Source organism: Nyctibius grandis, chromosome Z (assembly GCF_013368605.1).
Source record: "Nyctibius grandis isolate bNycGra1 chromosome Z, bNycGra1.pri, whole genome shotgun sequence".
NCBI classification, from domain to species: domain Eukaryota; kingdom Metazoa; phylum Chordata; class Aves; order Nyctibiiformes; family Nyctibiidae; genus Nyctibius; species Nyctibius grandis.
In genome coordinates, this window is record NC_090695.1 from 38,586,676 (window position 1) to 39,740,108 (window position 1,153,433).

General features: G+C 40.6%; 8 protein-coding genes, 1 long non-coding RNA gene and 1 other non-coding gene across 23 annotated transcripts; 5 read left to right on the forward strand and 5 right to left on the reverse strand.

Annotated features, from left to right (window-relative positions):
• Positions 1–1,278: 1,278 nt before the first annotated feature.
• On the forward strand, positions 1,279–99,301 carry SH3GL2 (SH3 domain containing GRB2 like 2, endophilin A1). The gene is made up of 9 exons (XM_068423036.1): positions 1,279–1,344; positions 78,319–78,387; positions 81,957–82,029; positions 86,917–87,060; positions 88,906–89,039; positions 90,352–90,510; positions 92,033–92,136; positions 95,533–95,663; positions 97,910–99,301. The coding sequence occupies exons 1-9, from the start codon at positions 1,300–1,302 to the stop codon at positions 98,107–98,109; spliced, it is 1,059 nt and encodes a 352-aa protein (XP_068279137.1). The 5' UTR covers positions 1,279–1,299; the 3' UTR covers positions 98,110–99,301.
• A 65,128-nt stretch (positions 99,302–164,429) lies between these two features.
• ADAMTSL1 (ADAMTS like 1) lies at positions 164,430–682,777 on the forward strand. The gene is given in 32 exon segments (XM_068422922.1): positions 164,430–164,462; positions 164,465–164,709; positions 164,711–165,023; positions 298,758–298,877; positions 492,142–492,269; positions 509,801–509,846; positions 524,918–525,154; positions 540,034–540,160; positions 546,335–546,409; positions 549,419–549,576; positions 566,029–566,140; positions 566,756–566,894; positions 577,365–577,415; positions 581,452–581,656; positions 582,923–583,070; positions 586,236–586,320; positions 597,954–598,255; positions 606,368–606,497; positions 622,765–622,975; positions 630,725–630,904; positions 632,863–633,016; positions 634,327–635,467; positions 641,108–641,235; positions 645,142–645,270; positions 652,471–652,650; positions 654,514–654,648; positions 672,038–672,238; positions 673,298–673,478; positions 676,103–676,310; positions 679,757–679,866; positions 680,864–681,084; positions 682,671–682,777. Coding segments are annotated over 32 exon segments (5,940 nt in total).
• Positions 682,778–693,993: 11,216 nt separating this feature from the next.
• LOC137676952 (stabilizer of axonemal microtubules 1-like) lies at positions 693,994–745,475 on the reverse strand. 9 transcript variants are annotated; one of them, XM_068424132.1, is made up of 18 exons: positions 745,284–745,475; positions 744,660–744,755; positions 743,866–743,944; positions 742,724–742,856; positions 741,999–742,146; positions 738,466–738,531; positions 738,293–738,344; positions 737,912–738,094; positions 737,120–737,301; positions 736,398–736,527; positions 735,726–735,828; positions 733,853–733,940; positions 732,657–732,720; positions 731,791–731,967; positions 730,847–730,982; positions 729,443–730,462; positions 728,334–728,531; positions 727,418–727,690 (listed from the first exon to the last, which is right to left on the reverse strand). In XM_068424132.1, exons 1-17 carry the CDS (start codon positions 745,379–745,381, stop codon positions 728,470–728,472), a joined length of 2,817 nt encoding a protein of 938 aa, XP_068280233.1. In that variant the 5' UTR covers positions 745,382–745,475; the 3' UTR covers positions 727,418–727,690; positions 728,334–728,469. The 9 variants fall into 9 exon arrangements, with proteins under 9 accessions (XP_068280240.1, XP_068280242.1, XP_068280233.1 ...); XM_068424133.1 differs by having other exon boundaries at positions 727,418–727,721; XM_068424137.1 differs by lacking the exons at positions 727,418–727,690; positions 728,334–728,531; positions 729,443–730,462 and adding an exon at positions 730,535–730,621.
• On the reverse strand, positions 732,826–732,955 carry LOC137676965 (small Cajal body-specific RNA 8). Its single transcript, XR_011050196.1, has one exon. It is a non-coding gene; the product is annotated as a small Cajal body-specific RNA 8 (non-coding RNA).
• A 455-nt stretch (positions 745,476–745,930) lies between the features above and the next one.
• PLIN2 (perilipin 2) lies at positions 745,931–760,475 on the reverse strand. Of its 5 annotated transcripts, XM_068424144.1 has the most exons (11): positions 760,007–760,160; positions 759,683–759,881; positions 758,419–758,594; positions 758,042–758,099; positions 757,765–757,960; positions 757,011–757,093; positions 756,214–756,499; positions 755,709–755,893; positions 754,800–754,934; positions 753,803–754,093; positions 745,931–747,243 (listed from the first exon to the last, which is right to left on the reverse strand). In XM_068424144.1, exons 4-11 carry the CDS (start codon positions 758,069–758,071, stop codon positions 747,109–747,111), a joined length of 1,341 nt encoding a protein of 446 aa, XP_068280245.1. In that variant the 5' UTR covers positions 758,072–758,099; positions 758,419–758,594; positions 759,683–759,881; positions 760,007–760,160; the 3' UTR covers positions 745,931–747,108. The 5 variants fall into 5 exon arrangements, with proteins under 5 accessions (XP_068280245.1, XP_068280247.1, XP_068280246.1 ...); XM_068424146.1 differs by lacking the exon at positions 759,683–759,881; XM_068424145.1 differs by lacking the exon at positions 758,419–758,594.
• A 70,370-nt stretch (positions 760,476–830,845) lies between these two features.
• DENND4C (DENN domain containing 4C) lies at positions 830,846–889,009 on the forward strand. The gene is made up of 32 exons (XM_068422037.1): positions 830,846–831,166; positions 837,828–838,080; positions 839,027–839,096; positions 840,254–840,423; positions 842,006–842,247; positions 843,098–843,164; positions 843,840–843,898; positions 845,256–845,400; positions 845,759–845,934; positions 849,855–849,955; positions 852,941–853,159; positions 854,125–854,270; positions 855,499–855,534; positions 855,774–855,904; positions 856,749–856,881; positions 857,380–857,586; positions 858,270–858,398; positions 859,152–859,296; positions 859,628–859,774; positions 862,005–862,130; positions 862,914–863,051; positions 864,994–866,141; positions 867,754–867,934; positions 869,602–869,711; positions 872,640–872,815; positions 873,859–874,041; positions 875,612–875,801; positions 876,695–876,940; positions 877,252–877,369; positions 879,069–879,222; positions 880,318–880,382; positions 884,057–889,009. Exons 1-32 carry the CDS (start codon positions 830,856–830,858, stop codon positions 884,191–884,193), a joined length of 5,859 nt encoding a protein of 1,952 aa, XP_068278138.1. The 5' UTR covers positions 830,846–830,855; the 3' UTR covers positions 884,194–889,009.
• A 6,289-nt stretch (positions 889,010–895,298) lies between these two features.
• On the reverse strand, positions 895,299–900,377 carry RPS6 (ribosomal protein S6). Its single transcript, XM_068422412.1, has 6 exons — positions 900,301–900,377; positions 899,345–899,476; positions 898,144–898,354; positions 897,617–897,763; positions 896,246–896,403; positions 895,299–895,441 (listed from the first exon to the last, which is right to left on the reverse strand). The coding sequence occupies exons 1-6, from the start codon at positions 900,304–900,306 to the stop codon at positions 895,346–895,348; spliced, it is 750 nt and encodes a 249-aa protein (XP_068278513.1). The 5' UTR covers positions 900,307–900,377; the 3' UTR covers positions 895,299–895,345.
• Positions 900,378–901,439: 1,062 nt separating this feature from the next.
• On the forward strand, positions 901,440–925,351 carry ACER2 (alkaline ceramidase 2). Its single transcript, XM_068423006.1, has 6 exons — positions 901,440–901,609; positions 908,026–908,140; positions 911,950–912,091; positions 914,712–914,849; positions 920,972–921,109; positions 921,779–925,351. The coding sequence occupies exons 1-6, from the start codon at positions 901,502–901,504 to the stop codon at positions 921,963–921,965; spliced, it is 828 nt and encodes a 275-aa protein (XP_068279107.1). The 5' UTR covers positions 901,440–901,501; the 3' UTR covers positions 921,966–925,351.
• Positions 925,352–925,972: 621 nt separating this feature from the next.
• LOC137676880 (uncharacterized) lies at positions 925,973–929,212 on the forward strand. The gene is made up of 3 exons (XR_011050177.1): positions 925,973–926,294; positions 927,325–927,628; positions 929,070–929,212. It is a non-coding gene; the product is annotated as an uncharacterized lncRNA (long non-coding RNA).
• Positions 929,213–947,239: 18,027 nt separating this feature from the next.
• On the reverse strand, positions 947,240–1,056,645 carry SLC24A2 (solute carrier family 24 member 2). 2 transcript variants are annotated; one of them, XM_068423381.1, is made up of 10 exons: positions 1,055,713–1,056,645; positions 995,344–995,382; positions 994,176–994,284; positions 981,145–981,195; positions 975,419–975,514; positions 969,218–969,306; positions 956,646–956,774; positions 950,193–950,282; positions 949,580–949,746; positions 947,240–947,489 (listed from the first exon to the last, which is right to left on the reverse strand). In XM_068423381.1, the coding sequence occupies exons 1-10, from the start codon at positions 1,056,643–1,056,645 to the stop codon at positions 947,240–947,242; spliced, it is 1,953 nt and encodes a 650-aa protein (XP_068279482.1). The 2 variants fall into 2 exon arrangements, with proteins under 2 accessions (XP_068279482.1, XP_068279484.1); XM_068423383.1 differs by lacking the exon at positions 981,145–981,195.
• Between the last annotated feature and the right edge of the window lie 96,788 nt (positions 1,056,646–1,153,433).

Below are 1,153,433 nucleotides of genomic sequence, written 5' to 3' on the forward strand. Positions count from 1 at the left end.
TGCGTCAGTGCAGCTTGGCTAGGTGCACCAAGCCTGTGTGGTGCACCACGGCAAGTCCACACACTTTAGAAACAGCTTTAGGCACTTCTGAAAATACTGTTATCATAACTAGCTTGTGTTGAGTGTTTGTTGTGGAGGAATTACAAAACCAACATAGCATGGCTGCTTTTAACCAGCTGGAAGAGCTTTGTGTGAGTGTGCATCTTGGTTGCGCTAATTTGCAGCACACCTACGCAGTGACTGGTCCAGCCTGCAGAGACAGATCATTATGTTTGGATCACATTGCTCATGTTGTTTAGTCTTTTGCTGGCAGAGCCTAATAATTGTTAATTACTGTTCTGCTAGCATTTATAACACTGAACTGCCAAAGTACATGAGTTTTATCTGGGTTCTAGGCTTTTACCTTCAAGCCAACAGCCACACCAGCAGGTTAGATCAGGCAAGCTTTAGATTTGGTTTTCTACGCATCGCTGACATTGTGATGGGAGAAGAAAAAAGCACTTGTTGAGGGACCCCAACTAGCCAGAGTTCGATTGCCATCTGTGGTCCGAGGCAAATCAGGCCCTAAGAAGCCGGTATGACTACAAACGTTTCTACAGGTATCTGGACCAGGCTGATCTTCCCGCTGCCACCGCTTTCCTCTCTTTTCCTCAGTGCTGCTCAGCCAGTTTCTTCCCTGCAGGCTCATTCCCGCGGATGATGTCCTGTAGGGACAGTCGTGCCCCTCCTCAGGCGAGGCCGAGGTCCGCGCAGGGACGGGAGGGCCGAGGAACAGCACGCCTGTGGTCCGGACCGGCGCGGGGAAGCGGGGACGGCCACTGCGGGGGCCCGCACAGGACGAGCGCGTACCCGGGTGCTGGAGAGGCTCCAGGGCGGGCGGACCGACCGTCACGACCAACCGCTTGGACGAGCGTGGGGGGGCGCCGCCCGCGACCTGCGGGGCAGGCGGGGGCGCAGGGCAGGGCTCCCACCCTCCCGGGCTGGCAGCCGTGCAGCGGCGGCGCTGCGGTGGCCCCGAGGGCGCCAAGGCCGCCCCCAGCCCCACAGCGGCTGCCTGCCCTGGCTGCCCTGGCTGCCGGCACCTGCGGGGCGGGCGGGGGCGGTGGCGGTGGCGAGGGGCGGCCCCGCGCGCCCGGTGGAAGGCGGTGCGTCCCGCCCTGACGTCACGGCGCCCCTGCACCGCCGCCGCCGTCTGACAGCCTGCGCCGGGTGCGGGCGGGCCGCGCGGACCGGCTGCGCGGCGGCGGGACCACCGCATCGCCCCTCGGCTCCCCTCGGCTGCAGCGCGCCGCCCTCGCCATGTCGGTGGCCGGGCTCAAGAAGCAGTTCCACAAAGCGACCCAGGTACCGCCCTCCCCGCCCCCCGTGCATGGGGGCACAGGCGTGGGTGCGCGGTGCCCGGCTGCGCGCTGGGATGCTCGGCGGCGCGCTCGGCTGCGCGGTGCTGGGCTGTGTCCGTCGTGCGCCCGTGTTGCGTGGGCATGCACGGGTGTGCGTGGGTATGCACGGGGTTTCATTCCTGTGCACGGGTGTGCAAGGTCAGTGAGTGGGTTTGCATGGATATTGTGAGCGGGTGTCTGTGATGTGTGAGTGTGCACGGGTGTCCGTGATGCACGGGTGAGCCTGGTGCGCGAGTGGTTCACAGGTTTGCATGAACGTGCAGGAGTGTGCACGGTCCGTGAATGTGCGCGGGTGTGGGTGGGTCTGCGCGGGTGTCCACGGGTTTGCGTGAGTGCGTGGGCTGCACGGTGCACGCGTCCGTAGGGCCAGGGAGTTGCCGTCCGGCCGCATCTCCCGCCGGCCCCCCGGCTCCGGCCGCGCTGCGGCAGGCGGGCAGGGGCTCCCGGGGTGCGGGAGCAGGTCCTGGGCTGCCCCCGCGGGACCCGCGCGGACACGGAGGGGGCTTCGAGGCAGCGGGGCTGGCCGCTGGGGCAGATACCCGCCGTGGGCCTCGGACCTTCTTTACCGAGGGCTGTGCACCATGTTCCCATCGGCGTTTGCTTTTCCTGGTTTCGTAAATCGGCAATAAACACGACCTTTTTGTTTTGTTTTCTGGCTCCAGAGTACAGCTGAAATCCGAATAATGAGGTTTGGTCCTGTTGCTTTAGGCGTGGTGTGATATTGCAGGAAGGTCCTGGTGGATGTTTCACCAGTCTCCAAGTTGTTTCGTAATACAAAGTCTGTGTGTTACACTGCGTAAGGGTACAAGTTCTGAATAAGGCTCTGACTCAGCGTGCTTTGGGGATAAATCTAAAATTGTTTCATAGAAGTCTGGGAATTTCTTTGGATTTAGAGATTTGAGACTAAGACCAGAGTAATGTGCGTTCTTTTTTTTTTTGTTTGTTTGCAACTGAATACAAAATGCCCGTTATTGTTTGCTAATTGTCATTGCAGACGTCTTCAGGTAAGTCTTGGTCACTGTAAGCAGTCTGTAGGTGCAGGCATTCAAGATACAGCAGTTGTTACGCTTTTCAGCCTCTGCGTTTTTCTCATCCATCTCGTCTCTTTCATCTCATCTCTTGTTGCACTGTGGGGAAGTGTGCCTGAAAGAATGATCCCTAATACAAGAATTCGTCCAAATTCTGGTTCTCAGTGCCTTGCGATTACAACAATACCCGTTATGACTCTGAATGCCGTGGGATATGTGAAGTCCTGCATGGGCCCATGCAGGCATCAAATGACATTGTGTCTCACCTTTCATACCACATTGTGCTGCATCATTGGTAAAATAAGCTTCACAAGAAACCTGCCATACTGACAGCTGATGCAGTGAGGAGCAGTTAAGGGTGCATGAGCACACGTCTGCTGCTGCTTTGTTATTTCTCTTCCTGCTACCTCCAGTGCTATCAGAAGCCCAGGAATCTTCATTGCTGCACTGAGTTCTGATACTGAAAATAAGAATTATAGTGTCTGTGTGTCATCCACGCTTGAGAAACAGGCGAGCTGAAGTTCACTTTTTAATAATAGAAGTCTCAGTGCTCCGTTATTGTAAGCTAATGGGTGTGCCTCCGCAGCGGCAGAGATAAACGTCTTTTTTGGAGGGAGCACGGTGTGAAAGCTCTGTGCATGCGTGCTGTTCTGTCCTTCGTCACACTGATTGTCAGCAATACTGTCATTTAGAAGGAAGGATGAGTTTTAGCTGGCTGGAACCAAAATATTAAGTTTCTGATGCCAAATTTGGCAGCCTGGCATCAGATGACCCAGGGATTTTTGGGCCCAGCCTTGACTTTCACGGATTGTGTGCAGGCCATGAAGACACATTCATGTGTGAGAATAATTCACAAGTAGGTTGCAAGACTGATCTGTTTATTGGCTTGTTTTGAGTACGAGTGAGAAATCCAGGATTTAGTCGTGCTGACCTTACTCTAGGGGGTAATCCTTTTGACTAGGGATTAATCGCCAGGTGAAATATGGTTTGCCATTACTGGTATGAATGAAGCTTCCCAAATAGGACCAAACAAATTGGAAGTTTTAAAAATTCTGAATTATTCCCTTGGTTCTTATTCACGTAAGAACTTGTACATGATGTGCTGTCATGATAGAGTCCTAAATCATACCAGGAGCAATTTCAAGTTATTTCTCAGGTTGCTGTGTCCTTTAACTCAGTTTAGCATTGTGAAGTCTTGAAGTCTCTGGTTTAGTTTCTTTCTGTCTATAATGCTGTGTAACATTTATACCCCTTACACACAGAGAGTATGATTATGAGCATACAATAATATTAATATCAACTACAGTTCCAGTTAGAAGTATAATTTGTGGCACAATTTAAATGTTATAAAAAAGTTTTTCTTTCATCCAGAAGAAGTCTGCTTTCCATAGCACAACTTAAAATTATGTGACTTCCATGTCTGGATTGTTACATACAATGTAAACATTTTGTTTTCGTTCATCATTTTTTGACTTGTAAAATGTCAAACTAACCTGCATGAAATACTACCATTCTGTTTTCTGCTGGAGGCCATGCTGAAGAACTTAATGCCTGTCAAATTCGAGCACCAACCAGCTGCAACAGCAGTGATTCATTGAAAAGCAGGAGGAAACTTTGCTCCTTCTAGAATGAATGCAGTGTTCACACTTTTGCCTTTCAGAAAAACTTTAACGGTTTTACCTCTGTGCAGCATCATCAAGTTTAGAAGAAATATTCTAGAGTTTGTAAAAGGAGAGTGAGTCTGGAAGTTGTGATATTCATGCAGAATTACAAGCTGTTAGATTGACAAGTATGGAGGAGGCTAGATTATTAATTTACTGCTGTTACCCACAGAGCGCCTAAGAAGGAGAAGTAACCCCATTTGAATATTAACTGTGCTACTGCAAATCTGTCAGACATCCTGGAGCTGAGAAGATTTCTCCAAAGAGTGTTTTTCCAGAAACAGGCAGCTAAGTGCTGTGCCACCAAATAGTCCCTTTTTATTTAGGCATGCAAACTCCTCTGCTGTTAGTGCTATGTCAGTGTGACCGAGAGATTATTTCGTCTTACAGGTTTCTGTACAGATTTAAAACCACCAGAATAATTTTGGGTGATACAGATTTGACAGTCTGGGGCATTTGAACAGAGTTGTTTTAACATAGCCTGAGCATTGTTTCCAAATGACTGCATTGATTGCATTATATGGCTCTTGTGAGGCACAGTCAAAACTAAGTGTTTAGAAAGTAATAATTTCATAGGGAAAGAAATTAACAAAAAGGCTGGGAATGGTCACATCCAAGGTTCCCCTGGGAACCACTGAATAAATGTGACTGACATTTAAATAGCAGTCCGAATGTGGTGGTTTGAACCAAAAGGCCTGTAATATGATTTATTTTCTACCACTGTATTCTGCTTTGATGATACAACATGATTTGTGTCTTAACACCAAGACAGAAGTCACCAGTTTATACAGTTTTATAGAGAAACAGGTTTATGACTGAAAGAAACAGCTGAAGAAAAATCTTCCACTCAGCTCATAGTTGTCAGTAGCTTGTCAGCTGACTTTTAGGTGGAAGGTGCCATGCTTCCCTCTTTAACAAGGCAGCCTGTGAAGTGCACAGTAAGAGACTGACCCTAGTGTTCAATAAGCAAATGAGACTCCTGCCTTGCTATGCTGTTACCCACATGCCAAAAAATCCTGTGGGCTTCGTAGGGGTTCTGCATTGATTCAAATCTGTCTACATATGTTCATTTGCAAAAAAGAGCACATTAGGGTTGAGGCAGAGTTTGAAAACATTGACAATCTGTTTTGAAGTGTCCTGGAAGAGTGTCTGCTTGTTAGCATGGATCCAGCAAACCTTGTGAGTGTGTGCATCACCATGAACTCATGAGCAGTTCCATTGAAATCAGTGGGAATATGAGTATGATGGAAATTAATCTCCTCGTCAAATGATTTTTATGATGTGGTTCATCTAGCTGAATGTTTTCAAAATTCCTTGGTCAGAAGTGAGTAAAATATTTTTCACTGGAATGAGTGAAGCAATCCTTTATACACAACATGTTTTCTACACTCGCTGAACTCTCAAACTGCAACTAACCAATTGTTACCATTCCTTTCATACTGATAGAGAACGTGGACAGTGACGTGTTGATACCAGTATTTTCCTAAATCCCCATGAAGCCCCATATTCATAATATGTTCCTGACTGTCCCTCAAGTGTTCAGTGGGTCCTGTGCGTGCTTGCCACCTAGGCTTTTCCAGTGAAAGCACCTCACCTGTTTTTTCCATCTGACTGTGATTGAAGGTGGACTCACACTGGATCTGCCTATCTCCTTCCATGTTCCCTCTCAGCCTTACCCACCAAATTATGGTCAGTTCCCATGTATGTAAAGGTATGTATGTGAGCAGGTCTGGGAAGTTGGACAATGCTGTATTTTTCGTAGTGTGGCTGCTGCACTGTGTGTTGCTTATGTTGGACTTAAAGAGCTCCCTCCTCCTGTGGGGTGGAAACTTTTTAGCAGGTGGAGGAAAGAGGAAAGACAGCCGTTTGCAAGGTGGTGTGGCTCTGAGGACAGTGCCCAAACTGGCTGCTAGAAACCTCTTTTCAAGAGCCACATACCAGTGGCAGTCTGTTGGTTTCTGTCAGTGTGGAGTGGTACATTTTGGGATAAAGGAAAGGGAGCAAATTTTTGATCTGGGAATAAAGACAATTATTAGAAAAAATATTTACTTATATGTGGAGGGGATTATTTCCACAGCAGGTAGGGAAATTCCTTCTGTTTGTGCACTCTAGCTTGATTGCCGGATACAGTATTCACATTTGGCATCATTCCCATGTGTCCTTTTATTGATATTACATAATTGAAAGGGTGAAAACTAGACCTTAATCTAAATTGCCCTTTAGTTGGATACAGTGTAACCCTTCTGAGTTGTTGCTGGCTTAAACAGTCTGCTGCAGTTTCTAACCCTGCTGCTGCTTTGTGTACGAAAAAGATAATGGCTTGTTTTTTTTGGGGAGGATTTCTCAAGTATCTGTCACTGCAGTATCTTTCCACCTCATACATACAGTTTCCATTTTTATGTGTGTATGTATATATATAAAGCTGGAGCACTGATTGACACCCATCTGCAATTTTTCTCCCAGTGATCTGTGGAGGCAAAGAGTATCTATGGATGCTATGTTCAAAACACAACCTGCATCAGATTTTTGTTTTATATCTCGGCTTTCATCTTTGCTGAAAGTATTACACAGCAAGGAAGAATTGGCTGCTCTTGGTCGTTCATGCAAAATAGTGTCTTTAAGATTTAAATGTGCCCTCATGACTAGCATACTGATTGATAGCATGCTTCATAAAAGTGCTGAAGCAGCTTGAACAGGTTTAACCGAAGCAGATTTTGCAAAGGTTACTCTGCAGAAGATTCTGTAGTTTTATGTAGCTGTCAAGTGCAGATGTAAGGGAGGTGCTGAGGTGGTCTTACACATTTGTTGTGGAGGATGGAGGGTTAAGAATCTTGAACACTGACTGTCATGACCTAGTAGTGTGCCAGTGAAGTCTTTGAGTTATAAAAGCTTGGCAGGAGGGAAGGAGTCGAAAATCTGCTTTGCAGGCCACAAGGAGCTGTTGCCACTCTATGAGTACATCTGAAGAGAAATTGTGAATTGACAGCATTTGGTACGAAGTGCCATGATGAAGCAGGCCCATGGCCCTCTTCTCAGTGAAAGTCTGCAGGTTCCCTCAGGGGCAGCTGAAGCACCCTTCCAACAACCTTTTCTCCTGGAACTAAAAAGTCTTGCTTTGTGCTGCTTTCCGGCAACTTCTGTGACTCTGGTCCTCATTCTCTTCTCACTTAGTGGTCCCCGATGGACAATGGTGGTGCTGATCCTCTCTTAAATATATGGAGGTATGCAGACAAAAAAAAACCTGAGCTATAGCATGGTATTATTGTGATGATCTTTGCCACAGCAGAATTACCTAGCCTTCAGTGCTTAATCTTGGAGATAAAATAGTAGCTTTTTTAAAGCCTGAGGTTATAGAACATGTCACAGGAATCTATCCAACCTATCATAGAAATGATAGGAATTAAAATAACTTTTTTTTTTTTCCTCCTGAAGGGGAGAAAAAAGATGGAAATTCATATTTACTGTGCTAACGTTTTTCACAAGCATTCCCTTTATGGAGGCTCTATAGACCTGCATGGGAGAAAATAAAAAATAAGAACTGGCCATTTGAAGTTCAGCATAATTTCCATTTGTGGATGGAAACCACTGTGGCAGACCTGGACAGAATGATTCATGGATATGTAGTTGTAATTGATGTAATACTAACGATGCTTTTGATGGAGGCCATATCTATATAACTAAATAATGTTTTAAAAAATGTCCTATTATGTAGACTGAAATTGGGCTGAAGTAGTTGTTGCAGCATTGCATGGGTCACACTGAGGGGGTGACAGTTTGCTCTCAACTTCTTTCTTCATCACCATTACCACACCAAAGAAGGGGTGTTACTTGATCCCAGCAAAGGTGCTGCTGAGGCAGCAGCAGTGTAACCTTGCTAGTGGCAGCCTGTAAAGGTGGCTTGGTGTGATGCCTGAGGGCCTTCTGAAAGAGTGAGAAATTCAACCACAGGTTCTGACCTGTAACCAGGGGAGGGCTGGTGAAGTGAATCCATGTCTGTTTCAAAATAGATAGGTGGCACTAGCTGGGTTCATTGTCAGCAAAACAGTAGGTATCATATTGATGTAATTTCCATTGGGCTGTGTTTTGGTCATATGTTCCTTGGGTTTGTTACAACTTTGTCAAATGGGGATACTATGCTGAGTCCTTTGTAAGCAGAACTTCTAAAATAGAGAAAAGTGTTGACTTTTGCCCCCTTTTTTCTCCTACTCTAATGTCAGAAAAGCAGTTTACACTGTTAAAATATTTACGCCCTCCTCTGCCTTCTTAATCTTTTGTGGATTTCAGTTTAATTTCTTAATAATTTCTGTTATTTATTTATTTATCAATTGTTATTTTTTTGATTGCCTAAATTCCAGTTCCTGATGCAAAAGGTCTTTAAGTGTGAAAACAATTTATCTAAACATTTTGAAATACGGCTTGTTTTTCACCTTTGTGTTAAGGAATTTGGTTAGTGTTGTGCAGTAGCACTGAGGACACAATTTGTTTTCCATTTTAAAGTCTCCTTGAGCACTGGACATCACTTCTGTTCTGCTTCTGTGGGGAAGAGCGCCACCACAACAAAGGAGGGTGGTAATAAAACATGCTTCAAAAGTGATGAAGTTGGTTTCCCCCCCCTGCCCAGAAAGAAAATGGTCCTGAAAATTATTCTTGATTTTGTCTTTTATGACTTTCAGTAGACTAAGAAGTCTTGCTCTTTTAAGCAGCACTAGCCAATTAGACATTTTTGCTGAGTTCTTTTCCAGTCTGTACAATTTTCGGCCTTCCAGGTGTGTGCCAAAAATTCATTTTCATGCAAAGTCAATCTAGATGCAGCAAACCTGTTAATAATTCATAAGGTGTAAATGTCAAAAATAGCGTTTGTCTTTCCAGATGAGTCACTTAGAGGTTGTCTGTCTTGCAGAGTTATGGCATCATAATCTAAGGACTGAATTTGAAGTGCTGCAAGTTTACAAGTATAACTCTACAATTGATGGATTTCTTTCTGCCAGTAGAAGAACAGCTTATCAACTTAATTGATTTGGTTTGGCAAGGGATCTGAGGACAGCAGACTAAGCCACATCCTTCTATTGGAATGAGAGTGTTCGCACAGAAATGGCCAAGGCATTAAGAGATGACCAGTTAGTGTATTTTTCTCAACTAATTCACCAGCTGAACTTGTGTTTTGCTAGGAATGCTATCTTTGGCATTGAAACAGAGTTAGTTAAACCTGAGTCTTGCTCCAGTTGAAGTGAAAGGAGTTTTCAGTACTTAGGAGCAGCTCCTTATTGAGTTTTCCGTTGGTTGCTTCATGCCATTTCTTGTGTTGGCCAGGAACGGGTGGAATTTGATTTTACTTCCTACTGTTACGTAAGGAAATAAGAACTTATAAAACAGCTGATGTGTGAGGAAGGTTCAACAATATAAAAATATTTTTAGGAACCAAAACGTTTGAATGTGGAAATGTGCCTTGACATGCAGAATAACCGCACATGTACATGGTTTACTGATTAGACTCCATCATCCGAGGAGCCTTCCACTAGCATTAACAAATGCAATTTTGTCTCTCAGGAAGGATGGCTGGATCTTATGGTACCTCTGTTATTTAGGGTCTAAGTTTGGTTTTTAAAACGTGACCATATTGCTCTGAGGCTGGAGGAGAAATCTCCTTCCTTTTCCACAAAAGTACTGAAAAACATCTTGCCATATATGAGGCAAATCCACTACTGTCAGAAGTGGGTATGACTGTTCTGGACAGTAGGCATAATATGCCATACATCTCGGCTGTCTTAAGTATAGATAGGTAAAATGTGAGTTTCTGGAGCAGAAACTTAAGGAAGACTTAATTGCTGAAAGCGGAGGAAAGCTTAGGTAAATAATGTAGATCTTTAACTTTTTTATGCAGAAAAATATTAAAAATATTATTTCCTTATCAGTTTTGTCCAGTTTGTTTCACCTATGTAAACTGCTACAAAAAGGGCAGATGGCAGCAAAAGTTAAAAGCTTTGCATGGTAGGAATGAGATTCTTTTACTAAAGTAAGAGCCACAAATACCTGATATCAAAGATATGTAACTTCTTTTCTTTGTTTTGCAATGTTGTAATTCAAAAAAATTTAAGTCAGGGTGATTTGGGACCTGTGATTTTCACAGATGTCACATCCTTCCTCAAAGGTCTGGACTGGCACATTTCAGAGTGTCTGCATCTTGATGGCCAAAAAACCTGTCATGCTTGAAATAGACTGTGGAGCTTTTGGTGTTCTCTGGAGAATATTCTGGTTTTCATTTAACTGTAAAGATGGGTGGGAGCAAGATACCCAAAAGGAAGATGAATGAGGATGAAAGAGTGGGGAGATCCAACAGGAATCCTTGAAAACTGAGCAGCGGCAAATTCTGCACTCCAGTATGTGAAGATAACTCTGACCAGAGGCAGAAGAAATGGCAGGCATTAGTGAATGAAGCTTGCTGTTTCCTTCTTCATTAGCCTCCTGTGTCCAGGATCCTCGGCTCCTGATCTGGACACTGTGATACTGTGTATTGTTCGAGCCCAGGAGAAAAGATGACCAGTGTTCCAAAAACACATGCAAGCCTGAACGCCCATGGGTTAAAGAGGTCAGTGTGGATTTAATGGTGTCCGACAGTATACGTGCAATCAAATGTGACTAAGGAGGGGAAAAGACAGCATGGTTTGTAAGATGATGACCCCATCTGTGGCATATTTCCTGTCTCACAGGGAGAAAGAATAAGGAAAAGGAAATACTCCTCCGCTGCTCTGTTTTGGGATAGTCTTTTAACAAAAACTGCTGGACAGTCACTGGAAAATAATCTTTCCATGACTCAGGTGCTTGTTCCTTCCCCTAGGGAGGTTGCTGTCCTGAGCAGGCTGGCAGAGTCTGTGTTCTGCACGTGGAAAGTTTCCCCAGCGCTGACTGCCAAAGATTCTGCCAGGTTTTCACCAGCAAAATGCCTGGTTCAAATTGTTGACTCATTCACACAGTTCAGTGAAGTTCAAAACTGTCCAGGCCAGGAGCTGAGTTTTGTGTTAGTGTGTTCCTGGGGCTCTCTGCAACACCGTGACATCTGCGCTGGGGCCTGAGGTGCCGTCAGTGACTGGAAGTACCTGGCTACGTTGCAAAGGCAAAATGCAATATCAGATTTACTAGCTATACAGAGGTATGGTTTTTCACAATTAAAGGCAAGATTGTCCCAGTTTGTCTTGCTTCTCCATAACCCCGATGCAGAGGGAAGTCTGTGTTACTTTAATGTGAGAAAGCATTGGTGCAGACTCAGAGTTTCACTGTATCTTTAGAAAAGGAGCTATCCTTCTGCGCTGTGCTGCTCAGTGCTTAGCGTAAGTGACTAAATTATATATCCTCCTTCTCCATATCCCTGTTAATCTCTGGACATACGTGTGTCTGTAATGCTTTAAGGTCTAGAAAGCCTCAGCTCCAGGAACTGGAGTTTTGGCTGTTTTGTTTCTCGATGCACATCGTGGATGTACTGGCCAAGAAAGCAGTTGAGCATGCTTGGGTTGAGTTTCTGACTGGGGCCCACTGGTACCACTGCAGGATCCATTTTAATAATAAAATAAGTTCCTAAGATAAAAACAAATTGGAATGTGGATGCACTTAAGTTAGAAAATACCTGCCAAACTATAGGAGAAAATTGAGTGATGTCCAAGGTCTGGCCTTACTCTCATTTCTGTTGCTGTAATTTTGGCTCTGGTAGGGTAATTGCTTGTTTACACCTCCCATCTTGAGAACAAGGCCACTTCCCAGGTCATACTTTTAAATCAGCTATATGGGATTTCTAGCAACTTTTATAAAAAGCAGGCAGTCTTCCTGAGCAGATTTGGAAGGTTCTCTAGAGACATGCAGTCATGGTGCTGTTATATCTTCTTTACTTGCATTCTGTGAAGGGCTTTTTCTCTCTCTTCTTGCACAGCACATATTGGAGCAAGAGAGATGAAAATTTAATGAAGCTGCAATAAAACAAACTATTCTAGTTCCATGTTTTTCTCATTTGTGTTTGCAGATTAACTACACTTGTGTTGAAGGAAACTTTGTGATCTAAAAGAACTTAAACAGATTCACTGCTGTAGACTTTCTTTTTTCCTGATTTCGTCCTGATATTTTTTTTCAAACCTTTATAAAATATTATTACTGAGAATTGCATTTCCTTTAAATGCTATGTGCATTTTCTTGCAATAAAATTGAAGTTGGGAAGGTAAATTAAGCAGCTAGGGGAGAAGCCATGCATGTCAAAGGAGCTTTATGTTCAAGAATGAAGACCAGATCAGGACTAAGTAACAACCCTGTGAATGGCTGAGCCAGAGGTGAAACCTGCTTGAATATTAGGGCTTTTGAGAGCATGTGACAGAGCAGGTAGCAGAGAACCAACAAGAGGGATGAGTGGGACCAGGTGTTGACTATGCATGCTGTTTTGGGAATTTTATTACCACTACACTGAGGACTTAACAGAAGGGCATATGAGGAAGATTATGACTGTTTTATTGTTTTTTCTATTCTCTAATGGAGCATCATGCAGGTAGGCATGGTAGGATAGCAGACTGTGGCTGTGTCACTGTCAGAAGTCAGCAGTTGGTTGGGTATCCATTTTCTGGCTTAGAGTCTCCACTGTTGCCCTTGAGAGTGACTGGGTGTATGGTGATAGATTTAAGATCTGCAGTGTTTAAACTTAGTGGCGTAAATAAACATGGATGAGCTAATGCCAACTGGCTCCTTAGTATTCCCAGGTGAGAGCTGAAAGTGCTTTGAAGTGTTGTTGCCCCATTTTTGCTTGCATGGGATTGCCCTGGAGGTTACCCTCTATACATTGAAGAGGGAGGTGATAGCCATTTCTGGCTGCCCTGTACTAACCTATGGGAAAGCCTCGAGGGAAAGATATAGGAACTCAGCCCTATCCTATCATAGATAAACCTACCTCCCTGACAAAAAAGCCCAGGGATGAGTGGGAGGAGAGGAGAAAAAAAAAAAAAGGAAAAAAAAAGAAATCAAAGCGTAGTTACAGCAACTTCGTTTCCTGCCGCAATCCTCCCCAGCCTGTGCCAACAGCGAAAACTCTGCAGTGCACTCTACTGCGACCATTTCTGTTCCCACGTCTCTGCTGCAACATGACCAGGAGGGAGGAAAAAGCAAGTTTTGCCTCTTTTTCTGTGCCATCCTTTGACACCTGAGGAATTTCTGGCAGGGTTTGTGGTCCTAGTTTCCTCTGCACCATCTCAGTGTCACCAGGGAGCTGGGATTTAAGCCATTAATTCATTGTGACTATGATTGTGACTCCTGGGCTCTACTGAAATAATGTGTTTGGTTTGTGGGCTGGAACGGTTCCGGTTTATTCTGGTACCTTATTTATTCTTAAACAACAAGAGTGCTGTCATTAACAACTGCTCTAAATTATAAAACAGCGTAGTATGGCTCTTAATTCTTAAACATAATATTTAAAAGGTAGATAAATCAGTTCACAAAAGCAGAAAGTGTTCTTGTAATATCAAAGTTCTTGCAAACGAGCAATGCATAACCAAGACTTTCAAAGATTTTCCCAGAATTTTGTCTCCTACTGAGACTTGTTGCGAATGAAGATGGAGGTGACCTCGTTGTTGATAGGAGACGTTCACTAATATATGTGCTATATGCCTTTACTCAGCAGCAAGAAAACATTCTGCAGACTAAATTCTGCTGATTTGGGTTATTTTGCTTATTTATTTAAGTGTTCAGAGGTCATTTTTAACAAAGCTTTTTTTTTTTAAATCAAGTGATTTTGCAGCATATAATCCCAAACATTAAGAAAACATTACAGAATCAAGATGTTTTAAAAATTAATAATGCTGCCTGCTTTTTCTTCTTTTCTGAATTTTCTTGACTTCAGGGTTTAAATTTTTAGTTCTTTTAAGGGTAAAAGCTAATGTTTTCTTATAAGCATGTAATTGTAAGACTTTAGAGTTTTGAGGGGAAAACAACATATAGCAGGAGACTGATGACAGCCATTGCAACGACCTGGCAATAATTCCTCTGAGCCATTTTGTCTCCTTACAACTTACCTCCTTTGGGAGCTGTTCCAGTTTAAAATGTGTGCCAGATCTTTGACAGGTGCATGGTTGTGCCCCTCCCTCTTGCCTTCTTTCAGATTCGGTGATATAGCAGATGACCTGAAGTTCTGAGCCTATGTCTATGTTGGAAGGTCATACAGTGCAAAAGGCATGGGTCTGGAGAACAAAACATTTGGTGCAGAGGATGCAGTGTCCCCCAGTGGAGGTTTATGATTTATTTATGTTTCGATTTTGGACTAACTCTGGTCTGGTCCTGTGGACTGAATGCCTGCTAGTGGTTGAAGCACATCAGGTAAGCTCTTGGAGAGACATTTCTGCTTCAGTTTCATTCAAAAGGAATCCAGTTCACATGCTACAGGACTGCTCTGCAATCTAAATCATAGTGCCGTAAGTGGGGATGACCATGAGATTTATTTTTAAAAGTTAACTCCTGATCTGCACTGAAATGCTAATACACCTGCAATCTGGAAAAGGTACTTGATAGTTGCTAAGCATTTATCTTTCCAGTTTATTTGCGCTACTTAAAATGCTTCACAAGCCAAATACTTGTGAAAACTGCAGGGAATAATCTTAAGACCAGGAGGGCTTTTCTATGTCATATGAATATTTAAAGTCTTGTTTTCACACAGCTGTGAAAAGCTCTCTTTTCAGCTGATGGGTTGACTTGAGTTTTAAATTTAGTAAATTGCTTGGCTACTACTAACTTCCTTTGCAAGCCAGGGTGTAGGCAGGTAAAAGAAGAAAAGTAACATTATCCATAGGGAAAAGAAATCATAAAAATTTATGGACAGAGAAGGCTGTATTTTAAGAAACAGTGTAATAGTGAACAGATGTGGCAGAGCAGGTTTCTTTACCTTGGGTGCATTTTAAAGAACTAGATTGTATCTTCTGAGGCACAGACCTACATGGGAACTGTTACAGAGCCAAGAAATACTAAGAGGCCATTGACTCCTGGAAAGCAAGGTGCCTCACTGTGATGTCCGGTGCTCTGGGTAACACTGCTGTCTTGCCATTGAGGAGTATCATCAGCAGCAGATCTGAGATACTGGGTGCCACACTACAGCACTGATTGTTCACATCTCCAGGGTTTGGATCACGCAAACCGAGGAGGCTGCTGAGGAACTACTTCTGTGCTCTGTTGTGAGCTCTGATACCTGCTTTAGTTGTCCTAAGAAGTAAAGGGTCCTTAACCACTCCTTTTCTGTGCACCCAGATAAAAGCTGGGCAATAACTAAGGGATAGTAACTAAGGGATCCCCACTGGCAGTGCAAGCTTTGCTGTGAATTCCTCTCGCTGTTTTGCACCACTTTGTTCTCACCAATATGCCAAAGCTGTGGCACTGAAAAACCAGCTGCAAACTAATGAGGGAACTGTCAATTCTTGATCTCTTGGTATGCCAAGAAGGACAGCTATTGTCAATGTGGCCCTGAGGGCAAATGTCTATCTATCCTGTTTTTTATTGCTGTCACATATCTCTCTGTTTATTGCTGATGGGAGCCATTGCTGTCATGCAATCAGAGCCCAGTGAGTATAGTGGAGTATGATCTTGCCTTATGCTGGTCTTGCTGCAGAGGCATGCTGTGTAATTCCTGACTTGCTAAATTGCACAAGTGTTCAGCACTGGTGAGTAATGGTACTGTCATACCTGTCTCCTGTCAGTGATTTGAAATCCGTTGTTTTAAAACTACGCTTTTCAGCCAGAGATAGACCTACTATTTCTCCATGAGATACCAGCTGAGATTTTGCCCTTGATCAAGTATTCAGTGGGGCTGGAAGATCTGATGGATTTAAACTACACTCAATAGGCAAAACTCCTTTTAGGAACTGGAACACCTTAGGTGAGTATAGGAAGTTCCTGGACTCTGCGTGCCTCTGAAGAGTCAAGAGCATGATGCCTCCTGGCTTCTGGAGGCTTACTCTTTCCAGATACTTCCAGTTAGCCAATGCACTTCATCAGAGTGACATGGCATGAATTTTAACTACCTTCCCATCCTTCATTTGCACTGCAGGTAATTTGTTGTGTATGGTAGGATAACATCCTGTACATTTATGTTATTTTTAAGTCCTTATATTTAAATCCTTTGTAGATTTGAAGATTTATATGAAGTTTGTTTGGAGAGGTAAATTTTCTGCATTGAAAATGAGTTGATCATAATTCCCTTTCCCAAAGTTCTCACAAAAGCTTGACAAATTGTAATAAACACTGCTTCTAATGAATAATACTCGAATCCATCAGGAAATCTGTAGTTTTGATAATATACGTGGTGCAAACCATTCTCTCTTTAAACAGATTGGTGTACCTCCTATTTAATAATAGTCTGGCTCAAGACATGGAGGTTAAAAGGCTTTTCCACAGGGACACTCCCTGAATTTACTTTTTTGTGTGGACTTTCTTAACATGCTAGACATCATATAGATGGAGCAGACATGGCCCTGAGATGTATGAATGTGACTTTCAGGTTTAAAAACAGAGAAAAAGAGCACTTTAGGGTGTCTTCTATTTTATCCATGCAAAAGGTACATGTCAGCTAGCATGCAAAAGTATGTTCTTTGGTGAAAGAGTGGGACATGCCTCGGAGCACCCCTAGGTGTGTCTGTCAGCTGTGGGACTTGGAGAAGCCGTAGGTAGTCAGGCTGTGGTTTATAGTATTTGCTACAATGAAAGTAAAAATCTTTTCTTGGTGTGTAATCTTTTGTGCCCATCTTGACCTGCACTATCAGGAGGACTGTGCCCACTCATGGAAATGAACTTGTGGGAAGACTATGGGATATTTCTTCTATGTTTGTTCTGGCTGTAGCAGTTCAAGTGCAGAAGTCCTATTGCTAGTACGCAAGTGAAGCCAGTCTGTGCAATTTTAACCATTGTACCTACCCACAAGTATGTTGTTCCTGATCTTTGAACTGAAGTTGTGGATTTCAAAAGGTCTGAAACACCACTGGTAAGAGAGCAGTTTGAACAAACTTAGTATTGTGTGTTTTGAGCATGCAATTTTTAGGAGCCTTTTCTTTTTTGATCATGAATCCTGTTACGAATTTGAAGAAGATAAAATGATTTTTAATGTCGGAACTTCTTCTAATGCATGCAAGGTCTAAATGGTACCCTACAAATAGTCTGAGAACAAAAAAAAGCAGAAATTCAGGAGAAAACCCAATCATTACTTTTTCTTATTTTTTAACACACCATCAACATTCAACACTACACAAGAAGTTAAAGGAAAATTTTTTTTTAAAACCCAATGCCAGTTTGCTACACTGCCCCAAAAGGATTAAAATGAGACACTCCTACTACCAATTCCCTGAATAGTGTTAGAGCCATGCTATTTTTCTTGATCTGTTATCTTTCATACCTGTGCTCCTTAGAGACAGATTTTATTACGTTTTAATTGTGTGGCTTTTGTGGTTTTATTGAGACATGAGAATAGAATGGTATGGTCATGCCAATAAAATATATAGGTAGCTAATACTTTCTGTGGATCAGTTAGATATTTTGTGTTTGGTTTAGCCTGCATTTGCTATAGGTTATGCTGACTACCAGAGCTCAGCAGGCATGGAAGCCTGAACATATTGATGAGTGGGGTGAAGAAACCATTAACAATGCTCTAATTCCTTTTCTTTATGTGATGGGACATTTGTATCCCTGTAATAAGATGATACAGTGTATAGGAGTAATTGCAGCAAATACACTATTTTACAATATATCTCATTATATGTCTCTGCTTCTACAGAGTCATTGTGATCTCTGCAGTCTTGCTTGGTAGGGGCATGTGGATGTCAAAATTTTCAAGGCTGCGTGGATCTTTGAAGTTTTCAGAAAGCCCTTTTTGTTACAGAGTGCATTCAGGTAAAGTGGATAGATACATTGTTTTCTTTAAATCTTTCTAAATCAAATGTCAGCTCCATGGTGTACTTTACTGTTATGCTACAGAAAGGATGCTTATCTGTACTTATGCAAATAGCCTTCATGAGAGCTCTGTTCCTTCCAGGGCCATTATAATTTTCTGTGCATAAGACTTAATGGCATCTCTGAGCAGCATTGCAAGTGATCTTGATTCTTTAATATGAACTAATTACTTGCAAAGAATTGTCCAAGCGGTGGACCTCAACCTGAATAAACTGTGTTGTATTTTTTCAGTGGAATGTTCAAGGGAGCTACACACAGCAAAGGTCCAGAGGGGCATGTGTCTAGGTAACAACACAGAGATTGCTTTGCCCTCAGACTGCTATAGCTCATGTTGCAAATAACTGTAAGGACAGCTGTATCCCAGTGTTGTCCTATGTATACACGCAGTCCCCTACCTGTGTCCTTGCTGCTGTGAGGACAAAACCAGACAAAAACAGAGTGTGACAGACACTTCCTTTGAACACCTTCCCAGACATTTCCTTTATACAACACTATCTTGGTATGCATAGTTTTACAGCTCGATTGCTTGAGTGACATCATGAAAAGTAGCTGTGCCACTGAGACTAACCCAGCTTTGCCTATTTTCAGATGCCTTGGCAGTTTGCTGCTTTTGGGGTGACACTGTATATGGCAATTACTCTTCCTCTGTTCTGGTCCTGTTCCTCTCTCAGGAACTATGAAGCTCTTAGGAGCCATATAAATATTTCACTTGTACTTGCTTTTCTACACTACAAATGTGTTTGTTTTTATAGCAGTTCTTCTGCCCACATAACCCTCATCTTCCCTGCTAATTTCACCTCTGCATGCTCTGTGGAAAAGCCTGTGAGTCACTCTCTGCTTCTCTGCATTTGGAGATGGATTTAAAATTCTTGAATCCAATTAGAGTCTCCCTGTAGACATGCAAGGCTTTTTCATTTTATATTCTTCTGCTCAACTTGTCCTTGTGGAACTAGCAGTGAAATTACTGCAATGCATCCCCTATTCACAGATCTGTATATGATTATGTATCAAGCACTCCCAGCCATGAGGATGTGCACGTTATACTCAGACAAAGGAAATACGTGCTTTTGTGTGTCCATTTTTTTCATGTGTCAGCATAGGAGATATTTAGATGTATACGTCCTACCACGGGTAATCTGCAGTACCTCGTTGGGCGGACTTTAGAATGACGTGGTAGGTCAGAGATATTAACAAGCTACTGCTCCCATCTCACCAGTGCAAAACATCTAAAAAAGGTACTTCCATTGTATATGTGTCCACTGCAAACACAGAATAAGGATACTGGCAGAAAAGACATTAGCAAGCTTTTTGGAGCAGACTTAAGCAGAGCATTATCCTGTTACAAGTCAAGGGGTGAAAGTAGCTTCTGAAGTGGTGATTAACATTTTATATTGCATATCCAAGTTGCAAATTATGTAGTTCAATGAGACAAGCAGTACTATTTTGATATATAGCATAGCCAGCTGTGAACATTTAAAAATCATGAGGTGGGCCATTATGATTCTGAGAGGCTGGATTAAAAGCATGAGTTTAAAAAAAATACTTCTGAACTGGTTTTATATTATTCTTGATTTGAAGCTTTGGTTGTTCATGTTTCCAAATGTTCCAGCAAGTGCAGGGGCCAAATGCTTACTCTAAAAGTCCATGAAGTAGACGTTTTCAAGTAATTATTTACCTCCAAGTTCTGGAGCTTTTAGGAAAATACTAAATAAAATTGCAAGATTTCAGAGTAATAAAAGCTCAGAAATTTCAAAATCAATAAAGTGAATTCCCCCATAGATGAGCATAATATATGGCCTTTTCTTTCCATTGTTGGTGTTGGGATAATAACCTTCCCAACAAGGGACCTCAACCACTCCTCGTAAGTCTTGCCCTTGAGACCACTGCCTGATTTGTCCCGTGGAGGTGCTTCTTGCTAATAAGTAATCACGTGATACAGGAGTAATGCTTTAACACCACCTATAGAATGGAGCATTTTTGCTAAGAACAACAAATTTTCACAAAATTTTTGTCAAGTGTTGATAGACTGCGACGTTTATCCATAGAATGTAGAGGATGTAGATAGGAAGTCCTTATAAGTATTTGATTGGGGCACAGAAGTTTCAGTTTGCATTTGCAAGCATTTTTTAAGCCAGGGTTTCATTGATTGTCTGCTTTTCTTTCTTAAGCAGCTTCAGTTTCTTAGAGTAGAAGGGGTTATTTGGAAGTGAAAGGCTCTGAAAGCAAGGAAGACATCCAGTGACACTGCAAACCACAGTCCACTTGTGAGCAGGTAGGGTATAGCATTGTAAGAGCAAGGGAGCTTACCTAGTGAGAAATTGTGTCCCTCCTTTCATAATGGCAGAGAGGATCACATCCTCTGGGCCTTTCCCTGAAGCCCTGATGCTACCTCAGTCAGCAAAGTCAGTTTTGATTCAGATGGCTAAGTGAGGGGCCCCTCAGCATCAGGGATGCAAGTGGTAGCAGAATTAGTGTTGGGGGAAAAAAAAGAGAAGGCTTTGGTGGCGTATCACTCTGGAAAACACCGTGTTCAGGTGACAAAAACAGGTTGAAGATGAGCACAACAGTGAGGATTAGTGGGCGAGACTGGTAGGTGCAGCCTCACTGGCATTTTAAACCTGATTAAGAGTATTTATTATCCTTCTTCTCAGGACCTCCTGTGGAAGCTCGCTAGTTGTGCAAATATGAGAAGTGGGGATCTAATTTTCCTAAAAAGGGGATTTGAGTAAGGCCTTTCCTATAAATAAGGATGTTTTCATAGGAACAAAAAAAAAAAGACCTCTTGAAAATGTAAGTTTCCATTGTAAGCTCTCTAAAAGGGAGAAACACAAACATTCAAAACACAAATGCTGGGGTTAAAAAATACACATTTTTAGAGTTGGTCTAGGGGAGGAAAAATGCTGATGCAGTCTTTATAGGCAATGTTGACACAACACAATAATCCCCTTCATGTTCACGCAAGTGACTTTAGGAAATGGTGGTAAACAATTAGTTAATAAATGAGTCATGCATGGTAATACACAAATACTTTTGACTGCATAGTCCAAATTACAGCAAGACAACTGGTCTTTCAGTCTTATTTTGTCTTTGTGATGCGATGATGGCTAAAGTTCTGACACATCTCAGGCTCTGACACATTCAGTGAAGCTCAATATCAAAGTTCCACAGCACAGCTAAGCCATGGTTACTGTTGTATTGCAAGCTTTTAGTCTTCAGCAAGCACAAATTCAACTTAATTTAGTAAATAATTTCAGACTGCTTTTGAGCACTAACCTCTGCAGAATTTAGCACTGTCAAAGGGATTATTCATTGTTCAAGGCTTTTATGCTTATTATCTTTTCTCTGCCTTTTCTCCCCCCCAGACTATGTGGAGGCCTACATAGTGAATCTGAAGAAAGTGGATCTGTATGGAAGATTCAAGATAATTGTGTTTTGTAGGAATAGCATATCTGGTTAAGACAGAAAGGGAAATGATTTGCAGGGTATTTTGGAAGTGCAACAGCATCAATAAAATAATAACTTTGTAATTTAACTTTATAAAGAAAAGTCCATTTGACATTTTGGTCATGTTCAAAATACCCAAATCTCAGTGCACATGCTTCCGATTTAGGTACTTGCTATGCCAAGTAGATGAATTATCAGTGAACTAAGGGTTAAATGAGTTCTGATTTATTGCAGTCCATTGGTTGAGGAAAATAAAAAAAGGTTACTCTGTTTGTCAAGGGAGTTTTCAAATGAGGCAATAAAAATAAGTACATTGATTTGTGGGCTTTATGCATGAGACTACATAAATATATTTATTTTGAGCTTTGGCAATTCGGGAATCACAGAAGAAGATAGCTGAAAAGCCAGTACTGACCTGAAATTTGCATCAATATGTTAATGGTGCCTCTCTGTGGGACATTACAAGGTCACATCTCTTCTAGGCTTCCCCAGAACACTGCTAATTTGAAAATTGAGTCTTCCACTGTCCTTTCCTTTGTGCTTACTTGTGCAGAGATCAGTGACATTGGAACAGTGATACCTGTTTTGGCTGGGAGCACTTTCAGTCCAGTCTGTGGTTTCCAGCGTAGTGTGCTATGTGTTGGTGTCCCATAGCATATTGCTCCCGTGACCTCTCCTTAAAGGGAAGCTGCACTTACTCTCAGCTCTGCTTTTGTTTTATTTCAGCCTAAGAAAAAGCTCTCTGTGGAGAAGCTTGACTGTAGTCTACTTTTACCTTTCTTCCAGCAGAACACTATTTAGTTAACGTCCCTCTTTCATTCAGAAATATTTCAAATGTCCCATACAAGACGGGAGACTGAAGGAAATCTTGTATTTCTGTGTTCCATCTTTCCTTTGAACTCTCCTGATACTGGTCTTAACGAGGCATTGAAAAAAATACTTATTTGCAGGAACTAATGACACCTCCTAAGAGAAGAAAAGAAGTTCAGACTTTCTGAGAAGTCCATATTGGCATAATCATGTTGCAGTAAGCTGGTGGAAGACAAATCCAATACTGTTCATGTGTCTGGTTTGGTGATGTATAAAGACAAAAGCATACAGGAAAATACAGAGCATTCGCAGAACTATCAATATGACATCTGCTTTTCTCTAAAAACATGTAATAGTAACCTTGTTGAAATAAGCTGATCATGGTAATAGTATGTAATAGTAGTATTATCATTTAAGATTAATTCTTGCTGTGGTGATGACGTCCAATGAAATTTAATAGGAATTTGAATTCCTTCTGTCAACATGGCATTCACTGTTTGGTTCTTCAGTCTTTTTTATAGTACCTTCTGTAGAGCTCATTTTCGTTTTTGATAAAATCACAGAAATTTCTCATAAGTACACAGAGGAATAGTTTGCTTTTAACAACAAAACAAGAACTTAGCTAATTTGTACTGTTGAGCTAGTGGAAAATAGTCACCATTTTCAGCAGCAAATAAAAGTTTTTTTTTCCCTTACTAAAAAGATTTGTTTTTTTAAAAATAGCACTATTGGTTGCCTACTAGATGAGCAAAATTATCTATATTTCCAATGATGACAAACACTTGTTTCAGTGGGGAAATCCAGAGCTTCAGCCAAGTACTTGTGGGTTTAATTTTTATTAACTTTTACTTTTGCAGACTAAAAGGGGAAAAAAATTGAAACAGAAATTTGCTTAGTTGTTTATCCTCATTTTTTTCATGTCTGGAAGACAACCACAGGGAGATGTGGAAACTGGGAATAGCATTGTCATAGCCAGACTAAAGGCCTGGCAGAGTTCTACTAACAGCGGTGTGGTTTAGCTTTTAGCATCATCTCTCACTAGGGAGGAAGTGAAACTCTGATGTAATAGAAAAGGGAAAAGGCTATTTTGAGTGCTTATGTTATATATACTATCTTGCTTCACTTAGTTATCAGTGCAGAGTCTTGCCAGTAGTTCAAAGGGAACTGAATGGTTCACAACAGCCTGTTCTCTGCCTTGCCACCTTGTGGCAGCTGGCTTATGGGTGAGCTGGAAGCAGAGATGCGTTGGACACGTATCCCAGGGTTTCTTTGCTGAAAGTCTGCAGGGATGTTTAAAGCAAGCTGGGTGATCTCAGTGGTAAGGGTGCCCCTGTCATTCTAGATCCTGCTAAATCTCTTTGACAGAGATAAATTGCCATTAGGGCTTATAAAAATTCATAACCAGTAGTGTTATGCTGCTGAAATGAATTTTAGACTGCTGATGATTGAAGTGGTAGGAGACAGCAGTGAGAATGTCTCACTTGTGGAAGTCCCATACTCATACACACTGTGCAAGGAATCAAACAGGTTTTTGTAGATGGCCCCTAGAAAGGTGCTCACTCTGCTCAGCGTGATCATGTACTCATTTAGGATAATTCAGAGTTAAGCTTGGGCTGTGATTTTGAAAGACTTTGAGCTCTCAGTCCATAAAGTCTTTGTTCAAGATATCAGCGGTATGTCCGCTGTCATTTCAGGACGTTCTTAGAACAAAGTAATCTGGGATCATCAGTCAGTTGACTTCTTGCTTGTCACAAGAGCCAGGAAATGGAAAGACTTTGTTACTGTCATGTCCCTTCTGAAAGAGGTGGGGAAAATTGCAGTTGTCTTCAGTGTTGGGGAGATCAGTCTTAGACTGAGGGTGGACTGGTTAGAAATGAAAGAATTTTTATTTCTTTACCAACTTCCCCAGGCATCTCATGGCATGGTCTGTCTCTGTTGTAATTTGAGAGCCTGGTAGCACAGGCACACAGTGTGGGGATCTGAATATCCACTGGTAGCTGGAAAATGGCTTAGGGACAAAGTTATTTAACTGGCATTTTATTACATTAAAAAATATGTCCTAGTATTTTATGTATTCTCTGTGCTGACTAGAAGAGCAGCTAACACTTTGAATAGTGATGCAAATTGAGACTGCCCGAGGGGAACAGTGACATTGTCATTGTAAGTGTATTGTTCAATATTATTTTCCATTTAAATCTCACGCTTTTGCAAAGGACTAAAAAGGTAATAACAGTTTGCTATTCAGACATGGCATTTTTAGGGTACAGAGAACACAGCTACAATTTCTTATGCTTGCTATTCCTTCACCTTCTCATTATTAACAGATTGGAAGCAGAAGCACTTGGGAATTTGCAGTCAGATGAACACTGGTTCCTGCAAGGATTCGCCAAGGAAAAAGGAGATCTCTGCAATACTTTGCCTCTCTTTGCACTTCTGGCTATAAATGAATAAACTTCACATTCAACACTACATCTTGAAAATTTCACTTTTACAGTGTAATCAATTTGTTTTTATATGCATATAAACGGAGGAAGACTTGTTACAGTCTCAGCCAGAGACCTTAACTCTGGCTCCTGCTTAAATGGTGATTGCTATTGTGGCTGACTGTTGGGTGCTAAATGTGGAACATCCGTGACTAGAAGTACAAGGTGGTTTAGGTTAATCTAGGATCCTGAGGTGCCCTGGCTGTGGTTATGGCTGGTTTACATGCTGCAGAGAGAGAGGATAGGAAGGAGCCGTCATTAGTGGATCAGAGCTGAATCACTCTGTCCATCTCTCTGTTGTTTTTCTAAGAGACACAAGTCATTCAATTCCTGATGAGCTATACTTAGAACATGTTTTTGCTGTAGAGGGTTTGTCACTATCCTCATCTCCAAATAGTCAAATATGCTGTTGAGGCTGTGTCAGTAGTACTAGTTAAAACATTCTCTCCTGATAGGACTTAAAGCAACTATGCTGAACTCTTTTAAACTCATTCTTCAAAGAACTGCATTGGTTGTTTGCATTGGTCTGTTCATAGGGCGTAGAGAAGCATGTCAGCGTAAGAGTTTCAGCAGTTGTTAGGAAAATTATAACGATGGCACCTTTGATGCCTGCATCCCCTGTGCCTGTATGCAGTTTATTATCTCTTGTGTCTTGCGCTGTGAGCACCCCCTTTGCCTGTGTTTGGTGTGATGTAGGATGGCTCAGGGCGGGGGCCTGATCATTGGGAAGCAGTGCTGCATCCCCCACGGAGAAGGCTGCGTCGTGGGAGCCATCGGGGTGGGACCCTGAGCCCTGGGCGGGGCAGCTGGGAGTTGCTTAGTGACTTCAGCGCAGCATCGGGTCAGGTCCTCACCTAACAAATTTCAGTTACCATCAATTGTAAGTGCTGAGGAAGGAGGAAGGCAAGGGAGCAGCGCTTTATCCCATGTATGCCCTTTTCCAGGTGATGTAAGAGTATTACAGTACTTACACAACACCGCTGTTGCGGTGTCCCAGGAGGCACGGTCAGAACATTGTGTGCCACAGGTGGCCTGATCAGAGAAATTACGGCTTATGAGCCCTTGTTGGACAGTCTTGCCCCCTACCCTCCTGAACTGATTTATTGCCAGCTCATAAAGCTCTACAAGGTACTTTTATTCTCTCAATTTGCCTGATAGGAAGTTAAGACCGTATGTAGTCACAGGGTACGATAAGCCGTATGTGGCTTATGCGCAGGTTACATAATGCGCCACAAACACAAGCTGGGGCTCCGCAGGTCTTGGGCTGGCTGTGCCGGGCTCCTGCTGTGACGCTACTGCCATGACCTATATTTGTCCGCTTATTTAGAAACAGCTCTTCCATTTCATATGGCCTTTTATAAAAGATGTTAGGGACAACTGTTAAGAAGCCAAGGCATCTAGAATGAAGTCCTTTTTTTCATTATTATTATTTTTTATTTACAGTGCTGTATGCATTGAGAGTTTCCACTGTCTTGAATTTAATCACCAAGGTGATATTGTGAAATAGTTGTTGTCATTGTTTTGCCATTTCTAAACTTTCATCTACCTTGGTGAGTCTCGGATTTTACCTGACATGTCTCCAGTTCTGTTTGCTTAAATATTAAATATTAATAATATCTATTATAATTTTTAAATATTTAAGAGCTTCATTGTTACCAAAAGCTGACATGATATTCCAGTAACAGACTCTTGAATTCTTGAATGTTTGGCTTAAAGATCATCATTAAAATTTAACCCTGAAAGGATTTTAAAACTGAGCACTGCTGTTTGATGTTTAAAAGTCCTTTTAATAATAGTGAACTTAAATCAGGTAGTGCTGCATTTGTGTATTTGTGAACTTTGTATCTGTTCTGCAATTCATGTATTTTATTTCCTTTATTAAGCACTGGTTTTTAAGGCAACTTCAGTATTTCTTTAAAGTGTTCAAAGGGTGCTTACAAGACTTTTGCTCTTAATTAAAAGAATGTGAACAATCGGAGTTGAAAGATTCTTTCTGGGGAGTATTATACTACTTGGATGCTGTTTAAAGACATTTTTCCTGGAAGAAGCTTGTATATGGAAACTTTTTTTTTCCAAATATATATTTTTTCTCCAACTTTGTATACACTGGCTTATGATTGTCAACTTACTGGCAAAATACTGTGTTTCTGAAGTACGCTTCTTGCAACTACAGCATCTTATGACATAGCACTACTGTGATGACAGTACAAAGCAAGGAGTTATGTTTGAGCTTATCAGCCTTGACAATGTCCCTTTAAATCTGTGGGCTCTTGCTATTCCCTTGAGTCATTTCTCCTGATTCCTAATCTACTAGTAAATGGTGCTTCAGAGACAGATTGTAATACCAGTGTGAATACTGTGAAAGATCAAGGAATCTGAGAAAATACTACTGTAATACAACCAGGTAACCAGTAGTCAGCAAATTACCAGTGTACAGCAAACGTTACTTTCTCCCAGGATTATTTCCATTGCAGTCATAAACAAGGACAGAGCTGTGGCCCTCTTGTAACTACTTATAGATGGTCAATAATGTTTCAAAAAGCTTTCAGATCTTGTAGAAATTCTTTTCATCATGTTTTGATAGATGAACTTTCAATGGCTGTAATAGTAATGTGCATTGGGAAAATACAATATTTAAATAGATATGGATTACTTATCTTTGAAGGCTTACCTGTGAGCTTTCACTGGTGTGAATTTAACTGCTTATTCATGTCATAAATATGGTTGCTTCTGTATGAAAGAGAATGTCCCTGTGTTGAAAAGCTTCTGTTATGAAGATGCTGTTAAACACATTGTGTTTTCCAAGGAAATGCCACTGGAACCTAAACATGAAAAATAAGAACTTATGATAAAAAATCATTAAAATTTAACAGATGCTCAGAGTCAGACCCAGAAACCAGTTCCACTTCTGAACACACGGAAACTTTGCAAGGCATAGTTGCACTGAACTGGTATTCTAACTTGTCATGGATGGACCTATGATACTCTGACTCTTAAGATATTGACCTATTAATTGGTACTTTGAATACAAGTCTTCAGTGTGCAAGCATGAAGGTACATGGTTTACAGATGAGTTATTCCAAAAGTAACTACCATGATCGCATGAAGAAATAAAAGAGGAGTAAGTAGTGAAGACGTGAAAACTCTCAAAGCAGCAGCTCAAGTCACAGAAAGATCTGTCTGTATAGGGAAAGATGCCATCACTTAGGCTTTGATCATGCAAGGAAATTTTTACAAGGCGTGATTCAGGTTTCAGTCAAAAATATTGAAGGTACAGGTGCCCCATTTTTGTGTGGAACTGCTGCTTTAGCCATGGAATAGTTTTAGTCAGTCACTCCAAAATTGGTTAATATGTTCTACAAATAAATAAATCAAACTGCAATAAAGCAGCTGGACACTCTTACAATAGTATTGGTCATTTTCCTCTCTCTGCCTTGTCAAGAGTTTCTGAGGAGTTACCTTTGATAGGATGAGGCCTATACCCTAAAATAGATTCTCGATAAATTAAAACATCTAGTGCAGTTATGTGTTAGGCATGTGGGAAGTGTCTGGAGTCAAATGTGAGTAACTGATGAACACATTCCACCATAAGCTGTCTTTAAGTATTTCAGCAGAATCTGGTATCCCATTTACTGTATTCAGATGGAAAAACAACACCAAAAAAAATCATTAAAATCAGAAATTGGCAAGGGATTACTTTGTACTGAAAACTAGATATTTTGATTTTAAGCTTATATGGAATCATATCAACCCTAGGACTTGTACTTTGAATAAAGATTTCTCCAAATATCCCATGGAAAGTATGATAGAGAATCTTTTAGTGCATTTGTGCAAGTCAATGTATAACCAATTGAGATTTCTGACAGGAAAAGAGTGGATAGAAATTGAAATTGAGACAGCTGGAAGATGAAAGTACATAGATTGAGATACTACACCCACCCTCAAGTTACCCTGCTATTTCCCACTATAAGGCATTTATGAGCTAAATAAGAAAAAATTATACCATTATCTATAACAATAGTCCCTTCCCAAAGTCTTTCCCCCACGTGCAAAGATTTTAGGCAGAAAATGGCAAATCAGTTACAGAATAAAATACAGGAGTTGTATGCAAAATGTTCTCAAAAAAGTTGAAAATGTCAAATTCCTGTGCTTTTAATCTCTTTAATTTATACTAATCTAGAGTTTTAAGAAAAGTAGTTATTTTTGAGAAAGAATCGTCATTGTTTAGAAATTAAATTTGTGCCCTTTTTATTTTTTTCTGGAAGATAGTAGCCTTTTAGAAATATTTCCTTAATGTCCTAAATAGAAAAAATCTGGACATAGCAACTGGGTTCAGTAATAGCAGCAGTGCTGGCTTTCACCAGCCTAACGGTTATCTTTTTGAGTGACTGAGTAATCCACAACCTAAATTGAACCCAGCTGTCTTAGCTTGTTATTTAACTGCTGCAGCTTCTGGAATAAGCATGTGTTCGGCAGAAGCTTCCTGGAGATTATCTGTGCTCGTGAATAGGAAATTGTAAAACTCTGATATGTACCTAACAGTACTGGAAAAATTCATTTGCAGTCTGATGATCTGGGCCAAATACGTAAAGTTGATTCAACTTCCTTCTAATTTTGATTTGTTATGATTATGTCACTAGTCTTGAGTCCTTTTCCTTATGTGTCATCTTTATAGGTTTTTAGGTTTGGGGTTTTTTTTGAGGACATAAACGTTCATGACTCTTTGTGAAGCAGGTGGAAATTGGTAGAAATACCGGTCAGTATTTCTCAGCCTTTAGTAAAGTACATGCAAATATATGCTTCAAAAATTGATGCTTGTTTCTATAAAAAAAAAAGAAGGATAAACTTTGAAATCTCTGTGGCTAGCTGAAAGCAAAATCCCTGGAAAACTGACATGTTAAAGATGCCATTAACTCTCTGGTTCTCTGCGTCAACTTGTGTCAAAATGGAAAGACACCAGTAGTGTCCACTCCAAAGTCTTTCATGATTTGCTTTTAAATTAAAGCATAGATTCTGGGGAACACAGGAAAATGCAGATCTTTGGAACAATTTTACATGCTTTCTAGACTTAAAAAGGTATAAACACTATTTTTATTTTTCATTTGTGAGTCTGTAAAACCTACTGTATGTATACCCAAAACATTTCTCCACCTGTTGGAAGAGATATATGCAATTTAAAACAACTACTTTTGGATGGCTTTTGTAGTCTTCTTAAGCTCTTGCATGTTAATTTCCTGAAAGGATTATTCCCACTGCTCAATCTCCTTTCTAGATTTCTCAATGCGGCTTTATTTTGAAATTATGTTTTATGGCAGGAACTGCATGGATCTTATGTCAATCCCTTATCAGTTAGTGATGACTTCTAGTTAGTGATAAAGTCTTACTCTTCCACTCTCCAATTTAATTTCCAGCCTGCGTATGAATCAGGACCCCAAGAAGATGTTTTCTCTTCTAATTTTCTTGTATTCTGAGTTGATTTTCATCTTAGTTAAAACCACAACCAAAGGAGAAGTTAGTAGAAGGAGACTCATACAGTCTTGTCACTTCAAACTAATACAGTCCTCTGCTTTCTACTGTGATGATAGTTGGCCTTGTTTACTTAATGAGAATATATAATGATCATGCAGCTTGGTATGTATCTCTTGTCCACACAAACAACTGCATCCAAGAAAGACTGATTAATTTTTTTTTCAATATTTGGATAGGGGTTGTAGTTTCCTTTTTTTTGATGAGTTTGGTTTTTTTTTTCCTAGTGCAGGGTCAGTAATGGTCACTGGAAATTAATTCACAGACCACGCAAAACCCATCTTCAGTGGAGCTGAAGTAAACAAGCAGGGTTAAAATGTTTTCAGTAAAACTTCATTTCTGCTTGTGGTTTTTATTTTTCATAAAAATTAAACTTTCACATAAACTTTACTTTCCCAAGAACTATCTGCTCTTTAAGTAAAATTTTAACTTCTTTTATTAAATTTAAAGAAGTAAGATGAGGAAATTTTTCCTCTGCTTGGGAGATGTATTTCAGGTGTATTTTCTGCTTTGTGGACTAAGCTCTCAAGCTGGACTACAGATATGTGAAAAGAGGTATGGTCTGGTATGCTATGAGTTGCTTTTTTATAAAGCCTTCCAAAGAAGGATGGGCTGTAGGAGGCTATTAGATTATAATTCTTAAGGACACCATGATACCTTTTCTGAGTAATATTTTTCTACCTAAGAAAGGGTGCAGCATAGGTAAAGATAATGTATTTTGACTGTATTTTATTTGATGCTATTAAGAACATTTTAAGAAGATTATCCGACAATAAAACTATCTTCATTCAGCAAGTCTACTAGTTCTATTGCATACAAGAGAGGTGAAAATGATACCTTGAAGAATTAATGTATAAATGTTACTTCTTAACGCAGTTCTTTGGGTTATGGTACCAATGAAATGTTTGAATTTCTCTTTGTAGAGTAAATCCTGATGCCTTTATTCAGTCTTTACATAAGAAGTAAATCCATTGGCTTCAGTAAGACTTTGTTTGACTAGTAACTGAGCAAAACTGTGGACATTTTATTCAGTTGAGGGTGGGCAGCTCTGAGTTTAAATCAGCTGGTGAAGTGGTGGAGACACCACTTCTGTGACATAGTATTTTACCTGTATTTCTTTTCCTCCCTGCTGATTTGTTTCTGAACGTATTCAGACAAGCAAGTAATGTTCCTGTTAGCTGTGCTTTCCTACAACATAATGCCTAATGGCTGCTAAAATAGTGTGTCAAGTAGATGTCTTTCAGTGGCTGCCATCCTATTATTTCTGCACTTCACACAGTTAACCTTTTTGGGGTACATAGGAACAGAGACTGAAAAAAAGACTCACTAGCCCGTTTTTTTTTTTCATGGTGATTTTGGTTTTACCAGCAGAAGCCACAAAATCAATTTGTATCATTGTCATCTCAGTGTCTCCATAACTTTGGTCAACTCTATCCCACTACTTGGAAATGTGTTTGATTGTATTTTGAAGGAAAGTAGTGTTATTTTGAGTATAGGATTACTTAAAGTGCCCAAATTTCAGTGCTTTGAAATCCACTTGTATGCCACAAGCTACCTATCTCAGTTGCTTTATGCAGACATATGTAACAGAGAAACACAGAGAAAACCTTCTGTTTAATACTTAATATCAGAATTTATTAATGGCAACCTGCTGACTTTTATGTCCAAGAGCAAACCAAATCATCTGTCTTTTCCCTCAGTTTCCCCACTCGGAAAATTAGTGGGATGTCATTCATCTTGGAATCTGATTTGCACTGATACTTGGATGTCTTCCACCGTGGCTCCAAAATGAGTCTTTTACCACTTTCTGCAGAGAAAACCACAGGCAGAAAAAATACTAATGAAATTCCTCATTACATTCTATAATGTGGTGGTACTGTGAAACCACCAGAGTGTATGCAGTAAGGAGTATCTATCAGGTAAGGTTTTTTTTTTTTTAATTTTTGATTTTTAATTACTTGCTTATACAACTAAGTGTACCCATCATGAGCCTCCTTATAGCTCGTGTGAACTACAGAAGAACCTTTTGTTTTTTTTATATAGAATATTTAAGTTTTGTGATTTGTTTTCAAGAGTCTGTGAAGACATGCTCTTTTCCACAGGCTTTTTATTCAATCATGAATCATAGTTGAAAAGCAAGGCAGAAGTACACGTTTTTATTGCAGTGGTGTGAAGTTCACAGATACATAGCATCCTAGCATTTCCTTCTGATCCAGTCTTTCCTAGGTTCCTCTGAGGTCTGGAATTTCTGCCATCTAAGGACTTGCCTGATGTGTATTTTGAATTAAGGACAGGAGGAATAAGTTTAAAACATTACGGATACTCCAGAACAGATCTCTATGCTCTAGAATAAGAAACCTTTTAGCTACTCTGCTGGTAACATGGCTTACCATGCTTCTAAGTTGTACCAGAAGATCCATCATATGTTATGTAATGGTTAATTTTTTTGTGGACTGAAATAAAGTGCATTTTTTAGACACAAAGTTTTATAAAGCAAAATAAAAATGTGATACAGAAAAAGTGATATGGAGTTTATTGCTCGGCTGATTGCAATATTTCAACAAATGCAAAGTAAATTTAATAAAAAGTTGGAACCCATGATGAATCATTGTCTCACTACAAACTATCAAGTTTTCTTGTTAGCTGGTAAATTAAGCAGGCAACAGCTGCTAGCTGAGATGTGCATAGGTCTGCAGTCATGTGTTCTTAATGACTGATTCTGATTATGCTTACCTTTGTGTTAGCTGAAATAAGTATCTCACCTAGTCATTGCTATATACGACATTCATCTGCTTATTATACCATTTCTTCAGTCTGAATTTCTTGCTAGAAGATACATTATCATAGCCTCTTAGCAGTGAATCCTCTTAAATTGTTATATTTGTCATTTCAAGGGGTAAATGCTTGTAAACCTTTGTCAGATGGTAAAAATTGTACTTCTGAACTGCTTACAGGAGCACACCATCTGCTTAAGCATCAAGTAAAAAGTAAGTAAAAATTTAAGTAAAAATTTAGGATTTCATAGAAATATGATAGACAGTGCTTTATAATGTAAATCCAACATGACCTGAAATGGTAGATACACTAGAAGAGCATAATGTTATGATATTAAGGAATAAGCTGAAAAAAATGTATCTCAATCACTAGGCTGGTTCCCGTATGATTCTTCCTAGTCTGTTTGGATGCAGTTTGCACTGGTCTTGGACAACAAGTCACCACTACTTTTGGGTGGAATCATGTGACTCTTTCTTCCTTCAGACTGAGGAGTCATCCGCAGTTCCGTTAGTTGACTTTAAGTAATTCTGTGGGCCAGCCTTATTTTCTTTGAAGACCTTTGTCTTTCATTGATGGCAATCAAAATCAGTAATGAAACAGCCATCTGTTATTTTTTATTTGGGGCACATCAGGGAAAACAGATCATTAATTTATAAGCCATTTTTATTCCTGCATAGGTTTACCATTCTCTGCGTCTAGGGAAAGATCTTGAAATTCTCTATATAATATGACTTCTTGACTAACAAAGTTTTGTGAAGGTGCTGCATTTCAATGTTAGGAGATGCTTACCATGCAGTTGTGTAGCTTTACTTCAGAAGGTAGCTAAAATTGCCTTTTATGGTTTGTTTTTTTTGGCATCCAAAATGCAATGATTTTTTTACTTAACAAAATGTCAAGCTTCAAACTTAACTTGAGAAATAAAAATTAGACAGATTATTTTCTCCAGTACAAATGGTAATAATGTATGTTTTGCAGGCCATTTGTCCTTGCAGCTGGATCTGAAAGCAAATTGATCCGAAATCTGTCCCTGAAACTCCAAACTTGAAATCCTGAAAAATCCTATTCAGTTTACCCCTTGGCCAGAATGCATCCAAACTTTTACTGGCATTTAAAATCTCTCAGTGACTTTAGTTCTGTTTCTACAGATAATCAGCTGAATTCTAGCCTGCAGACAATTTAGTAGCTGAGCACCTTGCTTATTCTTCGGAAAAACTGGGGTTAAGAAACTTGATGTTCATGTGTCTGAAGCAGTCGATGCCTTCCATGCAGTAAGGTTTGATCTCATACTCACTTTGGGATGGTCATCTCGCTTTTTGTAGTGGATTCATTGTACCACTTCTCTTACCAGGCCTTACAACACTCATTCAGAAAATGGGAGAATTATTCTTGAGGCTTCCAAGATTCAGTGTCTGTGTCTCTGAACAGTCTTTCAGTCACCAGAATGGGGATGTTACCCGTTATTCCTGAAGCAGATCTAACAAATGAACAAGTGATCTTTTGAGTGACTGGGAACATGGCTGTGAGGTGTGATGTTCCCCTACCTGGTTTGACCATATTGGATTTGGAAGATTTCTGTCGAGGGACTGAGGTTTAGGCAGGGAGTCAACATTTGTAACATCTGTTGCTTAAATTATTTTACTGCCATATCATTTTCGTTATACCAAATTGTTATTTAATGCTCACCAAGACTCTCCAAAGAGTCTTAGATGTTAGTGTTGTAATAAAAACCTAACTGAAGCCATAGAAGTATGCAGTTACTGAAAGTATTTTTCTCTACCCTCCTCCTGTAACCATTCTCTGAAGGCTTGGAAAGCCGCTGACAGAACAGAACCCCAGCTATGAACGGAAGGTGGAACACAAGAAGAAGAACAACCAAGACTGAAAATTGAGCTCGCTCTGGTGCATGTGTATGTTAGTGGAACTTTAAATGGTCTCCAGATGGGTGGATTGGTACATTTTCCTTTTCAGTAAAACAATTCATTCCACAGGACACCAGGGCTTGCTGGCATCTGTAGGAGCAAAGCAAGTTTTAGCAGTAACTACAGTAAGAAAAGGAGGAAAAAAAAAAAGGAAGTCTAATGTTTTGGCTTCCTCACAAGATATTTAAATGCCTACTGTGTTCTGGGCCAGCGGGTTACAATTAACCCTGTGCTTTAGAGCAATCGGCTCAAACAGCTTTTGGAGTCATCTCCTGCAGTATAGAAGGAGGGGAGTGGGACTGGGAGGGAAATCAGTTTACAGAACATGCATCAATGTGTCCAGATATTATGACCAAAAAGGTACCTGTCTGTCAAATACAGCCAAGCAAGTATCTCTTCCTATGCTCTTTATCATGGTGGTGTAGCTAGGCCCCACAAAGCAGAACTCAACAGCTGTTCGTCTCTGAGAGGAACGTGTGTAGCATAGCATCTGTTGGGTCTAACTTCACCCATGTTTTGCTTTACATTAAGAAGTTGCCTATAAATTCCACTGCTTCCATGAGTATTTGTGGATGCAGAGTTCTTCTAGAAATCACATGCGATCATTTTTGTAAAAGCTGCTTTCAAAAGGGGAAGAAACATATAGAGAAAATGGCCTCATAGGCGACTGGGAGATTTAGCTGAACAAATCCTCTTTCATACAGCAGTCACAGTTTTCACTTACAGTGCCTCCCATGGCAGCATCTCAGAGATTTATCTGTTTTTCACAGATGAGGAAACTGAGGTAATGGGATAAGCAATTTACGTGAGTCAAATTGTATGACAGCTCTCCTGTGGAAGTATCATTTGTATGGGATGTGCATTTTGCGTTAATAAAACCAAAAGCTGTTTTGTAACTGCTTTCAGGGGGAGAGTGTGTCATGCAGAACTCCCTCAGGATTTTGGATGCAGCATTACTCCAATCTGTTTATATGCAAGTAGAAAAAATCAACCCTAATAAGCACAGTTTGCTTGGCAAAGGTATATCATTGCTACTGATGTGCAGGCAGAGAAAATCCTTCTTACACAGTTGCTGCTCTTACAGCTTCAACCATATAGAGTTAAAAAAGCGGAATAAGTCCATGACATAGAGATTGCTAGCACATTATTTTTAACCTCCTGGACTCGTGAAGGCCTTAACAGAGAAAAAGATGTTGCTACTAATGTTTCAGCCTTCAGTTTTAAGAGATTGTATGTTGAGAAGGAGAGGGAAGGGAAGTACTCTTACTAATTCATTGTTTTGTTAAAAAGTTGAGCTTTTCCATTTTGATACTGTTGTCATGATCACATAGACACCTGCACATTTATTGCTGTTTCAGTTAAACTGCATAGACTTAACACCAGGCAGGATCACTCTAACAGAAGTTTTATTTAAAGAGTGTTGTGGGCATGGTAAAATCTGTTTCTGGAGGAATGAGGCAGAGACATAAGGATAAAAGCAGAGGTGTAATTATCTCACTACTACTTAAATCTGTATTAGTCAAAATCCCTGGTAAACTATCCAAATGCACTTGTTCCCTTCCAGATAAACAGACACTGCATGTAAGCGAACAGCTTGTGTTAATAATGTCAATCTGCTAATTAAACTCTGTATTAGTTTTCACATTTATTTCATTTAATCACTCGGTGAATATAATCCTCATTAAGTATCTTGCAAGAAGGAAATATACTTTGTGAAACTCCAAATCCATGACAGACCCAGAACAATGAATGGCTTTTTGACACCCAGGTATCTCCCTGTCTGGATTAAAAAAAGAAAGTCTGCAAGTACTTGACTTTATATTTATAGATTATTCACCTATCATCCATAACAAATGGAAGCAATAAATCATCTCCAACTCTGATGATCCTTTATAACACTTACAGCTTGAGAAGCAGGTTCCTATCTTAAAACTGTCTAAAAATAACCATTCAACAAGTGACAGAAGGACCTCTGTCTCTTTTCTTTTGTTTTTCCTTTATGATCATCAACTGTATCAGTGAATTTGAAATTAACTAATAGGTGGCACTGAGAACTCATTAAGAAGACAGTGTCTCGGAAGTGGAACATGAGTAATGTTCCCCCTTAAGAGATTGCTTTGTGCCAGTTGAACATGGCAATGACAGATCATGATCATAGGCATTACCTTGTGGTAGAGACACAATGCTATGTAATTAAAAACTGTGTCTAGGTTTCTTCAGATGACTGAACAGTATCAGCACTTGTCAGCAGAAACTAACTTATTTTTACTTGATTTTTAAAGAAACTGAATATTCCAAACCAAGTCTGTCAAGTAACTTTAGCACATGGAATATCGCAGGAGAGTGTGGTGTGTAGCTAACGTTATGCAGATGGGGAACCTTGAAAAGTATTCTGTTTCTTTTGGAGCTGTCTTTAGGAGAAAGAGTGCATCTGTTTCATTTCAAGAGAAAATTAAAATACCTGTCTTCTGAAAAACATTGGGGACTAGTAAGTGGTTCTTTTTCACCTCCTGCTTTCGTGCTGAATGCCCTTAGAAGTGCTTATTTTTCCTCTAGTACACTGTCTTTTGATAATGTTACTCCAGAATAAAATAAAATTTGAACATTTATATGGGAGATTTTAAAAGTGTACTTCCCTCATCCTTTACATGCAAGTGGACAGATGTGGAAAGATCATCTGCTGTTGTGCTGTGTGCACATCTTTGTTTGTATGTATCATATGATTAAGAATTGCATTTTTGTTCTATTGAATTTTTTGGTGATTGTAAAACACAGGAGTGCACTACTTTCTGTGTTATTTTGTAAGTGAATTATATTTGAAGTGCCAGCACTGGCTTCCATTACTGCTGGCTGCTATGGTGTCTGGCATGTTTCCATATGGAGCCACTAAGGAGTAGGTGGCTTCATATTTGGTCATTAATCCTTCAGGGAGGAGGTGATGACCTCAGATATCCTTTTCTTCAAGCTGAGCAAGACGTCCTTGGGAGCTAAATCATACCAGTGTAAGTATAAGGTCCCTCTGCAGCTGCAAGGCACAATGCCCTGGACCTGCAGGCTGCAGATGGCTTACGTGGATGACCAGGAAACATTTTAATATGTATTTCAAATGGCTGACTGTGAAAACTAAGCTAAACGGTAGTCAGCATCCTTGAAGCTGACTCTGGATTTAAATGTGGAGGACAGCAGTTTGCCTGCAGGTTGCTAGACCCTGACCGGCAGCCTCCCTGCTCCTGGCAGTGAGTGACAGCTGCTGTCCCACTTTGCTTTAGGATGACGTTTTTCCTTTAATGAGGAAAGGGACCATGGCGAAAACTATCTCTTTCTGAGACAGTTTGACCTAAGTTGCATTCTTTGGCATTTCTAATGGAAAATACCGTAGTAGTGTATACAGTGTGAAAGTGCATGTGTCTCAGACTAAATACAGACCTGCCCACAGCTTTACAGCAATAATGGCAGGTGTGAACTGGCACAATTTTTGTACTGATTAGTTACATCTGGAAAGAAAAACTATTTTGTTGGTGGTGCCTCCTCCTCAGGACTTCCAGGGCTAATTAAGGCCCAAACTCCTCATATCTGTTATGTGATGATACGTGTCTTGGTTAGCTTCTGGGTCCTGAAGACGTGGGTTTGGCTTTGAGTGCTTTGTTCGTGTTTATACTGGTAGTATCCTGAGAATCCCCATTTCTCTATGTTGATATGTTCTTACCAGCTTTAGAAAGCAGCTAAGATGCTGCAGTAGAACGTTTGGGATAAGACCTAGTACTTGTATAGCACCTTACAGTAGCACCAGGCCAGACAGTCTAATAGGGCTTTTTAATGCAGATACGTTCACTAGAACTAGAGGAAGCTGCATAGTCACATTGCAGGTGCCAAGGGTAACTGCAGTAAAGGCAAATTTGAAGACCAAAATAAGTTCCCATCTCAGTATTCCCATGGGATGTCTGAACCCAGTTTCTCTGCTGTCCTCTTCCTGCTGTAATCTGTCACTCACTTTCTGTGCTGTATTTTCTTAGAGACTAATGCTTAAATTCACTTTTATGCCCTGTCACTGGTATCAATGGGTATTTTGCACCAATGTGAGTAGCAAATGCCAAATGATCATTCAAGATAATGGTTTATCAGCAGTTCCTTCCCTTAAAAATTAGTCATGGAAGTGGGCAGAGTGTTATGGTCTTTAGAGCATGTGTCAATTCATATAGGTCTCTGAAGGTTAAAGGCATTGTCTTGGACTTTATCTGAAAGAATATGGAACTGATGCAGACCATGAAAATAGGTGTCAAGCACCTACCGTAATGTACTCAATTTTTGCACAGGCACTTCAGTAAAAACATGCAATATTCTTTTTTTATTAAGCAGTGCCCCTTTTTTAGTAACAGATGGTACACGCAGCTGTGTAAGTCTTTGGTGTGTGAGCTTCTTTATTTGCCAGGAGCATATAGGTGTAAGGTATTTTCCCACTTGCTGCCATATTGGCCAGATAATAGCGTATTTCTGATAAACCAAGCCCCCATAGGAATTTACATGTACATTGATTTTGTTAAGAAACAGTTAGGCTGTCTCTTTTTAATAATACTGTTCTTCATTTTATATTGATACTGACAAGAATTGTTCTTTAAAGAATTACTTAGACCCCAAAGATTACTTAGAAAATATTAGCCTCTCAATATGCAGAGGAACAGCAGAGTCTTGTCGCTTAGAAAGTCATCTCTTTAGATTACAATTACAATAATGTATCTTTTCTTCTCCTAAAAGGACAAATTTTTGCACGCACATTGAGGAGAAAAGTCCTAAATACTAGAGTTCAGATAGATACCTTCAGAAATAAAGCAGTCTCTTCATTCTTGTTCATGTTAAGGTTTTCAATGATAAGGTTTTGTGTTGATGTCTTTTCTCTTTTTGCCTGTTTTTTCAGGAGCGATTTTTTTTCTTTTTTCTCTGGAGGTTAGTGGGTTACCTGGCAAGGTTGCTGTTGAAATTGTGCAGAACATTAGATGTCAAAATCAGCTTTGCTTTGTACCCTTTGCCTCCATCCAAAGTCAGAAGTGGCAGTTGAAGTTAGCACTTAGGCTTCTCATTTGCTATTAGTATCAGGAGCATTTACAAGGTTAGATTTTATGAAAGCTAATCAATGTGAAGCTAGATGGGTGCTGAACATTTTGCCCTTCTGACATACTCAGTAACTGCATCGTCCTGATCAGAAATGAAAATGTGTAAACATTGCCATTCATTGAGATATAAAATGCTGAAAGTCTTAAACCACTGAAGAAATAGAGCCTTACTGCACCTTTATTTAACGTGTGTCTCTCATTCTGTGCTTTAGGGCATTGTCACCTAAATGTAAAATCACAGAATGAGAAAGGAAACATTGCTGCTGAGTGAAATGGTGTCAAGCCCCTCCAGCTTAAAAAGCAACTAATACGAACATTTTTAAAAAGCATATTGCATCATCAGATTAATCCTTCCATAGTCAGAAGTGTATCTGACCTTTCAGCCCTTTAACTCTGAGGTTAGACAGTTCTGGTAGACCTTCCTGTGAAGTCCAACAAGTATTCTTACTTGTTTGAGAGCCTCCAACTGAAGCTGGCTTTGCCACCACATAAACACAACTGGTCCAAAATGCACCTACCACGTTTTACAAAATCTTGACCCCAGGTGATATGCTTTCACCGTAAAATGTTCATCTTTTTTGAGTGTCTCTCTGATGGTCTGCATGCTACTGTTCAACATCTTCCTAACAAAGATAACGGTTTTATTTCAGATGTCTAGCAGCCGCCATATCCTAATATATTTCTAGGATTGGAGGTTTTGTGCTGTACCTCCATGAAGTGATAATAATTCTTACAATCTTTCTGCGAATTATATTTGATTTTTTTTCTTTTTTGTTTTAAGATTATTTTAAAGCTGTTTTCATAGAACCACAATGTTTCTGGAACACATTCTTGTTTAAGCAATGCTTGTTTCTGTTTGGTTTAAATAATTGTAATAATTGTTGTTTTAAAATCACATTACCTGTTATAAATAGTGCAGCTGCTTATGGTAGACAGACTTGTCTTACAGCTAGATAATCCATTTGATGTTAGTTTGGAAAGCTGACTGCAGACGGGGAAGAAGAGAAGAAGGGTCTTGACCTTTCCTTTCATACTCAAAGAAAACCCCCAAAACTCTCAGAGATGCTTCTGCACAGCCCTTACTCATTGTTCTGCAGGCCACACCTTCAGCAGGTAGGGAGAGAAGTAGCTTCAGCAAGGAACAAGAAAAAATGCAGCATAAATAGTAACCATCCTACCGAAAAAGCGGGTTTAGGTTCTCTCCAGCTGCCAGATTCCAGCTGATGCAGAAATGTTGTAGCTGAATTGGTGTTGCTGGAGATACATTCTCACTGAACTTAGGCTGGGAATTGAACTCTCAGATTCTAAAACCTCTCTTCAATAGCTGTGTATGCCCTATCAATATCATTAAGAGGAAGAAATATGAATTAACAGAAGAGCTGAAGGTAAATTAGGGTCAAATCCTAGGGTAATGTACCTCATTGCTGTAGTGAGTAGCAAGCTTTTACGTACATCATTAAAAACTAATAAAGGCTTTGAAGTTGGCAGTTTCAGCCGGGAGAAGTCCCCATGATTCATCTTGTGTAAGCGGAGCTGAGTCCTTATGCCCAAAATAGAAGAAAATACTTGCATTCCTTGAAGTGAAAGCAACATAGTTATAGAATAATAATCATCTGACTCATTTTTTTTACTTTTGTCCTTTAGATTTATTTCAGTCATGTTTCTGTGGCTCTTAATTAAGCAACACTTTCACAAATTCATAGAGATAAAGTCTCCCTTTCTTTTTCTTCTTTTTCTATTTTTCTTCTCTTTTGTTTTTCTGTTTTCTGCTCATGATCATCCTCTGTACTTAGAACACACTTCATGGATGAAATCAAGTAGGCAATTTTGTGCGTATTGTCTTAAGTCTTGGGGAGAGGGGTGTGAATCACCTGAGGTGGCATTGCTGGCCTCTTGAAGCTGAGACTAATTGAGAATAACATGAAATCAGAAACAGATAAATTTGCTGCAGTTACAACTTGCAAATGTAATTAATACTGCTTTCATATATATAGTGCTGCAGGAGGTAAATATTAAAGATGTGAGTTTTTCAGGTGAATGCCTGTAATGGTAGGTCTTCTAGTTAAAGCCATACAGTAGTTTCTATAGTTTTAATCATATCTGGGAGTCAAAGGAAGAACTTTAATCCATCACTATTAATATTTCAGCTAGTCCTGTGAATTTGAAACTGAAGTCTGGGTGAAAAACAAGCAAATAACCTCTTTTTTTAAACTTATTTGGGAGGGGCACATGATTTTTAATGCCATTTGAGTTGTATTGACCTTTAGCTGCTTAATTGTCACTGTAGTCAGTTGAAATTATTCAGATGTCTTGTGATGCACACCTTTCACTACTTCGTAATTAAAATATGACATATTTTCTGAAGGGACCTGAGGACACATGGGGTTCACCAAAGCTATATTTAGATCAGTGATGTTCTCTTGATCACCTTTGGTAGTCAGCAATGCAGCTAGAAATGGCTGACTAAAACTCTGAAGCCCCTGTTTCTGCTGTAGTGGGAAAAAATATCTTTAGGCGCCGGTTAAGCTTTGTGCATAACCCCAAAGGTGTTTATGATCATATATTCTTGTCACTCTATAAATACTAGATTAAAAGAATGTAAGGAACTGTAATTAGCAAACATAAAAAAGATTAAGGTTTTCCACAGTCTTGTAGAGTTATTATTAAAATAAATTAAACCATGGTTTTGTAGGACTCAGTTTAAGTATTAATGCATATGGTTGGGAAACAACATTATGAAGAATTTAATCTTTATTCAGGATATAGTTTTGTTGTAAGAAAATTATCCACAGATTGCACAGTAGAGCTAAAGCAAAGTAAAAAACAGGTTTTTGTTAAATGCATACTGCCCATTCTGTACAGTGAATGAGAAAATTATAATGAAACTGCAAGTAGCACAAAACCAGTAAAAGTTTATATATCATAATGCATATGTAGAGAGCCAAATTAAAGTTACATAGTAATTTTGTGTCATTTATTGTATTTTTGAATATGTTTCTATACATCCTTCATTATCTTAAAAGTTTTATGCGTGCAGTTTTTATCTCTTTATATCTGTAAAATACAGTTATGTAGACAGTATTTTAGAAATAATTGTGTGTTGTAAAGAACTGATTAGAAAAAAAATTTATTATTATAGATAGAATTAATTATGGTCAGACTATATTATAATCAGTTTATAAATATTAATTCAATTAAAAATTTCATATATATATATACAATCAAAGAATAAATATCTTCAATTTAAGACAATTGCTTGATTACTTCTCTGAAGTTTAAGGAATTTTACTTTTCAGTTGGACAATAAGAGCAAAGCTAACCTGGATTTTTTATAGAGTCATTTGGGAATGAAATAGGAAAAAACTGTATCCAGGCAACACCACTTTAAAAATTTTATATTTTCTTAGGTCCACTTGCTCTGAGTGAAAAAGAACATCTTATATAAACCTCTTGTTTTTTACGCTCTTCATATATCTGTGTTTCTGGTAGATGGGAGAGTTCCTCCTTGTTAATACAGCTAACAGTTAACAAGTTAACAGTTAACAGTTAACTTGTGCCTGTATCTTTAGAGGCGTACACATCAAGCTGCACTGACAGCAGTGTAAAGTACCATGGATTGACAGGCAACGGCCTCTGTACTTGAATGCAGGTATTAGGTACTGGCTTTCAAATGGCAGGAGGAGATTAGTGTAAAACCCATCCTTCCTTTTCTAAGGGTCTGGTGGCATCTGCTTCTGCGGAAACCAGTGCAAAAACCTGCTGTTCTTGCTCTGTTGGGGTAGCAAAGACCTGGGGACTCCCCTTCCCTGAGCCCGTGCGTGATGACCCTGTCTGCTGGGAGGGAGGATGATGGGGTGTTTGCCCTTGTCCCACAGAAATGGGCTTGGAGGGCAGGGGACAGGGTGGCAATGCACTGTGGACCATGACAGTTAATGAAGTTGTGTGTGCTGAGCGAAACGCCTGGGAAATTCCAAGGGGGAGGAAGAATATGGGGAAGAGCAAGGGTCAGTGGGGCATTTCAGATTATCTGGTGTGGGGACAGGCTGGGCATGGCAGCCCTTCCGCAAGGGAAGTAAGGGACAGTCTGGCACTTAGAGTGGTGCTGCCCGAGAGTTGTCAGGACCAGCTTCTCTGTCAGCCAGGTCAAACTGGCCTCCATCGGAGAGACCCGCAGAGGTAACAATCCTGCTTGTGGTCCAGCATCTTCAATTGGAGTTTGCTTTTCCTTTTTGTTCATTTGTACAAAATAAAAGACGAGAGAAATATGGCCCCAGGAGACCTTGTGATCAGCACAGAACATTCTGGTACGGTGCACAGACCAGTTACGTGCTGCATGTTTGTATCTCGCACGACGCTGTGAGAAAGCCAACTGATAAGATGATTATAGTGGCACAGTTCATATATTAGTTATATAATAAGACATTTCTTTACTGAACTTGGACATAATTATGTTTTCCTGTGTGTTTGATTTCACACCTGTATGACAGATCAGTAACTCTTGTATTTGAAGACAATCTTCTCTAAGGTGTTCTAGCATATAGTATGTGAGCATGTGGAAGGTGAGCATGGATGGCGTTACGTTTACTTTAAAGGGTGATGCATGTCTCCGATTTTGCTTTTGAACTGTGGCAAGTGTGACTACTCTTGTTTCTTTCTCTTCGGCATTGGTACATAGCTGCAAGTCCATGACACTCCAAAGCTAAATCGATCCGTGATAGAGCTATCACTTCCAATACTCGTTTTGTCAGGACTACCAGCTTTTGGTGTGGCTTTTCTGAAACGCTTCTGATGAAGTTCTAGTATTTAGTTTTTTCACTTCCAAGACTGTCTTTTGGACTTTGAAGTCTTCTTTTTTTTTAACTATAAACCCAGCTCTACCAGCATAAAAGAAACCTGTCTCATATACTAAGAAAAACATGCATTTGGAGGGCAAAAATAGGGAAAGGATAAGTGCAGGAGTATATTGAGATCCTATGCTTTCTGGTGCTAAAGGTTTCCTTGAAAGCAATAGCTTAGTCTTCTCGAAACTACTGTTTTAGTCTAATTTGTTGAAATAAAATCCACTGACATTTTTCTAAGTATTTCAGAATGGCTCAGGAAGCTCATTAAAGAGCCTATAACCAATGCTAGGGTACAACTGTGGAAAAAAGCCTGCTCATAATTAAGTTATATTTACTGACGGGAAGTCAGTATACTTCTTTGCTAGTGATTCACAGAATCACAGAATCACAGAATGTTAGGGATTGGAAGGGACCTCAAAAGATCATCTAGTCCAGTCCCCCTACCGGAGCAGGATTACCTAGATCATATCACACAGGAACGCGTCCAGGCGGGTTTTGAATGTCTCCAGAGAAGGAGACTCCACAACCTCTCTGGGTAGCCTGTTCCAGTGTTCAGTTACCCTCACCGTAAAGAAGTTTTTCTTCGTATTTATGTGGAACCTCCTGTGTTCCAGCTTGCACCCATTGCCCCTTGTCCTCTCAATGGATGTCACTGAGAAGAGCCTGGCTTCATCCTTGTGACACTTGCCCTTTCCATATTTATAAACATTAATGAGGTCACCCCTCAGTCTCCTCTTCTCCACGCTAAAGAGATCCAGCTCCCGCAGCCTCTCCTCATAAGGGAGATGTTCCACTCCCTTAAAACTTTGTGGCTCTGCGCTGGACTCTCTCTAGCAGTTCCCTGTCCTTCTTGAACTGAGGGACCCAGAACTGGACACAATATTCCAGATGTGGCCTCACCAGGGCAGAGCACTAACATAATAATGCAAAATATCCTGTAGTTCTTAAAGGAGAGTGGAATTTCCATTTTTTTCTTATGTTTTATAGATGCTTGGGAACACCTTATTTTGTAACTTTGGAAGAATTTACCTGTATTTTAACTTTTGTCTGAAATCTTTTTTTCAACTTGTGCCTCATTGAATGCTTATGAGAAAGCCACGCAGTGAATTTTAAATACAGATCATGTATTATTGATCAGGTAATGATCTCTGTTTAAAGGTTGCTAAACTTTTTCCATGGCAAAAGTGATAATGTTGAAGTTGCATATCTTTATAATAGAGTTATGCAGTGTGCTGCACATAGCAATCCCATTTAAATCACACATTATCTGTTCTGAAACATTCAGGCAAAATTGCCTGTGAAAATGATTTCTTTTTAATGTGATTTACCTAAAAATCAGTGGAAAGTTGTTGATAAAATAAGGCTAGCTGAAACTGAAAACTGACTTCTGGTTGTCCCTGCTGCTTTCTCGCAGTTTTGAAGGTATGAAGCATCCATCCTTGGACGGTATTTGCTTCAGAGATTCCTAGTGCCCACCTACCCTCTTTACTTTGTAACTGCATGTGCAGCGCTGTGCTACACTGCATAGGAGGTACATCATAGACTCAAGCCTGGGGTATTTATTTTCAACCTTGGTGGGCCAGGTTCCATTTTTACAATGTACACAGTTCTAGAGCAAGAGCTGTCATAGCTTAATGGGTTCTATATGTTTCTTTGGATAAACTATTTTCTTGCTACGTATGTGACTTCTATGAACCGTGAGAAGTTGTGAGGGAGATCTGGGACCTCCATCACTGATACTCTCACAATACAACAATTTAGTCTTAAAGCTAATTCAAAACTTCAGCAGAAGAGAGAGAACACCGCTGACCTGCTGCTTCTGGGGAGGAACTGATGAGCTGTATTCTGTATAACTGGAGCTTATGGAGGTCACTCTGTGCCTTGCAAGTAATGACTTGGAATAGCAAAGCTGAGAAGTAGCAGACTGTTGAATCACTGTCTCAGGACTTTCCTGCCACATAGGCATCTCAGCTTGAAAGCACTCTGCAATTGATTAAAGTGTTTTGCTCAGTGCTATGTTAGAGAGGCCATGAAAAAGCATTCTTCCAGAATTTCTTCCAGAAAACAAACCAGAATTTAAATCCTCTTCAGGGCTGAGAATCCAGTGTCACCATTATCTAAGTTAGAAAGTTTTTGTAAGGTGAGAACTAGGACTGATACTTTCCTGAAGCAAAATTCTGTTCGGTATAAAGGAAAGAGGATTTAAGACTGAAAGTCTACACTACAAAGAAACAAAGAGAGACTTGTCTGTCTTGGCTTTTATGTCATCAGGTGTTACAGTGAGTATCTGTAGGCAGAGGACTTTCTGCATAAAATGTGATCATGAAGTTATTTCTCTTTTGCAGATAGTGGTAGGAACAAATTTGAGTTGTGTTTTGATTTCCTGCTTTAAGAAAGCACAATGGTTCTAATTCTTACACTGCTACAAAAGCAATGTGAAATAATATAAACTATGTACAGGACAAACAATGGAAAATCAGTCCTCTAAGTTGAACTCATGCTTACATGTTAGAAGAAATTACTTCAGGAAAGCTGTGTTAAAAGGATGATTCTGGATTTTATGAAGCAACAGGTGGACATAAACCAAACCATTTAATGTAGTCTAGGATAGCATAAGATCTGTGAATATGTTTTTACGTGATTTATTAAGGTCATTAAGTGACCTGTCTGAAGGTGGTTAAATAACTCATCAATGGCAATGAGGTTAACAGAGTTTGATGTTTAAGTCACCAGTTTGTATCAAGATGAATTGTGCAGGTGGAGCTAAAAGTAGTGATGCTCTTGGTCTGCTGCAAAGCATTCTGCTGCCCCGCTTATCCTTACTCAGAGAAATTATAAAACAGAACTGACCACATACAGGGAATTAATTAATCTTTTAACTTCCAGAGGCGTTGCTGTGAACACAGAGTGAAATAACAGCTTATAAACAAGCTTCTGCTGTTACCAGTCTGGATGTGTCTAGACTGTTGCAGGGATTTGTCCCCCTGAAAAAGCAGTCTCTGTGACAGTTTATCTGAGTCTTCAATTAAAAAGAACAAAGTGTTATTTCTAATGGGCCTGTTTGGTAGCATCCTTGGGTTTGTGTGTTCTGGTGTGTCAAAAATGTTAGAATTAAGTGCAGGGTTTTGCCTGTGCTGTGTTAGAAACAGAATCTGGTAATGTAGTGTAACTTCCTGGCCCATTTGCTATTTGTGACATGGATTTGTTTGTGTGATATATTAGTGTACAATTATATCAATACCCTGATTCAACACCTAGAGAACGAGAGCACTGTTTTTCAAGTTATGTTCCCTGTGGGCCAGTTTCATAAATTGAAATTGCTTGCTAATGAACTTGGCTTTTTCTGTTTTTTTTTTCAGCAATATTGTTTATAGATTCAAGGTTTCTTTGATATTCAAATGGATTGTTATTGGCAGGAAGCATATTTTAATGTTTTGTTTGCACTGCAGAATTCAGAATATGTTTTTGCATTTTCCACATAGATCTTCTGGTGTTTCTACCTGTTGATAGAATTGACCCTGGCTGAATTAATTGGCATATGAGCCAGCATTTGCTAGACTTTTTCAGGAAAGTGTAAAGAACTGTACTAATTATATTTGTTTGAAACAATTAGTTTCACATTCCTTTTATTTCATTAAGATACACTATTTTAACTTTTGGAGAAGAATCCTGCACTGTTCATTCATCTGTAAAGTTTTTTAAGGTCTTATTCATGGGAATAGCAAATTTGGGGATGAAAAATTCCAGTTTAGTATTTTCAGTTATATAGGAAGCATTCTTGCAACTAGAAAATAAATTCCCAATTAAGCTAATATAATTTAGGAAAATTAATCAACCTGTATATTTAGTTACCTAAATACCCAACCAAGTTTTAACCTTAATGTCTATAAAAATTCATGGAATTCAATACCCGTGAAAATTAAGCTATTCTGCTTTTACTGATGAGATGCCGTTAGAGACTTGCTAAATAGTAAAGAATTGGTCCAGAATGCTAAGATGAGAAAACTGTGAGTTGTGACCTTCTGGTGGCATTGGCAGATATGATGTGTGGAGGCACTGCATCAGTTTGTTACAAAGGCATCTTTTTACCTGTCAGGAGGTAAAGGGAGTGTTTATTGTGACCCTCACTTTCCCATCAATCTTTTGCATTTCTGTAGCGGAGTGGAACCACGATGTTTACTTTCAGAACTGAAACCCTATGGATTTACAAACTGGCCTAGAGTTAGAAGGTGTTTTCTGCAGGACATGTTGTGCAACATGTCCTGCATGTGTGATGTGGAGCATGGTAATGCCCATTGTATAGGTGATGCTTCAGAGTTATCAAGTGGGTTGGCAGTCAGTTGTTTTGGGACACTGGCATTATCTAAAGGTTCTTTCTACGTACTCTAGGATTGAAAATACTCCAAAAACTATAGTGGAGTTGTGAGACTTCAAGTATGTCATGGAGAAAAATGTGGGGAAGGTTTTTTGGACTAGTAACTTTGGATTGGCATTTTTTCAGTTTTACTTACACGCTGTGTGCTGCACTCTTAATTTGGGAGGAAGTATGTATATTCTGATGACCATCTATTGAACTGTTATATGTTAGGCTACCTGGTTAATCACTGATCACAATAAACACAAAAACCCACCAAGGATCAGGGAAAGATCAGAGGAATAATCATGGGCAGAGGAACCCCTGTAACCTAGTGCGACGTACACTGAATCAGAGACTTGGCATCAAAAACCATCAAATAAAGTCAAAGAACATCAGAGGTGAATGGTTGGACCATTGTGGATGATTTAAGGAGAAAAACTCTCACCCCACTAACTAATTGAGGGAGGTCCTCCTTATGGTTTGAACTGACAGCAGAGAAATCCTGTACTTTTTAGGGAGACCTCTTGCACAACTTAGTCCATTATCAGTCTATGTCGCTTCAAAAGTTATAGTTGTTTCTCTGACCCAGAGGCTCATGATCGTCTGCATGCAAGAATAACAAGGACGAGCAAAATAGCTCCTCTTGCAGGAAGTCTGTGAAACAAAACTGATGATAATGTGTTGCTAAGACACAGCCAAGTGCTTGGCTGAAAGTGAGACTGCAGATGTTCAAATGCTCTTCCAGTTCAAGGTCTTGCAAAAATTCAGCTTTCTTTTTGTTGCCAGAAGGATCTCTTCCTCCATAAACACAGCAAACATTTTAGATAGTGGAGAAGAGCTAAATGGATGGTATAAAGAAATGAGTTTGTACTATTTCAGATTTCAAGGGTTACTGTAAATTTCATTTCATACTTAAAGGAAAAATGTCTTATCTAATGATTTGTTTGAATTTACTTCTTGTGCAACTACAGGAAGTACTTTAGTAATTCCTCTTCACAAAAGTCCTAACATTAGTACTGCAGAAAGACTGTTATAATCATGCACATCTTTTCTTGCTGTTACATAGACAGCCAGTGCACAGAGGGATTAATTTGAAACAGAAACAAACGCTGAATCCATTCAGGATATTGGATACTTGCTTCGGATATAATCCTTATCCAGTAGCTTTAGTTATTGCTCGGATAAAAATAATGCTTTGAGTCTGTGTGAGACTGAGGAAAAATAATAACCTGAAACTTGGTTTAGGTGGTTATCAAAGAGAGGGAAAGGGTTCAGTTAAGGGCATTATAAAGTATTTTAACACAGTATTTACTCCTTTTACGTCCAAGTTAAAAAATAAATGATTGCTGCTCTCCGACAAATACTCTCTTGTATGTGAATATTGTAATAACACAAAAAGATCCCGATCCATGTCTAGAGCCCGAGGGTTTTTTAATAATAAAAATCCTTATTCCTGGGTCTGTGGCAACACATCCGTTTCTTATTTAGTTTCTGCTTAATAGAATTATTTTCATTCATCTGGTGCCTATCTGGAAACCTTACCTCAGTCACAAGATGGAAACTGGAATGTGGAGCATGTGAAGGATTCAGCTCTCCAGAAGACTCTTCCATAGCTTTGAGAGTGCTGTGTCAGCATTATTAATCACAAAGACCCTCCTGAAAGTATGAGCAACACATCTTTCTGTTGGCAAGTGTGGCTGGGTTGTGTCCTTGGTGCTGCACATCTCAGGTCAGGCTGCTTAGAGCTAGCACTGTCTTTCAGCTAGCCAAATTGAAACCCATCCTTTCTCACTACCAGAGGCATTTTGATGTCTGTTACAGAGGTGGATTCAGCTTTGTATTGAACTGTAAGTGGAGTATAGACCTTCAGTTTATAAAGGGAGGTAAAATTCACCCCAAGAAGAAATTGGTCCAGCCTCTTTCAAATAAAAGTACTAGAAATTTTCCCATCTATCCAGCTTAGCTGAAATGTAGACCACAGAATAAGGATAATCGTGCATATTCTCTCAGTCTATTAGAGATTTTGCTCATATTGCCTCCTTACCTGAAAACCACCTGTTGGCTGTCATTTTCCACACTCTCTGGGACCCTCCTCCCTCATGTTCAAACCACCTGGGCTGGTATTTTTTTATGCTGGTGAATATGAGCTGCACAGCTCCTTGCTTACACTGCTGTTTCAGGTATCCTTTTCCATTTTAGATTTGTGTAGCTGAAAAATCTCTGCAGGTCTTGGCATTTCTTGTGCTCCATGTAAGTTGTTTTATTCTTGCTTCTGACAATTTCTTTTCAGTTTTCTGTTTCTGCACTGTTTCATTTTCATCATTGATTGGTTTGGTACTAGTTGCTTTTCTTTATCTTTTTTTCTGCAGCTTTGACTATTGTTTTTATTGCCTTTACAGTTTTGTTCTGTGTGGTTTTCACTTGCACTATTCAGTAGGTATCTCCCATTTCAGAAGTCAGAAAAAGTAAAATTTTAACCTGTATTTCTTGGAAACAATAATATTGGCAACTTTACTGACAGTTTGAGATGTGTAAAATGACATTATAGGTTTGAAGAGTATTGTAGAACTGTCCTTGAACCTAGCTCGAGACATTGCTTCAGGAAGTGACAAAGACAATACTTAATCTGAGGTTTTTAGTATCTGAAGAGAGAGAGGTTGTTATAGTGAACTTCTATGAGCTGCTTGTTTTCTCCAGAAGTGGGGCCAAAGTGCAGTCATAACCCATAATGGGGAAAGGAAGGAGAAAGGGAGGAAATAGCAATAAATCCTACACAAAGGAGTATGTGCTTTGTTTCATTATGCATCTTAAGAGCCTGACCTCTCCGATTTCCTGATCATCTCTAGCTCCCTGGCTGGTTTGTACCTCTTGCACCTTCAAGATTACTTCCTGCTTTTCTCTCCTCTTTTTCTCTCTCTCCCCCTATGTTTTCTTTTATTTTTTTGGTTTTATTTATTTTTTCAAAAGGGCTTCCATGTAGGAAAAGCATAGCAATGTCTGGCAGGTCAGCTATTAGTAACAATGACTTGGAAATCTAAGCCTTTGGGCTTTCAGATCACACCACCTCTGCTGTGTCAAGGGCATTGAGAATATTAATCAGCACATGTGAAGTCTTTGCAACGTCATGTGGTTGATAGCACTAGATCATTACTACCAGCAGTCTCTCCATCCAAGCTAATGCACTTCAGCCATTCTGGGACCTTTCCTAGATGGATTATTAACCCTGGATAGTGATTTCATTATATGAGCAGGTGGTCTCTAGAAGTAAGCTTGAAATCAAACACATTTTCCTTTGTAGGGTTAAACAGGATGTGAAATTAAGCATAGAAGTGAAAGAGTAGTGTACACAGCATTATTTCCATGCACAAAGTCTGCAGATGCTCTTTAATTGTCTGTTACAGAATGACATTTAAGCATTTGCTGCTGGTTTTATTTTTTTTTGTAGTTACTCTCTGAAAAGTCTTTATATAGCTTGTACAAAGTTCTAAAATACCTTTTAGTTTAGTAGTGTTAGATGTTAGCAGCATGATGAACTTGCAATAAATCAGTGGCATGTCCAAGAAGAAAAAAAACACCACCAACTGTAACAAGGAGAGAGGGGTGTCCTAGTTATGAAACACCACTCAAAGATAGCTTTCACTGAGTCATAGCTCTGCCACAGTTCATATAGCTGATGTAGGTGAAGCTAAACTGTGTACAGAGATACATCTTACAGTTTTTCAAATGAAGGATTAGCTTGGCTCAGGTACAAATACAGCACCTTGCAAATTGAAGCTGAACAGTCTTCAGACAAACATAGTAACTTTTAACATGTCTGTAATAGCTGCGGCAGACAATAGCATAGTATGTTCTGTATCTTTAACATAATCAATGTTAATTGATTATGAGCTTCACATAATGGTGGTATTCTTCAAGAGAATAAGATCTTCTGTATCATCATGTATGGGAGGTTGTAGTGAAGTGGGAGTTGGCCTCTTCTCCCAGGCAGCTAGCGATAGGACAAGAGGACGTAGCCTCAAGCTTCGGCAGGGGAGGTTCAGGTTGGACATTAGGAAGCATTTCTTTTCAGAAAGGGTCATTAGACATTGGAACGGGCTGCCCAGGGAGGTGGTGGAGTCACCATCTCTGGATGTGTTTAAGAAAAGACTGGACATGGCACTTAGTGCCATGGTCTAGTTGACATGGTGGTGTGAGGGCAACGGTTGGACTCGATGATCCCAGAGGTCTCTTCCAACCTGGTTGATTCTGTGATCATCTTGAATATCCAAGAATAGTTATGATATATAATCATTACGAATATACATTGTGAATGCGCATTGAATATATTTTTCATCTCAAAGTGTAAATAGGGATCCTGAATAAAGGAAGAAACGCACTATAAATACATACATGTTTTACAAAGGAGGGTAGTATTATTACCCTTTCTCTGAGAAACAAATGTACCGGCAGGTGAAATAACGTGCCCAAAGCAATGCAGCACTGGTGACTGGCTGAGATTTGAGACAGGTATTCACATTTTTCACTGTCATTTTACAGTAGCTTTCCTGAATTTCCTCAATGTGCACATTATATATGTAAAGCAAACAACTATAGTGACATAGTATTGTTAACTAAGGTTGCTGGTTACAGTATGTTTGTTGCCTCTTGTACAGGTAAAAGTTTCAGACGTAACATTTTATATATATGTTTGCCTGTTAATTTATTCTTCCTTTTCTGTGCAAGGTCTCTATTGAGTTCAGATTTGGTAAAAAGCATTCTCTCATGTGTCTTTGAAACTCTATATTTGACACAAATAATGTATAAATATGATCAAACTGTGCAGCCAATCTGAGGCTTTCAGTGCATCTTTTCCTTTTGTCTCATCAAAACAGCAAATTACATGTTCTATGTGCAGGAGCTTCAGTGTTTGTGATTTCTCTTTCCTTACTGTCACTCCTGCTGCACATAGATTGTTTACCAGAGGTATAGTTAGTAAAATATTTCAATAGCTGGGATCACTGGCAGATAGTTCATCTGTTTTTTACAGATATTTAAGGGCAAGAGACCTGTGAGAGGCTGGGAGAGAAGGGTCTGCAGTACAGAGAAGCTGGGATTTGAAGAAGGGAAATGCAAGCCTGCGTAATGGCTGAGAAGAGCACTGGGTAACCCGTGGACCGTAAAAAAGCTGCAAAGGAAGCTCATGGGGACGAACAGAGTTCAGCAGTCATTGGACCTTGGATTATTATTTTACCATAGGCTAGTGGTACAGTATAGCCAGATAAGGGAGCTGCCTATAGCTGAAAATTTTTAGGCCTGACCAGGGCTGAATGTCAAATAGTCTTATAGTGCCTGCTGTCTTGCATCTTTTACAGAGACACCTTTTAAAAATAGCCTGCACCTCCTAGTTGGAGTAAGAAGGGGTCGGCAGCAATTGCTTCAACAGTGGGGAAGTTTGTGCACAAAAACCATGTCAGGATCCATTTTGTATCAAGGCTGGGACTGTTCCAAGGTGCTTCAAAAGTTATTCAGAGACACTGAGACTTCTGTTCTTTCTTTCTCCTTGCATCCTGTTATTTTTGTTCATGGCACTGTATAGTGTCCCGTTTGTGACTCATGGCTTATCTGGCATCTTCCTAAACAAAACTGTTTGTTCCTAAAACAATTATGGCTGACCTGATAATAAATTGAACAAGCTAGCAATCAGTGCCACTTGTGTGGTAAGTGAGAGCAAGATTGTTTGTATAAGCCTGAGTTATGATACCTTAGAGAGAATGCCCCTCAAAGTGAAACACTGGGGAGAAAGCCATGTCAGGATGGTTATATGGCTGACAGCATACCTGGGACTTCTCTGCTCCTTAGCTGCCATTGAGAGTGCTTGCAGAAAAACAGAACCAAGTTGTGGTGTGGGTAGCAGTTTTAAACCCTTTTACTGCTATATTGCTAGTATATTTCTTTTCTGAGAGAAAAATTTTTATAAAGCCTAAAATTGGAGAATTGTAATAAAAAAGTGAAACAAATTTTGAATGAAGACACATTTTACTTCTGGATTGTTGCAATAAACGTCTATCTATACTGATTTCTGTGCAGTAATGGTTATTAAAAGCATTGTGCTCATCTCTATATGATGAATACGGTTTCCTCTCTGTGCAATCTTAATTCAGGTCTAACACAGGAGTGGGGTTTTTTGTATGTAAAAATGGTGACAGGTAGATTTTAAAAATAAAGTTCACTCGTCACTGATTTGAGGGACCTGTCTTATCTCCCAGTGTTTTCAACAGGAATCACTATTGAGAGTACAACTTTGAAAAAGGTGGGTGTTTTTTTTTTCTTTGGATCTGCCTAATTTTGGATCCTAGCACTTGATTTTTTTTGGATGCATACTCACAGTTTATAAACCAGTACAAGATGATGTACTGTGCTTCTGAAACTTCATGTTAACCTATGGTGCTTGATGATTACCAGCCTTAAAGCCAGCAGATTTCTTTTTCTGTATGTATTTTGAGATGACGCTTCTGTAGCTCTGCACTGCTGTTGCAGTCTAGTGATGCCCTGCTGTCTTAAAAAATTTTTAATTTGAGCCCAGCTAATTTAGGAAACCCGTGCCACTGGCATTGCTGCTGAAATTGGCCTAATGCGGAAGTCAGCTTAATGAGCCTGAAGACAAGAATTCAGGTCTGGCTTTGCATGCATTACACAGCTGCTTACCTGTCAGGAAATACCTTATATTCAAATCAGTGAGACCTGCCAGTTGCATTGTAGCAAAAAGCAATTAAAGTTAGTTTAGCAATGACCCACACAATGAAAATATTATCTTTCATCTCTTTAACAGTAATTTTTAAATAGAAAAATGGTAGTCAATATGTGCAGTCTAAGGACGTATTTTTGTATTTGCACACTTTGTTTTACGTGCAGATATAAACCAAAAGAAAGTCCTGAGCAATTGCTATATTGATAAGTAATAATTCTATCTCATATTGTAAAAAATGTTATATGATCTTGTATGTTGCATTTCTGTGCATAGTGTTCAGCTGGACCCTTTAATGGAAACAGAGTTTCCAGAGCTTAAATACAGATTTGTGGTATGTTTTCTACAACAATCAGCATGCTTTTCATCAAAAGAGTATCCGTCTGTGCTGCTTGGTATTACCACAGATTACCACAAACTGCTGTTGCCTTCAGAGCTTACAAATTAATCGCATTGGTCAAAATTTTGTTTCCATAGGGGAAAGGCCTGATCTGTTCTCTTAATCGTGATTGATTTAGGAATGCAGATACATTGGTTATGATTTTCAAATGCAAATTTCACTTGACAGTTTCTAACATAAGTTTCAGAGTATTTACATATTCTGCAAGATGATGTGGGCATTTGCTTTCTTTTTTTTGCCCAGAAAATTGGCGATCTAGCCACTGCATTTTCTAATCAAGTAAACTGTTCTTGTGGTAATTTTGCACTAATGATCACTTTAAATTCAGATCAATTTGTTTTCTCTACCAAAAGATTCTTAAACTTCCCTGAGCTTTCTTTTGATGCTGATGCATCCTATTCTTGTTTTAGGTAGAGAACATCTAATACATCCAGTCTGGTAGGGTGTACAAAATTGGTACATTACCATATCTTCTTTATATATACTGATGTTTCCACTGTTTAGTTAGCCAAACAGTTCTTGTATTGCAGAAATTTCAGTAATCCTAAGAACAGGGTTGTAGTCCATAAACACAACTAGAGGCAGAGAAAAACGACATGAGATGGTTATTATGGCTTGGATAGGAGTACTCTTCACTGTGTAAAAAATTGGCTGGATGGCTGGGCCCAAAGAGTTGTGGTGAATGGAGTTAAACCCATCTGGCGGCTGGTCACAAGTGGTGTTCCCCAGGGCTCAGTATTGGGACCAGTTCTGTTCAATATCTTTATCAATGATCTGGACGAGGAGATCGAGTGTACCCTCAATAAGTTCACAGATGACACCAAGCTGGGCAGGAGTGTTGATCTGCTTGAGGGTAGGAAGGCTCTGCAGAGGGATTTGGACACACTGAATCGATGGGCTAGGGTCAACTGTATGAGATTCAACAAGGCCAAGTGCTGGGTCCTACACTTGGGTCACAACAACGCCACGCAACGCTACAGGTTTGGGGAAGAGTGGCTGGAAAGCTGCCCGGTGGAAAAGGACCTGGGGGTGCTGATCAGCAGCTGGCTGAATATGAGCCATCAGTGTGTCCAGGTGGCCAAGACAGCCAACAGCATCCTGGCTTGTATCAGAAATAGTGTGGCCAGCAGGACTAGGGAAGTGATCATACCCCTGTACTCAGAATCACAGAATCACAGAATCAGTCAGGTTGGAAGAGACCTCTGGGATCATCAAGTCCAACCATTGCCCTGACATCACCATGTCAACTAGACCATGGCACTAAGTGCCATGTCCAGTCTTTTCTTAAACACATCCAGAGATGGTGACCCCACCACCTCCCTGGGCAGCCCATTCCAATGTCTAATGACCCTTTCTGAAAAGAAATGCTTCCTAATGTCCAACCTGAACCTCCCCTGCCGAAGCTTGAGGCTATGTCCTCTTGTCCTATCACTAGTTGCCCGGGAGAAGAGGCCGACTCCCACTTCACTACAACCTCCCTTCAGGTACTTGTAGACTGCAATAAGGTCACCTCTGAGCCTCCTCTTCTCCAGGCTAAACAACCCCAGCTCCCTCAGCCGTTCCTCATAGGTCAGACCCTCCAGACCCTTCAGCAGCTTGGTCGCCCTCCTCTGGACTCGCTCTAACACCTCAACATCTTTCTTGAAGTGCGGGGCCCAGAACTGGATACAGTAGTCAAGATGCGGCCTCACCAGTGCCGAGTACAGAGGGACGGTCACTTCCCTAGACCGGCTGGCTACACTATTCTTAATAGAGGCCAGGATGCCATTGGCCTTCTTGGCCACCTGGGCACACTGCTGGCTCATGTTTAGTCGGCTGTCGATCAGCACCCCGAGGTCTCTTTCCACCGGGCCACTGGTGAGGCCGCAACTCGAATACTGTGTTCAGTTTTGGGCCCCTCAGTACAAGAAAGTCGTTGAGGTGCTGGAGAGAGTCCAAAGAAGGGCAACAAAGCTGGTGAAGGATCTAGAGCACATGTCTTACGCGGAGTGTCTGAGGAAAGTGGGGTTGTTTAGTCTGGAGAAAAGGAGGCTCAGGGGAGACTTTATGGCTCTCTACGACTACCAGAAAGAAGGTTGTAGCAAGGTAGGTGTCAGTCTCTTCTCCCAGGTAACAAGCAAGGAAATGGCCTCAAATTGTGTCAGGGGAGGTTTGGATTGGGTATCAGAAAAAATTTCTTCACTGAAGGGGTTATCAAGCACTGGAACAGGCTGCCCAAGGAAGTGGTGGAGTCACCATCCCTGGAGGTGTTTAAAAGACATGTAGATGTGTCACTTAGGGACATGGTTTAGTGGTGGACTTGGCAATGTTAGGTTTACGGCTGGACTTGATGGACTAAAAGGCCTTTTCCAAACTAAATGATTCTATGATTCTGGCCCAAAATTTGAAGCACGGATTTCAGCAGAATTTAAGCACAGTTACACACACTGTACTAAAGCCTGTTTCACTTGGGGAACCTAAATCTTAGCTCCATAAATGACTTCAGCACAAGTCCCAGGAAAACTCAAACTTTTGAAGTCTAGGTTTAAGCAACTCCTGCTCAGAAGGACCAGTTGTCTCTGTCACTGTATTGAAATTGTTATGGCTGCTGAGCGAACTTTTTGTATGATTTTCTTAAGGACTAAAATGAGGCTATGTTTCCCTGGATCTGCCTTCTTGTCCTGTCTGGAGATGGGTGCCATATTTGCACTTCTTCTGCACCAAGGGGTGCAGGCTCTGTGAACTTCCAAAAATTATAGAGCACACCCTTGCTAAGACATTGGCCAGCTTGCTCAGCAGCCATGGATGCAGCCCATCCAGTCACATGGATTCATAGTAACCACAGTTTCCCAAGAGAGCCCTGGCTTCCTCAGTTCTTCAGGAGAGCCCTCTTCCACTCCCAGTTGCTCCTCTCCTCTTTTAACCATGGCATAAAGGATGGAAGCCATTATACTGGTGAACACCAAGGCAATGAATGCACCAAGTATCTTGGCCTTATCTGCACCCCTTGCAATAATTCTTACCTCATTCAGCAAGGGGCCTCCATTTGTCTCATTTATTATTTTAATACAGTGATAGAAGCTCTGCCTGCATCTCTTGGTGGCCCTTGCCAGTTCTGGCTCCAGCTGAGCTTTAAAGATTTCCAACATTGTCCCTGCATACCCAGGCAAGGTTCCTGTAATCCTTCTTTGTAGCCTCTCATTGCTGCTGTCTCCTGTGTACAACACGGAAGCTCAGCTGTGAGTGCCCTGCTTAGCCAAGCTGATCTCCTGATGTGTTTGCTTATTCTCCTGAGTATGGAGACCATACTTGTGCTCAGAGGTGGCTGCCCTTCAAAGGCCTGCCAGGCTTGCTGCGCTCCTTTGCCTTCCTTTACTGTCTCCCGTGGGACCACGTCTGCCATTTCCCTGAACAAGCTGAGGTCACTTGCTCTCCAATGCCCTGTGCTACGGTCTTGTTGAACGCGAGCTTTCCCAGAGGTAGCTGGTTGTCTGTGATGTGGGGCTGCATTATATGGTACAGACAAGCACAAGTGCCTCAGCAGTGTCAAACAAGACATGTTTGATACTAATCACAATTGTGCAGCTTTGTCAACATCCTTAACATCAGCAAATTTTGTTGCCTTTGTTGGTCAAAAGTATTTCCATGACGTAATTAGGGATATAGAATTGAAGATAAAGCATGAGAGCAGGATGTCTAAACACCAAGGCTTCACTTGCTGACTTAGTCCTTAAAAAATTTTACATGTACCACCTGGGGTAAAACTCAGCAGTCCTATGCACTGCATCAGTGCATTTGTCTAAAATGGCCACAACGCAGCAAAACCTGTCTGAAAACCCTTACCATTTTCTCCATTGGAAAGACTGACATAATTAATGGAAAATTACCATTCTGTTATGAATAATTGGCACTTATTTTATCCTTTGTAAAAGCTGGTGATTTAAAAGTAAAACCTTTTATTAGGTGCAGCAGGCTACCATTAAGTAATTCAAACATCTCATTACAGTGCAATCAAAATACATAGTTTATAATTTGTGATTACATACAAAAGAAAGGAAGATTTGCTCTGTCTTAGCAGCAGCAAACTCTGTAATGAGTGCCAGAATGCCTGAGTAAGCACAGTTGATCATTTAACTTCTCAAGAGCTATAGATTAATGAATTTTTAATGGATAATTAAATTAAGAAATGCTATATAATTAAGTTCACATATCATGAATAATTTTCCTTGATACTTTTGCTGTGCAAACAAATTGTTTTTCTCTTGTGTATTTAGTTAGTGTAGCTCTTTCTGATACCTTTATTAATGTGGGAATCACCTGATGAAACCTCACTGATGCCATGGTAAGGCAAATCAGGCCTCGTCGTTTTTGATTTACACATATGGAGGGTTTCACACATTCTGCATTTGTAATGTTATCTTCTACCCTTCTTAGCTTACTCTGTAACCTGCATATATTAACTGCTGAGTTAGTTCTCAGTACTGTCAATATCATGATAGAAAAGGGGTTGGCAAACCAACTTGTCACCAACCTCCAAAGCAAGGTGTCTTCCATAGGGTCTCTTAAAAACACGACATACCTAGAAACTCTGTAAGGTACAAATTCATCAAATGAAGAGGAGCATGATTTTCTTGCCTTGTGCAGCTTTTCGAGATTACAGAAAATTTCGTAACTTGCATGATGCTGAAAACAGTTCTGAGGCAGCAGAGAATTTTTGTGGAAAAAGCTGAGAGCAGCCTAGTTAAATATGTACTGTTCTGTTCATGCAAATTTCTCCTCATAACTGGCTGATCTTAATCTCTCCTTTTGGACCTCCTCCACTTTCTGCGAGTTCCTTCTTCTCCCCTTACCTTGCCTCCAAATGTTAATTCGGCCAAGCACAACTTTTTTACTGAACAGCTAAGGCTGTGAGATGTCCAGTTCTGGGCCCCGCACTTCAAGAAAGATGTTGAGGTGTTAGAGCGAGTCCAGAGGAGGGCGACCAAGCTGCTGAAGGGTCTGGAGGGTCTGACCTACGAGGAACGGCTGAGGGAGCTGGGGTTGTTTAGCCTGGAGAAGAGGAGGCTCAGAGGTGACCTTATTGCAGTCTACAAGTACCTGAAGGGAGGTTGTAGTGAAGTGGGAGTTGGCCTCTTCTCCCAGGCAACTAGCGATAGGACAAGAGGACATAGCCTCAAGCTTCGGCAGGGGAGGTTCAGGTTGGACATTAGGAAGAATTTCTTTTCAGAAAGGGTTATTAGACATTGGAATGGGCTGCCCAGGGAGGTGGTGGAGTCACCATCTCTGGATGTGTTTAAAAAAAGACTGGACATGGCACTTAGTGCCATGGTCTAGTTGACATGGTGGTGTGAGGGCAACGGTTGGACTCGATGATCCCAGAGGTCTCTTCCAACCTGGTTGATTCTGTGATTCTGTGATTCTATGTCAAGAGACCCACATTTTAGTCTCTTTTGTAAAAAAAGACTCCCTGAGTGAGCTTACAGGGTAACTTGTTAATGTACAGTTTTGAACAGAATTTCTATCCTGGCATGGAGAAAACATTTCTGAGGTCATAGTGAAACTTGTAGAATCCTGTCAAGAAAAAGTCTTTTTGGCATTGTCTGTCAAACTGTTTGAGAAATTCCTAAACATCTCTAAATTTACTCTATAGTGTACTGGCAGTTACTGTTTCTGGTTCACATGCCCTGAACTATAAAAATCTTTCTACAGTTGTTAAAGGCGTTGATCTTGTGGGTTCCCAACTGTCTTTACAATGGGCATCTGAATGATCAGAAGCTATTATGTAGAAGCGATTCCAGGGAAGAACAAGACATCGTTATGCTGTATCATTTGAGCTGTTCGTAACAGAGCTCGGATCAGTCTTCTCCTTGATTGTCTTACATGAGATGCCCAGTATCATAATATCTTCAGTTTTACAGCTTTTGTCTGCAGTTTGCAGGAGGCTATAAAGCTCATGTGTAATGAGGAATGTGAGAGATCTATAGTTTTTAGATGTATCCTTGGGAAGTTTGATGCTGGAAAAGTTGCGCTGCATTTTGCTTGCCAAAATGAAGATATACATCTTCTCAGCACTAGTGCCTAGGGAGTGTCAAGCCTATAGTCTTGATAGGTTGAACTAGCATGATGATGTATACTCTGCATAAAAATAGTCTCGGCTTTGCCCAGGCTGACTTACAGCTCAAATACACAAGAGAGAAAAGTTGAGGAAAAAGTAGATACTAGTCTTCACACAAAGAACAGTGACAGAAACATTAGCAGCATCATTTCAAGAAATGGATAGCTCTGTCAGTGTGTATGGATAGTGCATCTGGTCCCAATCCTTCAGTGTTTTAGAGGTAAAATTTCTCTGAATTTTAGATAGGATTTTTTCCTGTGTCAGGACAGCAAAATTGGAACTTTGAACTGTTTTGTGTTGGTTTATTTTTCCAGCTTCAGATTTTATTATGGTTGTAAAATTTATTGTTGATAAGCTATTCACGGCATAATGTCCTTGTCTTAAGCTGTTTTTTTTTAACTAATACTTCCTCAGTGTAAGAAGAGGAAGCACTCATTTGCAATTCTAACTATTCATTTTGCTCTGTTTGACAGAAGCATCTTCATATGTTAAAGGAAAAATGAACTGGGGAAAAACCCAACTTCACAAAAGAACATTATACAGCAAATAAGAATTAGAAACTTATCAGTTACTCCTAAAGATAAGTACAATATTTGTTATAAGAGCAAATTACATGCTTTTTTTCATTAAGCGCAGTAATTCTTTCTTCAGTTTCCTCAGTAATTTAAAGTAGCGTTATCCCTCAGAGTGGCTGTGCTGTGGTAAGATAAGCTTGAGAGTGAAACAGAAACTGTAGAGCAGCAAAGGCTTCTCATCCCCCCCACTTTCTGCTAAATAAAATAGGTCATCAGTCTTGAGAGTGGAGTGGCCTGCCACGTTATCCCAGCAAAGGACTCCAGTTGTACTGATGCTGAAACCGTAAAAATACAAAGTCAGCGTGGCTTGTGGCAGAACTGGTACATGAACAGATTCTAATGTGGTATGTGGTGATCAGAAATGAAAGCAAATGGTTGGGTGGCCACCAGGTCACGAGAGCCTGTAGTGATTTTTCTGGCATCTCCACCACTAGACACTGCCTCGTGTTTGTTGTGAAGAGCAGGAGATGGTGTATGGCTGGGGGTAGCCTTTCTGCCCTTAGAAAGAAGACTTTGGCCTGTGCATTTCTGGCGTCTTTAAAAGGAGATGCTGTTGGCCTTGGTTTTCCTAATCCCCCCCACACGTAGTGGCAGTACCAGTTGTCTTATTGAACATTTCTGTGGTGTTGGAAGGCAGTCTTCTCCAGGCTCCTGTTTCCACAGGCCACAGCTTGCTTTCCCATGTGGCTCTTTTGAAAGTCCTAACACAGACAGGATTCAATGGGTCATGGCTCACCTTGACACGGCCCACACAGTGGTAATGGAGAACATAAGGCTTGAAGAGTAAGAAGTGGATAATAAGTCTTGAGAGTATCTGCCCTGATTTGTCAGATTGTGTATAACAAGCTTATTTTCACAGTATTGCTTGTGTGTGGCATTCTTTTGGCTTTGGAAAAGTGTTGCTAAATTTGTATGTCAAGAATATTCTCTTTTTGTAGCTCTTGTTTAGCATTTGTTCATGCTTATGTTGGCATAGGGTGGCTGGCATATGAGATTATTGGATCATAATCAGCAGGCAGAACATGGCTGATCTGTGGATCCCATCACAGTTCATGTGTACTTTAAGGAGAAGATATAAAAATGGTTTATTCTTCTGGATGTTATCATTTCACACAGTAGCTAAGGAACTGGGACACAGAGAAAATGTTATTCACAGGTTCATGCATATTCACAACACGGCTTATTTATTGTCCAACAGTTACAAAACTTCAAAGTGAGTGACATATTCAGCATAAATGAGGTATGGAAAATGAGGTATTGCAAAAGCCACTATGACTTCTCTGTCTCCATACTCCCTAGCTTCAGTTCTAGATACATTTCAACCACTAAAATCCTTGGTTTTGCATTGTCATTAGCTAATGGTGAAAGAGAGCACTTCCACGTCTACATTTATATATTTCTATATTTTTTATTATTTAAAAAAAAAACTTCACCTGTACTTATATGTATTTTAAGGCCTGTATTAGGATGTGACTATCTGATGAACTTTATTGCAAATTTCACACCAAATTATTGTTGGCAATATCAAAGCTCAAGACACGAATAGTTCTTTATTCTTAAGGAGGAACAAATTTTCTTTTTTTCGATGCTTTAATGCCATTATCCTGTAGAGCTAAGTCTTAAGGATGATTCACCCAGGAAACAGGTAGCATACTGTCATAGTGCTTGCTAGCATTGGATTTTGTGTAAATAATTTCTAACCTTCCATATTTGCATTTAATTTAGAGGATCAAAATGCTTTCATTTGAATATTTAGGTTGTTCATGGTTAAAGTGTAGCTATATTTTCACTCATTCTTTCTTTCCCACCTTCCATGTGCAACGGTAGGTGTAATTCAACATGCTACTCTGCCACTGCTTTTTTTAAATTCTAGCAGCCAATTCAAGTCTAAGTTGTCTTTACTATATCTTTTCTAACAAGAGAGACATGATAAACTGGTTGAGTTACACTTTTGCTGACTGTATTGGGAGTACAAATGTAGGTAGGTCACCTAGCTTTGCATAGTGAAAACCTCTTCTGAGCAGGGTTGGATGCAGCACTGTTCCATTTGGCAGCAGTGTACTTCCAGCATTTGAAGGCTGGCCAAGAAGGCCAATGGCATCCTGGGGTGTGTTAGAAGGGGTGTGGTTAGCAGGTCAAGAGAGGTTCTCCTCCCCCTCTACTCTGCCCTGGTGAGGCCGCATCTGGAATATTGTGTCCAGTTCTGGGCCCCTCAGTTCAAGAAGGACAGGGAACTGCTAGAGAGAGTCCAGCGCAGAGCCACGAAGATGATTAAGGGAGTGGAACATCTCCCTTATGAGGAGAGGCTGCGGGAGCTGGATCTCTTTAGCTTAGACAAAAGGAGACTGAGGGGTGACCTCATTAATGTTTATAAATATGGAAAGGGCAAGTGTCATGAGGATGGAGCCAGGCTCTTCTCAGTGACATCCATTGAGAGGACAAGGGGCAATGGGTGCAAGCTGGAACACAGGAGGTTCCGCATAAATATGAGGAAAAACTTCCTTACAGTGAGGGTGACTGAACACTGGAACAGGCTGCCCCGAGAGGTTGTGGAGTCTCCTTCTCTGGAGACATTCAAAACCCGCCTGGACGCGTTCCTGTGTGATATGATCTAGGTAATCCTGCTGTGGCAGGGGGATTGGACTAGATGATCTTTTGAGGTCCCTTCCAATCCCTAACATTCTGTGATTCTGTGAAGGCCTGCTGGAGCCAGGGTACTTCTAGCCATAAAGGACGTGTTTTTGCAAAAGACTCCCTAGAGTAGGCAAAGCTTTTATGTAATCTTATTAATCAATTAAAGCAGTGCTTAAAGCAAAGAGACTAATGGCTTTAACTGTGGACTACTGCTCTATAGTTGTTAAATACTGATTGTAATACATTTTATCAGACAACAGCTGATAGATACTAATGAAATGCAAAACCATTGCAAGGTTGACATTTCTTTAAAAGTTTCCCTTGTCTAACATTGCTGTTCCCTTTTGGGCTGAACCAGATTTTGAAATCTGGTTCATACAATGTTAATCAACTCTAGTTATTTGTTTGCTAACATAGGAGACTCAAGAACTCAAGGAAGAAGTATTTTAAGGATCAGTTGCTTAAGAGGAGAACCTGGACATTGATAAGACTAACGTAAAAAGTGAGATTACTGATAAGCAGAATGCCACTTTTGGTATAGAATCATAGAATCATTTAGGTTGGAAAAGACCTTTAAGATCATCGAGTCCAACCATAAACCTAACACTGCCTATAAGTCCACCACTAAACCGTGTCCCCAAGTGCCCCATCTACACATCTTTTAAATACTTCCAGGGATGGTGACTCAACCACTTCCCTGGGCAGCCTGTTCCAATGCTTGATAACCCTTTCAGTGAAGAAATTTTTCCTAATATCCAACCTAAACCTCCCCTGGTACAACTTGAGGCCATTTCTTCTTGTTTACACTGCTTTGTAAATTATGTAAAAACCTGGCAAAAGTTTTTCATTTCCCTTTGTCATAGGAGCCTTCTTAGAGCATCAGTCTATTGAATACCAGCTAGAACCGTAGACACATATTATTACTGCATATAAAGCAGTTTGTTGTGTTATGTTGTATTATGATCAGTCCTGACAGTGATCATGAGCCAGTTAGTGAGATCATTGCTATAGTACAATTTGTTTCCAGGGGAATTTTATGGTAATTTTTCTCATTTCTTCGGTACCTCTTAGAATTTCCAAGTAAGTATCGGAGAGCAGGGGGCTCAGCTCTGCTTTTGCTTAACGCGTGTTTGTTTGTGTAAGTGCCTGGACTTCAGGGGTGCTGCTGGTGAACTGCAGTAGTGCTTAGGTCAGAGCTGAGTCCTGGGTCTCTTGTTTGTTTATGCAGGTTTTGTTTCCTTACATTTTAAAATGTCCTTTGTCACTGGTAGCTGGTACACATAGTGGTGAAAGGAGGAAAATTATCATCTTCAAATTTAAATATTAATCCTCTAGGGCTGTGGCTATGCATCCGTTTTGGTAGGAAGGGGCTGCTCCTCCTCCCCACCAGGCACTCTGACAGGATCCCCTTCCTGACCTTGCTGCAGCTGCAGAAGCAGAGCTGCATCTGCTTCTGGCCATTGCGCTATGCAGCGTGCTCATACGCAGTACAGCGTCAGGCTAAGTGGTGCCATCCGTCATTTTTTTCTTATATCTGGATATGTTTCATCTATTCCTAACTCATCCAGTCGCCTTTCTCTTCTCCTTTTTCATTTGCATACATCTCAGAACTCAGAAGCACAAAAAGGCATACCACCATTTCAGTCAATCGAGGGCATCACCCCAGAAATACCCAGAGCGTGTCTGAGCATTACTGTTGTCCTGTAGTGCTCTCCTGCCCCTGATTACAGGCCAGTGCTTTGGCACATATCGCTCTTACACAGTGAGTGTGAGACACAGGACGTCAATTTAAGAAAACAGCATTCAGCTTAACTTATGTAGTGCTCATGTAAAAAACTTAAACCTTAAAGCAGATCTCAGCAATTTCTAAATGTGCTGCTAGCGAACTGAAAGTCGTGGATGGCTTTGGGTTGCTCTGCATGTAGTTAATAAATTATCAACACTGTCAACAGCATAAGAAAATATACAAATAGTTTGGACTGGCACTTTGTTGTGCTGCGCAGACTGCCACGTTTTAGACATTGTGGTAATAGGAACACTAGAAATAAAAAGTGCACCAGTACCAGCAATAGCTTACAGACATGCTTTCCCTCACAAACTCCCTTTAACATCTTGACAGATAACAATTAATTCACTGACAAATTCCAGCAAATGCACTTTCAAATTTAGAAGGGACAAGTTCACAATAGCGCAGTTTGTACAGCTGTTAAATCGATGTATCATATTTAAGCCATGTTTTGTTCTCTTGGCCTCTAGCAGCTTCTGAATATTCCCAGCATTCTTACATTTCCAGATGTTAAGGACTAGGCTGACTTTTACCCAGCAGAAGACATGTAGACTGGTGTACATTATGTAGAGTTATAAAATATGTCTTAAATGGGATTTAATTGCTGTAAATTTCTCATGCTGTTATTTTGCCTTTTTTTTTTTTGTCCTGAGTAGCATAAAATCATAGAATCATTTTGATTGGAAAAGAACTTTAAGATCATCAAATCCAACTGTTAACCTAGCCCTGCCAAGTCCACTACTAAACCATATCCCTAAGCACCACATCTACATTTATGTCCTGTTTATTTCTGCTAAGCTTTAATTCATTCCTGTACTGAGAGGAAGAAATTACAACACCCCCAAAGCTTTAATACTCTGTAAAAATGAGTAGTTGATTTGCCTGACAAAGTCATGTGTAGTAGAGTCTGCTTTACCCATCAACAGTATGTCATTGCATCACTGCTTGTGTGATGCTGATCAGATATTTGGACTCCATGTTTTGTGACGATCTTAGTAAGGTGTATACTGTACCCTAGCACACTTAGAATCATAGAATCTTTTAGGTTGGAAAAGACCTTTAAGATCATCAAGTCCGTCTGTAAACCTAACACTGCCAAGTCCACCACTAAACCGTGTCCCTAAGCGCCACACCTGCTATGCCTGCATGTGAAATACTCTGGTGTTTTTCAAAGCTGACGGTTAGTGCATGTAAGGAGCTGAATCAGTAGCCAAGACTAAACGTTATTCTTCATGAGGAGTGAACATGAACTCTGCCTCCCAGCTGGGAACTTAAACCACTGCTGCAGGAAACACAGTTTTGTGCTGAAATGGAGTAGGTGAGCGCAAGCAGTCCGGTGACGTGGTTTAATAAGCCATGGGACAGTTTAAGCCACCTGTCACTTGTACCCAGATCGGGGCTGCTGCGTGGTGAGGTATGCATGTGCCAAGTGAAGCAGCGGGAAGGAAGAAATCATTGTTTCTGCTGAACTTAGAAGCTACATGGACGGAGCAAGCATGTATTAATGTATGTAGTTGAGATAAGATGGATCATGATCCGTAAGCATGCTGTACCTGGGCTCCAGATTAGGATGCTAACTGGATTGGTGCATGCTCTGTGTTGTCCTTCCCTCCTTTTCACTCTGCGTACTGTCATACACCTCTATATGTGGTTTTAAGATCCACAGCTCACCTGCCTGAAAGTGCAGCAACAAAATTTAAAGCTGCAATTCTACCTACTCAGAGGAAGCATCAGGTGTCCTCTTTCACTGTGGCAATGCAGTGTAGAGCAGGGCTCCCACTACTGCTGTGTGGAGAACTCATAAGGATTGTGGGTCTGAATCCAGATCCCTTTGCACATGAGCAAAAAACTTGTGAGCATTTTATTGCCCACAGGTCCACTAAAGGGACTGGGTATTGTTCTCATCCGAAGTACAAATGCCCTGTGGGAGCAGGTAACATGGGAATAGATTTCTCTGCTCCTTTTTCTGTACTGCAAAAAAAGCAGAGATTGGCACATCTTCCAGCTAATACAGCCACCTTTCCAGTGCCAGTTTCTTCTCTGTTTCTGATTCTGGTGGCCTGCTGGGAACAGAGAGTGTTAAAAAAGCACACAGTATTCTGACTGTTATCAGCTCTCTGGCAGCTTTTGAGCTTTTGTCAGCTTCTCTTTGCCAGTTCCTGAGACCACTCTAAACTGCAGAGGTGCTGGGTTTGTGACCAGCTTTCTGGCTGAACTTAAACCTTGCAGAGAACCGACCTCCTAAAGTGTATGTTTGGTAAACATGCGAAACGTCAGTAATAAGTTTAAATGTGTGAAATGGATTCTCTTGGTTCTCATGGATGCACTGCAGTGTCTCAGCTGTCAGCACACCTCTGTCACAGGAATGCGTAATATTGATTTAAATTTTTGTCTGCTCTAGGGTAGTACTTACCTCATCTGTCATGGTGGATGCCTCTAAGCAGGGAGTTTCCATACAGAGGTACTACGCAGGGCACTATCACACCAGCACTTCCTCAGCAGTTCTCCCCCTGTTCTCACCCTGCTTTATTTCACTTACCAGTGGACAGCCTCCAATGTAATGCGGTGGCATTGCAGCAGAGGCTCTGCAGTAAATCCTCTCAGTGCAGAAGCTTGCGGCATACTTTCATATTGTGTGCTAGTGCTGAATGTGAATTACTCCCCCTGTGATGCTGGAGTTGCAGGAATTCTGCAGTGTGGTCCTTGCTAGCAGCCAGAAAGCAAAATGCTAGATCAGATCGGTCAAAGAAAGGATTGATCCAGACACCCTCTTCCCTCCCCTTTGACAACTTTAGCTGAAAATGAAAAAAAAAAAAAAAAAAGGAAAATTATGGATTGATTCTAAATGAGGAAAGAACACAGGACAGGTTCACAATGCATATTTCTTACACTGCAACAATGCTAGTGGTTGGGATCCTGATCTCTTTTTATCCTTTTTGGGGAGAAATAGTTTCACTGAGTCATTTTGCTTTTGATCCAGACTATCACTGACGTAACTGGAGATCCTATCCCACAAAGAATTTCCTTCATGACTTGACAAGCTTTAGCAATGGCTTGTCTTTAGCATCGCCAGTTCCTGTGTCTTATGTATGTCACATCTGTAGTCAATTTCCCTGGCTTTCTGACCTGCCTTCAGACTATTAGTGGAGCTCTTAACAGGGCTATGTGCCCTACTACTAGCAGTTGTGAGGACTAGCAAAGCCAAGCTATTGTATATATATAAAGGGTACTTAGAAGATGCTTTGTGAGAGATGAAGACAAGCCTTTTAGAGCCCAGTCATAGCCTTCCCTTTTCTTCTTGAGTATCCAAAATGCGGTTCACTGCCTGATCTTTGAATAGTGCACTTTATTGTTGACATTCTGCATCCATCAGCAGAGTCAAGGGAACTTTTAAGGGAGGATTAACCTACCCAGCCTTTGGCTGGTGGGGTGTTCTGGTGGAACAGGACAGAGAACAAAGATTTCTATCAGGGAGAAAGTGATTTCAGTGCTATCAGGGGAGGGAGTATATTACTTCCTGATTAAATGTATCTGCTGAGTGACAGAAGGGAAAAGGACAAGACAATCTCAGGCTTGTCTGGCAGATGCTTACCTTAACTACATCACGAAAGTTTCTGTTAGATATACTCATGATGGCAAGCAGTAGCTGATGCAAATTAATGCTCACAGTTTTCCCATGTGGTAGGCAAGTGTATTTCTTCATTTTGCCAAGGAGAAAGCAAAGTTTCGGTGGCATAATCAAAGTCTCAGTGCAAACAGGAGACAAACAGTGAAGTTCCCTGGAGATTCTTGGATCTCTCATTTTTTCCCTTTTGCTTTTCATGCTGTTTTCATGAACCCTTACAGCTTCTGTGGTAGCAGTGGTGTGACTGTGCTTTACCACTGAAGTGGCTTGTTCTACATTATCATGCCATGTCCTATTGACAGTCCCTATTTTGCACAAGGTATTTACAAAGTAAAAAAAAGGTAGAACAAAATTCAAAGAATTTTAAATGCAAAGGAAAGGATGAGAGACTTTCCTGTCTTGTGAAATCTTTTGTGTTGAATGAAAGTGCGGGTTTTGCTCAGTTTCTGTGAAAAATGAGTGCAATGTAATATAAGGCTAATCAGACACTTCTGGCTTCTGGTGAGATTTATCGCATCTGTTGAGTTTCCTGAAGCTTTCCAAGACTAATGATATTGGATCAGTTGGCTTGTAAATCAGGACTTCCCTCATCTAGATGGCTGTTCTGGAAAAGTTTGAGCAAGATCAGTCTACCTCAGTTGAAATCAGATGTTGATTTCCTTTCCAGTACAGGATAAGTTGCTGTGAACCAACAATGATATTTTCTACAGACTCTTAATGTTTCTGAAGATAAGCTATTTCCAGACTAATCTGGAAAAGGTCCTTCTTTTCTTTTATATTCTGCTGACAATTGGAGAAGGAGGAGAAGTCTAAAATACATCTAATTTACGTGTGCTTTTGAGGTGGGTTTTTTCTTTTATTCCCTATTCTAATTTATCTGAAATCACCAGAAAATATCCTCTCTTGCTTACTGTTGTTGCTGAGAGTGTAATTTGCCACAGGGAACTGTGCTTCATTATCTGCAAAGAACCAGGGCCATGACCATAAATTTGAATTGCAGATGTCACATGTTTTCTGTGGTAACAAGTCTGATAACACAAATGCCAAACAGTGCCTGATCAGACAGAAAAATAGCCTGCAAGTGGCAGTTTTGTTTTACTCTACCATGTGAAGTGACAAAGAGAATTAAAAAAAAAAATCTTGACTAGAGACTGTGCTTTATATAAATGTTCTTTTTCAAATGTCTTCTCCTTCTGAAAAGCCTACAGTGTTGGCAAACCTTTACCATGTGTACACAGACTTCTTCCCATGAAAATGACAGACTTCTTCCCATTAAAATGTGTACTTCTCACTACTTTCTTCTGCAAGTCAGCTATGTTTTCCTTGGGTTTGCAAAGCTAACAAAGCATCACAGCATTTTAGAGCCTGTTTGAAATTCTTTAACAAACCTGAAGATACCTTTGTCAGTATGCTTCCAGAACATGGACCCTTACAGTGACAGGCAAAAGTCAAAAAGGCAAAAACTGCATGGAAGAACTATAGAAATCTGTGGAACAAATACTAAACAATCAGGAATGAGAAGTCAACAGGGTGACTTGCATTTGACAAGTATGAACTACAGAGAGCATTATTTTTCTCCATCATGATTTGTAAGCCTCATTCATTACTGTTTCCTGTAGCTTTCATATTAATAAAGTCTTTGTTCCTGCCACTCCATCCACTGTGTGGCAATTTGATAGGACTGTAGTGTCAATGGCCTTCCTTTTAGGGATAGAGAAGTTACGCTGTGGAAACTGAACTATGTGGTAGATAGGAAACATTGTGGAAGGACAATCTCCAAAACACCTGAATGGAAAAACCAGTCTAGGATGGTGGTAATCATAAAAGGTGTAAAGAAGAAGACCAGAGTTTGCTGTGTGCTTTGGGTAAAAATGTTGCTGTGCTCTGTATTTGGAGCTATGAATGTATGCCATGAATGCATGCCATAAATAGACACCACTGTTACTTTTTCAGTCTTACCATGATGTGACTGCTTTGCAAACAGGTCATCCAATTTGCATCACAGGCAAAGACGGTGTATTGTGGTGGTAGTCTATTCAAAGCTGGTTTTCTATTCCTGTATAGAAGCAAAGCTGCCTTCTATACATGCTGCCAAACTGGTATTTCATGAAATTAATAGAGCTGCAGACTCAGGTAGCTACTATTGTAGTTTAATGCTGACTTTGCTGCATTTTGAAGTTTGGGTAGTGGCATATCATACTGTGCAAGCCTTTCTGTAGCAGCTGTTTGAACTGTGAATTGTTCAGAAGGCACTCTAGTTTGATGCAGTGTCATAGTATTGAAGAACATAATTCTCATGGAATAGCTGTCTAATGCACATTTGATTTATGTTAATATCTTGTGAGTAGCGAAAGATGACAGCGTCAGATTTATGTCATCATTAGTTAGAGGACTGCTGTATGGGATATTGTACAAGTGATCATCAGTGTATTCTATAAAAGGCAACTAGAATTTTCAGCATGTTCATAGTGACTGCACAAACGTTTTTTTGTCCTGTGTGACATGCTGCATCATGACACAATAAAACAAAAAAAAAAAGGTTAATTGCACAACTATATGAAAAATGGAACAAATGGCTCCATAACTAAGACCTAATAAGTTTTATTGTTTCACATGAAATCCATCTACCAAACCATGCTCCTGTCACTATGACTTATATTCTGGATCCTGTCAGCATTTACCAAAAACTGCCTTTTTAATATTATTTGCCAGGAAAAAAAAAAGTTTATTTTTTCCCCTAAGTGTAGGATTCATGCCACTTTTGTTGTCCCTACTGAAACCATTCTGACCAGCAGATGTTAAGTTAATATTCTGCCTGAGTGGAAATGGGATCTTTATAAAATTGGAATTTGCTTTAAGGCACATAGCACTTTTTTCAGTCATATAAAATATGGCGATCCCAACCGTAAAACATGACATTGTTAGGTGTAGAAAAGGTCTGTATATTTTTGATGTACAAAAATGTTTTCATGACATTTTTCCCCCACCCAGATAATGTTTGTATGTTGAATCTGTTATTTTTCATGAAAATATATTGATCTTTTAATGATAATTTTATTGCAAAGGCTTTTTGGAGGCAAGATGGAATAGGTAATCAACATGAGAAGGAGAAGGCACAATCACAAAATAACTGAATAGTGTTGGCTGTGGTATCAGATTAGGTCTTGATTCTTCCGTATGACTGGACTAGGAGGAGATGTAGTATTGCCATTTTAAAAGACAACTTAAAGTGCCTAATTTTCATTCTGTTGTAAAGAAGAACCAAAATGTTGAAACCTTGACACAAATGACATGGCAAAAGAGTCTTTTGTTTTCTGGCTAGCTGTAGTTAGCTGTCGAGTTTCTGACTGTGCATCTTTAGCACAAGAGCAGATTCTCAGCTGATGTAAGCTGGCATAGCTTCATGACCTATGATAATCAAATCCGACAATCTTAAGAGAATGGTGGAGCATAGCCTTAATGAAATGCTTTAACAGTTGATTTGGAGGATGGATAGAAACGGGCTGAAGAATATCTCTAAATTTAGTCAATACAGTGATGACATAGATGTGGGCTCTTTTGCAAATGCTTAGACTGCCTTTCTCTGGCCCAATGCTCCCACCTGGCCACTTTAGATTATGGCCTTGCAAAGGGGGCTTAATATCCTCTTCTGCCCTAAGGGGCAAGAACTTTTGTGGGTTTAATTTTTTAATTTTTTTTCTTAAATTTGAATCCTTAATTTGAGTACTCATCTCTCACTGCTGAGTGGCTGTGGTCTTCAAGAAAAAAAACAGTATTTAAATTTTCAAGTGGAATTTTGGTTCAGCTGCTCTTTTCCTTTAGTCTGTCAATGCTTTTCCAAACCAGATTTTTGTCTGGATAATGGAGGTGAAGGTACTTCTTTGAGGGCCTATGATGTAACTACCCTGAAAGAAGAGTCACCCAGCTCCAGAAGGTCTGAGGACTTCACAGCTCATCTCTCTCCTTTGATTCACCTCCGTTGTCTGTAACAGCACTTGACCCAGAGCTTTGCAAGTCAATTTTCTGCTTGGTACATAGTGTTCTTAGTCACCTTAAATGAGTGACTCATGATGGTGATCATGAGACTAATATTGACAGAGTGACCAGAAATGGAAAGCATGTTTAGAAGAGAGGGATGACCTGCCTTTTTGACTTAGCAGTGACCGCTCCAGCAGAATACAGAGTTGCTCTATTCAGAGTGTCATACATTCCTCAGCTAGAGTAATGATGAATAAGAAGGGATAGAGCAATTGCTATGGTTTGTAGATGGGAGATGGGATCTTTAGGGCATCTGTGGGGTTGATAAGCCATGTGTTTGCAAATCCTCATCAACTATCTCAAAGTGATCAAAAGTAAAGCTACAGCTAAAAAAGGGCTGGAACATTAATTACCTTTGGGTACTTTGTATCCTTAGAGTTGAACTTCAGTTATTCAAAATCTGTTTCGAATATGTAAGTAGTAGCATATTTGCATACTGTTGTTTTCAAGGACCTGAAATCTTTGTGTTAGAAAGCTCCTGTGCAGATTTTACTGTATCATCTGTAGCAGGAGGTCCATTTACAGAAGATTCATTCATGGATTGGCGAAGAAAGCTTCTGGTCTTTTATGCTTCGTCACCATTTTTCACAGAAACTGAAAATGAACAGCACCTTTTAGGATGTTGAATCTATCTCTTGTCCACTGCAGAATTGTTCCTAACAGCAGTGAGTTTGAAATCTGTGATTTTTTTGTGGCACTTTACTAATCTCTGTAAGGCACAAATTCAGTAATATGGACCCTGCAAACTCAGCTGCATTCAGATTAACGACAAGAGAGTATCTGCATGGATTTGCACATCTCTTCTGTATAGAAAAGAAGGGATAAGTAAAGTTCTTTATTTCTTTCAGGATGTTTCATAGTATTGATGTCTCATTAATGCACCATTTTGGTTACTAATTTGCAAGGAGCTGACAGAAAACAAACAGAGCTGATAGCCATGTCCTATTGCACAGATAATTATAGCCTGCATTAGTAAGTGCTTGGCCATGCTGCACTTGCAGCTTGGTTGGAGTGAACTAGAATGAACTTGAAATTAATCATGTCTCGATTTTATTAATGTCTGGATTTTATTAATGGCATGTGAATGGGTCTTTCTCCTCTTTATGCTAAAAGAAAGCTATGGAAGAGTTACCACAGTGGTTGAAGCCAAGAGGAAAAAAAGTGCAGTTTTTGTTTCATTTCTCCTTGTTTATTGCAGGAGTAACTTCACTGAAATCAGTAGTTACACTTAGTTAAAACAGTCTAAAGATGATTCAGAGGCACCTAGGAAAGTTTGTAAAATTAAATGGTGTTCAGTACAAAGAACTAAAAATGAATAGAAAACAGAAAGTCATATGTCTGATTAGTTTCTTATGACAAATACCATCCCAATGAAAGATTAGTACATTCACTGGTTCATATGGGAAGTACACCACTAAGTCACTTTGTGACTGACAATGCAATTGCTAAAATCCATTTTGAATGGTGCTGCATAGCAGTTACCATTCAAATCTGTTCCTGTCACTTTTATAGACAGTAAAGGGAAACTCAGTTCAATGTGTTCCACTAAAAAAGGGAAGTGAAACAGTAGCACAAAATCACTTTCCAATTAGTTTTCAAACTGAGTATTTTACAAAAAACTGGAGTATTTGCTAAAGACATGACACCAAAATTCCCTTTCATTCTTTCTAATTAGATCTGTCAACTGGGTATTCTATATATAACTCATGTGAACCTTAAGCTCTTGCATAGTGTGAATGTAGGGGGTTTTTTTGTACCTATCTATCACTTTTATTTATAAACGTCATTTTTAATGGTGAAAGTCCGGTTGTGGCGTGAGTCAGTATGTTTCTGGGAGTTCTCAGGCATGGGTTTCTATTGCCTTCTGGGTGGCTAGAGTCAGGCCTTGGATGCTGCTTCTTGCTCTGTGCTTAGACATGTTTATGACCCTTGGTGTTGCATTGATACATATTGGACAAAGCAGCTGGGGCCGTTTTTCAACTCTGATGAGAAATTTTTTAGTGCCTTGATTCCTTCCCCAGTTCATTCTATCAAGTCACCTACCTTTTCATCAGCACACAACCATGGATATTTCTGTCTACTGAATAGAGATCTGTCGTTGTTGATTAATTGCTTGATTCCAGATACTGAAACGGTTGGGGGCCCCAAGAACAAGGAGGATGTTGTAAATACCTTAGACATTCGACTAACCTAGTTATATAAATAAACAAAGGGGAGCCTTTTTTTAATTTAGATGGGTATATCTCACTTCAGACGACTTGGCCTTGAAAAGATAGTTTCTAATTAGGATGGCTGTATTTCACTTCAGACAACTTGGCCTTGGGAAAACAGAGGCACAGAAACCTAAAAGATAAGGGAGTTGCAACAGCTGCCTTGAAGGACATAGCTTACATGACCTACGTGATCCATGGGCTGAGTTTGCGCGAAGCAGGGGTCAGTCAGCGAACACAGTGAGGAAGACTACAAGCCTTCATCTGAAGACCCCTGACGACCACCAGAGAAAACGACTGTGCATGCGGAACAGACATTTACATATATTAATGAGTTCTGGGAAATCTCATGACTACGCAAATGAGCTCTTTGGAATCTTATGACTATGTATAACTTTATGGTATATAATCTCTGAAAATCTGCAAAATCTGCGGAGCACTCATGGTGGATAATCCCCAGTGCTGCGCAGCGCTGCAATAAAGAATGCCTGCTTAATAACACACTCTGGTGTTATTGAGTTTTCTTTCGGACTCCTTACCCAGCTGCACCTAGCTTCCCACTTCCGTGAGGAAAGTTAGAAAGCAAGGGGGTTTGGAGATCTCCGATTTTTGTATCAATACAGACATTAATTCAAGATACAATTCCAAGATACAGACATTAATTCAACAGAGAAATAGAGATGTGGTCTTGCAAAGACATTATAGGATGTACTTCTGACGCTAGCAGAAGATTAGGTCTCTGAGACTTATGCAGTAATATATTATTTTCTGAATTTTTAACTTAAAGTGTGTTTGAAATAAGTTTTTCAGAAAGAATATGTCTGAGTGTTGTACCAGCTTACAGAAAAAAAAAACCTCAAACATTTCCTGAGGAAAACAGTGGCTAGATTTTTCAGTTATTGTTGAATCTGTTTTTTATTCTTTTTTTCACTGCAGAAAGTGAGTGAAAAAGTAGGAGGTGCAGAAGGAACCAAGCTAGATGATGACTTCAAAGAAATGGAAAGGGTAAGTCTCAATACAGATGTGTATATTCATTATTACCATTCATTTTTCCTTTCTAGGACAAGAATTTCAAAGCTTTTGTCCCTGAATCACTCAAAGAATTTTAAGGACTTAACTTTTATTCAGCAGGACTGAGCTTTCTGTTTCTTATTGCTTTTTTGTTTTCTAACCAAGGCATACATAATATATGGTGCTCTTTATAATGCCAATATTTCATTCAGAGATTGAGGTTGATGTCAGCTACAAATCAGTTGCAGTTAAACCATTGTAGAGGATTTCTGAAAAGAATCATAGAATCATAGAGTCACAGAATCATAGAATACCAGGTTGAAAGGGACCTCGAGGATGATCTGGTCCAACCTTTCTTGGCAAAAGCACAGTCTAGACAAGATGGCCCAGCACCCTGTCCAGCCGAATCTTAAAAGTGTCCAATGTTGGGGAATCCACCACTTCCCTGGGGAGACTATTCCAATGGCTGATTGTTCTCATTGTGAAAATTTTTCCTCGTGTCCAATAGGAATCTCTCCAGGAGTAAATTGTACCCATTACCCCTGGTCTTTTCCATGTGACTCCTTATAAAAAGGGAGTCTCTGTCTTCATTGTAGCCACTCTTTAAATACTGGCACATGGTTATAAGGTCTCCCCTAAGCCTTCTTTTCTCAACTTTCCCAGGGACTGAAGACTGGTGGGCCTCTAATTTCCTGGATCCTCCTTTAAGCCCTTCTTGTAGATGGAGGTGACATTAGCCTTCTTCCAGTCTTCTAGGACATTCCCCGATCTCCAACACTTCTCAAAGATCACAGAGAGTGGCCTCCCAACGGTGTCAGCAAGCTCTCTTAACACCCTCAAGTGGATATTGTCAGGGCCCATAGATTTGCAGGGGTTAAGCTCCTGTAATAGTTCACATAGTAACTCTTCCTTCACTGACGGTGGGTCTGTCTTTGCATCAACCTGGATTTTTGTGCCCAAGGCCTGGGGTGCAGCAGCGCTGGTAAAGACAGAGGTGAAGAAAGTGTTTAGAACCTCTGCCTTTTCAGCATTGTTGGTGACTAACTCACCTCTCCTGTTTAAGAGCAGGCCAATATTTTCCTTCTCTTTCTGCTTGTTGTTTATGTACCTGAAGAACCCTTTCTTGTAGTTTTTGACATCTCTATCCAATTTCAATTTGAGCTGAGCTTTTGCTTTTCTAACTGCATCTCTGCACGCACTGGCAATTCCCTTGTAGTTCTTAACAGGTATTTGTCTGCTTTTCCATCTATAGTATGCTACTCTTTTAGTTTGAGCGGGCTCAGAAGCTCACAGTTAAGCCAAGGGGATCTCTTGCTCTGCCTACTTCCCTTACCTTTAAAGGAGATGAATTGTTCTTGTGCTACCAGGAGAGCATTCTTGAAGAACTCCCAGCACTCACTAACTCCTTTATCCTTCATGGAAGCTTCCCAGGGAGTCCCTCCCAACTGAGCTCTGAGTGAGCTGAAGTTTGCTCTTCTCAAATCTAAAACCGTTGTCTTAGTACTAACCTTCAGCATGCTCAGCAGGATCCCACACTCCACAATATTGTGATCACTGCAGCTGAGGCTATCACTAACCGAGATATTACAACAGAGAAAGTCCATCTACGAGGTGGTAATTTCAATGGCAAAGGTAGCCTGTAATTCTCAGCTCCTTGAGCATCAGTCAAGAGGAGCAAGAACTGTCTGGTGAAGGGGGTTGACAGTGCACTAGAATATTCATTCATAGGTTTAGAGATCCTGTTAGGCAGCCTCCACTGGCAAAGTGACTTCGGTAGATGGGGCTAATCCCGCCCCTGCTTGGTGAGGCTGGCAGTGGTAGCACTGAGATTGTGTTTCCCCACTGTTTCTATGGGGAGGCGGAGGGGGGTGAAGCACCACAACTATGTGTGGTGGTGATAATATTTCAGTTGGAAGGATCAGTAGGGGCCATTTTTTTTCTGGCTTCAACTTTGAAAGGTACTATCAAATCTTGTAGCACAAGGTGATTTGTAGGGTACGTATCTGATGTATAACTCTGATCAAGAGAAACAGAAGCTATTTATCTGTACGTTTGTACAGTGAGATGAGGAAAAAAATTTGGATGGAAAATAAAGAAGGGCATATCCTTTGTACTTCTTACAGCAGAAGTACTGCAGAGTTGGTTTCTCCCCTTCCACCCAGCTTCCCTTTGAATGTGGCACAAGTATAGGCACTGCCGTCCAAACTGGAAGATGTTAATGAAGATTCAGAAAACTGATGCAAGGTTTAGAGTGGAAAATAGGACATTGCAACAGCCAGGTGTGAGTCCCACGTAATGGTCGTGGGTTGGCAGCCTAGGAAGTAAGAGCACTGAGAGATGAGAAGAGAATGCAGCAAAATCGTCGGATGCCTCCACACTCCCCGCCTGGCCCCATGTCCTTGCCAGCTTTTCTGCAGGCAGTGGATATGTTCCTTCTGCCTATCCCCAGCCTTCTGTTCCCTCGCCCCCACTCTCCTCTGCAGCCTTCTAGCCATTTCTGGGCTCCCTACCAGGCAGTTCAGCTACTTATTCACCCACGGCTGTCAGACCTCGTCTGCTTCTTTGTGTAAAGCATAGACCAAGATGTGGCAGATGGCAGTGGCAACAGGAAACAGGAAAGAGGTCAGTCACAGAGTGCTGCAACCAACTTATCTCAGGTGTTCTTTTTTTAAATAGGAACTTGCCATTATGGTAGAGGAGCTCACTCTGTGGGACACAAGCTACCCTGCAGAGAAATGCAATGTGCCTTCATAAATGCAGAGTACAGGACAGGTTACAGGGATCCCCAAATCTGCCAAAGAAGCATTTTTTTTCTTTGAGGCCTGATCTGAGAGGGAGAGCAGTTGCATACGTTGCCTATGTGCAGCTTAGGAAGCTGATGCAGAGTACTTAAGGAAGCAAGAATTCCTGTTACAGTAGAAGAAAGTGATGCAATTCAGTTCTAAGTATTTTAAATTCCTAAATATAAAATAATTCTTCATGGAGTCAGCCAGGGGAAATAAATGGTCAATGCATCTGTGCTGATAGGTTTCTTGAAATTGGAAACTGAGTGATACCTAGTCTTCCTTACCCCAATTGTACCAGACCTTGTTCTGAAGGAGGAAGACAGCCCATTTTATCATTAGTGGTTGGTTTTGATTGACATCTGCTTTCCCCTCATTTTGTCAGTCACTAGGGGATCAAAGATGGCTAATTCTTCAAATAGTTTTCAGTGACTCTTCTACCAAAAAGTTTTCCCTATTGTGGATGCTTCCCAGGGTGATGTAAAGCATAAGCATGGTACAAGGAGTCATATCGAATTCCTAACACATCCTGAGGTACTGTGTACTAATGGCCTCACTTGAGAATGCATCTGCTATAAACTGAAATGGTGAACTCATGCTTCGGTAGTTTTCCAGCTATTACCACCATTCTGGTACCAGGGCTGTTCTCAGGGGCACAAAAATAAAATTATAAGAAGAGTTAAAAGAATTTATAAGAACAAAAAGAAGAGAGAAAAACAATCTTCCTTTTGTCTAACATATTTTTTTCTTTTTCTTTTTGTTTAACTCTCTGTCCTTTAGAAAGTGGATGTTACCAGCAGGGCAGTTATGGAAATAATGGCAAAGACGATAGAGTATCTTCAGCCCAATCCAGGTAACGTAATTTCACAGTCTCACAGTACTTACAGCACTTTTTGTAAATACTCTTTCTCACCAATATATAGTCTGACAGATCTCATCCTCACTGGTGCAGTTAAGAATAACACAGAATTGGTGAAGTTACCGTGAAGTAAAACACAGACATGAGTACAGGCTTCTCAGGGGGAGTGGAGACTGGCTTTGGGAGGGTTGTTTTCCTTTTGTGTGTTCTTGCTTTAGGTAGGGGGGCAACATACGCAAAGAAACCAGGTGTATTTCCTTGCAAGCATCTGAATGCCAGCACTGTGAGCATGGGGGGCTCCCTGGGAGCTGGCTGTGGACTGCCCAGGGGTGACAGGGCAGGGCCTGGCAGCCAGGGCCCATCCCACTGCTCCAGCCAGGATCAGGGCAGCCAGCCACACTGGGGCAGCAGCAGCCCTGGGCATCAGGCACCTCCCTGGGTATGGGGATGGGCCAAGGCCAGGCAATCAGCCCACAGGTGGGCATCAGAATCAGGCATGGTGAGGGTGTCTGCATGAGACATCTCTTTCTTGTACAGTCCCAGTCATTCACCCTGTGTGAGGGAAAAGGACCAGGCAGTCCTTGCAGACCATGGGAAGAAAGGCAAAGTTCTGAAGCAACTTCCTGCAAGGCACAGGAAGAGACATAACAAAACCTTTCACCTGGTCCTCTGGTGATTTCCCATCCTCATTAGAGTTACTACAAAAGGGAGGGTGCAAAAGAGCTGTCGATGCCAAACTGGACAAAAGGGCAGATAACTGGATGTAATCAGAGATTACTAAATTGAACCTTCAAAACAGAAATAAATGATCGGTTTCCATGGGGAGATGAAAGAAAGTTTTTGTGATTGGGCTGGTGGAGAGCTGCATGCCTCTCTCTTGCCAAAGGATCCTCAGAAGGAAGGGTGATCTGGAGCTGTTATAACCAAGTAAACCATTAAATTCAAGAACTTGAGGATTTCCATAGTGATGTAGGAACGCAAGTGTTTTGATACTCACATAAGTCAATGCCAGCTTCACTGGTGGGGTCAGTGAAGTTATGCCTGTGCAAAATTAGCCTGAAGGTAAAATGAGGCCCTCTACCTACCATAAGTATCTTAGAGTTTCATGGAAGTACAGACCAAATTCACTCATTCACTGTGAGGAATTTGGTTCCTAATAACTGGAAACAAATTCGAGCCGGTGTGAAATATTTTAACTCCAGTGTGGTAGGGTGAGGACTGTTGCTGGTATAGCTTAATCAGTGATATTTTTATGTTAGACCACAGAGGAAAGGAGGATAATTTGATGATGCTGCCAGTGGATTGACAAAAGAAGGAATAATATTTACAAGTTAAAAAACTGCTAGAGAGAAAATAATGATGACTAGAATGGTTTCTATGTCAACAGATAAAATACTGTTTATGACTTGAGTCCACAGCTTCATTGCTCATCGTCAACAAGCACTATTGGATTGACAAACATTATGGGGCTAGTGATAGAATTGTTAACTACTGTCAAGCTACTGTTCTGCAACATCATATAGACTGAGTGGTAAGGTTTGGCTGTTTAGTGCTTCTCTGGCTGCCTTCCTGACACATCTGTGTGATTATGATTGCTGTGAATCATAAAAGAGGCTCACAGCAATGGCAGAGAGCAAAATTTCTGGAAGTAGCTAAGCGTGTGATTTCAGGCATCTCAGGCTGATGTAAGTTTGCAGTGCTGCAGGAAAGAGCAGTTTCCATACTCTAGCTACACATCCCTTCACCTGCTTGTGGCACGTGCAAGTAGGATCGGAAAATTAAAATTGTAATAGGCAGGAGGAAGATTTACTTTCTTGCATATCGAATAAGATATTTGATAAATATTTGATAAATAATTATTCATTCCACAGCTGGGCAGCAGTAGCAGATGGAGTAAGAGGAAAGGAGAACTGACTCTTTTCAGCTCTCACCTGATCTTAGATTGTTTTATGCCAATTGCAAAAGGACCATATAGTGAGAAGAATTGCATGGAAAATTACTTCTTTTTTCAATAAAATGAAAAATTTCCTCTTTAAAAGTCTCCCTACAACTATATTACTATTTACCTGGGGCACCAAAAATGCTGATTTCCAGTATTTCCTGTTTGCTTTCTTATTTTCATAAATAATAGAAACATTACATTGGGAAGAGGGGGTAAATTTAACGAAAATAAAACTCTTTAACAGCAATATTTAACAGAAGATTTTCTTTAAAATTTAACCTGGGTTTGGTAGGGAGAAGAGGGTTTGACATGTAGCACATATTTCCTTAATAACTAAGATGTGCCCTGAAAACATCAATATTCTTGGATAACATAGTACTGCAGTGCTACAGGTCAATTGGCTTCATGGTGTTTTGAAGGATCAATAAATGAACTATGCAGCATTGTCTAACTTCACTAAACAGTTAATTAACTAATGCTGGAAGGAAAAAGGAAAAGAAAAGGGGAAAGGGAAGTGGAAGGGAAGGTAAGGGAAAAGGATATTAAAGACAAAGGTGAATTTATTGAAAGAGATGTTTGGCTGAGGTTAGTGGAAATGAAAAAGATAGCTTTCTAGACTTCCCAATTATGAAAAAAACCTGAAAGACAGATGAAAATAACTAAAATTGGACATGACGAAGACTCAAAGACTTTCCATGCAGGTGTACATGACCGTAATTTCAAGACAAGGAGGTGCAGGTTGAACAAGATTAAAAGTACAAAGAATGAGCAATTGAACCCATTGGTGAAGTTCGTTTTGAACTCTTTTGGCAGTATTCTTATGATTCACCATGGCTCTGTTAACACTTAATATTAAGGTGAATCATGAGTGACACAATGAAAGTCAATGTAAAGGAGAAGGAGTGCAACTGGGAAAAGAATCAAGCATCCAGGTCACTTCCATGTGGTGTTTTGTACATCTGTGCCTGTCCTCACTCAGATTGAAACATAACTTAGAGAAGAAAGCACGTGGCACTAGCACAATAAAGTAATAGAAATGAAAGGGCTCAGGATGGGATTTTGAAATTGACTGAGCACAAACTTACCTCTGATCCTGTGGAAGTTACTGGAATCAACTTTAAAAGAAGAAAAGTGGAATGAGACCACTGGTGGCTGTATTCTAAGATTTCCTACTAAATCAGTATTCAAATCTAATCATTATTAAATGATTAGATGAATCATTGAAGCATTAGTTTTTCATGCTTACCTTTCTTCTCTTTATGATTTATGTCTTACCCTTCCCTTACTGTCCTTTCATCTCTTTCATTCTTTCCTGGGCCTTTTGCTTTCTACTCTTACCTACCTGTCCAGAATATAGCTACTTCTTTTTTTTAATATTCTCTCTTACATTTTTTTTCCTTTTATTTCTGTAAATAGTCCCATTTGTTCCTGTTTTAATTCAGCTTGCCTCCGTTCCCCTGACTAATTTTGTTTGTGCCTTAGTTTCTTTTCTGGTTCTCTATTTTTCCATTGCCACCATCATTTTGATGCCATTTTTAAAGGCCAGACACTTCATTAAAATGCAGTTTCTTACACTAAACAGTCAGCCAGTCTGCTGACTGTATTTTTGTAGTGGATAGAAGCAGAAGGCATCAAGAAATTCAGATGCTGAAAAGCATGATCTGATGGCACTCAAGGGTAGTGAGAAAGCTTACAAAGCCATAATTACTAATGTTAAAAATAAGTTGTCCTTTCATAGCTGCTTCTCAGGCAAAATAAGTACTATGACACTTGCCTGATTTTCCTGTGTCTGTTTCTGAGTCTGTCTGTGTATACATTTGTATGCCACAAAGTGAAACATATTCAGCAACAAGAACCATCTCTTGATATGTACTTTCAACAATAAATAAGAGCAAAACACTTGTTGACTGCAATCTTCTAATGTTTTGTTTTGACCAATGAAATCAGCACACAACAGTGTGAGCTACTAATGTTTTGTAAACAGAAATATTAACTCATAAGAGCAACTAACAAATTCAAGCCTTTGCAAGGAGGAAGGTAGAGGCATTCATAGCTGCCCTCCTGTAGCACACGCAATAATGTAGGTAGAAACACCCACTGAGTCAGCTTTGCTGGCAATAGGCTTTAGCGGGCAAAATTTTAAGTCAAGTGCCATTAATTAATTGACTTTCTGCAGGCCATTCACGTTCTGTAGTTGCAAAAATTCACTAAAGCGCATCATCAAACAAGTTAGTTCTTTTATGTTTGCTGTCTTTATTTTCATCAGTTATGATAAGTGTGTGCTTTCTTCTGATCTGCAGTTGTGTATCTCAAATAAAATACAAGCAAAACTACAGCTGAAAACCGTATGGAAGTAGGAGTTTCCCCAAATCCCCGTAAAAAGCAAAAAGTGTTTCAAAGGTTGTGGACATCATGTTTGGGGACATAGGTTTTATTTAATGTTCTACAACCGAAAAAACGTTCAAACATTTAAAAAATGTGAGGCACCACAGTTTCATCTTGAGTGTACCTAGTCTGGACTTTTCCTTGAGAGGAAGGCTGGCTCAATCTGCTATCCATCTGGTACTTGAGGATTTTAAGATTAAGAATTTGGGGATAGCTTAAAGATTTTTCTACCTGAGTTGTAGCACATGTCAGACATGCTATCTGGGGAGTGTTCCTGGGCTTTTTTCTGTCCAAGTCCTTTCAAGGGAAGCTTTGACTTAAAGTTCAGGACAGAACCTCCTCTCTGGCCTACTAGCAGAAGAAAAAAGTCAGTGACCAACAACATTTCATTCCTTTGCTCTAAAAATAATTGATGAAAAACAGGGCTTAGTCCTAAACTTAGATAATGTCCTTCAAATACATTGTAAGTAGCTCAGATAAATTTAAAGAGTGCATTCCTGTCTGTGTAGTCACACTATTGCACGTCTGTAACCTCTGTCACTTGCCTGCTTCAGCTTCCAGAGCTAAACTCAGCATGATCAACACTATGTCAAAAATTCGAGGCCAGGAGAAGGGACCAGGTTACCCTCAGGCTGAAGCCTTGCTGGCAGATGCAATGCTGAAATTTGGCAGAGAACTTGGAGAAGAATGCAACTTTGGTAACTCAATTACTTCCCTTTCTGTTATAATGCAATAAAAATGGTAGTAAAATTTAATATAGCTTTCATTATTAAAGTGTTTAGCTCTTATAAAGGAAGAACTTCTGCAAGAAGAATTAGAGTTCTGCTTCATCAGACTTCTCCTTTAAGGTCAGTTTAGGCCTGTGAGTATCTTTTGCAGATTTGGACTAGAGATTTTTTTCTTGTGGATGAAGGTCAAATTGTTTCCATTTGGACCCATATCCATATATGCTTTAGGCTCTCTGTCATCGATTATGTTACTGGAGATGTGTGGGAATAAAAGATGTACATGTTCAGAAATTGTATTATTGTCTATGCATATGTACAGTAAAACCCTTTTGTCCTCAGAAGCCTTATAATAAATATTGTCTTCATTACAGGCAAGGAATAAAAGCTAATGTATTTTTAATAGACTTTGACCTTTTTTTCTGACCAAATTCCACATTTTAAGGCACTAGTGAATACTCCTGCTTATCTGTCAACTACTTCTTCCTCCAAGCCTGAAATGAGTTTACAGCTGCCTGAGTTAGAAATGTTAAACTGAGACTTAACATTGTGTTCTTCAACAGTAGAGGTCTAACTAAAAGAGATGACATTCATGACAGCATCCTTTGTCTTTCTGTCCTATTTGTGTGGGTTTCTCTGTGGCCATTTTTATATGGCAACACACAGGACCCTCAAATAGGACTGTGAAAATTCTATTTCCTATTTGAATCTTCATAAAATGTTGTTCCTGGCATAAAGACATCGACAATGGAAAAGGTACTTTCTTGTTTGTTTTATAGAATTTACTAGTTAGCTTGGCAGATGTAGGTTGATTTGTGGTAAAGACTACTGGATTGTTTTTTTGATTGGTTGCCTCTCATTTGCTAAATTTCAAACACATTTTTAAAGGGAAAATGAAGAACTAATAGAATTTAGTTTGTGCAAATCTCTGTGTGTTCCCTGATGAGGGCAGTAGCGTGCAGCAGAACACATATGGCAATTATTTTCACATTCTTAAACAATAGCAGCTATTATGGCTGTTTGTCATCTTTATCTGGGTCTGAGAGGCTCTCTAGTTTTGCAGTGCATTGCTGGCATCCTCTGCTTGGGAGACAAAGCTGCTTCTGATTTCTCACATTTTTAGTTTTTCAGACCCTTTGTATTCTTTGAAAGTGGATTTTTTTCCACCAACCTACATGTCAAACCAGGAGGGTGTTTTTGAGCTTCTTGCTTTTGTTTTTATGCAGGTGAGGTAAACCAGAGTTGTAATTTTTGTGGCCCTCAGGTTAATCTTGGAGGAAATCTCAGAAGGCAGCTAATTCTTACTGAAGTTTATGAGCTTGACTAGGTGTATGAAGTCTATAGTTTCATTAAAAAAATCTTCCATAAAAAAAATTCTGTGAAATTATTAAGAATTTTTGCATTTGATACTGTCACCAATCTCACTGATACAAACAGGGAGACCTAGACTCGCATTAGTGCTATTTTTGTGTGCAGTCTAGTGTCTGGTGATGGCAACACTGGAGCAAATATAGATAATTCTTTTCTAGCATGTTTATTTCACCAGAGTGAGGAATGAACAGACAACGAGGGGTGTGGGGGAGGCTGTCTTGACACAGCGTGGATCCTCAAATTCAGCTGTATTACAAGGCATAAACTCTGGAGGCTGCAGAAGTGTAAAATTCATGTTGCCCTTTCACACAGTGTGTCATACTCTGTTTCTTTCCTAAACTTGAGACTTAAAATGAAATGTTAACTGAAATTTCCATGACTAAGTTTCATTCTACAGTGATTTGGAGCTAAGTTATTTTGAGATAAACTGGACATCTTTTCTTTCAGGACCAGCACTTGCAGATGTGGGAGAAGCTATGAAGGAGCTTTCCGAGGTCAAGGACTCTTTAGACATGGAAGTGAAACAAAACTTCATTGACCCACTTCAGAATCTACATGACAAAGATCTGAGAGAAATACAGGTATTGCCCTCAATGTGGCATTTTAATAATGCCAAATGTGCAGAGTGTGTATATGTTCAAAATTTTTGTTAGTTGTGTAGTTTAAAGTGGGCTTTCAGATTCACAGATGATCTGATTTTAGTCTCTTTTGGCTTGAGTTTTACTTTTCAATTCTCTCTCTCTCGTTGATGATTTAGAAAGGGAAAGATCAAAATTCTAACATTTTTTGACAATAGCATCGTCAAGCTTATGCAGGCATGAACACAGTACTCTAATCCTACCATTTGAAAGCCCTTTCACTAAATAGACAAACAGATGTTTACATTCTTTTTTCTAATGTATGACACGTGAGGGCGCTTTGATAGCTGCCTCTAGACTGGCACTACTCTTTTGTCTATATGAGGACTGTGTCCGAAACATTCCCAGGAACTTTGAACACAAACAGTGTTTGCTTGTATGAATTACATAATTAGTAATCCAAGAACCAGCCAGCATTTACAGAGAAAAATCTGTTTGCACACGTACTTCTGCAGGCACAACATAATTTTATAATTGCGGAAGTAAAAGTGCCTCCCAGTCAGCAAATGCTTGCCTATATAAGTAACTGTTCTTCTGAGCTCAGTAAGGCTTTCATATTGTTAAGTATATGTGGAAGAAAGATGTCTTAGGCAGTTTGATGTAATTGACAAAGTTGACAAAGTTGTAAGTATCGTAACAGATGACAAATGGATTCTTCTGAGGGAAAGCAAACACCTAAAGCAATCATGCTTAGCTGGTAGCATTAACTTTTGGCCAGCTTGATGTGGCAACTGCTAAACAGATTGACGTGAGTGTTACATCAGTTAACAAATTAGAAAATCTTTAATAAGAGATAACATTAAGATCCTTTGGTGGTCTAATGGAAATGACAATATTTTCTGTGTTGCTTTGTCTATGACAACTGTTACACAGGCAAAAATGTACTAACTTGTGCTTTTAATACAGTTTTCTCTTAAACATCTAGGGAAAAACCATAGTGTTCAGGTAATTCTGCATCAGAGTTAAAAAGCTAGAAACTCGTTTATCTTTTATACACGTGGCAATTGCAGTTATCCATTCTGTGTGGCCTTTTTTTAATGTCAAAGGTCTGTCATTTAGACAGCAGCGCACCATGGCTTTTTAAATTATATGTAAAACCACCGGCTTCATTGTTCTGTATTTCTCCTCTTTGGGGAAGAGTTGATATACAGCAAACAGCACACGCTTGCAAATGTACTTGGACTTACAGTGCAGTCTAAGGAGAGCTGGGGAACATCTTTTATTCTGTGCTTGCGTTTGCATTTTTGTTTTTTAGCATCACCTAAAGAAAATGGAAGGTCGTCGCCTGGATTTTGATTACAAAAAGAAAAGACAAGGCAAGCTCCCTGATGAAGAACTTCGCCAAGCTCTGGAGAAATTTGACGAATCAAAAGAAATTGCTGAGTCAAGCATGTTCAACCTTCTGGAGATGGATGTGAGATATGCCTTTTTAATCTTTGAACTGGATCTTAAAAAGAGGAAGATACTGGTTCAGCAGTGAAGGCAGTCTGAAGCAGTCTAAAACTTGAAAGCCTTATTAAATCCATGATGCCACGGATTTTTGTCACTGTACAATGGGGAAGCATTTGCCTCCTTGGTGGACTCAGTGAGAGGCTCAGAAGCTGTAGTAATGTACAGAATGCACATGTCGGAATAATTTTATAAGTATTTTATAGGTAACTGAGCTAAAGAACATAAATCCTCTGTAGCATCGTTGTGCTTCCTAACTGCATAGTGTTACTTAGAAAACCAAAATATCTTCCTTCTTAGAATTATGTAAACATAAGTCATGACTTTTACTTAGCTGTGATTTTAGGATTTGAGCCAAGGATTTTACTCAAGTGTGTGGGCTGCTGAGAGGATTGGTAAAGATCAGAGAAGATGAACTCACAATCCCATGGTCTCTGCTGTATTCAGATGCAATAGTGAATAGGAAAGCCAAAGTTAAGGTGACTGCTCAAATCTGACTCTGCAGCATATTTTTTGCTTACAGACTGGTTTAGGATTGAGCATCTATTAGGCTTTTTTAATCTTCTGTTTATAATTAATGTTGAAACTAAAATCAAGCGAGAAGAAAAATTTGTCTCTTGTGGAGGAAAAAAAAAACATTTCAGCTGAAGTCTGTCTTACATAATATGTGGTCAAAGGAAACTCAGTTTAAATATTTCTATTGAAGTAAATGATTGGATTTATTTAAAATTTAAGTACACACCTAATTTAATTCTTCATTTTGTTACCAGATTGCTGTAGACAGGCAGTAACAAACCTGAAAATATTTGCATGTTAGAAATTAAATACAGCTGTGTTGAAATGAAAGAATTATAACAAGTTTGTAGTTTTAATCCTTGTAGTAACATCCAACCCCGCGTGGCCAGATAGTGCTGGCCTGCATTACACCATTGCAGCATTGTGTATTATGGAAACTGCTAGCAATTGCATTGCCTACACAAGAGCTTTGGATGTTTTTTCCCTCATGAAGTAGAATGCTATCTGTCTTCACTACAAATATTCTGCATCCAAAAGTACATAGTATCTTCCTGTTTTGGTCTGCTTCACAGGCCAGAATAGAACAGAAGCATGACCACAGGGCCTATGGTTTTGTGCCCCTCAAAGGCAGGGAGAGAGAAGGTGTATTAGGCTGTCATTACAATCTCATTTTTACTTTCATAGTGTTTTCTGAATGAGGTAGGTCTGTAGGCTGCTGTTCATGCAAATCAGACATGGAGATGATCAGCGGAGAAGAGTTTCAGTTACTGTTCCAGATCAGGTCATAACCAGACATGGTAATGAATAAAGACTGATATGTATGTAACTATTTATGAACTACAAAGATGAGTCAAGTTTTTAGAGAGAAAGTAAAACTGCCTTTGCAGTGTCAGTGTGACAGTGGTCTTTACTTGTTATTGCTGAGGTGTTAGTACTTCCCTAAAATCTGCTGTTTTAATGTCAATCCTCAGATTGAACAAGTAAGCCAGCTTTCTGCTCTTGTACAAGCCCAGCTGGAGTACCACAAGCAGGCCACACAGATCCTACAGCGAGTTACTTCTAAGCTGGAAGATAGGTAATGCACTTTTTGTAAGTTTGTTGAATTCTTTTTTTGTTTTACAGAGACAGAAAACTTATGAGTAGAATGCAAAGCTGTTACCTTTTGCAACTTGGTAATTGTATGTTTATGAAAACAAAGGCCATTTAATTAGGCAATTGCAAGCTGAGATTTATATGTTTTGAAGATGCATGTACTTCTGAGTATGACTGAATGAGGACTGAGTTCAGGAAAGCATCTTAGGTCAGTGAAGCTGTTAAATGCCATGTAACTGAAAGCAAGTGTTTATAAATATTGGAAGTCAGTGGGACTTAAAACTCTGGATTCCTGCAAGTATTCACAAAGTAGTCTTTCTGAGAGAAGATGTTAATGATTGCTATTGAAAAAGAGTATCTTGTTACATTCTTATCTACCGGAAGATCTTCCTGAGCCAGGTAGTGAGACCCCCACCATTTGCAACCTTATTAAATAGTCATTTTTTCCAGCTTTATTATCATATTAACTTGATAACAAGGATAAAGATTAACTTTATCAACAAGGCTTGACTGAATTTACCTCTTCCATCCCCATTTCTGTAACTGCGAATGCTATCTCAGAATTGATACAATATCTTTTTAATAGAATTTTAGAATTTTTAGTTCAGAATTTTTATTTCTATCAACACAAAACAGATTGTACCCCTTGAAAGGAAGAAAATAATATTTGTGAAAGTTTATCAGCTTCCCATACACACATCCTCCTTCAAGGAAACTTAACATACAGCAAAGATTTCTTTTGTCCACATGGTTCTGGAAGACTCTTCCTAACAGCTGGATGTAATTCCCAAGAGCAGATAATGTTCACTTAGTGTGTGAAGGCAGCTTTTTAACCGTGTGTGATTCTTTGCTGTTTTCTGATGTCATTAGTGTAGATCTAGTTTCTGCTACTACTGTGTCTGCCAATGTTTATTTTCTCAGAGCACACAGTCTGTAAGTGTGTGCTCTGTAAGTATGTCTGTAATAGTGTCTGTAAGTGTGTTCATCCAGTTCTAAGTCTTAAAATTTCTTTGCAATTAGGAGCAGCACTTGTTTTGGTAGGTAGGCTGCCTAGCAGGCTGTTTCTGGGTGCACTTTGCAGTACTGTCTAAACAGCTAACAGAATGATTTTCAGCACTTCCAAATGAGTACTGCAATTCACTTACTTTACAGAAGCATTAAAAAATCCTCACGAGCAGGTGGGTTGTTCTGTAGTCCTTAAGTTAGTCCATGAAGTGAACATACCTCTCTCTGCAGCAGATTTATCTCCCTGCAGCAATTCAGATACTCCTTTGCCCTTTTGAAACTTGTGCTAAACAGTCGGTATCTTTGCTTTAAGTTTCAGATCTGAATGATTTTAGCTTTTCAAGAACCTTGCATCAGACTGCTATTATAGATTAGCTGAAGTAAATCTTTTGCATAAACTTACTGCGCATCCCTAATTGTAGAGTCAGCTGGCTAAATCATGCTTTGTCCACACCACTGGACACAAATTAGAGCACTGTGATATGCTCGTGCCAGGGATTAAGCAGGGATGTAGAGATGTTACAATTTGAACTGCTTGTCTTTTCCTGCTGGTGATATGCAGGTGCCAAAGAATGCATGGCCCTGAGGTTTTGGGGGTTGTTTTTTTGATCATATGGACCAGAAAGTAAATAATGCTTTACTTTTAAGCTGAGCAAATTTGTTACTGTTCAATGTCAGTGATGTCTTCAGCACCTAATGCCTGTTTTTCAGATAGATTGTTCGTGCTGATAGAACTTGTTCGTGCTGTTGTTTGTCATGGACAACATCTTCTAACTGCTAAGACTGTCCTATTTAAAATATTGCCCAAAGAATTTTTAAAAAATATGAGTTAGACTGCAAAAAACATGAAAAATGTAAAAATGCACTTGAATCTTATATTCTTTCTGGGCCCTTTAAATTAAGCTTCAAAACTTCAGGAACTGCAAGTGCAAGAATTTTCATTTTTCTTCTACACATTAACAGAAGGCATAAACTTCCTTAAAATACCATGATTACAGGAACTGGGACTTTAGAAACTTGGCAGACATTGGGAGACTGGCAATAAAATGAATAAAATTTGGAAGGTTAGCAAAGGCTTTTCCTTTTAAACTTTCTTTTTCATCAGACAAAAGGAGGCTGCAGTTTTCAAGACAGAGTATCGCGACAGAGCAGCTGGGAAGCAGGAATGGTTTCCTTGGAGATGTTTCTTTTCTTAAGAAACATGGCTCATGCTGAGCTTTTGGGTAATTTTTAGCAAGCCACTAGAACTGTCACCTTCTAGTTCATAATCTGTAAAAAACTGTTTGTTTCACAGAAGTATTAAGTGTAATAGAACTTGTTTAAGTATTTCTCTCTTCAAAACTTTACTGTTTTGAAAAATTAACTTCTGTTAATGAGTGAAACACAGCAAAGCCTTTTTATTTAAGTTTATTTTGACAACATTAATTTGTGGTTTTAGTATGCTTATTTTTTTTGTCTATGAAGAAGAAAAGCAGTCTCTGCAGACTGACTAATATTGATAATGTTTTGGAATGCGAGGAAACTCTTGTTATCAGGACCACAACTGGTTAAGTTAGAAGCAGGTCTTTTCAACAGATAAATCAAAATGTGCTACCAACAGCAAGTCTGGGGCAGATCTAGAGAAGGTTAAAGAATCCAACTTGTCCTTTAAATATAGAGGTCTTGACTCAAGTATTCTTCCATATGCAGTATTAGAAATATATGTGGCAGTTGTTCTGCATTAGATACTCTGGGTCTGTCATCATCCCTTACATGGATTTTACCCTGGAACCTGCAAATGTACCCTTTCCTAGAAATTCTAGATTTCTCAATTAGAAGAATAAGTTGAAATGAATGATGCATAATATTTTTATTTTGAGAATCAGGAAAACTGGAGTTGTGTGCCTTTGTGAAACAAGTATTCCAAATTACAAATGAACGAAGTCTGCAACTGTACATTCCCACACGGTCTCCTCACAAAATGACAAGAGTTGGCATCAACCAACTGAATAGTGAAGGCTTGCCAGGGGTAGAAGCAAAAATCATGCTAAAAATGAGGGCAGAGACGTTTGTACAGCCCTTGTGTAAGCATTGCTAATCACGTAACAAGTTTTTCTCCATTAGCTCCTCTTTGTTATTGTTAGAGAAAAGGAAGCCAGACAAAATGCTAGGGTCCTAGAGGAAAAAAAAATTAACAAGCTTGGGGCATAGTCACGTCAGGTGGTTTTTGGTAATTTAAACTAATGTTGTAAACAAAAAATGCTCCAAATGGCAAAACTCTTTTAGTCTGGATGGTTGGTAGATGGGAGCTTCAGACATGGAAATAAAGATATTTGGTGCAGCTGATCTGTTAACAAGAAACTAACTCTTGAGATTTAACTTCATGTTTTGGCAGAATAAAAGAGGCATCATCTCAGCCCAGGAGAGAATACCAGCCCAAACCCCGTATGAGCCTGGATTTCACAACAGGTGACAATACTCAGCATAATGGAGGAATATCCCATGCCACCACACCCAAACCATCAGGTAATGGCAGTAGCAATGTGAAAAGAAAAGCCAACTCTGTCTGAAGTTTTGCTGCAATGCAGAAGTTTCATGCTTGCTTCTAGAGATTAGTTCTTCCATAGTGAGGGAAAATGAGAATGAGGATAGTATAGGAGAGAGCTGTTGTTTCTTTGTAAAGTGTTCACATCCCCAGGCAGGAGAACAGGGATGGATCATCCACGGCTTTAAACATGTCTTTGGGTCAAAAATTTCCTTAGTCCTAGAAGCTCAAAGAGATGCTGCTGTACTAAATTCACCTTGAAATATAGATCTTTACAAATCAGGCATTTACAAAACTGAAAGAACAACTGGAAGTTTTCCATGAAAATGCAGAACCCCGAATGCCCAAAAAACATCCATAACCTTATCCTACTTTTTAAAACCCGATATTACAACACAAAGAGCCTGAAAGTAAAAATCACTAAAAAGAAAAACAAAACCATCTGAGTTATTTTCTTTGTCCAACTGGGACCAGCACAAGCAAGATTGCATTTATATGACTGTGAATAATTATTATCTTAAAGAAGTGTTTATTTCATATCAGCATATACTAAGAAAGCCTTGTTATTTGTTTCTCACAGTAATAGTCTGTTATCCCATGTTATGGTGAGGGCTGTCCTCTGTTCAGACCCTGGAGATTCCTTATGCATGAGCGTGGCTTGAGTCTTGCACAGTAAAGCTCTCTTCATGCCACCAGTAATTTTCTTCTTTACTTCTTTTTTGTAGTGTCATGAACACTTGTCTGTGCTAAGGTAGTGCAGACTGATGTTCCTGTGTCTCTTCAGCATTTGTGTTTTCCTCTTCAAAGAGCAGTATTTAGCATTTTCTTCAATAGGGGTTCTTTCTCTTGAAGTGTTTCTCAGTTTCAGAAAAGTGCCTTCTTTTTTGGAAATTATTTAATATATGTTTGTGTTGGTTCATTCAAAGCCCTGGTCTTCCATGGTCATTAGAGTTTATTTGCAAAGTCTTCTAAATTTCAGCTGGTAGCAATGAGGATACCAAACACGTGTCTGTAAGGCTTGTTGATGCCAGCTAAATAGTCTTCATGACAAATAAAGCAAAATACACTGTGAGTGATATGTAAAGAAATGAAAGAAGATTTCACTACAGAATTTAGTAAATTAAATCTGGTTTGAAAAACTTGCTCTATTGACGTATATAGAAATGGAATATTTTTGTCCTAAAATAGCTCTAGCTATAGTGAGTGGTTGAAATGAACATGCAGAAAGTTTGCATGTGAAACTTGTCCGTCCTGAAGCCAGTATACATGAAAATGTGAAATATGTATTCTTAGAAGTGCCATTATGGTGGAGTGGCATGTGTTGGTTCATTCTGACCACTGGAAGTACATGAACTTTTACAATGGAAAGTCAGGTAAGGATATAAGGTTCCTTACAATTTAGTGCTGCTAAATCCAAAATATTTTGACCAGTAATGATTTTGCTTTTGGTAGGCTTGAAGCTATAGAGACTTTGGGGGCAAGGGAGCGGAATACAGGGGATGGGAGGAATATTTATTAATTTCATGTAAAGTACGAAAATCTAATCTAACTACGACTTATAATAATATCCATTAACCATCCTGAAGGGTTTATGGTCAGATGTTTATGAACATTAGAAAGCTTTCAATTTCAATTGAATCTATCCTGGTGGCCCTGCAATCAAGTATTTTGTGGGAATAGGGAGAAAAGGCTTTTGGAAACTTCATATTAAAATTCAGAGGATTAGGAACACATACAATGATATACAGTATAGCTGTACCAGTGAAGTTTCCAAATAAAGGACAAAGACACAGTTGCATCTTCACTGTTGTTTTAAGCTACCCTTACACTACTTACCTGAGGTAAATAGACAAAGCATCTCTATGCCAGTAAATCTGGAAGTCCATTAGGGCTTTTGCTTCATTTTTTTGTGTTTTCTAAACAGGTAAAAATTAGATTCCAAGATGATCGTAGCCATCCTTTTAGGTGTGAGCTTGACTGTAGCTTGGTTCTTTTAGGATTCTCAGACATTTAGCAGCAGTCACATGTGAAAACTGAACGCTGCCAAAAGCTGGTAGCTGTCTTCTAATGAGCTTAGCAGTCCAAATTTAGTTGTTATCAAAGAACTGTCATCAGCATATGAGTGATACCAGAAACAGCAAAATCTGTAGTAGGTACAGTGGTAAAAAGGATACCGTAACTGTTGAGGTTTTTAAGCACATTGTTTCTTTGTGTTTCTTCTCCATAGGTGGTCACATGGATCAGCCATGCTGCCGAGCTCTGTATGACTTTGAACCAGAAAATGAAGGGGAGCTGGGATTTAAAGAGGGTGATATCATTACCCTCACTAACCAGATCGATGAAAACTGGTATGAGGGGATGCTTCATGGCCAGTCAGGTTTCTTCCCCATCAATTATGTCGATATTCTAGTTCCATTACCCAATTAGGGTGGTTGATTGACCACCTCTGACCCAGATAGTTGTGTCAGTACCACTGCTTTCAAAATGCTGCTTCTTACACCTTACAAATGCAAACTGCAGTGGTTAGAGTCATCGATTCCCACTGAGCATCTTTGGTTTACTTATTGTCATACTACGTGGTGGTGATGCGTGGTATCTTCTGAGCCAGCATAGTGTGGGTTAGTTTATTATTGGCCATGCTGGCCTGGTGGTAACCAGAGCCATTACTGAGATGAAGCTGGGAAGATGATGGCAAGCAAAGCAGGTAACTCATAGCGAAGTAGCAGGAAGTGAAGGTGGTATTGGGAAGATAATGCCTGTCACCACTGTATTACTTTTGAGTCTTAGTTCTCTATAAAAAGAGGGAAAAGTTCTTGCCATTCCATCTTTCCCTTCCTAATGATACAGTTCACACCGGTCTAACATTGACTAACCAGAATTGTGTCTTCCAACCAGACTGGCTTGCTCTTCTCACAGAGACGGTGTAAATGTGGACCCTCTGGTTTCTCAGAAAGTGAACCACTGTACTGTGTGTCCTGCTGCTCTCTGCTCATTTTTATATTCTTCATTATTGTTAAAAGGCCTACTTCCATCCAGAGGTAAACTGTAAAACATAAAATGGGGATTCCTATAGTAAAAACCTTAGACCACAAACCACCTGAATTTGCCCTTCAGGAACTTTGAGCATGCTCACGAAAATGCCAGTAAAAGGGCAAGATGGGGAATAAAACTGGCATTTCTTAAGTGGTTTTTGTCAAGTCTTGGCACAAAATCATGCTGCTTAAGCACCAGATATCCTTTGTAACTTCATTCACTGAGGAATACAATAACCAACTAAACACGACCCTCACTTCATTTGCTTCTGTCTACCATGTGTTCTTCAAACATCATTTGTGCATATTCTGCCCTCAATGAGGACTAAATGAAACTTGTTATCTTTTTGTGTTGAGCAATTAAAGACATGTGGCTGTATATGCAAAAACATTTCCCATATGTTCAGTTGGTTCTCTTGTGTTCCTCCTTCCTCCTTCCTGCACTTTGTGTGTACAGTGCTGTGCCTAGCTTCTTGGCATTCTTTTGGTAACAGTTGCAAAAGTTCTGGTAATTTAGTTTAGTTATCCAGAGTTCTATTTATCTAAATTGTACAGACTCTTTCAGAGGTTCAATGTGCTGCTTTGAATGTGCCACTTCAGTACTGGATGATGTGAAATGAAGACAAATCCCTACTGCTTAATATATAAACTATATCATGGAAAGTATTGATATTTCAAATAAATGCTGAGAGAATAACTAGAATAATGTTGTGGATTATTACTTTGTTGCTTTCAAATCTGTTGTGCTAACTTCAGCTAACAATTTTATTTCAGAAAGCATATTCCTCATTTCCTGCAAATGTGAAAAATACTTTTTTTGTCATTATCATACTGCTTCAGTCAATTAAAACTCATGTGTATAATGGCCCTCATAAACAGGATAAACTGAACACTGAGCACATCAAATTAATGTCATGATGACCACCATGCAAACTTGTGGATACAGGTTGTTTCTCATTAAAGAATGCTGGTGTTCACAAACACCCTAGTGAAGCTTAAAGACATGGTAACTTATAATTTATTTTTTCTCTCATATGATACAGCATTTTATTTCATTTTATGTTCTCTATTTTACACATACTGTGGTGCGTTAGCCTTGGCAAAGAGCCAAACACCCACCTAGCTGCTCACTACTGTTCCTCCTCAGAGGGAGGATAAGAAAGCTTATAGGTTGAGATAAAAATGGGGAAATTGCTTACCAGTCACTGTCACAAGTGAAACAGGCTTGACTTGGAAAAAACTAATTTATTACCAATTAAAGTAGATTTGTGTAGTGAGAAACAAAAAAGACAAACATTACAATAGCACTTTTCCTGCCCCTTTTCCCAAGCTCAGATTCACTCCTTCACTCCTGACTCCTCCTCACCAGCAATGCCGGGGGATGTGGAATGGGAGGTTTATGGTCAGTCCATAACAGCTCCTCTCCTCACAGTTTTCCTCTGTTCCAGCAGTAGGTCCCTGCACAGGCTGTGGTGTGGATATCTGCTGGTGTGTCATGGACCACCTCCTCCTCATCCTTCTTTGACCTTGGTGTTCCCTCTGTTTCCCACTCTCTTGTTTTTCCCCTCCTCCTTTCTCTGCTCAGTATGTTTTGCCCTTTCTTAAGGATATTTTCTTTGAGGCGCCACCATTTTTCCTGGGGGGCTAAGCCATGTCCTGTGGTGGGTCCATTGGAACTGGCTGGAACTAGCTGTGTCCAGCACAATGCAGCTCCAGCCTCTCACAGAGGCTGCCCTGCAGCCCCCCACTGCCAGCCTCTTGTCACATAACCCCGCAGACCTGTCTAAGGGATGTCCCTATGCACGTTGACAGAGATTCTGACAGAGTAGAACAAGACAGAGTCTGACAGAGATGGAGCCTCATTCAAGACTCAGTTCAAGGTCAGGTTGGACGGGGCTCTGAGCAACGTGATCTAGTTGAAGATGTCCCTGCTCATTGCAGTGGCGATTGGACTAGATGACCTTTAAAGGTCCCTTCCAACCCAAACTGTTAAAAAAAAAAAAAAAGAAAAAAAAATATATAACTCCTATTACTTTTAATTACAGTTCTGGCCTAAATCCTAGGACTGGCCTCTAAGGAGGTTTCTGTCAGTGATTGGAAGTAATCTGTTTCAAACCTGATGGCTCTGAAACTTTTAACAGATGCATTAATGGTGATGTACTACAGTTAAGAACTATGTTACAGTAAATTAACTATGTTAATATCAAGGCCTAGCAGTCACAGGTAGTGCCGCTGGATCTGAGAGACACGTTTCTGGCCCTGGCACACCCATTTTGTCAGATTATTATTTTGTAGTGTTTGTGAAGGGCATGCAAACATAGGGCAAATATCTTGGAGATAATTTTACATAATTTAGAGCAAAAAGATAATTGCTGTGCAGTGCTGTCCCACCCTGCTGAGGAGGGCTGGTTTTTAAAGTGTAGGGAAATGTTGTGTCTTTCAACAAATGGGCCCAGAAGGAATGCACAGAATAGTCAAAAAAATCTGTTGCACACCATCACTTGATGACAAGGGCCCGGTCTTGACATGTTACACAATTCTTGGCAGCTCCGTATTGCTCTGTTCTCTGTCTCATACAGGTAATCCCTGAAGAACGCTTTATTCCTCAGGTGGTAAAATGAAAATCTGACTTGGCCGAGACAGAGATTACCAGGGCTGACAAAAGTCTGCATCTAAAGCTTCAGTGCTAGAATGAAGGATCTGATCCAGGGATTGGAAGAAGGCAGGAGACTGTTTGCTTTTACATCTCAGGTGGTTCAAAGCTTTGCCTATGGAGCCCTGTGACTCTGTTACCTTCTAGAAGTACAAAAGATATGGTTGATGATGGAGACAACATCCCTTTTTCACTGGCAGACTTACAACTTCTGTCATCCTGCTTCCTAAGGTGTGTATTTTCAGAAACATTTCAGAAATGTGTCATAGTTTCCTGATTACCAAACCTGGCTGTAGGATCGCGGCTCCTCATAGAAGAAATTAGGAAGTCTTCCAGTGCTGAGCTATCAGCTGCCGAATATAGCTAAATGTTTTGTGATCGATGTTGGTTTTTTTTCTGTTGAACCCTAAGGTTTCATGAAGCTTTTACCTTCTCAGACTTTCTTGTTTACTGCAAAGTGAAACTTTGTGAAAAATACAGAAAAAAAAACCCCAACAGTTCGCTGAACAGTTTAAATTTAAACTTAAAGAAGTTATTCAACCAAATGAGGGTGGGTTTTTTTCCTCTTTTAAAATATCCCCTTCCCTCCAGAAAGAAAGAAGATGGTAGTCACACCCAGAATTTTGTATTTGAATCTTGGCTTAGTGATTATACAGGCAAGTCTCCCTTTAGAGATAATCATACTGCTTTTCCCCCATGAACTACATGGACAAGACTTGAAAACTGCTGTGAGTACTTCTTTTCTATGAGTACTTCTTTTCTGGTTTTACATTTTTAGGTCTTTCAAATCTTTATAGCTACCACTACACTGAGCAATAGTTCTGTTCCAGGGTGTGTCCCTAGGCTTGCCATATCTACAGGTTGAGGAAACTGGCTATACTTTCATAAGGGAACTTTCATGAGCAGGGAACAGGGTGTGTGTAGTCAGTGTGCAGATGTGTGTTCTTTTCCAGCATAGGAGTAGGCTGAGTCTGAGATGGGCAAATGAAGCAATGAATTAGGGCACATTCCCAGGTAAAACTGTATAAAACTGAGTGCATTCTGTAGAAATGAACTTGATCTTAATTTTCTGTAAAGCACCAGTAGGTTGTCTTAGACTTAAGCTCAGAATTTCTAGAATGCTCTGTAATTATTATTTTATTATTTTTAAACTCTTAGGACTCTGGTAGTTCAAACATAGACTTGGAATTTCCAGAAAGCTTTGCTGCCTTTCCTTATCATTTTGCCTAAAATGTTGCAGAAGACGGAAACAGCTTTGTGATGCATTCTTGCTGTGCACTGTAAACTACAGATAACTTCTCAGCTATTTACCTTTAATAGTATCTCCTTGGAGATAAAGCACAGGGGAGCAGGTCAAAGAAGCAGCAGCTTCTGCCATGCCTTCCTAGAGCCACTGGTTCTGGAAAGCCGCGGCAGCTCTGGGACTCAAACGGAGAACATTTCCCTTTCAGATGCTGCTGGGGCAGGCCTTGGGGAGCTGAAGTCCTGCAGTAAGAGCCCTCTCCTTGCCCGCAGCTCATTTGGTAGGGTAGTGGCAGCCAGCCTCATGCTATTTGCACTCACTTGCATAGTACTCAGGGATTGTGCCTTTCGCTTTCTCTTCACCTTTTGTGAAACCTGGAGTTGACAAGAAGCACTAACAAAGCAGGGAAAGCAAGGGGGGCTTGAGCTGTGTCTCTGCTGTCTAGGAGCTGGGAGGCTCCAGGAGGGACTGGGCAGCTCTCTGACAAGATCTGCTTTCACTATACCTTCAGAAACACACTGGTGCTTCTTTGGGTCTACCTGAAACTGGAGGATTCAGCCATTTGCCCAGCCACCATCAACAGTGCTCATCTACGGGACTTTCCTGTCCCTCAACAGCCACTGACGTGTGGTACATCCTTTGCTCAGAGCAAAGGCGCTCCATACGGGCAGTGAGGTCCTGAAGTAGGCACCAGCTGTAGTTCATAACACTGAGAGAGTTATTTTACTGGCTTTTCTAATGACCCCCATAGTCACTCTATCTCCTTCCACACCAGTGTGGCGACAGGTTCGCTGAGGACATGGAAAAGTGGTGCAGAGAGAGGGCATGGCTCCAGATGGGGACCCTTTCCCTAGGCCTTGGGGGTCTGCACATCCCTGAGTGTGCATCCTGCACATCCTGCATATCCCTGCACACCCCACAACTACTTCCCATTTCTTCTCCCTGCTTCAGTGAGCACCAACACCAGGCTCCATGAGCTGTGACAGAGACCTCTTGTAGGCCCCTGTTAGCTGTACTCTGGGTGCTGTGCTTCCACCCCACGAAGACCACATATTTTGGTCTGAAACCGTGTACTCATCTAATGCCTACACCCAAATTCAGTGTCATGCATAAACTCTCTCATCACACTTACAGAGCTCTATTGTGACATGTAACCTTCACACTGTCTAATATTTCTCCTCAAGGGTAGGACTAGGCATTTCCCTTTGTTGAAGTTCATGAAGTTCCTGTTAGCCCATTTCTCCAGCCCATCTAGGTCCCTCTGGATGCCAGCACAACCCTCTGTATCAGCCACTCCTCCCTGTTTTGTATCATCTGCAAAGTTTTGGAGGGTGTACTCTGCCTGATCTTCCAGACCATTAATCATAGAATCATAGTGTCATAAAATGGTTGGGGTTGGAAGGAACCTTTGAAGATCACCTAGTTCCAATCCCCCATCCCACCATGGGGAGGGACATCTTTCACTGTATCAGGTTACTCAAAGCTCTGTCCAACCTGAGTTAGAACACTTCCAATGATGAGACATCCACAACTTCTCTGTGCAACCTGTTCCAGTGTCTCACCACCCTTACTGTAAAACAATTTATTTCTTATGTCCAATCTATATCTACCCTCTTTCAGTTTAAAACAGTTGCCCCTTGTCCTGTCACTACAGGCCTTGGTAAAAAGGTCTCTCTCTGTCTTTCATATAAGCCCCTTGAAAGGTTGCAATAAGGTCTCCCTAGAGCCTTCTCTTCTCCAGGCTGAACAACCCCAACTCTCAGCCTGTGTTCATAGGAGAGGTGTTCCATCTCTCTCACCATTTTCATGGCCCTCCTCTGAACACACTTTAATGAAGATATTGAACAAGATTGGACCCACTATTGACCACTGGCGTACACCATTTATGGTTGTCCTGCTGGTCGTCGTGCCACTGAGCACAACCCTCTGGGCCCAGTTGTTCAGTCAGTTTTCAATCTACCTCACTGTCCACTGATCTAACTCCTACTTTTATCAGTTTGTCTATGAGGATGTTGAACCACAGAGAATGTTATACCACAGGACTGTCAAAATACTGAATTGTATGTATTTCTGTAGCACTTGCCTCTATATAGAGCTGACCATAGTCTCCTAAAACATTTGGATTCTTATATAATGGGTAGATTCTTGAATATTGAACACTTTAAGTCTGGCATCTGTTTTCATGTTAGTTTAGTGAAACAAATTTTCATAGAACCAAGGAAAAATATAGATAGGGAGAGTCATTTGTGGAGTCTAGTCCAACCTCTTGCTCAGGGGAGGTATGATTAGATCATGCTGCTCAGGGCAATATCCAGTAAAGTCTTGAACATATCCCATGTGGAGCTGCAAATTCCCCAAACATTTTTTTTTTTTTGCAGAGAAGTAGAACGCCCTTAGTTTCCACTGAAAATAGTGAAGTCACAGCACTGTAAAAGTTAGCTGGTATATGCTATGCATCAGAACACTTGAATACCCACAGGCCTTCAGTGCTTGCTGTAGTGGCTGCCTCGAAAGCTTGTATGTTATGCGTAGTGAGAAGCAGACTAGTTATGACTCTGTGTAACAGTTATGGCTATAATGGTTGACAATGTGAAGTACTTGAGGGGTACTGAGGCATCTAATGGCAGAAGTGACAATACATAGCCTACATAATTACACTGAGTTAATTGCATAAGGAGAATTCAACAAATACCTTGGCTAGGTTTCAAACATTTAACATGCGTTCTGAGTGCCTATGTCTAAGGTTTGGTTTCTCAAAGTGCCCATTAACTTGCCGCTTAGCCCAGTGGTCATTATGGGGTTTGTTTGTAAAGTTCTTCAAGTGTCTGCGTTTCTTACCCAGAAGCCCTGAAGCCTTGGCAAAACTCACCTGTGACCCTTTGCAACTGATGAGCTAGATAACCCTCTGCCAATACTGCAAGCAGAACTCAGTCCAGTATGCAGTCATATTTTCTTAATTCATGTCAAAATTTGCTGGGTGATTTGATCTTTAAAACTCATCAGCAAAAATCGTAGCACTAACTCTAGCTGAACAGTCCCAGTCAAACATTTTATATCCCCATCCACCTGGACCTTCCAGAGAACACTAGAACAGAAAGAAACCCAGAAGCTCCTGTAGTAATGTGGAAAGTATTATATGTCTGAAGTTTGAGCCCATGTATGGGGTTGCACCATGAACAAGGCAACTTCAGAAGAGGCAGAAAGGATGTTCAATCTACTAGTAGGAAGCTTCAGAGCCAGAACTATCCTCTCTTATTGCTGACATTTCAGGTGGTACTGGGAAATGAATACTTTCTAAAGCATGAGAGAATAGCAGACCACTGTAAGAAAAAGAGGAAGGAATTTCATTTATCTTCTCCTATTCTTCTAGAGATGGGACTTGTGTTCCTGGAATTTCTTTGATTTTAGCCTTTAAGTGAAATGCGATCAGAGCTGCTTCTAAAACAAATACTGATACAAAGAGAAAAACAGTCATAAACAGAAAACCTTTCAAGCATACTTTACTTCTTCAGCATGAGAGAAGGAGATGGCTTCTGGTATCCTTTTGCAGTAGGCTGAAGTAGCTTGTTAGCAGCTCACAGTTACCGTAATGCAAACTTGAACCATCAGGAAAAGATATAGTAGGATAATAGACATCAGCACACATCAGTGATGATATCCAAAGGAAACTGCAGATGCATGAGCTTCATCAATCCTACAGCAATCTCCTGATCCAATGTTGTACGCAGTACCTGTGTGATGAGTGGGGTAGAGGAAAGAGTAATGCTAAGGCAGCGGATCAGCTCCTCCAAGTCCTGTAAGCAGGTGATTTAAAGCTTGCTTTTCAAAGAGCAGAATGAATTACAGATATAAAGTAAATAGAAGGCATCCGGACTGTTTATGCCATCATTTTAACAGTTCTAAGCAGGAGGATAAAAAGCCTGGTACACCACATGAAAATAACTTAGACTCACAATGTCCACTACAAAAGAGCAGCAGCTGCTATGGTCAGCTGTGTGTAAAGTTGAGATAGCTGTTTAAAATGAGGAAGCTTCCAGAGGCATGGGACATTATAGATTATTTCACCATGTCCTCAACTTTCCTTTTCCCAGAAACTGCTCCTTGCTTTCACTTTGGAGCATTATGAAGTTACTATTTGCTTTGGCCTGGAAGTCTAGTAGGGTCTCATGGGGTTCCCAAAGTCACCGAGGTCACATCATACCTGATTCCAGATCTGTTTAAGGTCCTAGTATGGAACTCAGCATAGATTTGATTTCCAGTGCTGGCAGAGAATTGTTGCCAGAAACTGGGCAGTGAATTTAGTTTTAATTCTCCAACTGTACAATAGGGCTGATAATAATTCCATATTTCACAGCGTTGTTGAGAATATATATTAATGTGCATAAAGCGCTCAGACTTTACACCGTAGACTTGAGGAAAAATCTGTTCAGTTTGCTCTGTACAACTATGATATTAATCCAGCCAAATCAAAATTTCTGCTTTTACCCAAGGCCAAGTTTTACTTTTGCCGGTTTAAGGATATTTACTAAGCATTAATACTCTAACCTTCAGTTCAGAGTCTGAAAACGGAATTAAGCTGAAGGTATCTTCCACTGAATACTGGGATGATGTTTGGCAACGAGAGGTATGAATGCACTGCAATTTCATAGGTAGATGTGTGGAGGTCACAACTTTGGCACGTCAGTAGACAGTGAAGTTAACTGTTGATGTGCTCCTCCACACCCTCATGTCAGAAAGCCTATCAAGTAACAGTGCAACAAGCATCAGTGCTTCTTTTTCTATTCTTCTTCTCAGCCTACAAAAGTAATAAATAATCCCATTATCTTCTATATTTTTAATTTCTTTACATCTAAAGGAAATTCGTGGAATTCCAAAATTCTCTATAACCCAAGAAAAGCTCTCACTTCCTGCTGTTATCTGCAATATTGCAGTATGAAGAGGTATGAAGAAACAAGTCTGCTGATCTGGCTTGTAGCACTGTATGCACACTTCTAGAGATTACCAGAAGGCAAAACTGGAAGCCCAGACAGGTGTTAAAATGTTCCTCCTGTGTAGGACACCGCTTGCTGAAGTTCAGCAATCACCTGCCACCACCTCTGAGCAAGAATTTCCAGTCTGCACAAGAAGCATCTTGATGTCTGAGGTAAAGAGCTCCCTCTTTATAGTGTGCAACTATCAATCTTGTTTCTAAACTTAACGCAGGCCAACAGCCCACTTTTGTCATAGCTCCTCTGGGGAACTAGGGCAGGGAAGGACTGTGCAACAGCAGGGATTTCACAATCCTGCTGTTGTTGATTTCTACAAGTTCCCTGCTGAACTTGTAGATTCTGATGAGCTGTAGAAAATGTAACATGGCATGCTTTATTTCTATTTTCATATCCTGGAAAGGAATTCTTCAATTCATGATGCATAACATTGCAGCCTCATTGCTGCAATATGAATCTGGTTTGCTCTACCGTGCAGTCAGCAGCCACTGGAGAAGACAGTCAATTTCTTCAAGCCGCATACAGTGTATGCTGCCACCACCTTTTCAAGACGTGGGAGGGACCCAAATCTGTTTTTAACAAGTACAGCATGTTTCAAATTAAATGCAGCTGGCAATCTTCTCCTAGATTTTGGACCATGCTTCCTGCCGGGTTACAGATATTTGATTTTTGTTACTGTTGGGTGTTAATACTATGAGCCAGTAGAGGGCACCCTGGCATTTAATTTTAATATTATTAACTTTTAAATAGATGTGCTTTCTTTCTGAAATTTAAACTTTTAAAAGATACTATTAACAAATGAAGAGATTCCTATAGATAATGGCCATTGTGCAAAGCTGATTGTGAAAACCTGCTTTTTCGATATCACCCAACCCTAAACATTAAAATTTGAAAAACCCAAACAACCCAAAAAAAAGCTCAAGCTGTGGAAATTGCTAAAGCTCACCCTACCTACTTTAATCTATTATATTTTCATAATGTAGGCAGTATTTTTTTTCATGTGGATCTTCAGAATGGGTCAATAAAACACACCTAAGGGTTGAAAAGTCCACTAAAACAGCTGAATAGCACCCACATACTCACATCACACATCTGTCCTCAATAAATATTTTTAGCTGACTCCTAGCTACATATCCTTCCAGCACAAAGGTTTATAATTTCAATCAGGCGCACACATGCTTATTTGTAGTTTTTTCTCCCCTCTCCCCCTTATAATAATAGAATTACAGATACTCACCTTCAGAAAACATAAAATAAAAAAACCTTCAGAATAGCTTCTGAAATTGTTCATTCAAGCACAAACTATTCATCATGAAATGTATCTCTCAGCTTTAGCTGGAAGGAGAGTTATGCTTACTTTGGGTCAAACTGTCTCAAGGACTATTTTAGAATATTAATGTTTTGACAGTTCATAGAACCTTTCATCTGAAGTTCCCCAAATACTTCATGTATATTAGTTGAGGTTCCTTCCTGTAGCAAAATCTTTTTATTATACCCAGTTTACATATGGGCCCTTGAGGCATAAGTGATTAAGACACACTTTTTCCAAACTGTGTCCTGAAGTAGTTGTCTCAGTGCCTGGTTGCTCTTCACTGTAAGATTAGGGTGATTTCAAATATGTTTTGTTTTGTTTCTCTGAAAATGTATTAGGAGTAAGAGGAGGTGTGGGAAAGAGATAAGTATGAGAATAAGGATCAAAAAGTGTTTTCAGGAGTAAAGATGCGTTCTCCAGAGACATTCCGCAAGTTATTCATGTTGGTAAACAGCTAAGCTGAAAGTGACTGTTAAAAGTGCTGAAACAAGTACTCTTCACATGAGATCTTAAAACTATCCTCAAAAACAGGTGGTAAGAATATCAACCTCATGCACATGTGCAAAAAGGGACAGCATGTGGTGCAAGAGGATAATAACTTGAGGCATTATGGGCTTGGTATAGACAAGGCGGAGAGGCCTCAGGATGTTAAAGTTATAGGAGCAATGACTGGCAAGTCATTGCCATGTGTGCCCTGCGTGGCACCACAGAGAGCTGGGCTGATGTCATTAGCAATGCCAGTGCTCTGTAAAATGTGGTTTGCCCAGCAGCACACAGAGACACATTTTTCTGAGACATTTACCATCCCTAGCTACCATTTTGACCCTTTAGAATGAGCAAAAGAGTCTGACCAAAAAAAACTAGGTCTTTTTTTGTCCTCATTGGAATAGAAAAATAAGTAAAGAACGCAAGCATGGGAATAGAGCTCCATGGATACTGGGGATAGAGCTCCATGGATACGGGCTTCTGCTTCCACCTGTACACCACTGTCATAGGAAAGGCTTGCAAGCTGTGCTGAAGGCATGACAGTGTCAGCGCATTCCTTGCAAGTATCTTAAATGTGCAAAGTAGAAATGTTCTGTTGATGAGCTCTGGAAAATCTTTGCTGTCTTTATTCCTGGATCCTTTCAAAGCATCATCAGTGACCCCACTTGCTTCAGCTAGTACTTTGTTCCTAAAGACATAGGGGAATTCCTTACAGTTAAACCCATCAAGATTAGAAAACAAGGGGTTTCCAAGGACTAGCAAGTCCCAGCTCCAAATTATTTGGATATTCTGTGTTGTGATAGACTTCCAAAATTTCTGGACAGTACAGGTGGCAAAAATATCTTATGATGGCTGAGAGCAAATCCTTTTCATGTTTAAACTTTCATTCCTTTCCAAGTATGTAATTTGATATTTTTGTCTCCAAAATCTTCTTTATTTGCTGCAGGAGTATCACAACCTTTGCCCTAATCATAAGTAAGTAGTTAAGCGTAATTAGCCATGGCTGACAGGAAAGCAAGCAAGAACTGAGTGAGATGAGCCATGGTATAGACCATGGATCAAGTGCCAGGAGAACAACACCTGAAACTGCTGGAAAGACCTAGTGTGATATCACTGTGTATTGATTTGAGGCAGCATTTAGCTATAAACCCTCTAGCAACAGGGTTTGGGAAAGCTGGTACGTAGACATCTGGCACTGTGTAGAAGCAGAGGACCCAAGATGCAACTGTTAAAACATTGCCTGCCAAGCCCTCAGTCAGAGGCCATCATGGAGTGGCTGGAGAAAATGTCACTTTTTCTACAGCTTGTACTTTCTGGCATGGGAATGGTGGAGAAATCATGCACATAACTATACGTTAACTCTGTGTATGTTTGTCTGTGTGTGCATGTGCATATGCAATCCTTTACCTGACATAGCCTATTCCACTTTTTTGGTCCACTTAATAAACTCAACTCATCCATGCCATGTTGTTTGGTGTTCCTTTTCCCCCATGACATTATACTATTATCAAAAAATAGAAGTTATCTTGCTTAAAAATATTTTCTCCTTTTTTGTGAGGGACTACAACTTTCTCTTACTTTCAAAAAGTTTTCTGTAAATGTCTCAGCATTGGAGAAACTTTTTTGGGGGTAAGTTCTTTCTTTTGACCCAATATAGAGAGTGAAAAGGTTTAATGTGCTGCTCTCTGTTTTTAAGTGATACGCTTTGAGGTAAAATGACTGCTTCTTTCTCACTCTCATACATTTTATATGCCATGTTTTACACAGTTTTCAGTAGAAAAGCAAGCATGTGAAAAGTAAAAGAAAAAATACAGGAATATTTTTAGCTTTGAAAAAAGTATTTAAAAATTTTACTCTTACACTTTTCAGGTATTCTACTCTGAGTTGATATTCTAAGAAAAATGTGACTGAAACAGTGTAATTAAAAAGTCATAGCATTTTTTCTGACAAAAATAAGCTTTTGGCAAATTTTTGATCAGCTCTTGAGTATCTCTGTAGTTCAGAGATGTCACCTAGCTACAAGGAGACTTCTTAGGCCGAGATTAAGATATACTGGGTGTTATATAAGATGGTATCTACAGCTGCTTTGATATCTAAAATTATTGGACAACTTGCACCATGTCTTTGCCCGTATCCTAGTTTTCCAGTCTACAGAGTGAAGCAACGGCCTCTTGTTTTATATTTTTTTCATGTTTATATGGAGGATAACTTTTGTTTATGTAGAGGATGGACAACTACTTGTTAAGGAGTTTGTCCTGAAGGATATTATTTTGATAAAGACAATACCAACTTCTGAATCTCTGTTATCAAGATTATTCTTCATTTTTACCTGTCATCACCTTTCTCTTGTATATTCACTTTAAACCCTGATGTTCCAGCAGAGACTGAAAATACTTACTCCTTTTCACCTCTTCTGGCTACTGATCAGAGTAAGCTCTGTGACTCTTGCGTTTGACCTTTGTCCTCATCTATTTAACATTCTGTAAAACTTGGTGGAGCTTTTTTTATTTTTGTGTTGGATGCTCAGACAACAGAGATCTAGCTGAAAAGCACGTTTTAAAATCCCTTTATTTGTAACTCCTTCCTGCACTTAGCAGTGTGCTGCCACAGGCTGTGTGCATCTCCCCTGTCTTTCAACTATTTTGGTCCTATGCTGAGGCAATTAGTTACTTGACTTTATTTCTACAACACTTAGTTTAGAAAGAGTAAAAAATTCTCCATACTGATTTTTTAACACTATGCCTGGCATGGTGCAAGTTCTACAGTAATTTTGCATATTATTCCTTAGTAGCTGTAGACAAAATCCTACATAATACCCAGTATATCTTAATCTTGGCCTAAGTAGGTTTTCTGTAAATTTTCTATAACAGTGTATTATTCAGACTTGCTTTTAAAGATCTCCAGTACTAAGCTCTGTAATGACAATGTAGCCTGTAAGGACAACCTTCAGATGCTGCTGGTCAAGCGCACTTACAGAGAAAACAAGTAACAGGTGAAGTGCCTTGCATTAGCAACATTTAGGAACAGCTAACCCTGTGCAGTTGATATCCTTGGGGTTAGCACTCCTGCAAACTGGAAGCAGCTAGCGGGGATGTCTGCACACAGAAGGAAACAGAAAGCGATGCTGAAGGCTAGGAGTCTGATGAATAACTCCAATGATAGGAAAGGGTAATTAGAAATTCCTGGCTGGTTGGTATCAAGCAGGATGCCACCTAAAGTCCCTTTTCAGCTTGACAGAAAGGAAATAAAAGAAACAATAAACTTTTCACTGAATGCTCTCCTCTCAGAGTAATAAGAGGAAAAGCATCAGGATATGTTCTTCTCTTCTCATTAGTTCTGAAGACATCTTCTTGTGTGAGCATCTCATAGTTTCTGCTTTTATTGTTTCCAGTTAAGAGCAAGAAAGCTAAACCTTCACACAAAACGTATCTCCAAAGTGTTGATTTACCAGTCAAAATATTTTGTGTAAGCTTCTATGTTACTATGCCTAACATAGTTTCTGACATCTTGAAAATGACTAAAGCATAGATAACCACAGTGATAAGATATCACGGGTGGTTTTACTCTGTAAAACTTTATATTTAAAAAAGAATGGCTACATTTTATGACCAGCTTCTTTTATGTTACAGCTGCATAAATCCAGAAATCCTTCCTAATAATTCTGTGCAGGTGAACTACTCTTAGAGGAATTAATGCGGACAACCTATGGTTGTTCTTTAAGAAGTGAACAAAATTCCATTCTTCATACCTTCTTAGGCTATCAGAAAGGTCTGAAGATTTGTGAGATTTTTCTTCCCCCATCTTTTAATGTCTGTGCTTATTTTCACCTCTACAGTCTGTCGGATCATGAACAGAGCTGAGGAGATTACCCCATTCAAAACTGGTTTTCATTCTGGGCTGCTGTTAGAGACTGATTAACAGAGATCATAAAAATCAGTGTCAGATGAAAACATGAGTATCAGTACTGAGATACGGGCATGAAAACAAAGGTCACAAACTTTTACACAAGACGACATGGCAAGAAGTAGAATTGGTGTCAGGTGCAATTCCCTCATAAAGTACCACTGGGGAGAAGTGTTCAAAATAAAGCCTGGTCTGTAAGTGCTAGTTTCTAATAGCAGACATATCGACTTGTTCACATATTTGCTATGAATTTGCTACCTTTACAGCTGCTTCCAGCAATTAAAAATAAATATACTTCCATCCTAACAACAATGTGCTGAAATATGTAAATAAGGTAGTAATCAGTAAATGTAGAGAGGCACTTTTTGTGAAACTGGTGCCAGACCACTACATAGAGCTCTAACATCAACACTTACAAAGAACTGAAAAATGGAAATGTAGGAAAACACTTGCTAATTGTTTGAAGGCTGGGGAAACAGCCTGCCAAGAACCAATTCTTGTTTAACTTAATAAGAAACAGAGATAATTTAATTTGGGTAGGAAAATATATTTATTATTATAAATAGGATAAAATACACAACATATTGGGTCTACTAAAGCTCATAAATACAGTAAAGAAAGCCTCTTGGCCAAAACATGAAGGGAAGAGATGCATCCACAGTCTGTCAGTGACTGGGACAGTCACTTCCAAAATGCAGAGCATAATAAGGCACAGTTTACAGGTGTAGTTGCTAAGTGGCAATTGAGTGAAACTCTGGGGCTTGAATAAATTCGTCTATGTGTTTAATAGCCCCTACCAGTCAGAAAGGCAAGAAGTTGACAGTGAAGAAACCCGCCTGGATGCGTTCCTGTGTGATATGGTCTAGGCAATCCTGCTCCGGCAGGGGGATTGGACTAGATGATCTTTCGAGGTCCCTTCCAATCCCTAACGTTCTGTGATTCTGTGATTCTGTGTAATTGGAGGGTAGAGGATGCAATGAACAAGTCATCAAAGATGCAGAGGTAGGTAACAGAAAGGTAGAGCAACATCACAATAAAGACTTTCCCTTGATTAAATAAACAGCACTGATGGTTTGTTAATGAGTTTTGTTTGGAATATGTGAAGAATGTTTAAAGTGATATATTATTCAAGGCCTCGTCTCTAAATTCCTCTCTCTTTTCTTAAAAGGACGCTGAATGGGTCACTATCCCTGACTGCCAACAAGTCAGACCAACAGCAGAGCCTCAGCTGAATGTGCTAATAGGATCTGAAAACCTCATATTTTATCTCTTTGGTATGCTGTCAAAAAGCAGCTAAACATCGTAATCTTTCATTATGATAGCTAGTCTTTAATGGCAATGAAGTCCAAAGAAAATATGGTATATGGAAAGAATGCACAATGGAACTTACAAAAATGTGACATTATTTAATGTATTACTGTAAATTGCAATTCCGGGTGAAAAAAGTGTCAGAAAAAATAGACATGTAGTGGAGTTTTTAACGACATCATTTCTCAGTATGATTTAGTATGACACAATTGCCTATGACAGCCAGTTTTTACTCGAATGCTTCAAAAAAGGGACGAACTTTGGAGAATGACTGAGATGTTGTTAAAATTTAAACTACAAATCTGTGGTTCACAGTAATTATCACAGAATCACAGAATCACCAAATGTTTGGGGTTGGAAGGGACCTCTGGAGATCACCTAGTCCAACCCCCTGCCAAAGCAGATCACCTAGAGCAAGTTGCACAGCGTCACGTCCATGCAGGTTTTGAATATCTCCAGAGAAGGAGACTCCACAACCTCCCTGGGCAGCCTGTTCCAGTGCTCTGTCACCCTCAAAGTAAAAAAGTTTTTCCTCATTTTCAGATGGAACTTCCCATGTTTCAGTTTGTGCCCGTTGCCCCTTGTCCTGTCACTGGGCACCACCGAGACGAGTCTGGGCCCATCCTCTTGACACCCACACTTAAGGTATTTGTAAGTATTGATAAGATCCTTTCTCAGTCTTCTCTTCTCCAGGCTAAACAGACCCAGCTCTCTCAGCCTCTCCTTGTAAGAGAGATGCTCCAGTCCTCTAATAATCTTTGTAGCCCTCCGCTGGACTCTCTCCAGTAGTTCCTTGTCTTTCTTGAACTGGACACAGCACTCCAGGTGGGGCCTCACTAGGGCAGTGTAGAGGGGGAGGATAGCCTCCCTCAGCCTGCTGGCCACACTCTTCCTAATGCACCCCAGGATACCATTGGCCTTCTTGGCCACAAGCGCACATTCCTGGCTCAGGACAACTTGTTGTCCACCAGAACTCCCAGGTCCTTCTCTGCAGAGCTGCTTTCCAGCAGGTCAGCCCCCAGCCTGTACTGGTGCATGGGGTTATTCCTCCCTAGGTGCAGGACCCTACACTTGCCTTTGTTGAACTTCATTAGGTTCCTCTCTGTCCAGCTCTCCAACCTGTCCAGGTCTCGCGGAATGGCAGCACAGCCTTCTGGTGTACCGGCCACTGCTCCCAGTTTTGTGTCATCAGCAAACTTGTTGAGGGTACACTCTGTCCCTTCGTCCAGATCATCGATGGGTAAGTTGAACAACAATTCTGCAACATTCATACCTAAGAAAACTTTGTTGTGATTGAAATGAATAAAAAAAAATGAAAAATAAAAGCTAACTTTCACACAAGATAAACCAGAAATATTTGTATTAAGCACTATTTTTCTTTGGAAATTTACAGCCAGTTCCTCCTCACTCATACTTGGCCTTTTCTAGTGTTCTTCGAAGCTGAAGATTCACACTTCTGTATTTTAAAAAGAGAATATAACACAAGGATCTTTCTAACATGGACAGCTACGTAAATCGTTTCATTTGGCATTATAGACTCAAACCTTTCAGCATTTCACCTCCATAATTCCTCTACTGAAAATTCACCTGACTTAATCCATTTTAGTTTAATGGAATAGGTGTGTTTCTATAGTACCTGAAGAGCAAGGCAATTTATTTATATTCATGATAGGTGATTTTAAAGTTTTTAATGGATGCTTTAGCCCCAGCTAGAACTGAAGAATGTTCTTCTACTGTATTTGGGTACTTGTAACTGCATGCTAGAACTGCACAGTGTAATAGAAGTGTTATCACATTTAAAATCTCTGTCTACCTGGCATACAAGTGCTTTTTCTTTTCTATTTTCTGTTATGGAAAACATTCCTAATGTCAAGCTTTTTTAGCACACCTCTGGATTCTCTGCATATTTTCACTTTACAAAAGAAGCTCCATTGTCCTAGTTCTTTTTTGATGTAACTAGGGAAAGAAATGAATTCCTTGTACAGTAAAAAATAAAATAATTGAGTAACTATTGAAATATGTCAAACAGCTTCTTCAGATAGCATAAGTGGGTAAAGTATACCACATAAGACTCATACAGGCTTTTAGCTAGAGATACGCAAGACAAGCTGATAGATGACAAGAATAAATCTTTTAACAAATGATCTGTGGGCTTTTTTTCATGCAAAACTAGGAGGGCTTTGTCTTACTTTAGGCTCTTCAACAGCTTCGAGCAATCAGCACCAGGCCAAGACAAAAAGAAATGGATACCTGCAAGTACCTTTAATGCAGTGAGAAAGGGTTGCATACCATCCAGGCAAACTGAGAAGAATCTTGGTGATGAAGAGGGAAATGCTGTTTGCATTTGGAAGTGTTCAATATGTTGTTTCATCTTTTTGTTTGGCCTCAGAAAACACCTATTATGGAGTTTTGTTTACTTGATCATTAATACATTGAACTCAGTGCTTCTCTTCCAATGTCTCAAAAGTGGCTCATGAAAAGGTAGATTTGAGTCATAAAAGTTGGAGATAGAGAGCCACCAACAGAGCTGAGGAGGAAAACAATGTCCAGAATCTTTTGTCTGATTTAATGGCTGCACCAACTCTGTGCTAGAGCCTACATTACAGTACCTGGTATCTCTTTATTCAAACTTTCTTTATTGTCTATCTCTTTGAAAGATTTTTAAGTTTTCCCATGTATTCTATGCATCTTAAAATTAGAATTGCTATTCAACAGCATGGATAGTAAACAGTAAAAATCCAAACTGCATGGTATTTTTATGCTTTGAGCTTCTTTTAAAGTAAAATCAATCTCTTCTTTATCTCAATGATTCTAGTACAGTTCACTGCTGCAAAGTACTGAACATTGCCTTTCTATTTGGCTCAATTATTTGATAATTTATGAGGTAGAAGATTTGTGATTTGTACTCAGATTTGATGTGATTCAGTCTGTGTACCTGAGCAAAATGTGTACTCTCTGCATACCCCAATAGCACTTTTTAATCAAATATCATTAATATTACCCAACCTGGTGAAAAACTGCTGCCTATGTGATAGTTACCACAGCATTTATTGACATCATTCTAAGTACCAGTTTGTGGTGCTGTGTATTTTCAGTGGCTGCAAAACCACAGAATCTGTTACAGTGTGCACCAATTTACTCATTTGGATAATAGACAGTGAATTTGAACTATTTAAGGCAAATAGATATACATTTATACTGGCATCACCTAAACTGAAACCTAATGTAGTGTTCCAGTTTGTTCAATGGGTTTTGTTTCAGGACCAAAATCCTGATAGTGACCAAATCGATGACCTCTTCCATCTCCAGAAGCTTTAACAGGAAGAATTGTGTACTGATAGTGAAGTACTTGAAACACACTTAAAACCACCTGAAAAATAATCTCCCAGAATTTGCCAGTAAAAATCCTTTTTAATCTGCTTACAATTTTTCATCTTGGTTAGGCACAAGCACAAATAAGTGAAATAAAATGCCACATGTTTCAGCCACCATATCGAGGAAAAAACTTTTTACTCTCTGTGTTTCTGTTCTGACCTGATAGAAAAATTTTACTCAGTTATTGTGTTTTAGTAGATGATAGGTTATGATGTTCTTTTAATGTTTATTTCTGCTGCTCATCTTCAGCCTAAGATTTTTGCAACCTTCTGCAAATAGTTTAGCTTGCAGATATTCTTCACTTCATTTTTAGTACATTTGTCCTATCTTGTGTTGGAGCTTGCAGGAGCACATGCCAAACAGAGAGGCAGGGGCAAAACTAGGCAATTTTAGCTAATGTCATAACTACAGACTAGAAATTTATCTGATTAGGTTAATAGCCATTTGCTATGTGAAAAGGCCTTGAAATACTACAGAATTAAATTCTGGGTTCTTGCAGTCCTCTTCTTATCAAGGGGCCAGTATTTTTCTCTTTTTTTTTTTCCCCTTATCATCATTTCAAATGGCCTTTCAGCAAGTTTGTATAATAGTAGATAAATACAGGGGTTGAGAGTCTTATTTTGTTCTAACTTTTCATTTGGCCTGGGAGATACTTATGCATAGATCACTGCTTTTCAGCTTTAGCATAAGATTACTAATAAAACTTCTCATACACAAAATGCTTTGCAATCTAAGGATAGCAAGTTCCACTTCACCAGCCTCAGCAAATGTGCTTGTTCCTAGGCAATAATCAGTGTGTACTACACCTAGCGAAAGGGCTCACTTACTAATAATCCCTTTTTTTTGAGTTTCCCATGTCTCCACCAATATAAATAAAAATATAAATATAAAAATAAAATATATATAAAAATATATAAAAATATATATAAATATATAAATATAATAACAATATATATTATATATAATATATATAATATATATAATAATATGTAAATATAATAATATAAATATATATATATAAAATATATATATAAAAAATATATATATAAAAATAAAAATATAAAGTCCCACGTTCATTCAGGTGTACACCCGCATCCCCACCAGACAATACATGCCCAAATATGGTGGGATTTCTGGATCCCTGGGCTCCAAGAACCAACTGTTGGAGCCCAACTGCTCAAAAAAACTTCAGAATTCATAATATGTCCATTTCTCTTTTTCAAGGCACATTTCATTTTAACTCCTGGAAAGGCAGGAATAGAAAATTTACTGCAAAGTAACCTTCCTTAGGGTTCACTGTCAGCTCAGTCTGGAAATGACTTAGAAAGCCTACCAGGCTTCTTGCCAAACTTCTGCCCCTTAGGTCTTAGCTTCTGGGTTGATTCACTAAGGATACGTGAGAGATATCTAGGTAATTTTCAACACATACACACTGTCAAGCTAACTGCTTCTGAAATAAACAGATTGATTTCTAAGAAAAGGTCTTGTTTAAAGAGCTGCCAGTGGGTATCCTACTGTTTGCCTCCTTTCCAACTCCTTTTTCATTTTAGGTTTTGAACTTTTCTTGTGCTTGGTCTGGATTCTGCCTTTTTCAAATCATTAGGAGTTTGTGCCATGGGATGAAGGAGGAATAGGACCTAACTTACAAATTTTTAAAGTTCAAGGACAAATATAGGTACAACCTTGCTAATCATATCTTGAAAGAGTTCTTGCCCTATTCACCTATTACTGCACTTAAAAAGCTTTGTTCTTTTCCAGTTTATAGCATCCTCCAATTTGGTCCAGCACTGTAAGTCATAATAATGCTAGATTTGTGACACTGTGTTCATTTCAACAGCAACAAAATGCTAAATCACAAATACAGGATTATGGCTGTCAGCAAAATTATTCTTATCCAAGCACAGATATGCCAGATAATAAATAGCAAAGGAAATGTAGAAAGTGGTGGTCCAACTAAGTCATTCTGCACAGAAGTGTAAGAGAACGGGTCTTAAGAGGCTACTCAAGAAATCAGCAAAGACTGGTTGCCTAGCATTGGTTGTTTTAATTAGAGGTCAAATAATATTGCATTAGAAAATTTAGGGATGTTTTCAAGTGTCACTAAAGGCAGAAAGTTTCCTGCTGGAAATGGGATCCTTGGTACAAACATTATTATATTCTATTTAGGAGTCTTGTGAAAAAGGCTTCAATAGAAAGACTTCCAGTGGGAATTTTCTGACTTTTTTTGACAAACAATTTATGTCTTGATAGAATCATAGAATGGTTTGGGTTGGAAGGGACCTTTAAAGGTCATCTAGTCCAACCTCCCTGCAATAAGCAGGGACATCTTCAACTAGACCAGGTTGCTCAGAGCCCCGTCCAGCCTGAGCTTAAATGTTTCCCGGGATGGGGCATCTACCACCTTTCTGGGCAACCTGTTTCAGTGTTTCACCACCCTCATTGTAAAAAATTTCTTGTTTTTACCTAGCCTGAATCTACCTTATTTTAGTTTAAAACCATTACCCCTTGAACTATCACAAGAGGCCCTGCTAAAAAGTCTGTCCCCATCTTTCTTATAAGACCCTTTTAACATTGAAAGACTGGAGCCTTCTTTTCTTCAAGCTAAACAACCTGAACCCTCTCAGCCCTTCCTCATAGAATAGATCCAGCCCTCTAATCATTTTTTGCAGCTCTCCTCTGGACCCACTCCAACAGGTTCATGTCTCTCCTGTGCTGAGGACTCCAGAGCTGGACGCAGTACTCAGGTGAGGTCTCACCAGAGCGGAGTAGAGGGGAAGAATCACCTCCCTTGACTTGCTGGTCACAATTCTTTTGATGCAGCCCAGGATACGGTTGGATTTCTGGGCTTCAAGTGCACATTGCTGACTCATGTCCAGTTTTTCAACCACCGGTAGTCCCAAGTCCTTCTCTGTGGGGCTGCTTTCAATCCACTCATCGCCCAGCTTGTATCTAAGTTTGGGATTGCCCTGACCCAGGTGCACGACCTTGCACTTGACCTTGTTGAACCTCATGAGGTTCACATGGGCCTGCTCCTCAAGCTTGTCCAGGTCCCTCTGGATGGCATCCTGTCCCTCAGGCATGTCAACCACACCACTCTTGACTATGGCCAATTGCTGAAGCTGTCCCTTCAAGTGATAACCTCAGAGAAAGCCTAAAATTGTCTTTATTAAATCAGCAAGTTGAAAAAGCACTTGGGAGCACCTAGCTCTGGAATGCACACAGGCTGCATAAAGCCACCTTTTAGATTTTCATGTAGAATTTGTGTAGCGCTGCACAAGTATGTTAAATAAATAATAAGTATTAAATGTTATATTAAATATTTGGTACCAGCTTTGAACAGCCAACACTTGTATATCACATCTAACACCGCCAGCAACCTGGTGGAAAGGCAGAGATGAGAGCCTGATCTCCAAGCCCTACTCAGTCATGCTCTATCATCAAGCTGACTGAAATATCTGAATGAGAGTTGACCCTGGGTTTCCATCTGGAGCTGCATTTCTTTTCTCATTCTTTTATGTTTGCTAGGGCAAATGTACAACAATCAAGGGAGTGCTTGTGATGTTTGTCCCCCAGCGTAGACTAGAAGATGATAATTGCTTCTGTTGACAGTGATGAGAGTGGCATAGAACAAGATTTATTCATGCAAGTATATAACCATGGAATCAGATGCTAGAAACAATGTTATGATATAAGTGGGAAACCAAATAATTGGAGACAGTTGAAGAAGAAAGTGATTACAGTGTTCCGGTCAATAGGAACTTGCTTTTGAGAGGCCAATGTATTGTAGCTGCAAAAAAACTTCACAATTCTATCTACAGATATTTTACAAAGTCAGGGAAGCACAAGTGGTATTTTATATCATGCAGTTGTCATCACTTATGTTGAAGAAAGATGAACTGAAATTGGGACAGGTGCACAGAACACCTACTATGAAAATCTGCAAAATAGAGTGTCTAAGGAAGATGAAATGCTTTTTAACTTAAAGGATAACAAGGGTGCATATTCAAATGGTTACACAGTAGTTACAGATAATTTAATTGTAACTGAACACTAAAATACTAACTCAAATACTGTTGCAATAATATTTCCAACCACCTAAGGAGAAATCCTGTAATTTTCTTTGAAATAAGATAAATGGTCAATAAATTCAAATTGTTTTAATATGAAGCTTGAAAAACTTAGGAGCAGAGTTTTATGTTTAAAATAAGAACATTCCTAGGAGATCAGGAATGAAGTTTTGGATATGTGAGTACATCATATTCCAAAAGGAGTTTGAAAAGAGCCTGGATTTCTGTTTGTTTGCAGTCTGGCTTTGCTGTATTAAGATGTGCTTTGAGTCTTCTGCTAGTTGCTATGGAGGCTTATTTCCTTGCCAAGGAAAGAAGACTCTCCTCTCCTCCCTCCCACTCTTCCTCCCTCCCTTCCCCTCCTCAGTGAGCACTTAAAAGATCAGCTGCTGCGCATTGTCATCTTTCTCTGAAGCACTGGACTGAAAAGAAAGTAAATATAGATAAAGTGTGATTACTGATAGTAATTTTTATCTGGTGTCTGACTGATGTGTCCAATTAATATGCTCAGGATTTAACCAGCTACTGGGTTTGGAATAAATAAGTAATTTTCCTTTAGATCAAATTGGAAGAAAAATTAGATTTTTTTTCTTTCTCTTCAGTAATGTAAGGCATGGTTTCCTGTTGAGGATCAGCTGGGAGTTTCATCCAAGGTGGTCCCTCATAGATCAGGAAGCTATGAGATTTGTGAGACCTTCTGTACTTTCTGCCTACTTCCTATGTTTCTTTATAGTTATGGATATTCTTCATTTAGCTTTAACTTTTCTGTAGGCTATTGAGAAGTGCTGTGGGTTCTATGATGACACACAGAATAGAAATCCTATAGACAGTTATTTAAGCTGAGACTTTTTTGCAATGCTTTTTTCATTGCAGGAATTGGACTTGGGTATCCCTCTGATCCTTTCCAATCTTATTTTTCTACAACAGACTTACTGACTTGCTGCAACCACGGACTCTAGGGTTATACCTAAGAGTATCATTAAATCCTCAGTTACTCATCTTAAATTTCCAGTAAGAGTGTTGATTAATTTTTATTGTTATAATAGCTTCAGAACAGCTCTTTTGTTTAGCTATACAAAACACTGTATCTTATTACTAGGCCTGTGAGATTTAAGTCTTTCATTTGACATGAATTGAAGAATTTATTCCTGCTGCTTTCTTAAAGGTTTCCTATGATTCATTTTAATAGCCTTCATTCTTCTTGTAAATTAAATGGCTGCAGACATGAGAGACATTCACTCCTTCACCATCCTTCTCCTTCCTGTGTCTCCCATGAAGCGAAGCTAGGTAGAACTGTAGGGCAATTTAATGGCTAGTAACTATCTATTTTACATACTGCTTCAGTGGGCAAATGAGAGGTGATCCCTGCCAGTGTAGATGCCCACTGTCATCTTTCTTTGATCATGATTACTGATGATGTGGATTTCACTTATCTAACTAAAGCTCCAAAACAATAAGTACAAGTGATGTCCAGTTTCCATTTCAGTGTGTATATAAACTGGTCTCTTTGTGCTGATTGACTGAAAGTCCTTGAAAGCTAAATAGCTGGTTCGTTTCTCTTTCTTAAGACCTAGGACTGCAATTTCATTTACTTACTTTGGCTTATGCCAAAACTTCAGTCTATATAAGAAGTCTGTGTTCATATGGAACTCCTTAGTGCTGTTTTTAAATACAATTCACAAATGGGTGAGGAAGGATGTATAGAGGTGGAGGAAGACAGTAGTGTGTTTAGGATCTGATTTTGAATCACTGGTCAAGATTTGGTCTCTGTGTAATCACTCTGACAGTAGACACAGAGGAGTGAAAACAATAATTAAATTATATTCGTGGCTCATTACATGGCATTTTTTAGCTGTCTTGACCAGTGCAGTCAAAAAGCAAAGTTCATTATAAGTATTTCTTGCAATATCTCCAGTTTTATTTAAAAAGCTGTAACACATAGACATGACTGGATACATGAGAAACCTTTTAAGTATGTTCCTTGCTCTCATAGAAGTTAAAAATACTTATAAGATTTCCAAATGCTTTCTGGAGTCTCAAAAAAAAAATAGGGAACATCTAAAAAGGGAATTTACAACAACTTGAATCTAATGTTTTTTAAGAACCTTCTATTTTTGAATGGCAATTGTGACTGTAACCTTCATGGTGTTAGAAGTGCAGTTTGATACATGTCTTTCTGAAAAGTCATGGAAGACAAAAATGTATCCTGAAAGAAAATTCTACTTCCCTAGATTCTCCACTGAGAGAAAAATTTTGTGTTTCAAAGGTGGTTTTATTATCCTGCTGCTGTTTTAGCCTTCTGGGTGAAGAGCTCTCTAAAAACACAGCCGCTCCGGGCTTTTAACTGCAGCTGACTAGTCTCTGCAATTGATCTCCTCAGTGAAGGTGTAATGCAGTCCCCTGCAGAACAGTAGATACAGGCGCAGTTTTACTTCTATTTCTGCTAGGCTTTCAGGCATACTACTTCTGAAACCCAGCTTCAGGCTGAGGTGAGATGCTTGTGCGATGTGAGCAGTACCTAAGGAAAAAGGACAGGGATCCTGCAGCCCGGGGGAATACCAAGCGTCTTCCAGAAGACCAGAAGTACTTGGCAGATCTCCGGGTTTTGACGGATTTCTTTTTCTTTTGAGAGACTGAAGCAGGGTAGGCCAGGCAGATTTCTCTGGGGCAGGGGTGGGGGAGGTGGGGGGTGAGGGGGGGGATGCGGAGAAGGAAAGAGGGAGAGAAACAGCAACTACTACTATCAGCAGATGCTGAGCCCCTGTTTTGTGGCAAAAGCTTAATCTTTTCAAACAGTCATTTTCCTGGCCAGATATTTAGGTCAACTCTCTTAACTGTGTGCACCTACAGGTCCCACATTTATTACAGTGGGGCTCAGACTTTGCATATCTCTGGCTTGCAATATTTATTCTCTGAAAAACTGCTTTTTGTCTAAGTATTTCTATCTATCTGTCTCACAGGATATATATGAAATAATTGAAATAAAATCTTTAAAAGCAACAGCATTTGAAGATGATAATTCATCTCTCTGTGGTACAAAATGAATTACCTATGTGATGTCAACAAGGAAATAAGGAAGTGTTATTTACTCATATTTCTATTCAAACAAAAAAAGCTTCTTATCTTGCAAGAGAAAATATTCTGGTGAATACCAAAGATCTTCAAGATTTATAAATGACCTATGAAAAATGTCAAGAATTCTGACTGATTTGTGAGAAACCACGCTATAAAGCAGTGAGCATTTCAATAGATGATGCTTTGTGCTTACCAAGCAAAGTAATACTGTATGCAAACAAAACTGATAAAAAGCATTTAGTTGCCTCTTAAATGTCCAGTACTTGTTTGTGATGTAAAAAGTGGAACCTATGAACACATAATGCAACATACATTCTGTGGGTCTAGTAGGGTGTGCACAGTTAAAATTTTACCTAAATGAATATACGAATAAGTTTTAAATATGAAAATTTAAAATTAATTAATCCAGTTTCTTAATATGGTAAAGCATCTCTCAACACATATTTCAAAATATTTTGGTTTTTACAAAGCTCAATAATTTTAGTGGCTCAGAAACATCTAAAATGCATGTATTGTAACTGGGCCAGAGCTACAAACTAAGGTCCAAATCCAAACATCTTTAAAACTCAGATATGATCGGATCCAAGGTTTTGGTTCAGCTCATTACAAGACAGCTGCAAAATCTGTATTCTGATGCAGTAACTTCCTCAGACTTTGCAGTGTCCAGATGTTTGGTGGGGAGTGTTGCTTGCTTGGGCCATTCTATCTGTTTGGTTTTTGTCTTACTTTCTTACATTTTTATTTTCATCTTATATCTGACATATATCTTTTGAGACAGTAAGCTTTATGCTGACTGTATTTGAAACACTGAAATGCCTTTAATCCTGGTTTGTTTTTTTTTTAGTGCAATAGAAACAGAGGATAAGCATGATACTGTATAGAGTCTATTCTGCATTAATTCATCATGAGGTTCTACTACTGGCCACTATCTCGAATTCAGTTTTGGAGTGATCCAGTGTATCACTTCTGGGGCTGGAAATCTTCAAGACATTGCTACTGCCTTGTACAACCGTTTAAGCTAACCATTGCAGATTAAAAAAAGGAGAAAAAATATTATTCAAAGGTGAGTTTTCAATTAAAAGGTTTATCTCACTAACACAATTGTGTCATGTTCATACTCAGTTACAAAGGTGTAATTTGGGTTAAAAAATCCAAGAAAAGTTCTTTTTAAAAGCAGAACTGTATATATAATTAAGACCACATAGTTTGTAATACACTGGCAGATCTAGCATTTGTTGTTATGAAGTTGTTGTTCCTCCTTTTGGAATTGCTTAACTCCAACATGTCAGCTCTACTCCCCATTTGTTAGTGATCTGTTGCTTCCTTTACACATGATAATCATTCCAATGAGTTGAAAGGTGCCATTGTTCTTGAATGACCGTGCCTTCTCTGAACTGTTCATGGAAATGAACCTGGAAAGGTAATTCTTTATGATTTAAGCTAGTGATATCACTGAAGTAAGTACCTTAACCATAGCAGACTACACTTCAAGAAACTTTGTTTTGGTTTCTCATGAAATTAAGCCCAGAGGCCAAAACCAGGGATAGACTTCTAGGTCAATGTACCTAAATTAGAAAGCAAGTACACTGTGACAGTAAGTACCTTTCACTAAAAATAGTGAATACTGTACTGACTTTGTATTGTGGGCTGTGCAGCGTGCAAACAAAACCTTCATCTAAGAGGGGTTGTGTTTGAAAATAATTTGTTCTGTGGCATCTACACAAAAAAAAAGAAAATTAATTCCCTGCCTCATAAACATATTTCTGTTCTGCAGAAGTGTGCTGCAGGTGGTGACCAGCCGGAGGGAAAGCTGGGAGTACCTCTCAGCAGAGAGCTGGAAGATGTGACACTTCTGCATTCTCTCCCTGTTAGAAAGCCATGGTCTGTAAAATGGTGCGTGTTGAGGCGGGGAGGGCAGGGTCATTCTTTGTGTGTCTCCCGTGCCCTACGATCAGTGTTCACTTGGAGCATGCTACGTTCAGTCAGTGTGACTTCATTAACAGGGGACAGTTTCCATATGTGAGGCAAGGAGGCGCAGTGCCTTCTAAGTCACAGAGATGTTGACAAAGCTGAGCCTGAGCTGCACAGGAACAGTGTGCAGACAAATGTTTGGCACCAGAATTACACTTGGGCTCCAGCAGTTTAGCTGCTCAAGTCCGGTGAGGCTCCGCAGCCAAAATCACAATGCTCTGACTTCTCACTTTATAGAGACCAGTTTTATATTAGGGATCAGTCTCTGCTCAGTTTAACCTACTTCATGGTATATTAGGAGGAACTACTTGCAGCAGCCTGCAAAGGTGTAAATATTTACTTACAAAGACAAGCATAAGGTGTATTTTTTTTGAAAAGGAATGACAAAATTACTGTATCAGGAGCTGAGCAGGACTTCCAGCTTCTGCAACTCAGGATAGTCTGAAAGTATGTATACTGGCTAAACTCCTACTGAGCTGTCTAATAACAAGAATTTTTAAAGGAGGGCTCAGGGGCTATTTTGTGTGTCATCTTTACCAGCAATGGAATACTATTTTATTTCATAAGTAGCCTTATTGATCTCTGAGGGAATACTTGGATAGTAAATTACTGTTTAAAATATGTAAGAAAAGCAAAATTAGATCACGAAGCAGAGCTACCTTTACAGTCTTGGGGAATCCAAAGCAAGTGGCCTTACAGTGGGCCAAGGAATTGCTGGCCTTTTTTTAGAGCTCTGCTCATCTAATCCATCTCAACAAGCAGGGCTCAGTCTCTGGCATTTAGCAACAGTGTCAGGGAGTGTACAGAGTGTACTTCCAACACCAGAGGAGAAGTAGGAGGGTCCTCATTTGCTTTCTTTATGGTTCCCATTTAAAGAGTGCCTCTAGTACATCTGGCAATCTCCGTTCACCTACATGTAGAGGCAGAAGCATGTCATACTTCTTCACGTACTTTTTCCTGGCAACCTGCTCAATAAGAATTTTTGTACTCCTTTTAGCACATAAGCAAGATCAAAGGTGATATTTTTCTTATTTCTTAGATTAACTTTTAACTCTTGTAATAATAAATGTTGAACATTTTGCAGAACAATCAGATATGCATATTAGAGCTATGAAAAGAGGATCCTTCCTTTTCCTGAAACATGATAGTTATGTACAAAGAAAGGATGTAAAATTGCTTTGGGTGGTACCATGGAGTGTAGAGCTGGGACTACTGGAGTCAGATGGTAATAAAGAGAAATCAGCATAGGCTGAGCAATCAGAAAAAGTTCTTAATGAGTTAGCATCCCAAGAGGCATAGGGAAAACCCTGTCATACATAATGCTTAACATTTCATGTTTAACGTTAGACTGCAAAATGCATTGAATGACGGAATAATCCTGCTCTGGCAGAGGAAGGTACTTATAATGCCACTAATAATTACAGGGCCAAATTCTCTGCTAGCATAAACAAGCCAAACTCTGCTGAAGTCAAAGGAGACACACCCTTTCATGCCAACAAAGGATATAGTCTTCCTTGCTACTCTGAATGTGGCACAGTATTGAATGGGGATCATTAACCCCCATGAAGCAGAGGCCTGTGTGAGTACTTGGCTTTCCAGGAGGGTTTCTTTTCTTTTTTTTTCCTTTTTTTTTCACTACAATGAAAGCCTGAATGAGAAAAAGCAAACCGTGGCATGCTTTCTTTAACCTCCAATGTGTGGTGTTTGTTGACCCTCATAGCAGTCTTTGTCCTAGCTGTGTCTCATGAGGCTGTGTGTTTTTTTCAAATCAGGTACTGCCAAAGAGAATTACATTGAACTAAATCTTTAATTTTTTCATGAATATGCTTGATGCAGCTAAGGGCATAAAAACAATGAACAAGCATTCTAACTGCATGCACGTTACTAAACTCCCTTTGGGGTTTTTTGTGGTCCTTCTCCCTTCCTACTTACTACTTAGTTTAAACAGCTAAATCTCTCTTCTCTCTCTCTTTCTTTCCTCTGCTTCCACCAGCTTCATTCCAATAAATAATAGGCTCAAATGTATCCTGGGAGATCATCTAACCTCACACTTTCAGACCTCCAAGTTTCACATGTCTAGCAGCAATTCACAATTTATTTGTTGTTCTTGCTAACTCTTTTGCAAGGCTTGAGGGAATTATCAAGACTTACCAGCAATTGCAGTGTAGAACTTTCCAGCCAGGAATGAAAGTTGCTGTCATCAGGTAAACAAAATCTGATGAGATTTAGTCGGAAATAAAAATTAAGCCAGCATAAACCTGCTGGACTGTGACCCCCGTCCATTCACAACACCCATAGGAATTTAGTTGAGTAGGCCCAGGCAGAACATTGCTTGAAACCCCAAAGGGAAAGAGCTAAGTGTGATTCTGTGCATTATGCAGGCAGAGGCAGCACACAACTTTTACAAGCGTATCAGAGTATCTTTAACTCCAGGTTTGGGATCTGAATGGGCTTGACTTTTCTGTTTCTGTTCACTCTGGGCAGGATCACTGCATGTAAGAAATTAAGAGAAATCTTGCCAGCGACACCAGTAGAAGTAGGTGGAAGTGCCCTGCAGAGATAGATAGCATCCCAGCTGATCTGGTCTGATCCTTATCCTGACTAATTGTATGCTACGCCACTTTGACATGACTAATATTTCTTTATATATTGTAGGGAAAAGTGTTTTGCTGACTCTTCAGTAGGTTTAAGAAAAAACTTTTGCTTTTAGGGAGTGTGTGGAAGAAAGAAAAACTGTAAGTCCATAGTGCTTTCTATCTACCTTATATGCCAAAATTATGCAATGATGCCAAAATGGAAATATATTGAAAGGACGCTTTGCTACAAAGCACTTTGCAACCATTCAACCTATCCAAAACCCACACAGCCTACTAAACTAAAGCTTCCTTTCTGATTTCAGCTTGAGGTTTGATAGACTATATGTTTTACTGCAATTTGGATGAGGGTGGAAGTGCCTTATCTGGTCCTCTCTTTTCAGTAGGCACTGTCATGCTGTGTAGACTTTGATGGAGACATGCCTATGGTAGCCTTGCAGGCAATGGAAGTTTGAAGGACACATTTTTACTACTCAGGCTTTTAATGAATCTGCGAACCTTTTTCAGCATGTGTATCTCTTGGGGTGTTAAGGCAATGCTCCCCTCAATGTAATCTGGGCAATTTCAGAAATGACCTTTATCCGATCATCTGAAGCAGTGCAGAATATTGTTTTCCTTTGCCAGGGGAAGGACCAATCAGCACCTCCATTAGAGACAGACACTGGGACATGGTGTTCCTAAGCCTGCACTGATAGCAATGCAAGATGTCAGTCTAGGTCCTCTCTATTTACTGTTGAACACCAGTTGTCTTTATTTTCAATGTGTAAAGAGCCAACCGCTCTGGGTGGAAAAGACCAGTTCTTAGCCTAAAAGCTTCTGGGGTAGAAGCATTTAAATCAGTAACCAGATACCCATGTGGTACCTATATAAGTTCTTCAAATACTTCCAAAAAGAATAGGGTGTTGCAGGGTACATCTGCCTTGCTAGGGACGTAACCTGGAGGTTGTTTCTGGGATTCTCAAATAACACCATATATTTTGTGCTGAGAGTGACTGTTGAGCTGTTTTTACCCTGGCAAAAAACCTTCAGGACACTGAGATTCCTGTGATGCACATACTTAGTAAAATCTTTCTCAGTTTCATTGCTCTCACAAGCAGTGTTCACCAAATCTTTGATCACAACCATATTTACTTTATTAGCAGGAAATAAATTGTTATCACTAAGACTTTCAGATGAGTCCTCCACAAATTTGATAAAAGAATATTTACAGAGCAGTTCCTGCCAACAACAGTCAGACCATGTATTATTCTCAGGCATAACAGAGACGTAGTTGTTGGCGTTCTCTAAAAGACTTTTTACAAAATAGACTTTCCTACAGTTGCTAGGCCATGCCAGAACAGCAAAAGAGGTGTGCTTCCACCACATGCCTATGACCAAAAACTGTAGAGAAGGCCTTTAAAATTTTGGTCAGTACTCTTTGTTGTAGACTACCTTCTGCATCTTCTGAAGGGTCCTGGTTTCTATTGCCCACTTTTTCTCATTCCTGATGATAGAGCACTGCTCTATCATGCTTTTCTTAAGGTCATCACCTGGATTTATGATACAGTCCAACACAAGACCCCTCAGTGCCTCAAAATTGGTATTTTCTCTCTTGCATTTAGAGTGATACCTTTAACCTTTAATCAACACTTGCCTCAAGACTGCAGGTAGCCATAGGATTTGGGGCCTGATGACACAAACTCCTTAATGTGCTCATCTCATGACAAATCACCTGTCAAGTCACCTAAATAGTCCCTGAGCAGCAGCATCCCGTCCCCCGGGTGACTCACAAATGTCATAGAGTCTGTGTTATGATAAAGCCAACAGTCTTGCAGGGCATGTGAGAGATTGTAAAGTTTGAGGCCCGGGTATGCCGTGGTGAAGCACACTATGAAAATGTTAGTGTTACACACCAGGGTCACACATGCTTTGGCATACTTCCATGAGACAGTGGCCACATCCTTATTGATACAATCACAGGAGGACACATCGTAAGCCAGAGAAAAGAGGTAACCCTACAACTCATCTCGTTCTCTTACAACGGTGATGTTGGGTAGGCTGGATCTCTGTCTCAGTTTTCCCCATGGGGAATTTAAAAATGGTTTTGCAGTTTGGCATTTGGCAGGGTTTTTCTTAATACGTTCAGGCCACAAAATGACATCTTCTTTCTGCCTGTAATCTTCAACATATTAGCTTTTTTTGTCATCATCTGTGCACCAGGCAGGGTAGCATGAAGCTTTCTGCTTCTGGCAGAGGTGGAGTTTTATATAATCTCGGAAAAGACTCCTACCCTCTGTTCAAAATGTCAAATCTCATAAATTTCACAGACGCTGTAGCCCTTCCCTGAAGCATTGTTCAGTTCCAGGGAATACCAGGTACCCACAAGTGCTCTTTCTTCGTTGCTGTGGGTGAATAGGGCCTGGCAGCTTTCTGCACAGGCATGGCACAAGGGAAACAGTATCTCGCCATTACCCTCACGGGAAGCACAGGGACAAAGAGCCCATGAGGTGGTTAGATCTCTGAACATCCCAAAGTAGCCTGTCAGGATGTCAAAACTCTCAAAAATAGCTCAGAGTGTCCAAGAGAGTAATGTTTTGTTTTGTTGATGAAGGGATAGAGGCTAGCAAAATCATAGTAATGTATTTTTCTGTTAGTGGCTGGTTTGTAATATTCACAAATGGCATTTGTCCTGCCACCAAAAAGCACATCTATGGGGACCAGCAGTATGAGCAGTTTGTCTGCAAGCTCCACGTCTGATTTTGTCATAGTGACCCACCCATGCACCCATTTAGATCTGATGTTAAAACCCACTCTCTTCATGTGGTCCATCTTTTGTTGTGTTGTGTAACATACATATCCAAACCTGGCCCCTGCCAGAGGGTGCCCATCATTTTCATGGTAGCACTCGATACAGCCATGGAAAAAGCACCCACTAAATTAAAAAGCTGTTGGCACCCTATGAATGACTGCAGGGCCATCTAAGAAGTAGGATCTTATTTCACATTCACCATCTTGTAACACATGACAAATTTGACTATTTTCTTTTTTGGCCACATACATAAGCCATTGAATAGAAAGGGTTGAATATCTCTTTTTTATCTTATGACAGCTGTCTGGAGGGAGGAGTATAACCGTGCTAGGTTTAAGGAACAGGAACTGGTACATGAACATGCAAGTAGAGCCAGCATAATGTACTGCAAGGGATCTCTACAGCGATAAACATTCACTTTTTCACTGTCCTTTTTCTCAGAATATGTAATGGGTCATTGCTATTATCACATTCTTGTATGAGCTGCATGCTTCCCTCAACATTTTTACATCTTATTTGTTGGCAGTAGTAACTCTGTTTGTTTTGCAAGTCAAAAATCTCCTGATTAGTTTTGTATAATCACAGAATCACAGAATCAACCAGGTTGGAAGAGACCTCTGGGATCATCGAGTCCAACCCTTGCCCTGACACAACCCTGTCAACTAGACCATGGCACTAAGTGCCATGCCCAGTCTTTTCTTAAACACATCCAGAGATGGTGACTCCACCACCTCCCTGGGCAGCCCATTCCAATGTATAATGCCAAAAGCTGATTGTTTTCTTCAAGCATCATGCTGTCCACCCCATAATATTCCAGTGGTGAAAGAGGGCCTACGTAACTTTGATTTTCAGCAGTGTTGGAAAAAATGGGGGAAATAACTTTTACAGATCTTGATAGCCAAAGCCTGGGGAAGGCTGCTTAGTTTCATGGGTAAAATTTTTAAAGAAACTACGAAATGTATACTCAGACTGGGTACTTCTATGCACATGAGCTTACCACCTTGGGTGATTAATCGCACATGCATTTTTTCATTTAGAAGCTGACTAACAATGAAGTAGCCATCATAGCCTTTGGCATTATGTTCTAGGAAAGTGTAGCCCCAAAACTTTCTGTCCATAAACAACTGAATAATGTCCACAAGACCTGTCCCCTTTAAACTCCCATCCTCCTTCAGTTTTCCTTTCTGCCCCTTCTTCTTCATCCCAACGGGCATCCAGTGACAACTCCTTGGCAAAAATGTAGATTGGGATATGTGTTGCGGTCTTCTGCATACATTCCATGTCATAGATCATAGAATCATAGAATCATGGAATGGTTTGGGTTGGAAGGGATCTTAAAGATTGTCTAGTTCCAACTCCCCTGCCACAGGCAGGGACACCTTTCCTCTAGACCAGGTTGCTCAAAGCCTCATCCAACCTGGCCTTATACACTGCCAGGGAGGGGGCATCCACAACTTCTCTGGGCAACCTGTTCCAGTGTCTCACCACCCTCACAGTAAAGAATTTCTTCCTAATATCTAATCTAAATCTAACCTCTTTCAGTTTAAAACCATTCCCCCTCGTCCTGTCACTACTTGCCCTTATAAAAAGCCCCTCTCCCGCTTTCCTATCGGCCCCCTTCAGGTACTGGAAGGCTGCTATGAGGTCTCCCTGGAGCCTTCTCTTCTCCAGGCTGAAGAGCCCCAACTCTCTCAGCCTGTCTTCATAGGAGAGGTGCTCCATCCCTCTGATCATCTTTGTGTCCCTCCTCTGGACTTGCTTCAACAGCTCCATGTCCTTCTTAATAATACAGCCTTGTCTTTCTCCTGGATTTTTGATCATGGGCATTTTGATCATTGGTGCTGGTTTACATTACAGACCCGCATATGGCACATTCGGCACTTCCAGCCTTTACATTCATGCTATTTTTCTACATAGAGATTACACTTTTCACAAAAAATCATAGCCAATCAATCAATTATTTTTTTTAATAGCCAGAGGTTGGTGCCTCACTATAAGCATTCCCAAGAACTGCACAACAAGCTGCAGCTGGGACATCGAATTATTTTCCACAAGATAAATGCATGGTCATCCAAAAAGCAGAGCTGGCAATAAAAATAACAGGTATGGCCATGGGTACACAATGTATAACAAAGCTCACAGAAGTTTCTCACCCCGAATATCTTCCTGACCTCCTTAACACTGTAATAATGTTCATCATGTAAAAGAAGGAAACAGTTCTTGGGGTATTCAAGACTGTTGTTTGGCCTAAATATCCCCCAGCCTTTTAACCCCTCAGATAGAAGGATGATATGTATATTAGCGTGTGGCAGATTCTTGTGCAAGGGTATTTCACTCAACGTGACTTTTCCATGCACAGACCACCACAGTTTGTCACATAGCTCTTTTGCTCTGCTTAACAGTTCTGCATCTGTCAGGTCCCTCTTGGCTGTGAGTGCTGCGAGAGACGCAGAAAAACAGAGATTACTGTCATTGTTACTTAGAGCAATTAAATACTTCTGCTTTTTGTCTGTAATTTTGGATTAGGGGATAGGCTGCAGGGTTCTGTAAACCCTGCCTTCTATGGCTTTCACAATAATGACAGTCAGAATGAGAGTTTGATGAAAATGCAGCTCTGTCTTACTTTGCAGGAGAGTACTGATCCAATCTAAAAATTCTATTGCATTCATATTGCACAGTCATGCATGCTGGCAGCTTCAAGATGGAGCTGAGCATAATTACTGGTTCAAAGAGCTGGCATAAACTATCAAAAATTTGTTTTACACCCTGAACAAAGGTTTCATAAGCTTCAAGTAGCGATACTGGATCTAAAGCAACAAATCTGTATTCTTCTATATATTGCCCAGCTCTGAACCCATTGGGTCTTTTCCATATTGCCACTACGTGCATGTTCTTCTGAAGTCGGTGTTTTGCTCTGGTTTTCCACTTTTGCAGACAGACAGCATCGCCTGTGTCTTGCAGCACTGAGCAAAGCCCTGAGCCTGCCCCAATTGCCCTATGTGGACATCCTCCTGGGCTGAGTGCAGGCTTGGGAGCCTCTTGGTCTGGCTTACGGGATCAGTCTCTTCTTTGCACACAACAGGGTCTGCACCATAGGCCCCTTGGTAGGCCTCCTAGGAAGGGTCCATAGCCCTTGGGCATGTTTCCCCACCCTTTTGGCAACTCTCAGCCCTCTTGAAGTCATCCTGCTTCAATGTGTTGAGCTTGTTCCACAGCCTGGTGTAGTGGGGGCCCCAAACTGGCCTCAGCTCGGCCCCAACTTCTGTTTAATTGTTTTCTATTCACATTTAAATTTTAATTAGTCATCCAATTAGCTGTTAATAAACAATGCTTTACCCGTTTTATACCTGTGCTTTCATGGATTATATATATTTAACCTATATTTTTATAAATGCAGATATATATAATTTTTATATCTATAATACTGTATCTATGTATATATAAATATATATGTATATATACATATTTTTACACTCCTTTGTACATACATGTTTCTATACATGTATATATTGGATATAAATGTATATATTTTTCTATCTATCTGAGCTCTTCCTGGCCCAAAGGACAGAGGCAGCCAATCGCAGGGCTGCCTGAGAACATGTGGGTATGACGGTGACAAGAAATGGCCATCAGCCAATCCTAGTACAGTATGAAAACATGTGGGTTACTGTGTTTAGCTAAAAGTGCCATAAAATGTATGAAAACACATGATTTTCCTGTAACTGTTCCGGTACTGTTGGGTCCCTTTACACTATGTGGTGTCTGTATCCCAGCTCCCTGAATTAGGTGTTGATTTTGTGGAACTTGCCAGATGCGCATATGTCCTCACCTTTTTTTTTCTTCTTTTTTTAAAAAAAAAATTTCTCTTTTCTTTTTTTTTTTTTTTAAAAAAAGTTTGGAAAAAGTAGCAAAAAAGGAAAGGAACTGACCTGAACAAGCAAGTAACATCTCTCTCAAATGTTCTACAGCCTTAGAAAAAATGGGGTGTAGAGGTTGAAACTGCCTCCAGGCAGCTTCAAGTTTTAGGATTGGCACTTACATAACCGATCGTATAGGCCTTCCTGAATTTGGCAGCCATGTAGGGGTTATGCTTTTCACATGAATGAACTGTTCTTGAACAATTTCTCCAATTTCTTAAGCGCAAACAGGCTTTTCTTCAACATCAAGCATGCAGATCTCCTCTCTCTTTCTCACCCTTTCCTCCTTCCTCCCGTCCTCCTAACAACAAATGAAGTTATTGTGGCCACGGTGGCAGTGGAGTGGATTCTGTCTAACAAAAAAAAAAAATATTTCTGATAGCATGGTGCTATGAAGAATGAGGAAATGGAGAGAAGTAAAATCACTTTGGGCTGGGTCGCAACCCACACAATTGTGCCAGAGAGGGAACATACAAGGATATTGCCCCTGCTCTCACACTCTCTGCAGATCAGCAATAACCGCAGTCACTGAGGATTAGCAATGCTCCAGTACAAACAGCTGAAATCCCTGACAGGGCGGAGGGAATATGGTGGGGCCACTGCCTGCTGGGCACCGCACCCGTCCACAGAGAGAATGGAAACTTCTGCTCTGTGCCTGGGAGCAGGGGGCATGTGGCTCTGCCCGCCCTGCCTTCAGAGGGGGATGGAAAACCTTTATTTTCCTTAAGTCCTGGGATCCAACAGGCACAGGAGAGGGGAGGTAAAAAATCCATGATGTATTGTGAGTGGCTGTGTATACTCGACCCACTTTTTGTCCCCCTTCTGTGTTGTTTTCCAAGTAGTTTCTGTAGTTCTCACTATATGAGCAGCTCAGAGATAAACAGCTCAGGCCTTTCTGAAATTCTGAGAAAACGGAAACCATAATTAATGTTACAGTTTGAGAGAGAAATCTTTTGCTAAAAGAAATGCTATATGGCTATTGTAGGAGGAATAGGAAAACTGGTACATTCATTTTCCAAAACAAAGGTATCCAAATAAATATTTCAAAATATATTTCCAGCATTTTTTTTCATTTGAGATACTACCAGGAACACAGATTGGGAGAGCAATGATATATGTTAGTCACTCTTTCTGAATTAGTCTGTGCACCCAGTCGTGCATGAATGAAATTTTGGACCTATGGATGTTTCATTTTGGTTATAGTTGATCTGATTTTTCTCATTTATTAAATTTTTATATTCCCTGCTAGATTTCTTACGGCTGCTTTTGTTAACCTCATAGTTTAATGTAACATCTATTTAAATGTGATGATTTTACTTCCTGCATTCATGCTAACAGCAATACTTACTTTGAAGGCACGTGTTGCCCGTGTTTTCTGATTCTGGGAGATTAAGGCACCAAACTACTTTTTCACATATGGAGAATCTATTTTATTAAACATTGCAACCATTTTACATGACTGGTTTCTCGACTTCCCTAAAATGCTGGAGAGTGGGGACTGCAACTCTTTATTAATTACAGATGAAGTAGGAACTATCTGTGAGGGGGAACATAAATATTGCAGCAAGTCCTACACTGTGTCATCTGCCATTCTAAAATCAGTCTCCAGACAGACATTGAAGTGCTATAGGACCTGGTGCATTCAAACCCCAGCCTGGCTTGCCTTCAAACCTCTGGCTTAGCTCGTGTGCCACCACAAAGATAGCCCTTTAGTAAACTGTATCTTCCAGGCAATCAATATTGTGCTTTAACTCTATGTACCAAAGTAATGGGAGAGATTCAAAAAGTAACAGCAGTGAAACACTGGTGAATTAATTAGTTGACTGTCAGAGATGTTGGGCTAGCCAATCTACTTACAACAAGACCAGCAGGTGTTTCTGTACATTTGGAAATCAGAGTATAAATGGGGAAGAAATGAAGCACAGCAGCTTTAAAGAACATCTGAATGCAAAATGAATGCAGGGAGACACTTCCTAAAAAAAGCCCCAAGCAGTTGTGCTTAAATAAAATTGTTCCTCGTTGCATAGTGGATATTCCCCATACGACATTCTAGCAGGATGATGTAAAGTAGTTCGGGTCTGTGAGGCCATACCATGAAGCACAGGAAATAGTTGAAATCTTTTGATATGTTTATAATGCTAAGTAAATGGGAAATGGCTACAGCTGAGGTTGTCAACCACTTCACAGTCATTTTTTCTGGCACATCGTCACTTTCACTGTCAACATTTCTCTGAAATTGCATACACAAGCAAGGTATGTGGGCACGTTCTGCAGCTAGTGCTCAGGATATGCTCTTAAAGCAAGTTGCTTTCAATTTAAAAGTTTTCCTTTGTTATTCCTTATCTCCTCTGTGAGGCTCCTGAGTACTCCCCACACACTTCAGATGTTTAAATATGGTGGGGTTTAAATGCTCTTTACTGTACAGCACATGCTTTTAAAACAGCCTGCAGCACCAGCTATGACAATCTTGGAGGGCATTTCTGTTCCCTTTTTTTGCTATTGTAAAGCTCATTTCCAAGCCACTGAAAACACAGCAGATTTTTTTTCTTTTCATCCCTTTCTCCTTCCCTCTCTTCCTCCCTCCTTCTTTCCTTCCTTCCTTCCTTCCTTCCTTCCTTCCTTCCTTCCTTCCTTCCTTCCTTCCTTCCTTCCTTCCTTCTCTTTCCTTCTCCCCTGCTCTCCTTCCTTTCTCTCTGTCTCTTCCTTTTTTCTTTTACTTTTCCTGTAAAAAGCCAGCATTCCCCTATAGGATGCCTCAGAGCAGATAGGTTTGTGTCTCACTGTCCTTTATGCCAGATAATCTGGTTGCCAAAGAGGCTCTTTGGAGCTTTGGTGGGGAGAGTAATTCAGAGTTGTTTAGAAAGGCTCAGGATGAGGGGACACTACAACAGAAAATTAAAAGCATTGAGACCCTGATCCAGGAAAATGTCTTCATTCAGTGCGCTGTCATCTACTCCTGAAACCAGTAAGCCTGAATCTAAAGCTTAAAGTTAGAGGTTCAGAATTCACACTTCAAACCGAAGCAAGTATGTTTTGTTTTGTTTTGAAACATTGTGTAATATCACTTCATTATTGACTGATCATAAAGAGGAAAAAAAAAAAACAAACAAAAAGCACTGACCAAAAGGAAAGCCTGATGAAAAAGGAAGGTTTTTTTCCCACTTGTATTTTTTTAGTTTCACTGTTAACATGTACTGTTTTCATATAGGGGACTGACAATTCCTATTCCTGTACTGTATGGGTGGTGTGCTCCACAGTTCTATTCCTCTGAGTTTCCGGAAGTGTGAAACAACCCGTCTTCACCTGCCTCTTCAGCCTTCTTTCTCAGTGAAATGAGGGCAAGCAGGTGGAAGATATGCCGGCTGGTCCTGGCAGCAGCTGGGAAGTGGCCACAGCATGTATGCAGATCTAGGAGCCTTATTCCTTGGTTTAGATGCATTTATTGAGTGCTCTTCAATCACTAGCCAGAACCCAACACTACATCTGTCCTAAGAGCATTAATACATAATAGGCATTAAGGCAACTACATATAAAAAATGTAAATACTAGGAATATCTTTGATAAATGTTAGTTTAAGAGATCTTATACAACACACAATTTAAGCTTAAAACTGTTGTTGAATACACAGGAAGAGTTCTTAGGCTGAATAACATATAACTTCTTTTATATCAAACAAGTATTTTGATATCGCAAATTATCAATATCTGTAAAGGTCTTTGCTTCCTGTAGTTTACCATCTTCCTTGTCCCTTCCTAAATTTAACTTACAAGCAAGCCACTCTTCGTTGCTTCCAACAGATATGACTGTTGTGGTTGAGAGATCAAAATATGGATGTTTTGTGAACAAGAGAAAGAAGTGGTCTATTCACTGAGATTTTGTTCTTTAAACTTGAGGGACTTTAGACCTTGCTTAATCCTACAGCAGGGACAATACAAAAAGCAGTACTGCAAGGCTCACCACAGGGGTATTGGAGCCCTGAACTGGATGCATTGTTCTCGTTTTGCTGTAGTTTTCATTCCATCAGAACTGAAAAATTGGAACAAATTATTGGAATTGGTAAGAATGTTTTCAGCACAATCAGAGCCTTGGCACTACTCCCTTCTGCCTGAAATTTTTACCTGTAATACAATACTTGCTCGTAAGACAGACTGTGAGGAAAGTCTACTTTGGAACTCGAAAATCCAGGAAAAATAGGTGGTTATTCAAAAACTCTCATAGGAAACTGTAAAATGATATACATATATATCTTTAAATCTATGGTGAGTCTTTTTCAAGGCATTAAGGAAACACTACTTACTGCCCACAAAACGTATATTCTTTGGCCCAAAAGCTGGAAATGAAAAAGTTCACTGTTTACTAGAAAAAGCAAACAACAAAACCTGCTTTTCTCCTTTCAGGTAGTTTAATATACATGAATTCATAATCTCATCTAAGGTAGGGTAAATGCCATATATATAATAGAAAATCCCATATAGAGCCTCTTATAACAAGAATGTCTTTCTTGTCATAGAGCTCATAAAATGGCTGTAAGCTTGCCTGTAACACATAGCAGCCTTCAGTATGAGTGTATCAGTCAGTTGCCTATTTAAGCAGTGAAGTTAATTCTTCATTCTGACCTCTGTGGATTACTTACTACCCACGGCACTGTAAGGGGGAGATATAATTCGCATCTGAACGATCATTAGGTATCACAGGTCTTCATTTTGACTAGGTTCTGGCTTTCTGTATCACACACATGTACTGAGATACTAGGTCTGCCTTAGATGAAGGTAGTTCCACTTGACTACACATTATAGAAGAATTATTTATCTGAGAAAATGTACTTATACTTTGGAAGAATGCACATCACAGCTGAAACATATTGTGGCTTAAAAGCGATTTTTTTTTAATAATTAGATCTGACTTGCTCAAAGCAAAACAAAATAAAAAATTTAACTAGCTTACTATTTTATAAACCCACTGTTCCAAAATTTAAAAAATAGAATCCAGGTCCTTCAGAGGTAAAACTATTGTAGTGTTACTGGAATGAAAGCTTTAAAACAGACAGGATCTGGTCTTACAGGTAGCAGTGCTCCATTTTACACTGGCTCATGTTTATCTCCCCTAAACCTATTACTTGTGACAATTTCCACCTTATAAGCAAATTGCTGTATCTCTTAGTGCCTTTCTTTCCCAGTCTATGAAACAAGAGATCTTTATAGTTTGGTTTGCAAAGCATGTTGAAAATTACTAAAGGAAGAACAGTGTCTAAACCAATATTTTGGTTTTGGTCCATACAAATGGATTTTTTACACTTTTTTTTTTTACAACACCTGAGTATTGCCAAATCACTATTAACAAATGCTTATCTTATTACCTGATCTTTTTCTGCTTATTTTTGAAGGGAGGTTATGAATTTGTCAGATCAAGTTATTTTCCTCATCGCAATATGAACAGCCAAACTCGAATCAAGAATACTGTATACTGTTCATGGCAGACGCCACTTCCACAGAACTGGAAGATACCACACCCATGGAGGAACGGGTAGAAGCAGTGCCTACAACCATACTGTTCTTGAACAAAACCGATCTACACACACCACTATCCTCAAAACAGCACATCTTGGCCTCTGTTCCTACTTAGTCTCTTCTAAGACTATGAAAGAGAGATGTCTCTTATAAACTTTTTTTGTAATAGTAGACTCTACTCTCTTAAAACTGTCCCAAACTAAAACAACCTACTGTGCAGCTGTCAGTTGCTGATGTGTTCCATGAGGGACAGATTCAAACATGGTCTTCTGATGTTTCAGAAGTGGAGTCTGAAGTCAGAGTAGTGTATCAGAATAGTTTAGCTTCCTGGTACTATTTCAGTGGTGATATATATCTATACTTTGCTGGAGTGAAACTGTTGTATAATAAATGACAAAAAAAAATTTAACTATTATATCTATAGTCTTTTTTTCTTACTCCACAAGCCTAGCTTTGAATGAAAATTAACTAAAACTGACTATTGCTGTCAGGTTGAAGTGATGATTATTTCAAACTATTGCTGATAGTTTGAAATCTCATGTTCTGCATTTGAGTTGTATCTGGAAAACACTTCAGGAATAAACAGAACTGGCTGCATTTTTTCCCTTTCTTCCCATTTTTTACTATTGGAAAAATCTTCTTATGTTTTCTTCTGTAAGAAATTCAAATTCCTGGGGATATCAAATAAATATTGGTGACTATGTAATACCCAGTACAGCCCAAACACGTAGGACTCTCCTTGTTCCCTTACATGTAAAAAATACATTTTCTGGCAAATAAGTTAGCTGTAACTGGTGAAGTCCAAAGAGAAAAAGACAATTGAGGCTTTCAAATTATTTTCATTTAGACTGATGGGCTGTAGGCTATTAATATATTTTGAAGTTAATATTGCTTGGCAATATAATTAAACATGTCTTTCTTGATTCACTCAGTCTGAATGCTAATGTAGATTTAGCCCCAAAGGGATCAGTTCAGGAAGAAGATATGTACCTTTTGCAATATTCGTAGCCTTTCTTAGGAAAGCGTGGAATGCTGCACAAACAAGTAGAGTCACAAAGACTCCTTATCTATTTTTATTAACCCTCCAAGCAAACTCTGGTCTCATCTCCCCAGCAATAAAATATCACTTAAGGTGGATGATAGTTCCATTGTAGTGAAGTGTGAAATGCTTGTTTTAAGCATATGTTAGCTTTTGTGAATAAATATAAATTCTCTGGGGTAAATTTTTGAAAAAATTTTAATTTGCAAAGGTAACAGAATTTTGCAAAACTGGACCTACCTTATTTGGTTGGTCCAGTTTCATTACCTATCAATGTATTCACATAAAGATTTATGTCTTGTGCTGATGCACAGAGTTTTACAGGGTAGCTTTTGCAGATCCATTGCATGTGTCAATAAATCGTCCGTGACTCTTGTATATATCTTTGTACATGAAGTTGCAGTTTTCTATATGGCATATTTGTAAATAGGAAACTGCAAAGCATTGGTCAATTCCAGCTCTAGAAAGAGTTTGCTTTCCAAATGCAACTCTCATTAATCCTCTTCAGCAACTCTTGTTAGACAGCAGCAGTTAGAAGACAGCATTGTAGGTTGGAAGTGATATCACTAAGAGCAGAGGAAAGCAAAAAAGACCAAATCATTCGTTGTCCTATTGGTCCACTGTCTGAAAGTGCCCTAAATTTAGTATATAACGTCCCTACTTGTCACCCAAGAGTTTGAATTGGGCTGTGTGTGAGTGTGGGTGTATGTGTGGGTGTGGAGTTACTGACCGTGTGTGATTTTTTCTTTCTGCTTAAAAAAGGCAGAGTTCCTGTTTTCCCTATGTAAGGTCCTATTCACTCTTGCTTCACAAAGTAAGTCTGATGTGGGAATTCTGGAAGTCAACAGGTTGTTTCTAAAGGCAAAGGAGCTAATTTATAATTGTGGTTAAGGTTGAAATATTCACATGCCTTTGGTTATTCATGTTAGCCTTAAAGCTCATCTGACACGGATTCCTGGTGTAAATCTTGTTCCAAATGGGCAAATGTCCACATTAGAGAGACTGGCACTATGAACAAATGATCTTAATCAAGAGGCAAAAGGCTACTTTCTTTCTCCAGCAGAAGGCATTTCTTATGTAAAACTGAATACTAGCAGTATCCATGCTTTACTTTATGGTTCAAATTAGAAAGCAGTTTACTGCTATACAAACAAAACAAAATAAAACCAACAAAAAAAACCCCTCTTACATAGAAATCAGCATTGTAGTATGTAACAGATTTTTAATGTTTGATAACACTTTTTTTATTACTTAAAAGAATGAATGTCATGTAGAATGCAAGGATGATGACACTTCCGTAATTTCTAGTGAAGAACTGATTAAAACTCTCCTTTAAGAGACTGGCAATGGCACTAAGATGCAGCCTAACTCTACCTGTGCTTCTGTCTTCCAGACAGGCACGATAAAGGAGTAGATACTATCTCAAAGGAAGGTGATAAGTTGTAATTATTGGATTTCTTTAAAGTCTGATCAAATCAATTTATTTTGATTTTAAATTTTGAACAGGTTTTAAGACAGTTTTTAATTCTTTTGTGAAGCAGTATTCAAAACATACATACATATCACTAAGTAAAGAATTTCTGTAACAAAATCAGGGATTTCCATTTTGGAATCTGATTTTCTGCAGTGTCAGATCTTTGAGTATTTACTTCAGTGAAAGTGGGAATGTTTATTCATTTGAGTGTTCTTTACAGTATTTTCTTCATACTTTTTTTTCAGTAGGCAAATTAGATGACATAAATCAGACCTATGCTCTTATGAACAGCTATTTTAGACAGTGTTCAGACGTCTGTTTGTGGAATGTGCTATATCACAATCTGCAGATTGAGAATAGGTGGTGCCATGGTGCCTCACAACATATTTTCACCTTGGCCTGGAAGGGAATGAAAGAGCACACTACTACTGCTTAGTGTACTGATTCCTTGGCATTTCTGTTAAGAGACAGCTTATGTAATGTGAATCCTCTTAGGCTCAAAACGGCTCAATATAGAGCTCTGAAAACTGGCAGCAATTTTATTTTATTAGCGATGTGTGAAGACTTTTTATAGTTAGTTATTCTTTCTCTCATTTTTTTAACTGCAAGCTGGAAAAAAGGATAGAACCTGCAAAACGCAGATCTAAAGCCACACCTTCCCTAAACTGGGTGATTTACATTTATCTGTATATCTTTATATTTTGGTAGAGAATACAACAGAACCTAGCACCTATGTTCAGGTCCACTAAAACTGAATGCAAATCCCTAGAATCTGGGAGTTCTTGGAAGCATGATTTTAGTCTGTAGTCAGCTGTGATTTGCACCAAGGTAACCAGGATATATTTACCATAAACACTGGAGGTCCTTTTTTTTTTTTTCCTTTTTTTTTTTTTTTTAAACAAATGTTTAACTTCTTATAAACTTTTGATGCTCTGGGTTTCCCAAAGCTTGAGGGGTTTTATTAAAAGATGTAAAATTTAGTCAAATTTCAGTACAAGATGATAAATCAGTAATCAGATTTGACTACTAGTAGCTCTTTGTCTTTATTAAAAAATATAATTTGATAGCATGTAGTACCCAAAAGCTATACTGGATTGTGTATTTCTCATGTTCTGACCTTCCCTTTTCCTCTCCTCTTTGTTATGCATGGATGAACAAAAATCACCCGTGGAGTAATTTTGGAGTAACTGTTGTTACTCCTATTTGCATAATATCAAAGATATCTTGAGAAATTCTAAGGCAAAAGGCAAAATTCAAAATAGTATATAATTGAAGTGCCTCAAAATGTTTGTTAGGGCAGAGTATAGTTTGTAAAGTATAAGTCTTAAACGGAACATATATTCCAGAAATATCTTTTTCTTTTTCCTTTTTTTTTCCTGGTCAAGAAAAGAAAAAAGTTTGTGAAGCATTTATACACGCAGCTAGCAGTCTAGTTCAGTAGTGCTCATGAAAGCAGCAGGCTCTGCAGCCTGGAGAGCACTATTGATCCCTTAGGGAGTCCCTGGTGAGTTATGAAGCAGGCTGCAGAGTGTTGAAATTAGTGCCAACTGTTTAGATGCTGTGCATGGGTATCTTCTACTCTATTTCAAAACAGACATAAATAGGACTGGGAGGTGAGTTCTCACCTTCCTTCATGCTGTGAGATCTTATCCTGACTGATAGGACTCCTGTAGCAGAGGAGGAGAAAAGCTTGGTCCACTGTATATGTTTTCCAGGGCAGGAGTTAGTTCGTCTCCAGAGTTACTGTAATACAAATCTGTGGAGCCCTAGGAAAAGCTACTGCTGAGCTCATCTTTCCTGCTCCTTGTTTTTAACTATTTATGCAGGAGCTGCCATACTAGGTGAAATCAGTAGTCTGCTTGGCCAAGACTCAGTCTGTCAATGTGGGACAGACTGTGGTCATGCATTCTAGAATTTAGTCAACTGTGTGCCAAGACAGTGCATGTTTCTGCCTAGTCCACATCAAATAGCTAGAGAGTGACACATGTAACCTGTCCCTCATACTTTCTGTACACCATGTTTTAGTACTACAGTTATTTTCCTTGCCATATGTCTAGCCCTCTTTGGCTCCTAGTGATTTTTTAGCCTCAGTGACATCTTGTGGCTGTAAGGTGTTCATCTTTCAATTTTCAAAAAGTACACTTTTTCATCTTGTAAGAGTTCTACTTTGAAAACTTTGTGAGAGAAGGTGAAGAGGAAAACTCTTAGTGATATGGAGCTGTAGACTTGCTCCCTAAGTATCAAGAAGTTGAATGAAAGTCTTTAAATAAAAACATTATCTGGGGTTTTAAAATGAGTTTTAGCTTGTGGCAAAATGGAATGAAATGTGGTAAGAGATTTACATGGACATACACAAAAAAATCAACACAAGCTAGGACTCATCACAGCTGGGCATGACTTTTTACATCTCAGATAAGATGGTATTGCTGGCTTTCTCATCAGGCTCTGATTACTTCCCCACCAGTAGGACTGAACTTCTCTGACTTCTGGAGTGATATTTCAGAAGTCTGCTTCTGATCCACAGTTTATCAATAGGCTTCAAGGGCCATGGGATTAGCCTGTTAACATTTATCTTATTTCTTACTTGTTTTCCATCTGAAACATGTTTCTGTTCAGTTCTACCAGTTGCTGGCTTTCCTGTCCCCATTTATGTCAATGTTGTACAGAAGCTGATGTAATTGCAGTGATAGTCTGTTAAAATGCCAGATGACTGATGTTTGTTGACTCTTCCTAGGTGGGAGAACCCTTGCTTTAGGCTATATAGGGAAGGAGAATGCAATCCAAAAGAAACAGCTGTCCTAAAAGAAAAGAAAGGTGAGCTTTTAAACTGTGATGTTTTAAAATACCTCACACTTCAATTACTTGTTCATGAAACAAAATATTGGATAAATGAGTATCAGTCAGTAGAAAGGGAGGTAGATTTGTTTTATGGCTAAGCTGCTGACCAAATGCCTAGTTCAGAACTTGTTCTTCACTGAATCATCTCTGGATTACTGGTGTGGAGCTATTGCTGTGACTCTAAAAAGAGGAGATCAGTCTTTTCCACGCATTGTTCCAGTAAATCCAATGTGCACCTGCTGAATTTTGTAATGTTCTGCTTCAAACTGTCGGAATATAATGTGCATTATTGTTGGCTACTGCTTCTGTTTTATACAGAACACAAAGCGATAACAAGATTTCTGTTTTCACAGAATCACAGAATCACCAAATGTTTGGGGTTGGAAGGGACCTCTGGAGATCACCTAGTCCAACCCCCTGCCAAAGCAGGTTCACCTAGAGCAAGTTGCACAGGGTCACATCCACTCAGGTTTTGAATATCTCCAGAGAAGGAGACTCCACAACCTCCCTGGGCAGCCTGTTCCGGTGCTCTGTCACCCTCAAAGTAAAGAAGATTTTCCTGACACTGAGAAGAGTCTGGCCCCAACCTCTTGACACCCGCCCTTAAGGTATTTGTGAGTATTGATAAGATCCATCCTCAGTCTTCTCTTCTCCAGGTTAAACAGACCCCAACCATTCTGTGATTCTGTGTGATTCTCTTAAGGACAGAAGTGTTTTTCTCAATTCTTACCAAAAAGGCTTTTGTCATAGGCATAGAAGTTATTCAGAATGGTCTCAGTTATTATCCAAGTCTGGAAAAATGTGGTACAGCAGGGAAACAGCCAAGGGATGGCCTACTTTACGCTGACATGCCCTCTCATCAGGGAAGGAGGACTGTCACACGAAAGAACCCAGTCAGTTCAATTCACAATTGTATAATCTGCATTGCCCCTTGTCCTGTCACTGGGCACCACTGAGAAGAGTCTGGCCCCATCCTCTTGACACCTACCCCTCAGGTATTTGTAAGTACTGGTAAGATCCCTCCTCAGTCTTCTCTTCTCCGGGCTAAACAGACCCAGCCCTCTCAGCCTCTCCTCATAAGAGAGATGCTCCAGTCCTCTAATGATCTTTGTAGCCCTCCGCTGGACTCTCTCCAGTAGTTCCTTGTCTTTCTTGAACTGGAGGGCCCAGTACCGGACACAGTACTCCAGGTGGGGCCTCACTAGGGCAGTGTAGAGGGGGAGGATAGCCTCCCTCAACCTGCTGGCCACACTCTTCCTAATGCACCCCAGGATACCATTGGCCTTCTTGGCCACAAGGGCACATTCCTGGCTCATGGTGAGCTTGCTGTCCACCAGGACTCCCAGATCCTTCTCTGCAGAGCTGCTTTCCAGCAGGTCAGCCCCTAGCCTGTACTGGTGCATGGGGTTATTCCTCCCTAGGTGCAGGACCCTACACTTGCCTTTGTTGAATTTCTTGAGGTTCCTCTCTGCTGAACTCTCCAGCCTGTCCAGGTCTCGCGGAATGGCAGCACAGCCTTCTGGTGTACCGGCCACTGCTTCCGATTTTATGTCATCAGTGAACTTGCTGAGGGTACACTCTGTTCCTTCGTCCAGGTCATTGATGGATAAGTTAAACAAGACTGGTCCCAGTACTGACCCCTGGGGAACACCGCTAGCTACAGGCCTTCAACTAGACTCAGCAGCACTGATCACAACCCTCTGAGCTCTGCCATGCATCCAGTTGTCAATCCAACTCACTGTCCACTCATCTAACCCACACTTCCTGAGCTTTCCTATGAGGATGTTGTGGGAGACAGTGTCAAAAGCCATGCTGAAGTCAAGGTAGACAACATCCACTGCTCTCCTCTCATCTACCCAGACGGTCATGCCATCGTAGAAGGCCATCAGATTGGTCAAGCATGATTTCCCCTTGGTGAATCCATGTTGACTACTCCTGATAACTTTTTCCTCCACATCCTTAAAGATGGCATCCAGAATGAGCTGTTCCATCACCTTTCCAGGGATGGAGGTGAGGCTGACTGGCCTGTAGTTGCCTGGGTCCTCCTTCTTGTCCTTTTTAAAGACTGGAGTGACATTGGCCTTCCTCCAGTCCTCAGGAACCTCTGCTGTTCTACATGACCTTTCAAAGATGATGGAGAGTGGCTTGACAATAACATCTGCCAGCTCCCTCAGCACTCATGGGTGCATCCCATCAGGCCCCATAGATTTGTGGGTGTTCAGTTTATCTAAATGATCTCTAGCTTGATCCTCCTCAACCAAGGGAAAGTCTTCCTTGCTCCAGACTTTCTCTCATACCTCCAGGGTCCAGGATTCGTGAGGGCCAGCCATAGCTTTAAAGACTGAGGCAAAGAAGGCATTCAGTAACTCTACCTTTTCTGTATCCTCTATCAACCAGGGCACGCTCCTCATTCAGCAGCTGGCCCACATTTTCCCTAGTCTTCCGTTTGCTGCTAATGTACTTGAAGAAGCCCTTCTTGTTGTCCTTGATGTCCCTTGCCAGATTTAGTTCCAAGCGGGCCTTAGCCTTCCTCATTGCATCCCTGCATAGTCTGACAACCTTCCTGTATTCCTCCCAAGTGGCCTGACCCTTTTTCCAGATTCTGTAGACTTCCTTCTTCCATTTCAGTTTTGCCAGAAGCTCCTTGCTCATTCATGTAGGTCTTCTGCCCCCTTTACTTGATTTCTTACTCATAGGGATGCACCGATCTTGAGCTTGGAGGAAGTGATGCTTGAATATTGACCAGCTCTCCTGGACCACCCTACCTGGTAGAGCCCTAACCCATGGTATACCCCCAAGTAGGTCCTTGAAGAGGTCAAAGTTAGCTCTCCTGAAGTCCAGGGTTGTGATCCTATTTACCAACCTGCTGCCTCCATGCAGGACTGTGAATTCCACCATCTCATGGTCACTGCAGCCAAGGCTACCCCCAACGTTCACATCCCCAACCAGACCTTCATTATTTGTTAGCACAAGGTCCAGCAGTAGTTGTTTATTTTACTGTTGTGCTTTAACACTGAGACATGACATGTTTCTTAGTGACAAAGGAGAGGATAGTTAAGACTGCCTAAACTTTTCAGGTTGCTTTGTCTTTATGAGTACATGGGCCAATCTCTCATCATTGCTAGGAAGGAGAAAAGTTGTTTGGCTATCTGTGCATGCCACTGGTGAATGTAGATGTTTTTACTATGCATACACTCTATATATGTTAGGTTAAAAGAAGATATTCTATGCTGGCAATTTTTCCATACACCAGTTGCCTTCCTTCCATATAGACAGCCTAGGCTTATCAAAGATTTTGGGACTGATTCAGCTGATCAAATATAAATCCACAAAAATTGGTCAAATTGTTCTGGCAGGAAAGAATGTCTGGGCTCATGAGTAGTTCTCACAGGCTCAGTTTTCAAAAAAACCAGATTGTTTATGCGGCCTTTTAACTTGAGGAATGACCGTTGACCGTAACTCTTTGAGTGCGACCATCCAGCTCAATGTCCAAGTGGAGACCACTGACGAGTGGCGTTCCTCAGGAGTTGGTATTGGGACCACTGCTGTTTAACATCTTTGTTGGCGACATGGACAGTGGGATTGAGTGCGCGCTCAGCAAGTTTGCCAATGACACCCACATGTGTGGTGCAGTTGACATGCTGGAGGGAAGGGATGCCATCCAGAAGGACCTTGACAGGCTTGAAAGCTGAGCCTGTGTGAACCTCATGAAGTTCAACAAGGCCAAGTGCAAGGTCCTGCATGTGGGTCAGGGCAATCCCAAGCACAAATACAGGCTGGGTGGAGAATGGATTGAGAGCAGCCCTGAGGAGAAGGACTTGGGGGTGATGGTTGATAAGAAGCTCAACATGAGCCGGCAATGTGCGCTTGCAGCCCAGAAAGCCACCCATATCCTGGGCTGTATCAAAAGAAGCAACCTGGTCTAGTGGAAAGGTGTCCTCACTCATGGCAGCGGGGCTGGAACTAGATGATCTCTAAGGTCCCTTCCAACCCAAACCATTCTATGATTCTATGATATTATGAGATAGAAGACTCTACCTAGGAAACAGGCACTCTGGAAAAGATTTGTAGGTTATAGTTGATACTATGAGCCAGTGATACAGTGGCCAAAAGGTTTTATGCAACCATTGGATGTGTAAAAAATGAAAACTAACTAGTGGTGAATAGCTGATATTACCAGTGTATTTAGCACAGATGCAAGTATTGCTGATTGTTTTTTTACACCCATAATTCATGCAGGAAACTAAACTAGCAAACGCTCTGAGAAGGGCCGAAAGAATGATTAAGGAAAGACTCAGGGAGTCAAATCTACTTGTCAGAGGACAAAATTGATAAGGCTGTAGTTCATGTCAGTTCAGGAAGTCCTATGGCCTGTCTTATATAGTAAGTCAGCAGAGGTGATCAAAACGGTGCCTTTGGCCTTTCAATCTGTGAAAATAAAGTCTTAGAGCAGATCTTTAAATACAGAATTGCTTCAGGTCGCAAGCTTTCAGGCTGATGCAGTAAAAGTGTCATGTGGCTCCAACCTGCAGTTTATCCTCTGATGTGAAGTAAGTAGTGTTTGACACTAAGAATTGCAGTGACAGTGTTGTCCAATAATTTATTGACTGCTGCATGTTTGGTGCTTTGTACCAAACACTGAATGATATTAGCTCAGAAATACTTTTGGCCTGGAGAGTTAAGTGTTTGAAGTGATGTAGGAGCTAGCGACCAGGTTTGGATTAAAGTAAAATGATAGATACTGTACTAAAATTTCAGTAACATAGCGCTTTAATAAGATAATCAGATGGCAATTTACCAGTATTCGAACAGTGCAAATGAAAAAATTGTATGAAATTGCTTATGGATTTTTGTTTTTAATCAAGCCTTTGGAATTGGATGTTTACTTCTTGCATTTTCATTGCCTGCTTTTATAAATCTATCTGTTAGATTATATGTCACAAAAGACTAGATTTTGCTTTAAAATAGGACCAAAGGAGCAGGTTAATAGAAGCCATTGGCATGTTTGGTGCTGCAGAGGAGGTCTGTGAATGACAGTCTAATTTAGAGGGAGAAAGCCTATTTTTATTTTTCTTATAATTAATTTCACTAAGGGTGAAGAGCATCATGAGCAAAAGCTCGTACTGAAAAGCTCCTTTGGAGGCAAATAAGGCTGCTTATTTTTATTATCAGATAAGAGTAGTAAGAAATACTTAAATTCCAAAAGTCATATTGCTAAAACATTATGACAGAATGTAGGAATTGCCATTATTTGTCTTGGAATAAATACCAAACCTCAGGAAAGAGTTTTCCAGGTATGCTGTAAGTACACAAAAGCAACAAAAAATGCTCTGATTCTATGCTGGCATGATGTTTTCAAGAAGGAAAAAAAGCACCATAATATGCAAACAAATACTTTAGCCATGTCAGACACTGTCATTCCACTGCAGCAGAAAATGGTTTCTGGGGCTGGAATGCGTACCTGCCTGACAGCTCCTACATCAACAGAACACTTCCCATGCCACTCCACCTTCCAGTACAGGGTAAATGCACCGTGCTAAAATACTGAAGCCTAGATCAGAAATGGTTGTTTACAGGTAAACAAGAAGGTGAATCTCTTTTTCTACAGCTCCTTACATAGCATAATCAAATGCTGATGACTGTATTCTGCTCCTATCCCATCTTCTGAGTGATTAAATTGCTTGAGAAGAGATGAGGAAGAGGAAGGAAGTGACAGAGTTTTGCTACCACCTATCTCTTTCTCCACCACTTGAGAGGAGGCCAAGGATTACAGGTGCAGGATGAAGAACAGGATTTATCCTAACAGATAGCAAATTTTAAATAGATCTGAAAGGCTTCCTTCCTGGAGATGTAGCAGCACTTTTCCTGGGATGGATTTACCTTGCCCTATGTAAAAGGATACTAGCAAGTAACTTTGAGACCTGCTGGATTCTGTCCACCAATTTGAGTTTACACGATGTCTGACATCACAGACTGCATTCAAAAGTCAAGGTAGTTGCATTTTTTTCACTATTGTCATCCCTTTTCCCTAAATGACAGCTAGAGGAGGCTGTCCTGGAACTGCCCTGAATTGATACACTTCTTACTGTAGACATGACTACATATTTTGGCAGCATTGTTGACTTCCACTTCTGGGGCTTCCTTATTTGGATAAAGGAAATACCTTTAAAAAAACCTATAGATCCTTGAAAAATCATAGTCCTACTAAATGTAGTCTGAAACTAAATTCAGTACATTATATGTGACTGTTCCCTGATTACATTGCAAGTATAGAGACTTCTAAGCTACAGATGAGGTGCTAAGGGAATCAAAAATAACTTCTGCATCAGTCTATCTCTTACACAAATGTTATGTGTCTTAGTATTTTAAGTATCTCCTGCATATCCTTGGGGAACAGCAGATGGTAAGTGATTTGGGAAGGTCTTTAAACACTCTATGACAATTTCAACAGCTTTTTATTGTTATTAATCCTAGATCTTGTATGGCTAGTTAAGCCTCACCCAGAAAGCCTCACCCAACAGAGTTTATATGTGTTATTATACTTTGGAATGTTAAGTGTGTTAGAAGCAGTCTCTGCTGGGAGCTCTTATATAAAGAACAGGTTTTCTTCCATGAAACAAGCAAGTATTCAAAACACACCCCCCCCCCCCATAAAAATCCTGAAGTTCTGCTGTATTGTTTAACTTCATTTTTTTGAGTTAAGAAAAAACAAATGTTGTCACATTCTGCATTTCAAGAGATTAAGTGTTCCAAACACTTAAACATTTCATCCAATTAGTTAGCTCAGTCTGGGTTCTCTGTCTCTGAACTTCCAATAAACTGTGAACTTGAATATAGAAAGATAAACCCATTGATAAGTTTCTACTACTGTACAGATATAATGTTGCTTTTCATACAAAGTAGTTTTAATGTTTAAATTCGCATATGAATTCTTTGTTCTTTTTTTCTACGCTGATTCCTGAATTTCTGTGACTTTTTAAACGAATTCACTATATTCTGTTACTCTGAAACAGATTCTAAAGGGGCCTGATTCTGAAGACTCTGAAAGATCACTTCTGGAATAATCAGGTGTTTGCTGTCTGAGTGACTCCAAAGACAGATCACAATGAGAATTAGAGCAGCTAGAGCTAAATGGTGATTGTCTGCTCAGATGCCAACAGGTGAAATCCAATTGATACACAAACATAGCCAACAAAATAATAGCTTTGTTTGTTTCAGGAAATGGAAAGGTCAAAGGAAAAGGAGAGGAGAGGAGAGGAGAGGAGAGGAGAGGAGAGGAGAGGAGAGGAGAGGAGAGGAGAGGAGAGGAGAGGAGAGGAGAGGAGAGGAGAGGAGAGGAGAGGAGAGGAGAGGAGAGATGGCAGGGCAGGGGTGCGGAGTTGTAGGTGTTCTGCTTGACTGTTCTTATCATCAGTAGTAAAGCGTGTTTCTAGAGGTTGAATCCCCTTCAGCTACACCATCTGGGATGGAACTGCACTATCAAAACTGCATATTCTAAGGAAAATTATTAACTTTCCAAAAATGAGAATTTTAGCTCACTAACATTTAATATTTCAAACATTGCTGTTTTCTGCATAAACGCTTCTTCCACTGGTTATCATTTATTTAACTTCTAAGGTCCAAGTCAAAGTCATGCCAGATATTAACTATAAGGAAAAATCATGTTTGCTACTTATTACTGATTTTGAATAGTGTGTAGTTAAAAATGCAGAAGAAAAAGAATCTGAAGATACTTACTCATACGATATACTTAATCCACTCTGTACCTGAGCTAACTCTACCTATGCAATGGAAACAGTCAAACATTACTGACATACAGTAATGAAGGGCCTGCCTTTTCTGTGAGACACCTGAGGGGTCCTATGTTCAGAACCCACCAACCATCTAAGCAGGACCAAAGCATTCCAACAACTTTATACATTTACAAAAGGATTGTGTACTTACAACACAAGCTTCTGCTCACTGATGCAAGTTCTATTTATGCAGGCACCTAAGTGGAAACTGTAAACACCTAAATGGAAATGCAGCCCCCTTTGTAGCTTCTGAGTTGCTGGAAAACCTGGGGCCCTGGAATTAATCCTGCAGAAATACTGAGAGTGGTGGGACATCACTACAGTAGCACAGAGGAGAATTTGGGCAAACACACTGTGTGTCGGAAAATGCCTAAAGCCTCAGAAGTTTAGTTTAACATCAACCTACCATGTATTATGCCTGCTTGGAAGATCTACCTGGATTTAGAGCTGCAAGTCTGTGTTTAAAAACGCATTGCCATTTCTGTGGGAAATAAAGCAGTTATATACGAAACAGAAAGAGACACAGACAAATCCTGTCTTGTAACACCAAGGCAACGTTGCTGGGAGGCAAAAGTTAGACTTTCTAAGAGCATACCCTGCCTGCATTCTAAATGTGGAGAAAAGCATATCCTTGCTAAGCATATTATTTGCCTTCTGGCTAATGCTAAAAATTACTTCAGAGTTGTTAACCCATCTCTTTTTCTAAATAAAGAGAATCATTCTTTAAGAAATCTCCTTACATACTGTCCTGGTTTGACCCACACCAGGCCAATTAGTCTTAGAGAAACCAAGGTCACTGCTAAATTCCTCACTACTTACAAGTAAAGAGCCGAAGGGGGGTCACACCTGCAGGGAGGGGCAGACAGGGCAGGTGACCCAAGATTGACCAATGAGGTATTCCATCCCATACACGTCATTCTCACTTTCCTATTTATCACTAACCCACTGCCTCCTGGAGGTGGGGCCCAGGAGGGAGGGGCCCTCCTGTCTTCCACTGATTGGTACCAGCTTTGCCAATTCTCCAGTTAAAAGCCTGCAGGTGTGATGGCAGGGGGAGCTACTGCCTTTTCCCCTCTACCTGTGCTGGGGGGAGCAACTCTGCCTGAGGAGGATTTCCAAGCTCTTGATCTTGGTTTTGTGTATATTTGTATATATTTGATTATTTCTATTATTCTTATTATACTCTTTTTCATTACTATAGTTTATTAAAACTGTTTTAACTTTCCAACCCATAAGTCTCTCTCCCTTTTCCCTTTCCCTTAGGGGGGTGGGGGGGGGGAGAGGGTTAACAGAGAGCATCTGCCACAGGTTTAATAGCCAGCCCAGCTTTAAATTGTGACAGATTTATTAGTGCCCAACGTGGGGCTCGAGAGAAGCTCCAACAGGTTGCTCTGATAAGTTGAATCCTTGCTCTGGTGGGAGGAGACCTGGAGAGCTCAGCTGAGAGAGTATCAGATTTCTTCCTTTGAGATTTACAAGGGGTTGGAAATTAAAACAGATAATGAAGATGGTGATGTCACTTTTGAATGCTGTGTTATCTCGTCTTCTTATAGAATTTCTTTCACAATTGAGTATTGCAATGATGCCTTACCTGCCGTGGGCACTGTGTTATTGCTTGCTTCTTATGAATGTTTACATGCAGTTTAGCAGTGGGCGCTGGTCGAAATGTATTGTTTTGGTATGGGGTTTGATACTGATTTATGCTGTGATAAACTGGGCAGTTAATATTCCGATCTCTTATCTCTATGACACGATGATAGGCAGCTTTAATCGCGAATCAGTAGCAGCGACTTCATCTGCACGCTCCAGGTGTCCTTTAGCTGATTCTGTTAATGATTACACTTCCAGTTTTACTTTGGGAAATAGTACCTTCTCCTTTTCTGCCAAGCTGATTCCACTAGATTTTGCAAAATTAGGATAGTGCTGTCTAGGTGGCATGTTTTTATTTTCGGTTGTCCTGAATGTGTCTCTGATGTGGGATAAGATTAAATATCGGTGCAGGGACAGTTGTAGGTGTTCTGCAGCCACCTCAGATCCTACAGCGTGTGCTGCCGCTACAGCCACTAAATCCACTGAAACCTTGGCAGCCTGTACCACAGCTGCTACACCCCCAAGATGGCCCCTGCAGCTACTCAGACTCTAACAAGTCTCAGCACTCCCACAACAGCCACTGCATCTACTCAGACCCCAGCATCTATCGAATCTGTACCAATTGCTCCTGTAACCAGGAAGAAATACCAAAAGAAATCAGCTCGTGAAGAGAAGGATGATGACTCAGAGCCTTCTAAGGCAGAGCCATCATATGACCCAGGTGAGGGCCCTTCTCAGGCAGAGTTAGGGCCTGACACAGATGGGGGTTTCCTCGATCGTCCTTTTAAAGCAGACCCATCACAGAAGAAAGGTCCTTCTAAAGCAGAACTATCACAAGAGGAGGACTCAGATGTAGAGATAACCTACCACTCCTTATCCCTGAAGGACCTGAGAAATATAAGGAAAGACTTCAGCCGTTATGACGGTGAACCTATTATTACCTGGTTGCTCCGATGCTGGGATAATGGGGCAGATAGCATGCAATTAGATGGCAGAGAAGCCAGACAGTTGGGATCCCTGTCCAGAGATGGTGGTATTGATAAGGCGCTTGCAAGAAAGTCAAACACTATCAGTCTCTGGAGGCGACTCTTGTCAGCTGTAAAGAGCAGGTATCCCTATAAAGATGATGTTATGAGCCACCTAAGCAAATGGACCACTATAGAAAAAGGTATTATTAACTACCTTAGAGAACTAGCTGTGCAAGAGATCATTTATGGACACCCACGGGACATTGTAGATCCTGATGAAGTGGCATGCAACCGATCCATGTTCTGGAAGGTTGTGAAGAATGCTCCACTGACATATACCCATACATTGTCAATATTAGTCTGGGGAGAAGATGCTGTGGCACGACCTAGTGTGGGCGAAATGGCTAACTGTATGCGACAGTATGAAGATAGTATTTCTTCCCCACTGCAGGCACGCATCTCGGCTGTGGAAAAACTGACTAAGGAAAACAAGGACTCATTTAAACAACTGTCAGACAAACTGTCCAGGATCGAGAATAAACTTGACCGTCTACCTACAAAGGCCCGCGTTGCAGCTGTTAGGAGAAAACGCTCTCCTACAGGGCCAGCTCAAAGGAAACGGAACACATCACGAGGTATCCTGTGGTTTGCCCTGCGTGGTTATGGGGAGGACATGAGCAGATGGCATGGACAACCTACCAGTACCCTACAAGCACGAGTACATGAGTTGCAAGCTAAAAGAAATACCAGAGAGAATTTTTCTAGGAGGAGGGCTGCTCCAGTTACCAGTGAGCAGGACCCCAGTCAGGGTAGATGGGCCTCAAATTCCTTTTTCCCAAGTGTGAATAGGAGAAATGAAGGTCCAGTCCCTGTGAGCAGCATGAATCCATTTCTTAATTACGGGGGCCCTGCCTCCAGCCAGGTGGAGGAGAGGGACAACCGAGTTTATTGGACTGTGTGGATTCGATGGCCTGGCACATCAAAACCACGAAGGTATCGAGCCTTGGTAGACACTGGTGCACAGTGCACCCTAATGCCATCGGATCATAAAGGGGCAGAATCTATCAGTATTTCAGGAGTAACAGGAGGATCTCAAGTGTTATCTGTATTGGAGGCCGAAGTGAGCCTAACTAAAAATGAATGGAAAAAGCACCCCATTGTGACTGGCCCAGATGCTCCGTGCATCCTTGGCATAGACTACCTCAAGAGAGGGTATTTTAAGGACCCAAAAGGGTATAGATGGGCCTTTGGTATAGCAGCTGTAGAGACTGAGGACATTAAACAGCTGTCTACCTTGCCTGGCCTCTCAGAAGATCCTTCTGTTGTGGGGTTGCTGAAGGTTGAAGAACAACAGGTACCAATTGCTACTACCACGGTGCACTGACGACAATATCGCACCAATCGAGACTCCCTGATGCCCATTCATAAACTGATTAGACAACTGGAAAATCAAGGAGTGATTAGCAAGACTCGCTCACCCTTTAATAGTCCTATATGGCCAGTGCGAAAGTCTGATGGAGAATGGAGATTAACTGTGGACTATCGTGGCCTAAATGAAGTTACGCCACCGCTGAGTGCTGCTGTGCCAGACATGCTAGAACTTCAATACGAACTGAAGTCAAAGGCAGCCAAGTGGTATGCCACCATAGACATTGCTAATGCATTTTTCTCTATTCCTTTGGCACCAAAGTGCAGGCCGCAGTTTGCTTTTACCTGGAGACGTATCCAGTATACCTGGAATCGACTGCCCCAGGGGTGGAAACACAGTCCTACTATTTGCCACGGACTGATCCAGACTGCACTAGAAAAGGGTGGAGCTCCAGAACATTTGCAATACATTGATGACATCATTGTGTGGGGAGATACAGCAGCAGAAGTTTTTGACAAAGGGGAGAAAATAATCCAAATTCTTCTGAAAGCTGGTTTTGCCATAAAAAGAGGCAAGGTCAAGGGACCTGCCCGGGAGATCCAGTTTTTAGGGATTAAATGGCAAGATGGGCGTCGCCAGATCCCGATAGAGGTGATCAACAAAATAACAGCTATGTCCGCACCAACTAACAAAAAGGAAACACAAGCCTTCTTAGGCGTTGTGGGTTTCTGGAGAATGCATATTCCAGATTACAGCCAGATTGTACGCCCTCTTTATCAAGTGACCAGAAAGAAGAATGATTTTCAGTGGGGCCCTGAACAACGACAGGCTTTTGAACAGATTAAACAAGAGATTGTGCATGCAGTAGCCCTTGGACCAGTCCGTATGGGACAAGATGTTAAAAATGTGCTCTACACCTCAGCTGGGGACAATGGTCCTACCTGGAGCCTCTGGCAGAAAGTACCAGGGGAGACTCGAGGTCGACCCCTAGGATTTTGGAGTCGAGGATACAAGGGCTCCGAGGCCAATTACACCCCAACTGAAAAAGAGATACTGGCAGCGTATGAAGGAGTTAGAGCTGCCTCAGAGGTAATTGGTACTGAAGCACAACTTCTCCTGGCACCCTGATTACCAGTAGTAGGCTGGATGTTCAAGGGTAAGGTTCCCACTACCCATCATGCAACTGATGCTACATGGAGTAAATGGATTGCATTAATTACACAGAGGGCTCGAATAGGAAACCCTAATCGCCCAGGAATCTTAGAAGTGATCATGGACTGGCCAGAAGGCAAAGACTTCGGAATGCCACCAGAAAAGGAGGTGACACGTGCTGAAGAAGCCCCACCATATAATGAACTACCAGAGGATGAGAAGCAGTATGCCCTGTTCACCGATGGATCCTGCCATCTTGTAGGAAAGCATCGGAAGTGGAAAGCTGCTGTATGGAGTCCCATACAACGAGTCACAGAAGCCACAGAAGGACAAGGTGAATCAAGTCAATTCGCAGAGGTAAAAGCCATCCAGCTGGCTTTAGACATTGCTGAACGAGAAAAGTGGCCAAGGCTGTATTTTTATACTGACTCATGGATGGTGGCAAATGCCTTGTGGGGGTGGTTAAAGCAGTGGAAGCGAAGCAACTGGCAGCATAAAGGGAAACCTATTTGGGCTGCTGAATTGTGGCAAGATATTGCTGCTCGGCTAGAGAAACTAGTCGTGAAGGTACGTCATGTAGATGCTCACGTACCTAAAACTCGGGCAACTGAGGAACATCGAAACAACCAACAAGCAGATCAAGCTGCTAAAGTGTTCCAAATAGATTTGGACTGGGAACATAAAGGTGAACTATTTTTAGCTCGGTGGGCTCATGACACTTCAGGTCATCAAGGGAGAGATGCAACATACATACAGATGGGCTCGTGACCAAGGGGTGGACTTAACCATGGACTCTATTGCACAGGTTATCCATGATTGTGAAACATGTGCCGCAATTAAGCAAGCCAAACGGTTAAAACCTTTGTGGCATGGGGGGCGGTGGTTGAAATATAAATATGGGGAGGCCTGGCAAATTGACTACCTCACACTCCCTCAAATCCGCCAGGGTAAACGTTATGTACTTACCATGGTGGAGGTGACCACCGGATGGTTGGAAACATACGCTGTGCCCCATGCCACTGCCCGGAACACTATTCTGGGCCTTGAAAAGCAAATCTTGTGGCGACACGGCACGCCAGAGAGAACTGAGTCGGACAATGGGACTCATTTCAAAAACAGTCTCATAGACAACTGGGCCAAAGAGCATGGCATCGAATGGGTATATCACATCCCCTATCATGCACCAGCCTCTGGGAAAATTGAATGGTATAATGGGCTGTTAAAAACTACCCTGAAAGCAATGGGGGGTGGAACCTTTAAAAACTGGGATAAGCATCTGGCACAAGCTACCTGGTTAGTTAACACCAGGGGATCTATCAACCGAGCTGGCCCTGCTCAGTCAGACCTTCTACATACAGTAGAAGGAGATAAAGTCCCTGTGGTGCATGAAAGGAATCTATTGGGAAAAACTGTCTGGGTTCTTCCTTCAACGGGCAAAGGTAAACCCATTCGTGGGATTGCTTTTGCTCAGAGACCTGGATGTACTTGGTGGGTGATGTTGCAAGATGGTGAAGTCCGATGTGTCCCTGAAGGTGATGTGATTCTGGGTGAGACTACTTAATTCTGAACTGTATGTTGTTGCTGCATAAGTGTCTTTCAGGTTAAGACAGTGGTGATGAGACCGGAGCTAGCTGCAAGTGGCATCCAGTAACCTCCTCGAGACTGACATTTTGAACCTGCAACCCGTGGGCATGAACCGTGACAAAACTCATACCATCTCTCCTGCTGTGAGAGACTGCTAGCCAGATGGAAACCCACAATCCTGAACTAAATGAACTTGATGAACTTTTTGCATAAAGATGAATCATAAACTAGTGATATGTGTATATATATTTGAAAATGAAAAGGTAGTGGTGATCTGAGTATGACGTGAATGGTATGGAATAAGGGGTGGAATGTCCTGGTTTGGCCCAAACCAGGCCAATTAGTCTTAAAGAAACTAAGGTCACTGCTAAATTCCTCACTACTTACAAGTAAAGAGCCGAAGGGGGGTCGCACCTGCAGGGAGGAGCAGACAGGGCAGGTGACCCAAGATTGACCAATGAGGTATTCCATCCCATACACGTCATTCTCACTTTCCTATTTATCACTAACCCACTGCCTCCTGGAGGTGGGGCCCAGGAGGGAGGGGCCCTCCTGTCTTCCACTGATTGGTACCAGCTTTGCCAGTTCTCCAGTTAAAAGCCTGCAGGTGTGATGGCAGGGGGAGCTACTGCCTTTTCCCCTCTACCTGTGCTGGGGGGAGCAACTCTGCCTGAGGAGGATTTCCAAGCTCTCGATCTTGGTTTTGTGTATATTTGTATATATTTGATTATTTCTATTATTCTTATTATACTCTTTTTCATTACTATAGTTTATTAAAACTGTTTTAACTTTCCAACCCATAAGTCTCTCTCCCTTTTCCCTTTCCCTTAGGGGGGTGGGGGGGGGGAGAGGGTTAACAGAGAGCATCTGCCACAGGTTTAATAGCCAGCCCAGCTTTAAATTGTGACAATACATTCTCTCCCTACACATGAACCCTTGATCTTTTCTTAGATCTTAAAAGATCTTAAATCTTCCTAAGTCTTCCAGATCCCTGGACTGATGACAATGTAGATTTGATATCTTATGCCTGGCAACATTGTTGTGAGTCTCACAAGAGAGTAAGAAGCATACTTCTGTAAGTTCAGTTAAGTTATTCTCTTGTTAAAAATGGTATTGTCAAATGACTTCATGTCTGTTCAAGGGGGAAGACATTTTCAGAAAGCTATTTTCCCCCCAATCATTAATGTATAACTCTACTGTTCTTCTAGTCACATCTAGAAGAAAGTAACTTTTTTTTTGTTGTTACATTGCTGTTAGAAAACAGTGGTACACTTTCAATATCAAAGGAGTGTAAAATCACCTGTAGCTAGAAAGTCAGAACGTGAGAATAGAGAAATCTTACATTTTATATGCTAATAACACAGAATTTATAATGTAAATAGTAACAATTGTGAATAAAACACTTCCTGACAATTAACATATAGTTTGGTTTTACCTTGAACCCTCAGGCCCTCCAGACAGATGTAGATGCCAGGAAATGTCCTCCTCATTTCTTAAAAGATAAGCATAGTTTGCAACATGAAACTTGCAAACAGCTCGTTCCTGACAAATTGGATGTCATGTTTTGTTCAGCCAAATTGCATTACTTGGATCATGCAGCATTCATGACATATTTCAGACCACATTACTCCATGTATACAGGAGCCTTAACCTCTATAATTACATGCTAATAAAAACAAGAACTGCCGAATGTTTACATCTTTGCCCAACCGTATGTCTTTAGAAAGAAAACAAAAATTCCAGAAGTTCATCTGTCATGCATATTCATAGATTATTCCTGGGTGTACTTGAATAAGCAAGCACTTTTCAATTTAAGCTACTGTGCTTTATGTAGCTGTACTTTTGAAAGAGTTTTTCTAAAATGTTAACCATAGCACTTCTGTTTGTTGTATAAATAAGAGATTGCAGAGAGTTATCAGATGAAATAGGTTATAAATCTCAACATAAAAGAGCTATTATGGTTTCATGTGCAGATCTGAGCCTTAAACCCAACATGCCTTCTCTGTACAGAGCAGAGATTTTCTCAACAACGGCTGACATAAGCATAAAAGATGAAGAGAAATGTGGCAGTCTTCAGTCCATGCACATGCTGCTTCATCAATGTATAGTTTTATTTAGGATTCCCACATAATTTATTTGGCTCTTCAATGGGGTGTGCATTTTCCAGGGATAATCCAAGTATGTAAATACATGTGCCCAGACACTATGGAAGCATTCAAATAGGCTCATGGTGGGAGCTTTAGATATGTGTGTAATAACAATACATATTCTTGTGGTTTTGCAAGAGACTTATAGGAGCTGCCACGAACCTTTCACAAGTGGCCATCACAAATTTGGCCAGGTTGATGTCCTCATTTGATTGCCACAGCTTGCATTTTGACTGTTCTATTAGCAGATGCTGGGGTTGGAGGTACTGGCCAACACCTTCAAGTGAAGGCTTGAAGGCAGCTGAGAGAGCTGTATGAGGGGGCTTTGCTCCCCAGGCCAAGCACCTGCAGCTTTTACCTCCAGGCAAACGTGAGCAGCACGTGTCACGGCACACCAGCATTTCAGCTTATGTGTCCTAGGAACGCTCACAGGCTTAGTAAGCAGGCACATCAAAGAAAGCAGGCCAGTGCAGCACGACGGGAGTGGGTCCCATCCCTGGATCTGCACTCCCAGTGTCTGCATGACTGGCTATGCCTGCCTGCCTTGGGCTTGCTACTGCATTCCGCCCTTGTCCATATGCCCTGTTGCTGCTTTAACCATCCCTGCCTGCATGCCCCATCCCTGTCTGCCTCACCCTGGAAGGCCCATCCCTGCCTGCATGCCCTGTGCCCGCCTGTGCACCCCATCGCTGCCTGCACGCCCCATCCCTGCCCGTGCGCTCGGTCCTTGCTTGAGGGCCCCGGCCCTGCGCACCCCGGTTCTGCCCGTGCACCCGCCCCCCCACGGCCCGCGCCTGACTGCGCGCCACGCACCCTCCGCGGTACCCGCTACATGCAAGCCCCGGGGGAGCCTCAGGGGGAGGTGGCGGCGGGCGGGGGCGGACCGGCAGCGGCGGCGGCTCCCCGCCTCCCTCCCCGCCGCCCGGCAGCGGGGGGCCGCGCCCCCGCGCACCTCCCTGCCCTGCGGGGCCTGGAGGCGCCGCGTACCCCGCGCCGCTCGTAGAGGCGCGCAGAGACGGCCGCGAGGCAGACGCGGAGCGGCGGAGCGGGCGAGCCCCTGTGCACCACGCCGGAGCGCCGCGGGAGGAGGATGGCCGCGGCGGAGGGGCAGCGCCCGGGAACTGCCGCCTCCGTGCTCGCCCTCGCCCTGGGGCTCCTCGCCGCCGCGCAGGTAAGGGGGTCCGGGGGCTCGCCCGCCTCCCCGGGGGGCAGTGCCGGGCCGAGGCTCCCCTGCTGCGGTGGGTGGGTGGGGACGGCGGGAGCTCCGCGGGGCGCGGCGGCGCGCTCCGCACCTGCGGCCGCCGGGATGCTGCTGTCCCTGGGCCGGGGAGCGCTGCCCCGGCCGGCGGCGGGGCTCCTCCTCAGCCGGCAGGTAGCTGCCGCGGCTGCGTGCAGCCGCTGCCCGGCAGGGCGGGCTGGCGGGAGGCTCTGCCCGCAGCTGTGTTTGCCGAGCGGACGTCTCCGGCAGCCTGCGCCAGGCTGGTTTTACAGCCCTCTGGAAGGGAGGGTGGGAGTGTCTTTATTACAAAAGTTACGGTACTGCCGAGCTTTGCCGAGTGTCGGAGGGTGAGGTTCTCAGCCTCCTTCGGGGGACAAATACTCTGCAAGATGCAGAGTGACTTTGGGAGTTCCCCGCCTGCGTTTTTCAGACGGATGTTTCGTTCTGAAAGCAGAGCGCTGAGCGGGGCCGTGTCACTGCATTTCTCTTGGGTGTAATTTACATCCTCTGACATGCTCTGCAGGTAGTTTGCTTTGCTTAGTCATCAATTTGCCATCGCCCAGCTTTTATTACAGACTCTAGCCAAGGCAAAAAAAAGAAAGAAAAAAGAAAAAAAGAAAAATATCCTCTCTGATGATGCCCCAGTCAGCCCTCTGGAGACAATAAATGAACTCACTTTCAGCTTTGTATGTGCCCTCAAGAAAAGCAAGTGTGAACATGGCTTTCCTAAATCATTCCCATTTGTTTTTGTTCTTAAATTTTGAAGATGAGTTTTAAATAAGTAGTAGCACATTTGCAGTAAAGTTGATGATATTTTTGTGTCGAGGACATTAGCTTAATTTAACCCTCTCAAGAACAAAAAAAACTTAAGAATTAAAAAAAAGTACAGAGTCACTTGAAATAAACTTAGAAACATTATTTTTCATGTAACTTCAGGCTGCTGCTGAATGGGACATGTCTGGTCTCCTCCTGTGCTCCTGACCATGTATTTTCTCCTCCCTTGAACCTCTGGAGTAACTACATCCATGAGCAGGTTAACCTAGTGATCTGAGTAAAGTTCTTAATTTTGATGGAGAAACTTTTATGTTAGATTACTTTGCCTTCTGTTGTTGCACCAGTTCTGGATCCCACGCGAAGGAGATGATTCAAAAGTACAGTGGGGGGCCGTGGAGGATGAGATGTGATGTCGACCTACACCTGCAGGCATGTGATCAGGACTGGATCATGACTGTGTCACTGGAAAAGTTGTTGACAAAAGGCTGCAGGGTGCACTGGTAGCACTGGCGTGCCTCAAGACTGCACAGACTGGCCCACAGAGACCTATGTCTAATGGGGTCTGGTATCTGTCTCTGATAAAGGCCACTAGAGCCATAATAGCTGTGATTCTGCAATGGAAGCCTTATCTGTCACATCCTTTAACCCTGCCACCAGTTCTGTTACCAGGATGGAGATTGAGCTGATCTCCCCTGGCACTCAGCTCAGTCCCTGGTTATCCTCGCCCTGTGCACCTACTTGCCTTCTGTCTTGCAAGCAGCACCTCGTGGGGAATTAAAATAGCTCCTTACTTCTTTTTTACGTGCAAACACAGAATATTGAGGCTTACTTTTGAACAAGTATGGAGCTAGTGAGATTCAGTGTAGTGTCTTGGGAGCTGGAACAGACAGGCAGTTTAGTTTCCTTTAGCTTTTATGTTGGATGCTTAATTATACGAATTTCATTTTACAGTTACTGAGATAGCGTTACTCTTGATATAGCAGAGTTTGGCACTGCCTCCTGCCTCTAGTCTCAAATTTACACAGTGATAGTGTGAATAAGATCAGTTTCCTCATGGACAGCATTCCTAGGGCCAAGAACATAATCAGCCCAGAAAGCCTCCTGTTTTTTTTTCTAGCATTTGTAATGCAAGCTAGTGGAATAAGTGAGGATTAAAGTAATGCTCTATTAAGCAGTCACAGGTATGTGCGTGTATTGCAAAGAAGATACTAAAAATGACTGCAATTCTGTAATGCTGTGTTGTATTAATCTAAATTTTACATTAAATTAAGATGAAAAATGATTGTTTTCATGTACTAATTATGACCATGAATTTAGGATTTGGATGATATTTCCATACCATATTATGAGAAAAAGAAGCACACAAAACCCTTTGCCTTTTTTTTGGAAGGAGAGGTAAACTGTTGTTATTATGATTTTATAAGTCCTTCAGGAACTAGACCAAATTGGACCTTTAATTAGTAATAAATAGGATCTATTAATAATTATAGGTCTGAACTCTATTTTCAAGCTGTATCCTGGAATTAAGTGCTAGTTTGCTGGGCATGGCATGCATTCCTACTGCATCCTCAGTTCAGTGTTCTTGTGGAATTTCAGTTTCCTCTTTTTTTTGCATAGTTTTGACAAGGAATGGCTATCACCATTTTTTATAATTTTGTCCTCCTTTAGGTCTATAAACCAATATATTGGGTTTTAGTGGAACTTCTCTTCTTAGAGGATTCTTCTCGCAGTGATTTTTTTTTTTTTAAATTTGCTGTTGCAAATTTAAAGATTGTAGTAGATACCCCAACCTAAACTGGCTTTTTAAATTTCACTGTGACATAATAGTTATTGTAGTAGACTCAGCTTTTAGCTCTGCTTAAGACTTCACATATGAGCTTTGTGGATAAGTGCAGGCATTTTCACATGTGTTTTATGGGCCGACTGGGTATGAGCAAGTTTAACTCTGGAAGGGGTGTAGGGAAATGTAGACCATTGGTAAATTGAATTTTCATGCTTGTCATTGTACTAGAATTTGTGTGCCTCATATATGCTATATCCTATTATATTTTTATATTTAAATGGTGTGGTTGCTACAGTGTTACCTTTTTTAATGTCCATGACGTGTTATAGGGTGAGAGGGAGTGAAGTTGGGGTATTTTGTGTATTGGGAAATAGATCATATGGAGAAGAAAGCATCCGTCTAAGGTACTTGCATGTAGTGACATAATAGTAAATTGTATTAAGCATCTATGTTTATTTTTTCTCCAACAAAATATTTACGAAGTAAAAATTCACTGAGTTGTGTTCTACTGTCCAGAGAAGACTATAACTTTCGCTTCTGTTGAATAAAGTCAGAAACAAAGCTAGTCAAAGCTGCTGAAAATCGAAATACACTCACAATCCCTATATTTGAAAAACTGACCATGTTGCAGTTAGAAGGTCAAAATACTTCAGTCTGGAAGAATTTTAGATGACACTGTGGAAAAAAATGAGATGAGGACAAAATATTTGAATACAAGTAGTAAATTTATATAGTTCAACTAGTCAGCCAGCACTGAAATATCACCATGCTCCTGCTTGTTTCCTGTAGAATCATCTTGAAAGCAGTTTGTACCCATCAAAATATTTTTTTTAGTGTGTTCTTATGAATCTTGGTAGTATTATGACCAAAATTACATTGATGAACATAATTATGGCTCATGGCCAACTTGGTGTCTACCAGCTCTGCCCCTGCCCCATCCTTTTCTGCGGGGCTGCTGCTTGCTTACAAATTTGGTAAAGAGAAGACTTTGGGCTGGCTTTTTACCATGGTAGGCACCTGACTTCTACCAAGTGTTTTTAGGAAAGTTTCATGCAAAATTGTAGAGCTATTTCTGAGAATTCAGGTATATGGGGAAAAATGTAATTTGAAGCAGTTCTAATGACCTTTCTTTCTTGAAAGCCTTAAGCTCCCTTAGTTTGTTTGTGAAGAAGAGTTACCAATTTAGCAACAGTCAGACCTTGCACTGGAGATGTCTTATTGCTAAAATTGTGAAAGCGAGACTAAATTTGCTTAAGTTACACGTCTCTGAGCATTCATAGCCTGCAGCTCACTAGAGATTGAGGCTGTCAGCATTTTCACACGTTTTCACAGGCCATATGTGAATACGTACATATGTCAGGGAAAGAAGCTGTACTTCCTCTTCTCCTGTTGCATGAGGCAAAGTCAGATTATTCACAAACTGATATTATGTCTGGATCCTACAGTCAGGTTTTCATCTGGACAGGTTGTGCAAAGGTGGAGTGAATGAAGGATTTGTGAGATCCATATGCAGATGAAACAAGAGCTACAACAGGTCAAGAGATAAACACAGTGAAAGGGAGTATTTTAGCACTGGTCTGATTGTACAGCTTCTGACAAGTTATGTGATCTTTGACAATGTTACTTGTTGCTCTCTTGTGTGACCCCAATAAACAACCCTGATGTAATAGCTTTTGCCTCCTTAAGATGAAGGGAGAAGAGGGAATCAAACTATACTTTTGTGGCGTCTTATCTGACTGGAAATTTTGTCTCATTCCTCTTTTAGAGTTGCTCGCCAAATTTCACTGACTTAAAAATAGTGCCCTGTTTGTGAGTAATTCCAGCAATAATTGAGTTGATAATGCAATCATACAATTAGGTACAGATATGGAATACTCTGTTATCATTAATGAGTGATGGCAGAATTGATTGATGAACATATGCTTCAAAAAGTGGGGGTATAATTTTTGATAATCTAGGTTAGATTATCATGTTCCAGTGTCCTGTCCCTGTAAATTACTTCTCTTAATAAAACTGTAACCTGTGCATTAAAATGCACCTCTGTTCTTGGTGTAGAAGTTCACATTGAGTGCACGACGTTGACACTATTAGAGCTTTATGGAAATATGAGAGGATGTAAGATATTGCTGCTAGGTGTCCCAAGGATTAAGGAATTCTGTGTGGCTATTAGATAAGCATATGTTTTCTATTAGGAGTTTTGAAAATCTTGGTTAGAAATTGAAACTTTTCCTTAGACTTTGAAGTCACTTAACATGAAAAAGTAAAAAAGAAAACCAAAACCAGCCAAAGTCCAAAAACCTGCAAAGCACGCTTCAGTACTTTTGCTTTCCAGTGCTGTCTTCTAATTTTTTTTTCTCCTACAAAATATAATAAAGTATGCCTTGCCTGTGGTAAAAAAGATTATCAAACATGAAGTTTGTTAATGGGATGGTGTATGGTGAGTAGACTAGCAAGTGATTAGCTGGATTTAGCAACCAAAGTATTCCTTGTATGCTTCTATTTCTGTATTTTAAATCTTCCCATAACAGCTCAAGTACATGGGTACATGTTACCATTGTGCACCTTAAGGCACTTTGCACCCTAAAAATGTAGTTGTGTCCCAGCTGCAAACAAGATGTTTCTGTTTTAGTAAGCAATGTAACAGCAATGTAACATGTTGTTTACAAGACTTGGTGAATAATGCCATGTGCATCTGAGTCATGCCCCTATTAAATCTAATTAAACTCTTTAGACCCTTCTTAAGGGTATGTATTTTGTATGCTTTTTGAGAGAAATGTGCAGTCAGCGTAATTGTTGACAGTGTATGTGCAAGGAAACTTACCAAGAAGGGGAGAAATGGAAAGAAAAGAGGCAATTCAAGGCCTTTGGGAAATATAACAAGTGAAGCTGCACTAGGTACCGTGGAATAAATTATGGGATGAACAGATCACTAGTGTTGTTTGACACACCGATAGTTATGTTTTCTACAAATAGGAAAAAAAAAGAAAGGAGCAAAAAAAGAAATTGCATAATTTGGACTGAACATACAGGGGAAATCAGATTATCACAATGAGCTCTGCTGGATAACAGAAAACCTGGTTCTTTAATCATGTGGTTCTCCTGAGTGGACAAGAGCAGTATTATATGTGCTGCCAATTTGGGACTGGTGTGGGAATGGAGTGGGTGATCTAGCAGGACTGTCCTGTCTCAGCCAATAATATCCATCAGAGGAATTAAACAAAGCCTATTCTTGCATCCGTGCTTCAGTTTGTTCACAGTACTATATGGCGAGGTGCCATAAATAATGACTGCATTACATGAGTTCCAGATACGGCTTGTGGAGTGTTGTTTGATAGTTACTTTTCACTCAACCAAGTGTTTCCAGAATTTTCATCTGTACAAATATATTTTTTTTAAACTGACCCCATATATGTCAGTTCTTTCAAAGAGGCATTTAATAATGGAAGATTGGATTTACACAAAACTGCCCGTAATTGTTTCATTTAGTTTTGTTTTTACTTGCCGATTAAACAGGCATATGCATTGCATTGAATGGAAAGACCTGCTTGTGGATTTTGACATAATAATAATGCCACTCTCCGTGTAGCTCAGGTGGGCTGCAGAAACCAGTTTTTCTTTGGGCTGCACATGTTTTTTGATTCTATGAAGAGTTCATATGAAGGAGAGACTTCATGTATAAGAATGACACTACTATGTAATATAATAGCCAAAAACTAGTCCTGTGCGGTTGCGTGTTTTATTTTCTTTTATTTTACTTCTCTCAGTGTTTTTTTTAGAGGAAATAGAGGGGAGCCAGACTCATCCTGGCTTAGACTAACTCGCAAAGAAATGACTGACTAACTGCTGCACTGAAAAACATCCTTTACTTTTTGCCATGAGCTTGACTGAGCTATGTTGTGATAGGGAAGGGGAAATGAAGAAGGGAAGATTTTTTTTTAACAGATGAATGGTATTTCAAGCTTTCCTTTCAATTTTGGAAAATTTGATATTTAAGTGTTTAAAATTTTTCAGTTGGCTAGAGAATTAAGGAGGCAGCAAAGGTCAGAGCTGAAAGTCTCGGTGATCATTTTGCTTAACTAATGTTTGGGTAAATGGCACATTTGTAAAACTACTCTTTTTTTTTCAAGGAAAGAATAACTGCGTCATTGTAATAGGCAGTGTCAATAATCTCATGGCAATTTACTATGGTAGACTGGTGCATAGAGCAATGCATGGGACCATTTTGAAGTGTAAACAGTTTAATTTTTCTCTGAAATTTTATTAGAAAATTCTGCTTTTGGTATCAGACATTTTAAACAGCTGTATGCTTCAATGAGAGGAAGCTGCCTTTGCAAAATCTCTCAAAGAAAAAAAGGTTTACCAATGTAAAAGAGAGAAATTAATTTCCAAATATTTTTTCTCTTCACCCCTTACTTCTACCTGGCTTTCTGAATCCCCTTGCTACAGCTGGGCTCCTGCTAAAAAGTGTACATGTTGCGTGTTTGTAACCTCGGTTGTAGGTGATCCCAGTGAATCTAGGAAATTAGTCATATGAATCAACTTGTGTGTTTGCAAATTTGGAGACTGTGTCTGAACAGTCCTTAGAAAGGCAACAAGACCTCTACGTTCGGTGTGTTCTCCCCCATTGCCTTTTACTTCTAACCTTTAACTTGCAGATAATGGCACAGGATATTGCATCCAAAGGCTTATTATGAGCACTGTCACTGAAGCATAAGGCTTCACCTGTGATTTGTACAGTGGCTTTTCAAATTCTGTTTAGTGGAAGACTGCTGTCAAGAGGTAAACTCTTGAAATCCACTTGGAGTTCAAATAAAGTACCTACAAGTTTCTGTGCTGTACTGCAATGATTAATTGAAGGTGGTGTTTATCCTGAGGTGAGTGATTTTCAAACTTCGAATATAACCTGTTTTTTTTTTTTAAAGGTGCTTTTCAGGTGTGAGTCAGCATTATATTTAATTACCTGTCTACAAACATATTTTGTAGAAACTATCCTGTTTAGGGTTAAATTCTCTGAGATACTAACCAACCTTTGCCGAGTCTTTATGAAGGAGTATTTCAGAAGATTAAAGAGCAGTTGCTAGATGGGTCAGAACCTTTGGCTTTTATTGGAATATTTATGTTGGTATTTAGGTGCCTACTGAAGTTCATTTTATGTGCAAGTGAGCTCTCTGTTTGTTTTCTAAATTCCGTATTTTCATGTTGCGTAGTTCAGATGTGCTTAAGCATTCTCATTTGCTAACAACATGTACACTTATCCTGTGGTCCCTTACAAGAATAAGCTGTTATTACAGTCTTGCACCAATACACCTGTATATGCATACGTGGGACAAAGGTAGAAGTAATTAAAAAAAGATCCTTTCTACATTTGGAAGATAATTGCCCGTATTACCTTAGCATTCAGTTACAGAGGAGATGTTTTAATGGGTGATTTTGAATATGAATTACGCACTACCAAAAATGTGCTTAATTTGTAGCAAGCAAAACTACAGAACAAATAAAAGTTGCACACAGACAGGAAAGAACCCTATTTTTCTTTTAACCTAGAAGCTTGTGCTTATTAACATTTGTATTAGAAAAATGTTCTGTCCTCTCTGTTTTGTATTCGATCTCTGATACTTTTGGCAACAGTGTCATAACAGTGTTATGATGTTTTGCGTTTAAGAGTAAATGAGCACACGGAAACGAGGACTGTGAAGTTTTGGATTTTGAATCAAAGACCAGGAAATGGATATATCTTTGTGTTGTTTTATTTATGTAATGTTCCTGATTTAAACCAGTTTGAAACAGTATGGTTGTGGAACGCATGCATCTTCAATGGTGAATTTTAAACACATCTGTCCTGGGTTAATCATAGTGTGGTTGTAGGGTAGAAAGGATTTATTATTTGATGACTGGCTTTTTCAAGGAGGTTGAGCACAGGGGTTACCTGGCTTCCATTAACTTTTAATACAACTTGAAAACCTAACTTAATCTTCTTATTACGATAACTGAGAAATCTACTGGACACTGAAGAGCCACACAGTGAAGAATGCTTATCTGCTAGAAAAGACACATAAGGGAAAGAAGCAGGAAAACTTGATGCTTCATTGCTGTTCAGAGGGAGAAGTACAACAGAATTCATTAGACAGGGAGTAGTTTCTGCGCTTCCCTTGACTGACTGACCCGTAGCAACCAGGGCACAGCAAGTTGAAAAGTGATGTGCTTAACATTTCGGATCGATAATATAAAAGTGACTGCACCCTCATGATAGTGGGAAAATGACCTTACTAGATGCGTGTATGAATACGAACTCCACAAAATTGTTAGCCTTGTTGCTAAAAGACAATTTTGCGAAAGGATTTTGAAGCTACAGTTGAACATTTATTAAAGAAATGTCTACTCATCAGAAGAAAGTTCTTCTTAGGCAAAGCCTACTTCTAGAGCTTTTAGAAATTTTTGGAACTATTCTTATTTTTTCTAAAAGCTTTATTTGTACTGTATTTGAAGTGAAAAAAAATTTACTTTGTCAGGCTCAACATTTTTTTTATTTTTCTGTAATTGTCTGAAACTTTGTGCTTCATAGCTGGTCAAAGTGGACCATTCTGACATTAGTTTAACTAGTGAAACATGCAGGCTGTTCAGAGGGTTTTGGTAGGTGGTGGATGGTGTTTGGCTGTACAAAAAGTACAAAAGTACTACTGGCATAGCTGCTTACTGGCATAGCTGCTTACTGGCATAGCTACTGTTATATTTCTTGGTTTGTTTCCTGGTTGGGTGTTTTGGTTTTTTTTTGGAAAAGAGCTCTTGGAATTAATGCAGGAGTTAAAATATTTTTGCATCTTGTGAAACCAGCCTTAGGATGCTTTTTGTGTTCCTGTGGTCAAATTGCATCCCACATACAGTGAATAAATTTCAGTTAAATAAGATGGGATGGAAAGATATATTTTTGCATTTATTTTGTTATCTTTTACTCTCTGAAAGGATTTAATCTGTCCCACAGAAAAACCAAGATCTTTTACATGTGGGGAAGCAATTTTGCAGAAATACAATTTTCAAAATACTTACATTTAGTACTCTGTTATGAAGATGTCCCTGTGATCATGAGGCTGAAAGTTGATGTTTGTATGTTTCATTCCTCTTTTAAGTTTTGCAGTCATGGCCTTCTATGACAGGATTACAACGTTGGTTGGATAAGGGAAGAGCGACTTATGTCATCTACCTGGACTTGTGCAAAGCGTTTGATACTGTCCCGCACGACATCCTTGTCTCTAAAATGGAGAGACATGGATTTGACGAGTGGACCACTCAGTGGATAAGGAATTGGCTGGATGGTCACACTCGAAGAGTTGCAGTCCATGGCTCAATGTCCAGGTGGAGACCAGTGATGAACGGTGTGCCTCAGGGGTCTGTACTGGGACCAGTATTATTTAACATCTTTATCAAGGACATAGACAGTGGGATTGAGTGCACCCTTAGCAATGATGACACCAAGCTGAGTGGTGTGGTTGATACTCTAGAGGGAAGGGATGCCATCCAGAGGGACCTTGACAGGCTAGGAAGGTGGGCCCGTGCAAACCTCAGGAGGTTCAACAAGGCCAAGTGCAAGGTCCTGCACCTGGGTCAGGGCAATCCCAAACATGGATACAGGCTGGGCAATGAGTGGATTGTGAGCAGCCCTGCAGAGAATGACTTGGGGTTATTGGTGGACGCAAAACTGAATATGAGCTGGCAATGTGTGCTCCCAGCCCAGAAAGCCAACTGTATCCTGGGCTGCATCAAAAGAATTGTGACCAGCAGGTCGAGGGAGTTGATTCTGCCCCTCAACTCCGCTATGTCAAGACCCCACCTGGAGTACTGCATCCAGCTCTGGAGTCCTCAGCACAGGAGAGACATGAGCCTGTTGGAGTGAGTCCAGAGGAGGGCCACGAAGATGATCAGAGGGCTAGAACACCTCCCGTATGAAGACATGCTGAGAGAGCTGGGGTTTTTTAGTCTGGAGAAGACAAGGCTCCGGGGAGACTTTCTAGCAGCTTTCCAATGCCTGAAGGGGGCCTACAGGAAAGATGGGGAGGCACTCTTGTAGTGATAAGACAAGGGGTACAGTTTTAAACTAGAAGAGGGTAGATTTAGATTAGATTTTAGGAAGAAATTCTTTACTGTGAGGGTGGTGAGACACTGGAACAGGTTGCCCAGAGAAGTTGTGGATGCCCCCTCCCTGGCAGTGTTCAAGGCCAGGTTGGATGGGACTCTGAGCTACCTGGTCTAGTGGAAAGGTGCCCCTGCCCATGGCAGGGGGGTTGGAACTAGATGATCTTTAAAGTCCCTTCCAACCCAAACCATTCTATGATTCTGTGGGAGCTGCCTATTTAGTCCTTCATGTTGTCCATGACTACTTGTGAAATAAAGACTCTTATACTTTGCTTTGTCATTGGTAACTCAAATGGAACTGCCTTAATAAGCGATTTCAGTCCTGCTAAGTGATATTTTATTGTCGGTTTAATTATTTAAATTATGTGTAAAAGGTTAAGTACTCAATTAAAGTATTTTGTGCACTTATTTTTTATGCTGTCTGAGTGTGTTCAGATTACAGTCTTGCTGGATTCATATGGAATTTTAGGATGTTTCAAGGAAAAATAAGAAAGCAGCGGGCAGGAGGAACCAGCAATCTAATTTGGTGTAATAATTTTTTAGTATCCTAAATTTTAACCATCTCCACTCTCATAGGAGGCAAAATTCTCTGTTCTCCCACAGTATTGAATCCTGGTGTGGAAAAATCTTACCTGACTTCTCAAGGGTAAGGGTAATAGCAAAAGAAATGGTACACCAGTTGTTCCAGTCTGTCTCCTTCCCAAACAATGTGTTAAATACAAGAGGGAGTTAAAGGTGCCCTGAATTTTTGCTTATATGTGGGCAACTACAATGGCTCCCAACACGCTTCATTCTGTTCTAATGTATTACAAGAATTTTAGTCACTGCCCTATGAAGAAGATATTGTCTGTTTGGTCCTATTCTGAAAAGAGAAACAGATAGAACCTCCCAAATCATACCTAATGAATCCATTGTTTGTCATCCGTGTAGATCTCTGCAGCATATATTCCGTTCTTAGTGTTTCCTTTCCTCTAGTAAATGGCATTGGTTTGATCTAAACTGGATGGAGGTGGTATATGGATGCAAACCAGATTGAAAAGAGCAGACTAAAACATTTACAAATACTTGCTTCAGCTTCCTCAGTTGTGAAGGTTGGATTGTGATAAGGACAGCGGGTAATGTAATAACATAAAACCCTGTTTGGATGGAACAAACTGCCTGAATCCATGTTCTGGAAGCCAAACTGACAGGCTTTTTCCCTGTTCCTCCGACATCTTAATAGGAGAAAAAATAAACATAAAACTCTCACTTTGTCCTAACACTCCCATTCCCCTCCACTGGGTGCTGTTACTGCTTTATTTCCTGCTAGAAATGGTGAGACATTGCAGAAAACCTTCAGCCAGGTGTCACTTGCGTTTTCCTTAGCTTTTATCCCCTGGTGAGGCTTGACTTCAGCAGCTTGGAAAGGTGACCCAGCTCCTTCCAGTGGAGAGGGAAGAGGCATGGCTGTCTTTCACCATCCTGATACTCCAGTATAACTCTGACTCATATAGAGCACCAGGTGCAATTGCAATTTTTGCTTATGGAGAAGCACACAAAAATGTTGCTAAACAGATTTGTAAATATCTAAAAAGCATTAAAAAAATTTGAGTTGAAAAATTTTAAGTGTTTGGCAGAATTGTATGAGTATATAAATATTATTTATTGCATCAGGCATATCTGTGCATGAATAGATATCTTCCAAATGTCCATAAGTTCTTGAATGGAAATCAGTTTCCTGCAGTTCAGAAAAAGGGACAACTGTGTATTTAAATGGTAAAAATATCCAGGATTTTAAAATATTAATGAAAATCAGGAAGCAGCAAAGCAGGTAAACAAAGATTTTAGTTTAAATGTTTTTGCTGGGCTGGAGGAAGCCTGTTCTTAGAATCAGTTATTTGAATGCTTTTTTTTCAGATTGTGATACAGGAAGGCAACTGTATTTTCAGTCAGGAAGTTTTACCCAGCTATAAACACACAAATTTACTATTTTGAAAGTCCTCCACACAGTTACCTGATTTTCTTTACCTTTTATTGTGATATAGCCTAGATTTTGAGAGAGAGAAGATGATTTAATATAAGTTAGCATTGCATCCTGTCAAATGTCAAGTTTTTATGTGTATTTTGTATCATAAGAGGGGTGTTGACTGGATGTTCATACTCCCACTACTTTAAAAAAATACACCTGTGAAAATAAAATTGTTTTTTGGACTTGAAAAATAATCAAACCATTTAGAATTAAATATTCAAAAGAAAAAGAATCATTCATATCAATGAATGGTCTGAACATGCAGACCCAGACTCTCTGGATCAGATACATGTATGAACACTGTTAAATACTGTGTACATGCAGCAATCTATAAACATAGGTAATGACTTGCTGTATGCTGTGAACACAAGAAAAACAAATTGGTTTTTCAGGACTCCTTACAATTATTGTCTCTACAGAAAGGAAAAAAAAAAACCTCTAGAGGACACAGATTCAAAACTTTCAATTTCAGAGAGGAGCTAAACAAAAGAAAAAGTTATCCAAATTTTAGTTAAAGCCTCTTTTTTTTTTTTTTTTTTTTTTTTAAAGGGTCCATAGATAAAATTGAGGATAAAATGCTAAAGCTCTGTCCAGAAGTTTGTATAACCTTTGTGGCCTGCAATTGAGCAATGGCAATACTTGAAAACTGAATAGATTTATAAGAGTTCCTGGCTCCCAAGTAAACTGCATCACAGTACTGAGAGGGCAATTATAGCCAATAGAGGCTTTGTAATGAATCACTGCTCTAATTTGTTTTAGTTTTTCTTCCGTAAAGTGTAGAACAAAAATATGTCTTTGAAATTATAAGTTACGTAAAACTGAAAATTGCCTAAGAACTCTAGTTAACTCAACTTAGTTAACTAAGTCAATTTTGAAGGACTGGATTTAAAAACAAAGGTCCAAGAGGGAAGAAACTGAATGCAACTCATGAGCTGACCTAGGCTGATTCACCAAGGCTAACTCTGGGCTGGGTGTCTAGTTTGGGCTCAGGTAAGTGGGTCAGGAAGAGCTGATTTCATCAGTTGATCTCTACATTTGAGAGTTCAGGCAAAGGCTGGTTTGAGACCACATGTGCCTGTTTCTTTACTGCTCTATTGCCAAGTTGCAGGTAGGGTTTAGGGCAAATGGAAGTAACTGGGCTAATCTGATCCATAGGCTTTTCGCAGATAAGTGGAGATGGGGGAATGGGGACTGCACTGGATGGAAGATAACTGGTGTGGGGTTTAGCAGCATATAGAACTGACAAGATATCATTGGGTCTAGGATTTGTGTTTCAGAATGGCTTGAGAACGGGGAGGATTAAAAAGCTGATTTTATCAGTGTTGCAAGAGTCTAGTGTGATTAATTCAGTATGTTGTTTGAAGGAATTTTTTTTGTTAGGAAGGAAGCAGTATATGTTGAAACAAGTAGAATCAGCCACCAAGAGAAGAGTGCTGCTTCTAACACATCTTACTGCAGCTCAATTCTGCACATCAAACCTGAAAAATATTTCTGAAAATATCACTGCAAGTGTGGTTCATTATCAGTGAAACTGCGAAAGTAGAAGAGAGAAACATTTTCCTTTTTTCACCTGTATGATTGCAATAGTGCAGTATATGTAGATTTTGCTATGAGTTGGTTTTTTATTTTTAATTTTGTTTCAGGATTTTTTGCTTCATGATTAAGGGTCCATAGGTGTTGCCAAGTCATATACAAGAAGATGTAAATTGAAATCAGCTGTGGATAGATCAGGTGTATGTGTAAATAGATTACTTACAAAGCAATTTCTCCTGTAGATTGTCCTGTTACAGATTTGTTCTCTTAACTATCTATCTGGAGTATAGTTACTCCAAATAGTATGTGATGTATAGGAGTATAGTATGTATAAAAGTGCATTTCAATATATGCTACTTCTTTCCATCTGTTCTTTACAGGGCATATTTGTGTTTTTATACAAAGTGGATTCCCATTCACTCTTTGGGACTCAAAGTTTTACAGATGGCATATCTGTGATAACATCTATTATCTTCTGCAATCATATGTTATAGTGAGTATATTTATTGCTGATTTTGTTTTCATTGCAGTCAAGACCAATGTTTATTGAAAGGATGTTAATCCACCGTAGGTTATCACTTTGCTTTGAAGTTTATATGCCCTGTTCTATAAGGTAAAAGTAATTCATTAGTATAAATTTGCATGTCTCTGGTTCACGGTTACCTCAGGAAAGGGTCCACTAACATAAAACAGTAGGTTTATCAAAAAAATGACAATGTGTGATCTGAGAAGGAAGGAATGACATTAATATGAAATGAAAATGCTGAGTGCAATCTGCAGACTAATATAGAGAGGAAGAGATAAGAGTCTTGGTTATTTAGCCATTAAAGGACAGGTAATAAAGGCTTGAATTTACTGCCAGCTTCAGCACAAAGCCTCCATGGTCTTTGGCTAGGCCACTTCAGGACTGTGATTGTCTTATGGTGATTATACTTCACCTACCTGAGGAAAAAGACGGTTGGGAGAAGGAACAGATTTGTAAAGTGTATTGCAAATGAAATGTCCTTTCTTTTAAAATTCTCCTGTTAGAAATAAAACACAGTTCTGAAGGGCACACTGGCATTTGAAAGATTGTTTTATTACAGAAGTGTCAGTGATGGAGCAGTGTTATGGAGACGGAATTGGAGAGACCTGGGAGGATGATACTGCCAGTGTTTCAAATAAAGCTGCTTCTTTCAGGTGCTGTACAGTTTCTCAGCCATTATTTCACCATTAATAAAGAAGATGTAATGAAAGTATACTTATGCAGCCAATTACCTGGGGAGGCAGGAATCCCAAACTGTTGATGTAATTTGGATGTTTTTTCCTCTGATCAGTTGTGAGGGAGCAGATGAAATTAATTCTTATTTTTCCTCGGAAAAAAGTTGTCCAGAAGCGCAGAGGTGCCTAGTTATTTTTAAACAAAATTTAAGAGTTAACCGCAAAGACAGCACCAAGTTTTTAAATTATTATACTTACTGGCAATGTTGCTGAAATATAGTAAAAATATTTTGCATATCAGTAAGATAAGTATGTAATAAAGATGGACTAATAAAATTTTGGTATAGCTGTTGCATGGTCAAGCTACAGAATAGACCTACTGGCTGCTATACCAGAAACAAACAGGTCTGTAAGTTTCCAATTTATGGGAAAATTCGCCTTGTATTGTAATAGTAAATTGTCTATTTAAAGTTGTTCTTGAAAAGCCAGAGTTCAATGTTTTGCATGTGTGCCTGTGTTTGATAATGAGGGTGGAGCGAGGCACAGTTACGTATCACATGTAGTAGGGGAAGGCTAAATTTTCCATTTGAACTGGTTGTTTTATTTTTGGGGGGATGAGAAGAGATAGTCACTTGCAGAAAAATCTCATTCTGTGTTGTTTTTAGGCCAACGGGATAGGAGGCAGAGGTTCACTTCTTTGAGTGCTATATCCTGCAACAAGGAGACAGGGTTGATATCGACTATTTAGAAAAGGATACAAGTACCAAAAGAAGTTGAATGTGGCTGAAAAGAGGAAACGGATTAGTATTACCCTTAAATAATAAAATAATATAAGGGAAAAGGAATACAGTACATGTATTTACATCTCAAAGAAAAGAGGCAGGATTTTTTTTTTCATAAACTTAAACTCGGATACCACATTTAAGATTTTATCCTCAACCTAAGATTTTTATCTGTCTGATGAACAAGACAGCATTCTATATATTGCCCATTTCTGTGTCAGGAGGGGGAAACCCTTTTGATAGCAAGACAGGAAAAGCTATTGCCACTTGTCTTGTGTATACCCCTGAAACACTGGTGAATGGAGAAACGTGAGGACACAAGGAGGATGTTGGACCTGCATCTTACTAGCGTTTTCCTTTGGGCTGTGAACTGGAGCTTCTTAAAAACTTTTTGCCTCCAGACTTTTCTTCCTACCCCGTACAACTCTGCACTCAGAGGATGATACTTTGTTCATAGATCCTGCCACAGGATCAAGCTGAAGTCTTGAATTTCTAACATCTCCTAAGTACCCTATATTTTACACTCTTTATACAACTTTCCCAATTGTAAAACAGAGATGAGAATTTGTGTTTTCGTGTGTCTTTATATTTTTGGTTGGTTTCAAAGCAGGGATTTGTATGTTCGTTAGGCAGTGCACAGCACAACACAACCTAGTTCTTTGCAATGTTCTTCAGAAAACATTGCAATTTAAATAACAACTGTGAAATAAATAAGCCTGTGAAAACCACAGGCTTTAATGGCAGAACCTTTGCTGGCTGCATTCTGGCTAGATGAATGTTTTTGGATTACAGGATTAACACCTGAAAATGATGTTTAAAATAGTTGAAGTTAGATTTTTGCTCGTCAGCTCTGAAATTCAGCTTAGGATCTGTGGGGAACATTTTTCTTGTAATAACAAGATTACGTGTCTCCTCCCCAAAGTCTGCATTGTGTAAAGAATCGGTCATGAGCACGTATGCTTCAAATTCCTTCTCAGTGCTCTTTCCATCACTATCCCTGCTTTAGTCATGATATCCAGCTTTTACCAGGATTACAGCTGCTGGTAACTTTGTCTGTAATACTGGGTAAAATCCTGGTCTTAGAAAGCAATTTGTAAAACAGAATTATGAAGAAACAACTTCTTTTTTGATACCATGCTTTAATGCTTTTGTCAACACTTTGTAGCATAGATGAAATACAGGAGATAGAAGCCAAAGAACTGACAGTACATCCTTTCCTCTGGAGACACCACCTTGAAGAAAAATTCCACCTACAATTCTCCATATTGGTGTGTGTGTCTAGCTGATTGTCCTTGTAATGAAGAAACCTTATAGAAAGCAAAATTGTCAGTGGGGTTATTGAACTTGACAGCTCTACTTCATTTCTTGAACATGAGTTTGAGGCACATTTGCAATTCATGCCGTAGGCAGTGTTTGTCTGAACAGTGGCATCTATTATGACCTCGGAATTTAGAATAGATTCTTGATTGCAAAAAAAGCACAGAATATCAAATATCCTAAGGCCAAAATAATGTTTACAGCAATTACTTTTGTCTATTACATCCTATTTTAACAAAGTAGGAGGATTTTTTTTCTTTTTTTTACTTTTTAGGAGTACTTTGGAAGCACTTATTGGAAGCACTTAATGCTGTTTGTATTTAATTTATTTTATAGGGCTTTTACTTCTGTTTGCTCTTTCCAAATATTACAAAATGCCCAGATGAAAGACTGGATTTGTAAAATGGCCTAAGTTAGAAAGGTATGGATGGCTTATGAGATGAAGACAACATGGGACTTAGTTCAACTTGATAGAAGTTTTTGCACTTAATCTGAAATCTAAAACCTAGGGATCCAAAGATTCCTAGTTGCTTAAAAGCTCTGGGGTATGTATTTGTAACTCTGAGAAGGACAAATAACTTATACTAGATTTTAAAATGTGGCAACTTGGATATACTTTCCGTGTCATTGGTAAGACCTGGTTTTGTGTGCCTTTAGTATAAAAGGGTGGATTCTATAATTGTTGAATTTTGAAGGGTTTTTTTTGATTCACGTTTAACAGCAGCTTCTTCACTTAATGCTAAATTTTTGAAGTTGTGAAAGAGTTAGCAAGAGAGTTCTGAAGAACTCTTTTGAAGTTAGGAACTTAACTAGAGCTTTTTTTTCAGTATGTTAGAGGTGAGCCTTGCCCTTATGTTCTCACTATGACTTATTTCTTAGGAATCACAGATCATTAGGTTCAGAAATTCTAAGGATTCTCCCCTATAGCAACAGGGAGAGAATGAAAGTACTGGGATTATAGCTTCAAATCACTTCACCTGGTTTCATGTCACTGAGGAGTGCAGCAAGAGATGTGTTTATGTCAGGGTGGTTGTGGGTTTTTTTTTGTTTGTTTTGGGGTTTTGTTTGTTTGTTTGTTTTTTGTTTTTTTAGTAAAGCTGGGCAAACCATGTATGGAGCCTCAAACAGTAAGTGTTTGGAACTGTTCCTTTCCAGTTGTGTCTGACTGGTTTAGATGAGCATGTCACTGATCTTACTGAAGTCAGCAACAGGTAGAAAATCTCCTTTAACTTTGTCATAGTTTTAACTGAAGGAACATGTCTTTCATCTTTTTAACACAATCTAGAAAGTAGGAAATCACTGCAGGGCATTGAAAGGTGAGGGCTTACAGTGCGTTTGCTGTGGGTTATTGGATGCAAGAATAAAAGTCAGTGAGTTAAAAAAGAAGGAATTATGAATTTTTAAGCAGAATTAATTGGAAGTTTTTAAATAATTAAGTACAATGTAGTCGAACAATATAAAATTTGAGATTGTGTTTGTCTTTAGTAGCAACTAGTAGTTTGACTTCTAGGGTTGTAATGATTAACCATATAGTTACTATTTTTAAGTAGTTAGTCAAAAAGAATAGATTTGCCTTTGGAAAGCTTGTTTAGATAATTCACAGGATTAAATGAGCATAGATGGTACGTGTTTATTATTCTTAACTGCAGTGGTAAAATACTTAACAGAACCAAAACAGCATTGTTCTTTTGTGTTTGAGCACTATGAGAACAAAGAAAGCAAACGAAATAAAAGTTATTCTATGCTATTTCCTGATTAGAGTGTGTAGGTACCGCTTTGAAACAGTTTCCTTAAATATGGCAACTTCTTCACATTATGCCATGATTTTAGTCCTACCACTACCAATTATAAATGCTTCTAAAACCAGGGATCTAGCAAGGTTATCTTCAGACCAGAGTACTTTGGAAAATACTGTTTCATTTCCAAGAAAGAGAAAATTCTAAAAATGAGAAAAGAGATAGTTCAGAGGAAGTTATGAAAACAGAATAGAGGATGACCCTGGATTTTCATTTAATGAATTCCTCCAGCAACATTCACAAGCAGGCGGAGGAATCTCACTGGAAATGTTTTGAATAGTTACATGCAATAATACATTGCACATTAGAAAAGAGTTTAGAGGAAAGTATGGACAGAAACAATTAATTGAGAAGGTAACTAGAACTTCATTATTATAAACACTTAAATAACTCCTTCTGGTGTTCCTTAATCTTTTTGGGTAGGTATTTCCTTTTTTAACAAGCCTTTAGCTAAACGTTATTTGTTCTGATGCAGCCTTTAGACTTGGACTTCTGTTGGCTAACAGTTCGTCCATTAAATTTGAAAAGAAAGAAGGAAATAAGTGATTGGTTTAATGTTGTCAGTAGCTTATTTTCACGAAATTGCTATAACCATTGCATTTTGTATGGACACATGGCTTTTCTCATGTTTCTCTTCTTCCTCTCCTGCCTTTTCAAGTCTACCAGCAAAAATAAACAGGTTTCCCCACAATAACGCACCATGTCTTGTTGAAAGCAAAATTTAATACAAAGATTTAATTATATTAATTATACAAAACCAATGATAATAGAAAAAGGACTTTGTTCCTTCTTAACCTTGAATAACAGGATGACATGTTAGTTGTCTCCAGAATCTTGGAAGAATTATTTACATCCTCTCCTGATGCAGATTATTTGTTTCTCCCTCCCTGTCTTCCCCCACCCACATTCCTGTGAAGCGCTGGATGTTTGCCATGGCTTGGAGGATGTTGAGCTGCGTGTGCAAGTGTTGCTGTTTACTTGAGAAACTTCCCTGGTGTTTGGTTGTATCATTGTGTTCACTCTTAAACCACTTGCCAGATTTTTAGGTCAGCATCCCTATGCTTTTCTCAAGATCATCTGGGAAGTTTCATTTAACAAATTCTTTGTTGTAGGGGTGCCAATGATGTGGTCGATTTTTCCCTTCCTCATGAAGAGCACTGATTTGTGACCTTAGGTACTTTGTACGGAAGAGATGTGTCTAACCATCATTCCCAGGGGCGTTTGGTTGTATGTGTGTGGTAAGCATGCTATGCAGCTTTCTGAAGTTGACCTCTTATGTGAAATTAGTGACCCACGTGATTCTATCCAGCCCTGTTCTCATAGCCCTACAAAAAAAGTACCCCCAAGTGGGTCTCTTCTTTCTGTTAGGTAACTGCTTTTTGTAAACATTTCTCTCTCAGCTTTTGTATGATCCATTGTCGTGGGCTCTCCAAACTGCCTGTCTTGATTATTATGGTAATAAAATCTCACACTGTGATTAATCCTGTTAATGTCTTTTTAATTTTCTTTAGAATGGTTTGGATAATTAGATCTGTGTTCTTTGTTGCTGTATTTTGTTCAATTGAAAGAAACATAAAAAAAAAGCTATTGACAGAAAATGAATCCTTTTTGAATCTTCCATTAAACTTTTTTTCCTAATCAAAGCAAATTGCCAGTGCATGGATCTATATTTGAAAAAATATTGTTGTTGTCTTCATCAGGAACTGTCATAGTGCTGTTCAAGGATTTCAGTGTTTTCTTACTGTGTTAGAAGCTAGAAAATACAAAATATCTAAAGAAAAATGGATTAATAATCATAACCTGGAATACATTAATTGGCATGGAAGAGCTAAGAACCACATTTATTCTTGATTTATCCAGGTATTGATTCAGTGGCATTTTAATGCAATAATGCATAGGCACTGTTGAATTAAAAACTCTGTAATGCTGACATTGCTTTCTCTGCTGACGTTCTTTCCTGTTCTTACCATACCCACCCTCACCCCAAATACTGCACGTGCACTGGCACAATTTCACAGAAAAATTTAGAAGAGTTTGATGGGGTTTTTTTTAGTTTTTTTGTTTGTTTTTTTTTTAATATAGTGTTTTGCCTCGGAGACTTAAAAATTAGGACGTGGTGGCTTGTCTATCTTGTCCCATGACTAGAAGAGGAAAAAGAAGCATGTTGTGGATCAAAGTCACAAGCATGCAAGCAGTAGTGAGGGAAACATAGATATATGCCTGTATATGAAAGGAGCAGTGATGAGCAAATGTGATAGTAGAGCAGAGTACATACAGTAGAATGGCATGTAAGTGAGCCATGAACACAGAAAATCTGGAGTGACAGAAAACAAGAGAGGCAAAAAATAATAAGCAAAATGATACTGCATGACTAGTGTTTTTTTGTGGGTTTTTTTTGCGTGTCTGAAGCAAAATAAATGAAAATTATATTAATACTACTCAGAACTTAACATGCTTTTGTAGACAATTGCTACATATAACGAAAATGGGACTCTGTAATTAGGAACCACACTGTTTTTTTATTATCCTTATTTCACCTTCTGCTTTATCTGCATCATAGAGTTTTACCCAGAGAATCTGTAGCTAAACAGTGACTTGTGCTGAAATTTAAAAGTTAGCTATATATTGACTCAAAATTATTTATTTTTAATTGCATAGTAATAGCATTGTTGCTCAAGACCAGTACTGTCTACCGCTTACAGAAGGCACAACATTTTGACATGGTACAAGAGACGGTTTTTGTTGTACAATATGAACTGGGAGATGGAAGTGGCAGCCTCACTAACTCAGGGTTGTATGGTAAATTCTTCTTGTAGCTGTGAGCCACAAACACATCTCAGACACCTTGGTGAGCAGAGCTCAGAGGCAAGGGAGTGTGTGACTCCTCAGGGACCCTGTTCTGGGACAATGCTGGGACTGGGAGCCTGCTGGATCCTGGGGTTTCTTTGCAGATCCTTCCACTTTATGTGGGAATTTGAATTATATAGTAGCCCCCACGTTTGCAGAGGTCTTCTGTTGCTCATGTGAATTAGCTGGTAGCACTGCAAGAGAGTTGTTCATAAGCCACGTGGCTAAAAACCACATGTGACTAAAAAACACATGTTGATTGCCCATCCATTACATATATGAGCATATAAGGAATTCTGTAGTGCCATTGGTATGATGGTTTGCATCAGCAGGAGATAAATTAAACCACAAAGGGATAAATGCGATAGAACTAATGAAGCACACATTCCAGAATGCCGGCAATTAGCCAAAGATACATATTTTGACTCTGTAAGGTATGTGTTGCCATTTTAAGCAGGTGGGAAAGCAGAAAAGCAGGTTTGCACATGTTGCTTCTGCTTGGGAACCATCCTGTATTGTGTAGGAACACTGTTTAGATCAGATAGTCTAGGAGGTAATATATGGTAAGATCATCACTTCATTCAAGGAAATTCAGACTTTGGAGTCCAGTGCTGCAGCATTGCTCTTCTGTTTTTAGCTGACACTGCGCTGCACGAAATTGAAGAGCACTGAATAATTTGAACAGTAGGAGGCTAGATTAGACCTGGAGTGAATACAACCACTGTAAGAATTTGTTATTTGCATTCTTTAGTTTTTCTTTAACGCTTTGAGCATGCTTAGTTTCATTTTTTGTGAAAAGGTTTTCTATTTATTGGAATGTTAGCTGGGAGCCATGACCTTTGCTTTTCTAAGAGCTGACTGAGCCAACATGCCAAAATCACCATGTATGGTATGGCGGGTACATTCAGTTCCTGAGCAGCATGTACTGCATGTTCTGTGATCTTACTGGTTCAGAATTTAGCACAGATGCCTTTTTCAGGTAAAATAAATAAAACAAACTGCACCCTCCTCATAACAACCCTTTAAAGGAATGTGCATGTGCATATATATGTATATGTAAATTTATGTTTATAGGTATGTGTGTGATTACAAATTCAGATAAGGACGGAGTGAGTCTTAAGAATCTTTTTTATATAGATTTATATATCTGGTGTGCAAAGTTAGAACTAACCATTTTATTTCTATCAAAAATAGCTTGATACTGAAGGCTATGCAGAATAAAGCTTGGTTATAAAAGAGAGGAAGGATTTTTCTGAATAACTTATAGATACAACTTTTGTTTTCCTGCCTCTGGCTAGGGAAAAAGATTACATAATTAATTGACCATTTAGAAATGTTAAACTAAATCATCATTTCGAAGTGTCAAAGTTGTCTAACACTATATAAGTACTCATTTTAATACTAGTTAGTAATATGGTGGCCAGCAGTCACTTTTTTGGAAGACTTAGGGACTAAGGAAATACAAGTTTATTTGAAAACTGGTAAGCAGTGCTTTTAATCAGTCTGACAGTAACAATATGTGATTCTGATATTTTCTTCTTTGGGACATTACAGAGACAATCTATAGAGAGGTGTATCAAGGCTATTTCTTTTTCATATATGCTGTATTCCCAAAAGGATAGGGCTGCTAAAATATTGGTGGATACGATAGTTCTTGTAATACTAGATCTTCCTCAGTTTGTTCTACATGTGCTCTGGACTGCTGCTTTTGAAGAATCCGAAAGACCCTCCTGATCCTCATGTGAACTAAATGGTGTCTAAATACAAAATAGAAAGAAAATAGAGTTATTTGTCCAATGCAAATAGATAGAAGACATGTGACTGGAGCTGGCAGAAGGAAGGAATAATGGTTTAAAACTGACAGACATCAACTGAAAGTCACTATCCAGCTGAACATAAGGGGAGATAAGAGAGGTGTGGTGTTGTCAGTTGACCACATGTAAATTCTTTCCACATATTTGTGGAGAGTTCAGTGAACCATAAGATAGTTTGATGAGGAATGCTTTTGGTGTACGTAAAATGGTGAAGAAGAGCTATTTTAATATCTTCAGGTTTGTGTTCATGTCTGTGTCTTGACAAAGGTGAATAGAAGGCTTTTCAATGAGATCTCCTCCATTGCTTTTCCAATGAAAGCAAAAGATAATTCATTCATGGGTTGTCATAAAGATACAGTAGAATGGATTTGTTCACGGACCAGGTGTGGAAACAGCACCACTGTTTGACTTTTCCCTTTGACTGATGACTGGAATTGAAAACTTGTCTGGGGCAAACATTACCTCATAACATATTTGGCACCAGTGCAACTGGAAAGATTATAAAAGAAAACAGTAACGTGCTAAAATATGAGAAAGAAAACAATATTGTTTCCTCCATCCAAAATTCACAATTTGTCCATTAATGCAGCATGAATTGTCTGTGTGAGAGCAGCTTATTCCACATGTGTATGGAAACAGGTGGTGCTTGCTGGTTAAGGTATGTTTGGACATCTCTAACCATTTGAATGAATGATTTCTTCTTATGTCATGATAGGCAGCCTTATTTATCATGCTTCAGGAAGGTTAACAAGCTGGTCATGCTGTCATTTGGCATACTAGCATACCAAGCTGCCACTTCCTTCCTGTTATCTCAGGCCTAATTACTTGTGAGCTACTAGTGAGCTAGGAGCAAGCTACATTTAGAGTAATTTCTGTAGTAGCACCTGGTAAGAGGGGCACCTACCAGCTCCAAGATCCCTGGCAGTTTAGTCCACCCAGCAATCTGCTTTCAATTTTCTCATAAGCATTCCTGGTTTTGCTTTTTAACCTTTGGGAACTTTGTGGACCAGTTTTCCTTTTCCTCTCTGAAACAAATGTCAGCAGAGTCAAGATCCATAAACTCACTGTTGAAAAGTGAAAACAAAGTGCTGACGCAGCCACAGGGAGTTGAAACCAGGTCGCTCCCATAACAGGTTAGCATGGAAATAGCTGCTGTGATAGTTGGGAGGGTCCTGTAAGTTTGCTTTTATTGGTATTTCCATATGGGGCATCTGGCATTCTGCTTTTGCATCATTGCTTGAATTTGTGGGCCGCACCAACTGTTTTGGGACACCAGAATGGTAACTCTTGTTGAGCCTGTTCACTTATTTGTGTGTTTTTGAATTTGTATTGTCTGGTGTTAATCTGGTATCCCTTTGTTCTGAAATGTGGTGGTGTTTACTTCCGGGAACTGTGCTGATACAGCTACGAACTGGCAGGTGCAGGCAAAGCGTGAATACTTTCTGGCTTGTATTTTGTTTCTCCTGATTACATTCTGAAAGTGAAATCAAAACTATTCTTTGCTTTTGAAGAGTTGTATCTCTGAATTAGGTAGGGTTTGCTCCCTTGAAGACACGCCATGTGCTGCTATCCATTTACATCACCTCTGCAGTGAGAAATAAATCTAGCAAACAAATGGTTTCACTAGCCTTAACTTTATAAATTTTCCACACTAGGCAGTTATCTAGTTAACATATGGATTGTACAATAGATGATCCCAATGTGACTATGCTGTAAGCCATTTGAGGGATTCTGCTGCTGTGATCAATCACGAGCATTTGCTTTAGGGCCATGTGTTATTATTTTTAATGTATACTGTTTATACTTCATAAAACTCCCTTATCACTCCTTATTTCGTAGAATCAATTTATTGAAAGAAAGAGCCAAAAGATTCATCGTTTTTATAATAAAATATCTTACTTCACCTGCCAGAAGTAGCCAAATTGATTTTTAACGTCTGTTAATGATTTAACTTTCCCTTTTTACTGACGTCAGTAAAGGGTGTTACCACTCCCAGTCCTTAGTGAAAGGGTATTTTCAATTTACAGAAAAATATACTGCTTTTCTCTGCATTTATATATGCGTAATGTACACTACACTTTAATTGCTTACCTGTAAAATGTTGAAAACTTATGTAGAGCCTAGGTAACTTGAAAACTAGGGACTCTGAACGTGGTGCTGGGCAAGGGGGCATAGAGAGGGGTTTCTTGATAATTCATATCTTACATTTACTCCTCCTCTTCCTGTTATTATGAATACGTAAAGTAAGAGGTCACTTTGATTTGCTTAATTATCAAAACCCCTGGTTACCATTCAGAGATCTTCAGATCAAGTTAAGCCTCAAGGAGTGTGTGTGTACATGCGTTTTTAGAAAGAAAATCCATTTCAAAAGGAATTAAAGTCATTAAATTAATCAATGCTGTCTTATGCCTTATAGCATATAACATAAACACAGATACTGTTTTCCTTAATTCACAGTAAAAAACATCTTCTTAAAGCCATTATTAGCATCATGTGCTGTGAAAGGCTAGGGTGAATTTCAGCCTTAATTGTGCTTGTGTGATAGATTTTATTTGTTCAAATGGATTTTCCACTCTTATTAAAACGTTGATATAAATTTATAACCTAGATTATAAAGAAATGTGATTACTTTGTATGTAGGATCTTATCAGATAAACAGAATATATCTTTGTTTACAGGTTCTTCCAAAAAACAAGTTAGAGGTTCCTATCTAACATACTTTCAATTGTTGTCTAATGTTTATTTGTCAAAACATTTTGTAGAAATGTAACAATTTCAATTTACCAATACTTTTGTTCTGAGGGTTTTCCACATCCAGGGTGGTTCTCTTCTTGTTTCACAGTAAGAAAAAGAAAAAGAAGGGCACACATTACAGAGTAGCCAGAGAGCAGCTCAATGAAGGGTTTGAATCTGTTTCTCCTGTGCTTTGTTTGTAAGCTGTCATTGATAATAATTATTACTAAGTCTTATGATATGATTCTTCGTTGTTGAAGAAGGAAGCTGGGATGGAAAGGTCATTCACTCTGCTTAATTCTCAAATGGGAAAAATTTTTTAGGCTCCCTGTTCTGTCAAAAGCAGGCAGGTTTATGCACCTTCTAGAAGATGTGAATTGTTTTCTGAAAGTGCCTGTTTTTCTGTCTTCAGTGTATGGTAAGCTTAGGAAGACTGCATTCCTAATTTAGAACATGTACATTAACTTCTGGTATCTTGCTGATTAACCACTCTAAATCTGTGGCCCAGTGACAGCCTGAGAGGCCACAGCCTGATGGAGAGGGTGCTGAGCTGCTTTGTAAGAGTTACAGGAATCTGGATCTGAGTACTCATTCCCATGTGCTTTGTCTCAACTTGCTGTCCTTAAATTTCAAATGATCGTGTTTTGTTTTTTTTTTTTTTTTTTTTCCCTGATAGGAAAGAAAGATTCTGAAGCTTTTGAGATAACTGTTGGTGTGAGCTATAATCATGAATACATTTTACCTGTTATCTTAATTCCTTAGAAGTAAAAGGTTCTTAACTCTCACTCCCTTTGAAGTCTCAAATCAGATCCAGTCATTAAAAAATAAAGAAAATTATTATTTCTATGTTATGAATAATAATTAGTTCTACTAACGCTTATTTAAGAACATATTTTTACCTGTTAAAGTTATATTATCAAAAATAGTAATTTTTAAAGGTGTGTCTAAAGAGTGAGCCTTTTGGCTACTTCGCAACAGTGAAATACTGCATTTTTCTTAAAATCCACTTGCTATGGCTTGAACAGTGGGTAAGCAGAACTGGGTCAAGATAATCTTGATATTCCAAGTTATTCTTTTTTTTTTTTTTAAAGTTATATTCAAATGAAGTATGGCCCTCTTCCCTTTCTTCCTTTTCTTTCCCTTCTCCACCCTCTGAAAAGATCACCCTCCAAAGAGAAGAAATCAGTTTTGAGATCATCATCAGGAGACTGACCATTTCAGTAGTGCATTTATATAGATGGATATGTGTATTAATGCTCATGTTAATTTTTCAGCCTCAGGAGAAGACGACTATTCTTATTTTCTCGAGGTCTTGCTTACACTCAGGTTAGTAACAGCCAAAATAGTTTGTTGCCTACTTTAACAAGAGCATGAATAGTTATAGCTATATAATTGCATTTTACTCTTGACAGAAACCACATTCCGTGGGGTGAGCTATTTTGGACAGCAGAGTATATGACTGACCCTGTGTGTGCTGAAATTACTGACCATGGCAGGAGCTTAATTATACCAGAGGGAAAGAAATTCCAAGTACAGTAGCAGTTCATAAAAACATGGCGTGTAGACCATGTCATAAGAGATTTCAAACCTGGTGGGAAGCACCAAAAGGTAATCGGGAGCCTCTAAATGTGGAAATAGGTCTGACAGATTTATGAAGATATTTTTCTCTTCATTAGCAAGTCAGCTAACTCTGGCAGGGATTAGAGGACAAGGGAAGCTTGGCAAAGACAGGTCACAAGCAGTTTAAATAATTATCAGGCTTTTCCAGTGCTTTGCAGAACACAATAAATTGCAGCAACTTCAACTACTGGGTAGTTCAGTGTAACTGACTGAAACGCCGTTACTTCGGTGAGACACCCAGGAGCCAGTTAACTGTTACCTGGTATGAATGAAAGTGTAGTTCCTGGAGGTTTGTTACTGGTTTCCTGAGAGTAGGGTAGGTCTGTTAAATCTCTTCCCTGAAAAGCCCGGCAATAGCTGGAGACTGTGTTTTGGCTGTATGTGGAGAAGCAACTTCAACTGGCAGGACAAATATCTCTTACAGTGATGAATGCACGGTTCAGTCAAATCAAATGCTGAAGTTTCCTTAACCTTTGGGATTTGTACAGCTCCTTTTTGATTACATAGCTAACATATGCTATTTTTCATCAAGAAGCATCATTGCCCATATGGTGAGCAAATCCATGCAATGTAACTATATAACCCCAGAAAATTAATTTCAAAGCTATCTATAGGTGGGAGAAACACTTTGAAATTATGCTTGGGGACCCACTGAAGCACTGTTGTGAGTATCGGCTAGCAATGTAGCAGCCTCTCCATTTGTTTGCCCAATTGGGTAAATATTCTTTGAGAGAGATAACACAACTGACAACAGGAAGCTTGGCATCGTGTTAAAAAATGCAGAGAAAAAGCACTTGGTTTAATCATTGACACAGGATTAAGAATGCACAGTTCACATTAGTTCATAGTACAAAGCATGCACTGCAACGTGTTATCTGTGAAATAGTTGTATTCCGCTTACAGTAAGTTCTATACATAAAATGACTTTCATAAAAGACAACTAAAATGTAATAATGGACATGAGGAACTTAAGAACAAGATCCTCAAAAAAATTTCTTTGGCAAAAGAAAAAAAAAAGCCAAGGACTGATAATACAAGCTGACAAAATTTGTGATTCAAATCAGAACTGTGCCCTCAGCTTTCTGCTAGCAATTAGCTGTTAGGTAGAATGTGAATGCAGCATCTGTGTAATCCACTGCAAGTGCAAAACTGGGCCTATAAAATAGACTGGCTTGTTGTGTTACTCTTTGTTTAATTTGGTATTTGATTGAAAGTTCTTACAAACGGTACTTACCACTGATAGTGGAAAACTGATTTCACATCCCCTAGCCTTCTGTGGCATGTAAGGTGTACTGTGTGTTGCACTTCAAATGAACAGAGCATGTAATCTCCATTGGCAAAAGAGAGACGAGCCAGTACAAGCAGGAGTCAGAAAGTTACGAAAGTTACGAATGCAGTGATCTTTTAACACAGAGTGGTAATAATACATATTGTGCTTTCTTACCTGAGGTAATTAACCATTTGTTTCAATATTTTGACAGAGGTTCCAATTGTCTTTCGCTGCATGCGTGTCTTTTGTTGGAAATGGAAGCAAAAGTTAAATTAAGCATGGATCTTTTACTTTTTTATGTAGAACTTTTTAACACCCATGTACGCACTGAAATCACAAAAATAGCAATGTAAGAGTGTTTTTTACTCAGGGATTTGATCTGATCTCTGAAAAAGCCTGACTGTTTTGAAGACCTAAGTAGAATTCAACTTCTGATGTAAGTTCTGTAACAACCTACCTTACAAACTGCAATTGATACCCCACACATGCAGTCGGGTAAGCCGGAATAGGCTTGGGATACATGGATGAGACAAAGACTGAAAAGATTAAAAATTTGCAAAATATCTAGATTTTATTTTCAGGGGTGGAAATTTCGTACTACGAATCAATGAGATCTGGGAGCATAGGTGTATGTGAGCATTTTACATAACAACTTTTTGGTTAGGTTAAAGACTTTAAAGCAATATGGAGAGGACTCTGAATCGTTTATATAGTGCAAATATTTTTTTCAAGCTAGTCCCTCTTTTTTATTTTTTCTTTAGAAACTCATCAGTTGTTCCATTGAATCATGCCAAAGTCCTTCTCAATCCAACATTTCCTTAACTTTTCCTCATATTACACCCACTTTGTCCCATTCAGTTCCGTAGCTAACCAAAAATAGTGTGGCAAAGTGCTTGCTGGCAATGTTAAGCTGTGACTGTTTTGTTTTTTCTAATGTAATCTACCAGAGTCATGAATGCCACACTACTTCCCATAAAAATAAAAGTATTTCCTTTTGACTGGAGATAACTGAATTCTTAATTAAAACTTCTTTGCCTTTCAGATGGAAAGGAAAAGGACTTCCATTTATACAGGCAGTTTGCTTAACTTTGAGTTATTGATAGAGGGTTTCCAGCACACTGTTGCATTTCACAAGTGTCTTTAGTTCCTAGTGAGTATTAAAGAGTATGGTGTGACACTGGGTTTGTCCCAGTCAGGTTGGGGTATAACTCAAGCTCAAATAGACATCGAAACAGGAATATATATTTAAAAGATACTAGCCTGTCAAAAGTAAGCAGTTAGTTTATGTCTCTTAACTGACTGCGTCTTATAGAAGTCTGATCTCTTCTGTGTGACCTGACTACTCTGCTTCAGTTCTTAAGCTCTGTACCTTACCATGGGCTTGTTAAACCCTGGTACTTACTCAAAAGGAAAGGTGCTATAGTTAATTTAGGGCAGTAGACAGGATTAAGTCCCAGGCTGACATCGTGGTTTGATGTATGTGCTTTACTTTCCTTTTTCTTTTTATGCACCTTTTAATTTTCATCAAGATCTGTCTGCAGCTGTGGAGTGAAAACACTATTAAGGTTATAGTTTGGAAACATTGTAGACTTTGCAGGCTTAAATGCTTCTAGGTAAAACTGCTACCAAGCATGGTAAAAAATGACTTTGATTTCCGTCTCACTGTGCTGTAGATGAGGATCCTTATATTTTGCAAAATAATTTATAGGAATGGAATAAGCAGAATGAAAAGTTCTTGGGGACTGGGAAGGCATTACTGAGAGCAAATTCTTCAATAGTCAGATGGGAGTGGATGTTTTGACAATATCTTCTCTCGTTCCCTTCATCCTCCTTCGTCTTGGGGCACAGATCAGTGGGATGTGCTGTCTGTCAAATGCTGTAGGACAGAGCACGCATCCTATGAATTCAGCTTTCTTTCAGATCTTTACTTTGACAGCATATGCAGAAAATTCTTCGGAATGAGATAGTTTGGAACAAAGTCAGATAGTTTGTGGAAGCATTACAAACTTCATAAACTGGCTGGTTTGTGTTTGGTATTTTTGTAAGTAGTGGTAGTGACAGGTTGTATGGTACACCTGATAAATTCCATGGACTAATTCCCTTCACAAGACTTGAAAAAGATTATGTCTGAAGTATCAACTGAAAATGGACTTTACTTGATTACCCATGTGGTTTATGAAAATTGCAAAGAATGACTAATATAGAAACTAGGAAATGTAGTATGAAACAGGGGATCCTGCAAAGATTTTGTTTTAAAAAGCTGAGTAATATTAACTCTGTTATTTTTAAAATGAGAGCTGTGGATTTTCAGTGTTTTTTTTAGAAAAGCTTTGTTTAATTAGCTTTGTGATTTCTTCTTAGTCAATGTTGTGACCAGTAACATTAGTGCCAAGATCTAGTCGTTATATTCTAATAAAGGGGCAATATTCACAGCTTAAAATAGCATTGATCCATTGTGACATAGGACTAAAAAATGAACCTGTGACAAACAGAAGATATATTTTCATGACAAACAAAAAAAATCCAGGTCCTGTTTCATACTCTTTTCCCCATTCTTTTACAATTTTAAACCGTATCACTTACCCTGTTGGTTAATTATGATATGATATTCCCATGCTTCAGGAATAACCTTTCACCTTTCTCTATCACCAAGAGAATCACAAGTACTAGAGTTTTTAAAAAGTTAGCTCTCATTTCATAACAGAATACATTGCAGATTAGACTGCTTCTTTGCTCATTTCCAAGGAGCTCCTAGATGAAAGGGGTTGGTGGGCAGTCAAACAGTAACCTTGATTTTGCCAGTTCTGAACCCATTCTGTATCAGTGGAGTTTGCAGGATAAATCACAGCAAGCTGCTGTGAAGCTGGCTGGCTGCCATTTGCTCCAGAGACCTAGTAAGGAATTTGGGGATGAGTAAAACATGTGAAAGCCCCACCTGTACCACTTCTTCCCTGGTTATGCTCACTAGATCAGGAAGCAGGAGGACTATATTGTATTTGACATTACATTGGTTTTGTACCATTTGAAACTCACTTTCATGTTCCATCTTAAAACTGATCTGTACATATTTTAGCAAGATGCATAAAAATTACAGAGGAAAAGAGTAAAACTGACTAGACTGCAGTAGGTATGGTGCCAGAGAACTGTCATTTACACATGTCCCGGGGGTATATTCCTCAATAACCAGATCACACTCAAAATTAAAAAATCATGTGAGACATGTTAAAAAGTGGTTCGTTTCACTAGCTGCAACAAATACAGTCAATCTTCGATGAAGCATTTAGTTTTAGATGTAGAGCACAGTTCTGATGAGCTCCATAATTTACTGTGCACAGCTAGTTCTCTATAATAACAACAGGGCTTTTTAAATGGAATTACACTTTTCAACCAAATAGTAACTGATAGTTTTCTGGTAGTAAGAAAAGGATTCTCCAGCTTCTAAATCAGTGCTGCCAAAATGTATGCATTTATTATGTTCTTCTAATGAGCTAAACATATACAACAGTGAGATTTCAGCTTTTTTTTTGAGAAGATTAATGTAAAAGTAGTTAAGGAAAAGAATATCTCAACAGATTATTGAAAATGAAAATTTGTTCCATTTTGGAATTTTTAAGACTAACTTAAAATTTGCTTTTAGAAAGAGTATACAAAGTATCTAAATGAGCTATGTAAGATTTAGCCTCAAAGTAATTTATAACAAGGGCTGTCTTTAATAAAGGAATATGGGGAAATGCTAGTTCTAGCACTATCATTTAAAAAAAAATGCCATGACCATACATAAGGAATCCTGTCCCTACATTATTATTATGGGCTTATTTTAGACTGTTCAGCAGAATGTTTAACACTTCCATTACCTCTGACCAGCTGCTATTTAATGATTCTTCATCTGTAGAGAGATCCCAGTGATGCAGAGGAAAATGTATTAATTCAAGGAGAGATGAAGTCCCTAATTCATACTCTATCAACCTCATTTTTGAGACTATTTTTTCCTTCTAGTTGAACCCATTTTAGAAATGACCTGTTGTTTCTGCATCCTTTAATGGCTCCTGTATCCAAATATAAATAAGGCCCTATAATGTCTGCGGTATTTTCTTATATTTATGAGTATAAAATAAGTGAGTGAAAAGTTATGAATTTATATTACATAAATATATAAACTGATACTGTAATTTTTTGTATATTCAATCTCCAGTGAAGCAACCATGTAAATATAAATATACTATCTTATCTTAAATTCTATACCTTCTATGCACTACTATTAGTGTTACTTTGGAATTACATAAGCAGAGAAGAGAGTGAAAGAAATACCCTTTGCAATTAGTTGCCTTTGCTGCACATGCCTTAGCATGTCCATTTAAAACATCCAAATTCACAAGTAATTATTTTATTGATTTTCCTTTGAACTGAGGCATACTTGTGCTTGAGCAACCCTAGTACTTTGGGAACAAATTGCCATCTAAAATACCTTTTTTATTTTCTGATCATGTGTTTAAAAAAAGCTAATAGAACATGTGGCATTATCCTTCTTATAACTTACTGTGAGAAAATAGTATGTTTACAGAATCACACAGAATCACAGAATGTTAGGGATTGGAAGGGACCTTGAAAGAAAGATCATCTAGTCCAATCCCCCTGCCACAGCAGGATTACCTAGGCCATATCACACAGGAACGCGTCCAGGCGGGTTTTGAATGTCTCCAGAGAAGGAGACTCCACAACCTCTCTGAGCAGCCTGTTCCAGTGTTCAGTTACCCTCACTGTAAAGAAGTTTGTCCTCATATTTATGTGGAACCTTCTGTGTTCCAGCTTGCACCCGTTGCCCCTTGTCCTGTCAAGGGATGTCACTGAGAAGAGCCTGGCTCCATCCTCATGACACTTGCCCTTTACATATTTCTAAACATTAATGAGGTCACCCCTCAGCCTCCTCCAAGAAGTTGTATTGTTATGTATCCTGCAGTAGTGCTCAGGTGACACTTTATGCTTGACCTTTTTTAAAGAAAAAAACCCTTCAAATCTGAAGAGCATAGTAAAGGTTAATAGCTTTTTCCCCCACAGTTTTTGCTTTACTGGACAGTGACTTCATGTTTGTATTCCAGACTTTCTCCCTCAGGTAAATATGGAGGCCTGAAATTATCGAGTGCGTCAGTAAGGTGGCTGTATAAAGCTTCAGAGGTGGCAATGTTGTACCCAACACAGCAACACCTCTCAACACAAGTTTTGTGGAAGCATTTGCCTGAGAAACAAGCAGTCCTTCAGTGAGACAAGTCACGCCAGGAGGAACAACAGTTGAAGCAGGCTGTGGAGGGTTGGATTTGGACATTGCTGTGCTGAGAGGAGTAACCTAAGTCACTGCAAAAGCATGGATGTCCAACCTCATTGAAGCCAGAGGTCTTGTAGTCTCTAGTCTTTGAAATAAGATGCGAATATGGTGGTGTAATTGTGTTGGAAGTAGACTGATACCCACTTTTTAGGAATGGGTCTTACCTTAAAACTGCTAAAAGGCTGATGAAGTTGCACCTTTGTCTGCAGACCTGGCTGACCTTTGAAAAAGACTCTCTTGAGTAGGATCTAGCCCCTGAACTGGACTCAGGGTCCACCACCAAATGCTGCAGGGACCTTATCCTCACACTGTTGGGAACGGGCAACAGGGGGTAGAAAGGTTGGACTGTAAGTGCCCAGGAAAGGCCTCCTGGTAACTCTGCTGTTGGCAAAATTACAGGATTCAGTGATACAGGAGGACAAACTAAATGGATAGTAAAATTTGCCAATACGAAGCAGGTATTTCACAGTAAATACTAGAGTAGGTGGGTTTCTAAACTATAAAGGTACCATAAAAGGACAGTACCCAGATTGCAGGATGTCCACTAGGTGGACTCAGTAAAAACACTCTACCTGCAGTACAGAACTATACTACCACATGAAGTGTATTATAGACCCCTTTCTACTTATAAGAAAGTCTGTGTTTGCTTACTCTACTGCACCAGGCTTTGTCTATCTGGTATGTCAATTATACCTGTAAACATTTCTGTTTAAGCCTTTAAACCACAAGAAAATATTTTAGGTAAAACCTGTTTTCTTTGGTTTTAGAGGGGGATTTTTCTGTTAGCTCCCTGTAAGTTTCTGTGATATTAATACTTTGACACTTTTGAACAATTATCTCTGGCTTCTTTTCGCTTGTTAATTTAAAAGTTTGAGTTTGTTGTCTCAGTCCCGTGACCTGACAAATGAAACTAAGATTTAATTAAAAAATGAAGCTCTGTACCACAGAGAAATCAAATTGATGTAAAAATTTTCTACTTTCAGTTTTACCTGTGCTACCACAGCAATGTCTAGTGAGGCTGACAATGGTGCTGCTCAGGGGGTGCAGAATTTCATCCTGACAGCCCCTGCAGCTTCAATGGGGTTCACTTATTGCTTTTCCTCTTTTTTTTTTTTTTTTTTTTTTGCAAAGCTGGGTCTTACAGAAGGCCCTTCTTCTGCCCTATAACCCTATCATGAAGAGCAAGATTAATCTGGAATATTCTGAATGTCAGTGTTGAAATACATCTCTCAGACATGCCATGAGACATCAAAGAAAGGTCACAATGTGATATAACATTTGGAAGTGAGAGTCCCATCAGATCTGTTACCAGACACCTATTAAAACTTTTATTTTCAAGGAACTAACGACACTGACATCCAATTTATATTCCCTGTAGTCAGCTTTTCAGTTACCTCCTGAAGTGCTGAATTATAATCCAGCCGTAACCGAGATGTTGATAAGGGAGAATGATGGTGTGAACAAATAGGCTATGCACAGAAGTGAAACATTTTTCAAGTCTGCTGATGTAGCTCACTCTTGCAACACAAAGAAAAACATACTTAGACACTTCATATTCCCTTTACATACATAACGACCTCTTTAAGATAGAGAAATCTTACTGGGCTTTCATCATTGTAATCCATGTTAAAATTGTTGAAATCAGATGGATAGAGAAACCTGAAGCTATCTGTCACACTGAAATTTCCCTGTAAAAAGTAATGATGAGCTTAGAAGCCACGAAGAAGTAATTTTGTCTGTTCATATACACCTGTCATCCTCCACGTACCTTTCAGAAAGTAGTTGACCATAGTCTTGCTTCCTGGTTTAGTTATATCCTCCAAGCATACTTCTCAAAAGGTTCTGTTAAGTATAAAACATAGAAATATGCCCTCTTCAGACAGAGCTGTTGAAAGCTCGATTCAAAAATTCTATATCTAATTCTGAAGTTTTAATATTATTTCAAATGTATTCCATTGTAAACAGTTACTGGTTTTGAGAAAACTGATTCTAGAATGAATATGAGAGTACGAGCAGCTAGGTGATAATGGGTAGCACATGTGGCAATTAAAACCACACTCAGTAACTTACATGCTGGAATGCTTTTCAGTATTAGCTCCACTGTTTTGATAATCAGAATTGGGTCTCCAGCAGATTTACTGAGTAGGAAAACCTAGTTTCTTACTGAAAACAAATAAGCCCTGAGGGTTTGAACTTCTCTGTGAATCAGTGGGTTCTCTTGTCTCCACTCCTTTTCCCAAGCAGTGCCTTTCACTTTAATATCTTGCCCCAGTAACATCCTCTTCTTTTTATCGCACATGGCAGTGATCTAGAAAGACTACATTTTAACAGTTTGTTATTCTTGTCTAGAGTTATTCTGATCATATTCAGCTCTCTTCTCTGAAGAGAGAATTTATATGCTCCTGTATGATTATCAACAGCAATTGGCCTACTAAGGTTGCTCTAGCATTTTTGTGACAGCCTTATCCACAACAGTATGATAGTAAGGCAGATTGCTTTAAATTGTGCTGACAGTGACTTTCTATATAAGGTCCATATTTCACTTTAAATTTGTTGAAAGTTTGAGTAAAATGTGTGAAATATGCTAGTCATCGGGGATATTAGCAGATCTGAATCTTGGTTTTTAGAGATTTAACTCCACTAGTCTTGTAAGCCCACTGTGATGTTCTCAGTCACATAGGTATAGAGGCTAGGTACAGACACAGTTGCTTCTGGGGCTGTTTGTCAGCATAGTGAATGAGGCAAGTATCCTGTAGATAAGCACATAGTCTAACTAAAGACAACATCTTAATGAATTCTCACAAAGTCACAGGTTAAGAATGCATCAACAATTCTAAGTTTTGAGTGACTGGATTTCCCAATTCATGAGACTGTGGCCAGACACCGTCTGTGCTGGGTCTTAGCTTATGACCAGAGACTTTCCTAGGCTAAGCACAGAGTGTGGCCCTTTGGTTTTGCAAAGTTTTCAGGAGAACATTAGCCAAAATGTATCCTACAAATGTAAAATATTAATTCTGTCTTGAGATATTTTGTCTTTGCAGTACCATCCATCACAATTTAAACATCTTGTTTTTATTTTTGAATAATTGCCACCAACGTAGAGGCTTGCTGTCAAATCCCAATGTAAATACCAGTACCATCTAAAAAAAACATTTATGGGGAGTGCACAAAGGATGAAAAGAAGTAAGCTGTCATTTTCAAGTGCTAATGCAGAGTTGAGCTAATCCTTTGTGATGATACGATAGTAAATGATGTGTGTGACAGAATCTGCCAATAAATTGATAGTATCTTTGTGTAACTCAACTGTAATTCTCCTTGTTTCATTACATGCAATGTCATGACGTGGTTGAAGTCCCACTGTGCGCATCATATGTGTGCACCATCCCTGTATTTCACATGTCACCTATGCAAAGTGTGGAGAGCGGGGACAGGCTGGTGTTGTTACATGGACAGGTGTCACTTTGTCTGTATAACTGGTAGATTAAGAACACCTGTTGGCTGATAACCTCTTCAGATATATTTGCAGCAGATGTTGATGAACAAAGTGGTTGTACTAATGGCCACAGTTAGCCTACTAAGCTGTGGTCTTCCTTGTTTGCCAGCCAGGAGGGTACAGAAAGAAGCATTCAGGTACTTGAGAAGCTGGCTTTTTGAGAACACCAGCAATAGGCTCTCTTGAATCTTAGAGCCTTACTTTGCATTTTCCTCAATTTAGCAACCATTAGTACGACGAACTGCAGTATTTTCTGAGATTACATTGTAGATCACATTGTATTGGTTTCATTTTTTCAATATCTTCATTCTGGAACATGTTTGTTAAGGGTTTTTTTAAAAATGATTATTTTATTTTAAGCTTATTTTAATACAATTTTCATCTAAGTAACTGAATTATCCCAATACCTAGGATTATTGTTACAGGTCTAGAACTAATTTAAAGTGTTCTGCTTCAGTGAGAAGTCTTGGAAAGTTGGCTAATTGTAACATCTCCGTGTCTAGGGTATGACAATTAAGTGTCCAAAGCTAAGTAGCCTAAATAGAAATCGTGTGGTATTCTTCAAAGTTATTGAGGAGTCTCACCTTTCATGGTTAGGACAGTGGAATTATAAAGGTACCACAACAGAACAGAGCATATTAACGAGCATATTGGTTTTCAAAAATAGTAATGGCAATTAGAATAATGATCTTCTCAACTGTAAAGTTGGTAAATTTGATGTGGTCCTTGAGGTAAAAACTTTTTATGATGCCATTTTCAATGTCACTTGAACGAATTCAGTGTTGTGTGCTTTTAAAATACCAAAATACCAAAAGCATTATAAAATTTCTCATGTATACGGTCGCCATCCACACATTTTTTAAACTATCTGGTTTTGAATAAAAAAAATCATACAATTTGAGATGAAGTACAATTTCAGGGGTATATAAAAGCTTACTAAAATATGTAAGCTGATATTAAAGAAAAATATATAGGTGGAGATAGTGGTTTTACTGTTTAAAATCCTGGGATCAGAATGGAAATTAGTCCATTCTTATCTCTAACAGAGACTTTCCATGCAGCTTAGGCTTCTTTGTGTTTCCTTCTGTTCTGCCATTTCTCTGTCTGTAAAATCAGGTTGGTAGTTAAAAAAGAGCTTGGCTTTCTGACCTCAAGTGTGTGTATGTACAGTGGAAAGCACCACAGAATCCTGATTCTAAAAGAAAGTCACCATTCTGATGTAGTAATTCTCAAACTTGGAAATGACTGTGAAAGAAAAACATTTAAAAAAAACCCACTACAACTCAGAAGAATTTATGCTGAAAGAACAGCCAATGGCTTAATCAAGGGCATTACCCTTAAAACTGAATTATCTTAACAAAAATTTGTAAATGGTATATATATTCTGCAATAACATATTTTAGATTTTAATTTTTCCTTTTTGTGTGTGTGTTGTTTTTGGCTGATTAGTTTGTATGACATCCTGATCCCACAAACATTTATGACAAAATCCTTGACAATTTGGATGAGAGTAGACTTTCAGTCAGGGTGCCATCTTGCCAGCACATAAGAATCTAAAGACTGGTGAAAACAACAATCCATCAAACCCAGAGTTTTGATCTCTGACATTAGGCAATGATGAGTGCCATGAGATTTTAGGTGTGCAATGCAAGTATACAATGATATTTTTCACTATAAGGCTTCTAGTACTTTGTGGCTATGGATCTCCATGTCTTTTACTGGTGAATTATCTTATGAATATGACTAACAATTCTTTGAATCTGTCTGTGTGTTTGACATCCATAGCATCTCTGTAGTGGTGGTAGCAGCATTTTTAGTTAAGGGTAAAGTAAAAGAAAAATACATGTGCATATGTATACGTACATTTGTTTCCTGAGAATCGATGATTGCTGTAGTCAGTCTTCAGCATGTAGTCCCCTTGCAAGCTTCCAAGATGTGTTAGAAACTCTTAAATCATTCCTAGAAGCTTCAGCTGGTCTGTAGCCAGCCTCCCCTCCTCACTCTCCAAAACAACCGGCAAAGGAGGCGCTCCCCAAAACTTGAACTCACAGAGCACCTTACATATGGCTCACACAAACATGGGAACAAACAATCACACTAAAGGTGTGGAGGGCCATTTATTATAAGTAATGCGTTGATCGTTTACAGTTTGTTCTACATCAGGTTTTTAAAGAAAATCAGGGACATTTACAGGAATTAAAGGCTAAAGAAAAAAAGCAAGCTATATTCTTCTACACAGCTACCCTGGGAGCAGAATTTGAATTCTTTCTGAAATTTATTACCTTCTTGCTTGCTCTGCCTGCACTGTCGATGTGTGGGAATGGTATGTGACAACACCAGCAGAGGTGGATGAGACTTGTGAAATGAGACAATTGAGTGATGGTGAAGTAATTGTCAACCCAAGCCGTTAAGTGTTTTTAATTCTACCCAAGCACCACAGATACTTGATTGTATGACTAACATAGAGGAATTTGATACTTAAACCAGAACATTAATTTTAAAAAATACCTTTTCTTAAATCTTCATGCAATTTTATGGCTGCTGCCTTATGTGTTATTATGTTATTTCCTTGTTATTATGTCATAGTTACACTTCAGTTGTAAGCATACCCGCACAAATTTGCACCTAATCAACAGGGATAGTATCAAAGGTATGTTAGCACATTTTTATCTGCACAGGTCAGAGTAAAGTAAGTGCTGGCAAGATGCTTAAGAAAGCGCATGTTAAATGCATAAAGCTAAAGACTGCAGTGTGGTCTTTTCTGTATCAATATGTATATAGTAGGAAGCATAATTAAGATTGTAGGAGCCTTAGCTTTGGTATATCTCTGACTCCTGAAAGCTTGATAGCATAGTTTTAATGTTTGTTTCATGTATTTTTTTTTCACTTGGGATAGATGGATCACTGGTAGTCTCCATGCAGTCCTCCCAGGAAGGAAAATAAAATGAGGTCATGGTTTAAAAAAATGATAATGACCTCAGTGCAAGGCATTTGGAGAGGAAGGAAGAATTAATGATTACATCATCTGCTAGTGATAATGCAGCATTAGTGAAAAGAATTATTGTTATTTATGGCATTATAACAGAATATCATAGAAAACATCTCTGATAATTCTCTGTCTGAAACTATGTGAATTTTGGTTTGTTTTTAGTTTATGTGGATATGTTCCTTTAATGATCTCAAGGACAGGATAGATGCAAACATTCAAAGCTTTTGAACTTCTCTTCTGCTTTTTATATAAGAAAGACATCATCTGTCTGCTCTGTGGATAGCGATATCTGTTTAACAGTATGTAGTCATGATACTGCAAACAATAAGGAGGTAATCTGTCTTACTGAAAATACACCAATTCTTTTGGGATTTGGTGTTCTTGTTTTACTTTTTTTTTTTTTTAAGCTCCCCCTTGTGGAAGTGTGTGAATGTGAGATTCTCACCTTCCACTTGGAAAAAACTGGTTTTCAGTTGTTCTGGTTATGGAGAAAGTATTGAATATGTGAATTCCAGTGATTTCGATGAAGGTGAGCAAATAAAAAAGAATCTCATAATAATTTTACATCATCACTCCTGGAGACCTGGAGTGTAATTTTGGAAGACTTGGGGTGACTGATACTGAGATCTGGTTCATTGCATCTACCTGCACTGAAAATTGAACAGGATGCTTCTGCTAACCTTGACTTTTGTGTGAAGCGTTAGAGACCTTTCTATGTGTAAAATGTGAGAGCAGATCTCTGCTATTTTTCATAGGCAGGATGGACAAGAGTCATAGGAAAGATATTATAATGCTGAGGGTTTTGTGCGTGAGATAGAAATTGAGGTAAAATACCCAGAATGTCTGGTGGACATCTAGAGACTGCATTTAAGGCTTTCTGAAAACTTTATGGCTATTCCAACTTGCTTAGCTAGACTAAAACTGTCTATGGCCGAATGGTCATTTTATCCTTGGCTCAACTGGCTTTGTGTGTTTATGGAAATTATTATGTATGATTTATTTTTTGAGACTTTTTTTATAGCTTCCTTTAATCAAAAGTCCTAGGAGTGAAAGCATAGATGGGTGTCAAAAAATGTTGCTAGTCTCAAATCAACCCCAATGGCAAAGTCAGAGATTGCCTTGCTGCCAATGGGCAGAGACCCAGTATGAGTGGTGGAACCAACTGCCGATCTTGAGCAAAAAAGACGACTGTATTGTGCCTGAAAGAGACCAGGGAAAACAAAGACATATTTTCTCCTGCAGTGGTGCCAATAGGCAAAGGTATGCATTTTAAAAGTTATCTTAAAAATTTTGACCTATCAGTTCATCTTACTGTCTTACTAGCCCACTTCTCAAAATCTTTTTGTTGGTTTAGATGTTGAGAACTAGATACCTTTATGACTGTTTTTCCTTTTTACCAGTATAGCAGCGATAGATATATGGTGCACCAAGCTTCTCTTGCACTTAATGCTTTTGCACAGTTAGATGCTTCACAAGAGATGAGCCTTACTAGCCTAGTACGTAGGTCTACATGAATATATGAGTAACGCTGTAAATGTTGTTTCCTCCATGGTTCAGTTGAAAATATTTGATAGTTGTTTCAGAAAATACTGATATTTAGTCAGCTTCCTCAAAATATCTTGATCCATAAATATTGTATCAATGAATTGGAATTTTTATTTGCAATCCAGGAACGGGTATATTCGTATTTAAGCTGCCTAGTATTAGGATAAGGTTGGCATACCTTATCATCAGAGAACTGGGTGCATAGCTTTGTTATTGTGTGTCACCGCTTTGAATGAGCTGAACCCTTATCACAGAATCACAGTGTCACAGAATCGTTGAAGTTGGAAGGGACCTCTGGATGTCATCTTGTCTAACCTCCCCCTGCTCAAGCAGGGTTGACCTAGAGCTTGTTACTCAGGACCATGTCCAGATGGCTTTTGCATGTCTTCAAGCTGAGAGACTAGACAACCTCTCTGGGCAACCTGTGCCAGTGCTCAATAACCCTCAAAGTGAAAAAGTGTTTCCTGATGTTCAGACAGAGCCTCTTCTGTTTCAGTTTGTGCCAGTTGCCTCTGGTCCTGTCACTGGGCCCCATGGGAAAGAGCTTCCTTTCAGGTATTTACATACATTGAGATCCCCCATGAGCCTTTTTTTCTCCAAGCTGAGCAGTATCAGCTCTCTCAGCCTTTCCCTCAGTCCCTTCATCATCTTAGTGGCCCATCATTGGACTCTCTTCAGTATGTCCGTATCTCTCTTGTACCCAGAACTGGACACAATACTCTAGGTGTGGCCTCATCAGTGCTGAGGGGAAGGTTCACCTCCCTTGATTTCTGGCAACACTCGTCCTAATGCAGCCTAGGAGACCTCTTGCCTTATTTGCCACAAGGACGCTTTACTGTATTGCGTTTAACTTGGTGTCCACCAGGACCTCCATGTCCTTTTCTGAAAAGCTGGTTTCCAGCCAGTCGTTGTCTGGCATACACTGATGCATGGCATTATTTCTCCCCAGGTGCAGGTCTTTGCACTTCCATTTGTTAAATTGCGTGAAGTTCCTGTCAGCCCATTTCTCCAGTCTGTCGTGGTCCCTCTCATGAGCCATGATTTAAGTATTGTATAAATCATTAGCTCAGTTGACATTGCAATATATTGCTATTCATGTATTAATTGCCATTAAACTCTTGCTTTACCACAAGAGTTACCTAACTGCTACAGCAACAGTACAATGAACCATACTTTAATATAGGATGTATTTTCACTAACTGTTAAACAAGCAGTCAAAGTCCAGTTTAGCTGTTCTGGAGTAGAGTACAAGTTTAGTTTGGCATTGTTTTTTTTTTGTGGCTTTTTTGTTTTGTTTTGGTTTGGTTTTGTTTTTTGGTGCTGTTTGGTTTTGAGGTTCATTTTGCAGGAAAGCAGCATGAATAGTATGACAAAAATCGATAAATAAGTCTGCTTTGTCTGTCTTATAGCTTCTCTTCCTGACTTACCTGACCTTTCTTTAGATTTCCCTATATCCTCTGCATTAGGAAAAGAAGACAGTTGTATAGAATTTCTTCCCCTTTCTTTTGTGATTTCATCTTTGACCAAAATTTCTTCTTGGTCTTCTTACTGTGATCTACATGGTATAACACATAAACAACTAAGCATGCTGGCCTGGATTTCATAGCCTAACAGTAGAATCACTGTCAGTACATGGTTACGGTGTGTGAATAAGTGCCAAGTGAATAATACTATTGTAGGTATCACAGATGTTGAATTTTACAGAAAATGAGTCTTTGGATTTAACTCTTCCATAGTGCTTGCAATCAGTGATAAGCTTGCGAGGACTTTCCTATGCAGAAGACAGGGCTGGCAGGCACCCTTCTGGGAAGCATGTGTGTATATATATGGAAGTACACTGTAGGAGGATGGGAGCTGCTGATATTGAACAACTAGGTTGAAAAAATATTTCCTACCTCAGGAGTTACAGGTGAAATTACAGTATGTAGCGTAAACATATACAGTTTGTCTGAGACTTCTTCCATCAAAGACAACAGCCAGATTTCCACACATTTACTTGGTGTAAAATTGTCCTCCGAGTAGTAAATTTCTGTTAGTTTGTTAAAGAAGGAAAATTTATTCTTACATTTTTTTATGTTAAAGTTGGTACAATCATATCTCAGCAAATACGATAAATGGTGATAAATGGCTAACCTGAAATATGGCTAGCCAATTCCAGGTACATGTCCTGGATAAAAGAAATAACTGGAGACTGGGTTCTTACTTCTTGCAAAAGCAAATTGGAAACTTTTACCTGATAACATATGGGTTTGAGCCGAACTCAAATGTCCAAAGAAATTGTAAGCATGTTCTGAAAAGCTTTACTTTAAAGTATTTTTATTTTTCTTTGAAATTTCAATGGACAGTTTTTGACCAATCATACTTAGATACCTTAAAAGACACTCTATCTGTGCACACAAATATTTTAATGTTTTGTTCCATTTCTGTTCTGTTAAAAAGAGAATCTATGTACTAAAATTGGTCATTTAGTCTCACTTTAATTCTTTCTCATCTAGGAGGTGGAGTGGGTGGGAAGAAATAAGTAAATTAATAGTAGAGTTGGTAATAAAGACATTCATGATAGGGAAATAACTAAATTGGATACTATGCTGCCAATTGTGTCTGTGTCTTACTGCTGTCATTTTGATTCCAATGTTAAGAGTGATATGGTCACCAAGACTATTTAGAAGAGCTAAGAAATACCAGAATTATGACAGCTACAGGATGATCTCTCAAAGGAGGAAGCTAGAAGAGCTTCCCTTGACCATCACTCTTACCTCCCCTTCAGGGAAAGGAAACTCAGTATTGTTTTCCTATATCCTACCAGCAGAAACAATTGGGAGTATTTAATTTCTCACGTTTTTCTACCTATTTCACTCCATTATGGAAAATGCGTTCTTTGTAGGATCAGGTATGTGACTGACGGAGAAAGAGATTTCCTCTGCAAAATTTTACGTTCTGCTTTATAAGTATACATAGGGCAGGGAATGGATTAAAGAAAAAATAAAAGTAAGTGAAGTTTAAATCCCATGCCTTTTAGACCAATGAGCAGAGAGCTAGATGTGTTGTGATAGCACTTAGACTCCAGGACTAAGTCTTCACGTTGATTTGCAATACGATCTGAGCAGTTCTGTTATCTGTTCAGTGTACCTAAGAAATGGAAATCAATGAGCTGATATTGTGATGAGTTAATGAAGAAATACATTGGGCAAATGATCTCATTCTTCAAGAAAAAAACAATAAATGAAATAGCGTGTAAGGGTGTTGTTTCTGTTTCATCTACTGTTAAGATTGACAATTGAAGCCTTGTCCCTCTTTCTTCTGTAGTTAGTCCTAAATCCTGCCGAAATGCCTGCTGGGATCTACATTTGTGTATTTTCAAGGTGGGCTATATCTGTAAGTTAATAATATTTTTTTCCAAAACTATATTAAAAACAGCTATTTAAACCCTCTAAATTTGAGGCAGGCCCAAACATAAGTGGATGGATATGCAGAGAACAACATATTTCTTCTTCATACGAATGGGAGCAAGTCAACTGAAGCAAAAAATATATAGTGCAAAGTGAGAGAATCTTGTTTGCAGAACTGCTGCTTGAACTATCTCTAGCACAGAGAAATCAGAGGAATTAAAGTCTCAGAGGTCATATAATTCTTAGAGAACCTAGGGAAGTATTTGTTGGCAAAGTATTTGTCTCACTATGGAAAACAGTATTCAGCCTCTGTAGCTGGATGATGAGTGTTCTTCTCCAAATAAATAAAAGGACAAGATGGCATGCTCACTGATTAGCATCAGTTCTTTTCTCAAGTGGTGAAATTTCCAGGCATGGGATAAGTATTTTCATTAAAAATGCTAAGACCATCTACATGAAAAATGTAAAAAATCTGACAATGAATCTGTATTCCATGAGAGGGGAGAAAATTACCATTGATATGAAAGATATTTTAAACGAGATTAAATGGGAACAAAGCAGGATGTGAAGTGATGCACTACTCTCAAAAGGGGTCTATCATTGAATAATAATTACTGTATAAGTGTGGTCATTTTGGACCATATTGGCACAACGGAAATCACCAGAGAGTTTTGTTCATGCTTGGATATAGTTTGACTCTTACATGAATGTATGGTTAATACACAATAGTAAAGAAAAAACGTACAGCAGCATTTCATAATCAGTCATTTACAAGTTCCTTGGTTTAAGTAATTTCTTCTGTTTTGCCATCTCCATATGTCTTCTCTGACACAAAGTGCCCAGAAAGACTGAGATTTAAAACACTGATTTATGGAAGTTCTTTTATATATAAAAACCTACAGTGTTTTTTAAAAATCACTTCTCTCCATTGACAGTTCAAAGAATTTCAACAGATTTGTCCGAAAGTTACATTTCTGCATGTGGAAATATGCAATAACTTTAAAGAGCAAAAAGAAACAGTTGTAATACTTATCTTCATAAAGAAGAAACAAGTTTATTGTATGTTGCTTAATTGTTCACTTGAACAACTGCAAGTATAAAGTACTCACCTTTCCAGTGAAGTTCTGCCCTTTGTGTCTTGACACCTTGTTCCCTACACAGCAAAAGATTGCTTTGAAAAGACACTTGATTCTTGATGAAACAGTGTATTTTTGTACACTTACACTTAATAACTATAAACTTAACAAAAACTTTGCATTAATGAAAATGTTTAAGGCTATGGGTTAATACCATGTGATTTCCCAGGATAATGAGTTCAGCAAATGCTTGATGAGGAAACGAAGAGTTAGGTATACAAGCACATAACTTTAACTCTGTTTTCTTGGAACTGGCAGAAGCCACTGGAAATTATTTGTAAGTGCTCCTGTTGCATTCATTATGTTCTTCTTGTGTCCTCCTACTGTGTAACTATGTTTTTCCAAAGTGGGGAACAGGGTGCAGTGGAGTTCGTAGTCCCAGCTTGGAAGCCACTTGTGCTTTCTGTTGACTAACAATTGAAAAGTATTCTAGTAGCGGATGCCTCTACATCCTCATTCTGCCCAACCACTCTGCATGTCCAGGCAAACATATAGATTTGTTCTCAATAAGTCTAAGACATCTGCTAATGCTTATTGCTAATGCCTTAGCAGTATATTTTCTCAAAACAGTGTGCAGCATTTTTAGATACCCACCTTTCTCACATCAGGCATAAATAAAAATGGCTCAAGCACACAACCTTGTGGCAATCCTATATTGTTGTGTGTGTGTGCCTGCTTTTGCAGGTTTTTCTAAGGAATACTATTTTATGAAGAATGTCTGATAGATTGTGGTGTCATACCCCGCTGATAGATTTGGTTTGGAAGACACATGGAATAACAAAAGAGAAAAGCTCTTGTGGTGATATAAGGTGATGTGAAATACATGACTCTCCTCTTCCTCAATTTTTAGAATGATCAAAAGGTAGAGACAGCTTAAAATACCTGGTATACTTCTCCTTAGTGCAACTGAAGATAATGTTTCATTTCATAAATAGAGGAGTCTTAAAGTGAAGTAGAAAAGATTTTCAGGGAGCTAGCTCATTATCTTCATTCTGTTTTTTTTCAACTGAATCAGAAAGCGTAATTTGAAAGGGAACATCTAGGAAAGGAGGATGCCTTAATTCATCACAGTGTCTGTTCTCCTTCTTCTAACCTCTCCCTTCTTGTATCCCTGAGATCTTTGTATCCCTAACTGAGAGCTGTGATGTACATAAAGATGTCCCTTAACAATTCCTCAGCCCTGTGTGCTTGAAGTATTTACCCACCCTAGTACTTCTTAGCTCTTCCTTCAGACAGAGGGCTGGTGTACCCTGTGCGTTCTCTCTGGTGATTAACAGGGGAAAAAATTACATGCAGCCAAGTACACGTCAAGAAAAAAGGTGGAGGAGCTCAGGAGAGCTCAACTCCTTTTGTCTTTGCTTCTGATAGTTACAAGGAGTAAGGTGGGGTAAGTAAGAAAGTAAGAGAGCAGGAGTAAGAAAAAGGTAAGAAAGCCACTTCTGGAGGAGCAGATGCTTTTCAAAACCTGGGCTTCTGGGGTTTAAATTATGGATGCAGAAGAAAATGCATGAGGAGAAGGGCACTTGTGATGGTGGTAAATTGCTGCGATAATTGTAAAATTGGAAGAAACATGCTCATTAAGTCACTCTGTGTTGGAAGGTTTTGAGGGAGTACACCTTTTTGCTGTTCTGTGCACATGAATTGGTTTGTGATGCAGGCACCTGCCTGAAGAGGGATTTTGACTTCGTTGTTACAGCTTTTGGTTTTCACAGAATCACACGGAATCAGTCAGGTTGGAAGAGACCTGGGGGATCATTGAGTCCAACCATTGCCCTGACACCACCATGTCAACTAGACCATGGCACTAAGTGCCATGTCCAGTCTTTTCTTAAACACATCCAGAGATGGTGATTCCACCACCTCCCTGGGCAGCCTGTTCCAATGCCTAATGACCCTTTCTGAGAAGAAATTCTTCCTAATGTCCAACCTGAACCTCCCCTGGTGAAGCTTGAGGCTATGTCCTCTTGTCCTATCACTAGTTGCCTGGGAGAAGAGGCCAACTCCCACTCTGCTACAACCTCCCTTCAGGTAGTTGTAGACTGCAATGAGGTCACCTCTGAGCCTCCTCTTCTCCAGGCTAAACAACCCCATCTCCCTCAGCCGTTCCTCATAGGTCATACCCTCCAGACCCTTCACCAGCTTGGTCGCCCTCCTCTGGACTCGCTCCAACACCTCAACATCTTTCTTGGAAGTGCGGGGTTTTATTCTTCCCAATGAGAAATAAGTGTACTGCAGTATAAGATAACTGTCAAATGAGGCATGCAGATATAGCAAAATGACCAATCACAGTTTGTGCAATGAAAAGAACCTGTTAGAACCTATCAACCACTAAGAAAGGCAGTGGCAACACATTTTGGGGTGGTTTTTTTGGTAAGGAGGTGGGGAGTTGTAGGTTGTATCTCTGCTCATTCCTCTGACAGGCTGATGAAGTTGATGAAATCATTGATAGAATGGAGAGCACAAGAACAGAGAAGAGTTGGTTACTATCCCTTCCAATCCCAGAACTGGAGATCCTCAAATTACAGCAATAGATGTTAAATTAAAAGGGAAAAAAAAGGGCCGTATTTCTTCAAAATGTACATAATTAAGCCATAGGAAGGCACGGAATCAAAGAGCTGATATCATAGCTGAGACGAAAACAGGCTTATACTTGCTCTGTTCTTATACTCTCTCTTAAGTGACTGCTTTGGCCATGGTGGAGGTGGGGCATTGCTAGATGGTTTCATAGAAGTCAATGCAAATTCTCTATCTGAAAAGAAAAATATTAATTTCTATTGAGAGGGAAAAATTAAAAAAACAAACCCTGCAGGCAAACGTCTTCTTTCCTGATGGATCAATTTTAAATAAGCATAATCATAACCAGAAAACATTTCCTATAACAATACTGGTCTTGCCTGACTGAGCCTTGTACGAATATTCTAAAATGATTATCTTAGGTTGTGCACAGCACCTGTTTTTGAAAACGATCTAGAATAACTAAGGAGAAAACTCACTTGACTGAAATATTAGTATTTACCAAAGTTGACTATATCTTAATTTTTAAAGAACAAATTGTGTACAGAAGTGTATTTATGTACAAATAAATTAAAAAAAACATGACCCAAGTAAACCCAAAAGAGGTTTGCCTATACATTTATGGTATTTGTGGTGTTTTGTTTTTATGAATAAGTGAGGGAGGAATGTTTGTATCTCATAATTTTCTTGCAAGAAAAACTCCAGCAGGAAGAATCACAGATGTAACTTCTGTCTTAAGTTTCTAACAAATTACTCTGCCAGTCCCATGTGAACTTCATAACTGAAAAACTCTGTTGTGCTGAAATTTAATGGGAGTGCCTGTGTTTTAGTTCTTTGGATTATTTACTTGCTTAGAGTAAAGTTTTTCATTTTTATTTTACATTTCTGTACTACTTCCTTTCATTTTGAAGATCACAATTTAAAATATCTTCTTCAAATGGTTTCTTTCCATGTCCTGCTCTTTTGTTACTCCAAATATAAAATAGGCTTCACCCTTGCATTTCTATATTACTGTCAAATATAATTAAATGTAGCATGACAGCTACCTGAAAGGATTTGGCTTGCAGGCTCTATACTATATTAACCTGAAGGAATCACAGAATCAACCAGTTTGGAAGAGACCTCTGGGATCATCGAGTCCAACCGTTGCCCTGACACCACCCTGTCAACTAGACCATGGCACTAAGTGCCATGTCCAGTCTTTTCTTAAACACATCCAGAGATGGTGACTCCACCACCTCCCTGGGCAGCCCATTCCAATGTCTAATAACCCTTTCTGAAAAGAAATTCTTCCTGATGTCCAACCTGAACATCCCCTGGTGAAGCTTGAGGCTGTGTCCTCTTGTCCTATCGCTAGCTGCCTGGGAGAAGAGGCCGACTCCCACTTCACTACAACCTCCCTTCAAGTAGTTGTAGACTGCTATAAGGTCACCTCTGAGCCTCCTCTTCTCCAGACTAAACAACCCCATCTCCCTCAGCCGTTCCTCATAGGTCAGACTCCAGACCCTTCATCAGCTTGGTCGCCCTCCTCTGGACTCACTCCAACACCTCAACATCTTTCTTGAAGTGCGGGGCCCAGAACTAGACACAGTATTCAAAGTGCGGCCTCACCAGTGCCGAGTACAGAGGGACGATCACTTCCCTAGACCGGCTGGCTACACTATTCCTAATAGAGGCCAGGATGCCATTGGCCTTCTTGGCCACCTGGGCACACTGCTGGCTCATGTTTAGCCAGCTGTCGATCAGCACCCCCAGGTCTCTTTCCACCAGGCCACTTTCTAACCACTCTTCCCCCAGCCTGTAGAGCTGCATGGGGTTGTTGTGGCCGAAGTGTAAGACCCGGCACTTGTTCTTGTTGAACTCATGCCGTTGGTCTCGGCCCACCTATCTAACCTGTCCAAATCCCTCTGAAGGGCCTTCCTACCCTCCAGCAGATCGACACTCCCACCCAGCTTGGTGTCATCTGCAAATTTGCTGAGGGTGCACTCAATCCCTACGTCTAGATCATCTATAAAGATATTGAACAGGACTGACCCCAGAACTGAGCCCTGGGGAACACCGCTAGTGACCAGCCGCCAGTTGAACTTTGCCCCATTCACCACCACACTCTGAGCTCGGCCATCCAGCCAGTTTTTAACCCATCGAAGAATCCACGCATCCAAGTCCCGGGCAGCTAGTTTTTCTAGGAGGATGCTGTGGGAGACAGTGTCGAATGCCTTACTGAAGTCTAGATAGACTACATCCACAGCCCTGCCCTCATCTACTAAGCGGGTCAGTTGGTCATAGAAGGAGACCAGGTTGGTCAAGCAGGACCTGCCTTTCATGAATCCATGTTGGCTGGCCCCGATGCCCCGATTGTCCTGCATGTGCCGTGTAATGGCACTCAGGATGATCTGTTCCATCACCTTGCCTGGCACCAAGGTCAGGCTGACAGGCCTATAGTTCCCTGGATCATCCTTCCGACCCTTCTTGTAGATGGGCGTTACATTTGCTAATTTCCAGTCAGCTGGAACTTCTCCAGCTAACCAGGACTACCGGTAGATAATAGAGAGTGGTTTGGCAAGTTCATCTGCCAGTTCCTTCATTACTCTGGGGTGAATCCCATCCGGGCCCATAGCCTTGTGGGTGTCCAGCGGGCACAGCACGTCACTAACTGTCTCCTCCTGGATTACGGGGGGTTCATACAGCCCCCTGCTCCTAACTTCAGGCTCTGGGAGCCGAGTCTCCTGAGGACAACCAGTCTTGACATTAAAGACCGAGGCAAAGAAGGCATTGAGCACCTCTGCCTTTTCCTCATCCCCTGACACTACACTACCCTCCTCACTCAGCAAGTGGTGGAGGCTCTCCTTGACCCTCCTTTTGCTGTTGATGTATTTGTAAAAGCTTTTTTTGTTATCTTTGACCGTAGCAGCCAAATCAAGCTCTAATTGAGCTTTGGCCCTTCTAATCTTCTGCCTACATGACCTGGCCACATCCCTATAGACCTCCGAAGTTACCCGACCCTTCTTCCAGAGCAAGTAGGCTCTCTTTTTTTCCTTAAGTTCTAGCCTAAGCTCTCTGTTTAACCAGGTCGGTCTTTTTCCCCGACGGCTTGTCTTCCTACACACCGGGACAGCCTGCTCCTGAATATTTAGCAATTCCCTTTTGAAGCATGTCCAGCCTTTCTGGACTCCTTTGCCATTCAGGATCGACTCCCAAGGGACTCTGTCCACCAACCTCTTAAACAGGCTAAAGTCTGCCTGGCAGAAATCTAAGGCAGAAGTTCTGCTCTTGCCCCTCCTTACTTCCCCCACTATCGAAAACTCTAACATTTCATGGTCACTATTCCCAAGATGGCCACCGACCCTCATATCTCCCACTAGTCCCTCCTTGTTCACAAACAACAGGTCAAGCAGGGTCCCTCCTCTAGTGGGCTCATTTACCACTTACTTGAGGAAGTTGTCCTCCACACATTCGAGGAACCTTCTAGATTGCTTCCTCTCTGCCATGTTGTATTTCCAGCAGATATCGGGCAAGTTGAAGTCGCCCACGAGTACAAGGGCCGTCGACCGGGCGGCTTCTGACAACCGCTTGTAAAACGCCTCGTCTGTCTGCTCATCCTGGTTGGGTGGTCTATAACAGACTCCCACCGTAACGTCCGCCCTGCCAACCTTCCCCCTGATCTTTACCCATAGACATTCAACCTTGTCATCCTCACCATCTTCATCAATTTTGACCCAGTCCAAGCACTCCCTAACATACAGCGCTACCCCACCGCCTCTCCTGCTTCGCCTGTCCCTCTTAAAGAGCTTATAGCCATCCATAGCAGCACTCCAGTCATGAGAGTCATCCCACCACATTTCTGTGATGGCAACCACATCATAACTTTCCTGCTGTACAGTGGCTTCTAGCTCTTCCTGTTTGTTGCCCATACTGCGTGCATTGGTGTAAATGCACTTCAGCTGGGCTAGCGGCCTTGCCCCCGATGCAGGCCTGTTGCCCCTACGTTCATTTGCGGTTGCCCTGGTCTTATCCCCCTCCCCCATCGAACCTATTTTAAAGAGCTCATGATCAGCCCTGCCAGCTTCTGGGCCATAACCCTTTTCCCCTTCTGACTCAGCTGTTCCCCATCTGGCATAAGCAGGCCCGGTGCCATGAAAGCTGCCCCGTGGTCAACGAACCCAAAATCCCACCTACGGCACCAGTCCCTTGGCCACGTATTAATCTGTTGTATTTTCATAGTCCCTTCCCTATTTTCACCTAACACCGAAGGAATTCAGGAGAATATAACCTGCGCACCTACCCCCTTTACCAAACGCCCCAGGGCCCTGAAATCCCTTTTGATTGCCCTGGGACTTCTCCCTTCAATCTCATCCCTACCCACCTGGAATACTAATAGTGGGTAGTAGTCAGAGGGCCTCACCAGTTCGGGAAGCGTCCTGGCAACATCCCTTACCTGAGCCCCAGGGAGGCAGCAGACTTCCCTGTGCATTGCGTCTGGCCTGCATATGGGGCCCTCCGTTCCCCTTAGCAGGGAGTCACCTATAACAATTACTTTTCTTTTCTCCTTTTTGGAGCTGGTTGCAACCCTCCTAGTTGGTTGCTTCTGTTTATGTAGCCCCTTAGAAGGTCTTACACCTAGATTCGTGTCTTCCTGATGCTCAGGAAGACACTCAGGCTCCAGCACCTCATACCTATTTTTCAGGGGGACACGGGGAGGGGAGGATGGGCTTCGCCTGCCACCCCGAGCAGGGACCTCCCTCCATTCACCCCCATCCCCTAGGTCTCCCCCTGCTCCTTGTGGAGGAGGAAGAGGATCCTCCACTACCCGGGGAGCATTAGGCCCGTCCGTTTTCCCCAGGACAGGCAGGGAACAGCACTGCCCGCCAGCCTCTTCCTGGGATGCTCTTGTACTCCTTAACCTTTCCACCTCCTCCTTGAGTTGGGCCACCAAGGAGATCAGGTCTTCGACCTGTTCACACCTCACACGGGCGAGGTCTCTGTTACCCTCGAGTGCCAGGGCCAGGCTCTGGCACTCCCTGCAGCCTGCCACCTGCATCTCCGCATGCTTCCGCGGCAGGTCCGTTTGGGTTGCCATGTCCTTTCTGGCACCTGCAGAGGACTTAGGGCCCCACCGAGTGGAAACCATTCCTGGACTCTCCACTTGCCCCGATGGGAGGGAGACCGCACCTTCCTGCCCGCCTACCCTGCTCACCCTGCCTGTGCGAACTGCGGCACAAACTGCCCCGCTCCTGTTTGCGTGCTCCTCTTCGCCGCGCTCTGAGTCGCTCGCGCTCCCCAGGGGCCCTTCAAAACAGTAGTCTAAATGGAATAATCCCAGTGTTAGCAAAGCTTATGCATTCTTGGCAGAAATGGAGGGAGGGGAAAGAAAGATATTTTGCCACTCTACAGAATAAACTCAGCTGTCTGAATTTCTTGATATTGTAAATCTCTCTCCTGTCCTGCCTGCACATTCCACCACAGTTTTTATTTAGTAGCTAAATACCTAGATTAGGAGTTTGTGCAGTGGTTGCAGCCCTGCTTGTAAATCTCTGTCTGACATTGAGCTCACTTACACTGCTGTTTCAGTGCTGACTGTTCACTTGCAATTTTATTCACTGCTATTAAAAAAGATGGCATATGTCTGCTGCTGTTTCTGGAATACATAAAAAATTGAGCAGAAACACTAATTTCCTTGGGCTCTGCAGGCTTCCGGACTCCTTCACATACAGGTAGAGAGAATGCCTCTTCCCCCACTTCTTTGTCATAAACTCCATGATCCCAATGTGTATCCTGAGTGGTTTCAACTGACGTTAAAGAAATTGTTAAAAGTGTAACTGTGAAAGATGAATATGGAACTAAAATTTAGAGGAACAGTTAAAGCTGATAGTTCAAATGTGCGTAACTGAATGGTAGAGAGATGTACCACTGGCATTTTACCTGAACTCTCTGTAGATCACTCCTTGCAGTTGAAAATAGTTGATATTGAAAGTTCACTAAACAGGAGCTGCTGTTCTGGTCCAAAAATTTTTTTTTTTTGTGTACCTTTGTATAGTGAATTATTCAAGTGCCTCTATAAACTTCAGTGGTGAGATGCCCGCTGTAAAATGTAAAACATGCCATTTCTTATCGCTGTCTACAAGGTATTGAGTTTCAAAGTTAATCTCAATGACATCTCATCGCTAGCGATAAAGGTTTTATATGCCTGGTTGTTGTCTTCAGTAAAATTTGTGCAGTGGTGTTACCCAGAATGTCATTATTTGTTTTATAAGGGAAAATTAGCAAATTGTTTTCTTTCAGCATATGAAAGAAGCAAGAGTCTATTTCCTTTCCACCTTTTTGAGGCTAATGGGAGTAAACAGTAGTAAACAGACATTTGTATGTTAGCTCAGTAGAGCTGACAAAGTGAGGTATCAACTACACATTAATATAACATTTGCCCAGAAAAGAGAAATATTACACTTCTTTGCTGTACTGTACTGAAGTACAGGGTTAATGTCTGATATGTGGTAGAGAAAATTTTAATGGGAAACTTTTCAGTGGAGGTATTAGTGTAGAACCATTGGGCCAAATCCTCAAAGACTACTTGTTTCTACTGTTGTAATACCACTGGAGAGCCTGGCAGGATGTCATGTCAGTATTAACTGGCTCTAAGGACTTCTTTTAGCATCAGTTGTATTTGAATACTGCTTTACAATTAATTTTGTGTTGTAGTTTACTCACAGAAAGGAAAAACTCTCCCTCTTCAGACTGTGTGCTGTAATCATCAGTGTCTTTTGACATAGTATACTTGTCTGTATACTTGCCTGGTTATTTTGCCTAGATTGCATGTGTTTTTATTCTTACATAAACAAATTCAGGAATGTGAGTGATTTTAATTTGTTTCATCATTTGTGTACCTAAAATGAAATAAATTTTCTTTTGGGAAATGCATGTTAATATTTTTAATTAAAACTGTTTTAATATCTTTAACAATTGTTTGGCCTCTTAGAGAAAAGATACTTTCGAATCCTCTCCAGCATGTGATCTTCTTTAAAAGCTGTTTTGCTGGAAAGCCTGGCTGTCACATAACACAAACTCCTCTTTTACAACATGCCTCTTGCTGTTAGGCGGATTATTTGGCTGTTGTAAACCTCTTTTGTCAATTGGGTGTTCTGAGTATGAGCCAGGCTCTACTCTAATTTCTGTCCAAGTTCTGAAAGGCGAAACCAAACTCTTCACATACACTTCTGTTACAGTATCTCCTGGGTTTTGGCTTTTATTTGTTTGGGATTTTTTTGTTTTGTTTTTTTAAAATTATTTTTATTTTCCGAATTTAGTTGACTTTTTGAAAATAAAATGAGATAGGTATTATGTACAAGCACCACATTCATCATCAGCATCTGGAAAAATACCCTTTTCCATTGTATGCTAGGCAAGCCATAAGAAAAATGAAAATAACTATATTGATCTCCATGTTCTTGGGACTGTGCAGCTGGATACAAAACTTTGCTTTCTTAAAAGCAAAGAGAAATGAGGAGAAAAGTGAACTGGCTGCCACATTCTTTTCAAGAGGCAGATCTGTGGATCCTCATTTCATTGCAGACAACTTAACTCATCCCAAGCCAATCTCATAGTCGCCATGGGTTTACAAGCCCTTTGTGAATTTGTTACTTTTAAGAAATTTCAGATGAGGTTTTGGATGATAACTGTATCTGATTTGTTTGGTGATGCTGTTATGCTACCACGTATTGTATCACTTTTATTGAAAAAAAAACCTCTTCTTGGGGAATAATAATTTTGGTGTGATTCTAAATATCTAACTCAAAGATTTACAATATTGTTCTTCATCCATCCCCAGTGAAGACTTGCTCATGAATGCTCTTATTCAGCATAAGAAAATCAGGTAAATTAACTCAGTGACTTCTGATCAGTACCAACACAGTAATATTTGTCCTCTGGGGACAATTACCATGTATACACTACTTCCATCTGCCTTTTCTGTGCATGTGAGTGGTCATACCACTTTCCTTTATTATTTCCTGTACTTTTAGCCCTTTGCTCTCTTTAGCAGTTAGAAGAAGCTGTGTATTGCTCTAGGGAGACATACGTTAAGGGCTTGTGGCCTTTGGCTAAAATTAGCTTCTATAAGGTATAAAGGTTACTATTAGTTGATGGGGAAATCTTGTGGCTGTGCTGAGCTGGCTTTGACTTTCACACCTGGCTTCAAGAGTGAATTATAAACAATTTCTGCAGCCAGCATGCATGTTGGAGAAAAAATGAAATATTATTAAATGTATTTGGAGTGGTTCAATACTTTGGTGGTAGAAGGAGGAATATTTCAAAAGAGTGCTTTTGAACAGCTGGAAAAGCAACTACACGTAAAACTAACTTCCCAGTTTAACCCCCAAAAGGGAAGGTGCTGAATCATGCAGGCTACACTCATGCATCCATTTTTCCTTTGTGCATGCTTTCTCTGCAAAACAGACCAGGAGCTGCCTCAGTTGGTTTTGATGTATTATACTGCTTTGTAGAAAATACACTCTATTATTGCCTTTGGCAAGAAACATATTCAGCTCATCTCATTTTTCTGTAATAATCACTATGGTAAACCAAGTGGTCTTTATCTGTGAACTTGATTTAGTCTGCTAAAGCCAGCTTTGTTGCTGATTTGCATGTGTATGAGATCATCTTGTTGCAGTGGTAGCCTGGTGCTTTTACTTCTTGAGGGGAGTATCACATTTTACCCTCTGTGACTTGCGCATTTAAAAGAGAACAGGTTGAAAGAAAAGTTTGTCTTGTCTGCTATGTGGTCTAGGCAAGCAGGCCTTTGAAGATGGCAGCCAAGGGTGTATTTTCCTCCTCTCTATCTCACTAATCAGTCTGGAGGGAGAGGCAGCCTCCTCAGTGCTAATTTTCATCTGTGAAATGGGTGCTGCAGCAGAACTGGAGCTTGCTACAGAGAAGTAGTTTCCTAGGGTACTGATGAAATTATACGGCTGAACAAGTTAATAGTTCCCCCATGTTAATTTTATATGAAAAGTAAATCCTTTGAGGAGCAGTTCTTTTGGAACAAACAAGGATGGGTTAATTTACTGTAACACAGTTTTAGTGCTCTCTGTACCACCAGAAAAACAAGGGGGCAGAGAGTCTAGTGCTGAAGTGCTCTAAGGGCTGGCTCTTGCCTCCTTTTGTGTTTTGAGCTTCAAGGCTGTAAATTTAACCTGTTTTTCCTTAGCTTAGTTTCCTAGAATATTTTCTATTCCTTGACTGGTAAGCACATGTAAACAGTACATCTGGACTAAAAAATGAGTTTTGGGTATCTACACAAATGTGGAGGTAGCACAGCTGTCTGGTTATTGTTCGTTCAAATCTTTCTGCTTTGAACCCCCTTTTGGAACAGAAAATTATCCCCAGCTGAGTAACAATTTTATTGACACTTGGCAAGGCAGTTTGGCTCTGGACCCATGTTTCTATGACCTTTGCTCATGTCCAGTTTTACCTGAATGCTTTTTTTTTGTTGTTGTTATTTTCTTAAAGTATTCAAAAGTTACTTTTAAACGAGCTCTCCTTTTCCATGTTATTGCAGTTGTTGCCATTAAAAGGTCATCTTTCACTCCCAGTTAACATTTACAGGGTTTGAAATAGGATTTTCCAGGTTTAGAATAGGAAGTTAGTTCAGTTTCGTATAGCAAATACTCTGATATAGAAACTGATGCAAAAGGAATTCCATATTTCAGAGAAAAAAAAGAGGAGAGAGAGAGAAGTGAATGCTTTTGAGTAAATCAAAGATTGTATGCTTGTGGCATTAAAAGAAAAGATTAGGGGATTAGGTAGTATTTGGAAATGGAATATTTTAGGATACTATGTTGCCAACAGCTGTTCTGCATTACCTGTCTAATGAATTGTCAGTGAGACTCATTCAGCGTCTCCACTAACAACGATTGATTTACTCTAGCTCAGCTTACTTTTGAGAGTGACAAATGTTTATGCCTTGATGAAAACATGCAACAAGGAAGAAATACAGAACTGATGGTTATAAAGTCCTCCTAATGGTAGAGTTACAGCTAAACTCCTTAACCTTTATTCATGCCATTTTTTTTTTCCCTCCCACAAGTAATCTCATTAATGGTACTGTTCAGTTTGAATAAATAAGGGAAAACAGACCTTCAGAGTCCCTTTTTATCATATGTTGGTCTTCAAAAATGGATTTCTGGACAGCATTGTAATTCTTACTGCACTAGTGATTTGGACTTTGTTCTCTTGATTTACTGATAAAATACCTGTAATTGCACTCATATCGTCAAAGAACAGCCACTGTCATCTGTGTGATCCATGTTGTACAGCTGTGGCTGTTTGAGGCAGGGATTCCTTGAACAATTTTTATATAAAGGCTTCCAGCTGCTTCCCCATTTCATATTCTTGTCTTTCAAGATCTGGTGGGAATGTGGGAGAGTATGACCTGCTGAATACATGTAGTTTTCCACAGACATTGCTGAATGCTTTGAACTGGAAGCTTGATCTAGTACCTTGAACACTGGAGTGAGAGGGAAAGGATTATATTTCTGTTCACTGTTTTACCAGAGAACTCTTGTATAAGAAGGGAAAAAGGTGTAAATCTGTTGAGGCACTTGTGACATAACGCACTTTTGAAGGTGAAATGAACGTTCAAGTTAGCTAAAATTGGTCTGGTTCTTTCACATTTCTAATTGAATTCTTGCAGAGTTGACTTTGCACACACATAATTTTCATGCCTTTGAACATCTTAACCACTCTTCAGTGAGGACATAAGAATGTTTTTGCTGTGTGAAATTTAGTAAGTTTGGCTGATATTGGTTGTGAACTTAAACATATGATCAAGCTCATTTGCTTTTCCTCAGGTAGTTAGCAATTGTGAGCTCATATGAAAACCAAAACAAACAAAATAAAATAACCCCTTTTGATCTTGATAACTGTCTACAAGCAAAGAGCAGTTTTGTATTCATCAGTAGCCTACAACCACAGCTGCTGATTAACAGTCAGGTTCGCCTATATATTGGAGCATGATACTGGGGAAGGCAGCTTTTAATGAAGAATGTACATTTTCAAATAAATTACTATTATGTTGTCCTGGTTTGGCCCAAACCAGGCCAATTAGTCTTGGAGAAACCAAGGTCACTGCTAAATTCCTCACTGCTTATGAGTGAAGAGCCAAAGGGGGGTCGCACCTGCAGGGAGGAGCAGACAGGGCAGGTGACCCAAGATTGACCAACGAGGTATTCCATCCCATACACGTCATTCTCACTTTCCTATTTATCACTAACCCACTGCCTCCTGGAGGTGGGGCCCAGGAGGGAGGGGCCCTCCTGTCTCCCACTGATTGGTACCAGCTTTGCCAATTCTGCAGTTAAAAGCCTGCAGGTGTGATGGCAGGGGGAGCTACTGCATTTTCCCCTCTACCTGTGCTGGGGGGAACTACTGCATTTTCCCCTCTGCTTGTGCTGGGGGGAGCAACTCTGCCTGAGGAGGATTTCCAAGCTCTCGATCTTGGTTTTGTGTATATTTGTATATATTTGATTATTTCTATTATTACTATTATACTCTTTTTCATTACTATAGTTTATTAAAACTGTTTTAACTTTCCAACCCGTAAGTCTCTCTCCCTTTTCTCTTTCCCTTAGGGTGGGGTGGGGGAAGAGGGTTAACAGAGAGCATCTGCCACTGGGTTAATAGCTGGCCCAGCTTTAAACCGTGACAGATTTATTGGCGCCCAACGTGGGGCTCGAGAGAAGCTCCAACAGGTTGCTCTGATAAGTGTAATCTTGGCTCTGGTGGGAGGAGACCTGGAGAGCTCAGCTGAGAGAGTATCAGATCTCTTCCTCTGAGATTTACAAGGGGTTGGAAATTAAAACAGATAGTGAAGACGGTGATGTCATTTTTGAATGCTGTATTATCTCATCTTTTTATAGAGTTTCTTTCACAGTTGAGTATTGCAATGATGCCTTACCTGCCATGGGCACTGTGTTATTGCTTGCTTCTTATGAATGTTTACATGCAGTTTAGCAGTGGGCGCTGGTCGAAATGTATTGTTTTGGTATGGGGTTTGATACTGATTTATGCTGTGATAAACTGGGCAGTTAATATTCCGATCTCTTATCTCTATGATACAATGATGGGCAGCTTTAATCGCGAATCAGTAGCAGCGACTTCATCTGCACGCTCCAGGTGTCCTTTAGCTGATTCTGTTAATGATTACACTTCCAGTTTTACTTTGGGAAATAGTACCTTCTCCTTTTCTGCCAAGCTGATTCCACTAGATTTTGCAAAATTAGGATGGTGCTGTCTAGGTGGCATGTTTTTATTTTCGGTTGTCCTGAATGTGTCTCTGATGTGGGATAAGATTAAATATCGGTGCAGGGACAGTTGTAGGTGTTATGCAGCCACCTCAAATCCTACAGTGTGTACTGCCGCTACAGCCACTAAACCCACTGAAGCCTCGGCAGCCTGTACCACAGCTGCTACACCCCCCAAGATGGCCACTGCAGCTACTCAGACTCTCAGCACTCCCACGACAGCCACTGCATCTACTCAGACTCCAGCATCTATCGAATCTGTACCAATTGCTCCTGTAACCAGGAAGAAATACCAAAAGAAATCAGCTCGTGAAGTGAAGGATGATGACTCGGAGCCTTCTAAGGCAGAGCCATCATGTGACCCAGGTGAGGGCCCTTCTCAGGCAGAGTTAGGGCCTGACACAGATGGGGGTTTCCTCGATCGTCCTTTTAAAGCAGACCCATCACAGAAGAAAGGTCCTTCTAAAGCAGAACTATCACAAGAGGAGGACTCGGACGTAGAGATAACCTACCACTCTTTATCCCTGAGGGACCTGAGAAATATAAGGAAAGACTTCAGCCGTTATGACGGTGAACCTATTATTACCTGGTTGCTCCGATGCTGGGATAATGGGGCAGACAGCATGCAATTAGATGGCAGAGAAGCCAGACAGTTGGGATCCCTGTCCAGAGATGGTGGTATTGATAAGGCGCTTGCAAGAAAGTCAAACACTATCAGTCTCTGGAGGTGACTCTTGTCAGCTGTAAAGAGCAGGTATCCCTATAAAGATGATGTTATGAGCCACCTAAGCAAATGGACCACTATAGAAAAAGGTATTAACTACCTTAGAGAACTAGCTGTGCAAGAGATCATTTATGGACACCCACGGGACATTGTAGATCCTGTAGATCCTGATGAAGTGGCATGCAACCGATCCATGTTCTGGAAGGTTGTGAAGAATGCTCCACTGACATATACCCATACATTGTCAATATTAGTATGGGGAGAAGATGATATGGCACGATCTAGTGTGGGTGAAATGGCTAACTGTATGCGACAGTATGAAGATAGTATTTCTTCCCCACTGCAGACCCGCATCTCGGCTGTGGAAAAACTGACTAAGGAAAACAAGGACTCATTTAAACAACTGTCAGACAAACTGTCCAGGATCGAGAATAAACTTGACTGTCTACCTACACAGGCGCGCGTTGCAGCTGTTAGGAGAAAACGTTCTCCTACAGGACCAGCTCAAAGGAAACGGAACACATCACGAGGTATCCTGTGGTTTGCCCTGCGTGGTTATGGGGAGGACATGAGCAGATGGCATGGACAACCTACCAGTACCCTACAAGCACGAGTACATGAGTTGCAAGCTAAAAGAAATACCAGAGAGAATTTTTCTAGAAGGATGGCTGCTCCAGTTACCAGTGAGCAGGACCCCAGCCAGGGTAGATGGGCCTCAAATCCCTTTTTCCCAAGTGTGAATAGGAGAAATGAAGGTCCAGTCCCTGTGAGCAGCACGAATCCATTTCTTAATTAGGGGGGCCCTGACTCCAGCCAGGTGGAGGAGAGGGACAACCGAGTTTATTGGACTGTGTGGATTCGATGGCCTGGCACATCAAAACCACGAAGGTATCGAGCCTTGGTAGACACTGGTGCACAGTGCACCCTAATGCCATCGGATCATAAAGGGGCAGAATCTATCAGTATTTCAGGAGTAACAGGAGGATCTCAAGTGTTATCTGTATTGGAGGCCGAAGTGAGCCTAACTAAAAATGAATGGAAAAAGCACCCCATTGTGACTGGCCCAGATGCTCCGTGCATCCTTGGCATAGACTACCTCAAGAGAGGGTATTTTAAGGACCCAAAAGGGTATAGATGGGCCTTTGGTATAGCAGCTGTAGAGACTGAGGACATTAAACAGCTGTCTACCTTGCCTGGCCTCTCAGAAGATCCTTCTGTTGTGGGGTTGCTGAAGGTTGAAGAACAACAGGTGCCAATTGCTACTACCACGGTGCACCGACGACAATATCGCACCAATCGAGACTCCCTGATCCCCATTCATAAACTGATTAGACAATTAGAAAATCAAGGAGTGATTGGCAAGACTCGCTCACCCTTTAATAGTCCTATATGGCCAGTGTGAAAGTTTGATGGAGAATGGAGATTAACTGTGGACTATCGTGGCCTAAATGAAGTTATGCCACCGCTAGTGCTGCTGTGCCAGACATGCTAGAACTTCAATATGCACTGGAGTCAAAGGCAGCCAAGTGGTGCGCCACCATAGACATTGCTAATGCATTTTTCTCTATTCCCTTGGCACCAAAGTGCAGGCCGCAGTTTGCTTTTACCTGGAGACGTATCCAGTATACCTGGAATCGACTGCCCCAGGGGTGGAAACACAGTCCTACTATTTGCCACGGACTGATCCAGACTGCACTAGAAAAGGGTGGAGCTCCAGAACATTTGCAATACATTGATGACATCATTGTGTGGGGTGATACAGCAGCAGAAGTTTTTGACAAAGGGGAGAAAATAATCCAAATTCTTCTGAAAGCTGGTTTTGCCATAAAAAGAGGCAAGGTCAAGGGACCTGCCCGGGAGATCCAGTTTTTAGGGATTAAATGGCAAGATGGGCGTCGCCAGATCCCGATAGAGGTGATCAACAAAATAACAGCTATGTCCGCACCAACTAACAAAAAGGAAACACAAGCCTTCTTAGGCGTTGTGGGTTTCTGGAGAATGCATATTCCAGATTACAGCCAGATTGTACGCTCTCTTTATCAAGAGACCAGAAAGAAGAATGATTTTCAGTGGGGCCCTGAACAACGACAGGCTTTTGAACAGATTAAACAAGAGATTGTGCATGCAGTAGCCCTTGGACCAGTCCGTATGGGACAAGATGTTAAAAATGTGCTCTACACCGCAGCTGGGGACAATGGTCCTACCTGGAGCCTCTGGCAGAAAGTACCAGGGGAGACTCGAGGTCGACCCCTAGGATTTTGGAGTCGAGGATACAAGGGCTCCGAGGCCAATTACACTCCAACTGAAAAAGAGATACTGGCAGCGTATGAAGGAGTTAGAGCTGCTTCAGAGGTAATTGGTACTGAAGCACAACTTCTCCTGGCACCTCGATTACCAGTACTAGGCTGGATGTTCAAGGGTAAGGTTCCCACTACCCATCATGCAACTGATGCGACGTGGAGTAAATGGATTGCATTAATTACACAGAGGGCTCGAATAGGAAACCCTAATCGCCCAGGAATCTTAGAAGTGATCATGGACTGGCCAGAAGGCAAAGACTTCGGAATGCCACCAGAAAAGGAGGTGACACATGCTGAAGAAGCCCCACCATATAATGAACTACCAGAGGATGAGAAGCAGTATGCCCTGTTCACCGATGGATCCTGCCGTCTTGTAGGAAAGCATCGGAAGTGGAAAGCTGCCGTATGGAGTCCCATACAACGAGTCACAGAAGCCACAGAAGGACAAGGTGAATCAAGTCAATTTGCAGTAGTAAAAGCCATCCAGCTGGCTTTAGACATTGCTGAACGAGAAAAGTGGCCAAGGCTGTATTTTTATACTGACTCATGGATGGTAGCAAATGCCTTGTGGGGGTGGTTAAAGCAGTGGAAGCGAAGCAACTGGCAGCGTAAAGGGAAACCTATTTGGGCTGCTGAGTTGTGGCAAGATATTGCTGCTCGGCTAGAGAAACTAGTCGTGAAGGTACGTCATGTAGATGCTCACGTACCTAAAACTCGGGCAACTGAGGAACATCGAAACAACCAACAAGCGGATCAAGCTGCTAAAGTGTTCCAAATAGATTTGGACTGGGAACATAAAGGTGAACTATTTTTAGCTCGGTGGGCTCATGACACTTCAGGTCATCAAGGGAGAGATGCAACATACAGATGGGCTCGTGACCGAGGGGTGGACTTAACTATGGACTCTATTGCACAGGTTATCCATGATTGTGAAACATGCGCCGCAATTAAGCAAGCCAAACGGTTAAAACCTCTGTGGTATGGGGGGCGGTGGTTGAAATATAAATATGGTGGAGGCGACCACCGGATGGCTGGAAACATACGCTGTGCCCCATGCCACTGCCCGGAACACTATCCTGGGCCTCGAAAAGCAAATCTTGTGGCGACACGGCACGCCAGAGAGAATTGAGTCGGACAATGGGACTCATTTCAAAAACAGTCTCATAGACAACTGGGCCAAAGAGCATGGCATCGAATGGGTATATCACATCCCCTATCATGCACCAGCCTCTGGGAAAATTGAATGGTATAATGGGCTGTTAAAAACTACCCTGAAAGCAGTGGGGGGTGGAACCTTTAAAAACTGGGATAAGCATCTGGCACAAGCTACCTGGTTAGTTAATACCAGGGGATCTATCAGTCGAGCTGGCCCTGCTCAGTCAGACCTTCTACATACAGTAGAAGGAGATAAAGTCCCTGTGGTGCATGAAAGGAATCTGTTGGGAAAAACTGTCTGGATTCTTCCTGCAACGGGCAAAGGTAAACCCATTCATGGGATTGCTTTTGCTCAGGGACCTGGATGTACTTGGTGGGTGATGTTGCAAGATGGTGAAGTCCGATGTGTCCCTGAAGGTGATGTGATTCTGGGTGAGACTACTTAATTCTGAACTGTATGTTGTTGCTGCATAAGTGTCTTTCAGGTTAAGACAGTGGTGATGAGACCGGAGCTAGCTTCATCAAGTGGCGTCCAGTAACCTCCTCGAGTCTGACATTTTGAACCTGCAACCCGTGGGCACGAACCATGACAAAAGAGAGACTGCTAGCCAGAGAGACTGCTGAGAGACTGCTAGCCAGATGGAAACCCACAATCCTGAACCAAATGAACTTGATGAACTTTTTGCATAAAGATGAATCATAAACTAGTGATATGTGTATACATATTTGAAAATGAAAAGGTAGTGGTGATCTGAGTATGACGTGAATGGTATGGAATAAGGGGTGGAATGTCCTGGTTTGGCCCAAACCAGGCCAATTAGTCTTGGAGAAACCAAGGTCACTGCTAAATTCCTCACTGCTTATGAGTGAAGAGCCGAACGGGGGTCGCACCTGCAGGGAGGAGCAGACAGGGCAGGTGACCCAAGATTGACCAATGAGGTATTCCATCCCATACACGTCATTCTCACTTTCCTATCTATCACTAACCCACTGCCTCCTGGAGGTGGGGCCCGGGAGGGAGGGGCCCTCCTGTCTCCCACTGATTGGTACCAGCTTTGCCAATTCTGCAGTTAAAAGCCTGCAAGTGTGATGGTAGGGGGAGCTACTGCATTTTCCCCTCTGCCTGTGCTGGGGGGAACTACTGCATTTTCCCCTCTGCTTGTGCTGGGGGGAGCAACTCTGCCTGAGGAGGATTTCCAAGCTCTCGATCTTGGTTTTGTGTATATTTGTATATATTTGATTATTTCTATTATTACTATTATACTCTTTTTCATTACTATAGTTTATTAAAACTGTTTTAACTTTCCAACCCGTAAGTCTCTCTCCCTTTTCCCTTTCCCTTAGGGTGGGGGGGGAAGAGGGTTAACAGAGAGCATCTGCCACTGGGTTAATAGCTGGCCCAGCTTTAAACCGTGACATATGTTTATTTAATTTGTCTTCTCACATGACAGAACTGGAAAGGAACTGTCTAGCCAATCTGTCTCTTATGGAGAAAGAAGGTGATAGAAGTTGTACATCTGCAAAATCATCTCAAGGTAGATGACACAGGAGGTTGTAGAATGGGTTCAGAAGTAAGAGACTGGAAGTCATAGACACATCTCCAAATGACAACACCCATTTTAGGGGGAGTTCCTGAAGCTCCCTGCAAGAGTTGTGCAGTCTTTTTGTCTTTCGAGTAGCAAAACCACAGCCCAGGCAAACTCCATGCATTTTTTTTAAAGTAAGTTTCTCAGAGCTCTTTCTAGTATAGGCTATTTTTGCAACAGTTTGCAGATGTTCAGTTCAGGCTTCCTCTAGAGAATTGTTCACTTAGTACTCTGGAACTGGTGCAAGGGAAACTTAGATCATTTTAAATCATCCCAAGTTTGTATACATAATCTGTAATAAAAACTGAGAAAAAGCAGGAAAGAGAGAAGTCAGTTGGCAAACTAAAAAGTAGGTTCTTTTCTAATCTATAATTTTAGGAGTATATAGACTTTGGTCTTCATTATTATTTTTATTAGGGTATTTTAAAATAAAGAAGCATATTGGTTTTTGGGAGGACAATTAAATCTGTTGTGTAACCAATTAACTTGGCTATTTTCAGACCTCATGGAATTCTTTTGGGAAGGCATTAATGTATGAAGTAGTCGCTTTTTAAAATGTGTTGCCATGGCTCTTTTAAAAGAGTTTTCGACAACTCTTAAAGACCGTGGGCTCAAATTCAGTTTAAAAAATCTTTTCTTCATTGAAAAATAGCCCGAGGTGAAGAAATACAGTGTCTCTGAAACCTGTTGGAGTTCTTTAAGAGAACTCCACTTTCTATCCAAGCATGTGGATACAGAATGTTTGGTTGACATCAGAGAATCACAGAATCACAGAGTGGCTGATGTTGGAAAGGACCTCTGGAGGTCACCTGATCCAATGCCCTTGTCACCTAGAGCTGATTGCCCAGGGCCATGTCCAGATGGCTTTAGAGTATCTCCAGGGAAGGAGACTCCACAACCACTCTGAGCAACCTTTGCCAGTGCTTGATCACCCTCAGAGTAAAAAGTTTCTCCTTATATTCAGAGGGATCCTCCCATGTTTCAATTTATGCCTGTTGCCTCTTGTCCTGTAACTGGGCACCACGAAAAAGAGCCTGGCTCCATCCTCTTTGCATGCTTCCTTCAGGTATTTATATACACTAAGGTGATCCCCCATGCGTCTTCTCTTCTCCAGGCTGAACAGTCCCAGCTCTCTCAGCCTTTCCTCACAGGAGAGATGCTCCAATTCCTTAGAGGCCCTTCATTGGTCTTTCTCCGGTATGTCCATGTCTCTCTTGTACTGGAGAGCCCAGAACTGGACAGGGGACTCCAGACGTGACCTTCCCAGTGCTGAGTAGAGATATATACTCTCTCATTTCAAGAAGTCATTTGACAAGATCCCTCACCACTGAGTTGAGTATTAAAGATAGGTCCTGGAATAGCCAGGTGGTTGGCTGAAAAATAAATAAAACAATGGCCAGATTAAATAGCCAATTTTCACAGCATAGCAAGATCACTCATAGAGTTTGTCAGAGACTCTGCAACTCTCTGCAGGTGCAGGCAGCTCTGTAGATTTACCAATGATCTGGAAAAGGAATATGTATCATTAGGTAAGAAAGTATGTTGGCTATACTGTTATTTCAGGTGGGGGCAGATTGAAGAACTGGAAAAACACCATATGAAACTGAAAGACAGAACAATAAAATGGCAAATGATGTTAAATATGGGTAAATGTGAAGTGACATGTTATGGGAGAAAGGAGGTAACTTAGGACGAAGCCTGTAATTTTGTAAGTGAAGGAGCATCACCAGGAATAATAACTGAAATAGGAGGTTCTATGGAAATGGTAATGCCTAGTAGCAGTCAAAAAATGCTGAAAAGTATTAGGAAAAGAGTAGAGAAAAAAATAGAGAGCATTACTATGGTCCTGTATAGTTCTGTGATGCCTGTTATTTTGATGGATATGCGTAGTGCTGATCTAACCGATTTCAGAAAAGAAAAAAAACCCAGCAACTGAAAAAGCTTCAGAGAAGGCTGACAAGGGTAACCAAAAGTATGAGTGGCTTCCCTCTCAGGAAGAAAGAATAGCATAAATCTATATCTATAAAAAGACCAGTTACAAAGGGAAGGTGTATAGAAAATGGTTTCTTCTTTTTCCACTCAGTATAAGAACCAGGGGGCATCAGATAAAACTAGCCTATGCAAAGCAAACCAAAAGAGATTGTTCTTCACTCAGTGTATAGTGGAGCTATGGAGTTCATTGTTGCAGGCTGATGTGAACACTAAAATTTTGTGTGGATAGTAACTGGATATTCTCATGGAAAAGGAAGTCCAGTAGAGGCTGTCTGAAAAAACCTGTAAAAAATGCCGTTTTTGGCCAAGGAAGTTCTTTCAGTAGAAATTGTTGGATTCAGTGACAGTACTGTAGGGAAAAGCTGTGTTTTTACATTTTTCTAGTGGCACGAACTGTTGGAGACAAGATAGGGGTCAATGGAAGTGTGATTTCACCAAGTATGGTTGCCCTCACGATTTTGTTGCCCTTTGTATATTGTATAAACCAAAGAAACAGTGATATCTGCCATCATTTTCCTGTGGACTTTTGGGTAAAATTAATATTTGCCAAAATTTGAACATCAAGGAAAGTAACTTTAAGCTGATGTCTCCATAGAAGTTAGTTCAAACAGCAGGTGTTTCGTGAGGAAGTTTATGTACAGGTAGAGCGTTCTGTAGCTTCTAGGAAATAGGTCTTCACTGCTTTACTTTTGCAAGACCAGACTGTTGGCAGCTGAAGCTCTATAGTCACAGCTCCAGAGGCTCCTGCAACTACATATGAGCTTATTTGGGTTGAGCATGGGAATGTCTTGGATAAGCAGAGTGAAAAGAGGGAAATAAATGTATAGAGTTTAGAGTGGTAATAGAACTGAAACAGTAATTTTAGTCTCGTGGCACAAGCTCTCTGCCTCGGGAATAATTTTCTTCTGTGATTAATTTTTTGAAATTGTTGTGGCATTAATAATCTTAAATGTGAATTTAAAAAAAAGCAGTCAGGATCTGGGAAATATCTATTGGTTTTTTGTGCACAACTTAAAAATTGATAATGTATTTTCTTTAAAAAGAAGAAAAGTCTTCCCAGACTGAGATATGAAGCCAATAGCAGGAAAAGTTTAATTCTGAGTTTGAAACAAGAATTGGTAACGGAAATGGGACATACTGTGTCTTTAGCTATTACTTTCCGCAAGGCTGTAAAAATAAAAATACTGTATGTTATACATAACTAATATAATAAATGATGTATAACCACGCATAACCACTCATTGATCACCAAATGTTCAAGAGACCCGATGAAAACAAAAGTGGTTGGACACTATATTTTAGTAGGTAAAGGACTTTTTGTCTTGAAAATACAGTTATTGTTCCTTTCATCATACTAGCTAGAAACAAACGTAAACAAAAGCATAAATTAAAAGTTTATTTTTGCAATATCCAAGCTGAAAGAAATGCATGATGTATTAGGAAAAAACACACAGACAACAACTCTTTTTTTTTTTTAAGTTTTAAATTTAAAGTATTTCTAGTTTTTGCTATCTAGGTAACAATTACTAACATACTAGGTAACTTCATTTATATCAAAATTATGACTTTATAAGAAAGAGGGAAAGGAATAAAGAAAATGTCAAGAAACAAAGAATGTGTGCTTAAGAAAATAATAGTTGAACAGTCCTTTAGACTCAATAGTCTTTACTGGTCCTGTCCTTTTACTAGCTGACCTGGTTGGTGAGAACATTCTCCAGTCTGTCAGTCACTGAGACAAAACCTAAAAGTATAGTAAATCCCCCAGCTATTTTTATTCTCCCAGATTGTGCATAATTCCTTTCAGGTCACTGCTCAAATATCAATAACATCCATCGTGTGCTTATAATCAGTCTGTGGTCATGCTTTCCAACAAGTGTGCAGCGCATTGTTTCAGGTAAGCTGGACTTCTGTAGAATAGTTTGTCATGTGGAGCCTGTGAAACCTATCCTCGTCCTAGTTGTCGTCTAGTTACTTCTAGGCCACAGAGTGTCTTAATGCCATGACAAGACAATAAATGCTGCCAGCTCAGCAGAGGGTTGCCTGTACTGGTCTGAGTGTGGCTCATTCCAGTTAGTTGGTCTTCAACTAGTTATAATTACTGGACATTTGTGGTGCATACTCAGGACAGGAGCGGTGAAAAATTGTAGTTGTGGAGTGGCTGAATTTTACTGCAGCAATAAACTAGCTGAAGCATTTAGTATGAATAGTATTTGCTGGGATAAAGCTTTTGGTGCTAACCTTTTGCTCTAGAATATGTAATGTAAAAAACAAGAACAGCAAGATGTCATGTCAGTGCAGAGGCCTGCAGTTTTAAATTTGTTTAGCACACTTATACCAAACACACTAGGCAAGACTGCTTGTTTAAGTGATGGCAAGACAAAATCTAGAACAGTTGTTCACTGAAGACCTTGATAAGTGATCAGAAAACACCAATTTTGATTGGCAACTAGTTATAATCTTACCTGCTTATATAAGGTACTTGGAATACGTGCGGGAAAGGGCTCACTTCAATAGAACTAGATTAACTAAAATAAAGCTCAACTCCTACTGTCTCGAAAAAAAAAAGTGATAAATATAGTAAATGAAAGCAAAAATAGGACATTACAAGAAATACATAAAACAAAGAACTTGGAAAGTTGTTCTGTTACTAAATGATAAAGCAAGCTAACTCACTGCCAGACAGCTCTGCTAAATCCTTGTGATTGTTTTCCCCACCTTTTTATTAATCTTGCTGGAAATTTAAAAGTAGAAAAATAACATTTTTTTCTGCTTGGCTCCTAGTTGCTTAGTAACAGCTTTAAAGCCTGTTGGAAGTTCTTAAAGAGGTTCCCAGTGTCTACTGTGAGACTTTGGTCTGAGTCTCATTTCTCAGTTTCATGCGGTCAAAAGCTCTTTAAACACCTTTTGAGTCATGTAAAAAGACAGTCTTGATGTGCCAGTTAGTTCCGTGCACATTCAGAGTTTATAGTTTGTGTATGCCAAGGTTCATAGGGGTTTATGTTAGCAGTAGCAGTAGCAGAATCTCTGAACTTGCTTACGTGACTTAAAGTGTATTTACACAAGCAGCTGATAGGCAAAATGAAGGTGCCTGAAATAACTAACACTGTAAATTGTTAGGCTGGATCACTGTGCTGCCCTGGTCACGAGACCAGCTTGAGTGTGAATATAGCACTGGAGTTGCCCTGAGGGTAATAGATCACAGGTCTGAATTTCCTAAGTCAAGGAAAGCAGTTAAGGAACTTTTTCGTGCTCTTCAACTTGGAATCTATTAAGGAAACGCTATTAAAAAAAGTAATGTAGATTCTATACCTTTTGGGTTTCTTTGTCGTTTTTGACACTTCTCACTAGTTTGCCTTATGTTAAAATAAGTATCCTTCAAATGGCAAGAATAAAGAATATGTTGGGGAATAAACATCCTCTGCACTCTACCCTCTCCCCTTTTGTATTTTTTTAGGTAGATGTTTTTCTTTTTTCCCCTAGGGGGAAAGAGCCACATAACACGACTGCAAATTGTTGGGACATGCAAGATCCTTCTTTGCTTTCCTGTGGAGTAATTTATAAAAGTCCTGTTTAATATTAAGGGTTGCATAACCAGTTCTATTTTAATTGTTTACCATGGTATTGTTGTAAACCTTTTAAAATGGGGACTGAATATTTTACTTAATGTTAGTCTCACATTTTATCCAGCGCACGTAGGTATAAACACTGATTGGAATAGTATGTCCTATTTTTCAGGATGACAGATTACCTGATTACACTTTCTGAACTTATAATAAAATGATTTTTCTATTACTAGTGTAGTCAAGGAACTTTGTTTGCAATACTTACATCCTTTTTAGCATTGAGAAAGATGAACCATGTTTATAGACCTAAATTATATTGAATAGGCACAAGCAGTCACTTTGATAAATTGAACATGGTATGTACTCATCACTGGTTGCCTGAATGAAAATTTGGACAGAGAATTGCACTTTAATAGCACTTCAATACCACTAACGGGTATCCAGTGACAGCATGCGTGGGAATGATTCAAAGCTGCCTCAAGGGAGGTTCAGACTTGGCATTAGGAAGAATTTCTTTACTGAGAGAGTCGTTAAACACTGGAACAGGCTTTCTAGAGAGGTGTTTGATGCTTCATGCTTGTCAGTGTTTAAGAGGCTTTTGGACAATGTCCTTAATAATATGCTTTAAGTTTTGGTCAACCCTTAAGTGATCAGGCAGTTGGACTAGATCATTGTAGGCTCCTTCCAGCTGAAATATTCTATTCAATTCGATTCGATTCTTCAATATATGTTTGTCTACATAACACTTGCCATCAGTAACTATTTGACAGCACATCAGCCCTTTTTATCAATGTCATCAAACCACAAATGAATGTTGAGCTAAACTTTTCCCATGGCTGATTATTTTCTGATCTTCCATTTGCAAAATGGTTGCTGCTCCTTGACCTTAAAAATGAAATTCCATGCTAGTCTGTCATTTTTTTAATAATGTTAAAATACAAAGAGTTTATATTAAACTTAAGTATATCCTACAACTGCGATAAATATGTGATTCATTTACTAGAGGCCAAGTTTTATTTTCATTAGGAGTAGAATGAACCTGAATGACATTTTGGAATCCCTTAAACTACACCTGAGTAATGAAGTCAGATATGGCTTTAGTCTCATGTTTATCAGCAGAAAAGAACATTGGTGTGGTGGATTGACCTTGGCTGGCTGACAACCAAGATGCTCTATCACTCCCCCTTTATCAACAGGACAGGGGGAGAAAATATGACAAAAAACTCATGTGTTGATATAAGGACAGGGAGATTACTTACCAATTACCATCATGGACAAAACAGACTCGACTTGGGGAAATTGATTTGATTTATTGCCACTTAATTGTAACAGAGTAGGATAGTGAGAAATAAGAACAAAGCTAAAAACACCTTCCCTCCACCCCTCTTTTCCTCCCAGGCTCAACTTCGCTCCTGACTTTTCAACATCCTCCCCCCAGGCAGTGCAGGGGAATGGGGAATGGGGAGTTGGGGTCAGTTCATAATGCTTTGTCTCTGTTAGTCCTTCCTCCTCATGCTCTTCCCCTTTTCTAGTGTGGGGCCCCTCCCATGGGATAGAGTCCTTCATGACCTTCTACAATGTGGGTCCTTCCCACTGGCTGCAGTTCTTCAAGAACTGCACCAGCATGGGTCCTTCCCACATGGTGCAGTCCTTCAGGAATGGACTATGCAGTGTGGCTTCCCCATGGGGTCACAGGTCCTGTCAGAACCTGCTCATGTGTGTTTTCCTGTCCAAAAAGCCGTGGACAAAGATGTGACTTTCTTAGAATCATGACTGCCTAAACTACATTGGCCATTTACTTTTCAGAAGAAGTGAACATGACATTACCTCATTTTCCCACTTTCCTCAGACAGATTGGTCTACATTAATCTCCTGTGAAACTCTATGAAACTTTATGAAATCCTTCAAGGTGACTTGAAGGATTAATTTGTCCCAGGAATAAAAATGAATTGCATTGATATCTAGGAGTGATTCATCTGGACTTTTGATGCAACTAGTGATAGGTTTAGACTATGATATCCGCAGCCTTTCATGATAATAATGTCATCCAATTCCCCATCATTACTGCATAAGTAAAATTACTAGATTCTCTTCACTAACTCTCTTCCTATAACTTCCGAGTTGACAGTGGTCGTGTTTTGGAAAAGAAGGTTTCTTACCAGTAGTGTAAGAAGCTTTTCTTGGATGCAGCTAAGGTAGCAATTTCACCAGGGAAAATGCTTAATCATGCTGCTTTTGATAGGAAGTCTAAGGTGATGGCACATGTAAAGGCATTCCAGGACATGGTTTATGAGGAGAAAAAAGAAAAAAAAAATCCCAAACAAACATGAGAAAAACACGTTTCAAGTTCAAGTGGAACTTGAAACATAGTCGTTGGAACTTGAAGATAATAGACCTGACAAAATAGACCTGACAAAACACATAATGCAATGGGTGAGCAACTGGCTGATGGGTAGGGCTCAAAGAATTATAGTAAATGACATTACATAGGGCTGGCGACCGGTCGCTAGTGGGGTTCCTCAGGGGTCCATCTTGGGGCCAGTGCTCTTCAATATCTTCATTAATGGTTTGGACGCAGGACTTGAAGGACTACTTTCCAAATTTGACGATGACACTAAATTGGGAGGAGCTGTTGACACTCCCGAGGGCAGAGAGGCCCTGCAGAGAGACCTAGATAAATTAGAAAGGTGGGCAATCACCAACCGCATGAAGTTTAACAAGGGAAAGTGCTGGATTTTGCACCTGGGACATGGCAACCCTGGATGTACATACAGACTGGCGAACGAGCGACTGGAGAGCAGCCCTGCAGAAAGGGATCAGGGGGTTCTGGTCGATGGCAAGTTGAACATGAGCCAACAGTGTGCCCTGGCAGCCAAGAGGACCAACTGTGTCCTGGGGTGCATCAAGCTGGTTGAGAGAGGTGATTGTCCCTCTCTACTGTGCGCTGGTGTGGCCTCACCTTGAGTACAGTGTGCAGTTTTGGGCACCACAGTATATGAAGATACTAAGGAGTGTCTGGAAGAGAGCCACAAAGATGGTGAAGGGTTTAGAGGGGAAGCCGTACGAGGAGCAGCTGAAGTCACTAGGTCTGTTCAGCTTGGAGAAGAGAAGACTGAGGGGAGACCTCATTGTGGTCTACAACTTCCTCACAAGGGGAAGTGGAGGAGTAGGTGGTGACCTCTTCACCCTGGCCACCAGTAACAGAACTCGAGGGAATGGCAGGAAGATATGCCAGGGGAGGTTTAGGTTGGATATTAGGAAAAGGTTCTTCACCCAGAGGGTGGTGCAGCACTGGAACTGGCTCCCCACGGCACCAAGCCTGACAGCATTCAAGAAGCATTTGGACAATGCCCTCAGACACATGGTGTGAATTCTGGGGCTGCCCTATGCTGGGACAGGAGTTGGACTCGATGATCCTTATGGGTCCCTTCCAACTCAGGCCATTCTATGATTCTATGAAAATTAAAACTTTTGCAGAATAAGCCCAGAATGCTTTATGCATCCTGCTGCTCTGCTAGAGGTGTATGTTGTTAGACCTACCCTCTGTAAACATCTTGAACACAGTGAGCCGGATGCTTCACTGACCCCCTTCACTACTTCTAAATTGCACAGATAAATTCAATTAAGTTTGACAGCCGCATAAGTTATTTAAAGTGTCACGACCTAGCAAGCTCTGCTTTCAACATGTTTGGATGTCTCCTGGCAAACAGACAGATCTCAGGCTTTTCCTTCGTTCTTGACAGCAAATCTGTTGACTAATCCCGTGGATTTCAAAGGGAGCTGATTACCATCCTGGAGCTGTTCAAGGTGCTAATGCTCACTGTCTTTGACCACTGTGGCCTACCTGTGTTAATCCAAAAATTTTAAGTACTGGTTATTCCTATCAACAGGAAACTGGTGTAGGAAAGATATAGAGAAACAGGATTTCAGAACTTAAAGAAAAAATTACCTTTTGCTCAGCCATTGCTAGACAGAAATGTATGTATATTGTGTTCACATGCTGAGTTAAGACCTACTTATTTTGACCAGATGTAGTCGGTGCTGCTGTAAAATCAGTCCTATTTGGAACAAACATCTGTTTCTTTTTCTCTTAGGGCTGCACTGCCGGTTCCATACAGCAAAGGTCTTGTCTTCATGCTTTGTCTTGTGCTTAGTACTGTGGGTTTCTGTTCTTTGAGTGCCCTAAAATTATACTGAAATCTGTGGAAACAGGAACTTTGAAAGCAAGGCTGAAGGAAGATAGAAAGCAGAACTCAGGAAAAGAATAACTATGAAAAGAATAACTACTCATGCTGGAGGAGAATCATCAATAATTCTAAAAGGAATGGTTTCAGGGCTGCTAAAATAAAAGTGTTGTTATCACAATGGAAATCACAAAAATCAGCAGTTACATGCAAACGTAGAAGTGCGGATATAATCCTTATTACAACATAGGAAGCATGTACTATTTATTGTGTGTGATTTTGCTATAATCTTAGCTTCCAAAATAGTGGTGTAAGAGGAAATTCAAAGCTTTCAGTAAGTTATATAGTGCTGCTAGTGGTGCAAACAAGGACCTCCATGAAAGAAAATAAAAATGTCAGCTTCCGGTGAGGAAGGAAAGGTAGATGGTTACTATCCAAGGGAAAGTCTGCATTCAGCTGACATGCTTTCCCTTAAGATTCCACAAGGGAAATGGAAGTTCATGCTGTAAGACGGTGTGGGAACAAAAGGTGGTAAAAGGTGATGAACTGATCACCTTCTGTCTGAATTGGGTGAGGCATAGGAAAAGATGTTGAAAGAAGTGGAGTAGAGGCACACACCTGCTATAAACCAAAGACCAGACTGTTCAAAAACACAGTAAGAGGAAGCATACAGCACTGACATATGGTGATAATCAGTGGACTGGTAACATTGATAAAAGCATGGGAAAGACAACATGGAGAAAGTAGCAATGATTTAAAAAAATCTTCTCTGTTATAAAGGAAAGCAACTTTCATTGTTGAGGGTTCAGCATGTGGTGCCTCCAGAAAATGTGCCTTTTTTTCAGATGTCTAACCTAGCTTTCATTTTTTTTAGAGGTTCCAGATATAGAAAAGAAGTATCAAAACAGTTCAGCTATTCACCAGCAAGACACAGCTGTCAATCCAGGAAAAAACACACCTAGCATATTTTTGAACTTCTCATTCACTATAAATATATCACTCCAGATAAAGGTTGCATGTTTGGTGCAGTTTACTTCCATTGCGTTTATTTTAAGTATTTTATTTTTTTACCTTCTTGTCTTCCTTTTTTGTTTCTCATTCAGCTAAAGTTAAATGGGATTTCCCGTGTAAATCACTGGTGTCTGTCTGCTACTTTAGATTCTGGTTTTGTACTTGATTATTTTCCAGCTGACATATATTTAATGAGAATATTTGCATTTGAAGAAATCTATAGGACAAATCTTCCCCTGTCACAGAATATGCTTAGTTTGAGAGACAAGTTGGCCATAACTCTCTAGCTCTCAGGTTCTGATGAAGCCTTAGGGCAACTTAAAGTACATGAGAGACCTGATAATTTAAGAAAGCCATTCAGAGTCCATAAGCACACAGAAGCACTGGGAGCAAAGAGAGACAACTTCCTCAGTGTCCTTGTGGGGTGACGGCTGAAAGAATATAAATGTCAGCTCCCTGATCTGAGAATTTTTCAGATGTCTTGTTGGAGAAGAACTGAAATCTGTTTGAAGTTTCAGGATAATACTACTGACATTGAACCCTTACTCTCGGGTATATTTTGAATCACAAGATTCAAACATAAACAGGAGGAGTTAGAAATCCGTGTTCGGTCGGGGGGCTATGATCTAGTGGCAATTACAGAGACTTGGTGGGACACCTCACATGACTGGAATGTGGTCATGGATGGCTATGTCCTGTTCAGGAAAGACAGGCCAGTAAGGAGAGGTGGTGGAGTTGCTCTTTATGTGAGTGAGCAGCTAGAATGTATTGAGTTCTATCCAGGGGCAGATCAGGAGCGAGTTGAGAGTTTGTGGGTACAAATTAAGGGGCAGGCTGGCAAGGGTGATACAGTTGTGGGTGTCTATTACAGGCCACCAGATCAGGATGAGGAGGGTGATGAGGCCTTCTACAGGCAGGTGAGAGCAGTCTCTCAATTACAGGCCCTGGTTGTCATGGGGGATTTCAACTACCCTGATATTTGCTGGGAGGCCTACTCAGCCAGCCATTCTCAGTCCAGGAGGTTCCTCCACTGCATTGATGATAACTTTCTGATGCAAATGGTGGATGAGCCAACTAGGAGAGGAGCGCTGCTGGATCTTGTTCTTGCTAACAAGGAGGGTCTGGTTGAAGTGGTGAATGTTGAGGGCAGCCTTGGTTGTAGTGACCACGAGATGGTAGAGTTCAGGATCTCATGTGGCAGGAACAGAATAGCTAGCAGAATTACAACCCTGGACTTCAGTAGGGCCAACTTTGGCCTTTTCAAGCAATTGCTAGGGGAAATCCCATGGGACAGGGTACTAGAAGGTAAGGGGGCCCAAGATAGTTGGTTAGCATTCAAGGACTGCTTCTTCCGAGCTCAAGATCAGAGCATCCCAACAGGTAGGAAGTCAAGGAAGGGTACCAGGAGACCTGCATGGTTAAGCAGGGAACTGCTGGGCAAACTCAAGTGGAAGAAGAGAGTGTACAGATCATGGAAAGAGGGGCTGGCCACTTGGGAGGAATATAAGTCTGTTGTCAGAGGATGTAGGGAGGCAACTAGGAAAGCTAAGGCTTCCTTGGAATTAAACCTTGCAAGAGAGGTCAAGGACAACAGAAAGGGCTTCTTCAAATACATTGCAGGTAAAACCAACACTAGAGGCAATGTAGGCCCACTGATGAATGAGGTGGGTGCCCTGGAGACAGAGGATAAAAAGAAGGCGGAGTTACTGAATGCCTTCTTTGCCTCTGTCTATACTGCTGGAGGCTGTCCTGAGGAGCCCCGGACCCCTGAGGCCCCAGAAGAAGTCAGGATAGAGGAGGAATCTGTCTTGGTTGATGAGGGCTGGGTCAGGGACCAATTAAGCAACCTGGATGTCCATAAATCCATGGGCCCTGATGGGATGCACCCGTGGGTGCTGAGGGAGCTGGCGGAAGTCATTGCTAGGCCACTCTCCATCATCTTTGCTAAGTCGTGGGCAACGGGAGAGGTGCCTGAGGACTGGAGGAAAGCAAATGTCACTCCAGTCTTCAAAAAGGGCAGGAAGGAGGACCCAGGTAAGTATAGACCAGTCAGCCTCACCTCCATCCCCGGAAAGGTGATGGAACAACTTGTCCTCGGTGCTGTCTCTAGGCACATCAAGGATAGGGGGATCATTAGGGGCACTCAGAATGGCTTCACCAAGGGGAAGTCATGCTTAACCAACTTGATAGCCTTTTATGAGGACATAACCCGGTGGATAGATGATGGTAAAGCTGTGGATGTGGTCTATCTCGATTTCAGTAAAGCGTTTGACATGGTCTCCCACAGCATCCTCGCAGCTAAACTGAGGAAGTGTGGTCTGGATGATCGGGTAGTGAGGTGGATTGTGAACTTGCTGAAGGAAAGAAGCCAGAGAGTGGTGGTCAGTGGGACAGAGTCCAGTTGGAGGCCTGTGTCTAGCGGAGTCCCTCAAGGGTCGGTACTGGGACCAGTACTGTTCAATATATTCATTAATGACTTGGATGAGGGAATAGAGTGCACTGTTAGCAAGTTCACTGATGACACCAAACTGGGAGAAGTGGCTGACACACCGGAAGGCTGCGCAGCCATTCAGAGAGACCTAGACAGGCTGGAGAGTTGGGCGGGGAGAAATTTAATGAAATATAACAAGGGCAAGTGTAGAGTCCTGCATCTGGGCAAGAACAACCCCCTGTATGAGTACAAGTTGGGGACAGACCTGTTGGAGAGCAGCGTAGGGGAAAGGGACCTGGGGGTGCTAGTGGACAGCAGGATGACCATGAGCCAGCAATGTGCCCTTGTGGCCAAGAAGGCCAATGGCATCCTGGGGTGTATTAGAAGGGCTGTGGTTAGCAGGTCAAGAGAGGTTCTCCTCCCCCTCTACTCTGCCCTGGTGAGGCCGCACCTGGAATATTGTGTCCAGTTCTGGGCCCCTCAGTTCAAGAAGGACAGGCAACTGCTAGAGAGAGTCCAGCGCAGAGCCACGAAGATGATTAAGGGAGTGGAACATCTCCCTTATGAGGAGAGGCTGAGGGAGCTGGGTCTCTTTAGCTTAGAGAAGAGGAGACTGAGGGGTGACCTCATTAATGTTTAGAAATATGTAAAGGGCAAGTGTCATGAGGATGGAGCCAGGCTCTTCTCAGTGACATCCCTTGACAGGACAAGGGGCAACGGGTGCAAGCTGGAACACAGGAGGTTCCACATAAATATGAGGAAAAACTTCTTTACGGTGAGGGTAACTGAACACTGGAACAGGCTGCCCCGAGAGGTTGTGGAGTCTCCTTCTCTGGAGACATTCAAAACCCGCCTGGACGCGTTCCTGTGTGATATGATCTAGGTAATCCTGCTCCGGCAGGGGGATTGGACTAGATGATCTTTCGAGGTCCCTTCCAATCCCTAACATTCTGTGATTCTGTGATTTAAACGTTACATAGGTTGTCAAGGTAGGGGAGAAATATTTTCTAACAAAAAAAAAGTTGATTTGTAAACGCTAGTATATTGGCAGTAGGTACTTACTTTATTCAGAACGAACACAGGGCTTGAATGAAGGTAAAATTTTCATACAATACAGGCAGTCACAGCCTGTGACATTTGCACAATAAAATTACCTCATTGAACTGTTCTAATTGTAGGGCAGGTTAAGTGTATTTATCCTGTGTATGAAATCTTCAGGCAAAAGGATCATTCCTGTACTATACAACTGAAGAAATGTTTCAAGGACATTATATGGAAAAACAAACTAATCTTAACTCCCGAGGAAGTAAAAGGCATCCTAGAGATTTAAGCAGATAGTCAAGATTTTGCCATCAGGGTAACAACCACCTGAAGTATTTCTGGCAAAGGTTCCTCTTTCAACCTGAACTAGACTTTATAGACATTATCTTTGTACAAATTAACATTTTACTCAATGGTAGTCTAATGAGTTTTTGATCCTAAATTCCATATACAGACTGAACTTCCAAGATGTTACCCATTTAGTTCAGGAACTACCTCTCTACCTGTGGCCTTCATGGAATGTTCCCATTAAAACTTTCACTGCAGAATTATAGTGAAAGTTTAAAATGCAACTTTTTGATGTTCAATATACTTTCCTATTCCTATCAGCAGGAATTCTGTTTGCAGAGTCTGAAGCACAAGTATGGTAATAGTCCTAATTTAATTCTAAATTGTTTGTAAACTACTTAAAAGGCCTAATTGGAAAAGTCTTAGCCGCTGTTTTTTTGTCAAAGATTCCTACTGAAATGCCTAACTGGGCAAGCCCACCTCTGGAATCTTCACAGCAGCATATGCACATAATTAAGTGGAGTGGACAGGATTGTCTTGTCCATACCTGCTGAAAATCATCTGAACCTTCTGGTGGTTCTTTGTGGATCAGACACACAACATAAAATTACGATGTTTAACATGTGCAGAAATAGGAAGGTGGGCCTTTGTGGGTTTAAAAAGTTGTTCTTGCAAGGATTAGCAAAACGTCAAGGGTATAAATATCAGTCAGACAGGGGTCTGCATCCCAGTAAGATGTTCAGAGTTGTTGAATGATTTGTATTTTCATCTTTAGCATTTGTATCTTTGAGAGAAAGAGTGAGTCAGGCCCAAACACGTGATATTTAAGTCCTTCTCATTGTGTCCACTGCCTCCTGTTACTCTCACTTTGTAAAATGTTCTCAATCTCAAGCTGTTAACAAGCCTACAACTGACTTTATGTATCATGGTGCTCCAAAGTCCTATTAAATAGTGAACAAGCCTTACAAAAATTGCACGCAGGTGGATTATGGTGCACTCAAGATGTGGGCGCATGAACGTTTGTTATAGGAACAAACAGATGACCTTGTCCTCAGTGACCTTCCTGATGAAGCCAAACGTTTTTTTGGCTTCTCAGATGCCCTTGCACTCCAAGCTGATGATTTCGGAGGATGCTTTAACTGGCTCCCCATTGCTAAAAGGACCTCTTCTCCAATCCTGCAGCAATGAAATTTCTTTATAACAATTCATGTGGAGCCTTGTCAAAGGCCATCTGAAAATCCAGGTCAGATTTTATCCACATGGTTATTGTTAGCCTTCTGCAATTCCAACAGTTTAATGAAGCAGGATTTCCCTTTACAGAAGCCTCACTGATGCCAATAAAAATGTGTTCTGTGTGTATTAAGTAATCTTTTCTTTCTCTCCTTTTTTTTTCTTTTTTTTTTTTCTTTTTTAAAGACAGATTGCCATTTTCCCATGGATGGGAGCAGTCAGGCTTACTGGTCTGTAGTTTGCAGGATTCGCTCTGGAGCCGTTTCCATAGATGTGAGTTGTAAGGGCAACCTGCCAGTCCACTGGCATAGTGGCTGTTCATAATGGTAGGTCACATACCTTGGCCAGCAGTTCTGTAATTTCACATTTGAGTGCTGAAGGAACTCTCCAAATTAATCTTAAAAAGTAAGAAAGCTGTCTTTTCCTTCTCAATTTTAATGTAAAACCACTTAATCCTTTGGTAGTACAGTGATTTGTTACAGAGAAGGGAAAGGGTCATTGTATTTCACACTTTGTCACTTTGTTTAGTCATGCGTTTGGTCTGTTTGACTTAAACCAAAATTCCCCAAAACTCCAAAAATCCCTTTCAAATCCTATTTTTTATATTTTGATATGAGTGTATGGACTTACTAGGTTTGCAAAGAGCTACTTAAGAAGGGTTATAAGTAAAAACATTTACAAATAAAGAATTGAAACTAAGAGCTTTGCACTATTATTTTTAGTGATTTTTTTCCATGTAACACTAAGAAGACTGTTATAATTCATAGTGTATTTGAAGATTTTGGATACTTTACAGACATCAAATTGACATGTGAAATTCACAAGTGAGATAAGTATTTCTTTTTTGGTATGGAGTGCATAAGAAATCTCTGGCAGAACTTACATATCTTGACACTCAGCTGTGTGCTTTTTTGTTAAAGATTTCTTCATTGGATAAATAATGTTTATGGAATTTATTGCACTTGTCTAAGAAAAAAAGTCTGTCTCAAATACAGTCATGCAGGAGAGTCAAGGAAATTAGAGTAACAAATCTTACATTTCAGTTTTAGGATAAAACCCTTTGAGTTTCATGGAGATTAGGTCCTCCTTGGAAGAACATGGCTATGACAAGATACTGTAGGTGCTTTCTTTTTGCACCTGTCAAGAGGGATCTTTTAACCAGCAGACTTTTTTTCCTCTGTGCAGACCTCCTGAATTGTGTTGCAGGGGGCTCTGGAAACCTTCACAGGTGTAGGAATAGCATGAGTCTCTGGAAATTTTGGAGGTGGGCAGTTGAGAGAGGGTCAGATGTTGATGACTGTAAGAAAATCTTCTCCCCATGGAGAGACTTCAAGGTTTGTAGTAGGGCTTCCAACGCCTTTCTTCCTATATTTCATGGATTAGGGGGCATCACACATCCCGTTGCTTACAACTGTGCAAACACACATGATCTGCCCTATACTCGTCTACCTGTTTCTTATTTGGGAAGCGGTCTCTTTGTGCATCAAGTAATTGACTATGGCTTATGCCTTGAACATGCTTTTCAGCTTTAAAATTTTTTGTGCACTGTAGGAGACTTAGTGAGACTAAAGATGGGTGCTAACTCGATCTGACAGGTAACTGAAAGATCTTAGTTAAAATGACCACAGAACTTTTAAAAGGTTATGAAGAGGTTAAAGGAACCCTATGAAGAGATGGAAAGAACCCTGTCCTCAGTATATGACCTAACATCTATTCCTACTATTAGCATGAGAAAAAAAACATCTCTCTTGTGGGTTTTCTAACACGCTTTTTGATCCTTGGATAAATAAAGAAAAGTTTTCAACCTTTTACTTTGAAGTAACATGTGAATTTCTATTTCTGTCTGACCTTGCAGCTGCTTAGGTACTCACACACTGCAAATTTGTGCTCTAGGGTGATCCTTGTAGTGATTAGCTCATCTGCTACAGCTTCCTTCCTGGAGCTAGTGCTGCCTCCCACCAGGATAGTCTAGTCAGGATACTTTTGGGCCACCAACAGAATAGGGAGTTGCCAAAATAAATGTTTTCTAGCAAGATTTCACACTCATGCCTGATGAAATAGACATTTTTCTAACTGTTGCTTTAGAGCTTAGATTTTCTTCAAGGTTTGTAATGAAAATATTTCATGACCTGTTGACATATTCATATGGTGATTTTCAAAAGAGAGATTTCATTTACAAAATGGTCTTGGCAACAGGCTGGAATATCTGGGAAGCTGAACAAGACTGTTGACAGGCAAAATTAGGGCTGAATCACAACTGACATTAACTGCGCAGCTGAGCCATTTTTAAAACTGACCAATAGGGTTTGGTCTGGTGTTTTTGCGAGTACAAAAGGACATGGGTAATCAGTGCATACTCACAGTGGTGATTGTGGTTGTGGAGATAGTTACATGAATGGCAGGTTTTGACAGACTTGGCTAGCTCTTAACTACTGTGGCTGTGCACACTACATGAATGGCACAGAAAAAATGCCTGGCTTTTAAGAAGTAACTCATGGTGAGAAAAAGTCTTTTTTCATTGCCAGTAAAACAATAAATAAAATAAAACTTTTAGATTCCCCTCTTCTGTATGTTTTTCCTTTGTATCCTACTTCTATTTTCTTATCACAATGGAGCAAGTCCAGGTTTTGTCTTGTCCAGACTCCCAAGTGCATCAGGAGTTGGTGATTCATTTCCGCTCATTCTAAAGCTTGCAAATACCCCAATAATTCTTCATATTTATTCGAGAAATAAGCACAATGGATTATGTAGAACTGAACTGTAAATTCAGTCCTGTTAGAGGGTCATTTTTTTGTGTGATGGAGAGTACCTTATAAATTCTGAGTTTTTAATTATGGTTGCAGTCATTCGACGTCATATAAATGCAGCCCTTGTCATTTAAGAGACATATCATTCACTGAAAGAGGGTGGAAAATATTCTTTGTATGGTGGAAACCATAGTTCAGCGTTTTAACAGTGTCAGTGTCAGGGAAACAATGCATATTCCATGCAAGCAGTTGCAATGTGAAACTTAGGAATCTATTGATGAATCTAATGCTAATCACTGCAGTGATTTTTTTTTATATTGGAGTATTTCACATAAGTGTGATAACCTTAAGCGTACACTGTGATGTAAACTTGAAAACACAGGTCACTGACAGATGACAATTCAGGGAAAAATGTTGATCCAATACAGTACAATTTTGATTGTTCTAAAATTTAATATAGCATGTAAATTCATTTTACTGAGTCAGTGCAAAACAGAGAGTCATATCTGTGGCAAACATAGAATTTACAAATTGTATCTAATGTAACTGAGCAATTGCTAGGCCTAAAATCTGAATACTTCCTTCAGATAATATAGTGGCACTTTGATAGTACCATCAGGGTAATTGAGGAAGGCTGTAAAGTAGACTTGATAGAAATCGTAGAGTTTATAGAAATGAAAAGCAGTGTCATGTACTAAATATTTTAAATACATATGCATACATATGCATAGAAATTAAATTATATCCATGTATTTTAATTTTCTGATGAAGTTTTAAATTTGCAAAAGTAAAGTTTCCTAACTGAAAATATAATACTATGCTCTGGCAAAGCTCATTTTACCTCATTAGATGTAGTACCTCTGATAAATAAAAGCAAAATATTAGGGTTTGCATTTAATAAAGGGTAAGAACAGAAAATATTTGGCATGGTAAGTGTAATATGCTTATAGAAGAAATGCCAGCCATCTTTTACATCATCCACATTTCTCAAAAAGCAGAGCAGGCTATTTGTTTATAAGGTCTGGACCACCTGAAAAAATTTTTGGCAAATAAAAAAGTTGTATTTAATGGAGAACCTTGACTTTTCACAGATGTAGAGCTTCACTGCTTAACATTTTATTGCTATGTTTTGTGGTACCAGCACTCATCCAAATTTTCTAAACTTTGCTGTGAAGCAAAGGTTTGTAATAAGTTTTTCTACTAGTGAAGCACGCTGTATGTATGATGATTTGCTAAAATAACAAAACCCCATAATGAACCATAAAAACCATACTCTTCAACTTCCCTTCAAACTGTTAAAGAGAGAATTCTCCATGTGAGTGCTGGACTGGTGGAATAGTAAGAGGAGAGCATGATGTTTCTCTGCTGTTGACTTTTAAAGCTTTTTTTCCTGTACCTGGTCTACCTGTCTGTCAGTCCTGTCATGACACGTAATTATGTTTCTCTGAGAAATATTGAACCCTAATGTGAGATTTTTCCTTCAAAACCAAAAAAAAGATGGCAAAGGCCATTGCACAGAGCACCAGTGGGAACAGAATTATGGAAACTCTTGTTATTTGGAGACTGTTACTAGTCCTAGATCTAGTATTATCAATGTTACAAGTGGAAAAAGTGAAAAACGTTAAGGGCTAAAATATTTTGACAAATATAGTTCAAGCTTCTTACTTCCTCAATACGTTTACAACCATATTTTGATACTATCACAGCTCATAAGTTTAAAAATGTTAATTTGTCACTACATAAAGAGAGAAATTTCCTAAAAATGAGTATGTTACATAAAAAGCTGCACGTACTCATTGGTCTGCATTCTTTCATCTGTTCTAAATTAAAGCCAGTCAGGTTGGGTAGAAAAATAACCTTTCATTCCGTTAAGAATTTGATTTTTGCTGAAAGGTAAAATTTCCTATCTTCACAAAACATAGTAGTAAATCTGTCAAAATGCTTTTGATAGAAGTTCAAATATTCTGTTTTTTTTTCATTTTTTGTTTTCACAAACAGAAATTTGAGGAAAATAATTGTTTTGCACTGTTCCAAAGAACAACTGGTTAGGGGAAAGATTAGTCTGGGGAATTTTTCTGAAATGAGCAGGGTGTCTTAATCCAGGGTTATGTAATGCTGCAAAAATAAAGTGATAGTACATATGACGTGCCTTCACTGAACTTGGTAGCATAAAACCAGAGGTAAATATGGTCTGTTTTTTTTGTATTTCTTAGACTGTGATGCCACAGTAACAAAGCAGTATGCTAAACAAACGTTGTAGTGCAGTAACTAGTCTCCCAACCTTTGGTCTGAATCTTATTATGGCTTAAGCATAATAATATTTCTTGCACTCACTTCCGTGTTTTTAAACAGAGGATAATATACTTTAGTTTGGTTAAAGCCATTCCAGCACATTGGAGAAATTACTCCAAGGAAATATTTCATCTTCAGTTAGTTCAATAATATTCAGGTTAATTTAACTAATAATACTCTATTGGCCCTTGCCTGAGTTTATTCCCTTTAATAAGCTGCACGCTGTCATTCTTACAGAATAACATAATGAGTCAGAGGAGAAACAGCAGTGTGTCATGAAAGTTCTTGGTCCGTTTTTGGCAAGTCCACACAAAAAAAGCATGAATTATTCACACTCAGCCTCACAGGATGCACTGATCTGAATTTTTCAGTTTGGGTCTTTTTTATACTGCTAAATTTCTTAGAGCAAGATTAATCTCTTGGTTTTGGTTTGTGTACTGCATAATAGTTCAAGGACACTAAAGATTATCCCCACATAAATACTAAATTGCAAAAAAAGCTTTGAGATAAGTAAAATATTTATTTATAAATCACTGACCAGAGAGACATTTCCCTACTTGATTTTGTATTTGGTGAAAGAGGCACTCCTGGTCAAAATGACACAGCCATCTCCAACCATCTTTTGAGTGCTCCAGGAAGAATGATGTGGTATTAAAATTAATTATTTGTTAATAAGAAAATTAAAAACAGTGAGTATTGAATAAATTGGTCTTATCTTAAAAAAAGCATGCAGATTTTACCTGGTTTAAAAGGGAAAACACCCCTTGTAAGCTCTAAAATAAATTACATGGATAAAGTCAGTGGCATTGTGAAGGGTTTTCTTTTATTGATTATTTTTTAAGTTTCAGTTGTTCAGTAAAAAGGAAGGTATCTAATAGTTGACAAACACTGAATTTTGAATTGTTGGAAACTCCTGAACAGATTTCACTCTGTTTAAAGACATAAGAACTTTTAATTTTTTTTTTAATTTCAGCTAGAGTTCTGGTTATTCATGAAGCCTTATCTGATATATTTTTTGCATTACTTCAGTGGTATTTTAAACTAATGTCAAGGTGATGAAATATACACTAAAGCTTACTTGGCTGTGTTTTGAAGACCTGGAAAACCTCCAACTATTTTGCTTTAGGCAGTCTCTTGGAGTCAAAGCAAGAAGATGCTATACCACTATGATATCGATATAGAATGAACTGAGAGAACACTATTTTTTCTTGTATTTACTGGTCCTGAAGTGTTTTCAAATAACTTCTTTTTTTTTTTTTTTAAAGCATATCATCAGTAAGGGATGATGGAAAGAGAGGAATTGTGACTACACAAGATTATCATGTAGCGTATGTAAAACAGGTTGCTGGATTCAACACGTTTCATGGCAAACAGGTGTGTCTATTACAAAAACAACATTCCTACATCTAATACTAATTGAAACTCATGTTGCTGGGTGTTTAAGAACAAATGCCAAGGATTAAGCTGGCATGAAGCCTAAACTAACCTTTCCCTCTGTTGTAAGTACATACAAAAAGCTGTTCCAGTTTCATGAAAGAGCTGAATTTATTCTTTTTAATAATACTTGTTGAAATACTATATTTATGTGCACACAGAAAGCAAATCAAGAAGCCTAAGTAAATAATTACTTCTCATTGTTTTCTATAAATTCAAGTGTAGGACTTAAGTGTAACTCAAGCTCAGCAGTGCTTTTTAAAAATTAAGTGTTAACTTGTTTTGGAAAATAATTTTCATTTTCCATATGGAAAATTCATTTAGCTGCCTTAGATGATCATGAAACTTTCATGCATACATACCTAAAGGTTTTTAAAGCATGTCTTTGGTAGATAATAAATGTAAATTGTTTTCATTATATAAAATGCAGTGCAGAGAAAGTATTGTTTGAGGTGATTGAAGTTGTCCTTTTCCTTGATTAAAGAAAATAACAAACATCTATTTCTTCCATAAAAGTGAGAAAGAACAGGACTAATGAAGAAACAATTAAATGGCAGTAATGAGATGTGGATTCAGTGAGAGCTTTGAAGCGGATGTGCTTACATTTTCTCCTGTAATTAATTCCCCAAAAGGCTTTTTAAACTTAAAAAATGCAATTAAAAAATAAAACCAATAAACTGAGCTTTTTAAATGGGGAAAAAGAAAACTTAGTATGAAATACTTCAGTAAGAGTAGAAACAAACAAAAGATTTATAATAGCAGTTCTTTCTTTGTTATTTCAGTCCTTACAGTACTTACTTGCTTCCAGCTAACTCAGTGGTAGCAAACTCATACATTTCTCCACGATTCCAAGGAGATGCTTCTTTTTACCACCTCAGAGATACCATGCCATCTCTCGAACTTTCTTCTCTTTCGGCATGCTTAGCCTCTCTCCATATGAAAGAGAAATAATCTGTTTTTCTCTGGGGGGATCTTCCTTACTTTTTCTTTTCAAAATAAGATAAGATCTCCAAAGTGGACACGGCTGAAGCAGAGGTACTCAGTGCCTTCTTTGCCTCAGTCTTCTCCAGTATAGTCTGCCTGATCCACTTGACTGCCTTTTATGAAGGATGAAAAGGCTGGATTTGTGAATGATGTGAGGGCACTGCATGTTATTTACACTGTCTCTAGCAAAGCTTTGGACATTGTCTACTACAATTTTCCTGTATTCATTTTAGGACAATGAAGCTTGCGTAGGTGGATGAGTAAAACACTGTTTGGATGGTCGTCTTGAGAGGGTTGTACTCTGCCTGGAGGCCAGTAACAAGGGGGCATTCAACAGGGTCTTTTCTGTTTCACATCTCAGTATGATCAGGAGGAGGGGATGGAGGGTACACTTGTCAGGTTTGCAGATGACTCCAAACTATGTTGACCACTCCTCCATCAAATTTTGTGTGCTTTACTAGGATATTTCTCATAATTTTTGAAACGCATGTAAGTGAAGAATAGAAAATAGCAATGTTTGTGAGCTCAAAATGCCATAACATCTATTTCTTAACTGTTCCTAATTCAGGGATATAGGTTAGAGTATCAAAAATGAAAATAAGTAAGTTGATTATGTAAAACACATAACGTTTAGCTTGCTGTGTTTGCCTTGGCTTCATCCATTCAGTTTGTGAATTTGTGAGCTACAGCTATCGTAAGTGAAAATTCAGAAAAGCAAGTTGTCTATTGGTTTTGCCCTGACTAATTTTTACATGTTTTTTTCTTTCTTTTTTTCCCCCCTCAACTCCTTTCGACAGGGTAGTGTAAAGCAGTGATGTGATTTCGCCAATGCTTCACATATTGATTAACTCATTCCTTGGGAAACTTTCTTGCCTGCCTCAGAGGAGTTTTTTGAGGAGAATTTAGTATTCGTTAATCCTAAACATGCTAGGATTAAGTTGATTTTAAAATTAATAACCTTATTGTTTCTGGTAATTTGAGAAATCTCATAAACTTGGAAAATCATAGAACTTTCTTTTGGACTTATAATGCTGCTATTTACTGTTCTTGTTGAAGCTTGAATGAAAGAGCAAGAGGGGTTATCAGACCAGCTAGCAGCTGTTATTGAGGAGAAGAAAGTGCAAAATGATTAAAACACTCTCTTTGGAGATGTGCGTTGGAAATCTAGGACACAGTGTTAAAATATATTTCTATTTTTGCTTAAGAATGTTTTAGCAATAAACAGTCTCTTGTGCTAATAACTTTCCAAGGAGACTTGTCTAACATTAAGCTACTGTGTTTTAACATTCAGTTAACAGACACATGGCAGTTGGACAGGGTCCTGTTGTTAGGAACACCCCTAAATGAAATGCCCCTCATTACTCATGATCCAAGTGGTATGTATAAAAAGGCAAAGCAGCCAACTCCCAATCTGTGATTGCCTTTAATGGGGGTGAAGGGGGATACTCTGGAGCCATGGAAGTCGAAAACAGAGACAAACATAGAAACAGCATGGTCAGGGGCTGTTTTAATCATATAATGGGGGCATGATGATTTGATCCAGCTACACTCAACGCTTAGGAATAGATGGGGCTTCTGAAAACTGAGTGTATTCCAAAGTGTAATGGTTTCAGGTTCAAATGAGTTGGACTGCTTTCAACTGAGTAATAAAATATCTTTCTCTCATTCCTGTGTATTTGTTACTCAGATAAAAGAAAGAGTTGAACAGCAAATTATCACAGGCTGCCTTCTAACTATAGTACAAACTATGCTAATAAGGAGAGCTGCAGAAGTTGTCACTACTGTATTTTGGGGATAGGATCTGCATCCTTCTGCACAGTGATGATTAGATGGCATAGATTTAGCATTAGATGTTCCACAGTCTCACAAACAGAGGAGGAATAAATAGTCCTTGTCTGCTGCTTAGCTACTGTTTTCAGAAAACAGAAACAAAATGTCTTCCAAAGTCTTGAACTCATTCTGCTCTTATTTTTGTGGTAGCACTAGTGCAGCCATATCTTGAGAGAGTTCTTCTAAAAATAATTTTTTAGCAGTGTCTTTTCTGGTGATGAATGGCTCATAGTTCTAATGTGAGATGATTACAAGCAAAATGGGTTTTCCTACTCAATGCTACCTGCTGTTATTAAAAGAATGAGTAACTTCCATAAATTCCTTAGCTGTTATTAGAGATTCAGATCTGAATTTCTGATATAATCAACATAAATTTGTGAAATATTAAATTTATTGTGAATATAGGCATACATCTATGCTGTCCTATTAAGGGTTGTATGCTCAGAGAGGATGCCTATCCTATTTCTACTCTTCCCTAAGTGGCTACTGGTGGCCACTGTTTTAGATTATCAACTGGACCACATAAAGCTTTGGCCTGACTGAATATAGTTGTTCTTATGTATACACCACTGTAAGAGAGAACATTTCAGGTTTTACATGCTGCATTGTTGTAGCTTGAATTGCTTATCTTCGATTCATATACTTTTAACTGACTTGAAGCTGAGATGCGGTGGTTTGAGCAAAATACCATATTAGCAGAGAACCTGGTCCAGATGTGAGCAGACTCTCCACAGGGAGGTGGTACAATTTGCTCAGTAAGCTAGGCTTCTGACCAAGTACAAGCATGAAAGATTAGGGTGAAATACGTAGTTTTACACACTCTGAAAATGTGACTTTAAATCTCAGATCTTATTAGTTTGAAGATAATCTTCAGAACATGAACTGTGTTTAGACAAGTCTGTTTGCTTCTACATGAGGCCTTAAAAAGCAGCATTAGGAACCTGACAGCTATCCTAATTTCTTCTGAAGACTTACAGATTCTCTTCTACTAGGTACAGAAGTGTTTTGATTTGCTATATAACGCCGAATTTCCTACATGATTGTTTTCAGCATACTAAACACCTAGGGATTGAGCTGAGGGGCTTGAGTATTGAGCTGAGATAGTGAACAGAGTATCACCATACTTTAAAGTAACCTTAACCCTAAGGAGTGTATGAATACAGTTTCCTATGAAAGTAAAATTTCTTTAAGTAGTATTTGAACAAACTGTTATTCTGGAGCACTGTTTTATCATTCTCATTCACTGTAAATATAAGTTTTAAATGTGAGGAATGCTTCATTTTGCACTGTTTTTACTTCCTGGTTTGATTTCCGTGCACTAGAGATTATCAGCCTTGACTCACGACAGCTGAGGGGATGTTTTGATCTTCCTGCCCATCCTCATGGGAATTACAAGACAAAGACAGAGATGGCCCTAGTTTTACAAAAAAAAAAAAAAAGTATAACTGTGGGAAATAAAGAACAATTATTTTGATAACAGGTTAATAAATGCATGTAATATTTTGTTGTTTGTTAATTACATATACCTAGTGTTTCTATGTTTCTCATACGTGATGGAACCAGCTATGTGCATGAATCACCAGGTTTGGGGCTTCTTTAATATTTACCCAACATGCTGCTGATATTTATTATTAAACAATGGAACTAGTAAAACTTATCTGTGGGAGAAGGAACTTGGCAAAATGGAGTGCAGTTACTTTGAAATGCTACTGTGACTGCAGAATTAAGTACACTGAAACTTTGAGCTAATAACATGTAGCTTCAGCGTACTGATGTTTTTCAAGTAGATGCTCCAACCAATACATTTGATCTACAAAATGCATTGGTATTATGACAACTAAATATTTTGTATTTTTCTTAAAGTGATTTTCCTGTGAAATCTGGTCCATTATCTCCTCTGTGGGATAATCTGAAGGTGCACTAGAGCATGAGCACACCCATGTAGCCAGTGGCAGATGTCCTGGTTACATAGCTGTCAGCTGATACTGTTTGGGCTCAGCTGAAGCTGCTGCTCAGCACTTCACTTAGTTGGCCTGCAGTATATATAGGATTTTAAGCAACCAAATAATATGCTGGTCTGACAAACCGACAGCAAGAAGTAGAATGAAGGTTTGAGTAAATTTCAATCTTAAAAAATCTGTTTTAACACACCACTCATAGAGGTGGCTTGAAATATATAGGAATACTCTAACCTTTAGGCAAACGGTGTCTATAAAAATGTTTGTTTTACTTGCACAGTTTCAATAACCAAGTAGTTAAATCTACATGAGTGGGTGTTGTGCTTGTAATTCACAAGCCTGACTTGGGATGGGGGAGGGATGGGGTGGGGAGGGGAAACCTTAGGCTAAAGCTCCTTTAGTGCTTTGGAGTTTGTTACAGCTGTGTTTTGAAAAGATGTTGGGAGTTCCCAGAGAAGACCGTTGGTTTTTATTGTTTGCTAATACCTCTGTTGCCAGACAAGGGGGCAGGGCTGGTCTCCCAAGCTGTCATTCTTGTAGAATGTGGGGAGTGGAGGCTTCAGAAGAGCAAAATGAAATTTCATCATGTAACCAGGGACTCATTGTTAATGCCGTCAAGCAAATGGCATAGCTGTGAAATTTTTGTGCCAGGCCTGGTGAGCTAGTGGGAAAGTTTGCAAAGCCAAGCAAGCCGTTTGGACCGATGGCGGTGTTAGTAGGAAGAAGCAGATGATAAAACAATTTTATGTAAAAGCTTAGAAAAATAGTTCTGTGATTTATTACCTAAGCCACCAGATGTACCGTACTATACTGTACTACATCACTGAGACAGCATTCTCTGATGTAATAAAGATATAAAATGTGTGTGGGTGTGTGGGGGAGAAAGGAGTAGTGGAATTGAGGGCAAGTTGAATAAACTGTTGGAGATTTGTTGTTGGCTTTTTTTCTGTCATTGCAGAGTGTAAAATCCTAATATGCCCCATAACCAAACAGCTCTTAAAAATAATGGTAGGCTCGTAAGGGCTGATTTTTGCCACAGATAAAATCCCTGGCAAGCCATTCCCTGTGTATGGAAAGATGGTTTAGATTTCGTCATTCTTTTTCAGAGAGTTGTTATTGTCAGTGCTGGGAAGGTTAGTGACCTAGGGATTGGGTGTGGAGAGGGGAGAGGTTCGAGCTACTTTGGCAGACTTCAGATTATTAGCAGGAAGCAGCCAGGAGGAAACATGCTGTTTTTGGAGCCTTGTTTGATGCTCCTGGAGCAATGAGAAACATGCAGTCTTTTTGGTAGCACGAATGGCCATGCTGGACACGGAGTCTGTGCTCTGCTCAGATGGTTCCCTCAGGCCACAAGGTTTTTATGTTACCTCCCAGCCATAATTTGAGAAGTCCTCCCTAGTGGTACATGAAAGGCATTGCCCAAATGGTGGGGCTGGATATATAGGTCAGATGTAGAGAAAGGAGGAAGGGAAGAGAGGTGGTCAGTGCTGGCAGATACCTACTGTGTCAGAAATACATTTGAAACCTGCTAAATGTTAGTTGAATGCTGTAGATGTCACTTGCTTTGCATCATAATTCCACAGGAATCAAAAGCCTTGCAAGAAGTCTGACAAAAGCAATTTAATTTATAAAACTGAAAAGCTGTGTGAGATAGCAGTTTTAAAAAAGAAATCAGAATATTTCAGTGCTGTGCTAAATGTGTTCTTTTCATAGCAAGGATTCAGGCAGTAGAGGTAACTGCAAAAAGGAAAGGATGAGGGAGAATCAGTCTGTATAATTTCCATGAACCTTCACCCAGACAGGTTTTTCTAGATCTAAATTTCTTGATATCATTTGTCTTTTTTTTTTTTTTGTAACAGAGCTAGCAATATACATATGCAGAGAATTTTTTGCCTTCAAAGAAGATAAACTGTGAGATTTCAAATAAATGATTATCAAATGGCAATGGGAAAAGGAAGAGGAAAAGAAAAAAGGATAAGAGATTGATTATTTATCAGATGGGAATGGGAAAAGGAAGGGGAAAAGAAAAAAGGATAAGATTGATTATTTATCAGATGGGAATGGGAAAAGGAAGGGGAAAAGAAAAAAGGATAAGATTGATTATTTATCAAATGGAAATGGGAAAAGGAAGAGGAAAAGAAAAAAGCACTGTTATATCAACAGATTTTTTACTACTTGGATTTTGACTTTGTAGAACAAAATTTCTAATGATTTTTTTCTGTCTCTACAACAGTGCAATTTTACTGCACAAGTTGTACATGCTTGATGCAGAACCAGCAAAAAAAGGTAAAGTTATAAGTGAATATCAATTCAGCAAGGGAAGAAGTGAAGCCATCTCCCTACTCTCCCCTCAGCTCAGAAACTAAGAAGTGTAAGAAATTGTAAGGTATACCTGGGCAAATTTCTCACAAAAATGTGGTTTTGACTGAAAATAAGTAAATTCTTGCATAGGTGAAGTGTTGATTTTGCTGGAAATTTTTATTTAAACACAAATTCAGACTTTATGAAAATATTGCATTCAAATATTTAATTCTGAATGAAGAAATAGTTTGATAAAGCAGAATTTGCTGTTAAAAAAAAAGTTTGTTCCAGCACATTTTTTCCATGACTGGGGGCAACAGCTTGTAAGTGAAAAGTGCAGACCTGTCCATGAAGACAGATACAAATCTGTCTTAAGGAAGTGGTAACAGAGACTTTATCGGAGCAGCAGGAAGGCAAGCATGGATGCGGGCATTTGAGACTGGAATTTAGGTCTTGTAATGTAGCAGAGGCAAAAAGGCTAGTTTTTAACGCTTAAAAGTTACTCTGATCTATTGGACTCATATGTTGATATTTCAGGTTCTGACTTGTGCAATTATTATTACAATTCATTGGTTTCAAGTCAGTTTGACAATACTCCTTCCTAAAATAGCATAAACTTTTTGATGTCTAATTTCTTCTGTAAATTAGAATTCAGTGATGGACCAAGTGTCAATAAGTGTCTGAAGTGTATGAGACAATGTGGGACGTGTAGTCTGTAAAGAGACTCAATTATTACAGAAGAATGCAGGCTAAAGGTTGTTCTAAGACATACAAGTAATTTCAAAACACTTGATTTAAATTATACTTGTAACTGCAAATGTCAAAGTGTATTAGAATTTTTATCTTGGTTTGTTTCCCAGTGCTTTTTTTTTTTTTTTACTGTGTTCTTATTGTGAGACAAAAGGAAATGTTGAAATTCCAATTTTCCAGTCAGTCCTAACAATATTAAAAACCATTATAAAGCCTGTGGAAGAAATTAGTCTTGGCATTTCATGGTATTTGCAGATTTAACATTCTTTTGAGTTTTATTTTCATTGTGTTAAATCTAGGCCATTATCACATGTGATGCCTTCTTTAATTTTGCTAGAAAAAGTACATACCATGAAAAGAAGGTGGCTTACGGTAGTGACTGATGAAGTAATAATTTCTTTCCATTTATATCACAAAAGACAGTTTTGTAAAAGGGAGAAGGCTTACAATGTTTACTCAAAAAAAATATTTTCAGAAGATGCATTGTTTTATTTTCATCTTGTTATATATACAAAACGTCTCTTTGTATTCTCAAATATTTTTGTCTCTTTGAAATGATAGAATATTCTCATAAATCACATCAAATTTGGCACAGCAAAAGGTGCTTTCTTGCTTAGATTATTAATCTTAATTAAATGAAGTGAAATAATTTTCATCATGTCAGGGAAATGGAACATCCTATCCATCAGCACATGATCTCTCTTTTGTGACAACCTAAAGAGAAAGACTGCGTGATGTGCTACGGGTCTAACCTGTGAGGATATTTTCTAGAACATTTTGGCAAAGGAATTTTTGTGCAACTCAGCTACAGGAATTACAGTTTTACTGTGAACCTTTCAATATTTCAGGGGCTGGCCTTTCTTTAAAATTCTCATATATTTCTGATTTATGTATTTTTATGAAATGTTGCCCTAAATCAAAATAAGTTCTACCTCCCTACGCTTTTCAGTAAAAACTCCTTCTTAGTAAAGGCATCCAGGAGCTGTGCATGGACCTCCTTATCTACTTATCTTTACCAAAGCAACCAGACTCTGGCTCTGAAGAATTATCTGACATTTCTATGGAAAGTTTATTGTGTCAAAGGCCAAGCATGAGACAGGAGACTGCAGTGATTTCTGGAAAAGGACTATGTTGCATGCCCATAATTTTTGATTTGCATGCTTTTCAGTCATCAAAGGGGTGCCATGACCTTTCCCTGTCCTGAGACTTACACATTGTTCGGTAGCATTTGCCTTGTCTCCCAGGGACTTGTGCTGAGGGTACTCCTGCATACTGCAGCCTGTATTACAGGCATTCAGGTACTGAGGGCTGGGAGCTTCACATTTTTCTGCATGAGATTTGTTTGGCCTGAAAAGTGGGGAAAACTCCTGGAGAGTAGGAGACCCGTTTGTTTCTATTGACAAAAAAAAAAAAGATGAGGTGATAGAAAACTATGGAGAGAGAAAAAATGACTAGAGCATGAAGCAAGAGCATGAGCTGAAGTTATTGCATAGCTTGTGTAGGTAAGGTGTCAAATAAGCAAAGAAGGGTCTTGGATCTAGGTTGTCTTTTTTCCACAGAGCTGTTTTGTATACAATGTTAGTTACCGTACGGAGTATATGGTTAATCAGAAGGTGAATTCAGTGCAAAGTACGTAGGAAACTTACTGCATAGCTTATTTTTAAGGTTTCAATGAAATAGATGGGGTTTTTTTTAGCCAGCCCTAGGTTTTTGTCATAGAATGCTTGCAAATTGGATTGGGAGAGAGCAGTTGCCTCAGAGTAACAACATATAAATATCTGAGAAGTTAAACAAAACCAAACCTGATAGTTGTTTATAGCACTTCTGTAGCTCTTGATTCTTAAACCGGTCATCAGTGTTTTGGGCCTGACCTAAAGCTCTTGGGCTTTGAAGGTTTCTCCGGATAAGAAGTATCCCATTTAACTATCCCTTTTCTACTATGTCTATGAAGTCTAGGGTTTTGTATTAGCTCTTTTTTTTTGTAGGGTCAGAAGTTCTCATAAGTAGGATTCTACACTGAATTTTGTGGAATAGGATACCTGTGTGTGATTTTCACTTCAGACTACCAATTGTCATTCCTTTTTTATACCTTTGTTTCTTCAGGTCACATAATGCTTCTTTGTGTTGACAATAAGTCATCATCACATTTCGCTGTTTTTTCACCATTTGCTGCAGAAGAACTATTAAATACTGGGCATTTGATGTGATAAATACCAGCTTGTTCTTATCTTCACATGGATCTTATTTACTGTCTCTTCCCTTTCTTACCTTCCCCTTAAAATATTGTAAGTTTTAAAATTGTATTTCAGCATTTGCTATGGCAATTACATTTAAATGTTCTTACTTTATAATACTCATTCTGTGCCTTTCTCCATATGGTCAATGCAACTAATCTTGTTTAAAATTTATATCAAAACTTCATTTGTTTTTCTAGGCTGAAATTCCCTGCCTTCGAGCTTGATTCCAGTTTCACCCAGCAGTATTTCTCATTTTTTCCTATCTCATCATCTTTATTATTTTCTTCCTTGGGGTTATATCCCGTTTGGCTTTTAGTGACTCTTGTTTTAACCTCATTGTGCTAAATCCCAGCTTTCTTTGAAGTACAGTCTTTCTTTTTTTCTTCATTTTTTGCAGGCACACATATTATTACTGATATCCCTTTATATACAATGATTCATTACATTGGTTCTGGGTGCTTTTCTTACTTGTTTGGGATTTGTGTTCCAAGTAGGGCTTTTATGTAGCTTTGACTTGGGGAGATTTAAACCTCTATACTGTTTGAGACTTTGAACTCTTTAGTTTGACTTAATTTGCTTACCAGAGGCCTTAATTCTTCACAGACTGACATTTTTGCAATAAAAGCCTATTCTACCAACTTATTTTTTATCTTCCCATCTGTTTATGTAAATAAATAAACATACAGCTACTTCATCCAAGTATATTTTGCATTATTTCATTCCTGCTTACCAAAACTAGGTCTAAAGTAGTTACTTTTTTTTTTTTTGGTCTGTTGATTACATGTTTTTCATTTATTTTTCAAGTTCTCGTAGCTACCACATCTAGAAATTACTGTGCCTACCATTGTTAGTAGTACTTTCTTTTCCAAAGTGTGCTTGGGATATTAGTTTTCCATAATGACACAATTCTTGCCAGTAGTTTCCTCTCCAATAGTAATACTGAGATCTTCGCCTATATCCAAATGGGACTTGTGATTGGCAGACTTATTCTACAGACCCATTTGGATCTTTTTTTAAAATAATTATTTCCCAAAATAATTTTCTCCCAGATAATTTTCGAATGCATGAGTGCTTACCCAACAGTTTTATTTCCACTCTCCGTGAACAATTCTTTCCTCACAGTACCTGTATTCAGAAGTTTGTTGTTGTTATGTTACACTTAGCTTTACATCTTATACACGTCACTCTAGTTTGTTCAGTGTGTGGATCAGTTTTCTCGCATAATTCTGTGAAAATCTTGCTTATTTATCATTGACTTCATTCATTTTCCAAGCCAAGTTGGTCAGCTTTTTCACCCTCTGTATTTCCTACTTTATTTTTGCTCTCCACTCATTGATGTTTTCTGTAATTTTTGTGGTTTTTCTAACTTTTCCATGGATTTTTAAAATCTATGTTTGTATTGTATTTTACCTGATTTTCTATGTTCTGTGATGTAGAGGTATGAAAACAAGCCTTTCTTCTCTCTATGTTTAACTCCTTTCAGCCTCCCACTGGCCCTGAACTGAGAAAGCTATTATTTTACGTTTTTGGACAACATACATTCAGAGTCCTTTTTCCATTTTTGCCTTTTGACTGCTAAAGGCAGTCTAGAGCACCAGTCCTTGACTTTTGTCATTATATAATATAGTTTTTCTAATAAGCAAAAGAATTCCACTACAAGTCACCTGAATGCCTGTTTCTATGAAACTTCTTCCCCAACATGGCAGATTTATAATTTGCCTGGAAACATCTTTTCTCGATGATGGCTTAGGCTGATCAATGACAATCTCCCACCACCACCACTTTAGGATACTTTTCAGCATTTAGAGTGCACTTTGTAGCATTATTTTGGCAGATAGATGGATATTCTGCCTTTGGTCTCTTTGGTGTCAAGCATGAACCCTCTTTGCAAAGGCCCTGAGTTACTCAGTTATTTAAGCAGTTGGACTAGATGATTATTGTAGTTCTTCCAACTGAACTATTTGATTCTATTCTATGCTATGCTATGCTATGCTAAGCTATGCTGTTCTATGCTATTCTACCTGTTCTTTTTCTTTTGTTGACCTCATTTGAATGTCAGGTCTTTCTCTTCCTTTGCACATAAAATATCCGTATTTGTGAAATACATTTAATGTATTTCTGTTCTCCAGAAGCTTGCTTCTTGTATTTCGTCTGATTGCGGCTACATACGTCGATGGTCACTTTCTTTAGCTATTGCCCTGCTCTTGTACAGACACTCATAGGCGGAAAGTATGTTTAAGAAAAAAGCCCCATTTATTGGGATTGTGACATAGGATAGAGGTCTCATGAATTCTTTCAGACAGGATGATTGCTTACTGTCCAAATAGTGATAGCAAGGGTCCTTACTGTTTTCAGTAGGATCAGGCGAAACTCTCTGCACCACTTTTTACACTCGGTTGATCCTGCATGACCACTCCAGAACATGCATAGTCCTTCACTATTTATTGGCTTGGATTACGTAAAAAAAATCTCCTAACCGTACTAACCATGTACCGAGGACTATTGTATGTAACCATGTCTGGATCTGCAGGAAGAGTTTCTACTGACTATTTATAACTGTCATATTCCTTCAGTCTTTACTGAATTTTCTAGAGCAATCTCCTAGGGAGTATCTGTAAGGAAGGGTGGGATTTCTCCACCCAGGATGTTAATCATCGTATTGAATCATAGAAACTGATCAATGCAATTTGACCACCTTTCAGGAGGCATTTTCAAGACAGTCCAAAATTTCCACCTGAAGCACTCCCAGGCTAAGTAGTCAGATACTTTGTTCTGAAGATGGCTAGGATTTCAGTGAATCACCTTTGTTGTAGTCAACTCACTGTTTCGAATCGATCTATTTTCTCACCTATGCGGATGGCTGTCTGGGGAGTTCCTGGATCATGCAGGGAATTCATGACTTAAGTTCGCTGTGTGCACACACAGGCACATCCCTGATACTAGACTAGACCACATTTATAACTATAGGACAAACTTGAATTTCATCCTTATATCTCAGCTAATAGCTAAGTTCTGTAGCTCTTGCTACACTACTCGTGTGTTGTGCAGGTTTCTGAAATCTCATTTTCTGTGCAGGTTCCTCTATCCTGCCTTCAAATTAATCTGGTTTCCTACTGTATTTCTTGTCAGCTGTCATTTTTTCCATGAGTTCATTTTGGAAACAATTCAGACGTAATTAACTTCTAGAAGATAACCCTTCAACGAAGACAGCGCTTTGCATCTAATAAGGAAACTTTGCTGCATGCTGACGTTTACAACTGAGCGAGAATTTGTTGAAGCCGTATTACTATTACACCATTGAAGAAGAGTCAAAAATACCAGTCACCAACTTCTGCAAGGTTTTTAGCAGTTCTGGGTTTCAGAATGTCTTGCCTTTTCATTTCCAGATGAACTGAAAGGACACGGAGAACATTAGAATCGAAAACAACAACCTGCATCGATGAGAATCAGAGAAACAAGAGGCACAGATTGCATTGCATAGTCATCACTCTGTTAACCTTCAGAGCGGGGACACAAACATGTAGAAGTACAGTCTTAAACTCAGAGGGAGAAAGGAATGAAAAGGAGTGATTAGGACTAGGGTAAAAGAAAGCATGAGTTTATATTTTCCTTTCAAATTTAGTTGACTTTTCCTTAGTTTATTTTTGAAAAAATCCTCCATTTGTTCTTCACTAGAATGTCCCTCAGGAGAATGAGAGACAAAGGGCACGTGCTGAAATGAGAAATCCATTAGCTTTCCTGTGAACTGAGGGGAGCTAGCCAGCGATTTCCTAACATTATTTTTCCAGCATATTTTCACTTATTTGTGATATCTTGTTTTTCTAAATTGCTAGTCCTTTCTTCTGAAGGACTAATGTTGCGCTTTTTGCAGACTTTATGCTTGATTTTACAGTGTAATCTGTTTGTATCACTGCTTAGAAAATGGATTGGAACCTGGAGGCTGGAGACTTTGAACAGCATTTTCAAATATTTTGCTTGTTTTAGAACTTACATTCCTTAAGTTTTCACCTGCGTGTCTTAATACTTTGGGATTACTTTGTTTAATGGCCCTTGTCTCACTGAAGCTGAATGTTTGGCCATACTGGTGACCCATTGCGGTTCTCTCTAATCTCCTCCTTTCCTGTGTCTTCTTTGGGGAAGATGGAAGTAACAGCTACAGGATGCTTTCATGCATGTGGCCAATCTTCTCCTGAGGAAAGGCTGTAGATTGCACAGCTGCAATTCCTTAGTGGAAGCAGATGAACCGTGACCTACTGCCGACAACCACTTTGGGTTACATCATCCCACTAGTCACCACCCACTGCTGCAGCCAGCCAGCCAGAGGGATGCGGTGAACAGGCAGCCTTTCATTGACACTTCATGAATTAACGGCTAGGGGCTGCTCAAGAGGAGCACAGTTGGCATCTCTTCCTCCTCGGAGACCCAGTGTTTGAGATCCCTATGGCAGAAATTCAGGGAACAGAGGATGGATTACAACAAGCATCTCCTCGCTGTTTTGAAATTGTGTTGTCCTTTTGGCAACAGTGCTTTTCTGTCTGGGGTTTCTCCTTCTGTGCTACTAGGTTAGTATATTACCTAAATAGATAACCCTCTTGCAGAATGCTTGAGGGAAAGTGCTGAAGATGAATTCCCATTCTTCTTGCATGACATCCTTTTGGTTCTTATTAAAAGATGACTGCATGTCTGTTTCTTATCATCCGTGTTTTATACTTTAGCTCTCAAAAGGAGTGATGTGCACTGTGGTGAGCAAATGCTTCCTCTGTCTGTCTTGCTGATTTGAGATCTGCTCGTATGATAGGATCTGTCAGTTAGAATGTGGTTTTACTTTCAGATTAGAAATCGAATGGCGGATCAAACAAAAAATAATTAAACAATGGCTTGCTGTTGGACGTCAGACTAGCAAAAACTACTTTTTAATTCCCTGTAAATAAAGTAGTATTCAATATAATGAGACAAAAGCTGTAGAAAAGTCAATACACTCCTGAGTGGCATTTAGCTGCAATCACAGCAAATCTAATGTAATGACCTCTTAATACAGAAGCAAATAAATTCTCCGGGACAAAAGATTTTTCAACCTGAAGCGGGGTCTCTCAAAATTTTTCAGCATCAATGCACTACCTAGAGTGAAGGGTAAAGAACAGGTGTTAGGCAGGCAGGATAATTATATGTAGTTGGTAGCCTTATCCTAGTTACTAGTATGTAGTTTTGCATGACTTACTTTATACAGATGATTTTTCATGTCAGTAAAGATGCATTTAATATTTGAATCCAATTTTGCAATTTTCTGTTCCACAGAGATATTTATGACTGTGAAAAGAAAATGGAGGCTTTGAAAATTCAAAATGTACTGAAAGACGTCAAATCTGACATGTTCTTATTTGAGAGATAACTAATAGCAGCTGCATCTGTGTTGTATCTTAAAAAAGTGATGCAAGTACTTAATAATCTGTGCTCATTTGTTTTGAAGTATAGTAGATGAAGATCTATCCACCTACTTTACTTTTGAAAATGGCTACCGAACTGGATATTTACAAATTTTAATCTGGTAGTAACTACTTCTATGACTTCATTTCCTTATTTATTTTGGTAGAATTATATTTGCAAATTAAATAGGGAAAGGAAATGTGTGGATCAGTAGATTTTGTTTCAAAATTCAGAAGTGCTTCAAGTGAAGTAAAACATGAAAGGTGATAGCTTGAAATAAAATAGATGGTTTTAGTTTATATCGGCTTTAGTTTCTTTTTGTTCAACCACATTTATAGCAGTTTTCTGTATGATATTTGACAGTCTTAGGAGTTAAATAAATAAGCCTATTTCTAAAAGAAAATTCAAATAGTACTGACAATAAAATTAATGCAGCCTCTGTCTGTATTTTATCTAGGAAGTTAGTTCTACAAAGAGCTGCATATTCGTTGTTCAATGAGCCCTGGCTGGGTATGTTTATAAGAGTAAGGAGAAAATCTTGGAAGATATGGATTCTAGATTTAGTTTGCCTAAATCCCTTAAAGATTTCTAACATTTATCTTAAATTTTGTCTGAGCCATCAGAATCTGCAAAATTTATCTGGGTATTGCTTGAAAATTTACAGTAAGACTGCTGGTATATTCTGCCCCTTCTTGATCTAGGATGACTGTAAGAACAGTTGGTCTGTCTTGATGGAGTTTTAGCACTTTTCTCTCCTGGGAGAAATGAAACTGATGGGAAAAACAGGAAACTAAATATCTCAGCATCTTCAAAACAGTTTGCGGTTTTGGTTGTAGAAATATGAAGCTTTTTATAGGTAGAGGCACACATTTATTTTTCTGAAGCAATTTACAAGCCCATAAAAAGTTTATCAGACCAATGACCGCTAGTTACTCCCTTCTTATCCACACATCGTGGTGTTTAGAGTATGTAAGTGTATAGACAGATGTATCTATCTATACAGTAATATAGATAAAAATGATTTGAATAAAACTGAAGTGATCCATTTTCTTGAGAACTAAACATTAAGCAAACAGTTGAACAATCTTTAAAACTTTTCCTGCTGTCACATGAATAAATATAACAACTCTGGAACTGGGTCACTGTCAGGCAAGAGAGAAGTAGAGAAATACGTTTAATGGAACAGTGCAACTGGGAACTGAGTTCTTATTAGAAAACACCTGTTTCTTCCATTATTTCAATAATATGAATATAATCTAGTGATTATATTTCCCATTTTGTAAAATTGAAGTTGTAGGACGAGAGTCCTCTTTTAGTTCTGCTAAAACCTGGAAGAGCACTCACAGATGGCTGAGAGTGTGTAATAGCTGAGAAAATATGTACTGTAGAGAGGACTTATGATTATCTGAGATGAGTCAAGTGGTGATTTCCCTGGTTCATGATATCCTGTAAATTCTTCCTATAGTTTAGATAAAAATACTTCATAGAAACACATTTTAGGGATTATAAGGTTTAATAGTCATGTGCTGGATAAGATGCCTACAGCAAGCCAAGGTGGTTTTTTTTTTTTAAATTATCCTTAAATAAACCTTTTCTAAAGTTTGCCAAAATGTTTTGAGTTTAGTCCTGTTCTTCAAAATTAATAATAAAGGAAAGTAATATATAATAAACTGTACTTTTGAAGTGACTTCTGCTTGTGTCTGATTAAAACATTTACCCGAAGAAGAAAAAAGTATGTCTGAACCAAGGCAATTTCAAGGCCTTGTGTCTCCTAAAAGACTGTGTTTTTTGGCCTTTTTTTCTCAAATAAATGTGATTTGTACGCTGAAGTGCATTTGTCAGAAGCAGGAGATGCCCCAGAATAGGTGTTGAAAAATAAAGATTTTTTTTTCTGCTGTGTGAATCAATATTCCTACATATGAAAATAGAACTAGGAGGAGTTTCCAGGACCATTTAATCCCATCACCAACATTGTACATACCTTAATTTTTTTACAGGTTTATTTTTAAGTTCCATTTTAAAAATTTGGTTGTTTTTTTTTTTGTGCCACCAAACTCACATAGAGAAGCTGTTTCAGAATTACCCCCATCTGATACTAAAATAGGAGTATGAAACATAACTTCCTGTGTCAAGACAAGAACTGTTTTTTCACTTCCCTACTGGAATTAAATTAGTTTCTATCTTTAACGCAACATACACTCAAATGATACAGAAATAAATGTCAATAGGTTATGCATTGTGTTGCACAAAGATTGAACAACTTTGAGAAGTAAGAAAGATCCCAATACCTAATGTGTGTAATGAAAGGTAATAATACATAGAAATAAAAGAGAAGAGGGCAATTGAAATCTAGGGTATAGATTAATTTCCATATCATGTCTGGATTTTCTGTTTGGGCAGATGTATTTACATACTGAATAAACAGCTTTAAATAACTTACCATGACCACTATTCTATTTAAGATTATATTGGTGAAGTTTCAGTGTAAAACCCAAACTCCTCATAATTTACAATTCCAATCATAAGAGCAAGGTGGCTTTATTTTATAGTAGTTAAAAATGCAAAATAATGAGGTCTAATACTAGTATACTCATTCAAACATCTCCTTTATCTGCAGTTCAGAGAAGTATCTAAAAAAATGGGCTGTGTCATGAAATACTGCTCTATCTCTAGTACCACTTAGCCTTAGTCTGACTCATCAGAGAACCAAGTACAACGGTAATTTTTATGATTAGTACCCCTGTTTTTTAGAAACTGCAGTGAGACAAATACTTCATTTTCACAAGTTTCTATAATACACTGTCATTGCTGAGTGAGTTTTTGTGCAGTAAATGATTCACTAAATCTGTAGCTGTCTGTTTGCAGGTTATCCGTAAGCATATCTGTTCACAGAATGACATCCAGAATGTCACCACAGAGTCTCACGCTTGGTGATTTTTTCTCTTGATTTACTGACTTATAAAGTATTGAGGAACAAGACTGAATTCAATGTTTGACTGATATATATTTAGAGATTGTTTAAGATTGTTAACAGATTGTTAAAACTAAATTGAACTTAGTTGGAAGAAGAAAGCAAAGGCCATACATGGCCACTGGAAGTTTAGAGAAAGACTTAGTAATTAACTTTAAACAAAATAATAAAGCACTGCTATGAATGCTAGTAGAGTTAGAATAAACAGGATTGTGAGGATATAAAACCAATTGGCAGAATTTATTTTAGTGCATATATTTTGAGTGTTTGCTCAGCTGTTATAACTACCAGTCAACTGCATTTCAATAGGCAATGTAAAAATGAAATTTTTATCAACCCTTTAAGCCAGTCAGTAACTTTCATATAAATAAAGTTTTGCACTGGGTTTCATTAAGGGGGAAAAAAATGATTCTTTTATTAAATGAGCAGATGAGTAAAAACTGGGAGCAATTTTGAACTTAGTAAGCGGTCTCTTGTAAATTCCCTGCCTACTCTGTGCTTTGTCTACAGCTTTTATGATAAGCATTTGTGCAGAATATTAATTAAAGATATTTTTAGCATAGCACCAGTTTCAGTGGGAGGCAGCTGTGTGTACCTCATGGCAGATGGCTTTGTTTCTTTTAAGTTTACTGACAAAGAAGAAACAATAAACATGTAAAAAAGTAAATTATTTCAAACTGGGAAATCAGCAACAGAGCATAAAGAGATGCATGTTTAAACAAATAACGTTGTGCATAGCATTCAGGCCAAATGGGAAAAACAGTGTGGTGTGTTAGACTTTTAAAGGACTTTTTTGCTATGTCATCAAGACAGTGAATCAAAATTTTTGCCTAGCACTGCCTGTTATTCATTTTCTACCACTAAAATACACTGTTATGTTTAATTCCGTGTGATGCATGTTGTATTCTTCTTTTCCAAAGCTATTGACTGTAATAATACCTTCTAATACTACTATGTTTACTTCCTCTTACTGCCTTCCTGTCCCTCTTTTTCCTTATTCTCTCAATATATGGCACCTATGTCCTAAAGTAAATACTGTTTTTCTGAGTACATAGATTCTATTTATCTTTCTTGTGTTTGAAAAAAATTGTAGAACTGTATTGGTTATTTCTTAGATACTTGCAGTAACTTCATTTGAATTTGTTATATTTTCTTACTCCTGATCTGTTTCAAAAGTTCTGGATTCTGAGCTCAGAAGAGTAAGCTTCTCAGCTCCTGTGGGAATTGCTTATCCATGTGTTCTCATCCATCATTTCCACTGCCATTGCGTGATAGTTCATTTTTCCTGCTTTCCTTGCTGCTGTGTGTTACCAGAGTGCCAAGGAGATGGATGATAGTGGCATTAGACTAAGGCAGTAGTGAGAGCTCTTGTACGTAGTGTCTCAATTTACTGCTCTAAGGTTTGGAGTATATCAGCTCTTACAAAATTTTTCATTGCCATTCATAACATCAGCTGCCTTTTTTTCTGGAGTGTAAACATGGTAGCACAAGATTTCTTTATCCCAGGAATTATTTACATGGAATTTAAAGTCCTTCATCAAGATGCACTTGTGAATGAAATCACTACAGGAGATACTCCTAAGTTTCTTTGGGAAATATTTCCATTTTCTGTGGGCTGTAGACTTTCAAGATGCTCATAGTAGTTCTCTCTCTAGACTTGAAGACTATGAAAAGGATATAAGAAACTGTCTTGTGGGAGCCAGAAAACATGGTCCTGTTTCCGTTCTTGAGACGTGAGAAGAATTGCAAGCTGTGTAGGAAAAAGTAAGTTCAGCTCAGAGAGTTTGCTTTGCTACTAAAGGTATCAGGGCAGGTGATAAATCATATTTCAGCCTGTCAACAGACTCTAAAGTTAGTTTTAAATAATCTTACTGATTGTATACAAAAAATAGATTCCTACATTGTTTCTTGGAAACTGTAGCTTGATGCTGTCTTCCAGGATCATGATGCCTTGGCATGATTAAATCCAATGGTGTAAAGCATCTGACATTTGAAGACATTTTGTTCTTTTTATCATGGTGGCTGTTTGACAGCTGTTGAAACAGCACCTCATTTTCTTTCCAACCTTTCTTGGAATATACTGTGACTCAATGCACTCTGTTGGAGATTTGAGAAAGTAAAGGAGTGAGTGAGTGGAGGCAAGTTTATGGTCGTGGCAAAAGGCGAGCGCCCTCCTTGCCTACCTCACCTCCCCAGGTGCCTCTGAGAAATAGATATGAGGCCCTGGTGGAATACAGCCAGTTCAATGTGGATGTGGTGGATAGGCAACCTATATCAGAGGTCTCACCACAGTCAGAAAAACCTGTCAGGTGTATAGCAACCTCTTCCACAAGGAAGAAGAGAAGAGTTTAGTTGTTGGAGACTTGCTCCTAAAGGGAACTGAGGGCCCAATATGCAGAGCTGAACCTCATCACAGGGAGGTCTGCAGTCTACCTGGAGCCCGAATCAGGGATATCACCAGGGAACTCCCCAGCCTGGTGCAGTCGACAGACTACTACCCCCTGCTGATCTTCCAGACAGGTGGGGAGGAAGCTGCGTCCTGTAGTCTGAGGGGGATGAAGAAAGACTACAAGGCCCTAGGACGGTTGGTGAAAGAGTCTGGGGCGCAAGTTGTTTTCTCCTCCCTCCTCTCATTTTTGGGTGATGACGTGGGATGGAATAGTAGGATACTCTCCATAAATGCCTGGCTACGAGACTGGTGCTACAGGTAGGGCTTTGGCTTCTTTAATAAAAGCTGGTTTTACAGGACACCAGGCATGATGGTAATACATGGGAAAGGTTTATGTCATAGGGGCAAAAGGGTTCTGGGACAGGAATTAGCAGGGCTCATTCAGAGAACTTTAAACTAGATTTGAAGGGGGATGGGGTTGTAGCTGGGCTTGCACCACTGGGGCAATGCTCTAGTATTGATGTAGACCAGGAGGCCTCCCATCCCCCTAGGGTGAAATCGGTGTGCTCAGCTCGCTCCCTGAAATGCCTGTACACCAATGCACGCAGCATGGGGAATAAACAGGAGGAGTTAGAAATCTGTGTTCGGTCGGGGGCTATGATTTAGTGGCAATTACAGAGACTTGGTGGGACGCCTCGCATGACTGGAATGTGGTCATGGATGGCTATGTCCTGTTCAGGAAAGACAGGCCAGTAAGGAGAGGTGGTGGAGTTGCTCTTTATGTGAGTGAGCAACCAGAATGTATTGAGTTCTATCCAGGGGCGGATCAGGAGCGAGTTGAGATTTGCGGGTGCGAATTAAGGGGCAGGCTGGCAAGGGTGATACTGTTGTGGGTGTCTATTACAGGCGACCGGATCAGGATGAGGACGGTGATGAGGCCTTCTACAGGCAGGTGAGAGCAGTCTCTCAGTTACAGGCCCTGGTTGTCATGGGGGATATCAACTACCCTGATATTTGCTGGAAGACCTACTCAGCCAGCCATCCTCAGTCCAGGAGGTTCCTCCAGTGCATTGATGGTACCTTTCTGATGCAAATGGTGGAGGAGCCAACTAGGAGAGGAGCGTTGCTGGATCTTGTTCTCACTAACAAGGAGGGTCTGGTTGAAGCGGTGAAGGTTGAGGGCAGCCTTGGTTGTAGTGACCATGAGATGGTGGAGTTCAGTATCTCATGTGGCAGGAACAGAATAGCTAGCAGAATCACAGCCCTGGACTTCAGGAGGGCCAACTTTGGCCTTTTCAAGCAATTGCTAGGGGAAATCCCATGGGATAGGGTACTAGAAGGTAAGGGGGCCCAAGATAGTTGGTTAGCATTCAAGGACTGCTTCTTCCGAGCTCAAGATCAGAGCATCACAGCAGGTAGGAAGTCAAGAAAGGGTACCAGGAGACCTGCATGGTTAAACAGGGAACTGCTGGGCAAACTCAAGTGGAAGAAGAGAGTGTGCAGATCATGGAAAGAGGGGCTGGCCACTTGGGAGGAATATAAGTCTGTTGTTAGAGGATGTAGGGAGGCAACTAGGAAAGCTAAGGCCTCCTTGGAACTAAACCTTGCAAGAGAGGTCAAGGACAACAGAAAGGGCTTTTTCAAATACATTGCAGGTAAAAATAACACTAGAGGCAATGCAGGCCCACTGATGAATGAGGTGGGTGCCCTGGAGACAGAGGATAAAAAGAAGGCGGAGTTACTGAATGCCTTCTTTGCCTCTGTCTATACTGCTGGAGGCTGTCTTGAGGAGCCCTGGACCCCTGAGGCCCCAGAAGAAGTCAGGATAGAGGAGGAGTCTGTCTTGGTTGATGAGGGCTGGGTCAGGGACCAATTAAGCAATCTGGACGTCCATAAATCCATGGGCCTTGATGGGATGCACCCGTGGGTGCTGAGGGAGCTGGCGGAAGTCATTGCTAGGCCACTCTCCATCATCTTTGCTAAGTCGTGGGCAACGGGAGAGGTGCCTGAGGACTGGAGGAAAGCGAATGTCACTCCAGTCTTCAAAAAGGGCAAGAAGGAGGACCCGGGTAACTATAGACCGGTCAGCCTCACCTCCATCCCTGGAAGGGTAATGGAACAACTTGTCCTTGGTGCTGCCTCTAGGCACATCAAGGATAGGGGGATCATTAGGGGCACTCAGAATGGCTTCACCAAGGGGAAGTCATGCTTAACCAACTTGATAGCCTTTTATGAGGACATAACCCGGTGGATAGATGATGGTAAAACTGTGGATGTGGTCTATCTCGATTTCGGTAAAGCGTTTGACACGGTCTCCCACAGCATCCTCGCAGCTAAACTGAGGAAGCGTGGTCTGGATGATCGGGTAGTGAGGTGGATTGTGAATTGGCTGAAGGAAAGAAGCCGGAGAGTGGTGGTCAATGGGACAGAGTCCAGTTGGAGGCCTGTATCTAGCAGAGTCCCTCAAGGGTCAGTACTGGGACCAGTACTATTCAATATATTCATTAATGAGTTGGATGAGGGAATAGAGTGCACTGTCAGCAAGTTCGCTGATGACAGAAAACTGGGAGGAGTGGCTGACACACGGGAAGGCTGCGCAGCCATTCAGAGGGACCTGGACAGGCTGGAGAGTTGGGTGGGGAGAAATTTAATGAAATATAACAAGGGCAAGTGTAGAGTCCTGCATCTGGGCAAGAACAACCCCATGTATGAGTACAAGTTGGGGACAGACCTGTTGGAGAGCAGCGTAGGGGAAAGGGACCTGGGGGTGCTAGTGGACAGCAGGATGACCATGAGCCAGCAATGTGCCCTTGTGGCCAAGAAGGCCAATGGCATCCTGGGGTGTATTAGAAGGGGTGTGGTCAGCAGGTCAAGAGAGGTTCTCCTCCCCCTCTACTCTGCCCTGGTGAGACCACACCTGGAATACTGTGTCCAGTTCTGGGCCCCTCAGTTCAAGAAGGACAAGGAACTGCTAGAGAGAGTCCAGCGCAGAGCCACGAAGATGATTAAGGGAGTGGAACATCTCCCTTATGAGGAGAGGCTGAGGGAGCTGGGTCTCTTTAGCTTAGAGAAGAGGAGACTGAGGGGTGACCTCATTAATGTTTATAAATATGTAAAGGGCAAGTGTCATGAGGATGGAGCCAGGCTCTTCTCAGTGACATCCATTGAGAGGACAAGGGGCAACGGGTGCAAGCTGGAACACAGGAGGTTCCACATAAATATGAGGACAAACTTCTTTACAGTGAGGGTAACCGAACACTGGAACAGGCTGCCCCGAGAGGTTGTGGAGTCTCCTTCTCTGGAGACATTCAAAACCCGCCTGGACGCTTTCCTGTGTGATATGATCTAGGTAATCCTGCTCCGGCAGGGGGATTGGACTAGATGATCTTTCTTTCAAGGTCCCTGCCAATCCCTAACATTCTGTGATTCTGTGATTCTGTGATTCTGTGAGTTGGGGCTGTTCAGCCTTGAGAAGAGAAGGCTGCAGGGAGACCTTCTAGCACCTTCCATTACCTGAAGGGGCTACAGGAAAGCTGGAAAGGGACTTTTTACAAGGGCATGGAGTCATAGGACGAGGGGGAACCGTTTTAAACTGAAAAAGGGGAGATTTAGATTAGATATTGGGAAGAAATTCTTTACTGTGGGGGTGGTGAGATACTGGCCCAGGTTGCCCAGAGAATCTGGGCATCCTGTCCCTGGCAGTGTTCAAGGCCAGGCTGGATGGGGCTTTGAGCAACCTGGTCTGGTGGAAAGGTGTCCCTGCCTGTGGCAGGGGGGGCTGGAACTAGATGATCTTTAAGGTCCCTTCCAACTCAAACTATTCTGTGATTCTATTCTGTGAAAGAATTTTTCCTTCACTTCTTATAATGGCCTGGATCTGGGCTTCTGAATAGGAGTTGATGCCGTGTTTTGTATACTGTTATTTGTGCCAGATACTCTACTACAAATTGTCACTGAATGTTGATATGCATCTACAACATTTAAGTTCTTTAATAGCTATCTTCAGGAGGTCTACAGCGGAGTGTGATTAAACAAATATGGAAAAGTATATACTCCGCCTGTTCATAGACGACATTCTTCCAGTTTAAACCTCAAAGTTTAAAATCCAGGAGCTTTTAACTTCATGGATTTATCCACTTCTGCTTAGTGATGGAGTCTTCCTGACCTTCATGATGAAGATCATGAGTACATTACTTTGTCGCATCCTTAAATGAAGATACTCAATATAACAACTTATTTCTGAATGAAGGCAGTCTAGTTTCTGTTTCCTTGTTTTGCTAATATAACTGTAAAACTTACAGATTAAAACCCAAAAAATTATCTGCTTGATGTTCAAAACTTCTTGTTAATGTACCAGATGGTTGTCGAAAGACAAATCAGTTTCTTATTAGGAAATATGTCACTTCTATGTGAAACAAGGTCCAGTAAATAGGCTAAATAGAAATAATAGCTTCTAATTTAGAAAAGTACACAATAAATTCTCTAGAATGTATTGTAACAGGAATATCAGATGTCATCAAAAGCTTGTTTTCTAGTATACTAGCAGCGACATCCTGAATGTGATGTACGGTGAGGGTGACCGAACACTGGAACAGGCTGCCCCGAGAGGTTGTGGAGTCTCCTTCTCTGGAGACATTCAAAACCCGCCTGGACGCGTTCCTGTGTGATATGATCTAGGCAATCCTGCTCCAGCAGGGGGATTGAACTAGATGATCTTTCGAGGTCCCTTCCAATCCCTAACATTCTGTGATTCTGTGTGATTCTGTGAATCAGACTAGTGTTCATCTGGTTCTGCGGTACATATCCAGCTTGAGAAATTAGTGACTTCGGTCAAAAGTACAGATACAGTGAGCAGACATAGTATAATCTGCCTTTTTCAAACGGAACATATAGATGTGTCTGCTTTTCTTGTTCCCTGAACCTTAACAGGTACTTACACATTCCAGTGTGTGTTATCATTCACTGTGGTAACCCTGTATGCTTTTCATATTAACTTACATGTCTGGTTCTGTTCTAATCTATTTCCATTTCAATCATACTATATTCAGTTCATCCTGTGCTAGTAAGTTTCACAGCTCGGTTCTCTTGGGTGAGTGAGATCACAACACCAGCCTGTTTCAGCTGTACAGCTTCTGGGCAGCTTGGAGGATTGGACAGTGGCATCTGAATTCTGAGTTGATAGACCCACAGTATTGATGAAATGAGACACTGTGTTTGGCAGGGTACTCAGTTACTTGTATACTAGTGGGATATTCCCTTAAAACTAGCAGAAAATACAGAATTAGCATATTAAAGGTGGTTTGTCTAAAAAGTGCAGCAGTAAGGACTGCTAGTGAAAGCTGACAAGAGGTTTAGGTCAACAGCAAAATTCTTTCCGTCTGGATTTTTGATGTGTTGTGGACTTTTTATCCGGAAACTCCTGTGCATCTTTTGTTTCTTTCAGAGATAATCCCTGCAAGGAGTGATGCATTTTACTCTGGGTTGTGATAGACAGGAGAGTTGAAAGTAAAAAGTGTCTTTTAGAATCCCAGATCAAGGTATTTTACTCTGGGATACAAATGAAACCCTGAACAGACAGGATAAATTTTCCTGTTCTATGTGGATTCCATATCAATGCCAGTAGCTTCAGGCTGGGAAAGAGTCAATTTCAAACTCCTTGAAACCAAGCAGGCCCTCAGAGCAGCCTCATGGCAGGTATTTGGGAGTTTACTGAGAGGCTGTTTGGTTCTCTGCTCTGTCTGCCTCTGTGCAGACTCTCTTGGCTGCTGGATTCTGCCTCTGTCTATGCCTTAACCTTAAATACACGCCGTAATCTTCTAGCAGCTCTGAGTAGCTGCTGGATGTTATACTTTCTATAGTTGGTATTTCTTTCACTCACTCTTGTGGTTTAACCCAGCAGGCAGCTAAAACAACCACACAGCCATTTGTTCACTCCCCTCCCAGTGCGATGGAGGAGAGAATCGGGAAAAAAAAAGGTAAAACTCGTGGGCTGAGATAAAGACAGTTTAGTAGGACAGAAAAGGAAGAGAATAATAGTAGTAGTAATAATAATAATAGTAGTAATAATAATAATAGAATAATGATAAAAGAATATACAAAACAAGTGATGCACAGCACAATTGCGCACCACCCGCTGATTGATGCCCAGCTAGTTCCCAAGCCATGGCACCCCGTGGCCAACTCCCCCCTGTTTATATACTGAGCATGACGTCATATGATATGGAATATCCCTTTGGCCAGTTTGGGTCAGCTGTCCTGGCTGTGCCTCTTCCCAGCTTCTCGCTGGCAGGGCATGAGAAGCTAAAAAGTCCTTGAGTAGCGTAAGCACTACTTAGCAACAACTAAAACATCAGTGTGTTATCAACATTATTCTCAGACTAAATCTAAAACACAGCACTATACCAGCTAGTAGGAAGAAAATTAACTCTACTCCAGCCACAACCAGGACACTCGCATATACCACAATTGGTTTTTAGTTAAGCTGTACATGTTTTAAACAGAGAGGTGTGACAAACTGCACTGAAAAGCATTTTAGGAGGGAATTCTGGTGTAATGACTCTCTCTCTTGTACAATATACTTATGCTAGTACAGGATATTATTGCATGCTCCCTAATCATCAGGTGACCAGATGCATTTTGAGACTGTATGCTTCTCCTAAAAGATGTATTTTCTTTCATCTAAAAGTTATTGATGAGTAATGCAGAGTACATTGATGGCTTAATGCGGGAATTATATGTCTAGAACTGTATAGCCTGATAATGGATGTGGCCTCTGGCCTTCAATACTATGAAACTCTGAAAATGCTGTCAAACACCATCTGATGAGACTAAGAGGTGTATCTAACACAAGACAAGCTTCAAATAACTCTGACACAAAAGGTATGTGACTCATGTTCTAGAAAATTCTCTTATTACTGACTGTAGGAACACAATACAGTGTAAAAGGGGTACTCTGTTATATGCGCAGCTAGGGAGACATCCTGAAATGCAGGTGGTGAAGGGGACCTTGGTTGTGCTTGGGAGAGGCGGTGGGGTTTATCATGAGCTGGGAAGGGCGTGGGAAAGATGTTCTCTGGCTGGATGCACCAGCTCATAGCATTGAGCATCTGCTGCGTCACTGCCCACTGCACTCGGACAACTGGGACTGAAATATTCTGAAAAGTGAATTAGAGACAAAGTATTTTGCTAAACATTACAGCGAGAAAGATGTATGGGAAGATGAATAAACAATTAGAAAGTCCTGCTGTGAATTTACAAAAAGAGTGTTTTTGTTAAAGCAGGTATGATTCTTCAGCTGGTATAAATCAATAGCTTAAATGAAGCCGTGCTAATTTACTCCAGCTGGATATCTGGTCTTTTACTTCCTAGTTTGTGTCAAATACCCAGGCCCCCTATCATCATCCCCAGAAACCATTCAGCTCCTTATTTAGATCTGAGAGAAGTTAGAAATTGTGATTGCAAAAGTGTGACCCAGCTGACTTTATTGATAACACATGTGACAGAGGTTTGGTATACTAAATATGGAAAGATAAAAAGGAAACCTCCAACCCTATAAAGACAAAGCTGCTTTTTTTTTTTCCCCCCAAGGGAAAAAAAAAACCAACTCCTATATCCACATACTGTTCAGAATGAAAAAGACTCTAAAGTTATTGAAACCAGTCTTACCATTGGCAGAAAGCATTACAAATCTCATCAAATGTATTTTTAAACTAAAATACAGGACATAAAATCCAATGTGAAGAAAAAGATTCCTAAGAGTCTATGGATCAAGTCTTCTAATACAAGGACAATCACAGTGGAAAGATTTACACAAAATCTCATGCCATGAAGCTACCCATTCTGATACTTTTCTTACTGGATGTCTTAATATTTCATGAGCATGAGAAAATCCTGGCGTCTATTTAAGCATTGTGCAAGCTGTAACAAAAGCTTATGAATCTGATTGCAAAATACAAACAAAGCCAATCATTGTATTGTTGGAAGCAATGGTAGTTTAGCTACACAGCCAAGAAAAACCATGCTCTCCTGGACTGAATAGAATTTTTCATGCTTTATTATAAAGAAATCTGATTGAATTGCATTATCATTATCATTAAGATAGTGTTGCTACTGTTTTCTAATGTCTATGTTGGCTGTTTATTCAAAGTATCTAGCTTGCTGTAAATATTGTATGATTTGATTAGCGGAAAATAGCATAAATGTAATAAATACCCAACAGTGGTCTGATAGGACATTCCTGAAGTTCTAGTCTGTAATAACGCAGAGAGATGGTCAGAGGCCCAACAATATGACAAGACTAGTGAACAAATTGTGGTTTGCATAAAGAACTCCACCTTGCAAAGAATTATGTTGTGATAATTCCCTTATTTTGCATTAATATGATACAGATACAATAGAATAAACAGGACCTTCAATCACCAGTCTTTGAACTCTGTGTAACTAGGGTATGAGCCAAAGTCCATAACGAATTTTCTGCAGAGTTCATTATTCTGTAACATAATAAAGTTTAGCAGTAAAAAAGAAGCAGAATAAGGGAGAATAAGCACAGGGAGGTCTGCAGCCTGCCTGGAGCCCGAATCAGGGATATCACCAGGCAACTCCCCAACCTGGTGCAGTCGACAGACTACTACCCCCTGCTGATCTTCCAGACAGGTAGGGAAGAAGTTGCATCCCATAGTCTGAGGGGGATGAAGAAAGACTACAAGGCCCTAGGACGGTTGGTGAAAGAGTCTGGGGCGCAAGTTGTTTTCTCCTCCCTCCTTCCATTTTCAGGTGATGACGTGGGATGGAATAGTAGGATTCTCTCTATTAACGCCTGGCTACGAGACTGGTGCTGCAGGCAGGGCTTTGGGTTCTTTGATAATGGCTGGTTTTATGACACCAGGCGTGACGGTAATACATGGGAAAGGTTTATGTCGTAGGGGCAAAAGGGTTCTGGGACAGGAATTAGCAGGGCTCATTCAGAGAGCTTTAAACTAGATTCGAAGGGGAATGGGGTTGTAGCTGGGCTTGCACCACTGGGGCAACGCTCTAGTGTTGAGGTAGACCAGGAGGCCTCCCATCCCCCTAGGGTGAAATCGGTGTGCTCAGCTCGCTCCCTGAAATGCCTGTACACCAATGCACGCAGCATGGGGAATAAACAGGAGGAGTTGGAAATCCGTGTTCGGTCGGGGGGCTATGATCTAGTGGCAATCACAGAGACTTGGTGGGACGCCTCGCATGACTGGAATGTGGTCATGGATGGCTATGTCCTGTTCAGGAAAGACAGGCCAGTAAGGAGAGGTGGTGGAGTTGCTCTTTATGTGAGTGAGCAACCAGAATGTATTGAGTTCTATCCAGGGGCGGATCAGGAGCGAGTTGAGATTTGCGGGTGCGAATTAAGGGGCAGGCTGGCAAGGGTGATACTGTTGTGGGTGTCTATTACAGGCGACCGGATCAGGATGAGGAGGGTGATGAGGCCTTCTACAGGCAGGTGAGAGCAGTCTCTCAATTACAGGCCCTGGTTGTCACAGGGGATTTCAACTACCCTGATATTTGCTGGGAGGCCTACTCAGCCAGCCATCCTCAGTCCAGGAGGTTCCTCCAGTGCATTGATGATAACTTTCTGATGCAAATGGTGGAGGAGCCAACTAGGAGAGGAGCGCTGCTGAATCTTATCCTTACTAACAAGGAGGGTCTGGTTGAAAAGGTGAAGGTTGAGGGCAGCCTTGGTTGTAGTGACCATGAGATGGTAGAGTTCAGGATCTCATGTGGCAGGAACAGAATAGCTAGCAGAATCACAACCCTGGACTTCAGTAGGGCCAACTTTGGCCTTTTCAAGCAATTGCTAGGGGAAATCCCATGGGACAGGGTACTAGAAGGTAAGGGGGCCCAAGATAGTTGGTTAGCATTCAAGGACTGCTTCTTCCGAGCTCAAGATCAGAGCATCCCAGCAGGTAGGAAGTCAAGGAAGGGTACCAGGAGACCTGCATGGTTAAACAGGGAACTGCTGGGCAAACTCAAGTGGAAGAAGAGAGTGTACAGATCATGGAAAGAGGGGCTGGCCACTTGGGAGGAATATAAGTCTGTTGTTAGAGGATGTAGGGAGGCAACTAGGAAAGCTAAGGCCTCCTTGGAACTAAACCTTGCAAGAGAGGTCAAGGACAACAGAAAGGGCTTCTTCAAATACATTGCAGCTAAAACCAACACTAGAGGCAATGCAGGCCCACTGATGAATGAGGTGGGTGCCCTGGAGACAGAGGATAAAAAGAAGGCGGAGTTACTGAATGCCTTCTTTGCCTCTGTCTATACTGCTGGAGGCTGTCCTGAGGAGCCCTGGACCCCTGAGGCCCCAGAAGAAGTCAGGATAGTGGAGGAATCTGTCTTGGTAGATGAGGGCTGGGTCAGGGACCAATTAAGCAATCTGGACGTCCATAAATCCATGGGCCTTGATGGGATGCACCCACGGGTGCTGATGGAGCTGGCGGAAGTCATTGCTAGGCCACTCTCCATCATCTTTGCTAAGTCGTGGGCAACAGGAGAGGTGCCTGAGGACTGCAGGAAAGCGAATGTCACTCCAGTCTTCAAAAAGGGCAAGAAGGAGGACCCGGGTAACTATAGACCGGTCAGCCTCACGTCCATCCCCGGAAAGGTGATGGAAAAACTTGTCCTTGGTGCTGTCTCTAGGCACATCAAGGATAGGGGGATCATTAGGGGCACTCAGAATGGCTTCACCAAGGGGAAGTCATGCTTAACCAACTTGATAGCCTTTTATGAGGACGTAACCCGGTGGATAGATGATGGTAAAGCTGTGGATGTGGTCTATCTCGATTTCGGTAAAGCGTTTGACACGGTCTCCCACAGCATCCTCGCAGCTAAACTGAGGAAGCGTGGTCTGGATGATCGGGTAGTGAGGTGGATTGTGAAGTGGCTGAAGGAAAGAAGCCAGAGAGTGGTGGTCAATGGGACAGAGTCCAGTTGGAGGCCTGTATCTAGCGGAGTCCCTCAAGGGTCGGTACTGGGACCAGTACTATTCAATATATTCATTAATGAGTTGGATGAGGGAATAGAGTGCACTGTCAGCAAGTTCGCTGATGACACAAAACTGGGAGGAGTGGCTGACACAACGGAAGGCTGCGCGGCCATTCAGAGAGCCTGGACAGGCTGGAGAGCTGGGCGGGGAGAAACTTAATGAAATATAACAAGGGCAAGTGTAGAGTCCTGCATCTGGGCAAGAACAACCCCATGTATGAGTACAAGTTGGGGACAGACCTGTTGGAGAGCAGCGTAGGGGAAAGGGACCTGGGGGTGCTAGTGGACAGCAGGATGTCAATGAGCCAGCAATGTGCCCTTGTGGCCAAGAAGGCCAATGGCATCCTGGGGTGTATTAGAAGGGGTGTGGTTAGTAGGTCAAGAGAGGTTCTCCTCCCCCTCTACTCTGCCCTGGTGAGGCCGCATCTGGAATATTGTGTCCAGTTCTGGGCCCCTCAGTTCAAGAAGGACAGGGAACTGCTAGAGAGAGTCCAGCGCAGAGCCACGAAGATGATTAAGGGAGTGGAACATCTCCCTTATGAGGAGAGGCTGAGGGAGCTGGGTCTCTTTAGCTTGGAGAAGAGGAGACCGAGGGGTGACCTCATTAATGTTTAGAAATATGTAAAGGGCAAGTGTCATGAGGATGGAGCCAGGCTCTTCTCAGTGACATCCACTGACAGGACAAGGGGCAATGGGTGCAAGCTGGAACACAGGAGGTTCCACATAAGTATGAGGAAAAACTTCTTTACGGTGAGGGTGACCGAACACTGGAACAGGCTGCCCCGAGAGGTTGTGGAGTCTCCTTCTCTGGAGACATTCAAAACCCACCTGGACGCGTTCCTGTGTGATATGATCTAGGTAATCCTGCTCCGGCAGGGGGATTGGACTAGATGATCTTTCGAAGTCCCTTCCAATCCCTAACATTCTGTGATTCTGTGATTCTGTAATAAGTAGTTTGATTACTTCGCTGAAAAGTTGTTTTGGTGTTCATTGGTCTTGGGTCACAAAAGCCCAAGATTCAAGTCCTGAAGAATATGTGAAAATTATCATTGTGAAATTTTATTTTCATGAGTAAATATTGTTCTTAGAGTGCCCAGAAAGTCTGATGAAATGCTTCTGGAGAACTTGCCAGTTTCCTCTTCCAAAACTCAGTCAAAATAGAAGAAAGAAGCCTAGAGGAAAGGGTATGGATGTTGTCTACCTAGACTTCAGTAAAGCCTTTGACACCGTCTCCCACAGCATTCTCCTGGAGAAGCTGGCTGCTTGTGGCTTGGACGGGTGTACACTTCGCTGGGTAAAAAACTGGCTGGATGGCTGGGCCCAAAGAGTTGTTGTGAATGGAGTTAAATCCAGTTGGTGGCCAGTCACAAGTGGTGTTCCCCAGGGCACAGTACTGGGGCCAGTTCTGTTTAATATCTTTATCAATGATCTAGATGAGGGGATCAAGTGCACCCTCAGTAAATTCACGAACGACACCAAGCTGGGTGGGAGTGTTGATCTGCTGGAGGGTAGGAAGGCCCTACAGAGGGATCTGGGCAGGTTAGATGGATGGGCCGAGACCAATGGCATGAGGTTCAACAGGAACAAGTGCCAGGTCTTACACTTCGGCCACAACAACCCCATGCAGCGCTATAGGCTGGGGGAAGAGTGGTTAGAGAGCGGCCCGGCGGAAAGAGACCTGGGGGTGCTGATTGACAGCTGGCTCAACATGAACCAGCAGTGTGCCCAGGTGGCCAAGGCGGCCAATAGCATCCTGGTTTGTATCAGAAATAGTGTGGCCAGCAGGACTAAGGGAGTGATCATCCCTCTGTACTCGGCACTGGTGAGGCCGCACCTTGAATACTGTGTTCACTTTTGGGCCCCTCACTACAAGACAGACATTGAGGTGCTGGAGTGAGTCCAAAGAAGGGCAACGAAGCTGGTGAAGGGTCTAGAGCACAAGTCTTATGAGGAGTGTCTGAGGCAACTGGGGTTGTTTAGTCTGGAGAAAAGGAGCCTCAGGGGAGACCTTATTGCTGTCTACAAGTACCTGAAAGGAGGTGGTAGTGAGGCGGGTGTCAGTCTCTTCTCCCAGGTAACAAGTGATAGGACAAGAGGAAACGGCCTCATGTTGAGACAATGAAGGTTTAGATTGGACATCAGGAACAATTTATTCACCAAAAAGGCTGTCAAGCAGTGGAACAGGCTACCCAGGGAAGTGGTGGAGTGACCATCCCTGGAGGTATTTAAAAGACAAGTAGATGTGGTGCTTAGGGAAATGGTTTAATGGTGGACTTGGTAGTGTTAGGTTAACAGTTGGACTCGATGATCTTAAAGGTCCTTTCTAACCAAAACGATTCTATGGTTTTGTAGTTCAGCTGAAATAAAAGTCTCTGAGCAATGGGATTCAATGAAGAACAACAAGGACTTCTTTAAATTATTTGATCTCTCGATTAAATCATATTATCTAATGTAATTATTTTCCTGGATGCACATTTGCATTTATTATTTCCTTACTACAGGAAAGTTGTATTAGTAGCATTTCTTCTGTCATGCACAAAAATACCAAGTGCAATAAATTGTAATAGCACAAGTACAGCTAATTATGATATACATTGCAAAACAATGGTAAGTCTTGTTTTCTGCTGTCTTTCATGCTGATGATCATTTGAAATTAAGTAATGCTGATTATATAGCATCTGGAAATGACTGATCTTGCTAATCCAAGATGATTATTTAATCATGAAATTTTCCGTAGTTTGTTGTTAGTTCTGGCCTTTAGGAGGATATTGCAGGTCAGCAACACGGCACATTGATAAATGAACATGCTGAAGCTTGCAGAATAATTTCTGAAGCTGTTTCTTGCTCCACTTTCTCACATGGCACATACTGCTTCTGACCATTTTAAAGCTGATTCATCCTTTGAAAAATTACAGTGGAGTTAACCATTCCTTACCTGTTGCTGGTCAGCCAGGTGAGGCAACAAAACAAGTGGTAGAAAATGAGTTCTCCAACTGTATGTCTTGGTTTCCGTTAATTGTGTGTCACATAGCAATTCATGTGTCTGCTTTCAAGTATTTTGAACACTCTTTGGCATATTTTGGAAAGCAAATCTGTCTTGAGTTGAGACACAATCTTGCTCAAACCACAGTAGTTTGATTTTTTTTTTTAATAACTTGCTTGAGGAACACGTGTCATACCCATCTAAATATCTTTTGTGTATGCAGTAAATGAGAAACTAGATCATGTTCTCAAATATAATTCCAGCTTCGTGAATTCCAGCTCCATTGTTCATGAAGCTTTCTAATGTCTGTGCATTTTATGTTAACTACAGCTAGAAAGAAGGTTCTAATCAGGAGGATTTAAAAGGAATTGTATAACTTTGATTTGTTTGCTTCTATGTGACTTCACCTTTTTTTCCTCACAGTCTCCTCTTTTTTTATTTTCCTTCTTTTTCTTGTTCTTTCTCCACTTCCCCCCTCCCACCTTATTTTTTGGCCAAGGTTGCTTGGCAGCAGGAGAATTGCTGTGTTTTTGTGCATTCTGCATTTTTGCCACTCCATTTAATGGGGTCGTATTGGCTTTCTCCCTTGGTACACTGTGGGTCAAGTGTAGGCGTGTGCATGCTTTACAAATTTATCCCCATCATTGCTGATGTCTGTCCAAGATGTTAGTAGCTGGTGGTTTTGTTTGAGGGACAGTTCATGCTGTAATTCTTGAGTGCAAATCACTTTTTGTTTCTTTTGTTCATTCATAATGAGAGACTGAAATGGAGCTTAAATAATTCCTTCAATTAATACATTAACTAGACTCTTCTGTTGTGGCTGTTTAAGAACTGAACATAATTACCACAAAGCCACATTTCCTTCACAGAGCTTTAAAAGAAGTCAGGACATTACCATTAAGATAATCATGAATTCAGTCTCTGTGGAAAGGCAGGGAGGAAAGAAAAAAAGATTAAATATATTTCAAGACAAGCAAAAAGATTTCTGGTGGGAACATTTCACTGTTGAATAAAACATTCGCTTGGGAAGTAAATTGCTATTTGGATTTGTATTTTGAAGCACTTTGTGGGCACCTTCAGGGAAGCCAAATAAGAACCTCCTTCTCTCTTTAAAAATTCTAAACCTACAAAGCCACTACAAACAGTAGCCAGTTTCCGAAGAGACAGGCTGTTAATTCAGAAACAATAATATCATCACTGTTTGGAAAAAATGGAATCAGAAAGCAATGTTGTTGATATTCAGGTCTCTGGAAAAATTGTTTTCCACAGGGGTAAAGATATGTTTGTTTGTTTGTTTTTGTCATATAACTTATACTTCCCAGGACATTTTGAGATGTCAGAAGAAGATACTGCAGTAGTGAAAAATGCTAGCTTAGGACTCATTTAATTTGTAAATCTAGACAATCCTTTCTTCTATTTAAATGAAAGTTAACAAGCTGAGAATCAAAGCCATAAAATGTAAGGGTTGTAAGGCAAGAAACAGCTACTAACTATCCATGCCAAGTAAAGCTGAGAATCTAACCTCTAAAGGTTACCTTAAAATCCACACGAAAAAAGAGAACTCCCCTTCAAACCAGACTAACAGCAAAGATAGGAAGAAGTTCTGCTGATAGCAGTTAGCTTTGACCTGGAACAGTCTCTTTGACCTTCAGCAGAGATGCTGAACTTCTTCCAAGGGTAATAAAGAATTGAAGGTGAGACGAAATCACAGAGAACATCCTGAGTATCTGACTACTTTCTTATAAGCTTTCTACTTGCTGTGACTGCATGAGTCATGTGTACAATTACCTGAGTTTTCTCCTGCCTTCTCACGTGGTGTTAAATATTTTCTCTACAGTGACAACATTCCAGTAGGTGACTGTCCAGCATGCCAGTAGTGGAGATGCTCATGTATAAGCTATCTACACCCACATGACCACATTTGTCATTGGGTTATGTGGTCACTGGGAACTTAACCTCATCACCCGTTGCAGATTTATTACAATAGCCCACAGTTTCCTTTAATTTTGTTACAGTGGCCTAGAAATGAAACAAATCATCTTGTCTGACCTCCCAAAGATGAAAGGAAAAAAAAAAAGCTATTTTGTTTTGTTCTTGTTGTTGTTTTGGCAAGAAAACCATTTATTTGGACTGAATCCAAACAGAATCAAATTTTATAGAAGGGAAGGGAATTTTCATGGGGAGAACAATCACCTTCACAGCCGTAGTTCTATCTGTGAGGACGCCATGGTAAAAGAGAAAGAAAAATTAAGCTGGAGGTATTACTATCTCTGCCTAAAAATCAGGGTTTTTTTTGGAGCCTAGCTTATCTCTCAATTCACATTAGACATGGATTCTTGTACTCTTCAGTTTAAAGCAAGAGCTGACTTCATGACAGTAAAGTCTTCAAATTATCAACCCTAGTACAAATGAATTGACATAGCCTCTCTGATTACTTGGGCCTGCATGTTTCCCTATGGAGACCTAGAAAATCTGTTTGGAAAATTTTCAGCATTTCTGAAGGACCACTGTATTAATGTGTAATACAGAAACATAGCTTTTGGAGAGTGTTGTCCTTAATTAAATAGGGTAGTATTTCCTTTTGCAGGTATTCCTCTGAAAAGCATAGTGTGCTTATACCCAAGAAATTCCCAGAAGGAAACATACAGAATAGATTTTAAATCTTGCATAGCTTTCTCGCTCTCTGTGGAGGAATGAAAAGTGTTCAGAATGATTAACAGTGGCAGAATCAGGCTGTAAAATCTCTGCATATTTTCAGTTCTTTCATGGACTTTGGTAAAGACAAACAGCTTTCAGAATTCAGACTTGGAGCCTGACTATAATCACTTCTAAATTTGGGACCTCGTATTGAGCTTGTAACCCTGTCTACCCACCCTCATTCCGTTTTGAAGAATAAAGAAATAAAAAAATTGGATCAAAACTGCAGCACATAACCATGGAAGATTAAAGGCAACGATAATAATTTTCTTATTTCAGAACTCCCTATGAGATTTTGTTAGACATTTTCTTGAGGCACCAGTGGTACTAATCAAGTTTATTTGGCAGCTAGGAGCTAGCTGCTTGACACACCTGTGAGTCTTCTAGGATTCCTTTCCTTCTTACATGATTGTGTCTTGCAGGGCTGAGGGATGCAGAAAAGCTCTTGTCACCTATATAAAAGTGTGTCATTCTTTCACTTGGAAGTGTTCAGGCAATAAAGTGGAATGTTAGCTTTGATTGAGAGTAATTCAGAGTTGAAATACATGTGCAAGTTAGTATGCTGTTTAGAGTGGAGTTTAAACCAAAAAGGATGTTTCACAACGTGGCTTGATAAAAGCCTGCATTCCTCATCCCTCACTATAAATGTCATTGTTACCTTTCTGGTATCTAATACTTAATTTCTGTCACATGCTTCATGTTCTAATTTGTTTCTGTCATAAAATCCAAGAGATTCATGCCTAAGAATACTATTAATAAGGAAAAGTAATCCTTATCATTGTCAAGACATTCTAGGCCTCTCAAAAAAACCCAGTAAGCTTAAAGAACCTGATTTTTAAAATCGTTTTGTCAGAAGAAACATTTTTTAATAAACCAGTACATATTTTTTTTGCCTCAAGTTTAGATGCTAGTAATAATTTTCTGTGTGCTTTGGGCTTTGAATATCCAAAATAAGAAGAGCTTCAACTGAGCAACTGTTACCCTGGAAATACTCCTGGGATGTGCCCAAATAGTTAATTATAAATATAAAAGTTTTCTTTGTAAAGTCAGCAGAGCATTTGAATACGCAGATAGCTTCCTCATGCTGAGAAACTTTGGTGCTATGCTGTTGATCTTCATGTATGCATTAGCAAAACCTCATTTCCAATGTTGTTTGCAGGTTCTTGAAAAGATGTGTATTGCTGCAGGTGATCGCTGCTGCGGTCAGATTTCTGCCAGGACAGTCTTTCTTCGTATGGTTTGCTCACTACTTAAGAAGGGGTCAGTTGCCTTGTTTTTGGAGCCGGTTTTCTAAGCTTGTCTGATCTAAACTGAAGGAACAGAGATAAGAGATGTGGTGGCTCTCTTAGAATGATAATAGGTTTACTGAGAGAATGAAGTGGTGATATATATGTAGCCAAGATGTTAAGGAAACTTGAAAAAGGAAAAACAGTCTTTCTGGATATTGATCCAATTTACTGACACTCACCTTAAACCGATTGATTCCAGCTCTCTCAGTAAGGATGGCCATACTGAAAGAGGGTAGATTTAGATTAGATATTAGGAAGAAATTCTTTACTGTGAGGGTGGTGAGACACTGGAACAGGTTGCCCAGAGAAGTTGTGGATGCCCCCTTCCTGGCAGTGTTTAAGGCCAGAATAGATGAGGCTTTGAGCAACCTGGTCTAGTGGAAAGGTGTCCCTGCCCATAGCAGGAGGGTTGGAACAAGATGATCTTTAAGGTCCCTTCCAACCCAAACCATTCTATGATTGTATACTCTACTAGGACTAAGTTTCATCAGCAAATGTGTAAGTTACAGTGAGGAGGAACTCTGAGGAACTACTGCTCAAAGCAGAAAAGTGTACAATATAAATCAAGAGGAGAATAACCTTTTTTAGATGACTGCATGCTTTTTGGTTCTCTCCTTTTTCAAAACTTTATCATTCAGATTTGCTGAGAAAAATCATGCTTTCATTACTGCTTTTCTTTTTTTTTTTTATTTCTCATCTTCTTCCTTCATCCTCAGTTTCCCAATGTCTTTTTTTGACTCTCTTGGTGTGTCTGATCTTTCCAAATAGTGCCTCTGGCATCTGCTTCCCTCCCATGTAATTATCAGCAGTTAAAGCATTAATATGGGTATGGTAAATCACAGAATCACAGAATCACAGAATGTTAGGGATAATAGTTAAGTTTTATAGCTTAGCAGTACTTTATTGAGATTATTGATACTGCGGATGCGTTTTTTATGAAGCCTTAATTTAACCATTGATAACTTAGGAAGATAGCAGTACTTCAGTAGGTTTGGTTTCTTTTTGAAAACCAGTGAGAAATTGTAATAACAGGAAGCTGACTGCTCTTATAAGGAAAAAATTTTGCAGAATCTGGTTATATTTGTATAAGGGCAAAATAAGTGAGGTACAAAGGTGACTCATTGGTGAAGAAGTGACTTTTTTACACTGTTTGTAATTTGACTTCTGAAATTAGAAGCACAAAATTGTAAGAAAACCTAATTAATCATAATTTTATCATTACATTTGCTGACCACAAGTGTTTAAAATCACAAGTAGAGGCTGTTATTTAAAAGTAAAATAAAACTACAGATTTCCTTTCTTGAAATAACTTTTATCGTTCAACATCTTTTGCCACTCCTGGGATAAAACATTTGTATGAAATATGAGCTATTTCAGGGACATTTTTATTTGTAAGATAATGGTTAGTCCATAATTTTTATTACAAAAAGAATATGTGTCAGTAGCGAGGCTTCTTTTTTTTTTGGACACATGCATGTTTCTTCCTCTGACACCCTTGAGGATTCTTCATTGCCATGACATGATAATATAAGAGTAGTATCAATAGGTGTATCTCTCAACGTTATTCAGAAGACGGGAAGCTAAGTATAAATTTTGTAAAACTCTGTTCCTTTTATGAAAAGTGGTCTTTTTTTTTTTAACTTAAGATTTACAGCAGAGGTGCTCAAAGTAACCAAAAGAATTAGGTGCCCTGTATTTTACTACTAGAGACAGGAGGCTTACATCAAAGAAAAAGTCTGCTATGTTACCCAGCATGAAGTTTGGATTCAGGGACTCTTACTTCTTCCCATTACCCACTTCATGTTAAGATATTCCCATCCTCCACTTTAATTTTATTAGCTCATCTCCTTCTAGTAGGCCCGCTGATGAATGAGGTGGGTGCCCTGGAGACAGAGGATAAAAAGAAGGCGGAGTTACTGAATGCCGCCTTTGCCTCTGTCTATACTGCTGGAGACTGTCCTGAGGAGCCCCGGACCCCTGAAGTCTCAGAGGAAGTCAGGATAGAGGAGGAGTCTGTCTTGGTTGATGAGGGCTGGATCAGGGACCGGTTAAGCCATCCGGACATCCATAAATCCATGGGCCTTGATGGGATGCACCCACGGGTGCTGAGGGAGCTGGCGGAAGTCATTGCTAGGCCACTCTCCGTCATCTTTGCTAAGTCCTGGGGAATGGGAGAGGTGCCTGAGGACTGGAGGAAAGCAAATGTCACTCCAGTCTTCAACAAGGGCAAGAAGGAGGACCCGGGTAACTATAGACTGGTCAGCCTCACCTCCATCCCTGGAAGGGTAATGGAACAACTTGTCCTTGGTGCTGTCTCTAGGCACATCAAGGATAGGGGGATCATTAGGGGCAGTCACCATGGCTTCACCAAGGGGAAGTCATGCTTAACCAACTTGGTAGCCTTTTATGAGGACATAACCCGGTGGATAGATGATGGTAAAACTGTGGATGTGGTCTATCTCGATTTCGGTAAAGCGTTTGACACGGTCTCCCACAGCATCCTCGCAGCTAAACTGAGGAAGCGTGGTCTGGATGATCGGGTAGTGAGGTGGATTGTGTACTGGCTGAAGGAAAGAAGCCAGAGAGTGGTGGTCAGTGGGACTGAGTCCAGTTGGAGGCCTGTGTCTAGTGGAGTCCCTCAGGGGCCGGTACTGGGACCAGTACTATTCAATATATTCATTAATGAGTTGGATGAGGGAATAGAGTGCACTGTCAGCAAGTTCGCTGATGACACAAAACTGGGCGGAGTGGCTGACACACCAGAAGGCTGTGCTGCCATTCAGAGAGACCTAGACAGGCTGGAGAGTTGGGTGGGGAGAAATTTAATGAAATATAACAAGGGCAAGTGTAGAGTCCTGCATCTGGGCAAGAACAACCCCCTGTATGAGTACAAGTTGGGGGCAGACCTGTTGGAGACCAGCGTAGGGGAAAGGGACCTGGGGGTGCTAGTGGACAGCAGGATGACCATGAGCCAGCAATGTGCCCTTGTGGCCAAGAAGGCCAATGGCATCCTGGGGTGTATTAGAAGGGGTGTGGTTAGTAGGTCAAGAGAGGTTCTCCTCCCCCTCTACTCTGCCCTGGTGAGGCCGCACCTGGAATATTGTGTCCAGTTCTGGGCCCCTCAGTTCAAGAAGGACAGGCAACTGCTAGAGAGAGTCCAGCGCAGAGCCACGAAGATGATTAAGGGAGTGGAACATCTCCCTTATGAGGAGAGGCTGAGGGAGCTGGGTCTCTTTAGCTTAGAGAAGAGGAGACTGAGGGGTGACCTCATTAATGTTTAGAAATATGTAAAGGGCAAGTGTCATGAGGATGGAGCCAGGCTCTTCTCAGTGACATCCACTGACAGGACAAGGGGCAATGGGTGCAAGCTGGAACACAGGAGATTCCACTTAAATATGAGGACAAACTTCTTTACGGTGAGGGTGACTGAACACTGGAACAGGCTGCCCCGAGAGGTTGTGGAGTCTCCTTCTCTGGAGACATTCAAAACCCGCTTGGACGTGTTCCTGTGTGATATGATCTAGGTAATCCTGCTTCGGCAGGGAGATTGGACTAGATGATCTTTTGAGGTCCCTTCAATCCCTAACATTCTGTGATTCTGTGATTCTAGTCACCCCATTATAACTGCATTAGGTTTACAGCAGCTCTGATCTCACTTCCCAGCTGGCAGGGAGGACTGCCTCCTCCCAAACAGCAATACCAACTCACTTGTAGAGAGTCGCAAGGCAAACCTGTACTTCATCCTCCCCCGGGACACTGCACATCATATTCATGGTGCTCCCAGTCTCTTCTTTTTCTCTGAACTTCTCAGCTAGTGTAAGTAGAGCCAGGGTAACTATGGCATCTGGCTGTGCAAAAGGATAAATACAAGAAATTGTCATAATAACAGCAGCAGAGCATGGACTTTCTTCTTAGTAAAATTTATTTAGTAAAATAAATTTATCAGTACAGCACTTGTGAGTAGAACCACAGTCTATTTGTAAGTCCTGTGCTTATCTTAAATGCATGAGGAAATATTGTATCTACCATTCCTGATTGTAGTATCTTGTCCTTCAGATGGAGAAACAGAAAAAGTTAACCAGAATCTCCGAACTCCACAATTGCCGTGCACGTGTATCTCACATACCTTTATAAGAAGATAAATCAGTATGTCATATAAATAAATTATTTATGATTGTTACACTTACCTGATTCATACTAGAGTTGCAGTCCCTGTTGTCAAATACTAAAGTACAAAGTATTCTTTCTTAGCCATTTTGATAAAACATACTATTCTCTCAAGCTGAGTGACCTTCAAAATATGTTGTGAAGTACTGAAAACTGAAAAAACTGCCTTATAGACCATAGCTGTAAGTAACAACATAGAAACTTATTTTAGAAGAGAATCTCATGTAAATGGACATTATTTATTAACTTACTTTCTTTAAATGCGTGTCTTTGTTTTCATTAATGGCAATGCTGATGGGTTAGAATGTGTTTAGTAATGGAAGGCAAAGGACCATTAATGGACATTTCAATCTTCTAATCTGATTTATCTGGATATTATGATTGTGTCTATGACAGAATTTAGATTTTTCTTTTCCTAATATCGTGTTTTCCTTCTAGGTTTGTGGAGACCAAAATCAAGGAGCAGTTTTCCTACGTGAATTTACATTGATTCGGAGAGAAAGTCTTCATGATGATTTCCTATCTGATTTGCTGAATAACCACAAAACAGAAGATCCGGTAGGAATCTTCTATTATTCTAAAATATTTGATCAGAAATGCTTGCAGAAATGCAGATTTTTGTGATAGGTCTTTCATTCTGCTTCATCAATTTGTGGAAAGTTACAAAATCAGATTTGCTACATAAAAATGTCACGCTAAAAATATTGGAAATTCCATGTAAATAAAGACTTGTTCATAGGATGGGTGTCAAATGCATGTAAGGTTTAATTATTTTAAGGACAGAATTTTTCAAAAGAAGCACAGATTGGTCTTTTGCTTTCTAATGAAAAGTTTTTTCATTCTGAATTTTGACAGTCTAATTTGCTACCACTGTTTGATTCACACATGCAAAAGGAATTTATTCTTTGTTAAATGTGAATGAGTAAAGTTAAATTCACAGGTTATGTAAAAAATAAATAATGCTTTGAAAAGAATAATTTTATAAAATGCACCAAGGAATGTAACAAAAAGGGAAAACAGTTTTATGAAAAATATATTTTCACTCTCTTCTATATATGCCTGGCAAGATACTTGTTTCAGCTTCATGTTTGTCTTGAAGCTAATTCTCTGACGTTTTTGAGAAAAGAATGTGGAAGTAAAGAACTTGGGAGTCATGCTTAATCATGCTTTAATGTGAAATCAAGCAAGCCAGCTGATTTTAAACTGCAGTAAAATTATAAGTCTGATATTTTCAAGGGCTAATATATTATGATGTTCAACACATTGTGGTTTAACAGAAGTGGTGGTGCCTTAGCTTCTGATATTACCATGAACTGGTGATGTATTTTAGGGATTAAAGTTCAAAATAAAGACTATAAGATAGGAAAACAAAAGGAAAGTGATTCTAGAATAATTATGTGTTGGCACAGCCATGCTTACCGCCTTTTAAATCAACTTTTTCTCATAGCCTCAGAGGGCAATGCCTGAAGTTACCTTTCTTAGTGCATGAGTGAAGGTTAGCCAGTTATCATTGGTTGGAGCATGTAGACCAGGACTTTGGAAGGACGGGGTGGATGTCTTTTAATAAGTCTTGTTGCTCAGGTCAGAGAACCCAGTTAACAAAAGGAGTGAAGGCATTAATCCATCTGCTCTCAGACAAGTTATCTGTAGTGCTTTACAACTGCTAAAGATATTTCAGATCAGGCAAAACCAACACTTTTGTTCTACCACTGTGGGTAATTCTATGGCTGTTCAGGATTGTATCAAGCAACTGCTTTACTGCCAGGACAACAAAGATTCATTGAACAGAGAGTGCTGGTTTTCCTTTACCCCCATCAACTCATTGAGGATGTATGGCTGAAACTCTTATTCATGAAAACCATTTATTCTCTGTGGTCCAGAGAAGCAAGTAGCATTTTATTACCGTTTTGTTGGTTCACTAGTGAACTGATTTGTCATTTTTCTGAGTTGTGCTGGTCTTATGCCTGTTTATAAGTGTATTGCAATTGTGTTCACACAAGCAGGAAGTACTCTGCAAATTATTCATAGATTTGGCTTCAAGGTAGTGTTCTTTTTTATTATTATTTCTCAAGGATGCTGTGTCATTCCTGTGATGATCTTTCTGTGCAGCTATGTACTTATGAAAAGACAGCTACACTAAGAGAATATCACAGGTACTATGACTTTGCAATCTTCATTTAGGTATGACTGAAGGAACTTTTTTTCCAACCTAATCTCTTTGTAATATCAGCTTCAACTACAGAAGCACATACTGTTTTTCTCTGCATGACTGATTCAGTAGGGAACAGGTAGTATGGAAGAGCTTGGAGTAACTTTTCTGTATTTTGCCTGAAATATTTTAAATATATGTGTGGTCTCATGACTTGTTTCCTGTGTGCTACACAGACTTTATTTCAAAGACAAGCATTAATTTCAACAAGGATTTTTCTGTGGCACTTATTCTGAATTTCTGTTTCTTAAATAGTGAATTTGTTTTCCTAAATTTCTATGTCATAGACAGGATATTGTTCCTATTTTATGGATATAGACTCAAAGGCTCACAGATATTAACATCAAAAGCATCTACTTTTCTTGAGTGCACTGTCTGAGACACAAGGATCCATTTTTTTCAATTCACCTCACATGACATAGCAATAAGTTCAGAGGGGAACTATTGACCTCAGATGCAATCATGAGCACTCAGCATCTTTGTCTACCAAGCTAAAGACAACAGGTAAGGCATCTGCAAGAACAAAGAGTATGTGATTAACAACATATCAGAAAAAATGCTATGAGTGGCTTGGCTGGAATGATACAAACACTGTTGCAGAAGCAAAGATATGTAATTTTCCAGAACAGAAAGAACAAGCTGTATTTCAGGACCAATCTTTCTCAATTCATAGCACCAATAGTTTTTTCTCCTGAAATTTCCACTGTGATCATGGTGTATCTAACAAGAAAATCTACTGCAAAGATGTTTTTTTTACAAATTAAATACAGAGAAAATAGCATCTTATATCATGCTACCCCAATAAATCTCCCACTTCGGTTCTTTTTAGGAGTCCTTTTGCTAACATAGGGTAGGCTTGTCTGTTTGCAACTTTTCAAAATCAGTGTGTGCACAGAGCCTCAGAGAAAGCTATGCAGCTAGTACTTTAATTGTCATTTATAAAAATCTTTAACGTTTGTATTTTACCCTGACAATGACATGAGCTGGTTTGATGCTTTCTGTGAAAATTCAGGCTGGGGATCTAGATTTAGAAGTTACTGTCTGAAGAATGTGTCTTCAGTCTTCAAAAAAAGACTATGTATTACTATTTCTGTGGGTAGCTGAGAGCATCGGAAAAGGTTGATTCACTTCTGACGTCGAAAAGTAATATCCCCATAACTCCATAACCATTTGGGAGAAGAGATGCATTTCCAGAGCTGCCAGATAAGTCTGTTATGGTATAAATGACAGAATGGCCACAGTCAGCGAGCACACATGTATAGCTTTCTGGGCGTATGCCTTAAAGCTGTTAGAAATGGTGCCTTAATAATACCTTGCAATTCCCAGCAAAAGTTGGAGACATCAAAAGAGCTTTTTTTTTTTTTTGTAACCAATTACTATAGCAAGTATGCTTAATGAGGAAATACACAACATGCTTGCGAGGCAGTTTTAAGCAATTGTTTGCAAGCTTGTGTGTTAAAAAATATGTTAGCCACAATATCTTAGCTTGCGATAGTCAATGTCCGATGAAGAATAGAGAACACTATGTCACCTTTTTTGCTGTACCATACTGGATGCCCGGTTTCTACTATCTGTAGGCTTTATCTTGGTCATTGAAATGTCTCACAAGGATACTTTCCTTATCTTTCAATTATATTTCCATCCATGTAAATAATGTGATTTAGCCTCTTAATACTGTAGCCTTTAGGTCTTAGAGTTTCCATTTCAATATAAGCACTAAAACCTAAGTCTGTTGGTGTATCTCTACCATCATTAACTTCAGGGGAGGAAATTGCTAGAAGCCAGAGGAGGATTTATGTTTTTATCATTTTCTGTCTTGTGCAAAGCTAATAGCCGAGATTAACCAAATTATTCAAAGGAAGCCACTGAGGTATGAAACTCTCAGTTCCTAAATTATGATGTTTTTCTTTCTTTTTCTGGAAAAAAAATATTGAAGATAATTTAAGAACTAGCGCAAAATAATTAAAATCCAATGGAGCACATGAATTTAGAATATTTAGTGGAAATAAAACTTAGGGTTACAGAAATTCATAGTTTAAAGAACATCCCAAAGATTATTCTCCTACAATGTTCTGAAAGTTCCTATTTATCTGTTCCTGAAAGTCAGGGACAATACTGTTCGGGATTCATGAGTTCTGAGGCAACTCTATAAGAAGTAACTGTTGTACTGAGAAATTATTTAAAAACTTAGATAAAAATCCAAAGTTGTCTGTGCTGAGGTCTGATTCTGAGATAAAGTTATTGACTATATTTCTCTACATCATTATGAAGTAAGAATGAAAGCAATGCTTTCATTTTATTCACTTCATTTTTCTTCATACAGTGAAGAAGATCCAAGATGGGTGTCTAAACTTTGGTTTTTCCCTGTGTTACAGTTGATTCTGGTATTTACAGTGTATTGCTTATGCATTCCAGATGGAGGGGATAATTTTCAGAATTTAAATATCATGAACATTTTATTTATGCTATTTTTTGAGCCATGATTTTTTTTCCCCTTGTACTCTGAATTATTTGATGTGTAATGGTAGAGGATACTCAGCCCATTGACCTAGGAATTTCCAAGCTTCTCAGCTAAAGATCACGTATTTCTAAACTGTTATAAAATGGTGCTGCAGAGTCCAGCTTTGAGCTCCTTAGAGATGAGAAACCATAAGACCGCAGGAATTACAGGGTCTGCCCCATGCAACTGCTGACATGACAGATAAAGAAAAATGCTTTCATAATAGAAGGGACTCTTCTCTGACTAGCCTTACCTTGTATTTGCTCTTTATAGAGAATAGATTGCCCTGTTGCAAGTTGAGACAGTCCTATGTGTATTGCTGCCAACCCAATTATTTGAAAATCATGAGTCTGTCCTGGCAAAACCATGAGATTGGCCTCAGTATTTTGGGTGTAAAGCAGAGCTGCCTGATTTTCTACTTGCACACAGAGACCAGGAATTGTTTAAGAGTTCTCTGGAAAATAATGCCCTCAGGGAGATCCAAATCAAACAGAGTCTTTGTTTGGGGTGGTAAGGAAAGCAGTGGGAAAGACTTCTCACAGGCCACCTGTAGCAGCTGCATGACATGGCAGAACATGGTTTGTGAAGCTCACTTTCATGCCATAACCACTTGGTTTCTTTAGAACAACAGGGTGCCCCTAAGCCACAGGTTAAACATCATTGCTGTGGGAGAATCTCCTGTCTTCAGAGGTGAGAGAAGCCTTTTCAGTGAAATGGAAACTTGACTGCAGATAGTGGGATTCTCTTCTTCCATATAACCTGGCTCAATTGTTTCATCAGTTCAGAAAAATCGCTTGACCACCAGCTGATAAATTGTGTTCTAATTTTACTGAGTAACATCATCCTTTGTGTTACTCTTCTCAGAACTGATAATTTTCAAGTTCTTTAATATATCATAGTAATCTTTAAAAAAATTATTTTGTTAAACTTCTGTCTCATGATTTGACCCACATTGATGACTGCTTCTTATCCACTTGCTGTTTTCAGCATGGACTGTTTTCAGTGAAAATAATTCCCTGCCACAAATGTTTTGAAATGTTTTTCAGTCTCTACTTTAAAAAATTGTTACATGTTTCCTCCAGACTAAATTGCTCTAAGTTGATCAAAGTTTTTAGCTTAAAGTTTCACTTGCTGTAAAAAGGGAAAATATTAAATATGTTTAGAGATCTATGGATCATTGAAAACAAAAAAAATAGTATGGATTGTTGGCATTTCCCATTTGCCTTAATCTTAATTGTTTACAAGAACTCAGATACCAAAAGGTTCTGATGCTTTCTTGTCCATTTTCCTGATTGCCTCTTAATGCTATTATTTACATCCCTTTAAAAATAGAATTATGACCATTGAATGTTTTGGATTCCTAACTGTTCCTATATTTTTCTGTTAGAAAGCCAATCAAGACATTACTGCTCAGAAAAAAAAGATTACATTCCAAAGCTTTGAATCCAGGTCCCACAGCTGCCAAAACTGTCCTGATTGCATCTAGTGCTGGAGTTGATGCAGGAGGAAAGGAGGCTGTTTTTAGAAAGACTGAGTTATTAGACTTGCCCACATTAGGAAAATGAAAAATTGAAACACAACTGAGCCATTGTTTGTGTAATCATATAGTACACTGTTTGATCTACCACAGAACTTAAAGAGAGTTAAATTTATTCATATCTGTTCCAGATACCTCTTCCCTACAACTGAAAATGTCCCTAGTTTCCATCAGATTAAGTAGCTTTTCTGTTTGCTTCACTGAAATACTGGAAACTCTTTTTTCATTACACTGTTTCCACTTTACATGAGCTTAATTCAAATAACTAATAGCTTATTTTGCACTAATACAATATGGAGCAGCTCTTTATGTGTGCAAGTCTTGCCTTTGTGTGTTTTAATAAAGGTGTTTTGAAACTGTAAATTGCAACTGTAGTGTAAATAGTTCATGAAGGAAATTAGTTAAGAAGAGTTATTACACTTAAAATACGTATAGTTCTAGCTTTTCAAAGCAAACACTCAACATGACTGTTTTATAAGGTCTTCATTAAAATGAACAATTTCTCTTTTTTATATAACTGTCAAATTTTGTATAATAATTTTTATGGAAATTATTAAGGTACAATGAGTGAAGGGTAAGCATCAAGTAGATGAAAGAATAATATAAAAGGTTTCTAGCAAGGAAGACAGGATACTGACCTGAGGTATTCCAAGCTTCCTCCTCTACCTGTGGTCATGTATTTCACCTCAAATTGTTTTATAGAAGGCAAAGCATGAGTGAAAAGAGCTTTAATCTTTTAACAGCTAGTAGTGATGAAATGAGTAGCTCATTTAAACGTTTTGGAGGAAAGTGCTCCTTTTTGTTGGTCTTAGGTTACATCCGTGACTAAGAATATGTTTTTCTACTGCTAGGCAAATGTTTGCTGATTTTCTATTTTATAAATATTAACTGATCACCCTAGTAAAAGATGTGGTTGCATAGCTTTAGCTGCTTTCAAGTTTACCATTCCTCATACCTTCATATTTCTATGTTAGGCTGGTATATCTTTGAAGTTCTGTTAGTTTTCTTTCCTGCTTTGTTTGTTTATATATAATACATATATGACATATATAGCTAATTGCGTATATAGGTACACACACATACCCCTTTGTAATGTGCATATGCCTATCTAGATGCCGTGTTTGCAACATCAATTTCAGAAGTCTGAAATAATGTAGACATTTTAGCAAATGCTCACTACTAAGTTGTCTGAAACAGACTAGAAGAAGTAGTCACAGTTTATTTTTTCAGTTTTGCTTTTCCGGTAGTTATAAAGAGACTTCTAAACTATGGACTGTGATGCTTTAGGACCACAGACTTTTCAAGAATGCTTCTCTTGCTTCCCAGTTCTACGCAGCTTTCTTAGCTCCACTGAATATAGGCATAGAGACTTTGAGATCAACACTGCCCCTTACAGTTAATAGACGCTCTGTCTGCAGTCCTCCACCAAGGCCTCTCAGCATCACTTCAAATGAAAGGGGGATTATTTTTTTCCATCCCCTGTTCACACGGGCTTAGGCTGCCTCCTGAGGATGAAGGCTGGAGAATCCAGGCTAGGGAGCTTTGACTCTCTAAGGGAGAGGTAGCACATTGGAGGGATTAGAGAATGTTAGAAATGCTTAAACTTTTTCCTTTTTGGGTCACACTAAGTTGTGCCAGGGCACTATTCCTAGAAAAATTATACTACTGAAAAATCACTGGCAGGGTTCAGTGGCTAAATTTAGTTTTCTGACCTAAAAGTGGGTCTGTATGCCTGCATATTTCCCAGCTGTCATGTGTACCGTCATGTCCCGGCCTGGTTTATTGAGTTTCCTCTTGTCTAGGACACTGATGAAGGGTTTTGGAAACTCCTGCTCCTGAACTGTGTTAAGTAGGACACTGCCAATTTCAGTATCAGCAAGAAGCACTGGTAGATGAGTATATAGTTTACACCAACGATCAGAAGGCTTGGGTTCTAACAAACATCTTTACTGTCAGTGTCAGAAAGCCTGTTTCCCTTTCCTTATGTCTCTTTCCTTTTTTTTTTTTTTTTAAAGGATGTTAATATGATTCTCATCTCATGGTCGCCATAAATCTTACAGTGGTGGTTAGAAGTGACTTTGTACAAGCGTACCTAGAGACAAAACTCACACATTTCCATATTCAGATAAAGAAATCAGCAAGTAGGTTTGTAGACCAGGCTAAAGCCTGTCCATGGTCAGAATCACGTGGCTGCTTGCAGAACAGTCTTGCAGCATTTACTCTGCTCCTAATATCTAGATTTAGAATGATAATTACTTGAAAAGCTATGAATGGATGACTACAGAATCAGAATGAATCCTAAATTGCTCATCCTCAATTGCAGTACCATTAAGCACAATGTGGTTTCAAGAATCAGTTGCCACATATCGAATTGTTAAATCATTATGAATGTGCTTAATCTGTTGGCATTTTTAATTAACATTCTATAATTGTCTTATTGAATCCTTGTTTGAAGATTGCATTCAAGTCAGCTTCAGTTTTTTTCTTGTGTGCTTTCCATGCCTTCTATTCCTAAATTGTAGCTTTCAAATTAGTAGTGCAGGCCTGTATCCAAACATATTGGCTGTACTCCATTATGCCTTATAACAAGATGTTTGTCAGTCTGATCATACCAGATTTTTTGCAGACTTTTGAGAAAGCAAGCAGCAAAAGATTATTGGTAGAGTCTGAACAGTGGATTTACCAGAAAAATTCTTCTACAAGATGCAGGACACATAATATCTACCCTTGAAATGACAATCCACTGTAATACTTTTTCTGCTACATAGAGACTGTTTCTGGAGTGTGCTTTCAAAATAAATGCATTGAATTTTTGCATCATCTTGTACAAACTTTTATGTTTGTACAATGTCTTATCCAAAGAGTATTAGTTATTTGTCATTCTACAGAGAGATTACTATTTGAATGGGAAGCTTATTTATGTTCCATGTAGGTTTTTGCTCTGTGTCATTCTTACCTGATTTCCTTCAATAGCAATGATATTTGTTCTTCCCTCTTCCTCAGGTGGAATACTGTGAGCACTGGAACAATCTTTTTTTTTAATATGAATGTACTATGATAGGTATTTATTATCATTCCTATTTATGATGAAGACAGGAATGAATCTACATTAGGACCAGAAGATAGTGAGGTTTAGACCAGAAGGAAGGGTGGGGTATTATCCCTCCAGGAATTCATTTTTCAGTATAGTACTCACCCCTAAGAAAGTTCTTTTTATGCAGAGGTGAGTTTTCCCTGTGCTATAATGGATCACAGAAATAAATCTGTTGACCACTCCCTGTATACTGAATGCAGTTTTCAGATGCTATATACCTTTCCCATCGTGCAACTTCTGGACTAAGACCTGGACCAATAATTTTAGTGAGAATTTATGGGGAACAAAAGATGGGTTTAATGTGGCCTAAGTACTCAGAGCCAGTTCCTTCACTTGCCACTGAAAATTCTACATGCAGTCTTCTACATGATGAGAATTTTTACTTCTTTCCCATCCTGTAGGAAAAAATTCTGTTGCATTTTTGTGTTGCAAGAAAGGTATCGTGTGTCTTTTATTCCTGCATGCATTGCTGACCAGTTGTGTTATCTTCATCAGAGATAAACTTTTTTTGCCTTCAGTTCTCTATGATTTAAACCAGAATTGTGATAAAATAAGTTGTAGAAGGATTTTTCACCTTTTTACATTAATCTTGATGTAGCATTCTGGCTTCCATATATGAATCTAAAATAATCAAATAGATCATTTTTTAAATATATTAAGAAATGTGGCTAAGGACTTGCAAGGTATATTGAATACTCTCTGTCTATTTAGAAACTACAGTGGTTGGTGTATAGTGAAGTTGGATCCACAGAGTTTGGAATATGTGTGTATGAATTTTTCTCTCTTTGGTTTTAACCTACAGAGAAGAAAATATGGGAGTGATTTATTCCAGAAGCAGCTCTGCAAGCTTTTTATTTCTCCATTCCCCTTCTCCTACCCCCAAAATAATCAGCCTATTCTACCTCTTTGTCTTAAGCTGGTGGATTTGTTGGGAGCCTGATATCCAAAGTAGAACTTAGGTATAGTATTGCCAGTAACAGTGAGTGAATTTTTAATGATTAATTCAAAACCACTTGCTTTTTGTGGTTTCAAAATCCAACAAGATGAATTAGTGGTCTGCTTTGATGAAATTCCTTGAAAAGGAGCAAAGAACAGAGAGAGAAAGAAAAATTGTAAGACAAAATACAAAATATAGTACAAAATATTGGGCAGTATTTGTTCTGTCCCCTTGTTGCTGAACTCATCGTCTGCTAAGCTTAGTGCATAGCACAGGCTTTTCTGAACTTCAGAAAACAGAGCTGCATTTTAATTTAAGTTGCTATTTTAACAAAAATTATTAATTTACAGTATAGGAGTATGTCTTTGCTGACTTATGCAGACATATACTTCTTTTTTTTCCAAAAAACCTGTTTTAATTGTGTTAACAAATATGCTTGCTTGGTGTTGTATGTAAGTAAATTCACATTTCAACAGACTGCTGGAAATTCCCACTATTATCATATGCAGATATAGCTCAGTTATAGTTTGCTTCAGTAACTATGTGTGCTTAAATGTCCGTGAGAAATTTTGCAAAATAATGTTAGCAAAATTATTTTGTACTCTATCTTTTGTATCAGCCTTAGCATACAGAATGGAATAAAAATAACTTTAGCAAGCTCCACTGACTTTGCACAATTTATAGCAGAGGGAAAATTTTGTGGTTAAATCCTTATAGACTGTTTCATGAGTGTGAAATTAACTTTATGATACTTCATAGTTGCTCAGTTTGCATTCACTTGGTGGTGTAGATATGAATAATGATACATTAGCAATTGACTTCATGTTGAGGTCTCTTTGGCAGTATCTTCTGGGTCTTCATTTTCTATGTTTTTCTCGGTCTTTGTGATGATGTATGGGCGTTAGGAAATTAGATAGTCACAGGAAATAATAGAGATAGGAGATTGAGAAGGTGTAGGGAACAGGGAAATTCTTTGTAGCAGGAAATAATAAACAAGGCATAATTGATTGAACTGATGAACAGAAAGGCATTAAGGATTGAGCAGAAAGAGGCAGTCAGTCCAATACTACAAAAAAAAAAGCAGGTGAGTATGTGAGGATTTGGGGCAGACACTTGCATCAAGGCAAATGCTGCTGCATGAGGAAAGTGGACAAGTATGTCAAGGAAGATACAGAGGGCCAGGATCACTCTAATTCTAGGTGCTGCAAACCAACCCAAAGCAAGCCCAATTACTGTTTGTTCTCATCAAGAATCAAAGAGCCGTGTACTCACACAGGTTGGCAGGGACCTGGGGAGATCTGCCCAGAGCAGGCTTAGCTGGAGGGCCAAACCGAGCTGCTCAGGGCTTCACACAGTCGTGGAGTGAACCTCCACAGGCAGGAGACATCCCAACTTCCTCGGGCCCCAGCTCCACCACTGGGCTGTCATCCTGGGGAAAAGGCTTCTTATCTCCAGCCTGAGCCTCTCCTGTTTCAGCTTGTGCCACTATGTCTTACCTTCCCTTCACACACTACTGTGAAGAGCCTAGCTATATCTCTTTCCCCCATCCACTCCTGTAGGTGCCAGGGATGCTTTTGGGTTCCCCTGAAGCCATCCCTCTTCCCAGCTGAACCAGCCCTGGTCCTGCAGCCTCTCCTCACAGGGCAAGGGCTCCAGCCCCACTGCCTTGCTGGCGTTGTCTCACCTCCAGCCATCTTGTTGATGTCTTTCCTGCATGCAGGTCTTTCCTGATGTGGTCTGACGAGCACAGTGTAGAGGCGACAATCCCTTCCCTGGCTCTTGAGGCTGTCTTGTGCTCATATCCCCAGGCAATGCTGTCCCTTGTTGCTGCCCAGGTACATGGGTGGGCCCTGCTTAGCTTGCTGCCCACCAGGGCCATCCCCCGGAGCTGCTCCCTGGCCCTGCTGGCCCCATCCTGCACCCCACAGGGTTCTGCCTTCCCGGGGAAGATGTTCCTGTTGGCAAATTTCTGTCAAGGTCCCCCTGGATGGCAGCCATGTCTTCAAGAATATATGTTGTTCAAACAAAATAGTTTTGGAATGTAAATGACAGTGCCCAAGATAGTCACGTGAACGTAACTTTGCTGTCCACAGAAGGTCCAATAGGAACAGATATGAAAGTATAGGCAAGAATAACAGATAATAAATTGTCTAGTTATAAATTGCTTAAAATTACAAGGTTGCGTCATTAATTTAGTCAGTCTCAAAGGCTGTCATTCTGTGTTCATCAGCAGCTACAAATTGAAGACTTCAGTATATTAGTATTTTAGGAAAGTTGCAATATAAGCAAAAGGAATCACTGGCGGTGGTTCCATACTGACTTACTGGTGGAAGTGCTAACACCTATTGCATGCGGAAATGACAAATACATACAAAGTAGGGACTCCAGAATCAGTGAGCAAATAGTTTAGATAAAGAGATATTTTAATCATGAATATGCCTAAGCCCAGGGAACATTACAGTATCATCAACACTGATATGTATCATGTTACATTAATGGAACATTAAAAGAACAGCTGATTAACAAATGTGTTGCTCTCCTGCATTGCTGTTTTCTGTACAGAAACTGGACTTTCTTTTTCATTTCTGCTTCTTTGTTTAGGCCCCAATGGTGGTGTTATTTCTGTTTTTTTTTAAATATTTTTACTTGGATTTGCTTTGAAATTTGATGTGAAAATAAGGCTAAGGTTTCTGGTTTTACTTCTGGTATTGAGGTCTTTGTCTGACGGTAATTTTTCTGCTGCAGAATGTAATCTGTAGACTAAATCAGAGCATACTAAATTCCAACAAATTGCCTTATAGAATTAATACAAAATACACATTAGACTGCAAAGGATCGCAGAAGTACAGGCACATGCTGAAGCCTTTTATTGCTTTTAGTTTTGAGGATAAGAGATGTTGTTTCCTAGAAGAAACAACAACAAGAACTACCTGCCGCTAGGGAAGATGTGCCATTTCTCTTAATTAGAAGATACAGTTCTGACATCTAAAGCCACATTCCCAATATCAAATTTAAATGTAATTTGATAGCTATGGTTCATATCTTTCTATGTTTTCCACACAGATAATCTCCTCTATAGCTGTGTGATCATAGCCTTCTGTTTAAACAGCTAGAAGCATGCGTGTTTTTTTTTAATAGAAAGAGATGAAAGTAAGAAAAGAAATATTTCTGTCTACTTAGCTACACGTTTCTTTGAGATATGTAATATAAATACATGCTCTTAATTATTCTTAGCTCCTTCATTGATTTTATGGTCCTTCATACAGTTAATGTTGGTTATATTAAATTTACAAAGAACAGAGTAATTTTAGATTTCCTAAATGGTTAAACTAATAGTCTAAAAGCATAGATAAAGTTAATCATATTTATATTTATATAAATACCAGTACTATTCAATATATTCATTAATGAGTTGGATGAGGGAATAGAGTGCACTGTCAGCAAGTTCTCTGATGACACCAAACTGGGAGGAGTGGCTGACACAATGGAAGGCTGCGCAGCCATTCAGAGAGACCTGGACAGGCTGGAGAGTTGGGCGGGGAGAAATTTAATGAAATATAACGAGGGCAAGTGTAGAGTCCTGCATCTGGGCAAGAACAACCCCCTGTATGAGTACAAGTTGGGGACAGACCTGTTGGAGAGCAGCGTAGGGGAAAGGGACCTGGGGGTGCTAGTGGACAGCAGGATGACCATGAGCCAGCAATGTGCCCTTGTGGCCAAGAAGGCCAATGGCATCCTGGGGTGTATTAGAAGGGGTGTGGTTAGCAGGTCAAGAGAGGTTCTCTTCCCCCTCTACTCTGCCCTGGTGAGGCCGCATCTGGAATATTGTGTCCAGTTCTGGGCCCCTCAGTTCAAGAAGGACAGGCAACTGCTAGAGAGAGTCCAGCGCAGAGCCACAAAGATGATTAAGGGAGTGGAACATCTCCCTTATGAGGAGAGGCTGAGGGAGCTGGGTCTCTTTAGCTTAGAGAAGAGGAGACTGAGGGGTGACCTCATTAATGTTTAGAAATATGTAAAGGGCAAGTGTCATGAGGATGGAGCCAGGCTCTTCTCAGTGACATCCCTTGACAGGACAAGGGGCAATGGGTGCAAGCTGGAACACAGGAGGTTCCACATAAATATGAGGACAAACTTCTTTACGGTGAGGGTGACTGAACACTGGAACAGGCTGCCCCGAGAGGTTGTGGAGTCTCCTTCTCTGGAGACATTCAAAACCCGCCTGGACGCGTTCCTGTGTGACATGATCTAGGTAATCCTGCTCCGGCAGGGAGATTGGACTAGATGATCTTTCGAGGTCCCTTCCAATCCCTAACATTCTGTGATTCTGTGATATTTGTTGATATTAAGTGTCTATATATAGACTTAAATTTATATAGCTGTAAATATGTTTTTATACTGTTAGACATAAATGTAATATAAAGATAAATATTGCAATTATCTCTCCCTAATCTGTGTTTTCAGATAAATTTTAAGTGTACTTATCTTTCAGCTACAGTACAGATAATATGGAGTTAGAATGCACTAGTGGCTTAGTGAAGCAAATTCTAAACTAAAAAAAATTCCAAAAGCACATGTCTGTTATATTAAGCAATGAATAGATATCCTGGAACTTACCATTATGGATTCTTCAGTATCCCAATTATTTTTTTTAAAAAAAAAAAAAAAAAAAAAGAGATATTTTTTAAAAACATAAATTAAGATCTGCAATGGAAAACTGCTTCACATATCAGTAAAGATTAGCCACCTGCAAAATTTTTTGCCTTCATTAACCAACTAGAAATCAGATTACCATTAACAATAATATTTATGAGCAATCTTTTGCTTTCTTTTTGTTGTAATTTTCATAGATGTAGTTAAGCAGTTTGTGGATCTTTGATTTTTTTTTAATTGAAAGACATTGTTTATGATAACAAGTGCTTCTGATACTGTCCTCATTTAGGCCTACATTAGAATACATTGCCCATTGGCTGGTAAAGGTTACAGAGCACCATCAGGTTGACATCATTCCAGTTGTGTTTGAGGAAGAGGAATTTGTCCTTGACTTTTACCTGAGTTCTGCAGAAAATAAAAGTTATCTTATTCTCTTGTGAAATTCTGTATAAATGTATGGTTATGAACATATTGTTCCTAATAATTACATTAATAATTATACTAAAGTATTGTGAATACAGATAGAAATTATCCCCTCAATTTTTTTATATTGATATTAGTTAGAAACAGGTTGAAATAAATAAACAGTAAAGAAAAACAAGCATTTTATTATTATTTACCTCTCTGTCAATCATTTCTTCTTCCTTATTTTACCCCAATTCTTAAGTCCTTCTTAAAAAATTTCAAATTATTTTATTCTTTCTTTTTTTCCTCTGGATATGCCTGGACTCTCTTTCTCTGCTATTTCTTCTCTTCCCCTTCTTAAGAGATCATCTAGTTCTGTGGGATATAAATAAAGTGGGATCTGTGTTAACCAAGTCTTGCCAGTTTCCACATCTGTTTTTTTCAATCATCATTTCTGTGTTAAATTTTATTTCCTAAATGCCAATCCTATAGTTCATCTCTGAAAAATCTGTGTAGGACCCGAGTAAAGTTAAGGATATTTGAGTATAATATTCTGTGAGGCTTTTGCATGCCAAAAGTAGCTTTCACTTTCTTTTGAGCAAACTAGCTTCATATTTAGTGCGTGAAGATAACAATGAGGAAAGACAGAAAGAAATATATGAATGGAATATACCCCCTGTGGCAGTAATTAATTTTATAAAACTCTCAGGACTCATCAAAATTCTGTTTAAGTTGCTTGTTCTGCTGCTTTTAGTGCAAGGTTATTCCAAAGCCTCATTGCTCTGATAGTTATAAATATTATTTACAGCTTTGCTTATGTTATGTTTTACATTTATCTTACCAAAGTAATCTGGTAAGACTACCCTGCCAGATATTTTTTTTTCTATATTTTTGAAACTTCTTGATGTTGTGGGATGGATGGATACCTTTCTGCCCTCTGACTTGAGTACCTTAAACTACTGACTTCTTCCTTACATAGTTGCTTTCCTTTCCATGTCATGAGTCCTGTTGCCAGTTTTGACTTTGTCCTCATATTCTATATGGGAGAAAAAATCTTTATGTGATTTCCAGCTGTATATAAACATTCTTTCACCTCAATCCCCTCCTCACTGCAGAACTGTCTTTTTTTATCTTGTCTATTTCATTGTATTTATTCACATTATTATATTTATTAGTTATAGGCTGAAGAACCTCTTCAAATTTTGTTCATAAAGCCTAATGGGAAGGGCACAATCGTCTGTTTTTTCATGAGACTATTTTCTATGACAAGTTCTATAATTTCTCTAAGTAAGTTACCAGATTTAAAATAGCACTTCCTCTTACAGATTTAGTGACTCATTGGTGAAGAACTGTCTGAGCTGCTGCATCCAGAAATCCCGGTATCCTGACATTAGTAACTATCCATGTTTGAAAAGATTCCTATTAATATCAGTTCCTCCAGTAACATTGTAGAACTCCATATTCAAAACGAATCCCTCATTGTCCCTACCTGAGAACATTTTGATCTGAGCTAATCTCTTTTTTAAGACTCTATGTTCCTTCTTATTCTTGTACGGGCTATCATGACCAAGTAATGTTATGGATGAACAATCTTAACCAACTGGAACAAATTTTACCAAAAGGGAGTGTTCCAGAGTAAGATTTGTAGATGACAGTGACCTGAAAGTAGGGGAATGCAGTTGGAGATCATTGATAGACTGTGTATATACCTTTGCTTTTGTTCTTGCTCTTGCAGCATGTGTAATACTTTTCAGCAGCTATATTCTAGTCATAATTGCAAATCCCCTGGGTGGGAACCTCCCATTTCAGGGATTTCTCCACCCTTAAAAGTCTGGTTTTCTTGTGCATCAGAAATTATATCCTGTCTATTGTGCTGCCTGGGATCCTTGATGAAGTGCATCCAGGCTACAGTCTTACATGATTGTGTGACTTCTGCTCCCACACGTATTACTAGACTTTTATTCCTTGTTATTCTTTGTCCATTACTAACATTATTGTGTTCCCATTTGCCTATTTTCTTTATCCTCCTCTATACCACAGTCAGACGAGGAAAATGTGTGTCAAATGTCCTATGTCATCATAGAGGTTATCCCTCGATTTGATGTCTGGTTTGCCTTGTGATGAGCACCAAAATAGCGTGACCAATACTATATATCTGTCCAGCACACAGATTCTGTCATCTCTGCAATGGAAATGCTTGGCTTAATGGAAGCAGCAGAAATCAGAAAGCAGGAAAAAATCATGAAGACTTATTTCAACCTCTAAAGTCATATTGCAAACACAAGATTATGTTGATCAAGTTCTGAGTAACTATGGCTGTTTTTCCACGTGTCATCTTTAGTATAAACAATGCAATAAAATCAACCTGTTTCATGTTGTTCACAGTGTTTATTACAATAATTTGTCAGGTTCACAGTGTTTATTTGAATAATTTGTCAGGTGATTTTATAAAGAAGAGAGTGAACAGCACAACATTCATGATTGAAATATCCATTCAAGCGTGTAACTTCTTAATAACACCTATCTGCAATGTTCAATAGGCTTTTTCAGAAATTGCAAAACACAAGATCAAAAAGTACAGTTTCTGTGTCAAAAAGACATTGTCTTTACAACTTTATCAATAGAATATGCATTTTTCCTAATGAGTAGTGTTGTACATAAAATGATGGAAGATATTTAACATTAAAGTTTCAATGGAAAAGCTAGTTTCGGGGTTGCAGAATCGTGCTTGAAAAAAGTTTGAGAGTAATCTTTAAAACAAAAGAAAATGACAATTTTTCCAAAGTTTCATAAAATGACAAGTCCATTTAACATCAGGTATCTTTTTAAAAGATTATATGACACTGGTTTTGTTTTCAACTGTAATTTTATTGTCTTTGTTGTTTTTTTTTTTTCATTTTACATAAAAAATTATACATTTGTGAATACAGTATGTGCAAAGAAGTCCGATTCCCAGATACTGGATTTACTGTCTGCTGGTTGTTGTTGCACATTCAGGAAGGACTACATGTGAAAATCTCACTGCAGTTCGCTTTTGTCCTCTCTTGAGAAATACAATGTCATAAATGACTGTGTGTAATGATATATGTTGTGAATTGCCCTCTGAGCTGCAGAGGATCTGAGTGCGTTAGAGACATATAACTGGATAATAACGGAGATTAATGAAGATAGAAGCAGTAAAAAAGACTGCTGTTAATAGAAGTATTTTAAAAATGTGTCATCAAACTGAGAAATGAATAGTCATAATGTTAAAAAGAAAAAAAATAAAATCGAGCAATGCTGAGAAGCAACTGCCTTAAGGAATGATTTTTAAAGCACTAGTGATCAGGAAGCTATGGATATTGGACAGGGAGATGCTACATTAGATTATTTTATCAATCCCACTTCCACAGCAGGAAATTAAATTCTTTAGTGCTTTATTCAGCATACTGTCAAGTGTTTTACCCAGCCTAGTTTTAAATGGCTTAAGCAATGGATATGGGAAATTCCTTGATATTTTTCTGTCTGATTTATGTGGAACTTAAACACAAATGATGAAATTCCAAAAGATGGTCCTGGATAAGGAGCAATGAATATTGTGTAGATGTGCCTAATGATTAGGCTGGTGTTAAAGGAGTGTGAACGTGCTAATGCATGAAATCAGATCCCTCAGTAATGAATTTAAAAGCCAGCAGAGAATATTACATTTGCAACCTGCAGTTCAGGAGGCAGCCCAGATAAAGAAGTCTTGATGGAACTTGAATCCTCAGTCTTGGGGAACACAGGCATGCTTGTGCGATTGCGTCCTCAGCGTGCAGAAAAAAAGAATCACTCTCTGAATGCGCTTTTGTGAAGAAACCGCAGAATGAGAACTTCATAGATCTACCTGCTTTTATGGACTAGAATAATTGCAGGATAAGTGAAGAAAAAGGTGGCACATATTCTACATACCCAATATATGTCCTTGTATGGAAAGACCATATCAAAAACGTTGGCAGCTCTTTTCTTTGTGCCCTATCTCATTCTCTGTGAAAAGGACAAGAGGAATCTCTCCCATGGTAACTCCTCACTAGAGTGATGAATTTTTCATTTTCAGAGCCTGAGAGAACAGTGATTTCAGTGGAGCCAGCTGATGAAATTACCACAAATCCATTTGCTACCTAGCTATACTGTGGCCCTTCATTTAGGAACAGATTTTCCAGAAGGTAACAGGAATGGGTCTAGCTGGCTTGAGATCTAGAGGTTCCTTTAATGTAGCAGACTAAAGTAGCATGTCCCAAAACTTTCACATTCTACATCATCTATAAATTTGTAGTTTTCCAAAAAGACCATTTACTTGTACACAGAAATAATCATCTGCTTAATTCTTGTAAAATAACACAGTGTCATAAAAGTGTCATAACACTGTTTTTGTTGGAATGGGACCATGACATTATGTGCAGCAAAGGTATTTTATATATTTATTTATTCAGATTTAGACTTTTTTTTTTTCCTCTACAATAAAGATAACCAGATGATACCTTTTTGTTCTCCTGCATTTGCCTTTGCAGTCTTTTTTTCATGTGAGTATTAGACAGGCTGCTTTGTATTTTACTTGTACTAGACATGCAAGACTAGGTGGTATGAAATGTCTTAAACTTTTTTTTGCCTCCAAATGCATGATAAGTGGAGGAGAAAGTAAAGAAAAGTCTATACAGTTGTGTCTTACCAGAATTATCATCATACACCATGACTGAGCCTAGCTACCAGATTTAATCCCAAAAACCTCACTGCTGTTTCATCTAGAGTACTGGATGCTCATTGAACCTTTTTCTCCTACCATCTCAGTTCTTTTCTCAAGAAATGACTTTTTTATTTTCTTTGGATCATGGAATTGGAAAATCCCTTTTGCAACCTCTAGATGACATCTAGAAATAGCATCTTCCCCATAGCATCTTAATCACCATTCTTCAACTTTTATTTATTTCTCTATAGTTGTTTTGACTATTATTTTTTCCATCTGTTCTTCCAAAAATGTCCATTTGATTTAGCTGTATGTAATCATCTGGAATCTACACAGTAAACGGAGGTAGTTTGAATATTATCATTGTTCTCTAAAGACACAATACACCAAATTTACCAAAATTACGTTGGATTGTGGCATCTGTTGATGTCATTGTCTGTAGAAGTAAATTTTGATTACTGAAGTTTTGTGCTTAGGTATAAAAATACACAGATGAAATATTAGGTTTACTTATAGGTAGGAAAATACGATGTTATGAACCATTAACGGATTTCTGCTTTGCAGCATTTGCAAGATACCTGATTTTAAATGAATGTCATAAACCAATTACATGAACTATTCTTGCAAGGTATCTCTTACACTGGGATGTAACAATGATATAGGAAAAAAATCTGGCCGAAATGAAAGTGTAGTTGAGTGTAGAAAGTATTTCGCATTTTTCTGAGGGATAAAATGATGTTTCTTCCTGGAATATTGTCCCCGTTTTTGATTCATCATGTTTATGTGCCTTACATATTAAACATGCTAGGCTAAATTTGTTCCTAACACAGCTCTGCTGACATCAGCTGAATTTACAATGGTAGCTGGATGTATTATTTCTTACAACTTTACTGAATTTAATAAGTCTAAATTTTATGTGGTTATTTTGCTGTGTACTTCTGTTCAACAACTATTTCCCTTCTCCAGCATTACCTTTCTTTCACTTCAGCAAAGAACCCTTAACAAAGGAAAATTTCCGTGAATCCATCCAAATGTATCTTTTTTCAGGAACAGTCCATTCCTTCCTCTTTTATCAGATCAGTTATCAGCTGACTCACCAAACCAAACACCACCAAACATGACTCTTAATATCCGAAACTGGCAAGGTTGGCCTTTATGTGCAGGGAGAGGATTTATGAAAGGGCCTTAGGAGGTGAAGATAAATTGATGTTTCTTAAAAGCACACTCCTTTTTTGTTTAAGTGGAGTTCATCTGAGTTCCTTCTTTCGTCGGGGTGCATTAGCTCAGACTCTTAGTGTTGTTCTCCCATGCCTTCCAGTCATTAACGTTGTGGGCATCTTAAGCACTGATTGCTGTGGGGTTTCATAAAGAACGCCTCAGTTCCTACTTTTGTCCTTCAGATTAATTTCTCTGAATTTCTCTGGTTGTAATTTATCCTAAAAAACAACCAACTAACCCTATCACTGAATAACTTCAGAATTTAGTTGTAATTTCTAAACATTCATTAATTATTTGTTCTTTTGTCCACATTTCCTTCCTATTTTTGCTACCTGATGTGAGTTTTGCAAACTTTAGAGAATATTATCTTCTTTTCCTTTTTCTTCTCTTTCTTTGGTTTATTTTGCTAACATTGATTGTATTTCGATAGGTTATCTTGTCCTTCTGGCTCTGTTTCAGCTTTGTTTTCTTTGTCCCCATCTACACAGTGCAGAATATTTGTTCATAATACTTTTGCAAGTGGTGGTGTAGGCTTTATCTGGAACCCATCCATAACTAAGTGCTTATACTATTCACAAATACACAGCTGATAAACTATTGGTTGACCTATCAGTTTTCTAATAAGTGGGCAAGAGTCTTGATTACTACATTAACTTATATGGTGAAGAAATAAAATGGCATGCAAGTCATACTTTCAGGAACTTTGCAAGTTTGATGTATTTAATATTTTTAATTTTACATAGATATAAATAATTTGCATGTTGTTTACAGGAAGGTCATGTCCAACTGATTGCAGTGCTTAACATGGAACTGTTGAAACAGATTACGATATATTGCAGGACTCAGTTTGAAATCCAGCTCCAAGTAAAAAGAAAGAGTATTGTCATAGTTTGAACACCACATGCTACGCTTAATATTTTATTGCATTTATATTCAATATAATATTCAACATAAAAATATGTCAGCTTCCATGAAAACTGCTTATTTCATATGACTTTTTTGGTACGTCTGTCTTCAAGCTTATCCTCCTTGTTCTTCACCTAGCATATGCTGATGGTGGGAATATTCTTTCTGAACAAATAATGAATCAACAGCCTCTGGTATAACGCAGCAGTTGAGCCACTCTGTTACTGCAACCCTAAGGATGTGATAGTCCTTTTTTTGTGGAGTACCATTGCCTTTGGCCTTGGTCACACATGAGTTCACTGGTTTTCCTACCACCCACATGTACTTCAGCAACATCTAGTTGCTGAAAGGAATTCTGTGGCAGACAGAAATTGCAAATGAGTTTTTCTTCATTTTCTGTCTTAACAGAGTCAGAACTACATTTTTATGATAGCTAAGGCTACCTATGGTTGTCACTGAAAGGCAAAACTTCCTCTTTTTAGATTTTTAAGCAGTGATACAGAGGTGGTGTATGTTTTTTGACTTATTTCACAAGTTGCTTGTCAAAATGTACAAATGTGCAATTTGGAATTGGTTTAAACAACTGTTTTCTACATGTTGTCTTTGGCTTCTAAGCATGGTTAAACAAGTGTACATTTTTCAGATTACAAATCTGTATTTCCTAATGGGTGTGTTCATTCTCAAAAGTTGCATGGCAAGATATTTCTCCAAGACAGACAACTTGACAATATGTTCCAACCTATTAAAAAATTATGGCACAGGTTTGAAAAGGTAGCTTTCTGTCTTCTTGGGTTACCTAGTTACAGATGTACTGCTAAGACACAACTGAACAGTTTATAGTGGCTATTGCTAATTATGTCTTAGCTTGTCTAATTCTCTAGTGAGATTCAATGTGTCATATTACTGTTATGTCATACCTCAGCCCAAGGATCTTTAAACCCTTAAATGCTTTACGTTTTTGTAAGTAAGGGGCTTTGCCTCAGGTGCATATGCTACTGTCTACAGAGCCCACCCATGAGCCTGTGTTGATTTTTTCTGGTGGGCAGGAAGTAAACAGTCAGGAAAAAGAAGCTTTTGAATGTTTTTGTTATAAAGATTTATAAATAAACAGATAAAAAAAACAATACCCCAAAACAATGAGTGGCTGGTGGAAAACAAGATGGTATGGGCTTTCTGTGAAATTATCAGTTCAATGCCAAGTTGAATTCCTTATCTGAGATATGCGCTAAACATTTATTTTGTGAGGTAAATACTTTTTATAAGGTTTGGTTACCTATATGTTTTACTGCCAGGCACTTTAAACCTATTGCAGATTAATGTGGGTCTATTAATTTTTTTTGTGTGATACTGGACTTTCTTATAAGGTCTAGTGTATCTGTCCATACAAATGAAATCAAATTGTGTGTGGTTAATTGATTAGTTTTGGAGAGTGAATCTAGCCTTTATATATAGAAGGAGTGCATAGAAATTTTTTGGTAAATTATTAATCCTCCAATTAAAAATAATTACTATTGTTGGGATTTTAAAAAATTAAATTAGCTTAATATGACTTGGGTTTAGGAAGTGTCAGAAAGCCTTGATGCTTCTTTGTGTTCAACCTTCAGTTAGTAAATTCACAGAATTCAAGGAAAGGAATAGAAATTGATCCTAGTATCTAAATTATTTTCACCTGAATGCTGAATTTGACACTTGGGCTGAGGTCAGCTCTAATATATACTATATCAAGAAGCTTCATACTTCTTTGGGGACTCTGTACATGCTATGTGGAACAAAACTAACTTTTTCGATTTTTTGTTCCCTAAACTGACATAAGTTGAAGTGGCTTGCCTATATTAGTACAGGTGTTAATAGTGAAATATTGGTAATATGCACCCCTCTGGTTACTCTGAGAAAAACTGTCTGTCCTCTACATATCAAGTGATTCTGAGAGAAACAACAGTTTTTAATATTGTTTTCTTAAAAAGCTCACAGGTCACATAGCAGTGGGTGATTACACTTGTGGTGAATTTATGAGAATAAGGAGCACTATATACAAGCAATATCATTTTTCACACTTCTCATTTGTGACTAGTATAGCTGTTGGTTATTAATGAAAAACTTTTTCAAGCTAGCTTGGTTTTCCATTGTTCGTGAATTTTCTGTTACAAATTTCAAACCATGTTCAACTTCTGGGCTTTTAAGAAGGTTGTACTTAGTTTCATGAGCTAAGTGTGCCTCTACTGTGAGCCCTCTGTACCAAGATCCTCCAAGCCTAAGTGAGAGATATGTGGGTTTTTGGATGGCTTTTTTTTTCTCACTTTCAACCAAAGATAACTACTTCTATGTTTTCTCATAATGTGTGGCATATTCTCGACACGGACTCCAAGCTGTTTCTCTCAGTTTGACTTATTTAATAGTGGTAACAACAGTATCATTAGTAGCAGGATTAATAAAAAGTCTTTTAACTGACTTCCAGGTCCCTGACTCTTTGGTCATAAGATTTGGCAGTAGACTTGCATGTGATACAACAATGCTTGTGTATAAGCCACCTATACCATGTGGCTGAAAAATGCGCCTTTCTCTGCTCTCCTTTTCTACCTCCATTTAACGGAATGAGACAGCTTTTTCAGGTCTGGAAAGAGAGTTCATGGCATAAGATCCCTCTGACCTTTTCATAGAAGCCTTGTTATGCTGGTGTGTCTTCCTGCTCAGTGTCGTGGTGGGATATATTACCAAACTCCTCCATGTCACTTCCCTTGAAATTTCCCTCTATGGCTTTTTTTTTTTTTTCCTTTTTCTTTTATTCCCAGGAGTTTCAGGGAAAAGGGAGTTTACCTGCCTGTGCCAGCACATGTTCTGCACAATGATCTGTAGCTGGACCATTTCTTCCAGGTCATTGCGTACTGCTCAATACACTAAACATCCAAACCCGAATGAAGTCTGAGAGGAAGTGGGAAAAAGTGAAAAAGCAATAACATGATACTGGTTTCACAGCACTGCCAATTCTCATGAGATTTTTTTAAAGTCTTAATCTTTTAAGACTTGCCTTTTACACCACTCATTAAATATAGTTGTCCCATTGCAAGTTAATCTAGTGTTTTCACATTTTTTTTTCCCCAAAGCCACAGGTGTAGGAGCACTGGATCACAGAGTAGCAATGTTGAATACTGTGTTCAGTTTTAGGCCCCTTAGTACAAGAAAGAAATTGAGGTGCTGGAGAGAGTCCAAAGAAGGGCAACGAAGCTGATGAAGGGTCTAGAGCAAAAGTCTTATGAGGAGCATCTGAGGGAACTTGGGTTGTTTAGTCTGGAGAAAAGGAGCCTCAGGGGAGACCTTATCGCTCTCTACAGCTACCTGAAAGGAGGTTGTAGAGAGGTGTGTGTTAGCCTCTTCTCCCGGGTAACAAGTGACAGGATGAGAGGAAATGGCCTCAAGTTGCGCCAGGGGAGGTTTAGATTGGATATTAGGAAAAATTTCTTCACTGAAATGGTTATCAAGCAGTGGAACAGGCTGCCCAGGGAAGTGGTGGAGTGACCATCCTTGGAGGTATTTAAAAGATGAATAGATGTGGTGCTTAGGGATATGGTTTAGTGGTAGACTTAGTAGTATTAGGTTAATGGTTGGACTCGATGATCTTAAAGGTCCTTTCCAACCAAAACAATCCTATGATTCTATGATTCTGTAATGCTCCCTGTCCATGTTACAAGGTCCCTGGCTTCTAAAGTTTCACTGGCAGATTGAGTGATGTGTTAACAGCAAAAAAAGCTGTGATAATTATAAAGCCTTCTGTTGTCCTTTCTATTTAAGTCCTTATAGGAGCTTTTGCTCTGCTTACGATTAAAAAAATACTTAGTGTGGTGTTTACTTCATGTTTTTCATCAAGGATGGCTTGAACACAGACATTACCTGAAACAATTCTCAGACATTTCAATGCAGTCTACATGATTTTATATTTACCTGAACTACCCATCAAATATATCTCTATAAATCTGTCATACCTGCTAATGCTTACCACCAATTCTATAACCTTTACCTGAGACTGGACTTTTGCTTTGCTCTCTTTTTCTCCAGACAATATAAAATATTTGAGATTAATATCCAGCTCCAGATAGCATTTGAATTTCTGGAGAAAGGGGAAGAGTTGTTATATGGCTCATGTTTTCAGGGAGTATGTGAAAAGGGAGTGTGTGGTTTGCCTCTTCAACATTCCTAACTAAGATTTGGGAAAGCAATCAACAAAATGGCCAACAACTATGGAAATGAGGAGAACTTGCAAGTTCGTAAAACTGGTGAGACTCATTAGAAAATGAAGTTTTTGGTTACAGAGACACCTGTAGATACATGACATAACCCTAAACACTTCAGCTGAGCCTGAAACTGAGATAGCAACTGTTTACATGCATAGAAATCAAAGATAGTCTTTGCCACAGGGAGCTGACAATCAAAAGTAAATCAGGAAGAGGAATATTGATGCAATGAGTTGAATGACATCTCCAGGTCAGACAGAGTTGACAACAGAACGTCAGTTTTCCAGCTGCTCATCTGAGCCTATAAAGGAGCCTGAAGCCTAATGTGATCTAAAAAAGTTCCTATAAATAATATATCTATAAATATAAATATAAATATAAATATAAATATAAATATAAATATAAATATAAATATAAATCCTTGTGTTTTACTTCATTCATGGTGCTACCACTAGAGACTGTTTCAGGCTTGTGAAGAGAAAACAAATATATTTGTTAATTGCAGTGGTAATAAACTCCTTCAAATGCTCTCCCCGTTACTTGCCAAATGATTGCCAAATGATCTCTGAAAAAGCATGCTGACTTCAGAGTTATTAGGATTAGTTTGCTCAGATGCTTCTTTATTTGTATCCTCTGACCTGTCTCCTGCCAAAAATTTTAAGGAAATCTTGTCTCTCCAGACAGGTCCCCAAGGTCAAATAGAATATTTCAAGATAGTATGAGATGAAGAAAGTGATGTTACTCTCGCCAGCAGAAAAAAAAATACTGGGTTTTTTTCTCCCCTTTATGCTATTTTTTAGCATTGTGTTGAGAAGCATACTTGTATTAACAACTACATTTACTTTTTTTTTTCTAATATGGAACTCCCCAAATTTTCACTTTTTGTTCTAAACATAGGTAGATATTGTTTTAATTTGACATCAAGTTAAACTATTTGTGAATTGCAGTATACTGGACAAGTATGATTTTAATTTGTGATTTCTAAGCCTTGTTTCCTATAAAAGAATAATGGCTATAATATGAAAACAAATCTTGATTTCTTCAATCCATCTTAGAATTTCATTTTGGATTGAACTGAATTTGAGCAACCTGCTGAAAACAAAAGAAAACGGTCTTCCTCCTCAAGTCCCTTCTGAATTTTATGCATGGGAAAAAGAATTTTTTAATACTTCTGTGCCATGTCCTTGTTTCACTCTGTAATTTTATTCTCCCTTGGACTTCAACAAAACACAGCTGAAATTTAACTGTAGAGCAAAGGATGTTGACTTAAAAGGATAATTATCCAGAAGGATTTCCAGCAAAGCAGCATTATCCTGGTAGTTAACAAAAGCTAATGGAAGTTATGAAGTGCTTGTAAGAAAGAACACACAACATCTCCAGAAGTTAGTAAGAAGAGTTCTAACCAGACTGTAAAGAGCGCAAATCCATTTGGTAAATCATAGAGTTCTTGGCTCTGGTAACCTCCTCTAGGGCAAAAATCTCTACATACATCTTGCTCTTAAAACCTTACCCACATTTAATCCCATCATTTTGGAATACTGTGGATTATATTATGAGTCATTCTAACTTCTTAATTAGAACATACTTTGACTTTTATTAGCCGTAGGGTAATGGGTATTTCTGCCTACTGTTTGGTATGCTTTACCTGCAGGGAACAAAAGTCAGCTTTTAAAAACCATGGGACATGCAAACTAAACAATAAGTAAAAGTGCTTACAAGTTGCAGGATGTGAAGCAATTTTAAATTGGTTGTTCAGCTAAAACAACTTATTTATTCATGGCTATGCTACAAAATATTGTAATTTGATTCAGAGCCTGAAACAAGTTGAGGCATAGTTAAAAGGCTCTTATGCCCTGAAGACTCTCCTTTTCCTATTTTGTTTTTCTGTTCCTTTTCCCTCTAATTCTTGTGTAGGTGCTTTGCAACATGTTTTAAAAACAGATGGGTGTAGGGCTAGGATGATGAGATGCTGGATGCTGAAGAATACAGGCTTATCTTCTCCTTTTGTTATTTAAAGCTACAATTGTAACTACCTACAAGTTGAAGTCTGGTATAGAACAGTAACAGATTGTGTTATTTCTCTTTCATTTATGTGCTTCTGTATCTTGGTCAAACTTTTCATTCCCATAAGAGTGTGCTATTTGGAAATATTTTTGGTTTTGACCCCAGAAAACTCAGCAGCGATACTTATTGGATTATTCTCAAAATATCCTCCTCTGTCTCAAAAAGTACAATTTAGAAAAGTTGTTCTGTATCTGAGAGAATAAATTTATTTTGGTAGGACAGAAGAAGTACAAAAAGGAAAATATTACATCTACTTTGCATAAGCAAATATCTGGTCTAGTCATATTTTCATGGAAGATTGCTATCTGCAGAAATGTAATTTGGGTTAAAGATTTAATTTATGCCTAAAAGTGATGTTCTGATTAAAAAAGAAAAAGACAGTCTTTAAGACATGCCTTTCGTTTGCCTCCAAGTATGTCTATAACTGATATTTTCACTGAAGTTTTCTATGTGTTAGTTACTGAAGGAGGCCTGAGCCATTGAATATTTGTTTTTCTCTATTGCTTATGTTTTAAACGTGAATACAAAAGGTAACATTAAAAAAGAGTATAGAAACACCAAGGAGGTATTCCTGATTTCTAGCTGAAAAGACTTCTAAAAATCTAGATAGATGTCTACTGTTCAGGGGTTTTTTGAGTTTTTGCTTTTCTAACTTATTTCAGTTGTATGTTTGTTTTTTTTATTTCTCTCCACACTCTTATCTCTTTTACCAATATAACACAAAAATTCAGGCAGTTACAATTTCTTCATTCACAGCTTTGGGGCAGCAAAATCATTAAGAAAGCCAACTAATTCTTTCTTTTAGAGGGATATCCCCCAAACCTCTGCCTTCAGAAAACAGTGGGAAAGAGTGACTCTTTCTTCAGCCTGAGCTTTTAAAACTTTTAGGGGATTGTCTGGACAAAAAGGGTTCATTCAGAAATATCCAAGGTTTTTTTAACCATATATTTTTCCATCCCAAAGGCAGAAAAGAAACTCAGAATACCCCATTGGTCAGTTTGGGTCAGCTGTCCTAGCCATGTCCCCTCCCAACCTTTGACCCACCCCCAGTCTCCTGGCCTTTGGCGATGCAGGTGGTTGGAGAGAGATCCTTGATGCTGTGCAAGTATTGCTCATCCATAGCAAAAACATTGGTGTGTTATCAACACTGTTTTTTCCACAAATGCAAAGCACAGCACCACACGAGCTGCTGTGAAAAACGTGAACTCCATAGCAACCAGACTCAATACAATGCAGAAATTGCTCAGCCTGTTGGTGTATTGATTATTTTATTAAATTATTGTAGACAGGGTATAGGTGCACCTGTAGGCTGAAAAGTGCAAAGGCACAAGTCAACATCTTTCTCACAGAGAAAGAGAAATAGATCATGTGTTCACAACTGGAATTTAAAGAAATCTGAACCAATTTCACTCATTCGGTCAGAGAGTTGGCCATGTAAGGGTGGTTATGTTCTACTTACCCAAATTAATATTCAGCCATGTGAAGGATTTACTTCCGCTTCCTGCTCGAAGTTCTTTCATTAAATTTCCAAGTGGTATTAAGCATGACCATGTATCAGTGGAAATGTTCAGTGCCACAGGAAGTAGCTGTGTGGGGAAAATTAAATGACAGTATTCTGCTTAATTAAGAATTGTGTATCTGAAGGGAATTCTATGGTGCTTTATCTAATTAGACAGTTGCATTAATCCATTTAACCGCAAATGTTGATGCCAAGTATTAGACTGATTAGAGATCACCAGTCAGGATTCCCAACATATTACAAATAAATAAAATTTTCCTTTTGCACTGTATGAACATGCTCCCACAGCTCTTTTGAAATGTATTATATGTTGTGGGTTACAACCTTAGTTTATACCATGTGAATTGAACTGACTGGGTTCTTTCATGTGACAGTCCTCCTTCCCTGATGAGAGGGCATGTCAGCATAAAGTAGGCCATCCTTCGGCTATTTCCCTGCTGTACCAGGTTTTTCCAGACTTGGATAATAATAACTGAGACTACTCTGAATAACTTCTATGCCTATGACAAAAGCCTTTTTGGTAAGAAGTGTCCTTAAGAGAATCACACAGAATCACAGAATGTTTAGGGTTGGAAGGAACCTCTGGAGATCATCTAGTCCAGTCCCCTGCTAAAGCAGGTTGACCTAGAGCAAGTTGCACAGGGTCACATCCAGGCAGGTTTTGAATACCTCCAGAGGGAGACTCCACAGCCTCTCTGGGCAGCCTGTTCTGTAAAGAAGTTTTTCCTCACTTTCAGATGGAACTTCCCATGTTTCAGTTTGTGCTTGTTGCCCATTGTCCTGTTGGTGGGCACCACTGAGGAGAGACTGGCCCCATACTCTTGACACCTGCCCTTAAGGTATTTGCAAGTATTGATAAGATCCCCTCTCAGTTTTCTCTTCTCCAGGCTAAACAGACCCAGCTCCCTCAGCCTCTCTTTGCAAGAGAGATGCTCCACTCCTCTGATCATCTTCGTAGCCCTCCTCTCCAGTAGTTCCTTGTCTTTCTTGAACTGAGGGGCCAGAAATGGACACAGTACTCCAGGGGTGGCCTCACCAGGGCAGTGTAGAGGGGGTGGATAACTTCCCTTGACCTGCTGGCCACACTCGTCCTAATGCATACCAGGATACCATTGGCCTTCTTGGCCACAAGGGCACATTTCTGGCTCATGGTGAGCTTGTCCACCAGAACTCCCAGGTCTTTCTCTGCAGAGCTGCTTTCCAGCAGGTCAGCCCCCAGCCTGTACTGGTGCATGTGTTTGTTCCTCCCTAGGTGCAGGACCCTGTCCTTGCTTTTGTGGCACTTCATGAGGTTCCCCTCTGCTGAACTCTCCAGCCTGTCCAGGTCTCGCTAATGGCAGCACAGCCTTCTAGTGTATCAGCCAGTCCTCCCAGTTTTATGTCATCAGCAAACTTACTGAGGGTACACTCTGCCCCTTCATCCGGGTCATTGATGAATAAGTTGAATAAGACTGGTCCCAGTACTGACCCCTGGGGAACACTGCTAGCTACAGGCCTCCAGCTAGCCTCAGCACCACTGATCACAACCCTCTGAGCTCTGCCATTTGGCCAGCTCTCATTCCGCCTCAAACACTTTTCAGCTCTTCAGGAAGTTTTGCAAGAATCATCCAGGTTTAACTACCTCACTAAAACTAAAATAATATGGAACAGCTCTTACTCCTTCTCTTCACAGCAATCAAAGTGGACAACACCTTCAGAGAAGGTCCCAGCAGCATCTGGGTGCCTCACAGCTCAGGAAAACCCAGAGACAGTAAAAAGCAGAGAAGCCAGCCCACACCTTCATGTTTTTCCACAGCTAAACAGCTTCTGTGCCTGAATGACATTACCAAGAGCTGTTGTGAGCATCTCTTTGCCAGTCCGCAGGGTAGTCAGGCTCTGCAAGGTCACAAAAACATTGGACACGAAGGGAGAGCTCCTTGCTTCCCCCTGGATCGACCTAGCTGAGACATCTGCTTGCTCCCGCACTTCAGAAGATTGACTAATCAGCAAGTTTTGCAGTATCACGGACTGAGTTTTTCATCTCTCTTCCTGAACTAGTTTCACCTTGTACAAAAACTCAGGCAATTTTTTGCCTGAACGGAGAAATACTACCTGACCTTTCCACATTTACAGAACTATCTTAATGCAGAATCAGTTTCTCTTCTCCTGGACAAAGAAATATTTATTTGTTTAATGTAAGGAGGAGCAACTTCAAAAAGGAAGACACAGAGAGAGAATTTTCTCTTCTCCAGTGACCTAATGGTCTATGATGCCTTGTTGGGGTATGACTTCCAAAGTTCAAGTTCTTGCTGTCAGTTAGGCAGAACAGAGATTCAACAGGCGTCCAAAGTGGCCTTCCCCAAAACACCCTGTTCCCATACTTGTTCTCCTTTCCCAAATTTATTTATTTGCTTAAATTAGTACATTTTTATGAAGTATTATTTTGAAACACTGTTGTACATTCTGGTAGTGAGAAAAGCCTGAGGAATATGAGTGGAATCATGAGCCAGAGGAATTCATAAATCTGAATATAGGTTTTAAATACATTGAGGATCTGTGTGTAACAATACGAGAAAGCAGTGACTCACCTTGAGCTCAGCATTGGGGCACAAGGCCAGCCAGCTTTACTCAGCACCTGAGGCAAGCAGTTACCTTTTAATAACCTTTCATGTTGTTTCACAGATAGAACAGAGATTATTATATTAAACTGAAACACAGTTAAACAATTGTTGGTTGTCAAATGTCTACATCTTCTAAAACATACTTTATCAGTAGATTGCAAAGGGATATAAAAGGAGTTGGAGTATATTTTATATTATATAACTTCATTTTAATCCATCTACAGTTTAATTTTGGAAAATGTTATTGAGTCCTGGATCCTAAAATTTCCAAAGTCAACTTCAGTCCCAGCCATGGTGTCTGCACTTTGAAGCCTTTTAAAGTAGCTTTGGATTGGACCAAAGCTGACGGATAAGTCAAAACTTGGCTGTGAGCAGAGGGATTTTTTTCTCCTTCAAACCACTGGTTCCTCCCTTGAGTTACTGAGGGCAGTGTCAGCCCAATCTGTAGATACTTCAAAGGCTTCAAACAGCAGACACTATGGCTAGGGCTGAAGCTGAAACAGAAACAGACGGTTTGAGGGAACCAAAGGATCGGGGGGCCTCTCAGTGCTTTTCAGTGCATTTTAGAGTAGATTAAAATTGCTATAAAATGGGAAGAAAAGTGTATAAGGCTTTTTCCCTTTTTCTTTGTGTGTGATCTGTATTTTACAAGAAAGAACGTCTGTCTACCTTCAGACCTAAGTGAAGCTCTTCCCCAGTAAAAAGAATTAAAAAATCTGTAGCCAATCAATCAGCTTTACAAAGCCAAATACCCAGTCCCACTGCTCACTTGGTTTTGCCAGTTTTATTGGTTTACTATTCAGGTTTCTGGTGATGGTGGAGAGCTGTTCACTTGAACGCTGAAAGATCTAAATATAAGCAAAAGGAACTGAAAAATTCCTCTGCACATGAAGGAAAAGAATATACAACAAAATAATTATTATATTTATATCTTACATTTCATAACTTCCACCCACAAGCAATTAAAATATTTAAAAATTATTTTCAATGTGTATTTCTGTTTCCCACTCAGATATGGGATGAGGTTGATGACAACTGGAAATTCAACTAGGCCTTGAAAATACTGTGAATTTTAGTTATTGGGCTTTCTTGTCTAATACCTATAGGCTGTAACACCTATACACTTTAGGCTTTATTTCAAAGTATTACTCCTTGCTTACATCTTATAGAGAAGACATGCTGTTTACTCCTAGCTGTGTAGATTTACCTGCACTTTACTCGTGTTAGTAAAAGCTGATTTACATGTTAGTGGAGAAGTTGCATGATTGTCATAATATAAACCTTGACTGAAAAATAACTAGGTAGATATAGAAGAATAATAAGAAAAATATGAGATTGATTTGGTTGGTACAAAGACTTCCATTTTAACTGATTTCCTTAGACACCACAGCGTCTTTCAAAGAGAGTAACTTTTCATCTCCATTAAACTAGTCTATAATTACATTGTTAAACTATAGAAGAAACTCTCAGCAAGTCATTGGCAATATCATGAATTATTTAGTTCTGTGGTAAGTATTACTGCAGTTCATTTGAAATTGATGTTCACTTTTTGGATAGATATGTTTTTTAAACCTGGTTTTGGCCTTTCTTAAGCTTACCCCTGCAAGCCAGGTAAGTCATTCACACAGTGGATGCAGGAGTGCTCTGTCAATAACAGTCCCATGAACACAGGACCTCAAGTTGCAGACCTTTGCCAGTAAGGACAGTCTTTATTTAAAATAAAAGTCATCAAGATCAAGGCAGGGGAGTTTCTCACCTGAGTACCCTGGTAATTTTATATTCACAGTTTTGAGCAATGACTTTCAGTCACAGGGAGTCTGGAGTCTGGAGGGTGGATCTCATGGCATCCCTGCAGAGAGTCTGGAAATGCACTGGACCCTGGGCTCAGCAGCATGAGAACCCAGGCCTGCTTCTGTGGCAGGGTAGCTCCAGGAGGAAAACCTTCCCTCCCGGGAACAGGCACAAATGCAACAGTGCCGAGCCCAGAAGGAACAACACATTGGGCTCTGGCTGGTGCTTGACAGATGCTGTGCTGATGTGAACTGAGCATCAGTGACAGAAGGTAAGGCACTGAAACTCGCTGAGAAAACCGTAACAACAGTCACACTGGTAGCCGGATCCCTCCATGTCTCACAGCAGGAACGCAGCTGAGGGAGCACTCAGTCACCCCCTGGGGCAGCTCTACCTGTCCACTGCTGCTCCAGTGGTGGTTCCTGCAAGCAGCACCAGCTTGTTTCATTAGGCGTGACAAGGTGTCATCGAAAGGGTTGTATTTGTCTACCTGGAAATAGTACCGTTATTACCTTCCAAAGGCCTGATGCAAGGCACTTGGTATTCCATTGACGTCAGTCAACTCTACATTAAATCCTTGTTGCCTGCCAGGCACAGAGATTTCTTGCTTGCTGATTGAACTCTTTGTGTTGTCATGAGTGGATTACCTCAGGCCTGAAAATGATACAGTACACATTGCAAAATATACCAGATTCATTATACAGGAGGGAGTGTATTCAAAGGTGACTTTTCTCGGTTCGATGTGTAGACAGCTGAAGAGCTTGTCCTGTGATCACAGTGCCTGAAACTCACATTTGGATGTCACTGCTGTTCTGAACAAACAGGAGCAGAAAGACCATGTTCTTTAGGACCTCAGAAAGCTAGAAGAAAAGATTACCTTTTTAGTTTAACATGTAAATTAGGGGGCTTACAAAATAAAACATGTCATATATTCTTAAACTTGGGTTTTTACTCACTCCTCTCTTTTATTGCCAAGGTCTACACACATCATAGTGCAAAATCATTCTCTTGCTGAATAATTCTAACAATGCAAATAGACATTTGCTAGTCAAATAGCCAAAATGTAGGTTTTACTAAGTTGCTTAATTTTAAAATATTCTTAATAAGAACAAGTGACTGTTCATTATGCAGAGTGCATGAATCAATGCAGAACAAACATCTTGATAGATGAAAAGTTAAATTAATTTACTTAAATGATTCTGCACTGATACTCAAGAGTGCTGGAAGTTGCTCAAGTTTGTGGGGGAAAATATTAACTAAATCTATTAACTAGATCTTCAGTGCATTGAATTATAGTATTATGATACCTTGATACCAAATAAATTAAAAACATCATTAATTGCATGTATCAGATCTTTGGGCAGGCATGACAATAGACCAAGTAGAGTTGGAAAAATTGAAAGAAAGAAGTACATTCATCATGTAAGCTTAGATAAGAAATAGGCGGATTCAGACATCTGCAAATGATAATTTAGGTCTTTTACTGTTTATTTTTTATACCTTTTGTATCAAAGTATCTGCGTATCAACCTGAACGTTGAAGTTTTGTTATAGTGAAATCTTTTTGCTTCTTGATATTGAACAGCCTTTTGAAATATCAACTAAATGTGGCTTAGATGATAATGTAAAACTTGACCACTGAAAAGGTTTCCAGATATAACTGGATGTCAGATGTACTGGCAAAGACTTTGCACTGGGGAGAAATGCATTGAAAAGTATTGCCAGAGGCAAAAATTCCGCACTAAAGAGGCTTCTGTCTATATGCTGTATTCTCTCATTTTTCTCAGCTTCTGGGCTGGATCAGCATTCAAGAATGAAACATATTTTTGGGCAAGGATAGGTCTTTTCCTTTTATTCTCCATTAAAACAGATACAGGAAACAAGTTCTTAATAGGATATGCTTCACTGTTTACTAAGATGGTTGTATTGCTGATCAGCAGGCTTAAACCAGGGTAACTGGTTGGTGTCACAGACAAGGCTGGTCCGAGCTGCTTGATACAAAGTTTGTGGTGAGATCATACTGCTTATATGGCTTCTAAGCTCCGCGGACAAACAAAAATAGAGAACAGGGGAGCATCATTTTACAGCTGAAAAAGGCAGATTACCGTCTTTCAGGTGTGCCCCTGGTTGTTTATTCACAAAAACAAACCAGAACACTCTTGAGATAGCAGAACTGGCCGTACACATGTGCATGTTACACAAAAGAGGTTTACCCTAAATTTCCCTCTTACCTGTTACCTATCTCTACTTCCACTTAGTTTCCCTGATGCTTATTTCTCTGTCTTTTTTTTTTAAATAAATAAATGGGGATTTGTTTTCAAAGAACAGTACTGCAAAAGGATGCAGGTTATCTGTGTCGGGAGTCATATAGGTGAAGTTACAGTAAATGGCTTGCCCAAGGCCACCAGGTCTGTCTCAGGCATGAGGATGAACTGAATTCTAGGCTTTGTTTTTGTCTGGGACTAAGCTAAAATGCCTCATTTCTCAGGTCCAAGTCACTCTTCCATATTTCACATTTGTGTCCGGCTGTGAGTTCCTCTGAGCTACAAGTAACTGAGGAAAAGCAAACATGGTTGGTGCGAGTCTCTTGGGAAGGACAACAGGCTTCAGGACAGCAGCTGGAGGTAGCAGGGCAGTGTGTCCATCCTCCTGGTATGGTTGCTCCACCCTTGAGGAGCTGCAAGTAAGAGGAGTCGTCATTATATTCCCTGGGGTGCCAGTAACCACACCTCTGCTCATGTAACTGTGCTGGCACTGAGAAACACCATCCAATGAACCATCCATTGTGAAGCGGCAGTGCAAGATGAGATTATTCCGGTTTCAGGGAAGTTCGGGGTAGTTTGCTTTGCTCTAGTTTGACTGGATTCAGCACCAGTGAATGGTGCTCGCAGTCGTTTTTGGGGACAGGCTTGGTTCCAGGTTGCCAGCTCACCTCAGGACACAATCCTCTGGAACTAGTAGAGGAAACAGTGGGTGGTGGAAATTTTGATTGTGCTGACACTGCCAATTTAACCCTTTTCATTAGTCCAAGTTGTCACCTTTTTCCTTTTCCTGAAACAAGAAATAGCTGAATTAGCAGGTATGGTTCCTGTACACTAATGTTTCCTGAGGACAAGATAAATACCTCTTTCTCTTCTCACTTGTTCTTACTAAGAATTTCCACAGATAAATCTATTAAGTGGAAAAACAAAGATTATGAAAATTACATGGCTGCACTGGCTGGTGTGGAGAAAGGGTATCAATAAGCAGAGATGATGGTGTAGAATTACACAATGAAAAATGCACAGAAATAACAAGGAGAAGGCAGCAATATTGCCACTGGGTGGGTGATGAGAGGTGAACTTTTTTCCACCTGCCTATAGCAAACAATATAAATCTTAAAAAAAAAAAAAAAGAGCTTGCACTTCTACTACTTAATAGACTCTAGAGAAACAGCTGTTTTTTGGTGTCTCCCCTTTGCACTGCATTACAAATTTGTTCCACAGTAAACCTTGTAGTGAGCAGTGAGATTAAATTTTAGAGACCAGGAACAGAGAATAATGAATGTTTAACCCAAGTGTTCTGAGTTTTCCTGTTCCCAGGCTGATTTTCTAAGAAAGCACATATGTAGCAGAAAAAGAACCGATTACTGTTCTTACTCAAGGAAAGTCTAGAGGTTGGGCTGAAGTGTTATTAGTCACCAGAGAAACCACATAGGAAAGTGCTAGTATGACCTATCACTACCATGGAAAGAGGATGGGGCAGTATTCAGCCCAATTCAATTCCAAGAGACTCACGAAGACACGAAAGGATACTAGAAACCAAGCTGCAATCATCAACTACACAGAGAATTAATAAGGTGCTCCTTGGCCTGGCACTGAGGAATCTAAAGACCAGTATGTCTTCAGGTAGTCTATATTCCTTTAGAAAAGTGAAGAAGCGTATGACAGAGTTAAGAGAATTAGAACATATATAAAGTATATGTGTTATTTTCTGCACAATATGGGCATATCTGTTTTCACTGGCATTATTTCTCGTTTGGACATGCACCATGCAGTTATTCATATGTTTGCAACTTTAATAAGCACTAAACAAATTAAATAGTGTGTAACAGTTCAGCCTGGGCAATGTGTTGGTGCAAAAAGAACCGACTGCCCTTCTGCTAATCTGTGTGCAGCAAGAAAAAGGTTAAACCTTTTCTCCTCTTCTTCCAGTGCTGCAGGCTGGACAGGAAGCACCAGTCCTCTGCTGAGGTGCGAGACTGATTTTATCTTGCCCTCATCAAGCCCTTAACCTTGTTGAGACAAAAGCTGTGAAGACAGCAAAACATAACATGAGCTTTTGTTGAAACTACAATTCCCAGCAGAATTAATATGAAAGTATAGTTAAACTCTCCACTCAGGGACCTTAGTATTTACAGCTACCAGATTAGAAGAATATTTTACCGAGTGTTACAAATATTATGGGAGAGCTCCATCGATGGCAGACGACTGTTAGGGTTAGTAAATAATGACTTTATTTGAACGTGACTCTTAAATAACAGCATTAAAATGTTCAAGACTGTTTTAGTTCCCTTATTTGGTCCTGTGTTTCTTTGCCTTCTTGACCAAACTGTCAGCTAGGCCTAATGCATGAGGTATCTGGCTTTGCAACGGACAGTCATGGTATGAGCTGCGTTTGTGGCTGATGTTTTATTTCTAAGCAGACATTCAGATGACTGGCACTTTCTGAACACCAGAGAGAGGAATTCTTCCCTTTCCACCATGCTGTACTGCTCGTGCTGCTCCTCCCTCCTGCCTTTTGAGGTCCATCATCATTACTGGTAATAGTGGTTGCAAAGGGTAATTTTCAAAGCCTGTCCAGATTAGTACGACTATTGGCAGAGATGGTCAGAGTGCTCCTTTGAAACTAATACAATGCTCCTTAGCCCACTGACCCATAAACATATGGTGGTGGGGGGAGGGCCGAGATCTGTAAAAGAAATCCAGTAAACTACTGATTACTATCAAGTGTCTTAGGTATTGTCAGGCACACAATTATCTTGATAAATCTTGTACTGCATTTTTGCAGTGTGATACTATAGGCCCTCTGAATACTCTCATCACATCCTGACAACTAAATTACCTGAAGTACAGTATTAATAGCAGTCAAGATATTCTGTAAAAGCCACAGACTGACAGTTCTTTCAGTTATGCCTCAGTAATTTGCTAGAAGTTAGGAATGAACACTCTGAGTGTGACTGGCTCTAGCCAGTAGTGCATTGTTTGACCCCATTTACTTGACCTTGTTTAAGCTTCATTGCCTGCTGCTATTGCTGTGGATTCTCAGATGGAGGAACCAACTGCAGTTAACCGTTTTCTGATTTGAAGCAATACTGGATTTTCTCTTTCACCATTATACTAATTTTATTCACAAGGAATGAAGAGCAGCCTTGAGGAGAAGGACTTGGGCGTGATGGTTGATGAGAAGCTCAACATGAGCCAGCAATGTGCGCTTGCAGCCCAGAAGGCCAACCATATCCTGGGCTGCATCAATAGAAGCATGGCCAGCAGGCTGAGGGAGGTGATTCTGCCCCTCTACTCTGCTCTCGTGACACCCCACCTGGAGTACTGCGTCCAGCTCTGGGGCACCCAACATAAGAAGGACGTGGACCTGTTGGAGCGAGTCCAGAAGAGGACCGCAAAGATGATCAGAGGGCTGGAGCACCTCTCCTATGAAGACAGGCTGAGAGAGTTGGGGTTGTTTAGCCTGGAGAAGAGAAGGCTCTGGGGAGACCTTCTAGCAGCCTTCCAGTACCTGAGGGGGCCTACAAAGCAGCTGGAGAGGGACTTTTTACAAGGGCATGGAGTGATAGGACAAGAGGTAATGGTTTTAAACTGAAAGAGGATAGATTTAGATTAGATATTAGGAAGAAATTCTTTCCTTTGAGGGTGGTGTGACACCAGAACAGGTTGCCCAGCGAAGTTGTGGATGCCCCCTCCCTGGCAGTGTTCAAGGCCAGATTGGATGGGGCTTTGCGCAGCCTGGTCTAGCATAGAGGTGTCCCTGCCCATGGCAGGGGGGGTTGGAACTAGATGATCTTTAAGGTCCCTTCCAACCTAAACCATTCTATGATTCTATGAAATTGTAAAGTTCATATTGTGGTAGCCTTGCCTTCCTCTCTCCCATTCACTGAGTTATTCCTGACAGCATTTGGTTTTGAGCAGAAATTACCTCTTTTCTGAATCAACTTATTTTCCTCAGGTGAAATTTACTCTGTCCTGACTGATGACTGAAGGAATATTACCTGTCCACTTGGGCATGAATTCTCCCATGGAAGCACTGACCTAAGCGTAGGTTGCTGAGATCCCGCCATCCATGCCGCACTGGCACCTGATGTCCCATGCTCTCCCTGGCCAGCACAGGGCTCTCCTGAGCCCAGGGTAAGTTGATTGAGGCAGTTGTGCTGGACAGACACTCATCTTGCCTGGAGTGTTATTGCAGGGTCAGAAAAGTGCCAGCACCAGCACAGGGAAGTGCCACGTGCTTTCATGAAATGCGGTGCATAAGAGTTATTCATACTTATCCAGTGAAAGTCCATTGGCCATTTGTTTGACAAGTTTGATAAGCTGATAACGCTTGACAAGTTGTGTTACTATGAAGGCAACTTAGAATTACATTGAAAGGAAACCAAAAAGATTACAGATATTTGTGCCTTGAGGAGTTAACTTTCTGCTAAATGACATTATTCTTTCATGTGTGCTAATTGTTTTCCTAGTAAGTAATTTTTTTGCTGCCTTTCATCAGATAGTGATAAGTTTGCATAAACTGGTGGCAAAGATCAAATCAGTAGATACTCATTTTCTTAAATGTTTGTGCTGGTAGCTATTGTTACGTTCAAGAGTTTTTTGTTTTCTTTTTAAATTTAGTCTAATGTCTCAAGTATTAGTTTTGTATAAACATATGAGTTCTGAGGGGAATTTAATGTCTGTGCTATATATTTCAAAACTGAAAATACAGTTTGCCAATTATATGCACTACTTAAGGAGTTTTGTCAAATAGGAGTATATTCATATCTCAAGGATTGCCTGGCCAATGACTGACACATCCTGATGGATAAATTACATTTTTGCTAATTAGGGTTTAAAAAGCCTGTAATTACAGAGCACCAACTTTATGTGATTTTTGCAGAAGATACCTTAACTGTACTTGTAAAATGGGAGAAATGTGTGTTGTATACACACTGTATGTTGTTCATTTTATATTCTGTCCCTACAGCAAGACCAGAAGAAACAGTCGTGCAGCTACCTGAATTGCTGGCAGGGACAGAGGGGGAAATATGTCTGATTTCCTGTTCATTGTGAGAATGCTGTGAACCACACTTCTACCTGTTTGTCTGTACTCCTAAACTCAGCTGACCAGATGACATTTGCAACTCAGTCAAACTGTACTTTCATGCTTCAAACAAACAAACAAAGCAGGCCAACATTAAATTCCCCATTAAAACATGCAGTCTATAATGAAGGTCACCTTTTTCATGGCATTAGTAGCAACCTCCATGAGGGAGAAGAATGGGGCTGAGGTGTGCCTCTGAGTCATAGGGTTGACTTTAACTGTTCTCTCACTCAATAAAATGCAACCTTTAATGCAGATTGCCAATCTACAACAAAAATAAAATGTTTGATACAATTAAAAAAATAGTTTAAACAAATAGCACTTTTTAAACTCCATTCTTACAGATATGCTTTCATTAGCATTCATGTCACGTTGGACTTTTTCCAAAGCCTAGGTTAAATTACTTTCATTGTTCAGTTGTAGAATTTGGGGATAATTCCTCTGATTATTGGCTAAATTAAGTTTTAGCACTTCAGAAATGAGGAGAGCTTTGTAGAAACAAGTGTATAATTCGCTAGAGGGATTCATCCTGCAGGAGAGAAGGTGGTGTTATTGCCACCTGGCTTTCCTTATTATTTTGATGGGGTTGGAAAGTTCCCGTTGTCACCAGAGGGTGTGAAGGAACCTCTTCAGGTATGTCTGCTGGATGGATGTGATGAATAATAATCATTAGTGTACAGCCTTTCATCTGTAAACCTCAGAGCACTTCACAGTGTTTGAGTTACATCATGTGTAACTTTATGTTAAGTTATCCTTTATCACATGGTAAGCCAGTGGCAAATTTGGGAGAAAAAAACAGCCAACATCATTTTTAGCTTGCTAGTCCATACTGTTTCTGTCACTGTCTGGTGCATCTTAGTTGAATCTCCCCTCAAAACAACACTGCACATTTTTGTAGTCTGTGCTACTATAGACCACTTTTGTTTTTCTTTCTTGGAGTCTAAATCAATGGAAATTGGGATAATGTCAGTGGTTGTTAGCAAGAAAATTTCTTGTGTATTCTTTGAGCAGTGAAGAACAGAAGCATCACCTACTTCCTGCAATTTAGCTACGAGAGTTTGTCAAGTGTAATTGTCTTACAGTTGTAGTGATTTTTTCATGACGAAGAAAAAAAGAGCATGAAATGTAAAGGGATATGACAGAAATATGTCTGCAACTAATAAACTTCGGGTTTTGAGCATTAGCAACATCAACATATGCCTCTGACAAGTGAGACCCTAGAGCTGCTGGAAAGAAATCCTTCAATTTCTGCAGTTGCAGGTTACAGGTTATATAATGAATCCAGGTGTACAGAAGCAGCGTGTTGGCTTTATCTTGCTTTGACAGTACAGCATGCCATTAAGTATTTCTTTCTCTAAAAGCAAGCGTTTTTCTTCTTCTCCATCTTTTCTCCCCTCCTTTTCTATCTACAGGCACTGAGTAAATGTTGAACAACTTCCAAAACATTTTTCCCTTCCTCTTCTCCCATTAGATCTGTCCCTTCTCATAGCCAGGAGTGAGATTTTGATTTTCTAATAGAGATTTTTTTCTCATGACTGAGATTGTACATGTGTGCATGAGAAATGCCTCAGTTGCATTCCCCATCTATCAACAGTTCCCTTGATTTGTGGCTGCATCACCATTTTAAGCAGAGCTGAAAGCATTGGAAGTTTAGACATCATGTGTCACAGTGATGATATGCTGCAACAGGGAATATAATTCATATGGTGTTGCATCCTGCCTTATTATTACGTTTCACTCCTAATGCTACAGGCGTTCATTTGAATATTCCCTCATTGTTAATCAAGACTCCCAGCTAGAGGTTGCCATTGGGTTTTGTATTTTTCTGCTAGATTTTTCACTTTCTGCTGAGAGCAGCATGGGTTACTGTTACCCCAAGAAATAAGATTTTCACAGAGCATGATGATTTTATTTCAGTGCTACAACATATTCCGTGACTGATGAATGCTAAAGAGAATTTTATTTCCTATCACAAGTGATGGGAACTGAAGTGTACTCGGCATGAGGTCTGACCCCGCTCTTCAGTATGTGCAGTTCTGTTGAATCCGTGGAGCTCTGGGGGCATCCACCAATTTTTAGTGCCAGTTCGCTCTAGGTAGCCTTGTTAACACTTGCCTGCCTTTATTTTTCCATTTCTTTTATAACATTAACACCATATGCTGCTATCTCTCTATTTGCAGAAGACGAAAAAGGAGAGGAGAAAATGCGTTGGCAACATGTATTGCTGTTCCCGTTCTATGTTCACTGTTTCGATTAGAAAGGGTACAGTTGTCTTCTCTTCTAGTCAGCAGGTCAGAAGGCTTTTGAGCCCCGTCTAGGAGCAGACTGGTCTCAAATGCACCATGGAGCTTGTATAAGTTTTTCTTAGTCACCTTAATAACTCTAGATTTAATTTAGGTCAATGAAAGGGATTTAGAACAGAATCCTTCTCCTGCTGCTGCTGGGCAATTGGCATAATATGGTGGTGTTAGAGAATGACTCTCATCCTGTCTTGGCACCTTCTACACGTGATTAGAAGAGTGCCTGCATGATCTTTCAGATATTTTCACTAAGGAGCCTCCCAAACGAGAAAGAATTAACACCTTACTGCTTACTTTTCCATTCTGCTAACATACAGCGTTTACCATTCTCCATGTAAACAGCTGCTTGGGAATTTGGTTTTTGTTTGCTTTGATTGCCCTTTACTGGGTTACTACCATTCCTGTCAGGATGCTCAATAACAGCTGGTCATTTGGAAAACTCTACAGCTTGTGGTAGCGGGAACAGAGATAAGACAAGACCTTTATTTCTTTACTGGCCTGATATTTTTAGAAAGTCTTGAACATCAAGGAGGGAATTCGGCACTTGACAAATACTGCAGGAATCTTCCCAAAACCCCTTCTGAGTTCCCTGTTGGAGGAAATGAGATGATCTGGATTGCCTTTCTGGTATAGGAGCAGGGCCTCACTATCACATTTGTACATGATGTTTGTAATTGGGCTAGTCAGGGTTGGATAGGCCAGACCTCCCTGACACCTGTGTGGGTCACCCGCCAAGCAGCCTGTAGTATAAGATACGCCTCCATGGTCCAACTGCCTACAACCCTGTTCAAAGAGTGATTAGTTCCCATGGTTTTTCTCAGTTGATGCCTGTCTCTCCGCATGGCACTCACTTGTAGTTTTTTTTGTGTTACCTGAGTGCCACAGAATCATGGAGCCATTGCATATTTTTGTGGGTGACCAATACTGCAGTATTTTCTTCCCAAGTAGCAGTGAAAAAAAGAGTCAGGAGAACACTGTAAAGGAACTTCTTAAACAGCTGTTCTTTGCTGGCAGACAAAATATGAAAGAAAGATCTGTGGAAAAGTTACAAAATACTGTACAGAAAACTCTCTCTCCAAGACTCCTGTTCTGCTCCCTAGATACTTCCTTTTTTATCTTCTTACTTAGTCTTGCCTTCTTCTCTGCTTTCTTCTGTCAAAAAGATGGGAGTAGAGTTTTCTTGACAGAAATTCCAGCTTGCTTCTGTCAGTTGACTCCCCTCAATGATTTCATAGAGTAGTTTGCACTCTCTGTGATTATTAAACAAAATGAAATTGTGATTGGATTCAGACAGGCACCAGCATTTCTCTGACTTGGTAGGCCATTAGCAACATCATTTTTTTCCTTGTGAGAAAGAAAGTAGAATAATTGGACAGCTCTACATAGTATAACTGAATTGGTAAAATCTTGTCAATGTAAGGGGTCCTGTTAGTTGTAATGGTGGCAGGAAATTAATGTGATGTTTTCTAGGACTGTGGGAAAGTAAAAACACTTCCACAGAGATCCTTTTCCCATTCAGAGCCTGCTGTTTGTCATCTCTCTTGTGTAATACTGGTATTTTAATGATATCCATCCGCCTCTGAGAGAGTAAAATTAATGTGACAAATCTATTACCCTGAGTATCTTGTAACACTATTAGGTGGCGTGACTCAATCATAACAGTTTCAAAAACCAAATATAGTAGCTGAATTAGCAAATAGAACAAGCAAGCTGAACTTTATTCTTATATTTAATTTCAAAATAAAAGCTTAATTACAGCAAGCAAGTGGGAGATCTGTTGTCTCTGTTAAGAAGAATTCGATGTGTATCTGAGAATATGTAAAATTAATGAAAGAGGGAAACAAAAGAAATAAACTCTATATATTCCCTTGCTCTTTCCTCTGTGTTTCTCAAGTGCTGCCCTGAATAAAGGGAAGCATACAAACTTAAATGTTCTCTCATTGACTCAGAGAAGCATCATCCAACTATTTGATAGTAAGCTAAACAGCCTTTTTTCTGTTCATCCCTTCAGTTCCGTCTCAGAGAAATCCTTCAGTGACCTTAATGAAAGGTTTGCTTTCAGTAGAGGCACATTATACTTGCCTCCTTTTTCTCCTTATTTCACCACCACCTCCTCACACTTTTTTATTGTCAGAAAGAGGAATAAAAAGTACTTCTGATGGGACCCAGATTTCTTGGAACAGAATACATTGCAATTAGAGGAGGACAGTACAGTTGGAATTAAATAAACAGATACTATATAAAAAATTTCTGCTACGCCCTCTGTGACTGACAGAGAGCACCATCCTGAAAACAGTGGCTCTTAGGCTGCAGGGTAGAGGGCAGGTAAAGAAATCTGTTACTGCCCACCATTGGAAATTATGTCTGACTGATTGTCCTAGTTTGGACTAGAACAGAACCAGTCTTCTTTTCAGAGATTTTTCCTTTCAGCTAAGTTTCTTCTAAGTAACTGCACTTTCTGAATCTAACTGCATGTTTTGCAGATAGCGTCCACTTCTGGGATTGATAACGCTTGAATTCTATAGTTGTTACTAAGGTAATGGTAGGAATGGTGTGCAGAAAGGCTCTTGCTTATACTTTTTCCTATATATTGCTGTTTAAGGCTGGGTGGACTGTTAAGCGGACAACAGAGGCTCTCTATTAACCCTTTCCTTCCCCAGAGGGGAAAAGGGAAAGAGAAAGGGGAGAGACACTTATGGGTTGGAAAGTTAAAACAGTTTTAATAAACAATAAATAAAGAAGACTATAATAAATAATGAACTATATAAAGAACTGGTACTGAGCTCCCCCCAATGACAACCATGTCACCACTGATGCTGCAGGGCACGTGCTGGCGAGTCCCTAACCAGATGTGGCAGCAGGCAGGAACTGGATTCAGGATCACGGCAGATGCACAGGCAGGGTCCTCCCAGGATGCTGGCCATAGGGGAAGAGAGTGTATTTTCCTCCTGCCTTCAATCCCAATCTGTGTGTTCCTGAATCCAGTTCCCGTCTGCCTCTGAGTCCAGTCTGGGAGTTACCGGAGCCTGCCCTGCAGTGCCGGTGGTGACATGATCAACGTCAGGGGAGATCGATCTTGATCTTGTATATATTTGTATATATTTAGTTATTTCTATTATTATGATTATTATACTCTTTTTCATTGTTAACTTTCCAACTTGTAAGTCTGTCTCCCTTTTCTCTTTTCCTTCCCTTTCTGAGGGGAGTAAAGGGTTAATGGAGAGCATCCGCCATTGGTTTAATAGCCAGCCCAGCTTTGAACCATGACACTGATGCTTACAGCGTCTCTAAGCCACAGACTGTGTGTTCTTAAGAAGATAAAGGGAAGGGTACATGATCTTCAAATTTGTAAACAACTGCTGTAGAAACAGGGAGAATAGTTTGTACTCTGTGTCAGTAAGACAAGAAGTAGTGAGTTTAAATTATAGCGAGGAAGACCCAGGCTACATATCAAGGAAAAAATTCATTCCAAAAAGGACAGAGAAGTAGTTGATACTTCTGATGAGTCTGTAAAATCTGTGTCAGAGAATGCCTTTATGAATATGTTAGACAAAGGTCCGTCAAAAAGTGTTAAAATTATAATTGTTCCATGTGAGAAAGGTGAAAAGACTGGAACACATCTTTTAATCTTTTCCAGTTTTATGATTCTACCATTTTAGCTACAGTCAATAGAGTTCAGTTTTACAGGACTTAGTCAACTATTTATGGTTTGAAATGTAGAAAGACAGAGAGAGCCACCAGGCTTTATTTGCCTGGCAGTTTCTAAATGTTGGCTGAGAAATAGCTGAGAAAGCCAAGTGACAGCGTACGTTTTGATCAAATTATACCTGGAGAATTTTTCTGAAAAAGAACTATAAATTTTTATATTAAAGAATCAGATTTTTGCTATTATGTTTATTTATTCTGTAATATAAGTACCATGACATCTTGGAAATTTTGTGCAGGTACTGATGCTTTTCATTGATTTTTAAAGTACTTTAATTTTTGAAATATTCCATATGCTTTCTACAGTGGTTGTACATATTATGATATATTTCTGTAGTACTATAGTTTAGCTGTTTTTTACTTTGCATAATGCTTTTACAAAGAGGACTTAAAAGGAAAAAGCTCTGGCTTCTCTTCCAGTGATGATTTGAGGAACTGACCTTAAAAAAACTGGACAGTAAATGCTAGTTGTACATCACTGGCTTTAACAAAAATGTCAGTAGAATCAGCCTCGGGGTGACATATATGTTGCTGATAATTCAATTATGAACAGTCTTTCTCATTTCTTTCTTGTACTTTCATTAGTTGAATACTAAGTGAAAAATACTGAATTTTATGTGTTGCTAGTTGCTACTTTTTTTCTCTGATGACCAGTATGTATTTAGGTTTCTCTGTAAAACTTGAAAAACATCATGAACAGATCAGATAATGTTCTTTGAAAAAGACTAAACAGCTTTCTGAATACTGTTTTGATAGTCTCCTTAAAAAACATTCAAGATTTCCTAGAACTATTTTTTTCTCAAATTAATCTTTTTATTCAGTTGAAACTTTAAGTGAAATGGAAATTTATAAGTTACAGTCTGGCTGGGAAAGCTGGAGAAGGCTCTTTGCCCTCTATTTGCCCCCTTATACAATCACTTACTGTGCCACCAGCAGCTCCTCATTCTTGGCTGCGACTCAGAGCTACACCTCTCCCCATTCCTCCAAAACCAGCTAACGACCTGTCTCATCCCCATCCTGCAGCAGCCCTGCAAAGCGTGGGATGTATTCCTAGCCCTGACTTCCTATATCATCTGCATGTCAAGCTTCATTTGCTCCTCTTGCATTGCAAAAACTGCTAAGCCCAGCAAAAACACAGCAACAAAATTCTCTCATTCCTCATTTCCAAATGAAAAGCTGAATTCATTCAAAAACCGCTGTCAAGCCCAAATGCTTACATTAAGACCTGAGCACTTCCTGCCTTAAGGTCTAAACGTTGTACAAAAGGCTGAGAATGAGACATAAAGATTCCAAAAAACTGCCTGTAATAGTAAGGAAAATTGATTAGCCTTTTTTGGTTGTCCACAGATAAGTAGTCATACTCATATAGTACAGTGCATGATTCAGGTTGAATTCCCTTAGAGGTTTGCAGCACCCAAGGCCTAAGTCAAGAATCACATCTTAAAATTTGTTTATAATCTGTCCTGGGTGTCCATTCTGGCCTATCTTTACTCAGGTTTATTTTGATTCTGCTTCATAGTCAAAGCTCTAAATTTAAATATTATTATCTGCCTTTTTGTCAGCCACTCTCTGTCCTGCTCATGGTATCCAATCTAAGCCATTAAAGGTAAAGGTATTTATCCAGAGTTTTAAAATAAATATTCCAGTTATGTTTGCATGGAATGCAAACATGGAATGACATATTACATATACTCTGAACATGTGGTCAGCACTCTATCCCAGACAAATGTCATCACAGAGCCATCTGGTGCATTTTTCTTGCAACTCCACTGAAAAAGTACTGATGCTGCACAGGGTCAAGAATCCATTACAAAAAAGATGAGTTCTTCACAGCAGTGAATAGCATAGAAAAGAGCTACTTCATGTTGCTGTGGTTAGATGATGAAAGAGAAAAAGTCAAAATTATTTACTGGCTTTCAGATTTTGAGAAACAAAGATATCAAGAATCCTTGCTCCACAAACTCTGACCTATGATTCTTCCCATATGTTTCTCAGCTTTTGGAGCTATTGCTAATCTTAGGGGACTGGGAGCTAATTCAGCTAGTACCACACATTTGTGAGAATTCATGGCACAGGAAGTGTGTAATTCAGGTGGAGGTTGCTTTGTTGTTTTTCTTTAAATAGAGCACCTGGTGCTGAGTGGGAGTGCTTGTGTGTTGGGAAGGCAGGAGAAGACAATATGAGCACAGAGATTAATACAAAGTACTGGTATCAATGTCAGCAATTCTTACTGCCTATTTGTTTCTTTTCTGGATTGTAGTTTGTTGTAAATTCACTATCTTGAGGAAAAGAGTAGAGCACAGAAACAAAACTACAACGGTCAGAGATTCAGAAAACATATAAATCATATAAGCAGTTGTGCAGATGATCCATGCAGTCATTGCAGAGCCACTGTCACTTGTACTATTTCCCTAAATCCACAGAGAGAATGAAATCAGAAAAGGCTGGCAAAAAATATACTCTAGAGAAGAGGGGCTGTCAGGGAAAAGCAGAAAGAAAGATTGTTATGTCATTAACAATGTTTTTTGTTTAAGGCTCTGGTTGCAGTGTAAAATTATGGAAAGAGTATGTTTCTTCTAATACTGTCAGATACCAGCTCTGGACAATTTTGTTACTGTAACAGAAGAAGGGCTGTTTCCCTTTAGTCTAATTGGAGCTGGCTGATGCTGTGCTCAGCTTTAGGAAGTTCATGACATTCAGTACGAACCTCTTTTGCCATCTGCTGAAAATACCAGAGAATATCAGTTGCCTGCAGTTTATTTTTGGATAGGTCATGTTAGGCAAATGGGCTGGTGCTCCTTGTGTGCCAAGGAATGAGTGTTATGCAAAAAACAGGAAAGAGGAATGGGAAGAGTATACCAAAATAACACAGCCCTCGTTGTTTGAGCACTGTGCAATGAAACTGAACCATTTGGACAATGCTTTGTGCTAAGCTACTTCACTGGCAGGGCTGCGGCAGCTAATCTATATCTGGATTTCAGGTTTTGTGCATGTATTCTGGTGTTGGCTGAAGGACACATGTGACTTGTCTGTGACAAAAGTGATGTTACTGTACTTGAATGACATGGAATCTCAAGTGATGTCACTGCATACACCTTTAATTTTTATCAAAGGCTGGAAAGCAAATAATAGGTTATTTTCCACTTATTCTGTACACTCCTCTCCTTTCAAAGGTGAATATAAACTCAGTTCAGCTTAATCTTTCATTTCGTAACCATCTCAGGGACAGGTGAAGAATGAGCAATTTGGCATCTGAAACAGCGGCCAGCTCATTTACTTTAAAATTTCCTGGATTTTCCATTGATGAAATCTATGTCTCTGTCAGTTCCTCCAACACTGTCAATCTTAGCGCTTTCAGAATCTAAAATCACGATTTAAGAAAGGGAGTAGAGATATTTACATGCTTACAATAACAATTTTCAAATGCTCAGTTTTAAGACGAAGATCAAATATCTTTATCAGTCAGGTCTTTTTTCATTGCATTTAAGGTTGGACACTCAAAGTGAATCATCACTTTTGAAAATCCAGCTAGTTGTATAGAAAACTATCTTGAAGCATAGAAGCTAGAAATAATCAGAAGGCTCTAAGTAACCTGTGATTCTAACGCTCATCTAAAATTAGTCCATGCACTTTAGAGAGAAGGATGCACTACTGGGGCTAGAGGCCAAGTGTGACTGGGGTCTATACCTCCTAAATTACTTTTCAGATGTGGGACTTGCATCCCTAAGTCACATACTCCTGAGAGGTTTACGTAACTAGAAAATTGGACTTTTTGTTACTTCCAGCTTCAATTATTTGTCTGCTTAAGCACCATAAGCATTATTATTATTATCATTGTTGTTCTTGTTGTTATTTTCTTTTTTAATTTTTTTTCCCTTTTAAAAATTTCCATATAGCTTAAAATAGATAGATGGGCCGAGACCAACAGCATGAGGTTCAACAAGAACAAGTGCCGGGTCTTACACTTCGGCCACAACAACCCCGTGCAGTGCTACAGGCTCGGGGAAGAGCGGTTAGAAAGCGGCCTGATGGAAAGAGACTTGGGGGTGCTGATCGACAGCCGGCTAAACATGAGCCAGCAGTGTGCCCAGGTGGCCAAGAAGGCCAATGGCATCCTGACCTCTATTAGGAATAGTGTAGCCAGCTGGTCCAGGGAAGTGATCGTCCCTCTCTACTTGGCACTGGTGAGGCCGCACCTTGAGTACTGTGTCCAGTTGTGGGCCCCGCACTTCAAGAAAGATGTTGAGGTGTTGGAGCGAGTCCAGAGGAGGGCAACCAAGCTGGTGAAGGGTCTGGAGGGTCTGACCTATGAGGAACGGCTTAGGGAGCTGGGGTTGTTTAGTCTGGAGAAGAGGAGGCTCAGAGGTGACCCTATTGCAGTCTATAACTACCTGACGGGAGGTTGTAGTGAAGTGGGATTCGGCCTCTTCTCCCGGGCAACTAGCGATAGGACAAGAGGACACAGCCTCAAGCTTCGCCAGGGGAAGTTCACGTTGGACATAGGAAGAATTTCTTCTCAGGAAGGGTTATTAGACATTGGAATGGGCTGCCCAGGGAGGTGGTGGAGTCACCATCTCTGGATGTGTTTAAGAAAAGACTGGACATGGCACTTAGTGCCATGGTCTAGTTGACATGGTTTTGTCAGGGCAACGGTTGGACTCGATGATCCCAGAGGTCTCTTCCAACCTGGTTGATTCTGTGATTCTGTGGAAAGCTCATGAATTAAAAGACATTGGAGAGCTCATAATAGACTGCAGACATTATTGTAGTGACGTATTGGTAAGGATGAACATGATTTATTTTGCATATATATTTTAAATATGTTTAACATTTGTGCCAGATTAACAAACATAAAATATGAAGTAGTCTTATTATCCATGAAACCCATGCAGTATGAACAGCAGCAGTGCAAGTGTCTTCACACCCACCTACCAATGCTCCTCAGTCCTGAACTGGGCCAATTTATTTATGATCATTTATGATATGGGCCATGCGTGTAGGGTGTAATATGCCCTGTGGTAGTGCCTTCTTACTGGCTAAGTAACATGTGACAGCTGTGGAATGCTATTGCTCATATCTAGTTCTCTTTGCTTTCTGAAAAGGAGCAAGCAACTGAGTAGAGAAAACTCACAGGTGAAGCATTGTTAGGAGACCTGCCCAACTTCATACAGTAATAAATTCTGCAAAGGCCTTATCCACTCTTCACAAAGTACAGGAAGAGCAATATCAATAAATCCTTTTGATACTAAATATTGGAAATTCTGATGAAGAAATGATTTTGATCACTGCCATTCTGGACTAGATTTTAGTTGTCAATCTCCAGATGAAAAGCTAGCTAATCTTAAGGAGTAATCAAGTATAGGGAGTATTCCTGTACACTGCAGGATGGACATTCCTTTTTTTTCCCTCTTTTAAAGGAGCTACTTGAAAGTTAACAGAATGATTAAATTTCTTTCCTCACTGTTTTTGTGCAAGCAGAAATGCAAACTAGAGGTGTGCTGTAGCTTTCTGTAGGATTAATCCCTCTGAGAGAAGAAGCACAAGTGCAGAAGGAAAGTTTAAGAAATTAAATATTGATGCTGAGCAACCGAGTGGAAAGATTAATGATTTAGGATAGGTTTGGTTCTCTTCTTTTTTTTTTCCTTTTTCTTTTTGAGTTTGGATTAGGTGACTTACTCAGTTTGTGACTGAAAAATCATCAGATGAATTCCACATTGTATCTCTTCTTCACTTTCTGCTTTCCATATTTCACTTCACTTTGGAAATTAATTCTAATCAATTAAACAAGACTCTTCTCTAGATGGACTGGTAGTGTAGCAGACGAAGTACCAACCTACATGCTTTCACCTGGGAAATGAAAAACCATACTCTGTGCCACAGTATTACTAAAGGACAAAGCACCATCTTCTTTCCATAAAAATACCCCAAATATGGTAGTGAGAAGCACTGGCTAAATGGGCATGAAAGTTTATTTGTCATGACCTTTGCTTGGTAATCTCAGAGAAATGACAAATTCTTCACATTTTCATTCTTCATCTTTCTTGGTGAAGATTCATGTTGCTAGAAAATATTACTCAAATAATTAATTTCAGAGATTTGAACAAGTTTTTGTCAAAAAGCACTCAGAATAGTAAAGACATGATAGAAAAAGAAGGGAGGAAGAAGGAGAACTTGTAGAAGATATGTGCTGCTTATCTTTTTATGTTATTGAGGGGGTTGCAAGTGTAGAATTAGAGAGAAGCTTTGTTTTTGTTGCAGGTTTATCATCCAATTGTATATATTCAGCAACCTGGAGAAAGCCCTGTATTGTTCTCCAACTATAAAATGGAACTATTTCTGAAGTAAAAATTTCCAGGAGATATGGGGGAAAAACTGCTGCAGATAATGCATGCTCTCTAACAGCAATGATTATGTGAAACTGTAAAAACATTCAGGCACAAAAAAGCAATATTTCATATCTTCCCTATCCATCAGATGCCACTGCCAGCTTTTCGACAACTCCAGTATCTTTCAATCTATTGTGACTTCCTTAATGGGACTTACAAGCAAAACAATGCCTTTTGATAGGATCTGGAAAACACTCAATGAAGAATACATTTTAAGAAAGTGCAAAGTTATTCCTTTGTAAAAGCAAGAATGTGATCCAAGTCACACATTCTGTTGCAATAATTTTCTACATGTATTGCAAAAAGGACTGATGTGTTTTTGCAAGAATTGTGAAAAGAACACATCAGTCACTTCTTAACATCTCAAGGCATGCTCATGCTAGTCCTCTTAAATGCATTTACACCACTATTCCAAAATGCTGAGAGATCCAATAAGCTGAGACACACAATACATAGTATTCATCCCCCAGGCTTAAAGGAAACTTGACTCCAGATACAAATTTGGCACCATCATCCTATATTTAAACAGATCTCATTATGGCAAGACCTAGGAAGTGGATTTTGTGTCGTCTAGTTATCAAGCGCTTGCATCAATTTGAGGTGTTTATTCCTGCTAAAAGTTGTGTGAACTCGCTAACAAGAAGATGAGAGTCAGGTGGTGGTTTGCTGTAGGTGCTTAGGCTGCTTCCTCAAGTATTTTCCAGATTTCATTTATCAACATATAAGATTTATAAGATAGCAAAACCACCCCACACAGTATTTAATTTATAGTTGTTTTGAAAACCTAATGAAATATTTTCTAAAAACTCAGCTATTTATGATCTTTTTCCATGAACTTGTGTGCCGAGAAATTCTACCAGAAGAATTTGTACTCTGGCAAATTCTTAGCTATACTGTTGCACAACACAGGGTCCTCCATTAGAGGATCCCATAACACCAGTTTAAGCAGAATATGGTACCACTGGTAAAATTCTGAAAGTGACCATTAAAGTGCAGGCTAAGTATCTGGGATGAACATGGGTTGTAATATATATGAACAGATGTGAAGAAACACACAGACGTTAGAAAGCAATGTAGTGAAGTGACAAAACACAGATCTAAGTTCAAAGTAGTCATGGGCAATCATAAATTATGAAATTTTTCCTTTGTTTTAATGTAGTTGTTTACTTCCTTCTAGCACAAGTTATTGTTCAGCATGTCTTTGAGACTGTAAACTTTGTATCACATCTCCATGTTAATGTCACATCTTTATGGGCCTTTCTATGAGTCTTATAATCTGTATTTCAACATTTTTTTCAGGCCCTGGAATGCCCTCCTCCTCATTCTGTAATATAATCTTGCGTTTTTGGAAAACAGCACTCTTTACACACCTAGTGATCTCTTGTTCTTTATAATATATTTGTTTCCTTTGGGAGTGCTAATACAGTATTATAAAATGCTTCTGCAGTGACTTAAAAATTGATTCAATTTTTGCAATCAAATGACAGCAGAATTCACATAATGCAAGGTAAATTTGTACAATATAGATATATTTTGAATTTGTGCCATGGTTTCACTAAAAAGTAGACCATTGTTAAGCAATTCGTAGTATTCAAATTAGTTCTTATCTTCTCTGTGTTTAGAAGAATTATGGTACTTAAGAGAGGTTAGGTAAGAAATAATATTTTTTATAACTTGTAACTAGATGATGATTTTGCATATTATTAGTAAAACAAAACCTTTTTCTAAGAGTTACACTCTAATGACTGTAATTTCTATGTTTCTATGTTTCAGCAGGGACAGTTTCAATCAGGATAAGTATTTTATCCATAAAATGACTTCAGTGAAAACTTTCACCTGGAAGGTGCCTTGGAAATAATCTCAGGATTAGAAGATTATATTTTCTTTTAGCTTGATGCAAAGACTACTATGAATAGGATTCTGCTATCTACAGTAAGCTTTTGTTCAAGCCATGTAATTCTTAAGGTAGTAAGACCATTACATCACTTTTCCTGTGGAAAGGCAAAAATCCACTTTGATTACTTTTTATGGTCTATCATGCAGCTCTAGGACATATACTTGCTCAATTGTCCATATCTTTTAGAAATGCCATTGTAGCTGAATATTGGTTATATGAGGAAAGGAAATTTTTTGTTTGATTTGTGAATTTAGTTCTTGTAAAGTAAGCATTTATCATTTAGTTGCCAAAACTTTCAGGCACTGGAGTGGGAGAGAGGATACTGTAAAGTCTGCAAGATTTAGAAATCTAATTTCTTGAAAAAAGGAAATGGGAAATTATTATCTATAACTTGAAATTTCCATTGGTCAGGATAAAATGTTCCTACTGGAAGACTCCGTAAGGATTTTTCACTCAAGGTTTTTCAGTGCAACTGGATGAAAAATCAGAAAGCTGTTTCAAAATACATAAGAACCCTAATGTTTTACACTAAACCTAAGTTTCACTGGGCAAAGCCTTAGCAGCAGAACCCCCAAAGCCTCAAACCATCACATTCAAGGGTGTAACTTCTCTCTGTTAAGATAAACTGTAAATTTTGTCTGCCCAGGAGTGTAAGCGTACTAATAGACAATCTGCAGTCTGTACGTGATAAGGACAGACTTGTATTATCTAGTTCAATTTTCAGCATCCTTTCATCACCATTCTTTGTGTTCAGCTGTGCTTCCAATTTCAGGCTATGTATACAGTACTGTTTTCCTATAGTTCTCGAAGTTTGAGAAATAAACATGAGAAATAAACAATTGAAATAAACAGTTTTGCTTCCTTGAAACTTCTGTAGCATCTATTGTTCGTTATCACAGTACTGACCAAATGTTAATCTCTGGAAATATGGGTAAATGAAGCTTTAAAAATTACTATTACATTATATTTCACACATATTTTTTAAAAGATGAATTAAATAGGATTATAGAGGGCTCTAAGAGTTCCAGCTTGAGAAATTTCCTGCCCTTTGTATTTTCAGATATAAAAAAGACGCACAGATGACAGTATACCGCATCTGTAAGTCTTTATATCTAGCGTATAAGTCTTCTAACTACTAAATATCATTGATACTAAGTATCAATGAATAAGGTATGTTGAATAAGGTTACCTGCCTGAATTGCGAGGCAGGAAAGCACGTCTGTAATTATTTATAGTTTCAAATTGCCAATGGAAGTATAGCAAATAGCCTGAAAGCTTGGTCCATGAAAGATTAAAAAAACCCCACACAAGAACAAAGTGAAGACAGTGGAGGATAATGGATAGCCAGCACTTCTGAAAATTCACTCACAATTCTAGATGGTCCATGATACAGGTTTGCAGGTATAACTTTATATATCCACCTTTGAAAGCCTTAGCGTATAGGTACAAGTGATGAACGACTGTTGCTTGAGGACCTTTATCTATCAATCAGCCGTAACTTGGAGTCCTCCCATTAGTGTTCATGCAAAATGTGGGCATGTGCTTTCAGTGATTTGGTGATCACAGCTTTCACCATATTTTCTCTGGTTTTTTTGCATCAGTACAAAATGAATTTATTTTTGAGGAACTGAATAAGTCCAATTGAAAAGGTTTAATTTGAAGGTTTAGGACATTTTCTGTTTATGTAATAATTTGTCAAGTAAGAGGGGAAGATCAACATGTCAAAACACATTTGGCAAAGTCTAGCATTACTAAGGTTTGTGGACTGTTCTGCCAACAAATTCTTATCTTTCATTCTCATTAAATGAATTTTTAAATCTGAGAGAAGGTTCTTCTGCTGCCTTGAAATAGAAAAAATAATTCTGCATGTTTTTCAGATAGATTGTAATCTTTTTCTCTGAGCTTCAACATCTAACCGAGAGCTGAGAAATAAAAAGCTTTTCTGTAAGAAGCACTTTCTTCTCTGTAATAGCTTGAGGCACAACACAACCTTTTACATGGGAGGTATAACCATATCACTCTGAGCTGTAGATTCTGGGGGCACAAAGCGTGCTTGCATACCTGATTGAAATATTGAGATATTCTGAACTTGCAGTTTAGAGTCCATATCATATCAATTAGGTTCAGAGCTGATCATAATATATACCTGTCTGAGACTGAATAATAGCTCTCATAATACGTTTTCAATGGGAGTTCTTTAACCTGTCTAGAGAGCAGTTGCTAGATTAGCACTCTTTAGGATGAAAAAAGAAGTTAAGCATTGCTTTTAAAGCAGAGCTGCTGTGTATCCATTGCTTGAGTATGTCCCTTATTTTGCACTATCTCATTCTGAGTTTGAGAGTAAATGATCTGGTTTTTTTTATAGGCCAGGAAAAAAAAAAATCAATGCCGTTCATGCAGAATCACAGAATCAACCAGGTTGGAAGAGACCTCTGGGATCATCGAGTCCAACCATTGCCCTGACACCACCATGTCAACTAGACCATGGCACTAAGTGCCATGTCCAGTCTTTTCTTAAACACATCCAGAGATGGTGACTCCACCACCTCCCTGGGCAGCCCATTCCAATGTCTAATAACCCTTTCTGAGAAGAAATTCTTCCTATGTCCAACGTGAACTTCCCCTGGCGAAGCTTGAGGCTGTGTCCTCTTGTCCTATCGTTAGTTGCCCGGGAGAAGAGGCCAACTCCCACTTCACTACAACCTCCCTTCAGGTAGTTGTAGACTGCAATAAGGTCACCTCTGAGCCTCCTCTTCTCCAGACTAAACAACCCCAGCTCCCTAAGCTGTTCCTCATAGGACAGACCCTCCAGACCCTTCACCAGCTTGGTTGCCCTCCTCTGGACTCGCTCCAACACCTCAACATCTTTCTTGAAGTGCGGGGCCCAGAACTGGACACAGTATTCAAGGTGCGGCCTCACCAGTGCCAAGTAGAGAGGGACGATCACTTCCCTAGACCGGCTGGCTACGCTATTCTTAATAGAGGCCAGGATGCCATTGGCCTTCTTGGCCACCTGGGCACACTGCTGGCTCATGTTTAGCCGGCTGTCGATCAGCACCCCCAAGTCTCTTTCCATCAGGTCACTTTCTAACCACTCTTCCCCCAGTCTGTAGCACTGCATGGGGTTGTTGTGGCCGAAGTGTAAGACGCGGCACTTGTTCTTGTTGAACCTCATGCCATTGGTCTCGGCCCACCTATCTAACCTGTCCAAATCCCTCTGAAGGGCCTTCCTACCCTCCAGCAGATCGACACTCCCACCCAGCTTGGTGTCATCTGCAAATTTACTGAGGGTGCAATCAATCCCTACGTCTAGATCATCTATAAAGATACTGAGCAGCACCAGCCCCAGAACTGAGCCCTGGGGAACACCGCCAGTGACCGTCCGCAAGTGGGACTTTGCCCCGTTCACCACCACTCTCTGAGCTCGGCCATCCAGCCAGTTTGTAACCCATCGAAGAGTCCACCCATCCAAGCCCCAGGCAGACAGTTTTTCTAGGAGGATGCTGTGGGAGACAGTGTCAAATGCCTTACTGAAGTCTAGATAGACTACATCCACAGCCCTGCCCTCATCTACTAAGCGGGTCAGTTGGTCATAGAAGGAGACCAGGTTGGTCAAGCAGGACCTGCCTTTCATGAATCCATGTTGGCTGGCCCCGATACCCCGATTGTCCTGCATGTGCCGTGTAATGGCACTCAGGATGATCTGTTCCATCACCTTGCCTGGCACCAAGGTCAGGCTGACAGGCCTATAGTTCCCTGGATCATCCTTCCGGCCCTTCTTGCAAATGGGTGTTACATTTGCTAATTTCCAGTCAGCTGGAACTTCTCCAGTTAACCAGGACTGCAGGCAGATAATCGAGAGTGGTTTGGCAAGTTCCTTTGCCAGTTCCTTCATTACTCTGGGGTGAACCCCATCCGGGCCCATAGCCTTGTGGGTGTCCAGCTGGCACAGCAGGTCACTAACCATCTCCTCCTGGATTACGGGGGGTTCATACAGCCCCTCGCTCCTAACTTCAGGCTCTGGGGGCTGAGTCTCCTGAGGACAACCGGTCTTGACATTAAAGACCGAGGCAAAGAACGCATTGAGCACCTCTGCCTTTTCCTCATCCCCTGACACTACACTACCCTCCTCATTCAGCAAGTGGTGGAGGCTCTCCTTGACCCTCCTTTTGCTGTTAATGTATTTTTAGAAGCTTTTTTTGTTATCTTTGACCATAGCAGCCAAATCAAGCTCTAATTGAGCTTTGGCCCTTCTAGTCTTCTGCCTACATGACCTGGCAACATCCCTATAGACCTCCCAAGTTACCCGACCCTTCTTCCAGAGCAAGTAGGCTCTCTTTTTTGCCTTAAGTTCTAGCCTAAGTTCTCTGTTTAACCAGACCGGTCTTTTTCCCCGACGGCTTGTCTTCCTACACACCGGGACAGCCTGCTCCTGAATATTTAGCAATTCCCTTTTGAAGCATGTCCAGCCTTTCTGGACTCCTTTGCCCTTCAGGATCGACTCCCAAGGGACTCTGTCCACCAACCTCTTAAACAGGCTAAAGTCTGCCCGGCAGAAATCTAAGGCAGAAGTTCTACTCTTGCCCCTCCTTACTTCCCCCACTATCGAAAACTCTTAACATTTCATGGTCGCTATTCCCAAGATGGCCACCGACCCTCACATCTCCCGCTAGTCCTTCTCTGTTCACAAACAACAGGTCAAGCAGGGCCCCTCCTCTAATGGGCTCATTTACCACTTGCACGAGGAAGTTGTCCTCCACACATTCGAGGAACCTCCTAGATTGCTTCCTCTCTGCCATGTTGTATTTCCAGCAGACATCGGGCAAGTTGAAGTTGCCCATGAGTACAAGGGCCGTCGACCAGGCAGCTTCTGACAACCGCTTGTAAAACACCTCATCCGCCTGCTCATCCTGGTTGGGTGGTCTATAACAGACTCCCACCGTAATGTCCGCCCTGCCAACCTTCCCCCTGATCTTTACCCATAGACATTCAACTTTGTCATGCTCCTCAATTTCGACACAGTCCAAGCACTCCCTAACATACAATGCTACCCCACCACTTCTCCTGCTTCGTCTGTCCCTCTTAAAGAGCTTATAGCCATCCATAGCAGCACTCCAGTCATGAGAGTCATCCCACCACGTTTCTGTGATGGCAACCACATCATAACCTTCCTGCTGTACAGTGGCTTCTAGCTCTTCCTGTTTGTTGCCCATACTGCATGCATTGGTGTAAAAGCACGTCTGCTGGGCTAGCGGCCTTGCCCCCGATGCAGGCCTGTTGCCCCTAGGTTCATTTGCGGTTGCCCTGGTCTTATCCCCCTCCCCCATCGAACCTAGTTTAAAGACCTCTTGATCAGCCCTGCCAACTTCTGGGCCATAACCCTTTTCCCCTTCTGACTCAGGTGTTCCCCATCCGGCATAAGCAGGCCCAGTGCCACGAAAGCTGCCCCGTGGTCAAAGAACCCAAAATCCCACCTACAGCACCAGTCCCTTGGCCACGTATTAATCTGTTGTATTTTCATAGTCCCTTCCCTATTTTCACCTAACACCGAAGGAATTCAGGAGAATATAACCTGTGCACCTACCCCCTTCACCAAACGCCCCAGGGCCCTGAAGTCCCTTTTGATTGCCCTGGGACTTCTCCCTTCAATCTCATCCCTACCCACCTGGAATACTAATAGAGGGTAGTAGTCAGAGGGCCTCACCAGTTCAGGAAGCGTCCTGGCAACATCCCTTACCCGAGCCCCAGGGAGGCAGCAGACTTCCCTGTGAGTTGCGTCTGGCCTGCATATGGGGCCCTCCGTTCACCTTAGCAGGGAGTCACCTGTAACAATTACTTTTCTTTTCTCCTTTTTGGAGCTGGTTGCAACCCTCCTAGTTGGTTGCTTCTGTTTACGTAGCCCCTTAGAAGGTCCCTCACCTAGATTCGTGTCTTCCTGACGCTCAGGAAGACGCTCAGGCTCCAGCACCTCATACCTATTCTTCAGGGGAGGAAGGTCGGGATGGGCTTCGCCTGCCACCCCAAGCAGGGACCTCCCTCCATTCCGCCCATCCCCTAGGTCTCCTCCTGCTCCTTGTGGAGGAGGAAGAGGATCCTCCACTACCCGGGGAGCATTAGGCCCGTCCATTTTCCCCAGGACAGGCAGGGAACAGCACTGCCCGCCATCCTCTTCCTGGGATGCTCTTGTGCTCCTTAACCTTTCCACCTCCTCCTTGAGTTGTGCCACCAAGGAGATCAGGTCGTTGACCTGTTCACACCTCACACGGGCGAGGTCTCTGTTACCCTCAAGTGCCAGGGCCAGGCTTTGGCACTCCCTGCAGCCTGCCACCTGCATCTCCGCATGCTTCCGCGGCAGGTCCGTTTGGGTTGCCATGTCCTTTCTGGCACCCGCAGAGGACTTAGGGCCCCACCGAGTGGAAACCATTCCTGGACTCTCCACTTGCCCCGATGGGAGGGAGACCGCACCTTCCTGCCTGCCTACCCTGCTCGCCCTGCCTGTGCGAACTGCCGCGCAAACTGCCTCGCCCCTGTTTGCTGTGCTCCGGGTCGCTCGCGCTCCCCAGGGGCCCTTCAAATCTCCCGCGGTGCCTCCGGCTATGGCCCCTCCTTGCCTGATTCGTTGCTGGGAACTTCCGGGTCCAGGCGGGACTCGGGGCTGCTGCTCCAGGGGGGGCCCAGAGTATGGAACCCGCCCGGTACAGCCCGATCTCACCCTCGCCCCGCACTCACTTCAGTCGCTGCCGCTGCTGCCGCTGCTGCTGCCGACTCATGCAGTAAAATGCTCTTGTTACCTTATTTAGTTTTTGTAATTTAGACAGTTACCTCCTTCATTTCATATTTTTATTTGGTGAGAATAAATTCTGAAAGAAACAAACAAAAGCTATTTATATAACAGTGCAATATTGTTGAGATTTTTGTTAGAGCTTACCTTTCAAGACAGAGAACAGAGATCCGAATGAAGGGTCACACGTACCACGTAGATTCCAGAAATAGGAGAGATTAAACTTGACCTCTTTTCCTCTCAGTACTAAAAAGCTCTTATTTGGATTTTTTTTGTGTATTTGTTTTTGCATCCTGAATTAGATCAAAATTCTTTGGAAAAAAGCCTATTCGTTATCATTTTGTGAAGAAATACTTCAACCTTTTTGATGAATAAAGACTTACAGAATCTGATGCAAAAGGTTAATTCAGTAGTATAGGAATCTCAGCAATTATGTTTTGAGGGGTATTGAAACTCTGAATTATGTATGGTTTAAGGCCATCTGAAATAAGGGAACGACAATTCTCAGTATCTTGGGATATACACAGGCTCACATATGCTACAAGTCAGTATTGCATTACTTTCCAAAGGCAGTGCACATTGCAGAACTGCGTTGTGCTAGCTGGTATTAAGAGAAAACCTGTTTTTTTTCAAATGTCACAGGTGATGGTGACAAATAGTTGCATGGAGATGCTAAGTGTAGGAAGAGAATGTAATTTATCCCTGGTCTCAATTTGGTACTTCTGAGAACATTAAATATGGTCTTTTGTATGACGCAAAAAAAAACCCAACCCAACAACAACAACAAAAAAAAAACACACATAAAAAAAACAACCCAAAAAAACAGTACGCCAGAAATATCAGCCAAGATGAATCGTTTCTGAGCTTGGCTATTATTATCTGGTGGTTTTCTGTATACCTGTTAGCTGAAAGCTATGGTAGAACAAAGGTTAACTCTTAGAACTGGAAGCTCGTGAAACCATTTCTTACGTAGCAAGAAGTCCAGCATGCCTCCTTCTCAACATAATCGTATGTATTCTGGGAAGGTGTTTAGTGGGATGATATATTCTCATCCTGATGTGTTCTTCTAGCCCCTCTGTTGCTCTTCCTAGCTGATGCTTTTTGTTCAGTTTGGAAAAAGAGACAGATGCTTTCATGTGCATCTGTGGGCTACTGTCACGCTTGGACTGCAATGGCTTGCTGCTCTTCAGGCTGGGTCCAGTCTGAGTGACATGATAGAAAAAGCAGAACTTCTTTTTCAGGCTGCACAATACCTGCTTATGTCCTTTCATTTCCTTCTGTTTCCATTCCCTACTGCATGAATTTTTCATTCAGTGGCCTAAAGAAGATGCTGAAGAAGTATGTTTTAAGTGTTATATTTTTAAGATCTAGATTAACAGTTAGCATATAGTTTGTGTATCTTAAGTGCTTTCTTGAAAAGGTATATGTTAGGAGGGTCGGAGGCCCAGTGGCCTCAAAGATACATTGAGGAGGAGCCCATGGGAAGAGAACATTTGGCAAGAGGTAGGTAACAAATTTCTATGTTTTGGCCATTAGAAAAATCAGATAGCAATTCTGCTCACAAACTCTGTTTTGTGCAAGTTCTTCCTGCATTTTTATGTTCCTTTGGCATAGTTGTTACTGCACTAATTCTGATACACTTCTCTTATTCTCAGGCAAAAGCATTTGACTGGAATTTTCTATCCTTTAGTTTTGCAGCCTACATTTATGAAAAGATCCTGTTTCAAAAAATGACCTTGTTTGTCAGCCCAAAATAACCAGAATTCAGGAAAAGTCGTTGAAAATGTTCTTTTTCATGTTTGTAAACTTATTTTTAACATTTTACTACCTCTTTTGCTCACTAACTATTAAATTAAATATTTTTTCTGAACATAAATTAGTCTTAAAAGATCTAAGTCTTGATCTTCAAAAATGTAGGTATTATATGCTAATCTGATATTCTTGCTGAGGGCAGAGGAAGCTGATTTTATTCACCGCTTTGAGAATCCAGTCCATAGGAAATAAAAGTCATCTGCTAACTGAGCATCGCAGTCAGGAACATACTTAAAACTAATGTTCATGATGCTAAGATTTGGTCTTTCTACCATCCCTCTTTGGGAAGTAGTCCACAAATAGGTGGAGCTTCTCTGAGAGAAGTTTTCTTTGACGCTAGCCTAAATTGTAAGAAAAGAGCCTTCACCATCATCTGTCTCCTCTGAGAATCTTTTACTTTTCCCTTTGATACTACGGCCCTTTATATAGTCCACTTCTATTTTTCTTAATGTTTTATGGACAACAGCAATGTTCTTTGTGTGTTGTGTAGATCTAGTAGGTATAGTTGAAAAGCTTTCCTACTTTTTTTTCTATGACAGCACTGATTTTAAAGGAAGTCTGTTTTCAGAGGCTTTCATAAATTCAAATCTGCTCATTTTTAAATCTTTTTTTAAATGGTTTTGGTGCAACTGATCCAACTGGACACTAAGGGGTGCTGTTTCATATTCTTGGTGTGCATTCTGTCTCTCGCCTGCGCTAATTTAGCGTCTCTACAAGTTAATCTCCAAGTTAAAAAAGACAACATGAAGTAAAATCAGGTGAACTTTTTGGACCTGATATGTAAAACCTGAGTAGCACAAAGTGAGGAAAATCATCGTTGCTTTCAGCTGTGCAACAGTCATAGTAGCTATGAAGACATTCAGTAAACAAAAAAGGCTAAATAGAGCTCCAGTATAACATGAAGAAGGGGAAAACTGCCTCTGTATACTGATAGGGAGAAAGTATTTGAAATGGGGATTGCTGATCTAAATTCACTTTAAAAACAACTGACTAAACAGGCCATGGAGGAAAGCTTTGATCCTCAATACCTAAAACCTATGTAGAATCAGATCTGTGAAAATAATGTGTCAGCTTGTGGTGGAGCATGTGATTTTCTTCATTGAAAGGGTTATCAAGCATTGGAACAGGCTGCCCAGGGAAGTGGTGGAGTCACCATCCCTGGAGGTTTTTCAAAAACGAGAATATGTGGTGCTTAGGGACATGGTTTAGTGGTGGACTTGGCAGTGCTAGGTTAATGGTTGGACTCGATAATCTTAAAGGTCCTTTCCAACCAAAACGATTGTATGACTGGAGTGGTTGTGGCTAACTTAAATAGACTTAAAAAGCTTCAGCTAACTGAAAAGGATTATTCCTCGTGTACCTTAAGTACCTCTTTTAAATTGTGGGAAAAAAGTATATTGACAATTTTTGACAGAAATCATATGACAATATCCTTTTCTTGAAAAATAGCATAACCAAATTGTTTTCATGCTTTGCACAGTTCCAACAGTCGTTAAGGTAAATGCGCAAACCTATGACTAACAGGATTAGTCAGGTGAGTTAAATTACAGTACAGGAATTTAGTATGAAACTTAAGCGTTGGATGCATTTTAGTAGAAGCAGCACATATTTTGTGTTTCCTATTTGTGTGCTAAAGCTCAAAAAGGCACATGTTTTCCCTATTTTGACATTCTTTACACTAATCACATTCCCTAGCTAACAATACATCATGGGGTTTTGGCTTCACCCAAAGTGAGTCAGGTTTTCTTCTGCAGAAGCATTCTTGGTTTTGAATTTACCACCTCTGAAAAGGGAATGGTGTTGTACACATATGTAGTAATTGATCATCGGAGCATTCTTACTGCCTCCTCCTTTTCTACCCCTTCAGGAAATACTGGCCCTGATTCTAAAACTGACAGTGAATCACAAATTACATATAGGTTTTCCAGCTTGCATCTGACTTGGAATTCTCTAACTAAAATAAATATGTCTTGCCACTCCTTTGAACTTAAATAACCATTCCTGTGATTAACTCAGAATTTCAAACTGACATCCACTTTCTATGCCAGTTTTAAAAAGGAAAAATTGTGCATTTGTACCAAGGAATGATTTAATAAGATACTGAAGCCCAGTCTGATGACCTCACAGTTCCAGCCTGCTTCTGCTCTTGTATTTTATCTTTCCCACAAAGTTTTGCAGTGATGAGCATGGACTTCCAGCCAAAAGAAACAAAGCTTCTGAAGGCATTATGTTCTGCAGGTATGCTCATCAAATTGCCACGTATGACAAGCTGGACAGTAAAGAACAAAGTAAGTCTTACTGGCCAATAATTGTGGCCAGAGGGAAAAGTGACTTCAGTGGTAGTTTCAGAGGTTACTAGTGCTTGACTAGGTATTCAGGTTTTGGTTGCTCAACTTTAAGACAAATGGGTTTGTGTTTGAGCTCATGTCTAGTTTTCTTCTCAAGGAGTCTGGATTTACTAACTGAAAATCAAGTTTCTTCAAGGTGTCTTAAGTGGTGCCCTCAAAAACATTAGTGAAGTTAGAAAAACTTTAACAGAAAAATGTGTATTCTAGTTGCTGTTCATCTTTTAAAGCCAACTAAAGAAGAAGAAGAATGGGATACTGGGATAACAAAGACGACACTGTGAAGGATGAAGTGGAAAAAACAGGTAGTAAGCATATAATTTAGGATGAGGGCTTATTCACAAAGATATCACATGAATAAAAATTGGCCCAGTAAAGTACAGACTGGAAACACGCATATAAAAGCTACCTCTATATGGCAGAAACAAATAAATAAACTGTACAGCTTGCAGTCTTCCTAGAATTTATTTGTCTACCTATGGAATATACTCCTGCAACTTTCTCTTGCAGCCGTGTTTACACTGATATTTCAGCTTTCTTTTAGAAAAGATTAAGAATGTCTTATTCTGAGTAGTCATCATGGAACAAGATATATTAACCAGAGTTCCATGCTCATTTAATGAAATATGAAAACTATACTCAGCCTGTGTTAACAGCTCGCTATCTGAATGCACCTGTATGGTGCGTGCCCTGGTGGTAACTGTTGTATCCAGAAAAGTTGGATGTAATAGCAAATAAGCATCACACGATTCTTTCATTCAGCATCAGTCAGAAAGAATGACAACAATATGTTTATATACGGATCTCCACCATGTTCACACAATCACAGAACCACACAGTGGCTGAAGCTCGCAGGCACCTCTGGAGATCTCGTAGTCCCACCTCTGCTCAAGCAGGGTCAGCTGCAGCAGATTGCTCAGTGCTGTGTCCAGGCTGGTTTCAGTATCTCCAAGGAGGGAGACTCCACAGCCTCTCTGGGCAATCTGTGCCCAGTGTTTGATCACACTCACGGCAGAAATGTTGTGGGGTTTTTTTTCATATGTTTAAATGGAATTGCCAGTATTTCAATTTGTGCCCAGTGCTCGCTGTCCTGCAGCTGGGCACCACCAAGAAGAGTCTGCCTCTGTCTTCTTTCCACACACCCCCATATGACACTAATGAACATTGGTAAAGTCCCTCTGAGCCTTCTCTTCTTGAGGCTAAACACTCCCAGCACTTTCACCCCCTCCTTTTATGACAGATGCTCCAAACCCTTCATCATCTTCATGGCCCTTTGTCCAGTGGTGCTGTCCGATATGTCCATGTTTTGTGTTTTTTTGTGGGGAGCCCAGTACTGGACCCAGCAGCCAGAGGGTCTCACCAGTGCTGAGTGGAGGAGAAGGATCACCTCTCTTGGCCTGCTGGCATTGCTCTGCCTAATGCAGCCTAGGAGGCTGTTGGTCTTTGCCACAGGGGTGCTTTGCTGGTTCATGGTCAACCAGGATCCCTAGAACATTTTCTGACAAGGTGCTCTCCAGCCAGTCAGTCTCCAGCCTGTGCTGGTCCATGGGCTTATTCCTCCCGAGGAGAATGGCTTGCCAGTTCCCTTTTGTTGAACTTCATGAAGTTCCTGTTGGCCGATCACTCCAGTCTGTCCAGGTCCCTCTGGATGGCAGCATATGTATCTGGTGTATCAACCACTCCTTCCAATTTTGTATCACCTGCAAACTTACTGAGAGTGCACTCTGGCCCATGATCTAGGTCATTCAGAAAGATATTGAACACTGTTGTCCCCAGTACCCACCCCTGCGGTACTGCAGTGCAGACTCCAAACTCTAGGTGGACTTTGTGGTGCTGATCACAACCCTTTGAGCCCAGAAATTTAGTAGTTTTCAGTTCACCTCACAGTCCACTTATCTAGTCCACAGTTCATCATTTTTTAATATGAGGATGTTCCAGGAGAAGAATGTGACTGAATTAAAGAGGGGATTTATGCTGCTGGTAGAGATGTGTTTTACTTTAGGCTTGATGAGACTGTGCTATATATCATCTATTTTAGCACCATCTTCTGAAACATGGAGGCTAGAAACAATCACTTTGTCATTTAAACTCTGAATCTGCTAATACAGCAATCCAATTTCTGTACTGTTCAAGAAATTGACTTTCCCATGTTCTTTGATATAGAAAATATGTAAAGTTGACCAGTTAAGTTTAGATAAATTTTCAGTTTCCAGCAAAGTTAAGATATAAAAGCTCTTGGTCCTTCTTAACCACTTGTTTCATCAACAGTTGTTCATTTTCTTTTCTTAAATTATTGGACTGAAACAGCAAGCCAACAGAAGAGTAGGAAAACTCACACTGAAATGGGAAAAGCAATATTTTAAAACAGATGTTTATGGAAGCCACAGTGCCTGTAGGCTCCAGAGATACCTGCAACAAAGAAATCCAGCCTACAGCACAGTTTATCACATGGCACAAGGGGAAATGCTTAAAATATGAGTTGTTTGGCAACCAGTGAGATGAAAAGAGGATTCCATGTATGGCAAAATAGCTTTCAGGATGCAGACTGAATAGACATAAAAATCTATACTCTGCCTTATGTTTCACATGCAAAGATGTTTTGCACAGCTGTCTTAGGTTTCAACAAACACTGTAAAAATATTATTTTCAAGATGTAGAAGTATGTGTCAACCTCCTATCATGTTTGTTATGTTGGTGCTAGGGGAGGAGGTCATCAATGCTCAAAATGCTTCCCTCTGTTATATGATGGCTACTTTACTTTGTCACATCTGCTGGTGGCTGGGCCCTTCTGTCCTGTGGACAGATGAGCCATTTCAGATGCCTACCTTCTCTTCGTCAAGGCCAAGTGCTGGCATGGTGTAATTGCCAGTCTGGTTGCTTTCTTGTTGCCTTTGGTAGGCTGTGCTCTCGCTGCAGCTTTTGCGGTTGTTTCCATCAGGCAGTGTGGTCCCTCTCAGAGGCACAAGCATGCCAGACCAGCCTTTTTGAATCAGTGCCAGCCCTCTTACTTGGGAGGTGAAGCCAAATATCGTATATTTAAAACTGTAATGCTTTGCTTGTCCATCTAGCTCCTGTCTCCTAAAGTCATGAGTTGTGGTTTTACTTCACTGTTAAACTACTCTTCAGTGTTTTTCCCTCTCAGCTCTAGTCATTTTCAACTCTCGGTTTAGCAAGCTGTGCATAGGTAAAATGTAGAGATTCTGTTGTTCTACTTAAGACCTTTTCTTTTTTATTCTTTTTGTGTCCTGAGGAAGTAGAATGTGGTTTTTATTAAATGTGAAATGCTGTTTAAATAATATTTAGGAGCTGTCTTAAATCAACTAAAGCCAGGCTACTGAAACTTATTTTTGACGTTCTATCACTAGCAAGTGACTATACACCACAGTGGACCATGAAAGCTAAACAGTGCTGGTTAAGATATTTCTTTGTATGTTAAATTAATGTTCCTTTCAAGATTTTGATGCTAATTTGGTTACAGTGTCTCCCTAATAAGGTACACATCTTCCCTGATGATCAGGGAAGGCATGGCTTTCCCAAAATCAAAACTGGTCGTGTGAGACCAGAGTTCTGACTCTCAGCACTCACGCTCTAAATCCTCCAAAAGTGCTAGATTCTCACTTACATGGCTTGCTCTAACAAGAGATACTCAGACTCATTGTTAAATACCTACTCAGTTAAAGGTCTTGTTCTTGCTCTTCAAGATTTGCAGTCATAAAGGCTAAATCGTCTTCTCACATGATGGGTATAAAATACTCATGATCAGGTGAGGACAACTCAGAGTGTGTCTCCATTTTCTCTTCAGTCTTTCTGCTCAGCTTGCAATAAATTGTCAGTCAGACTGCAGTGAGATGTTTCTGTTAAATGACGGCAATCCACAGAAAGATAGATTCATTCTGGTCTCATATAGCACACTAGATATCCAGCATGAATAGACTACTTTAGTTTAACTCCAAATATGGTTACTAAAGTAATCTTGATTTTCAAGACTGAAGTATTGAAACAGCTATAGCAGAAAGAATGTGTTCAATTACAGTGAATCAACATTGTTTCTTGCAATACTGTGAAATTATTTTATTTCAGCAAGTCTGCTTGTAGGACAAGAAATGAAATCTCTTACAATCTTCTCAAATCTTCCAGTTACCTTAACAAGGAAATCCGAGATGAGCAAATAATTTATCATGTTTATGTAATAGGTTAATCAGAATAATTTATTTGTTTGTCTTTTGCATGCATACATAATGGCTGTTTTGGTTTGGTTTTTTTTTCTCACATATTTACATGTTGAATAAAAGGAAACAGACTTTTCTGGTGCTATACTGAGTGTGACACAATCAGGCAGTACCAAAGAGTGTCATGATTCATTATCTGACTTTGCTGGTCATAAAGAATGCTGGCAGAAAAATCTGTGTACCAGCAGCACTCTTGGATATTTCATAACATTTGGGCCTAGCTTAATTTATTTTTTTAATTACCAATGTCTTTCTTATTTTAACAAATAAAAAATATTCGCCTACAGTAGCTAGATATTCCCGTGTATACCATATACTCTTGTAGTAAGCTACTATGATAAATTAAAACTAATTGAGGTACTAGATAGACACAGAAGCAAAGACTATTGAAAGGGTCAAGAAAAAGTTAGCATAGCACATTGGTAAAATCATTATATGGGATTTATGTTTCACCATTGGAGAATACACAGAGGTCTGGTATCAAGACTTTTATCAGCATTGAATAATTTGAAATAAGAGAAATGGATGAAGAATAGTCTGTGACTAGGACTGCTATTAAACTAGTGGTGAACAGAAAGGGAAAAAAGAAAGTACTAAATTCACCTCAAATAATTGTTATTGAAAAAAATAACGGTAGACAAATCTGGTGCACAGGATGCCATCAGTGCTATATAATTTAAGACTGAGATGTAACTTACTCATTTCATCTTATGTTTAATGATCAATAAATTTCTGCTTAAAAGGAAGCTAGATTCTTGAATCCTTCTGGAATAGGGCCTGGAAATGCTTTTCTTGTTTTCAAATCTGGACAAAGACAAAAATCACGGACATTTAAAAGAGAAATATTTTCCTAACTACTAGAATTACATGACTTTTGAAAACTCCAGAATAGTATTATGTTATAAGGAGTTTATTTTAACTTGGATGTTTGATTTATACTGGAAATTTATTATATTTTTCTCTTTCATAGCAAAATAAAAATAGAAAACTATTTGTTATAAAACACATTTTGTTATTGTTCAGCAAAAGTTTTGTTAGGAAGCTGAGACATTACAACCTCAAGTCTGTAATTTCTGTCCTTTTTAGCTTCCTCACTAGGTTCTTGGCCCTCACCTGTCTCCAATTCAGAAACTTGAGACATCTAGAAATTGTGTAAGACCTATAGGCTGTTTTTTATACCATGAACTCTCTCTAATTCAATGAGTTTGTGAGAGACTGACCCTTCCAATGATGTCAGAATTACATAGACAGCAAGGGAAAGCAGGACAGTAATAAGCTGTAAACTAAAAAGTTATGCTTTTTTAACCTAGGAAAAGTAATAACCTGCCAGGTTTGTGATAAAATTTGCTGTGTTGGAAAATTTTACTACATCTAGTGTGATAATGGCATCCTCTGTGAACTGAATACTGGCTAAGTGGTATGCCAAATGTATCAGTGATGGCTGTGTTTTGAAAGATAGCAGCAACAAATAGGTGATAGGAACTTTAAGAGCAACACAGGTTAAGAAAATGTGTCCATCAGACAATTAAAAAATTAATAATGTGGAAAAAGATGCCTCAGGCCATTCATATTTTAGAGACTTATAGATTATGTATTACAAGAAGAAAAATAAGAGCAAGACAGTTCCAGCAAGCAGTTGTGAATTTGAACCAATGAAGGAAATTGAGTGAAAACAACTGATATATGAAGTATGACTTTCTTATCAGCTCACATTTCCTCAAATTTGTTCTTTCCACAGCTACACATCCAAATCAATGAAGATTTGTTCCTGTAACAAATTACTTTCTACAGCTTTTAGGCAGCAACACAAGAGAGAGAGATAGGGATGGGATGCAGTTTGCCTACCAATAACTCCTTAAAACATAGCAAAAAAATGTGGTAATGCATAGCCCTACTCCTTAGTAACTTTAGCCTAGCTAATCTCTAGAGAACAACCATTATGAACTGTCTAAGTGAGCTGGAAGTTATCATCAAATTAATTTTACATGTATGTATAAAAAGTCATTATTAATCCTACATTTGCTTTTAAGCAAGGGACTGTCTAGTTTATTCTAAGAGAAATGCCTTTTCTGTACCAATGACCTAAGCCATGAAGCTTGTAAATGACTTGGTTTAGCATACCTACTGCTGTTAATGCTAGCAGCACTTTGAAATCATTAAGATAATAAGTTAAGAATGTTGAGATCAGAAAAAATTAATGATGCTATTTCAGCATGGTGTTATTTTATATTGAACAGTTAAAAATATAGGAGAAAATTTGCTTTGAACATGCAGATCTCACTTTAATGGTGTAACATGACATTTGCTTAGTCTCAAAGAAGAAAAAAAATCCTTGAATTGACAGACAATTAGATAAAGTGTTTACCTTTATGTTTATTTTTATTAAGGAAATTCTATTTCAAAGAGCTAAAGGGTTTAGTCATGCAGTTGCATTTCTTTTGGAGGAAGTGTATAACACTTCTCTAGTCAGTCTTCTGCACTGTCTATTTGAGCAATCAAATTGTTTGTTTTATTGATTTACTCTTAATTTTTCCTGATTTTCATATAGTTGAATTGGTATTTTAAAAGAAAACATTCTTTCCAACTTTACAGTCTAGAACAAAGCTAACAAGTATTTTCAACTTTGTTAATTTTTCTCCTCTGGACATCTGGTTTGAAGGTCTTACACTCAGTGGATCTTTACACTGTTCTCATTTTCTCTTCCTTCTCTCTTAGTATCAGAACTGTTTTTTACAGATGTTGTACATGAGGAAAAGAGAGGAGAAGAAGATAGGTGCAGAGCTGTATTACACTACTTCAAAAGCATTTTTTTTCTAATAATGGGTACTCTTGGCCCCGACTATCAAACATTTGTACAGCATTTACACTAAATTGTTAGTCTGTATTAGTTTGCATTATACTTCTAATGTGTGTAAGGGAAATAAGTGAAAGCTAAGATATGTCACTGTGCTTAGGTGATCTGGTGTACCTCTGAAAAGGCAAGGACTTGACTTTGAAACTCAATGTAGCCTCATAACCAGTGGAGTACTTGTGCCCATTCCAACTTTAAGGAGTCCTCTTTACTGTCTTACACTCTTATGAGACTATATTCTGAGCACAGAGCACTCACCTTAAGGACACTTGCTTATACATGGAAATTTACATTACTTTATACACTTATTATAAGGCAGTTGTACATTTATCAAACCCAGCTGGATGTTAAGTGCTTGCATTGTGATGTTCAATGAAAAAACTTACAGAAAATTAGGAAAGTACTTCAACAACAGAAATAATATATGGTATATTAAACCGCATGGCAAAATGCCCTAGTCAAGAGGTTGGCATCCTTGTGGCTATTTACCATCCTATTTGAACATGTTTCTCATCTTGGGACTATTTACCATCCTATTTGAATGTGTTTATCATCTTCTCGTATCCATGTGGTGATGCTTTTGCAGATACATGACTTGCAAGAACATCAGAGACAAACGTGTTCTTTATTGCATTCATATCAAAGGTCAACCACAGGTCTGAGAGGTCAGACAATCTGCACAATTCATTTTGGGATCATCTGTATAGTCTTTCATATGCAGTTTGGGTAAGATAGACAGATTCTAAGAAATAGAGGCTCTGTTTCTGGGAGGTGATATTTCAGTATTAATCAGGTGTATTTAAGACTGTTGGATACTCCAGGGAGTGGAAAGCAGATTGAAAATTACCAGAGGACACTGATGCTTCTCTGGGGCCATCGTGTGGATTATAGTCAAGACTGCGTTAAAACCAGAGTAAGTGTTCCAGTCTGTAAAGACAAAAGAGATGTATGAACACATATATGCTTCATTTATCAAGTAGTTCCTCCATTTTTGCAGTCCACCGGCTTTTAGTGCCTGATTAGAACTTATTTCATGGTCAGTTGTATTAGACAGAGGCTTCTATGGATCGCCAGGAGCTTTATTCCTCAAAGAGCCTGTATTTGCTAATTTATGTAGCCAGAAAGAAAGAAGGTGTGCGCACCTGTCTGTAATGAAGGCTAGTTTTGTCTATAAACAGAAAGACTTTTTGATGTTAGTCATCAATATCTTCCAAACTACTGTAATTTTTCATGGTGACCATACTGGATCACCTTGGCCTCCTCCGTACCATGGAAGCAGAGCCCTCCATATTTCCCAATTTTTGGAAGCTCTATAATTTTAGCCACCCTACTAACCCTGTCCTCCTTTGACTTTGGGTTTGCTTCTGTAGTTTCCAGTTTCCTTTAAGTGACTGGAAGCTCTGTCCTCTGCCTTCCAGGACTCAGCTCATATGTTTTCCTGGCTTTCAGGTTTTCCATGCTTCTGTACAGGGTAATTTCAAAGACACAGAATAATGAGACTTCTATTAAGTCTTTGACCTTCACATAGGGTTTGTAATTCAATTGTATGTGTTTGGCTACTTAATCTGTAATGAACACTTTAATCTTTCTCCCTAAGTGCTCTGATCATATTAATATTTATTATTTTTTCTTATGAGAATGCTAAGGATATCAGATTCCCATTGTCAAAGGCCCTATAATACTTCAAAATGACCACAGAAATATTTTCTTCCTTTAAATTGCAATGTGAGATTTACCTTTGCAATTATAGTAATACGTGGATTGAGTTAACCTAAATTACCTTTAGAATGGCAACATTTGCCTATTAAAATGCTGTTTAAAGGTTTGTTAAGGAAGGGTTGGAATTCTTATATTTCAGGTCTTTTGAGTAACGTAATAAATTTGATATTAGAAACAGAGCAGTATGCAAGATAACCTCACTCATTCTTACTTGATAAATTCTAAACTATGCCTGAATTATTTTCCTGTATAATGTCTTGTAAAGAAGAAATGATAGCAGTGCATAAAGATTTTATTGTTGCTTCTTTGGGATCACCTACACAGTCAGCTCATGACTTGACTCTTGGGAGTTCTTGTGGGCTTTTCCAACTCGTGCTGTGCCATCATGTGCCTCTCTGTAATATTTATTTTTGGTATTTTATACTTTTGCATAATGAACCTGCCAAAGAAAACCTGACCCACTGCTTTATGGGGTTGCCTAACTGCCATGAATTAGTGTCAATAGCTTCTCCAGGGAGAGCTATCTAACTTTGATGAACATGAAACATTAGCTCGGAATGTGCTTCTGATCTCATCCAGTGTGAACTTTCTGTTATCTGATGTCCCAGCTGCTCCGCAGTCTCTTGCATGCTGACCTGAGCTAAGCTGTAAGAATTTGAGTGTAGCTCTCATACAAGCCTTCCACCAGGTGTGTTTTCATGACCTTGTGGGTAATTCTAGGTCTGAGGCATTCCTGCAGGACTTTGCTTTCCCCAGTTTATGGTGTGCTGTAAACTGGCAGATCACTAAACACAGTTTGAAGCATGTCCTCTGGAAGGCAGCTTTTCATTGTCATTGATTTTTCCATGCTTAAGTGCATGACTTGCAAAATCTCAGTCCCTTTAAACCCAGAGGGGTTCCTGCTTAGGATCCAAATTTGCTCTCCAACACCAAAACCAACGTTCAAGGCTGAAAATACTTTTCTTAAGGCATTGGAGGTCTCTATCCCATCTGAATGAATGTTTTGCTTAATTAAAAAAACAATGGTAACTGTAGCAGAGCACTGAGGAAATAGTATTATGTAGACAGCATTTTTTCAGTGTAGATTTAGTAATCTATTTTTTCCTTTTCCAGAAGGCACAAAAACATTTTAAATTTTGATGAATTTTTCAGTCCTTTTTCTGCCTAGAATCTGAGGAAGACTGGGAGGGAGATGGACAATTTTTTTTGAGTAATGACATCTCTCTGTTAACTTACTATCTTTCTTCCACTCAGCCTGAGTAACATAACTCGTGTTTGCTGCTTTACTTCTATGATCTGCTCATGCTCCTGGGAAGGCCTGTCAGTTGCCTGCCATCTTATGTGTGTTTCAGTGAACAGTTTACCTGGGTAGAAGGGTGTGGGTAGCACAAAGCTGTCTAGCCTGGTATCAAGGCATGCCCTGGTCCACTGGCAGCAGCTCTTTTCTAGGCAGTTCATGTGCAATGTGCAAAGTCAAGTCTCTTGCAACTGCTTACTGAGAATCAACCAGGCCACAAGGTGACCTGCCTTTCTCTAGCATTTTATCCTTTTCCCTTGGTAATGCCTTTTCTGCCTAGGAAGCTTAATTCTTGCATCTAGGCCAGGGTCCTGTCATCTGTACAATCAGACTGCTTGGAACAGGGTCACAGGGGCCTGTCAACAGCAGCTATATGCCAGGCAAGATATCATAACTAAAATCCTGTCGTGTTGGTGCAGATGACAGGAGCATAATTATGTTTGACATGCTACTAAAAGAGGAGGGAGGCAAGCCACAGAACACTACTTTCCCTTCTCTCAGTGCTTTATTCACCCCCTCACTACTGCTAACGTGCTCTATTAACTGATCATTTTAGGTTACTGACATAATGGGAGCCCTGGAGAATTAGTCTGCATGAGATGTAAGAAGCCGCTCCTTGGTAATGTATTAGTCATTTCAAAACACTTTAAGAAGGAAGCAGAAAAAAATGACAAGCTAATTCTCTGATGTATTTCTGAGGTATTCAGGCCCCTGTGAGAACAATACCTCTATTCATGCTCGGCACTGTTGGGAATTCGGTTTTCCTTCGTTCGAGAGAGTGGCCTGACCAGAAACAAAAAGAGAGAAAGAGGCAACGTGCTCTTCCCTAAGCCATGATTTCTGCAACTATCAGAGTGAATGACTGGCAATGTTCATTGACCGTATTAGGAGAGAAAGCCCGAGGATGCATTACCTTTACAAAGTACTCTCTATGCAATCTCCTCTGGAAATTTTCCTTGCCTTGATGTAGTGCATGCAGGAACTGGGCAAATCTGACAGCTTGTTTTCTTCTGATACCTACATTTTTGTATGTAACATAGTAAGTTTATGAGGACTGTATAATATTTGATTTATTGGGAAAGTGTGCATAAAACAGGATCATCTAGCTGCCCATTCTATGAAGGAAATGGCAGTCAAATGAAACAAGCTAAATAATATCATAGCATGCTATGGGTATAAGGGTTGGCTGTTTTCCCAGCACTGTGTTAGCTTGTTCAACTCTAATGGGTATAGGTAAAGTCAATTGTCACGTGATGGAATAGGGCATGATAAATAGAATTGTGAGTGGGTTGGCATTAATTAATTACAATGGTAACCAGTTTCAAAACTAGGAGTTGTGACTTGCTGATAAAAAATTCTGGGAGCGTTAAAATACTTTGTTTCAGTGTATATGATTACTGAACAATGGGAGTGCAATTTTCAACCAGTTGTACCCATGTACAAACCTATTTCAATTTACAACCAATCAGCTTCAAAGAGTAGTAAGCTGTATAAACACCATCTCTATGAATAAGGGTATAGACAAGGCTCTGAAAACTTGGTTTCTTTCAAAACTCAGGCCCTCTAAACCTTTCCCAGACCTTGAAATAAGCTGAATCTCTACCACAAACCGAAGTAGGAAACTCTACTGAGAGATAATTTCCTCTTTTTCTTAGTCTTTTATTATGCAACCCAAGTATATATTTACTTCATTCTATTTTCACATGCTCTGTGTTACATCCCTATCTTGTGACTTGGAAAACTCTTTTGCAAGTGGCAGAGACATTACAGAGTATGCTTTATTGCTTAGTTATGTCTCTTCTGGATGCTACTTCCCAGCTTTGCAAACCAAGGAAGATAATGGAGTTATTAAAAGCTGTAGCTATGTCTTCCCCAGAATTTGTCAAAGTGATTCAATGAAGTATTTAAGCAGTTATCACCAAAAATAAGTGTTCAAGTGCTTTGGTAAGTCTGGATAAAAAAATGTGCCCCTTCTTGAACTGAATCTTCTTCTGGACATAGAAAACTTGCCTGAGAAAATAAGTGCTAAAAAGAAAGCCTATTAAAATGCACATATTCATTAAATAGTTCTAAATCAGCAGCTACAAATAACTAAAATTATATTTCTGAAGACCAAATAATTCAGCGAGTTTTAATGAATTTTGTGAAGAATAGCAGAATCTTTTTCTAGTGACACAGCAAGCATGGCAGGAACAGCAACAGCATAAAACTTACTTGGTGTGAACCTGAATGTGTTCCTTAGAGAAATGAAGCTTGAGTGTGACTTTTGTGATACATGCTAGCAGTGATGTGCTTTGTTTGCACAAATATGTACCTAATAAAAAGGAAAGAAAATGGAAGAAGCAGGGACAGGTGACCCAGGAGGAATACAGAGGCACCCTCTGGGAATGCAGGGATGGGGCTAGGAAAGCCACATCCCACATGGAGTTGGATCAAGTGACGGAAGTGAAGGACAATAGAAAAGATTTCTACAAGTACATCAGCTACAAAAGGAAGACTAAAAAAAATTGGACCTGATGTTGAACGGGGCAGGGGCCCTGGTGGGCCCCTGAGAAGGGCAAGGTACTCTATGCCTTCTTCACATGAGTCTTGTCTTCACACCAGCTTCCAGGAACCCCCCAACCCCTGATACCACTGTGAATATCTGGAGCAAGGAAGACTTAGGCTCACTGGAGGATCAAGTTAGGAAATATTTAAACAAACGGGATACAGACAGGTCCATTGGGCCTGATGGGCTGCACCCATAAGCGCTGAGGGAGCTGGCCCCACATCATTGTGAAGCTACTCTCGGTTATCTTTGAGGGATCATAGCAATCAAAATAAAAAATGTTATTCCTATCTTGAAGAAGTGCAAGAAGGAGGATCTGGAAAACTAGAGGCAGGTCATCCTCACCTCAGTCCCTGAGAAGGTGACGGAACAAATAATCCTGGAAACCATTTCCTAAGACATGAAGGATAAGAAGGTGACTGGGAGTAGACACGGATTTACAAAGGGGAAAGTCATGCCTGACCATATGATACGAAGAAACAAGTGACTCAGTGGATGAGGGGAGAACAATGGATGTTGTCAGGTCAACTTTAGTAAGGCTTTGTACACTGTCTCTCGTTTACAAGCCAATGAAGTACATTCCAAATAATTAGTCAATGAGGCAGACTGTGAACTGGTTGAACTACCGAGCTCAAAGGGTTGTGATCAATACCAGAAAGTCCATCTGGAGGCCAGTATGCAGTGCAGTATCCCAGGGGTGGATACTGAAGCCAACAGTGTTTAATATCTTCCCGAATGACCTAGATCGTGGGCCAGAGTGCACTCTCAGCAAGTTTGCAGGTAATACAAAACTGGGAGAAGTGATTGATATACCAGATGCATTTGCTGCCATCCAGAGGGACCTAGACAGGCTGGAGTAATTGACCAACAGGGACTTCATGAAGTTCAACAAAAGGGAAGTGGCAAGCCCTTCTCCTGGGGAAGAATAAACCCATGGACCAGCACAGTCTGGGGCTGACCAGCTATAAAGCAGTATGTCAGAAAATGCCGTGGGGATCCTGGTGGACACCATGTTGACCATAAGCCAGTCATGTAGTCTTGTGGCAAAGAATGCCAAGAGCCTCCTGGGCTGCATTAGGCAGAGTTTTTAACCTAAAGAAGAGAAGGCTCAGAAGGACTTTAGCAGTGTTTGCTAATTACATACAGGGGGTGTGGAAAGAAGACAAGAGGCAGACTCTTCTTGGTGGTGCCCAGCTGTAGGATACCAGGCAATGAGCACAAATTGAAATACTGGAAATTCCATTTAAACATAAGGGGAAAATCCCAAAACATTTCTACTGTGAGTGTGATCAAACACTGTCACAAGTTGCGCATAGAGGCTGTGGAGTCTCGCTCCTTGGAGATACTGAAACCAGTCTGGTCATGGCCCTGAGAAACCTGCTGCAGCTGACTCTGCTTGAGCAGAGGTGGGACAGGCCTATATCCAGACATGCTGACCAGCCGCAGCCACCCTGTCGTTCTGTGATTCATGATTTGGTGAGAATACTGATATATTCCACTCAATACACTGAAAATCTGTGGGATGTAAAACACCTTTGGTGGCCTTTAAGTTGGACTGATGTTGTATTGCAACATGAAATATGAAAACTTTCAGTCATTTAATTGTGCAGTAATGGATCTTATGCTTCTGCATATGCAGTGTTAGGTATTATTACTGTATAGAAATCATAGTAGAACAAGCAAAGATTACATGATTTTTACAAACCAGAACGCCATACTGGCAGGGTCTGCATGTACTGACTTACATTTGCGGAGCTGTTTACTAGCACATTACAAGAGGTAGGACAGAGCAGAGCACACATCTGTAGTGGCTTTGTTTTTGCAATTTCAAGGTGTCCGCATAGTGCTGTGGTGGTGGAAGTTACAGCAGAATGAGAACTGGCAGAACCAACTTCCAGTTCTAACCACAGAGCTGAAAAACAAGGAAAGGTGAAGGGTTTTTTATAACAACAAAAGTTCAGAGTAATAGGCCAATTTCTATTTCAAATGGCATTTTTGTGATGAAGAATCAGAATTTATATATAATTAATCTTGCTTACTTTCTGTCATGGGACTTTGGAATTTAAAACAAGCAAGTGTGAAAGCCTGTGTATACAGAAATAGTAAATGTGCATTTAAATTCTCATTCATAATTATTTCAGTAGTAGAATCCAGTAGATATCTGTAATGAACTGGGCCCGTGGTGATTCTTTTCTTTTCATAGTCTTATCTCATGTGCAATTTCATGTGTGTTTTTTTTTTTTAACTTGTCTTTTATGTTTTGGTATTTATTTAGGATCTGAAGCAATATTCACTTTTGTTGTTAAAACTAAAAGAAATTAATATTTGACAGTTTCTTGACTTTTTCCATGCATATCATTACTTTCTTGCTTTCTTACTGAAAAATACTAAAGATGTTGCTGGTTTCCTTAACTGTGCTTCCTGAGACGTGAAGCATGCAAGCATCTTTTCCAGCACTGCACATTGACTAGGTTCTTTCCTAGAGTATGTCTCTAACTATTTGGGTATTGTATGGGACCCAGAATGTTAACATTTAAATTGCGCTGTCTGAAGTATTTGCCATGATTGATTTAAAGCATTCTCACCTCAGCCAGTGTGAGACATCCCATTCTGCAGATACCCAAAAGGCACAGAGAGACTGTAAACCAGATCCAACAAAGGACATGGGATTTTCTTGCCTTAAACAGAATCTTAAATTACAGAGCTGCACTGTCTACCCTCTACATGAAAGATCCATCTGGGATCCAAAAATTATGAGTTTACCAGCCAAGGGGATAGGCATCTCCCTAGGCTAAAGGCTTAAAATTAGTATGTTTGGAATATCTGTTGCTAACCACATACAACTACGTAAGAGTATGTTTTCAATCTTGCCTGCATGAAAGGCTGCTATGAGAAACTCCCATCCATTCAAGACAGTTTGCATATCCCATTCCTAAAGGCCAGCGCCTATGCCCTTCTTTTAAGGAGCTGAGGAAAGCCCAGGTGGTTTTTCTTTTTCTTTTATAACTGGGAAATTCAAAGGAATGTAAGCCTCTGTTGCCTGCCACCTGAATGAACATTATAAATATTGACATTTCACCCTATTCAGAGTGGAGATATTTTTAACTTCTATTGTGCTTCAGTGCAGAAAATGAGGATGGGACTCCTTAGCACCAATTTAACACAGAGGCAGACTGGAGTCTTCCTTCAAGGAACATATCAATTATTTTCTCTAATGACTTTAGAATCTAAAAGTCTGCGTAGTTTAAGAGGAGTCACTGAACTCCTAGGTCGCAAGGTTGTGGTGCTGTATGGTATGCTCAGTGCCCATCTTTCCAGTAGCAATTTCTGTCCACACAAAGGGTTGGTTTCAGACACATTCCTTCTGTCTGGTGTGGGAATGTCTTACTGATACCAATATTGTCCTCATGCAGCAGAGGTAATCATACTTGATTTCAGACAACCTTCTCTTCTCATGACTCCACTGGTGGTTTTCATTCTAAAGCAGTGGAAGACACTGAGCACAGGCAGGTAATTTTCATCCATCCCTTTGTACTGAATTTGATGACATTCATACTGAACCCTTGTTTTTGTCTGTTTCTTTTAAATGAACACACACTGATTCTCCAATGTAAGGTATTTTGCCTTTCTTGATGTTTCTTTTTCTCCTGTTCTTTAAGCAATATGATTAGTGATGCTGGCCTGCAGAGAAGTAAGCATTGCAAGAGTGAGAAATTAAGGAGTAAACAAGGAAAGGGGGAGAGAGAGGGGACAGCAGTTTGTCTAGGATCACAGAGCAATTTTAAACCAAAGGTAAGAAAAAAATGTGGCACCATTCCCATAAGGCATTTCGTTTTAAAAAGAGCCAAAGGGTTGAGTGCCTGTGCCTGAAGAGATGAAATTCAGTTAATTTTGCCAGTTTATCTGATCTACGTGTCAAGATTTAATTTTCAGTTCTGTTTGATGAATTAATTTCCACAGTGGACAAGTCAGTGAAGTACGTATCATAAAAAACAAAACCTGAGACATTTTCTCTCCCTTTAACAGGGCTTTTCTGTTAAATACAATCATGGAATACTTAAGAGTATTTAAGTCCTGGAGCTAATAAGTAGTAATAATAAAAATATTTTATTTGAATTATGTAAGTGAGTTCATCCTTATAATGAACAAAAAAAAATATGCATCTCCTACTCAAAATAAGTTCTAAAGTAAGCAGCATTGTACAGGCATAAGGCCCAAGTGTTATGTTGCTCCTGTGGTATGAACTGTGACGTTCATACCCAAAAAAGCCAAAAAAGTGATGTAAAATCAGTGCAAGAGAAACAAGGATCGTTTTTTGTCCAATACTGAGAGAAGCTAAGTGACTAGTTTGATATAGCATAGATAGGGATTTTGACTGTTTATCTGCTTTCCTCTTTCTTTCACATTAATCCTGAGAAACTCTGGAAAAGTTATCTTAGAAATGGAGACTAGACATTTAGTAAGTGGAATGTTTTTAAAATAATGGAGAAAGATTAAAAGGGATTTCTAGTTCTTTGCAGATAATTTCTGTCAACCAGGAAAGTTTCTGTAAATGATCTGTACAAACCCCGCAAAATATTGGAGGAATATTTTCAGAGGCATTCTGTCATCAGGTGGAGTTGCTGAGATCTAAAAAAAGTCTATTTTCTACTGTCCTAAATAATTTTTAAATTTCATGTACAGCCAGCATTGTTTTTTTTGAACAATGTGACTTCATAAAATCATAGAAACATAGAGTGGTTTGGGTTGGAAGGGACCGTAAAGATCATCTAGTTCCAACCCTTCTGCCACAGGCAGGGACACCTTTCCTCTAGACCAGGTTGCTCAAAGCATCATCCAATCTGGCCTTGAACACTGCCAGGGAGGGGGCATCCACAGCTTCTCTGGGCAACCTGTTCCAGTGTCTCACCGCCCTCACAGTAAAGAATTTCTTCCTAATATCTAATCTAAATCTACCCTCTTTCAGTTATAAACTGTTACCCCTCATCCTGTCACTACATACCCTTGTAAAAAGCCCCTCTCCAACTTTTCCTGTAGGCCCCCTTCAGGTACTGGAAGGCTGCTAGAACGTCTACCTGGAGCCTTCTATTCTCCAGGCTGAACAACCCCAACTCTCTCAGCCTGAATCCATAGGAGAGGTGCTCCAGCCCTCTGATCATCTTTGCGGCCCTCCTCTGGAGTTGCTTCAACAGGTCCGTGTCCTTCTTATGTTGGGTGCCCCCAAGCTGGATGCAGTACTCCAGGTGGGGTGTCACGAGAGCAGAGTAGAGGGGCAGAACCACCTCCCTCGACCTGCTGGCCACATTTCTTATACGAAGTTTACTAACAAAGACAATAAATATTACCCATTCTAAGAACAGTGTTTGAAGAACTATACTGATGTCACTCAAACATTGTGGCTTTCTTTTAGGCCTGGACCATTGTATATGCTATACTAATATAGCATCACAGTGAAATTATAACTTTTTTCCATTTAAGCATATTATAAGAAGAAGGAATAATAATTGTTGGATATTACACAGATATATTTTTAGATGCAGGCAAGAAATACTGTGTTTGGACTAGAAAGTTAAATTGCTCTAACTGTAGAGAACAAATAAATGTCTCTGTGGTCCTGAAAACTTGCTAAACATTTTAGAAACACATTAGTGTAAACTCTGTGCTACAAACAAGTAAAATTGTTGGCCTGAGGCTTTACTGATAGTAGGAAGTTTGCCTTTGTTTGCACTGCATATAAATGTGGAACTGCATTTGTTTATTGCAGAGTGTACTTTCTCAATGCATTCATTCTTTGGCCTTTTATTTTATACTCAGTAATATTGCATTTACTGACTAATCAACTAAATAAATTGTATTTTATTTTATAATGAAATGTAATGCCCAGTTCTGATGATGTGCATAGGGGCTGGTTTTGATTTTTCACTGGGAGTAAATCAGACATTATCTTTCACACAGGAAGAAAAACTGAAGTTTTATCTTAGTGAAAGATGTTGTTTTTTGAAGAACTTTAAACAGACTTACAGAACTAAAAAAATGAAAGCCCATGAATACTGCTATCCTGAGACTATAAGTGTCTGAACACTATTCTAGGGAATTAGTCCTTTAAAGACAGGTAAAACATCTGTTTTTAAATAGTAGAAGGATATTGAAAAGCCAAAATTTCTCTAATTAAGCAGATAAATTTTGGAGTAATTTTAAAAAATTATTAAAGAGAAAGATTAATACAATGAACCATTTCTCATGTAATGTGATGTGCTGCATGAAAATAGCAATTACATAATTGTATTTAGTGTTTGTGGGATATTCTGTACTTCAGAAACCCACGGAGCATGGTATTTGCACACTGGTGAGGAGTTTTCTCCAAGTGAGTTAAAGAAATGTGAGAGAAAACAGTACTCTCAGTATTTCATGGTTTCAGAATTCCCATGGATTCACAATTGTCTCTGTGCTCTCTTGTCATTAATGCTTCATAATAGCTATATATGCTCGATAAATAAACCAAGTTTAAATTGTTGGCTGTGACTTTTTTATTGGAATAACAGTAGCTGCAAAGGCACTGAATCTGATGAGGTCTGTAGCATAGATGCCTATAGCATGCCATGCTACTGTGTATATACACACATGCAAAAGCCTTTACTTTGTGCTTTTTCACAAACACACTCTCAGCAATTATTTGCCATTTTAAGGTGTTTTGCTGAAAACCATAATAACTCAGAAATTAATCAGTAACAGTGGGTAGTGATATGACTAAACATGGATGCAATCTGTGATCATAAAGTAAATAAATAAATGCATCTCAAAAACCCTATTCTAGTTTACTTTTATAGTCCTATTCATTTATAATCATGCATGCAGAGCCATCTGTCTCTCTCAGCTGCTCTCTATGAGGCCTTCTTCTATCAAAAAAAACCCCTACGTGTGTTAATACTGTTCATATCTGTACTAAATCAGGTTGTATGAGGGATTTCGGCTTTCCATTTGAAGCTCCTGAAAGTTAGCTCTAAGTTCTTTCAAATGAGAATGGAGTATTCTCATTTGAAAAACACAAACCATAACTCAAAATAAGCTTCATTTGGGCATTTTGGGTTTTTTTGTTTTATGAGGTTTCAGGTGTTATCTCCAGTATGAAGTCCTTTTATATGTTTTAATTCAAATAATTGTAATATCCAATCAGATACAGTCTTTCTGTTTTTTTAAAACTACCTCTGAATGTTCCTGATGTAGCAAGTTTGGCCAAATGCTTCATGAGAGTTTTTTTCATTGACATTTCTATCGTATTCACTGACAAAGGGTGATGCTTTGTAATGTCCTGTTCAGAGAGTGCTGCACTACTGCTGACTTTACAAAAAAGTGAATACTGACACAAAGTGAAATAAGTGATTTACCAAAAGTTGCATGAACAGGAAGAGGGAACAGAACTCCGATGTCAGGATTCTCCTATAAATTATCTATGTCTAAAATAATAACAAGGAATCCTCTGTGCTTCAGTTTAGCTGAAGGAGAGAAGAAGAATGACTGCTGGAAGAAGGAAGCTGGTGTTGTCAAGAATTTGAAAAATGCAATTCTTTTGATTAACGTCATGAGTAACAATCAGCTCTTTCCTGTGTAAGAATATATCAAATGTGGAGAGCATATCCACCCTGTGTATGCAATTTTCTTCATAAACCAGGTTTTCAAAAAATAATTTTTATATGTTCATCTTCAAAGTTTATTGTGCATTTGGTTGCCTGTGGTCTTCCAAACCTTAATTTTCATACACTTTTTACTCAGCTCTTTGTCATCTTAACTAAGAAACTAAAAGGCTTAGAATAGCTTTTGCAGAAGTTAACAGTGTCAAAGATTGTCTTGACAATGTACCATAGAATAGTGTAAATAAGTGTCCTTCTGAACACTGGGGAATCGAGTAACAGCTGAGTAAATTATAACAAAATATAATTCTGTGGTACATTCCTTCCATGAAGCAGTCAGTGTTGAATTTCTTATAAATACATTCAAAATACTATCAATATGGCTTTCAGTCTCAAGCAGGGTAAAAATTAAAAGATGTGACAGTGTGTACAAAGTCCTCTACTGGCCCGTGTATCTTTGTTATTTAGGAATTTGATTTTGGAATAAGCTTTCTAAAGAGCCCTATAAAGTGCGATTCAGCCCAAATTAGCATATATATGATTACTATGCTAATTTATTTATGAGACCTAGAAGCCTAAACTGAGGCTAGAGCCTTGAGGCTGAAAACAATGTGTTTCTACTCAGCTAGATGTTTTGTATAATGGAACTGACACCCTTATCAATTTAGAAATCAAGAAGAAATTATAAGATTTATTCCAACCAAGACATCTGTAGTGAGCTATCAGCTAGGAGTTACTGTGGGGTTAATTATTAAAGGGAACAAGTACAAATTAATGTAACTTTTATTTACAAAAATTCTTTTCTTTGTTAGCTTTAGGCCTAAAGCAGTAATCTCTGGCTAGAGAGCTATGTTATGTTTGCAATGTGAGGGTGTTTACTGCATAAGAAGTAATTGCTTGTTCATGCTGTGAGGCACTTTTTGGTAAGGTACCCCCTACTATCACAGAAAAGGTGAGATGAATAGAGCACGTGTTTAGTTTTATGCTATTCAGAATGGTATAGCCTGTGCATTTTATTCATGGGACTCATTTTACCATTAAATTTCACAGCAACTTGAAATTTCCTAACCCCGTATTTTAATAGCCAGGTTCAACCCAAGTGTACTGTATAAGGTGTTAGAAATATTTCACAACGTCAGTGGAGAAAGAAATCCAGGATGTCTTAACTCATGTTTTCCTTTTGGATATTTTTCTCTTATACTGTAGGTTATAGGGTAAGACAAATGGCTTGAATCTTTTGTCCAAGCTCTTGATTTTCATCTCCTTCTTTCCCTTATTTTGTGTTTTATTGTCCCCTGGGTAATTGAGAAAAGGGCAGGCTGTAATACTGAGAGCAAGAAGGAGAAGAGAGAGTGGGAAATTCTTGCTCCTGTAGTGATGGAGTAAATACAAGGATGACAGTTATTATGAAAAGTTAGAAGGGAAATATGATCTGGACTAGCTCTTTGGAAAATATTGCTCTATCTTTGAAGAAAGTCCCCTTTTCCTAAGCCTCCTAAGTTTTGTTTTCTCTTCTCTTCCAATTGTTCTTAATTTCTAAACCATGAACCGTTCCTGAGAAATCCCAAGAGCAGCCCAATATGCTCCCTTCACACTTCTGCTGTTCTAAACCACTTATTGCCCATCATAGTGGTATTTGAATAACTGCCATCATCAAAATAGTTTCCTTTCCACACTTCGTCTGTTCAGTGTTTCCTCATCTTGTAGAGTGTACACTCAGGGGAAAGACTTGCTTTCCAACAGCTCCTCAGCTGTTCTGGATGGCTGAGCAGGCCCCGAGAACTTTCAATAAAGTTTTAAGTAGTCAAGTAGCATTGAATACACAGTAATTTAAAAAGAAAACTTTGTAAAACAGTTTATTTCTGCCATTTTCTTTAATTATTTCCATCTTTTCATCTGAAATCTGAATAATTATCAGTAGTTGTACTCCACTGTACAGAATACTCCAATCTCTATGATAAAAATGTCTTTTTCTCTTCCAAATTCTTTCAAGTCTTTCCTTTTTTCACCTTCTAAATCATGAACTTTCACTTAGTCCCTACAAAATGGAGCTGCCTGTAAACAAAATATAATTTTTTTTTTCATCTTTTGTTAAATATTATTGTATTCTTGTCTATTGAGCAAATGCCTCTATGCTGAATATATGGCACACCACTGAGAGCCTGAAGTGAGCCCTGAAGGAAGAACTGTTGACTAGAAGGAAATGTGAGATTCCTAACGTTTCCTACCACTGAAGAAAACAATAGAAGCACAATAGAAAAGAAGAGGTGTAAGAAAGTTTACTTCCTCCTATTCTTCCTCCTTGCTGCTGCTTCTGTTACCATACGAGAAAGACAGGTATAAAAACAGATCACGCACATATCATGCAGAGCTCTTTTAAAATTTTAAATCTGAATAGTGTGGGCTTGAATTATCATGAAGAGCACAAAAATAGATTAAGGATGAAAGAATAGAATAGAATGCATTGCCCAACAGGCTTGGTTTAAAATATGGTCTTGGTAAGCTTCCAGTTTGGTCCTTCTTAGTAGGTTTGTCGCTGAGTTGAGCATGGCTCCCACAGAGAAATTCAGAATGGAGGGTTGATTCTCAGCTGACAGCAACAACACAGGGCCGTCAGAGTAGTGTCAACGTTAGGTAAATACCTGCTCAATAAAGGCAATTTCTGGTTATGCTCACACTATAAACCATGCTCTACTCCCCGTTGCCAAGTTTATTACACAGTTAAATAATTTGGCTTCTGGAACTCAGGAGGGCTTCGTAATTGTGAAACTGAAAAAGTATCCTTTTCACCCATCAAATTTGTATACGTGCTGCTGGAAAGGAAAATACTTGAGAAGCATTTGTGCATTACCCAAATTTATCTAGTAATAGGTAAGATGTTGTCACGGTTTAAAGCTGGGCCAGCTATTAACCAGGTGGCAGATGCTCTCTGTTAACCCTCTCCCCCCCCCGCAAGGAAAAGGGAAAGGGAAAGGGAAAAGGGAGAGAGACTTATGGGTTGGAAAGTTAAAACAGTTTTAATAAACTCTAATAATGAAAAAGAATATAATAACAATAATAAGAGAAATAACTAAATATATACAAATATGTACAAAACCAAGATCAAGAGCTTGGAAATCCTCCTCAGGCAGAGTTGCTCCCCCCAGTACAGGCAGAGGGGAAAAGGCAGTACCTCCCCCCAGCACAGGCAGAGGGGAAAAGGCAGTAGCTCTCCCCAGCACGGGCAGAGGGGAAAAGGCAGTAGCTTCCCTGCCATCACACCTGCAGGCTTTTAACTGGAGATTTGGCAAAGCTGGTACCAATCAGTGGGAGACAGGAGGGCCCCTCCCTCCTGGGCCCCACCTCCAGGAGGCAGTGGGTTAGTGATAAGCAGGAAAGTGAGAATGACATGTATGGGATGGAATACCTTGCTGGTCAATCCTGGGTCACCTGCCCTGTCTGCTCCTCCCTGCAGGTGCGACCCCCCTTCGGCTCTTCACTCGTAAGCAGTGAGGAATTTAGCAGTGACCTTGGTTTCTCTAAGACTAATTGGCCTGGTTTGGGCCAAACCAGGACATTCCACCCCTTATTCCATACCATTCATGTCATACTCAGATCACCACTACCTTTTCATTTTCAAATATAGATATACATATCACTAGTTTATGATTCATCTTTATGCAAAAAGTCCATCAAGTTCATTTGGTTCAGGATTGTGGGTTTCCATCTGGTTAGCAGTCTCTCAGTAGTCTTTCTGGCTAGCAGTCTCTCTTTTGTCATGGTTCGTGCCCACGGGTTGCAGGTTAAAGATGTCAGACTCGAGGAGGTTATTGGACGCCACTTGATGAAGCTAGCTCCGGTCTCATCACCACTGCCTTAACCTAAAAGACACTTATGCAGTAACAACATACAGTTCAGAATTAAGTAGTCTCACCCAGAATCACATCCCTTCAGGGACACATCGGACTTCACCATCTTGCAACATCACCCACCAAGTACATCCAGGTCCCTGAGCAAAAGCAATCCCACGAATGGGTTTACCTTTGCCCGTTACAGGAAGAATCCAGACAGTTTTTCCCAATAGATTCCTTTCATGCACCACAGGGACTTTATCTCCTTCTATTGTATGTAGAAGGTCTGACTGAGCAGGGCCAGCTCAATTGATAGATCCCCTGGTGTTAACTAACCAGGTAGCTTGTGCCAGATGCTTATCCCAGTTTTTAAAGGTTCCACCCCCCACTGCTTTCAGGGTAGTTTTTAACAGCCCATTATACCGTTCAATTTTCCCAGATGCTGGTGCATGATAGGGGATGTGATATACCCATTCAATGCCATGCTCTTTGGCCCAGTTGTCTATGAGACTGTTTTTGAAGTGAGTCCCATTGTCCGACTCAATTCTCTCTGGCGTGCCGTGTCGCCACAAGATTTGCTTTTCGAGGCCCAGAATAGTGTTCCGGGCAGTGGCATGGGGCACAGAGTATGTTTCCAACCATCCGGTGGTCGCCTCCACCATGGTAAGCACATAGCGTTTACCCTGGCGGGTTTGAGGGAGTGTGAGGTAGTCAATTTGCCAGGCCTCCCCATATTTATATTTCAACCACCGCCCCCCATACCACAAAGGTTTTAACCGTTTGGCTTGCTTAATTGCGGCACATGTTTCACAATCATGGATAACCTGTGCAATAGAGTCCATGGTTAAGTCCACCCCTCGGTCACGAGCCCATCTGTATGTTGCATCTCTCCCTTGATGACCTGAAGTGTCATGAGCCCACCGAGCTAAAAATAGTTCACCTTTATGTTCCCAGTCCAAATCTATTTGGAACACTTTAGCAGCTTGATCCGCTTGTTGGTTGTTTCGGTGTTCCTCAGTTGCCCGACTTTTAGGTACGTGGGCATCTACATGACGTACCTTCACAACTAGTTTCTCGAGCCGAGCAGCAATATCTTGCCACAATTCAGCAGCCCAAATAGGTTTACCTTTACGCTGCCAGTTGCTTCGCTTCCACTGCTTTAACCACCCCCACAAGGCATTTGCCACCATCCATGAGTCAGTATAAAGATACAGCCTTGGCCATTTTTCTCGTTCAGCAATGCCTAAAGCCAGCTGGATGGCTTTTACCTCTGCGAATTGACTTGATTCACCTTGTCCTTCTGTGGCTTCTGTGACTCGTCGTATGCGACTCCATACAGGAGCTTTCCACTTCCGATGCTTTCCTACAAGACGGCAGGATCCATCGGTGAACAGGGCATACTGCTTCTCATCCTCTGGTAATTCATTATATGGTGGGGCTTCTTCAGCACGTGTCACCTCCTTTTCTGGTGGCATTCCGAAGTCTTTGCCTTCTGGCCAGTCCATGATCACTTCTAAGATTCCTGGGCGATTAGGGTTTCCTATTCGAGCCCTCTGCGTAATTAATGCAATCCATTTACTCCATGTAGCATCAGTTGCATGATGGGTAGTGGGAACCTTACCCTTGAACATCCAGCCTAGTACTGGTAATCGAGGTGCCAGGAGAAGTTGTGCTTCAGTACCAATTACCTCTGAGGCAGCTCTAACTCCTTCATATGCTGCCAGTATCTCTTTTTCAGTTGGGGTGTAATTGGCCTCGGAGCCCTTGTATCCTCGACTCCAAAATCCTAGGGGTCGACCTCGAGTCTCCCCTGGCACTTTCTGCCAGAGGCTCCAGGTAGGACCATTGTCCCCAGCTGCGGTGTAGAGCACATTTTTAACATCTTGTCCCATACGGACTGGTCCAAGGGCTACTGCATGCACAATCTCTTGTTTAATCTGTTCAAAAGCCTGTCGTTGTTCAGGGCCCCACTGAAAATCATTCTTCTTTCTGGTCACTTGATAAAGAGGGCGTACAATCTGGCTGTAATCTGGAATATGCATTCTCCAGAAACCCACAACGCCTAAGAAGGCTTGTGTTTCCTTTTTGTTAGTTGGTGCGGACATAGCTGTTATTTTGTTGATCACCTCTATCGGGATCTGGCGACGCCCATCTTGCCATTTAATCCCTAAAAACTGGATCTCCCGGGCAGGTCCCTTGACCTTGCCTCTTTTTATGGCAAAACCAGCTTTCAGAAGAATTTGGATTATTTTCTCCCCTTTGTCAAAAACTTCTGCTGCTGTATCTCCCCACACAATGATGTCATCAATGTATTGCAAATGTTCTGGAGCTCCACCCTTTTCTAGTGCAGTCTGGATCAGTCCGTGGCAAATAGTAGGACTGTGTTTCCACCCCTGGGGCAGTCGATTCCAGGTGTACTGGATACCTCTCCAGGTAAAAGCAAACTGTGGCCTGCACTTTGGTGCCAAAGGAATAGAGAAAATTGCATTAGCAATGTCTATGGTGGCGTACCACTTGGCTGCCTTTGACTCCAGTTCGTATTGAAGTTCTAGCATGTCTGGCACAGCAGCACTCAGCGGTGGTGTAACTTCATTTAGGCCACGATAGTCCACAGTTAATCTCCATTCTCCATCAGACTTTCGCACTGGCCATATAGGACTATTAAAGGGTGAGCGAGTCTTGCCAATCACTCCTTGATTTTCTAATTGTCTAATCAGTTTATGAATGGGGATCAGGGAGTCTCGATTGGTGCGATATTGTCGTCGGTGCACTGTCGTTGTAGCAATTGGCACCTGTTGTTCTTCAACCTTCAGCAACCCCACAACAGAAGGATCTTCTGAGAGGCCAGGCAAGGTAGACAGCTGTTTAATGTCCTCAGTCTCTACAGCTGCTATACCAAAGGCCCATCTATACCCTTTTGGGTCCTTAAAATACCCTCTCTTGAGGTAGTCTATGCCAAGGATGCACGGAGCATCTGGGCCAGTCACAATGGGGTGCTTTTTCCATTCATTTTTAGTTAGGCTCACTTCGGCCTCCAATACAGATAACACTTGAGATCCTCCTGTTACTCCTGAAATACTGATAGATTCTGCCCCTTTATGATCCGATGGCATTAGGGTGCACTGTGCACCAGTGTCTACCAGGGCTCGATACCTTTGTGGTTTTAATGTGCCAGGCCATCGAATCCACACAGTCCAATAAATCCGGTTGTCCCTCTCCTCCACCTGGCTGGAGTCAGTGCCCCCCTAATTAAGAAATGGATTCATGCTGCTCACAGGGACTGGACCTTCATTTCTCCTATTCACACTTGGGAAAAAGGGATTTGAGGCCCATCTCCCCTGACTGGGGTCCTGCTCACTGGTAACTGGAGCAGCCATCCTCCTAGAAAAATTCTCTCTGGTATTTCTTTTAGCTTGCAACTCACGTACTCGTGCCTGTAGGGTACTGGTAGGTTGTCCATGCCATCTGCTCATGTCCTCCCCATAACCACGCAGGGCAAACCACAGGATACCTCGTGATGTGTTCCGTTTCCTTTGAGCTGGTCCTGTAGGAGAACGTTTTCTCTTAACAGCTGCAACGCGTGCCTGTGTAGGTAGAGAGTCAAGTTTATTCTCGATCATGGACAGTTTGTCTGACAGTTGTTTAAATGAGTCCTTGTTCTCCTTAGTCAGTTTTTCCACAGCCGAGATGCGTGCCTGCAGTGGGGAAGAAATACTATCTTCATACTGTCGCATACAGTTAGCCATTTCGCCCACACTAGATCGTGCCATAGCATCTTCTCCCCATACTAATATTGACAATGTATGGGTATATGTCGGTGGAGCATTCTTCACAACCTTCCAGAACATGGATCGGTTGCATTCCACTTCATCAGGATCTACAGGATCTACAATGTCCCGTGGGTGTCTATAAATGATCTCTTGCACAGCCAGTTCTCTAAGGTAGTTAATACCTTTTTCTATAGTGGTCCATTTGCTTAGGTGGCTCATAACATCATCTTTATAGGGATACCTGCTCTTTACAGCTGACAAGAGTCGCCTCCAGAGACTGACAGTGTTTGACTTTCTTGCGAGCGCTTTATCAATACCACCATCTCTGGACAGGGATCCCAACTGTCTGGCTTCTCTGCCATCTAATTGCATGCTATCTGCCCCATTATCCCAGCATCGGAGCAACCAGGTAATAATAGGTTCACCGTCATAACGGCTGAAGTCTTTCCTTATATTTCTCAGGTCCTTCAGGGATAAGGAGTGGTAGGTTATCTCTACGTCTGAGTCCTCCTCTTGTGATAGTTCTGCTTTAGAAGGACCTTTCTTCTGTGATGGGTCTGTTTTAAAAGGACAATTGAGGAAACCCCCATCTGTGTCAGGCCCTAACTCTGCCTGAGAAGGGCCCTCACCTGGGTCATATGATGGCTCTGCCTTAGAAGGCTCCGAGTCATCATCCTTCTCTTCACGAGCTGATTTCTTTTGGTATTTCTTCCTGGTTACAGGAGCAATTTGTAGAGATTCGATAGATGCTGGAGTCTGAGTAGATGCAGTGGCTGTCGTGGGAGTGCTGAGAGTCTGAGTAGCTGCAGTGGCCATCTTGGGGGGTGTAGCAGCTGTGGTATAGGCTGCCGAGGTGTTAGTGGGTTTAGTGGCTGTAGTGGCAGTACACACTGTAGGATCTGAGGTGGCTGCATGACACCTACAACTGTCCCTGCACTGATATTTAATCTTATCCCACATCAGAAACACATTCAGGACAACCAAAAATAAAAACATGCCACCTAGACAGCACCATCCTAATTTCGCAAAGTCTGGTGGAATCAGCTTGGCAGAAAAGGAGAAGGTGCTATTTCCCGAAGTAAAACTGGAAGTGTAATCATTAACAGAATCAGCTAAAGGACGCCTGGAGCGTGCAGATGAAGTCGCTGCTACTGATTTGCGATTAAAGCTGCCCATCATTGTGTCATAGAGATAAGAGATCGGAATATTAACTGCCCAGTTTATCACAGCATAAATCAGTATCAAACCCCATACCAAAACAATACATTTCGACCAGCGCCCACTGCTAAACTGCATGTAAACATTCATAAGAAGCAAGCAATAACACAGTGCCCACGGCAGGTAAGGCATCATTGCAATACTCAATTGTGAAAGAAACTCCATAAAAAGATGAGATAACACAGCATTCAAAAATGACATCACCATCTTCACTATCTGTTTTAACTTTCCAACCCCTTGTAAATCTCAAAGGAAGAAAACTGATATTCTCTCAGCTGAACTCTCCGGGTCTCCTCCCACCAGAGACAGGATTCAACTTATCAGAGCAACCTGTTGGAGCTTCTCTCGAGCCCCACGTTGGGCGCCAATAAATCTGTCACAATTTAAAGCTGGGCCAGCTATTAACCCAGTGGCAGATGCTCTCTGTTAACCCTCTCCCCCCCCCGCAAGGGAAAGGGAAAGGGAAAGGGAAAAGGGAGAGAGACTTATGGGTTGGAAAGTTAAAACAGTTTTAATAAACTCTAATAATGAAAAAGAATATAATAACAATAATAATAGAAATAACTAAATATATACAAATATGTACAAAACCAAGATCAAGAGCTTGGAAATCCTCCTCAGGCAGAGTTGCTCCCCCCAGTACAGGCAGAGGGGAAAAGGCAGTACCTCCCCCCAGCACAGGCAGAGGGGAAAAGGCAGTAGCTCTCCCCAGCACGGGCAGAGGGGAAAATGCAGTAGCTTCCCTGCCATCACACCTGCAGGCTTTTAACTGGAGATTTGGCAAAGCTGGTACCAATCAGTGGGAGACAGGAGGGCCCCTCCCTCCTGGGCCCCACCTCCAGGAGGCAGTGGGTTAGTGATAAGCAGGAAAGTGAGAATGACATGTATGGGATGGAATACCTTGCTGGTCAATCCTGGGTCACCTGCCCCGTCCACTCCTCCCTGCAGGTACAACCCCCTTCGGCTCTTCACTCGTAAGCAGTGAGGAATTTAGCAGTGACCTTGGTTTCTCTAAGACTAATTGGCCTGGTTTGGGCCAAACCAGGACAGATGTAAACATACTTTTTACAAATTGAATTGTTTGAAAAAGTTAAAGAATTGAGGGAGAAGCAACAGCAAGAGAGTTGTAGCTGAAACTGGGCATAATAATCCTGGACCATACATTTCATGCTCTGAATAACATAGAAGTCACTCAGCTGTGAGTCAGCAATTTCACATCAACGCCCTGGTGCTTGCATAAACTGTTTGGACCTGATTCTTGTGCGTTATGGAGGCATCAGAATCCTGAAATGTTATTACAGCACCATAATTCATATCTGTCTTTTCTTCATTTTTGGTGTATATAGAGTTACATAATTTATTTCTTTAATTTAAACTGTGCAGTAAAATGTAAAGTAAACACAGAAATCATTTGGCAATGTGATTTCTTCTGCTGCATTGGACATTGAATGATTGTGTATGAAAACCATGTAAAAATCTTCCAGTGCAAGCATGACTATCATCAGCTTTAGAGGTGAAGCAAGAAAAGTTGTGTATATACTTAGCCTCAACACAGATGAGTTCTAACATAGGTGAAATAATAATTAACACAGTAACTGTAGTGCAGCTGTGAACCAATGTCAGATAGCCAGTTCCTGCAGCAAACCAATGAGACAACTCAGCCATATTAGTGGAAGCACAGTACTACTGAGGTCTAGTCTCTCCTTATGATGTGCTTACAATTCCCATTGCAAGTAATGAGAGATGCATCTGTTGATGGGAGAATGGGATGCCATTACCTACGGCAGAGCAATTATTTCTGCAAGTTCCCCAGAAAATTTTAGTTAATATTTCCTTTGCATGTTTCCTTATAGATTTCAGGAATGTACAGATGTGTTTATGGCAACACTGAGTATATTTATAGGGATGAAATATTTCCTTTTAATATTTGAATATGAAAGGACAAAGGCCTCTCCTTGCCTCTAGAAATACTGGAATGCAAGGGAGGAGCTGTGGTATCAGAGCTGTAATATTCCTACACTCCTTGAAAGTCCTTGGTAAATGACAATGCCAGCTTAACAAGCTACAAGCAAGTATGCACAGGGAGACACATTCAATTCTGCCATTATGTACAAGAAATGTGTTTAGTTGTCCCCTTTGTAGAAATCACATATCTCTGAGTAAGCACTTCAAATCCAGAACCACTGATTAAAGAGACGTGCCTATTTGCGAATGTTGAACAGTGAAACCAGGGAGGGAAACAGGGAGATATTCTTGCTCTGCACAGTATTTCAAGTCTAGCTGTAATATAATTGTTTTGACCATCTGCTTCATACTTGCAAAGAAAAGCTGTAAAATATACTGTAGACTTTTTTGACTATTATTCTTTATAGCTAGAAGAAGGTTGTTTTTTCTTTTACCTTAGAACAAGACCAGTATAAAACTATCTTTCAGCTAGCCTTGAAGTTGCCATGGGACCTGCTTTCAGTTGTACTTCTCTCCAATATAGTTCACAGTTCACCCCCCATACACCTTCAGCTGTTAGAATTGGACCTTTACACATGGTTACACCTGAAATAATTTTACCAATGATGTAGCAGGACAAAAAGCATAGTTAAATCACAGTAGCTGCTGGGTGTTTTCTTACATTACAGCTATTAATAAGGGTATTTAATAAGAGTATTTGGCGCTGGGTCTCTTTAACTTAGAGAAGAGGAGACTGAGGGGTGACCTCATTAATGTTTATAAATATGGAAAGGGCAAGTGTCATGAGGATGGAGCCAGGCTCTTCTCAGTGACATCCCTTGACAGGACAAGGGGCAATGGGTGCAAGCTGGAACACAGGAGGTTCCACATAAATATGAGGAAAAACTTCTTTACGGTGAGGGTGACCGAACACTGGAACAGGCTGCCCAGAGAGGTTGTGGAGTCTCCTTCTCTGGAGACATTCAAAACCCGCCTGGACGCGTTCCTGGGTGATATGGTCTAGGCAATCCTGCTCCGGCAGGGGGATTGGACTAGATGATCTTTCGAGGTCCCTTCCAATCCCTAACATTCTGTGATTCTGTGATTCTGTGATTATCTATGTGTCTTATAGTAAAAGACAATAGACACCTGCTACCAAAATAAGTCAAGTGCTAATGCCCCTTTCTATGTGCATAATACAGATAATATATAAAATAAAGTACAATAAAGGACCACAATGTATCTTTCCTGTGAGGAAAGGCTGAGAGAGCTGGGACTGTTCAGCCTGGACAAAAGCAGGCTCATGGGGGATTTTATCAATGTATATAAATACCTGAAGGGAGGGTGCAAAGAGCACAGAGACAGTCTCTTTTCAGTGGTGCCCCATGACAGGACAAGAGGCAATGGGCATAAACTGAAACACAGGAGGTTCTCTCTGAACAGCATGAAACACTTTTTCACTGTGAGGATGACTGAGCACTGGCACAGGTTGTCAGGAATGTTGTAGATTCTCCATCCTTGGAGCAAGCAGCTCCAACCCTGCTTGAAAAGGAGACTTGGACAAGATGACTTCCAGAGGTCCCGTGCAACATTAACCATTCTGTGAAATTGTTTATTATCAGTTACAACTTTCATGGGAAATAGAAATAAAATCTTTTTATAGACACATTTTGAATTGATAACTACAGAGCCTAGCAACACAAATAAGTGGAGGAAGAAGGAAATGCAAAGGCAAAATTAACTGCAGAGCCTTTGTTGCTGTCCTATTCCAGACGTAATAGGTCTGTGACAAAACCAGCTTCCTTTACAGGACATTGTACTTCATTAGCTGATAAAATATGCAACTAAATAGTACTAAATCAGATGGCTTTGTGCTAAAGCAGTTGAGTGTCTGTAGTCCCAGCATCACCTGGAGCCCTCAGCAATTCACCAGTTGAACTGAAATGAAAATAAGATTAAAGATTTCATATCTCATAACACTTTTATTATATTAGTTGCCTAGACAGGAGTGTATAATAGCATCAACTTGCAACAGTCTCGCCTCTAATTATGTTTTTTATAAGACACTGGCAAGCAGCCCAACAAAATGTTGATGTGAAATCTGATCTGCCAGCACTGTGGAATTTCTTCTGTGTTGGAATTGAGATGGAAGGTTTGAACGTGTTTGGCAGCTGTTGCAAATTCAGGAGCTGGAGGCAAGGAACAATTCCTCTAGAGCAAACCAGAAGTTAATATATTATATGGCTTTACAAACTGTGCTATCTTCTCCATGTACATGCATGTATGACCAGTATCTTTTCCTCACTGATTCAGGCACACATTCATTTAATTTTGCTACCTTAAGTCAATAAAATTTGCTTTTCTCATGTTAATTTTTAATGAGACTTTGCAGTAATGACATTTAATATCCCAAAATAAAATCATCCAGTAAGAAACAAAATAGTACTGTTAAATCCAATTATTCACTACTTCTCCCAGAGAAGCACATGAGCACAGAGAGATTTACCGTATGTTATAGTCATTAACACCTTCAGTCTCTAGCAAATCACTGAAATATATAACTTACAAAGCATGGGATGCACCTCTGCAGTACTCTGCCAACAGCTTCCTTTTCAGCAAGAGGGACAGTTAGCTTATGTGGTTTATCTTATCTCAACTGTTGTGTTGTCATGTGAAAGAATGACTTCTGAAGCAGAGTTCTCAAAATGTACAACTTCTGAAGTTGTAAAACTTGTATCCTCACTGGCTGGAGGTAGTACTTAGCCTTCAGAAGTGTATAGCATGTTGTCTGCAAGAGCCACTCCATAAGACACAAGTTGCAAAAGCATTGAACACTGCATTTATTTAAAAGGACCCTAAATAAAAGATTGAATACAGAGGAAGTTCAGTCATCCATCAGCACTTGAAGAGACTTCCCCAAAATTAAAAATGTCACCTGATTCTGTTAAATCCAATCCATACTGCCTGACAGCATCTGTACAGTCTAATGGCATTAATCATTGTCTACATAACATCTGGTCTAGATACTAGAATCTAGTAGACCTGAATGAAGTCCAGCACAACTGTCCTATAGACTTTTCTAGTGTAAAGGGAGATTTGAGGTGGAGCAACACATGGTAATACTATCCATGCTCAGAGCAAAAACCTAGCAATAGCTTCCTTATGGAAAGCAGGGACATTGTTTTTCTAGAAAGGGAAATGAGATTTTCATTCAGGCACCAAGATACCAACTTTTATGTATTCTTCCAGTCACGTAAAAAGCCTTGTTTTGTGATGCTCCTTGGATGGGTATTTACCTCTCTAGAAACTTGTCTACTGCTAGCTGCTAAAAACTTGATTTAATCCAAGCAGTTTTATGGTCTATTGTTGAGAAAAGATCATCTGTTACTTGAAGGGTTTATCAGTAGGCCCTTTTCGTAGATGGCGTTACTAAAACTCTGCTTTGATTTCTGAGGAAGAATCAATTAAAATTTCAATTATAATAATACAGGAGGGAAACTACTGATGTTTAGTCACCACCCTCTTAGTGGGATTGTAAGCTTACAATAAGTGAAACCCTCACTAAACTGTAGAAATCTTTGCGGACAAAAAGCAAAAGGATTCCTCTTTTTGTTGTGCTTTTTTCTTTTTTTTCTCTCCATATTTTCTGGAGTTCACTTACTTACATTGGAAACACTACAACTGATCTGGGTGGTAAGGAGTAATGTTTGTACATTCAGTAAAGTCTAATAATGTGCTATGAGTTACCATCAGGAATTGTAATATCTGGGTAATAAATTCTTAAAGATAAGCATTTCATTGCCTGGGGTTCTAGATAAAAAGTATGCTGATCAATAATTTCAGTGTAGAAAGGCAGTACTTTCATTTTTCTGATAATAGCCAAGCATATTCAGCTTGTAAGCATAAAAAAATAAAGTTAATTGCATTAAGTCACACTGATGAATTCATGTTAACAGAAAGGAGTCTATATACTGTCTCCATTGTATCACCAGTTAAATGTGAACTCTGAAAGCATAGCTCTTACAGTACATCTCTGTCCTACTTGTGAATTATCACTAGTATATTCTCTTTCTCTTTCGCTCGGGTTTTTTCTTTTCTACAAAACTGCGTTTCCTGTTTAGCTCCATCTGCCACAGTTTGGTCTCAAAATAGTTATTGTAAAAACTGTGTGGACTCCCCAGCAAACTGACTACAAATAGCTGAAGTCTAGAAGGGTATTTTATAGCATGTAACGAGAGTCTCTGACATACAGGAGATAGTGGAGATGACTGGGAAAAGGTGAGATTTAAATAAAAGAGAGAATGAGACAGAAAACAAAAAGAGAGGGATTTTTTTTTTTTATGAGAGGTGGTCCATTTGTGTTTCATTTTATACACTTAATAAATTTGCTTGGAGTCTTAGCTGTCTCTGTAAAGTGGTGTTCCTGAAATCAAAAAGATGATGCTCTATCGAAGAGACCATGGGAAGAGTTTTGCATTGTGTTCTTGATTATGCTATCCACCTTTTTATCCTCCTGTGTAGTTCAGATAAGATGCAAGCCATATATTAGATTATTCATTCAGCAAATTGTTGATTGATTTTTAGAATTTTCTGTGAAAATTCAAGTTTAAATATATTTTATTGTACTAGCTAGACATTATTAATAGACTAGTTGGGTAATTGTTTTTCTTTTTAAATAATAGTACTTACTTGAGATAATACAGTAGAGCCACTAACTTTTTATCAGAATCTGTTTTAGTCAGAAGTTTTAGTGACATTGTGGATATTGCTTTTAGAATCTTATTCAGTGATTTGCACCTGTCAGTGCAGTTCTTGATTTGGTTGACTCCCTTTAAATGGTGGTACAGTTGACAATGAAAATATTTTAATATATTTGGAGGCCGTAATAAAGTATTTGATCCAAGCATTTCCTCTAGGGTGATGAGCCTCCTGCTTAGATCTACAGAATATATCACAACAGTTTTACCCGCAAAGAAACTTTCTCTGGGTTAACAAAGTGGGCAAATACAGAAAGGTATAGATGTTGTCACTGCTGCCATAGCATGAGATGTTCATGGTATGCTACTTTCAACCTTATGGGTGGTTTTAATGTTCAGTATTAAAGAGCTCTGCCAACCCTAGAAATTCAGTGTGAGATCGGACAGCCTCTTATTAATTATGTTGATCATTCTGTAATAACAATAACTGTAGATAAGAAATGTAATTTGTTGCTAAAAGGAAGGTTATATGGTTCTGAATTTGTCAACAGGTCTGGGGTGTTTTTGTTGCAGTGTTGGGATTGATTGACAGTTTTTTGGGATTGAAGTTTGGTTTTTCAGAATATGGTGGTATTTTAAACTTCACCAGGATTTTGTTTCAGAAAAACATCCAGAAACTCAGCAACTTAAATAAAAATATCTCCACAGGCTCCAATCTGACAGCTAAACACATCACAAAACCTAATAATTTGAGCCTCTTTTGTTTTTGACTGATTTCAAAGCATCAGGGAAGAAAAGCTTTTCAGTGGTATTTTGGTTTTATCAGGAAGCCTAAGGAATACATTTAAAGATTTAATTTTTATTTTAAGAAGTCATTGAATGCTATGTGTAAAAAGGTTGTGCTTTTTTCTAGATTATTAATCATGCAGTGCACTCTTGCAGCAAGAAAGGCCAACAGCCTCCTGGGCATCATTAGTGGAGTGTTGCCGGCAGGGCGATGGAGATGATCCTTCACCTGTGCTCAGCCCTGGTGAGACACGTCAGTGTGCTGGATCTGTTTCCGGGCTCCTCAGTGCAGGAGAGACATGAATATACTTGAGCAAGTCCAGCAAAGGGTGAGATGATAGCACATGGGCACATATTGAAACACATGAAATTCCATCTGAACATTGGAAAACATTTTTTTCCCATGAGGGTTGTTGAACACTGGCACAGGCTGCCCAGAGAGGCTGTGGAGTCTCCACCTGTGGAGACTCTCAAACCCAAATAGACACAATCCTGCTCAATCTGCTCTAGATGATCCTGCTTGCACAGAGGCTGCAATGCTGCTCTAGATGATCTCGGAACGTCCCTTCCAACCTCAACCATTCTATGATTCTGCATTCTGTGCTCTTCCCATGATAGTCCTATGGACTAAATCCTTATTACAACACATTTGCAAATTAGTGACTGAAGATATGCACCCAAATCTTCCTCTAAGTAACATAAAGTTTAATAAAAATTCTTATTTTCATCACCTCTGGTATTTGGCTATCTATTAAAATTTTCTTGATGCAGCTTGTCGTGCTTTAACATTCAGATTCAATCAGAAGTGTAACCTAGCTCATTACCTTTATATGAATGAAAAGGCATGGCAGTATGCATGTGCTGTATTCCCATGTAGGCTACGTGGTATAAGACACATGCAAGCCTGCAGAACTGTGGCTCTGGAGGGGACTGGACTGATATAACTGCTTCAGAAAATCTCATAACTGTAGGTCTAACAGCACTCCTGTTTTTAAAATAATTTAAGAATCTGAATATGCACATAGTGCTGGGCAGCTAAATGTGGATTTCATTTGCCAAAGCAGAGTGCTTGAAAAGTTGCTTGCACTCACTGAGGTTGCCTTGTGATAAACAGAGTATGCATGTTTTGCCATTGTGTTTAGCTTGGTTAAGCAACCAAATTCTCAGATGCCTGTCTCCAAACCGTTATCCAAACAATCAACAGATTTTTGATTAAACAAATATAGAACGGCAACTACACTTTTTACCTTAGACTCTTACCTGGCATGACACATAGCACGAGAACATTTTTGGGAGTCCAGCAGAGTTTAGACACATTTCTAGTATCTGCCTGTGGGCAGCCTGCACAGCAATATTCCAAGTTCTGTCTCACGTGTATTTCAGCATATTTTGCTTTGGCAGCAGGATACCATTTATTCCAAAGCTGTTCTGTAATATTAAAATTTTTTGCCTCTTACCCTAACCAAAACTATGAACTGCAGAAGTGTGCCAAAGTAATGAAACATGTACAAAGTGTTTAGGATTTTTGAAGTGCATTTGGCTTAATCTTTGAACAAAACTTTTGGGTGTTATTTCCGTTTTACCCAAGATGGTTTGTGGGTGGTTAAGCATGTTTTATAGGAAAGTATCAAAGCTTTCTATATGTTTAACATAGCTAGTCATATATGAATATCCATTTGACTTATCTGTAGTTTCTTCAAATTAAGCATCTTACAGCACGACTTTACAATTTCATGTACCATGGCCCAAACCAGTTGGGATGATTATTTAAATGTTATGTAGCTCTTATCTTGAATCAGGAGTGAGCTAACAATTTCCATACATCCCTTATTGCAAGTGCATCCTTTTCTTACCTACATTCCCACCCTGTAGATGAGTTTATGGCTCTTAGCACATAAGGTAATGTATACTATTGCACTGAATGACATGGTCAGTTGTTATTTGATAGGTGTAAGCAATTAGACTATAGAAACTGTTCTTTGTTTGCTGTTCCATAGGCAAGCCCGCATAGAGGCAGTTCAGTCACTTGCAGAATGTAAATCAGTTTTGTTTTCCTTTTGATATCAAATGGTGCAGGATTTTCCCTGTTCTCTCTTCCAATTGCTCTTGTTACGTACCAACAATTTTAATTAGTTTCATGTACAGAGCTTAGAACCATGTTTACAGGAAGTGTGCAAAGAAAATAAGTGTTACCAATGAGTCAGTGGTTTATGAATGCACGTTTATATCTGAATCTATCCATGTAAATTAAATTTGCTTTTTTTACTATTCAGATAAAACTTGCACTGTAAATTATAAAAACTGTGATACACTCACTCAGTTTCATACATAATTGCTTTATTGACTTTAGTGATGTGAATATTACTTTCACTAATACCTGTATTCAAGTATCTTTGTTGTCTAGTACATAGTCATAGTAAAAATCTTTTAAACTGTTTTTCCATTTTATATCCAGTTCTGATTGGTTTAAAGTATTTCACTGGATTCCTTCTATCATCAGGAAGAGTTGGGCGGAGAGAAATTTAATGAAATATAACAAGGGCAAGTGTAGAGTCCTGCATTTGGGCAGGAACAACCCCATGTACCAGTACAAGTTGGGGACAGACCTGTTGGAGAGCAGCGTAGGGGAAAGGGACCTGGGGGTCCAACAGGATGACTATGAGCCAGCAGTGTGCCCTTGTGGCCAAGAAGGCCAATGGCATCCTGGGGTGTATTAGAAGGGCTGTGGTTAGCAGGTCGAGAGAGGTTCTCCTCCCGCTCTACTCTGCCCTGGTGAGGCCGCATCTGGAATATTGTGTCCAGTTCTGGGCCCCTCAGTTCAAGAAGGACAGGGAACTACTAGAGAGAGTCCAGTGCAGAGCCACAAAGATGATTAAGGGAGTGGAACATCTCCCTTATGAGGAGAGGCTGAGGGAGCTGGGTCTCTTTAGCTTAGAGAAGAGGAGACTGAGGGGTGACCTCATTAATGTTTATAAATATGTAAAGGGCAAGTGTCATGAGGATGGAGCCAGGCTCTTCTCAGTGACATCCATTGACAGGACAAGGGGCAATGGGTGCAAGCTGGAACACAGGAGGTTCCACATAAATATGAGGACAAACTTCTTTACAGTGAGGGTGACCGAACACTGGAACAGGCTGCCCAGAGAGGCTGTGGAGTCTCCTTCTCTGGAGACATTCAAAACCCGCCTGGACGCGTTCCTGTGTGATATGATCTAGTTAATCCTGCTCCGGCAGGGGGATTGGACTAGATGATCTCTCGAGGTCCCTTCCAATCCCTAACATTCTGTGATTCTGTGATCAAATCTCTATGCCTGAGAGTTGAAGAAAAACACCTACAAATATGAAAGAGAATCTGATATTTTCAATAAATACGCTTATTCTTAATTTTCAAGATTTTCAAATAAGAGAGAAGTAAAATAAAAGCCATGTTCAACATGATCTTTAAAAAAAAAAAGCCATGAAAAAACTGTTGCTGTGTTGAATATCTGCAGGAGGTTGCACTTACATTGGAAGCTTTGTGAGCTGGTTCATCAACATGGAGGAAGACACCTGTCATGTCCTAGAAATTAAAAAGTGAAAGACATTTTTGTTGTCCTGAAGTTAGTTAGGAAGTGGAAACAAAAGCACATAGGAACACAAATCTTTAGCATACAAATATGAAGCTAGTTCTGTTACGAAAAGTAGCAACTGAGGAAACTATTATGAAAGGAATTCAGGTCTTCATGAATCAGTGACAACCTCAGAGTTTAGCTGTCAAGTGATCTGAATGGTTAACAACTGAAATGCTACAAAGTACGGTTGGATTAAGACTTCTTTAAGGCAGTATTTCAGGAAATCAAATCCAAATGTAGCAAAAAAGCCGAAAGTGAAGCCTTCAAAGAGTTGCAGGGGACAGGTGATCAAACATGTCTTGGTGAAGAAGTAATGAAGAAATGTGATACGATCTAAAGATCTATTCACTACAAAAAGATGAAGCCAAACATTAAGCCAAAGTCAGAAGTGAATACATTAACATTATACTTTGAATTTTGGTAGTTATTAACCTTCATTGTTTCCAATAGTTCATATTAACCCTCGAAGGGTTAATCTGATGCTCGAATTATAAATTTGTTTTATGGAAAAGTAAGTAATAGCTATGAATAACCTCCTGCTTGTTTTCCCCTAATTATAAAGTGGCCTTGCTCTTGATGAAGAAAGGAGAAAAGCATACAAGCTAGACTGTTTAATTTAATCAGGCAATGAATCATAAGTGGTATAAGACAGAAATAAGCACAGAGACAAGAATAATATTCATATTACAAGATATAGAACCAAAACTGTAGTTTAAAGTTTCTGAAATAAAGCCTTTCAATTTGGCATACTGATAGGGCAACAGGTTGGAACTACAAACTGCTTTAGAGGGCTTAGGTTCAGCTTAATATCCGGCATGTATGCATCTTTTGGAGTCTTATCCCACTCCAGTCCCCTTTCCCTAAGTTATTTTGTTAGATTTAAGAACCATTCTTCTCTCACTATCCTTAATTTGCTCTCTCCCCTGCCCCCAATTACACTATATGAAATGATATTTCCTTCTCCTAGATCCCTGCCTGAGTAGTGATAAATGAAGTGAGTATTAATTGTAAGTTGTAGCCCAACAGGAGCCAGTTTGGCTTCAAGTCAAACTCCCTTGGCAAACCAAGGAAATACATAATCCTGACTGATTACTCCCAGAGAATAGTTTTGTCATTTTCATTGCATGTGTTTGAATTTCAACTGTTAATTTTCCCCCAGAGAATAGTTTTGTCATTTTCAGTGCATGTGTTTGAATTTCAACTGTTTATTTTCCCCCAAGGTTTTCTCCCTTAACATTACAAAAGGGAGGGAAAAAGAGGTAGAGATGAAAGCTTGGATTGTAGTCATGTGCAGCAGCAGGAAAACAACACCATCCGGTCTGTGGATGGAGCCGAGCTTTTGTTTTATATGGAGTAATAAGCTGTGATGTATGTCACATGGCAACTTGGCTAAAAGCATTTATGCTTTTTATGCACCAATTGTTTTGATTTTGGGAGGAAGATACTGCTTACTAAATAACCAATGAAAAAATGCTTCTAGTACTGGCAAAACTAGCATTCATCAGGGTCACTGTTCTCTCAGCAAGGAAGAATGAATTTTCATTTTAAAAAATGTTCTCTTTTATGTAAGTTCTATTAATTAATATAATCCCATATAGTAATTATATTAATATTGTATTATATTTTATATAATCCCATATATGAATATAGCCCTATGTAGCTAATGACATAACACAACACAATGTAAATATAGTATAATATAATATAATATAATATAATATAATATAATATAATATAATTAATATAATACAAAATAATAAAATAGCTATTAACGTAATTCTATCCAAAAGTCCATACTGGCTGCTCTGCAGCCTGGAGAGCCTGCCACGCACAAGCGCATCACAAGCAACAGTGGTGCCAGCAGCAATACCAGACTTCAGCCCTTGGATTTGACACACTGCTGCTGACATCTGGTATTTAGGTAAAGAACCGTGTTAAAGAAGTCCTTTTACAATACTTCAGCTAGAGCAAGAGCTAAATACAAGGACTGGATCAGAGTATGATCTTCCTCAAAGCTGAGGCCTGCACTGCAAAGTTCAGGTGAAGGCAATCCCTGTGCAATTTTAAAGTGTCATTAACCAGCATTTGTACCAATCCCTCAATTAAAAATTAGAAAACCAAGAGCATGATGATAAGCAGAATTGGTGTGTGTTTCTTCACGAAATTAAGAAGCCCCCATGCTTACTTCCTTCCAAATATGGAAGAATATTAATGATGTCAGTGAAGTTATTCAAAGGAGGGTTAATGCATGACTCTAGAAGTGCTGTTTCCTTTGTATTCTTTTCCACAAAATCTTTCCTAGCTGCTTTCCCACTATAGGATTTGAAGAAATCTGCCCAGATCTAGATATTTTCCTAAGTAAGAAATGATCCTTTCTTATATTCTTCTCTGTTCTTTTACACAGTTCTAGGATAAAATGTTTCAGAAAAATAAATCAAATACCACAAAACTGAGAATATAGTTAATAAATCACAAAAAAAAAAAAAAAAAGGAGCAAAAAGATAGAAATATTTACAAATACTGATGACTTTTGTGAGGAGAAATGAGAAAAGATTTTTCTCATTCAGGAGAAGTACTACCTTAAAATCAAAAGTAACATTTTACCACTGTCCTGTGCAATATATATCTTCTTCTGGAGCCAAGGGACCATCACCTGCCTACCTTGATGATAATGACATGCCTCAGAAGCTCTCCACAGTTCTTCTCAACATGGAAGTATTTGACCTTATATAAGAATTAAAGATACAGGCACTTTGTAAGTTCTACCAAAAAAATTCCCATGGCTGACTAGGAAATTAACCATTCTTTGCAAATCTCTTATGCTACTACCTGTGTTTACAAGGGGGAAAAGAAAGGTGAAAACAATATTTATTTTCCTTATTTTTGCATCTTATTTAGTCGTTATGACTGAACATGAACAAAACACTTAACATATTGATGCTTTCTGACATTTTTAATAAGGGTATTTTGGCCATTTGATTCACTGTAGTCTGTTAAGTACTTTATTTGAGGGAGAAAAAGGTAAAATATGTATTAAAATCTCAAAAAACATACTTTTTACTTCTGACTGTGAATTGCAGTTTAAGTAAGAAAATTATTTTTGTTATTGAAAACATACTTTTAGGGGAATGTGTGCTTCAAATAGTATCATACTATTCTCTTGTCACAGTGTTTTCTGTATTTTATATGCACCTTTCTTTTATGTCTTTGAGGACTTTTTCATGTTTTTGGCTTTCCACATGTTTCTTTGACAAGAGACGTTGCAGGAATTCTTTCTGTGTTTTGTTTTGTTTGCCAAGACTACTCTATACAGTTTTATTTAGCAGTCATATTGCCCATCCATATAACTGAACATGGGCTCCTCTCTGTGCAGATGGGCATGTGAGCTCCAGACTGTCAATCTGTCTTACTTATAGAAAGGGAAAACTTTTAGCTGTATTAAAAAATTAAATCCTAACTTCTGTTACTGAAGAAACAGTACTGTTCCATTTCTGAACACAGGCAGGTGCTGAGTACGATGCAGTGCACCCTTGTCTAAAAATGGGCAAACCAGCTGTTGGAGAGCAGCTTATGCACGCTACATTCACATTATGGTTTGCTGCCTAATAAACTCATCTTGCAGACAAAACCCTGTTGGTGGCAGGATGACTTATTGTGTGAAAAAGTCATAGAATCATAGGATGGTTTGGGTTGGAAGGGACCTTAAAGATCATCTAGTTCCAACCCCCCCTGCCACGGGCAGGGACACCTCTATGCTAGACCAGGCTGCGCAAAGCCCCATCCGATCTGGCCTTGAACAGTGCCAGGGAGGGGGCATCCACAACTTCTCTGGGCAACCTGTTCTAGTGTCACACCACCCTCAAAGGAAAGAATTTCTTCCTAATATCTAATCTAAATCTATCCTCTTTCAGTTTAAAACCATTCCCCCTCATCCTATCTCAACATGCCCTTGTAAAAAGCCCCTCTCCAGGTTTTCTTTAGGCCCCCTCAGGTACTGGAACGCTGCTAGAAGGTCTCCCCGGATCCTTCTCTTCTCCAGGCTGAACAGCCCCAACTCTCTCAGCCTGAATCCATAGGAGAGGTGCTCCAGCCCTCTGATCATCTTTGCGGCCCTCCTCTGGAGTTGCTTCAACAGGTCCGTGTCCTTCTTATGTTGGGTGCCCCCAAGCTGGATGCAGTACTCCAGGTGGGGTGTCACGAGAGCAGAGTAGAGGGGCAGAATCACCTCCCTCAACCTGCTGGCCACGCTTCTGTTGATGCAGCCCAGGATATGGTGGGCCTTCTGGGCTGCAAGTGCACATTGCTGCCTCATGTTGAGCTTCTCATCCACCGTCACGCCCAAGTCCTTCTCCTCAGGGCTGCTCTCAATCCGTTCTCCTCTCAGCCTGTATTTGTGCTTGGGATTGCCCTGACCCACATGCAGGACCTTGCACTTGGCCTTGTTGAACTTCATGCGGTTCTCATGGGCCCACTTATAAAGCCTGTCAAGGTCCTTCTGGATGGCATCCCTTCCCTCCAGCATGTTGACCACACCACACAGCTTGGTGTCATCGGCAAACTTGCTGAGGACGCACTCAATCCCACTGTCCATGTCACCGACAAAGATGTTAAATAGCGCCAGTCCCAATACCGACCCCTGAGGAATGCCACTCGTCACTGGGCTCCACTTGGACATTGAGCCATTGATTGCAACTCTTGGAGTGCAACCATCCAGCCAATTCCTTATCCACTGAGTGATCCATCCATCAAGTCCACATCTCTCCAATTTAGAGACAAGGATGTTGTGCAGGACAGTCCAGGTAGATGACACCAGTTGCTCTTCCCTTATCCATCAGTGCTGTAACCCCTTCATAGGAGGTCACCAAATTTGTCAGGCAGGATTTGCCCTTAGTGAAGCCATGTTGGCTGTCACCAATCACCTCCTTATTTTCCATGTGCCTTAGCATAGTTTCCAGGAGGATCTGCTCCTTGATCTTGCTGGGCACAGAGGTGAGACTGACTGGCCCGTAGTTCCCCAAGTCTTCCTTTTTTCCCTTTTTAAAAATGGGGGTTATGTTTCCCCTTTTCCAGTCAGTGGGAACTTCACCAGACTGCCACGGCTTCTTGAAAATTATGGGTAGTGGCTTAGCAATTTCATCCGCCAGTTCTCTCAGGACCCATGGATGCACCTCTTCAGGTCCCATGGACTTGTGCAGCTTCAGGTTCCTTAGATGGTCTTGAACCTGATCTTCTCCTGCAGTGGGGGGTTCTTCATTCTTCCAGTCCCTGCCTTTGCCTTCTGTGACTTGGGCAATGTGGCTTGAGCACTTGCTGGTGAAGGCTGAGGCAAAAAAGTCATCGAGTACCTCAGCCTTCTCCATATCCTGGGTAACCAGGTCTCCCGTTTCCTTCTGAAGGGGGCCCACATTTTCCCTAGTCTTCCTTTTATCACTGACATACTTACAGAAACTTTTCTTGTTGCCCTTGACATCCCTGGCCAGACTTAATTCTATCAGGGCTTTAGCTTTCCTAACCTGATCCCCGTCTGCTTGGACAATTTCTCTGTATTCTTCCCAGGCTACCTGCCCTTGATTCCACCCTCTGTAGGCTTCTTTTTGTGTTTGAGTTTATCCAGGATCTCCTTGTTCATCCATGCAGCCTCCTGGCCTTTTTGCCTGACTTCCTCTTTGTTGGGATGCATTGTTGGGATGCATTGTTGGGATGCATTGCTCCTGAGTTTGGAGGAGGTGATCCTTGAATATCCTTGGATATTCAAGGATCACCTTGATCCTTGGAGGGTTATTAGACATTGGAATGGGCTGCCCAGGGAGGTGGTGGAGTCACCATCTCTGGATGTGTTTAAGAAAACACTGGACATGGCACTTAGTGTCATGGTCTAGTCGACAGGGTGGTGTCAGGGCAACGGTTGGACTCGATGATTCCTGAGGTCTCTTCCAACCTGGTTGATTCTGTGATTCTGTGATTCTGTGATTCTGTGATTCTGTAATACTAACCAGCTTTCTTGGGCCCCCTTCCCTCCAGGGCTTTATCCCATGGTACTCTACCAAGCAGGTCCCTGAAGAGGCCAGTCTGCTCTCCTGAAGTCCAGGGTAGTGAGCTTGCTGTGTGTCCTCCTTGCTGCCCTAAGGATCTTGAACTCCACCATTTCATGGTCACTGCAGCCAAGGCTCCTTCACATTCCCCACCAGCCCCTCCTTGTTGGTGAGAAAAAGGTCCAGCATGGCATGTCTCCTTGTTGGCTCCTCTGTCGCTTGGAGAAGGAAGTTATCATTAATGCATTCCAGAAACCTCCTGGATTGCTTATGCCCTGCTATGTTGTCCTTCCAACAGATATTGAGGTAGTTGAAGTCCCCCATGAGGACCAGGGCTTGTGAACGTGAGGCTCCTCCTATCTGTCTGTAGAGAACCTCATCTGCTCGGTCTTTCTGGTCCAGTGACCTGTAGCAGACCCCCACTACAATGTCACCAGTCCCTGCCCTCCCATTAATCCTGACCCGTAAGTTCTCAGTCGGCTCTTCCTCCATCCCAGGGCAGAGCTCCATGCACTTCAGCTGGTCATTGACATAGAGGGCAACACCCCCTCCTCATCTTCCCTGCCAATCCTTCCTAAAGAGCCTGTATCCTTCCGTTCCAACACTCCAGTCATAGGAGCCATCCCACCATGTCTCTGTGATGCCAATAAGGTCATAGCCCTGCAGGCATGGGCACGTCTCTAGGTCCTCTTGTGCATTTGCATAGAGGCATTTAAGTTGGGCCCCTGATGAAGATGACTTACTGGCTGGAATCCCTTTGCGCTGCTCTTCAGTTGCTCTCCTGCTGACCTGCCATCCTTCTCCAGGCTCTGGGCATTTATTGCTGGCCCTGGCATCAGACTGGCAGGATTGGGATGGACTGAGGTTCCCCTCCCCCATCAACTTTAGTGTGCTGACAGCCTCCCAGTGTTGTTGGAGTTCATTGTCATGCTGTAAAGAGAACAGTGTATGTTTCTTAGTGACATCAGGGGGGCTGTTAATAGAAAATACTTCTTTTCAGTATGGATGGACTTCCCTGGACACACAGAGTTCCACTGGCACTATCTTGTGCCACACAATGTGGACAGAAATGTAGACATTTTCATCTTGGTTTTAACACGTATTGTAAAAACAAGAAAGTTCATTTCTTCTTTCTATTTTTTTCTTGTCACATATAAAAGACGACAGAAAGCGGGCAGTTGCTTTAAGAAGCCACTGTTCTCATTCAAGTTTTTAGTTACTAGTCATTTAAGCAGAAGATGTGTAATGGAAATGCCAAAACAAGGGTTCAGCTGCGAAATCAATTAAGAGCCCAGGGGCAGTGCACACTTCCTACTTTCTCACTGAGCACCAAACATCAGGAGAAAAACTCTGGCCTGCTGGAAGCTGCTGGAAGAACTCTTACTGACCTCTGCAGGGCCAGAATTTAATCTTTTGGGACTGTCTTCTCAATGTATAGGCTTTATCCACGGAAAGCTGTGGTAGCTTTGCATAAGCAGGCTGGGTTTTGCCTTGCCATTTTAACAGAAAGCCTAGGCAACACTATCAAATGTTTTCCTTTTGCAGATCACAAAGCATTTTCCAAAAAGACTAAGTATTATTTAGGCATAGACCAGTTAAGTGACTGTTCCATGTTCACAAAGGTAACTTGAAAGAACCAGAAAAAACGTCATCCACTACAGTTTTTCTAAGTGAAAAACCAAACCAAACCAAAACTGAAAACCCCACCCCAAGAAAACCCAACCTCCTGATTGAACCTGTATTTTGTTTCTGCTGAGTCATGCCATAAATTCTGATGTTTTGGGGTTGCCAACCTTTCATCATTCTTAAGTACTATTAATAAATGTTTTGGGGGGGTTGAGGGAAAAAAAAGAAAATAAGTATTAATAAAAATGAAATTAACGCCCTAAATCAGCATTAGAATTCTTAATTGTAACATATCTGGCACGACTGTAATTCTCTGGATTTTGTTATCCAGTTCACAGAGTACTTCTGACTACAGAAAGGCTTGCTGCAGAAAAGATCAGTCATTGATACAGCACTGTTTCACAGAATCACAGCATCACAGAATGTTAGGGATTGGAAGGGACCTCGAGAGATCATCTAGTCCAATCCCCCTGCAGGAGCAGGATTGCCTAGACCATATCACCCAGGAACGCGTCCAGGCGGGTTTTGAATGTCTCCAGAGAAGGAGACTCCACAGCCTCTCTGGGCAGCCTGTTCCAGTGTTCAGTTATCCTCACCGTAAAGAAGTTTTTCCTCATATTTAAGTGGAACCTCCTGTGTTCCAGCTTGCACCCATTGCTCCTTGTCCTGTCAATGGATGTCACTAAGAAGAGCCTGGCTCCATCCTCATGACACTTGCCCTTTCCATATTTATAAACATTAATGAGGTCACCCCTCAGTCTCCTCTTCTCTAAGCTAAAAAGACCCAGCTCCCTCAGCCTCTCCTCATAAGGGAGATGTTCCACCCCCTTAATCATCTTCGTGGCTCTTCACTAGACTCTCTCTAGCAGTTCCCTGTCCTTCTTGAACTGAGGGGCCCAGAACTGGACACAATATTCCAGATGCGGCCTCACCAGGGCAGAGTAGAGGGGGAGGAGAACCTCTCTCGACCTGCTAACCACACCCCTTCTAATACACCCCAGGATGCCATTGGCCTTCTTGGCCACAAGGGCACACTGCTGGCTCATGGTCATCCTGCTGTCCACTAGGACCCCCAGGTCCCTTTCCCCTACGCTGCTCTCCAACAGGTCTGTCCCCAACTTGTACTCATACAGGGGGTTGTTCTTGCCCAAATGCAGGACTCTACACTTGCCCTTGTTATATTTCATTAAATTTCTCCCCGCCCAACTCTCCAGCCTGTCTAGGTCTCTCTGAATGGCAGCACAGCCTTCTGGTGTGTCAGCCAGTCCTCCCAGTTTTGTGTCATCAGTGAACTTGCTGACAGTGCATTCTATTCCCTCATCCAAGTCATTAATGAATATATTGAATAGAACTGGTCCCAGTACCGACCCTTGAGGGACTCCACTAGACACAGACCTCCAACTGGACTCTGTCCCATTGACCACCACTCTCTGGCTTCTTTCCTTCAGCCAATTCACAATCCACCTCACTACCCAATCATCTAGACCACGCTTCCTCAGTTTAGCTGTGAGGATGCTGTGGGAGACCGTGTCAAACGCTTTACTGAAATCAAGATGGACCACATCCACTGCTCTACCATCATCTATCCACCGGGTTATGTCCTCATAAAAGGCCATCAAGTTGGTTAAGCATGACTTCCCCTTGGTGAAGCCATGGTGTCTGCCCCTAATGATCCCCCTATCCTTGATATGTCTAGAGACAGCACCAAGAACAAGTTGTTCCATTAATTTTCCAGGGATGGAGGTGAGGCTGACCTGTCTATAGTTACCCGGGTCCTCCTTCTTGCCCTTTTTGAAGACTGGAGTGACATTCGCTTTCCTCCAGTCCTCAGGCACCTCTCCCATTGCCCAGGACTTAGCAAAGATGATGGAGAGTGGCCTAGCAATGCCTTCCGCCAGCTGCCTCAGCACCCGCGGATGCATCCCATCAGGGCCCATGGATTTATGGACGTCCAGGTTGCTTAATTGGTCCCTGACCCAGCCCTCATCTACCAAGACAGATTCCTCCTCTATCCTGACTTCCTCTGAGGCCTCAGGAGTCCGGGGCTCCTCAGGACAGCCTCCAACAGTATAGACAGAGGCAAAGAAGGCATTCAGTAACTCCGCCTTCTTTTTATCCTCTGTCTCCAGGGCACCCACCTCATTCATCAGTGGGCCTACATTGCCTCTAGTGTTGGTTTTACCTGCAATGTATTTGAAGAAGCCCTTTCTGTTGTCCTTGACCTCTCTTGCAAGGTTTAATTCCAAGGAGGCCTTACCTTTCCTAGTTGCCTCCCTACATCCTCTGACAACAGACTTATATTCCTCCCAAGTGACCAGTCCCTTCTTCCATGATCTGTACACTCTCTTCTTCCACTTGAGTTTGCCCAGCAGTTCCCTGTTTAACCATGCAGGTCTCCTGGTACCCTTTCCTACCTGTTGGGCTGCTCTGATGTTGAGCTCGGAAGAAGCAGTCCTTGAATGCTAACCAACTATCTTGGGCCCCCTTACCTTCTAGTACCCTGTCCCATGGGATTTCCCCTAGCAATTGCTTGAAAAGGCCAAAGTTGGCCCTACTGAAGTCCAGGATTGTGATTCTGCTAGCTATTCTGTTCCTGCCACATGAGATCCTGAACTCTACCATCTCATGGTCACTACAACCAAGGCTGCCCTCAACCTTCACCGCTTCAACCAGACCCTCCTTGTTAGTGAGAACAAGATCCAGCAACGCTCCTCTCCTAGTTGGCTCCTCCACCATTTGCATCAGAAAGGTATCATCAATGCACTGGAGGAACCTCCTGGACTGAGGATGGCTGGCTGAGTAGGCCTCCCAGCAAATATCAGGGTAGTTGAAATCCCCCATGACAACCAGGGCCTGTAATTGAGAGACTGCTCTCAGCTGCCTGTAGAAGGCCTCATCCACCTCCTCATCCTGATCTGGTCGCCTGTAATAGACACCCACAACAGTATCACCCATGCCAGCCTGCCCCTTAATTCGTACCCACAAACTCTCAACTCGCTCCTGATCCGCCCCTGGACAGAACTCAATACATTCTGGTTGCTCACTCACATAAAGAGCAACTCCACCACCTCTCCTTACTGGCCTGTCTTTCCTGAACAGGACATAGCCATCCATGACCACATTCCAGTCATGCGAGGCATCCCACCAAGTCTCTGTAATTGCCACTAGATCATAGCCCCCCGACCGAACACGGATTTCCAACTCCTCCTGCTTATTCCCCATGCTGCGCGCATTGGTGTACAGGCATTTCAGGGAGCGAGCTGGGCACACCGATTTCACCCCAGGGGGATGGGAGGCCTCCTGGTCTACCTCAACACTAGAGCGTTGCCCCAGTGGTGCAAGCCCAGCTACTACCCCATCCCCCTTCGAATCTAGTTTAAAGCTCTCCGAATGAGCCCTGCTAATTCCTGTCCCAGAACCCTTTTGCCCCTACGACATAAACCTTTCCCATGTATTACCATCATGCCTGGTGTCTTATAAAACCAGCCATTATCAAAGAACCCAAAGCCCTGCCTGCAGCACCAGTCTCATAGCCAGGCATTTATGGAGAGAATCCTACTATTCCATACCATGTCATCACCCGAAAATGGAAGGAGGGAGGAGAAAACAACTTGCGCCCCAGACTGTTTCACCAACCGTCCTAAGGCCTTGAAGTCTTTCTTCATCCCCCTCAGACTACGGGATGCAGCTTCCTCCCCACCTGTCTGGAAGATCAGCAGCGGGTAGTAGTCTGTCAACTGCACCAGGTTGGGGAGTTTCCTGGTGATATCCCTGATTTGGGCTCCAGGTAGACTGCAGACCTCCCTGTGATGGGGGTCAGCTCTGCATATTGGGCCCTCAGTTCCCTTTAGGAGCAAGTCTCCAACAACTAGAACTCTTCTCTTCTTCCTTGTGGAAGAGGTTGCTATACGCCTGACAGGTTTTTCTGACTGTGGTGAGACCTCTGATACAGGTTGCCTCTCCACCACATCTTCATTGGACTGGCTGTATTCCATTAGGGCCTCATATCTATTTCTCAGAGGCACCTGTGGAGGCGCGGTAGGCAAGGAGGGCGCTCGCCTTTTGCCACGACCATAAACTTGCCTCCACTCACTCCTTTCGTTTCACTGAAAGGGTTATCATGTATGGGAACAGGCTGCCCAGGGAAGTAGTTGAGTCACCATCCCTGGAGATATATAAAAGACGTGTAGATGTGGTGCTTAGGGACATGGTTTAGTGGTGGGCTTGGCAGTGCTAGGTTAACAGTTGGACTCAGTGATCTTAAAGGTCCTTTCCAACCAAAACGATTCTATGATTCTATGAAAGGGAACAGCCTTCCCAGCCTGTTTGCTGTCATCAGCGTAATTCTGTATTTTCCTATATAAAAGAAACCTGTATTTTCTTTTCTGTCTTTGAAGTTTTTAACTGACTATACTTGTAATTTTTAATTGCTTATGCTGCTGAATCAGCTTGAGGGAGGAAGCCTAGAAGCCTAGCATTTCATACAAATGGGTATTTTGAATTGTCTTTATAACAGATACAGGGGAAACTCCCCAGTAAATAGCACACATGTAACATATGATTCAAGATTTTAGCAGGTTATACTGGAGTTACATGTGGTTTCTGAAAGGACTTTTTCTCCTTTTCCATATTTTGTTCTGCTTTGTGTCTCCTTTTATTCTTTAACTCACCAGAAGAACTTAGGAATCTTTAGTTTGTCAAACCTTCTGTTTTGTTTTTTAAACCATAATCTCTCTTCTTTGGGTTTTTTTGGTTGGTTGTGGGTTTTTTTGGTTTGTTTGTTTGTTTGTTTGTTTGTTTGCTTTTCCCTCAGCCAGCTCCTGATTCAATTTCAGGCTATTTTCAGGTGATCAGTTCACTGCTCTCCACATCAGTTCTCTGTGTGGCTCAGAGTGTGGGTGCAGGTCAGGACCAGACACTTGTCTGCTATTCTCTGCAAAGTAAACTTAGCATTCAGATTTAGTCTTTTCTGCACTGAGAAGTATCAGCCACCTTTTTGTTTTGTTTAAAAATAAAAGTTTGAATATGGAGACTGGTAAAGTTGGAACTTCTAGTTTTCATTTTTAGAATTTGTCTGGGAAAAAGCTATGTTAGGAGAAAGCTTATCAGAGTTGCTTCTGATTTGGTATCCCTGCTGTTCCTAGCACTGAAATGGTCATGGAGGAAGGTACATGCCCCACAGTTTATGCAGTTTAAGGACTCAGTTTTAGAGTTTGGTTTAAGCATTATACTGAGAGAATATATGACTGGGGGCTTTGTGCCCTTGAAGAGTGAAGAAAGGCCTGGGACTCGTTCAAGAAGTGGATAGAGTCCTGACCAGCCACTCTCTCAGTAGGATTTAAAAAGCACTGCTACTTTTTTTCCAGGACTGAGGTACAGGCACTGAGGGCAGTACAAGGCTTCTGCCTGCATTAATGTCTCTCAAACCTGGTGGATCCGAGCTGCTTTTTCCCATGTTTGTGCCCTCTGAAGTGGTGTGGCCTGCATTATTTACTGGGTGAAATGGAGGGAGAAGGAAACAGCTGGCACCAGGGCAGAGAGGGAGCCTTTTTAGCTGGCTTTGCCATCAGATCATGACAAGCATCAGACACTGACACTGAAACATGTGTCCATGGCAAAGTAGTGTAAAGGCTTTCAGCAGCTATAGTAAGTCCCAGGAGGTCTGGGGCAATTCTGTGTTAATCTAGGTGTTTCACATGTCTGCAGCAGCAGTAATCCTCCTCTTACCTTCTCTTCACCAATCACTCCCTCAGAGTAGAGGATGTGCTAGTGCTTTTTAACAGATTGATACTTCCATTAAACATCTGACCGACATTTCCTCACCTGTCCTCAAACTCCTTGCTGCCCTTTTCACTGACTCAGTGTTTTTGTGATACTCGGTCATTTGTATTGCATGATCTCGTAAAAAGCTATGCACCCTTGATAAACTGGTTGTTGCTGTGTCGAACAACTTCAGAGAAACTTACCAAGACTGCTAGTGCTCCAGAATGCAAATGTGACAGTGGTATTAAAGAATCAAAGGCAGTAGCTAACCTTGCAGACTTGGGCAGTTACCCTACAAAACAAGCAGAGGCCAAATGGGTATTGGAAAATAATAATTTACATTTGAACAACCTTCAACCTGAAGCCTTGCTGTCTAGGCTCTTGTTGCTTCTTTTCTGATAGCAACCTAAGTGAATTATCCTGTAGTTCTGTTTTCTGTGATGTAGTTTTCAATATAAATGAAGCAAAAATAAAATGAGTATTACAATAATGTCATCCCCATCCTCCCTGCCCTGCCCCCGCCCCGGATTCTTTCCTAAACAAAAATTTGTCAGTTACTTAGTAATTGCTACTGTGGCATGAAGATAAAGGGAAAAAGAAACAGGTCTGTAACTATAGTTGAATTAAGTAATAGGTTATTTTGTTTTTCTTTGTTCTTCAAAACAGTTTTAGAGGCATGTAGCAATTCATGTTAACCAGACAGATGATGGTGTGATTTCACAGCATATCACAAAACCTTGTCCCACTGAGTGCCCCAAACGGGAGGGACAAAGCAAGAAGCATAAAACTGATTCCATTCATTGTGTGGCATGTTCTGGTTTGGGATTCAGTTGTTTTGATAGTGGGGGAAAAAAAAATCTCCAAAGAGTTTGTAGTTTAGTGAGTAAAGTACTGGACACAAGCCAAACCAAACTTAAAAAAGTATGGTGGTCTCAGCTGAGTTCCTAGCAAACTCCAGCCTGCCCTGCAAATTCATCATGAACAATTATATGTAATTTGGTACAATTGCCAGCCTCTGCTTAGAGGCCCTTTATACTGAGCTACAGAAGAGAATGAATTACTTCGCGTACCTAATGGGAGCATTACTCCTCGCCCAAGGGCGTATAATGAATACAGGCACTTCTGTCAAATCCTCACTGAGCAAATACAAACCCTCATGCTGAATCGCGGGCAGAAAGTCTGTGTTGATATTCAAGAATCAGAGTAGGTTCCTCACAGCAGGCAGATTTTCTTGGCTTTGATGGTTGGCTGTAATGCCCAGATGTAGTCCTAAGAGCATATGTTTAAGATGTATGCATATATACACATTGTCCTTCAAATCTTTGGCATTTCTAGATTGGAGTTTTCAGAGGAGTAAAAGGCAATTAGGTGTCTAAATGTCGATGAAAATCCATTAGACTCTTAGTCTTCATGTTTAAAACCACCCATGTAACAGCCACAATAAAGTGAAGTTAAAGTTGGCATTGGTTGGCATTCCCTGGGAAGACCAGGATTTAGGGAACTTTAAGGCTTTGGAAAGATATGAGTGTGTAATTCTTTCTTCAATATAAGTGTGATATTATGTCAGGAAGCTGGGTGTACTCAGCTGAAACAGAATTTCAACTTTACTTCTTTGAACATCAAGTTCTTATTTTATGAATAGAAGATGTCTTGTGAAGTCTGTCTCTGAGGGCCTTTGATGCTATATAAATGTAATAAGCTTTAAGAGATAAGACAGTAGAATAAATTCCTGAGTGAAATAAGTCCACTGAATTTTGAATAATCCTTTTAGAGAAGTTAAGGCCACAAATTTGAAGCTTACATGTAGCCTGGTTCTTGCTGTCATTTTCTATGCCTTTTTAGCTGGATTGCTATTCCATGCAGATTCATTGTTTTTTGTTCAATGTTTACAATGTTACTCCTTGAAATCCAGGGTATTCTTCTCTGGTTACCTGCCGAGCTGCAGGTAGCAGCAGGCTTGGAAAACTATAGCTTGTATACACATTTATAGTTATTCCCACAAAGAAGAGAGAAGATAGTAAACTTGTAGTCAGATCTTCAAGCTACTGTATGTTTCAAGAAGTACCAGTCTGGTGCAGATATGCACAACATGAATATAAATGCTGACAAGATCCTCTTTAGAATTTGTGAAACATGTAGAGAAGAGAAAAATATGTTGAAATATATTATTAACCATTATTAACCATGAGTGTATTTATTAACTTATAAAAGCACTAAAAAATTCTGCATACTTTGGGAGCCAGACTGCCTCATTCCTCCTGTTTGTTTTTTATTGCAACACTTATAAGGATGAGAAGAATTTGTACTGAGAAAGACAAAATGCATCTTTAAGGTGCCCTGTGCTGACCATGCTGTCAACGCAAACGTTGCCACATCCTGGCTGACAAAATGCTTTTGCAGACTCCCCCTGGTATCTTTCACTGCACCAATAAAAAATGTCTTCATGTCATGAAATAACAGACCAGATCACTGTACTAGGATTTCCTTTGTATCCTACCTCTCTCTTTTCTGCAGCTTTAAGTTATTGGCTGCCCCTCTGTTACTTAAAGGAATGTATATTGTTGTAGTGCCCTAGTAGATGTGGTCATCAAAAGAACTAGGAATTCCTGTGTCACAAAACATTAAGATGTCTCAGAAGTTTATGTTTTGCTGTCACTGAATAGGCTTTTTGATATGGCATGCTTGTGTAATTTCTTTATTTTTGCTCTGTGATGTATCTCACATGACCCTTACCTCTTTACCTTCTGTGTATGCAGTCCAGTACATTCTTCTCTCCTGAATGTGTTAGGTCTGCTTAGAATTTAGAAAGTGCACTGCTCTGCCCATCAGGATTAGGAGGTCTGAAAGCAGATAACTGTAAGATCATCAGAAACACATGATGACAAATCACAGAAGAATAGCAAGACTTACATAATGAGACCAAAGACATTTGAACTGTTTAATGTTGTAGCAGAAAATTTACAAAGGAAGTGGAAAAAGGCTATAAAGTGGCTGCCATAAAAATATGCTGAAGAAAGTAGATTGAGTTAATTTACCACTTGTTACTAGATTTTCAAATAAAACTCTGTCAGTTGTAAATGTGTTTCAAGGCTCTATTAAATACTTCTTTTCCATGGTGTGTAATTAACAAGACAAATGTGCTGTGATAAGGCATAAATATGAATAGACACTGTCAGAAAGCAGCAAACAGTGCTGCCATGAGGGAATCTGAGATGGGAGCTGATGGTGACTCCAGCACAAGCCATGCATACACTGACAGGCACAGTCCTGCAGGGTCACAAAATCACAGAATCACAGAACCAGCTAGGTTGGAAGAGACCTCTGGGATCATCGAGTCCAACCTTTGACCTAACACCACTGTGTCAACTAGACCATGGCACTAAGTGCCACATCCAGTCTTTCTTAAACACCTCCAGGGACAATGACTCCACCACCTCCCTGGGTAGCCCATTCCAATACCTAATAATCCTTTCTGTGAAGAAATTTTTCCTAATGTCTAACCTAAACCTCCCTTGAGGCTATATCCTCTAGTCCTGTCGCTGGTTGCGTGGGAGAAGAGACCGACACCCACCCTGCTACAACCTCCTTTCAGGCAGTTGTAGAGAGCAGTAAGGTCTCCCCTGAGCCTCCTTTTCTCCAGGCTAAACAATTCCAGTACCCTGACTTGCTCCTCATAGGACATACCCTCCAGACCCTTCACCAGCTCTGTTTCCCTCCTCTGGACTCTCTCCAGCACCTCAATGTCTTTCTTGTAGTGAGGGGCCAAGAACTGGACACAGTACTCGAGGTGTGTCCTCTCCAGTGCCGAGTACAGGGGGATGATCACTTCCCTGGTCCTGCTGGCCACACTATTCCTGATACAAGCTAGGATGCTGTTGGCCTTCTTGGCCACCTGGGCACGCTGCTGGCTCGTGTTCAGCTGGCTGTCCACCAGTACCCCCAGGTCCTTTTCCACTGGGCCGCTTTCCAACCACTCTTCCTCCAGCCTGTAACGCTGTGTGGGATTTTTATGGCCAAAGTGTAGGACCTGGCACTTGGCCCTGTTGAACTTCATACCATTGGTCTCGGCCCATCTGTCTAACCTGTCCAGATCCCTCTGCAGAGCCTTCCTACCCTCCAGCCCACCCAACTTGGTGTCGTCCGTGAATTTACTGACGGTGCACTCGATACCTTCATCCAGATCATCAGTAAAGATATTAAACAGGACTGGGCCCAGTAGTGAGCCCTGGGCTGTCCAAGCCATGGGCTGCCAGCTTATCCAGGAGAATGCTGTGAGAGACAGTATCAAAGGCTTTGCTGAAGTCCAAGTATACTACATCCACAGCCTTTCCCTCATCTACTAGGTGGGTCACCTGGTCATAAAAAGAGATCATGTCGGTCAGGCAGGACCTGCCTTTCCTAAACCCATGCTGACTGGGCCTGATCCCTTGGTTGTCCTCTATGTGCTGTGTCATTGCACATTGACCAGTGTGGGCAACTGGGTGTTGATAACAGGGTCCAACACTATCCCAGTCATGGCAAGGGGATGAATCAAGGACATGGCACAAACAGAATCTCCTAGATGTAGCAAAGCTCAAGTCTTAAATAGCAGCTTTGATGTTGCTGTACTGCTAAGTTCAACTCCTGACAGGTAGTAGGAGACCTTTCAATAGCTTGTGATAGGATTACAAGTGTCAATAGATGAGGGGTTTATCGTGTGAATATTTCTGAGTCCTATAAAGATTTATGTAGCACATCTGTGTTGTAGTGACTTCTGCACTGCCATTTTGTAGTTCGAGAAACGCAAGTGAACTCATTTCATTGCTCCATTCAAGCTCCGTCAAGCTCATTGTTATGTCAGCTGTAAAAGTTGAGCCACCATAAGAAATCATTTGGAGGGAATTTGAGAAAATAGTTGTTGGAACAGAACAGTCCATAACATGCCTGATCTAGGAGAAGACAAGGTGCAGAGGTTTCAAACATCAAGCCAACAAAAGGCAAGATGCACTGTTCACCACCTTGTGGTGCAACAAGATCAAATGAACAATGTGAGGTTACCTCAAGTATAGCTGGAAGAATCAATGGAAGCTGTGACAGAAAGGAGGAGCACTCTGGCAGGTAAGGTTCCAGTCTCCTAGTACTCCAGTGACTTGCAGAGCAGCTGAAAAATTATTGCTGGTGAGTTGGGAATCATCAGGTCAGTACAACAGTTTGGCAGCATCCTGCTTCTGCCAGCTCCATTGCCATGAAGAATTGACACTACTTTCTAGATTGTGACTGATATCTGCACATACATAAAACGTGATGGTTATATTCTTTGTACATGATTAACATTAATTTGCCATTGCCATTACAAATAAAAATTTCCCAATAGGAGAAGAAATGTATTCCAACAATGAATCTGACCATTTATGTGCAGCAAAAGCCAGTAACTGCATACTAAATATGCCTCTACCATGTTTCCACTCTGAGCTAAAAACTGGACCTTCAAGACAGAACTATTTGGCAACATCAGGCATAAAAGAGAGGCAAACTAAGCCTCTGTCATTTGTTTTCATGTAACTAATACTGAAGATCATTGCAAACAATTATCTTTTCTTTTGTCCATACTGTTTGGGTTTTATTTTAAATTACAGTGGTAATTATTTAATAAAAGATGGTGAAGTAGGGCAGAAAGCTGAACAATGTACATTTAGTGTTCTATCAAGCAAATGCTTTACATCTGCCCATTCAATCACTTTCAAGCCTTTTCTTACCACGAGGGTTTAGTATTCTTTATTATATCTAGAGGATGTGCTTGTAATTCTAAACTTAAAAACTGAACTTCATTAAACGTGCACTGGCCATTAAATCACACCCTTTATGAATGAAATCAACACAACTTTGCAAAAGCCAGGTTTAGCCTTGCACAGCAGGTCTATCTGACAAGGCTTCTGGTAAAATGTCTGAGGAATGTGGTCTGCAATGACATGAAGTATCTATTTTTTAAACATAGGAAGTACATTAAAAGGTAGATGAGAATTGACAGGCTATGCATGAGCAGGAAACCTGAGCTGTCCAAAAGAAAAAAAAAAGACTTTCGTCATCTCAAGAGGTACAAAGAGATAGATGGAATTTACCAAATTATCCTTTACTTTGGGTTTGTTAAAGCCAGGGAGTTTGAATAAACATGGGGTAATAGAAAGTTGTGCAGTGATCAGCAAGATCAACATGAGCAAACATTTTGTGAGCAGTTTATTAGCTGCTTGTTTTTCCATTGACTGAGCTATAATGACACCTATTGTCCAAGTGTCCAGTTTTTGGAATACAGCACAACACATCAGCATCCTATTAAAAGAAATCCCATTTTCAGATTTTTTTTCTGTTTTTTCATTTCTTCTCCTATTTTTGAGTGTACCGTTACTACTATGCCATGCATAAGTTTTCTGTTCCGTCTTGCCTTCTACTGAATAACAAGGCAAGACTCTCAAAATCCTTGACAAGGTTCCCATGCCCAGTTAGACTTTTAAAATAATGAATCAGATCCTTAGATTCTGTTCTATTTTTGACTTTAACATTTATGTTGTATTTGTCTTCATGGCTTAGGATTATATCATTGGATAAGTAAGGAAAGATGCAAGATCTGGTGTTGAAGTAGTACAGCCATTGTCAGTTCTCCCATATAATTTTGGTATTGGTTATTTGTGCAGTCACTAGCATTTCAGCTGATGCCCGTCTGTTGAAGGGAGGGGGAAGTCTCTCCTGAACTGCTGAAACACAGGACTCGTGGCCCAGTGTCAGGGAAGGTAAGGATGAATTTAATCATTTTATGCCTCCTGATTCTAGATCATGTGTGGAGTGACAAAACTTTGTTAGCTATGCATGTCCTGCAGTCTCTCTCCCAGGATGATCTCCTCCAATTGATGTGGCACACCTCTTAGGTAAAAGTTAATGAAAAACTTCTAGGCTATTCTTGATGTTTAAACTGGGAGTAATTTTTCCTGGCCAAACCCAGAGCTTTTAAGTGCCCTTTATGTGGCTTTACCCTATGTGAAATGTTTGTAAAAAGGGAAAAGTCTTCATGAGTACACATAATATATTATGTTGAAAAACTGTATTGTAATCAACATGCTGAACCTCATTGTTTCCCCTTTGGGAATTGCAACTAGTATCCTGTACTGTCTTCCATAATAGCGCTGGTCCTGTGCTTCTTACATATTTCATGGAGCTGTGGTTTGGTATTACTTTGCCATCTCATCTCATACTTTCATGGTATACCCAGCACAGTGAAAAATGTAGGGTTTCTGCCTTACTGTGTTGTTTGTATACTAAAAGCAGTATTTTTTTTTTATTCAGGCAGGTTTTGATTTGACTGATACACTTGGCTCTTACCTTAATAAAAACATATTAATGTATAAAAATAAGCTCCTTGTTTATGTAGCATGGTTTGTTGTTGACTTAAGCATATTTTAAGAGATGTTTGCATTTTGGGGGTGAGTAGTGTCGCTTCTTTGATCCATGACCAGGCCCAATTTGAGCCATGATGTTTTCCCACTTGCTTTGAAACTGATGCATTTTAGGGATGAAGAAAATAATCTTCCAATGCTTTATTTTCTCCCCTTTAAATTTTGGAGCCAGAGTTAATCTTGGCTTCAGAACCTAAATGAAATGTTCAGATCTTGTTTTCTAAAGCAAGAGCAGCTTTGGTCCAAAGACACATCAGTTCCAAAGTGAACAGAGAAACATTGCAGATCAAGTAAGGCCAACGGCAGGATCAAAAGACCAAGTTTAACTGCACTTCTGTATGCAATCCATTGAAATAGAATGAATTCATTCTGACTACTGTAATTTGCTTCGTTATTTACCGTTATTCCCAGTGATCGATTAACAATACAATTCACAAAAGATAAAATCATAACAAAACAGAACAGCAGCAAATTCATTCACTGTGCATGAGATCAGAAGCAAGAAAATACTCTTACACAGTTTTCCCATTTCCTCAGCTATCCTAAGGAACATCCGTTTTGGTACAAACCTGTGGTCAAACTTGATGTACTCGGAGTTCATAACAGCTTCTGGCTGACTTGTACCTCATTAGCACTGGAGATTTTTCACTTCCCTTCCCCATGTTTTGGCCAGCTGATGGAAAAAATACACCTCTTGGAATATGTAAAACCCTAAACCCAGCTCTGTGTTCAGTGCAGTAAGCATTGCAATGTGTTTGGGCAGTCAACAAGTTCATGGATTGTAGGACAAGAGTGAAAGGAGATTGCCAGATGCAAGGACAAGGATTTCTCCAGGAGAATACCATGCTGTCAGCCCCTTTCCTCTCTACTGAAAGAACCCATGATATGGCATGAAAAGGCTGTGGGCCGTTGGGGTAGAGTTTGTCGTATGTGGCAATATCAGAGAACTTAACTTTTAAATAAATGTAATGAAGTGCTAGAAAATATTCTCCTGAAAGCTACATGCTAGTTATCTGCTCTGCTACTTACAGAATTTTTCTGTGTGGATGCAAGCTGCATTGCTGCAGGCTAGTCCAAATAGCTAAAATATGACTGTTTCTGTCAAGAGAAAGATGATCACATGCTGTTGCTGTAAAAAAATTGATTTATTTTCTTCAGTGGCTGATAATCTATTTAGTCTGAAATTTTTTCACAAATAATAGGTGTGGGGAAACCTTGCAGGATATCAGGTTTTGTGGATTCCCTCACACACTGTAATCACATCAGCCTAGGCTTCAGCCATGTTACTGTCATTTATGTCCCCATATTGCTCAGTCTTTGGACTAGGCAAGTCTCTGATATGCAGTGAGGACCTGAGAACCCAGAACAAGTGAAGCACAGCAGTTTTCCAGAACTGCTTGTTGGCTCTTTGCACATAAAAAGACACGATCACATGTCTCCTAGCATATGAAGCCACATTATGCATGACATCTGTCAAAACTCCTGCTGAGTCCTCTCTTTCCCATAAGGTAGATTAGCTTGTCTTTAAACTGATAATAATAACTTGATTTTTTTACCTAACATACATCAACTGAAAACAGCTCAGATATAATGGCCTGGCATTCTCTAACTACTTCTAAGTTTCAAAACATATTATCTATTTGCCTGGTTCAAAGCCCACAGAAAAAAATTCTTTAATAATGTTTGCTACTTAGAAGTGTAAGACCATGCACTGTCTTCCTTCTTGCTTCATCTGTTATGGGCTATTTTATGGGTTATCTGTATAATTACTGCCATTATAGTAGTTTCTGGTTTGCATTGTATCTGCACTGCAGCTCAACAAACCTAGGAAAAGGGTGAGTTGATACTACTCAAAATTTTTCCTTTCTGTGTTGCATCATTTTTGTACACGGTGAATTCAGCTTTCTCTGGCAATTTCTGCAATGCTTATTTATGCTCTGAGACACCTGATTCTGTGGTGGAAGACAGGCTGAAACAGAGCTTGTTAACAAAGTCAGACAAGATTGGATCTGTAGCTGAGTGTGTTGTAATTTTCAGAAATTCATGTCTATTGTGATGAACTATGATTTTTGGTTTTAATACTACTAAAGCCAAGGAAATAGAAGGACTGGATAGTTTTGTTAAAAAATTTCTAAAAATATAGAAAATCCACAGTCTGGAAGGTTTTGGAGTTTGGGGGGTTTTTTTTGAAAAATAATAACATTCCCATCATTCTGCACTCAGTTCTTTCCAGTTTTCAAATAAAGCTCATTTACAAGCTAATAGTTTGTATAATCTTTCACACATACACATGCTTCCTTCATTGTGAAGCAGTCTCTGTTGGAGTATGCTGTTTGCTGTAAAGCTCCAGTGCACCTATCATACATGCCATCATTAGAAAAATATAGCTCAAAAATGCCTGTTTCCTGAAGCTGGTGTTTTAACAAGGGTGGCATGCATCTGTAATTCGTATCACGTTGCAAACAACTTATTATACCAAATGTTACATGCAAACTACAGCTACTAGATAATTTATTTTGTAATAGAAATGGGTATTTTAGTTGTTCATGTGATCTTAGGTTTGTTTTGTATTGTTTATTAATATATACTTGTTAAAACGAAGCATTCTTGATGTGTTTCAAAAATTCTGCAAATTAAATCTGTGCTTGGATACAAAACAATAAAAAAGAACAGAATACATGTAAGTTTTTATACATCATAGTCAGGATCCACAATCTGAAATTTATTATTCTTTACTGTATGTCAGATTCAAGATTACAGAAGTCCATGCTAATTTGTGATGAAAATTTGCTTATCACAGGTGAAGAATACATCCTTTTGTGTTTGTTGAAACAGATTTGCTTAGCATCAAGACTGAATTTGTCAGGACAAAAATAATGTATACGCTCAGCTTCAGGTAAATGTTCATTGATTGGTTTATGTTAGAACACATAGATAAAACCTAAAGACTGAGAACAGCAATCAAATCACTCCTGCACTTGAAAGGAAGTTTCCTTGAGTATTTTTGGTGGGTTTTTTTTCATGAGGACTTGACAAAACACACTTCACTATTTAAAGCCAAAATTGCTCCTGACATGTTTAAGTGGAGTTAGTTTTTCAGCTACTATCCCACTTCTGGTTCAAAACAGCTGTGAAGGCACCACTGCTTTTTAAAATAAATTAGACATGGAGATAATTTCTAGGCATTTGGATGTCAGCATATTAAGTGTACCTGGATCTGAAAGTTGAAACTCTCTTCGTTTTTGTTGGGTTAGTGAGGAAGACTGAATGTTCATCAGCTTTCAGCCTGGTCTGCAAACACAGAAATCAGTCCTAAATATATAGTGATTTCCCTGTAAAGATTTGTAATGCAAAAAAAAAAAAAATCCATTTCTTTAAAACTTCACTTATGTTTTGCATCAAATTTGTCTCAGTGAAGATTCTCTCCTTATGTCCTTGTTCAACAGAAACTTCAGTCTGAACAGACTGAGCTTTGGAAACTGCTCCAAAGTCTACTGAAATGCCACAGATCAGTCCAGTCTCTGTTAGAGTCCAAATACCCTTTTTGCATTAAAAAAAAATGAGTATATTACCCTTAAAAGTATTACCATTTGTAGGTTAAAATATTCTGTGCCAGAAAGTAATTTTCTTCTGAGAGGCTACTGGAGTAGCCTCAGTTTTATCCTGAGTTTGAAAAAAGCTCTGCTTTCTAGGAGAGAAAAGAATGGTTTAGCTTTCATAATTTTTGACAGATGAGCAGAAAGATGTTTTTAGGGTAGGAAATATGTCAACCTGTAGGCTTGCGGAAGACGTCACACAGCTGTGACCTGATCTCAGGAAAGCTATCTCATTGTCACTGCTCTATGAAGTGAATTCTAAGAACTGAGGCAGATGTAGCAAGTATCATGCTTTTTATTTCTTTGAAAGCAGTATACCAGAGTTGCGGTGGGCCTACAGGATCAAGGGAACAGAGCCTGGGGATTCTGGGAGGATGTGGTGGAAGAGGCAACAAAAAGAACAGGGGTAGTTTGGAAGGCAGATGAGGGGATATCTCTCTTTACCACGTATTTCATTGTTGCTGATGCTTAAGGAGTGTGATACCTATGTCTTGTTTTCTCCTGATATTCTACTATCAGCTCAAGGTACACTGCACGTTTTCCTTTTGCTGGGTGGTTTGCTGGGTGGTTACAGAGACTTGGTGGGACACCTCGCATGACTGGAATGTGGTCATGGATGGCTATGTCCTGTTCAGGAAAGACAGGCCAGTAAGGAGAGGTGGTGGAGTTGCTCTTTATGTGAGTGAGCAGCTAGAATGTATTGAGTTCTGTCCAGGGGCGGATCAGGAGCGAGTTGAGAGTTTGTGGGTGCGAATTAAAGGGCAGGCTGGCATGGGTGATACTGTTGTGGGTGTCTATTACAGGCGACCAGATCAGGATGAGGAGGTGGATGAGGCCTTCTACAGGCAGCTGAGAGCAGTCTCTCAATTACAGGCCCTGGTTGTCATGGGGGATTTCAACTACCCTGATATTTGCTGGGAGGCCTACTCAGCCAGCCATCCTCAGTCCAGGAGGTTCCTCCAGTGCATTGATGATAACTTTCTGATGCAAATGGTGGAGGAGCCAACTAGGAGAGGAGCGCTGCTGGATCTTATCCTCACTAACAAGGAGGGTCTGGTTGAAGCGGTGAAGGTTGAGGGCAGCCTTGGTTGTAGTGACCATGAGATGGTAGAGTTCAGGATCTCATGTGGCAGGAACAGAATAGCTAGCAGAATCACAACCCTGAACTTCAGTAGGGCCAACTTTGGCCTTTTCAAGCAATTGCTAGGGGAAATCCCATGGGACAGGGTACTAGAAGGTAAGGGGGCTCAAGATAGTTGGTTAGCATTCAAGGACTGCTTCTTCCGAGCTCAACATCAGAGCAGCCCAGCAGGTAGGAAGTCAAGAAAGGGTACCAGGAGACCTGCATGGTTAAACAGGGAACTGCTAGGCAAACTCAAGTGGAAGAAGAGAGTGTACAGATCATGGAAGGAGGGGCTGGCCACTTGTGAGGAATATGTCTGTTGTCAGAGGATGTAGGGAGGCAACTAGGAAAGGTAAGGCCTCCTTGGAATTAAACCTTGCAAGAGAGGTCAAGGACAACAGAAAGGGCTTCTTCAAATACATTGCAGGTAAAACCAACACTAGAGGCAATGTAGGCCCACTGATGAATGAGGTGGGTGCCCTGGAGACAGAGGATAAAAAGAAGGCGGAGTTACTGAATGCCTTCTTTGCCTCTGTCTATACTGCTGGAGGCTGTCCTGAGGAGCCCCGGACCCCTGAGGCCCCAGAAGAAGTCAGGATAGAGGAGGAATCTGTCTTGGTAGATGAGGGCTGGGTCAGGGACCAATTAAGCAACCTGGACGTCCATAAATCCATGGGCCCTGATGGGATGCATCCGCGGGTGCTGAGGCAGCTGGCGGAAGGCATTGCTAGGCCACTCTCCATCATCTTTGCTAAGTCGTGGGCAACGGGAGAGGTGCCTGAGGACTGGAGGAAAGCGAATGTCACTCCAGTCTTCAAAAAGGGCAAGAAGGAGGACCCGGGTAACTATAGACAGGTCAGCCTCACCTCCATCCCTGGAAAGGTAATGGAACAACTTGTCCTTGGTGCTGTCTCTAGACACATCAAGGATAGGGGGATCATTAGGGGCAGTCACCATGGCTTCACCAAGGGGAAGTCATGTTTAACCAACTTGATAGCCTTTTATGAGGACATAACCCGGTGGATAGATGATGGTAAACCTGTGGATGTGGTCTGTCTTGATTTCAGTAAAGCGTTTGACACGGTCTCCCACAGCATCCTCACAGCTAAACTGAGGAAGTGTGGTCTGGATGATCGGGTGGTGAGGTGGATTGTGAACTGGCTGAAGGAAAGAAGCCAGAGAGTGGTGGTCAATGGGACAGAGTTCAGCTGGAGGCCTGTATCTAGCGGAGTCCCTCAAGGGTCGGTACTGGGACCAGTTCTGTTCAATATATTCATTAATGAGTTGGATGAGGGAATAGAGTGCACTGTCAGCAAGTTCGCTGATGACACAAAACTGGGAGGACTGGCTGACGCACCGGAAGGCTGCGCAGCCATTCAGAGAGACCTGGACAGACTGGAGAGTTGGGCGGGGAGAAATTTAATGAAATATAACAAGGGCAAGTGTAGAGTCCTGCATCTGGGCAAGAACAACCCCCTGTATGAGTACAAGTTGGGGGCAGACCTGTTGGAGAGCAGCGTAGGGGAAAGGGACCTGGGGGTGCTAGTGGACAGCAGGATGTCAATGAGCCAGCAATGTGCCCTTGTGGCCAAGAAGGCCAATGGCATCCTGGGGTGTATTAGAAGGGGTGTGGTCAGCAGGTCGAGAGAGGTTCTCCTCCCCCTCTACTCTGCCTTGGTGAGGCTGCATCTGGAATATTGTGTCCAGTTCTGGGCCCCTCAGTTCAAGATGGACAGGGAACTGCTAGAGAGAGTCCAGCGCAGAACCACGAAGATGATTAAGGGAGTGGAACATCTCCCTTATGAGGAGAGGCTGAGGGAGCTGGGTCTCTTTAGCTTAGAGAAGAGGAGACTGAGGGGTGACCTCATTAATGTTTATAAATATGTAAAGGGCAAGTGTCATGAGGATGGAGCCAGGCTCTTCTCAGTGACATCCCTTGACAGGACAAGGGGCAATGGGTGCAAGCTGGAACACAGGAGGTTCCGCATAAATATGAGGAAAAACTTCTTTACGGTGAGGGTGACCGAACACTGGAACAGGCTGCCCAGAGAGGTTGTGGAGTCTCCTTCTCTGGAGACATTCAAAACCCACCTGGACGCATTCCTGTGCGATATGATCTAGGCAAGCCTGCTCCGGCAGGGGGATTGGACTAGATGATCTTTCAAGGTCCCTTCCAATCCCTAACATTCTGTGATTCTGTGATTCTGTGATGGCTTAACGTGCAAAGATTTCTGAGTGCTACCATGCCTGATCTTCACAATATTACCTTTCCATTTCATTTTGTACAGGAAATTCCAAGTGTCTAAAGTGTTCTATTTTTCATGTGAGTTTAGGCTGAAATGAGTGTAGGGAAAACATCAGATGAGAATTTACTGCTCAATCAATTCCCCAAGCCAGAAGTATAACATAGGATTATTTTAGTAAAAACATGTGCAACCTCCCATGGATGGAATCACACTCACTGCAGTTGTGTTGTAACAGGGATTGCACAGCAGAAATTATACTACTTACAGTATTTATTATTCAACTGCTGCTTTTCAGTGTAGGTTTGCTTGAGAGACAAGTTCCAGGTCTCTACATCTTTTGTCCTTTGCTCCATAAAAGAAGGAAAATTGGCTGAAACCAAGGATATAACATCACATCAATGATAAGAAGTATGTGGCACAGGGGTGTAGTGGGAATTACAAATTTTTGCTTCCCCAAGGTCTGTGTGTACGTAGTCAAAGACAATGTTTTGCATGCTTTTGGAAGCTGTATAAAGATTTGCTTTCTTTTTTAAGCAGTTTTAATGCATTGACAGTCCTGCTCTGCCATCCTTCAGGATTAATAGAAGTTGCCTGATCAGCTTTTTACAGGAGTGGGGACTGATATGTAGAATGTTTTATCTTAAGGAAATCAGCAGTGAAGATGGATTTCAATATGTGCCATTTTAAATATTATCATTTGAGTTATCACCTACTACCTCTAGTGTTTTCCATCTATTTTAAAGCCTACTGTCTGCTGAAGATCCTGTATTATAAACAGATACAGCAAGACCCTATATGGGGCACGTTGTAGAGAGAACTTTATGTTTTAAACATATCTATTTTGGGGATGAGCCAGAACATCCTTCAGAGATGATGGCTCGATCTCTCCACTTTGACTTTGCTACTTTGCTGTCAAGACAACAATGGTGCTTATAAGCTCATTATTTAGTATCACTGTTCACTGGTCTTTTATGGAATGCACTGGGCTGGAAGAGCATTATATATGTAGCCTTACCATTTGTCAGCTGCCTGCGGTTGCGGTCTGAGTACCTCCAGCTTGGTAGGTTTAACTTTCCTAGAGAAGATTGGAAGATCATTTAATGGGACTTTGCAATAGGGATAGAACAGGTGAAATTTTGTGGCAAAAATAAGGGGACAGAAGAGAAACTATTTTTCACTCTGCTTCTATAAATTTGGTGGTGACTGAAACAGAGCAAAGGCTTCACCTTACTCTGACAGATGGGAGTGCTCAAATGTCGTCCGTATACTGTCCTGTTCTTTGAAGCATTTTTGCCTTTCAGAGCAATACAGGAATAAGCTTTCTGGCTTATTTTAACTCATTAGTTCTCTTTGGAGCTGATGTTCTCCCAGCTTTCTGCAAACTGTATGATGCTTTTTGCAAATTGGAATGATGCTGTCATTGTAGGCTCTCTCCCCTCAGCTATTAGTTGTATGCTATATAAGCTAATGAAGTGTGGCTTGTTTTACTATTTTTTGGTAGCATGTCTACCTCCTTCCTCCACTCTTTTCTTTAAATCCTAATGTGGGTAGTTGTTGATAGTGAGCTCCCAGCTTTCTTCACCATTGGCAGGTGTCAAAGAGTTCGTTCCTCGTCACAGGAGCGGGGGGTGGTTATTGAAAAGTCTGTCATTCAGCAGCTCTGCTGCCAAGACTCAAGAGCTGATCAGTGCTACTTTTAAAAGCCACGGGTACTGTTGTGGCTGTGGGAATGTTTTCTGGGTTATCGTGGATGTAAAGAAGGGCCAGTGATTAGAGGCATGTGAATGCTTAAATGCTGAATAAAGAAAACAGTCACACTGAACTATGAGGTATTAAGAATTCCATTTGCTGAATTGATTGCTACACACTGCATTGAACACACACTCCCTTCATTACCTCCCCCCCCCCATTCTTTTCAATATTAGTATCAATTTTGAAATCTAAATTCCACATTAGGGGTGGGGGATGGAATGGGATCTGCACCCAAAGTTCACACCAGATCTGAATTACTCTATCTTTACCTACCCCTGGGCACTTACAGCTCCGCTGTCCCTTGACTAAAACATATTCAATATGTTTCTACTTGTGATTTTTTTTAAAGTCAACATAAACATATTAGGCAGCTGTTTCCATATTTTTTGCAGGAGGAGAAGGCTCATTTATGAATGCAAGCCTGACTCTTAGTTTCCACTCACACAGAAAAAAAAAAAAATATGTATAAAAATAAGAGACAATCCAGAGCACATGTGCAGCCTTTCAGTTCTGTAATCAATGACAACTGTTTCACTGATTTGAATGGATGCAAGATGAAGTCCCAGAGCAAATGATCCTTCTTTTATGTCAGAGGACCAGTAATTTTCTTTGGTCAATATATCCTATGGAACAAAAGGGTAATTTATGGCACTTCTGAATCAATGTTTCAGTGAGAACAGTTTTGCTTCATATTTATGAAAATATGTCCAAACATTCTTGTACTGTATGTATCTATTGCGGAGTTAAGATCAAGAGGAACAGTTTAAAATGGAAATTAGAACACATGAGTGTCCTCATATCAAGTTCAAACTTATGATAGATTTTTAACAAATGAACCACATAAACAACTTTAATAAAACAAAACAGCATTAATAAACCTGAATTTTTAAAATCTCTTTCTCTTTGTATGAGTTCCTCTTGTTCTTTTGCTTTTTCTTTAACTTACCTTTTTGTTTTGGCATGGATAACAGGATCTCTTAAAAAAATCAGTGTCTAACATCATCTTGGTAGCAATGACTGGGAAAGAGTATTTGAACCAATACCCAGAAGGAAGGACCTTACAGTGTAACAGAGCACATCTTGTTCTGTGGTTCTGATTATGCAAGAACAGTATCACGTTATGTCAGGCCTCCCACATCTTCTTCTATCCCACAAATGCACATACTCCCATGCTGAAATAAAGGCACTCGTATTCTCTGTTGAGTTACAAACAGATGTACAGCATAAGATACCAGAGCACTGATATACTGCCTGATTCTTAATGAGGTAATCAATCTGCTTCCTAGCCCAGGGGAGAACTGATACCTATGTGAAACCCTACCTCACATGGACATGGTGGATCTGAATCAACCCAATTGCAGTGCTGGGACTAGTGCGAATGAACCCCGAATGAAGGACTGAAAGATCAGACTGAAGAAATTATGACTAATCCTACAGATTCAGATATGTTGGATGTGTCTTTGCTGGAAAAAAAGTAGCTTTATTGTCATTTCAGTACTGCTGCCATCTCACAGAATCACAGAATCACCAAATGTTAGGGATTGGAAGGGACCTCGAAAGATCATCTAGTCCAATCCGCCTGCCGGGGCAGGATTGCCTAGACCATATCACACAGGAACGCATCCAGGTGGGTTTTGAATGTCTCCAGAGAAGGAGACTCCACAACCTCTCTGGGCAGCCCGTTCCAGTGTTCGGTCACCCTCACCGTAAAGAAGTTTTTCCTCATATTTAAGTGGAACCTCCTGTGTTCCAGCTTGCACCCATTGCCCCTTGTCCTGTCAAGGGATGTCACTGAGAAGAGCCTGGCTCCATCCTCATGACACTTGCCCTTTACATATTTCTATACATTAATGAGGTCACCCCTCAGTCTCCTCTTCTCTAAGCTAAAGAGACCCAGCTCCCTCAGCCTCTCCTCATAAGGGAGATGTTCCACTCCCTTAATCATCTTCGTGGCTCTGCGCTGGACTCTCTCTAGCAGTTCCCTGTCCTTCTTGAACTGAGGGGCCCAGAACTGGACACAATACTCCAGATGCGGCCTCACCAGGGCAGAGTAGAGGGGGAGGAGAACCTCTCTCGACCTGCTGACCACACCCCTTCTAATACACCCCAGGATGCCATTGGCCTTCTTGGCCACAAGGGCACACTGCTGGCTCATGGTCACCCTGTTGTCCACTAGGACCCCCAGGTCCCTTTCCCCTACGCTGCTCTCCAACAGGTCTGCCCCCAACTTGTACTCATACAGGGGGTTGTTCTTGCCCAGATGCAGGACTCTACACTTGCCCTTGTTATATTTCATTAAATTTCTCCCCGCCCAACTCTCCAGCCTGTCCAGGTCCCTCTGAATGGCTGCGCAGCCTTCTGGCGCGTCAGCCAGTCCTCCCAGTTTTGTGTCATCAGCGAACTTGCTGACAGCGCACTCTAATCCCTCATCCAAGTCATTAATGAATATATTGAATAGAACTGGTCCCAGTACTGACCCTTGAGGGACTCCGCTAGACACAGGCCTCCAACTGGACTCAGTCCCATTGACCACCACTCTCTGGCTTCTTTCCTTCAGCCACTTCACAATCCACCTCACCACCCGATCATCCAGACCACACTTCCTCAGTTTAGCTGTGAGGATGCTGTGGGAGACCGTGTCAAACGCTTTACTGAAATCAAGACAGACCACATCCACAGGTTTACCATCATCTATCCACCGGGTTATGTCCTCATAAAAGGCTATCAAGTTGGTTAAGCATGACTTCCCCTTGGTGAAGCCATGGTGACTGCCCCTAATGATCCCCCTATCCTTGATGTGTCTAGAGACAGCACCAAGGACAAGTTGTTCCATTACCTTTCCAGGGATGGAGGTGAGGCTGACCTGTCTATAGTTACCCGGGTCCTCCTTCTTGCCCTTTTTGAAGACTGGAGTGACATTCGCTTTCCTCCAGTCCTCAGGCACCTCTCCCGTTGCCCACGACTTAGCAAAGATGATGGAGAGTGGCCTAGCAATGACTTCCGCCAGCTCCCTCAGCACCCGCGGGTGCATCCCATCAGGGCCCATGGATTTATGGACGTCCAGGTTGCTTAATTGGTCCCTGACCCAGCCCTCATCTACCAAGACAGATTCCTCCTCTATCCTGACTTCCTCTGAGGCCTCAGGAGTCCGGGGCTCCTCAGGACAGCCTCCAGCAGTATAGACAGAGGCAAAGAAGGCATTCAGTAACTCCGCCTTCTTTTTATCCTCTGTCTCCAGGACCCCCACCTCATTCATCAGTGGGCCTACATTGCCTCTAGTGTTGGCTTTACCTGCAATGTATTTGAAGAAGCCCTTTCTGTTGTCCTTGACCTCTCTTGCAAGGTTTAATTCCAAGGAGGCCTTACCTTTCCTAGTTGCCTCCCTATATCCTCTGACAACAGACATATTCCTCACAAGTGGCCAGCCCCTCCTTCCATGATCTGTACACTCTCTTCTTCCACTTGAGTTTGCCCAGCAGTTCCCTGTTTAACCATGCAGGTCTCCTGGTACCCTTTCTTGACTTCCTACCTGCTGGGCTGCTCTGATGTTGAGCTCGGAAGAAGCAGTCCTTGAATGCTAACCAACTATCTTGAGCCCCCTTACCTTCTAGTACCCTGTCCCATGGGATTTCCCCTAGCAATTGCTTGAAAAGGCCAAAGTTGGCCCTCCTGAAGTTCAGGGTTGCGATTCTGCTAGCTATTCTGTTCCTGCCACATGAGATCCTGAACTCTACCATCTCATGGTCACTACAACCAAGGCTGCCCTCAACCTTCACCTCTTCAACCAGACCCTCCTTGTTATTGAGGATAAGGTCCAGCAGCGCTCCTCTCCTAGTTGGCTCCTCCACCATTTGCATCAGAAAGTTATCATCAATGCACTGGAGGAACCTCCTGGACTGAGGATGGCTGGCTGAGTAGGCCTCCCAGCAAATATCAGGGTAGTTGAAATCCCCTGTGACAACCAGGCCCTGTAATTGAGAGACTGCTCTCAGCTGCCTGTAGAAGGCCTCGTCACCCTCCTCATCCTGATCTGGTGGCCTGTAATAGACACCCACAACAGTATCACCCCTGCCAGCCTGCCCCTTAGTTCGCACCCACAAACTCTCAACTCGCTCCTGATCCGCCCCTGGACAGAACTCAATACATTCTAGCTGCTCACTCACATAAAGAGCAACTCCACCACCTCTCCTTAGTGGCCTGTCTTTCCTGAACAGGACATAGCCATCCATGACCACATTCCAGTCATGCGAGGCATCCCACCAAGTCTCTGTAATTGCCACTAGATCATAGCCCCCCGACCGAACACGGATTTCCAACTCCTCCTGTTTATTCCCCATGCTGCGTGCATTGGTGTACAGGCATTTCAGGGAGCGAGCTGGGCACACCGATTTCACCCCAGGGGGATGGGAGGCCTCCTGGTCTACCTCAACACTAGAGCGTTGCCCCAGTGGTGCAAGCCCAGCTACTACCCCATCCCCCTTTGAATCTAGTTTAAAGCTCTCCGAATGAGCCCTGCTAATTCCTGTCCCAGAACCCTTTTGCCCCTACGACATAAACCTTTCCCATGTATTACCATCATGCCTGGTGTCTTATAAAACCAGCCATTATCAAAGAACCCAAAGCCCTGCCTGTAGCACCAGTCTCGTAGCCAGGCATTAATAGAGAGAATCCTACTATTCCATCCCACGTCATCACCTGAAAATGGAAGGAGGGAGGAGAAAACATCTTGTGCCCCAGACTCTTTCACCAACCGTCCTAGGGCCTTGTAGTCTTTCTTCATCCCCCTCAGACTACGGGATGCAGCTTCTTCCCCACCTGTCTGGAAGATCAGCAGGGGGTAGTAGTCTGTGGCCTTCACCAGGTTGGGGAGTTGCCTGGTGATATCCCTGATTCGGGCTCCAGGCAGGCTGCAGACCTCCCTGTGATGGGGGTCAGCTCTGCATATTGGGCCCTCAGTTCCCTTTAGGAAGGAGTCTCCAACCACTAAAACTCTTCTCTTCTTCCTTGTGGAGGAGGTAGCTACACGCCTGTCAGGTTTTTGTGACTGTGGTGGGACCTCTGATATAGGTTGCCTCTCCACCACATCCCCGTTGGACCGGCTGTATTCCATTAGGGCTTCATATCTATTGCTCAGAGGCACCTGTGGAGGCAAGGTAGGCAAGGAGGGCACTCGCCTTTTGCCACGGCCATAGACTTGCCTCCACTCACTCCTCTCCTCTAGGTTATCGTTTTCCACCTGAGAGGGGCAGAGTACAGGGGTCCCTCGATCCTGGGAGCTCTCCGGCAGGTGCTCCCATTTTTGTTGCATTCTCCTTGCTGTAGTGCCATCCTCTTCTAAATTTTGACAGAAGACACTGGACTTTATTATCAGCATGGTAAATATATCACACAGTTATTCTTAGACATCATTTTTCTTAGCTGTGCTGGAGGAAGAATGCACAAATTTAGGATGACTAAATGTTAGATGGGAGATGAATGTGTTACTTCGGCTAAAGAAGTCATTCACCAAGTTCCTGTCCTTCAGACTCCTTTTGCAAGATGAAAAAGCAAATATTTTTCTGGAGTGTGTCAGCCTTTCAGTGTCTACAAGAAAGCATTTTTGCAGTAAACCCTCTAAAGGGTTCTACTCTGTTTCTCTGAGACGTATGTTGAACTGCAGTTGTTCCCAGGAACCTTGAATATCTGATTTGATATCAGTTAAGTTAGAAGAGGTCTCCCTATTGGTGGGTCTGAAGTATAAAAATACATTTTCTATTTAACACACTACATGTTTTCTTAGACATGGACTTAATTACTCTAGGATGGGTTGCTACTAAATATTAGTTCCTTTTGCTACAAGTTGGAGGCAAAAAAAGGTGCAATCTTGAGGTAATCAAAATATATAATGTAGCCATTATTCCTACTTAACCTGTTTTTTAAATCTGACACTGAGCCAGGCAGCACCAGGAGAATGAAGAACACCAATTCACTTTTAAAGTTATGTTCTCAATGTCACTAATGATTCTCAAACTTTGGTTTATTCCTTGTTTTGTTTACACTAGGTTGGTATTCTTGAAATATAAAACAAAATATTATGTTACAAAATCTTTGAAATATAGCTTTAGTTACACACAATTCTACGTTCTCAAAATGAGAATACATCGTGCCCTTTTTTGAAGCTGACATGGTGAAAGTTAAGGGATAACAGCACCTGTGTACTAGTTGTATAACTTTTTGACTTTATAGGCAGACTCATCTTCCCTTCCGCCACTCAGAGGTTAGTGATGCTACCTGTTTTCTTGGATTCCAAAACCAGTATGCCTCTGTGTAAAAGCTGGTACAGTGAATGTACAGATTACATGGAAGTCAGAAAATAATTGTGTTGTAGGATTTCTGGAAATTGTTAAATCAAACAGAGAAGGAGGGGTCAGTAAATATTACTTTTTGTAAGGTGCTGTAGTGCACTGCATCATAGTGTGTGTTAGGGCAGGATTCATAGTACGAGCATGAAAGAGAGGCAAGAAATTCTACGTATGTGTGTGTTTATGTGTGTGCATGAGTATGCTTGCTGTGTGGCATGTGCAGAAGGTGGAGCGGAACAGGGAAATATTTCTGATTTGCTTGTGCATTTGCCTCATTTCTGTCAGCAATTTACTAAGCTGTTGTGAATGAATACAGAAAACTAACAAATCCATCCTTTCCCCAACTAATTCAAGCAAATGACAGGTTCTCTTGTCTTATCCAGGAGGGAAGAAGGAGCGGAGGTAAGTGGGAAATGAGAAGGAAATCTTCCCATGAAAGATGAGAATTAGAGGATTTCCAGCCTGAACAAACTTTCCATCAGATAGTCATGTTGCCTTTACTAGTAAAAGGCTCTGAAGTTTGGGTAAACCTGAAATCAAGCACCTGCTTCTTCTTCTTCTGTTCCCTCCTGAGATTCTTTTACCTTGAACCTTCATGAATCTTTATTTCAGTGGTCAGTGTTAAAGGGTGGATGGAGAGCTTTGGTCTCTCCATTTTCTTCTCATTGCTCCTACTGAGCATTCCTGGACAGACAAATAACAGGCCTCTCGGAGCTCATTGACTTAGCAGTTCTCAGTTGCTGGGATGATGCCAAGGTACAGGCTTTTTGTGTGGGTGTTCTGTAAATACAGCTACCTTGCTGTGATAATGCATAACCGACTTCTAAATTCTTGGCTCAGAAACACCCTCTTGTTTTTCTGAGGTCAATGTTCAAGTTTGAATGTTTCTGTCTTGTTGGTTTGACACCAAGGCACAGACTCTTTATGAAGTTTTGGCCAAGTAATTATTAACTGGGCTGATGTCACAATCCCTTTCACTCACTGGATCATCAGAGCCTCTTTTTTACAAGTTTGATATCAAGGGACAGGTTGTATAAGCATGGGAACTTGTTTTGCACTGGTATGCTGGTTTGGTGTCAATGGCCAGACTGCTATACAGGTTCCTGTCTCAAAAATGAGCTTAGTGAAATGCTATCAGAACACTTCTGTCGTTTTTTTTCTTTCTTTCTTTTTCTGGGGGTGTGGTGCGTGCACGTGTGTGGGTGGGTGGGTGGGTGGGATTACTGCCTTATCTGCTCAAGCTTCCTGGTTTTGTGTGAGAGCCTAGACTTCGGCAGTGTTACTGGCTCAGCATTTGCAGCATGTCACTTTGATTTCTATGCTCAAGCCTCTCGTAGTATTGCTGGCTCAGTAACTTCATTTTATTCTGTTGGTGTCAAAATCAAGTGAACAAGAAAACTCAGTTGCCGCTAACATGACAGAGCTGCCGTCAAGGCACAAGTTTCTCAGGAGCTATGTGCTCAACACTTCCAGATAACTTTGACTGCCATTTCCAAATTATGTACAGTGTTTGATGTGCTAGGTTAGCACACATGGACACAGCCATCTTCAGCTGCACAGGACAAGACTTGTTCAACTATCCCATAGTTCACCTGTTACAGAGAGCTTATTAGCTCCTGGGGGTGAAACTTGTCCTTCTGGTTAGACCATTGCTTCTAACAACATCTCCAGCACCACCACATAACTGGCTAACTCTGTTATAACACTCGGACAGACAACTGTGTATTTGGAATAAAACTAACAGTTTTCAGTTTCAATACCAATAGATGGACCTTGTATGTAGAGTTAGATCCTTCTTCTGTGTTTTTACAATTTCACATTTTTTGTGACTCTGCAACATGAAGTTCAGTGTTCAAATGCATGTACATGCTCTGACACTAGCTGTACCCACGCTGCATCATATGAGGATGAAAACATGCATGGTATCTGGATGTTGATTCAGGTATCTCAGGCTTTGAGTCACCTTGGTCTTTGTTTCTGTGACTACCTTCTGTGAAAGCAGACATGGGTTTCAAATAAATTGAATTTAAAACAGTGTGATTACTGTGGCAGTGGTTTCTAGGAAATAGGGGATGATAAATCTGGAAGAAGACAGCAGGTAAGATGTTTGGCTCTTACGATATTAATGACCGAAAGGCTTACCTCAGTGTAGCGTAATTACATTATTCAATTTGATTCAATGCAGGTTGTACACATACAAACAAAAGAGTTGACAGAACTCCATTTGGTCAGAAAAGGAACAGGGACCTTGTTTGAGGAAAGCACTCTTTGCATCATGTTATTAAATGGAACACTTAATCAGCTTCTTTGCCAAAATAAAACTTCCCATTATACTTGTTATAAAAACTACAATAGAAGAAAAACAGAAAGGGAAACTGGAGTGTTGTAATGCTGAATATACTCTCCATGGTTCTTCTGTATGCTAGTCTAAGGTACAAAGAGACAACTGAATGTTAATATTAGAAAATCTAGGTTTAGCTAGCGCTATGTGTTCTGGGAGGTTTAAGTTTCAGATTTTGTAAACAGCTCAAGCAATTCCCTGAACAGTTTTCAGTCTGCTTTCTCCCTTACTCTTTTTCTGAGCTTTTTCCAAGTTTAGTATTATTTCATCCAAAATAAATTACATCATGGAAAATAAGAAATACTGTCCTGTGAAGCTGGTTTCAAGAGATAATTCACATTAAGTCTGCATGAATCTACATAAGATTAATATAAATCTGTTATAGAATTTACCATATAAGTTTATTTGGACCTTCCCAAGTCTGCTTTGCTCCAAGGAGGCTGAATGAGTGGGAAAATTGTATATCAGTCTGGTTAGAGCCAACATTTGCCTTTAGAGGCTCACACAGAAAATGAAGTACTGCATGTTAGCCTTTGTTTTATCCAAAAGTGCTTCTACTGTAGTATTATTTTGATATACTTATGCTGAGCAAAAAGTGTTCTTGATTTTCTGTGGCAATCAAATGATAATAAGAGAGACCTTCAACAGTATTAACTAGTATAATTTTGATAAGTGAGTGGAACTTAGACTTACTGGAACTTACTGACTCACCCCAGCCAAGGATCTGACCTTTGGCACCTTGCTACAGACTTTATGCACTAAAGAGAAAACATTCAGGCCATGACAGTTCTGGACCAAGATACCATCAAAAACAAATGGCTAAAGCCATGAAGGCTAAACTCTTTTTGACTTCTGTGGCATACATTTCTTTTCATAGTCTCGCTCCATTTTGTAAGTCATCTTTTAAGAGGAGAACCATCTCCCTAAAAACATCTGTGAAGTTTGTCGTAGCCTTGGGGTAGAAACACACAAGAATTTGGAGTGAATTTGTGAAAAAGATCAACGCTTCTACATAGATCAGAGAGTGTGTGATCATTCTAGGATGGCATGCTGTAACAGAGGTGAGAGGAACCATAAATACAAACTTTGAAATAGCTGAAAAAATAGTTTTTGCAGAAGCAGTGATATCACATCATTTGAGTATAGGTAAAAGAAGTATATCTGTAGTATTTATGTCTAACCTTTCGAATAAATGTATGTTTTTAATGATTATAAATTTTCAGATGTTACTTTTTAGGCATCCTATAAGCACAACATATTAGCATCTGGCACCAAAGGAAATTGTACAGCAATAGTCTACACATGTAAAATACAATCTTCCCCTCCCTTTCCCACAGGAATTAAAGAAACCAATGTTATTCCTCACGTATGGAAGCTGTTAGTGTATTTATGAGTACCCTGTGGGCACACCTTTACCAGCATAAAATCAATCACACTGCTGTCCCATTTGGGAGGTGCAGGTTTTCTGTCATTTCAGAGATGGTGTGGTACGCCAGTGAACTTGTACAGAGCTCAGTCCTTGTGACATTGAATGAGTGTCTGCTTGCTGGTAGCTCATGACAGTTTGGTGCCTAGCATATGATAGGATTGGTTTGGTTTGACTGTTGAGAAAGGAACAAAGCAAGCAGAGGAATTAATAATCTTGCATTTTAAAAAAGGCACTTACAATTTATGCCTCGTAAGACAGATATCGTGATGTAGAAAGAAAAGAACATTTGCCAAAAAACAGGAAATCCTTGATCAGCAGTAGATTGCTCAAAACTTTGAATAGTCGACATAGATTTACATGTAAAGGTAATATAAAGTACCTAAACTCATGTATTCCCCCCCCCCCCCCCCATATATATGTATATATGCAGAACACACATATGCAAATCTTTTTGTATTTTGGAAAGCTCTTAAAGGATCCTGGTCATAATGGGATTTTGTTCACATGTTTCAAATAAAAGCCATCACCTTCAAATCAAACACTCAAGGGCATGTAAAGAACTACTCCTACACTGCTGTTGCAACATGTTTTATTTTCTTTCCTGATTATTCATTTTCCTAAAACTAGTAACCAGCATCCATATATTTCAAGTGAGTAAAAAAAAAGCAAGTGAGGAGTAACTGAAAACTTGTAAGCAAGGAAATATCTGTTAAGCATTATCTGATTCAACAGAAATAATCTTTCCAGTTCTTACAGTATACATGTAATGGTTGAATGCTTTCCTTAAGGCCAGGCAGTATGGATACCGGCTCAATTTTTTTTTTCCTGATCTTGGATATTCAAAGCATAGAGCTAGTGCACATTTGGAACAAGGGTCTAGAATAATCACTGGAGCTGTCAGTCTCATCCCATGTAATTGTAGGCGACTGAACAGAAGATATCTAATGAAAAAAAGATCCATAGAACAGCCATGTGCTAAAAAACATCACGCAGAAGCACCCTGCACCCTTCAAGCAGATAGTGCTGGCCTCATTGCCTCTGCCCTTGTTTCTCCCAATCTTAAATAACTTGTCTAGTTCCTTTACATGTCTACTGTTTCATCTTGCCTCAGTGTGCCTAATGTATTCTTTGTGTTCTTTGTGTACAAATTTAATCTGTATTTGTTGCTCAGGGCACTGAATTGGTAGACTAATATTTTAACTTCTCACAAAAGAAGATGGGTAACTTCATTACTATTTGTAAAAAGAGAAACTGAAGAGAGATTATTTGATGGAGAGATTATATGGTTTGATGCAACATATCAGCTGAAAATCCAGAAATGCTACCCTTTTCTTCAGACTCGAGGCTTAGTGCCTTTCACACTGCTTATACTAGTCTGCATGTTATATTTTATGTAATATTAAACTTGATCTATGTTTCTGATGATCTTTGAGGAAAATACCTTTTTGTATTTGGAGAACAGTCAAGAACATAACAAGGCAAACAACAGCACTCATGTGCTTCATTTCTGAGATTTAAGAGGATAATTATGTGTTCAAGATTGTTCAGTCCTCACTCTTGCTGACAGTTGGAGGTATCGTTACAGGTTAACTACTAGTGACATCACACATCATCAAATTTCAGCCGGTATGAGTCTCCTGACCTTTCAGTGGAGGAGTTACCTTTGATTTTTATCACGTTCTTTAATGTTATCATCCAAAAGCTGGTTGTTGGCACATCTTTTTTCTCATAAACTCCCTGCATTTATTGTAAGAGCTCTTGTTGCCTGTTCCTGAGACTGAAGAATGCATTTGTATTCAGTTTGGCTGACAACTTTAGTGTAATATAGGAAGATTTTTGGATAAGTTGGAATTGTCTTGATTTCTTTCTGTGGTGGCCTTTTTTGGTCATGTTAACATTTAGAAGCTACTGTTACTTTTACCAAAGTTTCCTTCATTTCCCCTAAATTTAGACAATGACCACAATTGTTCAGATCCTATATAAATCAAACCAAAGGGTCTTATGTTACTGACCCTACACACAGAATTCACTTTGAATATATTCTAAAATTTACATATTCTTAACTAAGACAACAAACTCAATGTGAGGCATGCTAAAGCATTTAAAAGGCATCTAGCATCTTAAACACTGACTGAAAATGACTGAAAAATACTGAAAATGACATTTAGATTTGCATCCATTTAGTCAGTTGGCTATCTGCACCTTACATTTGTTGCTCAATATCCTGGTGTGCCCTTCATTCTAAATACAGAATTACTAAGGAAATGCGAGGATTATTCCTGTGTTATCAAGTGGAGTACTTTACCTCTCAGACACAGGGTGAAAATTGATCATAGAACCTTGGACTCACTAGAGTGTGTATAGTACAATGATCCAGTTTAATTAAATGTAGTAATTTACAGAAGAAGATTAAAGGTTTACACAACCAATTATTGACATCAGTGGTTAAAAGTAATTATTCTATAAAGGATAGTTCAGTGGCTCATGACAAAGAAGTTGATGATGGCCTTCCACTACACAATGCTAAGAAGAAAACAAAAAATATAAAATAAAAGGCATCACACTAGTGGGTTTCAACAGAATTTATATTAAGTGTTTGAATTATTCAATAAGGAATGAATTCAGTCTGTAATTTGACTGAGCTTTCGTTTTTTTTCTCAAATATAGACCAGATTTTTTTTAAAAAGACAGCAAAAAAGCCATTTTTCATGATGTATTATGGATTTTTCCCACATATGCCAGTAGTTCTTAGTGACGATAAAATGAGATTTGAAATCAGTCAGCATCCTTGAAAGCAGTCTACACAAAGAGGCCAATAAAGTTTGACTGTAGCCCAACATGCAATGAAATCCTACAGGCAATAATGTCAGTGGGACTTTTTGTGTGGGATTAAGAAGGCAATACCTGATCCATCCTTTCTTCAGGTGAAAGCTATATGACAGAGAATAGTACCTTTATACTTGTGCCACATTTGTTTTATATTCAGAGAACTTTGGTGTCCTATGTTTTGAATGTCTTACTGTTCAGTAATACTAAATTCTCTTAAAAAAACAGGGACAGAAACTCTGTAATACACAGATTTTGAGAGACACGCAATGATACTTCATGAAATAGCAAATCTTCGGATTATTCAGAAGTATGTGTGCAAATGCTAACAAATTTTTAATTGAAAAAACTAACAGAAACCCTCCTACCTGCTATATTTCTTTGAAACTGGCTCATTTTCTAACCACTGTGTTTCATGCTTGAAATATGCAGCTCGGACTTGAAAATATGAAAGTTTCTGCAGCTGCTGCTTGCCCTCTGAATTTTGGAGGTGAGTCTCAGCATTTGTTCTTGGCATGCAAATTGGCATTGCTATGAGCATCTCAACTAACTAAATCCTCAGGGCTTTCATTGGTAGGTAGGATTCATTGGTGACCAAACTGTATTGAAGCGCAGTGTAGACTAGTATGTCATACAAAAACAGAAAAGGAGTTCAGAAAAGGGAGCATGAAATTGCTGCCAGTGTAAAATGAACATTGCTGCTGCGTGACCTGGGCTACCCAAAAGTCTCAAGTTACTTTGGCGCTTAACAATGTATCCCACTGAGAGCTGATGGACATTAGTTACCTATGTTTTGAAAAGACGAGTTATGTGCTTGAGTAAGGTGGATTTAATATTAGTATGGTGTGACTTTGCTAAGTGTTAAACTTCTTGCTTGCACTCTGTAATGATGTGCTCATGTCAGTGTACGCAAAGACGAGTTAATCTGTGTGCGCATGTGGTTAATAAAAATGCTGTACTTTGTCTCCTAAAAAGCCTGCTTCACATGTAACTGTCTTTTGGAGCAGACAGTAATTAAGGATCAAGAATGAGAGCCAATGTTCAGCTAGTGTAATCCTGCACCCATTTGCAGAGCAACTAGATTGATTTACATCAGCTGAGAGTTGGGCATTGAGGTTTTCTTTTACAGCTATGTTGTTTTAGCCCCAGGCCACTTAAAACACAATCTACTAGCTTTCCCCTAAAAATTAGCTATGGATCAGCCCTTAGATAGGTTGGCAGCTGCCATTTAAGAGTTGCTTCCCCTCATGAGCAAAGATATATGGTGATTAAAGGCTTTCAACTCTTTGCTTTATGCTGAGAAATAAAATGCATTTCTTTCATATACCACATCCATAGGAACTATATTAAAATGGGACAACACTGTCAAACATCTAATTAAATATGTAATTCAAAATGTGCAAGTTCTTTTTTGTGTTTCTTTCAGCTTTTGCATTTGTAAATAATTACTGGCATTTCCATAGGCATTTTGAGAAGTCTTCTGGATTGTAACATCTGAAGGAATAAATTAAAAATATAGAGAAGCAGAGAGCAGGATATCAGATGCAAAATGTCAGGGAATTCTGATTCAAAACCAAATTAAATGAGTTGGTCATGTCTACAGTAGATGTGTTCAAACTCATATCCTAGTTTTTGCTGTCTCTTCAAAAAGTCCCAAATTTGAATCTTCTACCAAGCCCTGTGTCTGTTCTCTAGATTAGATCTGGTCTGGAAATTAGTGTGTTTTAATTTTATGTTTCTGAGGACAATTACAAAAATTAAATTATTGATGAAAAATTGAAATACTGATATTCATAATCAATATTGATTATGAGTACTGATTATACTCATATCATGCTTGGGTAAAGAATCTATACATTTGTTCCCGTGTTTATCTTCCTTTCTTGACATCAGCTATTGGCTACTTTTGGAGGCAGGATAGTGAAGAAGACCTTTGTTCCAATCCAGAACATCTTTTAATATGTTCCTACAGGAACAAGTCTGCTGAGAAAATACTGTATGTCTAAGCAGACTTTTTTTTTTTAATTTGTCAATCATATTTTGAAGGTAAAGACAGGCAGACAAATGCACATGTATTGCAAATGGGCTGATGACTTCCTATCTGCGTGATTAACTATACTTTCAGAAAAAATACCCTCAAGAGTTCTGGACTGTTTTACAAGATAAACAGTTAATTGCAGCTTCCTCCCCTTTGGAGAAGTATGATCAGGATGTCAAAGCAAGATTATAGCCGAGGCAAAAAGAGAAAAGGTTTTCAAATTGAACCATCTTGACCCTTTTGGGTAATTTTGATTCAACTTTCTTCACATGCTGATCTATATCTGATGAGGTGTGTTGGAGTGACGTAAGAAAAATGCAGGGCTTTGCTTCCTTCTTCCAGCTCTCTCTCCGTCACTCTCCCTCTATGAACCCAGTTAATAGCTGTCCTGCTTTTAGCTGCCTCTCTGAATAGAACAGTGATTTTCCCAGTAAAATGAAGATTGCAGTCTCCCTGTATAACCAGTATCATCTTAGCTGATCTGTGTTTGTCAAGAGCCCTGCATTTCCACTGCCTCCAGCTTAATGACAGTGCTAATCCACAACTGAAGAGCTTCCTTAAAATAACATTTATTAAAAGCAGAAAGCAGTTTCAAAAGAAGTCACAGTCAAAAAAAAAAAAAAAAAAGAAAGAAAAAGATGTGTGCATGCCTGACTTCCAGGAGAAAACCATCCTTTTCACAGACAGCCTGATTACAACTCCACAGGATCCCCAGGTGCAGTAAAGGTGACCTGGTGGTGGGGATATGCTACGGACCTCCTGGTTGGGGTGAGGAAGTCAGCAAAATCTTCTTGAAGTAACCTGAGGGAAGTCTGCAGGTCACAGTCTCTGGGCAAGGTGAGCCTATCAGGGTGACCTGAATTTTGGTGCCCAGGAACACAGCTGAAGATGGGCAGGGGTGCAATGTGGCTTGGTTGCAGCAGACGTGGAGTGGATCCTGAGACGGGTGAGGAAGATGAATAGCAGGATATGAATCCTACACTCAAGGGGAGCAGTTCTGGACTTACTCTGGAAGCAAGGTGGGTTCCCATGCAATGCAGCTCTGAAGAGCAGGAGAGCTCAGGAAAGCTGGCAGGGATTTAAGGACAGCCTCCTGCAAGCACAAGAACATTCTGTTGCAGTACACAGATGTATTGGGAGACCAGCTTGGCTAAGCAGGGAACTCGTGTCAGAGCTACAATGCCAAAATGCAGTGTGCAGGGTGGGGACATGGGGAAAAGCTACAGAAGAGGGCTAGCAAAGCACTGCCTAGGCATGCAACTTACCAGTTGGCTTTGCTGGGGAAAGGCCAACTCCACAGGAAAAAACTTCGCAGCCTCTGAAGGGACAACATTCGAGATCTCGGAAGCAACTCAATGCACCATTGTATTGTTCTATCTGTGTAACTATTACATAGTTACATATAACTGTACAGTCATCATATCACTTGTGACATCTTTCCACAGCTTCCCGCTACCCTACCTAGCAGTTTAATAAAATTGTTATAACTCAGGGTTTAGGACAATCCTATAGCAACTTCTTTGGGAAGAGTGGCTGGGAAGCTGCCTGGCGGAAAAAGACCTGGGGGTGTTGATCGATGGCCGGATAAATATGAGCCAGCAGTGTGCCCAGGTGGCCAAGAAGGCCAACAGCATCCTGGCTTGTATCAGAAATAGTGTGGCCAGCAGGACTAGGGAAGTGATCGTCCCCCTGTACTCGGCACTGGTGAGGCCACATCTCGAATACTGTGTTCAGTTTTTGGGCTCCTCGCTACATTGAGGTGCTTGAGCATGTCCAAAGAAGGGCAACAAAGCTGGTGAAGGGTCTAGAGAACGAGCCCTTGAGGAGCAGCTGAGGGAACCGGGGTTGTTTAGTCTGGAGAAAAGGACGCTCAGGGGAGACCTTATCGCTCTCTACACCTACCTGAAAGGAGGTTGTAGTGAGGTGGGTGTTGGTCTCTTCTCCCAGGTAATAAGTGATAGGATGAGAGGAAATGGCCTCAAGTTGCACCAGAGGAGGTTTAGAATGGATATTAGGAAAAATTTCTTCACTGAAGGGGTTGTCGAGCATCGGAACAGGCTCCCCAGGGAAGTGGTGAAGTGACCGTCCCTGGAGATATTTAAAAGACGTGTAGATGTGGTGCTTAGGTTCACAGTTTAGTGGTGGACTTGGTAGTGTCAGCTTAACAGTTGGACTTGATGATCTTAAGGGTCTTTTCCACTCTAAATGATTCTATGATTCTATTATTCTATGATTCTCTTCTCCTACAGATAAATGCTTAGTTAAAATTTTGTAATTTTCCTAAAACCTGAGGATCCCCTGGCTGTCAAGAACTAATCCATATTGCCCTGTTTTATTAATTCTCCCTTACACTGCATGTAGTATTTGAGTCTCCTCTGAGTACCTCATTGTTTTTTCTAACTTTTTCTTCTAGAATTGGTGAGAAATAGAGGGTAACAAGAAATCTACATCAGCCTAGCTGTTTCAGAAGTTTTGGTCCCAGTTCAAAAGGTTTCAGTAGGATCATGTTTAACCGATGGCAAGTCAAGTTCAGAATCACACAATACTTCTCTGTGAGTTGCTTTTTAGCATTTGGGGCTGTGGAAACTGTATGCATCTATAATACGTGAACGCAAACCTGCTGTGCTTTTCAGGTACAGTATACTTATTTTAAAATTATTTTGCCTATTCAGCTGAGTTATTTTTAAATATGCAGTGAATGAACATATCTTTAAAAAAATGTTCGGCTGCATAGGACTGACATTTTAAAGCAAACATTATACCTGTTACACAATCGGGTAGGCATTTGTGACTTCAGGGAACCACAAAAAAAAACCAAAAAGAACATTTGAATGCAGAGAAATTATATTAATTTAATTTCTTTGAAAAGAAGTGGATAACAGTCTTCTGTCAGGACAATATTTACTTCTTTTTCTCACTATAGGTAGATGATTTGATACACAGTATCATGCTGTTATGGGGTTTCCCACTATGCTGCATCTCAATGGTTTTTAACATTCATATCAGTTTAGCTTCAGGTCAGTATAGACAAGGATTACTGAAGTAGATGGGACTAGTATGGAAGAAAGCACATCAAACTCCATTATAGTATTTGCAAGAGGAAACATGATCTCAAATTAATGGCTGAACTAATATAAATGTGAAAAAATAACCTGAACTAATCAGCATATGTGTATATAAGAGACAGTTATTTGTCTTTTCACATCTGCAAGCTGAATCATGGGACCAAACATAAAACACAGCATGTAGAAGCATTATCCATATTTGTGACACTCCTTGGAGGACTTTAGACCTATGAATGTGAATGGATTACCTGGAGACATGAATATAGCATTTTCCTCTGTGACAGATATAACTTGGTCTTATTATGTCAAAGAAAACCGTATTCAGTTTCCTCAAAAGACAAACACTTCTTTATTTCAAGTGATAGAAGGTACTTCAAAGCAGACATAAACTAAGAACTATTCATGACGCTTAATCTGTCGTAATCTTTTAAAGCTTTCAGGAAGAGCAGAATGGGTGCTGTTTTCTATTTACAATTTCACAGCATCATGTGTGGGCAAAAAATGTAGGAACGGATTTACTTATTGACAGTAGGAAATGGATTTCCCAAATGTTATGGCACGTCTTGTGTGTAACCTACATATTAGAGATTATATGTCACAATGCAGTAACTGGTATCCACAAAATTGTACATCAAGGGAGAATAATTTGCCAAAATTATTAGGCAATAGTCTTTTCCCTCAGCACCACGTGTCTGAGTTCACTGCTGTTCAGAATTATGTGATGAGGCAATTAGAACATCCTCAGGAAACTCTAATTTTTTTACCTAACTTTTCTGTTACCCTGGTCGGCTGGGGCTGCCAGTGCACAGGCAGAAGCCTGCAGGCCACTCTGGGGCAGGTGAGAAATCCCCATCTGGGGACATCATGTGTGGCAGGGCTGCCCTGGGATGCCAGGTTTTCACAAACCTACAATCTTCAGTGCTCAGGTCTGGATGGCAGGACTCTCTCTAAGGCAGAATTTCAGGAACCCAAGCTCCTGACCAGTTCATGAGATATGCTGGCAGAAGCAAAGTTTCAGCTGGCCATTATTGGAATGACTGTGTACAACGTTTCTGATGAAGATACATTTCATTGAGATATTCTTGTGTTTTCTTGCTGATATATTTCCATATATGAGTATATGCATTTCTCCCCATACTGGCGTTGTAGGGTCCTTCATAACAGCATGTTATTTTGTATTATGTTATGGTGAATTATATTTAGATCTGTTTTCTTGTACTTAATTGCATATAATATGTGAAATCTCACTGTGCCTGCTGTTAGTCCTCTAAATACAAATGAAAATATAGCTACACTAGTTCAAAGAATTCATAGTTCAGCTACTGCTTTTCTCTGTTAGCTCTGTAATATGCATTTCTTTGAGTCTTAAAACTCTGTCACAATATATCAAAAGCAATGTACTGACTTCAGTGGTTTGCAAATATTTTTTCCCTGGAATATGTTGCACATCGAGTTCTGATCTCACAAAGTTGCATAGAAGTTTACTGAAATAAATTTTCCTTATGCATATAAGTAAATAAATTTTGTGTCCGTTCCTGCTTGAGTGCTGGAACTATTTTGGGCGATATTACACAACTGTGCTTGGAATTCACAAGTTTAGACTTTCTAAATTTGACTTAATGTCTTTTGCAGCTTCCACCACATATTGTATTACTTTTTGCAAAAACTTTGTTTTTCCTTGCTTGATAAATGACTGCATTGTGGTATAATGGAAATCTCCACCATTTTCAAAAAAGCACTTTACATTCTTTCTTGGGAGGAATTTTTATGTGGTTGGGGTAGGAAAAATGAATGTTGGATGCGGGGGGGGGGGGGTGCTCTATTTAAATTAAGTTACATTTCTGCTTTCCTAGTTCTCTAGCCACTATTTTGATTAAAGTTGAATCACACTTACAGAAGCCTTCAGGGTAGCTCTCTCTGTTCTATGAAGAAAGGAAGGTAAATGCTTCAGGTTCCACATGAAAAAAAAATCTTTACTGGTTTTACATATCCTTTTGGATTTGCTTGTGTGAGCCTTTCATATACTGAACTCCAACTGACGTGGATGGAAATTCCACATATGGAGGGCCTGGAGAGTCAAACCCTTTGCTTTTCAGATGTTTTTCCCTCTCTTTCAAATATGCAGGAATGCATGCATTGTACTGGTGTTTTATAAATTTTATGACTATTTCCAGAGCCAGCTCCAGACTTCTCAGCAATGAGAGCAAAACCCTATCTTCCCTCCCCCTATCCCTCATGGATAAAAGCAGAATGACTTTGTTCTCATTCTTAGGTCAGCAAAATTTTATTATCTCATGGCATCTGAGTGGTTTCTGGAAGAGGCAAGAGGAGGAGAGCCAGCCTGGGTCAGGCAGGGGCAAGGGGCTGTGAAGGGTCAGTGGGTCCGGTCATGCCTTCCTGTCTGCCTTTTTCTCTCTCCACCTCACACTCTCCCCCAGCTGCAACACTCTTTCCTTCTCAAACCCCTTAATTCTACTGTATTTGAAAAAAAATTATGGGAAATCTTTGTAACTTAAGACACAATAAAAGGTAGAAGGAAAATAAAGTCATAAGAAAAGCCATCTAATGACAGATACATACAGAACAAAATTTTTTTCTTTTTAAAAATTTTTTTTCAGAAGACCAGTGGGGAAATCTCTGGAACTGTGTCAAAGGGAAAAACTACAGAGTCTAGCTTTGGAGATTTATTTTGAGTGGTCACAAGAGGGGAAAACCTGCAGGTATTGAGAAAGGATGTTCAACTTAAAATCTGTATTCAAACAAAAATATTGGAGTTATGATTTCATAATGCTGGTGTGTAGCAGTCATAAATCAACACTATTGATGACTTGCGTATCACTGAAGTTCTGGACATTCTTTAATTTTTTAACATTTTTTCGGGATATTTCCACATTTTTTCTCACACTTCTCAATGACAAAGTATTTAGATAGTCAGTATAAATGTCCCTTGTTTGCTTTTATTAAGACATATGTTTTGCAATAATGCCTCTGTAACTGACATTTCGAGGCATTTTTAGGAAGACTCCTACAAAATTTTCTCATAAGTATGTGGTCAAACAGAATTTTCCTTTAGAAAGGGAGAGAGATTAAATTATGAATATTCCTTGAGGTGCATATCATGCCAGTTCAACACATCGACTGTCTTTTAAAATAAATCTGAAATAAAAGGATTTGAGCAGTCATGGGATGGGAAAGTTCCCGTTCATTTAAACAGGCTATGCGTACACTAATTCCTACCGGATCTCCAGAGCAGGACCGTAGCCAACTAGCTTCTGAATGGCACTGCCAACTTTTAACTACATCGGAGGGAGCAATATGTCACAAACAGATGTCTTTGAAACAGCTGGAAAGTACTAGGATTGTAAAGAATTGCATTCATGCAGAAGCTTGGAAAAGAAATGGCTTACCTGTCTCTCCACTCTGAGTTTTAAAACTTTTCCTCCTTGTTCCTTTTCTTCTTTCCTTCCTGGGCTCCTCAGGAAGACAAAATGAAAGTCTGGAGAAATGTGACAATTGCTTTGGAGAGACCTCCTGCTTTGGTTAACACCTGAGTAATAACCTGTAAAATATTTTCAGCTAACTTGGAACCAGTGATCAGGAATTATAGCATCTAGACTATTAAATTAATGTTGATCTAATAGAGGCATAAGAATATCCCATTGTCCCTACCTGTTACAAGCCACTCTGGTAAGGTTAATATTTATCCATCATGACAGATGATTAATTTAATTTTTGCACTTTCCTCATAGTTGTAAAGAGCAGAACCACCTCATAGATTATTTTATACAATAGGTACTTTTGGACCCCCAATGTTCTGCATTATACACTGAAAGCACAATAAAGAAAAGGCACATCCCATAAACCGTTATTTTGTAGGCTTTAAAATGAAGAATACACCCAGGAACTGCAGATTCTGTGGGCAGTAAATATCTCATTTCTATTAAAACCAGTTGCATACTGTGAACAGGATCTCATTTCCTGAGTGCATACTCTTGGAGCTCCATTCTGCCGGACAGTGAGCAGCACTGGCTCCCTGGGCTCCCGTCAGATTCTGCAGGAGCCGATGAATTTATGTCAATGTCAGCCAAGAGGAGAATCAGACTCTTTCTTCGAGGGTCTCGTGAGCTTAACAAAATATGCAGAAAAGTAGAATAATATTTGCAATAAGTTTATACTACTTATTTCTTTTTTGAAAATCTCTGCTTTGATCTAAGCAGCAACAGCAGGCAAGCCATCTGTATCTAACTATCCAGTTATAAAAGAATGGGGCAATCTCCTGTCAGTTTCCCATATTTTTGCGGTGACTTTTTTAGTTATTTTTCATTGTCAAGTATTTTTTTCTCTGGGACTTCAGCTGAGTTTGTCTGTAACAGCACGACCATTAGAAACCATTAGAAACTACATAGGAGATTCTGTCTCTGGTTGCTGCTTACAAAAAATTATTGTAACCTTTGCCTTTAGACTGGAGCCTCAGGCCTCCTGCTTTGTGCTGTGATTCCCATTTCGCCTGCTGCTCGGTCACTGGCTCTAAATGTTTATCAGCCATATTTTTTTTTATTGTGAGAGGCCAACCTTCTCCACTGCAGGCTGTTTTGTCTTTTATGGAGAGGTCCTGCAGCAGAGCCCTCTTTCTAGTCCTCTCCAGCCAGATGATGGTCTCTGGTGTTCACTGGGCCTCCTTGCTCCATCATTTCCACCTTGCCTATCTGTCTAGAGGACAGTGAGGAGAAGCTAAGAGCCAGTTCAAGCGCGATCAGTTTGTCGAAACAGCTAGACTAGGCAAAGTCCTATCTTCTGAAAATTTTGGTTACCATCATTTGCTTGCCAACAGACGACCTACACTTGCAAAGAGCTAAGATACTAGCAATGCCTTTGATCTCTCATTCTCATGTCTGATGTCTGAGGTTTTCGCCATTTTGCTGAACATAATATGACAGAGAAGCATGAGAATATCCTACATGTGTATACTTCAGTACCTTAGTAGCCAAAATTCTTTTAGTCAACTTTTTAGGCCAGAGACTCCTCCTTAGTTCCCAAAGCTGACACAGATTTGTGTATTCAATAGCTAGAGACCAGGTATGTCTTCTATGGTCTCTGACACTGGTGAGGATCTTGTTTCTGTTTAGGGCCATTGAAAAACATGAGCTTGCCATATTGTATTGAAATGATTCCACTGCAGAGGTGGTCTGAGATGATGACAGGAGATGGAGTTGTGCTGGGATGTTAAAGCAAACTTTCCTGTGCTTATGAAAAAAAGCCATAAAATGTGAAGTCTCCAGCATGGGTGTTATGGGAATATTGTGCAATGCAATATTTGTAAGGCATGACAAACTGACACATAAAACCAATAAAATCTATAAAGCATGCACATGTGTTCTACTGCAAGCTAACAAACAAAAATAGGGGAAATAAAAATAATAAATGGCAATTTGAACTCTATCTTAGTTTTCATTGTAATTGAATATCATTGGCAACACCAGAAAAGATGATCTTTGAAAGTTTTTTCCTCCCCCAAAAGGCATGATGTTCCTCGTTGTTTAGAGACAGTGAGAAATGGTGGTATCATTGACTATATGTCATCATGGAAAACCTTGTGAGTTTGGACTAGATTCTAGGATATTTTTGTGAAATGGGAACTGTTTTGTTTCTGCAGAGATACTACCTTGTATGAATTAATTTTAAAATTGCTAATTCTTTTAAGTAGTTTCTGATTTTCACCACATAGCTACGTATTGAACAATTGTCAATCACTTATGTGCACAGCAAAAGTCCATTTTGAATCAGTTGCCTGTCTTGTAAGTTTAAAAGGCACTAAATTAAAATAAAGTTATTTTCCCATCTGAGCTTTTGATTTGAACTGAGATTATATTCTGAAAAAACACATAAGACTAAACATATAGAAAGAATTTCTTCTTTCAGACAAAGAGTATACACAGCATTATTTTTCTGTTTCTTACTACCATTTTGTCTATTGTTTCTGACTTCTTGTTAGAGAATGAAAATGTGAGTGACTCCCCTCTCCTGCTTTTCCTTCTCCTTTCACACAAAAAAAACCAAAAGGTATTAGAGAATTTCTTGTCTGGTTTGTGAGTAGAAAAAATTCTAAGCCTCAAGCACAATAACAGAAATAACTAAGGGAGATGGAACAAGACCCAGAGACAAAAATTTTTTCCAGTAACTTTAAAAAAATTTTTTGTCATTGGTCGCACACTTTTTGTACAAATATTATTAAATTAAATTTTCAATGTATTTATTTTCATAGTTCAGTTATGTCTGATCATTTAGTACCACACGAAATTTTAATTTGTTAAAATTATAAAAATATTATTATAAATAAAATAACATAGATATTATAAAATCTGAGATGCAAAATGCCTTTTCTCTCCAGATAATAAAGCAATCGAGCTGGTGCTTACAGTTCAAACTTGATTTGGTCTCAGGAACCTTTAGGATAAACACTAAAATGTGTTTATAGCTTATGTATCAAAACAAGCATTATAATCAACACAAAAAGGGATTCTAGATGGCATCAGCTGTGGGATTTTGCGGATCTAGATAAGGCATGTGTCCCTTGTGGCTGAAAAATGGGGCAAAGGAGAATATCGTCATGCTGGTGAAAACAGAGAGCCCCGGCCAAAGCCATGTTTTTAGCAATGCTCCCCTTGCCCCTTGCTGGTGCCATCCCTGTGCACACAGGGGTAAGATTCCTCTCAGTCCTCATAGTCTCCTACCTACCTGCTGTCACCCACGCGTGTGCCGCATGGTCCTGAAGGCCATTAGAAACCAGTCATAGTAAAAATTACTCTCTCTGCAGTATATCAACACCAACAACACGTGACACGAACGGCTCGCCTGCATCTGTTGTATGATTAAAAACAGTGTTATTTTAATTGATCACTGTCACAAGACCTTTGTCTTCTGCTGTGCAGATAAACATGTCTGTCCTACTACAACACTAACCAAGCAGCAGGAAACCATTACCTTATGACAGTATTCCTGCAGATTGACTTTATTTCATAATTAACTGTGAAGTTTTTTTTTTAAATGAGCCGATAGGGTTCTACTGAGTTTTCTCTGTTTATATTTATTTTAGGTTTGCTTTTTGTTTTTTGTTCTTCTGAACAAGGAAGAGAAAAAGCATAAGAGAAAGCAAAAGACTTTTTAGTTGAACGTTCAAACAAAGTTGTATCAGTATAACTATTGCTTGCAGTTAATGCCTACAATCTGTAAACTTGCAGTCTATGTGCTTGGCATTGCAGGCAGAGAACAAAACATGCTCTGCTCTGGAGAGCTTTTGATACGCAGTGCCTCACCTCTCAAGTGGATTGCAGTACGTAAGTCATCAGAGCTGACAAAATGTCTGTGAGAAAGGCTTTTCCTGCTTTTACAAGCATTTTTGAACTCTTAAGTCTTCCACAAAGGAGAGTGTCTAAGGAGGAAAACCACTTCTGTTGACTAGGACAAAATCTGTGTGTAAGATCCCTATGCATATTGACTTCATTTAGGTTCATCTGGCGGCAAAATCTGGCCCATTGCATATTACAGCATTAAATAGCATTGTGTTGCTGAAGAATGAGAGTTATAATATGTGTCCTATACAGCCTTTGAATAAATTTAAAGTACACCTAAATGAATTCTTTCACTTGTATTGATGTGAATTTGTGTGAGCACCTTGCTTATTCGGTTTTTAAAAGCAAACTGAATTCAAGTATCATCCAATTGAAGACGTATAATCAGTAGGGCTATACTGAGAATCTGACCCAGTTATCCTTGGATACTGACAAGTTTTGTGAACAAAAGTGAATAGCCTATGTTGAAAGGTTAGTAAGGTGGCACATAGTACTATTTCCCATTGTTATTCACAGAAGCAATCTTTTAATTAGAATTTTTTTTTTTTTAATTTTCAGCCACCTACCTAACAATGTAATGAGAGGCATGTTAAAAAATACCAGAGGACCATGTGACATTTCTGTTGCTCAGTGCTGCTTAGAAAGCAGCAGTCATGTGAAACACGGGCTAATCTGAGGACTGAAAATTGCCATTGAAAATTACATGCTCCCAGCTGTTATTTTTGCTACTGTCTCAGAGAAGGGGACAGATGTCATCTCCAGTGTACTTCACCACTTCCTCTGGATTCTTGAATCCTTTGAGAAAGCACAAAGATGGGAGAAAAAGGCTCATTAGGGAGCCCATTATAACAGCTTTACTGTCCACTTTGTAACTTGAGCACTTTTGCTGTTTTCACCTGGGGAAACCAATGTGCTAACCTTACAGAGACAGTCACCTGGGCTAGCACAGCAGCTTGCTACTAATTTCAAACAGCTGGGACTAACCCAGTTGAGTAAAATTAAATTAATACAACTATTTTCACATTCTTGATGGTGGGGATACTTTCATCTACTGCCTGTTGTCCTTCTGCTCTCCAGTCTGGAGGAGATCTTGTTTTCACTCTGTAACAAACCTGTCCCTTCCTGGGGTACCAAGGGGATGTTTCAGGGTGGTGGTGGTGCTTGACTGCCAATGTACCTGGGGGTGCACCCCTTCACAGAGGTGAGTTTTTCTTTCTGTCCAGTAGGATTTTGGCGGTTCATTCTTGGGTGGTTCTTTAGTTTTCCTCCCTGCCATCCTCTCCAAGTTGTTTCCCATCTTGCTGCTATTCTCTGCCTGATCTTTTCAGCATACCCTAGAGGGGGCTGCCGCACTGCTGGTCTCTCTGCAGCAGTCTGGGTACAGAGCCAGTCAATCAGCATCGTCTGACTCTTACTCTTTCCTCTGGTACATGCTTCATATGTACACCTGCACGCAGAGGTGCAGTGTTCATCCCTGGATGGCTTCTAGTGGCCTGTTTTGGGACCATTTTGGGAATGAGGGGATGTAAGACAAAGCACAGTGACTTCATCATTCAAAATTTACACAGATACACTGCTCCTTATAAACCAGTGATTATGCCTAGAAGAGCACATAGTCTGTATGAGAGAACATGCATTAACATTATATGGGGCTCCAACAGTAATTCCTAGCTAAGAAACAGAATAAATACTGTAAAAAGTATGAAAGCAATCGCCATGATGATTCCTTGCTACAACTGTGCCCCATGCTCTGGGCCCCTCACTGTCAATGAGGAATGTTGTTTCTCACAGGCATGCCATTAAATATCCTGCCTGTGTTTAAACAGTTCTGCCCACAGAACTTAATATGTAGACCTGATGGCACTAAAAATACTGATGATTTGGTTTGCAGATTACTGGTTATTGTGGTTGTAAATCTGTTGTCATGCAAATGCCTAGTTCATCCTGTTTGTGAAAGCAGCTACTCTTTCACTGATCTCTGGGGCTGTATTTTGAAGATGAGGCATTCTTTCCAAAGAAGCTTATAAATGGAAATACTTAGCAGGGGTATAGCAAGCATATAAATCCTGATCCTACGCTGTTCAGTGGGTTTTCAGAAGAGCTCAGTATCTCATATGTAGGCTTTTAGACAGACATGTCAGGTCAATGTGAAGAACTAACTATGCAAACACAGGTCACTGTGTCTTAAAAAATCTGCTTTCTGCAGAAGCACTCCAATGCCAATGAATATACCTTTGCAAATCCGCTGGGTCAGGCACCAACACGTCATTAGTTACATGAGTGCCTGATATCTTTAGCTCAGGACCTTTTTGAGAAATACAGCTATTTACGTTCCCTGAAACTATATTAGTTGTTCCAGTCATGATACATAGGAAAGAAGCGATAAATCACAGCAAGCCATGACACACACACACACATTGAGGGAGCATGTATTCACGGGCTTTCAAAAAAATAATGAAATGTTTTCAGTCACACAAGGCACTTCAAAAATCTTGTGATGTAGAAGCCAGTAACTGTGTGTCTAATGCGGGAAAAGCTGGCACTATTTATTCCAAGATGCATTGTTTTATGATTACCAAGTAGATGTAACTGAATCCTCTCTATACTGTTCTGACTCCTGTGTCATCTTCATGAGACTAGTGAGATCAAGAACAGGTCAGTCAACATTACTTGAACTGCAGTTTTCAGTTGATTATTCTTGACATAGAGTCTTATGTCTTTTTCTTACTATGGATCAAGAAATGATTCTCTGAAATGCAATCAACCATCCATGTTCCTGAACCACAGATTCAGTGCGAATGACTGTTTGGAAAATGTTCATTGTAAAGGAAACAGAAAGAAATTTTAAGAGATGGGAAATAAAAGTATTAAAACTTTGTGGAAAATATTATTTGGAATCCAAATATATGCTGTTTAATTAAACTCATAATTAGTTCTCCCTAATAAAGCTTCGCTTTAATTGCTTCACTTCTGGCAATAGCCTTGAACAATGTGTAAGATTTTTTCATGTGCCGTGCATGAGTGTATAAACCGGGTAAATGGCAAGCTCTCCACGCAGGTCCAACCCAGTGTTTTGCAGAACAGTGGCAGTGTAGTCGACATGTTACATGGTGATACCGTAGTAAAACATTCAGACTCAGTGTTTCCCAGAAGAATAAAAGAAAACATACAATGAGCAGAAGAAAAACATAGGTGGAAAAGGATATTTTTTCCTCAAGTACTGAATCTCAGCTGCAGAGTTTGACTCTGCCCTGACCAACCCCCACTCCATTCTTACTGGAATCACTGGGCTATTTGTCAGGTCAGAGTGAGCCGCTGTTTTTTATTATGTAGTAAAAAGTGCTTATTTTTCCTTTTGAACTCCTTTTAAAACATTAAAATGCAGAGGGGAGCTTTAACTCAGCTCTGTCTCTCTCACAGCTTAAGTGGTGGAGTTACTGCTATATTCATGCTTTGGAAGAGTAAAATAAAGCCAAGGCTGAGAAAACTCAAACCAGTAACTTAAGTAGTGTTTTATTAAATGCTGTCCTTGGATGGATGCACCAGCTTTCTAAAGGGAGCTCTAGGTACCCCTTCAACAGCAAAAATTGTATCTTGATGTTACACACATTTAAAATTAGTTTGTTTTATTTTATCCCACTCCACCCAATCACTGTAGAAGGTGGAATGGTGGATTATTTTACCTTCCTGGGTATCAGATAATCAATGATCAAAGCTGCTGTTTAATTAAAGGAGCCTTGAGCAGCCAATGAATAGCCTATGAATTGCAAAACCTCAGTTTAATGTGACTCACACTGCAGAAACTGGCTAATTTTGTAGTTTGTCAGATACTTGTCACAGTGATGCTAAAACATGCATTATATTCACCAGGTGAGCCTCATTTGTATGTGGCATCTTCTTCATTGAGGTGGATGTTTTGGAAGGACTGCCCCTAACGGTGAATATTAGCAGGACAGTGGGATGAATGGCATACAGCTCACTTCTCAGCCTGCATTTTAAAGACTCCAAAACAAGACTACCTGTCAGCTAATGGAAACAAAGCTCTATTGGAAAGGCCTTAGAAATGTAAAGCCTAATGATTATAGATGGCACTGTAGGAGTTGTATTAAAGACATGTAAAACTCCTGGTGTTACAGCCTTGCTGCTAAGTGATACTTCAAAACTACTATTCTTTAACCTTATCCATTGCTATTGCACAGCACTTCTAAGCAGTTTTCCTCTCCCCACCACACAGAGGTTTTTAGTTAGCATATATCTTTCTGAATGTCCAGCTACATATAGGTTTGAGAAAGCTGAGCCTTTGATGTACTTCATATAGATAAGGAAATATATATTATAGTATACTGTATTAGGCGTATAGTGTTGTCTTGCTGTGTCAGTATGAAAGCTGTTATTTTATCTCTAGCTTCTTCCATTAGCTTTTCAATTGATGATGGCATCACAGGAAGCTATTGATGAGCTGACAGTATTTTATGATGCAGTGACATGTCATTTACTTTTTCTCTCTCTGTGTAGTGAAGGTCTGTGCTCATAAATGTTAAAGAATTACCAACAAAAGAAACCAAACCTCCCTTCCAATTCACAGAGAAGATACAATGCAGCCCTGCAATACAAACATGTCTGTTCTGCTTTATCTTTTACTCTGAACTTTGACAGAAGACCAAGTCCACACATGTGTGGTCAAAGCCAGGAGGGGAGAGGGGAGAAGGCAGAAGTAACACATAGGAGGGAAATGTAAAGCTTTACATATAAATAATGCTGTAAAACCACAGTAAACAATTAGGATTGCCTAGGTAATCTGCTCCGTAGTCTTTCATGATTTAGATACAGTTCTTTCTCATTACATCAAAGGTTTTTGCAGAAGCATGACTTTTAGCCAGTCGTCCCGTTATATTTTTTCGCTGAACAAAAAGTGCAAGAATATTTCTTATCAGCTCCAATGCTGTTGTGCAGGCAAATAAAATTACAAACCTAAATGGTCGAAACAATTGTTAATGTCAAAGATACATGAAAGCAAATTTTATAAATCAGGACTCAAATAAAGGAATGAAGATAAAGCCAAAAACTGCATTAAGATAGCTCCATAAAAGTCTTTATAAGTTAAATGTAGAACAGATTATGCGGTGCATCATGAAGAAGTAGCTTTTGGAAACAAGTACGTATGAAATACAATGCCTATTTCAGTGGATAAATTGCTTAAATAAAGCAAATGACACCTGGAGACAAAGAAATTATAATGATGGTTCCAAAAGGTTTTTTTTTTAAAGATATATGAAGATATTTTTGTTACTGCTATGTCTTTAGGTGAGATGCTAGATGTTGCAAAAATAAAGGTCACTGTCATAGACTGTCATATGAAGTAGCTAAAAAGCCACTGTAAAAAGCTCTCAGAGAATCTGTGACGTACAAAGATGATGGGACTATAAGCTTCTCTTGCACAGATAAAGGAAACCCATTTGTTTTCTTACGTTTCTCATAATTATTTTGCGCTTCAGGATTCAGACATGCATGATGCAACAGGATTCCTGACAATAGTAGATTCTCATGAGAATTCATCTGGTAAATGGCATTTGAGATTAAAGCTCTGAATTATAGTAGGATGCAGGACTCAGTCTTATGTGCTTTTCCCATGAAAAAAATGTTGGCACAGCAGGCTTTGAACCATTGAGTGTGTGAATAAATGACAGTTCTAAATAGTCTAGTCCTGAAATTCAGCTAAAGAACAATTGTTCCCTTATTTGCTGACAAAGTTACTGGAAATCAGAAGTGCAATAGAACCAACTCATTTGGCTTCTGACTCTGAGTAACTTCAGCTTACCCAGCATTAACTGCTCTCCTCTCAACATGTCCTTTAGTACAAACCGTGCATGGAGTTTAGGGGCAGATATTAAGTTCTTGTATGACTGAGGGGTTTAGTGTTTACTGATTAAAGCTGGTGAGGTTTATTTGTGAATGCTCCATATCTTCCATTGCTAAGAAATTTGTGTCTACTGCAGTAACTGATTTGATTGGCAAATCACATCATTCTCATTTGAGGGGAAGGCTTAATGCTCTGTCTTCGTTTAGCCCACACCAGGGGCTAAACAATAACAGTTTTTCTCTCACCCAATGTCCCTTCCCCAACTGAGGAAGGAAGTTCAGAAAAAGAGGGAGACTCATGGGTTAAAATTTGACAGATTTAATAAAATAAAGAAACCAATATAAATGATAACATAAAACACACAAAGTATACTTAGCTACAGTTGCAGCTGGTTCCAGGAATACCAATCATTGGCAATGAGAAAAAGGGAAGCCAGAATAGAGGAGAGCAAAAAGAGCACCCCTCTCTCCAGCAAGCCCTTCCTTTTATAGTGAACTTGATGTTAATGATATAGAACACACCTGTGAGCCAGCCTGGGTCGGCTGCTCTGGATTTAACTGCTAATGGCCCTGATCACCATGGCTGGCCACAAACTGAAATGAAACCCCAATGAAACTGGGACATGCTCTTAGTCAAGATAGTTTTTTTCAGTTCCTCAGTGAGTATTTGTCACACTTAGTGCCATGTGTTATCTTTGATTGCCACATGAGTGGCTTTTGTTTTTGAAATTCAGATTATATGAGCACACATTGAATTGCATGATAAAACAAATTATAATGCAGATTAAATGTCATACAAATTAAGATTTTGCTCCAATATTCACCTGTTTTAGTTTGTAAAAGACCCTACTGATCCCACCAGATGTAAACACAGGAAATAAAAACTTTCATTTTTTCACCTGCTTCTCTGATAATAAGAATATTTTCTGCTTAGCTCGGAAGGGGAATACTATCTGTCTTGTTTCACTGCTTCCTGTATTTCTGCCATTTTGAAACTGTTTAATCCATCAAGTAGAAACTGCTGCTCTTTGCATAGTGAGCTGCAGTGCTGAGAAATTTAATATGGAACACAATAGCCTCCTAGTTATTAACATTATAATTTCTTCCAGTATTTTACTGGTTGCTTATAAATACCTTTTTGTTACAACATAACAGTGCATTCATGGTCACAATTGTATACAGGTAGGAGTTGTTCACTTTTCTCAAATATTTGCAAGAAACATAAACAAAAACCATATGTTTCAAATATTTCACTGAATACCTTTTTCCACTTCTGTGCATGTGTTACAGCCATTTGAGCCCTGTGCTGTTTCAAAATCCTACCACTTACCCTCATGTTTTATGACATATTCTTTATCTTTCTCTATTTTTAATGTGATTGTGCTCTAAACAGAAGATTTTTTTCCTCAGCTCTTCTCCATCACTGTGATTGTCACAAGAACAATATTGATTCCAGCTTTGAAACAGGTCATTAGGTGGTTTTGTGCTATAATCCTCACTGTTTGTCTACATTGTTAATCTTTATTAACTTGGCCAACTTGGGGATAAGTGCTCTGTCTTTTGCATGGAGAACCCCTTTGTGACTGAGAGGGTGTTCCATCCACGTGGCATCTTCACTAGTGTTTTGATATTCAAAGCTCTCTAGCTAAGAAAGGAAGGTTTCTCCAATGCTTAAATATCTTCCTGGCTCAACATTTCAAAGTATGCTTTGTGCTGACCAGGCATTCTCATTAATTGCTAGCACAAGAGATGGGACAAAACCCAAAAACTTTGAATCCAACTCCTCTTCTTCCTCCACACCCCTCGTCTTTTGGAAACTTTGGAAAGCTGAATCCAGACACAGAGCCGAGTATCGAAAATTGGCCAAGCCCCAATCCCACCTCCCCCACTGTAGGGGTTTCCAAATCCTGATCCAAAATGTACTCCCTGGTCTTCTTTTCTTCCTTGTTTCTTTGTAAGAATCTTAAAACTTGCATATTCTTTCCTTGATGATACTTTAGCAGTTTCATGTACTTAATTTTAGGTTTGCTCACGATCATCTAAGCCTGCCTGTAGAATCTGAACTTTGATAAGAAGAAAACGAAAGTGGAATCAAATCCCATTTACATTACAAAAGCTAAAAGCCATATAAAGAATTACCTATGCTCTACTGCCATAGAAGGAAAATAAGCCTTGTAAATTAGAGATCCAAAGAGGTTTAAAACTGTGTGAGGATTTTGTTTGGTTTGATTTTATTTCTTCAGTAAAGTAATTTATAACTCATAAAGCTCCAACTGACTTCCAGCTGGGGTGGTTTACAAAAATATAGGCTCTGTTCCTGCAATATTCAAAAGCAATATCATCAACCCCAAGTGTTGCTGTGTAATATCTCTAAAATCACAAGCTTGATAGCTTGAATGATGAGACTTCCAATAATTGCATGCAAACTTTTTTGTATCTGCTGTTGATATCCGAGCCTTTAAAGATCTTGTTTCTGGTTATTTTTTGCCAACAATGAGCCTAGAAACTTTTATGAGAAGTGAAACTGACATATTGACCTGAGATCTGAAGCTGGGCCTGTAAGTTACAAACCCAGTAATGACTATGAAATTGGTCATGGATTTGCAAGAGTTGTCAGCACAGAACAGGTCTCTTGCTTGAGGTTCTGTGCAAGATCTGGATGTGTTCTGTAAGGTAACGGAAGTGCTCTGCAGTTAACGTCAGTTTACTGACATACTGCTCACAGTGTATTTCTTATTGCATAGATAGTTAAATGAGATTTACTTTGTTGTGATTTCTCACGGAACTAACCAACATATCGGTCCATGTAGCTAAGGCTGCTAGTTTGCATCATCAGAAATCTTTTACAAGTCTCTGCTCTGTCAGTGATTTCACATAAAATCATGGGCAAGCTAGTTAATCTCCCTGGCAAGTTAGGTAATCTCCCTGTACCTACAGTACCTTGTTTGTAAAACATAAAAAAGGTATTTTCTATATTTCTGTGTATTTTCTGGTATTTCTGTGCCAGAGAGCATGGCATGTAAACAACTGTTAGAGCAAGCTGAGATATGGTGCTAGCTGGGAGGTAAGAGGCATGGAAAGACTGGAGGTAAATAAATTGCACAGGCTTCTGAAAGTAGGCTTGAAACGGAGCATGCAGCAGTGCAACAATAGGGGAAACAATCTTGTGTGAGGAAAAAAAATTGGGAGGTAAGAGGCTCACTTTCCAGAAGGAGAGTGTAAGGGGCCCAGAGTCGTGTGTGCATCCACTCACAGACAGACACTGGGGTGACTCTAAAAACAGGAATCCATTGGAATCTGCCCACAACAAGCATGTCCAAAAGTTGAGGAGAGATATTAAGGGTAGGTAAGTGGCACCCTGGGAAAGGAATATGTCTGAGAGAGAAACAGTGTTGGAAGAAAGATGGATACATGCATGTCTGTCTTACCTGGGGTTCTCCATCAAAACAGGAGGAGGAAGCAATTTTGCATCTGCTGTTGCAAAATTCCCCTATTTTGCTGTTGTAGTTCAGATCTCAGGCATGTCAGGTCAAGATGGTTGGCTCATCTGCTAAATTACCACACCCTTCCAATGAAAAAATGTGAGTAGTGTTAAATTGTTGTGAAAAACACTGCAAGAGTCTATAAACTTTTTGATATTTTGGTGAGATTTTGGTTCAGATTTTTCTGCTGCCAAAGTCTAAGGGCTGCTACTGAAGCACAACAGGTATCTTAATTCATAAGGTAAATGCTGACAGTCTAACATGGGCAGGGGAGGAGTCTTTGTAGCTCATGACTTCAATGAGCACAGTTAAATTTCTAGAAAGAAGCAGTCCTCACGTATTAATTCACTCCCTCTGTTCTCACAATTCCCGCAGAGTAAGCAACTCTTCAGCTTCAGTGTTGAAAGCTCAAAAGGTTTCTTGTGAAAGCATCTTATCAGCCTGATTTTTCTCCAGTTAAACAAAATGGATTAAGCAGTGTTACGCATTATCTCTTTCTCAAGACTTCTCCTCACCTTAGATGTAGAGGTTCATGTGGGTGCCGAAGACAGAGAGGTCACAGCACACGGGTTCCGAGGTGACCTCACTGCACCCCAGTGCTCATGGCAACCAGTCTCTCATACACGGCAAAGATGGGATGAGTCTGAAAGCTGAACTATCTATCTATTCCCCTGCTAGGTGTGAATGAGGATGTTCATACTCCTCAGAGCTATATTGTTGCTGCTATTATACATTTGAATTTATCTCAAGTCAGAGGTCTAGGTAGAGGGATGTATGTAGCAGCACCGTAACCTTTGAGGAAAGTGCTTTCATAATCACGTCATGTACATCTGGGTGAGCTTCACCTAGGCAGCCCGGAATATTGCAGTCCTTACAACTTTCATTCTACTTGCTTTCACACCTGAAGGCACACATGTGCACACACATATGTAAATGCAAATCCTATCTCAAACTCCTTATAAAAAGCACTGGCTCCCTCCTACTTCTCACTTTCCATACTTGCGTAACCTTTCAGGTTCTTAGAAATAATCCAGGATTATGAGAGAAAAAAATCTAAGAATAACTGTTAACTGAAAAAGTAAAAAAGAAATAAAAAATCCTGATTGCTACAGACCTGATGGCAAAAAAGAGGTCCAACCTCCAGGAAGAGGCAGGTGGCTTCTGAGTGAAAACGGTAACGTATTCTCCCCAGGGAGATCAGCTCCAAAGTTGAGTTCACTCTTTCCTGCTATAAAGCACATTGATGTTAACAGTTTTCTTCTGCCTGAATGTGTGTTTTTCAAATTAAGTATTGTTAAATCTGTAGAGCTTAAAATACTGCTTCAGACACCCTCCTTTGCTTCTACTTCCATTTCATATAATCTGCCAGAGGTGTACCGTGCAGATAACCAGCTCTGCCTCTCAGAAACAGATGCAAACCAATTTAATTTAGACACCTGGCAGAGGTGAAGGAGAACTGGAAATAATGACCAGTTCAGAAAGTGTAAGGTGGAATTTTCAGGACATGGTGTAGTGTGTATTTGTGCATTCACTCTACCCTAGGATGGTAAAGGGCTTATGTTTGTAATGTCAGGGTTTGGAGGTGACATATTTGCATACGTGTATTCAGAAAGTGAAAATGAATGCAATCCTGGACTCACCAATTGCCAGTATTGATTTTACAAGTGATCTTAAAGGACTCAGGACTTCATCTGTAGCATTAAGATTTTGCTGACAGCAGCCTCTTTCTTACTGGTGAGACAAAGTGCTGGGCACAGTAGGCGCCATCCATATGGGCTAACACATCCCTTGAGATTTCGGCTGTTACTTCTGCTGAAGGCAGAAGTCTTTTATTGCTCTGAATTCTTGCATTCATTTGGGGTGCACGACAGAGTTTGCTGATGAACAGGGCCTGAGGCTTTGCACCTTTCAGGCAATGTTACCTTGCTTAGGGCACATATTCCTTCTTACTATAGGCTTTGTTTTTGAGTATATATGCAACCCAAAAAGAAATGCCCCCACCCCAAACTAGTGTTCCATATCCAGAATGACCTTTCAGTAAGATAAATAAATTACCTCCATACAAAATGCATATATGCAGTATAACAAAACCCTGGACCTGAACAGCAGGATATGGAGATGTTCAGCTCTATAACACTTTCAGGCACTTCATGGCTTAAAGTAATTTTCCAGTAAATCTACACTTCTTTTTCAGTTCATTTTTTTAAGATAGGAATAATCCAAATGAGCCTGTAGGTAGACGCAACACTGCTCTGTAGAAATTGGCAGATATTGGGCATGACTCCTCATTAAAGCTGTACGCAAGAATTTGTGCAGACCTTTCCTTTGGACTTGATTCATGTAAGTTTCCATTCCTTGAATTTCACTTTGATTTCTAGGTTCAAATATGTGCAGAAAACTGAAAGCCAAACCGTTGGAAGTATGATATTTATGTGGTTTCATGAAGAAATTATGAGGTTTGTATGAGTTTATTGTGAAAACAAAATTCAAGCTGCATTTTAGAATTTGGTCTGAATTTTAAATGTGCAACAAAATATCAGGTCTGGTGAATTTCATACAACTTACAATGTTGTTATGAGCACCTTGCTGCTCTGCTACTCATTAAATACATATCTTAAATAAACAAAGCTCTTGATAGCTAAATCCTTTTAGACATGTCTGAACATTGCAGGCCATATAATTTGGTAACATTACTACAAGATCTTCAAATTGCTACAAAAAAGACAGTGAAGTGCTGGAGTGCATCCAAAGAGCTGGTGAAGGGTCTAGAGAACAAGTCTTATGAGGAGTGGCTAGGTGAACTGGGGTTGTTTAGTCTGGAGAAAAGGAGACTCAGACCTTATCGTTCTCTAGAACTACCAGGAAGGAGATTGTAATAAGGTGGGTGTCGGTGTCTTCTCCCAAGTAACAAGTGCTAGGACAAGAGGAAATAGGCTCAAGTTGCACCAGGGGAGGTTTAGATTGGGTATTAGGAAAAATTTTTTCACCAAAAGGGTTGTCAAGTATTGGAACAAGCGACCCAGGAAGTGATTGAGTGACCATCCCTGGAGATCTTTAAAAGACGTAGATGTGGCACTTAGGGGCATGGTTTAATGGTGAACTTGGCAGTGTTATGTTAACGGTTGGACTCAATGATATTAAGGGTCTTTTCCACCCTAAATGATTCTATGATTCTATTCTATGATTAACTTCCTTCTCTTGCCGTCATTCTCCACACAAAATTCCCATCAGCTGCAATTGGAGGTCCATGAGCAGAACAATGGCAGGATACATGGAATCCAAGTATAATCTGGTTATTCCAGCTTAGATGATTTAGTTGCCTATTGAAACTTCTGTACTGACAAGAAGAATCTCCAAAATTTTCTTTCAAAAACCCCACCTTTTCCAAAGTTGAACAAGAAATGTCCAGAATCAAGAATTCTGAAATGGGCTTATGTTGTTTTAGTGCAACATCTGCAATTTAAAGGTAGGCTAAGAGAAAGAAAAAAAAGAAAAAGAAAAGCATATGATTATGAAAACATCTTTCTCAGTTGTTTCATCCATTGTAAGCCATGTAATCATAATTGCAGCAGTTTGGTTCTTAAAAATAATGCAGTCATCATTTCATCTATTTGATATTACAAACATTGCTGTTTAACGTAAAAATTTGGCCTTGAGAATTTCATGTACAGAAATTCCAGGAGCTATCTGTAAGTACTTCTCCTATGATGTTAGTCTTCTTGGGGCAAAGGAACAGAGTACTGGAGAAAACAGACAGCAATGGCCAGGAGATGTATGGAAAAAATCGTTTTGTGCAACTCTCAGGTGTGTGTTGACACTGGTAGAGCAAAGGGTTTGGGGGATTTGTGTGTTAGTTGTGGTGGTGTTATTTATAAAAGGTACACTAGACTTTTAGTAGATTTATATGTTTAGTTTCCTGAGTTTTCAAGGGCAATATGAGAAGTTGTAAATTCTGCCATGGTGTCATCCTATGGTGGTTTCCCCACTTCTGAGCCAGAGGGTGTTGCAAAGTGGTCCATCTCTCCCCTCTCCTGCAGGAAGTAGTCTCTGAAGTTGCTTTGTAAGGGGGTTTGGACACATAAAGGACTCACTGGTGATAGAGGAATTTAGTACCCATTTTAGGCCTTTTCTCACCCCTGCTACATTCAGTCCACCTTGCTGGTTTTCTATCATAGCCCCTTGCCACTGACCCTTTTCAGTCTTCCTGGCTCTGTTTCCTTGCCTGCCAAGTCCAAAGGTCCCCAGCCAAGCTACTGCTGGCCAGGGCAAGCTGAAATCTGTTTCTCCCACTGTTTCTAATTACTTTTGTTTCTTGTTCCAAATTTTTCTCTTCAGCCTAATTTCCCAAGCTCAGCTCCGTCTAGTTTATCTCTTTTCTATTTTGGCCTTCAGATGTCTTCAGCGTTTATGTTCCTGCTCCTGTTATGCCAAGCCAAACCCTCTTCTTTACTCCTATCTGACTTCTCAACATCTGTAACTCTTTTTTTTCCCCTCAGTTCCTTCCCTCTTGCAAACTCTGTATCACTCTCCATCTGCTTGTCCAGCTTTTCCTCTAGGCTGTTTTTAATTTACACTGATGTGCAGTTCTTTTAAATGGTCTGTGGTCTAAACTTGCTCCTTTTTCCTTTCTGTCCCCAGTCCTGGTGCCCTTGGCAGAGTTTTCATTTCCTCTTCTAGATTCCGACTTCATGCTCATTGCTAGCATACAGTTCTCCACCCCTAACACACATGTACCTTACTTTTCTCCTTCATTGTCTGAGCTTACTGAGGTACCACAGTCAAGAGCTTACGGAAGACAGGGCTTTCTACATGCCCATCTGGACATAGCGTGCCCTGCAGCGCCATGATGTTGCGACTGCAAGAGACGTCCGGCTCAGCCCCATGTGGGAGAATGCCTACTGCACTGAGGAAGAGTTCTTGGATCCAGTTTGCAATTTCTGCTTCAGAAATTAAAGCAAACAGATAGACAAGAAAAAAAGAGCTGGAGACTTCAGGCGATGCAGGGACATAAGCATGCAAACTGGATGAACCCTGAACAGAGTGAGAGCAGTGATTTGAAACTCCTATCTGTCAAATTAATACTTAAAAGGCAGAGTTCCTGGCTTTGCTGAGGTGTGTGGATCTTTGCCCTTCTGTGCAAAATTCTTCCTCCCATAAGCTCACTTTCCTTCTAATGTAGAATAAGGCAGTTTTTAAATTTCCCCCCAAAAGAAAAAAGTAGTGACAGAAAGACTGTCACTCAGTGCTGTTAGAAGCATTCTTGCTTTACAATTTGGAGCAGAGTCAGACTCCTTTATTGCTGAACAAATGGTGTAGAAGGGTTCCAGAGAGCATTCTTCTGTAGAGAATACAAGGCTTTAGTAAAACATACATTCTCCCTGGAGGATTTCAGCATTTTCTGATTGGTGCCTCTTATGGCATACGTTATGTATTGACACAGATTAAGTTTCCCTCCTGTCTGGAACAATGCAGTCTCAGGAGGAGAGCTACTGACCTAGCAATAAGCGTGAACAGCTCATGGCAAGTGGTGGAGCAGAGCTCCTGGAAGACGGCTAGCTGAAGGCAGAGCGCTCCCTTCAGCTGTGCCATTCTGCCTCTCTCCTCCTTCTCCTCCTCCTCTCTCTGTCTCTTTTTTCTTCCCCTCTGTCTTTCACTGTTACACTTTCCCCAGACCCCTTGGCTTTGTTGTGCTGCATGACTGACTAGCAGGAGGGGGATTGGCTGCTCGCCGGCTCAGAGAGCGCTTCCCCGCAGCTCACCCCAACCCACCCACCCACCCACGCCTGGGTCAGGAAATGTGAGCAGAGCTGATGGAAGCGGAGAAGCAGGGCTGGAGGTTCACACCAGCGCTGGATGTGACAGCAGGCAGCTGAGTGCTTCGCAGCTTGCGCAGTGTCCGACCCCCGGTCCGGTGCAGACCCCACTATGGAGGGCTGCTGCTGGACAACTGCTGGCGCCCTGCTGCTGGCTTCCCTCATCCTGGTAAATGTCATTTCTTTCTACAAATACTTGTCTCTTGTACCTGGTACTGTAGCTGTGTGTATATGTGCGGGTGGGTATGTTTTTAATCTTTAAGGTTGCAGTTAGAGTTTGTTTTGAACAAATCATGTAAATCTTATCCTTTCTAAAGTATTGAAGGCTTGGAGCCTTGATATTGTGGGTTGTTGCAGGTAGAACCAAGAAGTTGATGCTGGCATCATTTTTATAAACTTGGAGAGCAATGACCTGTGAATGGTGATTTAACTGCATCGGATTTGGAGAAGAGCTGTTTCTCTCCTCTTTAAATCAAACTATATCACTCTGTAATATTCCTGGGATTTTCTTCCTTTCTAAAAAAACAGAAAAGAAAAAATATTTTTCAGTTGTGCACATGCAGAGAAAGCAGGTACAGCATGTACTGAACTTTTTCCTGCAGCCAGCTTAAATGAGATCTCATTAGTGCTGTAACTCGTTACAGAGACAAGTTTATACCAACTTTTGGAAGATATGTTGTGTGATATCTGGTATACTTCAGGGCTGTAAAGCTGATCGTTACTGTATGATTTTCTTGCTTACTTCCCTTGATTATCCTGATAGGATGCTGAACAGCTGAGCACTGTAGCTCTGCTGTTGGAGATTAAATGTTCCATTTTGACCCATACTTAATTTTATAAGTATGAGCAGTATGTTTGCTATCAGAAAATCTGCAGTAAGAATATTAATATGCACACACTTTTGATACCATAGTCGTCTTGGCATACATATATGTTGTGTTTTTCTGAAGATTTGACTGAATGTAGTAATTCACATAGCAAAGAATCTTAAAGGAATATATGAACTTTATAGCAGCTTGCACCTTCTTATTTATCAGTATAAAACAATCTATGGTAATCATTGTAAACTAATCTTAACACATTTTTAGTAGCCACATGGGGATCTAAACAGTGGGATGACCCTATTTGAAATGCTTATTAAAAATTTTTATATGGTTTTTTAAAAAGCTTTTTGAATGCTAATTAATCACTAGAAATAAGAATGCTATCTGGACCGATCTAAAAGTCTTATTTCTTTTAAAGGTTTATGTTTCCACTTAAAGTACTGAATTCACACAAAACAGGATAAAGTCAGCATAGATTCTCTTTCATTTATGAAAATGAGAGTTTATAACCTGATGACTGTAATATATTATGAGCCAATTCTGATTTAGGGAAGATCAACAGGAGATACGACTCAACAAGACTGCATAAGGACTGTAGAATTTGGCCCCATGTTAAGCTCATACTCATAACATTTGTACTTTGCTGCTTGTGAATTAAGTTCTCAGTCCTTAATTCATTAAAATAAATAGTGCATTCTGCTGCCAACTATTATGCATTATATTCCATACTACAGTAGTTTGTATTTGTGTGACTTACCCTGCCTCAAGAGATTTCCCCCCCCACCTCCCATCAAATCTCTTTGTGCCTTAAGAATAGTGATGTGAAGCAAGTTTAACTTTCTTTTTTGAATCAGGTCATTCTTTTGCTCCTTCACACTAAGGAAAATCTCTCGCTTTCAGCAGGAGATTAGGTAAACATGGAAGAATTTAACTTATAGCTTGGGTAGTGATAGAGATAAGTTGTAGGATACCTTAGTGTACATGTTACTACTGTAGTTTATTTCAGTATGAGTTCACACAGGGCATGGTAGAAAGCTCAAGGATGTTTTTAAGAAAAAAAAAAAGGCATTGGATCAGGCCTATGACCTGGCTATTAACCTCATAGGTATCAGCCTTTAATCAAGTAGGTGGAATGAGTTTGAAAACTATGTCAATCAGCATTTGGATTTATGTGTTTCAACTTCTATCTCTCTAAAATCCCTCCCTTGCCCACACTGAGCAACACAAACAGCCTCTAGCCATGCAGCACTCTAGTAACATCAGCAAAAGTCCATGGTTATAAGCACTAAGGCTAAGTAACAAATGCTTCCAAGATTAGTCTTACAATAACATATCACACGTTCCTATATTTTCAGTAAGACACTGTAGAGCAAAGCAGGACCTAAAGTCTTTGTTTAGTATCCTTGCCTCAGTAATGAGGTTGCATAGTCCAGACACACGCACAGTGCATGCGCACATGATGCTAAGGGGATGGACAAGCCCACAGGCAGTATCAGCAATAACCTCTCCTGTTCCTCTCGTTAGCCAGCAGATATAGTCTACTTCAGGGCAGACCGCATGGAGCCGTGCGGTAGTGAGTGTAACTCACTACTCCATCACAGTTCTTAACCTTCTTCAGAAGAAACTCTATTCATTTTCATTTGAGCAGTGCTTGAGTAAGGTCTGTGGGGGTCAGTAGTTGATTTCTTAACTGCCTGAGAACTTGCTCCATACTCTGATATACAGTTTCGCAGGCATAAATGGGAGCTAGGTAATTTCATAGATACTTTTGAGAATCTGAGGCATAACACTAGACACCTATCTTGAAAAAAACAATATTAGACTGAAAGTAACCTGAAAAGACAGTTTCTCTCTTTCCAGCTAAGACTAGGTATTTGGAGAATTTTTCTCATTGCTTTGTGAACTTTTGCATGCTAAGGAAATATTAGCACACCACTTTTAAGAGAAATAAAAGAAAGCAGGCATTTTGTTCCGAAGATTTCCCTTTGTATTGGTTTAAAAATAACAGCCTAACACAAGCAAATCACAGCTGTCTAACTCAAAGGATATGTGGCCAAAACCATAACCAGCCATTGACATGTGTTCATGCTAACTTGAAGTCAAATCTCTTCATGTCAGAAGGGCATTTAATTTGCATTTGTTGTTTGCATCTTTTCAGCAGCTTTTTTTAGCTCTCTTTGTTGCTGTTGTGGTCTTATGGAAGTAACACTAGGAACTGTACATGTGTTTTTCTGCAGGATTTCTTTCTTTGGCTGTGCTAATTTGTGCATGGAAAATAGTCAAATACAATAGTCCATTCCTTCCAGGCTCTTTGGCATTACATTCCCCTATTATCTAACTGGGTCTGTCTTGGATGACCGCAAGCCAGCGGAATGAATATAATGTTTCTTGTTTACATCTGAATGTACAAAGCTTGACAGTTTTTCCTTTCATGTGTAGATAGGTCTACCTAGTGTTGTATGTATGCTCCTCTGTTTCTATAATTGTAGCTGTATAGAGAAGGATTTTTCAAGTACAGGGTCCAAAATGTGCACGTATACTTTCACGTGTAGTCATGTATATGTACAGACTGGCATTTGATCACACCAGGTGGGTAAAGATGCACTGAAATACAGAGTTCAGCTATACAAAGCTAAGATTTATTCATGTGAAGGAGTGCAAAACTTGTCCCCATTGTTATTTGTGGCCAGTGCTGCTGTACTCCAAATGTCTCATGTCTATAAAGCAAAACACTTTCTTGTGTAAAGGTCTGGATGCTACCAAGTGTATATACACTCATCACTTTCCTCCTACATTACTCTAGAATTTTGTGTTTAGACTTATTTTATTGACCTCTTCCTTCAGATTTTTATTGAAGTGTATAATTTATTTACTCTTTCTCTACCAAGTGTAAAGGCTTGCATGAGCTGACTGAAGGTTGTGCAATGGAATTTTTTTCTTTTGGACTTTAGTGAATGGGAGTCAGTACTTAATGTAGGCTGTTGAGCTATTGGTCTGCTTCACCAGTGTCAGTAAAGTTAAACACATTTTGTTTTAATGACTTTTGCTAGATTCATAGCTCTGGCAAAGAATAATAAAAGAAACTACGAAACTGAACACTGTGGAGAGTCTGAAGACTGGAATATGGTCACCTGTAGTCATGGATCTGTCAGCTGGACAGGCTTATTATTTTGCCTTTCTTTTTGAAAGTGGAAAATAACGTTCTCAGAATAATAACTCTTAATACAAATATAATGGTTCATAAGCATAGTATTAGCTGAGATTTGAGAGCAAGCTTGTAATCTACATAAATTGATTTAATTCTGTTAACTGCAATAGAGCTATATTGAATTCCACCTGCTTAGACTATGTACCAAGGTCTTTTCATTTAATAACTGTTTTTATTTTGAGCTTTTACATGTGGTGTTTAGGTGTCATGCACAGGAGCAATTAAAATACCTCCAAAAAGTATTGCTCGTGACTCTCTTCCTGTGAAATCTCTGAGTGGCCAATTTAGCTTCTTTTCAACAGAACACCTTTGCTGGGTTTTGTGGGTTTGTTATGGCCTGAATCTAAGTGTGCACATTGAAGACTACTGTAAGGCCAGGACCTTCTCTCTACTTCACTGACAGTGAGATGTTACCATATCAGAGATTACTGACTCCAGATGCATCTCCAGCTTTTTTCTTTTTTTGTCCCTTTAAGTATCCTGATTAGAATTTCATTTTACATATGAGTGTTTTTTTTCTTCTTGCTGCCAGAACCCAACTTTTCCAAATTTCTTATAAAAGTAGCTGAAGTTGTGGTGAAATTGGAATGCAATACAGATAGGTGACTGGGGGAGGGAAAGCAGTGTGTGTGCATGTGAGATTTAATCTGCTTCCAAGGCAAGCATATGTAGAAATCTTAATAGTTTTGCTGCCTGTGAATTATTTGGACACTGCTTATACAAGCAGTCCTTCTTCTAGTTGTATAGAGAAATAAGTGGTATGTTCACCAATTCCACAGTACATTAATTTTCACATTGTTTCCATTTTCATCTTCACTGCCTTTATGGAATTTCTTCCAAAGCTTCAACCCTTTAGAGGTTGCCCTGAGATTTCTGCCTTTCAGAGACTTCTTGCAGAGCAAGTTCAGCAGAGGGGGTGTCAGGGCAGAGGGAAGGGGGTGTGTGATAACGTAAGACATCCTGAAATAAATTCCAAGAGTGCTCAAGAAATGAGACAGGAAATTATATGCAACTTATAATAAATTCAAACTGTCCCATAAAGTAAATATAACTCATTTTGTTTCCACACGAATGTACTGTAGGGGTGTCGAATTTCCCCTTCTAGCTTTGTTGAATATAATCTCAGTCCCTGTTTGAAGTTTGCTAGTGTATTGTTCAGGTCCTGCGCTATATCAACAGACCCAGAAATTAAAGGGAATAAAGGAAGCAATAATGTCTCCTACCGTTCTGGTGCTCGCATCAGATTGGTGGATTATTTATTTACTAGCTTATTTAAATCCCTGTATTTCTTTCAGCCTGGACTGTTAAAAGCATCTGTTGTTGAGGGCAAATATAACTGCCCTTAACAAGCCCAGAGCTGTCTTTTCTTTTTTCATTTTGGTATGTGGATGGATTATGATTGTAAATGTGTTTTGGATATGACATTTTCATAGTTCCTGTACCTTTTAAAAAAGAGAGTGGGGGATTTTCAAGTTACTGTGATACTGCCAATATGTTCCTTAAAGAGCTAGCCAGAGCCGTGTTTTAAAGATGAAAGATCTGAATTAGCTGAACGGGAGAGGGAAGTAATTCAATAGAAATCTCTGAAACTCAAAATTGCTTGAATTGTCAGACTCTGCTTTGCTAACCCAAACATTAGCACTCTTGTCATTCTCTGATGGGCTCAGCCACCCATCAGTGCTGGTGAGCACCAGGGCAAGTGGGACTGCGTTATTACTTCTTACCAGAGTTGAAGACTGGCATAGAGAGGACTGCACACCCTTTCTGTGCAGCATACTGTCTCCAAAGTGTGGATGTGTCTTGTCTTTTATTTGGTGAGAGCAATGGAAATACAAATATTTTCATCATGTGCGATATTAGAGGGCAATGTGAGAGTAGCATCAGCTTATATCCTGACAGTGTTTAGGTCCTTCCATTTTTGTAATTCCATGTAAAATCATGAAAAAAATCTGGTACTCCTGGAAAACTCCTCCACCTTGGTACTGCAAACTCTCAACAATTGAGTGTATTTTCCATTAAAGAAATGTATTCATTAATTTGTGATCCATTACTTGGTGATTAAGGGGGGAATAAATATGTTAGATAAACTCTGAGGTATATAGGTAATTCCTAAGGGTCCCATGAGCATTTGTTTTCCTGTCTTGCCTTTATTTTTTGTTATGACATGGGATCTTGAGCTTTCTCCATGATTTCACTTCTTTACTTCTCTCTTCCCTTCCTCCCCTTTTCTTCCTTTCTTTCTTTCTTCCTTCCTTCCTCCCTCCCTTTCTCTCTTCCACTCTTTCTCTCTCTTCCCCCTGTATTTTTTTTACATAAATATTTCCCTTTCAGTTTTCCTGCCTCCACCAAGGCTCAATGTTTCAACCCTTTATACGGCCCCTTGTTCTTAAAATAAACACATACACGGCTCCATGAGGTAACTCAGGGAGATGGCAGACCATCAGAAGAATAGGAGGGTTCATTTATTTTGAATAAACCTCATGATTGAGAATGTTTATCTGAAATTACATCAGTCTTTGGAGAGCTCTCCTCCCTTCTCTGGAACACCTGACCAGAGAGTGCCATCTTCCTGTTGCAACCTGTGGCACCTTGTCTTAATGCTCTGACCTGCTCCAGAGGAGGCTGAGCCTCCTAGGACTGACGAGCCCGTTAAAATCTATGCTGATGTGACAAGGTCTTCTAGCTCAGACTTTCAGAACCAGAGTTTCTAAATCCAGTCCACATGGGGTTTGGTGCACATAAGAGGACTCACTGTCGGATGTCGTGACCTGTACGGAGAGTTAGGCTAGGCGAATATCTGAAGCTTAAGGTCAGTTTGCTAAATCAAGGGAAAATGTCTAATACACACTTCTTCAGTGTATTACCCTGCCTCTTTGGGGGAGACAGTGGCTCACCTGTGAAGCTGGGAGTGTCAGCCATATGTTGGACATTTTTTCTTGAAGCTGACAAACACAGCCCAACCCCACACAGCTTTCACTTTTTGTCCCTTAGAAAACACTTGGTGTGCAATAGGCCTTGTCACGGATAACAATTTTACTTTTCTCTCTTTTCCTTTCTGCTTGCCTCTGTGGGCTCTTTCCCCACCCACAGTTCTTGCTACTTGGAAGGCAAACCCGAAGTCCTCGAATGCAAGATGCACTTTTGAACCCATGCTGTTGGGTGGGTTCTGAATTCTGGAAAGTGTTTTCACTCATCCTGCATCTGAACCAGTCCTTGCCTCGAAAACCCTTCTGAACCAAGTAGGCGACAAGTCTGAGTCTGAGCCAGCTTGGACCTACTCTGTATTGGATCACCCATGCCTGGTGTTTACACCAGCACAGCAGGGTTTAAATAAAACAGGGTATTGTAACTTGGGTCTGTGAGAGCAAGAGAGAAAGCTCTTGTATTCACATTGCTCTCCTGGTGTATATTTTCATGTGGGTAAGTAGAGTGAGAGATAGGACTGATCTGAGTTTTATAAGGCACTGTTATGAAACGTTATAGGGAGTGCAGCGTGCAGCGTGTTGAAGTGATATGGTGTCAGCTCTATCCTCTGCCAGCAACACCCCCCCCCCCATCTGGCTGCTTCCCTTTTAGGAGAAGAAATGAGCTCACATTTGGCACATTTCTCCTGGGATACAACTTACAGTCCAGGTTTGGGAATGGCTGTTTAGCTCCTAAAGTCCTGAAATGGCTGTTTATCGTTTCTTCCCTGTTTTGTTGCAGACTAGAAGCTGTGTACTCCCTATTACAAGTTTTAAGAGACTGTATATACAGCTATGTGACTTGCTTCATGGCAGGAGGAATCCTGTGAGACTATGGGGACAGCACTGGCAATGTTTTTATCATTGGGAGAGCACTTGATGTGTGGAGATAATGACTGTCAGAGGGTATAAATGTGTACAACACTGAGACTACAGACATTCTGTTTTCAGGATGACAAAGTTCTGTGTGATACTTCGTCCTTATTACTTTTGCAATAACCATATCAGGTCATATATGGCTAGAAGGGAAGAGGGGCTATTTCCTCCTCGAAGAACCTTTGCTTTCCTGTGCAAAAGGAAAAGTTGCCATAATTTCCCTTTTTCTGTTTCCTTAGTAATGAGCCTGTCTTGCATGACTGTGCTGTTAAGAGTAAAAGAAGACAAAAAGGAGCACAGCGCTGAAAAGAACTACCACAGCAAACTTTTACTTATGTCCCTGGGAACAGAGCTAGGTGTATCTGTTATCAGGTGTCTTCCTTCAGGGTAAAGTAAATTGTCCACCTATTGCTCTTCCCCTTGTCTGTGTTCACAGGAGCAGAACAAGCATTGAAAAACTGCAAAAGGATCTCAGTGAGGTTTCCTCTTCTCTCCTTCTCATCAAGGTGTCTTTCCCTGTTTCTTCTAAGTGACAGATGATTTTGATCCTGAAGAAAAAGTACCTTAAAAACTACCCAGAAGGAGATTTGGACTTTTTTGTTTATTCCTTTTTAAGAGGCTGAAATGAAAAAAAATAAATCCTGGGCCCTTTATCTGCAGTACCAAAGTCTGAGCATAAAGTAGTTACCCAATGTACAGTATATACCCTCACATGTGTACCAGTACATTCCTTGGGGCGTGGATCCTTGGGAACCCTCAGATCAAGGGTTCCCTGTGCCAGGGGTTTTCCACAGGAAATACTCTCTTGATCCCCTCACAGGTCTTTTACCTGGTTTTGCAAGTGCAAAGGAGGCGAAAATTCCTCAGTTAATTTCCAAGACCGTGGAAACCTGGGGCAAGTGGGCTGGTACTGTTCAGCTCACAGCCCCACACCCAGTACAAGGGAGCTGTTGCCCTCCAGGGAGCAGGGGAGCCAGTGTACAAGGTATAGCCACTTCCACCTCAAGACGTCTGATGCTCATTGCAGCTACTTTTCTTTCCAGGTTATTTGCCAGAGAAAACAGTGTTTTAGCGGTAGCTCAAACAGTCCTGCAGGCATCCTTTTGATTTTGCCATATGGAATAGCATGCAATTAATTATGGGAGCAGTTCCACCTGTGGTCACTCAGCATCTCAGGTGCAGTAAACAGCTCTGGCAGCTTGGGCACCAGGGCATTTTCTCTCTTTATCTTCTTTTAACTTCTGTGAGAGCAGAACTCACATTACTTTGGTAAGAATGCCAGGTAGGCAGTTTTTTTCTGGCTTGTGTGGTGCTTCTGGAGGGTGGCTGGGTGGCAGGTCTGATAGCTGAAGTCCTCTCTTCATCTTCACATGGGATACAGTCAGGATGATGGGAAGATAAGCTGTCTACCACACCAGCTAAACAGTATTCATCCATCCTGACCCTGAGGCAGACTCCCTGGGAAAAGAAAATAAGTTGTTGTTCATTCCCCTTAAGTCGTTGGATATGTTGTTAGGGCTGACTTGGGGACCTCTGCTTTCATGAGGTGCATGAAATGGGCCGATACCTGCTCGGAGCTGGAGGACAGCTATTGCCATAGGGAATCCTAGTGCTTCCAGGGAATTATGCTCCTCACAAGGATAAGGCTTACTTTAACAAGCCCTTTCTTCGGTACAGTTATTCTGGAAGAGTGCATGTGCTTCAGTCATTCAGTACTGCTTAAAATGATGTGCAACTCTTTGCCTAGACACATTAAACGTTTTTTGTGCACTGCAAACTGGAAGTGTCAGAATATTTTACTTATAATGTTTCCAAGATAATTGCTCTGAAATGTTTCAACAGCTCTTCAGGAATGTCTTGCATGTTAATATTTTGTTTGACAGTAATTACCATATTAATTCAACTGGCTGTGATTTTGTTCTGCCTTGCCTTCCAAGCAGTTTCCCATCTGATCTGTAATCCAGCTGTTACCTTGGATGGAATGCAACACAGATACACAATATTGTGCAAATGAAATCTTACAAAACCATGTATTAACATTGGTTGAAATTTTGAAATGTATGTTTCTTAAAAAGAGATGAGGTCACTGGCCTTGTCTCCTGCTGTTATGCACCTAGATAAATGCTGAGAGCAGTTTCTTCCTGGTTCACTACAGACAGCATTTCAGTACTGTGTGAAGTATATATTTGACCTCAGTGACAAACTAATATCAAAGGATGATCAAGGATTACTGAAAGAAGGAGAATGAATGGCTTGGGAAGAATTCATGTAGGGATACGCTTGGACGTATCTGAAAAGGGAGGGCAGAAAGACCATATAATAGGGAAAAATACTGGTTTTCTAACCCTAATATAATTTTCACAGTAGCAAAAGACAAGTTTAGGCAATGGCCTCAGAGGAGTCTTGCATATTATCACTGACAGTTCATCATACCCCTAAACAGTGGGGATATGATAAGAACCAGATGATTTCAATTTCTTAACCAAATCCAGCGGTGCATATCATCTGGGAAATAAGTGTGGCTTAAAGTCTGCATCAGTGCCTTAGTCCACCAAGAGGTTAACTGCATTTTTCACTATCTGTATTGCTGTTAATCTAGGGAACAGCACTGGGTGCTTGAAAAATATGACTTCAGCAGCATTTTACTGAACAAGGAGGATGACTGGAACCCTCGGAAACTGAGGAACTATTAAACAACAGGATCTGTATTTATACTCACTCTTTGCTGTGTGACAGTGGCAAATAGTTGGATTCTGTAGGGATAGTGCAGTTCCAAACAAAATTTTGAATTCAATTCCAGTAGGCGACTAAGATTTATTTTCTTAAGGCTGAACTTTTATAGGTCTCAGGATATGAACAGAGATCTTGCTGCTTTTCATGTTTCTCCCTCTGTGCACCCACACACACGTGTATACACATGCTCTTAGAAGAAACATGGTTCTCTCATCAGGGATGCAGCTCCTGGATGGCCACAGGGCTGTTGTGATTTAAGGATGTGTGACATTTGTTGTGTTTTTTACATACTATACGAGATAGTTTAAGTGATTTCTGTGTACTCTTTGTTACTGGAGAGGGTAGAAAAGACCTGTTATTCATCTCAGTCTGAATATAACTAGAATGCCCAACAACTCTTTAATAAATTCAGAAATTACTGTTAAACACTGAAGCTGGATTTTTTAAAGAATAAAATTGGATACCTAGCTCTTTCAGTCTTACTTGATTATGTCAGATAAGTTTTGTTTACATTATAAGTCCTTTGTTCAGCTCATAGTTTAAAACTTTTTTTTCTTTTGGAAACATCTTCACCTGAGTGCCTTAACCACTGACTCTTGATTTAATTTTGTAGACATGATTCTTCTTGCTTTCTTGCCCAAAAGCACAAAGCGTTCCTTCTCTTTCTCATTACAGAACTCTTTGGAAGTCCTCATGCCCGTTTCCTCTCAAGCTGTTGTGTTGGGTGGTAGCTGCAGGATCACCCTCAGATTATTAGAGTAATGAGGGATAAAGAAAGAGCTGGTTTTGATTAGCGCTTGCGGCCTTTTTTTTGTTTTAATGTAGGCCACTGATAAGCAAATTTTTTGCAGGTGACGTTTCTGCTGTTGAATCTGTAGATGTCAGGACATCATGAGTTTTGTGTGGACAAAGCAGTGGGTGTTTCCTGGGAAGCTCAGGTCAAGACCCACCTAGAATGGACAGAAGGAGGAAGGAAGCTCTTCTGATACCAGCAGCAGGGCATAATGAGCCTTGATGACTGTCTGCATTTTGCTCCTTTGGCATGTACTGGCATTTCAAAAAGCACCAATCTGGGGTACTTCTGGCAGAGATAAAAGATTTTTTCTAAGAAGGAAGTGTTACTAAAGGAAGCTTTAAGTGGTAGCAGCTTTACTCCTTGTAGCTTTAAAGGCATGTACCCTAGCTCTGTTGGTTTTTTCTTTTTTTCTTTTTTCTTTTTTCTTTTTTCTTTTTTCTTTTTTCTTTTTTCTTTTTTCTTTTTTCTTTTTTCTTTTTTCTTTTTTCTTTTTTCTTTTTTCTTTTTTCTTTTTTCTTTTTTCTTTTTTCTTCTTTCTTCTTTCTTTTTTCTTCTTTCTTCTTTCTTCTTTCTTTTTTCTTTTTCCTTTTTCCTTTTTCCTTTTTCCTTTTTCCTTTTTCCTTTTTCCTTTTTCCTTTTTCCTTTTTTCCTTTTTCTTTCTTCTCTGTCCTCTCTTTCCTCTCTTTCTTCTCTGTCCTCTCTGTCCTCTCTTCCTCTCTTTCATCTCTCCTCTCTTTCCTCTCTTTCCTCTCTTTCCTCTCTTTCCTCTCTTTCCTCTCTTCTCTCTCTTCTCTCTCTTTCTCTCTCTTTCTCTCTCTTTCTCTCTCTTTCTCTCTCTTTCTCTCTCTTTCTCTCTCTTTCTCTCCCTTCTCCCTTCTCCCTTCTCCCTTCTCCCTTCTCCCTTCTCTCCATTGTCCTTCTCCCTTCTCCCTTCTCCCTTCTCCCCTTCTCCCCTTCTCCCTTCTCCCTTCTCCCTTCTCTCCCTTCTCTCCCTTCTCTCCCTTCTCTCCCTTCTCTCCCTTCTCTCCCTTCTCTCCCTTCTCTCTCCCTTTCTCTCTCCCTTTCTCTCTCCCTTTCTCTCTCCCTTTCTCTCTCCCTTTCTCTCTCCCTTTCTCTCTCTTTCTCTCTCTTTCTCTCTCTTTCTCTCTCTTTCTCTCTCTTTCTCTCTCGTTCTCCCTCTTTCTCTCTCGTTCTCTCTCTCTCTTTCTCTCTCTTTCTCTCTCTTTCTCTCTCTTTCTCTCTCTTTCTCTCTCTTTCTCTCTCTTTCTCTCTCTTCTCTCTCTTCTCTCTCTCCTCTCTCTCCTCTCTCTTCTCTCTCTCTCCTCTCTCTTCTCTCTCTCTCCTCTCTCTCTTCTCTCTCTCTTCTCTCTCTCTTCTCTCTCTCTTCTCTCTCTCTTCTCTCTCTTCTCTCTCTTCTCTCTCTTCTCTCTCTTCTCTCTCTTTTCTCTCTCTCTTCTCTCTCTCTTCTCTCTCTCTTCTCTCTCTTTTCTCCTTTTTCTTCTTTTTTTTCTTTTTTTCTTATGTGTACTTTTTATGGCAGGAACTTTAGGACTTTAAAGGAGTACTGTAGGAATTTTTGTATTGCAGAACACTGTGAAGTTCTTGACTTACCAGGAATATTTTAATGCAGGTTCTTCAGTTTATTTCACTTTGTTGAAAGTGCGTAGAAATTATTAATTAGTGATATAAGCTACTTTTGAAAAATGTGTGCTGAACAATGTATTCTTAGCTAGTAATGGTATATATCCTTTGAAGCTGCAATAGACCTGCAATAGACAATCTTTTTCAGATTTAAAATGGCTTTTCGGGAATTGCTAGAATTTCAAGCTCAATCTTAACTGCATAGTTCACAGGAGGGAAAACCACTCTATTTTCTTTAACATTAAACATGGATGGAGTTGAAATGAATTATGTTTATTCCACTTGCTAAAAGAAAAGTTGGAGCCTGTTCCAGCTTGAGATCACATGCTTTCTGGGAATATATAGGTCTTGTAACAAATCTTGGAATGCAAATAACAGGCACATGGCTCTCCTCTGGGTGGGAGTACAATTTATTTCAGAAAAATTTGGGCCCTTAGAATGTCTAGCTGTGCTGAAGCTTATAATTTGTGATGAGGTAAGAGTACTTGGTTCACGTGACTTGACTTTGCAACCCTTTTTAATTATGTCTTTGGGCTTGGCTTTCAACAGTGGTGAATGATCAGGACAAGCACCCATTTACAATTCGAAGATATTTGTTTCCTTTTAAACGAAAATCACAGACACACATTTTCTTTTTAGCAGACTAAAAGTGCAAACACACATTTTCATTTTATAAAAAACACCCTTCAGAAAGCAGTCAGCTGAAATAACCTCAGTAAATTGGTGTGTCACTCCTCTTATCTCACATGTAAATATTAATGAGATTGTATCTAGAGGATGGATCACATCTGGCCTTAGTCAGAATTGGATCACTTCTGTTACTTTAAAACCTTTTGCATTTTAATAAAGGTAAGATAAACTGAGAGTGTCAAATTCTAGAAGAAAGTTTGCCTTCTACCTGCTTAGTTTAGCTTCCTTCTCATTCAGAAGACTTATTTGATTAATTAAAAAAAATAATATTTACAAATTGTGTTGGATCCTTTTTTCAGCCTATCTTAATGTTCTGCTCCTGAACCCCTCTAATTTGATGGAGTTTTCATTTGACCTCAGCATGCTTTGGACCAGATTCTAAAGTTTTTCCAAAAGGGTTGGCCACCTTTGTGTCAGAAGGCCAAACAGACTCAACTCTATTTAAGTGACATTTGTGTATTTGCCTTGTAAAATATTCCGGTTTAAAAAAGGAGCCCTCATGCCCTTGAAGGTCCATGAGCAGCAGCACGAGGAATGCCGTAGGTGACCATTGTGAAACGCTGGGGAGCCGCAGCTGGGTGGACAGTCTGGTGTGTCACTGCGCTGGTCCTGCACCTGACCCTTGCCACTCACTGAGCTCTTCCTTTCAAAAGAAATAACCATATTTGGTGTGTTTACAGAGAGGAAAATGCTTTCTGTTTTAACCCATTCTGCCCAAACAGACTGACTCATTCTTCAAGATCAGGTTTGGACTGTACCTTGATAAAAGCAATAATAGAAAGAGAGGGAAAGAAGAGAAAATGGCTGGCCATTTGTCCTGCAAATCTTATTTTTTTTTCCTTTAAGCAATATCTCCATAGACACTTGTCAATTTGGCATGCAGTCTGAGCTCACTTAAGCAGGTTTAACATGAAGAACTTTAATTTAGTTACCACTAATTTATTGTGCCAGTGTATCTCAGAGTAGTATCAGGCTTTTGGAAGGAATATAACAATACAATTACTCTGTCAACCTGAGTGAGCTAAGTACTGATCCATGAGCTAATGATTCACTTCAGGGCAGGAAGACTCCCTTGGGACCGTGGGAACAGCACTGGCAATGTTTTCATCCTTCAGATGCATGGAGCTAATGACTGTCAGAGGGTGCGAATGTGTACAACACTGAGATTACAGGCTTTCTGTTTTCAGGAGAACAGAGTTCAGTGTGAGACTTTGGCCTTATTACTGAGCTGAGTATAGAGACAGATAATAAAAGACATGGGCTTTCACTTCAGCTAATCTTATACCTGGCTGTTTATTCAGCGTCATAGATGAAACTAGTGGGTGAACTACAATCCCCTCACAGAATTTTATAGGACTAAATCATTTCCATATTGGAAAATTCTATCATTATTAATGGTTAGCATATATAATGCATTCCTATCTCCTTAAAGTACACTGAATAGTTAACTTCTTACCTTGATAAATCCCCATTAACACACATTTCATATCTTAACATGCCAGACTTAGTCCTTTGCTCTACACAGACTGTTCAGTTTAGGATCTAGGTTATGTGTGACAAATTCACTATCTCCCTTAAACAGATGAATACTGAAACTGTTCACAGCCCTAAACCATTGAAAACTTTTTCTTTTTTTGCCTGTGAGTGACAATACTCAAGACTGGTATATTTCACCAGGTTTCTGATTTCATGACAAAGCTTTTACACACCTGCAGTGAAGATAAAATGATTTCAGTGTTGAGCTATCACTGTGTCTCAAATGATCTGTCAATCATTTGAAAGCTAACGTTGATTCATCTAACATGGGCTAGCAACAATGCTTGCTGATGTTTCTCTGATGAAGATGTACCATCAAAGTCTCCCTCCCAGTTCTCTTGCCTTCTCATTTATTCCAAATACAGTTAGAAATGTTATTCACCAGGTGTTGGTCCACAGCACAAGTCAAGCTTTGAAGGAGAACGCTGCCTGGTCTCCATCAGACACAGGCATTTTCCATGCACCTTTGCCTGCTTCAGTAGGTTGTTCTTCCAGCAAAACCACATAGTCCATGAGGGACAATATCTATGTAAATGGTTAAATTATTTGTGTTCCTACAGATCTATGTTTCTGAGGTGCATTTGCATGAAAGAAAATGAAATGCTGGATACATGCATGGCTGCATATTTGAGGCAGGTACTGCTATATATTTATGAGTTAATTCTAGAAGAGCTAAGCATCTCTGAGTCCATCAGTGCTACTACTCTACAAAGTTGTTTGCGCCCAACCACTGGCCTTAACAACAGCACTGCCTGGGTCTGTGCCCGGCCTTGGAGAACTCCAGATCTTCAGGTAGTACGCACTTGCTTTTTTAAGTTAGCAAATAGTAGGGATAAAAAAGTTCGGGAATCTTTGTCCAGAAAGCTTTACAGGAGATGTTTGGACAGAGAAGAAGTGACAATAGTTCCGGTTCCTTATGGCGAGTGCATGGAAATGGTTACATTGAATGTCTTTGTATCACTATGTTGTGATTCTTTTTTTCCTCAAGAGCATCTTGGAAGGCACTTTTTAATATGCCCTTTCGTAGTTTCTAACACAGTAACAAAACTTCAAAGCACGATTTCTAATGTCTATAATACTCCACCTCTTCCTTTTAATCAGGAAAAATCCCTTGCCTCACTATTGTCCAAAGTGCTCTTCTACAATAGTCATCACCAGTCTCAAACTGAGACAGATTATGATACTCAAAGGGTGACAGCAAGTTCATGCAGCAACCCCCACTGCAAGAACTGGCTGCCAATCAGTAGGAATGTCAGAGAATAACAGATCTATTCAGTGCTTTCAATGACCAAGGTGGTATCCAGTAAAAAGAACGGTTAAGCTAGCAACTATATTTTTATCCTTTACATGATTTTTCCTGATGTTTTTCCTTCTCCCTCTCCTCAGAGCTCCAGAACAGCTCGTTCAGAGGAAGACCGAGGCTCACTGTGGGATGCCTGGGGCTCCTGGAGTGAATGTTCACGCACTTGTGGAGGAGGGGCTTCGTATTCACTGAGGCGCTGCCTGGGCAGCAAGTAAGTGGGTGAACGCTTTTTACTTTACTGATGGGAGAATTCAATCTACTCATATGTGTCAGATCACAAGAAGTAATCAGTAGAGGTCTTGAACTGCACTGAAATTTCCAACTCAGTGTCAAAACGTTGTGGTGTGGTGTGTTTTTTAATTCAGGCAAGCAGCCAACTTGTTTGATAAGGCAACACCCTTCTAAAATATAGTGAGAACCTATGGAGATACAAAAGTTGCCTGGACAGCTTGCTAGGCTGCCAGCTACTGAAAAGTGAAACCTGCCTCCACTTTCACCATTTAAGCATTAAGACTTTTCATGCACTTGTACCAGACTACAGCTAATTCACTAGGTTTAGCACCCCACAGCCTCAGCCACACTGAGACTTGTCACGGTTTAAAGCTGGGCCGGCTATTAACCCGGTGGCAGATGCTCTCTGTTAACCCTCTCCCCCCCCACCCTAAGGGAAAGGGAAAAGGGAGAGAGACTTACGGGTTGGAAAGTTAAAACAGTTTTAATAAACTATAGTAATGAAAAAGAGTATAATAAGAATAATAGAAATAATCAAATATATACAAAACCAAGATCGAGAGCTTGGAAATCCTCCTCAGGCAGAGTTGCTCCCCCCAGCACAGGTAGAGGGGAAAAGGCAGTAGCTCCCCCTGCCATCACACCTGCAGGCTTTTAACTGGAGAACTGGCAAAGCTGGTACCAATCAGTGGGAGACAGGAGGGCCCCTCCCTCCTGGGCCCCACCTCCAGGAGGCAGTGGGTTAGTGATAAATAGGAAAGTGAGAATGACATGTATGGGATGGAATACCTCATTGGTCAATCTTGGGTCACCTGCCCTGTCTGCTCCTCCCTGCAGGTGCGACCCCCCTTCGGCTCTTCACTCATAAGCAGTGAGGAATTTAGCAGTGACCTTGGTTTCTCTAAGACTAATTGGCCTGGTTTGGGCCAAACCAGGACATTCCACCCCTTATTCCATACCATTCACGTCATACTCAGATCACCACTACCTTTTCATTTTCAAATATAGATATACATATCACTAGTTTATGATTCATCTTTATGCAAAAAATTCATCAAGTTCATTTAGTTCAGAATTGTGGGTTTCCATCTGGCTAGCAGTCTCTCAGGGCGGGAGACATGGTATGAGTTTTGTCACGGTTCATGCCCACGGGTTGCAGGTTCAAAATGTCAGTCTCGAGGAGGTTACTGGACGCCACTTGCAGCTAGCTCTGGTCTCATCACCACTGTCTTAACCTGTGCAATAGAGTCCATGGTTAAGTCCACCCCTCGGTCACTAGCCCGTCTGTATGTTGCATCTCTCCCTTGATGACCTGAAGTGTCATGAGCCCACCGAGCTAAAAATAGTTCACCTTTATGTTCCCAGTCCAAATCTATTTGGAACACTTTAGCAGCTTGATCCGCTTGTTGGTTGTTTCGATGTTCCTCAGTTGCCCGACTTTTAGGTATGTGAGCATCTGGGCCAGTCACAATGGGGTGCTTTTTCCATTCATTTTTAGTTAGGCTCACTTCGGCCTCCAATACAGATAACACTTGAGATCCTCCTGTTACTCCTGAAATACTGATAGATTCTGCCCCTTTATGATCCGATGGCATTAGGGTGCACTGTGCACCAGTGTCTACCAAGGCTCGATACCTTCGTGGTTTTGATGTGCCAGGCCATCGAATCCACACAGTCCAATAAACTCGGTTGTCCCTCTCCTCCACCTGGCTGGAGTCAGTGCCCCCCTAATTAAGAAATGGATTCGTGCTGCTCACAGGGACTAGACCTTCATTTCTCCTATTCACACTTGGGAAAAAGGGATTTGAGGCCCATCTCCCCTGACTGGGGTCCTGCTCACTGGTAACTGGAGCAGCCATCCTTCTAGAAAAATTCTCTCTGGTATTTCTTTTAGCTTGCAACTCATGTACTCGTGCCTGTAGGGTACTGGTAGGTTGTCCATGCCATCTGCTCATGTCCTCCCCATAACCACGCAGGGCAAACCACAGGATACCTCGTGATGTGTTCCGTTTCCTTTGAGCTGGTCCTGTGGGAGAGCGTTTTCTCCTAACAGCTGCAAAGCGCACCTGTGTAGGTAGAGAGTCAAGTTTATTCTCGATCCTGGACAGTTTGTCTGACAGTTGTTTAAATGAGTCCTTGTTTTCCTTAGTCAGTTTTTCCACAGCCGAGATGCGTGCCTGCAGTGGGGAAGAAATACTATCTTCATACTGTCGCATACAGTTAGCCATTTTACCCACAGTAGAACGTGCCATATCATCTTCTCCCCATACTAATATTGACAATGTATGGGTATATGTCAGTGGAGCATTCTTCACAACCTTCCAGAACATGGATCGGTTGCATTCCACTTCATCAGGATCTACAGGATCTCCAACTTCCCATGGGTGTCTATAAATAATCTGTTGCACAGCTAGTTCTCTAAGGTAGTTAATACCTTTTTCTATAGTGGTCCATTTGCTTAGGTGGCTCATAACATCATCTTTATAGGGATACCTGCTCTTTACAGCTGACAAGAGTCACCTCCAGAGACTGATAGTGTTTGACTTTCTTGCAAGCGTCTTATCAATACCACCATCTCTGGACAGGGATCCCAACTGTCTGGCTTCTCTGCCATCCAATTGCATGCTGTCTGCCCCATTATCCCAACATCGGAGCAACCAGGTAATAATAGGTTCACCGTCATAACGGCTGAAGTCTTTCCTTATATTTCTCAGGTCCTTCAGGGATAAGGAGTGGTAGGTTATCTCTACGTCTGAGTCCTCCTCTTGTGATAGTTCTGCTTTAGAAGGACCTTTCTTCTGTGATGGGTCTGCTTTAAAAGGACAATTGAGGAAACCCCCATCTGTGTCAGGCCCTAACTCTGCCTGAGAAGGGCCCTCACCTGGGTCATATGATGGCTCTGCCTTAGAAGGCTCTGAGTCATCATCCTTCACTTCACGAGCTGATTTCTTTTGGTATTTCTTCCTGGTTACAGGAGCAATTGGTACAGATTCGATAGATGCTGGGGTCTGAGTAGATGCAGTGGCTGTCGTGGGAGTGCTGAGACTTGTTAGAGTCTGAGTAGCTGCAGTGGCCATCTTGGGGGGTGTAGCAGCTGTGGTACAGGCTGCCAAGGTTTCAGTGGATTTAGTGGCTGTAGCGGCAGCACACGCTGTAGGATCTGAGGTGGCTGCAGAACACCTACAACTCTCCCTGCACCGATATTTAATCTTATCCCACATCAGAAACACATTCAGGACAACCAAAAATAAAAACATGCCACCTAGACAGCACTATCCTAATTTTGCAAAATCTAGTGGAATCAGCTTGGCAGAAAAGGAGAAGGTACTATTTCCCAAAGTAAAACTGGAAGTGTAATCATTAACAGAATCAGCTAAAGGACACCTGGAGCGTGCAGATGAAGTCGCTGCTACTGATTTGCGATTAAAGCTGCCCATCATTGTGTCATAGAGATAAGAGATCGGAATATTAACTGCCCAGTTTATCACAGCATAAATCAGTATCAAACCCCATACCAAAACAATACATTTCGACCAGCGCCCACTGCTAAACTGCATGTAAACATTCATAAGAAGCAAGCAATAACACAGTGCCCACGGCAGGTAAGGCATCATTGCAATACTCAACTGTGAAAGAAACTCTATAAAAAGACGAGATAACACAGCATTCAAAAATGACATCACCATCTTCACTATCTGTTTTAATTTCCAACCCCTCATAAATCTCAAAGGAAGAAATCTGATACTCTCTCAGCTGAGCTCTCTGGGTCTCCTCCCTCCAGAGCCAGGATTCAACTTATCAGAGCAACCTGTTGGAGCTTCTCTCGAGCCCCACGTTGGGCACTGATAAATCTGTCACAGTTTAAAGCTGGGCCAGCTATTAACCCAGTGGCAGATGCTCTCTGTTAACCCTCTCCCCCCCCACCCTAAGGGAAAGGGAAAAGGAAGAGAGACTTATGGGTTGGAAAGTTAAAACAGTTTTAATAAACTATAGTAATGAAAAAGAGTATAATAAGAATAATAGAAATAATCAAATATATACAAAACCAAGATCAAGAGCTTGGAAATCCTCCTCAGGCAGAGTTGCTCCCCCCAGCACGGGAAGAGGGGAAAATGCAGTAGCTCCCCTTGCCATCACACCTGCAGGCTTTTAACTGGAGAACTGGCAAAGCTGGTACCAATCAGTGGGAGACAGGAAGACCCCTCCCTCCTGGGCCCCACCTCCAGGAGGCAGTGGGTTAGTGATAAATAGGAAAGTGAGAATGACGTGTATGGGATGGAATACCTCATTGGTCAATCTTGGGTCACCTGCTCCTCCCTGCTCCTCCCTGCTCCTCCCTGCAGGTGCGACCCCCCTTCGGCTCTTCACTCGTAAGCAGTGAGGAATTTAGCAGTGACCTTGGTTTCTCTAAGACTAATTGGCCTGGTTTGGCCCAAACCAGGCCAAGACTGTACAAGCATCAGATTGACCCAACATGGCATCCTGAGCAATATAAGAAAGAATGATAATTCTGCTGAGGATATGTTATGAATTAAATTTCAGGTAGGAAGTCTTCCATGCTAGCAAACCCTCCCCAACAGGTAGAAGAAGAATGGCCCAGTGCGAAGGTAAAGTCTGGATACCCAATTAGGCATCTGAGATTTTATTCCTCCTCAGTTACTAGCTTGCAACGGAACATGGACAAGTCATTTGACATCATTTCCACTCTATAGTATATGTAAGTTTTACCTGCAAAATATTTCTAGCAAATATTATTTCTGTCTACTTTAGGAAAAAGTTTACCTGCAGTAAAGATGGTATATGTGATAAATATTAACAGATTTCTGATAAAGGACATGAAGGAAAACTCCAGACCCAAATTTTTTGCCTTACTGCCCTCTCTGATACCTTATATATTGTAGTATAAAAAATGTAATACAATTTTCCACCCTGCATATGTTTCTTTTGTATTTTCTTTGATGTGCTTATAAAACTGATGCTAGTAAAGCAAACTGCGACAATACACTCCAAATCATTTTGTACAGCTGACATTTTAATACATGATGGTGTTTAGCGAGGACAAGAAACAGCACAAGGCATTGAACCATAAGATCAGAATAGAATATTATGTATTTTAGCTTTATCTGTAGACAGTTTGATTTCCTAGTTCCAGCAATTATTGAGTTGACAGTGTGCAAAAGTCTGCTGGAAGGAGAAAAGATAGGCAAAGGCATCTACTGAAACCAGTGGAAAGACGGTACTTTTTTATTCCAGTCCCATGAAAAAAAAATAGAATAATTTGTTTTTTAAACATGGAGCCAAATTCTCACCTCTTGTCAGTTCCATAGCAAATAGTGGTTCTGCAAACACCTCGAAATCAGGAATTGTAGAGACAGGAACTTATTTTCAATCACAGCGTATCCTTTTCAGACTTAGGAAAATAAGTGCTCTTCTCTATGTTCCTTTAATGTAAACAGGAAATCAGGTACATCAGGAGATCTGGGGAATCTGAGCAGTATAAGGTCTTGCTGGCTACACCTCTGCTCCCTCACTGAGAACTGCCTCAGTAGTTTCTAGAGGGTAAAAGTCTTGGAGCTCCATGACAGCAGTGATAGTAGTCATAGTGCTCTATAGTATGTGCGTATAAACCACTCCTTCTGGGCAGGTTCTCCCCATCTGCTTCTCTTTGATTCTTGTACTATTCAGGACATCTCTGAAGCTACCCCAGTGGAACAGGGAATAAACTCATAAATCACACAGTACTTGTTTTTCATACAGTACCTTACTACTGTACCATCAGCACATAAGGAATGCTTCCTGCCTTAAGAAACCAACTGCAAACTTTTGCCCATTCAGATGTGGAAGCCCCCTGTTTCCAGGATAGGATGCAGGGGTTTAATTAGGTGCACAACTATAGCTAGCCAGTAGCAATAAATCATAAATAATAACATTTTACCTGGAATTAGCACAGTATCAATGTGCGACAGTTTTTCCTTTTTCCTGGTCTGTGTGCGACTGCTAATGAAATAAAGGGTTTAAATGATTACTTTTTGTGCTAGGCAAGCATTTTAAGTCGCTAAGAAAGATGCAGAGGGAGAGCGGGGGAAAGAAACTCGTCCAGACTTTGAAGGTTTGGAAATAACTTGTGCGCATGAGTATTTCAAACCTGGCAAGGCTAGAACAAAATGTCCACCTCTCTGGGACAATTTCTTGGTTAGTACAGTTTATCTCATGTATTTGCTCTGTGTAATTTCATGGCAGCATGAAGGAAGATACTAGATGCTTCTGGCCAATGAAAACTGGCAACACATTTATATGTTTTGGAACAAATTAATCCTAAATATTTCTTGCCATTGGAGGAATGTTCATAATGCCTTATGTCTTTTAGTCCTGTATGCGATGACTTTCAGAGCATTACATGAAAAGAGAGAGCCCAGTGCATCTGCTTTGAAGAAATGGAAAGACTAATTGCCCATTCCCAAAAAACATTAATATATGCAGCTAAATAAAGGAAACCAGTTTTCTTTCCAGCTTTTGTTTGCCAAAGTTATGTTAGTGCTTGTGTTGTTTGTTTTGGAAATGTGTTTTGTGTTAGGCCTTTGCAGCTGTGATGAAAGAATGGAAAGTGTTAGTGAGGAATTCTGTTTTCTAGTGTTTTGGATGGCAAACATTTCAGGGTAGGGGCAGTTTAACGGTACATTTCATTAGAACAACTGGTCCTGATTATGCTAAGGACATTTAGTATGATAGTGATATAAATAAATATGCCAGTCACACAATCAGACAGGAGTTGTCAGCCCAGGTCAACCACGTGTCCTGGTAACCTGTGCTGACAGCAAGCAGCACTGGGTCACGCCAGTGGCAGAATAAACCCCAGGAAAATAACATTTTGATAATTAGTAGTTAAAAACTGGGCTAAACCTCAATGCATGACACTTTTCATGGACTTTGTAGGAATTAACTCTTTACAACTTCAGATATTCTTATTTACACAAAAGGACAGACCCCCTTTTAACATTACAGTTGTTTGCCTCAGCTCACTTGAATGTGAAATTTCCAGCCTAATGATATATTGGGTAAAGAAGCAATTATTTTTATCATTGCACAGTGTTTCATCCTTCAGTTTCAGTCTCTCTCTCTCTCTCCTTTTTTTTTACAAAGCTTAGGAAAGAGAAACTCCTCATCTTCTCCTCTCCCTTATGAACAGTCATGCAGCACTGCTGGTCAAAACCCGTAGAGAGAACCACAGACCACTCCTGTTTTTCTTGAGGGCCAAACTAGCAACTGTTGTGCTTCTACAGAGAACCAAGTTTTATTAGCTATTGGATTCTTTGGCTACAGGGACACTGGAATACATAGGCAGAGCAGGTGGAGAGACATTGCCATATGGTCTTTGCCCTCTTCCTCGGAATCTGGCTATTATTTCTTGCAGTCTGTCTACTGCACAGCACATCTGGAGTTTGTCATCTAGCATAGTGATTGATAGTACCTACATACCTTCAATCCAGGTGTTAAATGTGCATGTTCATTCAAGCAGACTCAAACAGAGTAATAAACGGCTGAATATTCTTCAGATATCTGAAATTCATGTGCATTTATTTAATTTCCTTGTGTCAGAATACGTTTTCAAATTGTAAAAGAAATTACAATTTCTTTTGTGCTAAGTTCTGGTCCTAAACATATTCTGTGTGTTCTGGCATTGTACTTTACATATTGACAAGTATTGCAATAATATCAATAGTGTTCTACTGTTCCTAGGGTTGGCAGGAAAATAATTGTGATTTTTTTTTCCTATATCTTCCAAATTCATCATCACTTTCTAGTAAAGTAAGGTTATAGGTTGCAGAAGAGCAGGATGTCCTAGAGTTTTGGGAATGATTTTAGCAGATAATAGATATCTAGTGTTTTTTTCAGTCTGCTTAGAAGCCCTACCTGTTCCTGTTGCTGTTTTTTCCAGCTAAAGCATTAAGCAGGGAACAGTCTGTATGAGTGTGTAGCAGAGTGCTAAGCTGGTTATGGAGTCCCATGGATACTGAAACTGGGTTTAAGAGGTCAAAATTTGAGATCATCACTCTTACCTTTGGGAAATAATGTGTAAACTGCTGAATAGAGTGGAGGTTTTCCACCATTAGATGAGGGATGTATGTTTAGTAGCAGAAGAAAGTAAATATTAACATCTTCCTGTCTCAAGTTTCCCTCAGTAATAAAAGTGACAGAGATTTTAAAAAAGAAAAAACAAATAGAAAACAACAACAAAAAAAGAGGGAACACATATGAGAGAGTCACAATCCCAGCTTTGTTTAGATGCTTCATACTGGTTCAGTTACTTCCTGGAATATTTTTTTTTTCCCCTTTTCAAATGCCTCCCTTCCTTCCTTCAGCTGATAGCTGCCTTTTGGTAATGGAAGAGAACCATCAGTATGAAATACCCTTTCCACCAGCTCTGCTTGCTAAATTAGCTGGCCCACTGCCATTGCATTCTGCATGATGAAAACAGTAGATCTGCATAAATTACTCTCAGTTTTATGCAGTTTGACTTGGTTGATCAGTAAAATAGCCACCGAGACATACCTTTGGAGGTTAGGTTTAATAAACTAGCTTAATTAGCTAAAATTACGTCAGTTTTATGCTGTGTGACATTTTTCAGAAGACAGAAGAAGCCCAAAATAAATTGGATTTATTTCATTAAGGAGTAATATTTTCTCATTTTGATCACACAGATTATCAGTTCACAAATCAAGCACCAAACGGTCTGATCCTTGTCAGACTCCGGACCCTCCCTCCGTTTCAGGCTACAGTCACAGACTCATCTGTCTCAGGGGCTTAGATTGCAAAAGAATCTGAAGTTTTTCACATCTAACATTGATGAAAGGTCCTTTAAACTTTCTGAGTGAAAATTACAATGAAACAGTTTTTCTACTTTTTGGGTTGCTGCTTTATCGGATAGAAGCTAACACAAATTACTGCAACTATTGTGCAATGATATAAATGCAGTCTGCTTTAATCCTGGCACTACTAAATAAGACAAATTATGCCACTTTATGAAATGTTCCTATGAAAGTCAGAATGATAATTTTAAATATTGTGGTTTTTTATGACTTCCAGGATAAGCCCTTTGCTCTCTTAAGGTCTGTAGAATAAAGAGCAAAACATTTTTGCACAAATGCTGTCATACTTGCTGAATACATCTACTAAAGTAAATAGCATACTGATGAAGCATACCATGTCACTCAATGGGAGTACAGTCGATGTCATAAAATTCTTAGGTCAGCTGTGCTACCAAATGATTTTGGAGGATGCTTCTTATTACTCTGATAAAAACTGTATCTGTATGCTACCTTAGTGTACAACTTCCTGCGAATGACCTTCAGTATACCTCAATAGCTGGCTTGTTTTCTGCTTCAGTTGATAACTGTAGTTGATTTACTCTATAAAGGACATGCTCAATGCTATATTGGGTGATTTTAAACTTCTGGAAGAAATTTTGAGTATATTTAGTTTGTAGATGCTTCTTGTTAAAGCTGTGCCATCTAGCAGCATTTTAAAATGGAAATTTTTATTCTATTTACCCTGGGGTTAGTCAAATCTGTAATTATGAGAACATTTCCTGCTTTCATTTGATGGAGAAGAATTTCCATTTTTCGAGAAGGATTACAGTTCTAACTCTTCCTAACAGCAGAAACAGCAAGCAACAGCCTTAAATTTGAGTCAATACTATAAAAAGCTGCAATTTTCACACAATATAGATCAATGCTGTAATCTGTGGAGTGATTGCTGGTGGTCTTTGGAGAACCAGTTACTCACATTGTGCAGGCTGTCCTCATTTCCGGTTTCTGTGCCTCAGTGAAGTAGCTAAAACAATGTCAAATGCTTTCCTAGTGTTGTTTTCACATGTAATCCATTGCTAGAGTTGCCACAGGGATGTTACATGTCGGTGTTTGGGGTGAGAAACTGATCTGTGTTAGAATGAACTGTAGTCAGCATTGTACCTACGGATGAGTGATGGATATGGTCTCCATAAGTATGTTTCTCTGTTGAGAAGTAGCCTACATAACAAAAATGTCTGTGAAGCCTTCATTTGGATGGTACACTGTTCGTAAATCCAGGTTCACTGGAAGAGCTCTTGTGTATTCATAATCCTTTCAATAAATCTGCTCTGGGATATAAATGAAAAGGAATTAAGTCAGACAGGGCTTTGCATGATGTGGCATTTTTATAAGCCTTACTACCTATGAAAAAATGTTAAGATGTGATTCTCTAAAGCCCCAAGCAATGGATTGTGCATGAGAAAGCATAAACATTTCAGTGGAGCTGAGCTAACACACATGATTCAGACCCAGGTTCAAACTTCCTCGAAGCATGGGGAACTTGGGTTCCTGTTCAGCACATTTGTTTTGTAAAGACCAGCTGCAAAATTTGGATCCAGATCCAAGCTCAGGCATGTTCAGATTTGGGGTATTAGTTCTTCTGGGCCTGTAATATGTTCTAGATGGTATCTTTGTCATACAGCAGGCCAGGTGAGATTTAGTATTGTATTTTCTTTCCACTTGGACTGTGAAGAGACCTCTTGCCATTGTTTTGCTGAAAGACACTTCTTTAATTCCTGCTTTATTCCTACCATTCTTGGCTAGCGAGCAACTGAAAAACATTTGCAACTGTAATTGCTTTCTGTATATCTGCAATACGTGTTGTATGTGCGAATCTAAAGCTGAAGACACTTTTTAAAAATTCTTAAGAAAATAAAAAATACTGCAGTGACAAACAAACGTGAGAGACTAAATGCACAAAAATAAGAAGTAGTCTGAAAGCACTTTGACAAATTTTTCTCCTTCTTTTCCTTTATTTTTCTCAGATTTGATTCTTATTATTTTAATTGGACTAGCCAGTCATATTTTACTAGAGTTTAGGGAGTGTCATTTAATGCCAGCTATTACTTAGAAAATAACATTCAGTGGCTCTGAATAATGCAAAGAAGAATATGAAAGTAAAAATTGGAACAAACTCTATTCTGTTCAGCAATTTGTACAGCAAAAGTGCAAGGTTTGCCTTACTTTTGAGTAAATATAATGCCAACCTTAAACTCCAAGGGTAGCAGAAGCTACCCAGAGTAAGAGCTTTGTGTAGGTTGGAGCACTACTGGAGTTGCAGTTGATCATTGTTATACAACATTCCCAACAAAATTCTCAAATCTGAACTGATCCCTTCGTCAAACTTCCAGAATTTAAAATGAAATTCTGACATGAGATTAATCGTACCTTTAGAAGGAAAGGCTTATCTCTGTGAGACCAGCCTTCTCTGGGCTCTATGCTATTTTGGCTAGACTGCTAGAAATAGCCAACTTGGTATATCAGTAGCTGGGCTAGTTACCTTTAGGTTACTTTGGTTATTTCTTGCACTATAGCCTACAGTAGAAACAAAACTTTAGAAGACATTGGATGACATTCTGTAAGCAGCATTCAACACAACTTCAACAAACATCAGGTAGCCAGAAGCAAGTAGTTGCTTTGTACTAGTATCAACTTGAAATGGACTTCGTCTTTGAGAAACACTATTTACTTGTCCTTCAAATTCCTAAACAGTCAGTCAGATCTTGGTTCAGGCTAAGTATTAAATAAAGACATTTTTTCTTTTTTTTCTTTTTTCTAACACCATCTCTTTATATAATGTATAGTCATATTCTGTATGTGTATAGCCATATTTCATCCTTTTGATTCCAATGAATTTACTCTAGATATACAGTAGAGTTTCACGGAGTAAAGCCCAGAATGATGGCTTTTTTGTTAATTCCATACTCATCTCCTTCACATACATGAGGGTCAATGTTTATTTAATCCTAGAATCATAGAATGCTTCGGGTTGCAAAGGACCTTTAAAGATCATCTAGTCCAACACCCCTGCCATGGACAGGGACATCTTTCACTAGATCAGGTTGCTCAAAGCCCTATCCAACCTGACCTTGAACACTTCCAGTGACGGGGCATCCACAACTTCCCTGGGCAACCTGTTCCAGTGTCTTATCATCTGCATCGTAAAAAAATTCTTCCTTATGTCCAATCTAAATCTGTCCTCTTTCAGTTTAAAATCATTGCCCCATGTCCTCTCGCTACTGGCCTTGGTAAAAAGTCTTTCTCTGTCTTTCATATAAGCCCCCTTTATGTATTAAATGGCTGCAGTAAGGCCTCCTGGAGCCTTCTTTTCTTCAGGCTGAACATAGAATCACAGAATCACAGAATCCTCGAGTTGAAAAGGACCCATAAGGATCATCAAGTTCAACTCCCACCTCCTTGCAGGACAAAGTAAAACTAAACCATATGACTAAGAGCATTGTCCAGGCATTCCTTGAACTCCGACAGGCTTGGTGCCATGACCACTTCCCTCGGGAGCCTGTTCCAGTGACCGACCACCCTCTCAGTGAAGAACCTTTTCCTAATGTCCAATCTGAACTTCCCCTGCTGCAGCTTCATTCCAGTTCCTTGTGTCCTATCACTGGACACCAGAGAGAGGAGATCAGCGCTTCCCCCTCCACTCTCCGCCTTGAGGAATGTGTAGATTGCAATGAGGGCACCCCTCAGCCTTCCCAAGCTGAAAAAATCCAAGTGACCTCAGCTGCCCCTCATAAGCCTTGCCCTCAAGGCCTTTCAACATCTTGGTCGCCTTCCTCTGGACACTCTCTAATAGTTTAATGTCATTCTTATACTGAGGTGCCCAAAACTGCACACAGTACCCGAGGTGGGGCTGCATCAGTGCAGTGTAGAGTGGGACAATCACCTCCCTCAATGGGCTTGCTATGCTGTGCTTGATGCACCCCAGGACATGGTTGGCCCTTTTGGCTGCCAGGGCACACTGTTGACTCATATTCAACTTGCCACCAACCCGAACTCCCAGATCTCTTTCTATGAGGCTGCTTTCCAGGCTCTCATCCCCAATTTGTTTGTATAACCAGGATTACCCTGTCCCAGGTGGAGAATCTTGCACTTGCTTTTGTTAGGTTTCATATGGCTGATGATTGCCCAGTTCTCTAGTCTATCCAGATCTTTCTGTAAGCCTTCTACCCTTGAGGGAGTCCACAGCTCCTCCTAGTTTAGTATCATCAGCAAACTTACTTAATGAACATTTGAATCCCGCGTCTAGGTGTTTTATAAAAACATTAAAGGGCACTGGCCCTAAAATTGAGCCCTGGGGAACCCCACTAGTGACTGGCTGCCAGCCTGATGTGGCCCCATTTGCCATAACCCTTTGAGCCTGACCCATCAGCCAGTTGCTCACCCAATGTATTATGGACTTGTCTAGCTGTATGCTGGACATTTTGTCCAGAAGGATACTGTGACAGACAGTATCAAAAGCTTTGCTAAAATCCAAAAAAAACCCACATCTGCTGGCTTCCATTGGTCAACTAAATTGGTGACCTTGTCGTGAAAGGAAATTAAGTTAGTTAAACAGAACTTTCCCCTCATGAACCCATCTTCAACCTCAACTCTTTCAGCCTTTCTTCATAGGAGAGGTGTTCCAGCCCTCTGATCATTTTTGTGTCCTCTGGATCTGCTCTAATAGGTCAATGTCTGTCTTGTACTGAGGGTCCCAGAGCTGGATGCAGTACTTCAGGTGAGGTCTCACGAGAGTGGAGTAGAGGAGGAGGATCACCTCCCTTGCCCTGCTGGCCACACTTCTTTTTATGCAGCCCAGGATAGAATTGGCTTTCTGGGCTGCAAGCACATGTTGCCGGCTCATGTCTAATTTTTCATCCACCAGTATCCCCAAGTCCATCTCTGCAGGGCTGCTCTCAGTCAATTCATCACTCAGTCTGTATTGATATTGGGGATTACCTCAACCCAGGTGCAGGACCTTGTACTTGGCCTTGTTGAACTTCATGAGGTTCACATTGCCCCATTCATGCTAAGTATGATACATTATTTACATCAGAATAATTGATTCCCTAATAACAAGTTTGTGAAAAACCTTATTTATGCAAAAAGTAGCCACAGGTCAGTAAGCATGTTTTATTTGCCTAGCCAGCTTCATATGTGTAGTGACTCAAGTTGGTATTTTGCTTCCTGGTTGTTTATTTTTTTACTCCTGCAGAAAGAATATTCGTAAGATCTGTAACTAAATTAACCAGGGAAAGTTGGCTTGTCTATCCATGCCCACTTTTCTTGTCTCAAGGTTAACTATTCCTTCAACGTTTCTGGTATTTCATTATTTCAACAAGGTGCGGAAGTGTATAGGAGACAGTCTTCTAAACATAAAGAATGGAAGATTTTTACAGTTGAAACACCAAGCTGCATGGCAAAACATGCCAGTGCATCTGCACAACCCATTGTGGCAGGCAAGGTGCTTATTAACAAAAGGATATGGAAATATTTTTACACATCTTTTCAATTTATTGTCAACTGAATCATTTGGACATGAAGTTGGGCAGACCTGACCAGGCAGTTTGAAAAAGTGAACTCATAAAGTCAATGCAGTCCCAATGCTTCTTCCTTTTTCATAACAATTTGGTGTCCGTGGCCTTCCCTCACATTTTCTTTATGGGAAAAGGGATATGCTGAAAGAATAAAAGAGACTCTTTTTTCCCCAGAGAAGGACAAACACAGAAATTGTATTGAGGGTGAGAGGGGGTTGTAATACTGTGCAACATTTGGGCAAGAGGTAAGAGCAAAAGGGTGAGGAAAGAGAGATGCAAGATGGTGTTACTGTGTGTGTAGCATGGCCTCATGCCTGCTGGCACCAGGGGAAGGGGAGGGCTGACACAGCCTGCCTAAGATCCCGTGGGAGGAGAAAGGCCCACAGCATACTTTTCTCACAGGTACAGTGCAGAAACCAGAATCTGTACCAGAAGACTGGATGTGAAGGGGTGTGGAAATAAAGGAGAGGGAAGATTGGCCAACATTACATCACTTTCAAACCTCTGTAGAGAACAGTTGCATCAAAATTCAGATCCACAAAAATAACCCACCTCTGGCTCATAGTTGCTTGCTTATGTGGAGACTTGTTTCTTAAGAAAAGCATTTCAAACTTTTATGACTGCTGAGAGTGGCAGGAGTTGATGAAGTCTTCCTCTGCAAATCTCTTTCATCATCTTTGGTAATTAACAGATAACGGCAAATTTGCCATGTGTTTGCTGTTCTTTCTGGCATGGATTATTTCAAGGCTTCTAACTCTAGCTGAGCAAATACACTTCTACTTTAGACCTTTGAGGGGAGGGACTTGAACTAAGTCACTGTACAAACTGGAGCCTGGAGAAATAAATACCAGGGTTTCAGGTTGTTTACTTTAAGAGAAGTGAATATTTTAATATATTAAAAGTTGTTAACCCCTTTGAGAAACTTTACCGGAAACAAGTGACTAGGCTTGAAGAATGAAACATGATTCCCAATAGTTTGCTTTGCTTTTCTTTCATATTTACATGATGATAATTACCTGTCAAGCCAAAGCCTCAGCTACCTCTTTCCTCTGCAAAATCCCCTGCAGTGTATAGGTAACAGAGAAAGACTGCAGAAGTACTTCTTACTGCTCCCACTCTGTGTGCTCTCCAAGATGAACTTGCCATTTTGGGTGACTTCTGACTTTTCCAAGTGGCTGTGTGTATTCCTTGTTAATGTGAGTTCTCATTTATACCTGGCAGAGGTCAGAGGATGTGTGGTGACTGTATCTCATAACATGGTCTCACTAATCTGCTGTGATCCTTCCTTGCATGAGAAATGCTCTGTGCTGTGGCATTCTGCAAAGCATCCATGCTGAGATATGGGACTCATACCATTAATTTGAACCCTGCATAGAGGAGAAAAGCTAGTCTGGCCTGGTGTCATGCAAGAAGCTGTGTATTTCACTCTAGTAAGATTAAGTTCACTAGATGGTTTCAGCTTCCCTATTTTAAGCACAGACAGGGTCAGAAACAGAACTTACTTACTTTTAAAAGTAAAAATTTATACCCCTGAAAAGCTACTAGTTTTTTATCAAAGTCTTTTTAATTATCTGGTTTTTTTTCTGCAAATCCTATGATTTTGAATCCAAAAGTAGATACTTGAGCTGAAGAGATTCTATAATACTGTCCTGAAGCAGTGTAGATCTGAAACACAAACTACTCTGCAATTAGTGGTATTTCTATTATGCTTTTAAGAGCGTTCTTTATATGCCAAATGCTACACAACAGAATATGTTACCTTTCTGCTTATGTTTCTTCTGAAAAAGAGATAGGGTTTATTTATTTACTTGTTTATTTTCTCTTGTGGTCATTTACACCACTGTGATATGTTTACAAAACTTTGTTTTGCCCTGATTTTGTACTCACATATGTGTAAATGACTATTGGAGGAATTTCACAATTCAGTAGTGTGGAGAAAGGTGGGAGGAAGGATGAGTTCAATAATTTAAAGGAAATCTATTCAGTTTATTTTAGAGTTAACTCAGTATGGAAAAAGTTTTTCTGTTTTTAAAAAAAATGAAGGAAAAAGGAACGACACAAATACATGCAGATGCTGTCCTTTCTCTTGGATAATTCAAAATGGTTTGGATTTAAAAATTCAGTCTTGGCAGGCATTTAGTCATCAAGGAATGTGTGCTTGTTAAATCCTGGCCAAAAAAAAAAGAAAGGGGGAAAAAAAAGTTGTGAAATTAAGAAATTAAAAATGTAAGGAATTCTATTCTGTTGAAGGATAATCTTTAAAAGCCAAACCCTGCATTCTGATTTTTGCTGAGGACCTCCACAGAGTATGCTGTCTGAACTCATGAAACACATGAATCTTCACCTAAGGTCAAATACTCGGAATACATGTTGCTGAGTGCTAAAATGATATCTGGGTGTTGACCTTTCTTCTGGGAGCCCTGCCAGCACCAGAGCTGGTATGGGTCTGCTGTGGGGGAAAAGGAGGAGAGCCATGGAGAGCACACATCAGGGCACATGCTCTCCTTGACCTCTGCTGGGCCCAGCTGCTCTTTGGATGCTGTTCTGCAGCAGGAATCTGGGAGTAGTGAGGGGCTGGTGGGTTGTGGGGGGAAGTTTCATGCTCTCCTTCTGCCCTCATAGCAAATTGGGAAAAAGCTGTGTCCTGCTAGCCTGTCATTTCGTACCACTGCAGGCAGGTTTCCTTCCTCCCAGTGCACAGTTTGCTCCCCAGCAGAAAAAGCCCAGCTCCTCAGACTGTGTCAGTGCTAAGGTTTGTGCCTGGGTAGGTGTAGACCTGTGCCCTTGTGAAACTGTTGTGGATAGCTGGGAGACACGGGGCATTATTAATGTGATTCAGACATAGATTTCCAGCTAAGTTCTGTACTCTGACCTCCAACCTCATTTATGAACTGAAGCCACCTTCTAGAAACTCATTTTTAAAGCAAAGGTAGAAAACTGAGGAGCTGTAGAATTCATACCTCAATAGCCGTATAGGGACAGAGAGCCCTTTACTTTGTGGAGGAGGGTTGGTGGGGGATTAGGTGATTACACATCTTTGTAGGAAAGATGATGACACAGTAACATTATGTTTTTGCTTTTTATATTCAGCTATTAATGTTTTGGGGTTTGTTTTTAATTTTTGGACACAGGACCTGTGAAGGGCGAAACATCCGGTACAGGACGTGCAGCAATGTGGTAAGTGAAGTATAGCTTTGATACGATGATACAAATCATCACATACAACAGTCACATCCATATTGCATAAAATAATTTGGTAATGTGATAGTGAGAATACTGTAGCTATCTAAACTGCCTTCATACTACAGGACCACGGGCAAACCTTTGCCAGTTCCTTGAAAAGCTGGAGAGATTATGGCATAGTATGATGCTAAAACTGTTTGGAAAGGATTGCAGTCACAGCCTTTCCAAATAAGAGTGTCAGTGAAACTTCAGAGTTGCTCTTTACAATCCCCTTGGCAGAATCAAGACCACTCATGTTCCCAGTATTACTTTGGTAACCAGATGGTTCACACTGGGCAGTCTGTCAGGCTGGAGGATTAGGCTGTTAATGTTTGAAGACAAGTTAGTAAAAGATACATGTTTCTGTTCACCTGTGCCCTCCCAGCACTGGAATTCTGTTGCATGTCTTAGAGAAGCAGTTTTAGATAGCCTGCACCAGTGTTTTGGCCTTTCCAAAGCTTCTTGCTTGTTTTTTTTATGTATGGTGAATATAGTTTTCAATACAATAAAATAAGAAACTGCAACTTCTGTGCGCACCAAAGTGGAAGTGTGTTTCCACTGGTAAAAATGGAAATAAAGACTTTCATATGGAAAGTTTTATTGGGTGCCAAGAATAGTAAAAGCTCTCAAATTACATGAAGAAATGTCAGTTTTACCAGTAAAGACGGAAAATGAAATCAAATGTGCATTGGGCCAAGCTTTCTCATGCCTGATAGGGACACATTCAAAAGCCTTTCAATAGGTGCTTTGTCTAAAAAAAGTTTAAAAGTTTAAGTTAAAAAAATGAATATGTTCCCTCATATTTAGCTTATATTTTCTTCAGTTAACCACAGTTCATAATGAAAGAAACTGCTTCTATCTGAGTTTTAGTCTCCCATACAGTAAGTTTTCTAACACTTCTTCTTCTGAAATTTGTTCTGGGTGTATCCTTTGGCTTCCTGAAATCTCTCATCGGTCTAGACATCTGCTTCACTATCTGACAAAAACTAGAGTGGTCAATAAACATATTGGCTAGCTGATTAACTGTCCAATTTTCATCTCTGAGTCACTTAGGCTACATCATGACTGTGGAGGGAATGGGAAGGTTGATTTGTGTCAGTCAAGTTACATGCTGTAGCTCTGTGGAATATGACACAAAAATAAAAAAAAAAAGAGAGATACTGTTATAGGCTAATTGGACTACAATTAGACCCATCCATTTTGTTTTGGTTTGTGAATGCATGCACATTGCGACAGTCCCCTTTTCCTTCCCCTTCTGACCTGCCCTTGTGTATGCTAAGAGCAGAGAGACAAACTAGCATCCTGCTCTGCTGCCGTTAGCTGTTCCTGGATCACCCTGATAAGAGGCTGGGGTTTTGCCAGGGTTGCAACCCTTATTTTGGAATCATTGAGCTTAACTTTCCAAGATAAGGAATAATTTTTTAAATGTTATCTTTAGCTTAGGTTCTGTTTTGGAAATGTACACCTGAACAGTTTTCCTTCAAAATAAAACCTTGCACAGTTTCGTCAGGCAATTCCTTTACATACCTTGTATTGAGTAATACTGGCTCCAGACTATACAAGACAATCCAAACTGAAACTTTCAAAGTGCTTTGCTACGCTGAAATCAGGGACAGTTTTGCCTTTGAATTATGAAGACCCAAGGACTGCATTTATAATTTTAAACCCTGTTTTTGGAGAAGGTAAAGAACAGATTTTACTACATTGCTCTTTTTGTTAATAAAAGCATTAAATGAGTTTTCATTTGTTTATTTTTGGTAAACTTGCAAAACTAGCAATAAATCAAACTATTCTCAAGCTTCTGAAGGCATCATACTTTGACCAGGCCCTCCAAATACAGCTTTATGTCATAAGGAAAGTACTTGGCAATATTCATTTTGCAGACATTTGATTTCAGGGGAAAGTATTTTCTATTTTTAAAGTATGTTGAGTCTTTGATTCAGATGTTGTGCCCTTCTGCTTATGATCTTCACTAATCTGAGATACTGTGCACCAGTATTCACAACATCAGTCATTGCAAGGGCACTGCCTCTATGATCAGCATCAGAACTCATGGTGGGATCCTGCCACAGCCTGTACCTAGCCCTGTGTTTCTGGGCCTACGTACAACTTTGAAATACCAAAATCCAAGGATACATAACACAAACTGGGTCTTGGAAACAATTCATTAACCCCACGGCTTGTCGTGGAACTCTGCACTGGAAAAGGCACACAATATTGTGTATATTTTTATTAACTCAGACTTTGCCTTCTAATACTTCATCCACAAAGACACTGAAAATCAGGAGGATGGAACTTTCAGGTTCAATGAGACCGGTATTTTCATCTGTTAGATAACAGTCTATTGCTTTAAATGAAAATGAGGGCAATTCCCCCCATTCCACCCCTGCAGATGAAGCTAGCTGTCATGCATTGTGGAAAATTCCTTTTTGATTCTTGCGGAAATCAGTGAGACCTGAAATACAAGCTTTCATTACCATTAGCTTGTGCACTACTTGAGACTGATGTTATTGTTCATAAAACAACCAGTCTTTTTATTTTCTGCAAACTGTCTTTCTGTGAACTAACATGTTTTTGTTTATATGTCTGTCTTCTTACAGGAAAGGATGGGTAGTGACATATAATAAAAGCAAACTCTTTATTTCAAGGTGAAATTGGAGAAAGGGAAGAACACTTCTTGGAGTCTGGCAATGAATACGTTTTCATAGGCACTATTATTTGCAAGATTTTGCTACATCTGGTTTTAATTCATCCTGAAATTAAATTACAGGGGGGAAAAAAAAGAATGAGATAAAGAAAAAGAGAGGCAAGGGGAGAGAGTAGTGTGTCTGTTTCTTCAGTGACCTGTATTGTTCTAGGGATGCTGAACCATTTTACCTTACAGTCTATAAGAGATTGATACTGCTGTCTATAAAGCTTCTGAGCAGCCCTTAAAAGAACAAATCCAGTCCAGTATTTTCACCACTTGCATTGCCTGGTGTTGATCAGAAACTGGAAAGATTATGGATATGAAGCCACATGTGTAAATAGTAAAAGAAGGAATGAGGGAATCTGAAGATCACAGAATCACAGAATGTTAGGGATTGGAAGGGACCTCGAAAGATCATCTAGTCCAATCCCCCTGCCGGAGCAGGATTGCCTAGACCATATCACACAGGAACGCGTCCAGGCGGGTTTTGAATGTCTCCAGAGAAGGAGACTCCACAACCTCTCTGGGCAGCCTGTTCCAGTGTTCGGTCACCCTCACACTGTAAAGAAGTTTTTCCTCATATTTATGCAGAACCTCCTGTGTTCCAGCTTGCACCCATTGCCCCTTGTCCTGTCAAGAGATGTCACTGAGAAGAGCCTGGCTCCATCCTCATGACACTTGCCCTTTACATATTTCTATACATTAATGAGGTCACCCCTCAGTCTCCTCTTCTCTAAGCTAAAGAGACCCAGCTCCCTCAGCCTCTCCTCATAAGGGAGATGTTCCACTCCCTTAATCATCTTCGTGGCTCTGCGCTGGACTCTCTCTAGCAGTTTCCTGTCCTTCTTGAACGGAGGGACCCAGAACTGGACACAATATTCCAGATGCGGCCTCACCAGGGCAGAGTAGAGGGGGAGGAGAACCTCTCTCAACCTGCTAACCACACCCCTTCTAATACACCCCAGGATGCCATTGGCCTTCTTGGCCACAAGGGCACACTGCTGTCTCATGGTCATCCTGCTGTCCACTAGGACCCCCAGGTCCCTTTCCCCTACGCTGCTCTCCAACAGGTCTGTCCCCAACTTGTACTTGTACATGGGGTTGTTCTTGCCCAAATGCAGGACGCTACACTTGCCCTTGTTATATTTCATTAAATTTCTCCCCGCCCAACTCTCCAGCCTGTCCAGGTCTCTCTGAATGGCTGCGCAGCCTTCCGTTGTGTCAGCCACTCCTCCCAGTTTTCTGTCATCAGCGAACTTGCTGACAGTGCACTCTATTCCCTCATCCAAGTCATTAATGAATATATTGAATAGTACTGGTCCTAGTACCGACCCTTGAGGGACTTCGCTAGACACAGGCCTCCAACTGGACTCTGTCCTATTGACCACCACTCTCTGGCTTCTTTCCTTCAGCCAGTTCACAATCCACCTCACTACCCGATCATCCAGACCACACTTCCTCAGTTTAGCTGCGAGGATGCTGTGGGAGACCGTGTCAAACGCCTTACTGAAATCGAGATAGACCACATCCACAGCTTTACCATCATCTATCCACCGGGTTATGTCCTCATAAAAGGCTATCAAGTTGGTTAAGCATGACTTCCCCTTGGTGAAGCCATGCTGAGTGCCCCTAATGATCCCCCTATCCTTGATGTGCCTAGAGACAGCACCAAGAACAAGTTGTTCCATCACCTTTCCGAGGATGGAGGTGAGGCTGACCGGTCTATAGTTACCCAGGTCCTCCTTCTTGCCCTTTTTGAATACTGGAGTGACATTCGCTTTCCTTCAGTCCTCAGGCACCTCTCCCGTTGCCCACGACTTAGCAAAGATGATGGAGAGTGGCCTAGCAATGCCTTCCGCCAACTCCCTCAGCACCCGCGGATGCATCCCATCAGGGCCCATGGATTTATGGACGTCCAGGTTGCTTAATTGGTCCCTGACCCAGCCCTCATCTACCAAGAGAGATTCCTTCTCTATCCTGACTTCTTCTGGGGCCTCAGGGGTCCGGGGCTCCTCAGGACAGCCTCCAGCAGTATAGACAGAGGCAAAGAAGGCATTCAGTAACTCCGCCTTCTTTTTATCCTCTGTCTCCAGGACCCCCACCTCATTCATCAGTGGGCCTACATTGCCTCTAGTGTTGGCTTTACCTGCAATGTATTTGAAGAAGCCCTTTCTGTTGTCCTTGACCTCTCTTGCAAGGTTTAATTCCAAGGAGGCCTTAGCTTTCCTAGTTGCCTCCCTACATCCTCTGACAACAGACTTATATTCCTCCCAAGTGGCCAGCCCCTCCTTCCACGATCTGTACACCCTCTTCTTCCACTTGAGTTTGCCCAGCAGTTCCCTGTTTAACCATGCAGGTCTCCTGGTACCCTCCCTTGACTTCCTACCTGCTGGGCTGCTCTGATGTTGAGCTCGGAAGAAGCAGTCCTTGAATGCTAACCAACTATCTTGAGCCCCCTTACCTTCTAGTACCCTGTCCCATGGGATTTCCCCTAGCAATTGCTTGAAAAGGCCAAAGTTGGCCCTCCTGAAGTCCAGGGCTGCGATTCTGCTAGCTATTCTGTTCCTGCCACATGAGATCCTGAACTCTACCATCTCATGGTCACTACAACCAAGGCTGCCCTCAACCTTTACTGCTTCAACCAGACCCTCCTTGTTAGTGAGGATAAGATCCAGCAATGCTCCTCTCCTAGTTGGCTCCTCCACCATTTGCATCAGAAAGTTATCATCAATGCACTGGAGGAACCTCCTGGACTGGGGATGGCTGGCTGAGTAGGCCTCCCAGCAAATATCAGGGTAGTTGAAATCCCCCATGACAACCAGGCCCTGTAATTGAGAGACTGCTCTCAGCTGCCTGTAGAAGGCCTCATCCACCTCCTCATCCTGATCTGGTGGCCCGTAATAGACACCCACAACAGTATCACCCCTGCCAGCCTGCCCCTTAATTCGCACCCACAAACTCTCAACTCGCTCCTGATCTGCCCCTGGACAGAACTCAATACATTCTAGCTGCTCACTCCCATAAAGAGCAACTCCACCACCTCTCCTTAGTGGCCTGTCTTTCCTGAACAAGACATAGCCATCCATGACCACATTCCAGTCATGCGAGGCGTCCCACCAAGTCTCTGTAATTGCCACTAGATCATAGCCCCCCGACCGAACACGGATTTCCAACTCCTCCTGTTTATTCCCCATGCTGCGGGCATTGGTGTACAGGCATTTCAGGGAGCGAGCTGAGCACACCGATTTCACCCCAGGGGGATGGGGGGCCTCCTGGTCTACCTCAACACTAGAGCATTGCCCCAGTGGTACAAGCCCAGCTACCACCCCATCCCCCTTCGAATCTAGTTTAAAGCTCTCCGAATGAGCCCTGCTAATTCCTGTCCCAGAACCCTTTTGCCCCTACGACATAAACCTTTCCCATGTATTACCGTCATGCCTGGTGTCTTATAAAACCAGCCATTATCAAAGAACCCAAAGCCCTGCCTGTAGCACCAATCTCGTAGCCAGGCATTAATAGAGACAATCCTACTATTCCATCCCACGTCATCACCTGAAAATGGAAGGAGGGAGGAGAAAACAACTTGCGCCCCAGACTCTTTCACCAACCGTCCTAGGGCCTTGTAGTCTTTCTTCATCCCCCTCAGACTACGGGATGCAGCTTCTTCCCCACCTGTCTGGAAGATCAGCAGGGGGTAGTAGTCTGTGGCCTTCACCAGGTTGGGGAGTTGCCTGGTGATATCCCTGATTCGGGCTCCAGGCAGGCTGCAGACCTCCCTGTGATGGGGGTCAGCTCTGCATATTGGGCCCTCAGTTCCCTTTAGGAAGGAGTCTCCAACCACTAAAACTCTTCTCTTCTTCCTTGTGGAGGAGGTAGCTATACGCCTGTCAGGTTTTTCTGACTGTGGTGGGACCTCTGATATAGGTTGCCTCTCCACCACATCTTCATTGGACCGGCTGTATTCCACTGGGGCTTCATATCTATTTCTCAGAGGCACCTGAGGAGGCAAGGTAGGCAAGGAGGGCGCTCGCCTTTTGCCACGGCCATAAACTTGCCTCCACCCACTCCTTTCCTCTAGGTTATTGTTTTCCACCTGAGAGGGGCAGAGTACAGGGGTCCCTCGATCCTGGGAGCTCTCCGGCAGGTGCTCCCATTTTTGTTGCAGGGAGGGCAGAGCCTGGCTCCACCAGTCTATCTTCATTTCAGCCTCCCGAATGCTCCTAAGCCTTTCTACTTCGACTTGAAGCCTTTCAGCCTGGCTTTGCAGCTGTGCCGCTCGGCCGAGCAGATCATCTACCTGCTCACAGCGCACACAGCCCCCTGACACCACAGAGACGCTGTAGCATTCCCTGCAGCCTGTGACCTGCACCATCGCCTCCTTCCGTGGGAGCTCTGTCTGGGTTCCCACATCCATTCTGGTCTTCTTCCGCCGGGTGGAGACCATTGTTCTTTCACTGAGTTGGGAAATACCTGTTGGTGACACCCCTGGTTCACAGCCCCTTGGCGCCTTCGTCGCCTTGTGCACTGGAAGGGAGTCAGCGCCCTCCCCAACGAGCTGCAAATGGCTGCGGCCTCCCCCGCCCTGGGACACACCCAGTCACTGCTGACTCTCCCTCTCCCCTCTGGGCAGGGACTAGTCCCTGTCCTCCAGGAGGCTTTTTATCACCCGATCACAGGGGGTGGTGCTACGCCCCCTCCTCTCCTGATTCGTTGCCGGGAACTTCCGGGTCCAGGCTGGGGGGGGAGCAGCTCGGGGCTGCTGCTCGGGGGGCCCAGAGTATGAAAACCACCCGGTACAGCCCGATCTCACCCTCGCCCCGCACTCACCTCAGTCGCTGCCGCCGCTGCCGCTGCTGCCGCTGCTGTTGACTCACTGATGATTTAGGGTTGAATTGCATCCCCTTTTTGTCTTTTTACTATTCATATTGACTCCAAGTATGTTTCCAGCCATTTTCGAATACAGTCATGGGGGGAGAGAGGGAGTCATTTGTTTTTCTTTAGAAAATGACTCTGAATGCAATGAAAATATGTTTTTGTATATCTAGCTGGGTTGTTATACTAAACATTATGCAAAATAAACAAAAATATTTCCAAACCGTGAGTAGGATTTTTTTACTAGTTCTGGGTTTTTTTTCAGGCTATCACGCTCTCTTTTCCTTCTTCTAGGCACATTCTTAGTTACCACGTTCTCTCCAGCTTTTGTACCAGACTGTCATACCACCTCATTTACCCTTTTTCTTTTTCAGTCCTTCTGCCACTGTGCTGTTTTTTGCTTTCTCTTCTCCCATTTACATGAAAATCTGTCTGGAGGATGTTTGTTGCAATGTGCACTGTCTTTATGCCTTCTCTCCTCATTCTCCTCAATTATGAAACCCCTTTTTGTGAGTGAAAACATTTTTATTTTTCCTTTTATTGCACTGCTTTCTGAATCAGGCTGGAAAAAAAAAATGAGATGCAGAAGACTGGCACTTCATTCCCAAAGGAGTTTGCTTTTCATATTTACTTGCTTATACCTGCCAGCATGATGATGAACACTACATATAAAGCTGCTCTTGAGATTTTGCCATTTGACGTGAAAATAGAGAATGCTGGAAGCTGCACAACGTTACTAGCTCTTTCAACAAGGTTTAGAGCAGTTCCATTAAGCCTAAGATAAAATTTGTAGAAGGTAGATCCCATTAATCAGATACCAAAACTTGTAAACACCACCTGCAGCTCTTTTTTATATATACCTCACTTTCTTCGCTTGGCTGCAATACCAACTGTAATGACATCTCCCATTTTTTGGCTTGCATTCAGACAAGCTACTTCCGTCCCTGTTTCTTACCAGCTCATGCGGCATTTTGTACACACTAACACCGATATTGTCCATCTTACTTTCAATAAAATGACACTATCTTCTTTCCATGCACCAAAGCCCAGCCTGTTGGAAAGTGTCAAACCTAAAGTTCCGTATAAGTGCATAACTCTCAGAAGCATTGGCTTGTGTGCATGAGAAGCATCATCACCAGGTAGAATTTTTTCAGAGCTATAAAAATGATTAGCAAGATTTAATTTTTCTACCCTCTGGTGGCTAGAAATGCCATGTGAATACTTTTGTAATCAAACCTCCCAGACTGCATTTTGCAGTAAAATAAAAAAATATTTTTTTAAAAAAAAATATAAGCACTACACATATCTCCTTACTAACACCAGATTTACTTAATGTCAGTTTACTTTTTAAGTGGAAATTCTTCCAAACTCAGATCATTTATTGTGACTACAGTCTGTTCTTCAAAATGATGGATGTTAATAACTACCATCTTATTCCTAAATAGGTGCATTTTAAAACTTCAGTGTGTTGTCTACGAATTTTTTCTTTGTACTTGGAAACAAGTGCTTTTAGCATGTTGGTAATGGTAGCAGCTTTGACTTATGGATTTGCCATCTTCTCAGCAAGCAGACCTGTGAATCTATTAAAAAACAGAACAAAAAAACTCCATTGCTGCCATTCTATGTAAATGCACCAACAATCTTTGTAGACCAAACAACCTGGATCACTTCTATAACAGCGGCATTTCGGGACTCTTTTCAGAACTTTGGGACTCTGGACGATTCATAGATTTAAATTCAATATTTCTGATAATAATTCTTTTTTAATTTGACTATCTCTTTTTGATCTGCCAGTGTGGCACCCGTGGTGCTTTTAGGAAAGTGTATTCTAATATTATGTATTTGTATTAGTTTTTGAATTAAATATTTGAAAGTTTTTCAAGCTGAAATACAAGTTACTGTATCTAGTTTAAATGCTTCACTTTAATATTTAAAAGGTATGAACAAACAAAAGTTTTAAAATGGCATTAAAAGGTTCATATTGAATTATTTGCCAAAAATGGAAACATACTTTTAAAAAAAAAGGCGTTTTTTTGTCAAAAATTGATTTTATAAATATTTCTAATGACAAATACTCAGGAAGGTTTAGATTTATACTTCACTGACTATTTTAGCCCTCATCTCCACTCCATGTTTATTTAATACAGAGTAGAAGCATTTGCTGATATTCCCCCATTTACTTTATTCATATTACTTATCTCACGCTGCTCTCTCTCCAATATTGCAGTGCCTTGGCGTTGTCAGAGAAAGCTATTAATATGAGCCTCTCTTGATATAAGCAGATAGGCATGATCCTAACCTATTTAGTTCACAGGACTAGACTAGTGAAAAATCTGGCAAGAAAAATCAAGCAGAGCACTCAACAAGGCTTCAAGGCTGAGTGGAGCTTCTGTTAAATCCCTAGATCTCCTAAGTCTCTGTACTTTTACATAAAGTTCTTATTTAGTCTTGGGCAAGCCCCTGCTTGCGGACCTCAGGCTTTCTTTCTCAGTAGGGAAATTGGTGCAACTGAAACGCCGTGCGTACTTCATGGAACTGGTTCAATAAGCTGTTCTGTCAGATGCTTCACAGAGTAGTCCAGTTGTTAGTCATTTTTTGCACAGAGGAAAAGCTCCAGTTATAGTAAATCATTCTTGGCCTCTGCAAATATACAAGCACATATATTGTAAACTGTTTTAAGGTTCCTCAACTGTTTCCACCTATCGCAGCTTAGATATGATCTTCCACATTTCACCCACCAAGTAAACTTTAAAAAGCCTGACCCTCTTTTGTCCCATGAAATCTGATCTACCTATCACCATCAAGGGACATCTGGGATTCATCTTATCTTTTCCACTGGTTTGTTGATTAATAGAAATTGTTTTGAATGGGATTCAAACATGGCAAAACTCCATGGACCTTATGAATTACAATAGCGTCAAATAGAAGGTTAAGTTAAAAAAAAAATTTTGGATGTGAGAAAGAGAATGAAGCCATAATAATATGGCCAGCATTAGGTGCCTAAGAGGTGAAGATGAAACTCCTGTGTTTATTTTAAAATAGGTTTCATACATCAAAGGTGTTTCTGATCATCTTTAAAATGATACATTTTTTCCTTGCAGTGGAGGAAATCTTGACCTGATAGGATGAATGGAGATTATAGGTATCCAGCACAGGCTCAGTGTTTTAGGAATATCTCATGAGCCTTCACAAGCTAAAGGTCATGAAACAGCCTTCTAGGACTCACAGAGTTAGAGGAGGAACAGTTGTTTCCCATTCACTGGAAATTTTCTTCCCTAAAAAGTCTTAATGAATAGGAAGCTTGAAGATAAATGGACTTAGATGAGACTTTCAAGTTTATTAGTTCTTTCTCATTCTTCAAGGAGTGCAATGGCAGCGGTTCCTCATGTTTGCAGGGGCCCCCAGATAATTTCCAAAAGAAAACAAAACTGGTAAGATTCGAGTATAACACCAAAGCTGGAGTGACCTGAAGCAGGACTGTAGTGCTGTTTCAGCCAGATACCAGTGCTGCCGCATGCTCCAAGCCAAACACAGGCCATGCAGATGTGGTTAGCAAAATACCTCACAGAATTACATAACCCATGCAAAGATATGCTACCTTGGGTTCACTGCTATGCTGACTCATCCCGTCACTTCTGTCTGTCTCAAAGTGTGAGCACCCTTGTCTGTCACCCTGTTGTGCAGGTAGACAAACTGCATACTGTTAGATAGCTTCCAGGATCAGACCCTTAGGTGGAGTAAGACATAACTTTACTCAGACCAATGAAGCAGTGTTAGCTGGCAGCTGTATAGGATCCCCTTCCACCAAGCCCCTGTGCACATACTAAAGCAGGCTGAATTCTTTTAAAAGGGGAAAAGACTTTGTAGATTCAGAGTGTATAGTTTTGCCTCCCCAGGAGCCAGCACTGCAGAAATGAGGCACAGGAAGACTGCCTCAAAACAGCAGATGTTCTTATCTAAAGGTGTGCAAACTGTTTAGAATAAAATAGCTATTTACTGCTTGAACAAATATGCCACAAACACTGACTTTTCCTTACCTGTTATTTCAGCAACTAGAATACTCATTTATAGGCTGTGAGCTTACTGTCTTTCCTTATGTGATTGCACAAAGCCCAGCACAAAAAGGCTCTGATCCCCACTGACATATAGTGCAAATCATAAATAGTAAGTTTAAAAAGCAAAAAAAACCCCATAGACAAGAGATTAATAACCATGCCAAGCTCTATACAGTTCCTACTTTTTCAGTCTCAGTGACCTGTGTCTAATGATGGGTAATATTTGGACCACTACTTTTTTTAATATTGTCCGTTTTGGTATAAAAAACATTACACAGGTTATGCAGGTGTTAAGTGTGTAGGTGCAAATACATGTGCTTTCCTAACTGGAAGAAAAGTTCCCCACCGAGGGAAGGGGATCTTTAAGGCCTTCAGGTAGATTTAGGATTCAGGATTTCAGTAGGAGAAAAGTGGTGGGCCAGACTGTGATCCTTTTTCATATCTGTGTGCCAAGATAAGTATGCATGTCTGCATTTTTGACTGCTTGAATGTATTTTTTGAATGGCTTCAAGTTTCACATGAAAACTTTTTTAAACACAAGCTCTACTGTTTAAATCCATTGTTTTATTTTGATCATGATATCAAAGACTGGAACTATTTAACGTTGGTCCTGGTCACCTGCCGTGTCCCAAAAGCTTGTTATGTTGACTGTACATTTTTTCTTTCTTTGATTTAAAAATAAAATCCAACACAACAAACATGGTATTGAATACTGTACAAAGCAGGATTATGAGCTCTGTATGTTGTGTGCTTTATTGGGCCTTTCTGTCTTTGTAAAAATAAAGCTATTGCAAGCCAGGAGGTTTGAAGGTAGAGCCAAGCTTGAACCAAACAAGAGAGCTAGCCTGAATCTCTGCAACAAGCCTAAGACAAGTCAATAGACCTGACTGTATTCATTTATGGACAGAAAAATTCAGAGAAGGGTATGCACCAGAAGATTTTGTGGCAGGAAATAAGGCCACAGTGTTCCTCTTTGCTTGTCTCTTCTCTATTAGAAAATAGAGCTAAACCAGGTCTTGGGTCAAGCTGTAACTGTTTTGTTCATCCTCTGTTTAAAAGCAGAACATAAAGACCACTTTTTCTCTGATTACAGAGCTATAGAGGAATAATGAATTTCCCACATATTTTTCTGCTCTCTTCACTCTGTGGTACTGTCCAGACTTTGTCCTGTATCAACAGTTTGCCCAGATTACAAAAAGAGCCTCTAAGTTTTTCAGGAGATTTTAAAATCAAAGGGAAATACTTCCAACATTTTACTTTTTTTTTAATCTTCCATAACATATGAATAGAAAAACTGTCTGCTGTCTAAGTCCTCCAGCAGTAAAATTCCAGTTACGAGCTTGGATTTTCAGCCTCCGCTTTCAAAAAGGATGAATGAGCTCTGGATTATTTCTCTCTGATACATATTTTTCTAGAGCAAGACTTAGCCCAAATCCTTTTTTTCTCTTATGCCTTAATCCATTTAACCTTTTGTAGCAGGAACACTATTCCCTTGTAGTTAGACAGCAGAACTTTTCACTGGAGCTTGACCCATTGCTTTTGGATTGCACCACACTCAAATACAAAGCAAATTAACTGAAAACTTGCTCTCATGGTACAAAGCAAATTAGCTCAAGATCTGTGGCTTAAGGCCATGGCTCATATGTGCATATATTTCACTATAAGAAATGTTTGGAGTGGCATGATCCAACATCATTCAACATTCAAACGAAATGGGCATAACCACATTGCCACAACACAGTGAATGCGACACCAGATTGGTTATCCTGGTTTTGAGCCAAGGGTATACAAATGACAAATTTATAGCCAAGATTCTGCCAATTTGCTTCAAGAGGAGATTTGAAAGCTTGATTTTTAAGACAGGTTTTATTTTAGACCTTAATAATAAACAATGATCCTTTAATGTCATAAAGTGACATGCAGCCCCCATGCCATTCGTATTGAAAGCTGTAGTAATCTGCCCTACTTAAAAGAAGCAGAAAAGTGTTAGTGAACGAAGGTGTAGAAAAAGGTCTGAGAAACAGAGGTGACTATTTAAACCTCAGAAGAGATATTTTGCCTCAGTAGCACCAAGACTTTCCTACTTGGGAGGATAAGAAGTCTGTGAATAAGGTTGTCATTAATGGTACTTGAATTTCTATGGGATTAAGTAGTTTGAGGACAAACAGAGAATACAGGCATCTTATAAAGATATTGTCTAGTTATGTGGTTGTATATACACCAAAAGCCTTCCTTATCAAGAATATAATCGACATTTATGGTTCTCTCTAAAAAAAAGTTATAGTCCTCAAGCAAAGGGTATAACAGGTATTCATTTCACCTGGTATTTGACCAGGTATCATTGAGGAGCAAATTTCTACAGCAGCAAGGTGGAGGACTATGGGACCTTAATAATCTGAGGTAGCCATATTGCCAACATTTGGGTTTTTGTTACAGTTCTCATGATGTTTAATGTTTTTCCTAAAGCTTAGCTCCTGTATTCCCATAATTATGTGAGAAATTCAGGTTACTTCTAAAAAAAAAAATAAATCTCTAGCCATTGTGGTTGCTTGCACAGGAAAACTTCAAGGATCAAAAACTGGAAAGGAAATAAAAAGAACTCATGTTTATTTTGCCTGAAATCTCATGATTTTGAAGCTCTTCTTGCTCTCTTGAGAACTTGGCTCATGGTTTTCAGTGCTAAATGATGGCAAGAAAGTATATGTGAGTAAAAAAAGCCTCACATTCTCATCAACAAATGCCTTTAAGTAGTATGAGTGATCTTTGTTTTTTATATCAGGTGTACTGGGTTCAGAGTAGGGTTTATATGTCTCACAAACCTCCTGAAGCTTTAACAAAAGGTCTTTTTAAAGGTCTTCCCAGTGAAATAGCAGTAAGTTTCTTATTATGTGAGTTATGAAATCTTAGGTTAAAGAAATGCAAAGATGTATCACATTTTTCTGATTCTTGTTGCCCTACCAACTGATTTAAGTCACTGAGGAAAAAAAAAGCTAGTGAGGAGAGCTTAAATAAACAAACAATTAAATAATGTAATTCTTCTTTCTCTTCAAACAAAGGGGAAAATTTGGCTGGAAGAGGGTGGCTGTGCACACACTTCTCCACATATGTGCACAAGTGAAAAGAGATTCAACAGCATTTCAGGGCTGTGGTTAAGACATGTACAGTGCATTTCTTATGTCTTAAGCATATTTACATAGGGTCTTGATGTTCTTTCAATACTTTTGCAGAAAGAAGAAAGAAAGGTATAATATCCAGTTGAATTATGTGTAGCTGTAGCTATTTCAATCAGAATTCTTTGTCTAAACAAAAACTATCTACATCTGGCAGCTGTGGAATGCAGCCGGCTGCATGATACTGCCAATGGCTGTCCCGAATAGACCCACTGACCTTTTCCTCTTTCTTTTCTGCAGGACTGCCCACCAGAAGCAGGTGATTTTCGTGCCCAGCAGTGCTCTGCTCACAATGACGTCAAGTACCAAGGACAGTTTTATGAGTGGCTTCCTGTGTCTAATGACCCCGACAACCCATGCTCGCTGAAGTGTCAGGCCAGAGGAGCAGCTCTGGTTGTGGAGCTGGCACCAAAGGTTCTGGATGGGACTCGGTGCTACACTGAATCCCTGGACATGTGCATCAGTGGCTTGTGCCAAGTAAGTAGAGAAGCGCTACCCTAATGCCTTTCTTCATGACTCCTCCCCTCACATCTCTCTCATGCACTCACTCTCTCTCCTCCTCCATACTTATATCATTTTAGGTCTTCATTTTAATCACCTGTTTTCATTCTCTTAAGTTGACTTCTTCTGTCTTGTTTGGAAGAGATGCACAAATTCAAAGATTATTTTCTCACTTTATGCAGTTTCCTTGGATTTATTGGGGAGGTATGTATTCTCAGTTTTTGAACTGGTTTGTATAGTTAGCTGCAGTAGCAGATCTCATTTGAAAGCATTATAAGAAAATAATGATTTAGCTTTTAACTTGGATATACCAAAGTTTTCCAAGTCTATGAAATTACATTATCTTTGAGGATTATTGCTCCCTGTAAATCACAAATCACATAGCATTAGATGAGGTACTAAACTGGAAAATCTGACATTGATTTGCTACAGGACTAAGCAAGCTGCTACATCTCTTTGGGCCTCAGCTATCCTGTTTGTTAAAAGTGAGATATCGGGAGTTTGTAACCCTTCACTTCACAGTGCATGGAGATCTATTGATCATTCACCCAATTTATTGGCGTCTTAATTTGTTTTTATGACACCTTTGTGCTTTTACTTATATATAGCTACCCTTTTGAACCTATCTGCATCAGACTTTAGTGTCCTGAACTACATGTAGGCTACATGCTGTTGGAGGGGAGGACATTTGTGCCATGTCTGTTAAGTACATGTCTATTAAGAACACACCTGAATCTCAGAAAAGGTTCAGTCTAGATTCATGTTCCAGTGCACAGTCTCCTTCAAATCTGTCTAGACTTGATGTATTGTTGGCTCTCTAGTGTATTTTCAGCCACTTTACATGCCTTTGAAAGCTTTCCTCCCTGTTTCCTTTCTCTTTGATTTTCTGTTCTGAGCCAGAAGCAGTCCTGCAGTAAATGAAACAGAGTAGGCAGTTATTGGGCTAATCTCATTTGTGATTTGAAGAAGGCAATCATCTAGACCTCTTGACCTCAGCCAAGTGCACAAGTTTCTCAAAATCCCAGATTGCCTAATGAGACAGACTAATTTCGTTCTTCTTTTGTGCTTTTTAATCTTTTAAGAACTTAATTGGAGGCACAGGAATCTGGATGGGAAAATAATTCAAAGTATTTTGCCTATAGTAGCCTGGAAATTAGGAGCAGTGCATTCAGGCTCTGTGTCAGGCTGATTACTCTTTTGGTCCAAATATGAAGCATATCTTTCTCAGAAGACCTTCCCTTAGGAACAGAGCTCATAAGCATCCACTACTAAAACAAACTCATTTGTATGTCATGACACTTGTTACTCCTGGAAGGCTGAAGGTAGCTGCTCTAGTACAACTATGAAGATTCATGTTATAACTTAACAGTCTGTGTGGTTAAGGTAAGTTTTGAAAATAGACAAGTACACTAGCAGTAGTGTCTCTGAGGAATTTCAGTTAAACTAACCCTTCCCTTATATACCCTAAAATGGTAGAATAATTTTTAATGCATAAACACAATTACTATATTTTCCATGATCTTCAGCATTCAGTTTCTTCATCAACATTTTCCATATACTTTACAATTACTGCATGATTTTTGAGGATGGCTGAAAGAAGGTGTTAAAGTACAAATGCTCATGCTGCATTCCTCATAGTGACTAATTTTATATTTTTGAGTGTGTTAAATTTAAAGCAACTAAAAGTATTCTTGTCACAGTACATCCCTGCTAGCCCATCATATCTTTACAACACTAGATGTACTGCATTAGAAAGTTCATAACTAGATTTGTCCTAATTGTGTACTTTAAGACAGCGCTGCTTTACTATCTATCACAGTGATACCTAATACTACCTAAGCAGTCCAGAAAGGTGAACAGTATGAAATTTGCCAAAACTAATGGTGAACTTGCTTTGAAAGCAACGTGCTTCCATGGGCTCTATAAAGGATCTTTTAAAAGAATGGAAAACTGTAGTATTATGGAAGAACAAAGTGGAGAATTCTTTCTCTGTAACATTTGTGTGAATAAGCTTTCTTCTGTAAGCATAGTTAATGTATGTAAATTTCTGAGGAGACAAAATATGATCTTAGAAGTTATTTCTATGCATTTGCAGTAGTAGCTGCAGGCTACCACTTACCTAAAATGGTTAACACACTTTAAACATAACAGTCATAGGTCTCAGTAGTTTCTGAGAGTTCATAATGATCCTGGGAGTTCAACAATATTTTCATGAGATGTCTCTGGAACTGCATAATTTGGGGCAGTGCAGCAGACAGCTGTAATAATATGAAGGCATGGTTTGTCACAACTGCAAAAAATGCAGTCTCCTGAGATTTGTATTCAGTCTAAGATCCTGAAGATTAAAAAGTGGAATTATGTTTGTTAACAGGTTCTTTGCAAGAAGTAATTACACTGTCTCAGGGATGAAGAGGGATATTTTCTGGATTGCTTAGAGCAAAACTACTGAAAGCAACTTTAAGTTTGCCATCCTAGTTCGCTTGCCTTGATCCAAGTGTTATTTGACTGGGCCTTTATTGCAGAGAAGTATATGGACTTTTATAATATATTCTTGTCACAGCCCTAGATATGACTTTTTTACAGTGTAGTTGGCAACCAAGAAGGAATTGCATGTCCTTCAGCTAGAACATTTTATAAAACATATAAACATGTGTATTCAATTACAGTTTGTGCAAGAATCCTGAATTAGTGAAAGTGACATTAAGATCGGTGTATGCATATGTAGACATAGTGCATTTTCCCCAGTGAATGAAACAATTGTGTCAGCTCTCTGAACTAACCACAGGGGTATTTCTTAGCATGCGAGATTTGGGCCATCCCATGGCCTGTTGTGTTCCTGAGGTTATTAATGGCAGAAATGAAGAGTTAGTTGTATTGCCTTCTGTGTGCCTCAGTACTCTTTCCTGATTAAAAGGTGCTGGTTTTCACTCTCATTGGCAAATATGCATTTGTTGAAAAGATGCAACATTTGGAAATTACAAGATCCCTCTCCTATATTTATTTCTCCATTTTTTGTGTTGTTTGGAGGTTTAGAATTACCGATAGCTTAGTGGCATATTTATGAGCCTTTGTTTAAATACTAGTTATTGAGCTGAAGTCTTTGTTTTATGTTTAATTTTCCCTGTTCTAAAAATAAATTCCTGTACTTTAAATCCATTATTGGGTTTTTGAGGGTATAACCAATTCCTGCATATGGCATTTGGAATTACAAAGTTGGAGTTACTGAGCTCACTTTGCCAGTGACCCTTAGTTGCACCTGTGAAACTCAGAAGAAATTGTTTATACTTTGCGGAAGCAGCATTTCTGACTCACTGTTGACTGTTCACACTGAAGTTAAACCAAGAGTTTCCTGCTCACGTTCACAATCACTGAGGGCAACAGCTTTAAAAAACTTCTGTCCCTATTATTAGCAGTAAAAATTCATTGTTTATAGTATTGCATATTGACTATCTTAATGATACATTTCTACATCAGAAAAATTGACAGTTCTGTTTCTTTTAAAATAACTCATATTATGCTTTTATTTGAAATCAAGGTTGTCCTTTCTTGTCACACTTTGTATCATCATGGCAACAAAAAAAGGGAATCACTGCACTGAGCATATGTGTTAGAACATTGATTTCTCCACTCTGCTTCTTCCAGCTCACACCTGATGTTTAATCTCTCTGAAAAGGAAAGAACATGGATCTTTTCTGGATTTTTCCTCCTTTCCTTTCCTTTCCTTTCCTTTCCTTTCCTTTCCTTTCCTTTCCTTTCCTTTCCTTTCCTTTCCTTTCCTTTCCTTTCCTTTCCTTTCCTTTCCTTTCCTTTCCTTTCCTTTCCTTTCCTTTCCTTTCCTTTCCTTTCCTTTCCTTTCCTTTCCTTTCCTTTTCCTTTTCCTTTTCCTTTTCCTTTCCTTTCCTTTCCTTTCCTTTCCTTTCCTTTCCTTTCCTTTCCTTTCCTTTCCTTTCCTTTCCTTTCCTTTCTTCCTTTCCTTTCTTCCTTTTTTCCTTTCTTTCCTTTCTTTCTCTCCCCTCCTTTCTGCCTTTCCTTCTCTCTTTTTTTTCTCTCCTTCTTGCTCTGTTTCTTTCTCTTTTTCTTTACCTCTTTCTTTTTAGTCAGCTTGAAAGAGCTGAAGCTTTTGTGCCTGTCCTAGCTCTCTTCTCCATTTTTTTGCAGGTTTGAAAGTTGTTGAGTTTTGCCTTTTTTTCTTGTATGAGAAGGCTGCACAAGCAGAAGGAAGTGGCTGGCTCTTCAGAAGGAATGAAAATTGCTGTCACATGCTTACAGGAACTAAACTGAGTAGCAGTAGATTTCCCCCCCTCCCTCTAGTTTCTTTCTGTTCTAATAAGTTCTACTAAAACTTCTAGCAAGTTTAAAATAAGGTGGATGTTTTCAGGCAAAAATGTGATAGTTAAATTGAATGCCTTTGCTTCTGACAAGGATTTGGTCTAATTTCTGGAGCATCCATTTCTCAGTCATCTGAGTGGTCAGATTGAGAGGCAGTTGCCGCCACTCTCTGTTTTCCAAGGGGCTCCTGCTCCAGAGGGGTTATTCCTGACCATAGTACTATCAGTGGATTGTTGGAAATTCAGGAATTCTTCAGGAAAACCTGAAGAAAATTTCTATCATATTTCATCACATAACATTCTAATGAAGAACCAGCCTTATACGGTGCTCACCAAAATCATACTGTAATTTGGTAAATGTGTGGACTTCTCCATATCTGTGATTGTCAATTCATCTGATTTTTTTCCTTTGTCAGCACACATTTTTTATCCTCTCTGACCTGATGACTTCACTTGGTTGCGGACTGTGACCTTTCCTGACATGTCCAGGTCAAGCCTGCCGTATCTCTAATTGGGTGTTCTCCCTTGCTTGTTCACTCAAGCAGCTGCTTATTAGTGCATCTCTTTCTTCCCTCACACTTTGGGTTCTAGACAAATGCTGACCAGGTTACAGCACTAGGTAGAGGAGCATGGCCCCTCATGCTCCGGACGGCCTGTGCCCCAAACAACAGTAATCCATGAAACCTACTGGGACTTTCACTAATGAAAACAAAAACTCCTTCCTGTTATCTGGTTTCCCTGCCACAATCAAAAAAATCTTGGATTTCTCTCTCTGTTTCTGCTGAAGGTGAAATATTCTATTTTCATTTTTGACTTTTTCTATTTTTGTTATCCCTTTCACTTGTTCTTCCTGTTACCATAGTCTTCATACTTGGTTCCCTCGCAACTTAATTTTTGTCTTCTGCTCGTGTAAATTCCACAAGCGTTCCTTTTGTTAGCTCTGGCAAGGAAGAACAAGAAAATCAGTCTTTGCTTTCTCAGATGGGTGATCAAGGATTATCCAAGGCTTCTATCTCCAGTACTAATGGCAGAATCTGCTTGTTGCTGTATGGTATCAGATTAGGATTTTTTTTTAAGTAACTGTTATGTTTTTTATTAAATGTGTGGCCAGACAGTAAGATGCTGTGCAGTGTTTCCAAAAAGTAGGTCCCATCAATATAGCCAAATCCTTATCTGATGTAAATGAGTATTGCTTTCCTGAAGTCACATTCATGGACGAGATGCTTGCGGTCTGGGCAGTCTCTTTTACTTGCACATGAGGAATGGCCCTTCTCCTCTGCTATCATTTCTTCGTCCCCAGGCCAGGAATCCCAGCTTCACAGGAAGCAGGAAAGTGAAAACATGACAGTTTCCTTCTCCATGCAGAATCGCTGCCTCCCCTCTATTCTCACAGGCATTTACTCTTTTCATGTACTTTTCTGGGGGTCTTGCTTCAAAAGTTTCAGCCACAGCACAGGACAATGTGAGTCCCTTCTCTGTGAAAAATCGTGACAGCCTCTAAAAAGCTTATGTTATTTTCATATTAAAAGGTTAGACATTGAAAATGTCCATAACCAGAACACTTCCTTTTAGCTAACTGCTGAAAGTGTGCAACTATGTAAGGTCTGCCATCAAAGGCAAAAAGTGTAGCCACTGTCTCTGAAAGATAGTATAAATTTTATTGCAAAAACCTGAAAAAAAGAATGATGAAAAAAAGAATTAATAGCAACATTTAGTTGAATGGTGCCTATTAAAGAGTCAAAAACAGTCTTACTAGCCCAAGAAATTTATGAGGTGTGTGTCTGGGATGTGTTAAACACCGACTGGTTTCTTATACATGCAGGTATATAAGACCTATTGACTCTTTTAAATTTCTCCAAAGAACCAAGGCAAAAGAGGTTTACTTTTGCTTTCTCTTATTCCAGCATAAACCTGGAATAATTTTACAGCAGTCTCAGACTGTTCTGCTGTTGAAAAACTAACTTTGATCCTAATTGTATGAGTATTATTGTTATTACCACTACTACTATTGCTGTTGTTATTGTTTTTATTAAAGACCATGAAATTATTTCATGTATATGGTGGGATAACAGAATGAATCATATTACAGCTCTAACAGCAGGATTAGATCCAATGATAAAAAAGGTGGTCATTTCTAAGAAGACCTTTAAGTAAGTTTGTTACTACAAAAAAGTTGTCCAGGATTGGAAAAAGCACTTTTGTTTCTTGTCCCAAAACTGTCAGTCTTTCTCTATTACATTCTTTCAATTTTACGGGTTGTTAGTTAAAGAGAGCTACATCCCAGAAATGCCTATCTTAATGTTTGCTATTTGTGATAGTATTAAATTGTTCTTTACAGATCTACTACCAAATACTACTAGAGGTATTTTTTAACTTTTCTGATTATTGATTCCTAAGACTATTTCCTGCTGAGCTGCATAGTGAATTCAAGTCAGCTGACAACAAGCTTGGTTTCCTTAGTTACCTTTCAGACAGAGAAAAGTACCTGTAACAAAAGTGGTCAGTCTATGGACCTCAGTGGACTATGGATGCAGGCTGAAAACTGCTGATTTTAAAAAACATTAGAAAGGATTATTTGATAAAGTGCAATGGCTTGCTACGGCTTGTTTATTTTTGAAGTCAGTATCGCAATAAAATTGTAGCCAACAAAACTCAGTTGAATTTCCAAAGCTATTGTTCATCTCAAACTGAGGCAGTGAATACACTGGGTTAAGAATATTTTGCCAGAAGTGTATTGAGGATAGTTTCATACAGCTTCTTCACAAATGAAACATATTTGTTTCAAATATTAGCATTAAGTATTATTGCTAACTATTTTGATGTTACTTATTTGCTGTTATAAATCTGTGATAGGCAAAGAAATTGATTGTGAATTCAGTTTCACTAATTCTAAAAACATTGTTAATGTAAGGAAAAACTTACCTTCTGGGTGGTCATATGCTTCTTTGTTTGGTAGGGTTTAGAGATTTAATGGGTGAAATAATAACATATAAATACAAAAATGTGATAAATGGAAACATCTGTCATTATACAGGGGTTTGAAACATACCCACCTGATCTTTTCCTGTATCCTACTTCGCAGAATTTTTTGCAGACTTCTCTGCAATGAAGATAGATTTTGTTAAATAGTTTTTCCCACTGTATAGTTACCAAATTATTATGTTCTATATGCACACCTACTTAAATGGCTATGTATATACATGTTTGTGCTTCTGTTTTTTTCGTCAGAGATAGAGGCTACACTGGCTGGTGCATCATGTCAGAAGAGTGGAAAAATCTGCTCTCCTTTAAGTAGATGACTGTACTATATTGCCTGTCTATCATGATTTCAGGATGGACAGTTTCTGAATCTCCCTTCCATTTACAAAGTGTTGTAGTGTGAATCCTTTCCTGTTTCCAGCTCAGCCCAAAATACAGAGCTAATCAGGGTAACAGCGTCACTTAACACTGTTCACTGTGTTTGGTGCATGGATTTGTACTCACTGACACAGTAAACCTTGTCGATAGAGGTAAAATATGGATTTTATAGAACATGGATTAGTTGGTCACCTCAGCAGGCTCTTGAAGGTTCATGAAACTGCCTCGGGGCCCAAAGCCCCTGTGGGACGTGCCTGGGGCACTGTGGAGAAATTGGAACCTGCCCTCCTGAGGCCCTTCAAATCAACTCCAGTTTTGAGGAAGCAGAAGGCCAGGACTCTTTCCCACCCTGTTTGAAGCCCTAAAAGAAAATGGCCTGCGATTTTGCACCCGGCAACACTCATTGCTCTAGTATTAGAGACTATGCTCATCCATGCTTGCTACCAGTAACACTGGGTGTCATGTGCTTATTTTGACAAGATTCCATTTTTCTGCAGTTTAATTTGGCATGTTAATTTGAAAACTCTGAGAGACATAATTTCCAGAAAGAGATTTTTACCTGTGTTGCTATTTTACATTCACATGAGAGGACTGAAAGTGCCTGTCATTTGTCCGTTTGATGGCAAAGTAGAGAAATGAATGGCCTTTGTTCCATTAATTCTCTACAAACAGGCATCAGTTGTGTTTCTACCACTGTGTATTCATTTTTAGAGGCATTCAGTCCCCCATGACAGCTTCCAGTAATGATCTTTTTCTTCTGCCAATCCTATGACAGAAATCAGGTTAAAACAAAAGAGAGCATTGGTGAAAAAAAAGTCTAGGTATTTACATGTTGCTGGGATTTCAGTCTCCTGTAGCTCAGCTATTTCTGGCTCCTGTTTGTAGCTGTCTTTTTTTTTTTTTTTTTTCTGAGCTATAAAACACCAGAAGAAAAATGCAGAAGGTGTAATAATTACTGTATTATTTAGGCAAGAGGGTGGCTGTTTTTCCTCAGACATGTAGAAGGCATTATAACAGGATCGGTTCTAAGCTGTCTTTCAATTTAGTCCAGCATTTTGACATTATGATTATAATGGATTTTCAGTTTCTGATGTCTGAACCAAACTCCTAGGACTAAATGCTCAAAATGAATCCATCTTTTTTTTAGAGTGTATTGAAACCTAGATGCCTTCTGGGGAGATAACATTTCAGAAAGTACTGAATTCTCGATTTCTGATGGTCAGGTGCTTTTGAACTGTGTCAGACTGAACAGCTGAACTGCTGTTTGAACGTTTTGTCTAATACTCTCCGTCCTCATCAACATCATGTTCTGTGGATAACAAATCTTGATTTTTTTTTACTTGTTGATGAGTATCATTGTTCTGAGATTAAAGAAACAGCTTTTCCTCCATCATGACATCTTTCCAGCACACAGAAAGGAGTGAGGTGGAGAACCTAATGACTCATAAGTGTAATAATCAAATGCTTAAATTTCTATCTGCATGCCAGGTAACAACATTTTCGTGGCAGAGAGTGGCAAGGAAATGGGGATACGTTTGCTGTGTGAAAGAATCTGCATTTGCATTTTTAGAACTCCACTCCTCTGCCCTGAGCTATCAGTTTTCCACTTTATGGTCCAACAGAGCTTGGCACCACTGCAGAGATACTTTGTTCTAGTCTTTCAGCAGAAACAATACCTGCTGTTACTCCCAAGCAGGCAAACTGTCTGCTGTGCATATGTCTTTGACCAGCAGCACAGTTACAAATTGCCTTGCCGTTGTGAAGGTCATCTTATGGTCTTCAACTATAGCTGCTGATTGTGGTGTGGTTGCACCTAAATTCCTTGGGACATAGGAGGATCCTGCCTGGTGCTTGGTACAGCACAAGACTGCCTGTCACAGGATGATGTCAGCAGGCTGTGCCAGAAAAATGCTGAGGCTGCGAACTGTCATCATGAAGGGCAGATATCACTTCATCAGGTATTTAAAGTCCCTGTATCACAGACACCAGTCCAGTTCCAGTTTGCTGTACAACCTGGAGCTTGTTCTCTCCACAATAATTTAAAGAGTACAACAGGTCTTCATCCTGATTGTAAAACAGGATTTTGGATCCAGTTGAAACAGTGGCTGTGATCCAAAACTTTCTTCAGCTGAGCAGTGACAATCAACACAAGCCCCAGATTGAGCCCCACATTAGTATCCGTGTGAAGGGCAACTTTGTTTTTCTCGGATTCTCAGAACTTCTTGTGTTTGAACTGCAGACATGCCCTTTGAAAAACAGAGAGATTTATTTATAATTGGCTAGATTTGCAAGCTTGCTGTATTACATTATTTCCTGCCCAAAGTTTCTTAATACTGAATAGAAATTATTATGAAAACTTCTTACTTCAGGGCATTTCCAGGCTTTCAGGGCTGAAGCAGAACCTGTCATTGCTGGTCCAGTTTTATTTCTGGAAAAATCTGCTAAACTGAGCCAGAGTTCAAGTCCACAAGGGGAACACTAACACACATAACATTCGTGCACGCACTGAGTGAGTTAGTTCCAACTCCTGTTGTGGGACTTTCAGCCTGATGCCTTTAAACTATACATGAGCAGTTGCTCTGCTAACTTGATGACCATCTTTTTTCTTGCAGTGTCCTGTAAAAATTATTTTGTGTATGTATCTCAGAGTCAGGAATATCCCTATTTTTCTGTTTTGCCAACTCACTGGCTGTCAGTGGAGTAAAAGTTGGAGTGAGGGGGAGAATCAAACTCAGCATGAAGTATGGGACTTCAGCCTAAAATGTAATATGGAATCTTTACCTCTGAGCAGAACTGTGGTATCTTAGACCAGAAAACAATACAGACTCAGCCAACTAGGGATTAGCTGTTATTATTCTGGCTTTTTGTTGCTAATTTTTTTATGCTAAACCCATAAGGAAATAAAAAATCATCCCACTTTAGAGGTGGTAAAGAACTGGGCAGGGAGTTGGTACTCATCGGTGATTTCCTCACTCTGGTACTGCACGGCTGACATCTTCCATATACTGAGAGACCTCCAGAGCTCTGAATGATCTGCCTTTACTCCTATAAGGGCATTTAAGCACAATAGCAATGAGCTTCATAGGAACACCCTTAGAAACATTGAAAGGCTTCACCCAAAGTCTATTGAACTTATAAGTGCATTTTCTTGATTTTAATGGGGTTTGGATTAGATTGTCAGAGAACTGAATGGAGCTGCTTCTGACATTTTGTGCAGTAACAATCTGCAGTTCAAGCCTCTGACCGCACTTCAGCAATTTGAACCTCAAAAGATTTCAGTGCGGGAAGTCTGTGCTTCATTACCCTGCTTTAAGGAGAGGAAGCTTAACATGTAATAGAAATGAGTATGAAAACTGCTTACTTCAGAACATTTCCAGGCACAACTTGTTGCAGTAATCCATTTTTGTTCCTAGTGGGGTCTTCCTTCACAGCCCTTTATGGATTGAAAAAGACTTCATCTCCCTAAACCCCCCAGGATATATTAAGATCAGGACTAGAATGCATTGGAAAAGGAAGTTTCCATCCCACAGAAATGTCAGTATTTCAACATTGGTTCTAGTTTCAAACGAAGATGAAGAGTTGACATTTCAAAGCTTTTCAGAGTGTGAAATATTCCCCAGAAATATTTCCCAGAAATATTCTGATTCAAAAATATCAGTATTTTGTTTCAAACTGTGTCCACCAAACCATTACTCTGAGGTGTAGATTAGAGGTACAATATCCCTGTTAGATCCTTTGCCTACCAAGCTGATCAAGTAGTATCTTCCATGGTGCTCATTTTCATGACGAGTCCTTAACCACCCCTAGTTAGATGAGTATGCCCATAGGTCAGTGTCTCGGCAGGCTTTTCTAGCTCCACAGCCTAAGTGAAACTGCTTTTCCTGAGTCTCTCCTAGTGTGTTGCATCTTTGGCATCCCTGATAGCAATCATTCCAAAACCTCTGCTCTGTGTTTTGTTCCTGTTATGGGTGGATGCTGAAAGAAACAATTCTGCCTTACTAACTCTCTGCATATTTCTGGGGGATGGTGACATATTTTCACCCATACCTTCATCTTTTGCAGTGAGTTCTCTGCAGCCTTGACAGAGAGTGAAAATTATGTTACGGAAATGACATTCTGATCTCAACTCAGCCAAACCTATGTATCTTCTGCTCACAGAGACAAAAGTTATTATTCTCATGAACTGTGTACTTTTTCAGCAGCACTTTAATATTTCCTTGTCTGATGTTTTACTTTCATAAGAGTCTAACCTATATAACATTTTCACGTTAGAGATACTAAAAAGTAATATAAAAGTTCTGGAGCAGTGTTTTTCACTTTAAAACATCGGTGACTTTATTGTGAACAATACCAACCTTACTGAGTGTAATTACCTCCAAAAGGTCGAAGAAGGATTTCCCTAGGTAGTGAAGGGGAAAAAAAAAAGAAAAAAGCAGTGAACTTGGGAATATTTTTTATTTCAGGCATTAGTTAATCACTCATAAGGGTTTTTAACAAAAATTTCATACATATTCCCAGAGCTCTGAATATCTGTTAAGACAGATAATCTAACAGAGTAAAGAAAAAAGCTCTGCATAACTCTTGGGGAGAAATAGGAAATTCATTTCATTTCATCAAAATTTCTAATAGCATAAAATTTTCTACCAAGTATGGGAAGATTGAAACACATTTCGTACATACCACATAAGTTTTGGTGTTCACAATAAGTTTCCATTTTGCTCATACTTCCATTTGCAATACAGCATTTCAGCAAAAGAATTATCTTTATGCTATACATTGGCAATAGCTGTCCATCTCAAAAAGAGCAACGAATCTCAATATAACTTCCCTTCACACCTGAAATTTTCCTGGTGTTTTCCTCTACAAGTTGTGACCTAGCTTCAAATTGCTCAATTTATAAATTAACTTTAATCAGAATATAGCCCATGGCAATGTGTGAGCTGATGATTCATAAAGTTAAAAAGGCTTTAAAGTAGTAAAGGCTGGTTTTGAAATTGGTTGCCTCCTACCTGGATATAAGATCCAGCCCTTTTCACATCCAGGCAGTTCAGATGTTCTTTTCAAAATAGGTGAAGGCGTGCAGATTTTGATACCACTCTAGACCAAACCATTGAGAGAATATAAAATACGTTATGAGCAGATATGAAAGGGAATTCTGGCCTTTCCTCTGATATCTGGGTTCTTCAGCAGAACCCTTCTCACCATGGGTGCTAGTGAGCTATAATGGACCTGAAGGAAATTAATCTGCTTTGTAGGCATTATGTCATACAGTTTTCAGATCATACAAGTGACTTTTTTCACATCTTGTCTATACAGAGACATTCATGAAAATTAAAGCAAACCAGTCTGTGTATATCAAAGGTGGTTCAGCTCCTGTAGGGATATTCTTATTCAGAAAAAATTAGACCTAAATCTTACATGGTATCACTGATAAAATTTATATATCTGTACTTGGAAGCTCTGTATGGAGTAGTCACAGTCAAGATAATCTTAACTTTGCTTCAGCTATCTAACCATTATTTGTCATGATTTTTCTAATGTGATAAAATGTCTCTTGCAGTCTTGGTATGACTAGATTTTCAAGGAAATGTATCATTTATGCTTGACTCTTACTTCATTAGCCCTCATTAATTCCCCTGGAGACATCATAATATAATGCAGAATCATAGGAGACTGACCCAGCTCTGATGCAGTAGAAGTGGGTAAAGTCAAAGAAATTTGGTGATAGCTTTCATCAAGCCTGAATCTAAACCTATAATGATTTAAATTAAATTAATTATGCTATCAATTTTACAGATGACCAAGGAAATTGCTAGTGTGACACTAGTAAAATAATGATGTTAGAAATGGGAATTAAATTGCTAAAAGAAAATACTGGATATTAATCAAAGCCTGCATTTTCACAGGCAAGTGAAGAGAAAGTGTCAAATCCAGAAGTACATCTCACCCTAGCAGAGATCTGCAATTCTGCACACACAGCCTTGCACAAATCAGGATTAGTCTGAATGTTTAGGTAGGCAAGTTACACATGCAGCTTTTATGGGCCTGGATGATAACTGCCTTATTTTCTCTTACCAGTTTCTGGGATGCAGCTCTCTGATTTAACTGAAACTCACAGATGCAGGAAAATTTAAAGCTGAAATGAGCACTTTATTTAAAATTCTCTGTGTTTATATATATTCTCTGTTTGGCTATGAGTCTTAGCACAAACTCCTTAGAAGTAGAATTTATACACAAACATTTTTTCATTGCTTACTTTGCACGCCAGAATGCTAGAAGGCCTTTCATTTTCTTGTATGTGTAGAGATAATTATAACATTATATGGACTTGCTTAATTTCTTGGATTTCAATTATTGAAAAAATTCATACCTTGGATGCAGAATTCAAAGTTCAAACAAAGGATTACATTAGCACTGTGCTAAATAAATTTATATTCCATTTATTTAATTTTAAATGTATTTAATTATAAATTTATATTTGATTCTCCTGGGAATGATAGGCTTTTTGCAAACTGAGAAGCCTAGTTTATCTATTGAAGTTTTAAAATTTTAAACCAAATAATTTGCACATAAGCATAAAGCCAGTTTCAGAGCAGGTAATTGCATTTCTGACTCTCAGTTCTTTTGTTTTAACCATTCCCTCCTTCTTCATCAGTTCTTTAATAATGTCTGAACACAGGCATTGATAATGTGGAATGGGATTATTATCAAACATAATTAATCCACATGGTTTTCCCAACTGTGTAGCAGGTAAAATTTCACTGAGATCTCAGCCATGTTGCTATTTATCTGTGCTGCTCTTTTTATCTGTCTGCTTCCTGTCTGTCTTCTTATTGATTTCAGGCATTTTTCTTTGTGAAACTCTAAGAAGTGTAATTTATGATAGGACTCTGACCAAGAAATGTTCACAATGCCCTAAAAAACCAACCTCCAACAATACTCTTTTCTTTCTCTGGACTGCAAAAGCCATTGAGTACTAACCTGCTCACTATCTCACGTTTGAATTCAGTTCAAACTCCCAGCCTGATTTGCTCAGCTTCTTTCATTGCTGACGTACTTTATGGCCCTCTAGAGATGCTCAGAGAGAAATTTGGTGGTAATCAGTTGCAGAGATGGATTGAGCAGGCAATAGGTGCTCATGTTGAACTGCACATCTTTCTTTCTTGCCAGATCATTGGCTGTGACCGCCAGCTGGGAAGCACTGTCAAGGAAGATAACTGTGGGGTCTGCAATGGCGATGGGTCCACCTGCCGGCTTGTTCGAGGCCAGTATAAGTCCCAGCACTCAGCAAATAAACGTAAGCTGTCCCTTCTGATAAAATGGCATCTTCCCCTCTTAGTGAAACATGCGTTACTTGCAAGCTAGATTTCACCCTACTCTTTCCTAGGAAGTTGAGTGATCATAGTCTGGCTGTCCCCACAGTTTCTTTGCTCTTGGTTTAAATCAGACTTGCTCAGGCTACAGCTCTGGCTGTGGGGGTGGACAGAGGACTGTGGAAAGATGTCACCAGTATATTCCTCATCTCAGCTAAGTAGTTGCTTGGGAGGAGCGGGAGAACGAGAAGAGCTGGTTCTACCCGCACTTCCCTGGCTGTATTACCTGGCTAGGCATAGGAGTCAGTCCACGCTGCTCTGAACAGAGTGATTTATGCTGCTCTACAGCAACGGGGAACCCTGGGGGGATGACAGTACCAACCTGGCACAGTGCTCCCTCTCAGACCTACGCCCACAGCATGTCTGCCTGCATGCTGAGCATGGGGTCTCAATCCTAGGGTGGAGTGAGGTTACCTAAGTCCTCAGGAGGTGCCTACATGGATGGTTATGGACAGACGTGTGCTTTCCCACACACTGAGTCACCTTCAACTCAGAGTGGCAAAGTAGCATCAGTGTGCCCTGGTGATAGAGTTAGTTTATCCTCAACCCCAGGCAGGCTTTTCAACCTGGTTACAGCACCATAGATGGAGCTACAAAAGTTTTGGGATGAGAGATGAGGCATGTCTGGTCAGTTTGAAGGAAGGGTAAATAAGAAGGTGTACTGTCATCCTTATATAAAGACACCTAAGGAATCATGTGTGCTAGCCTGCAAACCTGCCTGCAGCCCTACTCAGTGGCATTAAAATTTAATCAGACCAGCTGATTCTGGAGCACTTTTTTCTAGTTCTGAATAGCACATGATCTAAAAGATTCAAATAGCAGTGTAGTATCTGCTGAAGACTGTGTGTGTACACTTGTGGATTGCTATATACATAACATTCAGTTTCTGTGAGGAGCAGTGAGGGGTGCTTTTACAAAAGTTTCTCTCTCTCAGGGAATAACTGCTTGGGTATGGAGCACAGCACACAGAGCAGTTGTTAGCACAGTGCCCCTCTGGGTCTGTGTTGGCTAACTGAGAGGGAGAGAGTGGGAGAAAGAAAAAGAGAGAAGGAAGGAAGGAAGGAAGGAAGGAAGGAAGGAAGGAAGGAAGGAAGGAAGGAAGGAAGGAAGGAAGGAAGGAAGGAAGGAAGGGAAAAGGGAGAAAGAAAGAGAGAAAGAATGAATGAAAGAGGGAGATAAAGAAAGGAGGAAGGAAAGGAGGAAACAAATGAAAGAACAAACTGAGGAGCAAAGGGAGAAAGAAAGAAAAGGAAAGAGAAAGAAAAGAAAGAAATAAAAGAAAGGAAGAAAGAAAAACTATTTTGTGTGAAGGAAGGAAAGGAATAATCTTCATAAGAGTTCTATTGCTGAGGCAGAACTGCACGTTAGAGAGCAAAGGAAGTAATTCACAAAGATTTAGAAATGGAATTTCACCTCCTTGTTACTGTTTCTGCAGTGCACATGAACAGATTCGGAAATCTCCAGGCTGCTTCAGACATGATAGTATTTGTCACCGTTTTTGGCAAATGTCTTTTCCTGTAGGAATAATTCATTGTTTTTCAGTTGCTTTGTGGTAAAAAGATGCTCCGCTCTTTTCCACTGAGGATAAAGGCACTAATATATTATGCACAGTACTAAAATGTTAATAAAATAGAGTCCCTACTCCCAATGGTTTGCTATTAAATATAAAGAATGCTGTATAGCTAGAAGAGCAGATAGCAGACAGCATAGTCTCAGAGTGAGACAAATGTGAAAAAAATGTTATAGAATGGATTGTTCAGAGATATTTTCATGCCAATAATTGTAATACAGAATTGAAGTAGATAATCAGATTTTGTATGCACTCTGTGTAAACCACATGGCATTTTTCTCTCTCTTGGTGTAGACATACATATTGTTATGCAATACAGTATGAATTTTAAATATATCAAAAGTAAGTGCTCCTTTAAATTGGCTTTTTACTGTTGTAAAGGCACGCTTATGGATCTCCTTCACATGTGTGAATTAATATACATTCTTTTTGAGGTTTCCTTCCAAACAGTTTATGTACATGCTGTGGAAATTTGAGATTTTAAATGTTGAAAAGCTTTTAAAAATCCACTCTGTGTTTGCTTTCTGCTTTTATTATTCCTCAGCACTGTTTAAATACTTGTCACTTTGTCACTTTGACTTTGTCAGCATCTTGCTTATTTGTCACTGTAAACGTATCTATATAAGCATATCTGGATCAGGGCCTGATTTATTTGTTGGAATGACTGGATTATGTTTAGCTAGTCAGTAGCTTAATTCCAAGTTATCTCCATAAAAAATCCTTGTTTCTCAAGAATTTTGTTTATTTTGGCCATGTTATGAACAAAGCATTAAAAGCCTATGTGAACCAGACTGCTATGCGATGTAAGAAAATCGGAACAGACACGTGCAGCAGTGACCAGATATCAGCAGAGGTGTTCTGTGGACTCATTTGGGATTTTTATTTCCCTAACATAGCACAACAATCAATTTTGAGGACTGTGCTAGGGAAATTGGACAGTGACCTTTATTTCAGTACTGTCCCAATATTTTCTGAAGTTGTTTATGTCTCAAAACGACCCCAGACGCAGTCTTGAGCTCATCATACTGAATTAATTTTCTCTTGCTGCTCATATCCAGTTCCCTACTCCATGCTGTATCATGCAAAGGCATAGGACAACAATAGTACTAGAAAAATATTCATAGAGCTTTTAAACACTTAACACTTGCTACAGGAACTGCTTTCTCAATATTTACAGGGGTAGTATACATCTCCCAGTGGCCTCAGAAACAGAAGCATAGCAGGGCAGGAGGCAATGTGATGTTGAATTACCTATCTCCTACATTTTTATGAAAAAGGAAGCACCTGTGTCTATGCTTTTGTTTGTATTTTAAAAAAACAAACAAACAAACAAACAAACCTACAAAATACTTTGTTCATTCCAGAAATATCCTTTTCTTTTAATCCTGAACTTGGTTAATTCAATGTTTCTAAGTCTACAGAAAGTTAATCTGTCTTTCTTTTATAATATCTCCTTTTGGAAAGAGGATGTTTATGGAGATGAGCTGTATTTAAGCAGGCTTCTTTGTATTCACCAAGGAGCTAGAGAATTGATCCTATAAGTGGTGAGTGTGTTCTGCTGATCACCTTGTGCGTAGTATTTCTCTAAAAAGGGATTGACATCTACCAGTGAAGTAGATTACTTTTAAAAGAGAATTGTAGAAATTGTGATGCTGAGGCAGAATATTTATCTGATTACTCTTGCCATGGTAGTCAAAAATAGATGCAGTTCCAGTTTTCCATTGAATTTCAGTAGTAATGGGGAAATAGAAACAACTCCATTTTTCATCATGAGAGTGAGCAGTTAGACCATTTGAACAAAATACCAATTCAAAATCCAAAACCAGAAGAAACTGATCTCTCACGGGAATCTTATGTATGTACCTGACATAAAACCATTGCCTAAATCCTTGCACTTTCTTCACAGCCATGGGCCACTGTCCTCTCAGTTATCTGAACTCTCCCTTGCCTCCCTATACATCTTCTCTGGAGGAAACCAACCACCAACCGGCTTTTCTTCAGAGTGCTCCACATGGCTGCTCTACAATCTGCCTCTCTGCTTATTGTTGGAGGGAGCTGTGACTAAATATTACCATACTTACTTTCACATGTCCCTTTGCAGGAAATGTCTCCTTCTTATCACTGTTAACCTCAGGAAATTATCCTTCAGTCCCTACTGCTTCTGCTTTGTGAAAGCAGGAAGCATTGTGATAAGCATAAATCCCACTGAGCTTTGCATTTCAGATAAAGTGTGCTAGGATTTCAAATGGAGAGAAATTACAAGATCAGGTGAAATATGCTCCTAGCAATACTCTGGGGCAGAAGAGACATGTTAAAAATATATGATATATAAGCTTGCACGATCTTCAAACTGTTTTCTGTGATGTATCAGTGAGTTGTTAACTCTCCAGCACAAAGCTCGTAACTGAGAGACAGTCAAATATAATAATGACATGGACAGTCTTTAAATAAGACTTGTAAAAAGACCATTAATACTGTCCTGAAAAATGGAAGTTATTGTTTTCCCAGACTCACTCCAATAAATGTAATATATATACAGCAAAATAATATGTTGTACTCATGGATTTTTTTCCCCAAAATGGATAAAATGTATTTATCCTACTGGGTATCTTGAATATGAGTGCCAGAATGGTACCAATAAAATCAGCATTAGAATATCAATATTTAATGAATCTTGTGAGGCTTGAATATTTGTCTTTTCAAACAGAAAATTTGAATTCTATGTAGAAATGAAAGATGTCTATCTTTGCTAATTAATGTGATATCAGAGATGTGTATGAGCAGAGTGTGTGTTGAATAGAGTTTAACCCCAGTGTTACAGAAGTCTTAGGAGACACCGAAGTTTCTGGATTTGAAACTTCAAAGGTTTGAGGTTGAGGAAACATATCAAATCAGATTTTGAAAACAGAGACAAGGTTCAGAACAGCCTGGGCGCATGAACAGGCTTTACCTCCACGCAACTCCTCTGACACTCACATTTATCAGACTGCCTACATTTGCCCCCTCACTTCTGGGATATTAAGAGGCCACAAAAGTATGGATATTTCATCTCATAAAGCTCTCCAATATAAGAGTGTCAGGAATTCCTATGTCATGTGACGGAATTTAAAATTTAAAAGGGTTCTAGTTCACATTTTTGAGATATTATCGTTTTGCATGAATGAATGTGTTGTTTAAAGTCCCTGTTTCTTGTGGTATTCCCTCTTTCTGTTGCCTCTCTTCACTTTTTGACATAAAATGACAATATTAATAACTATTTTGCTCCTAACTGAGAATCCTGATTTAGCTAGGCTGGAACAGTTTTTCCAGTTTGGTCGGTCAGAAACTTAAGGCCCCAGCTCATATGTTTGGATGAAAGATAATATGCTTTTATTGGCTGAGTTAGCCTTACCTGACAAAGCAACACATTGCTTTCAGAGCAAAGCTATAGTTCTTGCTAGCAGGCATGACATGACACAGATGTGAGCAGTTCTATTCAACAGATAGTGAAAGGGGCTTCATTCTTCTCATGTCTGCCACCTCCCCCCAAAAAAATCCTGTTAGGCACACATCCTTCTTCTTTCCTGACTTCTAGTTATAGGAGAAGGAGGCAGAAAGGACAGAGAAAGGTGAATGAAGAACCTAGGCATGTGGGTTAGTCCACGTCAGCATTCTCTGGGCACCCACTCCCCAGGCATAGAGTTGGATGCATTTTCTAGCATCTTTCTGCACCTTTTCTTCCTGTCTTCGTTCAGGACATTACTGAGGTTGCTGCCTCTTTAGAAATGCTGACCTAACTAACTTTCACAGCAGCATGTGACCTACATGCTAATTCATACCTCAGTTTAAATACAGTTGGCATAGCTCCCAAAGGCTTCATAAGTGGAAGATCCTGCTCTAAGACCTATTCACATGACAGTCTAATGGGCTTCTGTTTTTCCGGGGCTTTCTGTTAGTGTGGAAAAACACACTAAAAAAAAAAACAAAACAAAACACAACTTTCTGTTGATGTGGAAAGGGAAGCAGAATTATAGCACTTCTAGTCACTTAAAGAAAAGGTGTGAAAGGGAAGGCATGCCTGAGGGCAGTGGGAGATCATTACATAGCATGAGCATAGTCATGGAGAAGCTGTAGGGTTCAAATGGGAGAGAGTGAAGTGAAGGAATGGGCTGTTCTGGTTTAAACATTAGTATAGTCTTGTGCTTCTCTACTTCATCACAAACACCAATCCAAAAGACTTGGAAGAGGTTTAAGTGGAGTCATGGTGAAATAGAAAGATATCAGTTACTCTTGAAATCCAGAAATAGTTGTGAACGGGTTGAGAATAAACAAAATCAACAGGTTTGGGTTCTTTTAAGTAGAAGGTTCTTACCACATTTAACAAATTCTTTTTTCAGATTTTTAGTGTTCTCTCATAATTCATAGGGTTGTTTAATTGGTCCAAAAACTTTTATTTTGACGGCCTCGTAAGCACCTATTTCACTGCTTATTTGAAAACAGATGGGAATTTCTTTGCTTATTTACTCCATGCATCTTTGCCTTCCCGCAGTGGATGATACGGTGGTTGCTATTCCTTACGGAAGCAGGCAAGTTCGCCTCGTGCTGAAAGGACCCCATCATTTATGTAAGTAGAAAAAGTTAGTGTACATTTGTTTAAGAAAGCCTTGCGAACCCACAGTGCTCTGTTTACACTGTGGTGTCTGGTTTCCCTCTCTCAGATCACTGCTTTCGACACAGGGATGAGTCCTGTCCTCAGAAGCTCTCTTAGACTCAGTTACATCAGTGATACATGCTCTTTTCAGAGCAGAACTTGGCCAATATCGCAGAATCCTTTGCCTCACCATAATTTTTCAGTCATTTCTGTTTGCTTATCCTTTGGCTGGCTCACTTGGTGCCAAGTGCTTTTGTTTAAAATTAATAAAATATATCCCACTGAGTGAAGAAATATTGAGGACAGTAAAGTATAAGCTTCCCTACAGCTGAGCTTAGCCATCAAGCTGCTTATGACTTTAACACGTTTCTGTTATGATAATCTCTCTCAGTCCTGTAGATGCACACACACGCTCGCATGCACAACCACACAAAATCACAGTCTAAAAATCAGAAACAGCATGCAGAAGTCAAACCATGCTCTTTAGTAGTGATATTGCTCCAAGGAGTTAAGCCCACTGAGTGCTGCTAGCCCATCACTTGGTGGCAATAACACTTCCCTCCTTCGTCTGACAGGGAGCTGTGTATCCTAGCAGCTGTGTATCCTTCTCTGGGAGAAGAGTCAGGATTTGAGAATACGCTGGGAAAGCTGGAGGCAAATCTATTCTTCCATTGTTAGAAACTCCTTGCATCCCTCTTTCTATCTTCCAATGCAATAGCTACTCACAAGCTGCTCCTTTTTTCGTCAGCAGTAAATGAACACTAGAATGTTAGTAAATTTACTGTCAGAAAAAAACACAGAGTCTATTGCATCGCGTCTCAGAAGTGCAAATTGTTGTAAGATAAGTAGGGCTCCCCTTCTCCTTTTCCAAAAGGTAACAGGACTTGCCTGCAGCACAGATCAGTTAGAGTCCTCTGTGCTTGTCAGTGTAAATACAAACATCAGTGTCAGCAAGGAGGTGAAACACCAAATCATTCCCACTCACTCCAGATTTCTTTCGCCCAAAGAACTTATACTGAGTGGCAAAATAAGGGGTGGTTTATCAGTCCTTTTCTGTAGCTTAATGCTTGTGTTGAGAAAGCAGTGGGTATGCCATAACTTTTTAGTGGTTCTTTAGATTTATATCTGTGAACAAAGTCCAGCAAATTACAGGTTATAAGCTAAGAAAAAATATATTATGTTTTTCTTAAAAGTTCAGATGCTGCCTGTACTTCAGCTTTAAGTGGCTCTTTGGGTATTCCTCAGCTGCTCCAGTATGGTTGTTATTACTTTCCCAGTAAATGATTTGCACTCTTCCTTTCTCTCTTGTCTCTTCTTTTGCAGTATAGATGTTCTCTTCCAAGGTAAAAAAATGTCATACTTTTATTATTTTTTCAGTGCAATTGAGCTATAAGACAGCTTAGAGAGTAATGAGATTTTAGCAGGAGAGATTCATCTAAAGCTGTCTTCACTCGGGCTATATCACATTTCAGGACAAAAAGATTTGAATCAGTGAGGTCTGCCTGAGTCACTAGTTGAGTTTTAGATTAACTGCTCCATGTAAACATGAATAAGTCGAAATACATCTCTTTCTTATTTCAGACATTTCCATGAATCTTTCTGTTCACCCATCAAAGGATTTTATATATGTATGAGCTACAGTGAGTTGGGGGGAGGAGAGAGTATTTTGCCCTGTGAACTTTAGTTGTGGGAGAAGTCAACAGGAGGCCGATTATATATACACAAGTCTTAAAACCATTTTTATCCCTGATGCATGCAGCCTTGTCCAGAAATAAATATATGGCCTAGTGCATCACAAAGGAAGGGACTAGTCTCACTGAAAACCAAAGAATTCATTAATACAGAGCAAATTCTTAGCGTACTGCCTCAGCAACTTCCTTCATGAATTAATTCCCATGACCCATCCTGAAAAGCAGTCTAATTACTGCAATTATCTTTGTTCCCCTAATTAATAACTTAATACATGCTAATAAAAACATTTCTCCCATTTACTGCTTCTGAAAATATGATTCCATCACAGTTTAATAGTATGTCCCCATCTAATTAAGATTTTGCCTTAGCTGCCTCTCCCTGTGGGTGAAGATTGGTGCATAATTTTACAAATACACATGAAAGGATTACAGCTTTGCAATCCTTCGTGATGAAATGTGTTGTCACTTTGAAATAACTACAAGAAACTGTTTATTGTGAATGTGCTGTAAAGCATAATCTGGAGTTGCTGCAGAGGCTAGGTAGGTGATGGAAGAGATCTACTTTCCGACTGTTGATTTCCATTTCATAAATGATTTAATATGTTTGTTACGATTTAACAATCAGAAGTAACTGCCACCAAACAGCATCTGAATTAATGCCCACTTTTTGGGAGCTGTGAATGCTGAGAGAGCCAGAGAGAGAGGTCAGGAGGGTTCAGCACTCGTCTTCCCTTACTACTCCCCTAGAATGGATCAGAGCACTTCTGGAGAGGAGGCGGGATTGCTGTCACACTGATCTTTCTTTCCTGGATGTCTTGCTTTCAGTTAATTATCTACCACAGCAACATGTGGTTAGTGACCCACCTATGAACTCAAAGAGGGAACAGTGACTTAACAAAGCCAGCACTCATGGGGGAAGGTCTAAGTCATGCTCTGCATAGGAGCATGACTTACTGAGAGTCAGTTAAACAACAGCAAATATGCCTAACTAGGAATGAATTAATATCTCTGGAAGAGAGTGAAAACATGACCTACGGGTGAGGAGGTGAATGTGGAGCTAGAAATCTAGGGGTTGAACAAAGCCAAAATGCAGATGGAGGAGAAAAAAGAAAAGGATGGTATGGGAATATGAATAAACTGTGGAAAAGAACAAAAAAGTTGTATTATCACTAATTTAGGAAGCAAATCTGCACCACCACTGTTTTGTATTGGTTTCCTTTTTCTGCTCTCACTTACTCTTAGTTAAAATTGTAATGCTCAAGTTTTCTATTAATTTGTTTGTATTTGTCAGATTTGGAAACTAAGACTCTCCAAGGTATGAAGAGTGAAAACAGCCTCAGCTCCACAGGCTCCTTCCTCGTGGACAATTCTAGCATCGACTTCCAAAAGTTTCCTGACAAGGAGATATTAAGAATAGCTGGGCCTCTCACTGCAGATTTCACGATCAAGGTGAGGGTCATTGGTCATTGACCTCTTTGAGCAACATAAAGTAAGACTACATGCATTAGAAAGATGATAGAGATTTTTCTAGATCTCAATTTTCCAGTAGACATTTACCACAAAGCCTACTCTAGTCTAGCTCTTGAATTCTATGTGAAATTCTTTATAGTTAAATATCTGATGAAAGCCTCATTTGAGACTCCTTGGGAAAGAAGCTGAGTTTATGCCGAGGAAACCATACCCAGTGTGTGTCCTAAAGAGAAAAGATGAACTCACTACAAGAAAAGGCCGATTACTTTCTGTGTGTCCTGCTAAGGTAAGAATAAATCAAGGACACGCAGCTTTCTTTGTCTGTGACAAGCAAAAAGAAAGAAAGTCTGTATCTTTGGCCCATAATTTGTGGGGTTTATACTAGTGTAATTGCACAGAAGACTGTAAGGGAGTGGAGAATGAGGTCCCCAAGCTCCAAAATAAATGGGATGACTTTGCTTGAGAAGTCATGGTGTCATTTTGAAGTTCTGTTTTGTGTTGCACTGGCAATAAGAATAAAATTGTTTCCTCCCATTAGAGCATTTCTATTCTTCCAGGTAATATAAAACACATTGCTGGAAGCAATGCACACATTCTGTAGGAAAACACACATATAAAAATGAACATTTGGGAATTACAATAAAATAAATCCTTCTCCAGTAGGTCCAAGGAACTTGAAGAATTTCAGCTGTAAAACTGTAAAACCTGTATCATGTCCAGGATTACATAAATTTTTCACCATGGGCCCCGGAGGTAGACGACATTTGCTTTAACCTAGAGCTCATGGCAGCTAGAAATCTGAACAGTGAACTGAAAAATGCGATAAGTGATTGGGCTGGGTTAAGCTGGGCTGGGCTTGAATGGGTTAGCTTGGGAAGTAGCAGAGCCCTGTAGACTGTCCCCTACCCATCTTGGTATGTTAGCAGCACAAAAAGCAAGCTGAAATTGTCAGGACTGGTTCACAAGGAGAAGCCTGACCCAAAGAACGCATTCCTTCCTCTTTGAACATCAGAATGAAAATGCCTTAATAAAATAGATGCTGGTCAATTGAAAATGTCTAAAACACTTTTACCTGTATTGCAGATGATATTCAGATGATGAACATCAGTGCGATATAAATGGTATTGCTCCCCTTGCCTTATTTGTGCTGTCTATGGATTTAAGGCAGCCTGGTTAGTTAGAACATACCTGTTGGGGACAACTGGTCATGCAGAGCAATGGCCCTGAAATGGTAACAGGAGGGTTGGACTGTGTTCCTGGTATTTCCACTGTTACCTTGTATGACAGGGGAAATGCCTTTATCTCTTGGTGCTTGCATTTCCTTCTCTATCAAAGCAAGGTAAGAAGCACTGGTTAAATCAAAGGCAGTACCCTGCTTGTGTGATGACTGTCTGGCCAATATGAGTGTACAAGCTGGCTAGGCATGGGCAGAACAGACACTGCTGAGTTGAGATTAAACTATTTTAACAGTTCTGCTCTGTGTTTGCAGCTTTTGAAAGTCAGAGTAGCATGGCTCAGCAGGTGTTAATTTATTGACATATCCATTGTCTTAAACGGATACAGAAAAATGCACAAACTAAACCCCTGTTCACAGTTGTAGGATCTTTTCTAAGGTTAACGTTAGATTTTCCTTGGATCAGGCACTTAAAAATTCCTTGCATTTGAACCACAGTTAGTTTTTTAATAAATAGCTATAGAAGATACTTTAGATATTACTTTATGCAACAAGGATATTATTCTATGCTATTTAATTATTTTTCTAACAAAATTTTTTAGCTTCTTGATATTTCATTTGTTAGATTTTGCTGGATATAGGAGTGTACATACAAATAAGGCTAATATAGGAGTACCAAAATGCATGCATACCTCTCACTTACGTCAGACTTGGCAGCTGCTTTCCCTGCGTACTATAGCCATGACTATTTTGTCTTCAGCTTGTGAAGGTAAGGAACTTTTCTTTAAAAACTCAGAGAAAGGCTTCTCTGTGGTATTAGCAAGTTTTCCTTACAAAGTGGGATCTCTTTGGGTGTCAAGATTTACTTTCCTGGGACCAGGCAGTTTTTATGGAAACAGATCTAAATGAAGTTGTAGATGTAGCAGAACTCTAGTTTTAGGATCATTGTTTCCAGAATGACTGTTACAATCCATTTCAATTGGCCGTGAATGCTCTTATTCAGAGAGGTCAAATTAGACACCTGGATATAATTCAGAAGTAGAAATTCAATGTGGGAGCTGACTAAGTTTCTTTATTGGTGACATAGAATGCTTCAAAATTGCAAGAAGAAACCTCCTGCTGTTCCTGTAGGAGCTGAATTGTATAATTGCTAGATTTCTTGACTTTGTAATAGTCAGTGGTACATTCCTTGTGTGATAAATTCTTGGCAATCTTTTCACAAGATATGTAAATGGTAAAAATAATTCAGTAAAACAGCTGTCTTTTTTAAAAATAAAGTTGTTATCACAAAATGGGAGAAGAACTGGAGTTTTTCATGTTCTTAGTTTTTATATTCATAGTTTGAGAATTATAAATCTCCATTATAAACTTTTAATGTTTGAAAGGCAGAAGGTCTGGAAAAGATGCCAGCAAACTTAAATTCCACTTGAATTTTGTTCCTAAATTCTGAGGATTTCCCTGTTTTGATGTTTTTAATACAAAATTCTGATTCATGTGAATAGAAATGCCTTTTTCCTAAGAGAAGTGTCGTGTTTGATAATATCCTGGTGAAATTAAGGTCAGTTTCACTGCGAAATCTTTCTGGCTGACACCATGATCTACAGAACAGAGCAGTAATATCACATAGGGGAACTTGTCCTTTTTTGGCAGAGCTGCCACTGATCTGCTGTGTTGCCAAGGTCATTCACCTGTTTGTGTTAAGCCATCTCCTCTGTCAATATTGTCCGTTTAAGACACAAAATAGAGAAACTTGGAGTGACCGTTCCATGTCACACATCTGCACTCCTTTGAGCAGGATGAATCAATACTGTCAGATGGGGTCTACAGCTAATAATGTTGTCACTGGTTGACTATTTAAAGCAATCGGCACTGCAAATATGAACCACCTGAGTTATAGGCTTACTGAAACAGCCAATAGGGATTGCCAGGGAAGGGTCAGGGCTGGAAAAGCACAGCCTCTTAGGCTTTGTTTTACAGGCTGTGGTTTTTGCATAGGTAAGGCCCTAGCCCTGTGGCTCAGGTGTGAGGCAGCAAAGACCAGTGGGTTTAAAACAAGGTCTAGTGAGGCCTGCTGTCCAGGCTTGGGGCTGGTTTGGAGGAGAAACCACTGTTGGCCTAGATCTAGACTAGACTAGGTTTATATTGGTTTTCAATCCCTGGTATCAAGATGAAGGTTTGTTCATAAGGCCTGCATGGACCAACAGCTTTGCATCAGGGATGTATAGGGTTGGATCAGATAAATGTTTGTCTGGAGGCTGTCAGCGGTATTTGGATTAGGATTGGATTTGTATTGATGTTGTCTTTTGCAGTGCTAAGGCTGACAATCTTTGGTTAAGGGCTGCTGCCAGAAGAGACTGCCTGGCTATTTTTTTGTGTTTGTGGGTGGGGTTACTGCTGGCTTATTTAGAAATGGTGCGGACTGGGTTCCCTTGAGCAGAGTTACTGCTGAGATTAGGATTTTGGGCACCAATTGTCCAAAAAGTCATAAAATAGAGCTCAAAACTGGATGCTGAGTTACACAGAGCACTAAAGCTAGCTGGACAATTCGTACCTCAGTTGTAATCTGGCACTGGCAGAAACTGCTGGTGAGAGAAATGCATTTGATTAGAGCCCAGGTTAACAAAAGACAAGAAGGCTGAGGTTTAGCCTAGACTTCAAAGGACTTGCAAGGGCATGCAGGAGATAATGCATGTACAGGCAGCCAGATGGCAGAGTGGTTGATGTGCCTTGTCAGGCTAGGACCAGAACCGGATTAAATAACCACTTTTGAACCAGGAGCATACAGTGATTTACCTTGTGGAATGAAATACGAAATTACTTCAATACTCTCTTTAGAGCAGAGGCCAAAAGATGCAAATCTGCTCTAGCAGGAAGGACGTAATGTTTATGGCTGACTTATTTGTGGATTTTAGAGATATTACCCTATGAGGATTTGGGGTGATGACAGTAAGGGTCTTCTGTGTAATTTAGTTCTGATGCTGGCAAAGGTTTCCAGAGGAGATTATGCCTCATACTTGGGAGAAGGCTGCAAGTCAGGTAGGAAGTGGTAAGGATCTAGTCTTGGAAGCACTGGTAGATCAGGGTTAGGATGGTGCTGCTGGGAGTAGAAGAGCTAGAATTAAGTCTGAGCACACAGAAATAGTAAGAGTTAAAGTTTAGTTATGACTCAGTCAAGTTTTGCGTTATTAAGGTCAAATGACTGAAGCACTTAATCTAGAATAGATCATTGGAATATAGTCCCTTCATCATAAAACAATACTACCTCTTGAGATATATGTCTTCCTGAGGTCACTTCTGTAGAGTGCAGATTGGACTTAGCTGGAAGCAATTCTGTAACATGGTCTGTATCGCTGGCTCTTATCAACCTATGTTTGCATGCAATACTTTTTTTTTAGCAATACTCATAAAAATCACCCATTCTGATTTCCTGATTTCTAAAAAATATACAGTTGTTGTAATAATTTCTAGGTCAAGCTCACAAGTAATGCTCAGCCTGAAAAGAGACCTAATCGTTATTTATCTTGACCAGGTTTTGTGACAAGTTTAGAAAAATTCTGCCCTTTTTCTCCTATTTTGGCAAATGTGGTACAATTTATGGAATGTCATGTAGCAGCCGTTTTGAAAACAACATACAGATTCTATTTCATATCTACCTTTTTTTTTCTGTGCAATATAAATTATTTCAATTAATAATACTTAGAACACGATCATTCTCCTAATCGACATATTCCATCTATAAGTACGTTGGAACTGCCATACTAGGTCAAGCAAAAAGTCTGCTTCACTCAGGTTTCTGATTCAGAGAGGAACTGGCTTCACATACTGAAAGAAAGAGTACAAGAAACGATTAAGGTAACTCTCCTTCTTGACCCTAACATTGCATTTGGACTGTTATGTCTAATGACTCAAACGAGCCAGTCTTCAGGAATTTCTATAGGCCCTTGTGCAATATTTGCCCTTTTGACAACATTTATCTCATGGGATGAGTTCCGCAATGAACTCATTAACACTCCACTGTGTTAAATAAGGAATACATCTCATTTTTAAACCCTTGGTGCAGTATTTTTATTGGTTGCTTCTGGTTTTCCCACTCTGAGAAACAGGCAATTATTACTACTGTTGGCGCCCTTTCTTTGTTACTTCTATATTTGAGACCTTTGTCATCATCATTTGCCTCTTTCTTATTGTCCTACTCTATTTAATCTTTACTTTTATCAAAGATAATCCATACAAGGGTTATCCTCGTTTCCTTTCTCTGTCCTTTTTCTAGTTCCACTGTGGTTATATTCATAATTTTTTATAATATGCATAAATATGTAATTAGTGACTGGTATTTACATATATAAATGTACATTTTGGAAATACCCATTTCCTATAAATAAATGTGTAGTTTAATAAAATGTAATAAAATTATTTAATATTTATCTAGTAAAAATTGATTAATTATGTATAAATATATATGTTGAGAAAGAGCAAACTACACATAATGATCAGGACACAAATGTATTCTACTTGGCTGTGTAATGTTTTCTTCTTTTTCCTTCCTCACCATAATATTCTGTTGATCTTAACTGTTGCTGCACACTGAGCTGATTGAAATATTCAGAGGAATGCCTATGACAACCCTACTACCATTCTGAATAGTGATAGCTAATGTGGAAGACATTTTCATATATAATTAGTATATATATTCTTTTTCTCCAATAAGCATTATTTCTTTTTTACTGAACTTTAAATTAGTCTGCCAAAGCTTCGAGTGCTTTCACAGACAGTTTCATTTTTAGCTACCATTCAAAATTTTTTTCATTAGCAAATTTTGTTTGCTCATGGTTGACCCTTTATCCTGTTCATCTGGGGGTCTGGCTAGTGCTTATGCCCTAGCACACATCCCTGAGGGATTCCACAGGTCCTTAGTCCATTGCAAGAATAGGTTATATGACTGTTCTCTGTTACCCAGTCACCAGTCCATGGGAGGATCTTCTTAACTTATGTGAACTTTGTGTACAACCTTCAGTGAGAGACCTAGAAGAAAACTGGTACCTAAGCTCCCTTTATCAGTGTCCCTCATGAATCTTTGGCAAAGCAAACCACAATACATGGAAAGCATCACCCTTCTCAGGGACTTATCTTTGAGTTCTGTTCTTTATTTTCAGACTATCTACTGACCCCTTAACAGAGGTGGAGATTATTGGTCTGCAGTTCCATGAATTACTCATGAAGCCCTTTCTAAAAAAATGTTACAATTTTCTGTCTATTTTCTGGTGGTTTAAACAATAGCTTGTTCATGAAAACAGGCTAAATGTGATCATGTGTGATTTGCATTCCTGTGCTCTTCAGAGAGTACATGATTTGAAACTACTGGGTGGATGCTCTTTGGATCTGGAGATGTGTTACCATTAATCTTATATACTTCTTTAAAATACTGCTGACCTGAAATCTATTGTCAGGTTTTAATTTGAGGCAATAGAAACACTTTCTTAGTCATGTTATTTTCTATTCCTCTGACAAACTGTTCCTTGTAATTTTTCCTTTTCTTTTTCTGTAACTTTTTTCTGGTATCCTGTGTAAATTCCCCAAGTCTATCTATTTCAAAAATCAGCCAGTTTTAAGTACTATGAAGCTTTGGTGCCAGCCTTGTTCAGTTTTCATCATTTTAACATTTTCCTTTTTTTTGTGGCAAACATTGCCTTTTTACTTTGTTAATTTCATTTTTATACAGTATCTATCACAATAGGTTCCTACTTTTTTACATTAATTTCTTAGGTATTGCCATGATTAAAGTAAGGTTAAAAATATTCTGCAGTGTGGATTAAGGCGGCTTGCTCAAAGGTGAATTCTCTTACCCTGAGAGCATGTTGTTGGTGGTGAAATGGCCTTTCTATAGATAAGTGGGATGTTATGGGTGGTATCCACAGAAGAGATGCAGCAGGGCTGGTTTTGGCATATTTGGGGTTGCCCTTGGTTCTCTGGAATAACTTTAGTCTTCTCATTTGAGAAGCTTCTGCTTTTGTTGCACTTAGTAGTGGATTCTGTACAGATTATCATAACTGTTATAGCTGATAAAGCAGGCTCTGTTGCTGCCAGCTGTCCTAGCCAGTCCATTGCACTGGTTTGCTATTTTGTTCTTCTGTTGGGGAGAGTAATGGATTTTGAGAAAGGATTTGAACCTTCTAGCTTTCTGTTTCGGCTTCGTGAGAGGTTTAGTCTAAAGGCTTTTTAACAGTCATCCTAATCACCTGAAGGAACACAGCTTAATCCAAGATTGGAGCATGGTGAGCAGAGCACGGTGAGCAAGTTCAATTCAGAGATGCTTTGTAAAGCATGTAAATTGGTGATAATGTAATTTCACAGTGATTTTTCTGGCTGATTTAGAGACTGAATTGAGAAGCAACAGAGGGAGCTGTCTTCCATATAAAGACAACCCCAAAAACAAGCTGATCCAACACTGTACTATCACAATCAAGGGACAGGAATGCAGAAGTGGACAGTAGACATGTTCCCTGGAGCTCAAAGGCAGAGGTCTTTTCGTCATTCCAAGGGAATTAAAAGGCAAGCTCAGAGGAAGCATGGTGTTGTCCTGTGTTAGTATCCTTGAAAGCCTTCAGCATCTCTCATGATTTGCATTTTTTGTCCTTTTTATGTTATTTTAAACAAGTTTGTAAAATTATTTTCCCATGACAATGTCTCGCTCCTATTTCTGCTTCATGAACAAGTTATGAACAGCATAATAAGTCTCTTGCACATCCTCCTTTTTCAGTGTAAGGTATCACTACATACAAACAGGAATATTAAAGCACTCTAAGTAGACAAAGGAAAGCATCATACAAAACCTTTGTTTTCACTGACATGGAAAGCACAAAATTACATGTGCCACATAAGGATAGTTCTTCACACTCTCATCCCCAGTGTCTTTGTACGTTACTTAGAAGACTTTGCCATTGAACTTCTCATTAATAAATCAAACCCATTGATTTGGAATTTGGCACTTGCAGAAAGCATTTGTAATAATAATGTGGAAAAATCCATTAGAACTTTTTCAATAAGCATGGTGCATGGAGCTAGATCACAATATGCCAGGTCAAATTTCATAAGAAAAAAGGTGATATGCAATAATAATTCCCTTTCCCTGTCCCCAGTCTGGGACACACACATATACGTAAGAAAGAAATGGTGTCTTTCCTCCTCCCCCAACACACACAATTTCATAAAATGAGAACATCTCATTGAATACACTTTTCATTGTTTAACCTAAAATTAACATTGATAATTGCATGGTTATCACAGCTGGTTGTAAACTGCTGATTAAATTTCTCAATGCCCTGAGTAAACTTAGTGCAGTTTCGTAGGCTAGGCCATGTGTTCTTCAGTGAACATAAACAAACCGTTCAGGCCTGTGCTACCAAAATCAGGCATGAAAGGGTTGTGCTTTGAGAGACTTTCCATGTTTGTTTAGGTTTTTTAATGTGAGTTAATCAAATTTGGCGGCTATAGGAGAAACAACACAATACAAAGGTGAAGTCAGATATTGCAGTCTCTTGGTCACGGGACAGATCAGAATAATTCAAAAAGATTATGCTGCTTTTGTATTCAAATTATGAGGTCTATTGTTTTCATTCACCTTTCTGTGGATATCTCCAAAATCAATAATGCATTTTATCAATTCCAAACTTGACCTGAGCAGCAGCTTGTGCCTCTGTTGTATCATCCCAGGCAGCCATTTACAAAATCAATTTAAAAAAGTAGGGTACAAGTGACGATCTTTTTTCAAGGTCTTTCTACAAGAAAAAAGATATCTTTGTTGCTAGTGACTGGAGGCCAGACAGTTAATTGATGGTGGATAATTCGAGGACTCTAATTTTAACCAACTCTTTATAAGACTGGTGATATCATATTGGGTATTACAAAGTGGTGAGGACTGCTCTGATGTTCGGAATGCTCCAAACTCCCCTGAAACATAAAGGAAGCTGAGGATGATCTTTAGGGGGTTGCAATGCACAAATACAGGGCCAAATGGTCTGAAAGATCTGAGTACTTCTGCTGTCTGTTATTAATAAATTTAGATAGGCTTTTATTTGTAAACATAATGAACAATTGCCATTTTTTCTGGTTCATTGCCCTAAGGATGCAAAACTCACTGTTAGTTAGAGGACTAACTAAAGATTCTCAAGTACCAGCCATCTCTTTTTGAAGCTCTGTCATTTCTCATAGCTAGCAGAGTGTTGCAAATACTGCAAGGGTAAAAAATTTCACCATACTCCAGAGCCGAGTATTTCAATGTGTGGAAGTTGGCCCTGTGCAGCAAAACCAGGACATTTCTTAAAGCATTTAGCTGTCAAGTCTCACTTTGATTTTTGCAAGGCTCATGCAGCCGCTGATGTTTTCTCCTGGGTCAAGATCTTAGCTTTAACAAACTGTCAAACAAAATCAAAAAGAAATTTTTGCCATGTGGAATCACTATGTACTGTTCCTCTTCTGCTTACAGTACTCCTTAAAAAAGAAATGATACTGTGCCTGCTTCTTTCATTTTCTTGTTTTGTATCATTTTAGCTTATGGCTATGGCTCATTGGAATTCTTTCCCACCTGTGTTGCTATCATGGCTGTATGAGTGAATTACACATTAGGCTCGAAAAGATGTAAATCTGTCGAAACAGATAATTCTGCAGACATGCAGGAATAGTCTTCAGGAAGAGGAACTCTTCCGTCTTTGTGGTTTTTTTTTTTAATGTTAACTCTTTTTCCTCCCCTTCCTTTTATAGTAGGCTCTGTGTGAGCTCTTGGTCTGTTCTTCGTGATTCACTGAAGACCATACTGCTGAGTAGGTCTTCTGAGTTTAAGAACCACTGATGATCCTTAAAAAACAAAGAGTAAGAACATAATTCTCCCCAGTGAATGCTTTTTCTGCACATTCAGATCAGAGACCTCCCCAAATGGCTTCCAGCACAATAGAACATTTTTCCCAGGAGTGTATGAGGCTTTCATGAGCCCAGAAGAACCCTTCTGAAGTGTATGATTAATACATCAACCCTGCACAAGGAATAAGATATCCTATTTCTGACACACAGACTCAGATGATACTAATCCATGCAAAAGGCCTCCCATTTGCTGAAGAAGCTGTATTGCTACAGCTGTATTTTTTTTTACTGTTGGGAATTTACATCACTTGAGGTTAGTGCGGGGGCGAGGGCGACATCGGGCTTAACCGGGCGGTTTTTCGTGCTCTGGGCCCCCCCTGAGCCCCCCGCGAGCATCAGCCCCGAGCTGCTTCCCTCTGACCCCGGACCCGGACCCGGAGGTTCCCGGCAACGAATCAGGAGAGGAGGGGGCGTAGCCGGAGGCACCGCGGGCGATTTAAACGCTCCACCCCCTGTTATCGTTGATAAAGAGCCCCCTGGAGGGCAGGGACTAGTCCCTGGCCAGAAGGGAGAGACTCAGCAGTGCCTGGGTGAGTCAGCAGTGACTGGATGTGTCCCAGGGCGGGAGAGGCTGCAGTTGTTTGCAGCTCGTTGGGGAGGGCACTGACTCCCTCCCAGTGCACAAGGCGAGGAAGGTGCCAAGGAGCTGTGAACCAGGGGTGGCACCAACAGGTATTTCCCAGTTCAGTGAAAGAACAATGGTATCTACCCGGTGGAAGAAGACCAAAATGGATGTGGGAACCCAGACAGAGCTCCCACGGAAGGAGGCGATGGTGCAGGTTGCCGGCTGCAGGGAATGCTACAGCGTCTCTGTGGTGTCAGGGGGCTGTGTGCGCTGTGAGCAAGTAGATGATCTGCTCGGCCGAGCGGCACAGCTGCAAAGCCAGGCTGAAAGGCTTCAAGCCGAAGTAGAAAGGCTTAGGAGCATTCGGGAGGCTGAAATGGAGATAGACTGGTGGAGCCAGGCTCTGCCCTCCCTGCAACAAAAATGGGAGCACCTGCCGGAGAGCTCCCAGGATCGAGGGACCCCTGTACTCTGCCCTTCTCAGGTGGAAAACAATAACCTAGAGGAGAAGAGTGAGTGGAGACAAGTCTATGGCGGTGGCAAAAGGCGAGTGCCCTCCTTGCCTACCTTGCCTCCACAGGTGCCTCTGAGCAATAGATATGAAGCCCTAGTGGAATACAGCCGGTCCAATGGGGATGTGGTGGAGAGGCAACCTATATCAGAGGTCCCACCACAGTCAGAAAAACCTGACGGGCGTATAGCTACCTCCTCCACAAGGAAGAAGAGAAGAGTTTTAGTGGTTGGAGACTCCTTTCTAAAGGGATCTGAGGGCCCAATATGCAGAGCTGACCCCCATCACAGGGAGGTCTGCAGCCTGCCTGGAGCCCGAATCAGGGATATCACCAGGCAACTCCCCAACCTGGTGAAGGCCACAGACTACTACCCCCTGCTGATCTTCCAGACAGGTGGGGAAGAAGCTGCATCCCGTAGTCTGAGGGGGATGAAGAAAGACTACAAGGCCCTAGGACGGTTGGTGAAAGAGTCTGGGGCGCAAGTTGTTTTCTCCTCCCTCCTTCCATTTTCAGGTGATGATGTGGGATGGAACAGTAGGATTCTCTCTATTAACGCCTGGCTACGAGACTGGTGCTACAGGCAGGGCTTTGGGTTCTTTGATAATGGCTGGTTTTATAAGGCAACAGGCGTGACAGTGATACATGGGAAAGGTTTATGTCGTAGGGGCAAAAGGGTTCTGGGACAGGAATTAGCAGGGCTCATTCGGAGAGCTTTAAATTAGATTCGAAGGGGGATGGGGTGGTAGCTGGGCTTGCACCACTGGGGCAATGCTCTAGTGTTGAGGTAGACCAGGAGGCCCCCCATCCCCCTGGGGTGAAGTCAGGGGGTGAATCTGGGATGAAATCGGTGTGCCCAGCTCGCTCCCTGAAATGCCTGTACACCAATGCACGCAGCATGGGGAATAAGCAGGAGGAGTTGGAAATCCGTGTTCGGTCGGGGGGCTATGATCTAGTGGCAATTACACAGACTTGGTGGGACGCCTCGCATGACTGGAATGTGGTCATGGATGGCTATGTCCTGTTCAGGAAAGACAGGCCGCTAAGGAGAGGTGGTGGAGTTGCTCTTTATGTGAGTGAGCAGCTAGAATGTATTGAGTTCTGTCCAGAGGCAGATCAGGAGCGAGTTGAGAGTTTGTGGGTGCGAATTAAGGGGCAGGCTGGCAGGGGTGATACTGTTGTGGGTGTCTATTACAGGCCACCAGATCAGGATGAGGAGGGTGATGAGGCCTTCTACAGGCAGCTGAGAGCAGTCTCTCAATTACAGGGCCTGGTTGTCATGGGGGATTTCAACTACCCTGATATTTGCTGGGAGGCCTACTCAGCCAGCCATCCCCAGTCCAGGAGGTTCCTCCAGTGCATTGATGATAACTTTCTGATGCAAATGGTGGATGAGCCAACTAGGAGAGGACCACTGCTGGATCTGATCCTCACTAACAAGGAGGGTCTGGTTGAAGAGGTGAAGGTTGAGGGCAGCCTTGGTTGTAGCGACCATGAGATGGTAGAGTTCAGGATCTCATGTGGCAGGAACAGAATAGCTAGCAGAATCACAACCCTGAACTTCAGTAGGGCCAACTTTGGCCTTTTCAAGCAATTGCTAGGGGAAATCCCATGGGACAGGGTACTAGAAGGTAAGGGGGCCCAAGATAGTTGGTTAGCGTTCAAGGACTGCTTCTTCCGAGCTCAAGATCAGAGCATCCCAACAAGTAGGAAGTCAAGGAAGGGGACCAAGAGACCTGCATGGTTGAACAGGGAACTGCTGGGCAAACTCAAGTGGAAGAAGAAGGTGTACAGATCATGGAAGGAGGGGCTGGCCACTTGGGAGGAATATAAGTCTGTTGTCAGAGGATGTAGGGAGGCAACTAGGAAAGGTAAGGCCTCCTTGGAATTAAACCTTGCAAGAGAGGTCAAGGACAACAGAAAGGGCTTCTTCAAATACATTGCAGGTAAAGCCAACACTAGAGGCAATGTAGGCCCACTGATGAATGAGGTGGGGGTCCTGGAGACAGAGGATAAAAAGAAGGCGGAGTTACTGAATGCCTTCTTTGCCTCTGTCTATACTGCTGGAGGCTGTCCTGAGGAGCCCTGGACACCTGCGGCCTCAGAAGAAGTCAAGATAGAGGAGGAATCTGTCTTGGTTGATGAGGGCTGGGTCAGGGACCAATTAAGCAACCTGGACGTCCATAAATCCATGGGCCCTGATGGGATGCACCCGCGGGTGCTGAGGGAGCTGGCGGAAGTCATTGCTAGGCCACTCTCCATCATCTTTGCTAAGTCGTGGGCAACGGGAGAGGTGCCTGAGGACTGGAGGAAAGCGAATGTCACTCCAGTCTTCAAAAAGGGCAGGAAGGAGGACCCGGGTAACTATAGACCGGTCAGCCTCACCTCCATCCCCGGAAAGGTGATGGAGCAACTTGTCCTTGGTGCTGTCTCTAGGCACATCAAGGATAGGGGGATCATTAGGGGCACTCAGCATGGCTTCACCAAGGGGAAGTCTTGCTCAACCAACTTGATAGCCTTTTATGAGGATGTTACACGGTGGATAGATGATGGTAAAGCTGTGGATGTGGTCTATCTCGATTTCAGTAAAGCGTTTGACACGGTCTCCCACAGCATCCTTGCAGCTAAACTGAGGAAGTGTGGTCTGGATGATCGGGTAGTGAGGTGGATTGTAAACTGGCTGAAGGAAAGAAGCCAGAGAGTAGTGGTCAGCGGGACAGAGTCCAGTTGGAGGTCTGTGTCTAGCGGAGTTCCGCAAGGGTCGGTTCTGGGACCAGTTCTATTCAATATATTCATTAATGACTTGGATGAGGGATTAGAGTGCGCTGTCAGCAAGTTCGCTGATGACAGAACTGGGAGGAGTGGCTGACACACCGGAAGGCTGCGCAGCCATTCAGAGAGACCTGGACAGGCTGGAGAGTTGGGCGGGGAGAAATTTAATGAAATATAACAAGGGCAAGTGTAGAGTCCTGCATCTGGGCAAGAACAACCCCATGTACCAGTACAAGTTGGGGACAGAGCTGTTGGAGACCAGCGTAGGGGAAAGGGAGCTGGGGGTCCTAGTGGACAACAGGATGACCATGAGCCAGCAGTGTGCCCTTGTGGCCAAGAAGGCCAATGGCATCCTGGGGTGTATTAGAAGGGGTGTGGTTAGCAGGTCGAGAGAGGTTCTCCTCCCCCTCTACTCTGCCCTGGTGAGGCCGCATCTGGAGTATTGTGTCCAGTTCTGGGCCCCTCAGTTCAAGAAGGACAGGGAACTGCTAGAGAGAGTCCAGCGCAGAGCCACGAAGATGATTAAGGGAGTGGAACATCTCCCTTATGAGGAGAGGCTGAGGGAGCTGGGTCTCTTTAGCTTAGAGAAGAGGAGACTGAGGGGTGACCTCATTAATGTTTATAAATATGTAAAGGGCAAGTGTCATGAGGATGGAGCCAGGCTCTTCTCAGTGACATCCCTTGACAGGACAAGGGGCAATGGGTGCAAGCTGGAGCACAGGAGGTTCCACTTAAATTTGAGGAAAAACTTCTTTACTGTAAGGGTGACTGAACACTGGAACAGGCTGCCCAGAGAGGTTGTGGAGTCTCCTTCTCTGGAGACATTCAAAACCCGCCTGGACGCGTTCCTGTGTGATATGGTCTAGGCAATCCTGCCCCGGCAGGGGGATTGGACTAGATGATCTTTTGAGGTCCCTTCCAATCCCTAACATTCTGTGATTCTGTGATTCTGTGATTCTGTGATTCTGTGATCACTGTTTATTCTAATTAGAAAAGGGCAGCCTTAGGCTCGGTGGACCAGATCTCTTACAGCCATCAACATACCCTGCAGTATTTTTGCCTTCCTTCTTCTTTTCAAGATATGCTTTGATTTGTAATCATGTTTCTGTCCATCTACAGGGGAAAACAAAACAAACAACCCAGATTACACTGTTCAGCTCAGTTTGTCATTTTTTTGCTTCTGTTTCACAGTCTAATCTTTGACGGTGTCTCTTGGTATTTGGAAAGAGAAAAAAGGAAAGGCACATTGAAAAATGGTGTTTCCAAAACAGGGCAACTTGTTCAAAATGTGATAAAAGAAAAAGAAGTCAATGCTGAAACATTTTAAGCTGTCTGAAAAATAAAAGAACAGGGAGGATTGCTCCTGAGAGCAGGAGTACTGACCTGGAGAAAGGTCCATCTTTTCTGGTTGTGATGTGGCAGTTTTGTCTCCTGCGATAGCATCATGCCACTGATGCAGAGATGCCCAAGGAACACTGGTACATTACGTCCTAGGAAAAATAATCAACCAGGAGAGGCTTGTAGTAGCAGCATTGTTGCTTTTCCCTTGCCAGCTGTTCATCAAAGGCTTAGAGGTAAAGACAAGGGATGCCCTGCAGTGATTTGGAAGTCCCCATAACTGTATTAATCAGCACAGCTGTCAAACAGGAAGGATTTTTTCCTGGGCCAGGTGAAAGTGGTGCTGCTTTAACTGTGTGAAGGTCTCTTTTCTTATTGCAGTCCTTGTCCTACAAACTCTTTTTTATATGGGAAATCCATTCAGCACACACAATACTAGAAGCATAGTGAAGCTCAGGTGGCTTAAAAGTTGGCAGTACTTGTAGGATCAAAAGAGTGTTTTACAAACATGCACTTAGTTCCAGTCAAGAGTCCACGTCGATAGGTGAAAGGAGCATTTTTTCAGCCAAAATAAAGTAAGCAGAAGGATGGCCTTATAATAATCACAGTACCGTAAAGAGGAACGAAAAACAGACCTCACCTCAAAAAACAAAAAAATCTTTAATTAGAATTTTTATACTTTTGTATTTCTCACAGCACAGCCTCCCATTTTTTACTCTGAACTATCTAATATAGTATACATGATCTGAGAAGGGGTTTGGGAAATATTAAAGATCTAAAATACATGTCAATGTGGTAGGGACAGCAGGTAGTAGTAGGTGATCTTCTGACTGAATAAAGATCAGTCCGTGTCCTCTGTCCCCATAAAATTATTCAGTAGCACTAACTATGCATTTACCATGCATTCATTATTTCAGAACATGGTCTCGGAATAGTCAGAAATGCCATTGACAATACCTGGAAATTTATTTGCTGTGTTTTGCAGCCAAGATTTTGTCACCAACCTATACTCTGTTTTGTGCATTTCATTTTCCTATTGCAAAATATCTCTGGTATTTCATGTAGCTGCAAAATGTCTCAAAGCTGCAAGGTGCATGTGGCAGAATGCTTCTTCCCAGTATTTATGTCAGGTTCACTCTTTGGCGTTACATCTTTTTCAGATCCGCTATGCTGGTGCTGCTGACAGTTCAGTTCAGTTTATCTTCTATCAGCCTATCATTCACAGATGGAGGGAAACTGATTTTTTTCCTTGTTCAGCATCCTGTGGAGGAGGTAATGAGTTACTACTGTATTCCAGAAATAGTCATCTGCATACAGGATCAGTCCTAGCTGCTGCACTGAGATCTGGACCTTTAAAATGGGCAAAATCTGAAAATTAAAGCAGTTACATCTAAATGGGGGAGGGATGTAGCAACAGTGTTAGTAGCCTGTAGATTTTTTAGCATCATACCAGGCTCTGTACATAGAGTGCATTTTGATATCCACGTGACTGCATTTAATGCCACAGCTGTCAAACATAAGGGCTGGTGGGATTTGGGCCCACTTTGGAATCACAAGTGGAATCTCCATTTGCCCCTGTCCCCACCAGAAGCTTTACCCTCTGAACTGAAACTGAGTGTATGAGTCTTGGCGACCAAGAAACCTCGGCCTTTGGTTTTTCTTTTTGGTCTAGGCTTCTGAGTTTTTATTTGACCATATTGGTTAACTTTTGTTTCCTACTACATGTTATTTAAGTTGTTTTCAATCTGGTCTGTAAAACAGCAGCTGTTACGTCCAACAGCGCTGATATTTTCAGTTTGCTTTTTACAAACCAGAACTTAGATGCACTTCAGAGAGACATAAGAAGAACACCACATCACATATTATTTCTTCCACTGTGTATTGCAGGTTATCAGCTGACATCCGCTGAGTGTTTTGATCTGAGAAGCAACCGGGTAGTAGCAGATCAATACTGTCACTATTATCCTGAAAATACCAAGCCAAAGCCAAAACTTCAAGAGTGTAATCTGGATCCTTGTCCTGCAAGGTCAGTCACCTCTAATTTTAAAAAAAGACTGGTCTCTAAAAGGGTAAAATGAAGTAGGAAAATATTCTGTTTCTATTGCTTAGAGTGTCATTTAGCCTATGTCCTTCTCATCCTGAGGATGTACTGTGTAGAAAAAGACTTCTGTTAGCACCTCCTCATTCCAAGGACTGACTTGAAATGGTTGTTTCTTCCCCTCAGATTGTGTTTTGCCTCATTAAATGTTGTAAAGTGTGAGAAAACAAATTTTCCATAATACCATCTCGTAATCAACACGTTTCCTAAGTATTAGTGAGATGGGAAAAATTCTCTTGGGCAAAAAATTTTGTTGGAAAATGGTTGTCATCACAATTAGAGGCATTGTTTTTATGCTTTTTTACATTTTCTCCTTAATAAAAAGCTTACGTGCAGTCACGGCAGCTTGTAAGAATGTAACATGGGAATTTGTTCTAATTGTCAATACCCTTTGGCCCACACAAAACACTCCTCTCTGCTCTCCTGCCAAGCATTCCTCCTCAGAAGACTAATAGTAAAAATAGTAAGATCACAGGAGTCAGATTCCCATGTATAAGAAAAGGAACAAAACCACAAAAAGGACCAGTCCTTTGTTGCACTGATTCCCCTGAACTTCAGTGGAAGTCGGTATGCAGCTGCTCATGAGCAGCAAGCATTTATTTGCGTAATCTAAACCTTTTGGTCCTCTTGCCTGGCTTTGCTAAAAGGTGGTTAAGCGCATCCCAGCAGGCATGCATGCAAGGATGCCTTAAAGCCATTTATTTACCTGTTCCTTTCCCTCTAGACTAGTTTTGTGCCAAGTTTGATAAAGTGAGTTCAAGCAAGTGTCACCTAAAAAGTTGCTATGGCCCTTCAGATTGCTGGATGTTGCCATAGAAAAAAAGACATCCTAGCCAGGAGAGGAAGGATGCTTTAGGAACCTATGGGACTATGTATCCACCCGGCTGAGGATGATTGCTTCCCAAACCAGGTATACCAGCTTTAGACTAGCTAGGTGTTAACAGAGCAGAACAAATCACTCCAAGCCCAAGATTATAGTTTTTACCTCTTCTAGAAAGTTTTCATTGAAGTTTATTGACTTTTCATAGCTGGAGTTAACATTCAGGTTTCTTTGTCACTGAATACACATTTACCTGGAGTGTATGGCAGTCTATATTCCTTTGTTCTAGTAAACACATTTTTTAATGGTAATTCTGTTTGTAAATAATTAAAAGGCAGAAATGTTCTCATACATTTTTAAATTTGAAGTGAAGATCTCCCAGAATTAAAAAGTGGAAATATCAAATCTTGAAATCCAACTTTATCTCAGGTGTATTGTACATTCTTTAAGTTACATACTTTATCATGTTTTTCATTAGGATGTATTAAGGATATAGTATTAAGAATGGAGCTTCAGTAGGGCTTTGTGAAAAGTATTTCCCGTTGAGCAAGTACTCAGAAGTGATTTTTCAACTTGGAGATTACTTTCCCACAATGCAGCAAGACCCTTTTTTTCCTTTAATAATATTCTGTCAAGTTCAGTATCTGGCTTCTCTTGTCCTAGTACTTTTCACAAGAAAAAAAATATTTAATTTCTCAGGTTGCTTAAATATATTAACAGTTGCAACTAGAAACCTTACTGTTATAAAGTTCTTGTATATTTTCCTCAGTGATTTTCTCAGATCAAAAACTGTTTCTTTCAATTCTCCTTTGAATAGTTTGAGACAAATGTCAGTAAAGTAGAGGCCAGGGATGATCATATAAGAGACTTAAATATGAACGTCTCAGAAAAAGGATTGCTGAAAGGTGTAAAACAAAATGGAACCTGTCTTTTAGATTCACCTCTCACAGTACGAATGAGAAAGTAATTTTATGCAGCTGCTTTTCTTTTTTTTTTAAAACCTAAGCTGCTATTTTTTAAAAATACAGTTCTGAGTCAAGTATGTAATTTGCCTCTGGAATTTGTACTATGGATATTTTCCATACTTTCCCCCGTAATTCTAAATAACATATTCTCAAATGGTAAGACAGACGACTGCATGGTACATGGGAGGAAAGAGAGGAAAAAAAAATAACAGCTGGGCAGATGTCAGGAAGCAATTTTTGTTTTATATAGGACATAACAAGGCAAAGTTGTTGATATAAAGACCCTGAAGGCAGGGAGAGTCATGTAGAAGTACAGCTATGCTGTCCCAGGGTACAGGCAGTAATAGAAAGGAACTGGCTTTTTCGAAACATACTCATGGAATGCCAAATTGCAAATTATTATTTTCAAGAGTGCCTCTGTAAAGAATTCAAGAATCAACAACCCAGACAGAAACCAGAGGAAATCTGTGGTAACTTCTGGAATCCTGACACTTTCTTACGGTCAGGAAGAGGATAGGTGAAGCAGAACGACGGGATCAGGAGCATGAGCGAGGAGGGCGTCTTGGCTCTGCAGAGTCTTTGCTGTGTGGGAGCCACTCTGCTCCGCCAGTATAAAACTAAGATGTTAATTTTTCCTGGCAAACCCAGTTCCAGTGAGGCATAGTTGAGTAGTGGTTGCTGACTGTTCCTATGGTGTGTCAATGAATGCCACAGAAAATAATCGTGGAAGACCACAGTGGCGCTGAATAAAGTAACTAAGAGGGTTACTGTAGGAGAGTTTACATTAAAATTTTCAGCAAAGGGCAGGCTGAAAGAAAAGTTTAGACTAATACCAGGAGTATCGTGTGGGCCTGCAATTAGTTGCCTCTTTAGGCTTAATGCATAGAAACGTTTTACTTTATTGTGCTTATTATGGCAATAATTAGAAGTATAGCCGGCATCAAGAGTAGCAAAAAAAGCTTAGACTGAACGGATGTGGAAAATGAATCAACTTCAACTTCTCTTTCTACAAACCCCGTTTCCCACATACTCAGAGGAGAATCAGTGTGTGGAAGGTTATTTATCAAACATATATAATTTATACATTTTACTTTTCTGGGTTAAGTAAAAGTGGCCCATCCACCTAAGTGAGAACAGTAAATAGTGTCTTGCGGGATAGATGATACATCATGACACTGAGTCCCTTTTCATCCCTACATACTATCCAGCCTCTCTTGTCGACCCTCTTTGGGATCTGGCTCCCACCCTAGAAAGATAGAAGGAAAAGGTCTGTTTATTTACAGTCCATTAAGATTTTACAACAGTCCATGCTTGGCTGGCAAATATATGTATAATGTCTACAGATGTAAATAGTGTCCAGTTCGATCTAGTCCACTCCCCTCTATATGGCAAAATCCAACATTAAGATTCCACATAATTAATTAATTGCAAGTCTTTTAACTATCAGAAACTTCACAGACTGGAGGGTTTAGGGGAGGTTTTTTAGCTGTCATCAGTATCCTTCTGTCTGTTATCATCTAATGAAAGGTGAATGGATTTTTTTTCTGCTTTGAGAAAAAGTGTTTAGATCTGACTTAACTGTGTGTGCTAAACACTTCCCTAGGACAACTCTGAGGTGCTATAAGCTGAAGATACCATTTCTTTCACAGTTCAAAGGCATTCCTCCAAAAAGCTATTTTTACAAATATGAAAAAGGCTTTTACCCCACTCATCATTCACCTACTCACCAGGATACTCTCTAGAGTACAGCACATCAGTGCTGCTTCTAGATTTCATCTTCAGCTTTTTAAGTGGCATTCCCAGCTGCACTGTTCTGCATTTTTACCAATATCTTACCTATTTTTTGCCTGTCTCCGCTACATGTTAATGTGGGGTTTTCTGGCTCACAAAAGCTTTACTGGTGCTTTTACCGAGAGATTTCAATGCTGTATAAAGATCTCTAAGGGCATCTTCAGGAAAGATTCTAACTTCATATTAACAAGCCTCTAACATGTGGGATTCTTTTTATTACTTTGCCAATAATGCCAGTCTGACCTGCATGGGCAAAAATCCTAGAATTTGCCTAGAGCATTATCTGTAAGCCTGCCACCAGAAATAATGTTAGCACCTGTGGAAAGTTTGGGGGAAAATCTCTAGTTCAAGCAAGACTGTCAACATTCAGAGACCTAAAGGAATTCTCAGATATCCACAGTTTATGAAGTCCTCCAGTAAAATTGCAAACTCCTCTTCCTATTCATCAAAGTTTTTCTTTTGACATTCTCACTTAACTATCCATACTGGGTGGAGGCAGGCATCAGCAAAAAGAAACTTGAATTTAAATAAAATTGTACTTTTCAGTTGTTAATTTTTAGCTAGTCTAACAAAAGCAATGAAGTACAAGTAAAAGCACACAAAAGAGTGCTAGGATATCATGGCCATTCAGAGTTACCCTGAGTAGCAAGAAGTCCCCAATATACTTTGTGATGTGAAACTGTATACAATTTCCTGGGTGACAGTGCAAGACACGCATGATAACTTCTATATATTTCCTTCAAAAGATAAGGAGGTAGTAATGAGTAAATATTCATGATTAAAAGGGCAACACAGAGCATCCTCTTCATCAGTAACAGAGGTCTCCTCACTTCATTACAAGTTGGCAGCTGAAGCAGGAAATTGCCAAACGCATTTTTGCTTGTTATCAGCTTCCCTAAAGGTATTATATTAGACAGCAATTCTAAGCCAAGTGTCACAGCAGTGCAGTGTTCCCATTTTCACTATATTCTTTCTGGAAGATGAACAAAATGGAGTGCTGGTATGTTCCTCAAAAGACAAGCTGCTGTTTCCGATTTAAACAGTAGCAGCCATAGGTCTGCAGTGATGAGAGGGGTCTGAGACACAATGACTCATTTATTGTTATTGCCCTCAACTGGGACATATGAGAGATTTAAACTTTGTTTTGAATACTCTTTCACGTAAAATAGCCCATAGTTACTGCAGATACTGGGCTTTTTGACAACACCCCACCATGGATGTGGGACACTGGTCATGACAATGCCCTTTCCTGATTTCTGCCTTAGGCAAATGGTCATTTCTGTAGATTTGCATTTTTGCTTAAGTTCTTAATTTGTTACAAGGGGGTTGAGAAAGCCTTTCTGCCTTGCAGTGATCTCTGAACGTTGATTGACTCTGATTGCTGGGTCTGGTCTCAATTTCGACAGCCAATCATATGCATATGAATGACCCTAAAGACAGCAAGAGATGGCCATTCCAGGGGAAGATGAGACATGAAGATTTTAGCTGTCTAAGCAGAAGGGAGAACAAGCCTTTTCCACCAGCATGGTTGAGGTTGCATGTGCTGGAAAAGTGAGACTGGTATTAGCAAAAAGTACACTGCCTGCGAATGAGAGAGCACAGTCAACAAACATCAGTCATTCCAACTGTGTATTTATGGAGGGTGATTTTTGAATAGTTCAGAATTTACCGAGGAACTACCAAGTTTGCTGGGGTTGCTGGAGAAGTGAGCCAAAGTGAAACATTATGTATGAAAAAAGCAGAGGAGAAGTTTAGGAGGCCAAAACCAATTCAGAGCAGCAGGAAAGGAACCACTGCATAAGTTTTCAGGAAGGCTGAATTGGAAATAGTGATACGTTCGAGTAGAAATCGTAGTACGTATGTCTCCATATGTCTCCAACAGGAGTTATAGATGGAGAAGGAGCTGATAGCAGTGGCGATGTTCTGGTAGTCATAATTGGAGTCACCTGAGTTCAAGAGCAGGAAAAAGATGAGCTACAGATACTCCTAATGCCTAAAGAGACAATTTTCTTCTCAAGACAAATAGACAAAACCTTGATTTTTTTGGGCAGGGTAAAAGGCATTTAAACTAAGCTAGAAAATTATTTTCTCAGAACAGGCAGGGAGGGTGGGCCAGGAAGCGTTCATCAAAGTGTTAAAAGATGTGAATAGCAGAGCAAATTCAGCTCTAAGGAGAAAGAAAGAAAGGCAGAAAGGAGCTGTCAGGATGCATCGGATAACAAACTATAAGGTGGGAAAGTAGTTCTTTTACTGCTATAAGCATCAAATACAGATATCTGTCTGCCCGAGATGAAGTTACAGGAAATGTAGTCTATATTTCAGTCACAGAAGAGACAAAAACTGCAGCAAGCAGTTAGATGGTAACTTACAGAGATTTTCACTGGATGTTTGGATTTTAACATTTAGTAGTGGAAAATAACAGCAAATTCCCATCTTTGTATCAAACACTCCTCATCCAGACCACCATAAAATATTAAACTGAATAACAAAAGGAGAAGATTTTTAGAAGCATTACAGTCATGCTACAGGAAGGAAGTACTTTTGCTGCTTCCAGTTGATGACATCCACTTCAAGCCCTGTAAAGAGTTTTTAGCAGTCTATGGCAATGATAAGTAAAGCGTATGTTTCTTAGAATGTGAAATGTGTACGCCATGAACAAGTCATTTATTTTAAAGGTGAGATACTGTTGTGCTGAACAGATGTGCTGTCTAAAGTATGAGACTTTTCTGGAGGTTGACACAGAAGGATAGCTTTCTCAGAAGTCCTTTGCATTTTTAAGTAGGTTTTTTAACTGCCCAATGACATTCCATTTAAAAATGTTTAGGTGAGGGTCATTGGCTTTTACCAATCCATAAAGTACTAAGACTATATAAAAGGATATATGAATACAAAATACATGGTAGTACTTCAAGTTCCACACTAATGATAGTTTTACAGAGTAACACATGGGAAACTTTAACAGATACTGTCTATTTGAGGACCTTGATACCTGTTTCTCAGGGCAGCAAGCATTCTTGTAGCACGAGATGATGTCGCACTGTGGCAACTTCATGGAGCACTGTAAGGGGAGGGTACAGTATCACACACTGCCTTAATGTCAGGATTTGTAGTGTTAAACTGGAGACCTTTTCACAAGCCTGTCATCCGTCCAGTGATAATCACAGCTCTCAGGGAGATGCTGGCTCAGATGCTAAACTGTTGTCTTTTGTGATAAACTTTTTCAAGTCTTCCAAGTGTTTCCTTTCACTTAATGAATTAACTGTCCACAGCCAACTTAAGACGCTTCAACTTTTTATTATTATTTGCTGATCACTATTAATGTCTCAGATGATACACTTTGGACCATTGCTTAGATGACATAGTCCCTGCCATGCAGATCGTTTACTCTCAAGTCTGAGAGATTTCAGTGAAGGTCTAAATCTTTGCTGTGCAAGTCCCCGTCAGGAAAGAAGTGTAACAGCTCCAGCCACTGGGACTGTGGGCAGCCCTGCAGCTGCAGCACTGCGGGTAGGAAACCCCCAGGAAAACAGAACCCACAGCAGAAGTAAAAGCTGTGAGCCATAGGCTTGCAAGTGTCCTGCAGAGCCTGGGCACTGTCACGGCAAGGTGTGGGAGCATCAGTGCAGGAGCGGCAGGCACCTCTACCCACTCCCAGCCTCGGCACATCATCCCCATGCAGGGTCACACAACACTGAGGCATCTTTGGGGAAGATGCCCTTTCTCTCTGCTGGCTCTCTTCTCTTAGCTGTAGATCCTGTGCCTCTGCTCAGCTCAGCAGGTGCCCAACCCAAGAGCCATGGGCATGCAGGATAGGGAGGTGGGAAGGGCTGGCACCTTGTTGGAGACAGAGTCATTGGGGAGCTACAGGAGAAAGGCATTCATGCCTACCATTTCTGCTAAGGGGGTGGCTTAAGGAGGAAAAGGAGCTACCAGGGAAGATGACACACCACATGTGACTTTCAGGAAACGTGGCTGCGGGCACCCATCCCAGGGGAAAGCCAAACATTTGCAGAGATGACAGGCCTGGCTGTGGCCCACCCACCTCTGGCCTGTGTAGCTCCTGTTCCAGCTGGACATGTGCCTTGGAAGAGCAACTGTGCTGAAGCTGCCAGCACTCAGGAGGAAAACAAACCAATCTGCAGAGTATATGACACAACTTGTTCATCTGAAAGGCATGGGAGATTTCAGACATATGAGATACAACTGATCTTCAAAATAAGAGTATGATGGACTGATAGATTCATGGAATTTAAACCACTTTGTCCAGTCAAGAAGTACAGGATTCACCAAAGTAATCACTAAGATGTTTCTTAAATAGTTCACTTACTTAGGCTTGTTTTTTTTTTTGTGGAACACACACGCAGCTAGGAAAGATGCAGTTGCCATTAATGGTACAATGATATCTGCTGTTCTGTTGTATCTTCATGATGATTTTTAAAATCATAAATTAAGCCATTGTGTAATATAGTGGGGGTCTTTTTCCTCACTGTGTCATGGGACTTATGTTGTTGGGGATCATTATCTTGTAGTAACAGAATGAGAACTTTTGGCAATGGCTCACATATATGCAAGGACAGTGTCAGTAATTCTCTGGAGCTCTACACCATTTACAGAAATGCAACTTATATATGCAAAATTCTTTGAGAGTCAAACCTTTCCAATGACAATATTAATCTAGTGCTTTGTAAATGTTATTTGATCTTCATAACAGTGTTTGCATGTGGTATGGTTATTTCCATTGGAATGGCCTTGGATATTATGCATTCTACTGCATGTAGACCTGGATTATGCATACAGACCATGTTTGTTAAAAAGAAAACATTTCTCACTGCAATGAGTGAGAAATGTTTTGAAATCTCTTTCTTTCTTAGGCAGTAGATGTTTTTATGGTATAATTATTCCATTTCTGAACTTGATATATTAATCTTTTTTTCCAACTGCTCTTTTGCAAGCTGATGAGCTGGAAAGTGCAAAAGCCTTCAGAATGGAACTTCAGCAACAGTGGTAGAAGAGTCAGGAAAAAAACAGAGATTCCTGAAAGCTTGAGCAAAAAAAACTCAGAAAAAATCCCCTTCCATCTTCTTAAAATACTAGTACACAATTTCTCAAACTTCTCCAGGCATTTACCCACCAAGATAAGTCTGAAAAGACTTGTTCATTGGCCATACTCTAAATGACCCATTTGTCTTTTCCAGATTGGAGTTTCTCAGTGCCAGAACTGCCTCTCCTAGATGTTTAGATTTTTGTGGAGGCAGGCAGCTCTCTGAAGATGCAAATATGCACGCTCACGCAGAGGGCTCCTGTGGCTGCAGAGGCTGGTAATCTTAGAGGGAGCTGTCTAGTCCCCATCACACACTTCCAAGGCTCCACTGTCTTCCCGTGTTTTAGCTGGAAAATTCCAGCATGCTGACCTGGCACTGACTCCTCGCTGTGAAAACACAATGGGATCCATTCTCCTATCGTGGACAAGTTATGCACATAAAAACCCTGTTAACTGAAAGGAGAATAGACCCCTTTAGCCGTAGCATGACAAGACTCCTTTGAATGCTTACAGCATTTTTCAGTGAACTGTGTTGAGGATGGACAATAGTTTTTCCCTTCCCCCTCCTTTGCTCCTTCCCCCTTGCAGAAATCCATAGCAGCATACTTAGCACTTCTCATCTGTATAAGGCTCTCAAAAAACTTCTTCATTCTTTTTAGTCAGTTTCCTCTCTCCATGACTTGGGTAGGGACACACCTTTTATTTTAATGCCACTAGCATTCACTCATTGATGGTTCTGCCCACCTGCCTCATCCAAGTCCCCTGTTGCACAGTGGCTTTGACAAAACTGATAGATGAGGTGTTCTGGGATCATCTATTTGACGTTAATAGTTATGCCTGATAATTGGGAGACAACATGGGTAGTGATTCTCTGAGTCAGAATCTATAAAAAGTGCAGATAAAAGATGAAATTCCAGACTAGCAATTCAGTGAGACCCTGTAGTTGCCAACACATCAAGTGACATCCATCTCACACATAACTGGCATGATAATGGTTCAGATAATTACCAATTTTGATCTACACTATTGCCTTCTATAATCTTTAGATGTTATATTATTTAGGTATTATACCAATAACACTACAGCAAACCAAGGCAAACAGTCACGACAACACCAAAATCAAAAAACTAACCTGACATGTTACTCTCCTCTCCAGCTCCTTCTTTCTTCCAGAAAAACACAAATAAAAAGGCAGGTTCTGAAGATGAATGAAATTGGACCGATTTAAGGTGGAGAGACAAGAATTGTAGATTTGAATTCTTACGCTGGGATTCCCCAAATTTCTAATCCTGGCCCCTGTAAAAGCAAATGTTTTATCCGAAGGGCAGAAACAACCATATAATAATTTTAAAAGGGGTTTGAGCTAGAGCTCTCTAAAGCAGATAGAAGTTCCCCTGTTGTCTTTGGTTACTTTGGATCTAAGCTCCAAGAAAGTATTAAGTGTAGAATTTTTTTTTTTAATGGCAGATAGTAACCTAATAAATTTAAATAATGTTTGGACAACTCATTTGAATCACTTTTGGTAATGGATTGCTTCTTAGTCAAATAGTAATATATTAATAAGTATAAAGTAGTAATTGGTGGTTTATACTTTGAATGACTCAGAAACGTTAGGATGGGAATGTAAGTTTTGTTTTAAATGTGATAGCAACTTAGGTAAAATGTTTGTTTGGGGATTTTTTGTAATATTTTGTGAAAAAGGCTGTATAATGTAATCATTTAGTGTTTATTTTATTATGTGTACCTTCTACTCAGAGGGTTGGCATTATTGTTCCTAACAGTGATGGATACAAGCAGATCATGCCCTATGACCTCTACCATCCCCTTCCTCGGTACGTAAAAGTCAATCAGATGCTAGGATTAACAAATACATTTACTTATTTTTTCTTGTTTCTACATTTTTGCTTTTCTCTCAAACTAAGTTAACAGATGCTGCTTTTCTCTTGCTCTGAACTCCTGCAGATTAAATGTTCAAGTGCTAACCTGTTACAAATTCTGTTGATGCAGAACTGAAACAATACTATAACTGAAGTAGAAATGTGGACTTAAGTGTGTGGTCCCTTTCTTTCTCTCTTTCCTCACCCCCCCACCCACCTCCCCTTTTCTCTCACATCTTTCCTTTTTCTTCCCTTTTTTAATTTCTGAACAGGACTGTAGCCAGTGGCTTTGTGATGAACCATCAGACTATCTCTCCAGCAGTGCTGCTTCTTTCATGCTTATAAATTGTGAGATTTTGGGTTTAGACAGTATTACTGATGTGTTCTGATCTCCAAACCCATGCTAATGCCTTCCCCAAGGGCATTAATCCATTGGCTTTTCTAAGAAATCAGAGACTGGGGCAGGAGTAGGATCAAGGCCTGATTAGTATTATTAATTATCTCACAATTAAAATCTCTTTCATGTAAGACCTGAGATTCTCATGAAAATATTCACATGAGTAATTACTCTTAAAGCAGTGAATAAGACTGGTGCTGATAAAAATGTTTGGTAGCTGAAGGATAATAACCTTTTGGTTTTGAAATACTGCCTGGACATGCAATAGTATTGTGCTATGTTTCCTTCTTCATTAATTAATTGTGTCATGGAGTATGAAATCACAGAAAGAACCCCCTAGGCAACTTGTTAGTCTCATCCTGGTCAGGAAACGACCTCCCTCAAACCGTGATGAGGCCTAACACAGAGAGCTTTCAGTATCAGCGTGCAAACGCAGTTCATTCACATTCAACAGAGTCTCCAGCCAAATCATGGACCCACCCCAAGCTGCAAGTAAGAAGGCAAGGAGGAGAGCAGCTTACTTGCCAAGTATGGTGGCTGCCGTTCATGTTGACACCCTTTATCAATGATCTGTGTCATTTGGATTAAGCTTTTCTCTTCCTAGCTAAGTGCTTATGGTTAGGTACACACAGTCATTATCACCAAATATTTCTGAGATACACTTATAAAATATATCTCTGCATCTAAATCTTTTTTCTGGAAAAGACTTTTTTCTGTTTATTTTTAAAAAACCCACATAGATACCTCCTAACCTCGAAAATTAAACCTCTGCTAGTAAGGAATACAGAAACCAGAATATTAATACAGGGTTTGTCACTCTAGTTTTGAATAAAACAGATTTTATTTAAATTGTGTACCAAGGGCATGTTCATTGACAAAAGATGGAGAACAAATTTATGTCAGAGGATGATTCAGCAGTACTTAACAGTGGAGGGACTGTATTTAAGGAAAAAGCATCCTAGGCTGGCAGCTAGACAGAGGCTTTTTTACTGCTGAAGAAAATCCAAAATAAAGGATCAAAATGCCCTGAGGTATTTGGCTTTCAGTAACGTTGAAAGCAGAAAAAAAGATCATTCACTGAAAAAGATCAAAAGGCTGAGACTGTTTCTCAAGCTGTTCTGGATTATGGTCTCACCCCGTAACAGTCCCTTTACATCTACTCTCCCAGCCACACTATTCTCCTTTAACCCTCCCCATCAATTGCTCAGGCTGCAACTGCTGGCTGACACCTCTGCCCCGCTTTTTCCCTCAGCTGTTTCACTTCTGTGTCCCCTCTTCTCCCTCTCTCCCACTACCACATGTACTCCTGTGAACCCATGAACAGGGCTCAGGTCTTCCTCCCTCACCCCAAGAGGGAAGACATAACCACATGTCTCTTCTCCAGACCTCAGAGGCAGCAGAAACTGAACAAACCACGAGGCTGGCATGAGACAGGGCCAAGTCTGGGGGATAAAAATTTCTTTCCTCTGAACCTGCAGAGTTTAGGCAGCAAAAACACAAACCAAAACAAACTCAACCAAACCAGAGAGGCCCTGATTGCATTACCTGTCTGAGACTAGCCCCTAATACCAGGGACAGAGGACAGTGACAAACACTTCAGGAGAAGTGGAGAGCAAATATGGGAAGGCATCTTTGCAAGATTTCCCTACTGCAGTCCCTCAGCCTTGAATTTTATCACGAAGAGGGGAAGGTATAGTTCAGCAGATATAGTGCTTACTTTTAATGCACCACCAATTCCTTTCACATATTCTCAGTCAATGTCGCACCCATTTTACCTCAAAAAAGAGCTGTGCTACCCGCTTTAAGAACAGTGCAACAGAGAAACCTCACCTTCCTGTCTTACACATACAAAAGCTGGGGATCAAACTGCTTGCTTAGATTTAAGCTGCTTGGTATTGCTGAGGTTGCCTAAGGCATCTTGAAACTTGTCCCAAAGACTCCAGGGAATTCCCTGGTGCCACATTGCTTTTATGCATGGGAAAAGCTGGCTCAGGCTGGCTGCGGCAGTTTCTGCTGTTCATGAGTTTCAGTTTGAGGCCTCTTCATTTAGATTTGTGGTAGTGAGAAACCTTAACTGTATACTGGGAAACTTGCTCAGCAGAGCCACAGGTAACACAGTTGAACTAAAAACATTGCTAAAATTACCCGTTCGTGACATATGTGGCTTATGCTGAGCACATGATGATGGATATGGCATGGTGTAAACATCGTTTCACCACTTCTGAGTGATAAGTCATAGAATTAATCAGTGGCTTTACCATTCCTAATCAACTATTCGCATAAGCCATTTCACGTTGAGTTTTACGGCACTTTTAGTCAGTAGCCAAGTGTGGGTAGTGCTTACATGTACTGGAGCTGATGGGAAAGAGATGGGTTGATATGATGAAAACTCAGAGGGAAAGATAAGCATTTTTCGTATTGCTTAATAGTCTTGGTGATACTGTGACTGTTACTTAATAAAATTAATCCCTTTGTTTTAAGCAAGAGGAAAAAATCCTCACCTTTTGCTTTTTTTCATTCTTGCCTGAAAGAGGAAACAGGTGGGTTTTTTTCCACAAAAAAAAAAAAAAGTCAAAAACCAAAAACTGATGACCAAAATCATTGTCTGAAATATTATTTCTAATATGCTTATCAAAAGGACATTTGCCTTTGGGGGAAAAAAAAAAAACAACAACACATTTTGTGAAATGTTTCCAGGTACGTAGAACAAGCACACTTTTATACTTTTATACCATCAGGCATGCATAGGATTATAGAGGAATAGCCACGTTGGATCATGACAATGGTCCTGGATACTGTCTATGACAATGGCTTGAATATAAGAGAGGAAGTATCAGACTGGTTTATGTGGACAGACATGTACACATATAAAACAATACATACATTATTGTATATACATCACTGTAAAAGAAGGATTATTCTCATAAGTATGCATAGCTTTACAGAACATACACGTTGTTCTGTGGATTTGTCATTACATTCTCAAATGACACCTGTAGAGAAAAGATGGTTTCTGAGTTCCTCTCACTGCCTCGACTGTAAGGAAACAAGGCCCATGTGTTTTATCCATCAGAGGCCACATATCCTGTCAGTATAGTCACATCTTCTTTTCTGTAATTTCCTCCCATCTTCTTTTTTTTCTCAAGTCAGTTGTTTCCCTGGAAAGAAACACTGCCATTTCCCAGTATGTTCTTGCAAAATGAGCATCAGCTTCAGAGCACAATGAGCTTCCAGTGATTTGTGACAAAGATTCCTCAGAACATGACAAATTGTGAAGATGTGATAATCCTACCAATTAAATAAAAGGAATTAAGTTAAAAGTATTTAGAGTTTCTGTGGTAGTAGTCACTGGATTAGTGGGAGAAAGGAGGTTTCATACTACTAATCTGTGACGTAAAGACAGCAGCCATGAGTGTGCTTTTCTGTTATGGCCATTTATGAAAATATAGATACGATTAATATTTACTGATGTTAATGAGAAAAAAAGCCCTCATGCACATAGCAGTTTATGCGTTTGGGGGATGCAGGTGGGGGTGGGTGCAGCAGGGCTTCCTTTTCCTGATGCCTCTCTGTTTTGTTTTTTTTTTTCCCCAGGTGGGAAAGTACACCCTGGACTGCCTGTTCCTCCTCTTGTGGAGGGGGCATTCAAAGCCGCAGCATCTCATGTGTGGAAGAAGACATTCAGGGGCATATCAGCCCCGTGGAAGAATGGAAATGCATGTATACTCCAAAGATGCCTGTTGTCCAGCCTTGCAATATATTTGACTGCCCAAACTGGCTTGCTCAGGAATGGTCTCCGGTAATCAGTTTAGCTTTGTTGGTTTTCTATCTATCACACTAGGAATATATCTTAAATTATAGTTTAGTGAGCTTGTGGAAGTAGGAACTTTTACTACTTTCTTTCCTTATTACCATGACCTCTGTTTTAAATTATGCTATTTGTCTACCTGCAAAGTAAATACTCAGGAGCAAGGTATTAGGATTAACGTGATTAAGGATAATGATGGAAAAACAAATCAGATCTGTAACGTTAATTAGTGATCTTCTACTAATAAGAGACTGGGAACATAAATGAAATGCACAGAACAAAACCAGTAAGCATGTAATGGTATATCTTATTCACAACTTTTCAGCCACAAATTGAATATCATGAATTGCTGAGAAATTTCCAGAAATATGTAAAGCTGTAAATGACTCTGCTCTTTGATGCTTGTAGTGGTCTGTTCCTGACTCACCTTTCCTTCTGTAGACAAGTAAATGTCTTTGAAATATCGTTCTACAAAAGTAGAAAAGTACTTCGATTTTGTACCTAAAGTCTTAGTCTTGGATGTAGCTTCTCACCACCCCAGTTTCTCAGCAACAAAAATGGGTTTTAGAAGCTGAGCTCGCTCACCCACAGGTGAGGTGTTCTTGACTGATTGCAAAGTGTTTAGTGATTTCCAGATGAAAGCTGCTATCCAAGAGCAAAGTAATATTGGTAGTATCCATAGCCGTCCCCACTGGTTGGTAGGTTTGATCCTCTCCCATGGAGCCACTTCTGAAACAATCTGTACAGGGGGAAAAATTGATGTACCTTATCAAAAATAAATGAAAAAGGCTTTAAAAAGTGTCTGAGGGAAAAAGCCCAAATAGTTTCCCGTTCTGTTTGGTGCCATGTTCCAAAATAGCTCAGTGTCACCCCTGTTAACCCATAAGCCCCAGTACTTTGTCCAAGAAAAGCGGAGTGGCTTCAGATGAAACTGACAGGGTGTTACCGAACATATCCAATATGGGACGATGGCCACAAGCCAAGCAGCCAGTGCTGAGAGAGTGACACTGCAAGAGAAATCCAGCAGCAAAATGTCCAAACCAATTAAATGTGCAGAGCAAAAAGGCAACAATTTCTGTCAACTTTATACGTTATCCATAGCTTCCAAATATCATGAACTATTTATGTTCAGACTTGGGTGTTTCTGCATCATGTTTTGCTCTCTGGTGTACACATACTTCTATTGCACATTCCCCTTTTATTTGTCACTCCTGTGATGTATCACACACACCTTTTGGTTTTCTTTTTTTTCCCCAGTGCACTGTGACGTGTGGACAAGGACTCAGATACCGTGTGGTCCTTTGCATTGATCACAGAGGGATGCATACAGGAGGCTGTAGCCCTAAAACAAAGCCACACATAAAAGAAGAATGCATCGTACCCACTCCTTGCTACAAACCCAAAGGTAGTAAGGCAGAAGGATTCTCATAAATTTTTCAGAGCTCTTCCACATTGAGCAGTTTTGTTTTGTTGCTGGTAGCACTGTTTCCACCTGCACTGAGTTGTGCATTTGCACCTTTAAGGCCTGCCATTCCTATTCCAGTCTGCCTGCCTGCAACTTGGAGTGAATTCTGGCCCCTCCCTCTTTCTTACAAGCTCTGGGGTTTTCACTGTTAATTTGTGATCCAGCAGACCAAGCAATATAAATGTAAATTTGACCACAGTATAAGCAGGTTTAACCTCACTGATGGTCTCTGGTTAAATTTGCCCTGTATTTTAAAAGGAATTAAATATATAAATAACATTCCTGGTAGATAAATGAAACCAAGATTTTAACTTGCCTATTCATAACTTGGAGCTTGAAACAGGTCTGAAGCAAGCATTGGATATCCCAACACGAAGTTCCTCTTACTAGCAAGGCTGCAAAATTTAGCAGGCTGTTAGACTTGAAGCATCTTATAGCAAGGAGTACTCACGATTTGTATAAAAATGTTTCTTGACTTGGTCCACAGACAGAGAGTAATACTGGGGCAAATACCCCACATTTTGTTGAGAGGAGAAAATATTTCTGCAGCTTTTTGGAGGTTCTTATGGGGTGGGAATGTTAGAAAAAGTCCTGGAGACTGGGTTGGATTAATGGGCAGTGGTGAGGTGCAGCAGACACTGGTATTTGACCATTTCCACAGGTATATGAGTGTGCATGTGTTTGTGCGTGTATATAGCTCTATCAATACAACCTGTGCCTGTATGCTGATTAACTTATAGAAACTTCTGGGCTACAGTAATGCAGGTGAACTTAATTTCCCTAAACTGGGGACTTAAAAGTCCTATGCAAAGCATACTGTGTTGCTTGGGTTTAACGTTACTCCTTATCTTAGTTCTGCAATGATCTCACAGTTCTCCCTCCGTAATGCAAATGGTAATGTTTGAAGACCCATGTACCTGAAGGCTAAATCATGCTTTTAGGACAGAGCTGGACCAGATGATATCCAGAGGTCTGTTCCAATCCAGATTATTCCTTTTATGTGCTAGAAGTTTGTCCTTTTTATTTCACAAGTCTAGAGTTAGAAATTTAGAGCAGTAGGGGTAGCAAAGTACCTGTCCTCTTTTGAACATTTTAGTGCTAGCCTGCTTTTTCCTTCTGGAGCTGGATTAACATAAAGCAGAAAAACAATCTTCCTAGCTGACTGAAGCAACAAGACAGAAAATGTAGAATTCCCTCTTCTTTTAACACGCTGTGCTAAACAGAAATAGAATGCAAATAGTTCATGTAATTTATTTTGTTTTAGTTTATTCAAGCACTGAGGCACTTTATCTTACACCAATAATGGGAAAAAAATAGGATATCCCTGGATTGAGTAATGAGTTTCAGTTTTAATAGAGAAGGTGTATGCATCTAATACAACTTTATGTATAATACAGGATTTAAGTGGTTTTATTGGAACTGTTTTATAAAAGGAGCGATTTTACTTTAATCTCCAAAGGTAAAAATTCCTCCTTAGCTTATGCTAGGAGTGCTTTTTGTTCATTTTTATTGTCAAAACGCACTGTACAATGTCAACATTTCTAATCCTCTAACTCATTGTACAGTGTAGATGATAATTAACTACAGCTCTAAAAAAGAAAAGTTATTTAAAAAGTCACATAACAGGCAATGGTACACAAGAGCTTTTGCTTTTTACAAGCACTTGCATCCAAGCGAAAATACACAGAAGTAAGGTCTGGCTTTCCAAAAACCATAAAACAAGCTGCAGAACATATAAATAGAAATATCTCCTACATATTTTGTATAACTAATGCAGTAAAGTATAGATTAAACTAAGAGCCATGCTGGCAAATATTCACCTTTAACTGGCACTAAAAAATATGTTAGAGTAAGAGCTTGGCAAGCTGTTTCTAAGAAAGAGGCATAGTAACTCTGTTACTGTCCCTTTTTACCTCAGTTAATAACTTGCTCCAAGGAAATTTGCTTGACTAAAGTTGCAGTAGCTATGAAATCAAGTTGTAAGTTGTTCCTCTATGATACAACTGACAGATGGGAAATTTTGTGTGCATATGTGGAAGGTTCACTGTTGTGCACAACAGAGTCACAGAAAATTCCTGACTGTTCTGAATGACATTAATCTGCTCCCGTTGGCCAGTACAAATCTGTGCATTACATAAACCCAAAAGGCTTAGGTGATTTGTGAGTGGCAAATAGGTCTGGCCCTCATTCTCCTCAGTGGTCTGAGTCTCACTCCCTTTTATTTGTGTTTTTTCCCCTGATACTAGCCCAGAACGTTTTGTTGAAATGCAGAGCTCCTTCTCAAATTATAGTGACAAATTTGCTCTTGGTTTATACCCCTGTAGAGCTAAAACAGCTCCACTGCCTTCAGCTCAAATACTCCACTTTGACACCGCATGAAAGCGGAGTTTGGCTTACGAAGTGGAGTGGCCCTGCGCTCCCCAGAGCAGAGCGGCTCATTGCGCTGCACGCACATCCTGGAGGGGAAGAAAAGCAGCTCTACTGTTTTCCATCAGAAATGACAGAAAAAGTATCAAGCTCGGTTTTTTAAATCCACATAGCTGATGAACTGATAAACTTAAAGTTGAAAAGTATAGCTGTGCCATTTTATTACAGTTTCTCTGTTTTTCGGTGGTATCACTCATCAAATCAGGGTTTTCTTCCTTTTAGTAATCTATCAAAAACAAGCTTAATGTGTCTTCTGAAGTTCTAAAATTTAAGGGTAAACACAGGGATTTTATACATTTTGCCTTTTCAGTGTCAATGGAGGCTTGTTAGACTTGCAACACTCCCTCCAAAAAATGTTTTCCAAAATGCCTTTTACAGCCCAGTTGCATAGTCTGAAAAGTGACTTAGTTTGCATTTCTGTCTTTAGAATGCCATAGCCCTTCTAGCTGCAACAGTGAACTGTCTGGCCATATAACCTTGTAAGCGTTGTAGTCCAGGTGACAGAGAAGTTTCACTCTCTCCTGCTCTCCTTCTCTTTCTTTCTTCTTTGTGCTCAGCCTTCATGTGGATGAAGGCCCACATGCATCACAAGCATGCTCAGCAAGAGAGGGGAGCCTGACACACATAGCGGCGTTACAGCATGCTTCCTATTTTCACATGCTTGTGTTTGTTTCTTAGAGAAACTTCCCGTGGAAGCAAAGTTGCCATGGTATAAGCAGGCTCAAGAGCTGGAGGAAGGAGCAGTGGTGTCTGAAGAACCATCGTAAGTCTTAAAAATTTGGTTAGAACCTGTTCTCATGATGTGGGGATCTGGGGCTTGTACTGAACTAACACAGTCTCTTGAAATTGTATTTGGCTTTCATTAGAGCGTAAAGGCTAAACCCAGCCCTGTGGAAATCAATGGGCTTAAGGCTGTGTCACACTTAGGTACAGAATTCAAGAGGGCAAATGCAGATTCAACTTGAACAAATATATACATGTTTTATTTAAGGTCACTTACAATAATAACTACAGTGAGAGTCTGTCTACCTACATTGTTGTATGTTCCCCACTACCACTGTATCTCCGCAGCTCAGCACCATTATTTATTCCCACAATACCCCTGCGAAGTAAGAGGTAAAATATAGTGATGATTGCCCCTTGCCTCTTCCCCCAGGAAGAGTGTAGTAGCAGCAAATAAAACAAATTAACTTTAGCAGGAAATAAACTAGAAACCTCAGCGCTGTAGTTTGCATTGCCTTGTCATCACTTATCTCATCATTTCAGGGATTTTCCCCTCCCTGTTTTTCTTGCCACTTCATGGTCTTTGCCCAGCCACCTTTGCAAGATGGATCTCAGTCAGTACCTTGCACCCCCTTAATAGCTCTTCATCCTGCTGTAGATGCTCTTGGATGGCAGGTTGGCCTACGTACATACATAGACAGTCCCCTTACATTAGGGCTGCCTGAAATGATGGAAACTGTACATTTTCTTCCTAAATACATAAAATTAACTCATTATGTCCCTTAACTTTTTCTTTTTTCTTTTCCAAATCATTTTTCTTCTGTTTTGTGAAAAAATTACCATTGAGTTAGAAAGAGGTGGAGGGCATAAAATAGTTACAGGTAGTGCTGAAGGAAAAAATATTGCAATGAAAAGTGGGACAAGGACACTTCCATTTAGGGTTGATACCTGCCTTTTCAATATATCAATAAGAAAATCTGACTGGGTGAATCTGACCTGGTGTAGCCAGGTTCTTCACACAGTCCTACTGAAAATACAGTTTAGCAGTTTCTGCATGTGCTCCATTTCATTAATAGCAGGACTGCAAAAGAAGTTAGAAGAATTAAGTGGTTTAAAAAAACCCTCAGAATTTCATTCAGAATTGAGGGGTTTTTTTTGTCATTTATGGATAATCAATCTTCCTTAGTCCAATAAAACTGCAATGAAAGGGAAGCTGCAGTAAAACGGGTGTACCATATAAACTTTTAGCAATGAGGTTGAGAAATTAAAAATACTGTCATGATTATGTTTTGGATTTTTTATGCTGGAACTGTGATAAATGCATGCTGTAATTGTAACCTCTGCACACAGATTTAATCAGTATTCAGTTCCTCATGGCTGAGCACATGGCATTTTTTATTGCAACTGCAGTTGTGTATTAGACTAAAAAAAATTGTTCATTATGCAATATAATTGCCATTTTGGCATGGTTAATCTGAATTGAGGTCATCTGAAATTGGAACATTGAAATAGAGCTAGAGACATATATAATAAAATATATTATTTAAATATAATAATAATAATAGATTTTAATACAAATTATTTTAAACCAGCTGCCATATATATATACATAAACACATAAATATACACACATACATGTACGCAACTGCACATATTTGTATGTATATATGTATATTAGTAGCAGCTATCACATGTAATATAACGAGATTTTAACTGTTTCCAGAGTTACATAGATTTTGTAGGTTGATTCATTCAGTGTCAAAGTCTAGAAAATTCGGTATTTGTGAACATATTCCTCTTTCGTTTGTAAAGTGCAGTTTATTTTCTTGTGTCTTTTCTTGTGACTATACTAAATCACTTAGCTAAATGTGCATTTGTCAAACTGTAAAGAATCCCTGGAAGCATACATAAAAGAAGATGTAGTATCAGGAAGTTTATCAAAAGGAATCATACTGATGTGTGGTCATATCTGGAACAATTTGTTACATTAAGAATTTTTTTAGATAAATTTTGTGAAAAATGTTGATAGTAGTGTAGAAAAAGAGTATAGTAATAAATATATGAGTATATGTAGCTTTAAATATTGACAAGAGGTTTGTAGAAAATAGGCATAACCTGCAGGGAAAGATGAAGAGGCTTTTGCTTATCATGACGTATATTTTAGTAAAATATTCTGGAAAATCTTATGTGTATATTACCTGTGATATTAAAACAGCCCTTGAGAGATATAAAGGGCAAGGCATTTAAGAACTTTAAAATGTTTTAAGTGCAGTTATGACACCTCCTTACTTTACAGCTTCACCGCTCTGCTGCAACAAAGGCCCTGTTCTGCAAAGACATCCTCATCTTTTTACCCCATCCCACTTCAGTGATACCAGTGGGATACTAACATACCAATACAGTGGGACACAGTCCAGACTAGGTTCATTCTGCCATGGGGTGATATTTTGTAGTTTTTTCTCACTGCAAAGCACAGCTCTGGGAGTATGTATAATCTTTGTCTTAGGCTGATGAGAAATCAACATGACGTTGAATTAAATTCAAGTATAGATTTTTATATGTGTTGACTAACAGCTAAAATAAAGGGCACAAAGCCAGGGTCTTTATGCAAACTTTCCCAAAGTTTGGGCATATCCATGCCTTGTGTTTAGTTTGGAACAATTTTTAGTGGTAAGGCATGAGACAGAAAGACCAAATAAAAACTTAGAAAACTTGTGCTGAAGGGGTCATCCATGCAATCTCCATCTGTAAACTGTAACAGCCATCTGCATATTGTTCCAGAATATCTAATCTGTTGACAGCGACCTTGAGCTGTGAACTTCCACATAAAATTGGTTTGGGTGCCTCACTATTAATAGTGTTTTTCATTAATGTCTAAACAGTTACTCATTTCAGGTCCTGGTTATTAGATTGAAAAACTGTATGCAGTGACATCAAAAAGGAGACACAACATTCAGAACTCAGCAAGATACAATCAACAATCAACTCTGATGCCAGTTTTATAGCATCACTTGTCCTCATTCAGCAATGTTGGGATTTCAAATACACCAACTAGTTGAAAAGCAAGGTGTGTTACATGATAATGCACCTTTTGGCCTGTGTTTCTGCAGCTACGCAGAGATACAACATTAACACTCCACAGCCTACCATGCTGGCACATGTCAGGCTATCACCCACATTGGATGATGAATGATCAGTCCAGAGTGTAGGTGCATGCTAATTTGAGGGTTGGAATAGCCGAGAGTTTTTAAATGTTGGATCAAGCACTAGCTGGTGTAAGACAGTGTGTGATGTGGCCAGCTATTTTGCTGACTGTGAATTTGAGTAACTAGAACATGACCATCAGTTTCTTACTGTCTTTTGCCTAACCGTGTTGTAGTGTGTTACTTTGCTGTAAATATTTTCAGAAAACATACCAGGGGTTGTAAAAAACAATTCTAATTGCTTGTTTCCCCTTCTCCAAGGAAGCCATTTCTTTTCTCTGATTCAGCAGAATGCAGCTGGCTGAGCAGGGTTTGAGGGTGGGAGTCGAGCTGGGCAGCCAGGACAGGCTTTCTCTGAGACCCCACTTCTCCACTCAGCAGAGAGGGAATGATGGGCAGAGGAGAGGCAGTGTGGAGGGGAAGGGGAGCAGTCGTAGAGCAGGAGGAGCAACAGAAGGCCTCCAGTGGCACAGTAAGCCAGGTGCTGAAAACGCAGCGTCATGTGTTCATGAGCATGTTTGCTTGAAGTTGGAGTGATGGAAGTTTCTTCAGACAAGATATGCTTATGTGATTTTCCTATTCACTCTGTATTGGTGCAATAATTACCAATTTCATGACTGCACTTGGGCAGATGTCAGTAAGGACTCATTCTTTTCCTACACTTCATATGAGGCTCTTCCCAAGCTTTCTTATGCTACCAAGGTCACTGTCCCCATTCTCCTGTACAGATAGGGTCATTCTTTGTAGCCAGCAGACCATTCTTCCCCTACCACTGTCACCCTTTCCTCTTTATCATTCTTCAGGCAGAGAAAGCAAACCCCATCTATAAGCAACTCTATTGTCCTTCTCAAAGTTTATTTTTGATTGGAAGTTTAAGAGCTAAAGCTGAAAAATTTCAGCAGATTTCTTCTATGCATTGAGGTATCATATTTGTGAGTCTCTGTATTGTGACTTTTGTGACTTTCTATTGAATAAGATTTTTGTTATGAAATTGCATACTGTGTCATGAAGTTACACTTTTTTTTTTTACGTTGTCCTTCCACCTGTAATTTGTGATCATTCTCTAACGTGCTGCTAGAGCAGCAGATGCCTCATTTTTATTCCATCTGTGTGTAGTACCTTCCATTATTTATTTCTTCAGGAATTTCTAAAGGAAGCAAGTCTTACAGTTTAATTTTGTCTGTATATGCATATCTGTCAGTTGCCTTCTTCTTCTCTCAGTAATGTCTGAATTTATTCCTATTAACTGAATTTGACAGAGGCATAAATTTATCACAGAGAATTTTACCCCTCTGTCAGATTTGGTTGATATTCACCAGGAAATTCAGTGGTAGTATTTTCCACATGTCTCACTGAACTAAATGACTAGGTAGAAAACTGATACCCTACAATTCCCCAGTTGAAGGAAAGGTTTCTAAAGGAGTTCAGTCCGTAAGAGATACCAGAGAAACTACTTGGGCACTCAGCCTTCAAATGTAAACCCATGTTAAATCAGTCTTCATCGGTTCTGCTGCTCAAAGAATTACTCATAACCAGTTCAGACGCTTGAAGGCTAGGGGGGATAGTTCCGTTCGCATTGTCTGACCTGCTGCACCCCCAGATAGGGTCAACTAAATATTAATTGCTGAAAGAACTACTATGAAATACTCTAGGTTGGTAAAAAAGTATTGTACTCTTAGGACAAAAGTTTAAGCTGAGAAGTCCTTGCTGTCCTGTGTTGTCATACATATTGTTCTCCTATTGCTGTCCACCTCTGAAGTGACCATTCATGAGTCCTTAGAAATATGTTATCTGAGGGAGAAGCCACATAAGCTTTCTGTCTGACCTCTTTCACTGGAGCTCATTACACCAGCACAGCATGACAGCCAGAGTCAGAAAGAGCAGCAGTCATGATTAAAAAAGCATGGGTTTTTCTATGTATAATGAGATTGGGTTTATGGGTGGTAGAGGGGTTGTTTAAAAGATTTCTCTGTCTAACTCTTGAAAAATTCTTTTTTGTGTTAACACCATACCCAGCTTTTAATGTACTGCCGTAAATAACCCCGGTGCTAGCCATAAAAAGAAGCGGGGGGAGGGGAGGTAGAGGGCAAGGGCAAACAATAATATCTGAATGCCAGATGGCACCATCGTAGTGATGGAGCCGGTTCAGTAAAAAACAAAAAGAAATTCCTGACGTGCATCAGTGGTGGGGACAAAGCCCTCAGGGAAATGGACATGGACAGAGAGGCCAGTGCGGCAGAGTCACCCAATATCTCTTTCTTACTTTTCAGTAGGTATTTATGTTTCCAAAGACACGTAAGCTATTTCATTTTGTTTTTCTCTGTTAAATAGTTTCCATCATGATGTTTGTACCTGATCCACAGGTTAATAAATAACTTTAAAACTTCCTACAAATGTTTTACTTTAAAAATAAAGCACGTTATGACTATTGGATTGCCAAAAAAAGTAGTGAGGACATACACAGATACTATCAACTGCTAGGCTGTTGCTTATCCGCTACAGTGTCATGCAGTGAAAATGAAGAAGGAAGTTTAGGGAAACTGATCCATATTAGGATCTAATGGAAAAAAAATTAAACTATATATGTGGTTGGTCATAGGGAAGATCAGCAGTGCAGCAGCCTAACGTTAGGTAATGATTTCTGTCTGTTTATTCAAGGAGCCCCTTTAGACAGTCACCACTACTTAGGATTTATGTGTAATATCTATACAGGGCAGAAGCAGTTATCTTTCCCTGGGGAGAAAGGCAGTGATGAATTTATGCAGAGCACCAACAGTAGAGAAAGGTTTGAGACTAAACTGAAGGATAAGATCATATTCAAACTAAACTGAAGATAGACTATAGAGGGACAGATTGTAATCATTCAGATTGGAATTGGACCTATGCAGCTGGCTCTGGTGCCATTACTCTTACAGATGGAGCCCTGAGATTTTATTGACAAGTGGTCATGACCTCTGTTTTACTTCTCTGAACAATGGCACCAGCAGCTACCCAGTGAGTGGTGTGTGTGAGCACCCTGTGGTGTTACCCATACCTTAAAACCTATGGAAAGATGGGCCTTCCTGGAGGAAAAGGACAGGTTTGCATTTCAACTCAAGACAGGGAGTCTGGAAGTCTGAGCTCAGATTCCAGTTCTATCACAGAAAATTTCTAAGCCCTTCAACAAGTCACTGAGTATTTTATTTCACCAGCAGTATCCGATTTTAGATGCCTTAATAGATGGTTGTTTGTGCTTTTGAACACTCAGTCTTAGTGGTATGCGCAGTTCTCAAAACCTCAGACTTTGTCTGAACCATGGATTTACCCAACGACGGATTAAAAAAAAAAGCATTAAGCAACAAAAATTAAGGCCAATATGTAATTAAGTAGTAGTGAAGAAAATAAGATTTTTTTCTCCATAGTTCAAAGGACATCAGCCTGTATACACACTTTTTTTTTTTCTTCGTAACACACATTGTTGGAACCCAAATCATAGACAGAAGACGCTGTGGCTATGTGCATCAAGTGTTCTGGAGATCTTCACAAAACTTGGCAGGGCTCTCCATGGGTCTCACCCTGAACTCACTATGACCTGCTGTGGAAGGTCTCCCATTACTGAGCATTGACTCTGTCTTTGCGTTTCACTTCTTCTGACTTCCCCAGTTACATATATGTTGCTGTATGGAGGGGAATATACACCAGTCCTTAGCTGTGCCTAGAGTTTGAAGGAAAAATTATCATTATCCCAAGACTAAGTACTGCCATTGTCATTGTTGTCCTCAAATTTTGACATCACTTTTGCTGCCTTTATATGCAAGTGATCATTGCATAGCACATTTTAGTCTATAAAAGATGGATTTTTAAATACATTTTCTTTATATAATTTAAAGAGAGGAAGTTTTTTTAAAAACACTAGACACACTGTTGTCTGAAAGGGGCATTCTCATCTGTGAATGTGAAGAATAACATCTACAAATGCAAATAGTTCTTGCAAAATTCAGCTGGGCAAGAGGTATCTACCCAGTGTTCATGTGTGGATGAAATTCTGTGGACAACTGCAATTCACTTGTACTTGCAGGTCCATTGGATGTGCAGCCTGAAGGCTGGACTGCTGTGCATTTCACATTTTGACCAATATTTTGTATGAAGTGCTTTACATACAAACATGGTAAGTTGTCATATTAAAATTTCCTTAAAATATATTTTCAGTGATTGTAGTACACTACAAAAGCAATGGACCAACACCAGCTCAGTACCACACCTGAATGACCCCTGCAGAAGTCCATCAATGTCAGTGGCATTACATTTCTTTTCCTCCATTCCTAGAACACATTATGCAGCCGAGTGCAGGCTAATGTGCATACAACAAATGACACAAATGTCCCTTCACCTGAACGCAATGCGGTGCAAATTGTGAAACCTCAACAGCTAACAAAAAGCACTGAAAAATACAATGCCTCTGTTATATCCAGAACTCGCTATTTTGCAAAGGTGTTCATATAATGTGAAAAGGTTGCTGATCCATTGCCATAAAAGTGCCCACAGGTCCAGGAAAAAAGTACAGGTGTTTGTACAAGCACCATCAATTTTTAACCCCCCATTTTCTTTGGATAGTTTTCCACCTTTCATTCCAACCCTTTTCGTTTTCCAGCTTGAGAGCACTGCTAGCCACGGAGATGTCCATTTAGGGGGAGGTAGGGATCCTTCAGCCATCCCACAGCTGGGTGCTGTAATGTAGGCAGCGCTCCAGCAGTTGAGTAGCAGCAGACACAGTTAAGTCAGTCATAACAAAGCCAGGTCATGAACGATTTTCCCTCCTTCCAGCTTTCACTTCTCCACCTAGTAGTGATCTCACTAAAACAGGAGCAAAAGACTCCTCTTTAAAATATTCATCAGAGCTCTCAGAACACACTCACTGCTGCATTTTTCCTTTGGGGAAGAAGCATTGTCATCTCTGCTGTGCAGAGGGATAAAAAGAGATTATCTTTGATGCAATGGCAACATGCTAATCACTACGAAGTGTGCTAAGACCTATGAAATACTCAATGTAATCTCTTTGAGGCAAGAGTTATCTTTTTATTTTTCATTTGTACAGCTATTAGTACAACCGGGTTCTGGCTGACAGCTACTGCTGCCACATTACTAGAACTAGTATTGCCTTTGTCTTATTTATTAGGGTTGTTATCATAGGGACTATTATTACAGTGGGATTTAATTGAACAACATACAATGACAACTAAAAGACCTCCATCGTTTCCTGTTTTCTAAAAACCCTACATTTCAGTAAATCTATTCCACTACTTCCATTTTCAAAGAAGACCCAGATGTTAGCATACAGAAAAGCACAATGCTGTGCAGTGGAAGGTAGACCATATGCAGAACAAATAACTTTAAACCCATGGAACTGCCTGCTTATTATTCACGTACTTTTTGTGTTTTGTGCTCACCATTTGGCAACATTTATCATTAACGACCACACAAAGATATCTGAAAGTCTTTGTAATTTCCCGGGTTTAGGATGATGGAAAATTCAGAAACAATGTATATTTATATTATGCATTCACATTACATAAATATTCAGCATCTAATGACAAGTCCTATATGGAGATTTTGTTTGCAAGGTTCTCTTGGTTTCACCCCTCCTTTTTGTCTGCTTTGGACTCTTTGATTCTACCAATACCCTCTTTAACAGACAATAGTTATATTAGAATTACACTACACTTCCAAATTTATCACTTAAAATGTAGAAATTGAGCTTAAAAAGCTGACTAAAATATAATTTCCTGAAGGTATTCCAGTGTTTTCATTATGAGTTGCTGACTAGGGTAAAATAATATAATATGTGGCTTTTATAAATCAAGCCTCATTTCAAAAAGGATCCAGTCTGCTTTAGTAATGTTCTTACTTCCCTTTTGTGTCCTCTCTCTTTTCTTCCTGTGTGTGTAAATATTCTCAGTATATGAAGTATCTCCTTTTGTCTAAATGAGCAATTTTAATATCTGGGAAAATATCATGCCTTTTGGTTTGGAATACAGCAGGTCTTCAACAAAGCAAAGTTACACAACAATTCACAATGTTAAAAAATATAAGGAAGGCAGCTTCTGATTAAGACCAGTGGCTTTTTTTTGTAACCTGATTAGGTTTTCTACCTCTTAGTTTGTCAGGTCAAGAAGCTATACCTTCAAACTAATCAAAATATCTAAGTCACAGTGGCTAACATGCACTGTCTAATCTGTGACAGCACATTTTCCAGAATAATATCACAGCGGTTGCACAGTCTTAGAGAAAACAAGATGAGTGGTCTACCTGTACTGTTAGACTATAATCCTTTCAAAATGAAAGATATCATCTTTGAAACAACACTGATCTTTTAAGATGAAATGTCTGAGAGTAGGGAAATGGAGTTACTTTTCATCACTAGTTTCCCAAGGGCTTTGCTCCAGAAAGAAATCTTGCAGTCTTTGTAGCTGCATTATAAACAGTTTCAAATGTTCCAATAATATATACAATCCATTTCTTTCCTTTCTATTACTTCCTGTATATAGTGCTGGCAGGGCATGTCAGGTTTATAACAAGATGTTATAAACACTCACAAAAAGTGGGTAAAAAGATGCACACTCGCTGCTCTAGGAGGCTATGCTGTTCTGGTCAGGGATCCTGGTACATACACGCTGGCGGGGCACCAAGTTCCTTTCTTGGTTTTGGATTCTTTTTTTAACACCAGAGTAAAGGGAAAGTCCTTTTTGTCAACTAAAGAAAGGAGCGTAAAAATACTTTCAAAGATGCTGATCACAAAACTAAATTTCCCTTTTCTTCCTATCAGACTGTTCATGGGATTGTCAAGGTGAAAAATGACTTTTCTGTAGCCCCGAGTAGCCCTAGACCATAGAAGAGACAGACATGTATATTGCCTTCAGCCCAGCGCAAAGCTGTCCAAGTCTGGTGTGGCCTATCCAAAAAAAAGACCAAAAGGAAAGGAATACTGTCAGTGGCAGCCATGTTTTAATCAAAGATACATCACATAAATGCTGATTTATTTGATAAATTTAGCCAATGCGTATGATTAGGTGCTGAGAGACCTAAATTTCTGCCAGGCAGCTGACCCTATCACAAAAAGTTTTCAGCTCATTAGAGCAGCACTCAAAAATATCAGTAAAGAAAAACTTGTTGAGTTTGAAGGAGCTGACAGATCCCAAACACTTACTGTTAATGGGAGAGTGTTATCAATAGGGATTGTTCCTGTGAGGTTCTTAAGGGATCAGTGCCAGATCCAACTACTCACTCTTCTGCTCCAGCCCTTGAAGTATATCTACAACCACTGTCTTAGAATTTGCCCATGGCAGAAAGTTTGGCAGAATGGACAACAGAGAAGACAAGACAATCAGACAAAGCTATCATCTGAATCACCCTGTAACCTGGAGTCATTACTGCAGTGCTTTAATACCACCAATATCAGGTATCTAAGCATAAGTAATGCAGGTCATGGAGTACCCTGGAACCATTTTTTCCAGAAAGATTTAGGAATCAGCAGAGATCCACATGATCTCAGCAAAACCAGGTGTGTTACATTTAAACAAGGTGGTAATGATGTGGTATGGAGTTGAATGTGACCCTTCTGCTTGATGTTACTTTGAGTAAAATGCTAGGCCAATTTCCAGCACTGATTTTTTTTTTAAGATGTTGAGAAAGTGGTGACAACACAGAAAAATTGAGAAATTATTCTGTTATTGAGCAAAAAAAAAAAAGGGAATTCAGTCATTCAGTGTCTTTCTCTTATTGTAGTGATGGCTGCAAGGTGCTTTTATTAAAGTATGTATGGACTTTCAGAGGCAAAAATTCTGAGCATCTCAGGGTTGCTAATCAGTGAGACAAGAGCAACAGCCAGAGAAATCCAGAATAGAAATGGAACACTGTTTTTTTAATGAGAAGGGAAATTAAATGTGCTAGGGGGAAAAAAAGGCAACTAAAAAAATGGTGGGTTCTTTATCTTTTTTATGGCTTCAAATTAAGGCTTAAAAATGCTTACTGAAGTACAGGAACAACGGTTGAAATTATTTTCCCTGTAATACTGCAACCTAGCTGATAACAGATAGTTCAATACTTACTAGTGAAGTAATTATGATATCAACTAAGGCAAAGGTGATCTAGGTTGAATACTAGCAAAAAGTAGCTAGCGGGATCAAGATGCACATTGGGAGATTGCAGAATGCCTTGCACTAAAAGGTTTCAGGATCAATGCAGGTGCTTTAAGCATGCAACTTTCTTCCTGAATATAAGGAGACATGCCACATGAGTACTTGAGAGCCCTTTCACTATTGCCATCGAGTTGTCTACAAAATGTCATGGCTCTTATGCATATTTCATAATAGCCCTATGATGAGGTGAAGCATTTGTTTTTCATTGAACAGAATTTGGCCTGGACAGGACTATACTGCTTTTCCTTGTCTGGCTGTTTGTGAACATAACTTCCCTTTCTCTCTTCCTCTCACAGGTTTATTCCCGGGGCTTGGTCCACCTGTAGTGTCACCTGTGGAGTGGGCAGGCAGGTGCGGCTTGTGAAATGTCAAGTGCTCCTCTCTTTCTCTCAATCTGTGGCTGACTTGCCCATCGATGAATGTGAAGGTCCCAAACCTGTGTCTCAGAGAGCCTGTTACAGTGGTCCCTGCAGTGGGGAGGCAACTGAACATACCCCAGAGGAAACTGAGCTGCTGTATGGCAGCTTACAGGAGTTTGATGAGCTCTATGACTGGGAATATGAGGGCTTTACAGAGTGTTCAGAGTCCTGTGGAGGAGGTAAGTGCAAAATGTTTCTGTGCTGGATTTGCTTTCCCTTTTCAAGTGTGTGCTTTGCAGTTAACACCCGTGGTCTTGCTGCTTTGCTACAGCTATTTAGAATCATAAAACCATCTGGGTTGGAAAAGACCTTTAAGATTATCGAGTCCAACCGTACTTGAAAAGGCATGGATGAATACTGTGAAAAAAAACATGTGCATGACATATTTTAGCCCAGGACTTGCAGGCTCCATGCTCAAGCTGTCACCAAGAGTAATCAATGTATCGCATATTTCTGTTTCCTTGTATCAGCTGATCACTCAAAAGGCACTCACGCAAAAAAGCCAAATGTTAAAGTGATCTTGTGATACAGGCTAAGAATCACATGTCATTTTTAGTTTTTATCTCTTGATTTGCACTGTGCAAGTATGAACATGTGGAAGTTAATTGTCCTCCCATAGCAGATGCATTGAATTATTGATATTCTAGGGACTCAGCCAGTTCCCTAGCTCCTATCACTAAGTGACATCAGCTCCGATCCCAGTGCAAAAGAAAACATATGGTTTTCTTTTGGCTCCCTGAATGCCTGTACACCAATGCACGCAGCATGGGGAATAAGCAGGAGGAGTTAGAAATCCGTGTTCGGTCGGGGGGCTATGATCTAGTGGCAATTACAGAGACTTGGTGGGATGCCTCGCATGACTGGAATGTGGTCATGGATGGCTATGTCTTGTTCAGGAAAGACAGGCCACTAAGGAGAGGTGGTGGAGTTGCTCTTTATGGGAGTGAGCAGCTAGAATGTATTGAGTTCTGTCCAGAGGCAGATCAGGAGCGAGTTGAGAGTTTGTGGGTGCGAATTAAGGGGCAGGCTGGCAGGGGTGATACTGTTGTGGGTGTCTATTACGGGCCACCGGATCAGGATGAGGAGGGTGATGAGGCCTTCTACAGGCAGGTGAGAGCAGTCTCTCAATTACAGGGCCTGGTTGTCATGGGGGATTTCAACTACCCTGATATTTGCTGGGAGGCCTACTCAGCCAGCCATCCCCAGTCCAGGAGGTTCCTCCAGTGCATTGATGATAACTTTCTGATGCAAATGGTGGAGGAGCCAACTAGGAGAGGAGCGCTGCTGGATCTGATCCTCACTAACAAGGAGGGTCTGGTTGAAGAGGTGAAGGTTGAGGGCAGCCTTGGTTGTAGTGACCATGAGATGGTAGAGTTCAGGATCTCATGTGGCAGGAACAGAATAGCTAGCAGAATCACAACCCTGAACTTCAGTAGGGCCAACTTTGGCCTTTTCAAGCAATTGCTAGGGGAAATCCCATGGGACAGGGTACTAGAAGGTAAGGGGGCCCAAGATAGTTGGTTAGCGTTCAAGGACTGCTTCTTCCGAGCTCAAGATCAGAGCATCTCAGCAGGTAGGAAGTCAAGGAAGGGTACCAGGAGACCTGCATGGTTGAACAGGGAACTGCTGGGCAAACTCAAGTGGAAGAAGAAGGTGTCCAGATCGTGGAAGGAGGGGCTGGCCACTTGGGAGGAATATAAGTCTGTTGTCAGAGGATGTAGGGAGGCAACTAGGAAAGCTAAGGCCTCCTTGGAATTAAACCTTGCAAGAGAGGTCAAGGACAACAGAAAGGGCTTCTTCAAATACATTGCAGGTAAAGCCAACACTAGAGGCAATGTAGGCCCACTGATGAATGAGGTGGGGGTCCTGGAGACAGAGGATAAAAAGAAGGCGGAGTTACTGAATGCCTTCTTTGCCTCTGTCTATACTGTTGGAGGCTGTCCTGAGGAGCCCTGGACCCCTGCGGCCTCAGAAGAAGTCAGGATAGAGGAGGAATCTGTCTTGGTTGATGAGGGCTGGGTCAGGGACCAATTAAGCAACCTGGATGTCCATAAATCCATGGGCCCTGATGGGATGCACCCGCGGGTGCTGAGGGAGCTGGCGGAAGTCATTGCTAGGCCACTCTCCATCATCTTTGCTAAGTCATGGGCAACAGGAGAGGTGCCTGAGGACTGGAGGAAAGCGAATGTCACTCCAGTCTTCAAAAAGGGCAGGAAGGAGGACCCGGGTAACTATAGACCAGTCAGCCTCACCTCCATCCCTGGAAAGGTGATGGAGCAACTTGTTCTTGGTGCTGTCTCTAGGCACATCAAGGATAGGGGGATCATTAGGGGCACTCAGCATGGCTTCACCAAGGGGAAGTCTTGCTCAACCAACTTGATAGCCTTTTATGAGGATGTTACCCAGTGGACAGATGATGGTAAAGCTGTGGATGTGGTCTATCTCGATTTCAGTAAGGCGTTTGACACGGTCTCCCACAGCATCCTCGCAGCTAAACTGGGGAAGTGTGGTCTGGATGATCGGGTAGTGAGGTGGATTGTAAACTGGCTGAAGGAAAGAAGCCAGAGAGTAGTGGTCAGCGGGACAGAGTCCAGTTGGAGGTCTGTGTCTAGCGGAGTTCCGCAAGGGTCGGTTCTGGGACCAGTTCTATTCGATATATTCATTAATGACTTGGATGAGGGATTAGAGTGCGCTGTCAGCAAGTTCGCTGATGACACAAAACTGGGAGGAGTGGCTGAGATGCCGGAAGGCTGCGCAGCCATTCAGAGAGACCTGGACAGGCTGGAGAGTTGGGCGGGGAGAAATTTAATGAAATATAACAAGGGCAAGTGTAGAGTCCTGCATCTGGGCAAGAACAACCCCATGTACCAGTACAAGTTGGGGACAGAGCTGTTGGAGACCAGCGTAGGGGAAAGGGAGCTGGGGGTCCTAGTGGACAACAGGATGACCATGAGCCAGCAGTGTGCCCTTGTGGCCAAGAAGGCCAATGGCATCCTGGGGTGTATTAGAAGGGGTGTGGTCAGCAGGTCGAGAGAGGTTCTCCTCCCCCTCTACTCTGCCCTGGTGAGGCCGCATCTGGAGTATTGTGTCCAGTTCTGGGCCCCTCAGTTCAAGAAGGACAGGGAACTGCTAGAGAGAGTCCAGCGCAGAGCCACGAAGATGATTAAGGGAGTGGAACATCTCCCTTATGAGGAGAGGCTGAGGGAGCTGGGTCTCTTTAGCTTAGAGAAGAGGAGACTGAGGGGTGACCTCATTAATGTTTATAAATATGTAAAGGGCAAGTGTCAAGAGGATGGAGCCAGGCTCTTCTCAGTGACATCCCTTGACAGGACAAGGGGCAATGGGTGCAAGCTGGAGCACAGGAGGTTCCACTTAAATTTGAGGAAAAACTTCTTTACTGTAAGGGTGACTGAACACTGGAACAGGCTGCCCAGAGAGGTTGTGGAGTCTCCTTCTCTGGAGACATTCAAAACCCGCCTGGACGCGTTCCTGTGTGATATGGTCTAGGCAATCCTGCCCTGGCAGGGGGATTGGACTAGATGATCTTTCGAGGTCCCTTCCAATCCCTAACATTCTGTGATTCTGTGATTCTGTAAAAAAGCACTAATGCTGTGATTGTCTGATGCTAGCAGGCTTGGCACTTGGAGTGTCTCAAAGTTAATCAAGGTCTCAGGTTCCACGTGTTATAGACTGTTAATGCAGAGTTCTCTGCTATGCTTTTTTTCCCTCATTTTGTCTAGCTAGTTCTGAGAAATATGTCCACTACAGTATTTTTTTAATCAAACCTAGACTTACCCAGCTGCTGTCTTTTTACATTACAAGTTTCAGGTTATTTAAAAAGGGTTTACTATAGATAAATACAGAATAGATGGTGTAGTACTGGAAACCACTCAGCGCTTTATGAATGGTTAATAGCATGATCTGGACAAATTCACCAGTAATCAGCTACAAACTTAAAAAAAAAACAGTTAGTAGAAAATACTGCAAATGTTTTCTATGCTTACTTTTAGCTTGCTGACAGTAGTCAGTGTTTAGAGCAGTTCACAGAGAGTTATCAGACCATTGCCACTGTTGCTTTGTTTCCTGCATAAAAGATATGACACTAATGTATACTAAGTGGTGACAAACACTGACTTTACAGGAATATCTGTCATACATTGAGGCTAGTCGCGAGCAGTAACAATTTGTCAGACTCACACTGTGAATATTGAAACCTGAGTAACTTCTAGAAATATCCTCTTGAAATGAAGTAATTTCTTTGAACATAGTGACTATGTGTGTATTTTTCAACTGTAACTCACAGAGGCTGATATGACAGAGACATTTTGCTTTATAAATTTAATCTCTTTCAATTGTCAGCAAAAATTGTTAGCCCAGATTTCTTTTTCCCTGACGTCAACTCCAAATTTTTCAGATTAGCAGATGCTGAGTCAGATATTTTTGTAGCCACAGATGCAAGACTGATCAAACTAATTTTATTGGGTTTGGAGTCTCAAGAGAAGAAATTGGATAGATGCAGAAGTAACCTTTCACCTCCCAGAAGTAGCAACCAGAAGGAATTAGTTAGTCATTTAGTCTGCTGTTAGTGGCTGCATTTCCCAGAGCTGTCATCAAATATCATGTAACAATTATTCTATTCTGGTAGATATAAACACAGAAGATCTCATTTGATGGTATTTTGAAAGTGAACTTAAACTGCCTAGATTCATGTCCCACCCTTACACCCTTTTGTATCATGATTTTCTATTGAGAACTGATTTCTGTTTTTCAGGGAAAGCAATTTTAAAGCAGACAGCTTTTTGTTCTGGTAACATTGTGCAGTAAATTATGTATAGAATTCAGTTACTTGGAAAATAAACTTCCTGAAGTTCATATACTTTTTAAAATTATCTCTGTACCATGGAACTTCTGATGGATAATCAAAGGTCTTTATATTCTCTAAACGTTCAATGATCCATCCTTGATTTAAAGCTTATAACTATTTGCCACATTGACCTATTAAAAACAGAGGGACAGATGTTATCAGTATGCTGAGACACACTCGGTGCGAGATTCAAGGAGAAGCTGAAGAAAGTTGTTCTGAGCACATTTGTTTGCTGCTGTAGAAAGACAGATTTTTTTTTTTTTTTTTAGTTGCTGGCAGAAGCTATTTGAGCCAGAAACTTCTGTCAATACATAGTGTAGCAACCACAGACTGGTTAGATTCAGACAGGAGCCTTTTTCTTCAATACCCATGCTGTCAGGCAAGATTACTGGTCCTACCAGTACCTTTAAAAGTTAAAAAGTTATAAAAAATGTCTGAAAGGAAATTATAATGAGCAGAGTAGAATGCTGGTAGGATAGACTAAAATTATTGTGAATACAATTGGAGATGACTTAGGTGACAGGAATAAGCATGGAGAATGAACTCAGTGGCAGGTCTGGGACAGGTTGAATACTAAAAAGTGAAGTACAGTATTATCAGAGCTTGGCTATACAAATTTGACAAAACAAAACCCTCAGTCAGAAACAGAGAAAAGGCTGAATTCAAGACCTCACAGTCAATCACTTTTGGATAGTCAGCACTGAAACAGACATGCAAAAGTGTTAAGGTAATTGATAAATCATTGGTCAAGGGCTCATTAGTGACACACTTCAGAGAGAAGAAATTGAAAGTGTGGAAGTACGCTCAGTTCGCAAAATATCGATCTGAAAAGAACGTCCAGCACATACAGATGGTGAGTGATCTGTATCTCTGGCATACAGAATGATGTCATCAGCATGTGGCAAGACTCGGTGGTTTCTTTCCAAAGAGTTAAGAAGAGTACTTTCCTGTTTCCATGCTTCTGGATTAGCAGCCCTTCTCTCCTGGCTTCATCAGATTGGTCTTGCTGTCAGGCCTGCACAAGTGATCAATTCAAAGTAGAGACCAGTAGCTTCAACATGGTGCCATTTCCCATCAGGTAGAGAACCTCCTCTGTTCTGCAGCCAGGAGCAGTCTGTCCTGGGGAATCCATATGCCTATGTTGGCTGTACAAAATATGATAACATGCTCAACAGAAAAATGGTTGAGCTGGAAAGACTGAACGTGACAGGGTAGAGAGCATATTGTTTATGTATAGAAATTTAATTTGTTTCCTTTCCTAGAAATAAATCACTACTATTTGTTTTATTCTTTTAATGGGCTATCCTTTTTACAATTTTTTTAAGTCTTTTTACTTGAATAGCAAAATGACTTGAAAATATGGGGCCACCTTGTACAGAAGGAAACCCACAACAATGTTGGCTGACTTCAGGGACTTTGGTAATTTTAATGTTGATGTCCATGTCCAAAAATGTCAAATTTCTTTCTTCTCTTCAGCCCCTTGAGTGCAGTGGAGATACTGCCTATCCTTGAATCATAGGCATGCCCTGAATAGGCTTTTACACATAGGAGCCAAATAAATTGCTCAACATGCCACTTTGCTATGAGCCTCTCCTCAGCCTGTACTGAGAATAAGGGGAATGAATCCATGAATAATTTCAGGAGCACAAGAACTACAATGAGTTGCAGCACTTTGCTCCTGTTGAATGATATGATACCATTGTTTGCCTAAGGACATGTGATCTGGCAATAGAAATAGCAAAAGGTATTGTCAGTTCTGTTACACTGCTCTTGGAGCTGTTCAAGCTCTTCCAACATTATTTTTTTTTGAAACATTGGTGTCTTCAAAAGATTGTGAGATATTTTGGAAAACTAATTGTTGGTTTCGAGAAGATGATGCAATTGTTATTAGTTCTTTTCCTAACTCAGGAAGTAAGGATGAATGTAAAAAGCATACTGCCAGTTTGCTTGAACCACTGTGGATTAGATTTTCAGGAAGTTCAGGCCAATTATTATCCTCAGACCCCCTGGTGACAAGTAGATCCTCTATCACTAAGTACTCTTTCCTATGGCATGTGGTGTCGCAATCTCTGATTTTCTAGCTTTCTAACCTTGTAGTCTAAAAAAGCCTGTAACATTCCTATCTTACTCATAGGAAATGTGAGAAAGAGTAACTGGTATGCTGGAGAGTACACAAGGAATTTGGTATCACCAAGGATTTCCTAAATTAAAACGTAATCACCAAATCTCCAGCTTCTCTCTTAGTCCCAACAGCTACCCTTATTCTGTCCTAGCTTTCAGATACACCCTGCAGGTTTGCATCTTTAGTTTAGGTGCAAGTCTGTGGATGCAGAAGAGTAACTGAGAGCAGCTGAATTGTCTGACCTTGTTTTACTTTACTTTTGCACATATAGCAGTCATATGTAGCAATCATACATACAGCAATCTCTACAACTACCTGAAAGGAGATTGTCACGAGGTGGGTGTTAGTCTCTTCTCCCAGGTAGCAAGTGATAGGATGAGAGAAAACACCCTCAAGTTGTGCCAGGGGAGGTTTAGACTGGATATCAGGAAAAATTTCTTCACTGGAAGGGTTATCAAGTATTGGAACAGGCTGCCCAGGGAAGCGGTGGAGTGACCATCCCTGGAGGTATGTAAAAGATGTGTAGATGTGGTGCTTAGGGACACAGTTTAGTGGTTGACTTGGCAGTGCTGGGTTAACAGTTGGATTCAACGGTCTTAAAGGTCCTTTCCAATCAAAACAATTCCATGATTCTATGATTCTATACTGCTGCTTAAAATATAGCATGCCGAAGCCAAGGCCATCTTCACATCTTAGCCTGCTTGACTGACAAATAAACAATCTCGTTGCACTCATAGTGAAAGGATGAGTCACTAGACAGCACTGGACAATTTTCTGTCCGGGGAACGTAAGTGGTGAATGAAACTAGGAACTTTTCATTGCAGTTGAGACACCTAGTGAGAGACTGAAAGCAAGGGCAAGTAAAAGCCCAGCATCCCACGTGGTGTTTTGATCAGGTCATCTCCCAGCTGGCTGGGGCACAGGATACAAAAGGTGCAGTAAGCAATGTATGACTGTGTCTGGAAAATTGCAAGAGTTACAGGTGAAGGCTTTTCCCAATAGAAGGAAGAAAAGGAACTGCAGTTTTCCCTACTCAGTCATGTACGCTGTGCCAAGAAACATCCCCCTTTGGTAGACATTCCTATCGTACTCCTCAAAGACTGTCAGGCAGAGAGCTTGGATGTGGACAGGAAACACCTCACCACTGTGCGGGAAGTAGCCTCCTCACTCGCTGCAGCCCCTGAGCTGGCATCCCTGGCTGTGAGGCTGTGCTGCAGCCCCACTGGCCCTGCTGGGCCCATCTCTGCCCTCGACTACACCTCCGAGTATGGGTAGCTGGCTATGACCACGCGTTGTTGTGTGCAGGCGTCCAGGAGGCTGTGGTGACCTGCCTGAACAAACAAACCAGGGAGACTGCGGATGAGACACTGTGTGTAACCAGCCGCCGCCCTCCACAGCTGCTGAAAGCCTGTAGCCTGGACCCCTGCCCCGCCAGGTAGGCTTCTTATGTCTTCTTCTGTCTTATCACCAGACATACTTTTTTTTCCAGATTTAAGAGAGATATGATCACTGATGAAGTTGAGAAACTAATCTTTAAGCTCCCCATGAATCTGAGACGTTCGGGGCCAGGGATGCTGGGATCTGGGCATTACTGAAATGACTCCTGAAGTACGAGAGTAGAACACACAGACGAGAGCCTGAGATGGCTCTCCAGGTTGCAGCACCACAGACTCAGCTGTCTGGACTCAGCAGATCTGTGTCACTCCCCTTGGGACTCCTTTTAATTGACGTGAAGTGAGCAGAAGTGATGTGAGTGAGTACAACTCTGCTGTTGTGTAAGGCAGCAGATCGGCACAGCCGGGTCAGTGTTGTTATCACAGGTGAGGACACCCAGGCCAGGGCTCTTCGGTCTTGTCGAGACATCGTTTAATGGATTTTGGGGAATCCATGACAAAAGCAAAAGAAATACACAAGTGTGTGTGATTGTAGTCCAGTATGTTGCCCAGAGTCATTTAAATAACACCAGTAGTATGAAAAAAATAATTTTAAATAACTTGTGACCCCAGACTCAATGGGCTTTTGGTCTGGAGGCACGCACTGCCTGACACATGCCTTTCTCAGACTTCAGGAGCTTACAGCCTCTTCACACCACAGTCATATTGACCAGGAAGTGCAAAGTGGTGGTAAAACCAAAGGGCAAACTTCAGACCGCTTGCCTATTCAGGTCCTGCAGGCAGACGATTTATGGATTGTCTTAACTTTGCCCAGAGTTGTGTCAAGTTTAAGGAGACTTCTCCAACCTCTCATCTCACAAAATGTTTTGCAGAACCTGTTCCTCCTTGGCCTCAGGCAGTTTCCACAATCCTGACCCTAAAAATAGCAGATCTTTGTCTGCAGAGATTCACATCTGTACCCTCTATGACAGAAAAAAGCTGTCATGAGGTTACCATGGTTTATTTGAATAGACCTGGGCCTGTCAAGTCTTCAGGATCTACTGTATACATATTGTCTGTATTCCCAGCTGTACACAGGTGCATTTACTCTCTTCTGGTTGTGTGGCAGATTTAAAATACATTGGTTTATAACTTTGAACTATTTAAAACACTCAGTGCTGTCCAGGTGGTACATATTCCTTAGAGTGTATATTGGTAGGTCTATGTATGCTTCATATGACAGCAGGCTATACAGAGTATATCATTACGAATATTAGTAGATTTTGGGTACACAGAGAAGGTTCACATTAAAAATTAATTACATCATCAAATATGGCCAGCATCCCAGAATCATAAGGACAGAAATAACGGTTTGATTGGATGATCAGGATTTTGAGCCTATGACAAGCAGAGTGAAATAGTCTGACATGTTTCACCAAAGCATTACAAGAATTGCTTAGGAGGATATTGACTTTGTTAAATTGTCTGTATTGCTGGCAATAACACACAAATATTATATTAATGCTTGAAAAGAATTTTGTAGGTGGAAATCTCGCTGTAATTGATGGATAGCAGCATCACTGAGCTGCCGCTGAGAGTGCATGGTAGGAGATTCTGACATAGAAAATAAATATTCACTGGCCAAGAAAAAATAAGGTACACTCATGTAGGCCAGTATTTATGTGGGTTCTGTTCCAAAAGTAGTCTGAGAGTTTGGGTGAATACTTTTTGAATTAGTCTAGGGCTGCAATTGAGAAAAGGGGAAATTACTCCCTTCCCTGTACATACATCTCCTCTCCCTCCAGCCCGCTCAGTCTGGAGGAAATTGCCTATCTGCAGAGATTTAAGTGGCACGGGATGAAGATCAGCACATGTTCTGCAAAATGACTCCTCCAGTAAGGGCAAGGAGGCCTAAAACTCAAGGCTGCAGACAGTAGGCAGCATGGCTAATGGAAAGAGAGGCAAGAAGGAAAGCTGATGTGTCTCCCAGGCAGGCTGTGACACAATAACTTTGTTATTTCCTGCAAGTTTTTGAAGTACTATGTCTACTAATGCCACTGTATTAAATACAATGGTATATTAATTGAACTGATAGTATTTAGTGTATAAAGATTATTGTTTTATAATTATTACTTACAACAGTCTTAAGACTTTCAAAGAGAACGCATGAAAAAAAAAAGAAAAAATAATAAAGGCTTTAGGGTTTCCTCTTTGTTTTAATCGTAAGATGCTTCAGGATTCTAATTCATGAAATCTTGATCCAGGAATCTGATGGAAATTTAGGCTAAAATCCTATCCTTATGAATATTGATGAAGGCATTGCTGTTGACTGACAAGTCCAAAACTTGTAATACACTGTGGCTGTGAACTTAGATCCCTGTTACAGAAGTTCCCAAAATGCAATCTATCTGTGAACCACTGATACTTCCCAGAGCTTCTGCTGACGGTTTTTAGAGACAGCTGGCTGGTCTCATAGTGTTGGCTTTTCTTTCTGTTTTCAAGCTGCTAAAATGCATTAACAGAAGCTAAAAATATAAAAAACACTTTCCTAAAATGTCCTTGATGTGTGACTGTTGGAACACGCAGTTGTGGTGGGTAGAGGAGGTAGCCTGCTGAAATGGCAACTGAGACAGTGACGAGTAGACAAGGGAATGTTGTCCACAGCTTGAAGAAAAAGCTCAGAAGTCTTGCCCAAGAGAATGAAAATTCCATCCTAATACATTTAGAGAAATTATTCCAGTGATGTTTCTTGAACCGAAACAGCCCAGCGTGCTTAGAATTTAATGCATATGTTTAGAATTTAATAAAGTTCAAGATCTTTTTTAGCTTAACAAGGAGAACATTTAAAAATTAGAACTTCCAAGCTTAATGTTGCTTCTGCTGCAGGCACTTTTGGTTATATGTGACATTCTCCATAGCCTCTCAAAGGGTTAGTCGTGTAAGCCTCTCCTTGTCAACAATCAGAGAATCACAGAATCACAGAATGTTAGGGATTGGAAGGGACCTCGAAAGATCATCTAGTCTAATCCCCCTGCCGAAGCAGGATTATCTAGATCATGTCACACAGGAATGCGTCCAGACGGGTTTTGAATGTCTCCAGAGAAGGAGACTCCACAACCTCTCTGGGCAGCCTGTTCCAGTGTTCGGTCACCCTCACTGTAAAGAAGTTTGTCCTTATATTTATGTGGAACCTCCTGTGTTCCAGCTTGCACCCATTGCCCCTTGTCCTGTCAGTGGATGTCACTGAGAAGAGCCTGGCTCCATCCTCATGACACTTGCCCTTTACATATTTATAAACATTAATGAGGTCACCCCTCAGTCTCCTCTTCTCCAGGCTAAAGAGACCCAGCTCCCTCAGCCTCTCCTCATAAGGGAGATGTTCCACTCCCTTAATCATCTTCGTGGCTCTGCGCTGGGCTCTCTCTAGCAGTTGCCTGTCCTTCTTGAACTGAGGGACCCAGAACTGGACACAATATTCCAGATGCGGCCTCACCAGGGCAGAGTAGAGGGGGAGGAGAACCTCTCTTGACCTACTAACTACAGCCCTTCTAATACACCCCAGGATGCCATTGGCCTTCTTGGCCACAAGGGCACACTGCTGTCTCATGGTCATCCTGTTGTCCACTAGGACCCCCAGGTCCCTTTCCCCTACACTGCTCTCCAACAGCTCTGTCCCCAACTAGTACTGGTACATGGGGTTGTTCTTGCCCAGATGCAGGACTCTACACTTGCCCTTGTTATATTTCATTAAATTTCTCCCCGCCCAACTCTCCAGCCTGTCTAGGTCCCTCTGAATGGCAGCACAGCCTTCTGGTGTGTCAGCCAGTCCTCCCAGTTTTGTGTCATCAGTGAGCTTGCTGACAGTGCACTCTATTCCCTCATCCAAGTCATTAATGAATATATTGAATAGTACTGGTCCTAGTACCGACCCTTGAGAGACTCCACTAGATACAGGCCTCCAACTAGACTCTGTCCCATTGACCACCACTCTCTGGCTTCTTTCCTTCAGCCAACTGGCTCACTACCCGATCATCCAGACCACGCTTCCTCAGTTTAGCTGAGAGGATGTGTGGGAGACCGTGTCAAACGCTTTACTGAAATCAAGACAGACCACATCCACAGCTTTACCATCATCTATCCACCGGGTTATGTCCTCATAAAAGGCTATCAAGTTGGCTAAGCATGACTTCCCCTTGGTGAAGCCATGGTGACTGCCCCTAATGATCCTCTTATCCTTGATGTGCCTAGAGACAGCACCAAGGACAAGGTGTTCCATTACCTTTCCAGAGATGGAGGTGAGGCTGACTGGTCTATAGTTTCCTGGGTCCTCCTTCTTGCCCTTTTTGAAGACTGGAGTGACATTTGCTTTCCTCCAGTCTTCAGGCACCTCTCCTGTTGCCCACGACTTAGCAAAGATGATGGAGAGTGGCGTAGCAATGACTTCCGCCAGCTCCCTCAGCACCCGCGGGTGCATCCCATCAGGGCCCATGGATTTATGGACATCCAGGTTGCTTAATTGGTCCCTGACCAATTGGTTTAGCTGGTTTCATACACGTAAGCAAAAGCATTGAACCACAGAATCTAGTCAGCCTTTCTGGAGGGTCAGAAGACATACACCTCAAGACAGATACTGTAGGAGTAGTCAGTGAAGAGTAATTTCATTCTGGTTTTGTTTCATCATTCTTTTTGGATGCTTAAGAAGAACAATGCTAAAGGGATCTTCACTGTTCCTTTTCTTTTTGCTCCATAGTGAGAATAAATGTGGATAGACTAGGAGACTTCATTAGTCACTGAATGCTTCACTTTGAAATTAGTCTGTGGTACCATCACACTCTTCAGTTGCTTTGGTCTCTCCTGGAACAAAATATGGTAAAAGCTTGAATATACTGGCAATACCTCAGATTTATGAAAACACTGAAAGGTGATGGTGATTGTATAGCAGCTGAGAGAGCTTTATAATTTCCATTGAAATTTTGGCTTAATATTTTAGCATGTTACTATTCTTAGTGCATTGAAAACAGATAGAAAAACTGAACTACAGAAATCTGTCTTCAAATATTCACAGCTGTATGGAGTCAGCAAATTCTCATGCTTAAAATTCTTACAGAAGAAAGAAGAAGAACCAGGAAGAGTTGTACACAAAAACTGGAAGATTTCATCCATATTCAAATCCCAAAGCAGCTGAGTTCCCTGTGGTTTCAGACTTTGTTGAGAATTTTTTGCTTATTGCTTCAAGAACAACAGCAGAAAAAGAGCCCAGTCCCTTTTCTCCTGGAAAACAATATAACAAAATTTCCCATTTTGCACTGAACTAAGAAATAGTGAAACACTGTGGAGCAGATTGCTAAGTTGGGAGCCCATAACTGATTTTCAGCACAGTAGGTACAGAGCAAAATATGATATCATTAACTGGGAATACCCTTGTTTGATATTTCTATAGAAAGGATATAGCCAGTTTTGATGTACTGGGAGACTCAGCATTCTTTCTCCAGGAAAGAGAGGAATGAAGAACATGACGATTTTAATTCAGTCATTCAGTTACTTAATTTGTGTCAATCAAGCTACATCACTTCCAGAATTACATACCAGTACTTGAGCAGAGCACAGTCTTCACAGAAGTAGGTGCAGAATAGATGTTCAATGTCTAGAAGTTTCTTCTCTAAGCTCAAAAAATGAAAGGGCAGATCACTCAATTTTGCTAATTGCTATGTTTGTACTCTAAATTACTCCAAAAACAATCAGAAAAATTCTGTTTCAATGTTGGCTTTACTGTTTTCAACAACAAAATGACTCACATCCAAAATGGGCCTATTCCTCAGCCTCCACAACCCAAAATATAGAGGCAGTCATCATCTAATCAGATATAATTGCTCTTGTTTATAACAGCAACAGCATGAGCACCTCGTGGTGAGCCAACAAACTCTACCAAAGGAGTGAAAGAGAATGTTGTAACTGTGTTATTAATTATAACTGCTCAATAGCTTGGTCAATGCTTGTTGAAAAGATTTGGTAAACGTGTATGGAGGAGTGGAGAGAGAAGGAAAGCAATGAAAGCCAGATGGCTGAAAATTGAGGAAATTCCAAGCAATCTCCACAGCTTTGTTCTTGCATATTTTCAAAACTGAACTTTTATTCCTGTACAACAAAGAACAGCTGAATGCTACAAAACCAAAAAAAAAAAATTAAGAAAAAGCAGACAGTTCTAGGAATAACACACAATTTCACCCTAACGCTCTCCCTGTACTCCTTCAAGCCTCTGTTGTTAGCAAGAAGAGATAGGAAACTATCTGAGTGACCCTGATACCTGACTGAAGGGTCAAGATAGCCTGAGTTAGGCTGGGCTCTCACTCATTGCACAGTATCTTCTTTTTCTCTTCCTTTTCTTCTTTTTTTCCCCTGCATCTGCTTGTTTTGTGTTTGTGCAATAAATTACCTATTATTATTTTAATGTTTATTTGATGAATGCAGTATTGTCCATCTGTTTTGCTCTATTCATTTCCCAGATGAAGTCAAACTATAAAGGAAAAAAAAATCAACATGTTTTTCGATTCATTTGGAGATGTGAGGCATTAGGTTGCTGGTAGGTCAGACTTAGTTTAAGATGTGCTCCCATTGACAATCTGAAATTAATTCAATATGTGTGGAAGGGCCAGAGCTTTCTCTAATCCATTAAAGGTGACCTCTGTGTGTGGGAGGGTGTCAATGCATATGTGTTTTGCATCACTCAGGTGAAATATTAGAGCATCTCTGTCTAGTTCATGAAGAAGGTTAAAAGGTTTGCAAGTCATTATGTCTACAGATACTGTAGTATAGCCTTACTGGTGGGAGATACCAGTTGTTGTTTTGTTGCGGTCTTTTCTCAGAGGTGTAAGTTAGAATTAGCATTAATGAGGCAATGCTGGTGTTACTGTCTCTTTGTGCCACAGAAAGATTTTCAACCCCTCACAAACCCCTGACATTTTTTTTTTTAAGTGGGGTGTATTTAAGTCTATTTTGAACTGAAGTACACTGAGAATGTCTTTGACAGCCTTTTAAGATGTAATCCACAGAGCCTCCTGGGATCACAGGCCACGTCTTGAACCATTGATGGAGTAGGTTGGAGAATTAGACATTAGAAGGAATATGCTGTCAGAAAGGGTAGGTTCATCCTTATTTGAAGCCTTAAGTCGAGAAAGAGCTTTAAGAGAAGTCATGGTCTAAGTGAGAGAATCATAATCCCATTTTTTTTCTAGGTTTACCTGGCTAAAGATGGGACTGTACAAAGATGTCTAAACAGGCAGCTGTCCTCCACTGATGGAGTAGAGTTTGTGGCATGCAGTTACCCATTAGAAATATTACTAAACTGATGTACTCTACACTGTAACCAGCTCTTAGTAGATCTTAGTCATTCACAGCTTTGGAGAGACTTGAACCAGTCAGACAGAGGTGAACAGCAATGCATCTAATTACCACCTGATGGATCCACAGATTTGTATTGTTATAACCATATTGGATGGAGGTTTGGGATTTGTTTTTTTTCTTTTTTTAATTATAATAGTTACACTGTCATGTTCCTGATCTGAACAAAGGTGTTCAGATAGGTCAGACAAGTTCATTCCCCTTCCTGTGAGGAAGCAAACTATACTGTCTAAAGTCATTATTTTCTCCAAGATCTAAGAAGCCAGTTTCCCATTCAGGGAAAGTTAGGGGAGAAGTGTATTAAGTTGCCACTCTGTAGTCTGTGGATTCTGCACACGAACCTATATTGATTTAACTAGATGGATGGAGATATGAAGTGTTTTAGTACAAGTTTGGCTATATACATATTAACTTTTCTGACACCATCACTTTGAATATAGTAACTTTTCCTTCCATGCAGTTTTTGAGTCAGATCTTGGTTGGTACTTCCATGAACCTGAATACTTTACCACGGTTGTTTTGGTTATTGATGGGTGTAACACAAGTTGTGAGGAGCTTTTATTGTAGAAGAGTGAATGAGTTATGAAACACATTATCAATCACAGTTTCAGGATCTCAAAGGGGAAAGTAAGAAGGAAATATTGGATCTGCATGTGTCCTTGGCACAAAATTCTTGCACTGCCTTACTAACTGCATGTTGCAAGAAGGGCATTGAATGGCACTCAAACATAAGCACGCATTGGGAGTTTCCCAAGGTCAGTCACAGTACCATATAGATACATGTACCTAAGTTCAACTGTTCTCCCCTCCCCCTACTAAAAAACTAGAGAAAAACCTTGTGTGCCTAATTTTGAGAGACAGCCTGTTTGTACCTTCTGCACTGGTGAAATAGTTCAAGAACAGTTCATCTTAATGAAAATATTATCCCTGTAATGCTGCCAGCCAGGTCAGCAAGAAGCTCATGTTATCTGCTGTTTTTGTGGCAGTACTGCTCATAAAACTTGGACTTGCTAGAGAATTACTTAAGCCCACTCACTGTTATCTGAACACTGTTTCATTCATGAGTCTGCTTTCTTTGTCCATTCAATCCAGTCACATCTCCTTTACTTCTTTCCTGCACTGATCATTCCAGCAAAGGCATCCTTAGATTTTAGAAGAGTCTTGTTACTCTGTGTTCGTTAATCTTACAGGTTGTGAAGTCAGGCTTCTTGTATATTTTTTCCATGTAATTTTCAACTATCTCATTTTAAAATGCTTCATTTTAGATGGTATTTCATATTACTAATAATCAATTCATTGCACATCTTTCTCACCTGCTGATCTTTTTCTTTCTTTGTTTTCTGGTGTCTGTAAGCTTGTTGATTTCTCCTTCAGCAACAGCTGGTTTTTAACATTTTCCATATGGCATAAAGTTAGGCCTAAGAAAAGGTGTTGGTTTATGAGACAGTCCAGTGTGGAGAGCACCAGTGTGAAAAAAGCCAGGGAGTCTTTGATGTAAAGCAGCTCTGTCTTGGGCAGCAGGGTGTTAAACTGTCCCTCTGCTTCTCTGGAGAAGAACCATGTGAAACTGCCTCATAAACCAATCTGCGTAATTTACTTCATAAATTAGCGCTTCTTGTGTTTTTGCATTACTTCCATGTAGGTTTAGGGCAAGGGGTATTATCCTGCTCCACTGTAGTTCCCAAACTGTGTGGTCCTCCCTGCACTTCTCATTCAGTTTCTGCCATCTGCCATTGCAAGGGCAACTCATGCAATTTCTGTCCTATTCCTCAAACCTCCCTATATCACTTCTTAACCAGCTTTCCACCTTTACACTAATTTACTCTGTCCCTCACTGTTTCCTATCTTCGTTTTTGAAAGGTGCTACAAAGGACCTGTTTTCATTGTATCTCACATAAAATATTGAACAACCTCCTTATAAGAAGTGGCTGCTTTAAGCATGAGCCCAAATCTAAACTTGAGACAAAAACTGGTACTCATTTGTCTGTCAAGCCTAACCTGATCTAATGGTTGATGTTCTCTGCCTTCAACTCAAGGGGCAGCAAGACTTTTTTACTGTAAGGAACCTTATATATATTGCTTGAGGCATGTCAGAAGGTTACTCCAGCAACCAAAATTGCCATTTGTAGAGTTGTTGCGTAGTCTGTTTACCCTCTGTTCTTCACTGACTTTTGAGTTCCTCCTCTATTTTCCTCTATTTGGCTCTGTTATATAAATATTGTCTCCCCGCCACATTCAGCTATAATGAGCTGCAATATGCATTGATACCGATAAGTCTACAGTGTGAATGCAGGCCAGTTCTGTCAGCTCCCAGAGCACTCTCATTGAGCCTTTGATCTGCTTGTATGTGTTGGCTGCATAGGCATCTCTTTAATGGATTCCCTTCACTTGCAAGGAAGATGCTTTTTGAAGAAACCTCACTCTCCCTTGTGCATAACAATCCCCTGAAACCTTCCCTGCCTGTTCAGCTCCCTTGTCACATTCGTGACACTGAATAACAGAGTTTGTCAGGCTGGCATTGAACAACAGCTAAGCACGAATTATTTTCCTGTTGCTGCTGCTGCTAATTTAGTAGTACTTTGCCTTTTCATTTTTATTTCTTAATTGATTATTAACTTTTTCAAAGCTTAGTTAAATCTCATTTTTCCTCTGAGGTGTGTGTATACTGTATTTATATTTGTAATGTTTCCTCTAACATGAACTGAAACAGAGCAGCAGGGAGATCACTTCCTAGAGACTCAGATCCATGTTTAAACATCTAGGTGGAGGTCTTAGCTCTCACACTTCATTGCAAAGGAGCAGTCTGATTTTACTGTGAGTGACTTAACAGCTGAATTAAAAATTAGTTGTAGTTAAATTCTTACCTTTCATGCCCCTTTCTTTGAGACTAGGTTGATTGTAAAGTCAGGAAGTGACCTGATAATCCTCATCTCAATCCTGTAGCTTCACTGCAGGAAAATATGCTACCCAAACAGGATTGACAATAACTTTCTCTGCTGTCCAAAGTTTAAGATCACATTCTACATGGTATCTAAGACCTGACACTGAGGATACTGACTCAACTCAATATAAATCTGTTAAAGGAGCCTGAAGAAAGCCTTTCCCATCTATGAAACAGGAAAATTTGCCACAAACACAGCTCCAGATCAGTCACAGAAAAGGAAGAGAGAAGATGAATGGGCTCTGAGTAGACTTCTCAGCCTGCAAAGTCTGATAGAGGACACACAGGTTGACAGAGGACAAGAGGAAGCCAGTATTGACATAGTATGTGATTTGGTCTGTTGCATGCGCATATACACAGCTGCCACTCAGTCCTTGTGCACTAAGGAATGTCTCTATGCAGGCAGGTGTCAGACGTTAAGTAAGACGCTTCCAGGCAAACTTCTCTCCACATTGATGAATGTTTATTTTAGAAATAAGAGGAGTTCTTTTGTATCACTTTCATATGGTTTAACCACATAAAAATGACAATAATTTCATTTTTTTAGAACTAGTTTGGGAGGTCTTTGTGTAGAAGGGTGTTTACTTTTCCTGTGCAGCGTTCAATTTTCTTGGCAGTGCTTGAAGGGATTCTGTCAGGATGAAATCATATATCTCTAGAATATATTCTTTACTTATAACACCTAGCAGCTTAGAATGCTTTGGTTTTTACCATATATACTGTGCATCTAGGGATTGATTCAAAGCTGTTGGCTCCATAGTGCTTTGGCTCAAGACTACACATTTTTCAAGTTCTACCTATATCATTTACTTTTTCCAGACTGACTATGGGGGTGCGAGAGTGCTTTGTTCTAAAGGCTCATGGCTCCACTAGGGCAACAACTCTAATTCTAGAAGCTTCTCCTTGCATGAGTAGTTGCTTACTTGCTGGTGCCACTTTCTGGTCTACCTAGCTAGCAGAATTATTATGTGGGCTACAGTTCTTGTAGCAATGAGCGGGATATTTCAAAACTGAGCCAACAGTGCATTGTTGCCCCTGTTGCTATTCATAACACACTAATTCCTAGAAGATCATGTCAAGCTGAGGGTCCCGTGTGCTAGGCAGTAGACAGAGATGGATCATCCCTGCTGTAGGACCACAACTTAAGCAGACAACATGGATGAAGTTCAAGAGAAAAGAACACTATGATTTTGCAAATGTGAAGTTGAGACACAAGTGGGAGAAGAGTATGATCCAGTCCAGCACTTGAGTCCTTCCTTTCAACTCAAAGGGTACATTCACATAGTCGCAGGCCAGCCCATGTTTCAGTAGTTCTGGTCTCAGTCACCTCTGGAGTTCAGCAAAGAGCCAGGAACAAGGTCCTGCTCACTTGATCCTTCAGTTCTTCACCTGAACTGCTTGGGCACGATATGACGTTTATACTTTTTGTTCTGTCATGAGAAAAAAGGAAAATTCATTTCTAATTAAAATTAAATGTATAAAACTATTTAGAAGTTCACACTCATGTTATGTTAGAAGCTTTTTTTTTTTCTTTTCCTTTTAAACAACTTGAAGTTGATAACAAATGTCCAGACTATATTCTAGTTGAATATATGGGCCCTCACAAAACTTGAAACTCATTAAAGTATATCATGATAAAGTTTAATTTAGAGTTCACAGGCAAGATTTTTGTTAAGCGTGTCAAGATCAGTTCCCTTATTAGAAATATCATGGTTAAGCTGGTTTTCTTGAGAGCATCTCTAATGTTTTTAGCCTTATATTAATGATACAGAATAATTGTGCCTTGATTGAAATAAAGATTTTCAGATTATTGGGCCTTTTTTGGCAACTGGAGCTTCACAATTGTTCTCTTTCTTTTATTCAAGGGAGCTGCAAATATTCACATTTTAAAACATACTGACCACGATTAATTGTGGAAACTACTTTTTTACCTGAAGTTAAGTACATGCGTAAGCACTGCTTAGTTAAACCTACTTTATTTAATGAGAATGTTCCAGAAAATTACAGTTTCTCACTGGCGCCTTAGAAAGGAGAATTTTAATTTGTAAAATTAGTAGTATATTACAGATTATTAGTCTAATTCATAATATGAACTGACTGTTAGATTTCCTAACTGGTGTTCTTCTGTTCATAAAATCTGTGATTACTAATTCACTTTGTTAGTTTATAGTTCCTGGAAGTGCAAGAAATTTAGCGCTCCAGTTGGTTGGGCTTTTCATGAATTTATGTACAGTTTTTAGACCACACCCTTAGCATTGTGTATAAGAAAACTAAAGGAAAACCATTGCCTTGAGCAGTCAGATCAGGTTCACTACTTAGTTTGCTTATCTTCATGTGAGTTGTATGTCTCCATACACTTCACCAACTCTAAAAAAACTACTAAGGCATCACAACAGTCTGCTGGAAGCAGGAGATTGTTCATTTGGAAAATGAAAGGTTTCTGTGATCAGTTTTGTATTTTGAATTTGTGATAATACTTGAAATAAGCTGTATTTTGGAACCATCCTCTGCTCCCTATACATTTCCAGTTGAAATTTGTTTTCATTTATGTTCCTCTGAAAAACATACACATATGTGTATTCTGATACATGTAGCACTAATATACACATATCCATTTCAGCACATTCAGCCCTATGAATTGCCTTTTTCCTATTACATTCCTCTCTATTAGCCATCTCTAAATGTCTCTGTGGTATTTATTAATATAATTTTCCTTCAATCAGTTCAAATATTCAACGTATCATATTTATGTCAGCCTCTACAGAGGATGAAAACCTTTTGAATTCTGTTTTTTCTGAAGTACAGTAACTGAAATATCTTAAAAGTCTAGTTTGTACTTAAATACATAACCACTACTTAGGCATTTAGGAGATGGAGACAGACAACTGATGAACTGATAGACCTAGAATAAGGACAAGCCAGGAGTTTAGGGGCAGAGATGTGCCAAGGTCATGCTGTAAAAAAGGCTTAAAAGACATTGTTTCTCTGTTGCTACATATTAGTATAGCTTTGGACACTAGTGCAGGAGAAAGGAGGGATAAAAACAATGTTTCGGACCAAAACCATGCAATCTCTTTACTGGGCTCTGGGAAGCAAAGCAGGAAGTACCAAACCATGACTTTCAGCTGGGCTATAAACTAGCAAGTATGCAGATTTTGCCAAAAGTCTGTGCCTTAACAACAACTATGGTCAGCTCATGAAGATTCCAGTTCCACTTGCACAAGGTTCCCTTAGCTTGATCCTGTAACTACCATATTCACCTTTTTAAGTATAGGATTATTTCCTACTTGAATTTTAATTCTGGTGTTGTCAGATGCATGCAGGACATGATAGCATTATTCTTTTGTGTACGGCATATGGATTGGAAGAGTCAGTTCAGTATGGCCAAAACACCCAAAAGCAAAAAAGAGACAGAGGAACGCACAGATAAGGACCATAAGAAATAAGACAGGAATTATTTCACTTGGCATCACATAACACTCTACAGTAAGGGTAAAACTCTGTTACTACAGAAAAAAATGGTATTTTTTTAAAAAAAAAAAAAAAAGAATCATTATCTCCAACAGTACAAGTAGTTTAAAAACTAAATTTAAATTTGGTAGGATAATATTAGTTCAAAGTGTTGCAAGCACCTTTAGCTGTTATAAAATAATGTTACAGCCCTGTGATTCTATTCTATAAGGTTATCATTGATCTTCTCTGTGTTTTTTAAGACTTTGAAATTCTGCCAATCATGTATATCATTTATGGTTTTGGTTACTTGTGCATCCCTAGCCACTTTTTATGTCTCTGCTCTACTCTACATTCTTTACTTCGTATCTGTGAAAGCCCATAAAAGTCACTGGGGACTATGAAAGTACAAGGGTAAGAGAGAATTTGACCTTATATTTCCTGAGGACCTCTAAGGAATCTCCTGTTTAAAGCAGCTGGAAAGAATTGTGAACAAACCGATGTTATGGGTAGGGCAACAGATGCAACCTGCAACAGAAATTTCAAACACTGGAAAAACAAATCCTTTCTCTTTACTGAAACACAGCATTTCTTTCTGGAAGAAGAAACAGACACCCTCTTCTGCAGAAGCCAAGATCTCCAAAGAGTTTATGTGGCCTGCTAGCCACTGAGATGTGAACTGCCAACAGAAACATCGTGCACTTATACCAATAACAAACAGTGAGTTGCTGGAGGCAACAGCTATTACCATCACTTGAATAAAAGAAACTCTGGCAACTAACCATGTTTCAAAATAGATTCTGAAATAAGAAAATGCCTTCTTTTCAGCACCTACTCAAATATCTTATTTTAGGTTGTGCCAAAACTGAAGGGTAGCTGATATCCCCACTACTTCTGACTAACAGTTTTATGGGAAAATCTGGGAAGACCTCTCCCCCTAGAACATTCGTATGGAGAACATACTCCAGCTTAGCTTAACTGGCTGCCAGATGTCACTCCTATTCCACTGCTAAATAGCTCCCGGTACACGTACCAGGCTTTAGTGGCCTTCAGTGTATTATGGCCTGGAAAGTGACCATGGAAACCTCTAACTCAGTATGCTAGATGTGTTCGTTGTTAGAAAGGGTTAAACACATTTTTGTCATTGCTACTAGCAGAACCAAGGCTGTTGTCTAAAAGCATACTACAGTGTTGTTAGTGCTTACGGTGGTGGTCAGGACATATCCTGTCCTGTTATAAAATCAGAGAATGTCATCAGCAGATGGAGCACAGAAGGGGAGCAATGTGGCTTTTTGGTCCATCAGCATTATCATCTAGGGAGGTAAAAATATTTCTTACCTACTAGCTCTTTCAATTTTATATCGGTGTTACTGAGGGGGAGGGAACGAATGCTCAAAACAACTTTATAAAATAGACAAATTAGAGTTGTTCTGTGACTGTAGGATGGCACAACCTTGAGTGATTATTTCCATAATGTGTTTACCAAGATGATGCGTATTAAACGTGCTGAGCAGTTTCCATTGACTGCTGATCTCAGACCGTCAGAGTGGTTTTCCTCTGCTTCTTCCACAAATTATGCTTCATGCTGCTGACATATTTCATAACTTTCCTTCATTGTCTGCCTCTATCCTGCTTGGAGCCTGAGGGTGTCTTTCTTCATAATCAGTCTCTTTAGTTTCTTGCTGGCTTTGCTTTCTTCAAGGGCAGGTTCTCTGAGCCTTCCTTGTCCTGAATGTTTAATTTACTCCCCCAACAATCAGTTTCAGTAACGTCATGCAGGAAAGGAAGCTGTTCTTCAGGATTAGAAAAAGTGGCAGTATTTGGCTCTCATACTTTTATTTTGGATGTGGGAGTATGTCCAGGTCAGTGTAAGGTTTTGCATGAAGTGGACTGGAAGATTGTTTTCTTATTTTCTTATTCTGAATATAGAACTTTTTGTGTACACATTTCTGCTTATGTCTGAAGTGCCTTCTAGTAAAGTATAAGAGCAGAAGACCTAATATTTTAAGCAATTTTCTGTGTACAGCTGACAGAATTAGGGGTTGTATTCAGTACAGCTCAAACAGCAGAAATCTTGTTTTAATGTGATGAATACTGAAATTCAGTCATCATCTGGAAGAAATTCCTGCTCAGCAATTCACTGATACATTCCTTTGGTAGGCTTTGTTAATATCTTCATTTTTTTTTTTTGTTTAAAGACAGAAAAAAAATAGCTAATTAAATCCATTCAGTGTTGAAATACATTAGCCAGGCTCCTGCACACCAAAAACTTTTGATTTAAGATACAAAACTCTTCCTGTGATATTGCAGGAGTCCCAAAGACTTGAAGTCCAAGAGCTTTTGACAAGAACTGAAAATGCAGAGGAACAGTAAATATTCTTTTTAGCCTCATTCTGCAGCTACAGGAAGGATGACAGTGATCAGAGAAGGAGAATTCCCTTTCATTTACTGTTTCTTCACTCCATCTGTCATTATAAAAAGAGAAAAATCAAGGTGACTTTATTCTGTGCTTAAGGTTTTCTCTCCTGACCCCTTCACAGCTGGGAGATTGGGAAATGGAGCACCTGTAGTCTTACCTGTGGGGTAGGATTGCAGACACGAGATGTCTTCTGTTCTCATCTACTATCAAGAGAGACTAATGAGACCGTGATTTTGGCAGATGAACTGTGCTATAAACCTAAGCCATCTCTCGTGCAAGCCTGTAATCGCTTTGACTGCCCACCCTCCTGGTATCCTACGGAATGGCAAGAGGTAAGAATCTATGTGCAATCTCATTTTATGACTGCTAAAAGTAGTCATTACATGCATTATCGATTGTCCTGGTTTGGCCTAAACCAGGCCGATTTTCCTTTCAGTGATTTTTGCTTTCAGCTAAGTCTCCTCTAAGTAACTGCACTTTCTGAAACTAACTGCATGTTTGCAGACAGTGTCTGCCTCCAGGACTGATAACGCCCGAAGTTTGTAGTTATCGCTGAGGCACCGGTAGGGATGTTGTGCAGTAAGGCTCTTGCTGTACTTATTCTTAGAGAAACCAAGGTCACTGCTGAATTCCTCACTGCTTACGAGTGAAGAGTCGAAGGGGGGTTGCAGCTGCAGTGGGGAGCAGACAGGGCAGGTGACCCAAAATTGACCAACGAGGGTATTCCATCCCATACACGTCATTCTCGGTATAAAGCGGGGGGATCACGAGGGTCTCGCCCCTTTGTGCTATGGCCGGTGTCCAAGGAGGACTCCGTCTGTTTTCCTGCTGCCCCCGATCCCGATCTGTGCATCCCTGAATCCAGCTCTCGACCGTTGCTAGGCCCAGCCTGGGCCTTCCCGGAGCCTGCCCTGCAGTGCCGGTGGTGACGTGGCTGACTTCAGGGGAGCTCAGTCTTGGTTTTGTATATATATTTGTATATATTTGATTATTTCTATTATTATTATTATACTCTTTTTCATTATTATAGTTTATTAAAACTGTTTTAACTTTCCAACCCGTAAGTCTCTCTCCCTTTTCCCTTTCCCTTGCCCTCTGGGGGAAGGGGGGGGGGTAACAGAGGGCATCTGCCACAGGTTTAATAACTGGCCCAGCTTTAAACCGTGACATCGATGCATCATTTTGCTTTAGCCCATCAAGAGGATTCATTAATCATTCTGATGAGCCATTAAAAAAATGAAAAAGTGTGCCTTTTTGTTCTTTAAAAAAATGCGTCAGCATTTTCAGAGGCAAATAATGACTATAGCTACTTCTAATGCAAAATTACTGGAAACTCTTAACAGCTGGCTATAGATTCCAGACAAAAATATCAGGAATATGATGGTCAGCAGCAGTGAGTGGATTTGGGTAGCAATGCCAAGGTTTCTACGAATACAAAGCTATAAGGATCAAAGACGAGAGAATCTCTGAAGCGTGTTGGGTATTCCCTATATTCTCAAATAACAATTTAGTTTAGGACAAGAAACACTCCTCATCCTTCAGTGTCACAAATGAGTGTCAGGCACTTCCCTTTGCAAGATAGGTGCCTTATTACACTAACACTGAAAATTGCTGTCTACACAATGGATCTGCACAAGGCTTTCCATCTTTGGAAAGCAACCTGAAATGAGTTTATTTGCTGCCATCTGGTTGCAAATGAAAACACTTGTGCAATTTAAAAGATTTAAAGATGCTTCTGTTGGATGTCATACTGCACAGGAAGAAAGGATCCTGCCCTGCTGTCAAGAGTAAAGGAAAAATTTGCTGTGTGGTGAAGGTGCAAGCAAAAGGTCTGTTTAAATCTTCACTTCTGCTGGGTGCAAGGATTCATTCCATCCTATGAGAAAACTGTGAGCACTTGGCACGGTGCTTACATATGCCTACCCAGTCTCCATCCATAAAATCTGCTCTTTACTTAACAGCCAGGGAGATGTTAATGTACTCATAAGTCTGTGAAGCTGTACTTCATGGGAGAGCTCTGGGTCCGGGCAGCCATCCCAGCAACAAAAATTTATGCCAGCCTGATGTTTTGTCAAAGCTATATAACTAGCCTGTGGCATTGATCCTATGTGTAAAACAATTCAGTAATACTTCATGCTTTAATTTGTCTACTGATATTCACATAGACATATTTGCTTAGTTGTACTTTTGAATATTTCTAGGCTATAGTCATACATAAATGCTGTACTTGTAAATAGCAAATAGTATTCTACTAGCACATAACATAATAAAGTCAAGCATTTCTAAGTTAGGATATGCTAGAAGGAGTGCCTCTGCTCATTAAAATTCTATAATTGGCCACAGTCTTTACAAAAAGCAATTTTCTATAAGTTTATTTGAACAGTCAAAAGAGACATACATTACAGTATGCTGAAAAATTGACTTTCTGCTAACAATGACCATTAGCTATAGGCCACCTTAGAATGGTACCAAAACAGTTTCTGCAATTTCCAAACAGATTATTTACAAGATTTTAACATCTTCCTCAACAGTGTAATCGTGTATTTCCACCTGTCTAAAGTAATGTTTTAGACATTTTTGTATCTGCTCAGGGGCTCTCAGATGTGCTGTCTTTTTGAGAGGTGTAGCAGCTCATAGGGAGGGGGGAGATCAACTAAGTAAAAACACTTTAACAAGCATATTAATCAGGAATTAAAACAAACTGCTCAGTTCACACCTTTTGTGTTAGCTGCTGCCTTCTCTAGGCTGGGTGGAGAGAGAGAACTTGTGCTGCAATTCATTGCTGCAGCTTAACGAAGGTCATGTTATAGCTGTTCTGTGCTTCCACGGGCTTTGCAGGCTGGCCAGCTGTGTACACAGCTCCTCACTACATGGTCACTGAATATTTCCTGTGCTTACCTTTCACCATGAGAAAACAGCACAAAAAATGTACTCCTCTATCTACCGTCTTCTGCCTCTGTTTAGATGAGTTTAGTACAAGAAAAAAAGCCTAATCCATCAAAATGAATTTCCATTCTCTCATTTTTTAAAGATCTCTCTTCCTTCTTTGCACCACCAACTTCTGTGCAGTTCTTTCCACCCTGTAGGAAAGCCAAGACTCTCAGCTCAGTCTCACGCAGGTTTCCCATGGATGACCTCTATGTGAAAACCTGCACCATCAATCCAGTGCGTTGCACTTAGAGATTATTACAGCTGTTGGCTCCTGGGATGTGTGAGAGAAAAGACCATTTGGACAGGATGTGAGTGGCTGAGACTTCTCCTGGAGGTGAGCTCCAACCATGCAGCAGACATGCCATGGAGCCCTCCAGCAGAAGAAATCCTGCAGGAGGATTTCTTTCCTTGCGTTAAGCGACCCACAGCACCTTCCCTCTCCCCAAATACCTGAAAGGGTTCCCTACGTACAGGGAGACAGAGGGGCCTGCAAGAGGGTGCCTTTCTCACTCTAAGGAAGGTCCTTTAAAGCTTCACCAAGAGTAGAGGGTAACATCTGTTCTCCATACAGCCTGTTTTGAAGCCATTTCTTTGGTCTCATCTGTGGAGTTTGTCGTGCTTTTCAGAGCACTCTTTCACAATAGTTTCAAGCAAACAAACAAACAAAATATTTAAGCTGCAATGAGCAATGTTTTCTTTTCTAAGATCTTTTATGCTTGTTAAGGAAGGGTTGTCTGAATTAAATGCTGTTAGAAGCCTCAGTGTTCCTGGCAGGTAAACACACTATAATTACCAGTGTTGTAACATTCCAAGCGATTTTTAAAAATATCTGTTTACAGATTCAAGACCATTTATTTTTAAATGGTTCTGTTTCTTAGCTAAATCCATTAGGTTGTTTATCTTATTTTCAGTAGTGTGCTTCTGGAGGAAAGTGGATATGAGCTTTCATTTTTACAAGGCCCTATAAATATCTACTCTGCAGATCTCAAACGGGAGACATATATGACTAAATCTTCATCCTCAGAATCACAGAATCAATCAGGTTGGAAGAGACCTCTGGGATCATCGAGTCCAACCATTGCCCTGACACCACCATGTCAAATAGACCATGGCACTAAGTGCCATGTCCAGTCTTTTCTTAAACGCATCCAGAGATGGTGACTCCACCATCTCCCTGGGCAGCCCATTCCAATGTCTAATGACCCTTTCTGAGAAGAAATTCTTCCTAGTGTCCAACCTGAACCTCCCCTGGCGAAGCTTGAGGCTATGTCCTCTTGTCCTATCACTAGTTGCCTGGGAGAAGAGGCCGACTCCCACTTCACTACAACCTCCCTTCAAGTAGTTGTAGACTGCAATAAGGTCACCTCTGAGCCTCCTCTTCTCCAGGCTAAACAACCCCATCTCCCTCAGCCGTTCCTCATAGGTCAGACCCTCCAGACCCTTCAGCAGCTTGGTCGCCCTCCTCTGGACTCGCTCCAACACCTCAACATCTTTCTTGAAGTGCGGGGCCCAGAACTGAACACAGTATTCAAGGTGTGGCCTCACCAGTGCCAAGTACAGACCTCCTTTGTTTTATTACTGAATAAGCACCATAGTCTCAGTCTCAGCATTCTCTTTTAGCTGCTCAGTGCTATCTTTGCTCCAAAGTTAACTAGAACAATGGCTTGACAACAGAGTCAGCACTGGAAAATTGGTAACATTTTCAGATATTTTCCTAGCTATTTTTTCTCTATATTGTAAAAACTCCTTTCTAAATCTTCAAGTGTCAGGCCTTAGAAAGCAACTAAAAGACCTGCTGGGAGAAAAATGTTTACTCCCTTTGCAGATGCTTTATCTTACTGTAGAGTCATAGCAGAGAATTCATTTTTGAGAATAAGGCCAAAACTTGTACTGCTGTAGTCCAACCACCTTGAATATAGGGTAGTGCAAAATTAAACCACTTGGGAGAGCTGAGGGGTAGAACAACCGCTTCCTCGACTGTCCCTGTAAGCAGGACTGACCGTAAAATGGCATCCTTTCAAACATTCAGCTACTGCCCCAAACTGGTAGGAGTTACAATGCTGAGTGACAGTTGCCCAGCCCTTTATTTTTCATTAATAACTGCCTTTTTTTTACAAGTTTGAGAAGAGACTATCTTGCCTGCCTCCCAAACAGCGGAAATGGTGGTTTTGCCTGAATCCTGTGCATTGTGTGCATGTGAGTAGATCCTCATAGTCATGTGCTGAGGCAGAAAGACATCCTGCTTTCCCCCTCTGCTTTCAACGGTGTCCATCAATTCTTTGTGTTAATTATCATTTATGGATTTTGCATGAGCAGAAACAGATACCAAAGCAATGACTGCTGTGAGAGAGGCCAAGGCCACAGTTCCACCAGCAGTTTAGGATGACATACACCAGCACTTCTACCAAAGCAGAAAATAGCTGCTGCAGGGATGTATTTCTTGCCCTTATAGCACCTACTCCTTTATATCTCCAGAAGTGCTGTGCAATCACACAGTGGTCCTGGTTAAAGCTAACCAGAAATAAAATTAGCTTTAGCCTAGATTAATTTTCCACTCTGGTTCACTATGCAGCCACACAAATGCCTACGCCAGCCCATGGGAAAAGGCCGCACAAAACCAGGAATAACTGGCTGGCAGAATTGGGTGCGTAGGTTGTCTTCTTTGGTGTCAACCTTGCCTCATGTTTGCTTAAGCTGATTGTTGAACTAGGCATAATCAGGCAGCAGATGTGGGGAGATGCCACTCTGGAAGTTGGTACCTTGGCAAAGTCCCAGATCCCCTGTAAAGGAATGTCAGGGGATATCAGGCTTGGCTCTGCTCAGAAGCTGAGGGGAGCAGAAATATCAGGAGAGATGGTTCAAACAGCCACGTTTTACCTACTTGGGTGGGTGATGGGAAACCACCCTATGATAAAAGTGCCTTTCTCTGTTGTAACGGTGCTGTGAGAGCTTTCTGAACAGCAGAGAGAAACAGCACATTATTCAGACGGGATACGTCCAAATGAGAATCCTCCAAAAATTACTGCTTCATATTGCCTGTAAATACAACCAGATGTTGCTGTCATTGATTACCTTTTTTCTTGGAAAAATGTGATGGCTGGAAGCTTCCACTAGAGAAAAATCAGCAAAGACCCGAGCGCAGTGAAGGCTCCAGAGGTGAAATACAGGTACAGGCAGAGCTCCAGTGCAGTAATCTGGGACTGTCTTAGAAGAGCATTCCTGCAGACAAGGAGGAATTTCATTACTGCATTTGGCTCTCTCTGGCACTTAGAAATAGAGTTTGGTGTTGAGTAGCAAGTTATTCTTCATGGAACAAAGCTATGTAAGTGACTGAAGGGCAAGAAGCAAGAAAAGATCTGTTTTGTTTTATTCTTTTATCTGGTAGTGATGGAAGGGCAGGGAAACTTCCTGGGATTTGATTGATTGACAGAAGGAACATGCTTTTGTTGTATTCATACAGTGCCTAACCCGTTTTGGCTCTGGTATACGATGACAGTCCTTAGGCAATCTTGAAATAAGACTTTTAATCATATTTTTCTTGATCTACTCTCTCCTCAGGAATGAATTGTCCTCGAATGAAAGGTTGATAAATATTTTCTTTTGTCGAAAAATAAAGTATTGTTTTACTTGTTTAATTTTTTGGAAGCCTTTGGGCTTTGTAGCATTCTAAGTAAGTAGGACAAAAGCTATTTTTACTCATTAGAGAGCAAACCAAACTGAATATAAATATGTTTTTCTGCACTTCCTTTCTGTCTTTCAGGGAAAATGTATATCCTAAATAATCAGGCTAGCATTAAAGCTTATGCAGCGCTCTCTAAGAGAGAAGGGCCTTTCACGACTGCAAGATTTTCTAAAACAGTCCCTTTTTAACTGCTTGAGTATAAGTTTTAATACTTCTTCATATGGTTTTCTGCTTCTCAGGCATAATTCACATGTTGTAAGCTATAAGCAACTCCTGGTCATGTCAGCATAGTGCACGCTCCCGCTTCTTCTTTGCTAGGAGAAGGGACAAAAGGAGTTGAGCTGGCTGGACTGAGCAGAAGAACTGGGAGCCTGTTACCAGCCTCAGGAAAAAGATCCTCAGGAAAACGGGCTGAGCAACTGAGTTTGCAAAAAAGATTCAGGAAAGCTATTAAATCTGCTTGTTCAAAATTTCCTGCCCTGCTTGAGTAGAAAATGGATACAGAAAGGGATATTTACATTAAAGAGAGAGGGGAGGTGGGTTCTCTGGGTATTAATCATCCCAATTTACTTTGATTCAAATAAACCATCCTCCTTACCTTTTAGAAAGACTACACACTGCTGTCATGACAGCCATAAATATAAAAGGGCTGCATGGATATTTAATGGTTTATTATACTAACCTTATAAACCAGTTACTGAGACTAACAGTAGATTGCAGCTGATATACAGCTTTTGCATGAATTAAAAATCAAAAAAATGCCATAATGCAAGAAGTCTTCAACGATAGAAAATTACAAAAGGAAGAAAAAGCAAAGTGATAAACTGGGGAGATTTTTGTTTATCACACTCTCAAATGTCCATTTGTTTTTCTTGCTAATGTAAACATTCATTTAACAAGCTAAATTTGAGTATTTACTTCAAGCTAACTATTTAGTTCATAGTGCTGTTATCTAATATGTATAATCAAATCCTGGAAATGAAGGTCTTGAATCATCTACTGCTGGAGAAGACTTTTCCACTCTCTCTCGCACCATCAGGAGCACAGTCAGAGATCAGGCAGAGATATTAGGATGTAGGTCCTTCACATCATGTGCAAGCATCTCATTTTCCAGTTGGTGGAAAATGGAGAGGACTGGAAAGGACTTACAGGAAAGGACAATTTTTCCGCCTCCATACTTCAATTCTGACCCATTGTTTCCATGTCTTTTGTACAAATGCCTGAAAACAGAATATTTCAGAAATACTGAAGAAGGTTTTCTAAATATTAGCAAAATAAGCTGCTTCCACTTTCCAAAATATTTCTGACATTTTTGAAATAAGTCTGCTTTGACGTCTCTGAAATTTTTTTATATTTTCTATTTGGCCAAAACTGAGTGTTAATTTCTACCCAAATTCACAAGTAATTTTTGCTGCAAGTTGCCATGGTGGAAGTGTGATGTAAGATGGCTGACTCTCATCTCCCACAGTGTTCGCAGACATGTGGCGGTGGTGTCCAGAAGCGAGATACACTTTGTAAGCAGCGCCTGGCAGATGGAAGCTTGTTAGAGCTGCCAGAAACCTTCTGCTCCATGCCAAAGCCAGTTACCCAACAAGCTTGCAAAAACAAGGATTGTCCCAATGAGTGGCTTCTCTCTGACTGGACACAGGTATGTTATTTGTATGCATGAGTGTTGTGCTGTTCTTGGTGATGAAGTTCCTCGATCACTTGGGATAAAGGAGCTAAGTGAGCTTAGACTGCATAAAGTGTGTTATGCCCAGTTTTGTCCTGTAATCTGTCCTTATCATCCTGGTAGGGGATGTGATCACTAGCTCAACGTTCCTCTTTGGAGATTGCCTCCACAGATGTGGCTTAGCCATCCAGCCAGACCATTAAAACCTCCCTTCTGGCATAAACACAAGTCATGCTGAAAACAATAAATCCCTGCCTCTGTTCACTCCTATGCTTATGTTCATCCAAGGCATCAATGAAGAGTAATCTTTACTCCCCCAAGCTGAATGCTTTTTCTTCTCAAAGTCTGGCTGTTCTCATATCAATAGTCTTTTCCTCTTGGGGCCACTCCAAACTTTCCCTACAAGGCAGAGAAGAGAAGGGAGGAATTCCTGCAGTCTGCTGTAGGCACATCATTACAGACACCAATCCTCTTTCATTCTAGGACACTGCTTTTGTGATGTTAGCTAGCTACTTCCTTCCTTCAGTTTAGGGATGGCAAAACAAACTCACTCTACTGAAGTCTCTTGTATTTTCCCAGGCTCCCTTTCTGGCCCCATATGGCTTAAGAAAAATTCCCTTTGTATTTATGTCAGTATAACTGAAAATATAATTTGACCTTTTAAAGCCAGTAAGCATGAAACTCATTCCCCATCTTGCACTCTCTGCCACCACTCTCCCAGTTCTCTTTCATGGATGGAGGTGGAAATGGTCTTAATAGTGAAAAAACCACCAGTCACCTCATGGAGCTGTCCCACCTGCACCCTTCATATGTTGATCTATCTTGACATTTTACTCAAATAAGCGCATGCTCTCATGAAGTCTGCTGCCAGGAGACACATAGCCATTCTGGCAGTGAAGATGGTAATCTTATTCCCAATCTGTCCTCCTTCACAAGAAGTTGCTACATGGTTTATGTTGACATCTGTACAACTCATGTTTCTGTGCATTAGGACTTATTAAAATCAAATCTGACTTCACTCTCTCCTCCCCATTTCACTTGAAGGCTGCCATGTTTTTGCTCTTCTTACCCTTACTATGTTTTCTCCCCCTCACTTCATCTACAATTCCCATTACCACATGTGTGCACCTACATGTAACAGAAGTGCACGTGTATCTTTCTGCTACCAACTTTCTAGCACTCAAACCACTTTCCAGCACCTTCACAGACTGCTGCCTGAGTCCCAATGCAATGGCACTGCCTGTATCTTGCTTTCTGTGATGCTGTATACATGAATGTGAAATAAAATAGGCATGCTGATTTCCATCAAACAATGCCCAGCTGTGCATTGAGCACCATAGTCTGGCATTAGAGGGTTTATACTCTTTTGTGTAAGCCATGTGTGGTAACTTCCAAGCTGAGATAACTCATTGGTGTCTGAAACACTCATCCATGTATTATTTCTAAAAGATCTGCAATAGTAAAGCTCAAAGATTAAGTTTAGGCCAAATTTTAGCAGAACAGGATGTATCTGTGAAGTGCAACTCGATGTGGTCTGTTCTTGGCTATGAGAAGGAGATTTTCCAGCCAGCAAACACAGACGTACAGAAACAAAGTGCAAAGACAAGCTTTGTACTGTAGCACAGTACCATTAAAACAAGAGAGAGCATGTGAGAGAAAAAAGTGCTAAAGGGAGCATGGGAAGATTCAAAGCTTCAAAGGACAGAAAATACCTGATATTTCATCTCCCTGCTGTGCCTGCATGCACTGTTTGTAACTGAATGGCCAGGTGCTGCTCTGCTTTATTCCACTGTGATATTTTGAAAGCTGTAACTGATCTGCACCATGGTATGAGTACGCAACGTGGATATGTGAGATGAGGGGGTGTGTGTGACAAGGAGCACCCTTTTGCTTTTAATACACATTGTTCCTAATGTTTCTCATTCTGTTCCTAGTGTTCAGTGAGCTGCGGAGAGGGTACCCAGAGTCGAAATGCCATTTGCAGAAAGATGCTGAAAACTGGGAGTTCTATCATCATCGATTCCTCACTGTGCCCACCTTTGCCATTCTCATCCTTGATCAGGCCCTGTGCACTAGGCACCTGTGCTAGTAAGTGGAAAAGATACTTGTGAATGTATGGGGAAAGGGATCTTGGATTTCCATCACTAAGAAAACCCATGCTGTCACCTGCACCATAACCTCTTGTGCCAGTGTTACTCGGTCTTGCAGAGTGGCTGCTGCTGCTGAGTTGTTCTGTCTGTGAACAAGTATGCTTTGTTTAGCAATAAGGCAAGTCAGTGGATGAGAGCTATAAATTTTACTGTTGGAGCTGGGTCTGAGCCAATGCACTGGAAGGGAGCTACTAGTTTCTGGAAGAAATGGCTCAAAATTCTGACCGAAATCTAGATCTAAATTTCACAGCTGGAATGTAGAGGCTCAGAGATACAGCACAGAAGCCTGAGGGCAGCTGCAAATAAACCCTCTGCTAGAACAGCTGCAAAGAAAATGATTGGTAAGGGATTTTGTTGAAGATCATTTAAAACACACTATTGTGTCGCTCAGAACCCTCTATGACTTGGGATTTCTAATGAACCATGCAACATAAGTTAGATGTATTTTATGTTGGTATTTCATACATTTGTTGTTGCCCTTCATAAGAGCAGTAGTCTCCCTGTATGCCCTGCCCTTACTTGCGGTAAGCCAACTGGATATGCAGAAGTTCAAAAGTCAGTCTACCTTCAGCTTAAGCTGACTATAAACTCTGAAACTGCTAAACGTTGGGTACATTAGGGAGAAAAGAAGATCTGACATTCAGAACCAAAGCTGGGACCAAATGTTGCATGCTATTTACTAATAATATACCTATGCTGCTTTATTTAGTGCTTCATAACAAAGATCTCTGTCATAGCGATCTGGAAACTGGAAGAACACACTAAACTAGTGCATTTTAATAGTATTTACTGTGTTTTCAAGCCTAGTCCAGACAGTTTTGTTCTGTTCAATGCTACTCCCTGAGCTAGAAGCACTTTCACTCTTCCTTACTGCTGTGGGCTGCAAGATTGTGTTGTCTTTGAGGGTTTGGATGGTATACACTTGTCTTTTCAGTGTATTTATTAAGCAACAATCTTCAATTCAATACTTTAATAAGAAGAACTAAATTTCTACTCGAGTTTTCTCCATCCCATAAAGCTTTTGTCCCTGGCTCTTTGGCTTCTGCCTGTATCCTGGCTGGGACTACTTTTGCATTCCTAAAGTGCGCATCGTTATTCCTCTTATTTTGATTACTCCAACTTAATGTTTGGGAGCTGGAGGGCAGTTTTTCCCATTACTGGCTAATGGGTCAAATGCTGCCAGCACCAAAGTAAACTGCTTGTTTTGTTTCATGGTATCACATACTAATTGTGATAATGATATTTCAGGGCACAACCGGCCAGCTCATAAGCAAAACCCCCACATTATGGCCATAAAGAAAGTTTACATCCAGACAAGGAAGAAGAAGAAGCTGCACTTCGTTGTGGGTGGGTATGCCTACCTGCTGCCCAAAACCTCCATTATTCTCCGATGCCCCACAAGGAGGTTCCAAAAATCAATGATCACTTGGGAGAAAGATGACAAGAGGCTCATCAGCTCAGCTCACATCACCATTGCACCCTACGGGTATATGAAAATCCATCGTCTGAAGCCTTCAGACACCGGGACATACACCTGCACAGCAGGGCCAGCCCAGGAGCATTTTGTAATTAAACTAATTGGAAGCAACAAGAAGATCATTGCTGGGCAGCCTACTGGTATTAGGGAGGAAGAGGCCATGAGAAAGGCCAGCTTAAATGAAGCCTTGCGAACACAGGAGAAACATATCAATGGGATTCTCTTCAATGGGAGCAAGGCTGAAAAGCGAGGGCACCTTGCTGACCTCAGCAACTGGTATGATGATATTGTCTCAAGGCTGCTACAGCACAGGGGCTGGCCAGGGGAAAATCTGGAGTCCTGGGAAGCCCAGGAGTCCGTGGAGAGAAACACATCCTCAGAGGAGGACCAGAGCCGGGAGTATAGCCTGCCATTTACTATGGTTACAGAGCAGAAATGCTTGGATGATATCATAAGGAACTTGTCTCAACAGCCTGAAGAGCTTAAAAATGTCTACGCTGAGCAGCTTGTTGTGCAGCTGGCTCACGAGGTTTTCAAGAGCCACTTGGAGCACCAGGAATCTGTCCTCAAAGCATCAAGGCGAAGAGTAGATTCAGCCTCGGTGGAGTACCCTCTCCACAGACACGTTTCTGGATTTACCAGCTCCCTGAGGACATCATCTGCTGGAGCATTTCTTCCCACCTCTGTAGACCTGGCAAATGGCTTACGCAGACCTCATCAAAAGCCTGCCATCCTCCGAAAGATTTCAGCAGCACAACAGCTTTCTGCTTCAGAGGTTGTCACCCACCTGGGACAGACAGTGGTCCTAGCCAGTGGCACACTGAGTGTTCTGCTTCACTGCGAAGCGGTGGGAAACCCAAAGCCTACCATCAGCTGGGCTAAGAATGGAGAGGAGGTGAAATACAATGATAGGTAAAACATATTATTTAACTTTTAAGAAAATAATTGATGTTTTACTGCCTGTCAGCCCTATCGACAAAACCATATTTTGCTGTAGTCTGATTTCATAGTGGAAAGAAAGGCTAAAACATGTGAAGTGGTAAACAGGGCACTGTCTGGATACTGGGTCAATCTGGGGTGGCAAACAGGAGCTTTACTTCTGTTTCTGTAGGTAAAAGGAAGAGTTTGTAAAGTACTGAAGTAGGTGAGTGCCTAATGCAGTCAACAGAGCATTCCACATCTGGAGGCTGGGAGCCTTAGTGTATTTTCCCATCTGAAGGTGGAGGTTTCTGCCATGAAGATTGGTTTTGAGATATGAACATTGACTATTGATTATTACTATTACTATTATCCTCTGTTGGAGATATGAATTGCATTTCTCACAGTGCTCCAGCAGGATCTGTCTGACACGGTTGTGGTAGCAGAAGATGAAGGAAGTGAGGCTTCTGCCTTCCACACATGTATCTGTGTGTAAAACTGCCCCAGGATAAACCTCAGAGGGCATTACAATCACCATTCCCTGTGCATGTTCTCGCAGAGGCTGGAAACTGTGGAACCATACTTCATGGCTATTTGCAGATATGCTGTCATCTCAACACACTGACTTCTAAGCACTAGTCTTCTGGTGTGAGTTGGTGCATCCTCATCTGTTCAAACTCCAGTGTGCTGGCCCCAGGTGTAGCCTGAGAACTTGAGTAACAAAATGCTTTTATCAGTGTACCACAGAAATGATACTGTTTTTCCTTCGGGTAGCCTTTACACACCCATCACTCCACATTATTTGTTTGTGTGTAAGACCACACAAAAGATATTATTTTCCATCTAGGTATATGTTGATAACATAATTTTTTCTCACATGTGTACTTGAGATTTTACGTTTTGGTTCTGTTCTGTGAGAAAGTGGTATGTAAGGATAGGCAGAGAGTGTAAGAGGCAGTTATATTGACCAACATGGTACAACAAAGCAGTCCAGGGATCTGCTAGCAGCTCTTTCTGTGCAAGATAGTGACCTCAGTTAAGACATCTGAATTTAGTCATAAGGTAAGCTTGGGAAATGAGAAAAGATGTAGTCAAGGCAAAAATTAATTTCCAGTGTGATGCCTGTGGATCATCCAGTAACGTCTGGATTTAGGTACAATTGCTCCTTCTGCATAGTTATACGATTAGTTTATTAGCTCCTTTCTCACTTTCGCAACTGAATCACTCCAAAATAATGGTTTTCTTTAACATACTGAAACTCCTTGTTCTTGTCTCTCTTTCTGTGTCTGAAGGCTAGTAAGCATATTAGGTTTCACACAAAAAATGGTAATTTTTGCAAGGGGAGGGGCCACTAAGAGCAAGAATGTATCTCTTGTGGAAATCCCATGCAGTCTTAATCAGGGCTTGGGCCTATAGTATCCCTTTATTTGGCCATATTCCTGTGCAAATATCTTCATGGCCCCCCCAAAAGTTTCGTATATAGATTTTCATTGCCAGTGGTTACATCCTGTTGGAATTGTGCCATTAAGGGATTTTTTTTTTCTCTACTTGGAATTACTGTGATTTCTGTGGTATGCTTGAAAGGGAATGGAGGTTACATAAAGTCCATGTGTGGTTAATGCTGGACACTACACTCATGAGAAAGTTACAGATTTATCTCACACTATATAAGCAGCCATGGTGTAGCAATAGGCAGATTCATTTAGCTGACAATAAAACAATATTATGATTTCTGAAATTTTAGTTTGGAATTTTTTTTTTAATTATACAATGCCTTTCAACTTTTTTTTTTCCTATTCAGTTTGGCTGAAATAGCATTAAATTGTGTGTTGTATTTCTGAATTATCAGGCAACTATGTGTGCTCAAAATTTCTATCAGAAAGACTCAGGGAATTACAGTTTATTTGCCAGTTAGTAGCATTATTCATTGACAACTCTTCTGTGAATGTTGAGGCAGTTTCCACTTTATGAAATTCCTTCTGTACTCATCACTTATGCTGCCTCCAGGTTGGTGGGTGGGGAAGGAAATGAGTATTGCTTTCGGCTTCAGAGATACTTAGCATCTGTAACTTTGGAGTTAATGGAAGTTTAGAAAATATGGTACATATAAAAATTGAGTTGTGGATGTTTTTCTGGGTTCTTAACAGGAGTGTTCTGGTTTTTGGCTCAGAACGCTCTTGCTGGCTGCCAGTGAGCTGTGTAAATGAAAGCCGCAATTTAAGCAGTCTCATAGAGTACTGCTGTAAACTGCAAGGCCATCTGCTTGCAGTGGTGTTTGGTATGCTTCAGCTGTCTGTCAGCTCCACAGCTTGTCTTCTTCATGCTTTGCCAGCCACTGAATGGAGAAGAGAAACCAGTTTTCCAGCCCACCTCTGCCTTAATGGAAATAAGAAAATTAATACAGATGGGCCTTCCTGTACCAATATCAAAGAGAGACACTTCTGGTGAGGAAGGTCAGAGAGTTGTGCTGAAGTCCCTCAGTTCATGCCCTACTGAGATTCCGGTTGTATCTGGTTTGTATTGTGGTTTATAGAGTGTAGGCTGCTGGGTTTAGGTTGGGTGACAGCTATCTGTGTTGTGTATTACCAAACACTGAGACAAAGGCACTCACTTTCATGCATTGTGGCCGTGGATTTTGTCTGGACTAGTGACGTAGCAACAAATGGCTCTGTTCCCATTGCTTCCTTTCATGAGCTGTGCCATCCACCTAAAAGTATTTATGACTCCTACTACATAGTTCCACTTGCAAAAATTAATTTCTTTAGCTTTAATCTAGATACTGTCCCAAAAAAGATATAACACAGGCCCCCAAAAAAGTGTCGGTTTTCAGTTACTCAATAGAATGAAAACATATGATAAAAAGCTGCAGCAGTTGAAAATATCTGTGTGGTTCTGGTAAAAGATCCTTGACTTGAGTCAGCATATTCAGCCTGAGTGCATATTTGACATGAGCATCCATACTCTCTCCTAAGCTTAAAGTATCACGTCAATACCAGCATGTGTTCTGAGTGCAGTTTCAGAGCCTGCTACTATCTATACCAAAGCCTGGAGACTTCTGTAAATGATGAAAAATGTTTTATTTCAAAGAAAATTCAGACTAACTTCCTGAGGAATCAATTTTTAAAGTGACAAATCTTCAATAGATTTATGTGTTGTTTAGTAAGCCTTCCAAGTATGCTGTAATTTCCATCACTGGGAACCCATTGGTACTTGATAATTCAACTTTTCTAAAACAGAAATGTGTTTTATAAATGGACATGAAGCAGAATGTAAACAGTAGGTGATACAGAGTTAGGTGTTTGTGAGGTGCCATCTGATTAATGATTGATATAGGTCCTGTAAAATATATTTTTTGTGTGTGAAGCAAGTGAGATGAGACTGATTAAACATTAAGCTGTATTATTTTAAGTCATATGAAGACATGCTGCTGACAGAAAGAATTGTTACAGCTGGTATTTTTTTCACCACTGACAAGCAACTCAATACCTAACAAAAACAGCAATCTACGAGCAAATAGGGAATCCAGCCAGAATCATTCTATACAAAGAGGGATAATAAAAGATCCGCTTTCAAGAAAAGCAGCTATGACAAATTGTGACACACAAATAACAGAAAGAATTATTGAAAATAAGAGGACATTAGCTGTGTTTGTAGAGAAGGACATTAAAACTTGGGCTGAAAAAACAGGAAGATTGGAGCTGCATTGGAATTTTTTTTTTAAAGGCAGGTACCTACCTGGCCTGTTTCTATTTCTAAAAATATTTGTACTGGATCTTGAGGTGACTTAAACTGACAAAGAGAGATTTACATCAGCAGACTTGATTAAGAACAAACAAATTATGTTCCCATGTGTTTTACAAGATGCAATATTAAGCAAGCTCTTCCCTCAACCTGAAGGTGACAGAAACATTTCTAAAAACTTTTTTTTAGGGCATTGTAGGTGTTTGTTAGTTTGATGCAGGACTGACTGATCAGCCTACATACTATATTTGCATATATGCAAGCAGAATACACACACCTTTTAACTGTTATACACTAGTATAATTTGGGACATATTCTGAAGCTCTAATGAATTCCGTGTAGAGGTTGAACCAGTCAGTGTTAAACTAAAAAATTTACATGTGAGATACTGATGCATGCTAACACTAGTTTTGTAAGTAAAGAAATTTGTTAGCTGCTGGCACTGTTAGCAGGGGCTAACTAGAAGTCTGCCCTGTTTATGACTAAGTAGTAAGAAAGCAAAGACCCTTGAACGTAGAAGTGGGGAGGTAATTATTTCTACCACTGGGGTTCTTTTGCTGTGCAAGCAAAGATACAATTTAAAAATGATTAATGTTTGTTTTACAAATGTGTGTTTTTCCAGGCACTTGCAAAACTTGGTTGACAAAAGGCAGCTCTTTCCTTTTATTAATAATAATAATTATTATTACTCAAAAAAGAGTCAAAAAGGAATTTTAACTCTGGATTTTTTCCTATAATAGATTTTGATGGGTGGCCCTAATCTGGTTTGGTTTAGAGATCTACCACCCACAGTGTTGTGCAAGATCAAGTATCTGCTGCTTTTTGGTCCATGAGACAACAGTTTTCATTGCGTGGGTGGGAGTGGAAAGAAACTCATCAATTCCAGGATCTGTGAGCAGATTTTTATTGTGTGTGTTTTACAGGCGTATCCCTTCCCCACATTTACCCTTGTCACTGTCAATCACAGCCTCAACTAAGAGTTTACGTACAACAGCTGCTGAAATTTGCTAATGAGAAAAGTAATTTATCATTGGTTTTATCAACAGTTTCAGCTAAAAAAATAAGAGAAAGAAACAATAGTTGTGAAATACACTGTGCTGAAAATAAGGGAATATAAGCATTGACAAGAGCCCATGGACTGAATTCTTGCTTAAACATGTGTATGTCAGGACCTGCTAGAGTTATACCACTGCAAAACCAGACTGTGTGAAAAGAAGCAACTCATAAGAGCTCTAAGGCCGTACTGGTCCCATTTAACCATGGGCAATACACTGAGACCACAGCAGGCTTCTCTTACTGGCAGAGGAAAGGAACAGTTGGTTCAGCCCGAGGAGGAGCTGAGTATTCCTCTCTGTCTTCACAGACTATTAGGGGAGCAATGAGACTGCTGGGTTTGTACAAACTGCCCAGCAATCAAAGAATTTGGAGCCTATTTCAGGTTTTGACACTGAGCCTGTGGTTCACTTCATTTCTTTCTGCCTAGCTTCAGCAGGTTTCATGATTTTTTCCCTTGCAATAATTTGGCTTTTTCTTTACTATTGCTACTCCGACTTTGCAGAACTGGGAAGCAGGGAGGCTAGACAACTCATTCAACATCATACAGAAAGTGACACAGCAGAAAAGGAGGTTTCACAAACCAAGGGCAGATGTCCTAAGTACTCAGCAATCTTTCTCTAATGCACCTATCAGCAGTAGAAGAACTGGGAATGAGACTAAAATTTAAGTAATCACAGCTCACAGTCTCAACGTAAGACTTTACATTTCTTAATAGATTTTTAAATATAACCTAAAGGCCTGAACTGTAAAAAATTAGCCTGAAAAAAATCCCAGAAAATGTATTCATGCTCACACAAACTAAGAGGGTATTACAGCTTTCTTTCTGCTTTACTTCAGGATGCTACTTCAGCCTGATGACTCCTTGCAGATTCTAGCACCTGTGGAAGCTGATGTGGGTTTCTATGCTTGCAATGCATCCAATGCCCTGGGATCTGACTCTGTCTCCATTGCTGTCACTCTAGCAGGTAATAGTTCACTCTCTGTGATTGCAGGATGGTCCCTGCCACTTGTGTGATTCTGGACAGAAATCATTTGTTGGGGAACAGATGGATGTGGATGCTGGGTGGGCCAGGTGGGGCAACAAAGGTACACTGGTGGAAACACAGGGTGTGAACTCCGGAAAACCATGAGGCGTAGTCTAGCTTTCACAGACAGTTCGTGAGATTTGTGGATTTCTGCAAGAGATCAATGCTTTTTCTCGCTTGCTGCATCTGATGTGCTCTCAAGACAGTGCTCATCCTGGTTATTCACAGCCTATATGGGCAGTGAAGTCCAGTCCGAGCCTCCCAATTTGTATGCTTCATTTTAAAGCTATCGCTGATCTCTTCAAGTCTAACAGAGTGATTAAAGGACTTATTCAGATGTAGATAGGTAAGCCTGAAAAATACCAGAGCTGAAGAGCTAGCCCCTTGCAGGATCAAGCCCTGTATCATATTTGATCCATTGTGGCAAGAGCATGTCTGACACTGTTTCAATTGCTGGCAAATAGAGGTTCGCAAAAAAAATAACTTCTATGTTTATATTTCTCTAGTAACGGTTGAGTTCTAAAGCAGACTAAATATCCTTTGTTAGTTTAGATTTCATTTCTAAAGAAAACTCACCCAAATAAAAGCCAAGGGAAATGGGAAGTAGTGCATGAATCCAGCTTCTTCAGGGTTCGTTGGCAGGCAATGTCAGCAGGCTCACAACCACGTCAGGACTAGTAGAAGGACCGAGCAGCAAATGTGAATGAGGAGCTGTTGAGTAAGGGACAGAAGAGACAGCTAAGCACTGTGATGAGGCAGAGAGGTCTTAGAGAAGGAGGAGCCTATTTATCAAAAAGGTGAATGGAAACACATTAGGAATGCTGGAAAGCTTACTGATTTTTCAGACCTCTCTGTTTCACTGCTCCGGGATGTGGAAGCATTTGGAGGCCTCCAATGTGTGGGCAGTGACCATCAGCTGCCAATGTATCCATGTGTGATTAGCGGAAGGAATAGCTGTTGTCGAGCTTGAGTTGTTTACCCCAAACACAGAGAAAATTTCACGTAAGAGGAGCATAAAGAAAATCTAAGAATGCAGCAATGGCCAGCAGTGAAGCTCTGGAAACCAACTGGAAAGAGACCTTGTCTGTCCCTTTGAAGGAGAACAGCTGAATCCTCCAGGGTGGAAAAGGAGGATCTGCATCAGAGCTACATATTACATGTAGGCGAAAATGAAGAGACTGATCCCTTTTACACTACTGCAGATTAGGAATATCTTTGTGGAATCCTGGGCAGCAGGGCAGTGGTGCTGCTGCTAAGACAGTATAGTGTTTTATAAGGAGCAACTCCACAGTAAACCTCTTGTGTTGCACCAGCAAGAAGCTGAACTTGAGGTCAAAAAAATCACCAGTCAAAACTGCTGTTCTGTCCATATTGCTCCAGTGAGTTTAAAAGCCATAGTCTTTATACAACATAATTTGTGGAGACAATTTTGTGTGAAGCTATATAAAAACAAACTGAGCATTAGGTGTACATGTGGCACAGGAAGCCTATTAGCATTTTTATCATAAATAATTATCAAGGCTGTAGTTTAATCTTTTTAGATTAATTAACATTCATACATCCTGGACTCAAGCTGAACTCTGCTTAGGAACTGGTATACATTTCCATCTCACATGGCAAAGAGATGAACATCTTATAAAATGAGGCCATAAGATACTGAGATACTGAGCTGTTTTTGGAACAAAGCAATAACCTTTTTGGCATAATGGAAGTACTTTCTCCAAAAAAACTGGAAAGCTGAGACCATCTTTAGAGCAATCAAGAGTGGAGCTGAAAGCTTATTTCATTGAAGAATTTTCTGATTCGTTTAACACATGCATGGAAAAAAAGACAGTGGAATATGCTTCCATTTTTCTCAATGGTTTGCTACTCATTTATGGGTTGAACAGCTAATAGGATTTTAATCTGATGAGATTGTGGAAATTGATCAGGAAAATAAAAGGCTGATGGATAGCTGAAGAATTTTTCTTTCTTTTCTTTAGGCTTTGCCACAAAGCATCAAAACTTTTGGAGATATTTCAACAATAAAATGTAGTATTTTACTTTGTTATTCTTAGGCATTAAAAGCACTGACAGAAAAATTTTTAAAAAACACAACAAAAAAAACCCCAAACCTTTACGACAGGAATTCCAGATGAAAGGCATCTTTTAAAAGCCCTGGAAATATAGCTGTATGGAGCAAATTATAGTCAGGGCTGAATTAAATTTTCAGGACTCTCCAAGAGCTCAATGAAACCAAATTCTTTTTCTCACCTCCATCTTTTCTTCCTTAGTCACCTCCATCTTAACACACAAATGAAGCCAGTGGTAGACATTAGCCTAAAACTGCAGCTTCTGGAGGCAAATGATGATACCTTCATCTGTTTTGTATCTGACCATTTATTTAAACGGGGAAAAACGTGTTTATAGATCTTTAGATAAAGGTGAGTTTGAAAATACAACTCTGAGTCAAAAACACCTAAGTCACATACCATTTAAAGCAATGCTGTCATGTTCTGCCCCTCCTGTCAACATTGTGCCTGCAGAGCATTTTGACTGGGACACGGGGCTGCCTTTACCCAGCACTGTCAGCTCTGCTGCTTCACTCCACTCTCTCAGAGCCAAGCCTGAGTATCTCCAAACTGGTTTATGTCACAGAATCACAGAATCAATCAGGTTGGAAGAGACCTCTGGGATCATCGAGTCCAACCGTTGCCCTGGCACCACCATGTCAACTAGACCATGGCACTATGTGCCATGTCCAGTCTTTTCTTAAACACATCCAGAGATGGTGACTCCACCACCTCCCTGGGCAGCACATTCCAATGTCTAATGACCCTTTCTGAGAAGAAATTCTTCCTAGTGTCCAACCTGAACCTCCCCTGGCGAAGCTTGAGGCTGTGTCCTCTTGTCCTATCACTAGTTGCCTGGGAGAAGAGGCCGACTCCCACTTCACTACAACCTCCCTTCAAGTAGTTGTAGACTGCAATAACGTCACCTCTGAGCCTCCTCTTCTCCAGGCTAAACAATCCCAGTCATGTAGGCATGCCTTTGCAGTGCATCTGCAAAAGGAGTTGCAGAAGGTTCCTCGAGCCCCTGATGGTGGATAACTCCATAGCTAATCCCCCATAGACCGGCACAACAGCAAGGAAACACCATGACACGCTTGCTCACTGTCACCTATGTTGGAAGCACACTGAAAACAATTTGAAAAGTTTGTTGCAGGCAAAGCAGTTATCTTTGTTAGAGATAAATAATGCTAATGCATAACACTGTTACTGCAGGCTTTAGATAAAACAAAAGAAGTTATCTAACGGAAAGGAGCTTGTTTATGTCCCTCATCTTCTTATGCTAGCTATTACGAGAAAACTTTCTGGTTACGGCCTGGTCTTCCCAATCCCAGTGTTTCCAGTGTAGGTTAAAGAAAAATGATCGATGTGTAGAAACAGCTTGCATGTTGCTCTAAACCTGCACTAATAATGTCCCCGTAGCCATCACTCAGGCTTCTTTTTCCTATGTTTGGTCTTTGGCAAAGGGTGGTATTTTGGTTGCAGTACCAGGCAAACATCTTGCTGCAGCTCCAGTTGTACTGGTGTTTATTGATTCAGCTGGTTCTCATGTATGTCCATATGGCTTTAATGCTATTCTGCCTCTGCTCTAAGTATGCTTTTTCTTTTTCCAAGACAGCTTTTCCCATGGAATTTGGTGACACTGTAATATTTTAAAGAGCAGGTGGCCTCACACTCCAGCATTTTCCCTTTATCCACCTGTCCTGCGTAGGTACTTTCACACAGAGTGTCTCGGCCATCTGTCCCATGTGAGTCCAGTGTCCTTGGTCTGATAAACTATGGTGTTTCTTTTACACAGGAAAGCCGCTGATAAAGGCATCAAGAGCTACTGTGATCAACACTGAATCACCTGCTGTCATTGTTGATATTGGAAGCACAGTGAAAACAATCCAGAGAGCAAATGTTACAATAAGCTGCCAGGTCGCAGGTGAGAAATTACTTGGTCTCCCATGCAGGTGCCTTCCACTACAAATTTCTGTGTGGCTCTTTGCTGAATTGGTGTCTCTGGGTGCATCTGGGTGAAACTGCAAGGTTTTCCTAAGACTCGGGCAAACTTCATTGGTTCCATTAATTCTTAGCATAGAAATTGTCCTCCTTTTATTAATACCAACAAGAAAAGTGTAGTGACATAAGAAAATTGGTGTGGGGCAATATGACAGGCATTTTTGTTAGACATGCACAGTATGATGTGGATATAACAAAACTGATACACATTCCTACCTGTTGGGGATGTTTGGTGAGAACATACAAGCATGGACTGACTCATTTCCTCATTGATGGGGTTTTCAAAGACCACTCTGGTTAGTTCCTTCTTTTCCTGCCAAACTCCATTTTTAAGGGCATGTTAGCACACTCTTTCTCTGATTTTTCACTTTTCATCTTGGTACTGCAGGAGTTCAGAGGACTTCTACTCTGGGTTCAGGGACTTCAGGACTTCTACAGGGTTCTCTCTGAAACTGTTTTCCGGACAGCGACTGAATGTCCCTCAGTCTTACAACAGCAGTTTGCCTCTTACCAATGGTCACCAAAAAAGGTTGACCTTATCTGCGTGTTGCAGTCCTACAGCTGTTGGTGGGAATGGTGTTGGTATGGGGAGGAGGGGTGGGAGAAGAGAGAGAGCTGAGAAATCTCTAAGGACCCAGGGCCAGACCTTTGATTCATTACACTTTCGTGCATAGTGTGAGGGGGAATGGGAGGGGAAAGAAGCAGCTTATAAAACACAAAGTGAGCCACACTCAGTGTTACACACAAATATCTGCAGTGGAGACTTGTTTGAAGTCCCTTAGACCCTTGCTTTAGCTTCTTGTCCCTAGCAGCTACTTCAGATGACTCTGAATAAACATCTGCACTGCAAATATACAAATGTCCTGCTTTTTTGACACTTCCTGCTCACATCAAGCACTTAGTGGTTGTCAGTTTTCCTTCTTCAAGTGCTGCCAACCTCACCCCTATGCAAATTCCAAAGTAAAAAGAGTATTTGGCTCAAGTTTCACTATTTGGTCATCTGTCCTTTAGCAAAGCACACACGTTAGCTGTGCAAACACTAGGCTGGGATCCCAATTTATTAATTACTCTTAGTGGGATTAATGAAAGAAAAATACAGTTTCATTTTTCCTACTGGTTCATGAAGGAGTAAATTCAGTAATTCTGTTGCCCATTCAACACAGACACTAGACACTCCCTTGCAATCAAACTGATGTCCAGTGTCTTTCAAGGAAGAAGGAGATGAAAGCTGTACTCTTTTTCCCCAGGCCTCTGCATGGCCACCTGCACTGACAGTGTGTGAAAGAGACTAAGTATTATATGAACATAAATTATTTTGGATTTCTCTCTCTGGATTCTCTCAGCTGCAGATGGGGAGGCCCCACAGATGTAGAAAGTGATTGCTGATTTAAGAAGTGCAGCCATTTCCCTTCAGAATAAAGACATCATGAAAAGAACAGGACGCGGCTGAGCAAAGTTGCCACAATTCTTATGGCATCAGAAAACTACAGGAGTGGAACACAGCATGGTCAGGGGCATGGAATTAATGCCTTTTGTGAGAGGAAAATAATCTCTAGCAATTTTATGAAGCCTACCTACTATGACAATGCTCATCCACAGTGGAAAATTTTAGCAGTGTCACAGCAGAATCACTGTCTTCTCTCCCAGAAGGGTGCTTTTTGCTATCTAGTAGCATTACTGTATATTGAATTCTTATGTGATACAGAAGAAATTTGCTTAAATCATAATTTTCTTCATGGGTGTTTATCTCCTGCTACTGGCTCTGCAGAAAATGTCAGCTATGTTTGACACCAGAGATTAACACAGTTGAAATTACGATAAAGTCATAAACCACAAGCTGTGGTGTTACACAGGGAGTAGAGCGTGAGTAATGAGGGCAGAAATATTTTATAGGCACTAGAATCCTATTTTCATACAAATAGTGTTAATAATTCAATAGCAATTAAAACAAAGCTCCATATGGGAAGAGATCCAGGAACAGAGTGATTTCTACCAGCTGTCTCACCTATGCCTGGAAAATATACCATCTCATAAAACCTGTTAAAGAACATGACAAAAAAAATCCTTCTAATATAAGCATAAATTTTTTCTTTTAGAATCAGGGTTGTGATTATCCAACCTTTTAATACATTTTTGATCATTCTACTTAGAACGATCAATTCTAAGAAGAGTAACATGCGCTATTGCATCAGTTAGCAAACGTGTCGTATCCTAGTGACTTCTTCAGAGTAGATAAACTTTACAGCTATGTAGTTTGGCAAAGTTCCCCAGAAGGCATTCATAATGAAATGGCCATGAAATCATATGAAGTTAATGTGCAACAGTTAATGCAGTAGCAGCTGATAATAAAAGAGAAATTAGAGTGTGAGAATTAAGTGAATACAGTTAGAAAATAAACTAACATATCCAGAAATTTTGTGGAGACTTACCTAGATTAAAAAACTCTTCACACAGTTTTGTAAAGCTACAGTCTTTTTACGTCTAGTACTTTTCCTTTAGTCATTTCAGGATGCCCTGAGCCAGCACAGCAATTGTGAGTTGTTCTGGATCAGAATTTGATGCCTGTTAATCTCATTGTTACAAACTGTGTTGTTATCACTGTGCTGTATAGTCTGTAGTATAGGACCATGCATGTATTGGATCTTGGTGTCTTGGCTCATATAAGGACACATCTTTACTGAGAGTCAGCAGGACACCAGAATAAATATTTATGAGAGAAATATGAAGTATGAGGATCACTCATGACATTTTCTAAAGCTGCTCTTGGTGTCAAGGGACAGAAATATACACTTGCTGCTGACAGGTGTTGATAAGCCTGGAGAAGTTTTCTTAAAAGCAAGAGATAATGAAAAAGAACATTACCAGAGCCTAGGGAGTAATTTTATATTACTCTTTAACTTCTTATGAAAGGCATAAGCACTGTCAAAATCCATGTTCTGAGCTGAAATCTATAGATATTACCTGTATGACAAGGGAAAACAAAATCATCCTAGATGCATTAGAGTTTAATTGGCCCCTGATATGAATTATGTCAGGATGAAACTCTATTTTGTTTATACCACAAAGGTGGTGGTGTGGTTTTGTTCAAGCTTGAAAATCAGCCTTATTTCACTTGACATAACTTCACCACTTTGTGTATAGAGGTGAAAGGATATTTTTTAAATGTAGTTAGGTGATTGTTGTCAATCCCAGACTTCTCCAAAACTAATCCTAAGGGAACTCCCACCCAAAAGTCACTCAGGAGTCTTGCAGATGCCTGTGACTTCCAGCTGGAGGATTTTCTCATAGCTTCAGAAAGCCAGCGGCATTTCTGGTGCAGGCAATTTTATTGCTGTGGGCAATTTCACTTCGAAATGGAATGTGGGAGCTATTGGGATCCCATTAGTATCACTAGGAAGCTTTCTGTTGACTAAAGCACTTAAATTGTGCAGATACAAATTCGAATACCAGAAGCCTCAATCAATCTGGCCCAAGCTGTTATTGAAAATACAGTTGGACATGAAAGGAAGAACCAATTTTAAAAATCTAGTTCTTTGGGCATTTCTCCATGGCATCCTTCAGACCATAAGACTTCTAACAGAGGCACCTGACTGCAAAGTGTCATGTGCCATCAGTCACTGTTGAGTCAGAACAGGTTTGGAAAAGTGACTTACTGTATATTACCATCCTGCCCTGTTTATCCTTCTCTCTCTGATAGTTCAGCTTGCAGCTTTTTTGACTCTCCTAAACATTCCTTTCCATTGTATTTCATCTGTATGCTGGAGGTTGTATTTTTCTAGTTCGTACCTTGCTTTATGACCCATATTTGTTCATCAGCTAAACCAGATTCTGACGTGCAAGTCACGTCACAATATTTCAAGAATATTGAAATATTCACGTCAGAATTTCAAGAATATTGTGGCACTGGAAACAAGTCACCACTGCTAGATCCTTGTATTGCTATGCTTCCTTTCCCCAAAAGCTCCTGATTTAGCAAAATTAGTGTGATTGGCCTGCACAATTCTGCTTGCTACATATCCCAGGTAGCCTTTTTGTGTTGGATACATGCACACTGATGGGTGGGAAAGCTGAAGAAGAATAGACTTGGGTAACTATTCAGTACCTGAAGTCTTACCTGCCCAGCAAAGTGAGTTTTGTTTCCAGCTGGCACCTCTCAGACTTTCAGTCTCTGTGATTGTCTCTGCAAGTCAAACACACTCAGCCCTCTGTCCTCTGTCATTCACCGTTCCCCAACAAAACTGATTTAAATGCTCTTGCTACCCCTTGTGGCAATGCTGCGCAATGCTCTCTTTGCTCATCCCTGTGCTGGCTGCCTCCCATTCTTGTCTTGAGGTTTGTATGTGTCGCTACAGGTGGAAGTAGAAAAGAAAATGAAGCTGCCGCTCACCGACATATACTGCTTATCTCTCCTAAACCAAACTGTAGGAACAGCTGTACAGGTTAGTTTCAAATAATCTCCTGTTAGTGTGGAAACTTCACATTAAAGATAGAGGAAGAACACACTTTGTAGAGTAGCAGTCATAAAAAAGTTTTTGTAGAGCTGTTTTTGTAGGTACAGCGCACCTTTCCTAGACTCAACAGTAATACCTCAACAGTAAGGGGTCTTACTTTTAACCCCTTGTTGCTGCTTGTGCTAGTGAAGTGTATATACGAGGGGAATCTGACTTTCTGGACTAAGACTACCTGAGCAGCTGTCTACAAGAAGCAAATTAGTTTGTCTGTCTCTATTTATTTATTTATTTTATTTGAGTCCCTGCTCTTGAGGACTGTGGTCATATGAAATCCTTATTGTCTCTTTCCCTTCTTCTTTACCCTTCTCAGCACTCCTCATCCCTTCCTCTTCTCCCAATATTTGCACTTATCTTCCTTTATTTTCAAGAAAAACTTGAAAGCTCTACCCAATTTTAGTCTTCAAAACAAGGAGAGAAGACAAGCCTTGATCGGAATTGGAGAAAACTTTATAATTTTATAATCCTGTGATTGCTTATTTCTGAGGTACATTTTTTGATACTTCCATGCCTACGTTCAGCAACAGCCATAATGTGAAAACCTGTGCACTCTAAGCAGCTTATGCTGCAAGAGAGAGCGGATCATCCCTTCACTAGGGTGGCATTGGGAGGACAAGTGCTGGGATGTGAGTCTTTTTCCATCTCAGGGACTGTAGAACTGGAAGAGTCTCCATTTTCTCTCCTTTGCTCTGCAGAGCTCCACTCTCAGACTTCCTTTCCCTGCAATGAAAACACAATAAACACACAGGACCTGAATAAACTCAAGGGCTGGGGTTGTTTGGTATGCACTGGTTGTCTGAACTCCCCTGAGGACTCTGCCTGGATGCTCTGGAAAAAATCAGAATGAGGTTTTAAGTGGTGGTCAGCCCACACATGCCACATAGAGGTCAAAGAGTAGCAACCACATGGAGAGCTGTGTACTGGTCCTATCCCAACAGGGGGTCAGAAACAGGCCAACAGCCCATCCTTTTAAAAAAGCTGAGTTGTAGCAACACAAACAAGGGTAAGCCTTTGGAAAACAGCATCCTAGACAAGAATGATTAGTTCTTTGGTATGCCATGAAGGGTCCAGATTAGCATATGCTATTTACCCTCAGACAAAGGTGAGAAAAACCCTGCAGTCTTTTACAGCCTGCTTCCTGCTACTTTGTGAATGTGGATGAGACCCTCTGCCCTTGCACAGCTTCAGCTTTCCTTCCTGGCTGTCAATCTCAGACATACTCAGTCCAGGTGTCTTAGAAAAGTCACCAGGTGACTCTGGGAGAGGTGGAAAAAAGGCCACAATTCTTTGATGTGGAAGAATAGAGAAATCTCCCTTTCCCACTTCCATCTGCATATGCTTAGCGAGGCACCTGCAATCAGGCAGTCACTACGAATACAGACAAATGAGTGGTCATGCTCAGTAAGCACGGCCCGAGTGAGGTATTTCTGATGCCAGGGCCACAGAACTGACAAACAGAATGGGTTTTGGTTTTTGACATGGAGGTACAACCAGAAAGATGGTGGCAATGGGCAGAGGAACATGTTGCTGTGACATAAAGCAGGGAAGGATTTAGGTGAGCAGGAGATACTTAAGAATAACTGCCTGTACGCATGCCCTTAATTTGCAGTCAACACACGGAAACTGCATGTTCATGTGAAAGAGATTAACTACCTCCCACATACAGAGGGTACAGCAAATGGGAGAGCATGTGCACTAGCAGTTACCAGGATTAGTGATGTGCTGCTACTCCTTACAGCCATGGGTCCACACAGTATAATTTCCTGCCAGGCACAGCTCCATAGATCTATCCCATCTATTGAGATTTTCAGTACCATTTCACATAAACCAATTGTATAGTAGTGAGTGACACTAAATTACCTGATCTGGTATGCATTTAAATCAAGCTAGAAATCCCTATGCCAAGGAGATACTATCTACTGTAAGACCAGAGGTCTTGCCAGATACACATCAGAACCCATTCCTACAAGAGGGTACCCAACAGAGATGGATGGACCTTAGATTCAAGCATGGAAAAGGAGGCAATTCTTCCTATAGTGGGTTATGAATCTGTAACAATGTGTTGTTGGAAGACTCCTGGTGAGACCAGTGAAACTGCTTTTCTGAAGGTGTAAATGCTAATTGTTTGCATAATTTCAAAAAGGAAGATTGGATTAATTAATAGAAGTCCATGGAGGGCTCCTAACTGAACAGAAACTACTTCTGACTCAGAAAGTTCCTGAGCTGAAACTAGTGGGAGGCTGAGAGAAGCACCAGTTTATGGCTTCTTCTAGAGCAGGATACTAGGCTAGATTAACCTTTGTTCTGATCAAACAGAGGCTTGCATTTATAAGTGATGAGTTCAGAGTTCACTTGTGTAATTCTGGGACACTAAAAGGGAAGACTTCAATTTGGTTTTAACTCTTCCGCTCTGTCTCAGAGGGATCTAAGAAACATAAAGGCAGACAATGTGAAAGAGTTGACTAAACACATCTGAACTGCAAAAAAATGTCTCTTGGAAGTCATGTTAAAACCTTGTTTTAATTATTCTATCTTAACTTTGTCTGTAGCAACCATAACACTATTTAGCAACTACTAGATCTTACTTGTGTTATGTTTTGTCAATGTTTTTCCAGGTGTTCCTGAAGCAGAAGTTACTTGGTTTAAGAACAAGGTCAAGCTATCCTCTGCTCACCACCTGCATGATGGGTTGCTGCTAATTGCAAATGTTTCTCTGTCAGATCAGGGGTTGTACTCCTGCAAGGCAGCCAATCTTCGTGGGGAGGTAACTGAAAGCTCCCAGCTGTTGGTTCTTGGTAAGTCCAGGGTACTTTGCACGTGCCGCAAAAGTAACGTGGCTGCTGGCACATCTACCTTGCAGAACTAATCAAAGGATGTGGAAAGAGGGAATGGCATACAGGCAGCCCTGTTCTAAGAAAAGAATCAGTCTGCATTTGTTCTCTGGGCAGCATCACCTGAAACAAGGTGGTGGTAAAAGGAAGATGGGTAAGGAGAAAATGTCTAAGCACAGGAACTGCACCTCCCAGTCCTGGGATATTTAGTTTCACTCTTTCAGACTTACTAGCTAAGAAGAGCATTTATTAACCATTTCTTAAAGTGTCTGTCTTGAAATGAGAATGATGCCACTTTTTCCCCGTGAAGTGCTCTGCCTCTGCTGAGCAGCCTTTCCATACATGGCTGTGTGATACTGACCCGTTTCACAGCTAACAGGTGCATAAACCCAGTGTGCTTTTAAAAAGCACGTCCCAAGTTCAGTGAAGGGCAAAGTTTACTTTTTCATGCATTTCTAAACAACAGACAGAAAGCCCAGATGGGTGATTTGAAAAGACAATGTATGTCAGCTGTGAAGTATGGATGGAAGTGTTACCTGCTGGTAATTGGATGTGTGGGAAAGGGGTTTCCTTTCCCAGTAACTCATCTTCTGTCATTTCTCCATGCCTGGCAGATGAATGAGCCAGCCAGACTTTGTAAGTGCTTCTGTGCATTTGATAGTGAAGTGTCAAATTTTGAAACCTAGACCCTGTTATTTGTGCAACACCATTAAAGTATCGGTTACAGCTCTCACCTTTCATGATAAGAGTGAGCATGGGTCCCATGGATGATGCAGCTTCCAGAGGAGGTTTTAAAGTGTAATTTCTCAGTTTCACAGACAACACTAAAACTGCTTTCTGAATGTTCACATAATTTCCCTGTGAATCCGGACTGGCTCTAGAAACTCAGTCTAAAAAAATCTGGGGGAAAAAAAAAGAGCTGGATTTCAGCCTATAAATAAAATCTCCCACATGATCTTTAAGTCCTTTTCTGATCTTTAAAAATGGCTCCTTTTTTAAAGATGGAAAGTTACTGTGAGTTATGCAAGGTGCTTATGTTTGTAGGCAAATGACCTTTTTAGTTCCTTGATAGAAAGAAACAGTTCAAGCATCCATGACTTGTACTTCTGGTGCTGAATGTGACCAGCAATGGAAAGCTTGCGTAGTGTATGCTGTGATCTCATTGAAAGCAGATGAAGCCACCATTCACTTAAATGAAGTATCTCACTACCTCCATGACAAAAAGAATTGGGAATGATAGGAAACACAATTGATTTTTAAAATAGCATTATGGTTAGAAAGAACTAAATCCTGTAGTTCTCAGCATAGACTGATCATCTTGAGCTCTGAACTATTAGTCCTTTGGAGCTCTACCTAAGTATATCACAGGATTTTGCAGAGTTATAACCATATTTAATCAGGGCTTGATCTAGGTTGTAGCAAACGTTAAAATGTTTTCCACTGTCTGCCGTGGACCTTTGATTCAGCTTCTATGCTATATAAATTTGCTCTTTCATCCAACCTGCTTTGTCTCCTGATACTGTGTACCTTCATCACATATGAAGAGGGCCAACCATAATGCCACGGTAGCCTTCAGACAGAATTTCTTTTATTTTGTGGTCATACTGGTCCAGACGTTCTTTTAATAATTTCTCTAGTGCCTTACCTAACATGAGGCAAAGTACACCTTTAGTAGTTGCCCAGAGTTGCTTAGCTTGCCCCTCTGAAATGGTAATATCTCAGCACAGCAAATAATGCAGCAATAGCTGCTGGTGATTTTTTTGATGTCCCTGAGATGTTTCCTGCTATAGTGTTGCTCATCACTTCAGTCTCCCAATCTGTTACCAGAGCCTCCACGACCTCTTCCTCACCTAGAAGACTTAACAGCAGTGCTTTCCAGTGCTGGGGCCAGCACGCGTTCAGTGCTGACCTCTCCTTCAGGAACAAAAATGACCATCAGTCCAGGGAGCTCTGCTCTCATAGGTAAGTCAAGTGCTTTAAGATTTTTTTAGATTAAAAAGGGTTTAGAGTTTAGATTACGGTTATGCATCTGGTTATCCATTACAGTTACGCATCCAGTTACACAGCCATGGAGCACTGAGACAAAAGACATCAAACCAACGGTGCATTGTCAGTCATAATCACTGCCAAATTGTTCTCAGAACTCAGAAACTCATGTTAAAAAAGAAGGTCATCTTATTAGTGTAATGCCCCAAAGCTGCATGCAGAATAAGGGCTCCATTGTGCCACACTTTCTAACACCCTGTAAGAAGCAGTCCCTTCTCTGAGGGGCTGACAATGTCATTCAATGCAAGACATGGCAAACTGGTGTGCCAGTTGAGCTAAAAGAAGAAACGCTTGTGGTTCTGTTTTTCTTTTTCTTCTGCATTTGTGTACTAGTCTTTCCATATATCTGCTGTTCATCTTGTATATCCTTCTTCAGAGCCTTTTCTAGAGTTTTGCCTATCCCTCTAGACATGTTTTTTCTCTTGCAAGCTCTCTGTTTCATTCTGTTCATTTTGTTCCTCTTTGTTACATCACACAACCAAAGCCGTATATCAACTGCACAAAGCTGTATAAGGAAATAATCCCCAATGAAATGCTTTTCTCATTTTCATCCTTTTCTGCCTTCCATATAGTTTCTCCTCTTTACACTGCAAGCTCTGTTATATGCTGTAAACTCCTTTCAGATCTGTGGGCATGATTCATTTGCAAAGATAATCTCATCCTTTTCTAAATTTCAGGGTATGTTTATTTTAAAATCTCATTTCTCACGCTGATCTTGAGCCTCTACTAACTGTCAGGCTCGGATAGGCAAACAGCTTCTCTAATGGCTTTGTTACTACCTTCCCAAACATTCTTTGCTTACATTTAGTAGCAATTTTAAGATATTCTTTTCATAGTGGAGGCTTTCTATTTATGTTTTTAGTTTTGTATGGTTTACTTTTCCCCAGTGCTGACGTCTGCATACATTTGCAATGGCTTTTAGTGTGCAGCTCTGGATTACATTTCTGCTTGCACAAAAACTGCACTGAAATAGTCATTGGATGGGGAATATCTGAAGGTATTTATTAGCATTGAATAAATCATTTTGAGTATGGTTTTATTATACTCACTGTTGGAACACTGGGTCACACTCCTGTTTGTCCATTTCCTCTCAGGTTTCCAAAAAGAGGTCTTTAGTAGTTGTAGGGATTTTTTTATTGTTTGAAAGCAGTAATTGTACCACAAAGGGTGTTCTGCACTGCCTGTATATAAGCACCTCTAAATTAATTTCATTTGGCCATGTCACCCTGTACCCTGCCGTTCTACTTCAGGGGCAGGGAAACTCCATGAGTCTTAATAGCAAAATAGCAAGCCAGTTTCATACTTGAGGCAATTCCCTCAACTTCACTGAAGTTTTACTGACCTGAATTTGAGGCATGTATTATTAAAACCTAAGGAAACCTCCTGAGAGATTTTTTTCTAATGAAAAATCAGCATGGAATGGGCTATCCGACCAATTAGAAAGCTGCAGTCCTGCGTGCTGCTTCATGTTGTATCACTGAAACAAATACACAAAGCATTCAGCTTCCATGTATGTTACTTAAATGTCATTTGTGCTTGTACCAAAGAATTTGGATTCATCCACTATGAGAATACCCATTACTGAGAAAAAAAGAAAAAGGACTTACTCCTCAAATTTTTTTTAATCTACATCTAGTTTACTCTGTACACTAATATCATTATGAGTTCCTAGAAAAGACTCTGTATTTACTCCCAAGTTTAGTCTCCCCACAGTCTTCCAGTGCAGTGGTTAAGTTTATCATGGACTACTGTGATACCTTCATAATCAACCTTTGCTTGAAATATTGCTACATGGGAAAGAAAATCTGCATATGTTTCTAAGCACCAGCTGCTAAGACAAATTTGGGAACAACTTGTGAACTTGTAAACCTGTGACCCATGTCTGTGTCCCCTGTCCACAACATCCCTTACAAGCTGTCCAGTAATGCTTTCTATTCTGCCACTCAGCCAACTGACTTTATTCCTTTCAGGTCTTTCATCATTCATTATGCTGGGGTGTTCACTCTACATACTCTGGATGCCCCATATAAGAACTTTAGGTATAAAAATTACTATGTATAGGGTCCCTTGTCTGTGCTACTGCTGACAGGCATCAGCATCTCTTGGGACTCAGAAGGCATTGAATTAGACCTGATATTTGAAAATCTAAGAGAAGGAAAATAGGACATGTGCAAAGGAACAGGCTGAAATGCGAAGAAAAGGAGTGATAAGTAAGCTTTGGGGAAACTATATTTTAAAGGAGTTAAAAGACACCAAAGATGAAAAATTATGTTAGAAACCTGGATTAATTCAGGTATGGCTTTGCCAGGGTTTAAGAAAAATGGGAATCAAAACTTCATTAAACACTGTTTTTGTGCCTTGAAAAAAAAACCAGAATATTTTAGCACAGCAACAGAAGATTTGGACAGTGAGTTGGATTGACAGCTGGATGCATGGCAGAGTTCAGAGGGTTGTGATCAGCGGTGCTGAGTCTGGTTGGAGGCCTGTAGCTAGCAGTGTTCCCCAGGGGTCAGTACTGGGACCAGTCTTGTTCAACTTATTCATCAATGACCCGGATGAAGGGGCAGAGTGTACCCTCAGCAAGTTTGCTGATGACACAAAACTGGGAGCAGTGGCTGGTACACCAGAAGGCTGTGCTGCCATTAGCGAGACCTGGGCAGGCTGGAGAGTTCAGCAGAGAGGAACCTAATGAAGTTCAACAAAGGCAAGTGTAGGGTCCTGCACCTAGGCAGGAATAACCCTATGCACCAGTATAGGCTGGGAGTTGACCTGCTGGAAAGCAGCTCTGCAGAGAAGGACCTGGGAGTTCTGGTGGCTAACAAGTTCACCATGAGCCAGCAATGTGCCCTTGTGGCCAAAAAGGCCAGTGGTATCCTGGGATGCATTAGGAAGAGAGTGGCCAGCAGGTCGAGTGAGGATATCGTCCCCTCTACACTGCCCTGGTGAGGCCACACCTGGAGTACTGTGTCCAGTTCTGGGCCCCCCAGTTCAAGAAAGACAAGGAACTACTGGAGAGATTCCAGTGAAGGGCTACACAGATGATAAGAGAACTGGAGCATCTCTCTTATGAGGAGAGGCTGAAGGAGCTGGGTCTGTTTAGCCTGGAGAAGAGAAGACTGAGGGGGGATCTTATCAATATTTTAAAATACCTTAGGGGTGGGTGTCAAGAGGATGGGGCCAGGCTCTTCTCAGTGGTGCCCAGTGACAGGACAAGGGGCAAGGGGCACAAACTGAAACATGGGAAGTTCCATCTGCATATGAGGAAAATCTTCTTTACTTTGAGGGTGACAGAGCACTGGAACAGGCTGCCCAGAGAGGTTGTGGAGTCTCCTTCTCTGGAGATACTCAAAACCAGACTGGATGCAACCCTGTGCAACATGCTGTAGGTGAACCTGCTTTAGCAGGGGGTTGGACTAGACAATCTCCAGAGGTCCCTTCCAATCCTTACCATTCTGTGATTAAAGTTGCAAATGAGAATTTGTTTGGAAATTAACAACTGTATAAAATATAACAACAATTAACAAGCTGAGTTGAAAGGAGAGAACTGGAGCCTCCAGATTATCATACATGCTAAGCACTTTCTTTTTCAAAGTGAAATTGTGCAAAGCTTCCACCATCATTTGAACCATTTGAAACAAAGAACTTGCTCTCTGGCATCAGCTCCTATGCGTTACTTCTACATAAATTTCAGGGTGTTTGCAGGTCAGGGCCATAACACAAATATCTGGTTTGGAGGTCTTCTCATTGTTAAGGGTTGTTCAGCAATTGTTTGCATGCCTTCAATACAGAAGTAGAGGAAAAGATCTGTTGAAGAACCATGCCCTGCCCAATGGAGTCAGCAACCCTCCCATTAAGATCTAATGTAAAATACCATTTTGCATGAGCTTACAGGAACATTTTTCTTATATACTTCTTACTTTTATGAATAAAGTGTTGAGATTTCAGTTAGCTTTCTAGGCCCAACTCATCATCCAGTTATAGAGCATGATGTAGATAGTGGCTTACACAGATGGATGCTTATCCTGCTCCTTCGCAACTGTTGGAAGTATGTTTAGAGTACTGCAGTCCTCCGCAGCCCTCACGTTCATTGGCAGGTTGTGTAGTAGACACTTCTGTGTTATCTGCAGATCACACATCTGAAGGACAGAACTTCCCTCAAAGCAGAAGCTAGAGCACCCATGAGCTTGGGAATATTTCTGGATTTTATAATAGCACAAACTGACAATCACAAACTGATGAGCAACAGACTGTCATGTACTTTCTGATGTGCTTGGTTCATGGCAGGCATACAAGGAGACTTTATATCATACAAAACATAGAACAGAGTAAATTTCTGAAGTGACACCAATTTGTATTTCATTGGAAAGCTTTCACTAGACCTTAATCTTATTAAAGTTTCTGTCTTTGAGACTTTTTCAATTCTGAATACAGTTTTCCTGAATGTTGGTAGTGGAAGTATTATAAGAAACTCTGCCCTTTTGCTCAGAAATTCCTTTGTTTGTCACCTAATAAGAACTTCGGGGTTTAGCACTATTCATGACCATTTGAATTCTATAAGCCCTGATTACTTTGTGAAATTATCTTTTTGAATTAAAGAAACATCATAAATTCATGTATTTTCAGTAGAGTTTCCTTATCTATGTGTCACAGTTAAAGGCTGGGCCAGCTATTAAACAGGTGGCAGATGCTCTCTATTAACCCTCCTCCCCCCACCAGAAGGGGAAGGAAAAGAGGAAAGGGAGAGAGACTTATGGGTTGTAAAGTTAAAACAGTTTTAATTAACTATAATAATGAAAATTAGTATAATAATAATAATAGAAATAATTAAATATATACAAATATATACAAACCCAAGACCGAGCTCCCCCGATCTCGGTCACGTCACCACCGGCACTGCAGGGCAGGTTCCGGGAAGGCCCAGGCTGGGCCCAGCAACGAACGGGAGCTGGATTCAGGGATGCACGGATCGGGATCGGGGGCAGCAGGAAAACGGACAGAGTCCTGTTTGGACACCGGCCATACCAGAAGGGGAAGGAGTGAGACCCTCGTGATCCCCCCGCTTTGTACTGAGAATGACGTGTATGGGACGGAATACCTTCGTTGGTCAATTTTGGGTCACCTGTCCTGTCTGCTCCTCCCTGGAGGTGCGACCCTTCTCCGGCTCTACACTCGTAAGCAGTGAGGAATTTAGCAGTGATCTTGGTTTCTCTGAGAGTAAGTACAGCAAGAGCCTTTCTGCATAACATCCTTACTGGTGCCTCAGTGATAACTACAAACTTCGAGCGTTATCAGTCCTGGAAGCAGACACTGTCTGCAAAACATGCAGTTAGTTTCAGAAAGTGCAGTTGTTTAGAAGAGACTTAGCTGAAAGTAAAAATCACTGAAAGGAAAATTGGTTCTGTTTTAGGCCAAACCAGAACACTATGCTACCAGTATCACTGAATTTTTTTACACAGCTCTCTGGACACATTTACATGGATCTTGAGCTTTGTAAATGTTAATTTTGGCAAAACTCAGGTTGTAGGACCCGGTGTTCCTGACTTCTAACACTCCTGCAGAAAAGGCTTTGGGCCTATCAAGAATATCTGTTTTAATTTGGGTTCAAGCTTGTTGTTTCCTGTCTTTGAAGACATTTCCGTGAGAGTCTGAGGATCTTACAAATCTTGGTGGGGATTCACTGTAATTTCTCAAATTTATTGTGACCTTATTGTAAACCTCAGCAGACTTGTCAAAAGATACAAGATATGGTATAAAAATGTCTCCTTACAGAAGAATACTGTATTTATTGCAGTCATGTGGCAGAATGAAAGCTGAAGCTTTAATGACTTTGACTCATATACGTGAATTATATTTAAGTGAGGATTCTTGCAGGAACATTGGAAGGTAGGTCAGAAATGAATACTTCTAGGAATAGAGAAATGTAGGAGTACCTATAAAATGTCACAGTGAAGGAAAAAATGTTGGAAGAGAATGTACTTTGCTTGTAAGAGCACAGTGTTTCTTGGCATCTGTTGCTTTGTTTAAATATTTTGTTGCAGATGAGCTCTTTGAGTTGCACAGAAAATGTCTGTGAACACATACGATTAATTTTTCCCCAAAGCTTCAGTTTCATGTCCCACATGTTTTCAGAAATCTCCATCACATGTGATGATTCCTGAAAACATAATGTGCACTTGAGGATATGCGTATTGAAAGAAGGGGGTTTGCCACATTGCCCATTGTATATAATTAAATAAAGGTTTTGGACTGCATTTATGAGGCAGCCAAGGGAAGGGATGCATCTTTATTTTGGAATGCAACACAGACTCATGAATTTAAAGAGAAATGGGAGCATAAACAGTTAAGATAGCTAGGATCTGAAAAGAACAGAAAATCTAGCTCTTAGTTGGCACAGTGCAAGACTTAAGCAATGTCTTTAAAAAGAGAAGACATCCAAGAAAAATTAAATATTGAGATAATGGTAGCTAGTCCATATGTTCTGTATAGCTGCAATGTATAACTTTAAGGCTCACTGTATCCTGATCACATTTTGGAAAAAAAAAAAAAGGCAGCAATTTTTTTTCATTGAAAGAGGAGATGCCATCATTATGTGAGTTCTTGGCCTTTATTCTGTTTTTATTTCTTTGGGTGAAATGAACACAAGGCAAATCCTGGAGCATAATGGTTATTCCAGGGAATATGAAGATATGAGTGAACCTATGGGGCAAAGCCTAGGCAACTATTGGAATCTGTTTCCCATCCCCTTTTATCTCTCGAACTACATGTTCTCCAGTCTGTTCACTGGGAATCTGCTGTTTTCCCCAGCTTAGGACATCTATCTAATTTTGTGTATTTAGCAAAAAAAAAAGTCATCCCTATTTGTAGGAAATACTGAAAATAACAGTAAAGTTAGATGATAAAGTGTACTTTTTTATGACCAGAAAGGTACAGTCAATTGTAAAAAAAGGAAATACTGCTGCTCCACATTTATTGTGTTCTCCCTGATGACTTCCATATCAAATTTACTCACTTCACAAGTCAGAACAAAATTTTACTAACTGCCAGCACTGCAAACGCAGTCCTAGAAAGCAGATTTCTTCATGTTTTTGTACATTATCCCCCATGACCACAGAGTTAGAGCAGCTTAGCTGCCAATTTCACTGCTGCTTCAGAAGATGAAGAGCTGGACTACAAATTCCTATTCTGCAAACACCTATGCTATTTAGCAATGAAGCTGTTTTTAAAACAAAGCAATAACAAAAACCTTTCACTTAAAAGATGCAAAGGATTCCCCTTACCAAAAACAGTATTTCTCTCTCATTTTTCTTTTGCTGGCAATAGTATATCCCCCTCATTTTCCAGTAGAGTCACTTAGGTGCCCAGAAGAGGCCCCAGAAAGCAGAATGGAAAAATATAATTATGGCATCCACCTTGCTTGCAATGGCCAGTCTTTTGAGTATGAGTAAATTACTTGTTCTGAAAGGGCCGACTGCATTAGAGCCAAGGCCTGAAGTTCAGAGAGTTTTCAGTCTTTTTTTTTTTTTCCAAGGGGACCATTTCAAGTCTGTAGCTAGTATTTGCCTACCTGCAGATTTAAGGGTTACCTAGATGTGGCACTGAACAGAAAAATTAACCTAGAACTTTTTGAATGTTCTGGGGTGCATTGTAGTAAGTCAAATGCTGTGCCGCTGACTGCTTTAGGAGAAGAAACAGATCATATAGACAAACTGATGCCATGATGAGGACCAAACTCTTTCAGCCGAGCCAGAGAAGTTAGTGCTGCAATTGCTTGCTATGTATCTTGCTTTTGAGCTGTAACATCTGTAAACATAGGATGGATACTTGTTCAAAATCAGTGTGAAAAGCAATAAATAATCCAGATGAATACAACTGATCTCACCAGAACAAATCTCTTGCAATGTTTGGTGATATGTTCAAGAGCAAGAGCAGATCTTCTTGAAGCATAAGAAGTTTTCCTTTACTCCCTTTTGCCTTTCCCCTCTGCTGCATTAAAATTGGAAGCAGAAATACAAAATACAAAATAATTTACAATCTGCATAGAGTCAGCAAAGAGAAAACTCATGATTAAACCAATGTCTGTGATTCCCTAAGGAAAAAGAAAGCTGCAGAAATTGTGCAGTAGGAGTCAGATAAAATCATGACTATCTGAGAAGTTATTTTGCACAACATCTTTTTTTTCTCCTCACTCTCTGCAATAAATTGGACATCATGTTTGGAAAATAGTTCTAATGTTAAAGAATATTTTTTCAGCAACTTTATTTTACACTAATAATATTTCTGCTGTGATGAGGATAAAGCACCAGGTGCATTCATGGGATAATCTGTGCTGTTAATTATGTTTTCCATTCCCTTCCATTTTTGCCTTGGTGAAAATTCTGCCTTGTCACACTATTTATGAGAATTCACATGTAAGTGGTAATTCTCTACAAAGATGAGAATTAAAATTAATATCAAGAGTATGCTATTATCATTGCAATTAATTCCCAATCAGACTCTATCACATTGATTACATTCTAAATATTGTATAAAGTTCATACAGCATCGCAGTATCTTCATTCTACATCAGACTACACTAGCATTTCATTGAAATGTGTGGCTTTTCATTTGCATATGCATACTGTGTACATTTCAGTGTATACAGTACATGATGATACCTCTGCTTGGTCGAACATTTTGACCACACTGATATAGTTGGATTTTTCTAGGCAATTAGACCCTAGTCCTGCCGCTGCCAAACTCTGAAAGCAGAGTCAAAAGAGCAAGGTCCTCAAGGCAATCTGCTGCCTTGGGTTTTTTTCCTGCCTGCTGTTTGGTGCCATGAATGAGCTAATCTGAGAACCACTGATCTACAGCAGTGGTCCAAAATGCTGCCACATAAAATAATATCACTGGCCTCTAGGGCAACATCTGTTTAATTTTGGTTTTGTGGTAAGAGCTCCAGCCCTTGAACTTGTGTCTCTAAGCTTTTCCTGGATCACTAGCCTAGATTCTGTTCTAACACAGATATAAATGACACAGAGCTCCACTGAGGCAAGTTATGGTGAAAAACTAGGGTTATCAGACTTGCCACAGGTACCCCAGTCTGGAGACCTGTCATTCTGCCAGCTCTTTCACATAAAAGATCTTTTAGCCTCTTGCACAACTTAAGCTTTGCTCTAGAATAAGTGTTAAGGGAGTTTTCAACACTCTGGAATTTCTGACCTGTTGCCTAAAGGACTAATCAATTCTAAGTTTTGAAGCACCCTTTCCCCCCATATTGGTTCTCAAAACCTCTCCCAAACAGCTAAAGCACTTTGTTAATAGGACAGAAGTTACAGCCTCTCTAGAGCAAGTAGCACTGGCTTTCCTGCAGCTTTCTGCCCTCCACCTCCCCTGCTCTGCATTTGTTATTTTCCTTGTGCCACAGAAGTTTCTTGAGCTGCTAATGTCTCAGGATTTAGCAGGTTTATATTGGCCTAAGAAATACAGGAAGGCTTCTATAGCAGCACCTTTGCAACTTGGGCTGGTAATCGCATTATGTGCAAGCTCTTGCTCTGTCTTGTGTTGAGTCCTTGTGCTGTATTGTTGTTCAGTGCTTCCTCCATGTGCCTCTTTTGAGTGTTATTTTTCCCCCATAAATGTACAGTTAACCTGGAGCTGTAGCAATGGTGCAGAAGTTTATACTGAAGGGTACTCCTTTTCCATCTTTGTCATGCACTGAATAAACTCATCAGAGTTAGCTCAGGAGGTCATTTCAGCATGCTGTACCCATTCTCGTAAGCTTTGGTTTCATGATTTGCCATTAGTGATTGTTTTCAGTTCAATCCTTATTAATACAAGATTCTGAGTGTATAGGATTCCTGTTGTCAGAGCTTGAAAATTCCCTTGCTTTTTTAATGGGCCCACCATGTAGCTGTATATTTGGGAACATTTTTTACAACCTCTGTGGGACCAGGAATGGGCCTAACTCAATTTTTGTGGAATACAGTGTAAATTTACAATGCTATGTAAATGATATCTAATAACAACAACATGCGTGGCATTGGGTAACCAGTTTAGGTGTTTTGAGAACTTTTTAAAAACCATGTCATATGCTAGGTATAGTAAGCTTCAACTGCTCCTTTGGAGCCATAAATAGTTATTTAAAATACCTTCTTCTTTTAAAATGCTACTGTCACAAGCTGAATTGGCCTGTTTCAAGAATTCCTAAATACGTAGCTTTCCTTGTCTATCATAAATTCATGTTCATTTGACCTCCTTTAAACTATTAAAAATAAAGGTTATACTTACATTAAAATTAATTCTTTCTTTTGGGGTTTTTCAGGATCACATTACCTTTTATAAGTTTTATTTCATTAAGTGTATGAAAGCACTGAGAAGTAATTTGCATAACACCCTGAGTTAAGTGTCTGTTTAAATTTACACTTTGTACTATATTGAAAAATCTTTCCCCATAAGACAAACTGTAAAGACTTGCCTCAGTTTTGCCACTTCAGCAAAACAGGTTTTACATACGTATGACTTTCAGACACGATCTTACCTACCTTCGTTTGGTTTGATAGCATTTTAAAAAGTTGAATACATCCTGTCAAATTTTCTTCTTTATGTTAGATACAGGATGGAATTAAATTTAACTCTGTTTTAGTTTAATATGCATTTCTTATTTCAGTCACCTAAGGAGCAAATCGGGTATGACAGGAAATTGGGGAAGTATTTCTCTGTGCCAGTCTGATCTCACCTACATAGCGTGAACACAGTAGCACAGTGTGAACTACAACATAGTAGTTCAGCACCAAGCTTGTATGTATTCAGATCAATCTGTGGCTTCTCTACACTTTTTCCCAAGCATTTTGTTCTTCAGTTCATCCTTAATCTTGTTTCTGTTTTGAAAGTATACTTTAACTCTTTGAATATAGAGATTAGAGTGGAAATACTGTCAGGTTTCAAATCCTGTAGCTGCATTATATTTACCACTTTGACACAGTGTATTGTGACTTTTCTCTCAGAGTTCAGTAAAATATATACAGAATCACAGAAAGTTTTTTTAGCTTGCTTTATTTCAGTTTTAATATAATTTATAATTCTGCTGCCAATTCCCTTCTTTCCTCCTTTGCCAAGCATTTCAGATGGCAGTCAGCAATCATCTTTCATCTCCCAATTTTATGTTTGGATAGGTACATGTCTGTGACTTGCAGAGGCAGGGCAATAGGCCTCCTGGTTTTTAAGTCTAGCTGAAGTTTTCTGTGAACTTTCTGTGCTACATTTATTGTACTTTGTGATGTCCTGAAGCGCTGTCACGGTTTAAGGCTGGGCCAGCTATTAAACAGGTGGCAGATGCTCTCTATTAACCCTCCTCCCCCCACCAGAAGGGGAAGGAAAAGAGAAAAGGGAGAGAGACTTACGGGTTGGAAAGTTAAAACAGTTTTAATGAACTATAATAATGAAAACGAGTATAATAATAATAACAGAAATAATCAAGTATATACAAACCCAAGACCGAGCTCCCCCGATCTCGGTCACGTCACCACCGGCACTGCAGGGCAGGCTCCGGGAAGGCCCAGGCTGGGCCCAGCAACGGACGGGAGCTGGATTCAGGGATGCACAGATCGGGTTCGGGGGCAGCAGGAAAACGGACAGAGTCCTCTTTGGACACTGGCCATACCAGAAAGAGAGCGAGACCCTCGTGATCCCCCTGCTTTATACTGAGAATGACGTGTATGGGACGGAATACCTTCGTTGGTCAATTTTGGGTCACCTGTCCTGTCTGCTCCTCCCTGGAGGTGCGACCCTTCTCCAGCTCTACACTCGTAAGCAGTGAGGAATTTAGCAGTGACCTTGGTTTCTCTAAGGATAAGTACAGCAAGAGCCCTTCTGCATAACATCCTTATCAGTGCCTCAGTGATGACTATAAACGTGGAGCATTATCAGTCCTGGAAGCAGACACTGTCTGCAAAACATGCAGTTAGTTTCAGAAAGTGCAGTTACTTAGAAGAGACTTAGCTGAAAGTAAAAATCACTGAAAGGAAAATTGGCCTGGTTTAGGCCAAACCAGGACAGACAAGCAGTCCCTAACCAAGTGGGATTCTTACTTTTTTTCAAGTTCAGGCTTTTTTTTTTTTGTTGATTCAAAGTATTTTGAACTAATGCAGCACAAACATTTGTCTATTTTGCAAGTAGTGATCACTGATGAATAGCAAGGGTGTAAAAATGAACTTTAAGGTACAAGCATGGAGCTGAACATTGATACAAATGGATCCAAGCTGCATACCACAACGTGTGTTTATATCCAGGCTATGCCACCTAGACCTATCTCTTAAGTAGGAAATAATTTCCAAAGACGAAAGTGTTGGCCTGAGACTAAGAAGGCAAGAGTCTGATTTCCACCTCCACTGCTGGCACATGGCTCAGCCTCAGGTAAGACAGCATCCACATCCATGTTCCTTGGTTAGCTGCTGGGAGAATGGAAAAGGTGAGCTCACCTCCCACAGCACAGAAGCTTCAGGGCTGCAGTTGGAAAACCAAGGACTTTGTTGAGCTCAGACTGTAGGACTGTTTTGTTTAAAGAAATTTCAAAGAAACTGCCTCATCTTGACCTGAAGTCTTCACTCAGATTCCATCTTTCATAAGTATTAGAAATACTGCCTGGGATTAATCAGCAGGTCAATAGTAAATTAGAGAGCTGTTTGTTAGACAAATATGAATGCATTAAAATAATCTATATTTTAAGATAGACAGCCTTTTTAAAGGCAATGCTGTATTTTTTTTTACTTGTATTACAAACTGTATTTAGTACTTGCAAAATTTGTTTGATGTTTTCATCATTGCTTCCCACACAGTTCTGCTGATTTAAGGTATCAGGCTGCTAAAAAAAGGAATCCTAAAATCGATAGCCTTTGCGCTTGTTTTTTCTGTCATGCAAATCTACAAGTGAAAAAAACTGATGCATGCTTTGTATTTTGTTCTCTTAGCATTAGCACAGCAGCCCAGAGTCTTTCTGCAGCTACAGTCATACAGAAAATGTTGCAGAGGTATAATGGGGAGCTGAATTTGGCCTGCATTGTGCATTTATTCTTTCCTCTCAAGAAATTACTAGAACTGTTGTGAAATATTGGTCTTCCCTCTCCAAATACACCCTTGTTATCCTTGAAATATTAACATTTTCCCTACTGAAAGATGTAATTTGTATTAGATTTTTGTTTGTGTCTCCAGCTTTTGTACATCAGTGACTCATCCTGGCTTTGAATGAATTCAGAGTCACAGTAGACTTTAGAAGGGAGGCTGAAGGCAGTATTTTCTTTCTCTACTTAAGAAGGACTGAAGGAGAAGGGCTTTCTCATGCCAGCAATTTCACTGCTCAGAAACAGTCCCAAAAAAATGTTCCCTCCTTGCCTTCCCAAGGGATCTGATGCACTAAAGCTCTGCAATAGCTGTGCTGTCTGGAAACAAAGCCAGTTTTTCCTTTTCAGGCATTACAGGGACAGGTGTTGAGCTTTGGAAGGATAAAGCAGTCAATGTCCACAGGGATGGGAGGAAATAGAGAATAAGTGTCGGTGATCTGCATTAAATGGTATTAAAATTATTCCTGGGAGATGAGAAGGCGATATTAATGCAACATGGTTTTTTATTGTACTCTGGTTCTCACTTAATACGCATAAACATTATCCCACAGCTTATGTATCCATACACATGAGAAACGTGTAGGAAATGTCACTTGTGAAATGTGATTGATGCTTGTTCTGCATACACAAATGAGGAGTATCTATTACATATGAGTCTTACAGGTGTTAGTAAAGTTTTATTGTTAAATGTTAAAAAAAGTAATAATTACTCACTGGTAGAACATATCTAGGGAATAACATTTGGGATTCCCCCCCCATATTATCGATTACTGGCTGTTCCTTTAGCTGATATTTTACATATACATTTTGGAAGAAGAAATAATACATAAGGCAAGTAAAATAGTCAGTACTAGGAAGACTACATTGTTTTGCCTGACAATAACATTTTTAAAAAAAAACAGGCATGAACTAGGACTACTTGCACACTGAAGTCAGTTTCAGTTCCTCAGTGTTTAGCATCAAACTGACCTTTCTGCTTTCTTCATTTATCTTGTTCAGTGTGTTTGCAAATGCAAATGGTAAAACTAAGCTCACAGCATGTCTTTGTCAATTGTCACAGCTATATGCTGACCTGTGGAAATCCGTGCAATTATCTTAAAAGACAAGCAGACTATAAAAAATTGGAATACTGTAGGCAAAAGTCGTACAGCCACTCACTGTTAAGTTTGTCCATTTCCTGGATAATCCTTTGTTTTCCATTGGTTTTAACTTAGGCAGCCTTAAACCTGTGAGACTGAAGTCTTTCATGTCCCTCATTTACTTGAGAATGAGTATCTTGGAAATTGGATGAGTTGTTTTTCAGCACAAGAGTGGGAAAAAACACGTCAGTACTCAGGTCAAAAGGAGTAACATAAAATGAAGCACAGCAGGAATAAATAGAGGGCTTACAGAAATAGGAAAAAGGACTCAGAATCAAAGAAAGCTGTGTCTTGTTGGGAAGTGAGCACTGGGGAGAAAACTGCCAAGGGTAAAACTGCATTAGAACTTGCTGAAGAAATTAAAACAAATAGCAAAGATTCTTTACCCTTATAAATAAAAGTGAAAAAAAGGGAAGAGGAGAGACCACTGTGAGCAGTGTGCACTCTCTCATTCTGCCTTTTTCTTCCCTTTTTTCCTTCTTTTTTAATATTTACCTGCATTAACGAGTTCTTTGCCAGTGAAACATTGTCATTGCAACTGCAGAGCCTATTGTGTCACCCACCTATCGCCAGGGAGCCCTTGCTCTCTGTAATACCCATTTCACACAGAATGAACCGGTCCTGAAGGGCAGCTTCATCCAGCCCACACCCTTTTGCGCTGTGGATGCAGGCAGGGCTTGCCAGCAACATGGGACACAGGAAAGACCCATGTGGCCACTGCATCAGTGAGAGGCCCAGTATTTATCCCCCCACGCATCAGGTGGAGTCTCCCCCGTGCCTGGATCTACTTCTCAGCATGAAAATGGCTGGGATGTGCCACCCGTCACCACTGGCTTTTTCCATCTTGTATGAGTTCTGCTTTGTGTGAGCAAGAAAGCTTCAGTTCTCATGGGCAAGGCAGCATCTTCTGCCATAGGCATAGCGTAATTGGAGGTATGATTAGTGGCAAAAGCAGATAAGTAAAGACTACAGTAGCCCAGTCCCTCGTGTCACTTTAGGGGTGTCACCAAAGTCCAAAGAAGGTCAGTAAGGGTTCCTAAACAAAGTAATGTGCTCGTCAATCAAAATGACATGGAGATGACATATCAGCTGATGGAATTATTCCTTCATCTTAGAACAGTCTTCCACCTTTTAGTATTTTAAATTTGTACTCTTCCTTTTTTTATCCCATTCATTTTGAACAGTGCTAGTGTGAATGTTCATGTATATATGTTATGTTTGTTTATATAGTACACTTCTTTCAGGAGATTTTGTATACAATAAAGTCATTCATTACACATACATACCAATATAAACAAAACAGTGTAAAGCTGCAGTATAACAAACTAACAATCAGTGTAGATTGCATTCACAAAAACTTCACCAAACCTTTCATGTATCAGTGAGATGCATGGAAATGCAGGAATAGTCTAAGCCACAACCAGTCCAAGCAATACATGCCATCCCTTGTGCTTGGCTTTTCTGGCTCCCACCCCCTGCAGTTGGTGCGGATGTGTTGCATCATGGAAACTGCCTAGTTCTTTCTTTTTCCCCAGGAAATATGTAAGGCAACTTAGCTATCTTTCCCAGGATATGCAAGTCCCACAAATCTGCAATTTGTCATGAAACTGGCAAAGCAGGCAGCTGGTATGAGGACCACCACTCAGTTCAACAGGCAAAGAATTCACTGGGCATCACTCCATGGGCACACCCGTACAGTGCTTCAGAATAGCAGGTTTTTTTCAGTTGCTGGTTTTGGTTGTGTCACGGTTTAAAGCTGGGCTGGCTATTCAACGGATGGCAGATGCTCTCTATTAACCCTTTCCTTCCCCAGAAAGAGAAGGAAAAGAGAGAAGGGAGAGAGACTTACAGGTTGGAAAGTTAAAACAGTTTTAATAAACAATAACAATGAAAAAGAGTATAATAATAATAATAATAAAAAAATAAAAATACACAAATATATACAAACCCAAGATCAAGCTCTCCCGATGTCAGCCATGTCACCTCCGGCACTGCAGGGCAGGCCCCAGGAAGGTCCAGGCTGGGCCCAGCGACGGTCGAGAGCTGGATTCAGGAACGCATGGATCGGGATCGGGGGCAGCAGGAAAACGGAGAGAGTCCTCTTCGGATGCCAGCCATAAAAGAAGAGAGGGCGACACTGATGATCGCTGAACTTTAAACTGACATGTATGGGATGGAATACTTCATTAGTCAATTTTAGGTCACCTGTCCTGTCTGCTACTCACTGGAGGTGCAACCCTTCTCCGGCTCTTCACTTGTAATCAGTGAGGAATTTAGCAGTGACCTTGGTTTCTCTAGGAATAAGTACAAGCGGGAGCCTTTCTGCATAACATCCCTACAGTTACCTCAGTGATAACTATAAACTTGGAGCTTTATCAATCCTAAGAAGCGGAGACTGTCTGCAAAACATGCAGTTAGCTTCAGAAAGTGCAGTTACTTAGAAGAAGCTTAGCTGAAAGAAAAAATCACTGACAGGAGAATTGGTTCTGTCCTAGTCTAAACTGGGACAGGTTGGTTGTTGCTTCAAGAATGGCCCATTGCTGTGACAGAAAGACTCAATTTTATCTCTTTGTTTTTTTCAACAGTTTTTTGTGTAACAAAAAATTTGTGTAAACTTTTGTGTAACAAAAACTTCTGATTTTTAATATAAAAAACAAGAGAGGAAGGTGACCCTGTGGTTTCAATGGGAGGTTTGGAGACCAGGTTCTTTCTGTATTGCTTGTTCAACCGTGCTCCTTGAGCTTTTGCTAGATGTGTAACCTCCCTGTCCCACTCTCCTCAATATTAAAATGAGGATGATCCAAAATAATGGGAACGTTAGGAGGCTTGATATAAATATTTCCAAACTGATCTGAGATTTTCATATGGCCAATTGACTGGGTTTTGGATAATTTTTTTCAGCTGATGAGAAGGTATTCATTACAACAGTATTCCTATTTTTCATTACGAGAAAATGAGGAGGAAATGGGATGGAATCGACCTTTTCGCCTAATTTTGACCACTTCAAAGCATGTAATTTTGCAGCAAGTTCAGTACTCCGCAGCTTTCTTTCATGTCCCTGTTTTTTAGGTTGTGCTGTGGATGGTCATCCAACCCCGAATATCACCTGGCTTTACTCTGGTGAGCCTCTCAGTCTGCAGCATCGCCTCCTGGCAGCAGGCCAGATTCTTCAGATACTCAACATCAGTGATGCTCCTGATGGTGAATTCAGCTGCCTTGCTCAGAATGAGGCTGGCTCACTCACACAAAAAACGTCCCTAGCTATACAAGGTAACTTTCCTGTTTCAATCCTGCTGCCCAGTGAAGCTCTTGCCGTGGACTTCACTGCACTGCCTTTCTCATCCTGGATTTCTCCTCTATGAAGCCCAGACTGTCATGTGCAGCAGAAAATAGATGTTTTGGTGTTTTACTGCGATGGATATAGATTTGCAGGACTACCAGGTACCTTGCAGTGTCTTAGGTTTTACTTTACCAAAATGACACCTGATATTTCTGGCCTGCTGAGCGTAAAACACACCTTACTGATTCAAGCTGTACTTATGCTTTTTGAGTCTGGACAATTTTCTTGTCCAGAAATTCAATACAGAAGTGTCACAGTTTGAACCCCTAAAATTAGAAGCCCCTCTGTTAATCTGCTAGAGTCAGTGTTTCACAGTCTCTTCTTGCTTGAAAACCCTTCACTTTTAAAAATGCTGCAACTGTTGTATTTACCCTAGAAATAAGCTGAAGGTAATAAAGCCACAGAACAGAGCACTGCGGATGGGTTGAACAGAATACGCAGTTTTCATTGCACCAATTGTCAGGGACGGAGTGGAGAAGAATTTAGTGTTTCCTTAAATTTTGCCATAAAATTTTAAGTGTGTTGCAACTCCCCCATTCATCTTCAGGATGGATGATCTGTATGATCTGTCTGGTGAGAAATACACTGTTGTAAGATCATAGAATCATTGATACTGCTGGTAAGTGCAGTTAACCACATTTTCACTAAATCACACCCCTTTAAAAATATAGATGCAATGTCCTACATCACTGGCATTTGGCTTCACTTAACTGCTCTACCATGTCATTCACTTTCCATGCCTGACGCTTCTAAGAACCAAAAAACTGCATTTGTTACACCAAAGACAGTCAGTGGCTTACATGAGCTGGAATCCTGTTCCATCTCTTTGTTCATTGTCTGGTGCCTTGTAGGCCTAGGTAGTTCCCCTTCACATGAGACACCAAGTCCAAATATTTCATCCTGGAGAACATCTCTGACTCTTACTTTTCTGAAGGTCTCCTGCTGGCACTTTTTGAGTGTTAATGTGTCTCTCCCATGCTTTTTGGCAGAATACCAGTGGTCAGTGGACAAGCTGATGGCTTGTTCGGCTTCTTGCGGCCACAAAGGGGTGCAGCTGCCCCAGCTAAGGTGCTTACTGGATGGGGACGAAGTCAACATATCTCACTGCAAAGAGAAGCCCAAGCCAGCCCTGCAGCCCATCACATGCAACAGGAGAGACTGCCCTTCACGGTTTGTCTGTCTCATGTTAATATGTCATACATGCTTTTAAGATGTGCTTGAAGAGTTCTGTGCACTGGACATCATGCCATTGCAGCCTCCCTGGTGCCTGTCTGGAGAAAAGTCATGGCTAGGAGGGAATTTATGAGTGCTTAACCTAGACAGCTGGGAATTTGTAGCAAGATTTGTGGGAAACATTGACAGTACGTGGTAGAAAGAAAGTTTACTCCTTCAGTAATTAGGTTAGAAAATAATAGAGAGGCTATTGTCTGCTCTTTATTAGCAAAGTTCACAGCTTGAGTTGTCTTGGGTGATTCCAGCCTCACCCTATATTGGATGTAAATATCATGCCGGTTCTGAACTCTGTACATACGGAAATTTCGTCACCCAAGAACTGTAGGGTCGTATCTTTTTTGTGTTCCGCATGGCTTCATATAAGTTTATCCCAACAATATAACAGACAAGAAGGTGGGTCTAGCAGACTTTTGGGGTTTTATTCTGAGTTCCTGTGTTGCCTGAACATCAATACGGGCAGGACTGTAGCTGCAGCTGCAAAGAATTCCCTTAGCAGAGTGGAAATCTTTTGTAAAATGGGCACATCCCATCAGATCTACACAGTATGAAGGAGGGCCTCCTTTTGGAGATTGTTAGCTTGTGGTTTCCTTGCAATTGTGACTCACTGCCCCTGTAATCCCTTTTTTTTTTCAGTTACTGTTAAACTCAATGGAGCAAGGACAGCTTGAAAGATTTCTGACTACACTTAGGTCTTCCTCTGCTGCTTCCTCCCCACACAAAACACTTTTCTGCTTTGACAACCTTTGGTGCAAAGAATACATACCGAGTGCCTATCCAGACTGTCAACATAGTGTTATACTCCCTCCTTGTTAAAAATGTCCTACTTCTGCAATAACTGGCTCAGCTGTGATGTGTAAACATATTTTCCATATTTTTCTGGGTTTTTACTCACTCATCTCCCTTATTTCCACCATGGACATGGTGTGTTTCAGTACACAAGCACTTAAAAGTAGTCAGGATGTCAAGAGATATTTCGTACAACTTCCCTCATTCAACAGTGATTTGGGACTTGTATTAAAAAAGAGAGTCTAAGCTGAGTCAAAGAGAGGTGCTAAGCAACCTGATGAGAAGTAAGCGGCCAGATTTATCACTCTTGCTGTTTCTTGGGTATATGGCCAGGTTCTGTTTAATTACCTTTTAAAATATATTTCTAATCCTCTTTGCAGGCAAATTTTTTCTGAGTTGCCAGCTGAGTTGTAAGAAGGAAACCAAAAGAGATTTGCTGAAATATGAAACATGCTCATTAGCAGAAGTTTTCCTTGGTGATGGCAGTAAATTCTGTGGGAATGGTTTATGTCTTTTTATATATTTAAACTGTAATGCAACCCACAATCCACCCTCAGGTCCTGAGCAACTGCTGAGATGTAAGCTTGGAAATACAAGTTGATTGAAATGCAGAGCAGATCTTTACGAGAGGTGCAGAAACGTCAAATTCAACCTCACCAAACTGCATGAAAAAAAGTAGCAGTGTTTTTGTTTTCTTTGTTGGGAGTGTGTTTGTTTATATACTTGTTTCTGTGACCCTGAGAGTTAATCACCTGCAGAAGACTGAGGAATAGCAATGGATGCGTCTACATGGGACTGGAGAATGCTTATTGCCCATTTTGTAAAGTAATCGTAAACACTGATAGTGAGGAACATGGTAGGCACTATTTTCCTTCCAATAAAACACAAATCCTGATGAGTATACTGAAACTTAATGAAGCAAACTGCTGACTTGACCATAAAACTCTTCAGGAAACTAGTAATCAGTCTCATCCTTCCTGTTCCTACCTACCTTCTTCCCAAGCCTGATTGTATGAGTGTCTCACTTAATGATCCTTAAAGGACAAAAAATGCTTTGTCCATCTTGTTAAGAGTTTGGACATGGACTATTATTTTCTGTTGTTACAGGCTTTTTACTAGTTAGACCGGATTTTTTAAGCCCTCATGTATGGTCTGAGCTCAAGAGGAAAGAAGAAAGGTGTCCTTTGTCCCTGGGCTGATTATGCACTGGCCCCATCATCCCTGAGCAACCTTCAGGCTTTTCTGGATTATCCCAGCTGTCAGGGGCATAACAGAGCAGGCAGACACCAGCAGGACCCAGCAGGCTTATGGCTATTCTGTCAGCAGCAGGTTCAAAGTAGCCTGTGAGCTACTCTAGCAAATTTATGGAGATAGTTTTCCCTACTAAGGGGTGTAAATGGGCTAGTCATTGCTGGCGTTGTGACTGTAGCCTGTGACCGAGGCCTCCATGCCCGACTGCTGTGCCTGGGCTAGAAATATTTACTAAGCCCCTAAAAACAGCCTTAAGGGCTAGAAAATGAATTCTGGGCCCAAAGAGCCTTGAGAAAGATAATATAGTGAAAAAATGCGCTCTTTTCTCAGCTTTTATCCTCTGAGCAGTTTTCAGTGACTACTATGGGAGGCTGAGGCACTCAGCACCTTCCAGCATCACACCCTAAATGAACCAAGCCATTGTTGCCTTCCTTTGGTCCAATACATAAAGATCTGTTGACACCAGTGTTCCTGCAGATGGTGGCACGTATCTGCTCCCTGACCTGTTCGCCTTTCTCCCACAGATGGATGGTAACGTCATGGTCTCCTTGCACACAGAACTGCGGTGGAGGCATCCAGATGCGGCGAGTGACATGTCAGCGCCTGACAGCGAAAGGAAGCTCTGTCCCAATGTCGAATGAGGCTTGTGCCCAGGTGTCCAAGCGCCCTGTGGACACACAGAACTGTAATAGGCAGCCCTGTGTTGAGTGGGTGGCCTCCTCCTGGGGTCAGGTAAGGAACAAGCCAGTAGTCGAAGGACAGCCTCATAGTGTGGGCTAGAAAAAAGCAATAGAAAATGACAGGAGTCATTTTGCACCCTGGTATCTTTAGGTTATGGCCTGCAGGCTTTTGCGGAGGCAACTAATTTGCTCAGCTCTTTCAATTCTATATTTGATGCACTGCATGCTTGGATTTCTGTAGCTTCCCATGATCCCTAGAAATGCTGCTTGTGAACAGGACTTTTACTGCAGACTCCTGTATCGTTCCCAGTGGAAAGGCTGCAGCTCCTCTTTATAGTGACAGGTGACACATCTGGGAAATAGCCTTCTCCAAGTCTTAATTCCTTTTACCACCCAGTGAGTGTGTTTCAGTTTTGGCTGGCAGGAGTCAGGACTGATGATTGTGATAGGTTTGGCAGCAGGGGCGGGATTGTACAATAACCCAGTTTTACAAAGGTGCTGATGTTGCCTGAGAACACCAAAAAGTAAGAGCTTTCTTGATTTGCTTCATGAAGAAAAGCAGAATGGAGACTCCTTATTGCAGTCTACAACTACTTGAAGGGAGGTTGTAGTGGAGTGGGAGTCAGCCTCTTCTCCCAGGCAACTAGCGATAGGACAAGAGGACACAGCCTCAAGCTTCGCCAGGGGAGGTTCACGTTGGACATTAGGAAGAATTTCTTTTCAGAAAGGGTTATTGGACATTGGAATGGGCTGCCCAGGGAGGTGGTGGAGTCACCATCTCTGGATGTGTTTAAGAAAAGACTGGACATGGCACTTAGTGCCATGGTCTAGTTGACATGGCGGTGTCAGGGCAACAGTTGGACTCGATGATCCCAGAGGTCTCTTCCAACCTGATTGATTCTGTGATTCTGTGAAAAACATTTTCAGACTACTTGCTGTTTTGCAGATCTTCAAATTGTCTCATTGCAGCTTCATACAATGATCAGATGTTAAAAAGCTTCACTCTTAAATACCAAATGTTCCAAGTATATAGAATTAAATTGCTTTATTGTGGGAATCCACAGAAGAGTTTTGTCTTTGCCTCTCTATGAGCTATGAGATTTCCTGAAAAGACACTTGTCAATATTGTCAGTTATAACCTGGGACCACTCGTTACTATGTGCTTTCCTCCCTCTTCTCTCCACTCCAGCTTGACTGAGCCATATGTGAGGTTGACGAGTTCACTACAGTCCAGACTTAGGGCTAGAAATTCACAGATTTTAGCCTAAAGATCTCCAGAGTGGTGATTCACATGGCGGTATATCATTCCAAGGTGAATGAAAGACAGGGTTAAAACCACAGAGGCCAATTTTGCTAGAGGTTAAAGCCAGATACCAATACTACTTTAGCATCACTTTTCATAAAATAAACATTTTGAAAGGGAAAAAGAAAAAGCAGTTTGACAAAACCAAAGTAGTCATACATCTAATCGAAATTATGAGGCAGGTAAAGGTATAGAAGTGAGGCTTCTTACCATGCAAGAAGAGGCTAAGAAAACAGTTACCCAGATTAATAACTATCAGTCTTGACATATAGTGAGCTATCATGAAATATTTTGCCTCCTTTTCTAATTAGTGTGTGGTAAGTCAGTTTGAAAAGAATGGCAAATGCCATCTCATTGTATTAGAGGTTAGAGTAATATGATAGTTTGTTACTAATAACCGCATGCATTCTGTATTTGTTTGGGGTAATACGCACAATACATTGTGCTGCATCAGGTTTTTTTACCATGTTGGTAGTAAAAAGTGTCTTTAGCTACTAGAAGTTGTTATTGTTCATTACTTGAAAACAACTGCATTTAACTCTCACCTGTGTATTTTTGAAATTTCTTTCATGAAAGGTGATTGAGTTATTGTATTACATCTATGAGTAAAGGTTGGAATTATCCTTTTATATGAAAGAATAAAATTTTCATTACCTTTGGAATTCCAGGTAAGGGACTGGATTACCTTTTCAAAAAGTCAATTACCTGATCCTTATTTTGTAGATCATTATGGGCTATATTGTTCCCCGTGACATCATACGCAGCTGAAACAATCAGAGGTCTGAATCAATTTGTTACACCTAATCTCTGTGCATTATAATATAATATTTCTTCTACCTAGCTTAAAAAAAAATCAAGTCCCACATGACTCTATACAGCTTAGTCTCCAAGCCAGAAAACTGTTATCTAATTACAGTTAGGAACATATTGCTGGCTCAGTGGCTCAGTGGATCAATGACCTTCTCAGTAGTATCATGGGGTATCAGGTCCCTGTTGCCCAGATGTAGTGACAAACTTTCCCAACTCACACAGAAAATAAGCAGACTAACTACTCTACATCCACCTCTAGGAATTCCTTTCCTTTATTTAATGTTAGTGGCATTTTGATCTCCACTATGTAATCTCACAGCATTTTAAAACTAGCAACTCAGACTTGCTGGTGATGAGGCCTGCTAGCCCCTGCAGATATCACAGAAGTGCTCCACATACTCCAAAAAGAATGACATTTCCATCCACCTTGCTCAATGAGGGGGTTACCTGGGAGCAACTGGAAACGTGACAGTCACTGCTTCGCTCTCCCAGTTGTCAGGGAGGGAAGAAATAGCAGCAGGAAGGGAGTATTATGTGAGGCGTGCATGGTAGTGTGAAATAAGGCTCCTGGTGATGGTGGGGTGGAGGGGATAGAGGGATTGGTCAGCAGTCCTCCCCTGGCAAAAATTCCTCCCTCACACTAAGGTCCCTTTCTTCAACCCTCAATCTGTTCTTGAATATAATTTCCAGATACTTAGAAAAACAAACTGTTTCTTAACAGTTGATACAGTTCTAAAAGAACACAAATACATGCTTTATACCTATAGTTAATTACGATTTAATCAAAGGAGAGGATTAGAAGAGTTAAACAGTAAGCATATGATTGGTAAGATTGAATATGTTAGGATAACCTCAGTATTGGAGCAAGCTTGCAGATCTGCTGTGTTCATCATGCTTGCTGCTTTTGTTTATTGTCCTGCAATGTTTTTAAATTATTAAATGTAGTGGAAAATGTTCTTGGTTCAATGTGTTCTTGGTTATTAACTGTTTGGCCATAAATTGTGATAGTACAAGCTGCAAAATGCACAAAAAAAAAAAAAAAAGGAATGTATTGAGATTTCCTGTATGGATCATAGGCTCTGGGCTAATGACACGAGAGCATTTTATTTGCCCTAACAGATGTATTTAAGATTGAACCATTGAAGAGCAGAGGTAATAAATCTACAGAGCAGATATAGAAATGCAGTTTTAATGCTGCTGGAGGAGAGAGAGGTAGGGCAGAAGATGACTGCGCGCTCAGCCTTCAAAGCCTGCAGAGCTGCAGGAAGTGCTTGACAGCTCAACAGTCACTGCACAGCAGTATGCACTTTATTCACCAGCAGTCTTAGAAAAGGGGAACGTGTCCTGTCTTTTACCTCCCTTAAGTGATTTTTCTGTGTTCACAGTGTAAGGGGCCTTGCATTGGACCACGACTAGCTGTACAGCACAGACAGGTATTTTGCCAGACCAAAGATGGGACTTCTGTGTCATCAGATCAATGCAGTGCCTTACCAAGGTAGGACAGGAACCTCTTATGTCTGAAACCACCACCCTTTGCAGAGATGTTGAATGGACTGGTGACTTAACTGACAACTTTTGTGTTTCCCCTATGTAACAAAGAGGTCATGCTGCAACCCATACAGACACGTGGTACAAATCCCACCAGGCTTAAGCCTAGGCTTCACTATTTATTCCTATGAGCCCCCCCCAAAAAAAACACTAGATATCCAACAACTGGAAAGTCTTCTAGGCATGCCAAATCCTGACTGAAAGGCTGTGCTGTCTCTTCTTAAGCTGCCAGTCTCCTTCTCTCTTACTTAAACACAAGCTCCAACTAGAGAAAAAAAAGGGACTCCACAGCTTTTGTTCTCCTGCAGATAAACTACACTGTCAATATTGTAAAGACATATTTACTTTACATGAGACTTAGGTATGTAAATCATGTCTGATCATGACTGAAAATGAATATAATGGGCTCCTCAGCTCTCACTCATGTATTTTCATTATCTGTGTGACTAACAGGTGGGAACCAAGTGTGCCTATGCATCTGCTGTGAGACTGTATTGAAGGGAAAAGGAGGGTTTCAGAGAATCGGTTTCGTTCCCACTGGCTGTAAAGCCGTAAGAAAGTTACAAAGCCCTGCTGGGTCTTACTGGCTGTCGCTTCACTCACTGCATCTTTTCAGTTGACCTCTGGTTTGGCACTTCACGAAGAGGACATTTCGGCCAAATCCTCAAAGCATTCAAATGGTCATTTAGCTTGAGTAGTGCTATGCCAGCGTGCACGTGCTGAGGGTCTGGCCCTTGAGTGCAGTTACAAACTGCCTTTCAGTGCACTGGAGTTACCCCTACTTGCACCCATTGAAGACCTGACCCACATGGTACTCTGAGCGAATTAAATTTGGGATATGCAAGGCCTGCTGTCCCCACAGCTTGCATGACACCTAGAGCAGCGTGCACTTGCTCCCTGGGCAGCATGGTGACAGGTCACCCCTCCCTCCCTCCTGCCTGCAGGCCTTTGAGCACCCAGAACTGCTGGACTGATGTCTGCGGCGTGCACTGGAGGGTCAGCCTGTGGACTGTCTGCACAGCTACGTGCGGAAACTACGGCTTCCAGTCCCGGCACGTGGACTGCATGCACATGCGCACCAACAAGCCCGTGCTGGATCATCACTGCTCCTGGAGGCCACGGCCAGCGAACTGGCAGCGCTGCAACATCACCCCCTGTGAAAACGGTACGTTGCAGAGGAGAGGGGAGGCAGTGCGGCGCGAGGGGAGGAAAGAAGGCAGAGCCATCTCTCAGAAATGCAGCACTCGACCTTGCAGCTGGGCGTCCTGGGGAACCTCCAGCCTGAACACGTGCAAAATGCGGTGTCCAAAACTCAGCACCCCAGGGGGAATGGTGCCCGTTGCAGTTTGCTGGCAGTGGTGTTAGTGCTGGTGTCCCCTTGCTAGCAGCATGTGAAATGCCGGGTACAGTCTTAACTTTCTATTAATGGTACAGACAGAAAGAAAAAACACGAGTCATAGACTGCTGGCTACAGTTAAAATACAGTAAGTCTAAATCTAGTGGGTAGGTTGATGATGGGAATTCCTAGAGGGGAGGCTGTTGCTTTCAGGCACCAAGCAACTAATTGGGTGTGCCAAAGGAGTAGAAAAGTTACAAATATTAAAAAAAAAAAAAAAACAGATTATATGCCTCTGTGGAAACGATGCCCCACTATGGCAATGTCCCCTTGGGAAACACTAGGCAGCACAAGTTTAAATCACTACCTTTTCATTTGCCCTGGCTCCCACTTCACGCCTGATTTTGATGAGCAGATCCCATCCTCTAGCATGCAAGCCAGTTGGTGTGCAATCATCGCAGAAGCAGCAGCAGAACCTCCCTGCTCTTGCCTATGGCCATGCCAGCTCTGACACTCCCTCTCAGTAAAGGCAAAGTGGACTTCACACATCCAAACCCATGAGCTGAATTTGAGGTGCCCTAACGGAAGTTGAAGGGTCGAAGGAGCTTCGAGGTACCAAGCAAGACCTTTGCTATCCCTCCAGTCTCTTCCTGCTATATAAAAATGTCTCATACCTAGACAACAGTGGAGTTATTTGGCACAGACGTTACTGGAGAGGCCTGTACAACTGCTCTGTGATGATCTCCTTTCCAGCCTTAGCATGGGAAGTGGGTGTCCCTCAGGCAACAACACACCCAAAGTCTTGCAGGGATACTGCACAGTTTTCCAGTCTGGAGCTCAAAAGCAGGAGGCTGCGGGCCTTAAAACCCATCCAAATTATACCAGGACCTAAGTCCTAGGGGAGTTCAAAAAGTGTCTTCACATCTTCCCCCCAGACTGCATTCTGAAACACATGTGAAAAGCACAACACAACACCCGGTCAGCTGGGGTGGGACTCCCACACACCGTTTCTTCAACTGCAAAAGGTTGGCCACGGTGCCTTTAAGCTACTCTGTTAAAATAAGTTTCCAGTTTTATTTACTACTTTATCTTTGGTTTAACAACTGTTATGAAACTCCTAGTGCATCCCTAAACTGCTGGTAGATGACAAATTGACAGAGTGTTGGAGCAGCCTTAGAAGCCCTCTCTCTAGTCTCTGAAAGCAAAGGCTGCCCACCACATTCTCCTTTGCGCCTTTGGCTGCTTGAAGTTCCCGCTCACTCTTTTCAGCAAGTCAAGCTCACGCTCATAGTGAGACCTCCCAACACAAAGCTGTTTTGGTCTCTCTCTTGGCCACCCCATGAAATGTTCTCAGGTAAGAAATCCTTCTTTCATTGCTTCAACACCATTTCTCCTTTTTGTTTTCCCTTCGGCAGTGGAGTGCAGAGACACCACAAGGTACTGTGAGAAAGTCAAGCAGCTCAAACTCTGCCAGCTCACCCAGTTCAAGTCACGCTGCTGTGGCACTTGTGGAAAAGCTTGAAGACAAAAGCAATGAAAATGGAGGAACAAGGGGATCACAGCCTTTGCTTCACTGAGGCAAGGACTTTTACAGAAAATATAAATGGAATGGAATTCTTTTTTTCATTTTATTTATTTATTTCCCTTTTTTTTAAAAAAAAAAGAAAACCTTTTACCAAATCTTTGTTGTAAAGCAACTTGACAAGTTTTCCCCTCTATGAATCTGGGAGACAGAATGCAACAAAACATGGTCATGACAGTAGACCACAAAGAGTCAGGGAGCCCCATGGCGCCAGTAATGAGCCTGAGAGGAGTGGGGCTGCCCCGTAATCCATGTACATGCCCAGGGATACAACAACAGACAGATGGGGAAGCAGATCAGAGCAAAAACCTAGCATCGCATTGGACCACCACAATATCAAACAAATAATCAAACAGTTTGACAGGTCATGGGGTACTGGAGTTAAAAAAAAAAAAGGCTAAACTAAACATTCAGCTATGCAGTATACAGATACTTCATCTATCTTAGACTACTTTGAGAATATAAGCATAAGATTTTGCTTTATAAACCTATTTGTTACATCCAGGATTGGATTCCTTTTTTTTGCTTTCTAAACCCCTCTCTCCTTCTTATGTCAGGCCTTCAAATTACTTCAGTGGGAGATCCTCAGGATCTTTGAGGATCTGGTGTCTGGGGAAGTTTAACAATGGTGTGTAACGTGACTGAGTCTAAAACACACCTGAAAAAGTTCCCAGGTTGTGCTTGTGAGCGAAGATTGGGGGTAGGAGAGTTGCGCTCAGCACAGAGGTGAGGTGATGAAATTAATTATTATCCAGGAGATGAAGAGTAAGTATGATCTGCTATTGACAGTACAAACCTGCAAATGCTGTCCTGTAGCGAGCACAGACAGGAAACATAGAAATTGTCTGTAGTAACAGGAGCCATTTCACGTACTCCATCCTACTAACAATTAGTTGGAAAAGAGAGGAGTACCAGTTCCCAGAGTTCAGGTGCTTTCCAACCTGGGGTTTTGCAAAGAAACTTGGGGAAGTGGGTTTTCCTATCCTGCTAATGTGAAATTTCTCTCTCCTGGCAGCCAAGCCTTTTGGACAAGTAGTAGAAAAGAGCTGTATTCTGATTTCCTGTGGTTATTCCTACTCAGTAGAAACAGAATGGATTCAGCATCAGTCCCAGAGGACTAATGCCAATAATTTTTAACGAACTTGCTTCTCTTCAGCTGCCTCCCACAACCAAACAGGTGCTATAAAGCAGCACATTTTAAGCCCATGTGTAACACCCTGAAGATATGATCTAAGAAGTGAGGCTCAAACACCACACCCACAGCATGACTTTGCATACTGTCTGTGAGTCTTTCCCCCTGGCCAGCTGCAGTGGTTATTCAGACAGTGAAGTGCTTCACCATTTTAGGTCCTGGGAACTCTCTGCTCTGCTCAGAATAGGGCCTAAAACTAGAGGAATTATGTAAAGTAGGGGGTTTGAGCATTGTGAACTTTAAAGGAGAGCTATCTGGATCTGAGGCTTTGGTTCAAGACCTCTCTAAATTAAAGGTTTGGCTGTGCCTCTCCTGTCACCCTCAGTGGGGCTCATGCCTTGTAGTATGTTAATGAAATGCTGTTCAAGGACTGCTGTGTTACAGCTTCCATGACAAGTGGATTTTTCAGCAAAACTGGGAGTCCGCTTCTGAGGTCAGTGCCAGGTTCATGACATTAAACTGTCTCAAGTTGGGTTACTTCAAAACACAGCTGGCAATGAACGCTCTTACTACAAATGGGTCTTCAAGAAATAGTGTTGCTAAGCATCAGTGTAACGTTTTATTTAAAAAAAAAACAAGAATGTCTTTCTGTGTATGTAAATGTATATCTTTTCTGTATATTTATTAGGGTTTCTTGTACAAAAAGTGCAATATTAATAATTGTACATTATTTTGTCCAGATAAAAATATTTTGTTTTTTTTTTTTAAATCTCCCCAGAATTTTGTTCCTCTAAAATCAACAGTAATATTGTATTTCTCTTTATTTTAATAGCATTTGCATTTAATTTGGGATCTGCTTCACTGTGCACAGAGTGCTTTATAAACTATGACAAGAGGGAGGAATGATGTTTTTAACTTGTGAAATGATAATTATGCATGGAATGAAGGACAATTCCTTAACAACAATAATAATAATAATGATGATGACGATGTGATAGATATTTCTAGTACAGTAGTTAACAAAAAGCAGTACAGGAAAGTATTTTCGTTTGTTTAATAGCAAAACATTTTAAGATGATCACATGTTAAATAGTAGCTGTGTAACTGTGCATAGGATAAACATGAAGGATCAGATCTGGAGGGGCCACTGTGTTGTCCCTGCACAGTGTGGATTTAATTTCACATGTCTGTCCTCTGAGTTGTGACTTGGCGGCATCTCAGCTAAGATAAGGATCGCTGGATATTTTACGAAAGGACGCTTTCCTTATTTAAAAAGAAAACAAAACAGCAAACTTGTATTTATATAACTTTTTGTACAAGTAATGCAGGTTACTTATTTATCATCTACTGCTGTCTGTGTTGTTTATTAATCTTAAAAACAAAAGCCAAACAAAGCAGCAAAGCTGTTGGAGTAATCTGTCCTTATTCTGTATTACGATAACAGCACACAGCTGTTACACAAAGTACACATGATCTACCTGCTTTGGGGAAAGAGGATGTCTTAACTTGTTTTTAAAAGTCTCCAGCCATTAAGATTCTGCACCCTGTCTTGGAGATCTGTTTTAATTATTCATTTGCCTTGCTTTATTCTTTTTTGCTAATGTCTTGCCTCTATTGCTCTTGCAGAAGTATAAAGCCATCAGTGCTGGTCCTAGGCTCATGGAAATCAGTAAAAGTATACTCCTTTTTTCTTATGCAGCAATGGTTAAAGACATTTTGTGACTTTCTGCAGCAACCTATGGTACGAAGCAACACCTATTACTTCAGTCTTTCCTTACAGGTCACTGCTGTCTTCAGTAATGGAGCTTGTAACTCCTTGAAGCCTCAAGTGTATATGTAGAAGGAATCCTGGTAATGACCAGAATTACAGGGGCGAGGGGAAAGAAGAAAAAAATTAGTAAAGCGAAAGGATTTTCTCTTAACAAAGACAAAATCAAGTTTTGAAAACTAAGCTGGCTCTGCTGTTGCCTTTTTCCAACAACTGATACAATGTCTTTTCTAAAAGGGAAGGGTGATTTTGCTCTGATTTACTGACAATTTCTCTAGTATGATGTAAGCTTTTTAGACACCTACACTGTGGGTAAATAACACCTCACACATACATAAACACTCAGAGATGTAAGCCAAAGTCCAGGTGTAAGACTTCCAAGCAACTGTACTGAAGACAATGGGAATTTGGTCATTCATTTTGAGTAAAACAAGTATAGAAGTTGGTGTTGATGTAAAATGAACAGCAGGCCAGCTTATGTTCTCAAGAGAATAATTATTCTCTTTTTATGCATATGGCTCTAGTTACCAGTCAAGTCAAAAAGCCTTCAAAACCTTCAAAGTAAGCTTCCAGTTTTGTTCTTCCTACTAATTTTCCTCGGGGAAGAAAAACAGTTCTGCAACAAGCAGAAGAATGCAGTGCTGAAAGGTTCCCCACGGGAGACCTACTCCTGCTCCCTGTTATGTGGCAAGGCAAGCACAGCTAAACTACTCCGGGCATGTATGTCTGCATACGTGCTCTTAAAACCATAGAAGCCATAGGCAGAGCTTTCCAAAGCAACCTTTAGCTGGAAATTTTTTTCCTACTATCTGTCCATAGTTATATGGACTGCAATAGAAGCTTTTTTTCTTTTTAAGTTATGATCCTTTTTGCAAGTTACCCTATCAAACAAAAAGCTAATGATCACCTTACTGTCTGTTTGGTGTCCCAACAGTGATTCATAAATAAATTTGATTATTCTACACAGGCATAAGCTGACACCTCTATTTGTAGAAAAAGGTGAACCAAGTTCTTACTCTCTTCCAGATTTTCAGTACCGTAGAAGTCTTTGTAAGTTCTTAATGGCAGCTGTCAGTGAATCACTGATCATTTCAGCTAGTAATTGAATGAATTAACTTCATTCATTCAATTATCCAATTTTTAACACAGAAGCTTTCAAACTGTTTCGAATGTGAGATTTTCTCACAGACTACCAGTGTACACAGATGGGAAGCTCAGAACTGCTAATGCTAACTATGGCTCTGCATATTAGCTGCAGACCACAGTTTGGGAATCATCGATTTAACCATTCCCTTCATCCTCTTGTTTAAAGGTGTATGTATATTTATCAATAGTGTTATGTATTAACTCTCACACTCAGCTTTTATTTGTGTAAACTAAACAAAAGAAGATGTCAAATACTTTAGTTTGCAAAAAATTGAGGGGACAATCAGATATCCTTTTTCTACTGGTCTTACACATTTTTCATGCTAAAAGCATATTGGTTAATCACTATATTCACTTACATTGCTTTTCATCATCTCCACCCAACATCTCCCTTCCAGTCAATCAGAATCAAAGCTAAAACCTGGTCATATACATAGTCATTTTAATCAAATTTTTATATAAAGTTCTCACTAAGGCTTTTCAATAATATGCAACCCAACATGTTATTTATCCAGATTTATAAGGGGAAAAGCCACATCTCAGCATCTCCTCTTCTGATTACAATACTTATTTCTATCCTCCCCTGCCTTTTTACTGAGATACAATTCACTTGCTCCCATTCTCAACTTCACACGTGAAGACAGGAACTCAACAACACGTTATTCCCCATCTGTTCCTCTGAGAAGCAAATACAGTGCTTAGCCTCATCTTTCAATCAGTGATCACCGATGAAGACTGACACTAGAAAGTCTATGAAATCACACGCTCCAGCCCTTCTTTTTTGCCAGAACAGTTAGAAAACCTGAAACAGCCTCTACTGAGCCATCCAATGCATCTTGGGTGGCTGAGGCAGCAAGGCTGAGAGTATACAAGTGCCTTAGCATTAGAGAAGTATCACAGCAGGGTCCACCTGGAAGAGTTTTTTCAAATGAAAAAAATTAAACTGACAAAACAGAGCACAAAGTAGCTCATTAAATACATTTAAAACAGGATCACCAACAGTGACTGCTCACTGATCTGAGTTTGTGTACCAGCTTATGCTCATATAAAGAAGGCTTTACTCAGGGAGAAACAAGGTCAGCACAGCAAAAAAATGGCTTCTGACCAATAAAAAAACAATTGACCAAAAGAACGAAAACAAGATGACACAGTATCAGCTTGTAAGTATTATTGCTAGAGCTACTGAGGGCAAAGCATGTACCTGTCACTGACATGGAAAATAGCTGAGAGAATAAAGTAATAAGTAGAAGTGTGAAGGCTGAAATATTTGCTGCCAATATCACCAAGTATAACCACAATCAGATGCAATTCATTCTCATGAGAGTCTTGCCAGTGGTTTTTGTTTTGCTTTTAATGCAGGAAGCCCACTGAAGGTGCTTTGCCCTTCACGCACACCAGCTTTACACGGGTGCCTGCCTTTGGCACCATAACTGATGTGCACACATGTTGGGAGACCCGCACATGCTTACTTCACACAGAAGCAAGGGATAGCGTGTGAATGTCTTTAATGCTCCTCTCTGAGTCTATATCAGTCTGTACCATGTGCAAGTTATACTGCCTCGGGCTGCTCTGAATTGCACATGTTGATTGTCCATGAAGTGTGGGAGATGGGAAGCAGCGATGCAGCACCACGTCACCCATCGCACACCCATTTCTCCTTGGCACCTCACTGTGCCAGTGACAAGAGGTCAGAGCCACTCCTCCCCCTCTCACTTGATTACATAGTTCCAAAGAGCTCTGCAGGTCTTTGACTCTGACAGCTGATTTAATTGCTAAATTTAATTACTAAACAGTACTTCTTTCCGAGGAGATACTCCATCCTACTATGCTGCTTCCACATTCCCTTCAAAACGACTGCCTCTGTCAGAAAGCAATAGTTTTTGAGGAAGACGGGCACCATATTTCTAAAGGCCAGATTCCTCTGCACAGCATGTCAGTGAAGCTACTGCAGCATCACCACTAAGCTCACACAACAAAAGCGACCCTGATACCACAAAATGCTCGTCCTTCACCAGAGGCAGGATTCTTGTCTTGCAGGGTGCCTCGGTGCTTGCCCAGACACACAGATTTCCTGGGTACTGGCTGAAAGACCAGGCATTTGGCTAAGTCCCTGAGACTATAGGAGGGCTGCAGCACAGCAAGCAGGACTGTACCAGCGGAGGTCCCAGAACAACAGAGTCCGGGCAGGAGACTACTCTCTGCAAGCTGACCAAGTGCTCTGCAACCAGGGAGGAGTGGGGAGGCAATTCAGCTGGCTTGGGCAAGGGATAGGGTTTATGAGACTCTGACAACTAGAGCTTACAAGCCAAAACAATGAACAAAAGGTGTATTGCTTGTTCGGGTTGCAGTTCTCTATCCTTCCTGCTAACACACAGCTTACCTCTTAGGAGAGGGGAAAAAAAGAGAAAATACAAGAATGTTGCCTAAGCCTTTAAGCCCTTTTCAAAGAAAAGCTTTATATTTGTGTAGATATAAATAAAAGTATGCAGTTTTATGTGGCTAAAAGGAAAGGAGACACCAGAGGGTTGTACTCTGGCTACGTATAAATACTGTTTGCTTAAGCAGGAGCAGAATCTGAACAATTGCATAGTAAGCACACAGTTATCCACACATGCTTAGGATGACATGGGCATGGGAAACCACTCCCTACTACTACTCTGTTTAATACTATAAAGTAGTCTGCTGCTTCTAGGTCTCGCATGAGGTCTGAGCCTAGTTCATTTACAAACTCCCTAGGGCCAGTGGTAAAGCACAATAAAAAAACCTGAACCACAAAGATCACACCAGACAGGCTGTGAACAGCTTGCTCTCCAAGTGAGGAGACAGGATGGGTTTCTTTTCTCTTAAGGAAGTGCTTAACGGTTGGGCTGAGGAGTAATTTGGTTTGGGCTATATGGGGACTTCCCCCCTACCCTCTTCAACATGCTGCTTTTTTAAAAAAGCATAAATTACAGGTTTAAATAAATAGCCCATGAGGTTGGTGGATGCTTGTTAAAACAGTTCACCTACTGAAACACTGATCAGTTTTCAACTAATAGCATACAACCTAGCAATTTTATTACCAAAAAAGAAAAACCTCACTGTTAACCCACTACATACAAATCACAGCAAATCAAATCCAGCTGTGCAGGGAGGATCCCACAGGCTTTTTATTTTTTAGCAGAAAGCAGAGCAGGGGCCTGCTCGCCCAGCAAAGCAGCACCCTTGAGCCCATGTGATGGCACGCAGCAGTGCCGCATGAGCACTCTCACCTGTCTGGGGACAGTTGTCTGCACCAGCAAGCACAGCAGGGAATATAGAGCCAAGTACACCACTGCCTCTTTAAGAGTCACCCTGTTCCTTCCCTGCTGAATGCAGCCCAAAACATCTGTGGGACAGATATGCAGCCAGAAGAGGAAGTGAAAATCAGGTTGCCCTAAAGCAGTATTTCCCCACAAAAGCAAGAAGAGAGGCACAAATCATCAAACTAGTGCTTCCAATGTGGGAAAGAGGCAGAGAGAGACACTAGTACTGTGGGGGGAAGAGGGATTTGTAACAGGATCAGCCAAAAGCAAACTCTGCTCAAAAAAATCGTTACGGATGTTTCCCATCCTGGTGAACCCAGACCACAGTTCTCTGCCCAAATGTCTCTTTCCAACGGAAATGACATGGCTCCCTCGGGAAGATCCTATTCATGCCCTAGGAAAGCCCTTTTTTTGTCTTGCAAAGAAAGGGTTTGCTTTTTCATATATTAAGTTCAGCTGCCTCCTGCCTCCGGAGTACCACGCCCAGGATCGATGTCACTTCCCTCAGTGATATGAATGTCCTCAGTCCTTGCTGAAGCATACCATTTATCTTTCAACACTTTCTTCATTGTTCTGGAACGCTTGAGGTGCTGACAATTTGCTCTCTCTAGCAATCTATAGCATTGGGTAAAGCCCTTTTTAGAGCTTGTAGTGGTACACTTTTCACAAATTTACTGCCTGTTCATATTTCTAGACTGTAAGTATATAACTGATTTTTTTGACCTCTCACCTATTGCCGACTGCAAATCTTCTCCAGATGGAATAACTGTCTCCTGTAGATGTGAGACAGTGGGGTTTGCAGTCTTTGCAGGTACAGGTGGTTGAAAGGCTGACATCATACAAGTCAAAACTGAACTGATTAGTTATCATCTCCCCCATTATTCCAGATAACTTGGTTTCTTTTGGGGTTGTTTTATTTTGTCTCCCGCTGAGGACAGGGGAATTAAGTATTTTTCCTCAGCCTTTCCACAGGCAGGAACTGCAGTGCTGCCTGCCTCCTGGCTGAGCAGACATTCAGGACCTTCCAGGAAGATCCTACCCTTCTAAAATTTAGTTTGGATCTGTCTCCTTAATTCAGTTTTTGTGCTTAAGACTTGCCTAACAGATTGTGCCTTGCCCTGGAGATCAGTAATGCTGGTGAGTTCTCCTCTTCTGTGTTTTCAGGGACACAGGAAGAAGCTATCCCTCCAAATAGGCTCTGCAGTGTATGTACAGGGGACTGTTCCTGTGCACAGCTGATGTCTATTGGCATTGATTACAGTAATTAATACCAGTGTAGTAACCTGCTCTGGCAGTGACAGTTTTCATCTATTATTGTTTAGCGCAATTCTCCTTGGTGTTTTTTGCATGCTTCACAGTACCACTCCCCTGGATGCCTTTCTCAACCATGCCAAGGACAAAGCCCTTCGCTTTCATCCTTGCATTTTGGCTTTTTCAGAGACAGGGTTAAACAAACCCTTCATCCAGGGGAGGTCAGGCAGCACACAAAGGCTTTGCTTCAGGGCAACACCAAATTAGGATGCATTGAACAACTTGTTTGGGAAGGGGAGATGCACTTCCACATCAGTTCCAGCCAAGCCAAGTCTGGACTACTTGAGCCACATCTTTCTTTCTGCACTGACCTCCTGCACTGAAGTTGGTAACTGTGCAACCATGTGGTGCACTGGTTCAGGGAAATGAAGTAAATGGGTCTTAACTTTACTAAAACACTTATTTGCCTTCAGCCAGGTCAGTCTTCTGATCTAGCCCACCATGCAGTCAGACAGCGCTAATGTTGTTACTAGAGAGACAACGGGGGAAACATGCAACTGCAGGCAGAGAGAAGGGTGAGACCGCAGTGGCCCAAGCTTTAATCAGCTTTAATTTCTGTGGAACCACACCTTTAGTCATTTAAGTGAACTCACATTGTTCCTTAGTGTTATCATATATGCTTTTAATAAGTATTTTATACATTTAGGTACAAGTCAGTACCTGCGTCTCATGCTGTGAAAGTGTTTGAGTTAAACCAGTCATGTCTGCTTGATGCTGCTGTGAGCTGGTCCACTGTTTGCAAAATCAAGACTCCGGTTGTTAATGTTCAAAATCCAGCAATTACTAATGCTAAGTAGCATACTGCATTGCTATCCATTTTGATAAGACTAACTTCCACACAGCAAAAAAAACCCCACAAACCTGTAACAGAGATAGATGTACACAAGAGACTCTACTGGCTCTGCATTCACTGCCAGTCTCAATTCAAAGAATTGAAAGAACAGTCAGGGAGCTTTCCTGCATAAAAGAACAATCTCTTCTGCAGTCACAAGCCCTGGCTGTTTCTTTCATATAAACTCTGTTTCAGAATTGACAGAATTACAGGCTGATAAATAAAATCAGAAAAATAAAATAATAAAAAGAGATGGGGAAGAAAAAACACTTTCCTGTCAAAGCTCAACTTTAGAGACATGAAGGTTCAAGAAGGGTGGTAAGACTGCAGGAGATGAAAAAAATGCCGAACATACTCTAGGTCAATACCTCACTACAGGTGAGTGAAAATTTTACATATTCCTGAATTTCTGAAGGCTGTGTGGAGCCATCAATGACTACACATTTTGGCCCTTTTGTATAGTGTAATATGTAGAGATTTGCCTAGTTGTTCCTGCTGCAAGCACATAATTTTTCATTGAACTAGAGCATATGTTTAGAAAAGGCCTCTAGGACTGATTTAAGGACTTCAAGTGATGCAGAACTGCTGCGCCTCTAGGGTGATTGTTCCAGTGGCTTCCCAGCCTCAGGGTTAAGCATTCACATTTCCCGCTGGAATGTGTTTGGCTTTAGCTTGCAAGCAGTTATGGAAAACTTCTATCCCAATGGGTTTCAAATCTTTTCAAGAGTCTTAAAATACATTTATACAGAAAATTGTCTTCCACTGCCTGTTTAAATGCAGCCACTTTGATGGTGAGACACAAGCCTTTCCTCCAGCATGCAACAGCTCTGCCTGGCACTTGAGCTAAATACTCAGCTAACAGCCAGAGCTGCCAGGAGGAAGAGGGAGGAGGATTTAGGAAAGCAGAATGCACTTAAGAAGCCAGTAAGTTTCATAGTGCTAATGTAACACTCGTAAGCCTACAGAAAAGCACCTTGGACACAGAAATTAACAGTTCTGGTCAGAAGCTTAATATTGGCCTTATCCAAAAGATAATACGGCTCCTGGCTGAACTGTAGCAATACGTGACAATTTCAACCCTTTGACGTTTCTGGTACCCTCACTGCATCCTTCAGTGAAGAGCTTTTACTGAAAAGCTTACTTTGCAAGTTGTCAGCCTAGGGTGGCATCTTTGGCATGACAACCTCACATCTGATAGCTTAGCTCTGGGCAGCACAGTGACACAATTAATAGAGGTGCAATCTTCACAGAATCAACTAGGTTGGAAGAGACCCCTGGGATCATAGAGTCCAACCTTTGACCTAACACCACTGTGTCAACTAGACTATGGCACTAAGTGCCATCTTCAATATTATTTATCCAGTAATTGTACATTTTGTAAATGTCTTTGATGGGAGTGACTAGTAAGGCCAGATCTTAGACTTTGTTATCCAGCCATGACTTTTAAGTGTGACTTCACAGCACATAATTCATCTGAAGAGGCTGTTCTACCACTGTCAGCATGGATGCAGCTGAACTTCCGTTACACCAATAATAATGTATGTTACTATGAGGTCTCTCTTTTAGTGTCTCAGGAGGAGGTTGTCTCTCTCAATTAAAGAGCAAGAGTTAGGTGGTAAAAAGAAAAAAAAAATAAACAAGAATGTGTCTTTTCCCTGGATGTTATATTTTTCGTTTGTGCAAATGATCTAGAAAAAGCCAATGCCTGGGAATTAAGTTTATTTTAAGAGCTCTCCAAATATGAAATCAGTGGCTGGCTTGAAAGAAGGTTACAAACAAAATCAAGCTGTCATTTGTAGCTCACTGAGGCCCTGCTCTTTGAATCCATTTCCAAGAAGGCTGCATCCACTCTTGTTTTCTTACAGTGTCCACTTTGCAGGCACTCACTCTTGGAAGCAGGGAGATAGAGACTGTGACCATCAGCATCAGTTCCCTCAAAGACGTAACCGGGTGGGTCTTTGTAAGAGGCCAAGCATCTAACAATGCGCTTTGGTGTGTAGCTGGTGCCGTAGGTGGTTTTAGCATCTAGCAGAGTGTGCTGGTTTGGGCCTGACCAGCCAGGTTTGTAGTTCTTCATAACTGTGAGTGGATGAGGCACATAATGGGCCTGAAAGGTAGTCAAGCAATCCATTGGTTTTGCTGGGAAAGTCAGCTCTGGAGCATGAGTGATAGGTTTTAGTCTCTTGCACAGCCAAGGCTTGTAGTCTTCCTTCATTATAGAAGAGCTATTGAATGGCTCAGTACTTTTTTTAAGCTGGGGCAAAGATCGACAGATCTTGGCTGGTTTGCCATTTGGGTGCTTGTAATGTATCTGAGTAGTGGTGTGAAGGTCCATTTTCTCCAGAGAAGGAAGATATACATCGGGTTTTTTGGTGAATACAAGAGGCCGTGGCCAGGCTTGGTATTTTTCCTGAAACTCGGTTGTAGAGGAAAACGGAAGATCATGGAGACGCTTCGTCTGGTATGGTTTTGCCAGCTTGGCTGGCTGACCAGCCAGTCCCTTGTAAGAAATTTTGTGGGTAGTGAGGCCATCGAATGGGATCTCATTGACCTTGTATTTCTCATATTTATGGATATAACGTTTCTTAAGAGGATGTGGCACATAATTCACTCTATAATTGGTTGTATTCTCAAAGGGAACCTTGTTTTTCTGGACCAGATTCAGAGGTTTGCAGCTTTGAGTGGCAACCGGCCCCCTGTAGAGATAGTCGTCCTGGACAATGGTTTTGTGGTCAAACTTTTCTTCTGACGGGCAAAACCTGTTGTTTGGTCGGATCATCTCTGTCTTTGGTTCATTCCATAGCACGTAGTCACCTGAAATGTAAGAGGAATCCCATCTAAGTACTCAGCTGAAGTTCTTTGGTGAGTTTAGGCATATACCATATTATGTTTTGATTATTGCATTTTCTACTGTAATAAATATTCGTTGATGTTGCAATGATTGACAAATCCTACTAAAAGAGCACACATTATATACTAGTGTGCTAACCCCTGGAAATGCTTAGCAGAAAATAGAATGAAAATAGTCCTGTACCCACCCATACCTACAGACATGGTAAAATACAATGTGGGAAGACTAAATTACATTCTCGGTCTTGCAGAGACATTTTCTGCAGGTGACTGAGTGGGTGCTGTCCTCATGCTCAGTCAACCAAAAATCATGAAAGTGGAGTATCATGACACTGACTTCAACCCCCTTCATTTACCTTCATGCAGCTGTGTTGTGGCTGCCTCAGGGCACAGGCAGAGTATGCCTATGCCTGCAGAAGGCTGTTCAGGTGTCTCCCACAGTATCCCTGGGGCAAGGAGAACTGGATGTCCACCATTCCACTCTAAAGGCCAGGTCGCAGAGCTACCCTTCCTCTTTGTACCTTCTCATTTGGGGATGACCTGATTTCTCAGCTGCACAGATGCGCTGCTGCCTACTGTTTGCTGAGTTCAGGGTTTTGCAGCTCATCTTGGTGTCAGCAAGCTGTGCTGTGTGGCATCTCATCAGCTCTTGACTTTGCTCTCTGTGGTACTCCTGCTGTCAGTTCAAGCAGGAACTAAGAAGGAGCATGTAAGTCTGTCTTCATTTCTTCCATATTAGAAAAACTGTGCTGAAGTTTGCAGACCAAGCCTACACTGATCTGAAGCACTGAGTCATAGTGCAGAGATGGTCCATACTCCAGAAATCTTGCTATCCAAATTCATGACTAAGAAAACATTTTGCGTGGCATTTTAGAGATATTCATATCTTCCTTCATCAGCAGGATATCAGGAAAAAAAATGAAGTACTGGAACTTAAAAAGGTTTGCACTCAGTCACACTAGAAATCTATTGTAAAGCTGCCTAACTCTCCGACCAGTGCTCCAGCCACAAGACCATCATTTTTTCTGTTCCTAGTAATCTTGTGCAACTTCCCCTAGAGAGCATTATGGTTACTGGTGGGAAGTTGCAGTGAAATAGTCTTGGAGCTAACCCAGGTCTTTTTTATTTTTTTAATTCTCCCTCCTTTCAAACCACATTGAGAGTCATGAGACAAATAAGCTTCCAGCTGACTCTGTGCAGGAAGGAAGTCTGGATTTCAAAGTACTAGAGAGTAAATAATGCAATTAGGTATCAGGATTTTTGAACTCTCCAATCCAAACAGAGTTACTCCTTCTGAATGGCAGTGGCTATTGTACTGCACAAACAAAATTACACAAAGGATGTGTTCATTACAACGTGAAGTTGACAAAAAAAAAAATGTTACTTTTTGGCCCAATTAGGTGTCCATTTAAAGTCCTTCTGGTTCAAATCAATTTGCTCTGCCCTGGCACAAGAGAGGAAGCAGCAGCCACAAGCACCGTGCTGCTCCCAGCGAGCACCCTCATCCTTGGGTACAGAGCTGCCCTCATGCCAGTAATTAGTGTAGTCAACTGAGAACAGGGGCCTGCCTGTGTGCACCAGCATAGACATTCATTTGCCACTGCTGGTGCCACTGAATCACAGGCTGTGTGCTCAGCTAGTGTTCAGCTAGTGCCAGGGGTGTTTAAATGCCCTCTGTGTTCCTGTTTCTCTGGGGAACAGGAGGTGTCCAGGCACCACGGCATTGGTGGGCTGCTAACCTTGTGCTGACCTGTGCCTAGGGTACATCATTTTCCTGGAGAGATGGTCCAGCAGGGTGAACCACAAGCACACACGGACACGTGCCATTACAGGGAATGCATTAGTAAAGCGTCAAAAAGTGAGAAGCTAATGAAATTCAGCCCATCTCTAAGCAAGGCTCATTCAAAGATCTGACATTTCATATGCCAACTAAGAGTTACCAAAAAACTTTTTACATTCTCCCATCATCTTTGCTGGAAAATAATCTGTGCATTTTGGACAAAACCACAGCTTTTGCAAAATATTCAAAATATGACAAGCAAATCCATCTGTCTTCAATTTTAAAAATTTACAAGCTCTACACTTTTGGAGACCTCATAGGCATTATGAATTTATTTTACTTAGTGTAAGCCAGCAGTGCTACTATTCCTTCAAAATATGTTACAATTTTACTGTAACTCTAATTCTTCTCCCATAGATATTAATAGTTTCCCATGTAGCACAATCTTGAAAACTTTAGGGGGTACAGGAGGGAACGGAGGATATGAACAATGTGTTATTGGAGGGTTAGGCACATCTACCCTCCAATAAGGCAGGTCTGCTTGACCAACCTGGTCTCCTTCTATGACACAGTGACCCGCTTAGTAGATGAGGGCAGGGCTGTGGATGTAGTCTATCTAGACTTCAGTAAGGCACTCGACACTGTCTCCCACAGCATCCTCCTAGACAAACTGGCTGCCCGGGGCTTGGATGGGTGGACTCTTCGATGGGTTAAAAACTGGCCGGATGGCTGTGCCCAGAGAGTGGTGGTGAATGGGGCAAAGTCCAACTGGTGGCCGGTCACTAGCGGTGTTCCCCAGGGCTCAGTTCTGGGGCCAGTGCTGTTCAATATCTTTTTAGATGATCTAGACGTAGGGATTGAGTGCACCCTCAGCAAATTTGCAGATGACACCAAGCTGGGTGGCAGTGTCGATCTGCTGGAGGGTAGGAAGGCCCTACAGAGGGATCTGGACAGGTTAGATAGATGGGCCGAGACCAATGGCATGAGGTTCAACAACAACAAGTGCCGCGTCTTACACTTCAGCCACAACAACCCCATGCAGCACTACAGGCTGGGGGAAGAGTGGTTAGAAAGCGGCCCCGCGGAAAGAGACCTTGGGGTGCTGATCAACAGGCAGCTAAACATGAGCCATCAGTGTGCCCAGGTGGCCAAGAAGGCCAATGGCATCCTGACCTCTATTAGGAATAGTGTAGCCAGCCGGTCTAGGGAAGTGATCGTCCCTCTGTACTTGGCACTGGTGAGGCCGCACCTTGAGTACTGTGTTCAGTTCTGGGCCCTGCACTTCAAGAAGGATGTTGAGGTGCCGGAGTGAGTCCAGAGGAGGGCGACCAAGCTGGTGAAGGGTCTGGAGGGTCTGACCTACGAGGAATGGCTGAGGGAGCTGGGGTTGTTTAGCCTGGAGAAGAGGAGGCTCAGAGGTGACCTTATTGCAGTCTACAACTACCTGAAGGGAGGTTGTAGCGGAGTGGGAGTCGGCCTCTTCTCCCAGGCAACTAGCAATAGGACAAGAGGACATAGCCTCAAGCTTTGCCAGGGGAGATTCAGGTTGGACATTAGGAAGAATTTCTTTTCAGAAAGGGTCATTAGACATTGGAACGGGCTGCCCAGGGAGGTGGTGGAGTCACCATCTCTGGATGTGTTTAAGAAAAGACTGGACATGGCACATAGTGCCATGGTCTAGTTGACATGGTGGTGTCCGGGCAATGGTTGGACTCGATGATCCCAAAGGTCTCTTCCAACCTGGTTGATTCTGTGATTCTGTGATCTCACTATAACCAAGCAAGACAAAACTAAAATTAGATTACGTACCTGCAGATGGATAGAAACAGCTACGTGTGTAGTTTGGAGAAGATGAGCATTCTGAAACCTTAAGTTGCAAAGTCACCTGACATTAATTGTGATATGCAATAGCACCTTCTTAAACCTACAGTGTCATTTGGGATACAGTGTGTTTAGTGCAAAGGAGTATGCTAATACAGTAGGAAAGGTAATTCAATACCAATGCACCACTGTTTTATATGCTGCTTAAATATTTGAATTATGATAATTAATTCAATAGCATGTTTCAAAATTTCACACTGAGCAGTGATCAGTAAAACCTAGCAATGCTTAGAGAATAGCACAACGAAAACTTGTATTTTTTGTGAACCTGAGTCTTTAAAAGGGAATTAATTCAGTATGCAACTTGATCTTTGAGGGGGTTTGGATGAAGATTTACATTTGCAGTGTTTTGAAAAATACTGCAAATTATAACCAAATGTCATTGTGATACATTTTATTAGAGCTCTGGAGTAACAGTTAAGGTGCTGACCTAAACACTGATAAAAGACAAAGATATACATCTGGTTCAGATACAGAGAAGTTAAGGATATCTAAACACAGAAGGAAAGATCCTCCACTTGTGCAAAGCAGCCTTTTTTTTATTGTCTTCACTGAAGCTATTCCAATGAATACCATCTGGTGACATTGCCTATGCAAAACAGCGTGTTCAAAATTGTGTAAACATGGGTATTTTGCACCTGCAGGTTATAGTCTTCACAACTCAAGTCACTCTAAATGGATAGTATTTCCTGTGCGCTCAATGTAAAAATTCCAGTGTATGCCGTTGCAAACATGCAGCTGCACTGAAGTCTGAATTTTAGTCATTTCAGCTGGGTAATCTTGACACTGTGTTCACATACCTTTTATTTCCTTACTTCCTTTATCATTTTGAGTTTTAAGAAAAAAATTGTTTCTGTACATTGGGACAAATCTCAATGCCAGCACCAATCATAAGCTTTTATATTTGCACAGCGTAATAAAAATAAAGTGAAAGAATTAAAAAATAGCTTAAGAAATACATAAATGCTATCTGCCTAGCAATGTTACCTAGCTGGAAGTTGTGCAGAGGGGAGTCAAAATCCTCTGATTTTCTGCTTAGAACTTACTACCAAAACTAGCACAGTTACTGCAACTGTGTAACTGAAAGTTTTCTCACAGTGCATGCAGAAAAGAATTCATGTTGGTGGAGAGGAAGGAACAAAGGTCCCACAAAGACAAACCACCTACACCAAGTTACTGCTACTGAGAAACAAGGGCATAGTTAGATGCACAGTTCACCTGTTTTACCGGGAGTAAAGCTTGAGTGCTTTGGACATTTGTGTGGAACTTGTGTGTCCCCATAATTCCCATATACGTCTCTTGCACACCCACAGGTTAACTCTGCAGTGCACACAAAAACGGTCCTATGCTTCATGACCTGCTCAGACCTAGCAAATTCTACATATTTTAGATGTGTATGATCCACTGAATGTGTGGACTAGCCCTGCAGTATACCAAGAGTATGTTCAGTATATCCTAAAGATGATGCTGCTGGACACACTTGCAGGAGTTCATATGGCCCTTCTTCTACCTAGGATGCCTGTAGGCTTGTCAGACATGCAAAGGAGGTGAATTCAGGGAGATCTCAATGCTACCATTAATGCGGGGCTGTATTCCCAACAATTTGTGTCTCTGTGGTTCCTGCATAGCTTGTTGGCATACACAGACAGAAGGAATAACAACTGCACATTGTTTTGATCTGTCTTCTTAAAAAATGAAGATACTGGTGAAGTCCCGAAAGAAGCTGCAAGGGCACATACCTTTGTAAGTGGTGTTTGTATCCATCTTGGCACTGGGGACGCATCTCGTCGCACGGGGGAGGCATGAAGGTACTTGAGAGACTTGAGGGTAGGAGTTATAATCTTGTTTATAAGTGGAGGTCAAGTCCATACTCTCATCACTCTTGACATGCTTTTCAGGTGGTTTACGTTTCTGTGGCAACACTTCATGAGCTATGTAATCTCCCCTGTGAAGAATAATTTCATTATGTCTTTTGTCTTAAGGAAAAAATGATGTTCGTTTTTCTGGACACACAAAGAAATTAATACTTCCTCTTATCTCCACAGCCTTAGAAAGCCTGGATAGGATACAAGCAGTTAATGAAACACACAAGCCTTTCACATTTGGAAACCTGGACTCTGAAAACTGAGGCAGCTCTGGACAACCTCAGGCAGTCCAGGTTCCCCTTTCTCTCCACCAAGTGAGGTTAATGGCCTTACACAAAGCTACCTCTGTTCTACAGTGGAGTTACACAAGAAGACATAACTCCTTTTAAAAGCCCAATAATTATAGCAGGCTATCTAGTATGTATGGGAAACACGAGAGAGGTAACAATAGCCTTCCCAGACAACACACTGTACAGCAGCTCAGCCCAGGATAGGGAGGTAACAACAAAACAGTTTTACAGCAAAACCAGTTGAGGAAAGAAATATCAGCATGGTCAGTCAGTCAGCTTTTTCTCCAGTACCATTGCAAAACAGCTATTTTAAGATACTGGAGTAGTGTTCCTTAACTCCAACAAAACATTACAGAAACAAGATGGAGAAGAAAACATTACCATCCAACATTCACTAACCTGAACCTATTTCACTGCCCACATCCCTTGGTACATGGCAGAGAGTCTGCTAGCTGGCACAAGCAAATTCAGTCTCTAATGTCAAGAGTGCTTTTCCACTGGTGTGCAGATCTGTTTACACCATCGGCAGCCAGCCAGGAGAAACAGTCAGTACAGGAGCTATTCTAATATTAATATTGCGCTTTGCATCTGGAGTGATGCTGGGGGGGCAAGAGCCTGAGCCTCTGAATATACTGTATTGGTTACGTATCTTAGCAAATAAACAAGGTTCTCAAAAGTCTGGAGCAGAAGGCAAAAGAGTTCACATTGCAAAGTATTAGGTATAAGGGTAAAAATATAATTGCAGAAGTGAAAAAAAAATCCAAGAGCATCAAGAGGTACTTATGTAGATGTCACACATGTTGTAGCCCCTTGGCATACTTTTGTCAGCAATTTAAAGCCAATGTGTTTTTTAAGAGGGACCAAGAAAAGACAAGCAGGAACACAACAGGCATGCAGCATCCTCAGTAGCAGGGAGGGCTCAGTAACAGAGAGGGTCTTTCCCAAGCCACTCACATTATGCTGCACAATCCCACGTTTGAAACAGCTGAGCCTGTACCAGATGCAAGGAGCAGGTCACAGGCAGGCTATTCTTCACCAGTGTGATAAGGGTTTTCTGGCAGTGGGAGTACCTTGTCCCACTCTGACTGTTGCGATACAACAGAACCTGCAGTGGAGATTACAGAGGAGACTGATCTGCTGATAAACTGGTGGCAACCTGCATTCAAGACGCCATGAAAAATGGTACTGTCTGCAACTCCCAGGCTTTATCAAGGGGGCGTGCTGTTGCAGTGTGACATATAACACTCAGCAAAGTGTTATTAGAGGAGACTGGTGAAAACTCAGTGTTTGATGGCCTCACAGTCCCTGCAGTCATTCCGTTACACTCCGTCAATTCATTCTCTCTTGAGTTTAGCCACAAAGAATCAGAGCTTTTAGCAGCACTCTAATAGGTGGTGGTACTTTTGCACTAGGCCTTGGTACTTTCACGCTGGCTGTATTTTCTTACCAGTGTTGCCCAGAGGACTACAAGACTTGCAATCCAATGGCTAACTGTCCAGGCTCTGTGTTTTCTTCTGTTACAAAGGTAGGCAAGTTTTATGTATTTGGTAGAGTGTATGCTCTGGAAAAGCAAATATAAGTAGTTTCTGTGCTTTCTTATTAGTCTGCTTTTCCGAAGTTGTTCTAAATTCCAGCAGTAACAGTTACTGTGGGAATCACTAGCCTTATCTGAGCAAGGATAGTTTTGCTGATTGAACAGGAAGTTTCTAACAACTCCTTGACAGACCCCATATGGTGTCTGCCCCTCCTCGCCTGGCTTAAGCGGATACCAGTGAGCCCAGGATTTAGTTATAGGTAGACACAAAGATGTCTAGCTGCTTCATCTCACACTGGAGATGGAAGGCATATAAAGAAGTGAAGTCTGCTCTTTGAAACCCTCTGACCCTTTCAGTTGTTGCTGAAAACTCCCATGTAGACAGAGGCATCCCAAATGTAAGTCGGGCATTTCAGACTTCATCAGCAACATTTGTGATTTAAATTGACAACTCTTAAAAAGGCATAGGTAGGGGAAGGAGTTGGTAGAGATTCCATGTCAGGATGAGGACAAATGGGTGGTTTTAGCTGTTAAGACTTTATTAATAGCCATCGGCATCTCCTAGGTGTCTAATTTGGTTCAGCAAAGGCAAAAGTGATATTGCTCACCACTGTGCCTCTGATGACAAAGGAAGTAAACATCAAGATCAGGTAGCAGCCGCTGTTTGAGGAAAGGTAAGTTCTCAGATTCATATTAAAGGACAAGGTTCCTATTTTTTATGAGTTTCTTCTGGAGACAAGTGCTTGGCACATCACTCTACCAGCAGCGGGGAAGAGTCTTAGAAGTTACTTCCATCAGGGAAATGGGCACAGTGCAAGTGTGACGACTTCTGCCGAACACCAACACTGAGCAACAACATAGCTGAGAAGCAGAAACAGCTCAGCAATCTACAATGATTGCCTTGAGGAAAACACCCACACCCCTTTTCCAATTATCAAGCTCTACCATATTCAGGAAACCAGTCACTCACGTTACAGTGTACAAAGTGCCACACAAAACAGAGAACAAAAGAAAAATACTCCTCCAATATCATCCATATTTTCCCAGACAACATTTCTGCTGGTTTCCCAGAAGCTTTTCCAAAACATAAAGCGAGCAAAAGCCAAGACCATGACTGTGCTTCTACAGCCCATGTATTCTCTGATCAGATCACATCTCAGCCTCCAAGAAGTGCAAGAAAAATAGCTGCTTGCCTCCACTACAACAGCTGGCCTCAGACCTTCAGCCCTCCCTTCACAGAACCCTCATGAATGTTTGTACAACTTCAACATTGTTCTTTTCAGGCTCCCCTTGTGAAAACCAACCATTTTTCTTTTCTCTGTTACCCATCTCTCGCACACACATTATCTAAGTCAAAGTTCTCACTCTCTTTCACTATTTTTCATACTTTGTAGTAGAGATGCCTTCCATGGATATCTGTGCCATCTTGTATGCTTCCTTTGGCTTAAAGGAGCCTCTGGGAAGAGTGATAGGATAAAGGTGGTATTGGTCCGTGTACTCCGACAGCATGCATGGCTTCTCACACTTCTTATAGGGCCAGGTGGGCAGGTGTGGACAACGGTGACATCTGCAAGGGAGAAAATCAGCACAGGAGTTAGTGACTCACAGGTAGCTGATTAACACTGCCTCCACTACAAAATAGTGGATAAGCGAGCATTGCAATGGCTTCTACAGCCTTGATTACTTAAAGTGCAGAAGTATAAGCTGCACAAAGAAAGGGTTGTTTCTGTCTACTAGTATAGCCTGCAGTCAAAAAAGTCTGTGAAGCCAACAAAAACAGCCTAACAAAAGCAAGTTCACCTAGATGAAGAAAAAAGCAAGTTAATCTGAGATACAGCCAAGTGAGCCATATTGTGTTGGGCTAGAAACTCTATTTAATGTCCCTTTTGTTCCATTTCTCGTAATTTATTTTCCTACTTTGCCCACATATTGAGCTCATTTGTGTAGACAAGTGAGCAAAAGGGTAACAGTTCAGGAGTCTCTATTCACTCACACTTGGGCAGCACTGCTCTGCCCATCTCTCCTTCTGAAAGCAATTCAGTCTGGGTACAGCAAGACCTCTCCATAATGTGCACCAAAACGAGGACAGTGAGAACAAATGATTTTCTGAGGAAGCCCTCTCCTGACTGAAACTAAAACACCACCATGGATCGTCCACCGCTGGTGACCACCTCCTTTCCACACTGGGACCAGGCCAGAGCAGGGTGGGCAAGGCTCACCCTGTCAAAAACAGGTTTGGGATCCCACCCTCAGATTTCTTCCCAGGGACATCCCTTTCTCGTTTGAGTCAAACCCGCTAGAGTCAATGTTCGCATTGGCTGCTGATTAAGGACTTCAGGAACCAGCCCACAGGAATTACAGCGGAAGGAAGAGGCCTCTGGTTTTATGTTTCATACATCATTCCTGCCACAGTCAGCGTGTTCCCCAGTGGAGGTATGTTTTCCAGTGCTGCATCCAATCCAGAGCTGAATTACTCATTTGAAAGGGCTTTTATACTTAACAAAGTCCCCATTAAATTGAATGTTGAGCAATGCAGGATCAGCAGATGTCTGATTACCTAAATTCACATAGATAACCTCTGGTCTACATTCAAGGGTACACCTTCATATACTCAATCATTTTCCAAGCTAGCACAAGAGAGGAAGCAGGGCCCAGAGGGCTCAAATAAAATTCAGCATCTTTTTGACAAGCTAGTTTCTCACTCAGATTACAAATCCTTCTGTGAAATCATAAATCAAGAGGAGTCCTAGTAGATTCATTTTTGCCTCAGAGAAGTTTTGAGTTCAGACCCAAAGGGAGCTCTTACAGGGAGTAAGGCAGACTATCCCTGTCAGTTAAGATATTAGAAGAAAATGCTTCAGGGTGGAAATATCAAAAAAAAAAAAAAAAAGTGCCACTCTCTTAGGAACGATATAAAATTCCAGCTTTCACCTAACTGGAGGAGAGGCAAACAGGAAAATGAAAAAAAGATGAATATGCACGCTCTTGCTGGTCCACATGACCTTGCTGGAATGGATCTTGTGACAAAAACCTTCCAAATACAGGCTGCACTGACATTTTCTGGCCACACTTGTGGTCTTCCAGAGTTCCTAGGAATTATTCCTCATTCTCCAAGGGAAAATGACCTGCCTATTCTTTCTGCTTCAAATCCGCTGGCTTCACACCACTCCTAAGTGCACTTTCATCCCCCTACTCTCTTAAAGTCTGTAATGCAGCAAGATAGTCTCCAGCTTGGCTTTGGAGTGTTTTGACAAGGCCCTTATGTTTGCTTTTTATGCTAAAACTGCACTCAGACCAGAGTGGGGGAAATAGCTATACTACCTAGTTCATCATGGCCCTGCATACGGTGCAGACACTGGCCAGCAGTAGCGTTTTGCAAATAAGGAATGGCCTATCTGGAGCAAATCAACGACACTTCACTAATACCATCAGTTAGTATCCCACTACAGCTCAGCTGCATGCACAGGGCTTACAGGGGCTCACTTGCAACACTGGGCTTCCCAAGTGGTCCAGAGCAGAGGCTTTGTCTCGCTCCCTGCCCGTACCAGGCAGGCTCTCTGCTGCAGACACGCTATCCTACATCCTGATGGACATTTGCGAGACAGAGTCCTGCACCTGCCCAGTAGTACCATTGGCACTGGAAAAGGTGAGGGGTCCTGTACATCAGCAGGACAAGGGTGGGTAATGCAGGTACCCCTCCAAAGACCCCACAGGAGCAGGCAGGGAACAACAGCTTGTGGAAACTATGTTTTTCCCCTTGCAGACATTGCTGGCAGTGTGAATGCTGGGAGACTTCTCAACAGCCCAGGATAGGTAAAAAGCTAGGATCTCCTGCAGACAGCAGCAGCCCAGGATAGGTAAAAAGCTAGGATCTCCTGCAGACAGCAACAGCCCCAGGCTGACAAGCTCTTTGCCCTAGGATGAAGTTAAGCCTTCAGCATGACCCAGCAGCACAGCTGGCTTTACACCTCAAGTATTCACCTACTCTTCATGTGTACAATTCTGCTTTCTTTATTGAACTTCAGAGCACACAACAATAACAGAATGAGATATTTCAGAGTAAGCTCTTGGGAAAAGCACTTTCCCACAAATAAATCCTTCCTGGCAGGGCAGAGAAGTAAACCTCAATGTTTTGTCTCCCATTATTTTGCACTAAACACTAAACTGTGATGTATGCCCACAGATTTTACATTAACACTCACTGTATTACAGACTATGAGCAGAAAATGATCACCAGTGATAGTTCACCACCAATATAGGATACTATAAAAGCTTTTCTTTTGCATCCTGAAAATTTTTTTTACTGGAGACTAATGTAAAAAACAGAGCAAGACTCCTAACAACAGGGAGTGGAACAATGCTAGACTTTGAGGCTTGCTACACTTCACTACTCCTTCTAGCACAATAAATATTTATAAAACAATGACATGATTCTTCAGTAGTGAAGTTACTGCTATGTGACTGCAGCTAGTTGGCACATTAATGTCGGAGCTAAACAGTTAAAATTACCATATAAACATTTTGATATTGAAGTTGTCAAACTGTACCCTATTTTCTAAAAACTGATGAGACCTAAAATTTGACATTTGTTATGTTTGCCTGCTTAGATATTGGGGGGGTTTGGCCTATTCTACTCTGATTTTCACTTGTGCAAATTACACTTTACTTAACTGAGGTCTATCAAGTTAGCTTGGCCAATATTACCAATAAAATATAACAACAAGGAAGCACACAGGTTTACTAAGAATTATGGAAGAATAGCAGACTCCTTGAGAGTAAAAAGAATGCATGTCCCCTGCCTTCAAAGGAATTGGGTTCATCTAAACAGGAGCTGAGATGAAACGTGCACAATTTATCAGCCTACATTAAATACTTGTTTAAACCAGGAAGGACAACCTGGAGCCCTGGCTCAGGACCAGAATTCAGGATGTCTGAATTCAATTTCTGATCAGCACAGCTCTCTGCCAACTAAAGATAAAATATAGCCTTCTCCGGAGGAGAAAGAGGAGGAATCCTGTAAGATTTATGAATTTCTCAAGATAAGCCTCTCAGACTTATCTGAATTTTTAAAAGTCTGTGATTAATAATAAAAGATTTTCACAGTGGGCTAAGATGCAGGTGGAATGGTAAGAAAGTTGTACTATTAAAATCCTAACTTATCCCAGTTATGTGGATTATTACTGGTAATTACTGTCCGTAGAGGTCATGGATGCCATGGTATTACTGCTTGACAGAAAAAACATGAGGCTCAGAAATGGCTGAACTGTCATTCAGGAGAATTTAGTTTTGCCTTGTAAAAAACACTGGTCCTCAGATCAGCCCTCACAGGGAAAAGCAACATCTCCTTGACCACATAATCTACTTCTTGTACCATCTCTAATTTCCATGAGTGGTCAGATCAAGCCAATATTATAGAAATCCCTAGTTTAGGTGGAATGACGATGTTGTGCAAAGAAAGACAGGGATGTAAAAATGTGCCAAAGAACTGGGGCAGGCTCTAATAGCAGGAACTGATTGCCAACAGTCAGGCTGCAAAGAAAATCACTGAAGGTGAGTAGTTATTTGTGCGAATCTCTTCTCTTCCAAGCAATAGAGATGCAATCGGAGGCCCAGCTACCTGATTGCGTTACAAAAGGATGGATGTTTGTGAAGGAAAGAAGAGCATCCATGTGCAAAGTATCAAAGTATATCACATATCAATATTGAATATGGTAATAATATCAGGAAAATGAAAACACATTGAGAACAGGGGCATATGGAAAGCACAAAGTTCTGCTTTTAGATAGTGAATGGTTTTGAAACAAAAAGTAAATGCACAATAAAAGCAAGAGATCCCTTGAGAGAAGTTTGAAGTCCTTATGATCATAACAGTACAACAAATATTAATCTGAAACCTTTGGAAGGTTAACTGTAATTCCCACACAGCTCAGAAGCTTTTTTCTTTATGTCATATCAGAATGCTGAACTCTGGATGCCCAACGACACTTTTTCCCCAACACATACATTGACCAAATGTTAGAACAGATGGATCAGTAGTCACCTTAAAATGAACAAAAGTGACAGTGGAGAAAGAGAGGTTTGACATATTTGCAAGCACACAGTCTTCACTGTGATTTCAGGCAAAAGTTTAGCAAAAGAGAAACATATATTTGTAGATGTATAGTGCTCATCAGTGACAAAAGAATGAAATATTTTACAGCTTGGTCTTCCAAATTCACCCTCATTAGAATACCACCACTGGGAATCCAGGACAGCTGTAAGGAGGATGGTACCCTGGAAGAGGACAAAACCCTGGGGGTTTGCTATTACATGTCATTGTGGTTGTGTCCCTTTCAAAAGCTGCACAAAGTCATCACAGTAATCCTTTTTTAGTGACCTAGTGAACTCTGAGCAAGACTCTGTATTAAGCTCACCATACTCCTCATGGCCACTCTTACCTTTATTCACACTTTTTATCTTGCTTTCCACGTGTGCAAACAAGAAAATAAAATCTTTGATATAATCTTCCTACTAATCTCATCTCAAATAACCTTCAATGAAAAAGAACTGTACTGTTCCTTCACATTGTCATTAATATGATTTTGGGTACTATCAATACAGTTCAGAGGGCTTTGTACTTCAGTATCTGAAGGTTCACAAGAGATAATTTGTAGAAATAAACACTATCATCCTACCTCTTTCATACATGTCCTCTTTGAAATAACATAAGCAAAGATTAATATTGACTCAATTGAAACAGAAAGTATAGCAAGTAGAAAGGAAGCCTTAAAGATCCCGACTGTCATTAACCCAAACAACAACTGTGCAAAACCAGGCAATTGTGCAGATTGAGTAACTCTCTTACGTTGTCAGAGTTCACTCATCCTAGCTAAATGGAGCAAACAATGGAGAAACTGATACCAAAACTCAGTTTCAGGGGAGCAGTCATGGCGCAACCACACACTAAACATTTGTGGCTGCATTAATTTTGGCAGCTGACCCAAGACAATAACAAAAGGAAGGCCCGAACAGTCCAATAACTTTAGTAAATTATTTGTGGAAACAGTATCCTTTGAAATTGAAATATGCTCTTAACGGGAAACAGGTAGGTATCTATGTCCAGGAATACTAACTTTGGGTGGTAAAGGGTTTAACTTTCACAAAATGAATACAGCGATTTACCTGTGCCCTCCAACTGAGAGCAAAGTTTCATACCCCGCCTCTCCCAACAGAGCAGTCAAAGTGTAATTAGACCTGTCATGAAGTACTATAATGTCATCCTCACTGCAAGCCTGAGAGCTCTCAGATTTCAGCACATTAACACAATCACTGCAGATCACATTTTACACAAACTCATTATGATGGATTTTGTGACTTACTACAGCAAGATCTAGTCAGGTCTGCCCTTGTGTGTGCATACCCACTGCACCTAACCAGCAATGATGGAGCAAATATCAGTTTCTTTTACATCTTAGTTTGTAAAGCACTACCATAGATCAAATAGAGGTGCACAACTGATATTTGTCTGAGATGGGACAAAAAGCTAGAAAGGTATTTCAGGTAACTAAAAAACTAACAGATTTACATATCAGTCCTCAGAGAATTCATCTGTAAGGCACAAAGATTAACAAGTTTGAGCAGACAATGTTGTTTCTGTATGTGAAACAAGGTGTTTGAACTTTTAATGTCAATAATGTTACTGCAGACAGATGCCAATGAGCTCTGCCTGTGCTTAGGATGCAGATGAGGTCAGTGAACCCTGACTGGGATGAAGGGGGCAGTGACAACTTACCCACTCTAGTGCTGAGTGGCTCAACTGCATTATAGGCTTGGAGGGCTACTACATACTGGAAACCAACACTTGTAAAGAATGATCACTCCATAGGGAGGCATTGAATTAAGGCAACATCCCTTCTAGACTGATGACTATCAAGAGCTGATTGTATGCATGACATGCATTATTAGATGTTATGTTTTCTGCTTGCACAGCCACACTATAGAGGAACAAACTTCATGCCAATAACTACATTAGAAGCTTGGAGAAATTCAGAAAAACTTGTTGATTTAGATCCTGCCTAGGCTGCAAGACTGGTGGCCAAAAGAAAGACTGCAATTAAGGGCATCAGAGAAAGAAATGAGGGAATGAATGAAGACATCATGGTATGTCTGGTGTGCCTGCTGAAATGCTAGGGAATGGATTATACAGATTAATCATGCCATCCTTCCTCACTCTGAAATATATGGATCATATAATATCTCAGGTGTTAGTAACACAGTACATCTAGACTGAAGAATGATTCAGTGCAAAACCATCATCAAGTTCTTCTGGACAGATGGCTACCAGTCCTCGGAGAGAGGCTGGAGGGTTAAAAAAAAGTAACACACATCTGAGTGAATTAATTGCCTTCTGGCTGCAGACAGGAAACAAAGACAGGCACCCATTCCCCTATACTGCCTATTCCTTGTTTGTTCAAAACTCCAGGATACGGCAATGCTATACCAAAAAATGCAAAACATGCATTCCCATGAAGGAGCTGTTGAACCAAAGTTTATTCTGTGTCAGTACTCATAAACATGTGAGATCTTAAACGGAGAGATTGTTCTTTTACAAATGTAAAGCAAAAGCAATCCCTCAATTCAAGCTCCCCAATTCTGAACTCCCCTGGACTTTCACTTTGGATAGAGATGTCATGTTTGGCCTCTACGTAATAGGGAGCTGAGGCAAAATCTTGGCTATCTAAGCATCACACAGATTTAAGAGAATTTGGATTTAATTCAAGTTTTGATGACTTCAGTTCTAAATAGAAAAATCTGTTAGACTTTTACTAATTGCTCCTATTCCAGGTAACAGTTTGCTGTATATACTCAGATGAAGGGAAGTACAGTCCAGCTGAGTGATGGGGAGAAAAAAGTAGAGAAATAATGGAGAGAGCTGAAACATCCATGAAAACTGAAAAGAACCTAAGCTATCTAACCAAGTGCACAAGTTGCTCAATAATGAGGTTCAAAGTTGCTCTCCTTCACACCATTGCAAAGTGTGGGTAAGTCCAGAAAGCCATTTGAGGCATGAAAGCAGCATAGAAACTATCATAAATTAGATGTAAATTAGCTCAACTCTCATTAAAGAAAATGGTGAAATAGATACACAAGTACTCAGGAAAAACAGGCAGAGAAGGGCTTGAGAATAAAATTGCATGCTTAATTAATAAGCTTTTTAATAATTTTTGAGATGTGAATTCATCAATTTCAAACCTTTTCCCATGGGTTTGTGCTAAATTAACAGCTGCTGCCATTACCTCCGCTGAGACAGAGCATGATGGAAAACGAGAACAGGTGGTGTTGTTCAGAGCTGCAATGGTATGCCTCCCATATGGTCTTGAGAAGCTCCCATGTATCTAGTGCAAGCTACTCAACAAGGTTCCTCTTAAGGAAAAAAATGAAAATATTATACCACTGCTCACAAGTTTTCCACCAGCGAATCTCACTTAACTTACACCCCCACCACAAAAATAAGAATTAGCATTGTCTTATTTCTCCTAGTGGAGGCAAAACCAAGACTAAGTGACTCTGCAGAGGCTGCCAAAGGAGGTTGTACTCAACCCAGTAGCTGCTGAATTCTGGCTCCGTTAGTTATCTGGGCCATGTGCCCTGCAGGTTGTGCTTCCTGCCCAAGCACTACACCAGAAGAGTGCAGCAATACAGACTTTTTACCAATAACTGAGTATAATAAGAGGGACCCAAAAGAAGGAGTCAAGCTCAGTTACCATTTGTCCAGTAGGCAAAGGACACTGATGTGAATGACAGCACGCTCCTGCTGTCTTACCCTCTGCCACCAAACCGGCTAAAGAAGTGCTGTGCTCTCCTTCCAATCAGAAGGGGTAACAGTCCAATCATAACAATGATGTGGCCATTGCTACTCGAAGGACTCACAAGTCTAAACCAGAAAACATGCTGTATAACCATGCTTTAATGGGAGGTATCTCTCTCAAAGGTTAGAGCCAGGACAAAAACCTCTGCAAAATGAGAGGTGGGATTCTCAGACAGGATTTTCTATGAAAGCTTATGGCCTTGTTTTCATTTTGAGTTAGGGCTACTTTACATCTACACAAAGAAGGAAGAAAACTTTTCTGAGCAGAAGACTGAATTTCCCATGTCTGAAATAATAGAATGTCTGCACTGAACTATATTTTCAAGTGTTTCTTTTCTACAAATACAAGAAAACTGTGCCACACATGGAGACTTCTTTGATACCTGTATCAGAGCCTTTCAAGCCCAGTGTGGGAAACTACTTTGTATTTCATAAGAGACTGTCAGTTGCTGCCACAGCAAATAGGATATAGCAGACAAGCAATAGTCTTTGAAAACCTTTCATCTGAAGACATGTATTGATAGAAATCACTGTGAACAGCAGTTTTGGACTGGAACTGCTGGAACTGACCTCAGAATTGATGCAGAAATTTACTTCTACGTACACAACACTTCAACTGACATTAAAAACACCAAAATGATGACCTGGCCTTCTGGATGCTGGAGAAAAACCCAGCACCAAAGCAGAAGAAAACAGCCCAATTTTCAGGAAGGGTAAGAAGGAAGACCCTGCTAATTACTGGCCTGTCAGTCTCACTTCAGTGCCTGGTAAAATTATGGAGGAGGTTATTCTGGGAGTTATTGAGCAACATTTGTGAGACAATGCAGTCATTGGTCATAGCCAACATGGGTTCATGAGGGGAAAGTCATGTTTAACTAACTTAATTTCCTTTTATGACAAAGTCATCACCAACCTAGCTCACCAAGGGAAGCCAGTATATGTGGGTTTTTTGGATCTTAGCAAAGCTTTTGATACTGTCTCTCTCAATATTCTTCTGGACAAAACATCCAGCACACAGCTAGACAAGTCCATAATATGATGAGTGAGCAACTGGCTGAAGGCTCGAGCTCAGAGTTATAGTAAATGGGGTCATATCAGGCTGGTGGCCAGTCACCAGTGGGGTAGCCCAGGGGTCAATTTTAGGGCCAGTGCTCTTTAATGTTTTCATAAATCATCTGGACACAGGATTCAAATGTACATTAAGTAAGTTTGCAAATAATACTAAACCAGTTGTGGACCCCCTTGAGGGCAGAGAGGCCTTAGAGAGATATGGATAGGCTGGACAGCTGGGTAATCACCAACTTTATGAAATTTTACAAGAGCAGGTGTTGGATTCTCCACCTGAGAAGGGGTTATCCTGGTTATAAGTACAAACTGGGGGATGAGAGGCTGGAGAGCAGCCTCACGGAAAGAGATCTGGCGGTTTGGGTTGGTGGCAAGTTGAATATGAGTCAACAGTGTGCCCTGGCAGCCAAAAGGGCCAACTGTGTCCTGGGGTGCATGAAGCACAGAATAGCCAGCCAGTTGAGGGAGGTGACTGTCCCACTCTACACTGCACTGGTGTGGCCCCACCTCGAGTACTGTGTGCAGTTTTGAGCGCCTCAATACAAGGACATCAAACAATTAGAGTGTATCCAGAGGAGGGTGACCAAGATGGTGAAAGGCCTTAAGGGCAAGGCTTATAAGGAGCGGCTGAGGTCACTTGGTTTGTTCAGCTTGGAGAAGAGAAGGCTGAGGGGTGCCCTCATGGCAGTCTACAACTTCCTCAAGGTGGGCAGCAGAGAGGGAGGTGCTGATCTCCTCTCTCTGGTGACCAGCGATAGGACATGAGGAAAGGGGATGAAGGTGCATCAGGGGAAGTTCAGATTGGACATTAGGAAAAGGTTCTTCACTGAGAGGGTGGTCAGTCACTGGAACAGGCTCCCCAGGGAAGTGGTCGTGGCACCAAGCTTGTCAGAGTTCACGGAGCATCTGGATGACGCTCTTAGTCATATATAGTTTAGTTTTAGGTAGTCCCACGAGGAGCAGGGAGTTGGACTCAATGATCCTTACGGGTCCCTTCCAACTTGAGATATTCTATGATCCTGTGATTCCAGAGTTCCTCTACATCATGGTGGTAGCCCGAGTCCCTTCCCTCTGCTCACACACCCCACTCTTTCCTCTCTCACAGTGACCTTTAGAAAGGAGACATTGTCTGCCCAGTAATCTCTGATTCATCCCAGAATCTCACCTGTTTTTTCAAACCTTGCCTCAAAACCTGCAGGCCACATGCATTTGCAGAATCCTGGCCTGGAGCCGATGGAAATCCCTAAGGCAGGTGGAGTGGACATCCAACCCCACAGTTTGCTCAGTTTGCCTATGCCCTTGTTTTGCCTTCAGATTTGTTACCGCTTTAGAATGTTCTGTAAGCTTGGATTCACCTGACACAGCACTGGGATGCTGTGCAATCTGTAAACATATGGACCACAGCCCAATGTCCTCAAATTCAAGTAAAACTTAGAAAATTTATTTTTTGTAAAATAACTCCACCAATTAATTTCTGTGTTATAAAAAATGGGAACTGATTTCCATTGATTTTAGGCCAAAACAGTAATTTTGTTTAAGAGACAGATGAAGAGGAATTTAAAAACTGCTATAGATTCAGAGAACCTGGAGCAATACCTTCCACAGATAATTTTATTTCACACCAGTAAAATGAGGAGATGTTCCTTTGTAGTCAGTAGATTTAAACTGGTGTACAACAGGAGTACCTGAGAGGGAAATGAGGTCCTATGTTCTTTTAACAGGACCTGAGACTGGTGCTGTAGTAAAAATGAAGGCTTCTGCAAAACAATTTCCAAAAGCACGTTTTCACCAACTGCTCCAGCTTTCAGGAAGCATAAGACAAGTGCTGATAAAACTTTGCCAGAAGGTCTCCAACATCTGCTTGCTGTGAGTGTCATTTCTAATACAGTCTCATAATGCAAGCCAAGAAAGGAGGGGGGTGGGGGAGAAATTTACAAACAACTCCCTCACTCCTACATTAAATTTGCCCCTTCCCATGCAAAAGGAAAGGCAGTTTTCCACTATTTCTACTTTTGTATTAAATTTACAACCTGAAGTACTATAGCAACATGGCAATACAGTCTGACAATATAGAGCATGGAAAGATCATAAGCTGCTCTAGGAGTCCATCTAGCTCAGAGAATGGCAGGCAAATTTTGGCTAACTGTTAAAAGAGACAGTCACCTTGCTTTGCCAGGACAGAAGTTCTTAAGCCATAAAAAACCTTTTTATGGGAAAAAAGTCAAAAAAGTTATACATCAGGAAAAAATTAAGTTTCCTGTTGAACTCTTCCCTGTATAAAAGAATTTCAGCCATGAGGAAGCTGTCAAAAATCCTGAAATTCTTACCAGCTTTCCATTTCTGGAAATGGAAAAATTGACAATCAGTCATTTTTCACTGCTGATAGGTGATGGGCCTCCATATGTCCAGAGTTACAATCAGCCCTTTTGCGGAGAGATTAATTTCCTAGCCCATCCTTCCCTGTAGTAAAATGCCTTTTGCATTTTCATTTCTGTTTTTTCAGACTTTCACCAGTTTTAAGTTTGAACTGGATCCTGAATTATGGACAGCTTTTCTTGGTCAACATTGTGTCATCCTAGCAAAACAATAACTAACAACTAACAATGTCTATACCGCAGATGGGTTCTGTTAACTGTGGAAAAAGCACACACTTCTAGTGAAAACTTTGAGCAGTCTCATTTCCTGCAAACAGATACACATACTTGACATCAAAGTGGATCTATTAATAGTGGGTTCATCATACGGCCCTCTAAGCAACAGACAATGTTGTAGCTACCATCTCCTTTCTTTTTTTTTCATTGAATTGACTTTTTTTAAAGTGTGGGAATGGCAAGAGAAAAAAACAGAGATATATAAACCTCACGTGTAAGTATATGACTTGGTTTCTACCACGATGCTTACATTGGATATCTATATTACTGTTGCATGTGGCTATTTATCTACTTATGCTCTAATGCTAAAAGCACACGTAACAGTTAATAGTCACTGTTACTATGCTCTTTATCATGAACATTTCTATAAATCTCCCTGAGGTCTCTTTTTAAATGTTAATGAACTATTAAAATATGTTTCATGAGGCACAATTAACAACCAGAACTTCAGGAAGTCTTTGCATGCATCTCATCAAGCAAATATGGAAATGGATATGGAATTTAAGAAAAACTATTTCTTTTGGTAAGATAATTAGCTAGCGTACAAGCTACCATTTTATCCATTATTAGAAATGGAGGGCAGCAAGCTTAGAACTCACAAAATACATTAAGACTATGTGTCCTTCAATTACAAACCATTACTTCTAACGCAGGTACCGCACAAAAGTCATTGCATTATGAAAGAGGTCACACTAGGTAATCACATGTCCTTCTAGGCTTGAAATTTATTTACAAAACTACTTAAGGGATGTAGATATCTATCTCCCCTTTGAAAACTGTTACCACAGATTATTTGCCTTCGATATTTAGAGGCTCTTTAAAAGACAGTGTATTTCTTGCAGACATGCCAATGCACTAGCACAACCATTCATTCACAAGGGACACCAGCCTCCAGAGTATGCTCCCTTCGCTTTGTTTCAGTACCAGCAATACTACTCTTTCTGCCAACCTGTACCAGGCTGCAGCATGTCAAACTATTCAGTCATGAAACAGTTGTTGGAACATTTAAATAAAGAGTAGTAAGAATTATGGAAGGATCAGTGACATTTGACACATAAAATTTGCCTGAAATACTTTCTATTGTAGCCAAAACGTTACTAAAGGGCCATTTACATAGTTAAATGTTTCTGGTTCTGCCTTTGGCCACCTCCGTCCAAGCATGGTGTGATATCTAAATTTTGCAGACTTGGGTGCTAGAATTTATTAAGGTCTTTCGCTCATCTTTCTTTCCTAAAAACTTTAGAGAAACCTAAGATACTTCCAGGTTACGCAACTTCTAATGAGGGTAAACTTGCACAGAGTGAATTTCAGAATACTTCTCAATAGCCATCTGTAACAAACTGAATACTAGAGCCCTTTTGGCAGAAAAAAATGAGGCCCTCTGAGATTGTAAACCAGGAATTTGTAAGAATAAAAAATAGATTTCAACTCTCATAAGCTTTACGTATGTTTTTAAATACCAGCTTTTACTAGAATCAAGTTAACTAAATCAGCAAGTACTGTTAGGTTTCAGAGGGAAAAAATATATTCTTTTAATTCAAACTGCCATACTATTTTTTGGGTTTTCTTTCCTGAAACCTGCAACTTGTGTACTTCTTACAAGGCATTAACTTGTCAATCTTTTTCTTTAGGAAACTATGTATGCATAAGCACAGTATAGCTAGAACAAAAGCCAAAGCATTCAAGGCAAAGCACCTGGCACCAAGTGGCTAAGTCAGAGCAGCCAGAGCATCACACAGCACTGCATTCAATAGCAAACGTCCCACTGTAGAGAAAGCTGGAAATGCAGGTGCAGCAGCACCACCTATGAGGAAGTCACAGCTGTTGGTGACTTGTGACTATGCATGGCCACTGGCAGCACGACAGACAATCCAGTACAGAAGGTAACAGATGGTGAAGAGAACAACCCCTCGAGAAGCAATAAAACATCACATCAATGGACGTTCTCTGCCGTGCACAAGGCCACCATCCAGGGCTCAAATTCAACAGGAGATCAGAGTGAGTGTCCTCTGCCCTGAGGTCTGTGCTGTCACTCTGCACTAGACTGGAGGGACAGGATCCTTGGATGCAGTACCAAGCATGCCTGTGTCAAGCAAGAGAAATCTCAGAAATCAGTATCCACCTGCTACGCCTATCCTGCATGGTAAATTAGTTCTAGATTGTATGTCATTGAGCAGTGTGGTTCTGTCCTGGCAGCTAGCCCACCCAGTTCTCCCAACTGCCTTTACATGGCCAGCAGGTTGAGGGAGGTGATTCTCGCCCTCCACTCCACTCTCATGAGACCCCACCTGGAGTACTGCATTTAGCTCTGGGGCCCCCACCACAAGAAGGACATGGACTAGTTGGAGCAAGTTCGAAGGAGGGACACAAAGACAATCAGAGGGCTGGAGCACCTCTCCTATGAAGACAGGCTGAGAGAGTTGGGGCTGTTCAGCATGAAGAAGAGAAGGCTCCGGGGAGACCTTACAGCAGCCTGCCAGTACCTGAAGGGGGCCTACAGGAAAGCTGAAGAGGGACTTTTTACAAGGGCATGGAGTGATAGGACAAGAGGTAATGGTTTTAAACTGAAAGAGGGTAGATTTAGATTAGATATGAGGAAGAAATTCTTTACTGTGAGGGTGGTGAGACACTGGAACAGGTTGCCCAGCGAAGTTGTGGATGCCCCCCTCCCTGGCAGTGTTCAAGGCCAGGCTGGAAGGGGCTCTGAGCAACCTGGTCTAGTGGAAAGGTGTCCCTGCCCGTGGCAAGGGGGTTAGAACTAGGTGATCTTTAAAGTCCCTTCCAACCCAAACCATTCTATGGTTCTATGAAAATTACCAATGTTTTTTACTTAAGACTGGTGGATTGGCTGGATTGTGCCTACCCAGGTAAAGCCACACTCACCATTCTTTCATTTTCTCTTAACAGCCGGATTGACTGGCTTTCTGAAATGCACGAGACCTTGTTAAAATGGTCATACAGTTTTGTGTTCTTTCTTATTTTTATGTGCATCCATCGAACTTTCCAAATTCTTGGCGTATCCTACTGATCGGAATTTTAATTGCTGCATTTTCCTTTTCCATAATCTATACATTTGCTGCCTATATGGTCATTTCTATGCAGAAAAATTCTGGAAATTCGAATTCAGGAAGTCTTTAATCACTGATATCTTCTTAGGCAGTTCACATGCATTCCTGATCAAATCCCTAGGCTGACTCCAGAGTGTAGAATACCTTTTTGTTGACACAATGCTTTATACACAGTGTTGCTAAACACTGTGACTGATAAAGCACACAGATTTTCAAAACAGTTTGTGGAAACTCTAGGAAACATGAAGGGGCTTTTCTCCAGGATTTTTCCATTTTGAAGAAGCAAGCCGTGAGCACGTAAATAATTTGTGAGCACAGTAAGGACCCCCTGCAGCCCTTTTGACAGCCAACTAGGATCTCAGAGGCTACACCTTGTTCATGAACATTGAAAACACAGTTCGGGCAGATTCCCCATCAGAAAAGTCTCTACAGGAGTCAGATACGTGGAGGGAAAAAAGCTGCAAGCTGAGAGCAGATGCTCTTAGATGTATAAAGAGATACGAGAAAGATGCTGAGGGCTGGAAGCAGCAAAAAGAAACACTTGAAACTAGAAGGAGGAAATATGCTTAAAGGAAGGATGGGGAGAAACCATGCAGGAAGACAACAAAGGCACTGTCTGTCCTTAGACAAGAGGACAGACAACATAGAGGGATATCAATGGACTGGAGGAATGAATGAATTTCTGCCATCCTGCATAGTGAAAGAGCTATGTAAATAATGGCAGTGATTATTTTTTCATAAATATGCCTGGAAAGGCTGATCTCAAATTCTGGATTTTTTTTAAGTTTTCTGATGTAATATTCCTCTTAAGCACTACACACAATAGTTAGATCTTATAAGAGTTAATGGAACCAAAGGTGCAAAATTAAGTATTCGAAAGTGAGGAAACACTGGAATTACCTTTGCCTGTAGCAGATCAGTCCATCCCTGTTGTCAATGTGCAGTATGGTATCGTTTAACTCACAAAACCACCACATTTTCCACAGGTAAAGACTCACTTGAGAGCTACAGTTTCAAAGAATTTGGATCTCTTTACTCTTGCTTGTTTGTTTTGGAACTGTTAGCTTGTTTTGCTGTAAACAGGTCATTAAAAACACCTGCAGACACATCATTGTTATGAATGTGCATTAGGAATCAGCATGTGGGAATAAGTGGCAACAGCACACAATATTTAGACTGTGGCATCTTGAACTCAGTCCGTAGTTTGTCTCTGTTAGCTGACAACTGGGACTAGGCAAGCCCAAGTGACCTTAGGCCAGGTAACCCCTTCTTATGTGTCTGCCCATATTGAACACCTTAAAGGAACTCAGCCTCAGGGTTTGGCACTAAGTTTTATCAAGCCATGGTGCAATGGATTACACTGGCTGGATTTGGTGTTTTACTTCTCATCTAAGAAAAAAGCCTGCATTTTCCTCTCCTTACACGGGTTGGTATTGGGACCAGTCCTGTTTTAACATCTTTGTTGGTGACACAGACATCGGGATTGAGTGCACCCTCAGCAAGTTTGCCGACGACACCAAGCTGTGTGGTCGACAACGCTGGAGGGAAGGGATGCCATCCAGAGGGACCTTGACAGGCTTGAGAGCTGGGCCTGTCTGAACTGCATGAAGTTCAACAAGGTCAAGTACAAGGTCCTGCACCTGGGTCAGGGCAATCCCAAGCACAAATACAGGCTGGGCAGAGAATGGATCGAGAGCAGCCCTGAGGAGAAGGACTTGGAGTTGATGGTTGACGAGAAGATCAACATGACCTGGCAATGTGTACTTGCAGCCCAGAAGACCAACCGTATCCTGGGCTGCAACAAAAGAAGCATGGCCAGCAGGCCAAGGGAAGTGATTCTGCCCTTCTACTCTGCTCTTCTGACACCCCACCTAGAGTACTGCGTCCAGCTCTGGGGCCCCCAACAGAAGAAGGACATGGACTAGTTGGAGCGAGTCCAGAGGAGGGCCACGAAGATGATCAGAGGGCTGGAACACCGCTCCCATGAAGACAGGCTGAGAGAGTTGGGGCTCTTCAGCCTGGACAACAGAAGACGCCAGGGAGACCTTACAGCAGCCTGCCAGTACCTGAAGGGGGCCTACAGGAAAGCTGAAGAGGGACTTTTTACAAGGGCATGGAGTGATAGGACAAGAGGTAATGGTTTTAAACTGAAAGAGGGTAGATTTAGATTAGATATTAGGAAGAAATTCTTTACTGTGAGGGTGGTGAGACACTGGAACAGGTTGCCCAGCGAAGTTGTGGATGCCCCCTCCCTGGCAGTGTTTAAGGCCAGACTAGACGGGCCTTTGAGCAACCTGGTCTAGTGGAAATCTGTCCCTGCCCGTGGCAACGGGGTTAGAACTAGGTGATCTTTAAAGTCCCTTCCAACCCAAACCATTCTATGATTCTACATTCTTCAGAAGAAGGTTTTTGCCAGTGGTGAAGTTATTCTGCAATATTTCAATGCACTGAAAACAGAAAATTCATAAATGTATCTAACTCACATTTTGTGCTTGTTAACACACTAAACATTTACTATGGTGAAGATTAATTTATGGCTACAGGGTAAAAACCATCTTTGTTTCTCTGGCTAACATAGCTTATTTTCCATTAAAGATACCACAAAATATCTGCAAGAGCTGTTGAACTCCACATCTTTTAATCACTATTTACATAGGCTTTTCATTGAAAAAAAAAAAAAAGAATTATTTCTGCATCATGCAGTATCAGTTCCAGTCCTTTCCCTGCTTTTGCTGTCTGTGTCACAGAAAACGTGCATTCACATTTAACTGAAGTTCATTGCCAGGAAAATTAATTCTAGGAACAGAATGAAACATTTTCCTGAACTGAAAGGCAATATGCAACAAATGCAAACTTATTTAAGCAACAACTCTACCTGCTTCTATTTTTCTTCCAAAATAAATGTTATTGAAAGACTGTCAAATGAAAACACATCACTGAACAATGGCGAGGACTTGCAGGCCAGCTGCCAGCCAGACCTACAAACCCACAAAACTGCTTGACACGCAATGCTTTACAATGCCCCATTTCTCACTGTGAGCTATGTTAAACTATTCAATTCAAAGTACTTAGCAAAGTTTCTCCACAGTCATCCAACAGTAAGCAGTAGAAATATTTGTGACTAACATCAGCCTGCTGCCATCTTCTGGTGAAAAGTTCAGGACATTAAACAACCCCAAATACAATCAATTCTTGCTTGCTGCCATTATCTTTGACTTTTATCTCACAATAAGGCAATGCAATATTACTTGTGCAGTACTATTACTTAGAAACAAACAAGCAGGTTAGTGATCTCACAGGAAGTAAGGATGCTTTTCACAAATCCCCTTTCACTGACCCTTTACAATACCTGCAATAATTTGGATAGTGGCTGTAGGAGGAACAAAGTGGCTTCAGTATTAAGTAGTAGCTATTATTTTACTTGGAAAAAAGATACCAATCCAGCAACAATAAAATAATATTTCCGAAGCCATCTGTTTGCATGCACTGTAAATAGGAGAGACAAAACACAACTAAAGTCAGGAAAGGCAGAATTTGCTACCAAATAGGCAAAACAAGGTTACAATAACGAAGCCAGAACTGCAAAAGTATACACGGATGCCACTCCACTCACTTCTACCAGCTATTCTTGACTCTTGCCTGTTCTTTGCACTAAGTGTGTGCAGCTGGGAAGCGTTGCTCACAAAGTGATACGTCTTGGCACATGAGAAACCAGCACATGATAATTCTAAAGGGAGATAGAGGATTCACATGCCCATCACTTCATCCCTTATTCGCAAGGAAGTGCGGCAAATTCTTCACCACAACATACCCAAACTAATGGCAAGGATAAGGAATACAGATGAGAAAACTATCATAAGTGCACTGTGGTACTAGTTTTGATGCTTAGAATATCCAGCAGAAAGATGACAGCAATTTGCAATCCTTTAGCCCATTTAATCCAATCATAACTAGCTCTTGATGAACTGAGGCTGACTCACATGAAAAATTATTATTGAGAGTGCCACTATTTCAAACATTTAGATGAACATGCTCTCGGTAAGATTACTCAGAAGGCAGTGCTGCCATAGTTTAACTGGGCATCAAACGTTGCTAGGGGTACAACACGCAGGTCTGTAAATTACTCTGGCAGAGCAAGCAACAAAAAGACAGATGCACAATTTCCAAAATGCTTTACAAGGCTGAAAAAAAATAATACAGTACACATATGCAGTACAGTCTTTCCTTTCCTTAGGGAACAGGAAAGACAGATCTCCTGGTGCGCTCAAACATAAGTTTCACCATAGCCTGAAAAGCAGAGGCTCTAGGAAGGAATCTGAAAATGGACTGAAGGTCACAAGTTCCCAGCTGACTTCAGAAACCCAACATCTATAGCAGTATCTGTCTTCAAAACCCTGCCAAGAGCAACTATCTGTGCCATTGTAACACCAGCCCAAGTTGTAACAGAAAGAGACAGCCATTTTTGACAGCTGTTTCCCATCAGAAGGTAGGATTATTAGGAAATAATCCATGAAAATAGGCTGATTTTTAGGAAACTTAATGGAATTATTTTTGTTTGATTTTAAAAACAGGTGTGTTTTCCTGTTAATCTGTCTTCAAATTTGTAGTTACCCTTTACTGGCCCATCTCTGCCCAATTTTTTAATTTTTCAAGCCAAGGCCAGAAGAATAATACCCTATCATTCCCAACATCACAAAGAATCAACTACTCACTTTACAGTCTTTAAGCTGAGGGAAGATGTTTCATAAAAGGACGAGACACATTCTGCATGGGTCCACTAAGAGTTAAGTACATGAAGAGACTTCTTTTTTCCCCCTCCTGCCTTTGAAGTCTCTCCTTTGACTACTTAATGTGAAGTATACTTTGAACATTTGCTGTGTTGAATAATATCACAGGAATCTGGAAAATACTTCTAAATCTTGCTTTTGCTTCTCCACTCACCCCTACAATCATTTAAACATTATACAGACTGAATACTGCGAGTCAACAGCATATAGCCAGTGGAGATACATCAACTTACACCAGTACTGCAAAGACCTAATGGAGTAATGCCATCTAATGACCTGATGCCATGATCTCTTCCTGCAATCTGGAGATGAGATCAGTCCAAATGCTACATTTTCTCAACTGAAAGTATTTTATAAAAAACCCACATTTTCTATGAATACTGCATGGAAAGAGAAAAAGAAGGGTTAAAACACAGTCTTGAAAAAACAAAGGATCTCTGTTTTTGCAATGCTAAAGGACTGTAATATCTATAATAGGGGTTTAATTCTATTGCACTTTACTCGTGCATAGTAAAAATAGATTGAACTGTTAATAGGTAGTTGTAATAAGTAGTAATGTGTGAAAGTAATAGGTAGGAAATTGCCAGTCACTATCAGAAGGACTGACAGAACTGAAATCAAAGAATTTAGAATCTCGAGCACTGGCTTTGCATTTATGTATTTATTTTTAGAATCAATTTGGTTCTTCTTTAGGAATACAGAAAATTTTTCTGTTAGGGTTGTAAGAACTGTTTTACTTTAATTGAATCCAACTCTGGCCTTTACTAAAGCTCTTTCTAGACATGCATTTGCTAGTTCGTTAAACTATTTCCAATATAGCAAAAATGATGAAGCCTTAAGCATCTTTAGTATCTGCTAAAAGAAATCCCACTCAGTTTTTCAAAACTTGGCTTAAACTTAAAGCCAGAATTTCATTAAAACTAATAAAAGAAACAGAGCTCTATGGAAAGAATTTCACTCAGTTCTTGCTCAGTCATTCCTGAGTTTAGCAATGTTTGGTCTGTGTGAAAACTAACACTCTACACTGTGAAAATGACATCACAAACTGCCAACAGTTATCTGTTAACCTGCAAAAGTTATAGCAATCTATGTTTTGTTATAGCTACACATTATTTGATATGCTACTACCAAACATTGTACGACATGGTATTATACTTGGAGAAAAGATATTCCAGACACTTCATCACATCTTTATGAGCAACGTGCATATGCTTTGATAAGAAGAGAATGTTAGTATAATCTTCCAAAGCAAAAAAAGAGACCAAGCACTATAGAAGTTCGTAAACCTGTCCTTTTGGAACTCAGCTGGTAAGGATGGGCAAATCTAAACTGCGACATGCTGACTGCTCTGCAGTGCTGCACTAACTTATGGCATAGTCTCCTCTGCAGAGGAAAGTGAGGTATTTGCACTGTGTACTTCAGCTAATGATTATCCAGCACACGTAACTTCAGGAGTCCAAATTCCTTTTTCTTAGGAAGTTAAATGGAGGAATCTGCTGATTAGGAAGTTAATGAGAAAATTAATTTCCCAAGCTTAATGGGCAAGTACTTCTGAATGGTATTTCAGGATAGGTATGTTAGACCCCGAACATTGTACATTATGAGTACTGTACTCCTCTTCAGCAAATATACAGTTTTAAAGAAGTCACAAAAATATATATAAAGTTGTATTTGCAGCTGCTGACAATACCCTGCTGTTTTCCCAACTTCCTCTCACTAATCAGTAAACTACTGCTCTACAAGAGGACTTTAACCTAAAATTCAACATAATTATGATGGCCGTCTAATATAAGCCTAACCAAAATTTCCTAACTATCTGCCACAAACCAGTGGACAGGTGAGCCACTACTTGTAACACAGAAACCATAGTGTTGCACTTAATTGCAAACACTAAAGATCCCTAAGGTGTACAGGTATATAATTTCTGCTTTCATATATATTACTTGGAATCTGAGGCCAGGTCTTCACAGGAAACTCAAAATTCTTAGCTGTCACTTCTTCATCCAGAACTGTCAATGTAGTAGCAATGCAAAATCCAGTTTAATTTTTCTTAAGACGGGCCACGATCAAGGTATTATCCACATCCTTAGACTGAACTACCGTACTAGCTCATCTGGCATCTGAAAGACTACTGCAAGCCTCAAAGACAGAACTATACTTCGGTACTTAGTTAGAACCAGAGGATCCTTCTCAATCCAGATCTCCATGCTACATGTTTAGGTCTTTGATAGCACAGTCCTTTAATAAAACAATTAAATCACTGTTACTTCTCTCTGGAATACATTTCCCAAAGTCAAATATAAATACTGATTTAAAAAAAAAGGAATGATACATATAGAATGAGGAATGGAGGGAACAGATGCACTTGTACCTTACTAATAAGGAGTTTGATAAAAGTACTGAAAAATACAGCTTATAATCTGCTCAGTATCAACATTTTTATTGGGGATTTTTTTTTGGAGTACATGTACTTGGTACTCATGATGAATAACAACAATGCATACTAGCCTGATACAGACTTTGGGTAGGAATTTTGTACTTCTAAATTCTCTTCATAATTATTTAGTAGCTTTAAAACAAACTAAAGCATGTAATCTGAATGAGTCAGAAAGGTATTTTTTTCCCCTAATAATCATTTTATTCTTTATCTGCAAATATGGGAGAATGGATGTTATGCTGAAGGGCCTAAAGTTAATCACTGCTTTCAAGAAAAGTTTGTGTACATTCACCACTGACACTAACAAAACGAATAATGAACCCCGGTATTTTCAGTTGTCTCTTCCATTTGCAAAGCTCTACCCCTCTATCTTTTCCATAATTAGCATGTTTACAGAGGAAGTATCACTTTGTATTATACTAAAACACAGACTCAAAGGCAGCAACACCTATTTGAAAGCAAGTTGGTGGCCAAAAAAATGAAAAGTTCTCCTCTTATAGATGCAATCCACCTACACAGGAAAAATGGGAAGTCTCCCTGCCATTTTTTGACTCCTGTGGCAAAAACAAGAACCATGTGGTTGAATAGGAAGAATACGTGAAAAATACTTCCTGTTTTAAAGCTTTAAAACTGCTCTAAGATATCTTTATTTATAATTTTTCATATGCAACTTATAGCAGTGAATAACAGTGCAGCCCTGAAAAGCAGTGCAGCCTTCTAGCCAAATAACCACTACTCTAAGCCCCTTCTCCTAGTCTCTTTTACATACCCACAGGAACACAGCTGACAAACACACTTCTTCAAGGATGGACCAACATGCAAAGGCACAGTCGATGATATAAGAGACATGCTTGCTAAGAAAACCAGTTACGGTTCAGGTCTTTCCCAGCAGATGCTCTCCTGACTCCTTCCCTGGAGCAGCATGCCCAGACTCCTCTGGTGGTGTTCCAACCAGAGCTCTGCAGTTCTGCTTTCAAGCCTCTCCTGACCAGAGCATGAAAGCCTTGACACTCACCTGGACAACCTTTGTGACGTCATCAGAAGCAAGCTCCAGAGCCCAGGTCTGCAAGGAACATGGCTGGGTCTGTTCCAGACAGCCGATAGCTAAGGTCAGACCTTCCAGTTCTAGCTCTTTGACCGTGATTACATCAACATGTAAATGGGCTATTAAGAAGCACTTCCCTCTTAGCTGTTAACATGTTAGCAGCCACATTATAGCTTCCACAACCAGCCACATAAATCTCTTTTCATAAAGCTTGTCAAATTCTGCTTTATAAGGAAGATGTCAAATACAGGTGGATATTCTTCTTAAAACCTATTTGCAACTGTTGTGGAAGAACAAAGGAGAAAGATATACTGGAACAGAAAAACAACTTCAGTTAGCAATGCTTCAAAACTCTGTAAACACTTTGGGTTAGGGGTCAGTACTTGTACAGAATCTGCTGGAACCTCAACTTTTACATTCCCACCCCACCATAAGCTGTATTACCAGCTACTTACATCACAGTGCCATAAATACATATCAACTATTTGAAAATAAAGGTTTTATTTTAAGAGTTTTAAAACTTCACCGTAAAAACCTTTATTCAGTAATACGCCAAAAGAAACAGGCACTTCAGTGGAAGTTTATAAAAAGTGAACAGCCTCTATCAACAGGTAGAACTGAAGGCAGTATCAAACAGAAGTCTCAATAAGAGAGAAGAATCCAGTGAATGTAGAGCAGCAAGTAAAATTTGGGTGGGTTTTTTTTTGGGGGAGGGGAGGGGGAGTTAGGGGCAAGACAAAGATTTCAGTATTTCTCATTTCAGACTTTGTTTTTCCATTTTCTAGGATTATGCTACCTACCTAACATCTGCTATTTTTAAGAATATGCTTAAAAAGGTATAGTTCCGTACATAAATGATGGGCTGTACATAGAATGCTACTATGGATGACATGAAATTGGAAGAACGAGACCAGGCAACTGACCCTCTTAAACAAGGAGACTGGAATACACTCTCTGCAAAAAATAGAAAGGAGTGTAACTTCTCCATCTAGGCAGTGCTTGGAGAAGATGCTACACACAAGTGAACCATAACTGCGCTATTGTGGTTATGCTTCTGCTTTACAAACTCTGTCCTGATGGTGGTTCCTCCGTGTCCAGCTTCTCATTCAACTGCTCTTTATCTGGAAGAAAAAGTGTATTCGTTAGCACTCTATAATATTCAATTAATTGACAGAAATACTGCTCCAAAAGTGTTTGGCATATATTAAAAAAAGCATATATGAAATAGTACTTCTAGTTTTGATAACTATTGCAAGTAAGGTAAAATCATCGTCTTCTATCAGTACAGCCACAATTTTAAGCTAAGTTGCAGCAAGCCTTTGCACAAAGTATAAATCTCACTACTCCTTGAGACTAGCCTGCGGCATTAAATTCCTAGTATTCCATTAAATACCACCTGTTTTGGTGAAAGTCTTCTGTATAACCATTAATGGCTCTTTTTTATTAATGCATTTCAAAAATTGACCTCACTTGTAACTAAACACTGCACCACTGGTTAAACAAAGTTGACGCTTCTGTTGGAAATGGGGTGAGGGGGCTGGCAGGCAGGATAATTCATAATAAAAAGTATATTAATAAAAAGTATATTAATAAAGTATTATAGACTATGAACACCTGCCTGACCTCGCAAAAGTTCCAGTTACATTCCAATTACCTATAACACATTTCTAAATAGCCAAATTTGTTCAGAATAAACACACTATTTCAAACTAACTTTTGTGAATTCTCAAAATTTAACTTCAGATTACTCCACTTCTAAAGCACCTTAAGGCCTTTTTTTTAAAAATAGTTGCAGATTACCTCAGAAAGTCAGATAAGCACATTTCCTCCTACTTGCAAGATTTTGATACAACTAAAGGAAGCATGTCTCCTTTGCTTTTGTGTCTCATCTTCCATGAGGAATAAGCACACAAATAATTTGTCTCTCTACACTTTCACAGCAGGGTTCAGCTACTCAGGGTAGGTTATTTATGGTAGTATACACAGTGGCAGAATGGACAAAATCTTTTTGCTAAAGTACCTGGACACTTACCCTTCAATTTATGTATTACGTCTAATGGCATTTCATGTACCGTTGATGCCATTTCCTCCAGATTTTGACAGGATACCAGGAAAGATGACAGGGGATATTTTCTTTCATTAAGAGATATTGGCAATAGCATCTTGGTAAATTCTTCATCCAAGCAGAACAGTTCTAGAGGACCACACAATTCATCTCTCTCTCTTTTTTCTGGTGCAAAACTTAGGCTTGATCTACAACTTACAGATTCACTTTCATTACGTGTTTGATGCAGCTCCTCTTCACTTCTACATGCAGTCTTTTTCAGACCTTTTTGTGTGTTAAACGGGAACTGTAGATCCAGCTTTGATTTTTTAATATCCCCCTTATTTTCTGAAACATCTGTTATATATGTGCTGTCTGTTACATCAAAATCAGACTCTGAGCTTGCAGATTTGTTGGATTCTATGTTACCAAGTTCTTCTGGAAGTGTCTCATCCGATATCCCCAAGTGGGAAGCTTCACAACTGGCAGAACTTAGCAATGGAGATACATTCCAGTGCCGCATCCCATCCATTAAGGAACCTCGAAAGTGGTCTGAAGGTAGAACATCTGTTCTACTATTATTTTCAGAACAATTACCTGCAGTATTAGTGCTCTTCTTTACATACTGAAAAGTCTGTTCTTCCGGATCTTCTACAGAACTTTTTTTCAAAACAATACATTTTAATTCCTGTTTTTCAGTTCTCTCACTCTCTTGCATTCCACATGTTTCCAAAACTGGAGACTCAATGATATGACTTACCCTCATCTGCTCTTGAAGTCTAAATTCTGCAGAACTTAATTGGGACTTCCTTTCTGACAAGGAAGGATCAAAGTCAGGTACAGGAGATGCAGGGATAGAGCATATGAATCTAGAGTCTGCTGCCTCCTGCATCATAGGTGTAGCATCCATTGGAGCTCCTTCTGTGATTACTTCAGTTGGGGCCAGCTCTATGTCTGATGAACCCTCAGTCTGAATAGCTTTTCTCCATGAGCTTCTAATTTCAGTAACTAAATGGAACAAACCAAGGTAAAATTTTAGTACTTTCATACTCTCAACCAATCTGTTTTTCTTCTGTCCATTCAGTAACATAAGCAATCCATGAAGGAAGATGTATAGCTGCTTTGTATTGTTTATGCTTAGTTTTCTTCCTCAACACAAAGGGAATTCTACACAGGAAAAAAAATCTACGTTAAATCAAATTCACAGTATTCACATCTCATCAGGCCTACATCTTATTAGCCTACTATGTTGTGTTACAGAGTGAGCCATTAGGATAACCTACAGCTTCACTGAAATAATTATCTTTTTCTTCTTGTGTGACATGTACAATGTCAATGAATTAATCAGATTTCTCATCAATGAGTATTACAAAAACAGATTTTTAGACTTACGCAGATTTTCTGGAGTTCGGGGAATTTGTTTCCTTGTTAAAAATGGGTCAAAAGCCAGTGAGCTAATGAGATCCTCTAATGCCATTCCTTTTCCTTCATCACTCTGAGGTGATTCAGATATCACTGCTTTTGCAACCTGCAGGATGTTAGAGAAGGGCAAATCCTGAGAAACCAAAATTATAACCTCTTTCTGTCAGTTATGGCTCAAAATAAATCCCATTCTCCAAATGATCTGATGAGTCTGGAATCTCCTGACTCTTCTTCTGTCATTTACTACTTAGGCTCTGAAATCAGAATTCAGTTCTAAGTTCCCTCATCATCTATGAATCTATCTTTAAAATAAGAAAATGGGCTCAGTTAGAATATATTTAACACACTAGTCAAGAACTGTGTAAGCTATTTTTACATAAGTAGAACATTTTAGCAGATGAAAAAATAACTGTACCATTTCAGTAAAAGACGGAACATACCCTCCAGATCAAGCTGTGGCACATTTCACAGTAACTCCTGCGAAGGAGTTCCTCAATAAAATACCTAAAATAGGAAATATTTCAATTCCTGCTTAAAATTCCCAAGCCCCTGTTAAATATTTAACCTGCATAACTTAAGAAACAAAAAGGACTGTTGAATTCTTAATATATGCAGTGGTTCATAGATAAAAGTATGAGAGATGATAAAAATCATACCATGATACTACTGAAAGTGCTATTCATGTCACCATGGTTTGTAAGTATGATAACTGCGCAAGTTCCATGCTTTCAGGGTGTACTTAATTGGGCAGTCACCCCTAAAACTTACTGACAGTGACTACTATCTAGCAGAAAAAAGTAATTTTTGATGCGTGTGGATTACAAGAGGCATTTTATGATATAATTAGTAATTTTTCTCTGAACTTAATGACCGTTTATTTAAAAACAAACAATTTAAAAATAACTTTTCCTAACCTCTTCCGCGAGTTCATCTCTGGCTTTGTTAAGAGGATCTTCTTTTCTGACAGGTGACTTAACACGGTCACCTGCATTCTCCCACATTTCTGAAATGGCGGACTCATCCTTTCCATTTTTTAAGATCTCTGGAGGCACAGGCTTTTTTTTCTGCTCGCAAGTTTCAATATGCAAGTTCTAGAGGAATACACAGGAATTATTAGACGTTTTAAACTGAAGTGTCAGAAAATTAGCATGAAGAAACTGCTGTACAAATTCTGAACAGCAATGGCCTTAGTGTTTAGTCAATAACAATATTTCAGTCTTAAATTCTAACTAAACACAAAATATTTTTACAATCTTATCCGAAGTAGGACATAAGTAGTGGCTAGGACAGGGTGTTGCATAGAACACAGATGACTCATCTGCAACTACCTTGAACATACTACAGTGAACAATTGTGCAATGGACAACTGTACACCCCAATTGCTTTTAGGCCTTATTATAACCCTTAAGTTCACACACAGCTTAAAGAAACATCAAAGTCTGACCACTGCTCACACCAAAAAGACTGATTCAGCAAGCAGAGAATCAGTGACACACTGTACATTGTACTGGAAGTCAGGTGCGAGTGCACCTACTTCCTACTGTCCTTTCCTAAAGCTTAGTGAAGTCCCTGGCAGTTAGCTTTTACAGTTTCACAGGACTGATTCAGATGTCTAAAAACACTACTTTCAAATAAAAAAAAAAAAAACAAACCAAAAACAAACCACAAATCACACAACCCTCCCCCCCGCCCCAATACTAAGTCTACGCTTCGATCAATGTAAAAAGCAAATATCATAACTTTAACTTGTTTGACAGGTAGGAAATTACTGAAGAGTAACCTTTTCATTTAACATGTCTCGGTTTTCAGATGCTTTTGAAAACTCCAAAGGCACTGAAGAGATCCTTGGGGACGTGGGGGAGAGGAGAGGGGTGGGAAGGAAGGGAAAAAAAAGTTTTAGAGACAAATTAAATAAGTGGCATGCAAGTCTTAATAGAAGGCCATTACACAATTGTGTGCCCCGTATCTGTCCGTTACGATTTCCCTCAATTCGTCCCGGTCATCAGAAGGCAATTTTACTATAGGGAGAACACATGACAATTAGAGCAGATTTAGCCCTAGTTGTGTATCAGCCTCCCAAAATTAACACATTATGAAACATTTCCCTCTATTACAAACAGGAAAAGAAGGAATTTTTGTGATACATTTTGTAAACAAGTCTTCTATATGTTACAATCAAAGATAACTGGAAAGTCTTCTGCAGAATTGATAATGTTCTTTTCCCTAGATATTCTTCCTCTGAATAGCTTCTGGCATCCACAGGTCTGTTCCTGTATCAACTTACTTATATTTAATAATCACCTGGCTACCAAAAACTTTAGTCTTATCACCTCTGATGAGCATAGTGCTAATTGCACAGCTCTCTAAAATGTAAGGTACGGTCCTCACTTGTTAGTAAGAACACACGTTAAAATGTTAACACTTGCTGTTACGTCTTTAGAATTGAAACAGACAAAAATCCATCCTGTATGAAGTCATGATTCATGAGAAAAGCCTTATTGAGAAGGTTTAGCACAGTAATTCTGCTTGGGAGTCAGGGTTTTTTGCTTTAGTTTGGTTTTAGTTGGTTTTTTTTTTAAACACAAAAGAAGGGCTCTGGTGAATGTCTGTTCTTTTATTCTCAGGCTGCACTGAACATATATGCCTACCTCACTCCAGCCTAAGAAACAGAATTCTCTGTTTTCCCCACCTGCCTCTTGAAACTTGAAAGAATGTAGTTAACAAGTGAGACAAAAACCTTGCAACTTGGCTGCTGCACATCCTATTCAGCAGCAAGCAGCTGATCAATTGATCACCAGCTGGAGAAAGCAGCAGTTACTTTAGGACTATCTTGCTAAATCAGGTGTATGTGACATGTAAGGAGTAGGCTACTGAAATGTTCCACTAAGGATCAAGAGATGCAATATATTCTACTCGAACAAGGAAATTTCTGTCTTTTTCCACTGCTTTTTTATCAATTTCTTATTAACATCATACCATGTTAGTGATGGTGACTTATCCATCATAGTTTCCAACGCTCCATCATCTTTCTCATAACATACTTCTTGAATAGAGTCATAAACACCTAGAAAAGCACGACAAGAGTTTTATTAGTGCTTTCATTTTTTTTTTTGCTCGGGCTTCCCAGGTGACATAAGTGACTCAGATCACTTCTGTAGATTATTCACAGGATGGACTTTATGAACACTTCAAGAAAAATAAATATATAAACAGGACAGTGAAATCAATCCTTCTGCTCAGGTACCACCTGCAGCTACAGATGCCACTAGCAGACAGCACTTATTTGTGTTGTTCCTGAACACATGTTCAAGAGGCATGGTCCTATCTGCCACCCTGCACATATCATACATTACACCTTCCTCCAAACTACAATCCCAGCCACGTCATCGTTATCCCCTCCTTTCCACATACGCATCAATTGTGTGGCACACCAATTCCACAAAGCAAAATTCCACCCATGTTTTCTCCACCATCTTCACCTGCATTTATCACTAAATTATCTCTGTGGACATACTCATCCCTCTGATCAGCGCTGCCTCAGTCCAAGCAAGGCAAGGCACACTAGAAGGAAATGTTTTGCACATTATCAGAGAGACACATACCTCTGCTCAGGACTCTCTAGAACAATAAGTATCCATCATTTAGATTAACCTCAGTAGTTCTCTACTAACCCTAAATTTCAGCTTCTGCAAACATAAATGGCATTTGCCTTCACCTCAACAACTCCTCCAAAATCCAAGCTCACTTCAAGAAGTTAGGCAAGGTTAATTTTTTTTTAAAGCTTATCATGTTAACAGGCAATAAGTTAGTTTTCTTAGTGTCTGGATTCTCAGATCTAGCATCTTAACCAGAGAGTAGAGAGAATGCCAGACACCAGTTTGTCTCAAGCTTTCTGATATTACCAGGAGCTCATAGCATTATTGCCCAGTGCTTTAATCTTTGAAAATTTTAAGGTAAATGACCTTCCATTTGCAATTCTGTAACCTTTCCTTTGCAGCTTCTAGCCTTACACCTACATAACCTCAGACTGCTGAAGCAGCGCTTTCACCTTTCTAACCAAAAGGATCTTCTTCCTACTGCTTTGCACCTTGAAATTCCAATACACACCTGCTATGCCATTTTTCCTAAAAGGGACTGCAAATTACATATGATTCAAGCTGTCTTCCCCCTCCTTTCCCACCCTTGCTTTGTAACTTCTCATTTATAACTCTATACTACAGACAGTCAACACTTGGTCAGTAAGGACTACTGAGTAAAATACAATCAGCTCATCAACTGATGAGCATGTGCAACACCCGTGTCTGATCAAAGGGAGCTCTGATCAGCACTATTAACCTACTGACTGAAAGCAACCAACATAGAGATCAAGTAAGGTCCTGATCAAATGGCAGAGTTACAGTGGAGTAAGTATTTCAAAATGCACCAGGGAAAAATGCTTACCTGGGAGGACACCTTCAATTTCTTTTCCCAGCTGGCTAATGGGAAAAGTTTTATCTTGTTTCTTTCTTATTGTTCCTCCATCCTGAAGCAACTGTTACTGTTAGAGTGAATGTATTCTCTAGAACCCCTGAATGAACCTTTGTACACGGAAATGTGTCTCAACATCCTTCGTGCAAGAACAACAAAATAACAAACAGCTCCATTGTTTTATTGCCATATCTAAAGCTTCCAAGATACAACAAAGTTGAAAAATGTAAGGCAATTGTGGCAAGGAGTCCTTCAGAATCAGATTATCACACACTATCAAAGATACTTGCAAATGCAAGCAGGGAGTCTTTTTAACTCCAAGTAACTTTTAACAATTGTGGCAGGGGAAGAGAAGGAAAAGCAGCATCTCCTATTCACCCACCTGAAACTGATACTAGATGTTGACAAAAGACACCATCCTCCTCATCATCATCTTCTGCAAGATTCAAAGAATGGGGTGGTGATGCTCTTAACAAATCAAGTTCCTTTCAAAAGAAAAAATATACAAAAGCAGGCTGAAACAAATCTGCATATCAACACCAATTAACAGACAACTGTTTACAACAGCTTTTCTGCAAACCAGCTATCAAACTCAACATGGAACTTTTTCTCTCGCTGCTGGGTAGCAAGGCAAGGGTATAACCTAAGATCCCTGTATCAATGTGAGTGTCAGATTGGAAATCATTGTTCATTCATCAAGCAGATCACTAAAAGGGAAAACCAGAACTCACTGGATGTTCAAATAGATAGCACACGAAAGCTCAATTTCCACAGGGGTAAGGACACAGACAAAACTCTTATGCTGATCTAGTGTTTTGACAAGATGGTTCCATCCCCCATCTCAAATGAAGACACCAGCTGTCATTAAGTCAAGTGTGTCTTCTTTAAGAAAGACTGCTTCATAAAGCAATTTCTGCTATATTGTGCTACCCGATTCCCTAATCTTACATATAAAGCTTAAGTGTTGCAGTGGAACACACCAGCTTAGATGTACATCCTCCATCATCTTCATACTTCTTCTTTCCCAGAATCAGATAAATTGAACACTACTTACTGTATCCTGATCTAAGATTAAATCAAAAGAACACAGGCCAAGAAAGCTTTTCCATTTCACTTCCCAGTCTTCCTGTGTTCTAGAAATAGGTCCACTCGTTGACACACTATGCTGTTGCTCTATTTCTAGCCTGCAACATATGAACACGGAAAATGAACATAACACATCTATTGGAGATAATTCTGCAGAAAAATTGAGAGTATTGTGTTCCCTTTATCCTGCAAAATCTTTGATATGTATCAACTTATTCATGCATTTGTGCACGCACTAAGAACTGAAATTCGCAACCTAAAAAGCAGCTGCTAAGGCAGTCTTCATGTTTCTTACAAGCAGAATTGAAAGAACCATACTAAAATATATACACACAATGAGATACACACTTAAACTTTCCCTAAGCCAGTTTCAGATAAAGTTTTAAAATCCCAGAACTGATTAACATAAGAAAAAAAAAAATCAGATCAGCTAGCAAACAAGGTCCCCAGGAACAAAGCCTAAAATATTAATGAAGCAAGAGCAAAAAGCTGAAGTTACCTAGACAAGAGTCTCAGTTAAAAGTTATATAGTTAATCAAGACAAATGTGAATTTCCCAGAGGCAAAGGAAAAAGACTGAAACAACATGTTCTCACTATAAATGGTATTATTTTAGAAAAGACTCCAAGGTAGGAAGACATGATCCTTAAGACTAAAGAAAAGGAACCAGAAAAAATTTCCAGACAACTACCTCTTTGCTTTCAAATCCTGTAGTGCTTTATTGCAGAGTGTAATCCTGTTCTCAATGTCCTGAAGTCGTTTTAATTCAGGTTGACAACGTTCATCTCTCAATGTCCTCAGGACTTCATTTAATAACTGAATGACTGTTAAGAAATTCAGTTTTTTGCCTTCATATACATTTCCTGTACAAAGCTTGAAGTATAGCAAGCAAGAGCATCAATATCAGCAAGTTATGTCTTCTGTAGTCAGAGCAGAGATACAAAGTTCAACTTTGTGTTTTGATTCAGTTCCTGATTGTTTCATTTTTCAAAAAATACACTCTAGATTTAAGTCTCAGGTTTGTTTTCTAGAATCAGCTGCTTGAAAGCAGCCTGTAAAACACTACAAACTAAGCAAACTTCAACTAATGAGCTATTCTGTTTAACCACTGCCCCAAAAGATGTGGCAGGCCTAAACAGCACCATATACTACACACTGGAAACAAAAGTCCATTAGTGAAAGCAGCAGTTAAACTGGTCAACCTAGTTTAATGTCTAAACAAAAATGAAGTACTAAGTAGGCAGACTTACCAACGCAGTTACTGAACTTAAAAAGTTAGTGGTTGAAACATAACCAATACAAAACAGCAGCATAATCATAACAAATTTTTACATACAAGTTAGACATATTTTCTCCATCCTTGAGTAATCATCTCATTATCTGTGAAGTACTTCTTTTTCTTTTTAAAGGAATCTAATTACAGTCCTGGGGACTAAAAAAAAAAAAAAAGAGATACATTTTAGCAAGGACAAAAATTACTTACTTGCTGTACGTCACTTTCAACTCTGTGAGCCAACAGCGGCGGAACACTGATAACAACATTAGTTCCATCTAAAATGCACTGACCAACACGATCTTCAAGTACATCAAGTACAGAATCCACAACTTCCTTTTCTTTTTTCAGAGGTGTAAGTATTTCCATTATAAGTGTCCACATACTGCGGACCTTAATAGGCAAGGACAAAAATGCTACGTTAAAACATTTACCACCTATCATGACAGAGTATGAAAACAGCATAAAGGAAGATGAAGGGGCTAGCATAATCACAGGTAGACAAGCGGATATAGCAGTATCTGAGAGGAAGGGTTGCAGAAATGTAAGAAGAAATACACTACGCTGCCACAGCAGGAAAAAAATGCTCACCTTTTGAATTCTCTCAGTTTTGTCACCTGTGTTTTGGTCATTTTGTTTCATCCTATGTGCACATGCAAAACAAAAGTTCAGGTGGACTACAATGAAATTATAGTTCATTTCATAAAATTGAGTAAGAAATCGATTTTATATATGCTAACTTAGTTACAAGGAAAAACACTTACTTGCAAGACTGTATATGCAGGGCTGCATATTCAGACTCTATCTGTTTTATTTCTTTGATTAAAAGCCTAGGGAAAAAGTTAACAGTTACCAGAGATTTTTTAAAAATTCAAGTTTCTACTCTGCTATTCTCAGAATTCCTTACAATCACTAACCAATCATGCTCACTATTTCCAAATCCGGATACTGAGGCAGTTTTGGAACGATGCAAGAAAAAAAAACAACCCCACAAACTTATCCTTGACTTCCTCACCATGACTTTGTGCAGAAAGACAGCCAGGAAAGCCACTAAGACACTTGTAAATCAAGCAACTGAGCTGTTGTTTATTCTATTGCAATCAAACAGCTTTTATTACACGCAAGAACAATAATGAAGTTACTAGAAATGTACTTTATCAATATAAACCTCCAAATATATTCAGCAATTGTACAGTACCCAAATCCCTCAGTTTCAAAAAAAAAAAAACAGAGAACAGAATACTCGAGTACAAGCAGTTGGACCACAAAAGCTCTTCTGCCAAAGCCAAAGCACATTTATAAAATTTTTAAGCACGTAAAACACAGTGGCTGGATTTTCAGAAACACTGGGTGCCTGAATCATGCTGAATTCTAAAGGATCTTCAAAGTTCTGACACCTTGCTGAGAATAAAAAAACTATAGAGAATCATGTTTTTGAAGGGTACTCCTCACAAGGTAAGCAAGAGCACTAACTTCCCAAGCAGAGAGGAGACAGAATTATAGAAATCAGAGAAGTTTAAGAGACTTTGACCTCTGGATATTATATTGTTGAGCCTTCCACTGAAAGCACAGCCTTCAACGATGTTACTCATGGTCTTGTCAAGCCAAGTCTTGAACGTTTCCAGGAAGGGAGATTCCACCACTTTTCTGGGCAACCTACTCCAGTGTTTAATTGTTCCCACATTAGATTTTTTTTTTTTCATCCAGATGGAGTTTTCCCTTAAGCACATTGGCCTGTTGCCTCTTGTCCTGTCACCATACATCCTTGTGAAGAGAGTGCCTCCAGCTTCCTTACAACTACTTTTTAGATACTGGAAGACTGTGATTAAACTCCCTCAGTTTTGTCTTCCTAAGGCTAAACAAACCCAGTTTCTATAGTTTTTATTCATACGTGTCAAGTTCTCCAATCATTGTGGTCCTCTGCTAGAATCTCTCCTATATTTCAATCTCTCTCCTCAACTGGGGGGACCAAAAATGAACACAGTATTCCAGGTGTGGCCTTTGAATTGCCAGGTAGAGTGAAATACATCTCTTGATCTGATGGCTGTGCTCCTTTTCATACAGCCTAGGAGGCTGCTGGTCTTCTTGGCTACCAGGGCACACTGCTGACCCGTGCTCAGCTTCTGGCCCAACAATACTCTCATCTCTGGTTCTTCTTAGCAGAGCTGCTCCCCAGCCAATCACCTGCAAGCCTGTGCTGCTGTTGCAGATTATTCTATCCCAGATTATTCACACTGATCTTTGTTAAACCTCACACAGCTCCCATTGGGCATGTCTGCAAACACAGCAAGATCTCTCTGTGTAATGGCTTTTCACTCCAGTATATCTGCCTTTCCTCACAGTCTGGCAATCATCTGCAAGTTTGGTGGGTTTGCATTCAATCTTGTCATCCATATCCCTTAGGAAGACAAGGAATAGTATAAGAGCCAGTATCAACCCCAGAAGAACTCCACTCACTATCAGCTACCAGTTAGACTTTGAGGCACTACCACCCTTTGGGCTCATCCCTTCAGCTAGTCTTCTATCTTTCCAAAGATGACAGAGCAGTTCTGAAATGATCCCAGGTAAGTATCCCTGCACCCTTGGATGCATTCCATCAGGTAGCAAAGGTTTGTGTATGTCCAGTTTGTACACATGAACCTCTGCTTTACCCTCTTCTACTATCAGTGGTTTGCAGCTTCTTTCATTATTGCTTCTTGGCACAGAGACTGGGCTACTGACCCTACCCATGAAGACTGAGGCAAAGGTGGCATTCAGGATTTCAGCCTGTGAAACCTGTAACTTACAATTTCATTCAGAAGCAGATCCAAATCCTCCATGTACTTTCACTTCCTAATAACATACCTGTGGAAGCCTTTTTTCAGGTTTTTACCAGGCTCTTGGAGCTTTAGCTGAACTTTGGCCTTCGTAACTACATCATTGCACACCTGAGAAATATTTCTGCATTTATGTCTGGGAGTCAGTCCCTTTTTCCATATTCCACATGCCGCTTCTTTGGTTTCCGAGCTCTATCACTAGCTCATTGTTCTAGCCAGTCTGGTTTCTTGTTATGCCTGCTTCTTTTTCCACTTAAGGGGATGGACCACACTTGAGCTTCAGCAAGGATCTCTGAAAATATCCTTAGCATTCCTGAGCCCTTCTGCTTTCCACAGGACACCTCCTAGCAGTTCCCTGGGCAAGTGGAAATCCGGTCTTTTAAGTCCAGTGTCATTATTCTTCCACTTGTCTTCCTCACGTTCCTTAGGATTTTAAGTTCTACAGTCTTGGCCACAGTGACCATAAGGCTCCTGTTGGCAGTTATGTCTGCAGAAAAGTTTCTCTTATTTGTAAGCGGTGAGTTCAGAAGAGCACCACTCCTACTCAGCACACCCAATGACTGCATTACAAAGTCATCCTCAATGCACTCCAGTCTCCCAGATTACTAATGCACCACCGTACTGCTTTCCCAGCAAATACCAGGATAAGCTGAAGTCCTCTATAAGAATCAAGGCCTGCAAGTCTGAGGTGTGCTCAATGGGTCTGTGCTTGATTCATATACCTTCCCCGGTATAGAGGAAGAGGTGTATAGCAGACATCCACCACGAGGTCTCCCTTGATGCTGAACCCTCTGATCTTGATACAAAGGCATGCAACAGACCAGTCCTCTTGTACGGAGCTACACTACATGCACTGAAACTGCTCTTTTACCTACAGTGCAACTCCTCCTCCTTTTCTGCCATTTGCTGAACAGCTTGCAACCATCCACGACAGTGCTCCAGTCACGTAAACTATCCCACATAAATTCTGTAAATTCCAATGATATATAACTCTGTGCCTGCACAGAAAGTTCCAATTATTCTTCTTTCTCAAACTAGACATGTTTTCCATATGCAAGAATAAAGAATAGCATTATTTTGGTGAAATAATTAAGGATTATGTAAAAAAAATGTCTCCCACAGTGATTAAGCAAAGACCAAATCTTTCATCCTGAGACAGTTATATTCTTAGACACGACCCTTCAAATGTTAAGAAATTATAGTGCTACACATGCAGAATTCCCTGATCGTTTTTAATGCCTGAGTAATCCTATCTTCCAAAACACAGTATCTTCTAACTGAAGAACTAATTTCTTCAGACTAGTATGCTTCATAAAACACCCTACAAACAGTAGAACTGTCAATTAAAGGAGGTAAGGGGGGAAAAATGGGCAGAGACTCAACAGAACTCATGATGCAGATGCAGCCTCCTCAAATCCTTTTAAAAACACACAAAGTCAGCTTTTATGAAAAGACTCCATTTCTTTAAATGCAGTACTTACTGTGCTTTTTTCTCATATTCTTGAATAACAAAATCTTCCTTTTGAAAAATTTGCAGAAGTTTATTGTACGCGACTCTACATCTTGCATTTGCCATGTACATATCCTCAGGTCTCAAATTTATAGCTTTGGCAAAAGGTATATCAGTGCCTAAATGAAAGTTAATGTTTGGATTACATCATTCACTTTTAGCAAACAGACAACTTCCTAATCTACCTCATTTAATTTGAAAGAATCACAAATCAAGATGCCCATTTTACCTGTACTGAAATAGAGTATACAGTGTACTGGTTTTTTTGCCAGTTCTTTCTATTGTATAGAATTTCGTACCCTCACTCCCACTCCCTTTCCCTATTCTTTAGGTCAACAAAATAATACAAGATGCCTAGAATAGACAATTCTGATCCTCCAGAATTCTTCAACTTGTGAGAAAGAGTACAGTATAGTGGTCCAATACTTTTGGACCAAACCATTGCTTGTGTAGGGAATGGTGTACAGCATTACACAGATGAACCTTGGAGCAAGACCCATAAAGCAACAGAAGGAAAACAATCTGCGCTGTTCTATCAGCAGTAGCTCTATGCAAGTGCACAGAATCCTGTGAAAGATTTTGAACTGAGGAGGCAACTCAAAACTACTTAAAGCTCTTGGCATGTATTAAAGACTTGACAGATTCACGGTCAACCACAACAAATGAGGCATTCCTATTGCTCCAATTACAGCTTACCTACGGAGTTAATTTTGATGTCCTCAACCATTACATGTCTTGCAAACTGATAAAAGAGGTGAATGAATTTAGTACCAGAAGGAGAAATAAATGCAGAAGGTGTAACATGTGGAAGACAGCTCTCGTCTTCATTCTAGAAAAGTTAAATTGGTTTTAAACACAAAACTAATCTAAGAAATAAAGCCTAAACAACAGCCATTAAACATTTAGCTGAGTATCAAAACACTGCAGCCTACTTGCTAGCAAGCCTGATGCAACGCTAAACTACTTTGCCTCCACAGCTGACATCTACTCTAGTCAGCAGAAGAGACTAAAACTTTTTCAATGTTCCCTCCACCATCCCCAGTTCTCTAAGCGAAAGAAAGCTTCAACACAAAGACTGAAATCGGTATTGGGTAAACGTTAGAAATCTCTGCCCTCCTCACTCCTAACTGGTAATCCTACCTTTGAAAAGACATTCACGTTTTCTTTCATATTTTCTACTGAAATCATTAATCAATGTACTTTGTTCTGGTTTTATCTTACTGAAAGATATTGCATTGCTGGCTTTCACCTTGTCTATTACTACTAAAAAATAAAACTGTTTCAGTACATAAAGACCTGATTTCTAGAACTATCACTAAAACAAAGGCAGCATGAGAAGATAACATAATAACCAATGATACCTGAAGAAATCAATTTTGGCTTTTCTCTTTTCCTTTAGAAAGCTTGCCTTAAACTTTATTCCCTTTCCCTATATATGTTAAAAAAGTTTTTCATACATCTGAAACCGCTTTGAATAATAAACACCTTCCCAGGCAAATTAAGCAAACATCTCTCAAGTTGAAGACAATTATTCTCACTCAGAGCTGAGAAACCCTCTAGACTTCTGTTTAATCAAATACTGCTATTCAGAAGCAAGCCACAGCAGTTTTACGACCCAAGATTAACTCCCTGTCATCTAAATTCCACCATGCCACAATTTTTTCCTCAAATAAGTCTAAGATAAACTATGTGAAATAAGACACAAGGTAAAACTGAATTCTTTGGTAAAACAACCTTATTTAAAACTCTTATTTAAAAGTACTACATATTCTCTCAAGAAGAAGAATGAGGTCACAGAAACCAGTAGAGCATCAATTTCCATTCTTCATAATACTCACTCCAATATCTTTTAGCCACATACAGCACTTCTTCCTAAATTCACCATCTGTGTAGTTTGCTATTGGAAAGGAACAGTCTCTTTCCGTTTAAAAAGGATGGGGAAAAAGAAGAAAAAAAAAAAAGCAATTTCAAAACATGTTCAAATATTCAGCTACTTAATTAACCATTACAAGAACAAGACTAATACAAAGATTTCTTAGTGATGCCGCCTGGAGGAGTCAGAAAATGAAGAAGACCAAGAACAGTGAAAAGTTTGTTAAATGGCACGGTTTTCTTGTCATAATAAGTACAGACTATTTCAGAGACAGATTTAACTGCAGCTCTTTTTAACTCAGAAGGGAAGAGGAAAAAAAAAGGGGTCAGAATGCCGACAATCTTCATATCACTGGTCTTCCTCCATCCACTTCTTTAATATGTAAGCTAAAATAGCTCAGCTATATGAGGAAAAACATTTAGGAAGATGAGGTTCTTGCCATGTTGAAGATCCTGGCAGAAATCCATAACTGGGAAATGTTACTCACTGTTTGGTCAGGGAAATGAACGGGAAAGGCAGATTACTCTTATTAAAGTTTTTACCAAAGTCTCCAAGTTACAGATACTATCAGAAACAACTTTAATTAAGGCAAGTTTTCTAATACATTACGGAGTTGTGATCAAGAGGAAATAAGTTCTCTGACTGTATGTTCTTTTTCCACAGCATCCCTCAAGAAACCACTTCCCCTCGCCCCCGCAACTGCATAAACCATATTCTTGATTATGTGCAAAGTACTAACCTCACAAGCCAAACACTTACTTGAAAGTTTCTTCTGCACGGGCCTCATCCAGGTTAGCAAACAAGAAGAGGGCAACGTCATGAAATGCAGTACTGTTTGGGTTATCAAACATGTCCCTAATACACAAATAAACAGATACATCAGAAGTAGTTAGGGCGCCGAATTAACACAGTATTTTTACTGGCCGCTTAAGACTAAAAATACTACTTCATATGAAAGTGTAACAAGCCATTGAATGCTTTTTTTCCTGCATAGTTAATAGACATCCTCCAGCCTATTTAACAAAGCTGAAATAATTTCGGTGAGGGCGTTTTCTCTCAAAGAAGTTTTCAAATCAAGAGGTACGGAGCCCACCATACGACTGTGCGGGACGCCTCAATCGGAGAGCAAGCGTTGTTACTATCTCTGGGTTTCATTTCTTTCGACACAGGTAACACGGGTCCTACAGCAACTCAGGCATTTCCTCTGTATTACGCATCGCCAAGGGCACCAGGCCCCTCGGTGGCCATGGCGAGGGCCCCTCTCCTCTTGAGGCCTGCGCTCCTGGGTGAAACCCAGGGCCCCGCTCAGGGGCCGGCAGCCGCACGAGGGCCCCCCCTTCACCTCCTCTTCCTCCCCCTCCCCCGGCTCTCCCTCGCACTTACGCTCCCAGTACCAAGCCGCCGCCGCCGCTGCCATTCTGGTCGAAGCCCAGGGCCAGCAAGTAGAGCCAGAGATGCTCCCTTTCCCAATCAGCGTCCATAGCGCCAAGCAGCTCACGGAGCACCCGCCGACGAAACCAGGCGGAGAGCGCGCCTGCCTAAGGGCCACCTCATGGCCGTCACACCGCCGCCATCTTCCCCCGCCCGCCTAAACCTCCCGCGCGCCGCCGCGCCCGCCCACACCGGGCCCTAACACCGCGAGAGCTCCCGCCGGGCCCACCCTCCAGCGATGAGGGCGCGCAAGGCAAGCCGGGGCCTTGGCGCCGGCCCGGCGCGCTGCCTGCCGGGAGGTGTAGTCCGGGCGGCGGCACGCCACGGAGGAGGTGGGGAAGTCGCCGTGCCGGGAGCCCCCGGAGAGGCCGGGCTGCGAGGAGACGGGCGGCAGCAGCAGCGGCGGCGCCGGCCTGTCGCTCGAAACCCGCCCCGTGGAGGCCCCGAGCAGCCTGAGCTGATCGTAGAGGGCGTCGCGCTTTGGGCAGCGGCCCGACTAGATGGCCTCCCGCGGGCCCTTCCAGTTTAAATTATTGTTTATGATCGGATTACCAAATTTAACATGAAAACCAAGTAAAACTCACACCGGCAGCAGGCTGTGAGGTTCAAACTTTTATTGCAAGGCATTTCAGTGACTAGACTTCAAAGCTTTCACAACAGCCAGGTGTTACATGACGAGAGAGCTGCGGTGCCAACCTCACAGCAGCACCCGCTGCCGAGGAGCGTTTCCACGGCTGTACGAAAGTAGTACCGTGCAACGTCTCCAGACTTGCTGCAGTCACCGCGACGACACCGAGGAGATCTCTGCGGGAGGAGCTCAGCCTGATCCTCGGGAAGAAATGTAACAAGCCTGCCTCCAGCCCAGTTCCCACTCTCCCCGACTCCTACAGCAATCACTGTGTGCAAGCAAATGCGGATTCGACATTCCTTAGCAAATACTTAATTGAGATTTTATTTAAACATAAGAAGATCATCACTGTCACCAGAAGTGCCCCTACCTTCAATTCTCTTTCTTTTTTTTTTTCAGTTTTCTTTTTCCCCACATCTGTTTGTATCTCTTTGCCTTCCATTTTTCCTTTTTACAATCTCTTCCCCTTTATTTTTAACTGTCATCCTTATTCCTGGAAAACTTTACTTCTTAAGCATTTATCCTCTTTTAGTCTCAGGCCCCACAGCTGATAGCATCAGGATGGCCAAAATTTTTGCACACAGAAGGCATGTAGAGAGATAGGGAATGCTTTTGTGCATAAAGCACTTCTACCAAAGCGAAGCTCTAAGCTTCTAAGCTCTGTAGGTACAGAGCCTAACAGAAATAACCTGAGAGAATCTGAGACAGACAAAGTCTCTTACCCCTTCCAGCAGCAAAGAGGTAGATGCATAAGTGCTTTTCATGTAGACTGAAAGGGGAAATTTTGTGGGCAAATCCTCATCAACTCCTTTTGTTGGCAGCCCTTTATGCAAAGCACTCGAGTGTTCTCATGGCTGCTGCCAGCACAAGAACAAATCATTAACAAAAATTAGATCAGTTGGATACACTGGTGAGGCTATACCTGGCTTGTAGAATGGGAGCTTGACACCCATGCTAATGAATTAATGTAGCATGCATTCCTTAAGTGGAAAAAAAACCCAGAATTTTGATGCAGCTAAGTGAAACAGTAGCAATGAAAAAAAATATCCCCAAATACCTAAGCTAGGCAGGTTAATCTTTAGAAAGGAGAAATGTAAGTTAAACATGGCAAAAGTACATTGTATCAAAAAGACATTTTTATGCTTCTCTTTAGTCAGCTCTTTGCCCTGTATTGTACGGGCCATTTGTGCGTGAAAAGTCTTGTTGATCATCTTCATCCAAATCCAAAATGTCTGGGATATCATCCGACTCTGAAGACAGGTCTGTAATAGCGAAATCTGGAACCTGCATAGGAATGAAATTTCAATCAATTTAAAAGTAAACTAAATAAATCTGTGCAGCACTCCTCACTGAACCCAGGAGACAAAGATGCTCAGCATCTCTGGAAATCAGACCCCAAATACTGAATACAGAGTGAAATATGCTCAGTCATGTATGAAACATGTAGCATTAAGACAGACCAAGTCCTGTGCAAGATGTAGACCAGTTGCTTAGAAGGCAGGATTTTATATTAGGGATGGAACAGAGCTGAACTTAGAGGTGTGTATTTAGTGAAACTAGTGACTGGAAAATTAAGAAAGGAAGTTTTTAAACTTACTTTGCCTTTCTTCTTTTCTTGGGAGCAATGGGCTATACAAAGTAACCTGACTTGAGGAGCTGGATACAGATTGCTCTGTACTGGTCTGCCTGCCTACCACATCAAACCTTTCCTGAGGAAACAAATTTCTGGAACTGCAATCCCACCTTGGCCTTTGTTTTAACTGTATGTATACTATTCTGTACTGTTAAGCAGCACCAGGTTTCAGGAATTGCCAGAGACATTAATGGGTACATGGATGTTACACAATTCTAAAAATGTTGGCTAAGACACTTAGGAGCTTAAGTCCCAACCCTTAAGTCCCCTTAGTAGGACTTAGATTACTTAGGGACTTCTGAAAAAATGGGATATAATTAAGCAGTTTGCTCATAACCAAAAGGTTTTTGCCCCAATGAAAAATACTTATATCTATAGTTTGATTCGTGGTTAGCTTTAACGTTGGTGATGTGACATACTTGGAGCCAGGCACAGCATCAGCACATAGGGATTGCTGCATGCTGACAGGCTTTGCTTCTGCATATACGAAGAATCAGCAACTTGAGGCTTCTAGACATTTGTGTGACTTAAGCTCAATGCTGACTGGAGAAGCAGTTTTCATCCATTCCCTAACTGTAAAACACCTTGCTTATGACTTACTTTTATGAAAGAGAGTATGCAAGACAAATCTATGCTTTGCCTGCCATGGACATATGTCAGAAGAACAGAGAACACATCAAAGGATAAAGGGATTATTGTTTCAGCTATCAGGTTGTAGATAGCACTGAAGCACTGAACATGAATCACTCGGTTCCTTAGAGAGTAGGTAGCCATAGGGCACCAGGGACTTATAAATATTAATTAAAATATTAACGAAAACTGAGGAGCAGCAAGTCACTTATCAGGCACTAGTGTGACTGCAATGAAATGCATAGACCACTTTGAGAACCTAAGCTTAATCAAAATGAGATCAGTAATCTTTGTCTCCTAAAAAATAATATGGCACTAGGAAGGGGGGAAACACATCTTTCTACCAGCAAAAATTATCTTGCATCTTTCTGCTTATGGTAGTTTACCTAAAACTCTAATTACTGCACTTTGGGAAATCAACAAGTTTTGCCATTATCAGCACATGACCCTGTATTTCATATTGCAGTATAAATGGGGATAAACTCATTTGAAAATGTGACCAAATGGATGGTTTAAACAAGTTGTTTTATTCTGTATTCACACTGAGCAGGGCACATGACCATGTTCATTAACTATGCCTGACCAGTGATAATTTTCACTATATCCTAGGTTTAATACACTTTTATTACTTATATCCCTGTTGTTCTTACTGAGAACAGGATAATCCCTCGAATTTAAGTTTGTGCTGTCTTCGTCTCCTTAATGCACACATTATAAGCAGCTGATTCCTTTAACACACTAGTAAGATGTTCATAGCCATGAAAGAATTCCAGATTGGACTGTATCTGTCAGCATTGGAGTAAAACAGGTTTGACGTCAGTCTGATTTACCTCAGTTCTGAACGTGCTAAATTGTATTGGTATAACATATTATGACACCTGCACCAGTCTTAACTAAAACAATGCAAAGCCCTTGGTGTTATGGGCTTGCTTAGGTAAAGGACCTTCAGTTCCACATGACTTTTCACAGTAGATAGGAAGTTGAAACAAAGCAGTAAGTCAATTCTTGCAACAAAGAATAAGGCCAGATATGACTCCTCTTCGTGCCATTTCTCCGGAAGATGCAGTTAGATCATTTACATAGAATAGTGAAAAACTTGCTAAATCCTTGCATGAAATAGTGCAAAACTTACTTCTGTGTTTTGCTGTGTTCATACACAAATGTTAATGTCAATACCACTTAGCTTTAAATCAATCCATTTTTTCTTGCTTAATATATTTTCAGAACTGAGCCACTAGCAGTTTGGGAGATGGTTCTTATTTTGTGCACTTTCAGAACAAGCACTTATTTTTAGTCATCAGAGACTGTGTTATACAAAAGAAATAAAATTTCCATTTTAGTATGAAAAGAAATATATTTAACAAAACACTGTGTTTTCTCCAGCAAGCTGTTGCATATGTAAGACTTTTTGATCATGCAAATGACCAACAGATCATGCTTTAAAACTAAGTTAGGTTCCATTTTCTCTTTTTAATTAGATGGCTTAGATTAAGTTCTTCAGTGTTTTTTTTGTGGCTTTTGGTTGTTTGGTTTTGGTTTTTTTTAAATAAATAATTCATCCGTTGTTTCCAAATCCTTTCACCTATTTTACTAGGTATATAGTATTACTGTAAGTTGCAGTTTGGAAAAGATTGTTGCAAAAAAGTCACCTGAAGGAATGGGAGAGCTTTCAAAAGCTTTCCACCTTTGTTTAGTTTGAGGCAAACTAGCTATATCCCTGCAACTCCAGTCATTATACAAATCTTGTAATTTGGATTTGACCAATGGGTATGCCTCTATAAATATGACATTTGCAAAACTTTTATACCATATGGAGCTATTTACGAACGCCTATATTTAAAACTTTCGTAGCAAAGGATTATCAGCAATGATAGAATAATAGTTCTCTGTTAAATGAGCCTGGAAAGGGGAAGTTTCAACTAGCATGATGATTTTTTGAGTGATTTTTTTTTGCTCTCTCTTACAAGAGAGCAATCATTTTCTGAATTCTAAATAAACCCTAAATAACCTCACCAGTGATAATTACTTTGTTAGTATTCTAACCTTTACCATGCCAGTTTTTGTGTGACTAGTAGCAATAGACACTGTGTTACATTTCATCTAGTTTATCTGCCTTGCTACAAATAGGATCAACTATTTCCTGTAATTTTCAACATATCTGGTCTTATCTTTTTTAAAAGGTTCCAGAAAGACTTCACAGCTTTCTAGCCCAAGCTATATCCTCAAAAGTGGTTTTGGACTAAGAGCAAGAAAGTTTCTGTGCAGTGTAGCTGAGCTGAGTGATACACGCAATTATAAACAGGTAAGATGGCAGGAAAAAATTATGAGCAGGCTCTGCTCTGTTAATATCTTAGGTTTTCCTCCTTCTATTTGAGAGTTTTCAGCAGTTATTAGCATGCACATCAGCTTCAGTCCACTGTGGCAAAAAAACCAAACATGGCTTTGCAACGCATCCACATCATTCTTGCCTCCAGTGGGCGTTTTAATAGTCACTCGCTCTAACCGTGCTAGAGAAAAATACGAAGCTTTGTCTGTAGACTTGTAATTAAGATAGTCTAGGGACGTGCTGTACTAGATTACCAGCAAGAAGATACCCATGCAAGCTCCAGTTGCAATTCAGTTTAAACATCCAGTGCTGTCCTTATTAGCAGAGTCTAGTTAAATTTCAATCTCGAGACTTTTATTCAATATAATAAGCCAGGAACATACTGATTTGCTGTTATTCAGCCCTCTTCTCCTCCAATGAAGGGTTCCTAATTCTATTGGAGAGGTGGATAGAAACTTATACACTTGGCGAGGGGCGGGTAGGATCTAACGAAACAACCACACACCACAATAGCATGATACAGGAACCTGGGTACAGCATTTTGGTGTTACAGGCTATTTGCCCAACCATTAGGTAGCCATTTCACCAGGCATTCCTCTGTTTGCAGCCACCAATTGCAGGTCAGCTGTCAGAAGTCAAAGTAACTTTTACACAGAAGCCACCTGACACTGCATGATGAGGGAGAAATACGATTTGAAGGTCTAGGCTGGTAACATTTTTTCTTGCTTTCTACTTCATCTGCTTGCTTTCATTTAGTAAACCTGGACTGCCATCTAAGAGGGTACAAAACAGTAGTGCAACTTAAGGCAGAACAGAGAGATGTATTGCTCTGGCATTGATATTAGATGGTGCTGTTTATTTCTCAGTCCTCAAAAGACTGTGAACAGTTTGAATATCTTATTTGATTCATCACAGCAGAATGCAGGCCCACTGCCTTCAGATTTTGAAACACATGTAAGAATGGGAATTCCCTTCTTTGAACTGCCAGCTGCTCCCAGACCTGATCAGTCCCATTTTCTTCCTGAGCACCTCTAGAAGAGTGGATGCACTCTACAAATTCCATTACAAATTAAGATAAAAAAGGATATTCTCTGGCTGGACTCATTCAATACTTAAACAAAATTAATTGCTGAAAGAATTCCAGAAGTCTTAGCTCAGACCCTAGCTGGAAAGGAATATCTCACCCTCTCATGTTAATTTCATGTTAAACAGTCCCTTTACAAAAAGCAGGTATTTAAAGCTGGAAGTTACAGAATCTTTATCTGTAATCCTCTGTTACATTTTTATTTAATATTGTGCTTAAAACAGTCTTCCTAACACTTCTAGACCAACCCTGGCTTAACAGCTAAGCAAGCCCTCTCACATTAGAAGGCTAGACTACATGTAATTTACTTTAGTGCCCACATTGTACTAGGTGGAGGCATTGTTCCAGGTAGCAACATGTCACTAGGTGACAAGCTTCCTTCAAACACCATTTTTGCTTCATGCTATTTGGTGACCTCTTTGAAAATGGTGGCCAGCATTGCTACACTAAATGATTGCAACTCAAAGTTGCATGAAGCATGCATTACGAACACAGACACGACTTACCTGGACAGCCCTAAACCAAAAAAGCTTATTTCTTAGTGATTGTAATTCTCTTCCAGGGGAGGGATTCACAGGATTTATTGAGGAACAATTGCACCCAAGTAGCTGAGTGTTAATGTACATTAGTCACTCAAATTCAAAAGAGGGTAAATAAAGTTAAACAGGTTAAAAGTGGTATATGCAGCTGAGGAGTATATACTGTTTATAGGGAGCCAGCACCCAAAGCAGGTAGCCATCAGCCTCATGCACACAGAACACCTACTGCAAAGGCAGGACAGGGTTTTTTTTGTCTATATCTTTCTCACTATTAGAACATCCATCAGCTCACAGCTTAGGTCATCACTAAAGGCAGGCAACAGCAAGCACCAAAAAAAGCAGCAGTAAAGCTAAGACTGAATGGAAAGATGCACAGGAACTCAAAGGGAAGAAGGAAATGCTGCAGCAATCTTACCTATCTATACACACACACAAATACATTTTCAATGTGTCTACTTCATTTGCATTTCAAGCTTGCTTTCTGCTGGACCCAGTTTGACGGAGTCACAGAACAGCAAGTTACATTTGTTTTCAACACCACTGAAATGGAGACAGACTTTGGCTACTGAAGCATTTATTACTAACATATAAAATGAATTACAAAAAGACAGCTACAAAAAAAAAAAACAACAACCCACAACAGCAGGCACCTGCGTACAAACAGCATGAATCTTTTCTTTATACTGCTTATTAAAAAAATGTATTGATAATGATTTGGTTGGTGACTGGAACAGGTTCCCCAGGGAAGTGGTCACGGCACCAAGCCTGTCAGAGTTCAAGGAACATCTGCACATCACTCTTAGTTATACGGTTTAGTTTTAGGTAGTCCTGCGAGGAGCAGGGAGTTGGACTCGATGATCTTTATAGGTCCCTTCCAACTTGAGATATTCTATGATTCTGTGGTCAGGTTACTGTGTTATACAATAGTTAAGTTTATAGTTAATGTTAGCACTGTCACAGCATTTAAGTAACTCCAGCTGACTCCTTCAGAAACCTCACTTTCAGCTTTGGAATTCCGCACTCACAGAAATTTTATAATAATTGTGTAGCAGTAGAATTGAGACAGTCAGATCCATAATAATAAAATGTGTGATCTGCAGCAAACATGGAATTTAAGCTTACCTAGCTAGACTGCAGGGCTTTTAAATGTGTTTCATAGTATGTAATGCTTTTATATCACTCTGGTACAAATTAAGCAACAAATCAAATGCTTTTAGCTATGCTAGGTTTCATTTAGACTAATGGTATTAATAACATTAATAAGCATGGTGAGGTTTCTTAACTTGACAGACAAACAAGGCATCTTGACAACTGTAAGCTGCCAATATTTAGGCATTCAAGACAGTTTTTAGAGCGGCTTAACGACACAGGACAATACAGCCCATGTGTGAGAGTGTCTTTTCTCTGTATCGTTCCCCTACTCCTATGTTTATGGATTTTTCTCCAAGGGTTTTTTGACAGCTACACTTGCTAAGGCCACTTGTTTGGTCAGTCAGCAGAGTACATGCATGCTATGCAGTTGATTCAGTAGTGTTTTCAGGCTGTTTGTCTTTCTGGCTGGAATTTTTCTCCCCTTCACCTTTGCTCTCAGCATGCTGAATGCCAGGCAGTTGTGGGTAAAAGGGACCTACCAGCCAGTTGAGTGGCGTGTTGTTAACAAGATAATCCATCACATCATCCAGAGACTCCTTCATTTTCTTCAGCTGTGCTTTGCTAGTGGTAAGAAAGCTGTCTGATAATTCTTGGAAGGAGGATGCTGACCAAAAGCTCTGGTAGACATCACCTGCCATTGACCCAACACTGTAAACCTTATCCTGCACATTCTGTGGCAGGCCCTGTAGGCTTGAGACCAGTGTAAGACAGGTGGTCTGAAGCTGCTGAGTGAGGCTCCGTGCAATAGCTAGAGTTCTTGACTCAATGTGCTGGAAACAAAAAGCATAACAGCACATCAGTATCTTTTTATGACTGTAGCAGCTTTATGTTGCTCAAGATACATAAAGAGGCAAAGTAAAGGTGATGTAAGTAAAATAAAGCTATAGCAGATAATAAACCAGGTGTTAAGTCTGAAGAGTCAGAGACTTGAAAGTACTTGACATTTCTTCAATGCTCAAGCACTTTGCGGAACAGAAACATTGGTAGCTTCTACCCAGTGACAGATAAGCAAGCTTTTGCTTCAACTCTGGATAAGAAGTCACAGCAGGTAAGCATATTCTAATCGATGAACCACTGTTCAAAGCTACATATAAGACTCAGTGAGTCTGTGCCTAAGACTGCTGTATGCTGAGAAATTGTTATTTCTGGTCTGGCCATATCAGATAAGCGAGTCCTAGCTGATCTACATATGGATATCCCAGCACAGGTTCACATGCTAAACAGGATGAGCATTCTCTTGAAAGGAGAACAAACCCCAGAGCACTTGCAGGAAGTAGGCTCATTGAAGAGTTTGGGTGTCCCCTGCTCTTCATAGCAGTCACTAGTCAGCTGCCCTGAGCTTCAGCATTCGGATTCCACATTTGCACATAAGCTTCTGTGCTGTTAAGATGCTGTGCCCTTTGGGGACTGTTAGTTTGCTATTACCTTGACAGTATACAATCCATTTATTTCTGGTTTACATTTACATCTATTTACCTCAGCGCTACGCGGTTCATCACCATCATTTTGGCCTGTATTTTTCTTCCATTCTACCCAGGATTGATAAAGCTTTTCCTGAGCATCAAGAAGTTTCTGATTGGCACTATTCATGTTCTTTCTGGCATACTCGATCTGAAATACAGCCAAATAAGGAAGTAAAGCAAAGAATCCAAACAGTTCCATTAGGGCTACCCTACCTTACCTGCTTTGTAACCTCCTTTTTAAATACTTTAAAAGTTCAGTATAAAAGACTTTGGGTAATATAAGTGTGTTCTTTCTCTTCAAAGACAAGAAAACTGGAAGCAGTTTTGAGATGTTATGTGGTGTATCCCTCTGCCTCAACTATTTCCCCCTCCCCCACTAGCATCCTACACAAGGATTTGAAAGTGTATAGAAGGCCAAGACTCTATGCACAGTTTGACCTGTACATAAAAGTATGTTTGTTAGGGTAAGACTACTGAAGTAGGAAGTAGAAGACTACTGAAGTAGGAAAGCTCAGAGATACCCACAGCAAGAAGAGCAAACCCATAAAGAATGCAACATTTTATTAACAAAAAAGGACTTAAAGGACTAACGTGTTTCTAAATTGCAAGACACTTTCCTCACTGAATGAAATCTGTGTCAAACCCAGGTCTCCAAAACAGGAATACCATTTTAAACATGTCACTTCTATTTCTGCAGTGCTTAAAATTACAAGCAATGCTGGTTAGTTTACAGCTCAGCATGATTTAGGACCTCTCCTGAATGGTGGTGAAAAGCTCTGAATGGGAAATGCTTTATATTTACAAGATGCATTTAGTCTGAGAAAGCAATTCCAGTTTTTCTATGCCTCTTTTGGCTGGTTTCTACACTCTGAAACTATGACAACATTTGCTTTTTATACCTCAAGTGAAAGCTGAAACTTACCAGACTGACAGTGTGGTGGAGCTGAGAGATTGTCTCCTGGCTTTTCTGTTTAGCATCTCTAACTTTGTTTAAGGCTTGTTGGTAGGCACGTGTGCGGACCTTTGAAGACAGGGATCCTAGTCTAACATAGTAGCTTGGCTTTTGAACTCCAACTTCAAAACCTTCAACTTTTGCAGCTTCTTTCTCTAGATATGTAGAAAGGAAGCAAATTGACTACTGGAAGAAAAAACTTAAGGTCTGAAGAAATTTTATTTGCTTAGTAATGGCTGAATACCAGACTTGTTTAGTAGTCCTTTAGCATGAGGGTAGGTTGATAGACCACCATACTGGAAATCCTTACTTTCACTGTGCTTCTCTGTGAAGATGCTATTACAACCAGCAAGGCAACATGCAGTTTGGGAAGCACGTGCCCGCCTCCCCACTATGAGTAAATAATAAATGGGTGATTGCTTGCTTCTGTCCAGTGCAAGCATTCCAACAAAATCAAACCTTGAATTGGTCTTACCTAGTTCTGCTTCTGTAAGTGGGAGATACTGGTCTACAAGGGTCTCTGATTTAGTGAGAGCACTGTCCACTCCACTGCTCATCATTTGCACCACACGACTTCCCAGGACAGTGTTAATGCTGCCATTGACAACTGACTTGGTCATTTCTACGCTGTCTTGCACTGCTTCTTTAGTCTTGCCCACAACTCCAGTGATTGTGTGAGCAACAGTTTCCTTGGCACCAGTCACAGTGGTTGTTACAGCTTCTCTGGCTCCAACAACTACATCCTTGGCGTTGGCAACAACCTGCCACAGGAAACATGTTGATTCACTAGAAACATTTTCTAGGGAGAGCTACTTAATCCAGGAAATATAAGTTTATGCTAAAGCTTGTACAAGTATTGGTTATCTAGGAGAAATTCTGCCCTGAAAACATATGTACAAGACAAAATATGATTGCCATGCAGCCTTCAGGTCAAACATTTCAGTGACTGTAATTCAGGCACTATTTGCTTCACATTGAGCAGGAAAGAGACAGGGACACAAATTTTAAATAAGATGCTCACCAGTGAACAGCAGCTATAAACAGATGTGTCAAACGGTGGGCAAATTTAAAAAAAAAAAAAAGAAATAGGCCTAATGGTTTCCCAAAGGCAACAAACAATTCTACAGAAACACCTTTTACTTTCTCATTGCTTCTAAGCCGTGCTTCAGGCATGGTTTATTGAAATCTCTCTCCCTGTATTTTTAGTGATAACAGAAAAGAGGAAGGGTGGATAGTTCTTCTGCTTAGCATAGGTACATGGAAAGAACTTACCTTGTCAGTGGGTTGATTCAGTATAGGCAGTCTCTCTTCAATTTTGTCTAGACCTATACACGCATAGTTGTTGGCAACTACAACTATAAAAGAAATTACAATAGTTGGTTTTAATTTTTGTTTTCTTTTCCCTTAATACAAGTAACTCCCAACTGAGAATTCCTCTTGAAACAGAGCTCATAGAACAATGCTCTTGAAGTAGTTTCCTCCCCTTTTCAGTGAGATTTGAGGCAGCAAAGCCCAAGAACAAGGCAGGTTTACAGCACCAGGAAAAAAAGCTCACTTGTAGGCAGAGAAAATCCATTCCATACTTTACAAGCAACTGTTAGAACAAGCTTAAGCACCTGGCCTTATGCCACTTCCTGAAACCAGGCTCTTGGTTACAACAACCTTGTGACACAGTTGCCAAATTTAACCACAAGTTGTTCTCCCTGACAGAAAGTACAAAGTAGCATTTGAAACCAGGTGAAAGGTGAGGAAGGTGTTGAGCAAGAGGCTACCTAACCATCTCACAGAGCAAGAAGAGTTAGTCAGTTTAGTATTACAAAAGCTGGAACATGCTTTGGCTCTGGATTTTTTTTTTTTTGTTAAATCATACCCATCTGTAATCAGTTACTCAACAAGCCAGGCAACAGGTTCAGTCAGCCACCTGAAACAGCACTCCAGACCAGCATGACCATGCTAAACTGTAAGTGCATCTGGATATATAAAGTAATCAGTTGAATTAAAGTTAACAGCTCCATCTTTGCCTTACTTTGTGGTTCCAGTTTCTGGATGATAGGCATAGCACTTGTCATGGCTACTGAAGTAATCGTCTTCACTCCTTTCTCTGCTATCTCACATACTGACTTCAGATAAGGATGGTTGTCCTTTGTGGTGATGTAAGCTGTGGACACCATATCATATGTGGAGCTCACCAAGGGAAGGTTGACAACCCTCGATACAATGTTCTGTTTAAAAGAGAAAGAGGTTAGTTGACTCCTGTTTTTCTGAACTACTCACAAAAAACTATGGGGCTAACTCAGATGTACCTGCTGTGGATCAATTGCTGTCAATGCCATTTTTTTCAGGTCTTGAATCTTACACAGTCTGTGAAAGAAGCATATCTGAGTTACGGCATCCTCATATCCACTTCATCTAATCACAGGCTTTGAAACCAACAACCCTTTTGTAATCAAACCCATTGTTCAAGGTATTAGGATGTTCACATTCTTGCATACAGGAATTACATTTTATTGTAACAATGTAGAAATCCAAAACTTTGTTTCCTGATTACTTTGTTTGGTTTAGGCAACACAAGCAAGGCACATCCAAGAGACAGGCTTTGAGATAGAGCAGTTCATCAAAGAATTACCAAAGAGTTACAGACTGGTGGATTAATTTATTTTTCTAGAAGAAATAGACTCACTTGGTCTTATCTGTTGAGCCAGGACAAAGAAACGCCAGCCAACAAGTCACTAAAACTCTAGTTTAGGATGCCTAAGTCAGATGAAGAATCCACCACCAATGTCTTTAATCGGATTAGATCTTCTGTTAGCATAAGGGAGTCAAGTTTGAAAATTGAGTCATCGCTGCTGTCCAAATCTTGAAAACACGTGAAAGAGTGAGGTGAAGTACTCATTTCAGTAACCTTAGCTCAATTCTCATGAGTTCATCATCTCTAGTGCCATGCCTGATGCCCACACAGGGCTCCACCTGCTCAGCTTGCTCAAAAGTTAGCGTTCCTGTAACTCACAAAACACAGGACTTTCCCCACTGCAGAAAATAACTCTCCTTTATGCAAATTTAATTAGACTTAATTATTACCCATCCCACACTGAAACAGGCTGCAGACACTAGTCATTCAACAAGCCTATGCTACTCAATTATTTTCCGACATGTCTTCCCATGGAGAAAATACTAACAGCTCTTCCCATGTGAGACCTATAAAAGGAGAGGGGAATTGCAGTACCACATAAGGAGAGCGCACAGAAGTGCACTGTCATCCTATGCACGCATGCAGGCTGAACTGAATCTGCAAGAAGCACTTTTTGCATTGATGGTTTCATATGACACTTAAGTTCCAGAAGAACAGGCATACATGAAGGCAACAGAAAGGCAAGCTAAAAAAAGTCAGTCCTTGAACATACTGTGGTTTTCAAGGCTTTCTGCTAGGCTTGTCAAAGTGCCAACGGCAGTTTTCTCTCATATGTATGACAATATCAAAAGGAGTATGTTAGTATTCTGCCTTAGGTCAAGTAAAACTTTTCTCCATTACATAATGGGGAACAAGGACAAAGGCATGCTGTTAACATTTTACAGGCATATTTGTACATATTAGCACACACGTGCCATAAAGTAACGCCTGTAATGAGATTAACCACTGTGCATGGAACATACAAGCAGGTAACAGATGGGTTACAGCAGTGACAGAGAAGTTTTCCTTCCATCAAGTACTGAAATACCTCCCGAAACATGTTTTGTTTCTCACATAGCATTACAAGTCAGATTACTTAGAGTACAACTGAAGTTCACTTTGAACTGCAAAGCATGCTGTAGAACAGTAGAAGAGGCTAATAGCGCAGAATCTGGCCTCTGAAGGAAGAGGGACCCTTACTTTAAGGATTATTCAGTATTTGTAATGTGTACCAAAAGATCCAGCCACACATAGTGTGGACTTAAATTTTACTCACTAAAATAGAACAGTTAGACTGTGAACTTATTCCTGCTCTTAAAGACAAGAAGGACAGCTAGGATCTTGCCCAGTTTTGCAGATTCCTTGAATAGTTTCAGCTCCGGCAAAAGTCAGATCCGCTTCACTGGAGCAGGTGAGCAAGATGCCTGAATCAAAGTCCACAGTACAAAAGCGTATTTTGGAGACAGCAAAAGATCCTGAACAGGAAAACGAACAAAATGAGGCACAAATTTAATTTCTACTTTTCCCCCCTCGCTATGGAAATAAGTTAAAGACAAGGAAGCAGCAGAATGAGCTATGCAGAAGAGGTAAGAAGCTTGACCTGGCTGACCGCGGTGCCCAAGGAAGGAAGGCGCCCCAGTTTCCAGGTGTCACCAGGGTCCTCTCCAGGGGCGGGCAGCCCAGTGCCTCTCCCAGGAGCGGACTAGCGTCTCGGGACTCTCTGGTCCCGGGAGTGCCTTAAGCAGCCTACCGAAATACACCGGGATTTGGGGCGGGAGGACCGCACGGGCGATGACGGAGGCAGCGGGGGCGGCCTCCGCGTAAGGCGCAGACGGAGCCGGAGCCGCAGCCCCCGCCCGCTCCGCCGCCGGGCTCCACCATATTGTGCAGTCAGGCCGGCGGGGCGAGCGCTCCCGCCGCTCCGCTCACCCCCGCGGCCGACGAGAGCCGTGCCGGAGCGCGGCGGGCGGCCGTACTCACCCCGGCAGGGAACTGCCGCCGCCTGAAGCCCGGGTGCTGCCGCCACTGAGTGAAGAAGCCGGGCCTCGCCCCGCTATTTATGGGGTGCGGCCGCCGCCGGCGCCGCGCTACCCGCGCTCTCGCGAGAGGAGTGCGCGTCAGCGGCGGGCGCGGGCAGGGCGGGGGGGGGCGGTAGAAGTGTGCGCTCCTCAGTGGCAGTCACGCATCAGAACAGGAGGGTAGAGCCTCGTCCGAAACAAAGAAGTCTTGGTAAAGGAAAGCCTTGCCCGACTGACCTTTCGGCAGGACCAGGAAGCGCGGTTGATCTGACCCGGGCTTTCGGGCGAGGTGTGCGGGCCCGCAAGTAGCCCAGCCGGGGACAGACAGGTTACAAACACAGTGCACTCTCTCTTCGCTCAGGCAGATCTTTAAGCTCATCTAGGTGGGGAAAAAACGAGGCAAGAGATTTGGCTGTGTTGGTCTTAAATTAGTCACCTCTCTTCCTTCACCCAGCACCTCTTAACCAGGACTTGTCCCTCATGCGGCTGGAACACGGGGTGAACTGAAACCGGGGCCTGTCTCAAACTGTGTCTGAGACCGCCAGGCAGCCACGCATCCCTAAGTGAGCCTCCTGCTCAGAAAGGCAGATGTCTTTTCCTCCAGTGCAGCAGATTCGGTTAAGCACACTCACAGATGGTATTCCCAGCAGATTTAAACACACATTTGGTACACTGTAACTTTCATAACTCCAAAGGTGCAGTTCACTTTTAATCTATAAACAAATGGGATGCACATCACAGCTACGGATATCAAACCGGCAGGGAAAAATAGTTGTGGGTGAAGGTCCAAATTCATGTTTACAATTAAAGTTGTATTTAGCTCGTTCTTGTTGTAGTGACAGGGTGTCAGAAGAGAACAGCCTGAGAAGATTCAGGCCTGAAGGGTAATCGTGCCTAGAAGCATGTGCAAACAAATTCTACTTGGGCCAGTCATTTTTGCACAAATATTTTTCCTAACGGAAATTTCAACTTCCTTCCCAGAAAACTGTAATTGTTTTAATGGTTAAAATTGACAACAAACCACCTTATCTCAAAGCCACAGAGTACAAAGACTCCTTTATGCTGTTTCTGCTCCCTAAACAAAAGTTGTCCATACAGATTCTGTTTTAACTTCTACTGCTTAAAACAAATAGACCTCTTTTTTCTGCTGAGCAATGTGACTGGACAACAAATTCCATCAATACAGAGCTGTACAGTAAGAAATATCATTATCTGTCCAGGACAGGAGAAGAAGATACCTTTCCTCATTGAACTGACAAAGAAGAGTCTGAGGTCTACCTATAAGGAAGAGAAGACTTTTTGCAAAACCTTAGCAGCAAAATATACAACCCATCTATTCTTATTATTTACTTATTGTGTATATTCACATGTTACGGTATTATAAAATGTCCTTTGCTTACTGCTAGAGAGATTCTGACCTTGTTCCCACAGAACACTATCTTCCTGGGGTGGGGGAGAGGGCATCTTTTTCTTCCAGCTCATTTCAAGAAGACCTTCCCAATACTGTCATTCAGTTTGCTTCTGCAAAGTAGTCACTTCTCTCTTCTTGTTCCAGAGTAGAACAGATAGAAGACTACTCTGGAATAAAACAGGAATTTTCACTTCTCTGAACTACTTTATTATGCCTCTATTGGGATGTATACCACACACTTTACAGGCACTTCACTGTTTTCCTTCCCTTGTTGCTGTCTGAAACCTCCAGTTGTTTCTCATTCACACAAACATGGCAAACATTCAACACACTCAGTGCATGCACAAAATTAATTAACCCCTTTTGGCAGGTGTGCCTGTCTTGGGAATTCTAGATTATTCCAGGGATTTTAGTTACTAGTCACCATTATTTGTAGTACAGGAACATCTGTGAGTCACACAGCCCAGGGACACACTCTGCCAGAATGCAGTAATTAGAGATAGTATCAACACCTCGACAGTTCTTGGCAGGCTAAGAATCCGGATTCTGGACATGTTTTTCTTCACAACCAGGTCCCCTTCTGCATTCAATGAACTCAGAGGGGCTTATCCAAAATTCTGAAAAACTAGGAACTTGCTTCCTGAGAACCGTGTCTTGGCAACAAGGCAGGGGGAAGGAGCAGGGGTAGGGAGGGTGGGAGTGGGTGGGAGTGTTACCTCTTGGATGGACCAAATTCCTCAAATATCTTAAAACAGAGATAGGTGTGGTCCCAGTCAAGAGGGAAGACGAAGGCAGGACAGCATCAAGTAAAGCAGTAGTAACAGATAACACAAAAGCATGCCACACCAGCCACTGCTAAAAGAGGAAGGCAATAATAGCATACCCTACCCTACTCTTCCATGGGGCAAAGGCAGATGTTTAGTCACATAATGCATCTAACAAAAGAACATTCTGTTAATATTTGTTCTTTCAATCTGAGTAACACATTAGCACATTCATCCATCCAAGTCCATTTAATTAACATTTTAGAACAGAAGTCAACCTACTTATCCTTAACTTCAGAAAAAAATCTAAAAGGTATGAAATTATGGGTCAGACAATAAACATATCTATCCTCTGGTGCATCGCTTCTAAACTCACTATAACACCCTCTGTGAAAGGGAATAGCTCAGGTTTTAGCCTCACAAGATTTGTCGTATATCTCTGCCAGAGACAGACACAACAGATAGAATTCAGGTCGTCCAGCTTTTCTTACAACCTTAGTAGAGCAAAGAGGAGGGGCTGCGCTCTACTTGCTACAGCGTCAGGGCCCAGTGTGGGCTGGTGGCTTCCCAGCAGCTGGGAGCCATGGGGACTCCCTGTGGGGGCAGCAGGGTTGGGCTGGGGTCCCACCGCCCCAGGCAGGAGCAGGGCAGCCGGGGTGGGGCATGGGCAGCTGGGGACAGCCCCAGCCCCGCGGCTTGGGACCCTGGTGGGGATGGGATGGGCCGAGGCCCGGCTGGGACATCAGCCCCAGGGCCCGGCACGGCTGAGAGGAGGCGGAAACTGGTCCTGCAGTGGTGCCGCTGGGGCAGGGGCTGGTGGCCCCGGGGGGCTGACATGTCAGGATGGGGGAGGCCCTGGGGGAGGCTGGGCAGGGCCGGTAAGCCCTATCAGTGCCATTGGGGCCCTGACAGCTCCAGCTGGTTGCGGGTACTTTCACTTCAGCCATGAACCTCGTGAGACCAGGGTATCAGCTGTTCACTAACAAAGTGACAGAAAGGCCAAGGGGGAGAGCAGTGATAATGTCTGTAGGGACCCGAGTGGGCTGATACTTTTCCTTTAGGAATAGGTATAGTTTAATATGCCGAGCCAGAGTCAACTGACAGCTAGAGCACTAGTGTATTGGCAAGATCTGATACAAGGATCTTCACTTGGCCTCACAGCCAGTGGATGGAGGGATATCCTGGGGAGTCAAAAATGGGGGAGTGAGAGCTCTCCCTGTCACTGAAATTGGGAATAAAACTCCTTAACGCTGGGTTTGTTATTAACGAGCAAGCATTACTTTATTCTGCTGAGGCATGTGGGGGAATCACTCCATCTAACATGTCCACCTAGGGACAAAAGCACACTCATTATATACATTATAGAAAAATGAATATTCATACAATTCCCTAGAAAAGCCCACCTATTCCAAGAAACCTTATGCATATGCTAATATATCATGTAACTGTCTTTGCGCATGCGTACTAAATTGGGCAAGGGGTTGTTGGTGGTCTCTGGTGGTTGTAATCCCCCCATAGTGATGCTGTCAGCTGTATGACCCTGCTTCTGCACAAGCGTGGGTGATGCCTTTCTGTTGACACTTGCAGGTGGCTCCAAGGAGAAGATCCTGTTCTGATTCTTACAGGATTTATCTCTTCTCCTGGTGCCAGGGCTGTGAATCAAGTCATTTAAGACACTACAAAGATGTTGTTCGCAGTCTTGTTTGTCTTTTGCCCTTCTTTGTTATTAGTGAGGAATTTAACAGAGACCTTGGATTCTCTAAGAATAAGCACAAGCAAGAGTGTTTCTGCATACCATTACCTCAGTGACTGAGGAGAAGAAACAGGACTCCACACAATCCAATGTGAATCAAAGTGAAGACGCTTTATTAAGCATAGGCTGTCTCTTTTATACATTTGTACTTTCCCTGGCTGCAAGCATGTGCATTGCTATTGGTTAATATTACTGTCCACACTTCAAGCACACTCTTCTTTGATGTGTTTGATTGGTTACTGCTCTGCCACTGATCCTTTTTTGATTGGCTCCATCAGTTCCTCTTTCTTCTCCTCCATGTTCAGCTCCCCTCAGCTACTCCCTCAATTCTTGTTTGCTCAACTGCTGTTTTTCCTCATCTCTTCTTTCCACGGTCAGCTTATTGACACTAACTACATGACTCTTGTCACGCAGCTAGGCCCTCACTCCATACTCTCATACATCTGGCTCATTACATGACCATTCTCCTCCAGAAACCCCTCTACAATTCCCCCTTTCTTTTCTTGAGTCAGAAAGGCCGTGGTTATCATCCGCTGCAGGGCCCTTTGCAAGCAGGAGAATAAACACAGCAATACAAGCATGATAATACAAATAATGAACAATCCCATCAATAGCATTTTAATCAATCCGACCAGCCACCCTCCAATTCCCAGATCACCCAACCAATCATCCAGAAACTCATGCTGTTCCCGTATTTTCTGTGTGGCATCCATGAGCTCTTTGATCTGCTTATGAATTGACTTGGAGCGATTGTTCAGATCCATGCAACACATCCCATCAAAATCCTGACATCCATGACCATGCGCTAATAATAAAAAGTCTATAGCAGCTCTATTTTGTAAGGTAGCGTGTCGAATACTATCTACATCGTTGGCTAATGCTTCTAAAATTCTAGAAGTTTGGTTGGCTCTTTTTGCAACCTCGCAAGCTAAATTTTGCCTGGCCTTATGTAGGTTAGTATGACTTTTTGCGTAGGCATTAGTAGACTTAATTTGCTTATGGTACACGGACCTCCCAGTTTCTTACTGGGCAACCGTGGCCAAGCCCTATCCCCACAGATTAGGAATAAACCCTTTGGTACTTTTTGCTTTCAGATCCGTTTAAATGGACCCCCACTAGACATGTATGAAAGGGTTGTTCAGGCTGAGTTAAGGAGGCACAAAACTGCGTCTGGTTCAGGCTCCGCATCAGAGTCACCCAAACATTGTGACTTCCCTCCCAAGGTGTCGGTGGAAGGACTATTGGTTGATGACCTTTTGTCAGGTCCAGGATCCAAAGCAGGCTTAACACAGAAAAAACAACCCCTTGCTTCATCATGACTGCGCCTTTTGCTCCCTTTTCTATACCTCCCACGCAAACCTTTTTTCACACTTCCCGCAGTCAGGACACTGGATCTCTCGAGAGGTTAGTGTTCAGAGGCAGATCCGGAGTTGGCTCATGTAGTTCGGGTTGTTTTTGTAGCCACGGCTTCACCCACTTAGCTGGTACCCATTTGGCTCCTGTATCTGTAACAACACATGCATACCCTCGACCCAAGGTTATTAATTTCATTGGACCTTCCCACACACCAGTCACCCCATTTTTTACCATCACTTTGGCTTGTTCTTGTTCTTTTTGAATATTCTCCATACCTCCCTTTAACCCCGCACCATGTTTTACCGCTGGAGGTACAGAGTAGTCCTGCAGCAAGCGTAAAAAAGTTTAGTACGCTTTACACAACCTGTCAGGAGGAGATAGGCCTGGCTCTCTCCCTTTTTGTTTTTGTAAAAGGTGTTTCAGAGTTTGGTGCACTCGTTCCACAATGGCCTGGCCTGTAGTATGTGTGTTATGTCTGTTTGCCACAGGTCCAAGACTTGGCAGCCGCACGGGTTAACCCCGCACGGAAACACCCGTCCAGGTCCTAGGCGTTGACACTCCGGACAAGCGGCGGTGATAGATTTCGCGTCTGCAAAAGAGATCTTGAATTGACGGACTAACGCCTGAGCCCCTTGATGAAAAAACTGGTGAGACAGAAACGCTTGACGAACTAGGTCTGGCACTGGAGGGGTCCAAGCGGGGGCTGCGAGGGCGTTGGCACACGCGTTCCCTTCACATATGAATCCTGGCAGACCAGGGTGGCTGCGAATATGCAAGATATAATACCTGTGCATACATTGGTTCACTACAGTCCATAGCATTTTTAGCAACGAAAATAATTGTTCTGAGTTTACCTCTTTGAGCAGCGCATGACCAACACGCTGCGCAATATCTGCTGCATAAGCAGAGTCTGTAACAATGTTTACAGCACAATGCGAAAATGTTTGAAAAGCAACAATGGCAGCATAAGTTCAACCAATTGAGGTGATCCCTGTACTAAATACACCAATTCCTGCCATTGCCTTCCATCATACCAGGTAACTACTGCTTTTCCCAATTTTCCAGAGCCGTCAGTAAAGACCGTGGGGCCTTGTACTGGGCTATCCGCTGCCAGCGGCTTTTGAATCACTTGTAACTCTGAATGAACTTGTAATAATTTGCGACTGGGAAGATGATAAGATACCTGCCCTTCAAATCCTTCCAGGGCCAATTGAAATGGTAAACTGTTTGCCATACACCAGCTTAAATAATCGCGTTCAATGGGAATCATCAGTTGACTGGGGTCTCGGCCCATGAATTGAACGCATTGTGTGCGTCCTTTCGTGATTGTTTTCGATATCAGCTCAATCTGACTGCTCACTGTTTTTTGTGGTTGAACGGATAAAAACAGCCACTCTAGAACTTGTAGCGGATCCTGCCAGCTCTCATTCCACTGGCCCAGTAATCCCATGGGATGATAGTTGGCAATGGCTACATATAAACTTACTGGTGTCTCTAATTCCACGTGATGTACCTTTTTCTGCCGCATGCCATTGACATATTGTGGGACTGTTTTTCATGCCTTGCAGTAATACCGTCCACTGATGTCGTTGACAAGGTGCCGTGTTGTTCCTACTAGGTATTGAAAAAGCTAATTAGCATTTGTCAGTTTCATGTAAAGGGATGGTGAAAAAAAAAACAATCTTTCAGATCAATAACCGAAATGTATAGTCTGCATCAATAACTCCTGGTAAAACAAACAGACCTTGCAAGGTTACACTAGGACGTCCGAGTAATAGTGCACTTAACCCGTTTCCAGTGGGTCCCACGACATTCAGTGGTACCTTATGCACTCTGCTATTCTCTGTTGTGATTGCGGTTGCTGTGGTAACATCCAGTCCGGCGCTCCCTGCGGCTCGGGCTGCGAGTTGACTGCTTAGGCCTGGAACTGGTTGGGAAGATTTATTTGTGTCAGCACACGGTTCCTCCCCACGTTCTTTCTCCAGTTTCCCTGCACTCTGCAGCTGGTTGTTATCAGCTGACCTTGAGCATTATACTTAGACCTGCACAGCTTCACAAAATGCCCTAGCTTCCCACAGCGATGACACATCAAAACAGTTACCTCTCCCACTCAGCTTCAACTTCTTAAGGCAGTTTTTCTTAAAGTGACCTTCTTGCCCGCATGTATAACAACGATGATCTACCTTAACTGCTGCCGCAAATGTTTTTGCTAAATGCTCCATCTGAAATGTGGTGGTTCCTACTTTCCCACAAGCATCCATTAGTTCGGTTAAGGTGGGGTTACAATTTGCCATCCCTGCAATAGTTTTCCTGCAATCCTCGGTTGCCTTGTCCTTCGCTAACTGTAGTAACAACGCTTCTTTAGCAGCCCCGTTTTGTATTTGTTTGTCTAAGGCAAATCACTCCCCAATTGAATGGCTCCCATTCGGGTGGGCTGTTTCCATCCCCTCGATATACTGGGCAAGCCAATACCCTGCCACCCATAGCAGCCGTGGCCACGAAATCACCGTCCGCAAGTGCGTGCTCTCTTAATCTTCTCCAGAACCTGGCCGGGTCCGGGCCAGACACAGTAACCTGGACTGGCTGCAGCGTGAATAACTCCTCCACGCTACCGCCTGGCTTTCACGACCCTCGGGCTCTGCAGCAATTATGTCCCACTTCCATCTCTTCAGAAAGGTCTTTTAAGGGTGGCTCAGTCTCAGATTCGGGTAACGGGACGGTAGAAGGATCAATCTTCCGCTGCTGTTCTCTGGGGGGTGAGGGGGGCTCTGGCGGCGTGGAGGGTGGGGGGGGCGGCTCTGGCGGCATGGAGGGCGAAGTCACTGTGAAAGGAGCTGTAGCCACCTCAGCCGCTGCCTTTGCCTCTCTGTCCACCTTCATTTGCTCCAGTGAGTCTATAACTAATCTCCACGTTGTCAACGATGCAGTGGCGATCTTGTCCCCCCTTGTGGCAGCCTCAAAGAGAGATGTTCCAGCGCTTTGCCACGTACTAACTTCGAAAGCAGTCTGCGCCGTAGCTGGCAAGTTATTCTTTTTACATCATATCAATAGTCTCCAGAGCAAATGGTCATCGTATTTTACCCCTCTCTTTGAGAGGATATGTAGGAGAAGCCTTACTATCACACTTTCTTCTTTAGAAATATTTTGGCCCATTTCCTTTTCGCCGGCTGCTCACCTCACTGGGTGTCCCATTGCAACGTACTTTTCTTTTCTTACAGGTTGTCCTCCGGCCCGCCCCCGTCTTCAGTCCCGCTGAGATGTACTCCAGCTGGTGTACCTCCTTCTGGGCTGTTCCCCGAACTTGCCGTCGATTTACTACTAAATCAGTATCATGTCGGGGTCACCATCTGAGGAGAAGAAACTGGACTCCACACAATCTAAGGTGAATCAAAGTGAAGATGCTTTATTAAGCATAGGCTGTCTCTTTTATACATTTGTACTTTCCCTGGCTGCAAGCATGTGCATTGCTATTGGTTAACATCACTGTCCACACTTCAAGCACACTCTTCTTTGATGTGTTTGATTGGTTACTGCTCTGCCACTGGTCCTTTCTTAATTGGCTCCATCAGTTCTTGTTTCTTCTCTTCCGTGTTCAGCTCCCCTCAGCTACTCCCTCAATTCTTGTTTGCTCAACTGCTGTTTTTCCTCATCTCTTCTCTCCAAGGTCAGCTTGTTGACACTAACTACATGACTCTTGTCATGCAGCTAGGCCCTCACTCCATACTCTCATACATCTGGCTCATTACATGACCATTCTCTTCCAGAAACACCTCTACAAGTGATAACTATAACTTTAAGCATTATCAGTCCTAGAAGCAGACACTGTCTGCAAAGCACGCAGTTAGCTTCAGAAAGTGCAGTTATTTTAGCTGAAAGGAAAATTACTGAAAGGAAAATTGGTTCTGTTACAGGTTACACCTTTACTAAACCACCTGGTATCATCACAACAGATTACAGCTACTTTTATTTAAAAGTAGGCATGCTTCCACACCAAGATATCTAACCAGAGTCTTTACTCAGTCTTTAGGATGACTGTTCAAAGCAGTGAAGTGGTGACATACTCTTAGCCACGTTAGGAGAATCTATTCATGTTCTTGTCCTGCAAAACAGAGATCACAGAAGGGTGGCCTGTGGAGTTGCCAAGAAAGTGTGTTCAGTCACAGCCTTAGGAAGCTGGCAGGCTTTAAAGGACTGCCTCCAGCCACAGTCTGAGGCTGTCTAAAGTGAGCTGGAAGCACAAGAAAACTCTGACATGCCTTCTGTGCCTCAGGTTCTTATCGGTAGCACCAGCACTGCAGTAGTTCTCAGCAGTCAGGATTGCCGTGGGGACACAAAGAAAAACGATGTGTTCAGAGCTGTGAAAGATAGATGGTTCAGGGTCCATAACATAAATAATCAAGTCAATTGATTACAACAGTTCCTCTGGCCTTGAAGATTTATAACATTCAAAGCACATTTTTCTTTTCCATGTTTATAAAAGTTGCTTTGTCATGTGAGATGAAAGTGATTCTACTGAACTGGTAATCAACATACCTGTGTTGGACACCATGAGTCATAGAATCATACAATCATAGAATGGTTTGGGTTGGAAGGGACCTTAAAGATCATCTAGTTCCAACCCCCCTGCCACAGGCAGGAACACCTTTCCTCTAGACCAGGTTGCTCAAAGCCTCATCCAACCTGGCCTTAAACACTGCCAAGGAGGGGGCATCCACAACTTCTCTGGGCAACCTGTTCCAGTGTCTCACCACCCTCACAGGAAAGAATTTTTCCTAATATCTAATCTAAATCTACCCTCTTTCAGTTTAAAACCATTACCTCTTGTCCTATCACTCCATGCCCTTGTAAAAAACCCCTCTCCCGCTTTCCTGTAGGCCCCCTTCAGATACTGAAAGGCTGCTATGAGGTCTCCCCGGAGCCTTCTCCAGGCTGAAGAGCCCCAACTCTCTCAGCCTGTCTTCACAGGAGAGGTGCTACAGCCCTCTGATCATCTTCATGGCCCTCCTCTGGACTCACTTCAACAGCTCCATGTCCTTCTTATGAGATTGTTATCTGTGAAATAACACAACTGTCAGGGCTCAGCTCTCTCACTTTTCCCCTTTCTTTCCAATCCCACAGTAACCCATTTCTAGGCTTTGCAATCCTACCTTGCACTATCCTGTCTTTGGACTTGAAACTAACTCTTTATCCACTTAAGCTGTCTACCTACCTTACTCCTTGGTTTTGGGGTTAAGCCTTTTGTATGTTCCTGTATGAAAAGCTTTCCCCTGGTCTTGGTTAGTCAATTGTTTCCCTGCTGTGACTCACTTGGTTTTTCCTTCTCCATGAGAGGATATCAGATTTGTGAGGCATGATCCTTCTTTTGTGAGTCCACACTAATTGTCTTTACAAAGAATAGCATCTTTATTCTGCTCTGCCCAAAAGTAAAGCACTCCCACATTTGTTGCTGAGCAGCTTGATCTGCAGGTTTTCTCTATTACATGCTCCATTTCCTCTGGAATGTACTTATCTTCTGTCATCTTCTTTCTTGTCTTATCTTGTGTTAGCTGTCCAAAGATCATTACCTCTTGAGCTGTAACTGAGTTAACCTGACATCTGATTCAAAAGAGAGGAACTGGGTAAAAGGTAGTTCTCCTCTAAACACTTGAAGAAAGGCAAAAGCAAAAAATAACATCAGTTATAGGCAGATAGGTACTATTGCCCAGGTAGTGAGTATGAATGACCCACATAACAGACAGGACATGTTCAATTAAGACAGAAGAAAAAGGAAAGGGACTGACTCACGCTGGTTGAGAACTAGGTTATCTCTGAAGGCAATGGCTTTAAGTGTCAGGGATCAAAAAGAGTCAGACTGCTATTTAAGGGGAAAAAAAGCCATGAGTCAAGGGTGACCCCAGCACAGGCAGTGCCCTCAGTGACAGGGTACAGTCCCACTGGGTCTGTCTGAACAGGGTACCCAGGTAGGCTCAGGTTGGTGATGATAACAGGTCCCATCAACAGTCTAGTAATCATCAGATGAGGCAAAGTAATGCATCAAGTTCTAGGTGAAGCCAGGAAATCCAAACAGTTCAGGAGCAACAGAAGACAGGAAAGGAGAAAGGTACACGTACAACACAGCTCAGGTCAGGACAAGATGCTTAGGCCCGGACTTAAATGGGACTCCTGGGCCACGGGCAGAGGGTGCATGGGTGATGATCCCTGGAGAGACTAAGTAAGGCAATTAAGGCTTATAAGTGCACTCATGGCCCTGACAAAGTTGCAATTTGTGCCCTTAAGAAGTGCTGTGGATGCAGAGATTTGTATATTCTCCTCCGTACACTTCTAGGTGATGATAATGACTGTAGATCAGCTGATGGGATAACAGTTGTCCTAGAAACAGAGGGCTAGAAGACACATTAATAGATCACTATTTTACTCCCCTGCCTGAAACTAAGAGCAATAGTATCTGTCATTTCTGACAGAAACCTGTTCAACCTGTTTTTAAGTCCCTCTGACAATGAAAGTTTCACATCACACACAGGCAATCTGTGTCCTACCATTTATAAGGTTTCCCTAATGTTTATGCCGGGTCTTTCCCCATGCATTTCAAGCACATTGGTGGCTCTTCTGTCCTTTACAAAGACAGAGACCAAGTGTTCCTCTTCTCTTCTTTAGGTTGAAGAACTTAGTTCATCCAGCCCTTCTTTGGTCGCATTTGTTAGCCTGATGGTACTCATTCTCATCAATTACCTCAGCTTTTTCTCAAGTAGAAGTACTATGCTCAAACTGAAACCCTCCTAGTCAATCCATATTACCAGGATCTCACTACAATATTGGCCTCTGTCCTAGTATTAAAGCAATATTAACCACATAGAGCTAGCCTGCAGTCTGTTGTAATTCTTAGAGTCTTCCCTGAAGAACACCTGCCTGACAGATTGTTTGTTGTCCAGTGCCTGTGTAGATATATTGATATCACACAGCATCCTGCATTCAACTTTAGTAAATTTCATCCCATCTTTTTATTTAGACCATATCTTCCATATCTCCAATAAGCCAAGCTCATTTTGAAATCTGATGCTTTCCTTAGTATTTCAGGTTATTTATAGTGGAGTATATTTCCTTGTTTCAAGAGGACGACCATCAATGTAACATAATACTTCAGTTAGAGTAACATTCAGATGCCTTTCATAAGTGTACGATGACTTACTGGGGTTTTCCATAAGACCTGTTACTATTAATCATATAACTCCCGGCCTTAGCAGCATGACAAGGTGTGACTGAGATTACTCATTACATTATCTACTCTATTTCTTAAAAGAAAATAAAACTTTTTTGTTGTTCAGTAGCACTGCAAGTGCCTAACTATTTTCTAGGAACACAGTGCTTAACAAGATGCAAAGCTATGTAATGGCCATACAGCTGGGCAGGATGCAGGAATGAAAGAAGTTGCTGTATTATTTACTGGTAATGCAGAGGGCCTCCCCTAAATTTCATACTGGCAAAAACAAAACTGGTGATCCAGAAGTGATCCAGTTTCTCAGCTCCATTGAGAAATGGAGTTTCCTCTCCATTGAGAGGCAGAACTTAGGCATTCCATTTCATTAACAGGGTTATAAGGCTTCCAGACTGCAGATGCTTGTCTCTCAGTCAGTCTAGAGCATAAGGCTGTGGAACTGGAATCCATATGTGTTGACCTACCCTAACTTAAAGAATTTTGAACTAGCTACTTCATTTCTGCATATCTTCTCTAAAAATGCTCCACAGGTGTCACGGTTTAAAGCTGGGCTGACTATTAAACCTGCAGCAGATGCCCTCTGTTATCCCCCCCCCCTCCCCCCAGAGGGAAAGGGAAAGGGAAAAGGGAGAGAGACTTCTGGGTTGGAAAATTAAAACAGTTTTAATAAACTATAATAATGAAAAAAAAAAAAGTATAATAATAATAATAGAAATAATCAAATATATACAAATATATATACAAAACCAAGATTGAGCTCCCCTGAAGTCAGCCACGTCACCACCGGCACTGCAGGGCAGGCTCCGGGAAGGCCCAGCCTGGGCCTAGCGATGGTCGAGAGCTGGATTCAGGAACGCACGGATCGGGATCGGGGGCAGCAGGAAAACAGACGGAGTCCTCCCTGGACACCGGCCATAGCAGAAAGAGAGCGAGACCCTCGTGATCCCCCCGTTTTATACTGAGAATGATGTGTGTGGGATGGAATACCCTCGTTGGTCAATTTTGGGTCACCTGCCCTGTCCGCTCCCCCCTGCAGCTGCGACCCCCCTTCGGCTCTTCACTCGTAAGCAGTGAGGAATTCAGCAGTGACCTTGGTTTCTCTCAAGAACAAGTACAGCAAGAGCCTTTCTGCACAACATCCCTACCGGTGCCTCAGTGATAACTACAAACTTCGAGTGTTATCAGTCCTGGAAGCAGACACTGTCCGCAAAAACATGCAGTTAGTTTCAGAAAGTGCAGTTACTTAGAGGACACTTAGCTGAAAGTAAAAATCACTGAAAGGAAAATCGGCCTGGTTTAGGCCAAACCAGGACAACAGGGATGCTGTGAGGTTTAACTGGTTGCTTACTTTTGAATGCTTTTCTCAAATTCAGAAACAGAGCCCCTCACCCACAGTGCTCAAGAACAGCAGTAAAGCCAACTTAATAAACCAATAATGCTAATATAACTGTTTTTAGATTAATATCCTACTGTGCTTTATAATGTAATCTTGTCCTTTTTCAAATTGGAAAGTCTGGGCAGGTAGCTAACAAGACTTTGCATAAGGGCAAACTTTTCCTCGGCCCCAACTGGAGTTCCTGGATACTCAATGCCTCTGAAAGGCATGCTCAAGTCAGACATTCAGTATCAGACTGCCTTAGAAGCTGAGTTCTATCTCTCAGTGCTTCAGTTTTCCCAACTGTAAAATAAAAATGTGGAGTTCACTTTGTTATTAATAACCAAATATGAGATGCACTCAGTGACCTTCGGTCTCTGGGGAAGTTTTGATCTACAGTCCTCCATAGATATGTCTGTCCAACAAATTCATAATAGAGGCTCAGGAATGTCAATAAGCCAAAGAAGAAAACACTTTATAAACCAGATTCTTGTCTTAGACAGCATCTCAGATGGAGCAGGAGTGACTGAAAAGAGGAGGAGGAGTAAGGGGACAACCGGACAACTGACAGCCAAAAGGGCTGAACCTTAGGCTTACCAACCACAGGCAACTTGTCAATGAGTTCTCCTGACTGAAGAAACAGGATTCATCCAAGAATGACTCATATTTATTGTAAACAGATCTGTTTAATCACCATGGAGCTCATCCATGTCAATTCCCTTTTGTCCCATGGGATTTCCTGGCTCTGTACATTAGGGGTAACATGTTTGCATACGGAACAGAGCACACAGACTGCCAAGGGATATAACAGTGCAGCTGGAGTACAACCGTGGGGCTGCCTGAAATATCTGTCAGAGGAATACTGGACTTCCTGTAATCCGGCTGTTAAAAAAATGTTTTTCTCAAGTCATTTGGTTTATTAAAGGACAGTAAACAACAGCTGCTTTGTCAATGATTTTAAATTCCACTTTGATATTTTAATCCAGGATTTAATAGTCCTAAGTCCTAAATTTCTCTTTGATTGAAGTCTTGCCAACAGAATACAATCCAAACATCTGCTATGCTCTTGTGGGGTTGAGAAGGGCTAATGAATTGCAGAAGAGCTGCTTTGGAGTGGCAGTTTCATCACTGGGATTGAATACTGTACTGTTCAATTTTTAAGTACTTCAAAATGCTTGTGAATGATGATGCCACGGTCATTCTATCACACACAGCTTCCATGTGCAAAGATATACATGGAAAGCCTTCAGGCAGACTTAACAGTACCTGTATATGCTCTGAAATGTTGCTATTCTGGGCATTAGAACCATATTGATTCTGTTGTAAAGGACTTCTATAACGGTGGGTGGTGAGTTACAGAGCTTTGCACATAAATTGATTTTTGACCTATTGGTCATTCCTGAGTTTACATTTTTGTTTAACATTTCACAAGAGACCTTATTTCATCCACAGCAAACATCTGAATAACTCTGTGCTTAGAAATTGAATAAATGCCTATGGAAATCAGTGGAAAAGCTCCTACTAGTTTAGAGGCATCTGTATCTAATCTAGCACTTTTACAGCTTTGTCTTTGCTACAGAAGGGGGAAAAGTTTTCTTAATCTGAGCAAGAAAGTATTCTTCATCTGAACTAACTAAATAAAAATGGATCCTAATGAAGGAAAAGTATTTGTAGGTTTCATATCAGTGAGAGGGTGTAGGAAGCCTCGTATTTAATCTGTTAGCTTGTGTGAAACCTATACCTTCACTGACTGTACATTCAGTAAGCTAATTTAAGAATTTTTTTTTTTTTTAAGAGAAGGCTAAGAGACTTTAGCCAGCATCTTCTCTTCCAGATCCACCTTTTCAAGTGCAAGAGGTTATTTTCCCAAGCTGCTTGTCTTCCTTCTGCTGTATGAAATTGCTTTTTCCTTAGATTTATTGGCAAAGGACTTCCTGGAAGTGTTTTTTAATTTACTTCTGGCAAGATCAGGTAAGCTTATTTAGACAGATTCAAGGCAGACAACAAGCAACTTGTGTTAGGCTGTGGGAGGATGTTTGTCAATGTTCTATCCCCTGAAGTTCAAGGAAAGCTAGTAAAACAGGCACTGAAGCTTGTTCCTTCCCAACTCCTGTTTCCACTTAAAGCAACAGGAGTACAGACATCAGCAAGTCCATGAGAGTCCAAGCCTGTGACAGCAATTGAAATGGAGACCAAAATGAGAAGAAAATGCACTTACAACAGAATAAAAAATAATATCTCTGTAAGCTTAGCCGAATTTCTGAAAGTGGAAGAAGTTCAGCTCTTACACTGTATTTTCTTAAGTTTATTTTAAAGGTTTAAAGAAACTGGTCTTCTTTCCCACTTGCCTTGCTATTATTCCATCTTCTAGGCAGTCTATACCACCAGGGCAAGATTCCATTGGTCATGAACCTTCACAGCTTTTCTGGATAGCTCAGTAATTACCCACCTTAATGTATCCACTTGTGTCAAGTTCACACATAATTAATGGATCAACTGTATTAATCTCCCATTTATTATGGAGGGGAGCAACCACATTTGTTTAAGGATATTATGACCCAGTATTCTGAAAGCTGTACAAAATTCAATGAAGAGGAGCTGAAAAGGCATTTGGCAACAAAATCACCAAGTTCATATTTCTCTGATGTCCCTGCAAACAGATTAAATGCAAATACAAAATGATTCAAAGAAATGGAGAAGAAATTCCTACCCCAACCTGTTCGCAGATATCTATTCTTCTATACCACATGATATGTCAATGCCCTCTCAGATCTGCCAAATGAGCCAATTTTGTAATACTCCCCAACCCATGTCCATCAAAATAGACTTGGCTATTTCAGATAGCTTAAATAACATTGTTAACTCATCTCACATTGCCTTACGTGGGTTAATTAATGAATAATTCAAACAAGCAGCCTAACAGCTAGATCTGAAACTCTGGTAACCCTTAGTAAGAGATAATCTGTTCCATCAGCAGTGGTGAAACGAAAAGTTTTGTCTCCCTTGTACAACACTGTAGTCATGCAGTAAGATCATCATAGAACAAAACTTGGTAGAATTACATTTTCACCAAAGTAAAATTTCATATGCAAGTAGTCTTTCCTAGGATTTCACTTTGAAACTGTTTGAATGAGGGCTTGGCATAGTACCCTTATATTCTATTTGTAAAGCCCTGTTCTGTAATCAAATGAACAATAGGTGTTAAACCTATGCAAATCTCTACAGTAAGCCAGTGAAACTGTGCTTGTAAGAGGTTTCAGGTCAAAGGTAAAACCAACTTGAATTACATGTACAGAGCAAGAACAAAGCTCATTTGTTGGAACTGCATATTCCCGTCATATGACGGATCACGTAAGGAACAGAGCAGCTTGACTACAGAAGGGAAAGATGCAATGGAACGCTCAAGGTGATCAGTCTCTTTTGGGGAATGCATCAACACCAGCTGAAGCTGCAATGGGATTTTGTTTGTAAATTTTCTTCAGATATACTCCTGGACAGCATATGCATCATGTGTACCTGTTACAGACTGGTGTAGTTCCCCTCTTTGGTCAGCAGTTTTCTATAAGCAGACTTAATTCTGTTTTCTAAGCTCCTAATTTCCTGGGTCTGTACAGTCATTGTTCATTGTTCTGACTCTGATAGGCATGTTCACAGGTGCAATTTCTCCCAGGATGCCTAGCAGTATGATTGCTTCAAACACCAAAATAAGCTCCAAACATTTACACATATATGTATACTAATATATACAAAATTAGCAACAACTCTGTTTAATCCTCTATCCTGTAAAGCAAGATAGCAGAAAAGTATTATCCCTTAGTAAATGTAAGTACTGTGAGTGCACCCCTCCTCCCAGAGGTCTGCCTGTCTGAGCAGAGGACTCAAGAAGGCCTGAGCTAACTGTCACCATGCAGCACAGGCTGGCTACTAAGGGAGGGGAACTGAGGGAGACCCCAAAAGCTTGCCAGCACAGTCCTGTCTCACATCCTCCGAGCAAGACGAGTAAGACCTGCTCAGATGTACTGGGTTTGGCTGGGATAGGGTTAATCTTCTTCATAGTAGCTCTATGGTGCTGTGTCTTGGACTTGTGACCAAAACAACATTGATAGCACACCGAAGTTTTAGTTATTGCTGAGCAGTGCTTATAAAGCATCAAGGCCTTTTCTGTTTCTCACACTGCCCTACCAGTAAGTGGGTGGGCAAGAAGTTGAGAGGGGACAAAGCCAGGACAGCTGACCCCAACTGACCAAAGGGATATCCCAGACCATATGACATCAAGCTGAGCAATAAAAGCTGGGGGAAAAAGGAGGAAGGGGGAAACTTTTGGAGTTATAGTGTTTGTCTTCCCAAGTAACTGTTACATGTGATGAAGCCCTGCTTTCCTGGAAATGGCTACTTGTCCATAGGAAGTAATGAGTCAATTCCTTATTTTTGCTTTGCTTTCATGTGCAGCTTTTGCTTTAAACTGTCTTTATCTCAACCCACGAGTTTTCTCACTTTTACCCTTCTGATACTTTCCCTCATGCCACTGGAGGGGAATAAGCAAATGGGAGTGTGGGGCTGAGCTGCTTGATGGGGTTGGGTAAAACCACAACACCAGAAACAGCAGCCAGAGTCAGCCTAGAGCCCAGGACATCAGGCAAGTTCAAGGAGATGAGACAGGGTCAGGGTGAAGCCAGGAATGCAAGTCAGAGTTAGGATCACATCCTGTGAGGGTAACAAGTGATCGCTAGGCAGGTCCATACGGATGAGGAATGTCCAAGGTCAGGCTGGGACTTCGTCCTGTAGGTCAGGGTCTGTGCCCAGATTAGGCCCATGGCGAGGCATAAGCAGGGCTGCGATGCAGTAGCAGCTGTAGCTCAGGTGGGATCCAAGCACTAGAGCAGCATCTTAGACCAGTTCCCACAGGAAGCTGAGGACTTCCTGCAGTGCTGTCAGGAAGGGATGTCTTTGGGAAGGATCTCTCCAAGGTCACTGGAGGGAGAGGACAGTCCTCAATTGTTTTAAATTGGCCCCGAGCAGAGGCAGCCAAACCTCCAGAAGGAGAGGTGGTCTCAGGGCCATTAAAGCAAGTATATTTCATAGCCCCAGAAACCAACAGCTGCTGAGAGGAGAAAACAACTCACTCAAGACCCTCCTCACACCCTGTCAGACCAACTTCTTTCTCCTTCCAGCCTTCTTTGGCTCTATCCTTCTTCTACCAGATACTTAACATTTCTATACTTAAGCTTAAAAGCAGAAGGATGATACAAAAAGGACGCAGAAGGAAATGCTTACCGCATGGCTAGCTAAAAAGAGGCAACATCATGTCTCTTCCTTAAAGAGGTTAGGCTAATAGATTCAGAAATTCATCCAAGTTTAGCTGCATGGTAAGTAAATTGCATTAAGGTTGTGACTGATCTTTCAAACAAGCATTAAGACAGACATCCACTAATAATTATTTAATTGATGAAATTGCTGATAATATCACATAAGAACGAACCCCCAGAATCCTCTGTGAGTGACTTTTCACCCAAATCCCAGGAAGCAGGCACTAAGCCCACAGGTACACACCAATCCATTCAAATATCCATGTCCTTCCTACCCCAGCAAGGTGAGGATCCCAGAGGGCTTACTTTCTGAAGACCTGTTTTCTGAACATCTGCAAAATACTATCTGGGAGGCATCTCTGCTTACTATCTTAAGTAGGTGAAACCTACCTGTAACCATTACTTACAAGAATATCACTAGTCTTTCTTCCTGACCTCTAAGAAAAAATAAGCTTTTCTTATTTTTGTCACAATCAGGTTTTATTGCAGGTATGCTTTTAGCTCAGTCAATAATCCTGTTCTAGCTAAATTGCCATTAAAATTTAAAAAAAATCACGTCATGTAAAGTTAAAACCCATTCCTTTACTGCTGCTTACACTTAGAAAAATCAGGGTTTTTTCCTTGACTTTCTGAAGTCCTCTTCTCCTGAGGAACCACTTTTTTTGGATATGAAGTAATAGTGAGTCAGCAGACAACAAGCTTCCTGAGTGAAGTCAGCAGACCCTATTTCCCAACTATTCTGTAATATGGTAGGATGTGTCAGACAAACATTGCCAGATTGCTATGTATATTTACCAGGACTGCCTCATACTTCATCTTTGACCTTTCCCCTAGTTTCTCTTTTTTTCTTTTTGTACTTCCTAGTCTTTCATGTCTAAATCAACACCCTTTATTTAAAAAAAAAGGAAAGCAAACATTCACAAATTAGGGTATCTTCTCCCTCATCCTTTTTTACTTGATCAGCCCTCTGATCAGTAACTACATTTACACATATATTAAGGGCAGAACTAGTCAGGTAACAGACATAAAATAATCTATTCCACTAAATAGTTTATGTCAGTTACTAATTTTTTGCTAAATCCCTTCAGTGGGGCTGCTTACAAAGGTCTTTCTGATAAAGCTGTAAGATTATGGAGCTTCTGGCACAAAACAAACACCAGGGATTCCTTTACAGGCATGTAATGTTTCTCAGACCAGCTGCAACTAAAAAAAGCAAAGCAAAAAAATCCAGCTTAGTGCTATTGTTTCATAAGAACCTCCAAGTTTTAGAACCACTAACAGTGACATCTGTAAATGTCATTCCAAAGAAAAAATATTAACTTTCCAAAACTACAAGGGTCTTCTCAAAATGTAGTATACACTATTTGGAGCACCAAACATCCTCATGGAAATTATGCTAATAACAGTAAGTAATAACTATACTTAGTATGATTTTGCACCGATAATCGATGAAGGATATAAGTACCTAATTAGAAGAGGAAGAATGTTTTTTCTTAAACAGCCACTCCACCTCTGACAGTCCTAATTCTCAGACTTAAATACATTAAAAACTTGCTCTTGGCAAAATTCTTAACTTCACTCAACTTTGGATTGTACTCCAAGTGATCTGTCTAACATTCCTCAAGGAGCAGGCAGAGATTCCAACAGGTATTGCATGAATCTCTCAGGATTTGGAGGCCACTCTTCTATGACAGTTATTCTGAGGAAAAAGGTTATATTTCTTAAGTTATTGGCAGCTAATGGTTCATTTAGATCTGATTCAAAACAAAAATATATCATTGTGCTGTAAAATGGCTGGTATTCATAAGGTGAGACACTTTAAACCATGAAAGTACATATTTAATATTTTTGATGCAAAGGCTCTGTTCCCCCAGGCAAAATGGCCTCACAGTCTTGTATTTGCTTTTGCAGAATGACTTAATTTCCATGCTCATTTTCACACACCTCATCCAAAAGACAACCCTTATGAACTTACTCAAGCTGCTTGAGTTTGTTGGCTTCCAGGCAAACTCTAGTGCAGCCTATATTTGAATAAAAAATGAGTAGACGTGACCTATAGACTGTTACAGTGAATAAGCAGACAATTCATAAGCCTACTAATCTTCTTCCTTCTTAGCAACTATGGCTTTAGCAGCTTTTCAGCATTTTTCTTCCGATACTCTTAACCCAGCACTGACCTTCCTAGCTTTTCTCACAAAGCTTCAATCAAAGTACATAAATAACTTAAAACAAGTAAATTTATTTTCTTGCTCTTTGATGTGGATTATTGTGTGGGAATCTATTTTAATTGTTTCATAACAGCATTTAAGTTTTAGCTCCACCCATGTGGTACTAAAATTCTTTGCATATCCACATATTGCTTATCAGTATCAGTGAACTGTGGAAACTTTTGTAGCTGTATCACAGTTAGACCACACTTAATGCTCCACAGTGAAATGAACCATTCATAAAATAACTATTCAAAAATCTTGACATTTTTTACAAAACTGATGTTTCTTTTCTTGTGAGAAGAAAGGTACAGTATCGTGAATGGTAATCAATTTTCAGATTATATCACCTGCTACTTAGTATGATAGGTACCTGCTACAATATGCTCATACATGTGTTCTACATGCTCACAATCTCTTATGTTAAGTATATTATCTCTTTGAACTTTTGTGTCAAAGTTCCTTCTGCTCAGCTGTATGATTTTAAGAATAATTTCAATTATTTATTTAGGAAAACCCGTTTCCTATTTCTCTTTACTGACATCTTAGAGAGATACATATATAGTAGCAAACTAATCTTCTGGTAGTTTCTAGATATCATTTTGATATCGTCTTGCAACTCTTACATGATTTTGTAACAACATTGAAAATAATATATTTTGATCATGTGTACTTACTGATATTGTCTCTCCTTTTCCAGCAACTATGGAAGTTACAAGAAATTATGACTTTTAGTTCATTACAGCTTCTACTGTTGTTAATAAAAAGTTTACTGCAGATATCAATTATAATAAGTCTTTTGAGGAAAAAAATTAATGAAGACAAGATAGTGAAAATACGCTCAGCCTTCTTTGTAATATTTGTATGTTGATTACTAAAGGAAAACTCATTGTGAATACATTTGTTTCCTCTTACGTAAGTTGTATCATACATTATCTGCACTTGAAAAGAGTACTGCACATTCTAGTCATGCCTGTTCTGCAACATATACATAAATAACAGTAAGAAATATAATAGGCAATATGATTTTTGTGACAATACTAAGTACTGTGGGTACCTAATGACTTGTTTCCATTCACCATGCATTCCACTTCATAGAATCACAGAAGCACTGAGCCTGGAAGACACCTTGGGAGGTCTCTAGTCCCACTCCATGCTCAGAGCAGGGTCAGCTATAACAGGTTGTCAAAGACTGTATCCACGTGAGTTCTGAATATTTCAAGGGTGGACAGTCCACAGCTCTTCTGGGCAACTTGGTCCAGTGTTTGACCACCATCACAATAACAAAAGTTTTTTGCTGTGTTTAAGTGGACTTTCCTATATTTCAGATTGGGCTCATTGTCTCACATTATCTACTTGCACCTCTCATCAGGTGTTTATATTTAGCCTTCTCTTCTCAAGGGTAAATAGTCCCAGCTCTCTCAGCCTCCCCTTGTATAACAGACACTCCAAGACCTTCATTATCTTTTTGGCTTTTCTCAGGACTCGCTCCAGGATGTCAACGTCTCTCTTATACCAGGGAGCCTGGTACAAGCCAGACTTAGACACAGAACCCAGGCATGTCAGAGCAGCACTGAGTAGAGGGGAAGGAACATCTCCTTCATCCTGCTGGCAATACTCCGCCTAGTGTGCCCCATGACACCATTGGCTTGCTGTGCTTCAAGGGCACACTGCTGGCTCATGGTCAGCTTGGTGTCCACCTAGACCCCCAGGGCTTTTTCTACCAAGCTGCTCTTCAGCTGGTCAGTCCCCAGCATGTGATGGTGCATAGGGTTATGGCCAGGCACAGAGCTTGGCACTTCCCTTTGTTGAACTTCATGAGGTTCTTATCAGCCCATTTCTCCAGCCTGTTAAGATCTCCATATAACAGCACAGCCTTGATGTGTACATTTAAGAGCATGCACCCTAGAGTTCCAAAAGTAAAAGAAAATTATCTGAGCTGGCATGTCCATTAAAAGAGATGGTCTTGACTTCTCCCTGCCATTGACTTTTTGTGTCTACCTGCTTGATTAATTAATTTTCAGAATTAATTATTGTGTTTCTAAATTAAATGTTACTGTCAGGATAAAATCATCATGACCTATATGAAGACCTGCACTAACACTAAGGATCAAGGCAGCTGGGACAGAAGCAAGCTGCAGGGAATAAAAATAGTGGTATCCACCTTTTTCTGTGGCAGTTCTAGTGTGACTCAGCTTAGAGCACTCATGGAATTTCAGCAATTCTTGCCTTTAAAATTTTAAGATAACAAATTAAAGAATGTCCAAAAAGCCTGTGGTTCCAATTCAGCAAAGCTTTTAGGAACTCAACAGCATAACTTCCACATCAAATGAAGTGCAATATTTGATTCTACATAAAAAGATACATTACACACAAGAAGAATGTCAGTACTGTACACATAGTTACATAACAGGGGCAAGATTTCAGTATATTGCTATGATTTGTTGATTAGTGGCAAAACTGGTATATATGTATGTGAAATATACATTGGGAACCCGAGTACAATGACAGGCTTTAATTGCCCTGACCAGCCCTGTAACCATAATTCTCTGTGTTTTTCTTCTGAAACCTCTTTCCCCAGTGAACTAGGGGTTTAGCTGTCTTTGGCCAAGATGTCACCTAATGATGCCACTGTGCAGCTTTGAATGAGACTACTGTGAGAACATCTGTTGGGAGAAAGAGCTGTGAAAAGCATCATCTGGGGCCTGCACTCATTCACCATCTGTCCATTGGCTCAGGAACTGCATTTAAACTCAGTCTCTTGCTTTTGATCCTTACTGAATCAAGCCATGATATAAGTGTTCTTGGTGCTGTCTCTAGGCACATCAAGGATAGGAGGATCATTAGGGGCACTCAGCATGGCTTCACCAAGGGGAAGTCATGCTTAACCAACTTGATAGCCTTTTATGAGGACGTAACCCAGTGGATAGATGATGGTAAAGCTGTGGATGTGGTCTATCTCGATTTCAGTAAAGCGTTTGACACGGTCTCCCACAGCATCCTCACAGCTAAACTGAGGAAGTGTGGTCTGGATGATCGGGTAGTGAGGTGGATTGTGAACTGGCTGAAGGAAAGCAGCCAGAGAGTGGTGGTCAGTGGGACAGAGTCCAGTTGGAGGCCTGTGTCTAGCAGAGTCCCTCAAGGGTCGGTACTGGGACCAGTACTATTCAATATATTCATTAATGACTTGGATGAGGGAATAGAGTGCACTGTCAGCAAGTTCGCTGATGACACAAAACTGGGAGGAGTGGCCGACACAACGGAAGGCTGCGCAGCCCTTCAGAGAGACCTGGACAGGCTGGAGAGTTGGGCGGGGAGAAATTTAATGAAATATAACAAGGGCAAGTGTAGAGTCCTGCATCTGGGCAAGATCAACCCCATGTACCAGTACAAGTTGGGGGCAGACCTGTTGGAGAGCAGCGTAGGGGAAAGGGACCTGGGGGTCCTAGTGGACAACAGGATGACCATGAGCCAGCAGTGTGCCCTTGTGGCCAAGAAGGCCAATGGCATCCTGGGGTGTATTAGAAGGGGTGTGGTTAGCAGGTCAAGAGAGGTTCTCCTCCCCCTCTACTCTGCCCTGGTGAGGCCGCATCTGGAATATTGTGTCCAGTTCTGGGCCCCTCAGTTCGAGAAGGACAGGCAACTGCTAGAGAGAGTCCAGCGCAGAGCCACGAAGATGATTAAGGGAGTGGAACATCTCCCTTATGAGGAGAGGCTGAGGGAGCTGGGTCTCTTTAGCTTAGAGAAGAGGAGACTGAGGGGTGACCTCATTAATGTTTATAAATATGTAAAGGGCAAGTGTCATGAGGATGGAGCCAGGCTCTTCTCAGTGACATCCATTGAGAGGACAAGGGGCAATGGGTACAAGCTGGAACACAGGAGGTTCCACATAAATATGAGGACAAACTTCTTTATGGTGAGGGTGACCGAACACTGGAACAGGCTGCCCAGAGAGGTTGTGGAGTCTCCTTCTCTGGAGACATTCAAAACCCGCCTGGACGCGTTCCTGTGTGATATGGTCTAGGCAATCCTGCTCCGGCAGGGGGATTGGACTAGATGATCTTTCGAGGTCCCTTCCAATCCCTAACATTCTGTGATTCTGTGATTCTGTGTTCTGCCTGGACTTGTACCTAATTGATCCAGAACCTGCCTTGCAAAATAAAATTCATAGAATCATTTAGGCTGGAAGAGATCCTTAAGATTATCACGTCCAACCATAAACCTAACACTGCCAAGTCCACCACTAAACCATGTCCCTAAGCACCACATCTACACGTCTTTTAAAGACCTCCAGAGATGGTGACTCCACCACTTCCCCGGGCAGCCTCTTCCAATGCTTGACAGCCCTTTCAGTGAATAAATCTTTCCTAATATCCAATCTAAACCTCCCCTGGCGCAACTTGAGGGCATTTCCTCTTGTCCTATCATTTGTTACTTGGGAGAAGAGACCAACACCCACCTCACTACAACCTCCTTTCAGGTAGTTGTAGAGAGCAATAAAGTCTCTCCTCAGCCTCCTTTTCTCCAGACTAAACAACCCCAGTTCCCTCAGCCGCTCCTCAAGACTTGTGCTCCAGACCCTTCACCAGCTTCATTGCCCTTCTTTGGACTCACTCCAGCACCTCAATGTCTTTCTTGTAGCGAGGGGCCCAAAACTGAACACAGTATTTGAGGTGCGGCCTCACCAGTGATGAGTACAGGGGGACGATCACTTCCCTAGTCCTGCTTGCCACGCTATTTCTGATACAAGCCAGGATGCTATTGGCCGTCTTGGCCACCTGGGTACACTGCTGGCTCATATTCACATCATTGTCATGTTTATGTTCATTTAAGCTACTGTATTCAGAAAATATTGGGTAGCCCATCCAAGACTAACAAAGCAAACTAAAACCAAAGAGTCAATTTTGCCTTTAAAATTCTAGAATGAATGCTGTTGCAGACAGCAATGCTTAAGAATTCCTTTGCAGACTGAGTAAATAATACAGAATCGACACGGTTGCAGTGGTATCCTTTACATTTTTCTAAGAATAGCTATACAATCCTATCTTTCCTTAATTGTAATTCTAAGGGAATTTTTGATTGGAAATGCTTTCCTAGGTCTGTCCTGGTGTTATGCTGTGACACAGCAGGCATTACCAGTAATTCCAGTGCATTATCCTTCGGTTAAAGTCTACAGAAGATATACAGCATAAAGCCTGTCACTATGACAAGTCTGACCAAAGTTTCATACGAGAGTAACAATTCTGTTGTGCAATTCCACATATATCGGCATAAAAACTATCCGTACAAGAGTCAATGGTTCAAGAAGAAATTATTCAGAAGTAAGCATATTATGTTGCGTAAGACATACATGAAACCTCTAACCATACCAGCATGACAAAAGTGCTGCCCAGTTCAGCACACAAATAATTGTTGAAGGGAAAAAGTTAGTTCCTGTTACATTAATATTGATACAGGTGTGCTTAGCAGTAAGATTAACCATACTAATTCCAAAAAACTTCTGTCCTTCCCTGGGTACCTATTTACTTGTTCTCATCTAAGAATCTTTGTTACTCTTACAAAATAGTGAGGGATGGACAACTCTAGTCACATGGCTACTGTGACGCCCCATTCTTAGAGGGCAAGGAGCACCAACCTAAACCACAGGAAATTCCTCTTGACTTTTCAAGACTTCTCAAATAGACTAGATTTCACTGTGCCAAGGGGCAGGAAGAGACTCTTTTCTAGCGGGTAAGAGCCTTCAATGGACTGAGACAACTAATCAGGACAGTTTCACTTCAGGAGAAAATATTCTCTGAATCAAACTCCAAAACAGTGACAACCAGTGCAGGTGGTAATTATCACAGAGATTGGAAGGGACCTCAAAAGATCATCTAGTCCAATCCCCCTGCCAGAGCAGGATTACCTAATTATCATCTCAGTGAAAACAGTATTAGGCACTACTACAGCAAACAATGGTTTACAATTTCTGTCCCTCAAATACCACAGAATGAGTTACTTGAGAGAAACATTGTTTTTTCCTAAAGTAGAGCTTTCTTCTAAATAAAACCATTTGGAAGATTTGTTTCTGCCTTGCAGGTGTCATCTAGCCAATTCAACAATATTTTATGGCTTACAGTTTACAGGCTTTTTCTTAAAAAAAGTAATGAATTAAAAGAATGCTGGCTTCTACATTTTTATGTCACATGGAAAGAAGCGTGTCACAGCAGGAAGGAAAGTTTAGATAATTAAACACAATTTTAAATACCTTCTTATGAAGGCCGTACACATCACTAAAGAAGTGATCTTTACAAAATCTTTATTTTTTATATTTTACAAAATCTTTACAAAATCTTTATTTTTACAAAATCAGAATCTTTACAAAAGGCTATAGTATGAAGGGTGGTGGGAGGAAACAGCCAAGAATTCTTCAAATTATCTCCATGGAATATGAACAAAATAGAAACTTAAACAGAAGCTTTGTCTATGTATTTTCCCTTTTTCTACAAAAATCATACTATTGTTAACACATTTAGAACCTGTTGTTCTTCTACCACATGGAAGACTAAATCCTGTAAACCACAAATCATCCCCTTCTCCCCTGCTTGAGTACAGTTGTATATTCTGTGAATTACAAATAAAACTAGGACATTTACATTTCAAATTACAGCCTGCTATTGTAACTGTATCTGTGTGCAGTAACACTCTGCCTACACAAAGCCAATGCAACATCAATGTGACACAATGCATTTAAATTCATTCGAAGTGTCAAGACCTCCCAGACCATCAATTTTAGCTTGTTTTCACAATTAAAAAATCTACATCAGAAATGCAGGTATGTAGATAGGTATTAAGGTCCATGTGATAAGAAGCTTTACCTCAACAGGTATTTTAGTGCAGCAATCCAGACATATGAGGAATACATAAGATCCAAACCAGGAAAGTGCTTAAACATTCATTTAACTTAAATAATACAAGTAAACACACTGATTTTGGGGATTTCACTATGGTACAAACGTGCTTAAATCCTCTGTGCCCCTGTGTTTTGCTTCATTTAGAAAAGGTGATGGTCATAAGGATTCACTAAGGACTAGAACAAAGTACTAAAACAGTGATACACATTTCATGTTCTGTAGAAGATACAACTTGACAACATCCATAATTAGAGAATCCTCCACTCTTACAATGTTATTGCTGAACTTTTGAAAACATTTTCCACTTTTTAGGTAACTGTCTACATTTAACCCGCACCCAGGGCTAAAAAATAACCCCTTCTTCTATCACCCAAGACCCCTCCCCAGCTGAGAAAGGGAATTGGGAAAAGGAGGTAGACTCATAGGCTGAAATTTAAACAGATTTAATAAAATATGAGAACCAATATCAATGCTAATACAAAAGACACAAAATTATACTTAGCTCATAGACTGGTGGCAAGTCCCTCCAGGGATGTTAACCCTTGAGAACTGAAGGAGAAAAAGCAAGAAGAGCAAAGCAAAAAGTACCACCAAAGCCCTCCTAGCTCTCCCATTTATAGTGAAAGTGATGTTAATGTTACAGAATACACCTGTGGGCCAGCCTGCGTCAGATGCCCTGCATTTAACTGCTAATGTCCTTGATCGCCATACCACAGCTGGCCACAGACTGAAACAAAATCTAACAGAAAAGCAATTTATAAATTTTATCCCTGCAAAACCAGGACAGTGACATAGAAACCGATTTCAGTGTCTGAAGTTTCCTGAGAGCAGCTTATAAAAAAGGCCACACTCTGTCAGGGAAAACTGAAAGCACACCAAAACCATATAGAGGCAGATATAACCTGATGGAAAGAAATAAAATCAATTTTTCCATTTACAGGATTTTTAGCTCCACCTAATGGTCAAAAAGGAAAAGATTTTCCTGTCCACCTCCTATTTGCTATATAATCACTGCTCGAAGACACACCTGAATAGGGTGCATCGAAGCATGCAACAGACATCGTTATACCAAAATAACATTAAGAACAGGACTTACAGCAACAATAACCAAGAAACACCAGCATACATTTACATCATACAATCAACAGCTAATGGACATTTGCTATCTTTGGAGCTATTATCAATGTTTAGCATGGCAATGTTCCAAAGAACAGGGCATACTGACTGTAACTGCATGTGTACATTAAATAATAGGAAAGATCCTTAGCGGGCAAAGATTGATATCACTTGAGGGAACTACATGAACTTATATTGGTGAAGATCTGGTCATTATGTTCTGCTTTATCTGCTGAAGCTTTGTTCCATATGGTACCAGTTACTTGTGTAACATGCATTCTCTGGATAAAAATAAAGTCCTTCACGCATGCCAATCAAAGATCTATGTACCAATTCATTATGTACTTGCAGGTGGTTTTTTCACCAGGCATGAACTTGGAGCATAGACCATCAGGCCAAGTCAGTAATATGCTGTGGATCTTTTTTTAATGTAGATATGCACAAATTCTGTATTTACTCCAATGCATGTAATGAAAAACATCTTTCTTATAAGTTTTGAGAAAAAACAATGGAAAGGTACCCAGGGTTGCATAAGCTGAATTCTTATAGTAATTCAGTTTGAATATTCCTGTGAACACTGCAATATGTAACCTAAAAAATATTCTCCCAAAATGCCATAAATTACTAAGGAAGGTTTGAAATACTTTGTCCTTTTCCAAAAAATAATGCTGTTATTACATATATAATATCTGAATCCATATGCACTGTATCTTTACTAAGGTATATAGAATACCTTCAACAGAAGTAGATCTGTATGGAAAATCTTCCCCTCCGTGGGGACGAGTGCTACAGAATCACACAGAATCACAGAATCACAGAATGTTAGGGATTGGCAGGGACCTCGAAAGTTCATCTAGTCCAATCCCCCTGCCGGAGCAGGATTAACTAGACCATATCACACAGGAACGCGTCCAGGCGGGTTTTGAATGTCTCCAGAGAAGGAGACTCCACAACCTCTCTGGGCAGCCTGTTCTGGTGTTCAGTTACTCACACTGTAAAGAAGTTTGTCCTCATATTTATGTGGAACCTCCTGTGTTCCAGCTTGCACCCATTGCCCCTTGTCCTGTCAAGGGATGTCACTGAGAAGAGCCTGGCTCCATCCTCATGACACTTGCCCTTTACATATTTATAAACATTAATGAGGTCACCCCTCAGTCTCCTCTTCTCCAAGCTAAAGAGATCCAGCTCCCTCAGCCTCTCCTCATAAGGGAGATGTTCCACCCCCTTAATCATCTTTGTGGCTCTGCGCTGGACTCTCTCTAGCAGTTCCCTGTCCTTCTTGAACTGAGGGGCCCAGAACTGGACACAATATTCCAGATGCGGCCTCACCAGGGCAGAGTAGAGGGGGAGGAGAATCTCTCTTGACCTGCTAACCACACCCCTTCTAATACACCCCAGGATGCCATTGGCCTTCTTGGCCACAAGGGCACACTGCTGGCTCATGGTCATCCTGTTGTCCACTAGGACCCCCAGGTCCCTTTCCCCTACGCTGCTCTCCAACAGGTCTGCCCCCAACTTGTACTGGTACATGGGGTTGTTCTTGCCCAGATGCAGGACTCTACACTTGCCCTTGTTATATTTCATTAAATTTCTCCCCGCCCAACTCTCCAGCCTGTCCAGGTCTCTCTGAATGGCTGCGCAGCCTTCCGTTGTGTCAGCCACTCCTCCCAGTTTTGTGTCATCAGCGAACTTGCTGACAGTGCACTCTATTCCCTCATCCAAGTCATTAATGAATATATTGAATAGTACTGGTCCCAGTACTAACCCTTTAGTGACTATGTCCTGCAGCAATGTAGCTTCTACCGCTCCACACCTCTGGTCGGACACAGGTGGAACACTTTTGGACATATAAGGGATTTTTTTGTAATGTAATCCATCTTGTAATGTGCCTCTGGCTTTAGGTACCAAGTCACTAAGAATGGCCAGATTTGGGCTTAGTTACAAATTATCTACGAAGGACCTGTATACAGCTGAAATGTGATCTGAAATGCCCTGAGGCATTTGCTCCAGGGAGGGGTAATTCTGTCCCAGACTGTATGCAAATGCAGGTAACCTCTCCATGTTTTCCTACTTGGTAATTTGATGGGAAATGAACATAAGTGACACAATTAAGATTGCTCTTGCTCTGCTATCTAATAAGAGAATATCAAGAAAAACTAATAACATACCATAAGATACTTCAGAAAGCATTTTATACCCTATTCTGTTAGATAGTATTATGGCTTAATGTTCATTCTATCTGCAAATACCACTACTTTCTTTCCTTGGGAATTTATATGCACTTTCTATTTAAAAACGGAAAAAAAGACAAGAGGAGAAAAACAGGATTAGGTAGACAAGAGGAATGAGAAGACCCTAGAAACAGATTAATATGTGCTAACAGAAATACTTTTAATAAGCTGGAAAAATACATAAAATAATGTTTTAAAAATTCTTAGTTTGTTCAGAATTAAGAAAGCTTACTGTACCTAAATCATAGCTACTCCAACTAACTTTTTGTTAGAATGCATTGTTACTAACTTTGCTTTAAAGATAGGCTGTTCTGCAAAATTTTGTAGGTGTTTAAAAGAAAACCGGTAAACTCATGATGGAAATGCATGAAAGTATGGAATATACAATACCAGTTTCTCATTAAGATACTTAGTGATACAGATTCTAATCACACTAAAGCTGCTACATGTCTTTTTTAGCAGTGTAAGGAACCCTTCTATTTCTAGAGTTCTGCAAATAGGAAAACATTATTTTGGAAGTGTACATATTTTAGTGTACAAATAAGTAAGTTTAGACTTCAAGCTACAGTACAGAGCTATCCTGAAATTGATTAAAATTACTATACATGTAGTAAACTGTCCATACATGCTCGTAATATAAAACACCAAAAAAAGCAGCTTCTGCTGGTGTACAAAGTATCCAATTACGAACCTATAAAGCTCTTTATCAAATATTAATCACTCTATCATTTTTAATATACTCAAAATAACAACAATTAATGTACAATTAATGGTTTATACCTTTCATGTTTTGGAAGTGCCAAAGAATACTAGATTTATATAAAGATTAATCTCTCAACATGCATACGTTAAAAAGAACACATGAATATCACCGTACTGCAATAAGAACCTTAGAAGTCCTATATTCACAGAATCTCCTAGAGCACATGACATCAGTCCGTGCTCTCAGTTAAATCTAGTTACTCTAAGCCTGTTGTGCTTGGGCAACACATAGGCTGACTACCTTACCAGGCAACTATTTCTGAACTAATTTATATCAGTGTATTTCACCCAGTGCTATTCATACATTTATTCTTGCTCTTACTCATTTTATTTGTAAAATAACATTTGCTTTCAGACAATTCAAGGAAAATCCATTGTTTGTATGTGTTGGGATTATCTCAGATTAAAACAATGTCTTAGCAGGGGTTTGCAGTGTTTCATATATAAACCCACATAACAGTTAAATGAAGTCTGAAAACATTGTTTTAGCAGAGAAATATTTTTGTATTTGAGTCCTAAGTTTTCTAGTTAGTCAATAGTAATGTAAAATTCTAACAATCCTTTGCACGTTTGATGTGTTTTTATCCCGATATCTCACAATGTTACAGAAAATATTATTTATACAATATTATAATTAGCATAGAGTGATTAAGGAATTTATACAAGCTAGTTTAAAAGCTCAGGCGAAGAAGTAGAAATACAGTAGCTGTGTGTATTCTTGTGTCTTTTGGACATGCTTTGGCTACTAGATTTTGTTGTTTCCTGAAAAGATATAAATGAACAGCATGCATCTGGAACATAGCTGCACATTTCACCACCAAATAGCATGGATTTGATCATATACCTAGGATGTCTCTTAGTTATGCGATACATAACAAAACTGGGAAATAAGTGAAAATCTGTAACAAAGGTTCAGCAAAAAAGCACAATGAGCAGTTGCTCTTCTTAAAAGAGCAAAGAGAAATACATGGAGCAAAGAGACCACAAATTTCTAAGGTCATGACCGAAACCACCACCCATGGTAAACTGCAGAGAACTCTATTTATTTACTTCGGAAAGATGAAAGGCTGACTCACTCCTGAACCTATGACATAAACCTTGGGTAGGGAGATATCCTACCTCATTCCTCACTCATCTGGTGCCAGAAATATGTTACAAGGTCATTCCCCCCAGATTTTTCACGCAGGAGATGCAAAACTTGAACAGAGAGGCCTCTGGAAATGCTGCAGGCTTTTGTGTTCAAATGAAAACACCATTAGCTGAGAAAATAAAAGGGCTAGGCAGCATTCATCTAGCTAACTGTTTACCTGTGGAGCCCCGAAAGACAATCACTTCTGTACTCTAGGACTCTCCAACAGGATCAAATATTCTATTTCTACATACAATCCAGCCTCTGCACCCTGTCTATTCTTACATCTGACTTTCCACCCTTTTCCCTGTAAAGCACTTCATAAATGAAAAAGGAACTGTGAAAGTTAAAAAAAACCCAAACACATACACACCCATTTGCTGTATTTATATATGGTCTGGAACATAGGACCAAACTCCATTATTCTCCCTGAGTGATTATTTTTCCTCTTGAGGGAAGGATCTCAGGTAGGTGCTTCAGAGATTAAAACTGTAACAGTGGACTTCACTTCTAAGTCCATTTATCTTCTAAGTTCACTTACCCCAAATGTAAATCATTAGGATTTTTTATAGAAGCCTGAACTGTCTGGATGAGGCAGCTCTACCTTCTGTCCCATACCTCCAACAGTACTTACCTGCTTCCACAGTAACTAGGCCTGCTACAAGTATGCAATTACTTTTCAAAAGTACTTTCTGAAGGACTCCTTAAGCTGACTGACTACCTTGGGAAAGGAATGCCCTTGCTGATGCCTTTCTTTTGCTAGCAAAGGCATTTGCGAAGCCACAAGAAAACTAAACCTGTGCTTTTTTTTTTTTTAAAGATGTTAGTTGCCTGGCTTTATTTGCTCCACAAGAACATGAACTATCTTGCCAGCATAAAAAAAGGTAAGAAGAGAGCTAAGAACTAGTCACTGGTATGTGACAGAGGCCTCCTGCATTGGCTTGAAGTGTTTGTGGAATCACAACCTGAGTTAATGGATCTCAGATTGTATTAAGACATCTGTCTCTGGAGCCATACTAAACCTAATCTTCATTAGTATGTAGCCAAAGATCTTAGCATGAGAACTGCTTAATAAGAAGCTTTCCCCCTCATATGTATCCTCACAGACTGGGATGGCTGAGGACACATGGCTGCCATTGAGATTATATAATGGGGGGTAACAGGGAAGAAGTAGCTAGAGGATTGTAGTAAGGGGAAAACCGGGGGAGGCGCGCTCGCGGGTGCTGGGGAACAGACCGGCGTAAACTTCGTGATCTCAATGTGAGTATGGAAGCTTCTCGTTTATTAACAAAGAAAGCAGTGGTTATATAGACTATGCATATGTTAATCACGCGCCCCGATCGCACTTGTGATTGGTCCATAGGTTTACATATTCAGAGCCGTGACCGCCCCCCCTCCCAGACGTAGTTTTGCTTCCCGCGAAGCAGGCACCACGGGGTTCTTTGTTCTGCACCGTGCAAGGGGAGTCCAAGGTCGCTAGCTCTGGGCTTAACCCTTGCTCAAAGCCTGGGTTGCTCAGACTGCTCAGTGACTGACACAGGATCGTGCCCCTTCTCACTCAACCAAACCTCTACAGAGGAGGGGTAGAGTCAGAGGAGAAAAAAGCTACAGTGAAGCAGCAGAGGCCTGTGGTTAACTCTCAGGGAGAACCCTCCCAACTCCCAGTGAGGAGTAACTGATGCTATGCTGTTCCCAGATGCCTGGGTTCATAATCGAAGACCCTCACAATCTCTCTTGTCCCCAGCCACCTCCTTGCTCCCTTCTCAGAAAGCATTTTGCACTTCCCTAGTGTAAGAATTGTTGCTACTCTACTTCTTAAATGAAAACAGGAATAGAATGATAATGTTTATGTTTACTTGCCCCCATTTCCTTTTCTGTTTTGTTCAGTTTTCTAGGACCATGCCCATTTCCAACAATATCTGTGAGACTTAATATGGGACATACTATTAATATGGACAAAGCTTTCTGCATCTACCTTTTCTCTTTCTGTTAAGGACATATGAAATAACAAATGAATTTTGCTCAGTGTTATGCACTTCCAATTAGTCTTCACAGAATCAACGAAAGGCTAGTTGGGTGGGCTCTATTTTTAAAATGAATGAGCTAAATTTTGGAGTTAATCATAGATGTTGAAACCAAGAAAAATCATTAGCTCATATTGCCGTCTTCAGACTACACAGGAGTAAACAATGCTTCCCAGAAAAGCAGGCAGAAATTAAATATCTGCCATTTTTCAGGTTCTATTGATTATTATTACATGGTAAGTAACTATGTCTTATTTCATTTCTGAGTTTGTATGGCATTATATTCCAGCCATTATTTCTTGTGATTTTCTCTAAATTAAAAAGTCTTATTTACTCTTTGTGAAGGTACTTACTTATTCTAATCAAGTCAACCCAGATTTTTTGATAAACTGAGTAAGTCACAATCTTTTAGTCCCTTTGTAAGACATCTCTTCCAGGTATTTTCAATATATTCAGCTGAAATCATAGCATCTCTAAACTAAACTATGTATCTATTTTCTCTAACACTGCCCTTTTCATTATAGAACACTAATAGATATCTTGGCAACACAGTATTCCCCAAGGACTGGTAACCATTTCTGCCCCAGACTATCAACATCTTCTGTTTAATATGAATCACTAGGATATTCTCCTTCACAGAATCACAGAATCAATCAGGTTGGAAGAGACCTCAGGGATCATCGAGTCCAACCGTTGCCCTGACACCACCCTGTCAACTAGACCATGGCACTAAGTGCCATGTCCAGTCTTTTCTTAAATACATCCAGAGATGGTGACTCCACCACCTCCCTGGGCAGCCCATTCCAATGTCTAATAACCCTTTCTGTAAAGAAATTCTTCCTAATGTCCAACCTGAACCTCCCCTGGTGAAGCTTGAGGCTGTATCCTCTTGTCCTATCGCTAGTTGCCCGGGAGAAGAGGCCAACTCCCACTTCACTACAACCTCCCTTCAGGTAGTTGTAGACTGCAATAAGGTCACCTCTGAGCCTCCTCTTCTCCAGGCTAAACAACCCCAGCTCCCTCAGCCATTCCTCATAGGTCAGACCCTCCAGACCCTTCACCAGCTTGGTCGCCCTCCTCTGGACTTGCTCCAACACCTCAACATTTTTCTTGAAGTGCGGGGCCCAGAACTGAACACAGTACTCAAGATGTGGCCTCACCAGTGCCGAGTACAGAGGGACGATCACTTCCCTAGACCGGCTGGCTACACTATTCCTAATAGAGGCCAGGATGCCATTGGCCTTCTTGGCCACCTAGGCACACTGCTGGCTCATGTTTAGCCGGCTGTTGATCAGCACCCCCGGGTCTCTTTCCACCGGGCTGCTTTCTAACCACTCTTCCCCCAGCCTGTAGAGCTGCATGGGGTTGTTGTGGCCAAAGTGTAAGACGCGGCACTTGTTCTTGTTGAACCTCATGCCGTTGGTCTCGGCCCATCTATGTAACTTGTCCAGATCCCTCTGTAGGGCCTTCCTACCCTCCAGCAGATTGACACTCCCACCCAGCTTGGTGTCATCTGCTGGGTTGATGACACCTTACCTTGACTGTTATTTTATGTATCTGTTACACACATTATATAATATGATTACAAGTGAAAGAGAAACCAAATCAAGTTCACAGTCACTTTGCTGTCATCATTGTATTGAGAAAGTCTAAGTGGAACAAAAATAGTTACTCATGATGATTATTATGACAAAAACATTGAAGAGTTAAGATAATGAGAGTTTCAGGGTCTATGGTACGGAACTGGTTACAAGAAATGAGTTTTCTTGGAGAGGAAATTAAAAATGAGGTTATGTTACTAAACACAGCCAATAAGACCTAGGTAAGTACCTACAGGTCATAAGTCAGGTTAGACAGGCGAGGGACAGAGAGAGTCAGCATAAACTGGCCCGAACCAAAATGTATGTTCAGAGATATTCCTCCTAGGATAGGATTAATTATCTCAGCAATCACAGGCAGATCAAAAATCACATAAATCACCGATCTGTGTGTACTTACAAAACGACTGTCTTTGGTGCGTTTTCGCTTGTGTGGGCTGACCAGTCAGATTCAACACGCAGCAGGATATCACAGAATCACAGAATCACAGAATGTTAGGGATTGGAAGGGACCTCGAAAGTTCATCTAGTCCAATCCCCCTGCCGGAGCAGGATTGCCTAGACCATATCACACAGGAACGCGTCCAGGCGGGTTTTGAATGTCTCCAGAGAAGGAGACTCCACAACCTCTCTGGGCAGCCTGTTCCAGTGTTCAGTCACCCTCACCGTAAAGAAGTTTTTCCTCATATTTATGTGGAACCTCCTGTGTTCCAGCTTGCACCCATTGCCCCTTGTCCTGTCAAGGGATGTCACTGAGAAGAGCCTGGCTCCATCCTCTTGACACTTGCCCTTTACATATTTATATACATTAATGAGGTCACCCCTCAGTCTCCTCTTCTCCAAGCTAAAGAGATCCAGCTCCCTCAGCCTCTCCTCATAAGGGAGATGTTCCACTCCCTTAATCATCTTCGTGGCTCTGCGCTGGACTCTCTCTAGCAGTTCCCTGTCCTTCTTGAACTGAGGGGCCCAGAACTGGACACAATATTCCAGATGCGGCCTCACCAGGGCAGAGTAGAGGGGGAGGAGAACCTCTCTTGACCTGCTAACCACACCCCTTCTAATACACCCCAGGATGCCATTGGCCTTCTTGGCCACAAGGGCACACTGCTGGCTCATGGTCATCCTGTTGTCCACTAGGACCCCCAGGTCCCTTTCCCCTACGCTGCTCTCCAACAGGTCTGCCCCCAACTTGTACTGGTACATGGGGTTGTTCTTGCCCAGATGCAGGACTCTACACTTGCCCTTGTTATATTTCATTAAATTTCTCCCCGCCCAACTCTCCAGCCTGTCCAGGTCTCTCTGAATGGCTGCGCAGCCTTCCATTGTGTCAGCCACTCCTCCCAGTTTTGTGTCATCAGCGAACTTGCTGACAGTGCACTCTATTCCCTCATCCAAGTCATTAATGAATATATTGAATAGTACTGGTCCCAGTACCGACCCTTGAGGGACTCTGCTAGACACAGGCTATACACAGATATGTAACGTTCAGTTGAGTAGAGAGAAGTGGCTGTTGTGTAACAGCAAGCCCAGGAACAGGCTAAAAAAAAACAAAGCAAAAGCTAACAGCAAAGACCAGACAACAGAGAGTCCTAGCAGAAACAGACATGGGAAGCACAAGAATCTTGTGCTTATTTAAAACACCATTTTCTATGGGTTGCCAAAACCAAGAGGTACCATGATCAATCATTTTTAGCAGGAGTAACTTCTCTTTTTCAGCTGCTGAGGGCTCATAAAAGAAATAATACTCGAGGGAATCATATGCATTTTGAAAACAATTCTAAGACCCATTATCTTCTAAGCTGGACATAGAAAGACTGTAACTGAAAGCTTTTAAAGGGAAAGGGAAGATAATGTTTCCAGAAAAATAAACAGAGAAAGCCATGGGAAGATAAATATTTAAAAAAATCCTGCCATGTTTTATACAGAGAAGATCAAAATAACTTGATTTTTTAAATTAATAATTTCAAAATATTCCTGAATTTAGTCCAGTATTTTAAGCAACATATGTTAATTCATTAAAGAAGATTGTATAAGGAAAGGGATCCTTCTGCTCTCCTGCTGGTATTTATGAAGACCAGAGAAAACTTACAAGACCGGATTGAAATTCTGACACTTTCAGACAAAATTGTGGTTTTCAGATAGATGGGTTTGCTGAAATAGAGTTGTCAATTACAGTTGCATTTTTAATTAAAGGGAATCAGAGACATGTTTTAAGCTGAAGCTATGTATGACAACGACTGTATGTTTATCCTGTCTCTGTATCTCACTGATTAGATTATTAAAGCCAAAAAGAGCTTGTGAATCTTCAGTTTCCATCTCACAGAATCACAGAATATTAGGGATTGGAAGGGACCTCGAAAGTTCATCTAGTCCAATCCCCCTGCCGGAGCAGGTTTACCTAGATCATATCACACAGGAACGCATCCAGGCGGGTTTTGAATGTCTCCAGAGAAGGAGACTCCACAACCTCTCTGGGCAGCCTGTTCCAGTGTTCGGTTACCCTCACCATAAAGAAGTTTTTCCTCATATTTGTGTGGAACCTCCTGTGTTCCAGCTTGCACCCATTGCCCCTTGTCCTCTCAATGGATGTCACTGAGAAGAGCCTGGCTCCATCCTCATGACACTTGCCCTTTACATATTTATAAACATTAATGAGGTCACCCCTCAGTCTCCTCTTCTCTAAGCTAAAGAGACCCAGCTCCCTCAGCCTCTCCTCATAAGGGAGATGTTCCACTCCCTTAATCATCTTCGTGGCTCTGCGCTGGACTCTCTCTAGCAGTTCCCTGTCCTTCTTGAACTGAGGGGCCCAGAACTGGACACAATATTCCAGATGCGGCCTCACCAGGGCAGAGTAGAGGGGGAGGAGAATCTCTCTTGACCTGCTAACCACAGCCCTTCTAATACACCCCAGGATGCCATTGGCCTTCTTGGCCACAAGGGCATACTGCTCATATCATATCATACAGTCTGAGAGAATAAATTGTGAAATCATAATGAGCTGTACAATAAGATGAAATACTTGGACTCAGAGCTTTCTGTCTTATACAGCTATTCAAAAGTAAACAACGACCAGGATCTTCCACATACTACAGCAACAGCACTAGTTTAAGCAATTTTTAACAGATCACGATTAGCAGAACTCCTTGGGACAGCAGGCAACCATCCCTTTATTCTTTTTCATTATCCACTTTCTGGACAAAACTCCTACTCCATATGTAAATTCCAAAAGCCAGAGAAGATGAAGTGATCTCTGATGTCATGCCTGTAATTCATATGGCAGTGGAGGCAACTACAGGATTAAGGAATGAAATCTTCCAGCAGTCATGAAGAAATTATCAAGTGCTCAGTCAGACACCTGTAAAGGGAAGGTGTTTTTATTCACAAGGACTCAAAGTAAGCTTATCACAGACTCAATCTTCATAAATCCTCACTTTGGTCAGAGGCACCCAAAGTAAACAAATTATTTCCTCCGATGAGGCTAACGGATCAGGCCTTCCCAGAGCTGTAGATTTGGCAATTGGTGACAAATGAAAGTCAAGACAATTCTCGAAAACTATCTGAACCGGCCTTGTCACCAGCTTTGTTGCCCTCCTCTGGAGGCATTCAAGGACCTTCACATCCTTCTTAGATTGTGAGGCTCAGAGCTGCACACAGTACTCAAGGTGAGGCCACACAATGCTAAATACAGTGGGATAATCCCCTCTTTTGACCGGCTGGTTCTGCTGTGTTTGTTGCATCCGAGGATGCGGGTTGCTCCCTTGGCTGCCAGGGCACACTGCTGCCTCACATTGAGCTTAATGTCGACCAGTCCCCAGACCCCTTTCTGCAGGGCTGCTCTCCAGCCACTCCTCTCTCAGTCTGTACTTGTGTGTGGCATTCCTCCATCCCAGATGCAGGTTGCCAAATGCTCCAATATATTGAGATCCCTCTGCAAGACCTCTTATCACTTGAGAGAGTCAACAGCACCTCCCAGTTTAGCATCATCAGCAATCTTACTAATGGTGCATCCAACTCCTGCCTCCAGATCATTGATAAAAATGTTGAACAGAACTGGCCCTAGAATCGAACCCTGAGAAACACCACTGGTGGCTGGACACCAGCCAGATGTAGTCCCATTCACTACAACCACTTGAGCCATGCCGTTCAGCCAGTTCTTCACCCAGAGCACAGTGCACTTGCTCATCTCACAGTTGGGCTCCTTGTCCAGAAGGATGCTGTGAGGGACAGTATCAAAAGCCTTACTAAAATCCAGAAAAACTACATCTACCGCCTTCTCTGCACCCACTAGGCTGATGACTTTATCATAGAAGGGTATCAGATTAGTTAGACAGGGCTTTCCCTTTGTGAATCCATGTTGACTGTGACTGATGATTGCATTGTCCTTGAAAGGTCTTTCAGTAGCACCCAGTAGGACCTTCTCCATAACTTTCCCAGGTACTAAGGTTAGACTAACAGGTCTGTACTTTCTGGGTCTTCCCTCATGCCCTCTTGGTAAACTGGAATAACATTGGCTAGCTTCCAGTCAGCAGGGACCTTCCCAGACCTCCAAGGCCTTTGGTAGATGATTGAGAGGGGTCCTACTGTAACATCCACTACCTCCTGCAGTACTCTGGGATGAATCCCACCAAGCCCCATGGACTTATGAACATTCAATGGGTACAACTGGCCCCTTACAATTCCAAAGCCCACAAATGGTAAGTCACTCCTGCCACAGTTGTGGTCCTCCAACTCAAGAGGATTGGGTAGCCCATTGTCTATCTTTAGGATTAAAGACAGAGGCACAAAAAGCATTGAACGCCTCCGCTTTTTCTGCATGCCTGTTTGCCAGGTGACCGACTTCATCAAGTATCAGCCCAATGTTTTCCTTAGACCTCCTCTTGCTATTAATGTACTTTAAAAATCCTTTCTTGTTGTCTGGCACAACACTGGCCAGTTTCAACTCGAGTTGAGCTTTGTCCTTTCATGCCATTGGGACTTGGGTCTTCCTTTGGGGCCTGGCAGCAGCTCTTGGTGCCGAAACCAGCAGCCGCCTTCTGTCCCTCCCTTTATCTTGCATGGCCAGCTTGGCTGCAGAAGGGGTCATGGAGTGGAGTGTGAGAGGTCCTTTCCAAGCGGAGGAGAAGAAATGCCAGCACAGAGGCTGGATCTGGAGGAGCAGGAAGAAAGCCTGTGCTTGATGGCAGCAGCATGTCCATCTTTCTTGGCTCATGTCCCGTAGCACTTGAATGAAGGGAAAGAGGGCCCAGCAAGACCAAACAACCCAACTCAATGGTGCACCGATCAGCAGAAAGAGGCCCTTCAGGTCCATAGGGCCAGGTCTTATGGCGCTCAAACCAAGGGAAAGGGCTCTTGCAAGAGCGGAGCACCTCCGCCATGGCACTTTGCTCACGGGAAAGGGGCCCTGAAAGAGCAGAGGGCCACGGGTCTTGACCCGTGGTGCTGTGCCCTGGGGAGAGATGCACTCCGACAGCACAGGTCCAGCCCCACGACAGTCAAAGCAGGGCAACGAGGCTGTACAAGAGCAGAGGGAGAAAGCGCCATGGTGCTCTGCTATGGACAAGAGGAAACAGTGGGCATAGCCCTAGGAAAAGGGGAAGAAAGCAGCATGGGTGGGGATAGCAATGCCACCTGCACTGTTAGTAACAACGAGACTTTTTTTGCAGTTTTCAGGCCTTTATTTCTTTTACTGCCTGATAATTAGACTAAGAGGGCTGGGAGTGCTTGAGGGCTGGCGCATGCCCCAGCTGCTGGTCCAGACCTGGTTTTGGCAGCACCTGGGGTGTTCTTCTAGTGCTGCCAGCGAGGTGGCCTCTTCTTGCCTGGAGAAGAGGCCTCAGGGCTGCTGGCCCTCCTCTTCGAGGGTCACCGTAGCTCCACAGGGGTGTGGTCACTGCCCCGGCTGGAAGCAGATGGATGTGCCGTGGCCTCCTCCTGGGGCTCTTCTTGCTCCCTGGGGATAGGAACAGGGCCAGAGGGAGGGCTGCCGGGACCCCCATGGTCAGCTGCTGAGGTGCTGGGGCGGTTGTCCACATTGATCCCTTTAGGGCTCACAGAGAGGGCTGGGCCAGGTGTGGGAGACCCTCCTCGGCAGGCAGCAGGGCTGGGGAAAGACGTGGGGCTGCCCTCCCACCCACCAGCAGCATGGCCATCCTCCAGACCCAGCAGACGGTGGGCCTCCCCGCTGCACCACTGCATGGCGATGTCAATAAGCTGGTGCACAAATGTCACCGTGAGGTTTTGGAGGGAGGCCCCCAGCAGCTGAACCAATAGATCTTCATTCAGCCTGAACAGAACCAGGGGGGGCACAACGAGGTCCTCCTCTATGGCTGCCCGTGAATGCCAGTTCCCAAAGATCAGTCCCAGCTCCTCATGCACCCAGGTCAGAAGGGGCCGGAGAAGAGCTGGGTGGTCCTGGAAAAGGGATGCCCAGGTGTTGGGCTGGAGGCCACCCAGAGGAGCCCTGGGCAACAGCCCAGGAGGTGGTTGTGTTGCTACAGGGCGACGGAGGCTGTGGGCAGCTGGATGGCCAGGAGCTCCTCCTTCCTAGTGGCCATAGACTGATGATGCCGCAGATGGTGTGATGACATGCTCCTCAAAGTTGTCGTCTGCCCGCACCGAGTGCATGATGGAGAGGATCCTCCTCCTGCAGAGGGGGCACTCGGGCTTGATCTCAGCCCACCGCGAGATGCATGGGTAGCAGAATTGGTGGAGGCATGGCATCACGTAGCTGGCCTCCTCCCAGCTGTCCAGGCGTATTGGACAGCAGTTGTCCAGCTCCATGGCCATGCTCTCCATGCGCTGCATTGTGCTGGGGGGAGCTGGGGATGTCAAGTCACCCCCTCTCTCCAGCGCTGCAGCAGTGGGTGTCACACTAGGAAAGGAAGAGAGCCCACAGTCATTGGCTGGCCCAGGGAAGCGTGGAAGAACTGCCAAGGTCCCTCAAGAAGGAAGCCCTCCCAGGTCCCCAGGGTGACATGTCCCCTCCCAGCTCACCTCTGCTACTGTGAGCGTGCCTTCTGGGTGCCCCAGCTGCCTGAACCTGGCAGGTCCGGGGAAAATCCTTCAATGCCTCTGGGGCTGTGCACTGGGAGCTGCAACAAACAACTCCCCGAGCATGACACCAGCACCGAAGGCCTTGCACAGCACTCCAAACCTTGCGACCTTGCTCAGCTGGAGTGTGGGCACAAGCCGGCTGGGAGACACTCAGCGCCCAGATATAAGCAGCAAGGGATGCATGGTCACAATCCATTGCTCAGGGATGTCATAGTCCATAGCTTGGAAACGTTGCAGTTCCTCCCTTGGTGACATCAGAATCCATCGTCTAGGGACTCCGTGACAACATAACCCATCGTTCAGGGACTCAGTGACATCAGAACCCATTGCTCAGGGACATCACCACTTGGGGATGTCACAATGAGTCATCCTTGCCCACAGTGCTCGCCCCGGCAGGGCTGCGGCCCCAGCATATGCATCTGGGGTTACTGCAACGCCACTGCCCACTCCATCTCCACATCTCTTGTCTTGTGCTCGGCATCAGTGTTTCACTCCCGTCCCTGAGGCCATGGCCATGTCTTTCCAGGGCCCCGTCAGGTCGCTCTGGCTGTGGCAGACATCTCTAGGCACATATGGCAAGGGGGTTCATCGGACTACACCTTGTGCCTCCCTTGCAGGCTGCAGGACAAAATCACTGATACAACGATCATCCAGTCTTGACTGCCTGACCACTCCAGGGCTGAATTTAATGATGGCATAAGCAATATAATGACTCACTGCTACCAAAAGGATGGTCATCTCATGTTTTGTGACAGTTCTGGTGCTCAGCGACTTTTTGAGATACCTTATTCAGCTCACAAATTCAGAAAAAAATGAACCCATTAAGATACCCCTTCAGTTTCCTAGTGGATTAGTGAATTGAACTGACTTAGTGGAATGTCTGGTGGTTGTCAGAGCTGCTGTGAGGTGGTGGAAATGTGCAGCCAGAAGGGAAGACACTGTCCTTATTTAGAATAGAATAGAATAGAATAGAATAGAATAGAATAGAATAGAATAGAATAGAATAGAATAGAATATTTCAGTTGGAAGGGACCTATGTCGATCATCTAGTCTGACTGCCTAATCACTCCAGGGCTCACCAAACGTTAAAGCCCATAATTTTTCAGCTACTAAGGTTAGACTAACAGGTGTGTAGTTTCCTGGGTCTTCCCTCAGCCTTTCTTGTGAGTTGGCTACCTTCCAGTCAGCAAGGTCCTCCCCAGACTCCCAAGGCCTTTGGTAGATGATTGAGAGGGGTCCTGCTGTAACATCTGCTAACTCCCCACACTGGGATGAACCCCATCAGGCCCCATGCACTTACAGACATCTAACTGACACAACTACTCCCTCACAACTTCAATGAAATTCGCTCCTAGGCCAGTCACGCCTGCTCCTCTGAACCTGTCCATAGGGCGACAGCTTCCCACCTTACAGAAAGTGCACCAAGCACTGTTTGGGTAAGGAGAATCACGTACAAAGCCAGCAGCCTTGTCTGGGCAGATGGCTGAAACGACCTGCCCAGGTCCCTTTCTGACATTTTTTTTTTCGGTACAAACCAGCACCTCACAGAACCCCGGCGGGGGCACGGGCCAGCGCCAGCTGCGGACGTCAGCCGGCCCGAGCCGCCGGGCACCGCTCGGCGCAGCCCCACGGGTCCCAGCGGCCGCCGCCCGCAGGCGCCCCCTGGCCGCTGCGCGCCCGCTCGCCTGCCCGGCCGCCGCCACCGCCTCCTTTCGGGGCGGGCCCTGGACCCGCCTGTAGGCGTTTGCGGGGGAGAAAGTAACATGGTGGCCGCTTCCTCCCCAAACAGGAGTGGCGGCGGGCCCGGCGGCTCCTGAGAAGGCGGCGGGCGCGGGGAGAAACTCCGGGCCGGGAGCGTCGCGACCGCAGGGGAGGACAAGGGGCGCCCGGTGACTGCTGTCGGCGGGCGAGCCGGCGGCAGGTGAGCGGCCACGGGAGGGAGGCAGGGAGGGGGCCTGACAGGCGAGGAGCGGGCGCTGGACCTGGCGCCTCGTCCGCCTTCCACCGCCTCCTCCTGGGGGCGCGGCAGGAAGCCGGCACGCTGGCGGGGCACCCCTCTCCTCACCCGGCGCCTTCCCTCTCCTCTTCCACCGCTGGAGGAAACTTCCCTCCTCGCCGGAGAGGGAAGGAGGTTCGGGGTGTTCCCTGGCGCCGAGTCGGTCCTTGGGAAGGACTCCTGTTTCTCCTGCTTCCTTCCCTGCCCCGGCAGAGCTTCCGCGCTGGGGCGAGCCCTTATCCCCGCACCGCGCGGGGCCGGGAAGGCGGAGGCGCTTTCTGGCCTTTTTTATTTTAATTGTTGTCATGATTATTGTTACATTCCCTGCTCTCGTCCGCCGCGGCCGTTCCTCGGGGAGCGCTGGGCTCTCCCTGCGGCCCTCGGCCTGCGGCGGGGGGCGGCGCAGGTGGCAGGCGCTGCAGGTGAGTCCCCGGGCAGCTGCCTTCTTTATTTCTCCATTTTTCTCTCCCTTTCCATGCCGGGCTCCTCCCCTGCGCTCCCGCGTCAGCTCATTTAACCCTTGCGGGGGGCGGCGGCGAGGCGCGCTCCTGGGCAGCGCTGGGGCGGCAGCGGGGCCCGCGGGCGCTCAGCGCGCCGGGACCGCAGCGAAGCGTTGGCCCTTCTGGGCTGTCGGCGCTTGCGTTTATCTGTGCCGAAATGGACTCATGTTGGAAGGATGTTTGAATAGCAGGGGTCGTCCCTTCCTCCCCTCCCCGTCCCGCAACCCAGTGATACAAGCACCATCACTAATAGTCATGCCATGGTTTGGAAAGCCGATCCTATCAGTAATGTGTTATAAAACTTAAGTTGAGTTCTGCAGATTTAAAAACAAAAAAGTAAACCCATAACTTTTAATCGACCTATACTATTATGTGGGAATATCTGATGTGTCTTTGCTGCATAACCAGATAATCTGCGTAGCAGCAGGATCTGGTGATACGCTAGGGCCTTCGTATGTCAAATAGGGAAAAAATACTTACGGAAGCTGTCAAACTTTAAAGGTGATGTAAGCTGATTAACTGTGCTGTTAATGCCAAAAATGATCTTCCAGAGTGTCCAGGCAGAACTTAACATATTGCTGATGCTGCAATCTGAGAAAGGATGCAAAAACTGAACTAAATTCTATTAAACCTAAATTAAATGCCTGTTCTATATCAGTCTTTTTAATGCAATTTTCTCTTTTGCTGTTAAGATCAAGCATGTTGCAAACATGGACTGTTGTGCTGATTTCAAACAATGCTTGTGGCTAAACTTTTAGATCTCAGTGAGAGCTTAGCTTGTAAACAAACAGGATGTTTGATCTTTCTTTTTTTTCTGTAAGCTGTGTTAGTATGACATGTGGTGACTTCTGTAGTATTTTCTTGCCTTATTATGATGTTTTTAACCAGGCTAAATTTGACCCTGTATGTGGACATGTTAGTAAAAAGAAAATTCTTTGCTTTTAGTTGCTTTTGTGGGCTATTTTCTTGTGTACACTAAACACAAAGTTAGTAAAAGTTTTTGCATCACTCTTTAAGGTAGTATGTTAGAAGTTAAGGCAGTAAACATTCTCTGTGTTCTTGGGGGAAAAAATAATGATGGAATGCAAATTACTTCATACCTGTTTGGAAAATGATTTTTATCTGTATTTTTTTGTGAAAAACAGTCATGACCAAACTTAAATGACTAACCAGACTACTAACCAGACTAGCATATATATTTCAAATGCTTGGCACAAAGGACACAAACTAAAAAGAATCAAAACTGTGAGATAGCTTGAGAATGCTTTTATTAGAAATGTGACTGTAAGTCTTTTTAAAGAATTTTTTATAATAATTGGCTGACAGGCTGCTTTTTACCATTCCAATGGATACAAAATGCTAATAGTGCATTCTGTCTTGAGTCATGTAATGAAAGAGTTCAGTAGAAACCAGCTATGTAAACATTATCTTGCCTACATGACTTATGACTTCTATGTTAAAACAGTTACTAGTACACATAGACACTTACTACTGCTAAAATATCAAAAATTGGTTTTTTAAAAAAAAATCTTATAAGTTAAGATGGGCATTTTCTTAAATACTTATGGATAGGTATAATGTTACATTTGGCTGTTCCTTCTTAGGTTAAGGTTGGGCTCTCTGTAGCCCAAAGTCAACGTAATGAGATCTTCTTGGACCATGTCTTACATGTTTGTTTTCTTGTTTGAAGATTGTGTGTGGAATTTCTTCCTGATCAACTTCTGTATTTTTTTGAATGAAAACCATCTAACTTGAGCAAAATCGGGATACCCAAATGGTGGTATGGGTAACATCCCTATGATTCAACCTGTATGAATTTTCATTTGGAGTAGCAGTGCTCCATATTGTTGAAATATAGTGCTTGAAATGGTATCTTTTTAAGCTTGGTTCTTTCTTAGGTCTGCCTTTGACCAGTGGAGAATTGGGTTTGGAATTCAACCTCTATATGCTTTAAGGAAAAATAAGTTCCAGTTTTATCCTTGATGCACATGTCTGGGTCTGCTTAAAAATACAATAGGAAAAAAGTCTTGGTAGAATGAGGTAGGAAAGGTATATTGCCAAAGGTGTAAGAGGAGTGTAAGGTAGTCTTTTGACTGTTATGTAAGATCATACGTCTTATGTGTTAAGCTTTCAGATAAATTTCAATGGCAGCCATAGTCATAGAGCAGTATGCGTAAAGGCTAGTGTGTTTGGTGGTCTTCTTACTGGTTTCATGTAGCAGTGTCTCCTTTTCTGACTGAATTTGCCTTCTGACTGAAATAACAAGAAAAAGCACCTGTAACCTCTAAATCTGGCATCTTTTTGTTTAAAGGCAGCTTGCACTGTAGAAAACTATCTGGCAGAACTTTTTTTTTCCTGTGCTTGCTAGTCTTCCCAAGGCATGGATTACCCACCTTCAGCATGCCGCTTTCTTCAATAATATTCAAGATACTGAAGATCTTGGTGTAGGTGACCTCTAAAATAATTTGTTGGCATCATAGTCATAGTTATTAAATTGCTTCCCATGTGACTTGCCAGGTAGTTGTCCATTACTGCTTATTCAAATCTGTAAAATGAGAAATCAGTTTGCTCCACTGTGCAGCATGAGACCTGCTTTCCTTCTGTAGTGCTCAGACTGTAAACTGAAGTCTTTAGATTTTTTTATCTGCTTCTGAGCTTCTGTCTTGCTACAGAAATGATCCCTTTCTCAAAATTGTTGCCCTTGGTTATGCAGAAATGTGATGCTGCTTCTTTCCCGTTGGATGAAAAAGTAGTATTGTTGGAAATATTCCACACCCATGATGATAATGCAAGTGCTTTCTTTCTGCAAATTTGTGGAGATAAAGGCTCACAACTCTAACTTCTGTGCAAATGGTTGTTAGGAGCGAAGTGAGTGAGTTCAAGACTGTTTCTGGACTACAACATAGGTTCTGGTGGAGTGTGACTGTTTCACGTTCACTTATTCTTGTGACTGCATCTGTCAAAATGTGCACATACAGGCTTACTTATTCTAAAGTTCCAGGAACATGGCTGTGCTGTGCTATGCATTCCAAGCTGGAATAGAGCAGAAAGTTTGTCTTGGGTAATAACTCGCTCTTGTCCTTTTTATCTGCTTACAGGCTCTTCAAGGATATAAATGTGGTCCTGTTGTTTACTGTTTGCTTTGGCAGGCAGGAGACTTGAAAACAGTTTTCAGAATAGCAAGGATTATAATGGTGTTCTCTGTTTATGTGTATATAACTCTTTGTTTTCACTTCTTTTTTGAAGAGCAGCAAACTCAAGGTTGTTGATACAGAGAACAGTAGAAAAGTACCCATGATTTCTTGCTTGAAGGTTGGCTTGTATGTCACTAAACGTTCTATTTGCTTTGTTCCAGTTAAAAGCAGTGAGCCAGTTTTGCCTTATTCTGCTTTCATCTTCACATTTTGTGACACTTCAGTTCCTTTCCTTTACTCTCAAAAACCTCTCTAAAGAGACTTGATGCTTTTCAAGGATCAACCAAGAGCCTGTGTTTTTCTGTCTAAAAGATCTTAAAAATAGTGTAGATCAGGGATTGACTTGCAAATTAAGTTGTGCAGTTCTGGCAGCAAAAGCTGAGTTTGCAATGACAAGTCTCCAAAGTAGTAGAAGCTTTCTTCCTCTTGAAATTAAAGTGTTTTCCAGTTGTGAACAAATTGCAGTTCTACTACAAAACGTAGCCATTTTTCACCAGAGAGGCAAAGAACCCCATGTTTTTGCTTTCTCTCCGAACCTACACATTTCAGAGATAGCTTTTGCCTTTATAATTAATTACAGCCTTTGATCAGTAATGCTTAAACTGAAGTCTAGCCACTGATGCATTCTTCAGTGCTCCTCTTCCCTTTTGCAAGTCTTTCCTGTTGAGGCTTTGTGTGACTGGTGAAAGCAAGACTTTTTTTTTACTTTTTTTTTTTTCCCTGCTTCCTCTGTTGGGCAACCCAGTGCTGCCATTCCCGGTGTCATGTAATGTGGCTCCAGCCTTCTTTATTATTCTCTGGGGGAGAAACTATACTCTCACCCAGATCAGAAACCTGACCTAGGCAGAAGTCTTGCAAGTATCCTCCAGCCCTGTCTATATAATGTGTACACTATGTCTTTCTGCTTTAAGAAAGGATAAAAGTGTGGTTGAAGTTGGGAGAAAGAGAATCACGACTAGCGAGCGGCTACCTAGGAGCAACATATGAAGAAAAAGAAGTTCAAGCACTTAATTAATGTTTCAGAAAAAGTAATAAATCAAGGCATCTATAGCTATATAGTTAAGCCCTGATACTCTACAGGATATCCATCTCGGTCTAAGAGAAAGTTATTGAAAGGAAAAATAAGGTAAACTGCTGAGTCACTGCAACAGGTTCTTCAGTCTGTTACTCTAATTATTGAATGAGACTATTGCAAAATATGAAAACCGGTGTGGCCAGTACTCAACAGTTGATCAGCCAGACGTCCTTGGAAATAACAGCAGCAGCTCGCCTAGATTAGGGAGTCATTTGTACCTATGCCATCATTGTTTTCTTGACACTTGAGTTCTCCCATTTTAAGTAATAAATGACCCTAATGAGAATATGAACTGCTGGGTATCTAGGTGTAAGTGGCAGAAAATTATTGTATTTGAAGGTAATATGAGCTTAAGTACACTGAGGGGTTTTTTTTTTGAAGGCATAGACAGTGTATTTTGCAGGTTTCCTTAAAACAAATAATAAAAAATAAGCTGTGTGTTTGCCAGGGGAAATACTTTCAAGGATGTGGATGCCTGAGAAATGTTTAATATATGTAAAACATATGTGTCTTGTACCTGTTAAGCTTCTGAAACCATCAAAGATGTTACTGAAGAGGGATATTGACAGAAGTTAATTTTAGCCTAGAGAGAGCCACCTTTCTCGGCTTTCTCGGCTCCCTTCTTCCCCTGTTACCCACCACTTACTTTTTAGGAGGTAATTCCCAATGAAAGCCTGGCCTTAGGTGCCCTCAATTATCATTTGAAGCTCTTCTCCCACTTCCTGTAAAAGAAACCTAGGAAAGCAAACTGTGTGAAGTTATGTTTAATTTTCTGAATAGGTCCCACAGACATCTATGAATAAAATTTGGATTTGGCAGGAGAGGAAGAGAACAAGTCATTTTCTTGTAAGCTTTCTAAATCATGAACCACTGATGTATAAATGTGGTTTGGTAATGAATGGGAGCAGTATGCCTCTTATTGGTCACATCCAGGTTTGTTTTCAGTTCTGAATATTAAAGGAAAGCAGGACATATAAGAGGAAACTTCCTTACTGCATAAACATGTCACTGTTTTCTCAAAGTTGTGATGAAACCAGAAAAAAGCAAGTCTGCATATCTCCTGTACAACATTTGCTTGACTTGAAGTGAATTCTTGCAGTTAGAATCATCAGTGAAAGACTTGAATTTCTTCTGACCTTAAGTTCTTGCAAAAACTTGGGGATGCATCCTTACTTAGCTTTTTTTCTTTTTTTTTTTTCCTTTTAATTATGCCTTAGGCTTTAAGTAGTAATTCTCCCTATATAGCACTGTTCATGTTTTGTTATGTGGATTAAAGTATAAGCATATCACTAAAATTTTCCAATACTAATAAACTATGTAGGCAAACTTGAAGTTGCACTGGTCTGAGAAAATCACAATTCATAAATGGAACAGACTTTGCAAACGAAAAATTGGTTTTGCTGGTGGTGATGTACTTACAGGGGCTTACACCAGAATACCTGTATGTCTCTGAAGAGCAGAATTCTTTTGTGCACTCCTGGCTATGCTGGTACAGTTTTTCTAGGAATAAATCAAAGACACATTATGCATCATAAAAGAAGGAGTATGTTGTTCAGGATTGGGTAGACCAAGTAGAAAGTTTACCTTTGAAAAGAGGCACAGTATGTGACCCATGCTTTCTTAAAAAGGCAGCATCATTTCAAACTCTGATGTATATGCTTTGTTGCATTTCTGCTTTGAACATTTTTGTAGACATCTTCTTGTAAGATAATTACATGTGAAAGCCTTAAGTTCCTTTGGGTTATGATGACTCATTCACCGTGAATGTAATGACTAATGTGACATTTCAGTTTATTCTAAAGAAAACAGAACAAATACTGCACAAAGACATTTATAGCTATTCTTCTTTCTTCTGTGAGATTCTTGTTCAATATCTTTATACATGATCTAGATGTAGGGATTGAGTGCACCCTCAGCAAATTTGCAGATGACACCAAGCTGGGTGGGAGTGTCGATCTGCTGGAGGGTAGGAAGGCCCTACAGAGGGATCTGGACAGGTTACATAGATGGGCCGAGACCAACGGCATGAGGTTCAACAAGAACAAGTGCCGGGTCTTACACTTCGGCCACAACAACCCCATGCAGCGCTACAGGCTGGGGGAAGAGTGGTTAGAAAGCGGCCCGGTGGAAAGAGACCTTGGGGTGCTGATCGACAGCCGGCTAAACATGAGCCAGCAGTGTGCCCAGGTGGCCAAGAAGGCCAATGGCATCCTGACCTCTATTAGGAATAGTGTAGCCAGCCGGTCTAGGGAAGTGATCGTCCCTCTGTACTCGGCACTGGTGAGGCCGCATCTTGAGTACTGTGTTCAGTTCTGGGCCCCACACTTCAAGAAAGATGTTGAGGTGTTGGAGCAAGTCCAGAGGAGGGCGACCAAGCTGGTGAAGGGTCTGGAGGGTGTGACCTATGAGGAACGGCTGAGGGAGCTGGGGTAGTTTAGCCTGGAGAAGAGGAGGCTCCGAGGTGACCTTATTGCAGTCTACAACTAGCTGAAGGGAGGTTGTAGTGCAGTGGGAGTTGGCCTCTTCTCCCGGGCAACTAGCGATAGGACAAGAGGACACAGCCTCAAGCTTCGCCAGGGGAGGTTCAGGTTGGACATTAGGAAGAATTTCTTTACAGAAAGGGTTATTAGACATTGGAATGGGCTGCCCAGGGAGGTGGTGGAGTCACCATCTCTGGATGTATTTAAGAAAAGACTGGACATGGCACTTAGTGCCATGGTCTAGTTGACAGGGTGGTGTCAGGGCAACGGTTGGACTCGATGATCCCTGAGGTCTCTTCCAACCTGATTGATTCTGTGATTCTGATGTACAGTGTGTGCACTGTTAATATCAAAACCTCTCCTTAGTCTCTTTGATCTAGCTGATTCTGCTAGGGAAAAAAAGTCTTATTAAATAAGTCACTCCTCTAATGTTAAACTGTTTTCCTAGCCATATTAATAGCCAAATGATGCACAAATCACACAGAATCACACAGAATCACAGAATCAACCAGGCTGGAAGAGACCTCTGGGATCATTGAGTCCAACCGTTAAAATCTGAGAAGGGAAACTGCTTTGAGCCTCAAGTGCCTAATTGTCTCTTGTAACTTTTAAAAATCTCATCCTTAACTGGTATGCTTGCTGGATTGAATGTCTGAGTTGAAATACTTTGCATTTGAGTTGTCCAGGTTGGTAAGTGCAAAATTACATCTCTCCAGTTGTATCCTTAGTCTTTTTGTCTGCATGAAGGATTGATACTGCCTTAGACCTTTTAAAAAATGACAGAGGAAGAAGGGGGGGGGGCGGGGGGGAAGAGTATAAAGCATTAAAACTGTGTTATAGAGGACTGTGTAGTGCCCTTTCTTTTGAGCAGGGACTGAAATGCTGGTAGGCCACCTCGCAGGTAAATCCTCTGACTACGTAACTGTCATCCCATCTGCCTCTTCCCAGAGCCAGTAATATGTTAAAGGGTACAATGGAGCGGTTTCAGTGGAGGAGAATGAGGGTGTTCCACTACTGTATACTTGGGAGCAGATTGTGAGGGCTGGCACGCTTTTTTTGTGCAGAGGGAGAAGTTGTGAATTCTACTCTACCCTGTGCAGAGTAATGAACGTAGGGGTCTCAAATGTTTTGTACATGCCACAGCAACTGAGCATTGGGTAGCGTGACGGGACTGTGCTGTTGTGTAAGTTGTGTGTGAACAAATCTTGGAAAAGGATGTCTGTTTGAATTTCCGAACAATTTGGAAAAAGGTGAGATCAGTCCTCTAAGTAAATTGAATTAATCCATTCCTAGGTGGTTAAATTGGAAATAGGAGTGCTAACAATTGTGAGTTATGTCCACAATAGTCATAGCCTGCTTTAAGAAACCAGGTTTTTAATTTCTAATGTATTACTAAATCAATAAAAACATTATGTATCAAAACATTATGTAACAAAAAAATATATAAAAACACACATGAAGAGTATTTTAGATAGGAAGACAAGTGCATGTGTTAAATTATGACAGAAATGGATTTTGCAAGTAATAAACGGTAATGACAATAACATGAAGGGCACAACAATATAAAACAGTAACTTGACATTGCTTTTTGCATTGCTTTCTTTTTGTGCAAGAGAGAATATGAATTAAATTTGCTTTCAGAATCCTACCATAGGTAAGTTTTAGGCTCTCTGAAAGTAAATTTCTCCAGATTTTTAGGCAAGTATGTTGGAGGCTGCTAGTAATGTTGGCTGAAATTTTAAAAAAGATAACCTTTTCTTCCCTTCTCTCTGTTTGTATTGTAACTAAGCAGGTACAGTCTTAGCAATTATCTGACTTAAGCACTTCTTTTACTCTTTAAAATCTCTATAGTTCATGCCAGAAAATCAAGTTTCCTGTAGGTGTTTTGTCTGAGAACTCTACCAGTGTGTTGAGTAATAGATATTTTGAATGTTAGATGGTAATATTATGAGAAGGATCAAAATATGTGTAATGTCAAACTTCACATTTACTCACCATCTGGTGAGTGATAAGGCTTCACGACAGAGAATCTCACGCTCGCTATCCTTTGACAGCTTTTTTTAGTGTCTGAGGAAAATGTTTATTGATACATTTATCTGTGTAACTAATACCTTTCTAATATGTTATCTTTCATTATTTTTTTCTTCAGAAGTTCATATAATACACAACATCATTTTAATATTCTAATGATCTCACATTTGATGTATGTTCAGAAGACTGAAATATGGGCTTTAATGGATTCAGACGCTCAGTTCTCCTGAATATATAAATTGAGGAATATAAGTGAGCACAGCAAGAAGCGAAGGTTCATAACCAAGGGCTTTTAAGGGGTGGAAACATAAGTTTCTTCACACATATTGCAGAATTCAGAGGGAAAAAATATTTCTTGGTTTTGTGATGAGTTTCTGTGTCTAATTCAGATGTTCTGGTTGTCTCTGAAGTGACTGAAGAAAATTTTAACAGAAAAGAAGCAAGAAAATACAAGTCAGATTTTCCACAGAATAACAAAATTTTCTTGTCTGTGGATAAAAATTAACTTTGTCAGAACAAACTTAAGCAATATTTTTCTGTTTATTCTGGAGCAAGGGTTGTAGTCATAATGAAGAGTTTGAATCACTTTACATGTATGCTTTTTGCAGATACACAGTCCAGTTGATGACTTTTATTTGTGAATGCTTTTCCATTTCTGTACTTTTAATATTAAGATAGCTTTACTATCCTTTAGGTGGCTTTGGTCCATTTTGTTCTGGCTTTTGGAATTGTGACTGGACTGGAGTGTGGTTGCAGGGGTCCTCTTGTGAATGTTCTCTAAAATAAATTGAAAGAGACATGGGAGGGAATTGTTGACAGTCATTGCACTTTCTTAGATTGCTAGGATCCATTTTCTATTAGGCTTTATCTAGGCATGGGAAGAGTAGCTTAGATACTAAGCAAAGAGCTTATCTTTAGAAAGTTTTGCTCAAACATTTGACAATACAGAAAACACGAATGTTGAGGGCACAAGTTTTCAGGAACCATGCTCTTGCCTAAGCTTTTTACACATGATTTATATTTGTAGTAACTTCATTGCAAGGTGATCTGTGAAGTGAGTGATGTAGGGGGGTTACTCAGAGGCCTAGCCTACACTGTTTCCCCATTTGCTGCAGATGTGCTTGTGCAAACCCTCACTTCAGAAATGTGCTGAAGATCAGGATTGTGGTACGCCTGGTACAGCATAAAGAGCAAAAGGACAGTCGCTCCTGTAAGATTCTCATTGCTGCAGCGTAAGATCAAAAGTGTGAATATTCTAACTGCTGTCAAGCGTGTGGTTTGGACTTTTTTAAGCCATCTTGGCAAAAGAGAGTTGCTTAATGAGGAGTTGGCAAGAGGATTAAAAGACAGACTTCTGGAGTGTTAATAAGCTCCTGCCAAGTTTGAAAAGCAGCCGAGAAAGAATGAAAATGCTGACATGAAACCGAGTGATTTGAGGCTGGTGTCGTAGGCCAACCAGAAATGGGAGTCATCCTCTTGACATCCAGGAAAGGTGTTCAGTGGGGTGGGGATAGGCTGTGGGGCTCTGAATGCGTCGATGAAGCAGCCTGTGCTTGATGTGATAAAGCTGTCAGTGGAGAGACCTGCAGACAAGAATGATGTCTTCCTACAGTGTTTTTTTCCCCAAAAGATAAAAATTAGGAAAATCATGTTCCTCAAAACCAGTGAATGGGTTTTTCACTCTGGATTTGTGGAGCCCTTGGGAGACGATTACAAGCGGCAAATGGCTGATTGTATTGTAGGCAGCTAACAAAAATGAAATCAAAGCATTATTCTGTGATCTGGCAAATCTCTGTCACTGGAGATTCTGGCAAAATAATTTCAGTGCCAGTACTTAACTATTTCAGTGCTTAGTGGAGCGTAACAAGAAAGAGAATATCTCAAACTCTTACAGCTTACTTTGAGTAACCCCTCAGGTGGATTTGAAACAGAACATCTTTTCTTCTCTCCTTTGACCTCTCAAAACGAAAACATAGTCCAGCCTCACCCCAACCAAAAAAGGGCTCCGAAAAACTTAGGAAAAACAATCTAGGAGATTTGGGCTCCCAGCAAGCACTTAACCACTGACTGGACTATTGTGTCTTGACTTTTTCTTCACTGTTTTATTTTTGTTTCAGGCTACTGTATTTGGCTTTGTTCCAATGGAGTTTCCAATTACAGAAAGAATTCTCTAACAAAGAATGTTTCCAGGGCTGCAGATGTTTTACTCATTACATAATACTGAGCATGGCTAACCTTTAAAGCTTGCAACTGGGGCAGCAAGTGTATTTTATAAAGTATTTCCCTTGCTCTGAGAACTGTTATTATTATTTAATCATCTCTCTTGGACTGTTTTCTCTCCAGCCTCTGGAGTAGTTGCCATCTTCTGTTACATGAAAAAACAGTTTGAGTACAACACTGATGAAACAAGATTAAACTGGTTTATTAAGTGAATCTACCTGGACTGCTTACTGATTATCATTCTTCCCTTCTCACATCTTTTGCATTTATGTTTTCTGTCCTTGGCAATAGAACTTAATTTACTGGTACCAAACTTGCCTTCATTGATTCCAGCTGCTTCTCCTCTAGAACTCTGTAGATCACTTCAGAATTTGTTTTTTGGCCTCACATGTGTGTAACCGCTCCAATTTGTATACCATTGGACAACCTGAAATTTCTGTACAGTAGCAAGACTTGAACTGTTGCATACGGTAGAGATAGTGTGGATAGTCTGGAGTCGAGTTTTTATTTTTTTCCTTTTATTTTTTTCTCCACTTAGGATTTTTTCAGGGGCATTTTCATACTCCTAAGCATCCTGGATCACCAGGTCCATTAACCTAGTGATATTTTCAGTCATTTCTAATTAATAAGTATCTGTTCAAATCGCTATTGCAAAACTTTGCTTCTGAAAACTTTGCTATGTTTGATACAAGCTTTTATATCATAACATCATTGCCCCACTGTTTTGTAGCAATGGTAACTGGTTTTGCTGACAATCGGAAAAAATCAGACTAAAAGCACAGTTCTGCTTCCTAAGACAGAATCTTAAATTGTTAGTAGTTTGTGTCTTTTCTGAGTAATTCAAATTTATTAAATATAAAGCTGGAAATTTGTGACTAGTTTCTTCCCTTCCTTTGATAATTTTTGCTCCAGCAATCCAAGGAATTGTATACCGGACAGGAAAACATAGAAAATACAAAGAAAATTCAGAGTAATGGAGAACAAGAATATATTTTGTTTAAGGGAAAAATTGTTTTAAAATGTTCTCCTTTTTGTTTCTAAAACAGGTCTGAAAAGCTGTAAGACTTCTCAGTAACAAAATTGATGCTTAAGTGGCAAACTGTATATGCCTTACAAAACTAGAGAATTATTGCTACGTAATTATCAATTATTACGATACTAGATTTGCAAAAGTCAGTTCATTTCCTCACCACTCCTACTTCATATGAAGCACATTATTGCATCATTTCAAAGCCCATAGTTTGAAATTGAAAAGGAAAACTACGTTGGAAGAATACAGATACTTGTTTCCCATTATATGAATGGTGTATTTCTTAGTGGCCCTCATGAAAATATCAGTAACAAATCCCCAGAGAGATACCAAATATCTGTCCTAGTCAAGTTTTAAAGAATTATGGATGTCTTTAGCCATCATAGAAGTTATAGTTAAAAGTGTGAAAAAGATCTTTTCATTTCACATCTGTGGTGTTTTAGCCTTTGGTCTTTGGGTTTTAAGTATGTTTGCTAATTTGATGTCAAAATTTTTTTATTTAATCAATTTATAAAGTACAGTTTGTTATTCAGCATTATCTGTAGAGCTGGTTTTGACGTTTCAGGAGCTTAAAGCAGAAGTTATTTTGTTCTCAAACATTCATGGTTTGCAGAACTCGGGTGCTCTGAGAACTGTTTTTTTTGTACAGGTGGAAAAAAAAAAAAGGCAACTGTTTCATCGAGTTGTTTCTGGGCTTGGTGCCTTTGCTTCCGTAGGAATTTCTTACCTGAAGTGATTTGATGTGATATTTATGCTCCTTTCCTACTGTAAGTGCCCTGATCTATTAGGAAGGCTTTAGAAAACTTTCCTACCAAGCTACCTTCATTTTATGCCTGGTTTTTGTGTTTGGATGCTGTCAGAAAACAGTCTGGTACACAAACAGCTAGTACAGAGTCAACGTTTTTTCTTTGAATATATGCAAATTTGCAATAATTTAGCTATCTGACACAAAAAGCCAGTTTAGATCATTGCAGTACTGGACCTTGATACAATTTGTTTTCTGGATGAAGTTCAATTAACTGGTAAAAGCTATCCTATAGGAATACTTAATTAAATGTAATTGGCAGGGCTTTTATTCTTCACCTTGTCCTTGAGTTTGTTTTTCACAATGTTATAGGCCTCTATAAGATAATCAGCTTGTAGCTTGTAACCTATTTCAATTGTGCAACCATTACATTCTCGAGTGTTTACCTGAAAACTGCTACGAAGGAATGGTCCTGTATTTGCATAAGTGCATGTTCAGACCCAGTCGCGGGTGACATCCAACCATTCTTGTTCCACAGCTGGTTGTGTTAAGACAGGTAGAAGGTGGGCATTGCGTGTCTGTGAAGTTATTTTTGCAACTCTAGTTTTTCTAATACTCGTGTGATTTAGTCAAGTGACTGTAACTGTTATTTCCTTTCATAATTTGTGACAATGTGATATGCATTCCAAAAAATAAAGTCTTTAAATGCACGTCTAGGAATTCTTTTTCTCCTATTACTGACTGTTTCTGGCTAATAATCTGTGGACTACTTTTTTTTTTCTGTTTTAATCCTGTTCAGGGCTGCTTGAAGTAATGTTGCCTTACCTTGTCTTTTGTTGTGGTGTGTATATACATATATATGTGTGTATATATTCATGGTATATTCTTACACATAGTAAACTGTGCTTCGTAGAGCTCATATATAGACATGTTCATGTAACTTCCCTATGTGTTGCTAATGTCATCTTAAGTGTTGGATAATGTCCTTGGTTCACCTGAACTCGTTTAACATTGTTTTAGTCTAGCTTATAATGTTCCATTCTGTAGTAATTTTAAGTCATCTGTGATGCATACGCAAGGTCTGATTTCTGATGTCCTACATGCACCAAACTGAAGTGCATAAGCTGGAGTTGCACACTTACCTGAGCTTGCTTAAAAGCTTAAAAGTGGACAAGCTTGCTTAAAGTGACTATGATGTGGACAAGCATGCTGATGTGAGCAATGAGAGTGAAGATATGCTGGAATGGACAAGCAATGGGGTGCAAGCTCTTTGGGAACCCTGTGTGTATATTCCAGTATGTTCTGGTTGTTAAATGGTAATATTGGTGACTGTCTTTGCATATGCTGCTTACATTTAAGCATGTGGGGGTATATATGTGTGCTAGAATCATGTCAGTATTTTGTGTTTTAAAAAAACAGTCCAAAGTTTTGATTGCCAGGTATAGTCCATGATTTCATTGCTCATTGCTTTTCAAAGTGATGACTTCAAGTATTAGCTTCCATGTCTTGAAATCCAGTTAAACAAAGACAAAAATTAAGGCAATTAGAACAAAAGCAATCATTCTGGTTTATTGAATACAGTTAACATAGAGAACCACCTTCACTGTGTTCTTTCTGTTGCTATGGAATGCAAGTAGGAAATAGTTTAAAAAAAAAAAAACAAAGCATTCTTGTGGATGCATTTCCACTAATGCGAGGTTTTAAAAAATAGTATTCTTAGTATTAGTGCTAACCATTACATCCAATAGTAGTTTCACTCCTTTAGCACTTGTATTTAGATTCGATTTTTATTTTTATAAACAGTCCTAGACACAAAACTCTTTAAGTGTCCAAATCCTCACTGCTTGTCAAACTTGATAAGTTCAGGCCTTCAGGTTCGACCTTCTGCTGTCTCAACTGACTGAACTTTATTGTTCTGATTTAAGATCACCTGTTTCTGCAAAAAAATTGTCTATTTCAGTGTCATCAGTTTCTTCACACCAACTTTGTCATGCCTTTATCTTTACCACTGTTGTGAAATACTATATAAAGACTTTTTTACCAAGGCCTGTAGGGACAGGATAAGGTGCAACAGTTTTAAACTGAAAGAGGGTAGGTTTAGATTGGACACAAGGAAGACATTTATTACAATTAGGGTGGTGAGACACAGGAACGGGTTGCCCACAGAACTTGTGGATGTCCCATCCCTGGAAATGTTTAAGGTCAGGTTGGACAGGGCTTTGAGCGACCTGCTCTAGTGAAAAGGTGTCCTTGCCCATGGCAGGGGGGTTGGAACTAGATGATCTTTAACATCCTTTCCAACCCAAACAGTTCTATGATTCTGGTATTCGAAATGTGTGCAGAAAGCAGAAGGGCAAGGTGGAGGCTTAATGCAGCCTAGCTGTATCTCTTCGTGTATGACAATGATTTAGCTTCTTCAAACACGTCTTTAAAGGCATTTACAAATCTTGTTTTAATTTCTTCCCATTTTCAGTTTTAACAAATAGCTGATACTGCTTTGTGTCCAGAAGTATACTATCTTGCCGTTTACTTATTTTAACCAACGTATATGCATGTTACATAATGCTTCTATTGTGAATCAGGGACATTTCCAAAGTCACTCATTAAAAGAAATTCTGCACTGGTTGCTGTGGTATAAAATTAAGATTTAACAAGCACCAATAAAGATTTTTTTTATACAAAGGGAAAACTAAATTGTTCTTCCCATCCCTTTGTGAATAATGTTATTTAATATCAGCAAAAGATAAAAGAATGGTCTATGTGAATAAAGAATCGGATCTCTCCCTTCCTTACCCCAGCAAGGAAAGTTTCTTTTTGAATTTTCAGAAAGGTGAACAAACATTGCCTACCCTTTCTGTCTTCTGATTAGTTCATTGGAAATAGTAGGGAAATTGCATGTACAAAGACTTGGTCATGTAGCTTATTAAGTTCTGTATTGGGGAGTGAGGTGCCTGTGGTAGTCCTTGAGTTGTCTATGAAGTTTTGCCTAGCACAGTGGTTGAAAAACACAGTAATGCTTCTTACTCAGATTGTAGACAGTAAATTTTCTAGGTGTTGCAGATGAGCTCCTGACACGCTGTCTTGTATCCATTGAACAGGGTCTTTGTCTTTTAAATTAGTTTAGCAAAACCAGTGTCTTCCCTGATCTCTAGGCCAGTTTATTTTAGGAATAAATCTCGGAGCGGAATGCATATACAATTTTCTTTTAACATCTTTACTGGCAACGGCCAAGTATAATTCACTTGCAAACCCAACCATTTGTGCAGCAGTCCCGAGTTGTGTTTAACATCTAACTTGCTTAAAAATTTTAACTGTGCAAGCTGTTTACAAAATAGATGTTTCAAGCCACAGTGCACAAAAAGTGCTGAAGTTATTCTTCAGTCTGGAATAAAATTTATTTCCTATGCAGTCTGGTTACAAAAATATTTTCAGTTATGAGGAAAGTATCCCATCTTGTCTAAGTTCTTCAGTCATCTGTGTGTGCATGCTGTAGGCTTCCACACAGCAAGTACTTTTTAAGTAGTAGTTTCCACACATGGTAGTTTTTGGGCACTGTCAGTATCTGAAAGAAGATGCAAGTGAGTTTAATAAATTGCAAAGTCATGTGTTAGCCATTATTCACTTGCAAAAATACCTTTGTAATTTCAGTTCTTTGACCATCAGTTTACCAGTATTTTCAGTTAAATAGATTTCTGGGCTTTGATTATGTTGAAAATAGACTGAAAAAGCTCTTTATGGCTTTATTTTTATTTGTGATTTAGGGTGAAGAATATCTCAGGTCTGAGTCTTCATGTGGGTAGTGAAGGAAAAGGTCACTGTTCATAAGAAAGAGTTGGTCTTTCTTACAAAGTATCATTAAAAAGCCATATACTTATTCAAGGGAGCATTGTATAAGATAATACAGTTACTTCACTGCTACTTACTGCAGTGTATGTTTCTTCAGTTGCAGGAAGATTGTGTTTTGTCTGTAAAACTGGTTGCCATCTCTTTGATGTTAGGGTTTTACTGATCTGATTTCATTCCTTTCTAGTGGACACTTGCTTAGAGCAGAATTTTGAAACTAGTGAGATTTTTATAAACAAAGTTCAACTCTATTTCATAGACTTTTGCTATGTAAAAAATAAACTTGAGAAGAACTTTTTACATTCAATTTCTCTGTAGTATGTCATGAGTTTTCTTTGCAGGTAGTAGACTGCTCAGAGATGAGGAAGTAAGAGGTTTTTTAAGACCAACTTGATTTTTCCCTGTAAAGTTATGCTAGTTGGCCTCCTGAGCCTTATGTTGAATTTTTTTTGAGAAGATGTAAAATCAGCACTCCAGTTAGGGGTGAACTGAAAAAACCTTTGATATAAATGTATCAAAGATTAGATATAAGGCTAGATATAACCTTGACATAAATTTATTTTATTCTTCGTGTGCCTTGAGATACCAGCATTTGTGTTACTTCTTTTCAGAAGTTGAAAAGTTGAAAGGAACAAGCAAGGATTTGCCTGCGCACATAAGCCTTAAAAGCAACTACCTCTGAACCCACTCTGTGGGTGGTTATTCATACTCTGGAGTGAGTACGTACACACAGGTTTCCAAGAATACCTTCTCCTTATAGTAGTATCAGATGTATGGCATTTGTATGTAAATTATCAGATTGGTGTTTGTGACAAACCCTTTTCCTTGGTTGCTGCTGTATGCAGTTTTATAAAGCTTATGTTCCGTTTTCTTTAAGTCCACTTGGCAAAAACTGCACTTACCTGTACCGTTTGTTTCTAGACATACGCTGGCTTTCCAGTCTAATTTTAGAGGATAATTCAACACTTAACGTATTTTTAGAATTAGGACAGACCTATACTTAGAATTCTAGACTTCCGTCATTTTATCACAGGTTCAAAGGGAGAGAGCATAAATGATGTCGTGACTTTTTAGGAATGAAAGACTTTAATTAATGAAAAGCTCTTCTGCAAAAATGGCCTCTTGTCTCTACTAGGTTGAAAGTTCCCGGAAAGTAGAGGACAATGTTTTATTTTCTCCACTACTTTTTTTTTGAGCAGGTCTAAACTGTGCGTTAGAGGTTGGTTCAGAAGTGCCCAAGTTTCTTTGATTCGTCATGGTAGGCCCATGTGGTATTGGGACAGTGTTGTGTAATGTTACCAGTTTGGTTCTGAAGATAAGATGGCTGCAAAAGTTCTGCTGATAGGCCAAAAGGGGGACTGTAGTTGGAGTAGCGTGTAGACTTACATGGCTGTGTTGCTTGTGGTTTCTGAGTTGGTGCTCTGTCTCCTGTGCACAACATTATTTGGCATATTAGTTATGCTGATGTGCAAAGTGTGTTTAAAATACTTTCTGAAATACTCGAAAACTTTTAAGACTATACACGCTACCTGCCAGATCACCCTCCTAGTGTCATTTCCAAGAGCTTTTCTCAGAAATGGAGGTGGCCTAAACATTCAACAAGGTTAGTGGATCTTGCATCTGAGATACTATTTTCAGAACAGATTTTTCTCTCAAAGAATACCATCTTCAAATAAAACACTGAAATGAAAGGCTGAAATCGTACCCTCTGACTTTCTAAAAAAGATTTAAAAAATGCACGTCATGCATATTTTCTCATAGCAAATTTCTAACATTTAATAGTATTAGAAAATAAATGAAAATTCCTAGCCTATTAAGGTTTTAGCATACTAATTTTGCTGGTATTTCTTTCTGCTGCATCTGTGTCTTGTCTTTAGATGAGCAGACAAGCACTTTCCAGTAATTCCACACTTGAGAAATGAAGTACTGCTCACTGTACCTAAGTTGTGGAGAATTCTAAGCAAATGTTACTTGACTGCAAACAGCCTGTGTAGCGGTAAAGCGAATGATGTCATTAATGAATTTAAATGGAGGAACCTTGGGGAAATAGTTGTGGATCTGTCAATGTTAAGATAAACATTTGCTATTTACTTGGAGTACGACAGGTAGCTGAAGCAGACTTCTGCAAATGAATATGTGTTAGAGAAGTCTCCTTTTTCTGTGTTTTGCAGGTAATGCAGAAGAAAAACTTTTTTTTTATATTGAAAGAATAGGAGTCCTCAGCTGTGGCAATCTCTGTAAATGAAGACTGAGAACTTTAAAGTAATGATCTCCGTTGTGGAATTGAAAAGCTTGTAACTATGTGATAAAAGCAACGTAGCTATGAAATAAAATACAAATACAGCACTTACTTGCATTGTGATCTTTACTTCATTGTGGCTGCTTGTAACTTGCTCTCACAAATTTTTATCTTTCCAATAACAACTGTTGTGGTTCTGTTAACTGTAAATACAGGAAATTGCAGTCTACCTATATTGAAAGAAAAATCTAACTGGTGTTTTAGACAGCAGTCAATAGACTGAAGCAGTTTCTAATAATGCAGTATTTTTTTCATAATTGTTCAAAATTCATAAAAGTGATCTTTAGAATGGAAACCTTTTCCCCAAGGGAATTTCAGTGTGAAATCTCTGCTTAAGAAAGGTCTGTGTCATATATGAAGCTAATAGTTGAGTTGTTATATTTTTGATAGAACATTATGGAAGAATTGTAAAATTACATTGTGGTTGTGAGAAGGGCTGTTGTCTTTTTAGAGAGGTCAATCTTAAATGGACTGTGGGAGAGGAGAACACTTTGCCATATTTCTGGCATTTAGCAGTAAAAATAATTTTTTTTTTTTGCTCCTGCATACTTTTGCTAAACAGATCTCTTGACTTAGACTAGTCATACTGAGTGCCTTTAAGTGTTGTCTGTGCAGGCTGGTTTTGTTTTTCATCTACAAAACCAACTACTTCCAGTGGGAATTCCTTTTAGAAAAGCATGGGGATTTTAAAAGTACATCTTTTATTCTGAAGACTTTTTTTTTTCTTTTATTTAAAAAATATTTTTTTTTAATTTTTGAGCAGTCCTAAACAGCGCATAGCAAACTTTTCTATTGTGGCCTATAAATGAATTGGAAAACTAACTTCACTGAAATAATTTCTCCATAGCCCTTATGGATCTATATGGACTTGGAGGTTGTAATTCCTTAAACAGTATTGCTCGTGTTCTTAAAAGAGAATTCCCAATTTTTGTTTCCAGTTTATTTGTCTGAAACTGAAGTATCTTTTAGACTCAAAAAAAAAAAAGATCTTTCATGGGACTTGTATGTTGGCTTTTTTTTCAATATAGCCTGCATTTTCATCATCCAACACCAACGCAACAGTTTTTATTTTTAGAATTTTTTTATATTTGGGTTTTGTCCTGCAAGGGAATGGGGTGTTACAATAAAAATCCCAGTATTTTCTAAATGTTGAGTTTTTCTGTTAGTCTTGTGATGAACAGAAACCCACTTATAGAAAACTGACAGAGGACAGAATCTCTTGAAATTATGGTGGGAAAACGTTGCCGTGATAAAACTTACGATAGAATGTCTCCTAGAAGAGTCTTTGTTCCCTTGTCTATTAAGCAGAGCAGTGTGCATACTTACTCTTGTGTAAAGTATCACAAGAATAGTGGAAAATGACAGTGGCTTCATCTTGTTCCCCCACAAATCATATGTTTATTTTTTCCTGCAGTTCAGAAGTTCCTTGGACTAACTGAATTCTGCTGTTTCTGTTTGTTTTGGTGGCTATCTGCTAGTTTATAGTTTAGTGTCTATTTATATTTATAGAGCTATTGCATTAAAGAAGATAACCATGCCTTAATTAAGAGCTACTTAAGGTCTCTTTTGAGAGATCCTGTTGCTTTAAATCTTTCTGAAATTGGAGGAAAAAAAGTCCTGAAGAGCTGAGTTGTAGTGCTTACTTGAAACCTTACTTCTCTTATCCTTGTGGAAAAGGAAGGGAAGTATTTTGAGAGACTCAGAACATTTTGAAAAACTTGCTAAATGTTGTGCTGACACTTGAGGCTTATGTGCCGAGTTTCTCAGCTGAATTGTCTGGTGACTCTGACTTTTGCCTGCCACACATTACACATAGTTTCTGTGAAGTAAAACATAGCCATAGCTAAGAGAAAAATATAAAATCATAGATAAAAGTGTATGCTCCCTAGCAACCAATTGCTACAGTTTTATTGATCCTCACTGGTAAAAATTTGGGAATGAATTATCTTCATTTGCATTCTAACCTTCCGAATCTTAGCATTTAATTTTTGAGGTCCTTTTAAATTTTTATCCCTCCATTTACACAGGAAAGCTAAATTTTCACTTTAAAAAACATTTGAGGATAACATTAGCACAATTCCAGGAGCTACAGCTGTGATTAAAAATACAAACTGTTGTGAGATTTTTGGCGTTCTCTGTTGTTACCATTACTGTTTTATTTCCTACTCCGTGTGCTAAAAGTAAATGTGGGCAACAGTTTTAATGTTGCGTTGAGAGGACATGATACTGAGCTGTGTGAACATGTAGCAGGTAGTAAAAGGCTGTATCATTTAACAAAGGTTGTTTTGTTTTTTTTAAAAAAATTATGTGATGGCAACCATTTTGCTATTTTTAGGAGCTTGTTCCAGTAATTTGGTTTCACATACGTCAAGTGCAAACAGTTCTTTCCAGGTTACAAGATATTCTGGCTCAGGACTTTCCTATCTTTTAAGGGGAGCAGGGAGAGGTTGGTTTATGTATTTCTTTCTTTACTTTTATAATTCTGTGAACAAGTCCAAGCATCTAAGAGGCAAACTGAAACATCTTAGCCTTCACGGTTTTATGATTAATCCAGTGCAAGTCAGTGCTGCAGCTGAAAGGGGCGTGCTGCTGCTGCGTTTGTGCTGACATGGTGAATCGTTACGAGAGCTGCTCTGGTTGAACACTAGCGTTCAGCCAGACCAATTCCTTGTTCCGGTTCATTACATGGTTGCACAACCATAGTTCTGTACAAAAGTGAAGGTGGGAGCGAGGAGTGGCACTGTGAGGAGGGACCTTTTAATGAAAGCACCAATTTATATGAGGTTAACTTGAAGCCATTACCCCTGCATTTCATGCTGACTTGCCTGTAAAGGGCTTTATCACTAATTTCGTGTTGTTTATGACAGTAAAAAGGGTAAGCTGCTGCAAGTTCTGTAGCTGAAAGTGATTCAGAAGTTTCACAAGTAGCTATGGCTTTGGAGTAATTTTCTTGTTCTTCAGGAGACCTAGGCACTGAACACCTGACAAATTCAAAAAACCTTTTATTGTTCCTGTTGGTATGGCATCCATGTATTTTAGGCCTAAAACTCAGTCATGTGAGTAGCTGTCCCATGGCGTCCCCTTTTCAGGGGAGCCAAACACTTCTGTGTCTTCCTAGGAACTGTTTATGGATTGCCCTACAAAAGCTGTTAGCCAAAGTGTTTAGAGAACACTGAAGTGATGTTGTGAAAAGCATTGTGGAAAAATACTGCAGAAGAGAAGAGTCTTTTAAAGGGCGTAAGTACTCTTCTTTCAGATTGGAAGGATTTGAAAAGTTGTCGTTTCAGTGTTAGAAAATAAAAAATTGAGTTAGTTGGAGTATAGAGGTACTATAAATTCACATGAAGTTATTTTCCTTCCCCTCCCTACTTTCATCTCATGCTACAGTACCTTGCAATATAGTGGTTGGCGCCTAAGTTGCATAACCTTATGCTAAGATTTCTTAGTAAGCATGCAGGATGAATGACTGATTTTTCCTTCAGCTGAGTACTCATAGCACTTTTGGTAAGTTTTACAAGTCTTGTAAAGTGTGAAGATGGAAAATACCTTTTCAGTATCATTTCAGTAAGAAAGAGCAGGATAAGAACGGGAGGAGAAACCAGGTTGCAGGGAACAGGATTATACTGTCTCTGCCAAACCACCTTTCTGTTAGCAGAGGTCCATGTTTCTGCATTTATCAGGCTAGGACATTCTAAATACAAGAAACTTTTCAATTTTGATGCAGTTATTATTTGGAAATATCCATGGACCACCACTCCTTAGTAGGTGGGAGCTTGGCAGTGGTGGCAGTCTTGTTTTCAAAGATGGCAACCAGACTTCCATTCTTGGTTAACTTTCTAGATGGGATCCTCAGAGATCTGGTGATGGAAACATGGGGATCTAAAAGAAGGGGGTCCCTAGCTCCCTGAAGGGGTGTAACAGTATTCAGGTTTATTGCCTGGCAAGTACTGCTTAAATATTTCTCACTCAACTTTTAAAAAGGTAGGTATTTCATGAGATCGGTACTTGAAATTGTGATACGTGAGCATAGTCTGTCAGATAGTTTTGCTCTTAGTAGGAACTTGCGTTTCACCACTTTAAAATCATATGCTTAGTGAACATTGCTGGCGTTGGGAGAGCAACTCTTTCCAGATGTGGAATGTGCAGCTGAGCAGTGATGTGTACTGCCTGACCAGCTGGTGAAATGTGGGTTTGGATGTGTGATTTTTGTAAATGACTTCCAGATGTTACAGTTGCCAGCTGAGTGTCTCAAGACTGCACTGTTAGGTCTAGATTGTGAAACAAAATGGATGGAATGTGCAGAAGATAAAGTAGTGAGCCTATACTTGGAATTGTTCTCTCAAAAAAAAAAAAAAAAAAAAAAAAAGGGAGGAAAAAACCCAGCACGATTCTGTGGTCAAATTACGCACTAAGCAATGGCAAAAAAATATAGATGCTTTTAGTTAGGGGTACCTGCATTAATTTATAGTCCGTGAAGAGCTTGAATGGTCTGATAGCTAATGCCAAGCAATTTTCTGTGTAGCTGCTGTGTTAGGAGCTTTGAGTTCTTTAATTCGCTTAAATTTCCTTGTGCTAAAACATGACTGTTACAGTGCTAGAACTGAAGTCCAATTACTGACAATACCATCTTTCTGAGCAGCAGAAATCAAAGTTTATTTTGGAGTTCGCCTAGAATTTTCAGGAAATCTCTATATAGGATTTTTTTTATTTGCAAAAATTTCTTCAAAGGTTTTAAACGTTCATAGTTGTTGAGGGAAGGAGTTTAGCTCAAAAGCAGAGTGTTTGATTTCCCTTTCTTTATTTTCCCCAGGAGGTACTGATATAACCATGATAGAAGACAAAGGTCCTCGAGTGGCTGACTATTTTGTAGTGGCAGGGCTCACTGATACAGATACTGCAACCCTCCTGGACCAAGAAACAAGCCGACATGAAACGAAGTCAACTGGTCCAAAGGCTCCAATTACTGACATTGCTGTGATAATTAAATCAGCTGGTGAAACTGTCCCAGAGGGATACACCTGTGTTGAAGCCACCCCTACAGCCCTTCAAGCCAACTTAAACTATGGAAGTCTAAAGAGTCCTGAACTTTTTCTTTGCTACAAGAGAGGCCGGGACAAACCACCTCTTACTGACATCGGGTGAGATTTCTGTAGCAGTTCAGTTCCTCCTTCAATAATGATTAAATCTTACTCTTCATAGATGATGAAAACAGATGTGAGAGAACTTTTAAAAACATACTGTCTTTGAATCAATGTTGCTTATTGTGTGTATCTGTAGTATTTTCTTTCTGAAGTTGAAAAAAGTATCATTCTTCCAGTGAACTTGTCTTTTTGAAATGAATTATAATGTTTTGACTTAAAAAGATATTTTAGAGAGAGAGAGAGAGAGAGAGAGAGAGGTGGAGCAAATCAAATGTGAGAAATGGAGTTCTTTGCTGCAGTTTTATGAAAGGTGAGAGAATAGGACAAAATTAATTTGTAGAAATTATGTAGAGCAAATTCAAAAATATAACATGCTCAATCTGAAACTGATGACTTCAGAAGACAAAAATTATCACTTTATGGAATTCACTTTAATGCTGAAGGTAAAAGATATCACTTAAAAATGGTAGGACACTGAAACATAGATCTTAAAATTATACAGCTGCCTAGAATCTTGTAGCTGTCAGATCAGGTATTTGTGAGGTTGCTTACAAGTTCTGACACGATTGGCTACGGACACTGGATTATGTAGTCTCTTGGTAGGTCTAATCATGCTTGTATTTCAAAAACCATGCTTTTTGATGTCTGAAGCATAAGTTCCTAAAGACTTACTAGTACTGTGTTTAAAAGCCTTAGATGTAGTCAATGCTTGGAGTTCAATGCTTAATAAATGCAAGGGGCAGCCTGGCAGGGAAGCTCTGAACTATTTTTGTTAGTTAATAGGATACTGAGTTTAATGTAAGTATTCAGGACCAAGATCACAAAATCCCCCAAGATCTTGAGATGGTGAATATTGTAATCTGTGCTACTAGCATATTGAGGTAATGCTCAATCTGTAATAACTCATGCAGCTCTACAGTATTGTCTAAATTGCTCTATATAGCACTTCTGCTTCTCTGGTTTGGGTAAGGACATTGTAAAATTACTGGGGATATAATGAGAAAGAGAAAATGGAGCATGGGTGGGGGGAACTGTTACAATGATGGCAAAATAAGGGATGTGTGTGTTTTTCCTTATTTAGTTATTAAATAAATAGTAAAGAGTAAAGTAAAAAAGTGTCCATATGTAAGCTATAATAAGTTTAGTTAATTTCTTTTATAAGTTTAAGCACATCAGGCATAATGCCTACATACCCTGCTTTTGACCTACAGTTTGAGTGCCAACTGACAAGTAGAGTCTGGTCAGAAAGAAACTGATAGTGAAATCTTAGTAATGAAATTAGTTACGTGGCAAGATCTCCTCTCTAAGGATTATAGTTCAAATTGTATAATTGACCTGGTACATTCTAATTGCAGTTCATCTCCATCATCTAAATATGTTCTAATAATGTTCAGTGAAACTGTGATTTTTAAAATAGAATCATAAAATCATAGAATGGTTTCGGTTGGAAGGGACCTTAAAGATCATCTAGTTCCACCCCCCCTGCCATGGGCAGGGGCACCTTCCACTAGACCAGGTTACTCAAAAGCCCCATCCAATCTGGCCTTAAACACTTCCAGGGAGGGGGCATCCACAACTTCCCTGGGTAACCTGTTCCAGTGTCTCACTACCCTCACAGTAAAGAATTTCTTCCCAATAGTCTTTTCCTGTGTGTGTGACTGACACTGCAAGATGAGATAATTGTTACAATGAGATTTGACTGTGTAGAATTGCAGTATGAAGTTACTCTTTGAATGATATGTCAAACTTCAGTAAGTTTTAGCAGAAGGAAGAATTTCTAGACCAATCGATTCCTCAAAGGGATTCCTAAACCACCAGTCTTCAGCATGTGCCTTTATGGAAGTGACTCTGCTAGCACATGTTTATTTTCATGTCTCCCACAGCTTTAGGAACTTGAATGCTTGGGTAGATTTCATATGGAATACCCAATAAGCGAAATAGGCAAATAATTGTTTGACTAAGGGCTTCTGTAACATGGACGCTTTTAAACTATTGATGGAAAACTGTGGTATTTGGCAAGTAGTGTTTATTCTATATTTTGTTTTCACAGGTCTGGTTAGGGCGTCAGACCTAACAAATGGTGGCAGGCTTTTCTCTATGAGCAATGATGCATATGACTTTTTCCCTGCTGTTCCTGTTGTTTTGCAACTACGTGCAAGAGATGGTTAGAGCAAGCTGCCTTTTTTTTTTTTGTGAATTTTAGTGTGTTCAAATGAATGTGGAGTTTGGGCAATAGGTGTATGTACAGTCTGAATGCTACTTTATGCTGTTCTCTGCTCTTTAAATGAAAGAATCAAGTGTGAAAGAATATTTTATCTTTGAGCCTTAAATATCTGTTAAGTGAGCTGAGAAGCTGAGTGGGCTTAGAAGGTAGAGGAAGAGTATATCCCTTGAAAAGGTCAAATCCATAGTCTTGTGTCAAGGTTGTTAATATATGTATATAAAGTTATTTTGTAATCTGAGCATTCAGATGATTCTTGATAAATGTCTGTGTGTGTGTATTTCTTTCAGGGCTATTTTTAGGGAAACCAATTAAATGATGTTTGGAGGAAGGGGGAGGTGAGGGTATGCCCTGCTGATTCTCTGCTATTGTCCTTGTGTTCTGTATTTCTGTGCCCTCCATCCTCTTTTCTTCCTATTCTTCCACTGGTTCTTCAGTTGAAGTGTCTGTAAGCTGCTAAAGTAACTTGCTGCTGCAGGTGCTCACTTGCATATAGTTAGGCCATGTGCTGTGCCTCAGGATGTTGCATTTGCTATGGCTGGTTTTAGTTGGAAGAATAAAGGTTTTATCCTAGGACAAGAGATCTCTAAGGTCCTTTTCCTACATATAGCTGCAAAATTTGGTATCTTAAGCTTATATAAGTAGTTCAGCTACTAGTCAATCTGTTGCTTTCCTAACCAGTATTTTTGCTAATGTTCCAGAAATAGACAAGAACTGAGATTTGAGATTTGTTTTGGTCTAGGTGCAGTGGGACTTTGAAACAAGATCTCACCTCTCTCTGTTTTACACCTGAGTTAAAAACATGGGAGAGCTCCACCACTTGTTTCTTAGATGGAAGAAAACCTGACAGAAAAATGCTTTTTAAATGTAAGTGCAATTTGTAACGCTTACTGTAGAAAGGACCAAGGAAAGAATATCAGACTCCTCGTCTGAAGCAGAAGTTCTGGTATTACTGAGTAATGCAAAAGTAAGGTAACTTGCATTGTGTAAGTAAAGAAATACTGATTTTTTTTTTTTTTTTTTTTTTTTTTTTAATTAATACAGGAAGCTTTAGTTTGGTTAGTGGTTCTGTGCCAAGGACCTGTCTCATTCTGCATACCTGGTTTCTGAAAATATCTGCAGGAGTATAATTTGAACAAATGTTTTTCTTTACTAGAGATGTATTTCAAAAATGAAAGTGAATTCAAATTTCAAGAAGCATAATAGAAACTGGAAGATGTTAACAGCCATCACCTTCCATTGTTCCTTAAATCCCACCAGGGTGACAACTGCAGTTGGGTGTTTGGAACAGCTTCGGATAATAATAATGAAACTAATCACTTGTATATTTAGACAAATAATAATAGTGGTGACAGCAGAAATAAAACATAAGTCAATCTTTTCCCTCTGCTTGACCCAACACTTCTCCTCTGACCCTCCTACTGTCTAGTATATTTATTTTAGTTCCTTTATTATTCAGTACTTGCATACTGCCTTCACTTAAATTAGATAGGAAGAGGTGTTACAAAGAGTTATTTTGCATAAGGACTGTGAGAGGCAAAAATGTGGTTCAACCTAGAGAAGAAGTCAGGCTGGAGAGCAGCCCCACACGGATGCAATTTGCAACAGTCCACCTATTTTGAAATGGTTTTACAGAAGCAGAGTTTTCTGTGGTTTAAGGTTTTTAACTGAACAGCTGCAAGAAGGTAGTATTTATCTTTTCTAAATTCTATTATCTGATGTATTGAAGTGTACCTTTAAATCAGTAAAGCCGGTCATGAGAGAACTTCCATGTACAATGTGAAACAGCCTAACAAAGAGATAACAAGATTTTTTGGTCTTTCTTAAAAAGAAAGGACCTAACATCTAGAGGAAACTGTAGGTTGCATTTTGTTTGAAGTGAAACTTTATTGAAGTTCATAGAACAATGTAGCAATACTTAGGATTGAGGCCAAAGTATAAGCTCATAGAAGCAGGAAACAAGTCTTATCCTGATCAGTACTAATTAATTGATGGCAGACACTGGGAAGTTGAAACAAGCAGGACTAACCTTACTCTCTCAGGGAGGACTTTGTATATACAGGGTGTGATGTTAAATATTGCATGCATCACTTTTGGCTGAATCATTAAAATCATTGTTTAATTTGAGTGATCCATAGGTGGTGATTTTCTTCTGTTTGCTTGTTTTCTTAAATTCAATACTATGCATGAGGTCAGGAAATGGTGTGGTTTTAATAATACTTCTGCTGATATATGTGTATGGGTGAGAATTGCTTTCATTTTCTTTTTGCTTTTGATGGGAGGTGACCCCACTGTTACAGTCTTGAACACTGGTCAGCCCCTTACCTCAGTCTTTTAAGTGTCTTTCTGAGAATACTTGTAAACCATTTAAATTGAACTGCTGGAATTCTCTGATTAATATGGTTTTCCTTCTCAAAAGCTGTCAGCTGACAAATGTTTCTGGATTAACTTTGAATTCTTGAATTTTATTTAAAATACATGAAATTGCAATAAAACTGAACTGAAACTTCCAATGGAGACTGCTCTGTTAATAGTCTCTTCTAATTAAGGCAGTGATGTGAAGAGTTCGTGTAAACTCTTTATGCACAATGAAGGTGGCCCGAGAGCTGCTGCAATTGTAGTTGTTGGTTTTGTGTTTGTTTTTTGTTGGTTTTTATTTTAACTTTATGAATGAGGTAACCCAATAAAAAGAGCAAAATACATGTTCTTCCAGGAGACTTCAGTTTAGAAGTAATTTGAATATCATGTACTTTCTCTATGTGTGTCTTGAACCAGTAGGTAGTATATTAAAACTAGTGTTGCAACTTGGAAATACTGGTATTAGGCTGGTTTTGAACCTGAGATTACACATTGTTTTAAATGTAGCAAAAGTGTGATCATCCGACTCTTTACAACTGAAACCATTATTGAAGGCAAGAATATTGTCCTCCGTGAACTAGCTGAATAAATTTATATGGCAGCCTGGCAGCTACATCAATATACTCCCAAATCATGTGATTTCTTTGCTTTATTGAAGTATTCTAGGACTGTAGTTCACACATATCCTCAATAGTATGACAAGATACACATTTGTTCTGTGGAATCAGAATAAACAGTAATATTGTCATATTCCAGTTTAAAGATGGACAGTAGTATTTAAGTAATTTTGGAAGTTTAATGGTATATTTTTTTTTTGAAAGTTCTGAGAACTGTTGGATCTGGAAAAAGACTTTTATTCTTTTTTTTTAGCTTATACACATGACTTTTTGAAATTTTCAGATACATACTAGTAGTCTGTCAAAAATTTAACCAAGGGTATTTTGGGGCAGTAAAAGATGTATTGCCTGGTTATTTTTTATTTTAAAGTAAAGTTGTGATGGACTACATATGGGAAGCTGCAGGTCACAAAATACAAAGTTTTAATGTGTTACCTTTATCCTAAATCTTGCCATGTATTGTAAAGATGAAAACTCATTTGAAGGTGGAAAGTATTCTGTACATGCTGCAGAGAATCAAGCAAATGGAACCATTGCTTATTTGGGTGTGGAATGGGAGATAAAGCTTGCCCTGTCATAGCATCTGTACAGTAAAAATATGCAGTGATGTATGGTTTGACTTCCACATTTCTTCTCATGGTCACTTCCTAATAGTGTTACGTTTGGGAAAGATCAGAGTGTAAAGTTTTAGCTCATTTAGCTGCTCTGAAGCTGTGAAGGCTCTTTCTTTTTTTGCGAAGAATATGGTGATCTAAACTAGTGATCTGGCTAAAAAATCCAGGTACTATGTGAATGTTGCTGTATGGCCACATAAGACATATTCTGCTTGCTAGGAGTACAGTCAACTGTAGTTATGACTTCTTCCTTTTCTGTGGAACGGAGTATTATTTTGTCTTCCCCTAGCCCCCCCCCCCCCTTCCCTTAAGGAATATTATTCAAACTATGAATGTAAATCATTACAGGGTTTGTTTTTTTTTTTCTGTAAAAATTCATCTAGGAAGCAGTCTTCTGTCTTCTGTTGTTCTTTTCCAACAACATTCCTTAAAGAAAAAAAAAAGACAAGCTTGAAATTACTTTCCAGACATTTTAGTGGTGGAAATAATTTCTAGGAAATCATCAGGTATCATATGTGCAAGCAATTTAAAGCTTTCTTTGTATTTAATTTTCATTGATAGCGCAGCATTCCTACTAATTCTATAACTAAATGCTTTTCAGTGTGGCTTGATTTTATTTTTCCATAACTATGATTTGTTCCTACAGAGATTTCTTATAATATTTAAATATTTCTGGACAGTTTCTTTGCCTCAAATTGTGTATGACGGAAGACGATATATAAAATGCACATTAGAACGTTGCAGTGATGACACGGGGTGCTAAAGGATGGATAATTTCTATGAATTTGTCTAAGTAACTTCATATATATTTAAATGCATGTAATATTTTGTTTCCTTCCTGTCTGCAGAGTTCTATATGAAGGGAAGGAACGCATCATTTCAGGCTGCGAGGTGATTCAAGCTACTCCTTATGGTCGTTGCGCTAATGTTAACAACAGTTCAGCTCCTTCTCAACGGATCTTTATCACGTATCGAAGGGCTCCTCCAATACGACCTCAAAATTCATTGGCAGTGACGGATATCTGTGTTATTGTTACGAGCAAAGGAGAAACCCCTCCTCATACATTCTGCAAAGTTGATAAGAATTTAAATTGTGGTATGGTGAGTATTTAAAAGCTTGAAGCTTTTTTTTTTCTTTTCTTGTTTTAAAACCTGACAAACAAACCCAAAGGAGTTGCTCTTTGAACTCTTCTTAGCACTGTTATAATTGTGCTCTATCACGACATCATAATTCTTTCGTTCTATATACCATGTGTGAGACTTCAGTTTTCTAGGTTTTGTTGTTCTGAATTCCTTTGGTGTTAGGAATTACTTCTTCATACTGATTACTCACTACTACAGTTTGCATATTCATATCTAGGTGCTATTTAGGAGTAGTGTTTTGGATTTTTTTTTTAATCCTCCCCAACCTCTTTGGTGATACTTGGGATGAATCACAAACAGTTTTTTCTTAGTTATTAATATTGTCTATGTTACTAAGACATGTATGAATGATAATTACTACTTACAGTTTCTTAATGTACTTTTTTTCAGTCAGTTTGCTTTTATTTAGTCTGTTTTGCATTTAGTTTACTCAGGCTGAAATAAGTAATTTTTTTCAAATGGTAGAGTGTATTTAGACAAACTGCAAAAAAACTATGTAAATAACCACTTTACAGAAGTATAATAAAAGCTTTAAGTGATGATATTTAGAATTTCACTTTCACTGATCAGGTTCCTGTCAGAGTCTCCTTTTAAATAAACAAGAAAATGTGAAGCTGCAAATTATCTGCTTCACTTCTTCCTGTTCTGTTGGAATAAGTCAAGGAGTAGTGTGGTGGTGTGGTTATTTTATGTAAATCCTGTCATCTCTAAAAAATGTTAGAAGGGTGAATTGTCGATTTCATGATTTATATGCACCCAGCAGCCAACCAGTCATTTTATTCTGTAATGCTCTTTGTTTAAATGCCTGCTTTGTTTTTAAGTGGGAGTACATTCGAACGCTTATACTTTATTTCTTTGCTGCCGTCAACTTTGCTGGTTCTAAGATGAAACTTGTGTCTTCTAGTGGGGTTCCAGTGTGTACCTTTGTTACAAGAAGTCTGTGCCAGCTTCTAACTCTTTAGCATATAAAGCTGGTAAGTAATTTTAGAAGTAGACTGTCTAAACATGCTAACAGAAGGATTCAAATGCCATGTTGAAATAAATAATAATTTTAAAAGCTTAAGTACTGTCTGTCAGAATTCTGTTCCTAGAGCATGTCAGTTGAAATGAACTCATATAATGCCTTATTTGCTCTACTCACTTTTTACCAGGGAAAAAAAAGAAAAAACAACCCTTAATAGGAATAGCATTGTTCCATATTAATCTGGTTCTTATCATGACAGGTTTGGTAGCTTAGGAGCGTTAGCGGAAAGCTTAGGAAGCATTTCATATCTATCAAAAGACTTTGTATTTCTTGTGTTGGTGATGATGGAGAAGGAGTAATTAAAAATTCCATTCAACCTTACTCATATCTCACAGCTAATGCAACATCTTTCATTTAATTTGAAAGTTAAATGTGTTTCTTCCCTTCAGTTCCACAACTATTCACTTGTTTCTGATTAGAGGAGAGTGAAAAATACTCTGAACAGTAAATGGCAAAAAGTCTCATTCTTTTAAGTCTGGCTTTTATAAGTTTTTTAATGCATTGCTGTAGATCATTAATTTTTTTCTGAAGAAGTCCAAAAAAACTTTAAAGAGTTTCTGATGAGCACTAAGTGTACCAAATTCCTTTGAAAGAAGTAAACTACCAAGTAGAAGTGGAAAGCATAGATAATCAAGTCAGTGTACCATAAAATAAGCTAGATGAACAGCAATAGTGAACCAATGCTTGTGTGCCTATTTTCCACCAGCAAGAGTTAGATATATTTCTGAAAACTGAATAAATTATTTGTTTAGATTGAACATACTGACTGATTAGCAGAAAATGTGAACAGTCAGCTAGTCCTGTCTGTTTTAAATAGCACAGGTAATTCCCAACTGGTTTAAAGTAAAAATCTTCACTAATTAGTTTTTACTATGTACTGTTTTTTGAGCAGTTACCAAAAGGGAGTGCTTCAGTATTCATACGCAATTTTTAAATGATTGTTACTTGGATCACTTAGTCTTACTGTGAAATGAGAGACTTTCTTCTTCTGCAGATGTAATCTTCAGTTATAAAATCCAGATAACCAACAGAGTTTGCTGTATATTGCTTACATTATTTTGGGCTTGCAGAGCAAATGTGCTTACTTTTCCTTCTCCCATTCTGAAGGCTTAATTTTCAGATATCCTCAAGAGAACTATGAGTCATTCCCACTGTCGGAATCTGTACCTCTCTTCTGCCTTCCTATGGGAGCTACTATTGAGTGCTGGGACCCTCAAACCAAATATCCACTACCAGTGTTCTCAACATTTGTACTGACCTGCTCTTCTGCAGAAAAGGTATGGCTCCATACTGTGACTAGTTTTTGTTTTTAATTCAAATGGCTGCTATGGAGATAAATAGGCATTGTTTCTTCTGTAATTGAGAAGTACTACAAAATAAATTGTTAAATATTTCTCTTATAAAATTGTATTTCTTAACCCCTCATATAAGACAGAAGTAAACCAAAACAGGAAATAGCTGGAAGAGTATGTGCTGTTTAGTCACATGTAAGCTGAACCATACACTTAACAAAACCAAAACTCACAGTGCATGGATTTCCCTGTTCGTTCAAGTAAGAAGTTTCTGGGAATGGAAGTGTAGCCTACGTGTCAAAAGAGATGTTCACTTACCACATGTTAGCAATGTTTAAGTTGTTATGGTTTTCCTATGGTTACCTTAAAAGCCACTTCTGTGTGGATTTGTGTAATTGGGCTCTGTAGGTATCTATGTGTGTGAATAGGAAAACAGTTACCAGAAAACAGCAGGGTAGGGAGAGGAAAAGTATGTGCTGAGGGGTAGCACGTGAAGGGCTCTGAAGAACTGATGAGCTCCCGAGACCAGTGATCCCTTTGAATTCATATGGAGTGATAGATTTAGAACACCAGCCATCTGCTGAATCTGTATAAGGCCACCAGGACACACAGGCACCAAAAATGTGTTGCATGAATCAGCCCACATGTGAGAAGGCAGTGTCTGCTATACACAGACAGATAGTACAGGATTATAGGTACACCTGATGAAGCAAGGGAGCCCTTGTTTGGAGTTTGTCTCCCGGCTGTTGCTTCAGCATGTCAACTGTGCCACTGTGTGTGTGTGAACTGCATGAGGGAATAAATGATTGTAATGTGTGATTAGCTCTCTGTGACTAATAAAGTGCAGTTTGGCTCTATTAGTGATAACAGCTCAACTTCCACCCTGCCTCAGTCCCTTATCAGGGAAATTTATACTTCTCCATTTTTGAACAACAAAAAAAGTTTTTCTCCAATATATTAATACTTCTTTCGCAAGGAGGAATGCAGTAGCTGCCAACATCTTTCTCAGAGAGAATGTATACTGTGGTATCCATCTTTCCCTGTTTTCCTTTTGCTAAGCTTGCCAGAATAATTGAGTTGATTGTGAAACTCTGCAAATAGCAAAGGAATGTTAGAAAAGGTTGGTAGCTGTTTAGCTTCAAACAGTGAGTGAAGTCAAAGCTAAAATAATTTTATTGTTTAGTTTGGTAATAATGATAGGGAAATTTACTGAACACAAGCATTTCATGAGGGTTTGGTGGTTTAGTTGTTTTTTTTTTTTTACCCTAACAGTTAATGGATAGGGTTTTGTCACAGCATGCAGTTTGGTTCCTTCCCTTTCAGTTTACTGAGTATGAATACTTTGTTGAGAATAGTGCAGTGAAAAAGAGGAAGAGGCACAAGAGTCCAAAGCATTTCATTTATAAGGATACTTTGTGTGTGGTACATAAATGAAAAGTTTCACAAACTACCAGCAAAAGCACTATAGTGTGTGTACAAACACCAAAGACTTAAGGATGCTTCAAAGTTCTAACCCAGTCTCCTGTTAAATACTGGGTCTGCTCAGCTGTTTTTCTTCATCTTTTAGGTTTATGGTGCTGCTATTCAGTTTTATGAGCCTTATCCCCGGGAGCTGCTAACAGAAAGACAGCAATCACAGCTGGGTCTCCTGACAGCTGTGGAGAGGAAAGTGGTTACTTCCAAGTCCATCAATTCCAACAAATGCATCTGCCTTCTCTCACACTGGCCTTTCTTTGAAGCATTTAGAAAATTTCTTATGTTCATCTACAAACTCTCTGTCTCTGGACCTCATCCTCTTCCCATTGAAAAGTATGTAAAACATTTTTCAAGTTAATGTGGGAAGGTAGTTGTATCAGCTCAAGAAGTCATGTGATTTATACATGTCACACTTACTTAGTTGATACATTTGCTCCATCCTCTTGCCTGCACTGTGTAGCTTATGTTGTACTGATAGAAACTGTTGCTGCTTCTGTTTAATGGTAGTGGCTCTTGCAGTGCCAGGAAAGTGAACTGGATTTTACTGTGGCTTTTCTGTTAGAATATGTCAAGCCTGTTTACCTTTCTCTTAGCTACATCAAACACAGAAAATGGCTGAGCTGTAAGATACATGCTAAAGTTTGCAGTCCTGCATTTTAGGTTAATAAATATAAGATCAGGGACTCTGTGCATTAGCAATGAATATCTGTGTCTGTTTCAAAGCACTGCAACTAACACAGATTGTGTGTGTGTGTGTAAACTGTAGAGGATGCTTTTCATGGTCCTAAAAGTTTGCTGAAATATGATGTTACCTTCAAAACTGGATGAGATGTCTGGCGGTGAAATATATAGTTTCTCATAGCTGAGCCTCATTAGAAACTCTGTAGAGTGGGGCGGGGCTGCCTGGGATTTTAAATGGCTTGCCTAAATGCCAGTGTGTTCTTACCTTTTGCATACATATCTGAAGCTGACAGTATTAATTTTCACACATGAAATGTGAGTGAATGGAGCTTCTTTGCTTCAGTTTGCATAAATAGGCTCTTAAACTTATCAAAACAGTAAATAAATCTTAACAGGCTTTCTAAAGCATGATACCATAGTAATTCGAAAATGTGATTAACATTGTTTTCAGCCCCTGATTAGTCCCCGGTGCTGGTTTTCTAATATCTTGTCTTCTTTTCAGGCACATATCCCATTTTATGCACAATATACCTTTCCCTTCACCACAAAGGCCAAGAATTCTTGTGCAGGTAAGCAAAACATTTGCTTCCATTTTTAGTTATAGTAATGGCAAACCCTGTCTTGCTTTTGAGAGCCTGGTTTCTTCCTTTAGGCTTTTTACTCAGCTTTGAATACCGATGTGCTGGAAGGGAGAGGGAAGGGGAGAGGGTTGGGTTGGCCTTCTCTTTCATTGATATAAACCTGGGGTAACTTAGCAAAGGAAACTGTTTCAGACTTCAGGTGTTGCGGATGGCAGCAGCGTCCTACTTGCGCTTTTGAATGTTCTGCCATGTGTTACCCTTTCATTTTATAGGCACCATTTACATTACCTCAGTGGGGGGGTTGTTTTTTTTCTGTCTTTCTCTTACTTGTCCACCCACTACTGTGGGTCAAAGGTTAGTCCCCTGGGGCACTGTGTCTTGTGTTTCTCTGTTTAATCACCTAGCAGCAGTTACATGTTCAACACTGAGTCACAGACAGTTTCCTGTAACTTCTGAGAATTGTTTCAGTGACTAATACAAGCTCTGTAGACCTAGTGAACAAAAGTCCCAAACACTGTCTCTGATTTGTGTCTCTCGCATGACAGTGTGACCCTGTCTGACAGGCATTTTATAAGACTATGGATATACATTTATATTGGAATATTATACTGTATTGACTTTGGAGTTGTCCGTATCAATCATATACCACTTTATGTGTTTCAGCTTTCTGCCCATGATGCATTAATATTGTCTCAGCCAGTTTCTACACCATTACCATTAAGGTATCATTGTTAATGCTTTAAATGTATGCTACTTGAAAAAATCAGAGGCAAATAGGAATAAGTTACAGAAGGAAGCCAAACTTTACAGCAATTTTATTAGATCTTATAAACAAAAAGCTCAATATGCATTTATAATATTATACAGTGTTGTCTTTTTGACATAGAACTGTCCCTTGTGGAAGAATAATTTCATTAATTATCCTGAAATAATGATGAATTGCCAGATTATTGTAGGAACTCTCAAGAAAGAAGCAGCAGGCTGTGAGGAAAAAAAATACACATATTTAAATATCTTGTATTTTGAGAACCTGTGTAGTAAGCAAAATTTTTTTTTTAATACCATAGATAGACTGTTATCTGTTTTTTTCCTTTTTCGGATCCAAGAGAGACATTTACATCAAGCAGTTATGTGAAATCAATGAAAAAGTGTGCAAACATTTTGGGAATTCAAAATTATACCTAAAATTTGGTATTTGTGCTTGAAGGTTGATGCAATCTCTGTGGATACTGCCTGCATCTTCTGGGCTGGAGCTCCCTGTTATTGTGGCATGGAGTTTTGTTTGAATGGTTTTGTTGATATTTGGTTTGGTTTGAAGTTAAAAACTAAAATATTCCCCCTTTTTTATTCCCCTTCCCCCCCTTAAACATTACCATATAATATTCTGTATGCAGAAGAATCCCATGTTTAATCACATCTGTTACACAGCCTCTTAAGTGAAAAATTGCAGCCAGCCACCAAACTACAAAGCAACATGTAAGCACTTTTCTAAGGACAGAATTTACATCGATGTGCTCTTACAGATGTAATTACAATTCCTGAATGCGTACAGTCCAAACAAATGAAATGGAGTCTAAACTGTAGAAACTAAAGGCATGTTGCTATCAGAATGATGGATTGATTTTACTTGATTAGTACTAGAATTTGATACTGTGATTCTAAGATCAAATGGATACTCTAGTTCATCATTTTTGCCTGAGGCAACCCGTCATATGAAACTACTGGTGTTAATTGTGCTTGGATTAGTTGTTAACCAGTTAGATCTGTTTTACTGTTACGAAGACAAGATTCCTGTGCATATATGAGAGAGAGCACTATAAACTACACAGACTCAGCAGTAGCATATGTTTCTTTAGCAATAGAATTTGAATTTATGTTTCTTGGTGGCAGTACAAGTCTCATGTTGAGGTGATAGCTATTAGATAGATAGGTAGATATTTGGTGTGTGGTAATATTAGCACCATTCAACTAGTTGGTCCCAAACAGTTGTCAGAAGTTTGATAGTAGTGATTTTTTTTTTTTTTTTTTTTTAATCCTATAACATTCTTATTCTCTTCTCCCTTCCCACGCACCCCTTAGTGGAGCAAACTTTAGCACTCTGCTCATGAATCTTGGACCAGAAAACTGTGCCACTCTGTTGCTCTTTGTGTTACTAGAAGGCAAGATCCTTCTCCATTCTCTTAGACCAGCTGTGTTGACAGGAGTTGCTGAAGCTGTAGTAGCTGTAAGTACAAAGTGTTCTGTACAGCAGTGAGAGAAATCAGTTCAAACTCCACAGTTGTTACAAGGCTTTTTTAAGTTAAAATGATTGATGCACTAAATGATCATTTTTCCCAGCAATATCATTTAGTTAAAATGCTCTCGCATGTCTTATAATAATAACTATTAGAATGATCAACATTTTTGTATAGATAACTGGGAAATGTGCTCTAAATAAATGGTCAAACTTGAAGACTCTTTTCTGACAGTGTTACATGGCTTTTAGCAATTTCATTTCAACTTGCATGTAACTTCTTGGTTTTTACTGCACGGTATCTGTTGTCTTGTTTTAATGCCTTGATTTCATTTAATTTTTCCTTCAGATGATATTTCCATTTCAGTGGCAATGTCCATATATCCCCCTCTGTCCTTTGTCTCTGGCCACCGTACTCAGTGCACCTCTTCCATTTATTGTTGGAGTTGATTCACGATACTTTGATCTGTACGATCCACCACAGGATATTGTGTGCATTGACTTAGACACAAACATGGTGTACATGTAAGTTCTATGGAGTTTTTGCATTTATCTGTAGATGGAGAGATTGCTGAAATGCTCAGGAGATAAAACTATTAAACACCATTTTATCCAATATGGTTAATTTCTTATGTCCTCTGTTCTTTTTCTCATTTCTAATGTTTCATAGCAAATTAAAATTTACTAAGTCAAGGGTCAACACTTGGCACTGCCTATAAAAACATGATGCCAGTGTTGCTATAAATTTAGTAACAATTGTAGCGTGTTCTGGTTTGTTTTTCCACTTCTAGTACAGCTTATTAGGGAAATGGGACAAAAGCTAGAAAAGAGGAAGAAGAGTTGTTGGGGTTTTTTTTCTGCCCCACCATTTCTTACATTTTCACCTTGACCTGCCACTTCTGAATTTGTTTTCCATGTGTTCAGTGACTGCTCGTATGAACAGGAGCACTTCAGGACCCTTCATAACAGCTTTTGATGCTGTCGTGCACTTGAGGCACTTTATGTTAGTGTTAATAAAGAAATTTTTCTCAAGTTACAAGGGCCAAATTCTTGGTGAGATCAGTCAAGCAAAATTTGGTGTCTTGACTACATTCAACTAAAATATTTTCACTTAATTATTATGTTTTAATGCTTTTCTTAAATTGAAGGTGTTGCACGCACGGTTTCTTTGCACCTTCTTGAGGAGAGGTTAATTCAGAGTTAACTCTTCTGTTTTTCTGTAATATATCTAAATGAGAGTACAAATAACTGAATTGAAAATGCAGTTGTTTCAGGTGTTTAATTTAGTAACTTTATGAATTACCTTTCCATTTTAAATTAATCAGATCATAAATAGAAAGAGGCATCTAAGCTAGTTTAAGATGGGGGTCAACATCACTAAATAAAGTGCACATCTTTTCTCTGTGAAAATATAGTTTTACTTCATTTCATGTCACTTTTTAACTCTTGACTTTTGTTTTCACTAGCTTGAGTTAGAATTAGTCATTTGATCTATGGGTCAGTTGAATGCTTTCTTGATTTTCATTGTGTGAAAAGGGCCCTTCCTCTACTGAAGCGAATGTTTCCTTTACATTACTGAAATGCTTTGTTTTATTAGTAGCATCAAAGGAAATAGTAAACAATGGAGTAGATTGTGTTTATTTTTTTGTTTTTTTCTCCTTCCCCTAGGTCCCCATTAAAAACACTGCAAAAAGCATTTTCATCACTGTATATCAAAGTTTTATGCCACCAAAAGAATAATTGTAATAGGTATTGTAAAAGAAGAATGTACTGAAGAAACTCAAGGAAGATAACTTTTTTATATGAAGATATTTGCAGTGAAAAATACCTGAATATTTTTGTTCATAGGTAGAATGGAAGTTGAAGACTGGGTTGCAGAAAAATGAAGGAGGTAGAAAGAGGGGATTTAGCAGGGAGATAAGGATGTCCACATTCTGTTGGGATGACTGCTAGAAAGACCAAGTACCAACCTTAATTGAATTGGTTACTGAACTAAAAATCTACCAGTGGCTGACCTCTTATGAGGCGCTCAACTGGAAAGGTTTTTGCACCATTTCTTTTACTGTCTCGTAAGTCCATTTCTCTTTCAATAGTCAACTGATCTTTTTCTTTTTTTGCTGCCCATTTTGTGTATATCTCACCTGTACCACTTATTTGACTTCCAGAGGTATTTGACATCTGTAACATTTGACTTAGGTAAATGTGAGATGTTGGTACCTCTATTATGAAACTTTTTTAACCTGGAAATGAAGATATTTTTCAATTTTGGAGACATGTAGGTAAAACCAAATCTCCATAAAGCACTTTGTGTTGAAGATCCTACAAAATTCCAAAATATTACTTTATTAGTGAGTAAAGATTAATGTTCTGTTTTATTTTATCCACACCTGTTTCTGCCTCTCTTTATTTCTGTGGCAGTGTAAATGTAAAAACATTTAACAGCACTGTTGCTACCTTTGAAAGACTGCATAATAGAATGTCACGGTTTAAAGCTGGGCCAGCTACTAAACCTGTGGCAGATGCTCTCTGTTAACCCTCCCCCCCCCTCCCCCCGAAGGGAAAGGGAAAGGGAAAAGGGAGAGAGACTTATGGGTTGGAAAGTTAAAACAGTTTTAATAAACTATAATAATGAAAAAGAGTATAATAACAATAATAATAGAAATAACCAAATATATACAAATATGTACAAAACCAAGATCGAGAGCTTGGAAATCCTCCTCAGGCAGAGTTGCTCCCCCCAGTACAGGCAGAGGGGAAAAGGCAGTAGCTTCCCCCAGCACAGGCAGAGGGCAAAATGCAGTAGCTCCCCCTGCCATCACACCTGCAGGCTTTTAACTGGAGATTTGGCAAAGCTGGTACCAATCAGTGGGAGACAGGAGGGCCCCTCCCTCCTGGGCCCCACCTCCAGGAGGCAGTGGGTTAGTGATAAATAGGAAAGTGAGAATGACGTGTGTGGGATGGAATACCTCGTTGGTCAATCTTGGGTCACCTGCCCTGTCTGCTCCCCCCTGCAGCTGCGACCCCCCTTTGGCTCTTCACTCGTAAGCAGTGAGGAATTTAGCAGTGACCTTGGTTTCTCTAAGACTAATTGGCCTGGTTTGGGCCAAACCAGAACATAGAAGAATAACATTTGAAAAATTCAATATTTTCTAGTACATCAGTCTGTCTGTCTGGTGTCTTTTTAGCGCAAGTTTGCTGCTATATTTTCTTATGATAGACTGAAGCTTTATTTACTGCCAAAAAATACTGAAGGCCTTTTATTCATTCAGCATCTTCCTTAATGCCTTTTTTTGGATGTTTTCAACTATCTCTGTGAAAGTAACATCGAAAGCTGGTTAAGGAAAGTAGCCTTTTTAGGGCAAAGATTTGAGAGTTTGTTTTATTTTTATAGCAGGATTTTTTTCCTCACATTTTTGGAACAGTACCGCTTATATTGTTTATAGGCATGCCATTATGGTGGGGAAAAAAAATGGGCAAAGGCATCTGTAAGTGTGCATTTTTTCTTTAACTCCTGAAACTTTGGCTTCCTTCCTAAGATAGTCCTGTGTTGATGCCAAATAATAACTGAGCAAACATTTCACTGATGCAAAGTGCAAAACAAGCAGTGACAGCATCAGCTCGGGTAGTAATAACTGATGAGGTCTTGTGGCCACAAGGTTTGTTGTACTCCCTGTGACAGCAATTCTCCCCCACCTTCTGCCTTCCAGAAAGAGGTGTAGGAGTTCTCAGGATTTACTCCCTACTCTCTCTTTATCCAACTGCTTAAACAAGGTCTGGCATTGTACCCGTTGTCCTTCTAACAAAGACGAGCATCCCTTTAGGCCAATTTACCCCATTGCTTAATCAACCACATAATTTTCAAACTGTGAACTGTATTCCCAGTCTTCCTAGTCCCTGCTAGCCTGTGGTTGAAGCTGGAACTGGGTTGTCAGAGACGTGTTACAGTGTACCGTATGACCATAAAGCTACCAGACTGGTCTTCCAGCATTTTGCAGTAACAAGTTCATGTTGTATTCCAAACTGCCTTCGTTTGTATCAGTAGCAGTATGTCAGGTTTATGGTATTATAGACTGTGCATAGTAATCACATGCAGATTAGTGTGCTTAAATTATATTAGCAAGACTGATAAAAATTCTGAAAGGGAAATCAGCTAAGTGAAACTTCGACTAAAAAGTCAAAATAAAATCTTAATGCAGATCCTCCTTACAGACTGGGGAAAACACTACTCATAACTCAATTTATACTGTTCTGTATCTGACGAAATGAAATTCTGAGTTATGTCACTCCCATTTTTTTCATTTTTGAAAAATAGAGACAGAAGATTTCTTTTCAAAAGAATTTATTTTTTTTAGTCACTACATTCTGAAAATGAAGCAACTTCAGGCTGTGGAAGCTAGCATGATTTGTATTTTATATAGTCTTTTTTTCCCTCCCTGGTGTTTTAGATCAGATGATAAGAAGAGCGCCAACTGGAAGCAGTTTCCTAAGAAGCCGTGTAAAAGTCTGCTCAGCACCTTAAAGAAACTGCACCCACAGCTGGCAGCAGGTGAAATATATAAAATAAAATGGGAAGGGGTAAGAACAGAAACTGCCTAAAGCAGGGAAAGCAAATATTCAAAGAAAACTACTAAATTTTCTGATCCACACTTACAAGTCTTAAATTGTAATTACTATATAAATGTAAGGACTGCGTTCTATCATATGTTGTGTGAATTATTTTCTTAGACTTTTATTTTCTATGCTGTGACTTCTTAAAATTTGAGGGTTTTTTTTTAGCCTTTACTCATGATTGAATTATATTTAAACAAAGATTCAGCTAAAACATGTTCAGATCTCAACCTAAAACAATATTCACAGTTGTGATCAAAAATAATAGAGGAAATGGGGATATGAGTAAAATAATGTTGACTATCTCAGCTATTGTGCAGATACGGCTGAATCACTCAAATAATGACTTTTCTACAAAAATAATCGAGTAGCTAAATTTTGACAAAGTATTTGGCAAAAGAAAAAGAAAAACTACCATCTTCAGCCTTATGACTTGGACAGGTAAGAGCAAAGTTTTAGCTGACCTAACAGTTTTCAGGTATTGCTTCTTTCTGACTGTAGATAGGTTCTTTAAGGTAAGCTGGTTCAGAGTATGTTAAGTTGCATCATTATGGAGAAGGAGACGATGATAGCCTCATAGGTATACAAGATACAGAAAATCTGTAAATTATGGAAAGAGAAAAGTGCATTGACTAAGAGGTAGGTGTTCTTGCCTCAATCTTCTGTAATTTTTTTCTTGCAGATAGCCTTTACTTCATCTGCTAGAAACCCTCAACTTTTCTTTTGGTTTTATCAGCAGGGTATGTCATGCAATCTACATAATATAGAACTACTTCCTAATTTTAACTTGAGCAGAACCAAGGGTATTTTTTAGATAGTTTTTTTTATTTCGGCAAAATTATAACAGATATGTTATAATATTTATATATAAATATTTATATATAATTGATATTTTTGTTTTAATAAAAAGTGTGGAACTATAATTTTCAGCAATACCTGCTACTGTTTTTTTAAGAATGCAAGAGTAAACTCCGAATGTCATCTACTTGTTTCTATCCTTTGGTGCACTAAAATGTTAGAATTTTGATTAGAAACATAGTTTTAGGCCCTTTCTTTCTTGATGTGCAATCTTCAGAACAGGGAAAACATGGCCCTTTGTCTTTGTGTTGGTATATTACTGAAAGACTACATTCAGTTGGGTATGTGGTAACATTAACTCAACTGAGATTCTTGTCGTTGTTTCGTGTCCCAGAGGGCTGGATGAGTTAGAAAAACACATCATCAACTGTTGAGGTAACCTGCCTTTTATATATGGGCCAGATCAATTGGAAAATAACCACAGGATTTCTAGTGTTTGTCCCTTCTCATCCCAGAGTAATGAAGGAACTGGCAACTGAACTTGCCAAACCACACACTATTATCTGCCAGCAGTCCTGGTTAACTGGAGAAGTTCCAGCTGACTGGAAATTAGCAAATGTAACGCCCATCTACAAGAAGGGCTGGAAGGATGATCCAGGGAACTATAGGCCTGTCGGCCTGACCTCGATGCCAGGCAAGGTGATGGAACAGATCATCCTGAGTGCCATTACACGTCCCATGCAGGACAGTCAGGGGATTGGGGCCAGCCAACATGGATTCATGAAAGGCAGGTCCTGCTTGACCAACCTGCTCTCCTTCTATGACAAAGTGACCTGCTTAGTAGATGAGGGCAGGGCTGTGGATGTAGTCTATGTAGACTTCAGTAAGGCATTCAACACTGTCTCCCACGGCATCTTCCTAGACAAACGGGCTGCCTGGGGCTTGGATGGGTGGACTCTTCGATGGGTTAAAAACAGGCTGGATGGCCAAGCCCAGAGAGTGGTGGTGAATGGGGCAAAGTCCAGCTGGCGGCCGGTCACTAGTGGTGTTCCCAGGGCTCAGTTCTGGGGCCGGTGCTGTTCAATATCTTTATAGATGATCTAGACATAGGGGTTGAGTGCACCCTCAGTAAATTTGCAGATGACACCAAGCTGGGTGGGAGTGTTGATCTGCTGGAGGGTAGGAAGGCCCTACAGAGGGATCTGGACAGGTTACATAGATGGGCCGAGACCAATGGCATGAGTTCAACAAGAACAAGTGCCGGGTCTTACACTTTGGCCACAACAACCCCATGCAGCGCTCCAGGCTGGGGGAAGAGTAGTTAGAGAGCGGCCCAGTGGAAAGAGACCTGGGGGTGCTGATTGACAGCCAGCTAAACATGAGCTAGCAGTGTGCCTAGGTGGCCAAGAAGGCCAATGGCATCCTGGCCGCTATTAAGAATAGTGTAGCCAGCCGGTCTAGGGAAGTGATCGTCCCTCTGTACTCGGCACTGGTGAGGCCACACCTTGAATACTGTGTCCAGTTCTGGGCCCCACACTCCAAGAAAGTTGTTGAGGTGTTGGAGCGAGTCCAGAGGAGGGCAACCAAGCTGGTGAAGGGTCTGGAGGGTCTGACCTATGAGGAACGGCTGAGGGAGCTGGGGTTGTTTAGCCTGGAGAAGAGGAGGCTCAGAGGTGACCTTATTGCAGTCTACAACTACCTGAAGGGAGGTTGTAGTGAAGTGGGAGTCGACCTCTTCTCCCAGGCAACTAGTGATAGGACAAGAGGACATAGCCTCAAGCTTCGCCAGGGGAGGTTCAGATTGAACACTAGGAAGAATTTCTTCTCAGAAAGGGTCATTAGAGATTGGAATGGGCTGGCCAGGGAGGTGGTGGAGTCACCATCTCTGGATGTGTTTAAGAAAAGACTGGACGTGGCACTTAGTGCCATGGTCTAGTTGACAGGGTGGTGTCAGGGCAACGGTTGGACTCGATGATCCCTGAGGTCTCTTCCAACCTGATTGATTCTGTGATTCTGAATATGGGCAAGTAGAAAAAAGAAAAATCTTCCTTCAGCGTCATGCAAAAGTTACCTGTTTGAATGCACTGAATTTTAATGTAGGATTGTATGTGTTGCTCATTGCTAGTTCACAGAAAAACTCAAGAAGGCTCTGCAGTGGAGATGACTCCTATTGAGGCAGATTTCTCCTGGCAGAAGAAGATGACAGAACTCGAGATGGAGATCCAGGAAGCTTTTCTCCGTTTCATGGCATCTGTTTTAAAGGGTTACAGAACATTCCTCAAGCCAATCACACAGGCGCCTTCAAATAAAGCAACTGCTGCTGATTCATTGTTTGATCATCAAGGTGAGGGTGAGGCAAACCAGCTGCTGATAGCATTGGCAGTGTTATAACTTTACGGTTGAGGAGCTGCTTAACTTTAAAAGGTCAAAGTTCCCTTTCATTCTTGGCAATATTTAAAATTGCAATTGTATAAAGTTAAACTGTTCAAAGTTGATTAGAATACAGATATGCAACAGCTCTGGTATTAGAAAAACTGTCTTTCAGTAGTATGATGCCCTCTCTGCGTAGTATATTGCATAAGGGCAGCTTCTTGGGAATGAAGGAATATTTCTTAATTTGTACAGAGCAAAAATGCCAGAAGCCCAGTAGTGAAGAACAAAGTAATGTTCTTGATGTAAGTGGGAAGATAATAGAGAATGAGGCAGAGATCAGAAACATAACAAAACAGTAGTCAGCAAATGTCATGTTCTTTTCCTCATCTTATCACCTTAACTTTTCAGATCTGTTCATGAGTTGAATGCTAGATAAAATGTCACGTGTTTTGTTTTGTAGATGGTGGTGGTGTTTTGGGGTTGTGTTTTTTTTTATTTGAGGTTGTTGGGTGTTTTTTTTTTAATTACTGGAAGTAAGATTTGAGAAGACATTTCTAGTCAAAGGTTTTGAAATCTTAAATATTTTCAGGCCCATACCCCTTAGGATAACATAATTTTTGTTTTAGTAGTGTTTTAACTGTTAGATACTTCTGCTTTTGTACGAGGTCATAATCTCTTTTCTTGTACAAAAAGTCACCAAACACAGTGAGCAGATTACATGCCAAGTGTTGTTAAATATGGTGAAAAATAATTATTTTTAAAAAAAAGCTATTACTTTACTCTTCTGAGTGCAAGTAGTGATAAGTAGTTGTGTTTGTTGATAAAGCTAATACTTCATGTATTAGCACTTCAAATATTTTATGTTGACACTTTATAGGTTAATTTCTTATGGAGCTGATAACTAATATTTAATTGTGTGTTCCTTTTTATAACCAGGATTTTTAAAAAGCAGAGACCGTGCCTATACAAAGTTCTACACGCATCTCACTAAAACGCAGATATTCAGCCGCTTTATTGAAGAGTGCAGTTTTGTGAGTGACAAGGATACTGGCTTGGCATTTTTTGATGACTGCATAGAAAAGGTGAAAAACATGTAGCAATACTGTTAAATTATATGCTTCTGTTCATTTTGTGTTATTGTCCTGGTTTTTAGTTGTAAAGATAGATACCCTCTGGAGCAAGTATTTCAAGGGATTGGAATTCTTCGTAGTTACTGCAGAGTCGTTTTCTTCCTTCATCTTCTTGCTTGGTCATCGTTTTCAGTGTTGATGCAGGAAACTTTATTAAAGCCCTGTAGGATGTCAAGCTATAAGATAATGTGAGAAATACCAGTAGCTTACACTTTAGCACAATGCCATCCATGTATTCCCTTTTAAGTGTTAATCACTGTCCCTCTAATCTGGAATTATCTGCCGGTGGTCATCTGCGCTGTTGCTCTTTTTCACACAATTTAAACTTAAAGCACAGAAACATGGCTAGTGCTCCACTTGTGCTTAAAACTGATATATGTAGATAAGATCCCCTTTCGTTGCCTGTATTTTATATGAGAAATATTGCTGTAACCCATTCTTGTTTTTTGAAACGAAGTCTCTTCAGCATGGTTCTGGTCTAGATGGGTTATTGAGTTTATAGCTTCATCTGTAAAATGCCAAGTTCACAATATAAAAATTAGGAGCTAGAGAATTATATGTATTTTTAAAAGTTGTATATATATGATTCCTTCTGGACAGAACTTTCATTTTCATATCAAGTTCTTATAGAATGAGTCTTTGATTCAGTATTGATTCCAATCAAATTAACACTTGTAAACAGACCATAAAAGAGGTGTTTAAAAGTTTCTTTGCCTTTATTTTTCTTTCTGTTGAGTATGGTGTATGCATCTAGAGTATGCACCTAGAATATACTTTGTTTAATAATGTTATATACTTTGTTATATACTGTAATGTTTATTCTTTGTTAATAATTTGATATTATTGCACGTTGTTAATGTGTTGCATACTTAAATTGTCATATTGAAAATATCTGCAAAACAGCAGCTTGTTTCAGTTAAACTAAATGAAAGCACTTTGATAAATTTAGCATTTTGTATTTAGTAGATAATATCAACAGATTCAAAGTATGCTGATTACTGCATTTTCTTACTTTCATCAAAGGAAGTATTTGAAAAAGAGATTAATTGCTTCTACAGTAATATGAACATTTCATGTTTCTTATTTAATATTTCAGTAAATGACACAGCTTTAATACAATTATTTAGGATTTTTTTTTGAGTTGAAAAGAAACTTAAACTTTTTTTTTCTCTTTTCCCAGCTCTTTCCAGATAAAGGAACAGAAAAAGGAGAGAAGGTACTTTGTCCTTCAAAATGTTTAGGGATATCTGATCATGAAATAAAAATAGAAAGACAAGGTTGTGGACTGGATATTTGAGTAATTAGAACAAATATAATTTATTTTATATATTATATATAAAATCAATTACTGTATATATTAAATATAACTTTACAAACACTAACATAATTAATGTTTGAAGGGACATTTTATCCCAAAGCCAAACTCTGTACTTAGAGTACAAGCTCTCTTTTCAGGTTGATGTAGATTCCATTGAAGATGCACGGTTGATTGAGCTTGATGAGTCACAAAAAAGTGAACACACAGTGTTCATAATGCCACCAGAACCTCCAACTGATGATGGACAGGACCGAGTGCCAAAATACAGGTACAAGTTAAGTAGCCACATGTAGTAAAACTAGAATGCTCATGACATTAAGCAGGGCAGATCTTCTGTCTTGGTGCAAGACTTGCCTTAATACAATATTCAGAAGAATCTTTAAAAAGATATGAACTGCCTGGATTCTGGTAAGTTTCTGAAGCTCTAGAAGTCAGTGTTTTCTGTGTGTTTATGGGCATGTGGATTTTGGTTTTAATTTTTCAGTAACTTCTTGCCAACTTTATAATAATACTTTTCTACATGTGTTCAGTGTTTTTCTTCCTATTTGAGCCATTTATGTGTATTTTGTAGCAACTGCTGTGCACTTTGCTTCACAGTGGGAATGACAGGGGGTGGGTAATGGATCTGCCCAGTACTATTGCTCTGCAGCTGATGAACCAAAAGAACAAAACACCCACTGCACTTTTCAGACTTCTTTCATTCAGTGTTTTATCAGCCCTGTGCAGGAAGTGTGGAGTTTTAGATGCTCTGAGTATGATTTTTTTCTTCCTGTCTCTCTTGGAGGTCACAAAGATTCTGTTTCCAACTGCTGTCCTTGTTACTTATCATCTATGCTTCCCTGACCTTCGTGATATGGATAGCAGTCTGGTTCTTGTTTCCATTGTCTGTGGAGATTTAATGTCTAAGGAGTCTTCTAATGATATCTTTGTGAATAAGACTAAAAGGTTCTTGCTATCTTCTTTCCTTTTTTTTCCTTTTTTTTTTTCCCCCTGCTTCTTTATTCTCCTCTTTGTCAGTTCTCTCCACGCAGGTTGTCTTTGTATGGCTTTCCTGCTGTCAGCAGTTATGTGAAAAGCTTTTCTTTTCTATTTTTTTTTTTAATAATTTATAGCTATAAAAACTTCCCACGACTAGATTTCAAGCTCTTTGACAGGCCACAGGAGCTCAAGCTATCCTTCAGCAGACACCCAACTGGAAGCAGCATTTCCAATAGTCCAGCACTCATGGCAAAGAGGACAAAACAGGTCAGATGAGTCTTACTGTAATCACTCCGTGAACACTGAAAGATACGAAGTTTTTTGGTAAAATTACCACTACCTATTTATACTATAAGTTAATGTTGTTAGAGGTTAGGTCTTTGTAACTATTGAGAATGAACACTTACAAAAGAAAGAAACAGAAGGCAAGAAATAAATTAGCATCTGAGATTAGTTTATTGTCAAACCCATTTTTAAGCTTTAGACTGTAATATAAACCAAAATGGGATGGGAATGGATAGGAAATGGGATAGGAAATGGATAGCATGAATGGGATAGGAAAAAAAAAGACAATTAATTCTGATGCTAGTTTTTACTTGCAGAGAGCCTTAATAAGAGAGTGGTAAGAAGGGAGCTTCAGTTGAATGTTTGTCCATTATTATTAAATGCTTACTTTTAAGAAGCCAGTATCTGAGTTAGTAATGGCTTCTAGATTCAGGATGTTACATCTTTTGTCTTCTTTTTTGTTCTGTTTCACCCTTACAGGAGATAAAAACAGCCCATAAATTAGCCAAGAAATATTACGTAAGCCCCCCACAGTGGGCTAAGTGTCTCTTCAGTCATAGTTACAGCCTATGGTTTATTTGTCTGCCAGCCTACATCAGAGTTGCACATCCCAAGGTCAAAGCACTGCAGCAGGCATACGATGTTCTAATTAAAATGAGGAAAACTGATGTGGAACCACTAGATGAGGCAAGTGCGAATAAAAAAATGGTATCATAAATATGGAATGGAAGACAAGGTGCAAATATAGTGTGTTTCACTGCCGTCGCCAGGTTAAGCATACTTAGTTTTATCTGTTTCAAAGCCACCTTGAAATGATCTCAAAGAAGTCTGCTTAAGTAGGACAATTGGAAGTTAATTTCCTTTTTCATCATCAGTGTAGTGTCAGCTGGGTCAAGTACTCCAACTTAGTGTTGCTAGTCTTCTCCCAGACTTCTTCAAGAAGGAAGTTCTTGAATGTCCCTGTCTTTTAAATGCACTTTGAATTAATGCTTTGCAGCCTTACCGAACTGAAGGGATAATGGGTTTGTGTGCAGCGTACCATTTTTCAGTAGTACCCACAGGCATACAGCAGCAAGTTATCCTGCTTTTCACATGGGCGTTTCCTTCCCTCCTTTATTTTGCAAACAGAAGAGCTGAGTGCAAAAAAATTCAGCGTTCTCAACAATGGGACTGCTGATGTTATTTCAGCTCATGTGATTTCCTGGTTAATTTTTGCTCCCTCTTCTGGCTGTTGAGTGTTTTATGTAATGAGTAGTTGCTCTCACGTGGCTTTTCCTTTTACATGTATAAGAGTTGGAAATCAGGGAAGAGCTTAAACTGTTTCAAAATCATCATTATCAGTCTGTTCATGCATTTCTGTATCTTGTCAGGTCTGCTACAGAGTTGTAATGCAGCTCTGTGGACTGTGGGGTCAGCCTGTTCAGGCTGTGAGAGTCCTTTTTGAAATGAAAAATGCTGGAATACAGCCAAATGCCATCACCTATGGTTATTACAATAAGGTAAGAGAAGTCTTGACGAGGGATACTGGACCAATGTCTCTCTTGCTGTTGTCACTCTCCTTGCCCTGTAGCATGCTTTGAAGATTGTTTCTTAACAGCTCTTCACTTGGATTTGCTGATCCTGTTGGGCAAGCAATGATTTTGGATATGCTTACGGTTCACTAGATCTACACTATATGGTTTTACACTGTTAAGTTTACATTCCTGTGCTGTTTGCCTAACTAAAAATTCTGTTGAAATATACATTTATAGTGTTTCCATTTCCCAGTTTTGGAACGTGTCCAGTGCTTCCATGTCAAAACCATCTGTTCCTCGGTGTATCCTTTAAGGTAGCAGGATCCAAGCTGGATGAAGGCTGGAAATAGTCTAGTTGAAGTAGCCTCCCCCTCTTTTCCTTGCTTCAAAGTTCCTGTCATATGCTGATGAAGCTTCTTAGTGAAGTAAACTATGTAAAGTAATAGGAAAAGAGGTGCTACTATGATCTTTTGTTGCTACCGAAGTGTATAAAGAAGAACAAACCCCACCTTGTTTACTTAATGAAATCTTGCTCCATGGTTTGTTGTTACTCAGCTATTGTATCCAGAGCTGTGGGATAAAAAGGAACAGCTCATAAAAACTCAAGTATTTGTCCTTCTTCACATGGTTGACAGAAAATGCCTTTTTTTGACTGTGGAAAGAAAAGCTTCTCACTGTACTATGTTTCTTAGTATAACTTTTTTACTGTTATTGTTATTGCAATGTCTCTTTCTGTAGGCAGTTTTAGAATCTCCTTGGCCTAGCAGTAACCGCAGTGGCATATTCCTGTGGACAAAGGTACGAAATGTAGTTCGTGGCACAGCACAATTTAGGCAGTGCTTAAAGAAATCAACGCAGAGCGCACGAGTACCTGTGATATCAGGTAATAAGTTAGTTGAAATGGATTTATTGTGTGCTGAACAAGAGCATGTCATGCTTTCCAAGTGATCGCAGCTAACATTGTGGCTTTTAGAAGTGGAAAATCTTTCCTTAAGTGTATAAACATAGGTAATTGCCAACTCGATGCTTGAAAGAGTCTTAGAATATCTTTCACACACTGAAGAATTAATTGACTGAATTCCATTGCTGAAATTTCATATTCTTATTTTATATGTGCACGCAAAAGTATTTACTGTTGTCTGAAGAGGTTAGATTTTTTTAAAAACCTGAAAAGTTAAATCCTCTCTTACTAACCAGCTCTTTCATGTCTTTAGCTCAGCGGAGTACCACGGGTGGAAGTGATGGGGACATGGTGAGCCACGGTAGCGTGGATAGTTCTAATGATGCTAACAGTGGGGAGCACACTCTCTTCGTCAGTGACTTAGTCAGGCTTCATTCCATTGATAATCACTCTAGCACAGGTACTAGATTCTGCTGGGTTTCACTACTAACAGTCCCCGAAAAGGCTAAATTTTCTAGTTTCCTGTTGATTTCCCCTCCACAACCACCACCTTCCCCTCTTGAGGCTTTAGAGAATGAAGCATGGAGTTAAACTATGTAAAGAAAAAGAAATATACTGTTGTTGAATATTATTCCTTTACTGCAGATCATGCTGATTCTTTAGTTTAGAGTGAACTGTAGCAGAAGTACTGTTATGCTAAAAGAAATGTCTTGCTGTGGTCTATGAACCTTGGTTTTTGTGCTAATCTTTCAGAAAAGGTATGAAGCCTCTGACATATGAGTCTGTTCAATTTTTTCATATTGTCATTTATTCATAGAAATGATAATCTGTGTGAGTAAAACCTTTCTCTGCATTAAAGGAAAGGAGTGAAAGTTGCTGAGGTGATTAGAAGCTAACACTTCAAAATTTTGCTTCTTGGTGGTAATCCAGAAAGGCCTAATCAGCATTCCTGGAATTAGTATGTTATGTTTGATTATAGTAAAGTATGCTTCTAAAGGCCATATTCAAGCTTCTTGATAGTAGTTGCTAAACTTGGAAATAAATATAGAAATTATCAGAACCTTGTCATACAGTCGTTAGGAGACACCCTGGGAATGGAAAGACAGGTGATAAGCTGGAGAAGAACTCTGCCTTGAACCTGATGTGCGCTATTCCAGACAAACTGGTGTAAAGAGTGCACAGAAGTTAATCACTTGAGATGGCAAGACAAAATTCATGGTTCTTCATATCTGCTTTACTACTGATTACATCCTACCTGCGCATAGTCTCAACTAAACTTTGTTTCTCTGTGTACTTCAAAACTTAATGTACAAATGGTTCTTGCACACTCTTTGTGTTTTTAATATCTTGAGCCCTTCTGTAAAGAGAACTTTGAGTCTGATTCTTGTGCTTCATCTGATATGCCTGCCTAGATTACTGAACTTCCCTTCTCTCTGCTCTTTGTTGCTCTGCTTTTTGCTCTTTGCTGTCTCTTGGGTGCTGCATTTGTCCTTGGCTATCACGGTGTGGGGTGCAGACTTACATGGTGTGAAGCCTTGGATGCACGTGTGCATTATTTCTACCCTTGAATGTTACTTCTGCAGGTAATTCACCCATTTATTGATAGGGTGTTTTCACTTCTGTGCAAAGCAGGGATACTAACATTACTGAAATGATGATAGAGAGAAAATAAGGACTAAAGAATGTCAGAACTTCTTTATTTTCTGTATAAAAGGTGTTTAATATAGTAGCCAAATGTAATAATTGATGGCTGCTCAAACTTTTAAATTTAATTCTTTTTTACGTGTTTGCTCTTTGTTGGTGAAATAAACAGCAGTAATATGTATTGTAGATAAATTATGTCTATCACTCAAGTTTTATGGAGCTTCCTAATACCTTTCACACCCAGTAACTTACTTACACTTTGATCTTTTTAAATACTGTCATGTATTCTAATAGGTACTCTAAGGCATATAAATAATCCTGTTTAACATATTGCTGTGGGATATGTCCCATAGAGTATTATTGTATTTTTTGCATATGCAGCAGTACTTCAGATAAAAATAACAAAGAAAAGAGTGTCTTTCTGGATTGTTTCCTATGGCAGACTTTTTGGACTACTGTAAACTTTTTTTTTTTGTAAGAATGAGTTACAGCTGTCAATTTTAACTGGTATCATGAAGGAACAGACTTTTCTAAAATGTTTAGCTTTTTACTTTTTTCTATTACATTTTATACTTTGCACTATAGCACAAAGATGTAGCACAGTTTATGGTACAGTACTTTTTGAGGGATGTATTCATTGTTAGAAGCGTGCTCAATTACTGTTGCGCTTGTCTAAACTTATTTTGTAGATGTATTTGAGAATTTAGCTTGCCCAGCAATGAAATATTTCGTGCTAATGAGAAAGAAAAGGAATGAAAGGAGATACAGTTTGTTCAAAGTAGTTAGTCACTATGGTGTTCCTGGGGGAATAACTTATATTTAATATAATAAGTAAAAAAGTAAATTTGGATTGTATAGCCTAATTATCTCTGCTGTCACCATCACCAAGTAGATCTGTGCACAGATTAGGCATTTTGGTGATCTTACTATGAACTTTTCTGGCCAAAGTGTGAAACATTAATTTCAATTCTTTTATTTTCTTATTGAAAAACAAATTTTGGAAAGAAAACCAAATCTAAGGCATGTGTTTGTATTCCTTCAAACAGGTGGTCAGTCAGACCAGGGCTACGGATCCAAAGATGAACTTTTAAGAGATGATGGGGATAGTCTTCATGCAATTGAAACACAAGTAGAGAAAGATATCTCTTCTAAAGCTGAAGACCTAATAGGAGGTTAAGTATGCATGATTATGTTGATGAAGGCTTTCGTAATAAATCAGTTCATTCATTAGACTACCACAAATACTTAATGTATTGAATTAATAATGTTGCCAATGTCAAAATGTGACTGTGTGAAATCTGGTGGACTCCTTCTGTGCCCTAGATAACAGCAGTGGAATACATGTAGGGAGAAATATCCATTTATTAGACTAATTTAATATAGATGGAAAAATTGGACAAGTGCTAGGGCACACAGTATTTTGTATTCCATTCCTCTCATTTGTATATTTGAAAACTTGACCATTTTTTAACTGTCCCAGTTGACCAAATAAAAGGCATTACTTTTTCCTACAAATTCTTCCCAGCAGTAGAAAATATGATCATCTCCTGTCTTAGTTTTCTTGTATTTTGTCTTTCTCGTTACTGAATCTGTTTCATATCTGTGTTACTAGATCCTTAATGTGAGTTAGGGCTGCTAAAGCTGTCATTAGACAAATAGCCCTGCTTGAAAATCTGAGAACTGCTGTTCCTGCTCTACTTTGGTTAGTTCAAAAAATACCAAGGGAAGAAATTGTCATATGCTCTAACCTTATGAACAGCTAAGCACTCTCTGCATGATACTGTCTACTGTCATCTGTCTGGGTATTGTTTCCAGGAAATGCTCAGTACCTAGTAGGACTGATCCTTTAGGCTGTAATTACATAAGTGAACAGTGTTTGAATTTATGTTTTCTGTCACAGTGCAAATGAAATTATTTGTTTAAATTAACTAAAGTTCACATTCTCTTTCTTGTAGAGGTTTATACTGAGAAATCTGATGAAAAGCAACAGCTGAATATAGAAACTCATAGTCCAACAGACCCACCTGCTTTGGGTAACAGTATTGTGAAAGTTCCATCTGGCATTTTTGATAGCAGTGGAAGGAAAAGCAGTGGTGAGTCACTGGGTGAAACAGAGCTTGCTAGAGTCCTGATCTTGTTGTGTTAGTGTTTTACAATCTTTTTCACGCTATGGAAAGAAACAAAACTTCTATTTGAGGTGCAGGTATCTCATGCAACATTTACTTTCCACCATTATCCTTTGTAAGTGACTTAGAAGGAACCTGTGGATTCTAAGGTTGAAAATCACTGTTGACTAGATGGAAATCAAGATTTTTCCGTGTCCCGCACTGAGAGTGTTTCAGTAATGTGATAGAAAACCAAGAAAATTAGGGTCTCTATTCTTGATTTTTGTCACCTAAACCTTGCTGACCGTGGACAAGTCTCTTTATTCCTGTGGCTTACATCGCCAATTTATAACCTGGGAACAATGCATGTTGTCTTTGTGCCATACAAAATTTATTTACATATCTGGAGCTTTATGATGAGGAAAACTTACGGATATATAAAAGCCAAATATTGAGGCTCTTTTTTTTTTGTGCTTTTGTGCCTGTCCTTGACTAAGGCAATGTATTCCAGCTTCAGTGTAGCTTGAAAGCAAAGAATTGAATCTCAGGCAAGAAGTTGCCCAGAACCTTTCTGGCAATTATGAGAGCTGATGACTAGTCAAGAAGCAGCATCAATGTGAGACTCAAGCATCCTCCAGCAGTGGATATGCCAAGCGGGTCTTCTGTTGGGATCCTAGTATAGTAGAATTCCCATACTTACGGAGCTTTTTGCCTAGCTAACACAGCTTTCTAGGCAATAAGTATTACCAATTTCCCCGAGGAGATGGGAATATTTATAAGATTAGTTTATATCTTCAACATGCTAAATTTAATTAGCTTTTTCTAAATATGTCTGTGTCATGAACAAAGTAATCACAGAATCACAGAATCACAGAATGTTAGGGATTGGAAGGGACCTCGAAAGATCATCTAGTCCAATCCCCCTGCCGGAGCAGGATTACCTAGATCATATCACACAGGAATACGTCCAGGCGGGTTTTGAATGTCTCCAGAGAAGGAGACTCCAAAACCTGTTCCAGTGTTCGGTTACTCTCACCGTAAAGAAGTTTTTTCTCATATTTATGTGGAACCTCCTGTGTTCAAGCTTGCACCCATTGCCCCTTGTCCTGTCAAGGGATGTCACTGAGAAGAGCCTGGCTCCATCCTCATGACACTTGCCCTTTACATATTTATAAACATTAATGAGGTCACCCCTCAGTCTCCTCTCCTCCAAGCTAAAGAGACCCAGCTCCCTCAGCCTCTCCTCATAAGGGAGATGTTCCACCCCCTTAATCATCTTCGTGGCTCTGCGCTGGACTCTCTCTAGCAGTTCCCTGTCCTTCTTGAACTGAGGGGCCCAGAACTGGACACAATATTCCAGATGCGGCCTCACCAGGGCAGAGTAGAGGGGGAGGAGAACCTCTCTTGACCTGCTAACCACAGCCCTTCTAATACACCCCAGGATGCCATTGGCCTTCTTGGCCACTAGGGCACACTGCTGTGTTGTATGTAATGTAATGTAATGTAATGCTTCTGTGTTGTACAGACACACATGATGGGTTTTTTTCAGAACCAGAATGAACTGTGGAGTTTGATGTATAGATCTGTGAATGTAGCTCTGGAAAGAAAATAGAGCAATCTTTACTTATAATTCTACTTTTCTTTAGTTCATGGATGTAGTACCTACTCACTGCTGGGTGTTGGTACAGGGAAATGAGGTAGAAGCCATAAAAGGCTTTGACTTCAAGGAGTCAAAGAGTAGATGACTTTTCATCTGCAGGATGGCTTTGCAGCCAGTAAAATAACTTGTTAATACTACTGTAACATCTTAATGGATAACTTGAGATTGTGGTGCTCGCAGTCTTCTCACTGGTAAGGAGATAAGGAGATTTCACATGATTTCAGGAAATAAACATTTTTGGATATCCTATTAATGCCTTTTCTCTTTTAGAAACTGGTTCTAGCCCACTGTTCATAACTCAGGATTCAGTTGAAGATGTAGTCTTTGGTGATGTTTCTCCTAAGAAAACAAGTGAAAAAGGACAGAAGAGGCAGAGACTGTTTTCAGAGAGAAGCTGCAGTTTCAGCAGTGAAAGCAGAGCAGGAATGCTGCTGAAAAAAGGGAGCTTGGACTTACATTCTAAAGAAATAGCAATAATGATGGGAGCAGATGCCAAGATCCTAACAGCAGCTTTATCTGGGGCCAAAACTTCACCCTGTCATGTGAACAAATCCCACAGCTTTGCAAGTGTCATTGATCAGCGAGTTTCTGGCATAAGTGGCACTTGGAGTTGTGTGACTGAGAGTGACTGGGAATTGGAGCACAGGTCTTCACCAGTGCTGGAAGAACCTGGGGAAGGGCAAGAACATCTTGAGAATGGAAGAGATGAAAACATGACCACAGTGGAAGACATGAACCTTGAACGGTCAGCTGAATCCAAAAATCAGAAACCAGAATCCAAAGATGCAACTACTAAAAGGAATAGCTTTTATGGAGTGGTTAAGCCTATTGAAAGGGAAGATGTTGAAGTAGGCTTGGACCCTTTATCTTTGCTGGCTACTTGCAGCACAGAACCAAGGCATCCAGAACCTGAGGAAAAGTTGGTGTCACCAGTTGCAGCACGTAATTTGGCAGATGAAATAGAGAGCTATATGAATTTGAAGAACCCATTGGGTAGTAAATTTCCCAGCATGGAACTGCACAAGCCAGACAGGGAAGCGGAAGCCTCTGGTACACTTGGCCATTCCCAAGAAAGGAGGTCAAGCCTGCCTTTGGATCCCATCCTGCCATCCCCCAAGTCTTGCGAAAATCGGAGAAGTCCTTCTGTCTCCAGATCCAAAACATTCACTGGACGACCAAAGCAACAAACCCATCCACGAGTTCAAAAGGAACGGTCTTCATCTTTGACAGGACTGAGTCGTTCTTCTCCACATGGCTCATTAGGATCTGTCGTAACAACTTTATCCAATCTGAAGTTAGACAATATACTGTCTGGACCAAAAATGGATGTCCTGAAATCAGGCATGAAGCAGGCTGCCAATGTGGCCAGTAAGATGTGGGGAGTTGTAACATCAGCATATAGTTACTCAGATGATGAGGCAAGTGTTTTTCAATATGAAAAATTTGGGATGACAAAGTTAGAGGGGTAACTTCTGTGTCCAGAGGATTACTTCATGAGATGGTGTTTTTTATTAAGTATTGATTTTTATTAGCTAACAAAAAATATATTTTAGGCATGGTGGAGTTTTCCTCTGTCGTTAAAGAAAAGATTTTTCAGACAAAAGCAAATTAAATGGTCTTGATGCAGTAAAGTTAAGCTTTGACTTTTTGTTCTCGATATTTCCCTCCCATTTATTTATGTATCTATTTATCTATTTATTTATATTTAAAGAAACTGCACCAAGAAACCCTACTAAGAACAAAATCATGTCATGTTAAATTATATCATACTGCCTGTCTTATTTTAAAAAATTAAGAAAAGGTTGTGAAAACAAATCACAAACCTAAGAAGTCAGGTTGGTGGGGATTAAAGTCGAAAGTAGTAAAGGACAGCCTGAGATCTAGTAAATTCACTCATCAGGAATTTGGGAACTACATGTTATGATTCTTGTGTGAGCACACTTGATTAACAGTCTTTTTCAGAGTAAAACATTTTGGAGTATAAGGAGACGAATGAAAGAGGAGATGGAGAGATTAATATTATAACTTCCTCCTTTTCGTATACATCTTGTTATTGTGCCTCCAAACATAGTTTTGTCTGTCTTAGAAAGGCCTCTGCTTGATCCAGTTAACCCCTTGATCTGATGTTTGGCTTTAAGGATCTTCTGTCTCCCCTCTTCAGGCTGTTAAGACAGCTTCTTATCTCCTTTTTCAAAGTCTCCCTCCTTTCCCCAGCCTCCATAAAAGGTGGGAAAGGGGAAGATAGCTGTCTGGCTTTATTTCTACATGAAACAAATTTAACTGATGTTACTAATAGGGTCCTTTCTATTAAATAAAAAAAAAAATATCTTAATTTTCTTTTATTTAACTAGATTTTGCCTGTGACAATGAAAACTCACTGGCTTGTTTTCTTTCCTGAGTTTTTTTTCCTGTGACCTAGGTTTTCCTGAGTGCCTTTCTATTATACTGACCTATTCCATAGAATTTTGTTTAATGGCACATCATAATCCCCTTAACATGACTCATTTTAATTTCCTTCAAGGATCTTTTCATTCTCTTTTATTTCTGCAACTGCCCTTCTTTAATATCCTAATTATTATACTTTGTCACATCCTGTGTCTTAGTTATTGTTGCATCATTTCAGCTGGTGTGTTTCACTGCTATCTTCTACTCTGAAAATATGACTTTAACTCTGACCTTTTCTGATAATTCCTTCATTTTGTGTAATGTCTGCCAAATCACAATTTCTGCATCATTTTCCCTGTTTCTCCTGTAATTAAGAAGTTTATATCCCCATCACTTCGTCACTCAGTTTGATCCTCAGCTAAGTATTGTCACTGCTAAAGCCTTTCGTTTTTCCAATATCCTTCTGGTTTGTCCAATACCTGCTCTTTTTGGGGTTGTGTAGATTTATCTTACATCTAATAATTTTTTTACATCAGGATTTCGTCTTGATCTGCTACTTTATTTATTTACTAGGATAAAGATGGAAGTCAAATAATGTATCTGGAAGTACTCAAAAATGCTAATTTTCTTTTTCTTTTATTGAAGGAAGAAAACAATAGATCGGACTTTAACTTTCCTGCTGGTTTTGAAGATAATATTTTAGGAGATAATCTATCATCAAGAACAGGAGTCCCAGGGCTAATTACGAATGAGCTTGCACAAAGCACTACTAGTCTTGGCAGTAGCAATAGCAGTGGAGATGCAGGAAGACAGCATTACAGTGCAGGTGAGATTTTTTGTTTCCCCCTCATAACTTGTTTATGATATAACAAACAGGGAAAACTATTATGTGTTAAATCATTCATAACAGTAGAAGCTATAGTAATCTGAAATTATTTCAAGCCCTTAAGATAAGTACAAGCAAATTTGTACTTTCATTCTATACTCTTCTCTTGCAGTAGCAATTAGGTAATGCTTCTCTTTTGTTGAATGTATAAAAAGTTGATACAAGATACAGGGATTTAACTGTAAAAATACTTCTGTGTATGTGATAGGAAGATTCCTAACTAGTTATAGCCAGGAACACCTGCTCATTCATGTAAAGTCATAATACCCTGAAAGTTCTTGAAATATTGGTACAGAAAAGCAGGGCGGTGTTCAAGAACTGCAAACAGTTCTTGAACAGATCTGCCACTAACAGAGGCAGACCTTTGGTGGGGCGGGGGGGGGAACCCAAATCAAAAACAAACAAACAAACAAAACCAACCCCACAGTCTCAAGCCTACAAAAACCCAAAGCAACACACACAAAAAATGCATCAACTTTACTGTGGAATAGGAAGTATTGGATGCATACTTGATTTGAAGTTGTGAAGGTTAATAATTGATTAATATATGCCTATTGCTAAATTATTCTTCCCCAAGCCCCCTGTTCTAAAACTGAATGAAGTAAATTTAATCATTTTCAGTTCAGATTTGATTTAATAAGATTTGATTCTTATTTTGAAAAAAAAGATGTGTTGATGAACTAGCTGGTGGTTTGATTTAGCTGTCTTTGCAGTACTTTAATGATGCAAACATCGTAAAGCCGTCTACATCAAAAGAGGAAGAACTATCTTGCACACTGGACATAAGCTGGCCCTGTCTGGCAAAATGTTGACGAAATATGTTCTAGTTCCAGTTAGTTAGAAGGGTTATAAGGACTAACTAGAAAGAGTGACAGCCCTCAACAGGATATGTAAAATTTGTTCACAAACATAAACTTTAGCTGAGAAGCAGAAGAGCGTTCTTTATGACGAGGGACCTTTGGTAGTGATATTTTTGAATAAGAAGGTTTGACTGGGCTTTTCAGAGGAAGTACAGCTGATAGTTTTGCTTCCTAAAACTGATTCCAGCCATTTCCTTCTGGTAAATATATTCTAACTCCTTTTCCCCTTCTCCTAGGCAAAGCTCACAGACCTAAAACCCAGCCTTCCCAGAGAAAGATTTTGTTTTGCTGCAGTGTTAGCCAGGGAAAACTTAAGCATAGGAATGGTGTACTTGGTATTATGTGTCTCGCCTGGTACTATCCTTCTGTCTGCTGTTTACATATGGATGTATCATTCAAGAAATCTCGAACAACTTTTTAGAGTATATATATTGACCAATCTTACTGCTCTTTGCCATTCTTTATTCTTTCTTGGTATTTTCAGATTTTATTCACTGATGCTTTTTTTTTTCTTTTACCAGTCTGTGATATATTGTGTTCAGACAAAAATAACTTTGAAATGTTAATCACAAAAATTAAATTTTTCTATATTGTAATTATAATATCAGTGAAGTTACAGAGCTACATATATCTTTGGAGATCTTCTGGTACAATTTTCTGTCTTGGTTGAACAGAAATTATTTTCTTTGGGGATGGATTAATTACTTTTTCCTCAAATACAAGACCCAAATTACTCTTTCTGTGCAGGTGAAGTTTCATTCCCAAGAAGTATGAAAGTTCTAGATTCTGAGAAGTCAGAGCACAGCTCTTCACATAATACTAGTTTATCCAGCATTTTCCAGAACTATGCAATGGAGGTAAGATTAATAAACTCATAGATTAAAGATATAACCATTAAATATTACTGTATGCATGTATGACCTGTTTAGTTGGATTGTGGTTGCATTTTTCAAAACAATTTTTTTCCATGTTTCTACTGCAAAGATGCTTGATACTTTTAGCCCAGGGTGTGACAGTAGCTTTAAAAAAGAAAAATATCTTAAATGCTTTTATGTATCTCTCTCATATAGAGAGAGAAGAGACAATGGAGGGAAGGGTCAAAACTTGAAGCGAGACAGAAATAAGAGAAGAAACAAATTTTTCTTCCTTTCAAGCATTTTCTTTCTTTGTTTGTTTTTCACTTTATGAAAATTATGTGTTGTTACTAAATAATTGTGGTGGGCTGACCACAGCCAGCAGCTAAGCCCTCATCCAGGCACTTGCTTACTCCTCCCTCATCAGGATGGGGGAGAGAATCAGAAGGGGAGAAGTGAGGAGGAAAAGCTTGAAGGTTGAGATACAGTTTAATAAGTGAATTGGGGAAAAAAAGAAACCAGGAGGGGGGACAACAAAAAACAAGTGATGTAAAGGCAATCAGTCAGTGCCATGACACCCGAAGCTACCTTGGAAGAACTCCCCCCCCAAGCACACAGTTTTATTGCTGAGTGTGACATTATATAGTATCTCTTTGGTCAGCTGAAGTCAGCTATCCTGGCTGTGTCCATTCCCAACCTCTTGTCCACCCCCAGCCTCCTCGCTGGGTTAGGCATAAAATGAGAAAGAAAAGACCATGATGGTATGTAAGGCACTGTTCAGCAATAGTGAAAATATTGGTTTGTTATCAACACGGAGTTGGTCACTAGCCTAAAACACAGCACCATAAAGACTACTAGGAAGAAAATTAACTCTATCCCAGCCAAAGCCAGCACAATAATGATCTAGTATGCCTCTCTGTTTCAGTTATTGCTTGTAGATGCTTTCAGACTTCAGATATGTAGGCAATGGTCATTCTGTTTGCCTTGGTTGCTTTTCTTTCAACTGTAGTGTTATTTTGCTAGGTCCCATGTAATTTTCTTTTATGTTTGATCTTCTGGAGATCTAGGCTTGTCAGACTTATGCACTGCATTATATAAGGGGTATAGCATAGTAAAACAAAAATGTTGCTATTGGACAAATATCTAAAATATATTAGAACTAAAAATACATTATATGCTGTGTTGATCTAAAATATATTATATGCTGTGTTTGGTGGTGGTTTTTTGGTTTTGTTTCCTGTGAAAGTGAAACAATGAAGTAAGAGAAAGCCTAAAAAATAAGGACTATACACCATTCTTCAGCTAGTACAGGATTATTTTTTTACCATCTTCTCTCCGGTTCTCAGTCTAGTTTAGTGATGAGACTTTTATTAGGTAAAAAACAACTTTCTGTTTTTTCCACTTGTATTGGGTTTGCATGGTAAGGTTTTGGTAGCAGGGAGGCTACAGGGCTGCCTTCTGTAAGAAGATGCCAGAAGATTCCCCCATGTCCAATAGAGCAAGTTCCAACTGGCTCCAAGACAGACCTGCCGTCGGCCAAAGCTGAGCCATTCAGTGGTGGTAGAAGCGCCTCTGTGATAACATATTTAAGAAGGGAAAAAACTGCTGTACAACAGCAGCTGGGAGAGAGGGGTGAGAATATATGAAACAGCCCTGCAGACACCAAGGTCAGTGGAGAAGGAGGGGGAGGAGGTGCTCCAGGTGCCAGAGCAGAGGTTCCCTGAAGCCCCTGATGAAGACCATGGTGTGGCAGGCTGTCCCCATGCATCCCATGGAGGTCCACAGTGGAGCAGATATCCACCTGGGGACCGTGGAGGACCTCACACCAGAGCAGGTGGATGCTCCTGAAGGAAGCTGTGACCCTGTGGAGAGGAGCCCACGCTGGAGCAGGCTGCTGGCAGGACCTGTGACCCCATGGAAAGGAGCCCACACCGGAGCAGGTTTGCTGGCAGGACTTGTGACCCCGTGGGGAACCCAGGCTGGAACAGTCCTTTCCTGAAGGAGTGCACCCCACAGGAAGGACACGTGGAAAGAACACATGCTGGAGCAGTTTGTGAAGAACTGCAGCCTCTGAGCAGGACCCATGTTCGAGAGGTTCATGGAGGACTGTCTCCTGTGGGAGGGACCCCCACAGTGAAGCAGGGGAAGAAAGTGAGGAGGAAGGAGTGGCAGAGACAGCATGTGATGAACTGACTGCAATCCCCATTCCCCATCCTCCTGCACTGCTCATGGGGATGAGGTAGAGAAGCTGGGAGTGAGGTTGAGCCTGGGAAGAAGGTGGGGGGGGTAGAAGGTGTTTTAAGATCTAGTTTTTATTTCTCATTACCCTACTCTGACTTTTGGTAATAAATTAAATTAATTTCCCCTAGTTGAGTTTGTTCTGCCCATGACGGTAATTACTGAGTGAGCTCCCTGTCCTTATCTTGACCCATGAGCCTTTTGTCATATTTTTCTCCCCCTGTCCAGTTGAGGAGGGGGAATGGTAGAGCAGTGTAGGGGGCACCTGGCATCCAGACAAGGTCAGCCCACCACACCACTATAAAGGTTTCTTTTGTGTGTGTGTGTTTGGTTGTTTTTTTCTTTTTTGGAGAAGGAGACGTGCATTTACTTAAATAATTCAAAACAATTCATATATGCTGAAGGCTTCATAGGAGCGAGCACTTGCAAATGTTGTATTAGTAGCATTTCAGGGTAATGCCTCTTCCAGGTCTCAAAATAACCTAACAAAAATAAATTATTAGTATTTGCATTTCCTAGGTAAAAGTTATGTGGACAAGATAACTCAGAGTATGGTGAGTAACTACTGATGAACTCATGCCTCCCAGCTGGCATTCTGATACCTGCTAAACTCCTGTGGATACTAAGCCTATAAAGCCAATTATAAAAGAACTCTGAAACAAGACCGATGATACTCATTCTTTGCTGTTCTAGGTATTGATGTCAAGCTGCTCTCAATGTAGAGCTTGTGGTGCTTTGGTTTATGATGAAGAAATTATGGCTGGATGGACAGCAGATGATTCAAACTTGAACACTACCTGTCCTTTCTGTAAAAGTACCTTCCTACCTTTACTTAATGTTGAATTTAAAGACCTACGTGGGTCTGCAAGGTTAGTGGGTTTTATAGGTAGTCTCTTTCTGCCTTTGCACTTCTACATGGTTATGTTTTTTCACAAAAAAATCTTAGCTATATCTAGATCTAGACATATTGTCTAGATGTTTGCAAGAATGTCACTGTCTGTTCAACAGTTGTGATTGTACTGAAGGAAATTATAAGTCACATAAACTATTGAGTTTCATTGTAAAACAGCCAAAAAGCAAAGAACTGGTTGCCTTTTTACCACTTTTTATTTTCATATTTTCTTTGTAAGCGTAACTGTACAGAAGGTATAAGTCTGTTTTCATTTTGTTTAGCTTTTAAAACAAAGCTAATGGATCATGAACTTTTTAAAAGCATATGAAGTAGTTTTTAAATCTGTCAGCAGGTAATTTCTCCCAAATTAAATTTACTGACAGCTTTTAGTTACAGATGCGCCAGCTTATTGTTTCTCCAGTAGTTCTCCGGTTTAAGCTTCTCCGCTTACTATTTTTACCTCTTTTAATTGCACTGTGAAGGCTGGAACTTATTGTAAGGTAATTTAAAATGGATTCTCATTGTAGTGGTTATTGCTGTGAAACAGAGCTTCCATTAGTGTCCTCTAATGCTGAAACCGAACATCTGTAGAGTGTGTACTTAAAAAACCTTAGCAAAGCAAGACACATTCCTGTTATCTTGTGCCTATAATGGTATATGGTCTTCTAGTATGTCACATTATGATAACAACCATTTTCTGTGATGTGTCAGCTATTGATATATTGTTGCTGACAGGGAACCATGACAGACTAAGGTCATTTGTAATGACTGACGTCCAGCATAGGACTTCTTATTTTGCAGATCAAATCTCTGTATGTGTTTGTTTACTCTGCCTATACAAGTTACAGTGAAGACAGTAGGATGAAGTTTGTGTCCTGTTGTCAAGCTTTTTAATGTTGTGTTTCCTTATTTTTGCTATTTTTTGAAAGTAAATGTAGAAAATAATAACTTTTTTAATGACTTTATGCGTACATCTTAACCTTTGTATTTCTCTCCCCTTCCATTCATGTTGTAACTTAGCTTTTTCCTGAAGCAAAGTACCTCAGGAGATAGTTTACAGAGTGGTACCCTTCCATTAACCGCGGATCCCCTGGAGCAGAAACTGTTGTCCAGTCCAGCTGTTGCTGACTTGATCAGTTTTTCAGATCACCCACAGTCCAGCCACACTATAGCTGAAGAAACTAGCTCTGCAGCTGAGCAGAGGTAGGTAAAACAGGGTTGTTAGTTCTGTCAGAAATGTGTCAACACTTTCAGTATTTCACCTCTACTTCTAAAGTGAAGATTGGCTTATGTACCAAATATGGTGGTGAAGTACAATTGTAACTTGACGATCATCTGTTTCGTCTCATTATTTTTGCATGTTTTAAGCATGCTTTTATCAATTTGAAGTAAGCTGGTTCCACTAAATGAGTGGGTATTAGAGGTACAACTATAGAAATAAATCTTCAGGTCCACCCACTATTGAGTAATAGGTTAAAACTTCTACTTTGTGTTGTTAGAACACACTTACTTTTAAAGACATACAGAAATTTCAGCGTTACTTCTCCTTTCCTTATGTTTAGAATTTAACAAGAAGGACACTGCATTATGGGGAAGAATAAGTCCATTTGCTGGAACGCTCTTTTTTGAGAGGAAGCTCTTAGAGCACTCAACGCTTGTATTGAGCATGCATTCTATGAGATATAACACTGATGTAAAACTGAAACTCAGAAAAACTAACACTTTTGAAATGGTTTGAGGAGAGAAGCATTAAGGAGAAGGTGTCATGTTGGAAGAGGGAAGAACTGAAATAGTGCTGCTATGAATTGTGCCTTTTTGCTGGGATTTGTTGACGTTTTGTTGTAATAGGTTTTTTTTTTTTAATCATTATTCAGTTTGGAATTCTTGAGTATGAATGCCTGTGAGCTCATGAGCTAATGCCTATGTCAGACTATTAAAACTTAAATCTGTGATAGTAGTTAGTCTTAATACTCTAAAAATGAAAATACTCTAAAAATACCACTCTGAAAAAGTGGTATTGCTTATGTTAATCTCTTAACTTTGATGTCATATATTTTTAACTAAAGTAAAACTTAGGAGTGAAGGTCATGTGTAAATTAATCTCTTCCCTCTCTTTGCAGATTATTTGGAAGCAGATGCTTTCTGTTTCACTTGATGTTTTTTCTTCTGTATTGTAGTTGATTTGTTATAAGGGCCACAAAATGAATATTCCCAGATCTGCAAGTGGCTTGATTGTGTGGTTTAAATTTGACAAGCCTGTAACAGGAGTTTGCTTAAATTATCTTGTTGGATGAGTTTGACACAATTTTATTTTTTCAGTTATTTTGGCATGCAACTTGTAAATTGTTTTCTATAATATTTTTGCTCTGCTTATGACATTTAGAGAAAGTAAACATAAAGGGAAGAGGAAGTAAAAATGAGCATAGACAGAACAAGATAATCTTTGTGTGTTGACAAAACGATACATTGCTGTTTTTCTAAGCAAGGTAGAGCTGTACCAGAGCAATGGTACCTATACAGAACTGCAATGCTTTCAGATTCATGTCTTAGGTTATACCTAGCTGCTTTTCCAGAGGGATGGTTATACTGTTCTGAGAAGCATTTTGTTTTGTTTTCCCTAAACCGTGGAGCTAACTGGGCAGATATGATTCCTTATTGATAGAGAAACTTGGTTTGGGATGCTTACTTGGCAGCCTTTCTCTGCTTCCTTCCTGTTGCCATAGGAGTGCTGAATAGTTTCATATTAGCATATTCTCTTCTAAAATCCAAACAGTGATGTGACAGAAGAACAGAGTAAAGATCCCAGAACCATGAAGACATCTGCCAATAATCCACCAAAAAGGGCAGTATCCTTGACTCGGAGCCACAGTGTTGGAGGTCCACTGCAAAACATTGATCTTTCCCAGAGACCTTTTCATGGCATTTCAACAGTTAGTCTTCCAAATAGTTTGCAAGAAGTTGTGGTAAGTCTAGAAGCTGCATATTCAGTTGACAGCAAAATATTGAACGCAATGCACTTACAATAAATAATATTTCACTACTAGCATTCTTGTCCATTTGGGGAATGGGAATGGCCAAGCATGTCCTTTTGATGTTCTTACAACAAAGAAAATCTTGGCTCAGTTAATCCAAAATTGCTTTTTCAGTACATTGTACAAACGGTGCTGCTTGATTTGAAATGTTCTCTCTAGCAGAATGAAGCTAGACTTTGTCTTTCTAAAACTGGAAGTTTGTTTTAAAAATAATCCAGCTTCTACAGCAGACTAAACACAATAGTGCAAACAACACACTGTTGCAAGAGTGAAAGTTTGTTCCTTTTCCACACATTTACTTGCGCTCATCCTCTATATCTGTTAGGCTTACCTGTTGAGTGGATGCAAGAAGGTAAGAGGCAGTATAGAGACTATTAGATTATTCTTGCATGTGAAACAAATTGCTTCTCCTCTCTCCTGGTGCTTTTTATTGGCAAGAAGCTGTCTTAACATGTGAACTCATGATTCAGTTCCACATGACATTTTTCTGCAATCTCCGTTGCCACTGGCTTAATACCGGCTTAGATAGCTTGAAACTGCACAATCGGGAACAAGTTATAACAAGTGAGCATTTTCTCTTTTTCACATAATAGAGAGAGATTAGGTGATTGTTCTTTAAAGTTAAGAAACACCTCAACAGTCAAGACTGCTGATGCTATTAAAGTTATTGTGTGTTCCGTACTTCCAGAGGCTTTTTCTAAATATCAAAAGAAACTGCAATGGGGGATTTGCAGGGCAAGTAATCCTGAAGAGTATTTCTGGAAGAAAAATTCTGGATTTTGTAAAAAAAAAAAGGTTCTTTTGTGTGTGTTGTTTTGTTTTAGGATCCTTTAATAAAAAGACCTAACCCTCTCCCTGTATCTGTACCCTACTTGAGCCCTTTGGTACTTCGTAAGGAGCTTGAATCACTGTTGGAAAATGAGGGAGAGCAAGTAATTCATACATCCAAATTCATCAATCAACACCCCATAATTTTCTGGAACCTAGTCTGGTATTTCCGACGGTTGGATCTACCTAGCAACTTACCTGGACTCATTCTAACATCTGAACACTGTAATGATGGAGTGCAGGTAAGCGGCTTCCTCATATTAGAACTGCAGATATTGGAGTAAGCTAAATTCGAGAGTTTGGTTCAAAAAAAGTGGGCAAATAATTTCTGAGTAGCTTGGATCTGGGTTCCTGTTTTTTATAATACGAGTAGACAGTAGTTAGTAGAATAGTGCAGTTTCCTCTAGAAGATGTCAACTCTTCCTGTTTGTTGGATTCAAGATAAATAAAGTAAACCTTTTATTCTTTGCAAAATTAGTAAAAGAGCAGTTTTTTAAATAATAAGACTGCACTGATGTTTTCAAAACATTTTCCCTTTCCTCATGTTTTTCAGCTTCCTTTGACATCTCTTGCTCAGGACAGCAAGCTAGTATATATCCAGCTTCTGTGGGACAATATCAACCTCCACCAAGAGCCGGGGGAGCCCCTGTATATATCTTGGAGAAATCTCAGTAAGTAAAACAAATGTTACATAAAGCAGAGGGAGTAGAGGCTATGGAAAGAAACAGTTGTTTTGTAGTGTCTGAAGTGTACACAGCCCTTCAGGTTGGAAAGTTTTTTTAGTGTGTTAAGCATCTGCAATCCCTTAGATACTTAACATAGTCTTGGTGTCAAATTATTTGTGGAAAAACCTTACTAATCTGTATGAAAAGGTATGTTATCTCTTCCTTATATGCCATACACTTATAAACAGGGTGGGACGATTTGCTCTAGATGTGGTGCTAAATAAGATTCGCCAGATTTGAATGTTCCACTGCATTATCTGGTCATATCTATGCAGGCATGAAAAAGACGACTGTGTTACAAAAAAGTATCTTGTGTTTCTATAAATGAATGAAAGGTCACAAGTCTCATTAATATGTACATTTGGCAGCCTACTTGCCTGTCAAAAAGTAAGATCCAAGAAAGCCTTTGTCTACCATAACTTGGTTTGGAAAGAAGAAAAAACAGGCAGACTGGTTATGAAAACTTTGGGATTTTTTTACTTCTGATCAGCAAAAAACCTCCTTTGTTGACCTAAACTTCTCAGTCTGTGTTTTAACTTTCAAAAACTATGCTAAAAACTATGTAGCATGCTAATAATGATTCTAATGGAGAAAAAAGAATTTGTTGAAAAGTGTCCTAAAAATAAACAGACGGATCAGAAAATTACAGTCAAGAGCACTGGATAAGATGTCGTGTTTCCCTCAGCTTCTACAAAAGCATATTAATTTGAGCATAATACATGAAAAGCATCCCCAAAACATTCAGACATGAATGAAGATACATAAATATATGTATTTATGTAAATAAAGGAGCAAAAGGCCTGTTTTAAATGTGGAAGAAAAGTAGCAGTATTGTAGATAGGCTCTACAGCAGTGTCAGAAAGTGTACGGAAAAGAGGAAATTACATTTGTAAACCATCATATATGTCAATACTGTGGTTGGTGTGGTTGGTTTTAGGTTGGTGTGATTATGATTACTAGCCTCGGTCTACATGTCATTTACACACCATGATCTTGCAGCCTATTCTGTAGCCTTATTTTTTTGCCAGTAAATGGACTTACTATTCCCTCCCAAGTCACTGTTTTCCAAAGAATAATAGTTCAGTGTTATTCTGGAAGTGGCAATGTAAGCAACAAATCATGATGGTAAATGTCTTGATAATTTTCTTTCCTGTTTGACACGACTGTGCATTATCTATTTCAATACGCAGCCCAAAATTATCAGTGAATTGTAGGTGGCTTTTAAGAAGGGCTTTGATAAGAAAAGTTTGTTTGATAAGAAACGTGACAGTGTTTTCTATTGTTTTCTTTCTTTTCCTTTGTGTAAAAATAACCTTCTTGAAGTGAACTTAGTTTTTGAAACTTAAGTACATCAATAAATCTGAACTAACAAACCATCACAGGCAACATCTGATGATGAATACTCTTCAGCCTCTTCTGTTTCTCTGTCAGGTGGGAACTCTTGCACATGGATACTTGATGCATCCTGTCACTTTCATGGTGGAGTAAGGACTATAAGCAGACAAAGCCTTTCCATTTTAACAAATTTCTGTAGATTGAGTAGAAGTTCTGTGTATATATCTCACTTTCTGAAATACCTTCTGCTTATTGAAGTGAAAAAAAACCTCTTTACTGTTTTAATAATCTATACTGTTGCATTTCTCAGATTCTTCTGAAAAGAGACCCTCCACAGCGGCAGAAGATCAGCAGGCAACAAATGCTTTGTTGGAGAACATCAAACTAAGTATTCAACACAATAACGTTATTAAACCAATCAACCTCCTTCTACAGAAAGTTAAGCCAGATGTGAAACGACAGAGGTAAAGGGATAATCTCTTCTTACTTTCTCCCCACTCAAAGTTAAACAAGATCAGACTGTACACACTTCATAATGATAATTCCATAAGGACCTCTTGGTCATACTCAGTTTCATTTGTGTCCACCAAACACTGTGCGTATTTGTCTATGCCCATGTTTACAAACAGATACATTCTGTAGCCAGATGCATAATTCATGCAAACCAAATGGATAAATGTAATTCTTTAATCAAAATGGACATTTTACAAATGAACAAGAAAAACGCAGATATGGACGATGCAGATTTTGTGTTGCTCCAGATCTAGCAAATTGATAAATACAAGTGTGCAGCATCCTGTTGCAGTGTCTGGAATATTCTCCAGACTACCTAGTTATGCCTATTGAAATTCTACCAACCTGGAGTACTGGCTAAGGAAAGTGGATATGGCATGATCCACAAAGGGAAACATGTAAATAACACTTGTATGGTACATTTTGACATCTGCATTACAATTCAAAGAGGGCTTTGTACAAAAACACAGCCTCTGAAGTAAATTACATCAGATGCAAGATGTTTTTGAAGTCTATCATGCTAAGTCATCTTCACTTCTGTGGTTTGTTGTTACTAAAAAGAAACAAGAACTGTTCTGCCTGGAGAAGAATCTTTGAGTTCCACAAGGAAAAAAAATAATACCTAATTGTTTAGTGCTATCCAGTCCTGAGATAGATTGTGACATTCTGAAACAAAAAACAAAGAACTGGTGATCTGAAATAAGCCTGCTCCCTGTACTTCACCCTCGGGCAGGAATGAATTATAAAATTAAGCACCACTTATTTATTATTTCTTGTTTTTATGGCACGTTTGGCAGAGTGATTTTTCACAGAAAATGTAACTGCTGGGATTTGGCGATAATATAACTTCATGCATTCAGCAAAAATATTCAGGCATGAGAAAACCTTAAGCTAGTAATCATGTAGATTGGTCACTTTCTTTACAAGCAAGATTAACAAAACAGTTGCAGAAACTACATAATGGAAGATTAGTGTTTTCAGCATTGACTTTCTAAACTTAGGATAGTTGGTGCTTTCATTGACTTGCCCTTCAAAATATTTCCTAGGAGTTTCTACAGAGAAATTCTTTTCCTGTCTCTGGTGTCTCTTGGAAGAGAGAACATTGATATTGGTAAGTAAAAAATAGTCTGAAATACATAGTTCCTGTGTATGAAATATATGAATACTTGTATGAAAACTAATGTATAAAATTGACTTTTCATCCATTAATTTCTAAGTAACTTTTCAGTTGCTGTGTTTTAGTGAAATTACTGTGTTGTCGCTCTTCAAGTAGGTGTTGCTGGGCTGATCAAGAGGTCTTTAAACTAGGTTCGATGGGGGAGGGGGATAAGACCAGGGCAGCCACAAATGAACCTAGGGGTGACAGGCCTGCGTCGGGGGCAAGGCTGCTAGCCCAGCTGAAGTGCATTTACACCGATGCACGCAGTATGGGCAACAAACAGGAAGAGCTAGAGGCCACTGTACAGCAGGAAGGTTATGATGTGGTTGCCATCACAGAAACGTGGTGGGGTGACTCTCATGACTGGAGTGCAGCTATGGGTGGCTACAAGCTCTTTAAGAGGGACAGGCGAAGCAGGAGAGGCGGTGGGGTAGCGCTATATGTTAGGGAGTGCTTGGACTGTGTTGAAATTGAGGAAGATGGTGAGGATGACAAGGTTGAATGTTTATGGGTGAAGATCAGGGGGAAGGTCGGCAGAGCGGGCATTACGGTGGGAGTCTGTTATAGACCACCCAACCAGGATGAGCAGGCGGACGAGGCGTTTTACAAGCAGCTGTCAGAAGCCGCCTGGTCGCCGGCCCTTGTACTCGTGGGCGACTTCAACTTGCCGGATGTCTGCTGGAAATACAACATGGCAGAGAGGAAGCAATCGAGGAGGTTCCTAGAATGTGTGGAGGACAACTTCCTCATGCAAGTGGTAAATGAGCCCACTAGAGGAGGGGCCCTGCTTGACCTGTTGTTTGTGAACAGAGAAGGACTAGTGGGAGATGTGAGGGTCGGTGGCCGTCTTGGGAGTAGCGACCATGAAATGTTAGAGTTTTCGATAGTGGGGGAAGTAAGGAGGGGCAAGAGCAGAACTTCTGCCTTAGATTTCCGGCAGGCTGACTTTAGCCTGTTTAAGAGGCTGGTGGACCGAGTCCCTTGGGAATCGGTCCTGGAGGGCAAAGGAGTCCAGGAAGGCTGGACATGCTTCAAAAGGGAATTGCTAAATATTCAGGAGCAGGCTGTCCCAGTCTGTAGGAAGGCAAGCCGTTGGGGGAAAAGACCGGCCTGGTTAAACAGGGAACTTAGACTAGAACTTAAGGAAAAAAAGAGAGCCTATTTGCTCAGGAAGAAGGGTCGGGTGACTTGGGAGGTCTATAGGGACGTGGCCAGGTCGTGTAGGGAGAAGATTAGAAGGGCCAAAGCTCAATTAGAGCTCGATTTGGCTGCTACAGTCAAAGACAACAAAAAAAGCTTTTACAAATACATCAACAGCAAAAGGAGGGTCAAGGAGAGCCTCCACCACTTGCTGAATGAGGAGGGTAGTGTAGTGTCAGGGGATGAGGAAAAGGCAGAGGTGCTCAATGCCTTCTTTGCCTCGGTCTTTAATGTCAAGATCGGTTGTCCTCAGGAGACTCGGCCCCCAGAGCCTGAAGTTAGGGACGGGGGGCTGTGTGAACCTCCCATGATCCAGGAGGAGACGGTTAGTGACCTGCTGTGCCAGTTGGACACCCACAAGGCTATGGGCCCGGATGGGATTCACCCCAGAGTAATGAAGGAACTGGCAAATGAACTTGCCAAACCACTCTCGATTATCTACCGGCAGTCCCGGTTAACTGGAGAAGTTCCAGCTGACTGGAAATTAGCAAATGTAACGCCCATCTACAAGAAGGGCCGGAAGGATGATCCAGGGAACTATAGGCCTGTCAGCCTGACCTCGGTGCCAGGCAAGGTGATGGAACAGATCATCCTGAGTGCCATTACACGGCACATGCAGGACAATCGGGGCATCGGGGCCAGCCAACATGGATTCATGAAAGGCAGGTCCTGCTTGACCAACCTGATCTCCTTCTATGACAAAGTGGCCCGCTTAGTAGATGAGGGCTGTGGATGTAGCCTATCTAGACTTCAGTAAGGCATTCGACACTGTCTCCCACAGCATCCTCCTAGACAAACTGGCTGCCCGGGGCTTGGATGGGTGGACTCTTAAATGGGTTAAAAACTGGCTGGATGGCCGAGCCCAGAGAGTGGTGGTGAATGGGGCAAAGTCCAGCTGGCGGCCGGTCACTAGCGGTGTCCCCAGGGCTCAGTTCTGGGGCCGGTGCTGTTCAATATCTTTATAGATGATCTAGACATAGGGGTTGAGTGCACCCTCAGTAAATTTGCAGATGACACCAAGCTGGGTGGGAGTGTCGATCTGCTGGAGGGTAGGAAGGCCCTTCAGAGGGATTTGGACAGGTTACATAGATGGGCCGAGACCAACGGCATGAGGTTCAACAAGAACAAGTGCCGGGTCTTACACTTCGGCCACAACAACCCCCTGCAGCGCTACAGGCTGGGGGAAGAGTGGTTAGAAAGCGGCCCGGTGGAAAGAGACCTGGGGGTGCTGATCGACAGCCGGCTAAACATGAGCTAGCAGTGTGCCCAGGTGGCCAAGAAGGCCAATGGCATCCTGGCCTCTATTAAGAATAGTGTAGCCAGCTGGTCTAGGGAAGTGATTGTCCCTCTGTACTCGGCACTGGTGAGGCTGCACCTTGAGTACTGTGTCCAGTTCTGGGCCCCGCACTTCAAGAAAGATGTTGAGGTGTTGGAGCGAGTCCAGAGGAGGGCGACCAAGCTGGTGAAGGGTCTGGAGGGTCTGACCTATGAGGAACGGCTGAGGGAGCTGGGGTTGTTTAGCCTGGAGAAGAGGAGGCTCCGAGGTGACCTTATTGCAGTCTACAACTACCTGAAGGGAGGTTGTAGTGAAGTGGGAGTTGGCCTCTTCTCCCGGGCAACTAGCAATAAGACAAGAGGACACAGCCTCAAGCTTCGCCAGGGGAGGTTCAGGTTGGACATCAGGAAGAATTTCTTTACAGAAAGGGTTATTAGACATTGGAATGGGCTGCCCAGGGAGGTGGTGGAGTCACGATCTCTGGATGTGTTTAAGAAAAGACTGGACATGGCACTTAGTGCCATGGTCTAGTTGACAGGGTGGTGTCAGGGCAGCGGTTGGACTCGATGATCCCTGAGGTCTCTTCCAACCTGGTTGATTCTGTGATTCTGTGTGATTCTGTGATTCTGTGCTTTTACAAAAACTTAATTCAGATGGGGCCATTAATTTTGACTTTGTTTGAAACCGGTAATCAGTTATTTTAAACAAAGTTTATTAGCTTGAAGCTTTAATTCCTCATGTCTGAAAACTTGTTCCTAGTCTTGTCCATCTTTCTCTGAACCACATATTAGGCCTATGTCATCTAGCCACCTACTTGCCCACCCCTTCCTGTTCTTCTCTGCCCAGACTTCTATTTAGTATGCAAGCAAGGAGAGTCCCTTATGGGATGTGACAGGGGAAATACACTGGGAACAGGCAAACTGAACTGTGATAGAAGTAATGGGCATCCACTGTGATGCATTGTCATGCACCAGCATGAAGATGCTTTTAGGTTCTCTGAGAGGATGCATATTGAAAAAAAAACATTAGCAGCTAGATAAGTTAATTATTTTGTTATTATATAAAAGTCACCAAAAGTGTGTTATAGGAACAGTAATGTGCACTGTACAGTGTTTCTTAAATAACTTCAACTATGCTTTTTCTATTTCAGAGGTCTTTGATAGTGAATACAGACTGGCACATAAAAATCTACCAAAGGATGTTCTTGAAAAAATGCAGAAAATAGATGCACCACCAAGCAGCAGAGTTGAGTGTTGTAGGAAGTGCTTTGGAGCACCTTTAATATAAAAATGAGGAAGACACACGCTAAACTTCAGTGCAACAAAAGTAGAGGTGAACAAACCAGGAGCATGGTGATATATACACTTTGAATCCCAAAAGGTGATAATTAAGCAATTTGGCAAAGCAATTTCATTGAGCTACAACTTATATTCTTGTTTTTCATCTCATGAGACACAGCGTAAAGTACTTTAAAATGTTTTAAAACTATATTAATAGGGTGAGTTGGTTTCAATGATTGATCTGCCTTTTTTTTCCTGTATATAGTTCTCCTTTTCCTTTCTCAAGTCTTTTCCCCACAATATCAAGTTGTTCAAAAAGATGATGATTAAACAGCAGCCTATAGTTGGTGACTTTCTTAAGGGCCACCAGTATTTGTGTATTTTAATGAAATACCTTTCCTGCTGCAGAATACTTCGATTCTTCACTACTTCTTTATCTAAGGAGGGATCTTTTTATTGGTGTGTAATATGTATGTATGAATGTAAATATTTGAGTCCTTGGATTGGAAGTTTCTATGCAGCTGCTTTTGTCAGATCACCATACCTAAAATTGCTACCCTTCTCCTGACCCTTGTCCCAATCAGTATTCTAAATTATCTTTGGTTGACCTTTTCATAATGTATGTCTATAGTTGTGAAAATCAGAAACTTTTCTTTTATTCTCTGACAAATTAAAGATCCTATGAACGTACTGCTGCTTTCTCCAAAACAATGATAGGCTTCTACACTAAGCAGCTCAGAAATGGATGGCTTTCTAAAAATTAGACAGGAAGCTTAAATGTCATTAGAATACATACAAGGTTTGTCAAACAGATACTGTCTGAAAAAATTGTGCTTTATACGGTATGCATGCATTCTTAAAAAGTGTCTTTTTCTTGAATTCTTTATCACGCTCTCCCATGGTTTCATGCTAGCCTGTGGGTTAATTATTTTGCACTGATTCCTATTCAATATTTCAATTTAAATGTATTTATAAATGTCGTCTTCAAGGTGTATATTAGCACAGATGAAGTGCTTGACTGTATGACCTGAAAAGATGAATCCATCTTTTGGATTGCTTCTAGTAGATAAGACACTTCCTCACCTCACATATCTCATTGACTACAGTAGTCGTAGTCTTGGCAAGAAGAGCCTGGATGCTGGTCAACAGTTTAAATGTTTCTGTTACTTGAGGAATATGATAAGATTTATTCCAGGTTTTTTGCTGAAATTTAATGTTGTGGCTTTTCTGATGGAATTATTCCTAGGAAAAAAAAAAAGAGTAAGATTTGTAGCATGTTAAAGGAGCATAACTAAAACTATAATCACATCTGTGTGTGAATGGATTTACTTCGTACTACTCTCTTTCTTAAAAATTTTCATTCTTGAAAATAATGAGGGATGAAGAACTGTCTGGAACAGCTTCTACATGAAATAACAAAACCAACTTTTGTTTTTTCATGAGGCTAAAACAAAGGATTTGCACTATTTGTGACAAAATACATTCGCATCGTAGACTGATTTCTTGTATTTTGTCTAAAAGGCTGATCCTAAGTTAATATGGGGATATTGCCTGGACAGGTTCTCTCCTGGTAAAAATATTATGCTTTCTCAACAATTAAAAGCAAGAAAGCACACACTGACTTTTTTTCATTCTTTATTCTTTGGGTTTATGCATGGTTGCTTGCAGATGTCTTACCTACATCACAATGGAAGAGTAGAGCTTCATTCTTCATATTTTCCTCTCTTCTCCTATTACATGGTTGACATGCACGGTTCCATCCTTTTAAAGTAAAAGTCTCTCTGAAGCATTCGTCCAAACAACTTAATACTTCTACAAATCAAACCAGCAAATTTTCCTGTATAATTCTGTACTGATCTTAAACATACTGCTATACAAAGACAATTTTTGTGTGTTACATGGACAAACCATATGAATGTGATGCAACTCGCAAGGAATCAAGTTTTGGTTATCCTTAAATTCTCCCAGCTCATTCAATTACAAAGAAAATCTGTCCAGTGAGTGCTGTTTTAGATAATTGGTGACATCCAAGTTGTTTTAAACCATTGTAAATAATATTGTTATAAAAGAAATTCTCTAAGCAAATCACCTTCATTTCAAAACAACCTTCACATCTGTTGCTGAAAATATAGAATAATCAGGCAGTAGTGTAGAAACAGCAAAAGCAGATTGTGTCACAGTATCTAGTGCTAAATGTTAGACTTTTCCCAGGTATATACACTAAACAAAAAAAACCCTAAAGCCTGAGTGGAAAGGGATAGCCGCAGGATTGAACTTGCTTTGATTTACTCCTGCATATTGGCGTTTCCATACACTACAAATTAGCTTCTGTTCCTGTTGTATATACCTGAATTTCAGCATGGTAGAAGTCCTCTTTTTAATTTGGGTTTTTTAATGCCTATTTTTTAATAGCTAACTAATCAGCTGGTTCTTGAATGACATCTGTAGTTCAAATGAAAAGGGAGATCTCTGAACGCAATTTATTAAGTTTTCATCTAAGGAGATGTTTTTTTGGGGAAAAAAAAATGTTCACGAAAATTTGAAAGGAATTAAGAACTGAGTAGTTTTTTCCTGCTTGCTTCTCTCCTTTCAAATGCGTGATGGCACTTCTTGTTCTTCCTTTGACTTTTAGGTCTCCTCCTACAAACAGGTAGAGGCTGCAGGTTTTCCTATACAAGCTTTCTGAGATATGGGCTTCACTGATCTGAATGCTGAAAGAACTGTGAGCGTGCATAAGAAAAGGGCACGGCATAAAATAGCTTATCATGGCTCAATACTCAGTTCTGAAAATCTGGCCAAAAATAAACAGGGAAAAGTCTTCACAAGTTTTTTGTGAGTACATTGCAAACACTTTTGCATTTCTGAAAACTGGTCACTAAAGGCATAGTAAGTTCTTCTCTGCAAGTTAGTAACAGCAGGAACTTCTTGGGCTACACAGGAATCACTTAGTTACCTACAAATGCTTCTAATTTTTTTGACACCCCACTCCTAGTAGTCCAAAGTTATCTGAATCTATAATGCATGAATGAGCTGGACAAAGTGTTTTGAAGGAGGGGTGTGGATAAGCTTGATCTTGGTTCTGTTTCCCTCTCAGTATAAGCAGAAAGAGTAGCAGTTTGCTCACTTGCAAAACTCTTGCCTCCAAATACTCTTTTTAGTAGCTCAACAGCCAATGTTCAGGAGGAGATGGCTCATCTGTGTGTATTTTGGAATTCTCATACATAAACATGAAGAAAATGATTGCACATTAGTATTAACTTCAAAACCTGCAATGCGTGCACAGAGTAAGGGTGTAGACCAAACTCGGTGCACAGATGCAAACTGTTAATGTATTTCAGGTCAGCCCAAGAACTTAGAAAGTTTGTGTTGGAATAACCGTTATCACAGAGAAGCTCCCTTGAATTGTTGCCCTGAGGATGTTGAACTGCAGTCAGTTATGCTGAGAAGATACTGTCTTGCACCTTTCACCCAGCTATAACAGTTAGATATAGCTTGTGTACTCATATCAAAATAGCTATTTTTTGTAGAATTAAAACAAATGGGGTCTTAAAGGTTTAAATTAGGATTCTTAAGTGACAGAGTTTTTCCTTATGAATTATAAATATATTCTGGCACATTAACAAGACATAACAACTTTCAAAACCCTGTAGGTATAGGAGGCTGATGTGGCTGCAGTACTGGCACAGTAATAGGTACCAGCTTTCACATGCTACTAGAAGCATCTATATGTTACTTATAGTCATATCCTGTCTTCACATTTTATATAACTCAAGTTTAGACAATACAATTTTAATGGAAAATATTTTATTTAATATATGTGTTTCAAACTAAATTTGTTTTGGAAGTAACTTAGTCTTGTTCCTAGTGGAATTTCACATTGATTAAGCTCAAGCTACATTGCACTTGTGAATGAGTAACTTTATTCCATTTTAACTGTGAATTAATGGCTTTTTGTATTGCTGCAGCTAGAAGAATATGCGTTTACTGCTTTCCTTGAATAATTGCAACATAGGGGATATTTTCAAAATGTATATTAAATTAGATCATAGAAATTATATTTTTAAAACAAATTGTTAAAATATAAGTAACTGAAGAATCCACTCAGTAGTTTTCTCTTTTTTAAAACTCTTAATTCAACTATTATTTCAATGCAGATAACTTTATTTCATTAAATGGTAAGCAGGTCGTCTTATTCACATAACTGTACATTTTCAACAAAGACTTTTCTTTTAACTAATAAAAACCTTAAGGTGCCTTCTGTATATCAGCTTTTCATTATGGACCTTTTTAAAAAAACACACACACACCCTTGTAACTTTTTAAGTCTTGAAACTGAATGGTTGAATTGGACTCTAGTTCTATACTGTGCTGTATATTGTGATGCATACGAGGAGAGAAACAGATGGGTTTTTTATTTGTTCTTTCAGTCTGCATCAATCAATGGTGCAAATAAAAGGGAGCGTTTGCTGTTCTTAGAAGCACATTAAACTCCTTTTAGGAGCTTAAAATAAACTGTATTGTAATGAGGATGAAAGGATATAGTGTGAATAAATTATGAATTTATTAAGTGAGCTGGGAAGTTTTCTTTAATGCAATAAAATTTGCACTGGTTTAGAGACTGTTTTGAACTGTTGAAAAATAGCATCCATTTACTGTGCTTTGATAACAAGTGTTTCTCTGTAATGTTTTTGTACATTTGACAAATGTTTCTTGAGTTTAAAAGGGCACTCTGCATATTCTGAATTCTGTATAGATATCCTAGACTAAGATACAATTTTTAATGTATTTCCCAAAATAAAGTATGTATGCATCCTGTGTAAAAATTTCAGTTCTTCAGCTTTTTTGCCATTGGAACTTACCTGCTTGATATAATTTAATCTTAAAAGCAAATTCAGTCTATAGTTGGGCAAAAGCAGAGACTTCCAACTGCCTTTTTGGGGAGTTGTTTCATAGTACCTCCGTGACTTCTGAATGGTGAGAAAGAGCAGGAGCAGTTGGGGCAGGGGGAGAGGAAGAGAAAAGATGGAATTCACTTGTGGAGATTTGGTTCATGAGGGAGGATGGCTCTGTGACACCTTAAGCGAGCCAGGGGGACTAGCAGAGGTAAGAAGAATTGAAAAACAGGCTCAGGGAGGCAGAATCGATGATGTTGTTGTTTGCAGGGAAGTCACAGGCCCTGGCTTCCTGATGATGGAGCTGCTGCTCTCTGCTGACCAGGAAAAGCATCATTAATCAGTGAGTGGGAACAGGTTCGTGCCTCTATGTGGCAGAACACTTTCCCAGGAGTTCTGCTTTCTCAGTGGCTTTGTAATGGGGGCACAGAGTGATGCATCCCAACTTGCAAGAGACAGTGGTAGACCTCCTGCCTTATAGCATACTTGCAGGTTTAAAGGCAGTTTCCAGACAGTGGTTGGGTTTTTTTGTTTTGTGTTTTTTTTCAAATGGGCAGGGAAAAGAGGGAGGCTGGGATGAAATGTAAGTAGTAGAAACTGCCAGTTACTGTCAAGTGCTTCAGGCCTTCACAACTGAGTATCTTTCAAACTCCCTCATGTATGGCAGTCAGTTCATTAATCTGTTACTAAAAGTAAGAATCCCAGACCCTAAACACCTGTCTCTGAAGAAACCAATATGCATAGCACAAAGTGGTAGCTTGTGGAGAAGATTCATAATAAACTCACCTTTTCAGGCCTGTTTTTAGGTAGGGAGCTGAGGAACAGTTAAGTCTTTTGGACTTTTCTTTTTTAAGCTTGTCAGCATCACAGTGACTTTGGTTTGCTCTGACTGCTTTTGTCACTGCTGTCTTTTTAATAATGCTGCCTGCTAAAAATATTACACTGCCTTCCTAATACGATGCCTTTAATCTGGCCTATTTGAGAGAGGAGACTGAAGGAGGGAGGGTGTAACAGACAGGAACAAAAGCTTGCATTTGAGGACTCCCAAAAGAAGCATGAACACAGGGTTTGGGTTTGAAGCTGAGGGAGGAGGGAATTGCTGTCTCCCATGCCAAAATCAGGTGTGAAACTTGAGGGAATGTGATGGTAGAAGGCAATAGCAGAAGGAGCTGACTTAAGGAAGCTCTGATCCTTCTTGTGTTCAGAGCTACCATCAGAATATGCATTAGTGGTAGTTCTCCCCAGCTCTGTAGAGACAAACTTCTACCATCTACAAAGAGGAGTAAAGGAAGAGTCAGTAACTTGCCAAGCTGGAGAAAATCTGATGGGGTCCAAAAGGAAACACAAAGGTCCTGCCTCTGGGTAGGAATAACCTCATGCACCTGTGCAGGCTGGAGGCAGATGGGCTGGAGAGCAGCTGGGTGGGAAAAGACCTAAGGCTCCCAGTGGACACCAACCTGACCATGGGCCAGCAGAGTGCCCTCACAGTAAAGCAAGCCAACAGGGTCCTGGGGTGAACTAGGCAGAGCATTGCCAGTAGGTGGAGGGAGGTGATCTTTCCATTCTACTCAGTGCTGGTGAGTGCTGGTGTCTGGGTACTATGTCCAAGTCTGGGCTGACCAAAACAAGAGAGACTTGGACATCCTGGAATAACTCCAGTGAAGGACCACAAAGATGATGAAGGGCTTGGAGCATCTGTCACACAAGGGAGGTTGACAGAGCTAGCACTGTCCAGCCTGGAGAAAGCTTGGGGTCAGGAGGGAGGGGGGATCTCATCCATGTGTCTAAATACCTGATGGTGTGGGTAGGGAGTAGAGAAGACAAAGCCAGACTCTTTCCAGTGGTGCCCTGCGCCAGAAGAGGCAATGAACAGAAACTTGAACTGCAGGAAAATCCACTTAAATGTTTTAACTGTGAGGGTGGTGAAACACTGGAACAGGTTGCCTGGAAGGTCGTTGAGTTTCCATCTTTTAAAAAATGCTCAGACTCTACTGGACACCACCCTGCTTCAGCAGGGGCTCGCACTACAGACTTCAAGGGTTGCCCACTAGCCTCAGTGGCTTTGTGGGAGGGGTGGCAGCCAGAAACTGCTGGGAGGAGCAGAGGCTGGCTTGGCCTGGTTACCAGAGTAGTTTAGAGCGATGTTCCACCATTTGTGTTTAGGTTTCCTCCAGGTGTTTTCATTTGGCATTTTCAGCCCCATTTTTTTTCTGTATCATCATACTGTCTGAATTCAAACCTTGCCAGTTAAAATAGATTACATGTGTTCTGTTTCCTTGCATTGTGGAGAGATGAAATAGCAACTTACCACGTTGTCACCAGTCCCTGCTCCTTGCCCTGAAGCTTAAGGAGTTTGCAGCTGCGCTTCAGGCTTGCTGAAGAACTTTGCCCTTGAAGAGCAGAAGACCTGCCAAAACTGCTGTTAAATTCAAGGAAAAGCTGCTCCTCCCAGATAGTACTTCTTGTTTGTCATTACATTTTTGTATCACAGATTTTAAAGTGCTGTTGAGGAGTTGAGACTTCTGCAGCTGGCTGACCTTTGCAAAGTTTTATTGCAGATCCTAGTGTAGTAGGATCTGTAGTAAAGTTGAGAAGTGCACAGGGGCAGAGAGAGCACGCTACCTCATTAACCTCTTCCAAGTTGGGGATTTGATTCATCCGTGACCTAAAGCCATGGTGAAAGCAGGTGACTGGGAAAATCCAGTACATATTTACCAAAGGCAAATCATGCCAGACTGACTTGATCACCTGCTACAACAAAACGACATTTCAACATGGGGAGAGCAGTGACTATTGTTTAGCTGGACTTCAGCAAAGCATTTGACACTGTTTCCCACAGCCTTCTCCCAGACAAACTGGCAAGATACAGACTGCATGGGCAGCCTGCAAGATGGGCAGGGAATTGTCTCACAGGCCGCACTAAGAGGGTGGTGATCCATGGCTTTCACTCAGGCTGGCAGCCTGTCACAAGCTGGGTTCCCCCAGTGATCAGTACTGAGCCCCACAATGTTCAAGATCTTCATAAATTATTTGGGTGATGGAACTGAAAGCCCCCTTATGGGGCAGTGAGGCAGACATGTCAGAAGGGAGAGCCACCTTACAGAGACCAGGACAGGCTGGAAGAGTGGGCTAGCAAGAACTGGATGAAGTTTAACAAAGACAAGTGCAAAGTCCTGAATCTGGGACAACATAACCAGAGTCCGGCACAGGCTACACAATATGTGTGGCTGGGGAGCAGCCACTTGGGGGGCTGGTGGACTACAAGCTGAATGTGAGTCAGCAGTGTGCCACTGCAGCAACCAAGGCAAACTGGATCCTGAGCTGCATCTGCAGGCACATTACTAGCAGAGATAGAGATGTGATCATCCCACTCCACTCAGCACTTGTCAGGCCACACCCAGAGTATGTGGTCCAGTTCTGGGCCCCACAGTTCAAGAAAGATGCAGACTCGAGAGGGTCCAAAGGAGGGCCACAAAGATTATCAAGGGGCTGGACAAACTGCCCCACAAGGAAAGACTGAAGGACTGACTTAGGTTTCACTCTGGAGAAGGCTCAGGGGAGACCACATCACATACTTAAAGGGCAGCTACAAAGAGGACAGAGGCTCTCTCTCTTCACTAAGTGTCACATGGAGAAGGCAAGGGGCAACAGGTACAAGTTGTACCAGGAGAGGTGAGATTTCAATATAAGAGGGTTTTTTTTTTTACACCGAGAACAATCGATCACCAGAGCAGCCTCCCCAGGGATGTGGTAGATTCCCCATCACTGGACGTTTTCAAGACATGCCTGGACAGGGTGCTAGATAATCTCATCTAGGCTCTCTTTCTCATGAAAGGCTGGACCAGGTGATCTTTCAAGATCCCTTCCAACCTGGAATGTTCTGTGATTCTATGATTCTGAGTCATGGTATGCCTGATTTGCACTTGCAAACCCAGGACTGGAGAAGGAAGCAGCAGCAGAACCACGAAGATTCAAAGAAACAGGTTATGGAAATAGTGCAGGTATTAGGCTACGTATATTCTGGCTCTAACAAGGCCACACATTCTCATTGACACCTTGACAAAAATCACCAGCACCCCACCCACTTTTTTCACATATTAATACAACGGGGTATTAGTTGTGCTGCTTCAGAGAAACACTTACTAGCAGCCTATACTGCAGGACATGCTTGTAAGAACACAGGTCTCTTCCAGGACCCACTAATCTCAGTGCTTGGTGACCCTGACCAGAGTAAGTGCCTCTTATTTGCATACAAGTACCTGTTACTAGGATCCAAAAGAGAAGGCTAGACAGTGTTAGTCATGTGTATTTCTCTTCTGAAGATGATTGTAAAATTCTCAGCATTGTCAATTTAGTGAGTGCTCATCTCATACTTAAAGATGAGACCCCTTTGCTTGACAGTGCCTGTTGATATGATCTCTTTTACAGTGAGGATTTGTAATGTGTTTGTGCAAGTTGTTTTTTGAGTAAGCAGGTTAAGGATGTAACATGACACGTATTTGACTGCTCAATGATATACAGATATATCCGTATTTTCTCCGTATCAATTTTTGGAGTTGAGAGACTAACATTAAATTATAAGTGGATTTCTGAAAGGTATACTTATTTTAGTGAAGCTCAGGCTTAACAGGGCCTATATAGCTATCTGCACTACTAAGAGAAAAGAACCCCTTCTTTAAAGTGAAAATGTAGGTCTCGAACATGGCCTCCACAGAAAACAAATACACTGATGTATCTAGTTCATCTTATATAAAATGGTACCCTCTTAAGATTGTGAAACTAGCCAGCATTCTTATTTAACTCATGCTTAACTATTGCTAACCCTCTTTGCCTTTTCCAATTATGATGTAGTTGATTTGTCATTCAAAAATAGTGTATCATTATTCTTCCACCTGAACAGTTATGCTGTGAAAGACAGCTTAAGTGGAAGCCTGGAGTAACTGCTTTGGCCAGTGCTCTTGGTCTGAGGCTTCTCACACACGCACACTTCATAGCATATTCTACCCTTGTCAAAGATTAGCATCCCTTCACCCTAATAAAAACCAGAAGTTCAAGGATGGCAATTTGACTCTTCTGTGCCCATGGTCTACTGCCAACAAGTCATGTGTTCTACAACTCTGATTTTCTAGAGTTCAGGTTCCACATCTGACATATTAAAAAACTGCTTCTATACAGTCAGGTGGAGCCCTGACTTAAAAGAGCCTTACCATGCACACAGGAAGGAGGAAAAAAAAAAGGTTCACACCTTCTAAGGTTGTGATAAAGCTTAATGTATTGCAGTTTTAACACTGGAAATAGAAGCACTAATCCCAACAAAAACTGAGTTGGATCCTGATTACTATTTTAAGAACAATGAAGACAATCTATTTAGCCACAGACCATTCTAACATCAAACACTTAGCATGTATGCTTAAGTCAGAGCAGAATTCCCATCACCTTTACCCGGTACTAGATCTGCACAAAATACAATCTGAATACATAAAGGCTACTGTAAAGTTTTTTTCAGTTTTTCCTTAAGTGAAATTTCAAAGTCAAACCTTTTAAATGGCTGTCTTACTCATGCTCACTATTCAGTACTAATTTCAGTAGCAGAATGCTGAAATACTTACAGAATCTCAAGTTGGAAAAGACCCATAAGGATCATCAAGTCCAACTCCCGGCTCCTTGCAGCGCTACCTAAACCAAAACCATATGACTAAGAGCACAATCCAGGCGCTCCTTGAACTCTGACCGGCTTAGTGCCATGACCCCTTCCCTGGGGAGCCTGTTCCAGTAGCTCACTTAATTCTGCCATGAATCAGCTGAAGGCTTTCTGTTTTACCAATCTTACACTCAGTATCAAAAGCAAGTGGCAGGACTCCTCATCTGGAAACACTATCCAGTGCTTAAGATTAAAAAAAACCCAAACCACCTAAGAGAACCAAGTGAATTCTACCCACAGGTCCTAAAGATTAGCTTAATTCCTGTGGACACTGATGAACCATCACACAGGATTTTGCCATTACAGGTAAATCCTGCTTATAAAAAAATCAACATGCAGGCAAAACGTTCTTATAAACTGGAAGTTCCCATTAAAGACATGAATATATATTACAAGTTCTCAAAAGAGAACTGAATCAAGACCAAGGTTTGTGGTTCCACTTTGGTCTGCATGATGCAGTTAGTCTACACTACTATTTAAGAGATGGCCAGTAACAATACGCACTGGAAAGTCTCATACTGAAAGTTAACCACAAAAAGGGTTTATTTTTAGTATCATGTACATCTTTACTTCTGACTTGACTCAGACTTAGATGTAGAAGCTCTCAATGATGAAAGCCGGCGTCTCTTCGCAATCTGCTCCTGGCGTTTCTCCTTGGCTTCCTGAAAAGCAAAGCAGCATGAAGTGAGTAGAGATGTCACACATCATCAAGCACTTCAAAACATCTACGAAGGACCAAACTAGGGAAAATGCAACTTGAAGGAAGCTACCAGAAAGAATAGATTCCTTAAGTCAATAAAGCAAAATACAGTTTCCCTTCTTCACAGATCAGAGGAATTCTACAAGTATCCAAACCTGTAGAGACCCAGGGCTTTAAACAATATGGGCTGGTGTCCAAAATTACAGTAAAAATACTAACGCAGAGTTCACAACATACTAGAAATCTATTTACTCAGTTTCACTCTGGAAGTCATGAAACACTCAAGTACTCTGCCAAATACTCCAACAGTACTGCTTCAGCAGTCACTGCTGGTTTCGGTGCAAGAGCAAACTCACCCAAACAGCTTCTTGCCAAGTTATCTTCCACCCAGGTCAACTGCTGGATCCTGTTTCTCCACGGAATCACTCAAATGCTTGGGCATCTGAGTTGAACTGGAATTCCTTTGAACTAAAATTGCTACTGCAAAACTTATCTTCACAGCCCATAACTGTTTATTGTTTTCTTCAAAATCAGCTCTCAGTTAAATTAATTGGTCTGGTTAATTTCTACTACTCTATGACTGGCAAAAATGGATAGAAATGCTCACAAAAACATTAGACCAGCAATGTTTATACTCACATTCAAGCATTCCTGTTGAAAATGAGCTAGGTACAGAGCAGCTCTAAGTGTACAGTCAAGTTAATCAAATCCTTTGATCCCAGGGTATAAGGTATTCTGTATAACTGAGTTACATGGGCAAACGCACCTTCATTCTCTTGGCCAAGAGCTTTGCGTATTCTGCGGCCTCCTCCTTATTCTTTTGAGTGCGCTGCTTCTTCAGAGCAATACGTCTGCGCTTATGTTGCAGAACTCGAGGAGTCACTAGTCGCTGGATCTTAGGAGCCTTGGTTCTGGGTTTCTTGCCTAAAAAAAGCATTACAAATCAGCAGAAGTGGCAGATTATCTTCCAAAGAGGCCTCAGGCCTCATCTAGCCATCTTCAGAATAAGTTCCATTTACTATTATGGTAACATTATTTAGTGTACTATATATTATAGCAACTTATACAGAGTTCAACCTCTTGAAGATTTTGCAGGAAAAATGATCAATTACTGTCAGATGTACCATTAACAACATGTAGTCTTAATGCTCATGATTTGTTACTAGCAATGAAGTGTCAGTAATGCATCTCTAACTCCCTGCATTTTTGTGAAAATTCCTAGCTTCTCAGCAGGCCTGCCTTAAATTTAATTCCCCTTCGAATATGGAATTCAAAGAATATGGAAACTCATCATCTTGCTTTCAGAACAAGCCATTATGTTTTCAGTGTTAAAAAGCTCTCTACAGTTCTATGTAAGCTTGACATGTGTATCTCCAAAAAACTGATCTACATAGCCCGTAATGAGCAAACAAAACACAACACCACACACATCTATAAAATTTCAACTACTCAATCCTCCCCAACTTCAGCAGTCACAAGCAACAGTCTCATGTCCACCATGATCACATTCTTTAATGGACAGAATAGTTCCTATGATGCAGAAAATAGTGGTCTTTTATCCAACAAACTTTCACAGAGCCCAAGCTTTATCATGCCCTTCCTGCTAAAAATCCTCACCCTTTCTGTTCCCTGATCAAAGGCAAAAGAACCCAAAATTAACATCTTACACTGAAAGAGACAGGTGCTAAGCAAAGCAGTACCCTCCCAATAAAGGCTCATTTCAGAGCCTGCCATAAGCAATGGAGAATTAGTATCTTCTCTATATACTGCTTTTTTTCCTCTACCTCAAAAATGTTTCCAAAACATTCCAGCTCATATTTAACCTTCTTTTATTAACAATTGTTTTTAGTTTATTCTTAGTTAGAACCACTAGTAAACATCACTCCACATTCTATCAAACATTTAAAACCAAATTGTGTCGAAGCAGATGAAAAGAGAAAAGAAGGGTGAAAGAAGTGGGGCAACCAAGAAACTCCACTTCTTATCCAGAAGTTACAGCTGACAAAGCTTAAGTACCATGATAATCAACTCCCGGATCTACTACTATAGTGTGCTTCATTCACTGCAGTAGGCAGAACTCCTCTTTGCTGATAATTACATGAAACCAAACAAAAAGTTGTAAAATTTGAGTTCTTACCCTCTTTGTTCAGAGGCTTCCTCACAACATACTGGCGAACATCATCCTCCTTAGACAGGTTGAATAGCTTGCGGATTCTGCTAGCCCTCTTGGGACCAAGACGACGGGGCACAGTTGTGTCTGTCAGGCCTGAAATATCCTTTTCACCTTTGAGAATGTAAGTTTAAATACGCCAATTAATCCTGCATCTAATGAACACCTACTTTGTTAGTGAATTTCAATCACAAAGTTTAAAATGCATAAAAATTCAAGATAATACTGGAAAATCCTTGGGGTTCACCTGGAATAGCGCCACCCCTAGCTACACTTTGCTGATTTCATGTGATCAGATTGCTGGCAGTAATAAAAGTGTTTCAGTGAGCAGTTTTAAAATTACAATAATGTAATGCTCGGAGGGAATTTCAAAACACATTCACACTCTAAAGCTGGGACTGCATTTGCATTCTACAAAACTTCTCAGCCACTAGCAAGCAGGCTCCTTTCACATGCCTACTTCTACCTATTGCTTGCTTCATCCAGACTCTTACCCTTTTTCACTATGACCAAGTTCAGAACACTCAGGTTGGCATCAACGATGCAACCACGAACGGATTTGCGTTTTCTCTCTCCAGTTCTTCTAGGGCGATAGCAGGAGTGGCCCTTGCTGAGCAGAAGGCGGACACGTCCATGAGTCAGGACACCTTGCTTCATGGGGAAGCCTTGTTTATCATTGCCACCACTGATCCGGACAACATAGCCCTATGAAAACACAGAAACACACTTCTTAGTTGCTCGCACATCTCTACGACTTCAAGGAGAAGTGGTGGATACCACAACATACTGTTCAAAACAACAGGGTGCTATCCCCATGATTCAGGAAAAGTCCTGTTACTGCCGATGCAACCAACCAACCCCTTTAACCAACACCACTCCAACAGCAACTGCCAATGCAAACAATCTCTTTAACCAACACCACTCCAACAGCTCAGGAATTTTACTTAACAGATATGAAAAATACCTCCATGTACCAGAATTTACATTTATTCTGTTTATCTTCCAATATATATTCAAAAATTAAACTCCTATCCATTCAAAGATTTGTTTAAGCTACACCAGACTGAATTTTGTCCATTATTGTCTAGCTTTTCTTTAATCCTAAACCTAACCAAAGCCTGTTATCATCACAAACTGGAAATCTGCACGCAATACCAGAGCATCTGGAGTAGGGACACATGGGTAAAAAAGGCAAAGTAAAGCTTTTGTCTTCCTTGTGGAGGTGCCAGCAGAAAAGACCAACTTACTCAAATTCAGCTGGACTGTCCATATTAACACTTAACTATTCCAAGCCCATCCACCAGGCCCAACATGCTTTTTCCCATGCACTAGTATCAGTTTAAACACAATGAAGGCAGTTTTGAACTTGTTCGGTAAAGGGATCAGCAGTTTTATGGTACAGACTCAATTTGTCCTCAATACCAAGATGGCACTCAAATGCAGAACAAAAAACTACTGCAAAGAGCAGCAAGAAACTCTAAACACAAGAGTTAAAAAAAAAAAGGCACTCAGACATATCAAAGTAGCAGAACATGCTAGCCTGATCACCAAATTCAGTATATACAGCAAGAAAAACTTTCAACATACCTGCCAAATGTACACCATATAAGCACTCTAGTGTGACAACTGCATACTGGGGAAATCTTGTAATTCAAGCTCCTTGAATACAGCTCTGACACATCCTTCTACACTTACCTTCCACTCCTCACCAAGAGAATCAGCCGCGACCTCGGTGGCCATCCGTTTCTCATAGAATGTTCTCAGCTTGCGCTCATCATCCACTTCAATGAGTTTCTGGCAGCCGGTGGCTGGGAAAGAGATGTTCAGCTAACATATAAAGAAAAAAAATTAAATTTGGTTGAAACTTCTCATGAGACATTTTAACAGAAAATTAGCATTTCTCTGCTAGTTTCATCTTAGCATTTCAAAGCTCAAATTTTCCATCTGCTTACATGAATGCTTGCTAGCCTCAACTTGTCACTACCATACTCAGAGAGCCAAGCGGGTCCATCCTTGGCCACAATAGGCTGTATTACTCGTTCAGTTACACGGTAAACTGACTTTACCATAGCTTGACCACCTTCAGACTGCAATCCAGCAAGTCAAGGTAAGGGCGGCAGAAACCTGCTCCTTCTTCTTCTACAAGCCCTTCACAGCACACGTTGTGTTGGAAAATTGCATAAGTAACCTAAACGGAGCGATGCTTGCCGTCGGTGATTCCTTATGCTTCTTGGTGGCCGGAGCAAAGCCCAGAGCTTCGGGGACGCCTCCCGGCACTTCTCCCTGGAGCACGGCTTGCTAACAGCACGGGCCCAGCTCTAGCGCACACGGTGCCTCCCTGCTAGGCCCCGCTACCGACAGCGTAGGCTTCACCCTCGCAAAAGACCTTCCAAACAGAGGAAGGACCGCTACCGGAACCCGGAGCTCCCACGGCCCGGTGGCGGGACCGGCCCCACTGAGGGAACAAGGCCTGTACTGCCGCCATGTCGCCCCACCACCAATCCGCCCCCATCCGCCTCACAGCGAGGATCCAGCCCCGCCACCAGGGACCAACGCTCCCCGCCAGCGGCCCCGCACGCAGTGCCGGAACCATCTGCGGCGGGGGAACGCGCACCCTCCCGGGCGCGGCCCCGACCCCCGCGCGCCCCGACCTTCATCCTCGCCGCGCCGCGCCGCCGCAAGAAAAGGCCGCACTTCCGCCCACACCTTGCACATACACCAGCCAACTCTCGCGAGAGCGGCACGGCCTCTGCCCCGCGTGACCGGGGCTACCCAATGGCGAGCGAGGCCTCTCCAACCGAGGGGCTCGGAGGGGCGGAGCCGGCTCTGACTGGCGGTGGCGGAGCGCTTTGCCGTGCGGCTGCTCCCGTGGGCGGGCGGCGGGGCACACCCCTCAGCGCCTGTGCTGCGGCTCCGAAAAGAGGTCCGCGTCACGATGAGAAAGTGCGAGGAGAAGCAGTGGCGCCATAGGGCCCGGCGGGGTGATGTGACCGCCCTGGCACCGAGGGTGGCAGCAGCTGAAATAGGACACGCCGGCAGCGCGTGCAATGCTCGCACCAGGTTTTGGGGGAAGACCCGGCGCCTGTACAGCCGGAGCGGCTCCCACCTGGGCGTGCTGCCCGTCACGGCGGCAGGAAGGGACGGAACGCTCCTCCCGGCCACCGCCGGCTGTGCGCGTCAGGCGGTCGCCCGGCCGGTGGAGAGCGGGGGTCAGTGGGAAGCGCCCTTTCCCGGGAGCGAACGCCCCCGGCGCTTAGCGGAGAGAAAACGCAGCCCGCATCAGCCTCTCGCGTTGCGCAGAGCGAGGCGCGCACCCGGCCCCCTCCTCGCCGAGACCTCCGTTCACAGCCTGCACAACACCGCCTTCGGCGCGCAGCCGCGACGGCGGGGACGGCGGCGCGGCCCCTCCATGCCCCTGCCGTGCAGGAGCGTGCGGGAAGCTGCCGCTTGTTTCCATCCAGCTGTTTGAGCACATATGCTTAAGGCCTACAAAGGAGGGCGGGGGGCGCGGCGTGTGTGGGGAAGCTGGCTCCTCAGAGGAAAGTAAGCGCTCCAGCCTGCCCGGCTCCCTGGGGTCCCCGCCGGCAGACAGCCCGGCCCCTGCGGAAACACGGTGACGGCCCCCCCGCCTACCCGGCTGCTGGGCGGCCAGCGGAGCGGGCCCCGCCGCTCCCTGCCAGGCCAAGGTCTGCCCCGCCAGCGGGCGGTGTGGGGAGGCTGCCCCGCCCCTTACGCAAGCCCGAGGCGCAGCGGGAGGCGGGCGGCAGAGGGAGGGACGGAGGGAGAGGGGACCAGGCGTCCAGCAGTGCCGCCGCGGCCGGGACGGGACGGCGTGGCGAGCGAGCCGGCGGCATGGGCGCGCTGCTGTGGTGGGACCAGCTGCGGGCCGGCAGCTCAGAGGTGGACTGGTGCGAGGACAACTACACCATCGTACCCGCCATCGCCGAGTTCTACAACACGGTGCGTGGCGGCGGCGGCGGCCGCCTACGCGCCGGGGGGCGGAGAAGAGGCGCGGGCTCGGCGGGGGTCTCGTCGGCGGGGCGAGCGGATAGGGCGGTCGCCGTGCAGAGGCACCGGCACCGGCCGTGCTCAGCGGCTGCCCCGGCTGCAGAGCGGACGCGGTCGGGCGGTGGCGGGCCGGCGGGTGGGTGGTTCCAGTGGAGCCCTGGGGGCTCCTGCTGCCTACCAAGTCCGTCTCCTACACGGTTTTCACGGGACGGTAGAAATGCCCTTCTGTCGCTGCCTACTTCTTCCTTCTCCAGTCCCTGGTACGCCTAAAATTAAAGAAAAATGAGCGGTTTGGTGTTGCAGGTATAGAAGCGGGAGGTTTAGAGAGGGCTCGTGACAAGCTATTCGGTCAATAGTGTGCAGCAGGCCCCCTCGTCTGCGTCGAGCCCTGTGGTGGCCCAGCAGCAGAACTTTGGTGATGGACTGCCTGCGTCCGGTACCCGTTTGCACAGGTGTCAGCCACTTGACAGCGTGCAAGGCAGTGATGGATCAAGAAAAAAACACCTTAGTGTTTGGAGGCAAAACTGGGTTTCATCCAGGTAGGTCTGGCTCCAAGAAGGCAAAGCTTTCAAGAGCAATTCACCTTGAGGTTGCAGGAGGAAGTCAGCAATGTACTTTTAGAAGAAGAGATGTCTGTTTAAGAAAGTAGACGAAGAAAGGAAGGAGAGGGAGGAGGACTAATGTAATTATTGCTTCCTTCCAGTAAGCCGTGGTTCATTCCTGAGTCCTCTCATGCCATCCCAATACCTCTCAGGTGCTGGAGAGAACTTGTGAAAACATAGCCCCAGCAACAGAGCCAGCCTGCCCTGTACCACGCATCTTGGAAGGGGAGCAGTGCTCCGTACATCCTGTGTATGTAAAGAATTGCAGTGACAGATCTGCCAGAGTGAGATAATGCATCGGGCTTTCTGGTAGTTTGCCTTTCCATGAAAAACACATGTCCAGGAGTGAACCCTGCAAATGTGGTGTCTATTTTTTCTTCTGTAGCGGGTGGTGTGTGCACAGTTGAGGACCTGGGGCTTCTGCTGTGCCTCTTTTATACTTTAAAATGGTCTATTAGGTTTTTTCCTCCCTAATTCCATCCTTCTCTGAGCTGTCTTTCCCTTTTGAGCTATGTTTCTTTGACTGCTAAAATCCGGTGGAAGAAAGAAGTAGGTGTCTGGCTTCTCTCACTGGAGTATCATGGGGGGTGCTGCACGTATAGAACAAGTAATTCCATGGCGCTCGGTGTACGTTGCTAACCTGTTGTTTTTTCTTGTATTTTGCTGCCAAAGTCATCCAGGTGGTGGTTTGTTTGTGCCATTGGAGAACTTTGAGTGTGTGGGGGGGAAACTGTCTGCTGTCTTTTTGGCTGATGTCACTGTGCAAGAACCAAAAACGAAGGAAAAGGTCAGGATAAACAAGTTTCTTGAAGACAGCAAGTGTGTTTTGGAGCCAGCTATGCAGGGGGATGGGTATCCTTCGGACTGTACTGAGCTGATTAGGAGTGGTATACAAGCTTGCAAAATGCTAGGAGCTGCAGGTATGTCCGGAGGAATAATGGAGATTCCAGACAGGTTAATAGAGAGACACACCGAAAAGTTTACCCGGAAACCCACTGTACTGCGGCAGCTATGTCTAAATCAGCAAGCTGTACACTGAAAGGGGAGGAAAAAAGAGGCCATGAGGAGAGTAGTTGTGTTTAGACTCTTCTCAGTAGTAACAAGTCATTGTAAGGGTTTGACTTCTATATTAGCAACTTCTGAAAATGAAGACGGTGACTTGGCAGTAGATTGATGGGGTTGTGTGACTGTGTCCCCAAAAAGCCAGATGCTCCCAGGTCAGTTGGGAAATTTTGGCCCTACTCTAACAGGCACTTTAAGTGGAGTCTAAATTTTATTCCTTCTTAAATGGTTCAGTTCTGACTCAAACCCTCTTGAAGTTTCAAGGAAGGACTCTTCAGCAGACCTGAATCTGACATGTGGGTCTTTAAGCTGTAGATTAAAACCTTGCTAATCCGTATTTTAAGCTGTCATGGCCAAGGTCAGGGTTGTAGTTGAGGTCTCACGCAATATTCATGTAAGCACAAAACTGGAACAGCTTACCTGAAACGTATTTTTAAAAAAACATTTATTTTTTTCTGGTGGGACTCACTCTTCATCTGTTATGCATAAATTTAACTTGATTTAGTTAAAAAGCAAACCAAAGTGCTCAACAGGATTAAATCGATAGGAGAATATCTGTTCAGAGATTTTGTTCAAATTTATCAGACAAATTTTTTAAAACATACATAAGCTAGACTGATACGATTTTGTGTTCAGGTCTTACACTCTTTCAGTAAAGAGGCCACGAAACACTTTGTAACTCAAATTGAAAGAACAGGTATAGGAAAACTAGCTTTTTCTTTGTTTTTGTTTTTCCTGAAATGAATAAAATAATGTATTCTGATGCAGTGTAACCTTACTCCAGAACATAAACAAATGCCTCCACTTGTTCAAAAGAATTTACCCTGTGCAGAGGTATTTAGAAAAAAAAAAAGCTGTTCTTTGTGTTTTAAACACCTGAAAACAGTAACTTTATTTCTGTTGCTATTAGAGTCAGTACTTTGCAGTTCAGTATGTTGTGTTCAGTTGTGGATGTAATACGTATTTCTTGCCAAATTTCCATTTAAAGAGGGAATTGCCAGTGTTTTTATTCCTCTTCTTTTGTTCCCTAGTGGCATAGAGATAACAGTTTTAAAAAGCTATCAAATAGTCTTAAGAGTGTGAGAGCATGTTCGTACTCTCTCTGCTTCATCATTTTTACTACAGAAGTCTTTTCACGTATGTGAGTGGCATGCTCATGGATCAGGATATAGAAGGTATAAACCCTCTGAACTCACCGAGAGCTGCTTAGTCCATTTTTGCTTTCTCCTCACAAAGAGGTAGTGCAATAAGTGTTGTCGTGGTGGTTGAATGCTACAGCTGCTGTCTGGGAGATTTACCAGATAGTAAGGAATACTTGAGCTTTGGTAGGACTGCAGGAAATGTCTTGAGTTGGGACTGTGGCCAGATGTGAGCGAAGTTATGTGGTCATGATCTGAGCAAGCCTCTGGCATTCCCTCTGTGGCCCATGTCCTATATTCCTTTCATAAAATTAAGTAATTGGAAATTAGGTCCAGAATTGTATGAAGCGGAGGATGGACTGTTATTGGTGGGCTGCTTACCTTTTTTCCAGAACTGTAACTTTTAGTCATTGTCTTTTGTAGATCCCAAAGGAAATTCTCTGTATTTCTGTTATTAATTTTTGCACTAATCTTAACTATATCAGCATTTGAATCGTACGTTGTCAAACCACACAGGCCAGTTGTGTATTATGTGAAAAACTGCACGTGCAGCACACTTTCTGAAACCAGAGCCAAAGGGATAGGTGCCTCACTTGCTTGGAAGGGGTGGTGTTAATAGTTGCAGTATATCTAAGGGTGTGGTCCTCCTAGGGAGCCAGGCTGATATCAGAGAGTGAAAAACAGCAGGTCAGTTCTAGTGTTGATCTAGTTGACACTGAACATGAAACTAATAGAATTTAAGCAATGCGTTTCAGAAGATGTTCCAGAGTCCTGATTTGAATATAACTTGTGGAAAATATTATTTGCAGAATATGAGAAACAGAACTAAGCTATTGCATGAAAGAGAGGTATTATTATCACATTATTTGTAAACTTAGTAGAAAAGAATTTTGGTACTAAAATTTCCACTTCTGCGATGTTAGGAAGTCCTCCCGGTGCCCATTGCGAAGAGTACAAGTCATGGCCAAGCTCCAGGTTGCAAGGGTTTTCGTGCATTTGCAGGCAGGACCTTAGCATGAACGGGAGTTCAGTGCCAGAAGAGCACTGCTGTAGGGCAGAACCGCTCCTTTGTTGTCTCATCACTAGTGTGAACCTGCATTGCTACAGGTATGGTAAGTAGGTGTATTTCCTTTGTCATCTTGTTCCTAGGCTGAATAAGGACTTTCTAGCCAAATTTTGATAGACTGTAATTACCTGGTCTGATTTTCTTCATTGGTCAGTTCTAGCTGTAGAGATGGAACGGTTTTCTTCCACACCGCTTTGTTTATAACCATCTATTTTTTCGCGTTGACACCTCACTTTGTCCTAACTGTGGCTAAAAGCGTAAAATGTGTAGAGCACTCCCAGGTCCCCAGAGGACTTGTTCATATTCCATCATCCCTGGTACCATCACTGTGTGTGCTTCCTAGCTGTTTTGGTGCAAGAGGACCCCTCCCACTCTGTGCTTGCCGCAGCACATTACACACTGGGATCCTGGTCCACAGCTGTATTCCTGATGTTGCTAACGGTCTCCACAGAGCTGGTGGGTTTTTAATGAATGGAAGATGCTCTAGTGAGCCTGTTTGGTTGAATGTGTAGGTTGTTTTACATGGATTAAGCAAATTGATCTGCCTCTTAAAATCTGCTAAAATAGGAGATTATTTTATAAATAACTCTTTGGTCTTTACCTTGCCTCCCCAGGCTTGTGCAGTATCCTGCGCTCTGACGTTGCCAGGTGCCTCTGTTGTCAACCTTCGGCCATCTCAGTTTGTGAACAGCAAAGGCAAATTTGCCACCTTGGTAGGGTGAAGGATTTCCGTAAGAAGAGTTGTTTTATTCCTGCTGAAGGGGCGCTTGGTCTCTGGCACCATTTGTCAGTTGTAGCACCTACAGCTTTTTCATATCTGGTTTATGAGGCTGGCTTTGTGCATGGCAAAACACACTGTAGGAGCTAGTAATTGGTGAAAGGATTCAACCCTTCAGCCCTTGGTGGGCAATCCAGCGGGAGGTAGCTCTCTGGCATCTTTCCCTGGCATGACTGGTCAATGTTATGGCCTGACTGCAAGGAGCCCTCTGCATTAGCATGTCTTTGCTTGGGCTATGTGCTGTTACCAGGATGCTGTTGGCAGAGATTTGCATAGTATTTGCAGCTCTAAACTGCGTGGGTGATGGCTCTTTCTAAGTATTTTAATGAAATCTAAAAGCCAAGGCTTTGGAAGGAAACACAGCTTGTCTGTGAGGATGTACCTTTAGCATGAGGGAAGGTGTCAGGAATGAAGTAGATGGTGCTGAGAAACTGCTTCTGTAATTATTGTCATTTTGAATGCCAGCCTAGGAGTATGTTTTGATGAGCCTTGCAAGTGTTAAATGAGATGTGTCCATTTTAATCATCATAAGCTCTGTTCTCAGACCGTGTTGAGTGGTGGACAACAGCAGCTGAACGAACGAATGCCTTATTTGTGTGTGATTCTTGAATCCTTTCTCCACCAGGTTTTTGTTAATGTCAGTAAAAGTTTGTAAGTGTCTGAAAAGAGGGGATCTGTCCCCGAGGAGCGCTCTTGTCCCAAAGTTGTTTTCTATGTCTGCTTTAGGGGAGCGTTGCTGGGGATGATTTTCTCTTGTGCTTGTGCTAGGCAGGGGAACGTGAGGAAGCTGAGGCTGGGGAACTTATCCTGTCCCCTGTCCCGCTGTGAAGCAGCAGTAGAGTATTTCTGTAACTACTCAGTTATAGTGCCACAGCTGGCCCTTAGCACTGGCAGCTCCTTCTGGGGAAAACCAACTGGTCACTACAGTGACAGCTCCTGCTAATTGCCGGTAAAGTGTTTTCGGCCTTTAACTAGAGAATCATGCTTTGAGTTGTTAGTAAGCAAGACAAAATATGTCTTTGTTCAGCTCTTATATATTAAATTTTAAAAAGCTAGTAATGGTCTTAATTATCAGCCTTTTCACCTTCCTATAACTAGTTTTCAGTCACATTCAGTTGTTTCTGTACTGGAGAACCAAGAGGAAAAATGAAGTGTAAAAGGATTTATGGCTTCAGGCTCTCTTTACTTTGCACAAAACGGATTCTAACTCTTCTAGCTTAGCTTTGTATTTCAGACCTTCCAATAGCTGTTGCTCAGTGACTTGACTTCCACGAAGCTTGACTGGCCCTGTCTAGTGCCAGTACTTCTAGTACTTTTTCCATGATAGGCGTGATAGCCATTGAGAGTACAGGTCACTTGCCAGGATGTCCTGTTCCTCATCTGCTTGCTCTTGTAGGCTTCCTGAACTGCAACAGCCTTGAGTATTTGTAGAGTCTCAATAAAATTCCCTGCGAATAGATTTGAAAGGTAATTTAAAGATGTGACTAGCCACATTTTAAATTGAAGTTTTTATGCTGTTTTTAGTTTAATGATGTTAAACAAAACAAGTTAATGCTCTGCAAAAACAACTCAGCTTTGGCAGAAACTGAGGACCATAATTTTTTGAGCTGGGGCTTCACTGGATGGCACAGTGTTTTTATAGATGTCTTAGGCAGCCTATGAATATTTAAGGTTTGTTTATTTTCTGTCTTTGTGATACTGTTTTTTTTTTTTCCCCTTAGATAAGCAATGTCTTGTTTTTCGTTTTACCACCCATATGTATGTGCTTGTTCCGTCAATATGCAACCTGCTTCAACAGTGGAATATACTTAATATGGACTCTGCTAGTTGTGGTTGGTAAGTTGTTTGGTCTCTGTTTGCCTGTTCATGCATGAACTGAGAGAGGAAATCATTTTTTCCTGCTTGCGCCTGATTGTTTTGTAAAACAAAGCAATCCTGACGTCTGCAAAGGAGTTTGCTTATACTTGCTTGAAGCTGAAGCAATATTTCTGAAAGGAAAATCACAGAATCACAGAATGTTAGGGATTGGAAGGGACCTCGAAAGATCATCTAGTCCAATCCCCCTGCCGGAGCAGGATTACCTAGATCATATCACACAGGAACGCGTCCAGGTGGGTTTTGAATGTCTCCAGAGAAGGAGACTCCACAACCTCTCTGGGCAGCCTGTTCCAGTGTTCGGTCATCCTCACCGTAAAGAAGTTTTTCCTCATATTTATGCGGAACCTCCTGTGTTCCAGCTTGCACCCATTGCCCCTTGTCCTGTCAAGGGATGTCACTGAGAAGAGCCTGGCTCCATCCTCATGACACTTGTGCTTTACATATTTATAAACATTAATGAGGTCACCCCTTAGTCTCCTCTTCTCCAAGCTAAAGAGATCCAGCTCCCTCAGCCTCTCCTCATAAGGGAGATGTTCCACCCCCTTAATCATCTTTGTGGCTCTGCACTGGACTCTCTCTAGCAGTTCCCTGTCCTTCTTGAACTGAGGGGCCCAGAACTGGACACAATATTCCAGATGCGGCCTCACCAGGGCAGAGTAGAGGGGGAGGAGAATCTCTCTTGACCTGCTAACCACAGCCCTTCTAATACACCCAAGGATGCCATTGGCCTTCTTGGCCACAAGGGCACACTGCTGGCTCATGGTCATCCTGCTGTCCACTAGGACCCCCAGGTCCCTTTCCCCTACGCTGCTCTCCAACAGGTCTGTCCCCAACTTGTACTGGTACATGGGGTTGTTCTTGCCCAGATGCAGGACTCTACACTTGCCCTTGTTATATTTCATTAAATTTCTCCCCACCCAACTCTCCAGCCTGTCCAGGTCTCTCTGAATGGCTGCGCAGCCTTCCGGTGCGTCAGCCACTCCTCCCAGTTTTGTGTCATCAGCGAACTTGCTGACAGTGCACTCTATTCCCTCATCCAAGTCATTAATGAATATATTGAATAGAACTGGTCCCAGTACCGACCCTTGAGGGACTCCGCTAGACACAGGCCTCCAACTGGACTCTCTCCTATTGACCACCACTCTCTGGCTTCTTTCCTTCAGCCAGTTCACAATCCACCTCACTACCCGATCATCCAGACCACACTTCCTCAGTTTAGCTGCGAGGATGCTGTGGGAGACCGTGTCAAACGCTTTACTGAAATCGAGATAGACCACATCCACAGCTTTACCATGATCTGTCCACCAGGTTATGTCCTCATAAAAGGCTATCAAGTTGGTTAAGCATGACTTCCCCTTGGTGAAGCCATGCTGAGTGCCCCTAATGATCCCCCTATCCTTGATGTGCCTAGAGACAGCACCAAGGACAAGTTGTTCCATCACCTTTCCGGGGATGGAGGTGAGGCTGACTGGTCTATAGTTACCCGGGTCCTCCTTCTTGCCCTTTTTGAAGACTGGAGTGACATTCGCTTTCCTCCAGTCCTCAGGCACCTCTCCCGTTGCCCACGACTTAGCAAAGATGATGGAGAGTGGCCTAGCAATGACTTCCACCAGCTCCCTCAGCACCCGCGGGTGCATCCCATCAGGGCCCATGGATTTATGGACGTCCAGATTGTTTAACTGGTCCCTGACCCAGCCCTCATCTACCAAGACAGATTCTTCCTCTATCCTGACTTCTTCTGGGACCTCAGGGGTCCGAGGCTCCTCAGGACAGCCTCCAGCAGTATAGACAGAGGCAAAGAAGGCATTCAGTAACTCTGCCTTCTTTTTATCCTCTGTCTCCAGGGCCCCCACCTCATTCATCAGTGGGCCTACATTGCCTCTAGTGTTGGTTTTACCTGCAATGTATTTGAAGAAGCCCTTTCTGTTGTCCTTGACCTCTCTTGCAAGGTTTAATTCCAAGGAGGCCTTAGCTTTCCTAGTTGCCTCCCTACATCCTCTGACAACAGACTTATATTCCTCCCAAGTGACCAGCCCCTCCTTCCATGATCTGTACACCCTCTTCTTCCACTTGAGTTTGCCCAGCAGTTCCCTGTTTAACCATGCAGGTTTCCTGGTACCCTTCCTTGACTTCCTACCTGCTGGGATGCTCTGATCTTGAGCTCGGAAGAAGCAGTCCTTGAATGCTAACGAACTATCTTGAGCCCCCTTACCTTCTAGTACCCTGTCCCATGGGATTTCCCCTAGCAATTGCGTGAAAAGGCCAAAGTTGGCCCTCCTGAAGTCCAGGGTTGCGATTCTGCTAGCTATTCTGTTCCTGCCACATGAGATCCTGAACTCTACCATCTCATGGTCACTACAACCAAGGCTGCCCTCAACCTTCACCGCTTCAACCAGACCCTTCTTGTTAGTGAGGATAAGATCCAGCAGCGCTCCTCTCCTAGTTGGCTCATCCACCATTTGCATCAGAAAGTTATCATCAATGCACTGGAGGAACCTCCTGGACTGAGGCTGGCTGGCTGAGTAGGCCTCCCAGCAAATATCAGGGTAGTTGAAATCCCCCATGACAACCAGGCCCTGTAATTGCGAGACTGCTCTCAGCTGCCTGTAGAAGGCCTCATCACCGTCCTCATCCTGATCTGGTGGCCTGTAATAGACACCCACAACAATGCCTTTTGCATTTTGCATTTTGAAAATGCCTTTTGCATTTTGAGGTTGATGGGAACTTTGGCCTTAATTCTGTTCCCTTCTTATCATTCCTTTGCATAACTTCTTTTTTTTATGTCTGGGCTTACTGTACTGCAGTGCTGACCCTCCTTCCTCTGTTGTTGTTGCTTAAATGAGAGTTGAAAGTGCCCAGCACAACTGAAGAGGATAACAGGTTTTCACAGAATCACAGAATCAATCAGGTTGTAAGTGACCTCTGGGATCATCGAGTCCAATCGTTGCCCTGACACCGCCATGTCAACTAGACCATGGCACTAAGTTCCACGTCCAGTCTTTTCTTAAACACATCCAGAGATGGTGACTCCACCACCTCCCTGGCCAGCCCATTCCAATGTCTAATGACCCTTTCTGTGAAGAAATGCTTCCTAATGTCCAACCTGAACCTCTCCTGGCGAAGCTTGAGGCTGTGTCCTCTTGTCCTATCGCTAGTTGCCTGGGAGAAGAGGCCAACTCCCACTCCACTACAACCTCCCTTCAGGTAGTTGTAGATTGCAATACTTCTGCATTGTAGTGAGAAAGCCCAAAGTCTTAGCCATTTCACAGATGTGAAATTCTTAAGCTTTTTCATTCCTAGAGGCACTGGGATCTTTTAAAGGGATAATCAGAGCCCTGTGGGGCAGTGTGACACTTTCCACCTGTAAACCTGTGTCATGGAGTAGTCATCAGATGCTGCTTTCATCTTTGTCTTACCCATTTTTGTGCTATTGAGAAAATTCAGAAGCAGTATTTGGCTTTTATGTCTTAATTGGTTTTGCATTTAACTTTACCACCTGATGTTTTTTCACATACATCTTTTCTAGTAGGAGCTGGCATCTTCAGCTGCTGCTTATGTGAAGTGTTTGCTTCTTAATTAACGAGGTGCTGATGATTTGGATTGCCTTCTTAGGAAAGCTGGCATTTGTTTTCTGGTTTTCTTTTTTGTAACCTTTTCTAGACCAAATGGTAATCCGCCATTTGCTCTGAAGTTCTGAGCACGTGCAGTGTGTTTTGGTCTATACAGTACTGCAGCTATTCATATTGCCTTTTGATTGATTCTTCCAGGAATTGGATCTGTTTACTTTCACGCCACCCTCAGTTTCCTGGGCCAGATGCTGGATGAGCTGGCTATTCTCTGGGTCCTGATGTGTGCTCTTGCCATGTGGTTCCCTAGGAGATACCTGCCCAGAGTTTTTCGAAATGACAGGTAATCATATAATCATACATGTACGCTTTCATGTTTCTTGAAACATCTTATGCTAACACCTAAACCTGCACATAATGGCACTGAGTGATCATCCAACGTTACCACTGCTGCCGCTATCTTATCTCACTGCATTCTCTTCCTATGGCGTGTGTCTCAGCCCATTTTGTTCAGAATTCCTGAGTTTGCACTTGCTGATGGTGGGGTTTACGACCTGTAACTTCAGATCTTGGGATGAGGTGACTTGCCTCTGGAAGTGCCTGTTCTTTTTCATTATAGGGAGACGTTTTCATGACTAGTTTATATAAGTTGCAGCTAAACTAAAGTAAGAGAAACCCTCTTTCCCTCTTCCTTTTGTATATCCTAAAGTGTATATACAAGTGGACTTATGGAGGTCAGCTGAATTTTCATCTGAGTATTTAAGCCAGAGGTTAAGGATGATGTTTAAGAATTCAAAGGCTAAGTGTTTGTTTAGAAGCCTATTGTTGTTGTAAAAGGATTTTTTTCTTTTTTCTTGCAGGATTAAAAAAAGCGCATTGTAGCCAGTTTAAAGAATCTGGTTGTGCTTTGTCTCCCCCTAAAAACATTGTACTATAATGTTTCTACATGTTGCTCTTTTATGCAATAAAGAAGTTGAGGGAATGGAGAGGTTTGAATTGCAGCATCAATATTCTTCTCTCTGAAAATTGCTGAGGCTGATGCCTCTTGCCTTCTTATACTGTTATTATCTGGGATTTTTTTTGCCTTCTTTTTGCTTGACGTGTGCCTGATTAGAAGTTGCTGTGGGGGGAGGGGAGAGAAGGTTGGTGCCTAGATTGACCATTCCTTAAAATAGCTTGCACTAAGAAAAGTGTATCTTGAATTACCATGTACAGTCTATGCAGTCTAATGGCTTTGTCGTGTTGGTGTGAATTTAGTACTTCAGCATATTGCAACACCGTGCTATTACAGGATACCATCAACTTAACAAGCAAACAGAGGTTTTACTGGGATGTTTTGGCCAATGACATGGCTTTTAGACATTTAGTTTAAGTGAAGAAGAGTTCGGAGTCTTGAAGAATTTCTGTGACTCCATGTAAATTGTTCCTCAAAAGCCTAAGGACATCCTTATTCTATCGCTATCTTCTGATACTGTGCTGGGTAGGTTCATAGTATGGGCCAAGAGGTTAAACTGTATCCTTTTTAAAAGGAATAGTAACGCTTCTTGGGTGAAATCCTGTTTATATTGAACTTGGTGTTAAAACTATAAATAATAATCTCCAAGGTTATAACTGATTCATAAAAATACTGAGATGAGGTGAAGGATGTCCGCTATCCTAAATTTCTCAGAACACTTCTTCCTGTGAATCTGTCAAGGCAGTTACATATTAAGGTCTTGATTCCTTTCTGAAGTGTACAGAAGAAAAACATACTCGGCAACAAACCCTAACACAGAACAGATTTGGTTTATATTTTTAGTTTTTTGCTTTGCCTAGCTAATCATCTAATATTATATCTGTCCTGTGCTTACTGCTGTGGTCTTCACTTTCTTCATCCTCATCACACTCTGGATTTTCAATGCTGTAAATGTTATTATCTACCATCACCAATTTGTGGTGTCTTTAGTCGTTAAGGCATTCATGTCAGATCCGAACTTCCTACTTAAGTAACTTACTGCCTTTCAGCAGAAAGAAAAACTTTAAAGCAAAAGGCAAGTGGAATGAGCTAGGTGAAGGTTAAGGTGATGACATTTGTGGCCAAGGAATGGTGCTGCACAAGCATAGTGAGACCCTACTTCAGACATAGAATTAAGGACAGAAGAGCCGTCCTTGGACAGCAACTAGTTTTATAAAGCAATGGGCCAGGAGTTGAAGGGCAGTGTGATGATCCTCTGTCTGCCATAGTCCTGCCAAAGACTGGAAATGGGTTGTTTAAAGTCCGAACTTGAAGTTTAAACAGCAGTGAACTTATATTTAATTTAAAAGTTGTCAGGGTGTCTATATAGGGCCCAATGTGATTTCATTTATACTAAGAATATACCAATCTGTAATCTTAAAAAAGTGGGGGAATCCCTCCACCTACTGTTGAATTTGGTTAAAAGAAATGTTCTTACTTACCTTGTAGTTTTCAGTATCTTTAAGGCTTAAAAGAGATGAAGGAAAATAAAGCAGACTATAACATGACTCTAGAATTTGGGGCATTGACGGTAACAAAATATCCTAAAAATCCATGTTAAAAACATGAAGAATGATGACGACACAACACTGCTTTGAGGAAGTACAGTGCTGCGTGCAGAGATGGACTTGTTCTTGGCGCACTGTGAGAGGAGAAGGATGGGAGTTTGGCCTTTGGTTTTTGAAAGCAGTGATTAGTGGGTGTGGGCACGCGTATATATACATACGCATACCTGCTTCAGAAGACCACAGTCCAGCAAAAATTTGTGTATATGGTTAACTCTGCATGCACACACATATCTTGTGCAAGATCCACATCCATTTTATGCACATTGTCATTGCACCTCCTGAATCATCTAGAGAAACCCAGATTTTGTTACATTATTAAAATAATTTTAAGATTTCTGGTTTTAGTAATCAAAAGTTTTGAATTAAAAGCAGTTTTTCTCCCCCCCAAAAATGTTCTTCAGGAGCCGGTTTAAAGCTGCTGTGGGTGTCGTGTCTGGAGTTACTACGTGCCTCGCCTTCATTAAGCCTGCCATCAACAACATCTCGCTAATGACTCTGGGTGTTCCCTGCACAGCTTTGCTCATTGCTGAGTTGAAGAGGTGAGTACATTTCTCCTGACTGCAGCATTGCCTTCAGATATCGTTAGGCCACCATGTGATGATGCACTAGATCTGGCTTCAGTGCTTGTGATTGCGGATCAGAAGTGCTTCTACCACATGCAAGTGCAGATCTGGTGTAAATTTGCTCTGCCAGTTCGTACGTTTTTGGCAAGGATTTTTTTTTTCCTAGGCCGTTATGCTGGGTCAGATATTGTCTGTCTTCTTGCAACATATCTCTTGCTGCAACCTGATCTACGTCAAATTTCTTTGGTTATTGTGGAATCAGGGCAAGGGTTTCACTCGACTGACAGCATTTTTGCTGTATAGTATGCCTAAGGGTGAAGTGATCGCATGACCACAGTCTGGGCACTAGAGGGAGTGTGGAGCAAGGCCCAAACATGCGTGGGAGATGTTACAGCTCTCAAAGTTGTACTGTGAGTGTTAGACCCCTTTGCCTTCTGACGTGGATAATATGATGGAGTCAGACTGACAAAGATAGGGTTAATCACTAGATTGTAGAGGATAGTGATCAGTCAGGGCCTTAGAAACCATAAAACCAGAATGCAAATAGAGAAGAACCTGATCTTAACGTTTTTTAAAGAGTCCTACCGCAACAGCGATAGCAGCAGCTGTCCAGAGGCTGTGTTTTTGCATCTTTCACTCGCTGCAAAAACAACCAGATGAGTACCAGCATACGAACTTGTCCTTTCCCCCTCTCCTCCAGTGTTTGAGAAGGATTTTACAACTTATGTTGGCTCTTACTTACCATATGGGTTTCTTCAAATACATTGCAGGTAAAACCAACACTAGAGGCAATGTAGGCCCACTGATGAATGAGGTGGGGGCCCTGGAGATAGAGGATAAAAAGAAGGCAGAGTTACTGAATGCCTTCTTTGCCTCTGTCTATACTGCTGGAGGCTGTCCTGAGGAGCCCCGGACCCCTGAGGTCCCAGAAGAAGTCAGGATAGAGGAAGAATCTGTCTTGGTAGATGAGGGCTGGGTCAGGGACCAATTAAGCAACCTGGACGTCCATAAATCCATGGGCCCTGATGAGATGCACCCGCGGGTGCTGAGGGAGCTGGCGGAAGTCATTGCTAGGCCACTCTCCATCATCTTTGCTAAGTCGTGGGCAACGGGAGAGGTGCCTGAGGACTGGAGGAAAGCGAATGTCACTCCAGTCTTCAAAAAGGGCAAGAAGGAGGACCCAGGTAACTATAGACCGGTCAGCCTCACCTCCATCCCTGGAAAGGTGATGGAACAACTTGTCCTTGGTGCTGTCTCTAGGCACATCAAGGATAGGGGGATCATTAGGGGCACTCAGCATGGCTTCACCAAGGGGAAGTCATGCTTAACCAACTTGATAGCCTTTTATGAGGACATAACCTGGTGGATAGATGATGGTAAAGCTGTGGATGTGGTCTATCTCGATTTCAGTAAAGCGTTTGACACGGTCTCCCACAGCATCCTCGCAGCTAAACTGAGGAAGTGTGGTCTGGATGATCGGGTGGTGAGGTGGATTGTGAACTGGCTGAAGGAAAGAAGCCAGAGAGTGGTGGTCAATAGGAGAGAGTCCAGTTGGAGGCCTGTGTCTAGCGGAGTCCCTCAAGGGTCGGTACTGGGACCAGTTCTATTCAATATATTCATTAATGACTTGGATGAGGGAATAGAGTGCACTGTCAGCAAGTTCGCTGATGACACAAAACTGGGAGGAGTGGCTGACACAACGGAAGGCTGCGCAGCCATTCAGAGAGACCTAGACAGGCTGGAGAGTTGGGCAGGGAGAAATTTAATGAAATATAACAAGGGCAAGTGTAGAGTCCTGCATCTGGGCAAGAACAACCCCATGTATGAGTACAAGTTGGGGACAGACCTGTTGGAGAGCAGCGTAGGGGAAAGGGACTTGGGGGTCCTAGTGGACAGCAGGATGACCATGAGCCAGCAGTGTGCCCTTGTGGCCAAGAAGGCCAGTGGCATCCTTGGGTGTATTAGAAGGGCTGTGGTTAGCAGGTCAAGAGAGGTTCTCCTCCCCCTCTACTCTGCCCTGGTGAGGCCGCATCTGGAATATTGTGTCCAGTTCTGGGCCCCTCAGTTCAAGAAGGACAGGGAACTGCTAGAGAGAGTCCAGCGCAGAGCCACGAAGATGATTAAGGGGGTGGAACATCTCCCTTATGAGGAGAGGCTGAGGGAGCTGGGTCTCTTTAGCTTAGAGAAGAGGAGACTGAGGGGTGACCTCATTAATGTTTATAAATATGTAAAGGGCAAGTGTCATGAGGATGGAGCCAGGCTCTTCTCAGTGACATCCATTGAGAGGACAAGGGGCAATGGGTGCAAGCTGGAACACAGGAGGTTCCGCATAAATATGAGGAAAAACTTCTTTACGGTGAGGATGACCGAACACTGGAACAGGCTGCCCAGAGAGGTTGTGGAGTCTCCTTCTCTGGAGACATTCAAAACTCGCCTGGACGCGTTCCTGTGTGATATGGTCTAGGCAATCCTGCTCCGGCAGGGGGATTGGACTAGATGATCTTTTGAGGTCCCTTCCAATCCCTAACACTCTGTGATTCTGTGATATGTATGTGTCCATCAAAAAAAACAAGACTAGGACCAGACATCTGCGTTCTGATTGCTCCTGTTAGAATAGAGAGATTCTCCTGTTTGCTGCCTTACCATATTCTGCTGCTGATTCTCCATACAGTGGAAGCGTCTGCTAACAATCTTTGGTAAAGTTGTTCATGAGTCTTTTCTCATTAGACGTACTGCTTAGCAGCGTTTACTTCTGTGGTCAAACAAATTCAGGAAACCACATAAGTTAGTTGTAGACAAGAAGGTCAGTAGTTGAAGCATATTGGTGAAGGTGTCTCATTTTGATGAAAGTGCCAAGGAACAACTGACAGGGCAAATGGAGATCTGGTTGTGGCACTGAATAATTTATGTGAACTCTCTACATATCAGTTTTCCAGGCATGAGCTTCTGAGGAACTTAAAAGGATGAATAGTTAGTGTCTCATAAGTTTGAATACTATTGCATCAAATCTCAGAACTGGTGTGCCTACAGGTACTTGCTTTTTAAAACTCCTGGAAGGTCATATCTTACTAAAATGTGTGGAGTTTCCCTGTCTGTTTTTTGAGAGATAATTAAGGACACAGATAAACCTTCTTTTGAATTGGCAGTTAAAAAGGGACCTAAAGTGACATGTGGCCCTCTTAATTATGCAGTGGGACGATGTAATACGTATGATATTTTTTTATGAATTCCTAAATGTAAAAGGCAAATAGTTAAAAGTTTTATTTTAAGCTATGCTGATCTCTAGGAGATTTAAATGAGTGATATTCTTGTAAACCCAGAGGAGAGGAGTCATCTCATCCCTTTTTGCAGGAGAAAAAAGAATCTAAACGTTATTTAAAATGCCTGTGATTCTCCCATTCTCTACTGCCAGTCAGTAGGGGGCTACACGTCTGAGTCCTGGCAGTCTGCAGCAGAAATTTAACTGTGAGACAGGTATTTGGAGAAGGAAGGAGAAAAGCCTCCAGAGTAGTTTCTTCTGTTCTGTGGTGAAGTTTGTGATGTGTTAGACCAAAACTCCCTGTTGTTATTCCTGTTCTAGGCTGGAGTCAAATCTGGTACAGAATTCTGGTGAATCAGAACCACTGTGTTTTCAAATGAGAATTTTCTGCCTCTCATTTGTCCTTGATGAGGAGATAATATTGTCACTAAGGAGCATTATGTTCTTAAATGCAGAGCTGCTAGGGTAGAGTGTATGCTAGGAAGTATTGTGGGTGGGAGATGATCAAAGAAACAAAAGGTAGTTAAGTGCGTACTTGTCCTTGAAAGACAAAGAAATTGTAAAACTTTATTCTTACTTCTGTCCAAACAAATCTCTTCATGTGTTTTATAAAAAAAAAAAAAAGCTCTATGATATCAGGGAGAAGGCGGGTTGGATCATTTGGCTTGCTGGTCCAAGCCAAATAACCATCAAGATTGTAATGTCATCGAATTAGTATGATTTAGTGAGTCATCGTCAGGCAGGTAACTATCTCCACATGCAGATAGATGCTAGAATATTGTTGCATCAGCTGACATCTGAGCCTTGAGCAGTGAAGGTTTACCGTAGCTTCAGGTCTGTCCGTTCATATTTGATTTTCCTAATAGAAACTTGGCTGTGGGGGAGCCCTGCTTCACTGTTGCAGGTTGCTCACAGTTCCCTTATTCCCTTGACTAAAAGTTTAAGCTAGTTAAAAGTTTAAAATACTCCTTAGGGTATGAAGGGATATGTATGTCAAAATGAATCAAGCAGTTAATCGACATCCAGCAGCTTGCACTGGTTGGCAGAAAAGCTGGTGTGTTTTGTTGGGGGTGCCATGACATTGGAAGATAAAGCTGCCAGAAGTTTGTACCAGCCCAGTCCCTTGGATAGCAAATGGCTGGGGCACACCAGTGTCTGCAGAAACTCTGGTATTGAAATAACTGCTGTTTGTGTTAAAACCAAGAACACCATGCATTATACAGGCAAAAGGTTCAAATGGAAGATGAGTGTGGATTACAGGAGCCCCTCTTGAAGACCTTGAGACAGAGGAAGGGACTGTGGGGCACTTGGCATTGACTTGTTTTCATAGGATGTAGAAGGAGAAGACAGAGACCTGTAGCCCTGATGAAGGCTGAGTATTTCTTGTTATACTGGCTAGAGATTTTGCTTATTGTTTTATTCTTGAGATGTAGCTCAAAGAAGTCACTTTAAACAAATTATTCTGTCATCTGAATAGTAGGTTTAGGAGTGCTTTGGGAGGTCGTATCAGTGACCTGAGAAGAGCAGTTCATTGAAGCAAGAATTGTCAAAGAACACTGAACAGTTATCAGATCCCTGGGAAATTCACCAAGAGTTTAACAACAAGAAGAACAAAAAAAGGCAGTGAGGAAAATCCCAAATCATAGCTTTGTTCTTGCAGGAGGCAGGGGAGCTGAGCCATGCCTTCCTTTGGCCAAACAGGGCTGGTAATGTACTGGTCTAGCTTTGCGTTATAGTTATCAGTAACAGCAGAGCTGCATCTGCTGGCACCCAGAGGCCTAACCCAAAATAGCAAGTGTAGGTAGACAGCAAATTATTGACTTTAATAGCATTTTAGGACCTGAAGATTATACTGATGCCTCCTTTTTCCTGATTTTACTCTTCTGAGCAAAGCTGCATAGTTCTTAGAATAATTCCAAGATGTGGAAAAGAACAAAGCATCATGTAGGGAAATAAAATTGTGAGCTTTTGAGTATATCTACAACATAGGTAATGCTATGCAAGTATCCTGGCATCTGCTGTTGTATTCAGTGATGGTCAACTGCAGACCACACTGCATGTGATGACAGCAGATGTTTGTCCTTTCTTTCTCTCTGGTGTACCTCTATATGAACAAGTCAGGTTACTTGTGGAGAGAGAGAACTGCAGCTTAGTCAACATGAGGAATTCTGTCTGAGATGTGGATGCCTGAGGTTTTTTTTTAATTGGTTAGTTGATTTTTCACCCCCCTACAAGTTAGTATTGTACAATGTTCCAGAAAACTTCTAAGGTAGGAGCTTTTACTCAGAGGGCCCAAAGAAGAACGCTGTAGTAGATGGCCTGAGTAAAGGCTCCTACCTTAGAAGTTTTCTGGAACATTGTACAATACTAACTTGTAGGGGGGTGAAAAATCAACTAACCAATTAAAAAAAAACCTCATCCAGTTCCTTTTTTTACAAATCTTTGTATAGTGACAAATATGAACAAATCTGAGCACCTGCAGCGTGGCTACTTGTTACCAGACAGTGTGTGTAATCACTAGTTGTCCTAGATACCTCTTCCTAGAGGTGGGAATGCTTTGATGTTTGCCCACCATTTGCATATTGGTATTTAAGACAATACCCAAAAGACAGCTATTGATTAGAAGATTTGTGTTGTCACCTCACCACTGCCTTGCATCAGAGCCATATTTAGTGTAGGTAAAGTTTCTCTGTTAAGGACATTTATGATGGAGCCCTTTTGAAGATGTATGCCTGGCACTATGAATCCTACCCTAAAATACATAGAGCCAAAAAGCATCCAGCTGCCGTTACAAAGCAAATTTTGTTTTATAACAACTTCTTTGTGTTTTTGTCCTCAGGTGTGAAAACCTGCGTGTGTACAAACTAGGTCTCTTTTCAGGTCTTTGGTGGATGCTAGCGCTTTTCTGCTGGATCAGTGACAAAGCGTTTTGTGAGATCTGGTCCTCATTTAACTTCCCCTATTTGCACTGTGTATGGTAAGTGTTGTGCATAAAATCCACAGTTTGATTCAAATGTGATACACCGTCACCACATTACCCTTCTGTGCTGCCTAGTGGCTATTTCTGGTTAGTGCTAAATAGAATTACTGGTAAGATTATAAGAGGAAGCCTTACACTATCCAAGGTGGCAGATTTAGGAGGCTCTTTGGCCTGATCAGGTTCTTCAGACACTAAGTTGATTAATTGCAACTGAATTCCTTGCCCTACTGGATACTAAAAATCCCATAGCACTTCTCAGCTGAAGCAGTGACTATGAAAGCTTAAACTTCCACTGTTAACAGCTGAGGATGAAGTGGCGGAGCAGTGAAGGGCTTTGATGCCTTTCCTCTTTTACCATCCAGCAAATTGTGCTCTCTTATTCAAGGTGCCATGTCTCAGCAGTTCTACACAAATCTGTCAGCTGCAGAGAGGCCAAAAAGCTGCAGCCAGTTTAGACTAAGGAAAAGCTACAGTTTTGTAGTTTTCGTTATTCTCTGTATTCTTTGCCTGCATGCAAAGGGCAGACAGCAAGCCTGCGGGGACTCAGGGGGAGAAGGTGAAGGACAGACTGATTTTAAAGCATGGTGATATATTTGATTGCTTTACTGAAGTCATGTTACTGATTTTTTTCTTCTTTTTTTTGGGGGGGTGGGTGTCTATTCTCAGGCACATCTTGATTTGCCTTGCGGCATACCTGGGCTGTGTCTGCTTCGCTTACTTCGATGCTGCCTCTGAGATCCCTGAGCAGGGCCCTGTCATAAAGTTCTGGCCCAGTGAAAGATGGGCATTCATTGGGGTTCCTTACGTCAGCCTCCTCTGCGCACAGAAGAAATCACCTGTGAAGATCACATGAAGTTGGCCATGGAATGGGGATGGAGTTTCAATTTACGTTCCAGCCCAGACAGTATTTAAATAATGATAAATTAATAGGGTTGTATTTTATCTTCCTAAGATATGCAGCACTTCAGGTGTCGTAGAAAGAGGAGGCGTGTGTTTTTGTTCCTCTGTCTGGAGAGGAGAGAGGAAGCAGGAAGATGGAGGCTCTTGAACACTGAAGTAACCACTGAAGTCACTGGTTGCCTCTGTTTTGCACTGCATTTTCAATGTAGCATTTCTCTTGATAAAAGCTCTTTCCAAATACCAGGGTCAAGGAATGACGTTTCTGCAATAGGTCACCTCTGGTGCTTGATTCACTTCTTTTGTAACTTCTGGCTTATATATGTGTCTTGGACTGGCTTATGCCTACTTGCCTTGTGTCCTTCTCAGATCTGATTTTGATGTGGTTGCACATGGCCACAAGAGTGTGCTGGAAGCACGCGCTCCTCCCAGCCCAGCATGTAGCACAGGGAGGCTGGCTGTGCATCACGTTGGGTCATGGAGTATGTGGTTGCTTCCCCAAGTATGACAGGAGAGCAGTGCAGAGTGTTTGCAGCTGGATAACTGGATCAGTGCAGCTAGGCAGTGTCAATGCGGGAACAGCTGCCAGAAGATTCAGTCCCTAAAACTAAATAGGAGTTCAAGGGTTTTGAATTTTTCTGTATTTCCACTGACCTGTGGACATTTGTAGGCTGCATATTTCCCTCTTACACAAATGTTACATAAATCCCTCTCTACTTCTGCAGACACATTTGGTCTTGAATTTGGCCTTGGAGCTCACACAGTAGTATGAACATTAACTTCAGTAAGAGCTCAGGTCAGCATAGATTGACAGTGTGATTAAGCTGTAAAAACTTGTAGGTGCCTAGCTGTACGTCTAATTTGAGAGTTAATTTCTCACCGATGCATTGCAAAGTGACATGAACAATAGTGCAGTGCTCTACTAGTTACACTTAGGAAAAAAGTAGATAACAGCTTAAAAACCAAGCTGAAGACGTAGATTTCAGTGAGCAATGAAATGTGACATTGAGTCTTGCATTCTTACAAAAGAATAATAGATTCAAATTTTCTGTTTGTTTTCAGCCTGTTATATAAACATAAGGGATATCTAGACCCAGTTAGTTTTAAGGTAGTACTTCAGGGTTGAGGTTCACGAATGGCTATTCTTGCAAGTAATTTATGCTAGGTCTGTTTGAAAAATGATGGAAAGTGCAGGTGTGTCTTTCAAATATTAGCAATTCTAGCTGCTAGTAACTGCAGTCTTGGAGAGAGAATAGGGTCTGCTTACATTCCAGCTAATACCAGAACTGTAAGTGGGTTGAGGCTTTGGATGTACGCTTTTATGAATAAGTGATATTTCCTTTTTGACTATTAGACCAGGAAATACCATTTTCTCTGTGCTTTGCTAAGAAGTCTCATGTTGTACTTGTTTTTTATCAACATGAAAATGTACTCTATACAGTATTGTCTTTAGGAAAGTGGCTTTTAACAAGAACTTTGGGGTGAATTAACTTTCAAGCATTGTAAAACCTTTCAGATAACTTTTGTATTCAAATTTATGTTTAGAAAACAAGAGCTAAGGTGTTTGCTCTTACACTTAAAGTTGTTAGTGGGAGATATAACTGTCTTCTTGAGAACTTCAAAGCATCTAAGTAGCCTACTGTCAGATTGTGTGACAATCATAAAAGCAGTAAAATCTGTCCAATGGAGCAATGAAGATTTATACCACTTGCTAGTATATTTGTCAGAAAGAAACGTGTTTTTTGCACACACAGTCATATAGTTTTTGTATGAAACCTGTTTGTAAAAATTCATACAGTAATGTTTGTTACTCTTTGAAATACAGTTGCTTTTTCTTATCCTTCCTCTCTCCTAAATATGAAATGCTTTGTTTCAAACACTTCTCAGGTATTAAAAGTCATGTGATTAGATCCTTATACAGATAGGCTTGCTGCTTGGAGCCCAGCTAAGGTTGCTGATACCTGACATGGCCGTACTTTGAGTAATATTCTTCGATATTGTTTGCTAAATTATTATGTTATGGTAAATAAGTTATTTTCAGGATTGCTTGGGAAATTAGTAACTGCAGACATAATGTACTGTCCAAACTGACTGGAGCTTTCCTACCTAGTGTTTTGTTCGAAAGCAACCCCTCTGACTCAAAGGGCTCAAATCAGCCTGCTGTCAACTGCTGCCTTCTGCTGTGCAGAGCCTGACTACTCTTAAAGAAGTAGTTTTATAATTTAAAAAATGGCAGTAGTGCATTCAGCTATTGCAGAGGTGAATGAATGCAAGTACAGGCCAAGAATAATCTCCTGTATTTTTATTAACTAACCTCTAGCCTTCGTACTCTTCTTAGGAGATTCTGTGAACAAAAATCACTATCTGATATTCAAAGCTTCACTGTAGAACTGGTTGGGAGTATTCCACTGTCACAGCAGCCCACCACTTTTAGATGTAGCTACTGCACTTTACAATATTAACTTATATGTTCTGACAAAAGCTACATTTATTTCAAAAAAGAAAAAACATGCAGTTTTTACCAGATTCACAACTTTACAGATTGCACTTTGGACTAAGGCTTCAGTTCACAATAACATTAGTACCCAAGGAAGTATGTGATGGGCATACGGAGACGAGTTTGTGCACTGCCCTGATCATATGAACGAATAGACACGTACACAAGTAGCTCTGTTATGTTGCAGCATAAAGTGATGTATATGCACCCTCAGGTTTTAAAGTCCCAGAATGCTTTCTTCCCTTGCCAGCAGGCTGTGGGTTCCTAGTCCTTAGGTTCAATTAGTATTTTAGTTTAATTAGTGGGATGCAACAGTGTGTTGGGCATAATGTAGATTCTGTATGTTGATATGTGATATCCCTTATTCCTTGAATGTTAAACTTTAGGTAATTTAAGAAAGGATGTTTATCTCTCAGTGATGGCAAACACTTGCCCAATTCACAGTCACTAACATACCTTTTATTAAGTTTTAAGGAGTGATGTTGGGGTTTGTTTTTTTTTGCGTCTGTTGAAGTCTGTATACCAAATGTTTGTGGAAAGCATGTAATACTTTGCAACATTAAATTGCATTCGGAATAGGTATTGTTTGCCTTTTCATACATTGTGTTTGTGGAGAAGAATGTAGCTGCCAGTATAATGCCTTGAAGCAGGACAGTCTATAGTAAAGGTAACTTCTCTGTCACACAGGTAACAGCAGTTCTGACTCTTAAAGAAGGAGGGAGACTGCATTAGATAGAAGACCATCAACTAATGAGATGGGGATTACTTTACTGAGCAGACTGATTTTTTGCAAGTAGAACAAATGCTTGGAAAACTGCAAGCCCGTGAATCAACAGGGACAAGTAGCAAGAAATGGCTAAAAGTTAGCGGCCTCTATTTCCACAAATCCAGAAAACTGGGTCAGAGTGAGTACATCTGAGAGAACAAAGTGTGAATCTTCAGTATTCGTTACCCAAGACTGTGCTCCCAATTTAGGGAGGGAGATAATGGCTGTATACTAGCCTTGTACCTGCCCCTCCCTACCTACTTCCCTTTTACCACAGTTCCTCTCACTCCACGTAAAAGACCTTCTTTGAGACGTTTGCGGATCCCCATAAGCCAGATGTGATAGGGCTTGAAATAACTGTTGTGTGAAAGCGTAGCTATAATTCAAGAATGTTACTCACTCGGAGTTAATGTCTGTAGTTGGCAAGATATCAAAAATGGCTGGTGGATTGGCTCATACATCATCATGTCACTCAGCCTGCTTTATCTGGAGATTATTGACATGATTTCCCATGGAAACAAGGGGAACATCATTGTACCGCTGCATTTCTCTGGTAACTTCAGAGCTCCTGGCTTAGTTTGACCAAATCTGACAGAGGCAAGAGCCTCAGACAGTCAGGGGTCAGGTAGAGAAGCCAGGCCTTTGAGACAAGCTGTCTCAAGAACCATGTTGCTAAAATAATAGAAAAGTTACCCAGGAGGGAAACCAAAGCAATGCTCAAGTTCTGGATGGGCTTTGCAGCTCGTACCAGCTACAGCATCAGGAGCCAGTCACACATGGAAGGAGTTTCACAGGCTTCTGTTCCAGAGATGGAGGAATTACTTCTTGGTGACACACACAAACCTGCCTTTTTCTCCAAACTTACAAGATAGAAACTCCCCAAAGAGAGGCAGCTGGAAATCTCATATCACCATACATGCTTCTGGCAGCTGAGGACTGAAGTTTGAAGGACGTGACTTCTGTGCCCACAAAATCAGGAACCATAAAAAACTGTTTGTAAACTCCCAACATATAATGAGGAGGTAAGAGTTTCTTATGAGCAAATTCTGTCTACCTAGTTTAGTGTTCTTCTACACTACGGTATTTGCTGTCCCTGTGGCTATGGAAGAAACAGTATGCTGTTAAGATTTTGACACTGATTCTAGCACTGCCTGACAGGACATTATTATAAAAGTGCTAGAAAACATGGAATTTTCTGAGAAAAATCCCCAGCAAACCTGGGAAATTCTGTGGAATAGCGGGAAATTGTTTGGATAGCTGCTTCTGGGCTATTCTAGGTGGTCCATTATAAAACCAGAAGAAGGTGTCAAGTGGAGTTCATCAGGGAATCTTTCCTGGGTCACCTGTTTTAATTGTTCAGCAGTGCCCACATGGAAGATATTGATTAACTAAAGTCGGGGAAGGTTCAAGAATACCTTGAAAAACAGGTCTAAAATCCAAAGGTAGCTTGCTGAATTGTAGAAAAATAGAACAAAATTGAGTAACAGCAAAGTATTACACATATACAGGCATCATTGACAACACTGGATGCAGAATACTAGGAGCAGTTCTTCGTACAAGAAACTGAAGGGTTGGTGTAGATCAGGAGCCAAATATAATAAAATAAGGTGTCACTGCATCAAAGATAAAAAGGGCAACAGTATACTGAAAAAAAATCTGTAAGACTGGAAGAAATCCTTTCCCTCAGAGAAGGACAACAATGAGGATTACCAGCAGTTGGAAAAAAAATGGCCTGTGTGGAGAAATAGACGTAGTCAGCCTTAAAAAGCAGTGTGAGGTGGGCATTAACAGATGTAAGTATGTAGAAGGAAGCGTGCAAAAATTCAGACAGGGTGTTAGGAGAAGTGAGGTGCAGGAGACACAGGAGTAGCCTGACTGTGGAGGCTCAGAACTGCTGTCTCTTCATGGAGGTAGCTGTTTGAGGAGAAGCTATAGGCATTTATATAGGCCACAGGCACAGCTGATCCTGCCTTGGGACAGCGACGTGGGGTAGTTGGGGGCAGTTTGGTGACACAGACACTTGATCTTTTTTCCTCTCATTTCTATCCTTAGGCACACGGGCTGGACACAGAATGGATTGTGGATGGAGCTGGAGATGAGGACTTGGCCTGATTGCCCTGGCAGGGAAATACCAACTGTAAATAAGAGCATCTGTGCTCTCCGAAGAGACTGTACTGTGTAAATTATCAGTGACCCAGCTTATTTCCCATAAGCATGATCATGGCTAGACCTTTGTGTTCCTGGATGCTCCTAATTTAAGAGTCCATGGAAATCACAATGGAAGTTAGCTTCCAGTAATGCCCACAATGATGACCACTGGAGGGCAGAAAGGTGGAACCCAGAGAAAAATTCAGTGGTGTGTATACTGTGGACCACACATATTTAATCACCTTCCCAACCCATATTCTGACTGTATGTCTCTCTCCTTGCTGCTTTTATTACCCTCAGCATGCAGAAAGTTGCCTAGAGACACTGCCTGCTCTGTGTCCAGCTTTCTCCCACCTAATTATCTTTCTTTTAAAATGTATGTCTGTCTTGTCTGCTGGAAAGTTTACCATTTCATTCCTGATGCAGTGATTTGTTCAAACAAAGCAAAGGCCTACACAGAGGCAGCCGAAAGCTTGGCTTTCTCAAAGCACAGGCAGAAAAGAACTTGCATCTTCTTGCCTATGCTCACCCTCAAGCACACTGTCTTTTAAGCTTTCAGTAACTGATTTGTTAGATGTAGGGCTGACATAGGATGTATTTCTCTTAGAAGGGTATGACTGGCCTCGTATCAGATGCTGTATTATCTGGATGCTGTCTGAACCTTAGCTTTGGCAAGAAGTTGGTCCCTGGTCACCGTTTATGTTAGCTGCCAGGCTTGCTCATACTGAGGGTCTTTCCCCTACTGAGGAGACCTGACAGTCCTTCGTTCAATATTCTGATCATTTCAGGGGTCTCAAAGGTTCCCAGGCCCCTGGATCACAATTTAATTTGTAAGAATTTGCCCCAAGGGACTCAGCATTAAGAGAAAGCACACTATATGACATAGCTTGTCATTGACCATAATGTACTTGACTGCCAGTTTAGAAACCAAATTGCATGTGTTATGCTATCACATGCATTAGTTTCTTCAATCAGTGACTTACCAGAGTTACAGGATTTATCTTTCTGAAGCACTCAGTGTCAGCTTTTAAAGTGTAAAAATGCAGATTCCTTTTTAAAGCATCTAGCTTACTTCTTTGCATTGTTTTTAGAATTCTAAAGGAAGCTCTGAAATTTGCAATTTATCTGCATCACTTAGTAACTGTTCACACTTCTTCTTCATATGCTTGACCAGAAAATAAATAAGATAACCAGTGAGCAGAGTCCATACAGCATTCTTTGAGTTCATTGTTTTTTTACACCTACTTCTACCAGAGTCTGGAATGGTCTACGGAAATTGCCCCAATTATCTTTGAAAAGTTACCAAATGAGTTACTCTGCTTCTTCTCTTAAAATTCTTAAAAAACATTGAGCCGTGGTGTGGTTCTGTCTCTATTCCCATTATCCCAAATATCTTTGTTTTTGTCACAGTTCCTACCTCAATGCCAAAGTAAGTATAGCACCTTTATTTTGTTGCATGGATTCTGTTGTCAGTTAATCCTGTAAAATTTATTGTTAATTTATCTCATAAACTATATGAAACATTCTTACGAAGTGATCAACTTGATAAATACTAAAGAAGAAGGAAAATACCCGCAACTCAAAAAGGCAAGAACAAAATTCTAAGCAAGTTGTTTTAGTGCTCATGTTCTGTGTAACTTTGTTATCAGCAGGGAACATGGAGAGTTCAAGGAATCTGAAGAGTCTGGAAGTTCTTTTTGAATTACTTTCATGGGACTGGATAAAATGTAAAACATATTTTGGTCAAGAAAGAACAGTGCAGTGGAAACTGGAAAATGGAAAACTCCAGTGTTAGAAGATACATAATCAGGAAGTATGTAAGTACAAAATGAGAACAAAAACAAATGGATAAAAAAGTAGACATTTAATGTAAAAAGATAAAGGTTATTCTGAAACACTAGCTACACTCAATATTTACATTATCGGCTCTAGGACCTCACTATGTTTGAAATGCATCATTTGTATCCCCATTGTGTCAGGTGCCATTTCCCACAAAAAAGGAAGCTACAAGCCCTTGCAGATGCTAGTTTACAGTGACAAGTGAGTGACATGGCCTGGAAGAAACTGGTTTCTGAGAGGGATAAAAAAAGTGCATATTTAAACTAGGAACAAGAGGGCAAAATCTGCACAAGGCTGGGTACTGTGGTTGCACGGAAGTGGTACCCATTATTGACATTAATGACTACTTGTAGAAATTACTTAAAAGGTGGGACGCAAAACAAGTGCCTTACTAGACATCTGTGGGGGAAAAAAAAGGGCTGTGGAGGAGGTGATTGTCAGTTCAGGGTAGATGTTCCACTGACAAGAAGAAACTGCTAAGTTGCCCATGAGACAACTGGGAAGCAGGCTGTGAGTTACAGCCTTACTGGTAGGTAAGAGGGTAAAAGTCGTCAGCAGACAACTGCTTAGGGAGAGACTGTGAAAGGAAAAACCTCAAACAAAAAGTGGGAATTGTAAGAGGAATGCAGAGAAGGGACTTCGTTATATAGAAACCCATCCAGCACTGCAATGTGATTCTCCACGTGAACATTTTGGAGTGCTGCACTCCTTATACTTCTGTCTACAGGGATGTGGTCTGCTTCTCAGCTGACAGTGCATAGAGCAATGATTGCAGCATCCTAGGGAAACAGATAACTTTGTGTTTCAATATTATACCATCACAGCTGCACACAGTGTCTCCAGAGAGGTGTGATGTGATCTCTCTTGCTGACCACAGTGCCTGGACTACATTTGTTAATTGCTAAGCTCTTTCACTAAAAGGAGAGAGGTTGATCAAGAGAGCAAAAGCAATGTATGAAGTCTGCTTTCAAGAAATCATAGCAAAATAGGGCTAGAAAGGTTCTCAGGAAATCATCTAAACCACCATCAGCTTAAAAGCAGGCTCAGCCCTTCAAAAATATCCCAGGAAGATTTTTGTCTAGCCTATTCTTCAAAACTTCCAGTGCTCCAATACCCACATTTTGCTCGGTTCCAGTCACACAAGCAAAAGGGACTAGTGGACAAACAGGCTGCAAGCCTTTTGTTATCAGTACACTTGCCCCTCCGTATGTGCTCTGGATTTAATACTTCTGAAGTTTTTCAGAAAACTTTAGCATTGTAACTTGTGATGCTAGTACACTGTGTCCCAAGCTATCTCCAAATGCCTTGACTTGTGCTTTTCCTGGTGTTCATGAAGCTGCAGTCTTATGAAGAGCTGCTGAACTGATTTTTGTGGCTGTGTTAAAGCACTGTCCCACCTCTGAAAGTCAATGTAAATCCTGCCTCTGGTGGTGTGTAATCAGGCAGAGGGCTCCAATGCCTTTAAAAGGATACCACCAATGGGACTGCTCTGGCATAGTCACACATGTGTTTGTGTGAATCCCCTGAAATGCCGCTGTAACCATATCCCATTCCTGCAGGGTCTTGCTGACATGCTACCCTCAAATAAGGCTCTGGCTCACTGCTTACAGGCAATGAGGGAAAGCCCCATCAAATTCAGTGCTGCTCTCCTGTGTGTTAGAAATCTGAGGACCAGGTATGAAGGCAAGACAGGCAGGGTCCTGATACATTGTTGTGAGTCTTTCCACAAGATTGTGGAAAAGTTTGTGTAAAAGTGCTACACCATTTAAAACTGTATGAAAGTAAGACTACATTCTGGTGTTAGCTCACACACACGTGCAACGTCTCCATTCCTTGCTTTGAAATAAGAGCTACGCCTTTGAGCCAGAAATCAACAGTCCATGTTATTTCTATGGAACCAGATATCACAATCCATACACAAAACTGAGGCAGATCATCAAGAAGTTTGAGTGACCTGTCCTTCATCCATTCAGGAGAATGAAGTCCTCTCTTTCTTGGGTCTCCTGGTTTCTGAACTGCAGCATCATGTCAATTGCCAGAGAGTGTGTGTTGCTTTTCATGCTGTAGGGTTGTGCCCTTGTCAAAATAAGGTGCATTTATAAAAGGTTTAAAGATAAATAAAGAACCTTGCGCAAGGTGTCCACCACAGGAATTCTCTGCTCAGCTGAGATCATGAGGACTCGGTAAGTGGCACATGTCTTCTCCACAGACACAAAAGAGAGGAAGAGGGTTACTGACACAGAGCAATGCCTCATAGAGCACAATGTGACGCACTCAGCAAAGGGGAGGCTACTTCTTACTTCGTGCTGTGTTCATTTTGTGTCACTTTCTGAACTGTGATGGACAGCACTATGTATTTCCACTGAGGGAAAGGGGTAATTAGCAGCGCGAGGGGAGAAGCCTACTGGGCCAGAAGAGAGCTGTGATGTGTGTTGCCAATACCAGTTTTAGCTAGCCTGCAGAAAGGGAGAAATATTGCAAGGAGAAAAATACATAGGAAAGGAAAAAACCCTACAGTATCATAATTGATGTTGGTGAGAGCGCTAGTGGTGTTTTGCAGTCAGAGACCATGTGGCTGAACAGCCTTGTACTTTGGCCTCGCTGCTTGGTGATTTTTCCTCAAATCTTTCCATGCTGGTCATATATTTTGCTTGTTACCCTGATGTGTGATTGTCCAATTTGACATTTCTTTAAATTTCTCCTCTTTTCCCCTCTCTCTTGGTCTCTGCCACAAATAAAACTGCTGTGTCCTAGCTTTCAAGCTGGTACCTGTGCTAGCAGTTATTTGTTTTTTAATTCTCTGTGCAACAACTGTCAGTGATTGTGGCACTGGAAACTATTACAGACAGAAGAGTTACACGATACCTTCTAACCTGCTAATACTGGTGGCAGTTTGTAGCCACAGTGTTTAGTAGCATAGAAATTCCTATATACACCAATATATATGGGACCTGAGTATACAAAGCATCAGAAATTTTACTGTAAGCCATAGTATAAAGACCTATCTGCAAGGAGTGCTCTGCTTGTGTTTAAAGTGAAAGGTGTTACATCTCTTGCAAGAGGGATCAGCTTCTGCTTAAGGACTATGTTATGTTAATGCTCATTGCTGTCATTTATATAAAGGGCCAGGCCTCCACTGAACCGTGATGAATGCCTGGCCTTGAATATACCTTGTAGCTATGAGCATCAGAGTTTAATTGTAAAGTGTGAGAGTTTGTTCATTTTCACAAGTGCTAAATCTTTTGGTTCATTGTTTTTATACCAGGGGGAAACAGGCCTGTAGATCCTGGGATCCTCCTTCCGGCCCTTCTTGTGGATGGGCATTACATTGGCCAGCCTCCAGCCAGACCTCCCTGGTTAGCCAGGACTGATAATGATAATAAATAATGGAAGTGTGGAGAATCACATTGCAGTGCTGGATGGGTTTCTATACAACTCAAGATCTGTCTATCCTTGGACTGTGACATACTGTTTTATAGCTGATCATTATCTACAATAATGAAAAATGGTGCAGTCTGACAGACATTTCAGTTCTGTCCAAATCATCCAAATATTCTGTCATTTGAGTCTCTGTTGTCTTCACATGAACCTTGTCAGGATCAAATAGGATCTGCAAAATGAATCTTATTTCTTTACACCTCCATCAGACAGGCTTTTTAAATGAAGCAATAGTTCACAACAATGATTTTTCTTTCATGGTCTGGTTGGTACAGCCTGCAAACAATTCCGCTGTATTTTGTGATCCAGGACAGTAATATTTGACAGTAGTATTTCCTGAAAAGCCTAAATAGACCTAGCAGTATGATTATCTCTAACTGGCTGAATGGGATACTTAAGGACGGGCTTGCTTCTAGAAAAAGAGTGATGAACTACTAAGCTACAGTTTGTGAGGTTAGCTGGGTCTAGCAACAATTTCCTGAGCACCATTGAGACATTGAGCATGACATGCAGGTTGGGTTTTTCTTGTCATTCAGAAGTTCTTAAATTTCTTCTTCTCAGGAGACTGATTTTATACTCAGCACTGCCAAGATGTTAGCCCTGGTGGGGAACAACCACCTGGGATAACTAGCAGTCCTACTCCCTGTGCTGCCTGCCCACAGCTGGCTCTGCTGCTGGGGTGGCACCTGCCTGAACCCCAGCCCCAGCCTGGGGACTCTGGGCAGGAGATTGCAACAGGCATCCTATGTCTTCAGACCCATACCCTCCAATGCTCCACAGTTTTCCTAGCCCCACACACTACTCTGGCTTTCCCTCCCATGACTTCTCTATGTCTAATAGTGCAGAAGGTCATTCACCTCTTTTTAAGCAGGGGCACTTCATAGCAACTCTTTCCTCTGCACTAAGGTGGCTGCTTCTGTGAAGCTCGTGGGAACTGAATTGCCTTTGAGATTTTCACCTTTCTGTCAGATCTGAGTGAAACCAGCCAATGAGTAAAATACAAGAATAAGTCCTGACTGGAAGAGGCATAGAGGCAGGCATCCTGCTGTGTTTCCTAAGGAAATCATATCAGATTTTTGAAGGAAACAGAGACAACTGAAATATTTGGATAATGTGTTTGCTTTTGATCCCCTATTATTTTGATTGCAGTAGACTTCATACTTTCAGGACATTTCTTCATTACACTTTGAAAGGCTGAGGTAATCGTCTAAAATCAGCAATTACTATTCCACATTACTATTCCGGGTGCATTTTGTAATTTTTTTTGCCTACAACAGTATAATGAACTTGAACTCAATGTACTGTCTCCCCAGCCCTTTGGTTCATGAAGAAGTACTGCACAAATTGTACTCATCTGTATGTGTTTTTAATCGTCTTCACTAATGGATTTATCTTGCTTTCAGTTCTCTTGACACAATCTCTGAAAGCATCAGTCCAACAACTGAGACAAAGTCACTCTTTTAGACTCACTCTTGATGCATCTACTACATCTACTGATGTCTCCCACTGTGAAGCCAATGGAGTTTTTGCTACCACTGAGGGCAAGGTCAGGCCTGTAGAGGCTGTTTAGACTGTGAAACGAGCTAGCTTCATAGTTAACGCAGGCTGCACTACAAAATTAAAGAGAATACAGACTCCAGTAGGAGTAATGCAGACCAGTTAAAGGGGATAAGGAACTATAGACCTGAAACAAGACAGGGACTGTGTCATGCAGAAATGGAAATGGCTCCCATCTCTCCTTCCTTTCCTCTCATCTCTCTCCCTTTTATATTCTGTCCCTGACCTCTTCTGTCTGTAGCTATGGGATGATCATCACTCAAGCAGCAGAGCTGTGCTGTCTGTGGCCTTGATCTGAGAACTTTAGAGAACCTTGTCATTGAGGTCTCCTGCCTGAACTTTTCCCCATTGCCCTCCAGACAAAAGCACTGAAGGTAAAGTGAACAGAATGTTCTTCAGAGCTGCTCAAGGGGCATTTTTTCCCCCCTGCTGTGAACCCTGTGATTCCTGGTATTGCCCTTGACCTAGATAACATCTCACGGTTAGGGAAACTCAACAGCCCTTTTCAGCCTCAAGGTCTGAGAATTGTTTATCCACGGCTGAAATACCTTCCTTCACACACAGTCATGTTAAAAGACTGGCAATTATGGGAATGCATAATGTTTTCCTTTGTGTAGGTGTCTCAGGAACAAGAGATCATCATTCCTCATGGGTTCTCACCCATGTTGCTGTGAATAGAAAGCTGAAATGCGTGCTAGAGTGTGTGGTATCAGTTTAAAGAGAAGTAAGTAGCAGAAATGCTATATTCAAGAGATATCATCTACCTCAAACCTATTTTAGCAGAGGGAGCTCTGTTATTTAGCATATGTTGCACTGAAAAATGAAATATGCACTGGTTTCCAGCAGCATTTTATTTTTAAGGTGTAAAACTATCTCAGCCTAATAATGCACATGGAAAATACATGTGTTTCTTCTGCTAGATTTTCATCCTGTGTTAGCTGCTACACCCGTTACTAGAGTGTAAGGGCAGAAAGACATTCCCTGCCAATGCAAGGGAACCAAGTTTTCCTCTCCCATAGGTTTCTGTATCTCTTCTTGCCATAGTCCAGAGAGCTTACACATTATGCCAGAGGAGGGTTTTGCCTTTAAGCAAATACTCATAACTCATAAAGATGAGCATCTCTGCAGGGTAACTTTCAGTAGAACAAAACAAGTGATTAACCATTTTACAGGCTGGAGTACAGAAGCAGATGAGAAGCTGTAACCTCTGGAACTCACTGTGCTACTAACAGGTTAAACAAAGTAGGTAAGCAAGACAGATCAGGAAAACATTTAGGTCTACAGCAGTCTGATGAAGGTAATACATGGGAAGCAATGCATAAACACTGAATGCCTGAAAATTGCAGCATAAGCTATATTCCAGCAGCATATGTGAAACAGGTTGTCAGACATCCTGTTCTATTTCATTTACGTTCTGTTTCATTTATGTCACAGGAGATGAGTAGGGGATGGGGGAAATTAAAGGGACACTGTTACATGAGCACAAGGCTTAGTCCAAGTGAAAGACTAAATACGATAAAGCTCAGAAGAGCTAAACCTGTGCTAAGAGCAGTCTGAGGCCAGAATAAGAGACTGCCACAAATTTCCAAAGCCTTCACCTGCATTCAGCTGTCACCACAGTCACTGCCCACCAGAAATGTTTCCGGTTTTTAAGCAATAGAAGAATTCAAAAAGTCACAATTTCTTTTAACAAAGTGAATAAAAACCTGGTTGCTAGTTTATTCAAATTAGCTGCATATTAACTGAGATTAGAACACGACTCCAACCTAGGGAAAAGAGGTTCTTTGAGCCTCCTCCCTTTGCTGTTTCTAGCTCTGCATAGGCTGGCTTAATCCCATTCGCAGCTTCTCAAAGACATCAAAACCTTCTTCACTCTGCTGCTGACTCATCAGTGGTCCACGGAGAAAAATTAGCATGGCCTATGCCTTCAGATGCAACCAGTCTGGACAAATCACCAAATCATCCACAACCTGGAAAGCCTGTTGGCAGCTTGCAGGTTTCGTGGTGAGTTTGTGTAGCTCTGGATGCTCGGTAGATGTGTGCTTTCACCCAGAGCCTTCCTGCAGGTGCACAGAGACCTTCACTGTCCTCCTCAGGAAATGATTGGATGTGCTCTGTTACTTGGCATGCAATCAGGACACATAGAGAACAGAAGAAAGAAATCCATTGAATTCTCAGTGTAGAGGGAAAACATCATCCACAGCTCTTCACAGGGGTGTGGTGGGGATAAGGAAGTTCACCCTGCATGAGTCTAAGTGAGAAGCCACTCTCTACATGGCTGACAAATAAAGGCAAAAATCCATGTAAGCCCAGCTGCTGTCTGACTTACCTCGCACTGGTGCAGGAGCCTAGAGAAACCCAGAGCTTTGACTGTAAGCAAAACCTACCCTGTACTGGCAGATGTAGTCAGTACTTCTACTGCACTCTATTATCTCTGTTACTGCCCTTATTCTGCAACATTCAAAATTGAAATCAGCGCAGAGGAAGATGCTTTTGTCACAAGGAAGGCCAGCAGGGATTTTAATTGGGGAGGGGAACAGCTGCTGTAATGCTAAGAGAAGCATATATTTAGAACAAGGACACAAGGAGATGTATCACCCTGCTTGCTGCGCTGGCCTTGGCTGCATGTTGCTCTCTCCTGTGTTAGAGGTTTTATTATTATTGCCTTGCTGTCAGCAGGAATGATTGCCTGCAAATGTCCACAAACACACCTGCTGCTGGACACTTTATTATCGATGTAATTTCAAGAAAATGAGAGCTTCAGCAACCATGCTGGCACCAGTTATTAATCCAGATAAGGCACCTTCTGTGTACTGAGGACATGACTTGTTTGTGTTGCAGTCCACCTACTTCCCTTGGCACTTGCCAAGACTAGTGTCTCCCTGGGAGATCACTGTGCCCACCCCTTCCTAATGCAGTTTGTGGCAGAGCTGGTGGCTGGCAGATCTTAATATTTTTACCCCCTCCCAGAAGCGTCTGCTCACAAGGCCTGCATGTTGAGGTCTGTGACCTTAGCAGCTCTAGACAAGCTAAAACAGATGCCAAAGCACCACTATGCCAATAAGTTGTTTCTATTTCCCTTCTGTAAACCAGGAGTGGTAGACCTCACCAGGGCAGGTAAAGCGGTGGGTGCATAATATCACCTTTCTGTTGGTATCCAGACTTTGGCACAAACCCACTGTGAAACTAGAGAGGATTCCCTGCTTATGCCGGTTGCTCTCTGCTCCTTCCATGATGCCTGGTGGTACCTTCTCAGGGCAACACCCTGGCAGATTTTAAACAGGTTTTTAGCAGGACAGGTGGTGGTGGTGGGAAGAGGTTGTGCAGGAAACTTTTTTTTTGGGGAAAAATTGCTTATTAGCAATAAGGAACCTTAAAGAATTCCTCCTTTTCAGTCAGTTTCTGGTAAGAGCTTTGCTGAAAATCGTTGTTCTGAGTGGGAAGTAAACTGGATTTTAGGAAATAATTTTTAAAAAAACAGGCTATAAAATATAACAGAAAATGGGTTTACTGACACTTTTGACAAGAGGCACAAATGCTGAACAATTAGTTAGCCTGGAAGGAGCTAATGTTTCCAGTACCCAAGCTAATTTTTCTTAAATAGTCTTGCATGTTGTGAGATGCATAAGCTCTTGAGAGCTACTTTTGGCTAGCAGTATCTGTACAAAGGATCAGGCTACAATCCCTTAGTCACCAAATTGAAACAGCACACAAAACCACTCCTTCATTTTACAATACAATTAAACTAGGCTGCAGAGACACAGGAAGGAAAGCGGTCTATTAAGTGTCATTTTAGACATAAATTGTAACTGGTAATTTTCTTACCAGTTTTCCTCATAGTCTTCCCCCCTTGCCCTGCTCTCTGGAATACAGCATCAAACTCAAGGTCCAGTGAAGTGACATATTTTCTCTAGTAAGATATACACAAGGTACACACAAGCATACCCTCACACTCACCTCCTTCTCTGCCTCAGACAGCAAGCCAGACCTCCTCTTCGGCTCAGACCCAGCCCCGCTGCAGGCAATCCTCCATTACAGAGGAACTAGCACGTGTAATTTCACACATTTATGGCAGCAGTTAGTGGAAAGCTGTAGTGGAGGGCTGGTATTTACTCGTCATTGTGGTGGAGAGGTGAAAAGTGGCTCCAGGTAACTCAAAGCTTTGCAGGACAACTCTTGTTCAGTTAAAGATCCTTGTCAATCTGTTGCTTAAACATACAATTTGGTGCTCTTTAACTTAAGAGGATGCTGGTAACTTCTCTGCCTATGACCCTCATATTTAGCATGGGAGAAATGGTTTGGTTTGAGTTTGAGGCCTCAGAGGCAATACTGTAGATTTACGGACTAATCACTGGTACCTCATCACCTTGCTCAAAAAAAACCATGCCCACAACAAATGTATGTTATCCAAATTGTGATAAGGAAATTTGCATAAATAGGAGATGAAGGGATGATTAAAACAGCTCTTTAGGGCTATAATGTGTAGTCTAGCTCTCTGTATTCTTTGCAAGTATCTGGCACAAATATTTATTTCTCCGAGAGGTGTGTTGACAGGAAAGGAATTCCATGTTTCAAAGGGAAGCTCTGAAGTTTTTCCAGGGGAGGGATCACATACTCAGTTTAACAACACACATCACTTTTCTCCCTGTCAAGAAACACGCCAAATATAACTACTTGTAAATGAAAAAGTAATAGTGAATAAACAGAGGTTTGTTTTTTCAGGCACTACAGATAATGCAGTGAAGTACTTGCTCGTGGTAGGGGAAACACATGGCAAGGAAACTTGCCATCATTCCCCCAGGCAGGACTGAGGAGGATATTTAATATATTTTTCTCCTTCCCCTGCTCACATCAGTCATATGCCATCAAGGCCTGCTGTGGTAATGAAGGATTTTAAATTCTCTGCTTCCTTTCAAAAGTGGCTGAAGTTGAGGCAGGGATCAAATGTTACCAGGCAGCAGGGTAAGACAACACACACCCACAGAGCACACTGGTGAACACCTGTGTGTTTGTGTGTGTATTCACTTCTCAGATAAAGCCTCACACAGCTTTTATTTTGAACTCTCCATCGCCGACCTAAATTTCAAAGCATTCCACATGTGCCTCTGTGACTTGCAGCATACACCAGCTTTGCTCTTTGTAGGATGTGCTTGACCTTGTTGTTTTTCCCATTTGGCAGGCATGAAAGTCTCGGGACAATCAGCATTCTCAACTCTTCGTCTATTTGCAAATTTCTTTTGTCATTTCCAATCTAAAATTTTAAAGCTGTAGTATGGTTAAAGATGAATGAAAAGTCTCTGCCCTGAGCTCACACCTTTAGGGTTGGCACAATGCCTCATAAAAAATGTCCAGATTTACTGTGGAGGATGACTTCATGGGCTACTATGGGAGAAATAGTAAGTAAAAATATCTATTGCAACCTTTTATGACTTGTGAGGATGGAAAGTTTGGTTGATCATGGGAAATTTTTAACATTATTTATTTTCCTTTGCTGTTGTTTATTAAAGAACACTCTTTTGTTTGAAAGTGTCATTCACCCAATGACAGACTAAAAAAAAGCCAAACATCCTAGCTGCCAAGGACAACAGACTGTGCAGCCTGAAGATTAAATGAGAAGGTGTCAAACTGAAGAATGGCACTCAAACAACCTGTGGGCAAATGTGCAAGTAAAGAAATGCAGGGGAACTTGGCTCAAACAGGACCACAGGGCTCCAGACACACACAGCTCCAGGAAATTGTCATCTGGTGGATTCACAGCAGGCTGTAGATGAAAAATCCTTGATTAACTAAATTTTAAGCTCACTGGGATATGGATGTTTTCCTTACTCTGTGTATGCACAGCAGGTAGCACAGTGACATGGCAAGAGGCAGTTAGTGCTGCTTGAACACTTACAATGAAGAGTAGCATTGCCAATCACCATTCAACCAAGAGCACGTAGTTAAAATACTATTTTTCAGAGCCATTGCAAGTCCAAGACAATTAAGACAGAAGATACTGAGCAAAATGACACAGTTAAGCCTTTTTATTAGTATTTATTGTTGTTGTTATTCACACTTAGACAACTCAATTACATAAAGTGATTTATATGAAGAGCTCTCTATTGATATCATAAGGTGAGAAAGTGTACATGCCACAGTGAAACATTCTGTAGATACAGTGAAGTAGGACCTTTGTCAGAAGGGATTATTTCCGAGCCTAGGTACAAAGAAAGGTAACTTTCATACTATATACAAACTTATATTCACAGAGAATATACTGATTCAGAGATACAAGAGTTTCATCTGGTAAATAATGACCCATACACATAAACACATGAGAAAAACTGGAATTTTCAGGGGATTGCCTGGATTGGCTTCCATGGAAATACATTTTAAGTTTGAAACGAGTAAGATGGGGGACTTACTCAGATTTTTCTTACAGTAAGTTGAAAATGAGAGATGAAAGAGTACGAAAACTACAAAGTGAAACAAACAAGCTAAAAAAGCTTTACTACAAAAATAGCGTCTGATTGCCAGTTATAACACGCTACTATTATTTTCACATGACAATACACTGGCCTGATCTTGCCATCTTAAGTGACAGAAATAATTTCTCATGTGAGTCAAGTCCCCAGAGTCAGGATTGCAAAATTAAAACTGTGTAACAGGGATCTTGATAATGGAAATGAACACAAAACCAAGCGAAATCCCTGTGGCATTACTTAATTCTGATGGTGGATTAAAAGAAATGGTTGATTTATATTGGATAGCCTGACCCTGAAAACTTTAACTCTTTTGTAAAACCAATGTGACAGAAGTAACTCATCTCTTACAAATTTACTAAAGCATGGGGAGCTTCCTTTACTGTGATCTCAGTGGGATAAAGCATTAGAGTAACAGGATGATTTAATTGCTTCATTGGGCCTGACTCTGCAAACATTATATTCCTTCTTCTGAGGTGAACAAGGATGGCAGGATCGAGCCCCTGCTGCAAAGGCAGCATGCAGCATTTTGTACAGTCCCACAGGGAAGCTCAAGAGTATGAGCAAACTCGTCCTGACTTACTCACAGCTTCACTAAGGCAAAAAAAGAGCCTGCTTCTCTGTACATTTATTTGACAGTATTTTACATTATACCTTAAACAGAGACATGAAGTGGATTCTTTACTTTAAAATTAACGATCCCCTTATTTAGAAACCCCATACTAGTCTTCTGGGTTTTTTATGGCTTCTTTTTGCATTAAGACAACTATGTGACAGAAAATAAAAGTAAAAAAAATAGTAAAGTGCAAGATCTTTAAAAACGCATACAAATTTCATTGCTTAGATTGGTTTTGCATTTGATGAGGGGTGAATTTACAATAAATCTACATGAATGTACCGTTCATTAACCAATCTCGAATGACATTATTTCTTAATCTTGTCCTGGGCCACTTACATCTCATGTAGGAACAATGTGGCCAGTTGTGTATCTGGTCTACCCATGCTCCAAGTGGTTACGTGGCTTCTAGGCTGGGGCTGACCTGCATCTGGCTGGCTGGGAGCACAGGCTCAGTGCCATGCTAATGTGATTACATGGCTTCTGGAGAAGACATGGCTTACGTCCAGCCAGACAGGAGCATGGGCAGGGGAATGCGCAAACTAGATGCACCCATCCAGGCAGACAAGTCCTGAGATGCCATACACTGACAACTAGCAACACACAGCAGATTTACAGGATGACTTGTCTGGACTACAGAGCTGTGATCCATATACGACTTCTGTATCAGATGGGTGCACGGAATTGCATAACTTCAGTCTGGAAGTTACTCTCCCCAGTCCTAATGGAAATGATGGGTATCTCAATACTGATATTCCTGTAACTGATGGCAACAGATCCAAGAAGGATCATTTTAACATCAACCAGGATGGAAACCCCTATCTGTTGGACAGCTGGAGCAGGACTCTTTTCCACACTGTTAAATGCAAACTACCCCATTTGCTAATCTCAAAATCACCTTCTACAGATATGTTTCCAGCTGCAGGTTCTTCCATCAAACTTTCCAGGAATAGCAGGAAAACAAGAATCACCTGCTCAAAGGAACTAACCATGCCTCTTTCTCAGTTAGTTTTGTCATTCTAACTTACAAGAGGTAAAATGGCTTTCCAAGAATACATGTGAATGCAATTTGTCTCTTTGTATGTAGCTCCCAGGACAATTATGTTTGTTACGCAAGCGGATTTAAAAATACGGGATCCTAAGATAAAAATCGACATCTTGTCCAAGTTAACAGCAGAAATCTTTTGTATTTCAGTGGGCCAGTTGTTGGAGAAGGGATTATTTCTTTGTTATAAATTAAATAAATCCATCTGATACATACTCATATTTGATTCAGAACGTAAGTTATATGGATCACAAGATGCTATTTTAAGGAATTACTGCCAAAAGAAGAATAATTAAAAAAAAATTGTATATCCCCTTTTTCGCAAAATCTGTAATGAAGTAAATGACAACCAGAGAAATAATCCCTTAAAAAACATCCAAACATTAAGAATATTTCTAAGCATCTATTTTTTACAGTACTTGGATTAACCACATGTTTAACCTACCGCTTTGTGGACCTTCATATCCACACACAACAGTACCATGAGTGACAGTTACCATAAACTACTTCAGAGTAGCAGATGTGGAAATTACATGGTAGGTTCATTGCCATTACAAACATCAAATGACATTTAGATAAGCTGCTTTGTCACCCACTGTGCTTTATGCCTCATGAAGATTATGCAGACAGACAGATCAATTGAATAAATAAGCACAGGCATACAGACACAGAGAGCCTGTCTGTACTACAAGAAAGCACTAGCTTTCAGTAAAATAGTTAATTTAAAATACACAGAGCTTTGCTGAAAGATTTTTCCATGTCTACATGTAGTTCTTGAGGAGATCATCCTCATATCACACTTTTTATCACACTTTTATAGCATTCACCCTACAGATTCGACCACGGTGGCTTCTGCAGAGGGAAGACGGCTTTTTTTTTTTTTTAATAGTGGAAAAGAGCAAATAACTTGTAGGACTCCAATGGTATTTTGTACTGATGGGGCCCATTCTCTGCTTTAATTCCAATGAAGTCAGTGCAGAAAATCTTTAAAACAGGTTACAGTCTGACCCACAATCCTACTCAAATTCTACTGGAAATCCCTTCCGAAAATCATGTCCAACATTGGTTCTGTTCAAGTGTGATGGTGCCACAGAGAGTTGGCTATTTAACCTGAAGTTGCATTCTTATCTTACTTACTGTGTTGCCAACCGTGAAAACACTACACCAGAACAGGATCTTGATCATAACACCAATTTCTGTATTAATTATTCATTTATGCTTCATAAGGATTATCCGACAGCAGCATCAATTGAATAAATGAGCACAGGCATACAGGCAGGTAGAAGAGGCTTCAGTGCTGACCAACTTGCTGTAGAATTCAGGTAGTTTGCAGGACCAGATCCCTAGTGAAGTCATTCAGAACTTTGACTGAAGAAAATAGAAATGTGACTTCTAGGTGTACAATGTTGAGAAACATTGATGGAGCCCACACTGAAACAGTTACGAACAATGAGAAACACTTCATGCTGGGAAATGTGCTGTGATTGTAAAATAGGAGTGTCCTAACAAGTGGTGTGCATTTTTGGTGGCATCGAGCCTGGACAGCTTATGGATGTCCAGTCACTGGGTTGCAGCAGCTCTCGGCTGTTCTCTCAGCATTCCAGTTAAAGATTTTCAAACTCCTCCTGCATGGGACAAGGGGCCATGATTCTCCCTGCATCCCCTGCCTTTCTTTTCTCTTATCAGCACAGCTGTTGCCCTATAATCAAAGAGCACATCAGCGTGCAAGTACCCTGAAACAGTTTACCCTAGCAGTTATGTAGAAAGCTGCCTTGGTAAGTACAACCAGCTTTCACAGCCAGCCTCCACAGAAAGCACCACACAACTGAAATCTCTCCTATTACCTCTGGAGCTGAGCTGCCACAGATCACGCAGTTATTCAGCCATTTGAATAATGATCTGCCCAGCAGACGCAAGGCAGTGGGATCCATGAGGTGTCTCATTCCTGAGGGGAAAAAACTACTTCTAATACCTTACAAGATAAATATGTTAAGGGCAAGCAGACACAGGAAAGAAGTAAGTCAGATATATTTTAAGACAGAATACAAATCCCATTACAGGATACCAGCCCTTAGCCCTACACATAAAATTCTTCCTTCAAGCCGTTGATGCCAGCTTGTGACTGAAAAATTCCCAGTGCGTAGGGCTTTGGATCAGTTGCTCTTTTCTCCTTATCTGCCCTCAGTGGGGCAGTAGTCTCTGCTGCTCCTGCTGCCCTCACTTTGCAGAGCACACAAGAGTGTTCTTGCAGCTCTCAAGGTCAGGCAGGGCTTTCCTCCTTTCCAGTGTGGGAGTTACACAATGCTGCCCATAAAATCACAAAAAAAAAAAAAAGAAAAAAAAAGAAAAAAGAAAAAAAAAAGGAGTAGTGTACTGAACAGAGATCAGACTCTTGCCCTTCCTTGGTTTCTTGATTTGAAATGTCAGACCAGTGAATCTGGGCATCTTTGTGTATTGTAAGTGCCCATATACACAGACCTATCATGATCCTGCACCTGCTCTTTTAGATTGCTCTGTCTTACTCTGTGCACTCCGGAAAGGATTGCTTGGGTCATACTGAAAGCCTGTTTTGAGCACTGTCATCAGAAATAAAAAGCATTTGGTGACTCCTCTGGGACAGATTATACTGTGGAGTCAGCTCTGTATTTTGGGACACCTGTTTCATTTGAGCTCAGAATTTGGGTTATATATTTGCTTTTGCAAGATTGATGTTCTTATCAGTAGAGGGCACTGTAGGTATGTATATATCTTATCCTTCCATGGTGTACACCTGCAGGAACAAATGTTAAGAGGTGGGAAGCACTATCGTTAAGACAGGTAAGGATTCTGGAGCAAAGAAGGATCTTAAATACACAGTCAAATTTTTGCTCACAATGAGAGAAGCTCACACTGAAAAGCACTAAGCAGCAAGAGATGTTGCAAATGCACGTTTAAGATCAAATACTGATTCTGAATGTAGCTAGGACTTAATACTTCAGCACAAGACATGAAGTATTGTAAGTCCTACTGTTCTTGCTTTTGTTCATTAGTATCTCACTTTTTTCTTCATGATATCACATCATGTTAACATTGCAGCAATTTTTAATATGTATTTTCTACTCTTTTCTCTACCATTGTTTTCTGTCAAGTCCTTATTCTCTAACTAGATAATGTTATATACAAACACATATTACAGGAAAACAGTAAAGGACAAAGGGGATGAGTGAGAAGCCAACAGCATGGAACACAGAAAAACAGACAAGACAAAATGTGCTGAGCCTTCTGTTACACAGCTGTGAGCACGGCATTGCCATTGTGAGCGCAATACGAAGACAAAACAATGCTGAAACAGGTCACAGAAATGCACTGAAATTTCATGAACTCTAACTGCACAAAAGACTTGAACAAACAAATGATGATTATCTGAAATAATTTCTTAACACCCACTCCAGTCCTCCCATTTTTTTTTTTAATCATCCAAACTACAGGAAAGAGGAACACCTTGTTGCTTTCTCCCTCCTTACTTTTTTATTCTAAGTTTGGATCTCCTTCTCTCAGGATTTCAGTAAAAGAATATTGCATTTTCACTAATTGCTGGGCTTTTTTAGACATTCACACTTCCAGCAATACTGAAAATTTTTCATGTAGGTTTCCTGCAGCTCCACTATAGTTAAATTGTTAGTTTCTCCTACCTAGTTTCAAGATTTATAAGAGCAAATATGAACTGCCCCAGCTTTGTACATCAGCTGGAGATCTCTTCCAGCAATGGCTATATGTAGCTGTGAAGGTCCTTACACTCCAAGTAATGGTGAAAGATAGCCTGTAAAATATATATCCACTTCAGGAATTAGGCTGCCACTTTACAAGTACTTCTATTTTCTGTATGAAATACTATGCATAAGCAAATTAGCCTTTTTCTTCTGGCATGAAAAGGCAAACTCACAATGATAACAGCATCTGAAAGCCATTGGTACTGTTGTTGGTATTGCTGCATTAGAAAAAAAGGGTGTGTTCACATAGTAGTTGTATGATCTCTCTGCATGCTGTGTTGCTATTAGATAAGAAAGAGTATCCCCATTCTGGTCTTTGCATGTGAATGCAATGAAAATCTGCACCAGTTACAAAATGGCGAGACAGTGTTGCCCCTTCAGTGTTAGAGCCAGAGCCAGAGTTTTTGGAATCTGAAGAGTTTTGCAAGATGTAATAAACACCGCCATTAACATCCTGTTGATTGCCTTTACGGACCTGTGATGCAGAGGATCAAAACACTGATGAACTCCCTGGCTTTGCTGAAATCACATCATATAAATCCACTTACATGAAGAGATGTGCAAGCTCTTCCCTGTCTGTGACTCATGCGCTTGGTGTATGCTTTCCACTCAGGAGTTTCAGCAGATGATCAGAAAAATCCCATATCAGGGTGCGTGGGGGGCGGTGCCTCTACAAAGTTAACAGAAGATGAGAGCTTTAAGAAATGAGCACGCTGTGTGTCTGTGTATACTACTACAGAGAACGAGAAGTCTGCAGGTATGTTCCATAGGCATAGGAGAAGCAGTAGCTTTTGCCATTTCTGTTCATGTGCAGCATCTCCAGTATTGAGTAGTGAGGATGTTCTGCAGCAGATGAAGAAAACCTCAGCGCAGCTGGACTCAGCCCTTCACGTGTAACTGCACTGTCCAGCAGCAGTCATTCTTCAGCTCTGAGATCCACCTTTTGTATCCTTTTCTTTCTTTCTCTCTTTTAAAATTGAGGGAGAGGAAATTTACAAATCCATGGGTTATTCTCATAGAAGCTTTCCATTGTGGTTCTTCGCTGTTTAGTTTTGATAGATATATTTTTTGAATAAAAATGTATTTTTTTTTCCTCAAGAAACAGTACATTCCACTAGATGGAGACAGGACACTGGATCACTTTGTCCTCTAGGAGGACGCTGGCAATCAGGAACACAAAATAAAGCCCAAACATGAGAAAGCCCAGGATTTTATTCATCCTCCACTTGCAGAAAGCGATGGAGAGGATGACAAAGAGCAGCATGATGAAGAGGAGGACAATTGCACAGAACAGACCATTGCTGCTGACTCTCACCGGGGCAAAGCTGTTAATTGCAGCATACAGGAGCCATGGAAGAGGAAGGCTGTTAAGAAACAGAAAAATAAATTGGAAACATTGCAGAGGTATAGAAAGGGGCACTAGAAAGTTTCTGGAGGCATTTCAAAATAGAACCAGAGGCTTCCTGCATAAAGTGAGGCATGAAACTCTTCTAATATATACATAAAACTAATTTGTCAGTTTGCACATGGTTCCAGGGGAGAACATGGCTAAATCCATGGGATTTAGGCTTCCCACTCTTCCACCAGTTACATTGGTGAATTACATTTCCCTTGACTGACAAATCACCTGGCATCCTGTCTGTGAGCAGGGAGACCTCTTTCATTTGTTTCTGGATTTCAGACCATCTGCAGAAGACCCTACTTCCAATGTCTTTCCAAGATCCTGCATTACAGGAGGCTGGGTCGCCTAAAGACTTGTTCTTGATGTGAAGAACCAGCACTCTGCAAGGCACTGCCCCCGAAGTTTGGCTGTTAAAAGCCTTGATCCACATTTACTGTATAAACCTGTGTGAAAAAGTGAACTTCAACTGAACTCCAGCTTAATTTCTATTTTTGTATTTTCTGTCATCGCATTTCTCATCTCTGATGCCACAGAATAAGGGAACATCCCTCTGGAAGATGTCAAGCCGAAATAAATACTGAAGCCACTGATTGGAGCTTAGCAGGCTTAGAAAGCACGAAGAGAGCTGTCAGAAGGTCACAACATTCAAACTTTGAATAAGCAGCTCAAGAGAGAGTAATTTATTACAGCCTCAGTACTAACCAAACCAGCCTAGAGCTCAACTGTGCCATTTCTATTGTAAATACATCAGGTCTAGCAGACTGCTACAGGACATCTTGATTGGCAGAAAAACTAAAAATTTTAAGAAAAGTAAGAACGCATTGCAAAAGAGAAAAGTTTTGTAATGTACCCTATGTGCTCCAAGTTGAAGGACATGGTAGTGAAGTTTGCACATGTTTTGCAGGTCTATTGCTTATAGATGTTACTTCAAACACTTCATGCTTCTGGATTAATAGAAAAGAGTGGCCCAGTTTTTCTGCTGTGTCCAAAGGTACTGCCATTAGCTAACAGATGGAGTAAAAAAGCCGTCTACTATCCACTCTAACTTGAGTATCCCTTTTTGTACCTGTGCAGATGCTGGTATATTTTCAGCAGCCTAACCCATGATCTGTTCTACGACTAGGCTGTTTGGGACCACGACTATGACTAGACCTGTTCTTCTGCGTGTGTGATAGCAAGAAATAACCAAAGATGGAGAAACTGAGAGTATGGACATGATTCTCAATGCTTCTATCCTGTGTTGAAGATGGGAAGATGGGAATATGGGAATAAAGACAGAGTTTGTCTGTACATTTCCTGCACATTTTTGAAACACTGAGACATAGATTACAACATTTCTGGACCTGACCTAGCTCAGTCTCAGAACGTCAAAAAAGAATTTGAATTCCAACCACATGCCACACATCATTATCCTAGAGCTGCTGTGAAGCAGTAAAGTCTAAATAGCACATTTCTGCACAATCATATGTTGCTTCACATTGTCAGAGCTATACAAAAGGATTCTTTGTGTTAACAGAGAATTGGTTTGTAATTAGGGAGTTGCCAGGTATATAAAAAAAATCACGTGTCAACAACAGCCTAAATGAGCTACACAATTACATTCTGTTTTTTATTACAGCAAACATGTTGAATACTGTAGAGGTGATGAATTGTTCCTGATCATCATTTATAAAGAAACGTCTAGTATAAACACAATGAGTGATAACATAAGCAAACAACAGCAACCTGACAAAAAACATAAAAAGCTTCAGAAATTCCTTCTTGGAACAATGCTCTTGCATACTTTTTAAAGTGCAATTCACTTGCCTGGGCAGCTCCGCAATGTATCAAAGAGAGAATCAGGCAACAAATTTGTAACAATGGTGTAATGTACATGTCTATAAACTTCAGAGCACTTGAAATGGTAGTATCTGTTGCATATATGCATCAGTGTCCTTTCTAAGCATCACTGGCAGGAAATTGTTGTAGGCAACACCTTGGCAAATCCACAGCAATGTGCTAAGAACAAAAGACCTGTTAAAATAGACATAACTTTCTTGCTGTAGGACTTACCCCACTGTGATGTCAAATATGTTGCTTCCAACAGAACTGGATACAGCCATGTCCCCCAGACCTTTGCGTGCTACAATAACACTGGTAATAAGGTCAGGAATGGATGTACCAGCAGCTAGAATAGTCAATCCCATGATTTCTTCGCTAATACCAATGGTCTCTCCAACCTAAAAGGGTTTAAGCAAAAACAGCAAAAAAAGGTCCTGCAGTTATGAAATGCTTTCTGCTGTAAACATCTTTAACCAGGAATATTATCCTGGAGCTTGCTGACTAGCTTGGAGAATACCAGCAAGATTGGAGAATTACTCATTTTTCACAAATTTCCACATTTCAGGAGAAAGATAAGATTGTCAAATAGAACCAGCAGGTATTGACAAGCAGTTGCTGATGGCTCTGATGTGACCAGAATGATCAAGTCCTGTGGTCAGGACAACGACAGCTCTCTGAACTACCTTCCATTTGCTGAGTAGTGATTTACTTCATCCATGGTTGCAGGTCCTAAAATAAAGTGCTACTCAGCATGAGACAGATGACGGACTCTGATTCTAAACGATCTCTCACAGTGCAAAACACAATACAGGGCTTGTATTTTGTACCAGTACCACCTCCTTACCTGATGTGCCCACCAGACCATTAAGTAAGAAAAAAATGCAATCCAGCTGATTGAGCCAAAAAATGTGATTGGAAAAAATTTTCTTGACCTCTGAAACAGAAACAAAGAGAAACAGTGAACACTTATGTTGAAGGCAGATGTGCTCTACTCTTACTTGCTTCTCAAAATAAGGGTGGCCTCTCATTTTTTCTGATCACTCATTCTGACCAACTATTCCAATCATCATCAGATGATCAAAATAGGTTTCAAGAATGTTAAAGAAACTGACTCCCCACACTGGTATATGCTCACCTATGCCTCATTCTTCCAACTGCTTCAGTTGTAAAATAACACCTTCTAACAACTTGTATGATGAATGGCAAGTTTTGGGTTGTCATTTGCATCATATTCTGTTATGCCACAGTTTGCGTACATGTTTAGCTGAATGGTGGTTTGGCTTCTAAATTTATTGATAACTTCATGCTTATTCAGAAAGAATGTTTTCAAATTGCTAAAACAGGTACCAATACTTTCCATTCACATGTCAACAACTTCGTGCAACACCTTTCACAGTCGGTATAACAAAGGCTGCCATATGACAGAGCTAAAAAAAACACAACTAAAATTTATTAGGGCATTTACTTTTCTTGGGAAAACAACCCACTTTCTCAATTAGAACAGAAGATATATTAAGCATATATCTGCCATGCTTTGTTTTGTACAGAAGTTAGTTATAAAAAAAGTAAAACACACTCTCAGGCCCTTAAATGAATGAAAAAAAATCTGTATAACACCAAAGTAACTTAATTCTAATTTTCAGTGTCTCCCTTACTAATGTCAAACTTTGAATAGATAGAATTCTTGCAGCCAATAAATGGGCTATATTCAGATTAATTATATATTTTGGTTTCTGTTCTTTCCAGTCTTTTGCATCATCCATATTTCCTATTGGCTTGCTAGAACTCTGTAACAAAAAGAGATCAAGTTAACTACTAAAGGAAGAAAACGTGACTGCAGTACTGTACCAGGCAATCACTGTCTAAATCAAATTAGTGTTTAAAACGAAACTTGTACTGTGAATGAATATTACCAGTCTTGAATGAAACCATACTCTTTATGGGTATAGACCTTCCTAACACAGATCCTCACCCCAGCTGACTTCTGACGTGCCACTACCAGAGTCCTACAAATTTTCATGAATAACCAGGAGGACTGCTTGTGGAAGTAAGTTACACCACTTTGAATACTTGTTCCAGCTGCTGCTTGATCCTGCACTACCTCTTCTTGTTAAGTCCTCGCTAAATCCACTTCCACTTTTTGCTCTGCATGGGCCTCCAGATTTTTTGGGCAGCGCACCTTGCCTGCTCCCCTCTCCAATGCAGGATGTGCCTCTGCTGCACCAGGAAACTTGCTGGCCTGTGGGTCATTCCTTGGTGTTGTGGGAGCAGACAGGGCTGCAGGGCTTCCCCTGAACATGACTTCTGGAGAGAAAATACTATTTGGATTTTGCCAATGCAGCTTGCTTAAGCCATGATAAAGCCCTCTTTTTTAGGGAGTTTACAGAGCTGCACTGCCAGCTTTTCTTGTATAACAGACACAAGAGGTATTTACATGGGACAGCCTCATGTTTAGGAACTGATCAGCATGGGTGGCTGTGGACTAAGAGGTGCTCAGTGAATTGGACTGGCCATTACAGCTGATCACGTGGGAATGATACTGTCTTTTGTCAGATGAATCAGAAAAGAGCAAGCCTGGTCTGCAGCTCATTGAAATCGTGTAGACTTTTTCTGCTGATATAAATGGAATGAGATCAGGTCATTACTGATGGGAAAAAAGTAAAGTCAGCAATAGCAATTGTACACACTCACCTACAGGACGGGACAATTAGAAGACCCATATCTGCTCTAGCAGCAGATGCAGCTGTACACCGTGATACAGAACACTTACTCGCTCCCTGTGGGCACTTTGCAAAATGCTAAATGCCCTCCTGAAAACTGAGCTCCTAAACATTGACTAACACAATCTATACAACTCCACAATTGAATATACACAGGAACACACATTAGAGATGGTACAGATTTAAGAACGCTCCCTACTTCCCTCATATATAAATAAATAACTGAACTTCTGTTGGAGTAAGCAAGCAATTCCAGTAGGTGTTTTAAATGAAGTATCTTTAAATATAGGCATGAATAACCACAATGGCACCTGGAAACATACTTTTCATATAAATTCCATTACTGTCACAAGCACTGTTTCTAGAACTGCCTAAGCTAATTTGGTTAATCTGCTTCTTAATTCTTTATATAGCAAACAGAGTTACTTTTTCAAAACAGATTTCTAAATTTTTATCAAATTAGAAACATCTGATGTTTAAGCCTACTGAGATGGACTTTTAATTTCAAAATCAAAACTTTACATGCATTGAGAGACAGAAGACCTTAGTCTGAAAAGAAACACAATTTGAAAGGAACATAAAGATGTCTGTTAAAATAGTGATCTGACAGCAGTGGGAGCAGAATTAAGTCCGAAAGGGATAAATTAATCTAAATAGCAATTTCCTCTTTTCTAAACTACATAGCTAGCACTTCTTTTTCACCATTCTTTTTTTAGCCAACTCTTTCAACTTCCAACATTTTTTTGTCTTCCTTGTAAAAACTGGGATTTTCTGGCAACGCATATGGTGAATGCGATGATGAAGCTATGAGCTTGTTGCAGCTGGTCACAAAATCTACACAGAGCACTTCATAGCAGTGCAGTTTTAATAATCACTATACAATATTCAAGGTACAAGCGTACATTGGCTTATGCAAAACTAATACAGAAAGAGCTGTACTGGCCAGGAATAGCTATATGTCAATGTGATTATATATACCAAATGGCTCTTGCAAAATAATGAGACACTGCCTATCTGAGTCAGACACCCACTTAATTTGGATAGCTAAGAATTACGAGTCAGTAACTATGCAGCATGTGTATTCCTAGCTTGTCTTAGCCAATCCTCTCCCAGTAAAATTAACTGATAAGCAGCAGTTCAAGATTAAGAGTACTTTAATAGGCTTAACAGTTTAATTATCTGTTTTAAAAGAGGGGACATTTAAACTCAAAAAGGGCAAAATTTAAAGCTTGTACATATTACAGGTGATGAAATCAAGAACGGACTCCAGAGATGCTGCTATATAATTTGCATATAGATTAAATCTTTAAAAAGCAGTAATGAGGGTGTTGATTCTTTTTCGGATGCTGGATTTTCTTTCCAGAGTATGTAACAGTCATGCTTATTTTGTAACTAATAACAGGACTCTTTTGAGATTTATCTCATTGCAACTCACTAGCTCTTGGAAATACAGAGAGCTGCCAATTTCAAGCATTTTCCTAGAAGAATTAGTCAGAGACAGCAGACAGCAATACTTCTCTCCACCTTTTCTGGTAGCTATTGTGATGGTTGCCTTGTAAAGACAGAGCACCCAGTTTATTACCAGTTGGTTCTGTTGTGGTCATGGTAACAGACAAATGAGAAAAGCCATGGCTCATTCAGTTCGTATGCTATTCTCTTTTAACAAAAGAGAGGTTTTTGTAGTTTCACTGAAGATTGGTTGGATTGGTACTGTTCCTGTCTGTCAGCAATCTTAAGGACATTTTTCTTGGTACATTTCTGTACTGATTTCTTGCTAGTGTCTGAAAAACAGGACATCAGGTAGCAAGAATGATCCAAGTACGAAGATTTTTCGTCTAAGAGCCTCATCCTGAAAGATAGTGAGTGCTTAATATTTGCGAAGTAACTGTCTTAATTTTAGCCAGTATTGTTACCAACATCCTTACTTTACCTTCAGCCTGAATGAATCATATGTTTGTCTTGTACATAAATTTATCTGCATTGCAAGCTTTGATTTTTATTTCATACTTGACAGTGCTTAAATCTGATTACTCAGAACCTGCTCCTGTAACTAGATCTGTGCAGGAACATCTTGTCCTTGTCGCCTTGGTAACAGTGCATCTCTGTATGGCAACAAGAGTTCATGTAAGCTGTACCTCTTCGTTGGTAATGGGAATTTGCAGAGATACAACAAACTGCCCCATATGGGTCCAGTGACACCAGGACTGGAGCCCTGATAGCCATTTTGCTGGCCTGTAACACGAAGGGACGGACAGTGCAGTATGGCTATAACAAAAGAGATTTTCCTTTCAATCTTTCAACGTCCCTTACTGCAAGAGGTGGACAGCCAGTTACATTTGCAGCCTTTACAGAGCCCTGGGAAAATGAGCTATTAATACAGGAAAAATAACCATTATTGTTCAAAATACCTGAACAAAAAGTCAGGTACAAAATTCCCCACGGGCATACACACCTCGGGTGTACTGCTAGCAACATTATTTATGTTATAGTAAGGATTTCAATCTATACTTGTTTCATGTGAGCAGGTATTATTAAGGCACTAAATGCACATTAAAACATGTCAGCTATTGAATCAGCTGAGGAGTTAGTTGAACTAATGCATAATCTACTCAAAGTATATAAAAACCTGCATATTTGTACACCAGAGCATAATCAGGCAGCAAGGATTTTGCTAACTTTATAACCAGAGACCTTGTATATGAAATAATTTTTCTAGAGCTTCTGGGTCTCATGGAGCTAAATATAGCTTGGTATAGTACAAGTAAATGCAGTCAAATGGTCTCCATTATGTAGAGATAAAACATACTTTAGAAAAGAGACTCTAGGAGAAAAGGAGAACTCATTTTTGAGAAGTGGACACCCACAGAGGATGTCAAAGGCTCCATATGGTCTCTCAAATCAGTATATAGCACACAAGTGTTCATTTTATATATCCACATGCTAAAATGAGCATCCTGATGCAGAATTTGGGTTTCTGATTAAAATAACCACACTTGCAAATCAAACCCCTGGTGGTAGGCCTACCTACAAAATCTATTTAAGTATTATTTTAGTTTGTTTTAACGTTTGCCTCGCAGATATCACGGAAAGTTGTTTTCTGATGCTCATGCTGAGCTATGCTATTGGGTTTTGGTTTTGTTAGGAAGGGTATAGCGAGGATGGCACACAGGAATAAGTGAGAATATTTTAGAGACAAACACACTAATGAAGCGTCCTTGAAAAGTTAGATAGTTTATGCAACCATCTGGTTAATTCTTTGACAGCAATGTTCAAAGTAAGCAGCTTGTCATACTGATACAGCCTCTTACCTCTTCTGTTATTACTACATGTAATTACAAACTACATTTCTTTTACTTCTGTAAAAAAAGCTATTCCCTTTGGTGAATGACATTTTAAAACTCTGTTCCCCATTGACGTATCTGGCATATACAATTGTGCTTATTTTTTGTGTTATGGCATGGTATTTTAGCTGCAGGATGTCAGCACCCTAGTTCTGTTGTGAACAATGCTAGTGTTTATAATCACATGCATCACACAGTTGCACCCAACTTCTTGAGATATTCGCTTTCCAAAACCATTATTATAACAACTGTTCTCATTTGTACAGTACAGAATATTGGATAAGTCTACATGTCTATTGATGTTAACTTCAGATTTTCAAAATTCAAAATAATGCACATACATATTTATTAGCAGTACTTGCTCATTTTGGGCCAAATTATGAAAAAAAATTACAGGGATGGTTTCGAATTATAAAAGGAGGGCATAAATACAGAAATAAACAATCTTGAAATTCATGTAGTATGCTCTCTGTGTTACCAAACAAAAAGTGTTTACCAAAGTTATTTGAAAACTTAAAGAAAAGAAAGCTTAAAGATTGGAAGGGAAGATGTCAGTTTATATCCTTTGAGAAACCTTTATCTAAAAACCAATCAGAGGTCTTATTTTAGCTTGTTTCTTGCACTGAATTGCAGTTTTTCAGTGTGTGGAACGGGAAAGTTTTTCAGTGTGTGTAAGGAGGAAAAAAGAATTCAGGGTGTTGATTTATAACCTTATAAGCTGTGCATCCCTCTCTTGCAGCAGTTTTAAATCTACTTTTGAACCAGAAAGGAAAAGAGATTAAAACCTACTAAAGGATTTTTTCAGCTCTTGACTTTTTTTCTTTCACTTTGCATGAGTCTTCCCAGTCAGATCTATTTGTGTATGTGAATATAAAAGTGGTAAGACTTGACAACTTGTCACAGTAAGTCATTTGTATTAATAATCAGTCTTACTTTACTTCAAGCTGTGTTTGGAACAACACTAGCAAGTATTTTACACTTGGAAGGGCTTATGGATCTTGTTCTAGTACGAAAATTAAAAGATGACGAGTAGAAGACAAAGGTCTAGTCGAACATGCATTTAAGAGAAAGGCATATCATTATTTTTGAACCACACAGAAAATTTAGCCAGTCTAAAATCTTTCCAGTTGTACCCTTTAGGGTACGTAAATCCACTACAGTCCCTTTTGGCATTTAGCTAGAGAGTCACCCTGTTGTGCAGAACACACCGACTTACAACAAACAACAGTTACTTACAGGTTTTCTGACATCTGGAAGGGAAGCCCACAGTGGAAAAACAATGGGTAATACAAGAAGGTAGGTGAGCTGCTTGCGTGGGGTGTCAGGCCAGGCCAGGCTGAGAGGCTGGTCCTCATCCTCTTCATTCTGTAAGAAAAGCTGCAGTGACCAGAATATCGAAGTGGGTGAATGAGGTTAGGGATTCTTTAAAGAGGAGTTCTGAGGACTGTGCTGTGTTTCAGTGAGAACCCATGGCGTCTGAAAACATTGCATTAACACCACACCTACCTAATAGCATTAGCTAGAACACAGTAAGAAGATTTTGGCCAGACTATGAGGTATTCCTGCAGCACAGGCTGCCCGAGGATGTCCGTTTGCAGCTATGCTGACAGTGATGCTGGTTCCTTGGGATGCAGGGAGCAGTGTCATGCCTTCTCCCTGTAGAGGAACCTTGTGCCTCTGACATGTCTTCCCACAGGCTCCCCCTTGGGATGTGGGCTACTCTAGTCAGCGATCAAAACTGTTCTGGACTGCATCAAGACTGGCCACATATATAGAGATAGAGATAGAGATAGAGATAGAGATAGAGATAGAGATAGAGATAGAGATAGAGATAGAGATAGAGACAGAGACAGAAATAGACATAAACATAATGTGTGTGAATGTGTGTGTGTACCCACACCCAAACATATATATGCACATAAATAGAATTATACATATGTGTAGATATATATGTATACGTATATCTAACTTTTTAAGCTTTTGTGTGTAACTTAAAAAGTTACTATTTAAGAGATATATATATATATAGAGAGAGAGAGAGATAGATAGATAGATAGATAGATAGATAGATAGATAGATGTATTTTTTTGTTCATAGGACCACAGGACAATTCAGGCTGGCAGGGACCTGGGGAGCTCCACTGTTCAGCGTGGGGGTCAGATCAGGCTGCTCAGGGCTCTGCCCAATCAAGCTGTGAAACCACCAAGGATGGAGATGGCCCAGCCTCCCTGGGCCCTTGCTCCACTGCTGGGCTGTCCTCATCGGGAAAAGGCTTCTCCTTATCTCCAGTTTGAGCCTCTTGTGTTTAGACTAGCCACAACACAGCAGTCTTCTTAACAACTTGGTGCTAAAACTAAAGGCATTCCTCTCTTTTTTGTGTAGCTGATTTTCGCATCAATCTCTAGTCTCCTTTTACATGTATGCTCTTCACCTGTCACCTCTATTACGGAGTAGGCGTATAAGGACCTTCTCCCACAACAGAAAACCTTTTGGCTGCCACACACTTCTCTTTTCTTAGACTGCTTCTGATAACAAAATGGAGTCCTCTCAGACTGCCACAGAAAGCAAGCAAAGTGAGCATGATTCAGCCTTTTGGGTGCATGTATTAAAATAACTTTTTAACTTTTAACACAGGTAGGCAATGTCTCCAGAACTGCACATGGATCTAACTTATACCACAGAATAAGGCAAAAAAAAAAATGGCCTAAATGGTTCTTTCACATAGATGTGTATACTGCAAACCCTGTTTAGCCTGTGGAAAGATTCCTAGAGAGCTCAGTGAAAGCTAAAGAAGTCCAAAAAAGAGTTGCTGGTGAACACTCTGTTTGCTTGAGAGCAAGAGAGGTACACAACTAATTCTCCATGTAGTGTTCTTGTTTTCTTCTTTTGCAAAAAGATAATAATTGAGAATCCAGTCCTCTGCAGTATGCAAGTTACTCTTCCCATAGATTTATAATACAGGTTTCTTGTCAGTTACTGCCCTGTCTTAAGATTGCTTACATAAACCTTATGACAATGCTATAAGAAGCAGTCATTTGAATGACCACATCAGTTATTTTTTTCTAAGTAGAAGTTATTGATGAAATGTCACCATATGTTGGTATTGTTCATAACATTTTCTACTTATTGCTGATTTTCATTGAAGAACGAGTCTTAATTATTCCACTATTATGAACTCCTGAATTGTTCAACTACTCAGCTGCCTGAACTGATCAGTACCTATAGAAGCAAGCTCAACTCTTAGCTCAGGCTCTTCCATCGTGACTGTTAACCTGACACCGATGGCCTGGAACCAAACCCCTATTTACCTCGACACATTGACAGGCCACAGCTACTTTGACAGTTATGTGTTGATGTCAACAGAAGACGGTATTTTGTTAACCCCTACACTTTGTGAAACTCCCAAGTTGCATGATTGTAAGATGACAGTAAAGTGAATAGGTCATAATAGGTATCATCATTAAAAGATTTTTAAAACGTGCATAGGCACCATTTGTCACACTTCACACACTACTTGAGAGGCTCCTGAGCAGCTTGAGAGGCTAGCTTTCGCCTTTAGCTTCAGCTCTTTACCAAAGTAGGCAGATGATCTGTACTTCACTGCTGCAATCTATTGAAGCCTGACTTTTGGGGGACTGGGCTGGTGCAGGAGTTTGTGGGGCTACTTCCTAAAAACTAAATCCATTCCTTTTCCATTCCAGTAGATGCTGTTGGGATAGGAAAATCAATCTGAGATGGATGCTCTGTTTTGAAATATGACGACTGAGGTAAAATTTGAGCATAAAAGGACCAATTGAAGGGTTGCCTAGGTAACTTTCTGAGTGGCCTGTGTATAATTCAAGCAGCAGGCTCAGCTGGAATAAAGCTCCATAAATGACTACTTCATAAACAGCACTGAGTGACAAAGCACTTCCTGAATTGCCATTTTTAGAGATTAGCCATGATTAACAACTGTATGTAATCACAGGAAAAGCTTTACATTAGTCTGAGCTTGCACGAGTCTGCAAAACGTACAGAAATTAATACCTAAGTTGGTTCACGCAGTACTGTACCAGTACAGACTCGGTGCCTCATTCTGGTCTTGTGTCTGTGTCAAACAGCACTGGGCTAGCATGAGCACACAGGCAACGCGAATGGCTGTAGCAAAGGAGCAGAAAGAATTACATATGGAGATCTGCCAGATGTCTCCTGAGAAACCTTGTTCCATCTGTTTGAGATCTTTTCACCTTTAGGTTGTACTGCCTCATGCCTGTCCCCAAGACAACTATCCGCAAAATGCAAGGCCAAACTTGAGCTCACAGTGCAGTAGGGAAAACCCCTTCTTCTCACTAGTCTAACTCCACAATTCATTACAGATGCTACAGACTGGATCTCCATTTCTTATTTCGTAAACCGGAATTGGCATCTGATTTTCAAATGCTGACCTTCCAAAAATCAGTGGAAGTAAGGAAGTTCAATGTATTTGTAAACCTAGCTTCCATGAATTTCAAAGCAATGCTGAACTATCCACTGAAGTTGAACACATGAAAGGGAAATAATTTTGGCAGCTATATAGCCACGCAAATGTGAGTGTCATGCTCTGGACTAAGCAGCAGTGATACAAAATGACTCAGCACGGATTTATGGCAAAGATTGCACGTACTGCCTGTGGCTCCAGACTATCTTCAATGTACATACTGAATATGCATTCTCACAGTTTGTAGAAACTAATACTGAAACTATAGTTTTGATTTTTTTTAGCCTTTATGACGAAAACTCAATACTTGCGATGTTCAGTATGATTATCTTCTGCAATGCTAAGAAGAAAAACATAATGATAACATGATATACACACTGGAATTCAGTTGCCTAAACATACATACGCTGGTGCCATTTTAGATACCTTCTGGTATCTCACTTGACCTCCAGACACTTGATCAGAAGTGGAGAATTTTCTGCTCATTTATGACTTACCTGCCACCACTATGCAAAAATCTCCACTTCTGTAGGCCAGCTCAGGTGGTACTACCTATCCAACTATATGCAAAACAGTCCTACCCCAAAACTCATTCCCTGCTATGACTCTGTAGCTAATTAGCTTTGAAGATACTGGAAGGAACATATGGGAAAGCTGTGTTAGTTGAAGTTATGAACTCGGATGATAATCCAATATCTACACAAAGTTTCATGTGAACCTAAATTTAACTGCTGTCACAAAAACACAGGTCACATTACAGTCAAGTAAAACCTGAAGCTGTACAGACAATCACAGTTCTCCTATATTTCCAAGTCCATTTTGGTGACTTTGTCTGAAAGGATTGTCCAGAATATGCTAATGAGCATATAACTGAACTGTGTACTTATATTAATACAAACAGCATTAATTCTAAGTGTTCCAGATAGTCATCAAACACATCAGTACCGTTCCTGGCAGAAATGACTGGCACCAGTATTACTTTCTCTTAACCAGCACGATCATCTAAAGACTTTTTCCTATGCCACATTTAAAGGCTGATGTCTGGTAGGTAATAAGTGACTTGGGGGAGGTGGGTGAGCATAAAGTAGTGTAAAATCTCTATAGTTTTTTTATAATATGGTAAGACAGACTGTACTGAGAAGACACAAACAGCTATATTAAGTCAGACCAAAGGCACATCTTGCTTCTAGCGATGCTCAGACATGGGCACTCAGGGAAGAAGTACTGGAATGTGGCATGTTTTTTCATCTTCTACAAATTAAAGGTTTAGGCAGAAGCTGCTTTATTAGATCTTCTTATATAATAGTCATTAACATGTTTCTATGAAATTCTCATTACCTGTCATAATTCTTTCCACTCTTTATTATTGTATCCTCATTTTTTCCTGCTTGTGCTTGGGACTGTCTTTTTGTTACATATACATTTGCAGTGCTGAATATCATATGTATAACCATGCCCAGATGGGATGGACCAGGTACTTGGTTAATGATAACAAAAGTAATTCTCTAATAGGAAAATGATCCCCTTGTATATTCTACCAGAGTTAGTGGGGTACATATTTAAAGAACAAAAAATACAGTTATGATTCTCTATTTTGAAGAAATGACATTAGAAGTGTCATTTGGCCCTGTGTTCTCTTTTATACCTCTGTAACAAGTATTCTTTTGTTTTAAACCAATCTATGTATATCCATAACCCTATTCTTGCTACTTCAGCTCTTATTCTGTGTAACTCACTACGAACAATTAAAATGGTACAAAATCTCTGGACCCTCTATCTTTCACAAGTTCTTTATCCAAGAACATCTATCTAATACTTGTCTGTAATCCCACAGAGAAATCTCTTACTGGTTTGCTCAGGACTGATCTGACAACTTTCCCCAGTCTCCCAAGAAAATTTTTCCAAACAGAGGAAATGATGGTGTGTTTCACATTATATAAACAAAACAAACATATGGTTACATTTCATCATTAACTATTTTGTTTATAAACTATGGTTTATAGCAAACTCCATCTGCCAAAGTCACAACGTAGTCATTACTTCTAGCAAACATAATAAAATCACCATCTCCATGGATGCTTAGGCTCATGTTATCTTAGGAAAAACAGTTGTTTTTCTGGCACAACATCAAACTGCATTTTTATACTTTTTTCCTGTCAGTAGGACAAAATGGAAAACAAGTGCAATGAGCCACCTCAAACTCACCTGAAATACTGAATCTGCCACTATTTACCAACTAGTCTGTACTGTATAACAGCTATAGCATCATAAATATATTCTGAGGATTTTTGTGTTAGCCCAACTAAGCTGAAGAGCTGAGCTATAAATTCTCATGCTTGTACACTTCTTGTGCATTTTGACTTCTCATATCATTAATCAATACAGAATTAGCATTAGGACTCCAGAAGAAAGGAGACTGCAGACAGGAACTATTTGCATTTCAATTTGCTTATGCTAAACTATAGATATTGTACCACCTATAAAAAGGCAATTTCTCTCTTTGCCTGACAGTGCTTGCAAAAAACTGTTAAGCTTTTTTTTTCTTTGAAGTGAAGAGCTCTGTACAACCCAGCTCCTCAGAATAAGTGAATCAGGAAAAAATTATGATGTCTCAAAATGTTACTGTCTCAGAGGTAAGTACCGATTTTCAGAATTGAGACTGATTTTTTTTCTTTAGAATAGCAAATCTCGCATTAATTTATTTCACTCCAAAGGCAGAGGACAAAGGCAATTGGAGCCCTACTGTGAATTCTGGAATAGCCTCAAGTCTCTGCTTTGAGCTTCTTGTGTGTAACTTGTATTGCTCATTTATCCTCTCCTACCTGTCATTTGGAAAAAAACAATGTGAAAGAAGGTGAGATAGTAAGCTAGCATAGTAGTATGCAGTTTCTGTGGGGTAACTAAGACGGGAACCAATGTCTTTCCTCATGAATTCTTGACTAAAATTCAAGCAGGGAGTAAAAGTAAATCCCTGAGCTTTCAGAATGCATTCTGTATATATGGATACTCTTCTTAGGGCAGCTAATTTGTATTAATCCTCTCTGCACTGTGAACTCATTGAAAAGAGCTAGCTTTTGAGTGGAGCCTATGGGAAGAAGCAAGGCTCAGGTAGGTATTTGCTGCAGATTCTGCTATTGCTGCTTGTGTTCTCTTGGGTTCTTGCACACATACGTGAAAGCACAGCTCCTGGAGCTTTTATGCAGTTTTTTTATGCCCATGTCACTGTCAGCACTGTTCCGGGAATTTGAAAAAAAATACTCAGAATGTAATAATCAAAACTGCAGTCAGCCCACCAGGAAAAGTAACAGCTATGGTGTGATGGAGACACATCTGAAGAATAAGCCTTTGTCTTCACGTCATTTTTCACTGTCCTAGCTTTCAAGCAAGTCAAACTGGTATAGAGAAGAAAAAAATGTGGAACAGACAATTGAGTAGCCTTGGAAAAATAAAGATCAATCCCTTTTGATGGCAGTGTCATTTTCATTAAGTTACAAAGAGCTATACCGGCAAACAAGATGCAGGCATTTACTTTAGGCTGAGTGTGGCAACTGAAGAGAAGTTTAGGCTTTGGAAAATGTATTTTTAAAGATCAATCAAACAAATACCAGGCATGCTGGAATATATCACGGCCTTACAACAAAGGCTGCTCTAATCTCTTTTACCTTCTCTCTATGAAACAGAAACATTTAATATAGCCCAGAATCATAGCCTGAGACAGAGAATGCGACGCTACTCGGATTCCCATCATGCTAATTTGATGCAAACAGAGTGAGTACTCCAGGGTAGGGGAGATGTCCCCACCAGGGGCTCTGTCCTGAAACGCAGTACGCTGTGCTGCTGTTCTTTGATGGGGAAGGCAAAACATGCTTCACCACACTGTTGCTCAGGTAAACAGATTAGATCCAATGAAAACAATAAAGCATTCATGGCATTTTCCTAAGACATACAAGTTGCCTTACATTTTCATGGAAAAGTTATCTCTGACATGGTTGGCATGTAAACATTTTCCAGTGGGGTTTCCATGGAAACAAATAAAAGTGTGGGCATGTGTATGTGTGCGTGTGTGTGTGCGTGTAGGTGGGAGGAAAAGGCATTATCTTCAGATTGGAAGCTATTTTTAGGAAAGCCACAGGTTATAATGACTGTGACTGAACACACTTAATCAAATGCTTGTTAAGAAGGTGGGGGGGGAAGGGGAGAAAATAGGTCTTCTCAGAAGGATCATTTCTCTGAAGGGCACCCTATAAAACATTTAATGAGATACTGTCAGTGTCCTTTTAGTCGTCTTTCATTTTCTCATACACACTCTGTACCACTCCATGAAGTTTTATATAACAGAGTCTTCTCCTTTGTGGCAACCTGCTGAAGGTTAAGAGACAGAATGCCATAAGTAGAACAAAATCCCCGAGGCAGATGAAATATCCAGCAACAGAGAAGGCAATTTCTACCTGCAAATGAAGCAGGAATGTATTACAGACCATAGGGTGGGAGGAGGTACTGTTCCCTGCTGTGCTGGTTAGGTCTGGGAAGGAGACCACAGTCATCTGTCCTTCTCAGTGGAGGATCCCGGTTTTATCAGTGCAGGAGATCTGCTGCTGCTTACAGTGGGAGAGGGATTATATGAGTCTTACTGTCAGGGACAAATGACTGGGTTGCTGGGGACATTTTCTGGAAAGCCTTTTTGAATTTATGCAAGCAGTATCAGGACTGAGTTTATCTTTTTGCTCAAGGGCTTGGGCTAGCAAGAGGACAGCTGAGGTTCCCTGTAGGAGTGGAGTAAGAATGGAGTTAAGGGCCTGGAAAAAAGGGAAAAGCAAGATAGTGGAGTTTGGAAGAGACAAATTAATTGAAATTAAAAGAAAAAAGAAAAGGAAATAAAGTGAAATTCTTCTAGTTCATGAAACTTTGTGAAAGTCATTAACTGACAGTGTCGTTGCCTCTGTCTTGTGTAGTGTTTCAGTCTTGTGCAATTGAAAGAGAAGGAAAAGAGGAAAAAATAAGTCTGGAAAAAATATAAAGATGACCAAAAAAGCCCTAAATAAACCAGAAAAAGTATAGGGAAAATTAAATCATAGCATTTGGAGTATTATGCTTTTTTAAAAAGAAGTTTGATTTACAAATGTATGAAAATTAAAATACAATAGAAAAGCTCTTTTTTTTTTCGCATTTCTGGCAGTCTTAGCCTAAGACCTTCCTTCCATAAGGGTCCTTTGCTCAGCCTCATACTTCTAAAAGAATAGGGGTTTTATAAGTAAGATGGATTTATTTGAATATTCTCTTTGTACTAGTAGAACATGTGATTTTTAATGTACTTATTTTCAGCCAACTCTAACTCGAATAAAGAACTTCATATTACTAAAATGCTTGTGTCTAGGGATTTAGACCCAGGCACCATAATCTGCACCAGTAGAAAGTAAGAAAAAACATAAATATGACTATGCTTGTTTTGCAAGAGGGAAAAGCACGAAGACCATAGTGGAACTTGACAACGGAGGAGAAAGAACTAGATCCCTGTGCACATCTTATACATCCTCACTGCAAACATGTTTTAGGAATACTTGATACCCTGCTATGTGAGTACACCCATTTCCCAGCCCACAGTTTTCAGGACAACATTTTTTCCCCAAAAGGCATGTTTGGAGCTTGGTTCCTCAAGATGGACAGTGTCTAATTTTCTCAGTTCTAAATGATCATCACTGGGACATGGAGGCACTAATGGTAAGTTTTCTCAAGGGTTTTTCTAAACAGTGCTTATGGATCACAAAACTGTATCTTTGGACATATACAAGTGGAAAATTGGAAAGAAGCAATTTTATACTATATTCCAAATTCTAACACTACAGTACTTCCTTTTGCATCAGAGTAAGGAAAATAATCAAAAATTCAAGCTGTCAGATTTAATTCTACTCAGGGAAAGAAGCAAAGGACATTCTCTGTAAAATGGAGAATACTTGTTCACAAAAAGATCAAAATTCAAGAGTATTTGTAGGTCAAGACTGAGCGGCAAAGAGTTTGTTCTTGTCACTCAGCTTTAACAAGCATGTTTTTGAAAGAGGAGAAACTATTGATGAGGACTGGCTGGCATGCTATCCTGTGCCTTTAGTACTCCCTGAACAGAGCTGCTCTTAGAACTGAAACCAATGTCTTTGAAGATATACTATTTCCTAGGGGTACGTAGTGCTGCATAAAGTTTGCAAAAGCTAGAAAGAAGGCTTGGGAGGCCAGTTTCTCTACCTCAAATTCTAATCTTCATCGGAGAAAAAGGTCACGTGAATGCTGTGTGTGCAATTCTGTCACTGCCGCTGCCTTCTATAAATCAGGAGTAATCCTATTAGTGTCCATGAAGTCAACACAGACAGCAGAAGGAAACTGCATAGCCCAGTGTTAGTTTCAGAGTGATGCCACAGCCTGGGAAGGTGTATCAAGAAGCTGTGCACAAAAAGCTAGGCAATGTGTTGAGGAAGGGTCCCTGTACAGTACACAGTAGGCAGAGAACCTCACAGAGAAGTAAGGTCCTAAGTATCATAGAGACCTATTTATTTGTTACATGGATGAGTAGACTATTTTTATTACAACTTTTCAAAAATTCCAAAATATCCTTTTAAATCACAAAATAGGTTCCAGCATATCAATAACGGAAGCAGCCTGAGATGGCAGCAGCTGTCAGGTTGTCACTGGAAAAAGACAAAATTAGAAATCCCACTGGGGAAGAACCCAGCATGGGCCATCTCAAAATGTTATTAGGGGATTGTTATTTTTTATTGTGACAGCAGACACCTAAAATTGTTTCTTTCAGATTGATGGAGACAAATCTGTGGAATCACTCCTCCATCAGTTACAAACCTCCCTGCTTGCTCCATCTTGTCATTTTGATAACAATAAATGATGTATCCCACCTCTGATACAGCACAATAGTTTTTCAGAATGTCCTAATACTTGCTGAAATTTCCAAACGCTGCCTCACCGAAAGTTTAAAATGCCTAAAGGGAGATGAAAGGAAGATATTGCTGAGTAATGTACTCTTGCAATAATTTTCCCTACTTACTCTGCAGTTGCTTGAAATTGAAACCATTGTCTTGAGTGGTGAGGCTGCCTGACCTTGCAGATTTCTGAACAAGTGTAGAAACTACTTCGTTACAATGCAAAATGATAGCATATGGACATTGCTGTGAGATGTGATTGCTTAAGATTGCTTTTCCTTCACTGCTTTCACTGAATAATCTGAGTGGAAAAAATCTTACAAAGCAAAACCAGTTTCCTTCTTAAGCTACTCAACTCTATTAGAGTCTATTAGAGTTTTCACACATACTACAGACTGATTTACGGACACCCTAATAGGTTACATCAGGGTATGTCACCCCTTACCATCCTTTGAGAACAGAAATCTAGAAGCCACTCTGCTTTGGATTTTGTTATTTTTTTTTGCTGAAGTTAAGAAAATAGTCTAAAGACATATTTCACTGCAGCAGTGAGGTCGGACTCTCAGAACAGGATCCAAATAGATCTGAAAATTGATCTTTCCTTACCTTAAAGTGTTGAGCGTTGAAGTGCAGTGCTGAGATGTTTTATTACATAGATTTTACTAATCTCATTTATGTAAGAGTGATGCTTTGTTGGCTGACAAGGATCCTTAAGTGGCATGTCAGTCTAAACAACTTAGATTAACAAAAAAAGGTAATTTAATGTTCTACTATGCTCTCCTTTCCACAGGAGACTCATTATAATTACTGATAATTCAGGATATCAAAAACTATCAATCTCTTTTAGATCCTTGATTCTGATTCTCAATTTCTATTCTCAGAGACCAAAATTATCTGCAAACAGTGAATTAAAACTATCTGCCAATATTTGGTGCACTAACACACCAGGTGGCCAGAAAGATGTTGTCATTTCTCCACCTCCAGCTGTGTAAAGCAAACAAAATCTTTTCCCAAAGACTAATCCTACTACATATCGCAGTGATTTTTCCCAGTGTTGCAGAAAATATTGGATAACCTCTCTCTGTTGTAAGCATGTTTCAGTATGAATTATGCTCTTTGTGAGGGATAACTGTGTTCAGGAAGCAGCCAACAGACATGCTCCGTTACTTATACACCTAATTTTTCCTGTGGCTTTCAGAACATTTCAAGGAAAGAATTTCACCTACAGTGATATTGCTTAGGTCATGAAGAAGTCACGATGATCTCTGATTCTGACTAAAAATTTTGTTAAATGATAAATAAGCAAAAGCAAGTAAAATATCAAAACCTAAACCTCTGATGACTCAAACCAAAACATGGCCGTTGCCTTTTTTTGCATTATTTTGCTGTATGTAAATAAAACACAGTTCATCCCACTTTTAATAAGGGGAAGCTCATGTTATGGTATAGACCACTGCTCAGCCATCTCTTGCAGTACCTTTCTTGTGTCACTATAGCCTAAGGAGAAGGCTAAGAAGTAAACTGTACAACCAAAACCATTATAAAAGCTTCTGTCAAGTATTATTTTTAACCAGACTTTCTCCCTCTATGCAGGTTTTGCTGTCTCAGTCTAAGAGAGCAGTGCCCAGGTTTAGTAAAATCAATTCACCAGCATTTTTCCACTTCTTTGCCTACTTGGGATGCAGGTGGTATTAATAAAATTTTCAAAAAATTAAAAGCCATTAAAAAAGGGCCTGGTAGAGCCAAATTTTGCAGTCAGCTACTCTTGAGAATTACAACTTATTTAAGAAAGAAGCTAGCTCAACTGTATAACTATTTCAGTAGCCACTGTGCAAGTTAGACACAAGTTATGCAGTTACTTATTATCTACAAAAGGTGTATGTTAAAATAAATAAATTTAAGTGTTTATTTGCTTCTTTTGCAGATTTTAACTATATGCAATAAGAGTCATAGAAACACTAGTATACTATATATCACCCAGCTTAATTTGTTATTTGTCTCAAGATAACAGAAGGCAGGATGGAGAAGTTTGTGTACAGCTCCTCTTTTATAACTACTTTTAACCACCCCATGAAGCACAACATGACAGGCTACCCTCTTAAGAGAACAGGGTTTGTGCAATCAGACAAGCAATTTCCATTAGCTATATTTAAGGCTGCAAACATCTAATCTGATAAGTGTACACTTCCTAAAAGAATACACTCCAGACTACCACCTTACCTTACACTGAAGGGCAGGGGCACAAGTAAAGAGCTTTTATATATGGCAAACCATGCAGTGGGTTCAGTTGTAAATGAAGATTAAATATATTGTAGGCAGTTCATATTAACAGCTTCTTGCTATTAAGATGTATACTTTCAGCGAAAAGCACAAGCAAGCATGTAATATATTTACCAATATAAAAATAAAAAGAAGAATAAAAAAGAAATAACCTCTTCTTCAACGTTATGGGCTATTCCATTCTGCACTGGTCCTGAATCACTTGGTGGTGTTATTGCAACTTCCACTTTTGCACTTTTTTCTGTGGCATCATCCATAAATAAGAGTGGGAAAACAAGAGAACAGAATATTAAGTAACAAATCTATTAGTGAAACTTCTGTCATATATTCAGTCTGTGTAAATCATTAAATACTGCAGGTGGACAAACACCTGCCTTAAAAAGACAGAGACAAAACTTCTGTTTCCATTTGACCAGTACACATTTTGAATAAAATTCTTATGAGTGGTGAGCTTGCCTTTGAAGAAACTATTCTACTGCTACTCGTGTCCTAGAAAAATTTACATTCTTGGCAATATTCAGTGCTCTTTGTTTATGCTAAACTCACTGAGCCTTCACGTAAGGCTTAGTTCAGGTAAAAAGTGACATATAGCATTCTCCCCAGACATTAAAGAATGCCACATGTTGTATTTACTGGTGAGGGGATATATTCAACAAGATATAACTTTTATAACACATTAACCCTGCAATTAGTAAAGTTACTTCCAAGCTTTGCTCTTCCTTATGCAAAAATCTGGGAAAAGAGTAAACGGATGATCTAATAACATCTAATAACAGAGGACGATCTTTAAAATGGAATTACAGAATCACAGAATCACGGAATGTTAGGGATTGAAAGGGACCTCAAAAGATCCTCTAGTCCAATCCCCCTGCCGGAGCAGGATTACCTAGATCATATCACACAGGAACGCGTCCAGGCGGGTTTTGAATGTCTCCAGAGAAGGACACTCCACAACCTCTCTGGGAAGCCTGTTCCAGTGTTCAGTTACCCTCACTGCAAAGAAGTTTGTCCTCATATTTATGTGGAACCTCCTGTGTTCCCTGTAGTTCCTGTGCTAAAACTTTTACAGGAATTAAAGGGATAAAATTTGGCCTTTGGTTTCTGATGCCAAATTTATTCATATTTATTCTTACTTTGACAATCTTGGAATTCTCTAAACTGTAATTATCTCTTTAAGTATGTAAGGTGCCAAGGAGCTGTGAACCAGCCAAGCTGTGAAGGCGTCAAGGAGCTGTGAACCAGGGGTGTCACCAACAGGTATTTCCCAACTCAGTGAAAGAACAATGGTCTCCACCCGGCGGAGGAAGACCAGAATGGATGTGGGAACCCAGACAGAGCTCCCACGGAAGGAGGCGATGGTGCAGGTCACAGGCTGCAGGGAATGCTACAGCGTCTCTGTGGTGACAGGGGGCTGTGTGCGCTGTGAGCAGGTAGATGATCTGCTCGGCCGAGCGGCACAGCTGCAAAGCCAGGCTGAAAGGCTTCAAGCCGAAGTAGAAAGGCTTAGGAGCATTCGGGAGGCTGAAATGGAGATAGACTGGTGAAGCCAGGCTCTGCCCTCCCTGCAACAAAAATGGGAGCACCTGCCGGAGAGCTCCCAGGATCGAGGGACCCCTGTACTCTGCCCCTCTCAGGTGGAAAACAATAACCTAGAGGAGAGGAGTGAGTGGAGGCAAGTCTATGGCCGTGGCAAAAGGCGAGTGCCCTCCTTGCCTACCTCGCCTCCACAGGTGCCTCTGAGAAATAGATATGAAGCCCTAGTGGAATACAGCTGGTCCAATGGGGATGTGGTGGAGAGGCAACCTATATCAGAGGTCCCACCACAGTCAGAAAAACCTGACAGGCGTATAGCTACCTCCTCCACAAGGAAGAAGAGAAGAGTTTTAGTGGTTGGAGACTCCTTCCTAAAGGGAACTGAGGGCCCAATATGCAGAGCTGACCCCCATCACAGGGAGGTCTGCAGCCTGCATGGAGCCTGAATCAGGGATATCACCAGGAAACTCCCCAGCCTGGTGAAGGCCACAGACTACTACCCCCTGCTGATCTTCCAGACAGGTGGGGAGGAAGCTGCATCCCGTAGTCTGAGGGGGATGAAGAAAGACTACAAGGCCCTAGGACGGTTGGTGAAAGAGTCTGGGGCACAAGTTGTTTTCTCCTCCCTCCTTCCATTTTCAGGTGATGACGTGGGATGGAATAGTAGGATTCTCTCTATAAATGCCTGGCTACGAGACTGGTGCTGCAGGCAGGGCTTTGGGTTCTTTGATAATGGCTGGTTTTATAAGACACCAGGCGTGACGGTAATACATGGGAAAGGTTTATGTCGTAGGGGCAAAAGGGTTCTGGGACAGGAATTAGCAGGGCTCATTCGGAGAGCTTTAAACTAGATTCGAAGGGGGATGGGGTAGTAGCTGGGCTTGCACCACTGGGGCAACGCTCTAGTGTTGAGGTAGACCAGCAGGCCTCCCATCCACCTAGGGTGAAATCGGTGTGCTCAACTCGCTCCCTGAAATGCCTGTACACCAATGCGCGCAGCATGGGGAATAAACAGGAGGAGTTGGAAATCCGTGTTCGGTCGGGGGGCTATGATTTAGTGGCAATCACAGAGACTTGGTGGGACGCCTCGCATGACTGGAATGTGGTCATGGATGGCTATGTCTTGTTCAGGAAAGACAGGCCACTAAGGAGAGGTGGTGGAGTTGCTCTTTATGTGAGTGAGCAGCTCGAATGTGTTGAGTTCTGTCCAGGGGCGGATCAGGAGCGAGTTGAGAGTTTGTGGGTGAGAATTAAGGGGCAGGCTGGCAGGGGTGATACTGTTGTGGGTGTCTATTACAGGCCACCAGATCAGGATGAGGAGGGTGATGAGGCCTTCTACAGGCAGCTGAGAGCAGTCTCTCAATTACAGGGCCTGGTTGTCATGGGGGATTTCAACTACCCTGATATTTGCTGGGAGGCCTACTCAGCCAGCCATCCTCAGTCCAGGAGGTTCCTCCAGTGCGTTGATGATAACTTTCTGATGCAAATGGTGGATGAGCCAACTAGGAGAGGAGCGCTGCTGGATCTTATCCTCACTAACAAGGAGGGTCTGGCTGAAGCGGTGAAGGTTGAGGGCAGCCTTGGTTGTAGTGACCATGAGATGGTAGAGTTCAGGATCTCATGTGGCACGAACAGAATAGCTAGCAGAATTACAACCCTGGACTTCAGGAGGGCCAACTTTGGCCTTTTCAAGCAATTGCTAGGGGAAATCCCATGGGACAGGGTACTAGAAGGTAAGGGGGCTCAAGATAGTTCGTTAGCATTCAAGGACTGCTTCTTCCGAGCTCAAGATCAGAGCATCCCAACAGGTAGGAAGTCAAGGAAGGGTACCAGGAGACCTGCATGGTTAAACAGGGAACTGCTGGGCAAACTCAAGTGGAAGAAGAGAGTGTGCAGATCATGGAAAGAGGGGCTGGCCACTTGGGAGGAATATAAGTCTGTTGTCAGAGGATGTAGGGAGGCAACTAGGAAAGCTAAGGCCTCCTTGGAATTAAACCTTGCAAGAGAGGTCAAGGACAACAGAAAGGGCTTCTTCAAATACATTGCAGGTAAAGCCAACACTAGAGGCAATGTAGGCCCACTGATGAATGAGGTGGGGGCCCTGGAGACAGAGGATAAAAAGAAGGCAGAGTTACTGAATGCCTTCTTTGCCTCTGTCTATACTGCTGGAGGCTGTCCTGAGGAGCCCCGGACCCCTGAGGCCCCAGAAGAAGTCAGGATAGAGGAGGAATCTGTCTTGGTTGATGAGGGCTGGGTCAGGGACCAATTAAGCAACCTGGATGTCCATAAATCCATGGGCCCTGATGGGATGCACCCGCGGGTGCTGAGGGAGCTGGCGGAAGTCATTGCTAGGCCACTCTCCATCATCTTTGCTAAGTCGTGGGCAACGGGAGAGGTGCCTGAGGACTGGAGGAAAGCGAATGTCACTCCAGTCTTCAAAAAGGGCAAGAAGGAGGACCCAGGTAACTATAGACCGGTCAGCCTCACCTCCATCCCCGGAAAGGTGATGGAACAACTTGTTCTTGGTGCTGTCTCTAGGCACATCAAGGATAAGGGGATCATTAGGGGCACTCAGCATGGCTTCACCAAGGGGAAGTCATGCTTAACCAACTTGATAGCCTTTTATGAGGACGTAACCCGGTGGATAGATGATGGTAAAGCTGTGGATGTGGTCTATCTTGATTTCAGTAAAGCGTTTGACACGGTCTCCCACAGCATCCTTGCAGCTAAACTGAGGAAGTGTGGTCTGGATGATCGGGTAGTGAGGTGGATTGTGAACTGGCTGAAGGAAAGAAGCCAGAGAGTGGTGGTCAATGGGACAGAGTCCAGTTGGAGGCCTGTGTCTAGCGGAGTCCCTCAAGGGTCAGTACTGGGACCAGTACTATTCAATATATTCATTAATGACTTGGATGAGGGAATAGAGTGCACTGTCAGCAAGTTCGCTGATGACACAAAACTGGGAGGAGTGGCTGACGCACGGGAAGGCTGCGCAGCCATTCAGAGAGACCTAGACAGGCTGGAGAGTTGGGTGGGGAGAAATTTAATGAAATATAACAAGGGCAAGTGTAGAATCCTGCATCTGGGCAAGAACAACCCCATGTATGAGTACAAGTTGGGGACAGACCTGTTGGAGACCAGTGTAGGGGAAAGGGACCTGGGGGTCCTAGTGGACAACAGGATGTCCATGAGCCAGCAATGTGTCCTTGTGGCCAAGAAGGCCAATGGCATCCTTGGGTGTATTAGAAGGGGTGTGCTTAGCAGGTTGAGAGAGGTTCTCCTCCCCCTCTACTCTGCCCTGGTGAGGCCGCATCTGGAATATTGTGTCCAGTTCTGGGCCCCTCAGTTCAAGAAGGAAAGGGAACTGCTAGAGAGAGTCCAGCGCAGAGCCACGAAGATGATTAAGGGAGTGGAACATCTCCCTTATGAGGAGAGGCTGAGGGAGCTGGGTCTCTTTAGCTTGGAGAAGAGGAGACTGAGGGGTGACCTCATTAATGTTTATAAATATGGAAAGGGCAAGTGTCATGAGGATGGAGCCAGGCTCTTCTCAGTGACATCCATTGACAGGAGAAGGGGCAATGGGTGCAAGCTGGAACACAGGAGGTTCCGCATAAATATGAGGAAAAACTTCTTTACGGTGAGGGTGACCGAACACTGGAACAGGCTCCCCAGAGAGGTTGTGGAGTCTCCTTCTCTGGAGACATTCAAAACCCGCCTGGACGCATTCCTGTGCGATATGGTCTAGGTAATCCTGCTCCGGCAGCGGGATTGGACTAGATGATCTTTCGAGGTCCCTTCCAATCCCTAACATTCTGTGATTCTGTAATTCTGTGATTCTGTAATAGATAAAAATGTCAATGGCCAAAAATCCCTTGGACAACATAAAGTTATGGGGAATAGCAACATGAAACGACTTACTCAAGTTCAACATGCCTTATGGTATGCTTTTGTGCACAGAAGTAAATACAGCTGTCTAGTTACATTACTGCTATCCTGAGATTCTTCTAAATTAAAAATCTGAGATCACAGCCACAGTGGAGTGCCAGACTATCTGTAATTATTTCAGTGCATGTGTGTTGTCTCTTAACCCCACAGCCAGCATTATGGTTTATTAACAGAGTGTCCCATCCATATGCTTGATTCTGGAAGCAAATAGTATCTAAACATAGCACAAGGTCAGAAAAAGTGTCAACAGATAAAATGATTCAGCTTTTATCAGACACATTTGCATCTGGTTTTCTAATGCAGATATATACTGAGGTAAACTAGAGAAAAGAGGACATAGTATGGATTTTCTTTTAGTATAGGAACTTTTGAACTAAAATACAAATTCTTAATGGAAAACCATAGTAAGCTAATTTTGCACAATTAGCATAAGTGAGCATAAATGACTCTCAGCAAGTAGCAGACAAATCAAATCTTAAATATGAAGGTAGTTTCTTTTTGTGACAAGGGTGATACCACATAAAACACATATTCTCCTAGAGCAGCACAATAAATGCATTAAATTTTCACATATAAACTGCGAGTAAGTTTTGTCTCTATTTCTGTCACTTCAACACATACCGAAAATCAGCATTGCTTTTTTCTTTTCAGCCCTGCCAGGAGGCTTTCTAGATGCCTTCACTGACTTTCTCTTCTTGCACTTAACTCCTGTCCTGTCCATAAGTTTCATACTCTTTTGTACAGGAAATCAGAATACTTTTACTAAGATAGCATAAATGAAGTAGAAGAAGAAATTAATCCCTAAGGATTTTCAAGCAAAATAAAACAGTGAAAAAGCCCCTCAGGAGCAGGTGATAAATCTGCACTGCTGCACTCACCGTGATTAGCAGCTCCATTTTTCCTTTCACTGTCTTCTACCTGGCACTTCTTCTTGGCAATCTTATGCAGAATTGAGGCCCTTTCCTTGAACTTTCCTAAGATAAAGCATTGTTATTATTAAAATGCAGCTGTTTTGAGAAGGAAAGTTTCTTTGCCATAGCTTAGGCTCCATAAATCAGTGCCAATAATCCATTTCCATCCCTCCTCAAACATCAAACATGTTATTAAACACTATCTGATGTTGTTATAAATACTTTTTTTTCTTTTTAGTGGAAATAAAAATGTAATTTTTTTTTCTATTCTGAGAACTCAGCAACAAAGTGAACAAGAAAGTGAAAACAAAATCTATTATTTTTCTTCAGAAGCTGTCAGTAAAGTTCCACCTATAAAAGTGCTGGTGCAGGATTAGGATTTCAGCCTAAACAGAAGATGAATACAGATGAATAAAGATACTACAAACAACCACAAACAGTTTCAGGTCTCAATTAGTAGTACAGTAACACAGAATTTCAAATGAACCCATATATTGCATCATGGTGACTGTGGTCAGCTTTGTCACTTTGCACTCAGCTATGCACCTGTCATTTCTACAGATACTTCAGAAGGGGAAGAATAAATCTCCTTGATTTCCATAACAGCTGCTCACAGGTAAATTTTCTTCTCAACCTGCCAGGTGTTTTTTGTCTCCCATGAGGTTAACCATGCAGCTAATCATCTAGACTGTATCCAGGGCAACTCATCCTGTCCTAACAGAGAGGTCCTAGGTCCTGTCACTCTTTATTGACCATTGAGTCCAAATGACACATTCAAACTAGGCAATGTCAAAGATGACAAATAGTAAGTGAAATCAATTTAATCCTTCCTCTACATTGGTTGATCTTTCTACGTCAGGACTCTTTGGACAGTTTATGACAGTCTATGTCATGTAGAAAGGTAATGTATCTGCCTTTCTTTATTGTTATGTTCATTGCTATTGCTCTTTAAGCCTTTTTCAATCTTTTTTAAAAGCACTAACTGGTGGTTACAGTACAATACACTTCTAATTAACACTATGACAATACAGGGCCCGTGTCTGCTTTAATTGTTCATCTCCAGCTAAAAAAATCCATTGAAAACTGTTGCTTTCCCTGCAGCAAAACCAGCGCAGACTTAAGACCAAAAGATATTTCAATGAAATCACATATTGATTAACAGTGGGAAGTAACAGTGAGAAGTCATGAATGAACTCAGCTGGATAACAATGTCACTGTTTCTGTGCTAAAATAAAAGACATACCAGAATAAATCATTAGTGAAGAAAGAAATCCTCTCTTCCCTTCTCACAAATGGAAGCTTCAAACCCCTGTACCAACACTTTTGCATGTGAAGAAGCATATGCACAGTCCACAGGGACTAGCAGCTATCATTTGCTGGGAAGTGGAATTAATTTGTCAACAGCAAATCACTTGCAAAGTAATAAAAATACCACAAAGATTTAATAAGCAGTACTGTCCTTTTAGTAGCCCCTATCTTTTCACAAACACATCATGCTCCAAAAAAATAATTAGCCATTCATAATATATTGCAAAGATTATCTTTTTCGGTACATGGTACCTAGAGTGAAATCGCCTGCAGAAGAGTATCTAAGAGTAGAACACAATCATAAATAGCAAGCCATCTCATTATTTCAGTGCACAGGGTCAGTGGCAGAGATTTCAGTTAGAAGGGAAAGAAGAAACTAAGAGTTAAGGAAAGAAAGAGAGAGAGAGAGAAAGGGAATTTCTTGGATATCAGATGAAAGAAAAAACAGGAAAAAATGCAGATCATATTTTCAAATATTTTAAGCTGCAATGCTAAGAGACAAGTCTGTTCCTAAATTCTTTTGAAACACTAGGGGCATTTAAAAAGTGCTTATCCAGAAGCACGTGTAGATACTGAAAGGTGCCTGCAAAATTTTCGTACAACTCCTATGTCAGTTCACTAAAGGATTGCTTCAGGTTTCAGACTCCAACTCAGATTCGTATGTTTGAGAATTTGGCTTGTGATGCCTCAGATACACAACTGCATTTTTTGCAAATGATGCAAATGATGCAACTGATACATTTTCTGAGAATTAACTGTGGAACCACCCATGTCTCCACCTACTCCAGGATGGTGTAGGACCTTTTAATTTAAGGTTCAATTTCAAAAGTTTAATTAAAGTATAAGGATACTCTAGCCTTTTGTTTGAGATTGACTGAAATTGTTTAGCTTTTTTTAACAGAGAAACTTGAGCCATTATGGAACTGAAAAGAAAATGTCTCCACAAAGATTCACACTGTTTTAGATTAGCTTAATTGAAGCTGCCTTCAATTTTTTCACATTTTCAAAGCCTCCTCCCATCTTTAGGAAGAATTTCTTACATTGACTTTTAACATCATAAGTTATATCAGTTCATTCAGGAGGCTGTTCCACAGTTATAAGTCACTGTGGAAATTAACCTCAACATTTGAAACGGAAACTCTATTTTGGTTTATTTTTATTTCTCAGTACATGCATGGTTCAGCTTACTTTGTTTTATATCATTACATTCCATTTGCTTCACTCAGTGTAGGTAACAAACAGCGTGAGGAAATGATTCAAAGACTATCGACTATGAAAAGCATGAAATTGAGGAAAGTAGTAGTACTAGCCAGCATGAAGACTGTGAGATGTAAAAAGACAGCAGAGCTATGCCTCCTCCCTCCCTTTCCCTGCCATTTTCCTCCTTCAAACCAAATCAATACTTGTTCAGCAAAGGGGAAGCAGAGAGCCACCAGGAAAAATGACCAGCTCAGGATATTTCTAAGTCATTCAAATTTACAGAAAGCCCCAAAGGTTTCATCTTAGGCACAGATCTTCTCTCATGACTTTTTCTCATCTTTAGGTGGGGTTACTAAAATAATCTATAGGAATTTTATGTTACTGTTCTAATTTCTAGGAGAAGGTAGGAGCTTGTGTTTCGTCTTTAGTAGTCCTATGTACTATGGGTTTGACTATCTAAGAGTAATTTTCACACCATCGGGTACCATAAGACTTCAGGTGAATTAAAATGTTTGATTTCATGGACCCAAAATAGGATAGATTGTTATAGAAAATTCTTGATTAATCTAGATTCACCAAATGCAGACAGATTTTGCATCTCAGTTTACAAAGGACAGGGTAGAAGGAACAGGAGATCAAGGCCAGGTGATTACCAAAGAAGGTATCTTAAAACTAAATTGGTTTTGTTTGAATATATGCAAACAAATCAGTATCGTATAGTACAGATATGCCTTGATCTGCGTGAGTAACTCCAGCTGGCATCAGTTGGCACAGGTTCTCTTCCTGATCAAGGATATATTAAAAAGCCAATCCTCTGACTACAATCTAAATTGCAGACTACAGATTCCTTGGGTCAGAAAAGCCTTTGATTTGACAGGACAACAGTCATGCCATTAGGCTATATCTGACTGGGTATTGCAACTTAAACATCACTTTTTGTCTCTAATTGTTCTGATGCAGCAGCAAGAGTAGATGTGCCTGTGCTTCTCCTCCAGAGGACTGTAAGGTTTGCTACCTATCTTCACTCAGGGTTTGAGGACCTGGAGATTAGGATTTACTATATTAGAAAAAAATCCATGGATTTGTAACTGGGTTTACATGTTCCTGTGACTAACTTTCTGTACAAAATGTATAAAAAGCTCTGACAAAAAGGGAGAGAAAGAGAAGAATGCATAATGCAAATAACTATGATGCAGACTGATAGCGACTATACTTTTGAATATCTAAACAGAAAGTTCAAAATATAGCACATTTTGATCTAAATACAGCTTCTGGGATACACTATTCATTACTTGCTTTGTGAAGAACGTGAGAATGATGATGACAGTTGTATTTGAGAAGGTAAACAGTATTATAGACTCTTGTCAGTGTTAATACTCCTAAAGACAAAGAGCTTCCTTTCCTATTTTCTCTACTGGATTTTTTTTTTTTTTATTGCTACTGGATTTTTGCTATTGCTACAGTATGGTCTTGGATTATTTATTCATGAGGAGTACTTTCTGAGGTGACATTTAATATTAACAGCATTGCTTCAGCATAGGCACAGTATTAATACACACATATATTGTATGTATCATACTCGCATGGGTATTTTCCCACAAATAGCTACATTCCACTGTCAATAGAGTATAACTATCAGAAGGGTACTAATGCAGTGACTACTTTTGAAATGGTAGATTTAATACTTCAATATAAAAAATAAAAAACTTAACACACCCAACTGAGGCTACAATGAGAAATGACCTTCACATCTTGATTGTAATGAAGACTGAGATGAGACATACTGCAAAAGCTTTAGCTCTGGTAGCCATATGTGAATGGCCTGGGTTAACACCTCATTTCACGTGCTTGAAAGGTGTATTTAAACAACATAGACACCACTGTTTGCCTGGTAAAATCTCCCCTCAGACATCTTTTCTTGTATCAGTGCCACCCTTGCGAATCAGATGGGCAACGGAGGGCGGTGCAGCATGACTGCCCTATGAGCTGGTGCTCACATCTGCTATAGAAGAAAACAGCATCTTCCAACATCAGGCACAAAGATGGAAGGAACCATCTCCTACAGCCAGCCTCAGAATAGCACAGTTATATTTGAGTATCAACAGCAGATACAGAAACTGAGAAACAGTCAGAAGTTATAACTTTCCCTCCTGCCCCCCACCCCAACCCGCTCCCTGGAGAAATGATCATGAGTAAGTCATATAATGAAGGTTTTCTTAAAACCTTTTTAACTTTTAGATTAATCTAAACTAGAAAATAACTGTTTTTAAAAACAGAGAATTAAGCTATTTGCCTTACATTCGCAACATTAAAAATAAGTAGGAATAGGCAGCTAACTTTTCTACAAGCCACAAGCTCATCTCCATCCTCAAACACGCCGCTAATTACTAAACTGAACATTCACGGAACTGTCTGTCTAGCATTATAATCAGAGAGCTGGACAAGAGGCTTTGATCCTACAGATAATCAGGTCTCAGTTCAGGGAAACTTCCAAATTATAGAAATGCTGACCACACTAGGACTGAAAGCATGTGCTGGAAATTTAGTACACAGTTAACGGCTTTCCTGAATTAGTATAATAAACTACAATGTTTTTGAATCAGCAGAAAAATTTCCTGAGATTTCAGTGAGCCTTGATTCAGGCCCTAATTACTTCCTTCTTGTATTGCTAGAATCAGGATTTTAAATTGCCTAATTTTTGCATTGCAATTAAGCATACAATTAATACTCCAGGAATAGTCATGCCTAGTTTTTAAAGTTTATTCCTTACTTTTGAATAATACTGTACACTGAAGTCACTTAATAATTGTGCTCAAACTGAGTGATTTCAACATCCATAAATTAATTAATCTTCTTGAACGCATTGTAAAACATAGCATATAATAAGCATCTATAATCTATGTTATACTGTGTTGTATAATTTGCAAGTGTGATTTTGCATGTATGTTCTTTAATTCCATTGAATTTCTTTATCTGAAATAGCAAAACTGAAATGCTGAAAATAAAAATCTGAAAAAAGAGCCATAACTGATCGTGTCATCAATAAAGACATGCAAAAAGGAGTTATTCAAAAATGGAGAAACTGAAAATAGGACTAAGAAAAATGAAGGAAAAAGTAAACACATAAAAGGCACTTAAAGGGCTTCAAAAAAAGCTGATACAAACAATTCTAAAATATTTCTTACCTTCTTCAGTCATTGTGTCATAATATTTTAGGTTTCCATATGATCCAAGCTCTACAACATCACAGTAAAAGACACAAAGATAAGGAACCAGCAGACATTCAAGAAATGTACACGTTTTTGCACGTGCTTCATAAACTCGATCAGTGATTATGCAAAAAATTCTGCAGGACAGCAAAACACGGATTACAGAAATGGCAGCGCCTTCCCCCCGAGAAATTTCACAAGTCACTTGCTTTTGGTAAGTAACTTGTTGAAGTGAGATGTAGGAGAAGCACGAAAATCTAAAATTCATCCTTTTCAAGGTGATTGCCAATTTGGTGCCTCTACATTTGGGAAAACATTATAAACCTTGTCAGTACCTAATCAGCAGCAGCTTTGGAAACAGCTCTTTTAACATTCCACAGGTCAGACATTCAAATAGTTACGCATCCAAATTAAAGAAAAAATCTCAAAACATCTCATCTCAGGAATTGTTCATAATGCTGTCCCACAAATATTGTTCTGGTATCAGTTCTGATGCTGACTTGCTTTAGAGGGGTTATTTAATTTAACCACTCTCTTGTCACTTGTGAAATCAGAAAAAACACGTTTACTCACTTTATCAGGTGGCATGAGACATAAATTAATTAAATCATTAAATAGATCTATATATATTGCATTACTATATTCTAGCAGAGTGAAGAAAAGAATGGAATGCAGAGATCTCCAGATCTTTAGAGCTACTATTATTTTTCTGTGTGATACAATCTTGTATGAAACCACTTTTTTTCTCCAGATGGTGCTTTACATTTCATTTCTTAAAGTGCTTTTTTCTTAAAATTTGGAATATACATAAATATATATATAAGTACAAGAATTAGTGTAGGTCCACAAAACAGGACAGAGAAAAATTAAACACAAGAGGAATTTGCAAATCATTTGTCTGAGGAATTTGCAGATTATTTCACTCATCATTTTTATGTAAAGTTTTACAACTGAGCTTCTGAGCATCCAACCTTTGATAGAGTGTAATCATCAAAAATGGATACTTAACAGTTTGGTAGTGATGTTTTCTTTGAAAATATTATCTCTTCATTTTTATGAAACAGCTTAAGCAATTAAATGCACAAATGCTGTCCAGTTATTTTGTTTGTAGCTGATGCACCTCACGATCTCCCAATATTTTTCCACACAGGTGTTACCATCTGGTATCACAGGTGAATTTCAACAGAGGTCTGGCTATTAGTTTTTAACTATAAAATACTGTGATGATGCAAATCTAATACTTTGAAAGATCCTGTTTTTTAAAGTCTATTTGCAGATACCGAATCTGCCAAATGAACATTGCTTACATCATTTGCAGAGACAGAGAAAGCTTTATGCCATGTAACTAAAATACAGGACATTACAACTTTTATTTTTGTAAAATAATTACGATTGGATTGTAATCGGTGTTTCATAGACATACTTAATCAAAACCAGTTAGAACTATTGACATACTCTTGCTCATACAGTGCAGTCTTACTTGCACACTAGTATGCCCAATAGAATATGACATTACTCTAAGTCTCTCTTAAAGCAAAGAAAGACTTCATTTAAAGACAGAATTTAATATAGTTTCATAATGATATACAACGTATATACTGTTTTGTAAAAATGTTCTTAGTGTGGCAACATAATCTTTGTAGCTGCTTTTACAGAAAAGAAGCTATTATCCTATCATCTCGATTTCAGTCTTAAAGATTTGAATTCCTTACCTGGGAAGAGCTCCCAAAAACTTCAACATGGACTTCCCTGCATACAACATTTGGGACCACATCTGCTGTTTAATTAGCACTCAGTATCTGCTGACCCTACAGCGAACACCTTTGCTTAAACTTATTCTCACAGTCTTCTGCCTTGATGTGTCTGGGGTCCACTTTGCTAGAACCTGGGGTGAGGCATCCACTGGAGGATGAGGACAGGAGTGGAAAACAGATGCCAAAAGGAGTCTAAGAGTAATCAGAGAAATGGGAGTACATGCAGGAGACAACACTGCAAGAGAGGGACTGTATAAACTCATGGAGAAAAAAAGAGTAAGGATGGGGGTGCAGAAAGACGATGTTGAGAAGAAGGTTGTACCATAGCAACAAACTCAGGAATTAACAGAATAATAGCATGAGGCCTCTGACTTAATGGATGAAGCAGAAGAGGTTTCAGAGGAAGCCAAGAACAATGGTGAATTATGCTAAATCTCCAGAAGAAATAAAAGTGGCAGCAGAAAGGCAGGACACGTGACATACTGGCAATCTGGTTTAGATCTATTTGCTTCCCATCTGAAGTGAGAGATACAAGACAAACAGTAAAGAAAAAAAAGGAGACACTGACACTGCAGAGACCAAAGAGAAAAGAAACAAGGAGATGCATGAGGGTGCATGATACTGACAATACGCACTTCAGCAATTCAACATGCCAAGGATTAAACTAGGTTAATTCTTGCAGTTAGCAAAATTATTTCCAGGAAAACTCTAATCTTGCTGGTGAGATTACATTCCTCAAAGCTTTTATAGTCCTATACCCAGAGTGGAACATTTTATACAATTATCAGCCCACTGACTGCAATGCACCACAATGATGCCAGAAAAACATCAGCTGCATGTATTCACATGAAGTATTTTGTGGATTTCAAGATTACTTGGGTCAGTACTGCTCAGCAACATGAAAGGTCTGCCTCTAGACAGTCTGCCTCCAATACATTGCACTTGGCTTCTGCTGTAAAACTTGGACTAAATCTGCTCTTGGGTATTTATTTCTGAATTTTCCTGTTATAATAAGATTCTGTTCAATATAACTCAGTAAATTCAAACTGAATTTAAGTACTTTTTGAAAAAAATATTGTATTGGAAAAAGTTCTCAGCCTTTAAAATAAACTGATTTTAAATGGAATTGGAAATCTGAAATACTGTGATAAAGGGTGCTTGAAAAAATATCCCAAAATCCAACACTATTAAAATTTGATAATTCCAGTTCCATGAACAAGCTATGCAGTTCCCACAGGGAGGTCATGGCAGACAGACTGGATGACAGCCAGTACCTGCAACCCTGCTGGTCGCTTGAAACAAAAGAGGATGCAGAGATGCAGCTTCACAGCTGACCCTTGACAGTGACAGAGTCATTGAATTAATTTGTTCCCTTCTGCATATTTTTACACCAGAAGAGAACAGAGGGATCCTGGTAATCCTGTCTGACATTCCTGAAGGATTACAACAATTTGCCTTATTACCTACTGTTCTCTACTGTGTATGGAGGTGCCACACCATATCAAAGTAAACAGAAAGACTAAGGTTGTTAGCCAACAGTGCTACATTATTTGTAATTTCAAATAATATACCTAATGACACAGTTTATTTCCAATGTTCACTAACTAAGTATTGTAGGTACGGTCTATGGTGAAATACTCATTTCTTCCTTTTCAGTGTAGTGCCCCAGGCTGACATAGGAGGAAAGCGTAGCCAGTATTTCTCTTTGCTCTCCTGCTATGAAGATCTCGGATACAGACTGCAGTTGTCCCTAGTTATGTCAGAAAAGAACCTGGCTCAGGGTTTCTCAAAATACTTATAAGACATACAGTTATTTTAGAGACAGCAACCTGCATTGCTAAAGGTGTGTATCCCTTAATGAAAAACGTGAACTCAGACGCTCGAAACAAAGTAATTTATTGTGGGTTTCTTTGACAAGCATAAGGTTTTCACTTTGCATAAAAATCATATTTGTATGAAAATTCATGTCACACTTCTCTAAGGTAATTAAACAGCTTTGAAGTTTACATATCTTTTATTCAAAACAAAACTGCTAAGGAGAAATCACTGAAGGTAATCCCTGAAGTTTTAGTGCAATTCCACCATTGCATTTACTTGTCCTTCCTTGTGTTTGACTTCCACAGTCATGAAGGATTCACGGCATAATCCTTTATCAGCATCAGTGGGAGCTTGGCTTAAAAGGTATTGTGAGGCATTCTGGAACAAGCAGATGGAGAGCAAATACTTTTCCTGATTTTTCATGCCCCTAAATTCAATCTATCAAAAGGTTGAATACGTTAAGACATAAGGGAGAAGTAAACTGAGAGAGTAAGAGCTCAAAACTGATAATGAAATTGAGAATGAGCACGCAGCCAAGAACCACAATTTAAAAGAAAGCAAATAATTATTAAAAAGATTGTAAACATGAAGTCTAACCAAGTATCAGAGACAGAAAAGAATTTTTGTGCAAGAGGTTGCACATATAGTTCTGAAAGTCAGTAAGTTCCTGGCAGTCAAAGACATTAATTTGGTAATCCACTCTTCTCCTTTACATCCTTCTGATATGACTGATTTGCACTTATTGTTGTCATCATGCTTTACAGGATCTCCTTTTTTATTTGCATTTTTTTAAAAGAAGGCTGAGGAGTCAGGCCAAAGGACTTAGAGGAATTCATGTTATAACATCAAGGAGGACAAGATCGTCTTTCCCTAAGCTTTACTATCATTTCTTCTAGCTGTCATAGTCCTGAGAAAATTCTTTTATATGGTCAGAGACCCATCCATAAACAAAAAAAGGAGGCCACTCCAAAAATCTTGCTAGATAAGTTGTTGTGGCTATCCAATCTAAATTGGAAGCAAAGCTTGATTTGGTTTCATTAATGAAGTTAGATTGGGAACAAAGAACTCCCAGTGCTAAAAACCTGTGAAAGATCTAGTGGAGATTAACATTATAGGTGTAAAATGAGAGTCCTAACCTCTAGCAGATCTTTAATTTATACAATCATATCAGTAAAGTTCTCAGCAACTCCGGATGGTTGCAACACCCAAAAGCACAATCTGCCTATTACTTTGCTCTTAGTGCAGCATTTAAAATGAAGACTGAGAATCCACTGTTCTTACAGGCCATACTGTCTAGCAAATCTTGTGATGTCAAAAGGGAATTTGTCACAGGATCCATAGGGTTTTAACTGATACAGGTTAAAGAGAAAATATTTTTAAGTAGGTGATCAATGGCATGTTATTAACACACATACACAACAGAAAATAATTTAAATGACTATTATGTGTCAGACCCTGCTTTTGATATTTTTATGTTATTTTATTTATTGATTTAAGAAAAGCATGAATTTGCTTGCTCCTGAGGGCTTTGTTTCCTTTTCTGTCTTCTCTCACTTGTAAGTTACCTTTGTGCCACCTGCCACCAAACTCTTGAAAACAGGTGCCATACATTCTCTAGAAAGTAATAACACCAAAAGACAACCAATATATAACAGAATTGACCCTGCCTGGGTCAAACACAATTCCCGCTGAATTTGAAGGGGTTATTTATCTTTGAAGAATTTTCAAATATTCACGAAATTGGGAATTCCAAGATGTAGAAGCGAAAACTTCGTCCTGCTGACGAACGGAGCTTTACCACTGATTCTGATGGGGTCAGGATTTCACTGAGTACCTGTGGGGCCAGGCACTGTGGGGTACTGGACACATAAAACTCCAACTGCAGTAAATTCCAGCTGTTCTGGTTTTCAGCATGTCCAAGGAGAATAATGCAAGGGCAGTGTATGTTTCTCTCACTATCCCGTGATAAAATCCAACCTGCCTGTGGAGGATGGAGTCATCTGCCATGTGCAAACTGTTCTAAAGGAAATCTTTGACTTTCAACTTCAACAGAATGACCCTTATAACTACTAATATTCCCTGATCCATACAGGTTTATAAATTACTCATGTTCTTTGTTGTTAATATTTTTAACAAGGAAATTCAGAGTTAGGAAGAAACTTAAAATGAAGCTAAAGCTATTAAGCATGGAAATGCATAGTCAGGACAGCTGTACCCTGCTCTGGGATCACGCTTGTATTTAAATATTCACATCTGTCTTGTGCGCTCTGTATGGAATCCCAAGAAGAATATGAAGAACAGGGCATCACTGGAAAATATCATGGAGATGAGAGACAAGAATTTTGCCTGCAGTGAGCAGCTTGAGTGGAGTCTAGTTAAAAGAATAAAACATGACACGCAGAAATAAATTGTTGCGAAAACTAACATTTACCTCAAAACAAACACAAGGATTAAATTTCAGATTTTCAAAAAAATAAGTTTAAAAAAGGCATCAGAAAAATTCCATTATTTAAAATCTGCTACCTACAAAGAGCAATACTGATTTTAGAGGCAGACCTGTTCTTTAATTTTTAAGTAGCTAGAAATTCTGTCAGTGAAACTAGCACAGAGTGCTGCCTTCTCTCGGTATTTTGTGACCAGCAGAAGTTAAGCAGACCTGACATTTATTGATGCAGAGTTTCAAAGCATCACAACAAAGAGCTACATTTTGCCATTGAACTGACCATTCTGAGAGAAATTTGTAAGGGTTTCTTTTCACCCCAAGTTATGTATAACAAAAACATACCCAATTTTTGATACACATCACTAACTATAGATACATTCTGTGTATTGGACAAAAGTTGCAAGCCTGCTCACTCTACAGTCATGGAAGTGCAGCCACTCCAAATGTGCAAGACCAACATCTCCAAAATATGACAAGAACGAAGTGGTCCCTGCATGTATGCTAAATAAACCCACTCAGTAAAATAATTCAGACTTCAAAAGTCTACTTCTTTGTTTTTAGGTACACATTTGTGATTGACATTTAGATAAATCAGCTGAAACAAAATTCATAATAAAATTCTCTTCATTAGCCTAAGATATCATTTTCTCTATGCCAAAAGTACACATCTTTGTAGACAGCTCAGGTTCCACAGCTGTTACAGTGACATTTTTATCTTACACGTGCTACATGGAAGTTTGTAAATTCAACTGCTATCCATTTTTTGGCTTTGGAATCTTAAGTAATACTGGGGGAAACAGCTATTTAATTTCTCTCTCAACTTTCTGACAGATATTAACAGGGCTATCTAAAATACCATCTCTGCCTATTTAAATAGATCAGCCCTTAGCTGCACATAACTCACGGTTTCTATTCTACCTATGCTGTTGCTCACTCCAGCAGTGTGGGGAGTTCTACCTAGAGTTTCTGAATTCAGTTTGATGTTGGAGATATCTGTAAAAATACTCATCTCATCTACATTAACCATGCAACCTCAGGTACCTAAATTAGGAACACAGTTCCTGTGGTCTCTCCCTCTGGATGGAATTGTCAGCTCAGGTTTACATAACAGAAGGTTACTTCTCTCACCAATAACATGCATCATATTTATGTTTAAAAGAAAAGTAAAGCATATAAGATAAACAATAACTTTTCTGCAGAAGTACATCCTGTAGTTTTCCACTTTGTAAATAGGACTAGAGACAAGAACAGGACAGAATTTTCAAAGATACCTACATCTGACTGGGGACTGAGCCATTACAGAGATCTATATCACACTCATTTTCACGCAGAGGATGCCATTTGCATATGAGTTATAATCTTGTCACACAGGAGCAAGGGAGTCAGCACCTAGCTAAATCCTCCATTGTGGAAGATGTTTTGTTGGCCTGCGGCACCTTATCAGCAGACAGAAAAGGGGTGGCGTGATAAGGAAAAGATCTCATTTTTCCTGTACCCTGCTAAACCTGTGCAAGAAAAGCAAGGTAGCTTCAGGTTGCACTGGTGCTCTGAATCTTCACTTTACCACCGGTATCTTCCCTTTTCAACAGAGTACCCATAAGAGCCTCCAGAGAGGAAAACCTCCCTCCACAATCCTGAAGGAATCACTCTTTGAAGTTAACATACAGCTTGTAGGAAGAAAGTAGGCTTACTGTTCATGGCAGACACTTTCATGCAAAATACTTTCCATGCTTTTCCTTCCCCTGCTTCCACTGCAAAACAACTGCCCTCTTCTATTAAAAACTGTAAAGAGATCTTTGTAAATCCCAGGAATGTCCATTTCAAAGCTAGGACAAAGGTATCTGAGGTACAGCCACAAATTATCAATGATTGCCATGATTTGCGTTCCGAGTTGCTTGGATGTTGGATTGGGGCCTGACCAACACAGCACATCTGATGATGTCATCCTTATTCACATGGGTAATGCTGTTACGAACAGTCCAGCTCACTACTCAGTGAATAAAGGACTGCCAGACCAGCACTTAAACACAAGCAAATATGCCTCAGGATTTCCTGGGGATTAATGACTGGCTGGGAGTTGATGACAGCCTGATGCACAGGCAGTCATTAGTCTTAATCCTCAGGAAATGAGCTGTACCAAGGTCATTATTTCTGTAATCAGATAACAGCAAACAAAAAAATAATGTCACACAGATATTTATATTTTTAATGAATGATGACGCTGCAACTGTATTGTAAATTTCATGTCCCATTAATGAATACCCTGCACATTTGCCTGTTAGAGTGGCTGAACTCTTATTTTCACAGAAGCTTTACGCTGAGACCAAGATTTTGAAGAAGAAGAGGAGCCTTCCTTGTCTTAGACTGTTAAATCCACAGCATGGCTGCACACCTGCCTGAATGCAAAGTGCCAAACGACCAGCAACTCCCACTGATCTCAGATGTTACTCATCTGTCAGAGGTGGGCTGAATGCTTTGCAAGCCCACTGATTGAAGGGTTTACAAGGTGGCTTTCACAAGACAGGCACAAGACATGCCAAAACCACATTTGTGTGGAAAGGGAAAAGGAAGGACAGGTTCACAAGTGTGTAAACGTATATCAGGATCACTCTGTTTATCTACATTTTGTGGAAAGTAAAATCTTCTTAAGGTCATTTCTCTCTCATTTCGTATTTTCCTACTTACAATCAAGTGCATTTTTAAGAGGCTCTCAAAGTAGAGTTTGGTTCTGACTTCACAAACGAATTATTGAGCAGTAAATATGATGAGCTGGTTTTCTATAAACACATTGCATGTTAATGTAACAATAACACTGTGTAGGTCACACTGCCCTTTAATACTCATACAGCCTGTTTATACATTATATACTGCTTATGCTAACAAGAGGACTTAGATGGGACTTCTTTTCTGTCAGCTTTGCAAAGCTGACACAAGTCCAAATGACAGAGCACCGTGCCTTTTCATGGCCCCGTTTTCCTTGCAATCATTCAAGAGAATGTAACAGTGAACTCTGTTATTGATACCAAGAGAAAGAAAAGCTGGATCTTCCAGCAGCAGTGCAACAACTAGAAATTTTACTTCTAACGGCAACATTTGATATAGAAGCTATGAAGAGTCAAGCACAGAGCTCCCAGACTTCACAAGTGCTCTTCCAGAGATTGAAAACCCACTTCACTTGGCTGTACCAGCTGCAGGGCTGTGGGCATCTGCTTGGGATGTGCTTTGACTGATGGACCCAGCAGTCCAGAAGGGGAGCAAGCACTGAGGAAGCCATCCTACAGGAAGAGGGTGAAAGAAGGTAGGTGCAGATGAGTGAGATGCAGTATGAGGAAAGGCAAAGGAAGTAAACAGTAGCAAATGGGGAAAGAGGAAATGAGAGACTGAGGAGGACAGAAGGAGCATGCCCAAGTGCAGAGGGTGCCAGAGTACCTGTGTATGTGTCAGCTTTGATCTACAGCTTTCACACCTTTTTCCTTTGAGAATGGCATTTTGTAATGTTCTCATATACTGTTCTTTTGCTGCAAATCCAAAAAATACAACTAATGATGCAATGTTTTTTGACCTATTGATCTAAGTCATCTTCTGGCAGAAATACTGAGGGTATCTAAGCTGACTAAAATGGGACAGAAAAATGCTCAGAACCTCTTTCTGCTATTCCTTTGAGTCTGATCCATACTCGCATTAAATGATTTGGAAGAAATCCTTTGACATCACAGGTCATGCACCAGGTCCATCGTCTTTCATTACATGAGTGCAACAGAGCTAATTTCCTTTGCTTACACAAAACTCAAAACTAACACTAATCACTTGCTTATTTTTTCATTATGTCTGGGGTTTTTTTTGTAGTAGGAAAGGGCACATGAAGTGGAGAAAGCCTTGTGGGCTAGAGAAGGCACCAGGTAATCCTTTACACTTCTACATCCCCCCAAATGATGGGTTTATAGAGCAAAGGACTGCACTTCTCAAGACGCTTCTGATAAATACTACTCTTTCTTTTAATTCTTAACAATGAAATACTATCAGCTTAAAAAATTACCTAGCTAGTGTGGTAAAGGTCTGTTCAAGCAAACATGATGCACTAGTCGATTGTTTGATGTTCATTATACACGGGAAGATTAAAACACAAGAACATGGTGAGAGTTTGGTAGGTAAAATTCATACAGAGACAACTAGATAATCAATATTGTATACAGCAGGTACCCATATCTGTTATCACACATATTTTTGAATTGAATGTAAGATGCAAGTACAATGCTATCCACAGTTGTTAACTAGTATTACCTACCTTGGCCAGCCGCAGTATTTACATCAAACTAAAATACCTTTGATTTTACAGAGGTTTGCAGAATTATCTGAGCACAGAATAATGAATGTGGACACTTAAAAGCTCAAAATCTCAGGAAACAGTATGAGTGTTCAGTGGATGTATCCAATACTCCCTGCGTCTGCCTTCCAAACTGACTGCAGTGCAAAAGATCTTGAAAGCCAAGTCTGCCTGCAAAGGAGGTGGTGCCTCAGAAAAAGGTTAATGACCTTAACGTGTGACAGAAAAGTGGGTAGATTTTTGCTTTTACATTTCTCCTACACATCTGGGCGTATTTGTAAAAAACTAAAACCAGAGATCCAAATGAAAAAATATTTATTGAATTGCACTCCTATATTGGCACTTTCCTGCTCTCATTATTTAAAATCTGAATTTTGTGAAGTCAGTGGAAATTTGAAATATTATCTGCTTGGATATTAACACCAACTTACATGTCCGCACATACATAGACTATTTTCCAGTGTCTTCCTGGCCATTTCTTCATGAAAGTTGTGCATTAAAATACAATATTTACTGCAAATGTAGGTAGATTTTTTTTTCCCTTTGTAAATCTTAACTCAGTTTGCCAGTTTTAATGAAATGTACAGGTGGTTACTATCTTGCACTTACTTAAAGGCCACAAGACCTTTATATTCCATTTTTTGAAGAATATCAATTCCAGGACAAATACAAGAGTTTGGAAAGAAAAAACGCCAAACAAACAGTAAAGTACTGTGAGCAAAGAAACCCTGATGAAAATTTTAATGGAGACCTTTAAATAAGATTTATCTATTGCAACCATCTCTATCAATCCATATTGACCTCAAGTGCTTTACTGACATAATGAAGAACAGCATTGAGTTACCCGATAAACTTAATTATAGTACCTAATTTTCAAAAGTGCTGAGCTTCTGTGTCTCCCAAGATGGATTTCAGATTTCAAACCCCTTTTTTCCTGCGCTGTCATAAAGGGGGAAGCCTCTGGATCACACTACATGGTGCAAGCTTGCTACAGGGGAAAAGTGAGAAAAGGTCTGAATGCTGAACAAGCTATGGAAAAATACCTGAGAGCTCATCTTATTTCTGAATCTTCATTAAGTCCAAATTTAACTCCAGTCAACATTTCTAGATTTTTTGTGGTCTTCAACCTGTCATAAAGGTTCTGTCTCTGCTAATGAGCTCTTCTCAACCTGCTTCTGTTCTCTCATTTTTAAAAGTAATTTGATTAAGTCTATCTATCTACTGCCTCAGATGACTGTTAATTTTGTTTGTGTTAGCATTATTTGAGACACCACAGATGCATCCACAGCCCAGGAGCTTTGCTTTAAGGGAAAAAGGAGTGCAAAGGATTGTAATGAAAAACTCTAATTTTTCATGAAAAAAAACAAAAAATTGAGATTGGAAGTCTTCTCTTTTTCTAGCAGAGTGAAAAGCTTGGCTACCAGGTGGGTAAAGATGAGACCTACTGAGTGAAGCAGTTAGAAAGCCTGTTCACCTGCTGTAGTGATGCAAATAAAGGAAGCCAAACATATAACTGCAATAAATTCCTTATGTCCTTTTTCAGCATTGAATGGGAATAGACTGGGCACAGTCAGTTGATGACTCCACTCTAACAGGCAACAGACTTCGGCAGTGAATAGTGTGGCATTAACTGAAGAGAGAGAAGCCAAGAGAGATTGCAAAGGCTAAAATTGCTCTTGTGTTGTCAAAACGAGTGCCAGCTTCAGCTTTTGAAGAGGGAAATGGAAAAGTACATTTGCCTTGTCCAAGAGATACAGAGCAATTAAAAAAGCTGTACGCAATGATGCAATGAGAAACATAAAGGAACTTAAATGCAAGGAAGTGCTACGTATACTTTATGATCACTGAAGTTTGAAAGTTCTCACTGGCAGCAATATTTTAGGTCTCTTCAGTCCCTCTCAATTCACAGGTGCTATTTCTCAAGACATTCATTACTACAGCAAGAAAAGTCCTACAGATACAGATTCACCAAATAAACACCTGGCCTTGATTTTTTTTGGAAGTCTACCAGAAGCTGAGATTCAAATCACCCCACAATTGCAAAGCACTTATGGTTTCCCTGCCAGCTTCTCAGACCAAAGCAATCAGTGTCTTCTTGCTAACTTCTCAAAGAAAAAAAAAATTACACCACACTTGGTTAAAGCAAGCAAACTGTTAACATGTATGTAACACAGAGGGATGTTTGTTGCATTTTTTCTAATGTCAGTGTTAATCCACCCAAAGTCAAACCAGTAGAGTCTCATTCTTTTCTATATTCCATATGACAAATTACCCACCATTTTGGCCTTTTTTTTTCTGATGGACTAAAATCAAAACCAGGAAAGAAAACACACAAAACCTCTACAAAAGTACAAGAGTATAGAATTTTTGTATCTTTTAAATTGCTGCTGAAGCCAGAGGCAAAGTAGTTATGATACACATCAACCAAGTGATCAGTTTTAGTTAGCACCACAATGAACACAATTTGTAAGTTGCAAGTCTTTTTGGGAGTATGTACACCCTGTCACAAGAGTGCACAACTCTTTCAGAAAATTCAGACACATTCAGAAAAGACTGATGAAAACAACAGAAATGCAAAAAATAGTTTCATGGGGAGAAGGGAAAACAAAAGTGTGTGCTTGTGTCTGCAAAATAAAACAAAAACAAAACAAAAAAAGAATAGGAATACCTTCAGCAAGTGGGTCAAGGGTGTGAATCATGAGCTGGAAGATGCTGTTCCTCATTAGACTGTTGTGGAGTGACGCAGAGCTTCCTCCCCGCTGGAGCCGTGGCCTGGTCTAGGTAGAAAAATAAGGGAAAGAATTTAGGAGTTTTTTGTTGTTCATGTGGAAACAGGCCTGAAAACACTATGAATTAATCTTACATCTCACTACACAGTGAAACATTTTCAACCATCACCTATAGTAGATTATATTAAACTACGCACTGTATTAAACATTGCCATATGTATAGACCATTTCTGTGGAGGGGATGGATTATCACATTAGTCATTAGTCTCCCAGGGCTCAGGAAAAGACCAGGGAAAAAGCATTCTCTGTGAAAACTCTTAAAATGTTAAGAAAATAAAAACCTCTTACTTGCATCAGGAAGAATTCATCACTTGTTTCTTTGTAGAACCTTGTGGTTGAACCCCTGAAGTTAAGTTCTAATTTTTACTGCCTCAGTACATTGCAAATATGCAGATTACACAGTAAAAGGGCAGAGAGTACCCTTTTTTAATGGTAAAATCCTAAAGCTCAGTCAGTCAAACATACGCCTCGCTTTGGTTCAGTCCATTAAGTACTGATTGCAAAAACAGACTGCAAGTGTGGTAAGGCAGTGCAGACACCTACAGCAATGGAGCTAACATACAAGCATCTTCTACATGCTTTTAAAGAGGTTTAAAACATACTCTGAGGTGCCTTTCCCTATGCCATTGTCTAGTACAATAATTGATGCATTTAATATATCCCATAGAATAACACTGCTTGGTGGATGGCTGACTGCTTGTTTCGATAAAAAGGATAATCAGAGCCAACAGACTGCTGGCTAATAAGACCCTGAAATCCAATTACAGGAAAAAAACAACAAGAAAATAGCATTTTGCAGTAATACATGGTACATGGATTAATCTTTGGTGTCATACAAATACTAAATGAAAAATGATAGAAACCGAACAAGAAAACTAATTCACCATTTTATCATTGCAAATAAATTATCTAAATTCTATAGCAGCATAGGAAAGGGAAAGAAATCCCAGTAACTTAGAAAATGCTGATGTGTGCCAAATCAATGTAAGGCTTGTCTCACCACCCTCCTGAGAAATAAATGTTAGATACATACTAACTGCTGCCTACCGTCAGTGTTTGGTCATCCTTGTCGCCAGCATTAGGTGACTGCATAAATGGGAAGAACAAAAAGAACTGTCAGATGGAGCATGCATAGAATGGAAGGCAGTAAAACACCAGATATCTGATCCTATGAATGCTGTTGTGATAGGTTTTTTTAACCACTTGAATTAAAGCATCCTAGTGGTCAAGTAAATCAAGAGTAAATGCACACTGCAACGTTGCAGGTGTCTTTTATTCTTGTCAGTTTCTTGGACAAGAACTGTTGTCATTTCAGGGCCTGGTACACAGCAGCTAGGCTGCAGATCATGATGTTCACTTCATACAAATTATGCAGGGAGGCAAACTCCCTGTACGTCAACCAGTTTGAGTGAAGACTGAAAAACTAAAAGCGGGAAGAAACTCAGGATTGACAAACTGTTCAATGAAAAGCCTAAAAAAGAGTAACATTACTTTGGTATTTTGCAGTAAGGAACTAGGCAAGGAAATGAAAAAAAAAAGGTGTTTCAGTTTAACCACTCCAAGCAAATGGCCACTTAGCCCAAATTGTCATCTCTGGTTAAGGGCAGGCAACATGGCACATCCTGCTCTGCCATGAAGGACAACGAGACTCCAGATGGATTTTAAAGCTAACTAATGCTTTCAAGTAAGTGATGTATCCTGGAGATTGTTTGTGATTCCTATGTCCTATCCCTAGGACAACAGCAGCAGGGCACATCACCAGGAGACACTTCTGAGAGAGAACAGAATTTGCACTGAAAAGCAAATGCAAAATTTTGTATCTGATTTGTAGTCCTGAGTGTTCCTTGTTTCTTTAATAGAACTAACACTTGTGTTAAACAGGAACCCAGAACTTTTGTCATGGAATATGTTTCCATGACGTCTTGAAAGTTGTGTGATAAAGTCGTGTTATTTTTCTAGTCATTCTGCTTATCCTGAGGAAGGAAAGTTAACACCAGTATACACGGAATATGAAACTCCGGTCACCAAGTACTAATTAAAATAGGACGCAGTGCAGACTCCAGCTTTCACGCATTCATTTGTATTTGATCATAACCCCTTCCACACAAGCTGGCATATAAATAATTTCCTCTATCTCAAGGCTCTTGTTTGGTGCATTACATAGAAAACTAATTAGGTCACAACCATTCTATGGAACAATCTCCCCAGTGCAGTGAAACCCAGTTTTTGGACACACATCAACACTATCTTTCAGTGACTAACTTTTCACTAACTTCACTAACTTCTGAGTGAGTGAATTAACCTTGAAGGTTAAGTGGAAGGCAAGCAGTTACCAGCAAATACTGATAACAGAGCAGATCCTTTCTGTTACATACTAAGTAAAAGAATAACCAGAACTGAACTCTGTCAAAAGTGTACCCCCCGCCAGCTGTGGATATTAATTTGAAGAAGAGACAATGAGGCAAAGAAAAGATCTTTGTTCTGATAAAGGAACTACCTGTCACCTCTGAAATTAGACTGCCCTGGTATGAAAATCATAGAATCACAGAAAGCTTTGAGTTGGAAGGGACCTTAAAGATCATCTAGTTCCAACCCCACTGCCACGGGCAGGGACACCTTCCCACTAGAGTAGGTTGCTCAAAGTCCCACCCAACCTGGCCTTGAACATTTCCAGGGAGGGGGTAGCCACAGCTTCTCTAGGCAACCTGTTCCAGTGTCTCACCACCCTCACAGTAAAGAATTTCTTCCTAATATCTAGTCTACATCTACCCTCTTTCAGTTTAAAACCATCCCCTCTCATCCTATCCCTACATGCCCTTGTAAAAAGTCCCTCTCCAGCTTTTTTGTAGAACCCCTTCAGGCACTGGAAGGCTGCTAGAAGGTCTCCCCGGAGCTTTCTCTTCTCCAGGCTGAACACCCCCAACTCTCTCAGTCTGTCTTCACAGGAGAGGTGTTCCAGCCCTCTGATCATTTTTGTGGCCATCCTCTGGACCCACTCCAACAGGTCCATGTCTTTCCTGTGCTGATAGTAAGAAAGATGGGGCAAACCTTTTTAGCTGGGCCTGTTGTGATAGGACACGGGGCAATGGTTTTAAGCTAAAAGAGGATATATTTACAATGAGGGTGGTAAAACACTGGAACAGGTTGCCCAGAGAGGTGCTAGATGCCCCATCCCTGGAAACTTTCAAGGTCAGGTTGGATGGGGCTCTAAACAACCTGATCTAGTTGAAGATGTCCCTGCTCTTTGCAGCAGAGTTGGACTAGATGATCTTTGGAGGTCCCTTCCAACCCAAACTATTCTATGACTCTGTAATTCTATGATTCTATGATACTTAATTTTAAAATTGAAAGACATGACAATATACAATTGATAAATCTGAGTAATTTGTCATGCTCTACCGGACAAAAGGCTGAAGAATGAAACTTTTCTTACGGCCAAGAGGAGTTGAGAGCATTCAGCATGCCTCAAAAATACTGAGCATGCTCCAGGCTTAATATGAGGGCACGAAACACAGTCATTTACTTGAAAGGGAATGGAATGGAGCTGCATGACTGTATAAAAACAACTAGATGATAATTTGTACCATATAATCTGATTTGTAGAGGATAATTATGTTATAAAGAGAGCAAATAACAAAATACATTTTGCATATTCGTTAACAAAATAAAAGTGAAAAACACATCTGAAATAATTTCATTCTTCATCAGTACAGAATGGAATACAACACTGTGAAACAGATTTTTTTAAATTGGTTTTACCACACATGATTAGTAACGCAATTGTTTCTGAGCTTAACTTGCCAGTCAAGTTACATCCTAGAAGAAATGTTCAAGACTGGAATATAAATAGATTTTTAAGGCAGAAATGCATCCACAGTTTTAAAAACAGAAATGTAAAAAATGGTCTGACATTTGGTGATACTAAATACTTATAATGCCTGGATTATCTCCTGGATTAACAATAATAACACCTTAAAATAGTGGTTTAAACTATGGCAGTGAAAAATTCAGTTGTGGTGTTGCTGTTTATGTCATGTATTTGATGGCATTTTGTCCCCATTAGGATAGCAAATTAAACTATTTTCCTATTGGTCACAGTGAGTTTTACATTTACATATTCACTGCTATGTAATTTGGGTATCACCCACTGCATGGCAAAATATTCTAATATATCATTTTTCCCTTGGAGAAACATTTAGTATTCAGACATTTCATACAACCTTTTAATTTCACACACTACACTTAAAAACTGGTCCAAGGTTAAAAATGTTGTGTTTCTTTGCACTGGGAATGAATACTACATTTTTGGACATACTCAATAGTGATTTCTTTAAAGAAATTACACATTTTCTGTAAAGATAAGTTTTCTCTTAAATCATGGCAACTATTGCATATTAGTTCCCTCAGGATCACAAAGAGGTGGAAATTCCGTGTCATCTGTGCATTACATATATTTCTGAAGGAATTACTAGTAAAAAAACCCGATAATTTGCAATTATGTATTATAATTTCTTTAAAACCACGAATTTATTATAGTTCTGCAAAATGAAAACTGTTTCAGGAAGAATCAAAAAAAAATGTCTACTCGCTGTGAAGAAACGGTCTTTGGTATCCTTTTCACACATTTCCTTCTCTCAGTGACGTAAGTCCATTAGTCATTAAGCCTGACACCTTCCTTGCCTTGTTCGGGAATGTGCGTTCTTGAGAAACAGGCTTGTGAAGTAATTCATGCAAGAGACGGTGCTTCACTAACTACGTGGCAAATCTCCTTATGCTTTCCTTTAAAATACAGGGCATCATGACAGTCAAAGTAGGAGCAGAATCTATAAAAAGCTCTAAGTATTTGATACAGAATATCCTTGTTAATAAAAGATGGCTAGTAACTTGGATCATCTATTAGATTGTGTATTCCAAAACCAGAATCAGAGAGCTGACTACCTGAAGCTCCAGGAGCTGCTGCTCTAGTTGAAGTTTTCATGTTACAGGTTCAACAGCCTGTAACAATTAGCGAACTGACTGAAGTCAACATATATAACTTAAGACAGTCTAGATAATTTCTAAAAATCAGCATCCTAAGGAGTGCTAGTAATGTACTTATAATGGAACTGTTCTGCATTTATTTGAAATTATATGATAAGTTGAAATGATATTATATGATAATATATTATATGATAATGCATAACTAAAATCCAAAGCAACAAACTCAGCTAGACAGATTTCAGAAATAAGCCTAATGAGTTCAGTGAAGGAACAAAAAAAATGATGTAAGGTATTATTTTATCTACTTCTTTTAATATGTACATCTTTGGATTTTACCAAAGCAGAATCCCTTAGACTTCCTTTCTGTGAATATCCCAAAACAATTCCGTGTTATAACCCTCACCTACACGATGGGTAAGCTTTGTATGGTTGGCAGGAAGCTGAAAACTGCAAGTCCTAGTGGTCTCAATATATGCTTAAACAAAAATTCTTCTAGATATCTATGGAAATAAAAGTTGACCACCACCATCACAGTCTACAGAAGCTCTGTCAGGTGCTGCAATGGGGCCAGTACAGCTTACTAACTGAAGGTGATGCATCTTATTACCCCACTCTCTAGATTCATTATGTAGAATGGCTGCAAGCAGCTGTAGGGGAATATTTCCATATTTAAGTTACAGTAAGCTTATGGTGAGGATTTTAACGTATATATTACTGCTTAGTAGTTCATTACCTGAATCCAGACTGTGAACTGAGTACAGTACCTTGAATCTTATTTAAAACAGAGGAGAAAAAAGCTTTAGTAAGTACACTGCAGAAAAATAAACTAAAATTCTCTTTCACTTTGCCTGCCTTCTTCTTTCCTTTCACCTTTCTCTTTCCTAAAAGTAAAGTAAAACAGGGAGTTCTACCTAAAGAAGCAGACTTCTGTATTGTTGAAGAAAATAAATATGATTCACAAGAACCATATCCAAAATTAAACTGAGGTTATAAGTAAGCTTGCTTTACTCATCAAAATGGAGAATTTATTAAATTAAGCTTAAACTTTCAAAGACATTGAGCTGGACCATCAAATTGGGATACCTGGCTGCATTCAGAACTGCTTGTTTACAGGCACCTAGTGTGAAAGTTGTAGCCCTGGGCAAACCAGAATGGCTTTGTTCATTCAGGTCAGTTGCCTCTTCTATGCCAGTCTGTTCGTGCAGTTACCCAATGTGCATACACATAGTGAATCCTCATAAATGTTCAGAAGAGATGCATCTTAGCTGATTCGAGCAGTGACAAATGGATGGTTTAAGTTATCAGTTGCTAATGTTAGGTAAACTGATTTAATTACAGATTTTTATGCATACCATTACATGAAATAGGACTCTTCCAGTCAGCCTGTAGGACCAATCATATGATATTTAGTTATTCAACACGTGTAAGAAAGTCAGAGTCTGTCCCACATCTCTTACCTTCTCTGAACTTAAAGTCAGGTATCTTTGGCTTAGGACGGCAATGTAATAGCTCAAGCTTAAAGACTTGACAAGTTTTTAATCACCTTAGTGTCAGAAGTAATTATGCAGTTTTAAGTTGTCCTCTTATCCTCATTTCAAGACTTGTCAATGAAGTCACCTTTTGCTATTTTTTAAATTATATAAATAAGCACCATAAATAGCTCTGTATGTCTATGTAACTTTCAGGGGGGCAAAAGAATCTTTCAAAAAAAAAAACCCAACCCAAAAAACTAAACTTAGGTACTTATAGCGGTCATTAAGTACTCATGCACACAAAACGTTTGTTCATAAGTGACAGTTTAAGTACTTCAGTATGGATTTATGTGGCTAGCTTTAAAAAAGCTGGATTTAAAGTGTTTAATATGCTGCTACTTCATCAATATTACATGGGAAAGCATTAGTGAGTGTTCCAAGATTAGGTTCTCAAAATTTAAAAAATGTTTGAATCAAAATCACCCATGAAATAAACTTCAAATTCTGGGCAGGGGGCTGGGAAGGTTTTCAGCTGAGCTCCAACTACACCACAGAGACTACTAACAAGAGACGCTTGCTCTTCATTTCTTACAACTCAATCAAAACTGAACGGCTTAGTAAGAAGCCAGCAAAAAAGCATTTCCTAGGACTCCTTACTTAAATACACAAAGGATCTGCTACAGATTATGGATGTTTTAGAGTTTGCCTTAAAAACAGTCACCATAATTCCCAGGAGGAAAGTGTTGGACAAATCTTATTGCTTGCTGACGCTATGCTGACTTGCAACTACCAAATAAATCTCAGTACAGTAAGTTGGCTGTACATTGCAGAGGATTCATCACAAGGGCAAAAAAAATCTGCAATTTCACTGCCTTTCTGCCTTCAAGACCCTGGAGATCCTAAAGGATGTGAGCAGCTACAGCTGCAGAGAAGAACCCAGCCTACACAGCCTGCAGGGAGGAAATGCTGAATCAGTGCATCCTCAGCTGCCCTAGTCACGTCCCTGTTCCACCAAGCTCTGCTCACTTCTCTGTCTTATTTCACAGCTGCCTTTCCCCTTCCGGTGACTTTTTGTCACCAGGATCTCTGCCAACTTTATTGTCAGCTGGCAGAAACTCACACCAGATCTAACTCTCAGGATAGCGACTGAAAGAAGAACATAATCAAATGTGACAGAGGCATATAAAATAATGAATGATATTGAAAAAGTTAGCTGAGCATTGCTAATAGTTGATGTTTCCCACAGTGTCAGAAGGGGACAGAGAATAGAAGGCCAGGAACACTGGCCCTTAAATGAGACAAAGGGAAAGCCTTGGCATGCTGTATCTGTCCTCTGGGACTCTCTTTTCCATGAAACAGTAATAACATTTAAAGTGATACCTCACATATTTTAAAATAGAAGGAGCAAGGAGAAAGGAAAGCATCACCAGAACACGCAGGATGATGCTTAAGGTACAAATGTTTCAAATAACCGTGCTTCCAAAATGTAAAACCCTCATTCACTGGGAGCACACTGCCAGCTCTAGGCTGCAGGACTTTGGCTGTCAGTTTTAACCAGCCTAACAAGCAAAATCTAGCAGATGGTTTCCGTTCCTCCATTTCCTGATCTGTACACTAGGAATAGAGACACTGTTTGTAAAGAACTTTGTTATGATGAAGAGGGCTGATTGCTTTAGGGGCAGGTTACCGGAGAAGACTGCCTTCTCTTCAGCAATTAACTGTGCTTTTTGGGTTTTGCATCTTTTACTGAGCACAATATACATGTTCTCTGCAGTAAGTTACAAAGCAGAACTTCTCTGAGAGCAGCATCTCCAATAGCTATAGGTAAAAGATCAAAATGTACCGCTTGTAATATTTTGTTAGCTAGCAAACATAAAAGATTTTTTAATTTTTTTGACTCTTTATGTTTCTAACAGGTCTGCAATTATGGGTTTACAAGATTATATGACAATCAGTGCAATTAAAGCAGAAAAAACACTTTTACTTTTACTTTTTACTTCCAACAGGATGTTAGACTGATTCTTCAACTCCGTAAAAGGAAAACCAATTAAAAGATGATGGTTTTATATTTTTATTCACCTGCTAACTGGATTATATTACACTTTCTCAGTTTTAAAATGGGAAACTAGATATTAAGTCTGAGGCAAAACAAAGTGTTGCTAAAAGCAAATACCTTAATTTTGCATATTTGACCCAACAGAATTTCAGGCTCACTGTCTTTATAACTGACATTGAATACCATCTGCCTCCATATTCATCCTTCAGATAACCGTTTTCAACCATGTTCACCACTGCCTCCTAGGTCTTTCTGATCACCTGAAACATGCCAATGCCATCTAAGGGTTTGTCTTATACCTGAAAGGTGTAAGAAATGGTAGGGAGAAAAAGTGTTATGAAGAAATTTTACAAAACAACCTGCAGATAAGACACCAGCATTGTACTGCCAGTGAGCCTGACAGAGCTGTGGACAGAAAAGCAAGTCCAAATTTCCAAATTTCATCTACAACCTTAAAGTAAAACAAGCTGTTTTCTTCACATTAGGTAAAGAAAAAGAAGGACCACAGCAGCTTCTGACTTACTCTGATTCCTCCTGCCTTTTAACTATTTTTCTACAATGTTCCGCTCTGCGTTGAGATGAAAGAGAAGATCTGTGGCTCTGAAATCAAGAGCATCCCTGTATGCTGGGCTTCGGGAGACCACCAGGCACGTGTTCTGGAGAATCTGTAGCACGCACATGTCAGGTTACTTTTAACTCCTTTGGAGCCAAGAGATGAAACTGAGGCAGAAAGACCTGAATGGCACTGTTTCTAGTTACAATATTAAGAACTTAAACCAGACCTCCCCCATTTTGGCACTCAGTGTTTGGACATGGGCACCTCATTCGAGGAATTATGTCCTATGTGGCATAGCAAAGGATAAACAGAAAATCTTTATGCTCACCTTCCTTCATCAGTCTGCTATTTCACACTGCCTTTCACACTATTGATTTGCCTCTGCGGCTATGAACCAGATGCCTGCTGGTAACCTAATGCTATACATAATCCGGAAGCAGTGGGTACGTTGCTCTCCTCTGCAAAGCCTGGTTGCCCCAGAACAACTTCCTAATATTTAAGGTAAACTTACAGCTCCAAAGAGAATTTCCACTGTGATCAAAGAGAATAAGGCATTAGGGGAAACAGACGCTCTGGAGTTAGGGAAGACTGAATCATGGAAGGAATAGTAGGAGACCATAGCTACTAGAAAGCATGAGAGAGTTCACAGTGAAGTACTGAGGGTGGTAGCCTAAGCAGCTAGCAGCCCTAGCTCAGGCTCATATTTGCCTTCCAACTCTCTTCCCATTTACAGCCTCAGACAAAAGCATTTCTTTACCTCTAAGCTGCCAGGTAAGCTTCACTGCAAATCATGAGATTTCTCAGAGACTTCTGCTGAGATATGTTATTTTGAACACCAGCCAAAATCACAATCTGCAAGGTCTTTCATTAGAAAAAGAAACTCACAGTAACTCCATCCATCTTTTATGTAATCCCATTCCACTACAAAAAAAAAATTAAAGTCTGGTTTCTCTAAGCACTACAGGAGTCACAAGCAGGAGACCATGCCATTACCCCCAACGGTAAGCCTCCCTTTAGCCAACACTTATTCCCCAAATGCTCAGTCTCCCGGTATCTTTTCCTCTAACGATTTTTCTCCCAGAACCTGTGCTTCTTTCATCATGTCTCAGACTCTCCTGCTGCCTTTTTTCCTCCTACCTCTTTGGTAGATGCATCACACAACACCCCTGGAAACCCAGTCCACCATGAACACCTTTGTTCCAGGGACTGGCATACCTCTTTATCTGAAGTGGATGCTCCTACTGTTTCCGCTATCTGCTTTCATTAAGAAGTGCAATTGTAACTATCTGCATTTACCAAGGAGAGGGCTGTTATATCCCACTGGTTTCAATATTGCGCAGCTTCACCCAGGTTTTTTTCAGGATAAAAGGTACAAGAAATGGAAGGATGAGGGGAAGCCTTTAACAAAAACTACGCCCTTGCATTAAGTGAAGAAACTGTAACAGGGGATATGAAAACAAGACTTGGACTTGCACAGCAATGCCGGGCCCTCATAATGAAATATATTGGATGTGAATTCAATTAAAACAAACAAGAATACTTTCTGAGCCTCCGTATAAATACTTGCTGATTATTTAACAACCAAACTCCAGTTCCTCTGGCTACGCTCTAGGTTGTCATGTTTTTGGCTTTAATGACATCCCAACGTAAATCCCTGTTTTCAGGTAATACACATAATGCCGGATCTACAAAAACCTGGTTGTTCCAAGAGGGAACAAGTTAGTTCTCTAGGATAAACCTTTAATACAACTAAATTAGTCATATAAAGAAAACTGCAAGGTAAGGTAAGCCAGAAATCATTACGCGCTTTGCAGTCTTAAGCTGTCTGGAAGTAATGCATAAACTAATTTTTCGTTTTATAGAAAATTCCCATTCCTATGAATCTACACAATTCTGTTTTGACATGACTCTGCAATCATTCCACAAGCATGTAAAAAGTTCAGTAAACAATGCACACATGATTCTCTTCACAATATTCACTTGAACTTTGGGAACTGCAAAGCTAAATTGTCAGTAAACATGGTTCTCTCATGTGGGAGTTTGTCAGGACCCAGTCAGGATTTTATGAATTTAAGCCACTTTTTATTATATTGTGTTCTATACATGGTCTTTTATGTTAACCAGTTTTTGTGCTTACAATGCTGACCAAGGGAATCAGAGAGAACAAATGTATTTGATTCTTGAAAAACCATCTTTCCATTTGTAAAACACTGTGTGGCCAGAATGAGAAGAAACAGATTAGAACTCCCTTAGTCTGTCCACCTCATGTTTGTTTTACTGACAATTTTACTGGAGACATCTCTGTGCAGATACATTTTTAATATGCTTCATAAATAGTATTCCTGCAGTCCTGCTGTGGATGTCTATGGCAATATCTGAAGAGTGCTTTTTATATTAAAATATCTTTTTTTCCTTTTAATTCAAAATTGTGCTTACTGAATGGGAAAGAATCATTAGGAGTGTTACTGACCAATTCCTATTAACTGTGTTCCATTTCCAAACTGAACTCCCTTATATACAATCATAGAAATCTCTCAAATCATTCATGTTTTTCAATATTCTAGTTAAATCTGAATTATCAAAACCTTTTCACTCTGGTTCATAGAGATTTAGTAATTACATGACAAAAATTAAGAAGGTTGGGTAAAATCACAATCTTAACATAAATAAAGAAATAACAAATACAGGGGACACTGGTATGGAAAACCTCCAACAGATCAAAAGAACAGAAAAAAAACTGGCTCAAAGTCTGACTTCACACCAGTGCGAATTAATTCCATGGGATTAGCATAAAACTAAATTAATTGAGAGCAGGATCTGGTCGAGCATGCAGGAAGAGATGTGATATTTATTCCACAGCACACTGAAGCAAGGAGTTAGTCTCACAATTTGTTACATATAAAGCAAAATACAGTGAAAATAAAAGATACATTTTGCAATATGAATGTTTTCCACCCTCAGGGGTCCACTGGCTAAGAGAGCCCACTGCATTTGCAGCTATAAGAATCACTAAAGCACTAGCTACCACATGCTACTAAATAAAAAGTCTCTCTCTCTGGATGTTACTGCCTGCTTATTAAGCTGTGATTTTATCTAAGTTCATCCTTAGGAGGTGCTGCTATTTCACACCTTCTCCCAGAACTTGCCTGACAAGGGCTTTTTCAGTCACACAGCCAGGCTCTTCCTCCACCCTGCACATGGTCAGGGCTTTGCCAGCTCAGCCTGGAGACTCACCAAGCACACAGCCAGATGCAAAAATTTTTGTAGTTTAAAGCCACACATCCCTGGCACGCAACACTGCAATGACCTGAGCTGAGAAGACTGGGGGTTCTAGATCCAGCTGCTTACCCTGACAAGCAAGATCAGACTGGGCTGAGGATCTGGAGAGTTCAGCTGCTCCCACAATACCAATTGCCAGAACACTTTTGGAAAAAGCATTTACATAACTTCATGTCCCACCTATGTTAGCCAGCTCTCACAGCAATAGCCATTAAAAAAACACACATTTAAAATTGCTTTCTTAATGCTATGGCACATTATGGTGAGTTGTGCCACTGTCTCTTACAACTAAAGGACTGCCTGGCCACTGTCACTAGCAGCACCCAGAGCAGCTTTACACAACGCTGGAGCAGTCACACTGCGGCTCAGCCACCCTCCACACCCCCCACTGCTTTCACTCCTGGCCTCCACCACATTCAGAGTCACAGGCAAGTAAGGACAACATTATAAACTACTCACTGAGCTCATTTAAAGTATGTTGAAACAGGAACTATAAGAGGATGCAAACCCTTTCGTGTCTCATTTCTAGCTGAAAGCTCAGTCAAGTTGGGAATAAACAAGTGCTCCTGTCCACATCTCTGAATCACTGCCATCTATGAAACAAGGACTGCAGGATCGACCCGGGTGACAACAGATTTTGGTGCACTAACAGACTCTATTGCAGCATTGCCAATGGCTAGCAATCTTCTGGGCGCAGCCGGAGAAAAGCAAAGGACAGATGTGCATGGGGACAGACCGGTCATTTCACCAAAGGCCTTGGGCCTCAAAGCCAGCAACAGAGTCAAAGCTTTTGCACAGCCTCTGGGAAAACTGCTCTTCAGACTCTTAACTGTCCTGTGGAAGAGCTACATATATTCATTCCTCTGATGGAAATAAGTTAGTTAACAGATGTACAAGCCTTATTTACAATTGTATTAATACAGAAAAGGCTTGTCCTTTTGTTTAGATCACAGAGAATGATGAGATATCTTGTATGAAAACAAGAGAGATAAAACTAAAAAAGACAAAAATGCTGCCAAAGCACAGAACATGCAAATTTCTGTGAGCATGAAGAAAGTGTTCTACCCACAGAAGCAGGGGTGCTTCTCCCTTATCTGCCCTCTTATTGCATAAGAGCATGTACTGACAGCCTGAAAATTCTGTCTTACAAAGCCCTCCTTTTCTGCCCAAGAAGCAGCCACAGAAACAGGGGCGGATTGAATTCTAACCATTGATTTTTTGCAGGAAGGTGCTGAATTTATGTTATTTAGCTCTTGGAAACACGGGACACAAATCTTCCAGAGAAATGTACACCTGTTGGCTACATCTTCCCAACCATGACTTGACATGGAAAATTAATCCTGAGATCTAAGACGACATCTTTTTGTATGAAAGTAATAGCAATCATGAAACGTTTGTGGAGCAAGTTAACTATGCCTTCCTGGACCATGAAAGGATACCCAATAAAGGGACTTCCAAATGTCTCTGATGAAAGTACTGTGAAGAAGCTAATAACAGAAAGACAATGCCTCTCTTATACCTAAAGACAATTAAATAAATCAGAAGAACAAAGAACTATAAACAGCAACGTTCCAAACAAACAAAACCCTATCACTTGCATTACAAGTTCTGCAAAAAGAAGCTGGGTTACACACAGAATTGTGAAAGTTTGATGTGACAATTTAGATTCTACTTACATAAAATTTATTTAGAAAGACAAACTTCTTCACCATCATCACTGCACTATGAATTTCCTATAATGATACCCTGCTTGCTATTGAATTGAAACAGAGTGATTTAAAGCCTTTTGCAGCAAATCTTTCATTATTGATTTTCATTTAATTCTTCCTGCAGCTAAGTGGAGCACTGTTTTGTTTAATTATTTCAGGCATTTTATCTCTCATAATGTGAACTCCTATACAGAAAGGAAAATTAGAATCATCACTGCACTTTGTTTTCTGTCATTTAGGACCTCAGAGTTTATTGTGATGTGTGCCTGACTTCTTTAGAAAAAAATACACTAAATTTTTCTTAACTCATTTGCTCCCTTCTTTCATGAGCTGAAGAGGAATCCGGCTCTGTGATCTAAATTCTATGAGTTGCTTTTTGCTGATGACAAAAAGTATTTCATCTGCTAGGTCATTCATCTCCTGTAAGTTTGCCTAATTTATCACTCATGCAAACAAATGCATAGTGTCTAATACCTACAAATTCTTCTGATTTCAGGTGGAAACTAAACCATTAAGTTGAATCTCAGTTTCATTTATAAAATCAGATTTTTGCTGCTTTATCCTTGTGAAGACAACCTTGTAAACGTAGATCGACATAAGCCACTCACTAGGATTAAACAAGTTAAAGCAAGGAAGTTTCATTGCTGCATTAAAAGGCTGACAGTGGTGGTGGGGTCACATGCAAGAGCGTCTAGCACACAGGGAGAAGAAAACCTTCTTCATATGCATTGTATCCAATTTTTTTGTATTTATCTTCCCCAAGGTATCAGCAAAAATTCTCAGCAATGACTGCACCAAGATCAAAGGTTCCTCAAAAAGGTCACCAGTAGAAGGTATTGGCTTCTCGAGAGCCTCTGTTTCTTACATTCTTCTTGGTGAAAATTCAGCTTTAGTAGGTGACTCACTCTTGCAAATGAACAAAAACCGAACTTTTCCTATGACTTTTTAAAGCCCTTTAAAGATAATGACAATTTTAGGATGTTAAACAGGAATAATCCCATTTCACACACTTAATGAACAAGGTTTCAGAATCTCCTGCAGAAAAGGTTTGACTCAGGATTCTTAGTCTGGTTCCAGTCTGGTCTTCAGACTGATATTTTCAGAAGAAGGACCACTTGATTGTGGTTTTTTTTGTCAACACTTTCTGAATAAGTCTTGCTTTCTTTTTTTTTTTCTTTTGGTAAGGTCTATACCACTAACATATTCACTGTCTTGTCTTGCATTTTCTTTAAAACTGCCAGTTTTTCTGTGAAGTCTGTCAATAACCTCAGGACTAAAAGTTACATATGACCTTTGCTGTGGTCAGAAATACCTCAACTTTTAATACCAGACTGGAAAATGGCATGCAGTGCAAATCTCACTTCTTTGCAAGGATTGACAGAACTATTAAAAAAACCTCTGACAGCAGTGAATTAGTCTGCTGCAGATGAAACTGGCTGAGTTTTGAGCATTATGGAGAAACGCAATTATGACTCCTGACTGTTCACTCCGAACATACACATTTATGCTACTTGAGCCAGAAATGCTCACAGCAATAGTTGGTTATTATCTCTTCCCTGAACTACACCACTGAAGGCAAGAAATATCTGGAGGAAAAGCCTATAGAAATATCCAAACGACAAAGAGTTGTCAGTGTTAATAACTACAATCCAGCCCATCTAATGGGGAGGCCTGGACACTGAGGAATTAGCAGGTTGCACACAGTTTTCATAAGTAACTCTTCATTACACCTTTCCAGGGCTATAGCTATAGTAGCACCAGCTAGAAATGAAGTCATGTGGCAAAACTCCCATCATGTTTTGGACCAGGGATGACAGTATACAGACAGACTTAATGTCAGCTTAATGGTCAAGGAGACTTGGTCTAATATGAAAAGATCAACATCACAAGGCAAAACAAAAAGCAAGTCTAGAAAACCTTGTGACACCCAAAGAGACAGGCACCCCGCAGTTTAGGCGACAGAGGCAGAGTAACTTAATACCTGTGAAAGCCATGGCAAACTAGAGGAGATTTATCTTTGAGTAGATTCATGCCTGCTTGTGAGGGGCTGGCTTTCTGAATTCAAGTGCAGCTGAACACACTTTGTAGCCTGACACTCCTACAGGTGAACTAACTCCTGTGCTGTGCCTGCTCTAGGCGAGAACTCCTCTTTATCGTCAATGTCACTCAAACCCACAGTTTTTAAATAAATATGATTTCAGTTAACATCTACCACATACAATCCATTTGCTTTTTGATTAGCTACAGCATGAATACAAATGGGCCAAAAATCTGTGGGAAGGGACCGAGTGCAACATGATAGTTTTATAGAGTAATTGGCTCCCCTTGGGAATTTCTTGCACTTTCCTGTCTTCTACAGTATTTTTGCATGAGCAGGGTGACGATTGTGCAGACCCTTAAAGTTTAATGGCACTAAACCAGGCAACTCACTGAGGGGCTCATGCAAGTAAGAGTTTTTGTGACTGAGCTCATAATTTCTAAGAGCAAATACATTATGATTTTATAAGCTCAAAAAGGCTTGTGAGAGTAATAATCCATAAAGCCTATTAAGCTATTAAGGTAACCAAATAAAGCATCTGCATTTTGATCTGTCTCCAATCTAAATGCTCAGCATGAAGCTTTCTTAGTGATAGAAAGAAGGCTGGAGAAATCATTCTCCATAAGACAAATTTCTATGTTTCAGCTTCTGTTAGAAAAGAATATAAATCCCAGAAACTTCTTCCACTTGTACAACGTCTTATATCGGTGTTATGCTTTCAATATTTGAACATGTCTTCTCTGTTAAAAGGATTTTTAATTCCTTAAGACAAAGCATAAAATACACCGGTTCCTCTAGCCTATTTATATTTTTACACATTTGCATTGTTTCACCTGCTACAAAATCCATCAGCCACATTACTCCCATGGCCTTCTCTACTCCACTTCCTTCTTGTTACTACTGCTCCACACTATTGGCTGGATGTTCTCCACAAGCATTTGTTTCTTTTTCATTCTTTTCACTTTCACTCAGAATCTGCTTAAAGACAAATTTCCGCGCTGATCATAACAGGTAAGTTCATGACCTACAAAACTAAATTAAATGGAACTTTTTAGCTAATGTTATTTGGAGGTTGTGGTTTTGCATCCTAACTATTTTGTTTTTAACTCAGTGAAGTGCTAAGGTCCTTAGACTTTGTATTCTTTTGGTACATCAAGTACGGCCAAACACAGCTATAGCTACCTTACAATGTATTTTTCAAAATCTTTTATTGAATGTCATGTGCTCACATCACAAGCAATAATCCCAGCTTTTCTGCCGTGAGCAAATAGGTGCACATTTGCTACCCTCAGCAGCAGTCTATTTAATTTATGTTGTGAAACAAGCTTTCATCCCTCAGAAGGAAAAAGGTTTACAGTCTTGGTTTTATAATTGTGAAATTGTATTCTCAGACATGAGATTTCATACCTGTATCTTGAAATAATCATACTCCAATGACAGGAAAAATGATAATGCATTCATCACACACTGCAACAGCATTCATCAAGTCATCCAATACTAGTTGCAGAAATATGTTTGGTACTTCTCACCTCCAAAAACGTACTATGTCAGAGTCACAGAAATGTCATTTTTTTGTCTTTCTAGTAAATCTGGTTAAATTGAAGACATTCAATAAGATAACGTACTGTTTCTCACTTAATTGTAAAGTCCCCATTTTGGCAAACTATTTCTTTACATTTTCTTTAATTTTAACTTTCCTTCCTTTTCCAGCCCTGGAAAAGTTTTACTTCCAAGACTATAAGCAATTAAAATGCAAAAATAAAGGCCAGAAAGGCTTTACAGATAAGCCAACCAAACAATACTGATTATGATATGAAATAAAAATGAGAGTCTGTTTCCACAGTAAAATATAACTACTATATTAGACATGGGTACTGCAGCAATAAACAGAACCTGCAGAGAAGATGTCTTCTGCCTGAGTCCAACAACAGGCCAGACTTGATCTTCTTAAATAACACTGGCTGTTTTCCCCCTTTACTTTTTTCATGCCAGGTAATATTTAATTACCACACACCATGTCAAATGAAGATATGTGCAAGAAAGTTTTGCATGACAAAAACTGGTGGTAGTTCAGAAAGCTTATCTGGAGGATGAATTGAGAGGACACAGAAATATTCCCTTCATCATGTTTATCGTTTTTACTCTCACCAAATAATGCTCACTATTTGAATGACTGAGCACTGTTCACAATGAGTGGGCACAGTGAGCTTGAATTTCTAGACAATATATTATAAGCACTTGTTAACGGTACAGTTTGATGATTTTTACATTTTTCCTCCACTATATTCAGATACAGGTTATTCTGGGTTTAGTCTCAATGACACAAAATTAACAGTAATATTTTTACAGTGTAAGCTAAAATAAAGTACCCTTATCACAACAGCAAACCTTTGCTTTGTTCAGTCAGATGGCTTTCAGGAGGAAAGATTATAACATTGAAATTTCAGTAATTTCATTTATTCTAAGCCTCATGTAAATAACTGTAATGATGGTGTATTTATTTTACAAGGCATTTTTCAAAAAGTAAATGTGGACTGAAAACCCCATGGCCTGCTGCTGAAGCCTTAAAAACAAACTTCTAGTGATTTTAAACCCCGTAGTTCTCTCTGTCCATCAAAAAAAAAATCACTTTATTTATCACTGAAATACCTCTGTCTGAAAGGCAGCTACAGTTCACTGTAAAATGACACAATAATTTGAGACAGGGAGAGGCCAAGAAACCACTTGGGAAAACTGGGTGATAGGGGCTATTTGGTCTGTATTAAATATTTATTGAACAGCGTAATATTTTTCTTCATTTTTATTTACATTGCCACACACTGTTTTAGTATGTTGCCACATGGCTGCTATGTTCCACTTGCATTTCACACGTCTGTCAAGTGGCTAGTGAAGTACTCTACATATACTTTACAGTATTCCTCATCCAGAATCTTCCTCTGGATAACATCTAACAGCAGCTGCTCCTTACAGTGTTTTATTATTAAATGACTTTTCATATAAATCCCGGAAAGGCTGAACCAAATCTCAACGGAGGCCCAACACTTCCACGCTGTGATTAGAGAGGTTTCTATCCTTGCTGTGTACTGCTTCTCATAGCATCCCTGGTACAGCTACACGTGCCCAAAGGCAGGAGTCCAATCATTCCTAGGGACTTCTCATTGTTGTCACCTGTCCTACATCTTAATATGATGAATACTTTTACTGCAGTTGACTATTAACCACCGAAGCGAGAACAAAGGCAGTCCCCTGTGGATTACTCTGGGATCTGGGGCAAACACTGACCTGCTGCTTCTCCCACACAGATGATAAGCACCGAAGGGGAATAGCAGGCTTCGTGGGAAGACTGCAAGCTGTCCCTACAGTCCCTTGAAGGGTCGCCAGAAACCCTGATGAAATTTCCCTTCTATCTGTATCTGGTATTTGCTGTGTCAGACAAGTTAGATAAGTAAGTTCTAAGTCATTTTGCATAAATATCTTTGCTTCAAATGGAATAAAATTAGTAGCAGACATAAGTCACATTTAAATGTAAGATCATTAGGCCATCCAAATCACTCTTACCAGAGATGCTGTACAGTCTGCTTAGATCAGCTGTGCTGTTCCCTACGAAAATGGAAAGGATAAGCAGGATCTGGCATTTGATCAGACAAATTTGTGACATCTCATTCCTCCCTGGAACTGTTGGGACACAGATGGGACATAACTTTCCCTGGCAGCAGAGAGGGAACAAGACCTTGCTTGCATTTCTTCTATAAGAACAAGTACTTCGTTCATCCCTGGACACTTCCTTGCACTAATGTAGTTCTCCGTGTACTCCAGCCTTTTTCTCTTAAAAGCCTCAGAACTCTTTCACACACTTTTTGAAGAGGAAAAGCTATTCCCACACTAAGTGTGAGAATATCCATTTCTTACAGCCTTATGGATCCAGATTTCCACTCTGCTGGAAGATAAGGGAGCCTAATCCTAGCTCCATGAGAAAGGTCTCTTCCCCTCAATACATCCACATTTTTATTTGAACAATTCCCAAGTTTACTTAGACTACAGAAAGTTGGGCACCAGAGGAACTCCATTCACCTCAGTAAAGCAGCTCCAGGTTTCCCATATGAGAGTCACACAATTTGGCTCAGTACCCTGTATCTTATTAACATTTTCTTTAAAGGGGGGTTGCTTACCTGCCAATCTATATATTTCGGTCAGAGTTGTTTCTGAGTGAAAGCTGAGTCCTGGATTTATCACCTAGGGGAGTGCCCAGACAAAGCCCTAAGGAGGCTGCAAGGAGTACAGCAAGTAGCACTTCATACCAGTGGCTTTGGAGGATACATATAGCTCTAGAGGATCTGACACAATCTTTGACAGTTTTAGCATTTGCTCCCTTTTGGACAGGTAAGTGGTCTCAGTTATGCACTATAAGGAAGAGGGAGAAGGAAATGTAAGTCATAACAAAGAAGGCGTCAACTTCTTGAGCTAGATTTAGGTCCAGATTTCCCGTTTCCAGACAGAAAATGGAACTGCATTCTTTATACTGCTGCTGAATTTTTGGTTTAAATGCTGGTACAGACCTGCATGGCACCAGCTAGCGCTGCTGAATCCCATATATCCTATCACTTCTCAACCTCAATTACCAAAGGCAGGGACAGAACTTCTCCTACAAGGCTGAGGGCAGGAAATGCTACTGAAAGTTCCAATGTTTCACCTTGGAAGTAGCTAAGTAGACACCTATGTAGAATTTGTATATGAGTTTATTTAAGTCTTTAAAATAAAAAAAGGAGAGATATTACTGATCCAATGATGAGCATCACTATTTGTAGCAACGTTTATATTCCTGTAAGGCAGGAGCTGATCTAAACCCTTCTTCATTTGCCAATAAAAGGCAGGTTTAAAAATGTTTTCAAGCCACTGGTTCTACCCCTTATAAGGATAATAGTGACCTAAAGTAGGAGGATCTCAACTTTATTGAGAGTTTTATTGTTTATTAAGACAGGTGAGACTTGGATGACCTTGGCAGTCACAGCAGGGCTGGAGAAGAGTACCGAGACGCTTACAAGCACTTCTGATGATATATCTAGCAAAAGCCAGCAAAACATTAAGACTGAGGTAATACTAGTAATGTGAGTTGAAGCTAAGAATAAATCCACTTTCTGCCTGTAACTGGCATATTCCTTTCCCCCTGTGCAGGCTCTGCAGCCATGCAGAATGCTTGCATTTCTCCAGCTGCAGGATCTATTCTGAAATTGAACATCTGATTAAGCTTATCTTTGATCCCACAAAAATTTGTGCTTAAGAGCCTTTGTGAAGTACAACCTCACTAAACACTGTGGCTTTTTAATTAGCCACAGAAAATATGAAAAGAGTGAGAACAACCTGCCAAGACATAAATTTATCCTTTCCGTGTTGATCTCCTTTGTAGAGAGGGCTGCACTATTGCTGTACCTTTAGGACAAACTATAGAGTTTTAAATTCCTACAAATAAGCACCATTTACTCACATCAAACAGTCAAAAGATTAAGAAGTATTTTTGATTTCCCTTTGATGTACTGTATTGCTGTTTGTTTCTCCATCTGCAAAATTAAGATAATAATATGGACTTTTTGTGAAGTGCTTTACCAGTTACATATGGAAAATTCAATGAGTGAGCTAAATATTTGGTTCAGTCATCCAATACTTTCACTATTCCTTTGTCAACTGATATTTCTATTTCCATCTGCTTCTAGTTAAATCCCATGCATCTTGGGCAATGTTTTTGGCTGGTGATGAAAACAAACATTTGAAGAGCTACTCTTTCTGGCTAATGCTTGGAATGCTTTTTATTGTTGAAATGCTTATAAAAATTCAAACAAGAGATGCAAAGTAAGTCTTAGTCTAACCCGGAATGCCACATAACAGAAATATTTACTTTTGATTTCATGAAATTTACAAAACAAAACATCCTTTCAACACTGCACTGAAAGTCTGCCTAGCAGTAAGCATGTACCAACATGTTAACCTGTTATAAGCAGGGACCAAATCGATGCAAGCAGAATCATCAGCACAGCGGTGAAATAAATGTGTAAAACCTTCCTTTCATATTCTCTAGGATTCTGCTGCTATGGCCAATAAACTTTCCTGTTAATTCTCTCAGAGGCAGGAATCTTCTGAGCAGATCAAAAGGGAAGCCAGCTGATGAGGTGGATCAGGTCCACCTGAAAACTCTTCTCTGGTGTATTTCACTCCACTGACCTAGACGGGTGTTTGTGTCAGCAAGGCTCTGTCAGTCACCCAGGCCAGGCACTTCATGCTGTTTACACGAGAGCCTTTTGGCTCCTACACTTTTTTTTTTATTCTGTCCTTGGCCAGAACACTGTTATGTGGATAACAGCAAAACCTATCAAGAAATGAGGAAGCCCTTCCAGACAAAATGAAGGCATGAACTGTTCTCTGGAATCAACAGTAAAATATCTACTGATTGCAATAGGGACACAGCCCTGGAGTTGATACTGATCTGTACCCTTTTGAGAATCCTGCAGAAGAGCAGGATCCTGTCCTTCGGGCGTGCACTTGCCAGTGCTGCACCTGAAGTCTTGGAATAAACAAGAATAAATTCCAAATTAAATCTTGCTCTCAAACTACAAGGACTTCTGACACTCAGCAGCCTAAGAGAGCCAGCGTATCATTTTTAAGTTTTGTAAATCTCAGATTAAGTAGAAGTTACATATCAATTCCTTTAGAAGCCTTGATCTTTGTTCTTTATGCAGTTAATGATAATCAGGGACATGAAGCCACAGTAAATATCCTGGTTTAACTCAGCTATCACAGTTTTCACTGTGGCCATCACTGAAACTGTATGACGTCATCAAAGTTCTAAAAATGCACTGCTTTAAGGTACCTCTAGTCATTACAACAGCAGCATTATCAACACATAAAAAGTTATTGTAGGGACCTGTCTTTTCACAGAGGTTGCAGGCATTATGAGATATGAGGGAGGGATGTTGACATTGCATTAACCTTGGCACAGAGAGCTTAAGTTTTCTTAGCTGTTGTACACATGAGGCCAGACTGTTAAAACAGCAGGTTCTATCAATCTCATTTCAAGATCTGTTCTGTTCTGGCTTTAGTTAAATCTTTCTCCTAGATCTGATGTTGCTGTACCGGCATTTTTTATGTTTACTGTTCAATGACTAAAATGCATGTGCATTGCCACAGGTGTTTCTTGCTCTGCAGAAAACGGCTATACTTACAGGTTCATGCATAGTGTATCTTCCAGTTGTTCCAGTGGTTCTTGGCTTCATTTACTGACTTCACATCAAGGAGGCTCAAAATATGGTGCAAGGAAAAATGAAGCCTTAACGTACACACTCCATGAATTTTCTTTGTTCTATCAGGCCTACAAAGAAAGACTTGTCCAAAAGCGTCATTTTCTTATAATATTTATACAGCCTTCCCATCCAGTGTTTTTCTCCTTTATTCCAGTCCCACTTAGTGGAATTTTAATTGATACAATGTCTACCATTGCATCAGTTGCAATGAAATGGAGGGTTGTTTATTTTTGTTTTGGTTTGTTTTGTTTGAGTATATATTTCCTGCTTTCTCCAGAAACAGTGAAAGGCAGGCTGGTTTTCAGCTTTTTTCACCTTTTATCATCTTGTCATTTGTTGGACTTCATGAAGAATGTTGAGGCTTAAATACTGCCTTTGGCAATATCAGTAACTTGATTGAAGAATTCTTTGTACTAACAAGGCGCTGGAAATCAGTCCACGTCCTTCTCTGCATGTGTCATAATATGGCTCTTACTGTGCAGATAAGGCAGCCCGGCTGACAACACTGACTGCAGTCTGTTCTGACAGTGCAGATGTTCCCCATCAAACATCAAAAGGTCAAAGAAAGCTACTGAATATTGCCTTGAAAGACACATAGGCATGTATTTTTCACTTGAATTGTTTTGTGAATTAACGAAAAAGGAAGCGAATGAGTTAACAGATGAGTTCAGCTTTCTTTTACCATTTGTAAAGCTGTCAAAGTATTTTGTAGGACCTAATTTACAACCTTACAAAAAGTGCATGTCAGTAAGAAATACACATCAGCAACAACAGCATATGAGAAGACAATGGAAAAAAATCTACCATTCTGTGCATGCCGTCTGCCCTTAGACACTAGTGGGGCAGAAAGCTGCAAATCAAGGTATACTGTCCCTGTCTCACTTCCTAAGCATTTTTACTCCCTTCAGTACTGATGAAGCCAAACATGATGGCGCATGAAATCTGTGAATTCAGTATTCTTGTTTTATTGAAAACATTGTTCAAATTTAACAAAATGATAATGAAATTCTTTGGCATGATTTCTAACAAGTTTTTGGTCCATGGGTGAGCTTCATTGCTTTCACCAGCTTGCTGTTAAAACAAGGATATCCATCTGCTTTCAGGAGTCACCTACCATAATAGAACAGTGAAAATCACTGAAATTACATTGCTCAGTAAGTAACAGCTTGCATATTTTGAAGAGGTCTCTACAATTAATGTCCCTATAGAGAAAGGTGTTTTCTTAAGACATTCCACTAACTCCATTATGTGGAACTGGTCAAAACCTAGAGAATCACAGTACAGTAAGTAATAACATAACTGCTCCATAGTTTCTTCTACTAGCAACGAGCTTATCAGTAAGAAATTATGGAAAAGGAGAAAGGTCATATTCTGTCACAGGATGATGATGAGCCACGTACTGTGGAAGAGCTGTGGAAGAGCTAAATGCTAGGATGTGTCAAGAAAAATATTTCCAATAGAGATTGGCAGCCCTTCAAAAACGCACTGACAAAGGCTCAACTGCAAGATGGTGAACAGCTCTAGCCATACACCAAGAGGAAATGTGGGTTCTGACTAGGGCAGGCGTTGGGAAGGACATACAGGTGAACAGGAGACAAGAGGAGACCTCAGAGCTTGGCTCCTCTTTATAGGAAAAATGGAAGAATGGGGACACAAAGGCGTTTTAAAAAATTATCAGTGAAATGAGGCCAGAACAAAAGGGTATAAACTGGCCACGGGAACAATTAGTCTAGATATAAGAAGGTTTTCCAGATTTTGGAATGGTGAAATTCTGAGCACCAGCGGTTCTGTCTGCCTTTTTCCTGGGGCTTTAACAAGTGTATACAAAGGCTAGCATAACATAATTGCCTCTTATTGCAAGCAACAGGACACAGAAGTCCAGCCCAGTGCTATGTTTTCAGGTTTTGCAATGAGTACTTGCAGCATACCCTAATGAAAATCTAGGAGTAGATTCTAATTTTTCTAGGATTTATCAAAAGAGTATTTCATCTATTTGGTGATTATGTGCAAGTAATCACATTCTCCTTCATTACCAAATGGAAACTGCTGATATTCATAGTAGTAAATTCAACACACACACATACACCTCCCCCATAAAAATACACCACTTTAGAATGAAGCAGAATTTGGGGTTTATTTTTCTTTTATTTTAATAAGCAAAATATCTTATTTTTTCTGAATTGCCTTCTAACCAACATGATTCACTGGTGATTCATCACTTCAATAGCTGTTGATAGACTTCTGCAGAGTCATGGTAGGATGGGATCTCATCGTCTCTGTTCCCCACTTGAAATGTGGAAGTGGGGAAGAGAAGACTGACAGACTGGGGCAAATGGTTTCCCAGGAAGGAACTCTGGGCAGAAAGGATACTTTGGAAAGCTTTACAGTCGCCTACAAAAATAAATCTCAACTACAGAAAGTGAGCAAATTTTTGCACCTCAGTGTTGTGTATGTTTCACTTTGAGAAATCTGCTTATTTTTAGAATGGAAAAGCAAGAAGGTTTATATAATTGCTTTCTCTGTGAACACTAAATGAAAATTTTGAAACAAACACCTCTGCCCTGAAGCAAGTTTTGACTAGCTAGAACTACTGCAAATGAACTAGAACTGCACATGAAGTGACAATCTGAGTTAATTCAAGCTATTTCATAGCTATATAACATTCTTGTTCATTTTACTAGTACCTAGATGGGACATTTTGTGCCTAAGCCATGCAAGACAGCAACTAACTTCAAGGACTCACCAGGGGAATATATTTATAACACTGACTTTTAAAGCCTCCCATCCTAGCAATTGTAAAAGGCCATCTTTACTATGCTATAATAGCACTTAAAATTAAGGGCAGTATATATGTTGCTAGATGCAACACCGTTAATTCCCTTGGAAATCATGGGGTTGACTAAGTCTAGTATGTAAATGTAATAGTATATTGAATCTACCAGGACCTATGCCCATTAATAAAATATTACAAAATCACATGAAAAATTAAAAGAGAAATCTGACTTAAAAAATTATACTTCGACATCATAGTACTGAATTATTGTGTTCACATAATAAGCCAATTTAGCACACTTTGTGAAATAATCCCACCTGGCAGAACTAAAAATTATATGACAGGAAGTCCCAATAAATATTACTCTAACACTTCTATTTAAAGCCAGACTACTTAATTCATATTTTGTAAAGGAATTTAGTTCCTGCTATACTTAATAAGAATGCAGCTATTAATCTGGATGCAAAATAACCATAGTGATATGATACGAAATAATGACCTTCAAATGCAAATAAAAATCAAAATATTTTACTAAAGCAACAGGAGAGAAACTGCCTTGAATACCAATATTTGCACATAAGAGTATTTAGGTAACCCTTCCCAGAATTAGAAGTCTGATGTAGATACCCCTTGCTCCTCCCTTGGTCTAGCACACACGCATATGTGCACACTGCTGTCCATGGTTTTAAAAAGAGATAGCAAAGCCAAAAAAAACCAAACCAAAAAACCCCATTAAGTCCCAATGAGTTAGTTTTCTCTAATTTTATGAACTATCCTTCAAAACCAGTATTGCTAAAGTATGCAAGGACCTCCTTATGCTTAACTAAACATAAGGTGCTTAGATTTAAGTCAGAGTGACACTAAGAAAACGTACCTTAAAACAGTACTAAAAAATAGATGTCATCATTTCTTTAATTCCCCCTTCACTAAAAAAAAACACCACCATGCCCCAACCTGGATTTCCTATTTCAACACACCACTCTGAGTCATACCACTGGGGTCTGGCAAGCATCAAACTGTAGAAACCAGATGACATTTTAAACTTCAAACATAGCTCAGGTTCCTTAAAGAGTCTGGGTGGCTAAAGACACCTTAAACCCATTCTACCTTTGCATTTTGCCTTGCATAGCAGACATCTTAAACTCCTCCACAACCATTTATGCAGTCTCATCCAAGGGTGCTCATAATTTAAGATGTAGACAGGCCAGGAAACTGACTTAAAAACCTTCCTATCTCCCAAAAACCCCTCATTCAATTTCCCCTCAGACTCTGATAAGGCAGAAGTTTAAACCTTTAGAAGTGGCATCTATGAAAGTTCAAGCAGATGTAGCTTTGGAAAGAACTGCACATGTGATATTAAATTGCAAAAGAGAATACTCCTTCCTCCATTGGTCAAATGTTCTTCTCTCCTGTTTTCCCCAGTCCACTTCTTCAGAGGCCATTCCCTTAAGTCTTCTCTCTCAGACAAAAAAATTAAGGGTGACACTTTATCAGGAAAAACTTACAACTAAGACTAAAATTTTCCCTTTTTTTTTTTCTCTTCCTCCTTCCTCCGTCTCCAGAAGGGACCAAAAGTTCAACCCCTGCAGCTCAGAGATTAGGTGTTGCAAGGCTCCACTGTGTAGCAGTGTCCACCCCTTTTCTTCCATTTTTTTTGGTTTGTTTTTTGAAGAAGGAGGCTACTGGCTAGTGAAAAAGCTTTTTGATGATGGAATATACTCATTTGTTCATAGCATTCCTATGGAGTTATTTCAATGTGTAATTAATTTCTTTTTAATCTTTGGCTGAAAATTACTTTAAGGAAGAATGGCAGCTAAAACTCTGCTTAACATTTTTATATATATATATATATCTTGGGAAAAAACATAGCCAATTTACTTCTTTCACTACTTCTGCCTTTAGATTATTTTGCCAGCAATAGCATTGCAATGTGATGATGTGACATGGTAGTATGATACCTTAACTAAATTTTCAGCTAAGCCAGAGACACGGACTTCAAGAAAACTGTGACCTTCACTAGAGATGGGAAAAAACCTAGAAGAGCTTGTAGCAGTGAATAGTCCTGTCTCTAGAGCAAGGAGAAGGAAGGAATTAAATCCCCTGGACAGAAATCATGGCCCATGAATGTTTCTTTACAAAAATAATGGTTTAAGATGTCTATTATTCTTTTTCAAGGACTGGAGAAAGAGATCCTGATTTCATATTTCATGACTTTTACCATGGGCTTCAGGTACAACTACATTAGCCATTGTGCAATGGCTTTCTGATCACGCGTGCTCTGCTCCCTTCCTCTAGGACCTTCCATGGCATCAGGCAAAGAGACATTTGATGACTCAGTCCCATCTGTAGCGACCTCCTAATATTGTTATTCCACAGAAACCACCAGAACGTTGCATCTTTGGAACAAATTGTTCATTAGTGCTATTTCACTAAAGGGATACAAAATGCACTAATGAAAACTGTTGCATATTGATGAATCTGAATGTAAGAAAGCATGAACTGAGTTAAAATATGATCATTTCCAAACACTACCTGCCACTGCACACACCCAGCTTAGTCACATAGGAAATCACAGAATCATTTTGGTTGGAAGGGACCTTCAAGATCATGAAGTCCAACTGTTAACCTAGCACTGCCAAGTCCACCACTAAACCATGCTCCTAAGCACCACATCTACACATCTTGTAAATACCTCCCCTGGGCAGCCTGTTCCAATACTTGACAACCCCTTCAGTGAAGAAATTTTTCCTGATATCTAATCTAAACCTCCCCTGGCATAATTTGAGGTCATTTCCCCTTGTCCTATCATTTGTTACTTGGGAGAAGAGACCAACACCCGCTGCGCTCTAACCTCCTTTAAGGTAGTTATAGAGAACAATAAGGTCTCCCCTCAGCCTCTTTTTCTTCACACTGAACAACCCCAGTTCCCTCAGCTGCTCCTCATAAGACTTGTGCTCTAGATCCTTCACCAGCTTCGTTGCCCTTCTTTGGACTCTCTCCAGGACCTCAATGTCTTTCTTGTAGTGAGGGGCTCAAAACTGAACACAGTGATCGAGGTGCGGCCTCACCAGTGCAGAGTACAGAGGGACGATCACTTCCCTAGTCCTGCTGGCCACACTATTTCTGATACAAGCCAGGATGCTATTGGCCTTCTTGGCCTCATGGGCACACTGCCGGCTCATATTCAGCCAGCTGTTGACCAACATCCCCAGGTCCTTTTCCACTGGGCAGCTTTCCAGCCACTCTTCCCCAAGTCTGTAGTGCTGCATGAGGTTGTTGCGCCCCAAGTGTAGGACCCGACACTTAGCCTTGTTGAACCTCATACAACTGGCCTCAGCCCATCAATCTAACCTGTCAAGATCCCTCCGCAGAGCCTTCTTACCCTCAAGCAGATCAACACTTCCGCCCAACTTGGTGTCATCTGCAAACTTACTGAGGGTCCACTCAATCCTCTCATGCAGTTCACTGATAAAGATAGAAAGGGAACCCATGAATCCTTGGGTGCTAAAAAGATATGCAAAGTGAGCAGAAAGGGAAGAGATCCTTTCATGTGTCTAGTCAAAAATTATTTCAGTTGTTGGCAAAATGGCATTTCACATTTCTAGAAGAAAAAGTGAATGAGGGCATCAGCAGAGCTGTTAACAGGGAGCTCCGTACTGAATGGCAGCTCACTATGTCCACCAAGTGCACTGTGGGGCTACATGCTGCTAGGCAATCCTGTCCCTATGGGATGATACCACTTAGTTTGCCAAGTGGACCTCTGCAGCTGCAGAGAATTATTTGTTTGATAGTCTAATATGTAAGCTAATATGTAATACTAAAAGTATGCAGTCAAAGGAATAAAGCACTTCATAAGGTACTTTGCTCACTTCACAATTGCAGCAGGATGTTAATTATTTATGACAACATCTCGGAATGCACTAACTGCATGTAACAGACGTTGTGAAAAATAATGCTTAGGAATCCTGGCTACAGCAACCTGCTGTTAAGTCTTTCCTGAGAAGAGGGGAAACACTGACAACTTTTGTGTGGATTAGCAATATGTGGATTATTCTGAGTCTGCTGTATTGTCATTTTTAAATCATGTTATCAATTTTAATTTTTTTAAACTAATCCCCTTGGTAAACAGGTCCCAAAGAACAATTAATTTAAAGAAATCATAAATTCATTTTCAAAAATTAAATAGCTTACACAGTTTGAGCAGCTGACTAATTTAGAATCATTTTTCATAATGATATTAAAATATTTAATTAAGAATGTTGTTTATAAAAGAAGTCAAACCCTAATCAGCTATACTGTTGCAGCCTATTGTCTAATATAATAGATTGTAATCTTATTAATAGAAGAATATTTTATGGCAAGTGTTTCAATAGCAGGACCAAATAAATCTACTACAGACAATGAATATAAATTGGAAAATCACATAAAGCATTCTGTATCATCTTATGGCAAAATGATTTTACCTTGAATAAATCATTTTACTTAATACCTACACAATATTCTGTAAAGTGAGTATGCACACACGAACATTAGATAACTGAAAACTTTTCACTTTCAATTTTGAGTTCATGAATTACAGGTGATGACTTAAAGACCAAGGAAGTAAAATAAACATCATAAAATGAGATAAATTATAACAATAAACACAATACAAACATAGCTTTTTTCCCATCTTACAAAGAATTCTGCTTATACTTTGGACGTACAGAAACTACTCATAAATACATATACTGATAATTCTTTTAGGAATTTGGAAAATGCTCAGTTAAAAATATAGCCCACAAGTGAGCCAAGAACTTTCGGAGTTAAACATGTTATCCCCTTCTTTTCTTGGAACAGGAGTATTAATTTAAACTATTGTGCACAGAACTAATTTGCCAACAGCTGTGTAGCAGAAAATGCCATTGTGAGCTATTTGAGGCCTGATTTAACCACTCTCTTTAAAAATGATATGGAATAAAAAAAAAATCTGTTTGTTTGTCTCTTCCTCTGCAGGCTTATCAGTCACCAAAAGTAATGTCACCCGCAGTAACCTCTGTTTTTACATCTTCCCTTACCATCATGTCAATAGTTCTTGCTCAGCAGGACCCTGTTTGCACAGCAAAGGAGCTGTATTCCAATATACACTGAGCAAAAACATAGCAGAGACTATGTAGACTTGGGGACAGCTACAAGAAAAGGCTTCAGGCCAGTGAACACATTTTAGGTACGTGAAGCTCGAAACGAATTCCTAAGTGAGGCCCAAAGGCTTCCCATTCAGTGCATGAAACAAGTGCCTGAAAATGGGGTCCCGCTCAGCCCGGGACCGTGAGCAGGAAACCTCCCCAAGACAGACAGTAGGACATGGTGAGGCTTGGGATGCAGGCAGGGGAAGGTTTTGGTACCTCATCCAATGTGGCAGGAAGGTGCACCTTTTTGGTTATGTTCGCCAGCTAATGGCTGGCTCCTGAAAGTCAGCAATTGCTCTGAGATAGCTGGGCAGGCATTGCTCCTGCCTGTTTAAAGGCCCTTCTACTGCTGCTGCCTACATTTCAGTGCAGAAGTGCCCACACCATGGTGGGGCAAGCCACTTTAGAGCCTACAGGCACCACACAACCACCACTGCTGCTGCTGTTGAGGTGCCTAGCAAAAATATGTGTGTAGCCCCTTGACTTTGTGTTCACCTCACTGGTTCTCCCTTCCCTCTGCCTCTCCCTTGCCCAGCAACAGAGCAATCTAGGTCCATGAAAATAAGAATTCATAATTTGCTGAAGTACTCTTCACAGGAATGCATAAGACATCTGTCATGCTGGAGCCCTCTCTAGCAGGCAGGGGTGTCCTGGCTGCAAGCCCAGAGTCACAGTGCTCCATGCTTCATGCCTGGAATGGCAAATCAATGGCAGACTTTCCCCCAAAGAAGCAGAAGTGTGGCCCCAATGGTTTAAGCCTACAGTCTGATGGTTAAAATACTCTCCTGGGAGCCAAGAGAGACAGCACTGATCTCCCACAGGCCAAACTGAAGTGAGATCTCCAACTTGCTTGTTGTGGACACTGAATTTCAAGGGTGTTACAGAGCCATGGGGGCTGGAATAAGTCTAGGGACGTCTCTAGGTCAAGCGCATGCGTGAAGTAAGTGCAACACTGGATTCAGGCCCAGGTGCTCAGGTTGTGTCCAGTCAGATCTCGAAAACCTCTAAGGTACTTCAGTTTGTGAGAAGCCCAGTCCTATTGTGTGTATGTTGGCTGACCCATAAAAGTCTTCCATAAGGAGACGCCTCAGGCACTATGTCAGAGGATGGCTGAGTTTCTGCACTACATCTAGGCTGATGCACAAGCTAGCTGCTCAGCTATCAAACACTACAGACAAAGAGTTACATATGTGTGCAGACCCACAGTTCAGGAACACTGGTGCTAGGTCCTCCCAAGATCAGCAAACATCTTCAAAATCATCATTAGGTGCTTATGCACCTAATCCCCCCATCTGATGGGATGCAGGTATTTCTACCAAAATAACTCTCATAACAACAGACACTGTAATTCAGAAATTCACTCTTGGCTAACGTCACTTACCTAAGAATGACCAAATGATGTCAAAGTTTTCAGAAGAATCAACTCACGAATATAAAGGAATATTAGTGCTATTGTTGGCTTATCTGATGGCTAACATCAGCACAGTACCCAAATGAGATGGCACATACTGTAATGAAGCAATGTAATAATTGAAACACTTCATTGTTTCTATTGAGATACTTGGTAGTTACTCAACAGCTGGTTGACTTTGACAAAGAACCACCCTTATCAATTAACAGTGCTGCCAAATACAGACTTTCATTTAAAAAACAAGTAACCACTCCTTATGGTGGCAACAATTCTGTTCCGAGCTAAATCTACACAATGCTGTCCTTGTGAGCATTCAGATACCAGGGACTGCGTCTGCAAGCTGTGTAACCAAGCTCCACTCAACAAAATGGGGTATAACACAGTTTATATCACAGTGCTGCCAAATGCTAAGTCTGTGTAAGGTGAAGACTAGTGCCTTAAGTAGGAAAAGAGTAAAATGATAGTAAATCAAGTATTTCTGCTTCGTGCTGGATGGCTGGGAGAAATGGTGTTTCTACGGAAAGACAAAGGCATGTCTGTTAAAAGACGGCTTTGCTTTCAATCAACAGGACCCACTGACCTACTTGGAATTGAACATTCTGTGAAATGTGATTTCTCTCCCTTCACAGTGCTGAATTGTTTTATTAACCAGGTGGATACCTGCTGGTTAATAAAACAATTCAGCTCTGAATTTCTAGCTGTCATGTAGATATTCACTTGAAGTAATTACTAGGCTTTCTAAGCTTTTAATATGACAGAGGAAGCATTATCCTTGGCAGCTAGCTTCCTTAAAATTAATTGCTCATTATTCACCATTGTTTCACAAATTTTTGCATAGAATATAATGTTGGGTCTGAAGACTCATTAAAACATCTGGGACTGGGCTGTGTCCCCAGACTTTAAGCAATGGTACTGTGGAAGAACTATACACCACACAGTAAAACTTGATCAAAAAAGTACCTTTGGCTCAGAAACAGGTTTACTCCATTTCTTCCTTGCTCCAAAGGATGCATACAATATAATGTCTTTGGTTTGTTCCCACAGCAATTTGCAGACTGTTCACGTGAGCTCAGAGGTTTCAGCTCCCCTGTCTAGTCTTGCTTCTCTAAACACAGAGCCCTACTGATCTGCTTCTCAGAACAACTTCTGCAAACACTAACCATTCATGCTCCCACACATTAATTGGCATCCCAGGAAATCTTTTATTTTGTTAATATGTAAGGAAGTCCTGCTTCATTTATGATCTTGTTTACTAGAGAATGTGACTTTGAGAAAGTGCATGGGCTCCATGCCCTGGCTGTTTATTTGCTCTTGATTTCAGGATTCCAATATCTTCTCTGTGGAAAACTGTTTTCTTGTACCAAGAGAGGGAGATTCCCTTTAAAATATAAATTGCTGTTATATTTCTCTTCATTCTATGCCCGAGCTATCATACAGAAGTCTTAATAGCCTCCTATAGGAACCTAAAAAGATGAAAGTCTAGGAGGAACCGTGATAGGGTCACAAATGGAAGGTTTTGTAGAATTGCTTTGAATATCTGCTTTCTTGTCATCTCTCTGTAGACAGGATGAAAGACCACTCTCTGCTGGTGAGGACAAAAAGATTGTCTCCTACCCAGAGAACCATCAAGTAGCCGGCTGGATTTACAAGAACCTTCTTCCCAGATATTGTGAGTGTTTCCATGAAAGAAGAAATAAACACGTCCCAGCAATATTTAGGTCTTGTCCAAGAACGAATTTTCCCCTAACATTTTCAGTCACATATCACATAGTCTTAGCTCACCATTACCATCATCCGTTGCCTTTATCTTATAGTGAGACACAAGACAAAATGCCAAAGCATCCTCAGATGCACACTGCTTTTGGGCAGGCTTCTACAGCAAGAAGCCTGTTTACAGCAAGTTTAATGGAATGACTTTACACTGCCTATCAGCATGAATCAACATGCCTTTGGCTGTACAAGCCACCAGAGTAGAAGGGATTGGTCTCACAAACAGCAAGTATGCCTAGTCGCAAAGTGCTCTTGCTTCACAGTCCATATTATGACGGTGCATGGTAGAACAGGTATGTTTCTGCCACTCTTGTTGAATAACAACCCCACATAGCCCTACTTACTCCCACTGTAATTTATGCAGAGTGCCTAGTTAAATGCAGTTCAGTGAGGACTCCTACACAGATAAATCTCCTTGCAAGAAAATTTAAATCTTACCACATCTGAACTAGGCAACTGCTTTAAAATTGCCCCTTGATCACTGAACGCAAAGAACACTGCAATGCCACAGCAGCTCCTGGAGACATCTGAAACCACTACTGTGCACTGAATATTGGTGTGACAGACATTAGCAAACCACAGCTTTCACTGCCCTCTGCACCACGTCTTAACGGTGAGAGAGTGTGCTGTGATTCCTAAGGAAGTTTAAGCGTTGGTGTGTCTTAAGAGGATTTACTACAAATACTTCTATGTTTAGCACATGGGCATAAAGGTATGACTAGAAAAACCCGAAATAAGTAAACTGTTGTGTGTGTCTATTTCAGCAACTCATTAAAAACTGCAATTAATGGCTGCCATTCATGCTGTTTAACTCTTCAGTAAACTAGTTCTATTTTTACAAAGATTTAGGACATTTTTCTACCAGCAGTGCATGGTGATATAAAACAGCAATGCTACAATGACTGCCAGCTGATTTTTCTACTCTCTCTCCCTCCTCCTCATCATTTACAGTGCATCTGGCAGTCACTCATTACAAGTCAATTGTTTTAATCCTTTCTGCTCCTCATGTGGTGATGTGCTTTCTGCTGGGGAACAAAGGGAGTGGTAATTGAAATCCTTGTGATTCTGTGAGTTGGATACTGAAGGTATTCACCAGTTTCTTGCAAGAACTGAAATTGTCTGATTTAAGGCTTCATGGCAATGCCCTCCTAATACCTGCCACGCACTAGGGAGAAAACCACGTCCTACTGACCCATCTTGGTTGCTAGCTAAATGCTCCCAGACAGAGGTCAATCCTGTATTAGTAGTCTTGGTCACTCTTCTGAGGACTGTTTGAGCTGCCATATGTGAAGAGTCTTGCTGGGGAACAAAGAGGACCTCAAAAAAGTGGGCTGCAGCACCCCCACTGCACCTCACTTCATGTCTCACATACCTGCTCAGCTATTTGTCTCTTTTAAAAAAGATCTTCATGTTTAGGGACCGTCAGACATCATCCAGTAAGTGGAAGGAAAGCAGCTGATCCTAGGGCTGTTTAATTAATTGATTATTTTGGTTTAGCCACCAAATCTAACAAAAAAAAAATACATAGAAATGTTTTCCTAGCAAATTAGCTCTGAAATTAGCCCTAAAATTGACTGAAACCTCATTCCTTACAGTGAGTAAAGAATTTTTAAAAAAACTTTGGTCAGATTATTAAGATGCGGTATATCTGTCTAAATATAGCAGTCTACCTCTGATTTAGTTCTATAGTTTCCCCCTCTAATAGAGAAAAAAGGCATTTCCTGGGTGCAATGCTGGAATTTTTGTCTTAGATATCCACTGTAGATGCATCTACTTCTCTTCATGGGCTATAAAGACAGTCAGATCACAATACCCATACTGAAGAAGTCTTATGCCAGACAAATCTCACCTCACTGTTAAGTGCAAGCAAACAGATGTAACCTTCTATGCATTTTTATCGCACTTCAAATTGAAAAAGCTGTTGTAACTGTAGGCAAATATAAGGGTGGAGTTTTTTCATTCTAAGAGGAAAAATGTCAAAAATCTGTGAAGAACACAGGATAAATGTGTTGAGTAAGAAATAGCTTGCAAAATAAAGGTGATAATAAACTTATTTTCATTTCATGAGAAAAAAATATCAGTTGCTCAGAAACAGGCTCTGTTACTAGTAATTTCAGCAAAAGTCGGGGAGACAACTAAATTTTAATGCTGTTGAGACATTCCTGGAAATCCAAGTTCTCGATGAAATGTGACTCCTATGGTAAACAGATCAATTCAGTCAGTCCTATTTAATACTTCAGAGACTGCTCACAGAGAAGGTGTTTGGCTTCCACTGCAACAAGTTAGTTTTGCCAGCTCATAATGGCCCTCTAAAGGAATCAAACAACTCATTTTGATCTTCTGTATGTTATGCCTGAACAAAAGTTTAGCAGAGATTGGTATGTTTCTCTATGTGACTTTAGAGTGGGAAAAACAATTGCTTAAAGTAATTCCCAGAACATTGTCACATTATTTCATCTGTTTTCTCCTATAGCTGGCCAGGTACTAAGGTACAATTCCACAAGGAAAGTATTAACAGTTTGCATTGGGTATAAATACTTTTCACATGATTCATAGTTTACAACCATTAAAACTGTATTTCCTTCCGTCTCACTGGAATAATTAATTTACTTACAGTTATACTTACTAACCTTATGTGCTTTGCTTTTATCTTGCACACAAGAGGCTTCAGAGGAATCAAGCAACAGCAAAAACAATATGCCAAATCTACACGTGTCTACTGCAAAAAGCAAGTTCTTACCAGAAAACAGGTGACTGAGTATAGCTGCCTGTTTCTACCGGCAGATCACAAAGCTCCTACTGTGATGGACAAGGCACTTGGCCCGCTAAGTAATGGCCACCAAAACGTCTTAAAAACTTTCCCCTTGTGTCAATAGTCTTCAAAAACTGAATCGACAATTGAGAAAGCAAAATTTCAGAAATGTTGACACTAGGCTGCCTGGTTTTAGACATAATCACACCTAAAACAAAAGTAGGTTTTGTCCCCATTAACCTTGTTTCTTCATAATCTCAAGGATACTTCATATCAGGCTCATGCACCAACAGAAATCAGAGAGATTAAAGGATTTCTACAACACACACTAACGCTCCAGAACTTGGCATCAGTGGTTCTCTAGGATAGCTTGCTTTTTGTTCTCCTGGACTGAATCTTTTCTGGCAGCTCTGCACTACTCAGTTTCTCCAGCAAGAAGCAGCCATGGGGCTGTCCTGTGCAAGACAGCCAAACTGAGCTGCAGGAAGGGGTTCGTGCTATTAAAAAGTAAGTATCTCAACATGTTTTCAACAAACACTTTTTACTTTGTAGCTCCATAAGAAAAGTGTCCCTTTCCCCTCTCATTCTCAGTCCATCTGCACCAGAGGAACAAGTTGTACTCCTTTGAATTATATCACACTCTTCATGGACATCAGTTAATAAGTTCTTTTATCTCCTCTACATATGCCCTTTTTTTCGCATGTTTTCTCTAAGGTACCTTAAATAGGCAGCAGAGAGTCCAGGAGACCAATGTGAAAGCAACTCCCTGTATCATTCCCTCAAACCTAGTGCTGCACAGAGCAAGGTTTCCCTTTCTCAACAGTTATTTAAGCTGAAATACATCAGAAATAAGTTAATCTGCAAAAATCTAAAACATTGATCTGGGACAAGAGCACCTATAACCCATAATACAGAGCATACAAATATACATTGCCCATTCTTACTGCAAAGCAGCTAAAAACTGGACTCTCAGGTTCCGAACAAGAATTTTGGCTGATACATGATAAGCTACATTGATGCAGAGACTGTGTAGGTGACTCAGTGTTATTTCACTTCTTGCTTCCTTTTCGTTCCATGTTTGAAATAAATGTGAGGGGCGTCTGTATAAAATTAATGGCAATCTCAGACAACCCACAGAAAATTAATGATCAGATACGAAAATAACAACCTAAAATATTGACAGTTTTCAGTCTCAGGAAAGAGGCTGAATTCCTGAAGCTGCCCATAGGAAAGAAAAATAATTGCCCGTTTACCATTCCAGGTGTTCAGGGCAGTATGCAGACCAGAGCACGTCACAGGAGGAGAGGCTGAGAGAGCTCAGACTGGTCAGTCTGGAGGAGAGACGGCTCAGGGAGAGCTTACGCATGTGCGTAAATACCTGACAGGAGGGTGCAAAGGGGCCATACTCTTCTCAGTGACGCCCAGGGAAAGGGCACGAAGCCACAGCACAGACTGAAATACAATAGATTTCTTCTTAACCTTTGAAACAAAGCATTCTTTTTTTACTGTGAGGGTGGTCAAACAGTGGAACAGGTTTCCCAGGGGCAGTGCGGAGTCTCCCTCCACGGAGATATCCAAATCCAAGTAGGTATGGTCCTGAGCAACCTGCAGTAGCTAAGCCTGCCTAATGTGGGGTGGGACTGGACAATCTCCAGAGGTAGTGCCAGCCTTAGCCCTGACGTGATTCTAAATGCAGAACCTCATTAGAAGTACTTTAATGAAAGCTGTTTATTTCAATAAGCTTGCTTACATTCTCTGTGCTCAGAGGGGCAATACATACAATCAAGTTCCTTCAATAAAAAAAACAAGGCTAAAACCTGGAATTCTAATAGCCTTGTCTTTCAGGCTCACAGAATATAACATAGGCATCTGACTTCCACAATTTAAGGTTTGGAAGTGCAAAATACTTTTGCAGGTGTGTGCCTTGCAGTATTTCTTTTTACTACTGCCAGAAACTAAAACCACATTATTTCTGAGTATAGTCTGCCTGTTAAAAGTATTTATTGATTTGTGTATTTGTGTTTATATCTGAAACTTTGGTAACTTACTGGAAATCATCCCACATACATCTGGGTCTTTACATGAACTTATTTGTTATATGTGACATGAGCTTATTTGTTGTATGTGGTGTACACGATGACTGATCTCTGCCACCATTTATTAACTTCTGGCCTAAAGTCTGGATAGCTAATTATCTGCATAGTCAGGTGAAAGGTGTTTCTGATTACAAGTGACAATAATTACTGGGAAGGAAATGTGATATCATATTTTATTATAACTACAGTGTACATGCACTAGTTTTCAGTTACTCATGTCTCAACCGAAAACAACTGTGTCTCCTTTTCCCCTACTCTCTAAAAACAAGAAGGTGGAGAAAATGGGAAACATATCTAGAAAAAAATGTTTAAGATGATCTTTCATTATCTCAGCTGCTGTTGAGCAAGACAATTCATCAGGTTTCTTGTCTTTGCTCTGGGTAGGCCCAGTCAGGACACAAAGACAGACTTCCAAGCCCTTCACCTGCAAAGCTAAGAGCCTGTATTAATATTTTATTGTTTTCAGCTGAGAAGTTGAACAGGATCTTAAGCCCCATTAGCTAAGGATCAAGCAAGTGACTGCAGAATCAATCAGGTTGGAAGAGACCTCTGGGATCATCGAGTCCAACTGCTGCCCTGATACCACCATGTCAACTAGACCATGGCACTAAGTGCCATGTCCAGTCTTAAACACATCCAGAGATCGTGACTCCACCACCTCCCTGGGCAGCCCATTCCAATGTCTAATGACCCCTTCTGAGAAGAAATTCTTCCTAATGTCCAACCTGAACCTCCCCTGGCGAAGCTTGAGGCTACATCCTCTTGTCCTATCGTTAGTTGCCTGGGAGAAGAGGCCGACTCCCACTCCACTACAACCTCCCTTCAGGTAGTTGTAGCTGCATGCCGTGGCTGGCAGCAGCGTAGAGAATCTGCTGCTCCCACAGGAGATCAAGCGCTACGACAAGCGCCGTGACGGAACAGCTCTAACAGGAGGTGTTACCTCCTGTTACAGGAGGTGTCATCATGCTTGCTGGAGAAAGAGTGTTTTCATAATCACCTAAACTGATTTCATCATGAAACCGTGTGGGTACCACAGCTCTCAGCTAAAGTGAGAAGTCACATATGCCTATCAGGATACATAAAAATGGTTCTATGTTTTCAATGTCAGTATCACTAGAGAAGCAAACACCCTAAAGCATTTTATACCCTTGCTGAAATAGCATACCCCCAGCTATCTCTATGGTCTGAAACAATATCCTCTCTTGATAACCCTGAACTTTGAGGGAGTTTGAATCTAGAAATAAAGTTTAAAGGCTTTCTGTGTTTCTAAGTGAAATGTCTTATGTTGACTTACATATTTTCACTCCACTATCCCAAAAAATGTCACCAGATGCCACTATTACTGATTGTCTTTCTGACTTCAGTCTCGTAATACACACAAAAAGTTTTTAATTGTGGAAGAACCAGTAGTACTGTTATTTCAGCACTACATTTATTTGGGGGCAAGTGTGATGAGTAGCATTCCTGTTTTAATCTCCACAACCCTAACAAATTCTTCCAGAGGAGCTGTCCTCTGAGAACCAGATGCTCTTTCATAGATTTAAATACAGACACAAAAAAGGAAAGGGACTGTTCTTCTGTTATTTATGTCCCTCTCTGCTCAAGGACTAGCATGTATTGTAAGGAGAACACATCACAGCAGGAATGCACACACATTTGGCAACGCTGATTTCTCCTCCTTTGTAAGCAGAAACCCTCTGCTGTCATTATACAGAGATTAAATGCCCTAGGCATACTGTAAATATGAACTTTTCTCAATTATACTGACAGAGAGACAGCATACCTAAGCTGCATCTTGCACTCAATTAAAATAAATCTGCACACCTATCAGCAAAACACTGCATATATGACAGTGAAAGCTGACATTTGAACCTCTCTCTTGATGGTCCTCAGCTCTTCTTTTAACAACGTGAGCAGAAATATCAACCTCAAGACTCCTAATTGACATGACACAAATGGTCTGAGCAACTGTTGATATGTGTATTTTATAATAGCAAACTATTGCTCATTTCTGTGGCTACTCATTTGCGATCCACTGATATGTGAGTCATGATGAATTTCACAGTGTGTTAGAAGAGTAATTTAGAATAGCAATTTAGACTCGTTAATGCTTTAAGGTTGTAGGGTTCTTTTAGCTTTGTTCAGATACAGTTTTGTTGAAACCTTATATAAGCTGCATATCAGTTTTTTCCTGACTCATAGGACAAAGGAACAGACTCGGTAAATTATTATTTTGCTTTCCACATATACCATTATATACACTTTTTTTGTGAACTGTATCTTATACTCCAACAAACTCATAACTGGTGAAATAGTGAAAAAAATCAGGCCATGAACTTTTACGTGTGTGATGGAAACGGCCAACTGTCACAAAAAGTCCTGAACTACACGTGGTTGACTGGATCTGCCTCTGACAAAACACAGTCATTCGTCCTAGATCTTGACTGGGATTTATGTGATAGCAGCATTAATAAAAGAAGTTTACTTCATGACAAGTGTATCATTGGCATACATGCTGCATCAGAGATGCTAGCAACCTTGCTAAACCAAAAGACTGGAAAACATGAGAAACACAACTGTTTCTGCTGATAAGGAGCCTAACTTTTACATATTGCATCTGGTCTTACTTTCTGATCTCAGTTAAATTTTTTCTCCTAAATTACAGTTTGGAGGGTTCCTGCTGGTCTGGACATACAATCCCCAAGTGCAACTAACCAAAACCAACAGAACTACCACCACAGGCACAGGGGAGCACTGCCAGCAGTAACCACACACAGTTCAATCACATGAAAAACATTTCTCCTATATTTCTTTTTTAAGCTTTTATGCATTTTACAAGGAATAAATTCACCTAGTGGACATACAACTTTGCTATAGCAGCACAATATTCTGGAAGTACACTGAATAAGGCAGCAGATTTTTTCCACAGAAAAGGGTGCTGCATTTTACCATAAGAAAAATTCACAAACACATAGATATTCTGTATAATAATTTCTGCTCACAGAAATGAGCCGTTCTGCTCAGCACTGAGCTTTATGTTCATCCCATGTAGCTTCATGAAGTTAAGTAAACTTCTTCCATTAGGAACTTCTTACATTAGGATCCTATGGTAATAGCTCTGTTTTTCTCAAGCCTAGAAAAACTATATTTCCCGCAAAGTTCTCCCTGCTAGGGAGGTTAATATTGGGCAATACAGCTCCCTTCCAATACAAAAAGTCAGCAAGGTACAGGATGTCATTAAGAGTTAGAAAATCCTGCTTCTTTTTCCTCAACGTTTGCTGCCAAGCAGCACCTTAATGGTCATCGCTTTCTGCACAGAGTATGCTGCAATGACATAAAGTTCTTCTAGCACTCTGAATCTATCTAAAACATCTGTCCATTAAAACCAACAATGGTGATACCCATCTACTCCAAACAGAAAGCCAACCCCACACAGCTGGTCAGCTCCCTCCAACGCGCTATCCCTGGCTGACATTTGGAGCTGAAGGAACAGATTCTTCTCCTGCTCTTGGCGTCAGGAAACACTTTGCTACGTGGTCTTTCACAGGCTGCCAGAAAGAGTTTCTTGGTCCACACTTCAGGAAACAGTGACGCAAAAATCTTAGTCCCTGACAGCGTCTGGCAAACCCGAGACATCAGAACAGAAATGTCAAGATATTAGGAAAACAAGTAAGTCATGGCTCCTTGCCCAAAATCTGCTGTTTTTCCTTATTCTCCCTTTGCTGTAAGAGGCTTGGTGAACAAATTGCAACCAGCATTGGCCCCACTAGATGTCAGGAAGCACTGGCTGAGGCTTGGCACTGGCCAGTCCTCTACACCCCATGCCCTACACTTAGGAAGAATGTACTCACATCTCAGAGGGGTGACCAGTAAAGGGCAGACAGTAAAGTTCAGGTTTTCCATGGCAAATGGACAGTACGGTACAAAATCTGTGGTTAACATGAAATAACACATGCATAAGAATGAGGTATGGCATCAAATACTTAATGGAACAGGAGGAATTTTGCCTTTTAAAAAATAGCTGTTTCTCATTACCAATTTCCTATCCTTACACCTTATTCTTTTATCTTTATTCTGACACAAGATGATGCTATAATTGCTACTTTGACAATTCACTGATGGTGTCAAAAAAAGGTGGTGGTCAGAACACTCTGCACGAGGAACAAACAGATGATGCTCTACATTTCATGAGAGATATGCCTCTGTCTTCTTGCTCCACACAGACATTGTGGCGCTGATTATTTTAATGGGGTGACATCCAAGGACATCCAGGGTTTTTTTCCACAAATGATTAAGGCAGTCTTACACTTTTACAAGTTTGAGGGGATCTGAGGCAGAGTGAAAGAAATTACTTGCCCAAACTCAACCAACAAGTCTGAATGAACCATGACTGCAACCTGATTTCCTTTTGTTAAGGGACTGTGTGCACATATGCTTCCTCACAGCAGGCTCTATTCTCTCACTATATTGTAAAATATTTGAAAACAACAATTAGCATTGAATTGTGAAGAACAAACTTCCAAAGGCAATAAAAATCACATGGAGCAAGAACAATGTAATCTGAATTTTTGTAATTAACCACTCATTTTTCCTTTGAAAGCTGGAGTTGCAGAATCCTAACAAGGGTTTCTTTGTTATTTTAGGAGCCATATACAATTTAATTCATTCCTTGTAAATGTTCAGTCATCCACATTGAAGGCTAATGAAAATTTAATCAATTAATTAAAGAATGGGTTAATCAGTTAACCAATACTGTAATTCTCTGAAAGTTAAAATTATACTTCATTTTATCAAAAAAATAATCCAGAAAAATCTGCTATGAATCATATATGTTAACAGTCTCTGTGGCTGCAGTGCCAGTGACTTTTCTACAAATAATAGTAAATCTCACTTAATACCTTATTTGCCACATGCACCGCTTTGGAGCCATATGTGGTATCTACATACTGACCTAAATACCAAGGGAGCAAATGAAATGTTCACAGACTTGATTAACACCTAAATAAGCACTTTATTTTGCTTAGTGGCAGAGAAAAACAGTAGTTTTGAATCACCCCCATCTTGGAGGTTAATCACTCCCATCTTGAAGGTGACCCTGTGCAAAATGACATCAGGTTGTCACCCTCACCACAACCTGATGTAATTTCAGGTGTTAGAAAAGGCAATATCATGCTATGTATTCAGGCTACTGCAATAAAAGAACAGGAGATGGCTTTTCAGCTTTTACCAACGTATTGCTGTTGGTGATGGCTCAGATTAATTTTGCCCAATTTCAGGTCAGAAGAGGATTAATCCTTATAATAAAGATCCAAGTCACACTTTAAAAATGCCCATTTCTCTGTACTGATGACAGGAGTAACCTGAGGAGACTATATTCATAGGTCAGACAGCACAGCCAAGCCAGGTGAATCTGGGGCCGAGAGTGGGGTTCTGCAATTGTCTAAGTCTTGAACTTCTCATTGGCAATTTTGAACACAAATAAACTATATCTGAAAATTAGCTAGTCTGCCTTTTTACTTTTACATACTCTTTTTCCATAGTAAGACCAGGTTATTTACAGAGAAGGGTTCTCTTCCACTGTATCACTCACAAAAATGTGCTTGTATGCGTACTAATTAACTAGTTGTAGAGCAGTAGCTTTTCCAACACTTCAGAAAGTAATTAACTGACTTTACTTGTAACCAGTATTCCCCTTAAAGAGACGGACCTCTAAAAATGATGAAGGCAGAAGTGGTTTCTAGGGATGAGGTGTCTGAGAAAAGACAAGTAGGCATATTTGAGCTACTGTGATGGCCTCAGATGCAGATCCTTGTGAAGTCAAAATTTGTCAGCCACTTTCTGTTCAGATACTTACGTAAAAAAGAAGTTAATCCTTCTCTAAAAATGTGGATTAATGAAGAAATCATCAAAGGATCTATGCATTTGCAAGTATAGTTAACGGATTTCATATTTAATCTTACTTTTTTAGATCTACCCCTAGATAGACATTCACATAATAATAGCCTCAAATATGTACATTTTGAATAGTAAATATGAATACTAATTAACTCAGAATCTAGGATTCAAAATAATATCCAAAGATACCATTCAAAAATTATTTTTTGTTTAGTATTTTATAACTTTAGCATCACCATAATAATCTAGAAAATAAGGCAGAAAGGCTATAGAAGTACATCTCGTGTCCAAGGAACTACATTTAAAACACATCTAGAATGTTACTTTAGATGTTGTTATTCTGGAAAACAGCTTAAGTGTACAACTTATGTATATATTTATTATTTCATTACACTGTAAGAAGATGACATGCACATTTACTTTATCAGTTTCAATTATGGATCACTTTAAAGGTAAATCCAGGAAATTCCCCTTAACAGTATTTGTTTTCTCAGAATGTATCTTCATTTCCCAGAATACCATTCTTGGATGCTAATAAATCTGCTTTAAAATTTTGCTGTTTTGTGCTGTTCTGTGCGGTCGTTTTTCTTTCTTCAAAATGGATGCAAGAGAATGAGATGAAGAAAACAGCTCCAGATCTCATGGCTTTGCCACTTAAAGACTAGACTATTATGGGTCTTCCATATAATAATTGCTTTGAGATTTATCAATAATCAAAAAAGTACCAACATGACAGGAGAGATCAGGCTGTGAAACACTGAGTGCCCTTTTCCAGTCTAAGTCCAAAGGCACAGAAAGCTGATAAAGCCTGTTTTGCTTGGTCTGAGCCCAAAAGAAATCGCTTTGTTTGTTTGCTAGAGGTGATTTAATATGGAAGAACAGCTCAGAAGCTTGGAACTGCACAGTGGCACAGAGAGGTCAGAGAAGCAGCAAGATCATAATTCTCAACATCCTGACTTTTAGGCTTAATTTAACTTTCATCAAAATCAACAGCAAAATTTGCCATCAACTTCAAACCTACCTTGTATTCAATGTAGTCCCTTCCCTCACAAAAAAAAAAAAAAGAATTCTTGGAATTATAAAAAACTACACCTACAGGTTTGTTCAAGTCCAGTTTCACTTTTTTCACATACTATTTCTTCTAATATTTTTAAGGAGAGATGGGAAGAATTCTTAAGTAGGAAATAACTAACATTTAAAAATTTGTCAAAAATGGCTGCTAACAAGATTATGCTTACCAAGATGCTTCAAAAATAGCATGCCACTAAATGAGAGCCTCATATATGGTATCTGGTTTGTTTACCAGTTTCCACCAAGCCTCACCACTGTTGTATCTACCACCTTTCTCGCAGATGCCATATGTTCTGCCTTGCCTCAAGACCATTTTGCCATCCATATGCTGGCCATTGTTTTTCTTGCACACAGTAATCCAATCAATTAAGCAGAAATAAACCTTCCTACAGAACACTATAAAACATTCTACAAGGCTTGAAAGCCACGAGTTTCTAAGATTGAAAGAGAGAACCACATCTTGACCCTGAAATGCAAAACTAAGACATGAGTTTGCAATTCAGTCCGCACCTGTTACTGAGCCTACTGCTGTTATTTTAAGATGACAGCCTCTATTTCTTTATGCATGTCCATGTGTGAGATTATAAATCAATATTTATTTCCCATGGCCCTTAATATGGAAGAAGAGGTTGCACGTTTTTTGAAGGCTAAATATATATACTATATATGACATTCTAAATACCCTTACAAAATGTGAATATCACATTGGTGATAAAAGGAAGACTAGGGAAAATGTGGGCCTTCTGTGGAAGGAAACGGGAGACCTGGTTACGTGGGACTTGAAGGATGGACCACTCGGTGGATAAGGAATTGGCTGGATGGTCTCACTCAAAGAGTTACAGTCAATGGCTCAAAGTCCAAGTGGAGACCAGGGACAAGTAGCATTCCTCAGGGGTCAGTATTGGGACCACTGCTGTTTAACATCTTTGTCGGTGACATGGACAGTGGGATTGAGTGTGCCCTCAGCAAGTTTGCCAATGACACCAAGCTGTGTGGTCGACACGCTGGAGGGAAGGGATGTCATCCAGGGGGACCCTGACAGGCTTGAGAGCTGGACCTGTACGAACTGCAAGAAGTTCAACAAGGCCAAGTGCAAGGTCCTGAATGTGGGTCGGGGCAATCCCGAGCACAAATACAGGGTGGGTGGAGAATGGATCGAGAGCAGCCCCGAGGAGAAGGACTTGGGGGTGATGGTTGATGAGAAGCTCAACATGAGCCGGCAGTGTGCACTTGCAGCCCAGAAGGCCAACTGCATCCTGGGCTGCATCAATAGAAGCGTAACCAGCAGGTCGAGGGAGGTGATTCTGCCCCTCTACTCTGCTCTCATGAGACCCCACCTGGAGTGCTGCATCCAGTTCTGGGGCCCCCAACATAAGAAGGACATGGAGCTGTTGGATCGAGTCCAGAGGAGGGCCACGAAGATGATCAGAGGGCTGGAGCACCTCTCCTATGAAGACAGGCTGAGAGAGTTGGGGCTCTTCAGCCTGCAGAAGAGAAGGCTCCGGGGAGACCTCATAGCAGCCTTCCAATACCTGAAGGGGGCCTACAGGAAAGTGGGAGAGGGGCTTTTTACAAGGGCAAGTAGTGACAGGACAAGGGGTAATGGTTTTAAACTGAAAGAGGGTAGATTTAGATTAGATATTAGGAAGAAATTCTTTCCTGTGAGGGTAGTGAGACACTGGAACAGGTTTCCCAGAGATGTTGTGGTTGCCCCCTCCCTGGAACTGTTCAAGGCCAGGTTGGATGGGACTTTGAGCAACCTGGTCTACAGGAAAGGTGCCCCTGCCCATGGCAGGGGGGCTGGAACCAGATGATCTTTAAGGTCCCTTCCAACCCAAACCATTCTATCATTCTATGATTCTAATTGCCTGCAAGCAAACAATGGACAAAAGAAGTTATCCAAATAATTCAGTAAGTTGTTTCAATACTGACGTATTTTAAAATACTGATTTTCAGTATTAATATTTGCAAATAATTAGCAATCTATTCACAAATGTATGTACTAATAGATTTGCAAATAATTAGGGAACGGGTCTGGCTACTTTTCTGTTCCTTTGCTTAAGAAGACTTATGTTTTCTGCATAGATAGTTTAAGTCAAGAAAGTAATACTTTAAGTTCACATTCCAACTTACTGCACAGTTTCTTGCTTAAGTAACAATTTTAGTTACTGTAATTCCAGCTGTTGACCTTTCCTCTGAATAAGAAATGGCCTTTTCTCCATATGAAATTCATGTAGTAAAGAATAGTGCCCTGGGCCATTCCAATGATAGAATCAAGTCCTGATTATCTCACTGAAAAGTGAGAAATCATCTCTCTCCAGTGATGCAGACCTCCTGTTTCTATCCCCACAGAGACACAGGATAGCAGGAATTACTAATATGATATATTAAGGTATAATAAAATATGTCACTAGCTCAGTACATCATGTCCTCGGCCTCAGGCAGGAGTGATTTGTTGCTTGGAAGGAGTCCAAATTTAAGGAGAAAACACAGACATATTTCTCTGAACAGCTAATCTGGAAAAAACCTATGAGAAATGTGCTGCTCAGAAATTTTAAATATTTGAGTAAGTCTTATGGAAATGGGTTACTATGCAGAGGACATGTAAAATGATGCAGGAAGCATGCAAATAACCATCCTATGGATCTGCACTGGATCTCATTGACCTTTTATATGGCCTACATGGCACCTTTCAGACTCATGATTATGTGTGCATGTGTATACATAGGTGTGCCTATACACACACACAAATGGTAAATGGCTCCAGTACAGACTGAGAACGACACAATTAAAAGTTTACAAAAACCACTTCATTACTATGTGTAGACTAGGATTCTGAGTGGCAGCGAGTAGTGATTTTATCTCAGAAACTGAACACAAAAACCAATGGCAATATCTCTCCAAAATTTAGTCCATGATCATTCTCTGACTAAATTTTAGAGGAATTTTGCCATTGGTTTTGAGTGAGGAGACTCAGGTATTCTGTCTGTGACTTCTGGAGAGAAAGTAGCATCGCTGTGCCTGCTTCAAAGACACATATGGGTCAAAAATGCATTGTGAACTGGAGAACTTAACTGTTTTTCACGGTTTTGAATAGAGAGAGGAAATAATAACCACTTCTTAATCCAAACTTTGCAGAGTATTTCACAATCATTTATACCACTGCAGCATTTAAAAATCCAGCCAAGATGAAACCTTCAAAGAGTATATGCCTCCACCTACAAACATCCTAAATTAAAACAAAGTGTAGCAAATACATACAATGAATATTAAGAATAAAGCAGAAAAGTAAGAATATTTAAATAGCAACAAAACTTATACAGAAACAATAAATAGCTTCTAGACAGCATGATGCTTTCAAATTACTTCAGATGACTGCTTTAAAAATGTGTAAGTAACTTAAAAACATGAACTATTTTTAACTTTCTTTCCCTCCTACTCCTGGACAAAGCAATTTCTAAGTTCCAAATTCTGGGTTTTTTTCCATTCAAATATATGATGCCAGAAATTTCAACTAAATGATAACTTGGCAATTGTGCTTGGTAGCAATAAAAGGGATTTAATTAGTAATTTGATAAAAGCTTGCACCACAAATTAAACAACAAAATTAACATCTGATTAATCCCAGAAGAGGTGCTCCCCCTCCAGCCTTAGAAACCCTGCAAACTTCAACCTTCTCCCTCAGGCAAAAGGCTACGTAACTGGACAGGTCTCAAACGATGCCCTGAAGGTCACCAAACACAGGCTGTGATAGTGGACGTGCCTTTTCCTTAATGCTCTATATCCACTACAGCTGTTTTACAGCAATGTGAGAGGGTGAAAAGTTTACACTAGCTGGTTATGCAATAAATGTCACTGGTATTACCACTGACTTTAGACTAGACTCCTAGCAGTAAGCAGTTAAGAGGTGATAAAGCAGGATTAATTCCTGAGGAAAATTTATGACTGTCAGTGTAGTATGCAGTAAAAATTCACTGCTATCTTTATTCTTCCTCAAACAAGAAATTATTTTGCACCAATCTATTCCTCCTCTAAGTGTAGCACTTCATAGTGGCATTAATATCATTGCACACACGCTTTTAAGCGTATTCTCACACACTCACCATAAAAGAAGTCAAAGATCATTGCTATTTATGGTTATTCCAGTAAATGAATAAACTTCAACGATACAGAGGCCAGTGAAATAGTAATGGAATACTGCAAAACACAGTAACTGAGCAGTAACTATTCTCTGAACTGCCCTGATGAAATTGTATCTGACACGGACAGTAAAATTACCCAAAGTGAGCCACTGTTGACTGAGGCAGAACAGTAGTTATACTGCTAGACAAAGCTGCTTTGGAGGCAACGTGAGCTCTGGACCCTCTGCCTGATGTACAAACAAGTACACGATCAACACTTAAAACTCTCACTGCCCTCCCAAGCCATGAGGCTCAACTCTACTGCCAGAAAGGCAACGGCTGTTTTTCCAAGACTGCATTTTTTTCATTTCCTCTTTTCAGGTAGGAACACACATAAGCCAACAAACCACCAATGACAGCAAATAGCAACTGTACTTCCTCAAAGTTACAGGTATTGCCTGCAAAATAATGAAATATGTGGTAGCATACTACGATATATTTTCTGTTAGATGTAATTGGTTTGCCAAAAGTATGCCCTAAGACTGCTCCAACTTAGGATTTCCAGCTTGCCTGCGACAGTGACCTGCACTTAACAATACAATTGCAAGAATTTCACACACACAAATTTACAACAAAACCAAACTAAACCCAAACCATCTGATCTGCCTGTTTTCCCATAAAGCAAAACAGAGCATCAACAGTACTATTTTGGCTTAGATCCTATTATGCAAAAGATGCTGCCTTCTACTAGATGCATCATTGACTGATACTTGCAAAGATCTATTACTAGATCATACAGACAAATAAACTATTTCTTTAAATTACCTCCTGGACATCTATGTGTAATAAATAATCAGCAACTTAGTGACAGCTTGGATGATGAGGAAAAGACTGATGGTATGCTAACTATATAGAAGGGTAAACATATATCAATGTACATAAAATTATGTATGTGATGAATCATACTCTTTTTACCAGGTACTCTGAATAGCATTTATCTTTTTCCGCCATGAGCTATTGAGGGGAGGAATTGTGATTTCATACAGTTGTCTAAGTACGTAGTCTGATGAAGAACGGATTATCACCTTGGTAATTTGGTACGAAAATTAATAATAGTTAAAACATTTGTGTCTGTGTTAAAACAGAACAATAGGGAGTCAAGAGCATTCTGTAAGAAGGAGCTCTCATTGACAGCCCAAATTTCCAGAATTTTGAAAGGCTCAGCTAAGTATTTCTAAGGTATTTGGTTTGTACTGATAAAATGAAGATAGTGATTTTCAAGAGAAGTACTTAATGAGGGGTTTTTGATTAAAATCACAAAACCAGTCACATTTCTCTAAATCGCCTGTATCTCACCTTATGATGCATAACAATTGATCCGTGCATAATAAATTCACTACAATTATCTGAGTTTGCTCAGATATCAAATTATCTTGTCATTTTAGGTTCTAAAAAAGCTGCCAGTGCCAAGAAAGAATTTGAATCTTTAGTTTGTGCCAAAAGCACACTTAAGCTGCACAGATTAATGGAACCAGCCATTAAGTTAAATAATAAAAAGTGATATTAAATAAGAGCTGGCTGAAATACAATGGAATATGGCTAATCTAGGTTAAGGTGAAGGAAACACCATTCTTTATTCTACAGAGTTAGTAACACCACACTAGTCAGTTTGCAGGTTAGGCAAAACATTGTAGATGACTGGGGAGAAATTAAGAAGTCCTGTTCTTTATATTGAAATTTATTTTACAAATAGCAAAAAAGGTTGCTAAATAGATAAGAGATGTCTTACTATATTGTTATAGGTGTTACAGCTGTTTACTTACGCTCATCGCTAATACATCCTCCCATCTGTTCTGTATCACATGTATAAAACACTTCTAATACTCATTCATCCCACACAGATTTTTCAAAGTGTAAACTTTCAGACTTCCTTTGTCTACATATTTCTTTGCTTTGTTGACTAACATGAGATTTTGAATTTTGGTTGAAAGGACCCAGGGAAGCTATTTTAATTCTGAAATACTGGTACTGTATTGATTGTTGTTTACCAGAAAGCACTCACTGGTTTTGTATGTTTTTTGTCTGTACCTAAGGGGTAAAAGTTCAATAAATGTCCAAATCCCACACTGCCTTACATCATCTTTATAAAATATACAAATGTCCAACCACAGGCAACAGATAATAGGAACGCAGATCATCCACTTTAGATTTAGTCCTTTCAAAAGCTTTCTGCACGTAAGGTCTCTAATTTCTAATGGTTAAAAAGCCTGGCTTTCAACAAACACCAGCCAAGTGTGGGCAGGTACCTTATTTTTAAGAACTGTCCTGACTATTACACTTTTCCACTTCTACATCACTTCTGTTATAGGACTTTCTTCGGTATGAACATACTATCCATTATGCAGTTATAAACTCAAATTGGTTATAATCTTATTCTACAGTTACAAAAGCAAAATTCCCGAATTCTTGGAAACAATTTCAGAAGGAGAAAGGACCCGAAAGTGGCTGTTTTCTCACTCTACAGTTGGCCGTGGAACACTGGCTCCTGCTAATAAAACCAACAAAACCCCAGATCATTAACAGGGCAGAAGCACTTCACAAATCTAATTTTTTGGCATGTGGCCCTGGTGGTGTAGTGCTGGCTGCCTAGGGAGCATCACCACTCACAGAATCACAGAATCAATCAGGTTGGAAGAGACTTCAGGGATCATCGAGTCCAACCGTTGCCCTTACACCACCATGTCAACTAGACCATGGCACTAAGTGCCATGTCCAGTCTTTTCTTAAACACATCCAGAGATGGTGACTCCACCACCTCCCTGGCCAGCCCATTCCAATGTCTAATAACCCTTTCTGAAAAGAAATTCTTCCTAATGTCCAACCTGAACCTCCCCTGGCGAAGCTTCAGCCTATGTCCTCTTGTCCTATCGCTAGTTGCCCGGGAGAAGAGGCCGACTCCCACTTCACTACAACCTCCCTTCAGGTAGTTGTAGACTGCAATAAGGTCACCTCAGAGCCTCCTCTTCTCCAGGCTAAAAAACCCCAGCTCCCTCAGCTGTTCCTCGTAGGTCAGACCCTCCAGACCCTTCACCAGCTTGGTCGCCCTCCTCTGGACTCGCTCCAACACCTCAACATCTTTCTTGAAGTGAGGGGCCCAGAACTGGACACAGTATTCAAGATGCGGCCTCACCAGTGCCGAGTACAGAGGGATGATCACTTCCCTAGACCGGCTGGCTACACTATTCCTAATAGAGGCCAGGATGCCATTGGCCTTCTTGGCCACCTGGGCACACTGCTGGCTCATGTTTAGCCAGCTGTCAATCAGCACCCCCAGGTCTCTTTCCATTAGGCTGCTTTCTAACCACTCTTCCCCCAGTCTGTTGTGCTGCATGGGGTTGTTGTGGCCAAAGTGTAAGACCCGGCACTTGTTCTTGTTGAACCTCATGCCGTTGGTCTCGGCCCATCTATGTAACCTGTCCAGATCCCTCTGTAGGGCCTTCCTACCCTCCAGCAGATCGACACTCCCACCCAGCTTGGTGTCATCTGCAAATTTACTGAGGGTGCACTCAATCCCCTACGTCTAGATCATCTATAAAGATATTGAACAGCACCGGCCCCAGAACTGAGCCCTGGGGAACACCGCTAGTGACCGGCCGCCAGTTGGACTTTGCCCCATTCACCACCACTCTCTGGGCTTGGCCATCCAGCCAGTTTTTAACCCATTGAAGAGTCCACCCATCCAAGCCCCGGGCAGCTAATTTGTCTAGGAAAGGCCAAGGCCACGCAGCAGTGCCCAAAACATCACTGTACCGTGGCACCTCAACACTGCAACAAGCACTGCCCCGGGGCAGCCTCTACCATCCACATCCCACACTTTAGAAAAGATAGGTACCTACACCCGCCCTTTAAAAACAGGGTGTGGAGGGCTCACTATTGCCTCTTAAAACAAGGCCAGAAAAAGTAGGAGAGTCAGCTGTGCTTGCCACCCAAAACTTTTATATGATGAGTGGGGCATCACATAAAGCGAGGAGTGAATGTGGGAGATCTGTATATAATTGCATAAAAGCTGAGCACTCTCACCACCAGAATCTGGAGAGCTTGTAAAAGCCACTGGATTTTGTTAAATATTAATCTGGGAAGTAGATTTGGAGAACTAGGTTGAGGAAAAAAGTAGAAGACTGTGGGTTAGATGGAAAAGCAGTACCATGCTACTCCACCTGGTCCGGCATTTCTGAGCCAGCCTGGAAGGAAAACTATGGCATCTGAAGATCTTCTCTGTTTAAAAGTGAAGCTTCTTCAGAGTTTAAGTACCCCCAAGCAGGCAGATATTTTGAGGTCTGGTATACTGATCTTGGGATTGAAATTCCACTTACGGTCTCCTGTAGCTTCCACATTCTGTTGAGGATGCAGACCAAAGTACTGAAGACTGAGATGACCGAACAAAAAACATTTATAAAGCCTCCAGACTTTTGAACTGCATATACCTCTCTTTGTACAGCTTCTAGCACAATTAATTTAATCATGTCTGGAGTTCTTCTGAAGTACAGCATGGTGAACATCTGCCAACACAGCTGGTTTTGTGCAGCCTCTAAGAAGTATCATCTGACTTCTTTTTAATTACATATGCTTTTTATTTTTAAATATATTTATGGATATGTCATCCCCTTGCTGTTAATTAAAGGTGGCACAGTTTTAGTCTTCCTTTTCCCAGCACAACTAGCAAGGGTTGCCTAATGAATCTTAGTGAATGGCCATGATTTAAGAGCATTTAATCTATACTGCATTTCCACATTGTCATTTTCTGCTCATTACCAGGGCACATATATACAAAACCAAGAGACTCCAGTGGTGAAAACCACTATAATCATTGTCAATGAATTACTGAGAGGCGCTAAAATAAACTGAGAATAGTATCAGTTTCACTGTATTAATGGTTGCATATATAAAGTATCAGCCTTTGGGTATGTCAGTAATAGCCCTAAATTGAATCAACAATGCTAAATACTCAAGGCAAATTAACTAACAGTTACTGCTACTGGAGTAATATTAAGTTAACACAGAAGTAATTTGAAAGTGTTTAAGATAATAAAAGCAGATAAAACATCACACAAAACCAGGCTTTTATCAAAACAAAACATGGTACAAGGACAGTGATGACGTGTGCATTTCAAACGTACTTAAAACAATGCAACCATCTTGTATGCGTTGATATGCAAGATCCAGATACACATAACCCTGTATTTACACACATGCTTGCACAAGTAGACCAACTGTGAAATGTCCATAGAATAAGACTCTGATTTCCCTATGAACTATGAAACACTGCTTTAAAATATCTTTTGGTGGTGGTGAGAGAAGAAAGGCTATTCTCCCAATAGAGCTACAGTTACTGGGTCTGTGGATTCAACACCAAGAAGCCCTGAAAAACAACTGTTCAGGAGTTCAAAACAACTACAAACTCAGACCTTTAGCAGATTCTAGTTTTTCCTGTATGCATGCAGGTAATTTGTGGTTTTCCTTAAAAAAACACATATTAGGTCATACATTATGATAAACAGTGACTGTGTGTGTGCAGTGTTAATACAGCCACCAACTAGAGAAGTACCTAAAAATACTGTTAACAATCTTTCCTTTAGAATACAAATACTGCCATTAAATACAATGTGGCAACACTTGAGATCAGTATAGATCTTAAAATATCACACACAAGCTATTCAGGTTTCTTAAGACAACAAAATTGGCAATAAAATAATGTCAAAAAATGTCTTTTTGGTAAAAATAGCTGATTTTCCAGATGCAGTTCTCTGTAAATGTAGAAAAACTGTAACTACCGTAAGCTATCTATCTAAAATGGCACTGTCAGTGAAACAGATGTCATTGAACAATATCCCTGTGCCACCCACATTCCGTTCTCCTAGTTGCCAAACAGAACTGTTTTGAGTTATTTACTGATCAGATTCAAGTATTTCTGCAATGATCTCCATGCTAAATTAAAGTACTTAAAAACTGATATGGAATTTCACACAATGTTTTACCATGATCTAATATATTCAACATGCCTTCACCAGAACACACTATGAAGAAAAGATGCAACCTTAGCAGAAGGTCAAAAAAAGTATTATTTTTAAGAACTTTGTATATCAGTTTTTTCCATTTTCCTCTTCCTGTCCCTTATACTCCATTTCAAGCTTCTGGTTTTAAACATCTTCACTCAACTGAGGAAGAGGTAGAATTAATGTCAAAGTTTCCTCCCCGGTCCTAAAAAAATGATCTGTTCTTTGCAGGATCACTACATAAAACCTAAAAATCATGCCACAGAATAAGTTAGGCTGGAACAGACTTTCGGAGGTGTCTGGTGGTGGGATTACACTACCTACTGCAGGGGTCATTCAGGGCAGCCCACAGGGCTCGGTGTCACTTGTCAAGGACCCACCTTGGTCAGCATATTTCATATGCCACCCTAAATTGTAGAACTTGGCCATCTGGTTTTTATTCTGTCTTTTCTTGCTGTCTTGCTTTTTCATCTTACCTATTTTTTTCCATCCTTGTCACAGTGATCTCTGAGTTCATCAGTATCAGACTGCCATCACGCCTCCTTGAGGGTGAGATGGCACGAGACTTTCCACAGTTCAAACAGGACCTCGCCAATGCACCTCATGAATTCTAAATGCAAAAAGCTTGTAGTCTGTTTCCATTAGCATCACCAAATTGTAGCCAAAATTCAAGTTACCAGATTTTCTCAACCTGACCCTTTAAGAACCCAAACTGTATTTGTTTGAAACCTTGCGAAAGAAAATAGTGAGCACAATGAAATTTGCACTCTGTCTGCGTTCACATTTGTACAAGTAACTGACACACTAAAGAAAATAGGATTAGAAAAAGTAGTTAAGTTCAAATATTCACAATCTTCTAGTACAAAAAAGTGCTTTAATTCTTAAAAATGGGGAAGAGAAAAAGAAATCTAAAAGTCATCTAGAGATATATATGCATTCTAGCAACCCAGTGAATACATCTAGAGCAAGTGACAGCTAAGCAGAAAAATAATTTCGTATCTAAGACTTTTTTCTCATGGGAAATACCATCTTTCTTGAGTATGTAAAACTTTCTTCAACTTTTCAACGTAACTAAAAGTACTGAAATAAACACTAAAATATATTTTACTGTCTCAGAAGTTCTTAATCTGATCAGGTTTTTACTCTTTGATACTTGTTTGCTACTAAGCCACCTAATCCTTCAACTATCCAGCTTTATGATTCCTTATTTAGACCTCTCAACTTTGTTGAGCTGCTTTCAGATTACAACACAAAGTCTTAAAGATAAATACGGCAGGCACGTTTTTTTAGCAGAACACTTGCCAGTGTGGCAACTGCAGAATCAACAACAGATAGGCAGAAGGAGTATTGGTTAGAGGAAAGAAGAGAACTTTCTTTATGCTCCTGAAATAAAGTTCTTCCAAGACACTCCAACCCACTGATTCCAGAGAGCAATTCTCTGCCCTAATTGGGAAAAAAAAGAGTGAAAAAGTTTCCGTTAGAAACAACTGAGATTAAAATTTTATATAATCAAATTAGTATATCAAATGCAGAATTTTCATTTTTCATTGACATAGCACACTCTTGATGACTGCAAGCAATACAGGCTAACAACTAACACTGTGGAAATAAAGCATCCTTTGCCACCAAAAGCCAAGACTATCACTTCTGGGATACCTATAATCCCCACTGGTTAGGAAATAAGCACCCATGTGCATCGCATTCACTACTAGGCACCAGATCGCAGACTACAAGAATATTTATTCTTTGCTTTAGGGAATAACTTTCAAGCTGAAAATCCTAGGCATTTTTGTTAGGTTTGGGACTACATGTCATAGTTGTTCTTTTTTCTTTTTTTTTTTCATTTTTTAATTTAAAAAGCAACAAAAACAATTATCTAATAATGGTAAATAAATGAGCACATAACTTCAGTGAGATTCTTTCCAAAGAACATAACCTGTGACATCCTTGCTATCAGAAAATCCGTTGATTCATCCTGCTAAATGCTGTTCAACTAAATTGTAAAAAAATTCATAATGAGTTACAATTTGAAAGTGTCAGCTGCATATTCAAAAATTTGTCTTTACAGCACAGGTAATTAGAAGAAATACATGGTCCAATACCTTCAGAAGCTATTTTTCACCAGGAAGCAGAAAATATGTATTAGCTAAATTGCAACAAAATAGAACATCTCCTCACAGAATCACAGAATCACACACAGAATGTTAGGGATTGGAAGGGACCTCGAAAGATCATCTAGTCCAATACCCCTGCCGGGGCAGGATTGCCTAGATCATATCACACAGGAACGCGTCCAGGCGGGTTTTGAATGTCTCCAGAGAAGGAGACTCCACAACCTCTCTGGGGAGCCTGTTCCAGTGTTCAGTCACCCTTACCATAAAGAAGTTTTTCCTCATATTTAAGTGGAACCTCCTGTGTTCCAGCTTGCACCCATTGCCCCTTGTCCTGTCAAGGGATGTCACTGAGAAGAGCCTGGCTCCATCCTCTTGACACTTGCCCTTTACATATTTATAAACATTAATGAGGTCACCCCTCAGTCTCCTCTTCTCCAAGCTAAAGAGACCCAGCTCCCTCAGCCTCTCCTCATAAGGAGAGATGTTCCTCCATCCCCCTCTACCCCTCAATGATTTACAAAGATATAATTTTATCATTTTAATTAACTTCAAGTTAATTCATGAAAAATATCTTCATGAATATGAAGATACAACCTGAAGGGAGGTTGTAGTGAAGTGGGAGTTGGCCTCTTCTCCCGGGCAACTAGCGATAGGACAAGAGGACATAGGCTGAAGCTTCGCCAGGGGAGGTTCAGGTTGGACATTAGGAAGAATTTCTTTTCAGAAAGGGTTATTAGACATTGGAATGGGCTGGCCAGGGAGGTGGTGGAGTCACCATCTCTGGATGTGTTTAAGAAAAGACTGGACATGGCACTTAGTGCCATGGTCTAGTTGACAGGGTGGTATCAGGGCAACGGTTGGACTCGATGATCCCTGAGGTCTCTTCCAACCTGGTTGATTCTGTGATTCTGTATGAAACATATGATGCAAAGCTTGTGTTTTTAGGAAAAGTAGCCAGTTTTCTGATGTTTTCATCCCCATCTGAATTCTGTGCACCTATAATATGAATAAACTCTTAAGAAAAAGTAATTTATATATCAAACAATAAATGAGTGCTGCTAAAGGCATCTTTTTAAAATCAAGTCCATTTAGAGTACTTTAAACATTTATTGCATTCAATGTGGCTAACAAATTACTTATTCTTTTACTCAGTTGAAAATAATTGAGCACCTACCATGGTATATAGCAACTCTACCCCACACTGTAGCTTGGACAACCCAATGCAGATGCTTTCCATATTGACTGTTGTTTACGACCAGTTATAGATTCACATCTCCTTCAAATCCAGTTTATGGACAGATGAAGGTGCATTAAACGGTTGCTTCATATACCATAGTCTCTTTTTATCATTATACACATTTAACACAAACTGTGAAAGTACTTACAATACACTGTGAAATATTACATTATTTAGAAACCAACTAATGTAGTTAAAGAAGCACTTCATTCATTAGGGCAAATACTTTGTTGGTGTTGACCCTTCTTTTCATTTTCTTATAAAATTCCAGTTAGGCATTTTGAGAAAGATGAAGATGAGCATGCTAATTTTGGAAAAGGAACGGAACAAAAAGGGAAATATAAAGTTACAAGTAAGTGTATAAGTGTTACACTTGGTTAGAAAATAAAAAAAAATAGAGAATTCTCTGGTTTTATTTTTGGTGGAATTTTGTGGCTTGTCCTAAAACTGAGAGCATCTGCCTGTACTGCTAAAATACCAATCTCTCTCTTCAAACTTAGGCATATAGGCAGAATTGTCAGTTTTCTGTGAGTCACAGGCAAGCAGCCCCTCCCTATAGCTATATGTGCTCTCTATCCTCCTGTTTATATGCCTGAACCCTTATACCAGCAGATTGTGTCTCTTCTGAAACACTCATACAGGGCTGTTAAATGGAAGAAACAAAACAGTGAACAGTTCCTGATACTCTGAATAATTACTGTATAATAAAACATTACTGATGAATAACGCTATTGCCATATAAAACTAGACACTTCAGTTTCAGTATTAAACATTCAGTTAACATACTGCTACATACATAAGTATTTATGGGTTCAACTTCAAAAGTCCCTTAAATATAGGCGCTTTACGAATAGAGCTGTTTAAAAGATGATAGTAATTCCTGAAGACCCACCAAGCCCTCTGTGCATAAATTCCCTTTTCTACTTTGCCAGATATTAGGCCAAAAATCAGTTTGCTTAGTTGCAAATACCATGAATGGGAAACCATCCAGCTTAAACAGAGGACCTCCGCCTTTTGTCACTGTGGTCACTGTTTTTCCAGATTTTTTTATCATGTAATTGCCACTAATTACAACTGGAAGTTAATACTGTATATCAGCAGATGAAAAACACATAAAAAAATACCTTTGTATACTGTTCTGAGTGATTTGCTTTTTTGAGGAAGAAAGCACATTAGCAGCTTTTAAAAAGCCAAATTCTGTCACAAGATCCTCCACAGATACTGTTACTGCTTAATCCAAAAGCTTAGGGAAAAAATAGTAGCTGTATCTCAGACCTCATCAATGTGCCAAAATGCTGAGTAAAGGTTTATGTCTTTTTGCTGGCATTTTGCCTTGCTTTCTGTGTGATCAGGATCATTCTGGAGCTAAAAGCTATTGATTTACTAGAAGGCTGCCTCATGTTTTATATTTTCAGTCCTATTGCACTGAATAAACAAAAAGACCTCTTAGCAAAACATGGAACTTTTTTATATTGCTGACTGTGCTATATTAGGATCCTCACGATATGGATGATATATAAGGGCTCAGCACTTACAAGGACCTTATTACATAGATGCTAATTAAAAATTGACCAACCTTTCCTTCAGCGTCTGCTGTTGTTACCTTCTCAACCTTGTTCCTGTTTAAAAATTTCTTCACCCATTCTTCTACTTGAACATTGAACTTCATGAAAGTCACATAGCAAAAATACGCTGTCAGGAGTGTTAAGCTTTCCCACCACATGATCAAGTTATCCAGAAAAAAGATGATTAGCAAGATCAAGTCAACGATGTAAAAGGACACGTCTCGAAAGAGTGGCCACCAAGTCAGGTTCAAGATCTCTCTAGAAAATAAAGCACACATTCCAATAACAAATAGGATATTGAATACAGCAGATCCCACTATTGTGCCAATGCCGACATTGCTGTGGGATATAAACACTCCTATTAAAGAAGTGAAGAGTTCTGGGGCTGAACCACCAGCAGCCATGAAGGTTGCCCCTGCCACATCATCAGATATGGTCAGTTTTTCAGTGATGACAGTCAAGGAAGGAACAAAGAACTCATCGCAGACTATGGCTAAGGCTATGAACATGTAAATCATTCCAATTACATGGAGGATCACTGCTCCCTTTCTTCTCTGCTCAAGAGAGAAAAGGTCCTTGGGGTACTCTCCTTTGGCATGATCATCTGTTGCATTGTTGTGCTGAGCTTCATATTTCATAGAAGTGTATGGGCCAGGAGTGCCGTTTTCATTCTGTTCCGTGAAATCCAACAGAGTTCTTTGGTGCCCATGCACCAGCTTTTGGCTATCTAGGCTGCTGGCCAACGCCATGCTATGTGGTTCCACCTTGAAAAAGGCACTAATTGAAAGAGAGAAAGTACTAATGGCCACTACACTGACAAGAAGCCCTATAATTCGTACCAGTCTCAGTTTTTTCCTAACATTTGGTCGTCTGCAACCAAATAGCGGTTCCTCCAAACACCACTCCTCCAAGATGCCAGCAACAGTTTTTTTCTGAAGAACCATTTTGTGTTCTGTGTGAGATGCTGAAGGAGTCAAATGGATTGTTCCTTCATACTTTTCTCCAGCTTTGAAGTTAGAGGTGCTTTAAGAGTTTTCCCAGAATCAAGTACTTTTACTCTTCATAGGAAGTATTTTCTTCATTCGTCTTAAAAGGACAAACAGGGATTATTAATATCAGTGAAACAGCATGTCATTAGTCGCTTCTAAAAAGCATTTTACAGACTGGGTTAAACTTAGAATTTAAAGAAGAATATTACAAACTGTAACGTAATACCCTGTCATATCCCATCAGATGCAGCAACAATATGTTTGCTTCAGCGGTAACCCTGTGGATAACAGTCTATCAATACTCAGATCATTTTATGCCTCTCATAGGCCTCTGAGCCACTGCTCTGCCCAGTTGCTGAGGAAAAAATCCTAGTGGAAGGTGAAAACTGTCCCCAAATGTTGCGTAAAAATGAAGAAACTACTATGTTAATGGATATACCAAAGATTATTACCTTCTGTAATTACTTTCCACCATGATCATGTAACGTCCAAATCCCAAATGCAGGGGCAATAACGTATGAAACAGCAATCAAAGCGCTAACAAGCATCTCATCAGACCTTTAGGCAGCTGAGGTGGTATTAATTGAAATTAATTGCATGCACAGAGCAACAGTCATTGATGTGTAGGTAAAACACTACGCCGTTGGAACAGGATCGAAATGAAGATCTAACACATCCACAGTTTCTTTAATTCCCCTGCAAAATCGACTCAGGTTTACACAGAGAACTCAATTTAATTCTGATCAGACCTAGGACACTAGCTTGAACTAGCTAAGACAAAATTTTCATTCACCTCTGGTTTTGTTTTATGTCACACATTCAGCTATAAATGTAGGAAGTTACTCAGAACGTGGTATCTTTTAAAAGTAAGCTCCTCTTACATATCCTTAAGAAAATAGTTTAAATCACCAGAGTTGATCCTGCAACAAATGAAACGCTGAGAAATTAAACTATGTGAGTAGGACTATTCATGTATACCAGAGCTGAGCATATCAGACCAACGGCACTTTTAAAACTGGAAAAAAACACTATATAATAGCAGGTGCTTTGGCTATTGAACATGGAGAATATATGTAATGTAGAAGTTAGTTATGTATGCATTATGTATAGCAAGTTGCATTTTACAGGACACAAAATATAAAACACTTTCTAAATAAAACTGATTATTAGTACTTCCTATTAGAGCCAAAAAAATACTGTTACACCACTTATTCAAGTCATTTGTAGTAATACCTGAATATTGAACAATCTACTAATCAGCAGAAAATTGATTTTGTACTCTCAAATAGAGAATTACAACTATTATATGTAGTTATTCACATAAAAATCAGGAGAAACTGCACGTGACTTAATAACTTTTACGAACAGCTTCCATACAGAAAATGTCATACAGACAGACTCCATCTGCAAGATACATCATCCCAGTAGAGATGTTTTGTTCTCCACCTCAGAGCTACTGCCCACCGGACTACCATACGAACAATAAGCAGGAAAGCTGTTGCAACGGCCCTGCCGCTGCCGTGCGCACCTCACGGTGACGGGCCCATCACCCGGAACCCTTACAAACCACGCCAAGGGGGAATGGGAAGAGCGCCCGGGCTGGCCTCTGCCCCGAGCCTCGCCCGGCAGCGCCCAGCCAGCCCGCTCCCGACACCGCTTCCGCGGCCGCCGACCCCATCCCCCGGCGGAGCGCAGTCCCCGACACCCCGTTCCCCTGCGCAGCGCAGCCCCGTCCCCCCGCGGAGATGCCGCAGAGCCTCGCCTAACTCAGCCCAAGTTCGCACCGCTCCGCGCCGCAGCCCTCCGCGCCGCACAAACTTTCTTTCTCTCCGAAAGGGGAGTGGGTCTAGCCCCAGGGAGTCCCCCAGCCCTAACCGCGGAAAGCCGCGGAGGCACTGACGGGCTGGGTCGGGGCACAGGACACCCCTCAGCAGCCGGGTACCACCCATGGGGGCGGGCATTTGGGGAGGGGAGACCCCGCGCCGCCGCAGCCCAACCCCCGCCCGCCCGCGCAAACCGGTGTCGCTCACCCGGAGGTGCGCTGCGCTGCGCGCTGGTCCGCGGGCGCTCGCCAGGGGCGCGGGCATGGGCATGGGCATGGGCATGGGCATGGGCATGGGCATGGGCATGGGCGAGGGCACGGACGTGAACATCGGCGGCCACCGCCACGGCCCCTCACCATGCCGTCTGCAGCGGGCGGTGGCCGCGGGATGGGCACCGCTCCGCCCCGCCCCGCGCAGGCGGGGCAGGCGGCGGCTCCCCCCCGCCCGGGGACGCCAGGGGTGTCACTGCGCACGGCAGCACGCCGCTCCCTTCGCGGGCGCGCAGGTTAGTGGCAAAACAAGGGTGGCAAGGTTTTGTTTTCTTTTTCCTTTCCCCCTTTACCTTGGGTTTGCTGGTGCAGACTGAGGTAAAATGCCGCACTTCTAGCAAAGGTAGTAGGCCTGGAGGAGTGGGGCAATTTTAAGAAGGAGAGGTCTTCTGATCAAAATATCCTTTATTGCAAATGTTTTCTGAAGGGAAGTCGGTAAATGAAAAAAAAGGACGTTGCATTTTGATTTTAAGGAAGGTGACATGTCCACTATAAAGTTATTAACCATCATTAATTTACTCATTAATTTCTTCAAACAGCATTTCAAAGTTGTCACAGAGAACGATAAAGATGCACTGAACACCCTAGAAGACAGGGGAAGTTCATAGCCAGAACTGTCCCTTCCTATTTTGGTCTCCATCTTTCAACCTAGGTATTTCCCCAATAAGTTGTGCTTCATTAAGCAATTGCTTCAAAATTCAAATACAATGGAGCTGTTACAATGCAGCTCTATCATAGCTAGTTCCTGGTGCTACATGGTGTAGATGCACTAGACTATACAGGTGCTGCTGTTTTGAAATACCACTTCCACTCCTACTCTATGACATTGTTAGAAAAACCCACATGTCCATGCGTGGATAAACAGAAGTAATCTAGTGTAGGCAGGCCAGCGCCCCAAGAAGAGCCTCGCTGGGTCAGGGCAGCTGGGAAAGACCTCCATGTGGAAATCCTTGAAAAATGCAGAGCCCAGGAAAGAGCAGGGAGATTTGGATGGGACAGCGGTTGAGACCTGGGAAGAATTCAGTGAGCAGCTCACTAACACTACTCTGCTTTGAGTGATATCCTTTTCACATTCTGAAAAAGTTTACTGTAAATGGTGAACTCTCAGCCTCTTTGGGCTAAAGAATAACTGATTTTTACAACTTCTACCTTCTTCATTTTGAACTCTAATTTCATCATGTGGCAAACTGTTACTTGGTGCTTCATGAAGAATACAAAAAATGTAAGAGTTTTTATGAAGTGATAAAACATGGACCACTTATTAGTATATCACATGAAAAATAATGATTGTTTGTGTGGGCCTGGGGTGCATAGTCTGTTTGCAACTCCACACTGGCAGTTTGCAGCACCTGGGCCGTTTGGGCTGCCTTGGCATTGATTGGAAACGCGTAAGCTCTTCTAAAGAGTTATGAGATGGCAAAACCAGGTACACCAAAACACAATAGGCATCTTAGAGATTTTGTGGACATGCAAGAGATGCAAAAGGATCAGAAGATATTTCCAAAATTTCTATTTTTTTTTCCAGTGAGAGCCATAGCTGACTCACACATACAAAGTGCCCTTCAAAGCCAGGGTTTGCACAGGTGGTTTACATTTATTTCACATTACACACTGGGAGGTTCTCATTAGTGGCTGACAGCAGATAGGGAGTGCCTGTTGATTATCCAGACGTGCATTGTTCAGGCTCAGGATGATGCAAAGAGGCATGTGGAGACTGTTTTAACCATCCTTCTAGCGCCACCACATAGATAAGAATTAGTGAAAATGCAGATTTACTGTCTATATCCACATATGCAAGAACAGATGAAGTGGCTACATCTCAAATATCCAGCCTGTGCCTCCTATTCAGTGATGACAAGGATTAAGGATTCAATGTAAGCATGCTTATATGATTCCTTGTGGCTACTGTATTGTTGGCTTGCAGTCTGTGAGAAGTGGACACTTGAAAAAGATACCTGAAACACGTTTTCATGGCTTCACAGATAGCCAGAGGCAGGCTGGGATATGTGTGTAGTACCCCAACTTCTGTCAGTTCCTGAAATAAAAGTGGAAGCAGGTAAGTTTTGCAAATGACCCCTGGAAGAATATGTAGAAAATCCCCTATAATTACATTATCTGCTAACCAAAAGTCCGTGTATCTGAATTGTAATATCCATCTGTTTCTCTGTACTTGTAATTATTTTTCTCTCAACAATAAACATGTATTGCAAGCCAAGGACAATAAAATCTCTAACAAGAATGATGTGGCTCACAGATGGGTATCTCTACCAATAACTTAAGCATTTTGAATCAGCTGATGTAGTCTCACGTAAATGCTGTCTAATAATGATGACAGAAACAAAAAAGCGCAGTTAAACTAGTATGAGGAGGATAACTAACAATAAAATAAATTCCATATTTTTCTCACAAAATTAAACATCAGAGCATATCCTGCTTAAATACAAAATAATTTTATTATTTCAATTAAATAGTCTTTGGCTCGCATCTAGTTCAATGTTCCTCTTAAGGGAGGAGAGAACAGACATCTGCTAAGTACTTGGATTCTGCATCTACACATTTGTATATGTGACTAGGCTTTCATTTCTACATACACTGAATATGTAGTTTTTATAGCTTATATGTAGTTTACTGCACCATGTATGATGAGTCCTCTGAAATCATAAGCCAGCCACTCTTCTTCACCACTTCCTATTTTCAAGAAGCTCCACGAAGTAGAACTTTAATTTTTTTTACAGAGTTTCTGTTTTGGCTCTTCTATTGCTGTTGTAAACCTTTGACTTGGTAAAAGCAAGCATAGAAGTGTCTTTTGTGCAGGAGAGGGAAGGAGGAGGGAGCCAAATGAAAAGTCTTGAATGACAGCATCTCTAAGTACTGCAGCAGTACCTTCTAAAGCTGGAAGATAAAGCTGATGAGGAGGTTACCATGACTACAGAGGCGGCATATTTGAATGAAAATTGATGTTAAGCTTTTAAATGCTAATTGAGCTGGGAAAAGGTGACATTTGAAATATCAAAATTATTTCAACACTTTGCAATGTGTAACAAGTGAAAGAAGGTGAAAAAGATGACAACATAGAATTAATTAAAATACTGATATGGTCTTTATCATTAAAGTATGTTACATCATTTACTTGTTTGTAGTAATAAGCAAACATATTGCATATGAATCACAGTGCCTGAGGGGCAGAAACTGTTCATATTACCTGAGTAATACGTTCTTGAGGAATATATTGAGCAAAATTAAACAAGCTTCTTTAAATTAACTGCAATAACAAGTTTCCAGCAGCCTGCATTAAAGAGGTTATTAAAACTTAATATTCAGAAACTACTTTAAATTCTCATTGACAAGTAAATCTTACAAGTGCCTGGAGTTAGGAATGTTTCTTATCTTCACTGCATATATTGGGAAATAAAAGGTGAACATAAACACAATGGTAGAGAGTCCTCACTAGAGTCAAAACTGTAAGCTAAAATGGCATGTAGACCAATATCACTGTGTAACTACTGCAATTTCTTGTCACACCAACATCTAACCAGACTTAGGGCTTTAGCTGTAAAAGATGTAAAAGATGTGCTTTACCTTGAACTGTGAGCATTGGCTTACCATTAAGCCTCAAAAATCATCTGATATTTCTGTTTCGCTTGCAGTGGGTTAAATTTCTTCACTGAAAGGGCTGTCAAGCATTGTAACAGGCTGCCCAAGTAAGTGGTTGAGTGACCAGCCCTGGAAGTATTTAAAAGACGAGTAGATGTGGTGCTTAGGGACATCATTTAGTGGTGGACTTGGCAGTGCTAGGTTTATGGTTGGACTTGATGATCTTAAATGTCCTTTCCAACCAAAATGACTCTATTATTCTATGATTTTATGTCATGATCAGTTGTAACGCAAATTTACATTTTGTAGCAAATTATTGATTTGAAAAGCTTTGAGAGTTTTTGAGGGGTTTTTTTTTGTTTTTTAGTATATAAGATTAGAAACCTGGGGGCTTTACCTGTGTTCTGCATAGTTAAAATGAGCACTGTAAACACCTTTATTAAGAAGGCTAAAGCCAACTTCTTTTTTTTATTCCAGTTTCTCGTAGTGAACACAGCGACAGGAAAATACAAAGTGAGTATCCCTTAAAAGACGAAAGCTTTTTTGGCCATGTTTGCAGAACACTAAGTAACATGTTTTTCTAATGTAATGTTTAAAATACTAATTAGACATATGGCAATTGTAAATGTTGTCATCATAGCATGCCACTCTCTTTAAAGGACAGTCTCCTTCAATGAGAGTACAAATCTTCCTCCTCTTTATCCAGGCTTGAGAGGTCTGTATCGGAGTAGAACCACCACAGCCTAACATCTAGTGATACGATAGAAAAAAATACTGTATGGGATATCATCATTGAAATCCACTTAAAAATATGGGTATATTATATCCAGATGATTATTTTTACTTACAGGGTAATTCTCCTTTCCAAAAAACATCAGGATGGAACAACATGAGTTTCTCTTTCAGATGACTTTCTCTTTCAGACATGGTAATTTGCTCCTCTGAAGCTCCTTCTATCTAAGTGCTGTAATGTAACCCCCTGAGAGCTGCCCTGAAGTCAACAGGAGTGCTTATTTCGCTATAATCTGTGGCCTACGAGCCTCATTTATAAGAACACCTGCAAGCTGGCAAGTCAGCAGCCTTATTGGTGGATGACTTCCAACATCCTTGCCAATTTCCCAGCAGTTTCACATATCATGTTGCTTGGAGCCTCAGCTTGAAACCTTCTGCTCCCTGTGACTTCCAACACTTAGGAGTGCCTCAGGGATAGAGGTCAAACCTGATATTAGGTACAGCTTGGATTTTTTGCGCAATTTATTTCTGAACGGGCCATTGTCCAGGCAGAGCTGGAAGGAAATGTCTCCCACTGACCATACTCCTCTCACAAATTAAACTATCTTCGTTGCTATACCGTTGCACAGTAATTACCTTTTTCTTCCTTTTCTCTATCCTTATGTTCAGCCTTCTCATATTCCTTGCACTTGATGAATTACAAGCTATTTATTTTCATCTCTGCAGTAATCTAGTTTTCGAGTTATTTCCTCCACCCTCATGGAATGTTTCAGGGAAATAAATGTAAAGTAAAAATTGTCCTCAAATAGTGAGAAGTGAAACGGTGAGAATTTATGAAACAAATGAGGGTCACAATCTGCTGATTAACTAACTATGCACATAGCTGATGTGCAGAGAAGGCAGAATGAAAAGGAAAAAGATGACAAAAACATTTTAGGACTGAAGTCAGTGCTAACCTCTTGACATTTCGAATGAACGGAAAGGGAAGTCATGCAGCCATTTCCCTTTTACATTGCTAGGTCCTTGTGTGCATAGTACCAATTAGCATTGCTCAGTTACAGTCCTGCACACGTATGTGCACTGAAAGTGATTATACCATGGACTAAAACACACACAGGTCAATAGACTGGAGACCCCATTTGTCAGCAGAGTTTCAAAATCTTCAGTGGCTGCAATTTCAAACAATAGATGACATATTGGGCTTTGTGTTTGGTAGTGGTCACAGCACTGAGTCGTGCTATACTGAATTTTAAAGTAAGATCAAAAGAGTGGTTTAAAGCAGCAACACAAAATTAGTCCCATCAACTGAAAAAGCCCAGACCCTTCAAACTAATAAGACAATCTGGAACCAGAACATAAAAGGAAATTTGGAACCAAAATAAATGGATGTTTTGAGAAGCTTTCAGAAGACAAGATACCCAGGTTTTTTAAATGAAAGACTCTCTATCACAAACTAAATAATTCAAGTAGGTGTAATCTTGCTGCATTCATTAGGAGCTTTTTACAGAAACTCATCCCAAAATCTAGCCAAATTTCCCAAGCTTACAAACTTGTATTCTGTAGGATAATTCTGATCACAGATGAAGTGCAACAATCTTTACGGTGTACTGCAGTAGCTTTTTTAAGAATCAGACAAACAAAGCAGACCAACACAGCAGTTCAAGAGAAGCAGCAAAGAATTATTTCTACAGTTGAGATTTAAGAGAAAATATAATGATGGGACCTGGAATTAACCATACGAGGTTGTTGGGGTTTTTTTTAAAAAAAATCCATCTTGATTATGATGCAGTTTAATATGCGGGCTAAGAGAGGACTGAACAAATGTGACATAATATGGAAGGTGGCTTAAATATTCAAAAAGCTCAAATGCATCGCCCATTAGACATTCTAAAGGTCACTGTAACATGTTCATTACATTAAGAGCAATTTAAGAAGACAGATGCAATTACTTGATCTGGGTTTTCTCCAGATATGTGATCCTTGATGTTGAGAACCTCTGCTCTGTCTCAGATCTTAAAGTTGTTGACTTTTGCAGCTGTCTCCAGCTGGACTAGCAGCATCACTTCCTGCAGAATCTGAAAGTCTCACTCCAGATACCAAATGGCCAGTGCCACCTTGAATGCAGTCTCCAGTGATCAGTATCTGATGCCAAAAGAGCTGGGAAGGTGCTGCTCAGACTTGTTGCTGACTTGTGACAGCTTGCTTTATCTCTTTATCTGTGTTGAAGAGACATAAAAATACATATAAATATAAATAATATTTTAAAATACTTAGTGTGTGACAAATTATATTCCACAGAATCACAGAATCACAGAATCACAGAATCAACCAGGTTGGAAGAGACCTCAGGGATCATCGAGTCCAACCGTTGCCCCTACACCACCCTGTCAACTAGACCAAGGCACTAAGTGCCATGTCCAGTCTTTTCTTAAACACATCCAGAGATGGTGACTCCACCACCTCCCTGGGCAGCCCATTCCAATGTCTAATAACCCTTTCTGAAAAGAAATTCTTCCTGATGTCCAACCTGAACCTCCCCTGGCGAAGCTTGAGGCTGTGCCCTCTTGTCCTATCGCTAGTTGCCCAGGAGAAGAGGCCAACTCCCACTCCACTACAACCTCCCTTCAGGTAGTTGTAGACTGCAATAAGGTCACCTCTGAGCCTCCTCTTCTCCAGGCTAAAAAACCCCAGCTCCCTCAGCCGTTCCTCGTAGGTCAGACTCTCCAGACCCTTCACCAGCTTGGTTGCCCTCCTCTGGACTCGCTCCAACACCTCAACATCTTTCTTGAAGTGCGGGGCCCACAACTGGACACAGTATTCAAGATGCGGCCTCACCAGTGCCGAGTACAGAGGGACGATCACTTCCCTAGACCGGCTGGCTACACTATTCCTAATAGAGGCCAGGATGCCATTGGCCTTCTTGGCCACCTGGGCACACTGCTGGCTCATGTTTAGCCGGCTGTCGATCAGCACCCCCGGGTCTCTTTCCACCGGGCCGCTTTCTAACCACTCTTCCCCCAGCCTGTAGAGCTGCATGGGGTTGTTGTGGCCAAAGTGTAAGACGCGGCACTTGTTCTTGTTGAACCTCATGCCGTTGGTCTCGGCCCATCTATGTAACCTGTCCAGATCCCTCTGTAGGGCCTTCCTACCCTCCAGCAGATCGACACTGCCACCCAGCCTGGTGTCATCTGCAAATTTACTGAGGGTGCACTCAATCCCTACGTCTAGATCATCTATAGAGATATTGAACAGCACCGGCCCCAGAACTGAGCCCTGGGGAACACCACTAGTGACTGGCCGCCAGCTGGACTTTGCCCCATTCACCACCACTCTCTGGGCTCGGCCATCCAGCCAGTTTTTAACCCATTTAAGAGTCCACCCATCCAAGCCCCGGGCAGCCAGTTTGTCTAGGAGGATGCTGTGGGAGACAGTGTCGAATGCCTTACTGAAGTCTAGATAGACTACATCCACAGCCCTGCCCTCATCTACTAAGCAGGTCACTTTGTCATGGAAGGAGAGCAGGTTGGTCAAGCAGGACCTGCCTTTCATGAATCCATGTTGACTGGCCCCGATGCCCCGATTGTCCTGCATGTGCCGTGTAATGGCACTCAGGATGATCTGTTCCATCACCTTGCCTGGCACCGAGGTCAGGCTGACAGGCCTATAGTTCCCTGGATCGTCCTTCCGACCCTTCTTGTAGATGGGCGTTACGTTTGCTAATTTCCAGTCAGCTGGAACTTCTCCAGTTAACCGGGACTGCTGGTAGATAATAGAGGGTGGTTTGGCAAGTTCATTTGCCAGTTCCTTCATTACTCTGGGGTGAATCCCATCCGGGCCCATAGCCTTGTGGGTGTCCAACTGGCACAGCAGGTCACTAACCGTCTCCTCCTGGATCATGGGAGGTTCACACAGCCCCCCGTCCCTAACTTCAGGCTCTGGGGGCCGAGTCTCCTGAGGACAACCGATCTTGACATTACCGCTAGTGACCGGCCGCCAGTTGGACTTTGCCCCATTCACCACCACTCTCTGGGCTCGGCCATACAGCCAGTTTTTAACCCATCGAAGAGTCCAAAATTGCAGCTGATGCTACAAGGGTAAGCTTTCAACAAAGTAAGAGAAAGGTGATACTCTTCACAAAACCAACAGACAACTTTTCGCACACAAGCTCTGGTTCAGGTTTGAAATAGAAGCTTTTCTTAATATGGGCTGTATAAAGAGTTTGAGCCACAAATGCTCAGGGTTAAGAGCATCACTTTTCTTGCACAAGGAGAAAGAAGTCTGCCTCTGCAGGCTGTGCCTGTGGGGCAACAGGGAGGCAAGAAAGGGAAGTGGTGCCTTGTGGTACTCTCCACCTACTCGAGGGCCCCTCCAGCAGGGCCTAGGTAGTGAGGGTCCATACAACTTGCCTGCTGTCCCTGAACATGCAGAGCAAATGATTGTCAACCCTTTGCTGGCCTGAAGATGGTTCTAGTCATCTTACTGGCATAGTGCAAGAGAAGACCAACCTAAAATCTGAAAGAACTTGTTCAGATCTACTGCAGGATGTTTGAGATGAAAGCTGTACCTCTTTCTTGGACGTTTTCATGCCTTTTATATTGCACACAGTTTTGGCATTTCTTTAGGAAGAACGGGCCTGGAAATCAGCGTGGTGATACATGACTATTTAAGAATAGTGTTGCTGATCATCATGCTCGTATTGGGCAGATATCAAGCAGGCTGTGCGCTGAGATTTTGTGTGTCTGAGCTCAAGTGAAAGACTGGAAATCCCTCCTGGCAAAAAAAAAAAAAGGCAAATTGCAAATTTACTTTTTTTTTGGATAAATTCCTTCCTTTAAGGGGACATCCTCATTCACTCATGTACAGCAAGAACTTGTAGGATCAAGCAGTTTGTCACCAGCATTCAGGCATAAAGCACTGGGTCTGTCATTACTTGTAGCTGCCCAACATGTGGATAAGAGATGTGTGTGGCCTTTGCTAGCATGAACATTGGTGCTTCATGATTTGCATGGCAATTTACTTCTCCAAACCTTATCCTTTGCATACAGGCTGTTTATTGTGTTGTACCAATGTACAATGTACAGATGCACTAATGCAAAAAGGTTTGTGAGTGGCAGAAACGTTGTTTAGCGAAGGCTATAACTTACCAAAGGGACATTTTTGGGGGAATGCTGGGTGTAGGAAGTAAGTTTGTGCTGGACTCATGCAGGGTTGAAAGTCACTTGGGTCAGTGTAGGAATTTATACATTAAATAAAGAATTGAGTTTTAGGTGCCTTCAGGACGGAGCCAGCTCCACTGAAGTGGCTTGTGTGGCCTTGCTTGCAAAACATAAAAGTGAAATCTGCTTTGGCAAAATTGTTCCCTTTGTGAGTGATTTCTACCACCTCCTAGAGGGCCTAGGAGATACGTTTTGTTTTATTTGATTTGTGGCCTAGTTAGTCCAAGAGTTCAAATTGGATGAATCAGTCACGGGATTTACCTGAATTGCTGAGGTTTTGTGTGGTGTCTGAAATCCTGCCAACCTAGTTGTAACTCAGTTTTATCCCAGCTTGATGTTTTATTTTGAGGGAGAGGGAGAGGTTGGCTACTTGTAATGCTACATTCAAAACAAAGGGCTTTGCTGGCAATAGAAACTGGAAGTGTAATTATTTATTGGATTTGTTTTCACATCAGACACATTCTGTCAGTAATTTTGTTAAACTGCTGATTAATACATTTTAAAAAACAAAATTAAATATGCAGATGTGTTACAATCTTCTTCATGTAGGCATGCTACAGTCATCTTTAAAGTTCATTTTCTGAAACTTTTTTGGAACAGAAATCAATGCTTTCTCTTAATAAATCAACACACTTCAGTGCCAAACAGTCGCTCTCTGCTCTCCAGCAAACTTAGATTTCCCATTAATAAGTAGAGCACATGTGCCATGAATCTTGGTGGGGGTTAAAAGCCACAAATGTGCTAGGGGACTGCAAGGAGAGCGATAAAGACCAGGGTGCTTCCACTTTCACAGCAGTACCACATGTTCTGTGGCACTTAAGAAGAATGAAATGGAGACTGAAGGAGAAAATTCCCCATAGAAACTGCAGCTGAGCTGCTAGGCGGTGTTGCACAGCTGGTCTTGCATGGCTGATCTTGGGACAGCCTTGTCAGACAGAGCTGGGGCAGTCATGAGGATCCACGGGAGGCTGAGCAGCCATGGCTTGGTGCAGTCCATAGGCACATGCCCTGCAGAGGGGCGATGCAAGGGGGCATGGAGGAGCTGCCTGGCCCATGGGTGCTACGTGGCATGTTGGAGGTCATCATGTGCAGAGGAACCCGGCTCTCACCACCTGTGCCGCTATGTGAAGTCCTGGAGCAGGGCTGCATGTTTTCAGACACCAGTGATCACAAATTTTTGCAGGTCCCAGAGCTCGGGAAGAACTCGTGCTTTTCTAAGCAATAATTCAACCACTACAGCAGACCTTCATGAGATTTCCTAATTTTCTTAAACCTTCGACTCTCAATATCATACCTGTTTTTTCCAAAGCATATTACTACTTAAACATTTTATCACATGCACTGTCAAATATTCTAGCAGAATCACAACCCTGGACTTCAGGAGGGCCAACTTTGGCCTTTTCAAGCAATTGCTTGGGGAAATCCCATGGGACAGGGTACTAGAAGGTAAGGGGGCCCAAGATAGCTGGTTAGCATTCAAGGACTGCTTCTTCCGAGCTCAAGATCAGACCATCCCAACAGGTAGGAAGTCAAGAAAGGGTACCAGGAGACCTGCATGGTTAAACAGGGAACTGCTGGGCAAACTCAAGTGGAAGAAGAGAGTGTACAGATCATGGAAGGAGGGACTGGCCACTTGGGAGGAATATAGGTCTGTTGTCAGAGGATGTAGGGAGGCAACTAGGAAAGCTAAGGCCTCCTTGGAATTAAACCTTGCAAGAGAGGTCAAGGACAACAGAAAGGGCTTCTTCAAATACATTGCAGGTAAAACCATCACTAGAGGCAATGTAGGCCCACTGATGAATGAGGTGGGTGCCCTGGAGACAGAGGATAAAAAGAAGGCAGAGTTACTGAATGCCTTCTTTGCCTCTGTCTATACTGCTGGAGGCTGTCCTGAGGAGCCCCGGACCCCTGAGGCCCCAGTGGAAGTCAGGATAGAGGAGGAATCTGTCTTGGTTGATGAGGGCTGGATCAGGGACCAATTAAGCAACCTGGACATCCATAAATCCATGGGCCCTGATGGGATGCATTCACGGGTGCTGAGGGAGCTGGCAGAAGTCATTGCTAGGCCACTCTCCCTCATCTTTGCTAAGTCGTGGGCAACGGGAGAGGTGCCTGAGGACTGGAGGAAAGCGAATGTCACTCCAGTCTTCAAAAAGGGCAAGAAGGAGGACCCGGGTAACTATAGACCGGTCAGCCTCACCTCCATCCCTGGAAATGTAATGGAACAACTTGTCCTTGGTGCTGTCTCTAGGCACATCATTAGGGGCACTCAGCATGGCTTCACCAAGGGGAAGTCATGCTTAACCAACTTGATAGCCTTTTATGAGGACATAACCCGGTGGATAGATGATGGTAAAGCTGTGGATGTGGTCTATCTTTATTTCAGTAAAGCGTTTGACACAGTCTCCCACAGCATCCTCGCAGCTAAACTGAGGCAGTGTGGTCTGGATGATCGGGTAGTGAGGTGGATTGTGAACTGGCTGAAGGAAAGAAGCCAGAGAGTGGTGATCAATGGGACAGAGTCCAGTTGGAGGCCTGTATCTAGTGGAGTCCCTCAAGGGTCGGTACTGGGCCCAGTACTATTCAATATATTCATTAATGACTTGGATGAGGGAATAGAGTGCACTGTCAGCAAGTTCGCTGATGACACAAAACTGGGAGGAGTGGCTGAGGTGCCGGAAGGCTGCGCAGCCATTCAGAGAGACCTAGACAGGCTGGAGAGTTGGGCGGGGAGAAATTTAATGAAATATAACAAGGGCAAGTGTAGAGTCCTGCATCTGGGCAAGATCAACCCCATGTACCAGTACAAGTTGGGGACAGACCTGTTGGAGACCAGTGTAGGGGAAAGGGACCTGGGAGTCCTAGTGGACAACAGGATGTCCATGAGCCAGCAATGTGCCCTTGTGGCTCAGAAGGCCAATGGCATCCTGGGGTGTATTAGAAGGGGTGTGGTTAGTAGGTCAGGAGAGGTTCTCCTCCCCCTCTACTCTGCCCTGGTGAGGCCGCATCTGGAATATTGTGTCCAGTTCTGGGCCCCTCAGTTCAAGAAGGACAGGGAACTGCTAGAGAGAGTCCAGCGCAGAGCCACGAAGATGATTAAGGGAGTGGAACATCTCCCTTATGAGGAGAGGCTGAGGGAGCTGGGTCTCTTTAGCTTAGAGAAGAGGAGACTGAGGGGTGACCTCATTAATGTTTATAAATATGTAAAGGGCAAGTGTCATGAGGATGGAGCCAGGCTCTTCTCAGTGACATCCCTTGACAGGACAAGGGGCAATGGGTGCAAGCTGGAGCACAGGAGGTTCCGCATAAATATGAGGACAAACTTCTTTGCAGTGAGAGTAACTGAACACTGGAACAGGCTCCCCAGAGAGGTTGTGGAGTCTCCTTCTCTGGAGACACTCAAAACCCGCCTGGATGCGTTCCTGTGTGATATGATCTAGGTAATCCTGCTCCGGCAGCGGGATTGGACTAGATGATCTTTTGAGGTCCCTTCCAATCCCTAACGTTCCGTGATTCTGTGAAATATGTATAGTTAGTCAACTAATTAAGCTTTCTAACCTGTTTCATTTAATCTCTAAGTATCTCATTCAGTTGCTGGGGCTTTCAGGAGGTTGTTATTTTGTTTGTTTCTGTAGCAGGTGATATCCTGAGCTATGTTGATGTGGGTGCTGCTGAATTTGGGCTCTCCCATGTGCTATAGCACGTCTCTTCATGTCTCTTCTCCCTCTTCCTTCTGAAAGCAAAGGTATCAGCTATTCTTTTGGTCAGTCTATGTGATACTCCTATGGTTTCCAACCATTGATTGCCATCATAAATACATAAACATGTGACAGCTCCTGTAACTCCAAATAGTTTGTTTTCTCTTGGGTGCAGGTTAGCCCATTTTTTCATAATTCTGCAATCATCAGATTCCAGCCCTCAGTTTAACAACATATTCCCATTTTCAAATTGCTGTCACCAAAAAACTGCGTAGTGGGAAACCATGATTTAGTGATGCTATCTTACCATTTAACAGTGCTAAGTATCTTCAAAGTCTGACATCAAATGCCATTTTAGGTGGCTGCTTTACTATTTTTATGTCATTTCCCACCAACCAGTTGAATTAATTTCAGCAGGGTCTGTCAATTACAAAACCTACCTTCTATGGCATTTACCTAAACTGATGACTATTATACAACATCCTACTGTCAGACATCATCAGTTATATAGTATCTGGCAAGAAAGACTGTGATGAACAATCACAGTGGTCTATGATCTATTCTTCTAGCAAAGTAATTCTGAGATGTTAGAATAATAACGTAATTCCTCATCAACAAAACCCAAGTTCTGTAAAGGGGACACATTTTTCCTGATATTCAATGTAAACATTTTTGGTGTTGGCTTGGCCTGTACCTCTGACACACAGCACAAATTTTAACATTTTTGTTGAAAACAGAGTTGTTGGATGAGACCTTTCAGTTTAGTAGTAGTTGTGCAACATCAGTTGTGTGTCAACTCTTGCTTTTACAGAATAGAGGTTTCTTTCTGTGAGTACAAAAAGAAAAAAAGACTGGTTTTGCTAACTTAGAAGAGCAGGAAGTTTATTTTTTCCTCCTAACCAACAAAACTGCATTGCTTTACATAGCATACAGGAAGGAATCGAGAGGGAAATGACATTTAGGAAATAATTTCAGCGACAATGATGTTCAACACAGAACGCATCTTCAACTCCTGATTATAAAAGTGATTACTGCTTTGGCCCTTTTAAAAAGTATTTCCCCTGCATGCATATGCAGGTCCAATGCTCATGTGCTCTTCTGGCTTCATAATTAAGAAAGCAAACGTACGCTTACATGAGAATCACAGACAACAGGAAGAAAGTGAGTCTGGGTTTTCCTGCCATTCACAAAGGTCATATGCATTTAAAGGGAGAAAACAGAATATTTGTCAAGAATTCCATGAGATCCGTGACATTAATTGGATAACATTAAAATTTAGCAAGAAAATTACCTTAGCAAGTTACAGCTCCCTTTTCAGCCTTTAAGATAAATCAAGAACCAAACATTCTGCTAAGCAACTTAGGACTGAAAATAATATATTATTACATTAAATTACAGTCAGGCAGAAATTTGCATATGTTAGCTATGTAGCATGCAAATCATTTTTACGAAGCGAGCATAGCTAGGCACCAAGACATCAAAATGTTTGTTATTCAGTAACTATACTTCCCATTATCACACTAACCAGAGTAGTTGTATAATTCAATATAATGGAGTAAATGAATATTTCTGAGTAGTAGAAGATCTTTCCTATAATGACATGGTGAATAAAGTAACTTTGAAGGTTCTTATGAGCTTTCAAAACCAGTGAAAAATATATGTCTACATTATTTACCATGCCAAAATTTTTGAATAGTTACAAGTGACACAAGCAATCTTCAAGGAAAACCTTACATGCACTGTAGCTAGGAAAAGATTAACTAAACATGCTTTCTGTTAAGGTGGGAATGCAAGGTAACTTCTCAGAGAGAGATGGGAAATTGTTATTATTATGTGCTGATGACTGCAATAATGCTGCTTTTTTTATCTTCCTTTGTTCACACAGTTGTATACTCTAAGATTATATATTATGAACTTGCTGATAAAATTAAAAATCTTAAATTTTGTGGACTGGATACTGATATCCTCACACATTCTCATTTAGTGAGATACTTGATACTTTCAATGGATGCATTGTCTCTTCAAGTAATGAGCATACAGGAGCTCATCCCATATGGTTAAGAAAATGTAATTACACATATCACTAAAATCACCTTCTGTTGCTTCCACTGAATATTTTTTAAGAACTCAATCAACTCTTTAACATGCACTTTTGTCTTTTAAGAGGGTTTTCATTTGCTCCAAAACCCAAACCAAAGACAAATCTTAACTGCTAGAGAAGGTAAGGATCTAACCATCGTTGTTGAATGATTCTCAGACAACTGTTAGGAAGTAACATCACCCAACAGATAGCCCCCTGCATCAGTGGAGTGAAATGGCCAAAGATCAGCCCAAAGCTGAGAAGTCCTGAAATTTACTTGCAGCATATCCTGGTATCATTGCTAGCATGGGCAGTACTGCAACCCAGGACAAAATCCCAGGTTTTCTTTGTCATTCTAGTTCTACGCTTGAGTAGAGTTATTCCAGGTTTATACTGAGCTGGTGAGATTGACCTTGTTAATTACTTTAGCCACAGCATGACCTCACCTACAGCAGGCTGAAATTCAGGACAGCAGCCAAGCAGCCTCTCTGTGCAAAAACAGTGCTTTCTGAAATCTCTCCCTGTGGAGCTTTTCACTGCAAGCTACCAGTGATATTTTATATCATCCTCATCACTGATGGTTGTATTATTTTTGCATTTCATAAAATCTGGATAATGAGAACAAACTGACCGAATAATTTGCTCTTTTTACTTCCACTTTTAGGCTCACATCACAATATTATACTTCAACATAAATATACTATGTTGAGAGTGAAAATACTACAGAAGAACGGCTTTACTGAAAATACCAGGGGAAAAAAACACAGAAGAGTACTATTAGTTTAATTTGTTTTTTGGCAATCCTTATGCTTGGCTTCATCACATATTAAGTTTGAAGCATATCATTTGGATCATGTAGACATGCTTGTTTCTGTGATATCTCTAATGTAGATGTTGAACCAAGATGAACTGAAAATATTAGCACTCACATGTGTTTAAAGAAAACATTTTAACAGAAACTTTGGTAATAGGTGAAATTTTAAACACCTTATTAAATGTACAGCTTGACAGTTTCCAGTTATTTAAATTTGCTTTAGTTTTATTGCTGTAGCAAATTGAAAATACCTGGAGATGAATGAGAAAAAAACACTCATTCTGATATCCATATTCATGTATTCCATATGTAGAGTAACAATTTGGATCTGGCTCCAGGAAATAATATACTCAAAGTCTGGCTTCAAAACTGTCATAGGGACAAAAAAAATCAACAAATGCCTTATATATATTGATGTATAGGACCCATGGCCACTGCAAGACACCATTTTCACCTGGCGATTTTTGCAGAAGAACAGTAAAAAGTTCAGCTGCAGAGGTTATTCTCCTGATCAGATGAGCTCTAATCCCATTTTAATCTCAGTGGCCTATATTAAACAAAAGCAGAAGGTCTGGATTTTAGAACAGATTAGCCTTGACCTCACAGAGATCAGACTTAACTAAGTAATCAGGTGTACATAAATTGCCACCAACCAGGGCTTCTGATGATGTGTTGTGAGTAGAAATACAGGAACAAAGTAAAACTTCCTTGTACTACAAAGCAGAAGAGAAAAGTACTGCTACCACTGCACTGCTAAATTGTACTGAAGTGCATATAGTTTGCAGTAAGGCCTCCTCTCTCTATCAAATATTTTACTGCTCCTGAAGAAAGAAAATTTGCTTTCTGTAGATATTAAGAAAGGATGAGGGAAAAAACTCTAGGTGGGAGCTAGAGAAGACGAAGTGTTTAGAGTTTGTGAAAACTTTACAATACAATCAGTAAAAGACACAAACTGCATAAGTGATAATACTTTTTTAAGACTCGCTAGACTGACCATGATGTTCAGCAGAAACACTCCCAAGCAGCTACTCTGGTTACCATTTATATCTTTACTGCTGCAAAACCTGCTACATATGACTGGGGATAATCTCCAGGGTTATATAGCCCAATACCCTGCTATGTCACCTAATCTTGCATGTGGCATGTGGATATTAAAGGCATCGGGATATTAAAGGCTTTAGAAAAAGTCTACTCATGGGAGCTCTGTGAGATTTTATTTGGAAAACAGGAATCTTCAGGTACTCTGTTAAACAAAGATACCATGTTTTCATTTCATTCACAGTTTGTACATTTGTTTTGTCCTATTTGCATCCAAGTTTTTAGCTATTCTCTTGTTCAAAATTTGCTCTGAAAGCTTATGTGATATTAAGGTTATGTTAGGCAATGGTCATGTTACTGTAAATCCAGTTTCAAAAGACCGGTTCAAAACCTTATCTGTGTAAAGCAAAGCACTGAATTGGTCTTAAATCTCTCCACCAGTTCAAAACTGTTCTAAGCTTTTTTTTTTGAGGGAGCTCAGCAGATTTTATTCTAGATCAAGTATTATCTGTCTTCCTACAGACAGGGTAAAGTTGACATAAATACATGGTCATATATGCTTTCTAATTCAACAGAAATGGGAATCATGCATTCCCTCTGGTCCAGCTCAATTTTACTCTGCCAGATGATCTGTTACTGTGCAAATGTGACCTTAATCATCATATGACCACAGCCTAGTGGCTGGATCTGCATTTTCCTTTTTTTTAAATACAAGTACTATTGATACTATTTTCTAGTTGCATAGTACCAACCTCAAAAAGCTTATTTTGTAAATAAATAATAAATACCTTCAAAAAGGTATTTATTAAATACTCCATATTTAGCCCTAATCTAGCTACTTGGGCTATACTTTCCCTTTCCATATCCTTACTTGCATTCCCTGTTTCCATGTCCCTGTTTCCATGTCCAACATCATCTTTATTAAAAAATGGAGTCAAAATACTCATTTTGTTTTGGAACGTATATAGATTCACGTTAATCTGTGCTTCAGCCTTGCAGAGAGCTGTCCCATGTCTTTTTTGTTGTTATTGTCTTTCTGCATGTAATACTGGTGACTACAAACTTTGATTTCCTTTAAAAATTCATACTTACGTTGAATTTTGCCAATCCTAATTTTATTCCTAAGTGCACAGGCATAACTTCCTCGGCTGGCAGATTCCTTTTCCTTTTCCTTTTCCTTTTTTCCCTTTTCCTTTTCCTTTCCTACGTTCTCTGTTACTCTTAAAGATGTTTCCATGTGTTTAACTTCTCAGTAACATCCTGAGCCCTTTCCTAGAAGTTTGGGCATAGGAAAATGTCAAGCCTTCTCTGTGTTCAAGTCCTTCAGCACTGCTGATTTCACTAACGAGTCCTTTTCACTTATTTTACTGAGGATGTATCTGCACATGGGCATGCAAATTTATTAGACAGTGTTTGCAGTGATTACAGCTTTGAGAGATGTATTACTACTGAAAAAGCAATACTGAGACAGACAGGGAAGAGTGACTAAATTGACTGGGAAAAAAATTACCTTTGATATCTGTGAACAGAATATGGTTTCCTATTTGTCCCATCAGCCTAGTACATTAAAAGAATTTTCTCATCCACCTACCTCTGAAGACAATCACCCAAGACAGATAGTATTTTTTCATCTGATCTACCTGTCGCTCATATACTTGTCTGACCTCTTATTCAACCAACCGTAGCCATACTGCCTTGCAATTTTATATCAGTGATCTCCTGCTTAACTGCTAGCGGCTGTCCAGCCTCAGCATGTCTGCTGTGGAGAGGTGGGGTATAAGCTACAGCTTATGATTACGATCCAAAGCTTCTGGTTCTTCTCTGAGCCTTTCAGAAGCTCGGAGGTTGTAATGGGTTTCTTGTTATTCCAGATGCCCTCTTCAGAATGGTATCTCATCACTGAGAGCTGTGTTTTTTCACTTTGAGCAGTGCCTTGGGTACTCAGCCTTGTGCCTACCTTGAAGGAACGTGGGATCCCCCTCTCCAGGGGTTGTGCAGCACAAGCCCCTTGCTCTGCAAGCATTAACTATGTTACTGTTGGGAATGGCTATGCTGACTGATGTCTATCAGCAGTGCAATCAGCAGGGAGGCTTTGCAGGTTAGGATCCTCTGGGTCAATGACTGCAGGGTAAAGATGAGGAGGAAAAGGAGCATCACACAGAGAGCTGTTTCACTTCCCTCCGGCATGTTTTAGAAATAGGAAGACAACCGGTAAAGCTCCTACTAGTGGCTGGATTTTTATTGCTTCCTGTGAAGTTAGGTTTTTATTGGGTTTTGATATTATTGTGATAATGATTGTCAAGTAAATAAGAAAAATATGAAAAAGAAACAAGGAATTCAAGACAGAAACAGAAGCCTGAGCCAGAGGTAATTTTTCACTTTTTTTTTTTAAAGAGGACTCTGGTCCATACTAGTATATTTCCATTACTATTATTGTTGGTGATGGTGGCTCTTTCTTTCTAAGCTACAAACACATAGCAAGAAAGCTGCATATTCCCAGTTATGAAATATGAATAGACTGCTTTACAGCCCACACGTCCTGCTGCTCCACTGGATTCTGATCAGTGGCTGGACTCCATCTGCAACAAGATACAGGCAGCACAGATGTCTCTAGTGAATCTTTTGTTTTTAAATAGCACTAGAAATAAACACTGAAATCTGGTTTCTTGCCAGCTTGATTCAGGAAATGGTAGAAGAGTTACAGTAAGGTTAACCAAGCATTCAGCTATAGAAAGGGGTCAGAACAAAGCTTTGGAGAACAGCAGTGACAGTCACAGAACTTTTGTGTAGGAAACTTCTGATTAGTACCTGGAGCATTTTTGGGTTATGTTTTCTCTTGTTACACAGGTATCACAAAAAGTGTATATATACACATGTGCACACACACAAATATAAGACGAAAGTACTTTCTTACTGCAGGTTAGCTTGTGAAAACCCAAAGTGATTTTCTAAATCAAGGCATCACTAGTAGCTGAGTTATAGTAATTGTCCATGTTGGTACTGTCAACCCACTGCAGAGGTGAGGAAAAAAATGTCTTCCACTAGGCTAGCATGCTTTACTGTGGGTTTTCTGCTAATAAACAGCATGTAGTTGTTGCAGTTCAGTGTGTGAATAGGAATTTCTTTAGCTACTCTCCTTTATTCAGAGATAAACCTATTCCCACTGGCATCTCTGGGAGTGGCATCTTCCCTCTCTCCTCCAAATATTAAGCAGAAGTTTCAGGAGAGGACTCCCAGTCCTCTGTCCATCTGTTCATAGCTTCTTAAAGCAACTAGAAAAAAAGGTCTCCCCCCACTACTAGCCGTGAAGTATCAGCAACTGCTCTGTGAAGTGTGCACTGTGAAGTAGTCACTGAAACACTCCTTGCACTGGAGGTGCTATTGTGTGCTTACCCTCCTGTGTCTGCAAGCCATCAGGCAGATTTTGTTTCATTTGTGAACTCAGGAAGCTTTGTGGGCAGCACTACAGAAATTGTTCCCCTGAAGACTGTTTAATGTAGGAGCTATGGCTCACCACCCCTGCATGCCAGGGAAGATTGTTAGATACCTGCCAGAGTGGAAATGGGAATGTAAATAGGGGAATGGTGATCTGTAAGTATGTATGTCTATTTTTTAAGCTCTCTTCTTTGCAAAAGGAAGCAATGACTGCACAACCTGCAGGAGACATGCAGCTGCAATGCTTTTGAAGGCATTCCTGTGCCTGTTGAGATCCTTTGCCTAAAATTTGTTTTGCTTAAGCTTGACACAGGATCTAGCATTTGCCCCTTCTGAGAAATTTCTGAGAATTGCAGAGAAAAGCATCACCTTATTTTCTATGTCTTTTACAAGGGGGCCTGTCACTGCTCTCCTGCATGGAACCTGTCCCTGGGTGAACTGTGCTGAAGAAAGACAAACACTTTCACCTCCGTCAGGAAAAGGAGCCTTATATAACTTGTCCTCACTGATTGCACAGATGCATTCAAAAAGCCCTGTATAATTCATTCATCCTTTCATATGCATAGCTCAGCACTGATGTGACGCAGCTTTTTTGCAAGTGGTGTGGAAGTTACTGTGGGTTAATTGTCTTGGTGGTCAGGCTGGATTTTGAGCTGCCAGCAACCTTCACCCAGTTTCAGATCAGCACAGCGAGCAGTGGTGTGAAGTAGCTATGCTTTTTAAAGTCCTCCTCCACTGTTTCGTTTCTTTTTTTACTGCCGTTAGCTGAATGTTAGCCACTTGGAAAGATGTCTGCTGCATGCATTTGGATCACTTTTAAAGCAGCCTAATTCTTGGTGTTTCAGTCTTTACTGTTTACCTTCTAACGGAGATACCTATCGTGGCACCCCGCCACTTCCCACCATTCTCCTTGGAGCTCCTGAGGCCTTTCAGGGAATTGTGGAGCAGGCTGAATGGGCAGGAGGGAGGGAGAGCAAACACCAGACTGTAGTTATTGTGGCACCGTGGGTACATCTGTGCCACCTGAGCCATGCTGTCCTATGGAATGGCTAGCACACTGCCGGGCACAGGTTTTAGACTGTTTTCCCTTCTCTTAGCCCAATATGACTTAAGATCACTAGTTCACTAATATTGCTAGTGATAGTGTATGCAGACATGTTTTTGCAGTTTATATAGATGTACAGTAACTAAACGTTTTGCAGACCACTAGCAGCAGAGTTATGGTACCACACATTTCAGCTCCTGGGTACTTACTGAATGCATCTTGATCTGCTGTAGCTTTACTGCTTTCAAAGTGAGACAGATACTCCTGTGAACAGCAGTCACTCCTTGGATCTGCAGTGCAGATGTACCTCTAGTGTGAGAGGCATTAGAGTTGTTAGCACTTCCATGCACTGCATGAATTAACATTACATTCTAGAAGAGCCTCTTAGGATAAAGAGAGAGGACTTATAAAAAGGAAATTGACTTTCATGGTGTTTGCCATCCGCACAATGATTCTAACCATACTCAGAACTAGATCCTCATAAGATGAAAAAGCTTTTATTTTTAAAAAAACAATATACCTGTCTTACACACACACACAAAAAAAAAAGAGAAAGTACTTCCTCCTTTTTCTAAAAGATATTCTGTTCTTCTATATGTGAAAGTCTTCTTCTTAACCACTTTTTCTGTTGGTTAATGGCCTGGTATATAGTGTGTTCAATAATTTAAGACTGAGCTAAAAATGGGATTGATCTACTTTCTTGGAGAGCCCTCTGGGCATATGCAGAAGAGAATTGGAGAAGCAATTATTTCATGCCACAGCTGTATATTTAACTGCTTTCTTTCTCACTCAAGTGGCATCTTGCATTTGCACAGCTGAGTAATGGAGGAAGTTGGGACTCTTAAGTGCATCAGTGAGTCCTGGGAGGTGATTAGCACAGCAGCCTGGAACTTATCTGTCTCCTTCATGCCAGGCAGTTCTTTGTGTGGACCATTTCTGATAAAAGTGCCCAGCCTTCAACACACACACCATCTTCTGTTTACTCAGGTCTTGATTGAAAAGTTAACTGGACAATTGATGATGGTCCTGTCCATACATCCTCTTTTTAAAGTCCTCCTCAGTTGCCTCAGTGTGCACGAAGGTGAATCAGGCTGAAATCATGTTCATTTTTATTCTGAGGGAATAGAGGCTGCTATATGATTTGCCTTGTTTCTGTAGCACATCTGTACAGGCTGAAGATAGCACAGGCATTGTCACAAGAGGCTGCTTCCAGCTGACCAGTTCTCCAGTGGAAATACTTACACTCGACATCTCATCTGGGGAACCAATAAATGACTTTTAAATCATTTTTTGCCTCCTTGGCACCAGTCTTTTCCTCCAACCTGCTATGGGCTGGCTCAGTGGAAATGACAGAGCAAAACACCTCTAGCAGTACAAACAAGGAGCAAGATGCAGGATGCAAAAGGCAATGAAGATCAAGAAGACTCTGGGTCTAGCCTGATGCATACCCTGTGTGTGAAAGGCCATCCTACTTCCTCGATAAGGCCTGGGCTGGCATTTCAGCCACACACCTCTGAACACCAGGACAAGAGAAAATGAAGCTCTGCTTTCTGACAGAGCCACGCAAAGTTGCAGGAGGACACTTAATCAGTAGATGAGTCAGTTACTGAACACAAAATTGCAGGGCATTGGAGCCCATGACAGATTACATTTAGGTTCTGACTCCTCTAGGACCTTTATATTCAGTGAGGAATAAACTCGTGTCAGTGTCATCTAAAGAATAATGTCAGACCAGCTCAACTGTCTTGAAGCCTCTGCAGCTAACAGCACATACACATACAACATTTTTATAAGGCAGTTAGCCTTAGACTGTGCAGGCAATAGGTAGAACAGATGCAGTGCAGGGGAATGACCTTTGGCAGTATGACCACTGTGCACAGTTTCAAGGTAGCAATCCAAAATCATAGAATCATACAATCATAGAATGGTTTAGGTTGGGAGGGACCTTAAAGATCATCTAGTTCCAACCCCCGTTCTATGGGCAGGAACACCTTTCCACTAGACCAGGTTGCTCAAAGCCCCATCCAATCTCACCTTAAACACTGCCAGGGAGGGGGCACCCACAACTTCTCTGGGCAACCTGTTCCAGTGTCTCACCACCCTCACAGTAAAGAAGTTCTTCCTAGTATCTAATCTAAATCTATCCTCTTAGGTAGGGTAGATTTACACAAATAATACACAAAAATACAAAAAGGGCTTCAAAAATCCTAAGGTTAAAGAAATGCAGAAAAATGCAGAGACTTTTTTGCCCCAATTGACTCACAAACTCCTTGTAGAAATGCAAGTAGTTAAGATATTTGCAGGTGGAAGGTTGATGTTTACAGCCTGTGCCTCTTCTAAGTTTGCCAGTACAGTGCTGGCAGGAAAAGCGTTTTGCAGTGCTAAGCAGCTGAATGCAGAAGGCCTTGTTCTCTTCCCCTAGTAGGTAACGTGATGCTTTAAATTTTGCCAATTACTTTTTTATGATCATTGTTAATAAGTAATACTGCAAAGACATGATTGCAGGTGGCACACACTGCATCTAAGCTTTTAAACTATTATGAATGCTACAGAAACTCCATCTCATATATCTTATTCAGCACCTTAGGTTTACCTGATGAAGCATCATTTTATTTTATCTCAGTCTTGTGCTACTCTTTCAAGCTTCAGAAACCTGACAAAGTACTCCTGCATTTCACCAATGGCAATAAATTCAAGAAAGTTGTTCATAAAATATAGTAACATTAATAATCACATGAATTTGCCAGAGAGGCAACTGAGAAGTCTCCAAAGATGGTCCAAAGTGAATTCCTTCATGACACAGGAAGAAAACAACCACCGCAGCATGAAAGACCAGAGGTTCATTGAGTCCAGCAGCTGAAGGGGTTGCCCAAGGGTCAGCTCACAGCAGCATTTCCCCAGTACCCTCTCCCAGACTGCAATGTTTTCATGCTCAAAGACTTAACCAGAGGTCCTTTTTTCCCCCTTCCCTTTTAAGGGCCTCACTGAGTTTGTCTTCCATGAGTTTGTGCAGTCTCCCCTTAAGCCCATTAAAAAATATCCCATGGCTGTGAGCTCCACAGCTTTATTCGTGAGACAGGTGAAAAACTGCTAAGTGAGGTTTCACGTTTATGCCTCCTGTTTCATGGCTTCTTTTGATAGAAGTAGATACCTGCCTTTCACATCACCCACAACAATGCAGGCTCTATTGTAGTGTCCCCACTCATCTCTTTTCAGGCTGAAGCACAGGATATGCCCTAGTCCTTCAACAGCCTCACAGAAGGAGAGTTTCTTCTTATTCAACAAGAGGATACAATTGAAATGCTAGACAGTTGACTCAGTATTTCCTCAGTCTTGTTTCAAAAGGACAAACTCCAGAAGGCAGTTTCTTTCCTGTAAAGTTTTAGCTAAACAGTGCCAGATGGGATTGCACTTGCTGAGGAGTTAGCAAGGACATGACCTGTCCTCTCCAACAGCACAAGTCCTACTGCTTTCAGACATCAGGCAATGATTCAGTCTGTGCTATTGATCTGGAAGTGTCAGTTACCACACGTGGACAAGCCATTTTATCACAGGGATATAAATAACAATCTGAGCATTTGGGGAAGGCAGTGCTCTTGGTCTAGAACCAGCTGCTTCTTTACAAGCTTAATCGTTAACATCTGGTCCAGCTCACAGGGACCTACAGTGTTTCGTGACACTTGGATATTGTTCCTTCTTATGTGCTTCTTCAGTCTTCTGATACTTAGCTGTTGTAAGGATCAGCTTTGACCTTATGCTCTCACTCAAGGTGATGGCCAGTCTTGCACTGATGTAGCTGTTAGAAAACATGCACCTTAGTTAACTTAGTTACAGTACTAAGTTACCTTGAGTAAAGGCAGAACAAATCTGGCTTCTGGGCTCAACTGAACTCATAAATGTGATCATTTGAAAGTGCTCCTTTGTCAAATAAATTTTCAGCTACAAGCCAGGAAAAAAACCTGTCTGCTAACAAAAATTGCCATCAGCATTCAGCTACCCTGCATCTTGGGAGAGGGAATAAACTGGCGTCTTGTGAAAGTCTACAGCTAAACCAGTAAAATTTCAGGCACAAAATCCGTAGTGCATTCCCCAGAAACTTTAGTAAAAGTAATTTGTGTCTCATAAGAAAACATAGCTGTAACATAAATGTTGACCACACATTCTCTATGCTTTTTTGCTGTGTCTGTACATTTACATGTTGGATGCTTCTAACATTATTTCTTTGGACAAATGGTAAATTTTAGAGAGAGAGGCAGTATTGCTGTTGGTGTGCTTTTTTGGCTTGCCACATTTGGACAGGGCTGTGTGCATTTAGTAGAAGCATGGTATTCATACTCCAGTTTCTACTGAACAACCCATTTCTTGGCATAATATGAAAGCTTATATTCCCAGGGAGATCTGAAGAATCCAGGATGATGAAAATTCGGGAAACACATGAGGAAGGAGAAAGTAAAAGTATGCTTTACTCATCTTTAAAGCTTAAGGTTTTGGTTAATATTGGAGAGAAATTCCCATAGTGTCAAGAGAAGTACATGTTAAATTATCGTTGGGCAGTCTAAGCGAGATCCAGATAATTGTCCATCTAACCTTTTCAAACTTCAGGGAAACTTTTGTTCATATTTCCATTTTTACACCTGAAAGCTTGTCACAGTTTAAAGCTGGGCCAGCTATTAACCAGGTGGCAGATGCTCTCTGTTAACCCTCTCCCCCCCCGCCAAGGGAAAGGGAAAGGGAAAAGGGAGAGAGACTTATGGGTTGGAAAGTTAAAACAGTTTTAATAAACTATAATAATGAAAAAGAATATAATAACAATAATAATAGAAATAACCAAATATATACAAATATGTACAAAACCAAGATCAAGAGCTTGGAAATCCTCCTCAGGCAGAGTTGCTCCCCCCAGCACAGGCAGAGGGGAAAATGCAGTACCTCCACCCAGCACGGGCAGAGGGGAAAATGCAGTAGCACCCCCTGCCATCACACCTGCAGGCTTTTAACTGGAAAATTGGCAAAGCTGGTACCAATCAGTGGGAGACAGGAGGGCCCCTCCCTCCTGGGCCCCACCTCCAGGAGGCAGTGGGTTAGTGATAAATAGGAAAGTGAGAATGACGTGTGTGGGATGGAATACCTCGTTGGTCAATCTTGGGTCACCTGCCCTGTCTGCTCCCCCCTGCAGCTGCGACCCCCCTTCGGCTCTTCACTCGTAAGCAGTGAGGAATTTAGCAGTGACCTTGGTTTCTCTAAGACTAATTGGCCTGGTTTGGGCCAAACCAGGGCATTCCACCCCTTATTCCATACCATTCACGTCATACTCAGATCACCACTACCTTTTCATTTTCAAATATATATACACATATCACTAGTTTATGATTCATCTCTATACAAAAAGTCCATTAAGTTCATTTGGTTCAGGATTGTGGGTTTCCATCTGGCTAGCAGTCTCTCAGCAGTCTCTCTAGCTAGCAGTCTCTCTTTCGTCATGGTTCGTGCCCACGGGTTGCAGGTTAAAGATGTCAGACTCGAGGAGGTTACTGGACGCCACTTGATGAAGCTAGTTCCGGTCTCATCAACACTGTCTTAACCTGAAAGACACTTATGCAGCAACAACATACAGTTCAGAATTAAGTAGTCTCACCCAGAATCACATCACCTTCAGGGACACATCAGACTTCACCATCTTGCAACATCATCCACCAAGTACATCCAGGTCCCTGAGCAAAAGCAATCCCACGAATGGGTTTACCTTTGCCCGTTACAGGAAGAATCCAGACAGTTTTTCCCAATAGATTCCTTTCATGCACCACAGGGACTTTATCTCCTTCTACTGTATGTAGAAGGTCTGACTGAGCAGGGCCAGCTCTATTGATAGAGCCCCTGGTGTTAACTAACCAGGTAGCTTGTGCCAGATGTTTATCCCAGTTTTTAAAGGTTCCACCCCCCATTGCTTTCAGGGTAGTTTTTAACAGCCCATTATACCGTTCAATTTTCCCAGAGGCTGGTGCATGATAGGGGATGTGATATACCCATTCAATGCCATGCTCTTTGGCCCAGTTGTCTATGAGACTGTTTTTGAAATGAGTCCCGTTGTCCGACTCAATTCTCTCTGGCGTGCCGTGTCGCCACAAGATTTGCTTTTCGAGGCCCAGGATAGTGTTCCGGGCAGTGGCATGGGGCACAGCGTATGTTTCCAACCATCCGGTGGTCGCCTCCACCATGGTAAGCACATAGCGTTTACCCTGGCGGGTTTGAGGGAGTGTGATATAGTCAATTTGCCAGGCCTCCCCATATTTATATTTCAACCACCGCCCCCCATACCACAAAGGTTTTAACCGTTTGGCTTGCTTAATTGCGGCGCATGTTTCACAATCATGGATAACCTGTGCAATAGAGTCCATGGTTAAGTCCACCCCTCGGTCACGAGCCCATCTGTATGTTGCATCTCTTCCTTGATGACCTGAAGTGTCATGAGCCCACCGAGCTAAAAATAGTTCACCTTTGTGTTCCCAGTCCAAATCTATTTGGAGCACTTTAGCAGCTTGATCCGCTTGTTGGTTGTTTAGATGTTCCTCAGTTGCCCGACTTTTAGGTACGTGAGCATCTACATGACGTACCTTCACGACTAGTTTCTCTAGCCGAGCAGCAATATCTTGCCACAATTCAGCAGCCCAAATAGGTTTCCCTTTGCGCTGCCAGTTGCTTCGCTTCCACTGCTTTAACCACCCCCACAAGGCATTTGCTACCATCCATGAGTCAGTATAGAGATACAGTCTTGGCCACTTTTCTCGTTCAGCAACGTCTAAAGCCAGCTGGATGGCTTTTACCTCTGCAAATTGACTTGATTCACCTTGTCCTTCTGTGGCTTCTGTGACTCGTCGTATGGGACTCCATACAGCAGCTTTCCACTTCCGATGCTTTCCTACAAGACGGCAGGATCCATCGGTGAACAGGGCATACTGCTTCTCATCCTCTGGTAGTTCATTATATGGTGGGGCTTCTTCAGCACGTGTCACCTCCTTTTCTGGTGGCATTCCGAAGTCTTTGCCTTCTGGCCAGTCCATGATCACTTCTAAGATTCCTGGGCGATTAGGGTTTCCTATTCGAGCCCTCTGTGTAATTAATGCAATCCATTTACTCCATGTAGCATCAGTTGCATGATGGGTAGTGGGAACCTTACCCTTGAACATCCAGCCTAGTACTGGTAATCGAGGTGCTAGGAGAAGTTGTGCTTCAGTACCAATTACCTCTGAAGCAGCTCTAACTCCTTCATACGCTGCCAGTATCTCTTTTTCAGTTGGAGTGTAATTGGCCTCGGAGCCCTTGTATCCTCAACTCCAAAATCCTAGGGGTCGACCTCGAGTCTCCCCTGGTACTTTCTGCCAGAGGCTCCAGGTAGGACCATTGTCCCCAGCTGAGGTGTAGAGCACATTTTTAACATCTTGTCCCGTACGGACTGGTCCAAGGGCTACTGCATGCACAATCTCTTGTTTAATCTGTTCAAAAGCCTGTCGTTGTTCAGGGCCCCACTGAAAATCATTCTTCTTTCTGGTCACTTGATAAAGAGGGCGTACAATCTGGCTGTAATCGGGAATATGCATTCTCCAGAAACCCACAACGCCTAAGAAGGCTTGTGTTTCCTTTTTGTTAGTTGGTGGGGACATAGCTGTTATTTTGTTGATCACCTCTATCGGGATCTGGCGACGCCCATCTTGCCATTTAATCCCTAAAAACTGGATCTCCCGGGCAGGTCCCTTGACCTTGCTTCTTTTTATGGCAAAACCAGCTTTCAGAAGAATTTGGATTATTTTCTCCCCTTTGTCAAAAACTTCTGCTGCTGTATCTCCCCATACAATGATGTCATCAATGTATTGCAAATGTTCTGGAGCTCCACCCTTTTCTAGTGCAGTCTGGATCAGTCCATGGCAAATAGTAGGACTGTGTTTCCACCCCTGGGGCAGTCGGTTCCAGGTATACTGGATACCTCTCCAGGTAAAAGCAAACTGTGGCCTGCACTTTGGTGCCAAGGGAATAGAGAAAAATGCATTAGCAATGTCTATGGTGGCATACCACTTGGGTGCCTTTGACTCCAGTTCGTATTGAAGTTCTAGCATGTCTGGCACAGCAGCACTCAGCGGTGGCATAACTTCATTTAGGCCACGATAGTCCACAGTTAATCTCCATTCTCCATCAGACTTTCGCACTGGCCATATAGGACTATTAAAGGGTGAGCGAGTCTTGCCAATCACTCCTTGATTTTCTAATTGTCTAATCAGTTTATGAATGGGGATCAGGGAGTCTCGATTGGTACGATGTTGTCGTCGGTGCACCGTGGTAGTAGCAATTGGCACCTGTTGTTCTTCAACCTTCAGCAACCCCACAACAGAAGGATCTTCTGAGAGGCCAGGCAAGGTAGACAGCTGTTTAATATCCTCCGTCTCTACAGCTGCTATACCAAAGGCCCATCTATACCCTTTTGGGTCCTTGAAATACCCGCTCTTGAGGTAGTCTATGCCAAGGATGCACGGAGCATCTGGGCCAGTCACAATGGGGTGCTTTTTCCATTCATTTTTAGTTAGGCTCACTTCGGCCTCCAATACAGATAACACTTGAGATCCTCCTGTTACTCCTGAAATGCTGATAGATTCTGCCCCTTTATGATCCGATGGCATTAGGGTGCACTGTGCACCAGTGTCTACCAGGGCTCGATACCTTTGTGGTTTTAATGTGCCAGGCCATCAAATCCACACAGTCCAATAAACTCGGTTGTCCCTCTCCTCCACCTGGCTGGAGGCAGGGCCCCCCTAATTAAGAAATGGATTCGTGCTGCTCACAGGGACTGGACCTTCATTTCTCCTATTCACACTTGGGAAAAAGGGATTTGAGGCCCATCTCCCCTGACTGGGGTCCTGCTCACTGGTAACTGGAGCAGCCATCCTCCTAGAAAAATTCTCTCTGGTATTTCTTTTAGCTTGCAACTCACGTACTCGTGCCTGTAGGGTACTGGTAGGTTGTCCATGCCATCTGCTCATGTCCTCCCCATAACCACGCAGGGCAAACCACAGGATACCTCGTGATGTGTTCTGTTTCCTTTGAGCTGGTCCTGTAGGAGAGCGTTTTCTCCTAACGGCTGCAACGCGCGCCTGTGTAGGTAGAGAGTCAAGTTTATTCTCGATCATGGACAGTTTGTCTGACAGTTGTTTAAATGAGTCCTTGTTCTCCTTAGTCAGTTTTTCCACAGCCGAGATGCGTGCCTGCAGTGGGGAAGAAATACTATCTTCATACTGTTGCATACAGTTAGCCATTTCGCCCACAGTAAAATGTGCCATATCATCTTCTCCCCATACTAATATTGACAATGTATGGGTATATGTCAGTGGAGCATTCTTCACAACCTTCCGGAACATGGATCGGTTGCATTCCACTTCATCAGGATCTACAGGATCTACAATGTCCCGTGGGTGTCTATAAAGGATCTCTTGCACAGCCAGTTCTCTAAGGTAGTTAATACCTTTTTCTATAGTGGTCCATTTGCTTAGGTGACTCATAACATCATCTTTATAGGGATACCTGCTCTTTACAGCTGACAAGAGTCGCCTCCAGAGACTGACAGTGTTTGACTTTCTTGCGAGCGCCTTATCAATACCACCATCTCTGGACAGGGATCCCAACTGTCTGGCTTCTCTGCCATCTAATTGCATGCTGTCTGCCCCATTATCCCAGCATCGGAGCAGCCAGGTAATAATAGGTTCACCGTCATAACGGCTGAAGTCTTTCCTTATATTTCTCAGGTCCTTCAGGGATAAGGAGTGGTAGGTTATCTCTACGTCCGAGTCCTCTTGTGATAGTTCTGCTTTAGAAGGACCTTTCTTCTGTGATGGGTCTGTTTTAAAAGGACAATCGAGGAAACCCCCATTTGTGTCAGGCCCTAACTCTGCCTGAGAAGGGCCCTCACCTGGGTCATATGATGGCTCTGCCTTAGAAAGCTCTGAGTCATCATCCTTCTCTTCACGAGCTGATTTCTTTTGGTATTTCTTCCTGGTTACAGGAGCAATTGGTACAGATTCGATAGATGCTGGAGTCTGAGTAGATGCAGTGGCTGTCGTGGGAGTGCTGAGAGTCTGAGTAGCTGCAGTGGCCATCTTGGGGGGTGTAGCAGCTGTGGTACAGGCTGCCGAGGCTTCAGTGGGTTTAGTGGCTGTAGCGGCAGCACACGCTGTAGGATCTGAGGTTGCTGCATAACACCTACAACTGTCCCTGCACCAATATTTAATCTTATCCCACATCAGAAACACATTCAGGACAACCAAAAATAAAAACATGCCACCTAGACAGCACCATCCTAATTTTGCAAAATCTAGTGCAATCAGCTTGGCAGAAAAGGAGAAGGTACTATTTCCCAAAGTAAAACTGGAAGTGTAATCATTAACAGAATCAGCTAAAGGACGCCTGGAGCGTGCAGATGAAGTTGCTGCTACTGATTCACGATTAAAGCTGCCCATCATTGTGTCATAGAGATAAGAGATCGGAATATTAACTGCCCAGTTTATCACAGCATAAATCAGTATCAAACCCCATACCAAAACAATACATTTCGACCAGCGCCCACTGCTAAACTGCATGTAAACATTCATAAGAAGCAAGCAATAACACAGTGCCCACAGCAGGTAAGGCATCATTGCAATACTCAACTGTGAAAGAAACTCCATAAAAAGATGAGATAACACAGCATTCAAAAATGACATCACCATCTTCACTATCTGTTTTAACTTTCCAACCCCTCGTAAATCTCAAAGGAAGAAATCTGATATTCTCTCAGCTGAACTCTCTGGGTCTCCTCCCACCAGAGCCAGGATTCAACTTATCAGAGTAACCTGTTGGAGCTTCTCTCGAGCCCCACGTTGGGCGCCAATAAATCTGTCACGGTTTAAAGCTGGGCCAGCTATTAACCAGGTGGCAGATGCTCTCTGTTAACCCTCTCCCCCCCCCCCAAGGGAAAGGGAAAGGGAAAAGGGAGAGAGACTTATGGGTTGGAAAGTTAAAACAGTTTTAATAAACTATAATAATGAAAAAGAATATAATAACAATAATAATAGAAATAACCAAATATATACAAATATGTACAAAACCAAGATCAAGAGCTTGGAAATCCTCCTCAGGCAGAGTTGCTCCCCCCAGCACAGGCAGAGGGGAAAATGCAGTACCTCCACCCAGCATGGGCAGAGGGGAAAATGCAGTAGCACCCCCTGCCATCACACCTGCAGGCTTTTAACTGGAAAATTGGCAAAGCTGGTACCAATCAGTGGGAGACAGGAGGGCCCCTCCCTCCTGGGCCCCACCTCCAGGAGGCAGTGGGTTAGTGATAAATAGGAAAGTGAGAATGACGTGTGTGGGATGGAATACCTCGTTGGTCAATCTTGGGTCACCTGCCTTGTCTGCTCCCTCCTGCAGCTGCGACCCCCCTTCGGCTCTTCACTCGTAAGCAGTGAGGAATTTAGCAGTGACCTTGGTTTCTCTAAGACTAATTGGCCTGGTTTGGGCCAAACCAGGACAAAGCTATAAAGAGTTAGACTAAAACTGTGCATTTGAAAAAATTGTTATTGTGGATCCCACAATATACTTCATCAAATCCTTTAACTATAGAGAGACAGTATACTCCTCTGCCAGGCAGCATTTCAAGTGCTACACCATTTCTCCACGTGTACAGACTGCGTGGATGTGTTTGTCTCCTTTGATGGCAGGATGGCATCATGTAAGGCCCTTGGCATGACCATTTCTTCCCACGCGAAGGGCCAGCATACTCACCACATGGCTGCTTTGGGGTAGTGCATGGGGGTGAAGGTCGTGCTAAGCTGAAGTCCCTACTGCACTGGCAACTTTCTAGCTTCACTTTGTTGAAGAAGGCTACAACAGGTGTGGATGCGTTCAGAAAGTGTCCACCACGTGGGTTTCTCAGGGTACGGAGCAGAGAGCCACGGTAGACATTGTTGTCCTTCAATTACCAGCGAGTTAAGCAGATTAAGGATGTTACTGCAGGCTGGAAAGACGTACCGACCCTTTAGGATTTTTAAAAGCCTGAAAGTTGTTTCTCCTCGTGAGCTACTTTACGCACGGAGACACCCGTGCCTCGCCGGCGGAGGGGCCGGGCGGCATCCGCGGCGCTCTGCCACCACCCAGCGGGCAGCACCGGTCCGCTCACCCCGCCGGGGCCGTGCAGAGCTCCCGTTAATATTAACTGGGCATACACACCCGCACTCAGAGCACAGTGGGGGTCTATCTAAACGCGAGTTTCGCGTGTATCTTTTTCGGGTGCAGTAGCTGATGATGCAAGTTTTGATTCTTGGTTGTTTTTTTTTTTTAATATACTTATTCGTGCAAAATATTACTGGCCTTTGGAACTTCACATGCTGAATGACCTGGAGACAGATTTCTGAAATTTTCAGTTATTCAGCACTGAATTCTGTCACCAGTTGTTCATTCCCTAGCCTCTGCTTGGGCTAAGCTGCAAAAATGGGAAGCTACTTCGACAGTCACACCTGGAAGCCATGTGTACTGAGTGCAAACACAGGACCATGTTTTCTCAGTGAATGCCATCCTTCTCTGGAAGTGAAGGCACTCACAACAGCTAGGTGGTTGCTCATTTGCTCTAGTAAACCATGAAAATCAGTGATGAGCTTGGGGCATCCTGCACACAGCTCACCCAATAGTAAGTCTGCACAAAACACTGCCCCTTCACTGAAACAGCTCTACTCTGATGTATTAGCCAGATTTCTCCCAGCTTCTTAAGATGAAGCGAACAGATATCCAACTGGCAAGATGTTCTAGCAGCATATCGGGACCATAAGGAAAATAAGAATGGTCATATCACATCAGATCAAAGGTCCATCTGCTTTAGTGGTTCTATTTCCAAGTATAACCAATAGCAGATGCCTCAGGAACACTATAATAAAGCAAGCATGTACTGCTGCTTTTCCTGATTGCTCACTTGTACTCCAAAGATTTGGGGCTTGCTGATCTCTGAATGTGATAGGGTGCATTGGCACTTTGTAGCCCTCTACACTTTAGCTTCTCTCCCTTACCGTGAGTAAACTTGTAAAGTCCATTGTAGTCTGAATCAAGGAGTTCCAGTCTGATTGTATCCTGTTTGCTTTGAAGCCCTTAGTTCTTGCTTTCATTTGATGCTCCCCCTGCTGCATTATTAGAGGAGACATTAAACAAGCTCCTTCTCCAGCCACAGATGACGTTGTAGATTTCTTTTTTACCCCCCCCTTTTCCTTCCCTTCATGAAGTGAAACAGCTAAGCAAAGAGTTTTCCATGTGTGGAAACCATCAGACCTAGGATCACCCTTGCTACGCTTTGTTTTACTTTTCCTGGCTCTCCTGTACACTTTTTTGAGCTGGGTGACCAGACCAGAGCAGAAATGTCATTAGCATTGTGACTGAATGAACGAACTGCACGGAACAAATGGAATCCATTCCTTTATGGCAGGGTGTGCTTGGGTAAAGAACGAAAAAAGAAGCATGTGAGGGGCAATCCAATACTCCAGATATTAAACCACAACCTAAGGAAAGTTAAAATGTGGAAGGTGCGAAAGTGGCTTAAAGCCTCCAATTCTCAAGTAAGTGCAAGAGGAACACGGAATACAGGTGAGATTTTAACATTTTTTTCTGTGCTGAAATATGAAGATAAAACACGCAAGAAAACTGTTTTCTGGGGTGCTATCTTTATGTCTCACTCCTGCATTGTGGCACCACTTCAGGTGTAGCAGGTTAGCACACCTGTAAAGCTGCTTTAGACACACAGGCGCACCATGTCCAACAGAAGATTATTATAGACACTGAAGCACACAGGAGTTACTTATTTGTTATACAGCTGAGTCCAGAGCTTCTTTCTTGTCATGACATATTTTTGCCTTTAAATGGAACACCGTGGTTCTGAGACAAGTTTTTCTGTGCACAGATTGAAACCATTTCCCTATAAGTGCTGGCTGTTTCCAAAGATGGATCTTTGTCTTCTTGGCAAGTACCAAGTTACCTAGCAATATCACACTTTGAAAATTGAAACTATTGGGGTAGCTTCACTTATACTTACTTATTTGCTTCCTTTTATTTAATAAAAGAAACATCAGCTAAAACAGAAACACTCTGTTCTGAAAAAGCAGACCTCTACCATGTAGGGGAAAAAGTAATTACCTTGGACTGTAACTCAAGAGAGGCACCTTGTACATTTTACTTGTGGCTTCAGAAACCTGCTTAATATTGTCAAAGTGTAAGTAAGTGCTGTACTACACAATTGAGCATCTTGGAAGTAATGTACCATCCCTGCCCTGTTGCCAGCTGCAACGGAAGGACCTCATTCCTACAGTCATATGTGCAAAGTTGGGGACTTTAAGGAAGGCTGTTATAAAAACATCCAAATAGCAAGACTCCCCTCATTTCCTCCCCCTTGAGAAATATTTGATACTAGAAAATACTAGCTTCCTCTCTTAAGTCCTATTGAGCTATTCCCTGCAGGATTATATGAAACATTCCACCAAGACCTGCCACTCAGAAAGAAAATATTTGAGCTCAGAGAGTTAATAAGGGGATGGATTTGAAGTAAAGGCTTATTTGATTAAAGGCTTGAAGGAGCAGACGTGACTCTTTTAACCATGGGATTTGGCGCAGTGTGGAAGAAAACGGGCACCTAACATCACTGGGAAAATAGATAAAAACTAGACAACAATAAAAACTGCATGAAACAAGAAACATGGTACCTTCCAGATAAAAATATTTCTTAGAAGTAGATTGGAAAGATGAGTTAGACAATAAAATGACCTTAATATCATGTGCAAGGTCAAAACTAGCTCACCTCTAATATCCAGGGTCATAATTTCAACTACTAGCAATTTCACAATGAGGATAATAAATTATTGGTATCCTCATCTTGCAAAAAAGTCAGTATATATTAAAATAAATTAAAAAAATGGAGGTAAAGGAGTGGGAGGAAGGATGTCATTCTTTGCCAAACAAATACGGTATCAAAAAGATCAGATATATGAATGGAAAAGTTATTTTCCTGTGTATCTTTGGCTCACAGTCTTTTCACTGAATTCCCCTGAAAGAAATAAGTTTATTTGAAGGACACCATGCTGCCAAAGTTCTGTGAGCTCTAGTGTGGCCAAGGGAGAACAAGCAGAGAAGAGAAGGCACACATGGTGTGAGGAGAACCAGAAGGTGGTACTTCTGCCAGCGTTTGTAACATTTGTGATCAGCTGCTGGCCTTGGAATAGAAAGATTTATTTTGCAAGCTCTGTGAGTGCAGGGAAAAATTAGGGAGATGAAACTGATCTCTTCTGAAACTATAAATTAATCCCTTACATCCAGGATCAGACTGCCTAACTCCAAAATGCATTTGTCTTAGTCACACGGAAATGTGGGAGAATTAATAAAGTAAAAACGATGTAACGCTTATACAACAATAAAATACACACAGGCAGTCAAGCCTGCAAGGTATGAGAACTCTGGCCTTCATTCCATTACCTATGTAAATATATTCAGTCCAACTGATAAATAAGTGAAATATATTTAGGGGATTATGACTTGCATGCTCAACTCAGTAACTGTCTGTATTGAACAGTGATTTTCAAAGAACGTAACATCTTATACTGAAATGGACCACTCCATATAAAGGTACTGTCAGGAGACTTATTTCTCAAGCTCTGGATAAAAGGAATGTCAAAGTGAGCCCAGGTATCAGTGCAATTGTGCTATGTGACTTTCCTGCTCCATCTCTTATCTGGTGTTTAGAGAAGACTCAGCACATTTGAGGGGGGAGGAGAAAGGAGGGGGAACGAGCATTTATGTTGTCTGAGAGTCTACAGCTAAACAACTGTACATCCTGACTTATTTAAAAGGTAATTTAGTTCGGAGCTTTTCACTCAGCACCTGCGAAAAGATAAACCAGAATAAGACATTAAAGAAAGTTCATTATGAGGACTTCAAAACTCTCCTCCTTTCTCTGTGCTGTCTTTGTCTAGGACTTTTTGTATAATAAATGTCCTCATCTTTGTCTTCAAGGGGCTCCTGAAATGTGATTCTGCTTGTCTAAGATAGAAACAAAATCTCCAGGAGTCTGTGAATGGCAGGCTGAACATTCAGAGTTTCTAGCTGGGGGTTAAGAAATGAGCTCTACTGTAAACCAAGGACTCACCCTTACAGATTCATTAACGCTGTTGTTTCACTGAGTCCGAAGCTAACATGTAGCACACATACATAGTGATTATTGGAGGGCAAGTGAACCCTGGTTGCCCAGTGCCTCCAGTTGCTCTGGGATTATGTAGATTTTTACTGAGTTCCTCTCCCAGTGCAAGATGTTTATTGACCTTGATATTGATCTTAATAGCACAGAATAAGCATATTAAAGACAAAAGGCATGTTATGTGCGTTATTCATGTTTCTCAGTGTACCCTACCAGGAAGGACTGTGTAGCACAGTGGAGACATAAGAAGTGGTACGGGAGTCCCATATTGCTGTTACTGGCTCTGCAAGACAGTCGACACCAGAGCAGGCTATTGGGGACAAAAGGAGAAGGCAGGATAAGAAGCTGAGCTGTTAATGCCAGATAAAACACTCCAGTGCTATGTTTGCTGCGTGAGAACTGACCAAGGCAGAGGTATCTGCCTCAAACACGCCTGTCGCCAGAATAGCTGTGTGCCGAGACCCAGAGCTGCCATTAACATGGCTGTGCTATCTCCTCCCATGCAGCCCGGGGGATGTGGGCACACTGATTACTACGTGCTGCTTTTGGAAAGCCTCATAAAGCAGGTCTGCGCTGCCCAGAGGTATGCAGACCAGGCTAGACTAAAGTGCAAAGGTTAACAGTTTTGCTGATTAGAGCAGCTGTAATCGAGGTAAGGACCATGCTTGTTATTCACTTAAGGCTGCGCTTGACTTGAATCACATGCTAGTCGGTGTGTGACTCTCCTGTTATCTCTGCCAGAGGAAGGGTAAAAAGCTCCTGTTACTTGTGAATATCTTCCTGTTTTGAGCCATCCGAGTGTCATAAGCCCACCAGACCCTGTCTGCCAGAGCAACTTCAGATAACTCTCTTCAGATGTCTGCAGGGAAAGTGTCAAGGCTAACACAAACATGCATAAAATGGGCTTTCACAGGAGATGTGGGATCCAGCAGTGAGGAGCGGTTAGGGTAGCTGGAGAGAGGGCTGTTAAAATGTCCAATGAGCAATGGCTTCTCCAGGAAAGAGGAAAGGGACAGGAGAAAAGTTTCAGGCAGACGCAGAATCCCTTGGTGCAATTACAGCCATAAGCCGGAAAATAAGAGTTAGTTTCTTACATGGAAGTAATAAAAGAAGGAGGTGTAACACATTGCAGCCATTGTGCCTACCACTGTCTGTTCGTGAGCATCTCACTGTTCATGCAACTAGGAGCAAACCACCAGATTTTCTTTATTGCTGATATGATTACTAATACTGCTTTCAATTTTGAAATTTTAAAAAAGAAGAAAAATCTGCTACATTTTCTTTGCAATTTGCCATTTTGCTATCAACTGGATTTTGGCATTAGTTGAAAATTTATGTTTTTACAATGAAAGTAGGGTTTTTAAAATGATGATTTAATAACTTTCTTACGTATCAGTTTTCATTTTGTGTGTGCCTATAAAAAAAAAGAGAATTAAGCTTCCTCTATCTATACTTAAACACAGACATCCCTGAAGATACTGAAATACAGAATCTGGCTCAGCAGCTCCACTCTAAATGGTTCTTGCCTTCATCCTTATAATTTGGTATGACAGTACAAACCTTTGCATGATTTCAGTGGTACAATATTCTTTTTCCAATTTTATATACTTTTTAATGATCGTTTTCACTCTCAAATTTTGCTCTGGCATCAGAGCACTCATGATCTAACCAGCTTTCTGTTATGCTAGCAAATATATTCTTAAAAGACATTTTTTCTCACAATAATTTATGAATAGTCTATTCATGGCTAATTTATCTCCATCCTTTCATGCTAATTGCTTAGAACATCCAACATGTGTTTCACTATGCCTGTGTTGTCTTTTGTTCTCAGTGGTACTGATTTCCTGAATGAAAGCTGAAACTGGCTGAGAGCTCCTTCTTGAAGACACCAGGTGATGACAGTTCTGAAGGATGTATGTGAATACTTGGGAGAGGGAAGATGGAAGCTGTGAGGTAACATTTTAGCTGATGTTTCTGAAAACGTAGTAGCACATGTAGGACTCCTTATGTTTCGTACTTGTTTCAGAAAACCTCCACAGCAGATCATACCTTGAAAAGGACTTTTTTGGTGATCTGCACGTTACTACTGCCTGCAATAGTTTTATGGTATGGCTTATTCTTCAAGAGCACTGTTCACTGTTGTAATAGACAAGTAGCCTACACTGCCAGTAGTGTTATTAAAGCAGATCACCAGGAAAGTAATGACCATCTAAACAGGGAGTTCAAAACACTCCTTTATAAGCATGTTGATCCCCTATGTTATCTTCTTGCAAAGCCCAGCAATGCAAGGGAAACTGTGAAACTACCTCCAGGTTTTATTGTGGTCCTGGTCTTTCTAAGAGTCATTTCCTTCTCTTTCAGGGATATAAAGAGGCATATATTATGTGGGCAGAAGATTCTGTGTTCTCGTCAATAACATAGGCCACAGAGGTCAATGGCATTCAGGCAAGCCTGCCTGAAAGCCCCTATAAATTTTCAAAGGTGAGGGAGGAAGATTTAGAGACTGGATTTGTTCTGTCTGTGCAGAAGGAAAGATAAAATGCCACTGTATAAAGGGGAGCAGAATATTAAGTCCTATAAAAACCTTAAGAGGCTATACAGTCCCCTCAATGGGGGAAGAATTTTGCCCACCCAGGTTTTATTTTACTGCAGTGGCACATAAAAAGGCACTTGAAGTTAATGCTTAGAACACAACTGATCCACCAAGGCAAAAGCTAAAGCTTTCTTTCAGCCTCCTCTTCTGCCCCTGTTCCTCTTTTGTCACCACCTATTTTGATGCAACACCTTCAGAAGAGGCAGTTTGTCACTGACACAGTGATGAAAACTCCCACCATCCCTCCTTTCCAGATGTTTCTTGCTTTCTGCTTCCAAATCAAAGTTGGCACAGGCCCAAAGAAATACGTATATTCTCGCTCTGCTTAGGAACAGAAATACTATTTTATGAGCTATGAATCCAGCTTAGGTTATTAGAACCAAGCAGAAAAACAAGGAGCAGAGAATCAGGGTCAGAGAGAACAGTAGTGTAAGCAATAGACATATGGGTCTTCACATTTGTTACACCTTATGAATAAACTATTTTAGAATGATAAATGTTCTAGACACAAATACACATATCATAGAGAAAACACAGACAATGACACAGAATATCTTGGTTCAGTTTCCCCTGAGCTTTTGCAATATCATTTACAGATGTGAATTTGAGATCAATATTTAAGATGTAAAAAAGAAACACATTTTGGAGAAAGGGAGACAGACCTCTGAATGCTCTTTCTCCCAGCTACCTTTCTTTGACTTAAAGAATTAGAACACCACCAGAGAAACATTTTGTTCAGCAGAGTATGCATTTGTCAGAAACAAGCAGGAGGGACAGTAAATTGCAAAGCAAGGTCAGAACAATTTCACTTCCAGTTTCTCTGAATATGTGACAATATTTTTTCTTTTGTAAAAGGAAAGAAGGAAGGAAACATTTTCTTCAAAAATTAAAATACAGAGAGCAAAGTACAGCAGTATTTCTGTGCGGGTGAGTTGTCAGAAAATAACAATGATCCATTCATATTGCTCTTTGAAGAGCTGAAATATCTGCATACACTTCAATTAAAGGGATTGTGTTCAGGGAGGATTCTTAGTTCTCTGTCTTCAAGATGCTTACACTTCTCTTCTGTTCCCTTCAACTTGTAGGTAATAGTAACCTAGTTTCCCTAGGTGGGATTAACCCAACCAAACATGCACAGCACACATCTCCAGTTGAAACAGTTCAGGCTACCTGATTTGAAAAGGTATACAGAAAGGTACATGGAAAGAAGCACTCTTGCAGACAATGCATTATTTTACTATTTATTATTTTGCATTGACTATTCTGAAAGGTGACAAATGATGCCTTAATGGCATCTGTTTGTCTCAAGCCTATGAAGTGAGTATGGGGTGACATACTAGAAAGAACATATCCAAGGCTGGACAAGATAGATCTGAGCTCTGCAGAATAAAATTTGTTCTCTCTAGTCTTGTACCTTCATACAGTGCCGAGGTGGCCTTAAGCAATTTTAGAACAGGTTTCCTAGCATGGTGTGACTGGATAATTTGTAATGTCCAAGCTTCATGAATGTTAAGTTTTTCCAGGATCCTATCACCTGTTTATGAAAATTTTCATCTAAATGATTATGCATCTGTAAAGGGAGTAGGAGATTATGTTAGGAGAATCTGCAGTGCTGGTGAGTCATTTTAGCTTGTGCCATCCCTTACATAGAATCTATTTGCTAATCTAAAATAAATCTAAATTCTAAAATGAACCTAAATTCTAGAATGAATCTAAATCTAAGGTCCGGGGAGACCTCATAGCAGTCTTCCAGTACCTGAAGGGGGCCTACAGGAAAGCAAAAGAGGGGCTTTTTACAAGGGCAAGTAGTGACAGGACAAGGGGGAGTGGTTTTGAACTGAAAGAGGGTAGATTTAGATTAGATATTAGGAAGAAATTCTTTCCTGTGAGGGTGGTGAGACACTGGAACAGGTTGCCCAGAGAAGTTGTGGCTGCCCCCTCCCTGGCAGTGTTCAAGGCCAGGTTGGATGAGGCTTTGAGCAACCTGGTCTAGACGAAAGGTGTCCTTGCCTGTGGCAGGGGGTGGGAACTAGATGATCTTTAAGGTCCCTTCCAACCCAAACCATTCTACAATTCTATGATTCTATAAATTAACCCCATTAACAACTTCTGGTGATCCATCCAGCCTACATGTAAAAAGACCTTTTTTCACACCTCCTCAACTCTAAATTATTTCGAAGCTGCTACAAATAACCTGGACATTGAATAATGTAAAAAAGGGCTTTTTGCTTCAACATGCATCTTTCCAATGTTGCTGCATAACAAACTTTAAAATTCAGTTTTCCAGAACACAGTGCAATTACGACAAGATTTGAGGCTTAGTATTTGGGACATCTTTTTAGGAAATAACTTTTTAGCATTGGAAAAATCATCAAGAAGTGAACAGTTCACCCACTCTCTGGGAAACATGGCAGTAAGGTGTGTAACCAGACGGAATGCTGTTTATTGATCTACTGTGTCATGTGCATATTTAAAGTGTTCCACATTGCTTTTTTCTTTGTTTCTCTTTCACTATAACTCAGCATAACATTAATTTTGAATCAGTGTTTCAAATTCAGGGGTAGAAAGAACTCAGTATAATTTCCAATGCAAGCCTGGAAGCAAGGTGAAAGGCAGTCAACAGTGTCAAAGTCTGTATCTACCTGTGATTGTGGCCCAAGACCTCCAAAAAGCATGGACATTTTTCCACAACTAGTGAAGCTTCATATGTTATAAGGTGACATCAGTGACGGCTTTTTTCAGACTGGATAATTCCAGCATCAGGATTTGTGGCTGCAAATGTAACGGACACCATAAAAATTCCACAGCTCTACATAGTCCTAAACTGATGTGTACAATGCTTGTTCAGGCATCTCATGCCGCATCGCAAGATCTGAGTGCTCCATCATCTGTCTTTGATAGATTATCTCCTGAAGTTTGGGGGCTGGACTTGTTTTTATATAATAGTGCTGGCTCTGAATACTGCAAGCATGGTTATTAGAAATTATATGAAGCAATATAATATGTTTTTGACAAAGTATTTTTTATTCTCTGCTAGGAAAAGCCCATGAGACTACACTTCCAAATACTTTACTATGACTGTATGCATACCACACAACCATCTACTTACATGTGACAGCTACTCTGTTGATAAACACATAAAGTCTAACACAGCCAGAATATTTTCTGCCAAAATAAGCCCAAGCAAATACTTGTCTCTTGCTGAATTTTTAACAGATGAGAAACTCCAGCAAGGGTGACTTAACATTTGAGCAAATATAAACAAAACGTGGGGACTTGAGAGACTGAATCATTATTTTGGACAGAAAACAGCAAAAAGCAATACCTCACCCAGCTGTGCACCAGGATACACTAGCAGGGCTAAATTCCAGATCCCCACTTGCCTGGCTGATTGCCACAATGGTTTGGCTTAGTGTGGCATGGTAACAAAGCAAAGCCTAGTAGAAGCCCCTCTGTATCAAGACAGTAGGTGTTAAGATATCTCAAAAACTCGTGTACCACTCTGACTTTAAACAGTGCAAGCACACATGCAACACAAACTAGCAGTGGCACACTGCACAGAGATAACTGTATCACTGATCTTAGTCCCATTCCCAGTGAACAAACACGTTTGTCACAAAAACCCCCCACTACAATTCTCACTAATTGGTGCCTTTGTTGCTGGTTCTGGAGACTGAACAGACCTCAAATGGACTTAGATGTTCTCCCCAGACCAACACTGAAGTGAATTAAGACTCTGAAAACCATTGCATTCTCCTGTATCCTTGCATGTGGACTTCTCTTTTGTCCCCCAACCCATCGTGGCTTGCATTTTATTTCAAAAGTGAGCTATGCAAAGCTACTCTTTTCAGTGACTTCAGCATGAGATTCTGTATATGTAGAATCAGAAATGCGGGAGACAAGGTTCCTACTGTTTCCAGGCTCTTCATTGCATTATGTTGTGTAAAAAAACAAGCAAATATTGCCTCCTTTTACCAGCAGAGGACGGTACCTCATCTGCTTAAATGAGACCCACTGCCATGGCAGTCTCTAAGGTTTCCCTTGCAAACCAGTGATATTTGCTCTGCTTTCTAGAGGTTCAGGAGAAAGAAATGCACCAAGATTATCTCATATAACTTCTGCTGTGTTCAGTCACATAAAATGCAGATGTCAGACAGCTGCTGGACTGCCCATCACCTCAGTACCTAGAGCCCGCAAAACTCCCACTGTGCAACTCATGTTTTATCATGTGTGGTGACATAGGAATCTTGGCCTATAAACTTACTTGTTTTATTTATTTGTTTTTAGAGAGTTTTATTTATCCATGGAAGGTTTTCCTTTGTGAACTTAGTGCATGAAGGGATACTAGGCAGTATGGAGTCTGATCTCTCTCTCTCTAGAGGAGTGGTTGCATGAATCACAGAATCACAGAATCACAGAATGTTAGGGATTGGAAGGGACCTCGAAAGATCATCTAGTCCACTCCCCCTGCCGGGGCAGGCACCATATCACACAGGAACGCGTCCAGGCGGGTTTTGAATGTCTCCAGAGAAGGAGACTCCACAACCTCTCTGGGCAGCCTGTTCCAGTGTTCAGTCACCCTTACAGTAAAGAAGCTTTTCCTCAAATTTAAGTGGAACCTCCTGTGCTCCAGCTTGCACCCATTGCCCCTTGTCCTGTCAAGGGATGTCACTGAGAAGAGCCTGGCTCCATCCTCTTGACACTTGCCCTTTACATATCTATAAACATTAATGAGGTCACCCCTCAGTCTCCTCTTCTCTAAGCTAAAGAGACCCAGCTCCCTCAGCCTCTCCTCATAAGGGAGATGTTCCACTCCCTTAATCATCTTCGTGGCTCTGCGCTGGACTCTCTCTAGCAGTTCCCTTTCCTTCTTGAACTGAGGGGCCCAGAACTGGACACAATACTCCAGATGCGGCCTCACCAGGGCAGAGTAGAGGGGGAGGAGAACCTCTCTCGACCTGCTAACCACACCCCTTCTAATACACCCCAGGATGCCATTGGCCTTCTTGGCCACAAGGGCACACTGCTGGCTCATGGTCATCCTGTTGTCCACTAGGACCCCCAGGTCCCTTTCCCCTACGCTGCTCTCCAACAGGTCTGTCCCCAACTTGTACTGGTACATGGGGTTGTTCTTGCCCAGATGCAGGACTCTACACTTGCCCTTGTTATATTTCATTAAATTTCTCCCCGCCCAACTCTCCAGCCTGTCCAGGTCTCTCTGAATGGCTGCGCAGCCTTCCGTTGTGTCAGCCACTCCTCCCAGTTTTGTGTCATCAGCGAACTTGCTGACAGCGCACTCTAATCCCTCATCCAAGTCATTAATGAATATATTGAATAGAACTGGTCCCAGAACCGACCCTTGCGGAACTCCGCTAGACACAGACCTCCAACTGGACTCTGTCCCGCTGACCACTACTCTCTGGCTTCTTTCCTTCAGCCAGTTCACAATCCACCTCACTACCCGATCATCCAGACCACACTTCCCCAGTTTAGCTGCGAGGATGCTGTGGGAGACCGTGTCAAACGCTTTACTGAAATCGAGATAGACCACATCCACAGCTTTACCATCATCTATCCACTGGGTAACATCCTCATAAAAGGCTATCAAGTTGGTTGAGCAAGACTTCCCCTTGGTGAAGCCATGCTGAGTGCCCCTAATGATCCCCCTATCCTTGATGTGCCTAGAGACAGCACCAAGAACAAGTTGCTCCATCACCTTTCCGGGGATGGAGGTGAGGCTGACCGGTCTATAGTTACCCGGTTCCTCCTTCCTGCCCTTTTTGAAGACTGGAGTGACATTCGCTTTCCTCCAGTCCTCAGGCACCTCTCCCGTTGCCCACGACTTAGCAAAGATGATGGAGAGTGGCCTAGCAATGACTTCCGCCAGCTCCCTCAGCACCCGCGGGTGCATCCCATCAGGGCCCATGGATTTATGGACGTCCAGGTTGCTTAATTGGTCCCTGACCCAGCCCTCATCAACCAAGACAGATTCCTCCTCTATCCTGACTTCTTCTGGGGCCTCAGGGGTCCAGGGCTCCTCAGGACAGCCTCCAACAGTATAGACAGAGGCAAAGAAGGCATTCAGTAACTCCGCCTTCTTTTTATCCTCTGTCTCCAGGGCCCCCACCTCATTCATCAGTGGGCCTACATTGCCTCTAGTGTTGGCTTTACCTGCAATGTATTTGAAGAAGCCCTTTCTGTTGTCCTTGACCTCTCTTGCAAGGTTTAATTCCAAGGAGGCCTTAGCTTTCCTAGTTGCCTCCCTGCATGCTCTGACAACAGACTTATATTCCTCCCAAGTGGCCAGCCCCTCCTTCCACGATCTGTACACCCTCTTCTTCCACTTGAGTTTGCCCAGCAGTTCCCTGTTCAACCATGCAGGTCTCCTGGTACCCTTCCTTGACTTCCTACCTGCTGGGATGCTCTGATCTTGAGCTCGGAAGAAGCAGTCCTTGAACGCTAACCAACTATCTTGGGCCCCCTTACCTTCTAGTACCCTGTCCCATGGGATTTCCCCTAGCAATTGCTTGAAAAGGCCAAAGTTGGCCCTCCTGAAGTTCAGGGTTGTGATTCTGCTAGCTATTCTGTTCCTGCCACATGAGATCCTGAACTCTACCATCTCATGGTCGCTACAACCAAGGCTGCCCTCAACCTTCATCTCTTCAACCAGCCCCTCCTTGTTAGTGAGGATCAGATCCAGCAGCGCTCCTCTCCTAGTTGGCTCATCCACCATTTGCATCAGAAAGTTATCATCAATGCACTGGAGGAACCTCCTGGACTGGGGATGGCTGGCTGAGTAGGCCTCCCAGCAAATATCAGGGTAGTTGAAATCCCCCACAACAACCAGGCCCTGTAATTGCGAGACTGCTCTCAGCTGCCTGTAGAAGGCCTCATCACCCTCCTCATCCTGATCCGGTGGCCTGTAATAGACACCCACAACAGTATCACCCCTGCCAGCCTGCCCCTTAATTCGCACCCACAAACTCTCAACTCGCTCCTGATCCGCCTCTGGACAGAACTCTGGACCATAAAGTCTGTGGTTTAGGGTCCAGTTCTGAGGAAGCACTTGCACACATTACCATGGGAGCTGGGATCTCAACAGCAATAGGAACAATTAGGTCCCATGAATAGTTACTGGGCAGTGTTTTTTATTGTGCATGTATACATCACTTTGTCCAGCCGTTTTGCACTCAGACGGCCATTCTCAGTCTGCCATAGCTATATGGCTCATATTTATGTATTTGACATGCTTTTTCACATACACATGTGATCAATGTACTTTTATTCTCACTTGGGAGCTGACTCAGGCAGAACTAAAGGTAGGATTCACCTCACATCAGCTGTGCAAAAATTAGGGTTATCTGATTCGGTGAAAGTGACACCGGCATTTTCAGGTGGCAATTCATCCTAATGATAGGAAGCATTTGTCCTGTAGAAGTAATTCTCCTCTGAAGCTGCTTCTCACTCTCTCTCCATTGAAAATCAAGCCAAGAAAGCTCACTCAGACCAGACATTTCACTTTCAAACACATAAAACAGGCAGCATTAATCCTACCATAACTGCCTTGTCCAGCATCTTGCAGGAAGTTTGTCATGCCGCAAACAGTCAGCCTGAGGCTTCTTGAGTCCTAGCCCAGAGGCCTAATCACTGAACCAGCCCAAACCTTTCTTTAGTAGTTGCCTGATACATACAATTGCCTTAGACAATCAAGACAAAATATATAGTATGGGAATATCTTACAAACCATATGCAAGGAAAGCTACTGATATAGATGCATTTAAAATAATTTTACAAACTCGGAGCTCCTTGGAATTCTTTCTTTCCTCACTAATCCTATCAATGTTACTAAGACTTATTTCTGAATAAAGAATGCAGTCTAGGCCTCTGCAGTAGCATAAAATAAAAATCACATTTTCTTCCCATTTGTATGTACTTTCAGTGTGTTTGTAAAAGCTACTGAATTTATAGGCCCAGAGTTTCACTTTACCTGTGCATCAAATACAAACAGAAATAATGGCTTTGTTTCCACAGTTTTAATTCTCTTCAGTGCTGGTTTGGGGAGAACATCTAAGTCTGTTCAGTCTCCTGAAACTAGCAACAAGGGCACCAATTAGTGAGACTTTAGTGGTTTAATGTGACAAACATTTTTCCACTGGGAATGGGACTGAGATCAAACAGCTTTCGTGTAGGGAATCACATAGGCATCAAAACACAGCAATTTTTCTGGTGTGGAAATAAAAAGATGCTTGGTACTATTGCCAATCTCCTTAGCTTTCAATTTCCTTCTAAAACACAGTTCACCACAATACCCCACCACAATTTGTTGTGGGTTTTTTATTTTTGTAATATAATTACCAAAAACCAGAGCTGTAAAATGTGTGAGATTTGACAACTAGCATTGCAATTATTAAACATGGAAACTATTTTAATAAGAACAGTTCAAATAATATTAAGTTAGGCAGTCACCAGTTTATTCCTAAAAGTCTATAACACTACAGATGGTTTGGTGGCCGAGTATTAGCAGAATCCTTTCTATGAGGTGTCTAATATCCTCACTGTAAAACCATAAAAGGACATGTTAGAATTGCTCCCTTCTCTGTAATAAAAATGAATTAAAACAGCTATGGATAGACTCTAAAGATGAACAATCATACTGAAAACTCAGGAAAACTGAAGGATGATGGCATAAAAGTCCAAATCCTCACACACTCCACGGCACTGAAGTGCCTCACAAACATGAAGTGTCTCACAAAAACAGTGCCTCATTATATATGAGAGATATGGCACCTCACCAGTCACTATTGCTCAAAATTGTGATGGAGAGACTTCAATATTTCTCACACTGGAGTTTTCAGATAAATTTGTAGATTAAAAAAACCAAAACATTCCAGCCCTGACCAAGCTGTCTGTGATAGCTGAGCTGTATTTGTGAAACACAAAGTTTTCCTACTTGAATTCAAGTTAGCATTGCTCAGGGATGTACAGTGTGAGGCTGTGTTCAGCTTGACTAATAGAGGCCAACTAGAAGGTGAAGGGGACATATACAGGGTTGATTAAAAAAACAAAGATACCATCTCCTCTTTAAAACTAACAGAAATACTACATTTGGATAGCAGAAAATCAGACCACTTAAGAAATCAGGCCACTCCAGGCTTCTTAGCAGTATAGGAAATACTTAAATTTATTGGTCCCAGAAAGAAAGGCTGCGCGTTCCTGCCATGGGAAAGGGAAGGCAAGCATAGGGGAAAGGAGCAGGAGAGAGAGGAGAGTTTTGGAGGCTGCGATGACTGTCCTGGTGCTTGGGGGAAGCCTAAGCCTGTAAGGCAGAGACAGCTATGCATCTGTTTCTTGCTATGGACAGCATCCCTGTTACTGTCCTGTCCTTAGGGATGAACATTACCTAAGGCAAATCTGGAAATATCTGTCGTATTTACAATCCCTTTAAAGATTTGGCATTTTGATTATAGCTCTGTTTCAATGAGCCTGGACTGTCTGGTATTAACGGGGATGTTTGACTACCTCAGGCAAAACAAAACTCATGAACCTGTATGTTTTATACATCTGAAGCGCTCCCAAGCCCAGTAAGTAGCAGTGTTTTTTTCTGTTAACCTTGTGGAACAGAGATGGTGAGCTCATTTTGTTTTTCTTAAAAATCCAATAGTTTTTGTTAACTGGACCTTTTCTGTTCCAGGGCTCTCTCATGTCAGGTTCCTCCATCTGCAGTTTTGTAACAGGACAAGTCTAGCATTCATGTAGATATTCAAAAGGCAGATAAACAGGTAAGGGCTATGAAATGCTGGGAAATAAACCAGCAGTGAGCATCTCTAGCCTGATTCAGCAAGGCATTTATATTCATATTCTGAGCAGGGAAGTTGCATGCTCATAAGGAGAACACCTATCCTTGTACTATAGTCTTCAGTGCTTTTTAGTTTCCTCAACAATGTTATCAAAAAGAAAAACAGTAGCCAAAATTTATTTGGTTTTGAAGTACATTGCATCATTTTCTCTTTGTCAGCAAAGATTCTTGCTCAAAATGAAATTTCTGAGGAAGGTTGACATCAGCAAACAGATGACATTTAGATTTTTTTAAAAAAGGATGTAAAAATTCAAATTCTTTTCAGCATTTTCAAGGAGTGAGGATGAAGTTTCCTGTCCTCGATTGGAAGAAGTCAATCGGGGAAACATGTTAAAATGATAAAAAGTCATTTGGGAAATCAAACTTAGCACAACTTGCAACAAAACTTCTAAAGCACAAAGGACAGAGTTATCGATCATATGTCTGCAGAGAAAGTTTTTCACTCAATGAGACATGCAACTCTGAATTTTCGCAGATAATCAGACATCAGAAATGTTAGCTACAGGAACCAAAATTCTAAGATTCTTGTGTTTTTACCAAGATTACCTTTCTGACAAAATCTAGCAAGAAGCATTGGTCAGCCTATTGACGTGACAGGTCACAAAAAAGGATGCTGAAAGTGGAACAAGAGCCTCAAACATCCTATATTCTGTCCCTTAATGCAAAAAATCTTAATAATTTTATTTTGCTACAGGTCAGCACTTTCCTGATATCCAGGTGTGCAGGTAAAGCATTTGTCTGTGAGGCAGCTTGCGAGCCAGCTGGCTTACATGACATGATCTGGCCTGCCCTCCACACCTGGGAAGTGCTGGTGGGATACACATTGATGGAGCTGGGGAGGAAGCAAGCTGTCTCTTCTCTGACTGAGCTTTCTAAACAGATCAGTTCCTCTACTCGGAGATGGCCCTCTTTGCCCCCAGGCCATTTCTTCTCCACTCTATGCTCTGCAACATGACTGTACTCTCAGCCTGACACAAAAAGCCTGTGAGCTTCCTTTGCTGTTTACCTAATAATTTGTGTGGAGAATGGTTTTCTTTCAAACCCTGCAGGCACATTGCTGATGCCAACAGTTTATGAAAATTGGTTTGATTATTCCAGCTAGTAATTGTACTTGTGGATAGATGAGTTTGCTTTGTCTAATTTTGAAAAGCTTCTTACAAATCAGTCATTTCAAAGATGGACTTAGGTTCAAATGTTTCTGAGTTCCTCTGCTTGGGATGAATTGCAGTAAAAAGGGATAGAGAGAGAAGAGAAAAGAAAAGTTAGGATGAAACAGAGCAGGCAGAATGAAAAATACAGAAGGGTACTGCGAAAGATGAAAGAGAGATGGAGAGAAGGGCAGATTTTAATGTTAAGCGTAGATGGTATAGCCAGGGAGAGATTTTTCCATCAATACTGAGTGGGTAAAACCCAGACCAAAGCAGTACTGTTGTTACTACTACCACCAATATGCCTCCCTGCCATGAGGCAGACATCACGTCTGTTAATACAAAACTCAGTGGAAGAGAGTGGAAGGGAAAAGGTGGGGGCAAAGAAGGGGAGTGCAAAGGCTTCTACTATATCTATATACACTATGCTTTACAAAGTCATTTAAGATGACCACTGTAGTCCTAAATAAAGACAAGTATCTGCAAGGCAATTGATGATTTGCAGCCCCTGAGCCCATACCTGCTTTAGTGAAGTTGAGTCTACCCTCGGAGTATTCCAAGAAAGAGCTGCACCAGCTGCTGGCACCTCCTGCTTTCACCAGACCAGGCTCTCCTCCTGCTCCTGCAGTCAGAGGCTCTGTCTGCATGCTGAGCCTCCACACTGCATTGCTTCATCGCATGCCAACAACCCTTTAGTTCCTCAGCATTCACTCCTTATGTCTATAACAAAATACCTTGCTCCTTGGTATGTTTGCTGTGTTGCAGCATACATTGTTCATGAGACATAGTTTACAGTGGTAAGCGTCAATAAAACCTTATCTAGAATTTTGTATGCAATCTGGGTCTGCCAAGGGGAACTCACAGTGGAAAAAGTCCAGAGAAGAGGGCTCTAACAGAGGTAGACAAGAATATCAGAGCAAGGCTGAGAGGGGTGTAGCTGGTCTATACATAGTCTGAAGGAGGGCAGAAGACTTACTGCTAGAGAATAGCTTTAGCTCAGGGAAAAAAAATGCTATGAGCCAGTCATTTCCCACATGTCATCTGGGAATTACAACAGTCCTAATAATCAGAGTAACAAGCCTCTGGGAACAGCCTTCCCACTAGAACTGTGGAGACCAACAGCCTAACCAATCTGAAGCTTGGTAAATTTAAGGAAAAGAAAGAAGCAGGAAACAACAGTTGCAGGGAATCAGCTTAATGATAGCAAACACATGTTTGTGGGATCTTCAAAATTTAAAAGTGATCCTTTTTGCATTTTCTTTCATGAGAAGAATGACAAATGACAAAACATTTGCAAATTATTTTTGAAATTTATCAATAGATTTTTAAAAATCTATGTAATCTACTACATTCATTTGGCATAGTTCTTCTATTTTGATAATCTCACGTAAGGTGACATGATCTTGTGTATGCATTAGAGCAAGCTTATATTTTGTGACCAAGAATGCACACTCATCCAAAACTTCAAGTTTGCCAGACAATACCTGCTTTTCATAAAATCATTTTATAGCCCTCAGTAATTGCACAAAATGGAAATTAATTACTGACAGAGTCCTGTCTGAGGTTTTTAATCATTTTATGCAAGACTCTAAAACCTATTTTACATACTGGTGCAACATTGCCTTTTTTCCCCCCTACTCTCTGAATCTTCCCTAATGAGTGAAGATGTATTACATTGCATCTGCAGTGGGTAAGACAGCTCCTCAGCAACATTCCTTTGAAACTCATAGGAGTAAACCAGTTAGTTCCTGCAGACATAAAGTGTTTTACTTCAGAAGTGGCTGTTTAATATCCTCTTGGATCAGTGCTGAAAATGGAAGGATTTTATTGTCACTTGAAGAAGCAAATACATCATCCAGCTGGTTTCCAAATGCAGAACCCAGAATTCCACATGGATTGAAACCTGAGTGTATCAGCCAACCCAGCCTCTGAGTCTGCCATTACACTCACAGCCATGATAAACACCAGACCAGAAAATCCTGATATTCTTAAATGACTACCCAACACATCCCAAGTGTTAGGGGTTGCCAGGAGTTCAGGAAGAGATATTGAACCCAGTGCATTTCCACTACTTCCTGTGTTTTTAGGCATATTTCTTCTTCTTTACATTATGGCCATTGAGAAGTGCTTTAAAATAGAGCAGTAATTAGAACGAAAGTAAGAGATGCATTCACCATTAAAGGGATATTTGTTTACTAATGGGAGTGGAGTTCTGTTATTGTCCTCCTTTTTCACTATCCTGAAACCTGAACACATCACTTTTTCTCTTTGATGAGGTTCACTGAACAGCAGCTCCTGGAAAATTTTTCCTTTTTCTAATTTAATTACTTTTCCCTGTTTCCCTTTTTGTCTTTGTAGCTGATTTAGTGCCATGCAGTGTCCCAGATGGTCAGTCTGGGAAGCAGACACGGACATTTTCAAAGAGACAATGTTGATTCCCTTTGGACCCAGAATGACCTCCTCCTCCCACCGCCCCCATCCCTACTCATTCATAGATTTTAATCCCCAATAAACACAGTATTTAAATATGGGAAGAAAGGTGGTCCACAACTTGAAACCAACTAAGGACACAGGGAACCCTGTCTGGCATTGGCAGAATATCGTTTAGCAGAGCCCGGTACCATTGTTTGCAGCACGGATAAAACCAGCTGGCCGTGTTATGCTTGACTGAGAACTAGACAAGGGAGGGAGGATCACGTGTGAATAGGAAGTGATACGAGGGGAGATGAGGAAAGAAAGCTGACATATTCAAGACAAGGTCTGAGAAAGAGAAAAGTGATGAAAGCTCTCCTGGATATTTTAATTCATGACAATAACAGCAAAATTCACTACCCCCTCCTGCCCTTGCATGAAATATAGAAAAAAAAGGAAAAGTTTTGGTATAAACTTGCCCCAGAGGAAATACAGGTACTGTATACTGTGAAGTACTAACTTGCTTGACTGTGCACAACTCTGTCTTACAGATGTTTATTTTAAAATCAGATATACACCAGTAGGAAGTCCACCTGCATCATTTGTCACTCATTCTGACTCGATAACTTTAGTACTACATAAACAAGTAGATACCTGCGTTTAATTTACGCTCTTGAAGAGAGAAAAGTGAAAGGATGGGAGAATCAAGCTCAAAAACAGATATGCTGCAGCAGTATCAAAACTGAAATGTTGTTAGTTCTGAAAGTGTAGTTAATTTTCCATAACTTCTAGTGACTTCTTCCCACAACTGAACAAAAGGAAAATATTGTGTACTATGTGAAATTCTTTGATCGCTTATGGAACAGAATTACTAAATAACTGCACCTGAGGGCTGCAATTACAGGAATATGAAATGATGCTGCACAAGTGGAGATAGGATTGTTTTTTCTAGTATCATATTGAAAAGTTTTATGCTGTGCCTTTAATTAAAGGCAGGAGATTTTCACTGTTTAGCTAGTGCCAAACAATAATTTCTTCTCATTAGCTACTTGTCAGAATTTATTTTCTCTACTGCAGGGAGGCGGGAGGGAAATCACAAATCAAAATGGTGAAAAAACAAAAAGGCCAACATGTATTCCTTTGATGCAGGAAAGGAGCATTTTTATAGTACCTGTTCCAAATTAAAACAGGCAACATAATGGTGAGTGTTTAGGAAAAACAGAATGCACCAGAACTATTTTATGAGAAATTAGGGTATAGTACCAAGAAATCTCCTGAAGACTTGCTCTACAATTCAACATTTTGTTCCTGTGAAGTAGGATTTTTCATCTAGATTTCCTTAGAAAATGAGGTACGTACAGTTATGCTTTCTCCTTCTTACAAGTCCATTGGCCCACACGATAGAGGGATACTAGGCTCAAGAATATGAAGTATTTACAAATACCATGAAAAGCAGCAGCTGGTAAAATGAGAAAGAATCTCCTAAATGCCTCCACTGAGGAGGGAAAGGCTGCAGTGCTTTTGCACTGGCCCAGCCTCTCAGTGCACTTACTCAGGATTCAACGCAGAGGACATGAGCGAAGGAACTGGCTGTAGTGGGAGAAGAGGACCTGTGAGGTCAAAGGAAGCATGCAAAGGAACTAAACTTATTGCAGGGAGTGTGGTGTAGGGGAGTAGTATATCAATCCATTGAAAATCAGGGTTCATTAGTTCCAGCATTTACAGAACAAGTTGCTTTGATTAGCATAGCTGTACCCAGACAATCCCTACTGAGAATTTAGTTATACTAGAAAAACAATGACTTACAGAGCAACAATTAAGCCTTTTCCTTTTTCAGATACACTATATCAGCCTAAGCTCTTTTCTATTGCTAACATGATGTTAGTATACGGAGGGTGACAGTCAAATAGTGTTGCTCTATATGCAGAAAAGCCTTAAGGAATTCCCTGCAGTCAATGAGATATTTGTTGTTCTAATCCATACCACAAAATGTTACTATCCCTCAATGTGATCTAGTATGGTCCTTAATAAAGGCATTTGGCAGTTTTTCTGGTCTGGCAAACTCCCTTGAAACCCAAGCACGTCTGCTTTTTCTTTAGTGTGTCACCCTGTTTGAATGGGACCACACTGCTCCACCAACTTCTACGCACAGCAGATGTTAGGCGCGTATCATGTGTACAGGTCAACTGTACGTATGTATCAGTCAACCCTATTTCAGCGTCCTCCTCCTCAGATATCAAACATGCCTCTTCCAAATTTAGTGATCTCATCTGAAAAGTTCTAAAAAAATTTGCAGACTTTTAAGCTGCATAGCAGAAACAAACACTCAAACAAGATAATTGCCTTCTACGAACTCTCTGTAAGCAAGACCAGAGAAAAGGCCTCTGCCTGGGTGCAGCATAAGCAGAGGCAACTGCTAGTAAAGTGCTTCTGTTTTCTGACAGAGGGGCCAGCTTGCATGAACTTGAAAATATTGCTGCAGCAATTGCAGAGGAGAGTCAATTAGCAGCACAAAAAACCCAATACCCCTCCTCAGCAGGCTCCATGGTGGAGCTGGATCTTCTCTCTTTCTCCCCATAACTCTTGGCCACGTTGAGCTCTTGCTGCTTTCTCCACAATCCAATGGCCATTTGTTTTCATTTGAATTTTAAGTTCCCCTTCAGTTCTTGATCAGACCCAGGCAGCAATCAGTAATGGGCTTTTAATTGCTTATTTAGTGAATGAGGAGTAAGGGATGAACTGAAGAAGTCTTTGATGATACTTAAAAGGCCTTGAGTTTTCTCTAAAGATGAGCTCAAGCTGAATTCCTGGAGTGACTCTTCACCCTCTGAACTCTGGCAAGGTTTCAAAACTTTGACCATCTTTCCTAATCCTCATTTTCAGAAAGCTCTGACTGTCATTGCAGGCAAAAATTAAAATCCCAGCTTCCCTGCACATCAAACTCCACATTATACCAGGTATGTAGCTGGGTGTGGGCCAGTATACAGTTAGCTGGGACATCACCTCTCTTTGCCACCTCCAGGTCACAGCTACTGACAGCCTTGCACTCAAAGCAAGCCATGTGGAAACAGTTAATGTCAGTAAAGCCACTGGGACCACAAGTAGTTTTCCAATCATGTCAAGTTGCCTTGGTTTTCTGGTCTAAGTTTAAACCTCTGCATCCCAAATTTCTCATTGAAACAATGTTTAGCAAAGGCCTACGTTTCCACACAGGTGTGAAATACACATCTGGTTTCCAAGGCAGCAGATTATCATTAGGCGAAGCTGATAAATATGTAAAATGAAATTATGTTTTCTAATTGCTCTCAGTGCTTGTCTTAACTCTCAAAGGCACTGAAAGAGATAGATGTTAAGCTTATACTGAGTGGCAATTTCTCTTTCCGTTGAACTTAGGGCAAAAGTCCCATCAGCCTCAATGGGTGCAGGCTAACACGTAGCATTTTTACACTCCATCTCTGTCCAGCATTTGGGTCGATGTTCACAGTATGTGATATCCTACCTAGGTGCGGCCTTTTGGGGACAATATTCCACTGATCTGCTTAGCTGTTAACCCAAAACTGACATGGATTAGTTATTTTTAAACTACCTAATCATGCACCATCTCTCCTGGTGTCTTGAAAATTACATAGCAAGATGTATCATGCATTTCCAGTTGCTACAAAACAGATTATAAAGTCTATATTATAAACACGGGATTAAAAACATTTGTGCTTTATTTAAAAGATAATTTACACTTATTTCCTCATTTCTGCTCTTAATTTTCAGGCAGAAGAATAAGTCCCCCCAAGCCCCTCAAATCTTTTCCAGTTACTTTCCAACTGTGTATTCATATTTCATGTTCTTGATATTTGTTGGTGGCAAGCTGAAAACATTTTGTTTTAAATAGTGATTGACTACCATTTTTATTTAACAGTAATGGCACTGCTCTTCCATGACCTCAGAAATCACATTTGTAACATATAGCCAGCCATGTAACCCACCACCAGCAACACAGGGGTTCAATTAACTGTCACAAGGAGTCCAGTGTGGTTAGAGGTGGTCCTTCACAACAGCTGAAGGTAAAAAGAGAAATAAATAACAATAAAAAAAGAAATAACAACCAAAATACCCCACCCTTTGGCCCAAATCAAGCCACCCTCACCAGCTTTAGATATTCAGGCACCCTTAGGTACATATCACTGATCACTACAGACGCAGAGCTTTTAGGAAACACTCTAACATGGGGATATCTGTAACCTGAAAATCAGCCTATATCAGTTTGTGATTTTCATACGAAATGCCACGATCAATCCTTGATCCGTGGCCATAACTTACGTAACTTATTTGAAGAAACCTGATCCTCTCACTCACCCCTTTCATTTTATGAGTTAGCACTTTCTTTTGGGATCACATTCGATGGTAACTGGCCACACAGAGCTCTTGTGACTTGCCTCTGCTATCTCGCACACTTGCTGTGCTACCGGTATATGTGTATTTTTGGGTTTTTTTTAAAACTTTTACGGCTTTTCCTCCTGAGAAACAGATCAGACTGGTTGTCTGTGGTCTTCTTAGGGATGATTTTTTTATACATTAAAAACACAGGCAAGATAATTTGGTAGTAATTACATTATTAGGGAATTGGTGTGTCTTTTTAGGGCAGCCCAGAGAATTATGTTAGCTCTGGGAGCTGTGTAGTAATGATTTGATGTATAGGGAGTAACCCACTGTGTCTAATGCTTTATACTAATTACTTCAGAGAAGAAAAGTCAGGGTTAACTACATATTTCATTTTACTGACAGTAAGCTATAAAAGGCTAAATCAACTGGTGGTTGTATATGAGAAGGACGTGGTCTAAAATGATTTGTATATCTGGGCAATTCCTCCTAACGTGAAGGTTCTTAGCTGTCATTGCATGCTACACACAATGTTAAACCAGCAGCAGTATTGACTGACCCATGTCTGCTCCATAAAAGCTTCCAAACTAAGAAAGAGTGAGCATCAATTCCTGCAGAAACTTTATCCTGGCTGCTAAAGATCACTTATGAGATTATTTCCTGAGGCTTTTTAAAATAGGAGCAAAGCTTTGTCCCACCATGACAAGCAGAGGATCTATTGGCATGCAGCTATCCCTAATAGACCTCTTTGTCAATCCAGTTACACTGGCAGACATCTCCGTGGTACAGGCCTGATGTTCCAACACTGGTGCCAGGATATCTTTGTGTCCCATACTTGACAAGAGGAAATAAAAATCTCTAAGCATGCTTTTGGCATGCTTGTCTTGTCTTGTTTATGCCATCTGAGGCAAAGGGATTTCTCCTTCAAAGGTTTAATCCTGAAGACATTAGTCATGTATAGCTCCACAGACTGAGTAAAGCCCACAGGAGTCAGAGATAAGCCACTCCCAGCTGGAGCCTCTGAACTCCAGAATGACAAATAGAATTGAATAAAACTGAGCCAAAACAGACTATGTACAAAGAATATGGCTATTTCCACATTTTTGCAGCTCTACCTAAAGGCCGTGATTTAAAAGGAAGAAAGAGAAGGGAGAAAATCTGAGCTGCCAACAGCTGTTGTTTCAGAAGCAATGAAAGTGAGTGAGAGGTCTGTATGAGCACAGCCTTCTTTCTGGCACTCGAGTATTTAGGGGGCAGAGGTGGCCCGACAACACAATTACAGGGGGCATGAAGGGAAAGAAGTGGTGCTGGAAAAGAATCTTCTTCAAAACTTTGTCCCAAAGCTCAGTGTTTAACAGTCAAGAACAACCCAGCTCTCAAGTTCATCCTTGCTTGGATCATCACACATCCTCTCTTCCTCTGCCTCCATGCACACATTCATTATAATCTATTCGTGTCATGGCAACACCTGCACCATCCTCACCTCTTTTCCATTTTACATTCCTCTCCTTCTTCAGTCTCCTCTGTCTGAATTTCTTCTTTAGCTATATCAGTCTGTGGAACTGCATGTCACTTAACCTCATACTGCATGCCACTTACCCTCATAGTGCATGCAAAGCAATCTCCTGTAATTGTATCTTCTCTCTAGAGACTTGGGTTGATTGGGCTGTGATTTTGTCATCTCAGTTGTCATATCTGCTTTGTGATTTTCTGTAAGGAGCTTATCTAAGTCACCTGCAAGTTGAGTCTCTTTAATTTAGCCCACAATTAGCATAGTTATAGTCCTAAATAATACAAGTATTCTTAGCACTTTTTTTTCCTGGACATATTTTATAGGACCACAGTTTTTTCTTACTTATCATGTTAAGCATACTACAGAGGACTACACTATATGTTCACTCTCCTATATACTATTTTTGATTGCAGGTGGCAGTGGCTATCCCGGAGGCAGACAGAAATCATTTGGAATGTAACCTGTTCATGGGTAACATTTTCTCATAAAATTTATCAATGAAAGCAGGGGGATTCCTCTCTCTCTCTTAACACATATATACATGCATGCATTTCCTGTCTTCTGAAACTAGAGGCTTTTTCATCATCTATTGAAACCTTTAATCCTTCTGGGATCCTGCTAAAGTGCCTACTCTTAGTGATATGTTGCTGCAGTGAGTAACACAAGCTACTATTACCTTATCAGTGGGGGTGGAGAAAAGCCTTCCTTTTTCACGGATTAAATTGTGCTATCAGCACAGGCATTGCACAGATACCTGCCTCTTTCACATTCACAGAAAAAGCAGTAGAAGACATTTTATGCTCTGGTTTATCTCTGCTACTGTCTTGTACACACACAGGTGTAACAGGAATACTCTAACAGTTCAATAACGGCCAGGAACTCTCTCACACTTAGATAGATGCAGTCAGTCCATTGATTAAGGTGAAAACGCATTTGATTTTAATTAAACTCAGTGGCAATTTGTCACCATTGAACATGAGCACTGAACGTTTTTTGTTGAGAAAGAATGTCCCACAAAGATGAATTATTTCATGTGTGTAAGCCCTGGATAAAGACTCCAAGACAAAGCCTAAATCAACTGTTTTAAGCAGGCCCTATGGGGAGATGCAATAAAATGTGCTTGCCCCTGTCCTCTATGCAATGTAAAAACAATGGAAGACTGTAGGGTTTGAATCCATCAGGCAGTGCCCACTGCATTCTCTAAATGGAGCAATAAGATTTATATTGACATAGAAAAATAAACATTACTGCAGTGTTGACACTATCTATCAGAGACAAACTCCACTCTCCAATACAATCCTGCCCTTCCTGATTAAATGAATAGCCCTGCATGTATAGTACGTTCATTTTCACCCCTTGCCTGCTATGGCTTGTTCAAAAGCTCTGGAAATCAGTGGGAGGTTTTTCCGTCAATTTCCAGCTGGCTTGTGATCAGACCTGCAGTCTTCAATATCAGACCTGCAGTCTTCAATATGTGCTACACCAAAGCACATACTGGAGTGGCTATCTCTGTCCAAAGTGAATAGAGCTGTACCAAGAAGCTACATAGTCTACTTATGACACAGGAGATATGGTCACTTTCACTGACAGTGAGATGTGTCATGTCGTCTCTCTTTGCCTCAGTTTTCTTTGTTAGGTGGTGATCACTGTCTTTTGTGGTGATGTGCTTTGTCACACACAGGTGGACAACTCTAGGTGTGAACTATAATCAGCAGCAGCCTGATGAATTCATGCAGAAGGAGAATCTTACAGTTAAGGGATTGCTCATATGCCATCACAGTCAGTGCCTGTGCTGGGTGAAGTGGGAATGGATCTGGTCTCACATTAACAGCCAGAGAGGACATGCGCTGAGGAACCCTACGCAAATACAGGCCTGGGGGATCTTCATCCTTGGACTGGTTCTATGTCAGCCAGCTGCAGCACTGGAGGAGTCACTGCATGTGAATGTCAGAGCTGGTCCCTGCCTCCACCAGTATGGTTTTGGAGACAGAACAGCCCTGAAGTTATATGTGCTCCCAACCTTGTTTACCTCACCCTGCTTTTGGATAATCCACTTAATGAAAGACCGGGTAAGGACAAGTCTTCGCAAAGGGCTGTGGAAAGATGGGTTGTGGAAAGCGAACCCTGGATTATCACAGCAGAAAATCTGCACTGCAGTCTGGTGGCTTTAATCACCTTTGTTATGAGGGAAATATTTGTACATTATTATATAGTCATTGTATTTGCCTTAACCAGTTTCTAAGAAGCATGAGCAAGACTACCAAGAGGAAAAAACATGGGCCAGAGCCAACATGTAGCTGGAACCAAGTTCCATACATGGAATCACGGGAAGGGGAGAAGGTGAGGAGACTAGCAGGTACAAAAACACAACCTAGACCAATATCCTGACATACTCCTCACACCTCCCCTGATTTGGCTTTTTTGTACCTCCTAGCCTTTGTACCTCCCCTTGCTTCTCATGCCCTAGTGCATCTCCTCACCAACAGCCACTTTTGAATCACCTTTGACTGCAGGTGTCCTGCAGTGTGCCCCTTAGGCAAGGCAGTGATCACAGAGATGGTAAAGAGAGCACAATCTGCCAGAAGATTTCTGCAGTGCTGCGAGGTTCCTGGAGCAAAAAGGCAGAGTATCAGCAGTTGTCTGGCCATGGGTTGATACAGCTGTCCATTAACAAGCAATCCTGTGGTCAAAAACTGGGGGAGCTGTTGCCTTGGGAGGTCTATGGCTGAGCCATGCTTTGTATTGCTCAGACACAGCTCCAGATCTTGTCTATTAGCCTCCTAAAAAGTCAATAAAAACTATTGCTTTTGGGACTGACACACTTAACTTGTCAATTTATTTTTATAAACACTCCGTGTAATTTTCTTCTTGAAAAGCTGGTTTCCCAGTCACCTTAATTTCTGCCAAGAACAACATAACCAAAATTCTAGGCATCCCAAGAAACACCTGCAAAGCATATGCTGGAGATCTTTGGCAATGTCTTCCTCTGAGTGAAGTCAGTGGTAAACCGCTCTAGTACAATCACTCCTCTGATGATGTCAATAGATGTTCTATGTTCCCTCTTGATTGCATCAAAACCAGGATTGAGTTAATGCTTGTCTGAGCTATCATAAGTTGCAAGTAAGGAGGTTCTTTACAGAAAACACTAAGAAAAAACAGTATTATAGGAAATGTTACAACAGGGTCAGAAGAAAAATTGGATGAAAGCAGCTTCTCACTGAAGAGGAAACACTCATCTTACACAGCAGGAGAAATAGCGATCAGGTGGAGCAAAGTCAATTGGCTGGCATTTATACTTGATGCAAGTCCAAATGTCACAGTGTACCTGATTCTCAAACTCTGAGAAGGAAAGCACACCAATGTAAGGCAGAGATGAGGGGCTCAGAAATCAATCCGTTTGATAACTTTGGTGGTGCTACAAAAATGGTCAAACACAACATCGTTGGATAGCACAGATAAAGGCATTAAGGATAATTTTGTCTAGTTTTAGCTTTTTCCCCTTTTCCCTGTCTTGGAATTCCATTACCTCTCTAGAGGATGTCTCTATGGGAACAGGAGTACAATCAAAGTGAGGTGGGTTGGTGGTAAGTAATAATAATCACAAAGGATAAAAATTGGCAGCTTTTGTTATTTCAAATTATAATTACCTGGTTACTCTTCAGTCATTGCGTCTGTCGCTTAGAAAAGGACAGAAAGAGGCTATTCTGGTTCACTTTATTTAAAATCATTAGAGGGATTACGTATAGTACAGACTTCCAAAACCAGAAACACCAAGACAAAACAGTTAGTTTAATCTGTAAGCAAAGTAAAACATTAATCACTGGAAATAACATAACTACAAAAAATGATGAACAGCACTATTCTTCATGAAGCACCACAGATGATGCTACACAGATAAACAAGAGAAACAGATACGTTTTACAGTTAGATTCAAATAAGGCATAGAGAAGACATCAAGAGAGAACTAGTATGACAAATTGACGAAGACCTGAAGGTAATATTATTCAAGTGACAGGATTACCACGGGTTATTTGATATTGCACATCCGCTTGGTTTTAATTTTTTCTATTGAATTTTTTTATTGCTTTTCTGCTTATATTTGCATTGATTTATCACAGTGATTAAGGTTAACACTAGAGGAATGATTCATTACTTGAAGCTACTGTCCCTCAGTCATAGTAACGAAAGGATTCATTGTGTTGCCCATCCACTGCATGAGTTAGTTTTACAGAGAAAGACACTCAGGCTAAAGTGAATCAAGTGACTTGCCCATACTCCACTGGGCAAAGAATTCAGGAACATTGTTCTACACAGGGCTGCAACATCTGGCAATGATGGCAAAGCTGAACTTACACCTTCTGAGAGAGCCATCAGGGATGGAGATCTTTTTCAGTTTTTTTGATTCACCTCCCTAAACTGCTTTCAACTCTATTCTTTTTATCAGAAAAGCGGTTACATGTCATACTTGCACTTCATACAGAGCTGCATGGAGGACAAAGGCTACATATACTTCTGTAAGCCACTGGAAACAGTGAAAGGCGAGCAGAAAGCAGAGGCAGAAGCTGAAAAGCCAAGAAAGAATGGCACAGATTGCATATGAACATACCAGTGGTGAATACTCTCTCTTTATGGTGTAAGTTTGCCTCCTGTTTCCCACAATCAGCATAGATGTTCTACATAACATCACAGAGCAGCAAACGGACAGGCCACTTTAGTTCCAGAAAATGTCATTACTAACATAACACATTACCCTCTTTGTGCTTGCGATCCAGTCATGGATTAATTGTCTCGATGGTATTTGCTGCAGCACGCACTGGGAGTTTCCCTGCAACCTTGGCAAACCTCACTCTGCAATTAGCACTGCTTGCTTTTACTGGCAGTTTTTAAACATTCCCATCTAAAATACATCTCAGACTGCTCCAACACATAAGGTAGACACTTTTCTTTCAGCAGTTCAGGGCATGTGCCAATAGGATTCTCTTCTAACGACTTGGGAACACAAGTCTTACAACAGTAAGAGTTGAAATGCCACACCCTCTCGTATTTCACTCTTCACTAATGAATTCAGGCATCTGCAAAGAAAAACTCATATTTAGCTCTTCATTTGAACTACCTGCAGGAGGAGAACAACCACCAAGTCTGAACTCTTCTATATTCTTAAAAAATGTGAAGTAGTGCGGAGAGTCCCTAAAGACATTGATTTCCTGCAACATGCTGTTCACCCAGGTGCTATACACTTGCCTTTCTTGGACAAAATTATTAAAAAGGTGTTTGTTAAAACACATCACGGCAATCAAATTTCATCATTGTCCTGAATACCCGAGGGACAGACTCTAGAGCAACTCATGAAACACATAATGTATTGATCAGTGATATTTTTGCACCCATGGAAACCAGCAATATTCATACTAATTTTACTAAGTTCATCATCTGCCACTATCACAGTTACACAGAACAAGCTGTGATCCAGTCTGTCTCTCCTACAAAGGATAAGTGGGACAGTGATGCAAAAAAATTGTTTCCATAGTATTTTGTTTACGAAAAGCATTTCAATGCAGAGATCCACAGAGTACAATCCTTTCCTGTTCAACATTTCCACTAAAACACTGGTCTAGGGTCACAGTGAGCTGTTCGCAGAAGTATTTTAAATGGTTTTCAGTTAAAAATTTGAAAAAAAGTGCATTGGAAACCAGAAAAGCACTGAGGTCTGGCAGCAGCCCAGTGGTTTAAAATACTTTGAAACAGCTGTTCTAGAGACACAAAGACAGTCTATGGTCTCAAGTCTGAACAAAGCTGTTAGCGTGTTGTGTTTCACTCTCAGGAGAAGATAGCACTGCCATTACAAAAGATATGTGGAAATAGACAAGAATCTGTATGAAAATCTTCTCGTTATTTCCATTGTAGATATGTGTTCATTGTCTGGTGTTAGATATCAAGTAGTCAGTCTTCTTTTGAGAGCAGAGTTTTCTATGCTCCCCGTCCCTCATCAGCCCACCTGGTGGGCTTCATCTGAGGAGAGGTTGGCAGGACTTCTGATATTACTGAATCCAAGCACCCTGCAAGAAAGAAAACTGGGGTTGCAGTCTCTAGTTTTCTGGTTACCTCTGTAGGTTGCTGGGGACCCCAGGAACATTGGAACAGCAAATCAACAAGAAATCCCAATATGGCTCTTCTGAAGGGGGAAGGTTTTTTCTTTAAAAACATCCTCTACATGGGAAATATTCAGATATCCAAAATTTCACCCAACCAACTCAGAATACAAACTAAAAGAAGGAATGAACAGGGTTAGGAAAATGCAAAAATTTCCTTATTCCTTGAAAGGTTCCCTGCACAGCCTGATTTTCTGTCACATGTTAAGAGACATCTCTCTACCTGCAAAGCACATGCTTCATTAAACACAGTTTTACCAATTTTACTCTGTGCTTCAGCTGGGAAATTCTAGGCCCTGTGCCACCTGCGTGCCATTTTTCCATTACCTGGCACATGGCATGGCAGCACACAACTGGTCATTGCCGCTGTGTGGTGAGAGGAGGTTGCCGACTCTAGCTATGCTACCACAACTTGCTCCTGCACTGGAGCCAGGTACAGGTAGTGGGATTACAGAATCACAGAATCACAGAATCAACCAGGTTGGAAGAGACCTCAGGGATCATCGAGTCCAACCGCTGCCCCTACACCACCCTGTCAACTAGACCATGGCACTCAGTGCCATGTCCAGTCTTTTCTTAAATACATCCAGAGATGATGGCGACTCCATCACCTCCCTGGCCAGCCCATTCCAATGTCTAATAACCCTTTCTGAAAAGAAATTTTTCCTGATGTCCAACCTGAACCTCCCCTGGCGAAGCTTGAGGCTGTGCCCTCTTGTCCTATCGCTAGTTGCCCGGGAGAAGAGGCCAACTCCCACTCTGCTACAACCTCCCTTCAGGTAGGTGTACACTGCAATAAGGTCACCTTGGAGCCTCCTCTTCTTCAGGCTAAACAACCCCAGCTCCCTCAGCCGTTCCTCGTAGGTCAGACCCTCCAGACCCTTCACCAGCTTGGTCGCCCTCCTCTGGACGTGCTCCAACACCTCAACATCTTTCTTGAAGTGCGGGGCCCAGAACTGAACACAGTACTCAAGGCACGGCCTCACCAGTGCCGAGTACAGAGGGACGATCACTTCCCTAGACCGGCTGGCTACACTATTCCTAATAGAGGCCAGGATGCCATTGGCCTTCTTGGCCACCTGGGCACACTGCTGGCTCATGTTTAGCCAGCTGTCGATCAGCACCCCCAGGTCTCTTTCCACCTGGCTGCTTTCTAACCACTCTTCCCCCAGCCTGGAGCGCTGCATGGGGTTGTTGTGGCCAAAGTGTAAGACGCGGCACTTGTTCTTGTTGAACCTCATGCCGTTGGTCTCGGCCCATCTATGTAACCTGTCCAAATCCCTCTGAAGGGCCTTCCTACCCTCCAGCAGATCAACACTGCCACCCAGCTTGGTGTCATCTGCAAATTTACTGAGGGTGCACTCAATCCCTATGTCTAGATCATCTATAAAGATATTGAACAGCACCGGCCCCAGAACTGAGCCCTGGGGAACACCACTAGTGACCGGCCGCCAGCTGGACTTTGCCCCATTCACCACCACTCTCTGGGCTCGGCCATCCAGCCAGTTTTTAACCCATCGAAGAGTCCACCCATCCAAACCCCGGGCAGCCCGTTTGTCCAGGAGGATGCTGTGGGAGACAGTGTCGAATGCCTTACTGAAGTCTAGATAGACTACATCCACAGCCCTGCCCTCATCTACTAAGCAGGTCACTTTGTCATGGAAGGAGAGCAGGTTGGTCAAGCAGGACCTGCCTTTCATGAATCCATGTTGGCTGGCCCCGATGCCCCGATTGTCCTGCATGTGCCGTGTAATGGCACTCAGGATGATCTGTTCCATCACCTTGCCTGGCACCGAGGTCAGGCTGACAGGCCTATAGTTCCCTGGATCGTCCTTCCGACCCTTCTTGCAGATGGGCGTTACGTTTGCTAATTTCCAGTCAGCTGGAACTTCTCCAGTTAACCAGGACTGCCGGTAGATAATCGAGAGTGGTTTGGCAAGTTCATTTGCCAGTTCCTTCATTACTCTGGGGTGAATCCCATCCGGGCCCATAGCCTTGTGGGTGTCCAACTGGCACAGCAGGTCACTAACCGTCTCCTCCTGGATCATGGGAGGTTCACACAGCCTCCCGTCCCTAACTTCAGGCTCTGGGGGCCGAGTCTCCTGAGGACAACCGATCTTGACATTAAAGACCGAGGCAAAGAAGGCATTGAGCACCTCTGCCTTTTCCTCATCCCCTGACACTACACAACCCTCCTCATTCAGCAAGTGGTGGAGGCTCTCCTTGACCCTCCTTTTGCTGTTGATGTATTTGTAAAAGCTTTTTTTGTTGTCTTTGACTGTAGCAGCCAAATTGAGCTCTAATTGAGCTTTGGCCCTTCTAATCTTCTCCCTACACGACCTGGCCATGTCCCTATAGACCTCCCAAGTTACCCGACCCTTCTTCCAGAACAAGTAGGCTCTCTTTTTTTCCTTAAGTTCAAGTCTAAGTTCCCTGTTTAACCAGGCTGGTCTTTTTCCCCAATGGCTTGCCTTCCTACAGACTGTGACAGCCTGCTCCTGAATATTTAAAAATTCCCTTTTGAAGCATGTCCAGCCTTCCTGGACTCCTTTGCCCTCCAGGACCGATTCCCAAGGGACTCGGTCCACCAGCCTCTTAAACAGGCTAAAGTCAGCCTGCCGGAAATCTAAGGCAGGAGTTCTACTCTTGCCCCTCCTTACTTCCCCCGCTATCGAAAACTCTAACATTTCATGGTCGCTATTCCCAAGACGACCACCACCCCTCACATCTCCCACTAGTCCTTCTCTGTTCACAAACAACAGGTCAAGCAGGGCCCCTCCTCTAGTGGGCTCATTTACCACATGCATGAGGAAGTTGTCCTCCACACATTCTAGGAACCTCCTAGATTGCTTCCTCTCTGCCATGTTGTATTTCCAGCAGACATCCGGCAAGTTGAAGTCGCCCACAAGTACAAGGGCCGGCGACCAGGCGGCTTCTGACAGCCGCCTGTAAAACGCCTCATCCGCCTGCTCATCCTGGTTGGGTGGTCTATAACAGACTCCCACCGTAATGTCCGCCCTGCCGACCTTCCCCCTGATCTTCACCCATAAACATTCAACCTTGTCTTCCTCACCATCTTCCTCAATTTCAACACAGTCCAAGCACTCCCTAACATATAGCGCTACCCCACCGCCTCTCCTGCTTCGCCTGTCCCTCTTAAAGAGCTTATAGCCATCCATAGTTGCACTCCAGTCATGAGAGTCATCCCACCACGTTTCTGTGATGGCAACCACATCATAACCTTCCTGCTGTACAGTGGCCTCTAGCTCTTCCTGTTTGTTGCCCATACTGCGTACATCGGTGTAAACGCACTTCAGCTGGGCTAGCAGCCTTGCCCCCGACGCAGGCCTGTCACCCCTAGGTTCATTTGTGGCTGAAAAAAAGCTCCCCAGATGATGACTGGCTGTTTTCCAGACACTTTGCACCGCTTGACTGGCAGAATACAATAGAAAACCTGGCTTTACATAAAGGAAGGTAAATAGAAACAGAAGAACTTGATGTGAGAACAAGGTGGCTCCATTAAAATTCTGTGAATAATTGTAGCCTTTAGATTGCATTAACTGCTGGACGCTGGACAGAAGTTTAAGGACATGGATTGATTTTCATTTCTTACTGTCTTAAACAGCAAGAGCAGAAAGAGACGTACAACTTTTTTGACTGCAGTGAACTTGCATCTCTGAAGTGAAACCTGATTTGTGTATTGAATGAAGCAAATGAGCATGTAAGCAATCCTTCCTTCCTTCCTTCTTCCAGGATCAGTAGAAAACAAACCCCAGTTTGTTTCAGGAGCAAAAAAACTATGTCTTAAATAAACAATTAAAACCACTGAAATTTGGAAGAATTGGTTGTGAGAAAAGATAAAGCAAACCAGAAATATTTTTCTTCCTATTTTAGTACTTATAGAAGTGATATCCAGTCACTGAATATTGACAGAAGTGTTTATTTAAAGAAAAACTGAGAGTAAAGTAGCTGTTTAGCTTTACAAAGTTCCCTTTGCAATTTCTCAACCCATGTTATTGCAAATTTTCAGCCCAAGCATTAGCTCAAAAAAAAAAAAAAAGAACAACCTGAAACAAAAATGAAGAGTGGAATTTACTAGATTGCTCTTCAGAAGAATGGGGAACGCTTAAAGGAAAACCGAAAGATAAATGGTTTGCTGATTAGGCGACACTGGAGGAGGAAGAAGATGAGCCTGTTTCCCCTCAGGTTTGACAACGTGGTTCCAAGACGTGGGAACTGGCCTTCCTGCACTTGGTCATGGGACTGCAGCTCTCCCAAATCTAAGCCGAGGTTGACCTCCTCACAGTTGCTTTGCAGGTAGGCACAAGCTCATTTGCTTCCAAGGTACGCAGTGTACAAACACCACGAGTGAAGGCAAGAAAGTAAATTTAAATGGTGGTTTTGAGTGATTAAATTGTTTTTGAGTGATTGCTTTTCCTGAAAAAAATCTTTTTCTTTTAATCTCCTCACATTCAGAATCCTTTAATGGGCTGATTTTTTCATATAAAATGGTGGACTGGGCTAGTTGAAATATGCTTACATGCACCTCTTTCTAACATGCAAAGTTCTCCTATACTTTGCATGTTAGAAAATGAAAACAAAAGATTGCTCAGCTAAAAACTGAAAAGAGAGCTCTTTCTGCACTCATCTTCTCTGTGGCTGGACACCAGAAAATAAGTCCTTTCTACTCTTGCTTTCTCCTGCTTGGTTCTCAAGCAATAAGGACATTAGTGCTAAGGGCACTTGGTCACCTCTCTGGATAATATCCTGGAGCAAGATGCAAGTACGAGTTGTGCCTTAAAACATCCATTTGAGATTATTAAGGGTGTTCCTCCCCCCACCCCACCTCTATTCCAGGAGAATAGAGATAAAGAGTTAGAGAAAAGATCACCAGCTCTGCTTTCCTATATGCCTGTAAAAATCAGACATTAGTGCTGAAGTAACTGAAGTTAAACCACCGTATAAAATAACTGCACCTGAAATCTGTACTCAGTTTTAAGCAGTTTCTGAGGATATACAGGGTATGCAGTACAACCCCCAACAACTATACTTGGAGACCAATTTGGCATGCACAGATGTGGGCATTTTCCATCCAGTGTACATTGGCTGAGAATAACAGAGCAATTGAACTGTAAATCAGCATTCACAGTTGTACATCATAGCCTTCTTCCAAGCTCTTTGAGCCCATTTCTGTGTATTTCAGACACTGGGTCCAGACATGCAAAAAATAAAAGCTGTTCCACTGTGTGCTGTCCTTCGCCACTCACTCACTCACCATTATTATGAAAAGCTGGATTTTAAAAAAAGGAATGATACAGTTCCAAAGAATGAATAAATGTTCATCCCCTCCTCTTCCTTTTACTGTCATCACTTAGGCATGTAGCAAGCATGCAGTGCATATTTGGAGACAGTGTTGAAGGTTGTCAGTGAATTCTTGATTTCTGTGTAAAGCTGTAAAGTAGCCTGCAAAGCTTCCCCCATTTTCCTCCAACCTGAAATGTTAGCAATCAATTACTGTCCTAGAAGCCATAAAGCAGACCCACATGATCCAGACAATGGTGTACAATCTGTCATATATCCATGCAGCTAAAGTGAAAGGAAAAGAGACACAAAGTCAGAACTGGACTACAGTTTTAAAGCCTATCAACATTTAATTTTTTTCTTTTGACTGAATGACCAAGCATGATAGTACATTCTTTCTTTCCTGCAATGGAGTTCTACCAAGTTCTATCAAAACGTCAAAACTTAAGAATTCCTCTTTGCTGTTTCAACAATATGTCTGGCCCAGTTCAGGAAGGCAAGCAACGTAGCAAGAGCTTGAGGAGCTGTATTTTCTTTCTTCTATAAGTCTAATTAAATGCATGACTCTGGGAGATGTGAAGTGCTGTTCTTGGTACTTTTTATATTTAGTAATAACTATACCTAATTACAGTGTGCCAAGACTGGAACAGTACTGTAGCAGGTGTTACAGAAACCAAGAGAAAAAATACTTGATTTTACACTCTCGTTGTAGCTTTTCTGACTTCAGCACTGTTATTCCTGGCATCCTCCAAAGTCAGCAAGAGAATCACATGCAGAGAGTTTCAGCTGTTTTACCAGTAAAACAACAAGAGGCCACAAGAGTGGGGTTTTTGTCTGGCAGCGAAAAAAACAGATCTTTTCGAAAAATGTGAGATAGCATAGTCTTGCCACAGGGAAGTTTACCTTAATGTTGAAATGTTCTTAGCCATGTATGTCTTCTCAATATCAATATTAAATACATACTTGTGTCCCTGGGCTCACTTTAATTAGGGGGAAATACCACATATGTGAGAACCAGTGCATATTATTGAATGCACTGAAAGAAGTCTTAATTGCAAACTCTTCACAGACACAGAAAATACATTGCCGTGGTCTTGAAAGAGCAGCCTCTCAAGCTGATATGAGCTTGCAGAGAAGACCCATGCCTAGCATAGTACTATGTCAGCATGAGTACTTGGGCAACTGGTATCCTGTATGCTATAGCAGGATGTTTTTGTGCTGTTCCAACAAACACGCTCCTCTCAGGTCTTGAAAGCATGTGCAAGGTGTCCCAACATGCGTGGTATGAATATGCCTAGAATTGTTTGTGCATGTGTGATGGTATGAGCTTGCACGTATGCAAATGTGCATTCACATTGACTTCACTAGGATACTTCTTGTCCCTGATATAAAGTGTATCCGTTCAACACAATTTCCTAAAATGGACTGTGACCCTTCCAAGGAAATGATTATGGAAAACTTTCACAGGTAACAGTTTGCACTCTTTTAAAATGCCAAGAGCTTCATACACAGGAGCACTGTAGAAAAAAAAAGTCTGTTAAAACAGGCCGTAAGACAAGTTGTAGTGCCACGGTGTGTTTGGACACCTTTGCTTTCTGCCCTGTTCCATTTGTTTCATGTGCAATGCATACTGAAGTCTAGAAAAACAATGCAAATGCAACTAAATCCCTGAATAATAATATGTGTCAGTGACTTGCTTTTCTATTAGGGTGTGTTGCAGCACCTATCTTACCTATGTCATATTTTGAAGCCAGTTTGTCCCTGAGTTCATTCAGCTTCAAGACTCCTGGGGGATTCTTCCCTAAGAAGATTCTTCCTGCAAAGAAAGCAACGCATAAAATATCCCCATACTGTAAAACCACTGAGGACATCGGGTATGTCTCACTAAAGAAATGAAGGAAACAACTTTTTTTCATTGCTTTAAAGGCCACAGGAAGCACACCAGGCCTCTGTACCTCAGCCTCTAAGTAAAAGCCCCAGTGAGCTCTCATCACAGTAAGATCACACTGCACTGCACCTCAAAGGTACCAGGAGAGCCATGAAACCATAAATTTACACAAAATTCTGCCTGTGTGCAGCACTCTGTTCTCACCTGACCTGTGTGATATTTATGACACTTGGAGCGCCTCCTCAATATCTGGGAGAGATAGAGACAAAGACAGTGGAAGCAGGGACCAGCCTGCATACTGTGGCATCCAGCCCCCTCCTCCCTCACATAGAATCATAGAATGGTTTGGGTTGGAAGGGACCTTAAAGATCATCTAGTTCCAACCCCTCTTCCCCAGGCAGGGACACCTTTCCTCTAGGCCAGGTTGCTCAAAGCCTCATCCAATCTGGCCTTAATCACTGCCAGGGAGGGGGCAGCCACAACATCTCTGGGAAACCCGTTCCAGTGTCTCACTACCCTTACAGTAAAGAATTTCTTCCTAATATCTAATCTAAATCTACCCTCTTTCAGTTTAAAACCATTACCCCTTGTCCTGTCACTACTTGCCCTTGTAAAAAGCCCCTCTCCCACTTTCCTGTGGGCCCCCTTCAGGTATTGGAAGGCTGCTATGAGGTCTCCCCGGAGCCTTCTCTTCTGCAGGCTGAAGAGCCCCAACTCTCTCAGCCTGTCTTCATAGGAGAGGTGCTCCAGCCCTCTGATCATCTTCGTGGCCCTCCTCTGGACTCGATCCAACAGCTCCATGTCCTTCTTATGTTGGGGGCCCCAGAGCTGAATGCAGTACTCCAGGTGGGGTCTCACGAGAGCAGAGTAGAGGGGCAGAATCTCCTCCCTCGACCTGCTGGCCATGCTGCTTTTGATGCAGCCCAGGATACAGTTGGCCTTCTGGGCTGCAAGTGCACACTGCCGGCTCATGTTGAGCTTCTCGTCAACCATCACCCCCAAGTCCTTCTTCTCAGGGCTGCTCTTAATCCATTCTCCACCCACCCTGTATTTGTGCTCGGGATTGCCCCGACCCACATTCAGGACCTTGCACTTGGCCTTGTTGAACTTCATGCGATTTGCACAGGCCCAGCTCTCAAGCCTGTCAAGGTCCCTCTGGATGGCATCCCTTCCCTCCAGCGTGTTGACCACACCGCACAGCTTGGTGTCATCGGCAAACTTGCTGAGGGTGCATTCAATCCCACTGTCCATGTCACCGACAAAGATGTTAAACAGTGCTGGTCCCAATACCAACCCCAGAGGAACGCCACTCATCACTGGTGTCCACGTGGACATTGAGCCGTTGACTGTAACTCTTTGAGTGAGACCATCCAGCCAATTCCTTATCCACCAAGTGGTCCATTCGTCAAGTCTATGTCTCTCCAATTTAGAGACACGGTTGTTATGCAGGACAGTATCAAATGCTTTGCACAAGTCCAGATAGATGACATCAGTTGCTCTTCCTCTGTCCACCAGTGCTGTAACCCCATCGTAGAAGGCCACATCCCAGAAACATAACACGTGTGTGGCAGCTCATCTCAGCTATCTGCTGTAAGTTAGTTGATAAATATACACAGGGCAGAAATCCTTCTGCAAATTAACACATTACCCCCAGGAGACCAGGAGGAGAAGGAAAAACAATGCCTTAGTGCAAGTCATCTTGACAACAATGACTGCTTTGCCTTTTGAGACCCTCTGGTGGTGTTAGCTAGTGAGCAGGTAAGGGAGGCTGCAGTGTTTCTCAGGCTGTTGTTCGCAGCTGGGTGGAGCTGCAGGCAAAGGTGAGCAAGGAAGAAACATGGGGCATGTATCCTTGAATAAAAGGGAAATAAATAAAACTGTATACAGTGAGAAATAAAGCATGAATCACAGTTGGAAATACAGTGTTGTCCTGAGGAAAAAAAGAGAAAAAAGAAGAAGAAGAAGAAAAAAAAGATGTTTTCAACTTTGCCCAACCAAGTTTTAAAGAAACAAGATAATTTAAGATTAAACTGTTTCTACAGTTCCAGTAGTTTCCATTGCTATTTCCCTCGAATCTCTCAACTCTGGTTTCAGAGCTGCAGATGCTGACATCTCTAAGAAAGACTACCTGCTTTCCAGTGTGTCTTTATAAGACAGGCTTTTTCTAGGGAGTTTTGCAAGACAAGAAGGAAAGAGTACATAAAAGGAGGAAAAAAGCAAATCAAGGTGTTTGTTTAAAGTGCATGCATATTTCTTCTGAAGTATTCAACTGCTAAACCACTGACAGACTTGCTTAACCTTTCAACCTTTCTTCACTCTACAATCCTGTACTTCAGAAAAGCAGTTTGAGGGAATTCTGTCAACCTATGTATATTTTAGTTTCTTCACAGAGAAAGAAGTATCATTGGTGCCTCTAGTGATATTTCAAAAACAGTTAGCTCTTGGCTTTTGAACAAATATTTTTGAAAGTGCCAGAGATTCTAACCCCACAAAGGGAGATTAAATAACATTCATAAAAGTCTTTGTGATCTGTCAAGAACACACACACACACCTTACAGAAACCCATACCACAGGATAAAAAAAGCCAAAGGAAAAAGGAGGGTTGTATTCATTTCACAAATAAACCTTAACTGTAGAACAAGAAAGCCTGTTGGATTTATTCCAACAAAGCTGATCTAGTATAACAATACAACCTAAGTTTCATCTCTGGTTAGTATAAGATGTCAGAATGCAGAATATCAGCCTATACCTGAGTGATACAGGATGCAACAGAGGAGAAACGTAAATCTTAGAGGTATAGTAACTGAAGGAGCATAAATATTTTTCTATATAGCTCAGACCTGGTATTCACCCTGAGGAAAGGCTATTCCACCAAATCGATATTTAAGAAAGAAGAGCAGCACTGAGCACAAAGACTACTTTCTTCAAAACATCGTCATGGTAATTAATTCAAGATAGCACTGGGAGAATTGCAGAAATTATTTACAAATGCCATCACCATATTGAAGACCAAGACACCATTCATGTGAGTAGCTTACGTTCACTAATGGTGTACTTCTGAAGTCAATAGAGGTGGTCATATGATGCCTCATAACATAAGGGAGGCAAGGTTTGTAGGGAGAGGTACTGTTTTTCCTTATCCAGTTGATGAATCTGGCATTCCAAGTTTTGCATCCACATGCCTTTTTTTATATCTGTCCAAGCAAATAAGTATTTGCAAGACAAAATTCTAATAATGTGTCAGATGATAACTTCAATAGGGTTAAAAGACATTGACAATAATCGGACTAAGAATTCACAATGTCCAGATGTGAGTGTAAGAATGACATGAAAAAAATTCATCAAGGAACATATGACCTGAACAAAAACAGCATAAAGAGTGATAAGTATGTAATGTCAGTATGTAATGTAACTACAAAGGCATATTAAGATACCTGGGAAGTACACAGAAAGAACACTGGAAGAGAGGACGTTGTTATCTGAAGGGGACAATTGCTGATGGCATTCCCCAAGAGGCAGACTTTCAGGCCACTGAAATGTTAGCATTTCATTCTGGTTTACCTGTGTGGATACTGATTAACTTCAGGATTTCTACATTAAACTGGTTCCATGGAGCAGCTCTGTTGTAAGTTTGGACAGAGTTTTCCCTTCTAAATCACTTCAGAAATTTAAGAAGCATAAATCGTTTCTATGCTTGCATCTGTAGAGCAGACATTTATTTTTTTTTCTCTGATGAGCAAGTTTCTTGGAGAAACGGATCAGAAGAGTTTTTGGATCCAAACACAGCATATGAGAACAAAGGGATGAATAGGATGCAAATTTTGTTCTTTTTCTTGAGGAATATAAGGTTACACTGATGAAATTTTGAGATGCCTTGTCTTGGTTCATGAGTATACTATGAATAAAGAGATCATATTTACATGCCAGAAACAGTGGAATGATTTTGCTTTTTTTCTTTTGGCAACCAGTCCCTAACTAAGCGATCTCACAAAATAAGTTTTGAGTATTTTTGAAAATGATCTGATTGAATTAACTTTGGCTCAGTATCCCACATAACAATATTAAGAGAGACCAATATGATTACAAAAAAGCTCCAGATGGATAGGACAGTGAAAAAGTAGCTATGAATTTTAGTGGAGAAGGAGAAAATTTCTATGTGGAACCCAACTAATACAAACCTTTCTGTTTATTCACTGCAGCGAGAATTACATAATTTCACAGGCATATGGATAGCAACGTGGAAATATTCAGCACAGTAGCGATGTCCAGATAAAACAGATGTGACAGACAAAGACATCACTCAAATGTAATTACTTATTTTGGAGATCAGATGACAGCAATATTTCAGTATGCACATGCTATATCTCACAAACATGGTTGCATGCTGATGCTGTATTAAGACCTAACATTCTTCTTGATAACATTCTAGAAAAACACTCACACTGTGCCTTTAAAGGGTGCTTTCTCTGCTCCACAGCTGCTAGCAGGAATAACCTCATCAGAAGGCACTAAACCCAGAGGCTTTTCACCACGCTCAGAGAAGTTTTATTTTATATAAATGAAAAAGCATACATCATCCTGCCAAACAATACACATTTTTATTTCTCTGTATCCATAGACAGACTGGCACAATGTCCAACTCCTACACCTGTGTTGCTTTCTTCCAGAGGAACTGGTGTCAGCTGCTTAAAAATCACAATATAAAATCAATAGCTTAAGTGGGAATACTAACTTAGACAAAGTATTAAGGAGATAGGCAGGTAAGAAATCACAGAAGTGCCATAAAACATCACAGAAACACACACAAGCATATGATTTAATTATGATATTGTACGATCTCTGCTGTGGGGACTTTACATTTTACTCTACTCTTTCAATGGAAAAAAAATGTACATCTTGTTACTACTTTCAAAAAAGAATCTTCTTCTGGTGTCAGATAATGACAGCAGTTGAGGTGATCATGCCTGAGCTGAAATCAGTTTACAGCCTCCTGTGCTTGGTTGTTGTGACCTTTGACTTGCAAGCTATTCTATTGTTTAAGCTGGCCTCTGCAATGGAAGGCACTTTCCACCCTGAAAGGACAGGCTCGTGTTCAAAAGAGTGCGCAGCCATTTAGACTCTGTCCCGGTTACTTTGTCTTGAAAGAATCTGTCTCACTTAAGGATTGCTGCTTCCTCAGCAGTCTGCTGCATTATGTTTCAAGTGACCCATGCTTTAAGTAGTACATCCAGTAGTCCAGGTCAGGGCAGGTGGAATATTCCAGTTCAGTATTTTCTTAAAGAAAGCCTCAAAATGCTATTGAAAGCAGAGCGGTATAGCATTATTAACAAGCCTCCTTCTTGCAGTAGGTGGTTACCTGTCGCATCTACTGTAATTGCTCACTACAGCACACAAAACCAAGACAGTTGTGGCAATTAACATGAACTCACTCAATCCCTATGTGTCAATCAGTAATGAGAATAAACCTCAGTAATAGTTCTGCTGTAGTCTTAATGATCTAAAAAAACATGCAAAACAAGGTAAGTATTTTGTTAGGCTAACTGGTATCGCTGAAAAAAGGTCCTTCTCCAGCTTACGGGCCTCAAAATCTTCCTTCAGATTGTGGCTCTAAAGCTCCCTATTTTTTGTCATGCCATGGATGTTATTCATTCTAATAAAACACTTCACCACCACCACAAAGTTTGTCTTGTAGAAAGGCTCTGTGCAATATTCTTGCTTATGAAACTCCCTTGATTCTTCCATGCACTCCACCACCACAAAGATCTCTGTAATCCCTTTTGACTTTCTACTAAAATAACATACTCCGTCATACCAAGGCATGGTTTACAGACCAAAAAGTAGTATATTTTATTGGACTGACCAATACAGCTGAGGAAGAGTATCAACTACAGAGAAGTTATTTGGCACATAGAGGTTGCTCAGGGTGCCTATCTTGATAAATCAGACACAAAATGATCCTGCTACTTAGGAAAATGATTCTGAATGCACAATCATAACCCATGTCACTGTCATTCAGCTACCAACTTCCCTCAATATTGCTTGGACTGACTACATCAACACATCATTGTTGTTTTGGTACTTACACTCAAAGGGAATTTCATTTGGAATCCTCATTTCCAGATTATTGTACTGGCACATAATTTGTATTTTTTATATATATGCACACTCAAGCATTTTTCTGAGCATCTTACAAGCATTTACCTTACAGCACTCCAAAGAATCAGGAAAGTAGTTTTAGTAATCCCCTAATCACAGAAGTAAAGACAGAGAGATTCAGTAATATGTCCTAAGTCACAACATAAACCCATGACAGAGCTGAAAACAAAACTTACGTTCTCCTGGCTGGCTCTCCAGGTCCCTAGAGACATGTCATTAAGGCTGCTTTGCAATCAAAGGTATGATTGCATCAGGAATGGAAACACACAGATTCACTTTAATCTGGTTAAGAGATTTAGGAACACCAGCATGAATGTTAGCAAAGGCAAGGAAAGTCATCTACAGACTATGAGTGGTCATTTATATTGTTAGCTTGCACTGATGTCTCTGGTGCTGTACAATCCATGCTGCTTACAGAAAAACAAGCAAAGCTAGGCCTGTAAAGGCTGAAATTATTCTTCTGACTGTACATAGATGCAGTCTACTCCTACATGTTTGATGTGTACCTTACAAACAGAGCTTGAGCCAAGCTCTCCCCCAAGACTAGTACTTATTTTCCATCCATCTCTCGTAGGAAGAAGAATGAATCCATAATGTAGCTTTTTCAACTACTGTTGGTTTTTCAGGTACGCTGTTCCAGTCAGATCCTAATCAGCATTACAGCAACTAACTAGTTCATTACGAGTGAGTTGTGAATGGCTGTTGTTTAGTATCAGAGGGACTCTATGGCAAATCCATGCAGTGAACAACTATATGTCATATGGGTTCCAAATGCACTGATTGCTTTGCAATTTCTCTTGGCAGCATTGCGTGTAAAAGCAGTTGTAAAGGACATAACTGCTTGGAAGGACCATCAGCCAGGAAATTCCTGTATGGAGAAAGCCCTGGACAGGAAAGATAGTCATACTCAGTAGCTGAGAGGAGGAAAGAGTCAGACTGACCAGAACTGAATGCTTTGGGCTTGCTCACCTCGCTGACGGTGTTCATTTGTATTTACAACACGCATTTTCTCAGCAAGGTTTCTCTGGAGCTGCAGCTGACTGCTGGAGCCAGAAACACATTCCAGGCAAGAGGCTGCTGGCTTCTCTCTGCCAGCATTGAAAGCACCACTGACAACATAATTCCAGTTTCATTGTGTATTCTTTCATTGCCCTGCACTTCACTCTTCATCAGGAAGCATAACCCAAGAAAGGGGATGGATGTTGGAGGTATTTTTGTTTCGCATATTCATCCATCTACAGCATCAAACCGTTTAAGGGATAGCTACTCAGAGCTGGATGGCTTTGCCTTTGAACTAACTGCTGGCACACCAAAGGATTTGTTAGATGTTCAGGTGATTTAGAGTCTTTCCTCCGGAGACCCCATGTGCAGCTCCTAATTGGAACACAAACATTTGACCTCTGTCGCTTCTCAAGTGTTCCTGGAACATAGAGATGGGGAAGGAAAGAAGAAAGAAAAGAAGAAGGGTTTTAGTGGTGGCAGAAGGAGGCTGGGATCGACAGTCAAATCTCTTTTCATTTTATCTTCCTGGTCATCTTGCACATTTTTATCTGTTCTGGCAGTGTAAAGAGTGGGAGTCACCATTATTATGTAGGGTCTAAAGGAAACTCTGAAGTCAGATCAGGCTTGCTAATGTCAGTGAAACTTTGGCTAAGCGATTTGAGTATAGGGGGAATATGTCCTAAAAGGCAGTTTCTTCCTTATTTCACAGCTTTCAACCAATGGCACCATTAACACTGTACCTACCAATTCCTTCATGTAACACCCTCAGCAGCAACATAGGCAGGCCCAGAAAACATGGTATGACCATTTAGAACTGTAGGTAATGACTCATAAGCAACAGAGGACTCTATAGAGAGAGTAAGCCAGAGGCTGCCACCAAATGTTTACTGTCAATTTACTTACAGATATTAAATTCAGTCGGGAGCCACAGAGCATAAATCATGACCCTTCTGGGAAACTACAGCAGAAAGAACAGGGTGAAAACTTGCTGTTTCTTACCAGAAGACTTTTCTCTAGGCTGCTCTTGATATTATTACTTCTCTAATGTAGGATTATAGATGCATTAACAGCAAAACTGTAATTCGTTCAAGTCTCCCAATGTCTAGGAATCTTTTTAAGTGTAATTTGGGAACATGTTGATGGCTTTATGATAGCATAATACCCATTCAAATTATTATTAAACTCATACTTGCAGAGACTTGTGAAGAAAGAAGAGTAATCTTCTGCAAAAGATGATGCTAATGATTGTTCCTTTAGCAATTATTCATTTAGGAGCATCTTGCTGTGCACTAAGGCATCAAATAAATTGGTGCTCGCTAATTTGGACTCTATTGAGAACTGAACATTGAGTAGCTCAGGCTATCATTATGTCCCCTTTGATTGGGAAGGTTTTTTTTTCACACATGGTAATGGGTGGTTGTATTCCTTAAGGAGAGTGACACTAGTCAAATATTTGCTGTGATGCAGAAGTAATTTCCTTTCTTTCTCAGTTACCTGTTAACCCTGTTACAATGAATCTCCAGTCTGATTTTCTTGATAATGAGCAAACGCATCCAAGCACCCCTCTGGCAGAAACGGTGTTACAATGGGAAGCAAAGCCTCAGCTTTATTAAAATGTCAGGGTTATATAAAAGCAACTCCCACAGTGTATTGGCTCCCAAATCTGTTTGTATAAATGCCACTGCCAAGTCCCACGCTGGAGGACCTCAGGTTTGACTATAGAAATTCCCCATTGCACCACAGAGGATTTTTACAGTGTGGTTTTGTTCTGCTCACCAGCCAGTGGAGAGGACGTGAAATCGGGTTTTTGGCAGTTGTTGGCATCCCCCAGACACTGCCAGCAGACGTGCTGGGGCTGCACACTGGGCACTCATGAGACTGGTGCTTGTGCCCAGATGCCTGAGATCTTTAAGTGAGAGCTTCGTCCACACGGCTCCCTTTGGTTCAGGAGGAGATGTGCTATGTCTGCTACTCTTTCAACAGAGGTTTTGTCTGAAGCTCTGACATCATGATCTTCTGGGAGAATGGGGAGGAAAAGTGATTTCTACCTGGAAGCAGCTGTCTGGCCATCAGCCCTTCTTTTCAGTCCTACATCCCCAAGAGAGCGGAAGGGCAAGAGCAGGGGAGGAGGCTGCCCAAGCCTCAGAGCCACATTCAGCTGAGACAGGTTTGTTCCAGTATCCGGCATGGGGCATGGTGCTCAGTACTGCCTGCTTCTCTGTCGCCTTCTCACCCAACCACCTTCCTGTCTATCTCAACCCAGCCTCCAAGTCTGATACGCCCTTCCAGAGACAAAGCAGAAGGTCTTTCCCTCTCATCCCCAAGATTTGCAACCAAAATCATCTGCCCGCACAGCCTGGAAGTCAGCTGAGCTCACAAACATGTGTCATGGCTACATGTTACTGCTAGCATTTGTCTTTCCCACCTCTGTCTTCACATCCCTCTTTTGAATGCAAGCTTCTTGGGGCACTTAAAGCCTGCTCACCCTGTTTGAAATGCGTTGCTCACTCCACAGCATCATGAACAGCCTACTAGGCTGAGGGAGAACACGGACTTACTGTTCTATTTATCTATGGGTTTTTTTTGTTCTGCTTGTATTTATTATTTCATTTCCACTGGAATTTTATAGCTGCCGGCTGGCTCCCAGAGACTGAGAGCTAGCAAACATCCTTGGGGAGTTTCCAGCCTCACTTCTCCCAGCACATGTCCCTGGACTGTACATTGGGAATCCTTTGAACAAGGTTTCTTCCAGTGTATAGGCCACAGATAGACTGGGTGGGGCACATCAGGAGCAAACCTCTCTCCCCCAATACCCCTAGTAATAGATCTGAGTTTGTTCCAAACAGTAGCTCATCTTTGTGTTTTAAGGTCCCTCCCCTCATGTGGAACTGTGAATACAGTGGTAGCGCTACCCAGTGCAGGCTGCCTCCCTGGCAAATGAGAATCATCTTGCTATTTCTACACAAATGGATTCAGTTACATTGTTATAATCTGTTATTAGTAAAAGGCCTCAGCAGAAAAGCCTAACACTGCCCTAAACTCCACTCCAACAGCAAAGCTGTTCTTCTAAGCCTACATTACAGAGGATAGGAATTTCCCATGTCTAGACTGCGTTGTGCAAGAATTTCACAAGTGGAGAGTGCCATAATTCAAATATCCATCAACAGGAGGGCGATAAGCTAGATTTGAAGTATGGTTCCAACCAAGTAACATCATACAGCAAATTTTGTCCAAAAATTAAGACTGGAAATGCAATCACTTTCCCACTGAAACTGATCACAGAGAAAACACTTACATGTTAACAGGACAATTTGGTCAGGAATGCATCACTAATATTGTAACCCATATTCTGTGTTCAGCAGAATCAGATCATGAGGGTTCTTGGTAGGTGCTATGCTGTATAAAGCACCAACTTCACTGGCAGAAGTATAAACATGATCTGAACACTATGATTTTAAAAAAATTGGGAAAGTTTGTGAAAACACAGGTGCCTCAGCCATTCAAGGCTATATTTAGGCATCGAAAAAAGTGATTTGACTTTTAAAGGTGCTGAGCAAAGCACCTCCAACTTCACTCAATTAGTGGCACATATAATTTAAAAGCGCAGCCTGACCACACAGAAACATAAAAATGCAATTGGCCAGATTGTGAGCTAGCACATAAGCTTTATACCAGTTGAGAGCCCACCCTGATATTTCAAGAGATTTTGCTGTAGCTATGTGTGGTTTTAGGTGGATCTCAAGCCCTGCTTGCCTTTTTGCATGCCCTCTTTCAAGCACAGATCAAGTCCATCATCCAGAGTAGCTGCTTGTTCATTTCTCAGCTCTGGCTTTGTTTTTAGGCAGTTTAAATGTTTCAGGCCTTCAGCACCCCTGAATATGAACTGGTAGTAGTGTTTTCATGCAGGTGGTGTAAGCATTGTCTTTCAGTGAGTGGAAAACTTTATCACTAAGAAGAAAAAGAAAGGATTTTTGTGTGATCTAAAAGCACCATGACACACACACAACCTGCACTGAATATTCCATAAACACAGGCAAATAGGACCCTTCAGAGAAATTACTTCACCAGGTGAAACAGGAACACCACAAATCTCTTCCTAAAACAAATCTCTGTGTGTGTGCCCTTTTATTCTTTATCTGCAGAAAAGGGACATGGATAAATTTCAGAGACGTTATTTCAGTAACCACCTTTGGAAAACAGTTTCAAAAAATAGAATGAAACATATAGTTCTGAAAATACATTCCAACATGGATGGTCAAGGTGGACAAATTCTACATTTTTTTCTCCACAAGATACTTCTGAGAAAAAAGCCTTTACTACCCAAAACAGGTTTTGCAACTCATACCTTCTCCTATATTTCGAAGTCCTTTTCAGCTAAGTGAACAGGTTATAAAAGAAAGGAAGTATTTCACTTACACTGCTTCTGCATCCTCGTGTAGACATCTACCTGTACCACTTCAAGCAAAGGGGATGTAGAGAACATCCATCTACCCTGCAGAGCCTCTTAGCTGAAAATTCCTGACAGTGATGTAATAAAAAATCAGAAGGAAAGGGCGCTATCTATCTCACACCATCTTTTCTTCAAATTCCAAAGATAAAGCATGTGTGGCTTCTATTGTTTCCACTCCTTTACAGATGTTGCATCTCTAAAAATGATCCTCTCAAAATAGTCACTCTATTTAGTTTTTTTTTTCAGAAATGTGTTTTTCATTTTTATCACATTTTTCCTGGAGTTTAAAGGGAAGTATTAAAGATGACCTAACATAATGACTGTGTGTTTTGTAAACATATACAGAGGAAGGAAGAAGTGTTGGCAAATAACAATGCAAGCTGGAACACAAATAAAAGTAATTTTAAAACCAGTATAAAAATATAGTTACCAGCTTCAAAGAAAAGCAAACAGGTTTAAAACCAAATTCTGTTCAAACACTGTTAAAATTTTATGAGTTTTATTATATTACTATCCTCAGACTGACATGCTCCATACAGAGAGCAGAAGTGTATTTCCAAACACTTTCAGAAGTCGTATTAAAAAATCTGACTCCAAAAGTAAGGAGAAAGTTGAAGGAAATGGGATTACTGGAAGACATGTGGAAATGTTTATGCTGACTATCAGAATCTGGACTATGGTAAAAGACAGGGACTCTTTTAGGGAGAAGAGCTCGCACTCCAGATTATTAAACCAGACTAAGTTGGAAAAAATACCATATTAAGAATGGTTTAGAGGATGACGATTTTGTTCTCTGTAAGTCACCAAGATTCAAAAGCTATTTTTCTTAATTGGCACAAAAGTAAAACCTTTCAAAAGGTTTTGTGAAATACAACAGTAAAGAAAGCTGCATTTTCAGATAGAAAATATCAGGTGTTTGATTCCGGTCCCTCTGCCTCTTTTTCTCTCATCAGAAAGAACAAATACGACCAGCATCTTGAAACTCTTTCCGTTGAACATTTGATTGTAAATGATGAGTGTAAATGTTTGTGCTTCTCACGGTTTAAAGTTGGGCCAGCTATTAAACCTGTGGCAGATGCCCTCTGTTATCCCCCCCCCTCCCCCCAAAGGGCAAGGGAAAGGGAAAAGGGAGAGAGACTTCCGGGTTGGAAAGTTAAAACAGTTTTAATAAACTATAATAATGAAAAAGAGTATAATAATAATAATAGAAATAATCAAATATATACAAATATATATACAAAACCAAGACTGAGCTCCCCTGAAGTCAGCCACGTCACCACCGGCACTGCAGGGCAGGCTCCGGGAAGGCCCAGCCTGGGCCTAGTGACGGTCGAGAGCTGGATTCAGGGATGCACGGATTGGGATCGGGGGCAGCAGGAAAATAGACGGAGTCCTCCCTGGACACCGGCCATAGCAGAAAGAGAGCGAGACCCTCGTGATCCCCCCACTTTATACCGAGAATGACGTGTGTGGGATGGAATACCCTCGTTGGTCAATTTTGGGTCACCTGCCCTGTCTGCTCCCCCCTGCAGCTGCGACCCCCCTTCGGCTCTTCACTCGTAAGCAGTGAGGAATTCAGCAGTGACCTTGGTTTCTCTAAGAATAAGTACAGCAAGAGCCTTACTGCACAACATCCCTACCGGTGCCTCAGTGATAACTACAAACTTCGGGCGTTATCAGTCCTGGAGGCAGACACTGTCTGCAAACATGCAGTTAGTTTCAGAAAGTGCAGTTACTTAGAGGAGACTTAGCTGAAAGCAAAAATCACTGAAAGGAAAATCGGCCTGATTTAGGCCAAACCAGGACAGTGCTTTAAAAAAAAATCAGTTTTTTTAGAAAAACAGTAATACACTGTTGAGAATACAGTCTGCAACCCGTTTCCAGAATAGAAGCGAGGAACAGAGAAGGCAAATGGCTGCTCAAAGTCACAGAGAAAGTCTTTTGAACCCAAATCTCCAAACAATACATTCTTCAGTTACAAGAGCAAACATCCTTCAGCTGTCTCCAAAACTGATGAAGGTGCTGGAAGCACACATCATTTTTCTCAAAAGCTGCCAACTAATATAAGAATTATCACTTGCTGTTAAAGTGTTTCAGATTTCTCTTTAAGAAATGTATTAATTACGCTCCACAAGAGAATTTATTGCTAACAAGGTCAGTACCAAAACTACACACCATCAAAAGGCCTCTGTGAGTGTGATGAAAGATTTCACCATGTATATTTCTTGAGGGTACAAGGACATTAAGGTAGAACTTGACCTCAGCAGTGGTAATAGATGGGAAATTTGAAAGACGAATTTTTTTTTACCAGGCTGTCTACTGACGGATACCTTGCTGAGACAGTCTGATTTTAAAGCATGCTGACTTCTTAGGATGAGAAGTACAAAGTGTCCCAGATACAAATATCTTTAACATACCGTCTGCCTGGCTCTTGAGGCAAAGTCCAGTAAGATTTGTCCTAAGAAGAATAAGTAGGAACTTTTTCAGCCAGCTAACGCAGAGTAGCAAATGATTTTCTTCTTTCTCACATGAACATGGTGGACTTCATCCCAGCACAAGCGTCAGGGTGCAGAAGGTGAACCGTCAGTTAAGGACAGCACCTTAGTCCTGCATGGGGCTGCACTATGGTATCCCTGCCTGTCGACACTTGGGCAAGGGCAAAGGGCTTGCAAAACAGCTGAGCCCTTTACAGCTCAGCCTGCACTGTAAGAGGTGGAGAGGTGAAGCAGCCATCTGTGGGCAGAAAGGCCCCTTCTCCACAAGCATCAATAGCTGTGGCAATCCCAGCACCCCAGGCTATACCCACAGCATTGCACCTGCCATTGCCAGCTCACTGAATGGTGTCTGGCCCAGTAACTCACGGAAACTCACACTCAAACCAAGGATTTGTTAATTGACAGAATTTCCCAAAGAGAACAGAAGTTCCAAATTCTCAGTGCTAGTCCCCTCCTCTCTGCTCCCCAACCATGGCCACTCTCCCTTACCCATTTCAAGCCATGCAGGTCTAGCCACCACTGTTTTCCAAGAGCAAAGGATAAACATTGCTAATCAAACTTCCTTCCTAGAAGTTTGTTTGCTAAGTGGCAAAGCCTCCTTCCTTGTCCCTAAGAGACCAGCTTTGTTTCAAAGGGCAAACAAGTTAAGAGGTTGCCCACTTGTCCACAGGAAACATGTTAAATCCTGTCAGCACAGATTAGAGCCAATACTGTTGAAATATAGGCAGCACATCAGCCCCTGATACTACCAGAAGCTCTGTTTTCTGTCTTAACCATGTATTGGGTCAACTCGTTAAGAGGTAAGTCTAATTTTGACAGCTTTAGGCATACTATATTACATTAATTTTAATTGCCTTCCAGATGTAAGAGATCTATGTCTACTCTTTATGTGTCTTGTAACTTACCTGCATATAATTCTAGCCAATGGGTGTTTGTGAAAAGACATATAACTCACTGTAACAGTCCCATCCGCCATGCTTTCCCTGACCAGCCCACCATGAGAGCACTCCACCACTATTCTTCCTCACTTATGGAAATCCTCTTCCATCCCAAATCTTGCAGTTCATACTCAATCACATCTGCCACTGAAATCATGGTTGTTTTTAACTGAACAAAAGTTATGGAGTTTGGCCCATTTTAAAATCATTAATGGTTTATATCTGAATTAATTAGAGGGAGGGGAGGGTGTTTTAAATTGCCCCTTATGTTGGCATCTCCTCCAAAATATTTATCTGTTTGAAACACACGTGGCTTTTGTGTTTCTGTGTACTAAAGAATCTGTTCAGCAGCTGGGACTGCTGCCATTTTGTGAAATTGGGTTAGTGCAGTCAGTTACAGAAGAAGATACTAAACTAGTTCGTGGAAACTTATTTTACATTAAAGGAAAACAAAGAAATAGCCTTTAGAAGACCATTCAGGGAAAAAAAAGCACAAGAATGCTTTTTGTATGCAAGAAAACCTGATGCTATTTTCTTTAATTTCCATGGACAACACGTCATTTAAGCTTTTTTATCTCCTGTCAGCTCTACAGAAGACCAGACCTAGGAAAGAAATCCAGGCCAGCCAGCAGAACTTCATTTTGATCACACAAACCTGATTAAAAGCAGAAAAATTAAAAAACTCTAAAAGCAGAGAGAACCGCAAAAATCAAAGCAAAAGAGAAAAATGTTTTGCCAAGTCTTGGAGATGAATAAAGCCGAGATTCTTAGTTCAGGATCAGCAGACAGTCAAGGTTTTAAAAGTAGGCAAACCAATAGAATTTTATCTTTGTTGGAGACGAGCACAAGACATATGGAAAGACAAGGAACCATGTTTGAACCAGGCTTACGTGAGTTTCTCTCATGAGAAAGTGGCACAAAACAACAGAAGTGTCATGAGATGGAATTAGATTTTGGATTGAAATAACAGAACAACTGCCATTCTTTACTGGTCTTTGCTGGTTTGGGAATCTGAAAACAAAGGGGCGCACTGAGCAAGCAGAGCTCAGACAGGGATATCGGAGTTGGGATTCCCTCAGTCTCAGCTCAAGGCTTCAAGGGCATCAGAGGCTCTGGTTACAAGACGGCGGCAGCCCTGCCAGATCAGGAGCCGTTGGAGACTTAATTTTTAAGGCTTACTTGTCTTCCTTGGCCCAGCAGCACTTGGTGATTATCATCAATTTGCATGGGTTCATGTTTCTCCCCGTGAAAATGTATATCACAAACTTTCCTAGATTAGAAAGAAATGACTGAGTTGAAGCAGTAGAGAGGACAGCTGTCGGTCATCTTTATGCACTGATTTTCTCTCATGCAATTCCAGATAGCCACTGTCAGCTCTCAAAGTGCTTTGCAAAATAGGTAGCCTACCATTGCTATAGCAAAAACCGTGTTGCTAGGAGCATTATTGTTAATTTCAGCCATGAAGTAACAGTCACTGTAACGCACAGATTCTTCTTCATTCCACTTGCAGTCCAGAGCAACACTGAGCAAAACGCAAAGCTGTATATGCCAAAGGAATTCACTCATAACTGCAGAATGGCGTGAATTGTCCTTTAAAGTTCGTGGTGGAAGTTGCTCTGATTTTGCAAGCCAGTTTGTCAAAATCACAAAGGAAGCACTGTGACTGCAGTTGCCAGAGAAAGGTGTGTGGGGGTGTGTGTATCTGACACGCGCACATGTGTGTGTACAGTGGAAGATGCCTGGCTTGGTGCCACCATATGCTGTTTACCTCTGCAGGAGCTCACAGTGGATAATAGGCAGCAGAAAAGGAAACAATGGCCTTCTAAAGAACTAAATGCATTGGTGAAGATGAACAGATGCACACATCAGATTTCACTTATCTCTGATAATCAAGTTCATAACGCTGAGTTACCAGCTGCACTACAGAAATTACTCTCCCTTGGCGTTTACCCAGGAGAAAAGACCAGGTATTTCTTGACCCATGATCATTAAAACAATTGCTTGCAAGTCCAAGGAAGATCATGTGAATAAGTTGTTGTTGCAAAAGCACTGCCTTCAGCTAAGGTCCCCAGTGCTTATGGCATTAAAATTATTCCAAACCTTTAAACACACAGCAGATATTGACATTAATGCAAGCCTGAAGCTTGTCGATTTTCTTCTGTGCAGTGACCAGCAGTTTGATGCAGACCACCAGTCCTGCTGTTTGAAGAGGCTGGGGTAAGGCAAAAGGTGACCTAAGAACTCTGACACAGGTGCCAGTTGACAAGTAATAGATTCAGCTTCTTTCATGTCAACCAAGGTTTGATAGAGCCCAGCTTAACTGGACAGACAAATAGTCACCATGTCTATACAAGATAAACATGCATTTGGCAGGGGGAAGAGATCTGCTCTTTTGTAAAATTCTGAGTAAGTTTTCCTGAAAAAGGAAATCTACATTTTTCCCTCAAGTAAATATTACAGTTTGTCTGTGCTTTGTAATGCAATATTAATACTGCATTATGCTATTCTTCATGTATCTCATGAAATGAGTCCTGACATAAAGCTTTCTGAAGAGAAGTGCCATTTTTCATAGTTACTGAAATGCACTTTACAAGTGTTAGACTCCATCCACCCCGCCAAACTTCCATTGTACTTTCTCACGAGTAGTGAAGTGGGGTTTTTCCCATGCAAATTGCCTGTAGTAAAAGAGAGGCAATTGTGCTCTCACAAGAAACTGTAAACACACTGTTAATGCAAGCACCTACTCCTTTGAAATGCCATCTTCTTGGTAGACAGACTCTGCTATTTTTGCTGAGTGTTATGTCAATACAGAGAATCTGAAGTATTTCCAAGAGGTGGTCTAAAATAGGCGCTAATGCACAGGAATGAGGACTAAGATATTTTTCCCACATTTCACACAATCAAGAGAGCCCCAGTAACTCCATACCCGTAGTGGACAGCAATTGACATACTGTGGCTAAGGAACCAGTTTCAGGTTTTGATGCCGACTTTTGTTTGTTCAGACATTACTTCTTCAGCCCTGTAGGTTTGTTTTTTAAGGTTGGAGGAGTCATTATTGCCTCCTGCATCAGCCTGTAACAGACATATACAGTGCAAAAACCTTGAAACACAGGCAATACTCAAGATGCCCATTTCTAGAAGGGATCCCAAGACACCAGGCTTTTATGATGGGTAGGCAGCCCTGTCTGATGATATTACAACTAAGCAAAGCACAGTTTGCGTGGATAACATGCAGTTAGCATGACATTTTGCTGATGTCACAACTGTTTTAAGGTCTGATGTTGCCAGTCACTAACACATGAAGTGACAAATGCTCATTCAGCAACCTGAAATTAATTAAAAATTTATTATTGCTTGCCAATATGTGAAAAGGAGTGACTACACTAGTTGGGCAATGGAAGAAACTGAGAGGTGAAGTGATTTTTAGCTAGTTAAGTAATGTTTATGAAATTTAATGACACTATTAAAACTGTCTGGGCTCAAGGGTGCCATAAAGTATTCGTATCACTTTTATGTTGGTTTTGTTTTGATAGCCATAAAATGGTGAAGTATAATCCAGTTATATTTATAATTTTCATTTTATTTCAAATTTGATGTTATTTACATTTTAATATTGTGGCAGGTACCTATGTAAGATGCTACTTATACTGTTTCTTTTCAGTGAAATGACATCAAGAAAAGCTGTGTCTTTCTGTACCGAAAGACACATAAAATGATAACCACCTCTCTTTAAATTATTTTCATTAAGGATTACTTTCCGTTTCACACCTGAACTTAAAGATTTATCTAATAATATGAAATGGCTTTTTCATACTAAGAATTTGTTGGATACTTCAGTTGAAAAGTTTCATTAAGTTGAAAGAGTAACACACAATTTTCCCTTGTATTTAAAGTTTATAATTGTCCTAGTTTCATTCCATGGGTAAGAATAAACTTTGACTGATCTAGGCTAGTGCCTAGGTCTGTCTTTATTTATGAAACAGGTTGGCTTTATTCAGGAAAGGCCAGTCATAGTAGTATGGCTACCCACCGTCGTGATTATAATCAGGACACTGATTTCATCTATTCATGCCACACCAGCAGAACCAGACCCAATGTTATGGAATTGTTTCGTGTCCCACCAACCACATTTTTCTCCCATTCACAAGTAGCTTTTTTAGGACAGCTATGAGGCAGACTTCATTTTTTTAGGCTGTCCTTCTAATTAAATTTGGCCTTAATGGAGGAGAAAAAGCAAAGGGAGAAAAATAATCTTTCTTGGTGTTTCTGCCATCAAGGTACAGCATGTTTTTAGAATTTAGGATAAGGAAAAGCGTGCTGGATTGATTCCAGTTACTTGAGTTATAGAGGGAATATCCATCCCCAAAACAGCTTTCATGGTTGTTACTTGCCAATTGACACAAATTAAAAGCAGATTGTTTTTCATTTGGTTTCTTATTTTCTCGGGTCTCTATTTCATATTACTTCTGCAGCTTCCCCATCTTATTCCCTACCTCCCTCACTTCACTTGCACACTGGTATAAAAAGGAGCATTTTCTTCTTCAGTGCTCAGAAGCTTGATTCAGAACTTGAGTATGATTAATGGAAAATAACGTTTACAAATTTAATTGAGTGAAGAAATGTTTGGAAAGGATTTTCATCATGCATACTTACGTTTGTTCTGACATGGCTTTCTGTGATTTTTAGGAAATATTTAGTTAATTCTATAGAAAAGAAAAAAATTGTGTTTCTGTAGCTTTCTGTTTACTAAGAAAAAAGGAGTTTAATCTCATCAAAATATTCACCTTCCACAACTTGAAGGTATGAAAAAGAAAAAGGAAATACTTGGTAGATCTACAAAAAACAGTGTTAAAAAACCTGACAGAGCTAGATGAAATTAACTTACCTCTGAGTAAGAGGATGGTTTTTAAAATCGGGCACCAGGTCTGGAAATAAAACTGGTTTTGTTCCATCTTCCCTGCTATACAAAATTAATAAAAATTCCCCTCGTCACTTTGATGACTACTTGATCTCACATGCCAGGAGGCCTTCCCCTTCATTGCTCTCATCTTGGCAATCAGAGAGGTATGTGGATTGTAAGAGGGCATAGATTTACAGAGGAAGGAACACATTATGGGAAGTTCAGGACGGTCGATATGAGAGGGTAAAGAGGCCATTATAATCACTCATGTGTTACTTAATTTTTTTTACAACAACTGCTCAACTCTGTACTCAAGCACCTTTCATTATAAGTTAACCAAGTTTTCAACATGGGACTAGAACAAAGAGCATACATACTAGAAGTTGTAGTACAGGATCTCTGAAAGCCTTGTACGCGTTGCTGAACAGCAGCTTGTAAAGGAACAACCCAACTCATTTCTCTATCACTTGACAGTTTAAACAAAACATATAAATAAGATCGTTGATGTTCAGTGGTAGTGAACAGTGCAAGCTTGCTGTGGGACAAAGGAGCACTGCAGGCCTATTTCTGTTAATGGGTAATTTAAAAATTTGTTCTGAAATCACATGTATATAATAGAATAAATGCATCAAGGTAATGATCAGTTATTTTCTGAAGTCTTGTTAAAAGTATAGGAGGAGAGGGGGAACATTGTAGGCTTGGATCAAAAAACAGCTGAAAGAAATTCAAGCTGAATTTCAGTAGATACAGCAAACCATTGAGGAATGGGTTAGAATGCTTTGGAACAATTTAGGAGTGAATACTATGGATCTTTGCAGGCCATTAAGTTAGCGTAAGTCGTAATGTCAAGAACCTGCTGTAAAGAAGCCTACAGCAGTTTCATAACCATGACCAGTCATGGCTTGTATTGAATAGGCAATTTGTTACAGCTTAGTGTGACAAGTATACTTTTGTCTCTAGATCAAGCCACCAACTTCTTTCATTTTATTTTCCTCATTACAATTGATGAAGAAATAAGAGAAGAATTAAAATGCAAAGGGACAAGCTAGGTACAATTGCCATGTCTGTGCCACGCTGGGTTGAAATCCCTCAGTGGACTGTCTTGCATCATATAAGGTATTTGCATGCCCCTGGAGTGTCATTTATTCCTTATTCCTTTATGTAAATGAATGCAGGTTGTTGGTGTGTGAACAGCATGCTGTTAGGTTTTACAGTTGTTTGCAGGGTGAAAGAGTGTTATGTTTACAAATATATTATCACAGCAGGAGTATTCTGTGGAGCTATGTCTACAGCTAAAATACTGATATGAAGGGGTCTGAAAAAGCCAGCCCTTTATCACCATATGTAGGGCAGGGTCAATTTTGTTCCAGAAAAGACCCTAGTTGAGGCTATTATTTATATTAGCATTCAGCCTTTGTTGAACACCTCCCTCACAGAATTGGCCTATCTCTGCATATTAATAAAGTATTATTTCGTTTCTCTGGACCTCTCATTAAAGAAGAAGCAACTGATCATGCCCAAGGGTTGCATTGCTGCTATTCAGCTCCCACCTCTCCCATTAAGTATTCCCAGGCCACTAAGTCTGTGGT

Excerpts from the sequence above, each read along its gene's own strand:
- SH3GL2 (XM_068423036.1), top strand. The coding sequence starts at position 1,300 with ATGTCGGTGGCCGGGCTCAAGAAGCAGTTCCACAAAGCGACCCAG. Across the intron at positions 78,388-81,956 it reads ACTTCAAAGAAATGGAAAGG|AAAGTGGATGTTACCAGCAG; the intron begins GTAAGTCTCAAT and ends TCTGTCCTTTAG. Across the intron at positions 92,137-95,532 it reads ACTTCTAAGCTGGAAGATAG|AATAAAAGAGGCATCATCTC; the intron begins GTAATGCACTTT and ends ATGTTTTGGCAG.
- LOC137676952 (XM_068424132.1), bottom strand. The coding sequence starts at position 745,381 with ATGGACGCTGATTGGGAAAGGGAGCATCTCTGGCTCTACTTGCTGGCC. Across the intron at positions 742,147-742,723 it reads CATCAAAATTAACTCCGTAG|GCACTGATATACCTTTTGCC; the intron begins GTAAGCTGTAAT and ends ACTTTCATTTAG. Across the intron at positions 730,463-730,846 it reads CCGAACTCCAGAAAATCTGC|TTACTGAAATTAGAAGCTCA; the intron begins GTAAGTCTAAAA and ends TGTTCCATTTAG.
- PLIN2 (XM_068424142.1), bottom strand. The coding sequence starts at position 758,071 with ATGGCATTGACAGCAATTGATCCACAGCAG. Across the intron at positions 756,500-757,010 it reads TGAATCAACCCACTGACAAG|GTTGTTGCCAACGCCAAGGA; the intron begins GTAAGTTCTTTC and ends TTCCTGTGGCAG. Across the intron at positions 755,894-756,213 it reads ACTTACAGAAGCAGAACTAG|AGAAAGAAGCTGCAAAAGTT; the intron begins GTAAGACCAATT and ends CTACATATCTAG.
- DENND4C (XM_068422037.1), top strand. The coding sequence starts at position 830,856 with ATGATAGAAGACAAAGGTCCTCGAGTGGCTGACTATTTTGTAGTGGCA. Across the intron at positions 839,097-840,253 it reads CTCTTTAGCATATAAAGCTG|GCTTAATTTTCAGATATCCT; the intron begins GTAAGTAATTTT and ends CCCATTCTGAAG. Across the intron at positions 842,248-843,097 it reads CATCCTCTTCCCATTGAAAA|GCACATATCCCATTTTATGC; the intron begins GTATGTAAAACA and ends TCTTCTTTTCAG.
- RPS6 (XM_068422412.1), bottom strand. Across the intron at positions 898,355-899,344 it reads CTCTTGGTGAGGAGTGGAAG|GGCTATGTTGTCCGGATCAG; the intron begins GTAAGTGTAGAA and ends GTGTTTTCATAG. Across the intron at positions 895,442-896,245 it reads TCTTGGCCAAGAGAATGAAG|GAAGCCAAGGAGAAACGCCA; the intron begins GTGCGTTTGCCC and ends TTTGCTTTTCAG.
- ACER2 (XM_068423006.1), top strand. The coding sequence starts at position 901,502 with ATGGGCGCGCTGCTGTGGTGGGACCAGCTGCGGGCCGGCAGCTCAGAG. Across the intron at positions 901,610-908,025 it reads TCGCCGAGTTCTACAACACG|ATAAGCAATGTCTTGTTTTT; the intron begins GTGCGTGGCGGC and ends TTTTCCCCTTAG. Across the intron at positions 914,850-920,971 it reads CTCATTGCTGAGTTGAAGAG|GTGTGAAAACCTGCGTGTGT; the intron begins GTGAGTACATTT and ends TTTTGTCCTCAG.
- SLC24A2 (XM_068423381.1), bottom strand. The coding sequence starts at position 1,056,645 with ATGGTTCTTCAGAAAAAAACTGTTGCTGGCATCTTGGAGGAGTGGTGT. Across the intron at positions 981,196-994,175 it reads CCTTGACCCACTTGCTGAAG|AGCTTGGATCATATGGAAAC; the intron begins GTATTCCTATTC and ends GTGATGTTGTAG. Across the intron at positions 975,515-981,144 it reads TGACACAATGACTGAAGAAG|GAAAGTTCAAGGAAAGGGCC; the intron begins GTAAGAAATATT and ends GCTTTATCTTAG.